General features: G+C 41.6%; 4 protein-coding genes, 2 long non-coding RNA genes and 2 pseudogenes across 47 annotated transcripts in view; 3 read left to right on the forward strand and 5 right to left on the reverse strand.

Moving 5' to 3' along the window:
• The window catches only part of CADPS (calcium dependent secretion activator), a 477,655-nt gene extending 441,645 nt beyond the window's left edge, over nt 1-36,010 (forward strand). For all 25 annotated transcript variants that reach the window (XM_047690232.1, XM_047690260.1, XM_047690359.1 and 22 more), the window contains 2 exons: nt 31,329-31,433; nt 34,790-36,010. In XM_047690232.1, coding sequence (XP_047546188.1) covers nt 31,329-31,433; nt 34,790-34,969 — 285 coding nt within the window. In that variant the 3' untranslated portion in view covers nt 34,970-36,010. The remainder of the gene's footprint in view (nt 1-31,328; nt 31,434-34,789) is intronic.
• Nucleotides 36,011-52,697: 16,687 nt separating this feature from the next.
• Nucleotides 52,698-65,259, forward strand: FEZF2 (FEZ family zinc finger 2). 8 transcript variants are annotated; one of them, XM_047690453.1, is made up of 9 exons: nt 52,698-53,021; nt 53,933-53,967; nt 56,844-56,991; nt 60,374-60,585; nt 61,335-61,595; nt 61,967-62,881; nt 63,234-63,368; nt 63,568-63,700; nt 64,596-65,259. In XM_047690453.1, exons 6-9 carry the CDS (start codon nt 62,030-62,032, stop codon nt 64,853-64,855), a joined length of 1,380 nt encoding a protein of 459 aa, XP_047546409.1. In that variant the 5' UTR covers nt 52,698-53,021; nt 53,933-53,967; nt 56,844-56,991; nt 60,374-60,585; nt 61,335-61,595; nt 61,967-62,029; the 3' UTR covers nt 64,856-65,259. The 8 variants fall into 8 exon arrangements, with proteins under 8 accessions (XP_047546409.1, XP_047546433.1, XP_047546399.1 ...); XM_047690477.1 differs by having other exon boundaries at nt 53,933-53,963; XM_047690443.1 differs by having other exon boundaries at nt 52,698-52,986.
• A 7,346-nt stretch (nt 65,260-72,605) lies between these two features.
• On the forward strand, nt 72,606-199,889 carry LOC125078261 (uncharacterized). 6 transcript variants are annotated; one of them, XR_007120847.1, is made up of 6 exons: nt 72,606-73,017; nt 163,892-163,952; nt 165,417-165,596; nt 167,481-167,595; nt 171,626-171,735; nt 199,836-199,889. It is a non-coding gene; the product is annotated as an uncharacterized LOC125078261 (long non-coding RNA). The 6 variants fall into 6 exon arrangements; XR_007120845.1 differs by lacking the exon at nt 199,836-199,889 and adding an exon at nt 198,533-198,832; XR_007120840.1 differs by lacking the exon at nt 199,836-199,889 and adding an exon at nt 188,069-188,508.
• On the reverse strand, nt 100,527-117,828 carry C1H3orf14 (chromosome 1 C3orf14 homolog). Of its 2 annotated transcripts, none has more exons than XM_047690579.1 (6): nt 117,746-117,828; nt 116,980-117,091; nt 116,054-116,134; nt 114,276-114,399; nt 104,945-105,019; nt 100,527-103,003 (listed from the first exon to the last, which is right to left on the reverse strand). In XM_047690579.1, the coding sequence occupies exons 3-6, from the start codon at nt 116,104-116,106 to the stop codon at nt 102,872-102,874; spliced, it is 384 nt and encodes a 127-aa protein (XP_047546535.1). In that variant the 5' UTR covers nt 116,107-116,134; nt 116,980-117,091; nt 117,746-117,828; the 3' UTR covers nt 100,527-102,871. The 2 variants fall into 2 exon arrangements, with proteins under 2 accessions (XP_047546535.1, XP_047546527.1); XM_047690571.1 differs by having other exon boundaries at nt 116,054-116,137.
• On the reverse strand, nt 141,383-849,374 carry PTPRG (protein tyrosine phosphatase receptor type G). 5 transcript variants are annotated; one of them, XM_047690530.1, is made up of 30 exons: nt 848,526-849,367; nt 667,523-667,627; nt 439,963-440,142; nt 425,565-425,713; nt 354,398-354,493; nt 307,203-307,269; nt 284,257-284,414; nt 273,782-273,974; nt 252,762-252,946; nt 249,494-249,602; nt 243,026-243,075; nt 240,455-241,232; nt 226,945-227,074; nt 214,351-214,437; nt 201,660-201,751; nt 188,973-189,064; nt 181,894-181,990; nt 176,830-176,912; nt 176,508-176,642; nt 175,381-175,515; nt 173,075-173,247; nt 171,215-171,350; nt 170,367-170,513; nt 168,404-168,497; nt 167,437-167,513; nt 166,818-166,946; nt 163,246-163,392; nt 162,393-162,535; nt 146,539-146,674; nt 141,383-145,970 (listed from the first exon to the last, which is right to left on the reverse strand). In XM_047690530.1, exons 1-30 carry the CDS (start codon nt 848,608-848,610, stop codon nt 145,824-145,826), a joined length of 4,335 nt encoding a protein of 1,444 aa, XP_047546486.1. In that variant the 5' UTR covers nt 848,611-849,367; the 3' UTR covers nt 141,383-145,823. The 5 variants fall into 5 exon arrangements, with proteins under 5 accessions (XP_047546486.1, XP_047546476.1, XP_047546495.1 ...); XM_047690520.1 differs by having other exon boundaries at nt 226,945-227,077; nt 848,526-849,366; XM_047690539.1 differs by lacking the exon at nt 214,351-214,437 and having other exon boundaries at nt 226,945-227,077; nt 848,526-849,365.
• Nucleotides 849,375-919,010: 69,636 nt separating this feature from the next.
• On the reverse strand, nt 919,011-919,263 carry LOC125089514 (non-histone chromosomal protein HMG-17-like; annotated as a pseudogene).
• A 13,099-nt stretch (nt 919,264-932,362) lies between these two features.
• LOC125089569 (uncharacterized) lies at nt 932,363-934,549 on the reverse strand. The gene is made up of 4 exons (XR_007123988.1): nt 934,259-934,549; nt 933,957-934,093; nt 932,708-932,830; nt 932,363-932,585 (listed from the first exon to the last, which is right to left on the reverse strand). It is a non-coding gene; the product is annotated as an uncharacterized LOC125089569 (long non-coding RNA).
• Nucleotides 934,550-1,015,960: 81,411 nt separating this feature from the next.
• On the reverse strand, nt 1,015,961-1,016,625 carry LOC125089614 (60S ribosomal protein L10a-like; annotated as a pseudogene).
• Nucleotides 1,016,626-1,129,833: the final 113,208 nt, after the last annotated feature.

Raw genomic sequence — 1,129,833 nt, forward strand, 5'->3', positions numbered from 1 at the left:
TCAAATGTGCAGCTGTACATTTCATCTGCATTTTTGTATATCTTTTTCTAAAAATATGACCTACCATTGTGAACTAGTTTCAGTCGCTGCAAAATAACCACTTAAGATATTTCAAAACAAAAGGTTTGGAGATTTCAAGCAAGGGAATAATGCAATATGTACAGTAACCATGATTATGTTGATATGAAATTATATGAAAGATGCCAAATTTTTAAAGGCAAATCGGATTGCTGTCAGACTCAGGTGGAGGCTTGGCCCCCTGGAAAGTTATTGCTGACTTTTATTTATTTTTTTTTTAAAGATTTTTTTTTTAATTTATTTATTTGTCAGAGAGCGAGGGAGAGAGAGCGAGCACAGGCAGACAGAATGGCAGGCAGAGGCAGAGGGAGAAGCAGGCTCCCCGCCAAGCAAGGAGCCCGATGCGGGACTCGATCCCAGGACGCTGGGACCATGACCTGAGCCGAAGGCAGCTGCCCAACCAACTGAGCCACCCAGGCGTCCCTATTGCTGACTTTTAAAGAAAATACAAAACCTAGACATGACATAATCTCCATGTTCCTAAAGCAGGTGCTGAAGAGGAAAGCACAAACCCAAGAAATAGCTTGAAGACCGTCATTTAAAACTTGAGTGTCCGTAAATCATGCAGATGGCTTCCCCCCTCCCTTCTCTGGTGATTAATTCAATATCTGCCCCAAAACAAAAACATGCTTTTTGAAATTAGAGATCAGATCATCAAGAGAAGCACCTAAGATTTCAAGGTCTAAACAAAAATTAATTTATTTTCTTTACTCCTTGTACTTCTTGAAGACACAGACTGAGAAGAAAATCAGGATTAAAAGAGATGTGCTTAGGGTGAATTCATCTGCTTAAACCTCACAGGCTCGGAGATGAGTGATTAAAAAACCATCTCGAACTTGGATGGAATCCACGTTGGTGGTAATGCCCGATCTGCACTAGCGTTCCTCAGGCCCCGAGTCGTTGTGAACCAGGCTCCGGGAACATTTGACTGGAGATGATACATGGATTATATAGGTCAATTATACACTTAATCTGCCTTCTGGAGGATTAAGTATTTGCAGATTGACTCTGCCTTTGGCTTCTCCGTGGCAGTTATCAGATCAGGAAAGGGCCCCTTACCAAACCCGCCCCATAAGCACTTAATCAGGCAATGCGGTCAGGTTCGGATGGGGCTGCTGCTCTGTGTTCTTTGCCTTGCACAGATTTTAATTTGCTGTTCCATTATCAAATCGGGTATTTGTCCACTTTATGTGTCAGCACAATAATTGAGTGTGAATATTTCCCATTAAAGGGGTAATTTGAAAAATGAAACCTTTGCCTACTAAAATGTATTTGCTATATTTATATATGAAGCCACAGATAACCTTATTTCAATAACCTTATTAAATTACAAAAGCATGATGCATGCAAGCATATATCAATCCAACCAGGAGTCCCCCTGCTCGAGGAAGTAAATGCGGAATAGGCTACCAGGAGGCATTATGTTCTTCTGTTATGTCTGTAAGGTGTATCGCCAGCTATCCGGGGGAAGCAAACTAGTCCCAAAAGTATGATGTGGGAGAGGTGCACAAGACTCACCAGTATAACAGGTTGTGTTTCCGGGGGGGGGGCTGATTTAAGAAAATCAAGGCATGCGGCATCTGGCCACTGAGATAGTGAGTTCTCTCCTCTACGAGCGATAAGCAGATGTGAGTGCCCCGATGGGAGCTACGGTGTAGTGATCACGGGCCTTGCTGCGGAGCCTTCAGACCTCACCCCGAGCCTTACAAGCTGATTGACCTTCCACAAGGTATTTAATCTCTCAAAGCTTCAGCCGGTTCATCTATGTAACAGAGATGATAATAAGCAGAACCTCCTCGTGGAGTTGTTACAGGGTGAAATGCTGCGTACAGCTGCAAGCATCGGGCTCCGGGCGAGTGCTTGGTAAGTGTTAGCCGCCGCCACCATCATCATCACCACACTGCCATTGTCATCGTCATCCCTGAAACAGACGTGCTCTTCCCACACCTCCTCTTTTCTTGTTGAACGGAGTTTGTATCCGTCTAAGGTGCTGTAAGAGTCTCGCTGTCACTTTAAGATGCTTAACCCCAGACTTGCGGAGCATTGTTTGATAGACAGGAGACTGGTACCTTTTTACTTTTGGTAGAACATCGCTCTGAAACAGGCAGAATAACAACTGGGGCTTTGGAGTGAGCCAGATGGGAGTAGGAATCCTGGTTTTGCCATTGCTGATCTGACCTCAGGTGAATTATTTAGCCTCTCTAGACCTCAGTTTCCCCAGCTGTAAATAAACTGACTTCTTACCATAATTGTGAGGACTAAGTACTGTAATGGCTGTAGACTGGCGTCGTCAACAATTCAAGAGCACTTGGTCAGCCACATCCTCATCTAGTAGAATTATTTGTTACCGCAAGTGATTTTGAATTGACCCAGCCCTACCCCTTAAACAAAACTATAGTGCCTTGGCACATTAATTGCATTTGCGTTTCTGAATGTGAGGAGTTTTTTAGGGCATGCAGGAATGGCTAATACCTTTTATTATTACAGATGCAATAAATGGGCATTGTAGACATTTAAAAAATACAGCTAAGCGGGTGTACCTGGGTGGCTCAGTACATTAAGCGTCTGACTCTTGATTTCGGTTCAGGTCATGATCCTGGGGTCGTGAGATGGAGCATCGTGCTTGAGATTCTCTCTCTCTCTCTCTCTCTCTCTCTCTCTTCCTCTGCCCCTCCCCCACTCCCTCGCATGCACTCTCTCTCTCTCTCTTTAAAAAAAAAAATACAACAGAGCAAAAATAAGAAAATGTTATGTCCCCAGCACCCAGAGATTATTACTTGAGTATTTATTCTGTGGGATCTCTTTTTATGTGCTTATATACATTATGTATTTTTTAACAAATTAAGCAGAAATTGCTTTTTTAAGCTAATGATTTCCATTTTCTATGTCAGTAAATGTTCATCTAATGCAGTATCTATATTGAGGATCCCCCACTTGTCCCCCAGATATTCTTGACATCAGTTTGTGCAAACCAGGGCCACGTATCACATCTGGTGGTGATACTCTTTAAACTTCTTTCTACCAGCACTGGCCCTTTCTTCACGATCCTGAGTTGTTAAAGGGACCGCTGTGCCAATTGTTCTAGAGACTGGAGGAGTTTATTACCAGCTAAACATAGAACTGATTTGAGGAGGAAAAAAAAATCTAGCTGAATTCAACCAAGTAGTTCTTTTAGACATAATTAGTATCTCAGCATAATTCAACCAGGGATTTTTTTTTTAAGCCGTTCTTTGTATGTACGGAGAATTTTTGAAGCTGGCTCTAAAAAACAAAAACAAAAGCAGTTAAACTAAAAAAAAAAAAAAAAATCCATGGAGGCTAGGGTACACATTGGCTCTGTGAAGAGCTACAGGGGTTTTATATGATGTTTTAAGGCACAGATAGGTGAGCGTGGATGGGTAAAACTGGGGTCCACAGTCCACTGCTTCTTGTGTCTCTGTGACTTCTGTGGTGAAATCTCAAACTAGTAATTCACATATGTGTCTCTAGACCATTAGGTTTGCTTTGTTAATTCTGCTAGGATTTTCCCTGAGGTTATCAATCTGAAATTAAGTCCTCCAAATCAGTCAGAAGCTGAGTTTTCAGTACTCTTCAGATCAAATTTTAATTGAACTCTGACGTTGTCCTTATCATCTTCATTTATGAGGCTAAAGCACATATACTCCAGCTTATAAGGACATCCTTTTGAGTCTGTGTGATTATATATGTTGGAACGGAAAATAAATCTGAAACGTACCAGGGAAACAGTTAGGAAAGAAGAAACAATTTATTTTTTTTCCACCTAGTTTTGAACTGCAAAATAAATTCTGATTATTAAACCATGTCCTCAGCCACGCATTAGAGCTGTTGAGTGTCATTTCTCAAGAAGATTATGGACACAGAGTCAGAGGGAAATGAGAAGTAGAGGGCCTCTCCCTCCCACCTTGATTTGCAGCATTATTACATTACCAGATACAGAGCACTTGCACACATACACGTGCGCATACACACACACACACACACACGCACAATTAGGGTTTGAATTCTTGGAAGTGAAACTCAGACCCAAGACTTTTCCAAGTGGGAATTCTAGGACCATCCAAGTTCATCCTCATGACTTTGCTCCTCCAGTGCCCCTCAAAGACCCAATGTCTTCTAGATTTTCCTACTTCCCCCACCATCTAAATCCGCAGATTTATTATTTCTTCCTCTGTTAAGATGAGGAAGACTTAGTGCTGCCTTTGTTGGGATATTTGCAATTTTAACAAAATATTGAGCCAAAAGAATAAAGCACTAACAGTAGAAGTTTTTGATCTTTGATAAGACAGAAAGCGAGCTCTATTAGGATGGGAGTGGGTGGACAGAAGTGTTTTGATGCCTCTGATGCCCTATTGCAATGAATCTTATATTCGGATACGAATCCTCTCTTGCCATGGCCTTCAGAATAACAAGCAAATGATAACAATTCATTATTTTTCTTGGAGTCTTAGATATAGAAACACATTTCTATTCCATGCAGACATGGGAATGTGTCTCCCCTTGCCTGCTTTGAGGTTTCAGCAATCCCAAGTGCAAAGAAGGGGCATTAATAGATTTGGATTATTTGGATTAATTGTGTCAAATGGATTATTACTATCCAAAAGTAATTGCTTATGTTTTTTTAGTCTTACCCTTACAGCTTTATATTTCAGTCACATGTCTTCAAGTAGTTCATTTCTAATCTAGCTGCTTCCTAAAGCCATTCATAGAAATAGGTCTCACTGACTTTTCGGCAAAGCTTATATAAAACCAGTCCTTGAATTTTCTCTGGACCTGTGTGCAGGGAAGAGTTTTTGCTAAGTGTCTTTACAGAACAGCTTTCTCTGTTCCAGGAGACATTTGGTGATACACTTAATTTGTTTTCTTTTCCAGAGAAGAATGTTCCAAAAATCATTCTAAGAAGCTAGGCTGATTGCTCTGTTACATTAAGGTCACAGTAGCCTTGCTAACATGACCAACACAATACTTGTGTGTCTTAGAAACGTTTTTCCCCCCTATGGCAGACTATGGCATGGAGGCAGTAAGCAACAGACTTACATACACCACACATGTGCATGCATGCGGACACACACACACAAACACACAGAGTAGCCAAGGCACATTTTGTGAAACAAATATTACCACATTGCATCATAAGATATGGATGTACGAAATCCTTAAATACTACCCATTAATTAACCAACTTATTTTTCTCCTTACCAGCTGTAGAGAGGCTACCCTCAAAAGGTTTCACTGGCACTCAATACCCAGAGTCCTAGTACTTGTTCTAATATATATATATACATATATATGTATATATATATACTTTAATGAATGAATTTAAAATATTATCTAGGTTCTTGTTCTTCAAAGTGTGGGGCATGGACCTTCAGCATCAGCCTCATCTGGGAGTTTATAAGCGGTGCAGAATTGCAGCCCTAACCCCAGCCCAAAGGAAACTGAATCTGCATTTTAGCAAGATCCTCTGTGGATTCAAATGCACGTTAAAGTCTGAGAAGTCCTGGGGAAGATTGGTGCCTTTCTACCTTATTTGTTCACGATTCACAGTAAGAAATAATGCAACCCAGTTATGTATACACATATACACCTGTAGTTTCTGAAACAATATTTACTGCTGTGTGATGCAGTCTGACATTTCCTATTACATCTTTCAGAATTTTTGGTGGTAACCAATAAAATTATTTTATCACACACTAATAGGTCACAACCCTCAATTTTGAAAACACACCTAGAACCAAGGTTCTCACCCTTGGCACTAGTGACATTTTCAGGCAAGTAATTCTCCATTGTGGGGTGCTAGTCTGTGAACTGAAGAATGTTTCTGCCCACTAGATGCCAGCAGCACCCCCCTCTCAGTTGTAATGACCAAAAATGTCTCCAGATTTGGCCAAATGTTCGGGAAGGGGGGGTGGAGGCTAGGGAGCAGGAGGGGTATCACCGCTATTTGACAGCCACTTATCTGGATGAACCAGAAAAGAAATGAATGCCCGACATGTACAGGGAAGCCTACCTCTCTGCATGTCGGATGTCCCTCTTCCACCACCGCCACCACACACACAGTGAATATGTTATAGTAACAGCAACAGCAAAGTGTCCATTTGTCAACCAGGGAGTTTGCTTGGGAGCTGGGCCAGTCTCAGAAATAGGTTACGTTTGGGGGCTTCATGCAACTACAGTAAAAGCTCTGAGTAATCCACAACTCTGTACCTGTCCCCCTGTTTCCCCCAGAATAATCCACTCAGAGTTGGTGGAAGGATCTGGAGCAGTGTATTAGATCAGCAGTACTGATTCCCGCTTTGGCCTCCCTAATTGCTTTTCTTTTTCTTTTCTTTCTTCTTATAATTCTACCCAGACCTTGGTTTAAAAAAAAAAAAAAAAAAACGTCATTTCTTCCACCAGGTGGCTACAAGTTATTTTGTGTGTCCAAAACCTGAAAAGAAGGCTCAACTTGAATAGTTCATTCATTCCAAATTTCCAAATGAGAAGAAAACCGTTAATAGCTTCTTGTTCTTCTGTTAAACTCCTGCCAAGTGAATAAAAATCCAGTTAATAGAGTCTAGATGAATATTCCCGTATCAGAAGGCTTCTAGTGCTAGTATCACTTGGCATATTGGCTTCCCTTGACTGCCTTTGGCAAATTTTTTTACTCTAACCATCCATACAAACCAACAAACCTCCAGGTCCTGCCCAGGATGGGAATACTATTAATTACCATCCAGGATATAAAAGCCCCTCTCATTTTTTGTGTAAGAAGAATTAAAAAAAAAAAAAAAAGATATGTGAAGTAAGATAAGTTAAATTCATAAGTTTTCTCATGAAATTCTGGAAATCACTTTTGAAGAAAGGTAACCATCCCTCCTTTTTGTCCACAGAATTCATTATTTGGTCTAGAAAACTCTCCCATTAAAAGAAAAAAAAAAAACATTACTAGGTGTCTAAACCAGTTTTGTGGAGAACGATGCAGTGGCACTCATTCACAGGTGATTTTGCCCCACAGAGAACATTCAGCATTTTCTGGAGATATTTTGCTCTCCCAGATGGGAAGGTGCTACTAGCCTCGAGTGGGAAGAGGGGAGGGGTGCTTCTAAACATCCTACCATGCCCAAGACAACCCCACACAGCACAGAAGCTTCCAACTCAAAATACCAGTAATGTGAAGGTTAATAGATAATGCCTAGGTGATACCTGCCTCCACACAGATCCTCTATTTTTTAATAACATGGGCTGTGTGAGTTTAAATTTTGCTATACATCATGAGCAGGATCTGTGAGCCATTTCAAGAATACTTGGCAGATATTTCAGAAACTAGACTCAAAGTCCGTTTCATGGGGCGCCTGCTGGCTTAGAAGAGTATGCTACTCTCAACCTGGGGTCATGAGTAAGAGACCCACGTTGGATGGAGAGATTACTAAAAGTAAATCAATTTTAAAAATCCTTTCACAAGATTCAACCAAGGATCTAAACAATAAAAGCTAAGAAATTCTTAACATTTACCTTTCTCAGCTTGACCTTAACACTTACCCACATATAGTTCCCAGGGAGCTCCCGTACGTTTGTGAAAATTCCCATTTTGTCAGTTACAATGAACCACAACAGATTCTTTCTATTGGAAGGTGTCCCTTGAGTTTTTAAGGGACTGGCTCTCATCTCTCAGGCAGACCTTCAGAGCATAGGCTTTGCGCTAAGACATGCCCAAGCTCAGTGTCTGGGTCTGCCACTTACTAGTTGTGTGATTTGGGGTAATTTATTTAACCTCACCAAACCTCAATTCCCTCTTCTGTAAAACTGAAGATAAAAATAGTACCTGGCTCTTGGATAAGAGGACCGAAAGAGACAATGCCTACAAAGCATAAACCAGTCTTGGCACATGGAAATTACTCCATAAACATCTCTTTTTGTTGTGTCTCTCCATCAGTTAGTGGTGCTAATATAAAAACCAAGGCACACCTTTGCCTAATGCTAAGGTAGGCTTTGTAGCAGAGAGAAAAGTAGTGATACATTCCATGCCAACAGGATTATTAAAAGTCAGAGATGAAAAGCTCAGAGAATGTGATGGCAAGTCACAAAGACCCTTGTTGAGCTGCCAGATCCCTAAAGAAAATGAACTTTAAAGTAGAGCAAGATCCCAATGGGATGGGGCCTCAGAGGAGACAGCATTGAGCTGGATCTAGATGCCTAAGATTTGGGAAGGAGAAAGAGAGAGGATTCTATGCTCAGGCACAAGGAGGATGACATTAATGCATCCTCTGGGAGCTTTCCTGACTTACCCACACAATGTCTTCATTAGCCTTAGAGCTTCTTTTTGGAGAGGTTATTTCAGAATTTACAGAAAGGCTGGCTTCACCCAGCTTGCAATGACTCCAATCCAGATATTTGCTTTATAGGCATTGGCCATTCCATCCCCTTAAAAGCTAAATTCTTTTTATATTAATATGAGTTTTTCTGTTTTTTTAAATATATGCTTCTTTTTTTTTTAAGATTTTATTTATTTATTTGACAGAGAGAAATCACAAGTAGGCAGAGAGGCAGGCAGAGAGAGAGGAGGAAGCAGGCTCCCCGCTGAGCAGAAAGCCCGATGTGGGGCTCGAACCCAGGACCTGGGATCATGACCTGAGCCGAAGGCAGCGGCTTAACCCACTGAGCCACCCAGGCGCCCCTAAATATATGCTTCTTAACATGGGATATACATCAGAATTATGTATTTTTTTTTTATTTTTAAAATGTACTCACCCCAACTGTATACCAAAAATTCTGAGTCAGTAGATCAAAGATAGGGCTCAGGCATCTGTTTTGTTTTTGGTGGTTTTTTTTTTTTTTTAAGTCCAAGGATTTAATCTGATCAAGAGCCGTTGATTTAGGGCGCCTGAGTGGGTTAAAGCCTCTGCCTTCGGCTCAGGTCATGGTCCCAGAGTCCTGGGATCGAGGCCCGCATTGGGCTCTCTGCTCAGCAGGGAGCCTGCTTCCTCCTCTCTCTCTGCCTGCCTCTCTGCCTACTTGTGATCTCTCTCTGTCAAATAAATAAATAAAATCTTAAAAAAAAAAAAAAAAGAACCGTTGATTTAAAGCAGTGATTCTCCACTGTGGGTGATTTGTCACCCAGGGTACATTCAGAAATGGCTAAAGATGCTTTTGAATACCGCTTCTTGGGTGGGAGGCAGATGTTACTGACCTCTAATGGATAGATGGTAAACATTCTCCACTGTAAGGACAGCCCCCCCACTGCAAAGAATTTTCTGGCCCCAAATGTGGATAGTAGTAAGGCTGATGAATCCTGATGTAGGAGATAAAGACTGAAAGATGTGTTTATATCTATTATGCTATCAATACCTTTTCTATTTTGTATTCTATGAAACAATTCACAGCCTTTAAAAAAATTTTTTTCTATAGCAACGGTACACAGAGATATCCATTTTAAAACAAGACCTAAGGTCCAGAAACTCTTGCCCAGGACCTCAAGACTCCAAGGGCCCCAACTCCTGAAATAATGGCTTTTCCATCCCAGCCTCTGTGAGCAGTGAGATTGTCTCTCTCATTGACCATGGCATCCCCATGTGTGGCATATGTAGGCCCTCAAGACTCTTTGCTAAATAGGTATTGGTGAATCCCCCAGTCCCATGTTTTATCTTCTGTCCCTTGTCAGGGACATTTTCTGTTTCTAATTCTAAATCTAAAAATATTTATCAAGGGGATTAACTATCTCACTCTGAATGTTTATGCTTTTCACCTGATTTTTCCAGAAGCTTTGAAGATATAATATTCTGGTTAATTTAATTAGGAATGAGTGGTTTGGGCCCACTTGATTTTTTTGGTTAATTTGAAGATTCATTGGAACACCATTTCTGTTTCTAAACAATTTGTAAAATTTAAAACAATTTGTAAAATGTCTTAGTTTCATTTTCTGCTTTTTTTTTTTTTTGAAACAGAGTGTAAATCTCTTGGTCGAGATCTTTCAGGGTTCTGGTTTTACCCAACTTAATCCCAAGGGTCACTCTCCAATCATGAAAATGTAAAATGAGTGAATTATCCAGGCTTGCATCACTAAGAACTCCCAGACTCTAAATACAGTGCTCTTTCTGCCATACCCCATGCCTTAGGAAGAAGGAGCTGAAATGTTATTAGCCCAAAGCACATCTGAAAGCTGCTCTCTTGATTTGATCCCAAAGAGGACTTTTTGGGGAGGAGAAGGGAAACTTTCTCCTAAAAGGGAAATGCAAACAAGGGTAAAAATTCCAATTAGTTGAAGGGTGTCAATAAATGTCTGTTTAATAACAACAGTGATAAATTATTTAGAATTTCTTCTATGTACATTTCCCATCTTACAGCTCTGGGGGCTGATGAGAACCAGTATTTATTGGGTACTCTCTATGTGCCCGGCAGGATTCTAGATACTCAAATGTAATAATAATACACATAATTCTCATAACTTCCTTGGGAAGTAGGTTTTTACAGATAAAGAAGTTGGGTCAGTGAAAGGTAAATTAACTTCACTTATTTCAGAAGCCCGGGAAGTGACCCATTCTAGATCAAACCCCTGTCTTTTTAATGCAGAGTAGACTCCTAACTGTAATATCTTAGGGTTAAAAAAAAAAAAAAAAAAAAACCTGCAGACTCAATTCTGTGCCCCCAAAGTCCCACTCCACTGAGAGCTCTGCATCCCAAATTCCTCTTCTGAGGGGTTCGTATAAGAAAACCCCTATTTCCTTGCACAGTACCAAGGCAGAAATTGCAATTTCCTGACTCCTGGTACAAGGTGGCTTATTAGTCATGGCTTGTCCACTCCCAATGAGGGGAGTTGCATAGCTAATCAGGCAGATCCCCTAATAAACATTCAATTCTGCCAGGGCAGGCATCCTCCTGAACGTGAGGACAGTGTCACAGAGCTTGAGTTCCGTGAACACCAGCAGAACCTAGACCTAAAGGTGATAGATCCCAGGAAGTGCTACTGTACCCACTTCAGGGTAAAACCCCATCCTCAGCAGAGAGGGACCACAGCACGGTGGGGAACCTTGCATACCATATGTGCTGTAAAAACCCCTTCTACCCAGGCCCAACTGAGGGCCGGGTTTTGACTTTCAGTCTATATCTCCCTCTGTGTTCCGTCTAAGATCTTTCATCCCATACTTTCAGTCTATATCTCCCTCTGTGTTCCGTCTAAGATCTTTCATCCCATAAGAATAAAGTTTTGTGGTATATTTGAGGTAGAAGGAATGATGGTAACACAATACCATTACATCCCAGACAGTTGATAAATGGTTTAGGGTAGCAGCTTAAGTTCCTTAAGCAAAGCTTGACACAGTGGTATTATTAGACAATGCCCAAGACTTTCCTGCAAGGCCTGTTGACTCTTTTTTAATCTACCCACATAGCTAAGTTTTCAATAGCACTATGAGGTTTTACAGATCAGCAGTGCCATACAGGAGGGGAAAAGTAATCCAGAATTATAGAATAACATGGTTATACAATCTGTTCATAATACAAATGCAGTTGCAACTAAATCATTACATGGTTATTATCCAGTAATGCCTCAAGTGTCAGCAATGTGAAAATTTGTGATCAGGTATCACGTAAGTCCTTCCTTGATTTATTTCCAGCCAAAGCTTACGATAAACAATGTGACAAGTGATGACAGAGGGAGGGAGGGAGGGGGAGGGAAGGATAGAAGGAAGGAAGGTAGGGAGGGAAGGAGGGTAAGAATGAAGGAGGAAGGGAAGGGGGAAGGGAGAAAGGAGGAAGGGAAAGGGGGAGGGAAGGAAGGAAGGAGAGAGTGAGCCAGAGTTGTTTTTTTTTCATCTTGAAGCTTTAAAGAGCTTACCAGAGAGATCGTCAGCTGTTAGCCAATCCTTGAAAGTGGCAAATCCCTTGGCCAGTGGAAAGTGGTCTCTGCATTGTTTCTAAAGAGTTTGTTTATTCAAAATATGTCTGCTTTTGGCATTCAGTTTCCAAGTGAGTGGGGGCTCAGGGGTATTGGTCGAGGTCAGCTCTGTGCACTGGTTAATGAAGCTGGCTCCTGCCTGTGGCTTCTGAACACCACCAAATAGTGGAGACCGAGGCACAGGGGACAGGGACACAGATGTGAGGGAATTCTTTTAAAGGCTCCCCACTTAGCTTACACAGAATTAGAGAAGTGGAGGCCTGTTTGCATTTGTTGGTGTACATTAGAAATGAATTTGGGCATTCAGCTTAAAGAACTCACTAACGGCAAGATGCACAAAGAAATGCTATTATGTATTTTAGCACAGTCTTTGTAAGCTTGGCCAGGCAAGGGGGTTTATCAAAAGAATATGTAAATAACACAACCTGCTTTACAAAAGAAAAGAGAACAAAATTAATCCAAGACATCCATGGCATAATACTATTTTCTGCCCTCAGCTTTTCTTTTTATAACTTGAGACATGCAGCCTAACAGTTCAGCACAAACAATAGCACACTCAAAGAAGGGCAGAAAAAAAAACCACCCAGACCTGGGGCATCCCCTCAGTCCTTAGGAAAGAACTCCAAAGGAGTCTTCAGCCTCACACACAATATTATTATTAAATCTAACACGATCATAGCCAAATCGTTGGCTTGGGCACAATCCCCCCCTTCCCCCTCCTTTTTGGGGAAAAAGGGGGAAGTGTTGGGAGGGGTGGGGGAACCAAGCCAATCAAAGTTAAAATAAAGTCTCTTTCTAGCAAGACTACTGTCTATAACATGTTGTTCCTTATAGAAAGTGGGATATGGTGGCATTTGCTTGATTAACTTGCTCGACAAAAGTGACAGCTGCTGTGGGTGCATGCGGATAAGCTACACGGCGCAGTTCCGCCTTTGTACATCTGTCAGCAAAAAGGGAAGAATAAAGAGTGAAAAGAGACAAATTGGTCCCAAAAGACACTCCATTCAACTTAGGAGGTTTGCCCCATTCAGGCGCTCGCTGTACGCCTCAAGTACTGAGAGCTTATTCAATTTCATTCACTCTTTCGAATGAACCCACAAGTGTTTAATTTCTTATTCTGTCGCCTCAAAAAGGTGGGGGGAGGTGGAGAAGGAGAGGGAGGGCACCTTGGGGATGGGAAGCATTAATGGCAAGGCAGGGTGATCCAGGCCCACACATTAACTCATGGCTAATTTAGGATTTAACTCTATGTGCTCAGGCCCTGGACCCATCTGAATATTTTAGTGGGAGGCCTGACGCAGACATCTTATCTCCCGACTGGTGGACCCAAGACTGTCTAGATATCAAGGGCAGCTAGCGAGGTCGAGTGTGCATCTTGTGTAAGGACAGTGGCCTGAGGTTTATGCTTTTTCCAGAGATGGGGTGGCAGGCTCCCCGGGATAAGGTTTGGGTAAGTGATCTGGCAAATGTGGGGGTTTTTTTTCCCTCCCAGAAAGAGAAAAAAAAATTAGAGTCACACGCAGTGCGAAGTAGTAAGAGGGGAATATGGTTTCCAGAGATTAAAAATAAAGCAAGAGGAAAGGGCGCCATTGGGAAGCAGAGCCCAGCTGCACATGGGGAAACACATGTTAACTTTTAAAAAGCCGCACTTTGTCTTTCTCTCCTCGTCCCGGAGCCCCAGCATCAGAACCTGCATTCTGGCCTCCTTTATACGGGCAGTTGCTCTGCACACACTAATGTTTGCTGCTGGGAGCTTCAGGAGGCTTTGCCAGTGCACCTGTGCCGCCATGCTCCCCCTGCTTTCCTGCCCTCTCTTCTCTGCCCTTCAGGCAGCCCTGCCCTTTCTGTGAAACCTAGCACTCCCTTCTAGCTTCTGGCCCAGTGGCCCCGCCCTGTCTCTGCACTTGAGCTTTCTGCACCTGAGCTTTCTTAAGTGACTGCTTTTTAAGATTTTGTTTATTTATCTGAGAGAGAGAGGGGAGGGGAGAGAGCATGAGCAGGAAGGAGTGGGAGAAGTAGACTCCCCACTGAGCAGGGAGCCTGATGTGGGGCTCGATCCTAAGACCATGAGATCATGACCTGAGCCACCCAGGTGTCCCCAGGGACTGCTTTTTGGAAACTGCTCAGTGCCAACTCTGGCCCCTTAGATGACTTTCCTGATGAAAAATCATTTCCCATAGAGCATGGGTTCACTAAGTTGGCATGGGTCTAATTTTTTTAACTGTTTAGAGGACTTTGCAAAAGCGTTCTAGACCCAGTTATAGTTGTTGGCTTTTGTTGTCTTGAAATCTCAGAGCTTTGGACAGGGCCTCTTGGATGCTGTATCAATGTTCTTTTCTTTTTATCTGCTTGGAAAGTAGCTGTGTGATTTGACCTCAAGCATTCCACTTACCTATTTACCTGAAATGCTTCCCATGTAACAGCATGGAAATTATGTGAATGTTAAGACAAATTCTTTCATACTGAGAGTAATGATTAAAACAACTTCAGTCCAGGAAGACAACTCCCTAAAGTCACTGCAAATTTTCCTGCATAAGAACTTCAACTTTGACTCACAAAAACTCTCATGATTCATGACTCTAGAAAGTTTAATATGTGCAAATTATGAAATTACCCCTAATGTGATTAACCAACCGTTTTAAAATGACAAAGTTGGCACTCCACTTATCTTTCCGTTCTGTACATGAGTTACAATCCTTATTTTAGAGTATGATTTCTATAATCATTTCTATATGGTATGCAAATTTCTTATTCAGTTGCTTACGTCAATCTGCTTGCAAATTAATGCAATTTAACTCTAAATGCACTTCCCGTACCTAAGAAGCAATCAGCGAGTGGGCAGATGCTGTTCGTGAATAATCTGAATTCAGTTCATAGGATGAATCCTTCTCCTACTTCTGAAGTCCTTGTATACATGTCAGAGAATAGTTTTCCAATAAATTATTCACAATTCTCACACGGATAATGGGTGGTAGGATGTGCCACCGAAACTAGAATTTCGTTTTCGACATAATTGAGCTTTCAGGGATTGCAATGACTTTGAAAGTGTGAATTTGGATTATAACTATACATTTTCTCAAAACAGTAGGTTCCTTTGAGAGGACAGAGGCTAAAGGCATGGGGGTCCATTTTCTCAGTGCACAGGGAGGCCTAGGAATAAATCCTCAACATATCCACAGAAAAATAGGCCCCAGAAAAAGGTATTGTTAACCGTAGTCAGTTTGTTAATGCCCAAACTGCACACCTGCCCTGGGCAGCCCGGGTGGCAGACGAGGCCTGGTTAGACGCTCACTGGAGCTCAATCACATTCGGCTCATTATTTACATCTCTCGGAGAAAAAAAGACCCTGAGCTGAGAAAGTCCAGGTACGTCAGAGAGCTATTCTTTTTCTCTCTCAAAAATCGCAGTTCCCTAGTCCGCTCGCTTGCTGGAAGTTAGGTATCAACCTGACTGACATTTGCTGAAACTTGTCTATTAACAGAAGTCGGAAACTCGAGTTTGTCCTGATTTGCTGTCATGGGTCCTGCTGATCAGCCAGGGGGTATTAGAATAGCTGCTCTCAGGCCCATGTTCCATTTTTGCTTCTGGGTTTGACCACTAGTTACATTTTTACTCAATTACTTAGAGGACCAGCAGTTTGAGAAGTCATGTTGTGTATAGGCAAGCACAGATCCAATTATGATACTTACACTGGATTCTGTCTTTCAGGACAGTAGGGCTTTGGAGGCTAATCAAAGAGAGGGGAAAGGTATATTTTGCCATTTGGGTACCTTAAGTTCAAAAGTGGAAGAATTTCTGAGGTATGCCTCATTCCTCGGTTACTTTATATTAAACAGGGCATGGAGTTATAGAAAATATTATTTACTTGTGGAGCCCATGGGATCTCAGGAGAGCCAGAAGCAAGAGAAATATAATGAAAATTAAGAGGCAATTTATTACGTATGGCTTATTACATTTCCTTTTCTCTCTTTTTCATGGAGAATAAATTCATATTCTGTGCTATAGAAATGTAAAATGGGATTTTAAAAGTAACTTTCTTGAAGTTGTTGAGGGAATTAAATGAGTAATTCACATTGCCTGACACATATGTGTTCACGAAACATTTCCTGTTGTTATTGTTGTTATTGCTATGTATTAATATTAATGTCATTATAGAGCTTTTTTTCCAAAATAGGTTCAATAGAACATAAGTGACCTGAAGATATTAGTAGGTGGGCCATGGAAAGTGGTTCTTTAGTCAAATATGTTTGAAAAATATGAGGAAGAGTTAAATGTGTTTCTTTACTGCAGGACTTACCTGAGCATTTAGTTATGCAACCCTGTGACTCTGAATTGCCAACAGCATTTAGAGGATAGATCATGCTTATATGTCTTCACAGACACATTCACAGGCCCGTGAAAATTGCACACCCGGAAACATTTATGCCAATATTACTTTTATTTCCTTTTGATGTTTTGCAGTTGACTCTCTCAAGTCGTTTTTTTGTCTAGAGTTAGCTCCACTGGCATAACAGCAAACATTCCCCAGTCTCTCGTTCTCCTCCTCCCAAATTCTGGAGCTGATAGCTAGAGGCCCGAGTGGGGCACACGACTTTGGCTACAGCTGGGAGGCTGCTGGCCTTTGGTGCACACGTGTTCTTTTCTTGTTATTGAGCATTGTTCTGTGTCTTCATGATGTTTTTGAGCCTATCCCACAGCCTCAAACCCATATACTTCAGAATCTCCTTGGATTCCAAATGTGACAGGCCCTTACTCCAAATCTCAAAACAAGTTCTTGTCCTGGACAAAGAAAGGAGTGGCCTCTATCTGGAGCTTTCCGGTCCAAGTACATGTCACCATTGAAATAAATAAAAAGATACAGACTCTCCAGATTGGTTGAGCTGGGCTGGGAGCCCTGCGATAAGAGGTCACTGGTGTGAGTTACTATGGTAATTGAGCACTATCAGGAACACTTTTGCTCTCATGAGCATTAAAGCACATAATAATAGGCAAACAACAGTGGTTAAAGCAAGCAGGTAGGATTACTATGTTCTTTTGTCTGAAGTATATAATGTCTTGTAGTCAGTTTTAAAGACTTCTCAACCCCCAAATCCACCCTACCATCACCTGCTGAGTAATTTTGTATGCTTAATCTCCCGCCCTCAACTCGAAGATCTCTGCTAATTTGAGGCAAATGGGTATTTCTGACATTAAATAGGGCAGCAAGGAAGCTCTGACCTAGAAAGCCCGCGTTCTGAAGCAGCGAGAAAAATATTCTTTCAACAATTTTCGTTAAGACTCTTTTGAATGAGGGGGCGGGGGTGGGGGGGGTACAGCTTTCACTGCAACGGGAGGTTGCAACCTCCCAAGGAAGGGGTTTTGCAGACCAGAAAAAAAGAAAGGAAAAAGAAAGAAAGAGAAACTTGCAGAGCATCCCCGCTCTCAACTTCCCCCATAAAACTTGTCACTTCGCATTGCCATCCGCTACCGCAACAATAATCACTCTGTGCCTATTGCTAATTGCAAGCACAGCTGAGGCCCAGCGGGGGGCCCTTGCACAGTCTCAGGCCTTTATACGAGGCTCAATCTGTTGTATGGCACTTGTTCACACACAAAAAAACTACCAGCAAAGGCAGAAAGAGGCAGAGTCACAGGTTCCTTGTAATCCCTCCGCCTCCCCGCTGACAGCCCAGCCCTAGAAGCATTCCTGGTTTTGTCCTCCTCTTCACAAAATCTGAAGTGACCTTAAGCTACGTGCATGTCAGCTTTTGAATGTCGAGTTGCTGGCTCCTTCAGGTGCATTAAGGAGTGGGGCGGTGGGGTGGGGGGCTACATCTGGCTTCTGCGTGTCTGTTTGCAGCACCCCTGGGGCGAGATGTGGCTTCCTGTAACATGTAAAATATGAGTGTGAACTCAGGGTTCATGGCAAGGAACAGGAGGTCATGCCTCCATTCAGTTCTGAGTAAAGAAACCGGGAGTTTGCAGATGTTTTTCTGTATGTGTAATGACACCGCCCCCCTCCCCAGCCACCGAGCAACTGAGCGCCGTTTTTTGATAAAATGTGCCACAATCAGTGTGCTACTTGCAGATTTATTCATATCAATTTTTGCAATTTATATATTCAGAGACAAGATTGCTATTTCGGCAACTTTATGTTGGATGCCGTACGTTTGCGTCTAGAGAAAGAGGGAGAGAAGTACGGGGTGGGGAGGGTGGGCACAGAAAGAAAAGAAATTAAGTCTGTTCCTAGGCCCACCAGCTGGGGTGTTGTCAAGGCGACAAAGCATCGGACAGGAGGGTCTGTGTCCCCCTTTTGCCCAGCGGTCACTTCCTGCCTAGGCCTGGAGGTGGGAAATCTATTGCTTCTGGCCCAGAAGAAGATCCACTAACAGCTACTGTGAGGAAGGGAGTAGAGTTGGGGCTGGTGGAGAAAATCCCCTCAGTAGATAAGGTTCCGGCCACTTGAAGAAAGGCCTTCCATCCTCCCTCCAGGTTAGGAACAGGTGCAGGCCCGAGAAGATGCTTGGCCCTGGCCTCCATCTGGGCCTGGCAGGGGGCATCCAGCCCCTTGTGTCCATCTCGCTACCCTCCTGTCCAGTTCCCACTTCCAGAAATTTCTGTTCCCAGCCCAAAGCCTCAGACCATATTTCACCAACGAACGACATTGGTCGAGCAAGCATGGAGATTAATCCTCCTTAGCCCGGGGAATAAATGCTCCTCAGTGGGGCCGGGTTAATTGCCGAGCTTGGTGCAAAGATCATTTTGAGGCATTTAAGAAATACATGATTTTTATTAGTACAACTGTTCCACGCAGGAGTTATTTCTCAGCAAAGGGCAAAAGCTTTGCCTGCCTTGCATTATTAACCTAATTCTACTTAATTGTTTCCTAAAATAAGGGCTTCCTGAACACACATTCCAAACCTTAATAAGTCTGTTATGCTGGGAGTGATTCTGGATGGGGCAGCTGCTGCCCTTTTGGGCAGGGGAACTGGGATCTCAGGGCTGATTGCTGCTTGATCGAATCTACGCTTGGAAAATCAGGGGCGGGGGTTCTGTCAGGGGCCGGGGGAGTCTCTGTGAAAACCTAGGAGGTGACGTGTCGCACAGTGCGAAAAATGCATCCTTTTTTGTTGTTTGGACCCAAGCCTCTATGAGGATTCTTAGTTCTCGTCTCTGGGTTTCATTTAATTCTATTTCACAGATTTAGAAATGTTGGCCCCGTGGCATGTTTTAAATAAACCAAATAAATGACTGAGCAAATGCTACCAGATTTGTTCTTTGTTCTTTGCTGTCTCAAAACTCGGCCTCGAGAAACTGTCTCAGTCCTGTTATTAAATGAAATACCCATGTTCATCTTACAAAGAATTTTTTGGCTTTTGTCAAACATGATTGGGTGTTTGGATTAGAATTTGTATATTGTTACATATCTGAGCTTTCTTAAGGAAAGTTTCATTTTCAGTATAGGAAGTGATTTTTTTTCATTTCCCATGTTTTTGTTTTAATTGTGGCAAAATAATCATAACATAAAATTTGCCACGTTAACCATTTCAAAGTGTACAGTTAAGTCGTGTTGAATACATTCACATTATTGGTGTAAACCAGTCTCCAGAACTCTTTTCATCTTGCAAAACTGAAACTCTGTACCCATCAAACGCTAACTCCTCACTTCCCCCTCCCCTGCCCCTGGCAACCACCATTCTGTTTTCTGTTTCCGCAAATTTGACTATCCTTGATTCCTCATATAAATGGAATAATACAATATTTGTCCTTTTTCCACTGGCTTCATTTACTTCACATAATGGCCTCAAGATTTCTCCATGTTGTAGTATATGACAGTATTTCCTTTCTTTTAAAGGCTGAATAATTTTCCACAGTGCTGTGTGTCACCTTCTGTTTATCCGTTCTGTCCGTGGACCCTTGTATTGCTTCCATCTCTTGGCTTAGAATTGTTAGGAATATTGCTGATATGAACATGGGCATGCAAATAACTCTTCAAGATCCTGCTTTCAATCTTTTGGCATCTATACTAAAAAGCAGAATTGCTAGATCCTTTCCTGATAGCACTTCCTCGCGTTGTGGAACTGGTAGAATAGGGATGTTTGCATTTGAGTTGAGATAGTGGCCACAATTGAAAATTCACATTAGTGCCTCTGCTTTCCCATCATATGCCTTCCTATCATTAGGTAGATATCTATGGCTTCGTTCTCTCATTCAGGGAGGGTAAACTGTTTCCAGCAATATCTTCCAAGTATTAGGAAAGAAAACCTTTCAGAGACCATCACATCTCCCTGCAGATAGCCACCTGCCACACTGAGATGTGGGATTGGGCAGGATTCAAGGGGTTTCATACAGTCCGATTCTTTCAGAAGCAACAAACGCCTTTCCAGTCTGCCTTTGGGTAGCTTGGATAGTTTACAGAGATTGCCAACAAGTTAATCAAACCATGAAAGAAAAAAAGAAAAGGAAAAAGAATGTCTTGCAGAGGAAGACCCCTGGATGGTCCATGTAAGCTTAGCTTTGAATTAAACTCTCCTGCTTGATTTGCTTTCAGAAGGGATCCTTCAGGACTCTAACTTCCCTTGTATTTCCCCTTCAGCAAGTAATAGTGACAGGCCTGACTTGGATAAGAAGGGGGCAGTGCATTCAGGATCCAAGTACAGTTTGATCATTTCAACATTCATTTGAAATGTAAGTGCCTTATAAAGACTTTTGTTGTTGGATGCTTCTGCACATTTCAGGGTTAGAGTTCAAATTTGGTCTTGAATAGATAACTGCTTATTTTAATAAAAGAATGCTAAGGTATTAATTGGGACCTTTCAGAGGAGGTTAAAATGATATTTCTCCCAAATGCTAAATTCTGTTCATCTTCCTAGAGAAGAATCATCAGTCTTAAGCAGTAACAACTTAAGTTTAAAAAAAAAAAAAAAGTTTCATTTGCGCTGTCTTTCTTATGCGAAGACACTAAAGGCCAAACGAGTAGGTATGCTGCCGGCTCCAGGTTGTAGGTGAGGGTGGTCTCTGGTACCTCTGAGTTCCGCATTGGTCCGGATCGCATCGGACTTTGCGGGCTGTGATCCAGAGTTTAGTACCTCGAAGAACCACAGCAGGAAGATATCTTTGCAAAGCCCTCAATGAAACAGCTGTTTTTGGCATCCAAAAAATTACATAGTTCAAAACAAAACAAAACAACACCTCCACTATAAAGGACTTTTGAGATAGCTCGGAAGCTCATTTGATTACCTTCATCCTCTGACTTTGCTGTTTGTTTATCTTTTGGTGTCTTTGTGCTTTGAGCTGAGCGTCCTGAAGCTGTGATGGGGAAATACCCATTTCTAGGTTCAATTGTTTGGGGGAACCAAATCCTGAATTACAGTAACACTGGCGGAAAGCAGAAGATTGCGTTTTTCAACTGTGTGCCCATGTTTAAAAGCACTCGGATGACCTGCCCTTTCAGAAAGTGTTGCTTCAGCCCTTGGGGAACTTTGACAAATCCTGAAATTTGCATGTGGTTGTTTATTGCTTTGCCCATTTGGCATAGATGGCTTGAACATGCCAAGGTTTCTTTGTCAGACCCTATCTGAATCTGGACTAGAGCACTGAAGACAACCAGATCCCTGGCAATCCTTAGACCTGAGAGACCCATGGGGCTGTGGAATTGTGGCTTGGGTTCATGAAGCTATGGGAACCTTGGTAAAGTGTCAAGAAACCCCTGGATGATGCTTTTCAAATGTTCTTAAATTACCCATATTGTAAGGAAGAAATACGCATTGAAAGGTACAAATGTAAAAGATTTCATTACAGTATTTCAATACAGCAATTTAAATAGGTTGTGGGTTAATTCCCCTCAACTAATAATAACCCACTTTTGTCACAAAAGCAAAGTGAAGAACTTAGTCATAGGGGTGTGGTCAAAGTATCCTCTTCCTCTTTGACTCCTTGCCAACAAACAGAATGCCCTTGCTTTCATTAGACGCTCTAGGCAAGGTACTGAGACAATTTCTCTGACGCATGGCTGTGTTCAGTTGGAGAAAGGGTACTTTCCAAAGAAAAGATTACCATCCTCCAGTACTCACTGGATTTCTTCAGTTCAGAAGTACAGGTTGGTTACCAAGAGGTTATACATTGCCTGTTTGTACAGACATTTTTAGAAGAATGGAGGCTTTCTCAGAAAGCTTCGTGCAAACCTTAACAGCTGCACTTAGAGAGGTAGGATTCCCTGTTTGTAAGGTGGGGCAGGATAGCGTGGCTAGGGTTTTAACAGCTAACATGTAGGATGTGCCTGGCTCTGTGGTAAGCACTCCACAGGTATTAACTCCACACACATTAACTCATTTAACCTGCATCCCCCACAACCCTAAGTAGTTTTCCTTATAATCCCCATTTAGCAGACGAGGAAACCGAGGCTTAGAGAGGTGAGAGGTAAGGGGACTTACCAAGATTCAAACATAGGAGAGGCCCAGGTCACAGCCTTTCTCTTAGCCACAGGCTGCCCTGCCTCTCAGCCTCTTTAGCTCCATCTCTTGCTAGCGGCCAGGCCACTTCTCTGAGTCTTGGATTCCTCACCTGCTAACAGAGACGCAGCTTGTGAGAATTTAGCCACAAGCTGCCCAGGCATTTAGTGGTGTGTCTGCCTAGCATATAGGCTTGACCACGCCGGTTTCAAAGGAAATACATATTTAGAAATGAACTAACAATAGAACTCAGATCCTTGTGGATTTCAGCTATCATTTATGCCTACAATATATTGGACCAAGTCACAAATTTTTCATCCAAGAAAGTGTGTGAAGTTGGTGTGTGGTGGTTATTGGCCCTTAGGCCAAATGCCATACTTTCAAGAAAGAGCTCATTTTTACAACATTGAGCAAAATATTACCCTTAATTATAGGCATGGGGCAACATGTCTTGTTTGACGTGTGTGTATATATACATATATATATATATATATGAGAAAATATTTTGCTTAAAGCAAGACACTACAGTATGTGTGTTCTACTTCAATAAAACTTTTTTTTTAAAGAGAAAAGCGACAGAGAAAGAACTGGGTTTTGCACTAGGCTATTTTCATTGGATTTGTTACTCTGCCTAAAATTATTTCTTTTATGGTGCTTTCTGTTCTTTAAATTTCACATGAAACCAAGTTTCCCCAAGGTCTTACTATGTTACTGTCCCTATTCACTGAAAATTTTAAAGCTCATGATGTGTAGTTTTTCATAACTGAAATTTTAAGATTTTATTTATTTGTTTGAGATAGAGAGAACATGAGAGGGGAGAAGGTCAGAGGGAGAAGCAGACTTCCCACAGAGCTGGGAGCCTGATGTGGGACTTGATTCCGGGACTCCAGGATCATGCAGGATCATGACCTGAGCCAAAGGCAGTCGCATAAACAACAGAGCCACCCAGGCGCCCCAGAACTGAAATTTTAATCAGTGTTATAGCTTTTGTATTTCTAAAACTCTCAGGAAAATTTAGTCCATTGTGGTAAAGGCAACTTTTCCAGTTGTGTTTCTCCTTGAAAACTCAACCTGCCCCCAGTGAGAACTTTCTACCAGTAGCATTTGCTAAGTTACCAACCTAAAAGCAAATAAGAAGAGATCAGGAAGGGCTACAGAGAAGAAGAAAAAATACACTGATTCTAGCTTAGAAGCTACATGCCCCCTTGGGCTCCTGGGTGGCTCAGTGAGTTAAGCCTCTGCCTTCAGCTCAGGTCATGATCTCAGGGTCCTGGGATTGAGTCCTGCATCTGGCTCTCTGCTCCGCAGGGAGCCTGCTTCCTCCTCTCTCTCTCTCTCTCTGCCTGCCTCTCTGCCTACTTGTGATCTCTGTCTGTCAAATAAATAAATAAAATCTTTAAAAAAAAAAAAAAGAAAGAAAGAAAAGAAAAGAAACTACATGCCCTCATTCCCATCCAGTTTTTTCTAATCATTTCCATTAAGACTCAGCAATGATTATCTCCCAGCCATTAGTTCTTTAAGGCTGTTGAGTGGTTTTCCCACACTCTGCTTAGCCAGTTTCTTTTTTTTTTTTTTAAAGATTTTATTTATTTATTTGTCAGAGAGAGAGAGGGAGAGAGAGCAAGCACAGGCAGACAGAATGGCAGGCAGAGGCAGAGGCAGGTTCCCTGACAAGCAAGGAGCCCGATGTGGGACTCCATCCCAGGACGCTGGGATCATGACCTGAGCCGAAGGCAGCTGCTTAACCAACTGAGCCACCCAGGCGTCCCTGCTTAGCCAGTTTCTAAGTCATAAAAAGAAGAATCTTTTCAACCCCAAGCCAAGCTTGGGCTCTGAGGGAAACAGGTTCGACAGCATTATCCTACTCACACACTTCTCCTTTGAGAATTTCAGAGCTGAATGACTTTGCTGAGGAACCACACAGAACTGGAATTGTCTCTCTGTAAATAGGCCATTACTTTTTAACATTATTGCATTGAGTGGGAGAACTCATACACATGTTAGTGGTAAATAACCAACTTGAAGCCTGTTGGACCACTTACTAGTTATGTGACCCCAAGCTACTAACTTAATTTACCTTTGCCCTTTTTCCTCATCTACAAAATGAGGCTGTTAATAGTGTCAACCTCCTAGAAGTCCAACTCAATGACTGAATTATAAAACGTTTGCAGAATACTGTGCAGAGCACTTGAACATTGAAAGGGCTAGGTGTTCAACAAATAGCTAACTGCAGGTTCCTCTTGCTATCCCAAAATAGAGCATTCCTCTGAAAACCTTCTTAAGCCAGAATGGTATAAAGTGAAGCAGCAATTACCATTAATTTATATGGAAAAATTTTTGAACTTCCCCAAGATCCCAAAATAACCTCTCTTTGGGTTTTCTGATACCTTAGGACACATCTGGCTAATGGATGCACAGAATAAATGGAGATAAAGCGCAGATGCTCGTGGACACCGGTTAAAGCTCTGGTGGCCTGAGGCTGATATGCTGAGTATGGTTCCCAGAGAAGGAGTTTGTTGGGGCCACTCTCGCTGCTCGAGACTCGCTACAACAGAAACACTGGCTGCTGTTCTTGCTTTTTGCCTTTTTTCATTAAAGCAAAAATCCTCTTCCAATTTCTTTCAGTTAGCGAAAAGGGGGACTAATGTAGGTCCTTCGTAAAAGCAAAGTGGCACAAGGTGAACTTTAGAAAAGTGGGGGATACCTGTATTTTCATTAGCTGTGTGTATGGCAAATCCAGTACACAACAGTACTGCGTTTAAAACAGGAGACTCTAATGCCAGATACGTGGTCATATCCAATAGGGGGTTGCTTACGTCAAGGGCATATGTTACCCTCGTGATTGGTGAGGATGGAGGCACACCGCAAGTTGTTCTCTGCTTACCCTCTCTACTCCTTGCTGTCTTTGCCGCTCATGTGTGATACACGGTTTGCTCTGAAGACAAATGAGTCATTAACAGTCGGGTCTCTTTAGGACATCAAATTAACATCAAGATAGGGAATGCGGGTTTCAAAGGAAATACATATTTAGAGAGGAACTAACAATAGAACTCAGATCCTCCTCTATGGAGGAATTCAGATGCATCTAGGTGGCTCTGGTGGCAGAAGACATGAGAGCAGCAGCCATCCTGTAGTCACCCTCTTGCTGGCTGATTAGGGCATCTCCAAATCCAAGTGGAAGTCCAGTTGCTGTGAACCCTCTATTGTCTAGTGAAGTGTGAAGTATTCATCATCCTATCTCTCAATCCTGCAGCACTTCCCAGTGATCAAGTTTCCAGGGAACAGGGAGCCCTGGGGCTGGGATTAGGTAGAGGTGAATGAGTCCCTTCTCAGTTATAAAATTTAAGGGGAAACCAAAAAAATATGGTGATTAAGATCAATAATCTTTTAATACCACCTTAAAAAATCAAAATGGATGCAAATAATCCAGGATGAACAAAATATCAGAATACTAATTAAAGACAATATCTGATCCTGGGGTGCCATGGGTGGTTCAGTGGGTTAAGCCTCTGCCTTCGGGTCAGGTCATGATCCCGGAATTCTGGGATCAAGTCCCACATCCGGGTCTTTGCTCAGCCGGGAGCCTGCTTCCTCTATGTGCCCTAGCCCCCCACCCCCCACACCCCCCATCCCCCCCCACCTACTTGTGATCTCACTCTGTCAAATAAATAAGTAAAATCTTAAAAAAAAAAAAAAAAAAGACAATGTCTGATCCTGTATTTGCAAGATCCTGCCTCACTAGCCTTACCCTAATCCTGGTATGGCGAACCCCAATATTATGGAAGAGAGAGTTATGTATAAGGGTTTCTCTGCATGAAGTCAGTGTGTTTACAAGGCGCAAGGTGTTACCTGAGTAGATCTGCATATTAACTGTCAAAGCTCTTACTAGAAATGAATCATGAAAATTTCTTTGCATTGTATATTGAAAAGGCTCTCTTTATGTTTTTGGGAATAATTATAATAGTCGCTAATTTTATTTATTTTTTTTTAAAGATTTTTATTTGAGAGAGGGTGCATGCACCAAATGTGAGTTGGGGGGAGGGGCAGAGGGGGAGGGAGAAGGATGAGCAGACTCCGCGCTGAGAGCCACTCAGAGCTTGATCTCAAGACCCATGACCTAAGCCTAAACTAAGAATTGGATGCTTAACCAACTCCACCACCAAGGCGCCCCGTTGCTAAATTTTATTGAGTGCTTAGTATGTGAGAGTAACTCTGCTGGGCACTTTACATAATTATCTTTTTTAATACTCGCAGTAATCCTATGAAGCAGGTACTGGTATTAACCTCCAAGAGGAGACTGAGAGTCAGAGAGTTAAGTATCTTGTTTGAAGGTTATCCAGCTAATAAGTAGCCAACCCAAGCTAAAGCTGTAACTTGTGCACAGGAAGTTTGAAAAAAATCACTCATTATTTGTCTGAATCCTTTTCATCCAGTATTAAGTCTAGGTCTAATGTAGTTTAAAATCTGCTTTATGCACCCAGGATGGTTGTCTAGGTTTGGGTGGTGAGCTACCACAAAACACTTTACAATGGAATTGCTGAGAGTTAGTCCGTGTCCTGTAAGACTCATGCATGCAATTCCAGAGGTATTCTGATAGGAGCCATATTCTCCACAGCCAAATGCCTTTCTCTGGTCACTTGCACATCTTCCTCCCCCGCTTTATGGCATTTCTTGGCGTGAGAGAGAGAGCGAGAAAAAGAATAGAGAGGTGATGGTGATGGTGATGAAGATGTGAGTGGTGACGGTGGTTAATGGTGGTGGTGGTGGCAGCAACTCACATTTCTCGGGGCCTTATTATGTGCCCAGTATGGGGCTGAGAGCCTTGCTAGCGTAACTTCCTTAGGTCATCAGAAAGCCTCTGAAAAAGGCTGATTAATCCCCATTTTCTGATCAGGAAACTGCATCTTTGAGAATGTAAATAATTTGCTGAAGATCACAAAGCGAGGGGAAAGACAGGTGAGGCCTCTGCTCTTAAGGACTACACTGTAGAGAGGAAGAAAGAAAGATTAAATGACAGAGTCTCAGAGCAGCCTTCCGGCTTCTCCTCAATAGAGCTTTCAGATCTGGTTGCAACTACTGGAGAAGTCCCCAGCTTTCCAAGGGACTTCCTCTGGATGGGCATCCTTTTGGGTTCCAGCTCCAGAACCCTCACCAAACTCTCCCCAGAGAATACTTTAAAGGTGCCCCAGGTACTGGGGATTTTATTTCTCCAGTGCTTTTTTAAGATTAAAGTAACCTTATTTAGGAAGTTTCCAATTAATATTCCTGAACAAAGGGGAGGCCAGCAAAGGAGTCATGATTATACTTAAACAATTAGTCCAGGTTGTGAGCTCACAATTTTTTTCCTAGGGTTTAGAGAGCATTTTTCAAAATTTTAGTGTCCAGGTGTTAGGATATTTCTGGAAAAGGCATATCTGCACCCAAGACAAAACAAAATGGGGAGACCTTAAAATGTTTCATTTCCTGTTTTGAAGAATCCTAACAAATCTGCCTTGTTAGCATCTGTCTCAAATAAAGCAAACCTGAATAATAAGCCCCAAATGAGAACAAGCAGGAACAACCCAGATACCCAGTAATGTGCTGGTAAATGTTTAACAACTGGCTTTCTGGGAGGGAGAATGCCGTGGTTTTTGGCGTTTGCCAATTTCCATGGTGTAAAAACTCCCACTAAGGCCTATTTCTAGCTGTCGATGCGAGATCCTGAGTATGCAGTTGGAAAGAGGTGCACACGCTCAGCTCTCCCGACCAGCATACTCTTAAGCCCCTCCTAGGGAGGAGTAATTCCATGAACAGCTTTCTCAGTGCAGTGCCTAATCCTAAAAAAAAAAAACCCACCCATAGACTCACTAGCTGCGTGACCTTGGGCAAGTCACATCACCTCTCTGGGCCTTTGTTTCCTCCTCTACTAACAGGGAAGATCTTTTTCACCTCTAACATTTTAAAGTTCTAGAAGACAGTGACTCTTGCTTCCTCCGACACCCAAATGCCTTTAAGCGCCTTTCTGGAAAACCAAGTTAGCGCTGTGCCGCATCCAAGTTAGCGCTGTGTGCCTCCAATTTCATCTACTGAGCATAAGGTTTGGAAAGGAGTGACTTACTCCCTTTTGCCTCTTGAAATGCGTAGCCAATGGGGCATCATACATTTTTTACACTTCTTTTGCTAGATGTGAGATCCAGGAGGAAAGGCATGGATGTTCCAGGGCTCTCTTATTCTCCTGGGGTGGGAATCGGCAAGCGTGATACACTAATCCATTGCTGTACGCATTTGCTACCTCCCTACCCTTCCCGCAGCAGAGAGAGATTCAGAGTATCCTACCTTTTTATTTTTGTTTTTATTTTTTACTCTCTAGAAGCCATTTGCAAGAATAGGAATTACTTATACAAAGTAAGGGGGGGGGGGGTCGTTATTTTTTTTTTCCCCTGAAAGGTGGCACGTCTCTCAGCAAAGAGAAAAAGGCATGTTGCACGAGGCTTGCTGGCAGTGATATCAGCCAGCGCCGGTTTGCCTGTTGTCACAGCCAAAGCAAAATGCCACCTCTGCCTAGAAGCCAGAGTGCCACATTCCTCTTTTGTGTCCCCGAGATGCACCTGTCATGTGGCCCTGGGTGTGTAGGTTTGGCCAGGAGGCCCCCATGTTCTTTGACATGTCATCTTCCAACCCCAGGAGGTGGGGTCGAGGGGGGACCGATGCTTGTGACTCTCGAAATATGTTACCGCATGTTAGAAAAAGCCCAGCAAACAGGATTTGAGTGCTGGGGCGAACACAAGAGAGCCTGCAGTTGCGAAGAGTGAGGGAGAGCTGCAGGAACACCGGTGACCCAGTGGTATTTCCGTCCCCAGACCCTGTCTTAGGAAACCCAGATGCAGTGACAGCAAAAGCTCCAGAATCCCAAGGCAGGAGGTGCCAAAAACACTCCCCAATAATCACTCCCCCACCCCACCCCACCCCAAAAAAGTTTCAGTAAAATGTTCTCACTCCTAGAGGGGAAAACCTGTCCATGCCTGAAGCAGCTTGACCCGGGCAAACCCCCTCCTACATGGAGTGAACTGTGAATCTCAGGGAAAAAAATTCCCCACCCCCCAGCCCGCCTGCTCCCTGGGGAGGGACAGAAGGTTCCTAAAACTGACAGTTTCGCCTCCATGATCTTTAAAAGAGCAGAAGTTGGCTGTGAGGCTGCAATGCCGCCTTGATTGGGGTAGTGTGGTCTCTGTTTGCGGCTGGGCTCCAAGGAGAGCCACAATTGGCTCTGATGAGGAAGGAGCCTAGAAATGAAAGATTGCAAAGAGGGCTTCTGAACGCCATGGCTGAGACTGTGTCGTTTCTTACAAGGTGAAACTTGGCAGTTCTACCTTGCAAGTAAAAACCCAAATTAATTTTTTTTTAAAGAAATTAAGTCAGAAACAAGGCTTCAGAAAAACTGTGAGTGTTAGGCATAAACTGATTTTGGATGATCTTTAGGTGAGAAAGGGTGGAGTTACCATCAGAAACATGTTTTTATTTATGCTTTTCAAATCCCCACTGGTGTGCAATGTGTGTGCGTGTGCGTGTGCGCACGTGTGCACGTGTGCGTGCGTGCTGGTTAGCACGAGAGGAGGCATCATCTCGATTCTCTAACCACTCTTTTTTTCTTGCATCTCTTCTGTGCACAGTTCACATAGATGCCCCATAAATAAATATATAGGTCCATCCACACCTTTTCATTTTATTTGTAAATTGTTTGGTATAAGCGGCAATGCGTAATGAAACCTGGTGAAGTTTAAAAGATTAGATTTTTTTTTTCATACTGACACTTCCTAACACTGTTCATATGTCTCCGAGTGAGATTTATGAATATATGAGCAGTACTGCAAAATCATACCGCACCAGAGACTTCCTGCACCACAGGGGTGGCAGTCTAAAGTGACACAGCTTCAAGCATTTTTCACAGACAAGAAGCAAAATTTAACCCCCTTAAGGGGAAGTATGATTTCAACAGCTTGAAATGAGCTCATTTGTAGATGGTTTTTTTCTTCCATCTTCCATAATTTTTTGGTGTTAAGATTAAAACAGATTGCACAGCCGACGTAAGGGCACAGAAGCTGCCCCAGAGTATGATTTGGCCCTTAAAGAAAAACCTTCTTCCTTGTCTCTATCCCAGTGCCCCCAGGAGGGTAAAGGAAGGTACGTTTTACCCTCAATTCATAGGGCTCTCAGCCCAATTCCCAGCATTGTCCTCTGCAGACAGGGTCTGGATTTTTCAAACGGTAAGTAGCAGGTGACATCAGTTTGTCCCGCAGAGAAAGCCCCATCCCCTGGGCATCTAAAACAGTGGCATTAGGAAATAAGCAGTGACTTGACTCTCAACAGAGTAAAACTGACCAACAAAAAGGAGAATCAGAAGAGCCAAAGTGGTCTAGATGTATTGATTGTGTAAGAGATGTTGATCGTGGAAGAGTTCTGTCTTTTTTTTTTTTTTTTTTTTTTTTTTTTTAAAAGACTTTATTTATTTATTTGACAGAGAGAGATCACAAGTAGACGGAGAGGCAGGCAGAGAGAGAGAGAAGCAGGCTTCCTGCTGAGCAGAGAGCCCGATGTGGGACTCGATCCCAGGACCCTGAGATCATGACCCGAGCCGAAGGCAGTGGCCCAACCCACTGAGCCACCCAGGCGCCCCTTTTTTTTTTTTTTTTTTTTTTTTTTTTTTTTAAAAGACTTTATTTAAGAGTTCTGTCTTACGTTCAAAGTCCAAACCCATCTCTTTTTAGGCTGACCGGGTACCATGGCATTTTTGTGTCAACTAATGTTCACAATTTATTTCTGCTCTCAAATTCCCTTTAACCGTTTAGTCTCTCCTCGGAACAGAACAGGTGCTCAAACATGGTCTTGCTTCCTCTCTCCTCTGCAAACGCTTCGTGATGTGTTGGCTGGAGAACTTTTGTCTCTTTTTTCAGCAATGGTACAACAGCTCCATGAACGTGATCTGCACCTGGTTGACGGACCGGATGGACTTACAGCTTCACATTTATCAGTTGAAAACACTAATTAGGATGGTAAAGGTAAAAGAAAAAATAATTATTCTTCTTTGCAAACAACTCACTGAAATACATTTCATTGTCCAGCTGCAGAACTTCCTTAACACAAAAGATATTGGCTTACATATAAAACAAGATGATTTCTAAAGCAGCATCCCGTGCAAGAAAAACCTATGAAATCACTTCGGGATGCGTGGTTAATTCATTACTCAGACATCAAAGGAAAAATTAACAAAAAGGAATTTGATATTTTATCCAGGCCGGAAAAATACTTTACATATCTATCATGCAAAAATACTGCAGGGGCCTTCGTGCCCTGTGCATTAGACTTTCAAAAGCTGGTTTGGGTACCATTATGCTAATCACATAATTACCAATTTCATTTATGGTTTAATTAAATAAAATTTTGCCACAATTAATGTAATAGAAATATTTACCTCCAGCTATTTCTAAATATGTCCTGTGATCATTATCAGGATGCAAATCAATATTGTTCTCATAGTTAATTGAAGTAGTTTCTCTTACAATGCGTGTATACAATCAAATGGAAAGGATCACAAAGGTGAGATAACATACCCTGAAAGTAGCTTTTTTCCCTGTTCTTGTGTGTGTGCCTTGGACTAATGATAATTATTTCAGCGTGAAATCTCAGTGGTTTACATGAAATAATAAGATCACAGAAGGGGGTAAATACGTTTTTGATCATTTCAGTTTCCATTTGATGCTTTACCATAGAGGGTTTTAAAACATTCGTGATGCAAAAATCTTCAAAGTAGAAAGTGTCTTTAAAAACATTTTAACAACAAAACGTAGCTGAATTTCTATGTCTTAACGGTTTGCCAGAAGTCCCCCCCGCCGCACCCTGTCTCTACCCCCTACCCCCTCCATCCCCCCGCCCCCACCCCATTTCTTAGTCTCTTTAGGATTAGCACCATTTCATTGAAGGTGCTCCTCTACCCCAGTGCTGACTTAAAACCAATTACTGTTCTGTTGAGTGTAATTAAAGAGAATTATTATCATCTGCATTTGATCTCACAAAGCGTCTGCACAGGGAAGGTTACAGACAGCCGTGTATTGCAGATCTTAAAAAAGAAATGTATGCACTCGGACCATAGACCCAGCCTAATTTTCATATTTTTAAAATTTCAGTTCCTTAAAGCAAGCTCACCAGCCATTGCCTGAGCACTTCAATTCCATTTCCTGGGAATAAACACTCTTCTTTTGAGGGGGGGGCGGGATTTGTTTGTTTGACACTTACTGGGTGGACATGAAAAGAAGACGTTAATTTTAAGATTTTAAAATATATATCTTCCCATTACTGCTATTTCTAGATCTATGTTGGGAATATTGGAACTAGCAATATTTCATTAAGGAAAAAATGTAAGTCTGAGAGAGGTTTATTCTTAGCCTTCTGCCAAAAAAAAACACAGACATGAACCACAGAGAAGGGACAGAAGTGTCACTGGCAAAAGAGCTCCCTTCACTTTTGCGGGGATGGGCTCAGCCTAACTAGTGTCCCAACACACAGGTATGAAGCAGAGTGTGCCACTCTTCACCAAGCCCATTAGCCAGAGGTCTCCTTCCCTGAGGCAAACTTCCAAAGACAGCTGGTTTGCTTTCCTGCTTCCACATCCATTCTCTTCATTCCTCCATTCTTTCCCTCCCTCCCTTCCTTCCTTCCTTCAGCAAGCATTTATTCACTCGTCCAACACGGGATAAATATTAGTTGAGGCCCTCACCGTATATTTCAAGATGGAAAATTTTTAAATGACTAGATATGGTCCCTGTCTGCAGGCAGTTAGAGTTGAGTTGGGGACTACTGCTCTGGAATTTGAATAAAGAGGAGAATCCTCAAGTGATTTCTACCTTTCTTTTTCCCATCACACTCTGGCACCAGTTATATTATCTTAAGTGGAAACAGAACAACTGATTGAAAAGTACGAAAAAATCAAGTTAATCTTCTGGATATCTGGTCTGTACCATGCCCAGAATTTACTAAGCCTCCTACCCTTTCCCATCAAGGTGAAGACAAGTCAGGTAGCTATCTAGCTACTACCTAGGAGAGCCTTGCAGTTTCATCCATAATTAAGAGGACCTGTTAACTTAGTGCCAAAATCAGATTGCTTTTACAAAGGAAAGAAGGTGCCGTGATTAATCATGCTGAGACAACAGGTGTAAAGGGGACACGTGATCATCATATCCATAATTTGATATTGGACTTCACTGAGCTGAACTGCATTCACTAGTTAACTCTGCAGTCATTATGACATGGGACCTTCACGAGGGGTTGACATTGTGATTGTTGAAACTGTGGTTGCATTAGATGGACGACAAGAAACAGAAGTCACAATGGGAATGCACTGAAGTATGTTAACATTCCTTCCCATGCCCCTTTAGCAAGTGTCCTGTATCAATATAAAAAACACACAGCAGAATCAGTAGCTGAAATGATATGCAGTGTGATGAGAAAAGTTGTTAGAGAGAGACCTTTTTCCAAAAAAATGTTAAGAAGTAGACAACAGCCAGATGCTTCTGGTCATGTTCAATTAACGCTAAGCGATTTCTAGAAAAAAAAAAAAAAACAACAACAACAACAAAAAAAACCAGTCCCTGGAATAACTCAGGAAATCCGAGAGAAATCGCCTGAAGGAACAAAGAAAGAATTTGTGGTACAGTAATACCAAGCCATTGTTCTTGAAAATGAGCCAAATTTCTTCCCCAAGACCATGAAGTTGTGAACGGAATAGATATATTTCTTTCCCGGAGAGATAAGAAATGAATCACATGTCTGTGACATATTGATGAAGCATTAGCGCTCCATCTTCCCCATAGTTGTTGCTGCCCATACTAGGTTTCATATACCAACATACATATGTCTATCTCCTGAATGAGACAGAGGGATATGCAGTTATGAGCCTCAAAAATATTAAAGACCAGACTGCAAAGGAAATCGCAAAATACTGTCATCAGTTGATCCATTTTTATGTGTTATGGCCCTTTACACAGTCTATCATCTTATAATACACTAACCTAAGAGAAAGAACCAGACCAAAAAAAAAAAAAAAAGAAAGAGAGAGAGAGAGAGAATCAAAACAATCATGAAACATTTCCCTTTATGGAATTGAATAAACAAGCTTATGTTCTTTGCTTTGTCTCAGCTAATACAGTTTATCCTGCTACAATTTCTCATATTCTGTCATTCGGTGAATCTCAGTGTTCAGTATGAGTGAAATCTGAGCATGGTGGCTTTTCATTTGACAATGCATAAAGTGAGACACTTAGCCGAAGGTCAGTGTTCTCACACCCACAAGTGCTTTGTGTCCTTTCCCTCTCTTCATGGAGATGAGACCTCTCTTATCACTGATCTTTTCCCTCCTTAGAAAACCTATAGAGATTTCCGATTGCAAGGGGTCCTGGACTCGACCTTAAACAGCAAGACGTACGAAACCATCCGGAACCGGCTCACTGTGGAGGAAGCCACGGCATCAGTGAGCGAGGGTGGGGGCCTGCAGGGGATCAGCATGAAGGACAGCGATGAAGAAGACGAGGAAGACGACTAGAATGCTAGGGCCTGGAGTCCTTTAGGACAGAGTCCTGTAATCAATGCATGTCCTTAGTCTGTTAGTTAACCCCATTAGGGAATTTTCTGTCAACTACCATGCCCATGAGATGTTTACCAATACAATTGCCATTTTAGCTATGTCGTACCAAGATTAGCAAATGACCTTTGACCCCACTGATTTCCTGATCCCATGTCTATATGTTTACAAGCAATATGGAGCACCATTCTTTAAATACTGTTCATGGAAAATACATAGTCCAACTGCTAGGTGTGTTCCTGTTCTCAGCAAAGTTAAATGATGCTTCATTAATGTACTGTGTATGCATTGACGGTAAATGGATGTGAGGGCGAGTGTACCAAGTATTGTACTTCCTTGTTTCACATTACGTGGATGAGAGTTATTTCAATGAGTACAATGGATTAATTTAATCAAGACACATATATCTGCTTTGTTTTTTGGAAAACAAAAGGCAAGTCTCCGGCAACCAACTTTTGGTTCTTTGTGTTCGCCTGAAATGAAAACATGAACCCCTGGTTTCCTTGTTAACTCATCCTCTCATTGATCCGTATAGTTAGCCAGAAAAGGACAGCTACACACCAATGGATTGATGCTCTCATTTGCCACGGCAAGCGCGATCCTATCATGAGTTAACACAAAGCACAGTTCAGAATAACCGTCTTCTGTCAAAGTTGATCCTAATAAACGTGACGTTTTGCTTTTATGTTTCAATAACCATGTATGTAAAAAACCTGAATATTTAAATTACAACCCTAGACTATAAATGTGTTTATAATAAGATATGGGTATTTCCTTGAGTAGATTGTAACCATAATTTAAATTATTTTGTTCCACACTGTTTTTTATATCTGTCATGTACATTGCATTTTGATCTGTAACTGCATGACCCCGGGGTCCTCTGCAGAGCTATTTCTTTCTGTGTAAGGTAGTGGATCCATCTTGCTTTTGCCTTATATAAAGCCTACAGTTATGAAGGTGTGGAAAACTGTGGCTTCTCAATAAATAACTACTCAAATGTCCTAAGAATACACTTCTGAGTCTTTCTTACTCTGTCTCTTTTGAAAGCCAGAACTGAAACACACACAAAGTGGGTAGAGGAGAGCAAGAGCAGGGAAGAGGTTGTGTCCTTGAAACTGGTGGAGGGGTGGTTTTCAAATGTTTGTCTCCACAAGAGGCAGCCAGAAGTCCCACTAATTCAGACTTCATTGATTCAGAACGGTGGGCATTTGGACATGTTGGGCAGATTACGCTTGCATCATAGGATAAATAAGGGTCTGCTAAGCAAGAGAGTAGTGTAAACGAGAGAAATGTTCTCCTGTACGAAAAGAAGGCCAACAAACTGTTTTTAAGCACTACTTTAACAGCAGTGTTTGCATTCAAACAAAGCGTGTGCCAATTATATATGATTCTTATATATTTGTTAAAGCATCTTTCAAGATTCTCTAAGATATGGAGCACTCTTCTTGCTCCCCATTTCTTGTCGGCAAAATAATCACCTCCATGTGAAACAACTCAAACGTTTTGCAAACTTACCTGTTTTACTTGCATCTGTCACTAAACCAAGCTGACCTTTCCTTGGGGCTGACCGAGGTTTTAGAGACATGACAAATTCATCAGTAGGACCAGGTACACCAGTTGTTTTCTACCAGTCAACCCCTCTGAAGAGTACATCCTACTCTCTTTAATCCTTGAGGTCTGCAGGTACAAATCAACAGTACTTCCTGCCCTTAGTAGGATGACAAGGATAACTCCCATTTATTGAGCAACTATTCTGTACCAGGCATTCTGTATGTAATACCTCATTCAAATCTCACAACCACCACAAGGGCAGAGAACTGTTATAATCCTCATTATAAACAAACAAACAAACTGAGATCAGGAAGGTTAAGGTTACTTGCTCTGTGGTTACACAACTCCATGCAGAAACATTAATCCAGAGACACTAGCATAGAATTGGTGATACATAAATGGTGGGGATATATCATTCAGGTGTGAAAAATCTTTGCCCAATGGCATCAAGATAAATCAGTGTGGCAGAGCCAGAATTTTTTTTTTTTAAGATTTTATTTATTCATTTGACAGAGATCACAAGTAGGCAGAGAGGCAGGCAGAGAGAGAGAGAGAGGAGGAAGCAGGCTCCCTGCTGAGCAAAGAGTCCCATGTGGGGCTTGATCCCAGGACCCTGGGAACACGACCCGAGCCGAAGGCAGAGGCTTTAACCCACTGAGCCACCCAGGCACCCCCAGAGCCAGAATTTATAAACTATATTTGTATTACATTTTTTAGTTGCAAAGCTAATAGTTTTTTCCACAATTGTGAACAATTCAAAAATGTGCAACTAAAAGAGTGTCTGCCCAGTGTATGGTATAGTTGGAAGGAGGAAGAAAATGCCCAGGAGCCCTTGAGGAGAGCTAAGTAAGTGAGTTAGAGAACTAACCCTAGGGCATGATCCAAAAGACATGAAGAGAAGCAAGTCTGAAAATACTGTGCCTTCCAAACCTGGGGCGGGGGTGGGGGGCAGGCAGGGAGTGGGAAGAGTCCTTCAAAAGGAGAAATCAGCACAGCCCAGCACTGAGGGTCTTGGTGAACAGCATCCCCCAGCTGGCATCCCTGGAGGAAGGGCTGGGCAGAAAGCAATGATAGCAGACAAGATCAGAGAGAAGGATCTTACCAAGTTTTTTTGGTGTTTTTTTTTTAAAGATTTTATTTATTTATTTGACAGAGAGAGATCACAAGTAGATGGAGAGGCAGGCAGAGAGAGAGAGAGAGAGAGGGAAGCAGGCACCCTGCTGAGCAGAGAGCCTGATGCAGGACTTGATCCCAGGACCCTGAGATCATGACCTGAGCCGAAGGCAGCGGCTTAATCCACTGAGCCACCCAGGCGCCCCGGATCTCACCAAGTTTTTAAGTCTCAAGTTACCCTTGCAACAAACTTAAAGCCAAGAAGGAGACTATTGTGGTATCTTGAGCTTTTTTTTTTTTTTTTCCACTTCTTTCAGACAGAATCTTAAGTTTTCTCGTTTTATTAATTAATTAATTTTTGTGAAATGAAATATACATACAGAAGAGTGCACAAATCCTAAGCGGGCAGGTCAGTGATTGGGCCTGAACAGAGTGAACACACTCTTGGAACGACTGCCAGGTCAAGAAATAGAACACAAGGAACACCTCTGGACATACCCATGTCCCCTGGCCCTTCCCAGTCTTTACCCCCTCCCTCACTCAACAAAGGTTAACCACCATCCTGAATTTAAACTCTTATGTAATTAGAATCACAGTATGTATTCTTTCAAGTCTGGTTTCTTTTTGCTCTACATTATGTTGTTAGTGGAACTATAGTTCATTTCTTTCCAGTGCTCTATAGAATGAACATGTCACGATTTATCCATGTTCACACATTGTATTTAGTTTAGGGCTATTGTGAGTAATGCTGCCGTGAATTTTTTTGTGCCTCTCTTTCAGTGCAGTTTCTGTGTCCTAGGGTGAAGGTATGTTCATTGTTTTGGAAATACTGCCAGTTTTGCCCAGAGGGTGAAGCACATACAGCTCTTATCAGCAGAGTATCAGAGTCCCTTAAGGCACCAGGTATTGTCAGTCTTTTTAGTTTGCATCATTCTGGTAAATGGTGTTGTGGGTTATAACTATAGTTCACTGATTATAAAAATAGAGTTGATTGCCTCTAAACATGTGTACTGGCAGTTTGGTTAGCCTTTCTTGGGAAGTGCAGGTTTTAGCCTTTTTTCCTTTTTTTGAAGAGGAAAATTCCAGAGTTCTTTGAAGGACTGGTAGGGAAGAGGCCATAGGAAAAAGTGCCAGATGGATGGTGAGACATGGAGATGTAGAGAGAAATGTGAATCTGATGGAAAAGCACTCCCTGTATTATCAGCCCACAAATCGTTGAGTACATACTGGCCAGGCGTTGATAGAAACAGCCAGGCTCTCTCTATGCATCCCCCTTCATCAGCCAGGGGGACTTTTCTAAAAGGCAAGTGCAGTTTTGTCCTTCCTCTAATTAAAAGCATCCGATGGCTTCCCTTGATCACAGAAAGAAGCCCCCAGACTCACGAAGGTGGCATACATGACCACACACGATCTGACTCTGACCTACCCCTCTAGCCTCCTCTGTTCAGTCTACTCCTCTGGCTCCCTGAGTTTCAGCTATTCCCGCCAACTTTCACTTCTTCTTGTGCACCATGGTTCTGCCCTCTTGGGGGCCCCCCTCCAAGCACCTCGTCTCATCCTTCAAACCCCAGCTTCCTGGAGAAGCCCTTCCTAACCCCACCCTTGGTTCAGCGTCCATGTCCCTGGTATATATTCTCCTAACACCTTCTACTGCCCTTTCATAGGATTCACCACACTCCTCATGAAGGGGTTCTTTCCATCAGTACCTGTTTCATGCACCTTCTGTCCACTTCAGGAGGCTGTGGTCTGTGCCAGCTTCCCTACTCTGTCCTTACAGTATTCACTAAATATATGATGAATAAATAGACCGAACATACAAAAATGTAGATGATCTGGTGATTATTCTCTTAGAACCTTTAGTCTAGGTGATACAAATCTTCGAAAGCTTCATATAGACTGCATATAGATGCAGAGGAGGGAGAAGAAAGGGAGGACAGGAAAGGACATGGACCAAAGCAGAGGGAGGCAAGGGGAATGTGCCTCTTGGCCGAAGCTCTTTTCTTCTCTGATAAATTCTCAGTGCCCATAGTAAACCCTCAACAAATACATGTTGATGTGAGATATTAATGGATATGCTCAGAGTGTTAGAGGAGCCGGGCTTCCTAGAGAGGGATTAAGATGGGAAGAGTGGATTAAGGTTTCAAAAAAGGACATGTACTTTAGTTTAGCTTGGGTTTGTTGGGCTAAATAACAGAGAGCGAAGAAGTATTTTTATTTTTTTCAAAATATTTAAAGAAGTTTTTTAAGTTAAAAAAAATCAAATAAAGTAGAATTCTATGAAACAAAAAGTTGAAGCCTCTTCCTTCCCCAACCCATTTCCTCAAAGTAGCCATTGCTAACAGATGGGCATATATTCTTCCAAATATGTTCAAATCATATCCAATATCCAATTGGATATATTTATATATTTTATATATTTATATATTTTTAAAATATATTTTCACAAGTGGGATTCATCCTGAGCATACTAAGGCAAATCACATTTTTCATTTATCAGTGTGGGATCATTTTTATCTCTGCACGTCGAGATTTTCTGTATTACTTTTAATGGTTGCGCTATCTTTAAAGAGGTTGTCTGGTCAAAGGAGAATCGAGAGCAAACTTCGGCAGAACGAAAATCCAGGGTAAAATGAGGATGGACAAGACATAATGGAAGAAATGAGCCATCTGTGGAAGTGACCCAAGAGAGTGTTTGAAAAAAAAGTGACAAGAATTTCTGAAACACCCCACATCGAATCCCCATCGAACTGAACTATATTATAATGATCTGTTGATGTGTCTGTCTCTCTGCTAGACTGCCAACTTCTTGAAGTCAGGGACTGTATCCATTTGTGTGTGCTGGTCTGGTGCCTGGGATACAATAGGCATTCAGTAAATGTTGGCTGAATTGAATGGGTGGGCATCAGAGGGCACACCTGAGTATGACCCTGACCAAGAAAGCATGAACTAAATGGACTGCAACATACTCTGTCTATAAAGGAAGAATGAATAAGACAAAGAATCTCAGTGGCTTTAGGAAAGCCATCTACCTCTCCACTCATGTGACCTGAGCTTCCAGCACGGGCATGAAGTCCTGGTGTCATGAATTTGAGCTTCCGTAGGAATTCCAGGAAATCAACCAATGAGGATGGTTATCATTATTGTTTCTGCACAAATGTTAATATATTCATTTTATTTAAATTTTAAAATCCAAAACAAGCATGTTCCTTGTGGCCAGTTTTTATCAGGACATGATTAACCAATCTGAAATAAATCAAATTATGCACGATTGGGCAATTCTTGATAAACAAATTTTTTAAAAAATTAGGATTCATCTTTTATTCAAGGTTGTTTTGTTTCTTCATCTAAATACGGAAATTATCGTCTGTTTTCCTCCTTCTGAAACCATGCATTTCATCTAAAGTTGTAAATCTGCATTTGTTGTAAGTAAGCAAAACACAAAGCTGGGATGGTACAATCTGCCAGCCAGCCCTCTCCCCCGAGGACGGCACAGCTCGGGTCAGAGAAAAACACTGCACAACAAATTCATCCCAGCCACCGGCGAACAGAGGGATAAAGTCATCACAGTTACTACAACAACCACAAAATAACTAGAATGCAAAGAAAACAATAAGCCAAAAGTACGCAGATAAATGTTTTTCTTTCCTAAGAATCGCTGGTGCAATGGCACAAAGCAATTGTAAAGATGGTTAAGTTGGCACATGTCCCTCTGTCCATCAGAGACGAGCTGGCTTGTTTCCTGGGTGGTGAATACAATTGCAAATAATAAACAAGGCTTTGCTGAAATATCAAGTAGGAAACGTAATAGAAGAGAGTACGGATTTCAGAGAAAGTGCTGGAAATGTGGGGATGTACTTACAAGGAAATCAGAGGCAACATGAGAAGGCAAGTAGGGTTGGTATTTGAGGCAAAGACAGATACAGCTTCCATGGAAGATGGGATGAGGTTTCAAATTCTCCTCTCACTACATTATGATAAACAGGACGTCTGAACTGTACCCCATCCCTCACCCCCCTCCCAGCACAGACCGGTGAACACAACAGTTTCCTCCACGGCATTCCTCAGTGCTACTACTTTCGTTCTGAGCACAAAGTACCCTGCAAAAGAGTCAAACATAAAGATTTTTTACTCCCGGGGCACCTGAGTGGCTCAGTGGATTAAGCCGCTGCCTTCAGCTCAGGTCATGATCTCAGTGTCCTGGGATCGAGCCCCGCATCGGGCTCTCTGCTCAGCGGAGAGCCTGCTTCCTCATTTCTCTGCCTGACTCTCTGCCTACTTGTGATCTCTCTCTCTGTCAAATAAATAAATAAAATCTTTAAAAAAAAAAAAAAGATTTTTTACTCCAAATTCCAGAGCCTATGGAGCGAATTGACATCACAATGTATTTGGAAAGTTGAGCTTTGCCGAAGTCTCTTTAATGAAACGCCAATCTCTATGCTGAACTCCCGTGACATGATTTTTGGCAGGATGGAGAGAACTCTTTGTCTCCAAAACTCAGAGAACAGTTATGATAAAATGATTCTGGGCAGATTAACATAGACGAGTGTTTTTCCAAATCAAGGGAATGGGTTTCCTTCTGCAATGACAGCAGGTAAAACCATCCCTGATCCATTTCTTATTCCCCTCTCGGTCTGCCATTCTGTTATCATATTCTAGGGAGTCTCAGACGAAGTTTTTTTCACTTTTAACATCTCCTGAGGGCGCCTGGGTGGCTCAGTGGGTTAAGCCGCTGCCTTTGGCTCAGGTCATGATCTCAGGGTCCTGGGATCCAGTCTCGCATCGGGCTCTCTGCTCAGCAGGGAGCTTGCATCCTCCTCTCTCTCTGCCTGCCTCTCTGTCTACTTGTGATCTCTCTCTGTCAAATAAATAAATAAAATCTTAAAAAAAATAACATCTCCTGAAATTGGATTTCATTCTTCCACTGTAAGTAAACAAACTCACATTGAACCTACTCTCTGTCCCCACCATCTACCCCTGCAGTGAGGCTGCTAGGCACACAGTATTGGGGTAATAATCCTGTGGAGAATGCAAGGAATAGGGAGTACCTGTCCCAGAGAAGAGACGTCCACACGGTGAACTGAGGGCAGGGGCAGAACCAGGGACTGACTCAGGCAGGAGTGGATACGTAAGAAGTGTCCACTTTTCCCCAAAACATAAAAGAAAGGTAATCCTGAGATGGGGAGGGACAAAGATTCGGTTGGGACAGAGGATGTGACCTCAGCACCCCCTAGTTAAATGTTAAAGGTGAAAGCTGGGGCTGTAGAAGAAACCGGACAGAATAGGAGGTGGAGTCACGAGCACAGGGTTCTGGTCCCTTCCATACGGAAGGTTTCCAGCTAGGGTGGCTGAGGCTGGCCAAGGCTCTGAGGGAGACTTGGGCACCCCCCCTTCCCTCACACCTGGAGAAGGCAGACCCCACCTGGTGTCCCCCTTCACTGTGCTCTCTGAGGAGACCCCTTTCCCCCATCAGTGGGAAGCCATTTGTTGGCAGAGCATTCAGTGTGAAAGTGAAAGGCCCCCCAGGAGCAGACAGGCATGGACTCTGTGTAAAAATGCCTGTGGTCAGGGAAGATGACCAGCGGCCCCTTGAGCTTTCCAAAAGAGGTGCCGCAGACTGATTTGATGCCATAGATGTAAATAACCTCAAGAGCAAGGAAATAATAAAATATAGTCAAGAAAAAAAAAAAAGAGAGAGGTTCTAGAGTCAGACTGAATGTGGTCCAGATTTCAGACACTTGGTGGTAATCACTAAGCCATGTGACCTTGAGCAAATTACTTAATTGCCTGGGCTTCAATTTTCTCATCTGTAAAATAGAAATAACCAGAAGAATCCCCTAAGCATTACCTATGGTTTTAAGCTCACTGGGTTACCATCAAGATTCAGTGTGTTAATACATGCAAAGTACTAAAAGGCCAGCATACATGCTAAGTGCTCAATAAATGTTAGCTAAGGGGCACCTGGGTGGCTCAGTGGTTTAAGCCTCTGCCTTAGGCTCAGGTCATGGTCCCGGGATGGAGCCCCTCATCGGGCTCTCTGCTCAGCGGGAAGCCTGCTTCCCCCTCTCTCTCTGCCTGCCTCTCTGCCTACTTGAGATCTGTCAAATAAATAAATAAAATCTTTTAAAAAATAAAATAAATGTTAGCTAAGATTTTACTGTTCATTTCTTCAGCTCTTAAGAGCTCGCCACATGTTTCAGGCTCTCAACAGATGACAGGTATGCCAGGTCAGCGCCTTCGAGATGCTGGGTTCCGTACCTCCCTGTTCCGTGCGCGCTCTTCCCAACGGAACCCCTCCCGACCAGCTGGGGATTGGACAGCAGTGCCTCGAACAAGGTATGCTTACTGCCCACTTGTCTTAGCATTTGCTTCTGTGTCTTTTTGGAAAGGAAGAATTTGTCCCTCCTGTCTACATTTGCATTCTCCACTTCCCTCTGAGTGTGGACCTCAGTAAATAATGATTGAAGGAATTAATTAATGAGCCAATGAATTTCTCTCCCGGTCTCCCCTTCTCCATCACCACTGCTTTCATTTGGGTTTCCCTAGAAACAGACCCTGAGATAAGGATTCAAGTGCAATGGTTTATTGCGAGGTGATCCCAGGAAATGCTACTCTCCAGGATGGGGATGGGAGACTGGGAGGTGTCAGCCACTGAGGGGAGCTACAGTTTGATCAGCCTGGAGAAGTCCAGGAGCCCCCGCTGAACAGATGCGTGAGAGTTACCCCCCTGAGGTGTGTGAGAGCCGGCTGAGGGCTGACAGCCTTGGTCCTTCTTGCCCTTGGCCCAGGGCAGCTGGGAGATGAGGAAGGGAAGGTATTTCTCCAGCCCTTCAGACAGGCAGGGCAGGCGGACAAAGACGACCCTGGTTATCCCAGAAAGCCCTCCGGCAAACAAATGCAAGAAAGGCAGTGGGAAATCAGGCCTGGTTGGGAGGAAGTGCTAAAGACTAGCGGGAGTGGGCAGGACACCAACATAGTCTGCTACAGAATCAGCCTTCTGCACCCCAGGCCAGAGACTGTAGTCAGTGTTGGCCTGAGGACAACGAGACAGAAACCACATTTCTCATGCCAGGAACACAGCCTCACCAGGCTAGACTTGGAAGCCTCTCGTGAGCAGAGAAATAAATTCTTGCCTTCACTATGATGGAATACAATGGAACCAGGAAAAAGAATAAAGTAGGCTTTGTTTGTTTTTCATATAATAGTCACTCTTGTTGCAGAGAGGTTTGTTTACTTTTGTTTTCCTTGTGTAGAGTTGACACACAATGTTACATTAGTTTTAGGTGTACAACATACTGATTGGACTTCTCTCTACCTTATGCTGTGCTCGCCACAGTGTAGCTGCCATCTGTCCCCATACAATGTTATTGCACAACCACTGGCTGTATTCTCTAGGCTGTACCTTTTATCCCCATGACTTCTGCACTCCAAAACCTGATGCCGGTATCTCCTGCTCCCCCGTCCCCATGTTGCCCATTCCCCACTCCTCCCCTCTGGCATCCGTAGGCTTGTTCTCTGTATTTATGGGTAGAAAACAGTATGGGTATATGTGCTGATACTGCAGAATGCCCAAGATACATAGTTTGGTCTTTTTTTTTTTTTAAAGATTTTATTTATTTATTTGACAGAGATCACAAACAGGCAGAGAGGCAGGCAGAGAGAGAGGGGGAAGCAGGCTCCCCGCTGAGCAGAGAGCCCGATGCGGGACTCGATCCCAGGACCCTGGGATCATGACCTGAGCCGAAGGCAGAGGCTTTAACCCACTGAGCCACCCAGGCACCCCTAGTTTGGTCTTTCAAAAAAAAAAAAAATCCACGGGCAGACCAGCACTTAAAAGAACTAAAAAATCAGGACACCTGGTGCAATCGTTAAGCATCCAATTCCTGCTTTCACCTCAGGTCATGATCTTAGGGTCATGAGATTGAGCCCTCCCTCAGGCTCCATGCTCAGCACAGAGTCTGCTTAAGATTCTTTCTCCCCCTCTTCTTCTGTCCCTCCTCACCACGCTCTCTCTCTCTCTCAAATAGATAAATAAATCTTTTTAAAAAATAAAAATAAAAGACTTAAAAGGTAATAAGCAGATTTATCCATATGTGTGTATGTATATTTATAAACACACATATTTCAAGAGAGTAAATGGACATTTGTCATTTTGGCCTCCCAGACTCCAAATCCAAAAATCCATAGAAGTTGGAGGGGATAGAACGTTCCCTCTGCATGTGCATGGCTGCTGATATGTGGTTAACGATGCTTTAGCTCAGAACTTTGACGATTAAGGAGGACCCAAAAGCACATCAGCATCAGAAGACTCCCAGTCTGGCTGCAGGATAGTTCCGGGTGCCTGATAATGGGACCCTGGATCCAGAAGCAAGTGCAGCCCACACAGGGCTGTCCCTGTGATTCTTCTGACTGTGCCTCACCTCATGTGTCCCTTGGTTCCTCACCGAGCCCGTTTTCCCCAGCCCTCTCTGAGCAATTCATCAACTCCTCTTCTGACATCAGTTTCTGCTGTTGGTGACCACTGGTGGAAACAGGAGGGCTTCAGAAGAAGCTGGGAAGAGTGGTTACCACTGGGGAAGGGGACAGCCGACTTCGGACAGAAAGGAGACATTTTTCAGCACACAGTGTTTTATTTGGTTTATTTTAACCATGTGTATTTATTTACTTTATTTTTTTTAAAGTAATCTCTGTCCCCATCATGGGGTTCAAATGCATGATCCTGAGATCGAGAGTCACATGCTCTCCTGACTGAGCCAGCCAGGTGCCCCTCAAATTAAAAATATGTTATTTTTGGGACGCCTGGGTGGCTCAGTTGGTTAAGCGGCTGCCTTCGGCTCAGGTCATGATCCCAGGGTCCTGGGATCGGGTCCCACATCGGGCTCCTTGCTCGGCAGGGAGCCTGCTTCTCCCTCTGCCTCTGCCTGCCTCTCTGTCTGCCTGTGCTCGCTCGCTCGCTCTCCCTCTGTCCCTGACAAATAAATAAAATCTTTAAAAAAAAAAAATGTTATTTTTAATTTTTATTTATTTATTTTACGGAGGGGGAGGAGAGGGAGAATCTTAAGTAGGCTCCACACTCAGTGCAGAGCCCAAACGCGGGGCTTGATCTCACAATCTTGAGACTGTGACCAGAGCAAAAATCAAGAGTTGGACAGTTAACTGACTAAGCCACCCAGGCACCCCTAAAATACTCTAAAGGAATTTTTTTTTAAATAAATTTACTTTTTAAAGTGTTCCTATAGAGCACATCTGGACAAGAAAAAGCTGCTAGTAGCAGGCACAGAATAAAAGGTTAACCAGTACCCTCTTTCTTCTGCTCAGGTCCTCTTGCCATGGAGAGAATCTTAACCTGGAGTATTCATCTAGAACTCATAAGGTCTGTGAACTTGAACAGGGGGGAACAAAAGGAGGCAGTAAACCACAGTAGCCTCTGCAGTATCCATGAATTTTTCACCAACAGAAATCTTAGAAATTTTCATATCACGTTCTACTTATTATGATATCTCAAGATATCACGTATACTCACCCATACTTCTAAATTACCTTAGGTATTATACCTGCCACTGATCCTATTTAATGCATTAAGAAAAAAAAAAAGCACATATATCACTATATCATACTTTCCTATTTTTAAAATTTTACTTTTTTTAAGATTTTATTTATTTATTTGACAGGGATCACAAGTAGGCAGAGAGAGAGGAGGAAGCAGGCTCCCTGCTGAGCAGAGAGCCCGATTCGGGGCTTGATCCCAGGACTCTGAGATTATGACCTGAGCCGAAAGCAGAGGCTTAACCTACTGAGCCACCCAGGTGCCCCTCTTCTTTTTTCTTTTAAATTGGTTGCAGAGACTAAGGTTTTACTTATTTTTTTCAGTAAACTCTACCTCCAAGATGGGACTCAAATTCAGCACTCTGAGATCAAGAGTCACACGTTCTACTAATTGAACCAGCCAGATGCCCCCCATTGTCTCTCCTCTTAATTCTCTTACCTATAAAATGTTAACAGTATCCTATCCTTTTTCATACAAACCATGTAAGCGATATAATTTTAATTTCTTGAAAGAAAGTCAAACCACCAAACTGGCCCAAACAATTCAGCAAATGGTAGTCTACAGTTTACTGCTTGAGGATTTTAATATGTCATATTTTTGTGCTTCTACATAAAGTGAGATCATGGCTAAGGGCAAGAAGTCTGGGGTCCCACTCTGGCTAGCCAGGGGTTTTGGTTCTGCCACTCAACTAAACACGGAGCCTTAGACTAATCACTGATACCCACCAAGCCTGGTTTACTTTACAAGATGGGGATAACCAGTAGCCTTCCTTTACAGGTTCAGACTGGTGATAAAATGATAACAATTGCTAATAACCGCTAGGCTCACAGCACCTGGCATATAGTCAGATATCAGGAACCGTAGTTGCCCTCTGGGGAAAAAGACTAGATTTGGCCAAAGGGAGACTTGATTTCCACTATATTGTAGATAGTGTACTATATTATGTTGTTGCAACTCAGTAAGTGGTCACAACTGTTACTATTGTGTCTAAAAAGTCAGCAAGTCAGTAAACATTAAATTCGGTTCTATTAATAACCTCCTAGGTGATCAATATTAATTTATTTACTCCTTTAGGTTCTCTAGGTGAAAACTTGATCTAACCTGCAAACACGTGAAAAGATAATACGTCCCATGCTGAACTATGTGAAATAAGAAGATGCTCCAGTTTAACAAGAGGGACAGAGATTTACTTGCTAGGGCTCTTTCATTCCCCAAGCAAGCTCTTATTTATAGAATGTTAAGTTTCTCCCGTACATAAATTTGTACCACCTCCACTCCTACCCCCAAGGAAACTATGGAGGTGTGGGTGGGAGAGAGAATGAGATCTAAAGGAAATCTTTATTCTGGAATTAAAATAAATATCTTCCCAATACCCAAGGAAAAGTCTGGGAAGGCTTCCTTTCGTTAAAAACTAGACATTTTTAAAAACATGAGTAAGGAGACTAAAAGCACCACCATACATTTCAGAACCACAAAGGATGAAAAGTCAGTCTGCCTCTGAGCTAGTGAGGAACATAGAATCTTGATCTGAGCTGAGCCTCATTACAGGACAGTGGGGAGAACGTCTGTCTTTGTAAACCAACATGAGGCTGATCTTGTCCTTAAACACTAAACACATGTGGAAAAGAAATACATATAGGGGTGCCTGGGTGGTTCAGTGCATTAGCCTCTGCTTTTGGCTTAGGTCATGATCTCAGGGTCCTGGGATCAAGCCCCATATCGGGCTCTCCGGTCGGTCGGGAGCCTGCTTCTCCCCCTCTCTCTGACTGCTGCTCCCCCTACTTGTGCTCATTCACTCTCTGTCAAATAAATAAATAAAATCTTCCCAAAAAAATAAAGAAAGAAATACATGTAGTACAAAATGCAATGCTGCAAGGTGAGTTCAAGGGTGTACATGGCAGAGACATAAAGGAAAAGAGCGTAATTCTTCCAGTCATTTGTTTCATCCAACAAACCAAGGGTACCTGCTGTCCACTGGTAGCTGTGAGGCCGAGACGAAAGCCGAACAAGAGAGGCCCCTGCCTACCAGGAGGTCATAGGCCAGGAGGTTTCAACAGCAAAAATGTTCTCTCAAAAGAATGTCCAAGAAGGAGTGGCAGAAAGAAGGGCAGCATCTTAAGAAATGAGTTTTTTAAATTGCCAACACCACGGGGGATGCTGTCAGCAAAATTCAGACTATGAAAACTACAGGACAAAAAAAAAAAAACAACAAACACAAAAAATGTAAACAAAGGATTACTTAAAATTATGACATTTTCAAGAAAATTGGAAATCAGAACACCAGGTATTTGATGATGTTAGGGAATTACTGTTGATATTTTAGGTGATGGTAGTTAAATTACTTATGGGTGACCAAATATTATGCCTGGGACTTGCTTTAGAATAATAGGAAGGCAGGAGTGCCTGGGTGGCTCAGTGGGTTAAAGCCTCTGCCTTCTGCTCAGGTTATGATCTCAGGGTCCTGGGATCGAGCCCTGCATCGGGCTCTCTGCTCAGAGGGGAACCTGCTTCCCCAACCCCCGCCGTCTGCCTCTCTGCCTGTTTGTGATCTCTGTCAAATAAATAAATAAATGAAAAATTTTTTTTAAGATTTTACTCATTTGGGCGCCTGGGTGGCTCAGTGGGTTAAGCCGCTGCCTTCGGCTCAGGTCATGGTCCCAGGGTCCTGGGATCGAGTCCCGCATCGGGCTTGCTGCTCAGCAGGAAGCCTGCTTCCCTTCCTCTCTCTCTGCCTGCCTCTCTGCCTACTTGTGATCTCTCTCTGTCAAATAAATAAATAAAATCTAAAAAAAAAAAAATGCTAATGATTTAAAAAAAAAAAAGATTTTACTCATTTATTTGACAGAGAGAGAGAGATCACAAGTAGGCAGAGCAGCAGGCAGATAGAGAGAGAGGGAGAAGCAGGCTCCCCGCTGAGCAGAGAGCCCGATGTAGGGCTCTATCCCAGGACCCTGAGTTCATGACCTGAGCTGAAAGCAGTGGCTTAACCAGCTGAGCCACCCAGGCGCCCCAATAAATGAAATCTTTTTAAACAATTTAAAAATTAAAAAAAAAAAAAGAATAATAGGAAGGCAGAGTAGATGGGGATGTAGAGGAATCAGGTTTGGTCTTGGACTGACTTTATTGGGGTTGGGTATATGGGTTTGTTAAATATTCTGTGCTCCCATTGAAAACCCCTCATATTAAGGTTCGGTTGTTTTTTTATTTAGCAGGAAAGATTTAACAGAAATCACAAAGGTAATGAAAAGCATGCAGTTCGCTGGCTAGAGAGAAGCTCAAACTGGACATGAAAATCTTGCTCTTATGAGTAAATAACCTTCCAGTATGTGCCTTCTCTCGTATTTGTATGATATGGACTGGACCACTCTTCTCATTTTCTAGAACTTCCTTCCTCTGGCACTTCTGATTCTTTTTCTAGGCATGGTGAGAGATTTGCACCATTCCACCTGTTCTCAGGAGTGTCCCCCTTCTGGCCAGCGACCTTCCATTTACAAACATCTGTCCAAGGCCAGGGAACAATCCTTTGGGTGACTTTTGTGAGAGTTGCAGACCACCTTGGCTTCATTAGCCTGAGGCTCCCACTCATGGGGATGCTACATCTCCAGCTACGGGTCAGCACCCACATGCGGGACCTAAAGGGCAAGCTCACTCAAGAAGGGATAGAGGGCCTAGAAGACATGAAGGGGCCAGCAGCTTGCTTTCTGATTGGGGATTTCTGAAGAGCAAGGGTTCTCAAGGAAATGTTCAAAACCTAAAGCAATCTGGAACCATTTAGATGCCACAAAATGTGTGACACTTGTCTCCCCTTTCTCTGGAAGGTTCTCTCTCTGAGATAGCCTTTCCCATATTTCTTCATCTCTACTGTCACCCAGGTCTGTACCATCATTTCTATATTCCAAGTTCTCCATAGCTTGGTACCTGAGTCTGTCCTGGATGAGAACATATGGGTGGAAGCAGAAATGAGAGACCATTTGGGACCTATCCGATTTGTAAGGACTTTTCTTCAGTGATAATGCCCAGCATTAGTTCAGGTGCTGGAAGAAGGCATTGTATCTCCTTCTGAAAGGCAATTTGTCAGTTGATATTTAAAGCTTTTTTTTTTTAAAAGATTTTATTTATTTGACAAAGAGAGAGAAATCACAAGTAGGCAGAGAGGCAGGCAGAGAGAGAGGGGGAGGAAGCAGGCTCCCCGCGGGGCAGAGAGCCCGACTTGGGGCTCGATCCCAGGACTCTGGGATCATGACCTGAGCCGAAGGCAGAGGCTTTAACCCACTGAGCCACCCAGGCACCCCTGATATTTAAAGCTTTTAAAATGTGCATATCATTTGCCATAATAATTCTGCTTCTGGGAATTTGTCCTATGGGAATTCGCTATGCACAAAACGTATGTATGGGAATGTTCCTGATGGGAGCTATTGCAAAAAAAATGCGAACGACTTAAACATCCAATGATAAAGGACTGTTTAACTGAATTAAAGCCATTTCATGGAGTAGTACAGAGACATTAAATTATGTCTTAGCAGCATATTTAAAATGGGAAAATAGTCATGCTATATTAAGTGGCAAAGCAGATTATAAAACAGTACATATATGGGGCGCCTGGGTGGCTCAGTGGGTTAAAGCCTCTGCTTTCAGCTCAGGTCATGATCCCAGGGTCCTGGGATCGAGCCCTGCATCAGGCTCTCTGCTCCATGGAGAGCCTGCTTCCTCCTCTCTCTCCCTGCCTACCTCTCTTGCCTACTTGTAATCTCTGTTTGTCAAATAAATAAATAAAATCTTAAAAAAAAAGTACATATCTATGATATCAACCCTGTCAATTCATAGAATATACGCTAATGCATCTGTGATTTCTCCATAATAGGATTATGCACACTTAATATTCTTTGTAGTCCTCTGCTTTTCCCAAAATTTCTTCATTGATTACTTTTTAAATCAGAAAAAAAACCCACAAAGTTTTTATGTACAAAAACAAGAAAGTAATTTTGGGGAGAGCGCCTGGCTGGCTCAGTTGTGGGAACATGCAACTCTTGATCTTGGGGTTGTGAGTTCGAGCCCCACCATGGGTGTAGAGATTACTTAAAAATAAAATCTTGAAAAAGAAAGTAACTTTTTTGCCCTCTTCCTCCTCCTCCAGGCAGACTGAAGGACCATGGTATGGATAACAATAGTTCTTGCAATAACAATAGCAAACATACATGGAGTGCTTTCCTTGGCCAGAAACGAGTGCTTGAGCTCCATATTCATTTAGTTCTCATTTAGTCCTCGCCACCCTGTGCCCAAGAAGATGTCCATCTCCTGTCAAAGCTGGGCAACTACAGCTTGCAGAGAGTTTTTCCAACCTGCCTGTGGATACACAGCTGACTGATAAGCCAGTCTTCAATCTGATTCTAGAATTCACAGTGCCACAAAGACAGCCCTACAAAACCCAGGACGGAGTTCTATATTATGCCATAATAGCGTGTTCCAGGGGGACCCAAGTCCACCCAGACCAGAATCTTATCTCTAGAAAAATCACCAGGCAGCAAGCTGCCAAAGGGGGAGTTCACCCACCCATCACAGATGCCTCCAGAAACCTGTTCTTTATTAGTTCAGCGTGCCACCTCTGTTGGAATGGGGAGTTTCTTAAACTTTCTAACTTCCCTGTCAGGGAGTTCTTTTGGTTTGTTTTTTACTTTTTCCCTCTAACTGCCCTTTTTGAGTATCTTGGACCAGCCAAGCCACACCCATTAGCCATTCTCCATTTCCGGACACAAAGCCTGGTTTGCAGAAGGTAGTGACCCATGTCTATCGGCTGAATGAAGGAATGTAAGCTGCTTCTGGGCAGGGATCATGTCTATGTCGGTAAGCACTGTATCTGTGGCATCTAGATATGGTGCTCAATATAGAAAAATCTCAAGATAGGTGTGCTGGCTAACTAATGAATTAATTATATCACCTTGGGTCTTATATCTTCTCAGTCTTTCAGCACCAGAGAATTATTTTTAGTCTATCTAAATTAGAGCTCCAGTTCTTACCTCCTCACTCCTCCCTTAATTGCTTTAGTTGTAGGCTCTGGGTATCTTTCTTAAAGTGCTGAGATCAGATTTGTAACCAGTCCCACTGGCAGAATTCACCAGAGATTTGCACAAAGGGATTGTCAAGTATTTGGTTTGGTTTCTGTATCCCAAGGCTTTTTCCTGCTAAAATAAACTTTGCCACCCTCTCCCAGAGCAAAACCGCTAGTTCTGCTAACTGGGTCACTTGCCAGAGAGCCAAGATTCTGTCTTTTTTTCTCCTGGTCTTGTCTAGGGCCAAGACCCAGTGAGTTGAGCTCTAAAGACTTGCCAAGACTTTCTATTAATGCCAGTTCCTACCATTAGCCCATACCCCACGCTCCTGCCTTCAATCAGACCCTCCACCTCCCAAGGCCACTTGCCAGATTGTGTCTCTGGAAAGTTTGAGGCAGTTCCTGGCCTAACATTTTTCACCTGGTGCCCTGGTAAAGGGCACAGGTCCAAGGTCAAAACTGCCATCCTTCCTCTGAGGTCTTGGGTGTGAAAAATGCTTCAAATGAAATCCCCTCATTGAGCCAAGCATTTCTGAGCCCATTGCAGGTTCCCTGGGAAGTTGGATCAATGGTCCAGGCTCCAAAGACAACTGTGTTAGGAATTTGGTAGCGGCTGGTTTTTAGAAGTCTATATGCGAGGCCAGTTAACTAATGGAATTGTCTGGTCTAGAGGAAGAAAGTCAAGGAGAATTCCTCAAAAGGTAGGTGAGCATTGTCTCTTTTGGGATCTGGGAAAGGGAAGCAAGTCAGACAACTTAATGCTAATTATTAACTTCTTTAACAGCTAATAGAGATATTATAATGGATATATAGAAAAGTGACCAAATAAGTGTATTTATCAGTTATATAGGAGTAGAACAAATACATAAAAAGATATTCAAATAGTAAGTGTACACATCTTGATAAATACCCACAAATCAGAACCCTTACTAGCACCTCAGAACAGCCTACTGCCTTGTATCCCCCAATTTTGCCTATTTTTGAACTTTTAAAAATGGAATCATGCCATATGTAGTCTTTTGGATCTGTTTTTGTTCAATAATGTTTATGATATTCATTGGTGCTATTTAGTATAGCAGTGGTTTGTTGATTTTTATTGATGTATGTAGCGTTTCATTTCGTGAACATACCCTTATTTATTTATTTATGAGTTCCACACTTGATGGTTATTCAATTTCCAGTTTAGGACTATTACCAATAGCACGGCTATGAACATTCTAGTCCACGTCTTTGAGTGAACATAGGAACACACTGCTGTTGAGTATATATTTAGGAGTGAAATTGCTGGATCCTAAGGAATGCAAATATTCAACTTTAGTAGCTACTGCCAACCAGGTTTTCAAAGTGTCCCAATTTACACTCGGCTAGTCGTTCAGGCTCGCTGTTTAGCTCTGGGTTTTTAGTATGATGGTTAGGAACAAACCGGTTCTGAAAACAAACTCTTCCTGGTCATGTGACCTTGGACATGTTATCTAGCCCCCAAGAGCCTCAATTTCTTCAAGTCTGTCTAATAGGCATATGACTGTATACTTCATAGGAAAAAGTGAGAACTGAGTAGAGTGGGCATTCGCTTAGTACCGTGTCTGGCATATCATGGGCCCTCAGTAATAAGTCATCATCTAATGATTGCTACCCTAGCTTCATTCCCCAAAAAGAGAGGGTCTGTGTGTGAGGGCGACAGCAAGGGAAGCAACAAGAGGCTGATTCATTCTTGCTGGAGCTCTACTCAGTGTCCTTGCCGTCGCCATTTTGTCTTTACCAAAGTTAATCTACAAACCACCAGAGGGGAGCACTTAAACAGAAATCTTGACCCAGGAGTGGAGAAGACGGGATTCAGCTGAATAGTGTAGACCTCAAGAAAGGTTCTTTCCAGGCTGGAAAGAACTTTTTGCCCTCACACCGGGGAAATGCCTGTCCAAGCCAAGGCAAGCCAAACCAAACCACCCACCAAAGGAGAGAATGGACAGATTGGCTTCAGAGGTGATCCTAGCATTTCAGGTTCTTCTCCAGTGGGCCAGCCAATGCAGACCTATGCTGCCCAGCAAATTTCCAGAAGTTTGGACAAATCTGAAATCCGTTCCTCCCACCCCTTGGCCCCTTCCAGTCCTTCCTTTTCCCTGCCGGCTTAACTCCAGCTCTCGGCACTTAATGCTAATACCTTTGGGCAGGCTCCGCCGGGGAGTTTAACTAGCTGCCAAGTTAAATAACGCGGAGGATCCTAAGCCGTCTTCCCAGGAAGTCAGAAATCTTCAGTACCCGAATTAGGCAGGGCCAGTTACTTACCAAAACTCCTTTTCATTTCCTGTGTATGTGTGTATATAGGCACACACAATATGTATATATCCCACACCCCTATATGTATGTATATATGCATATGGGTGTGTAATATATCCTTCTTCATAAATGATTGTTTCCTCTGGGTTGCACACCAAAACCGCATCGCAAGAGGAAAACACTTCTGCGTGAGGCGCCTGTCTTCCCCACTGAGCCTCGCAAAATGACACGTCCACTGACCAACTGCTGCGTGAGGGTATTGGATCAGATTCCTAATTAAATGGCATTTCTAAGTGAAGGGTTGTCGATAGCAGTGAATATATATACATATACACATACGTATATACACAATGAGCATACATAACGCATATATAATATATATTTAAATATGTACACTTAATTACATACATATTTAAACGTGTATTTAATTTGTGATTATATATGCATCCAGTAGTCAGAGAGTAGAGCGCACTAAGCTGGAATGGGTAGAGACTGCAGATCTGCTCTTGGGGGAGAATCCCCCTGGCCTAGGAGTGCGAATTTCCAGGTTTCCAAATACGTAGCTAATGTCCTCTGATGTGATTGCAGAAGGGGTTGGGAGGATTCTGGAAATCATGATAGGTTTGCACCACCGCCTGATTCTCCTCTTGGCTGCAAAGCTGGCCGCCCTTGGCTTATAGGCGCCTCTTGCGTTCAAGGGTGAAAACCAGTCTGTGGGTGCACTGAGATTTGCAAACTAGTCCCCGAACGCCACGGTGCTGCAAAGCCGCCGCCAGGTGCAGTGGGACGGGCACTCGGCCACCCTGGCTGTGGGCGCCGCAGCCTCCCTGAGGACTCGGGCAGATGCAGTCGGCTCTGGCCCATCTGTCCCTGGAGGCCCGGGCCCGAGACTGTGCTCGCACGCTCTGTGTGGGGATCCGGAACCCGGGAGCTCTCCGGGCGCGCCCGGCCTCGTCTGGCCCGGGTATCTGGGGCTCTTTGTCTCTTGGCCGCACTAATCCTGCAAACGGCGCACCGAAGGCGGAGGCCCCTGAGCCTTGGACAAACCCACTCCTGGCAAGCCGGTCCGAATGTTTTCAATAAAATGCTTCCTGGGGGGCGTGGGGGGTTGGGGGAAAAAAAAAAAGAGGATCGCAGAAAAATTTCTCTGCAGAAGTTAATCTATTTTCAGCGGTTAAGCGTGGCACCATGTAAATCAGATCCTAAATATCCCTTTAGGAAGAAGTAAGAAAGGGAGGAAGGGAGGGAGGGAGAGTGCTTCAACCATGAAGTTTGATTTGGGGTTTTTGTTTTGTTTTCCAAACAAGTTACGGCGAGCAGGGAGAAAACATCGAATCCGCCCGGTGGGTGTTTCCCCAAGCCCGGCAGCCTGGAGCACGCCGTCTGCCCCCAAGCTGCTCAGCTCCCTGGGGAGATGGCAGGAGGATGTATTAAGTATTGCAACCTAAGACTCAGGTGAGAAAATAATAATACTATTTAAAATAATAGTGCCTCTTGCCATCTAGAACCAACAGACAGATACGAGCGCCCAGAGCTGGAACTGCAACACCTTTTCTGTGGTAGAAATGCTTGCCTTTCCCCTCCGTGATGCCGGCAGTGGTGCAAAGTGTGAGCTTTTGCTCAAGGAAGGGATTTTCCTCTGAGGCTGTTTACACCCCGGGAAGACGTCTGCTAAGTAATCTGTCCTCAAGTGAGGGCGATTCCTGGCATTAAACAACAAAAAAGTGGAAACAAAAGTCATCATTGCAGTGTTCGGGTTAGTGACCATAAAAAGGCCAGAGGGAGGGGCAGGAGGAGAGGGGAGGCTCTAGCCGCGCCAGTCATATTTAATATGCTTCCCACAAGAGAAGCCCTTGCAGAATCAATAGACAGCCGTCAGCTGTGCTTAAACCTGCAATTTCAATTAAAACATTGCGCTCCAGTCCTTGGGGTTGAGCCTGGATCCCCAGTCAGTGGTGTGCGAGTGGCTTGGCACGGGTGCGGCGTCCCACAGCCGCAGATCCCCGAGGTCGCGGCGTGGGTCAGGCCCAGCCAAGCCGCAGAAGCACCCGGCCTTGGCACCCTCCTCTGCAGCGTGGGAAGAGCACAGGCTGCCCAGGGGCATCAGGCTCAACTCTGGCGGTGTTCCCCCACCCGGGTCCAGGTGTTGAGGACCAAGCGAGGGCCAGGTGGGCCGAGGCAAAAGCGTCTGGCTTTTAGCTGAGGCGCGGGAATGAGAGGGACCTGGGGCTGAGGCCTTGGGGCAGAAGAAGACCCCACGGTGGGACCAGGCCTGGCAGGCCAGGAGTAGTGGGCCGCGGTCCGCACCATCCAAGTGAGGCTGGCTGCAGCGGGCCTAAGCGTAGGAGAGCAGCTCCAAATGTGGCCCCTGGGGCAGAGCGCTCAAGGCCTAGTGGGCCTCGCCTGGGCCAAGACCCAAGTGCCTCCAGTAGAGGTGGCTTGCTTGGTCCAGTTGCCCATGAAGGCACCTGACCTCCAAAGTGGAGATTTTGTACCAGTCTGGACTGGGGAGACAGATGGGACTTCTATCACTACAGTCTTGGCCCACTTTTAACCATTGCTTTGAAGGACAGGTCTTCTTTAGGGCGGGAAGCTTTGGAAAACTTTTCCGTAGAAAGATTCCCATCCCAGAATCATCTGCGTATCCCTGGAGTCTCCTGTTGCCCTTCAGGTGGAATTATTTTGGATCCCCTCTCCCCAGTCACTAAAAATGTGTAGGTAGAAAAACAGCGACCCGTCATCTCGGGTAGAGACTGTCACCAACTTCATAAAATGGTCAAATTTTCATTCCCAAGGTTGTCCCTCTTTGTTTTAACATTTCAGCCTTAAAAAAAAAAAAAAAATGCTGCAAATGAGAATGAATTTGAAGGGTTGAGGGGCAGCGAAAGGAAATCTCAGCACTCTCTCCACCAAGCGCTACGTTTTCCGAGTCCTCTTTTATTCTGCCTGAAATCATCTCGTTTACAGAAAATATTTGTTTGCACTATTAGTTGGTACTGGAGTTAATTACTCAATGTGTTAACGTGAAGTAATATGTATAAAAGTAGGATCAGTGTTTATTGTGTGGGTGAGCTGTTGAGCGGTGCTTGAATAAACTGCAATTAGGGTTAGATAGAGATTAATTAACATGTGAGTGGCAAGGTGTAAAATAGTCTCCAACCCTCCACTTCAATATAATCTGCGGGCGAGGGAAGAAGTTTGTGGAAGCTAATTAAATACTTTTATAAAAGCCAGTGTATTCACCCAACATTTGGAAAGAGAGGCACATTAGGGGCAACTTGTTTTTACCCAAATGTTTTCTTTCTGTGGAGGTAGTACTCCTTTGTGATGCCGGGGAGAGCAGGATGGCTTATGCAGTTACAAAAAGCGCTAGGGATGGCCAGGCAGGTTCACGGAAAGCCTCTGGAAGCCTTTCAGCCTGATGGAGCTTTCAAACCAGCAGATCTTTCGTGCCGAGATCAACAATTACCCAATTTGGAAAGGGGGTTGGGGTGCAGTGCCGGTAACTGAATGAGACACGCAGGAAAGTCGGGATAGATATTCGGGTTTTCTGCCCCTGCGGGTGTATTGATATTATTTCAATGTCGGGGTGAGTTGTCGGTTTGTTTCATGTTTGGTGGGGGTGGTGTGTGTGTGTGTGTGTGTGTGTGTGTGTGTGTGTGTGTTGGGGGGGGAGTTCCGCTGTGTTGTTTTCACATAAACTTAGGGATGGGGGTACACTGGGTCTGGAATTCCACCTCTCTGAACATCTAAATTCAGTGGGCTGTATATGGAAATATTTTTTCAGACAAGCAAGCTTCTTTCTAGCTTTGAAATCTCGAAGTTTGGGGAGAAGGGTTTTAGGGGGACAGACTTGTGTCTGCTGAATTTAGGGGCAGTAGAGGCAGTTTCCCAGCTTGGCAGGTTGAGAAAATCAACCCACTAATGTCACCCTCCAGGCCACTTTCCCTCGGAGACATCTCTTTGTTCCCTCCCCTTGCTTTCCAAGTACACTTTTCCTTTCCCTCACCTGCCAGGTCAATATCGGGTCTGAAATTGCATGTCAGAGGGAGAGCGGGTAGTAGAGAGAAGTTCTGAAGGGGAAAAGGAGCGCTTTGCCTTCAGTTATAACTAGACCTTTCCCATCCTTTCCTTGATGGTTTTCTGGGATGTTTTGCAGCTGAGAGGCCTCGGGGCAGGATACTCAGTTTCTCAAGACCCGTTCCCGAGTGAAAAAGGAAAAGGTTTGCTTCCAGTGGCATTTTCTGGGGCTCCACAAGATCGTGTATCTTTGGAGATAAAATTCACTATCAAACCCTCAACCCTGTTTGCTCATATTATACCCACCGTAATCCTCTTAAACTGTGGTTGCGGCTACAAAGCTCGTGGTCTTGCAAAAGCCGCTAGCAAGATATAATTGTCCCGCAAACAAAACCGTCCGAAAGTTTTTAAAAACCCCTGCACCTCCTCCTCCTCCTCCCCAAACCTAATTCTCTCGCTCTCTCTCATGCTAGCCGTCCTCCCCACCCCCCATAAGAACCCTCAGCCTCGACCACTTTTGTTGTCGCCAAGAGCACCCGGCCTGTTGAAAGTGCTGGAGCGTCTTTGAGCAGTTTGTTGTGATACGCAGGTGGAATGGTCTGCAAACAGATGAATTCAGCCCCTCCAAACCGAGCGTGGAGCGCGCTGCTTTTGTGCGCGGGGCACAAAACGCTGAATTCCTCCGAACTTACTTGGGGCCTGTCTAGAAAAGGGCCTTTTCTTCCCTCTGCTTGTACCTCTGGCCACACTAAGTCTCTGCCCGCCCCCCTTCAAGCCCCCTCCCTCTCCCCTCTGATAATCCTTCTCTTTATTTTAGAAAAACACAAAACCCGGTTCCACGCGGTGCTTTAGTGGCTAAAAGTGAAAGAGCTGCCTTGGCAGAATTCAGCTCTATGAATCGCTTCGGAAAATTGGTTCGACTGAATGGCCTTAGGAGGAAAAACGTTTTAATAGGATCCAGGGGAGGTTCTGCTGTTTCAATCTGCTCCTTAAACAGGTGGAGATTGGACCTTCTCAATTATACAAACAGTAAGTACCCATCAGCAGGGAGAGCTGCCCTCCGAATCCTCCCCGCACGCAGCCCTAAACCAGCCGCAGAGCCGGGCTTTGCCTCAGAAACCCGATCACAAATCAGCGATTCTGATCGATTAGGATCTCAAACAGTCCTGCAGCTTGCTGTGCAGTCTCCCCCAGCCGCAGGCGGGGAGTCGGCCATAGAGGGGGAGGCGCACCCGCCGGGCGCTGAGGCCCCCGGGATCTGGGCGCGCGGCCTTGCTCTTCCGGACGCTACCGCGTCGTCCTTAGGCGGCGGGAGCTCTCTCTCGACCTCCGACGCCAGCCAAGGCGAGCTCGTTGTTTTTGCATAAATTAATATTTCCCCATTAACAAGTTCCCCCCTCCAAACGCGGCGCCCGCGTCCATGCGCCACATCCTAATGAGGTAATTATCATTTGCGCGTGTTCGGGGCTGGCGCCGGCTCCGTGGGTAAATGGCAGTTTATTAGCACGATGCCCAGCTCGGCTGCAGAGGGCTAAGGGATAGTTCAGCGACTAGACGGACACCCAGGGGCCCTTTGGGGCGGCGCGTGCAGGACCCTCTGCCCTCCCCGCGTCCCTCAAACCTATAGGCCCCCAAAGTTATGAATCACGCACAAAACTCTGCCTGGGTTTGGGCTCCCCCCACCTTCTTTCCACCGGCAAAACCATCACGATTCCTCCCCCTCCCCCTCCCGTCTCTTCCCTCCTTCCCGATTCGCAAACCGCTCGCACTTTCCCGAGGGGAGCGCGGGCGCCAGTTGCCTCCTTTTAAAGTTTGAGGGGCGGTGGCGGCGGCGGCCGGCAGGCGCGGGGGAACACAGGGGCCGCTACGGGAGCCGCGCCGCCGCCCATGTCATTCCACTTCAAGTGACTTCATGTGATGTCAGCTGAATGTAAAAGACAGTGATCTCACGCGGAGGGGAAGATGTTTGCCATCAAAATGTGACAGAGGAGACACGCTGCATGGCTCGGAACGCATCTCCTTGGCGGTGGGGGAAAGAGGTAAATGCGAGGTGGCTCTCCTGGTCCTCTTTAACTTTGCCCCTTCACTGTCCAGCTCCCTGCACGCGTGGCGGAGGCCAGGGTCCAAGGAACGGCTCAGGGGGGGTTAATTTGAGGCTCTTTTCTTTCTTTCTTTTTTTTTTTTTTCTCTCTCTCCTTTTCCTTTGTAAACCCTCCCCCTTCTTCCCCCTTTCAAAGTCTCAGGGCAGGGGCTGGTGGGTTCCTTTGCGCGCCGGGTTAATGGGCGGTAATTTGGTACCCTTGGGTGCACTTTGTTCTGCCCCTGTTCATTTGAATGCAAATGGGTGACCTGGACCCGACAAGGTGCTTATTAAATTGCGGTTTCCCTCCCTGCCTTTTCCGGAATGCAGACTTAGAGAAGAGAGGCTGCGCCCCGGCCCAGTCCAGCACGGCAAGGCTCGGCTCGGCGGGCCATGGCCAGCTCGGCTTCCCTGGAGACCATGGTGCCCCCGGCCTGCCCGCGCGCTGGAGCGTCGCCGGCCACTTCCAAGACGCTGGCCTTCTCCATCGAGCGCATCATGGCTAAGACGTCGGAGCCCCGTGCGCCCTTTGAGCCCCGGCCCGGGACGCTGGAGGCAGACGGTGGCCAGGGCAAGAAATTGCTCAACCTCTGCTCGCCGCTGCCCTGTATGATCCCCCTCCAGCCCCTAGGCTACGAGGTGCCGTCCAAGACGCTGCTCAGTTACTCGGAGCTCTGGAAAAGCAGCCTCCGGGCGGGCGGCGGTGGAGGAGGAGGAGGAGGAGGCGGTGGCGGTGGCGGGGGGGCCCCGGTGTGCGGCGCCAGCGGCTTGTGCAAAACCAACTGTGGCGTGTGCTGCAAGGCCGATCTGGGCCTGGCGCCGTCTGCGCTGCCGGCGGGCAGGGTCATCAAGCCGCAGGTCATCAACCAGGCGGTGGGGCTGCCGGCCAGCGGCTCGCTCTACTACTTCAACTACCTGGACTCTGCCGCGTACCCGCCGTCTGAGCTCCTCGGAGGCCACCTCTTCCCATCCGGCCTCCTCAACGCACAGGCCCCCGCCGCCCTAGCTGCGCACCCCAAACTCTTTTTGCTGGAGAACGCCAAGTTGGCCGGCCTGGCCGCGGACAAGTTCCCCCATCCGTCCCCCTATACCCATAAGGAGCGCTTGCCCGCGCCGCTGGAGCAGGTGCTGAAGGAGAACTCGGCTCTGACCGCAGAGCGCGGAGGCGTCAAGGGCCACAGCAAGCTGCCCGGGGGCTCTGCGGACGGCAAGCCCAAAAACTTCACCTGCGAGGTGTGCGGCAAGGTGAGGCCCCGGGTCCGTGGGGGCTGGGAGGGATGAGCAGGGACAGCTGCTTCCCTGAGGGAGCCTGGACCGCCCCTTTCTCAAGTTCAGGAGCTTCCCAGTAGTTATCTACTACTCACATTGGGGGCCTAGTTGGGCCTCAGTTTCCTTCTCTGTAAAATGGGGATGTCGTTGTCAGCCGCCACACGGGACTGGCGTGCGCGCAGTGGGTCGGGAAGCTGCTTGCGAAATGAAAAGGGCTCTGGTTTCTGAAGGGAGTATTGGTTGGGGGATGTAGGCTATGGCCTCCCCAGTTTGATTCTACTCTCTCGTGGAGGGACACACCACAAGGCCCCCTCGTGTCCTTCCATAGGTGTTTAATGCTCACTATAACCTCACCCGCCACATGCCGGTCCACACCGGAGCCAGACCGTTCGTGTGCAAAGTCTGCGGCAAAGGCTTCCGCCAGGCCAGCACGCTCTGCAGACACAAAATTATCCACACCCAGGTACGTGGCCCCCGGGTCCACTTCGGCCCGCGCGCAACACCCCGCACCTGAGCGACGGTGTTGGGGAGAGGATGGCAAGGGTCCCCCTTACCCCTCCCGGGGGCCCCGTATCCCTTCAAGGTGCCCCTTCAAGGTGCCCCTGAGGTGGCTTCTCCTAGCCGGGGCCTTGGCCTCACTGTGCGCGCGCCCCTTTCCACAGGAAAAGCCGCATAAATGCAACCAGTGCGGCAAAGCCTTCAACCGCAGTTCCACGCTCAACACGCACATCCGCATCCACGCGGGCTACAAGCCCTTCGTCTGCGAATTTTGCGGCAAAGGCTTTCACCAAAAAGGTAATGTGCAGGGCAAGGCCCTCTCTTCACCTCTCACCTCGGGACTTGGCGGGTCACTCCGAGCGGGAAAGCAAAGAAGGATCCGCAGAGAGGGAGCGTGAGAGCTGCCAGTTCGGGCGCATTTCTTTGGAATCGGGTTGTGACCGGTTTGGGTGGAGGCTCTCCGGGCCGGGTTAGTAGACCTCGCTGGAGTCAGGCTGGTTGCATGGGGAGACTCCGAATTTGGGAGGTGGGAAGGAAGAAGGGGGCCGAGGGAAAGGAAGTAGGAGAAAGAGAGGCTATTGCCCTATAGAAAAAGCTTGCCTTTGTAGCCGGGACACCCCTTTCAGATGAAAAAAAAATCGAGGCAAACTCCACCTCCTGGGAATAACAAGACTGGGGGAAACCATTATTGTCCCCAAGACCTCCAGGCCCGGCGCCCGGCTTCGGTTTTCCAACGCACTTTTGGATCTCCAGGTGGTAGCTGGGGGGAACAGAGGGAGTAACTTTTAAAATGAGAAGATAAACAGAAAATGAGGGACGAAGCCCGGGTTCCTGCGAATTTCTTCCAGCGAGGCCGCGGCCGGGAGAAGGACCCGGTGCGTCTCTGGGCTGTGCAAAAGTTTGCCGGCCAGCCGAGCACAGCGGGAGGGACGCTGCGCGGGCCTGTGCCCCGGGCGGGGCAGGGGCGCAGGGCGGCTATGCGGGACTCGGCCCTCCATCCTGTCGTGAGAGCCTTCGGCTTGATGCAGACGAAGTTTGACAACTTCTTCACTCGGAGAGGTCGCGCCCGCCTAGCCAAGCGTCGCCGTCTTTGCGCGGGCAACTGAGCCAACCCCGGGACACTCGCGGGCCACCCCCCCAATCCTACTTCATTCCCCCCCCCCCTTCCTTTTTTGTTTTTGGTCTCCCGTAGGGAACTACAAGAACCACAAGCTGACCCACAGCGGCGAGAAGCAGTACAAATGCACCATCTGCAACAAGGCCTTTCACCAGGTCTACAACCTGACCTTCCACATGCACACCCACAACGACAAGAAGCCTTTCACGTGCGCCACTTGCGGCAAAGGGTTTTGCAGAAACTTTGACTTAAAGAAACACGTGCGCAAACTCCACGACAGCGTGGGGCCTGCTGCCCCCTCCACAAAGGACCTGACTCGGACAGTGCAGAGCTGAGAGCTACTGCCTCGCCCTCCCTTCCAGCCCCGTCCAGCCCCCAAACAGATCACACGTATAAACTTATTTCTAAAATTAAAAGAAAATAAAAAAAAAACTATAGCAGAGAGGCTAAAATCTATTTATCGAAACCAGCATATTTTTTGGAAAGCTAAACGTTTCCTCGATGACTGGCAGCAAACGCGTGGCTCCCACCTTTGTGTATTCGGGAAACTTATTTAAACCCAGTGCGCTGAAACGCATTTCCTCCCAGGCCTCCGCTTCTCCTCGGGCGGCGGGTTTTCACCCCAGCCTGTCACGTGAACGCCCCGGAAGAGCGCGGCGCCCCCAGCCATCTTTATACAGCCATGTAAATCCTCCTGTTACAAGCGAACTCGGAATATATACATGTCTAACACAATAAACAGAATCACTAGTGCTCGTTTTCTTTCCCCCCACCCCCCCTCGCCGCCAGGTCAGCTCAGCAACCCCAGAGAAGGAGAAGGAAACAGGCGTTTATAGCATTTCCCTGCCCAAATGCGACTTCCTTTGGGGTGCTGGGACCAGGGTGAAGCCAAATCCGTGTTCCTGCGGCGCTTGCATGTCAAGAGCCACCACACGCCCCCCCCCCCCGCCCACTCACACCCCCCCCGCCCCTACACACCGGGAGCGAGGGAGCAAAGGTCTACATCGGCCTACACGTGGTGCCAAGTTTTTCTCTGGTGACTCTTCCGACGCTTGGGATTCTGGGTGTTGCCTTATTTGGGTGAGAAATTAAAAAAAAAAAAAAAAAAGGAGGGGTTAAAAGTGGATGGGTGTGGGATAGCTGGGTTAGGTGCATCTATCTTTCAGAAAATCGCCTTTCCTCGAGAGGGCAAATGGCCGGGGCAATGCCCTGCCTGGAAGCTTCTGGCATGTTCCCTTTTCTGGGCCACCTCCGGGCGGGGGCAGGGAGACTCTTCCTCCCAGTTTTTCCTGGAGACAGGAGCTGGAGGCCAAGGGTCCCCAGCCCAGCCGGAACTCCGGGGCTCCCTGGCCGGTGCTGACGATCTGGGGCCAGCCTGCGGGTGCTGTGCGCCCTGCCGCGGGAGGGCGCCCCCGGACTCCGGGAGCTCGCAGCCGCCGCCTCCCGCGCCCTGATTACCGCGCAGTTAGCCCATTTTCTGAATAGCTATCTCCGCCGCCGAGCACGCTGATGAAATGATCTCACGCTTGCTTCCTAAGTAATGACCCAAATTAAGAGAGAAAACAGAGACCCTTCAAACAGCATTACATTAATCATCTAATCATTCCCAGGAGGGGGTCGGCCGCCGCCGCCCCGTTTGATCCGAATCTGGATAATCAAGAGCTCAGATTACTGGCTCGGCGCGCCGGACCTCCCCCCACTCCACACACACACTCTTAATATTCGCGCCGAGATTCAGCCCACGTCTTCTGGAACACTGTTCCCCGGCGTGGGGAGGAAATGCGGCGCCGGGCCGAGGAGTGCGCTCCACGCAGCCTTGCGGTGGCAAGGGCTAGGGCGGCGGCAGCTGGGCGCCCATCCCACGCGGACTTCCACGGCAAGTGGAGGTTATTTGGAGGGAAAGATAGTTAATGCAAAAGGAAACTCTCTCGAAACTTAGAAAGTGACTTGAGTGTGGGTTATCCCAACACCCAGTATACAGTAGGAGCTCAGCGCTCCTCGCGCCAGGGGGCTTCCACGATCATAAAAGCTCACATTTTCCCCAGGGCTTGCTCCATTCCGGGCTCTCGACACACGTGCTTTCGAATGTTCACAGCAACCCTCAAGCTGGGGATGATTTACGGACGGACAAAGAAATTGAGGCAGAGATAAACCAAATGACACGCCTAAGGTCACAGAACTGGGTAAGGCTGGGATTCGAAATCCGGGAGGCTTTTCGGGAACCCAAACTGCCTTCAGTTCTCGTGGGTGAGGGATAAATCTCTAGGTTGGGACCCGCAGAAAGACGTTCGGCTTCTGCGTGGAAGCTCTGTCCTGGTTACAGCCAAGGGTTGGGTCCCGACCCCCGCCCCATTTGCAGACCCATTGCGCAGGGAAGGAGAATTGTCGATTTTGTTTGCACAGAGGACGGCGACAGCTTCCTCAGGCTGTCGCGGGAGTATTTTTAGTACCTCCGATTCAGAAATAGGAACGTGTACATTAGAATTCCATTTCCTGAAAGGAGAGCGTCCTCGTTTTTGTAATCCCCCACCCCCCCAAGTCTGGGAAGACGCAGTGAGGGGAGGGGGAACGAGGAAGCGAGGAGGAATTTAAATGTTAGCTTGTTCTGGCTGCAGTTCGCTGAGGGGAGATTGGGACCCAGAGGGATATGCAGATTTAACTCCGAAATCTCCATGGATGCCACAAACCCCAGGAAACCCCAGGATGGGCGAGGAGGACTTGGCGGCTAAGGATATGGAAATATCGCCTTGCTTTTCCCAGACATCTATCCCCAGGGGGGTTGCGGGCTGGTTTGAGGAGTCAGCTTTCCCCCACTGTGCTCATACCAGGTTTTATTAGACCCTTCTTATACACAGACACACACACACAGAGACACATGCATGCACGCACACACACACACTCCCTCCCTCCCCCATTTCTGGGAGATCCCGGAGCCCTGTGACCATCCTCTTAACCAAAATCTTTCTCTTCCTTCATTCCTAAAAGGACCCTTGGCAGATTCACTTCTTGGAGACCAGATAATGGCCAGGACAAGCCTACCTTCTTTTTAAATAGTTCCAGAACTTTGGGCAAGGGGCGGACACCACAAAATTTGGTGCAAATCATCCCCTTAGAGAATTGGGTTAAAAAGTTGGCCTGCGTGTGGAAATCGTGATCAAGTTCTCTTCTTTCCCTTTAAGAAGAAAAGATTTAAAAAAAAATTAGATGGGGCACCCCCATCTGGGGAGATCACTTTCTGACCTCCAAGGGAGAAAACTTTGAGAAGTTCTTCTATGCTAAGTTTTCACAGGAGAAAACCCAAAAAGCGTCACCCATCTCATGAAACCGGAGACATTTTGCTTCCAGGTGACAGTTCTGAAGATGGTGTGCTTGCAAACAAGACAGCAAATGAAATCCGAGAAATGGGTGGAGTAGGACGCATTTTGTCTCCTGGACTGCTCATCTCTGCGGTAACCGTGACTCTGAGGCTCACCTGAGCAGAGTGTCTGGCATGTTCCAGCCTCCTTGAGGTTGTTTCCGCATAACCTGATTGTTACTTAACCTTCACACCAGCTCCTGTCAATCGCTCTCACCTGAGGAGGTGTTATTTCACATCTGGTGGTAATTGCAGATAAACAGAGAATTCTCCTGTATAGATAGGGCTTAGCTCTGCTTTCCACAGGTTTGGAGACACTCCTCCCGGTTTATGATGTCTGCCTCAGGTGTGGGATTCAGGAAAGGATTCCTTCACCTGCCAAGGAGGACCAAGAGAAAAGGAATCTTCTGCCTGAGCGACTAAACACCTTTCACAGCCAGCGAAGGTTCTGAAGCCAACATTAAGCCTTGCAATAACCATCTCAACTGGGATCTTTCTTAGCTATTCACCATGCATCGGAATTGATGGGTGAAAGGCTCTGTTTTCTGATTTTTCCCCCCTCTTCATATTAAGCTGTTTGTGTGATTTGTAGTTTGTAATATTAATAAATGACTTAAACAAGGTAGCCATCAGCTGCATATTAATCTTCTAACCTTGATTAAATGGAAGAGGCCGCCCTTAAAAAATATTTTAAAAAAATCAAATTGCGGGGGAGGGGAATCCTGTCACAGACACAAAAAAGACTCCAATTATCTTTTCCCCTTCAAGATGTTTGTTCTGTCCATGACTGCTCACACTTCAGCAATCTTGCCAGCAAGACTCAAAAAAAAAAAAAAAAAAAAACCCTCCTTCTTCCAAAGCCACAGCCTTGTACATAACAGATTGTACAGTCCTATTGCCTTAGGCGGGTTAGAGGTTCCTCTCTGCAAAGAGCGACACAGAGAAGTTGCCAGCATCCAGACACATTTTGGGGGGTACTGTACTCGTTCTTGCCTTGGCTGCAGAAGTGGATCTATATGGTCCCCATTTTGCTGTTTGGCTCACAAGAGGATAGGAGGCTGCCTGAGCTCCACGCGAGGGAGAGTTACAGCAGCAAGGCATCCAGGTGTGCTGGTGGTGAAGGGGCTGGGGGCGGAGGAGGAGGGGGGAAGGAGAATCAGGGTTGGGGGGGGGGGCTCAAGAGAGGACAGGAATCTTGAGAAAACGCTGGGAAATAAACAACCTCAAGGCAGCTGCGTTGCCCTTTTCCCTGCACTTCCCTCTCAAACGTCTGAGCAACCAGTTTGCTCCTAGAAACATGTTAATTGCCAACGGAGCTCATTAAGGCATGCACATGCAAAACACAGCAAGAAAGATTAAATGGACAAAAGCGCAATAATGAACTGTCAACAATCGGGCCCATCTACGACCAGGATCACTCAAGAATGAGGCATTTAGAGGCAACAAAGGATTGTCTGGGACAGGAAGAAAAGACGACCTAGACTTTTGTTTAGTCAACACAATTGATTACAAATGAGAGATTAACAGGATAGCTTCAGATTTTTTTAAAAAGAGGCAGAAAAGAAAAGTCCAATTAAGTCCACCGAATGTTAACTACATTGCGTTCCATGCCTAGCCCCAAAGAAATTCTCATTAAACCATCCCTGGCGATCCCTTTTGGAAAGTAATTTGTCTCCCTGATGGAGCAGAGAAAGAGAATCGTGTAAAAGAAAGCGTTAGTTCTTGGCACAATGAGCTTAGGAGACACACTAGAAAGAGCCAAAGGGGGAGTTAATGAGCATCTGACAAACTGCTTGGATTCAGGCCTAGAGAACAGCGATGAAAAGATGAAATTGGCCAACAACTATTCTTTATATCAAACATAAAAAGGCCAATCTGAAATGGGGCTGCTCAAAACTGGTGGAAAGTACATAGCCCTAGAAAAGGGAGCTGCGGCCAGACCCCTTGTTGGACACCGGACACAGAACTCAACGGGGCCGAGAGCTAGGAAATAGGCTGAAAAGTGGGCTCTCCATCGCAGAGCAAACTCCAGCCACCGGCCCCAGGCTTTGAAGATGCTGATCCGAAGTTCTCTGTGCCCAACCCCCCTGCCCCCTGGATGTTTCTTTCATGAGTGAAAAATGTATCAGGCTGGCCTTAAAGGGTCCCCTAAAAGTTCTGGTAATCTGGTAATTAGTCCCTGGCATTCACCAAACTACTCCGCTCCCTTCTACAGTCATCGGCCCCCCAGGAGCACCACATGTCTCCTGTTCACATTCAGTGCTTCCGCGCTCCCTTCTGCGGACCATTCAAAACCCTCCCCACCAGGTGACGGCAGTCCTAGTTTTGCCGAGGGCAAAGGTGGCCAAGAGAGGAAGACACTGATCCCCTAGGGCTCTGTGGCACTGGTTAGGAAGTTTTAAAACTGTTTCTCATAGTGGTTCATCTGGCTTTAAGAAACCACTTCATTTTAATGTTTCCTTTTTTGAACAAAGTAGGTCAATGGTATGTGTCTATATGAGACACAGATTACATCTTAATTCAACAGAGGCGTCCAGGCTTCCTAACAGCACAAGTGTTCGGATGTTCCTTTACACGCAGTGTCCAGAGCCAGGTAAACAGAATCTAGCAGTGAGACGGGGTTTTCAGTTCAGTCCACCAGCTAAGGAGCACAGAACAAATTTTGTGGGTGTTTTTTTTTTTAATGCCTTATTTATTCCATCTTTGACGTGGGACCAGTGCCATCTCAGATACTAGAGTGCAGCATTTAAATCTTGATTCTAGGTTTTGTATTCTTACTCTCAAATCCTTGGTAACAGCTATCACATTTCTGAGGGCTTGGCTTGCACTTCAGGCTTTGCTCATGCTTCATGGAAAAAATATATTGGTGTCTAGAAGTAAAGAATGAGGAAGAAGAAGTATACCAATTCAAAATAAAAATAAAAACAGTCATCTAAGATTAAAGACTACTTCTGGCTTTCAAAGCACAGAGGTGTTATAAAATCGAGAGAGATGCATTTCAGGCAAGAGGAGGAAAGGAGACTTCTGTTGCAGATGAAGCAGAGAATGAAATAATTAGTTTTTCACCAAGGCATGACCTGACACACCATTGTCATTGTTTGTCTTCTCTCTTAAGTGTTTTTCATCTCAAGCCTATATTTGGAGCTCCATTTCCTCCAAGAGTCTCATTGTCCTCATTTTGCTCCCCCCCACCCCGAAAGTGGGTGGTGGTGGTACATGCCCAGAGAATGATAATGTATTGTCTATAAGCAGAAAGTGGGAGTCAGCGGGGTCTGGCATTGAAGCAGCTGAGTTCAAATTCCAGCTAGCTCAGCCTTTGATCAGGAAAAATGACTCTGTCTCTGTTTACTCATCTGCAAAATAGGAATAATAGGGGAACCTATCACATCCAAAACAAATATAACGTCGGATGTCAATTATACCTCAAAAAAGAGGGAGAGAGAGCAAGAGAAAGAGAGCGAGAACCTACCTCCCAAGGGTTGATGTGAGGCTAACATCAGTTAACACGTGTAACTAGAACTTAGATCAGCACCTGACACATACGTGGTAAATATTCCAGAAGTTAGTGTTTCTGATTACAGAAACCCAAGTCGTGAGACTGGAATTCAGCACCTTACACAGGAACTTTACCCATGTTGCCTTGTTGATTCATTACATACACGTCAGGTAGGTTTTCTTAGTCCCATCTTAAAGAGGATTAAAGGAAGTTGCTGAGAAGGTATGACTCCCCTTCGTTTACACAGTGTGCCACGGTGGCCTGGGGACTCACTGAGGTGATTCTATGATGTTAGAGGTTGCAATAGGACGGTGCACAAAATTCACAACAAGGTTTTTTTTTTTTTTTTTTAAGATTTTATTCATTTAGTTGACAGAGAGAAAGAGAGATCACAAGCAGGCAGAGAGGCAGGCAGAGAGAGAGGGGGAAGCACACTCCCCTGGGACCAGAGAACCCAAGGTGGGACTCGATCTCATGACCCTAGGATCACGGCCCCAGCTGAAGGCAGAGGCCCTAACCCACTGAGCCCCACAAGAAGTTTTTGCTGAAAATGCACCTAAACCCCATTTACTGAGATGCTGAGTCAATAGATCTTCTCTGGGCCCAGGATTCTGTATTTTAACCTGAAGCAGTGGGTTTCCTGGACTACATTTTAAGAAACACTGTTTAGCCTCTGGGTTCTTCCCACCTCACCACGATGCTCTTTGGTAGAAGAAATAACACCATCAGCTCTTCATAAATTAATGAGTACATCTGATCATTCATTCCACGAATATGACCTGAACACCTTCGATGTGTCCAAGCCTACGCGCTGACTAGGAAGAAAAGGGCAGAGACACTGTCCCAGAGTTTATGGTTTATTAGAGGAGAAAAATCACAGACAACAAAAATCCCCTTACGAAACTTGGTTATGAAGATGAAATTGGGCATTCAATGCAGCCTGGGTTTGGGTGTGTAGTGGACATCTGTTATTTTTGCCTGCTGATCATCATTTCCCCGTCTGGTAACAACATCCAACATTTCCTTTGGAGACGTCACCCCTCCCCCATTCTCAGTCCATATGGTTAAGGTGGGGGCTAGTCCGTCCCCCCCACGGTGGGCATGTGACCTAGGCCCGGCCAATCAGAGCACAGCATCTCCCTGGCCACAGTGAGTGGCTCAGGACTGGGCACCTGACCCAAATAGGGCCAATAAAAGTCCCACTCAGGACTTTTGCCAAACCGGAAGCCTTTCCTCTGGGCTTCTTAGAAGGGTGGTCGCCAGTTTGGAGGTGTGGTGTAGGCGTATTTGCTACAAGGTTAGCAGAGCCTGTCGGCTACTGAGAGTGGTAAAGCGAGGGGGGAGAGGAATTAAGAGCCCGCCCTAAAGACCTCTTGGGACCCTGGTGTGACCGAATCCCGATGCACACTTGGACTTCGTGGCTCTTTGCTCTCTCTACTCCAGAGCCTCTACTCTCTCCCTAAGACTTCTGACTGATACCGGGCAGAAGAAAGGGAAGTCTTGAGATGCCACTGTAGGGGAAGTGGTGCCTGATTTGAGTCTTCGAAGACCAGGAGGTGCATGCGATGGAGCAACGGAGGAAGAGCTCTCTCAGGCTCTTTCTCTAAGCGAAAGCCCAGAAGTTAAAGAACCGCGACTTGACGCAAGTAGGTGGTGTTTGGTATGGGGTTTGGAGATACGGTGTGGCTTAATGTCGCCGGATGTGACTTTGAAACCCAGTTCTGGTTCTGAGCAGCTGTGGGACTCTGGGCTGGAGGCTGGCCCTCTCCAGGCCTCAGCTTTCTTCTCTGCAAAGCGGACTGTTAGGAGGCAATGCCTTGGGGCCAAACACCTGATTCTGTTGCAGGCAGTCGGGAATGGCTGCAGTTACCGCGGGAAGCCGAGGCACCTTAAGAGGGAGTGACTGGTTGGCATTCGAAATTGCTGTGGGTTCAGTGGAGGGGTCTCCTGGAGCTAGAGCTCTCTTGGGGCAGGGATTTCTACCCCAGTACTGCTGCTGAAGCCTTTCTGTTTTTGAGTGAAGCCGGTTAGGTACATGCTGTATTGGAGGCTTTGGAGTCACCTAGATCAGCCGCCACGCACACCAGCCGTGTGTGACTGTGGGCGTTTCCGCTTAACACTGGGAGACTGAGCTGCCTCATCTTTAACGTTAACTTGGTTGTTAGAAGGATTTAAATGAGATAATATGTGTAAAGTGCCAGGCACTTTGTAACTGTTTGATCAATTATAGCTATTTACTCGTACTACTAATTACTACTATGAGAATCATCGTTGAAATAATTTTGAGATCCTTGGTCTGAAAAGCAAGTAGGACGGCAGTATCTTTATTTTAATTCCAGTAGAGTTAACATACGGTGTTGTATTAGTTTCAGGTGTACAGTAGAGTGTTTTAGCAGTGCCATACATCACCCGGTGCTCATCCAGGACTGCAGTATTCTTTAACAGTAAAGTGCCGCGTGCGCTAAAAAGGCAAGGACTGTCTGTTTTGTTCACCGCTGTGCGCCCAAAGCTTGGCACATAGTAGGTGTACAAAATTAAAAGGTGGTTATCATTTCTTTCTCCTCCCCATGGGTTAGAAAGTTCTCCTGCTCAGTCTAGGCAGATACTTGCACTCCATTGCATACTGATTCAGTTGTAAAAAAATATTTATTGAAGGCTGTGTGCCAGGCATTGTGCTGGGGAAAGACCTGTAAACAAGACAAAGTTCACCCCAGTAGATCTTCATCCAGTGGTCAAAGACAGATGACGGATAAGCCAAGAGTCAGGAAATAATTTCAGATTATGTAAACACCAGGAAGGAACTAAGAATGGGACATGAAAGTCCTTAACGTGGGAGAAATCAGCTTGACATAGGTGGTCGGCACCAGCAGCCATGTGGGCACACCTCTTGTACCCAGCAGCTACGAGAAGCATCCACAAAACTCAAGGTAGACCCTAGAATTAATCCATTTGTACAAAAAAAAAAAAAAAAGCCTCTTTCTCACAGGTACATTGGTTGGTCCAGCTCAAATTTGCTTGGGACTCCAAAAAAGGGTTTTCCAGGGTATGCTGCAGAAAACAAAAAGCATCCCTGGGCAGTGCGCGCTATAGGCCATTGACCCACATACAGTTTTTCCTACTGAATGGCATGGTAATTGATCAAAGTAAAAAAATTTATAGAAAGAGATACTGCTGCCATGTTTTTAAAGCCTGTGTTTCCCAGCCAAGTCTCCAGATGGAATCACCGAAGCAACACATCCTTGACTTAAATGTGACTGTTTAACAGTTATATTGGGTAGGCCATATTTTTCCACAAGGAGGTAGTTTCTTGTCTTAGGAACTTGAGACTCTTAACAGACTTTTGGGTGAGAGCTTTCCAGGATACCACTCTTTCTCTCACACTTCCTGAAGTCACAGGAGTCAGAGACCTAGCTGTAGTGTCAGGAGAGGGAACGCTCAAGTGAAGTGTGAGGCAGCTCATGGGATGATGAGGTTTAGAGGATGCCTTGGTGCCAATCACTGCCACTACTGAACAGCTCATAAGTATAAAGATGGTTCATTTGTTTGTTTCCGCCTGACCGGCCTCCCCTTTTCCTTCTTTTGGTTATCAGCATTCTGGTTTTGCTTGGAGGGAGCTGCCCTCGTCCACTAAGCACAGACTGTTGTAATTGTGAAGAAGGCTTCCCATGTCACATCCACTGGCCAAGGGACAGACATGGGGCAGAAACCAGGTCACAGAGATGATGTCTTTAGAATCTGACCCTTGAACAGAGGGATAAGATTACAGGTCACTGATGGACCTCCATTCCAAGGAGACTGTGGATCAGCCTACTCCTTATACGCATCTTGAATTGCCCTTATCCCTGCCCTTCCAAACCTGGCATTACAACTCTTTGTTTTATTAGGTCCCACATAACATTCCACTGGATTAATTTTCCGCATAAATTGGCTACAGTTGTTTTCCGTGGCTTACAACCAAAGATGCTGACTAGTAATCTCCCCACCCATGATTCACCTTCTTCTTCTAGCCCTTAGAAGCAGAACATCTGAAGTTAAAGATGAGATCTTCTTGTCCAGCATTTTTATTGTCTGCTTGAATTTCATCCTTGAGTTTCAGGAATCTTCCAAGAGGATAGGGCTTACTTTACTACATGAAACACTTCTGGAGGAAGAAAACCCTACAACCCTACCTACACCCCATATTTCATATTCAGAATAAAAACAGAGTGTTCAGGGTGAGGTGGGGCTGAGGTTGCTTCAAGCAATTCAAGGAAGAAAGAAGTTAAAAAATACAGCACAACAGAGGTGAGATGGAGGGTTATTTTGCATAGAAAGACCTCTTGGGGTAGGTTGGGGGAGAGTGGAGGGGAAGGGGAGATGATTGTTAAAAGGTATAAGCTTCCACTTAGAAGATAAATAAGCTCTGGTAATCTAATACACAGCATTGTGAATGTAGTTAATAATAGTGTATGTTATACTTGAAAGTTGCTAAGAAAATTGATTTTTAAATGTTCTCACCCTTCCCACCACACACACACACACACACACACACACAGAGTGGTTCTTAAACGTGACTGGATGGGGGTGTTAGCTAAGGCTGTGGTGGTAATCCTATAGCAAAATGGAAGTGTAGCAAACCGACACCTTGTATGCAAAGTTACATGTCAATTATATCTCAGTAAAGCTGAGGAAATAAAAAACACCACCACTACCTCCCCCCCTCCCCCGAAAAGGAAGGAAGAACACTCAGGATATGATCTGGTTCTTTTTTTCCAGCATTCCCATAATGTAGGAACAATTTGTTGAGTGTAGTACACAGAAAAAAAGGATGTCTCAACATAGACTTTAGGAAGAAGGTGGGCTGAGGTCAAGTAGTGAGCTGGGAGGAAGGCTGGCTTTCATTTTGGGGCTCTGAGCCTAGAAGAACACAACTCCTAAAATGTAGCACACCTCTGGGGCAAGTAGCATTATTATTTGTCTTTTTCCAAAAATGAATTAACATAATTTTATCCCAATCCCCATGTATTGAATAAGGTGGTCAATATAAATGGAAAATCAAGGTAACAAATAGAAAAATGTGGGACCTGTAAGGTTTAGAGAGCAGACTGGCTTGGACAGACGCTGAGTTTTCTGGAAGCTGAGGCAAAAAGGGAACGACAGTGGGTTTTATGCCGCTGCCGTCTTCAAGGAGCACCAGAAAACAAATAGAACAGCTTCCTTGACCAGATTTTCTCAGAGACTTTCCTTTTGAATCACCCCTTCAGTCTCGAATCTTGTGAAGTCTGCCCTCACAAACCCACATACTGATCAAGTCGTTAGAGGTTAGCATCGCTTGGGTTGTGACTGGAAGGCGCCAGCCAACTTCAATCATGGCACAGAGTTCATGGAAAAAGAAATGCAGGGAGCCAAAGCCCTCTGACTAGTGTGGCTGGTTCATGAAAATGCATAGCTTCTAGTAAAAGTGTCCTCTCGGCCAGACTTTTTCTCTCCTATAAATTTCTCCTATGTTAGACATCGATCGTAAAACTTGCACGTTTTCTCTGGGGAGGAGGGCAGAGCACAGTTGGATGTGTAGAGCGAGCCAGAGTTAATGTGGGATTTGACTGTAGAACTAAGATTAATTTGAAGACGACGCACAGGGTCTCTGTGGTTTTCTCTCAGGTCTATAAAATTGACATACGACCATTGACTATCTGCTGCAAAGGAATATTGTGTTGGAAAAAGAATGTACTGATGTTTGCAATTGCCTCCCCCGAGGGCTGCTTTGTAGGACACACGAGTGTTCCTCTAAGCTTAAAGTACTCATCACATCACTTCTGGGGAAATCGTGGGAAGTCAAGAGCCTTGCAAGGCACTGTTATACATTCCACCCTCTGGGAAAATAAATGCCAAAGTCCTGTTAGAGAGGAGGGATTTGGGAGATTTTCATTTCCCCATGAGATTTTTTTTTTTTTTTTTTAAATAGTGGCTCGTTTCCGTTTGAGCTTCCCCACTTCTGGTGTTTTGCACATGCTGTTCCCTGTAGTCAGCTCATGGAGTGGCCTCTTTAACCCTCCTCTACCTCTCTCTTCTTGTGGCCGGTTCCTTCTCATCCTCCTAGTATATAAGCTTATTTCAGAAAGGTCTTTCTTGGAAAGGACAGGGTTCAATGACATTGACAGGGTACTAATGGTAGGGGCAGGTTTGGCCTACAAATGAGCCTTACCCTGGGAAAGAACCTATGTCTCCCCTTATCCCCTCATTTTTTTAAAAAAAAGATTTTATTTATTTGAACAGCAGAGATCACAAGTAGGCAGAGAGGCAGGCAGAGAGAGGGGGGAAAGCAGGCTCACTGCTGAGGAGAGAGCCCGATGCGGGGCTCGATCCCAGGACCCTGGGATCATGACCTGAGCCAAAGGCAGAGGCTTTAACCCACTGAGCCACCCAGGCGCCCTTCCCTTATTCCCCTCATTAACTTAGATGTTCTTCCTCTGTTCTTTTCTGCTCACGCACTGCCTATTTCCTCCCTTCCTAGGAGTTGTGCAAATCCTATATTCACTTATTCCTTTCTCGTTGGCTCCCAAGTACACTGGAAGGACCACAGTCATGTTGTCGTGTTGCTATGTGTCCAGGGCTGGCTCTATGCTTAGCATGTTGTAGGCACCAATCATGTCTTGGGGTGATGAAGTTACAGACCTCCTCCTTGAAAACATCGTGTGGAGAACGATGTACAGCATTTGGATTGTGGTTGTCTCTGCTTGTATGCTCTCACTTGGAGTGGGGAGCAGAAATCCAACAGCATTTATATTCTACCATGAGAACTTGCATTTATTTGGCATCTTCTGTGTACAGGGAATTTTATCAGCATTATTTATATTTCTTTCTAACCTGCAAGGCACATGTCCTATCACTTGGGGGAAAGGAGGTTCTGGAAGGCTCCAGTTTGGCCCCGCTCTTACTGGTTGAGTAAGCATTAGAAGCCACCTCCAGCTTTGCCCCTTCCAAGGAGCTCTCCCCCCTGCCTGGAAGGGGCTAAATTCTGTGTATCCTGAAGGTTTGGCTCAACACTACTTCCTTCTTCCAAATGCCCCATGTGAGTTGCTTTCTTAAACTCTCACAGCTTTTTATCTATAGCTCTCTAATGATGCCTATTTTCTACCTCAGGTCACCAGGTTCTAATTCAGACCACTTTGCCTGGACTTCCCCATCCAGCCTGGTCTGGTTCCAGCCTATGCCTATACTTGCTCTTGAGTAACTCTCTTCGTGCTTTGGAGACCTGCTAGTTTCTTTCTGTCCTTGCAGTGGGTCACAACTTTTTCATTTCTTGGACCCTTGAATGTGTGGTTCCCTCTTCCTGACATTCTTTCCTCCACGGTTCTATTTAGCTATCTCCTCTGCCTCCCCTAAGACTCTCCTCCAATATTGCCACCTCCAAGAAGTCTTTCTTGATGCCCATACCCAAAAGAGGCCTCACAGTGCCTATCTATCAGTATGTAAGGTCCTTGATGTGGTTTTCAGCATTATCGCAACTGGCTGCGATTTCTGCGAGGCAGTTGACTTGCTTTTCTTTCTTTATAACTCCGATATAAGCTTCATGAGGGTGGGGACTCTGTCTGTCCTGTGCATCAGTATATGCCCAGCACCCAAGTAGATGGCCTAACACTGTGCTTGGCTCACAGTAGGTGCTCAGTGGAATATTTGCTGAAAAACACTGGATCATGTCACTTTTCTGCTCCAAGTTCTCTAAGGGTTTGCCACTTACCACTCAGAGTAAAAAAAGCCTTACGGTGACCTACAAACCTCCTCCCCATTTCCCCTTGAGTTGATGTCTCTGGTCTCCTCTGCCTTCTTCCCCTCACTTACTGCACACCTCCTCATTGTTTCTCATACATGCCAAGCAAGCTTCTGCCTCAGGACCCTTGCATTGGCTGTGCCTTCCTCTGGAACCCTCTTCGCTATGGATCGTCCTTCTCTCCTTTCAGGTCTTTGCTCAGATCTTGCTCTCTGAAGGAGACCTTCCTCTGCCAATCTCTTTGGAATGTGAAACTTTCCCTTAGATGCCCACAGACACACTTACTGTCGCACATTCCTTCTGCCCCTTCTATGCTGTATTTATTGTCTATCTCCCCTGCCCCTCCCCCCCACTATAATGTAAACTCCCATTAGGATGGGATCTTTATATATTTTCTTTCACTGATGCATCCCTGGATCTCAGACTAGACCCCAACACATAGTAGGTGCTCAGTAAATGTGAAATGAATGGCTATCTTGCCTCGTTTGATCTGCCCTATTGTTCACTGCCCTTGGAGGAACAACAACCTTCATTGAGTCTCCCTTCAAAGAATGAATGACTGTCACTTAGATGCTAAATATGGTCCCTTCAAACAGTGTACCAGACGAGCACTTGCAAGACTTTCAAGAGAAATAGTACTGCAGTAACACTGCAAAGCCTTAGCTTTTTGCTTTCTGCTGTCCTTGGTGAATCTGCCTAATTATTAATGAAACTTTTAATAAAATGATTAATGAATGGCTGTCTTGCCATCTTTTGTCCCCTGTCACTGCTGATGTTTCTCACGGTTTCCCCTCTGCAGACTCCCATTTCTTTTCATGGTGGACCCTCTCTAAGGAGCTGGCTTTAAGGGTGGGGCAGTTCTAGTAGTCCTTGGGGTATGTATCTAGACCTCTCGGTTTCTCTCTACTCTTAAGAATGGAAACAAAAAAGCAATCAGAAGGAGCTGGAGATAATGGATTTATGATGCATTTTTCAACCCTATTCATCCAAATCTGAATGTTGCTGTACAAGCGTTACCTTAATTAGCGTGGCTTCTTAAGAACGGCAGGTCCCAAGGTGTGGGATGGTGCCTGCTTCTTGCCAGCTGGGCTGTGTGATTCCGCCATAGTAGACAGAGTAGTCTGAGTTTTTGTTTTTGTTTTAAGAAGCAGCCTCTCCTTTGAGGGTTTTTTTTTTTTTTTTTTTTTTTTTTTTAAGATTTTATTTATTTGACAGAGATCACAAGTAGGCAGAGAGGCAGGCAGAGAGAGGGAAGCAGGCCTCCCGCTGAGCAGAGAGCCTGATGCAGGGCTCGATCCCAGGACCCTGGGACCATGACCTGAGCCAAAAGCAGAGGCTTAACCCACTGAGCCTCCCAGGTGTCCCTCCTTCGAGTTTATTAAAGCTTTTTGTTTTGCAGAGATTGCAGGGCACTTTGTGCCCCCCCCATGCCCCCCCAGGCTCCCCCTTGTGCCCCCTGCCCCAGGGCTTTGTTTCTGCTCTGCCAGCATCTACTAGCTCTCTGCAACAGCAGGTACCCAGCCTCTGCCTCACTTGCTGGTCTCCTCCTCCTGCCCACAAGCTTCCTGGGCACATGGATAGTAGGGGTTCCAAAAAAGTTCATTGAAAAAACTAATGAATGAATAGAATTTGCTCTCCCCTTTCCCTTCCATGAGCAATTCGGTTTGCTAATTTTCATTTGACCCAAATGTGAACCCCACCGAAGTTACTCTTCCTAGATAATTGGTAAAGACAAAAATGTCTCATTTCAACTTTTCAGGAAATTTAGACCCAAACCTTTGCAGAATCTGTACTCACCTAGTCACCCTGTGTTTTTATTTTTTGTTTTGTTTTTTAAACAAATACAGGCTTAGAAGGAGGCCTGATTAAGAAATCCCTTCTTTAGCTTATTGTATAAAGTACAAAGCTACAAGAAAAAAATTTAAGGATTAAAAAGCCATGAATTTCTGTCAATACTCACCTTTTGTTAGATACAATGCCTCTTAAGCCAGATAATTTCTAAATCCTGCTCCAGAATTTGCTTCTGTTCTGTCGCACTTAGACTGATCAATTTTCAGAAGTTGTAGGAGAGAAAATAAATTCTGTCTCCAAATGATGTTTATAATCTCAAATCTAAATTAAAACATGTCGATTCCACAGCAATAGTCACTATGGAAATAGAAACATATAGGCCTCGATTCTAAATCAAGAGAGTGTTTAGCTGGGTGGTATATATTTTCCATCATGTTTTTGAAAAATCTGTTACAGTGTATGCATTTTCAAAGGCTTAGATTTGATAAGCTTCTAAGAAATAGTACATGTGTGGGTCACATTAAAATTAAATGTACTTTGTACATGTTTGAGATGCGGTTCATAATGTCCTGCCCCTATCAGTGAAAATCCTGTTAAGGTACTAGACTAGACTTATGGAATTTTAGAAAAATAAACCAAAAACCTGTTTGAAATAAATCCATGGAAGCCTCCAGAGCAAGTAGATATGACTATATATTATCTCCATTCAAATTCTTCTAAAATTCAAATGTTATATTAAGAATACTAACAAGTATAGAATGGATTTGAAAGAGTTTAAATAGAATTGCCACTCACATCTCAATTTACACCTAATTATCAAGCTTCATTTAGTTTTAGAAACTGTTTAAAAATATATTTGCTAGTTTAAAAAATTGTCAGCTTAAAAAAAAACCCAAAGCTAATAATAGGAATCGTTTATTCTAAAGGTATATCATACAAAAAAGACGTTAAGCTTATTTAAAAGTTTTAAAACTTAAAAAAAGGTTTTCCCCTTCTATTCAGACGAATAAACAATATGCTTTCGTCCTTTCAAACTCTCTTCTAGTAATTAGTCAACGAATAGTACTTCAGCCGGGTTCTGTGTGCCTACTACGTGCTAGGCAATGTTCTAAATTCAAATGCCACTTTTCAAATAATATAAAACAAACATATGCTGCGATCATTTTGCTTTAAATACCATAAGCCAAGCATATAACTCTTTTACATAAAATACATAATTATTCTTATTTTAAGATTACATAGTTCCTTTCTTTCAAGGAGCCCAAGTTTTTTTATTTTTTTTTCTTTTTAGAGTTAAAACCACTATCTTCATGTTACCCTCCTACAGTTTAGTGGAAACCAAGAGCGACCTACCTTTTCTTGCACCAGGCATGCCTCTCTAAAAATTAAAAATGGAAAGGAGTGATCGTTCCCTTGCCCAGTAATCTCTCCTCAATTGCAGAATGAGGGTGGCCTAGCCTCGCTCTCCCCACAAAAGGATCTGTTGTCAATATTCAGTCGATCCTCCTTCGCCCCCATCCCTCCTTCAGCAAGATGAGATCAGCATCTCTCCTTCTGCTGAAACTTGACCTCAGCCATCACCTGCTTCTATACCCTCTGCTTCAGTACAACGTAATGAAATAGGTCAGCCTATCTTGTGTCTGCTCAGAACTTTAGCCGTTTGGACATCTTTTTAAGTGTGCAGCTTGTCTGTAATTAGCCAGAATTCTAAGATCCTTCTCTAGCAGCTGACACCTTAGAGTCGTGCCTCCAAACGTATTAGGGATAATGATGTGTGAAAGTCAGAAGTGTGAGAGTTCTTTTTTCCCTAGTTCTAATAGGGTTAACCGAGGCAGCAGTTTTCTTATCTACTTTTTTTGCTCTATTTGACTTCACCCCATTTGCTAGAATACCCCTAGACTTAAGAGAGTTGTGCCGTTGGGGTTTTTTCTTGGTACCGTACCTACTCGTATACTTACTTTTTTTTGTTGTTGTTTTTTGAGGTGAAGAGACCAGCTGTTTGGGAGTCCCGCAGGTCCGCTATTAGTTGAAGTTCATAGTCTGCTTAACCAAGGACGGATCCGATGTTTTTTTCTGGAATTTTAAAAAGCTAATGTATCATTTAGAGCTCTTACCTGCAAGTTACATGCCGGCGGCTTAACTGACAAGGAATCGATCATTTCATACTGTAAGAAAGTCAGGAGTAGGAGCCTCTGGTCTGTGGCTGTGTGATTCTCTTAGATTGGCCCTCCCCTGTGTGAAGTCTCCTTGGAGGCTGACGGAAAGATGCTGCAGGAGTCCCAGCCCCACAGGAAGGCCAGATGATGTCCAAATAAACCATCTTCTGCTTCTTAGGAGCAGGAGAATATTTCCCAGAAACCCTCCTGGCTGACTTGCTGTCCTGTCTCATTGGTCAGAATTTTATCACAGAATGGCAATGGCAAGAAGAAGGCAAGGATTAGCATAACTGGCTTAGATGAATTGGAGTGTATCCCCTGAAACTACCTGTTGGGATGGGACACATTCCTTGAAGTGTGTCACCTTGGAGAGATGAGATCTCTGAATAAAACTAAGTTGCGGGGGTGCCTGGGTGGCTCAGTGGGTTGAAGCCTCTGCCTTCAGCTCAGGTCATGATCCTAGGGTCCAGGGATGGAGCCACATTGGCTTCTCTGCTCAGCAGGGAACCTGCTTCCCCCTCCCTCTCTGCTTCCCTCTCAGCCTGCTTGTGATCTCTGTCTGTCAAATAAATAAATAAAATCTTAAAAAAAAAACTAAGTTGCAGTGAAAAAGGAGGAAAGGGGGTCGGGGCACCTGGCTGGCTTAGTCCGTTAAGGGTCTCACTGTTAGTTTTGGTTCAGGTCATGCTCTCAGGGTCCTGGGATTGAGTCCAGGTCAGGCTCCCTGCTCAGGGGGAAGTCTGTTTGTCTCCTTCTCCCTCTGCCCCTCCCCCTGCACTTACTCTCTCTCTCTCTCCCCACCGTCCCTTTCTGTCTCTCAAATAAATATTTTTTAAAAATGAAAATAAGGGGGCATGTGGGTGGCTCAGTGGGTTGAGCCTCTGCCTTTGGCTCAGGTCATGGTCTCAGGGTCCTGGGATCGAGCCCCGCATCAGGCTCTCTGCCTGCCTCTCTGCCTACTTGTGATCTCTCTCTCTGTCAAATAAATAAATAAAACTTAAAAAAAAAATGAAAATGAGGGGGTATAGGAGGCAGTGATAGGATGCTAGAAAGCCCGCCAACAATACCCACTACACCGAGATTTGGGAAAGAAGGTAGGAAAGAGCTTTACAGAGCCAGAGAGGCACTGTAGAAGCAACGGATAACTTCCTCGGGATAGCAAAGGAAGGTGTGTGGATCATAGGGTTTTTTTTTTTTATCCATCCCTTAGCACAATGAAAACACTGGGTATAGATAGACATACTTAATGTTGGAAATTCCCACTTAGTACAGAAGTAGAATTAGTCTTTTTTTTTTTAAATGAGCTTATACAATTCATTTGTTTTGTAAATTAGCAACTATAATTCACAACGGAAAGCACCGAATAACCTACGTGTCCGAAGTTCAAAATATCACCAATGGAGATAATTAATGAGCTGAAGTCATTTGAAATACTTTTGTAATTTGTTTTCCTCTCCATTTGATTTGACATTTATATTAAACCCAGATTTTGAAAAAAAAATGTTTTTGATGCTACTTGGCATATCTTTGTACTACATTATGTGTTGCTGTAGAATTTACAAGATCAACATTTAGATGTCACCAGAGAGACACACATCCTTGTACTGTGACAGACGTCATCCGGCGCTCCCGAAGCAGCAGCGGCTATTTACGTTGAACTTGAATAGACAACTAGCGAAATGTCAAGACGCGTCACATGTTTAGAAGTGGGAAACATTGAGTAGAATTAGGCTTTTTGTTTTTAATGTGCATTCAAGTGACCAAAAAGTGTCTTCTGTGTGAGAATGATTCGTATGTGCAGAGCAAAGACCAAGGTGGCCGACAGTCTCAGGCCACGCCTCCCACACCTTTTAGTATATCATGAAATCAGTCGAGGGGTTCTTACTAGCATTTCCCCCTGTCTATGGTTTAATTTAGAAATGAACAGAAAGTATCAAACTTTCATTGTGCACAGTAGGGGAAGGAGTGGGGTGGGTTCATTTCATTTGAACCTAATGTTTTTATTATGAACAATTTCAAACATATGCAAAAAATAGAGTAGTAGAATAAACCCATGTATACCCATCACCCAGATCCAACAATTATTAAGATTTGTGCCATATCATCTTTTTTTTTTTTCTGATATATTTTAAAGTAAATCCCAGGGCATTATTTCATTTCACTCCCATATATTTTAGGATGTACTTTAAAAAAAAAATTGCAGACCTCTTCTTACATTATCACAATGTAATTGTCATTAATCCTAATAAAAATTAACAATTATTTAATATTATATAATATCTAGTCTTCAGAATATCAGAATATTCTACTTGATCTGAAGGACGCTTTTAAATTTTTTAAAAAATAAATCTTTTTATAGTTTATTTAAAACCTGAAACTTTGTGTGTCTATCTGTGGCGAAATAGATTTCTTAATGTAGGTTATAATTAAAAATACTCTGGGAAGTAATTGCTGAGGACATTGACAAGTTTTTGTTGGAGACTCAGGAACAAACTTTTCTTCTTGTAGAAGGAAGTTTCTTTAGATGTTTAAAGATCCTATAAGGTAAAAATTTCAGCAAGCAATTGCTTGTTTGCTCTAAGCAGAGCTACGGAAGTGCTCTGTTTTTGCTTTTTTCCCTAGCTGAAGTATGAGTTTTCTTACTTTATGAATACCAGCCTTTCCTTCTAAAGAGGCTATTGATTTGACTATTTGAGGTACTTGATTATGAAATTCAGACTCACGTTTAAGAGTCTCTCCTCAAGGGGCGGCTGGGTGGCTCAGGGGTTAAGCCTCTGCATTCGGCTCCGGTCATGGTCTCAGGGTCCTGGGATCGAGCCCTGTGTCTGGCTCTCTGCTCAGCGGGGGGTCTGTTTCTTTCTCTCCCACTACCCCTGCTTGTGTTCCTTCTCTCACTGTTTCTCTCTCTCTGACAAAGAAATAAATAAAAATCTTAAAAACAAAATTAACTTCTTTACCCATTACTGCTTCTCCTGCTTTTTAATTTTCTTCCTTTAAATCTCCATCTCCCCTTCCCTAGCAAAGCCTTCTCTGACCTTCTTAAGACCTATTCTGCCATTATGTGCTTAACCCACCTTGGACCACTCCTTTCTAGAACTTACTAGTGTTGCAATTTTACATTTCTCTGTCGGGGCAGTTCATCTAGTATCTCTTTACTTGCCTCATCTGTGAGCTTCACGAGTGGGGACTTTACGTGCTTATCCTTGTAGCCTTAGCACCTAACGCAGTTGAACTCAACAGCAGTTTGGTGAATGAGTGATGTGCCGAATGATGAGCTGAATGCTCTCACCATAAGGCAGTTAAATATTCAGGATGAAAACATCTTTATGATTGAGCATCCTTGTCTTTTTTCTGACTTGAGTTTTCCTGGAGTTTCAAAGAAGTGGGGCATGGGTAATGTATCAGGTGCCGAAGTCCGTCTGTGTTGCTTTTTAAAAACGTCTAAACTCATATGATGATACTAACCGGACAACTTCTATAAATTAGGAGAGGGGCTTATAGATAATGACTGTTTAACAGGGCTGTAAGAGAATGTAATGATTTAAGATACGTTTAAGATATGTAAGGTCAGTCCTGGTTATTGAGAAGTTTCCCATCGGGGTTCTCAAAGCTATGAATTACATTAGAAACATGGGTGAATGGTGTGGAGAGTCATTAGATAAAGCCCGTGAGACTTAGCCTGGCCCACAAGACTGGTCACCGTTCGCGCCAGGCAGCCTCTCTGGTTTCCATTTCCGCACTTGTTGCTTCAGTCTTCGTGCTCCAACAATACAGGCCATTTGTTCTTCAGATACACCTCTTTCATGCTTTCTTGCTGTTAGCTCTTTTCTGAACACAACCCTCTCGCCCAATTCTCTCCGTTAATTTCCTTATACTTGAAAATACATCTTCGCATGAATTACCTGTGAAATATTGAAGTGTGACCTATAAAGATAAGGTCCCCTTTGACAGTGGACTTGCTTCTGCGCCCTCGGGCGTACACATGCATATTATCTCCTTGTGCAGTATGTAGTAGTAACTCTGTGTGCTCTTTTTTTTTTTTTTAAAGATTTTATTTATTTATTTGACAGAGATCCCAGGTAGGCAGAGAGGCAGGCAGAGAGAGAGGAGGAAGCAGACTCCCCGCTGAGCAGAGAGCCCTATGTGGGGCTCCATCCCAGGACCCTGGAATCATGATCCAAGCTGAAGGCAGAGGCTTTAACCCACTGAGCCACCCAGGTGCCCCTCTGTGTGCTCTTTAAAAAAAAAAATTTTTTTTTTAATTATTAAGAGAGTGGGAGAGAGAGAGAAAGCACAAGCAGGGGGAAGGTACAGAGGGAGAGAGAGAGGCAGGTCCCTTACCCAGCAGGGAGCCCAACTCGGTGTCCAGTCCCAGGACCCTGGGATCATGACCTGAGCCAAAGGCAGACACTTAACCAACTGAGCCACCCAGGCGCCCCTGGATGCCCCTATTTTTAATAAAAATGATATATTGAATAATTCTGCATTTTGCCTGTTTCACTTAATGTGTCTCTGAGAGGACTACGTATTATTATATTCAGATTTATCTCATGCTGGTTAAATAGTGTGTATTATTGTATGAATAGATAGTGGGGTTTTTATCCATTTCTCTACAAGGATATGCACATTGTTTCTAATTCTTTTAATGTTATAAACCAGGCTTCAGTAAGCATTCTTCTCTATGCCTCATTGTCCAGCTGTGTGAATGTTTCTCTAGAATATAAATGGAAATGTTGGGCCATAGGATGTGTGAATTAATAGATTAATTAATACTGTGATTAATTAATAGATTAATAGATACTGTGAAATTGCCCTGCAACGTAGCTACCCCAACTATGCTCCTCCCAGCAGCATATAACAGGACATTTCTCCTTCTCTTTACAGCCCTTAATCATATTAAACTTTGTTAATTTTTTTCTTCCTGATTTCCTCATCCTTGTTATTATTTCCTGAGTATTTCTACCTGATTTCGCTGTTTTTGAGATTTAACATTGTTTCTTACCTTGAGTGACTCTTGTCATTTCCTTTTCTGCGACTGTCTTGCTTCTCGCTGCCCTCCCTGGTTGCTTCTTGTTTGGGTCCTGGTTCACTGCTTTGGCTCCTCTGCTCTCACATCGGGGACTCTTTGTTGGGTTTTCCTCCTGGTTTTTGTTTGTTTGTTTGTTTGTTTTTAATAGATTTAATAGATTTAATAGCCACCCAGAAGCCCCTAAGCTTATCTTCCTCCTGTTTTTTGAGCAGGACTGTATAGATATTAACTTCTTTCTCTTTTAAAATATTCAAAATGCATTCCTCAAGTGCCTGGTGGCGGCCAGCCACCATGATAGGGGCCAATGGTGTGGTGATGACAAGATAGACTCTGCCATCATGGAGCTTGCATTTCAGTGGGAGAAATAGACAACATAGCAATAAATGGTTACATAGTACAATGTCATGTACTATGAAGACAACTCAAGTAAGATGGAGTAGAACTTAAGAGGCATAAGGAAGAGGGTGTGTTATTTTAGAGAAGGTGATCAGGGAAGTCACATGAGCCGTAGGCCTGCATGAAATGAGGGTGAGAAGAGACTTCCAAGGAGATGCCTTAGCAAGTGCAAAAGCATGGAGGTAAGAGGGAGGAATGGGAAGAAAATTGGTGTGGCTGGAGTTCAGAGGTCAAGGGGCAGAGTGTTAGGAACTGATGTTGAAAAGGCAGCCAAGATCCAGATCGCGAAGGACTTTGGTGGCCATGATAAAGATGATTATATTTCCAGGTTAATGGAAAGCTTTGGAGGTTTGTGGGCAGGAGAGAATTATTTAGATTATTCTAGTTGCTCTTGAATGAAAAGAAGGACATGCGTCAAGTGGTTACTGCCATAGTCCAGGCAATGGTATCCAGGATCAGGTTGATTGAGGTGGTGAGGAATAGGTGTGGGGTATATTTTGAAGGTGGAGCCAGAATGACTTGTTGGTTGGGGGAAGAGTTGGGTGATGCCAAGATTTTGACTTGCACTCCTAGAGGGGTAGTCATGGCCTTTATAAAGATGGAGGAGACTGGGTGGAGTACACTTGAAGAAAGAAATCCCGAGTTCCATTTTGGACATGTTAAATTTGAAGTACTGATTAGATATCCAAGTGTTGAGTGGTGATTCAGCCCAAGGGAAAAGTCAGAGCTGATGATACATGTTTGAGAGCTGTCACCTTCAGGGATCATACTTAATACCATGGACCGCTTGATATTAATGAGGGAAGAGCTGGAGAGAGGAATAGGGTCAAAGACTGAACCAAGGGCCAGCCAGTGTTGAGTCAGGGACCTAGGAAGAGGACCCTATAGGCAGGAATTGTCAGGGCTCTGGAAACCAAGTGAAGAACCGTTTGAAGAGTGAGGGAGGGGCACCTGGGTGGCTCAGTCTAAGGGACTACCTTCAGCTCAGGTCATGATTCCAGGGTCCTGGGATCGAACCTCACATTGGGCTCCCCTACTCACTGTAAGGGGGGTGCTGCTTCTGCTTCTTCTGCTCCCCCCGCATGTGCTCTCCTGCTCTCTCTCTCTCTGTCAAGTAAATAAATAAAATCTTAAAAAAAAAAAAAAAAAAGAGGGCGTGCCTCATTGTGTCAGATGCTACCAAAAGATGGAGGAAGTTGCATGCTTAGAGCAAGCATTGGACGTAGTACTATAGAAGCGTTGGTAACCTCAACTGGAGTAGTCACCGTGGAGGGAGTTGGAGAGAGAATTGGAGGTGAGGAAGGGATTTGTGTACATGAGGGGCGTATACTCACATACTGCTACAGCCAGAGAACTGTCGGTCTTGCCTCTCTGGGATCTTGAAGTTGGAAGTCTCTTGGCTAATTTCTACTCCTCTATTAGAGATACTTAAAAGCTACTCTTTCTCTCTCCGAACCTCCTTACCTTTCCATGCTGTCCCTCCCCTGTTCCAGGCTGTGATAGATGCCCTCCCTTCCTCTTTGTACAACATTTCACTTTGTATGTATGGTTGATGCCCCAATTACAAGAGCCCTTCAGAGGCAGCCACATCCTTTAGCTCTTAATCCCTGGTCCCTTCCGGGTCTCAGGAGTAAATATTTGTTGAATTGTACCTGCCTTTCCAATTCAATTCTACAAGGGAGCTGAGGGAGAAGGAACCTTTGCCGTAGTTAGAGGGGAGCCTGAATTTGATGTGCACGTAGGAGAGTAAATGAAGAAAATGAATGCTACTAAATGAGAAAACTACCTAATTTATGCAGAAATACCACTATTTCTCATGACATGGGTATTGCCAGTGAGAGCAGGGTATTGCCAGTGAGAGCAGAGCAGAGCACTTCAAGGACTTGTGTGTGTGTGTGTGTGTGTGTGTGTTTTAAGTTAGTTTCGAATGAAGGTTGATACAAAGGTCTGCTCGGAGCCTCTACCAGTGAGTGGCAATGATGTTAATTCCATTTTGGACCCAGGCTATTAAGTTTATGAAGTTAAAATACATGCTTTGTGAAAGCAGTGTTTCCTCTCAACCTAATTTTAACTGGTAATTGCTTCTCTCTGGTTCCTCTGGAGAACCAGTTGGCATGGCCCTGGAAGCAGGGGAGAAGCAGAAACTGTGACTGCTGAGTGCCCAGGTGTAGGAGTGGATCCCCTGATGGGACTTTGACAGTCACTAATATCACACTGCTTCCATTTCACCATCTATAATTTGATGATTAATAGTATTTGTCTGTAATGTACTTTTCCCATAAAACATGCTTTGTTATCACCAAGTAGTAACATGGCCTCCAATGATTAGAGGGTCCTCTGAGGAAAAACCAACCTTTGATTTCCGTATCCCACTTCTTTTTATCTTGTACTGTAAGAAAACCAATGCCAAATTATTTCATCTGGCTAGCGGCTGATGCTGTTTCATCTTTAATTAATGTTCTCATCAAATGTGCTTTAATTAAGAGTCTGGTCAAAATGCAAGTCTTCATTTTAATATTCATTGAAAACTATTTATTGAGCATCTAATATCTCCTAGCCATTGTGCTTGGACTTGGGAGTTTTAAATGAATATACATCTTAATACAATTCTGAAGACAAAGCAATATTCTACTTGGCTCTTGTATTTTTTTTTAAAGACTTTATTTATTTATTTATTTGAGAGAGAGAGAAATAATGAGAGCGAGAGCGTGAGCATTAGAGTTGAGAGGCCAGAGGGAGAAGCAGACTCCCTGATGAGCAGGGAGCCCAATGTGGGAGTCGATCTCGGGATGGGATCATGACCTGAGCCAAAGGCAGTTGCTTAACCAACTGAGCAACCCAGGCACCTTCTACTTGGCTCTTGTAAACTTTCATTTAACTTCTGAAGTGTTCTGTTGGGAGTGAAGTATGAAAATATCAATTAACTACTTAACCTTAAAAATTTCCCCCCGATTCAGTAAATTATAGTCTTTGTTATTAAATATGAGAATGGATTTTTTAAAAATGCTTTTAGGGGTGCCTGGATGGCTCAGTTGGTTAAGATCTGACTTTGGCTCAGGTCAAGATCTCAGGGTCCTGGGATTGAGCAGGGAGTCTGCTTGTCTCTCTGTCCCTCCCCCCATGTGTGTAGACTCTCAAATAATCTAAAAAAATGCTTATAAATTTTCTGATTCAAGGAGGTGCTAGTGTTCTTAGAAATGTCTGGTTTAAAGCTGCTCAGTAAAAGAGAGCAAGTTTCATATGCAATTAGAATTTTTCTAGTAGCTACTTTTAAAAAAGTAGAAACAAGTGAAATTAATTTTAATAATATATTTAATTTTTCTGGAACACTGAAATTAAAAAAAATAAATAAAAATAAAAATTTACCTGGGGTGCTTTTTTCAGCTGAGGTCGTGGTCCCAGGGACCTTGGATTGAGCCCCGCATCAGGCTCCTTGCTTAACAGGAAGTCTGCCTCTCCCTCTCCCTCTCCATCTGCCTCTTCAGCTACTCATGATCTCTCTCACTTTCTTTCTGTCAAATAAATAAAATCCTTAAAACATTAAAAAAAATTTAATTCTGTATATTGAAAATATCATTTCAATATATGATCAGTACAGAAATTAAGAAGCTACCTTCTTTTGTTCCTACTGTCTTTAAAATCCAATGTATATTTTACCCTTGTAGCATATCTCCATTTGGAAGATATGGAAATACTTGATCTCTATTTAGATTTCATAAAACTTAGTTCTAAGAGTACATTCACATACCCAGCTTGTTCCAAACATACTTAAAACTTTTTCCAGCAATTGAAATTAGATAAAAATTAAGTTTCTTAGTTAAACCAGCTCCATTTTAAGTGCTCTGTAGCCACATAGGCTAGTAGCTGCCATATTTAGGCAGTGCGGATTAAGAACATTTCCACCATCAGAAAAACATAGATCTCCTTCAGCCCACTGGAGTGGCAGTTAGTAGCAGACCTGGAACTAGACCCTTGTTTGTAAGGAGTTTCATAGGTATTTAGGTGATCTGGAATACCGACCTTTCCAAAGACAGGTGGTCAAATGAATTGGAATGCTTGGGGTATAATGCATTACTATTGACGGAGAAGTTTTCCAGGAGGAATGGACCTGCTTACATATGCTTGATGGTCACACATAATGAGACTGCAATCAAAGAGATTACATTATGGAATTATTCAGGTTATGTTTAGTGAGGAATTTGTAAATTGTGGCAACATATACATAAAATACACCATTTCAACCTTTACGTGTACATTTCAGTGGCATTAAGCACATCCATCCGGCTGTCAAACCCATCATCACCAGCCATCTCTGGAACTTGCTCATCTTCTGCTCGTTAAACTCTTAAGTCCGTAGCCCCTGACAGCCACCTTTCTACTGTATGTCTCCATGAATTTGATTACTCCAGGTGCCTCCTATAAGTGGAATCATAAATACTCTTTTCTGCGTGCCTTAATTCAGTTAGCATAATGTCTTCAAGGTTCATCCATGTTGTAGTATGTGTCAGAGTTTCCTTTTTAAGGCTGGATAAGATTTCATTGTTTGGGGGCACCTGGGTGGCTCAGTGGGTTAAAGCCTCTGCCTTCAGCTCAGATCATGATCCCAGGGTCCTGGGATCGAGCCCCACGTTGGGCTCTTTGCTCAGCGGGGAGCCTGCTTCCCCCCCCCCCCCCCGCCTACTTGTGATCTCTGTCAAATAAATAAAATCTTAAAAAAAATCTCTAAAAAAAAAAATTTCATTGTTTGTATATACCCCATTTTTTATTGGGATAAAATTGACATATAACTTTGTGTAAGTTTAATGTGTATAATCTTGCTCTGATACATTTATATAGTGTAATATGATTACCATCATAGCTTTAATACCTCTATCACATTACATAATTATCATTTCTTTTTCCTGTGAGAACATTTATGATGTAGTCTCTTAGCGGTTTTTAAGATTTTTAGAATTTGTCAGAGAGAGTGCATAAGTGGGAGCGGCAGGCAGAGGGAGAAGCAGGCTCCCTGATGAGCAGGGACCCTGATATGGGGCTTGATCCGGGGACCCTGGGATCATGACCTGCGCTGAAGAGATGCTTAACGGGGCGCCTGGGTGGCTCAGTGGGTTAAGCCTCTGCCTTCAGCTCAGGTCATGATCTCAGGGTCCTGGGATCGAGCCCCACATCGGGCTCTCTGCTCTGCAGGGAGCCTGCTTCCTCCTCTCTCTCTGCTTGCCTCTCTGCCTACTTGTGATTTCTCTCTATCAAAAAAATAAATAGGGGCACCTGGGTGGCTCAGTGGTTAAGCCTCTGCCTTCAGCTCAGGTCATGATCTCAGGGTCCTGGGATCGAGTCCCACATCGGGCTCTCTGCTCTGCAGGGAGCCTGCTTCCTCCTCTCTCTCTCTCTGCTTGCCTGTCTGCCCACTTGTGATATCTCTCTGTCAGATAAATAAAATCTTTAAAAAATAGGGGCGCCTGGGTGGCTCAGTGGGTTGAGCTGCTGCCTTCGGCTCAGGTCATGATCCCAGGTCCTGGGTTCGAGCCCCACATCGGGCTTACTGCTCAGCAGGGAGCCTGCTTCCTCCTCTCTCTCTGCCTGCCTCTCTGCTTACTTGTGATTTCTCTCTGTCAAATAAATAAATAAAATCTTTAGGAAAAAAAAATCTTTAAAAAATAAATAACTAAATAAATAAAATCTTAAAAAAAAAAAAAGAAGAGATGCTTAACTGACTGAGCCACCCAGGTGCCCCCTCTTAACAGTTTTAAAGCATAGTATTATAAACGCAGTATTGTGTTTACACATAGTAAACACAGTATTGTTGACTACAATCACCATGGTGTGTATTAGATCCCGGAACTTATCTTTCAGTTGAAGTTTGTAGTCTTTAACAATATCTCCCACTCCCCACCTCCTGCACCCCTATTATTTTTAGGAGCTTGCCTTTTTTAGACACAATATCCTACAATATTTGTCTTTCACTTACCTCACTGAGCATAATGCCCTCAAAGCCCATCTATGTTGTCGCAAACGAAAGGATTTCCTTCTTTCTTAGGGCTGAATAATATTTAATTGTATTTACGAATGTATTCATATATATACATATGTACTTATGTATACACATGTATGTGTGTATGTATATATATACTTTTTCTTGATACATTCATCTGTTGATGGACACTTGGGTTGTTTGAATGTCTCGGTTATTGTGAACAATGCTGCAATGAACAATGGGAGTGCAGAAATCTTTTGGTAATCTTTTTCTATTATTTTCAGATTGCTGGATGGGAATTCCTTACTGTTTTCTGTAGTGGCCGAACCACCTTACATTCCCACGAACAGTGAGTATACAAGGGCTCCCTTTTCTCCACACCCTCCCCAGTACTTGTTATTGCTTATCTTCTTAATGATAGCCTAATGGGTGTGAGGTAATACCTCACTGAAGGTTAGATTTGCATTTTCCTTTTGATCAGTGATGTTAAGCACTTTTTCATGCACCTGTTGGCCATATGGATGTCTTCTTTGGGAAAACGTCTATTCAATTCCTCTGCCCATTCTTAAGTCAGATTGCTGTGTTGTTGCTGCTGTTACTGTTATTCAGCTGTATGAATTCTTTATATATTGTGGAGATTAACCCCTTAGGCAGTACATGGTTTGCAAATATTTTCTTCCATTCTGTGTGTTGCCTTTTCATGTTGTTGATCATTTCTGTTGCTGTGCAGAAGCTTTTTAGTTTGATGTGGCCCTACACGTTGATTTTTGCTTTTGTTTGTTTTGATTTCGGTGTTCTATCTAAAAAATTGTTGCCAAGATGTGAGCTTTTTCACTCTGTTTTATTCTACTTTTACCATGTGCAGTCTTAAATTTAACTCTTTAAAGGCGTACTCCATTTTGAGTAAATTTTTCTGAGGGGTGTACAAGCGAGGTCCAATTTTGTTTCTCTGCATATGGTTATTCAGTTTTCCCAGCACCATTTGTTGAAGAGACTATCCTTTCCTTATTGAGTTTTCTTGGTTCCATTGTCAAATATTAGCTGACCATAAATTTGGGGGTTTATTGCTAGGCTGTCAATTCTGTCCTATTGGTCAATATGTCTGTTTTATACCAATACTACACCGTTTTAATTACTATAGGTTTATAGTATAGTCTGAAATCAGGAAGTATGATACCTCTTTGGCTTTGTTCTTAGGATTGCGTCAGCTATTCGTGGACTTTGTGGTTCCATTTAAATTTTAGGATTGTTTATTCTAGTTCTCAGAAAAATGACATTGGAATTTTGAAAGAAATTACTTTGAATCTGTAGATGGCTTGGGGTACTTTGGACTTTGTAACAATATTAGTTCTTCAAAACCATGAACATGGAATATCTTTCCATTTTTTGTGACTTCAATTTCTTCCATCAGCATCTTGCAGTTTTTATTGTTCAAATCTCTCATTTCTTTGGTTAAGTTTATTCCTGTTTGGTTATTTTTGATGCTTTTGTGAATAGGATAATTTTTTAATTTCTTTTTAGATATGTGCAACTGATTTCTGTATTTTGATTTAATATCCTGCAGCTTCACTGCATTGATTTAGTTTTTTGGCTTTTTTGTGCTGAGTCTTTAGGATTTTCTCCATGTAAGATCATGTCATCTACAAATAATGACTTTTACATCTTCTTTTCTGATTTCGATACCTTCTGTTTCTTTCTCTTCCTTACTTGCTCTAGCTAGGATTTCTGAGAGTGGGCATCCTTGTTTTACTCGTGTTCTTAGAGGAAAAGCTTTCAATCTTTGTCGTCAAGTATGATGTTAGCTGTGGGTTTGTCATGTATGGCCTTTACTATGCTGAGTATGTTCTTCTATACCCATATTGTTGAGTGTTTTTATCATGAAAGGATGTTTAATTTTGTAAAATGCCTTCTCTGCATTTAGTGAGATGATAATATGGTTTGTCTTTCATTCTGTTAATGTGGTGTATCACATTTATTGATTGATGTGTGTTGAACTGTACTTTCCAGCCAGGGATAAATTTCATTTTTTCATGATGTATGATAACTTTAATGTGTTGTTGTATTTGGTTTTCTGATATTTTGTTGAGAATTTTTATATCTGTCTTCATCAGGGATAGTGGTCTGTATCTTTATCTGGCTTTGATATCAGGGTAATTCTGGCCTTATAAAATAAATTTGGGAGAGTTCCCTTCTCTTAGATTTTTGAGAAGAATTGGAGGAGGATTGATGTTAATTATTTTTTAACGTGTGGTAGAATTCACCAGTGAAAAGATTTTTAGAATAATGATTTAATTTCCGTAGTGATTACTGATTAAGATTTTCTATTTCTTTGTGATTCAGTCTTAGTAGGTTATATGTTTCTAGGAATTTATCCACTTCTTTTAGTTTATTGAATTTATTGACATGTAAATGTTCATAGTAATCTCTTATATATTTCTGTAGTTATCAGTTATAATGTCTCCTCTTTAATTTCTGATTTTGAGTCTTCTCTCTTTTGTGTTCGTCTAGCCAAAGTTTTGTCTATTTTATTTATCTGTTTAAAAAAAGCACTTATTTTCATTGATCTTTTCTATTTTTTTCTCATCTCTAATTTATTTCTGCTCTAATCTTTGTTATTTCCTTCCTTCTGCTGTCTTTGAGCTTAGTTTGTTTTCTTTCTAATTCTAGAGGTTAGATTGTTTACTTGAGATCTTTCTACTAATAGATGCACTCATCACTATAAATACCCCCTTGGAACTGCTGTTGGCGTATCCCATAGGTTTGGCTGTGTTGTATTTCTGTTTTCATTTTTTGGAGATCTTTTTAAATTTGCCCTTTGACTTCTTCTTTGGCACACTGACTGCCAGGAGTGTGTTGTTCAGTTTCCATGTGACTGTAAATTGTCTAGCTTTTTCTTACTGATTTCTAGTTTTGTCCCATTGTGGTCAGGAAAGATGCTTGATATGATTTTCAGTCTTCTTAAATTTTTTAAGACTTGTTTTGTGGCCTATCCTATGATCTATCCTGGAGAATGTTCAGTGTGCACTTGAGAAGAATGTGTATTCTGCTGCTGTTTGCTAGAATGTTCTATAAGTGTCTGTTAGATCTGTGTGGTCTATTGTACGATTCAAGTGCAAGATTTCCTTGCTAATTTTCTGCCTGGATGATCTGTCCATTAGTGAAAGTGGAGTGTTGAAGTTCTTATTATTATTGTATTATTGTCTGTTTCTCTCTTCACATCAGTTATTGTGTGCTTAACATAGGTAGGCCCTGTGATGTTGGGTGCATATGTATTTATATGATGTATTTTTTTTGATGAATTGACCCCTTTATTATATAATGACCTTTTGTCTCTCGGTACTATTTTTGGTGTCATCTATTTTGACTGATGGAAGAATAGCTACCTCCACTTTCTTTTGTAAACAAAAGAACATTTTGTTGTTGTGAACATTCATGTAAAAAATTATCTTCTGAAATAGTGAGGGTTTCATTCTTTATTACAAATCTATCCATTAAATTTAGACAATGTCCAAATCAGTAGCAGTGAAAAAGTTTCTTCATTGGAAAACCCCAACTCAAGATCTTTCAATGGGGGAAAAATGTCTTCTGGTCATATTTTCTTTTCTTTTTTTTTTTTTTTTTAAGATTTTATTTATTTATTATTTATTATTTATTCTCAGAGATCACAAGTAGGCAGACAGGCAGGTGGGGAGGGGCGTGGGGTGGGAAGCAGGCTTCCTGCTAAGCAGAGAACCCTATGCAGGGCTCAATCCCAGGACCCTGAGACCATGACCTGAGCCGAAGGCAGAGGCTTTAACCCACTGAGTCACCCAGGTGCCCTATTCTGGTCATATTTTCTAAGAAACTATGAAATCTGCTTTGTTTTCTTGCATTGAGAAGATATTTTATATGTTCATACTATATTACATCTTATTACCATCTAATATATTATGTATTACTTGTTTTAATCTAACTTCAAACCTCTCCACCTTCCACCCTCTCCACAATGTAAATTCCAGGAGGACATGGATTTGAGGGGCAATTTTGTGTCGTGCTATACCTCTGGCGTTTAGAACTGTGAATGCTACACAGTGGGCAATCAGTAAGATCTGTTGAAGGCATGAATGAATGGTGCTTAAATGTTACGCAGCTTTATGTTTTCCTGCATAGCATTTTAAAAGGTTCTACATTTAGCTTCTTTTGAACATCTCAGTGTTACTGGTTTTCCTGGGGTAGAGCATTCTAGTACAAAATGTCTGTGTTATATAGACCTTATAAATGGCTGGAAACAAGGTACGAAGAAGGATTATGTTGTATTGGGAAAGGAAAGAAGATAGAGATGGATTAGAGAAATTATATACGTGGAATTTTGTCCCCCTCTAATTTGACTATAGTGTCCCCAAAGTGATAACATGCAGAACATCAGAGACCCTTGTACAATGATAACCCCGACTTACGAAGGAATAACAAAAAATCATTTGACCCTAACGGGAAGGTTAAATGATCTATCATCAAAAACACAGAAACAAACTAAATCATCCCTTTCTTAAATGAGAACACGCCACCGTTTCTGTTCCGTGCAACTATTTATTGATTTGTGTTAGTCAGTCGAGATACTGCTTTAGCAGTCTCAGGCTCTGTCTCTGAGATACAAATTAGAGGTTTTAAAATAGCAGGAACTTTGCAACATTACTGTAAGTAGGGAACCGGGTCCTTTTTCTCTTGTTAAGCAAGGAAACTTGACTCTGAGAGGTAAGGTGATGTCCGGAAGTATTTTTTAGCCTCTGTCTTTGTTGGCGTCCTTTTCCTCGTCTTGGATTTAGGTAAGGATATAATGTCAGTTCTAGTTAGAAAACGGAGATCACAATGCCAGGTGTCAAATCCACATATCAATCCTTTCCTTAATTGCTGAAGTTTGACACGTCCCTGTGTTTGTCCCAGAAAACTCAAAACGTTCTTTTATTAGCAGTAGGGAATTAAATTTCCTATGTAGACAAATTAACTTCTAAATTATAAGAGAAACAAATAAAAACACCACGAGAAGGTGGGGAGGGCACTTCCTGCTTCAACTTAAAGCTTTCTCAAAGTAATTTCTTTTTCCCTTCTCTATATTTTCCACAGCTTGCTTGCTTGCTTGCTTTTCCTCTTTTTCTTGCATTGGAACTCACTATCTAGTTAGTACCTTCTCTGAAGAGTAAATTTTTAGTCAGAAACACTTAAAAAAAAGTCTTAGAATCCTAATTAAAGTGAAAGAGGTCAACCAGACTGTTGAAATGAAAAGTGTTTTCAAGCCATGTAGCTATTATATTTGGGCAATTCTTGAAACAGGGAGGGTAGAAACTCATCAGAAAGAGTTTCAAAGTCTATTTTAAATATAAAATGTGAATTGGTTTAGAGTAAGAAAGACTAATAGAATAAGGAAAGAAAAGACTCTATTTTCTGGATTAACCAAATTCATGGCCTTATGCACTAAATTTTATACTCTAAAACCTGACAGGGCCTTATTCTTGTGATTGCAAACCCTGGTTTTTCAACCCCCCCCCCCTCCACCCCCAGGCTTGTCTCAGGTTGTCTTAGAAGTGACAAAATAATCTCCAGGTAAGCTTAATTTTGATTCAAAAACATAGCCACATACCCATCTCTCTCTTTCTCTCTCTCTCTTTTTTTTTTAATGGAAAAGGGGATGAGGCAGAGAAGACCAAATTGTGAAGAAAGGTAAAGATTATTATAGTCCTCTAGGTCTTCAGCTGACAAGTGAAAACACCTTGTATGTAATGCAAAGGAAAAACTGTCCATTTGACCTCATTTTCATTCACACTGCTCCCAACGCCCAGGAAAGACCAGATGTCTGGTTTCTAGAGTATTGGGCTTTTTCCTAGTAAAATTTATTTTTTGAAGTTTGGAGAAAAATGGCAGCTCCTTCTGACCTCAATATTTTATAGTTTAATAATTTCATATACTAAAAGTGTTCCAGCATAAAATGAGCTTTGAATATTTACGCATTTGCAATAATCCAAGGAAGGCTGTTTAAAGAAAATCTTGAAATGAACTTTATTTTGAAAATCTTGTTATTATTAAAAAAAAAAAAAAAAAAACCCAAAACAAATTCATAGTTTTCATGACTAGGAGGTACAATGTAGCATATGGTAAAGGTACTGAATTGGTGGGGTGGAGTGGGGGACAGGGAGATAGTATGAGTAGATGACCTTTCTTTTTCCTTGTCTGATTTCTACTAAGAGCCATACAAAATATACATGAGCTATGGTATTTCTTCCCTCCTTACAGAAAACAATAGTTGGAAATTCCTATGTAAAGCTAATTTGCCTCAAAGAATATAAAGCCCTTTAATGGGGTATCTAGGTCCCTATGGAAAATTTTTTTTTAAACATACACCATGTGGTGCAATCTGTTACAGTCTACAAGGAGGGAAGGGGAGGGAAGCTCTGTGGGGGCCAGGAATAAAGTCACATGTGGGAGTTTTTGAGGTATTCACTAGTAATAGGGAAACAGTACAGCTAAAACCTAGAAGTAACATCGCTTCTGCCATAAGTCGTAACCCAGGGTATATTAAATGTACGCTCTTTTTAGAAACTATTTAGCAAGTTAGTCAATTTAGGGGAGGAAAAAAACCCACCTTATCTGAGATGGTTAAATCGCTATTCATTTTGTATTTTAATCTCATCTACTGGTGATTTAATTTACAGAACTCAAAGGAAGTGCGCACTCAAATATTTGAGGATGTTAACGTATCAACCACTGTTTAATTTTGGAATGTGCCTACTTGCTTGACACAATATTTTACCATCTCAACAAATGTTTAGCCTTTTTTTCACTTGACTAAAGAGAAATAAGTTTCACATCGCTTCATTCACCTTCTTATGTGCATATGCTGGGAAAGATTGGATGTTAAAAAAAAAAAATTCCTCATGTTCCTTTCTACTACATCTAAATCTGTTTACCAATTCAAAGCTGCTAAAAAGCCCTGTATTCTCCTGCTAAATCAACTGGATGGCTAGAAACCAAACTGTGATGTAACAGGAAAAAAAAATTATCAATTTATTTTCATGTCAGAAGATTCTTGAGAAGGTATAAATTGTTCTGGTCTCTATGCCAGTTTTCTTTTTTCTTCCTTTCTCTCTCTCTCTTTTTTTAAGGCTTTCAGCTTTTAAGCTGATACTTTCTATAGTTATATAACAGTTCTAATATTTTGTGACATTTTGTATTGTGACACTATAGATAAAATTGTCATCGGACTGACACTCTGTGCTGTTTATTCCTTAATTACAACTGTTAACACTGTAGAGAAGTGTGCTAATCTGCCAGCGCATATTATGAAAACAACATTATTGTTACCCACACCAACACCCACTCAACAGGATATTTCCAAGATGGTAGTTTAACGGAACTGATCGGCACAATGGACGTTTCAATATAGGTTTTGTTTGTTTGTTTGTTTGTTTTTTAAAGCTTGTCCTACTGTCTTCATGTAAAAACACACACCAGTTTGAAATTTTTATACTCTTGAATTGTAATGAGCATAGACTCCCCTTACTAGCAGGAGCTGCGTCTATAGTCAGAAAAATTAAAATCATTTTGAGCACTCCAGCAGTGGAGGACTGGGGAGCCACAAAGCTTTCTGACAGTTGTTTAGGAAATAAAGAAAACAAAGGAGAGGGAAGGGCAAGTTTAAAGATGAAAAGATGAGAGGAGTTACTTGCATTCACAGGGTTGGTAGTCCTTAAATAACTAAGTCAAAATCCAATAACCATTTCCAGCTCTAATAGGTCACCTTTTTCAGAACCAAGTCTGAGCTCCACTGAAACTGGCTACTTCTCAAATGCTTTGTAGTTTAGTTCTTTCCTCCGGAACCTTCAGAAGTTTTATTATCTATAAGGGACAAAATCCAATAAACCCATTGTCTGACATACTATATTGAAGCAGTTCAGTGCCTCTATTTTTTCCATTTGTTAAAGGAAACTGTAATGGCCAACAGCCACTAGGATCCTGTGCTGAACCTAATCCCCATAATAAAAGAGCCAAAGTGATTCTAGAAAATGTAAAACCAGAACAACAAGTATTCATTGTTTAGATGAGAATGATTATAAATGATTTTTTTTTAAAAGAAGGACACATGTAACACTTATTTAGCAACTTACTTAATAAATAGTCCAACTTTCGGTATTAGCTCAACACTTCCATGGGTTTGGCAGAAAGCAAATTCATGACCCTGAAGTAAGAGTAGGTCTCAAAGTGATAGAACCTGAGATTTGTCAGCTGATTCTCTTATCTTCATGTCATCGAGGAGGTAATGGGACAATATGAACATATTCGATTCCTAAGGCACCCGAAATGACCTGCGTATTCTTTAATACTCAGCTGTACTAAACAGGTTTTTTTTTTTTGAAAAGAGTATGTGAAGAAGTTATCACTGTGCCTCATTCTGAACGGTATTTTCTGCTTCATTTTCATTTTCAACACCGATAGGATATGGTGCTCTTCCTAAAAGAAACTGTTCCCATTTGGGAATATATTCTTCTACTGATGCCCAGTAAAGAGTCTGGAAAAAAAACAACATCCAAAAGTAAAAAAGCATATCAAGCAATTGAACTTGGCTCTTCATAATAGTCTAAATGTTTATTCACTGAAGTGTGTGTGTGCGTGTACACACACACACATACACACATATACGTAGAATGCACTTCCTCTAGAGAATATTTTATGTTAATTTTAGAAAGAAATCTGGCTACTTACTAGTGTTAATTTTCAAATTTCTCAGTAAAACCGGAGCCTGGCAGAATTACAGGTTTGGGGATTTTATTGTGATTTTACACGCCCTCTTGTGGCCAACCGTGTGATTATTACCAGTGGTATCATTTATGGCTACAATCATTAAATGTTTTTGTTTACTCTTTCGAACCCCATACCAAATGATTACCCATACTAAAAATATTACAATGAAATGATTAGACATGAACAACTTTTTTATAACTAATATAAAAAGATTTCACCTAGGGTGAGATCAGGAACTGAAACATAACTCGTGTGTTATAGTACAGGACTCAGGTACATTGACTCCTTAATCGTATGGGGAAAAACACTTAAAGTATTCATCCACTTTATCTTTTAGAAGAATACTCGATATGGTAAACTTAATTTGTTCCCAGTTTCTTCCTTCCTTCCTTTCTTTTTCTTTTTGTATACTGAGAAAAATAATACCAATATCATGTAACCATTTTTAATTCCAGTAACTTGGAAGTTGAGACACTGTATTATTGGCCCGAGTACAGCAAGTCTGTAAGCTATGAAGGCTCAGGCAAGGTCACCATAGAATATCTCCAAGCTTTCATGGTTCTTGGGTGACTGCCCTGAGGGGGCCAAAGAAAAGTATACTGCCAAAAGCTCTGTATCATGGGAGGGCATTTTGGATGGGATCATCACTATCAATCTTATTTTGGGGAATTAAGCCAAAGAATTACTTAGCATTAAGAACACATAGTGGTTCACTCTGCACATTAACAAGGTATAGGAATTCTGAAAGTTGAAATTATGAGCAGTTTTGCATATCCACCCCTCTGTGCATGTGGTCTGAGAAGTAGCCAGACACACTTAAAATGGAGGTCATCCTGTTGTGCAAGACTAGCTAAGGAAAATACCAACCAGGGCCTGTGGTCGGGAGTTTCTCCACCATTCACGGCTGGATTAACCCCTGTTGTGTGGGCCCCATATAGGCCAGAGTAAGGTATTGGAGAATTCAACAAAGGAAAAGACATGCCCAAGGCACAACTTTGTACCACAGCTCTTTCTGTCCTTGATCACTGCCTTTTCTTATTACTCTAGATGACACAGAAAATTGAAGGGCAAATTCTCAGCCTTTAATTTTGAGTCTATTCACATCCCTGCTTAGGCAGCAAGCAAAACTGTATTTGAAAAAGGTCATTAGGAATATAAAATTAAACTATTCTATATGTAGTAAATTTCCTTTCATCACAGATATATTCATATACCAAATAGGGTTTATTTTTGCCAACAGTCTTCCCAATCTGTTCTTGAACTGAGCAAAATAAAACAGACAAAAGCCACACTATACTGCATGATAATATGCATTTAAATAGCTTTGGTTGAAATTTGGTGAAAGGACTGAACTGCTAACATTAGCCAACAGGAAAAGCACTTTGGTTAGGCATGCTGTCATCATCTTAGGATTTAGTGCATGCTGTCTACTGTCTGTTACGGTTTAACAGGATAGGTGTTTCTAGATGAAAAGATATAGGATCTTTATAAAATTTTCACTTGATAAATCTTTAAAAATCAAAATACTTACCCGTTCCTTACTGTGTACAAAGCACAGCACTGTGGACATGTAAGGAGCAATCAGACACATCTTATTTTACCGAATAAATAAATCTGGGAAATACACACATCTAACCACAGTTAATTTATAATGCACTACTAACAGAATGGGGTCTCTTTCTATACTTTAGTTCTTTAAGATTCTCACCTCAAGAGAAACCACCTCTGGTGATGGAATTGGGTGAATCCGGGTCTGCAGAGACTTTTCTGCGGCTTCTATATCCTATAATAGGTGTCAGTGTTTTAGAAACAAAATGTATTTATGTAACACATACAAATGGCACCTGTAATAGCAATGTCTGTACCCCAAATGTTAACTCTTCTCTGGATAAACCATCTGAACTGAAGGAAGGGCATTGCAGTAGGAGGACTGATCATTACTTAATCAACCAGTTTCAATTAGAAAAAGCAGAGTTTCTTGTTTTAAAATAAGAAGTGTGGGGGGGGGGTGGGACTTTCAAGGTCTTCCTTTTCATTTAAAATAGTAAATGCCAGTAATTCTGGCAAATAGGACTTTCTTCCAAAACTGCTCAGGACACTAACATAGCTCTAAAACCATTAAAAACAGCCAGATGGATAAAATGGTCCAATATTCAGGTACCAAAAACAGTCAGAGAATCAGCCCCACACTGAGCTAACCTTAAAAGTAAAGAGTTCTAGTCCAGATCATGCAAATGGTGTATTAAGGTCACACATTTCATCTGTTCAGTATTCTGTTTTTTTAATTTTATACTTATGCAAATCCTCCACGTATTCGAAAGAAAGTCAATGAGGTACCTCAGTACTTTGCAACAAGAGTCTTTTCAGAAGACTCTGGGTTCTTAGGACTTGATTTCTGGGGCATTCTCATTGGTCGGCTTTATGGCTGTGTCGTACATCATTTAGCTGATGACATTTAAGCCCTGTGCTTTAATCTGTCGTGTGACGTGTGGGTGTGTGCGTTTTTTCTTGCGGTTGCAGAAGCGCAGGGGCAATTACATTTAACGCAGACCCAAGTGAAGATGTAACCTTGATATGTGGATGAAGTACAGGCCCAGAAATGTAGGACTCTGCCTCGTTGTCAATGAAACACTGAGCTCTGTTTCATGCTTCCCAAATTGGCACCTGTGTTGTCTTGTGCTTGCTTATGTTTGTCAAGTTCACAGAGGCCTTGGCTGTAGGCCGTGTCAATTTTGTCTCTCCTGTGAGCTCAGTGAGTTTATCGAAAAGAGAAAGTTCTCTGATCCATGTACAAGCATTGGAGCAATCTAAGTACAGGGCTGTTGGACAGACGGAGAGAGATGGAAAAGGACGTGGGAGTGGGGTGTGAAGAATCCAATGCTGAACAGGAGAAAAGAGCGAGCAGATGGCAGTGGCGGGAGCAAGGAATGGGTGTGAAATGTAAAAGGGAAAAACAGGAAATTCCCTAAAGGGACTCCCCAAAGTTGCACAACCATTAATGCACCTGCTGTCTCGAAGAAGGTGATTTGAAGGGGAAAACCATCAATTTAGGGATAAAAAGCCCATCTTATTAGCCACGTCTATTCCCTACCAGAAGTTTAGGGCCAAGACGCACACTAAAGTGCTTCTGATGCCAATGTTACAACAGACACCGAAGATTAACTCTTCTGTGATTGCACGGAGATTTTTACAATATCCTGGGAAAATTATTTTTTACTTTCATAAATCAAACAAACAATAGACTCACAATTCCACTGACCCCATTATAAGAACAGTTGTAAATTTATGGTTGGTGGTAGACCTAGGTGCCCCTAGCACCTGTAGACAAGATGATAAACACTTCTCTTAAAGACCAGGAAATAAGGATATTGGCTCTCTCTCCTAGAAGAGTAGATCTGCAGTGGAAGAGTAGATATGAGCAGGGATCTGTGACCTGGTAAAATAGGCCTATGGTTAGTAACTTGACTGTCATCTCTGCAGCCTGTCGACAAGGGATTATCACCCCTCCAGAGAACTTCTTTCGTAAGTGAGATTTTACTTTCTTAGATGTTTTGCTTACCTCTCTGACTCCTACTTCTCTTTCTCCTAAGTTGGCGCCTTTTTCTCTTCTTAATCCTAAGTGTGGGCTTTCTAAGATTTGTGACATCTGTCCTCCTCTTTTTACTTTTTCTCTCTCCAAGACTGTCTCTTATCTAGCTTCAACTATTAATATAGAGGGATGGATAACTTTTCTTCCCAGCCCTTATTTCTCAACCTGATGAAACCAAACTCCCCTTATTCCTACTTAGTGTACTGAATGTACAGTAGTGGGAGTTCTACTCCTGCAGACACCTATGCTGTATCTTCTACCTTCGACTGTTCTTATTCCCTGACATTTAAAAATTCAAAGGTCCATAGATGACTCCTGTAGGATGTCTCCCTTAGCCTGTCCATGCCATTCTCAGTGCTGTGGTCTTATTATCACACTTCCTTGGTCAACAAATATGTATTTGGACCATATCTCATTTTACTTTAACCACATATAGAATTGATTAGTTTTGCTGAAATCACTACTTTAAATATGTCTTTACACAGATTAAAAAAAAAATAGAGACCCACTACACAGAGGATAAAGTATGAATTCCTTAGCCTGACTGAAAAATCTCTGCCTTCTGTAGCAAGTTATAGCCCATTACTTCCAATCAAGAACCTTCTGTTTGACTATATGCTGCCAGAAGGTACGGACTGTGCCTCATTCAACCTTTCAGCATCCGAGAATCTAACAAAGTGCAGGGTATGTACTAAACACTTAAATATTCATTATGTAAATAAATGACTAAGGTGTCAACAGTCTCCTGTGCATAAAAAAAAAAAAAAAAAAAAAAAAAAAAAAAAGTACCCAAGGGAGTAGGGGGAGAAAAGCAAAAAAAAAAAGCAGATGAAGAGCAGCTAGACTCACCTGTCCAGACCTTGGTATCTTGCCTTATAGATCTGCCACTAGATCATTTAAAAACATATACAATTATAGAACAAATAAAAAAGCAGTCCCTAAAAATTGAAAACAGAAGGAAAGAAAGAATCTGTCATCTAGTTGGTGGCATAACCACATTAAGAAAAAGTACCTCAGGTGGTCTTAGAACACAGTATTTTGACTGAGCATCTGTAATGAGCTATATCCCACAAACAAAAAGGATAGTGAAAAGTGTTTGACTGAAAACCATACTCAGTAATCATATTGCTGCTGGTAGTGCTGTCTATATTATGGGTTAAAGTAAATGAGTAGTTATGCTGGTACTGGAAAATTATTTAGGAACTAAGGTTTTTGGTTTGAGGGGGAAGAAAGAGGTAAAAGATGGATTTTAAGTTAAAAGTCTTATAATCATGTAATCAAAATGGAATTATTGATATGAGCTCTTGATGAATTTTAACTTTTAAAAAAAGTTATAATAAACATCCCTAGAGCCCAGATGAAGGGCTCTAAACATGTATTCCCATCAAAAGGATCCAGGGTTCCTTGGAGCAATGGTCAGTTCCAAGTCTAAGCAGCAAATGATGGCCTGGAAGATGCCAGAGTAGAAAGAAAGAAAACTATCAAAGACTGTTAAGATCATGTCAAAGGTATTCAGGAGATAACATGGAGGCTCCCCCTTGGTAAAAATGGGATAATTTGGGCATCACTGGGAATACAAATTGAAGAGGGTCCAGACCTTTCAAATCACAGAGGTATTTAAGAGCATCAACATCTAATTGGTCACTTTTGGGGGATATTAGAAAACGAATCTATTTTTGAAAACTAAGTACAGAGAAAGAAGCAAGCACTTATATACTTTTTCCTATATGGAGTGTACTTCAGTGTAACCCAGTAACTGATGAGGGGACGTTTATCTTTGAATTTGAGTATCACTTTGCAACCCTTAGTGAACAGATCATGATCATCGGTGACTGCTGACATTTCAGAAAGAGAGATAGCCAGGCATTATGAAGTGTTCTTCCCCAAAACATTGACCCTGAATCTGATCAGGCCTCTAGATATGCTCCGTTAATCCATTACACTCAGCGGCTGCTGAGCACTTGAAATGTGACAAGCCCGAATTGAGAAGCGCTGTAAACGGAAACTACACACTGAATTTTGAAGGCTCAATGAGGGAAAAAAAACACAAAATATTTACTAACTTCCAATATCAGTTACATTTGAAATATGAAATTAATACATTTCCTTTAATCTGTGCCTTTTAACTTTATTAAAAATGGTTACTAGAGGGGTGCCTGGCTGGCTCAGTGGGGAAGAGCAGGGGATGCTTGATCTTAGGGTTATGAGTTTGAGTCCCATGTTGGGTGTAGAGATTACTTAAATAGATAAAAGCTTAAAAAGTCATTATTAGAAAATTTAAAATTATTTGCATTATCTTTCTGTTGCATAACATAACTTCTATCAGTTTATGGGAATTACAGGGAACAGAGGAACTTACTAAGTGATACCTCAGCAATGTAATTAGCAATATTCAGAGTTTGGGAAACTATAGGAGAGATGAGCCAATTCCTTCAACAAATAAAAGTAGGTTAAAAAAAAAAAAAGGCAGAGGGAACTTTTAAGAGTTTTGAGAGACCTATCAATCAATGACGTACTAGACTTTATTTGGATCCAGATTCAAACAAATGTAAAAATACTTTAATCAGGGACATCTGAATCCTGACTGAATATTTGCGGATATTTGTTAATTTCTTAGATGGATCATGGTATTGTAATTGTATGTAAAATAGCCCTTATTGGGGCGCCTGGGTGGCTCAGTGGGTTAAGCCTCTGCCTTGGGCTCAGGTCATGATCTCAGGATCCTGGGATCGAGTCCCGCATTGGGCTCTCTGCTTGGCAAGGAGCCTGCTTCCTCCTCTCTCTCTGCCTTCCTCTCTGCCTACTTGTGATCTCTGTCTGTCAAAGAAATAAATAAAATCTTTAAAAAAATAAAATAAAAAAATAGGCCTTATCTCTGAGTGATAATTACTGATGAAAAAGACGTGATATTTACAAATGAAACAATGTGATGTCTGAAGATTAGCTTCAAAATAATTTGAGGGGTTGGATGTGAAGGTGACGAGTGTAGATGAAACAAAATTGGCTGTGTTTTGAAAATTATTGAATCTGGGAGATAAGCACATGGAAGTACATTCTTCTATTCCCTCTTATACATAGGTTTGAAATATTATGTAACAATTAAAAAACAAGTTTCCGGTATGGATGGTGGTATAAATATTACGCCATGACAGGATTCAGCAGCCAGCCTCTGTAAAGGAGTTGACTGTGATTAGGAAAGATCAACTATGAGCACAAAGTCATTTACTGAGATTTCTTTCTTTCCTCTTGTCTAGACCTGTCCTTTCCTCCTAACCCAGCAATATCTATCTTCCTATGAGTATATACAGTGAAGCCAGCCATCGCTGGACTGGGTTTAATCTTTTAATTTGCTGAAGGGGCAATTTCTAGGATTGAAAAAAGAAGATCCTAAAGCACGAGATACAGGGTCATTGGTACAAGGAACCTTTAAGCATTTGTCAAACTTGCTCTTCATTGAATTGGAGAAAGGGAGAAGTGTGAGGAGGAAAGAGGAGAGACTATGTCCTCTAAGTCACTGGCCGTGGAGGTGGGGAAAGCTGTAACTGCCAGCTGCCCCAAGAAGGCCTCTAGGACCTGCCTGAAGGGAAGCACTCGTCGTATGTCTAATCTGCTGCTCCCATTCTTTCTCACCCTGGAATGTTGGTCCAACTTCCATGAGGTGATGCTTGCTACCTCAAAATTGCCCTTTTGGGTTAAACTAAATTTTGTTGGTGGGGGGTGGGGTGGGGTGGGGAAAGAGGTGGAAGAGCTGACTGTTTACATCATGGAAGTATTTATAGAAACAAAATTCTCTCTCTCTTCCAAATCTGTACCAATCATGTTTGTTTTTAAAAGGCAGACACATCTTATTTTACTCATAAGAGGGAAACTAGCAGAAACTAACAATCCATTATCATCTGTGATATTTCATTGACTAAACCCTCAATTTGAATTTCTTCACTACTTAAATTCATGTCCATTGTTTTACTATTATGCTTGGACCTTTGGGATTAGTCTTTTTGTTATTGTTCCCATTTTTAAATCATTCTTTTATTTTTTCCAAATACACTTAGAGAAATTTTGTTGGGTTTGATGCAGATTTTGGTGGGCTTATTTTTAAATCTAAAAATAACACTGTGACTCCTGATTTAAAAAAAAAAAAATCGTTTCCCCATCAGGATTAAGGCCTATGTCTCCATTTAAATTTTAAATCTCCCATTGAAATGTAAGAATTATTTTTATACCAATCATGCATATCCCTTGTTAAAAGCATTCCCAAGTGTTTTTATAATTTCATTGTAATGTAAATGTCATTTCATATTTTCCATTTGTATATATAGGATTGTTACAGATTTTTGAATGTTTACGTTGTATCTGTTAATTTTACTCAACCCACAATATACTAGTTTTTAAACAGCTTTGGCTTTTCTAAGTATATAGCATTATCAATTAAAAATACTAGGATTATATCTTACTTTCCAAAAATTAAAGCTCACTCTATGTTAATGTTTCTTATATTGGTCAGAGCATCTAAATAAGGTCAAATAATGGATGGTAATAGAGCTTATCCTTATTTTGTTAGTATTTTTAGAGGAATGTTTTCAAGTTTCAGTGGAACCATTTTTCAAAATTTATTCTGTACTGAAGTACATATCCTTTTTTTTTTTTAAAGATTTTATTTACTTATTTGTCAGAGAGATCACAAGTAGGCAGAGAGGCAGGCAGAGAGAGAGGGAGAAGCAGGCTCCCGACTGAGCAGAGAGCCTGATGCAGGGCTCGATTCCAGGACCCTGAGATCATGACCTGAGCTGAAGGCAGAGGCTTAACCCACTGAGCCACCCAGGCACCCCTGAAGTATATATCCTGATGTAACTGAACCTGTTCTTGACAGGGAGTGGGTATTCGGAGTAGTTACTTCATGTTCTTTCTCTCCAAATTAGATCAGCGCAGGTCAGTGGTTTTCACTATTCCTTAGAGCCACAGTAGAGCAGGCAAGGAGGGGCTGAATGGATGGGCCTTTGGCCAAAGCAGGTCCACTTTTACCCTTTCTAAATCTTTGAAAAAAATAGTTTTTATGCTAAAAAAAAAATTTAAAGCCTTAAGTGAAAATAAAATCTATGTGCTTTTTAAAGTTTCTCCCACCTGAAAATTCTGTGATTAAGTCCTATTTAGGTCATTTTCATGATAACCTCTATGGTAGAGCCCTTAAAATTATTTCCAAAGTTTAAAACAAAATAATAAGAGGGAAAGCAGGATTAAAAAAAATACATATACAAGTATTCAAAATATGTTTTAAAAAAAGTCAGGGAAGAGACTGCATGTCTAACAGCAAGCACCGTATCTGGAATATAAGAGCTCAGTAAATGCCTATTAAAACACTAAAGGGAAATGTACAAAAACATTAATTTCAAGCTGGGTGGGATGATTTGGAAAGTATGCCATTTCATCTTCTTGGCTCTTTCCAGTTTTTTACAGCAAGAATATATTACTTTAGGGGCGTCTGGGTGGCTCAGTGGGTTAAAGCCTCTGCCTTTGGCTCAGGTCACGATCCCAGGGTCCTAGGATCAAGCCCCGCATTGGGCTCTCTGCTTGGCGGGAAGCCTGCCTCTCTGCCTACTTGTGATCTCTGTCTGTCAAATAAATTAAAAAAAAAAAATTTAAAAAAAATTAAAAAGAAGAATATATTACTTTTATAATCTGGGGCTAAAACACCATCTAAACTTCCTTCTAATGACAATGAAACTAGGTTCATTATCTTCCTTCCAGATATGGCAATGATTTCTTAGCTATTCTCCTTAAATCTAATCTCTCCATTCTGCAAATTACATTGCATCTAAATAGGAAATGAATCTTTCTTAAATACCCATATGCTTCTTATATAAGTCCCTATTTTTCATTTGTTCAAACACTTTTAGTACTGTATTATCCCTACATATCAGGTCTCAGCTTCTTCAGTCAGTCTCACAAAACATATCTAACCTTGTTTCCCGTGACTTCACAAGCTAGTTAGCTCAGGGTCCCATGGACACTAAAACGGCCACTCATTCTTCTGGTCGTGGTTCTTCTGTAAGAATGCAATGGAATATCTTGCATCTTCCTATTCAAACACAGCTCCAGCTTAGTTTCCCCTCTCAGACTTGTTAGAACATTCTAGTTTTCGATGATTTTTTTTAATACATACTCCTAAAGTGCTAAGGATTCCCTATAACTTAATGTTTAATTAACTAAGGTCTCTTAAGTTGTGTGTGATAACCTTATGTCATCAGTTAAGCCTGTTAGCTAGTTGATGTAAAGAACTCTGAATTATTTTGTTAACTCCACTGTCTGCTCAGAACTAGCTCAGTAGTAAGGCCCTTCTGGGCATTCACCAAATACTTGCTCACTAAAAGGAAGCTACTTGAAAAAATCCAAATAGTACCTGTACTTGTTGCAGGTAAATAGCGATCAAGCCATCAAGCCTTCTAATTTAGTTTTTCTGACTTTTCACAGCAAATTCCAGATTATCCTATATATTTCCATTTAAAAATAAATATTGCAAACACCATTGGGCAAGTAAGACATATGGCAACATAGAATGCTTTGGTAGCACTATGGCTGTGACTTAAATTACTGTGGATCAAACTGCCAGAAGCTGAGAAGATAACTGAATTTTCCTCTTCCTTTATCCTCTAGTGACTACATAAGATAACTATATCATGCCTATCGATGAAAATATTTAACAATAAAAAACTGAAAACACTGCTTTATAACTTAAATAATATAGCCTTACTCCCAAATGTTTTAGTCATAGGATCTCTTGGAAGCTTGAATGGAAGCAAACTTTAGGGTTTTAATTATGGATGAAGCCATACAATTCTGGAAGCAAAGTATAGCAAGCAGCCAAAAATGTTACACATATGATTTTACTCCAAATGGGCACATTGGCCAAATGGTGGGGCCCTGCGCAATCACATACTTTGACCACCTCCTCCATCACTATCAAGAGAGATCTGGGAAATCTGTTATTTTAGATATGAATTCTACGTGCTGACTGTGGCCCTAGTAGGGCAAAATCAAATTTTTCTTATTTTGATGATGTTGAATAGTTTTGAGTTGGATCTAAAAACCTTATAGGTAGTTCATGGGGTTTTAGGATCTCCCTATAAGTAAAAGAAGATGGAAGATGGAAAGCTACATCTTGTATTTATTACTTCTTGCACAAAGGTGACCTCTAAATTTCTTCTATGGTCATTGGTTCCTCTGGTTGATTAAAAACACTTAGGTTAAACAAACTTCCTTTTTTTTTCCATTTAAAAAGAAATCCATTTGCAACGTATCCAACTAACATGGGCTTAAAAACTAGATAGTACTTCATTAATTATATTTATTACTCAAAACAAAGTATATACATCAAAATTATGAAATTCACTTAAAATCTTTTTTTTTGCAAAGGTGGGGAAAAAGTCTCTATACTCAAGTCATGGAAACTTACCATTAAAAGACTGAGGTTCCTTTTAAAAGCAGTCTCAGCTGCTTGCATCTGAGATGCCTTTCCCTTGTTTTCATCTATAAATTTATTCTCCATTTGTTGAAGTAACATTAATCTTTGTGATACTCTAGAAAAAAATAAAGATTATATAAAGTTTTTTTTTTTTTTTTAAAGATTTTATTTATTTATTTGACAGAGAGAGATCACAAGTAGACGGAGAGGCAGGCAGAGAGAGAGAGGGAAGCAGGCTTCTTGCTGAGCAGAGAGCCCGATGTGGGACTCGATCCCAGGACCCTGAGATCATGACCTGAGCTGAAGGCAGCGGCTTAACCCACTGAGCCACCCAGGCGCCCTAAAGTTTTTTTTTTAAAGGGTACATTTTTTGCTTGACAAACATAAAAAATTTATTTAATTATACCTCACTTCAAGTTCAACCTATTTTGAAAACCAATTGCTATGTCAATTAATAAGGCACTGGAACTTAAGATAGTCCAGTCAGTCTTAAATCTGGGTAAAATCATTCTTATTTTCATCAACATATCTGTTGTAACTACATGCTTCTGTTTTTTTAGCCTCTATGGTCTTTGCAATTATTTTAGAGTGTTAAAAACATGTTTTAATTTTTGGTGAAAATGCAAACTGTAATACATATCCCTTTGTACACATACTTATATATACCTCCCCACACACATACATTGATATAACTTGCTATACGAAACCTTCTGCTTAACACTTCAATACCCCTGAATCTCATGTTACACATTTAGAATTGCGCTAAACTTCCATATGTTTGAAGAAGCAATAAAAATATTTTTTTCCTCTTTTTCCAAGAGAAAGATGATGGTTCCATATATGAATGAGAGGCTGTGTGTATGTATGCATACTCACAACAAGGTGAAACAGTAATTGAAGGAAGATGTAGAAAGTTGTAAGTAAATTTTCAAGCTACTTTGTTACATATATTTTAAAAATTTCTCATTGGTCAAATGCTCATTTTACAAGTTTTTTGGTCCTCTTAAATGATTGATTAAAAAAATGTCAGATGATAAAAAATACATGTGGTATATATATATATATATATGTATATATATATATATATATGTATATATATATATATATATATAACAGTCTAACTACTCTCCAGATAGTTGTGGAGGTTATTAAGAAATGCTGTGTTTCAGAGGGCTGTTCTTGAGGGTAGCATTGAAATTGAGTTATTTCAACATTTTGATAAGGGAAAGATCTTAGAAAGCCAAGGAAGAGGGCCTGATAATTAATTAAAGGAAAACATGAGAGCCCACAGAAAGAGGCAGAGAAGGTTATTATCAAGTATAAGTGCAGGACTGCTTATATAATTTTCAAGGCCTAATGCAAACTGAATATGTGGGGCTCCTTTAAAAAAACTATTAGGAATTTCAAGACAGCAACAGTAGAGCATTAAACCAAGTACAGGAACTGTGAGTACACAGGTCACATACTCATGAAGCCTGCCCTGGGTAAGAGGTGTACAGAAGTCCATTATATATATCAGTGAGGAAACTAGAAAGGTGAGAAGTGTGAATTTAACCAGATAATAGTAAGAATTGTAAGAAGAGAACGTGATTATACCTTGTAATCTTTGTTATTCTTAAGAGACAGTGACATTCCTTAACACCAAAATCTCTCAAGTGTCAGAAAATTTACATGACACCTTCAGACTTCCTAAGTCTTCTGCACACAATATTTCCACTAACAAAGCCAGTATAATTTATTAATTTAGATAAGCCTTTTAAAAAACTTACATTTCTTCATGTCTCTTAGAAAGGCGAATTTCTTGAGCAAACAAGGAGGTCATGTTTAATCAAAGCTGCCTTATAAGCTTTCTGCTAAATAATAAAAATATTTAAAGTTACTTTAATGTCCTCAGCTTCATAGCAGTTGATTGTTTTATTACCTCAACCCATTGGTTCTCTCAGAAGAGAAAAATAAAAATTCAGATATAATGATGTACAAAATGAAAGAATGCATTTAAAACCATTTTTATTTACGATGCACAGTTTTTTATATGCCAGATGCATCCAAAATCACCATGAATCAGGTAAACTCAACAGATTTTACATTTCCTCCTCTTACTTCCTCACACTTTAACCTTAATCTGAATTGAAAACAAACAAGCAGCTGGTACTAAGACTAGTAAACATTTTATTGAATCAACAGAAAGAAAAAAAAAAATCCACTCTGTAAAATTCAACACAGGAATACCATCCCTTATGCATGTGCACACACACATAGAAAGGCAAACAAGTTATAAGAACCAACTGGAAACTCATGGTCTTTCCTTTATTGGAAGACTGCCCGGTTCTACCATCTCTTTTCCAAATAAGAAAGTATTTTTCATGTATAACTGCGGGGAAAAGCTCAACTGGTCTCTTCACCTTACCCTGGGCGCTCAGGACTCCCATTTGGGGAGTTTAGGAAAGCCCATTTTATTTTATTTTATTTTATTTTAAGATTTTATTTATTTATTTGACAGAGAGAGATCACAAGCAGGCAGAGAGGCAGGCAGAGAGAGAGGAGGAAGCAGGCTCCCTGCCGAGCAGAGAGCCCGATGCGGGGCTCGATCCCAGGACCCTGAGATCATGTCCTGAGCCGAAGGCAGCGGCTTAACCCACTGAGCCACCCAGGCGCCCCAGGAAAGCCCATTTTAATGGCACATGAGCAAGCTCACCTTGACTGAAGGGCCTGGACCAATACAGATAAAAGATCAAGTGAAGTGCTTTGAAGGCTCAGAGCCCAAAGGCAAATCATCTGGTTGCGTGCAAAAGCTGAAGGTGATTGTCCTAAGGGAGAAAAAACAAGAATGAAATTTTTTTCTTGGAGCGAAGCACTGGGTTTGCTAAATTTTATGATTTACACACTCTCGCTAATCTCTGAGTTTCCAGCGTTGATAGACTGAGCTGCTCCTTCAGTGCACATACATGGAAGCATATAGCACTGATACCAGCCAAGAGCAGGGAAACACTGCCTGCCCTCAACGGGTTTCCTTCTAAAGAAACCAATGTCTCGCGTTCAGCACCGCGGACAGCACTCGCCCGCCAGCGTGCCACAAGGATCTAGTTACAGACACGTATCCTCTAAGATCACTACGGACCAATCGTCGCCGCCTTCCTCCCCCTTTAGAATGTAGCGTCAAGGAAATCTCGGAAAGTTACTCCACGGTAACTTCTTTTCCGTAACGCCCGCCATCAGCACTCCAGACAAACCCTAAGATAAATTCTGCCTTTCGAACCGAAGATCCGCGGGCTCTATGAGTTCTTAACCCTGCAACCACTCCAACTTCCTGCTTATACTCAGAGGACTCGCGACCTTTCCTCCTCATCCCGGCTCTTCCCCCTTTAACGACATGCTCCCCACCGGCCCTGCGAGCACCTGTGCTGTTCTCGGACAGTCAAGGCACCCACTGGCCGCCCGTAACGCTGTGGGACTTCACTCACCTAGTCCCACTCGGACCTTTTCCATAAAGGCGTCCGCTACCGTGCGGACGCTGGGTCTCAGCACAGGCCTGGGCGTGGTCACGCCACTGTCTTTGCGCACGCGCGACGAGGTGACGTGATCACGTTGCTATAAAAGGCGGGCCTCTGGCGCGAAAGGTGACGGTGCTGCGCTCAGGGGAGAGATTACCGAAGCGGTCCTTCCTGAGCCTTACGAAAACGTTTGATGGTAGCTCAGTTTCTAGGCCTCTTAAGATGAAATCTGAATATGTTTTAGAGAGGGAAGCTAGAATGTCACAGAATATGGAAATGGGGAAAAATCCTTCAAAATACTCCAGCGTGTTTGAATGGTCTGCAGAGTCAGTAAAAAAAGGTCTTTGCTTCAGAGAGCTTCCCCCGGTCGTCAGGTGTAAAGCAGAGGAGTGGAGCCCCTGTCTGCACGAGGGACAGTAATACTGATCGTGGATGTTTTGAGGGGTTTGCGTGCGGGTTGCCGTGTTTAGGTGAATTTTCTTAGCTCTTACCTACAATGCCTGGTGTAGGTACCATCGTCCTCATTTGTCCTCATCGTCAAATGAGGTTGGCTGTTTATTTAGGTTGGAGCTTGCAGTCAGTAGAGCCTTGAGGAAATTTCCCACAGCCCTCACGTTACACACTTGGGAATAATCTCTTAATGCTGTCAAGTGCGTTCTTAAGCCTTTTTTCCCTTTGAAATAACTTGGTGAGACATGGAGCACTATCCCAAATTTTAGAGGTAGAAACTGAGATTCAGGAGAGGTCAAGTTGCTTTCTTTCCTTTTTTTTTTTTTTTTTTTTAAAGATTTTATTCATTTATTTGACAGACAGAGATCACAAGTAGGCAGAGAGGCAGGCAGAGAGAGAGGAAGGGAAGCAGGCTCCCTGCTGAGCAGAGAGCCCGATGCGGGACTCAATCCGAGGACCCCGAGATCATGACCTGAGCCGAACGCAGCAGCTTAACCTACTGAGCCACCCAGGCGCCCTCAAGTTGCTTTCTTAACCTGAGTTGGTAAAGGGCAAAGTGCTAGGATTCCAATCCAGGTGTCTTTTTTATTTCTTAACTTCCAGAATATCTACATGAAACTCCTCTCCTGCTTACGGACTACAGGCACTTCATGGTTCCATTGCTTGGAAAAGCCCAGAAACCCACATAGACTTAGTGCCTCATCTTTCAAGGCTACTTCCTTGAAGAAGCAGCGTTCCCTGGACCTTCAGTATAAGATAGCAACTCCATTTTTTATCTCTGTCCTCCTTCTTGTTTTTTCTCCAGAACACAGTGTTCCCCACATTTTACAATACTTGTTTATGTGTTTATCAGTGCACTCCTACTAGAATTTGGACATCCTAAGAACAAGTATTTTTGATTACCTGCTGCTGTATCCTCAGGAACTAAAATGGTCTTGAAATAACCCCAGATGGAAATACCATAATTTGAGAGGTTCTGTCTTCAGCTGATAGAACGTTTGATTTAGCTGTTTCACAGCCTTACTTAGTAAAGATGAAAAACAAACCTTTGAATAGCCTTGTGTTCTAGAAACGAAATGGAACTTTTGCATGGTTACAAAGCATTCTTACCTCTTATGTAAATTTACAAAAAAGGATTTTTGTTAAATTGGTAATGGGTTGCCTGAAATAGAGAACAAAGAAGCTGCACATTAGTATGTGTATGTGTATATTACTTAAAACAAACTTTGTTTCCCTCCCTGCTTTATTTGAATAGTGACACTTTTGGGACAAACCAACCCTTTAAGCTTTGAATCTGTCTTCTTTTCGTCATTGTCTGCCCTAGGAGTGAATGAAGGAATACCTTGGAATTTTCTTGCAATTTTTAGGAGAATGGTAATCAGGAATACCTCACAGACACTTAGAGGTTGTCTAGACAGACTGTGATAATATATCTTATAGCATCCCCAAAAGTACTTTCTACTTAAAAATCTGCCGTCATAGCTCCCGTCTTCATGACAGCCCCCATCTGATCCTTGAGACACTTGACTGGAGAAGAAGCGTCTCTGGCAATTGCACAGTCTGTCAATATACGGCTTCTCTATTTATTAGGTAAGTTTGGGTACTTCCTGGAGTGAGATATTCGTGGTCTACCATGCAGATTATTAGAACCTACTGAGTAATGCCTGGCTCATAATGGGGGATTCTGTAAGTGTGCAGTGAAGTTAATATTTCCTAACGCTGGCATAGTTCTGTCCACCAGCATGCTAAAATTGTCCCCTAAGCCTCATTATTTACAAAGCCTTGTGCTCTTTTGTCATAAATTCTTTAAAGATATATTTATTAAATATTTCTAAGGTGTAGCCCCTACCCTCAGGAGCCTAGAAGGCTCTTAAGGTATATACAAAAAGCTAGAGGAGGGCCTGGGTGGCTCAGTGGGTTAAGCCTCTGCTTTTGGCTCAGGTCACAATCTCAGGGTCCTGGGATCGAGCCCCACATGGGGCTCTCTGCTCAGTGGGGAGCCTGCTTCCCCCCCTCTCTCTGCCTGCCTCTCTGCCTACTTGTGATCTCTCTCTGTGTCGAATAAATAAATAAAATTTAAAAAAAGAATAAAAAAAAGCTAGAGGATTTTGGCTGACAACATAAAAATGACTAATATTCATGAAGTGCTCATTCCGTGTTAGGCGCTATATTTGATTTACCTCAGCTAATCCTAACAACCCTGTGAGTAAGACAACATTGCTTGCTAGTTTATGTACTGTCCCCATTTTTATAGCTGAGAAAACAGGCTTAGAGACATGATTTAGGATCACACTGTAAGTAAATGAGCCTTGGCTTGTTTGATGTTAGTATTTTATGTAATTATATAGACCATATTAAGAACTTGTGACTAAAAAGTGTCCTGCAGATTATGAGGGTGCTAGAGAAGAAAGGAGAGGGCACCAAGAGCTGAAATAGTCTAGGTGACATTTGGAAGGCTGAGGTGAATTTGGAAAACTGGGTGGAATTTGGAGGTCAACTTTTCTAATTGGGTGTATCAGGTGGCAAGACAGACTGTGAAGTCTTCTAGGAGGTGTGTGTCTGTGCAGAAGTGTGTGCATAAAGGTATGTCTGGGGTGAGGGCCAGTGGAGAGGAAGCATTGAGAAGAATGTTTTCTCCTTATTTCCCCCAGTTTTGAAGATTTCATTTCTAGTGTCAGAGACTCAGAAAACAAAAGTTTGGCAGTAATAATGTGAAGGAGGTATTGGAGAAGGTGAGACTGGTAGGTAAAGAATAGAAAGGCTTGAGGGTGAAAAAGGAAGGACAGGCTTTAAAGAGTAAGAAACAAAAGAATCCCAGGATCTTTGACAATATCAAAGACTTCAGACTACTAACAGTAAACTCTGTTATGGGTTATACAGAAGCCTTCTTTTTAGACTTCATTTAGGTATGCTCTGGGTAGACAAATAATAAGAAAATGAAGAACTCATGGCTGAAATAGAGTTGGTTATTTTTTTCCTCCTTGTTTCAGGATATCCCAGATGAAATGTGGCAAAATGGGTGCAATTGCGTGTATTTCTACTTTTGTTCACTTTGAAATAGTCTTTAGACTTTTATCTTTTTCTATAGATTGTCCATATCACTATGGAAAAATATTCTCTACTCATAATATCTCTAAAATGCTTTAAATTGGCCCTGGATGGGTTTTGACCAAAGAGAATTTACAACCAGATACTTCTTTAGGATCTTTTGCCAATGAATCAGCTATCAGTCTAGGTCCAATCAGATAAAACTCAGCAATAGAGAAATCATTATCACAGCTGGTGCCTGCATTATAGACATTCTTAGCTGAGAAAACAAGACTGCTGATAAAACTATGCTTATTCCTTGAGATTTCCAGTAAGAATTTGCATAAGCTTTTTCTTTCTTGGGAGAGCAAATTAAAAACCTCACTAGTTCTAAAATTCACTTGAGAACGCATTAGAACTTTAAAAATTGAAAGCAAAAATGATAATTCTTAGCAAATCATTTGTACGTTGTATACATAGTAAATATATATATTTCCTCCTTTCTAAATTTCAGTAATTTAAACCTCACACAATCCTTTTGTCTTAAACTGATACCCTTCTAGTTGTGTATAATGGAAAAGGCTTTCTTTCTTTCTTTCTTTCTTTCATTCATTCTTCTTTTTTTTTTTTAATCCTGGTTCCTGGATTTCCCACCAGCTCTCAATTTACAAATTAGTCTCTCTCTAACTCTTTAGCTCAGGCTTTTCTTTCTTTTTTTTTTTTTTTTAAAGATTTTATTTATTTATTTGACAGAGAGAAATCACAAGTAAGCAGAAAGGCAGGCAGAGAGAGAGGAGGAAGCAGGCTCCCTGCTGAGCAGAAAGCCCGACTCGGGGCTCGAACCCAGGACCTGGGATCATGACCTGAGCCGAAGGCAGCGGCCCAACCCACTGAGCCACCCAGGTGCCCCAGCTCAGGCTTTTCTTAAAGTAAGGATTTTCTGTTTCATAGACCTGCTGCCTGTTTATTTTCTCCATGTTATCACCCCTTTTTGCTCCTAGGATCCTGTAACAACTTTATCAGTCGACTACTGAGTAAGTAATTAAGAACTTTTTTTTTTAAAAAGATTTTATTATTTCTTTGACAGAGAGAGATCACAAGTAGGCAGAGAGACAGATGGGGGTGGGTGGGTGGGTGGGTGGGGAAAGCAGGCTCCCTACTGAGCAGAGAGCCCGATGCGGGGCTCTATCCCAGGACTCTGAGATCATGACCTGAGCTGAAGGCAGAGGCTTGACCCACTGAGCCACCCAGGCGCCCCAATTAATAACTTCTTAATGCATACTTGACTACTTAGAACATTGTATCCTGCAATTCCCATCTTTTTGTGATACTCTGCAATTGCGTTTACTAAAAAAAATTGGAGGCTCTTTGTGCCAGCCTGTTTTTCCATCATTACTGTTTGCTGTATGTATCCACTTGAAAACCTATCTTTTGAAAGAACAAGGGTTGGAGATTTTCCACATTGCAACTTCTTTGCTTCAAGATCTAATGATATGTGAAGATATTGTTATAAAAGGCCATTCTGGATTAATGCATTTGGGACGGATAATTTTTAAAAAATTGCCCATATCCTTCATTTATATGAAAACAGCATGAAACAATATTTTATCTAGTTTTTTGAACATTTCATATGAATACCTTTCTTATTTTCTAGACATCAGATCTTACTTTGAAACCTGTTTTTTTTTCTCTTAAGTATCCCTTTGGTATGACTTTTCAGACTTTATTAAATTGAAAGCTGAGTTGATTATATTGATGGTTTGTTCTTACAGACCTCAAATTCGAATATGGACGTTACTTTTAACTTAAGAATATTGAAAACCTTAGTTAAATATATACTTGGGATTTGGCTGATTTTTATAATCATATTTTCCAGAGGTTAACAACATGAAAAAATTCCTGAATATCCTTATATATGGGTCTGCTTTCCTTGGGCTCTGAAAAAAATACAAGTAGGAAGGCACAGAGAAAGATAGTAGATTAATTTTCTTCAAGCTTTTAGTGTAGTTCCCTAAGTCCAAATGTGTATTGGGTTAATTCCTAGGTTATACATTCAAAAAATGTTTAAACTAAATTAAATGTGAGCTTCAAGTTTTAGTCAACCTAAAATATTTGCAGCTGGTGGAAATATTAATGGTACTTTGAAAAACTGTATAAAGTTCTTTACAATTTGGTTGTCTGAAGAGTACTTGTTTGATATGAAATAGATTAAATGTGTTGGCTTATATGCCTAAAATTTTGAAGAAAAGTAGAAGGGAAAAGAAATGGATTCATTTTAACTCTAGATGGCAGTTAAACACAGCTAACAAAGACCAACTTGTTTGAAATACAGAAACACAAAAATAGTAAAATACACACACATTCTGTTCTACCATCCAGTTAATTATATTCTCAAAATGATGTCTTGGATTGATACTACTAAACAAACATGTATAAGATGTAATTACACACAAGTGAAATAAATAGTGTAGGCTTGTAATTGCAAGATTTTTTTTTCAACTGGTAATATGGCATACACCTGTGCAATGGCTTATATTGCCTGTGTTTTATTTTGTCATTTTTACCAACATTTAATTCAGTGTAGTTTTTTTTTATGTACAATTATTTACCAATATCAATTCAAACCATATGTCATTGGGAAAACTATTACATATTTAATGTCTTGAAATGTTAAAATATAAGTAAAGCCTATTTTCCTGAGGAAATGTGTTCTATATTAGTCCATTCCAAAAGCTGGCATAGATATCCCTGCATGTACTTTTGAGATTGCATTTTATTTTACTGTACCTATTTTTACATATAAGTATTTAATTCACATTAGCTTGTTGCTTGTGGGGGTACTAAATTATGTTTCTTATAGTATTTATAAGAGAAAGGAAAAGCTTGGCAGATCATACTTTGTTCTCTTCTCGTGGTCTCAGCTCTTTGAATAGATGGCATGTTCTATAAATTTGTGGAGCACAACTATCTCTGGCATATGATTATGTTGATATGGTGACTGGTGAAAAGAATCAAAAGGACTTAAAGTAGACCTAATTAGTCTCATCTGTCTTGCAGGCTGCTTAGAAAAGGAAAAAATATGGTTTCTTTTTAAAAAAAAAAATGTTATATTGCAGGTTTATATGAAGTAACAAATTCTTTTGAGAGGACTTATTTGATTGACTTTTGTTTCTTGTATTTAGTGATATGACTTAAGTCTATTTTCAAATAGTGGGTTATGGCATAGGCGGCAGCTGATATACTTCCAAAACCTTGGTAGCCTTGCGCTCAGGGAGGCAGGGGGAAGTGCCTCTCAGCCACAGCAGTGTGGAGGTTCAGGGCAGCCTACTGGGAGAAGCTGGACTTTGAAAAACCTCACATCCTGGAATTAGCATTTGCCTTTTGAGTTAGTAGAATTAATGTTTAGTAGGCTTTTCAAGAGAGATGATCTCATTGTAAAGAGTAGTTATGCCCTTGGAGTTATTTTCCTAGACTCCAAACTCCTTTTAGCAGATATTGGTTCCTAGTAGGGCCTTGATAAATGCTTATCAAATATATTGAAGTTGACAAGGATAATTTTTAAAAATTATTTTTATTTTATTTTTTAAAAATATTTAGAGAGGGAAAGCACAAGTGGGGGGAGCAGCAGAGGGAGAGAGAGAAGCAGACTCCCCACTGAGTGGGACTCGATTTCAGGACCCTAGCATCATGACTTGAGCCAAAGGCAGCTGCCTAACAGATTGAGCCACCCAGGTGCCCCCAGGGTCTTTTTTTTTTTTTTTTTAAAGCAACATTAAAAAGTCCCATGTTACTCAAAAACAGATGGAAAAGAATTTATCTATTTATTTTAGGGAAGTTTCTACTAAAATTTTATAACAATTAATGTAGTTGCTGTACATTATTGCCTTGCAAGGATACAGAGTTGCCAGAGCTAATTTTTCAAGGGAAGATAGACATTTAGATTTCATGTGAAATCTTCTGGTTTTTCAGTGTTAGCAACTATTTCAAATAAAAGACAACCAAAAAATACAATAGCAGACCGATGGTTTACAACCTTCAATGTATACCACCCTAATTTTTTAGATCATTTAAAAAAATTTTATTTATTTATTTGAGAGGGGGAGAGAGAGAGCTTGCACGAGCAGGGGGAGGGGGAGAAGGAGAGGGAGAAGAAGACTCCCCACTGAGCAGGGAGCCTGACGTGGGGCTCCCATCTCAGGACCCTGAGATCATGACCGAGCCAAAGGGAGATGCTTAATTGACTGAGCCACCCAGGTGCTCCTCATTTGTTGTTTTGTTTTGTTTTGTTTTTCCATAACATACAAGATTGATTGGCTTAAGTATTTTAGTTATGGTACAGTCCAATCACACTTGTTTGAGGTTATACTAGTTATCTTAAATACATTTTGGGATCTTTCTGGAAATCTTCAATTTCATGTCCACCATCAGACTTTTGAGTATTATCTATGGAAATCTGTTCCCATTTTTGGCATTTTGATCCTTCTTAAGTTCATTCTCGAAGAGTAACCTTAAGTTTTGGGAGAGCTTTGCTATAGTTACCATGTGCTGCCTGTTTTGGGTCCAAAAATGCAAGTACTGAAGAAATGTATGAGTGCCTCTTCATTAGTTTTACATTTTCTACAGTCTTCTCTACAGTCTGATTTTTCCCCCCAAAACATTAATGAGAACTTGTAACTCCCTTTCTCAAATCCTGAAGTGACTTTCCATTGCCCTTAGAGTAAAATCCACACTTCTTTGCACACACTTCAAGTTTCTGCTTGATCAGGCATTGCCTACCTCTCTGACTTCCTTCTTTCCAGGTTCCCCCTCATTTGCTTTGTTCTTGCTTTTGCACACCAAGCTCAGCCCTGTGTCAAGATGTGTTCATTCTACCTGGAACATCTTACACAGAGCTTTATAGGTTCTGTGAGTGTCACTCACCAAGAGAGTTCTTTTTTTGCCCACTTTGTCAAAAATAATCCCTTTGCCATCATTCTCTGGCCTCCTACCTTGTCTTTTATTTTATTTTTAAAAAAATATTTTATTTAATTATTTGACAAAGAGAGATCACAAGTAGGCAGAGCAGCAGGTGGAGAGAGAGGGGGAAGCAGGCTCCCCGCTGAGCAGAGAGCATGATGTGGGGCTCAATCCCAAGACCCTGAGATCACGACCTGAGCCGAAGCCAGAGGCTTTAACCCACTGAGCCACCCAGGTGCCCCTCTTTTATTTTTTTTTTTAATAGTTCTTACCTCTACCTGATACAAATTTGTGTGTGTGTGTGTGTGTGTGTGTGTGTGTGTGTGTGTGTGTATGTATCTGGTCAATTTGCTTACATGTTTGTTGTCTTCCTCTCCCACTAGAATATAAATTTCATGAGGGCAGGAACCCAGTTCATCTTACTGACTGTTGTACCTTCTGTACCTAGAAGAGTATCCCCTCCTATTCTGTTTAATAGGATTGTTAAAAAAAAAAAGATCTAGGGCAGCCACAATAGTACTGAGTAGTAAAAGATGTGAAGTTTGGAAAGGGGTCCAGGGGCAAAGCTAGGAAGACACTGCAAGTTATGACTCAGGAACCTCATGTGCTGTACTTGTAACGTATGTGTCCATCATTGTAACCCGTGGCCTCAGTAGCTTTTTTTCAGTTTTAGAAATTTGACTTTCTATATTGTGTGATAGAATTTAAAAATGGTATGCTAAGCATGCTTTGTAGAACTACATTCATGTATGACTTACTAAATCATGGCATGATTTTTTGCATGTGGATTACTATATGAATACAAAATCTAGTAGAAAGTTATCCTTTCTGAATCTACACTGTAATGTTTACATTTGAGGGTCACAATAAAATCCTGCGGATGTGTTTTGTGATATTTCAAATTGCTGTCAGAGAACTTAGGACTCAGAGAAATAAGATTAAGTAATTACTTATATGGTATTTTTTTTTTTTTTTTGCATTGTATCTACTTAGCATGTAGGAGTTCTTGATAGAGAGGTAATTCAACATAGACACAATAGAAAGTGTGTTAAATTTGAAAGTATTTTGACACTGTTGAAATCAAGATTTTCTTTAATTTATTTACTTGATAGACAGAGATTACAAGTAGTCAGGCAGGCAGAGAGAGAGAGGAGGGTGCAGGCTTCCTGCTGAGCAGAGAGCCCAGTGTGGGGCTCAATCCCAGGACCCTGAGACCATGACCCGAGCCGAAGGCAGAGGCTTTAACCCACTGAGCCACCCAGGTGCCCCCAAATCAAGATTTTCTTGAGTAGTTTTGTTATAATTTTGTTTTGCACATGAACTTTTTATCTATTTGTGTGATTGTATGAGACAAGTTTCCTGAAAAAGATTATTTGGGAGATTAGTAGTGGAACATTCATTTATGTCCTGTGTCCCAATTTTACTTATTTCCCAATGCTATATAATTTTATGGCTCAAATGAATTTCTGACAGCTATGAATGCTTTCAAATTTCTTTTAAGACCACCATTTTTGTTTTCATTGATCATTTAAATATACTCTGTTGAGAGTACTTATGCGATTTCATGGAAAGTCCTGTGGGGAAAAAATTCTCTTTATTTTGTATATTTATTTTGTATACATATATATTTTATATTTATTTTGTAGATATTTTTGTATTTATTTCTCTACATACTTTGCTATACATAAATATATCCATATAGAATTTCCATCCTCATTGTAAGTAGACCACCTTTTTAAAAAAATTATATAATGTATTATTGCTTCAGGGGTACAGGTCTATGAATCATCAGTCTTATACAATTCACAGCACTCACCATAGCACATACCCTCCTCAATGTTCACATCCCAGCCACACTATCCCGCCTCCCCCACCCCCCAGCAACTCTCAGTTTGTTCCCTGAGATTAAGAGTCTCTTATGGTTTGTTTCCCTCCCCAGTTCCATCTTGTGTCATTTCCTCCCTCCCTTTCCCCCACAATCCCCCACCCTGCCTCTCAAATTCCTCATATCAGAGAGATCATATGATAATTGTCTTTCTCTGATTGACTTATTTCACTTAGCATAATACCCTTTGGTTCCATCCATGTCATTGCAAATGGCAAGATTTAATTTTTTTTTTTTAAGATTTTATTTATTTATTTGACAGAAAGAGATCACAAGTAGGCGGAGAGGCAGGCAGAGAGAGAGAGAGAGAGAGAGGGAAGCAGGCTCCCCGCTGAGCAGAGAGCCCGATGCAGGACTCGATCCCAGGACCCTGAGACCATGACCTGAGCCGAAGGCAGCGGCTTAACCCATTGAGCCACCGAGGCGCCCCAAGATTTAATTTTTTATGGCGCATAGTATTCCATTGTATATATATGTGTGTGTATGTGTGTGTGTATATATATATACCATATCTTCTTTATCCATTCATCTGTCGATGGACATCTATGTTCTTTCGATAGTTTGGCTACAGTGGACATTGCTGCTACAAACATTCGGGTGCACATGCCCCTTCGGTTCAATACATTTGTATCTTTAGGGTAAATACCCAATAGTGTGATTGCTGGGTTGTAGAGTAGTTCTATTTTCAACTTTTTGAGGAACCTCCATACTGTTTTCCAGAGCAGCTGCACCAGCTTGCATTCCCATCAACAGTGACTTTCTCTGCATCCTCACCTACATCTGTCATTTCCTGACTTGTTAATTTTAGCCACTCTGACTGGTATAAGTTGGTATCTCATTGTCCTTTTGATTTGTATTTCACTGATGCCCACTCATTTTTCGCTCATTTTTGCCCTTGCTTCCTTGCTTTTGGAGATGTTTCTAGGAAGAAGTTGCTGTGGGTGAGGTCGAAGAGGTTGCTGCCTGTGTTCTTCTCAAGGATTTTGATACATTCCTGTCTCACACTGAGGTCTTTCATCAATTTTGAGTCTATTTCTGTGTGTGGTGTAAGGAAATTGCCCAGTTTCATTCTTCTGCATGGGGATGTCCAATTTTCTCAACACCATTTGTTGAAGAGACTGTCTTTTTTCTATTGGACATTCTTTCCTGTATTGTCGAAGATTAGTTGACCATAGAGTTGAGGGTCTATTTTTGGGCTATTTTGTTCCATTGATCTATGTGTCTGTTTTTGTGCCAGTACTATGCTGTCTTGATGATTACAGCTTTGTAATAGAGCTTGAAGTCTGGAATTGTGATGCTGCAAACTTTGGTTTTCTTTTTCAATATACCTCTGGCTATTCAAGGTCTTTTCTATTTCCATATAAATTTTAGGATTATTTGTTCCGTTTATTTGAAAAAAAAATGATGGTGTTTTGGTAGGGATTGCATTAAATGTGTAGATTGTTTTAGGTAGAATAGACATTCTTACAATATTTGTTCTTCCAATCCATGCACATGGAACGTTTTTCCATTTCTTTGTGTCTTCCTCAGTTTCTTATAGTTTTTGAGTACAGATTCTTTTTCTCTTTGGTTAGGTTTATTCCTAGGTATCTTATGGTTTTTGGGTGCGATTGTAACTGGGATCAACTCCTTAATTTCTCTATCTTCTGTCTTGCTGTTGGTGTATAGAAATGCAACTGATTTCTGAGCATTGATTTTATATCCTGACACTTAACTGAATTCCTGTATGAGTTCTATCAGTTTTGGAGTGGAGTCCTTTGGATTTTCCACATAAAGTATCATATCATCTGCAAAGAGTGAGAGTTTGACTTCTTTGCTGATTCGGATGCATTTTATTTCTTTTTGTTGTCTGATTGTTGAGGCTAGGACTTCTAGTACTATGTTGAATAGCAGTGGTGATAGTGGACATCCCTGCTGTATTCCTGATCTTAGGGGAAAAACTCAGTTTTTTCTCATTGAGAATTATATTCATTGTGGGTTTTTCATAAATGGGTTTTATGATATTGAGGTGTGTACCCTCTATCCCTACACCGTGAAGAGCTTTGATCAAGAAAGGATGCTGTACTTTGTCAAATGCTTTTTCAGCATCTTTTGAGAGTATTGTATGGTTCTTGTTCTTTCTTTTATTAATGTATTGTATCACATTGATTGATTGGCAGATGTTGAACCATCCTTGAACCCCAGGAATAAATCCCACTTGGTCATGGTAAATAATCCTTTTAATGTACTGTTGGATCCTATTGGCTAGTATTTTAGTGAGAATTTTAACATCCGTGCTCATCAAGGATATTGGTCTGTAATTCTTCTTTTTGATGGGGTCTTTGCCTGGTTTTGGGATCAATGTAATGTTGTCCTCATAAAATGAGTTTGGAAGTTTTACTTCCATTTCTGGTTTTTGGAGCAGTTTCAGGAGAGTGGTTATTAATTCTTTTTCAAATGTTTGGTAGAATTCCCCTGGGAAGCCGTCTGGCCCTGGGCTCTTGTTGGTTGGGAGATTTTTGATGACTGCTTCAATCTCCTTACTGGTTATGGGTCTGTTCAGGTTTTCTATTTCTTCCTGGTTCAATTTTGGTAGTTTATATGTCTCTGTCTCTAGGAATGTATCCATTTCTCCCAGATTGTCATGTTTGCTGGTGCATAGTTGCTCATAATATGTTCTTATAATTGTGTGTATTTCTTTGGTATTGGTTGTGATCTCTCCTCTTTTATTAATGATTTTATTAATTTGGGTCCTTTCTCTTTCCTTTTTGGTAAGTCTGGCCAGGGGTTTATCAATCTTATTAATTCTTGTGATGAACCAGCTCCTAGTTTTATTGATTTGTTGTACTGTTCTTTTGGTTTCTATTTCATTGATTTCTGCTCTGATCTTTATAATTTCTCTTCTCCTGCTGGGTTTAGCCTTTCTTTGCTGTTCTTTTTCCAGCTCCTTTAGGTGTAGGATTAGGCTGTGTACTTGAGACCTTTCTTGTTTCTTGAAAAAGTCTTGTATCGCTATATACTTTCCTCTCAGGACAACCTTTGCTGTGTCCCAAAGATTTTGAAGAGTTATGTTTTCATTTTCATTTGTTTCAATGAATGTTTTCAATTCTTCTTTAATCTCCTGGTTGACCCATTCACTCTTTAGTAGGATGGTCTTTAGCCTCCATGTATTTGAGTTCTTTCCAACTTTCCTCTTGTGATTGAGTTCTAGCTTCAGAGCACTGTGGTCTGAAAATATGAAGGGAATGATCCCAGTCTTTTGGTACCAATTGAGACCTGCTTTGTGACCCAGGATATGATCTATTCTGGAGAATGTTCCATGTGCACTAGAGAAGAATGTGTACTCTTGTTTTGGGATGGAATGTTCTAAATAAATCTGTGATGTCCTTCTGGTCCAGTGTGTCATTTAAAGCCTTTATTTCCTTGTTAATGTTTTGCTTAGATGATCTGTCCATTTCAGTGAGGAGGGTGTTAAAGCTCCCTATCATTATTCTATTATTGTCGATGTGTTTCTTTGATTTTATTAATTGGCTTATATAATTGTCTGCTCCCATGTTAGGGGCATGGATATTTAAAATTGTTAGATCTTCTTGTTGGACAGACCCTTTAAGTATGACATAGTGTCCTTCCTCATCTCTTATTATAGTCTTTGGCTTAAAATCTAATTTATCTGATAGAAGTATTGCCACCCCAGGTTTCTTTTGATGTTCATTAGCATGGTAAATTGTTTTCCACCCCCTCACTTTAAATCTGGACGTGTCTTTGGGTCTAAAATGAGTTTCTTGGGGCACCTGGCTGGCTCAGTGGGTTAAGTTTCTGCCTTCGGCTCAGGTCATGATCTCAGGATCCTCAGATCAAGCCCCCCTGCTGAGCAGAGAGCCCGCTTCCCCCTCTCTCTCTGCCTCCCTCTCTGCCTACTTGTGACCTCTCTCTGTCAAATAAATAAATCTTAAATAAAATGAGTTTCTTGCAGACAGCATATTGATGGGTCTTATTTTTTTTTTTTTTTTATCCATTCTGGTACCCTATGTCTTTTGATTGGGGCATTTAGCCCATTTACATTCAGGGTACGTATTGAAAGATATGAATTTAGTGCCACTGTATTGTCTGTAAGGTGAATGTAACTGTATATTGTCTCTGTTCCTTTCTGGTCTGTTACTTTTAGGCTCTCTCTTTGCTTAGAGGACCCCTTTCAATATTTCATCTAGGGCTGATTTGGTGTTTGCAAATTCTTTTAATTTTTGTTTGTCCTGGAAGCTTTTTATCTCTCCTTCTATTTTCAATGACAGCCTAGCTGGATATAGTATTCTTGGCTCCATATTTTTCTCTTTTAGTGCTCTGAATATATCATGCCAGTCCTTTCTGGCCTGCCAGGTCTCTGTGGATAGGTCTGTTGCCAATCTAATATTTATACCATTGTATGTTATAGACCTCTTGTCCTGAGCTGCTTTCAGGATTTTCTCTTTGTCACTAAGAACTGTAAGTTTTACTATTAGATGACAGGGTGTTGACCTATTTTTATTGGTTTTGAGGGGGGTTCTCTGTGCCTCCTGGATTTTGATGCTTGTTCCCTTTGCCAAATTATGGAAATTCTCTGCTATAATTTGTTCCAATATACCTTCTGCCCCTCTTTCTTTTTCTTCTGGGATCCCAATTATGCTAATATTGTTTCATCTTATGGTATCACTTATCTCTCGAATTCTCCCCTTGTGGTCCAGTATTTGTTTGTCTCTCTTTTGCTCAGCTTCTTTATTCTCCATCATTTGGTCTTCTGTATCACTAATTCTCTCTTGTGCTTCATTTATCCTAGCAGTAAGAGCCTCCATTTTTGATTGCACCTCATTAATAGATTTTTGATTTCACCTTGGTTAGATTTTAGTTCTTTTATTTCTCCAGAAAGGGATTCTCTAATATCTTCAGTGCCTTTTTCAAGCCCAGCTAGCACCTTGATAATCGTCATTCTGAACTCTAGTTCTGACATATTACCAGTGTCTATATTGATTAGGTCCCTAGCCATCGGTACTGCCTCTTGTTCTTTCTTTTGTGTTGAGTTTTTCTGCCTTGTCATTTTATCCAGGTCAGAATAGATGAATGAGAGAACAAAATACTAAAAGGATAGCAACAACCCCAGAAAAATATATACTGACCAAATTAGATGAGACCCAAAACTGGGGAGAGAAGAAAAGGGGAAAAAAAGAAAAAAAATATATATATATTAGACTGATGAATAGAGCAGAGCCACATGCTTGATTTTGATCTTGGAAGAAACTGCTTCCCAAATTTTAAAGAAAGAAAAACTTATATATGCAAAAATAAGAGTAAACATTTGTGAAGAGATGAAGTATGACTGTAAAGATGACAAATAAAATAGATTCTAAAAAAAGGAATTGATAAAATAAGTTGGTTGGAAAAAGGGAAAAAAAGGAGAGAGAATGTGATCAGGCTGGAGCTAGATTTAGGGTATATTTTAATCTATTAGAAGAAATTAGATCCCCAAATTTTATTTTATTTTATTTTTTATAAAGATTTTATTTATTTGACAGAGAGAGAGAGAGAGATCACAAGTAGGCATAGAGGTGGGCAGAGAGAGAGAGGGAAGCAGGCTCCCTGCTAAGCAGAGAGCCTGATGTGGGGCTTGATCCCAGGACCCTGAGAATATGACCTGAACCAAAGACAGAGGCTTAACCCACTGAGCCACTCAGGGCCCCTATATTCTAAAATTTTAAAGAAAAAACATATATGTATACAAAAAATAAGGTTAAATACAATGAAGGCATTTGACTATAATGATGAAAATTTAGAAAGTTTTTTTTTTAAGATTTTATTTATTTGACAGAAATCACAAGTAGGCAGAGGGGGAGGTGGGGAGGTGGGGAAGCAGGCTCCCTGCTGAGCAGAGCCCAATGCAGGGCTCGATCCCAGGACTCTGAGATCATGACCTGAGCCGAAGGCAGAGGCTTAACCCACTGAGACACCTAGGCACCCCTAGAAAGGTTTTTTTTTTAAGTTATTGATAAAATAAAAATTAATGTTAAAAGAGGAAAGAGGAAAAGTTAAAAAAATACAATAAGGAAAAAATAAAATTAAAAAACTTTAACTTTGCACAACTAAAGGATCATGGGGAGAAAGCCATGAATTCTATGTGTTGCTTTCCCCTAGCCCTGGAGATCTACAGTTCTCATTGATTGGTGAACTTGGTCTTGGCTGGATATTCTTGCTGATCTGGGGGAGGGGCCCATTTCAGTGATTCTCAAAAGTCTTTGCCCAAGGTGGAATTGCACTGCCCTTGCCAGGGCCAGGTTAAGTAATGTGCTCGGGTTCGCTCTCAGTAGCTTTTGTTTTCTGAAGCTTTCTGTAGAGCTTTGGAGGATGGGAATGAACATGGCGGCCTCCCAGTCTCTGGCTGGAGGAGAGAGAGCTTGGGACCCCACTACTCTGTGTACCCTCAGACTAAAGCAGTCAATCCCTCCCATCTCTGTGGTCTCCAGCTGCACTCCATGCTCAGCTGCACTTCATGCTCACCCTTCCTGTGACTGAGCATTTCTATCTCTGGTGTACAGCCCTGTTTGGAGTCTCCAAACCCCAGCAGATTCCTGTTGCGCTCACCCACGCCATTTCTCCAGAAGAAGAAAGAGGGGGTCTTTCCAGATCTGCCACTCATGGGGTCCCTGTTCGAAGAGTAGTGGTCCAACTGTGCTTTGGATCATGGTTTAAAGTAACCCCAAGCTGAGAGCCCCCACCTCGGCTCTGTCTCTGCAGCCGGCTTCCCCACTCCAATACCTGAGAGCTCTGCCACATAGACACCCCCCATCTTTCTGTGATCCTGCGGGTCCTGACACCATACTGTCCCCACACAGGCTTCACCCCTGCTTAGCCTCTGGAGCGACGTCCCTCAGTGGAGCAAACTTCTAAAAGTTCTGTTTTTGTGCTCTGCTGCTCCACCACTTGGCGGGAACTGGCCCCTTTCCCTGCTATCTATCCTCCCATCCTTCGGATTTGCTTCTCTGCACATCCTACCTTCCAGAAAGTGGACGATTTTCTTTTCCTAGAGTTTCTGCTCTTTTCCTCTACTATCTCCTGTTGAGTTTGTAGGTGTTCAGAATGGTTTGATATCTATCTAGCTGAATTCCTGGGACCTGATCTTATTTCAGCTTCCTACTCCTCTGCCATCTTGCTCTCTTCGAAAGAATAACTTATTTACTAGATATAGAATTTGGAGTCGACGGACGCCTGGGTGGCTCAGTTGGTTAAGCAGCTGCCTTCGGCTCAGGTGACGATCCCAGTGTCCTGGGATCGAGTCCCACATTGGGCTCCTTGCTCTGCAAGGAGCCTGCTTCTCCCTCTGCCTGCCATTCTGTCTGCCTGTGCTCGCTCGCTCTCCCTCTCTCTGATAAATAAATAAAATCTTTAAAAAAAAAAAAAGAATTTGGAGTCGACAGATTTTTTTCTTCCATGACTTTAAATATGTCACTCCATTGTTTTATGGCTTGAATGGTTTATGATAAGTCTGCTGTAATTCTTACTCTCCTGATGCATAGTGAGTGCTATGTAAATATTTGCTGAGTGCTGAAAGAAGAAAGTGGTGTAGTCAGTTGCTAAAAGATTATTGGTGTTGAGGAGAAAAAACAAGGTATTTGGAGTATTTGGAGAATTTAGAGTTGTGGGATGCTTCTGCTTGAATCCCAGTTTATACAGGTTGAGAGAATGGAAGAAAGGAATGGATCTTGTCACTACAGACAACTCTCAAGGAGTTCTATAATCAGAGAGACATACCAAATGAGACGCTAGTCAAAGGATTCTTGGCATCAAGAAAGGTTTTTCTAAGGTGGTGATAATAGAGTGTATTTGTATGCCAAAATGAATGATTCAGTAGAGAAAGCAAGGTATCACTTGACCCAAGTTGATAGGAAAGCTAATGCAGAAATGAAGTCCTTGAGAGGACAAGGATGGGCCATTTACAAGTCATGGAAGATGGAAGGGCTGTCTTAGATAGGAGCAAGGATACCTTTTCTTTTGTAACAGGAGGGAGGTAAAGTTAAAGATCATGAGTTACAGATCTAGGGACATTGATAAGATTTTAGTTTACTTTTGCCTAAATTATTGGGATAAGGCATCCCTAAGTCCTTTAAGGTTTTTTTTTTTTTTTAATTGTAAACATGGTTATCAGAGAAGGTGTTATAGTATACCATAAAGTTCTAGAGACTGTATTTTTATTTGGACTCTCCTTGCAATAAACAAAACCATGCTTGCCTCAGTGTTCATGTTTTATAAATAGAGAATATGATAGGGATAGGAAAAATAGATTACAACTACTGCCAGCCAAGCAGCCATAACTCACTTGCTCTGGTGTATACCCTTCTTTAGAGATATGGGTTACCTGTGAATCTAACTCAGAGAAATTTTACATCTATCAAAAGGAGAGCTCTTGAGGGAGATGGTGGTGGGGTCAGAGGCTATAGCATTTTATGTTTTCTTAAGTACTTCTTAGAATTTTAGGGGATAATTAGGCCCAAATCATTTTTTTTTAAAGGCAGGCAGAGAGAGAGGAAGGGAAGGGAAGCAGGCCCGATGCGGGACTCGATCCCAGGACCCTGAGATCATGACCCGAGCCGAAGGCAGCGGCTTAACCCACTGAGCCACCCAGGCGCCCAGGCCCAAATCATTTTTGAAAGTAGCAAAATTCTCCATCATTTTTAAAAAACCGTGAGATAATTTTTAAAAGCCAAGGGATGGTTTTGGAACTACGGCCTGGATGCTCACATGCGTACACCTGCATGAGGTATTTAAAAAATAAAGGCAAGGAGGCAAATTGGATTTTCTTTTTTCTAGTGGAGAATATTTGATTATTGCTATCATGAAAGCTTAAAAATAAAGAATCCCGGACCACCTGTTCAGGTGTTCTGGCAAAAAAATCCGGTTCAAACATTCTTTCTTTTTATAATTTTATTTTAGAGAGCATGAATGGGGAGCAGGGGATGACAGGGAGAGGGAGAGAGGTTCCTAAGCAGGCTCCATGCTCTGCCTAGAGCCCTACACAGGGCTCAGTCTCAAGACCCTGAGATCACAACCCAAGCTGAAACCAAGAATTGGAGGCTCAACTGACTGAGGTACCCAGGCACCCCTCTTCCCCTCTTTTTTTTTAAGATATTTATTTTTCAAGTAATCTCTTGATTCCCAATGTGGGGTTCAAACTTACAACCCCAAGATTAAGAGCTGTATTCTTTACCAACTAAGTTACCCAGGTGCCCCCAGTTTGAATATTCTTAAGCAATGTGAGAATTTACTTTCAACAAGAGGTGTCTTAATAAATAATGAGTATCAGTAAGTTGAGCTTAAGTTCACATGATTAATGTGCAGCTTTCCATGAAACATGTCTCATACCCAATGCGGGGCTTGATTTCACGACTCTGAGATCATGACCCCAGAGGAAACCAAGAGTTGGTTGCTTAACCTACTGCACCAACCATGCGCACCAATCAGATTATATATTTTAACGTATTGTTAAGGTACCAAAATTTGTAATATTAAATAGTCATAATTCATCCTGATTGTTCCTTTCCTCAATAATCGACAAAGTCTTGGCAGAGGAAACAAATGATCTTATTTATGTAGGGTGATATTCTGAAATAATACTTGATAGGCTTTAAGAATCTGTTACCAAACCAGGAAAAGTCTCTAATTTATGGCTATTTCTTCACAGTGGAGTACTGAGTGGCTAAAGAGGCCAACTCTGGCCTAGGGTGAGGCAAGATGGTGGTTGATAACGAGAGGTGATATATTGAAAGTAGTGAGAGCTATAAAGGATAAAAATTGGCTGAGGGAAAAGGAATTATCGCCATTCATATTAGTTTATAGAGTTTGGGAGTTGAGATAGAGCATTGTAGCTAGTGTAGAAATGTTTGTAATTTATCACAATGCTATGCAGTATTCTGCACTTGGGGTTTGACATTAACAAATATGTTTGACTTTTCTCAAACTATGGAGCTTCTTCTAAAAACAAGTTCTTAGAATGCACTGAGAGATTTAAACCACGAGTAGAGAAATAGTCAACATATGGGACACTGTGTATATGCATTCATTCCCAGCTTCTGGCATTTTTGGTTTTGGGTTGTAGGATACATGGGCTACTTCCATTGCTCACCTTCATCTCCATCTACCTCCCTTGCATCCACTTTGATAAGGTGAGCTTCCTCATCAGTGAAGGAAGTTTTTCAGTGTTACTATCTAAATGGGTAAGCTCACGTTGTTGACTTTTTGTTTCATGATTGACAAAAGGTCAGCTGAGCAATTAAGAAAAATAAAGCTAGGTGATAGCATCATTATAATGGTTAATATTAGTTGACTGTCCCAAGAGCTTTTGCAAGCATCTCATTCACTCCTTACAGCAGTCCCTGGGAGGTAAATATTGATTTCTCTGTTTTACAATTGAGGAAAATGGCATTTAGAGAAGTCAAGCAACTTGCCCCAAATGACTTGTCAGTCAGTGGCGAACTTGACTGGACTCTTGGCTGTTTGGATTGTAGTCCTTAATCTTTTTTTAAAATTTAATTTATTCATTTGACATAGAGCACACAAGCAGGGGGAGCAGCAGGCAGAGGGAAAGGGAGAAGCAGATGCCTTGATGAGCAAGGGAGTCTGATGCAGGGACTGAATCCTGATTCCAGGGCTCTGGGATCATGACCTGAGCCAAAGGCAGACCTTTAACCGCCTGAGCCATCCAGCCGCCCTGTAGTCCTTACTCTTTTTTTTTTTTTTTGGTAGTCCTTATTCTTTAACATTTTTTTTCCCCACTGTGGGAAAATGCTTTCTAAGTTCCAGAGGCAAATTTAATATAAAATAGAGTTGTGTGGGGGCGCCTACGTGACTCAGTGGGTTAAAGCCTCTGCCTTCCGCTCAGGTCATGATCCCAGGGTCCTGGGATCGAGCCCCACATCGGGCTCTCTGCTCAGTAGGGAGCCTGCTTCCCTTCCTCTCTCCCTCTCTGCCTCTCTGCCTACTTGTGATCTTTGTCTATCAAATAAATAAATAAAATCTTTAAAAAAAATAGAGTTGTGTGAGCAGTGTAGAAGTTAGGGAGCCTATGGTTACAGATTTTACTTCTTTGCTAACAGTGTTGCACAACTGTCTTTTGTACTCCGTCTCTAAGACAGAGCTAAATAAGAATGTTTGAGTGAACTGAAGAATGAGTTTTTAGGATTAAGTTGTAACTTTTGCCTCATCTGACTTGAAATGCCTCTGCCAACAACTTTACATTCTGTACAGGGTGTAACTAACATGTGCCCTGTGATAGACATTAAGCAAATGCTTTTGGGATGAATTCTAACAGAATGCTAAATTTATCTATAATTTAGAATGTTCGCCTAAGCTTTGAAAGGCCCGCTGGTGCTTGCCACAAAGCCTGACTTTATGCCCTGCATAAGCAGAATGTGGGGAAGGGATGGAAGATAATTAGTTTATAGGCCATTTAACTGTTGAAGTAGAATGTTTTTCAAATTACCATAAATCAGATAAAGTTAATTTCCTATTTTTCAATTTGTGAGCAACATAATGTTATTGTTAGGTTCAGATAAACTGCTGGTCTAATTATCTTTCTTTTCTGATTATTTGTCTTGCCGAACTTCATGATCACAAAAGCCATTTTTCTCTTGCCAGTTCCCAGCTTCTAGTTATTTGCTAGTGCCTTTATGCTCTCTTACCAACACAGTCATAAATATTAAAACCAATGTCCTTAATCCTGTCTCTGAATCTAGGCACAGTTCCTAGCAACTTGTTGCTAAATCTTGTAGTTCTTAACAATCTGAATGTTACCTGTTAGAAATGGGAGTTTTTGCAGTAGCTTTCTGCACTCGTTTCTTTGCCCCATTCTTGGTAGTAGAAATGAGGCTTCCTTGTATAAGTTCTATTCTGGACAGTAAAAATCAGGCAGTAGAGAATTAATTTAATTATTTTGAGCAGTTATAACTGCTTCTGCACAGAGCCATCTTGGGTGGACTTAGAGGTAATTAGGAATGTGGAAGCTCCCTTTCCTCATGCTGACTTCTTAGGATTTTAGTGATGGAAGATGATCTCAAAATTCTTGTGCAACTGCTTATAGAATCCAGGCAGGTTATTTAAATGGCTGACAGGGGGCAGGCATAGGTTATGGGAGAGGTTGGGGAGACTGTGGTGAACTGGATAGTAGCAGCATCAAAAGGGGCAACTGTGCCTCCCTCTCCAGCTTGTTAGTTCCATGTGAGAATGTGAACATGCTGTATTAAGACTGCCCACATTTTTGAAAGGAGTTTGAAATCTGAATCTTAATGTGAAAGCTTCCATTTCTTAAGATGTTGGTAGGTAGCTAATGTGAATTTTAAAGATTACGGGCCATGGGGCCCCTGGCTCGCTCAGTTGGTAGAGCATCCAACTCTTGATCTCAGGGTCGTGTGACCATTGGGTCATTCCAATAGACTCTATTCCACGTTGGGTATAGAGTCTATTTAAACAAACAAATAAAATTTAAAAATAGTTAAAATTATGGGCCAAATAACATACATCTGTGGATGTATGATCTATGGGACATCAGTTTGTGCCATGCTCCGTGATACAGAGTATTAAGTCACTGCGGGTGTAATTTGGGGAAGACTAGGGTTTATCATCAGAGAGACTCATTATTTCTTTTTGCTGTAATGGTCTCAGAGGTAGCAGTAGACTAGATGAGATTAATATTGTTTCTTAAATTCCCAGTTACTTAGGGAGAATGAAATGTAAGCTCTTCACCCCTGTGGGAAGAAAGTTGGGGCCCTGGTAATAAGAACTGAGCTCCTGGCCCCACTGCAAGTTCAGAGAGAATGGTGGGCCCAAGCTGCCAAGTTTGAGACCTGTGTACTCCTCCCTGTTCGGGAATGTCAAAACTGCTTATAAGTAGAAGCAATTTTAGTGATTCTACATACATCTCATAGATTTTCCAATAGTCTTGGCAGGATACATCCTTTATCCAACATAGTAAATAATTAAGAGGAAGAAGTTGCTATAAATCTAGTTGATAGACTGCTGAAAAATAGTAATTCTTCCTATAACTTAGGTGGTTCATAATGCGAATAAGGTTTGATTCCATATGTAGTAAAACTGTCATTCTTCATTCTTTAAAGATGGAAGAACTCAGAAAAGACATTTCTTTTTGGTTTGTTGCTTATGTAAAGATACTCTTAACATTTATCTTATTACCATGAAAACGAAGATAAAGAGTTGGCAGGTATAAATGTGATCTGTTAAAGGAGACTAGTAACAATTTTATTGGCCATATTTTCACAGAAATGCTCAGCACCAATGAATACATCAAAAACCATACTTTATTTTATGTATAGCAATACAATTTACATATTAAATAACACTATAATAGAATGATTTGATATATTTTTAAACAGAAGAAGAAAAAAGGGAAAAATTTCAGGTTACAAAACCCCTTACCCCCCTGAACAAATTAGAAAAAAAAAACCAAACAAACCCCAAAACAAAACCAACCACTTTTTCCAAATGGGTCAATGCAACGAATGTATTCAGTGACTAATTATGTCTAATTCCTATTGCACAAATGGTCAATGGAATTAAGAAAGAAAACCCAATTTTCACAATCACTGCCTCAAAGAAATAACACATGTTGGGTCTTTTGGAATGCAAAGATGGTTCTTGCTACCTCATACACAGAAAGTTGAATTCACCTATCCACCACAAAAAAAAACCCAAAATAACCTCCCCCCCCAAAACAAAACAAACAAAACAAAAAACTATGACGGAGTTGAAACTAGAAAAAAATTAGCTTTATATGAAAATATAAAATTCTATGATTATATACCATAGATACAAAGTTCCCAGAAGATGCTTATCCAAGCAACAAAATATTTACAGTTTTAATGATTTTAGCTATTTCAAAATGAAGTGAAAGAAAACATGAATTAACATGAAGGCTGAGGTTTTTTTTTCTTTTTTCTTTTTTAGAAACAATGGCTGCTTGCTAGTTTCAAATGTCCTAACAAAAAAGGAGTCACTACCCCAAATGTTGGAGAGTTGCAACATTTTATAAAATCGGCTGTCTCCTTTTCTGGAGATGTTTATTTCTTAAAACTCAAGATATTTTTCTTGAAATTAATTATCCTCTGTAGAAAATGCTTCCCTTTGCAAATATTTAACAAAAATACTAAAAACAGTTTAACAGCTAAGACAAAGTAGAGGCCAAATACTATAACAATTCCTTCCTATTTATAGCATGCCTTCTTTCTAGAGATAAGTAAAGCCAATATTGCATGTTAATGGCAACTAAGGGAAAGCGCAAAGGGGTAAGTGAAATTATAGCTCTTAAAAAAAAAAAAAGCAGGCATTTTCCCTTCATATAAAAATTCACTGGCACCATTTGAACATAAACTTCAGAACACAGGAGTTGAAAATGCATTTTCCAGTATAACTGCTAAATTCTTAAGACAAACTACATTTTGATTATTATTTCTTAAATTGTGATGAGTTTGGGTTTATTTTTTGCTTAGAATTAGTAATATGTATCTTTGGTAAATTGGTATCTATATCTTAATTTTTAAATATAGTATATATGCATTTAAGAAAAAATTCATAACAAGGCAGTTGTGCTGTGTCATTATAAAACAATTAAGGTTATTTGTTGATTTCAGTATGTCACTCTGGGCTAAAATTTCCAACAGCCAGACCTTGAACACCGTAACCTTCTCTGACCATGCTGGACTCTTCAACTCGAAATAGACTCTAAAAGCTCCAAGGCATACAAATTTAGGAAAACCAGTTCAATTAATCTTATTCTTGAGATTCAGAAGTAACTTTTTTTAACGCACACACACACGTATAAAAGATGATGTGGCTTTTGGATGCGAGAGTTCTCCTGATGGCAATGTGGGTCTCCTCTGATGCCCAGCATGGCCGCTTGGTCCGATCAGTACAACTCAGTATCTTATGATGTGTGCCTTCTGTTCACCTCGAGCTAAAGTCATACGCAGTGAGCTTATTTTATAAGCTAGCACATGTCAGTCTGCAATAGCTATTTCCTTTCCCCCTGAGTGCAGGCGATAATAACCTTGTTGTGTAGTTAAGCATTGTGTTTATGTCTCAAAGAGAATACCGTCTTTGAAAAACTCTGGAAAGATGCAAGAACATTAACATCGATAACAAACAAAGACTAATATTCAGGATACACTCTCTGGGGAAAGTGAGGAACTGCTGAGTAGAATTGTCCTTACTGAAGTGTGTTTGGACCACTTTGGCAAGATGGGCAAACAGCAGTTGCTCAGATTTCAGTGTCAGGATTTGTGGATAGGTTCAGGCCCACTATGGTCACATATTTTCTCAGAGACCTTCAAACCACCCTTTGAAATGTTTCTATTTACTAGCAATCTTTCTTTCGACTATGATACCTGTGTAAGAAACAGTCACAGGACTGTGCTGGAACTTAGGCCTTTGCATGACTTGAGCCCTCTGTAAATAGCACAGAAGGAAACACTCCCTGCTTTCGAACCACTGTTCACTTGTATAAGAAAAAATTACCAGGGGACCATGAGCCCCAACTTGAACATCACTTCCGAAAATCCAGTATGTGCCAACTACTAAAAAGAGTTCACTCCTGTCATTATATAAATGAAGTGTAACCTGCTTAATTGACTGAAATGATCTAGCTCTTGTCATGATCTGAAACCTTGTCCTTCCTGATTCCTCTCAGCTTCTGGCAGTGGTGGTGTTCCTATGTTCAAGCTTTCTTCCTTAGGTGTTGGGTAGAGCTTCCTGGTATTTTACCTGTGATGGGAGCAGAGGGGCTGCAAAGGTGTTGTTTTCCTCTAACACATACCATTTAGCAAACTGCTCAGCTGTACACCTTTTCTTAAGCTTCACCTACACGGTTCATGAACAGTGGACTGTTTTCCATGTTGCAGAATTTCTGTGATGAAAACATGAGATTACCCCTGGCAGGTACATAGTTCACGAAAAATCTATCACCCTAGCCTGTGCATTGGAACTCCCAAACTTGGGCCTGTAGCGTCTCCTTAGCAGCTTTAACTCCACAGCACTACTCTGACAAACTTCACAGACAGCCAACTTAAGGTTAATAGAACCTCAGCACTGATTATCATTAATGTTATAGAGCCTATTCACATAGTATGATAGTAGCCAGTATGGATTTTTTTTTTTTTTTGGTCAAAGTTTATTGACATAAAAATTAACCAAAATCCTTTTTCTTTGTGATAGGCCTTTTCTTTGTGGTGATGATTTCACTTCTAACAGAAGTTATTCCTCAAATGCAAATACGAAATACAAGAACAGATCTCAGTAGTAGCTTATTTTTCTAACTGAACTGATATTTCTTATTAATGCTCCTAATTTCCCAATTATGTAGTTACTGCAGGGTAAATATGGCTCCAGAGGCTAGATCTCGTAACTTCCTTGGGTTCTGTGTAATGATTATCAGCCTCTTGTGAAGTGTGTCTGTTCTTGAGGATCCACAACACAAAAGCACACAAAGACATATCTCCTTCTTTTAAAATCTACTTGAGAATGTTGATCTCTACTTCTGTTTAAGATTTTGATTTCTCTCTCTGAATCAGACTTATCGATGTGTGGGAATCTACATAAGACTTGGGAATCTATCCCAGACTAGCTAATACAGTATTTTCACTTCCATCCTAAGTAAAAGAATGTATGTAATTAAGGGATTTATTAGGAAACATTTGGCAAAGAAGGAAAGAAAAGAATGTTAACTATATAGGTAGTTTTTATTAGATAGCTATAAGTAATAGGGATATTTTAGAGGACTAATTTCAAAATTACACACCTGCAGAAATTTTCATTATATTACCTGCCATGAGGTGTGATATTAGAAACCAAGAAGTGTGAATGGAGAGTTACTAAAGGGATAGGTGAGATGTGTAAAATATTGCCGTATCTCTATGGTAAAAGATAGCCCTCATTGTAGGGTATAGCTATTTCAGAGGGTCAAGATGGAAATAACACACACCGTCCACATAGCTACTGTGAAAATTGTAATACAGAGATATCCTTTATTTTGACACAGTTGGGCATTTTTTTAGGCTATGAATATAACTTTAACTAATAAGTGATGTTCACAAAAAGCTCTTAAAGCCTTCTAATTTCTTAATGGATACCTTCACCATCATAAGTAGAACTGTTCCAAGGCCATGAGGTTGATAGACTGTCTTAGTAGCTCCCAGGAACCTGCTATTCCTTAAAAGAAAACAATGCCCATTCACTCCATTAAAATACAGAAGGCAGACAGTATGGAGCAGTGCCTGAAAAAAATAGGAGAGGACTGAGGAAAAGTTCAGCATTGCCTGCTAGGAGGATGCAACTGCTTTAGCAATAACAACAACAACAATAATAATAATAATAAACATAAACCAAGATTCACTGTCATAACAAAGACCTTCACTGTACTGAACTAAAAAGTAGCATGTATGTTGTCATGGAATGTCACATCAGGGCTTTAGTATTAGATTATAGGCAGTAACACTGATCGTATAGTGCAAACTAGGGAAAACTGCGTTTCACTGTGTGAAATGAACAGAGGTGCAAATGCTCAGTAGGATACCATTAAGACATAAAATGGCAAAAAATAAATATCAAAACTTTTATCAGTGTAAAAAAGTAACTGGGTTATTGTATAACCTAGAGTCTGGCAAAAAAGGCCTCAAAAAAGTTCTCAGTCTTCAGAAGTTTTACAAATTAAGTGCCCTTCCGGGATCCCAATCACACTAGAGATTCCATGCTCTCGGCAGGGTCTGATTCATCCGCAATGAGAACAGCACCATTTTTGTCCACTGTCATGGGACCGTTTCCGTTTTCTTTAGTGCTGACCAGGCTGAGCATCGCTTTATAGACAAACTGGTATTGTTCCTGAAAAACAAGAGGAAGACCGTTTGAGACAAAGAACAGCTGAATCATTTCATCTAAGGTAGCAAGACCAATTAAAAATCTAATTGTAAAAAACGAGAATATACATTTTTGTTAAGAAACTTCAAAAAAAGGACTTGGAGCCTTTATAATCAAGACCTATGCATTCTGCATGTCATTCTGATTGTTGCTAGTTTGGAACTAAATTCTGTTGACAGTGAGTTAAGATCGTAACATATCTTTATATTGTAACTGGAGAGTATCATACTCTAGAAAACCGAGTTTCTCCACCTCAGCACCACTGACGTTTCGAGGCAGGTAATTCTTTGTCGTAGAGATCTGTCTGCTGCATTGCAAGATGTTCAGCAGCGTCTCTGGGTGGGTTCCAATGAGCACTTTCCTCCATCCCCAGTTGTGACAATGAGAAAGTGTCTGGACACTGCTCAACATCGCCTGCCCGGGGGCGGGGGAGCAAAACCATCCCCGGGTGACCACCAGTGTTCCAATTCAAGTGTGAGCCTGAGTTTCACCTGATGACAGAACAGGTTTCACAAAGAAACCAAGTACTTACAATGTCTGTGAATACTCCAGGCCTCATAAGATTAATCATTTTTGCAACCTGGAAAACATCCACAGCATTTTCATTCTCCAGTTGCTGGGACAGGGTGGTAAGGGCACACAACATTCCTGCTGAAACTGCTCCATACCTTGGAGAGGAGAAAAAAAAGAAGCTATTTCAGATTTTCTAAGGGATTGAGTTTTTCGAAGGAAATGAATATCCTATTTTTGCATAGAAGCTAAGTAGCCTGCATTGACATCTCTTTGTAATGGATGAAATGCTGGCCCAGGGGAGAGGTAAGAGGCTAGCAGAAAGGTGACATTCGTTCTCGAACGTGAGATCTCCCAAACTGGCTTATCAGATACTCAGCTTAATATCCCAGATGAAACGAGAGGGTCAACAACAGACGGGATGGGATGGCTATCGAAGACATGATGTTGGGAATGCGGTGGGGGGCATAATAGGAAAAAGAATATGAGGAACCCAGCTACAGGCTTCTGGACGAGTAGAGGTGGTGAAAGGATCTGGAAAAAAAAATTTTTTTTTTAAACCATCCCAAATGGCTAAATTGAACTTCCAGAATGTGACTTGAAATGGAACTGTATGGCTCCAAGTGCAGTCCAAAATTTTTCAAAATGAATTTCATATTAGGTAATTATTTTTGGCACTGAAGTGGAACTTTGTCATTAGAGTACTCTCGAAAAAAGTCTTGGAAAAACATGGCACACGCTCCTTCTTACACACACACACATGCACGCGCACTTAGAAGGGTGGACTTCCCCATCAGGCTGGACTGGCAACCCCGTTTCTTCCAGGAACCTGTGGTGGCTTCTCAGTGATAAGAAGGCAAATGAATTGTTCCAGGTGGTGATGCTGGTCGAAATGAAACTAGAGTTTTATATCCACTATTCTGTTAAAAACTATTAGGTGTGCAGTTTTGAGCTTATTATTGTCAGATACAATTAGGCCATTACAGATGTTGCACATCTTTAATACAAAAAGACCAGAGTCCCCAGTGTGAGAGGTAACCTATCTTGAGGTAAAACATGTTACACATTTAGGTCCAGCCGCCCAGGGTTTGGTGTATCAGTACATTTCAGTCCAGCTTGTGACTTCATGTGCTGTGTGCGTACTGGACGTCCTCTCTTCCCTGTAGATGGCCACACCCGTTGTCCGTATCTTGTGCGCACCAGCAGAAGTACCATGAATAGAACTAGGTCACAGGCACGCCCATCTTTAGTTTTAAAGATGCTGTGGTATTTCTCTCATAGTGGTTGTTACCTGTTTATACCTTTCCCAGGAGAATACTTGCATCTCTTCATCATTTTATTTTTTTTAAAGATTTATTTATTTGAGAGAGATAGGCAGAAGGGTAGAGGGAGAGGCAGATTCTCCACTAGGCTGGGAGCCTGACGCAGGGCTCAGTTCTGGGACCCTGAAATCATAATCTGAGCTGAAGGCAGACGCTCAATGGACTGAGCCACCCAGGTGCCCCTCTCTTCCTCATTTTAAAGTTGACATGTTTCTGCTAATTTGATGGGTGAAAAATCTTCTGGGTTTATGGTCCATCTATAGTTCCTCCTCTGAAATTGTTTAATGATATACTTTGGCCATTTTTCTTGGCTTTGTCTCTTTTATTTGTAGGATAGGTTGGAAATATTTTTTCCAGTCTCTGATTTCTCTTAACATTGTTTGTAGGCATTTTTGTTAAACTGAAGTATAGTTTACCCATAATCAAATTGATCAGTCTTTTATTTTTGGCTTAATTGGAATCTTGAGAATGCTTTTTCTAACCCAGCATTTTGATAACATTCTCCGACATTTTTCTATTTTTATTTTTTACATTTCATTGTTTAATTCATCTGAATCTCATTTAGATGTAAGGTAAAGGTCTGATTTTAGTTATTTTTCCCATGGATAGCTACTTTTTTTAATTGGATAGTCTCATCTTTTCTCATTGACTTGAGCTTCCTTTATATCATATACTAAATCCTCATATATACAGGCCTGTTTCCGAACTCTCTGGCCTTTTAATATGCTTTTTGTATTTCTTCATATATGTTTTAATTCCCATAAGGTTTTGAGAAGTCTCGGAATCTGAAAAAGCAAGTATCTCCAGTAGACCTGGCCATCTCTACATTCATTTTCATTTTTCTTTTGTGCTTCAAACATACTTCCATTTTCGTTTTTTTTTTTTTTTTTAAAGATTTTATTTATTTATTTGACAGAGAGAGATCACAAGTAGACGGAGAGGCAGGCAGAGAGAGAGAGAGAGGGAAGCAGGCTTCCTGCTGAGCAGAGAGCCCGATGTGGGACTCGATCCCAGGACGCTGAGATCATGACCTGAGCCGAAGGCAGCGGCTTAACCCACTGAGCCACCCAGGTGCCCCCCATTTTCGTTTTTATACTCATTTCCAAATACCTCTATCCCTCCCCATCCTGTTTCATGTGAAACTGGATTGTCAAGTTTTATTGGCATTTTGGTTAGCTTGTGCCGAACACACACACGCACACACACACACACGTCTGAGGAAATTAACATCTTTTTTGAGTTTTTCTGTTCATGAACATGAGGTCTTTTCTCCCTTTGTTCATGTCTTTTGTAGTTTTCAATTATATTTTATAGTTTTCTTTATTGTCTTTGGCACTTTCATTTTAGGGTAATTTCTCAATGTTAGTGTTTGTTACTGCTAAGAATAGCCTCTCTTTATTACATCTTGCTTGGTTTCAGTTGATATATAGGACAGTTACTGATTTTCACATGGTGAACTTGTATCTAGCCATGCAGTTAAGTTCCTAGTAATTTGTGGATTCTCTGGGAAGCCAGCTACATCTTTATCTACCAATAATATCAGGTTTGTTTCTTTTCAACTTTTCTTAAAGTTTTTTTTTTTTTATTTATTTGACAGAGAGAAATCACAAGTAAGCAGAGAGGCAGGCAGAGAGAGAGGAGGAAGCAGGCTCCCCGCCGAGCAGAAAGCCCGATGTGGGGCTCGAACCCAGGACCTGGGATCATGACCTGAGCCGAAGGCAGCGGCTTAACCCACTGAGCCACCCAGGCGCCCCTCTTTTCAACTTTTCTATTTCATCTTTTGCTTTTATTGTACTGGCTAGAACCCTATAGTTCTGCATTCTAACCAGTATTTGCAAGGAGGTATCATATTGTTTTCTTTAATGGTAAAGCTTCTAAGTTTTTAGTATTAAATAAAAATGTTTGCTGTAGGCTTCCAATAAATAATATTTATCAAGTTAAAGAAAAGGCTTTTGACTTTCAGTTTGCTAAGAGTGTTTTCTTTTGGGGAGGGAGATTATGAATGAATGATTTTATTCTGTACTTTCCAACATCTATTGACTTTTTTTTAGAAATTCCTTTGATTATGTCCTGCATTCACTTGCGAGAACAGTGGTAACATTTAACCACCTCTATAAGCCTTAGGGTAAATCTTACTTTTTCATGATACAAAATTCTTTTAACTCAACACACTGAATTTTATTTGACAGTATTTTACTTAGATTTTTACAGCCATAATCAAATAAGTAAGACTGGCCCTATACTTTTCCATTCTGGTGCTAGCCTTTTTTTTTTTTTTTTTTTTAAATCATGGTTATATTAAATTTCCTCTTGTTACTGTTCAAGAGTAGCCTGGTGAGCACCTGGTGTATCTTAGCAGTTTGGGAAATCACCTGTTATTCAGCTCTTCAACATTTACTGGTATAAAGAATTTCAAGTGTTTTATTTCCTTTAAAATATTTCTATTTTTAACTTTTTATTATTAGAAAACATCAAACACATGCGCAAGCTCAGTCACCTTCACATAGCAATTACTCAGTTCCAGTGGTCATGGGCTCATGGCCAAACTTGTTTCACATCTGTTTCCTTTCCCATATATTTTGAAGCATATCCCAAACATTTTATTCATTAGTTATTTTCATGTAAGAATTAGGATTTGGGGGCGCCTGAGTGGCTCAGTGGATTAAGCCTCTCTCTGCCTTAGGCTCAGGTCATGATCTCAGGGTCCTGGGAGCCCCGCATGGGGCTCTCTGCTTAGCAGGGAGCCTGCTTCCCCCTCTCTCTCTGCCTGCCTCTCTGCCTACTTGTGATCTCTCTCTGTCAAATAAATAAATAAAATCTTTAAAAAAAAAGAATTAGGATTTTTGACAATATGTAAACATGGTCAAGCCTAAGCAAATTAACAGTTATCAAATATTTTTTTAAATTTCTTATATATTAATATTTAATCAATGGTAGATTTTTCCTTCCCAGTGTAATTTTATAACTTCCTTAATTGTTTTCTTCACCATTCTCCAAAATAGTAAGTTTTATGAGACTTTACTCATCCTTTATTCATGTCTTAGAAAATCTCAGCCATTATTTCTTCTTCTTTAGTCTCTTTTCTCAACAAGGATCACCTCTCAGACATATATTAGAACTTACCTAGCTTCTGTAATGGAGTTTGATTTCACTTCTGTCTACTCTACTACTAGACCATCTCTTGTTTTTCCCATTTCTTAGACTCTCATTTGTTCTTGCTTAATAACATGTTTCTGATTAATGCCATAGTCTTCTGTTAGATCTCAGAGCATATATTTAAAAAATCTCTTATAACTATTATCTAATCTAGTAACTGATTCACTGTATTTTTGTTTGTTCCTGATTTGATCGTGTTGGTTTTCCTCATATTTTAAATCATATGTACTTTTTTTTCTCAGTAGGATAAAAATCTAACCTTTGCTTACTCTGTTCTAGTGAAACTGTTAAGACTCAGGACCCTTTCCCCCCATTTAATCTTTTCCTAGAGCTATTCATAGCCATTCAGATAGGAAAGTCAGGTATTACATATTTCATTATTTTATTATGTAGTGTGTACTCCCTGTAGGAGTACTCTGGCCTTTCCTTAGATTGCCTTTCATAGATTTTGCCACTTTAAAAAAAAAGTACCTAAATTAAAAGTACATACATAGTAAGATTTCAAACATGACTAGAAACTAACTCATATTAGTCAAATATACAGATAATTTAAGTATCTTCTGCATACCAAGCATTATAATGAAAGGATAAAGCCTGAAAAACTGAAGGCCATTCTCAGAAGTTTAGAGAAATTAAGTACGATTAGAGGATGTTTGTCGAGTTTTATGGATCTGCACTTCTAACTATAAGGACTTGGTGAAAAAGTGATACAAGTAGTTTATAACCTACATAAAACAAGTATAAATACACTGGCTTTGGTAGTTTGTTTGCCTTTCTCAAAGGGCCCAATGAGAGCAAAGCTTATTTATATTTAGCACAGTTAAGAAAAGAGCCAAATGTATTTTCATCTTTTCTTGCCTATGCCTCAAGGAAATAAAAATACTTGAAGTTCCTGATGTAAGTAATGTTTTTAAGTGTTCTATGTTCATTTTAAAATACACTGGGGTTCCTTGCATTGTATACACCTCTGCGCATTTAATGATACTTTTTACTGTTCCATATAATTATATAATTATCCTACCTTTGCTTTTAAAAGGTTTTAAAAATCATAATCAAGAATGAAATTTAGGGCACCTGGGTGGCTCAGTGGGTTAAGCCTCTGCCTTCGGCTCAGATCATGATCTCAGGGTCTTGGGATCGAGCTTCACGTTAGGCTCTCTGCTCAGTGGGGAGCCTGCTTCCCCCTCCCCCTCTGCCGGCCTCTCTGCCTGCTTGTGATCTCTTTCTCTCTGTCAAATAAATAAAATCTTTAAAAAAAAAGAATGAAATTTAGAGTTATAACCCTTTTACTAGAAGAAAGTGAAGCTTCCCTTAGAAATCATTATGGCAGGAAGGAACACAGAGTTAAAGCCTGAGTATCCATCACTCTGGGGGAATAAAGGCAACACAAAAGCCCTCCACAGGACTTCAAGAAATTAAAACCTTGGATGTGAATGAGAAAATAAAGTAGGAAAAAAACGTAGTCTGAAGCAATGAGATGAGTGCAGGAGTGCACTCAGGAGTCCAGTGTGACAACCAGTGGGAGGCAGTGTTAAGCAGAATTTGATGACCGCTCTGGATCTGACTGCAGCCAGGGCCATATTCCTGGCTTCAATCTGTGTGGTTGTGGAGAGTTCTGCACTTAGATGCATCTCTTCAGAAGAGTCCTGCTCTTAGTTTAATGCTGTGCTGTTGTCATCTGTTATTTTTTTACTGAGGTATAGTTGACATACAATATATTAGTTTCACGTGGCTAACCTCGTGATTTGACAAGCATACACATTTTGAAATATTCACCAAGATCAGCGTAGTGGCTAAAGTTATTACAGTATTATTAACTATTTTCCCTATGCTGTACTTTTCATCCCCATGATTTACCTACAAGTGGAAGTTCGTACCTACTAATTCCCTTCACCGGTTTTGCCCATCTCCCCACTGCCCTCTGACAAACACCAGTTTGCTCTGTGTATTTGAGTCTGTTTCTGTTTTTGTTTGTTTTTTAGATTCCATACAGATGTGAAATTCTGTGGTATTTGTCTTATAGGATTTATTTCACTTAGCCTAATACCCTCTAGTTCCACCCATGTTGTTGTAAATGGCGAGTTCCTTTTTTATGGCTGAGTAATATTCCACTGTATGTGCACACCACATCTTTATCCACTCCTCTGTTTATGGACACTTAAGGTTTCTTCCATATTGTGGCTTTTGTAAAAATGCTGCAATGAACCTAGGGATGCGTGCATCTTTTTCAATCTGTACTTCTGCTCTCTTTTGGTAAATACCCAGAAGTGGAATTACTAGATCACATGGTATTTCTATTTTTACTTTTCTGAGGAACTGCTCTACAGTTTTATACAGTAGCTTCACCAATTTATATTCCTACAAACAGTGCGCAAGGGTTCCCTTTTCTTTACATCCTCACGAACGCGTGTTACTTCCCCTTTTTATAGTAGCCATTCTGACTGGTGCAGGGTGACATAGCACTATGGTTTTGACTTGCTTCTCCCTGATGATTAGTGGTATTGAGCACCTTTTCATGTGTCTGTTGGTCATCTTTGGATATTTTCTTTGGACAAAGGTTGATTCAGGTCCTCTGCCCATTTTTAATCAGGTTGTTATTTTTTTTTTAAGTTTTATGAGTTCTTCAAATATTTTGGGTATTAGCTTCATATCAGATATATTATTTGCCAATGTCTTCTCCCATTTGGGAGGCTGTCCTGTGTTTTGTTGGCTTCCTTCACTATGCAAAAGGTTTGTCGTTTAATATGGTCTCAACTGTTTATTTGTGCTTTTGTTTCCTTTACTGAGGAGACAGATCCAGAAAAATAACGCTAAGGCTGATGTGCAAGAGATCACTGCCAGCGTTTTCTTTTAGGGCTTTATTGTTTCAGGTCTCACATTTAGGTCTTTATTCGATTTTGAGTTTATTTTTGTGTATGGTGTAAGAAAGTGGTCCAGTTTGTTTTGTTTTTTTGCATGTAACTGTCTAGTTTTCTCAGCACCACTTATTGAAAAGACAGTCTTTTCCCTTTTGTATATTATTGTCTTCTTTGTTGTAGATTACTTGATCATATAAATGTGGATTTATTTCTGGGCTTTTTTTTCTGCTCCACTGATCCAGATGTCTATCTTTGTGTCAGTACCATAGTGGTTTGATTACCTTAGCTTTGTAGTATAGTTTGAAATTAGGGACTGTGATACCTCTAGCTTTATTCTTTCTCAAAATTGCTTTGGCTGTTAGCGGTTTTTGTAGTTCCATGCAAATTTTAGGATTATTTGTTCTAGTTTTATGGCAAGAATTGCACTGAATCTATAGGTTATTTTGGATAGTACAGACATTTTAATAACTGTTAAAATAAGAATGGTATGTCTTTCCATTTGTGTTATCTTCAGTCTTTTTCATCAGCATCCTAAAGTTTTCAGAGTATAGCTCTTTCATCTTCTTGGTTAGGTTTATGTCTAGTTACTCTTGTTCTTTTTGATGTGATTATAAATGGGATTGTGTTCTTGTTTTCTGCCACTTCCTTATTATTGTATAGAAACACAACAGATTTCTGTATATTGATTTTGTATCCAGCAACTTTACTAAATTCATTCATTCTATAGTACCATCTGCAAATAGTGAGTTTTACCTCTTCCTTATCAATTTTTTTTAAAAGATTTTATTTATTTGACACAGAGAGAGATCACAAGTAGGCAGAGAGGCAGGCACAGAGAGGGGGGTAAGCAGGTTCCCTGCCGAGCAGAGAGCCCGATGCGGGGCTTGATCCCAGGGCCGAAGATCATGACCCGAGCCAAAGGCAGAGGCTTAACCCACTGAGCCACCCAGGCGCCCTCCTTACCAATATTTATGCCTTTTTATTGCATTTTCTTGTCTGATTATTGTGGTTAAGACTTCTACTACTTTGTTGAATAAAAATGGGGACAGTGGACATCCTTTTCTTGTTCCTGATCTTAGAGGAAAAGTTTTTAGCTTATCATCATTGAGTATTATTACCTATGTTGAGAATAGTAGCTGTGTTTGTCATATTTAGCCTTTATTATATTTAGATATGTTCCCTGTAAACCCCCTCTGTTGAGAGTTTTTATCAAGAGTAGATGTTGAATTTTGTCAAATGCTTTTTCTGAATCTATTGCCATAATCCTAATTTTTATCATTCATTTGGTTAAGGTAGTATATCATGTGATTAGTTTGTGGATGTCAAACCATCCTTGCCATCCTTGAATAAATCCCATCTGATCCTGGAAATCAGAACTGAATTTAGTTTGCTAATATTCTGTAAAAGATTTTTCCATCTGTGTTTGCTAGAGATATTGCCTGTAATTTTCTCTTTTTTGGTAGTATCTTTGGTTTTGGTAGCAGGGTAATGGTGGCTTCTTAGAATAAATTCCTTCCTCTTCTGGCTTTTTTTTAATAGTTAGAGTTAATACATATCCTTCTCAATTTTAAATGTTTGATAGAGGGGCACCTAGGTGGCTCAGTCAGTTAAGCACCCGACTCTTGATTTTGGATCAGGTTGTGATTTCAGGGTCGTGGGATCAAGTCCATTGCTGGGCTTCATGCTCAGTGTGGAATCTGCTTCTCTCTCTCTCCCTCTGCTCCTCCCCCAACTTGCTCTTTCTCTCTCTCAAAAAAATAAAATCTTTAAAAATATCTTTGGTAGAGTTCCTCTGTACAGCCATCTGGTCCTGGACTTTTGTTTGTTAGGAAGTTTACATTACAGATTCAATTCTGTTACTAGTAATTGGTTTGCTCAGATTCTCTACATCTAATTCAGCCTTGGAAGTTTTTTCTAAGAATTTTTCTATGTCTTCTAGGTTTGTCTCATTTGCTAGCTTCTAATTTTTAGTAGTAGTCTACTATAATCTTTTCTATTTCTTTGGTATTGGTTGTTACTTCTCTTTCATTTCTAATGTTAATAGAATCTGCTTTCTTTCTTGAGGAGTCTGGTTAAAAATTTCTCAGTCTTGGGGCGCCTGGGTGGCTCAGTGGGTTAAGCCACTGCCTTCGGCTCAGGTCATGATCTCAGGGTCCTGGGATCGAGCCCCACATCGGGCTCTCTGCTCAGCTGGGAGCCTGCTTTCCCCTCTCTCTCTGCCTGCCTCTCTGCCTACTTGTGATCTCTCTGTCACATAAAAAAAAAAAAAAATTAAAAAAAAAAATTTTCTCAGTCTTGCTTATCTTTTCAAAGAACCAGATCTTTGTTTCACTGATCTTTTCTAGAGTTTCTTAAGTCTCCATTTATTTCTACTCTCATCTTTAAATTTCCTTCCTTCTAATAAATTTTGCCTTTGTTCTTTTTCTAGTTCCTTTAGGTTACTAAGGTTAGATTGTTTATTTTTTGTGTTTCTTGAGTAGGCCTGTACTGCTATAAATTTTCTTCTTAAAACTGCTTTTGCTGCATCTCAAAATATTTTGAACCTGAAAGATTTTGTGCTACCATTTTAATTTTCCTCCAGGTATTTTTTGATTTCCTTTTTGATTTCTTAACTCATCCTCCATAGGTTTGTTTTTATTTCCAGTTTTTTTCTTATAATTTAGTTTCATACTGCTGTGGTCAGAAAAAATGATGTGATTTCATTCTTTTTAGATTTTTGGAGACTTGTTTTATGCCTAGTATGTGATCTATCCTGGAGAATATTCCATTTGCATTTGAAAAGAATATGTATTCTGCTGTTCCAGATGGAATGTTCCGTATGTATCTGTTAAATCCACCTGGTCTAATGTATTGTTCAAAGCCAATGTTTCTTTATTAATTTTCTGTCTGGATGACCTATTTTATTACTGTCAGTTTCCCCCTTTATGTCTGTTAATATTTTTATATATTTAGGTGCTCCTACATTGAGTGCATAGATATTTAAAAGTGTATATCCTCTTATTGGATTGATCCTTTTTATTTTTTAAAATTTTATTTGAGAGAGAGAGAACACAAGCAGAGGGAGCAGCAGGCAGAGGGAGAAGGAGACTCCTCACTGAGCAGGGAGCCCAACACAGGCCTCCATCCCAGGACCCTAAGATCATGACCTGAGCTGAAGGCAGATGCTTAACTCACTTGAGCCACCCAGGCACCCCTGATCCTTTTATTATTATGGAATTGTCTGGTCTCATTACATTCTTTAACTATTTTGTTGGATATAAATACTGCTACCCCAGCTTTTTTCATTTCCATTTGCATGGAGTATCTTTTTCCATACCCTCAACTTCCAGTCTGTGTATGTGTTTGGGGCTAAAGTGAGTCTCTTGTAGGCAGCATCTGGACAGGGTTTTTTTTTTTTTTTTTAAGATTTTTATTTTATTATTTATTTGACAGAGAGATCACAAGTAGGCAGAGAGAGAGAGAGAGGAGGAAGCAGGCTCTCTGCCGAGCAGAGAGCCCGATGCAGGACTCGATCCCAGGACCCTGAGATCATGACCTGAGCCGAAGGCAGAGGCTCAACCCACTGAGCCACCCAGGCGCCCTCATCCTGTCTTTTGATTGAATATTTAAACTCCCTAAAATAATTATTGAGAGGTCTGTACTTATTGCCATTTTGTTCATTGTTTTCTGGTTATTTTTATAGTTCTGTGTTCCTTCTTCTCTTGCTCTTTTCACTGTGACTGATGACTTTCTCTAGTGTTATGTTTTGATTCCTTTCTCTTTATTTTTAATGTATCTGTTATAGGTTTTGGGCTTATGGTTTCTATAAGATTCTTATATACAACATCCTAAGTATGAAGCAGTCTATTTTAGGTTGGTGGTTGCTTAAGTTCCAACACATACTAAAAGCTACACTTTTACTTTACCCCCTCTACATTTTATGTATATGATGCCATATTACACATCTTTTTGTGAATCCCTTAACTAATTCTTTAGATATAATTAGTTTCACTGCTTTGGTCTTTTAACCTTTATACTAGCTTTATGATTGATCTAGTACCTTTACTATGTATTTGCTTTTATCAGTAAAACTTTTTCCTTTCATAATTTTCTTCTACTTACAGCCTTTCCTTTTTTTACTTAAAGGGCCATCTTCAGCATTTCTTCTAAGGCTGGATTAGTGGTGACGAACTCCTAATTTTTGTTTGGTAAACTCTCTTTTTTTTTTTTAAGATTTAAAAAAATTTTTATTTGACAGAAATCACAAGTAGGCAGAGAGGCAGGCAGAGAGCGAGGGGGGAAGGTAGAGGCTTTAACCCACTGAGCCACCCAGGTTCCCCTCTTCTTCAATTCTGAATGTTAACTGGTTATAGTATTCACAGTTGTGGGTTTTTTTCCTTTCTACACTTTGAATATATCATGCCACTCACTCCGGACTGCAAGTTTCTGCTGAAAAGTCGGTTGATAGCCTTATGGGGTTTCCCCTTTAAATAACTAGTGCTTTTCTATTGATGCTTTTAAGATTCTTTATATTTGTAACTATTATGTGTCTTGCTGTGGACTGCCCGTGGCTCATCTTGTTTGGGATGTTTGTTTCCTTCCCCAGGTTAGGGAAGTATTCTGTCCCTTCCCCTCTCTCTCTTCTCCCTCTGGGACCCCCGAAATGGGATGTTAGTATACATTCCCTTTAGTGTATTTTAAATTTCCAGTTATTGGTTCTTTTTTGTATTTTCTATTTCTTTGTTGAGGTTCTGAGTTTATCCACTCTTCTCTCAAGTCTGGTGAGTATCTTTATGACCAATACTTTGAACTCTTCATCTGGAAAATCTTAATTTTTGAACAAGAGTTCCTGCATTTCCCATTTTACATGGGACTCCACAAATTATGTTAGCTGGTCCTTGCTGACACTGACTATTTGTGTACAGAGGCCCTATTTGCTTCACACTGCTTACTTTCTCATGTGAGGAGAGGGGATCTAAGTAAGAAAAGGAAACCAGTTATTATTTGCGGGTATCTTTGCAGCAGTTGACAGAGAAAGCAGTCCAGATAGTTCTACATCTCCTACTGCTTCTCTCAGGATCAAATGAAAATAAAAGGTTACTGGTGATCCTCAAAGAGCTTTTGTTTATTTGGGCTTTATCTACCAATAATTGGTACTGAGAAAACGTTAAACACAAAACCACGCAAGCACACATTATGGTAGCCATCAGAGTAAGAATGAACAAGGCAAATGGTATCTTTGCATTATTATGAAAATAGTTTTGAACTTTTGAATCTCCTGGAATGGCCTCCTTCCCAACCTGCAGTCCTCAGAACATACTTTGAGAATTGTTAATGGAATTAGCCTTCTAGGATCTCGAACAGGGTGATAGATATCACATTAAATATTTGCACAAGAAAATGATCTTCTGTGAGTGAATGTCTAATCTGTAGTCTCATGAGACTATAAAAACTGTGCTCATGTTCCAAACTTCTTCTGTAGGAATGTAGGCTCTGCTTAAAAAAATCTGACAGTAATGCTGATAGAGGAGTCTCTGAACAGAACGGTCTTGACTACAGGATGCTGTGAATAAAGCAGTTTGCCTTTAAGCTGTGCTTGTCTTCAAATAGAATCAGTTTACTTTGGGGTGTGGAATTTTATCCTTAGATCATTTATCTAGAAACTTCATCCATCTGGCACACAGCTGAGAACCCTGAGAGTTGGTATTAAGAGATGTCTGTCCGCTCAGAAGTTCAACTCTTTGACTTAAGTGCAAGTGGCCAGGCCTTCTCACCTCTCCTTTTGATAGAGCTTAAACATTTTTTTTTTTAAAGATTTTATTTATTTATTTGACAGAGAGAGATCACAAGCAGGCAGAGAGGCAGGTAGAGAGAGAGGAGGAAGCAGGCTCCCTGCTGAGCAGAGAGCCCGATGCGGGGCTCGATCCCAGGACCCAGAGATCATGACCTGAGCTGAAGGCAGCGGCTTAACCCACTGAGCCACCCAGGCGCCCCGAGCTTAAACATTTGTAAGGAGGGAAAATAATGAAAAAAAAATGCAAGGCACAAGGCTCTCTGGGGATAGTTCCTATTAAGGACACGGTCCATATCCTTATTGGAAGGTCAGTTTGAAGCCCAGTACCCACTACGTGCCAGGCATTGGGCTTCACGCAGTGGAGACTGGGACAAATGAGTTACCTCTGCTGGTCTCCGTGGGTGGGGGTGACAGTCCTGTGAACAAGTAGTTGCAGTAGGAAGCGGTACCCAAGAACAGCACTAGCAAGAACGGGGTGTCATTAGTGCTGTTAAACGATTACCTCTTCAAAGAGAGTGACTTTTACAGCGTCCGTCCGCTGACTGAAAGAGCCCTCAAAGGAAATCGTATTTGCAGGGGCAAGGGGGCCTGCGGGAAGTAATTCAGTGGAGGACTGTTTCACCCAGACCGTAAAGGAATGTGGCAAGTGTACTGCAAGAATGGGGGACATCAAGAAGACTCGTGGCCGGAGAGAGATGGGGGCTCTGGTAGGTTTCTGGTGTTCCCAACTCCATGGTTAGGGAAGCTGAGTTTGGTTTTAGATAGGTGATATTTGAGAGGGCTGGAGGCCACCAGGAAAGGGGGTATTTAGGGGCAGAAAAAGTAGGTAGGATGGAAATGGAAAGCTAACTGGTGTTCAGAGCAGTGCACTACCAGTAGCAGCTGTTTAAAAATTTCAAATTTGCTTGGGTAACGTGGAAAAGTCACTTCTGTGGAATTGCTTATCTCCCAAAGAGTGGCTATCATAGATGGAACATATTTCTTCAGGTGGCTGAAATTGTTTAACAAATTGCTAGTTTTTTCCTTCCCACATCCTTACCGTGAAATAGAAGTGTAGCTGCTTTACTGAATTGAGCACAAAATAACAGCAAAATCAGTCACAGAACTGGGCAGCAGCATTAGAATTCAGTCTGAATGGGAAGAAGCTGGCAAAACCCAGAGGTATTTGAAAAACTAATACAAATTAGCGGGGGGAAAAAGCTATAGAAGCAGCCCTAATTTTACATACCCCAATTTTCATAGACCAGTGACAGCTGCCCAGTCATTTTGATGCCGGCTTCACTATTTAAACACTGCTGGCTGTCACGTTTCTAGGCATCTCAGTATATTTAAAGCTCCGACTATATTTCCCTCTTCCCCCGCCCCCCCATCTTAACTCAGTCTAATTAAGAGTCGGGCCAACGTTTTGAAATAGTCATTATTTCCTTAAAAAAAAAAAAAAAAAAGACCATAAAAGTCTTTGGAAGCAGCCAATACTATGGCCATCTTCAAATATGAGGAAACACAGGTGTTAACCGACGCTAAAAGTCTGTTCACTTCATGTTGCAGCATTTGTTTAGAAAAAATGAAAACTTTAGTCTTACTTTCAAATTGAAAAGTAAGCAGAGTAGCTGCTAATTTAATGGACACACTGAGAATTTGCTGAGAATTTCCAAAGGAGCTACCTTGGAAGTAAAACAGAAATGAGGATATAGGGGTGCCTGGCTGGCTCAATCGGTTGAGTGGCCGACTCGTGGTTTTGGCTCAGGTCATGGTCTCAAGATCTCAGAATCGAGCCCTACTTGGACTCCACGTTCAGCAGGAGTCTGCTTCTCTCCCTCTGCTCTGCCCTGCTCATCCTCCCCTAAAATAAATCATTTTTTTTTTAAGAAACGAGGATCTATAATTGGTGCCATATTAGCTAAAATGTTGTGAGCTTCTAAACAGTCTGGGATGACACAACTGATTTACAGGTCAATCCCAGCCATGAAGTTTGACTCCAAATATTCACATATCATAAGTTTAATCTATGATCCTTTCCCTCTGAATAAAGAGGAAAATGTTGGAGTTTGAATACCACATGGGTGCCTAGAAGCTCTGACACCAGGAGCAAATTATTTGTTCTCTTTGAGAGTCATATTCTTCAAACTTCAAAACAAATTGTAAGCTCTAAATTTATGATTTTTTAAAAGATTTTGTTTATTTATTTGACAGAGAGATCACAAGTAGGCAGAGGCAGGCAGAGAGAGAGTGGGGGAAACAGGCTTCCCACTGAGCAGAGATCCTGATGCGGGGCTTGATCCCAGGACCCTGAGATCACGACCTGAGCTGAAGGCAGAGGCTTAACCCACTGGGCCACCCAGGCGCCCCTAAATTTATGATTAATAGTAACATTCTCACTCCTAATCAACTAAATCGTATTTAAAAAGTTTTCTTCTCTAATAAGTGCTGAAATTCACTAAGGGTATAAAAATAAATGTAACTAATTTAGTTATTTAATAACTATTTACATTATCTATTTAATTAGTGTTTTGAAACATAAAACCTCAGAAAGCTTGCAAGTCTATTTTTATAGGCTGGTATAGTGCTTTGACCTTCTAGAACATACAGACCAGGAATATCTGAAGCCTTGGGGAGGGCCTGACACCTTAAAATGCAAACAGATCTATACCAGGCACCTGCACACACTGGTAACACAGAAAGAAGGGTCAGGATCTTCCCTTTTCACTCCTAAAGCAAGTCAACAAGAAAAATGTTTGAATTTTAAAGTTAAGAAATAGATACATACTCATCATGAACAATGGTGGGGCCATCCCTTGTTAAGGCCTCTTCCTTGATGACATTGATAAGTTCAAAAGTACTGCTGATGGGGGCATCTGGGTTAGGCCATTTGGGACACTGGAAGTGCCGAACCTCTAGGACGTAGTCATCCTGTAACCAATACAACAAGTCATAGCCCATCCTTTATTTCCATAGCCCATATTTTTATTTCCTTTATTAATGTGTGGCCTAGAACTTGTTCCTGAGAAAGTACGTATTAGAGATAACTGACGAGTGCCAAATAGTAGGGAGGACTGACTGCCTGCCCTTAAAAAATGACCAGGTCATGAAAGCAGAATCTTATTTTTGTTCAGGGGATAATAACATTTTAAGTGACAATAAATTATAAGAGACTTTACATAACCTATTTATCTATACATTTAAAGGAAAAAAAGACAAATCATCATTTAAGTTATTAATATAAGATAGCGCCTGTCTTTTCCACCCCATAATAAGTTATTACATCTCAATATGTCATTTACTACTAAAAAAAAAAAAAATTCATACTATTATCATTTGTAACACATTGCAAGGTTTACATTTCTGGTGGCAAAGAGAATGTTGAGCTCTAGTATATTGTTTTCATAATTAGGTCAACAGACCTATTTGTATGCATGCTCAGACAACAGTTACATTTCATCTACCCACCTGCAAAAAGCAAATATTTGAAGGAAGGAAAAAGTGAAGTGTACATATTTAAAATTAAGTCATACTCAAATGCCTGGGTCTGTCTTGAGGGTGGCAAGTGACTTTATTACTACTTAGAAAGATGATGCAGGGCCCAGGTATGGCTGTTACTGAGAAATGGAGGTTTAAGTTACCTGTGTAGCTTCAAGGATAAAGTCATGGATGATAATTTGTTCTTCATTAGAGAGGCACAGTCTGTCTTTGCTGATAAGGGTGACGGTAAAGGCCTCACAGTTCATGGATTCTTCTCGACTTGGCCAGTATACAAATTCATCTTCTGCCTATGAACCCCCCCCAAAGAAAAAATTCCTCTGCAGTGCTGTCAAACATTTGTTTTTTAATTATTCTTGCAAATTGATGCATAATGTTTGCCATCTCCCGTACCTCCCGAGTCACCGTTTAATCATGCCCGCTTCACCAAGTCCAGTGGTGATTGTAAAGTATACTCAGTAATAACCACTTCCTAGCAGTTCCCACCGAGGTCACTGTAACAACCAAAAATGCTCCCTCTAGAGGTGATATATTAATAAAAACAGGATCTAGGTCAATTAATTTTATTTTTTTCCACTATGATACATTATAGAACATTTCTCACCTGGAGTTAGTATTTATTTCACAGTTGCTTAAGTAACTAAGACATCCTAGTTTTTACTTCCTATGGATTATGAAAACAGTTCTACAGATGATGAGCATTTTGCCCAGGAATTTCATCAATATTATATTATTTAATTTTTGCAACATATTAGAGAGGTAAAGGATTTTTATTATCTGTCTTTACAGAGGAGGACATCAAGACTCAGGGAAGTCCATACGTTGTCTGAAATCACACTACTGCTAAATGGTAAGCAACAGAACCTGTCTGGGGAGAGGTTATGCATCAAAAAGCTTATGTTGGCATGGAGTACAAAGTGCTCTTTCAGAGACAATTTAACCCACGTTAGGCTTCAAATGGAGATGAACATAGAAAAAGTCTTTCAGCCTTGAATCAGGCAAGCTTTAAATGTTCATCTATTTTAGGATTAAAGAGAAATAGTCAGGCGTGGTATTTGAATTCCATCCCTGAAAACTGTGGAGGCCTAAGAAAAAGTTACGGGGTGCACAGGTTGGAGATTTTGTGAGAAATACAGTGATTAGGATAAGACCCCTGCCCCCCACTACCATGTCTCTTTCTCTCACCAGTTCAAATGGCAAACGCTACTTTGCCTGGGATATCTGTATTTCGATGGGCATTTTCCTGAAAATGCTTAGATACTACTAGTGAAGTCAGAAATAATTCTGAATAATGTTCAAAACAAAGAAGGTTTTGTTTAATCTTCCACTGTTGCATCAGAAATGAGCCAACAGTCCAATAAGACTTATCACCCTTTCAAGTTTCAATATAGCTTATTGCCAAGTACATTTTTATTTTTAAAGCTCAGCATAAGGGGAAACAGATTAGCAATTGGGTTTAGTCTATACAAAAGAAGTCTGTAACTGTCAGGGGTTTTAATACATTTTGTCCAAGGAAATAGAAGACCCTTTTAACAGATATTAAAGATGTTAAGGTAATAATGGACAGGGCCTATACATTTAATCGATATGCACAGACTAAGCACAGAATTTAGGATTGGATGTGATCCTGAATAAATTAATCTGGGCCTTAATTCCCATATCTGAAAAGTGGGAAAACAACACTACGTACCTCCAAGAAGTTAACACGAATCGTAAATTATCAAATTGGCCTAGCAACTGCCGAAGGGATTTTATTAACGGTAGAAGGCAGCAAAAAACAACAAAACAAACAACCCCCCCAAACCCTTCCGAATACACATAGCAAACGAGGGAATAACTGATTATCTTCAAAGACTATGAAAAATACATGCTGCTTCTTAATTCAGCAGCAACTCCGGGCTCATGGTTATTTTGCTTACAAATACATTTGTAGAGCAAAGATCCCTGTATTTTTTTTTTTTTAAGATTTTATTTATTCATTTGACAGAGAGAGATCACAAGTAGGCAGAGAGGCAGGCAGAGAGAGAGGAGGAAGCAGGCTTCTGAGCAGAGAGCCCGATGCGGGGCTCGATCCCAGGACCCTGAGATCATGACCTGAGCCGAAGGCAGCGGCTTAACCCGCTGAGCCACCCAGGCGCCCCAAAGATCCCTGTATTTTTAACAGTGCTTTCTGGGCTAGGACCTAGTGACTTCGGGCTACTCACAGCATCATGGTCTTGTCAAGTTATAATAGTGATAAATAATGAAGCCAACAAAGAGAATCTACATATTTAGGGAAAATGTGCACTAATAAATCTGACTTTCATCCCCGGAGTTGAGAATGCAGACATGTAGGATTCCAGCCAGGCCTCCCTCAGCCTGAGACACTGCGATGACCTGTTCTGGGGCAGGTCAGGGGTCCTCACTGTCTGCAGAGCAGGCAGGGACTCAGGTGGTCGAGCCTCCCTGCTACAAATGAGCCTGTGTGATCGATGCTTTTGGTGACCGTCCTCTGGTAAGTGACAATAACAAAATACTGACTCATCCAACAAATGAACGTTTTAACAACCCTAAGTGCCTCCAATTTCCACATGCCAAACAGAATAGACCCCTATTGCCAGCTAATTTGAAAATTTACACTCCAGTTTTTAGCTTAAGATTCTCAATTTTGCTGCCATTCTATCACACAGAAGCAGTCTTGGTGTTCCGAAGCCGGAGCAAAATGCGACAAAGTGAGGGAGTTCCTGCTGCCTGGGCACGCAGTCACATGCATGTCCGCAAGACTGGGGTTCAAGCACAGGCTGTTCTTTCTTGATTAAAAAATTCACTAATCCGATCCTCATGGAAGCAGCTCCTCCTTGTTTTTTGTTTTTGTTTTTGTCTTGTGGGCTTACAGGTCCTCATAATAACTTCTGAACACCCAACGAATTCTGAGAGTTAAGCTCATCTTGATAAATTTGTTTGCCCTTCTTTTACATAATCCCGAGGCACAGCCGAGAAGGACTCAAGGGAGGAGAGAGAGGGGCTAGGGCTCAGTCAAGGTCTTAAAAGCACCTTTAAATTGGAACAAAATAGCCTTTGTGTATCTCCTTCCCTGTAATGCATCTGCTCTGCCTGTTGAATGGGGGGAGAAATGATGATAATTAATACTCTTGATAGAAGTTTACTGGGGGAGGGCTGGGAAACCTTCCTCTAATGCGGGGTGGGACGAACAGAGCAAAAGGATTAAAAGACAGGTGACTCAGGTTCAAATCCTTCCTCCATTCTCTAAGGAATTTCATTTAACAGCTAAGTAAAGTTCCCTCCATTCTCTTAGCTGTTAAATGAAATAATAGTACCTGTGTCCTAAAGAGGTAGAGAGGATTGAGATTCAGCAAGCTAATACATGTAAACACAGTCACACACTCAAATGTTAGCTGCTATTTTGTTTTTCACAAGTGACATACAGTAACTGAGAGGTCAGGTTAAGGTCGTATGTTAAATGAGGTTACTCAAAGGCCCTTTTCCAAAACCTTCTATTGCCCTGCCAAGTACAGCATGAGAGAATCAAGTTATGGAGCACATAGGGACAGTAACTGTGACAATACAAAAGGAACCTGTTCAGACTTAAAGATGAGAGAAGTCTAGATGCCCTCCCTAGTGCACGCGCACAGTGAGCCCTGTGGTAAGGTATCAAAATGATTTATGCTTATGGCCTCACAGGCTCATTAATATATAGCAGATGTGCTTTGCTTACCAAGCTCTGGTTGTCTGGCAGCATGACAATGATCTGTGCATTATGATCCCAAATCATTCGCCAGAAATCTTTCGTAGTATGTGGCAGAGGATGCTGGGTTATAATAAATTCATTGCTCCTATAATAGCCCTTCAGTTAGGGAGACGGAAAATCAGCAGTTAGAAACATTTTATTCTGATGTTGTGCTAGTAAAATACGTTCATGAAATAAGACAGCATTGTTCTGACCTCACTTAAACAATTGAAAAAGGCAGTCCGTAGATGTGGCTAATTTTTAGATGTATAGGCTAACACGTGTAGATCATTTTCTCTCCACGTACAATTCCCTTCTAGTACCTCTGCTGTTTTTACTTAACAGCAATTTCAGCATTTATTCAAACACTAGATGGGTGAAATTAACAAGAAAATTAATTTCTTAACAAACACTTTTCTTATAGTATTTCTGTATCCCCGCTGATGAGCAGTCTTTTGTTAGAGGTCGCGAGATACAGAAATCTCTCTAATTTTTATTACACATCGAGAAATTATTTGAAAAATGAAATCAGCCACACAGGTGGTATCTGCTCTTTCCCACCTTTTAGTTTAATTGAATTTATTTATAATTAACTGTTGACTCTCACCATGATATAAGAAGCATTAATGTAATCTGTTCCTTTCATTCCAGGCAACGGTGCAAGACCCACTCGGGCACGCTCGGCTATTGTATGGAAAACAAAACAAAACACCACATTTGCCTTGTTACACACACAGAACCAATAATGCTTTCTGAGATTCACTTGGTGAGTAATCTATTTCCCTGGCTCCCCTTTCATTTTAAAACTCACCTATATTTTTAACTAAGCGAAAGTGTCAGCTAAGGCAGAATGGAAATGGAATTCTGCAGTACATTCCCAGAAGGGAAGAGGCATTAGAGGAATAGAATCTTCCTGTGAGAGAGGCTTTCACAGCACATCATGAAGAGAACACTCTGTGCAGACATGACAGAGGATGTCAGATAATTTTTTGGCCCTGGTTTGATATTCCTACAGTTATACCAACACATTGTACTTTTTGCTCTTTTGCCATTCTCTTACCCATATTTTTCTCCCCATAATGCTCTGAGAAAACCGGGGCCTTTGTCGGTAGAGAGAATCTGTCTAGTGATCACCCATGCTTGTGTCTACAGCACACACAGCATCCTCTGCTGGGTCCTGAGTTATTCATACAAAGGTCTGCATCTACCCACGGTGCTTCGATCTCAATAGCCAGAATCATGTAATGATGCATTCCAGTTGTACAGATTAATCAGATTCTTAAGATTTCTAGGAGCATCAATGCCACCGTGATCATGGCTTTTTTTTTTTTAAGTTAAAATGGAGAAGTAACGTAATTCTTGAGTTGTGAGGTCAACGAAAGCTAGACTTCATGTCACACTGAAGGAGCAATTTGCTGGCCCGGACAGCCACCCCTCCCAGTTTGATCACACTGCCTCAATTTTCCTGGCATAACAATTCTCCTTGGTAGTCATGGCCTCTTTACATAATACATAAAATTCAATGAAAAAATACTAACACACTCAACCAAGTCAAGCTGATTTTAAGATCTTACATGGCACGACTGAAGAGTTTCGGTTCTTTTCTTTGTTACACTCTTTCTGAGCACTAAAGCATTCCACGTACTTGGCATTACATTGTGTAACCAGCTGAAAGAAAGGCAACATTTTAGTTTTCATTCATTAACCAGCCTTATTGTGATAATATTTTATAATATACGCAAGCCTCAGGTCATTACTTTCTACACCTTGTACAATACCATGTATCAGTCACGTCTCAGTAAAGCTGAGAAACGACAAAACAAAGTTATAGTTGATAGCATTTGCTTGATGATCTGGCAGACAAAGGCCAGTCAGCAATTGGATTACCGAAGAGCCAAAACATTTTTCTATCCCAAAGACCATTTTTCTATCAGTAGTGGTTACTTCTGTCCCATTACCATGGCTATGTTTGTCTTATTTCTACTGGCAGGCCATAGGCTTCTAATAACAGGTTCAAGATGGGCAGTAGATACTATTGCATTGATCTGGATTTTTCTGTTGAAAATGTCACGCTTTTTGGCATTTGTCTTCTGTCATTTCTCCTAGGCACATGAGATTCAGGTGGGTCTACGCTAGGAAAGACTGCTTTGTGGTCACAGGAGCGAATCCTGTTTCTTGAACGTAACTAACTAGGGTCTCAGTACATTTCTGTCGAACTAAACTAACATTGTTCTAAGGCCACTATACATGGCCCAGTAGTTTGGTTATTCTTCTTGTTCTTCTATAACTTGGTCGAACACTATGTCAATCCTCTGTTTTGTTTTTTTTAGCAGGGAGGGAGTCCATCTTAGCATGAGGGAACAACCTCCTCCAAACACTTTTGTCCTACTGTCTGGGGCCTAGGGGCAGTTTTCAAGTTTCTCACTCTTGTTTTTCCCCTTCTACTTAAGTTCTAAAGTGGTTAGTTCCTACCGAAGAACCAATTACCTGGTCTCCAATGGAATGAGGAGATTTCTATTAAAAAATTCATCAAAATGTGTGGAAATAAATATTGCAGAAATAGAACTTAAGAAATATTGGTCCTTAATTTTTTTAAGGAATTAATTTTAAACTTTTAAAATGGGATATAATGTCACTAATTACCTCAAATGCTTTTTTGAATAGTTAGGATGTTATAAAAGGACAGCTAGAAATTTAAGATTGCTATGGAATGAAAAATAGATTAAGTTCGCTCAATTTGCATGGCAGTCTCATGGATTCAAATGATGGTTTCAGAATCTATGGAAAGTTTTACATGAAAAGTATGATTGCAGATTCACTCTATTTTTTCCACCTTGATACAGAATGAGAAATGACATATGGAATAATGCCAAAAAAATTTAAAAGACTATAAGAGACTAATAAATAAGAAAGTACTTAGTAATTTTGAGGAACAGTGTTGGAAGGTTAGAATAAAGGACGGAGCTCTTAATTAATGTCTTTATAGTATTGTTTTTTTGTGTGTTTGTTTTAACTTTTCCCTCAGTTACTTCCATATAAACCTCAACTGCCTGTAAACTTCTTCATGCCCTTATCCAAGTGAAAGAAGAATCCTTTGGGGAAAGTTAACCTCTCTTGGGTATTCCTTGGTAACTCCTTTTCAGTTTCTAAACTATCTGATAGTCTTTCAAATAGATTATTTGTTGACATGCTGTCCTAAAAATAAAGCCTTCTTAAGGCTAAGAGAAGTTAGTTCAGAAAAAATACAGCGATTCTTTTTTGGACTAGAGTGACCGACTCCAACCATTAGGTCACTGCGGCCGGGGGCTGCTGCTGTGTACGTTCAGAGGAAACGCTAAGTGGCTCAGAAGGGAATACCGCACCGCACCGCGCCATCTGCTTGGATCCCAACCGTTCAGCCGCAGGTGGAAACATTATTCTCTTCCCGCTACATTGGAAGAATACCAGCGGTAACGCCTTTCAGTCTACACATTCACGCCAGACGGTTATGACCCTCCCCAAACTGAAGCCGTGTCTTTACTCCTTCCCGAACAGCACCTTGAATTGCTTCTCCAGCCGTGTCTTTCCTCCCACCCCCGGTATGAGGATGCTGTTAACGTAGCTGTGCAGCTGATTCGAAGGTACCTCGGTCTCCTTTCCTAGAATGGCTTCCAACAAGGCATCGTGGATGAAAATGTACTGCTCCTAAAAGGGACAGAATGAGGAGAGCGGGTCAGGGGTAGCCACCCCTATCCAAGCCATGAACTGACCTCACATCAACTCTGCTCCCAGGGACTGCCCCGTGAACTCCTTCAGGCATTTACAGCTAGGTGCCTTGCTCCAATACTCCCCGGTTTATCCCTCATAACTTACTTTTGGGTCAAGACTCTGTTTTCCCATACCATGCCCAATGCAGCAGCAAGCCATGGAGAAATGTGTTTCACGAAGGCCTTTAGAACCGTTCTACTTTTGAGGCCAGACAACATGTTTAATTCCCCCCTCACATCGAACACAGCATTAGATACAGCTGTGTCTGCTTCTTTTCTTTAAGATTTTATTTATTTGCCAGAGAGAGAAGGGGAGGGAGAAGCAGGCTCCCCGCTGAGCAGAGAGCCCGATGCGGGGCCCGATCCCAGGACCCCGAGATCATGACCTGAGCTGAAGGCAGAGGCTTAACCCACTGAGCCACCCAGTGTTGGTGTAGTGACTGAGAAATCACATAGAAGATCCTCACAGAAAGGGATCAATGGGGAGTCAAAGAATAGTATCATAGTCTGCATAGCTTCCGCTACAAACCTGTGCATTCCTTCAGGCCCTACCAGAATGAATCTTCTCCTCAGAACCATTCCACTTTGCTTTAAGGCACATGCTAGAATCTCTCGAGAGGCCCTGCAGCCGCTCCTCACCTCAGTCTGGACGAGGTAGTTACGCTGTGTCCTGATATGCTTCAGGAATCCCAGGACGTTAACTGTGCTTTTGTCTTTGATCTGCTGCAGCATGCTGTCTATTACGATGTAGGTGCCGGTCCTGCCCACACCAGCGCTGGAAGAAAGGAAGACACACTCAGCAGCTACCTTTTGCTCTACCGTGTCATGCATTAACTGTAGACTGAAAAAATTACTGTCTAAGTATCAAATGAGCTTAGAAATAACCTTGTTTAGATAACCTAGTAGAGAGCTGACAGATTATTCACTGTGGACAGCATCCAACAACTTCATGAGGACATTTCCCACGAGTCTTGATGGGGGGCAGAGACAGCCTTTTATAAAGACCACAGGAGCTGCAGTGAAATGATGCACGTGTATTTGCTTTCGCAGCCTTGCTTGCTGCTCAAGCCAAGGATGTAAGGCGGTGATGCAAGGGATGGAGAGCGGCCCTTCCTGGCAGAGCCATCCCCCCACCAGAACCCTGTCTGCTGAGGACCCAGGTAGGGAGTTTGTGTCCCTGACGCCCAAGTTTGTGCCTGGTTCTGGAGCACCCATTATCCTTTCAATAAGCGCCCTTTCTTTTTTTTTTTTTTTAAAGATTTTATTTATTTATTTGAGAGAGAGAGAGTATGAGAAGGGGGAGGGTCAGAGGGAGAAGCAGACTCCCCGCCAAGCAGGGAGCCCGATGCGGGACTCGATCCCAGGACTCCAGGATCATGACCTGAGCCGAAGGCAGTTGCTTAACCAACTGAGCCACCCAGGCGCCTCAATAAGCGCCCTTTCTGCACACCTTCCTAGTCTGTTCAGTACTAGAAAGTTGCCATCTAAAGGGTGCCTTCCTTTAGTCAGCCCGGTATGGAATCAGAATGGCATGCCTGCAAACTCTGGCCTCTTTTATCCACAGTTCCTCATTGTTAAAGAAACACCACCACTCAGGAAGATGGGAGTTCCACCGCACTGATTAACAGGCTGCTTTTGTCAGAGTCCCCCAGCAGGCTCCCCGCCTCCCACGACCACACCATTGATACCCCAGCTCTTCGACACTTCCATGTCTCTTTGAGCGACTCCTCAATGGGTCAGCAAGAAAAATGTACTTTTCATGAGGCTTTAAAAAGGAGGTGGATTCTAACACCTGCCAAGTACTTGCTCTGTGGCCGCATGTCACAAACAGCAGCCCAGAAGAAATGCTCAGAAAACGCCATGCCCCTCTGCAACGTAGCTCACAGAAGAGGGAGCATCTATTTGGATACCAAAGTTAAAAAAAAAAAAAGGAATTCCAAGAATGCAATCACAAATGAAAGAAAGTATTTTTAAACTACCTACTAAAGTTGTTTAAGGTAGTTAAGGGAAAAAAGGCCTTCTCGGTGCTTTCAAAAAGGTCTTTTTTAGAGCATGTATCAATTAAAAAATTAAAAATCTTTTCACTCCTACAATACCTTTTATTATTTAGAGGAACCCTACAGAGAAGCCACTTACAAAATCTCAAACTCCCTAGTGTAGGAAGCCCTGAACTTGTGTTTAAGGTCAGATTTCTATGTAATAGGAGCAGCTTCAAGATTCCCTGTCAACAATGGGGATTTTATTAATAATGGAGGTTATAAAAACTGGAAATGCATTTTCTAAGAGCAGATTTTGTTTTGGCCCCAGAAGTAGCAGGTGACTTCCGGTATTTTGAGAATACAGGGATTTTACAGACCCTAACAGGCTGTGCTGGTCCCAGTTTACAGTGGAAGACTCCCGTTTCTAAAAACACATGGCCCCAGTGGCCCCCATCTTCCCACCCTGCCCACTTCAGATGTTGAAACCCAGGTGCAAGAAGGAGAAAGATGTTGGCCCCACCTGCAGTGCACCAACACAGGGCCCATTTCTGGTGTCCGGGCGGCCGAGGATCGCCTCACAAAGGTCAGGACCGGGAGCGCATACTCAGGAACTCCCATGTCAGGCCACTGAGTGTAGTGATACTGAATCACGACCCGTTCATTCTGACGACCCTTGGGATTTCCCTTCTGACCCTAGGAGAAAGATGAAAAGAGAGGTCTGTAAGCAGACAGGTGGCATTCTGGATTTAAAAAATAATAATGGGGCGCCTGGGTGGCTCAGTGGGTTGAGCCGCTGCCTTCGGCTCAGGTTAGGATCTCAGAGTCCTGGGATCCAGCCCCGCATCGGGCTCTCTGCTCAACAGGGAGCCTGCTTCCTCCTCTCTCTCTGCCTGCCTCTCTGCCTGCTTGTGATCTCTCTGTCAAATAAATAAATAAAATCTTTAAAAAAAAAATAATAATAATGACGATGAAAGTATGTAGGAAACAGGACGTTGCATTTCATGTGCCCTAAGTACTGTTCCTGAGCTAGGTACTTTCCCCTCGGTAGCTGTCTCAGGCCAGGAACAGAGATGCTACCTAGCTGGGTGTGAAGTAGCACACGTCTCCTGGGAGAGAAAATGGGGGAAGACTACACCAGGAAGGAACACTGAATACCAGTTTTCTGGATGTGGAACCATCTCCAGCACTCTGTAATTTGCTTACACAGCCTCCATGTTAACTTCCTGCCATGACTCCCGTCCTTTCTGTGTGGTCTGGGTTGGACCATCAGGATTCTGAGTGTTGGCTGCTGCTATACGTCCTCCGGAAAGTGATTCTCAGTCCCCAGCGTCAATAATAAATTTACCTGTCGCTTTCATAAAGGAAAACGGCTCTGAAAAATTCATTTAAGTGGTTGAACTTTTTACATTTTAACTATTTTGGATGAAAAATTTCCCCAAACAGGTAACTTGCTGCTGTAGGTTTTTCTTACAGCCAATAACTGGATAAATGCCTGAAAATTTCCAAATTTTTTTTTGAGGACTCAAGGTCATTAATCAGCCAGAGCATGTAAGGTCTTTGGCCCTGGGCTACAGAAGCCCAATGGTTTTGATTTCTGAAATCTTGTTAACCCTCCTTTTCCTATCTTTCTCTTTCTCCTTTTTCCTCTTGCACAAAACACCCAAAGTTCCTATTTGACTTCCGTCCTCCGACCTGAGTGGTTTTAAAATAAGGGGGCAATGTTTAAATACCTGAAGGGTTTCCATGAGTAATAGGCTTTGGAAATGTAAGTTGGTTATTGGTTGGTTAGTTGAAGCCAGCTAACAGCTCTATTAGAAGACAGATAAATATAGTGCTACTTGACTTTTATATACTTCTGCCATTCTAGGAAAAAAAAAAAAAAAACTAAACATAGAAAAAGACTGTTAACCTTGGATCACAGATGGATTTTGGAGCCAATGAAATTATATATAAAAATTTGAATAAATGTGAATTCTTCTGGGGCCGGGGGCTGTAGTTTGAGCACATTCTCAAAGATGGCCAAGACTTTAAAAAAAAAAAAAAAAAAATCACACCCATTGCTACATACATGTGCCATTCCTAAGTCTTTCTTCAGCAATTACTTTACATTTTCTTAATGAACATACACCTAGAGTTCCTAGTAATGGGGTCATGGTCCATGAACCTTGATGGAACAGCAGATTTTGAACAAAAGAAATTGAGATAACTTGAAAGCAGCATTTTCCACAAAGTGTGGAACTTGGATGTTAACAGTTATATTGGGAAGGGTTATGCTGAGTTGCCTTAGGAAATACTAGGCAAAAAAAAGTTAAAGAGGTTTCTTAACTAGCGCTCTGGCCACTTGTGTGCATTGTACATATTTCTAAAGGGGAATGCATAGTATGTAGCGTTCATTTTCCACATTTATTAAATAGCACCGTCTCCTTTTTGCAAGCATCTTGCAGGGTAAGCATTCCTTGGAACACAGTTTGGGAAAATAATGCTTGAAAACTCTCAGAAGGTTGCTACTGAAAAGCTAAATCCACAAACAGATGCTGCTCTAGTTGCTGGTCACTGAGACCTAGAAGTTCATTTTTTTTTTTTTTAAATGAAGCTCTCAAGAGGAGATTAAAGAATTTAATCAGGCCAGTTAAATTCTATTATGTGCTCTGCCAGTATCTTTCACAGCATACATTGATGTCAATCAAAGGAGTTGTGAAAAAATGTTTTTTTAAAAATACTTTTTTAAAGCCAAGTTGGTTCTGAGAATTGGCCTTGGTTGTACAGTAATTTTCATACAAGTTTCAAGAGTGATGCCCTGGCAGCCCACCCATATTCCTTCAATACCTTTTTCACTTTTGTATTTCTGACTGAAAAACGACGAACAGTGTAGCAGGCATGTACTTTTGTGCTCTTCAGTGTGACAATAATGTTTCCATACTCCTCACTATTCTCTGTTGGCCAATACTGATCACATTTTCGCTGCAAAAAGGAAAAAGTTGTCAGTTCCAACTGCAATTGATGCCGCATTTGTACTGTTGGTAATGTGATCTCCAGTGTCTTAAAAACAGGTAATATCACCCTGTAGTTGACCCGAAAAGGGAACATATGGGCCCCGTGGCTTAGAGGTAGACATACCTCTGAAGAGTTTAACCTTGGGACAACTTTGGGTGAGATCATTTGTGAAATGGGTCTCATATATTCATGAACATCTTTTAACAGACAGTGTACTTTAAAGAGGGCCTCAGAAAGAAACCTGTGCTTGGCCTATAAGAAATATAGCTAGCTATGTTAGGACACTGGGCTGCCTTCAGAGTTGCAAGAGAGTCTTGTAACAGAGAAAATCTTCATTTTACCAATTGGGTCCCCAAAGGTGAAATAGGTCCACAGTCAAGGTGAAGAAGTAGCAATCCTGAGTAACAGAATTTGAGGCTTAGCCTTTATTCCAGCCTAAATCAGCACCATGTAAACTCTTAATCTACTAACTCTAAAATATTAACCATCTTATAAAAAGGTTCTCTTAATGATGGTCAAGGTGTTTCAACAGGGTTTCCCCTCACCCTCCTCCAAACTCTCAGTAGTTCTCCCACTGTACTGTGTTTCTTCCAACTTCCCTGTTTGTTGTGCTTTCTGTCCTATCTCTTAGAAGGTCCTTCTCTAACTCCTCCTCCCTCATTGTTCACAGCTCACGGCACGTACTAGCTCCTTTACGAACTCTCAGTTCTAGAGGATGTATCCGTCTTTTACAGCATCCCCATTCTAATACTCTGTGCATCCCTCCTGCCATGTTTAATTCCTCTTGTAAGCATTCAGCTCTTTCTCACCAGACCACAAGCAAGGTAGGGGCAAGAGAAGATGCTTTTCATCTTCTTAACTCTTTATACCTGGTCAAGTTCCTGCCCTACAGCAGGGGCTCCATAAGGAGGTTTTGAATGAAGGCACATGATTAGCACATTAAACCAAGAGGTTCTTACCCTTCCTTTTTCCACAAGGTTTGTAATCATGATAATGATTCCAGTGTTTTGTTCCCAAATCATCCTCCAGAAATCTTCAAATGTAGACTTTAAAGGTCCCTGGGTGGCGATATAGGCTTTCGCTTTGTTGTAACCCTTCAAAGATGACACAACACAAAGTAAGATGAAAGCAGTATCACAGACCAGTTAATAATTCAGTGCCTTCCGTATTGAATAGGCTGTGGTTTTAGGAAAAGTTCTGTGCAATATTAAAACACATTCAACAGTCTCTGTGGCACTCTTCAATTATGAGAAACAGGCTTATAAAACATTTCTGACTTACATCGACATAGTTTGCATTAATGTAGTCGCTGTGCTTAGAGTCTTTTCCTGGTAAAGGTCTTAACTTCACCCTACTGTGATCATCTATAGAGGATAAAGAAAAAAAAAAAGGCAAAAACAACATGTGTAATTCACAAACTACCAGCATTCTAAAGCAGAAAACAAGGCAAATAGGCAATGTGGCGTCTCTTAGAGCGCCCCAAGAAAACTTTTGGCAGAGCAACAGCTAAAAATTTAAAGATACAGCATTGAAACCTATCTTAAAAACACAGGGGCATTTCTCCATCATGTTCTGACCTGTGAGTGCCCAAGAACTGCAAACTGGGGGGCGGGGGGGCGCCTGGGTGGCTCAGTCGTTCATCATCTGCCTTCTGCTCTGGTCATGATCCCAGAGTCCTGGGATCGAGCCCCACATCGGGCTCCCTGCTCGGTGGGAAGCCTGCTTCTCCCTCTCCCACCCCCGGCTTGTGTTCCCTCTCTTGCTGTGTCTATCTCTATCAAATAAGTAAAATCTTAATTTAAAAAAAAAAAAAAAAAAAAAAAAAAAGGAAAGGCAAACCGAAGTTCTTGTTAGTTCAGGTAAAATGATTTCAAGTTTCAACCCTCCAAAGTATCCTTGTCCTAGATTTTAGAACCAAAGCCTTTGATTACCCATGGCCATGTCCCTTTTCCTTTAACACATATGTGCAAAAGTGATTGTGATATTAAGTCCAAAACAAAATCTATTTGTTGAGCATCTATTTTCAGGAGACTCCTTTGCTAAAAATCTAGTTAGATTCCCCCCTACCCCAATAGAACCTAAGTAATTGAGGAAACCAGAGTTGTCCTGAGAGTAATCTCATTGCAGCAATCTGGTCAATGATCAGAATTTAAGATCCCCTTAACCTCAGCTTATGAACATAAAAGTGGGGAGTGGGATATATGCCTCTTGTTGCCCAGCAAAGTGAGCTTGAATTTTTAGGAGAGCAAATAAAATAAGAAGTCAAGGTCATAATTTTCATTTTCTCTAGCTAGGAACAGAATGGGCAAAAGTAAATTAACATTTTTGGTTATAATTATAAAAGTCCAGTTCAAGAAGTAGTCCAATGAGTGGTTTAGCCTAGACATTAATAACCTCAGACTATTTATTGGGCACTTTTTGAAAGCCCTCTTCATTCTTGTGACTGTGAATTGCATTTGTTGTTCTGACAAACGCTCAGACTACACTTGCCATACAGAAGGGCTACCTACCAGAAATAGGCTCCAAATGACAATTTACCCCCCAAATTATCTGAATACAAACCACTGTGCCTTAGCTCAGTAGCACTATATTGCATATTATTTTTCAGACTGACAAATAAGAATACATGTTCTTCAAGTTGCAAAATTCATATTTAATCTAAAAGAGAACAAGCTCTCTAAATAGGTCAATACAGGAGGTTGTACGGTATCACCCACATAAACTTGGAAAGGTGTAATGGCTCTGAGAGAAGGCTTTTCACACATTTTGTTTCTTGCACAGTAAGTCGTTTCATGACACTTCCATCCCGGCTTCTGCTAATACTAAGCCCTTAATATAGGGGTAGACCAAGATTACAGGTGATGTGCCCAGGATGTGACCAGGCATCATGAACACCAGAGTCCAACTTTCTGAACTTAGGAAAAGAAAACTGCATCTAATCTGAATTTGTGAAAGTGAAACCATAAATGAACTGGTGAGAGTACAACCATATCAAACCACAGATGGTACACTTTCCAGGCAATACCATGACCCTTGGGTGTATCACACAGACACTGCTTTGATTTCCTCCCTCTATTTTGCCACATGCTAATCAGAAATAAGGACTACCATGGTGGAAAGAATGGTATGTGTGGATATACTTAAGGCACGCATGTGTATGTATCCCTGCCCGACATACATGGTTAGAAATGAGGTATATAGATGGACAAATCATAATCTCAGCAAGCTGAGCCCTGACTAGGTTGGCCAACAAATACGGTCAGATTCCATCCATTCAAAGGCTGGAAAGAAAAGCAAGGTTTGACTCTTTCTTGTTCTCTTTGTTACCTCCTCATTCTCTCACATAAGTGGAACGATTATTCTTATTCCAAAATGACTTGTGGTTCTTTTAAGACTTTATGTAGAGTAAGAAGTAAAACTCTATTAGTAGATGACATTATCTTATACATAAAAATTCCAAGGAATCCACAAAAAATCACTACTAGAATAAATGAGTTCAGCCAAGGTTGTAGGATATGTGATTAATGTTAAACAACAGCAACTGTATTTCTATACACAATGAAAGATCTCAAAATTAAGTAAACAATTCCAGTGACCATAGTGTCAAAAAGAATACTTAAATTCAATAAAAAGTATAACACAATGCAAACTATAAAACATCATTGAAAGAAATAAAAGATGACCTCAATAAATGGAAAGACATCCCATCTTCATGGATGGAAAATAGTACTGTAAAAATTAATCCACAGGGGCGCCTGGGTGGCTCAGTGGGTTAAGCCGCTGCCTTCGGCTCAGGTCATGATCTCAGGGTCCTGGGATCGAGTCCCGCATCGGGCTCTCTGCTCAGCAAGAAGCCTGCTTCCCTCTCTCTCTCTCTCTGCCTGCCTCTCCGTCTACTTGTGATCTCTCTCTGTCAAATAAATAAATAAATAATCTTAAAAAAAAAAAATTAATCCACAGATTCAATGCAATGCCTATCAAAATCCCAGCTACATCTTTTACAGTAATAGAAAAGTTGATCCTAAAACTGATATGGAAACACAAAGGACCAGAATAACCAAAACAATCTTGAAAAAGAAGAACAAACTTGGAGCAGTCACAGTTTCCGAGTTCAAAATATACTACAAAGCTATAGTCTGTGATCAAGACGAAGTGGTACTGGCCTAAGGATAGACATGTAGATCAGTGGAAGGGAACTAAGAGTCTAGAAATAAACTCTTACATTTATAGACAGTTGAATTTCAATAAGGGCACTAAGACGATTCAGTGGGGGAAAGAAGAGTCTTTTCTACAAATAGTGCTAGAACAACTGGCTATCAACAGCAAAAGAATAAACTTAGACCCTACATCATACACATAAGAGTTATTTGGATAAAAGACCTAAATGTAAGAGCTAAAACCATAAAACTCTGACAAAAACTAATGTGAAATCTTCATGATTTTGGACTAGGCAGTGGTTTCTTGGATATAACACCAAAAGCACAGGCAACAAAAGAAAAATTAAGTTTCACCCAAATTAAAATAATTTGTGCTTCTAAGGACACTATCAAGAAAGTGAAAAGACAATGCACAGAATGGAAGAAAATATTTGCCAACTATCTATCTATATAGATTTGCATTCATATCCAGAATGTATACAGAACTCCTACAACTCAGCAACAAAAAGACAAAGGGCAAAGAATTTGAATAAATATTTCCCCAAAGATGATCTACAAACAGCCAATAAATACATGAAAAGATACTCAACATTACTAATCATTAGGGAAATGCAAATTAAAATGACAGTGAGATACCACCTCACACCCGTTAGCATAGTTATTTTATGTATCTATAGATATAGATGTATAGATATATCTATAGATACAGATATGTAAAAGTAAAAAGTGTTGATGAGAATATGGACACTGGGACTCTCGTATTGCTGGGGGCAATGTAAAATGGTACAGCCACTTTAGAAAACAGTATGGCAGATCTTCAAAATGTTAAACATAGAGTTACCATATGACCTAGCTATTCTACTCCTAAGTACATATCCAAGAGAATTGAAAATATATGTCTGCACAAATGTTCATAGCAGCATTATACATAATAGCCAAGAAGTAGAAACAACCCAAATGTCCATCAAATGATGAATGAATAAACACAGTGTGGCATATCCACATCATGGAGTATTTTTCAGCCATAAAAAGGAACAAAGTACCAATCTAAGCGACAACACGGATGAATTCTGAAAACACCCCGCTAACTGGAATAGACCCAGACAAAAAAGGCCATATATTCTATGATTCCATTTATATGAAATGTCCAGAATTGGCAAATACATAGAAATAGAAAGTAGGTAAGTGGCTTCTAGGGGTTAGGGAAAAGGAGGTATTGGGAACAACTACTAATGGGTATGGGATTTCTGGTTGGGGTACTGAAAATGTTCTAAAATTAGATAGTCGTGATGGTTGTACAACTGTGAATATACTAAAAACCACTGAAATTCAGTTTATATTTAAATCCCCATATAAATATAAATTAACTTTAAATGGGTGAATTTCATATGGTATGTGATTTTTTAACTCAGTAAAGCATTATAAAAAGCTTTATCTATAGTAGTGTTCAAATTTAAATGGTTCAATTTAATGCACTATAATATCCTATGGAATGTGTTCCTTACCACAGTGTTTGTTAACCATAAACACGTGTGCTCCTGCCTTTAGTGTCAAGGCATCTAATATCACCCAGTGACCCAAACCCCTAATGTTTATGAGAAGTAGTATGGTAGCCACAGAAGTAGCCTGTTTCCTAGGGTATTCCCGTAAGGACCTGTAAGAAGAATGCTTATCTATTTGTATCCCTAACCACAAAATATGGCAGGAAGGATGAAATGCATGGGCCCCAAGGACTGGTGGTTCCATCCCTTAAGGTATAGACCACTGAAGGCATAGTACCTGGTCTCAGAAATTCAGCTTATTGATTCCATTTTCAGCAGTCCTTATTTTATTTGAAAATTTGGCTCTCCCCACCTAAAAACAATGTCTAGAGAGCCACAGGACATTCAGACTTTAGTTCCCAACATCTGGTATGAAATCACTTCATGAGAGAACCATGAAGCTCAGAATGTTTCTTTCAATCACCTCATTCTTAAGCAGAGATCCGACAGCTTAATGAAAGACTCAGGGGGCTGTAAATGTTCCCACTTCTTCCTGTCCCCTGTTGAAGATGGGCTAATGAGAGGTTAACTGTCAAGTGTAGATCATTCTTGGCATTCCTGATGCTGACTGCTTGGTTTTCGGCTTATCCCCAGCATGAAGATTTAATTTCCTCACAGTTGAAGATAGTTTAAAGTTTATTACTTACATGCTAAAATGTTGATGTATCTGTTTTTGTGCTTGTTATCTGGATGATTGGAATGTTCTGCAGTGATGTTCATATCAGCCGTACAGCGCTGGACTTCCTGGTGAAAAAAAACATCAAAATTTCAAAGATTTTAGACACACTTTCGGTGTCTCACAAGGTTGTAGGAAGAAAGGAACTATAGATCCAAAAACATGAATATTTACTCATTCCCTAGCTGTGGCCACCATTACTTCCCCACACTCAACTTCAGAAATAACTGACATATTCATAACAAATGTATAAAAGATGTGAAGAAGATAAAAGGATTTCCTTTTTTACTAATTCATCAATCATCTACTTCATTGCAGATTGTGACCTAGGCATGGGGATTACAAAACATCCTATCTCTCTTTGACTATGTCATAGCCTAATGGGGTAGGAAAACATGCCACAAGATAATGACAGTCCAATGTGATTAATAGAAAGGAGGCCTCAAGAAACGAGGGTGGGAGCACAGAGGAAGGCTTCAGGCAGATCATTCCTGAGTCTTCAAGGATGAACAAGAATTTTGCAGGCAGCAGTACAATCTCCACCAGCATCTGCAGTATGAGTGTAGACCATATACCTCTTTTTATAACTATCAGAGCGCAAATGGATTACCCTCCATCCTGAAGTGACGCTACTGTATTAGCCCAGTGACCTAGCCTGTGTGGCTCAAATATATACAGATTTGGTGAGTTACTGGTGAACTCCAGTTTCATTTAAATTCTCCTTCTTTAGTTGGCAACTCTTCAGCTGACCTTTGCCACGACTGTAAACATCACCCATTAGCGTAATACAAGGTTGCTGTGAAGTCAAATTTTTCGACAGTGTCTTGTTCAAACCCAAGTACCGGCGTTAACCGACAAGGGAAGTCATCAGCAGTACACAGCTGCTACGAAGAGCAGGAGCAAGCGACAGAATATCATCAGGAGAAATATTTTACACGTAACAGATGTAACAGAGTTTAGGTGCATGCAGACTTTTTTTTCCCCCTCCACAAAGGAGATGCACAGCAAGTATGGATGTCTTCCACAGCATTTCCATCAGGCATAATGAAAACAAGGAACTGGCGGTCTTTTATATTCACAAAGCACTTCCCAGTGAGGGGTCCCTCTCTCCTCTCCACGGAGGAACGAACTCCTTGTCATCAAATAATCTAAAGTCTAAAAACAAAGGGTCACCACCCATGCAAAGAGAACACACTCATGAACTCCTGATTCTTGGAAGCAGTATGATCAATTTTTCAGAGTTGCAGACCTTCCCAGTTGTTCATTAAAAAAAAAAAAAAAGTTCACAGGTATTAGTTCAACACAACTCTTGGGGAAAATGTGTGTTTCACAACAATTCTTACTCTTTCGTTACGTTTCCTAAATGTGATAAGCTCTGCTCTTTTCTCTCCTAAAATGGTTTAGGACCTGTGGTTTCACAAATGTTGGTTTAAAGGTGCCTCAGGCTGCCTTTGGTTCTTTTTTTTCTAGACTGAGATAAAGGGTAGACAGAAAGTGAGGAGTCTGATACCTTGACCTCTCCAAAACATTAGCAATGCTACCTCTACTCAAAGTACTTGGGGGGTAGTGGCCTTTTAGAATCGCCTTGAACGCCTGAGGCATACTCTTTTCAGTAGTTTCAGGGGGCAGAGAACTTTTGAAAATAGATTTGTTTCCTGGAAGACATTAATTCAATCTATACATAAATTCCTGAAATTGATGACATCCTTTTGTTTCTGGGTTTTGAAGGTCAGGCTCTTGGCATGGGCTGGGTTGCTAAAGCATCTTGTGTTAAGAGATGATAGCTTTTCGTCCTCTGGTTTGAGATTCACTTGGTTTATTGATTTTTTTCCCCATTGTCTGGATCTGACCACCCTAGCTATGCACTGAGCTCGTGCCTTTATTCTAATATAATGCAATTGACCAGGACTGCTCGGGAGCTGCTGTCTGCACTGTTTAGGGCAGTCATTCAATACGGCCAATCAAACTCTTCGTTATCTAAGACCCTGGGTCTGATCCGTGGCCTCTATTTCACTTTTCCAATTATGTGAATGACAGAAAACAAAGAATAGTCATAAATAATGTTAAATCTGATTTTATGAGAACCCGAGGGGTTTGCCTATGGCCTCCTGATTTTGTCTTGTGGATAATAATGTCATCTGTAATTCCTTGCAGAACTGTTTGGCTCATTTAGATGCTGATAATATCATCTGATCCTGGAGTGGCTTTTCTCCATCAGAAACTGGCATTTCAAAGTTAATGTGATTTTAATAGGTGTTAAAACCCTCTGAAGTGACACCGGCTGATGGAGTGTGGATAGCAAAGTTACCTAGTTGGCAGTCTGACCAACAGTTCAAGATTTAAGCTTCTTTGTATTTTACTGTCCATATGACAGAGTTGGAGTTCTCAAAATGAGTATCGACAGGCACAAAACCACAAAAAAAAGCCAAGTGAAAACAAGAGGTGTAAAAATAAAGTAAAACTTAAATGAAAACACCGCAAGTTGATAGAGTCACAATTCTTGGGAGAGCAAGTGGGGAAAATTGCCCGTTGCCTGGGGTCAATGAGGTGAGAAGCTATGGAAAAGGCCCCTGGAGACCTACTGTCCTACCCTTCTGTGGCTCGATGTGCAATCGTGATGGAACAAAACACACCTGGAAACCTTTCAGGTTACTCAGCTTCCCCAAGGAAGTTGAGAAGAACATACTCTGGGGACCAGGTGACCGACCACGTGTTAGACTGAGTATTGAGAACATTCTCAGTGTGTGCTACTGAAGGTGATCTCTTTAGGTGATCACCATGGCCTGGTGTTTGCCTTGTGGCTGACACAGAGCTGGCCTTGCTGGGTACCTGGGACAGGCCATCTTCCTGCTTCTGCTCAGGCTACGAACTGCGGCCACGCCCCATGTCTTCAAATGCTGCTGCTTTGACTCCAGAAACCTCTGGATGGAACTCAGATTCCTTAGCCAGGCTTTCAAGGTCCCATCCTACCTTCCGTCAGCTCCCTTCCCACTCCCAGACAGTTTTACCTCAGTGCCCTCTGAAAAGACCGTAGGATTTCCTGCAGTGGGTCTATAAAATACAATTACTTTTTGCACACTATTTGTAGGAATTTTGGCTCTGTCTCTCTCTTCAGTTTTCATAAAAACCTCAACTATGGTTTTCTTCAGGCTAAGGGTTTAAAAATGTTAAGACATTTCAGACCCTAACTGGCGTCTTGTCACAGGGACTTTCTGCCATCTTGCAGGCTGCAGTCTCACGCAGCACGACCCGCCCCCCCCCCACCCCCTTTCCGGCCACATCCTATTATGTGTCACCGGCAACTTGGAACACTGGATCTCACATAATGTGACTGGGACCACTGATCCCTCGAGCGCATGGGCTCAGGTGGATAAAGCTTTGTTCTCCTAATTTAAGATGAACAACTGGCCCTAATTTAGCTCAGCTAGAGTTAATTATAAGCCAGGCGATTCCCCCAAAGGATCTCGTCAAGGGGTACTGGACCTCTGGCCTCGTCTCTGCCCTCAGCCTTCCAACTTGTGATGCTCCTGACTGCCGCCTGTTAATTCTGTCGACCCACATGGCCTCGGAGCTCTCTCCTTTTGAAAGGTAGTGCTAGCACTGTTTGGAAACTCCTGCACGAGGGCTGTGGAGGCCCGGGAAGAGTGAGGTTCAAGTCAGCCCAGGTAGCCAAGGGAACAGTCATCGAATGCCATTCCGAGACAAGGATTGATGTTATTTCCAGTGACTGCAAAATCTGCTAGAGGTATAATGTTGCCAGCTCTTAACAGTCTCCAACATTTATCTGACAAGGACAAAATGCTTGCTGCCTCACCTCTAGACAAAGACTCAAAATTACCAGTGAATCGTTTTTCTCATTCTCCTCCAAGCAGCAAAGTTCTGAAAATAGGACAGCTATTCATCATTTTTTTTTCCACTTTCATCCAAGATTTTAAAAACAAGATGGGGCAAATAGAAATTCTTCTTTTTTGACCTCCTCCGGAACTTTCTATCCATATTTAGTGTGTACTTTGCTTCGCCCACTCTGGTCTCCACCCTGACCAGACTGAAGCCCTCGAGGGCAAGGTCTCAAATTCAACTCTGTACTTTGTATTATGTCCACAGAATAGCAGGTACTTGGTGACTGCCAGTTGAATTCCCTTTCTCTCCTCTTAATGGCCACACATCGATGGTTAAACGGTATTTTTAAGTATAAGGTGATGTGATTAACTTTGCCTAACTTGAGGCCTGTATGCAGATGTTGTATAAGATTTTTGTAAGTCAGATTCTCAACTCTCTGGAAGGCTCTAGGCTGTAAAGATCATGTAATGGGCTCCCAATATTTTTAGTGGGGTGGGGAGGCTCCTTATTTTTTTCCCTTATTTCCTCTCCTGCCCTCCCCCTCCCCCCACCTCTGGCTTGTCAGCTGCATGATCAGTTTTAGACAATCACTGGTCATCTCAGGTTTTTCCCTCTTCCTGAATCCGGGTCACTACAGGACACTACTTTAATGAGAGTCTGGAGGGCCTCGAGGTCACACACGGGGGCTTGAGTCTGAGAGCCTGGGCTTAACACCTAACTTCTGCCATTTTAAAACTGAGCCACCCAAAGCCTCAGTTGTCCCATGGAGGAAGTTTCCTCCTCTGTAAAACGCGCACCACAGAACAGCACCCTGTTCTGAGGTAGTTCTGAGGAACAAATCAAATAATCCACGTTCAGGGCTGAGGAAATGCTGGCCACCGTTCTTCCACTTAAACAGATCTGGAAATCTGGGGTTGACTTCACTACTCTCCTGCTATAATGAACGTTCTGTTTTGTTTTTCTATTTTTTTAAGATTTTCAATTATTTTAAAGTGATCTCTATACCCATTGTGGGACTCAAACCTACAACCCCCAAGATCAAAAGTCACACACTCCACTGACTGAGCTGCCCAGGTGCCCCAGTTTTGTTTTTCTTTCAGTCACACAAAAATCTCTTTTCCTGACCTCCTTTTATAGTCTATTACTATCTCGTTTATAAAAGAGCCTTAATAATTTCTTAAGTAGCCTGCTACCCTTTGTCCTTTTCAGCAGAGCTGCCGAAAACAGATACCACTACTGTCGTCAAATATTTCAAAATCTCCCTCAAGGAGAACAGGCCAGTCTATTAAGGACTTGTTCTGTCTCATGCCTCCCTTTATGTTGCTGCCTTATTGTTCTTTTCAGAAGAAAGGATAGTCTTCCATTCTGAATAGCGCTGATTCTCCACCTTCAGACCAGGAGGAACTGTGAGACAACAAGGCAGAACAAGGCCTGTCTTGTCCCTGCCCTCCCACGCCCTCCCTTCACCAACAGCTAATAAGACTTCAGCTATAAAGTTCAATATAGGAGACAAAAGCTTCTAGCCATATTTTTTTTTTTTTTTTTAAGGACAGTAATAGGGTGCAGATGCCCAGAATTTGTTAACAGGCTTGGTTTAGATGCAGCAAAGCCCATTTTAAGTCAGATCGAGTTTATAGAGGTATATCTGATTATTTTGAATAATTAAATGGTGTCAAAACCAGCTGTGATGAATAGCACTGGGGTCTCAAATCATAAATAATTGAGAAACTGGAGTTGCATTTGGTCATCCTGATCAAATTCTGTTCTCCAGAGGATAAATGTTTGTCCTGAATACCATCAACATTGTTAAATGCCTCAATATTCTTGCTCAGTCATCCAGCCAACAGTCAATTGAACTAAATCACTTCAACAGCACACACATTTGCTGTCCTCATGAATACAAAATGTTTGACTTTAAACCATGGTTCTCTGTACTTGAATAGGCACCTTTTTGGTAAGCATCTAACAGCCACATTAAATACTTGACATGCTTATGTCTGTCCCATGATGCACGGGACTTTGGTGAACACATCAGCAGGTCCCTTTCGCTCTCCCACCTTTGGCTTCGGTTTTGCTCAGGAAAACAAAAAACCAAGGGAAAGGCTTCCTTTAAAATCGGTTGTCAATATAATTGCCTTTATGATGGCCTCTGGGGACTCCGAATTTGCAGAGACAGAGGCTTGTGGTCCCATGTTAATTCCTCACTGTGCCGCCTTTCCATGACATCACTTAATCCCCGAAACCCAGTTTGTGAAAAGAGGTGGGCAGTTTAGCAACATCCCCGTCATGTCATTTCCATTTTAAAGGATCCATTTTAAAGGAAGACTGAGCGAGAGAAAGGAACCGACTCACCCGCAAAGCTAGAAGACAGCTGAGCTGCCATGAAAACTTGGCCTCCTCGGCAGAACTCTTGCTGCCAGAGATGTGCCTTAGTTAAGCGCCTCAGTGAAGAAAAGGGCAGTCTGTTTAATAGCTCCTCATTGACACCCTGTCACTGCTGAACTGGCACGGAACCCGGAGCTGGCAGGGCCGTGCGTGCCGCGCTCTACCTTGTTTCCTGCACGACAGTTCTTAAAATCGCAGGGCTGTGTTCGCCCACGTCTTCCCTCCACGGATTAATAACCGCCAAGCCCGCCACCATCCACCTCTGCAGGGGCTGAACAGGTCCCCTGGCACCCTCAAAGACGGGCATCCTTCACGTTCCCCCAACTCCGGGATGTCAGGGACATGGGCTCCATTTCTAAAAGCGAGGAAGCCGGGCCATCAGGGAGGCGGCGACGGGTCTGGGGGTAAGGAAGCGCACTGCTCCTAGGGAGCCAGCTGCCCGTTCCTCAGACAGCAAACCTGCTGCCTCCTCCACACCTTGTGCAGCCCAGGGAGACGAGGCCTACCCTTGCCATGAGGGCTGCTGTCCCAGCGAGGTTACCAGGAAGACAAAACTTGGGGACTTGCCTTATTTCTCCCACTAAGTCTGTTCTTTTCTGGAAGCACACGTGTAGGACCTGGGCAACCAACTCCCTCCCGCCTCATCTTTTTGGGGGAAAAGAATGCCTGTCAGAAGGAGAAGTGTGAAGAAAAAAAAGAAAAAACCATCTCCCAACTTTTTCTGGTATTGTTTTTGTTATGCCCGAATGGATTCATTTCAAGTTTATAAAAATCTATATAAAATAAAAGGTTTCTAGAAAACTACTTTTCAGTTTTGAAACATACCTCAAAATCCTCGGAGAACCCATGCTGGTTATTAGAATAGAGCTCACCAATGTGTTTAACAAACTGTTTGACAGGAATGGCTTCCATGTCATCTGTGGGGATAAAATGATTTTCAGAGTCACACAGAATAAACTTTGATAGAACAAGTAACACCGATAAGGGATTATTAAAGACAAGCATTTGATTTGTATGAGGAGTAGACAGATTTGCATCACCCGAAGCAGATGTCCTCAAGAAGTCTCAGAATGTATTTTACTTTTCTGTCTTACTAGGATTTGGAATGCCTAGAAGCTAGGTAAAATACGTTTTTTTTTTTTTAAATATTCAAGGCAATTTACATCATTAAATTACATCATACTCTTAACTGAAAGTCTGAACTTCCTTAGTGTACCTATTTGTCAAGAAATTTTATCATAGCCGAAGATTTTTTTTTTTTTTAATTGCTCTTCAGTGGGGTCCAGCTTGAACTTGGAGCAATGAAGTTCCATTTCTGGTCTCTGAAGTCTCAGCAATCTTTATACACAATTACAGAGAGATGCCATTGTACCAGCTGGCTTCGGGTACAATGCCATCTATGTTTAAGTGTTCAAAATTTTAGTTCAAGACAGCTGTGTCTATGCAATGCCAAATAATCAGTTTGACTGAATTAACTGGATTTTTTGGGTGTTGACAGACTAGGTATAGATTCAGGAAGACTCCCCATTCCAATTTCTTGTGCTGTCACTTCAAGAGGACATTTGCAGTTCATGAGCGCAAAGTATCCGTCTTGAGCGCATTTTCCCCGGATCTGACCCAATATTGGAGGACTGGCCACAAACCTGCCACACCTCACTAACAGGAGCTCCCCAACCTCCTTCCCTCCACCCTCCCCCGCAAATATTTCTTTAAAAATACTCTGCTGAATTTGAGATAAACAACAGACATGACATTTACTTTATTCAGAGTGAAAGATCTTTGGCAAACGCACAAACATCTAAACTGCCACAGATGCTTTTCTTAGCAAAGGGTATGAAGATCTGTATGTGTAAATGAGGTCCTACTTTGGCAAGAATGTTATAGATCCAGGCCTGACAATCTGATTTCTCTTCATCTGGTGACAGCTAACATTGACTATGTCATTCCTTCTCTACTTTCTTTCGAGAGAGCAAAGCTCTAGGGTGGCTTTTTGCATCCATTGACATTTTCAAACTTGAATCATTCTTAAGCGGAAAATAGCATCTCTTATACTTTGTTTAAGGAAGGTGACTTATATGTTCATAATCCACACTGCTTAGCGCAAAAATGTTACTGATCAAATAGATGGTGCTCCGTGAGCACCCATTCTTTCTGTGTGAACAATTAAAGACCTAATCATTTTAATAGGCCACCTTATGAAAAAAAATTGCCAAGTTATTTACAAATATTTCAGGATTGGAGAGGTTCATGAATATGCAATCATTTTGCACGCCCAAGAATTCTATAGCTCCCATAATGATGTAACCAGCATTAACAAAGCGAGCGGAGCCAAAACGTTTCCCCAGAATATTGAGCAGAATGCACAGTTCAAGAAAAATTTCCAAAATTATCTGATCAACTTCGCCTAAAATGTTTAGAAGTAAGCAAATGCTATAGTACAGATCAAGTGGCAAAGAAACGATCTGAGGTTGAGAGAAGGATTAATATGTACAAAATTGGAGTCCTGAAAAGATTTAACCCAAAGAAACCCCTCTTTGGACAACAGGCAAACTGAGTGAGAGAGATGGGACACAACCTAGCCCTGCGATCACTTTAGTATATAGACGGCGGCGTTTCCTCCCAACACATTTAGAACCAAAGATGACATTGTTTCCGAGGGGGACATTGTTACAGCGCAATAGGCCAAGGGCAGCATTTATCCCATGATTAACTTAGAAATTGTAAATTCCAATAAATTTATGGTGCACACGACTCTAATTCAGAATAAGCAAACACCTATCAGCTTCAGAGGTACTTTGCTCTGCAAAGTCAAAAACACGGCATTTTAAAGGTCAAAGCCCACCTCTGGTCATTAAAAATTGTTTTCAGGGTAACAACTTATTTTTTCCTGCCGAGCACTCAAGTCTAATATCCAAGGTAATGCCATCCATGTCCAGAAATCAGTCTGCCTGCTATTCTCCTGGCTAGATGCAGGAAAAAACCAGAAGAGCTCAGCAGGATAATCATGGAAATACATGACTCACTAGTCTCTCCAATTAGCTTTTTTACCCAAGGAAGTCTAACCACACCCCTCTGGGTTTCCAGGCACCACAGTAACATCTTAAAACTACCATACAGACAGACACACACACGTGTGCACATACGCGCGCACGCACACACATGCACGCGGTACTGACCACCACAGGCTACCCAGTTAACGCAGTCTTTCAATCAAGATAAATGAAGCTGAAGGGTCACACATCTTTTTTCTCAATATTAAGATGAATATAAGGCTATGACTAATTAGAAGTCCTCATAGTTATCCTCTTACACAGTTCTATTAAATTACTCACAAAATGAGCCATTTAATTATAAAATTACCGTAACTAGCAGACGGCCAAGCAATTAGTACAGTGTTGTGGACCTGATCTTCTCAGTTTTTGTCTGGAAAGACCCTGTGGTGTTAGGGGACATCCATCTGAAAGATGTTATCCTCTTTCTATCATACAGAGACCATTAGCAGCCACTAACCATGGGCCAGGCACTTTCTATGCCCTTTAGATGGATTAGCATGTACTCCAATCCTTCCAATAACCCTGGGGGATAAGTACTATTTCCCTACTCATCTCACAGTTGAGAAAATAAGCTCAGAAACATTAACTGAAATCTGGACTATGGTGGAAGCTGGCCACCCAAGGTCAAGGGAGAATGGCTGTGGTCTGGGTCAGAGTGAATGGGAAACTATCAGATGAGGCATTTACTGAGCACCCAGGACTCAGCCAGATCGTAGGGAGGTGGTCTCTGCCCCAGGGCACATTTGTGTTGGAGAAGCGATGGACATCAGCAGGAGTGAGCAAGAATTACTCGGTGCAGATTCCACCGGTCACGAAAACGATGGATCGGAGGACTCAGGTGAGAAGAAAGGTTATCAACGTAGTGGTGATGGAGGAAAAAAATAGGAGCTTGCATCAGAGGAAGAGGTTTTCACTAACTACAGGTTGGATGGGAGAGGGTGAGGATATATAATGAAATGGTCTCAGGAGAGACTCAGTAGAAGGAGAATCACCTGTGCTAAAGGCTTTCCCTACATTTAGCGTCACCAGAACTAGGTGAAGGGGACACTGTTCTCCTCACGTTACACACAAGGTAATGGAAGCAACATGTTCAAAGTGACCAATAACTTGGCAAGCAGAGCTGGCATCTGACTCCTGGTGTACTGAACATGAAGCCTGTGCCCCCCCACACTGGGACACCCAATTTGTCTTCATTCACCAAGCACAACTTCCAGGAAGAACAAGGAATGAAATGGAGCATCTCGGTTAACTAAACAGAGTATCTTGGATAAAACATTCCCGTGTCCTTTTGTGCCAATATTTTTAGTTACAGAATTTTCAGATATCAAAGATTGAATTAGGCACAAATCAGAGTCCTGCTGTTATCCTTAAATCATCCCAGTATAAGATGTTTGGGTAAGTCCATTGAGAATCAGCACCTTTCAGAGTGAAATTGTTATTTGACATTATTAGTTACACTTTCTCCAAGATTTCAGCCTTTGGTTGTTAGAATTAAACCTCACCTATAAGAGGCCTTTTATTTCAGTCAGCCATCCTTATGTACCACTTCTGATGGAGTCTGAAATCAGTTTTTGGTTTGTACACACCCCAAGAGGTGCATTCACAGAGGGTGACCATCTACTGAGAAGCACCAATGGTGACAGGTTCCATGACGGTAAAAAAGAGCTCAAGATGATGAATGTTAAATAAAGCACTGTACAAAATAATGATGCACTGAAAATAGAGAAATAGAAAACACTGAATAGAACATAGAAATACAATACAATACAAATAAAATACAATACAAGAAATACAATAGAAAACACTGAAAATAGAGAAAAGGTGTTTTCCCGAATCTGGCTATGTCCCCGTTGTACTTGCAATCTGGAGCCAGGTAGAGGGAAATCCCCCCATATTGGTCTAGGGTTCTAACCTCCTTGCACAAGCTCACTTTGCTTTCTCTTCCTTTTCAGGAATAACAGATAAACAGAAAGGGCAAAACTTCACTTTATTGGGTTTTTTTTGCTGTTAGAAAGAAAAAACAACAACAAACAAACTCAGCAGCTGAGGCTGTTCTTGAACATCAATCCCAGGGAGGTGCCACGGAGGACTCAGCCCATTGTACAGCTCCGTGGCCGCGTCTTCAGCCCGTCACTCAGTAACGCTGTATAGGTGTATTCCCCCCCCACCCCCCCCCACCTGTCATTTTTGTTATCATTGGTGGAAAGAACCCTCTGTGCCGGGCACCTAGGGGCAATGGTGTACGGGGAGAAGCCAGAGCCAGACGGCCTGGTGGTGTGACTTCATCTCTCTGTAATTACCTTTCCTCATCTGTAAAATGAGAATAATAAGGACTTTTCACAGAGAGTTACGAAGAGTCAACAGATGACTGAAGTACTTATAAGAGTGCTTAGCATTTTGTAAATGCTTGATAACTAGGATTTATTGTTGGGTGCTAATTGCTTTACCCGTGTGGCCCTATGATTTGGGGCTAGGATTACCCATTTTATAGATGGGGAAACTGGCTAAAAGAGATCCAAGAGCTTGGCCAAGGTCCACTGTCATTATCAGGTGGTGGGGCTGGGCTGACTCCAAAGCCTTGTGTCTTCTATCTTACTTGACCTCTCTCTAGAGCTTAATTTGAATATATGTGGTTAGAGAGGGCAGAAAACCATAATAAATCTTAAAAAAAAAAAAAAAAAAAGCATTACTTATTTGAGAGAGAGAGAGAGAGCGCGCACGCGCATGCACACAGGGAAAGGGAGAAGCAGACTCTGCATTGAGCAGAGAGGCCTGATGTGGGGTTCGATCCCAGGACCCTGAGATCATGACTTGAGCTGAAGACACTTAGCCAACTGAGCCACACAGGTGCCCTCAATCACGGTTTTTAAAGAAACTTCCTGACTTAATAGGAATGAAATGATACACTTTGGCTTTAACTGTAAGTTTCAGTCAACCTGGAAAATTCACACTGGTATTCTGATCACGTTGATGACGCCAGGTAAAATGAAGTATTAAAGTGTTTACCCTCATGCCAAGATGCTTAATGCTGGGATTGACTGGCTTAACATCTGTTTAAGATAATACCCATACCAGCAAGTGCGGGTACATATATAATTACCATTACCATTCCAGAGGGCCTTCCGTCACCCACCCACTCTGCCACCCATCTCTGTGAAGTTCATTTAACCCAGTAGTTCCTGCAACCCTATGCCAATTCTGTCTCTCAGCAGGGGGATCCTATAACCCTCAACACAGTCCCTGGGTCAAGTCCCTCCTGCTCAGACCTTACCCCCTTGCTCCCCTACATCCCACAACTGGGCTCTTTACCACCCCTCTAGTGGACAGACCCGGATTTCAGGGACTCAGTCCCTTCTTGCCTGCCTCTCAGCTCCCAGAGGCCAAGTTCAGGCCTCTTTCTGCATTTGGTAATACCTCTGTGTCCACTTAGGAAGATAAAGCAAACATGAAATTAAAGAACATTATTGGGATTTTAGTTTCTGCGTTAGGGCACGACAAGCAGAGTTTTGTCTAAATCAGACTCTTTGGATGCAAGGAGTGTTGTGGAGATTGGAACATTTTATTTCCTGCCATAAAAAGAAATCTCTTTTCATTTATGACACAATGAAGTCAATAAAGAAAAGGTTTCATTATAGTCAAAAGACCAATGAATCTCCTTTGGAGATAATCTCTGTATAAATAAAATATGCCAACAAGGTTGGTTTAATCCCAAGGGTTTTAAACTGCATGTTTAAAATCCCTTTATATGCTGGCCCCCTGCTGAAGCCAGTGACCTTCAAATTATTAAGATGTATTTTAACTGCTGGAAAGGCATGAATCATTTCTGGATTTCCAAGCTACTGGTTAGCAGCAACATTTTGTTTTGTAATGCTTTTATTAGTAAGTTAGATCCTCTGATTTCCACAAAAAAGCATTTCTGAGGACATCTGCGCCTGACAATATGCACATTTGGAAAAACCCATACAACATACTCATTAATCAGGTTAATTGCATGAGCTAAGTTTTGTTTTTTTTTTTTAAAGATTTTTATTTATTTATTTGACAGAGAGATCACAAGTAGGCAGAGAGAGAGAGAGAGAGGAGGAAGCAGGCTCTCTGCCGAGCAGAGAGCACAATGCGGGACTCGATCCCAGGACCCTGACATCATGACCTGAGCCGAAGGCAGAGGCTTAACCCACTGAGCCACCCAGGCGCCCCTAAGATTTGATTTTAAAAAACTGTAATATAGTGAAAGCCTGAAAGAATACTATAATGCAGTGAAACCAATCTATAAATGACATACGTATGTAACACTTCGGTAACTGCAATGAACGTATTATTGAAGTTTGTCCTTTAAAATGGGTATCTCCTGGGGCGCCTGGGTGGTTCAGTGGGTTAAGGCCTCTGCCTTCAGCTCAGGTCATGGTCCCGGGGTCCTGGGATCGAGCCCCACATCTGGCTCTCTGCTCCGCAGGGAGCCTGCTTCCTCCTCTCTCTCTGCCTACCTGTGATCTCTCTCTGTCAAATATATAAATAAAATCTTAAAAAATAAATAAATAAAATGGGTATCTCCTGATCGAAAAGTCTAGATTTTTTTTTTTTTTTAAAGATTCCATTTGACAGAGAGAGACACAACGAGAGAGGGGACACAAGCAGTGAAAGTGGGAGAGGGAGAAGCGGGCTTCCTGATGAGCAGGGAGCCGGGTGCGGGCTTGATCCCAGGACCACGGGATCACGACCGAGGTGAAGACAGACGCCTAACTAACTGAGCTGCTCAGGCGCCCCGAAAAGTCTAAATTTTTAACAAGTACTTGCAGATGTTAACAATAATGTGGATCTTAAAGGAACTGTTTTACCACTTCAGTATCTTAAAAATGCCACAGAATTAAGTATTACTTCGCACTACGAGGGGACTGATCCACTAAGTTATTGCATTCAATTATGCTTTACCTTCCCGGGTAACAATGGAGAACCCATAACCATGGAACATTGGATTCTGAAAAATTGTTAGTGAAAGATATTAAGAGTCAAAGCCCCTTTCATTCTCCTGCACAAGTCAGAGTTCAACTTATCTGGAAAACTAACCAACCAACTAACCACTGTTCCCATATATGCAGCAGGCACTGTAACTCCACATTGTCCTGATGACAGAATTGATGTCACTTCTACAGTGACTGGAACCTAACTTCAAAAGCACTTCTTTAATTTCTTTCATGTTGGATAAATACTCTTGCATCCGAAGAAGAGTTCTTTCTACTGTGGCTAACCGGCCTTAGCCATCGCATTCACATTCTCTAGCACTTCTGCATTTTACGTAAGTGTAGGTGAGATCAGGAAAAAAAATGTCCTCATTCTGACAAGACTGCCTTTGCTATGTTAAATCAGGATAACACACTGAAGATTCTAAACTCCTGAATTTCTATTCAATTCAGGAAAATTAATAACTCAGAATTCCTCAAGAATTCCTATGAATGGCTATCTCCAAAGGCCGAGTGATCAATTAGCAAAGCTCTCTTTAATCATTTGCCTATTTTATAATACTTTTGAAAAAGTTAGCGTAACTTACTGATTCCACTTGTGCTTTGGGATTTGAAGACCAGAACTGTTTCTGCACTTCAACCACAGCAGAATCACCCAAAAGTTTCAACGTATTTATAAATTTCTCCCCACATCATTTCAATCACATATTGAAATGTGCCTATTTTTGCACAGGGAAGGAAAGTATAGGTGGGTGGAGAGCCTTTTTCTTAGAAAGTAAGAGAACAAAAAGGACTAGGTAACAGAGGTAGAGAGGAGTTTTTGGTAAGGAGGAAACTTCAACAAAAGAATAATGAAACTATTCAGAGGGCTGTAAGAGAATTCAGCCGAGAGGCAAAAGGTCAGGGCTGGTGGAAGATCGTCATCAAGAACTTGGGGGACAAAAACTACAGGGGATGCTCACATGTATTTGAAAGGCCTTGGTTTAATGAATCAATATCCAAATGAGGGGCTTGAAGGCTTGAGATAGCAGAACCTTTGGAAGAGCCAGCCAAGGGGTGGCAGAGCCATTTCCCAGGCATCTGTGCTTTGAAGCCACACAGAGGAATTCCAATGTTAGCTCCACCCTTCCCATCAGCTTGGGTGAATTAATAGGGTCTCCGAACCTCAGTTTCTGCAGCTGTAAGAGAAGGCTATCCCCTGCACCTGTCTCTGTAGGACTGACTGTAGTGAAAATAACCCATGGCGTCAGTACACGCTCAGTATCTACTGTAGGATGATGTTTCCTAAAAACAAGGTTAAATGTAAAGAAGTTCTCGGAACAGAGCTTGTTGTATGGTCCAGGATGACCCAGAAGCTCTGTTTTGTAACAGTTTGGTGCCTGAATTCTCAAACTTGCCCTGCTGCATCCTGTAACTTTCTTAACCGGTAGAATGGTTCAGTTCACTAGAGCGGTGGTCTGCAAGTCTCTCTTTTTTTTTTTTAAATAATCAGTTATAGGAAAGGAGTTCAAGTGATAAAAGTTGTTAAATCGCAGGCCCAGTAGTCCCGTTATTAGGTTTTGAAAAAGAATGAAATAACTGAGGTTGGGCACCTGGGTGGCTCAGTCGGTTAAGCATCTGCCTCAGGCTCGGGTCATGATCTCACTTGCTCTCTCTCTCATAAATAAATAAAAAATTTAAAAAAATTATAACGGAGGTCTAGCAGGTAGAACAAATACTCCCTATGAAGTCTGTAAATATTGTATTTTTGGAAATAAGAACAATGAGATAATTCCTAGGGTAAATCATTCAGAAGAATCCCAAGGAGGTCTCCACTAAGGAAAAGGGTTGAAAACTTTACCAGAGTGAAAATAGCTCGTGAATTTGTTAAAAAGTGTGTTTTTCTTGTACTGAATTTCTTCTGCATGACATAGTAGGATGCTAATAACCAGAAGAAACCATAAGAATAAAGAGAACACTGGATGGTTAGACTGCATCATAAATGACAAAATATTTTACAAATGAGACTATTACACAGGTCAGTGGGGGGGGTTGTTTCCGAAAAAGGGAGAGAATGGGATTAAACTGAAAAAAAAAAAAAAAAAAAAAAAATTTTTTTTTTTAAGATTTTATTTATTTGACAGAGATCACAAGTAGGCAGAGAGGCAGGCAGGGAGAGAGAAGGGGAAGCAGGCTCCTTGCCGAGCAGAGAGCCCGACACGGGGCTCGATCCCAGGACCCTGAGACCATGACCTGAGCTGAAGGCAGAGGCTTTAACCAACTGAGCCACCCAGGTGCCCCAAAACTGAGAAATCTTTAAAGAAAGGTCACGAAGAGTAACTTCTTCCCAGTTAAGGGTGAAATGAGTTGATTTGTCTTGGCACGTTCCCCCCAGTGAAGGCTGTGCCACCTGGGAAAACAGAATAAGAGTGGCCTCATCTTGGTTCTCTAGTCCTTGACCCTCACACTGCATAAGGGATTCCAACTCCTTCATTTCCACAGCTGCTTAGAGCTGCTCGAGGCTGCACCATGTCCACTGAGGCACAGCTGAACACCACGGATTTCTCAGTCAGTGGAGAGTCCGAAGCAGTTTTCTCTCCATATACTTATACTACCAGTGAGTATGGAATTAGTAAAAACTCACATTTCCAGAAATGCCTTTGGGTTGTGGGTACAGTAGTTCCCCTCATCTGGGGCTTTAGTTACCTGCACCTGTAGTCCAGACGCAGGCAACCCTCTCCCTCCTCCCCATGTATGGTCGGAAGGACCACAGGAGCCCAGTGCTACGTCACAATGCCTATGTCATTCCCCTCACTGTGTCTCGTCCCATAGGCATTTTATCATCTCACACCATCACAAGAATGGTGAGGACAGTCCAATGAGATATTCTGAGAGAAACACACGTACCTTTTATTACAACATATGGCTATAATTCTTCTATTTTATTTCTAGTTATTATTGTGAATCTCTTACTGAGCCTGATACATAAATTCAACTTCCTCACAAGTATGTATGTAGAGGAGAAAACAGTATACACAGGGTTTGATAAGACCTGCAGTTCCAGGAATCCACTGGGGGTGGTGGAACATATGCCTCACGGAAAAAGAGGGGTGGGGTGGGGAGAACTACTGTATTTACGGTGGTGATTGAACAGGTAGATGGGAAATGAGGCAGAAAACACTGGAAACACCTATCCAGAAGTGTGGCAAGGCAGGCACAACGGACTGGCAGTTTCTGAGGATTCTAGTGAACTGAAAATCCCCAAGTCCAAGGCATAGAGCAAGGCGTGGTGGGCCACACCGACTAAATTTGGTTCAGTGTTTGGGACAATCTTAACCTGAGTACCAGGCAAATGCTCATTCTCCACAGCTACTGGGATGAACCATACCGTGATTTGGGAAGGAAAGCTTCAACAACGGACATTTCTGGGTTATGGTTTCCAAAATGCTTTTACACATAACACCTTACCTGAGTTTTAACACTGCCGTAAGTATGGGTAGATCAAGCATCCTGTTTACTTTACAGATTCTGGAAACTAAGGCTCAGAGAGGTCAAGGCAGAGACCAAAGCTTTCACAGCAGAGGCAGGGTGAGATCCTAGGTTTTCTGATTCCCCATCCAGTGGGAAAAGAAAAATGGAAAGACAGCCCAAGAAGTATCTCACCACCTAAGCTTTTAAAATGTATTTCAACTGCACAGGTACCCACCAGCTCTATCTGTCAGATGACTCAGGACAGAGGAAAGAGAAGCCCCTGGGCATTTTCCAGAGGCCAACACATACTCTGGGTGTCTCGAGAGGAAAATGATTACACACACGTGCTAGCGCAAGACTCCTGCAGCTTGGACAAAACTACTTATTCCGTGTAAGTCTAAGACTGAGGATCCCTGTCTGCTTCCTCGTCTTTCAAAAGCAGGAGTGGGATTTCCTCCCCCAAGACTCAAGGGTAAGGCTCAGCGAAGAAGAATGAAGGGGAGCATAAAACCTACCCCATCTGTCTGGGGATGGATTAGCAGCCATGAAGTGATCCAGTAAGAACTCACCCAGAAGCTTTTCTGCTACCCTTCTTGTTTCCGTGTGACAAGCTTTCATGAGACAAGGTGACCAGATTGGAGAAAACATGGCCAATTCCAGCCATACCCAATGACTTCACATATACTGACACATAAAGGTCCAATTAACTTACCAACCACAACCGCGCCTAGTGAAGGTTTGTTTTTTTAGTATTTTATTTATTTATTTGACAGAGAGAGGGTGTGCTCACAAGCAGGGGGAGCGACAGGCAGAGGGACAGGGAGGAGCAGACACCCCACTGAGCAGTGAGCCCGATGCAGGGCTCGATCCCAGGACCCCGAGATCCTGACCTGAGCCGAAGGCAGATGCTTAACCCACTGAGCCACCCAGGCGCCCCTCATGAAGGTTTTTCAACAACAGAAACATTCTGTGGCACGAAGAGAACGACTGTACCTCTGAGCTTCACAGATATAGCCTTTGGGGAACCTGAATAATGCTTTGCTGACATGAATTCATTTATTCAGAGAATTAAAGAATGCTTACTATGTGCCGGGGACTAACTAGCACCAAGGAGACACCCACTTGCCTTTATGAAGCTCTTGTTGTAGGAGGAGAAGACAATAAACCAACAACTACAATACATGGCGTATCAGATGGGGAAGACCTTTCTGGAGAATGAGGGAAGCTGCAGGTGGGCGGGACGCAGCACTAGGGGAAAAGCAGTGCTTCTGGTTACCAAAAAAATAATGTCAGGAGGGTGGATGTCGGACATATCGAGAGAGAGAGATATTTACCAGCACATAAAGAAATCCACAGGAAGAAAGTTCAGATTTGGCAAAAAAGGCAGGGATGCCAAATGAACAAGCTGGGAGCCATCTTCAGTTCCCACATCCCATCTACCACAACGAACCAGCTACCGAACTTCTCAGCGGCACCTGCCGGGATACACTACATCGTATTCCAACCAGTCCTGACCCCCAACATCAGCTGAGTGTTTCACCTTTTTTACCCAAGGACCCATGAAATGAGTCCTGGACCAAGAGTGTATCCCTAGACTTCCCCACAAGTTCCTAAGAAGCAAAACTTCCAATGCTAAGATAATGTATTTGCAGAGGAAGGAATCTCAAGAGAAACCTCAAGAAAACCTTATCACAAATTGTGATTAAAAAAAAAAAAAATGTAAGCGCAAGTTGACTATCAAAATAGAACCTGGTCCAAGCAGACTGCAAATGATCTTTGCTTTCCCTTTTGTCTGCTGGTACTTCCCCTCCCTGTCTGTGAGTCTCTCCTGTATTAACTCATAGCTATTTGTTCCTCTTAAAAAGAGGACTCCATCACAGTGCAGTTATGTAAAGGAGAAAAGATTTCATTAAATCCCCTTTAGGGAAGGATCTCTTAGGGCAAGCTTTCAAAGGCTAGGAAAATAATATTTTGTCATGGGTGTCACACAAAAGTACCAACAAAAGAGGAAAATGATTAGCCCGCTGGAAAGAAGAGTGTGTCTTACTTACCTGGAATAGGGATAATAGGGATACTTTCATTGGGGACGACCCGAGGTGAACTGCTATCTTCCACATAGAAATGAGCTGTCTGAAAACATTTCCTGTGCAGCAAAGAGAAAAACATGCAAACAGTGAGACCAGAGAAATACACTTGGAGTTCATTTTTTCCCATTCTTCCTTCACAGATTTTACCAGCTTTAAATACCACACAGCACTGAGTGCAAGCCCATGGAAAAGTAACAAGATTTAAGAAGGACAACATTCCATCTATTGGAAGAATCCCCAACAGCTGAAGAATATATATATATATATATATATATATATATATAAAATATACATATGTATGTATGTATTATATATTTTATTATACCATATCTCTCCTGAGAGTTAAAAGGAGAAAGCTTACTAGTGAACTGCTCTAATCCACCAAAACTTGGCATCCACAGAGCAAAATTTGCTCCACACACGGTTAGGATGACCCCACAATAGTTCTAAATTTGACCCATTAAGAAGAGTCCTTTGGTCTTCCCACACCTCCAGCCCCAAGTTCAAAACCACACCTCAAATCCTCCCAAACGCAGTCATCAAACAGCCCCAAGTACACAATAGCAGCACATTGTCAGTGCTCGGAAGGCCCCCGAAGCTACACACAGCTCTCTAAGAGGGTCGGAGGGCTCGGAAGGGGCAAGCCCTCAGAATCCGGGGCCCTGGCCAGACAACATTGGGGAGAAGAACCTGGAGCTCACAGGTGTCCCCTGCCTGTTGTCTGTGTTATTTTACCTGGACTTCAGGCAAAGCAGGGAGCAAACACTGGTCATCACAGGACACGCAGTACACAGAAAAGCCATCAGCAGCTCACTCAGCCTCTGCCTACTGATGCCGGCTGGCCCTCGGCTTTCCAGCATCCACGTCACTGCTCATTGCGGCCCTAATGAGCTGCCGGAAGCACAGGCTGAATATTTAATGAGGCTGCTCAGCGTGAATGGCTATTGTGACCAGAAAAGGGTCCCTGTTCATCTGGCCGAGGGGCTTCACCGTAGCTGCCCCTGCTGCTGGGGCTTTTAGCCAAGCAGGCGGCATCCTTCTGCTGCTCGGTGTCCCTGGGACCCAGCCCGCTCCTGGGGCGCCCCACACCAAGCCCTGATGACACACTCCAGCTCTGCTGTTCCCGGGGGCTGCATTCCAACCACTAGAGTAAGTCAACTTTTCTTCAGAGCTGTCTTTGCTCATTTAATCCAAAGTATCCTGCGATGATTCCGCTGGGCATGGCACTTTTCTTTCAGCAGCGCCTGTTTCCAGACGGAAAGCAGCTCTAACCGATTGTACATTTGGGCACTGTTCTAGAAGCAATCTGGACTGCTGCTCCATGCCATTAGGGGGTTCTGAACATAAGTCACTCCTACTCGGCACATGTCTTGCAGGACTGCTCTTGCAAAGGGCTGAAAATGATGTTCCCCTCCCCCCGTGAATTGCCTGGCATTCGTAATATAAATAATAAAACAAATTTTCATCACTCATCGTTAGCGGTCTTTACCTAAATTTGGAAAGAACGTCAGTCAGTCTGACTTAAGCTACACGGATATGAAATGCACAAAATGTTTTAGGGCTCTGATAATAACCAGATCTTCCACTAAATGTGAAAATGATGGAAATCCATGTGGAAAAAAAAAACCACACACACACACACACATGTTTTTGTCTGAGGGAATAGCTTCTTTCTGTTTCTAAATCAGTCATCAAGTTTTCTAATCTCGGATTCCTGTCTCCCTCAAATTTGCATGGATTTCCAGAAAGTAGCATTCAAGTAAAAATACAGGTGACGAACTCCACAAGCGAGGTATAACCTTAACCGCCTAGTGTCATAGATAGAGATGACCTGCTTTTGTTGAGATACTGGACCACTCAGGAACTTCCTAGCCCAAAGAAGTGCTCTCCAACACCGAAACAAATGACATGCAATTCATCAGGTCAGACTTGAACTAGCTGAAAACACACACACACACACACACACACACACACACACACGCACACACACGCACACACGCAAATAAGTCTCCTATTTTAAGACATAACTCCTACACCTGTTAAATTTCTAATATATAAAGCTATTAGTACATAGAACTGCTATTAGTCAACGTAGTGCTCAAGTCAGGTGACTCTGAAAGGATAAACTGTATCATCGATTCTTTTTCTGGAAGAAGGCAGGCACGCCATCCACTCACTGTTATGTGGGGAGCTAGCAGCTTTGCATTCTCTTTGGGGAAAAAGAAAAAGGGCAGCGTGTACCGAAGCACATCACACCCCAGTGCGCCATGTGCTGCTGTGTATAATGGATTTTCCCTGGAGCAAAATAACCCTGTGACTGTCAGAGAAAAGTGCACCGCCGCGGATGAAGGTCAGAAATCTGGGAGACGCAGCTCTCCACATGGGCACCTCGGTGCAGGTCAAACCTACTTTCCTCCCGCACAAGGACTCAGGTGGACCATGACCTACAGAATTTTGGGGAAACACCTTCCCTCAGAATAAAGGTTTCGGGGGACTCAGCAAACATCGATCCAGCACCCCCCGCTTGGCACGGAGCGGGCAGGCAATGCCTTCTCCCTGCAACTGCCTAGAAGCTTTAAAGCCGCTTCCTTAAGCCCGGCCAAGCATTCAAATTGCATACATAATACATGATGTCAGCAGAAAAATTAGGAAATACAAAGGTATGAAAAGGAAAAGCAATCAATTAAAGTTACTCTAAATCATCTACCTAGTGACCAACACTATCGGCATTTGAGGAGTATATCCTTCCACGCTCTTCCTTTTATTACTGTCCCTCAAACATCTGCGATGAGGGGGCAGTGCAGTGTGACCAAGAAGACAGACACGGCGCTTCTCTTGGTCAAGATCTGCCATAACCAAGTCAACAACCGATTTGACGTAGTCAAGGGGCATGAAGAGAGTAAGACAGGCTGAGCCTGTCACCACAGCGGAGACCTGAATGAAGAGGATTAGCCAAGGGCAGGTGTCGGGGAGGACGGCTCCCGGCAGGTCAAAGAGCTCGTTCGAGAGCAGAGTGAGCTTGCGTGTTGCAGGAACTGAAAGGACGCCAGAGGTAAAGCAAGGGAAGGGCAGCAGGAGGCAAGGGTGGAGGGGTGGCCTAGGGCCAGATCATGACAGCTCCAAAGCCGCAAGCGTCGCTGGTATCTACCGGAAATGGAAAGCTGACCAAGGGCTTCAGTCAGTGGGGGGCACAGTCAGACTCGTCTCCTTCCAAACGCTCATTTTGGCTGCTATGGGACGAGCGGGGAGGACAGGACAGCAAAAATGGAGTGAGGACATCCATCGGGGGCTCCTGTTGTCATCTCACACGCAGAGACACACGCACAGTCTGTTTTCTGTTGTGTTTGTAACAAAACTAAACCATACTGTACTAACTCTCCCTTAAAACAAATAGGAACTGACATAGTCATTAATGTTTTCTCCCCCATTTTATGGCTGTGTCACATGGTCAGATGTTTAGCCCTTTAATCACTAATTACCAGAGGCCTGCTTTTTTTTTTTTTTTTAAGATTTTATTTATTCATTTGAGAGAGTGGAGAGAAAGAAAAATAAGAGAGCACACAAGCAGGGTGAGCAGGAGAGGGAGAAGCAGATGTCCTGCTGAGCAGGGAGCCCGACACGGGACTCGATCCCAGCCAGGACCCTGGGATCATGACCTGAGCAGAAGGCAGACGCTTACCCGACTGAGCCACCCAGGCACCCCTGGTCGTCTGCTTTGACGGAGAGGCTGATCTAGATGCTGGTTTGGTGTCAACTTTTCACTATCATCGACCACACTGAGGTGAACTCTTTTGTGTACAAATTAGACACTGTGCGTTTAATACCTAAGAAAAGCAGCTGGTCCAAGGGTCCAACATGACTCTGGGTCTGAACTCACTCCTTTCAGAGAAGTCCCACGAGAGATTGTTTTTGGCCCTCAGCAGTATCCAGGGATAAACAAGTAAAGCCCTCTAAATGCTTCCACTGTGATGTGTTCGAAGAGGCAGTATTGTCTCTCATTTTGAGCTCAGGAGAATGGGGACAGAATTTCTGAAAATGCTCAAGGGGGTCACTGTGCATACAATTTCAAATTTCTGCCTGGGTCCGATTTGCTTTCAACTTATTCTAAAAATGCCCCTTGAATGAAACAGATTCTGGATCATAAAGGGCCATTTTTCTAAAATTATCATTTCTTTACAATGAACATTTACTTAGCAAATACCTTAAAAAAGGAAAGAAAACAATGAAGTGCACCATGTTTGGAATGAAAAATACATTTACAAGTTAAATTACCAATTACAGTCTGCTGGATCCCCACCATACATCTTATGTTCTTCCCTTTCTCCCTTTCTTTCATCCCTTCCTTACTGTCCCTCTACTCACCATCAATATGTCTCCCTTGGGAAATGAGAACAGATAAATTTTTTCCAATGACTCTGACCAGCTTAGTAATGATCCAAATTAGGTAACTTCTGCTTCCCTTAATCTACCTTTGCAACAGATTCTGCTGATACTGAGTTTCCTAAATTAGGTACACCTCCATATTGAAGGGTCCTGAAGTCAGTCAGTCAGTCACTCTCTTTCTCTCACACATAAGCACACAAGTCAGTAAGGTTTCAGTCAAGGGGTGGTTATCAGTGAGCTACATATCTATCTCTTTGGTCTGGGGAGCTTTTAAAACGCCCATGCTGGATGAACCCCACCCCTAGTGATTCTAGCTGAGCTCCATGGTTGGGGAACAGGTCTGTGTCATCTGGAAAAACTCCCCCGAGGACAATGGTGTGTGCTGCCCTGGTTAAGCAGCGCAGTGATACAGGGGAAATGGTTCCAGACTCTAAGAAAGCCACCAAAGAAACAAAACAGTCTCAGATGGCATGTACCATGAAAGTGACCATAAAAATAAGCATCTAGAATTTATAGGGTCTCAGATGGGATAAAAAACCGTAGTTGAGAATTCAAGGATGCTAATGTAATCCTCTCAAATTCAGTAAAAAATAAACTGCATTTCATATACTTAAATACGAATTTGAAAGGTCTTCTCCTCTGTTTCTTTTGGAACCTAAGTTCTCAGAAAGAGGATGGCATTTCCTGAAGTTGAAGCATCATCTTCTGCCACCCGTACTGGAGAACTGTTTCCTCAGATCACAGACTTCACAAGTGAAAGTTTTTCTTTCACAGTCAAAGCGACTCTTTAAGCCACCTTCGTGGACGGTTCTGCTTATCGACCAATTAAATTTTAGTTTCTGTCATGGAATTGAACTGTATTTACTTATTAAGTAACTCATGGATGTTCTGATGTCCTTATTCCAAGTGTCCCACCACTTGAATGAAACTGAAAAACACGGAGTTAGATGGCGCTCTCAAACTCCTCCCCATGAAGAAATATCAAGATAGAGTGACAGCAAACAGTCACTGAATGCTTCTAAATAGGAACAAGAAAGACAACCCGGTGGGCACAAGGTCATTTTCCTCAGTTCCAACTCAAGAGGTGTAGGGACCAGAAGGCAAACAAAAAGGGAGATGCACATTTATTGGTCTCTGAGTTGGTACACTTCTTACATGCCTCTCTTAGAAAAACTGCCTCTCAGCATTGAATGCCAGTCTACCGTTTAAACGTATACATTCTTCATATAACACATCCTAAATCCAAGCCAAGGGTTTCCAGTGCTTGACCGAAGATGGCCAGCCTATTAGATATACGTGCATCTCAGGAAAAGTTCTAAGTAGCAAAATGCAAATGCACTTTCTGTATCACTCTCCATTCATCCATTTTTAGAAAACGAACGTGGGCTCTTAAATTTTAAGACTTCTAGGAAAGGCTTGACTGGAAGTCAAGAGGATAATGTGGGATACCTTCTCTAGCAGCTCATCAAACCGATACGGATTCTGGCCAGCAGCTCCCTCGGTCTCAAGCCCAACCCCATGATCCGTGGTCCAGGCCCGTGTGGTGCCCGAGGTCTCGTGCACGGGTGGATCGGTCTAGCTTGCGTACAGCCCACGGACACATTAAGTGGGTAGTCAGGAAGTCATGACCGTTTGGTCTTGGACTAAAATTCCTAAAAATAACCTTTTATTTCTTCAGATAAGGGAGAGATTTTGAAGAGAGAAGCTTTTTCAAACACCAAGGAATCTGTGCTGGAGAGAAAGCAATAAATACAGTAGACATCCACCAGGATCCGCAAGCCCTCAGTGTCGGCTCTCCGAGCTCCGAGCTCCCCACTAGAGCGCACGCGCACATGGCCAGCACGGGACAGGCCCGGGGTGCTTAACTGCTTCTCTGGATGAGAGACAGACAGACAGATGGACAGACGCTCCCCCACTGCAGCTGCTCTGACAGCATTTTATTAGCATCAGTAATTGCTCAAGTTACAGAGACTAAGATGCAGCCAACGAGGAAGAGGAGGAAGAAATCTCTAGACCTGCCCTTCTCCCTCCCCATCTCCTTCCAGTAATCTGACACACCCTTAACCCAGAATCCCCAGAGTGACCAAAGTCCAACGGAAAGACTCATTTCTTTGCTTCAGTTTCTTCCCCCAGATACTCACATCGATAACTTTGCTACCTTCATTCTTACTTAAAACCCTTCCTGCCCCTCTGACAAGAATCTGGTAAATAGGTGACAGAGACTTTTCGAAAACAAGCTGCTCATCTTGGGTCCGGGAAGGCTGAATATTGGAAATACTGAAATTCCACTTAGCACCACCATATATCAAAAAGGGTCCTGAAAAGGCAGCATGTCCAGCCCTGCTTACAGGACCAGCAGTTTCTGAGATGTACAGACATCTGGGTCAAAGCGTACATCCCTTTTGACAAGCAATGAGAGGTCCCATTGTTCTCATTCTGGGTCCCTGGCTTATTACCACACTGCCCTTGACCTCACTGCCGCGGGGGCCCACGCGAGGGAAGACCACAAGACCGTTCCGAGAAGCTTCCACAAACCTGGGATGACAAAATAGTGAAACGGTGTGTAGGGGTCAGAAGTCCAGTCACTGTCATCCAATTAAGCTCCACGGTTTTATCATCATATCAGGGTGACAAGGACTTTGTCATGCAGCGTGCAGCTCAAAATGCTAATGGCAGACTAGAACAGGCAGTTGGCTGAGCTGCAGCTGCATATTAATTAAGCAATCTTAACTGATTTATATACTGCCCTCATTTAAATTTACAGTGCCATGCCTGCTAATAATCCCATTTATTTTCATGCTGTTGACTACAGAAAGCACATTAATATTTACTTTTGTGAATGGATCGGTTATAGTAAACCATGTATGAATAAGAGCCACTTATAAATAGAAAGTTGCGAACATTCACGTGCCTTCAAGGAAGATGATGGCAAGCTATGTTAAAAAGATGGGGATTGATTTATTAGGGCAAAATGTTTCTGGAAATTGAAGTGACAAAGACAACAATAGAAGGAAAAGCCTGTGGGCGTTGCTGGGCTTTTCCTCAAAGGGGAGTGTCTGCTTGCAGTAACTCAGGGGTCCCACTTGGAAAAGAGCCCACTTTAAGGTCGGAGTTGACATTTTTTTCGGCTGCCACCACTCACTTGCTGTTCAGTTCCCTTTACTGTATGTGAAAGGATTCTGTTTGTATAACTCCGTTTATCCTTGTATTATCTTCCCAGGACAGAATCTTCTAGAAAGAAGAATTCGGAATAGCACTGCTCATTTTCATAGTCTCCAAACCGTAAAAGGCACATGTGATCTGACAAATATCAAAGTACTTTGGGGAATCATCAAATGACATACTTCACATCGGGGCAATTCTGGAAATCCTGGGACATATGGTTGTCATACCTTGGATAAGTACAGCCTGTCAGATGTGAGGAGGAGAGGAAGGGAAGAAGGAAAGAGGAAAAGTGAACCAAACTATGAAGACGGATGAGGTGTGAGAGAGGATACGTGTATCAAACGAGAAGAGGTTTCAAAATATTTTAGACCTCACATGGTCAGGAGAGGTGGCCCATTCAACTCTTATTATAGCTGCAAGTGACAAAAATCTGATTTCTGCAGCAAGAACTTCACTGGAGGATACAAAGTGCCTGCAATTACCATCTGAGGAATGTGGGAGGAAATTAAATTATATGCACCTAAGTGGTCTCAGCACAATACACTTTCATGCTCAATATTAAGTTTGCCAAGCAATCCTTGGAGAGTCCTAGGAATGACTGAAATTGTGCTAATGCTTTCCAGGAGATAAGACAGCAGAGGTCATTTCATAAACCACATTTTGACCAGAAAGAGAACATGAACAGAGCAGTTTTTACGTCGTGGCTGGCTTTCAGCAAGGGAGCTCTAACAGCACTGTCCAGTCCTTTGAGCTCTTACCCAGAAGAAGGCTTCAAGTCGGGAGCTTTGAGGTAGCTGTCCTGGAATGTTCTCAATTTTTGGACTGAGGCTTAAGGCACTCTCCACCTCCCCTTGCCACTGTTTCAAGGCAGGGACACAATCCAGCACGGATGGAGGCGCTTAAAGGGGACAGGATGGTCTGACTCCTTTTGGGCAGGAGGTGGGAAATGAAAACTCACATTTTATTCCCTGCACATGATTCAACATCTGTAACATATAGTGTTCCGGTAAACACTTACTGGTGACTATCTCATGAACATGTTAAGTCAGTCAGATTTCACCAGGAAGAGTGTTATTTTAAGGATTTAGCGAGGTATGACATGTCTTTTCACTAAACAGTCTTATTTAGTACTTTCTAAATACTTGGGACCATCTGGGAAAGAGAAAAGTTGATCCAGACATCACACTATCAACCAGGTCAAATTCCAAACGATTTAAGAATTCAACATTAAACTTTGAAGCCATAAGAGTACTAAAATAAGTCATCTCAGAATGGAGGAAGACTTTCTAATGCAGACTCAAAATCCGGAAACCAACAAAGAAGTTTATGGGGAAATTTGAGTATATGGTGTCAAAGAAACAGCATGAATATAGTTCAGAGACAAACCACAGATGAGGGAAAAAAATATCTGCAACCCTGATTGCTGACAGTCATCTCTCTCGATTAGAAAAAGACCAATAATGCAAAGGAAAAATAAGCAAAAGACCTACAGTTTAGGGCAAAAGAAACACAAAGGACATTAGCACGAAAGGTACTCTGCCTCACTCATGATAAGAGAAAAAACAGTCCAACTATACTAACGCACCATTTTCCCCCCCACCCATGAGGTTGGAAAAAATCACCCCCGTTTGACAACACACGGTGGTGGGTAAGGTGTGGGGAAACAGGGATTCCTGTGTTGCCAAGAGAAGCCGCCCTGCGTATGGCACCAAGGAGGGCAATTTGGCGCCATCCATCAAAATTACAAATGCCTATCGCTCCTGACACAGCCCATTTCCTGACTCTATCCTACAGACAGACCTCTCCACTTGCACAAGGACATCAAGTTATTCACCTTGGTACTGCTTGTAATAACAAAAGACTGGGAACAACCCAAATGACAGCCATACGGGATTGCTGAAATAAATCAGGACAACTATACAGAGGAAGAGTGTGCCTCCGTGAAAAAGAACGAGGAAACCACAGACCCCTAGAGAAAAGTTGCATGAAGTCAAACAAGCAAGGTGTAAGACAGTAGACACAGCGTTCTACCGTGTGAAAGGTCTGGGGATAGAGGTTCCTATTTGCTCACACAGCCCGCCCCCAATGTCCGGAAGAAGGATGACAAACCAGCAGTCGAGGTTACCTATTTGCGGGAGTCAGCTGGGTAGATGGTCAGGTGGGTGGGTGACCAGATGGAGATGGAGGGGTATATAGAATATTAAGCTCTTTCATTTTCAGGTGTGTCAAGTATGACCTATGCAAAATTTAAGTCAATTACTGTGTTTTTGAAAAATTAAATACTTGGGTCTGATTTTTTTTTTTTTTAAAGATTTTATTTATTTGACAGACAGAGATCACAAGTAGGCAGAGAGGCAGGCAGAGAGAGGGGGTGGGAAGCAGGCTCCCTGCTGAGCAGAGAGCCCGATGCGGGGCTCGATCCCAGGACCCTGGGATCATGACCTGAGCTGAAGACAGAAGCTTAACCCACTGAGCCACCCAGGCATCCCTGGGTCTGATTTTATTTTTTTTCCTTCTCTGTTCTGGCGGGGGATAATCGGCTGTCATTTCTTGCAGCCTGTGTCCGGCCTTCACGGGCTCTGTCCGTGTGCAGACTACACAGGCATCCCCCTCCCGCTGTGGGCGGGGACCGTTCAAGACAAGTGAGGTCAGACCAAATGGGCAAATGGCTATTACCCTGGGGTTTATGTGCACAGACTTTGCAACAGCTACTGTAACTGTCTGGAGCGTTGCTATTCAGGCAGTTTTGGGGGCTCTTCTCCTGATTCCGGCCACATTTTGGACAGGATGCAGACCAGGACAGGAAATGAGAGTGGAGAGAAAGAGGCCATGGCAGGAGATGAGAGGCTGACGGCCCTGTTTCCCGGAAGCACCTGCAGCCTGGTAGAGGAGGGCGGGGCCCTTGTTCTCTGGGAGGCTTTTTATAGAGCAGCAGAGGCCAGAACTGGGTCAGGAGGCTGCTGCCAAGGCTCCTGGGCTAAAGAAGGAGGGAGGAGAGGGGAGAGTGAGCTGGTGGTCTTCAGCACACACAGCCGTCAAGAGGAACGAGGAACTGTAGGCCCCGGAGGAACAGAGAATGGCAGGGCAACCGCCTAAGGAATGGGGGCGATCTGAGCCCCTGGAGGACAGGATCTCTCCCTGGCCCACTCTTCATCATGGATTGATTAGCGAAGCCCATCCAGCAGTGAGGAGAAGGGGCGCCGCTCAGGACTCAGACTACCACGGGCCTGTCCCACCTCAGCCACCCAAGCTGCGGAGCCCAGACAAGTAACTTCTCAGAGTCGTCCAATCCTCTGGGTGGGGAAATTTATTACAGGCACTAAGCACTTCACATGTACTCCACCATTTCCTCTCCACAACAACCCCATGAAAAGGAACTATCAATGGACCTACCCTTAGATGATGACAACAACAAAGCCTTAAATGGCTCAGAGGGCTTTGTTCAGTTGCTTAAGGTCCCACAACTGGGAAGAGGTAGAGCCACGGTGAGAACCTATCTCTCCCTGAGCCAAGGTCTGTCTGTCTTTGCTACTACATGATCAACAAAGTAAAGTAAAATATGGGATTCATAATCAGGTGGATTGTACAAACACTTGGAGCTTTCCAAGACCGTACTTAACTTCTAGATCTAAATGAAAGTCATCATGCTCTCCCCAAGCTTCCGGCACTCAGAAGTAGAGAAGAAACCAGAGAGACTGGGCAGCTTGAGACAAAATACACCCTCCTAGGAACTAAAATACATTTGTAATAAGCCATTCCCACATCTGGGGCTAGGAACATAAATCAGAGTTAACCACAGGCCACCTAGCTGTGGCACTGTGTCTGAAGAGAACCTAGAATTAGATGGGTGTTATCTCTGGGGGGCCTGCGAGCTGAGCCACTCTGTACTGTGTTACAGTCAGAAACACATTATGACAGACTGGGCACAAATACTAGGCATTTACAGGATGTTGAAGGTACTTTCTAAGACTAGAATTTGGGATTGAGCTAAAGCTATGCAGAGGGGTTTCTTGTTTCACTTGGTTCACTTTTTACCACTGGAGTTTTGGAGACAGATTAGAACACTGAAGTAAAAAGTAAAAAGATCTTAGAAAGAATAATTACATTACCGGTGTCTGCAGTTACCCCTTTTCCCTACAAGGCCAAAACCATACCATGTAGCTTAAAAGAGGATAGATCATAGAATTTCTCATTCATCTTCCACAGTTCTTGTACTCTACCTTCTCAGATCTACTAAGTATACCTGATTAGAGTCGATGGGTATCTAAAATTTTATCTCAATGATCTGACTTATCCTCAACCAAGGCAGATGAATCATTCCATGTAAAAACTCTAAGGTAAATACTATAAATTTGTTCACTGAAAGTAATAAACTACTCACAACACAGTATTAGGGAATTATCGTAATTGGCAATATTAAATATTAATTATCATATTAAGTAGAGTTTGTATAGATAAGCCTTATAAAAATATTATTAAGAGGCCCATGTGGGGTGACTAAGATCACATGATCAGGACTTCTAAAGGTTTGCTGTAAATCATTCCAGGACAACAATTTTTCCCAGTATTCGAGCCACGTAGAACGCGTGTGCTTTCATTTTTAAAAAATTTCACTCTTACGGAAAAACACGTCCTTTATCCCCATTTGCTCACTTCTCTCTTCCTTTCCTACTCTTCTTCCTTAGCTTATGTATACATTTAGATTTCTAAAAGATATTTTTCACTTGTAAGGCTAAATGCATGCATTTTTTATAGCTCTGAAACATGCAAACATCTGAAATTTTGGAAAGATAATGGATGCAACTGACATACAGACACACCAACATAGAACATTCCAGTATGTCCCCTTCTAGAAATAAACACCCCCCGCCCCGAAACCGCCAAATAAAGCAGAGCAAGCACACGCGGGACATACTTTCATTGCTACCAGCTACCCGCAAGCCATGTTGGTATTTGTAATTCTTACTTTTGGGAGTTGGGGTAAGACAGGTAAGTTGCAGCACTGTGCTGTCTACAGGACTTTCATCCCCAGAGCAACAAAACAAAAATCCAGCAAGCCAGTCCCAGCCAAAGAGGCATCCCCCGCTTAAGCTTGACCGCCCCTCACCTGCTCCCCTTCTCTCCTCTCTCCCCAGAAGAAGGCACTTCACGGAAACGTCTGGGAAAGCCCTTGGACTTTACTTTGTTACACCCTCTAAACAGACAAAAAACAAAAGAGAACAGGTATAGAAGACAGTACTTTCAATCGACCACCAAGAGTTCCACATGAATGCCCTCCCTCCCACCTAATACAAACATACCCACCATCGGTCCGAATTTGGGGCATTTTCAAAAGAGAAAGCTTACACATAAAGGGGACTGGGTTTATCAAGGTTTTTTTTTCAGTTCCTTAAGGAATAGGACAATGGGAACTTTGCTCTTAAAAGTGGTGGTTACAGGGGCACCTGGGTGGCTCAGTGGGTTAAGCCTCTGCCTTTGGCTCGGGTCATGATCTCAGGGTCCTGGGATCGAGTCCCGCATTGGGCTCTCTGCTCAGCGGAGAACCTGCTTCCTCCTCTATCTCTCTCTCTGCCTGCCTCTCTGCCTACTTGTGATCTCTCTCTGTGAAATAAATAAATAAAATCTTTAAAAAAAAAAAAAGTGGTGGTTACAGGTTGGAAACCCGTAGGACTCCTGGTGTTGATGGTAGGTAAGGCTATCGCAAATCCAATCATGACTGGATTTTCCCATTCATACATCTAACCTTCCACTTTTGGGAAGATCCTTTGGCAAATGCAATCACTTAAGACACCATTAAAGTTAACAGAACTCAGCAAAACTGTCCTAAGGATCATCTGAACCTCCCCTCTGTCTGTGGCAAATGTACGTGAATGTGGGGTCTTTAGACCAACCGGGGTCTTGTCTTCTCCCCAGGCATGCCTCTCCTCTCCGGACACTTCCCAGATTCACAACCCAGACTGGGGAATTGGAGGGAAGCCGTCATTAAGTTACATCTATGTACCTGGTCTGACACTCAGTTTCCCTGTAAAACTTAATAATGGCAGCATCTGAGTCTTGTTTCTAGCTCCTGAAAGATAAATTTTTTGTTCCACGGCAACACTGGAAGGTGTTTGCTCAATTATATTTATTTCCCTAATAACCTAGGCTATAGGGTTTCACACTGGAATGATTCCTATGCTTTCCAAACTCTGTTGATAAAACAGCAAAGGCAGACTTGCTACAAAGTTCTCTTTCATTGGAAGTTCTGTTGAGCCTGACTCACAACTCTGAATTCAGGTGTGTGATTCCCAAAAACACTGGAGAGCTTCTGATTCACCTGGTACTTTTTACTCTGGGATGAACATCCTTGAATTCTCAAGTGTTAGATTTCTCTTATCTTTTAATACTACCTTTCATTTATTTTGATAATCATTAGCCTCTATATTGGGCAAAAGTGCTTGGCACATGAACCAAAATTTGGAGAAGCTGAAAGCTGGGAATAGGATGTAAAAAGCCTGTGTGGGTCAGGGTGGGGGGCAGGGAGCCCGCCGTAATTCAGAACTCCCTGTCTCCCTCTGTTGAGAACATTCCGGAACTACAACTGTCCTCCAAACATCACGAACGTACTCGGTGCAGCGATGAACATTAATCTGAAGAAATCACGAGCGTGTTGGAGTGTTTTTGCAAATCTTCATAGAAACTTGAAATTTGCAGCTTCCTAAAATATTTAGACTTCTTCTCAACCCTTAGCCTTACTCTGAATTCTGCCAGATTCACTCTTTCGGGAATTTTGGAGCTGAGCCGGCTATCTCCGCAGCTTTTCCTCACACACAATCACAGGCGCTTAAAACTACCACCCGTAAACTGACAACACGTCGCTGAGAAGCAAATGCCACAAAACCAATAACTAATATCTGGAATAATTGCGGGGGCCACCCGAGCAAGCCCACAGGCCAGACACAAGCGATCCTGCGAGAGAGGACACCTCGTTGTGAGAAACCCGAAGACAGGTGTTGGTTATGTAGCAAGAGACTCCACACAGGAGCTTCCCTTTCCTGAAAAGTCAGTTTGCTTTTAAAAAACGTATCCATCCATTTCCTCCTTAACAGAACCAATCCCTTCTTTTCAGTGTCATGGAGTATGTTTAAATGGCAACCTTCAGCAGTGAATCTCTCCCTGCTTTTGTCTAATGACTACGTGTTAGCCTGTTCCAAGAGCTTCGACTGGCATCTCAGGGCCAACTCGACAGCAGGGGGCCGGTTACTATAACAACTGACAGTTCTTGTGAATTCTGAAAGGCCCCCGAGTAGCCATTTGGGAAACGGTTATCGAGCAGAAAGTTGCCTGGGATCGGCAGCATTAGCTGACACGTGACCCAGATCCCTGGCATGCAGCTGCAGGGGCAAAGGAAAAGCAGTGCCCACCTCAAGGAACAGCTGGGGACCTCAGACGGCTCCCCACCCCCATGCCATTTAGTGTCTCAGAGCAAAGACAGCTTAGCATCGCCATGTCATCAACCCGAGCCCTCCAAGGCAAGCCATACTTTGCAATCATGCAAAGCGCTTCAGCTCTCCCCACTGGCTTGACACATTGTCAGGATTTGATGGGTTGAATCATAAAAAATTATTCCTGATTAAAAAAAAAAATTCCTGAACTATGGCCACAGATACAGGTTCCAGAAGGGGGTGAGGGACATGGGCAGTCACCAGTTTTAAAAGAAAAAGTGATGCCTGGAATACCAGGGGTGCCTTGAGCAGTCTGTTTGCAGAAGAGATAAAGGTGATTGCACAAAGCCGCCACAAAGTGTGAGCTGGAAACCAGGATTTTTCTAGACTTGGTTAAAGCATATAAACCTACTCTTCGTTCCCATTCCCTTCCACACACAAGCCACCTAAAAGCACACTGGACTAACCCAGTGCCTTTGCACAGACTGAATCCCCTAGCAAAGCATCTGATTCTATGCACAAAAGGAGATTTTATGGGGCGCCTGGGTGGCTCAGTGGGTTAAAGCCTCTGCCTTCAGCTCAGGTCATGATCTCAGGGTCCTGGGATCGAGCCCCACATTGGGCTCTCTGCTCAGCAGGGAGCCTGCCTCCCTCTCTCTCTCTGTCTGCCTCTCTGCCTACCTGTGATCTGTCAAATAAATAAAATCTTTAAAAAAAAAAAAAAAGCAGACTTTATTTTGCATGGACAAGGAGCTGTGTGACCACATCTCCCCTCTGGCAATACGGATCTTGCAAGGACCCAAGTGTCCCGCTGTCAGCTCTGACACAGAGCTCTGCAGAGCACTTATGGCTGCGCTCTGTTCTGTGAAAATCACAGCTCAACATCCTTTCCTCCAAGGAGCCTTCCCTGGCTCAGTCTCATTCCCACCCTGCCCTGGCAGTGGTCAGAGCCCATCCCATCCTCCCTAAGTCACAACTACAACTCAGGGGAACCCAAACTCAGGGGACAGCCAGGGGAGGGTAGAGACTGACAGGCTGGCCAGCGGGTGCCCTTCTCCCCCAAAAGATATCCCCATGGTTAGCTCTATCCAGCCCACTAATGCCACAGGAGAAGGTGGCAACGTTGTTGCCACCTCACCCAATTTATCAGGAGAACCCAGACAGCTGGAGTTTTAAGTAACATCTTCCAATTTTCTAAACAATTCAGATTTTTGAAAACCATGGATCAGCTAAGTAAAATAGGTCTGGGACCTGCATTTCGGACTACCTTCCTTTACCTGCTCATCTCCCCCATTAGCCTATAAGCTGCCTGAAGACAGGAACTTGGTCTTCTTGCTGAATCGCCCGTGCCTGGCACAAACCAGATGCCAGCCATAAAGGGTCTCACATCAACAAAACAAAACCCTAGATTTAAATACTTCTAAAACACACCAGCTCTGTGATCCTGGGCAAGTCATTCCCCTTCTGGACCCAGTTTCCTCCTTTGGGAAGAAGGTGATGCAGTCCGGACCCCTTAGCTCCCACCCAGGTCTGCTAGGAGGATGAAATAGAACGTTTGCTTTGTATAGATTCCACAATTACTGGTTACCGTGATAAGTATTTACGATCACGGTCACATGCATGGGAGACAGCACTCTTAATGGCATCCGTCGTCTCCTTTGTGACTTCCCTGGGTTGGGGGGGGACAAATGCTTAGACCGAGTGCAGTCATCGGGGTAAAGCTGGAAGCACTGGCTGCTAGAGCAGATGCGTGGGGAGCCTGGACCTGTGCTCACGGCCGCTCTGTGGGAATTCAGGAGGGATCCCTGCTCCAGAGAGGCATGTGTGCGGTCTCTCCGTGATCAGGAGAGGGGTATCACCACCTGCCTCCACTCAACATTCACATGCATCTGTTTTCTGGATCCTCCATTATACTAGCATGACACCCCCCCGCCCCCGCAATTTGGGGTCTGCATCTCCTCTGATTTATTATGCTGTCTCCCACTGAACATCCAGGGAAGCACAAAAAAAAAAAAAAAAAAAAAAAAAAGGCAACATAAACAAAACTCACTTGTTTTTGTGAATGGCATTCTCAATGAGGAGGCACCAGCACGTGGCAAAATTTCTCCCAGTGTAAAGGTGGGAGTAAAAGAGACCTTTTCCCCTCTGCCTGTGAGGTGAAACTGGTGTTGACTGATCTGCCACAGAATTTACAGATGGCTCAGTCATGTGCTGAAGGGGGACAAACATTTCTCAGATCAGATCGTGAAACCTTCCTAATACCCACTAACAAACCTGGGTTAGATTTCTACAATAACCACTTAAGAGTTTCCAGTTTTCGGCTCCAGAGTCCATATGGTTGACTAGGTCCTATTTCAATCAGAGAATTAAAGCTGCCCTATGGGGATGTTTGGGTGGCTCAGTAGGTTAAGTGTCTGCTTTCGGTTCAGGTCACAAACCCAGGGTCCTGGGATCGAGTCCTGCATTGGGCCCCCTGCTCAGCGGGGAGTCTGCTTCTCCCTCTCCCTCTGCTGCTCCCCCTGCTTGTTGTTCTCTGTCAGATAAATAAGTAAAATCTTAAAGAAAATAAATAAATAAATAAATAAATAAAGCTGCTCTACATTTCTGGAAAGTTTTTCAAGCTAGAATTATGGTCAATGAGATGCTCAAACTTGACATGAAAGTAATATAGCACTGATCAGCTGGTATAAGAAAGAAAACACAGGTTATCTGATTCAATATCACAACTTACTCCGTTTCTCAAACCCTTGAAATTCTAGTCGGTCCTGTAAAGTTTTCTTCCACATGACTTGGCAAATGCAAACCAGAGAATTTTTTTTTTTTTTTAAACTAACGTGCTATCAAAACAGGCTGTGGAAAGAAGTAAATGCCTTTGGACATGCTACTCCTCATTTAGGCCAAATAAGCTCATGATTAAGAAAGTGGCTGGGCTCAAATCCAGGATCCACCAAAAATTAACACTGACTTGGGCATGTCACCTGATTTCACCAGTTCTTGGTTTTCTGAGCTGCAAAATGCACGAATTCCTAGGATTTGAATGCTGACCAGGTGGCAACGTCATCCGCTAAGCACACACACAATATGGTGAAGATTTGAGAAAAGATTCTTGGCTATAAGGCCTTAAGAGATATGAACTCATTTTAGGTGTGCAATTTTGCTTAAAGAGAAAAAAAGCTACCTTCAGAGCAATTTTCCTCAAGGTCACAGGAAAAACAAAATTCTAAAGGACTTGTCCATACTCCCAATTCTCCGTGGATACTAAGGGCTTGCCCACAGTAGCCAAGTGATGCTACGAAGCAGGGTAATGAACAAGCTGTACCCTAGGCACAGTGTCTGGACCGTCTGCACCGAGCTCTTCGCCCAGCCTCTACCTCAAGTTATGCAAATCAGAAAAAAACCTTCCAAAAATGTTCCTCTCCTTCCTGAGTGGCAGCAGCTGTGCGTCTCTCTGTCTTTTCAGGAACGTCAGCACACTGGTGCCATGTAAACAGCTTGTCTTGGTAAGACAGGGGATCTGGAGCTCTTGGAATGAGTTTCTGTTAGAAACTCAAAAGGTGCCTTTTGTTTTCATCCTGAGTAGTAAGGCCGAGATGGCAGACTTCAAAAACTACTCAATTTAGGGCTTCTTCCTCATTTCTATAGACTCTTACAGCTCTGAACCATTGCACGGTGGTTATGGATTACAATATTTAAAAGGCACACTCCCAGCACCATTTGCAAAAGGACACAAACCGTGACTATTGATTTCATCTTTATCAGCTGCCCTACAACCCCAGCCTTTGCTCCAAAACATTTTGCATGCATTTCTTGCTAGCCTCATAGCGACTTCTGCATGGTTAGGGATTTTGGTCCCTACAGCTCTTCAATGCAGATCCTCGTAAGGAGCACTTAAGAACTGTGACATCCTACCTGTGACATCTGAGCTAACCAATGCTCAGAAATTAGGTTCTTCCCCAGACCCATGTTGCTACCTGTAAAGACACTGCTCAAATAGTCCCCAGTGGGCCTCTATGAATCTTCTAGTTGGGGAGGCAGTACAGGAAACAGGTCCCTACCATATTTTCTAGTTTGGGCCAAAGGTAGAGTAATGAGACTCAACTAATGATTGACCTCCAAAGTTGTTCCTTCAAGGAAACTCACTCTTTGCTAAATGATGCCAGTGGGTCTGAATTATGAAGGATACTTCCGGCCACTCAAGCAACATCCATGTGCTCTCCACCTTAGCCTGTGTCCTTGGGGCTGGGTGACCCTCTCTGGCCCATGGTGAGCAAATGGAACTGTGGGATTCCAGTTCTGGGTCATGCGGTTGAAAACAAGGTGCCTCCTTGATTTTTCTACTCTGTGGCAGCCATTTGGGAAACACACGTCCCAGGAAGAGAGGCTACAGGTGGAAGAGGGCTGCGCAGCTCCATGAGACTACACACAGGTGACAAGGAACCTTCGAGTGGTGAGACCACGAGGGTGTTAGGGTACATCTACGGAGCCATCTATGGAGCCAATCCCGAGTGAAGTAGGCTGACCATGGGGCTTCAGAGAGGGCCGGAGGGTGGTGGGTCAGTCATGCCTCTAACCTAGTTACTTAGGGATGGGCTCCTCCAGAATGGCCTCTAGGCTCATTGGGAGTGTCAAAGGAACCTAGCTCATTAGCCTTTCCTTTTTTGGCCCAAAGCAGTTCTCCTCAGTTGGTTCACCTACATTTACACTATATTTAGCTCCAGACATGTGACTTTTAGCTATTTCTAGGATAAATCCTTGGCACTACTGGTATTCAAAAGAATGAACTCTAGAAGGAACTTCCAAAAGCTATTTTCAAGCAATGCTTTGAGCAAGAACCCACTATCAGAAAGTGAATAACTACACACGGGTTACACTTAGGGGACAGCATTTGTTGAGGTCTGTCAATCCGAGGCTATTAGAGAACAACTTTTTAGGCACACCAGGACCCAGAATTACAATCTGATTTCTCCCGAAGTCGGGGGTAACAGAGCCACTGTGGCTTACTTGCCACCTGCCAGGTGCTGGGCCACCCTCTCCCTCAGCGAGCCCAAGGGACATGTTTCTTAACTGTTTTGCAGATGGAGAAGCTGAAGGTGGTAGAATCGTTTTGTCAAAGACCCAGCTCCTCTGTCCTCTGTCCCCCCTTGGTCCCTCTCCTAGGGGGCCCTTTTCAAAGCTCTTATTTTAATTCCAGTGAGTTAGCAGAATAGTGTTCTATCCGTTTCAGGTGGACCGTGCCAATATTCAACGCCTCCACACACCAGCCTGTGCTCCTCCTGACATGGGCGCATCCTGAAGCAGACCGCTTCCTCATCACTGCCCTCCACTGGAATACACCAGGATATGCACCAGGAACCTGCTGTATATCTGGGCACTATATACCTGAGCTCTCTCTCTCTCTATATATATATACCAAAAAATTTTTATTTGTTGGTTTCAACCTCCTAAACACCCATTTTCACCCCTTTGGGAATAACTACACCCCTGCTAGTGACACCTACTCGGAGGCCATAGGTAGTGAACGCCGGAACCGGCTCCAAATCCAGCCTGGGTGCCTCTGGGCCTGTGCTGCCCCCTCAGCCCTACATAGCTAGGCTGCTTTCTCCTGTTGCCTTCCTGTATGTGGTTCCCGCATGCCTTTCCATCCTGCTTCAGAGAAGGTACATATCTCTTCAGGTGGCACCCAGAACCTTCAGGGTCTGGCTCTTTCCGTCCCCATACTGTGCTCCAGTGACGCTGGACACAGGGACGCGCTTACGACTGGCCGGCTTCTCTCCAGACCTATACACCCTCTTGCTAGCTTCCAGCTGCTTGCTCTCCAAGACCCAGGGTGGACATCAGCCCTCCAGGGAGCTTTCCCTGATCCTGCCACCCCCTCTCTAGGCCTGGATGAAGTCCTACCTTTGTGCCAGCACAGCACCCTGGATTCCAGCCTCCATTCTCTATGCTCCATTTTATGGACTCGTCTGCTTCCCCCAACTCTTGGGAGAAAGCTCATCCCCTGATCCCCAGGCCCAGCATGATGGGCAGCAGGCATGACAGAAACACGGCACGAACAGAGAAGGTGCACGGGGGTCCCGTGCCCAGGCAATCTTAGAAACCACTTTCTCCTTTCTTCGACAACGCGATGCTTCTCAACTGCTGTCTGCCGGCTCTAGAAATCCTGTAGCTGAGATGGGACTGGAAGTGGCCCGTTTTTCCTCTCCATGGCCCATGCATTCATGGCACCGCAGTCTTCACGGAGACTCTGAGGCTGACCAGGCTGAGCTCCTGTGCCTACCTTATTCCTTTCCTCCTACTTGACTGTGTCATTCTCTGCCATCCAAGTCTTTTTTCTCAGTGGAAATCCCTCCCCTTCTCATTCCAATCTCCCAGTGTGGACACGGGCTGCTTCTGTCTGCCTGACACCTGCATCCGGTCCCCTTTCTGGGCTTTGAGGGTCCTTGGGGAAAACCTCCCTTGTGCACTCTCAGTGCATGTGGTTTACGATGGCAAAGACCTCACTTCTGGGCTCCAGAGTTCACCTCAGAGCCAGGTCTGACCAAAGTCTTTATTCCCGCTGCTCCACAAGGTTCTAGGGGTGAACAAATGACCTGAGTCTGCTAAGAGACACCATCTGGGAATTTAAGCGGAACGGTTAGGGAAGAGAAATTCCCTTTCTACCGGGATGGGAGGATGTAGGTCTGACATGGGCCAGAAGCCACCATGTGGAAACAGAGGGCCACAGAGAAAAGCCAACACAGGGAGAGCAGATACTCGAGACAAAGGGAGTGACAAACACAGGAATACAACCCAAGCCGAGCCCTTCTATCCTCATTCCATCTCATCCGTCTAGGTGGGCCTGATGCTCCAAACTGTTCCATTCCATGAATCAATGGATTTTTTTCCCCCTTGTGCTTAAGGCACTGTGAAATAGATTTTTGTAAATCCCAACACGGTAGATGGGAATACTGCACACTGCTTAGCCCATAGTGGGCCTTCCACAAACCTTGGTTCCTCTACCTTCCCTGGTCCAAGCCGGCAGGGGAGACTCACAGGAAGGTGGTGGCACAACAGGCCTGCTAATCCCACCTCCGGCTGTCTTTGCTGAATATCGGTCCTGCTCAGCTTTCACAGTATTTAGGTGGGAGACCAGCACCTTGATGTTTCAGTATGGTTATGGATTCCAGAGTGAAGAGGACCTATGGTCAAAACCAGGGTCCACCACTTCCTATAGGGCCTCCAGGAGCTCCCAGCTCCTCATTCGTAAATGGGGATCATAGTAGCCCCTGCCCTAAGGTTTCCTCGAAGAATCACAGGAGATGGTACCATCTGAGCACTGGGCATGGTGCCTGGCATGTAAAAAGGGAGCTGGGAAACATTAGCAAGCATGAACACCATAGGACAAGGGCACACTGGTAGAGAAAAAGAAATCAGAGAGCTCAGGTTTCATTTCTACTATCTCATGAGCTCATTCGACTACAGCATCAATGACTCCAACACACTCAGGAACGAGCATCATTGCAAAGGGTCAGCCCTTGGTTGTAGAAACGGCCACCACAGCGAGCTGGTTTGAAACCCCGGGTGCACACCTGCCACCGAGGACAGAACCCAGAAGGCTTTCGTCAGCCTCAATGCCCTGCTTAGGTCACCTCTGTCTGGCAATCCCCCACTCTCACTGTGCTTCAGAAGGCAGGGGAAGGGCACCACGGTCCTAGCTTCACACCTGTGTCGCCAACGGGAAATGCTCTTAACCAGTTTTCTGTGTGGGCTCCCCAATGCCTCCGGCTACCGCATTAACGAGAAACAAAAAAGTCGGACAGAAAATAGGTCCTTGTCTCCTCTCGGCTGTTCTCGTGCTTGGCCAACTCATCTATCCTAATACTAATTCAATTTCACTTCCAACCAGAAGAATGTTCTCCTTCATATTCCCTTTTGTGGGCCGGCAGGAAGAGTCTATAAATGCTCGTGTGCCGAGTCCACTGATGTTCAAACTTCTGGTTACTAAAAACCAAGCTTGGGATATATCCAAACTGGTAAAATGTAGGATAGAAATCATACATTTTATACATCCAGTATTATTCAAAACATTTTCTGTTTAAACCGAATTTTTTGAAAGTATAGACAGTTGTCATTTTCTAATGGGAAAATGCCTCTTGAATGTAAGGGTCTCAAAGTTCTTGTTACTGTATTACACAGGCCCCTAACGTAGCCTGTAGTGTCAGCGTGCGGGTTTTGGCTGGCCTGGTCTCCATGGATGCACGGCCACACAGCCGCTGTTCACAGGGATCTGTTCTTGGGTGGGCACAGGACTGAAGTGGGCCTGTCAGAAACAGTCCTGAGGTTTTTGCTACAGCTGCTCAGGGCAGGAACTTGTTCACGTCAGGGCGCTGAGCGATAGATAGTGCCCAGCCTGGGGTCAGCTGTGCACACTCTCTGCTCTGCTGTGTAGAGGGTCTACGATTAAAACCACGTAACGGTATGATGGAGCAGAGCCAAGAGAGGAGCATGCAGACCTTTTCTTACTTCCTGTGCTCAGTTAAATCCATGTCAGGCAGCTTCCCATTTACCAGTGGGCTCCAGACCAATGTCTGTTTGCAAACCACCTTGTTCTAGAGAAGGCCCAATAGGAAGGGGAGTCTAGTGTCCCAGGCTCACCTCCAAACCCCAGGAAATTCATGATCTTGCTGGTCTGTTGAATTCATAGTGCTACAGCTGCCATCAGACACCTGGGGAAACTGGGGATGAACGCTTCCTTATCCCCTGGTTCTACTGAATGGAGAATGGGCCCAGGGACCCACAGCCCTTCTGCCAGCAGATTCTGTCGATCCCCCCTCAAAAGAGGTCTAAATCCAACTGATTCCTACCACCTGCACTGCTACCCCCTTGTCACCTCCTTCTGGACTTGTTTCATCTCCCAGCTGGTTGCCCTGCTGCTGCCCCTGATCCTCTTCAGGCTTTTTGCAACACAGCAGCTAGGTAATCCAGAAGTCAGATCACAACACAATTCTATTGCAAACCCTACTTATCTCAGGGTGAAAGGCAGTATATTCAAAATGGCCCATAAGGCTGTACATGACATGACCCCCTTCTACCCCATCTCTTCCTGACCCTCTCTCCTACCACTCTCCCCCATGCTCACCTGCTCCAGCCACACTGATCTCTTTGCTCTTCCTGAAATGCGCCAGGCACACTCCTGCCTCAGGGCCTTTGCACATGCGGTTTCTTTTGCTTGTTACCTGCCCCCAGTGGAGCCCATCTGACTCCCTCTCACTTTAGGTCTTTGCTCAAATATCACTTGCCATTTTAGGGCTTCCTTAACTACTTGGAATACTCAACCCAAGTCCCAGAAGGCCCCTCCCCTTTCCAGATTTAGTTTTCTCCATTACACACTTACTATCACTTTAAGTATCATATATCTTACGTACTTTGCTTATTGCCTATCTCCAGTAAGCTCCAGGAGGTAAGACTGTCTGGCACATAATAGGAGCTCAAAATTAACAGAGTGAATGGCAAGAGGGAAAAAAAGGATGGAAACAGGACACTTGCTTGTCACAGAGGACGCTCGTTCAAGGGCAGAAGTTTCTTAGAGCAGTTGGAGAGGTGAGGCCCAACCAAGTGGGCCAGCCTGCCTCACTCAGTTAAGCTGCCTCAGAGAACGTAGCTGGAAAACACAGAACTTTTAAAGAGAAGCTGCAAGCAGCCTTCCCAGGGGAACAGTGAGAACCAGTTCAAGGACAATGATAACTCAGGGAGGACTTAAAAATCAGCTGTTTTTATACTGTGGGTAATAAATGCCACATAATGTGCTCAATGTTTCCCTATCACCTGATTTCCAGCAAATGGCTTTCACAAACATCTTAAAATCAAGAAGCGTCATTATGCAGATACAACAAAGTGAAACATGGCCCTGGAGAACCTGGAAATGCTAGGAAACTTACTCATTTTGCAGGTTCAGGAACGAAAGCTTAAGGTGGAAATGGGGTTTGAATCCACCAAGTATCAAGGCTGGGGTCTGAATGTGGAGGTCCCCGATTCCCAGGCAAAATCTCCTTTGGCTTTCAGTCATAACAGCTCCGCCTAAGGGCCTTGATCTCAATCGTGGCTCTAGCCCACCAGCAGCTTCCAGATAAAGCAGACCCCCGAGATGGTGACCCTAGATACGCTCCAGCTGCCTTGCCTTACTGAATGAGAGGCCCTGGGCTTCCCCGCCCCACAGCTGGCCCTGCCCAGGGCAGTGTGCTTATAGCAGAACCTAGCCCCCCCACATCCCCTCTGTAGGTACAGCCTGGCTTACTCACCTCCAGTAAACTAGCACAGCGATGAGAAGGATGAGGCACACGAAGGTCAAGGCTGATACCACAATCAGAGGGATGATCCACTCCATCCTCCCTGGAGAAGGACGGCTTATCATTCCCGAGGTGTTCTTTTCTGCTGCAAAGAGAAACCACGGCAGTCAGAGGACAGGGGCGAGGGGGAACGGGGAGCCAGAGTAAGACACAGAGCTCTGTTCCACTTTGGGGTGGCTTCCAGGGGACGGGGCTGCCTGTTTGGGCTGTCCTAGGACAAGAGGGGCAATCAGCAGCAGGCACCATTTCCTACCGAGTCCCAGACTAAGCCAGGCTTTTTCTCTAATGGCCAGTGGGAAGGACTCGCAGACGGAGGCCAAGATGTTCTCGCAGAGAGTTGCATAGGAGAGAGACATCCAGCTTCACTCCAAGAACATTACGACCCAGAGCGGCTTCTGGATACAATGAAGAAATGTGCTCAGTCCTGAATGCAGCATCACACTTGCCTCAGGAAAGGGACTGGAGTGGTGGTGGGAGGTGGCTGGGAGCCTCTCAGGTTCCCCAGCGCCAAGGCCGGAGGAAAGGCAGGACGGGTTTTGCTAAGATAACTGGCTGTAACCACAATGGTTCTATTCTTTGCCTGCTTTGCACCCCTTGCCCCTTCCTCTAGTACCTGCCCCCACTTCTCTTTGGGGAAAGCACCTCTCCCTAAAAGATAAAGTTGTAGTGGGACAATCCTGCAAGCATGGGGCTCCCAGGCTCCCTGGCAAGGGTTGGGGGCAGGGGGCGGGAACGGAACTCAGGGTAGGGCTGCCGCTCTCCCCCTGGCGTCCCAGCCAGCTACTTATAGACTCAATTCAGCACAGTCCACAGGGGGCACCAAAGACGCTTCTGCCGAGCAATCCCCACCCTCAGACCCCTGGAAAGCCTGGGTCTCCAGCTTTCCCTCCCGTCCCATTACTCCCCACCCCCACGCGTCTAAAGTTCACAGACAACTGGAGACAGGAAGCCCGGCTCTGCTCTGTCTAGAGGGTCACAGGCTGAAATGATCCGGGATTCTCTCTTGTCCACAGATGACTCTTACCCAAGCAGCTCTTCCCTCTGGTTCTCACAGTCCCCGAGGATCTTCCCAAGTCCCCAGGAGCCTCCGGAAGGAACCTACTCTCCTTTATACTGCCGGAAAGCTCCAGGTGGCACAAATGAGGCTCCGATGGCTGCCGTGCGGGGCTGGGAAGGTCAGGGGGGCTCACGGCTAATCATGGGAGGCAGGTGGTGAGAAAGCAAAGGTTCAGTGTGAGCAGGGGGAGAAGCCCCAGGGAAAAAATCTACAGCTGGCTGCAGGCGGACTTGTGCTCAGCCAGGATCCTCCTGCTCTGCAAAAATGAGGCCAGCGTTCAGCCGGCCCACAGTGTCCCTCTGCAGGGTGGCTGCGGTGCGGGGCTAATCAGTCTGGGTTTCCAAGTCAGAGAAGGTGGGCTGCCCAGGAAAGAAATAATTGGCCCCGAAAGCAGATTTATAAAGAGGCAAGGCTCCCGAGTAATGAAGAAGCATGTTACAGAGCTTTTCACCGGCTTCTTCTAGCTTCCTTTGATCACCTCTTTTGTTTCACGCACAGCCCTGTGCATCACATAGGGCCAGATGGAGGCCGGTTCACAGGGAAGGAGACAGAGGCAGGCACGCTCTGATGACACACTATCACACGGCACTTCACAGTTTATAAAGTACCTTCCTAACTGTGCCAGCCCATTGCTCTTGACTCCTTACTCCACGATTTCTCTTTAGGTAGCTATTTGCGGAGTCTCCAGTGTGTGCCCAACACGGTGCTAGGGGATGGGGTTGCTACGGGAACAGCCCTGTGCTGCAGGGTGGGAGTCACCGAAAGGGGGAGAGGCAGATGCAAGAACAAGGAATTAGGATAAGATGAATGGGACACCGGGGAGAGCCCAAGAGCTATGCACAGTGGGAAGAGCTATCCTAGCCTAAGGGTCCTAAAGGTTCTGGAGGGGGCTTGTGACATGGATACCTAGAGGGTGAAGGGGAGTTTGCCAGGCTGTGTGCAGGGGAAGAAGAGTGTTCTGGACAGAGAGAATGAGAATGAAGGGGATCAAGATGGAGCAGTAGAGGCCACATCCGCCAGGCCCTATAGGCTGAATTCAGGAGATGTTCTAGTTCCATCCAAGAGCATTGGAAGCTACTGCAGGGTTGTAAGCTGAGGCTTACAAGATCAGGTGTGCAATCTCTCCCTTGGCCTAATGTTTGAATAGCAAAGCTCTGGTGATCTGACAGAAGAACCAGTTAGGAACGAGAATAATTGTGCTGGGCTCCAGCAGGGGCAGCCCAGCCAGCCAACTGTCTGGCTGATGGTCAGAAGCATCTTAAAGACGGGAAGGTCCTCTTAGTTAAAGGAAACTATGGCAGGAGGACTGACATTACAGGTCACATGTCCAGTGAATTCAGCATCCACTCTGGGAGGCCCTGGCATACTGGGGGAACTCCCGGTCCCTTGACAGAAAAGGATTGTTGCCTGGGCTACCAACACATAGACAGGAAGGGAGGGAGGCTGCATGCAAACTCCAGGTCTTACTCCCCCTCAGGCACTGAAAAGGGCCCTTGGCCGGAAGAGGCCCTCACCACCCATCTCTCTAAACAGTCACTGGAAACACCAGGTCCAGGTTCTCTCCACCATCCTTAACCCAGTAAACAGTGGCCACTCCTGGATTTCTGGGCCGTATGAGTCATGCTCTAGCTGTGAGCGTCAAGGGCATATTCCGCGGTCCCAGAAATCCCACGTGCCAGCCGTTACGTCTGTCCTCCTCTTGTCCTCCACAAGCGAGGGTGCAGGTTCTCATCAGCTTCTCGGGGGAGCCTTCGGCCTCAGGAAAGACTTGCCAGAGGAGAGCACGGTCTGCAGAGCAGGGGGTCCGGAAAGCACAGCTAGCCTCCAGCAGCACGACTGAGTCACTGCTCTAACATTTCACAGAGCTTGTGGGCGAATTTTGTTTTGAAGGAGGTGGAGAGGTGATCCTCAATCAGCAGCACCTGGCAGCGTGCCAGACCTAAGAAAATTCCGTTCTGCCAGCAGCGCCATGTGCCCAGGGCTTTAACCCTAGAGGCCATGCAAAAATATGAGCAAGCACTGTTGGATGTCCACGTGGGGCCTGCCAAAGGCGATTTCATCATCATATTCACTGTCCTCCTTTGCCTTCATGGTACCAGGAGCCTGAGATTTTCATCACATCTGTACACGACCACGTGAACTCTGCTCCTGTCCCTCTGCTGACGAATTCCTTGCTGCCCTCAGGGACAGCAAGCCCTGCCCCCAATCCCCTACCCCCTGCCGCTCATTATCTCCTGCTGCTCCTCACCCACCCCCTACTGTGTTCCAAGAACACCCATGCAATCAGCGACCTTGCTGGGCCACGGGGAGGTGGGACGGTGGGAGGGTCCCCCCCCCTGCCTTCATCCCTGTCATCCCACTTCCAGGAATGCCTTTTCCAGCTTGCCCCCAGAAGGCCCCATCGATCCCCCAATCCTGGTTCAGGTGCTACTTCCTCCATGAGGCCTCCCCAAGCCTTCAGGCTGTGTTATCTCTGGAGGGCCGAGTGGAGTTCAGATTTCAGGTTCAAATCCAGGCTCTGCCATTCTATGTGACTTTCAACTAATAACTTGTTATCAGTTTGGGCCTGAAGTTCTCCCTCTGTAAAAAACCTGCTCCACAGGAGGGGTGGCAAAATTCTAGGGGAAGATGTGCCTGGCGTGGAGCAGTGCTACGCACCTCCTCTTGTCCTTGTCAACACCCTTGCCACGTACTTCCCTTACTGTACACGTCATACGCAATTATAACCGCTCTCCTATTCATTACCAGGGTTCCCCCAAGGGAGGGCTGACTCCCAACTGCACATGGAAGAATAGTAGTGAAGCCCAGTCTCCTATGAGCTCTGGGCAAGTTCCTCAACCTCTCTGTGCATTTGTTTCCTCCTCTGTAAATGAAGACAATCGTATTGCCCACCAATGTGGGGTGTGCGGCTTCAATGAACAAGTACATAGAAACCACGTAGAATGCTGCTTAGTAGCCGTTTGGCAGCGGGTTCAAGTTCTCAAAGGGGATGATCACCATCACCAGCCCCACATTCTCCCTCCTCAACACCCCAGCAGCACAAGGCAGATGCTGAGGGCGATTGCCCTGTGGTATCTGAGAGCGTAAGTGGCGATCACACAGGAGCTCCAATGAGCTGGGCATTAGCATTCTGCAGTGGAGGCCGAACCTCCCGGTTGGCCCTAAGACCAGTCCGCACCACTCATCTTGCTGTCCTTCAGCAGGAACACCTGTTTCCATGGTGGCCCAACAGGCCCTCAGAGGAGCAGGTATAATAAAACGGTGAACCGCCAGAAACTACTAGGCACACGTGACATGCTGCCTGGGCTGGGTATGTACTCTCCTGCTCCTGGACTTGTCCTCCAACGGTCCTCCCCATTCTAAGGCCCCCAGACACTGGAACAAACTATACACTATTCCGTACAACCAACAGCGTGCACTTCAAAGTCAGGCAGACCCGATGACAAATTCTGGCTCAGGCCCTTCTAGCTGTGTGACTTTGGGTAAGTGACTGCCCATTTCTGAGCCCCTGGTCGCTCCTCTTTCAAAGGGAGACGTGATGACGCTCACCTCTCAGAGGACTTATAAGAAGTAAACAAGATCATCCAATGTGAAGAAGATTGTGCAAATGATGGCCATGTAATTTACAGAGCCAGGTGCAAAATGAAATCAGGAGGCCTGTTCGTAAGTTATTAAAGAGTTTCAAGATGGGGACAGCCGAGCATGGAGGCCAGCACAGGGCCTTCTGAGCACAGAGCCCATTCTTCTCTTCTTTTCCATGGAATCAGGCAACAGGGCTGCCAATGGGGTAAAATGAGACACTCCCAATTGTTGGGAGCAGCTCACTTTCATTCAGAGCCTCATTTGTAACCCAGCTGCCTCCTGAAAGAACTTGGCTGCCCAGTTCCTGGAGGGTGTGCTCCCCTCCCCAATGCCCAAATCCTGACACCAGGATAAGTGCAGGACCTTTGAGTTAACAGAGCTTTTCCTCCCCTCATCTCCATTTCTGATTTATCCAGATGGTCTGGTTTTCCCAGCAGAACTAGCCTTCGATTCCTGCCTGCTGTGGGTTGTGTGAACTGGCAGCCCACACGTGTGCCTGGCTTGGCACCCCTCCCCCACTAATTACTATTAGATTGCGAGGTAGCTGCCAACAATAACAGGCAATAGAGTTCACATAAACCAACAATGGAATCGTCTACCAGCAGTGTTTGAGGTTGGCAACACGGGCCTGAATTCCATCAGGAATGGTAAACATCAGCTGGAAACTGGCAGCACATTCTCTTCGGACAGGGCGTGTCTCCCTAGTTTGCCACAGTCCTCGCTGCTCCCTAATGTCACACACCAGACCTGCGTCCTCACGCCTGGCCCCGACGGCAGCTCACTCTAGGCCCTCTAATTCCAGTCTGCTGGGGGCGCTCTGACCCAAGTGATTCTGAAATCACTAACCTGGCTCAAGAGAAGGCACTGCTTCTGGACAAGGCACCTTTCCTAACTGAATAACTAACTTCACCAAAGAGATTTTATTTTTCAATCAATTAGAAATTAACCAGGCTCTAGCTCCAACCATACCATGGGGGCCATTCCCCTCAATGAACTTGGTGGGACCTTTCTCATACTCTTTCCAGAGCTGCACCTTGCTGGTCTGCGTGCACCAGGATGAAATGGGATGGGGGTAACAACTTCCACCCACCTCTCCCTCCACGCCCGTGGCTGTGATAAAGGGATGTGAGGAAGGTAAGAAGAGGGAGGCCAGCCGGAGCTGGGACTCACAAAAATGAGTCTCCTTCTGAAATGTCTTCCGGATAAAACTTGGAGCAATTTGCTACCTAACCTGCTCTGAGCATTCGCAGGAGGGAGGCAAGGATGAATGACCTTCCCCACATCCCCTCTGCCTCCCAGCTTTTATTTCAGCATCCAACAGAATCTGAGTAAAGTGCCTCCATTCTGCTTTAAAAAAAAAATTAAAAAAAAAAAAAAAAAGAAAAGAAAAACAGTTTTCAGTGGCATATGTCATCACTGAATTAATGCTGTTTGCCTTTTACTGGCTTGGCTCTCATCCCAGTAGAAGCAAATAAAAACGGAGTACATTGTACTATAAATGCTACAGGCAGCGAGGCATCAGATGGACGCATGTGGAACGCGCCTACCCCATGGTCAGGGCTCAGCTTCGGCGGCGGGACAACCACCCCTACGCCGCCAAGGCTAAAATGAGCTTGGATCTGAGAGACCACTCTCAGGAGTAGGCGAAAGCGGGATTCTTTCCCTTTTCAGCAAAGAGCAAGAGAAGGACACACTCCACACTCATAATACAGCCTGGTTTAATGGTGGGCAACTTGACTACATTTGTTCTGAGTAACACCGCTCATTAAAAACCACCCACATCCGAGAATTAAGACGGCTGCTTTAAAACACACACACACACACACCCCCCAAAAAACTGTGGTTAAAAAAACACATGAAACTTACCATCTTAACCATTTCTAAGAGTGCGTTTCAGCCGTGTCCAGTGTATTCACACTGTTGGGCAACCCATCTCCAGAATCTGTCTTTCCCCAGTGAAACGGAAACCCTGTACCGGTTAAACCCTAGCCTGCCCCCGCCCCAGCCTCTGCCAGCTACCTTCTCCCTCTGCCCCTATGACTCTGACAACCCTAGGCACCTCACGCTCGTGGAGTCACAGATTCGTCTTTGTGCAACTGGCTTATTTCATCTGGTACCGTGTCTTCAAGGTTCACCCGTGCTGCAGCGCATACCAGAACATTCTTCCTTTCTGAGGCTGAATACCATTCCATTGTATGTGGAGACCACATTTAATTCATCCATGCATCTGTTTGGGTAACAACCCAAATGTGCCTCCCTCGGCGACTGTAAACAATACCACTGTGAACATGGATACACAGGGATCTCGTCAAGACCCTGCTTTCAGTTCCTTTGGGGAGCTACCCAGCAGTGGGATGGCTGGTTCATATGGCAGTTCTATTTTTAATTTTTTAAGGAACCACCATATTGTTCTCTACAGCGGCTGGACTGTTTTACATTCCCACCAACAGCGCACAAGCGTTCCAAATTCCCTCCACGTTCGCCAACGTTTGTTATTTTCTGTTTGGTTTTGTTGTTTGCACGGTAGCCCCCCAAGCAGGTGTGAAGTGAGAAGGTGGCTGGTTTTTTCCAGGGCCACAAAACGCGTCTTTATTTTTCTGGAGCCCTGGCATCGTCTAAACCACGGCAGCAGAGACACGACTGTCAGTTACAAACACACATATCCTCCTGCGAGGGGCCAGTGCTCTGGACTCCCATTACTGTGCCGGAGCTGGATTAGAGCGTTGTGTGTTTCCATCTGTATTACCACCCAAGGGGCACCTGCGGGCTCAATGTTAGTTTAAGCCTTTGCCTTTGGCTCAGGTCATGATCTCAGGGTCCTAGGATTGAGCTCCCGCATCGGGCTCTCTGCTCAGCGGGGAGCCGGCTTTCTCCTCTCTCTCTCTCTGCCTGCCTCTCTGCCTACTTGTGATCTCTCTGTCAAATAAATAAATAAAATATTTAATAAATATATATATATATATATATATGGCTATATAACCAAACACACACACACACATTACCACCCGGAGTCCCTGTGAATAAGCACTCCTTGCCCCTTCACGGAGAGCTCCCTTCATCACACGCAATCAAACAATAGTCTGTCATGTCTCCTTCAGTCAGGCATTGGAAAACTAGAGGTGTTTGATAATCCCAATTTCACTCTAAGTCCTATAAGTACTCTGGTCCTGACCTACCAAACTGCCACCACAGACCCTTGGGGTGGCAACATCATGTGTCCTGGACATTAGTTGGGAAAGAGCTCATCCCTGATCTTGCATCAAATAAATACGACAACCTGAATTCCTGACCCCAGCCTTCATGGAATGTTCTGCTTGTTCTCAGTGGGGTCTGGCTCCCCACCACCAAGAGATATAGACTCTGTCCTAGTTCAAAGATCAGTTTGCGCAGGACAGAAACTTCCAAGGGGCCAGACTCTTTCTGGGAGGACACTAAACCATGACGGCACTGAGCAACTCCTTCAGGCTGCTCCCAGCCGCTGCATGCTGGCTCTCCTGGGAAGATGACAGCCGAGAACAGGAACAGGCAGGATAATCTAAAAAACATCTTCCAAAAAGAGAACCTGACCCACAAAACTAGCCCTGACCGCCAAGTGCTTTGGAAGGTCCCTACAACTGCCTGCCATAATTTATTTCAGATAAAGTCTCCTACAGCATCCTCCACGTCCACACAGTCGGGCTGAGCACTACATCCATGATTCCTGCCCTGTCTGCATGAACCTGTCCTAGCCCCTACTTCTGTCCTTAACTATTTCTTTCCTCAAATGAACTTTGAAAAGGACACTGCATATTAACATGAAAAATCAGAGTTTCTCGAGCACAGCAGTGTTGGCGCTTGGGACCAGGGAGGTCTTCATTGTGGGGGGCTGGTCTGTGCAGGGTTAGGGTTCTCAACAGCATCCCTGGTTTCTCCCCAACTAGATGCCAGGGGCAGCCCCCTCCCCAGGCACGACAACCAGACATGTTTCCAGATGTTGCCAAATGCCTTTGGGGAGTGTGGGGACAGAATCCTCTCTGGCTGAGAACCTCTGCCATAAATGGAAAACTGCTATTTTTTCTAAAGCATACATTCAAATAGTCACTTAATAATTAACATGCCATCTGAAATCATCTCATGTTGCCCACTTAGGGAAGAAGCCCAAAGCCAGAGGGAAAGCAGCACTGTGTGAGGGGGACTTCCCTGGCCCATGCTGGAGCTCTGTGTTGCCCGGACATGTTCCTTAGCCTTCTGTGCCTTAGTTCCCTCACTGCCAAAGGCAACAAGGACAGCACAGCCCCCACAGGGGTGTGATAGGACCACAAACACAGTCGGGCTTTTAGCACAGGCAACCGCAGCAAAGAACAAATGTCACTCAGTATTGTTACTATTTCTAGAATCAAAGGTTTTCAAGGTGGGTTCCTCAGAGCTTGAGGGTTCCAAAGGGGTACCTCAGGGTTTGCCCAAAGGAGTGGGGTGTCTGGAGCTTGGCGCCCTCCCCTGTGGTTCAAAGCAGAACAGCAGGGGTTCATGAGTGGCTCGGTCGGTCCGTTAAACAACTGACTCCAGGTATCAGCTCGGGTCATGGGATCGAGCCCTGCATCTGGCTCTGTGCTGAGCTCAGAGTCCGCTTGTGACTCCCTCTCTCTTTCCTCCTGTCCCTCTCCCTTGTTCTCTCTCGATCTCTCTCTCTCCCTCTAAAATAAATAAATCTTAAAAAAAAAAAAAAAGAAAAGAAAAAAAGAAGGAGACCCAACGAACTGACTCTGACCATTCTCAGCTCGTGGTTCAGACAAAAGGAAGCCAGGAGACTGGTAGGCTGACCCCAGAACCGTACTTTCCTTTAAGCACCTGGCTTAGGACTGACCGAGAGAGGGGCCGCTGCAAGCTTTCAGGGAATGAGCATTTCTTTACTGGGGTTCTGAGCAGGATTGAGTCTGAGAAAGGACCTTCCCTGATTTGAGGAAACGAAGATGGAAAGCCCTAGCACTAAATGATTGTTTTATAGACCACACCCACCCTGAAATGCTTCTGCCAGGGCCTGCTATCCTGCACACCACCCCAAGAACATCTTATGGTATCATCTGGCTACTGGGGGTGCGTGCACCACGTTCTGCCTGTGGCTCCCAAGAGAGGGGCTGCAGCAGATTTCCACACGGCACATGTCCCATCGAGGGTTTCCCACTGGCAGAGGCCAGCACACAGACACAGCAGCTGCGAGGAAGCCTCTAATCCTTCCCATCGGCCTGCAGGGCAGCTGGAACTGGAGCTATCAGCTCTACAGCCGAGGCCAACCACCAGCGGTTCCTACCTCCCCAGTCCAGGGATGTGTTTAGTTGGCGTATGTGAAAACGAAAAACGAAAGGGAGGAAAAAGGGAAAACGTCTTAAAAATTGGAACTCATTTAAAAATTGAGAGATGCTGCACAAAGATTTGGATTTCTGGCTTGCGAGGCATCTTCAGCGGCTGTAATCAGGGGAAATGAGTGAGGCTGTCCTCTTTAGAAAACACACATGCACTCTGGTTTGCTGTGGTCCTCACCCCTCCCTAATGTCTGCTTCTCTTACTGACCCCACCTGTATGCCTTCTGTCATTGTCTGAGTTTGCTGCTTCTCCCACAGAAGGACTCCTCTTCTCCTTCCTTGTGAATTAATACCAAAGCCACTACTCACAGGACTTACAAAGATGTTATCAGACATCATGGGAATTTAAAACAAGGATTCTGGAGATGCTGGTCAAAATATAACACAATTTGTAACTTTAAAGAATTAATGCTTGTTTCAAAGAGGCTAAATGTAGGGGCACCTGGGTGGCTCTGTCGGTTAAGTGTCCGATGCTTGATTTTGGCTCAGGTCATGGTCTTGGGAGTCTTGGGATCGAGAGCCCTGTGTCGGGCTCTGCGCTCAGCAGGGAGTTGTTTGAGATTCTCTCTCTCCCTCTGCCCCTCTACACCCTCCATTGCTCTCTCTCTCTCAAAAAAAAAAAAAAAAAGGCTAAATATCAATGAAAATAATTGAAGAAAAACTAAATGAGATTTAAAGAAATGTACATACAAAGTCTTTAAGTCACCACTGACATGCAGGTAAGTGGCTTTATTTAACAAGTAAATGCCAAGCGGGAGGAGGCAGATGGGGAAAGACTAAAAGGGCTGGAAGCGAAGCGAGGCGGTGGGATCGTGTACTGATGTGGGGTTGTGGGTTTTACCCTCGAGTCACTCAAACCCTTCATCAACCAACAAGCACACACGTATTTCTGCTTAAGCCAGGGGTCGGCAAATGCCGCTGTGCAGGTCAAACCAGGCCCACTGTCTGGTTCTGTACACAGCGTTTTGTTGGAACGCAAGCACATCTGCTCACTTACATATTATTCTGGTTGCTTTTGTGCTACCTGGAGGGGCTGACAAGTTTCGACGGAGACCTACGGCCCACAAGGCTTTGAGATGTGAACCTTCCCACTAGATGTACGTGGTGAGGGAGTGGCTCTGGTTTACCAGCCTGCGGAAAGAGCACAGTTCCTGGAGGTCATTGCGAATGCCAGCTAACTGTGGACCAGAGTCTTGGCATGCTCCTTACTGTCCAGGGAGGATGACAAAAGAAAGAGCCACGAGGCGCCAGCCTCCTTATGGTTGCCATTGTGATTTCATGGCCTTTGGGCTGCAACAGTGCCTCCTTCCTTGGGATGGACCACAAGGGAGACTCCATTTATCTGCACTGAGAGCTCTTGTTATCCCCATTTTACAGACGAGAACACCGAGCATAGAGACTGCCTGAGGAGTCAGCATGAGTCTGGGGCAGAGGCTACTGGGGTGACCTGACTCCAGAAGGAACTCTGCCAAGATGGCACATGGTGATGCTTCATGGTGGAAGCTGGAGACCCACACGCCCCAGCCCCGGGGCTGCAAATCCCCAGGGTTCACTGAGTCTTTCCCTTTCCCTGGAATCAGACGCCAACCCCAATGACTCATTGTCTCCCCCCCGGAACAGACACAGTTCCCCCGCTGCTCTCTAGTCTCAAGAAATATGAACACTCCCAACCTAAGCTCTCAACAGCCATCTTTGTCAGAAGTATGGGCAAAGCAGTGTTTAAGAGAACAGGCGGAGAAGACGACCTTGCCAGAGCCCTGAGCCCACAGGCAGAGCCACTCAGGATTGAAAATCTGGTCTCGACAAGGTCTACCACTAGTCTATGAAGAAACCCCACTAGTCCAAGCCACCACTGCCCTCACTGCCTAACTGGGCTTCTTGTGTCTCTCCCTGCCTCCCCTATATAACCTCCACAAATAGGCCACAGGGGTCTTTCAAAAATGTTAATCAGACGAGCCAGTCTCCCGTTGAAATCCACCACTGGTTTTCCATTTCAATTAGAATCAAGTCCTCAGCATGGACCATGAGGCCCCTCCTGGTCTGAGCTCCACCAGTCTGTGAACTCATCCCTTCTCCCTCCTCCTGACTCTCCAGGGTCCACACACTGTCCCTGTGGACAGTGCCTCCACCACTCCAAATTCATCCCGACTTTGGGTCTCTGGACCTGTATTCCTCCGGCTCTCCGCATGGCTGCCTCGTCACCACTGGGTCTCTGCTCAAATGTTGTTACTCAACCTCTCGATGCCCCCCTACCCACCGCCCTGACTCTAGCGCTCACCACTATCTGATGTTACACACTCATTTTTTGAAATATCCTCAAGCTACCCCACTAGAACAGAAACCCCCAGAGAACAGAGGCCTGCCTTGATCTGGGTCCCATTCCCAATGCTTCGTGTGGTGCCCTGTACATGGAGAGTACTCCATAAATATTTATTTAATATCTTCAAACGCAAGAAATTCTACTGTCTCACAGTAATTCCTAGAGGAAATGTCACCATTCGTGTCGGAATGGCTTCAAACGGCTTTGTAAGTGGCCCGCTATTTCCTTCCCTCAACTCCACAGAAGGCTACTCTACACCTTTCCTGAAAACTGGGACAAACTGAGCAACACCCACAGGAAACCCAAACTTCAAAAAACGAGTCCATACCAGCTTTAAGGAGGAACGTAATTCAAAACATGAAAATTTATTCTAAGTTGTATCTTAACATACGAGATCTCAGCTTTAGATGAATTTTAATGTTTACAAGTGCAAAAGCAAATAAATATTTACCAGTTGCTTTTTTTTTTTTGCACTCTTATAACTCCACAACAGCTTAGATGCAAAAAAAAATTGTTGCTAAACATCTTGTAGTCTGGCAAAAAGAAGAATTTCTTATTAAGAAAACCCCTCACAACAATCACAACCCCTCATGCGCACGGCTGCCTCGCAGACTATCAGGATGGTTTGTTAGGATCTGAGCACAGGATAGGGCAAAGAAGCACTACGGGTCAGGGTGACCGGGGATCGCCAACTCAGAGCGGGGGGCCAGAGCAGCCATGCCCCGGTCTCACCATCAGCTAGGTACTGCATATGGCAAACGGGGCTCTGGCAGAGAGAGCCCCACTGCTTGGGAGAGGACTGTGGGCTCCCCACTTAGCAGGGAGCCTGACATGGGCTCAATCCTAGGACCCTGGAATGATGACCTGAGCTGAAGGCAGACGCTTAACCGACTGAGTCACCCAGGTACCCCTCATTGTGTAGTTTAAATCCTCAGAGTTATTCTGCGGTAAGTAGATTTGTTAAGGAAACAAATATCACAGCGGGACTTATTCTAGCCACAATGAGAGAGAAGTTATTATTATTAGAATAAAAAATGCAGACAGACAGACAGATACACACACAAACATCTCTTACGCCAGGGACATATACGATCTCAGGAAGACTAAGCACTTTCTGGAGCTTTGTCTCCCATCCCATCCTCAGATGAGGACCGGGCCACTTACCTGGATTAACAGTGATAAATTTGCTATCCTCAGAAAATCGGTCCCCTCGGGACATGGGCTTTTTCGATGGCATCGGGGGCCTCTTGGAATCGCTCCCTTGGAAACGCTCCTCTGTGACTGTGGGGGGCACTTGGGTGGAGGTGACCGAGCCAGAGTCCAGGCCGGGGCGGGCATCCCTCATGTCATCGGGCTGGTCTGTGGGGATGGCAGTGCGGTCCTGCCTGGGCCAGGGCAGAGTCTGATGCCCCCCCTCCTCGACAGTCCTGTTGGAGGACGAGGGGGTGGGGGTGGGCTTGTCCTGCCTTGGCTCCTGGGCAGCGTGGGTCACCCCGCTCTTCTTTTTCTCGGGGTCCTTCTCCCCCTCGTCCTCGTGCTCCCGCTCCCCGTCCTCACTCTCACTTTTCTCATCCTTCTCCCCTTCCTCTGTGCCCTCGCTGTCCTTGCTCGGTGCAGAGTCGCTGTCGGGGCCTGGGGAAGCCAAGGCCTCCGTAGTGGCCAGGACGGGCCTGACGGCCTGCTTGCTGGCAGAGGCGGCCGTGGGCAGGCGTGTGGGCCACACTGTGCTGGGGAAGGAAGGGATGCCACCGCCGCTGAAGCCCAGGCCGGCCAGGAGTGTGCTGGTGACCACCGAGGCCACGGTCGCCTGGCTGCCGCTAGAGGACGGGCCCATCCCAGTCGCCATGGAGACAAATGAGAAGGGGATGCCGGAGGATGTCCAGGTGGAAGAGCCCGAGCTGATGGGGGCCATGTCGGCCGACGAGGCAGGAGACGCCGTGGGCTTCAAGGGGTCACGCGGGTAGGGCAGGAGAGGGGAGAGGAGAGAGAGCAGAGCAGCGTCAGTCATCAGGATAGGGAAAGAGGCCCTGGTTATGGCCCTTAATGGGTTTTACTCATCTTTGATTCTCCTCACAGGGTTTCTCAAAGAGCAATGCCAAAGGTGACAAGAGGCGATCCGTGAACAACCATCTGTGGTCTTAATGGTTACACAATTACTTGCAGTGCATTAAAAAACTTAACTGGCCTATCAAACCCAACTTTTCACTGCTATGGCTTAGGAGGAAGCCAGGTGTCAAAAGAAAAGTAAGTACTATTAAAATTGGTGGAAAAACAAAAAACAACTAAGTAATAAACTGGCCAAGTCAGATGTTCGAGTGATCCCAGGGTGACCCTGGAAGACAGAGACGCCCTTGCCTTTTCATACACCAGAGGCCCTCGCGGAGAGCACAGAGTAATTAGGTCCAGAAAAGCCCTCCGGAGTGGCCACCTGAGTCAGCAGCAGCAGGGTTGGAAGCAGGAGCCACACTTCACACTGCCCGCTTTGGGAACTGGCTGACAGCCGCGTGCCCGCAGGGTGGGCCCTGCACGGCCACCGGAACTTCCAGAATCTCTGGTTCTACATGGTCTATCTATGTCCACGTATATGGCAACAGGAGGAGTTCCATTTAACAAGAACCCACTGTGTGCCAGGCCTTCGCACCCTACCCTGGAGGCATGGAGGTTCATCACCCTATTTTATAGGTCAGGAAACCGAGGCACAGAGATGTTAAGGGCTGGAAGGAGGGCTGCCTGTGTGCGAGCCTCAGCTCATTCTTCCCACCACACCAAACTGGGGCTTACGTGTGGTAACCACATATGGTACCTCAGGGAAAACAAGAAATGTTGCTCTAAGTTATCCGTTTAATTTTAGTTTTTATAACCTGGTGTACAGAACCCAGATTTCCATCCCATCACTTCTATAGTTGAAAACAACACAGCCAGAACAACTTGGATTTCATACCATTATCACCATACTGTAGCTGGGAAACTTTGTAGTTTAAGGATGGCCAAGTTAGCAAATGTTAGGTTCTAAAGTTGGTTAATGAAATTCCAAATGCCACGTAAGATAAGTTGCCCAAGACAGAGAAGTCAGACGGTTTGGGCTTGAGTTGACAAGCCCCTGTCTGGGGGATGCTAAGTACATTACCTTTAACTCACTGAGCCTCAGTTTCCTCATCCGTAAAATGGGAACAATAGTAATACCAATCTCATGGGATGCAGCCAGGAGTAAATAAAATAATAAAATAATCTGTGTCTAAAACCAAAGAAACACCAGCAAATTTTAGACTACTACTGTTATCACCAACACTATCATTAATATTATGATTGTTATTCAAACTAGAAATGGCAAAGCTTAGATACTAATTGAAGCTCCAGAAATTTGCAAATCCATGTAACGCTGGGAAATGAGAGCCTCTGAACCCGAGCATATGTCACTGAAGGGCTTGGAAGAGACCTTTTTCACTCCTTTTCCAGTACTCCTACATTGTATGATCTCACAGATGATACATAATTTAAAATCGAGAGTTTTTATCTTGGTAAGAATTATATAGTATAACATATCTGCTTTAACTCTGTCGCAAAGCTTCTTTTCATAACACACTGAGTTATGAACAGTGAGAAATGGAAGGGTTTCTGTATTTTCACCGCTTTGTGAGCAGTTTAACGATATCATACTGCCATCTCGTGGTGAAAGTTTTTACTGCATGTGAATGAACACCGGGCTGGACAAAGCAATTACCATCTGCTACTTACCACTCCTGTTTTAACAATTCTGGTCCCTTGGAATATTCGAGTAGTATTAGCTGAAACAAAGAAATTACACTGTGAATAACACACCTTTTTTGTTGTTCCAACAAAACTTTACTTAAGCTTTACATACAATTGCCACATGTCACGAGACACTATTTCTACAGACTTTCTCCCAACTATTTAAAAATGTAAACCCCTTCTTAGCTTATAAATCATTTAAAAACTCTCAGAATGCTATACAGTTTCCTGGCTCTTAAGTTTAAGCTATTAGTTTCAGTTTTTTGAGTTTTTAAATTGTTTTCTGTTTTGAAGTATAGCTTACATAAGTAAACATATAAATCTTAAGTGTATAGTCTAATTTTCTTCTTTTCTTTTTTTAAAGATTTTATTTATTTATTTGACAGAGAGAGACCACAAGTAGGCAGAGAGACAGGCAGAGAGAATGGGAGAAGCAGGCTCCCTGCTGAGCGGAGAGCCCGATGTGGGGCTCGATCCCAGGACCCTGAGATCACGACCCAAACCGAAGGCAGAGGCTTAACCCACTGAGCCACCCAGGTGCCCCTATAGTCTAATTTTCTTTGTAAACACCTCTGTGACTACCACTTGTACTGAGACATAGATGTTCTCTAGGACCCAGCAGGTGTGTGTACGTCCCCACCTTTCCGAAAGGTAACCACAATTCTGACCTCTGTCAGTATGGTCTATTTTAGAACTTCATAGAAGTGGAATCATATTATTACTATTCCTTCCTCTTAGCTATCTTTAAAATTTATTATTATTATTTTTTTAGTAATCTCTACACCCAACATGTGGCTTGAACTCACCACCCTGAGAACAAGAGTCCCATGCTCTTCTGACTGAGCCAACCCCCATTATTTTTTGTTTATAATGTATTTTACTATCCATTCTGTCATTATAATATGAATCCTGAATTTACTGTGTATACCTTAAATCAGTATTTTACCACTTGCTAAAAACATAAGAACTGTACAATAATTTAACTCTATTTGCCTGCCTCACCTTTTGTGTATAGTCAAGTATTTTTTTCTACTTAAGTTTTGAAACCCAGTAAGATATTGCCATTATTACAGTTAGTGGTCAAATTCTTACATGATCCACACAATACTCATGCTGGTGTTCACTCCTTGTAGTTTTCTTTGACCATATGTTAGTATTATAAACAGGAGAACTGAAAAAGTTTAATTATATAAATTGTATAAAACGCACATAACATAAAGCTTACCATCTTAACTACTTTTAATTTGTAGTTCAGTAGTGTTAAATATACTTTCATTGTTGTGCAATTTGTTCATCTTTCGAAACAGAAACTCTGTATCCATTAAACAATACCCATTTTTCCCTTTCCCCGACCCTTTCTACATGTTTCACTAGCTACTTCATGTAAGTGGAATCATATATATTTGTCTTTTTGTGACTGGCTTATTTCATTTTGCATAATGTCTTTAAGGTTCATACAATGCTGGACTGTGTGTCAGAATTTGCCCCCCTTTTCAAGGCTGAATAATATTCCACTGTATGCATATACCACATTTTATTTATCTATTCATTGTTGGTAGACATTTGGGTTGCTTTGCTGTTGTGAGTAATGGGAACAGTACAATTAAAAAAAACCTGACTCTTTGTGATAACTCTCAAAAAACCAGTACTGTTATATAAACTAAAAGTTTATTTCCTATATATACATGGCACTAAAAAAAAATCAGTCCGGGCGCCTGGGTGGCTCAGTGGGTTGAGCCGCTGCCTTCGGCTCAGGTCATGATCTCAGGGTCCTGGGATCGAGTCCCGCATCGGGTTCTCTGCTCAGCAGAGATCCTGCTTCCCTCTCTCTCTCTCTCTCTGCCTGCCTCTCCATCTACTTGTGATCTCTCTCTGTCAAATAAATTAAAAAAAAAAAAAATCAGTCCCCCCAAAAATGCCAAAATAAATAATATGTGTACCTGTTTTAAGTTTTTACCTAAGCCAGAAGTGGCAAATGGCTGACATAGTTTTTTGTTTGGCCTGCAAGCTTTTTAAAAAGGTATTTGTTGCAATAGCCTTCAACCTAAAAAAATCCCAATTTCCCGCTTTTCTGAAAAGTCACAATATTCAGTAAAACTGAAGTCTCCTTCCTGCAGGGGCTGAGCATCCCTCACTTCCTTTTGGTGGACGTAGGATCTCTGACTTCCCATGGATAATCCTCCCCTCCTCTGAACAGGCTTCCGTGCAGCCTCAGGGGTATGTGGGTCTGTCACCCCCGACCTAACCATACATTCCCTGTGCATAGTTGTGAAGTCCAGTGTGTGAAGAGACAGACGTGGAGAAGAGATCCATCTAGAATTCAGGACAACTAGGTCAAACACAGCAGCCTTGGAAGCAAACAGCTCTTACCTGGGAATAACTAACTGGTTTAAGCCAGGGTGACTAGGATGTTTCTTCTGGACCATTCAGGTCTGAAATGCTAAACTTGGTGCCCATGGGATCCAAGGACAGGGGATAAAAGGCATCTGACTTCCCATTAAGCTCTCACTGACATGTAGGGCTTCCTTCCACCATGAAAAGCAGGCAACAATTCTCAGCCACCCTAGCAGGACCAGAGACTTTGCCTCTGTCCTAAGTCGGATATTTTTATATTGCCTTATATATTTGTCATAGCTAGTTTGGAGTATCATTTATGTCCATCACTACTCAGAAATCACAGTAGCCAACAGATTTTCTGTTGTCATTCAATGTTTTAATAATAATATTAATAATAATAATAATAATAAAAGCATCTATGACTACATTCCAAATTTGTTTAAAATAGTTTGACAACTATACTTGGTACTTGGATATAATTGGTTGTCTTTTCTATGTATTTTGCTTATTTATTTTAAGCCATGCTGAGAGCGGATCCGTTGGCTTCAGGTTGCCTGATGGGTCCATGGCTTGGAGAGAAAGCTATAGAACCATGATTTTCCATGACTGTTGAGAACTGCAGACAGGCTCTGAATACGCAATCAATCTTTCCATCTGTTTGGTGAGTTACTGGGGGTACAGGGTAATATTTACTCTTTGGGGTGGTCTGTTGCTGTGTTTAAATGACTGGGTTTTGGAATAAGAAATTCAGACCCCGCTTAGTAGCCAAGTGATTTCTTTTGCAAGTTAGTTCACTGCCTAGGAAATCATTTCTCCATCTGTAAAATAACACACACGTTACAAGCTGCCACGGGTCAGATGGTGTAACTAATGGGAAAATGTTCTGTAACCGTGAACCATTCTGCGGATACCACTTGCTATACTGCTGTTATTATATTTACCCCACGAAGGCAAATAGGTAACATTTATTATGCTATACAGAACATAAATAGTGTGATATTTACCATAATGTAAAGAGTACACCTGGCTACCTCATGCTCTCAAACCAGATGTAAATTTCATCACTGGGAAACCCAATTATTCTGAGCAATGCTTCTGTGAAATTCTCAACGCTTTTCCCCTTACCCTTTCTTTTTTTTTTTTTTAAAGATTTTATTTATTTATTTGACAGACAGAGATCACAAGTAGGTGGAGAGGCAGGTAGAGAGAGAGAGAGGGAATCAGGCTCCCTGCTGAGCAGGGAGCCTGAATTCGGGGCTCGATCCCAGGACCTGGAGATCATTACCTGAGCCGAAGGCAGAGGCTTAACCCACTGAGCCATCCAGGCGCCCCTCCTCTTTCCCTTTCAAGACTTAAGTCCTACTCGTTGCTCGGTGTTGTGTACGGGGCCCTAGTGCTCAAAAATGCATACTTGGGGGTGCCTGAGTGGCTCAGTTGGTTAAGCATCTGCCTTCGGCTCAGGTCATAATCCCAGGGTCCTGGGATCGAGCCCCACGTCGAGCTCCTTGCTCAGTGGAGAGCCTGCTTCTCCCTCTGCCTCTCCCTGCTATTCGTGAACTCTCTCTCTCTCACAAAAATAAATAAAATCTTTTAAAAATGCGTACATGGGGGGCGCCTGGGTGGCTCAGTGGTAAAATCCTCTGCCTTCGGCTCAGGTCATGATCCCCGGGTCCTGGGATCGAGCCCTACGTCGGGATTTCTGCTCAGCAGGGAGCCTGCTTTCTCCTCTCTCTCTCTGCCTGCCTCTCTGCCTACTTGTAATCTCTGTCAAATAAATAAAATCTTTAAAAAAAAAAATGCGTACATGGTTCCCAACAAGAGGTGTGCTAGCCTACCCAAAGGTCTAGTTGGTACACTGCCCTCCAGCTGCTGTAAGGAAGACGTGAAACCCATCTCGGGGAGGAGTGGAGAACCAGGGCCCTCTGTCTACACATAGGGACAAACACCAATACATAACACGCGTCAACTCACATCCCCCTCTAAGCAGACTGAGTCTGTGCACAAAGGAGACACTGGCCATTGCCAACAAGTCTCTGTGATCAAACATTTTAAATACTCCATGCTTGGAATTTATAGCTGACAAGGCCTTTTTGCATTACTTTACATTATAAACATTTAATTTTTCAAAGTCCACACAGAAGCCAGCAAGCTCGGGGGCCTATTAATCAGGAAAAGCATTCTGCAGAGCCCAGGTTTTCGGTCAGAGCACACAGGAGGCTTAATCATGATTTATGTGTCCCAAGTTCCAGGGCCCTGACCTCAGCAAGCTCCCACTGTGGTCTCCCCTTCTCTCTCCCTTGGGCTGGCACAGGCCCAGCTTCAGCCTCCTGGACCCTCCTCCTGGACCCTGGGCAGAGCCGCCAAGACACTCGGCACAGGTAGCCATGGCGAGCGTGATTTATGTGGGCAAAATATCCAGCCTTGCTCATTTCAATTAGTTTAAATGGAAGCAAGACATAACACGAACCTGAGCAAACAGTTAAAGGCCGAACTGTAAAGCTAGGAGGGCTCCTAGAGGGAATCAAAGGCTGGAAGGCTTCCTGCCCAGGGTTCATCATTTCTTATTTTTTTAGACCAAACTGAATACTGAAGGGACATCTACAGTTGGTGCCAGGCACTTTGCTAACTACTTAACACACTTCACCGCACGTCATTCTACGAGGCCCCTGTGACAGGGGTACTGTCACTATTACTCCTTTTCAGACTGTGACACTGTAGCTCTGAGAAACTTATCAATGTTCTCTGAGACCCACCAATGCTGAGCGGTAGCCAGACTCAAACCTGGGGCCCCCACTGCGGGACCAGCATGTCAGTCTTCACTGGGCAGGCCAGTAACCTGGGCCATCTGGCTAGAACTCAGATTCCTGGCCTCACCCTCAGATTCTGATGCAATTGCTCTGGGAGGCGCTCAGATGCGTGCATTTCTCGGAGACTCCCAGATGATGCTGGTGCTGTTGGTTCACAGACTATGGGCTTCACGGGGCCCCTGAAGCTGGATGCAAAATTCTGGCATTTTCTACACACAAGGTCCAAGGCCCTCATCAGATATGTGACTCCAAAAGATTAAGACCCAGTGGTTTGGTGTGGAGGTTTCTCTGAAACTGGGGATCCCGGAAGGAAAGGACCCTATCAGAGAGGACCTTAGGCTGGCAGAGCAGGACGCAAAACTCTAGCATTCCCTCAATGCTGGTCTTGATGTATGTCACCAAACCAAGTCAGCAAACTATGGCCCACAGCCCAGCTGCCTATACTTGTCAATAAAGTTTCGGTGGAACTGGGGCTGGGATTAGGTTGGGACAAGTGAGACAGAGTGGATCCTATCTTTATTTAAAATTTGGGTATTTTGGGGGTGCCTAGGTGGCTCAGTCGGTTAAGTGTCTGCCTTTAGCTCAGGTCATGATCTTGGGGTCCTGGGATTGAGCCCTGCATCAGGCTCCTTGCTCAGTGGGGAGCCTGCCTCTCCCTCTGCCTGCTGCTCCCTCTGCTTGTGCTCACTCTCTATCAAATAAATGAGTACAATCTTAACCAAAAAAAAAAAAAGAATTTGGGCATTTTGCCCACAAACTTTTTCTTTTTTTAACTGAAAAATATAATGTTTCTGATGACTGAGTTTTTTGGTGCTCATTTAAATTTTGCACCAAGGTTAATGCCTCTATTGCCTCACGTTAGTCCTGGCCCTAGAAATTTCTACAAGACCCTATATCAGCAGGTACAAGCCCCTGGGATCCTGTAAGCAGTGGCTCATTTGTGTGACTTGCAAGCCCAAAGAGTGGGCCGGATACTTGTGTTCCAGTTCTTAAGAGAACAACTGAATCAGGCTAGAAACCCAAACACATGACCAGGAGGTGATTTCACAATGACAGTGTTAGACAAATACTTGGTTCCCCCACAGCTGGAAAATAGCAGTAGTAAAAAAAATAATCAACACTTTGCTCTTCTCCCTCGTCTTCTGGCCTATGAAACCCCCAACCTAAGAGGCAGATTTAAAACCCCACCCTGGTTCTTAGACCAGGTTTATTTTCTTTTGTCCAGGTCCCTTATTAGAAAGGCTAAGGCAGCATAAAGTAGGGGGGACACAGGTCCACTGGGGCCCAGAAGGATGGGAATGAGCCTTACCTTGGAAGAGCATCGTCTGGCTGAAGTCACTGCGCATGTCATTCCGACACACCGCCTGGACCCGGAACAGGTAAAGGCTATCAGGGGACACATGGCTAATGGTGGCTTTCTGCAGGGGAAGAAAGGAAAGGTAGTGAGTTGGTTTTGAAGGCTGCTATACACTTTACCTTCTAGAGCAGAACCTAAGATCAGGGAAAGTAGTCCTTTTAGATTACTGGGTCCCCTGACCAAGCCTGAGAGCCATGATGCTTCCCTATGGACCATAGGCTCACTTTGAAAGGGAAGGAAGTTCAAAAATAACTGGCTGGGAGTCTGTTTTCAACACTGACATATGCAGGGTGACAGATGTAACAAAATCCATCTTGACTCGTTCTTGACTGTTGTTTGGAACACGTCCCCAGCCTTCTTACCACTCATTAAACTTGGACTTCTTCTGTAATGACCACACCTTTTGTATAGTTATAGACTATCCTTATTGAGCCTAAACAGCCTCTAGAATGATCAAGTAGACTGACTTTTCAGAACCTTGCAGAGATCTCAGTATCAGTGACAAAATCTTGGCATGTAGGTTTCTTTGCAGTTCAAAGGCCTTGTTGTACCTTGACTGATGGATAATGTGGGGCACGATGCCAGGAGAGATCACCTGACTAGAAGCCAGATGTCACGAGATCTACCTTTGTCACATCACTCACTAATGGCGTGATTCCAAGTCAGTTGCTCAATGTCTTTTTGTTCTCTGCCAGCTTCAACTGTTACATGGAAAGAGTAGTGGCAACCTCCCAGAGTTCTTGTGAGTGCTCCATAACATAGACCATGCAAAGCTTGTTCACAGGTATCCCCCACCACACAACAAAAAACACCCCTGGTCTAACACAGAGGTCAGCAAGCTACAGCCACAGGACAAATCTGGCCCACTATCTATTTTTATAAATAAAGTTTTATTAGCACACAGCCACACCCACTCATTTACATGTTGTCTGTGGCAGCTAGTACCCCACAATGGCAGAGTTGAGTAGCTGCCATGAAGACCTTATGACCTTGAAAGCTCCCAAATTTTGCTATCTGGATCTTTCTAGGAAATGGTTTGCCAACCCCTGGTCAGGCGTCACCAGCCAAATCCAGATTCCCACTCTTCAAAGCTTTATTCCAAGAGCCTCTGAAAAGGAGGAAACGGAAAATTCCTGAAAAGCAGGCAGCCCTTGCTTCCTGGAACAACACACAATGAAAGAAAGGGATTCTCAAAGACTTCCTAATGGACGAAATGTCCCGTCACTGAAACGTACATTCTGGGCCAAATATGGAAAGCAGTTCTCGGAGCGGCTTAACTGCTGAGTGGCTAGTGAAATGCTCTGAGCAGGTGTGCCAGTATGACTCACGACCCCTGCTGTTCTGGCCTCACAAATGGCTTCCTGGGGACGGCACTGGGTTGGGGTCAAGTTATTTCACTCGAAGACTCATTTCTTCATTTTGGAAAAGGCAGGTAGTAACACCTGCCCCACAAGCAGCAAGCCCATGAAATAAGGACTCAGGCTTTTAGGTTTCAGAGTCACTGCCACCGTAAGTTAGAGAACAGCTTTGTTGCCACTAATTTAGCACTCTTGACGTCTTGAGGAGTTAAGGAAATTCGTTTTGTGAATTTCCAAATAAATTCCAAAGAAATTTGTTTCCAAAGAAAACAACCACCCTTAGAAAATCCTGATAAAAAATAACCTGCTGTCAAAGCATATTTTCCTCCCCATCTCTCCCTTTCTCTGAAACTAATTTATGCCTCATTCTTGAAACCTCTGACCCCTGTTCAGTCTTCATTCAGAGCCAAATCTTTGCTCCGTTTACACAAGGGTTTATTAGAATTCACTACCAGCCCGTATCTATTTATCTTCGTGTGTTTATTTTCCACCTAGAACAGGAAACTGCATAAGCACCTGGACAGTTTCTGCTGATGAATGCAAGTCATCTTTCCTCCAGAAAGAGGAAAATCCCTTATGGACTTCCAGCGGTGACAAGAGAAAGGTTAAAACATATCATAACCTTGGGTGCCTTTCAATAGATTTCTCTCTGATTTCATGAAGCTCGTCATTCCCTAATGTGACCCAGATAACAATGTCTAGTGGGGAAACTGAAAATATAAATGGAAATGAAGTAAAGAAATCTTCATCTAAAAGAAGATGAAAAGTATTATTCCATAACTGATTGAATGGGCCCTGGGGACTCTGTATTGGGAAGAAAAAAAAAAAGCGATAAGTTTGCAGCTCTCCGCCCGTCCACATGAAGAACCCCACTTGGTGTTCCTACATTTTTTGTGCGCACATACAATTACGCTTTCATGATGCCACAGCCTTTTTTTTTGATCAACAATAAGTGCAAGGCTTTCAAACCCAAATGTGTCACTTTGAGTTTCCAGACAAAGACTTCGAGCCTCCTGCTTGTCGGAAGCATTTGCTTTTCCAGCCGAGAAGACAGCATCTGCAAACATCTGTTCTCAAGGGCCCCGCTGGGTGTTGGGCACTAAACACTGATGGGAATATTCACATGAGAAGCAGAACTGGGCATGAACAGCTCAAAGTGAGGTCAGATTGTCTAGGGTCTGAGATCCTGAGAACAGTGATTAAAAATCACATGGTCCCAGGGATCTTCTGTGGAATGGTCATGTGTAAGGCTGACTGAACACAGAAGGAGGGGAGGGGAGGGTGGACAGCTGCCTGGTCAAGGTGACTGTTAAGAGCAGCAGGTGGGGGGGGCGGGGAAAGAGAAGGAAGAAGAATTCTAGGAATAATACTGCCTTTTTCGAGCACTTACTACATGCTAGGACCTGCCGTGCGTTTGCATAGCTCATTTAATATTTACAATAACCATAACCGCTAAAAAGTGCTTCACGGAAGCTCTGTGTTGTGGTTGGTGTTTTTTCCAATGAAAGAACAAGCAATCCGTTTACAAGAGCCTGATTCCAGGGAAACGACCTCGGTTTTCCTGGCGGTGTAGTTAGGCAGCAGGGGCAAGGTGGACGGAGCCCCTAGGGGGATCGGGCCACGCCCCCGCCGGCAGCGGCTGCACCACAGGGCACAGCCCCGGCTGGGGGCGCCCTCTGCGGGTGGGGGGAGTTGCGCTGACACAGAGAAGGTACCCTGCCCGGGGACCCCCGGGGCCCCACCCCATCCCCACCCCATCCCCACCCCCACCCCTGACAGACAAGCGGGGGGCGGGGAGGCGGGGAGGTCTCTTCGAACTGCAAGTCAGTTCTGAACATCTGCGCACAACAGGGAGCTTTTACCAAGTCCTTGTCGCTGTCCTTCGTGAACGTCTTCTCCTTCTCATCCTCGTTCTTGGTCCAGCTGTAGGAGATCATGTAGTTCATGATGGGCGGGTGGTAGATGGTCTCGGGCTGGCTCCAGGACACCTGCAGCGCCGTCTGGTTCAGAGGCTGCACCTTCATGTGGACGGGCGGAGAGCTGCAAACTGAAGACAAGTACACGCGCGCGCTCAGGGCCTCCCCGCCCAGCGCACGCGTCCGTCCTCCGCCCCGCAGTTTCTCAACACTCCAACCAGGGCGCCAACAGGGTACAGGACACAGCCGTCCTCCTTCCGCCCAGATTCATCTGCTGCTAACAGTCTGCACCTGTGTTCTCCCATGCTCCCCTCCTCTCTCACACACACACAATTGTTTTTCTACAAAATCACGGGAAACAGCTCGCAAACCTGCTGACACGTCACTCCCTCATACTTGGGCCATTCTCTCCTCTAACTGCATTGCCCTGCACCCTTACACCCTCTTCCCCAAATTCATATGCTGAAGCCTCACCTCTAACCTCATGGTATTTGAAGGTGGAGCCTTGGGGAGGAAACTGAGTCACAAGGGTGGAGCCCTCCTTATGAACGGGATTCATGTTTTTATAAAAGAGACCCCAGAGAACCATGCCACCCCTTCACCCTGAGAGCACACAGCCATCTATGAACCAGGAAGCGGGCTCTCACCAGATAGAAAATCAGCCCATGTCTTATCTTGCACTTGCTGGCCTCCAGGACCAGGAGGAGAAAGATTTGTTGTTTACAAACCACCCAAGCTACAGCAGTTTGTTGTAGCAGCCTGAGCTAAGACAATAACCATAATAACGTTTGAAAATAATTAATGTTTGAAAATAAACATTAATTCAATAACATGATCGGAGGGGCGCCTAGGCGGCCCAGTAGCTTAGGCCTCGGACTCTCGGTTTTGGTTCAGGTCATGATCTCAGGGTCAGGAGCTCAAACCCTGCGTTGTGCTCCCTGCTCAGTGGGGAATCTGATGGAGATTTCTCTCCCTCTTCCTCTGCCCCTCCTGCTCCTGCTCTGTCTCTCAAGTAAATAAATAAATCTTTAAGAAAATATTATCTGATACCTAGATCATATTCAAATGTCCCTGATGGTGTGCAATGACTATTTCTAGACATTTCCCCCCAATCTCATGCTGTATTTAGTTGTCACAACACCTAAGATTCTTCAAATCTATTAGAGTCCCTGGCTTTTTTCCTTGGTGACTTGTTTGAAGAAGCCAGGCTGTTTGACTGTGGAGTAGTCCAACAAACTAAAATTGTAGATGAAATTTTGCTGTAGGGGCGCCTGGGTAGCTCAGTCCATTAAGCCTCTGCCTTCGGCTCAGGTCATGATCTTGGGGTACTGGGATCGAGCCCCGCATCGGGCTCCTTGCTCAGCGGGAAGCCTGCTTCTCCCTCTCCCACTCTCCCTGCTTGTGTTCCCTCTCTCTCTGTCAAATAAATAAAATCTTTAAAAAAATTTGCTGTAAATAGTTCAGAGTATAAACACATATAATTTAAAAAGAGACTTTAAAGAATTCCAAAGCAAAGACACAAATGTGGATGATTTTCCTCTGGACTAGCAGCACCTCGTGTGATTACCCTGCTGGAGGGCATGAGGAAAGCCAGGCAAATTCTCCTTTTCACTCCTGTGGCCGGCAGGTTTGAAAGGACAGGTGGTTCTCCGTCTCTTTACAGACAAGACCAATCAAGGGTCGACAATATCAAGCTGGCCTTAAAAGTGTGAAATTTAGGCCTTCAGATATGTTCCTTCCCAGTGGCCATCAACCTGCTTCCGGGGACTTAGGGGCTACAGCAGGATTTCTGAGCCTCAGCATTACTGACCCTGGGCCAGACAAATCTCCGTTCTTGGGGGTCGGGGTGGGGTGGTGCTTCTCTGTCTGTGGGATGTTTGGCAGACTCCCTGCTCTATACCAAGTAGACGCAAGGAGCGCTCCCTCCCCAAGTTATTACAACGCAAAAGGTCCCTGGATAATGCCAGATGTCTCCTAGAAGACCAGTCGCCCCCAGCTGAAAACCACTGGTCTAAAGGGGGAGATGAGGATTCAGCAAAGAATGACAGGTGCAGCTGGTATGACACACCTGGACGGAATGGATGGGCATGAGGAGAGGCATGCGGTGTTTTCCAAGCACACTAAGGGAGGATCTGACGCAGGCTTTGCGAACAACTCCCCTGAGGAAGGCACATCTGCCTGAGAGCCGACAGGTGAGTGGAGATGAAAGCGGTGGGAGTCAGGGGAGGACAAGAGAGCAGGTCAAGGGACCACAGCAGGGAGAAGACCTGAGGGGCCAGAAGGAAGCCAGGAGGGCTGGATCCGGGCCCAGAGAACAATGTAAGAGGCAAAGAGTGCAGCTGGATTGAGAGGCCTCACACCAGATGCGAAGTCTGGTCTTTACCCTATGAGCACTGAGAAGCCACTAGAAAGATCTGAACCAGAGAACAAAGCAAGCAGGTCTGCACTTTTCAAGATCCCTTGAACTTCTATCTCCAGGTGGAAGAATGTCGAGGAGCCAGGAGTGAAGGAGGGAGGTGGGGAAGAGATACTGCAGGGGGTCGGCCTTGCAGACCAGAGAGAGGGTATGAGAACAGCGAGTTCTAGAGCAAACACTTAGAGGAAAACTGAGGCCGGGTGATGTACTGGATAGGAAGGATGTGAGGGAGAGGGGGGCAGTGAGGACCACGCTCAGGTCTGGGGTGTAGGAGGTGAGCCACACTGGAGCACGTGGGTCAGGGGACCATGGCTGGGTTCTGGCGTCTCCTAGAAGATCAATTACATCGTAAGCAGCCCACTGCGAGCCAGACTCCCGCATTTTCTAACCAAGAACCCCAAGCCCAAGGCTGCCCAGCATAGCATGATGGCTTTCCTGCCAGAGAAGCACGGGCCCAGCTTTAAGGACCTGGCTGCTGGAGACAAGCAGAGACTGACTTTGACAAGAAGGCATCCTTTTGCTCTTCAACTGCCAAATCACGCTTCAGCTGGAGAGATTCTCTTTGTGTGACTGAGACAGGAAGGAAGGGATAAATTAATGAGGCATTCCCACTGCCCTGCAGAACCCCGGGAGGCATCGTGCCGCCTGCCTCGCAAATGCCACCAGCACAGGGACATCAAACAAGGAATCTGAAGGGAGGCTTCCAGGGAGACGCTGGGGATGCAGTGACAAGATACGGACACTAGGTGGTGCTACTATACCGCTTTTAAATAGCCCAACTTCTTAAGTGGCTGTAGTTTCTCAAGACTCAGCATGGTGGGGTGGGGTGGGGTGGGGGAGACAAGAATCAGGAAAAGATCTATACCCGTCCTTCTAGGCGCCAATAATGAACCAAGGAGATTCAAGTATTGGAAAGCTTCCATCTCTCACTGATGACCATGTCAGTGTCAGAGTTCCTGATTTCTACCTCTCTTCTCACCTCCTACCATGTTCTTATTTGATCTCCTTTATTCTGAAGACATCACTCCTCTGCTCCAATTAGTGGAGAGCGGTATGGGGATGCATCTATCTCCAACAGTTAGATCATCACCACATAAATAATTCTATCACCCACATGCGGATGCAACCATTCTCCTTATTTATTCTTTGAAATTAAAATAGCTCGGTTTTCCTTTTGATTAAGATGATTCATGTTAATGTTTTTAAAAAGAAACCCAAGTGATACAAAAAAAGAAGTGAGCTTAAAAGAAAAAAAAAAAAAATTACCCCCAGTCCCAGAATCTAGAGATAACCATTGTTCACTTTCTGGCGATCTCATATTCAGGCATCTCTTCACACAAGGAAAAGCACACATATACAATTTGATGTAAATGGGATATGGTTTTACATTATAGTTGTTACATTGTTGTTGTGTTTTACGCAGTAAATGGTGAAAATATTTCCTTGTCAGTAAAGAGAGCCTGGTATCACTGTTTTGAATGAAGGTATACAGGTACAGAATTCCACTGTCTCAATGAACTAGAAAAAATATGTATGTATTCGAAACTAGCACTTAACTTTTTAAATGCTGAGATTATCATTTTGGAGACTCTGTGGATCACATGATAACTAGGGAGAATCTCTGTCCCATAGGACCTTTGTAAAAAAAAAAAATAAAAAAAGGTTTATTTTTATCTGAGAATTGAAAAACCATGGTACATTGTTTCAGGTATATAACAATGTACTAGAAAACACTGAGTGAAGCTCACAAAAGAGGCAGGTCTGGCCTCTAAGGAGACCATCTACTCGGACAGAAATTCAGTAACTGAGGGGGGTTCCAAGGTCCATGTCTGTCCCAGACTATGTACTCAGTCTTGGAGTACAAAACCAGCTCAGGCAATATGTAGAGGAATGAGCATGGCCGCACACCCGTCAAACTTTATTCATGGACACTATGTTCCAGTTTCTTATGATTTTCTTTTTTATGTTTACTCGCTATTTAGATACCAAGTCCTCTATATTAGTCATTTTTTTAAATTTTTTTTTTAAGATTTTATTTATTTATTTGACAGAGAGAGATCACAAGCAGGCAGAGAGGCAGGCAGAGAGAGAGGAGGAAGCAGGCTCCTGCTGAGCAGAGAGCCGATGCGGGGCTCAATCCCAGGACCCTGGGATCATGACCTGAGCCGAAGGCAGCGGCTCAACCCACTGAGCCACCCAGGCGCCCCATATATTAGTCATTTTTTATTCAATTTATTTAAACTTAAAAAAATAGTTCCCACATGGATCTTCATGTGTTAGAAAAGCTTTTGATTTTTTTTTCACCTGCTTAGAATAAAACCATTATTCCTGGCTCATAAGGGTACAAAAGGTTGTGCTCAAGTTGGCCCATGGGTCAGTGGTCCGCGGATCCCTGATGGAAGATAAAGGGAGGCCAAAGGTTTATCTGAAGCGTGTTCACCACCTACATTTGTGTTCTTAGCCCTGGATGCTGCTCCTCCGTACAGCCCGAGAGGCTCACTCCTCCAAAGCTGAGACCCTTCCTAGCACCCACCAGTGTGGAATTATGTACCTGACTTCACTGATTACCCGTAATAAATAATATACGTGCCCACTCGCATGGAGATCCGTGAGGCTGCTGCACTGTCTCGCCGGCCACATTATCCCTGTGCTTACAAAAGAGCAGGCCCTCAGTAACGAGTGGCTGAAGAAATGGTACGAGGAGGGGGTGGATGGACTAAGTGCCTGATTCCCCTGGTGTACGGGTCCTGTGTGCCAGCACCCCCTCCATCCCTCTCTCTGGCCAGCACCCCCACCCCACCTTGACCCAGCCTCCTTGAAGGACTGGATTCAGCCTCACACTTCCCCTCTGACATCTCTGGGCTCCCAGAGCTCCCCACCTCAACCTGCCCGTCACGCGTGTCCCCGTTAGCAGCCCACCTCTCCGTCTCTGTGACCCGGCTGGAGGCGCCTCCTGGGCAGGGACCACACTCCTCATCACTCGTGCCCTCAGCGGGGCCTCAAATTTCATTCACGGAACGAGGGAAGGTATTTAGCACCTCAGTCAGGACCACTGATAAAGTTCCTGTCTACAGAATTTTAGTGCCGCACAATCCATCCCTGGGGTCACCTTCAGAAGCCTCAAGTTTGTGTGAAGATCCTGTCCCCTAGGCTTTAACTCCCATCTCTGTCAAGGGGATGTCTGCCAATCAGAAAAAAAATGTTCGGTCTACGGAGGGGACAGAACTGCCGGTCCGCTCAGCGGCTGGGGGAGGCTAAGTGACCAGATGCCCTTCAAACAACAGGCACATGAACAGACAGCGCAGCCCTGTGCTCTGTACTTCCAGGTTCTGCTTGCTTTCTGGGAAAAAGTTTCCATCACTGTGATGGAAACTCTTTCCCAAAAACCTCCCTTTAAAATGCAACATATAAAACACAGCATTAAGGGATTTTATGGAACAGTCTGGAAAAGCTGGTCTGATAAAGCATGAGCTTTGGAGCCAGACTCCTACACAGCCTTGTGTTCTCATCTGTACAATGGGTGGCTGATATCTGGCAAAATCCTCCTCCCAGGGTTGGGGCAAAGATTATAAAGAAGAGTGAGGCTGGACAAGAGTCTGTGAGGCTCAGGCCCAGTGGCAAATACAGGGAGAAGCCACCACGTGCACACAGTGTTTTTAAGAAATTGGCATATTTTACACATACAGCTGGATTTTTAAATTAGCGGCAGAGCAGCTTTCCCTTCAGAGTGGGGGGAAGGGTGGTGCTCATTTTTGCCATAGTTCCCACCACTCCCCATTGCCTCTGCCCAGCCCATGTCACTCACAGCTGCCCGGCTCCCAAGGCCAGCTGACTTTTCTGCTGGTCTAAAATGAGCAGCAGGAGCACTGTCCTAGGCACCCAACAGGTGCCCAGTACCCTTGAAAATGACCTCTGCAGCTGCACCGAGCCCAGGGAGAGGGCCAGTCATCTTTTACACAAACCCAAAGCCTTTTAATCACGCGGGAGTGCCACTGCCGGCTCTCTAAACAAATCTTCCCCTGTGAGGTGTTCCTGCCATCAGCCTTCCCCTTCTCGGGGGCCTGATTACGTTCTCACTGGCGTCTGATTGCTTTACACAGGCATCTCAGACAATGCTTGGTGCCAGCTCTGAGAATTTCTGCCTTCCTTCTGAACCACCTTTAATTAGGAGCCCCGACTTTGTTAAATAATGAAGAGGCTTCTAGCAGCGCAACCAAAGTCCTCTGATTCTAAATCAATGTCAAGGATATTTTCTCAGTGGTTCTTAGAAAAGGGTCGTTCCTCCCCCAGCCCCACCCCTACCCCTCTTCCTTCTGGGTGGTAGATAAACTGATGGGACAGGCTCCGTTTCAAAGCCCGTGGTAACTCGCCTTCCACTACTGACGGGTCTCCTCCCTGCACCTGCCACCCGAGTGCCACGGGGGAGGCAACAGGTTGATTCCTGATCCAGACTCAAGGGGCCAGCACGGTTCAAACATAGCAACTTGGCACAGAGTCACGATTTCACAATTCTTTCAACAGAAATCCCACTGTGCCTGGGCCAGGGGGCTGGGGAAGGGGGCATCTGTGATATCATCTACTACACAGGGTCATGTCTGAGGCAGACAGGGAGAGGGGACAGTAAGAAATCCTATCGCCTCTCAGAGCAGAAGGGATGCACTCAAGTGACCCAGAGCCACAGAGCCTTGCCTCAGACAGCTTAAATGCCTGTCACTTCTTTATCATCCGGCTCAGCTTAAGAACCCTTGAACATGGAGTCCTGTAGGGGAAATTTCCAAAGAAATGGCCTCAGGGAAGGATTTTTCTTTTTGACGGGCTGAATCAAAGAGGCCTAGGTAAACACGAAATCCCCCAAAGCAGACCACGTAGGACTTTAAACCTGGAATCCCAGTGCTCTGAGGTGTCACCTCGCCCACCCTGAGTGAGCTCACAAAAAGGAAGCCGCACAGGGACTGAGCCAGAACCAGGAAGGAGGACATCAAATCCGGGCAGCTCTGGCATGTTGGGTTTTTATGACATCCCAATAATGTCCGTTTGGAGCTGCCAAGCATGCTGACGGCCAGGATCCATGCCCTCATCTCAGATAATCCATGCACACATAACTAAATCTGAGGGGTGGGTTCAGTTATTCTCCCCATTAAAGATGATGAGGATCTGGGATTCAGGGAGCCCAAGTCACGGCGCTGGGCCAGTGACAGAGAGGGAGGAGGGTTCTAAACTAGAACCCCGTCTGTTACACTTAAAACCAGAGCGGGTGGCGGGTGAGCTGTGGGAAGGTCACGGGCTTTCTGTTCACATACACCTCCCACGTCGGTTTACTATCTGCAAGATGGCAATAAAAATGTCAGGAGTGGGGGCGCCTGGGTGGCTCAGTGGATTATACCTCTGCCTTCCGCTCAGGTCGTGATCTCAGGGTCCTGGGATCGAGTCCCACATCGGGCTCTCTGCTCAGAGGGGAGCCTGCTTCCTCCTCTCTCTCTGTCTGCCTCTCTGCCTACTTGTGATCTCTGTCTGTCAAATAAATAAATAAAATCTTAAAAAAAAAAAAAATGTCAGGAGTGTTACTCCGAGGTTTCAAAGGTGAAACCGGCCCCACAAAGGTACTACGCATCACTACGCAGCCTCCTTCTGCCCTCAGCTGTCCCCATCTGCTCTGTTCTCAATGACAGAGGAGAGTGTAAGGTGTCTAGACAGTTTCCACAGCAGCCTCCCCCTCTTTCAAGGCCCTGGATGGATGGAGCTCTACCACCACTCTCCCTCTCAGAAATGCAGCCTACGCTTGTGGTCCCCCAATCCGTCACAGGGATGCTGGAATTACATGGGGTGGTGCAGGGTGCCCCCTCCCAATGCCTTTACTCCCTGCCATTCCACGCTAACGTTGCAACAGTAACGAGTCCTATTTGGTGAGACTGGCCCTGGGCCGAGTTAGTGCTTCAGAAACCTGGGCATGGAATCCTCTCTGTCAATCTCTGAGGCTCCCGGATCCATTCTTACCCCGGTTTCGGAGTCAGAGATCCAAGAGGGTCATCCGTTCATTTCCTCACTTTGGAGGCAGACAAACTGCTTTGGTTCTGGATACACCAGAAAGTTTTGGGTAAAACTTTCAGGGTAAATGAATGAAAGGCACAAGCACATTCTGACTGACATACAGGAAGTGTGCTGTCGAGAGTTGCTATGGTTAAGTATTTATTGAGCACCTACTAGGTACCAGGATGCGGACCAGGAACTAGGGATAAAGGGGAACACAAACTGACACGGTCTGGGACCTCCTAGAGATTACAGCCCAGAGAGAGAAACACACCAACCACTTAATCCTCCTAAAACAGAGTTCTTAATTCAGGGCTTCTTAGGGGCTCTAGAATGAATCCACAGACATCTGTGAACACGGATGGGTAAAAAAAATACACTTTTGTTTTCACGGATCTCTCCCTAAAATTGAGCATTGCCTTGCATTTCAAATGCTGGCAACAAAGTGCAGTGGCAGTAATTAGCAGGACCTATGAGACATCACCAAAGGAAATCACAGATATATTCCTGTTAGATTACAGTTGTTGCCAAGATCTCAAATTTTCCTTCATGTTCATTATTATTTCAAAATTACAACGGTTATTAGACCTGCTGTTAGATTTTATAATTTAATGCCTTCATCAAGAAGTGGATAAATTACTGTATTCCAATTAAATTTTTTTGGATAATATCTAAGGATAATTGGCTTCCTTGGTAATCTATTTTACTTTATTTTATGCATCTAAAAAACCCCCAAATGAAAAGAAGTCTGTGGGATTCACCAGACAGCTGCAGGGGCTTGTGGCATCCAAAATGTTTAGATACTCCCAGCCCTAAGGATTATGTAATTATAAAAATATTACATTTATTCTGTACAAAGTTTTTTTTTTTTTAAAGATTTTATTTATTTGAAAAAGTGTATGAGAGAGAGGAGAGAGGGAGAGAGAGCACAAATGGTGGGGAAGGGGCAGGGGGAAAAAGCAGACTCCCTGCTGAGCCCAACGTGGGGGTTTATCCCAGCACCTGAGATCACGACCCGAGCCGAAGACAGGCACTTAAATGACTGAGCCACCCAGACGCCCCTTACAAAGGATTAATGAGGGACCTTGACCCAGGTTTGGGGGGTTGGTTAGGAAAGATTTACTGAATAGAATGACGTCTGAACTGACATCTGACATCTGAACAAGAAGTTTTATCAAGTGAACAGGAAGGAAGAAGGCTTAGATATGTCTGACAGAAAAAACAAACAAACAAACAAAAAAACCCAAAAACAAAAAGCACCCAGCTTGTACAAAGGCCCTGCAGCTGGAAACCTGGAAAGAAATCTAGAATGGCAGGCAAGCACAGAATGAAGAGAAAGGGTCTAAGGCCAGGTCTCGAAGTCAGTAGGTGTTAGAGCCAGAGTCCACCCCAGGTAGGTCTTACTCAAGGCCAGCCTTTGCTGGACAGCCACTTTCTGATGACGGGACAGACTCCCGCATTGTACCAAGCACAAGGACAACCGTTTTTAGGTTTTAAATCTATGGTGTTTTCACTAATGCAAATGGCATCTGGTTATGGACAACAGAAAACATAAATGTTCATCCCTGCCCTGGTTCCTGGCACAGAGCTCCTAAAACCCTTGCAATTGTCTGAGTGCTAAGAGCACTAGGGGAATCTCTTGTTCTACTGTTTGTTTCTGACCCCATCCCTGGCAGAGGGCTCCTGCCACTCTTGTAAATCTCTATGGGATAACATGCTCCTACACACAGGGACAGAGGAAACTTCTACACTGGGGACCCTCCCAGACCTCGACCTACATACCTCTTCACCTGCATCCTTTATCATTCGCTCTCGTAGACTGGTGAGCTTAATTATGTGTTTCCCCAAGTGCAGCTCTCTAGCAGATTAATCAAACCTGAAGCGGGGGTTGTGGGAACTTGTGATTTGTAGCCAAGTTGGACAGAAGTTTTTGGTAACGTGGGGACCTACCACCTGTGACTGCCATCTAAAGTGGGGTGGGCACAGTCTTTGGGGACTGAGCCCTTAATCTGCGGGATCTGATGCTCTATCTCAGGGAGATAGTATCCGAACTGAGTTCAGTCTGTAGGACACCCAGCTGGTGGCAGAGAACTGCTTGCTGGGAGCCCTCCCCCACCAATTTGGTAACCAGAAGTGCCTAAAGTGAGTTTTCAGTGTAAAAGTAAGGGACACACGCACAGGAGGTGGAGAACTGGGGTTTTCCCTACACAGGAGGAGAACTGTAAGTTTCTCTAACCCATCTGCAGATTTTTTTTCTAACCACCCAATGGCAACCCTCCATTCCCATGAACAAGAGCTAGTGTGCAGTTTCCCAGCCAACAAATGAGGATTAGAAGCTCTGTGTGGCAATTACCACAGAAGAGAGCAAATTCTTATCCCATCAGCTGTCTCTGCTGTGCACGTAACAGAGCCCCACGCTCAGAATACAGCAGGAGTGGTGGCAGTGGCGGCAGCCAGTGTCCAGGAAGGCTGAAGCAGAAATTCTATTCTCTAGTCCTCCAAGCATGTGGTTCTGACATTCCCACATTATGCTCTTCCTGATCTCTCCTACCTTCTTGGAGTGTTTTTTTTTTTTTTTCGTGAGAGCCTTCTTCCTTTGAGAATTAAAGGCCATGGGAGGAGTCCATGTCCTGTGCAGGAAGCAGCATTGTTCAGCCTGGCGCTCAGGGAGGTGGGGAAGTTCAGAATGAGGCATATTCCCAGCCCCACTTGACAACAGCTGCTTCTCGGACACTGGGTGGGAGACGGGACTCCCCGTACTGCAGGGCCCCCTTCCCTCCCTTTCAAGCTGAAGGCACTGTGATTTCCTGCCAAAAGGGCAAAGTGGACCCATCCCACGCTTAAGTGGGCAGAGCATCCTCTCCAGACAGTCCTGCTGAACGTCTACCTTCTCCCTCTGCCTTGCTCTGGGTACGGGCTCCAAAGGGAGGTGTGTACCAGACACAAGGGTGCAGGGCTAGGGTGAACAGAGGCCCAGTGTCCCCGTGCTGGAGCTGGGTTTTCTCCGGCTGAGTCTCCTATCCCCACCACTGAAATGACGTTATGGCCTTGGGGATTACCAAGAAATGCCCGGGTCACCTAGAGTTCTGTAGCCCTCAGCAATGTGAGACTTTTGTCGAAACACCACCCAAGATCTAAGCTCCCATGAGCTGCCTTTATAAGTGAGTCCAATAGCCATGTCAAGGGATCAACTAATGACCCACACTGATAGGTTTAGCCATTGATTCTAGATGATTATGATTCATTAGGTCAGGCTGCCCATATCTGTTTCAATTTGGTTCTTACGATAACTTTTCTCTTACAAAGAGGTATCTCCAAGGCTGGGTATCTATTAGGTTTGAAAGGGGTGTCCTTGCTCCCGCACAATGGTCACCTTGTCAGCTTTAAATCTCTGCCTCTTGGGTGCCTGGGTTCAGGTCACGATTCCAAGGTCCTGGGATTGAGCCCCGGGTTGAGGGGCGGGGGGAGTTCCTACTCAGCAGGAGGTCTGCTTCTCCCTCTCCCCCTTCCCTGCTCATGTTCTCTCTCTTTCTCTCTCACATAAATAAAATCTAAAAAAATAAATAAATAAATAAATAAATTTCTGACTCTCCCTTGGCATTTTCCTCTTATTTGATCTCAGTTGTGGCTCAGGGCATGAGCTCCACTGCTCGGATTCCAAGCTCGTTTTGACCCCCAGATGCGGCATCTGTGCCAACTGGCCATTTAGTTAGGATGCCCCTCGATGGGATAGTTCCAGGGTCTCCTGTATGTGGGGACCGACCTCAAGCAGCCAATCCTGGGGCTGGCCAAGAGGACCCAAGAGGAGAATAGAAGTCGGCCTCGTGCAGGGAGACCAGACTATGAACAGGTAGCGCCCCTGGTGGACACCGGTGGCAATTACCTATTCAGCCCACGGGAGGACAAAGGCCCTTGATCTCTGGCTGCACTTGGCATATAGATCCACAGGCCGTGAGGAGCCACATGGGTTTCTAGCTGGTTTCTGGAACCAGCCGTTTTAAGTGGTGAGGACGTTCCTGACTGAGAAGGCTCCTCTCTTCCGGGCAGGCTTGGCTGTCGCCAGCCCATGAGCACAGAAACTGCAGGGCTCCTCACACTCCGTGATACCTATTATGATTTAGTGTCAGACGCTAGACAGCACCTTTCCAACACAGGCAGAGATTTGAAATAGGAGAGCCAAGATGCTCATTTCAAGCATTCAGACCATTGCTTTGCAATTGCAAAACCGTGTACGACAGGGCGCAGGAGTGAAGCCCAGAGCCAGGAGGACCATGGTTGTGCCGGGAAGGCAAGAGAAAAAGATGCTTCCAGAGGACTCGACACAGGCTTCCACGACTGTGCCTTTACAGAGGGGTCTCTGATTATCAGGCCCCAGGGACGGGGGAGGTTAGAGGTTTCTTGTGGCCTGAGAAAGCCAAGGGTTCTGCACACCTTCCTTGCACCTGAAGAAAAACAGCCTCAACTAAAGCCTGTTTGTTTGTGGAATAATCAGCAGGAAGATAAATAGTTTTGTCTCCCAGCTACATTCCTCCTGTGGCTCCATGGAGATGAGCATGAACGTCTCGGAGCCTCATGCTTCATGGGCCGTGAATGCTGGTTAGCTAGGAAGATGGGACGTCTGTCACTCTGGGAGGAAGGATGCTGTTGGCTTTTATTAATTTCCAGGTTACTGTTCACCAGCTCCACAGTGTCCATACAAACAAACCCGATGTCAGGGAAGGTTTTTCTAGAGAGCAAAGAAAAGCTGAAGCCGTAGGAGGGTTGCTAAGTTGGCCCTGAAGATCGAACTCTGCCTCTGCCTGGAGATAGCGAGAATTAAGTAATTAGGTATTATTTATAAAGTATGACAACCATAGATGGCCCCTGGTGTCTGTTACTGATGTCAGCTCAACAGCTCTCAAGCCATAACACAGCTCTGCCTAGAAGCATCCTGACACCAGTGCTTATCCCATGTTAAGTGGTCATTCTCTGCTATTTGGTGTGGTGGGGTGGTTGTTCCCTGGGACAGAGAGGAAAGCCCTCTGTCCATGTTTTTTTGAGATGAACATTTCCATCTAAGTAGTTTAGGGCCAAAGGAGAAGATGGCTTCCCAAATTTCAGGAGATGCTCTGATGTCGGGGACCGGGAGCGGTGTGGAATCCTACTCCAAATGTCTATAGCTATTCTCCTCCCATAAGAGGACCTAGTTCTGGCCTAGATCATAAATGTCCCAACTGTGCCAATTCTGGTAGCAAGAATCCTTTGACTCCTGGCCACCTGGCATATATGGATTAGCTTAATCCATTCAACCACCCGCCCCTCTTTCTCACCCACCCATTCATCCATCCATCTTCCTATCCCTCCATCCATCCATCTACCTCCCACTCCTCCTCCCCTTCATCCATCCATCCAACCATCCATCCATCCATCCATCCATCCATCCATCCATCCACCCTTCCATTCATCCACCCAGTTACATATTCACTGAGGAGCCAACAGTGAGCACTATACCCTCTTCCCACCCAAAAAGAAATATAAAGACAGTCTCACCCCTCATGGAGCTTATGGGGTGGTGGGAGAGTTAGACATTAGGGGGAAAAACACACAACTGAACAGAAAATTCCAGCTGTGAGAAGTGTTACCAGAGAAAGGTCCTGACACCCCAACACAGGCAGTTTGGGCCAAGCAGTCAGGAAACTTCTGTGGGGAAGATACCCTAGAATGGAGCTATGGAGGCTGAGGAGGGGTGGATGAGGCACAGAGGTGAGGCAATGGCCTTCTAGGTGGAAGACACAGTCTGTTGGAACTGGGGGTGCAGGTGAACTGATGTGCAGGATGCCTGGACGTGGGCACCATGTAAGGACTGTGGATTTCACTGGAAAGGTTTTAAGAAATTCCAACAGCCTCAGTTTGCATTTCTACCAGGAAGAGAGCCTGGTCCCCTTATTCTGAAATATGTTCTCCAGTGATCGTGTCACATGTAACAGTTTGTCCTGAGCATACAAAGAAGCCACAGGGGACCTACAGACCAGAAGGTACAATTATTTGCAGAGAACTTTCCATGTCCCAGGCTCTGTACTCTTTGTTCCCTACATTGTTTCATTTTAAAGGCCAAAGCCAAGGAAGGGCTTTTTTTCCCCCCCATTATTATTCGTATTTTATAGATAAAGAAGCAAGACTTGGGTATTAACTTGAGCAAGGATGCACCAGAGTAAGTGGTTGGTCTGGAATTTGAGTTCATGTTTACCTGACTCCAAAATCTGTATTTTTATCAATCACTTTTTACTGTTTCATCATTCATTCATTCATTCATGAGCAAACAATGTATATACCCATCATGTCCTAAGTGTCATGTCAGGCGCTGTTGATCCGAGGGCGCACAAGACCCTCTGATGAGGAGGCCCCAGCATGCAGGTCAAGGGGTGCACTGGCCCTCCCAGGGAATGACCCGGTGATCAAGGCCTCAGTGGCCTGTGCCTTGAGCACCCAAGATAACCCTACAAATTTAGCCAAGCAGATAAAGACTGAGCCCAATGATTTCTTTTCAGATGATAAACTCAGATCTTTAGGAAGAATATCTGATCCCCGATCCCCGCAAGTATGTTTGTTTTTGAAGCTCTTTTGTTCAGAGAGGGGGTAATATGCTGTGTTGCTCAAGCAACCTAATGACATTGAAAACAAAGAGGCCACTGCTTGTAGATCCATACGGAAGCTAGAAAATAGAAAGAACGCTGCATTTGGACATAAGAATGCCTTGGTTCTCATCTCTGCTCTCCCACTTCCTCCTTGAGAGTCTCTGGACGTTCCCTTGCTCTCTCTGAGCCTCAGACCCCTCCCATCTGTTAAAGAGAAACAGTAATGCTATGTTTCTCTTTTTGCTCACCCCCAACCAGCCTGTATCCAAATGGTAAGTACAATCTCAGAGGCTCTATTCCAAACTGCATCCCTAATGGATCACTTCTGCCTCTACTGGGATCACCATCACGCAACCACTATCATTCTGCGGGGACTATTTCTATCCGCCACATCCTGGTCTTGCAGGTTCCACCCCAAGTTCCCCCCTGGTACTTTAGGCACAACTTCTAGAGTCCACAAGCTCCCCAAGGGCATTTGAAGATGTCTAACAGGTGAAACAAAATTCACTGACTACAAAACATGAAGCAGGAGTACTTAATGCTGCATTAAATGTCTACGAAATATCAACTTCATGTCAACCAATCCAAGGCAAGTTATACCAACTCTTAACATAGGTACATAAAGTTACAGTAATCATAGGATGCCTGAGCAGGTAAAAATGTTTGATACAGCATGGCATGACCTTCCAAAGAATGAGGACCTAGGATGCTGGAGAATTCTAAAAACAACCCTACTTTTTTGCCTTCTTTTTTAATCATTCGCAAGGTTAAAAAGTAATGGCTAATGACAGTTATTTTTAAAAGAAGGGGGTTAAAATCACTCCACGGGGGCTGTGTTAAAAGTGTTTTTTCTTAAAATTTTTCTGTGCTGGAAGTTTCTAAAAGCAACAAGATAAGTTTTTGGAAGAGTTTCTGGGAGGAGAGCTGCCTACAAAGGAATTAAGTGCTCAAATCAGAGCTTCTTTTAATAAGATAAAGTAATTCAAGCTCATTAATCTGGTGAGTAGAAATGATTAAACTGAAAATAGAACAACATTAATATTTTCTCCCCAAATAGCAAAAACCATGAATTTCAATGTCAAACTCTTTTTTAAAAAAAATTTATTTGTGTCAAACTCTTTTTAAAAGCAAACATGGATTTACTTCTTTGTTTGCTAATTTGGGTGGGAAATGGGATGCTCTTTAAAGCTCAATGTGTTCTGCTTTAAAATAGGCTAGTTACTTAGACATTCTCACACAGTGGTATATGTTCTTAAAAAACCACTTTTAACCAAAACAGGAAGCAATCTTTACCATTGAAAATGCAGCTAAAAAAGTGATTACCTCCATCAGCAGAATCAAAGACCATCCTTCAAAAAACATGGCATGTCTTAGGAGACTGGAGGGGGCACACGGGCAACCCAGTGTCCTCATGGTTTCCATTGCTTTTATTACATTATGCAGTGCCACTTTAATTAAGCCTTCAAATCAAATTATCAGATCAAGTGGTTTTGATTCCACTGTGATTTGAACAGGTTTTGTTAAATTAATAAACCATATGTTTCATGTTGTTGGAAGGAAAGTTATTTTTCCTCCATTCATTGTTCCAAAAGTCTTCACAATAGACAGTATTTAGTACTTAATCGCCAAATGCTCTTCCATGTGCCCGGGATGTGTTGCAGAATAACTGAAATGACAGCCCATTAAATCCTAAAGTCTGTCCAAGTTATTTACCGACAAAGGGCAGAGTGGCAAATTGGATGTCCCTAGAACAATCCACCGAGCCTAAATATTATTTCCATTTACTGGAACTGAAGCTTTATATTTTTTATAGATGACATCCATTATAAGTCTTTCTGTAGCAACAATACAGTATTAAGATGACTTTCCCCCCTTTCCTTTGGTGTTGTACATGATCATGCGTCTGGTGCTGGCACTGAAAGGCTTGATTCTGTTTTCTCTATTCCAGTATGTCCAATCATCCTGACAGAAGGGCAAGATGGGGGCACATTAACTCAGGCATTCCTCACTGTACAGCTCAATGAACACCAGTTAATGATCATGGCCAAGGGAACAAGGGAGGTGTGGGGCTGTAATCAGTCCATGGAGGCTCTCCTTACACGTCTGCTGTGAAAGATGACCAGGGGTTAAGGTGAATTGGTAAGTGGTTGGTTACTGAGTTAATAAATATATAACTCGTCCTAAGGTCTTGAGGTGGAATGGAGAAGTAGAACGAACCGATGCTTCATGGTCATGGTCATCACCATCTTTAAGACAGAAAAAATTTACCTTAAACTGAGACTTTGATTGAGTTTCTCCACCTGACTATGAGCCATCCCCTAGAGCACTGTAGAGTCTAGTCTGCTGCCTGTTTTTGTAAATAAGGTGTTTTTGGAAGATAGTTTTCTGCACGTATTCATTCGTGTATTATATGTCCATGACTGCCTTCATGACAGAGTGGTAGAGCTGAGTGAGCAGTTCCCAAAGGAGACTAAGTACTGAGGTGCCTAGGTGGCTCAGTCCTTAAGCGTCTGCCTTTGGCTCGGGTCATGATCCCAGGGTCCTGGGACTGAGCCCCACATCAGGCTCCCTGCACAGCGGGAAGTCTGCTTCTTCCCCCTCTCCCCCTCCCCCTGCTTGTGTTCCCTCTCTCGCTGTGTCTCTATCAAATAAATAAATAAAATCTTAGAAAAAAGGGGGCTTATATTGTATGATTCCATTTATACGGAATATCTAGAATAGGCTAATCCAGAGACCCAAAAAGTTGCCTAGGGCCAGGAAAGCAGGAGAGATGGGAGAAAGAAAGTAAGGAAGAAGGAGTGAGTGATTGTTAATGGGCGTGGACTCCTTCTGGGGGGCGATAAAACTGTTCTGGAAGTTTGTGAACACACAACTTTGTGAAGAGTCAATTCCACTGAAGTGCACACTTTAAAGAAAAATGAACTTTACTGCATATGAATGAAATCTCGATAAAGCCATTATTAAAAAAACAACCAACGGGAATGCTAGTGCACGATAAAGAGGGACGAGCTACTGACAGATGCTACAACAGGGATCGATCTTAAAATCCTAACGTCGTGTGGCAGATACAAGCAGATTAGAGACTGTCTGCTATTGAGAATAGGAGAAGGAATTGAGGGAACTTTCTGGGGTGATGAAAATGTTCTGAAACGGGATTATATAAGCAGAACTATAACTCTAAACTTATTAAAAATGATTAAAGTGTACATTTATAATAGCCGTATTCTATGATACGTATGTTTTGCCATAAGACAACCAGGAAACCCTGACCGACTGCTGGCAGAAGGAGAGCACGGTACATACAGTCCCTCTGGGGAGCTGCTGAGCAGTATCCAACCAAATCAGAACATGAATGTGTACTCCAGGCTGTCATCGCCACTGGACCCGCGGCGTCACACCCAATAGAGATGTGTCCAGATGCTCATCGAAAAGCACGGTCAAGGATTCTCATCATCGCCAAAATGTGGAAACCATGCATACGTTCACGGATAACAAAATGGATGAATAAATTCAGGTGGAGCCTCACAATGACATTCAGCAGTAAGAACAAACCACATCTACAGGCAACAGCAGAGATGACCCTCAGAACCAGTGTAGCATGAAAAAAAGAAAGACACAGAAAAGGACAGAGGGGGTAATTCTATTTCTATGAACTTCAACAACAGGCAAAGCTAATTCATGCTTGCGGTTACCCTTGGGAATGGACTGCTCCTAGGAAGAAGGAGCTAGAGGTGCTCCTGGGAAGCTGGTGAGGTTAGTCTCTTGACCTGGGAGTTTGCCGTTCAAGTCTATGGGGGGTGGGACACATCAGGGGGTACACGTCCACTTTCCCGTATGTTATACTCCAGTAACATGCTTAAGACACAAATAGGACTGTACCTCCAGCCTTCTCTGCTTCTAAAAAAGATCACAAAACATTTCAATAGTCAAACATTTTAGGATTCAGATTCAGATTTAGGATTACATACACACACCATGATAACTGCAACAAAACCTTGTACCATAAAGAACTAACTCCTCTTTTTAAGGAAGGGTCCACGGCTTGGCTCAAATTCAGAGAAAGCCCATCCAGTAGTAGGTCTTGCCCCCCTTTGACAATTTAATGCGACAGAAGCCATTTTCTTCTCTAACTTTTTTGGGTAGTAAGAGCCATGCACTCCCTCTGCACAGCTGATGTATCGTATTCTCAGCCCATTTTTTAGGGAGGAACTTTGCAACTGTCATAACCTCAGCAATTCTGAGCTACCAGATCTTGTATTCACTTGTGATATAAATTCGTCATCCCCCGTCGTCCTCTGCATTCACCTCTCACACAATACTCAATCCCTAAGAGATTCCTCTTTTCCCAAGCAAGTTCTCTTGGGAGAAAGCTTTGGAGCTTGGTCGTTTTCTTTATTTTTAGCTTGGTTGAAAAACAAAATTAGCCCAAGTGAGGTTTGCTATGCCAGCCAACCGAAGACATTTCCCAGGCTGGCATGCTTCTTAACCCACCCATTGTTCCCAGCTGACAAATGACGCCCTTGACAAAGTGTCGGCTACAAATTACTTGAATCTCAAGCGTTTCTGGATGGCATCTGGCCAGACTAGCTTCTCTCACCGTCCTCAAACAAAATCACACAGACAGGAAGGAAATGATCACATTCTTAAGTTCCTTTTCCTCTTCTATTAGCTTCTTTTCAGATATACAAACCTGGAGAACGGGCTCATTCTTATTAAAGTGCACATCAACGCAGTTACTTGTGGAATACACTCGCATCCCCCCTGTTCCTATAAAGGTCATATGCCAGTAAATTAGTCCCTTTTATTGGGGGGTGGGGCACTCTTAAAATGTCCCTGTGTAACTTACCCCACTAAAAATACCACAGTCTGTGTCCAGTGTTGATCAATGACACAAGCCCTTCCCATATGACCCAAGCTCATGATTTCAGAGAGCACACTGGTTCAGAAAATAACCATCTCAAAGAAAGAAAGAAAGAAAGAAAAGAACCATCTCTTCACACCCAAAGAGAATTCCTTCTTATTCCTTCCTCCCTTCCAAATACTGGAATTTTTTTGGTAATATTTTATTTATTTATTTGCGAGAGAGAGAGAGAGAGAATGAGAAAGAGAGGGAGCCTGATGCGGGACTCGATCCCAGAATGGATTGAGTTGAGCCAAAGACAGATGCTTAACTGACTGAGCCACTGAGGCGCCCCTGCCAAGTACTGGAATTTTGATCAGCCTTATTCTCTAAGTGAGGACACACCATGGGGCCTGAAGTAGAACTGTGAGGATAGAATTCGACTTTCTAGTTTCCCGGAAGAGAAATTTATGTTCAATTCACATAAGAATGTACAAATAGAAAAAGACTGAGATGCCTGAAAAGAATAAACTCACGTTTATCGGATATGGGAATCAAACTGGTAAATAGGGGTTTAAAAAAGGCCACATGGTGTCAGGTCGGGGTGGAGAGCAGGAGGGGGAGGTCTTGACTGGTGCGGAGGTCCTCAGTCAGGAGGTAAGGGAGGGCTGCAGGGTGGAGTGCTGGGGGCCAAGTCAAAGGTGCTGGTGCCTGAGGTCAGAGACAGCGTCCTGATCCCAACAGAAGGGGGTGGAGGGGCAGATACAAGGTAAGACACCCACAAGCTTCCCTCAGACATTCACTAGTCAGTGTTGATGTTGTAAGGTAAAAATACCAACAGAATGACTGATATATTACTAGTCAAAAGGGCAACTCTGAACATATCTATTTAACTGAAATTTTTCCCACAACTGCTTCTATTTATCATCCAGACAAGTCTCTTTTAGCAGAGAAACATATGCTCTTAACACCGAGTTCCAACTCTTGGCTGGTTTGGAACGCCTTTTAATTTAAAGTAATTTATGATAAGGAATCTTCCTCCGGGCAAGGGCACTTAATCCAACTATACCTTTAGAGGCTTCTGTCCCCAGTGGGTTTTCTAAGAAGTCTGTCATGTCGTGGTTCCAGGCGTCTCGGACCGCAGACTTGGACACCACCCTGCCATTCAGCTCTTGCTGTGGTCGGAAGTTATTTCTCAGATACTCCACCGACTTGACGTGGTCTTGCTGCTCCGTGGTGAAGATGGAGTAAAAAGCCTCGAGCTAAACAGAGAACCAAAGAGGGGAGGGGGGAGAAAGAGACCAAGAATGAGAAAAGCAATGTGGGCGGGGTGGGGGGGTGGGGGGAACCAAGGACAGAAAATGGTAGGATGTGCTTCAAGCCGAGTGTGATGAACCCAGCAGGATGCAGGCTCCTTGCTGGAACCACTGCCCAGGGGCTTATTTGGCTGTGGTTTCTGTCCTGCCAGCGAACCGGGAGAACATTCCGCCGGAGGAGGCTTGTACAGAACTCTTGGAGCCTGTGTCTCAGAAAAGAGTTCCAGTCTTTCTGCTCTGCCCCCTGGTAAGACTGTTCGTGTTCTGGGAAGAGCACAAGGTGATGGTGCAACTGGTAGGTTCCGGAGCCCAAGAGTACCTGGATGGAAAGTCTAGCTCCACAGTTCACCCGCTCCGGGGCTCTAGGAAGTGGCTTCCCTGCTCTGAGCCTCAACTGTTCCTCAATAAAATGGTGCTAACAACAGCAGCATCGACCCCGGTAGGGTTTGTGCCAGTACTCAATGAAATAATCCACGTGCAGTGCTTAAAACAGTCCCTGGCACAGAAGGGCTCAGTGAAGACGAGTGATTCAGTTCTTACTAAGCGTCTTCTTCCGTATGTAATAGGGATTCAGTTCAGCAAAGTTGCTAAGGCAGAAAGCTGATGGCTTGTGAGGTAAACTACTCAGTTTCAACACTTACCAGATGGGTAATCATAGTCAAACTAGTCAAGCACCAGTAACTCAATACATATCAACATTTTATATATATATTATATAAGACAGATAGAATACTAGCCGCTATCTTATAAGATCATGGAAAAAGCTTATAAAATAAGATTATTTTCATCTTAAAAGATTAAAATATATATAAACCATTTAGCAGCCATTAAGTCCATGGTTAGGATTAGCTGCGCTCATTATTATTCATACTATTAAAAAACACTTTCCAGAAGACTACAGACCCAACTTTTATGGAGATGCAAAGAAAAAAGAGATCAGGACTTCAGGATCATATTTCCATTATTAAAAAGGATTCTTTGTGGCCCTCCATCTTCTGCTCATTAAAAAACAACAATAACAACAACAAAAAAACAAACCTAAAAAAAAAAAATAGAACACCACAGTAATGCTTTGATAGAAGAGAAATGAAGCTGAGGCTGGGCCAGAGATCTGTTCTCAGTGGACCACAAAGTTATCCTGGTCACCAAAGAAATAAAATTAATCTAAAATGACCAGCCATGGAACACACTACTTCCTTGAAGTGGGGGATGAAAATGGAATGAAAAAGAGAGAAACTGAATAAATTCCTTCTGGCCCATTTGGCTCCTTGAATACCCAATCAGAATGCTTCCCAAGCAGCCACTGAGTGGCCACCCTAGGCTTTCAGGGACCATGGCCAACACCAATGTTAAATATACAGGAACATTACGACAGTGTTTCTTTTTTTTTCTTTAAACATTTTATTTATTTATTTGAGAGACTGCGATCACAAGCAGGCAGAGAAGCAGGCAGAGAGAGAGGAGGAAGCAGGCTCCCTGCTGAGCAGAGAGCCTGATGCCCCAGGACCCTGGGATCATGACCTGAGCTGAAGGCAGAGGCTTTAACCCACTGAGCCATCCAGGCGCCCCTTTCTTTCTTTTTTATAAGTAGGCTCCACGCTCAATGTGCAGCTTGAACTCAGGACCCTAAGATCAAGAGCTGGATGGTCACCAACTGAGACCATCAGGAGCCTCCCAACCTGGGTTTCTGGATGGTCATCTTGAAGCCTGGAACTAACCCCAGTGTTTCTCAAACAGCTTCAGACAATGTCACAAAAATTGATCTGCTTGATCTGAAACTCCCTCTCTTTGCATGAGAAAGCAATGAATGTGCATAGTGATCACAGCCAAGAAAAATCATTTAACTACCTGGATTCACCTATCATTTCACCTCCCCTGCAATTCTCCTGCAAATGTAAAGTGATAACAAACCATGAAACATTTTCTGCTTTTTCATCAAGGTAACAGATCCAGAATATCTCTCAACCCAGCCTAAAAGTACAAGTTGTCTGGTCCTGTGGTGTTACTCCAGTTCTCCAGCAGTCTCATAACTTCTAACAACTCCTGTGGTGGCTATTGGTGAAAATTGTCTTTCTTCCCATTCTTCTTTGTGATGTTCCTTCTTTATTTATAGTGAAGAGAGAAAGGCCATAAAAGCAGAAAAATTAAGAAAATTGGACTGTTTACTCTGCCAAATATGACCCACTCAGATGAAGATAATTGGAGGTACTGAAGGAAATCCAGTCTCCTCAACCTGGCAATGTGTACTCACTCCAACTCGGAACTGAACACATCCACACATGAGAGAAGGCTTCAGAGTTTCCTGACAGAAAATAACTTCTTAAGATTACATGGAAGGAATTAACAAAGACTCTGGAGACCGTCTAGGGAAAGACCAACCAAAGTGATTACAGGGACAGAGGCTAAATCCCGTGTGGAAAGGTGAAGGGAAGTGGGAAGTGTTTAGCCTGAAGAAAAGGCAGGTTAGGAGTAATTTGATTAAAGGCCCTTGTATGTGGAACATGCTGACCAGCTCTTCTCCATGTCCAGAGAAGGCCAAAGAGAGGAAATTGGTTTAAATTAAAGCCTTAGAGACGTGAGTTGAATAGAAATAATTCCTTAACTTTCAGGGTGATTTTTATTTTTTTTTAAACGGCCAGGCTGCTATACATAGCAAGTTAGAACGGAAATATTCTGGAAGAGCAGCTATCTGTCCTGAAATAGTTTAATCTCCGAGATGCCAGAAAAGGATGGCCTTGGAGACTGTCGCGGCAATCTGACTCTAAGGTTTGTTTATTCTCTAGAAGACTTGCTTCTTTCACAGCTAGCATTTAGTTCTCCTAAAAAGTTTCATTTCTGATGCCTCAGGAAAGAATTAGTCATATAACTGTAAAAAGAGGCAGGTTCTGAATTTAACACAAAAATGCTTTTGCTTAAATTGCTCTTACAGCTTAATGACATGCTATGGCTTAAAAGCTCGACTGCTTCCTTGTCATTAACTCAACTTGCCCAGAGATTTCCAAGGAAGGATGTGACGGTTTTCAGAGTGAACTGATGACCTGGACGATATTATATTGTCAACTGGATCATAGCTTCGCTTGACAGTCATACAAAAGAGGAAAAGGAGGTCAAGCTTAGCAGACTCATCAAATGTCCTTCAGTATGTTGGCAGTGTTCACTAAAACCCTGTCATTCCTCTAAGTTGAATGAAAATTGCCAGTGGTCTCTCTCGCTGGTGCCTTGCATGTCTGGCCATTGAGTGGAAACCACCATGATGCCTGGATTGGCCAAGGGAGCCTACGTTTGCATTCTGGCAGGTGAACAGTGATACTCTGGACATAGCTACTCCCTTTTGTCCCTTGATCCTTATCCTTTCCTTGTAACCACACTTGATAAAGGTGAATCTGACCACCACCCAGATCTCTACTTTTTGATTCCAAGGGATGCCATTTATAAAGACTACAACGAGAAGGTGCCCCCTAGAGTTGTGCAGGTCTAGCAGTACTGCCTAACTCTGAAGCCACAGGACAAGCTGTCAACCCTTCTAGATCTGCTTAATAGCCACACAGCTATTTCCTTAAAATGTACATGAGCTGCCTGCCATCAGGCCTCTGTTCAAAAACTTTCAAGGGCCTCCAATTCTACTGGTGGGGCCCTAAGGATCCAGCCTGTGCCCAATTCTCCAACCTCGTAACACTTACTCTTGCTACCTGGGTTCAAAACCCTGTTTCCAATCCCCACTTGCTAAGTGTGTAACCACCGTCAAAGTATTTGATGCTTCTGTGCTTTGGTTTTCTTACTTGTACAATAGCAATAACACCAATTGTGGTTTTTGCTACTATTAAATGAGATACTATACATAATGCATTTGGAATAATTTCTGGTACACAGCAGATATTCACTAAGTATTATTAACATTACTATTATTCTTCTTTTATGAGAAATGTGGTAACTGTGATTGTACTATAAACTTCCAACAACTCTAAGATGCTCTCTCTGCTTCTCCCTCCTTTCCTCCTTGGAATGTGTATTTATCAAACGCATTCTGTGACAGGTACTTTATGGTATATATGGTACTTTATGGAATTCACAAACATTACTTTGGTTTCTCACTTGTTTTAGTTTAAAATAATAACAGAGTAACACTGTTAACACTATTATTATATCATTAACACCAACAGCTAATATTTACTGAGCATTTACTCCAGGCATTGTGTTAAGAGTGTTAGGTGCTTCCCTTTACTTCCTTACTTCCTCACAGAAGTCTCATAAAGTTGGTGGTATTATCATATCATTATTTGTGACTGAGGAGGAAACTGGGCTTAGAGACTTGACATGAACTGCTTAAGATCACAGAGGAAACAAGAGATGATGTGACCGGGGTGCCTGGTTGAGCGTCCTACTCTTGGTTTTGGCTTGGGTCATGATCTTAAGGTCGTGGAATCAAGCCCCTCCATCAGGCTCCAAGCCCAGCTCAGAGTCTGCTTGGGATTCTCTCTCTTCCTTTCCCTCTGCCCCTCCCCCTGCTCATGCATACACTCCCCTCACCCTGTTGAAGTGAGGATTAGAAACCTAGGTCTGTATGACTGTCATACTCTCAGCCACTTCAAGTCACATGAATAATAGGCCTGCAGCATTATTCATGGAAAGAGTAACATCACAGTGGAGTTACTGAATGTGGTAACAGAAGTCCCCAAAGAGTTCCTTCTAGCTGACCCTGAAAGACCACTAATGAGGGGCACCCATCATTGGCAATATAAAACTATTTGCACTTTTCCGCACTCTGGACTGAAACAGCTTATGGCTCAATGAAGAAGGAACTGGGAACCAGGAACAAGATGGCGGGCACAAGGAGGAAAATCTATGCACCACAAAAAGCCCACACTTATTCACCTATTCTTTTCCAGAGGCAAGTAATAAACACACTGGGTTTATCTTTACTTTAACATAACTAATGAAGTCTTTATCATTTAGTAAAAATAAACGAAAGTTTTTATTTCTATAATGTAAAATTGACTTTTTAACTTTTGAAGCGAACACGTAAAACACTTCTTTCTTTTATCCCTGCTTGGGGAGTTGTAATTGCATTTTAACTGGTGCTGTTTCAAGAACAATTTTAACCTTGAATTGCAAATGTGTTGGCTGGAAGTGTATATAAATCATTTCAACTTAGTTTTTATTATAAAAATATTACAGAGAATAATTAGTTTTTAATCTGTCAGTTCAAATCAAAGGAAAGTTGAAATCTATTCACGCTATTCGTGTGCAGCAAGAGCTCTCGTCCACGAGATGTGGGGAAGGGCCATCATGGCTGAAGGGGAAAAAGGAGAGAAAAATCCAAAGTGATATAATTATGAACCATTAAAAGGCTGCTGTGCACAATATGTTAGAGGATGGGCATATTACAGCCTTTACACAAAACCACAGTCCATTATAAACATAATAATAAACGCTGGGGTAAGCATTAAGAATGGAAATGTCACACCTAAGGTCACGGAGACACTTCAACTTCAGCACACATTTGAGGGGTGACAGGGCAAGCCCTGGGGTGTTGCCTCATTATTAAACAAAAGTGATGGAATATTAAATTCCCAATAGCCCAGAGTGTCCGAAGTTTTACTGATTGAACCATGGCTGCAAAAATAAAATCCAAGAATAGCTAGCTAACTGCAAGGACATGTCCCTCCCGCAGCAACAGAGAGTTTTGTATGAAGACAATTATAAAAAGGCCTTCCACAGAAAGAAACGGATTTAACCATAATTACCACCAAAGAAAGCTATATGTTGGGATTAATAATGACACGTTACCCCACCATTTAAAAAACCCTCTCTATTCACATACACAGTGCATTATGTGGTCTTGGAATAGGAACTTTCTGAATTACGTGATTCCTTAGGTGTTGAGATAAAACACGAAGGCTACGACAGCCACGAGCCCAATGGAGCTGTTCCCCCAGAAATATGGTGAGCTCCCTTTGTTGGAAGGATAATAATTTGAATATACTGGGTTGAATCAAATATAATATTAAATGAGGTTCACTTGTTTCTCTTTACATTTTTTTAATGTGGCGACTAGAAAATCACATATGTGCTGGACAATGCTGCCCCAGAGCCTTGGTGATGATTTAATAACAGCAACAACAACAACAAAAAATCCACCTAATGTATCTTGCACACGCCCTGTGGTGCTAGGCAATAGTCTAGGCATGCCACATGCATTCTATCATTTAATCTTTATAATGACTCCATGAAGTGGCTGTATTCTTATCATCCCCATTTTACAGAAGAAAACTGAGGCACAGAGTAAGCAGTGGAGAAACTCAACTCATGTGGCTGAAAAATGGAGCCAAGAATGAAACCCAGGCAGTTTGTTAATTCAATAGAGTTTCTCTGCTCTTTATGACAGAGATAACACTGGTTTAAAAAAAAAAAAAAAAAAAGTATTGCAAATCAACCTTTCCTAACCATTCCAGCTTACTGTTAGAAAAAAAAATATCTGAAAGCAAACAAACTAGACATTTTTATATTTATTTATTGCTTTTTTTTGATTGAGCCTCCAAGAGGCACTTAAACAAAATTCATGCGAGGAAAAATTATAGGTAGTATCATATTTTAAAGTACAGGAAGCAGACAGTTCTGGAAACGGAAGGTTGGGATAGTGTCCAATGGCCAATGCGCCATCATTTGAGAGCCACCATTCTAGAATAAAACACATCCCTGTCTACTGGACTCAAATGATCATGTTCTCTGACTGATCATGAACACAATGGAGGCACCATCTCAACATGCTAGCCTCGCTCCTTTGACCTGGTAAACCAGCACTGAGAGTGGCACCATTTTGTTGGGATGATAAAGTCACGACACAATGTTTGCCTGCTATTTACCAAAAACATTTAGTGGAACCAACCACCTACGCCACACTGACTGCTAGCCAACCAAGCCAACACATGATCCCATTAGCAACACTGTAATAGATCCAGATTATCACAGGGACCAAAGTCAGAGCTTACCGGCTATGGGGCTGGTTTCAGTGTCCAAGGAGACTCAAAGAAGAGGCAAAATAAGGAGTTGTTCCTATCTGGAAGGCTTGAAAGAAATCCACGTCATACAAGCCACTATACAAGTGCTACCCACTGCATTATATGGTGAACACATTCTCATTTTTGTTGCTGACAGACACCCACACAGTGTAAGGGGGAACAGAACAGAGGAAACGGTCTTTGGAGAAAGAGAAATGAGGAACTTCGAATGTTTTCTTTCTGACAGCAGCAGACATGGGATTCTGTCTACTTGGTTTTCCGCACTGGCTGTCTGCCTTTCTGAAATGAACGTTCTGTGCTAACTTCCGAAAGAATGTTGGCAGGGTCAGGGTGGGAAGGTCTGAAGGGACAATACTTGGATGGTTAATGGTTTCCCTTCTGAGTGCTGACACCACTGTGACCTCCATGCAAGTGTGCCAGCAAGGATCCCGTTTGGCCACAGGAAAATGAGGTGTTTTTCCTCCCTTGGGGGAGAGAGAGAGAGAGAAAGAGGGATAAGGTGAAGCTGTGTCTGATGAAGGTACTGTCTTAGGATAGTTTATAGTAAAGAAACTGGGAAGCCAGTATGATTAATTGATCTCTTTACTATTTCCTTGAAACAGAACTACCTGCAGACTAAGTCATATATTCCAAGTCACAGAGAAAAACTCTTCTACTTCCTCTCTCTGAGTATTTGAGCAGCAAGGAGTGAAGGGTACACAGATGTTAACTAAGCATTTCCTGGGCACCTGGGTGGCTCAGTGGGTTAAGCCTCTGCCTTCAGCTCGGGTCATGGTCTCAGGGTCCTGGGATCAAGCCCCGCGTCGGGCTCTCTGCTCGGCGGGGAGCCTGCTTCCCCCTCTCTCTCTGCTTGCCTCTCTACCTACTTGTGATATCTCTCTCTGTCAAATAAATAAATAAAATAAAAATCTTAAAAAAATTAAAAAACAAAACAAAACAAAAAAAACTAAGCATTTCCTAAGATGCTCACGGTACTACACAATTATTACTCTTTGCCTCTCCCCTCCACAGAGTGTCCTACAAAAAAAGTGGCCAGACTTGTATTTCTTAGTCTCATTATCCCAAGCCTTTGTATCTCTGAAGACAAAAGCATCTATCTTAATGGACAAAAAGCATCTCTTTTCAAAGTCCCCTGCCCCAACCCTGGGGATATAAATATTTGGACTGCAATTTTACTTTATTCTAGTAAGACAATGCTGGCTTCACCATTAGGAAGAAAACTCGTTTCCTGTTTCATTATCTTCTTAAAGCTGGCAGATCCTGTTCAGCAACCAAACTGCTAGTACTTCTTTTGTCATCAGAGAAGAATTAAAGGAACAGAAATTTCTTGAAGTAAAATGTCTGCCAACAGCAGTGAAACCAAGTCTGTCTGGCCTAACTTTGTTATCGGGACAACATAGCTCCTTCTAAACGACCAGCTCCATTTACCCCCTGGGGTGGGGGGCAACACTGGGTGTTTTAGGAAGCTACCTGGTCTGTTTGCTGATTTATTTAAGGATGGACACATGACCCAAGGCCAGCCAAGCTGTTGGCTGACCAACATCTATTCAGATCTATCTTCTTGAATACTGGGAGTAGGACCCTCACTATTGTCAGTTGGTAGCTGGCCCTTGAGTTGAAAGGTGAACTGGTACGAGAGCGACCATATTTGACCAGGTAACCAAAACAAAACCAACTGGGAGTGAGAATTTTACAGAAGTACAGAATCACAGAATCACAGAGCAGTGGCAGAAACTCCAAGATTTAAGAACCTGCGCGGCCCCTGAGAGAGGGCTTTGCTTCCCAGCCACAGTCCTGGTTATGACGGCTTCATCTCAGGGTGCCTCCACCACTGTTTCCTTAAAATACTCCCTTACTTGAGCTACCTTACGTGGGTTGCTGATTCTTAACTCTAAAACACACCTGACCAGGACACCCTCTAACCCTATTTCCCCCACCCCTTATTCCAAACTCTCTGCCTTTATTAGGAAAATCTTTGGACTCTTCCCCACTGCGGCCAGATCCACAATTTTGTTGCCCATATCTTCACTTATATCGTGGGTGCTGTCACATAATTCTAGAACTTCCCCTGTCCTACTACAACATTCCGTATTCCTACCTGTCACACTCTAGGAAGGCATCTCTATGAGCAGCTCTGATAAGAACCTTCCATTTTTAAACAGTCCTGCTTAATGGCTCAAATCCCGTTTCTCACAATCCTACCCACTGTTGCTGGCTCTATTTTCTGAAACTATGGAGAAGAAACATACCCTTCTACTTCATTGCATGCTGCATTATGATGACTAATAAATCCCCTCTAGGAATTTTCTCCTTCCATCTATTATCCCTCATGAGGGGATTTCAAGCCTCCCCACCCATTCCTACTCCCACCCGCCCGGTGGCCTCCTCTTCCTCTGACACAGCCCTCAAACCCATCTCCATTTCACCAATTTCCACAACCACCTTCCTAGGAAATCAGCCCAGGCCACACTCAGAGAGAAGCAGTTCAGTGTAATGGTCAGCCACAGGGGTTTTGGAATCAGACAAACCTGGGCTCAGTTTCCGGCCTCAACAGTCATTACCCATGAATTCTTGGCTATGTTACCCAATCTCTCCAGACCACGATACCCTTACGTGCACCATCCTCGGCCAACAGCCATCTCTCCACGCTGTTTGGCCACGAAACTGGCCATGTGTAAAGTGCTTAGCGCACAGAAAGAGCTCAATCAATGGTATCTATTCCTTCATTTCGTCATGTACACAAATCTCTCCCTCTTCTGAACTTCAGGTAGGCTTAGTGGCTCAGAGCATAACTTTTGGGATCGGACACTCTGGCTTAGTAACTGGTTGGGTGGCCTTCTGTATCTCTTCTCTATGAAAGGGTGTGGGGGGGGCAAAGAGGACTACTGTTTGTGAGGATTAAATAGGTGAGCACATACAAAGAGCTTGGAAAAGTTTCTGGCACAAGCTGGACAGCTGTTCTCTCTTCAAGATGGAATACTTACCTAATACCTGGTTTTATACCCTCAGTTCTCCTCAGCCAGTGGAGGCTGAGGATTGACAATTCTTGGGTTCAGAAACACGTCTGTTAGAAAGACAGAAGGAATTGGGGCGGGGGAGAGGATAAAAAAACTGGTGTTTTTTTTACTGCTGTTTTGTAGCCACGTTAAATGGTTATGTCAACGCAAAACGAGTGAACACCGAGGTCCCATGTGGGGCTGAATACCTACCTGATGGTAAGAGATGGGGACAGGCCTCCGGAAGACGATCCACTCCACGATTTCGCTACACGGTGGGGTGGTCAGAGAACCCGTGTACCGGTAATAGCTCCCCAGGGACGCAGGCAAGAGGTCCCGGAGGACAAAAGGATCCAGAAAGGTCTCCTTCTCTGTGTGGAGGAAGAAGGAAAAGAAAGGCACAATGATGTAAGTCATATTATGCTGCAGATATACAGTCGAAACCCTCGGCATGCTGGTTCCACATCACAAGCCTTCTGTTTGTTTACATCCCGAGAAGCACTAGCATTTGGTGGTGGGAGGGCCACAGCAAACAAAGCAGTGTTTCCCAGGATGTGTTCTGAGGCTCCACGGTGCACTGTATTTCACGAAAAACAGGTTCCATGACGAGTGCTGCTGGGCAACCCGTGGTCCTTTCTTCTCCCCACCCCAGGGAACAGACAAAACACTAGCACAGTCAAGTCCCTGAGAAGTCCTGCAGAAAAGAAATGGACTTGATTTCATGTAACCCATCCCTTCCCAATCTTGCTTTGCCACCAAACCCTTCCCCATCCAATACTTAGGAACTAACAATCAGTGGCATAAACGCTGGGACACCCACGAGAAATTCGGCATAAAAAGAACACTGTCGGGGCGCCTGGGTGGCTCAGTGGGTTAAGCTGCTGCCTTCGGCTCAGGTCATGATCTCAGGGACCTGGGATCGAGTCCCGCATCGGGCTCTCTGCTCAGCGAGAAGCCTGCTTCCCCTCTCTCTCTCTCTGCCTGCCTCTCCGTCTACTTGTGATCTCTCTCTCTGTCAAATAAATAAATAAAAAATCTTAGAAAAAAAAAAAAAAAGAACTCTGTCAGCCAACGGTAAAGTTCAATTCCAAAGCTGGTTACATCTGATTGTGGTTTCACCCAGCACCTCTCCAAATCAAAGTGAAATCTAACCAACCTACAGACCTGAGCTTATAAAATGGGGGCCCAGAAAATAGGCTGCTTCTTTTTACAAAAGCAGAGTGGTCTTTCCTTATGTGGAAGGAATATTTCAACCAAGACTGAAAAATGATACCTGACAATAACTCTATGAGAAAAACAAGGTGTGGAGGGGGTTAGTGCCTGCCTAAGGTCACACAGCTCCTAAACTTCAAAGCTGGCATAGGAACCCAGGCACTCTGACACCAGAGTGTGCACAGCTCTGACTCAGCTAACGAAGAAGCTGAAGCAACTTCAGTGAATACTGAAGGATGGGGCAAAAGAGGAGAAGAGCATTTGGGGCTGCGGGAACAGCATGTTCAAAGGTCCTGAGGCAGGAAGAAACAGTGCAACAGTGTTTAGGGTACTGTATTATAGCTCTCCCAATCTGGCTCAGTAGATTATCCAGCTTCTTTCCCAAATCAGAGAAGGCTCTATTCTCTCTCTGGGTCTACAAAGGTCTAGCCCTGAATTTAAAGTCTGGGATTTCTTTCTTAGCCCTTTTTGGGATGTAATAAGGCTATTCTAATCCTGCTAATGGTTTGCCTTGGCTCCCTAGTGGCCTCCACCATGGGCTGAAGGATATTCTTGCGAGGACCTTAGGGCTCCAGGTTACCTCCTGGACACATCTGTGCCTACAGGAGTAGTCCTTCCAGGTTCACACCCCTTCTTCCTTTTCTTCAATGCAGAATGAGCAATACAGGTCTTTGTGCAAATGTGCATCCATGGACTTGAGAGAGCTCTGTGACTGGGGGTTATGTAAAAACTGCAACAGAAATCAACTCTTTAAAAATAAGCAAAATGGCAATTTTCTTTTGGGAGAGATTAATTGACTGAAAGTTAACACTTACTTAGCTTTATTACCATATGCCAGACACCATTCTGAGGGTTAAGCAGTAGTTACTGGATGTGCCAGCCCTTGTTCTTAGAGTTTGATAAAGATTAATTTATTTCTTTCTTAAAAGAGCCCCATGAAGTTGCCCTATTATTATCACCTATTTACAGGGCTCGGATGTACAAGAGGTAGGTGAGTTTAGAATCCAGGCTTTCATTATTTTTTTTTTTTCAAAGATTTTATTTATTTATTTGACAGAGAGATCACAAGTAGGCAGAGAGGCAGGCAGAGAGAGAGAGAGGAGGAAGCAGGCTCCCTCAGAGCAGAGAGCCCGACACGGGGCTCGATCCCAGGACCCTGGGATCATGACCTGAGCCGAAGGCAGAGGCTTTAACCCACTGAGCCACCCAGGCGCCCCCAGGCTTTCATTATTCTTAAACCATCACTATATGCTTTTGATTTACAACACTTGACTCAAATTTCACAGATGTGGAAATGAAGGCACAGAGAAGTTAAATGACTAAGCCCAAGATCACAAGGGATGGGGAAAGAGAAGCCGTTATTCATGAGACTCCGAAACCTTGGCTGATTCTCATACAGGTTTTCAAGTCTATGTTTTTAAGGAAAAATTAAATATTAAGTCATAAATGCCAAAGTCTCCAAATTAGAGGGTTCTATAACCAAAATGACAAAAGCGGGTTCTGTTTGGACAAAAGGCCAGAAATCACCAAACTGCCCCTCCGCCCACTGGCCAGTGTGGGTTTTAATTTAAACCTGGTTACCGGCAACCCAATGACAGGGTAAACCTCTGCCAGCCTGCTTGGCTGCGACGGGGTTGGCTGGGAGCAGGACAAATGCCGGCCTTTGCTTGCTGCTCCTGCACTTCCCGAGCTACGTAAACAGACAAGGCAAGGCCCCAGGCAACAGAGGGAGCATAGGGCCTGGCATCACAAACCACAAAATCATCATCTTCATTTTTCCCTCACGTTGTAGGAACTTGGCGTCGCACCGCAGCACATGAATCGGCCTTAGGATCAAGGGCTCCAGGCTGAATGGCCAGAAAACCTGGAGAGTTTTCCCCAAGGAGGCTGATCCAGTGTTGGGGCTGCGGTTTAGCATGCTGTAGGCAGAAGGCTAGTAACAAGACAGTGCTCGCAAGCCGGCAGCGGCAAAGCCCCCACCTAGAGCATCCACTGGAGGAAGAGGCCGAGGCTTTAAGGAATATAAAAAGATAAAGCAGGAACACCTGCCCCCCCTCCCACCCCATCTGAGATGACTGGATCTCTCCAAGGGCACATGGTTTTAGTAGGATCAGGAGTCTCCTGCAAGTTCTTGTACGGGCTTCTGAATTCGGCAGGGACTGATGGAAACTGCAGGCATGACCATTGCTACAAAGGCAGAAGAGCTTTTTTTGTCCTTGACCAACCTAAGGGCTTCAGGGGCAGGTTCTGGCTTTAAATGATCAGCAGGTGCAATCAGATGGGAGGCAGGGAGGGTGGACATGGTGAGAGGGACCAAGAAGGAGGCTTTGCTGCTTGTTGATCCCGCCACAGTCACTGCTGTTTGGTCAGGATTCTGAGACCTGGAAGGGGCTTAGACCACCCTCATTCAGTGGCTTTGGGAGCCAAGGAACCCTTTTTTCAAACAAAATCTTACACAGGAGGCAGCCAACCGAAACAGCTAAAATGCAGCCACCATGGTTAAAGCTGAGCTGGGAACCTAGGGACACTTTGGAAACCACCAACTTAGTCCAATTCTGAAATTTTATTGCGGGGAAAATGGAAGACCAGACGGGAGGTAAAAAACTTGAGAACACAGAAACTCAGATGGGATCCCTTCTTCAAAGAAGCCACTTAGGATCTGGAACGGTAAGCCTAGGACCAGAAGTGTCACCTAGCATCAGGAGCTGAAAACTGCAATCCAACCACTACTTTCATCAGCACCTCATTTCTCCATCCCTACGGAAGCTAGGGAAGAGAGCAGATTCTCAGCTGCCAAGGTCCGAATCCCAACTCCTCCACCTGTAAGCTCTGTGATCTCCTTACTGAAGCTTCCTCGGCTGAGAGCTTAAAATAGAGTAAGCATCTCATAAAGATAGACTTTTTAAAAAAAAGATTTTATTTATTTATTTGACACAGAGAGAGAGCGAGAGCAAGAGGGAGAACACAAGTAGGGGGAGTGGGAGAGGGAGAAGCAGGCTCCCCACTGAGCAGGGAGCCGGATACGGGGCTTGATCCCCGAACCCTGGGATCATGACCTGAGCTGAAGTCAGATGCTTAACAACTGAGCTACCCAGATGACCAATAAATATTATTCTTATTCTAATTCTTATTACTTATATTATTATCATTATTATTACTTTTCTGAACAACCAAGGCCTAGCCACCTACACCTTACATAGCTATACACTTCCTCTAATGCTGGCACATGTGTCTTTTTTTTTATTTAAACCTTGATTACTAGTGCCTTAAAAGTGCCTCATGTCTGACAAATTCTCCTACCAACCTGAGCAACACAGGTTAGAATTTTCTTTGCCAAAGTTCTAGTAAGAGCTCTGGAACCAACTGATATTTAACAGCTGTGTGACTTTAGGGAAAGGTCTTAAGCTCTCTGGGCTACTTCCCTTATCTGTAAAATGGGAATTCAGAGGGTATTTACCCCTCAGGAAGGCTGTGAAAATTAAGCAAGCTCATAAACGTAAAGGGCTTACCAGAGTACCTTGGGAGCCCTGATTTATCAAGGCAAGCACTTGGCTGAGAGCAGACCAGCTCATTTTGTGTTTTAAGCCAGGGATTGGCAAATGTTTTCTGTAAAGTGCCAGATAGTAAATATTTTAGGTTTTGCAGGCCAAGAGGCAAAATCAAAGATGTTATAGGAATACTTATATTAACAAACACATTCCCATAACCTTATTAACAATATTCAAAATGCTAATAACAATGGAGGACCATTTAAAATATATACATCTGCTATGAGAAGAACAGAATTCTTTTGGGGGGGTAACATTTCACTTAATTAGGGTTTGAATGTAAAAATCATTCTTAGGTCAAGGATCATACAACAAGAGTCAGTGAAATGGATTTAGCCATTAGGCCACATTTTCCCCTGTCCTTTTTTTTTTTTTTTTTTTTTTTTTTTTTTAAAGATTTATTTGCTTGTTTTAGAAAGAGAGCATGAGCAAGCAGGGGGTTGGGGGAGGCAGAGAGAGAATCTTGAAGCAGACCCCGCTGAGCTGGGCTCTATCCCAGGACCCTGAGATTATTACCTGAGTTGAAATCAAGAGTCGGCCACTTAACCAACTGAGCCACCCAGATGCCCCTTCCCTGCTGTTTTTTTTTTAAAGCAACTGTTTGTGTGTATGTCTGTAGGGGGGGGTGACCAGTGTTGGAAAGTCACCATGAGGGGTGCCTGGGTGGCTCAGTTGGTTAAGCATGTGCCTTTGGCTCAGGTCATGATCTCAGGGTCGTGGGATAGAGCCCTGTGTCGGGCTCCCTGCTCAGCAGGGTACCTGCTTCTCCCTCTCCCTCTGCCCTCTGCCGCTCCCCCTACTTGTGTGTGTGTGCTCTCTCTGACAAATAAGTAAAATCTTAAAAAATAACGTGGGGGTGCCTGGGTGACTCAGTTGGTTTAATGTCTGCCTTCGGCTCAGATCATGATCCTGGGGTCCTGGGATCAAGCTCAGAGTTAGTCTTCCTGCCCAGCAGGGAGCCTGCTTCTCCCTCTCCCTCTGCAGCTTCCCCTTGCTTTCGCACTGGTGTGTGCTCTCTCTCTCTCTCTCAAATAAATAAATAAAAAATCCTGGGGAACAAAAAAAGAGAGTCACCATAATAGCTAGAGCTAGAACTGGGGTATGTGTGCGGGTAACTTTACATGTTCTGATGCCTCCACTACTGATGATCATTTCTGTCGTGAACATACATTACAGAATTAACTCTTGAGCTGTTTTCATTCCTCCTTGAGTTTTCTAGTTCAAAATGAACATCAATTTTTACTCATCTTTCTGAAAATTCCATTTCCTGCTCAGGCCCATAGGCAGTGCCCCCCTGACAAATGGGGTGCTCACAATGCTTAGGTGTAAATGAGAAATAATTTTAGAGACGGTAGCCCTCTACTTCTAGCACTGGCCACAGAGCCCACATAAGCCACAGGGTGCTCAACTGGCTGGACCCAAGACGGGGACCTTCCTGAGGTCAGCCACTGGAAGAAGGAAGGAGGAATGCACTTTCCTGGTGAGAGCGTAAACTCTCCCACAAAGAAAGTCTTAATAAATGTAGGTATTATAAAGCGGAGAGACATGCTAGAGCCAGGGCCCTGGGATTTGAATCCTAACTGGTTTACTTAAAGGTCTCACCTGAGATAAGCTGTTGAACCTCTCCTGTAACTGTATCCTTGTCTGCAAAATGGGATTATAATAGTCAAGCTCCCTAAGCAAGTTCGATGAATAAATGAGTATTAAGTGAGTTAACGTGAGTTAAGGGCTTAGGAGAGTGTCTGGCACAGGATAAGTACATGTAAGTGCTCGTTAAATGGCTCTTGTTAGAAAAGGGCAGTTTGACTCCAAACCCATCCCCGATCAGGGCATGGTGCCTCCAACTTATAACCAAATTAGTAATTTGAATTCAAAACATTCCTATCCCAGCCGCCTACCTAGTTGAGAAAAATATTTGAAACACTCTATTTATACCACCATTCATTCCATTAAACCATAATAAGCAGGTTCTGTGCATTACCAGATAAAAGAATTGAAAGGGAATGAATCTCATATTCCACTTTCAAGGATCCCAGTGCTGTATGCAGACAATATTATATTTTAATAATTAATTGTTCATCAAAGAAAAAGATGAAGAACAGGGATGCTAAATTCAAAGTTATTCAAATTGCAAAAATGAATAATGTATGATTTTTATATTAAATACACACTGTATTAAGTAGTCTACATCTCACCCAACTCTGTCTTTCATTTTTAAGCATTTTGCACGTACAATATGAATAATCAGTTAGGGGAGGTTTATTTAGAAAAAGAAATACCTTATTTGAATGCAAACGGAATATATCCGAAGATGATTAAATTTTTCTTATCAATTAGGAAATTTTGTATGAGGGCTGTAAAGTCATGGTCACCATTAAACCCAGCGTGGCCCAGTTATCCTTGCAGTTTCCTTTCAACATTAAATTATATCTGGCTCAATTCTGTTCAATTCCTTACTTCTGATAGCAGTGCCAGGAGGCAATCTTTAATTAAAGAAAATTTGAAAGATTCAAACATGCATAATTGGATTAAAAATGTGATCATTAAAACATTAGATGATAATCATCTGATTGATTGCATTTTTCACTGTGTTAATAATCTCATATTTTCAATACTTTGGTTATATAGGAAGAGAGAAAGCCCTTTATAAGATACGATCAACAATCAAAATATCGATGAGACTTATGCAGTAACCAGGAATCATGGAATTATACTGAAAACACACACAAGCACACATACCCCAATGAACAAAGTATTACATTGGAAGATATATAGGGAAGAATGTGCCAGCCCTCAAAAAGCAGTCAACCTATTTTAGAATAGTAGGGTTAAGATAAACAAATATAAGAAAGCCCAAGCTTCTGTTTTCAGCCCAGTGATTGTTTAGTTCCTTCAGGATTTCCCAAAACTTTATAAGGAAAAGCTATTACGTTTTCCTTAACCACTTCAAAGCACTGGTATGCTCTGTGCTGGGGAGGGTAGGGAGAGAGTAACATTGGAAAAAACTGGGTCATAGGTCACTCCGAATGGAGGAAGAAGATTCCTAACAGTACTTCTCAAAGTTAATGTTCATGCACATCACCTGGGGAGCTTGTTAAAATGTAGATTCTGATCCCGAGAGTCTGCATTTTTAATAATGCTGAGCATATTAGAGTACCCAGTTTCTGTGAGCACTGTATAAACGGGCCCCCACACTGTCTGCAGCCTCATCCACCTCTACTTTCTGACTCTCAGGTATAGCCATCCTGGTCTCTTTGCTGTCCCGTAATCACATGACCCCAGGGCCTTTGCACTGGCTCTTCTTTCTTCACTGCTCTCTATTCATGGCTGGTTTTAGATCAAATGCCTTTCAGCTGCTAACAAGTTAGTCATATTTGAATGACACATTTCTCAATGAAGTCTCCCCTATTTTGAAAATGGCAATTTTATTTATTTATTTTTTTTAAAAGATTTTATTTATTTATTTGTCATAGAGAGAGAAGCTAGAGTGAGCACAGGCAGACAGAGTGGCAGGCAGAGGCAGAGGGAGAAGCAGGCTCCCTGCCAAGCAAGGAGCCCGATGTGGAACTCGACCCCAGGACGCCGGGATCATGACCTGAGCCGAAGGCAGCTGCTTAACCAACTGAGCCACCCAGGCGTCCCGAAAATGGCAATTTTAAAAGCAGGCTCATTGAGAAGGAAGCATCTGATTAAAAACCCAAAGGCAGAAGTGAGCCATGCAGCAACCTTGAGAGAACATTCCTAGCAGAGAGAAAAGCTAGTGCAAAGGGATTCTGCCTGATGTGTGGCTGGGGTGAAGTGAGCAAGAGGGAAATTAGAAGGAAAAGTTCAACAGCCCAAAATTTGACGGGCTCTAGGAGGAAAAAAAAAGATCAGCTGCTGGTTAAAGTACAATCTGGAATTTGGTTAAAAATTATGAAGATGCCAAAACACTAGAACACAGAGTCAGCAGCTCAGAGTTAAGTGCAGATGGGCCATGAGTGTGCTGTATGATCTGGGAGGAGCTCTGGGTGTGACGAGCTCATAACTAAAGGGCCTGCTGACCACAGAAACAGAAAATGGAAGTCACGGTGGAAATAGAGAGCCTGAGGGTCAGAATCCAGGGAATTTAGGAGTGTGGATTCTAGGAGCCATCATAGAGGTCAGAAAGCATTGGTTTAAAATGAACACAGTGAGAGAAGCCTCCCAGAAGGAGCCAAGGAATTAATTTTATGATCTAAATACAAGCAGTGAGGGGCACCTGGGTTACTCAGTCAGTTTAGCGTCTGACTCTTGATTTTGGCTCTTATCATGATCTCAGGGTTGTGAGGTTGAGCCCTACATCAGCCTCTGCACCAGGCATGGACCTGCTTAAGATTTTCTCTCCCCTCCCTCTCCCTCTATTCCTCATCCCCACGCTCTTGCTCATGCTCTCTCTCTCACTTTCTAAAAATACATACATACAAACACACAAGCAGTGATACCTGCTTTTTTTTTTTTTAAAGATTTTATTTATTTATTTGACAGAGATCACAAGTAGGCAGAGAAGCAGGCAGAGAGAGAGGAGGAAGTAGGCTCCCTGCTGAGCAGAGAGACTGATTCGGGGCTCGATCCCAGGACCCTGGGATCATGACCTGAGCCGAAGGCAGAGGCTTTAACCCACTGAGCCACCCAGGTGCCCCTGATACCTGCTTTATATAACTGGATGCTGGCTGTCAGGAAGGAATGGGAAAGATGGACCAAAGGGACGGGCCTGGACCATTTTCAAGGTGTAGCTACTTACAAGGCTTCATAATAGATGATTTTAAGGAACAAACCTAAGGTTACAATGAGGGGATCCTGGGCAAAGTCCCCTGAGAATCACAAAGCACTGCAGGGTTCCAAAGAGTTACAGAAGATGTTAGTTCCACTTCATTTTACAAACAAGGAAAACGAAGTCCAAAGGGGAAAAGTGACTGGGTCAGGATCACACAGTGAGGTGGGAGTAAATCTGGGTCTCAACCAGCACCGGGCTCTTTCTACCAGCCCATTCTCGGGCCCAGGGCTCTGAGTCCCTTACAACGTAAACATGAGGAGGTGAGAAAATTTCACAGAAGACTGAGAACTCTTCCAGCTTTTACAAGCATAAATCTAGGGGCGCCTGGGTGGCTCAGTGGGTTAAGCCACTGCCTTCGGCTCAGGTCATGATCCCAGGTCCTGGGTTCGAGCCCCACATCGGGCTTTCTGCTCAGCAGGGAGCCTGCTTCCTCCTCTCTCTCTGCCTGCCTCTCTGCCTACTTGTGATTTCTGTCAAATAAATAAATAAAATCTTAAAAAAAAAAAAAAACAAAAAAAAAAAACAAGCATAAATCTAGCCCTGACACTGCCCAGCTCCAACCTTCCAGTGGCTGGAAGCAGCCGATCTTTTTTTTCCTCCTAGAGCCCGTCAAAATCCAAACTCCCTCCACAGCCATGGGGCCCTGCATGATCTGTCTACCTCTGCATCTCTTTGCTTCTGCTCTCACCCCTGCTGACCACCCATCTGTCTCCTCACCTTGCTGTTCCCTCTGCTTAGAATGCTTCTCCCCATTGCCACTCCATATGGCGGATTCCTTTTCATCCCAGGAGACTCAGCTCAAATGCCATCTCCTGAGACTCCACCCCGAACACCCCACCTGATATGTTCCTGATGCCATTAACTCCAACACACCCAGTTCATTTCCTTCCCAGGGTGTGTTTACTCATTTACTGTCCATCTCCCTCAAGAGCCTGATTTCGCACAAGGGCAAAGACCTTGCCTCTCTCATTCACCCCACACACCCAGCAACTAAAACACTGCCTGGAACATAGTAGGTTCCCAATAGTTACGTGAAAAGAGAATGAAGGAACAAACAAGCATGGTAGTTGGGGTATTTTAAATAACCAATACATTCAAGATATTGCATTTCTTTCATATCTAAGTCACTAATGACTATAAATAAGATGTATCATTATTTCAAATGCCACTACTAAAGGCGGCACATTACTAATTAGATAATGACATGATATCAGTGTAAGATGCACCCCGACTTTAGAGTTGTTAAACTACGAAGAAATGAAAAAAAATTCAACTGTGTGATGAGAGATGTGATCATCTCACAATATATAAAAATATCATACCATTATGTTGTATCCCTGAAACTAATGTAATGTCATGGCATAAACACATGACAGAAAGCACATGAAGAAACGAGAGTCACAGAATTGAGGACATTAGGATATTGACATGCCTGAGGTTCACCTCTTTTGACTGGTGCACGTTTATGGTATGTGAGCTCAGGGTCGGGTATGGCTGGTTTTCTCAAAACAAGGCCTCACAACTTTGTGGAGTGGGTATCAACTCCTGACCATGCTCATGGTCATGACTGTGCAGACCTCAGTCTCATTACAGGCCGTGTAATTGGTGGATAGTGATCTCCTCTCTAGAAGGCTGGAGGCTCCATGACAGCAAGACCGTAGCTCCTGACTATACCCCTAGGACACAACACAGGGCCTTAAAGGGTAGGTCCTTCAGACATGGCTGAAAAACATGGATCGAACTAAGTCACTAAGTAATTCTACGTCAAAAGCGGCCCAGAGGCCAAATCTAGCCTAGTAGCTACTTTTGTAAATGAAGTTTTATTGGAACACACCCATGGCTATTTGTATACAAATGATCTATGCCTGCTTCCAGGTTACAACTGCACAATTGAGTTGCTGCAACAGAGTACATATGGGAGCAATGCCTAAAATATTTGCTATCGATCCCTTTACAGAGAAAGCTTGCTGACCCCCTGTTCCTATAGAAGAAGTAGGACATTTAAAAGGGATGGCAACAAGCATCCCATTTGAGAATGAATGGGGCAAATTACATGGGGATGCAGAGATATGGACTTTATTTCTACTTTGAAACATTTTCCACCAGTGGGCAGAGAATTAAATTCCTACCCTTCGGTTTTTATGACAGGCATAGTCCGGAGAAAATCCTACAGGCCCATGTTATGACATGAACAGCTAGTGTTATTCCAGGTTCTGAGCAAGGGCAGCTTCATTAGGAGACAGCCTACCTGATTAAACATTGTTGAACTCAAGCACCCACAGAGGCACTCCAAGGTCATCAAACAGCCACTACACCCTGGTTCAAGGACATTTAAGCTCCTTGAGTTTACTGGTCTCTTCAATTGGTCAAATGTGGCATTTTAATTTAAGGATTGACATCTGAATAAAACTGCATTGTCATTAATACTTCCAAAGAAACACAAAGAGCAGGGTCTTGTCAACAATTAAGGAAATGAATATGACACTTTATACAGACACATATAGTGAAAAAACTCAGTGTTGTCACCAAACAGTTCCACTGCTGCCTCTTCTCCTTACAGGGTGGCCATGACTGACAGGGTACGCACAGTCTTTTAGCCTCCTTCTGATGCTTGATCAATGACCTAACTCACATAAGAAAAACTGAGGTTCATAAGAATGAGATGGTTTGGACAATAATCAGGATGTTAATCAATGCTGGAAACAGAACCTGGCCCAGCAGAGCTAGTAAGAGAATGGATTCAGAATCTAATACATTTGGGTTCAAATTATTGTCCAACTCCATGAGCTGGGACAATTAGCCAATCTCTCTGAATCTCAGTTCACCCTTCTGTAACACAGGATTAAGAATTTCTACCTATCTGTGCTACTGGCTAGGATTAATTAAGATTTTACACACAGAACATGCAGGCAGGGCTGGGTCCACAGCCCAGTGGAGGAGAGGCTACTGCTTCTTCCTTTCCCACACTTTCTGATTCCTTGCCCCCGATCCTTTTCCCTGATCTCAAAGGGACTGGCTACTCCCAAATCCTTGGTGACCATGGTCTTCCTCATTTCATTTTATTTTATGTGACTCAACTAACTCAAGCAACACACATTCTAGTCAGGTAGTGACGGTGGCAATGCTTAGGGGTCCACAATCACTTCCTGTCACCACACGGCCTTCCCCAGACGCACGTCAACAAGTAACAACAGTAATGGGGAGGGTGGCAGTCAAAGTGGCAACGACAGCGGCTGACGCTGAGTGCTGACTATGTGCGAGGCACAATTTGGTACGAGAAGTCACTACCTCCTTGGGATAAACCAGTAACGTTGGCATTATTATTACCTCTGTATGGAGTGGAGATACTAAGTGATTTGTGCAGACTGTACAACTAGTCCAAAGCAGAACCGGTACTCACCCCCAGAGCCTGTGCCCTCGCCCTCGACCACACCACCACAGCGCCTCTCCTACACCAAGGTGGAATGGATACAGCAAGGTGAGAAAAATCCCACAAAGTAGCCCCAGGCACTTTAGCGAGCACCTTGCAGGAGATGACAGGAGACATGGTTTAATCTCTCTCTTGGCTCTCCACATCCCATGGAAATGACCAGGAGAAGCATTTCCTTGGGCTCCCATGATCCTGTTCAAACGATCAAATAGTGACAAAGAAGGCTGGCCAAATGACAATTGGCCTCAAACTCAAAGACGACCTGAAGGGAATCACTTTTGAAGTCTTTTTCTGTCTTAACATTATTGTTCACAACACTATGGGTGATAAAATAGAGGCCGCCCAGCATCCCATTTCCTGGCTTTGGCTAAGAGAAGAGACACAAATGGCTCACATCTATGGCAGTTCTGACACACCGAAGTCCAGGAAACTGTGGAAATGGCTTCAGTGTGACTGTTTCTCCAAGATTTTGAGATCAAAAGTGTTCAGATAAGCATCTGCCCTTCCTGGATCCCTAGCAGATGGGAGCGAATTAGCCAAGACCAAGGTACTACATATTCATAGCACACTTCAGGAAAGTTCCACGTAATTCGACGCTGGGAACATAAACTTCAAAGGGGAAATTTTGTCACGTGTTAAGACATTCAAAACTATCAGTGGGCTGCTCAGTAATAAAGCAGAGGTATGGACTTTATTTCTAACTTGAAACATTTTCCACCATTCAAAAGGGAGAAAATTATTTGATTTCTTTCTCTGAGGTAAACATTAAAACACACCCCTCATTAATTCAGGTGAAACACATTCAGATTGGCTGGTCATTCTGCCAAGATCAAAAGTGAAGCTCCTCTAGGGGCTCCTGGGTGGCTCGGTCGGTTAAGTGTCTGTCTTTGGCTCAGGTCATGATCCCTGGGTCCTGGGATCAACTCCCTCTCCCTCTGCCACTCCCCCTACTTGTGCTCGCTCTCTCCTCTCTCTCTCTCTCCCTGTGAAATAAATAAATAAAATCTTAAAAACAAAACAAAACAAAAAAAAAACGTGAAACCCGTCTCTGTAAAGTCTACCAGATGGTAAGAAGTAATGGCCCGAATAGGTATTTACATTGTCCCCACGTGAACGGGCCACCGGGAGAAGGCAACTCTATTAGCAGAGCTACTGTAATTGTTACTGCTTAGGTAAGGCGGGGTTGACAAACCTTTTCTGTAAAGGGCCAGAGAGTAAGTGTTTAAGGCTTTGCAGGCCAGAGAACATCTCTGTTACGGCTGCTCAACTCTGCTATTGTGGTACAGAAAGAGTCATAGGCAATAGGTCAACAGGTGAGTGTGACTGTGTTTCAATAAAACTTTATTTACAAAAGTGGGCAGCAGGCCAGATTTGGATCACTGATTGTACTCGCTGGTTGCCGATGTAGAGGACAGTGGACACATGCCAGGTGTCCTTCCTTCTCGGTTCTTTCCCTATTCTAATACAGTTAGCATTAATACCTATGGGGCAGGTCCTTTCCTTACCCCCATTTTACAAGGTGGAACCCCAGAGGGACGGAGAGACGCAGCAATCTGTGCAGGATTCAAAACCAGGACAGTTGGAACTCTGAAGCACTGTTCCAGAATCCTTGCAGAAACCAATGTTCCTAAGAATCACAATATAGGTGAAAAATAACAAATTCCATTTCTTTAGAAATATTCCTTAACACAGACTTTTCAGAAAACTCATTCCAAAGTTCTAATTGCTTATTCATGTGAACACATGAGATTAATCTGCAGGTGAAGAATATTAGTGTTTTTAATCTTCAGCAACAAGAATGGGAAGGACAGAAAAAAAAAAAAAGGATTCTCATGATATTAAAATTTTCCTAAAGGCAAGGAAAAGCTTGTTCATCTTACTCAACACCTTACCTATCACTTCTTAGGCCCTCCATAGGGGGACAACGGTTAGACTCTGATTAAAGAAGCTTCAAGTTCACATATACAAAACAGGTAAGAACAAATCTCAAGCCCTATCAGTACATCTCTGGGCCATCTTCTTGCTGCCTGATTGTCATGACACAGACTATTTCTGCCTAATAGTTTAATTTTCCCCAAAAGTCCCTTGTTCTGGGATTTGTCCTTTTCTTCCAAAGTTCATGCAAGATACTTTTCAGGAACTTGAGCCATTTAGTCAGCCTCAGACAGAGAGTTTATGTCCAGATCTCAGACCCCGGGGATAATCTCAGTAGTGCCAGAGTGATGATGACAGACTCTGGTCCTGTTAAGTATTTCTTCACTTGCCCCTTCCACAGTCTATGCGAGGAACCTCAATCAGAGGCAGATGCTGTGACCCTGGCAGAGAACAGAGGGGGAGATGGTCTGGGAGTCATGAGAGCCACTCTCAAGTCATGAAGACCTTTCTTCAGCCAAGGCTCGCTTTGCACGCCCTTCTGTATAATGGGGGGCATGAGAGCTGTGTCTCAGAGGCTTTCTTGGGGATTCAGCGGTGCCCATCAGGCCAATGAGACCCTTGCCTGGTGTAGAGCCAGCGTGTACCCACATAGCAGCATGGGGAGCCTTTGTTTTTAGACCTAAGACCCGAGTCTCCATCCCCCTTGTTGCTGATTTCCTTCTTCTCAATTCTCAAAGGAGTTATTGGCTCTCAAAGTCATCTCCTAATGATAGAATCCCAAGGCAGCCGCAGTTCGTTCTTTGGCTTGCAATCAACTTGTAGAGAAACAAAGAGCCTGTCAGGGGTGCTTACAGTGGAAAGTTTTTTAAAAAGTGCTGTCGATCCTCCTCTTTGCTTGCTGCAAAGCACCCTAGTACCTGAGGTGTCCCAGAGGAAAGCACCGTCAGAATCTCTTACTTTCCTTTTTTTTTTTTTTAAGTTTTTATTTATTTATTTGACAGAGATCACAAGTAGGCAGAGAGGGAGGCATAGAGAGAGGAAAGGTAGCAGGCTCCCTGCTGAGCAGAGAGCCTGATTCGGGGCTTGATCCCAGGACCCTGGGATCATGACCTGAGCTGAAGGCAGAGGCTTTAACCCACTGAGCCACCCAGGTGCCGCCAGTATCTCTTACTTTCTAAAACTAGTGACTGTCTTTGATTGTGAAATTTAGCACACCTTCAGCAAGATGCCTAAAACATAAATAGATAACGTAAATATACTCAAGTGAGCCCTGGAGTGATCCGGAACAGGAGAAGCCCCTGCCACCCTCCCTGGGAAGGTGCCTCATCACTTTCCGAACCTGCCTCCAGAAGTAACCACCATCTTTTGGAAAGTAATCATGACTTTGCCTTTCCTTTAGTGTTCTACCCTATGCACTCTTCAGCCTCTTGCTTCACTTTGTGGTTCTCAGATGTGGCCCGGTTTGGGGAGAGGCATAAGATTCCAACCCTTCCCATCGGGGTGAAATGTTCTCTTGTAGGCCTGCATTGGGTTTATCTAGCTTGCTGAAGATAGGCCCTAGGAAAAACAATGCCATGAACATTCTTGTACGCATCTCGCGGTACACTTTTATCTGCGTTCTCTGCGGGACATGCTTGGGAGCTGGAGTACTGAATCAGTGTGGCTAAATACTACCAAACTGCTTCCAGAAAAGTGTGAGAGTTCCCAGCATTCCCAGCCTTGCTTACACTGGACACTGTCAGGATTTTTAACATTTGACTATGTGGTGCATGCTGCCGGATTCTGTTTGAGCGCCATGCGTGTATTATCTTTGAGAAGTCACTGTGCAATATACATAGGCTACTCTTTCATTTACAAACAACTGAATGTATAAATCTAAGGGGACAGTAGGATGAATTTGTATATTATTACCTATGTCATCATCCTCTTGGTCAAGATAAGTAATATTTTTATCTTCCAAGGAAATTCCCTTATGTTTCTTCTCCTTTACGATACCCCTCCGCCTCAGTATTCCGGCTTTTATGGCCAAAGGTGAGTTTTGTCTGTTCTTGAACTTGACAGAAAGGGAAGTAGGAGGTATGTGCTCTTCTGTTTTCATGTAAATGTAGGAGCGCATTGTTTTTCATTACTGTATAATATTTCACTGCCTGGTTATTCTACGACTTGCATGTGTAGGGGGACATTTGGATTGGTTCCACTCTGGGGCCATTATAAACAAAGCTCCCAAGGGCAAATCTTTCTGTGGACATTTCCCTTGGGTACATACCTACATGTGGACTTGCCAGCTCAGAGGATAAGGCAGAGGTGCGACATAGGCAGAAATGGCCACATTGCTTTCTGAGAGGCTGGGCCATCTGCATCCCCACCGCAGCTGTCCTGAGGTCCCAATGGTACCATGCCCTGGCCTGTCTTCTTTTTAATTAGTGTCTGTGGTGAGTGATGTATCAGCTGCTGTGTAAGAGAAAGCCTAGCCCCTGTTTTAGAAGAAATTCAGACCACTCCAGGTCTGGATTCTCTTCCAGATTATTCTTGATTATAGGAACCTTAACCCTAGCAAGTGGAATATGGAAAAAAAAGAGCAGATCCAGCTGCATCAACGCCTACCGCCATGTGGAAAAGCCTGGCCAGGTGGTCACGTACGTTCCCAAGTTTCCTTTATTTCTCCCCTTTCTGTCAAATGCCTGGATTGAACTCTAGCTATTCCATGACTTTGTCTGTAGATCTGGTGAGTGGATGAGCATCCCAGGGCCCCAGGGCAGGGGAGAAAATGGGTATGAACACCCCCAAAATGAACCCAAGTGAATAAAGAGTCAGTCGGGGAAGCTATTCTGCAAAGAGAGTTTTGATCCTGACACAGCCCCAACCTCCATCACTGTAAAACTTGTGCCTTTCTTTAATTGCAGGATGTTCTCAGGTGATCATTTATTTACTTGTACTTTCACTGACAGCCTTCTCGGAAGAACCTGGGGAGGGAGGACAAGGGGATGAGCCATCTGGCTCTGACCGGGGTCTGAGGCAATTTCTATCTGCCCCCCTCACATTTCCTCTGAAGGAGAAAGGTACTGTTCCTGCTCACTAAGGAAGATGATGGTGGGGGATGGGAAAACACAGGGAGTCAAAGCTCAACATCCAAGCAGTTGCTACTATCAAGTTTTCTTGCAAAAATACAAAAACGGTTGGGGTGCCTGGGTGGCTCAGTGGGTTAAGCCTCTGCCTTCGGCTCAGGTCATGATCTCAGGGTCCTGGGATTGAGCCCCACATCGGGCTCTCTGCTCGGAGGGGAGCCTGCTTCCCCCTCTCTCTGCCTGCCTCTCTGCCTACTTGTGATCTATCTCTCTGTCAAATAAATAAATAAATAAAATCTTTAAAAAAAAAAAAAACAGATCTCTCTTAGATGATGGACAAGAAGGAGTGGTTCGGGTTTTGATGCATTTTCATGATACTTTAGAATACGAACACAAACAGCCTGCTAGATTTTCTTTGGATGGATATTATAAAAAAAGAAAGGAAAAGCAGGTAATCCAAAAATGTGAAAGTAAAACAAACAAACAAACTTTTTAATTGACATAGGATATAACATACATTTCTGAGCATCGGTCAGTTAGGTAAAACTAGCTGTCAGGGATGGTTGTATTTCTATACCAATGTACATACAAGTTGAGTTTTTTCCCTTTTTTCCCCTTAAATAGGTTAAAAAAAAAAAAAAGAACCAGTATTTCTATTAGGCGTGACTTCTACTAAGTGCTGGTTGCTGAGTACAAAAAGTGCTGTAAATGACCAAGTCCATGCTATGACTAGGATTCAGTTTCTCCCTAGATCTTTCCTCCACGGTGGGTCTTGGGAGTGTGTAAGCAAAACAGCCGACGACACACTTTTTAGTGCTTCCATCTACGCTCAATGGATAGATGGGACCAGAATCAATGGTAAATCACATCTCTCCATTCTATTTATATTTCTTCATGGCTCTCAAGTTTGTAAAAATCACAATTTACATGGGAACACGAACACATAAGAAACAACACTTCATGTTTGCCAGGAGGTTTCTAGATCTCTCTCGCCGGCAGCACAGACGCCATGTTGCCGAGTGCAGAGCCTCAGACAAGCTCCATGCACTTCCACCACCAGAGACCTCCATCGACTATGGTGCTGCCTGAAACCCTGACCCCTCACTTCTCCTCCTGCATGGTCTCTACGCACTCTGGAGGTCCCAGTGGTCACCTTGCCTGTGGTGCTGCCTCCACACCGCCCCAGTCTGAGTTAAACCTGCTGTTCCCCATTCCTTATCACAATGGCAATGCTTAACTGTGTGTGTCCCCAGAGACTTTATAAATGCGAGGAGGGCAGCTCTAGGTCTGCTGTGTGCTCCGTCTGCCTAGCTTCGTGGTCTGCCTTGATGAGGCACTTACTAAATATGCATGAGAGGACCAAGCACTGCTTCTAAGAATCTGTGGGCATTTTAAGAGTGAGGGGACCCAATAAAAACCTCTTTGGAAATGGGATTAGGAAGGAAGATAGGAACCTCCATGCCAGCCAAGGGAGGTACATGCCCAAGATCTTCCTTCCAGAGACAAGCTGTCACGAGGAGCCAGGTTAACAGCCAGCCGATAGCTTCTGCCCCTTCAAGGCTGAACCCAGTGTTCTCATGGTGTCTGGTCTTGATGGGACGCTCTAGCTGGTGACTCCACATGGCAGGGGAACCCAACATAGGACACCTCTCACAGGCTGCTTTGGCCCTGAGGTGCTTCAGGGACCTGGCCAGGACATTCTGAGAGCTGCCTTCAGGCAGTCCTCCTAGATTGCTTCCCCATTCGGAGATATCAGATCTGTACTGCAGTGCTGACCCTGTCCCCACATGGTTCTGCTTCTTTCCTTTCCTCTTTAGCCCTCTCTGCCAGCAAATTCACCCGCACTGAAAACCCCACCTTGCTGTCTGCCTCACAGAGGCCCCTGACGACCATATGCCAAGCACGACTGCAGGGGTGACCAGACTTCTCATTGTCATTTCTGCTGAAAGAATGTGCAAGATTTTTCCTATTAATAAAAAACAACAACAACAACAACAACAACAAAAAAACCTTTCGCTTAATGAGGAATTAATATTCTAAGATATGGCTCCCAGAGCTGACGAAATAAAACCAATTCTGAACTGTAACAGAAAGCCATATTGATTTCTCCTTTTTACACATTTCTATCATCATTTCCAAGCCAGAGATTCTGTGAAGGGCACGATTATTTATGTCCCATCAAATTAACAGATCATTCAATTCCCTCACAGGACCTTCAACTTGAAGATGCTTCTAGTTCCAACAAAAGTTGTTTTAGCCATTTCAAATGTTCACTCTCTGTTGGAAGAACGACGAAAGAGAGGACGGTTATCACAATGGAAGTCAGCAACAGCCTGAGAACTGGGGACGGGGACAAAGTCAGGTTTCCAAGATGTTCTCATATTCCCTTCTCTTCCCAGTCAAAGCAAAACTCAAGCGGCCTTTGGTTTCTCCTCCTCTTCTCCCAGTTTTGTATTTTCACTTATTTGTTGGTTTATCTGACTCACTGACTTGGCTAACATTTACAGAGCATCTGTCATTGGCCACACATGCAGGAGGTCTTGCCCTCACGAAGCTGATGGTTTAGTAGGTAACACATGAGTAAATAAAACACACAGTTATTTCAGATACTTTTCAGGTGTTTGAAGAAAGTAACTTAGGATGACGTGACAGGGAACCACGGGAGTGGGGAGCGGGTGGGGCATTTGACAGGATAATAAAGAACTGTCTGAGGAGGCTCAAATCTGAACTGAGATCTAAAATGATAAAGGGAGACACCCTTGTGATGAGCTGAGGCAAGAACCTTCTGGACAGAAGCCGCAGAAACAACAAATGCAAAAGCTGGGAGGTGTCGACAGCATTCCAGGCAGGCTGGAGGAAAAGAAGGGCAGCCCCTCACCTCACCTCACCTCCCTTCCAGACACCTCCCTGCGTCTCTCAATCACACACAGGGGGCCTGCCACTCTTTTTTGCTGTCTAAGTAAGTAAACTCCCTTTTGCAGGGAATTATTTCTGATAGGTCTCCTCTGACTTCTCCACTAGGAAGTAGTGTTGAAACCACATCCCAGGACATCTCTGCCACCCTCCCTGTGCCAGTAAACATAGAAGAGCGTACACAGAACAGCCTTGCTCTGTAGATAATGAGCAAGGATAACACGATTATGCTAGCACAGATCGCATGAACTAAATGATGACAACCCAGTGAGTTTACAGAGACTTTGGGATCTGGGAGCTAGTAGAAGCTTCTGCTTACTTTTAACATATGGGATTTCCTTCAATTATAATTGTGGAGATAAGAACACACAGATCTACTTAAATGCCATAGCTGGTGGAATGCTTCCTCGCAGACCAAAGAATTGGTACCTATTTCGAAGATTCTAGAACTCTCCATGGTGTGTTTGTTTTTATTATATATATATATATATGTTTAAAGATTTTATTTATTTATTTGACAGACAGAGATCACAAATAGGCGGAGCAGCAGGCAGAGAGAGAGAGACAGGGGAAAGCAGGCTCCCTGCTGAGCAGAGAGCCCGATGTGGGGCTCGATCCCAGGACCCTGAGATCATGACCTGAGCCGAAGGCAGAGGCTTAACCCAGTGAGCCACCCATGCGCCCCTGTTTTTATTATATTTTATAAAGATTTTATTTATTTGTCAGAAAGAGCACAAGCAGGCAGAGAGGCAGGCAGAGGGAAGGGGGGGAAGCAGGCTCCCCGCTGAGAGCAAGGAGCCCGATGCTGGACTCGATCCAAGGACCCTAGGATCATGACCCGAGCTGAAGGCAGTGGCTTAACCAACTGAGCCACCCAGGCGCCAGTGTGTTTGTTTTTAAACAGGACGAAAAGTTCGTGGGGAAGGAAGATCTATTCAACATTTACTACATTTCAAGTCCCCAAACTCAGTCTACACTATGAATTTCTGGAAGGAGTTTGACCGACTCGGTACCCAAGGGGATCTTCTGGGAAAGGAGCTCAGAATGCACAACGTGTTGCCCCCATACCAGCTTGCTTTGCACTTTCGAGGCTGCCCAGAGTACAAAGCGAATGTGCTTACTGTCCAAAACCACCCCTGCTGTTACCACAGCAAAGCACAAACGTTCAGGCAGAAACAGTTTGGGTAAAGGTGCCCTGTTCTCTGGCCACACAGCCTAATCCAGCTCTGCGTGAGGCCTTCGCTTTGAGATACAAACTGAAACTGAGAGGAAGCCGTGGAAACCTGCCACCCATGAAAACCTCTAGGTGGGTGTCTTCGGCCACACCATCTTCCTATTTTTACTCACTGTATTACTGTTACCTGCCGCACGACTGAATGGTTCTAAGAGCAGGACAAGTTACATCCCAAATCCTACTCACTTCCACTGCACGCTGACAACTGGTTTTAGCTTCCCTGAGAGAAATGGGGGAAGAGGTCTGGGAAGCTCTGCCGAGTCGGCTAATGTGGAAAGACAATCCTCCCAGAAAGGTGTGAAGATGTTTTATCACAGCTGTGGAGATGAAGGGGAGATTTATTATGGTTACTAATGCTATTTCTGTCAATGTCTTTGGAATTCTAATTAGATGATTAAAACTTCGCAAATCATTACATTACCTCTAAGACTCTGCACCTCCCTGCGACAAGGGTACTTTTGAAATCAGAGGATCCTGATGTCATAGGTAATGATGCGTCACTGATAATAAAGTTGCAGGGAAATTCCTCCAATAAAAACCAGTTGGGAAAGACAGAACCCATTTATCTTACTTTATCTCACAGTTTTATGCCTGGGGATACGACGCCTGCTACACAGCACACGGCCTAGCTTTTTCCATGCTAGGAGCTGGTGATGCTTGCTCACATGCAGCCAAGTTTAATGACTTGTCACAGCTACTTAAAATTTTTTCCCCCAAAATCTGAGAGGCAAATCAAGAAATTTATTAATGCAAAGATACACGAAAGAAGAATATTTTTAAGGGAGACATGAGACAGTGGCAGGTTCGGCGCATAACAATGGTGGCTCTTTGGGTGTTTTGATTGATAACGTATGCATTCAAAGTGGTACCTGAAGAGAAACAAATTGCTTACTGTTAACCCAGATCCCTTTGCAGGTAATAAATGGGCGTGCTCTTTACCCATCAAATAATGGCTCTCATGCCCTTCAACATCAGTGGGTGAAGCATGGGTGTCACCCTCTGTCCTCTACAAGATAACCCCATTCCTTTAGGTAAAGACCTTAGCTGTTCACATCCCAGTAAAAAGAAGCATACGTGGCTTACTTACCATGATGTACGACGCCCTTCAACCCATGGATAATAGGATCCAGTGCGGAATTGTCCCTTGGACTGACCTACATGTAAAGGAAACATGATTGGTTAAATCTGTTCTGGCATCAGACACAACAGCCTCAGTTTAATCTTGCGAAGAGAAGGGGGGGTGGAAATAGATGTTATCTAGTGGGCCTTGTAGGTCTTACATAGACCACGGCTCTCACCAAACACAAAAGATTTATGACATCATGAAATCAAGGGAGGAAGTCTAAATCAAAAGAAAGAAACTTCTCAGAATATATCAGAACGGGAGAGAAATACCACAGTCCCAGTAAAATCTTAAAAAGCAACTGTAAGACTTTTCTTTCGCTTTTGTTTTATTAAAAGTACACCTGGATCTGCTAAAAAGTCATTGAAAGTCATCAAAGAGTAATCCATCATTGACTGAATATTTCAATACTTTCTTGTGATGTGTTTTTTTTCCTCTCCTTCTTAGAAAATGGATCTGTGCCCTACCAGCCTCCTCTTCTTTCTTAGGCTCCCAGTCTCCTGTGCTTTACCTCATACTAAAAGAGGAATCTCTAAGACTCAAAGCAAGAGAGGGGAGGACACAACAGGAGGGGAGCCTGAAGAGACAGTGTCTCCCAACTTCATTTCTCCCTGGGGTTTTTAATTCCCCCAGAAGTCAAGCCTCTTACCTATTCTTTCCCTAACTTGCTAATATTACTCAGCACAAATTCTCATCTGTGCCCCTTCCAGAAGGCTATAATTCCACCAGCATACTGTGATTTTGGTATTGAGGTACTTTCTTTCAGACACATTATTGAAATATTTACAAATGAAATGAAACGATATCTAGATTTTAGTCCAAAATAATCCAAGAGTGGAGAGCCATTCAGGAAGCAAGCAAGGCATAGATGCAGGGAGACTGACACTCATTCCATCATTTATGACCTTAAATGATGCGTATCGAGTGGGTCTTGATATAATTTTCTCTACTTTTGTGGATGACTGACTCTTCCCAAATAGTTTCTCAAAATCTATTCTCTGTGGTCAGCATATCTCCTGAATTTTTTTTTCAGAAGTAGTATTTCTATTTAATCCATTTTTAACTTAATGAAGTTGAGATATTGGTGAACCTTTCAGCACGTAGCAAGACCCAACTTGATATCTCCTAGTTAATTCAGAGCCATCTTAGGTGAAAATTTGAAGGTAACTAAAAATTTTCCATATTCCTTCTGTCCCTTACAAATGGTCCATTGGGTTCTGCTCCTAGTTTGCTCTCCGACAATACCCACACTTCATGCATTTCTTTCTCTTTTCTGCTTCAGCATCTCCAAGTCAGAGTAGTGGTTCTCAACTGCAGACGGATTTTACCTATCTCCCACTCCCCACCCCCATCCACGGGACATTAGGCCATGACTGCAAACATTGTTGGCTGTCATAAGTAGGGTTGAAGGGGGAGGGGCTACTAGCATCACAAGGATAGAGGCAGAGTTGCTGCTAAAAATTCCATAATGTTCAGAATAGCTCCCCACGGCAACAAATTATCTGGCCCAAGGTGTCAATGGGGCAGAAGCTGAGGTTGAGAAATTCGGGTTACATGCTCTATGAGGTCACAGCGATTACCTATTAATGTCTGGAGCCCTGAGTTATGACTAAATTCAAACACAGGTTTGAATAAATATACACAGACACATTATGTATGGTGTTACGTTTACAGACTAATACAGTGAGGTGGAATTTGGTATTACGTCGTAAACACCACAGGTACTTTAAAAAGGGTAAGTGACTAGGAACTGTGTATGTATCAGATCACCAAGTTGGAATTCTGGGAGTTGGCACTGGCATACCTCCAAATTGCCTGACAGGAAGCCCTAGCCAGGGCTTTAATGTACTGGAGGAGCACTAAACATTCCTCAAAGGCAAATAATCACAAAAAATACACCAAAATGAAACAATCATATTTACCATAGCAAATACTTACCAACATTTTAAAAACACGATCAAAAATGAAATCACAACTTAAGAATGCAAGATAAGTGAGTCTACCAATGTGGCCAAGTTTCCAAAGTGAAAGAATAAAGTAAGAGCTGAGAGAAATATCCCATATCACATTGAAGTCAGAGACAAAAACGTGGTCTTCCTTCTCCAGATTCAGTCAGGCAGAGAAGTTTAGGCCAGTTCAACCACCTGTAGTTACTCTCACATCTGTGGGAAATGGCAAAAGAGCCACAAACTCCCGCCCTCCCCGTCACACGCACCTCTTCGATTTGACTCAGCTACTCTTCCCATCAAGAATGTAGATCAATGGCTCCCCTCTTTGAAACTGGGTTTGACCACATGACTTGCTTTGGCCAGTGGGACATTAGCAAACATGACGTAGGGAACAGTTTACAAAGGCCTGCCTAGCAGAGGTTTATCCTCTCTTGTTACTCTTTGAAATTCTGAGACCACCCTGAGAATCCCAGGCTAGCCCCCTGGACGGGGAGATGATATGGAACAGACAGGCAGTCCCAGCTGAGGTCATTCCAGACTCACCCGCCTCAGAAGAACTACCCCAAGTCTGCAGAGACCACTCAAACTGGTCCCAATCAGAAGAACTGACCATCGAACCTACAGTCACAAAGCAGTAATTGTTGCGTTAACTAATTTGGATCATTTGTTACAGCATAAAGTTTACCTGTAGAGTTTCTAGAATGTGTAGAAGTGGAAGACTGGGGACAGATTATGATGCCAATAATTTTTGCTTATGATTTGTCATAACGGTTTCTCAGTGAGAGTCCACATACCAAGACACAGCATTTGCTATCAACCCAATTAATCATGTGTTTCGCAAAAACCATATTACCCCTCCTCTACCATGGAAGTATTTCACAGATACTTTAATTTCCAATCCCAATTGCGGATATTTTCTAATCAGGGGGACCCTTTAATGTATTCAGTCTTATTTGATGATGAGAAAACTCAAAGAAAATGTCCCTAACCTCCCATGACTTATGCCCACCGATCACATGTGAGAGGAAAATAACCAGGCAAACTAATCCAGGTTTACTTTCTGACCACCTCTGGCTACAGTATCTCCATGTCTGATTCCTCAGGTCTGGTCTTATTAAAGCTTAAGAGCCTGACCCCAGACTCTAAGCAAGTCCATACATGAAAACACCTTCTACAAAGCCCATTCACCTCCACAACCCCTCGTGGCTAGTTTCCATGGCTGGGATTGAGAAGATGTATCAGGAGAAGGGGAGAAAATAACAGAGATTATTGGCTGGTCCAAGAAACTCACTAATAATACTGAGCTTACTCTCCAGTCTGTGTCTTGGTTCCAAAACTCAGGGTGAGTATCCAAATAGCATGCTAATAAGTGGGTTTGTTCCAGTAAAGGCACAACCCTCACTGATAAATCCTTTCCATTTACTGTTTTCAATCAATTTGCCACTTTAAAAAAAAAATCATGAACATAAGCTAAGCAATTTGGACAGCTTTGAAATATGCCTACAGTGAAGAAGGCTGTTTGAGCACAACCCGTATTTACATTCTGGTCTCCATCCAGAGTAGAGAGGGCCAAGGTGGGGGTGAAAATGAAATTCTGAGTCAGGGACGAACCTTACAGCTTCAGTGTCCTCACCTGTAAAATGGGGCCATGATTTCGCCACGCCGTCCTGAGGATTACATGTGCAAAGCTGGGGTGTCCTGCTGAACCCAAATGCAGCATTCAAGAGGGACGGAGGTGACTGGGCAACAACCTGACCCAAACAGTCACATTTCAATGAATGTCAAACAACAGCAATTTCATCCCTGAACTTCTCAATGTACTCGGCTCTAAACGTGATACCTACTTGAGCTCACATTTCAAAAGATCCAAACTTATGTTTTGTTATTTGACATCCACTCAGTTTTGTAATATGCTGCTCCTTTTAAAGCCAGACGAGGAGCTTTCCTGGCTCTTGAAATTTGCCACCTTCCACTCTGAGATCAAAGGAGTTACACAGTAATACTGAGAAGGTGGCAATTGCACAAATGAGCTTAAAATGGCCTTGAAGAAATGGGACCCCCCCCCCCCCCCCCACCTAGCGGTCTGTGCTATAACAGCAAAACTTAGCTCCTGGCCCTTCCATTTCGGAGCAGCTTTCCTGGCATTAGTCATCTTCAAAAGGACAGCATGCCCGTGACAGAGGGCTCTGAATTAAAGCCTTTAAGTTGTCTTTAGATATAACAAACTACACAGAGACATTAGCAATACAGGAAACTCTGACACGTAGCTTTGGGCAAAAGGCCAGATTCATAGGAATGCCTGATGAAATCTAATCTTCATAACATTCTCTTTCCAAAAAATAGACCATGTTAAGGACTGAACCAACTATCAGTTTCATAACTGCATTATCCATCATGTCTAGAGCTGTGTCTGGAATCCAGGCCCTTAGGAGGAGCTGTGGTCTCTCCTGCTGGATGCAAGATGAAACGGAAGCAGAGAGGCCCCGGCAGACTGTATGCGTCTGCATTCAGATATCTGCCTCCATCTACTTTTCCAGTCCACCGTGCCATTTGGCCCTTGACTTGGATCCTGATAATCTTCCATCTATCAAGTCCTGGCCATCTGCTAACTAGGATGGCCAAGACAACCTACTTGCCTTGAATCCGACATCGCCAGCTGCTCCTTTAGTCCTATAAATGTAACATCCAGCCAATATCCTCTTGTGGGAAAAAGGATTTATGCCTGCTGGGAGTGAATGGCTACACCATTAAACCATGCCTGTGAAGGAAAGTGATGAACAGCAGGACCCGAGTCCCCACATGGCCTTCCTGAACTGCAGAGGCGAAGATCCATCCCCTCTGAAGCTTAGTGGGTAACTGTGTCCTCTGATCAGGGTAAGGGCAGGCACTTCTCAGGAGATCTGATTTCAGATCTGATTCTCCTCTTCTTCCCACGGCTCTTACCTACCTAAAGAGCCATGTAGCAAGGAGGTCCCACCTTCTTTCATTCTGACCTCCACTCACCACATTTTGGTTCAAGCTGCCGTCAAGAGCTTCCTGGCTCAAACCCTTCATAACTTGGCTATGGTCACAAACTGCATTTCGGCTAGGTGTGACCCAGAGACAGAACACAGACCAGATTTCTTTATTAATAAATTAAACACTGGCCAGTAATTTAGGAAATGTGTCTATGTTCAAGGAGACAAGCATAGCATCAAACCACTAACTAACACCTGATCCACAATGAGAACATCGTTCTTCTCCTGACTTCCCATAAGGAAAGTCCATACTCACAAACACTGCTTTTTTTCATGTACAGCCTACAGCCTCCATTTCTGATGGGAGAAATTTCTTTTTTTCTCTTCTGACATCCTACTGATGTTTTCTGTTGTTTCCTGATGCTCTCTGCTGCCATGGGATTACAAAAGGTCTTGGTGCATTTGGTACCTCCAAAAAAGTCAGAGAGAAATTGGACACCCAATTCAGAATGAGGCATGGCAGAGGGAAAAGGAGCTCTGTGAAGCTATAGGGCCTTTCATAGAAGGAGGGATTTTAGTCTCCCCAGTCAGCTAAAGGCAAGTCACCAAGGGTGGACTCCTGGCCAGGAGGCTTGGTTTAACTTGAGTAATAGGTTTCCAGAATCCTACTTAAAGCCTAATCTCATAGATATGTAGAATATCACAGATGCATCTCACAAGACTGGTAAGAGCTCCTGTGTGTGTTGTGGGGTGCGGGGTTAGGGAGGAAGGGTATGGCCCTGTATCATCATCAATTTTCTGGTACTTAACGGGACACCCTCTTGGGACTGGTTTCCATCAACAGATGAGAAAAATCCTAATTCCTCAGCCATGGGAAGGGATTAATATGAAAAGGCAACATAATTATAAATGTTAATAGACTTCACCCTCCCCCCCTCCCAATTGAGCTGGAGCATTGACACAGCTTACTTACTGTTAATTCATAATATTAGTGGAAACTAGTACATTCTCAAGTTATCCATCTCCAGGGAATTGAGATGCATGGCCAGAGAAGGCCAAGGAGGAAAGGAATATAATGCTCTTGGTCTACTTAAACTGACCTTCTCTATCCCTCTGCCCCCACCACTCCTACCCACCAGAGTATTTACCACTTAATTATCAGACTTGGCTCAGAGGAGTCTATTACTGGGAAAACCAACCCAGCAGGGGGACAGTGAGGCCCAGTAGCAAATCTGCACTACCGCGGATCTTGCCAGCCAGAAGCCTTGCCTATTGTCAATACAGGCAATTTCTCCTTTTCATGAGGATCAAACTGTCCTGGACTGAGTAGACAATGCCATTTCCTCTGGCTTTGGACTCACTGAAAAACTCAATTTCAAAGTCAAGGCAGGAGAGAGAGCAAAAGAAAACGGGCAATCTGGGGCACCTGACAAATGGAACTTCCACATGGTGATTTTTGTCCTTCTTTGTCTTTTTAATGCATTGTGTTTCAGAGCCAAGAAGGTAGTGGGGAAGCCTTTACAGCACTTACAGACAGAGACCCAGAACGTGCCTGTCCCACCCCTGCCAGACTTCTCAAAGTAAAGGTTGCTCTTGAACTGGGAAGAGGCAAAAGAGAAATCCCAACCTAGCAAAGTAGGACCAGGAGTCTTAGGCTAGAGTGCAAACCATTTCACCCAGATATTGTTATGATTTTTGAATTTAAGGAAAAAAAAAAAAAAAAGCACACAATCTGGGGAAGCCTGGGGCAAGGGAAGCTTATTTCAGGTTCAGTGACTTGCATGCAAGTTTCTCTCAATTCAGGGCGGCAATGCTGGACAACTCGGCCTTTCTCTTGTTGATAATCCTGCCATGCACTGAAAAACCCCCCAAATATCAAAGTCTTGAGCGGACTGCTTCCACAGGGAGCAAGTGGCTTCAACCAAAACACATTACATGTGAACTCTCACCCTTGCTTTCTTATTCCCCAGAAGCAGAAAGCTGCTCAGGGCGCTCCATTTACAAAAGACTCCGAATCCAGAAAGCACTGTGTGGTGACTGCTTTAAATCCCTACCATGTGTGCAGCAAGAAAAATATAAAAGATGAGGCATATTGGATGAACGGGGTCACCAGATGGATCCTTCTCTTGAAAACATTCTTCCTTAGAGATAGGTAAGGTCATCTACGTTGGAAATAAATGAAACATCCAGATAGCAGTATGAGGTATGGGGGAAGACTCTGTAAATATTACATATAAAATATTAAAATGACCTTGCTCATCTTATAGTTCTATAAAGAGGTGATGGGGAAAATGGAAGGATGCCCTTGGCCTAAATGGAAAGAACCCAGGTCTTATTCATTCAATAACTATGTTCCATGTGCCAACTGCCTGCTGTGGTGGGTTGTCGCTAAAATGGCCCTCAATGACCCCCAACTCCAGGTTTTTAGGCCCCTGAGTAATCTCCTCCCTTTGAGGCAGGCTGGATCTAGTGGCTTCCTTTTATTTTTTTATTATTTATTTATTTATTTATTTATTTATAACATATAATGTATTATTTGCTTCAGGGGTACAGGTCTGTGAGTCATCAGTCTTACACACTTCACAACGCTCACCTTAGCACATACCCACTCCAATGTCCATAACCCAGCCACCCTATCCCCACCCCCCACCCCCTAGCAACCCGCAGTTTGTTTCCTGAGATTAAGAGTGTCTTATGGTTTGTCTCCCTCCCAATACCATCTTGTTTTCATTTTTTCCCTCCCTACCCCCCATGACCCCCCACCATGCCTCTGAAATTCCTCATATCAGAGAGATCATATGATAATTGTCTTTCTCTGATTGACTTATTTCACTTAGCATAATACCCTCTAGTTCCATCCACGTTATTGCAAATGACAGGATTTCGTATCTTTTGACGGCTCCATAATATTTTGTATATATACACCCCATCGTCTTTATCCATTTATCTCTAGATGGACATCTTAGGCTCTTCCCATAGTTTCGCTATTGTGGACATTGCTGCTATAAACATTCGGGTGCATGTGCCCCTTCGGAGCACTACATTTGTATCTTTAGGATAAACACCAGTAGTGCAATTGCTGGGTCATAGGGTAGCTCTATTTTCAACTTTCTGAGGACCCGCCATGCTGTTTTCCAGAGTGGCTGCACCAGCTTGCATTCTTGCCCACAGTGTAGGAGGGTTCCCTTTTCTATGCATCCTTGAGGCTTCCTTTTAACAGGTAGAATGTAGCCAAGCCAAAGAGACACCCCTTCGATGATTAGGTTAGAAGAGATTCTAATCTCCATCTTGCTAGCAGATTTCACTATTGTTTACTTGGCTTGCACACTTTGGTGAAGTAAACAGCCATGCTAAGAAGCCCACATAGTGAGAGACTGAAGGTGGTCCCTGGCCAACAGCCAGAGGGACAGGCCCTCAGTCAAATAGCCCTTGAAGAAGTGAATCCTTCCCCAGCTGAACTTTCAGAAGAGACCTCAACACTGGCTGATAATTTGATTGTGGCCTGGTGAGAAACCATGAAGCTGGGGGTCCACAGAAACTATGAGACGGTAAATGTGTGTGGTTTCAGCTGCTAAGCTCATGGTCATCCATTAAAAATAGCAGTAAGCCCCATGCTAAGACTTGGGGGCTGGGATATGGCACTAAACAAATCACAGACCTCCTCCTCACAGATCTGCCAGTCTAGTGCTCATTTCCACAGGAAGACAAGGGCACTGGCCTCCCTAAAAAAATCCACGAGCCGCCATTTTCCTTCCATGGCTGCATCAGCTCTTCAAGGTAGCCCCCGCCCCTCCGAATGGGCTCTTGCTTCTCACAGACCTGAACACTATGTCACATCATAGCTTTTAGAGTTTGAGGGGAAGCAGTATGTTTAAAATCCAAGTTCCAACCTGGAAAATTTGGCAAAAATGGTGAGCAAACCCCAAATTGAGCAAACAGCCATCCATAATCAATTCTGGGACAAAGCGTTTTCAATTGCTTTTATGTTTGAACAAACACAGGAAACAAATAAATTGCAGCAGCAAACCCAAAGCTTTCTCAAAGAAAGATGCCCCTGGGCAAGGGACACAGCAAAATGCACTGGTGTAAGCAGCTACTGTTTCTGATTCACAGCAACGAAGCTAAGTGTAGACTAATTACACACTCCACACCTTTCCTTTTGCTTTCGGAAGGGGCATTTCTACTCTGTGCCTCCTTTAGAGCCCTAATAACTGCTCCCATAGTGTAGTCTCTGAGTATTGATTAAGTATCAATCCACTTTTCCCAAGCAATAACACACAGGGCATTGCCTATTCCAAACCACACATTTACATGAAGGGTTTAGTGCCCGATATGGTAAGTGGTACTTTACGCCATCTCTGTCCTTGGAAATCAGCCCGTTAACTCATCTAAACGTCCCATGTCATCTTACCAACAAACCTGTGAAAATTGTTTTCAGGATACTATCATTAAAGTTGGAGTATCTGATTTAAGAGCCTTATTTAAGCAGTGTTTTGGAAGGGTACAAAAAATTATTTAAGTGTACAAATGTCTTCAAACCTACAAATTAGGAGAATTCCTTTCAAGTACATGATAGTTTACAGGAGGGCCAGCTCCATCTCCAGGAGGACACAGATTAATGCTAACCGAGCACTTCAGCTTTGTACTGAAATGCACCTGAGTTCAACAGAGGATAAAATTAAATTGCAATGAGGAAAGACAAAATCTTTCCCAGCAGGCCTTGATTGATAGAACGTGTTATTTGTAGCAGAACAAAATGGAAAACCAGAAAGTTTGTTCCCAGCAATCATTGTCTCACTGAGCCAACTTTCTTTCCTTTGAGAAAACAATATGATTTCTTCATAGAGCATGTAGTCTACTTATTTAGGCAACAGTACTCAGGATCTTCCAATTCCTCCAGAAGCTCACTTGAAAAAAATGGCCCCAGTAGGGGAGATACAGGTAATATTTAACCAGGAAGAGGCTTATCTTGTGAAAACTGTCATTGATAATGACCTGAGCATAAGTCACTTCTTAGAAAACAATGAGCATGCATCTCCTGTGATGAACTCATTGGAAACTTGCCTGTATAAGACTAGCATAGGGGTTAAGTGGAATTTTTTAAACCAGGTTCGTAGAACAAGGTTCAAAATCCTGCTCTTCCACTTGACAGCTGGTGATTGTGTGAAAGTTAACTACAATCTCACTATGCCTCAGTTTCCTCATCTGTGAAAAAGTGATTATTGACCCCTAACTCCACAGTGTTGTTCAAGGGGACTAAATGAATGTCAGCACAGTGCCTAAAACACCCAGGATTCTATAAAACTAGGCATAGCCACTCTTTCCCCAAAGGGGCAGGCGTGCCCTTCTGGTACCCAGCCAGGCATACACAAACACACATAAAGACACAAGTACAATTACTTCTGGTTACAGACAGAACACTAGTATCAGGGTTCCAAGCTCAACCCAGCCAGGCACAATCTCCCCACCCACCCCACCTTTCATTTCAGTAACATGGTAACATCTTTCCACTTAGTAGAGCAGGAATTAATTTCCATCTAACCCAGGGATTATTTTCTTTCCATACCCATGTATGATTATATGAGAGAGTCCAGAAGATTCTCCCTCCTAAACAAAACTCAAATCCAAATTCATACACCTGTTCTCTTCAGCTCCTCCATTCTGCTGCCCAGTCCACCATCACTGAGCCTAAACAACCTCCAGCACCTAACTGGCTTCCCTATTTTCTCTACTGTCCTCTCCAAGCACTGGAATCACCTTCAATCAGCTTTAAAAGAACAAGAAAAACAAATAGCAATGATGAAATAAAGTTCTGATCAACCTGAGACGGGATCTGGGCATCTGGATGTTTGAGAGTTCCCTTGGTGACTCTGAGTGAGAACCCCTGGCTTAGCATGATCCTTCAAAAGCTTAATCTAATCACAACACATGCCTGCTTAGCAGTTCTCCAAGATGTGGGCCAAGGCCCTCTGCAGATTCGCACTGCCATGATTCCCATGGTTCACTACAGTCCAGCTCTGCCAGCTTCCCTCCTTCTTCTTCCTCAGATACTCTTGGGTCCTTTCACTTTGGCCGGGGTTCCGACCCCTCTGTCTAGAATGTTCCTCCATCTGATCCTAGCAGGGTGGATTCTCCCTCTTCAGATCTCAGCTACAAGAGGCTCTCCTCCACCCCAACCAAACTGGCCCATCCCGAATATTTGCTAACTCATCAATCTCTTGCTCCTCCCTAGCACCAGTCTCTGCCTGTCACTACCCAGAGCTCAGAGGCAGCCCAGTTGGTTGGTCCACTGAAGAAATCCAGACTGTGGCGGGGGGTCCTCAAAGTTTAACCAAGTCATAGGACTTCATCCCCTCCAGTGTCACCAAGTGCCACCTGTAAGGCATCCTCTGTGACAGCATGACCTGCTTAAACACCTATCTCCCCAATAGGGCTGACAGCTTCCTGAAGGCAGGGCTCATCCTTTATTTAATTTGATTTTCTACTCCCAGTTCCATCCAACTGAGTGTCGGCAAAGAGCAAAAACTAAGAAATGTTTGCTTTCCAGAAAGAACAACAGGTAGCTATAAAAGAGGCAAAAGGGGTACAGAAAAAGGAGAGGGGGGAAAAAAGATAAGAGAAAATTTTAGCTAAGAAATCTGGGATTTATGTCCAAAGAATCTGATTCCAGTCCTGGCTGTGCATTGGTTGTGTGACCTGAGGTCCATGACTTGATGCCTCTTGGCAAGGGGACAATGATTCCCACCTCCAGGGGCGGGCCTGCAGGTGTAGAATGGAAGGATGTGAATGACAAGAGCCATCACATTCCACAGCATACAGACCAGGGGACTATTACCATGAGGGGAGCTTTGGTTTTATTTCCTCCCAAACTCACAACTGAAAAGTAGTATGGTTGATAAAGGAAGACTTTGGAAGGAAAGGAAAAAGCAAAGCAAACAAACAAGTAAATAGAATAAAATAATTATTAATGAAGACTGCTAAAATAAGTTTTGTTTTTTCCCCCTAATTGGTTAGTTCCTAATTAGTTAAATACATGGTCTTTAAAGTCACATTGCCTTGGTTCAAGTCAAAGTTCCATCACTGATGAGGCATGACAAGGGTCAGCAAACTATGGTCTTGAGAAGATTGTACCCACTAACTGTTTTTGTAAATAAAGTTTTATGGGAATACGTCTAAGCCCATTGGTTTACATATTGTCTGTGGTTACTTTCTGGCTACAGTAAGAGTTGACCAGCAAAGCCAAAAATACTTACTATCTGACTTTCTAGAGAAAGTTAGCCCATTCCTGGATTCAGGTAAATAAATTACCTCACTTCCCTAAGCCCCAGGGTCCTCATTCTATGCAATGGAGATACTAACCATATATCCCTCATAGGGCTGTTAAGAAAGTGAAATGATATAATCCACATAAAACACTTAGCACAGTGCCAGGCATATATATGAAGCATTTGATGAGTTTTGAGTAGTAAATATTTTTGTTAAATTATCAGTGCTCAACTAGCCAATCAACCAACCACCTGCCTATTCATTCATTATAAAATCAACAAATATATAAAAATCAACAAATATTGGGGCATCTGCCTGGCTTGGTCAGTAGAGTTGGTGAATGTTGATCTCAGGGTCATGAGTTCAAGCCTCATGTTGGGTGCAGAGCCTACTTAAGACAAATAAAATCAAATCAGCAAATATTCACAAAGCTCCAAACAAGTGCCAACAATTGGAGTAGGATTGATTTGGCTGCACACGTATCTATTAGATGAACAAAAGCAAATGAAACCCAAGACTATGAAGTTTTTCTGTCTATAATGTTCTCAAAGCCTATGAGCTATGCAACAGTGACATGAGTATTTCAGTATTAGTACTGTGTCAACCAGACTTTGAGCTTTATTTTGCTTGAAGGGGTATAATAGGAAGCCAGTGGCCTCTCCCACCTTAAGACTTCAGAAAAATCTTTGGGGAATGGCTGACTGATTGACGGTTGTTACAAAGAGTCCAACTACGGAGTGGGGAGGTTTCCAATAACGGCACAAAATCTGCCCACGTTTTATGGCACAGGAAATGAACCGTGTCCATCTATGAACGTCACAGGACAATCTCCTAAAATCTAGGAACAGCTTTTGGCAGGTGTTGTGCTATTCAGACCCGAGTATCACTGCAAAAGTAATTCAAAAAGGCTAACGGTGCACCAGGAAATTTGAGAGTTCCTTTGCAATGTTAAATCTGTGCAGTCCAACACTGCTCGCTCTACGAGGCGCAGAACTATCTGTTGGTCGAAGTGTATAGCGAATGAGCTACATAAAGTGGTTTGTCAGCTGATGGGGAGCGTGCCCTTTTAGTTCTCAGACTTCCTTATAATTCAGGATAAAACCTTTGTAAAATGTATGGCATGCTTTAATAAGAGGTTTCATGAAGCATTAATTCTAAGATGCAAATGTCCTTAGATTAAAATGGCCCTCCCATGGACACTGAGGTCCCAGATGAAATTTATGCTGTGATTTACTTTTTATCTGGATTTTAAATTGAGATACAACATAAAACAATAAAGTATACACATCTTAGGTGTACAGCTGCAGGGCTTTCCACAGATGTATACACCCATGGCATCTCAGTGCAGATGAAGACAAACATTTCCAGCATCCCAGCAGACTCCCTTATAATTCCCCCCACCAGTTGGCAACCTCCCATTTTCATCTCTTGTTTCACTTGCTTTTACTCATTGCAGTATCAGTGGGATTCATCCATGTCCCATGTAGCAATAGTTTTGTTCTTTTTTATTACTATAGAGAATATGACCATATGAATACGTTGTGATTTATTTATCCAACATTTGCTATTTTAGTGGAAAATGATGTCTCCTTCTGTCATATAAACCATGACCAATTTGATGGAGTTTATGGGAAGGTTTTCAGCCAATAAAGCAGCTAAGGGTGGGGAACAACGTCTTGGGGAAGCAGGCAGCACAGCTAAGATACTGAATTTGAACTGTATTCAAATGGCACCAAAAGGCATGGCCAATACTATGACAGACTGACCCCCTGTCCCAGGAGCAGGGGAGTCAGCGGAGCATCATGGTCAAATGCAAGGTGTCTGAGAGTTGGGTAAATCCTCAGGTTTCAGTTCTGGCTATCAGGCTGACTTTGGGCAAGTCATTTAACCTCAATGTAATTCCATTCTCTCAACCTCAAAGTAAACACAGCTTTTATAACCTCTTATGGCTGTCATGAGAACGGATGCTCTAATCCACTTATGGAACAAGCACCCTCGAATACTATCATCACTGTACCACAGTATAGAAGAGATAAAATACATTTGGAAAAGTTGCTTACAATATACACCAACTCTGGCTAATTAAAAACATCATAGTAATAAACTGATTTTTGTAATAACCCTTCGACTTAACATTCTTTCCCACTATGAGAATGTGACTTGGATCAATCAGTATGGTGTTGGTACAGTCACACTCTATAATCTAAGTTGAAATTCTTCGATAATAAAGAGAAATAATACTTCAAGCACATATGTAAGGGACATATGAATTCTCTTCGCCAGGCTTAGCTGTCAGTGAAGAGCAAACATGAGTTTCCAAGTCCTTCCTCCATGATCAATCATTTTTCACAGAGCAGTAACCCACCTGCTTATACACCCAACCCCCTAGGAAATCTGTTGGTATAACTAAAGGACGCCATTTTAGTTGGGAGACTGTGTCAGCAATAAACATCCTTTTTTATCTCCTGAGGGAAAGGAAAAAATTTTCATTTGTGATTTTTAGTCATTTGCATTAGTGTTGGGAAGATAAACCTATAGGAAGTTTATGAATTTGAGATCCTCTGTATACTACCTCCCATGAAACCAACAGGAGATTAAAATTCTGTCTGGTTGAAAGTCAGGCCACTGGGGTACAGAAGAGGCAGGAGGCAGGATGATAAGAGAAGAGACAAACGTGTTCATGGCCTGGGAATCTATATTTTCCTGATGGCTTGAAAATCTATTAGCTTTGACTGTGCCTCTGTACAGCTAAAGCTTTTAGCTGGATCCCATTTTAGCAAGGCTATAGCTACTACTACTAGCCCAAGAGTATAAATTGCTCTATTTATTTTGGATTAAAAAATTGGTTACTTTTTAAAATAGCTTCCAAACAATCTTTAGAGGTCAACATTTTTTCTGTTGTTTCCTACTGACTTTCTTAAACGCTTTCAACAGTTGAAGTGGGTGAAGTCATGAGGCTACTACAGATAGAAGGAGGAATGAGATTGAATAATAGCACAAAAGATTTGTACGTTAAAATAATGATGTCCACATAAAAAATGCCCTCAGGTTGTTGAGAAAGTTGTCAAGTAGGTACTGGCATACTTGGTTCGAGTAGTTATCCTCTGTGACAGCCTTCCAAAATTAATAGTTGGGCATACTTATCGACCTAGCAAATCGACTTCTAAGAATTTATATAAGGAAAAAAACTAGTACAGGTGGGTAAGGGCACAGACAAGTGACTATAACACTTTAATATTGCTTATTATAGGGAAAATTGGAAACAACTAAAAAAAATCTATTAATAGCTAACTGGTTAAATTATGACATCACTGTTCAGTATAACAATATAAAGTGGTTAAAACAGGACAAGGAAAATCTGTATTTACCAATATCAAGACATGGCTATGACACACTACTAAGGTGAAAACCACCGTATAGTAGAGTTTCGACACATATTTATAAATGCTTTTAAAATTCCTGACTGCTGGGACACCTGGGTGGCTCAGTCAGTTAAGCATGTCTTTAGCTCAGGGTCCTTGGATTGAGCCTTGCGTTGGGCTCTCTGCTCAGTGGGGAGTCTGCTTCTCCCTCTGCCTCTCGTCCCTGCTTGTGGTCTCTCTCTAGCTTACTATCTCTCTCAAATAAATGAATAAATCATATAAAAAAAAAGTTAAAACTCCTGACTGCAGACAGAACAAAACATCTGGAGTTCTCTTCGGAGGGTGGGATCAAGGGCATTCCAGTTTTCCTTTCTCCTTAATGGGCCCTGCCCTCATGCTGTTTGAAATTGAGACAACATGGTAATTTTTAGAACCAGAAAAAAATTTATTTGCCTTTTGAGAAAACACTGCATTCAAAGACTGATCTATCTGTATCAATTCACATGATAAACAAATTAATTCATGATAAACAAATTAATTCGTATACGCCTATCTTAAAGCAAGCATTTTAGCAAAGACAACCCAGGGCCAATGACGCCAACAGCTTCCAATGGGTTCCTGTCTTTCTGACACACTGTTGAGAGGCTGTAAAACCAGAGGCCTCATTCCTATACCACTTTTCTTGAATCCCCTCTTCCTCCTATGGGGACCTGGATGGGGACAGAAAATGCCACTAAATGCACATCTCCAGGGACCCTCACAAGCCCTGCCTCACCCTGACCTGCACTAGGAAAACAAAGAAGTGTTTTGCTAAGCTAAGCCTAGGCAGCTCTTTTCCCAAACAGGTGCAGACTGGAATCCACTCGGAGAGAGGAATCATGGTTTTTATCCTGTGAATTGTGAGGCTCGTGATTCTCTACACCGGGATCAGATTCCAAGTGACTTGCTCTGCGCTGAAGGGCAGGTGCTGAGTGAAGCTGGAGGAACACCACAGCACAGGGGTGAGAAAGCAGACACGTGATGCCCAGCTCCTCCAGCAGCCTCTGTGTGAGTGACTGGGTTTTGTTTGCATTCCTCAAGGACCCCTCCTTGCAGACATGAATGCACATGCACACATAAGGGACATGGCAATGTTTCTGGCTTAACCTGGTATCAGGCAGGATATCTTCCACTTGGCCAGCAGCACCTCTGCAAACCTTGCTCAAAATTTCCTGTGCCTCTAGCACAGTCAGGCACGCTCTGCAGAGGACCATCCCACAGGCACCACCATCCCACCACCTATGCGCTCTCAAATTAATAACAGTGAGGGGAAAATGTGCATGTACTACACCGCGTGCTTGATGTTCATTTTTTCACTTTGCCCACAACAAACCTACGAGGTAAGAACAAGTAATCATGCTCCCGTAACACATTCGGCAACTAAGGCTTTAAGACAAGTGGTTTGTCAAAGTTAGAGCTAGAAAATGGTAGGGCTCCAACTGAACGCCATGGGCATTCTGGCACAATCTAAGCCACTGCCTGAATCATCATAATTCCTATACCTCAAATGCATGGTTCCCCTTCCAGGCCCCATGACCCTTTATCCAGACCTTCTAATTCTTAGGGATGGCAGGAGACACCAAAAAACTTTTTTAAAAAAGCCATATAGGTCCTCTCTCTCTTACACACACACACACACACACACACACACACACACACACACACACAGGTGGGTAAAGGCTTTGATGACAGCTATTCAAATACAACAGCCAGATTCCCTAATTAGTATAGAGAAATCAGTATTTTGGTGGGACAATCCATATTTAAAGGAAGAAAGGATCCAGCGTAGACAAAATTTCAGGAATACCTTGTTAGAAAATGACAGGTTCCTTTTATTTTAGGACTTGTCAGCAAGCCTTTGTTATGCTAACTGGCACTGTCAGTGTCTAAGAGCAGGAGGATATTCTAAACTACAGAGCATTTTCCAGGACTCGACCGAGGTCAACCCTCTTCCAGGATCACTGCTCCTCAAAGTATGTGCTGGCAAAGACTGAGCTAGCACATTCCAGAGCATTACCTTCACCAGCTTCAGAGCTCCAGACACCAAGGTATTGCTTCTTAATGGGATCTAACGTCTCTGCACGAACCCCCCAGAGAAGGGCACACGGTTCCATCCAAGGGACTCCCTAGAACGATGCTGAGATGAGACCATGTCAGGACTATTCTGTACAGGGCACATGTATAAAGAGACACCAGACTCTCGATCTGGCTCCATGAGTCTTGCCTACATCGAGATTCCAAAACTTGAACCGCCTCCCATGGAGCCCCACAATCTCCAAACCATTGACATTCCACAAAGCACTCCTGTTTCATCCTGCACAGCTGGCTTCCAGTAATTTATACAGTAAAAGAGATAACGCCTCAAGTCCCAAAGTGTGCATATTTAGACAACATTTCAAAGATCTGGTGTCATAAACTATTTTCATTGATTACAGAGGACCTACCAATTTGCAGCCTTCGAAATTCTTACCAGCAAGTATCGAGTATGTAGGGAAAATGGAAAACAATTGAAAAGACAAATGAACGCCCATGCGCTTAGAAATGTGAGCGGGTGATACAGAATAGAATACTGGTGTTCTGCAACATTACTTAGTCTGGAAATATGAAGCAATACAAATGCTAATGGGACTGTAGGCTGCCTTGCAAACTTATTGCATTGTTGGTTAACTTCTCACACACACCCTGGGCCTGTCTCCCTGACAAGCCTGCAAGGCCAGGCTGGAGGCCCATTCCTTTTTTTAGCATCTCCTCCAGTGCCAAGCACGCTGACACTGCCGGATAAATCTCTTGCTGAGTGGATAAATGCCTTCGTGTTATGGAGGCATAAAGGGTATTTACTTATTTCGTACTCAATGCGGTGATGCTGATGGGCATAGTCAGCACCTGATTATGGGCTGTCTGATGTAATCCATACTAAAATAAAATCAGTTATTAAGCACGTTGAAGAATACAGAGTGTTGGTCATGAGTTGGCAGTTCAGTGGCAATTAATTTGTTTCGCAGGTGGCTTTTCTCTTGTCCCTTCTCTTTCGGTCAGGGTCCAGTTTGGAGACAGGAGCCTCATCAGTAATTTGAACAGGGAAAATTTAATACAAAGAATGGCTAATGAGTCAAAAGTGGCTTACTACCAAAAAGCTTTAAAAAAGAAAAAGAAAAAGAAAAAAAGAAAAAGAAAAAGAAGGTTCTAACAGTAATAGGAGAAGCAAATACAAACCATCCCTTCTCTAGAACCTTCTGGCCTTAAATGCTTCTCTAGGCAAGTAAATGAACACATGTCCAAAGGCAAGTCAAATCACAGGAGGCTTTCTAGGGGCACCCAGGTAGCTCAGTCAGTTGGGTATCTGACTCCTGGTTTTGGCTCTGCTGGTGGGATCGAGCCCCACGTTGGGCTCTGCACCCAGCCTGGAGTCTACATGGGATTCTCTCTCTCTCCCTTCATCTCTCTCTCTTTAATATAAACAAACAAATAAAATCTTAGCCGCTGCCTTCAGCTCAGGTCATGATCTCAGGGTCCTGGGATAGAGTCCTGCATTAGGCTTTCTGCTCAGCAGGGAGCCTGCTTCCCCCTCTCTCTCTCTGCCTACTTGTGATCTCTCTCTGTCAAATAAATAAATAAAATCTCAAAACAAAACAAAACAAAACAAAGGATGCTTTTTTTTTTGCCCAACAGAGGCTTTCTGTATTAGGAAATCTGTGTCTGTATTAGGAAATCCTTGCTCTCCTGTGACACAGTGGTTTTATAGCTGTTGATTTTAGTTGTCCATATTAGAAATGCATCAGCAGCAAGACAGTTAATGCCAATCTTGAATATCCTCAAATTTTACTTCCTGGGAAAAAAAGTCATGTCAAAGTCTAATAAAACTATGACAGTAATTAACCCAAATCACACCCCAGAACATTAATAAAGCTATTTGGCCACCGCTGCTAATACAGATGCCTTACAGATACAATGAATTTTCCCACTGACAATGGCTAGAGCATGCTATTTGTCTTGGTGAAACTTCAGCCATAAATATCTGTGGGCAATTGTTTCTTCCCCCACCAATTCCACTGGAACAATGAAGTCCCTACATCTATTAATAAAAAATACTGGTGCTTGTAATGCCAAAGTGACTACACTTGTTGCACTGAGATGTTTTCCTCTGTTAATTGCAGAAATTTAAAAATACTCAGCACACTCGGAAAAAGAAAGAACAATCGAAATCAAAGTTCATTCTACCATGCAGATGTAAACAATGTTAATATTTCGGTGTGTAGACTTCTAGTCTTTATTCAATGCAATCTCCAATCATTGCTATCACTGACATTATTATAGGTCACATTTATCATGTGCCAAATATTGGGCTAAGGAGTTTATGTGAATGAGTCCACTGATTTTCACAACGACCCTATGTGATGGATAAACTGAAGACGGATTCTCAGGTGCCCCCAACATTTTCCTGTTTCTCAAATGTGTGAAAAGTACATGTACAAAAATAGCTTCATTTTTTCTGGTTATTAAATATTCTTCAACATCACTTTTTTTTTTTTTAATTTTAGAGAAAGCGAGGGAGAGTGTGCACAAGCAGAGGGAGGAGCAGAGGGGGAGGGAGAAAGGGAGGGGGAAAGATTCTCAAGTACACTCCAGGCTGAGCAGAGTCCAACACGAGGTCTGATCTTAGCACCCCGGGATCATGACCTGAGCTGAAACTGAGAGTCAGATGTTCAATTGACTGAGCCCCCCAGGCGCCCCCAACATCTCTTTTAGTGTCTGTTTATGATTCCACTGCAGAACCACAATGTACGTAATGCGTCTCACCATCGGACAGAGATTATATTCAACTTTTCACTATCTTTTTTAAAGTTCAAATGAACATCTTGACAGCGATGTACATATGCATGTTAAGCTCCTTAGTATGAACTTCTAGAAGTAGAATCGCCAGGTTGTAGAAACCCGTGAAAACTACAATTTTGGACTCATGGTCAGATACGGCACTGCACACAGACAGTTCTCGATTTCACTCCTACAGAGCAGGGGAGGGCCTTTCCCTGATGAAGTGTTTAAGTGGTTTCTGTTCCCCACCTAAAGCAACCCAATGAGGAAACAGAAATTATGCTCGAGTCCACTATTTTATATGGTCCTTAATACCAGAAACATGAACACCAGGACACATTTCTCCCCTGGACACTGAAATGTCTAGGAGATAATCTAATAGTGTCTGGGGCATACCAGATACTTCATCCTCATTTACCGAGTGAATGAGTGACTGTACAAGTGAATAAAGCCAAAATCACTGCCAAGAGAAGGACAATTTCCAGATAACAAAGATGAGGAACTGAAAGCTCTTTAGGTTGGACGTCTAGGTATCATTTAGAGCTGCTACTTAATTTTGGCTATTAGAGAGGGATTCTGGAATATCCAAAGCCATAGGATTTCATCCCTAAAGCTCATTTTGGCTCACAAAATAAAATAAGACAATAATTGCACGTCACAGAAGCAGTACAGGATACACATCAAACAATGCCCATATACGATCATTTTACCATGACACTGCTCCTGAATCGATACGCTGGGTGGAACGGCGCCAGAATCATGTCCTATGTCTTCCATTTGCTTAAAAAAAAAAAAAAAAAATCCCTGGAAGGTTGCACACTAGTGTTGCCATAGAGTACATTTTGTGTTTAGACAGAAAGTAAAGCAAGTAGGGCTTCCTCCCACATAGTAGAAAGTGTGGGCTGTCACACAGTATGTGACCTGAAGCGGAGGACATCAGACAAATGATAACTCGAGGGAGACAAGCCACAAAGCTTCATTTCAAAACCAGGCAGGGCTCATTCTCTGCTGATTTGGCCAGAGGATACCAGCCCTGATGAATCATTGTTAGCAGTTAGAGTTGGAAAGCTCTGCTCTAATGTGGGAATCTCAGAATGGACTGATGGGGACATCCAAGAGACAGTAAGCAGCAAAGCTTATATGCAGATACAGACACGTCTATCCAGGAATTTCTCTCTCTCTTCCCTATCTCTCCATATGTCACAACATAAACTATTAGGACGCCAACAGGAAGACAGCTGATCGCAGAGAAAATGCAAGCATATTCCTCCTCTTTTGGCCTGCGTCAAAAAAGCCTATCATGTCGTGAGGTCAAAACGATCAGTTCTTCTGTTTCTGCAGTCCCCACCAGAATGTCAGCTTGGCAAGAAGTTGGGGGTAGATCTCTGCCAGTGGATCGCTTTAAGCTGGATAGTTCAGCTGACTTGAAAACGACATGCAGATTGGATAACAAGTCACCTAGGGAAACGATTCCAGCTTACTCTCTTTACCAAAGCATAGTTCTAAAGCAGTTAAAAATATAAAAATATATCTAATATTCTAGAACCTGAACTAACAACCTTGTTTAATCACAGGGGTGGCACAATGTTGACTGTGCTTTTATTTCATAGATATTTTTATTGCATAGAATCTGCACCTCATGGTGGGAAAGTCAAGCAAGAGAAAACATGAGTCAAGTTATCAGCAACTCCTGTGGAATGCCAGTTGCTTAGAAAAATTTGGGTCCAACTACAAAATCACATGAGAACTGCATAAGCTCATGAGACCCCAGTACACTCGTTAGCTGGTGGAGCCTCCAGGTTGCCCACTTCCTCTGCCTTATCCCTGGGCACTATCTCAGTCTGTATGCCTAGATTCTCTGGTGACAGGTGTCGTCAAAATGCAGACACAGATATTCTGCCACCTGGCCTGGGATCGCTGCTCTTATTCACCATCTGTCACCAAATGACACCAGAATGAAAAGAAGGAGAAAGCATCATAGGCTTTGGTGGAACAAGGAACTGAGGGGATGGATCAAACAGGGGGCATTGGCAGGTGGGGAGGACAGGGAGGTAATCAAATACGCCTTTCTACAGTTGGCCTTTCTAGGTACAACTCAGACTGTGGGAACAGGGAAGATGCTTTTTACAACAATAGGACTGGGATCTGAGGTATTTGAAATGGATGACTTACTTCAGAGGAATTACACGCACACACGTGGGAAGAGAAAGCAAAACTCTACTTAGCTCTCTAAGTGGAGGTGACCTGGTGAGGACTGAGTGACACAAAATATCATTAAGGCTGGGATGTAATGGACATCTACCAAGAGTAGTCAGAACCTAAAAGATTGGCTTCCTCAGGTTTTAAATGAGTCCAGGCATGCCATGGGAAGATCGGACTCTTTGGGTTCAGTGCTCAGAAGCTAGAAATACAAAGTAAAGGAAATTTGATGAGAAATAGCTGAGAAACAAGATTTATGAGAAAATCTCTGTGAAAAGGGATTTTCTAGAACCAAAAATCATGAGGGAAAGAAGGGGAGCAGGAAACGACAGAAGATGGGCTAGCAAGAAATAACATAAAGTGATGTGCCTGGCTGGCTCAGTCGGTGAAGCATGTGACTCTTGATCTCGGGGTCATGGGTTCAAGCCCTATGCTGGGTGTAAGCCTTCCACAAAAAATAAAATCTTTAAAAAAAAAAAAATAGCCTCTGATTTATCTCTTCATTTTTAATACCAAGATTGAAAAATGGGGGAAAAAATGACACTAGAATAATCTAGAGCAGCAAGCTAAAAAAAAAAAAGTCTTCCCCAAATTTGTCAATCATACTGTCTTTAATTAGGCGATGGCATGAGTGCAAGAGAAGTTACTGGTGAGTGTGATGTTACACAATCAATTTGCACATTTCAGCACAACACTGTTCCTTTTTGTACAAGATGCTACTGGTATGGAGAGCACAGTTCACAAATCAGAAGAGGAGTTACTCACACATTACAGTCACCAGCTTCCCAGGACCCTCCAGGGGTTTCCTCTCGGAAGCACTGAATAAAAAAATAGGGTTTCTAACAACAAATATCATAGAAATTGCTACTCAAAATGGACACTATTGTATTCTATGCACATCTGAGTCCCTACCCTGCGTCAGACACCAGACCGGGGTCTGTGAATGCAGAAATGGGTCAGATGATGGGACCATCTCAGGAAATTGACATTTGAGAACAGAGGATGAGCCTGTGTCCCACTATAAAATAGTGCTATGAATGTGATTAAAATAAAAGATGGGCATTATGAACAAGTACATTTTAAATGGAAAAAACTGAACAATAATGAAAATTTGGGAACTAGTCATCCTCCATATAATTTTTTTAAAAAGGAAACTTTAGGGCCACCTGGGTGCCTTAGTTGGTTAAGCTTCTGACTCTTGGTTTCACCTCAGGGTCTGAGATCCAAGCCCTGGGCCAGGCTCTGCACTCAGTGGCCAGACTGCTTCTTTGCCTCTCTCTCCCTCCCTCTCTGCTCCTCTTCTCCACCCCACTGAATGTGCTCTCACTCTAAAATAAAAAAGTAAATCTTTAAAAAAATAAATAAATAAAAAGAATTGCCCCCTCTCCCATATCAGGAGAGATTCTGAAAACTAAATAACGCCCACTGCTTCTTTGTATATGGTGAAATGGGCACGGTTACATCATTGGTAGGAGCACACAGTGGCACAACTCATTCAGAAGATGATCTGAAAATGAGTATCAAGAGATTTCAAAAAGCTCATTCTCTTGACTGTATGGTTCCGTTTCTAGGAAATGGTCTGTAGTCGAAGAAATCAATCTACAGGGTACGTTTCGGCCAGACTAAGACAGAGTTTACACAAGAGTAACCAGAGGTCCACTGTCAAGTTCCAGGCACAGATCATGATGAAGGAAAAGTGCTACCAGTCTCCATGGAACAGGTAGGATGGCCCGGAGGGCTGAGAATCCAAAATCCAAGGGAACACTTCAGATACTTGCATAAAAGTTCAAGGGTGAGAGAGTAAGGGCTTCTAAAAGGCTCACAGCTCAAAAGCCACACTTAGCCACATCAAAACCCATTAATATGATTACTATAAGATTAGCTGAGTTGAAAAAAAACAGTCAAATTATTCTTTGGCATGGTTAAGCCTTGTATGCAAACAATGTGATAGACTGTCAGAATTTTTCACATTTCAACTGCTTGTTTTGGCATTTTATAGACTAAAGTTCTATGTAAATTCCCTGAAAATTTCCCTTTCAAATGACATTTGTTGCATCTCATGATGCAATGGGACCACCAGGAGAGCAGTCAGGTGTCTGATTCATTTTCTTGATGACGACAATGTTTCGACACGAACAAAAGTAGAGAGAGTAATGAACTCCGAGGTGCCCATCACTCCACCTCATGACCAATCTTCTTTCATCTGTATCCTTACATTCCTTCAGTCATGCTGGAGCAAATCTTTGACCAATGTTCTGTTGATAACCACCTTCATACGTATTTTTAAAAGAAAGGGACTCTTTCACATGTCTTTCAAGAGATTCCTTTAGCATTTGGGGTATGACTCGATCATTGCAAATTATAGTTTATAAAGGCAAAACACTGAAAAAATGATTTAGCACAGGGGTGCCTGGGTGGCTCAGTCTGTTAAGCATCTGACTCTTGATTTCAGCTCAGGCCATGATCTCAGGGTCGTGGGACTGACCTCCACGTGGGGCTCTGCAGGAGCATGGAGTCTGTTTGGGGATTCTCTCTCTCTACCTCTGCCCCTCCCCTCTAGCTCACGCATCTGCATATTTGTTCTTTCATAAATAAATAAATAAATAAATAAATAAATAAATAAATAGGTTTAGAAGAAAGTCAAGGGAAAAAACAAAAGAATACTGATTCTATTTTTTACCAGCAAAAGAACAACAAAAAAAGGGGGCTGTATCTGAAATAGCATAAACAACACATCTGTCCATAGTTCAAGGGAAACAGTGCACCACTTGAAAATGCTTCCCATTATTTATTCCATAAAGTCTTTACTAGTATTTGTTCCATGGCTACGGCCCAAGCATTTAGCCAAATCAACTAAAAATTATAAGATGGGATCTGAGGGATCCAGAACTCAGATCATATATTCTCCCGTGCCTCCTGGATTTTTGCATCTGATTGGAAAGCAGAAAATGTCCAGGCGAATTTGGAATGTGTCCAAACCCACTCAAGTGATGCCAAATCATGGTGGAGGAAGCCTGGCCACCAAACTGGATGGCACAGAAATGACAGCGTAGGGGTGGGTTTTCTGGGTTTTCACTCAGTGACAGGAAATTCGGGAAAGTGTAACGAAGGCTCCCCTTTATTCATTTATTTAAAATTGCATTATGTCCTAATAACAAAAACAGCACACATTCTTTAGAAGATAAAGAAAAACTCTACAACATGGGTAACCAATCCAAATTTCCACCATGCACGCCTTTCCAAATTTTCCATACACACATGCAGCAATATGGAGGAGATCATTTGTGACATTACATTGGGAAAAAGAACTAGAGTGGCTGAGTTCAGGGGTTCAAATCCCCAATCCTCCACTTATTAGCTTTGTGACCCAACATCTGGACTCCAGTTTCCTCATCTAAAAAATGAGCTTACCAACAGCTCTTCCTTCCTAAATACCAGGGATACTGACCTCAGTGTGATGTGATGTGTCAAGTGCTTAGATGAGCTCCTCATAATATGTCCCAGATGTGTGTTTGCTCTTCTTAATTGCTTGGTGTAGTCACAGGAATGATATTTTATCAATAATAGTATTATTTAATAATGTGACTTTTGTCACTTATGTCACTCAAAGTCTCCATAAAGTGTAACTTTTAATGGCTACATAATATTCCAACTTCAGGATGGGCCTGATTTATATCATCATTCCTGAAATACTGGGCATATCGACTTGCTCACTATTATAAATAATTTTAACTACCATAAATGATAGTGTAATGAGTGCTTTTCTACCATTGGAACGCCTTCCTCAGCATTATGTTTCAGGCCTAAAATACCATTTTGGAAGACTAATAAGTATGGATGGGAGGTAAAGAATAAAAAAAAAAAAGAAACAAAAACAAAGCAAAAAAACCCAAAACAAACAGATTCCACACTAATGGTTGGTTTCAACCAAAAGCTGTGGTGAAAGCAGAGATGGTTTTGAAAACCCTACACGAATCCAACTGTGGATTCTAGCACTTTGCTCCGAGTCCCAAGTACAAGCAACTCCTCTTCGATAGTCACATTCCAGACAGGGATCCCGACTCTAGCACCAACAGTGAGAATTTTTAAATGTGGGCATTTCAGGAGTACCTCAGAAAACGCAACTAAATGGCAGATGGCTGTCAGAAGCACTTCCTGTCTCAAACAACACTAAGTTCTGAATTTGAATACAAGATCTTCGTCTCAGAATTTTTCCAGTGACAGTGGATATGCACTTTTGTTTCTAAGACATTCTGTGTGTTCAGTGTTTCCTCCCTACAGAATACACAGAATACACACTGTGGCTAAAATCTTTTCAGTCCATGGATTCCATTCAGTCCTACGACCTGCTAATGGTGAGTTCAAGGAAATGGAAGTTTAGGAACCACGAGACCTTGCTGCCTTCCTGGGTCTACATATAAAATTACTTAGCATGCCTTTTAGAATATCCACTGAACCTGTCCACCCATGAAATTTTAGAGAAGGCCAACAGTTATAGATACATCAGCTTTCCCGGAAGGAAGTAAAGAATTCGAACATAATAGCTAGTGCCAGCCAGCCAGTGCCAGTTTTTGTGCCAGCTTTGTGATCTAGGGAAAGTCACTTAGCCTCTGATTTTTCTCTCTCCAAGTCTGTTAGGAAAAATCACCAGAAAAGAAGGGAGGGCGGCCAGGATGGGAGGTAGGATGAAACCCAAAATGCCTTATTTGCCTACTTGACTTAGGATCAAACAATGTAAGTAAAGGCAGCTGATGAACTGTCAAGCCCTGTAGAAAGGTAAAATGACATTAAAATATTTGTTCTGGTTCTTTTACTAATTAGTTATATAATCTCTCAAAAGTTTAGGACCCATAAAGCATATGATGTCTAATTAAGATTAGTAGATCTCTAAGATAGCAACCGTTCAAACCTGGTAAAGTATGCTGGTGGTAATTATTACTCTGAGATATTTATTGCCTGCTTTGATGACTAAAGTTAATTTCCTAGCATTATACTTCGCTTTAAAGTTTTTTTTTTTAACCGAAGGTACTTTTGAGAACACCAAATGCCTCCTCTTCCAGAGAGGGCTCTCTGAGATAATAATGTTTGGCCACGCCTGTCATTCCACTTACCAGTATTTCTAAAAACATAAATCATATACTTTGTGTTCTTTATAAAATAATAGAAAATCAGAAGAGGATTGAGGAGGAAAATCAACACCATTTCTCTGTATTAAAAATACATAATTTAATTTAACCCATGTTTCAAAACAGAAAGAGTATATATAGCAGGATAGAAAATTCCATGGAAGAGATCCTTGAGAAAACAAATATCTAGTTTTGAAGTATTTTCTGATCATATTAGTTCATACTTATTCTTTATTAAATACAAAATTCTGTATCATTTTCCTTATTGTTTAATACACAAAACAGTGAATTTAACTTTTAGACTATGGGGGGGTTCTTGAAAAGTCTGTTTTCTGAGCATTCTGGATACAGAGGGTTCAAAGGTCTGGGTGAAGTTTATTTCATACAAGGGATACCATCTAGAACTCTGTTTTCTGAACAGATCCCTTCTATGCTACGGGATTTTCTAATTTGGGGGAAGACTGTAGAGACTCCTCTTTTGCCCCTAAAAGAGGTGTGCCCCTAAATTCACATTCCTATACCAGTAACACAAGCATGTCCAAAATGCACCATCACTTCTGGGAATGTTAATTTATTTATATGGAAACGCTTGCTCAGACCAGGAGTCCTTTAAAGAACACTAGGTGCTGTTGTGGGGTTTATTTAGGTTTTCATTTGCTGGAACAGTCACAGGTCTGGAGTAATATCGCCTTTGGCAGAACATCCTGAACCACATTTAATAGGAGTCATACTCTCACTTTGCAGCAGGAAGATTACACGAGCAAGATCTAAAGGAACTGGGAAGGCCATCCTTTACTAGGTCTATTTTATATCATTAGGTTTTACAACCAATATCTCCTTTATAGGACTAAATGGAACACGGCAATCAGTTACAAAGAGAATCTGAGTTTGCCCTTTGCTTAAATGTACGATAATAGTAACGACTGGCTAGGGGCTTCTTTGTGCTTCTGACAGTGGCTCCTAATGGTGTCATCTTAAGCCAGCTTAGCCCCATAATTTCACTTTTCAGATGGATGGCTTTTTTTGTGTGTTTTGAAGACGAGCTGGTAAATGGTGTATGTTTAAAAATCCTTCTGTGCCATAAAAGAAACCTAAATGGAAGGTTTTTTTAAACTGTACACTGTAACGGAGTGTGGTGTGATTGGCATAAAGGTCCCTGCAGTGAGGGACGGTCCACCTAATTTGGCCTTGTGCTGTGATAATTACAATCAGGTTTCAGCCCGGTCATCAATCTGTCCTGAAACACAGAGGGTGGAGAGAGAATGTGGCTCTATGAATGATGAGTAGAATTTTTCTGTTAGATATCTAAGAACTATTTGCAAAACACATGACTGAATGCCCCTGCTTTTAAAAAGTTCAGTCTGTGGGTTTCTGGGTTTTGCATCGTGGCTGCAAAATTAACTTGCACGGCAGAAAGCAGCGGGCTGAATTTGCGATGACAACACCCGGCAAAATGCATGAGTGAACTGATAATCATAATCACAGCCCTGTCCAGCTCTCCAAAGTTAACATGGAAGCCGAAGGAGACGGAAGGCCCATTCAATACACTTGTACAATGCCCATAAAACAAGGAGGGAAATAAACACAACAGGAGAAAACATCAAATGCAAAAAGCAGTGAAATTGCCAGTATCAAGACAACGATGAGGACGTTTCTACAAACCCGATCGTGAGCAGCATTCGTAAACCCTCCTGACCTGCTTCCTTACCCCAGAAGTGTTATTTTCATTAGTCACCAAGTTGCTTCAAATGCGTGCTCCCAGAGCCTGAAACTAATTTTCTTCCTCCTCCAGAAGAACATAAAATTCCTACAATCTTGGTAATAGAAAGAGATCATTTTTCCCCAGGTTCCAGCTACCACCATCTCTTTCCTTTATGACAAACGGATGACAGTGTGTCCTCCCAGGCTTCTCTCCAGCTTGAAGCTCTCGCCACCGCATTACTGATCGTCTCCAAAATGCTAAGCAAGTTGGTCCTCTTGCCTGGGCCAGTTTTTCAATGGCTCCCAGATAAAAGTCCAGAGCTGATGGCCTTCACAGCTCCGTGGGGTCCAGCGCCAGCCCTGGCACCTTCCTGTATGTCCACGGGCACTCTGTCCTCCCACACTGGAGTCAACATGCATGCTTTTCCCTCGGAGTTGAAAACTTCTTGACCCCCATCATGTGCTCTCAAAGCTCTGACTACCTCCTTCCTTTGCTGGACTTAACCCAGGATGAATTATGCATCTACTGGCACATTTCTATGATGAGTATCTATCTCTCCAACAGACTATGATTTCTACAAGGACAAAGACCCCACAGTTATGTATTTACCAGGGTAGCCCCAGTGCCTATCAGAGAGGCTGCAAGAAATCTTTGGGGGAAGGAACACTGAAAGGAGACAATTAATTCTGTACACAGACACTGCAAGGACCTAGATATTAACAGGGTTCTTTCGTGGAGGATGAAGACTGGTCCATGATCTGCTGTACTCATAGTGTAGAGTCCACTATTGTCATTTGTAAGCAGAAGAGTCTTGCAAGTCCTCAGTTAGGTGGGATCCAAACCACATCGTGAAAACCTTTTTGGACATCCTTCTCTGGCTCACTGAAGGCCACAAGAAGCATGATGTAGCTTTGACATTTCAATGACCAATAGCATCACTGACTAACAGAGGCCCCTCTGACACCAAGACTGTCTCTGCTTCACAACTTGTGATGGTAAATACCACTTTCATTTTGCTTTATGGCCCAGGAATTTTTAAATGAAGCTTTTACAACAAGGAGGTAATTGAACATACAGTGCTTTGCTGGGTATCCGGGCTGATTTTACACATTTGCCTGACAGAACCACACGGCCACATTTCATCGTTTATAAAGTGAGAGGGGAGGAGATTATTACGCTGGGGCGCAGGCAGATAAAGGCACGGATGGCAGATTCTCATTCAGACTGGCAAAGTCAGCTCTTGGACAGAAGTGCTCCCCTGCAGTGGGTCACAGCCATCCTGATCCAGAAACTTCAAAAAACACCTGGTGTTGGCAGAACACAGCTAAGATGCTTCTGGGCTTCTAAAAAGTTTCAGCAGCAGCCGAGAGGCTGATCAGCCAACAGAGAACCTCCCCCCATCCCCCGAAGCTTCCTCAGGCTCATGAGACCAAGATGTTTGCCTCCTGGCCCCGTGTGTTAGTGAGGCTCGACGTCGGCCCTGGATGGCCTCACCAGGGACACGGGGTTGTGGGAGGACTGGCTCTGGAACTGAGACGTCTACCTGGGGCTGCTGGAACATGGAACTTCCCAGATCCAAAATCTTTTACAGAAGCAACGGGACCGAGGGAGCTGCATGGCTCCCACCATAAAAATCCAATTTCGATGGGCTTGAAACTAGGTTCCATAGGTAGCTAATTAAAATCCTGTCCTTTGGAGGCAGGCTAGTGGAAAACACAAAGCTCTCAGCACCTTAGCACCATCCAAATTTTATAAGAGCTGCTGGCAGGAGAAGTGGTTCAAAAATACAGTTTCCCCAAGGAAGACTTACCCTGAAAGTCCTAACTGGGTCAGGTCCTGAGAACCTGGGCATCTGCCACCAGGCATCTGCCCCAAGTCTACACTCCTAGGGAGCAGAGGGGGACTCTGGAGTTTACAGGATGGTGGGAAGCAGCACACTATTGAGATCGAGAAGAGAGGAAGAGCCTCTAGAGTAAGGAAGCCAGGAGTTCAAACTCTACCATTTTCCAGTCCTGTGACTTTGGGTCAATCATCAAATATGGCTGTTCCTTGGTTGCCTCATTTGTCAGGTAGGCACAGATGTTCCTACTGCACAAACTTGAGGCATCAAAGCAGGTAATAGGTAGAGACTGGCCAACAGGAACATAAAACTCTCCTCCTCAATATTATTTGTCACAGAAGGAACAGGAGGACAAAGATAGAAACATAAAAAAATGTTACTCTTTCTCTCTCCCACATTCCCTCCAGGGCTCACCAGAAGTGGACATTTGTACTGACCTGCATTGATTCACAAGTGCTGGGGCAGCTCTCTCCTTTCCTACCAGTTTCCTACCCTCTATAACCTCCTCCCCAAGGGAAGGGCAGTCTTTCCTCCCCGAGCTGGGCCACTCCAAGAAAAGCAAGCACAGCTCTCTTCCCCGGGAGATGTCCTCCGATTTCTCCAGTGATCCCCAAGCCAGAGGGGATAGATACCCTTGTTTCTAGCGTCCAGCATGAAGCAAACCTAGCTGGCCAAGACAAGACCCCAGTCCTCACCTCTGGTTCCCAGGATGTGACCCAGGTTGGCCTTACTCTGCTTAGCGTCTCCAGGAGCAGAAGCAGGAAGAAGACTCATGGGAGCTCTAGTCCCTATCATATCGCTCAATCTGCCTCATCACCAAACAGCTCCTACACTTGCACTTCTTCTGGCCCAGAAGGAGGAGGCACAAATAAACAGGCTCCTCTACTCCTCTGAGAATGTTACGGCTTCCGATAAACACAACAAGGTAGGGTCACCAAGGTAGGGTCACAACAGAGGACAGCACTTCCTGAAACCATTCCCGACAACGTGAGAACAGGTTCCACCTGGGACTGGTGTTCCTCTGAGAAGCTGAGCAAGGGAGGCTCATCGGGGCCTCAGCAGTCTCTCAAGAAAATGAGACCCCCACCAAGGAGGGCCTAAAGGAATCATCACCTGCTAAGCAGAGTGCCGGCTGGGAAGGAGTGGGGGGTGGAGAGCCCCGAGAGGCTGTAGTTCTCATAACCTGCGCTGCACTTTGGAATCACATGACAAGCTGTTACAGATACTGATGCTCAGGCCATCTCCCAGACCAATGATGTAGAAATCCCACAAGAGGGACCCAAGCATCAGCGTTACTTAACGCTTGCTCAGAGATCCCACTGCACAGCTACTGTGAAGGACAACCGTCCACACCCTTTTAGTCCACTAAGTCTGGAGAAGAGAGAGAGAGGAAAAAAAAAAAAAAAAAACCACAAAAATAGATAACATGTCACAAATCCTGTTCAGGGGAGCACGCCTCGCCTCTCCTACACATTGCTAGCCAACCACTCCACCGTCTACGTTCCTATTACGCTGGGTAGCTAATTTTTACCACTGCATAAACAACAGCACGTGCTATTACTTCAGTGATCATGAAAGCTTACACAGATGGAGGACCTCCTATGGACTGGGCACACAGTCATTCCCCCTGGGTGAACTACTACAGTACTCGAGACAACCCTCCAGGATAGGTCTCTTATTATTGGCTCCATTCTCCAGATGAGAAAACTGAGGGACAAGAAGGCTAAATGACTCTGACTAAAGTTTACCGTTACTTATGGGCAGAACTGGGATTTAATCAAGCATCCGGGCCTCAGAGTCCATTTTGTTTATCAAGCAGACTCTTAAGTGTTGTCTCTTGCTTTCACTCAGTATCTTTACGGTCAGCACTGAGACGATTAACACCAAATAAGGAGCGGTCCTTGTCTTAAGGAGCCTCAAGGTGTCTGGGTATGTGCACGCGTCTGTGTGCACACACGGGTGTGTGTGTGTACATCTGTGTGTGTGCACGTGTGTGCGTCTGTGTGTGTGTGTTGAAGCGGAGAGAGCATGGAGTAATGTCCTCAACAACAGGGATGCTTTTTTCAGTCCTCCGGACACTGTGCTGACTGCTGTATGCAGGACACTGTCATGACTCCATGACTTTGCAAAGGGAATCAACAACGGAGCAAGAGAAGGGCCACAAGAAAGAAGCCAAGAAGGATATGTGTTCGGGATTATCTCATTCCCCTTCCATGAGGGGGGACATGGCCACACTTACTAAAACGCAGAAAGCAACACACCTCCTCCTCACAACCCTAATCTTCAGTGCGCATCAAATGCGAGGATGAATGAAATGAATTGCCACAATAGGCAATAATTCACATGCCGTGGTATTTAAAAATCTGTAACGATCACATCATTATTGCTGGCAGTGCCTCTAAGCAAGCAGACACTAATAAGGGATCGCATAAACGAGGATATATTTCCAGCACAAATAAGGCCACATAAAGGCTGCCTGGTTTACAACTTTGACAGTGGAGAGAAACTCACTCCCAGGAATTAAGCAGTCACTGGGGGCCAGTGGAAAATCCGATGAGGCTCTTTTACTTCCAAACGGCCTCCCTGCCATCTGCGGGCATCCAGGCCCTTGTCGTATGTTGCTTGTCTCTCTCTCGGATGACTGGCGGCTCCAATTAAATAACTATTTATTTCACCAGCCAAGGTATTACAACTAATTACTTTAGCTCCTCTTGAAAGTAGTAAGAGAGACGTGTCGATGCTCCTTGAGGAAATTTGAGTTCGGTTACCTCCTCTTGAATTAGTGAGTGACAGCACCAACAACCACCACTGAGAATTCAGAATCCTGTCTCCCAGCCAAGGCCATCGGGAGAACTGAAGCACCCTTCACCAAAACGCAAGTGCGATGGCAGGTGGCGCACATCTGATGCCCCAAGAGCAACATGCTTATTTGAAAGTTACCGGTTCTGGGCCAGGCTTTGGGACATCCAAGACTAATGGTTCAAACTATTCCCTTTGATCTCTAGTTGTTACTAATTGCCACCATCATCGTCACTGTTTTAACACACGGTATGGAGTGCTTCAAAGTTCTGCACCCTGGTGCTCTCAGATACAGGATCTCATCTGAAGTTCACAAAGAACCCATCGGCTATCAGTAGTTCCATCTGATGGACAGAAGGAATTGAGAGAGCGAGGGAATGAAGAAATAGTCCAGGGGAACATGCCGGTGAGTGGCAAGTCGGAATTGTAGCATAAAGCTTTTCACTCCAAAACCCCAACCCTCTTCAGCAGTTTTCCTAGACACTGATTTCATCATCGAAGGGAATCGAAGCATCTGGGGAAGGTTCTGGAATTGGAATCTCCTTCTCAGAGGGCTGTTAGGAGAACTGAGTGGAATGATGTAGGTAGAATGCTTGACAGAATTGGCAGAGGCCCTGATATAGGACCAGAGTCCATAACTATCACCTGTTTTAAAAAATCATTGTTTATATTCGAAGAGAATCAGAAACTGGAAATCTCTTTCTAGAAGACTTGTGATTTTACCTGTCGGAACTGTTTTAGTGGGATGAGGACATCAATACAATGTAAAATAGAAAAGAACCAAAGCTTTCGGCTGCTTGCCATTAAAAAAAGGGGAGGGCTAGTCAGCCTACCAAGTTCAGATGTGGCCCTAAATATTCATTTCCTTTCCTGAAAGGTTTAGGAATTGGCTTTGTGTTAGTTAGCTGCTTCCATTTCTGAGACATCTGGCACTAAACCCTATAATTGGTTGTTTTTTTTTTAAAAAAAAAAAAAAAAAAAAGAACCAGTGCCTGGCAGCCACCTTTGGAGAGTGACTAAAAATAGAAATAATTCACTGAAACCTCATTAGAATGGTGCTCAAGAATGCCAAAATACTAGGGAAAACACTGCAGAAAGTCGAGTAAGACCTTAGTAATAGAATCTAGAAGTTCTAAGAACTGAATTATCAAAGAGTAAGAACTGGGTATTCAGAGTATATAATTTTATCTCATGTGATGCAAACTAATTTCTGGTAGTGTGATTTTTAAGAATACTCCTCACCAAACCCATTTATAATAAATGATATATAAAAGTTGTCTATTAGAACTGAAGGACTGATATCAGATGAATACTACAAAAAATTGATTGATAATACTCAATTGATATACACAGATTAAGCAATTCTTCTCATTCGATGTTGTCTATAGGGCTGATGTGCTTAATTAACACTTTCGTCAGCATCAGTCTTGGCTTACTTCAACCTTGGAAAACCCAAATTCCAGGTAAGCAATCTCTAAATTAATTAGTGCTATCATATTATTTTATATACAGTTACCTAGGAATTTGCATGCATATCAAAATCATGTAATTTCATACATATCCAGAAAATACAAAAGGCTAAGAAAAACAGAATCTATTGTACAGATATATCTAGACGAAGTCAAGATACAAGTAGGTCTCCCAGATCTCACAAAGAAAGCCCCAAACAGGAGGAGGATCAAATACGAATAATTTTCTCGAAAGACACATTGGCAGTCTTGACCAAGAAATGAGGTAAGCGCCCACTACTGTGGCTTTTACTCAATCCCAGTTGGACATTTACTTGTTGCAAGTAAAAGGCAGGAAGGATAAAATATTTCTGTTTTGGAAGTTCTCCCCATTGTCTCTGTCTCCTAATCCCTCACAAACCTAAGGAGTTGCATTTCTGAAAAATACCACAGTTGGCCAAACAGTCTTGCCAAGATCAAGGTACAGAGGAAAGAGGGCTACTGGCAAATCATACACAGTCTCACACCAAAAGATGAAACTCAGTTTCCTACTGGTTTGTTATCACATCCTGTAAAAATGATTGAATGGATTTCCACTAAATAGGAAAGATCTATGCAAACCGGTCTGTCTTGAAACACCACGGAAATGGTACATGTGCTTTGAAAGTATGTGTCAGAGGCACCCTCCAGAAATAGGCTCTGGGCTTCAGATGGGTACAGACATACCATATATATCAAGATGCTACAGACAGAGAAAACAAACTGTTCCCATGTAGCCCCTCAATACAAAAGAATTCGTAAGCTGCTTCTCGTAGAGGCAAGCCTGTGTTATAGCACTGCGGGTGAGTAGCCTCAGGACTCATACAGTTAAAGACAGTTCATCATTCCTCTGGGACAATGCCTAGATGCACAGAGAGTAACAAGATTTTCAGAGACAATAACAAACCTCTAAAATAAAACCAGCATTAATAGTTTTAGAATCCTGCCCTGGGAAATTACTTCTGTGAAGCCATGGGACCAGGGTAGTGCTATGATTTGCAGAGACCGATCCTCCTATAACCTCCACAAGGGAGTTCCACAGATCTTTGAGGTTTTCAAACCAGTTCCCGCTGATTTCAAGTTCAAAGGCATTTGCACATGCTCTTACCTTTGTTTACTTTTCTGTGTCTGAAGGAATGTTTTATCAAATTGGTGCTCCTTTCACAAACCACTGTAGTATCTGGAAATAAATACCCATGGGGGCTCCTTAATTTAAAGGGGTTATAGGTGAGCCTGGAATATGTGGGCTGATGTAAAACAGGGCCAATTTAAATATTTTGGCATGCAAATCTTCATACCTTGTCTTTAAATCCCTGGTGATTATACCTTGTTTGGCCAGGGACTGGGGACTTCTCAGGCCCGAAATTTTTAGTTACTCCTACAGCCATCAATGAGCAGAATAATGCAAACAGCTCCCCCAACCACTGAAATCAACACTTCACGTGTCCTCAAATACTTACTTGAGGACCATGAAGCAGGATTTCTCAATCTCAACACTGACATTTTGGGCCAGATACTTTTCTGCTGGGAGGGGCTGTCCTGTGTATTGTGGGACATTGGGTAAGTGTTTCTTATCTTTATCCATCACATGCCAGTAGCAGTGACACCCCAATAGGACAATCAAGTGTCTCCAGGCATAGCCACAAGGCAAAATCTCCTGTCCTCTCCCTCCTCCTCTATAAGAACCACTGTCATTAAAAAAGTTAATAAGTGACTGTTTAAATCTTTACCCCATCCACTCACACTATTCTTAATCTAACCACACCATTCATACTCTTTATACCTTTTATAAAGAAGAGGAAGCAAAAACAACAACAACAAAAAAGGCTGTGATCAAATGTATAAAATAATTACAGGCACAGAGTTTAAGAGAATTTAGAAGAGAATCAAAGGTTTTCATTCTGCACAGAAAGGATAAGAACACAGTTTTAAGTCACAAGATAATAGCTCTTCAGGTACCAGCAAAATTAACACAGGCCCTGAAGAACTCCTATCCACGTGATAATTATCAGAACCAATGATATCTACTTTTTCTCTACCCTTTCAAACAGAATAGTAACTCCTCTGATTCGGTATTCCACTAAGAGCATAGACTGTGGAGATGAACTGTTGCTATTGAAATACTGGATTTAACATCTATTGGCCTGTGTAGGCTTGCAAAATTGACATTGAAAAGAAGCTCCATGCCTCAAGCTTCTGCAACTGTAAAAAGAGCGTAATAATTCCTTGAGGGGTCCCAGTAAAGGTTAAATAAGAGAATATTGAATATAGTCATTTTATTTTATTAGCATTTTCCATGAATTAAATCCATAGTAGATACTAACTTTTATTAGCAGTATTTGTATTCTATTTATTTATTTTATTTATTTTTATTTTATTTTATTTATTTATTTGACAGAGAGAGATTACAAGTAGATGGAGAGGCAGGCAGAGAGAGAGAGAGGGAAGCAGGATCTCTGCCGAGCAGAGAACCCGATGCGGGACTCGATCCCAGGACCCTGAGATCATGACCTGAGCCGAAGGCAGCGGCTTAACCCACTGAGCCACCCAGGCGCCCCTATTTATTTATTTTAAAGGTTTAGAGAGAGGGTGGAGGTATGCAGGAAGCAGGGGGAAGGGCAGGGAGACAGAGAGAGAGAAAATGTAAAGCAGACTTCTTGCTGAGTGCAGAGCCTGATATAGGCTCAATTTTACGGCCCTGAGATCATGACTTGAGCCAAAACCAAGAGTCCAGCACTTAACTGAATGAGCCACCCAAGTACCAGATTCAACTAGGTGTAGGGGAGGGGAGGAGGAAGAAAAAGAACTACCACTAGATTCTCTACCTGGGATGCAAAGTGCTTTAACTGTTCTCCCAAAAGTGTAGTCCACCAAATCAACTACTAGATCACACTCCAAGAAGAATAAGGCTAGGGAAAATGAGAACTGGATCAGGAGTCAGGAAACTAGGCTTCCCTTGTCTTGTAGATGCCAAAGAGCTAGGGGATGATGGTCAACCTCTTAACCCCTCAGAGCTAGGTCTCTGAATTGTCCTGTTTGGTGGGTCACCATGGAGTTCCTTGCATTTTTTCTGAGACTATGACAATCAGATTCTACGACTTCTATTAGAACAAATGGCCCAAAGAACTAAATTCTAAACTAAATGACAGATTCTAAACTATTTTCACTTATTGAGATACAGAGGCAAAGTACTTGGTAACCATCCTTGAAGTGCAATGATTTAATTAAGGAAGATTTTCACACGGTCTTTTTCAAAGTCTCTTAATTATGTGATGCTTTGCCAATTATTAAATTGTCCTCCGTAATGTCTGTTAAGAGGAAATCTGAATTACAGGCCATTTGCAGACAAGAGATGTACTGAAAACACCTGATAGGCTATAAATTCAATGTTGTACATCCACAAATCTACTCCAAAATTGCATTTGAACATTAAAAATGACTCCAGCCTTCACTTAATGGTAAGTCCCATGAAATCAATTAGCTGTTAAAATAGTTTAATTGGAACATATGTATTTTAATTTTGTGTGTGTGTATAAAAAAAAAGTCTTGCTAATCAACCCCAAACATTCTGAAATTACACTTCTAGGTAATGTAGTTTAAGAAGTGAACTTATAACTGGATAAAACGAAGGATGTGGAAAATGTGAGAAGGATGATATTCAAACAGCAGCAACCGGCAAGGAATAAATTAAGAATCCTATCAGTGTACGGCAAATATCCTGAAAAGCAGTCTCAGAAGGAAGTTTTACAACTCACCATCACTCACTGACTCAAACTCACAAGTTCTCCCACTGAAGAACAGTTACTGGTTTTTGGGGTGGGTGTTGGTAGATAGGTATAGTTAGTAATTCCTTTTCTCTATTAGTTCTTTCCTTCCCCCCCTCTCTTTCTTCTCCTTTCTTCCTTCCTTCCTTCCTTCCTTCCTTTCCTTTTTTTTCTATGTGGTAGGGGCCCTTGTTTCACATCCGCAACAGGAATGGTCAAAAGTTAAAAAAAAAATTAGAACTAACCACAGCACTGATAGCAAATGTATTCTTCATTTAAAAAAGGAAAAGATTCCTAGGGAATGGTTAAAAAAAAGAAATTCACAAATAGGAACTTCATACTTTAGAATGAAAATTTACCATTTTGAAAATGTACATGAGATATAATTGTATTTTTTCCTTGATATTTCATCTCCCTTTCTTGATCCTCCTTTCTTATTCCAGTAATAAAATGATGCTACCATTGAAGAAAGGATTTAGAGGCCAACTCTTTTCAAAAACTCCAGTTCCCCATTACTTTGCAGGCAGGCTAGTATTCTGAGGATACACTGACAATTTTCATAGAGAAAGGCACAGAGAAGGTGCTTAATAAATATTGCAGAATGAACAAATGAGTTAGCAAATGAGTGCATGAATAAATGAGAAAATACTACATTTTGTTCAGTTAGAGAATCTGAAGGAGAAAAAGGGGGTCAGAGGAAGAAAAACACAAACATGTAAAGAATAGCAAGAGCAAGGAAAAGCAAGGAGACCTACACAGAGGCGCCCTCAAACACACAGAAACTAACCCATCAACTATCACAAAGAGACCCCAGAAGGATACAAACAAGAAGCAACCAGAGGCAAGCCAGAAAAAAAAAAATACAGAAAAATAATCCACAAAAGCCTCTCCATCCACCATCTACTGAGATAAAAGCATTCTGGTAAGAGACTTTATTTTTTATTATGTTTTAAAAGATTTACTTATTTATTTGAGAAAAAAAGAGAGAGATAGAGAGTGAGCGCCCACGCCCTGCAGGGGGAGAGGCAGAGGGAGAGAGAGAATCTCAATCAGACTCCATGTGGAACATGAGTCCGACACGGGGCTCAAACTCACAACCCTGAGATCATGATCCAGTAGGACGCTCAACTGACTGAGCCACCCAGGTGCTCTAGTAAGAAACTTAATAAAAAACATTCTCTGATACAGATATATCCTCTTATTCTTGGCACTGAAACACTCCTTTGAGGCCTACTTTAAGACTTGTAAAGCCCTGTTGCCTTTTCACAACCACAGGCAGAAATGGAGAAACATTTCTTTGTTGGCATGTCAGACCCAATGGAGTCCCACTACCATTGTCAGACGGTTACCATCCTCAGTGAATCAGGAGACTCATAGCCTTCACGTTCATGTCCTTGACCATATCAAGAGATGGTCTTAAACTTCTGTATGACCACAGTCCCTTTTAGGTGAAGCTTACACAACTACTAGACATACTCTTCACAACACAGATGATTCATGCTATGGGAGGACCCTGAGAGGTTTCTGATAACTTAGCCCTACTCAATATCTATTTCCTGAATAGAAACTGAGGTCAAGGCACTGATAGGAGGGCGAGGGAAAGGTGGGCGGTGGGGTACAAACAGAAGAGGAACAAGACATGGACCTCAGCCTCAAAGAGTTTCTGTTGTTTTAGTCTCAGGTCCCTTACCTCCTGGGGCCAAAGTATCTACTAGATCACACTCCAAGAAGACCACCAAGAAGAACACCTGATACTCCCCAGCTGACGGGCTATCAGGTTGCTCCTCTCCATTCAAGACGACAGAGCCTAAGTCTGTCTCCCCTGAATTCAGTTAAATAATGGCACAACCAAGCCACAGTGTTAGTCACTTGCAAGAGATGCACTGATGAGTAAGTGAAGACTCCCAGTCCTCAATGATCTCACAGTACAAAGGCAGAAGCAAGCAAGTAAAGTAACAGCTTTTTTTTTTTTTAAAGATTTTATTTGTTTATTTGACAGAGAGATCACAAGTAGACAGAGAGGCAGGCAGAGAGAGAGAAAGAGAGAGAGAGAGAGAAGCAGGCTCCCTGCTGAGCAGAGAGCCCGATGCGGGACTCGATCCTAGGACCCTGAGATCATGACCTGAGCTGAAGGCAGCGGCTTAACCCACTGAGCCACCCAGGCGCCCCAAGTAACAGCTTTAATGCACAATGGAATGCTCAGAGAACAGCGGGTTAAAGGAAGGACGAATCCCATCTACCTGCGTGGGGAAGCGGGGGGGGGGGGGGGGGGGGGGGGGAGGCGAAATGCAGGGAAGTGGAGAAAAAGCCTTCCTTGCCAGCCCTAGATAGATGAGTCATCAAGAACTCCTCCTGCCTTCTCAAGGTCTATAAATAATCCCAGGTACTGCCATTTCATTTAATTACTAAGCCTCTCCAGATGGAGAAAAATAATTAAGCAGTCTGTACCACTGACATGATATAAAGAATGGGTTAGCAACTTGTGAAACATTTGAGTTTTGAAGTTTGCTTTAGACTCTAAAGGGAGGGCAGAAATGAAAAGGGGGGCAACCACTGAACCAGAGGCGTTAGAGGAAAACCAAGCGACCACGGTCATATTCTGGGCAGAAATTTAAACAGGAATAGGAAAAACAAAAACAAAAACAAAACAAAAAAACTGGAACAAGGGGGCTCAACGTTGCCAGGAGGAATGAAACTGAAACATTAAATGAAGAAACTTCATTGAAGATCAGTTGTCAAAAAGAAATACTTTAAGACAATCTATAAATAAATCAGGAACCAATTTATTTCTTCAATGTACAAGACAGACGCCATTGACTGGGCTACTGGACGCAGACATAATAAAAATTTTATATCTTTGCATCTGATGCTAAGATTCTTAAGAGACTCTACCCAGAAAGGTCTACCAAGGAGGCTGGTGAGAACAGCACATGAGAAAAGTTTCTAATTGTAGCTGCTTTAAAAAAAAAATCATGCATTTATAATTCCATAGCCCAAGGGAATCAGGAAATATAAATAAAAATTTAGGCATTCCAACAATTACCACTAGGTAGTAAAACAAAGGAGATGCCCCCCTCAAATGATAAATTCAACAATAATCATGTGCTTCTTGAAAAAAACACAATCATCAAACCCATAAACCCATAGTGATCACAACTGCAAAAAGCTTGGGGATACCAACTTTGTAGGAGCACCAGATGGAAAGCCAGTAAGATGTCTGCACGGATTGAAGCCGTGTGGATTCTGATGGAAAATGGAGGGAAGTGTTCAACAAGGAAGGAACAGTGAAGAAACAGTGGGAGAAAAAAAAACAATTCAGATGGAGATGATGGAAGACTTCTTGGTCTAAAAACATCCAGGCTACCTAAGGTAAGGTTGTTCTAAGAACCTGGTATTTTCTAGTCATAAACTTAAGCCAGAGCCAATCAAATCCTTTTGTGTGTTGTTTTCAAAGCAAAGCATCCTTCCACAAATTACCTAATCATTCGCCTGTCATTTCAGCTGTCCTGTCAAAGTTAAGTTTTTCATATTTCTTTCTTTAAACAGACAAGCTAGGTAGAGTGTTATCAGAATAACAGAATATTTTTCAAGAGTATTTTAATGGCATTTGGTATTTTATATTTTTACAGGAATTCAAATCAGGCTAACAGCAAAAAAGAGTAGAGATTCTACTTTAACAACAGAAGACAATAATTTTAATTTCTGTACTTCTATAAATTAGCTACACAGCACTTATTATTCTCTTTAGTGGTTTAAAAGAGATCTCCAGCCTTTGCCCATTCTTATTGTAATTATTTGTTTTAAAAACCCTTTAAAATCAACCTCCCCCCCCTTACCATTCCCTTAGATCTTCTAGAGGGTTCCTGATCCAAAGATGTGTGTGAATTAGAATAAAGGTGTTCTTTCCTCTAGACACATTACTCACCAGCGCCTATGAAGTGAGCGAACCTTCTAGAACTGTGTGGCCTCAAATGTGCACGAGCATATGTGGTTGCTGTGATTCATTATCCTCCCTACATGGAAGTGGTCCCTCCTTCCTACAATGGTGCTCCTATGAAGCACTTGGGGGAGACCTGGCTTACGTGAAAGATGCTTATCTTTCAGCATTGAGAATGACTTTCAACTCTGCAATCCAAAGATGTCAGGGACGCCTGGGTGGCTTGGTCGGTTAAGCGTCCTACTCTTTTAATTTCAGCTCAGGTTATGATCTCAGGCTCATGAGCTCAAGCCTTGCATCAGCTCCATGATGGGTGTGGAGCCTGCTTAGGGTTCTCTCTCTACCCCTATTGCTATTCCCTCGCTCAGCCCCTGTCTCTCCCTCACCATCCCCCCGCAACTTGTTTTTTCTCTTTTGTTCTCTTTAAAAAAAAAAAAAAAAAAAAAAAAATCAGTCACCATTTAAATTACTGGTGCTCAGGTTGGGGGTCATGATCTTAGATCATGTTGACATGAAGGCATGAAGATAGTGCTGCGATGGGAATGTAGGCTCCCTCTGCAGTCACAGACAGCCCCTACTCGCATCTCGATCACTGCTACATCATCAGGACGTTTTATGTAATATCTTCTACCTTCAACTGAAGAAGAGAACAGTAAATGCTATGTAGGTTCAACAAGCATGCCTGTGAGCTACAAGAGAACCACCTGCAGTGGTTCTAGGCGAGGCCAACATACAGTTCATTGGTCAACCATGTGCACACCAGGCCTGGGCTTGTTTCAGTGCTTTGGAAACATTAAGAACTTTATAATATCCAATCACAGCAAAGGCAGCGGGAGAGCTGAAATCATGCAAAACAATGGGCATATAATGAGGAAGAAAAGAGAAACAAAGATACTGAAAATTTGAAGGTATAAGAACATCATTCTAGGGTACAGAGTAAGTTAACATCAGGACAACAACATCTACATGGAACTCAGCCTCGCCTAGACATGCACCTGTCATTCACATCACGTCACTCTGGATAATTAATATGTGGGTTTATAAGCACCAAGTTAGCACACAGCCTCTTTACAAATGTAAGGCTTTCTCCACTCACCTCTCACTAGCCATTATCACATGCGACCCTGACAGTGAGGTCCTAGTGGGCAGGAGCTGCTTGCATTTATTTTACTTAATGTAGCAACTACTGCCTTCCCTGGCACTGAATCAGTGCTGAGTAGATGATAAATACCTCCTCAATACCAAAATGCAAGATATCAGGTTTGAATTTGAAAATATATATGAAGATTTATCTGATTACTTGGGGGAAGAAATTTAACAATCTTAGAGCAAACCACAAAGATCTCGAAGTATTGAATGTTATTAGACTTAAAGTAACAGCAACACTATCTTCCTCTCCATTGCTTAAACAAAGATGTATAAATGCATATGTGGACTTATGAGGGAAACAAAAGAAGCTGCTCAACACTGTTGGCATCTAAAAAAAAATTCTGTTCTATTTTATGTTATCTACCTTCTGTGCTATGTACACAGGGCAGCAACCCAAAATTTTTAGAAGGATTTATCAGATAAAATATATATTTGCATGTGAACTAGTCATCATGCCCTAGAAATACTTTAAAAATTTAAAACCTGCCTTTCACACTGAGGTGTTCTGCTGGTTTATACACCAATGGGCTTTACCTGCCTAACTGGTCTTACATTTCACAACAGTTTATAGAGCTGGAAAGCACAGAAACCTTCTGCATAGCACATATTATGAACTGGTTCTTCCAGGACTCACAGAAACATTTTTAAACTTTGTTTTCCTATAAGAAAGGTGACCTATACAGTAGGACCTGGTTGGGCTGGGCATGCGTGGGCAGGATAGGAGGAGGAGAGGGTTTGATGGTGTAGCTATAGTAGAGGTATCGCTACAAGAAAATATATTGTCCAAGAGGACAATCACAGAAAACAAGAGATTAACCACGGAAGTAGGTACGGTTCAAGAATGGCTCAAGTGACCTCAGTATTGCATAAGGCAAACTGATCATGGTTTAGATGCAGAAGGGGTATAGATAGAACCCAAGGAACCTGCCCACAGGGCAGTGCCCAAAACAGCCTTCTATTCATGCAAAGAAGACACATATACTATAGGCCTCCATCCCATAGAAAAAGAATTGCATGGATATGGATACAGACTTTATTTGGCATTAAAAATGTCTACTATGTGCCAGAACCCATGTTAGGGGCTTCATTTAATGACTACTTACAATCTTAATGGTGTAGACAGAAGCTGCTATCCCCATTTCACAGGTAAGAATACTGAGGCTGGAAAGTTTAAATAACTCCATCACCATTATGCAGCTATTAAGTAGAGACGGGACTCAAAAGCACATAGTTTTGATGCTAGTGAATGAGTTTTTAAAACATTATGCTTAACTGATTTATGAAAGTAATCAGGGAAAAGAGATGTGTGGAAGAACAATGGGGAGATCAACCAAATACAAAAACAGAGAACTTACAAAATATCAGACCATGAGCCATGGTAAGAAATATGTTTTGTAACATGACCAAGTTATACACCCACTATGCCTCTCTATATAAAAGCAACTAAAAAAAGGTCCTACCAAAAACAAACAAACAAAAAAAATTTACCCTTTACTATGAGTAATACACTCTGGTATTTTCTGATTATTTTTTCTGCTCCATCATTATTGTAAAAGTACTGGCAGGATTTACTAAAATTATTTCATGGCCCACTAGTAGGTCAGAACCCACAGTTTGAAAAACAGTGCCATAACCAATCCTAATAACCACCACTCTTACTGTTTCTGAGGTTTAGGTAGAATATTGGGTTTTTCAGTTTTCCATAAATAATCTTCCATTTGAACCTTTATCCATGAAAGTAAAGGGGGAAATGTAGTTAAAAGGTAGTGAGAGCACTGGATAGAATTGTCTATCATATGTCATATGCTAAAAAGAGAGGTGAAATTAACATACCCCAAACAAGAATGGGTCCATCTCAAAGACAAAGAAGCTTGCCCCAAAAGGCAGAGGTTAAAGACCCATGGTGGGAAAGGTTCTGATGTCTTAAATATTCCTTTGAGTTGTCAGAAAGATATCATTGTCCAACAACGACTCACTGGTGAAAGAAACACTGGTATGTAGACTTCAGGCAAATTTTAAGACTGAAAGAAAAGTCACATACCTACTGCTCAGGTTACTTTCTGCCCAAAAAAGCACCAGGTCTCCTCTCAGTTACTGTTTCAAGACACTTGATGGTTGACACTATTTCAATTTGATGTGAATTAATAAAAAGCCTGGACAGTATTATCCAATGGAAGGATACAATGTTTGGCTACTAGCTATAGAACCAACATACGAGCCAGAAGAAAAACTCACTATGACCAGAATAAAAAAGAGAAAGAAAGTATGGAAGTTCATAAAGGTACTAGCTTGGAAATGGTCTCAGTGAAAACTTTTGTTACCATGGGGATTTCTGGGAGGGAAAGAAAGGGAGTCTCTTCAGAGAAGTGACTGATGCTATTTATTAATCTATTTGCAAGTAATGTCAAATTTTAAAGTTGCTCCAAAGAAAATCACATTTTTTTTTTCCATCAGCCTTTTAATATGCTGGAGGAACCTGTTCAAAACGCTTCAGCAATGATGTAACTTAGATGATAAATGTGTTCTTCAATCTGTGCACCAGTCAAGTAGCAATAAAATCAGAATAATTCATGCAAAAATTTTCATTATGTTTCTCAACATACTTATTTACATTTTAAATCACACATTAGACAATATGAAATATCTTTCATTTAGACAGGTGTGAACTAGAAAACAGATGCATTCATTAGACACAGAACAATTCGGCAAATTAAAAAAAAAAATACTCAGAGAACTCTCTGGTTGAAGTACTTGAGCCACCATTAACTTACTTGAAAAAATATGGCCATGGCTCCGATTATTCTGTTTTCTGAAATTGCGGTTTGAAAGCTGTCAAAGTCATCTGGATTATAAAAGAAAATCTGCATCTGTAAAAGACAATTAAAATATGTATTAGGAAGATTTCAAGCCTAGACACAAGTAGACAGAATAGTACGAGGGACCCAGATTCCTCACTTCCTCAGATTTGGCCAAATATATTCACCTCTCCATATTTTTCCTTTGCTAAAGTATCTAAGAGCAAACCCCAGACACTGTATCATTTTCTCCTTACAAACTGCACAATCACACATTTTCTCACAGAAGTGCCTTCCTGCTACCCAAAAGAATGCTGACACCTGATTGCCTGATATTCGTGTCATGGTGAAAGTTCCCATAGTATTACGGAGCAAAATTTTAATGGAGTAAAACATCTTGAAGTTAAAAAAAATAACTAAGCCTATGGGATGCAGTTCACATGCTTAAATTATAGATACTTAAATGGGCACATCTTTATAAGCAATACTCTTTTGGAGGAATTTGAAGGGGGCAATAGCCCAAATGAGAATCTTTCAGTGAATCCACAAGAAATTTCATGGTAATAATAATACTTCACATTTTCCAATTTGCAAAACTGTACCATAGATTATTTTACTTAATTCATGTAACAATCAATCCCTATGAAGAAAGGGCAGAAATGACTACCCTCAGTGATGTGAAGAAATCAGATGAAGACATAGTGCTTCAGAAAGTTGATGTTAACTTGGCTAAGATTGAACATCCGAGAAAAACTATAAAATCCAGCTGCTCTCATTGGAACCGTAAATACTTTCTCTTACATTTGGGTAGAGTTTCTTACTCAAAAGCAGAATACAGACAAATCAACTTAAAATCATTACATGATCTTAATGCGTGAAGAGTCTTTGCTATTTATTTAGTACACTGCAGAGAGCAAAAATGGACCATGGAATGTTCTCGAAAGAATACATACATAATAAAAAGAACAGCTTTGGGTTTTATTCTAGCTTCTTCATTTACTGTCCTGTAGACCTCACACAAACAAGTCTAATTCAAAGTATCAGCTTCCTCATGTATAGAATCAAGTATTTACCCTTGGTAGGGTGGGTGTGGAGATCCAACAAGTCACTGTAGTATACAGTATGTAGAAGCATCATGCCTACACTTCAACTGTGCCAGCAAATCACTATCATCATCATCATCATCATCATCATCATCATCATATTTCAAGGTTAATATCTGGCAGACACTGTAAAATTTCTTTTTTTTTTTAAGATTTTATTTATTTACTTGACAGTCAGAATCACAAGTAGGCAGAGAGGCAGACAGAGAGAGAGAGAGAGGAAGGGAAGCAGGCTTCCTGCTGAGCAGAGAGCCTGATGCGGGGCTCGATCCCAGGACCCTGAGACCACGACCTGAGCCGAAGGCAGAGGCTTAACCCACTGAGCCACCAAGGCGCCCCAACACTGTAAAATTTCTAATAAGACTGTGATTCCCCTGAATCTTCTGGAATGACCCTACTCCTTACAGAAAATCCAATCTCCTCTATCATTCATCAGGTCGTCCCTATTTTCCAAATGACATGTTGCTATTCTCCACAACAAACTAAACCACCACACCCCAGAGGGAATTTGCAGATAGGATACTGAATGCTAAATTCCCAGAGGGGAAAGCTAAGTCAGAAAAACTAGCTCAAGTATAGGTCAAAGGTTAAACAGAGCTAAATTACTTGAGACTGTTAAGAATAAAGTGACACTTCTTTTCTGAAGGCTAAAATCAGGTGGTCCAATCAGGATACTTTCTAGGAAAAGTCAGACACCCAAGTGGATGAAAGAAAGATGGGTAGATTCCTTTGAAGGACTTTCCTTTTACAGTGAATTATTTTTCTTACACTGTGAATTCTCACTGATTCTGGCAGCCTCTTACAAATGTGTTGCCTTTAGGTTTGGACAGCTTTAGACATCATGCATTTACACTGAGAAAACACCTTTCAATGAGCTGCAGATTAAAAGAGTTTAATACTTAGGTGAATTGCTTTGGGTACAATGCTGCGAACGCAAGAAAGAAACGCTACACAAGTATATTCAGAAAATACACCTCAGTTTCCTTTTAAAACTCAGGCCCTCAAATGAAGTAAGTTCACAGAAGTTTTTCTTATTCTACAGCCCACGAGCAGCAGTGGCATTGTTTAATGCATCACCTGAATAGTGTGTGATGCAAAATACTTTAAGACCTCTTCAAGGGCATTTTCATTTATGACCGGGTGAGGAAATTCATTTTCAGAAAATGTCTTTGAGTCATGGCTCCACCCAGCAGAATAATAAAATGTCTCATAAAGAGAACAGTAGCAGAAGTCTGAAATATCAATTTTCCTTGCTTTTTCTCTAGAGTTGTAGCCTGCTGAATTAGGTTAACTTTTGAAGCTATCTTAAATATGAAGAGTAAGGAGTGGATGGAGTTTTGTTGAGTGAACTGGACTTTAAAATCGCTTTGTTGTTATTGCTGATGAGATAAATGGGGGCAGAAGCTGGAAACCTGTTTCCCAAAACCATCTCTGAAAGGTATTGGGTTGGCTATAAAATATAATCAGGAGCCCACTGGCTTTCTGTATCTGACCTCAAAAGCCATACCCAGAGTCCTCTCCCATCACAACAGTGTTCTTCCTAATAAAGCGAATCTAAGTCATGTTTATCTGTATCAGTGTATCTGTCCTTCTCCTGAAAAATCACGGTACACAACAACTGAAGGAAAAGTCTGGCAACAGAATGGTCTATGAACTCTTCCACGCAGCCTTTACCAGGAACCCCGATTATTTATATTTTATCCTATTTGCATTCAATCTCTCTCTCTCTCTCTCTCGTCTGCACATACAGATACACAATTCCTTTTTATGAATCACCGGGTAGTAAGTGGGAGAAAATATGCCCCTTTACTGCTAAATACTTAAGTGTATAATTTCTAAGAATCAGGACAGTCTCTTATATAAGCACAGTATAATTATTCAAATTAGCAAATTTCACTTGATACAATACTATTATCTCATTCACAATCCATTTTGAATTTTGGCAAATGCCCAAATAAAGTCCATTACAGATCATTATTCTGGTTCTTAGTTCAGGAATCCAATTTAGAATCAAACTGTGCATTTCGTTGTTACATCTCTTTATACTGACCCCTCCCGCCCCCACTCCCATCTGGGAGTTACTCAGTCCTCCTTTATTTGAACAGTGTAAAGTGTGCAGGTCAGTTGTTAGGTACAATCAGGGTCTGTCTCATAGGTTCTCATGATTGAATTCAGGTGATGCATTCAGGGCAAGTTTCCACAGGACTGACATTGTCTTCATGACGCACCATGTCGGGAAGTACATCCTGTGGATTTCTCCCAATAAGGGGTGTTTAACCTCATTGTATGGTTCAGTTGATGTCTGGCAGCCTTCTCCACTATCAAGCCATTAATTTTCCTTTTATAATTAAAAACAGTTTTTAGGGAGCTACTTGAGATTACATAAATACACTGTTCGTCATTGAACGTTCATCTGCTAGTCTCAGCATTCATTGATGACTTTTCTAAGGGCACTACCCCCTCTATATGCATGAATGGGATTCTCGTGAAAGAAATAGCCTTTGCTTCTCCACAGTTTATTTATCCATTCATTCATTTATTTAAATCCACATGAACTCACTTATTTTGTCTTATTCAATGGGTTATAATAAATTACCATTATTTATTTTAATGTACAAACTGTCTCAATAGGAGATCTTTTGCACACTAGGAACCCTTCCAAATGGCCTCTTGTCCTTCTGCTATCTTCCCATCCTTTTATATTTTTTATATTTTATATTTTGTGTATATTTTTATTTTATATTTTTACATGTTATATTTTTTAGCATCTCCTTATTAGCTGACACAGATGTTCTAGACTGATCTTGTATTTTCCCTGTTCCAACACTAAAATTGGTCATAACTTGGGTGAGTTCTGGTTCCTTTTAACAAGGAATGGTATTTAAAGGCATTATACCCTTACGTCAGTATTTTCCAAATATGTTTGCAATTAGAACATTTGGTCCTTCAAGAAAACTATATAGCTTAAGGCTCAGTAACTCTATTCCAACCAGGACCTTCCTTCCATGGGAAGGAGAGCTGGATCAACTTCATATAAATGGGTGTAATTCTACCATGCAGAGTGTCACGAGACACATTAAGTCTCCTTAGTCCCAGAAACAAACCATATTAAGATCAACTAAAAAGGGGCACCTGGGTGGCTCAGTGGGTTAAAGTCTCTGCCTTCAGCTCAGGTCATGATCCCAGGGTTCTGTGATTGAACCCTGCATCGGGCTCTCAGCTCAGCAGGGTGCCTGCTTCCCCACCCCCCCTCCACTGCCTGCCTCTCTGCCTACTTGTGACTGTCAAATAAATAAATAAAATATTAAAAAAAAGAAGATTAACTAAAAAGCCACTGGTAGACTATATACCAGTGCACAGTCAAGGGACCAGTTCTTCAAAATCCTTCAAATTCATGAACAAGCCTCACAGACCCAGATGGATCATTTAGTTCTACCTTGTAGAATGGCTGGACTGGAAAAATATTTCTCTAGCCAGGTCAGGGTGATAGAAAAAACAGAGGATCACATAGTATGACCTGACATTTGTAAAACAGAATTTCACAAAGAGGAAAAGCCCTACCAATGACCAGGAGGCTTATGCCAAAATATAGGTATGGAAAGTGCCTGAATGAACAGTAGTAACACCTCCAAGTAATGGGAGGGGGATGAAATGGATAGTGTGAGCATAAGTTTGACCAAGGTCAATGCTCCACTGTTGAAGGGTACTAGCATGATGCATAGAGAGTCACAACAAAATGCCCACTTAGAGTCTTTCCCTTGCTCTTGCCTTGAGCCATTTTCCCCCCTCATAGTTAAAATGACTCTAGGTGCAATTTGATATAAAAACTATCTTTATGCCTGGTTTCCAACTGTATCACTGGTTGTGTTAAGCTGAATGAATGCAAAGCAACAAATCTGAAAACTAGATCCTTCTATATTTTTATTAATTCTGTTATGTTCTACACATTTAGGGAGTGCTTACTGTATGCCAGGGACTGTGCTATCATGCATGAATACTCACTGAGGCAGGTACCATCATGATTTTCACTTTACAGCCAAAGAAACCCAGGATTTCCAAAATTTAGAAAGCAGTTAATGAAGAGGGAGAGGGACTGTCATAGGAACTTAATCTTTCCAATCCTAGAGTTCAGGTCTTAATTACAGGGTTTCCTTACAAGGACAAGTGTATTTGCTTACTACCCATTATGTATAAGGTACTATGACAGATGAAGACCCATTTTGTGCTTAGAAAGAGTGAGATATCAATAATGAGGGGTGTCTTGGTGGCTCAGTTGGTTAAGCATTTGCCTTCCACTCAGGTCCTGATCCTGGGGTCCAGGGGATCAAACCCCACGTGGAGTCAGGCTTCCTGCTCAGTGGAGAGTCTGCTTCTCTCTCTCCTTGGCCCCTCCCCCTCAGCTCATGCTTTGTATCTCTCAAATAAATAAATAAAATCTTTTTTAAAAAAGAAACATCCATTTCTCTGTTGAAGGGCATCTTGGCTCCTCTTTCCATAGTTTGGCAACTGTGGCCATTGCTGCTATGAACATTGGGGTAGAGATGGCCCTTCTTTTCACTACATCTGTATCTTTGGGGTAAATACCCAGTAGTGCAATTGCAGGGTCTAAAAATAGGGTAGCTCTATTTTTAATTTCTTAAGGGATCTCCACAGTTTTCCAAAGTGACTGCACCAACTTGCATTCCCACCAACAGTATAAGAGGGTTCCCCTTTCTCCACATCCTCTCTAACACATGTTGTTTACTATCTTGTTAATTTTGGCCATTCTAACTGATGTAAGGTGGTATCTCAATGTGGTTTTGATTTGAATTTCCCTTGGAACATTGAAAAAATAAAATGAAGTTAAAAAAAAGAAATATCAATAATGAAAGAAGGTTATTTTTTTGTTAAATTCCAAAGTTAGAATCATAGGTAAATGTATCACAAAAAAACTTAAGCCAATGAATGGCTCTTGGAAAAGTGAGGCATGTAGTAAGTGAATACTAAAATAATGCGGGTGATGGGTTAGAGGGGACATTTCCTTTATGATGGACTTTCTACCTTCTAATGTTATAGCTGTGTGCATAAGTCAGCTCTCACATCTCCATGATAATGGAGGCAAGAGGCAATGACCCCAACATGGGTGGAAAAATCCAACACTGACTTCTCCAGGGATTTAGAAAGCTCTACATTTTAATTTCAAACAACTGGTATTTCTACAACAGGCTTCCCACATACCTATGCGCCCAAGCAAAAAAAAAAAACCGATAAATTAAGTAAGGAAAGAACATGCAGACAGTTCAGAGGAAAGGCAATCTACTGAAAGATTCCCTAGCCATTTCCAGATACTGTTGGGGACCTTCAGTGGAGTGGAAGAATACACATCAGAACAGCTACAGGAGAAAAATGGACAGAGATGAAATGTAAATGGGACAAGATAAAGACAGTAACAAGAAAGGCAACAGCGACATTAAAAACCATACAGGAGGCAGTAGACAGCAGCACCAAAGAGGTGAAATGTACTTTTCTGATCATGCGTGGCATTGACCTGGAGTAAGCCACCTGAGAACATAGCGGAGGGCTAGAAACACATGCCCAAGTATAAACATGTGCAGTAAAGGCAAAGCACAATTCCAAGCACAGTTAATGATTGGCTGGTTCCACCTGCTGGATCACTTGGCTAGGATGATGTCAGAATTGAAGTTTTTGCACAATAACTTCTTAGTCTAACTTGATTTGTAGACTGTGCAGCCCCGTAACTGCTATGAAGCCAAATCACAGACACTCAACACTGCACGTTCTACTTCTTTAATTCTGCCACTGCCATCAGCCAGGAAGATCGAGGCAGGCAGGATGTACATCTGCCGAGTCAAAGCTAGGGCTTTCAGAGGGCTGCTCCTTGTAAATAGTAGTAACTGATTTTTGGTGTGAATAACATGGGAGGGGGGTTATGTGTGGTAGGAAGCAAGGACAGACAACCGATAAATCCAAAACCAATGTAATGAGTTTCTTCCTATATATAGGAATAAATAACTAAATGAATAGCAAGGACGGATCAGAATACTAAGAGAATGAATGGATTTAAACCACTGGATTAAAACGCTCAGGAACGTGCAGACGCCAAAATCACAGGGAAATGCTAAGTGGCTCCAGGTACGGTTCTGCTAAACACTGTAGATTATATTATTTTCTCCTCGATCTGTAAGAAATTCAAACCATTTTCTACCTAAGTAAGTAGGCTGAAATTCTGATACTCTAACAAAAGAAAACCTAGTCATTCAAATTATGGAAAGCATGATAAAAACATGCTATATATAGCATATAGAAATAGACGACACAAACATTCTGAATTCAGAATCATTATACGGGCATTTTGTTTTATATCAATGAACAGTTTTTACCCCCAGTTACTTTTTAAAAGGATCATTATTATATTTTTAACCCTGTGATAGTTATTTTATATGTCAATTGTCTAGGCTGTGCTGCCCAGCTGTTAGGTTAAACATTGTAGATGTTATTACAAAGGTATTTTTTAGATGTGCTTAATATTTGAATCTGTAGATTCTAAGTCAAGCAGATTACCCTCCATAATGTGGTGGGTCTCATCCAATCAGGTGAAAGTGTAAAGTGTCCCTAAGTGGAAGGAATTGTTTCTCCAGATTCTAACACAGAGATTCTGCCTTGGTTTCCAGCCATCACACTTAAGACTACAACATCAACTCTTGTTGGAATTTCTAGGCTGCTCTGCAAATTTTGGACTTGACTGCCCCCACGACTGAATGAGACATACACCCCCAAAGTTAGGACTGATTTTAAGCACCTATATACGACATATGTACAAGTGACTGGGTATCACATTCCAAACTATTCTGCAAACCAGTTACTTTTTGAGTTTCCTTGAGCTCTGAGCTCTCACCTTCATTCAGTTCTTTCTAACAAGGTTCTCCCCTGGAGAATGTAGCGCCTGTTAAAACACAGTTCACACACTCTTGTGGCTTACAGCAAGGTGGCCATGAAGTTGGCTGAAAACATGACCATGGGTGACATAAACAGAGATCGAAGAGCTTGGGCTAGCAAGTCAGACCTGATTCGAATACTTAAGACACCTGAGAGCTCCAAGGCTCAGTGTCCACTTCTGAACAACAGGGGTATTACTTAATGTCATCATATCCACTAAGCACATGCTTTGGTAAAGTGAGAACAAATTAAGCAGATCCCATGTTTTATTATTATCTATCTTTACTACTGTATGACCATAAAGGATATATGAATTAAGGTGAAGATGAATTGTTTCCACAGGCCAACCAACAACCCAGTGAGTCATGCCACAAAGTTCAGCAAAGAAACGTGTGTTTAGGCTTCACACAGTGCTCACTGGAAGACTATTTTTAGAAGACTGTGCTCCAAAGAATAGCAGGGATTCAGTACCTTTGTAGGCAAGGTAGCATTTAAATAAACATTCTGAAACATTTGCTTTATACAATATCATTAATCACGGAGTACACTAATCCTTAATTATTTCCCTTTTTTTTTCTTTTTACTTTCCATGTAACATGGAATTATCTTCAACTATTTTATAGCAGGAATCCAAATTTCTGCAGGAGAAGACTCCAAAGTGCACACTAGGACTATGACTCATACACAGTGAGGTGCTGGGATGATTTCTGGAATCCCTTTAAAAAGTCTCTGTGTGTTACTTGTTTGTGCCTTTCTAAGTTTATTTATCAGCTGATTTTTGGAATTTCTGGTTCGATGATGCATCTGATTAGTCACATAAATATTTAATCTTTGTATTTATCCCTTGGTAAGGAATGATTCAGGCTCTTGCTTATAGTATCAAATTGACTTTTTTAGGGATTTACTATGCCTGATTCGTGAGTTATTTCTTAGAGTTCAGCATAAGTTCAGACACAAAGGAGGTAGGTTCAACATCCACCTATATATTGGCCAGTTACACTTTTCATGTCCTCAGGATAGGGAGCAGTAAGCTATAGGTCTCCCATTAATTAGCGTGTGACCCAGTTGAAATCAGTTGCCCTCTCTGAGTCTTAACATCCCCAGGAGTAAATGGAGGATAAGAAATGCACCACTGGGGGCTCCTGGGAGGCTCAGCGGGTTAAAGCTTATGCCTTCAGGAGGACATGAACACATATTTCTCCAAAGAAGACATCCAGATGGTCAAAAGACACATGAAAAAGTGCTCCACATCACTTGGCATCAGGGAAATACAAATCAAAACCACAATGAGATATCACCTCACACCAGTCAGAATGGCTAAAATGAACAAGTCAGGAAATGACAGATGCTGGCGAAGATGCAGAGAAAGGGGAGCCCTCCTACACTGTTGGTGGGAATGCAAGCTGGTGCAGCCACTCTGGAAAACATCATGGAGGGTCCTCTAAAAGTTGAAAATAGAGCTACCCTATAACCCAGCAATCGCACTATTGGGTATTTACCCTAAAGATACTAATGTAGTGATCTGAAGGGACACGTGCACCCGAATGTTTATAGCAGCAATGTCCACCATAGCCAACTATGGGAAGAGCCTAGATGTCCATCAATAGATGAATGGATAAAAAAGATGTGATATATATATACAATGGAATACTATGCAGCCATCCAAAGAAATGAAATGTTGCCATTTGCAATGATGTGGATGGAATTAGAGGGTATTATGCTGAGTGAAATAAGTCAATCAGAGAAAGACAAGTATCATATGATCTCCCTGATATGAGGAATTTGAAAGGCAAAGTGGGGGGCTTGTGGGGGAGGGAAGGAAGAAATGAAACAAGATGGGATCGGAAGGGAGACAAATTATAAGAGACTCTTAATCTCACAAAACAAACTGAGGGTTGCCATGGGGAGGGTGATTGGGTTATGGACATTGGGGAGGGTATGTGCTATGGTGAGTGCAGGAAAGTGTGTAAGCCTGACGATTCACAGACCTGTACCCCTGGGGCTAATAATACATTATATGTTAATTAAAAAAAAAAAAGCTGCCTTCAGCTCAGGTCATGGTCTCAGGGTCCTGGGATCGAGCCCCGCATCAGGCTCTCTGCTCTGCAGGGAGCCTGCTTCACCCCCCACCCCCTGCCTACTTGTGATCTCTCTCTCTGTCAAATCAATAAATAAAATCTTTAAAATAAAAAAAAAAAAAAGAAAGAAATGAGAAATGAACCACTGGGTCATAGTGAGCATTAAACAAAATAAGTCAAGGAAAGCACCTCCCACAATGTGTGCCGTACCGTAGGCCCCCAAATGATTCACGTCTTTAACAATTAGTTAACAGGGGGAAAAAAAAAGGGAAGAAATTAATGAAAGGATTATTTGCAGTCACTCCAAACTGGAAACCAAACATTAATCATTAATGGAATTGATAAATTGTGAGAGTCACATGTAACAATACAGACAAACAATGCTGAGCCAAATAAGGCAAATACCCAAAAAAGAAAAAAAAAAAAAAGAATTAAAATTAGGAAGAAAAAAGTTCACTGTTATCCTATTGAAATGAAGTACAAAGCCCAGGAATAACTCATGTAGTTAGAAGCCAACACAGAGGTTACCTGTGGGAGCAGTGAGTGGAAAAGGGATTCTGGGGGTGCTAAGAAGTGCTCTTTCTTGATCTCAGGGCTGGTTACAAGAGTATGAAAATTCATTAACCTGTATTATTATTATTTGTTCATTTTCCTCTTTGTATAGAATACTTCAATATTAAATAAAATTCATGAAATTCTATGCTTTTGAAACTGGGATAAACAAAAGTATAATGCCACCTAACAATAAGAGCAGGGAAGAGTTTGCATCCTTTTGTGGGACCCATTCTATTTCATGGAGGCTACTCCAAATCTGAGGGTAAGGCTGGCTAGAGGTAACGTATCTGCTTGACAGAGCAAGTTAAGGGGACCATGCCTTAGTGTGTAGAATCAGGCCAGCCTAGGATCAATAACAACTATCTGGACCAACCATCATCTTGCCCCCCTTTCCCTCACGGCGGACATGGCCAAGGAAGCTCAGAGCTAGTGTGTCCATAAAACATTCCACAGGGCTGCTTAAATGTATCCAATCCTTATAATACTTTACATGAATTAATTCCTTTCATCCTCACCACTACTTTTTGTGGTACTAGGTCTTGTCTGAGCAGTAACAAAGCTGGGATTCAAACCCAGGCATTTGATTACAGAACCCACACATTTAAAATCCTCTCTATAAAACATCCTGATCAGAATTCCCACTAGCAATGAGGAATACCTATTAGTCATCTCCAGGATCCTCACACAAAGTTTCCAGAGTAGTAGTTCCCCACTATGGGTGTCTTTGGACTCCAGGGGACCCTGGCCATGTCTAGAGTTATGCTGGGTTTCAGTACTGGAAGGGGTCTACAGGCATTTAGTGGGTAGAGGCCAGGAATGCTGCTAACCACCCTACAATGTGTATTACAGCCCCCGAAAGCAAAGAATTATCCAACCCAAAATGTCAATAGTGTTGAGGTGTAGACACCTTGTCTATACTCACTGTCACATGAAACCTAGCCAACGGATTTGGTCAAGCATTTTGTTTTTCTTTCCCTCTTCCCACTACTACTGATCTCTAAAGGGGGAGAAACAAGTTTATTATAATGGGGCCCAAGGACTGGGAGAGCAGTTTTCCCCCTACACGTAAACCAGTAAGTTCAAACCACTTTTACTTATTCTTGGAGTTACTGTAATAACTTTTTTTTCTATTAAAACAACCTTTCCTTGCCTGCATAACTACATCACATATCAGGTTGATTCTGAAATGCGGTGGAGCTTAACACCTTGGACACAGTGGAGGGGGAGGGGATCCGCAGGTGCATCTGGAACTCATTTGTATTTCAAAAACACAAAAATAACCACCGCAGTGTTTGTGCTCTTTGTAATATGAAACTTTTTAGAAATTGCTTTGTACTTGGTAGTAACAGCCACATGATTCACCATGAAATGAAGTCTGGAAAATCATTTTGGATAAATGGACCTATAAATTCAATAGAATTTCCATGACAACATAGACTGCAGCACTCAACCACAAATAAAAGGTTATAAATCATTCAAAACCAACTAGGAATCAGCAATACGGCTCTCGTTTTGAAATATAAGAAACCTGAAATGTAGTTTATTTGTTACTTACTCACCCAAACTTCCCATTATAGTTCCTTCCTCACTTCTGATATTGTATTTTCTACCCCATAATAGGTGTTGGGAAAATGATGAAGCCAAGAACTTGCAATTAAGCTAAATAAAATTAACACAGGTACAGTGCTGGTGGTATTCCTCCCTCTCTCCTAGCCAGAACCCCACAAGAAAGCTTGTGCACAAAGAAAAGTTATGCTGTTTTACCCAGAAAACTGCAATTTACCCTACATAGCTAATTCTGCCAGATCAGGGTATCTGTAAGAAAAATGTTCATGCAAAACATTTCTGAGAACACACATGCTAGACAACCTGAATGCTTCCCAGTGCTTCTGAGTTCTATAAATCAAAATCAAATCCTCTACTGTCTTCAGGACAATCCCCACATTGAAGGATTTTTTAGATTAGCTGGGTCAACCCAACTAGAACATGTGTTTTATGGAACAGCTCTCTGTTCCTTGGGTCACCTGTTTAATTCTGGTGGAGATGCCCTTCTGATGGACTCTTTTGGATAGAGTATGCTGGGACCTCTCCCCATGGGAGGTGCTGGTCCCAGGACCAAGCACACAGTAGGCACTCCTGCAATGACTGTGGGATAAATGAAGGGATGTTATTTCTGACACTGGAGGAAATGCATTGCCCTGCTCCACTCACAGCCTCTCTGATTCTTAAAGTCTCCCTAATAGCCAATGCCTTTGGGAAGATAACTAGTAGAGTAGGGAAAACAAATTTAGGAGCTAGGGCTTTGGTCTCCAGAAGGGCTGCCTGAAATGCGGCCAAAAGATGGATATGTGTGCAGTTTCATTTTCTATCAGATGAACTCCTGGGGTTCCATCTACTACAATGTGCTGATAACTCTTCAAGATGCATTTTTCAGCCCTGCTCTCACATGGTCCATGGCTTTTGACAAAATCTTCAAGGGCTCTGCAAGCCGGAAAGGTTAAGAATCAGGGACACGGGGGGGGGGGGGGGGGGGAAGAGTGAACATGCCCTCCAGGAGCACAAATCCTTTTCCTAAGATAGATACCCAGAAGCAGTTCAAACCATCCTCTGAAAATTGTACACATTTTATATTCTAGTCAACAATGTCCGAGAATACCAATCTTCCTATACCATTGCTAACAATGGATTTAGGAATCCTTAATTTTTATACATTGGATGAACATATCTGTTCTTATTTTTAATTATCCCAATAACCAATAAGAGTAAGGACCTTTACTCACTTTTTTTCTAATGATTTTCCTTTTTTATCACTTAGGAGGTCTTTTTAAGAAGAAAAGTATGACTTTGCCAGAAGTGTTCCAAATACAAAGGCAAACGTATTTGCCCCACCACTACTGGTATCAGAGGAAAAAAACAGACATGCATAATAAATAGGAGAAGTGGTAAGATGAACCCTGGAGGGAAGTTGACCAATAGGCGATGCCATTAAAAGTTCTCAAAGATATATTGCCAATGGAGAAAGTCAAGATGCATGATAAATACACACTTGACTTAAAAAATGCCATAAATCAAAATATTTTATTTGTTGTGGATGTATCTGCACAGAGGTACAGAACTAAGAAAGCAGGTAGGGGGCAAGGCTCAGGAAAACAGCACAACTAACTGTGGTTTTCTCTAGGGAAGGGGCTCGGATTGGTTTGGGGCCAAGAAAGGTAGTTTGTTTCATCCCGACTGTTTAAAACACTTGGTGGCTCTAACTCACTGCACATCTAGGGGGAAAAGTCTTCTTTAAAATGAGAGAGGATAAAGAAGAAAAATCGAAAAGGAAAGGCACAAAACCAAAATCCCTACCACTGCTACAGAGGAAGAAGGTGAAGCTCATGTTTGGGGACGGAACTCAGAAAACCAGCCTTATCAGCCAAGTGCTCCAGAAGAATGAATCCATCAGCCCCTAGTGACAGACAGCACAACATCACACAGGCTATGATCCTACTTTATCCCTGATATCACTTTGGCACAATTCACTTCTCATTTATTTCTGCCTGCTATGAAACACACAACCCTTTCAAGCTAATACTCCGAAAGAGGGGGTGGGGTGGGGAATAAAGGAAAAATGGAGCTCCTGTTTCTGATCCACACAGACTATCCAACTAGTCACTCTCTTGAAAAATACATTTATGCAGATGAATAGTTTCCCACTTTTTTTTTTACTTAGTCCTAAAATTATAGTGTACCCTTGGTAAACACAAAGTACTAATTCTCTCAGACCATATCTATGGTCAGAAAGATAGCAGCAAATTAGGGAGCAAAACAAGGTTGCCCAAGCCAGGAAGAGCACCAGCTTTGCCAGTGTACTTACAGGGTACAATCTGGAAGGGATGATTTTGGGAGAGCTTTTTTTGGGGGGGGGATGATTTTTGGGAGACATTGACATCCTTAGTGGTGAGGACAGAGCTCTGCCACCAACATCACTGTGATTATAGACCAAAATATTCTTGGCTGAGTGACCCTCCTTTCTATAAATTCCCCAGAGCACAATTTTAGATGAGTTTGGAAAGAATACTGCTGTTAACACCTGTATATCAGCACCTAGATTCTACCATTAACATTTTAATACACTCGCTTTATCAAGAAACAGTCCATTCCTCTACCCATCCATTCTGTCAGGTACTGAGTTTTCAAGGAAAAAACCCATCTTTATTCTCCAACAGTCAGCCATTGTCAAACCTCAACATGAAGAGAAAGCCAAGCAATATATTCCAAGCTTTGGGTCCAAGCCAGAGGATGCCTTGCTGGTTTGCAAGGGGGTTAATAATGCTATTAATGACAACATCTTGAGATTCTGATAGTTACATCTCAGCAGGGAACTGTTAATAATTAGGAATAAAGACAGAGTTTAAGGGAGGGGATAAAAACAACATAATATCAAAGCCATGGTTTTATGAAGCCAAGAATCTGCAGGAGAGAGTGTCAGACAATAATCATGTTATTGATTGGCTCCATTCATGTCCCTGATTAGCTAACACTAGAACACATCTAGACAGACTATACATTAAATAAAACTGTGCTCAAACACTTGTTTTACTTGTCTTGAAGTTGTAACATATAATAAAACAGTGAACACACTCAGAAGTCTACCCAGGAAACCTGGTTCATTATCTTCAGAGCCAACCTCACAAAAACCCTAGCCCAAAATCTTAATGAAGAAGGTGTTCTAAATCAGGAGCAGCTTAAGTCACTGCCTTGTCTGGGATTTAAAGCAATGTCACAGATGTTACAAGGGAGATGCACAGAGTTCATGAAGCATTATTTATGAAATCAAAATACTGTAGATAAGTTCACTGTCATTCAGTAGGAGAATAACTAAATGAACTTGGATGCATCCAACTTGGATGCATATTACGCAGCTGCTAAAACGAACGATGTCGATTCTGTATCTGATATGCAAGGTCACTCATGATATGTTATTGAGTTAAACAGGCAAGTTATGGTACATTGATTATCTCATTTTTGGACTAAAGGGAAAAAACACCAAAACATACAACACAGATGGAAAAAATCCTTGAACAATCTATGAGAAACTTAATTGTGGTTACCTCTGAGAACTGAAAATGGAGATAAGTACAAAACAGCAGCTTCCATTTAGACTCAGTGTGTTCAATAAGATTTAAAGATTTGTCAATGAGAATTTCTTCCATAGAAATAATAAGTGAAAGACAACAACCATAAGGAAAGACTAAAGCGGAAACCGAACAGTGTACGGATGACAAGATTGATCAAACTTTACAAAGTACTGATGTGCATGCAGAATAGGGCACATCGGAAGTGCACTTGTGAGCGATCCTGACGAAGCTTCAGAGGAAGCACACCTATGTAAACCCTGGCCCTCCAGAAACCCTGTGTGCTCCCATCGGGTCCCCATCTTCAACCAAGAATAACCATCTCCTGACTTCCAAAGGCAGACAGTCATTTTCCTGAATTTCCTTTTAAGGGCATTCTATGCCTGAGATGCTATGATGCTTTAAAGTGAATCCTCTCAGATCAGGCAAAATCTGTGTTTTCACAAGGCCGACAGCTGTAAGATCAGGGAAAGCGCCTGTTTTACAGATGCTGGCAGTTTGGTGGCAAGCTAGCAGAGTTCTCAGAGGTAACTCTGAGTAGATGCATTTTGAAGACGACTGCCCGAGGTGGATGGAATGCAGTTTAAGGAACAAGAATTTGAGAACCTCCCACTCCAAAAAATCATAAAGTATACTTTACAAAGATAATGGAATTTTTATCTTTGTGGCATCAGTGTGAGGGAGCTGCTGCTGTTACCCCATTTTGAAGGCTGGGAATGGGAGATTTAGAAAAGTGAAGGATTTGCTTCAGGAACAGCCAGTAAGCAGTTGGGGACCCAGACTTGCTCCTCCTCAACAGATGAGACACCTGGGGATGTGGTACACCCCAGTGGGCCTGTCAGATGCCGGAGGATTATTCACTTTGGTCCATCAAGAGTGGAGCCCCTTTGGTGTGATGATCACTCGTGGCTAAAGGGCCAGACGCACCCAGCAGACGCCACAATGCAGTCTGGAGCAGGGATGAACCTTTGCCTTGAGATCAGAGCTCACTTTCAGAGAGTCCTATCACTGGGATTCTGCTTGCTTTCTTTAAGGACCCTGAACCTAGTTTGTCTTAATAACAGCTTGGGCTGAAACTCATACTCTCTCCTGTCTGCTAGACGCTGTTAGTGACTCTGAATTCAACCTGGTGACTACCTCCTACTAGGGTCACCCTCACCAACAGTCCCTGGGCATGTACTGCAGCCCAGGGCAGACCCACTGCACACAGACTCAGCACATAAACTTCCCAGAGCCATAGATGCAGGGTGAGAACAAGGATGAGCAGAATCTACAGGAGCTCTTACTTGGATACTAAGAAAATGTGGGAGAGGGGGTAGGCTCTAGAATAAAAGAAAGGCCACAATTAAACTGAACACCCAAATGTCACTGTGCGGTCAAGCTCTCTCCCCACCAGAAGGCAACTTAGGGTCACTTCCAAAGTTACTAAAGTAGATAGAGGTCAGGAATGGAGTCGTTCTACACAGGGCACAGAAAGATGCATAGCTAATGGGAAGAATGGAAGCCAGGTAATCACAATTTTCCATGCTGCTTTCTGAACGGCACAGAAAAAGGCTGGATCAATGAAGACCTGCATGCTAGGAGACACACATTTGCACACACATTGTGAGCTTTCCAAAGGGGTCACGGGTAGCAGTTATGTTTTTATTCCAAGTATTGTATCCCATCTTAATATAGCCCCGTGTCCTGGTCTAAAGGTTGGAGTATTGGGCTTTATTATTTCTTCAAACGCCTACACCTCAAGTATTTTTAACATGCTGGCTCAATAATTCCTTCCCACGGATCCCCCCACGTGATTGTCTATTTGTGCTCACAGAAAGGTCCTGCTTTTCATTCCTAGTCTGGGAGCATGGGGTGGTGTGGAACATAGAGCTCTCTGAGTTTTCTGTGTCTTAAACAGCACATTAGGACCCCTCGGGAGTTCTCAGGCATTACCTTTCTGGAATATTAACCATAGAGCAGATGGGTTTCTTTGTTGTTTTTCAAAAGCATTCTACTGGGCTTTTCCAGGCCATCAACACAGTGGTTCTAGGAGCTGCAAACCTGTCCACGTACCGCTTTGGCGGAGCTATCTCTGTTAGTTGGCATTCCTTGCAGGAGAGCTCTGAGTTCATTTTCCAGTCTTGTGAGCTGTTACCAGGGTATACAACCATGGTAATGGTTGGGGCCAAGAGAAAATGCATCAGCTGACATGGAGGCAAGATAACACCTTCGGGTGTGACGCCCAGCACATCTTGGGAAATGGCATCCTGTGGGTGTCCCAACCAAGTGACCCACAAGCAAGCATTTCTCTGAAAAGAAGAGCAATATTCCCCTTTTTTGAGCAGTAGAAAACAGTGTGGACCAGAGGTTGAAGGATATGGGTGAGCCTTAGTCAGAATTTCCTGATGATCTGCTCCAATGTTCAGCTGAGAATGACCACGGCTTCTCCCCATAAAGACAAGGGTAAAAGACCTCACAAATGTCCTGCAGGTATAGCCAGGGTAAGCCACTCCCTTTCCCTAAGACAGAAGGCCCATTAAAACCCTGATCTCAATGGCAAGTATCTCCCCAAATCACAAGTAAAAACACTAACTTCTGGTCTGCCATTAGAGTCATTTGCTTTTTTCTGGAAACATGGATAACCCCTTATTGTTTAAAAAAAAGATCTTTCCTTTTATCTCACATGTATTCCAAAACCACTATCTTGCTTTGAAAAAAAAAAAAAAAGGAAAAGAAAAGAAAAGAAAAGAAATCATTGTTCAGAGAGCACACAATGTGCTTTGGGTCTTTAACTCTCTTTACCTCTATTGTCCTCCTTCTCCTGCCCACAGACGCCACCGGCCATCACCGGGCCTTCCAGTAAGTTTAGCAAGGATGGCTTGTCTTCCTCTCTCTCTCCACTGGCAACCACCTAAATAAACATGAAGTCTAGGCAAAGCAGAGCAAGTGCCAGGCCACATGCTACTCCTCCCTCTCTAACCCAGTGATTCTCAACGGAGGTGATGCTGCTCCCCAGGAAACATTTGGCAATGTCTGCAGATATTTTTGGGTGTCACAACTGTGACGGGGTGCCAATGGCATGTAGGTAGAGGCTTAGGATGCTCGTAAACACCCCACAATGCACAGGACACAAAAGAGAATGATCCGGCCCAAAATGTCATTGCCAAGGTTGAGATGCTCTGCTCTATTTAGTCTACAAGGCACTGTGACTCATTTGTTCTTTGCACACAAAATGAAGCACCGAACTTGTATATGAGTGGAGAATAGAGCCCTCCACATTCATGACAGCTGGACTAACACTTCTTACCAGGACACATCCCCAGGTCAATCCTGTCTGGACAAGATGTCAATATCATGATGTGTGCTAACTGACTGCTGAACTGAGAAGTGCACGATGTACTTGGCTATGAATGCATTTCCCAAAGGTAGGAGGCACAGTTGCTATAGCCTTGGGCTATGGAGTCACGTGGACTTGAATAATTCAAAATCTCTTCTGCCTTTTAGCTGTGTGAGCTTACACAATGTTATGGTTTGAACCATGTTCCCTGAAAAAGATGCTGAGGTCCTAACCGGCAGGACCTGGGGAATGTGACCCGATTTGGAACTAGGGTCTCTGCAAATGATGAACTTAAGATGAATCCAATATGACCAAGTCTTTATATAAAAGGAGAAATTTGGGCACAAGACACACACAGTGAGAATGTCATACGTAAACGAAGGTAGATGCTGTGTCTACAAGCCAAAGAATGCCAGAGATTGCCAGCAAAGCACCCGAAGCAGAGACAGTAGCATGGAACAGACTCTCTTTCATAGCTGTCAGAAGACACCAGTATGGCCAGCTTCTTGATCTGGACCTCTCTGCCTCCAGGGCTGAGCAACAGGAAATTTCTGTTTTTAAGCTTTCTCTTGTTTATGGTACCTTGTTAGGGCAGCCCTAGGAAGCGAGCACAGGGGACTCCACAGGTCTCCGGTTTCTACAGCTGTTAAGTGGTACCGAGCAAAGTAGCAACTAGCAGGGAGACATGCCCCCCCCCAACTGGATGGATAAGCAGCAGCATCCTTGCTGTGAGCCTGGCTCGCCTCAACGCCACCAGCCATGTTAGCTCTACTTCTGTTGCAACTTCATCTTTTTTTTCTTAACCACATTTTGCCATTCTAATCCAAAATTTAAAAATTAAGTATGGTGTCATTTTTAAATGGAGCATAATGCTATCATCATAGTCCTATATTAATTATTGTCTTGCAATGCAGTAAAAGCATGGACTTGATCCCACTAAGACTTGAAGCATAATTGGGCCTTAATTACATTATTAACCACAATAGCCATCTGTGATGGGAGTATATCAATTCAGAACAACCAGAAACAGGAAAGCCGGACATAGAATTCTACCTGCAAAACTCCCACTCATCATCTTCCAAGATTCAGATGAAGTGTTACCTGCTACATGAGGTTCTTCCTGACCAGGGAACCATCGCTCTTCTCCTTGCTTCCTCAAAGAACTCCAGGGGCAGGGATCCTATTTTGCTCCCAATATAGGCTAACATTCGGCCTTTATAACTTGTCTATAAACTTATTTGGCAACATATATACATCTCCTGTGTAAGTGTCATATAGACAGAAACCACATCTTTTTCATCTCTGAATGCTGTGTCGCAGGTTGTTACATACTTACTAAATGAAGGAGTACACAGTTCTATGAAGACTATGATGTATGATTTTGGGGGGCGTCTGGGTGGAGTAGTCGGTTGAGCGTCTGACTCTTGATTTCAGTTCGGGTCATGACCTCAGGGTCCTGAGATGGAACCCCAATGGATTTCCTACTCAGTGGGGAGTCTGATTGAGATTCTCCCTCTCCTTCTGCCCTTCTCCCTGTTCGTGTGCTTGCTCACTCTCTCTCTCTAAAGATAAATAATTTTTAAAGAGACTATCACGGGGTGCCTGGGTGGCTCAGTCACTAAGCGTCTGCCTTCGACTTGGGTCCTGGGATCCAGCCCCACATTGGGCTCCCTGCTCAGCGGGGAGCCTGCTTCTCCCTTTCCCACTCCCCCTGCTTGTATTCCCTCTCTTGCTGTGTCTCTCTCTGTCAAATAAGTAAAATCTTAAAAAAAAAAAAAGACTATCACATGATTTCTGAAAGGTACCTACATAATCCAGATGCCCTTTTTTGTTTCCATTTTCATAAATGGAAGAGTTCAAATATCCCAAAGAAACCCTGGATTAGACAGCTGCCCCAGCCTCCACTGTTAACGTTGGCTCTTCCTCCCTCTACAGGTTTGCCTCACACACAAGTGAGATCAAGGGACACTCGGAAGAACCCCTGACTTTCTTGATTCTTTTCATCAAGTTACCTGGCCCATGTTTCCCTCCTGGGAGGGCCATCCCACTGCCAAGGAACAACAAGCCAATGGGATCCAGTGATCTTCACCCATGGGTTAGCAGATACTAACATCTTAACAAACAGGTGACAAGTATATTAAAGTCAACAGGGGAGAAAGAAGACCAAAGGATGGATAAAACTATAATCCAAAATAGTAGCTAACTAATAATAGATGCTTGATTACTACAGAAGACCTACTGCAAATTCTGATAGGACTTTTCCCTGGCTCAGAGTTCTAGATGCCATAGAAGTACCCCAAGAATAATATTCTAATATTCTAAGAACTATGATATCAGCAGTGATTAACTTTGGTCATAAAGAGGCAACAGGGGACAGGAGAGGACCCAAGTCAGCAGAATGATAGCTTTGGGGTGAAGAGAGGTTCCTGAATGAGAAGGGGCCCCAGGGGGACATCAAGGGAGGTAGAAGTATTCTATTTCTTGATCTGGATGGGGGTTACATGGGTGTACACAACTGTAAAAGCCATCAAGCTTTACACTTACCACGTAAAAACTTTACTATAGGCATGTTATACTCAATAGAAAGTTTCAAAAATTCAGCAACGAATGAACAGCTGGCTTGGCAGAGCTAGGAAGCCAAATTCCCTAACCACCAGGTTGAGCCTTCTGACCCTTTAAAAAGCCTTGGGAGGGAGGAAGAATCATAGAGAGAAGGGGTGTCTATATTTTCGTTTACATTTAGATGAGAAGAAATCTCAGAATGGAGACCATTCCCTGAAGACCCGGAGGGCCCTGAGTATAACTCACTGCATACTTTTCATCCCCAACACCACAGGTGGGAACCAGATGTCACGCTTATCTTTCCTACAGCAAACAAATTCATGCCTTCAGAATATTAAGCACCAGCTAGAGAAATTTCAAACATATTAAAAGCAAGGCAGTGAAGTTCAAAATACAGATAATCGCTTACAAATTACTGATTTCCTTTGGAGAGTAATTACATTTATAAATATGAATACAGTCTATATTAAACCAAGAAAATGACACTCAAATATCTGTCAAGAGTTTGATGTACCCTTAGGAAAAAAAATTTTTTTTTTTCCTGAAGCCAGAGAACGCATACTAGCATATCCCTTTGTCAAATGGCATTGAAACTGGAAAAGCAAATGGATTTAAGCGACTCTGATCTGAAGAACAGTTTAAAAATTAATGTGTGGCCTGAGCTGAGCTCCCTGGCTACTCCGGGTATCTCCCTCTTTTCCATCAACAAAGCAATATAAAAATGAATCTGACAGAGTTAAGGCAATTTATTAACATGTAAATACAGATGAGGTTGTTTCCCTAATGGCTTAAATCTAACACTAAATGGCAGTTTATTTTTTATTCTTTTCTTTTGTCTTTTTAGAGTCAACCTATAAGGAACTGAAAGGCTAGCCAGATGCGTCATCAGGATCGTCATTTATTATTATTATTTTTGTTTTACAGAGCACTGGTCTCTGTATTTTTAAGATCATGTGCCTACCCCACTGGTACAAATTTTCTGTGCACGTGCATTCCCACTCTTTGTTCACCGATAATGATACACCTGTACTCCCATACTAAATAATACAGAACATTCATTCTAAAACACACACAAAAGTAGAACTAAAAAAAGGAATACGGGAGGATTGAAATAAACACTATTTCAAAATATAATGCTCATCTTCATATTACTGTTTGGTAAATTCAAAAAGTGTAATTTTAGGTGAGACTGATGATGGTTAATGACAAGGGACATAAAAGTACATATCAAATTATCTTGATAACCCATGGTTTCCTTGTCTGAGCCAATTAGAGCCTAATTAATTTTTACCCGGAAGATGGCTGACATAGAGCATGTTGATGAAGCCATTTGTCTATTTTGGGAATGGCGGTTTAGTTACAAACATAATATTAACACATAGATTCACTTATACAGGGATACATAAAATGCAATTGACTACAATATGCTGAAAGCAATTGAAAGCTCATGCATTTTGGCATACCTTTCTTACCACTGGATATCTGCCACAGAAGACATGACCACCTGGCACACAGACCACGTGAGGGCGCCAGCTGCCACGTATATATCAAATATTAATGCAGCTTTCTTTTTAAAAAACATAAAAAATAACCAGTCTAGCAAATACTCTTCCCTGAGCCCCAGTGGTTCAAGGTTGAACAGGCTGAACAAGGTTGAACATGCAGCTCACTTTGGAGAATAATTTTATCATGTATCAGAATTCCCCTGAGTAGCTTAAAGAAAACATAGATTGCAAAGCCGGAAATCAGAAATTTCATTAGGGGTCTTGGAATCTGAAGAGTTTAATTCCAAAACAGGTGCTCTACACCCCTAGCTTTGAGAAACTCCAACTTGGTTTGCACATATGATAGAAAATAATCTGCAAATGACTAATAGACATTTTTCTGCACTTAGAACACTCTTTTCTAGCACAGTAATCAGTTCCCCATCAGGAGGCCTGTTGAAAGAGCACATTTTTGGGCTCCTGTGCCAGAAATTCTGACCTAGTAAGTCCAGAGGGAAGTGGGCTAAAGGATTCCCATGGCAGCCAGCTTTGGACACGGGCACCCTAGTGCCTCTCTAATCCAAACTGGGATCAATTTGTTAGTGAAACTTGCTACCTTCTATACATTGCTCATAGATGACATGGAGTTAAGTGTTTGTAGGATTAATCGTCCCAATGGAAAGAACGACAGTCTGATGTCATAGAGTCAGGACACCCAGCGGTGAGCATGAATTCTGCCCAGAAGTAGCCTTATGTAGGGCCTCTAGGACACCTGGAGGTTTGACCCCCATCTCTGATAACCAAGTTGTGACTCTCTTTGGATAGCGATTCCTTCCCCACTCTTAGAAGAAAAGCTTCCTATGAAGCTTTGGATTGATGAGAATGTGATCCATTCAGAGGAAGACAAAATTCAATGGAAAATTTCCTAGACATTTTCAAGGAAGAATTCTCTTTTCCACAGGATTTTAACCTAGGAAGATATTAGCTGCAGTTGCTGTAGGCAACCCCAAGAAGACTGTTTGAGAAGAGGAGCCAGGCCATAGAGAGAGGTTCCTGACAATGTGTCTTTATGGTCATAAACCGACCCTACCCTGGACTTTGCACTTAAGCAAGATGCCAAATTCCCAGATTTTTCTTAAGGATTCTGAAATTCCCAATCAAAACAATGCTAACACAACTATGCCAGCTATTATCATCCTCGTTAGTTAATTTTCTTCTGTAAAAAATCAAAACCACTGGGGTGTCTCTCAAGCAACTTCCAAGTCTGTATTTCTATTATTTCCTATACAAGTCAAGAATCACTGTATCGGAATGCCTGGGTGGCTCAGTCAGCTAAGTGGCTGCCTTCAGCTCAGGTCATGATCCCAGAGTCCTGGGATCGAGTCCCACATCGGGCTTCTCTGCTCAGCATGGAACCTGCTTCTCCCTCTGCCTGCTGCTCCCCTTGCTTGTGTGCTCTCTCTCTCTCTCTGATAAATAAATAAATAAAATCTTTAATAAAAAGAAGAATCACTGTATCATATTTTTCTTCACATAATAGATTTATTGTGTTTTACCTGTTGTACCTCTTTTAACAATATCTCTATTTAGATATTATCCTTCTTCTGATAATACTGATATCCACTGAAACATGGAACATGCTTAATTTTGCAGTCCATTGACAGCTTTAAAAAAAACAATACTCCTTGGTGTCAATTTAATCACATATTCAATTATTTCTAATGTTTTCCTACTTTAGCACCATTCTTGATGTTTTTTAACATCCAAGAGAAACAAGATAAATTCTACAGAAAGTCACATGAAAATTACTTCCCAACACCACTGTACTTCAGCCAACAAATTTTGGCTTTCCTCAGAATTTATCTGAACAGCTCAGGAATATTTTTCTTCTCTGCTTTGAATTCCTTTTGACTTACCATGCAAGCTGAGTACTGCAGAGTTCATAAAGTGTTCTACATGTAAGTTTCCCTAGAAGTTTTCCCATCAACCTGTCATGGTATTGCGAACCCATGCAAGTTCAAGAACAAATTACCTCCTGGCATCTTTTGCTACTTATCTAGCAAAGATAAGCAAAAATCTACAAATCCAGTTGATGATTTTAATGGGCACAAGACAGGGAAAATCCAGCATACCACTTAGAAACTTACTGAGTAAAGATGCATTTGATCACGTTAAGCACTGAGCATCTTCAAAGTAAACTCATTAAACATGCACTGCCACGTAAATATTTCAAATGGGAAAGACATTTTTACCAGACCGAGACATTCAAAATTACTTCTAAACAACCTCTTCTCTACTCAGTATATCAGATGACTAAGCACCTCATTAATTTATTTGGAAATGGAGAAATTCTATAAACTAAAATTCACTTTCAAGGCAAAAAAAAAGCATGCATGGGGCACCTGGGTGGCACGGTCGGATAGGTGTCCAGCTCGGGGCTTCAGCTCAGGTCATGATCTCAGGGTCGTGAGATCAAGCGGGTCGGACTCCACACTCAGTGTGGAGTTGGCTGGAGTTTCCCTCTTTCCCTCTCCCATTTCCTCTGCCCATCCCTCCCCACCATGCTCTCTCTCAAAAATTTCAATAAATCTTTAAAAAAAAAAAAAAAAGAAAGCATGTATAATCTGGAGCATAACCTTATAAAAGTAAACATGCTGTTCACACAACAGTCTCCCCGCCTTATTCATGGTTTTGCTTTCCACGGTTTCAGTTGTCTGTGGGCAACCATGGTCCGCAGCAGAGGATCTTTGTTCTGATGTATCATCAAAAGACCAGTAGTAGCCTAAGATACCTCACCATGTATATATCATTCATCTTACTTCATCTCATCCCACAGGCATTTTATCATCTCACATCAAGACACGAAGAAGAAAGAGTATAGTACCGTTAGATATTTTGAGAGAAACTACATTCACATAACTTTTATTACAGTATATTGTTATAATTATTCCATTGTATTGTTGTGGTTAATCTTTCACTGCCTCTAGTTTATGAATTAACCTAGGCACGTATATATAGTAAAAAACTCAATCTATATAGTGTTTAGTACTATCCATGGTTTCAGGTATCCACTGAGGGTCTTGGAATGTATCCTCCAGGAATAAGGGGGGACTTCTCTATATAAACCCATAATGGACAGGAAGTCATTTGGTACTGAGTTAGCTGAAGGATACAGAAGAGGTACAGTGAGATACTCTTCTTTTCCTAGATCCGTTTAAAAAACAAAAACAAAAACAAAAAAAACTTTTTAGGATCTTTGCTTTTTCACACTGTTTTTCAAATGTGTATCAAAGTCATTTCTCCTTTTTCTCTATTTCCTCATTCAGTTCATAAAAATTCAGTTCTACATTGTATCCCCTCTGAAAAGGCCAGAGAGAGAGAGAAAAACAGGCAGTGGGCCACTTGTTCAAGCTTATCTCAAACTTCCTTTACTCAGAGACTTTAATTAAATGAAAGTTATGTGCCTTCAATGGACCTTTTTTTGAATTATACATATTCTCTGGCTTTGTTCCTTGCAGGAGGGGAAAAAGAACATGTTCACCTTTACAGATCAAATAAAATGTGATGACACAGCAATTCCGTAATGCTGGTAACTTGCATGATTGGAGATGGAGAATAAAGGACTACAACATTTTCCTTCAATTTCAGTCTGAAAGTGTTCCAAGGGCTTCCAGGGACTCAAAGAGACTAGGTGGTAAATTAAAAAGGTGATAAGAAGACATGCATTTACAAAAGTTGTCCTTCCTATTGAAAACATTACAGTCTTTTCCTACCTCTCAACTTTATAAGAGGTGATTAAAAACTACTACAGTTTTCCATTGAACAGACAGAAGGATTTACTTCTACCTATTATGTCTACACTTAGTGGTCAAAATATACACATCTTGGGAGAAGTAGGGACATTCTACACTGTTCTGTCCCCCATATCCCCACCCCCTAAGAGTCAAAAGCAGGTAGCAGTAACTTTATAAGTTGCCAAATGAGCAGGTTACAATACCCATTACCCACTTGCCCCTGACTAGATTTGGGTTTTTTTCTGGCTTATGTGTAGACACTGCCTCATGTGGGTGTGTTTTCTCTAATCCTGGGAAAGAGCAACATTCATTGTCACCTTTTCTTTCTTTTTTAGAGCAGGCTTTTTTAACATCAGTATATAATTCACCCTCTATTCTCCATAAAACAACATTATTATGTTAACATGTTATATTAAATATGAAACACTCAGAGGTGGCTTGCAGAGGTAATTGTCTTACTTTCAGCAGGCTTCTAAGAAAAGCAAGTTTTGCTTCCCAATATGAAATATAGTAATTAATGGAGTGTCAGGTTACTAATGCACATTTACAAAAATATGAGTGAAATTCGCTATGCATCCCACTGTTTTAACTGCAGACTGGAGTTCAATAACCGTGCTGGCTTTTTTTTTTTTTTTTTTTCCTCTTTTTTCTTTGCATTCGTGTAAGTCTCAATCTGAAATCTGTTTTAAGAAGGCAGGGGAGAAAGTGGTAAGGGAAGGAAGAGTCAATCTTACTGCACTGATGAATTCAAAGGCTTCTTGCTGGAATGATTTCTATCTGGGACAAAGGAGTCCTACCATCCGGAGGCATGTGCTGCCTCTGAGGAAGTCAACATCGACATCCAGCATTAAACAGACAGGGGAAATGCATATTATAATATGGTGACAGCTGAATGGCGTAGAAAAAACTTGAACTTCATGCAAGTCTGAAACTGTGAGCAAGGCATTCAGGGATACTATGTAAATAACAGGAAGTTGTGCGTGTGAAACAAGAAATCCAAATAAATCCCTGCATTCAGCACAAGGCAATGAGACAGAAGTCGGCAGGGTTGTGTCAGACAATGTATTTTAAACAGAAAGACTAGGATTTAAATTCAAGATGAAGATGCAAGTCCAGCTGAGAGGGGTTTTAATTCTGGGTTCTATTTGGGGCTCTGGCACATATACACATGGTCAGATTATCCTCTCCAAGCCCCGCTTAGATCATCCATAATGCTAATGCTAATTTTACCTACTTAGATGCTAATATTACCTACTTAGCACATTTATGAGAATTAAATGTCATAATGTTCATAATTGGCTCAGAACACAATCCTGCACCCAGTAAGTGCGGAATAAAGGATAGTGGTTATTATCAGCATGCTTTCCCAAAGCATATAGCAGGTCTACAACATCCTTCGAGGACGGATCAAAACAATCCGCACAACCAACAAATATCTCCTGCTAAACTCAAAGATGATCTTCCCAAAAGATTTTTTCAATATTCTTCCCCTGAATGAAATCACACAGAAGATTTCTTTCCCCACTTTGAGGTGAAGTTGACATAGACAGAGACTTTTGGGAAATCTGTGACTAGTGAGGAAATGTAACTAGTTCAGATTGAAGGTGATACATGAATTCTGAAAGTTTGATTTTTTAAAAAATTAGCACAAAATGGGAAGAGACAGAAATCTCTCCCAGGCTGAATATCAGGAAGAAAGAGTTGAATTTGAATCAAAGGTAGCAAAGAGGTTTAATGTAGCATGCAAGTACTGACTAATTGGTGGTGGCTGCTTGGCTCTAATCTTCCAGAAGGATTAGGAAATCCAATTAGACTCAGGGGAAAGGATTCTATGATCAGGTAGTGAGGTCTAGCATGGGCTCAGGAGCTACCCATACATAAGGCACTAAGTCATTTGGTACTGAGTTACTTGAAGGATACAGAAGAGGTAAAGTGAGATATTCTTTTCCTAGATCCTGTTTAAAAAAAAAAAAAAATGAATTACCTGCAACTAAGTCTCCCACTGTATATAGCTGCTATCCTCGTGAAAGAGACAAGGTGGACAGTGGAAGTGGAAGGTGGACAGTCCCATGGAAGAGAGAAAAACAGAAGGAGTCCTGCAGGGTACACCCCGGCGTGTACCTTTGAACGACAGATAGAGCAGAGTAGATACAAATGAACAAGGACATCTTTTGGGTAAAGAGCAATATCATGCAATTTTAAGTATTGCTCCAATAACATTCTTACCTAACAGGTTATAATTGACCTTCTACAGAAGTTCTGTCACGGTAGGTGCTCTGGTGAGGTAACCAGAGCATTCCACAGATGACAGTTATGGCTTCCAATAACAACAGAGAGAAGCAAAGGCTGCTTTATACAACCATCTCAGGTGGGGAAGGTAAGGGAACAGAGCACTGCTCAGAGTCAACCACCTAATGGAGAACCCAAGACTGTGGTGGTACAGACAGAACACTGTCCTTGAGATGCTCTGACTGAACGGTCACTCAGTCTTTGGCCCTACACCTTTGTCTCACTTCAGCCAACCAAATATAACTGAGTCTCATTTCAAAAATAATATCTATGACTAGGTACTTACCCAAAGGATACAAACATAGTGATCTAAAAGGGCACATGCACCTTAGTGTTTACAGCAGTAATGCCCACAACAGCCAAATTATGGAAAGAGCCCAGACATCTATCGACAGATGAATGGATAAAGATGAGGTAAATATATACAAGGGAATATTACTCAGTCAACAAAAAAATGAAATCTTACCATAGGCAGCGATGTGGACAAAACTAGAGAGCATTACGCTGAGTGAAATTAAGTCAATCAGAGAAAGACAATTATCATATGATTTCATCACATGTAGAATCTAAGAAACAAAACAGAGGATCATACGGGAAGGGAGGGAAAAATAAAATGAGACAAAATCTGAGAGGGAGACAAACCATTAGAGACTCTGAACTATAGGAAACAAACTTAGAATTTCTGGAGGGGAGGGAGGTGGGGGGCTGGGGTAACTGGGTGATGGGCATTAGGGAAGGCACGTGATGTAATGAGCACTGGGTGTTATATGCAATTGATGAATCACTGAACTCTACCTCTGAAATTAATAACAGAAACTCTGTTACTTAACTGAATTTAAGTAACATAAAATTTTTTTTAAAAATGGTATCTATCAGGGGTGCCTGGGTGGCTCAGTCAGTTAAGCATCTGCCTTTGGCTTGGGTCATGATCTTGGGCTCCTAGGATAAAACCCCACATCAGGCTCTCCACTTGGTGGGGAGTCTGCTTCTCCCTCCCACTCTACCTCTGTGCTCTCGTTCTCTCTCAATTGCGCTTTCTCTCGAATAAATAAAAATAAAAATCTTTAAAAAAAACGACATCCATCAGGGCACCTGGGTAGCTCGTCAGTGTCCGACTCTTGATTCAGCTCAGGTCATGATACCAGGGTCATGAGATTGAGCCCCATGTCGGGCTCTGTGCTCGGGGGCGTCTGTTTGAGATTCGTCCTCTCTTTCTCTCCTTCTACCCCAACCCCCAACTCCTGGCTCTCTCTCTCTCTTTAAAATAAATAAGTAAATCTTCTAAAAACTGGCATCTATGAATGAATGCAAAGCTTGCCCTGTAAAAGGTAATGCTTAAGTACAATTTTCAGTGGAATTCCACCAGGTTTGGGAGTAGGGGGGAGCTCAGAACCATGAGTTATATAGGTCATGACCTACTGAGAGAAGACTTAACATATTTTATTCAAGATAAAGACTGGAGAACAATGGTTAAGGGATAAGTGACTGTCCCCCTCTCCATGTACTTAGGAATTACAACTCATGACTAAGGACACTTGACGGGGTAGAGAGAACAGCAGCCTTCAGGGGCACACAATCTACCTACAGGCGCCATTTATATGCTTTCTGACTTGCAGAGATTCATATCTAAAAACTGGGCAAAACAAGGTTGGACACTACATAATTCTTGTCTTTTGAAGAATTAAAAGGAATAAAAAACTCCACTGAGGAGAGAAACGTATCAGTTTCCTTTTCTGTTTCTTGGCTAAGGGCTGTACGGCTAACCCGACACCAGCTTTGGAGCCTCCAAGTGGGTAAATTTAAATTTCCTTCAGATAAATGTTTTCCCAAATGAGAAAATGCTATTTTTAATGAAACCAAATAGCCTTAATTGGTTGTGATGGGAAGTAAACTCAGAGATAAACACTGCATAAATAATTCAAGGCTTTCCATCTGGGGAAACTTCTTCCTGAATTGGATAACGAATATTCGACCTAAGACAGAGTTTGCATCATTTGAAAGCTAACATTCAAACACACAGTTAAGAATCAAGGTAGCGTTCTGGGACAACTCTTGAGGGTTTCATAAAACAGCTGCCCTCACCCCAAACACCGCTCCCTCCCCATTCTTGCAATGAAAGCAAATTAAAACACTCATCCAGGTCATACTCTTTTATCCTCTCCTCTATCACCATGCTGTTTAATTTAAAATAAATTACTTTGCTCAGTCTTGATTAAAAGGATGGGTAAGAAATGATCCCAAGTTTCCAGGACATACATAATAAAATCCATTAAGTATTAAGCGCTATAATAAACATACAGGAAAAAGTAAATAAGAATACAGAAGGGTAATTAATTCCAATGGTGACGAGGAAAAGCTTAATGGAAGAGTTGGCATTTGGGCTGCGCAGTCACATATCTGAGATTAGAAGGATATTAACAATAATGACAATATGGCTGCATAATATATGTTATTGATTATTTTTATTCTTTATGAATAGCCACAGTTAAGATTTCAGGAGTATTTACTGTGTGGCTGGCCCTGAACTAACTGTTGGCAATGCCACAGCTCACTTCATCCTACAATCATCTCCAGAAGACAGCATCACTATTAACTTTAAAGATGGGGAAACTGACCACAGAGAGGTTACACGATTTGCTCCCTAAACTGCACAGCTCCTAAGCAGCAAAGGTGAGAATCTGCATTCATAACCAGATTCTGGTCATCCTGCCTCTGAAAAGGAGCAGCATTTGAAATGTGATAGTCACTGGGCGCCTGGGTGGCTCAGTGGGTTAAGCCGCTGTCTTCGGCTCGGGTCGTGATCTCAGGGTCCTGGGATTGAGTCCCGCATCAGGCTCTCTGCTCAGCAGGGAGCCTGCTTCCCTTCCTCTCTCTCTGCCTGCCTCTCTGTCTACTTGTGATCTCTCTCTGTCAAATAAATAAAATTAAATCTTAAAAAAAAAATGTGATAGTCACGCTCACAGGTTGCAAAGAGAGAGCCAAAGAAAAGAAAGAGGGACTCATGGCTTGGATAAGAGGGTGCTGGCCCCATTACCCCTGGGAATGGACTACCAGCCCTCGCAAATGTCTTACCCCAGAAAAGTGAAAATTTCCCACCTTCATCTTCCAGGTTGCTTCTAGCTCTCTGTATACAATAACCATGTGCGCACCAGCCCACTCTGATTTTTGAAAAGCTGCCCTGCTTTCTGATGGGCTCTGACAGAGATTTCAAAACTGCATTTCACCAATAATTTTGTTTTCTCTTTCATGTACTTTCTAAATAAATCATATCACCCCTTGGATGGGAGTTGAGTCTTTTTTTTTTTTTTTTTTTTTTTTTTTTACTTTTTTGGAAACTATGAGAGGCTATCCATGATTCTGATAATAAAACTGACAGAACTTTAGAAATAAAACTAAGCCCTGATGTAAGCTTGTTTTTCTACACCGAAATCAAGATGCCCTAAATTCTACACACATGAGAGTTCCCCAAGTTGCTGAATTTCCAACCGAGGGCCAAAAAAGACCTTTCAAAGCACAGGACAATCTTATCTGTCTTTTGAATGTAAAACAAAACCATGTTTCTGCCCTGTTGTTTTTCTTTATTCTCTCCTGCAAAGGGTTCTGTAGGGATTGCATAAGAGGACGAATTCTAATTGCATTATCCCAAGGCAGATATAAAAATTCTTTAATAAAATAAACACCGCCACATTAAAATCATTCTGGAATAGGCAGAAAAGTCATTTGGTGATAATGGAATGTTGATTTAAAAAGTCTTGATGTGTGCTGCTGGAGAGAGAAAATAGGATATGAAAATAAACAATATTGCATTTTGGAAGGCAAAATGCTGAAGGTGTACCTATAGCGTTGATTCTACAAAATAAATATAGAAGCCTAATGAAAAAACATAGTGGGCTTCCTTGTATTTGTCGAGATAATCTTATGTGATCAAGTTAAACAGAGGAGGAAAATGAGTTTTGCCTTTCCATATGCCTTCTGTCTGCTAAAAATGAAAATTTCAAACTGATGAACTTATTACCCCCATTACCCTAATAACCTCCTTGACACCTGTTACTCAATGACAAAAAAAGTATACCCTGAAGAATCCTGGAAATTTATTTTTACTACGTCTTGGTTAACTGTACTTGAGTAAAGGATTTGACCCTTTTACATTGTGGGCATATGACAAAATGTCACAACCTTAACTCCTTATCCTAAGCTCCTTGATGTGGTTCAGAGATGCAAACATGGCATGAATTCATTCAAGGTGACTAATACTTACCTAGCACCTTCCTTGTACCAAGGCAAACGCTAAATGCTGAACACACAGGAACGAACGGGACCACAAGAGTTAACATCTCCAGGAAGCTCATGGGTCTCAAGAGAAAGACCAGGAGGAAACAAGCACCTTGTGACAGATCCTATGCAAAAGAGAGGGTGACCCTGGAACATCTCGGAGAGGCACCCGAGAAGGTAGCTGGAGGTCTAAAGGTTTCTAGAATAAAGCAACTAAGTTGAGAGGCGGAGGAAAATTAACAGCAAAGATTGGCCACATGGGGTGGGAGAGCAGGGGGAAGAAAATTTCAGGCAAAGAAACATTAGCCTTAGGGCCCAGGAATCTAGAAAGAGAGCATGAGGTCTGGAATAACTGTTAGATGATCAGAATGTTTAAATACGGCAAGAGTTTCAGCCCAAGAAGGACGTATTGCAGAAATCACAGGTCTTTAAAGCATGGATGGTGAACCACCGTGGGACATGTGCTGAACGCATGTGGTCACTTGAATCCCACCTTCAAAGCAGCTAAGGCAGGTCTGAATTCTGATCTCTGGATTCACATGCCATTTCCTGGGTTAAAGCCCTGCATCAACTAAAATCTGCCCATTTAAGAGGGATGATGATAATAGGGAATTAAGATGAGGGTTACATGAGGTAAGGAAGGGAAAGTACTTAGCCCTGAAGGCTATCACATGGTAACAGTAAACACAAGGGAGCTACCATCATCACCAAAGTCATCCTTAGGACCACCTCCATCATCATCACTCCCACCATTACCATGAACACCTAATATCTCTATCACCAAAATCACCGGCATCACCATCACCACCATCACCATATCTGGGCAAAAAGGTCTAGTGGAAAATTTTGCAGGCAGAAATGAGAAATTTTTTTAGTTCACCACTTTAATCCAGGAGAATCTCCTAGAATGGGAGATGTTGGGAGGAAAGGCCAATAGGTGATTTCTAAGCACAATGGGAGAAATATGGATATTGCAAGTAAGGGGTCATAGGTTTTATCTGAAGGGAGAGATTTTGGAGAATCTCCTTGCATTACAAAGGGGAAGGAATCCAAGGACAACCTTATCGCTTTGTCAATATCAGACTGAGAGTCCTATGTTTCTAGAACTCATGTATGGTATCATCTCAACTTTGACCACAACAGCTCACACACCAGGAAAACATGCCGGTGTTCGTCAAACGCTATAAGAGAAGTAACAACCTTTTGTGTCCTGGACTTATCAAATCTGGTATCCCAGTAGGCTTCTAAGTCTCCAAGTCAATCCTTGGAGAAACAATGCTGCAGAGAAAGAACCCTGCTGTTCCATGACGTGCGCTCGTGCACGCGCGCACACACACACACACACACACACACACACACAGCAGTAGTAAAGAGTTCAGGGACACCACATATAGTGTGGATGCTGAGCAGGAAACTTCCATATACATTAGCTCATTAATTCACAAGACAATCACAAGAATCAGATATTACTATCTACATTTTATACAGGAAGAAAATGGTCTAATGAAAGGTTATGCATCTTGACCCAGACTGACTAAGCCAAGTAGACAGGGCCGGCCTCAAAGATCACAGTGGTGCTGATCATCATCACCTCAGCCTCATCTCTCCATCTGTCCCTGCAGTGTGTCAACCCCAAAGCTTAGCCTGAGCAAGCCATGCGATCAGAGTTGGAAAGATTATCAAAGCTACTGCACGTGCTGAGGGCACACGGTGGCTTTAAGAGAGAAAAACTCCAGAGACCCAGGCTGGAGCTCTTTCACAACACAAATCGAGGTGTGGACTCATTCCTACCCAATGTCGCTGCCCAAGCTCTGAATTCCTGAACTTCGCTACCCTGTGTTCCACTTCAAAACTCCACTCGTGGGAACCACGTACAACTTCACATAAACTCAGAGAAGGCAAATTGACTTATCTGTAACGTCTCAGAGAGCTTCCATGGGAAACAAAATTATATGTCTTAATCATTACCCACAACACATTCCCCATTGGTGCTCAGTGCTAGATAAATACATTTCTTCAATTGTGCCTTTGTGTCTGGTGTCTTCCAAGCCATTAAAACTGATATTTGGGGGGGAAATTGTCTCCAATTTGGGAAACTTGGAATCCATTTTGGTGTATGAAATATAAATACGCTCAAAAATGAAAACACTTTCTTCTTATGTTCATTAGGAGGAGTCTTTCAAAATTTAGAGGCAATCCTCATGTTATGTTTTATACACGGATGCACCAAGCAGCTATAAAGGCAACTTTTTAAATATTAAACACTTGGAGCTGGTTGTCAGCTGGAAAAGTAACTACCTATAAAAAATACTTAACACTGAAAACCATCAGAAACCAACAATTTCTTATTAAATCTATTTAATGTCAAGAGTGTCTCACTGAGTGGAATAACTTTTTAAAATATTTAACACATAGAGTCACTCGGAGTCTGAGAAGGTATTTTTTATTAAACATACTTAATGATTAGCACTGCTCTAATGCTGGGGGGGAAAGGCAAGTGCTGCAATTGTTACAAAGCAAAGGCACCAAGTGTTTACAGCTGTGATGGTAGTAGACGGGACTCTATATCAAGCACATTTAAGGATCACCAGCTGGAGAAGTCCCTACAAAGACCATCACCCCAAATAGATTCTGAAATCAATTTAACACATAGCCACATTTGTTTCTAGCATCCCTGAAATTAATTTCTTGGAATGGTAAATAATAGTTCTGTGCATAAACTCTCTTCAGATCTACTCCAAAATTGATCTGAAGTTCAAATCTGTGTACCTGATTATGATTCGCCTTGAGAGAAGGAAAATGTGGGACAAACAGCAAAGTATTTGGAAAACCTTCTATGCTTTCACATGGCTATTACTCATCTTGTTTCCACGATTTCATTAAAGGAAAAGAGATTTTTTTCCCCCCTATTGCATAAAAACACTGATTCTTTATGGCAAGGAACTTTTCAGAAGTTTCTTACTAGCCTAAAAATTTTTGTTTTACTTAAGTTGCACACATAAACACTTCTACTCTTTTAAAAAAAAATATATCTCTCGATCTGGATCTAGGTCTACCTATAGATAAATGTATCCCCATACATGTACTTTTGCCTCATTTCAGCTGTGACAATTCCGGTGACAAAGTATTAAAGCATAATTATTCGTTGGATAAATTATAACACATTTAACCAACTGCTCTACAGAGACTACACCACCCTACTACAAACTTCCCTTTCAGTGTTTTTCCACCTTTGAAGGTAGTCCTGTATCACCACCTAGGGTATGTGTAGTGAGACAGATTTGTGGAGAAAAAGAAAGAACAAAAATCTCTTTCCTTTTAAAAATTACACATCCGGGGACAGATTGGTTCTTTTAATCTCCAAACCAAACCCACAGAGTTTTATCTCTATTTAGCAAGTCAAGAAAGAGGCTAAGAAAGGTTAAGCTGGAAGGAGAGGAACTTTTGTCTTTTGACTTCACCCTCTCTATTGTTCCAACACATCAAGGCTCAGTGCTATAGACTGAAAGGCTGTGTCCCTTCAAAAATTCTTATGTTGAAGCCATAACTAACGCTGTGCAGTTTTTGGAGATGGAGCCTTTGGGAAATAATTAAGACTATGGGGCCCTCATATGGGATTAGCACCCTTACACAAAAACAGCAGAGAGCTCTCTCTCTCTCCTAGGGCAGAAAGAAGGGAGCATAGGAACAAGAGCCAAACTCCACCGCAAGATAGCTGCCACCTACCAAGCCAAGAGAAGAGGCCTCAAAATGGAACCTACCTTCCCCACCCCTTAATCTTGGCCTTCCAGCCTCTGGAATGGTGAGAAATAAATTTCTGTTGTTGAACCCACTCAGTCACTGGTATTCTGTTACGCAGCCCAGGCTAACTAAATCATTCAGCCACAGCTGGGAGATGCTAGACGGATTGGAAATTTGACTAGAGATGAAGAGTCTGATTTGAGCGCATGAAAACAAGTCTATGTAATCTGAGCATCTAGACCAGAGGTTCTCAAATGGAGGCCATCTTGCCCCGCAAAGAACATTTAGCAGTATCTGTCCAAAGGTGGGAGGAGGTACTCCTGGCATCTAATGAAGAGAGGTCAGAGATGCTCCTAAACATTCTACAAATCACAGCACAGCCCCCACAACACAGAATTACTTGGTCCAAAATTTGAGTAGTGTTGAGTTCGAGAATCCCTGTTCTGGAACATATATTACGCCCTCAATAAATACTGTTGCTTGAGTATATGGATGAAGGCAAAATTACTTAGAGAGCACAGCACCTTCCCTGCCAAGCAGGCCAGTGGCTATAAGGAAAACCAGGCACTGGTCCTTCTATGGGTGTGTTCATATTCCTGAATTTCCCAGAAGCACCAAAGAAGTGGGAGGTAGGGGTGACAGGCATAAACTCTCCAGGTGAGAAAGAAGATATCCAAGTACAGAGGGCACGTGGGCAAGGAGAGGCAGATTAAAGTCAAGACGTGAGTCTACGAGATACTCCCTAACAATATCAAGAGCCAAACTCCATCAGCCCTATAACCTGGCACCAAACCAACATAAAGGATGTATCTGGATATAACTGGATGTATTCTTGCATGAGCCCTGGGGTCAGAATGCCCAGGTGCCCATCCTGACCCCTTCATTTAACTGGCTGTGGGTTGACAGGCATTGCTAATTTAGCGACGCATGGCCTCCATTTCCACATCTGTAGAGTGAGGACTTAAAAAAGAACTTTCCTAATAAGGTTATTGTGAGATTAGATAATGCCCAAAAAGATTATTATCATTAAATAATTACCATTACTGGTGTCTGTACATGAGGGAATGCTACGTGTGTGGTACTGGGGGGGGGAGGGGTGGCAATTAAGCATTGAGTTATCTGAGGTCACAGCTATGCCCATGCGTGCGCCGTCCCACGGCCACAACAAGGAGGAATGGAGAGTGCCCCGGAGGCCCCAATGATTTGCTCATGGCCATTTAATCAGAGGATAGTACAAATTACCCAGCATTTGTCTTCTGGCTTGTTCTGCAGCATACTGCCTTAGCTACTGCTTTCCTTGCTGTTTATTTACACTGTTTCTTTTTGGACTAAAATCTCAGTAAAATTGCTCTGGGGACATTTTTATCTTTTCCCTTCCTATGAAGTTGCATATATAAGTAAGCTATTAGAACTGAATCAGGCCAATGAATCACAGTGAACGCCAATAAAAGTGAGGCAAAAGCATGCCTGAAGGCAACACCCTCCATTTATTTAACTCTAGAATGGATCTCAGGACACAACGGAAGCATCAGACATAAATGTCACATTCTGAGGTCTCCCGGTTTCATCCAATTCCCCTTGAAGTGGTTGGCCACTGTCCTCAAATATTGCCGGGGGCTTAGATAGAACGAAAGAGGACTTAGAAATTGGGAAGAAAAAAGGGAAGGATTTTTAGGTTCCAGCAACCCAGGATTTAATATTCTCCAACATGGATTTTTTTTTTCCCCACCTAATCTGGAATTCCACCTAATCTGGAACTCCTTCCTTGGAGAGCTCCGAGATACCCCAGGTCAGGCTCACCCCCTTCAAGGCTTTACTTCAATGTCACTTTCTTCATGAGGCCTATGAAGTTGTCACTCCTGATCCCCAATAAATCCCTGGCCCAAATGATAATGCACAATCTTTTTCCCAGAGCACTTTTCAGCCTTCTAACATATGATACTTTTATGTTTTTTTGGTCTGCCTACTCCTTGTTAGAATGCAAGTATCTTGATAATAGCATTCTAACAAGGAGTAGGCAGACCAATCTATCTTGTCTACTCACTGATAGATCCCCAGTATCTAGAGAGCATCTGGCGCATAGAAAGCATTTCATAACATGTGGGACTAGCACTGAATTAACTGAACATCGATTCTTCATCCCTAAAACCTAGAGTTAAAAGTTAACGGTGTTCCCACCAATGGTCAGACAGGCGCCTATCACTGTGTGAGATGAACACACTTTCCAGTGCCGGAGAGAACGGCTACTCTCGGTGAGCCCTGCATTTAAAATGAGGAATTTGCATGGGATGTGCCCACCAACTTTCTGCCTAGAAGCTTATAGCTCCTCCATTAGAGAATGATAAATGTCATTGTCATAATCAGAAATTTTCTGTGGTTTTCAATATGCTGGCTTTTTATGCTGAAAGCCAGAGCATTAAAGCAATGGAAGGGGTAGGATTAGAAGTCTATGAATGTCAGTGGCAAGGTTTCATATATGTCACTTTGTAGTAATAAAGGACTTCAGAGAGAGTGCTGGGGACTAGGCAGCATAGAAATACTAGCATTTAAAAAAAAAAAAAAAAAAAAACAAAAACAGAGGATAGTGAAGACAGGACCAAAAGCAAATATATGAGAAAAATGAGGGCAAACTCAATTAATCATTCCCTGGCTGACATTTTAATGCATTATTGTTATAATTACTCTGAAATGTCCTGGAGGAATCTACACCTTCTCACCCCACCCTGTCTATCTGTCAGGGCATGAAAGTCAAACTACAACCCTTTTGATTGGCTTTTATGTTTCAGGGAACTACCTCCCTGTTTCCAGGTACTGCAAAGGTTGTTTTTTTTTTTTTTTTTCCTTTTTTTGGGAAAGATCAGTCTTGACTGATGACCAGGGATTCATGTCACTCTCTTCTAGCTTTGACTTGTCAGTAGAAAAGAGAGAACAGTCTTCAAAATGCAGGTCTGAATGCAGTGCCATTTTCAAGCTCCAAGCAGAACTCTGATGTTCAGATTTCAACTTTTAATTTGCCCCTGGGGTTTTGCTGTTCTGATCTGGTGGCACTAACTTAGTCAGGGGCTGGGGGCCTGCCTGGGAGGAGCCCACAACGTAGGGTTCCCGCTCTGCATCGGAACGCTTAATATTCTCATCCATCACCCGAATCAATACGAAGCAGTCCTGGTCCCCAAAAAGGAGCCAGGGGTGAGGACAGCCACACAGACTAAGTTAATTTAAAAGTAATAGAGTCAGATTGCTCCCATTACATTTATCAAAACAGCATTTCCAGCAACAGGATGAAGGCCAAGCCCACCATAGACGATCACCGGAAAACCCAGCAAAACCACAGCGTTCGGGGCGCCTGGGTGGCTCAGTGGGTTAAAGCCTCTGCCTTTGGCTCAGGTCATGGTCCCAGGGTCCTGGGATCGAGCCCCACATGGGGCTCTCTGCTCAGTGGGGAGCCTGCTTCCTCCTTCTCTCTTTCTGCCTGCCTCTCTGCCTACTTGTGATCTCTGTCAAATAAATAAATAAAATCTTAAAAAAAAAGACAAAACCACAGCGTTGATTTTACTTATCTGTAAATCATTCATTCTTTTCTTCTGCTGGGGGAGATACTTTTAAACTTTCTTTGTGGGGAGGGAGTGCTGATTAGCTGCTGCCAAAATGCCTTTCCCTGCATCCTTGGACTAGCTTGGTCACTATCAGAAGAGAGAAACCTACACAAGCTGTTAAGAAGCTTAATGGATATCTACACAAAATATGTGTAACTGACAAACTAGGAAGTTCAGCCAAGAGAGGTCTGAAAGACATCCTAGCGAGAGACTCAGCACTCCGCTTTGAGCCGCTGCCTTTCAAGACTCCACATCCACCACTGAAGCTCCCAGAGGATGTCGCTCCAGATGCTGAACTGCGTCCACACCACCCACTGCACTTACTAGCTGGGGGACCTGGGCTAGTGACTTAACCTCTTTGTATCTTAGTTTCTTCTTGTGATGTGCATGAAGAAGGTGCTGACCTCAGAAGGTTCCTGTGAGAATTCAAACAATCCACATGCTCGGCACATAACGAGCCCTCAATAAACACTAGCTTGGGCCATCATTTTCTCTGGAAGAATCCTCCATTAACAAGAATAGTCACTGGAAACCTCAAGAGTGATCAAAGTAGTGGTTTTCCCAAACTCTTTCCTTTCTTCTGTCCCTCCCTAATTTGCATTCACTCAAAAAAGTACAGGCGACAATAAGACTACAGAACAAGGTCCCTAGATCTCAGCAAGGAAGACTTTCTCCCTTCCTCAGCATGTGTGCTGAAACTATATAAAAAGGGAAGTCTGTTCAGAAGTAGGACAAGCCAAGAGAGTAGGTCCAAAAGTCCTGGGGCAGGAAAGACAAGGCCATTTAAAGGAAAAGGGTCACTGAAACAAGTGGAGAAGAAAGGAAAAGAGTATTCCCAGTGGTGCCTGGGAGTGGGAGGCAGGAGTGGGGGTCATGCACATGTAATACTTTTTTTTTTTAAAGATTTTATTTATTTATTTGACAGAGAGAGATCACAAGCAGGCAGAGAGGCAGGTAGAGAGAGAGAGGAGGAAGCAGGCTCCCCGCTGAGCAGAGAGCCCGATGCGGGGCTCGATCCCAGGACCCTGAGATCATGACCTGAGCCGAAGGCAGCGGCCTAACCCACTGAGCCACCCAGGGGCCCCCACATGTAATACTTTTATAGGATGTCTATGCTAGCATGTCACAGGCAAATTGAACATCCAATGTGAGATTAAAACAAGATGAACTCATCGCATCTCTATCTTAGAACTGGGTCGGTCATTCAACCATTTCAATATTATCTTGCAGGAGCGAATTTATAGATAAGCCTGTGCAAATTCTGCCATCTGATTCCCTTTAGCATTAATAGTTCTGCCTGACAAAACCATCTGCACTGGCCTCACACTCCACTCTAAGTCTCTTATACATGAAGAGGCGTCATGATTTTTCACTGATCTGAAATTAAAATTTCCAGCCATAAAAAATATATTTAGATCCAAGGCTACATGTCACTTCTGAAATCTTGTCATTTAAATCACGTTAGGCGTTGAATGAGATATAGGTGAAATTTAACTTTCACTGCATTTTAGTCTCGATCATGGCAAATTTATAACCCGGGAGTAAATCTTGCTGTCAAGGAAAATGTCTTCACTAAATCAGATTTGTTGCTTCCCTCCTTCCTTCAATACTTCTCTAAAATTGGAATGCTTTTCAATAAAATTCAGTTGTTCCATTCCTTCCTGGCCACAAAGGGTCTATGGGCGCTGCTAGGTTAGCCACTGGAAACTTCGGAATCTCCTCTAACAGAGTATTCAGTATTCAGGTTTGTTCAGCAAATGGGGTGTTGAATATTTCTACTTAAGTCCATCTTGATTAAATCTAAGGCAACTGCTTCGGGAATGGTCACCAAGAAGTTTTCTTGTAGTTGAATTCCATCGCAGCCCTTATCCCCCTGTGGCTCTGAAGGGAACACCTGACACTCTTGGCTCCTCCTTCTTTTTTTTTGTTTTTAATTGTGTTATGTTAGTCACCATACAGTACATCATTAGTTTTTGATGTAGTGATCCAACATTCATTGTTTACATATACACCCAGTGCTCCATGCAATATGTGGCTTCCTTAATCCCCCCCACCAGGCTCAGCCATCCCCCCACACTCCTCTCCTTTAAAACCCTAGGAATTTCTTAGAGTCCGCAGTCTCTCATGGTTCATCTCCTCCTCCTCAAAACAAGTGTGTCCCTGCCCTTGGGAACACAGGTTTCCCTTTGATTTCTGGGACTATTTCACCTTGATCTTCTTAGCAGAGCCCTCCTCCCCCAGGTGTCTCCTAAAGGCCGATGTCACTCACGGCCACGATCACCCATTTTCACTCAACGGCACTGGCCCTGCTCACTTCCATTCGCACTAAGGCATTAATTTGTGCAGTCATGTGAATGAACACTTCTTGAATCTTCATTTCCAGTTCTGACTTGTCTCCCCAGTGGCAGATCCATCTCACCAATCGGTTTCTGAGACATCTCCCCACCCCCCGACCCCTGCCCGGATATGCCCTTGTTTGTCTACAACAGAATGAATCTCAGGGCCTTCCACAGGGCACACTGTCTCAGGGCAGTACGACCTTGGATCCAGTTGTGCAAACCCAAACCCTTCACATCATCTCTCTGCTCTCCACAACCCACACCAAGCCTTGTTAGTCTCATTTCCTAGATATCCCTCAAAGTGGTTCACTTCTTTCCCTGGCGCTTGCCTCCAGTCAGATCTAGGTAAGTAACCATCATCACTTGCCTGTATGACTGTGGGAGCCTCCCAAGGTGATCTCAGGCTGCAGGCTGCCTCAATCCATCCCCATCCTTATCACAGTCCCAGTCACTATCTAACAGAGGACTCTGATCACCTTGCTCTCCTTCGTCAGGACACTTCAAGGGATTCTCATTTCCCTTAGGATAGAATACAAACTCACTACTGTCCCCAACTCCAGTCTCCTCTATTACACTTTCACTCTGTCTATTAGCTGTCCTGGACCTTTTTCCTCAAATGTGCCACTTGCTCCCTAGTCTCTGGGTCCTGACATGTTGTCCCCTTTGCCTGAAACACACGGTTCCCCAGGCTCCCCCATCCAATTCTTCCATATTCTTCAGGTTTCGGAGAGTCTGTAACTCCTCTCAAGCAGCCAGATAAATCACTCATCTTGCTTTTCTCCCCATAGCCTGTAGGTCACCTGTTGTCCTTTGACTGAAATTAGGGCACTAGTTTCACTTTGTTCACCTAGCACGGAGACCAGTATAGTCAGGGCTCTATACCCCTTTGTTGACTGTTACAGTGGCGGGGGTCGGGGGAGGGGTGGTGGTGTCAGACTAAATTCCTATCCTAGTCCAGAGATGAGTCAGCCTTCATCCCAAATGAAGTTAATGACAAGTTCCTATCTCCTTCAGGCTGTTGCACCACTAATCCCATTAGAGACACTCATGTCATATCCTTGGATTTGTCTGCAGCTCAACAGTCTACATTTCGTACTGTTTGCTGTTCATTAGCTGCTCCCGAGCACATCTTGCATCCCAAACTGGACTTTATGATTTATGAAACCCCCACCACTCTCAGATTCACGCCTTAGTACTCACTTGAAAGTCCACTGATGGATCAGTGATGCCATTTCCAGTAAAAGCCTGATTCCCTTTACCCGTAAGTACGAAACACGCTGAAGCTGACTAATACCCATTTAACCACAATCGTACAATAAATCCCTAGGCTGAAAGTTTGAATTTATAGAAATGTTGTACCCATCTATTAAAAAATACTAATTAGTCTTATGTATATTTTGTCTCCCTACCTGCCTTGAATTCCCTAAAGCACTCATTCAATTAGATTGTTTTTATGAGCAACTCATCTATGAGGATTTTGACAGTTTGACATCAGGTCACTACATAAATGTCAATATCAACAAAAACATACTTTTAATAAACTAAACTTTTTTTGGGGGGAGGGGGGTAATGTTCCAAAATAGATTTAGATAAAAGAAATGCAGAAGATGACTTAAGTTTCAAAGAAGGGAAAATGTTTCCATTGTTTTAGAACTGTGTGTATACACAGCACGTGTTTCTGCACCCAAGTTAAACCTGTGTTCAGACACACATGATTTCACTAAAAGCCTCAAGTAATTTAAAACTTGAATAACTCAGAATAAACAAATGATAGAGAAAAATTGTAAACAATGTATTTATGCATCTAACCCATATCCTCTAAGAGAACGTAAGGATAATCTTGAAAGCAATTTATGAAGTCATTCAAGCAGAGCCAGAAAATGCAAGTTGGAAGATCAGATTGGACAATGCCTTGTGACAGGTGGAAGGGGGCCAGGCAAGAGGAAATGCACTGTGTTATTTTAGGAATGTGACTCTTGCATGGTATTCATAACTCATATTTTCTCATCACTTATAATACAAAGTTTAAAGTAAATGCAAGGTCTTATGAAGGAAGACCTGATCTCACCAAACAAACAAGAACAGATATATCTGTGTGCATGCATTTTCCCTTTTTCTCCCCTCCTTCTGTGCCATCAGAATAGGAAATGCTGTCTGGGATAAGAGGCGGTTTGAAGGTCATCTACATTATACTCAACTTTCCTTGGATTTTAATTTATGTGTTTTTTAAATGTGGACAGCATCCAGATGGTAAGTTTTCCAACGGAGATGGATAAGTTAATAAATAAATAACCCAGGCATCCCTTTAGAGGACATGCTGCTATTCTGACTTGTTCATAAATAATACTCAGTGTTTTAGCAGTTTTTAAGGGCGTGCTAGGAATGGGAATGGTAGCTAGTACACCCCTGGTCACCTTTTGATAATGAGCCAGCCTTTCAACAATTAGATACCTTCCTCTTCTGTTCTAGGAGACAAATTTGAAGCTTGTGAAAATGGAGGAATGAAGTAATGAGTAGAGTTCCCAGATAAACTTTAACTCAGACCTGTGTCAGTCACACTGGCTAAGCCGTGTCTAGATGATACACAGACAGTTCCTGCAAGACCATTGCTCGAGATGTGATGCTGGCCCGGAGGCACAGAGTCTTTCAGAGGTAAAAATGAAAAAGTCCTTAGTGTGCAAGACAAGGGACATTTTAGGGACTCTGCAGGCCCCTTTTCTCTGGAAACATCCACACAGAGAATGACAGGACAGGTCCAGGCCTATAATCTTGTTCTTATTCCATGGGCATAGCCAACTGGACCAGTCCTGTACCACTGGAGTCAACTTGACCAATCAGTTTATCTTTCCTGGGTCTTTGGTCTTAGGCCCAAGGGACTGTCAGAATGAATCCATAATCCACGAACTCAAGGCGGCTCAGGAACCATTATGTAACACAATAATTGAGAGAATCTATTTACATCAGAAGATACAAAGGAAAAAAACAGGAAGCCAAACAGAAACGGAATATGAAAAATAAATAAGTAAATGAATGAATGAATGAATGAATGAATTCTGTCTACTTTCTAGTTCCTTTCTTGCCACAGTGGTACTCTTGCATTCCATGAGACCAGCCTATATATTTATGATAAACTGTTCTTTTGTGTTTACACTGACCCGAGTGGATTTCTGTTCTGTGCGACCCATGAATGCAAACAAAGCCACAGCATATGACAACATCCTGATTTCAAATTTGGGCATGACTTTCTTTTTTGACAGTGACCAGGCAACATCACATAATATGGCGGCAGGTTTGACTACAAACAGTAAGTTCTGTGCATATTTGGAAATGCAATCATAATACCTCAGCACTCTTGGTCCTCTGTTTGAACTAAATAATTTTCTTCTGACTGAATTAACAACAGGATTTAACGAAACCACATATTTCATAATGTGGTTGGTCATGCATTTCAGTTTTGTTTGGAATCAGAATCACTTCTCTCCCAGAATATGACAGATTAAACTATTAAAAATGTATAGGCAGTAATTAGTGTATCACTGCCAGAAACACAAGAATATTTTCCAGTTTAATGCGGATGTCATCAGAAAAAGATCACTTTGAAAGAACTCTTATATCAAAAAAAAAAAAAAAATGCCTATCTTTCAACAGGATATTAAAAGGGTATCGTTAAAAGTGGTTCTCCTTTCTAGGGAGGGCTCCTTTTCTCCCCTTTAGAACAAAGAACCAGGCAGATTCTGACTTCCAGTAAGCCACTGACTTATCCTTTCAGTAATTAATGGATGCTTTGATACTAAGGAATCCTAAAGAACATTTTTCAAGCCTTAAATGCAGGCTGAGCTGATTCACACATAGCACATCTAAAAAGATCTGGGGAATAAATAATCACGAGTTGCAAACACTTGCCCGGAGCATTTGGGCACCAACCAGATTTCCAACAAGGGATGTGATTTTTTATTATAACAAGGAAAATTACTTACTGAAACACAAAAATGTGCCTCTCTTCTAACCCCTGGCCTTGTCCTATAGACATACACACACATATTCCCCGGGCGCTCATTTAGCAAATCCTTAAAAAAAAATAAATAAAAGAAATGTGACATTGGCTGTGGGGCACATTTTTTTGACAGATTTGGAAATCTGTGCTCACGAAGAAAGTTTATTTCTTTGGCTAGGTCTCTGACTATGTTAAAATCAGATTAAGCTAGCCTACAGGTAAATTTTTGTCAGTTGCTTGGCTTAAAATATGAATTGGCACTTGAAAATATTTGGAGACATTAGATTTAGCACGGTAGAGCGACTTTTTCAGGTAATCAAATTAGTCTTAAGCAGGCATTTGCTTTCAGCAAGGATCCTGAACATCTAAGACTGTTGAATGGATGTCTGAGGAGCTGATTTACTCAGACACAAGCCCATTGGGTGAAAACTGCTCCTCCCAGGAGCTAGGGTGGGGGAGGGGGGAAGGGGGAGGAAGGAGGGTGGCTCATAGCAGGACAGTGTGGCTCTAAGGTGAGGTCAGTCACCTTCTACAACCAGAATCAGAATAAAGTACAGGCAGTGAAAGCCAGCTTAAGAGACCACTCTGGGGACAGTCAGGGCCCCTGATGGTATAGAGACAGATGTCCTCACCCTCACAATGCTCTTCAGAGCTGGGTCTGCCAGAGGGCAGGACTTTTCTGCTCTATTAATTAGTGATTGTTTAAAATCTTTTGCAGAAAACCCATTTTTGGTTTTGTTTTGTTTTTAGAAAACCCATTTTGGATTAATACAATGAGCACCACCCCCAATTTACCCTATTAAATAGCTCTTGGGTGGGGGGAGGGGAAACACTACAATAATAGGGGGAAAAAAAAAAAGAATTTAAATTTTCCCCAAGAGAATGCAATACCCATGCTGACTCTCAGTGACGGCTGAGCACGAGACTTGTTTCGACTTGGTAGTAGTAAGGAGAGCTGATAACAGTAACAGTCATTATCATGTATTTGTCTGTATGTTGGGCATGCTGCCAAGTTCCATCACCACATACTTGTTCTGTTTTATACAGTAATCTTCTATGTACTTTCATTCCCATTTTTTAGATGAGAAAAAGGAGACTTGCAGAAGTCAAGTTATGTGTCCAGGTCATGCTGGCAGGAGCCAAGGGGCTGCCATTCAAACCCAGGTCCATGTCCAAGTTCAAATCTTTGGAGCTTATTCACATTGTTCTTTGTGTCTCTGAGGTGAGCATAAAGGGTGTGCCAGTGGAAACCATAACTCTACCCAGTGACAGAAAAGATACCTGCAAGATAAGGACTAGGAAGTAAAACGCACGGGTAAGCAGTTAATGTGAAAAAAAAATTTTATGTCAAAAATGACACGTTTTCAATCTTTTAAGTATGAGGTTTCCAAAACGTCCGTATCCAAGAAGGACTACAGCTAATCAAAGGCCAACGTTTAACACAGTCATCATCAAACACTTGTATGTGATAAAAGCTGCTTCAGCCTAACGGATCAATTCCATTATGGCTATTTATGCAGCAACGCTAGTAAATCCATGAGAAATAAACTGGCCTCACTTACACCATTGATTACTGAGTCTTAAGACAGATAGCATTGCATTCTTTAATGCATGGGTTGCAAAATCATTTTTTTCTTTAATAACATGTCCTATTGAAAAAGAAATCATTTAAGCATCAGGACAATACAGCATTGCAATTCCTTTTAACCTTTCCAAAAAACCTGTGATTATAAATATATCAGTAATATATGAGAACGAATCTAAAAATGGTTTTGCTTTTTAAAAGCCAATACTTAAGGAAGACAATGCTTGAGGTTTTCGCTTATAACTCGGATAAAAATTAATTAGGTTATCACCAAAGATTCTACAGAGCCTAATCCAACTATTCTTTTTCCAATCAGATTGGTTTTACTGTGCCTTTATGCTAAAACACTGGTAATTTTTACATTGTTCAAAAGAGGGTTGTTCTGAAACTTCATTTTTAAGGATGCGTAGATACTAAAGGGAAAAAACATTAGAATAATTGAGGTCTTATGAAAAGAATTCAAAGGGGAAAGAAATTACCCCAGAATGGTTATATTTTACATTTGTCAGGAAAACAAAAATCTGGGCTCCCTTTTGAAGTCCTAGTAACTTAAAACCAGGTCGTCTCAATTCAAATATATTAGATGAAAATTTGGTTACTGTAATATAGGAAAAATAGTCCTCAAAAGAACTAGAAAAAAGTGGTTTTCCATCATACTGAATTGAGAAGTCCTAAAAAATAATTGCAGGTAGAAGCACACATACACACCCCACACAGTGAGAGCACTTCCCAGTGCTTCTACCGGGGTCACACGACTAAACTCTCAAAGGCCTAAGCAAAAACGTGAAGCAGAGTCCCCCATGATAACATTAGTGCATCTGCATCCAGAATATGTGTGTTGCTATATATATGCATTCAGACCTATAATTTTTTTTTTTTTATAATACACTCTTCTCTTAAATGCAGAGGTGGGTAGTGACAGCTAAGACACCACATATTAAAAATTTTTACTGCTGCATCCCACTCTCTGTTACAGCATCTAACTCTGGCATCACTGCCCACATATAAAAACCTTCTGGTCTAACTCCCAGCTTCTTACATAAACATCTCCCTTCTAACTGGGGTCATAAGCATGACTTTCACACTCCAGGAAGATCACACTTGATCTAATAAACAACGAGAAAGTGCTCTAAGGGTAGGTCTTCATGATAAAGGTAGGAATCCACTCTTCAAGACTGATCATACTGAAAACATGGTAAGTAATGGATACTGGCAAATAGGAAAATCTCCTGTCAAAAACAAAAAACAAAAACAAAACAACCCACCCAAAAAACAAACAAACAAAAAGAAACCCACAAAGCAAAGCCTAACTAAGCGCAGTAATGAGAATTCAGGTCTAAAGCATTTATTAGACATACTGAGTTTAAATTCATTCATTAATTGATCAACTTTTATCAGATAATGCAGTAGGGGTTCAAGAGAACTTGCCTCCAAAAACATTTACTTTCTTTCTTCAAATACCCGCTTTCTATAAAGGTAGCAAGCAGTGAAATGCCGAAAATATTCCAGAGAACTGGGTAAAGTGGAAAATCCACACATAGCTAATGAAAGTCAGTTCAACTCTGATTTGAGTCCATGTCCCATTCCATCTGCTGAAATGCAGGTGGGGCAGGCTACCTCAGTCTGATGGAATGGGAAATCTGTTACTATGACAGTAACAGACCCGAATGCTCTTTCGAAGTTGCCTGGCATTCCAAAAGGTGTACGTCCTATAACTTTCTTCTAGCAAACACACCACAAAGATAAAGTAGTGAACATTATAGCTATTGCCAAAACAAATTCCATCATGGAAAGATGGAGACATGGGGGATCAGTAACAGTGTCTTAACTTTTTTTTAAAAGACTTTATTTATATGCTACAGAGAGAGCACAAGAGAGTATAGCAGGGGGAGGGGCAGCAGAAGGAGAAGCAGGCTCCTTGTTGAGCAAGGAGCAAGTCCATGCAAGACTTGATCCCAGGACTCTGGGATCATGACCTGAGTTGAAGGCAGACGCTTAACCAACTGAGCCACCCAGGCATCCCAGTTACAGTGTCTTGATAGAAAAAGAAATTCATTCATTACTGTTAAACCAAAGTACTGAATTAAGGTACAAAGCATTTGAAAAATGGTGAAAGTTAATACCTAGAAAGGGTTGGTGGGTACCACTAAACAGTCTCTCTCTTAACAACTTTATTTCATTTGTCTTTTCAATAATGACTACACTTAGACTTCTTTGAACCTCTTCATGTCTGAAAAGACAATTATGATATGTCCTAAGATAAGTTTTACACTGAGGATTCAAGTATTCCCCAATAGGAATGAGGTTAATAACACTGTCATTGAAGAATTATTGCCCAGATTGTCATCTTTGTAAAAAGACTTATTTATTTATTTGAGAGAGAGAGAGAGAGAGAGAGCCCATGTCTGTATGGGGGAGGAGCAGAGGGAGAAAAAAATTCTCAAGGAGACTCCAAGCTGAGCGAGGAGCCCAACATGGCAATCAGTCTCACAATCCTGAGATCACGACCTGAGCCAAAACCAAGAGTGAGATGCTTAACCGATTGTGCCACTCAGGAGCCCACATTGTCTTATAAACTTGTCTATATTTTTCGATAAACCTTGCATTTACTCAGGTTCTAGTATGTTCTAAAACACAATAACCAGTGCCTTCCTTAATGTTTACCAAACACCAGGAAAACAGATTTTAACTTCTTCATATGCAAGACGTGGCATTGCCAAAGTTGGCTCTGGGATCTCAGAACAGTCAGTCTCTCTGGGTTTCCATATCAATTGAAAAGAGCAGATTTTCATGCCATCTAAAATTCAGAAATTTTAGTTATTTTTTAGTAACCGTGCCTAGAAATGATTATTTGTTTTTTGTTTATTGATTGTGTGTTTTTTGTGTATTTATCCAAGGATGATGGAGAGAGTAGAAAGTAATACATATTCAAAAACAATACTTGGAGAAATGCATTAACACAACCAGAAACATTCCAAACCAGATGGAGCCCTTACTAATAACTAAAGAAAAATGGCTGAATATGGGGTGCCTGGCTGGCTCAGTGGGAAAAGCATATGACTCTTAATCTTGGAGTAGTGAGTTCAAACCCAACATTGGAGGTAGAGATTATTAAAAAATAAAAATGATGTTTAAAAAGAAAAAAAAAAAAGAAGAAAAAGAAAAATGGCTGGAGAAATTCCATCAAGAAGATATAAAGAGAACTGGAAGAGACCAGGGTGAGGGAGGAGGGGGTCTTGGCTAAAATTTCCAAATGGCTGCACACTGGGAAAATGTACATTTATATTAGTAGCACTAATGGACAGCTGAGGAGAATGTCATTGTAAATGACTATGATCAATTCCATCTTTAGTATAGGAAAGTTCTGGTTTCCTGACGGAATATGAAGGCAAAAACCTTAACACCTGCTTGTTAATATGTTCTTATCTGAGACTGACTCAGGGTTGTGTGTAAATATAACATGGAGGTATAATTTACTAAATAGAAAACAGGCATTGTTACTGTTTTTTTCTGTTCCATTAAACTATTTAGAAAAGGTAATTTAACCACAAATTTGTAGCAGCAAAATTAAGCTGCAGTCTTTTGAGGTCAAATTTAATTAATTAGTGGAGTATCTTCCCAAATAATTAGATTGTTTTGTTTTGAATTTACTTATCATATTATTTTAATAAACATACAATAAGGCTGAAGAACAGTCTTTAAAAAAAAAAAAGAACAGCCAAGAAAAATAAGAGGCTTCAGATAAACAATATATCACCAAGCAATCAATTGCCTATTTTTATGAACAAAAATAATAGCTTTTATTTCTGCAGAAATATTACTTCCACAGAAAAGCCACTTACAGCTTATGTGCGAAATGCCTTTGAAACGCTAGTGCCACTAGGTTTGTTATCTTAAGCAGTTGCTGGGGTGAATTTCAGACCCAAAAAGTTTATCATTTTAGCTCTTAGCAAATTGATTTACTAATCCACCCAAGACTCTATCAGTCCCAAAACCAATCTTTCTACCTATCACCAAAAATCAGGGTTCCATCCCCATTCATAAGATCATTAGACATGTCAAATAAATTGAAGGCCCTATTCAAATCCCAGCTCCCTGCCAGTTTTCATCTCCATCTCCATCGTTCACACTGTAAGCTACTTAAATTGAACAAAGCCTGTTGGGTAAGACCTTCTGAACTTTCTACCCTCTCCTGAGCCAACAGAAGGTGACAAGCATTGTGCCTGCCAGTCAATATGTCAAAACAAAATGCCTATCAATACTGATTCTGGTATGCCAGGGGCTGGCCCTGGGACCAGATCTCACTAAAAGAACATTTTTATGAGCTTGTTCTTGTGAACCTGAGCTGGAGGCTCCTTATATGTCTCAGTTAACTAAGATAGAGAGTAGTGGATGCATTCCTTTATTTTACAAGAAACTGATATAGGTCACCTGCAAAGTACAAGGTTCTGTGCCTGGCAGTGAGGTTATGGAAATTAACAAGACAGTGATGGTCCATGCCCATTGATGCTGGTAGAAAAGACACGTCAGCCTTCACTGTGAGCCTTCAGGACTCTAGAAAATTTATGAGACTAGTAATGAGGTTATGAATAAAATTTTATGTAAACTTTATATATTCTGTACATTAGAAAGTAGAAGACAAATTAGTCCTGTATGAACTAAAAATCTGTTCCTTTCTCTCCAGATTCTTTACTATTTTAGAGAGGGATTCAGGGGAGCACAGAATACAATACCAGAGTCTAAATGAAGCCCTAGGGGCGCCTGGGTGGCTCAATGGGTTAAAGCCTCTGCCTTCGGCTCGGGTCATGATCTTCGGGTCCTGGGATCGAGCCCCGCATCGGGCTCTCTGCTCGGTGGGGAGCCTGCTTCTCCCTCTCTCTCTCTCTGCCTGCCTCTCTGCCTGCTTGTGATCTCTCTCTGTCAAATAAATAAATAAAATCTTAAAAAAATAAAATAAAATAAATGAAGCCCTAGATCTAAGAAAAAAGGAAAATGAAAAGGAAAGAAAGGAAAAGACACCTAAATTTCAGGAAGTTTATTAGCCCCATATTAGGAACTTACATCCTGGTGGGGGAAAGTAATTATTACAGTTTCAAAATTAGTATAGAAAGCCACCAAATTATATTATCATATAATACCATACTGACTTTGTATAGCATGTTGAACTTTTTTTTTTTTTTTTTTTTTTTTTTTTGGTGAGATGGAAGGGTGGGGGAAGGGCAGAGGGGAAGGGAGAGAGAGACTCTTAAGCAGACTTCCTGCCCAGTGCGAACCCAGTGTGGGGTTGGATCTCAAGACCCTGAGATCATGACCTGAGCTGAAATCAAGAGTCAGACGCATAACCCACTGAGCCACCCAGGCATTCTGCATCTCGAACATTCTTACTAAATGGTAATGAAGGTAAATGCAGACCCAGTGAGCTGTAACACAATAAACTTTAGCTCTGAGATTAAATGCCCTGGATATGAAACCCTAATTGATCACCAGTTCTAGCCCACCAGTAAATTGTGAAAGCCAAGATCATTTATTTTATATAAAGGATGTAGTACACAGATGAATACAAATGGAGATTTCCAGCTTGTTTTGAAAAAAGCTGGAAGTTCTGACTAATACTGGTTTATATTCCCAAAGGTCAACAATCTAAAAAGCATTTTAGATAATTCCTACCTTTCACCTCATGTCATATGGCTGGTCCCTAGAGAACCTCAGCTTATCCCAAATGCATGGTCTATAGAGCTGTGACAGTTATAATAGGGAAAAATGGAAACAGTTCAAATGTCCACTAATGAGACATTGCTAAAAGAAATTATGTCATATCCACACCATACAGGCAAAAATTTATCAACCCACTATGTGATACTCAACTATGCACTTCATAAATATCACATTTTTAGGTCCTCCAAAAAGTCTCATGAAGTAGACAGTAGTATTAAATGTCAGTTTACAGATAAAGGAACAGGTTAAAGCCCAAAGTCACACAGCTCTTAAGTGTCAGTGATGAGAGTCGAACTCTGGTCATCCAGCTCAGACCCTCAGTGATGCTGCATTTAAATATCATGATGCAGACAGCTACTTACTGACAGTGGAAGACCTCCATCATCGAGTAAGTGGGGATGACCCTGCAAAACTACGTGCATACTGGCATTTCTAAAGAGGATTATGTAGTTGCAAGAGAGACATGCCCTGGGGCGCCTGAGTGGCTCAGTGGATTAAAGCCTCTGCCTTCCACTCAGATCATGATTCCAGGGTTCTGGGATGGAGACCTGGCATGGGGAAATCTCTGCTCAGCAGGGAGCCTGCTTCCCCCTCTCTCTCTGCCTGCCTCTCTGCCTACTTGTGATCTCTGTCTGTCAAATAAATAAATAAAATCTTTAAAAAAAAAAAAAGGGAGAGAGAAACATTTCTTCTTAGCTCCTATGTTGTTTGAATTATTTTATAATGAACATATGTTACTTCGATAATCAAAAGACTATGAAACTATTTGCAATTTGAGAAAAAATTATTTTTTATGTTTTCATATGCTGCCTTTGTACCTGCTCCTGCTTAGAAAAAATAAGGTCTCTGAAATGACATTAAATTACTCACTGTCTTGTTATTTTCTTCCCTGATCTTCAAGTAAAATCTGTTAATTCTGAAAAATTTGTAGAATATAGCAAGGTTCAGGTAAGAAAATTAGATTTTGTTTTTGAAGGAATAAAGAATCAAAATATGGGAAATATTCATAACATGTGAAGTGATGAACAGGCTATGATTCACTTCAATAGTGACTATAGCTTTATTTCCCACCTCCTCCATCCTCTGCCAAACATTGGAAGAAAATAGTCAACATGGTTAACAGGGATCATTCCGTGGTCACTTGAACATGGCATCTAATCTCAGACCACAAAACTCCTTAAAATGCAGTGTTAGGCTTTGAGATTTCATTCACAATGACTCTCTTAGCTCAATTTTCTTATCTGAAAAGAAGAGATTCTGATTCCTAACCACTGTTTTTATGGAAAGATGTTTCTAACATATGATGATTAAATGATGCCATGTTTATAAAAGTCTCTAAGTAGACACAGTGGGTACCCTTTGAAGAGCTACCTATCCTTATTTTCCCAGGAGTCGGTTTTTTTTTTTTTTAAGATTTTATTTATTTATTTGACAGAGAGAGATCACAGTAGACAGAGGCAGGCAGAGAAAGAGAGAGGGAAGCAGGCTCCCCGCTGAGCAGAGAGCCCCATGCGGGACTTGATCCCAGAACCCTGAGATCATGACCTGAGCCGAAGGCAGCGGCCTAACCCACTGAGCCACCCAGGCGCCCCCAGGAGTCGTTTTGATAGAAGAACTATCAAAATGGGGGAACATGGGGCACCTGGGTGGCTCAGTGGGTTAAAGCCTCTGCCTTAGGCTCAGGTCATGATCCCAGGGTCCAGGAATCAAGCCCCGAATCAGGCTCTCTGCTTGGCAGGGAGCCTGCTTGCTCCACTCTCTTGGCCTGCCTCTCTGCCTACTAGTGATCTCTGTCTGTTAAATAAATTAAAAAAAAAAAAAAAAAAACCACAACTTTTTTTAAATAAAAAAAAAGGGGGGGAGGACATCTTCTCCTTTTCCACACCTAATGCAGGAGGTTCCCAGAGGGACTGGGGGAATATGATTTTGAAAATTTCTTCTGAATTATGTGGCCAGAGTGCTATGCCCCAGCTGTAACCAGTTTCTTCAGTAGAGTCTGTTTCTATAGGTCCTGGTTCCGCTTTGCACCCCAAAGACTAAGGGGATTCCTTCTTCCACAAGAACCCCTTTCAAAATATTGAGACCCGCAATCACACTCTATCTACACACCATGGTTGATAATGGTTGTTACTCATCTGCTCTCCAGATGAGGCAGGCTCGAGTACCAGCATAGATCAATCCAATGTGTCTTCAAGATCTGAAGGTTCCTCTCCACAGTCTGCACCCTCATTTACACAGTATCTGGGGCCTCCTTCTTCCCTGGTTAGTGTCTCATCCAGCCTGCTGTGTCCCTTCAGAGTCTACTTCCCACCCAAATGAGAAGTGGATCTGATGAGTTTTATTAATGTGTTCAACAGAGATAAAACTCTCATATTTTGTCCTTTCCCTTGTGTTAGCATTTGAAGAGGCAACAATCCCTTAATTCAAATGCGGGAACTTCAGGCACATTTGACACTGACTTAGCCTCAATCATTTAAAAAGACTGGTCTATAGGAAAGAGGGAGCCACTTCCCAGAGTCTACATATCATCTATTATTTGACTCGAAACCCACTTCCTGCATAAATCATCAGATTCTAGCAAATGCTGCAACTCTGAGCACAGTGGAGAGTACGGTGCTCAAGTGAAGAGTACAGAACATTTTATCTGAATGTGGAAGTGGACTGATAATGAGTGCTTTTGTTTTGTTTTGTTTCCATCCACCAGTAATAAGGAATGAGTGAGAACTATATAAATTTGATTTTAGAAAAAATTTTCAAATGCCTGCTTGATTTTGAAGTAACTTCTGGTTAAGATCCACCCTGTTGGCGATGTCCACAATAGCCAAACTATGGAAAGAACCTAGATGTCCACCAACAGATGAATAGACAAAGAAGATGCAGTATATATATAAAATGGAATACTATGCAGCCATCAAAAGAAATGAAATCTTGCCATTTGCAATGACCTGGATGGAACTAAAATGTACTATGCTGAGCGAAATAAGTCAATCAGAGAAAGATAATTATCCTATGATCTCTGATAGAAGGAATCTGAGAGGCAGGGTGGGGGGTCGTGGCAGGTATGGAGGGAAAAAAATGGAACAAGATGGGACTGGGCGGGAGACAAACCATAAGAGACTCTTAATCTCACAAAACAAACTGAGGGTTGCTGGGGGTGGGGGGATAGGGATAGGGTGGCTGGGTGATGGACATTGAGGAGGGTATGTGCTATGGTGAGTGCTGTGAATTGTGTAAGCCTGATGATTCACAGGCCTATACCCCTAGGGCAAATAATACATTATATGTTATAAAAAAAAAAAAAATCCACTCTGCTGGTCTCTTGGGTGTCATGAAGTCAAGGGACTTATTTGTCTTCTTCACTATGAAATTCCCAAGTGCTTATTACAATGCCTGGTTCTCAAGGATTACAGAGGCAGGCACTGGTCTGGGAAGGGGTGAGACCAGGGCAGAGGACAGGAAACTGGCAACTTCATAAAATTTTATGTATAGGCATTAGAGAACCTTCTAGCGAATGACTCTGCAGAGAAATGCAGAGGGGCCCCTGCCTTAGCTCATGAATGAAACTGATAATCTCAATCTAAAATTCCCAAAGGCACGCCTTTTAACTCTGCTACAGTAATTGCTCATGTACATATTAACAGCTCTCAAAAACCTGGACCTCATTGACTAATTGGAACAATCTGTCTTGATATGTAGATGTAATGGTTGTTAATATAAGAGCTACCCTCTGGAAGAACAGACTTTAAAAAGATCATTTTTGTGAGCTGCACGACTAACCCTCAGCCTCACAGCGTGAGGCAACAGGATGAATGTGTTTATTTGGGAGTAACTAATTTATTTGGGTCTTTCACGCCCTTAATACGTAGAGGTAGTTTTAGGGGAGGATTTGCTTCCTTAAATGTCCTTTTTATGAATGAATTACAGGTTTTTCTTCTCGGGATTTGGAGTTCCTTACCCTTTAAAGCCACTGAGACATGAAGATGAAGATACAATACAAGAATGCTGGTTCCTTAATACGTATCACTGCTGACTCTTTTATAAGACTGTATCCATCAGCAGCAAAGACTCGGCAGTGAACAAGACAGACAGGGCCCCCTCCCCTCCAGGAGCTGACATGCCATGTAGGGGGGGTAGGGGTGAGGGAGCCAAGTTAATAAACAAGTAAACAAATCAATAAGTAATTCCAAAAAGTGATGGGTGCTACGAAGAAAATGAAGCTGGGTAATAGGAAACAAAGCAGCTGAGTTAAGAGGAGAGAGCATGGGATGTCACCATGGGTAGGATTTAGAAAGGAATGAGCCACAAGAAGGGATAATAGGGGAGAGAACATTCTAGACCCACTGAAAACGAGATGGGGAGAAAGGGGTGGAAGGAGTAGGAGCCACATCTGGTAAGGCCTTGTAGGGTACAGTGGGATCTCTGGATTTATTCAACATGTGACTGGAAACCACTGGGAGATTTTTTTAAAACAAGGGAAAAACATAATGAGATTCAAGTGTTTTGAAGAACGCTGGTTACTAGGTAAGGACTGGGTGGTGGGGCCAAGAGAGAGCTCTCTGGAATCTGTAGCAATGGTCAAAGGGGGACACAGTGATGGCCTGAACCAGGTGAAAACTGTAGCAAAGAAAATAAATAGATGGACTGAGGATGTGTTTCCCAATTTAAGTAGAGGATCTAGACACAATACCAGCAGCTAACACTGAGCGAGCTCTTAGCCTGTGCCCAGTCCTGCGTGAAGCACTTACATCTACTAACTCCAAGCAAGCCTTTGAAAGGGGGCTTTGTTTTATTACTGTTGTGTTTCATCAGTTCACTATGGGACATTCTTCTTCTTTTTTTTTTTTAAGACTTACTTATTTATTTTAGAGGTGGGGAGGGGCAGAAGGACAGAATCCTGAAGCATACTCCCACCTAAGCATGGAGCCCAATGCAGGGCTCCATCCCAGGACTCCTGATACCATGACGTGAGCCCAAACCAGGAATCGGACTCTCAACCCACTGAGTCACCCAACTGCCCTCACATTCTTTTTTGGTGTACAAGAGATAGTGTGTAATCAGAACTGGTCTATAATCCACAACACTAAAAAATTTTGGGTATTATATAATCAACAATTTAAAAGAATTTTTTAAAAGATTTTATTTATTTATTTGACACAGAGAGAGAGAGAGATCACAAGTAGGCAGAGCAGCTGTTTTTATTTTATTTTTAATTTTCTTAAAAGATTTCATTTTATTTATTTATTTATTTATTTATTTATTTTTTATTTATTTGACACAGAGAGAGAAATCTCAAGTAGGCAGAGAAGCAGGCAGAGAGAAGGGGAAGCAGGCTCCCCGGAGAGCAGAGAGCCTGATGCGGGGCTCGATCCCAGGACCCTGAGATCATGACCTGAGACGAAGGCAGAGGCTTAACCCACTGAGCCACCCAGGCACCCCAACAATTTAAAAGAATTTAAAAAAAAATGAAATGAAATGCTATAAAATATTAGACTGGTCAACGATCCATGACTTTTTATCCTAAAATTACTTTTTTTTAAAAACAGGAAATACAAACTTTATCACTAGGGAAAAGCATCCCTGTCTTATCTCTCTTGCTTAGCATGTCCTTCCCTCAAAATAATCCGAATTTGACCTCTTCTCCATATATCCATCTCTAGCACAGGCCACCATCACCTCTCTTGAAATATCATAATCACCTTCTGAATTCAGTGTCTGCTGGTGTTTGCTATGGTCAAGTGCAGCCAGAAGGATCCTTCTAAAACGTAAGGCAGATAATGTCCACTCTCTGCTAAGGACATTCCAAGGGCTTTCCACCTCACTTGGAATAAAAATCACAGAGCTGTCCAGGGTCCCCCATGACTCATATGATCGGGACCACAACTGTTTTGCTGACTGCACTATGACTCTACCTTTTGTTTGTTCAAACGTGCAGGGCATGCTTCTGCCTCAGGGCCTTAGCACCTACTGAAATAAAAGCTGCCTGAGGCCAGGGCATTCTTTGGCCTACACAGAGAAGGCTCTATTCATCAACTGAATGAACGCTGTTGATAATTTAGAAATGAACGAAGAGTGTAAGAATGTAATTTAAACATTATATATAGCATCAAGGCACAGAAAAGAGCTCCCCACTGAACTATGTGGATGCAGGAAATTCTCCTTATCATTAGCCTCTCAGGAAATTACAATTAAAATAAAATAAAATAAACTCCATGGTCAACTGAGTTTGGGAGATTCCTGTTACATGCAAATTGAACAAGTTTCCTTGCTGGAGTTTTTGTTAATAATTTTACTATGCTAACCCATGATCAAGCTCCAAGAGAAAGGTATAGTAGGCAGCATTTCCTAAATATATCTGACCACACACACTTTTTGTGCAGAGCATTTAGACTAACTGATGCAATCCTGAAAATGTACCAGGGCTGCTATATGGTTCTGATGTTTACCCCACAGTTACTTTGCTGATAAATAAATATGAATAAATAAAGTGATCAGAGGTAGAGTCAGAGACTTGAGCAAATTTAAAGGCAGAAACAGTTTGAGAAGTGGCAGGAAGCAGCGGGATGAGTTTTCTTTCACCCCTGGCCTTCTTTGATCAGGGACCGGTGAACACCAAGGCATACAGTAAGAAGATTCTGTGAAATACTGGACTTTATAAACCAATGCAGTAAAGGTTTTAATAGGGAGATTCAGAAATCAAAGCTCTACCTAGTAAGAGGTGGGATTTAGGAGTCATTTCACTATTAACCCAAATATCTATAAAACCTGAGTTTTAAAGCCCTATATTCTAAGACATCCTCAAACATTCAAGAGATGAAATTTTTAATTTTAAGTAAAATAAGGTTTTTGTGAATTTGCCCAGCTGGTCTCCCTATGTCATAGTAAATGTACCCAAAGCCGTATCTACGCTCAACACAGTGCCAGGCCGTGCAACCAGGAAAGGAAGCTTCAGGAAGTTTCCTCTCCTTTCTATTAAAGGGTGGGGTTGGGGGGGACTCTATGAAATTCTATGCTAGGGATTCAAAGGGGAAATAGACTTTCTTTCAATCCTGTCTTCTTTCTGCTCCTTATAAATCTTCCTCACTGTTCTTTCTGAGTGTCGGTGGCATTAAAGAACTTGCTAAAGGCTTGAGATTTAAGATGGCTTGAAACCTTCCTGCTCAAATTTTGACAGGATAGGGGAAAAAACAAAACAAGTGCCAGGGGTGGGGGTGCGGAGGGGTGTCTCTGAGCCTTATGCCCATAAACCCTCCTGACCCTGAATTTACAATCCATCTGATCTAGCCGCCGGAGGTCTCTACCATTGGTGCACAAAGATCTCCCTGAGCGGATTTTATTTGAGTTCCTCAGCTTGGAAATAAATTCTGAGTGTTCAAAGTCCTGGGAACAAATGTTCTTAAAAATAAATAAATAAATAAATAAATAAATAAATAAATAAATAAGGGGGAAACTACTGAAAGCTTACACAGAAAAAAAACACCGGCATCACATCTAGGTGAAGACTTGTGTCAACCAGGTCAGATCACAACGCAAAGCTAAATGGTATCTACTGTTTGGTTGGGGAGAAAAAAAATACGTGAAAATTACTACAGATGCAGCATAAAAAGTCCTCCTAGAGAATTCTTGTCAGTCCTTTGGATAGTTTATCATCTAAAGTTCATGAGTGTGGGGCGCCTGGGTGGCTCAGTGGGTTAAGCCGCTGCCTTCGGCTCAGGTCATGATCTCAGGGTCCTGGGATCGAGGCCCGCATCGGGCTCTCTGCTCAGCGGGGAGCCTGCTTCCCTCTCTCTCTCTCTGCCTGCCTCTCTGTCTACTTGTAATCTCTCTCTGTCAAATAAATAAATAAAATCTTTAAAAAAAAATAAATAAATAAAGTTCATGAGTGTGGCCTGGAGTCCTCACGTCTGCATGTTTCAGGTATGGTGTGTGGCACTGAGCATTTGAAAACTGGCCAGTCTGAATTAAGATGTGCTGTTAGTGTGTAATACACACCAGACTGCAAAGATAGTACAAAAAAAGGAGTGCAAAAAAAAATAAAAAAAATAAAAAAAAAAAAAAGGAATGAAAATAGCTCAGGAATAATTGTTTATTTGATTATGTGTTGAAACAGTAATATTTTGATGTATTAGAGTAACAACAATAGATTGCTAAAATCAACCGAAACTTAATTGATTTTGTAACAATTATATACCACAAATTGTATAAAATAGAATGAATTATTCAAATCAAGTAAAATCACTTGTTTCTTTTTACCTCTTTATTTTTTAAAAGATTTTAATTACGTATTTATTTATTTTTGCACACACATGTGCATGAGAGAGAGCAAGAGAGAGAGAGAATGAGAGCACACACAGGTGCATGAGTGTGATAGGGGACAGAGGGAGAAGCCGACTCCCCACTGAGCAGGAAGCCCAACATGGGGCTCGATCCCAGGATCCTGTGATCCTGACCTGAGCGAAGGCAGACGCCCAACCAACTGAGGTACCCACGCACCCTCTTTTTACCTCTTTTAATGTGGCTGCGAAAAATTAAAAAGTACAATGAATGGCTCGATTATATTTTCTCTCAGTATTGTTCTACACGATTAAAAATAGACAGAAGTGGCCGATCCAGATAAAATGTGTCGAGTTTCCTACCATATCTCTAGGCAAAGAGCTGACAGCATTTCCAGTTCCCCTCACCTCTCCTCGCTGTATGTTTTACTACTGGTTCAGCTACTCTGAACATATGAAGTCCTTTGATCTTTTTTTCCCCCCGTCCCTGTTATCCAATAAATAGCAGTTACAATTCCAGCAAAATTATTTCTATTGCATCAGTGATTCTACAAACAACCTAAGGCAATGACAAGAAAAACTAGGAAATGACTTATCCAATTAAAAAGAAAGCTGGTTAAGATTTGGTAGACACTGAAGCCTAGATTCTGAAGTCCTAACGATGAACCTCAGCCAAGCCACTTACCTTCCCAGAAGCTCAGCTGTCCCATCCTTAGGGTACCCCTCTCATAAGGCAGGGGAGAAAATTAAATGAGGTAACATCTAGAACATTCCTGACACAGGCAATGCTTATTAAATGGTGTCTACAGCATCATCATCACAATCTCAACCACCAGCACCACCTTCAACACCGTTACTACCACCTCTCTGCCTTCTTTTTGGTTGTCTGAGGGTTCCCCTGGGGTCATCAAGTTATAATCTCCAATTTAACTGGGTTTTCTTTTCACACTGTCATCTGCTTTTCTGTGATTCTCAGTATAATCCAATCCAGTATCAGCACACCACATGTCAGCAATACACCATCAAAACAGCCCCGAGCCAAGTTCATATCTAAGGAAGACTCTGTGTGATGGGTGCTGTGGGACATTATGGCGGCCAGGGGCCAAGGCTGTTTCTGCCTCGCCAAGTCAGTTCCCCGGCTTCGTACAATGAGGCATTACTTCACCACTAAGCTTACGCTAAGTATTAGGGCCCCTTCATATGTTCCCCTTAATTAACCCAGGACATAAACATAAAAGATCAGCCAGATGGAAAACAAGTATTTCACTAGCAAAGGATGAAACATTCTGCTCTAAAATGGGATCTTTATTTCAGTAAAGTCATTTATATTTCAGCCAATTCCTTCACCATTTAATGGAAGTCACTGCAAAGAAAAACATGACCAGCCCCACCACAAAGCAGCAAACAAACACCAGATAACCAGGGACAGCATCCTTGACACTTCCAGTGTTCATTAGGAGAAAGGACAAGGGAAAGAGGCAGTGCCTTTAGCATACCCACAAAGGACTCTCCAGGAACAAAGCAATTTTTCAGAGAAACTGCAATAATTCCAGGAATTTCAGTCAAGTACAAGGCAGGGTGAAAGAAACAGCATGATGTGGCAAAACTTATTTTTAATAGAAAATGTCTCAATCTTCCTTTTTTTTTTTTTTTTTTTGGTAGTTTTACTTATTTAAATGATCTCTACCCCCAATGCGGAGCTCAAACTCACAATTCTGAGATCAAGAGTCAGATGTTCTGACTGACTGAACCAGCCAGGTGCTCCTCAACTTCCCTTAATGACAGCTCTCTCTAATGAAAGACAAAGCGAGACACTATTGAGTTTATAATGACAACTGTTTTGTGAACAAGCCGAGTTAGTTTTACAATTTTCAAGATAAGTGAAATCAAAATCATCACTGGTGTCTTCTGGAAACATTTATTTGAACAGGATACCATTCCTTTTTTTTTTTTTTTAAGATTTATTTATTTTAGAGAGACACACAGAGAGAGAGAGAGAGAGAGAGAGAATGAACAGGAGGGGGAAAGGGAGAGAGAATTCTAAGCAGACTTTGTGCCAAGAATGGAGCCCCATGTGGGGCTTGATCTCACAACCCCAAGATCATGACCAGAGCCAGAACCTAGAGTCAGATGCTTAACTGACTGCACCACTCAGACATCCCTCCATTTCTTACAATGGATATGGACAGAATAGAGGATAGCAGAAAGTTATACTTAGCAGAAAGTTATACTCATTTCCAAAAGAGTGATACTGCCAACTTAAACTGAGAGGGGAGTGGGACATTGGGCTTATAGCAGTCTGGAAAAAAACTGAGTTAAATAAAGGTAAACAGATTTACTTAGTGGAAAACAAGCCTTTAAAATTGGCCAATATATAAAATACACCTTCAGGAAGGCATTTTGTATCTAAATTTATTTCCAGCAGAAAAGGATGACTCCATAAAGGAGTGCCATCCAACCTGAACATAGAGTCCATGCTCCAGGATACCAGGCTACGGAAGTCAGAGGTCGCTACGAGAGCTCAGCCTCTAGGAGACTGGCCCACATCTGAGTTGCATCATAGCCCACCATGCTTGCACAAGAGTGGAGAGCGACTCTGGGGGAGTGTGCATCACGAGTGCAAGAGCTCACCTGGGAGTGGGAAGGCAGATGCAAGTCACTGGGAACATAATCTAGGGGCCCAGTAGAAATATAAGTGTCTAAGTGGAGTGTAATAAATAGAAACACTCAAAGAACCAAGATCCATTTCACAAAATTAAAGGTGTTAACATTAGCCTGACTCTAGGCAGGAAGATGGGAGCTGGGTGGACAGGAGGGAAGACAGGAGCAGGTCAAAGTAACAGGCCCAAAGATGTGGATACTGAAGACAACTGCAGGCTTAAGCAGAATGTTAAAATGAGAAAGAATCACAGAGCAAGGTCAGCCTAAAACAAGTATGTGCTTACCCCCCTGAACAAAAATTAACTCTAAGAAGGCAGTAGTACACCACCACCAGATAGGTCCTGCACCCGCTGGGCCCACTGGGGAGACAAATAATCCAATGTGTTTGTGTCATGGTTGCAACTAACCCATGTTCTTAGGAACCTAAACCAGGGGAGCCATGCTACGGATCCAGTTTTTACAACACAGATCCGTAAATTCTTCATCAGTGATGATGAAATCTCAAAAGCTTCTAAGACCAAAGGTGTTTTGTTATTATTGTTATTTATGATTTGAGGGCAAAAACTAATTTGGTGGTAAAACCTGATGGGAAGCCATTTAGAATACTGAGATTCCCCACTTAGTGAGAATATTCATCTGCGTGTTGCAGAATTATTGATGCGTCCAAGGAGTAGAGTGCCAGACCCCACTATGTGTCCTCAGTAATACGTACAACATATGCACCGTAATACCTTTCCGGAAAAAATACTGAATTCTGAAACTTCTGGCCTCATGAGTTTCAGCTAAGGGACTGCAGTCTTGTACCATATGGTAATGTGTACATGGTGTATTATTAGGAAAAATGCCTTTGCTTCTTTTCACTTGCTAGGATGCTCTAAGCAGAGCTGAAATGAACCAGCTGTGAGTTTCACTGGAAAGGGCACACACAATCAGTTTGGATCATTTAAGCTTATTGAAGACTTCAACTCATAAAGTAGCAATAAGTCTGATCAACAACTCCTGCGATCTCTTATTGTAATAAACAGGATTTTAATTACCTCAGACAACAAGTATGCAATGAACCTCCACTTTAATGGAGCTATCGGAGGTTTCAACCGGAGATTTCTCTTTGCATTAACTCCAGCTTCAGTTAGTAGTGAAAACACTGCATGATTCAATCCTATTAGTGTTACACAAACCTTTGTTTAGGTTACCAATCACAGAACAGGGAATGAGCAGGGGCAGAGAGAAAACTTAGGATACAGTAGAAGCTGCCATACACAACTGTGGTCATAGAGGTAATACAAAGTCAAATGGCCATGGAAGAATGGGAATAGGACCTACCACTATTTTAATCACTGGCATGTTCTGACCCTTTTCACTTTATGGTTACTTAATCATATCTAAAAAAACCCTTTTGCCATGTAAAGCAATATATATTCATAGGATTCAGGGATGAGTGAGTGGACATTTTGGAGGGCCACTATCCTACCTATCAAAACCCCCAGTGATCCTTTACTCCTTCAACTTACCAAATATCTCCTGCCTCAGGGCCTTTGCATGTCCCTGTTCTATGAGCAGGCTCCAACTCATGTCTTCCATCTTAATAAATATCACTTAATAAATACAGCTTAATAAATGCCTGTCTATAAGTCTTCCATATCTCATTACAAAACACCCTTCTTCTTCAGAGACCGTATCATAACCGATATAACACAACTGTATATATGTGACTGCTTGCTCAATTTCTGTTTCATTACCAGAGTGCAAATACCTTAAAGGTACTGCCTTTCTGGTTCACTTTTATAACCCAGAGCCTATATGACAGTAGGTACTCAAGAAACATTTGTGGCTTGGCTAGAACTAAAGCCGCATAATAGGAGGGGAGGGCATCTGAGGATCTAAATTGGGTCTACACGCCTAGGCACGGCATTGTAATTTGATTCTGAGTGTTTCCTAACTTAAACTGAGCTGTAAAGAAAGCCAGTTATTGAAGGGCTCTTATTTTTCTATTAGACGGGATGTTTTTAAGTGTAGGAACTCCAAGAACAAGTCCAGGATCCCATCCAGGAAAGGGTGGGGAGGTCGGATCTCTGGATGTGTACGAAGTTGTTATAGGTGACCTCAGGGAATTCCCAGGAAGCAGCAAAACTGACCACGTTGGGCTTGTTGCCACTGACCCTCGGGGAGCAGGACCAGATTCTTGTGGGGCTGTGCCTACAATTCAGCTTGCAGAGCTGGAGCACTGAGGCAGCTGCTGAAGTCCATACCCAAGGTCATGACTTAACCTCAAGTGGAACCTCAAGGAACCAGGACTAGCAATGTTCTCACCCATCAGGTCAGGCACATTTCCTCTCTGAAATCCACAAGAAGATGGAACAACCTCTCAAGCAGGGAGATCCAAGGATTCAAACATACTCAAAGTGACGCCACACAGGTAAAGGAAGGCTCGATTCCAACGAAACATACACGTTCTCTGCTCCAAAGTCTCACAGCAGTGACATTCTGGGTGGGATAATTCTCTGTCTGGGGGCTGCCTTATGAGCTGGAGGTTTACCCACATCCCAGGAGGTTCAACTGCATCTCTACTCACTAGATTCTAGGAGCATACCACTGCCCCCTGAGAGTGACAACCAAACATGGCCCCCGAAAATGCATCATGTCCCCATGGGCGGAGCACGCGGTCTCTAGTTGAGAACCAGTGCTGTGCTCTGCCAATCTCAGTGCAATCTTCAACTATGACTCTTCTCTGACTCTGTATACAAGACAGAAAAGTAGGGTCCCCGATGCTGATAAATGACTCCATGATATATAACAATTTTTTTTAACTTTCATTCTTTAAAAAGGTTTATTTTATTTTTTACAGAGAGAGAGAAAGAGACCGAGAGACAGTGAGCGTGAGCTGGGGGAGGGGTAGCAGGAGAAGGCAGAGAAAGAATCTCAAGTAGACTCTGTGTTCAGCATGGAGCCTGACTCAGGGCTCGATCCCATGACCCTGAGATCATAACCTGGGCCCAAATCAAGAGTCAGAGGTTCGACTGACTGAACCACCCAGGCGCCCCTTCTTACTTTCATTTTAATTTCTTAGAAAGCAACATAGTTATACAGAATGAAATAAACCAAGTCTGAGATGTTCAAATTGTAAGACCACCAGGGAGAGTTCCTGTTGATAAAGAGCTCCAAAAAAGCAACTGAACACAAAATATTACAGACATGTTCTGGGCAAAAGTGAGCAACTTTTCCTTGCATATTTTCAAGTTAAATTTGATCCCGTTACCTTTGGTCTCTGAAATTCCAAGTTCCTCAAATACACCCAGTAAGTAATTTAATATGTTTATCACATTAAAAAAAAAAAAAAAAAAAAAAAGCTACAAACCAGATGGGCCTCAATGAGGAACCCAATTAATACAAGCAGCCTTACCATCTGACATTACTTAAAAGAAATAAATTCAAACAACTTGGCAGAACAATAAGTCTGTGCATTATAGCTGCCATTTCGAAATAGCTTCTGAATTTCAGGGCACTCTTTGAGTAAAAGAAAACTGAAATATTCACTTAAGGTAGTAACTTTTTAAAAGAATATGCATCTAGTCTATGCATTTTTCCAAATATGAATAGAATAAGAGGAGGAGACAGGCCCTTCACCACATTAAGGGATATAATTAAGAATGATGCAGAAGTTCCCAGTTCCCATCTCTAGAGCTCTTCTTTACCAAGGCAACTGCCAAAACAAATTTTCAATCTTTCAAAGCACAGGTCTTTTGTTTGGACAACACTAGGCGAACAAATAGCAGCCTGATTCTGAGATAAAGAGGCTTTTGAGAAAAACTAGCTGGACGCCAACTGTCCCTTCAACTCGCCCTGCCGATGGGAACTGGTCAGAAAGAACTGAGGGAAACCCGAAACTTTTAAAAAGATGATATAATTTTGCTTCTAGGAATCAAGTTTTCCAAATACCAATAAAGCTAAGATTTCTAAGAAGTGATTCATTTAATACAAAAGGACAGGATAAGAGCCCATTAGCAAAAACCCTTCTCAGGAGACCTTTAACTAGTGTAACTAGTACAAGAAGTCCCACAGACAGAAGAATCTTAATACCGGGAAATTGTCAGTTGAAGGAGAAAAAAATGTGAAGCATTTTTTTTTTAAAGATTTTATTTTTATTTATTTATTTGACAGACAGAGATCACAAGTATGCAGAGAGGCAGACAGATAGAGAGAGAGGTGGAAGCAGGCTCCCTGCAGAGCAGAGAGCCCGATGTGGGGCTCGATCCCAGGACACTGGGACCATGACCTGAGCCGAAGGCAGAGGCTTTAACCCACTGAGCCACCCAGGTGCCCCAAAAATGTGAAGCATTTTCTCAGAATAGTTATCTCTGCTTTCTCCATCAATCACAGATAAGAAATAAATTTATATGTGAGTAAAGGCATCTCTAGACAAAGAAATACTACTAATTTTCTCATCTTGTGAGGATTCTTCACTTATGCTTCAAGGATGCCTAAATGGTCCATAAATAGGCTTGAGGAAGTAGGGTGAATGACGAAGCCCTATAAACTACGTGCAAATCTGTGTGCACATCCGTGTATTTTCCCTGTATGGAGGGGATCTCAAGATTTCCTCAGATAATCAAAGTAGGTCATGACTTACTAGAAGTTATAACACACTAAGAGTTGCTGTTCCATGTTTGAGTCCAATCATAGACTTGAAGGCACATCCATTCAGTTCTTCCTCAAATGTGTAAAGGTCACCACATAAAAGAACCAAACCTAACAAACTCATGTGCTCCAACAAAAGAATATCCCCATCTTGATGATGGTGAAAGGTAAAAACAAGGTTAGCGGGGCGCCTGGGTGGCTCAGTGGGTTGGGCCGCTGCCTTCGGCTCAGGTCATGATCTCAGAGTCCTGGGATCGAGCCCCGCATCGGGCTCTCTGCTCAGCAGGGAGCCTGCTTCCTCCTCTCTCTGCCTGCCTCTCTGCCTGCTTGTAATCTCTCTGTCAAATAAATAAATAAAATCTTTAAAAAAAAAACAAAAAAAAAAAAAAACAAAAAAAAAAAAACAAGGTTAGCAATGGAAAAGGTGCGCTGCCCCAGCCAACACTAATGAAGGAATCTGGAGTCTTGCTCTCTCCCTCCCTTCCTCACCAAAAAGATACAAACCGTCTCTTGTACCCACACCTTTCTTCTGTCTAGCAGCAAGGATGTTTGAGAAAACTGACACAGGAAAGGCAAAATGTCACCATTGATCCCAGCAATGTTAACTGAGAGTCATACCACCAATGGCCACAGCCTCTTTCTTGACAGCGGGAGGAAGCAAACAAACCTTATAATAGCTTCCCCACCGAGAGAAGGTTCTGAGATGCCTCTTCATGTATCAACTAACTTTTCTCTTTTCTAAAGGGCGAAAACAGTCACCTGAGTTTCATACAGGATTTCACTTTTAGAAAGTGGGACTTCAGAAAAACAGAGTAAAGAAATGGTGCCAGATGAAACAAATGGTTGAAAATCATTGGCCAGGGGTGAGTCTACTCAAAACCACGAGGCCCCTGACTTCCCCACGCCTCTCCAGTCAAACAAAGGTGAGAAGCTTGAGGAGGAATGTACACCTGTCACGCTGTATATAAACAGTTTCCAGAGACAAAGGTATGGACAGTATGAGTTTCATTCGCAAAGTCACTGGGGGTAAAGACAAAGAATCTGACTAATATGAGGACCCAAAGTGGGGCTACACTTGACATCTCGATGCCTTCTCACCTCGACAGGAAAGCGCCTCCCGTTGATGCTGTGTTCTGAGCCCGCAGAGCCATTGCTGTGCCCCCAGTGAAATTCCACTTTCTCGGCTTTGAATCTGCCAGGCAGGCCAGCACCACTTACAAAATAGTCGTCCTTCAGAAGGATGGCAACTGCAAAAAAATGGAAGGGAAGGGGAACAAAGTGAATTTCAAAAAAAAAAAACTTGAATGACTTCCTCCACTGCTTCCAGTAAAGTTCAGGATTACATGATGTGAATTATTTCCTCACGTTCCTGTTGGAAAAACAAGTCAAAAACACTAGTTTGAATAAACTAGCACAATCTAGCTGCAGAATGTTCTCAAGCTCTGGTTCACTCTAAATCATGAAAACTCCCAGGGAATGACCTCAGAATTTCTCATCCATTTCATAGATGGGGGGGGGGGGGGGGCGTTGGGGAGGAAGAAGAAGAAGAAGAAAAAAAAAAAAAAATGGAGACAGTCACAGAGTAAGATGCTCTGAATCAGGGTATCCTTAGTCCGCTCAATGACCAAAACTATCTAGAGAGGGAGAATTTTTCTTTTTGTAAGCACTGACTCCTGGGGCTACCCCTGGGTTCAAGTTCTGGAATGAGGTGGGAAAAACATATGATAAGCCAGATGTGAGAGGCAGGTTTCTTTGATTAGAAAGCTTAGACAAAGATATCAGGAAATAAAATTTGCAGGTTCTTTCAATTTTAAGGCAGTATTAGTGGACATATGGCAAAGGTGGGGGTTGCATTCATGGTATTTGAAAAGAGTGGTACTGAATACCCTGAAATTTTGAAATACTGAATACCATGAAAACATGGTATTGAAAACAGTGCCCAGGAAAATGCTGGCAAAATTTTATATATTAAATCACTCAAATAACTGCAGATAACTAGATTTCATGTAATGCTTTTAAAAAAAAAATTATTTCACATGTAGGAAAATTTTACTTAACCCATCCAAAAGAACACCTGAGAATTCCAAAACATAGGGAACCTTCGTCAATTTAAACCCTAACTTTCAAAAGGATCCCCCTCCTGAAACACAGGAAAGAGAAATTGAGAATAAATATCTTGGACTTATACAGGCATAACAATTATTTTCCCAAAAGGAATGTAGTATCCAGATGCATTAACAAACAGATTTTCTTTTATAAGTGATACACTCCCTTTGTTGGTTTGTTTTCTAAAGTGAATTCATGCATTCATTCAACAAACACTCACTGGCTGCTAAATATGCGTAAGATGTCAACCAATATACTTCATGGTCTGTGATCAACAGCCAAATTTGTAAACCGCAGAAAAGCTCTTGTATCATCACTGTCTCTTCTTCCTAAAGAGATCCCAGTTCGAGCTTTAGTGAGAAATCCTGCATGAAAATTAGGTCTCTGTAAAAGATTGGGACGAGGCTAATGACCCATCTCTAAAACAGTGCAATTAGTTTCAGTACTCCTCTATATAAAGGAAACATTAAAAGCAAGTAAAGGAACCCTGCTCGTATAAATCCCTTTTTATTGCATTCAAAAGACAGTTTTTCTCCAATTTCTGAAAAAATATACAGTGAATGTTCAATTAGTGGGACAGCAAATTAAGAGATGAAACGAAGTCAAAGCAAGTGTTTCTTGCACAGATTAAACACGCGATGGCTGTTTTACCTGTGTTGTGTGCGAGGCACATTTAACAGGGGTTGGCAAATGTTCTCAAGGCAAGATCGTCTCTGTGGGCCCTGAGATCCCAGTCACAACAACCCAGCCTAGTCCTTGTAGCACAGAGGCAGCCAAGCACAACATGTAAATGAATGTTCCAATAAAACTTTATCCAAACTAAAATATGCATATAATTTTCATGTGTCATGGAATCTTATTCTCCCTTTGATTTTTTTCCCCACCATTAAGGATGCAGAAACAAGCACGGGTTGTCATTTGGTGATCCCTAAACCCAGCATGCTATTTTATAAGATAAAACACAGTAAACCAATCACACGCCTTTAGTTCTAAAGCTAAAATACCTATGAATTAGGTCAGTAGTGTCTTAGATACTTTTGATTACTATCATCCTGTTATAAATTCTATACGTAACATTTTGCATCCAAAGGATGAAGGCAAAGCATTTTGAGTGCATCTGTTACAATATACCCAGGGACTCAGCAGCATCTTATAAATATTTGATTTTACCTAAATCATTTATGTCTCTGTCAGGGGTCATTTTACTTGTTTTATATGAATAATTAAAAGCATAATTAGGGAACTGTACAATCTGAAACATTAATCTCATTTTTCATTTTACTGTTTTCCTCACTAGAGCACACAGCACGCTCTGTGTTCCTACTCCCCCTCCTCAATGCGGCTTCTATTTTTGTTTACCTATAAAACTGTGAAGGGAGAACTTTCTCCGCTATCACGTAACGATTTTCTGATGACCACTGAGGACACAGAGCTGTTTGAAAACAAAATCAAGATACTTCCTACAGAACACAGAATATATTAAGAGCCAAGAGCTCAGAAGATGGACAGACCTGGGTCAGAATCCAGTTCTGCTTACTTTAGAGCAGATGACCTTGGGCCAAGTTACCTGACTTCTTCGTGCCTCAGTCTCCACCACTGTTCCCATGGCACTAAAAGGGTCAACGGGGCAAGGCTGTTTTGATGCCTGAAGGAAATCACACAGGGAAAGGCCTTAACCAACCAGCCAGAAAGCCAACAAGTACACATTCAGTGGAGATTCCTGTCAGACTCCTCTGTGGAGGTATGGACAGAGCTCACGTGCCACAAAGAGGGGGGCCCACAAAGGTGTGACTCTCCTTTTTCAGATAGAGTTCCATTTAAAAAAAAAAAAAAGATTTTATTTATTTATATGAGAGAGAGAGAAAGCGAGCGCACACAAGCAGGGGGAGGAGTTGAGGGAGGACAGAGGGAGGAGCAGACTCCTGCCAAGTGGGAAACCTAACAGACTTGGGGCTCTATCCCAGGACCCTGAGATCATGACACGAGCTGAAGGCAGACGCTTAACTGACTGAGGCACCCAGGTACCCCTCAAGTTCCATTTTAAAGCAATACTGACTTCCTCACAAAATAAAGTGTCCTAGGACAGGGACCACAGCAAGACTTGACAGAGATTGTAAGTGCTGAATAGATGCTCTGAATTCATTACAACACAGAGTAAAAAAACGTATTTTCTCTTCTTGATTGTTTCTATGCTTTGTTCATATCAAGGGGAAAAAAATATCAATGTGGTGCTGATCTGCTCTCCATACTTCCCTGATACTCACTCATTTCCCCTTTGTACCCAAAAGTAAGTATTACGCTCAATTTAGTAACTTTGGTAATTTGATTTATATTCACAGATCACAGCCATATATGCCTGTATTAGCCTCTCCAAGTCAAATAGTACAGGTCTTCACATAAAGGTGTTGGTACCAAGTTTTCCTTTATAATCAATTTCTGTAATTAAAATAAAGAGAGCCAGTTGAAAGAAAAACAGTAAGTAGATACTACTGTGATAATAATAAAGGGGCGCCTGGGTGGCTCAGTCAATTGAATGTCTGACTTCTGATCTCAGCTCACGTCTTAGTCTCAGGGTTGTGAGTTCAAGCCCTGAGTTGGGCTCCATCCTGGGAGTAATGAATTTTAATTTCAACTTTAAAACAACAGAAGTAAGTTGAATCGGATTAGGTGACACGAAGGTAGCACATAACAGCTAACGGATAGAGACTAATAGGAAAGGGGGGTAAACAGGAAAAGTCCATGGGAGTGTAGAACAGGCCCTCTGGTTGTTGAACCACTACTGTGGACTGGGATGGAATCACAGCAGAAAGACAAAGGGAACAGAAGGAGCGGAGGCTTCAAATCTGGAGTTTCTGAACCTAGAGTTCATAGTCCATAGCAGGAGCCACCCACAGGCTCTGGGTCTACACCCTTCTGAGACAGGAAGTAAAATGCAGAGCACAGGCGCAGAGACAGAGCCAGACTCTGAAGCCAGTTGAGTCTGAATTTGACTACTACCACCTGTCACACTCCCCTTGTAGGAAAGGCATTACATTTCTTGGTGCTCTAGTTCCCATTCTTTAAAACTGGAATGCTACAACAGTAGCTTCACGGGTCTGCTGGGAGATCACAGGATTGACAAACGAGGATGCTTACAACAGTCACTGCTATATGATATTACAGCATTAAGATGACATTGTATAACTGCATAAGCGTTGTTTATAAAGGTTAGTATCCTAGGGAGACAAGCCATACCTTTTACAGACTTCCCCTGTGTCTGAGGCTCCCCCAAATGTAATGCTACCCCAGGCTGTGCGCAGGGGGAGGGAACAGGTGGGAGTCACACGGCAGATAAGGAATTGGTTTTCTCCTGAGCTCGAAGGGATAACTGAGTACCTGGCGTTCATGGCAATGTTTGCAGGACATCCACCCACTGTTTATAAATTGGACTCAACATGTCTATCTGGTGCTGGGCTAGAGCAAATGTTCATACCAAAATCTGAGTAAACAGCAGTAGGTGCCAAAAGTTAAATAAAAATGGACGGCACGGAAACTACTGCTTGCTCCGTACTTCCGCTATTCCCAACCCATTTTTAACACTACAAAATGAGAAAAGACCACTATGATTGGATCTTGATGGTGAGACCCTTCTCCCCCACCCCCAGACCATCCAAAATGCAGGTGTCCACAAGGGGATGCTTAGGGCCCTTGGTTAAAGGGTAACATTCTAGTCTGGCAGTTGAGAAACATGAGCTTATCTAACACTGGCATTTATTTCTTCAAATATTTACCAACTTATGACCAGAGAAGAAAAGGTTAGTGAATCAAGCATAGATCTTGGCTTCAGGGAGGGTACAGCTGGTGGGAAAGACAGGTCCTGGCAACTAAACGACAGCAGAAGCAGCCCAGAAAGTGGGACAAGTGGTAAGAGGTGAGTCCAAGCCCAGACAGGAGAAGGGGAGTGGGTATCTTCAAGGACTGATGAAATTACATGAGTTGATAGTTAAAGGAGCAACCTTGGGAAGTACTGACAAGAGGGGATCTTGTCCAGAAAAAAAGAAGCTGATGCAAAGGCCCTGCAGTAATAAGAGTAAGTAAGAGAAAGCCAGGGTGGTCGGTGCCCAGACAGCAGGGTGTGACACAGAAGCTGGGGAATGAGGCAGGGACAGCGATCAATCTATCTTTATCCCCAAGAGAAATGGAAAGTCCTTGATATGGCTGAAAGAAAGAACAAGAATGAAAGAGGGTGAGACAGAAAGACAAACATGATCAGATTTGGGAAATAAAATTATTCTGGCTACTAAATGAAGAAGGCATGGGAAGAAAGCAACACTAGTTGGTAGGAACAAAAGTTGGGAATTTACTGTAGTCATCTGCTAAGGAGAGACTGGACATGTTAAGTTGGAGCAGCCTCAGACATCCAAGAGCTGTCAAGTCATGGGATTATACCAGGTCTCAGTGAACTCACTGCTAAACTGAGCAAGATGAATAAAGTGGGTAAGTTGACCCTTGAATCATACAATGTATGACAAATATCAATCTAGCCGAGAGAACTCTGCTCTAAAAAACAAAGACAGGCCTCAGACATGACCTCCAAAATTCAAAATTTACTTAAGTCTCCCTGTGTAAAACAGCACTGGTGTGGGGGCGCCTGGGTGGCTCAGTGGTTAAAGCCTCTGCCTTTGGCTCAGGTCATGATCCCAGGGTCCTGGGATCGAGCCTCACATCGGGCTCTCTGCTCAGCAGGGAGCCTGCCTCCTCCTCCTCTCTCTCTCTGCCTGCCTCTCTGCCTACTTGTGATCTGTCTGTCAAATAAATAAAAATCTTTAAAAAAAAAAAAAAAAAAACAGCACTGGTTTTGCCATTATCACTGGTTATGTAATTGGCATGTAATCAGTTTCCATCTACCCCAAAACTTGTTTCTACCACCATGGCACAAGGGCTGGGGCTGTGGGAGTCAGAGAAAAGAAATGGAGCTGAGCAGACATGGAACAGAGCTTGTAGTGTATCTAGCTAAAGACAGACCCAGTGAAACAGCTCTGACTTGAATTCCAGAATTCAGACAAGACTGAATGGAAAGAACCCAAGAATTTAGACCTCTGAAACAGGAAATTTTTATTTTTTTAGAAGTTTTTATCTTAATTTCAGTTAGTTAACAAACAGCATTGTATTAATTTCATGTGATTCAACAATTTTTTTTAAAGATTTTATTTATTTATTTGACAGAGAGAGATCACAAGTAGACGGAGAGGCAGGCAGAGAGGGAGGGGGGGGGAGCAGGCTTCCTGCTGAGCAGAGAGCCCGATGTGGGGCTCGATTCCAGGACCCTGAGATCATGACCTGAGCTGAAGGCAGCGGCTTAACCAACTGAGCCACCCAGGCGCCCTGATTCAACAATTCTATACAGGACTCACTGTTCAACATAAATGTATTCTTAAAGCCCATCACCTGTTTAACTCGCCCTCCCTCTGTAACCAGCAGTTTGTTCTCGATAGTTGAGAGTCTGTTTCTTGATTTGTCTCTTTCTTGTTTATTTCTTTTGTTTCTTAAATTCTAAAAATGAGTGAGCACATGGTATCTGTCTTTCTCTGACTTATTTTATTTAGCATTATACTAACTCCATCCACATGGTTAAAATGGTAAGATTTCATTATTTTTTACAGCTAAATAATATTCCATTGTGTATCTATATAGCATCTCTTCTTTATCCGTTCATCTATCGATGGACACTTGGGCTGCTTCCATACTTTCCCTATTGTAATCTATCTTCTTTAATTAATTTAACAATGATTTCCTGAATCCATCGATGTCGGGCACTGTGGCAAATGCAGACAAGTAGGAAAGAATGTAGGCAAGGGAAAAAACACAGAATAGACAAATATAAAGTGGTAAAATGGAAGTAAATGAATGTATGATGACAAATGCCTTGACTATCTGTCCTTGGTGTGGGAAGAGAGAAAAAGTAGTAAACACCAAACACCAAAAACCCTCCAAATAGTTAAAATTCACAGGAGCCCATGGCTTATTAACATACATCAGAAGCACCGTCTAAGTCTTAAATTCTGATCATTTAGCTAGAAGCTAATGCTAGGAACAGCAAGATTATCTTGAAATGTTCTTGATGAATGCATTATCTTTTCATTCTACAAAAATGAAAGAAAGGGAAATAACTTTAGATGAAATCAAATGAGAAGTGGCACAGTAGACAGTTATGGCTTCTCAGGAAGAAAAAGAGAGATGCTATCTGTCTTGTAAAGATATTTTAGACAACTTTCGAGAAGTGGGCTACGTACAACTAACTTGCTCTATTGATTATCCTGGATTGGATATATAGCCCTCTCAGGGGGTTAAGACAGATATGAACATTAAAACTGTTTTATGGGAAAGTTACTGTCTACATGTAATAGGCTGCTTTAAATATTAACTTTCTATATTCATATTTTAATATCCAAAAGACAGTCTATTTTACAGATAAGTGACCTGTAAATTTCCATCACAAAAAATAAATACTCTCTACTGAATTTATTTTCTGGAAGAACAAAATTCACAAAAGGACTTTTGGAGGAAAAAAACCTGTGTTGGTTAAAAATTAATGGAGAAGGAAAAAGAAGTTTTTTCTTCATCTAGGTATCCAAGATAAATATAAAATGAAGAACCACAACAAAGAAAGACCACGTGGCTTCTGTGGGGCTTCTTTAATTAACCTTTTAATTTTTCTGGTAATTATAGATTCATGTACAGTTGTAAGAGATAATGTAATGGTCCTGTGTCCCCTTTGTCCAGTTCCTCAAAAGGGTAACATCTTGCAAAACCTTAGTTCGATGATATGAGCGTTTTGTAAAAATGTTTTTGGAATGCCAACAGTTTACTTAGAAGCAAATGTTACACTTTAATAACAAAAAACAACCACACTGAAGCATTGTGTTTTTCCTCTATTATGTTAGCAAATACACAGAAGAGCAATTTTAAAAATGAATTTACTTCAAAGTACTGGTTCTTACACCCACAAACACACACCTGTAATACTTGCCAAGGTTTTTCAAAAAGCACTTAAGTCTGGAGCTCACTTTTGGGGAAGGCTACAACAGTGGTCAGGACCTGGATATTTTTAAAAAGCTCTTTAGGGAGTTTGGATGTTTCCTTCTGTTTGACTCTCTAACTTAGGTCAACTGTGGAATGTTGAGTTTTCTGGGCCAGGCTTCTGAGGTGTGGAAAGATTTCCTTACAGATTTACTAGAAATAGTGAAGAACTTGTCCTCTGATTTTTGGGAGTCTGTCATGGGTCTTTTCTCCCCACTGAAGAATTTCATTCCTTCTCTGATTCTTCTTTGATTCTTGGCTTCTTTCCTGTGCCTTTACCTGGGGTCTTGGGCTCTGCAGCATTTGGGGTCGCCAAACCTGGGAAGGCCTTTCTCTTCCCATGAGCTATATTGGGACAGGGCTGAATTTTGGAGACTTTCCTGTGGCACGTTTTTGCATGCCACTGGTAGCAGCAGAGGGACTTCATCTTTGGACTTTTCTAGCACTTGGTGCATTTCCTCTACTGGCTACTTTCTCCTCACACTCTGAGGTCTCTTCCTTCCTAAGTCCAGATTCCTTTTCTGGAACACCACCAGCTGTAGGTCCACCTCAACTTCAGTTAGGGCTGAAGATAAGTGGGTGTTTTTCTAGGTTACCTATCAATACTACTCACTGGGGATATTATCAATCCTCGCCCTTAATTTAGACACAGCACCCTACACTGTCTGTATACTGTTTTTCAGGTGAATTTATATGATCCATGCATAATGGACAAAGCAACTGAATCTTCATTTCTCCAAAATGCTTGAAAATTCATGAACTCCTTTAGCATTTTAAGAAGTATAGGATGAAGGGGGCGCCTGGGTGGCTCAGTGGTTAAAGCCTCTGCCTTCGGCTCAGGTCATGATCCCAGGGTCCTGGGATCGAGCCTCACATTGGGCTCTCTGCTCAGCAGGGAGCCTGCCTCCTCCTCCTCTCTCTCTCTGCCTGCCTCTGTGCCTACTAGTGATCTGTCAAATAAATAAAAATCTTTAAAAAAAAAAAAAAAAGAAGTATAGGATGAAGGAAGTTTCTAGGTTTGTGCTTATAAAAAAAAAAGAAGAAGAAGATTTAAAAAAACAAAGAAGATAAACAACACAGTGTGATTTTTTTTTTAATATTTTATTTATTTATTTGACAGATAGAGATCACCGGTAGGCAGAGAGAGAGAGAGGAGGAAGCAGGCTCCCTGCTGAGCAGAGAGCCCGATTCGGGGCTCGATCCCAGGACCCTGGGATCATGACCCGAGCCTAAGGCAGAGGCTTTAACCCACTGAGCCACCCAGGCGCCCCCACAGTGTGATTTTTGCACTCAAGTTTCTACACCACCATACGCTGAAACTTAAGAGAACAGAAAAACAATTCTAAGTTCTTGTTCAAAATTGCATATACATGGTTGTCATGTTTTACAAAACAGTCCTTGAGAATCATCTTAGATTATATGAGATATAGTCTGTCTAGGATGATGTCATGAATTTACAGTAAGTACAGTCTGAGAAGTAAGGGGATTTATTTCTGCTTCTCAGAAAGGTGTGCTTCTCCTCAAATTTCTGATATAGATGTGCTCACATTTGGATGGCTATGCTAGAAAACCAGGCACACACACTCGCAGACATGCAACAAGTTGTGGATCACTCCAGGAAGTCAGCACAGTGACAGAGATTGAAAATCAGCTCCTGGAAGACCAAGGTCATGAATCAACTTGCATTGAGTGAACCCCCCACTCATCTAAAACATGTCATTGGAGATGCCAAGCTGAAAGCTGTCACTGAAACCTGTTATTTTTGCAGAAGGCTGTCAAGTGTTGAAAGTCAAGTAGAAAACCACATCAGAGAGCCCAGCGAATTGCCTTTGGCAGCTTCTGGAACATGGCACTGAGGTGGCACTTGGCTCTGAGGTCTGATTACACCCAGTAGGGCAACGCTATGGTCCACCACATTCAGATTGTGGGGGGAGTCAATATTCCCATCCTGGTTCTCCAAAGGATGCTCACATTGGAAACATAAAGCAGGACCACTGGTAGAGAAATTCTGAATTGTAACAGTAAATATACAATCTACATTGGGGAAAAGAGGGAGGGGTGAAAAAGTGTGTACAGATAACCTTATCAGTCACACATTTTTCCTGAGCAGAGAGACCCAGATGGATGACTTAAGGTACAGGAGAGGGTAGCCTGAGATGAGGCAAGGAGCACTGATCATGAGAACATTACAAAGAAGAATCTGAAGTCAGGAATCATGGTGCTGACTGAGAAGCAATTCTATGAACACACCAGGCCAACCCAAAGCAATCAACCATGAATAATCTCAGACAAATGTTGATTGGAAAAGGAAAATAGATCCCCCCAAAGTCGCCCATGCAGCCACTTAGGTCAAAAGAAAAGGCAATTCTGGGGCACCTGAGGAGGCACAGTTGGCTGAGCACCGACCCTTGGAGTCAGCTTGGGTCTAATCTCAGGGTTGTGAGATGGAGCCCCGTGTCCAGCTCCACACTCAAGTGCAGTCTGCTTGAGTTTCTCTCTCTCCTCTCTCTGTGTTCTCCTCCCTGGACTCTGGGGTCTATCACGTTCTAAAGGAAATACATAAAATTTTTAAACAGAAAGGAAAGAAGGAAGGATGGAAGGAAGGAGAAAGAAAGAAAAAAAAAGAAAAAGGCAAGTTTGTGACCCACAATAAGAATGAAACCAAAGGGCTGACACTGAAGTTGTTTTAGCCCAATGTGGGGGCTGTGGCCAGCCAAGGCTGTTGAAAGGGATTACTAAGAGTGGTTTGTAGTGACACCCTTAGTTACAAAGGGATCATTTCAAAAAAGAGAGAGAGAAAGACAGTGAGCTTGTTTTAATGGATTAGAGTTATAAGAGTCAAAAAATAAGATATGAAAAATATACTTAGTACCAATAGAAAATCAGGTAGCACTCAGCAGAGGTATAATATAACACCCCTGTGTTTATTTACAGGTCAGACAGTGGAGCACAGCAAGGCATTCTCTAATAACATGGACCATCTGAAACTGATAATTGCACAATAGTGATTAAGAGGGAGGCAGCTCTTTGTAGTAGCAATGGTGAAAATATGAAGTTCTGTAGTCATAAATTTCCGAAGACAAATGAGGGTGATGGGGTAATTAAAGGCAGGAGCATCAAGTTGCTGGCCTGATATATAAAAGCACGAGAACATGTTCCTCTGTCCTCTAATGTAATAGGAAATATTAAAGCAAAACCTTGGGGGTACCTGGGTGGCTCAGTCAGTTAAGCTGCTGCCTTTGGCTCAGGTCATGATCCCAGGGTCCTGGGATTGACCCTGGCATCAGACTCCAAGCTGAGCGGGGAGCCTGCTTCTCCCCTACCTACCATTTCCCCTGCCTGTGTATGCTCTCTCCTTCCCTCTCTCTCTGTGTCAAATAAATAAATAAAAATCTTTAAAAAAATTAAAAAGCAAAAACCCAAAGAGGTAAGAATTTTACTTCCATTTGTGCACTTGGCACAGAGCGGTCCAACAGACCTTTTCCCAATGACAGAATGTACTTGATCTTGCCACCTCCCTACGGTAACTGCTGGCCATATGTGGCTACCAAGCATTTCAAATACGGCCGGTATAATACTACCCATGATCCACAAATTCAGTGCAATCGCTATCAAAATTCTAAGGGTAATTTTCATAGAAACAGTAAAAACAAACCTAAAATTTCTACAGAACCATAAAAGACCCTGAAGAGCCAAAGAATTATAAGAAAGAAGAATGAAGCTGGAGGCATTTCAAACTATGCTACAAAGCTCCAGTAACCAAAAGAGTGTGATACTGGTGTAGCAACACACACAGACTAATGAACAGAATCTAGAGTCCAGAAATAAACATACACACATATACAATGTAGAGCCAAGAACACTCAATGGGAAAGGATAGTCTGTCTCTTCTATAAATGGCGTTGGAAAAACTAAGTATTCACGTGCAAAAGTTAATGAAGTGGGACTCCTACCTTACATTATTCACAATAATTAACTTGAAATGAATTAAAGGAAATACATAAAATTTAAAATATATAAAACTCTAATGTATGACCTGAAGCCATAAAACTCCTAGAAGAAAATATCAGGTAAAATCGCCTAGACATTGGTCTTAGTGACGAAAAGCACGAACAACACAAGAAAAACCAAACAAGTGAGACCACATTGAACTAAAAAGCTTCTTTCTCCACAGCAAAAGAAACAATTTAAAAAAATAAAAAGGCAATCTATTGAATAGGAAAAAAAAATTTGCAAACTATACATGTGATAGAGATTTTAATACCCAATATACATAAAGAACTCATGCAACTTAGTAGCAAAAAACCCCAATAAAAACCCACTATAAAGTCCAAAAAAACCCCCAGAACAACTCAATAACACTGGTTAAAAGTTGGCAAAAGATCCTAGGCATGTTCCCAAAGATACACAAAGGGCCAATAGGTACACAAAAAGTGCTCAATGACCATCAGGGAAATGTAAATCAAAACCACAATAACGGTGCCTGGGTGACTCAGTTGGTTGAGCAACTGCCCTCAGCTCAGATCATGATCCCAGAGTCCAGGGATCAAGTCCCACATCAGGCTCCCAGCTCCTCAGGGAGTCTGCTTCTCTCTCTGATATTCTCCCATCTCATGTTCTCTCTCCCTCTCTCCCTCTCTCTCTCTCTCGCTCTCTCTAGTAAATAAATAAATAAAATCTTTCAAAAAAGAAAAAAAAACACACAAAAAAAATCCCACAATAAGATAGCTCCTCACACCTGTGAGGATGGCTATTATCAAGAAAGACAAGACATAAAAAGTATTGGTGAGTATGTGGAGAAAAGAGAACCCTTGTACACTGTTGGTGGGAACAGAAATTGGTGCAGATGCTACCGAAAAGAATATGGCAGTTCCTCAAAACATTAAAAATACAACTACCATATGATCCAACAATTCTACTTCTGGAAATTCTACTTCAGGAAATGAAATCACTATCCCAAAGAGATATCTGCCCCCTCCATGTTCACTGTAGCATTATTCACAAGAGCCGACACATAGAAACAATGAGTATCCACAACTGATGACCAGACAAGTACAACATACATTGGAGTATTACTCTGCCATAAAAAAGAAAGAAATCGTGCCATTTGTGAAAACATGGGTGGACCTTAAGGGCATTATATTCAGTGAAGTAAGTCAGACAAAGACAAATGTTCTATGGTCTCACCTATATATGTTATCTAAAAAAGCCGAAATCGGGGCGCCTGGGTGGCTCAGAGGGTTAAGCCGTTGCCTTCGGCTCAGGTCATGATCTCGGGGTCCTGGGATCGAGTCCCACATCGGCCTCTCAGCTCAGCGGGGAGCCTGCTTCCCTCTCCCTCTCTCTCTGCCTGCCTCTCTGCCTACTTCTGATCTCTGTCAAATAAATAAGTAAAAAACCTTAAAAAAAAAAAAAAAAAGCTGAAATCATAGAAACAGAGAGTAGAATGGTGGTTGCCAGGGGCTGAATGTGCGTAAATGGAAAGATGTGATCAAAGGCTATAAAGGTCCATTTTAAGAGAAATTCTGGGGATATATAATCATGGCGACTATAGTCAACAATACCTTACTGCATACTACAAAGCTGCTAAGAAAGTATGTCTTAAATGTTCTCACTAAAAGAAACAAAGGAAGGGAGGAAGGAAGGCGGGGGGAGGGAACTGAGGATGTGAAGTGATTAGAGTGTTAACTAACCAAATTATGGTAATTACTTGGAAATATAAACATGTATCAAATCATCACATTATATATATACTAAACTTATATCATGTTAAATAAAAGATCTTCCTCTCCCCCAAAAAAACTCCACGAAGATTTTAATGTGTATCCTCTGCTTTCAAACGCTGCACATAAACAACCTAACAAAGTCGGGGGGAAATACAAAAAAAGATATGTGGCTATTACAACTGAGGGAGTGAACTTTAGTCTTACTTACTGACGGACTTAATAGTTAAATTTAAAAATAGCCACATGTGGCTAGCAGCCACCATAAAGGTTAAAGCAGATTTCTGAAAGTCCATTTTATATACACTTTACCTATATGGATTCACTAAATCCTTACAACCTTATGAGGCTGATATTTTATTACGCACCTTTATTGTATTTCTAAAACCCGAGGCACAGAGTGATTAAGTAATTTGCCCCAAATCACACAGCTTGTAGAGCAAATGGCTGATTCTCGAACCAAGAGCTAACTCCAAAGCTCTCACTCTATGTTCCTTATAGCAACACGCACTACTTAAGGAGCAAAAACCATGGGCAAGGTAAATATTAGAGCCATCTAAAACTATTTCCCATTGATTTGTTGACTAGTAAAAAAGTCAGGAGTCTACCTGTCTTCCCTGTGTTTTTCATCCAGGTTTTGTTAGAAGACTCATTGTCAAAGCCGTCCAGCTGCAGCTCCTGGTACTCTTCGCCGACCCGTGCATGCTGGTCTACAATGTCTATGGGAGACTGGAGACGGCCCCCGCAGCTGACACTAGACGTGACCCAGTGCTCAGGACCATAGGCACCTGTTAAAAGAGAACCATACTTCAGTCCTCATGACTCAAGGGTTAGGGATGAAATGAACAGGATGTAAAAAGCCAACCACTGTATCTCTGAAAGTACATCACACCCCCACACCCCACCCCCACCAATGTTCCCACCCAAAGATGTCAGTCTGTTGAAAACTACGGATCCAAGCCATTTGCTTGATAGGGCAATAAGATTAAAGAAAAGACATGTTCCTTAAGATGGTTTTGCTTCTTGATTTGTAATCAAATATTTGCTACGTTATCTGTAATCAGATTAAGGAAGCTGAGCAGAAGGGCTGTCAGAGTTGTTCACATTTTTAAAAAATTCTAAGTAAGTCTTCCAAAATAAGCAAAGCATTTATTCACAAGAAACCACCTTCCTCTGTTCAGCATGTTTTGCTGTTACCAATGGTATACCAAACACAACAGCTCCTAGGAGTCTGTGAACTAGAAAAAGGAAAAATTAAAAATTAAAGGCCACATGACACAGGATGAGAGTCATGACAAATAATGGGGCAATGAGGCAGGATTTTCTTTTGGTTAATTGTGGAAGATTTTTCGGTTTGGCCAGAAACTGTAAATTAGTGGATTCAGGCACTCACCTCTCCTTCTCAATCCTTCCCTGGCATAGGACATGAGGGTATAAAGGTGCATTCAGAATGAATGCAGCACTCATATAAATGCAGGCTTTTTGGGGGGATACATGCAGCAGGAATGAAAATGCAATAGCACAGAATCCTACCGGGTACCAAGCAGGCATGGGCAGAGAAAACATACCGCACCCACCTGTCTGCACTACTTGGAAACGAAATAATCTGGGGGTGATGTCTATTAAGTTGATAACAGGCTCTGAGATTTTTCTGCACCCAGCCTTTAACCTTCTTGACATGACAAAGCAGGAGTGGCCCCTTGAAAGGAAACACCCTTTGCTAGAAAGATTAACGTACATCTCTTTTTAAGAATTGGATATGAAATAAATCTAAATGATACAATTTTTAGGTTTCCCAAACAATAAAGTATAATGTGCATATATATATATATAGAGAGAGAGAGAGAGAGACCTAGGTTTCAGTTTTAAATTTCTTCACATATCAGATGAGGATGGAATGGTCAAAGTGATCTGAAGAGACCAACCCACCCAACCACCAGTACTTTCCTATCTCTCTCTAAACCTAGCGTCGTGTGATGGAGAAACAGAGACACCGTAAGTCTTCCTACTGCTGAATAAAAGCCTACAGGCCTGTGCCCAACCCACTACCATGTTCACACAGGCCATCAATATCCTCACCCCCCCTCAGTCGATAGAGCTCACAGCTGATGTAAACAATGGCCCCATGAAAAAAGAGACAACCACAGAACATCTTTTTAGTCACGGTAATGGTCAAGGCTGCAAGAGCAATCGATGTGACCCCCCCAAAATGATGCATATTCTTGCTACCTGGCAAATAACCTGACTTCCTTCTATACCTGGGTCATTTTCCCTAATTCTCATCCGAAACAGTAAGATGGAAAAGACTATCAGGAAGAACACACTCACTGCTTGGCAAAGGTTTAGCAACCTCAGGGCACTTTTCAAAATCATTTACAAGTGTCATAAGGCTTTCTAGAAAAAGTTAACGTCACCATTTTCTTGACTATAAAGCTCCTTACTAAAAGAAGAAGCATCAAGGGCTTTTCACTCATGTTTCCTCACCTCTTGGTCAAATTCCCTAAGACTCTGATGAGTCATAAAGAACAGAGTGTGCATTTGCGTATATTCTAGCCAAACTTTATTTTCATCTTGCATCATTATATTTGAAGGAAAAAAGGAGGGGAAAAGGGACATAAGGAATAGCTCCAATTTCCTGTCCATTCTTTAAATTTTCTTCCAGAGGAATAAAGTGATTGTTGATGTGTCTCATGAGCCTATATGTTCAAATTATGGAAACCAATGTTTTACTTTTTAAAAAGATTTTATTTATTTGACAGTGGGGGGAAGGAGGAAGGGCACACACAAGCAGAGGGAGCCACAGGCAGAGGGAAAAGGAGATGCAGGCTCCCCACTGAATAGAGAGCCCCAAGGCTGGGCTTGATCCCAGGATTCTGGGATCACGACCTGAGCCAAAGCCAGATGCTTACTGACTGAGCCACCAAGGCACCCCTGGAAGTTAAAGTTTTAATATCGTGTGTGTGTGTGTGTGTGTGTGTGTGTGTGTGTGTGTGTGTGTAATGACTTTTAGAAACGCACGAGTACAATAAAATTATACTCAATGAAAAAAATGCACAGTAAATAAATCCAAACATGTTTGACTCCAAAGAAATAAGAATGCAAGCTGTCCTTTGTAAAAACACAGACACCTCGTAATTATCCTACTAATAAAGAAAAACTCTGAGAAGCACACTTTCCATTCATATTATTTCTCAAAACCTTCTAGACATGGGTGACATATAATTTAGCACTCTTTAAGAATATAATCAGGGTTCATACCAGTGGGATTCATCTATTCACTGGTAACAATCTGAAGATTTAAGCCGACTACATGCTTGCTTTCACACTTCTACCCAATGTACATTCAAGTGCAATTTTAATTGAAACTGATCTTCCACTTCAGATTTTAAATTAATTTTTCTTTGGAGTGCTTCATGCTCCAGACTCCCTTGCCTGGCAAAAACCCCTATGTCATTAGTGGAGGAAATAGAACGCTTTTCCAAGCTTGGAGGTATTGATTACCTATTCTCACATCGAAGCACCATCGCCATTCCACACTGTATAAATCTCTCCAGTGTTAAGACACTTTATAAAGTGCTGAGAATTATATCATTAATCATTTGCAGCTGTACAATCTCAGAGTATTGAATGCTTTGTTTTTCAGAAGTCTGAATAAATGCTTTTAAGTAAAAAACATGACACTAGGGGCGCCTGGGTGGCTCAGTGGGTTAAAGCCTCTGCCTTCAGCTCAGGTCATGATCCCAGGGTCCTGGGATCGAGCCCCACATCTGGCTCTCTGCTCAGCAGGGAGCCTGCTTCCTTCTCTCTCTGACTGCCTCTCTGCCTACTTGTAATCTCTGTCTGTCAAATAAATAAATAAAATCTAAAAAAAAAAAAACCAAAAAACAAAAAACCATGACACTAAATAAAGACTGTGGTTAACTTAAACCTAGTTTTGGGGAGAAAACCAATCAGCAAGAAGCCTTCAACCCTCAGATACGACATTCTCCGTCTAAAATAAGAAGGAAAAGTCATTTGCATTTCAGTTTCCCCTTACTGACTCTTTCTTAGAATGAGAAGGACATGTGCAGTTGGCAACTGGACCCATTTTCAATGGCTAACCAACTCCGACATAGCGACCTACTAGACAAGGCTATCTTCCCACAAGGGGCAGGCTGGACCGGGAGCATGGAAACCACAGGGAGGCTGCGCTGCCCAAAGTAATTTGCCATTCACCTGTTGAGAGTCTTGTGGGAATGCAACCTTCATGAAGACATGCTGCCAACATATTTGCAGCCAGAGAATCTATACTGGCAGTGAAACCTCACTCAACCTGTGATGAAAGCTACTTTCTTTTTAGTGAATTCCATGAATGCATTTAAAACTCCTGCCTAAAGGTTTAATGTCATCGTCAATACACTCTGGTGATTTCCATGCGGCATATGCACAAGGGCCGTGTACCAACTTGGCAATGGGCACCTGTGTTCTTTGGGACAGCCTATCACTCATGTAATTTGTTGTCCACTTCTTAATTTAATGTCTGTCTAACTCATCAGTTTGTGACTCTCAGAAGAGGTTCCTTCTCTGTGTTGTTTACCATTATTGCCATACGTAGAGCACAGCCCTACCTACAGAGTGCTGCTAATACATATTTTTGCGCACAAATACATGAATTAGAAGATGACATTAAAGAGTTGCATAGTTGTGTCTCCTAATGACACTATGGTGCTATTTTGGTTTTAATTTTATACTTTTATCTCCTGACTTCTTCCTACTCTTCCTGACTCCCTTGGTTTCAAGAGTCAGGAGGTCAACCTCCTTCCTTTCATCACTAATTAGGTTAAATTAGTCTGAATGGGGAGAAGGTACAACAAGCAGTTTATGAAGTACAAGATGGAAGCTGTGTGCAAATTTAACTACCCACTAAAGGCAATTACACTTTTTTTAAAGAAAGGAATGTGACAGAACTTTGCTTTCAACGCCTTTCATGAAGCATGATTATTTTTAAGGCTCTCTTATTTTTTCTATGCTTTAGCAGAGTTCTCTATTGAAAGAAGGTCAGTTAAAGAGCAAAACCAGTCTTGTTCATCAGTTCATCGCTGTAAACATTTAAATATGGACTTTGACACCTGCTCTGTACCAGCCACAGTGCTACGAAGTGGATGCCAGCAGGTGGAGCTGCCACAGTTCACCTGGGCTTCCCTTGGACAACTGAAGCTGCCAGAGGCTCAGTCTGCTCATCTGTACAATGGGAAAAATTAGTGGTGTCCAAGTCATAGAGTAGTTTTGAGGATTATATGAGATAAGCAATGGAAAATACTTTCAGAAGTACCCAACAATGGGGCACATGGGTGGTTCCAGTGGTTAAGCATCTGCCTTCAGCTCAGATCATGATCCTGGGGTCTGGGATTGAGGCCCATGTCAGGTTCTCTGCTCAGTGTGTGTGTGGGGGGGGGGCGGGCTGCTTCTCCCTTTCCCTGTCCCTCTGTTCTCTCTCTCAAATACATAAATGAAAGAAGAGCCCAACAATGAAAACTCCGTAAATGGTGGCTACTTTCACTGCCACTGCTATTGTTACAAAAACGTGTTGCAGGCCCTCAAGAACTTGACTGTCTAATGCAGAAAACACACATGCAGCCCAATTACAGGCTAAGGCAGGTGGATACAAGCATTTTGTCATATACAAAGAGAGAAGAGAGGCCCTCACCTCCCCAAGGCCAGGACTTTGAAGGTGACATTTCAGGGGAGTCACTCCTTGAAATGCTAAAAAGTATACTGGGCCCTGGTGCTCCCCATTTTGGAGAACTAGAGACAAAAAGTACCCTTGATCCTCTGGGAAGTGGAGCTTAAGCCCATTGACAGCTGGACTTAGTGCCTAGCTTTCAAAGAACAGAAAAAGCAAGCTTCCCAGTGGAGAAGCCTGGTAATCCCACCTTAACCAGGTAGTGAAGGTTACCATCACCTGTGATGCCACAGACCATCAGGCACATCTTGACAGATGTGGTAAGAAGGGCATATCACCTCTGTAGGTTCTTTCTAAAAATCTATAGCCTCTGTCTAATCATGAGGAAAACACATCAAACAAACCCAAACTGAAGAACATTCTATGAAACACTTGGCTGATACTCCTCAAAAACATGAAGGTCATGAACAACCAGGAAAGACTGAAAATTTGTCACGAACAAAGAAGACTAAAGAGGGGAAGAGAAAACACACACACACACAAAACAATTGCACGGTAGTATTCTAGCTTGAGTAGCAGAACCAAACATGGAAATGAGTGGGAAAACTCATGAGCTCTGAATGAAGTTGAGTCAGTTAATACACCCATGTTTGTTTCCTGGTTGTTCTTTGTCAATAGGGTCATTTTCCCGTGGTTACTCCGATGAGATGAAGAAATATTTATGAAACTACTCAGAAGTCAAATAAAATCTAAGTTTTGTGAATATCCATATTTTATTGGATTTACTGTTATATATTTGGGGGCAGGTCTATGGCCTAACAGATAAAGGTGATGGGCACTGGTTTATAGATAATGCTGAGATTGCTGTCTTCAGCTCTTTGCATGAATTTCCACTGAGCAAAACCAAAGTAAGAGAGAGATTTGTTTGAAGAACACAGCAAGCGTGTGGGTGATATTTCATTATTTAACATTATATAAAAACATTATAAAGTTGGAGAAACTCACCTTTAAAAACTGTAGTTAAGGAAGAACATTATTAGCTTAATTTATGGCTCATTTGTGCATTAAAAGAACCACTTCTACCTCCCTGGTGTACCATTAACAAGCCACTGTATTTTTCTTGTTTTGAGATGCTACAATTCAGCAGACTAGCATCAGGAAGACATATTTCTACAGTAATGTGAATAAATCACACAACTGGAGTTTAATTCCAACTGGCCTGTTTAAGGCAGACAGAATTCCCCACGTGAAAATAATAGCACATACCGTAAATCTGGGCTCACGTTTAAGACCTACTTTAAATTCAGTGTCTCTTTAAGGCAGATTTAACCCAAGAATTTGGTCAACATACATAAATTTTGGACCAAAACTAAGTTACTGTGTTCAAAGAAAATTCAAATAAAATCTGAGAGAAAAACCCAATTTTGACCCTCCACTTCCAGCAATATTATTTGACAAGTCCAATGTGAACAGATATAAATATAGCAGTAAGACTTTCCAGCAATTTAAGTAAACAATCTCATTTAATTACAGTTCATTATTTTTTTTTAATTTTTTTTTTAAAGATTTTATTTATTTATTTGACAGACAGAGATCACAGGTAGGCAGAGAGGCAGGCAGAGAGAGGAAGGGAAGCAGGTTCCCTGCTGAGCAGAGAGCCCGATGTGGGGCTCGATCCCAGGACCCTGGGATCATGACCTGAGCCGAAGGCAGAGGCTTTAATCCACTGAGCCACCCAGGCGCCCCTACAGTTCATTATTAAGATCTGACTTGAGAAAGAGATAAAATTGCTGTTTTAGAGCATATAAAATCATACTTTTATCTAAAAGTGAGGAATTTCAAATATCTATCTAGGATTTGTGTTCCAAACAATAATTTATTTAAATACCTAAGAGATTCTTTACAGAAAATAAGCATACACCTTGAATTTATTTTACCATAATATATCCAAATAACGATTTCTGCTCACTAATGAAAAGCCATTAAAAATAATGAATTCTGTCTAAATCTAATTAAAAACAAAACTAATATACATGTTATGTGCTGTTTCTAGTCAAATATGCTTATTAATGCCTCCCTCAAGGAACTTATATTAAAAGTATTACCTGAATCCAGGCTTATTACCCTGCATCTTGTTGTCTACTTTTAACCAACAGCAACAATCCAAAAATATTAGTATCCATTTTTTTACCTAATATTATAATAAATGGCTTTTCTCCCAAATCTAAAACACATCTTAAAACTGTTCCATTTTTTAATTAAAAAGTTTTATGGGATTTAGCTTGCAATTCTTTTGCATTCTCCACTATCGGGAACTTAATTACCTTTTGTGCATTTATTGCCATATGTATGAAAAAAGGAAAAAGTGCTAAAAAGCATTCATATTGCTGATCTCCAGTGTTTTCATCTTTTATGCATGAATAATTATGAAATTGTTCGATGTTATTCATAGGAATATTCTAATTTTAAAACCAGTTAAGAAAATGTAAATTTTCCTTCTAGGTAATAGAATAGTTGGGCAAATTTTTGTTTTTAAATTTTAGGTATAAAAACTTCATTCCTCCATTTCACATCAATGGTGTGTTTTTAAGGGAATATCGACAACTAACCATAACACCAGAAATACTATCAGACAATAATACCAGACATGGGAATGCCTGTATACTTTGTTTACTACCAACTATTATCATTTTATTTCACAGCATCTCTGTCTTAGGACTAGATGTTAAAACTAGAAAACAGCACAAATCTGTAAACCAAAGATCCCTGATTCTAATCTTGATGCTTAAGATCTCTCTGGAGCCCATTATGTTGTCCTTAATAATGAGAGTATTGCAGGGCCCCTGGGTGGCTCAGTTAAGCCTCTGCCTTCAGTTCAGGTCACGATCCCAGGGTCCTGGGATTGAGCTCTCGCTGGGCTCCCTGCTTAGCTGGTAGTCAACTTCTCCTCTCCTTCTGGTGCTCCCTCTGCTTGTGTGTTCCCTCTCTCCCTCTAGATAAAATCTTAAAAAAAAAAAAAAAAAAAGAGGGTTTCGCATAGAGTAAGGATGCCAGTAATAACAACCTGGGAGTTCTGAGCTGCAAAACTCCTGCTGAGTAGAGGCTCAGAAGGGATTGGGTGATTGATTGGTGATGTCTGTATGAGTATGTGGTATGACAGCAGTAAAGCAGGCACTATGCAGGCATGCAATTCACAGACTAGAGGATTCTGATCCTTTGAAGAGGATTCTGATCCTTTGAAGACAAAGTCTATAACAATGTATGTTTAGACATACCTGGGATATAAAAAAAATTGTATCTTTCACATGGAATCGATCCTCATCCAAACATGCAGTCAAAATTCTTACTAATAATTGAGATAGTTAATTCACTCAAAATCAAACAAATATTGTTTAAAGTTGGGGCAACTTCATTTTTACTTCTTGTAGATACAAAAAGGAATTGGTTACAAAGAGCATCTGAGGTATTAACAACAACAACAAGTCCTAATTCTTCCTGTCCAATGCCAAACATCTCAAGTGTTTACAAGTTATATGTAAGTTTGCTCCAGACCTAAAGCTTTCTTTCTTTCTTTCTTTTTTTTTTTACTTAAAGATTTTTACTTATTTATTTGACAGAAAGAGACACAGCAAGAGTGGGAACATAAGCAGGGGAAGTGGAAGAGGGAGAAGCAGGCTCCTCCGCTGAGCAGGGAAACCAATGTAGAGCTCAATCCTAGGACCCCAGGATCATGACATGAGCCAAAGGCAGATGCTTAACTGACTGAGCCACCCAGGTGTCCCTGGAGCTGAAGGTTTCAACTTTCAGATCAATTAGGTCTTCAAGCAATCAACACTCTTGAAGTGACAAAGACCTATTCTTTTAGAATTCTGACCGCCTTCCACAAAACTTAATGTAACCATCCAACAATGAAAATGGCCATCTGGCACAGTGGAAAGAGGGCTGGGTAATGAGACTAGCCATCTGAGTTCTGGATCAAAGATGGGCAATAAGTTCTAATTCACATGTAGCTCCAAATGACTGTATGATTACTATCAGTGAAGAGCAGATCAGTTAGCAATGCCTGCCAAGAGCATGAGAGAGATAGGTGGTGACAGCCATGCCACAAAATCGTTCTTTTCACTTCAGTCTCAACTCTGGAAGGGAGACTTGGATGTGGCTGCAATCAAGTCTTATAATGATTCCATTTCTTTACACACACAATACAAGATTATATTGGATTATTGCTAAAACTTATGTAAGAGTTCTAAATTCACAAGAACGCTTCCTGTAACACCTAGAAGAATGAACTAGGCATGTAAAGTACTTGTTGATAGCCTAGCCAAAATTTACTCTCACCGACTACATTCCTACAAGTGACCACAGGGATATGATGAGTATTAAATAAGTCATTACATATAGAGCATGTCCCACAGGACTTGGCACATAGTATCTGTTCAATAAACATGATTATGTATACTTTCTTCTGCAAATTACATTCAAACCCTAAAGTCTAGAAAGCCTGACCCTATTTCTGAAGCTCTGGAAATAATGTCTGGTTGGTACCTGGCCATCAGTCTAATTTCATCCTCCTTAACAAGTAATTGGTTTGGGAAAGGGTGTTAACCCAGGACTAAGCCAATTAGCACATGGGATTTCCCCAACTGGAGAGAATGTTTTAGGTTAGTGTGACTCAAAATAAGGCTCCAGATTTTTGCTCAGAGCCAGAGGGAAAAATCTACCCTCCTCCCAGAACATGAATGAACAAGAGGAAGGGAGTGGACTAAACTGCAATCAAAGGGGAATCAACCAGAAGCCAAAGCTGGCAAGTATAAAGGCCAGAGGAAAAACAGGAAAAAGGGAGGAAGAGGGAGGTGAGGGGAGGGTTGGGGAAGGGAGGCAAAGGGAAAGGAGGCAGGGAAGGGAAGAAAAAAGGGAGGGGGGAAGGAAACAAGCCTGATCAAACCATTCCTGAAATTTAAATTTCACCTCTAGACTTCTTGGTTGTTTTGGGTTTTTTTTTTTTTTTTTTAATGTTTTTGTGTTTACAACAGCTTGAGTAGGCTTTCTGCTATTTGTGACTAAAAAAATACAAGATATAATCAGAATATTTGTTCAAAAAGACCAACAATTAAATTATTCAATGCTTTTTCTACATTCATCACTAAGACGAAAATGTCCAATTATCAAGATAAAAATCAGAAATACATGTTGGATGGATTACGCAGGAGGATAACATCTCCTGATTCCCCTTCCCTCCTGTGTTGCTAGCTATCCTCTAGAAGATAAACTTGAGTAAAGGTTTAAAGATCTCATTTAGACAAAAAGAAAGGGAACAAACTCTGAAGTCCCTTGCTTTAAATTCTTACTCTTGGTAACGGAGAGGGTAGGAATCAGGGTAAGAATCCCTGAAAGCCTTCACTGGAACAGCTGCCTCTCACCGAAGACTTCTGCCTCAGACACAAGCCACAGTACCAGTCATTAGGTAGGGAAGACCCACCAGGGTCGCAGCCACATCCCACCAATGAGACAAAACTGACAGTTGAGGTCTGGCTCAGACAAGGTGGGGATTTCCTGTCTTGGGTTAAAGGGCCTTTTTCTCACCATGACTCTCTAAGGCCAGCATCACGGCTCCACATGCTCAGGAGAAATCCCAGTCATGAGCAGGAAGAGGGAAAAATTCCCAGAGTTTGGTGTTTAGGTGGGCTAACAGTCTATGAAACAACCCACCAACATAAGGGCTGAGAGGAAAAGAACAAGAAATTAAAAACAGTTTTGTGAGGCGCTCACTCAACAGCTGAGGGGCCTGGTGTGGAGGGGGTGTGTGGGATCAGGAGGCACTTCAGAGGGTGCAGACAGGATGATTAACACGCTTCCTGTGGCAACTATAAAAGGAGGAATGTAAGCTCTAAATGTATTAACTCTTAAACGCTATCTGGGAGAATGTCTAGACAAAGCGACACATTTATGAAGTAAAGCCAAAACAACACGACAGATCATGTGTCTCTGTCCCACTATGAACAGTTCACTTTAACTTGTACTTTCCTCTATTTCAATAAATGTATAGTGTAAGTAACTTCCAATGAAGGGGATCTAGAAGGAAAATTGGAGGGATTTAAAAGAAGTGACAGCGACAAAAAGGATATCAACAGCCCCACTTCCCCTAATCTGAAGACTCTTCCATAACCTAGCCACCTGAAATAGCACTCCCATCCACATCCCATTTCCCTAACTTTGGTCACTTCTCTTCCTTGTATGTAGCCCATGAGAAAATAAGCTCCATGATGTCAGGTACTTGTCTACTTTATTCATAAGGTACACAGATGATAGTCAATAAATACATAAGGCAAAGCAGATAATCTTATTCTAGGATAAGTTCCAAATGGATCCAAGGTTTAAAACGCTTCAAGACATAAAAGCACAAGAACTAGTTGTGGAGAAATCTGGAGTAGCGAAAACATTTCCACATATCATGTATAAACCCAAAGTCAGAAAAGACTGATAAAGTTAAATATGTTAAAGAAACATTTAATTTTCTCATTCCAGAAAGCACCATATGAAACATCAAAAGATGAATAATCATCAAAAACATCTGTAATTCATACCACAAAAGGGAAAATTCTTTAGTACATCCTTTTTTAGAATACCGAGATTCTAGAAATCAATAGCCCCAAAACCCATATAAAAATGGGAAAGGCTATGAACCAACAGTTCCAAAAAAAGGGAAATGTAAATGGATACTTAACGTAGGAAAAATTGCTGTGCCTCATTAATAATGAGAAATACAAATTAAAATTTTATAGATGCATTCTTTCACCTACTAAATTAGTAAACATCAAGATGTTTGATTTTACACTGTTAGCAAGGATGTATACAAATAAGCACTTTCATTTATGGCTACTAAAAGATTGATAGAATTTTTCTCCAAGAAAATCTGGCAATAACAATTAAAATAACAAATGTGCACTCCTTTGACCCTAGTGTTATTTCTACAGATATATCTGCATTGGTACAAGGTTAAGGTTAGTCATGGCAGCACTGCTGGTAATATCCAAGATTGGAAACAAGATAAACGTCCATCACCAAAGGGCTAATTAACTAAACTAAGGGAAATCGACTGTCATGAATAGTGTGGAATGGGACACAACAAAGCAGAAAAAGAGAGCTCCTTAAGCTAAAATGGTAAAACTTCCAAGTTACTTTTTTTTTTTTTTCTTAAAAGATAAACTCTATACCCAAGGAACTCAGGACCCCAGAGATCAGGAGTCGCATGTTCTACCAACTGGGACAGCCAGGTGTCCTCCAAGTGACTTTTTTTTTTAAGTGGGAAAAAAAAAATTATAATCGTGCTATGATTTTTATTTAAAAATGGAAAGTCCATATACATATTGTATGCACATAAAGTGCCTTCAGAACCATATTTAAGAAACAATAACATTTGTAAACGAAGAGAAAAAGGGATGGGAGATTTTTCACTTCTTACTCCTTCATCATCTAGGAAGATATTTATTTTGAGAATACATTTAGTACTTCTGTAATTGACAACAACAACAAAAACATATTTTAAAAAATTTGGACATACACATCACCTTTTTCGCATGATTGTTAAGCCAGATCCTTATTAAAGCAGATATCCTATTTTAACCTTAAAATGAGGCAACTATAAAAAGAGCCAATATTATTGAGAAGTCATTATGTTCCTCACTGTTATTTGTAGTGGCTATTGCAAGCCTTGAAGCTGTGATCTGAATGATAGTCTGTACAATTTTTCCATATTTTCACACTACCTGTTGCTTCTCTTCTATAACATACTTAATTTTCACCTATCATTCCCACCTCTCAGGAGCTGGGGAGATTCTGATTTTGACATCTAATCTCAGAACTGTGCCTCCCGCCAGCATGCCACTCGCAAATTTAATAAATCCATTTCTTCTGTCAAGTTGTTGATAAAAATACTCAAAAGGCCAGAGCCAAAGATAGAACTTTCCATCATTACAGTGGTGCATTATCCAGAATTCCCTGGGAAGAGTTTTTCAATCTACTATGAATCCTTATTTCTCCACCTCAACTCTGAGAATATCAAGAGATATTCTGTCAAGACTCTCTCTGAAATCCAAATAACCCCCCTATTGGTTGTACCTGAAAATCTAGCAATATTTTCAACACACAGCAGAGCTTAAAACAGGGAGTAACAAGGAACTCCCTTCCAGAACATTAGAACATCTGAGGGCAGGACATACTTGAATTTCCTTGTCCTTGTTACCCACATCTGGCAGGACAGGCACTGGATAAATAAGGATTGCGTGACATAAAAAGAGTATACAAGGGGAATATCAAAAAGAGCAAATCAGGAAAAACACAGAAAAGGTCATCTCTCTTGTTTTTATTCTGTCAAAAATGTGTGATCAAAATCAAGTGTTTAATGGGGAACTTCATAAATTGTTAAGAATCACTCTTATATTTTAGGAATGAAACTGATCGTTGAGGAAGAATAAACAAATGTAATTGTGAGAGTTATAGATGCGACTTAACTATACTGACAGCAAAGCCTGTGGTCACCATAAAAAAAAAAAAAAAGCATCCTATAGAAAAATACCAACAATTTCATTTGTAAGTGAACTACAATTTCATCTCAGGATTTAAGTGGCAAGCTGTGGCCGCCCACTGATGGCCATGGTGATGATGGAAACAGTGGTCCCAAATGATGAACCAAAGACAAATGCAGGCTTTGATGAACCGGAGAAGTTCAAGAAAAATAGAATTCACACTCCTGAGGCTCCAACAGCAGCACCTTCAAGATTGGGGGTGGGGGTCAAAGAAAATGTGTTTTGAGAACAATGAAAACAGCCCCGAGCAGTCCTAAGACAGGACACTTAGTACTGTTTCCAGACATTGTGTTACGTTCTTTACAAGAATCACCTCACCTAATCCTCAAATCCACCACAAGCTGTAAACTTTACTATTATCCTTATCATATAGGTGATGCACACAAGGGTCACGGTGGTCCAAGACCACTTCCCTAGGAAGCAGCTCTTCATGCCCATTCTTTACATAGAGCTTAATATTTACAGGTCACTGACAAAGGACCAAAGTCCCTGGATTATTTTATTCATTCCTGGCAATACTATTCCCATCTTACAGATGAAGATACTATGCCTAGAGAGATTACTTTGTTTGGTATTTAGATCACACCACTAAGCAAAAGTAGAACCAGTATTCAAACTCAGGCACGTGGCTCCAAAGGCTTCCCTTACCCTTTAAATATCCTGCTATAGTAATATTTAAATGGGTAGGGACTTCTATAAACCAAATCTGGAGGTCAGTTTCAGCTTGGGTTGTATGGCTAGAGCCAGAAAGCTGCTCCACAAAAGGAAGGAATGTCTCCGTCAAGGTCATTGACTGGGAAGAATAGCCTACTGGTAGCTTTGACCTTGGTTCCTCAAAATCAGCAAATAAAATATTTATCAACATTAAAAGTATTAACATTTTCAATAACACCATGTGGTTGTAGTTGGAGCACAAAGTTTAGTAGGCAGATAAAGGCATATGAAGTGAGTAAGCAAGGGCTTTTGTCATCTTCAGACAGCCACACAGGACAGAAGGTCCCATAATTACCATAATGAATACCACAAACATTGCAAAATTAAGATGGAAGGACAAAACTGATGATAAAAATTACATGTACAACTAATTAAAATCATATATCCTTTTGTATGGAGAAGGTCTTCCCTACTTAAGGTAACAAAAGATTTAGTTATATTTTAAAACAATATTAACCCACTTTAAAGAAAACAGTAGTGAGGCATCACAGTAAATAGCTGTATTTCGATGAAAAGAAAAGCTTAGCTTGAGGTGGTATTGGTTCTGTAATTATTCCACTAGCTCATTAAGTATCAATACCATGAGATAGACTAGGTATGATATTAAGAGTACAAAGCACAATTTTACAGTTACATGGTGGGACTCCTATATGTGGGACTCTTCAAAGAAAAGAGAAGAAACTAAGCACTGTTTAGAAAATACAACGAAGAAACTTATTTGGCAAATGCAGAAATTGGATTAAAAAGAAACTGAAGGAAGCACCCATCCCTTGTGACTGAGCAGGAGACAGACCCTACATTTTCCCTCTGGGTTCAAGAACCATAGCCCTGAACAAGGCAAGTAAATGCCAATGCCTTTCCACCACACTGATGAACATAGCTGAATTGTTTTAGTTTAGGAACTCACATCCCAGAGAAAATGCTTAGTGATTTCCAAAACAGTAGGATCCCAGTTGTGAAAAGCAAGCTTTCTAATTAGCAAATTAGAAGTCCCTTCCTTGCAGATAAAACTGCTAATGCAGACAAAGCCTCAATATAAAATAATCATATTCAGAAGATGCTGGACCAAGAGGGGGAAACGCACTCTAATCAGCTTTCATTCTCTTTGCAGCCTTAGTGTCCAACCATAGGACCACTCTTTACGGGGGAATTTAGACCTTCTGGGTATCGAGGTGAGAGGTTGTTTTCATTTATTAGCATTAAAAATTCTCCCCAAAGTGCTCCAGAAACACCTACCTCAGAAAAACGAAGGGGGAAAGGTTTTGATTAGGAACAGACATTTCTTTAAGCAGTAGATTCTTAACCATGCTTACTGGGTCATACGAAGAGAGCTCTAAACTACCGTGATTCTGAGCAAACTTAAAAGTACTATATTTAATATTTAACTCTGAATTTCCTTTACAATAGGTCAAACGAGGGCTGCCACCCTCCCTTTGGGTAAGATTCTAAAGAGAAGCAACTTGGTAGGACACCAAGAGAAATCAATCCAACCTCTCCCCTGGCTGCTCATAGTCCATCAAAATCAGGAGTGAGTAAAACTTAACACCCACATTGCTTTTGGCCTGAAGTCCTCATTTCCCCAAAAAGTCCCGAGCCCCCAAGGGCACGTATGCTCCTTCTGAGACTAGGGGTAGATAAAGGAATCAGCAGTACCTTAAGCCTCACACTTCTCTGCAAGCTTGGAAGGCAGCTGTGGTGAGTGCAGGTGTTGATTCTGACCCCACAAGACAGGCTTGGGCAGAAGCTACAAGCCCCTAGGGACATGGGATCCCAAAACCCCAGTCTTGAATTCATCTGTCTACTCCACATCTTTACTAGTGATTAGTGAGCATCTCAGATTTCACATGTGCAAACCTGAAGCTCCAGATCTTTCTTCCATCCTCAATTTCATACAGGGTGGCCTTCACCATCTTACTGGCATCCCCTAGTACTTAGGACAAAAATCTTGGTGTCAACCCTCACACCTTCTTTATGTTATTCCTCAGATACATGAACAAATCCTAGGATGTACCTTCACAGCAGATCTGGAAACCTGAGTCTTCCACCTGCTCTCACTCTGGGCCAAGCTCCCATCATCTATCCTACGGATCACTGCCACTGTCTCCACCCAACTCCCTGACTCTCCCTCCTCACCTGTTATCAAATCAGTCTGTTATCAAAACAGCAGCCAGTGATCTTGTTAAAACACAATCCATCGACTTAAAAACCTCCAATAGCATCCTTCTTCATTTAGGGAAAAAGCCAAAGACCTGAAAATTTGTGTACAAGGCATGACACATCTGCTTCCTGACCCCAATTACCTCCCTGATCACAGTTCCTACTTCTGTCTGCATTGATCCCACAATGGAAGCCAAACGGGTCTCCTTGCTGTCCCTGAACATGTCCAGCATTTTCCTGCTGTCCTCTCTGCCTATCCAGAGTAAGAAGGAACCCCTCACCTCCCCGAGATTGTTCCTCACCTATCACTGTTTCATGGAGACCTGCTCTACCACTCAAATTATGACCCCAGCTCAGGGTGCTTTCTTCCTTTTATTTTTATCTCCAAAGCCCTCAACTCCTAATATTTTAAATACTTGTTTTGTACATTGCCTGCTGTCAACTCACCGCCCCTCCACCAGAAGGCAAACTCTATAAGGACAGGGGTCTGCCTATTACCTGCACTGTATATATACACAGACCAGGAAATAGTCTAGCAAACGTAAACAATTATGTGGCTTCAGTTTAAAATAGAGAGGGTCTTACACAACTTTACTGACCTATAAGATGTATGCTTAAATTCAACCATTTTAAGCATACAATTCAAAGATTTTTAGTCAATTTATTGAGTCTTACAACCATTAACACATTCCAGTTTCAGAACACTTCCATTACATCAAATGATTTAGAGAAAAATCTGTAACTGGAAAGTACCTACATTACCTTTCCTCCCTTGTGTTACAAGGCAATCAAACTTCTAGGAATACAGTTTTTAATAAAAGTAACTTGGTCATGGACTGCTGTAACTCATCATTTTATGATTTCCTTTTGTTTCAAGATGGAAGCATTTTTTTTAGTTTATACACAGTACACAGCACTGTGAGATCAATGGAAATAACAGAAGAGTAGAATTTGAATTGTGTTCTTTTACCAGAAACACTGGGTAATGTATGCAGGAAATCAATATACAAATACGGAGTTCCTGGCATTGTCTCTACCAAATATGGAAAAGATTTTCTCCTCTTGATACAGTACCAATGGGACCAGGTTCCTCCTCAATGGGCTCTCATTCAAGTACAACCTGGTATGTCCTTCCAAGATTGTGAACCGACAATTAGCAACCATCACTTTTGGAAACCAAGGGTTCCGTGAAACTACTACTCACTAATATTCAAACCAGTACATTAATAAACTAACCACAGGAGAGAGAATAAATAAAAAGTTAATCAACATATAGTTACCCTAGGGTTTTAGAAATTCTGGTGAAAGTGGCAGGTATAACTTCCCATACAGGAGCTAACTTGGATCAAATGCATTTATTGGGGTTTCTCCCCCTAACCTGCCACTGCAGACCTACCAAGTTCAAAGCCAAGATTTAAAAATCACTTTAAGGGCGCCTGGGTGGCTCAGTGGGTTAGGCCGCTGCCTTCGGCTCAGGTCATGATCTCGGGGTCCTGGGATCGAGTCCCGCATCGGGCTCTCCGCTCAGCGGGGAGCCTGCTTCCCTCTCCCTCTCTCTCTGCCTGCCTCTCCGTCTACTTGTGATCTCTCTCTGTCAAATAAAATCTTAAAAAAAAATAAAAATAAATAAAAATCACTTTAAGATTCAGATTCAGATCCTAAGATTTTCATTGAGAGTTCAAAATAAATTTCTGAACATCTAAATTAAAACATCACTATTAAGAGAGCACTAGTAATCTATACTTACCATTGATTATAGCCAACAACCCAACCCCTTCCAATCCCGAAGGTGTTTTTCTCCTTGCATATTTATGAAAACATTTGTTACACATTAACAACTACAATTTCAAGCAAAACAGTGTGTCTGTCCTTTTAAGTGTTACCTAATTTGCAAAAGCAGATGTTAAGTTAGCTTTTAAAAGTAGCAAACTTTGACAACAAATTTCAAAATAAGGAAAGTGACCTCACTAGATATTTCTGTTTTCTGCATTTCCTTGTTGGTAATTTTTAAAAACAAGGAAGAAAACACCTTAAGTATGGTCTTCTTAATACAAAAATGCTGGCAGATGACAAAGGAGCTAAAATCATTCTTTCCTTTCCTTCACAAGAAATGAAGTTTCTTAGCACCACCCAAAAGTCACCCAGATCCCCCAAACTAGCGAATCAAATTAACGTGAATTGACATGATAAACACAAACAACTGGAAGATACATGTCACATGATTCAAAAACCTGGCATTTCATTAACGTGCTTAGGAATATTTACGACTGGAGGGGCCCCCGGGTGGCTCAGTAGGTTAAGCCGTCTGCCTTTAGATAGGGTCATGATCCTGGGGTCCTGGGACTGAGCTGGCATAGGCTCCATGCTCAATGGGGCGTCTGCTTCTCTCTCTCCCCCTCCCCCCACTCCTGCGCTCTCTCTTTCTCTCTCTCTCTAATAAATAAGTAAATCTTTTTTAAAAAAATATTTATGACTGGAATCCCATGAACAATTATCCACGCTGAAAAGAAATGATCGGAATCTATGGCTGGAGATAGGCTGACCTCAAAATTATCCCAAACTTCTCCCCACTGCAGCTTTCCAAGGGGAAAAACATTGTGTAACTTTCCTCCCCCACAAACCATGTGCAAGATGGAGGGAATGAAGGACACCGAGTCTGCAGGATATCTGTGGAAAAAAAATCATTCCAAACAGCATGGTGTGCAGAGCCCAGAGCCACTCTACCTCCTCATTTTATGCCCTGATCACACTCCACTCACCCCCTTGCCCAAGTCCTACCCCTCTCCTTCCTCATCTTCTTCAGTACTATTGCTGAGCAAGAGAACTTGCCCTACACAATTCAGTATTGGACTACTGTATCCCCAACTGTTATTTTCTATTTCATGTATTTAATTAAAAGTCCCCAAGGAGAAGAATTAATTCGCTTACCACATATCAATAACCATTTCTACTCTTATTCTGTACTCATTGATGCAAATATTCAGTCAAGGTTTTCTCCGAGGCTCACTGTTAACCAAGCTCTGCGTCCTGGGTACACTTGGAATGCAACTGAGGGATAAGATCCTGTGCCACAACGGAGAACAAATTTCCTGCACACACAACCACCAGTCTTGCTGTGGTTGTCACTACCTACCATTCGTGAACCACTCATTGAACCAGGCAATGGGCCTGTAATATTTCATCTCACTTCTCATCCTTCCCTGTGTCCAATATGGTATTACAATCCCATTACACAGATGTGAAAAGTGATGCATGAAGGAGTTAAGTCACACAGAATGGAAATACAAATTCTGGTGAATCTGAGACTCATCTGTACTCTTTTATCGTCATCATACATGACATCAACCTTGAATAAAATGTGCAGAGAACAGATACTGTGTCTCAGAAGAACACAAGAGCTTACATAAAAGTGAGCTGTAAGCATAACAACCCTACAAATGTTCTTCAAGGTGGACCAGCTGTGTTACCATTTATTTTCTTTGTTTAATTTCCCTGAAAGATCATCCTCCATCCCACCACAATTCATCCCACCACAATCATCATCCTTTACTTAACAGGTGAGGAAAGTCAAGGGGGCTTACATGAAGAGCCCAAAGATAACTCAGCAAAAGCAGCACCCTGACTTCACCATGTTCAGAATTTCTATCAGACAAATGTTCCCACACAAGAAACCACTAGGGATTTCCACCACCACCACAAGGGCAGAAGTACTCTCAGACAATGCTGGAAGCACTAGAGTATACCACAAATATTTTGGGGAGAATTCTCACAATATGTATTAATGTCTTAACAAGTTTCAAACTGAAACCCACGGAGTCTATATGTGGGAACCTAAGGACTCAAGAAAACCCAGTTTAGTAAAGAAAGAAGAGTGATGCGTACATATGCTTCCTATCCTTATTCGTAATGACAAAAAGGAAAAACCAATTGCCTGTCCCCAAATGAGCCAGCATCCTTACCTGGTGGAATATAACAGAGCTCTGGGGGAATGATGATGACTAGGGAAACGATTATGACAAGGAGGAAGAGCAGGTTATGAAGTCAAATATGTACTATGATTCTAACAGCGGCTACAACCATAAAGGTTTGACACAATAAAATTCCTTCCCTTTAAGGGTTCAAATCATTTAATAGCAAAATATAGTACTTGCTTATGATCAAAATGGTATCAGCCACTTAGCTTGAAGTCAAAAGCAATTACTTCCTGGAAGAAAAAGATGTTAAAGGAATTTCTCCATGTTTGGACTCAACTTACAAAATAAAACAGGCTTGAAATATTTTAACATGTATTTCCCACTCCTAGGTCTCCATGGAAGACCATGATCTTGTATTTAAAGTTAGTCATACCATTTGTATTATTACTGGAATGACTTCATTTACATGTCCACTAGAGAACACCTAAAAGCCATTTGTATATACACAAATACATATGTATTCACAAAATGCATACAACCTTTAGTTTATACATACATCTTTAAAAACACCTATTCACTTTGACCCAAAAATCCCACTTCAAAGAATATTTTCCTACAACAACAGCCAGGAATACAGGAGCCTTTTTTTTTTTTTTTAAAAGGAGGCTTTACGCCCAATGTGGAGCTTGAAATCATGACCCCAAGATCAAGAGTCCCATGCTCCACCGACCAACCGCCTTCACAAGGCGTCTTAAATAACATGGAAAGCATTTGTTTAAATTAGCTAATTGTAATCAGTGTTTGGTGACAGTCATGTGCACGAAATCTGGAAGAATGTCACTCAGGTCTAATCAGGCCATGATGATCAAATATTATGTCATTAGCTCTTTTCTGCCTTTAACTGTATACCTTTCCTTCCTAGTAAGGGAATGAATTTAGACATCTAGAATGCAGCTAATACAACACTGAGGGTTTTGATGCATCACTAACATTTGAAATGAGGCTTGAGACCATTCCTATGGTGGAATATTTCTTACTACTTCTGACAAGTAGAGCAGAGATTACGGAGTTGGAAAAGCTGAGATGAATTAAAAGTCTTGTGATAAAATGAGAAATAATACGATTTTTCTTTTTTTTTTTTTAAAGATTTTATTTATTTATTTGACAGAGACCACAAGTAGGCAGAGAGGCAGTCAGAGAGAGAAGGAAGCAGGCTCCTTGCTGAGCAGAGAGCCCGATGTGGGGCTCGATCCCAGGACCCCGGGATCATGACCCGAGCCGAAGGCAGAGGCTTTAACCCACCGAGCCACCCAGGTGCCCCATGATTTTTCTAATGGAGGTTTTTAACGCTCCATTCTGCCTCGTTTGTTAGAAAGGCTCTTTTAGAGTTCAATGTGAGAGACAATCAGCAGCCCCTCCCCCCCCCCAACAACAGGCCCATCTCCCTACCAGGAATATGGATACATGTCAGCTCTTTCATACCTGCAACAGGCCTTGTGCCTAGTCTAATAATGACCCAGGTCAGGCCTAGGCTCAGGATCACGTCTGAATTATGTATTCAAGGAATCCCTACTTTGTACCCCATTCTAGATCAGTCGACTTTGTCAGAAGCTTTGGGAAACCACATTACCTTTGGTACCACTGCTCTTAGTTTCATTCATTCACTTGGGAAAATTTGGGGCCTCTGGTGTTTGTGACTATTTCCCACCAGAGCCAAGAAAATGTTTCACGGCATCGCCAAGAAATAGCTAGAAGAGAACATTGGCTGTGGACCTCCCCATCATCATGTAAATAAACATACAAGCTAAGTAAAGGCAAAGTGCTTGCTATACCAATGTTGCTGCAAGGCAAATCCTGCTGGCTCCAACTTCCGCCCACACTGTAGCGGCTGAATCTTATATAGAAACTGCAAAGCCACCTGTCCATTTTGCTCCTTGTTGCTCCCACTGAGAACAGCAGAAGTATCTGGCACACAACAGGCACCCAGGAAATCCTCCTTGAATGAAAAACTGAAAAACAAACTAACAAACGAATGGGAACTAACCCAGTGGCTCTAATCGCTGTCATACACGTTGTTCGTATGAAATTGATGTGGACTTATCAATGCTGAATCCCAGGCCTACAATGCCACTGGTACCACGAGAAGTCAACCTCTCATCAGTGCACCTACTTAAAACATTGGTTTGGCTCACAGGGTAAACATGCCATCAGAACAAGGCCATACGTGGCCCTCTTGACATTCCCCATCCCCTACTCATCAAGATGACTCATTAACAGCCCAGTTTCAGGTGTCTCAAGTAATGTCTCATCCTCCGATTGCTGGGGGCCGCCGTTTGCAGTACTGCCTGCTGTGCACACAAGTAATTAACTTGCAATGCTCCACTGGCTCTGACACATTCCATGGCATTGAAAATTTCACCAGCAGGTAGTTAAGCATGCAAGCTGCTTCCCAAGTTAAACTCCATAACCAAATATCACATGTAAGTGTCAGTCACAGAAGACCTCGTTGACACGCAAGTCACATGTCAGGTGCGGAGGCATGGTACCTAGGGTTAAATCTCATTCCTTTGAACTCCATTAATTCGGATTCCATGGTCATGCAGACAGAGTTAGAATAAAGACTAGCGTCTTGCTATGGGAAAGGTTTGCTTTGTGAGCCCTGAAATACAACTGTATGGGTCCGGCTACACTAGATGTAGTAGTTCTTTCAATAAGGAAAGAAGATGTGCACAGCCTAGTGATAAAGACCAGGAATTTTAGAGCCAGACTACTACTTGGTGCAGAAGTGACCCTAGACAAGTCTCCTAAACTCTCTGCACTTCATTTTCCTTGTTTGTAAAATGGGATAATAACAGTCTGTACCTCATAGCACTAGAAGGAAGCAGAGTGCTTAAAATGGTGTCTTGCAAAGAGCAAGGATACTACCTATTCACTATTAGCTATTAATACCACGAGCATTATTATTACACCACACTGAACACACAGTAGGCCCGTGAGATGACTGAGCATACCCAAATCTCTATTTTTTTCCCTTACAGGGAACCCAATTACAAACAACTCGTACATTTTTACTCAGGAATATGGGTCCCTCGTAAAAGCTTTAACTTAGCATCCTAGTTATCCTGGATTCTTTACTAAAGAACGCTATTATTTCATTTTAGCTGGATTTCTTTTTTTTTTTTAAGTCTGAAAAATTCAAACAGGCCTAAACTAGACTACATTTTCTTCTAAAATTCTAGGTCAGTGAGATGGTAGGTGATCAGATGACAACAGCATGGGCTGGAACTACCCAGCGACTCATCAAAAAGCTTTAAAAAAGCACCGAGAACAAAGCATCAGGCTCAGGCTGAGCCTCGCGTGTAAAGCCGTGACACAACAAGGACGGACAAAGGAACTATAATAAAGACTGGGGAACGGGGGCGAGGCAATAAAGACAAGAGGAGATTCACATGAATGGAGAATTATTGGCTTTATAGGCGCCTGGAGAAACAAACCGCTTTCCTTGCAGTGAAGGGCAGTTTAGCAATTTGGAACTCAACAACGTTGGATACGGGGTTTTGATCTCCAACTAACATTTTGCTATGACAGAGGCAGTGCGGATGGCTGGTCAACTTGTAACCCCAAAATAAATAAAGACACATGATAATATGGGCCAGGAATGGACACTGTGGGGTGAACAGCTCAAGAAACTCCTGGAATGTACAAGAGGGATCTTCCCCATGATGCTTCCCACCTCATTCACCATTGTATACCTCAGTGAAGATTACGGATTAATTTTATCGTCTCGAAGTCATGTTATAAAGCCATCCTGCCAATATCTTTGGGAAAATCTCCAAACCACTTCAGCGATTATAGGATAAAATGGTTCTCTCTGTCCCATCAACTTAGTTTTATATTCCTGAAAAGATAACACGTTAGCCGTTGTGGTCTACACCTCCTGAAGCAGATTCCACATGATAGCTGCAATTCCGTTTATACTAATCAAGTTTGCTTTCCAGCTATTTACGCATTCCCTGGATGCATTCAGGGAGCCACTGTACTGTGACCAAAGTACTGTCTAGGATGCCATTTGAAAGAACAAGCAAAATCACAAAAACCATCTGTTCATATGCTTGCTTCTTGTCTCTTCTCTTCATCTCCAAATTAGAAGATGAGTGCCATAACAGTAGGAGCAGTCTGAATACTTCTGTGTTGTCCCAGTCTCTAGAAGAGTTCCTGACACGTATTAAGCCCTCAAAAACCACGAACTGAAAGTGTGAGTCACACTGGATTTACACATGCACATAACAGATTAATGTATCAATAAACATATGGTTTATTGATTAATCAATAATTAAGTTCACCAGTTTTGACTATACTTTTCAAAGTGTGTTTTCATTCTTCAGAAAAGCCAGATGCACTTGATTGCAAATGTACCTGGAACCTAAGGAGACATTTCCTGTGTACATATCACTTAACCCTCACCATTTCTCCTTGAGATGGGATGAATTAGACCCATTTCACAGATGAGGAAAGCTGTGTTCAGAGATGTTGAAGATGTTCACTCAAAACCACACAGTTTCAGGAGCAAAGCTGAGATTCTACAACGAGGTAAACCTGATTCTAAACCCCAGTTTTCTGGTGTATATAGAAAGAGTTGATTCCCTTAGGTCCCAAGGAATAAAATTAATACATTCCTTTTAGATAGTCTGTTATCCTTGATCTTGTCTTGAGAGTCAACACAGCTATCAACAGTCTTCCACAATGGTAAACATACTCTTCGAGACATATCCCTCTCACTGTGTATTTCTCCCTCGGATTTAGAGACACTTCGGGGACTTAAAAGCTTAAGGTGTCAGATCTGTTTGAGTCAGAACCTAAATCAACACACAGATACACCAACTCTAAAATCCATAGCAATCCCCAGACATAAATGCCTGTCGGTGGTTTAATGCAGAGAGCCCAGCCCAGTGCATGATTGCAAGGAAGGGTGGGGATTGTGGAGAACTTCAAAGCACAAGCTCACAGAGAGCTTCTCAGACACTCCATGAAAGCAACACCAAAGGGCTTGAGAAAGGTCGCTGCACGCACCTCACAGTTTCTAACTCGGAAACGTTGGAGTGGGATCTAGGGTGCGTGCTTCTTAAACGATACCAGGCGATGCTGATGCTGCTGGTCCAGAGACCACACTTTGAAAACAGCTGGTCTATAGGGCGGAGGGAAGCTCATCAGTGGAGCCACGAGCTGAGAGCCTTGTGAGAACAACTGGTCTAAGGAGAGCAGGTTCACTCTCAACGCCATCATTGAAATTAAGGAATGTAGATCCAGAGGAACCTTAAGATTTCTTTAACAAGGCTGGATTTTTCCCATTCCATTTTTATTTTTAAAGTAGCAAGACAAGGGCATCTGGGTGGCTCAGTGGGTTAAGCCTCTGCCTTTGGCTCAGGTCATGATCTCAGGGTCCTGGGATCGAGTCCCACATCGGGCTCTCTACTTGGGAGGGAGCTTGCTTCCTCCTCTCTCTCTCTGCCTGCCTCTCTGCTTACTTGTGATCTCTGTCTGTCAAATAAATAAATAAAATCTTTAAAAAAAATAAAGTAGCAAGACAATCAAACAGAACAAGACTTCAAGGCAAGCGTGTCCAACCCTCGAAGAACAAATGTGCTTAAACTTTATTATTTCGGGGCCGAAGCAAAGCGTTAAGCCGTATTTTCACTGAGAAAACAGAACACAGTCTGAGGTGGGAAACAAAGTGAAGTACAGGGGTTTTTTGGTGCTGTGCTTTGTCAGGCCAGTTGCAGAATTTTAAGATGTCCATTTGCACCTAAGCCATAAGGTATCGTCATTGCTGAGAAAAAAACCACACACATGCCTGTCCCCACACTTGACCCCTAAAGATGTCATTTGGAAACAATAAGGAAAGCTCAATTCAAAGCATAAAAATAATACAGGAATCCATGTTTACGGATGTTTCTCTCACTCAAAATACTACTTGTGCCTAGATGTACCACATTTCCTCCTTCCTGGCCTCCCTCCAGGTAACATCTGTAGCACATTTCATTTTATTTTATTTTAAGATTTTATTTATTTATTTGACAGAGAGAGATCGTAAGTAGGCAGAGGCAGGCAGAGAGAGAGGGGGAAGCAGGCTCCCCGCTGAGCAGAGAGCCCGAGGTGGGGCTCGATCCCAGGACCCTGGGATCATGACCTGAGCTGAAGGCAGAAGATTCACCCACTGAGCCACCCAGGCGCCCATTTGTAGCACATTTTAAAGGTCTCCCGGAGGCATGAAGACGAGGATGGTGATGACAAAGTTTATAAAACACTTTACTGTCTTTGTGTTGAGAACACTCAGCATTCTTTTTTTTTTTTTTTTAAAGATTTTATATATTTATTTGACAGAAAGAGAGACAGCGGGAGAGGGAACACAAGCAGGGGGAGTGGGGGGGTGCAGAAGCAGGCTCCCCGCTGAGCAAGGAGCCCGATGTGGGGCTTGACCCAGGACCGTGGGATCATGACCTGAGCCGAAGGCAGATGCTTAAGGACTGAGCCACCTAGGCGCACCCCACCCCCTTTTTTAAAGTAGGCTCTACACACTACCTGGGGCTTGAACTCACAACCTTGAGATTACTGCACCAGCCAGGTGCCCTGAGAACACAGAGCACCTTAATGAATCCTTCTTGGATCCCTGCTCAAGCAATAATACTATTAGCCCTATTTTACAAATGAAAAACAGAGGCTAATGGATTACATAGCTTGTCCAAGATCACACAGCTGAGTAGTAAAAGGGCAGGAGCTTCTACGTAGTCCTCCAGGTGTGCAAGGTTTTACCCCTACCACTGGCGGCCCTTTAAATTCCTCACAGGAATTTTAGAAGCTGGGTACCTGAGTAGAGAGAACACTAGTTGGAACACAGGGATGGGCCATACCTCCCAAGCCCCACGGTGAAGCTGTGATTTCTTAATACCATAATTAGCAGGCCAAAACCCATCTTGCCCTCTAATCCAGAAGGGAGGGGAAGAAACAGAAACAAAAGGCAAACACCTCTGTCACAGCTGGACAATTAGTCCTGTATCTGGGAAGCAAAAACAAGGGCTGTCAAGCAGAGTCTATTAACTTTCTGGTTCCTGAGACAGATCCCATTGATCTGTCTTACTTAGACTCAGTCTCGAGAGTTGACTTCATAACTTAAGTTTACGACTTGATCAAATGATGCAGAAAAACAACCCCAAAAGCTAAATGATTATATTATGCACATTATGGAGCGCTCTGTTCATGGCAGGGCAGCTGACTACACAAACAGGAAATTTATCTCCCTGATACAGATGGCCTCAGGCGGGGTTCGGTTTTAGTTGTTGGAGAGGTGGCTCTGTTGCATCTCAGGGAGATCTATGGCAGCGCAATGACTGCATGTTAAAGAGGCATTTATGGGGCTCCTACTGGATACCCAAAGCACTGGGATCCAGGATGCACAAGGCAGAGGCGGCATTCCAGGGGGTGAGAAGGGCAGTAAAGACGCAAAAAAGCACAAACATACTCAAATGCACCAAAGGAAAAGACTATGAAATAAGTGAACATGAAGTAAAACTTCTAGGGGGGCTCCTCGCAATACAGGTCCTCTGGAGCAGATGACATTTTAGCTGAGCCCTGATGAATACATAAAGAGTGGGGGAAGGGCAGTCTGGGCACAGGGCTCAGTAGGAATGCAGCCTGCTATGTAAAAGACAAGGACAAGGGGAATGCAGGAAGTTGGGGAGCAGGGCAGGGCTCAGCCCAAGCACCTGTGAAATGAAGGGAATGGCTAACTCTTTAAAAGCATAATGAGGGGCGCCTGGGTGGCTCAGTGGGTTAAAGCCTCTGCCTTTGGCTCGGGTCATGATCCCAGGGTCCTGGGATCGAGCCCCGCATCAGGCTCTCTGCTCCGTGGAGAGCCTGCTTCCTCCTCTCTCTCTGCCTGCTTCTCTGCCTACTTGTGATCTCTGTCTGTCAAATAAATAAATAAAATGTTTTAAAAAAAACCAAAACAAACAAACAAAAAAAGCATAATGAAAGGCAAGATCATTCTGGGCCCCAGTGGCTCAGGAAGAGAAAAAGGACACCTGTCTCTTGGGTGCAAGAGACACAACTACAGTCTCCAACAAATTTCTGCCTAAAGCAACTTTATGCAGATTTCCCTCCTTGCAGCCCAATAAACCTTGACCGATAACAAGGAGGGTTCAGAGGGTAGTTAGTTAGTCTAGAAAATCTGACGATCTTCAGTTTAACAAGTAATTATCAAGTGCATATTCTGTGTTCCGCAAAGCGAAGCAAAGATGAGTAAGACTCAGTTCCTGTCTCAGAAGGCTTTGCCGTCCAGTATAAAGGCAATCATAAAGAAGTTAAGCAAGGCAGACTCATAAAGAACACAACAAAGGAAAAACCTGTAATTACAGAAGCATACAAAACAGGGTGATCCATTTAAACTAGGAGAAACAAGGCCGGCTTCACAGGAGAGGTAGCATTAACAACCCTTGGACCTTCATCTGACCTCAAATGCAAGCAATATCACTAAATTGCTATTATTTCAACCGAACCAAGAGAATTCCTTGTACAGTTAAAACCAGCCCACCAACATGGAGAAATTAATTAACTAATTAATTAATAATTAGGTCTACAATGGTTTGCTTGGGGTAATGGAATGGGTATCCAACAAACCAACAAAACACATAAGCTTCATTAAGGCAAATCCTCCAAGCCAGCTACGAAAAGGGAAGTACAAGAGTCACAGATTATTAACTGGCTGCAGACATCTGCTTTCAGATTAAGAGAGGGGGGTGGGCAAACCACCCAAGTGCCATTGTTTCACCCCAAAGACCCTATCTAAGGCTTGCAGGTGGGCTGACTCAATAGTGCGAAACTTACTGCTGAGAAGTCAATTAAAATGGAATTGCACGAAAATAGGGATATTTACACAGATGCAAAAAGAAAATACAAAACTGCTTACAAAAGACAAAATAAAATTCTTTTGACCAGTCACTCTAGGAATCCGTGGAATGAACTTCTTCCATCTCCCCATAGAGAAGCCACTGACACCTATGTGAAGAGAGAAGACAAGGCATCCTGTTGCAAGCCTAATGATTACCTAACTGTTCTCAGGGATGGTAAGAACTAGCAATTACCTATACTAGAAGACCGTGTTAGTGATTACATGTTTGCATACTCTCCGTAAAAATGCTGCATCTAGTCAATAAATTGTGGAAGAGCATTCTACAGCACAACGCATCATTCACCTAGAACTGCATAGCCAAAGAAGCAGAGCAGATGGCAGTGATGAGACAGAAATATTGATCACCATGAATAATTTTTACTAAAAAGCATATAAAAACTGGATTTTAAATATTTCAAATAATTATCACTGTGGTCTCACTGTTTTACATTTCTGTTTATAAATCTTTACAAATGCACTACTTCATAAAATAATTATTATTCAGTGTTCACAGGTAGAGATGGCATCCGAGACTGACTGTTTGTGAGTATGACTACACTAATCGGTATGACAATATTTTAATTTAGCATTAATTCTCAACTCTTCCCAGTATAAACATACACGGCTTTATTTGTTCTGTTTCAGGTGATATTATAGACAAGCAACATGCATCAGAGTACAAGTTCTTATTTGTAGTGATTTAGTGACACGAGGGAGAGAGAGTTCAAGTTAATATTAATGTGGAATGCTAACAAGTTCTTGACCCAACTTCCTATATACCTTAAACCAGTCAACAGAATAAAAGAAGCAAATCAGAGAGATGGGTATGGACACAGAGCAATTTCATTAATTTTTAAACGGAGTAAGAAGCACACTGAGGTACGATTCCAGGACAAAGAGAGATGGTTTAAATCGCCAATGACTAAAAATCCCTCCTGAATGTCACATAACCAGTCCAATCAGAAATGTCACAACAGGGGTGCCTAGGTGCTTGTTGAGTAAGCGTCCCACTCAGGATTTTGGCTCAGGTCATGATCTCAGGGTTGTGGGATGGAGCCCCATGTTGGGCTCCAAGTTCAGAGGGGAGTCTGCCTTAGATCCTCTGTCTCCCTCTGCCCTCCTCCAGCTCATACATTCTCCTTCTCTCTCAAATAAATAGATTGATTGATAGATCAACAGATAGATAAAAATCTTTATTTTAAAAAGTCTCTACATCCTGCAATGGTTCTGAAAAGAAAGGCCACTATACTCTCACTGCTGACCAATAAAAATCTCACCATACAGATGTAGAAGTTTTAGTATATTTCTCACTTGAATGTACCAGTAACAATGGTTTTTTGCCCTTTGGTTATTGACTTTCAGGTTCCCTACATTCAAGTGTCTGGTACATCTATGGAGTTGAATGTTGAGATGATTTTTAAAACAGGAATTGGTAAGTGAACAGTCTTTCCGGATTTCTCTAAACTAACCAGACTGTGACCTACTCGATCCTCGTTAAATATTTTTGCAATGAAGAGCAGGGCAGAGGGGCAATGATACGTAGAAAGTCGCAATAAGACGACTCTGAGATGATTGTGCACACAGCTGGAATAGTAGTATCAATAATAGTACCTTCTCCTATTACTCTCCTTCCCTGTAGAACAAATGTGTGAGTATGCAGTAAGTGTGTGTGTTTGTGTGTGTGTGTGTGTGTGTGTGTGTGTGCGCGCGCGCGCGCATGTGCTGAATGTTATGGTGATATATGCAATGTAAATAATTAATGAGACAAAAATTAAAAATAATTCCTCATGGCACTGTTTGGAGGATGGGAATCCCATGTCATTTGAAAATAAAGACATACAAGACAATCTAAGAAAATTCCATTTTTAATAAATACATTTCATTAGTTCACATGTTCTTTCATCTCCAGGTTAAACAAAGGGATGACTACCTATTTCTTTCTCCAGAAATAATGAACATGGCAACTATCTCTGAAATTGAAATTCTGTTCTTTAATGAGCGTAACATATTATGTTATGTTACCTATTTGGGGATTTTAGAAGTAAATAAGGATCCCGTGACACTCCATGGTGATATGAAACCAAGCATTTTTATTTTATTTCAGACAATATTAAAATCATCTATTGTTAAAGAGCTTCTCAAGTACATTTGTATATGCATATAAATACGTGTGGGCCTGCAAGTGCTAGGATTTTAATGGAACTAAAACATAAATCTTTAACTCCCCAGAGTAACCCAATATGATAATCACCAAGCACATTCCCTGCAAAAGTAATTTAAGACAAGGATATTTTTTTTTTTTAAAGATTTTATTTATTTATTTGTCAGAGAGAGAGAGGGAGAGAGAGCGAGCACAGGCAGACAGAATGGCAGGCAGAGGCAGAGGGGAGAAGCAGGCTCCCTGACGAGCAAGGAGTCTGATGTGGGACTCGATCCCAGGACGCTGGGATCATGACCTGAGCCGAAGGCAGCTGCTTAACCAACTGAGCCACCCAGGCGTCCCAAGACAAGGATATTTTTAATAATGGGTAACTAACTGTGTGGAATTTGAGATTCAGTTACAACGCAGCAGGCAGATTTCTAGCCAGATACCTATACGCTCAAGTTCCGAAAATACATATAAATAGACTTAAGCCATAGTTGTACTTTTAAGCCATTTTATTCCTATTGCCTAATTCACATACATTTATGTAGATATTCATAAATTTTTCCCAAGTCCAAAGTGAGACAGCCTAGTATTGCAGGTTATAAATATTATTTTAAAATTAAAAACAATCTGAACATTACCATCATCATTAGCTAATGGTTTTTATCTTCCTCTGGGACAATAAAAGCATTAAAATTCAATTTATACAACATTTACTTCCCATAAAAAAAATGGTCATTAACATCTCCCAGTTTAAAAACATCTAATATCTATCGGGTCACCAATAATAAAGACTTGGGTCTCACAGAGAAAGATCTGAAGAAGACTGAAGAGGGAAAATAAAAATAAAATTCAACGATATGACATATATACACAGGCCCAGAACAGTCACTAATTCTTATGCATCATGTTTTCAGCTGAAACCACAGCTTATATCCAAGAACTAAGATGGAGGTTAATGTTAGATTAATTGCTGGGTGATGCCAGTATGCATGGTCATTAGACTGAAATAATACTATCATTCTAACAGTGTATCACAAGCTGATTCGATTAGACTATTATTAGGGAAGTTTCTCAGGATATGTTGGTGGTGTTCAAACTCTGCTGCCTGCATCCCTTGTACCTGAATTGATTTCTCTTCAAGCACCCCCTCTCCCACCTGATTTGTTAAGTCTTCTGTTCCACATCTCATTAAGATGTTGTCCCCCGTATATCTCCTCATCTTTCTACCTTATGCTGCAGAATTCCCATAATTTCCCAGCAAATAATTCCAGTGAATCACTGCTATCATCTAGCTCAAGAAAAAGTAATGGATGTAGTTTGGGATTTCATAAGGGATAAAGGCAAGTATCTTATGAGTGTCAGTATCTGAAAAATCATCTTAAATTCTCCCCTTTGCTTCTCTCTTTTTTTTTTTTTTAAAGATTTTATTTATTTGACAGAGAGAAATCACAAGTAAGCAGAGAGGCAGGCAGAGAGAGAGGAGGAAGCAGGCTCCCTGCTGAGCAGAAAGCCCGATGTGGGGCTCGAACCCAGGACCTGGGATCATGACCTGAGCCGAAGGCAGCGGCTTAACCCACTGAGCCACCCAGGCGCCCCCCCCCCCCTTTGCTTCTCTTGAGTCCAGTCTCCCCTCTCCAATCTTGCCTGCCCAACGTGTGCCATTTTTCAGGGTTATAAGAAACGTCTCCCCCATGAATCTCTGAAGGTCCCTATCGCTTACTTCATTAAATAGAAAAGCTCTGCAAACCAACCTTGCCTTTATCTATCATTTTATCATATACAGTCCATCAAGGTGATGGGAACATGTGGTATTTATAGCTTTTACCAGCCCTAAGAGTCAGGGATCCTGTAATTCAACACCCTTGCCTGACCAGCCTCTCCACACTGTAACAAACATATGCCAACTGACCACTGACGCTCTGCTCCACACATCATCATTACAGAACATATACCATGAGCCTCAAACAAGGGAAGTTCAGCAGGGAACTACAGATGCATTCACATCTGGGCAGTGGACCAGAACATTTGGTGGGGGGTGGGAAGTTAGCATGGATGGGATTTAGGTGCTAAAGTCAGCACAAAAAGTGAAACCAAGTAGAATACTATCAAAATTACCCTCCAAAATCCTTTAGGAAGACAACTGGAAGGCCAGTCAGCCTGTCCTCCACCCAGCATTCCAACCCATCTCTCTTTGTCTGGGGAGCACTCAACACAGTAATTGGCTTACAACTTGACCTTGGGCAGGAAACAGACCTATCTTGAACTTCTGAATCATATGCAATAAGTCACCATAGGAAGAGGCTGCAGCATCTGGGAGACCAGCGGAACTACACAAAGTATTTAAATGCATGAGTCTTTGTTTCTTTTCTCCTCCCCCTCAGTGTGGTTGAGTACTGTTAAGTTAGAAGAGTATAAGGTACATCTCCACAGTCCTTCCACATTGGAGGAGAAAGTTCAGCAGTGAGCCTTGGGGCTAGAAATTATGTTAATTAGAAGAGCAGCAGGGAAGGCACCCAGCCTGTGAGCAGAATCTCCCCTCCCCCACAGACCACACAACAATCATGTTTATTACACTGTTTAATTGCCACTGCAATATCCAACATTAATTTACTAGGGAGCCCTTAGGTAAACCTTCAAACGTGCTGCCTGGCATCCAGAAATGTTCCCCTTCCTACAGAAGCATGGATATGTGGGTTCTTCGGTAGCTTTGGGTTTTAGAGAAATTTTAGGTTCACAGCAAAACTGGGAGGAAGGTAAAGAGATTTCCTATATATCCCTTGTCCCCACACAGGCATAGGCTCTCCCATTTTCAACATCCTGTTCCAGAGGGGCACACTGGTGACAACTGACGCACCACCCTACACTGACGCATCATTATCACCCTGAAGTCCATACTTTACCTGAGGGTTCACACTTGGTGTCGAAGAGTTAATGGGTTTGGACAGAGGTATAACAGCAAGTACCCATCACTGTAGAATCACACAGAGTATCTTCATTGCCCTAAAAATCCTCTGTGCGCTGTCATTCACCCCTTCCTCCACCTGTCAGTCCCTGGTGACCCCTGATCAATACTATAATATTTGTAAAGATTTATTTATTTATTTACTTGAGAGAGAGAGAAAGAGAGAGAGAGAGCATACAGCAGGTAGGGGCACAGGGATACAAAGAATCTTAAGCAGGTTCCACGCTCAGCACGGAGCCCCATGTGGGGCTTGATCTCATGACCATGAGATCATGGCCTGAGCCAAAATCAATATTTAGACACTTAACAGACTGATCCACCCAGGCGCCCTGAGCTATACTATAATTTTAACTGTCTCCATAGTTTTGCCTTTTCCAGAATGTCACATAGATGGAATTATACAGTAGGTAGCCTTCTCAGACCATGCCAGAGTTTTAAATACTAAAGCACAAGTTGTACAAGGTACACCAGGAAGGTGTACACTCAATTCATTTTCTAACCATTCCTTTCACCGGCATGCCTACGCCAGCACCTCCTTTCTCGGCCTCTCTTTTTCTCTCTCTCTCTCATACCCCTCACAAGTAATCCTTAACAGTCAGAATAAAGGTGGTGCAGGGCATGGGAAGAAGGAATAAGGCTCTGACCTACCTGGGGGTGGTGATGTTAGAGGAGTCCTGATGCAGGAGTTAGAGTTTAACCAGCGACAGTGGAAAGGCAAAACTGGACATGGGGGTAGTGATGAAGGAATTTCAAGGACACTGAGCTGTAGGTGTGAGGCCTGCAGGCTAACTGTGGACTTGACGTGGGCCATAGGACGTAGGCGGGGAGAGATCATGAAGAAAAGCTTTGCTGGGGGTGCCTGGGTGGCTCGGTTAGTTGAGCATCTAACTCTTGGAATTTGGCTCAGGTCACGATCTTAGGATCCTTGAATTGAGCCCTGAGTAAGGCTCTGCACTCAGTGGGGAGTCTGCTTGGAATTCTCTCTCTTCCTCTGCCTCTGCACACACCCCCCCCCCCCACAATAAATAAGTAATCTTAAAAAGAAAAAGGAAAAAAAAAAAAAAACAGAAAGAAAAGCCTTTGCTGGATCCTGGAAGGTATCCTCAAACTAATGGAAAGCCACCAAAAGGCAGTCAACATGAAGGTAATATGGTCACATTTCTATTTTAAAGGATGCTCCAGATTTCTGTGCAAAACACAGTGCGGTTACAAGAAAGCAAACCTGGAGAGATGTCCAAAGGCTTCTACAGTCATTCAGGCCAGAGATTCTATTATAGAGTGCTAGCAATGAGGAAAACGGATTCCAGAGACATCCAGGGCTTAAAACTGACATACATTAGCTAATGGTTAATGAAGACAGAGGGAGAAAGGAAGCCCAGGTTTGAGGTTAATGCGAATGGACTTATGATTCCGCCATTTCCTTGGGACTGGAAGGACTGGAAGGCAGCAGGCTGGAGGTAAAGAAGCAAAAGAGGGGCAAATACCAAGCTCGGTTTTAAGGTGTCCCGAGGAAGAAGTAGGCTATACAGGCCTTAAGATCAAAGAGGAGATCTCAGCCAGAAATATCAATTTGAGAGTGCTCTTGGAATAAATGGTAATTTAAGCCATTATAAGCTTGCCTGGGGAGACAGAGCGCAGAGTGAGAAGAGAAAGGGCCTCCATCTGGATCCTTAGAGAAATTCCAACAGTTAAAGGAATTTAATGAATGACAATGATTCGACCCTTTTATCACTTAGAGCCTTGATGTGGTAAAAATGATGGCTTGTCACTCCGAGATCACAAACTGCTGAAGAATTCCCCTTCATTGCTCGAAGCAAAACTGCCCACAGAAACCTGACAATCTTGGCTGACAAGCCAGATGCCAAGATGGCCGCCTGAGGTCAATGGTCGTTTCCTGGGGCCCTGGGGTTGCAGACCTTCCCAAGGCTGCCGAGCCTGACCTGCCTCGACTTCTGAGGTCTAAGGAACCATGGGATTCTGATTCTACCAACTTTATTTTGGTCTGTGTTCATCCCTAATACCAATCAGACAAGGAGGACTTCATGAACACCACTCTCTCAGCAGGAGAGCACATGCTCTCCACACTGAGTAAAAACCAGGCCTTAGTAACCTGTTGCTAGAAGATAGCCCTGCCCACTCATTCCCCCACAAGCATTTTCTGTCGCCATCCTCAGAGCTGGTCAGTGAAATGGGCATGCGAAAGGCACAGGGAAATTTGGTGAGTTCTCTGCTCTTGGGAAGATCAAGAGGGCCGATTGGGATGCATCCTTCTGCTGAATGATCCAGACTAAACATGTGAAGAATTCCCACCACTACACAAAGATGAAGAATGTTTCTGAAAAGGCTGCCTGAAGAAAACGCACAACTTTGATGTGATATCTAAAATACTAAATGAGAGGAGAGATTTCCAAAATATCACAGAAATGGAGTCTAAATAGGTTAAAGAAACACGTACGGCAAGCAAATTTTGAAAAGACAGAATTGTTAGGAAACCAAGAACACTAAAAGCCACAGCTGGAGGAGCTCCCCTGCCCCAATAAGAACACTTCCTAAATCGTTAGAGACGAGGCCCTGTAGGAAACACTGAACAGCGTAGACTGGAACCGATGCTCACTTCTGTTTCTAGTAACTAGGGACAAGAGCTTAAAGGGGAGGGGAGAAGACTCTTCCAATAGAAAAGATAGATCATAACAGGCTAAAAAAGACTGAAGCATTCCTAAATCCACATGGTATGCATTGTCACATCTGACAACGATTACCGCCTTTAAGAACTCTGGAACAATCCACGGCCTCTTGCGCTACAAGAGAAAATGATTTTTTACCCAGTTCCAACTTCCTGCAATGCAAGTTCTGCGCAGACAGTGAGCTAGAAGGGAAAGATGGCATGGCTTGGAGACTCCTGGGTTCATCTCCACAGGGTGTATTTGTTCACACCACAGGACAAAGTATTATTGCAAACCTACCTGATTCATCCCAGGACATTCTACTTTTCAACCTGAAAATGTTTTAAAATGTAGCATGCCATGTAGCACCTGAGCTCTTTTTCCGGTTCTGAATCCTTATATTAATAATCTAAACCTACAGTTCTAAAAATACCCAATTTCACATTTCCTGGGGCAGCACAAATATGGTGAATTATGAAGGCTGAATCAGCCAGTTCAGGTACAACAAGATTTCCTAGGTGAATGAAGACTTTCTCATCCAACCATCAGATGCTCAAGATAGCAAATGCAACCTGTACCAAACACAACCATAGCAAACGAACTCTTAGTCAATGATTTTTTTTTAAAGATTTTAATTTCTTGGGGGTGGGTGGGTGGGGAGAATAGAACAAAAGTGTAGGGGAAGAGCAGAGGGAGGAGATAAGCAGACTCCGTGCTGAGCCTGATCCCCGGACCCTGAGTTCATGACCTGAGCTGAAATCAAGTGTTGGACACTTAACCAACTGAGCCACCCAGGCACCCCTCAATGATTTTTCTTTAATATTAATAAAAACCATTTAAGGTATGATTGCTACTCCTAAAGATCTTCTTGAGGCTTCAATCTGGTAAGAAACACCAAGAATTACTCATCTGGGGCGCCTGGGTGGCTCAGTGGGTTAAAGCCTCTGCCTTCGGCTCAGGTCATGATCCCAGAATCCTGGGATCGAGCCCCGCATCGGGCTCTCTGCTCAGCAGGGAGCCTGCTTCCTCCTCTCTCTCTGCCTGCCTCTCTGCCTACTTGTGATCTCCTTGTGTCAAATAAATAAATAAAACTCTTAAAAAAAAAAAAGAATTACTCATCTGTTCAAACCTACCATTTCCTCTTTTTTGAGCATCAACTTCACTGAATATCTACTATGTGAAGACAAAAAAACCAAGATACAATTTCTGCAAGACTGATACTCCCCAAAGCTCCTGCATGGGAAAACACCACGGGAGGCATAATTTCTATAACAGAGATATAAGCAAACTCACATGGGCACAACAAGTAACAAGATGGCAGACACCAGGATGGTAGAGAGGTGGGGAAAAAATGAATGTTGGGAAGGACAGAACAATTCAGAGTAGGTATGGAAACTATCTGCAGGAGCTGGTCCAGAAAGAACATTGCAGTCCACGAAAAGTAAAAGAAGACTTTATCTTAGTGACCTTGCAAAGCCATTCAGGGAATCCCTAGAGGCAGGGTCCTGCCCACCTTTGCAAAGTTTAACCAGATGAGTTGAGATACTCGAGGCAGTCGTTAAAAACCAAAGGCTTAGAAATGTCCCTGGTTTCACCGCCCGAGCTGCCATTTACCAGCTGTGGAAACTTGGCTCCTTAAACTCTCTCTGTCATAAATTCCTCATGTGTAAAATTAGGACACTGTTGGTTCCCAGGAAGGGTGAGCTGTGCAAAAGGTAAGATATACAAGGCCCTTGTGAGGCGAGGGGCGCGTGGTAAATGCTACACAAAGCCACACCTGAATCAGGGTTTCTCCCCCATCACGCTCAGACCCTGGTTCTCCTCCACATACCTGATTTGTGATGCTACTATCCTTAATCATGACAGCCAGTGCCAGATCCTTCCTCTCCTTTATATTCTCCCTCAAAAAACAGAGAGTGCTAGAACCCTCATTCTGTTTCCATCAATAAGAAAAAACGTATTATTTTTATTTTTCCATTTACTCACTTAATCCCATTTTTTTTCCTCCATTACAGAAAGCTGTATCACACCCGCTGTTGTCGTTGTTTGTAAAGTCATCAGGTCATGCTCTAAACAACAGAGATCTTTGAGGGACAAAAATTAAGCCACTGGCGAGATCATTTGAGCATTGCCAAGTGCTCACATGAGGAACAACTGGGGGGCTCAATTGGTTAAGGGTATGCCTTTAGCTCAGGTCATGATCCCAGGGTCCTGGGCTAGAGCCCCTCATTGGGCTGCCCCTCTCAGAAGGGAGTCTGCTAGTCCCTCTACCTCTCCCCTTTAGTGTGTGTATGCATGCTGTCTTTCTCTCCCACTCCAATAAATAAATAAAATCTTAAAAAAGAAAAACCCAAAACGCCAAAAAATCTACCACATGTTACAATCCTGTGGCATTATTTTGCTTATGTTTTTCGTTAAGTACCTTTGCTTCTTCTTTGGAGTGCTAGCAAGTTGAGCTCTGTTACTGAAAGTGAAGAAGAAATGCCTTTCTCGTTTCCTGACAGCTATATTCCCACTGTGACAAAGATAATCATAGACATTAACAGTGGTAACGAGCTATTAGATCATCAACTCAGTGCTTCTTCGAGGGCAGGCAAAGCATCTAAAATAACACAGTATCATGACTGCATCCTCAAAGGTAAATACATTAACTCTCAGTCCCAATTAACAAAAAGGCTCTTTACACACATATGCTAAATCCCTCTGTGCTTTATAAAATACTCCAGGTATCTTCATTCTCCTCTTAAGAGGTATTCAAACCTCTCTCCTTTCTCTCCTTTTCTCTAATACACCCAATCTCCAGTTCCCTTGATTACTTGTGCCATTCCAGAACCAGTCAACCCTTCTGCTCTTCAGTGTCTCTATAGCAACCATCACTCCAGATTTGGAGAACATACTCCATTCTTGACCCTCCAACAACAAACAGCATGAAAATGTAATAAGCTCCAAGAAAAAAGGGATTTGGGGAGGTTTTGTGCACTGCTGGAACTCTCTCAGCACCTAGAACCATCTCTGGCCATAAGGGGTGCCCAATAACTCTTTGTTGAAAACATGAGTGAATGAATGAAGAATCAGACCACAATGTCCTTCCTGATCGCTTATAGAAGAGGTGTTGTTCCTGCCTAGGCTGCATCAGTTCCTCTCCTGATGACACACTCAGATTTCCCTTGGGAGAACTAGCTCCTCGATCCATACTCCATCTTTCTGAAAAAGGCAAACAAGGTGTCAGGACCTCCTTTGAAAAAGGAGGCAGGCAGAAATCCAGAACTAGCCATTAGACATATTTATCTCCCTGGTGCAGAGAGTGACTGGTCCCAGAATAAGACCTTTGCAGGAGATGTTAGGGAAAGGCGTTCTTGTTCCTTCAGTATTGTAAGCCATAGGATGTTTTAAGCCTGTGAAGGCTAGAGACCTTTTACAAGGAAAGGATCCATGTGCAAAGGAAGCCAACCCAGGCAGAGGCATACAGACCCAGCCAAGCTGGAACCCAGAATGGGGACCAGACCCTTCAGTTACTTCTGTCTATAAATTCCCATTTTGGTTTCAGGCCCGTTTGTCCTGGAGTTTATTACAGGCTCCTGAACAAGTCCTCACGGATCCATGCACATCCTGACCTTCTTCGGGTCAGCCCCCCCAATCAAGAAGATTCCCCAAACATCACTGGCACTTGTCCCTTGAATACCTCCCCTGTTTGTTTCTGGCTTTCCCACATTGTTGAGCCACAGGTCTGAAACCACTGCTGCTAAAGTTAATCCACCCCTGTGTCATGTACGTAATATTCAGGTATGAATCAAGGGACTGGCCGTTCCATTGTAAGGTAGCTTTGTTAACTGTGGTGGATTTTTTTTTAAGGTTTTATTTATTTATTTGACAGACAGAGATCACAAGTAGGCAGAGAGGCAGGCAGAGAGAGAGGAGGAAGCAGGCTCCTTGCTGAATAGAGAGCCCGATGCGGGGCTTGATCCCAGGACCCTGAGATCATGACCTGAGCTGAAGGCAGAGGCTTTAACCCACTGAGCCACCCAGGCAGCCCCTGTGGTGGATTTTTTAAACAATCATTCTACATACTTTGAAGAGATGCTCACTTCACAGCCCAACCACAGAACTGATCTTAGTCCATGAAAGTCTTATCTCCTTTCCAGGCCCACAAATTAGCAAGGCATCAAAAGCCCAAATGCTGACATAATTAAGCCAGACTAATTATCACCACTAATAAAAGCAATGTCGCCCTGGTCAGTCCACTCTGGTGATTTTTAAAAGAAACCTGGGCCTTCTCTACAAAGGGCTAAAATCTATGCGGGAAGCCTCTGAAACCCTTCCTGACTTAACCAGAGAACACATCCCCCAAGAAGGGATTTGAGCAGAACCGTCTTCCCTGTATCAGGAGCTGTCATTTCTCATCATACCATGTCTAAATTTGTTCAAATGTTTTCACTAATTTTCAATAATTTAGTAAAAATGTTCTAGAAGACATAAGATACCGACCGAAAGAACGCTACTCTAAGAACAAGCTCATGTCCTACAAATTTAGCATGCTTAAAAAGGTCTTTCAGAGTTGAAAGTAAACAGATGTCTTCAAATTTCTGCAACAGAAAAGAACAGTGCCAAAATAGCACATCGATGCAGTACGCAGTACTAATTACTGAACCCTGGTATTTTTGGCCTCTCATTTACAAAATCAAGACAGAGCTAATTCCGTTCCCTGGCAGTGAAATGTACCAGCACTTGCCTTACCTGTGGATAAGCAATTCATCCGGATAAAACACGCACGCTACAATTCAAGCGGGAAAAGAGAACACCTTCTGAAGGGGGTGGGGGTCCACTATCAAACAGTCCCAGAGAAAAGCGTAGGACTTCATTCTTCTTAATTATAACCTAAGTCTTTATGAAATCATCTCTAAATTAAAATCCTTTTCTGTTCCCATTCCAAACTTCTCAGGCAAGGCAGGAATTAACATTTTTATTTATCAACATTAAAAATAAATGTACGTTGGGGTGCCTGGGTGGCTCAGTCCTTTGGGCGTCTGCCTTTGGCTCAGGTCATGATCCCAGGGGTCCAGGGATGGAGTCCCAAGTTGGGCTCCATGCTCAGCAGGGAGTCTGCTTCTCCCCCTTCCTACTGCCTCTCCCCTTGCTTGTGCTCTCTCTCTCTCTCTTAAATGAATAAATAAAACCTTTAAAAAAAATTATCTTGTTCTTAGCTCCTGCTACTTGTGGTGTTATTCTCAGAGCACAGCCTGGATCACATGTTTGATAGACAAATTTGAAACTTCTTATCCCGTCAGGCTTTTATTTCCTGCTCGTGAGGGTGGAGCAGAATTTGGGTTTGGATGAGGAAGACAGATAATATTCATCCCCAGTCCTGCCTTAAGAACCTTCCGGCAAAACAGATTTTTAATGTTGTGCTGTTTCAATATTCAAAACTGAATCACACATCCTGTATTCTAGGTAACAGTTTATAGTTTGATACAAGGGGTAAGACAATACTGAAAATACAATGAATGAATTCAATCAATCAAAAAAACTTGGCGGGGCAGAGGAGAGCTTATTTCGACAGTTATGTTTAATGACCACACAGGTTGGGCAAGCCACTTCACATCTCTATGCTTCATTTCTCCCACCTATGAGACAGGAATAGCAATCACATCTACTGCTGGGCCCACGTTCATGGTCACTGTCGGATTTTAGATTCAGGGTTCTCAGGACAGTGTCTGGGTATGCACTGAGTGCTCGATGAATAGTAGCTGCTGTTAGCTTTATTAATTCAGCAAAATGCCTTGAACAGAGCAAAAAATGTATTTCCAGCATGAGGTAATCAATTCCTTGAGAAATCTGTAGATATCCTTAGTGGTTCAGGTAAATTCATGCAATCTCCTTGATCTGCCTCAATTTAACGTTTTCCTTCTAGAACTTTCTCTCTCTTTTTTTTTTTTAAGATTTTGTTTATTTGAGAGAGGGGGAGAGAGAGAGAGAATATGAGAGCAAACAAGAATGAGAGGAGGAAGGTCTGAGGGAGAAGCAGACCCCTTGCTGAGCAGGGAGCCTGGTGCAGAACTTGATCCCAGGACTCCAGGATCATGACCTAAGCTGAAAGTAGTCGCTCCTTCTAGAGCTTTCTCTAGAGCTTTCTAAAACCTCCTTCTAGAGTTTTCAGGGTCAGCTGCATTCGATGTTTCAACAGACATTTGTCAAAGTATAAAAAAATTCCCGGGCGCCTGGGTGGCTCAGTGGGTTGAGCCGCTGCCTTCGGCTCAGGTCATGATCTCAGGGTCCTGGGATCGAGTCCCGCATCGGGCTCTCTGCTCAGCAAGAAGCCTGCTTCCCTCTCTCGCTCTCTCTCTGCCTTCCTCTCCGTCTGCTTGTGATCTCTCTCTGTCAAATAAATAAATAAAATCTTTAAAAAAAAAAAAAATTCCCAATTGTTGACAAAGACTGTATACCTTAAAACATGAACGGATATTCTGTTCTATGCTGGGACTCAAACTCAGCTTTGCCCCTTGGCTATCCACTGCAGACACATTTCACAGATGAGCTAGGAGAAGAAAAGACGAGAAACATATACACTCTGTGGAAGTTGTCAGGACGTACCTTGTAGCTTAAATATAATTCCTTTCTTTCTCAGCAACCACTGCAGTCTGTAGGATAGATCTCAGGAAGCACTTTACAAAATACCTTTAACACCAAAGGGAATTTCTATTAAGGAGCAGAGATGGGGCTAGGGGAAAGCCTACTCCCACTGATGCCATCTTGTCTGGTCCCAAAAGGTTTAAATTCAGCAGGCAAAATCATAGAGATAAATGTTAATCATGTAAGTTAACAAAAAAATTAACCATTTAACCAGTCTATTGTTGGTAACAGTACACCTCAGAGAAAAAGACTGTGGATTAAAACTGAAAATTTTTTTCCAGGATTATACTCTAGCAAGTCATCTCAAGCATTCCCTGATAAATTTAAAGGGCTCAAAATCAGATGATTTGATTATTGTGTAGAATGAAGTTGGCCCTTCCGAAAAGACTGAGGCTTCCCTAATGTCACGGAGCTCTTCAAATTGGGAGGCACTTACATTCATCTTAATCAGGTCTCCAGACTTGCACTGCAGCCAGGCCTGTTGTGAGCGGAGAACAGAGCGGAGGAAACGATGCCTGAAGCGTCTGCTCATCTACGATCCAATGCCACCCACACACCAGGAAGACTCACCCCTGCAGCTCCCGACTACAGGCGGTCATCTGTTGTAAGAAGCATCCCCATGACAGGGACACTAGTACAGAAAAACCGTGCATTATAAACACTGTGGCTCTTGACCCAGGGTGTTTGGATCCCCAGCGGACATCTGGACCATGTCTAGAGAGATTTGATTGTCACTATTGGGAGGCAAAGCTCCTGACATCTCAAGGGTAGAGGCCAAGGATGCTGTTGAACCTCACAGAATGCACAGGACAGCACCCACCAAATGTCACTAGTGCTGCGGTTGAGAATCCCTGAGACTACTGATGAAATATGGCTATTTGGTTTGCTGCTGTTTCCCTGGCAGATAGCACTCACTCAATATATATTAAATGAAAAGATAAAATGACTTCTAGTGTAAAGGAACTCAAGGAAGTATAAAGAGATAACCCCAGATTTGAGACTACCCCTGAAATTCCTGCTTCTTGATTTTCTCTGTGTCCACACTTGGGACTGGTGATGATCTCTACTCTTTCAGCTAACCATCATCTATCCCATCTTCTGAGAGGCTGAGTCTGCTCATTTCATTCATGCTTTTTTATAGGGACTCACAACAAGTGACTGGTATAAAAAATTCCCAAGTATCCCAATAAGGAACTGAAATGTTTTAGGGTAATATGATGATGGTGGTAAGTCAGTGACATGATTAAAAACTACCCTTCGTTAAAAACTTAGTGGGGAACTTGATTGGCTCTGTTGGTACAGCATGCAACACTTGATCTTGGGGTTGTGAGTTCAAGGCCCACGTTGGGTGTAGACTACTTACAAAAAAAATTTTGGGGCGCCTGGGTGAGTCTGCTAAGTGTCCAACTCCTGATTTCAGCTCATGTTATGATCTCGGGGTCCTGGAATGAGGCCGGTGTCAGGCTCCCCACTCAACATGAAGTCTGCTTGTCTCCCTCTCCCTCTTTTCCTCCCCTCCCAAAATAAATATATAAATCTTAAAAAAATAAATTTAAAAAATGTATTAATTGCTCTGTGTTCTTCAGTATTGCATAGGCAATGTAAACTGAAAGGAAAATGATTATATGTATTTTATTAGCATTTATATCTCTGTATTTTTAAAAAGCAAACATAGAATAATAAGATGATATGGCCAAAGTCCCAGACTAGGACAGAGTTAACCCAAAAATCCTGTAACTCTGTCCCCTAATTCAGTGCTCTTCACACTATGAATAATCATTTTTAGTATATCTTTTATTTACCTGGGGATTTTTCAGCATCTGGTGCCTCAACATCAGGAAAAAAACTTGAAATGAAAATACAATTGCTTACACACAAATCACTGCAACTTCGAAATGGTATGTCTGCGTAGCTAGAATATTCAATATTGCAAAGCAAAGTCAACATTCTGCAACTGGCCCACAGATCTGCTACCAGCCACATGACAAAAGTCTGTGCACACCACTTTCCACATTCCCAATTGTGGATACTGCCCTTTTTACTACTGCAAACACATTCTGGAAGTCTGAAGCGTCTGCTTGAAGGACACTGCAGTTACTTCCTAGATCATTTATGCCTGGGAATAAAGCTTACTCCAAGTCTTATAAAAAAGTCACCCTTGTCGGGGCACCCAGGGGACTCAGTGAGTTAAGCCTCTGCCTTCAGCTCAGGTCATGATCTCAGGGTCCTGGGATCGAGCCCCGCATTGGGCTCTCTGCTCAGCGGGGAGCCTGCTTCCCCCTCTCTCTCTGCCTGCCTCTCTGCCCACTTGTGATCTCTCTGTTGAATAAATAAATAAAATCTTTGGAAAAAAAAAAGACACCCTTTTCTATACACTGAGACAGTATTAAAAAGGATATTTAATGGAGGGAGAAGTAATTTTTTCTTGATTATTTTCAACATAATGATAATAAAGATGGACTATATCTTTGCTTCAAGATTTGGGACAGATTTGGTGAAATGGGTAGAATAACCAAGAACTGCCTAGGAGGGTGTGATGCCTAGCTCTTCTAATTAATAGCTGTGTTAGTTGAGACTAGTTCACAAACCCCTCTGAGTCTCAATTTCTTCATCTCTCTCTTTTTTAAAGATTTTATTTACTTACTTGACAGAGAGAGAGGGACAGTAAGAGAGGGAACACAAGCAGGGGGAGAAGCAGGCTTCCTGCCAAGCAGGGAGCCCAGTGTGGGGCCGGTCCCAGGATCTTGGGATCATGACCTGAGCCAAAGGCAGACGCCCAATGACTGAGCCACCCAGGTGCCCCAATTTCTGCATCTCTTAAAGAAAAGAGAAATAATGATAATAATCATTATCTATCTCAAAGATTGGTTGGGAAGATATAATGAGATGTGAACATACCTAGCACAGTACTTAGCATAAAGTAGGCAATAAATATTTGTTAGGCTGAATTTTGGCCCATAGATAAAGTCTATAAACTGAAAAGGATCAAAGGGGCCAACAAGTAAACTTACTTGATTCCCTAGAGTCAAGGGAAATCCTGGCTGATCTTGGCCCAATTTTTGTTTTCCCTTATCTAATAGGTATAGGAAAGAAACAGGTACTTTACTTCTTAGTTCTGTCTGGAAAACAATAGCACATGGGTGGGGCGACAAAGAGCAATGAATATTTGGCCTCTGAATTACATGGCAGTAGGGGCAGACGGGGACCAGGGCTAATGCCAGAGCACACATTCAGGTAAAGAGAACAATGCCAACTTTGCTATGGCTAATTTTTGCCATGATGCAAAATGTTGTTAGTTTTTCAGAAAAAAAAAATTGATGGTTTTATGTGCTAGATAGCATATCATACATTCCTTTAAAAACAAAAGTGTAAATCAACAAAATAGAAGCCAAACAGTAAGGACCATATACACCCAAGATGGGCAATTTAAAAACTGTTGTAAAAGATAGAAGGACAAAGAACAAGAACTGGGGAGATATTGCGGGCTAAATTTAAGTGGTCAAGTCACCACTAAGTCATATTCTATGGTACCCAAAGTCACTGGCATCTTGATCATTTTGCCCCCATGAGAAAAACCCTCGAGAGAATCCTAAAGATGAGAGTCACATATGAATGAAGCACAGTGGGAGATCACAGGACAATGGCTCCTATAGAGACGTCATTGATTGTCATCTTTGACCTGCACAAGTTTGTGAAATAAGACTTTGCTTTCCCATTTTTAGAATGCACAGTGCTGTCAATTAACTTGCCGAAGAAGTACCAGTAGCTGGTATTAGGATCACAAATGTCAATCTGTTCAACCTCAAGTAGAACTGTGTCCGTCACACCACATCGTTTAACCACCACATTATGAGCACCTATGGAATCCACAGGACTCAGTAAAAACCAAAATAAAATTTGTTTTTTTCCCAAAAAGAGAATGCAAAATCCTACTGACATAACAAAAAGGGAAACAATCCCATGACATACATACAAGCATACGCCAAATCAGATGCACAAACAATCAGGACTGAAACCAGCAACTGATAAAGTTAGAAAACGTCAAAACTCCTCTCAAAGTATTGAGATCAGGGGTTCTGAAGTCCAGCATTAATCAAATTTCAGTCATGCATTCGTGTCATTTACAACTCATGCTCTAACAACCCATCGCCTGCATGATTATTTCCTCCCTATTTTCCTATCAAATGACTTGTTTAAAATTTAAAGGAGGTACAGAGGAATTAAGTCACATAAGCACCTCAAAAATAATTTGGTGATGAAGACAAGATTTGAACCCAGTCCAGACTTCTTTTCATTCAATTCAAAAGATCTCCAGCATTTTCTTGTGCTTTACCTCCTCAGGTCTCATGGGTGGACACACAGCAAATGCATTATGGTCAAGGGAGCAGCTCAGAGAGACTGCATTCAGGATTCCAGGTGCAGAAGCTCTAGAGTTTTCTACTTAGCTTTCCAAAAATTATTATTCCCTAAATAATAAAAAGTCTGCGTTATCTGGGCCCCTGAATGAGGTTCAACATACCTCTCTCAAGGTTGCAAAGCTAGGTCAACATTCAGCATCTGGCCAGGCGATCTGCTACCAGCCCCACGAAAACAAAGTTAAACACACCTCTCAAACCATTTCATGTACTATTAATAAAAACTAGAAGTCCATGACTTCAGAACCGGGAATATGGATTATTTTGTGGGCCTTACTCCTTTCACGTGCCTACACCTCCAAGAAAAAAACTCCTAGAAACTCTCAGGCCATTTCTCTGTGTCTGCCTGGCATTTTGCTATGACGATAGATTAAGCAGTATATCTCCACCTTGCGATTTCATTAAGCATTGGCTTTTTCTTTAGGTTCAGTCACTTACGACTTTTTATGAGCTCTGCACATATTTACTCAATTTTGCTCTGTAAGCAACCTCTTCTTAAACTGATTGGAGGTAAGGAGCTTGTTTGACATCTGCTTAAAGTACCTGATAGCAAGTTATTCCACTAAGCTTTGTGATTGGAGCATGAGTAAATATAGAGCTGCTTTGCATCAGAAAACAGTGTTTTATTGTTAAAAGTTTCCTTAATTTGTGTAAAAATTACTCCCAAATGCACTGCAAGTGTGATGACCAGTTTGGTCTAACCTACGCAGCATCCAAACACCTGCCAAAATGGCGGGTGTGAACACTGCAGCTGTACCAGCTTCTGGGGTGCCAACAGCGTCAGTAGTCTCTCCAAGTTCTAACCAAAAGGACACATTTACACTCAACTTCAGCGGGCCATTTCAAGTACTCATCATTGATGTCTGAGTTTACTTTTCATTTATACAAAGAGAACAGGGAAATAAAAGCCACTTATAAAAGTTTTCATGTCCAAAGCCATCATCTGGACACCAACAGCTGGGTCAAAATGTGAACCAATGCTAATAGCTCTTTTCATTCCAGAAAATCTACCTGTTCTCTTCTTCTAGATAAATAGGCCAGGATAATAAAAATCGTCATTCCACATATGGAACTCCATTTTGTATAAATTACAGAGGAGGGGCGCCTGGGTGGCTCAGTGGGTTAAAGCTTCTCTGCCTTTGGCTCAGGTCATGATCCCAGGACCCTGGGATCGAGCCCCACATTGGGCTCTCTGCTCAGCAGGGAGCCTGCTTCCTCCTCTCTCTCTGCCTGCCTCTCTGCCTACTTGTGATCTCTGTCTGTCAAATAAATAAATAAAATCTTAAAAAAAAATTACAGAGGAACAGCACATATTTCATCTGACCACACCCCAAATGACAAATTAGTAACAGCGTTCAGGACCAAGCCCCTCTGAAGGGGCATCAGACAAATGTCACAAATGTAAGTAGAACACTTACACACTTCATATTATATTCATCACAGAGCGCTTAAGACTGGACTGATTTTCCTTCTCTACTGGTATTTACAGATAACCCCAAAACACCAAAAATAGAACTTAATTCATAATAAATTTCAATTTACATAAAGTCCAGAGAAATGTATGAGGCATTCTGAAATACCTTTTCATTTTAGAAAGTCTCTGATTTTCAGAATAAGATGAGGCAGATACTCTCTTAAAACGGGTTTTCAAAGTTTATGACCACACAAAAAAGTTTATAACCCATATCACATGGTTACTCAAGTGAATCTGGAAAATAATTTAAAAACAAACAAACAAACAAACAAAACCAAAAAACGCACCCGGGTGGTTCCATCTGCTGATCCTCTGCCTTTGGCTTAGGTCATGACCCCAGAATCCTGGGATTGAGCCCCACATCAGGCTCCCTGCTCACTGGAAAGCTGCCCCTCACCCCGACTGTGTGCTCTCTCTCTCTCTCTCTTGCAAAGAGATAAATAATCTTAAAAAAAAAAAAAAAAAGAAAGAAAGAAAGAAAAAGGAGAAAGGTGAAAAGAGAGGAGGGAAAAGCTGCACAGGAGGACGGAAAAAGAAAAAAAAAAGCCCACTACATTAAAGCTTTGTTAAAATGAATCATTCAGATTTGGTTAACTACAGAGAAAAGAAATTTAGATTAAAAGGAACAGTATTTTTAAAACCTTTCCTAAGATAAGACAGATCACTTCAAATGCAGTCTTCGAACAGTGGGAAACCTTGAGTCCAGACAGAAGGAAAAGGTGGTACTATAGTTTTAAATTCCAATACAAGTACTCATGGCAAAATTCTCTTCTAAGATAAATTCACAGAAAGGGGGGGGGACTAAGATCAAATGCAGGATTGTTTTTCCTTTTCATTTACAGCTTAAAAGCTTCTTGGCAGCACCGGTAATCTGTCAGAAAGGGTGAAAAACTGTGCTTAATAGATAATTTTAAGACTTTACTCAAAAAGATGTTAATAAATAGACAGGGGCTGGGATTTGGAAGTGGCACCAGCAGTTCGATGAGCACAATGTTCTCCTTTTGCTGTCACCTGGTATAAATCTAAAAATGTGATCACTCTGACTGCATGTTTCTTGCCCTAAAATAAGCAGGAAGCTGTGAAAATGTTTCCAAGTTTCCAGGCCTCAAAGAAAAGCACAGAGAGCCCATAAAGGGAAATTTCTTGAGCTGAGAGTTGCTTTTACAATTTTAAGCATTTGCTCTGAATAATAGAAATACGACCCGTTTAAAATCCTCCATGACAAGAAGGGTATTTTTCAAATGGCTTCTACTGACTCTGGATCTGGCCATGGACTCTGGGTTTGGTTCACAGATAGAGTGTCCGTGAGGTGAGAATGTGGCAGGCAAGCCTTGCGTCTGCACCCTCAGGATTCAAAAGGACGGCGAGCAACAATGCTGAGCCCAGGGTTAAAAATGGAATGGCTCAGGATTCTTCATCAAAAGGGACTGGTGGGAAGGCAAATCTGGTGGGCACAGTCAATCCCATACTTGCTGACTCCCAAGAATGCACTTCCTTTCACAGATCAGTTGTCCTCCAAAACCTGTGACTTTCAATTAAAGTCTTTTGCAACTGAAATATGCAGAGTGCATTTTTTTTAATTGTACATCTCATCAAAATGACAGGAGGCAACAATGCACTGTCTTTAGAGAAGGTTCCTATTTTAGTTTAAAACATGCTGAGAATTATCTAAAAAAAAAGCCTTGGGCTGCCTGGCCACTTGATTCACAAGATACCTGTGAGGCTAAAAGCACGGATTTCTTAGGTATACCTCACTTTCCTGAACTTCTTCAAGGATCAAGTTTTGCTTCTACATCAAACATACCTTAATGTGGCTTTTTTCAGGGGGTGCTTATACGGTTGTGGGTTTTTATGAATTAAAATCATGGAAGGTATTCCCTCCCGATGATCACTTCTGGAAATTCTCTTCACATGTCAGCTATAAATAACACATGATCTCCACCGTCCAGAACTCAAGGCTCTGAGATGTAACTCCGAGCCCTCGCAGTGTTACAAAGAACTCAAATGTGGTTACCCCCATTTTGCGGCAGACATGTAAAGCGAAAGCAAAACACCATGCTCTGAGTCACAGAGCTGCCATGGAAATCTGTCCTTCCCAATACACGGCTCTCCATTCTGGGCATCACCGTACCTCCAACAGATTGGGCTCGGTTCTGTTTTGACTGGTGTGTATATGTGTGCAAGCTCGTATGTGTACACTCATGTGTGCACATTGGCAGGGTGAAGGAAGTCTCTTGACTATCATTTATCAGTTTCTTAAAGTACACCAAACTATGATGACAGCCATGGGAAAGCATCAAGGTCACAAATGAATACAGTAGAGCTTAATGATTGCGCTCAAGAGCGTGAGGTCTGCAATCAGACCTCCTAATGCTGAATCTCATCTCTGAAAAGTGGGCAAGTTACTTGCCTCACTCAGTCTCAGCTGTCGTTTTTTTTTTTTAATTAAAGGGTTTTTATTTATTTATTTATTTGACAGAGATCACAAGTAGGCAGAGAGGCCGGCAGAGAGAGAGGGAGAGGGAAGCAGGCTCCCTGCTGAGCTGAGAGCCCGACATGGGACTCGATCCCAGGACCCCGAGATCATGACCCGAGCCGAAGGCAGTGGCCCAACCCACTGAGCCACCCAGGCGCCCCAGTCTCAGCTGTCTTGAGGAGGATCCAAGGGGTCCCTACTCCAAAGGGTTATTAAATATTTTAAATGAAGTGCTTAGAACAATGCTCCGGTCCAACCCAGGATTAGGTGAGGTTGGCAAATATTAATATGATTTTAAGACATACATATTTAATATAAACAGTACCTCCTTGGATTTGAGACATCTTGCAAATATATAGAAGATGTAACATTTTTTCAAAAGGTGGAGGCTTTGAGAAGGAGGGTAGTGGGTGGGGGGATGAAATTAGCAGCTACCCAGAGGTCCAGCATCTAGAGAAGGATAAGGAAAGCTCATCCTTTCTACTTGCTGTGAAATGTATTTAATGTGTATTTTTGGAGGGGCAGCATGTGTGGGAGGGTATATATGCACACGCATGTCTTGGGCACTCCTATGTCACAAAGAAAGAAGCTGCAGTCAAAAGTTTGGAGAAGAGAGGGTGTCCATCAAAAAGCACATGAAGCAGAGTGCTTTCTGTCCATCTGTTACTTGCAAAACTGAGAAGCTGTGTTCCATTCTGTAGATCACACTTTTAAATGAGAAATGAGCAAAACTGGAATGTGCTTGGAGGTGAGAGACAAGTATGGGGGAAGGACCTCAGCTTACAAAAATGTGAAACAGTAAAAAGAAATGTGGGTGCTGGGTGTGAGAGAGAGGTTGGGGGGACACAGGGAGAACTACACTTGGCAGCTATCTTGAAACCAACTAAAGGCACATACATGGGGTGAGGAATGGGGTTGTTCAGTAAACCCTTAGAATAGGAACAAGAACAACAAAAGATTTATGGGGAACTCCACACTCAGGTTGCAAAGATGAAATGGGCTCTATTCTATCCATTCATTCAAGTAACACATGTCATGCATCAGGGACGTGTTAGCCACTGATCTGAGCACCAGGGACATGGCATTCAACAGGAGAAACAGGTTCCTCACAGTGAGAAGATCACAGATCTATAGCCTATGTCAACTCAATTGAAAGAAATTAATAATAGGACCCCTAAGTATTATGCAGACGAATGGCCACTCACACTGAAGACTACATTTCCCAGCTTCCCTTTGCAGCTACATGTGCCCATGGGAGTAAACTGTACCAAAAGGACTAGAACAGGAGCAGAACAGACAGTTCAAAGTACTTAAAAGGAAGAGGACATACCTTCCACTTCCCTTTTACACCTTCCTGGCCAGAGGACAGATATGATGGCAAGAGCTGGGGTCCCCACCTGAGATCACCGGACACACTATGGACAGTGGAGTAACAAGAAAGCAGCAGCTTGGGTTTCTAACACTGTCATCATATCAGGACTAAATTTCTTGAGTGCAAACTATCATTGAGGACCAGATTCACAATATTGGTTAAGCCACAGTTACACGGGCCATTGTCAAAGCAGATGAATAGGACAATACAATATCTAGAAAATACAAACACACATGCCCAGAAAAGATACTTGGATTTTGTGAATGGTAGATTACTATAGGTTTATCCCTGCTTTTCACAAGTTCATGTTCTACCATGTCACATTTACAAAAGATCTACATTAGTACCTGCTTTTCCGAAATGATAAACATTAGAAGATTTTCCTTTTTACTAAAAAAGGTGAAAAGGGAAAATAGCATCTGAAGTTTGTGCTGTAGTAACCCATTATAAAGGCAGCACACACCCCACACAGCCAGAGTGGCCCCACCAAGCCCTCCCTGAACTACAGCCAGCCTCTCAGCATCAAACTGCCACAGCTCTGAATTGTGTCTGTGAGCATTTATGCTTTACTTGATCTATTCTTTGCATCCGTTCACAAGATGTGTCGTAAGGTATCAGAGAAGACTCAAAGATATCACATCACACCAGTCAGAATAGCAAAAATTAACAAGTCAGGAAATGACAGGTGTTGGCGAAGATGTGGAGAAAGGGGAACCCTCCTACACTGTTGGTGGGAATGCAAGCTGGTGCTGTCACTCTAGAAAACAGTATGGAGTTTCCTCAAAAAGTTGAAAATAAAGCTACCCTATGACCCAGCAATCGTACTACTGGGTATTCACCCTAAAGATACAAATGTAGTGATCCAAAGAGGCATGTGCACCCGAATGTTTATAGCAGCAATGTCCACAGTAGCCAAACTATGGGAAAAGCCTAAATGTCCATCAACAGATGAACAGATAAATATGTGGTACATATATAAAATGGAATATTATGCAGCCATAAAAACCCCCAAAACCTTGCCATTTGCAACAACGTGGATGGAACTAAAGGGTATTATGCTGAGTGAAATAAGTCAATCAGAGAAAGACAGTTATCATATGCTCTCTCTGATATGAGGAATTTGAGAAACAAGACAGAGGATCATAGGGGAAGAGAAGAAAAAAATGAAACAAGATGAAACCATAGAGGGAACCAAACCATAAGAGACTCTTAATCTCAGGAAGCAAACTGAGGGTCACTGGAGTGCAGCAGGGTAAGAGGGATGGGGTGGCTGAGGAATGGATACTGGGGAAGGTACATGCTATGGTGAGCACTGTGAATTGTATAATACTGATGAATCACAGAGCTGCACTCCTGAAACAAATAATATATTATATGTTCATAGAAGTAAAAAAGAAAGAAAAGCCTAAAAGGATATTTTGGGGGTCTGGGAATGCCCCCCAATTTTTCCATATAAATTAATGGCAATTACGCCTTCATCTTATGCCATTTTGGCTCACAAAAGCTTTCATAGGAACATCCTACTTTCAGAAAGCAGAGGAAGACTGAATTGGAAAATTCCAGTTGTAGGGCAAATGCAAGAATATAATCCACTCTAGATCCCTTATGCATCCACCTCCAAGGGGGCATTCTGACATATATCAGAATATGCAATGTCAGTGATTCTAATTCTCATTCATACATAAAAATACGTAAATATAGGGGCACCTGGGTGGCTCAGTCATTAGGTGTCTACCTTCAGCTCAGGTCATGATCCTGGGGTCCTGGAATCAAGCCCTACATCAGGCTCCCTGCTCAGCGGGAAGCCCGCTTCTCCCTCTCCCACTCGCCCTGTTTGTGTTCCCTCTATCTCTGTCAAATAAATAAATAAAATCTTTTTAAAAATAAATATTCATAAGTACATACCCACAAATCTATATACATGCTTATAGAGAACTTAGTATGATGAGAGCTGTGTTTAAGACTGAAACCTTACTTTTTACTCTAAGATATATAACTTGGATATATTCCCCCCACCACTAAGAATCAAAACACCCAGTAGAACAAGCTAAATGTTCTCACAAAGCAAGGTAATTATAACTGCATCCATAAAATATTCAGGCATGAAAACACAGGTGCAGGAATGAAAGATGAAGCCCCAGCCCAAGCCACATATGGCTCACTTGCAGAGAGGAAATTTGCTTTCCCTGTGCTTGATGGCACAGATATCTAATGGAGTGAATTTCTGCAGTGGAGACTATTTTCAAACTAGCTGATCTACTGATTACATGTTTGATGTGAATGCCCAAGAAAGAAAAGACTGGCATCACTGAGGAGACAAGGGGGAAATCTGCTGGATTATCTCATCATGTCCTTTTGCCACTGGAGAGATACAGAGTCTGAAAAACCCAGGAAATGTAGAGAAACAATAAGATTCAAAGAGCAGCAGAGGTCAGTACTGTCAATGGGAATCATACTTTGATAATCTCAGATAATCTTTTCCAAAATCTATTGCTACCAAGTTAAGCAAGGAGTGATGTGGCAGGAATCAACTAAATCAGTAAGTGGAAACTATTGTTAACAACCAACATTTCAGTTATCACTTATATCATTATAAGCAAGGTGCACTTTGTGTAGAACCTTTTGGAGCTCCTCAACAACCCGTGAACTGGCCATTAGTTATCATGGCCATTTTACAGATGCGGAAACTGAGACCTACAGATTAGTCACAACAGATTCAATGAGTGCCTACAGGATTCCCTGTACAGTTACTAGGAACATAAAAGGGCAAACAAATAAATAAATAAATAAGTAGAAGAGAAAAGAAAAAAGAAAAAAAAAAAAAAGCCTCTGCCTTCACAAAACACAAACTTGTATCCCAACAACATTTCAGAAAGCCATTAAGTTTTTTAAATTTTATTACTGTTACTCTTCTAACTTGAAAAAAGAATGCACCCTTCCGTACCCATTCAGGCTCCATCATTCTCTACTCTCTTATACCTTCCCTCTTTTACATATTAATAATCCCTGCCTGGCTTCCTGCAGATATTTGCTTTTATGACCCCAAGCACAGAACAGTAGCAGAGGCTCTGCTCAAACAATTTTGCTTTTGTGACCACAAATTCTTGGCCATATGGGTTTCATAATTGCCAGTCCCCTCTCCAGACGGCCAGCATCACCATTCTGGACTTTTCACTCCTTTAGCTAAAAGTAAAGTACAAAGTGTGTGGAGGGGAGGTAATCGCTTCCCCCTAGCTCCCATCTTGACCGAGTGACTCGTGGCTCTCAGGGATGGCCTGCCTCTCAGGGACAGCCTGCCTTTCAAGAAGATATTGAGGCATGTTATACCCAAAAAATCTACAAGAGAAAGCCAAGAAAAAGTGAGACAAGTGAGTTGTTTCCAACTACATGACCAAGATTTCCACGGTGGTGGTGGTTTCAAGTTTTGGGTTCAAAGCATGTGGGTTGAAAACCCAGCCCCAAGTCTCATGACCTCTCTGGTCTCCTCAACTGTAGAATGAGAATGTAACACACCCAATGCTGAAGACTGGCTGTGACGAGGCAATAGAAAACAGTGCCTTGCACACGGTAAGAACTCAGCAAATGATGGTATTAGATGTTTTTGTATTTGACCCTTTTAAAGTCTAATGCCAAAGGCACTTGGTCAGCTTATGCTGGGAAGCTTATAATACGTTTGAGGATTCATATTTTCCCACATCTTCCTCCTAGCTAAGATGCCTGAGGCTGCCAGAAATAATCACACTATTTGTGATCCTATGTTTATGCAACAGAAACGAAATGGAATTTTATGGTCTGTTGTGTTCAACACCAATGTGCACATTGGGATAATTCCATGCAGTGCTGTGTAACAAGAATTTATGCAATATCCAACCAATGATATGCAAAGAATGCAGCTCCCAGGCCAACAAATCTTTACCAAACTATCAGCTTAAGAAGGAGGCAAGCCACCCCACATCTGTAGACCTCACATCACATGCTTTCGGTGGGAGCTACTGAATTGACCTGGAGAGTAAGCAAATACATTCTGGAAGGGGAAATACTTTCCATATGTTTCCATATGTTTTAAATCATAAAAAGGAAGTGAAAAAATGAATATAAAAATGAAGAACAGGGGCGCCTGGGTGGCTCAGTGGGTTAAAGCCTCTGCCTTCGGCTCAGGTCATGATCCCAGAGTCCTGGGATCGAGCTCTGCATCGGGTTCTCTGCTCAGCAGGGAGCCTGCCTCACCCTCTCTCTGTGCCTGCCTCTCTGCCTACTTGTGATTTCTGTCTGTCAAATAAATAAACAAAATCTTTTAAAAAAATGAAGAATAATTATTATATTGGGGGTAAAATAGTTTTGTTGGGTGATAAGAAAGGAAGACAGTAGGGGTGCCTGGGTGGCTCAGTGTAGGTTAAGCCTCTGCCTGTGGCTCAGGCCATGATTTCAGGGTCCTGGAATCGAGCCCGCATCGGGCTCTCTGCTCAGCGGGGAGCCTGCTTCCCCCCAGCCCCCAACCTCTGCCTGCTTCTCTGCCTACTTGTGATCTCGGTCTGTCAAATAAATAAATCTTAAAAGAAAAGAAAAGACAGCAAAGAAGAGCAGCGTTTCAGGGGTAAACTTAAAAACTTTTGGCCCTAAAGGCTCACTATGGAGTGGAGAATGGGACACCATTTTGTTCATAAAAATAAGAGGATGCCATCCAACAACCCCCATGCATTGAACTCTGAAAAATGTTAAGATCATCACTCTAGGGGCGCCTGGGTGGCTCAGTGGGTTAAGCCGCTGCCTTCGGCTCAGGTCATGATCTCGGAGTCCTGGGATCGAGCCCCGCATCGGGCTCTCTGCTCTCTCGGGGAGCCTGCTTCCTCCTCTCTCTCTGCCTGCCTCTCTGCCTGCTTGTGATCTCTCTGTCAAATAAAAAAAAAAAAAAAAGAAGAAGAAGATCATCACTCTTGAACAGTGGGCTGGCACTGTTTGTTATTTAATCCTGAGCCACCCTGAGATGATGCTCCAGAAGGCGACTGGCTCAAAACCAAACCCCACAGGCTACTATACTTTCAGAGTGTTGAGGTCCTTTGTCAAATAATGTTCAGTATTCCCCCTCCTTTTCTGCTTCTCGTTTGTCTCTAACCAACTCATGAGAAAAACAGGTCTTACAATAGTAAGTAAAAAAGAAAGAGAGGTACCAAGAAAACTCCAGGCCCATACCCCAAAGGGAACTGATACAATGATCCTCCTTGGGCTGTGAACTTTTTAGTACATTCCTGAAGAGAGAGAGAGCAAGCACGCGCGAGAGAGCACAGCTCTGATCTTCAGAAAATCACCAAATGAAACTTGCTGGGACTAACTCCCTGGTGTCTCTGGGTGCCCCTTGAAAGTAAAAAGCAGCACAAGATACAGAAACCAATTTATATAAATATAGGTCTTTTATATTCACATCTTCCCAAAAAACACACACATATGCTACAGTCAAGATGGCTGTCACAATCCCATTTTGTATGTACGGCTGTATTTATAGATACAGTGTAGGTAGTAACTCCATATCTTTCTCTATAAATACTTACACTGGCAATTGTCAACCTGATCATGAAGAATTAAAAGCAATTTGCAGGAGCAAAGAAATACCACATTCTCTGTTATTCTATCACTAAGTATGTCAATATCCAAGTTCCAAGCACAAGAAAGGGCATTAGTGATAACTTTAATTAAAACTTGATATTTCATTACTGACAATTCTGTGTCTTTTATTTAATAGAAATTGATATACACAAATCTGTATTCACAGGATACACACAAAGAAAACAAAAACCAAGAAGCGGAAACTATACACACAAAAACTTTAATGCAGTTCAAGGTCAAAAGGATGTCACTTTGCAAAGAATCCACCCTGAACTCTCTTTACTGAAACACTGCAGGCTGAAGGGAGGAGCAGGCCTTAAATGTCTGTCCTGGGTCTGAGGTGTGGTGCTCAGTGTGTCTAATGAACAACCCAGTGTTTCATTTTTCAAGTGCATTTCTGTTCATCTCAAGTCACAACTTAAATGAATCTAACAATTTCATTCATCAACTTTTGGGCAGTGATCCACAATGAAAAACCTACATGGAGGACATTTGACTCAATTAATGGGCTTTTCTCAAAGGAAGTTCACAATGAAAAGCATACGGAACCAGAATGGCACATTCATTTTACAATTAAATGTTGAGTTCCAGTCTAGGAAAGGAATCTCAGGACTAAATATGGGATCATTCAAAAATCACTGAACTGAAAAAGAAAATCACTAAAGAAAAAGTCAGTCCTGTTAAGCAGTGCAGTTTTTAAAAACGTAAATGTAATTCTTCAAAAACCTAGAATTTTATAATGTGAAAGAGTACTTCAGTCTTCATTCCCAAAGAGAGAAAAACCTCTAGGAAACAATTTGGCTTGGAAGGCTCACACTTGTTATTTTAAAACACAATGCTTTTTGCATGGGATAAATGGCTGATATATTTCTGACATGTTTTTGGTGATGTCTTAAATGTCACGTTAAATAACAAAAAGCTCGGGGGCGAACATTTGGTTTTGGCTATGCTATTCTAAGGTTTCTCAACAGCAGCACTACTGACATTTTTTTCACCAAATAATTCATTGATGTGGGATCTGTCCTATGCATTGTCGGATCACTGGCAGCATCTCTGGCCTTCACCCACTAGATGCCAGCAGCGACATCCTTCCCTGTTGTGACAAACACAAATGTCTCCACACATCACCAAATGTCACCCCCTATTGAGGGGCAGGAGGTGGGACAAAAATCACCTTCAACACTTCACTGTTCAACTCCAATCTCCCTGCTTGATAGAGAAATAACATTTTATTATATCCAGAAACTGTCACAGTGTAGTTGATACCTTTACATAAACCTACCAAAGCCAGAAAAGAGACAAGACATTTTCAACCTCTTTATTGCCAACATCTTTGCAATTTCAAAAATAAATCTAAAATTTTTAAAATAGAAGGAAGAACTAAAATGAAGACAAAAAATTAAACCACCAGTGTCATGGTCTTCTCCAAGTCACGTTATCACGGGGGTAGAAAAGCTTTAGTTTTATGGAGACTCCCAAAAAACATTCTATCATGTAAAAGCTCATAAACTTCAACTTATTCTAGGAAACACTGATCCCATCCACGAAAGAGAAGTCAATCCCCTCTATGTGATGATTCCTATGATGTGTCTTTCGGTAAATTCATGTAATTTCATCTTCCCAAAAGACATTAAAGGATACAAAATGAACATGGAGGCAAAAGAACAAGTGTGATTTGGAAAATGTGACTGGGTTTCGGTCCTAATTCACTTGAGATGGAAAAAGGTTTCATTGTGTGAGGCTGACAAACACATTCATGTTGTCTCAGTGTCTCATGAGATCTGGCAGTGAGGCCTCGTTCTTCAGGAGGCAAGAGTAGGTGTCCCCTGTGTTGTCATACTTTCAGGGTGTCCAGGGCGTGTTCCCAGGTCCAGAGTAGAGGGAAAAAGAACCATCAGGGGATAACTTTAACAATTAGATGTAAGCTACCAGAACACACTCCAAAGGCCAGGAAGCTGTGCTTTGCCCCCCCCCCCCCCCCCACTCCACTGTCAAATGACGTGACTGTGTGTCAGTCACTTAACCTCTCACTCCATACTCCTTACAGCAGGAGAAGGAGGACACGGCGGGTAATCTATCATTCGGCTAATTTATCTTCCTCCACACTTAGTGGAAAACTCTCCTTCACACACAGATGGGTGGCCGACACAGACAAAACACCCAGGTACAGATGCTTTCCTGACAACCCCTTTCCCAACACCCCCTGCCCATCCCACCCCTCCCTCTTTGAGAAAAGTACACTTCACCTGGAGAGAGGGAAAACGTCCAACTTTACCAAACAAACACTTACGGAATCTTTACAAAGGAATCTTATCTCTAGTTTCTATTAAATATTAAGCTACCACCGTTACAACAGAAAGATAATCCGATTTATAAACCACAGAAATGACACAACTTTAAAGGAGGCCTCAATTTTATAAAGCAAGAAAATCCTATAGTGAGCTTTTAAAGCTTACAGACAAACCACACCAAATACAGCCCCAGGGTTATTTTGTTCCGGTCATGCTTAAAAGGCACCATTCTGCAGACTCAGATGGTTAGCAGCAAACCACAGTGAGTTCCCAAATGAAATCATGCACTTCTCAGAACCCAGCCAGCATGGCCGCATAAATGGGATAGAGGGCTTCTGGCCGACACTCCTGGCCAAGTTCATCCTGTTTCAACAGTACAGGATATAACTATCCTCCAAACAGCCAAGTGGGAGACCTGCCCAGCTGGCAGGAACAGTCTTCAATAGGCCTCTCCCCATATTTAGCTCACGATAGCACACCAGTTAATGAAATTCCAAGGGACAGTTAAGAGCCCTGCCTTAGAATGTGCTGCGAGTCTTACAAAGATGACCGCAGGCAAAGACCTGTTGGCGGGGGTCGAAAGATGTACCATGAGACCAGCCACATTTCCAGTTAGTCAGGCTTTTATTTCCTGGGGAAGCCCTCAGCACTCTGAGCAGAATACAGCTGGAAGAAAAAACATTCTTCATGCTTTGGAAGCTAATGTGCCTACCAATGGAAAAGATCAAATGAACAAGAACAAAAAATAGAAACAGAATTCTGAAATGGAATTTGGTTGCTTAACTGCGGAGTTTCCTGTATGTAGTCCAGAATAGAATCCAGACACTTGACAGTCACGGGCGCTCACGCAGTGGCCCATAATGAATGATGGAGAATTATAGGTCAAATAAAGACAAGAAGTCACCTATATGCACTCTAATATGGGTAAGAAAGAATATTGTGTTTTTGAAAGATTTATTACTTTATTTGAGAGAGAGAGTGCTCGTGCATGTGAGTGGGGGGACTTATGGAGGGAGAGGGAGAGAATCCCAAGCAAAGCCCCTGTTGAGCAGGGATCCTGAGGTGGGGTTCACTCCCGTGACCCATATGATCATGACCTGAGCTGAAATCACGAGCTGGACATCTAATTGACCTAGCCACTCAGGCGCCCTGAAAGAACACTGTTTAATAGACTGCTTTATTGCCAGGACTTTGTGTTCTGTTTTGTTTCCTTTTGTTTCAATCTCCCAACACCATGAACACAGTTAGGACTTGCTGGGGGAGAAAGGAATGAGATGGGACCTCTAAATTAGTGTGGTTTACCTGGAACACTCAATGCCACAAGATGTACTAAGATTTTAAATGTGAAATATCATTACAAACTGGACTTACAATGGTATTGAATGAACAGGAGTCAAGGTGGTGCCACCAACCATTCAGTACACTCTTTCTCCAGTATCAGTTTAACCTTTCTTCAAATGGCCTTTTAGACCAGCACCTCCCAAATTTTAATGTCTCTACAGATCATCTGAGGATCCTGTTAAAATGCAGATTTGGTTCTGGGTAAGGTGTGAGGTTCTGCAATTCTAACAAGCTTCCAGGTGATGTGATATCCCAGGTCAGAGATCAAGCTGAGAGTAGCCAGGATCTCGGTTCCTATGGAAACACGGCGGGCTACCTCACTATCAGCCTTCTCCTCTCTTCTCACTCAAAGAACCTTGATTTCACTGGAACAGCAATGCACTCAACCCCAGGGACGGGTCATGCTCAAGCCAGCCAGTGCTGGGAATCCCAGTCCTCTTGGCTAGATCCCAGCATAGGGGTGGGAAGATGATCCAACAGAGGCCAATGATTAGCAAGGGGATGTCCGCTAAACTTCCTGTGATGAAGAAGTTATTTTCTGTCCTCCCTTAACTCCTGCTTTGGCCGCTACCATGGGGGGCTGGGCTCTAGGTGGCTGAGGGAGCCACCTTGAAATCAAAGAATAAGAAAGACAAGGCTGAAGGACCACACACAGCAACAAAATGAAAGCAGAAAAAAAGAGCCAAGATCTGGGGTCAGGAAGCCATGACCTATCGGCCAAGTCCAAACTGCTGTTTTCACAAATAAAGTTATACCTGACACTACCATATCCATTTGTTCACTGACTGATTATGGTTGCTTCTGTGCTACCTTGGCAAAGATGAGTATTTTGGAACACTGAAATTTAAAAAAAAAAAAAAAAAAAAAAAAGAGTATTTGCAGCAGGTACCTGACTCCTAAAGCCTGAATTATTTACTCTCTGGCCCTTTTCAGAAGAACTTTGCTGACCCATAGCCTAGGTCATTAAAGCACCTATCCATATGCTTTATTCATCCTTCACTTCACCTTGACAGCACTTCCAGAACTAGTAATTACTGCTTCAATAGCTGTCTTCCCCGCCGGACAGGCAACTCCTTCGCCATCTTGCTTATTAGCAGATGCCACTCCGTAGCACAGTACCAGCATAGACAAGACACTCAACAGCTGATGCAAATTGGAATTAAGCCCATAGTTTTTAATCAAGATGTTTCCAAGTTTCCTTCTTCTTCCATTTTCCTCTCTGACTCTTCAATGTAAGGCATTAATATGCTAAAAAACACAGTTCTTCATTTAGCCTTCTATTAATAACAATAACCTGTTCTTTGTCCTTTACAAGCTCCATTTCCTTCCTCTTAGACTGGTTACAGGCAGGACAGAATGGAGTTTCCAAATCTGGATGTGCCTTATCCAGAAGCAGGAGACCCCGAGACCTGGAAATCCAGGTCAGAATCTGTGTGACCACCAGACCCGGGGCAAGTGTGTGGTGGACAGTCCGTTTTCCAGCCAACTTAAGTTCACAGCAGAGAGAACATGCAGGAGCAGGCAGCCTTTTGTAAGGCTAATAGGAAACATAAATTTTGAATAAAGGAAGTAAAGGAAAAAGAAGATAATCCAGGGATGATAAAAGCTCCAACTTCCTACTGCATACGACCTACTACAGGATATCTTAAAGAGACCTCTAAACATTTCATAGAATGGTTTCATAGCAAAATGGTATGATGGAAATAAATCCTTACTAGTCATTTTCAAAGACGAAGAGTTTCCTTGATAAAACTAGTAGCCCATACATCCCCTCCAAGCTATTTCATAGCATAACACAATGATGAAACAAAAAACATAGACCACAGAATCTGAACGTGGCTGGAATTCCTGCTGGGAGACTCATATAAATCATTTTACCTTTTTTAAGATTCATTTATTTGTTTGAGAGAAAAGAAAGAGAAAGAGCATGTGTGCGTGCATGCATGTGCCAAGAGGGGCAGAAGAAAAGAATCTCAAGCAGACTTCCTTTTAAGCATGGAGACTGACACAGGGCTCGAACCCAGGACCTGAGCCAAAATCAAGAATTGGATGCTCGGAGCGCCTGGGTGGCTCAATCAATTAAGCACCTTCCTTCCACTCAGGTCATGATCTCAGGGTCCTAGGATCGACCCTCATATCGGGCTCCCTGCTCATTGGGGAGCCTGCTTCTCCCTCTGCCTCCATCTTCAACTTCCCCTGATTATGTTTTCTCTCTTCATCAAATAAATAAATAAAATCTTTTAAAAAACCCATACATATATATACATATACATACGTTATGGTTTTTCTTAGGATTTCATATATATATATGTATATATATATACATATATATATATATGAATTGGATGATCAACCAGCTGAGCCACCTGAGTGCCCTTAATTTTACCTTTCTAAGCCTCAGCTTCTAATCCATAAAATAGGCATAATACTACTATCTCTCTTCCACATTTGTCAGGTGAATACTTAAATAGATGATAAGATATTCTTATTGCAGTTTCATTTTTAAAGCAAAAATATAATCATCCAAATACACTACCTAACAATTTTACCCTTTTTAAAGTTTAACTGCCTTTCCCCACACACTTTTTTTTTTTTTTTAACGTCATCTCTGCACCCACACACCATGGGGTTTAACTCATGACCCTGAGATCGAGAGGCACATACATGCTCTACCTACTGAGCCAGCCAGGTGCCGGTCCTTATACACTATTTGGACACCACACCCCTTGTTCTCTATATTTGAACCTCCCCCATCTGGTATTATTTGCTTGTTCCTGAAAAAGATACTACAAGTAGTATACAAGCTGATCATTACCAATCTATTGCAAGCTGTGTCTGAATATTCCTCAAGGAAATATGAATGTAAGAAACAGAGTTGCAATATGAGGCCTCCCCTTTCAGGAAAACACTGATGACTTCACTGGGCACAGAAGAAATCAGTGAGAACAGAAGAAGTCCACTTTTAATACTATTCCAAAGCCATTACGTAGCTGAGGGCCTCCACCTACACTCCTACAAAACAGAGGTTAGTTTTGTGACAACTGGGGAAGAAAGACAGTAATTTAAAGGGCTCAAATTCATGAAAAACACTGAAATTGTATGTAAGCATTAATGAACTTAACAAATTTTAATCAGTTCTTCCTAAGCTCTACACACTAGGAAAACAACAGGGTTCAAAGGGTTAAGTTCTTGTGGAGGACTATGACAACAATGGCGGGCAGGATCATTTTTCTGAAGAAAATTAAAGGAAGTTGGGAGAAAGGAACAGAATGTGACAGAAGTGTTTACAGAGGCTTGTCTGAGGTCTCCCTGGGAAGGTGAAGTTTGAAGAGAGACCAGAATGGAGTGAAGAATCAAGTTATATGCACTGGGGGTGGGAGCAGAGGTGGACGGAATAGAGAGGGAAACATGTTCCAGATGAGACATGTAAGGGCAAGCCCCTGAGTCTGTTCCAAAGGAAGACAATCCTTGGGTCCTGCAACAATCACTCACTCACACACACACACACACACTCACTCACTCACTCACTCACTCACAACAGGAGTCTGTGATGAAAGATGTAAACATTTCCGGACATGGCCTCCCACAGGCACAGTGTTGGAAAGCACATTTGAAATGGGAGAGGTGGTTTGTTCTAGAACTAAGGTATATGGGCATGTCCAGACATGCATCATCTCCTTATGGAGGGAAACCACTCTTCATCAGGGGAACATCTCCCTCTCTCATAACAATGATCATCGCACCTCCTGAGACTACCCTCTGGCTGGAACACGGCTGAGCTGCACACTAACCATGCCTCCTGTTATAGGCGGGAATCGGGAGAATTTCCTAACAGGTGCCTGGGATGCCAGGAGCACCAGGTGACTCCTCATGGGTAACTATGGGATTAACAGACAGCAACTACTGGAGACTGCTCTTAAGGCAAGCCGGAGAAGACGACTGTGACTCTGTGCTAAGGACAGGCTGCAGAGGGGAAGAGGGATGGGTGAAGGGAAGAAGGGGTAACAACTCTTCACCCAATGTCTGAAGCACTTTTGTTTAAAAAAGGCAGCTTTTATATGCCAAGTGGATGGCTAGTGTGCAAATACCAACTAAGGCATGTTACAAATGTTAAAAGTATATTTGAGCAGAAGTCCATTCAAACCGGAAGTGGTTATGAGCAATCCATTAACAGGAGCTGGGGAGAGACTTTTACAGAGAAGAGGAGGAAGTAAGGAAGGAAATTACTGATTGCCTATACCTCACAGCCTCGTTGGCTGCTTGTGACTGGTTGTTCTTTGGCTTCAATTCCATAACCCTGAAGCATTTATAGGCTTAAGATATGGTCTGTAGGGGCACCTGGGTGGCTCAGCTGGTTAATCAACTGCCTTCAGCTTAGGTCATGATCCTGGAGTCCTGGAATCGAATCCCGCATCAGGCTCCCTGCTCGACAGGGAGTCTGCTTCTCCCTCTGACCTCTCCCCTCTCATGCTCTCTCTCTCAAATAAATAAATAAAATCTTAAAAAAAAAAATATATATATATATGGTCTGTAGGCCACTATGACAGAGAAGCCACCTCAGTCTAACAGCCTCCTTGTTTAATTAATTTAATAGTAGGTTAGTGGAGGGGCACCTGGGTGGCTCAGTGGGTTGGGCCGCTGCTTTCGGCTGGGGTCATGGTCTCAGGGTCCTGGGATCGAGTCCCGCATCGGGCTCTCTGCTCAGCGGGGAGCCTGCTTCCCCCCCCGCCTCTCTCTGCCTGCCTCTCTGCCTTATTGTGATCTCTCTCTGTCAAATAAATAAATAAATTCTTTAAAAAAAAATAGTAGGTTAGTGGACAACTAGGTCCATCGACAAATGAATGTGGATATTCTCTGGCTTTTTATTTGCTTTCTATTTGTTGCAACATAAATAGAGAGTAACCGTTTGACCACTCTCTAGATGTTCTGTCACATTCTTAACTTTGGAGAGACCCAAAACACTCCCCCGTTCCACCAAGCATGATCAACCGCATTTGCGTCACCAGCGCTCCACAGAGGACTTGGAACAGAGCAGGAGACAAGCAATTATCTGATGGCCACACTCCATGCAAAAGCAACACCCCCCCACCCTTGCAGCTGGAAAGCTGTGCTGACTGAGGACAGCGCTAAGTCTAGATCACGTGTGGGACTTCAAATGCAGGCAATCATAAGAATTTACAAGCACCAATGCCCTGACTTTTGGGAGCATTTTCGCCACTGGGAACCAAGTTAAACACCAGCTCACCTCCTACCCTGTGGGAGCAAACTACGGAGATTCCCTGGTTCCATTCCTACAACCACTGAATTCTCAAGAAGCCATTAACAGCATTTACAGATGGATAAAAGGATATTTACAGAACCAGGCTTTCCCCAGGAAATGAGGTAGCCTTTTTGATTCACAGTGTAAAAGAAATCAATGAGGATCAGTTGGCTATTTAAAACGTACGTTAGACAAAAAGGAGGGAGAGGTAGAGGGAGATGGTTTAAATCACCACCATATTCAATGCACAGCAAGGGCATTTCCTGCCCCAGGCCCTCAATCCATTCACGGTGTCTAATTCAAATACAGTCCTTTCAAAACCTTAAAGGGGCAGAGGAAGCTGGTCCAGGCACCTTCCTTATCCTTGGGATTTCTGCTCTTACAGCTGAAATAAACAGTCAACATTTACGGTTTTTACTAAATGTAAGGGGCATTTACATACTATCTCCTCCTATCCTCTCTATTTGTATGGGGGATGACATTACACTCATTTATAGATGAAGTTTGGAAAAATTAATTGGTGTATCTCTAGTTGATGTGTCACACAACTAGAAAATGATGCAGCTGAATGTCAAATCCAAGTCTGGAACGCAGTGCTATTTCCAGAGCACCATGAGGCATCTCAGAGTAATTAAAAATAAATTCCAAAAAATATATATGCATTCAGGGGCGCCTGGGTGGCTCAGTGGGTTAAGCCACTGCCTTCGGCTCAGGTCATGATCTCAGGGTCCTGGGATCGAGCCCCGCATCGGGCTCTCTGCTCAGCAGGGAGCCTGCTTCCTCCTCTCTCTCTGCCTGTCTCTCTGCCTGCTTGTGATCTCTCTCTGTCAAATAAATAAATAAAATCTTTAAAAAAAAAAAATATATATATATATATGCATTCAATCATTGATTTTTTCCCCCTAATTTACAAACCTGACCTGTCCATATGTATCTGTGTCCTTATGACATCAGTGAGGAACTCATTGTTTCTAAGTTAGTCTCGCCAAAATGTCCCACTTTCATATTCACATCAGAATTACTGCTCACAAAGCCACCCCACCACATCTAGAAACCATCATTCATCCTGAACTCAATGCAAGGACTTTTTGTTCGGCATCTTTCTTGGACGATCTCCACCATGTTGCCTTTACCCTCTTTTTCCCCCTCTTCTGACTTATCATTGGCCAAGTTATGGGAGTGGCGGGAGAGGGGCCTGCAAGAATTCCATAAACCACTTCTACTGCAAAGTTCTATTTTCCTGATCTCAACGGGGCTTGGTCTGTTCCTTGCAGGATGTTACCACCTCCTGCATCTATGCCTGTTTGGGTTCTTAGCTTCGATATGAAAAGCAACCTTAACTCTACATCCCTTGTTAGCAGGACACGTAACCAAGATTTGAAGACCTGTGGGTTGAGCTCTAGAGAGTCTCTAAATCCTGACATCCCAAAGGAAAACTTGCATGAGACAGGTGTGTTCCTGAACTTCATCCATGGCTCACAACAAAGCAGGGCGTCATTTCGGCAAGACGTTAAGGACCTGCAAGACGAGGAGTTAGACACGGAGCAACGCCAGCAATGCGGCATGTTCACCGCTTAAACACTCCATTTCATTCCAAGGTACCAAAATGATAATAGACTTTATTCTAATTGGATTGTCTGCAATGAGCCAATTTAAGTGCTAAATGCTGCGAATTATTCAGCCTGACATAGCAATGCACTGATGTGAGCCGCTGCAGGGCAGGAGGTTTGTGGAAAGTGTGAGTTCCCTAAGCATAATGAGGAGCTGCTAGTCGAACTTGGCAGACCTCCACCACACAGACTCATATTGTCTCAACAGCTGCGGGGGACACAAAAAGCATTGGCTGCCACCTTGACCCAAAATGCATCTGCCATCAGCCAGTACAGCTGATTCTGTAGGATCCCAGCTCTGGCGTCACTGGGATGCAGAAAGGTCGAAGGCGTAATAGAAGAACAGCTCAGAACACAAGAGAAAATTATTCACAAGAATGGGTATTAAAAAAAAAAAAAAAAAGAATGGGTATAATACACCATTGCTGTGGTCCCATTATTTGGACATTTTCAGAATGTTGTAATATTTAAACTTATAAAGGCACTGGCTGGAGTTTTATAAACATGATTAGAAGCTTGAGATCTGGAGTGGAAATGGATCTACCACATGCCACCAGTTAAATGACTCCAAGGCATGTCATGTAATGTTCTTATACCCTACTTTCTTCACTTTAAAAATGGGCATGATATGTGATCTCTCTGATATGAGGAATTTGAGAGGCAGGGTTGTGTGGGGTAGGGAAGGATAAAATGAAACAAGATGGGATTGGGAGGGAGACAAACCATAAGAGACTCTTAATCTCACAAAACAAACTGAGAGTTGCTGGTAGGTGGGGGATAGGGATAGGGTGGCTGGGTGATGGACATTGGGGAGAGTATGTGCTTTGGTGAGTGCTGTGAACTGTGTAAGCTTGATGATGCACAAACCTGTACCCCTGGGGCAAATAATACATTATATGTTTATAAAAATAATTAAAAAAATAAATAAATAAAAATGGGCATGATAACAGTAACCTAATTGTCACATGACTGGTATGAGGATTAAATATACATACGAGTTTTGAACATGTATGGAGCCCAAGTTAAGTAATTAAAAATATATAATGATTAAAAATAAAAACAATATGTACTTATTAGTTTTTTTTTCCCCCAGAACAGATTTAAGGAGAAATAAGTAAACAATCATTTATGGAGCCCCATCTTTTACCTAAATTGTCACTATCTCATATTAGACACAAAAAAGTGCCCTATTTGAAAGTGAGATTTGTTCTGCCTTGGCTTCACCTCTAGAAATCATTTACCAAAAACCCAGGAGGTCAGACAGATGGTCTCCTGGGTGCCATCTAGCACTAAAATTAGGATTTTCAAAATTAATTTATGACTATGATAATCTTGTTACTGAAATAATTTTTAACAGTGCCCTATTTCTAAATTGAACTGTATTTTCAATAAATACTATGGCTTTATAGATACAGCCAAAAATAAGTCTTGAATGCTGTGGAAAACTCAATTTACAAATGCCAACAAAGAAAAAAAAGAGCAACTTTTAATGGCTCAAGAGGAGAATGTTCCTTCAGCTTCCTGACTAAAGGGTAAATTAAAATTTCTTCCATGTCCCAGGTCAAATACAATGGACTCCATTTAGGCTGAAGGGTTAAAGGGTCGTAATATTCATGTCTGAGTTAATGGTGCTGAGAATATTTCCTATTCATAAGAATTAACAAGAGCTGAACCGTTTACTTGGTGACTCTACCCTCCTATGTGCTAAGTCACACAGGCCTGGACATATTAATTCCAGATCTGGCTGGAATTATTCATTCTGTTCAGCTAGGAGTTATAAATGCAACCTGAGCTGTTTTAAATTCGGTGTCACTATTTGGACTTTCCTCTATGATTTAGGTTCAGGTATTTGACGTTAAATCCAGTGATAACATGGTGTTTTGTAAACTCCAGTAATACTCCTTCCAATGGAGCACTTTTGCTGAAAAATTAATTTCCAGTTATATAGACTTTCTGGAAAAAAAAAACAACACTTCTTGAACTTCTAAGAAACAACAAAAAAGGTTCTTATACAGCCTCACTCAGCAAAGGCTCAACAGATAACTTCTGAAGAGGGATCCACAAACTTTAAGTGATGTGTAGCAAGAGGCCAAAGAAGAATAAGATGATGACAAGTAAGACAGATTTCACAGCTCTACTTACAGAACAACAACACCTTCCTCCGAATGGAAGCCACATCTTGCTAAAAACAGTAAAGAAACACGGATACTTCCACATTAATCAGGATTTTAGCTCAACTCCCCTGCCATGGCCATACTCAAGCCAAGACGAGAGAAGAGTGAGATGTCTTGAAATATTCAAAAAACACTGAATAATTTTTAAAGTAGTGTCCACTTAAATTATTTTGTAAGTAACAGATTCTCATTGTCAAAGAGTCAAACAATACAGTCATGTTTGGTGAAGCAAAATGCACCCCTTATCTCCTTCCCAACCCACGTCCTCGTCTTCAGAGTGCACAGAAATGATGTCTTAGGCTTATGTATACTTTGCCAGTTCTTTTTCTATAATGCATATTCCCAGGGAATCAGGCCTGCTCTGGAGAATTGATCTTTTATTTCATTGGTAATAAGTTAGGAAGCAGATTAAGCTAATGAAACAGGCAGAGATTTCACTCTAAAAAGGAAAAACTAATGTCATTTCAGAACACCACCTTCATCCATAAAGACAAAGACCGTTCGGACTTATTTAGGAAAAATACTTTCAGATGCTTAAATGTGGAACAGGAAAACAAGGGGATGGGTAAATACCCACCTCCTACACCACCGTCTTCATAGCAGGGGAAGATACATAGGCAGTGATGACTACCAGATGCCAAGGAATTGTCACCTATGGCTGAGAGTCTCTAAAAATTTCTCTAAAAATGAGCAGAGAGCAGAAATTCAAAGTTCCCAAGAGGACACTGATTTAAAATGGAACATAAAGACTCACCTCCAAGAACATCAGTGAACTTTATATCTTTCACCAACATGGAATCACAAGAAGAAATGGTATGTCAAATGACATGAATCCTTTCCAACACAGGAAAAGTGGGTCAAGGAATTCAAAAAGCCAGAGGTCAATGGAATATTTATCATGACTTTCATGTGATTTGTGATCCTGAAGTCAATTATAGGAACATCAGCCCAAAGTCCTTTCCCACTCAAGATAGGTGCTAGAAGGGAGCTCTAAAGGAGAAGAAAAGAACTCCATGACCCAAAGTTTCCATTCAGATGGGAAATAAACCGGATCCTTTGTGATTTCACGGAGAAATAAACTCAATTTAGGCTGAGAAAAGGGGGGAGTTCTTCGTCTGTTATAGCACAGACACAAAAGAAAACTCTTTAGTAAACTTCTACTAATCTCTGAGAGCCAAGTTCTTCTCTAAGAGCATGCTTCTCAGTTTTCAGGGCTTTGAAAAACTAGACATTCCCACCGGTGAGAAGAAAGCGTCAGAAAGAACTAAAAACTAGGGAGTATTCCCTCAGGTTAGTAACATAATGGCATACACTCATTTGAACTTAAATGGACAGAGTAACGCTGATCCAGCCAAGGGTGCTGATTTATTGAGGAACATGCTATAAATGGGGAGTGGGGGGAAGATGCCCACAACACTGGATATCCCTTCACAAAGATAAAAAAAGCAAGATTATAAAGAAACAAAAGAAAAGAAACCCACATAGAAATACAAAACCTAGAAACCGCTTAGCAACTACCAAGCTCACACATCCATCATGGTGAAAAATGCAAATGTACGAGCAGAGATGGCTACCAGCTCATAGAGAGTGTCTGAGATTCGGGAGAAGGTACCCCTAGCTCTGGAATGCAGCCACCCTGTGCTCTTGGCTAGCGCTCTGGCACAGTGAACATCCTGCTCAGCTGTCCACTGCAGCCCTTCCCATGAAAAAATACATGCTATTTTTAGCATGAAAAAAAATCAGCGAAGAGAAAAGAAATTGGAACAAAATGAAATATTTTTTTTAAATTTTTTTAAAGATTTCATTTATTTGACAGAGAGAGAGAGATCACAAGTAGGCACAGAGGCAGGCAGAGAGAGAGAGGGGAGGAAGCAGGCTCCTTTGCGGAGCAGAGAGCCCGATGCGGGGCTCGATCCCAGGACCCTGGGATCATGACCTGAGCCGAAGGCAGAGGCTTTAACCCACTGAACCACCCAGGCGCCCCAAGAAATATTTTTAAATAGTGAAAAAAAAACCCATCTAAACATCAAGCTAGGACTTGCTTTGAGGCCATGCAGTCCTTTTCCTCCCCATAAACCAAACTACCCTTATCAAAACACTCTTGAAATTCTAGACTCTGCATAATTTAAATGCTTTAGAAGAAACCCCTAACTGCACAGAGAATAAAGAAATGCCAGCCTCCCAATCTGAGTTCCCAATTGACAAGAATAAGGGGAATTAAATATCAAAACTATGCAGATTATTCAAGTATATCAAACAAAAAGGCAAAGGATAAAAAAAAAAAGTCATGAAAGTTTTGGAAAAGATTGCCAGTCTTCTGTGCACAAGAATCAATCATAATGACAAATTCTGATGGATTTTTTTCTTTGCCTTTTTTTTTTTTTTTTTTTTTTGGTACATTAAAGGGTAATTGAGTCACGCTTAAGTGAAGTTTTGCAGTTTGAGTTCAATAAGCAAAGCTTAATTCCAAATGATGCTGGGACACCATGGAATATAAATCCATAAATAACTTTTAAATTTAAAAGGGAACCAAGAAAACATACTCTCCATGCCATGCACGCCTCTCTTTCTGGTGGAATATTTCCCACCCACACGAAGAGAAGTGTTACTGCTTTGCCTTGGTTTTAGTAGCGCTCAGGGGCCAAAACAACATTTAAACGGGAATTACTTATAAAGAAGGGGTAATTCTAAAGCTGACTCTATTTTGTTGCTTATTTTCTTAGAGTATTATTAAAGAATGTTCTTAGAAGCAAATCCTGTAAGGTTCAACAACTACTCCCAAAAATAGTAACCAGGAAGGAAAGATCCTGACTACTTGCTCCTTATGCCACTCACAAAAAGATGTGAGGACATTAGGAGGACATCGAAAGATGCACTCTGACAATTTAAGCAGATGAAATGGAAGGTGAAAAATGCAAATATTTACTCACAGAGGAAAAAAACTCAAATTGAAACAACTTTAAAGTTACACTTCAGAGCTATTAAAATACAATGAAATTATAAAACTCAATTTTGGTGGAGCTCTAGATAAGCAGGTACACACTGCCTAGCAATGAAATCAACTTCAATCCTTCTAAACAATCCAGCAGCCTTTAATAAGAGCTGCTCAAAACCAGTAATTCCAAAGAAATTACTCGGGGAAAAATAGAAATTAATTTATACCAAGAAATATTATATTTCATTATAAAGTAATGAAATCGGAAACAACCTAATGCTTCAAAATAAGGGAACAATTATACAAACCATGACATAGCAGCTCAGTATATAATGATATTTAAGCTAGTCACATGCACACACAACTCTATTAAAAATAAACCTGTAGACAATGTTAACAGAGAGAAGTGTATTTAAATACATCTATTCAATCACCAAGAACCATGCAATTAAATCCATTTATGCACTAAATGTAAAAGGTAGAATCAAAGGTAGGTCAAGATCGACTAATCAATCCAAATGTTTAGCAAAAATGAGACGTAAAAAACCAAAGGGATAGAATCAGCATTTAACGTACATACACTTTTACCCTTCTGTCCACAAATACTAATGCTGCTTCTCTATCTCCAGTGCTAACCTAGATGCTCGAAATACAGTAAAGGAAAAGCAGAGACATAGGTACTGACCTCATGGAGTTCCCAAGGGAAATGCTTCTGCCCGCCCCCCCTTTTGCTTTTAAAACAAAAAATTTATTAAATACTGTAAGTAGAGCAAGAGTTTCAAACAAGGAAGTAGAGGTGGCCATAGAGGCCATAAAGAGACCTAACCTAGTTTAAGGAAGATCAGGGAGCCTTTCCTGAAGATGTCATGGAAAGCTCCAGATAGAGGGCAGCCACAGGAGCAGAGGAGAACAGGCTGGGCTGAGGCAGAGCAGGCCCTGGAAAGGTGAGGAAGAAGTCTTCTGTGGCTGGAACACAGAGCACAAGGGAGGACCAAAGTGAAGGATGAAATCAAAGGCAGGCCTGGAGACACAGCAGATTCAAACCTTGATCTTAAATAAAGCCAAGGGAAGCCACCGAAGATTTGAAGCAAAGCAATGACCAGAAACTGTTTGCTCTAGTTTGCTGGATTGGATTGCAAGAAGGCAGGGAGCTCAAGTGCAAACAATAGGCGGGGAACAACTGCACAGGGACAAGCAGGTCTGGAGGTTGTTAAAAGGTGAAAGGAAATGCAAGGAGTAACCTCACGTGGCATCTCATAGTCTCGGAGTCTGCTCCAAGTACAGCAGAATGACTTCATGCAAACTTCCCCAACATAGCTCAGAAAACATAGGAACCACCACAAGAAAAGAAAGGGAAATACAATTTTCAAAACAGAAACTAGGGGCACCTGGGTGGCTCAGTCAGTTAAACATCTGCCTTTGGCTCAAGTCATGATCCCAGAGTCCCGGGATCCAGCCCTGCATTGGGCTTCCTGCTTATTAGAGAGTCTGCTTCTCCTTCTACCCCTCACCCTGCTCAGGCTCTCTCTCTCTCTCTCAAATAAATCAAATCTTAAAAACAAAATTTTAAAAATACAATTAAATAAAAAATTAAAAATTTAAAACAAACAAACACCCAGAAATTGATTTGAATAGGCAATTTCCAGAAGGGGAAAATCTAATGGTTAGATATATAAAATGCTGCTTAACTTAAGTAACAAGAAACAAAAGACAAAATTACAAGAGTTAGTTACCATTTTATACCCACTGGATTGGCAAAGATTGGAATATCAGACAATGGAAGTTATCGATAAGATCATGTGAAACCCAAATGCAAACACTGGTGATGTAAAATGGAACAGTCATTCTAGGAGGTGATGGAACAGACTTAGGTGAAAATTCAGTAACTACCAAACTCACTATATTTGTAAACTTCAAGAAACCCATTTTGGATGGAGGAATGGAAAGATGAATACATATATACACATGCATACACAAATGCACATATATGCACATACAGAATCACCTTTATACACACATACACACACAGCTTTATATATCAAGATCCACAAAGCCACAGGCATGAATATGCTCACAGTAGCACTGTTGTGAAAGCAACAGGTTATAGACAACCAAGGGTGTCCTTCCTTCTGGGAATAGGTGAGCTGAACTGGATGGATGGATTCGTGGAATACTACACAGCAATCTAAACTAATGAACAAGCTATACATTAAAAAATGTGGATAGACTTTCAAAGACGGTGTTGATTAAAATTACAATAATAGAATGAGTTCTATAGCACAAAAGAAGTTAAAATCACTACTAGTGAGAATCTTTGGGTGGGGAAAAAAATAATGGAATCAGGCTGAAGGAGGATAATAATGAAGATGAAACAAAGCATCAAGGGCCTCTTCACAAACCAAGGATGATAATATGCCATAAATTAGATACCTTCTGAATTTTATGCCCAAATTTCAAAAATAAAATTTCTAAATGATTTTGGTTTTTTATGTTTTTTTTTAAAGATTTTATTTATTTATTTGACAGAGAGAGAGATCACAAGTAGGCAGAGAGGCAGGCAGAGAGAGGGGGAAGCAGGACCCCAATGAGCAGAGAGCCCGATGTGGGGCTCAATCCCAGGGCCTGGGATCATTACCTAAGCTGAAGGCAGAGGCTTAACCCACTGAGCCACCAAGGTGCCCCTCTAAATGATTTTTTTTTTTAAGATTTTATTTATTTGACGGAGATCACAAGTAGGCAGAGAGGTAGGCAGAGGGAGAGGAAGGGAAGCAGGCTCCCTGCTGAGCAGAGAGCCTGATGTGGGGCTCCATCCCAGGACTCTGGGATCATGACCTGAGCTGAAGGCAGAGGCTTTAACCCACTCAGCTACCCAGGCAGCCCAACCTCTAAATGATTTTGAAACAAACTGTAATCTTTATCAGTGATAAAAACCTCACTTGATATTTTATCATATAAGAATATCATGATAGCAATATTAGCAATTACATTTTTCTAATCGCCTTATCAATTCTAGTTGTGTTACTGTCTGTTGTTATTTGTTGTTGTTGTTGTTAAGGATTGTGCTACCTCCCTTTTAAACTGTACAGTCCTAAAGATCTAAAAACCTGAATTAACAGAGATTCATATTAGCAGGCTGGAAAGGGCACACTTAGCCTAAGAGACCAACATGTCTACCTTCCAAGAAATACTTGGAAGTAGATTGTATCATTTGCTTGACCCCTGATAACAGGAAATCTAGAATCCTGGGTTACTGATCTCTGAATTTTCTACTGAGGAGAATGTGGACTCCCACGTGCTCAAAAAATTATCACGAAATTGGCCAAGAAACGAAGCCAAGAATAGCCTCAAAAGAGGTGGGAAAACCCATTTTGTTTCTACTCTTAGAAAACACAAGTCTTTTTAGTCTTTCTGAGAAAAGGTGGCATTACTTAGTGAAAGAGCAAGTCAATGAAAGGAACACCGGGAAACACTACTTGGGACAGGCGGGGCAATGCTTCAGACCTACATCGGCTTCCCCGTAATGTCCAACAAATTCAGAGACCTGAGACCCTTATGTGTAAGGAGAAGCCCCTGAAATGATTTAAGTCTGCACTGAGAGCAACATAATTAATGCTCTTTCTCTTAATGTCAGTATTATTCATTTTTATGTAGATTGGTGGTAACTTCTACCACACCAACAGATTCTCATTATGTCTGCTTAAGCACATAAAATCAAATTAATTCATGTTTGCATTCTTCCGATCTGCCCTTAATTCCTGCAGAGAAGAAACAGAAGCAGAAGGTTCCTGTGCTGAGTCACTAAATTATACAGGATTGAACTGTGGATCCTAAATTACTCAAAACTCTAACCATGTCCTCCAAAGTTTACATGCGTCACGGGGGCCCAAGGCAGCCCTTCCAACACTGATTTCAAAAAGTTGGTTCAAAACCGTACCTGGGTCTCTTTTCAAGATTTACAAAGGAAACAAGTCCTTCATCTTTACCACAATTGAGAAACAAGTTCCACTGACAGTCTGACCTCAGATAAAACCAGAATAACTCAGGATTTTCCTGAGCATTCTGTGGCCATTTGTATCCTCGTAATTACAGAAGTTTCCATGTGCATTTTGCAGATCCTCTACTATGGTGCTACATTTCTAGGATGCTATGGTGTTGGAGAAACCATCCCAACCAGAAATATAAACTCCTAGAATAAAGAATTATTCTGCACCTCCCTCCATCACTGTGGTTTGCCCATAAAAAGACCTTCAATATAGATACTCTCATTCAAAAATGACAAACAGATTTCATATTGACATGACTGATAGAGACGGCTTGCAGAGATGTGCTAAAAAGACCCAGGGGGACATAAGTGGGCTCTGCGAGGAAGACTGATCCACGGGCGATGTCTTCCACAAGCTCAGTGAGAGATGAAGTGCCTGGAGACCCGGACTGAAGGCTTTCCAATCACTGAGTTTTAAACTAGTCATAGGTTTGAGAGTCACCCTTAAGCTTTCTGTAGTAACAGTGCAAACCAGGCATACTCTATAATGAATATTTATTAGGAGACACCATTAATGTGAAAAAGAAGAGAGGGAAAACCGAGAGGGAGGCAGGACCCCAGCATACGGTAGCAATGTTAGCCCCAGAAAACAACTGATCAAGAAAATGCTCTGTAATTTCAAACTTGATGTGCTTAAGTTGTCCAAATCAAAAGTGCAATAATTTCATTTATTGGTTCAAGTAATTCTGTTTTCTATTAAGGAAGAAAAAAATAGAGCTCTTTGCCAAAGACAAAGCTGAACGCTTTTCTTAATGTTTTAGCCAGGAGCAATGGCAGTCAGAACTTTAAAAACCTAATTCAAATATGTTAGCGTTCTACAACGGGAATACAAATCCATCATTTTTAAATACCAGGTCTTGAAATGTTTTCCTCAAATAGGCTTTCACATTCTCCACGGCAGGAAAGAATCCTTCCAACTTTAATGAGGACACATGCAATTGTGGAACTAAATGAAAGCATAAAAAATAAGGCTAAATACGTTCACAGCTCTCTAAAATGAAACACACTGATGAAAAAATTAGTATTTACATGATTCTTTCTGAAGAGCTTATTTTTGCCAAAATACAAAGGACCTTCCTCCTGAAGACATGACGAATGTGACGTGAGCGCTACAATATTAAATACCCTTCATGTTTTTCCAGAGGAGAAATATTTGGAAAGTCAACTGGACAGAGATGAAGAGTGAAGAAATACTTGGGCTCTTATTTCAACCTGTATGACTTCAGATGAACGTTTTCTAGCATGACCTCTGTTTGTTCCACCAGAGCGAGGCTGAATACCCTACGAAGCTGGACAAGCATCTGAATGTGCCTGATCGCTTTCAGAAGCTCTGTCTTGCACGGGTGGGTCTTTCATTCAGATGCAAGCCCCAAAATGTGAAATGTTCTCAGAGAAGCATTTAGGAGACTTTCCGAGTACTGGGGATTCCTGTTCAAACAAAGAAATGGATGGACTAGTAAACTATGCCAGCGAACGGTTAAAAGAGCAGCGACACCTGAGGAGGTGAAAGTTCAATCCAGAAAATGAAGTTCGGAGAGCAAAGAATCCTAAGGATTGACGGCTCGTTCGGTGAAGCATCTGCCTTTAGTTCAGAGGTCATGATCCCAGAGTCCTGGGATCAAGACCCATGTCGGGCTCTCTGCTGGGTGGGGAGGCTGCTTCTTTCTCTCCCTCTGCGGCCGCTTTCCCCTGCTTGTGCTTGCTCTCTCTCAAATAAAGGAAAAAAAAAAAGAGAGAATTCTGAGGATTGAAGAAAAGTGTCAAAGACGGTAAGGGAAGTGATCCTCAAGGACTTAACCAGCCACTACATATGGTCTTCACAGATTCTAAGGTGACTACTGAAAAGTGCGTGGCCAGACCACGGAAAAGGAGGGGAAATGAAGCTTGGGAGTCTTGGGTTCACCACCTCCTGGCTCTATGATCATAAATAGGCCTCCCGCACCTCTCAAAGGCTCATTTACTCCCACGGAAGCCTGGGTGCCCTGCCTAGCTCTCATGGGAATCGCTAACATGTACATGAGCGTAATATCAACTGCTTAGGTCTGCACAGCCGGACGATCAGAACCTTCTAATGATTACATCTGGTTTTCAGTTATCGACAGTGTGGCAATCGTTTGAGCAGGGAGGAGCCTGTTCCTTAAAAAAGCAGTTCCTTTGAGGTCTTCTATGTGCGGATAAAAGCCCTTCCTTCATCAAAGTGCTGGAAAAGGCAGACAGCAGGAGCCAAATGTACAATTTGCTATCCATTTTCAACTTGCTCTTGAGCATTAAAAAGAAAGTCTTTCTGATTAAAATCAAAGATCACTTTATACTTCGGTCATATTTAACAATTTACTTTCTGGGTTTGAAAACCTAGTATAAAATTACTTGGTTGATTTGTGTCAGCTGAAGAAAGAATGTATGTGTGAAATGCCAATACACATATTTAAATGCCAACTGTGCTCATAGATAGATGCCTCTCATGGCTTTTACAGGCTGGATTTATACCTTTTTTAAGCCACCTAGGAGACGGCTTTTAAAAAAGACTACATTAAAATCTGAGTAACACTCTCAATGCAGGGAAAACCCCAGCTGTATGCTTGGGGATTATGTAAGAGTTAGAAAGCTGACCACAAAACTAGGTAGATAGGAGCCGGAAGCTTGTGGGCATCAGAGAGGAAAAGTTTTCCATCCTTTAAAGGAGGTAGTCAGTAAAATACTGTATCACGGGAACTCTCAAAGGATCCTGGGAGGCTGCGTCAGCGCTACCCACATTTGTGTGGGGCCTGTAGGGAGATGGTTAGTCAAATGACATTTAAAAAAAAAGGAAAGAAAAGAAAAGAAAAGGAAAAAAAAAAAAAAAAACCCAGCAGCAGAAACCACTGGCCTTGCTTTAGAGACAGAAAAACAGAGGGTGTTTGCACTTCTTTTTCTTGGCACCAAATTCTTCCTTTTCATGAGACTTTCACAGTCTCTTGAGTCCTGAGGAGGGGGGAAAAACCCAGCTCCTTCTGGATGGAGACTTAGCATCACAGCAGGGCCCTGTTTCAAGTGGTGGGTACCGGCAAGTCTGAGGCAGACGAAGGGCCCCACAGCTGCACTTGGGTGTTGGAACGAGGGAGAACACAACGAGGTTCTGCCAGAGCGGAGGCACACAGCAGCACAGGCGGGATCTGTCCTGAGTATGGGGGAAAAAATACCAGAGCTCACCAGATTCTCTCAGCCCCAGCAGGAGAAACCGAGCACCCAGATGTGAAAAAAACTATTGATACAGAAGTGTCTCTTCCTGCCAATACCTGAATGACATCCATCTTTCTGGCTGACAAGTTTAAGTGGGCCCAGAAATGTGAGAAGATAGAACAGATACAAATACAAAGGAAAGAGGTGGGGAGAGCCTTTTTCCGATTTTCCGATTTTCATGACACGCTTCCTGTTACCAAAAAATATACAAATAATTGAGTGAGTGCACGACTGCCATGGGACCCAGCTAGAAGGCCCTGGGCTTAATGTGTTTGAAATAGAGAATACCCACATGAGTAATTCGGTTGGCAGGCTGACACGCATTCATACAAGCATATGTCCGTGGCCTGCAGTTCCTGTTCTCTGGGCTTCCTTCAGGAGCCTCCATCCCCATGGCTACATGGCCACTTTGGCCAAAGAACACAGTGGAAGCGAACACCAAGGAGCGCTGCAGGGAAAGGTCTAAGAAGATAAATTCTTTTCAGACGGAAGCACTAGGAGAGGCATCGGGAAAGAGGTAACTTCCAACTTGCCTGTTCATGGCTGAGGGAGGGAGATACCAGGTGGAGAGAACCACCAGCATGGGGAGACGCAGGAGGTGAGGCATGGTAAGGTTTGAGAGATCGGAGAAAAGCTGTCTGCTTAGCCAGCATGCAAGGCACACAGCAAATGCTGGAGGGTAATGAAACAGTAAGGAGTCTGGCAGACCGTGTATGTATATGTGCTGCTGAGCCAGTCAACCCAACAACATGGCCAAGAAAAGTGGGTCTCGCTGATGGGAAAGAGAGCTGAGAGCTTGGGGCAACGCTGCTGGTTACTGAGGTGGCAGGTCCCTTATTATGTCTATAAGGCAGAGTACAAGCCCTCCCAGCACCAGGGTTTCTGTCTCCCTGTTCACGTATATGTCCCAGACACAAAACACAAGGGCAAATATGGATCATGCACTCAGAAGAGATTTGCAGATTGATAAGGAAGAAAACAGCACTGGAATGGAGGAGTTAAGGAAGAGAGCTGATGATTACTGAGTGCTCACCAGGCGTTCAGACACCATTCACATATCACAGGTATTAACTGCTATGGTTCTCACACACGTATGCTGAATTGCTTCTGTATTTTATAGCTCACAACTTCATCTCTCAAAAATCAGGAGAGATCCTAGAATTGATGGCATCTTTAGCAATATGTCACAGTTAAATTAGTAATGAGATTTATTCCTTAGGGGTACATCAAAGAGTAGTGAGTTTCATACACAATGGTGAGACAGAAGTGTCATTAATCACCTGCTTGATAAAATAAAAGTATTAGTCATCTCAAGATATAGGTAATGGAGACTAGGGATCCATGAAGTTAAGTTTGTCCTCCTGGGCCTAGAAGTACCTGTGTCTAAGCACGCTCCTATGCCTGATCCCACTCAGCTTGACAGTTCTAACACCCACACCACACTCACTGGGGGTTCTCCTACCTAATCCTTACCCCACAAATCCTTTCCCCACAAACTGGCAGAAAGACTCCCTGAAGCCACTCTGACAGCCATGCCATCTCTCTTCCATCTCAATCCACGTGGGAGACATAGAAGACAAAGGCTCTTGCTCTCTGCAGGCCTACAAAGCAAGCTAACTGGACAACATGGGGTATACCACAGGGTATGTAAGATAAAGTCAATCCACAGTGGGTGATAAGCCATCAGTCTGTGTAGACTTAACATTCTCAATCTCCTCATACCAAACTGGTAGGAAAATACCTTCTCAACCAATCTGTTTTTTATTGCCATGTTTCCTTACAAGATAAAAATCTTCATTGAGAAAAAAAGGGAGGGGGGTAGAAACAGGCATTCATAACTATGAGTTAATAGTATTTTAATATGTCTGCTTTGTGAAACAGATTCCTTTTGCTCTTTAATAGCACAAGTATCTGGCAATGGTATCAATGTTTACAAAAAAATGAAAGAAAAAGGCGTTCTACAAAAAGTGAATCCTTGGGGTACCTGGGTGGCTCAGTCAGTTAAGCATCTGACTCTTGATTTTAGCTCAGGTCATAATCTGGCTGTGGAGCCTGCTTAAGCTTATCTCTCCCTCTCCCTCTCTTTAAAAAAATAAAATAAAATTGAATCCTCAATTTGTCTAAAATAGGATGGCTCTGACCCCAGGAGCAGTGGTCACCCTAGGAGAGAAACTGGAAAACTGGCTAATCTCTGAGACAGTGTAAAAAGGCTCTCAGATTCCTGGACTGAAGATTCTGAGATGCTATTAACACTTATTTTAGTCTCAACGGACACTGCAAAAGGAGAACACTTCTCTGTGGGTTGAAAGATCTCCAGCTGAAACTGGGGAACATATAAATTGTGCTGATATGAGTTATAGTATCCACGGGGGCTAGAGCACTACATTCAAAGGTTGTTTTCTTATCTTATTTCCAACTGGACCTGATCTCATTGTATATCACCCAGAGTGAGCAACTGACAACACAATCCTATCAACAGCAGTCAATACAGACATCCAGTAACATTTTGCAAAACAAAAAGTTTAAATGGAGGCAGCAGTCCAATTCAACTTTCTTTCCCATTGCCTTATAAAAACACATTGTAAATGACCACATATTATCATCATTCTGTGTGGTTTTAGGTACCAAGAACTACAAACTGTTCACTGGAATGCTCACAAAATAAAATTTAAGAGAAAATCCCAGGAAAGGTAAGCAATACATACAAATACATTTATTGGTTTCCGGATTTAACAATGTTTAAATGCAGACTACTCCAACCGCTGAGATCCACATTCATTCACCTCATTTGCCTTCTATTTCTACAAGGCATGACTGCCTTTATCAGCAGATATGAAACTCAACTGTGTGGGACAGGACCCAGACTGAGAGTATGCTGACTTCCACTGAACTTTACAGCACACCTATGAGATAATTGCTATTAGCATCCCCAGACTAAAGAAAAGGAAACAGAGGGGAGCCTGGGTGCCTTAGTCAGTTAAGCAGCTGACTCATGATCTCAGCTCAGGTCAGGATCTCAGGGTTGTGGGATTAAGCATCACCTTGAGCTCCACACTCAACTTGGATTCTGCTTAAGGTTCTCTTCCTCCCTCTGCCCTGGCCATCCCGCCCCACGCTCATGCCTGTATGCTCTCTCTCAAATAAATAAATAAAATCTTAAAAAAAATAATAAAGACAAGGTAACAGAGGCTAAATGAGGCCAGGTCCCATGCCTAAGGCCATAGCGGGTCCAGGACCTATACTTGGCCAGTCCAACTCTAGAACAATTATTCTATATGACCACCTACATTTTTTTTTTTTAAACTACGAAACATGAATATGGTAACAATGGCCTAAACTAACATGCTCGGAATTCCTGCGGACTCTCCCCTCGAACCTGATTTTTGTTCCCATCTCAACAATGCTGCCACTGATTTCTGAGGGGGGAAAATGAGTTTATAATCCATAAATGCAAAACCTACATCATGGGCCTCTGCATTAAGGGTCCTACTTTTGTCTCAGCCTTGGAAAAAGGGTGGTTTGGCAATCCCATGGTGGCAGATCTGAAGGGGAACAGACTCGGGAACTCCTGCGAGGATGCCTGAGTAACAGGAGAGCGCACTTTGCATCAGGGGCGGGACTAAGGAGTCTTTGCCAACTCTGCAGGTATGTGCATCAATTCATGGACTTCTAATAGATCCACAGATGTGTCTGTGACAGGAGGAAAGCCTCTAATCCAGAGACTGGGGGAGGGAAGATGAACAACCCAGCAGCAATGGTCAAAGTCATTTATTCTTCTAATTAAAATCTCAAAGTGGTGGGAGTAGCCTATTAAAAACACAAAACAAACCAAATGGGCAAATGTGGATTTTAGAGGTTAGCATCAGCATTATTTTTAAATGATGACACAGATAAAAAGAAGACATTACAGGGGCGCCTGGGTGGCTCAGTGGGTTAAAGCCTCTGCCTTTGGCTCAGGTCGTGATCCCAGAATCCTGGGATCGAGCCCCACATTGGGCTCTCTGCTCAGAGGGGAGCCTGCTTCCTCCTCCTCTCTCTCTGCCTACTTGTGATCTGTCTGTCAAATAAGTAAATAAATAAAAATCTTTTAAAAATTAAAAAAAGACATTACAACCTTGTGTTGTTTCCTTATGGCCTCCAGCTTTGGGTTCTGAACATCATGATACCATGTCATCTGATACTTATAATTTGAGCTGATGCACTCAACAAGACGACTTGTGTTTAAAACTGTTTTAGAAAATTAGATTTCTTTTAAAAAAGCATTTAGAGAGCAATTCCTATTTGCTAAGTGCTTTCCAGTTGTTTGTTTTTTTTTCAGTCATTCTTAACAACCATGTAAAGTGGGTCAGAGTTTTTTTCCCTTATGCCTCCTCTTTCCTTTTTTTTTTTAAATTAAGCTCTGTGCCCAAAGCTGGGCTCAACCTCATGACCCTGAGATCAAGAGTCACTTGCTTTGCTGACGGAGCCCGTAAGGAGCCCCATATGCTCCCTCTTCCAAACAGCTGAGTCAAGAAAGGTACAAAAAGGTTAAGTGCTTTACCCGGGGTTACACACAAAATTCGTAGCAGAACCTGAAAAGCTACTACAGCTGTTGCACCTCAACAGGTGACTCCATGTTGGCAGATCTCATTCCCCTTTCAGCTCCATTTCAGAATTTCCTGGGAACTTTGTCTAAAAGAATCCATACAGATTCCTGTGCCCTCCTCCAAAGCTACTGACTCAGAAACCACAAAACAGGTCCTGATAATCTGTTCATGGGACAGCGCTCCCCAGATAAGTCCGCAGAGCCATCCAGTTTGGGATCTTCCACTGGTGGGTCTTCTGGAAAGCATGCCCTGTCCCTAGAGCTCCCCGCAGGTAGGACTAGTACACCCCAAAACAGAAAATGGCAGCTCTCCTGCAGGAAGGTGCCTTTAACAACCCATTAGAGATCACTTTCAATTCACAGGTTTTCATCATGTTCACTTTCAAAAGCAACAGGCATTTTGGCCTCTTTCCTGGAAAAAAAACCAAAAAACAAAAAACAATCTCCCCTTCAGTTCCTTTTACCTGATAATAGTAGCAATTCCATTTCAGCTTTCATTCTACAACCACCTTCTACTTTTCATTTTTCTTCCCTGCTAGAATTATCCACACATTCCATGTCCAACAACACCATGACCAGAACGAGCCACCACTGATGAAGAACTTAAAGGTTCCTAGGGACTAAGTAGTGGTTGACTTGTATTATTATTTCATTTTATCCACCTGAGAGAGATGTTCCCATTTAAAAGATTTGGAAAAAACCTTATAAAATTACCCAGGGACCTATCATTACTAGTTCCCAGAACTCAGGTTTAAGCTAGATTAATCTAACCCCAGAATCAATACAATCATTTTCTATTTTTCACAGTCTTTTCTCAAGGTTTCTCTTTTGGCTCTCTATTTCTCTGTGTTTAATCATTTTGCAGCACAAAACCATATAAAGTCCTTCCCCATAAACTTTGGCCAATCCAAAAGAGAATCCATTAAAAAAATCATATCCTGAGGAGTGACAATACCTGCAAATAACAATGCAATGTGATTTGTCACATTTATTTCCATTGCCAAATCAGAAAGGCTATGTTTAAATATGAACTCAGATGATTCAAATGTACGAACAGTCCCTAATCCAACTTTTCTGTCCTGGACTATCTGAAGCATAATTTGAAGACCTATATAGAACAAGAGAAACAAAGATAAAGTCAGAACAAAACGAAGACAGAAACAAAATGGGGGTGAGAACACACAATGAAGCAACTGTACCTCTGTGTGATGCTTAAAAAGATATAAGATTCCTGACTCCTCCTAAACCCAATGTCATGAGAAAAAAATGTGAAACTGAAGGATTAAAAAAAAAAAACAACACAAGAATACAATCCTCCATATGAACAAGCTATTTAAGGAAAATCATATGACCATATCAATTGCTATAGAAAAAGTATTTGACAAAATCTGATATTCATTCCTGATCAAAATTCTCAGGAATTCCAAAATAGAAAAAAAAAAATTAAGCCAAGGTAAAAAAAGCACCTAGAGAACAGCATCTACCGGGGCATGTAGGTGGCTCAGTCAGTGAAGCCTCTGCCTTCAGCTCAGGTTCTGATCCCAAAGTCCTGGGATCTAGACACTAGTTGGGTTCCCAGCTCAGCAGGGAGTGTGCTTCTCCCTCTTCCTACCCTCTCTCTCCAGTGATGCACATGCATGTTCTCTCTCTCTCAAATAAATAAAATTCATTAAAGAAAAAAAATTTTTTTTAAAGAAATAGCATCTACCAAAAACCTACATCATACTTAATGATTGAGGTCTGAATGCATTCTGCTAAGATGTTTGCTCTCATCACTCTTATTTAAAATAGTACTAGAAGTTCTTGCCACTAAAATAAGGCATGAAAAAAAGGCATACAGAAAACAAACAAAAAAGAAATAGAACTTTTGTCTTTGCAGATGTCACGACTGTCAACACAGATAATCCCAAGGAATCTACAAAGAAATGATCTTAGAACTAACAAGTGAGTTCAGCAAGGTGACAGAATAAAATATGAGCACATACACACACAAAAAAATAGATCACATTTCTATATATAACAATGAACAAACAGAAATGAAAATGATACCATTTATAAATCTCTCCAAAGAAAATTAAATACTTAGGAATACACTAAACAAAACATGTACATGATCGGTGTGCTGAAAATTTCAATGACGCTAAAAGAAATCAAAGAAGACCTAAATAAACAGAGACACACCGTTCATGGGCTGTATGACATAACACAGTAAAAATGTCAGTGCTCCACAAACTGATCTATAGTGTTAATGAAATTCCTATAAAAATCCCAGCAAACTTTCTGTAGACATAAAATACCTTATTACAAAATTTATATGGAAAGGCAGAAGCCCTACAATAGCTAAAACAATCTTGACAAAGAAGAATAAAGGGGAAGAATCACTCTGCTTGATATTAAGACTTACTATGCTAGTCACAAAAATCAAGATAGTGTGGAGGGATAAACACATAAATCAGTGGAATAGTAGGAAGAATCCAAAAGCAGACCCACAAACTCTGCTCAACTCTATTTAATGAAGGTTTAAAATTAATAAAGCTAGGGTAGCCTTTTCAACAGATGGTGTTGGAATAACTAGACATCCATAGGGAAAAAAAAATGAACACTGACCTAAACCTCATACAAAACTTAACTCAAAATGGATCATGGACTTAAATGTAAAATGTAAAACACTTAACACTTTTCGGGGGGCGGGGGTGGAGGGAGGAACACAGGAGAAAATCCTTGGGATCCAGAGCTAAGCACAGAGATTTTGGACTCGAAACGAAAAGCATCATCTGTATAGAAAAAGCTGATAAATAGAAGCTAATCCAAACTTAAAACTTTTGCTCTGTGAAAGCCCATATGAAAAGGATAAAAAGACAAGTTACAGAGTGGGAATAACATTTGCAAATCAAAAATCCAACAAAGGACTAGTATTTAGCATACATAAAGTACTCTCAAAATTCAGAAGTCAAAAGAAAAGAAGTCCAATTAGAAGAGAAAATGACCAGCAGACATGAAAAGATGCTGTACTGAAGAGAGTATACAGATGGAAAATAAGCATATGAAAAGATATTGACATCATTAGCTATCAGGAAAATGCAAATTAAAACCACAGTGAAATTATCTCTACATACCAACAAAAATGGGTAAGATAAAAAAGGTTTTTTAAACAGTGACAATATAAAAACTATCAAGAATACAGAAAAAATAGATCACTCATATAATGCAGTGCCAATAAAAAATGCTACAGGGGTCTCACTGGAAAACCATTTGCCAGTTTCTTATAAAACTACATATGTAACCACCACACAACCCAGCAATTATACTCATGGACATTTATCCCAGGGAAATGAAAATTAGGTTCCCACAAAAAGCTGTATGTGAATGTTCACAGCAGTTTTATTTGTAATAGCCTAAACCAAAATCAGCGCAGATACCCTTCAACAGATGAAAGGATAAACGTTAGCACATACATACTTGGACATATTATTTTATAGTAAGAAGAAACAACCCACTGACACATACAATTTAGATGAATCCCCTGAATTTACACTGAATGAAAAAAGCCAATCCCTAAATATTACATACTATAAAATTCCATTTATAGAACATTTTTGAAGTGGCCATCTTTTTTAGAAACAGAGGGCAGATTAGGCATTTCCAGGAGTTAGGGATGGAAGTCAGAAAGAGGTGAGTATGTCATAAAAGGGAATCTTAACAGATCTTTATGGTGCCTGAGCTGCTCAGTTCTCTGGACTGTGATGGTGGATACATGAATCCACACAGCTGATGAAATTGTATAGAACATAATACACACACACAGGAAAGTATACATTAACCTCTGGACATCTGAATGAGATCAATGGATTTTATCAATGTTAATATCCTGTAACATACTAGAGTTTTATAAAATGTTGCAAACTGGGCAAAGTGAATAAGAGATTTCTCCGTATTATTTTGTATAACTGTTATGTGAATTTAAAATCTCAATAAAAATTTAAATTAACAGGAAAAAAAAAAAAAAAGATGTAGGTTGCTGACAAGGACAGATACATTACTTAAGTGTGGGGATCCTAAAAGGTAAATGGTATCACTTTTAAATGTATCAAAGGCAAGCCTATAATAGTGGTGGCTTTTATTCTGTTTTGTTTTTCCAAAATAGTGTTTTAAAAAGCGAAGGACAACTTTTTATGTGAAGGATCACCTTTCCAACTGAGAGTTTGACAGAATACACCAAATGCAGAATAAATACAGAATACCAACAGAAATCACTTAGAGAACCAACTCCTGCTTATCTACAGCAACAAAAGATAAGTAACACATAGAATCTAAATTACATCACTAAATCCCAAACTTCATTTTTATCAATTGTTTCAGCCCCTATTCATAATAAAACTTTGCCTTAAATTGCTACCATGAAGCCCAATAAATTGCTACCATGAAGCCCAATTTGGGACAGGTATTTGGGACCACAAAACTTGACTTCCTAAAATAAAATGACTTGCTGGTGATATTTTCAAAGTCAAAAGGTGGCCTACCCTGTCTTAAGATATGTGGATAATTGCTCCTCAGTTTATAAGGTCAAAATCCTACACATTTATATGCACGGCATGCGATTTTACAAGCTGGAAAACCTGAAGCAAATCATTACCTGGACTATAAACTTAATCACTGGCAAGACAGGCCAGCAGATCAAAGGAAGATTAAAAGGACAGGGAGAAAAGCATTTAAATATCCTATGCTCTGTTGCTAAGTAGGAAGGAAGCATGGCTGGCTTGTAGAAAAGGATGTTAGTATCCTCTCTCTGTGACCACTTCCTCTAAAGGATGTTCCAAGAACTAACCCACATCAATCGCTTTCAGATTCCTCAGCTCAGACCCAGACCTACTAAGACAGAGTACAAGAAAGAAAGAATGAAAGAAAACAAAACTAGCCACTGTGAACAAAATATCAAGCAACTTTATACACACCAAAGACTCAGAAACCATGATGAAATCCTGCAATACTCAGGACAGGCCCTGTAACACAGAATTATCCAGCCCAACACATCAGTCATGCTGAGGTAGAAGGTCACTGACATAGAGAAGACTTGTGTTGCAGGGTGAGAGGAATACTCACATACTATAAAAACATGTGAGAATAAACTTAATACCTTAGAAATCTTAAGGGGAACTGAATCCCTCCAAGGGCAAAGGATGATCTTAGTCCCTTCGTGCTCTTTAGTCTGATTCATCCCAAGAAAGATTTTTGTGTGTGTGTGGTCACTATGCTTTAAGCACGTCAATCCAGGAGCCACAGTCGAGGTTGGAATCCCAGTTCTGCCACTTAATATCTTGGTGACATTCAACTAAGTAGTTACCTTTGGCAATTCTCGGTCTGTTATCTATAAAGGGGGGTGCCTAACTGCTCTTCCCTCTAAAAGCTATTAGGAAAATGAAGATACGTACGATGTAGCTGTCTGAGCACTCAGCATAGACCCCACACAAGAAATGTGTTTTGTCACTGTTAATGGACTCTCTCCCATTCTCACTCCCATCTATTATTTCTCAACTGCCAATGGAGTGAACCACTTCTGCTTCTACATCTTTCTGGGGTTGAATCTGGCTACTTTTCAACTGATCCCTTCCCCTGTGGCATGAGATAAGAGCTGGGCATTTCTCATTAGTCTGTACACTAGGTGGCAGTTGCTTTCTTTGTGGATAACCTCCCAGCATCTTCATGGGTCACTTTTCTCACTCCACAAATACTCATATAAGGTAAGACTTAACTATGTAGAAACCACCTTTCCCACGATCTAAGCAGTAGTTCACAAGACTGATGCCAAAGAAATGTATGGCAGATCTATGCTGTTAAGAGTTGTCTGTATAAACAAAATGTTTCCCTGAGCCCCTAGTCACACAAACCAGATACCTCAGCTTAGGAATCTAAGTCCAGCCAACAAATATTTATTGCACACATTGAGAGTCTGGCTATGTTGGGTACTAAAAAGAAAATGGTGAATTCACAGACACGGCTCCTTCAAGGATTAGAAGAAAATCTTTGCACCCAAAGACTCCAATACGCACTCGGGTAAATAAATAGATAAAGGAAAAGCTTTCGGTTAAGGGAATATTATTGAATCTGCGAATGGATCTTTCTAGGGCGGCATCAAATCACAGAGGCAGCTGAACAAAGCAGTCAAGTCAATCCAAACACTCACCATCAATACAACAGAAGCACTTTGGGTCTTAGCTGCTCAGAACGTTAATAACAGATAAAACAGTATCTACCTCGTGGGGTTCTCACGAAGATTAAATTAGTCATTACATACAATGTAGTCCAACAGGACCTGGTACTCAGCTAACAGTGCTATTATTATCCTCACTAGTAAAGGAATTTGAAGGTTACAACCTCATGTCTTATAGTTCTTGATTCTTTAACGAGTCTATCCCTAATATCTTTCAACAGCCTGCAGACTCACTCACTCTCTCCAAATATGCTACCTCCGAAAACTGTGACAAGGTCTTGCATTTCCCACACTCAGAGCACTCCAATTAGAGCTCCCTCCCCAATGGCACATGGCTCCCAGCAGCAGTCCTCTGACCTTCATCCATCAAGATAACGGTCCAAATGCAATCACATCTGTTACATCCCTGTTAGAACCTGTGAGAAACTGGGAATGGAGGCTTTGAGCACATCAAGTTTGATACTCACTCTGTATTACACCTTCTCCTTCGTTGTTAGCCAGCCTAGACCCTTAAGGCCATCTTTTTAAAACTGAACAAAGCATGCCTGGTTCATTATTTCAGTAACTGATACATGTAGATATTGATAACCCACTAGAGAAGTCCAGGTACCTGCCTCAGTGTTACAGTCACACCGTCTGGATTGGGAACCTAGTTTCTACTACTTGAACTTTAGCTGGATGGACTAGAGAGTGTCCCTCAAGCTGAGATATGCTTTCTCATCTATAAAATGGAGATTAACAATAATACTAACGACATCACAAAGCTCTGGAGAATACTGACTGAAAATCATTTTTTAAAAGATTTTATTTATTTATTTGATAGAGAGATCACAAGTAGGCAGGCAGAGAGAGAGAGAGGGAAGCAGGCTCCCCACTGAGCAGAGAGCCCGATGCAGGGCTCAATCCCAGGACCCTGAGATCATGACCTGAGCTGAAGGCAGAGGCTCAACCCATTGAGCCACCCAAGGGCCCCTGAAAATCATTTTTAAAAATAGCACAATGCCTAGCACATTGTCGGCACTCAGAAGAACTGAAGCTTTACTACTTTCATAGGGACAGCCATGAAATTATTTTAAAAATTCAGCTAAATCCATTCACACTGAAAAAGGATTACCAGTTTGTGTTAACAACTGAGTGAAAGCATACAACTGTTCTTCAGAAAGTGCCAACTTCCAGAAGGGCTGACACTTGTGGGGGTGAACATCTTAGATCAACTATTGTCTATAAAGCAAGATAACGACCATAATAACGACCAAGATAACGAACCATCCCTTTAAGAACTTGGATAATATACCCTTTTCTACGATAAAAACCAACCTCAGGTTATCTCTACTGCTCTCAGTAACTCCATGTGCTTTCCAGAAGGTAAATGTCTATATAAGAGTATTTTATGACCTAGAATTTTATTCTCTGGATCATATATCTGTTTCTCCACTATTAGGTGAAAACCAGGTTGACTCACCAAAAAAAAAAAAAAAGAAAGAAAAGAAAAAGCAAAAAGCTGATTGAAGGAATTTTTTTAAATGGGCCGAGGTATTTTTCCACTGGTATACAAAAATTATATGGTTTTCACATTGATAACCTCCATATAGACTCCTGTCATTCAAAGGATTCAGAAACCGGTCTCTCAGAGAGTAGATCTGAGCCTGCTGACCACAAACACAGGGTGAGATGGAGGATGTTTAAAAATTTTTAAACAGATAAAGCAGACACCTGAAACCAACACTTCCTACCCATGAAAACACTGAATTTTCAAGAGCCAGTGTAATGATTTTAAACTGGTGAGGGTTTGTAAAAGTACATTCCTAATTCTAAAACAAAGAGCAATCTTTTGACACTGGTGAAAAGTAACAGGGTAAACACTGTGGGACAGATCCCATTTTCTCTCATATTGACATAAGCAAAGTCTTCTGTCAAAAAAACTGTCAAAAGCCAATTTGTATACCAAATACCCTTTCTCAAACTTGAAAGCTAGAGAAGGAGACTTGGTTTCAACCCTCTGCATGTTTAGAACAAGGAGAGATGAAATGTAGTAACATCGCCTTCAAGGAACGCCTGTAATTTCATTGTTGCTAAAGCTTCCAGATGTTGTAGCTCGAAGACTAGTTATCGAGTTAGGACCTGGAAAGAAAATTGACAAAACCTGACTATGAAAGGGCAAGGAAGGGGAGAAGAAGGAGAAGAAAAAGATAAGGAGGGGGGGGGGAGGAGAGAAAAAGAAGGAAAGGAAGAAGAAAGAAAAACTTAAATACCTACCAATACTTTCATCACCCATCACCTTGTGTGCGAAAATGCAGGGCTTGGTTAATACAAAAGACTAACATAGGTATTCACTGAGATGGGGGTTAAGGAGAACCCCAAATCTGAAATGACAAGATCGTTTGCTAAATTGTTCCTGTAGTTAAATCTGACAATCCAGGTCACCTTAAATATCAAGGTATGGATTATCTTCCATCTAATAAATACCTTCAGGATAATAATTGAGTCTGATTTTCAGTTTGATCTGATTTTCAGTTTGACTGCAAAATGAATCATACTCTGCTACTAAAAAGAATGCAACAGCTGTCCCCATATCCCCTGCAGAAAAGCGTAAGTGGGAAAAACTGAAAATATCTTTCCTCAATAAGTATGAGAACAGTTATGTGCAAAATCTCAAGGTTTGGCCGTCCCTTAGCAGAACACTTGCTAAATCAATTCCATGGGGTTCACAGAGAACCCTCCTGATCCTCAGTGTCTCTGACATGGATTTTTGTTTGCAGTTATGGCACTGTATTATAAGACTCCATTTTTAATTAAATCTAGATTATGAATATGGGCCTGCCGCCAAAGTGACAAGGGAAATAAGCTAAATATTAAAATAACAAGAAGGAAATACACATGAAATCACATCTGCAGTTCATTATGGAATTAGTTTAGCTGGGCATGGCTGATTTTTGGGGCAGAGTGTAATGCCATCCCCCTAAGAATCGTCCACTTATTGGAAGATTCCATTTTAAGATGATATTAATTAACTTTAAGTAGACTATAATGTCTAAATCAGCTAACAATTCAAATATATACACCAGAAATAAGAACCACAGCCTTTTGTGTGAGCAACGTAAAAATACTAGTAGAACCAAGCAACCTAATAATGGTTAAAATTTTCACACAGTGGAGTATATAAATATTTCACTGTTGTGTTAAAATTTAACTTTTCTAATCAAGTTAGATATAATAGGGACATGTTCAAATGATACAGGAATTAGCTTGAAGGGGTCCCACTAGCCAAATCTGGGACAATCAATCTGAACACCAAAATAAGGATTTTAGCCATCAAACAAAAGCAAGGACAGATGAGCTCTCATGATAAACATCGAGTGAATAAACAATCAGGGGAAGAAAGAAAGTACTTCCTTCCAGTAGAATGCCAACTAATGTGGAGAAATCATTGTAAAGGAATCACAGAGTTAGAAAAGCACCTTTTCTTAAGTGTCACAGTATCATCAACAATCATCAATGCATGTTAAAACTAGGGGGTAAAGTTCTGATGAAAAAAGAGCAAATTTACCCAGATACACAGTATCATCCAACAAATCATTTATTAACAATAACCTAAGACTATAATAGCTTCATGGTTGAGATATCTGGTGGATACCAGATTTAATCTTCAGTTTTAAAAAATATCACTTGGGGGGACGCCTGGGTGGCTCAGTCAGTTATGCGTCTGACTTCGGCTCCCTTCGTCTGGTCTCAGGGTCCTGAGATGGAGCCCTGTGTCTGGCTCTGTGCTCACCATGAGTCTTCTTGTCCCACTGCTCCTCAACCCCCACCCCATTCATGCTCACTCTCTCTCTCTCAAATAAATAAAATCTTTAAAAACAAATATATATATATATATTACTTGACATCCAATGCTTCCCACTTTGATGCACTGATAAAACACAACAGCACCTATGATTTCTCCAGCTGAAAATGCATGACTTAAATCTAACCATAAGGAAATATCAGAGAAACCTAATTTGAAGAACAGTTTGCAAAAAAACAAAACAAAACAAAAGCAAAAAACCAGCCTCTTCTCAAGATGCAAAGACATACTGAGGAACTGTTCCAGATTAAAGGACACTAAAAGAACATTATAGCCGATGCAGTGCATGATCCTGGATTGGAGAGAAAACTGCCATAAAGGACATTAATAAAGGCAAACGGTGAAATCTGACTATGGAGTATGGATTTAGACAACAGTAACACACCAACATGGAATTTCCTGGTTCAGACAATTTACTTCTGCTATGTACCAAAATAACCTTTTTCTCAGGATATAGTGAAATATTTATCTATAAGTTATGGGGCATAATGTTTGAAACTTTATAAAACAAATATAGAGAAAAATGACTTAAAAATGGATGAGTTTGGGGGCACCTGGGTGCCTCAGTGGGTCAAAGCCTCTGCCTTTGGCTCAGGTCATGTTCCCGGGATCCTAGGATCGAGCCCCACATCAGGCCCTCTGCTTAGCAAGGAGCCTGCTTCCTCCTCTCTTTCTCTCTGCCTGCCTCTCTGCCTACTTGTGATCTCTGTCTGGCAAATAAATAATAAAATCTTAAAAAAAAATGGATGAGTTTGGATTAAAGACATAGTTTTGCACTATTTTTCCAACTGATCTTTGAAGTTTGAAATGATATAATAGATTTCCCAATGCACTAGTTACAGTAAACATACAGAGTTACCCAAAAAACTCAAAGGTACAGAGAAAGACATGAATACTATAACTCAGTCATGAAAACACATATTTGAGTATCATCTGTATCTCAAACTCTGTTCTTTTGTTTTTTTTTTTAAAGTATCTCCCTTATTTGATATCACTTTAATCCATTTTGGTATTCTCCAGAACTCTCTGGGTGAATCTATAACATTGTTTCTATGACAAATTAGATTGAGTAATGTTCCTCTAATATCTTCACATTTCCAGGAATGATACTTCAGCAATATTCAGGTATGTATTCTATTAATTCTTGTTTAAGACTAAAGAATATATGCAAAGATACTCTGAGGTCCTCTTTTTGGCCCTAAATAAATATGGATGATTTAACTGTCAGCTTTTTTTTTTCTCCACCTTTTTTTCTTAGCTTACTGCAAGCCATTATCCATGATTAAAGCTTGTAATATATGGTTTAGAATTTGCACAACAGTAGTCCAACCATATAATGTGATTACTGTCCAAAGCTACCACACAGCAAACAAACGGTTAAAACAGCAACTCACATCCAAAGTTCCAAGAATTTCATTAATTTGGTAAATAAGTTTCCCTTATGGCATGTATGGGCTTATTTTTTCCTAGCCTTAAGAAATCTGAAAACACTTCAACACTGGGGACATGACTGTAACTAGTGCATTGGGAAATCTCTAAGTGAGAAAATCTTCAAAGTTTTGCTGGACTCTTTTTTCTTAGCATGGTTTTTTCACTGTGTCTAGAAGTCTTGTTAAAATTGGTTTAATGTCTGTTGGTTAGAGTGAAGAAATGACTGCTGGGGGGTTAGCAATCACAGCAGAATCTCATCCCATAGATTTGTTTTCGACTTTCCTTTCTCTTCTCAGAAGGACTGAATTTGTTTTACCAGGCTGAAATGAGTATTTAATGATGGCACTTAAAAATAAGATGCTAAGGTTATTTATATCTTAAAAATAGTATTTACAGATAATGTTTAAGTGGAAGACAATCAGAAAATTGGAACTGGAGAGTCTTTCCTCTTATTAGCAGAGCACACAAGATGCTTCATTGCTTTGCTTGATCGTCCATGAACACTGAACACTGTTTGACTTCATCCCTAATCAAAACTTCACTTTAAAAAAAAAAGAGAGAGAGAGAGAAAGTCCAGTTCTCTTGCTGATCAATTCCCCAAAAGCAGAAAAATGCCACAACACTGAGAGTCTGTGAAGCAAACATGTAATCAATTGTTTATACTCAATTAAGCAGAAAATAAAACCCGTCTATTTGGAAGGAGATTATCTATAAAACCCAAATCTGTAAAGAAACGTATAATGGAAGGATAGTTAAGGTAGCTCCAAATGATCGTGGGTCATGACTAACTAGGAAATATTTCCCCAGAAACATGTCTTGTGCTAAATAACCCTTCCCATCGACTTCCCCATTACCTGATTCAGGTGTTCTACCTTCCCCAGATGTCACCAGATGTCAATGTCCTTGAACACTATCCTACATCAGATGTCAATGTCCTTGAACACTATCCTAATTACTCCAAGTTACCCATCTTTGCAATGGTTTCTGTGTGATCTCAAATCAAAAATATTCAACAAAACAAAAACACCATTCCCCATAACAAGGCATAAAGAATACAGAAAAATAAGTGAACTATTAGGTAGTCATTCAACATAATATTAAGATTTGGAAATACAAAGCGGAAATGCTTACTTTCATATATATCCTCAAATGGCATGGAAGGAAAGAGTTCCATACTCTATCCTTTATAAAAGGGGAGTAATAATTTATCCATCTTAATTCCTTCATCCAGTTCTTTCCCACGGAAGGAGATGGGCTTTCTGATTTCAAACAACTGAAAAGAGGACCTAGTAGGTAGAATGAAATATCTTAACAGGTTTTCTGGAGATAGCTTGTCTATAACAAGTCCTCTCTCTAACTGGTATGCAACCTACACCTGCAGGGTAGTCTTCTAGCCATCTAACTGCTTTTGATCTACCTTGCATGCCCCATCTACCCATGGACAGGTCCCAAGACTTGGACTCAAGAAAAGAAGAATAAAGATGGTCCACTTATAGATCTAAGAAGTGCTGTACAATTCAGCATTACCAATGATGAAATGGATAGCTTGATCTGACACGTGGTTTTTCCCTCCCAATTAATGGACATTCACTGGGGGACGGGGGAGAGGTAAAAACAAAGCAGGATTATAAAATCGCATATACACCAGAGCTTGTGCATAAAACAATTTGAACATGCACATACAGAAAAAGAAACAAGGAAAGAACATAGCAATAACACCTAGTTCTTGATGGTGGAGAATGGGTAATAATTTTTGTTTCTGTAGGCTTAAGTGTATTTTCCAAATATCCCACAGTATTCAAAAGAAATCCACACAGTTGAGTTTTTGTGAGTTGTTTTTTTTTGTGACAGCAAAACTGTCACAGTTTACCCTGTTAGATGATCTATGAAATTCACAAATTGGTTGAAAAGACAGCAAAAACTCCACCTCTACACCTCATCTACTTGTATTTTCATAAAAGAGCATGGTTTTCAAATTGGCAGAGTAAAATAAATGACATTTTGCTCTAGCCAACAATGAAAGCAAACACTACATGTCAACATTATTTACTGACTACAAACGCAGAACAGATCTATATGCGGCTCTGGGCACAGGAGCAGGTATTCTGATTAAACTTGAAGCATCCCACTTTCCCTGGCTCTAACCATGTTCTTCCTCTGGGGTTTTCTTTTGCTAGGGGCATTTTAAATCTGTCAGGAATCAAATTTGAAGATCACTCCCCTAGAGTTTAGTAGAAGTGGCATGTGAAAACCTTGAAGCCCCATGTAGCCTTGTATAGGCACCTGCTTCTTTAAATCAAAAAGCAATGAGGAACTTCAAAGATAAAATGTTTATGCCTTTAAAGAGAATTCCAACTTTCCCATGAAAAACTCTTTCATTTTTATTCTAATAATAATTGGCACTCCTCACTTCTTCAAACCTATCAAAGTATTGTTAGTCCTAAAGCCTTGGGCAAACTGTTCTCTCTGCCAACAACACCCTATCTCAACAACCAAGAAAATCTCAAGTCTTCACACTTTTTTGTGGTTCAGGTTAAATGCAATCCTGAGAAGACCTACTGCAACCTCTATTCAAGCAGATCAACTATCTCAAACTTTCTTTCCTCCAGAGGACTTTACACAATTTCTAACCATTGAATGAATGAATATGTTTCTTACCTTTTGCAGATTACATTGCCCACAAGACTAGGCTCTAAGCTCCAGAAGGCAGCCCAACATCTCAGATAACTCAGTACTCATTACAGCTCGCTGACACACTGTGTGTTTCATACAAAGTAAATGAGTACCAACTTTAAATCAATTAATAAATCCCTATTCTGTCTCCTACAGCATTTGAGTGCAGTAACATAAATATCAGTTTTGGGACCACACAGGTAAGTCTCAAAAGTAAGTCAAGAGGAAAAAAAAAAATGGGAAACTTCCAAAACAATGTATTAGAGGTGACAGGATGGAAAAGGCTACAAATGTCTCAAAGATAGCACATTTTTTTTTGTTGTCTTCCACCATTTTATTTTTATTTTTTATTTTTAAAAAGAATTTATTTATTTATATGAGCGGGTGGGGAGGTGGGGAGAGGAAGCATGAGCAGGGAGGAGCAGAGGGAGAAGCAGCCTCCCCTCTCAGTAGGGTGCCTGATGCTGGGCTCATCCCAGGCCCCTGGGATCATGACCTGAGACAAAGGCAGATGCTTAACTGACTAAGCCACTCAGGCATCCCTGTCTTCCACCATTTTAATCACCAAAAACTTGTAAGTGAAGACAAGAATATAACTAAGGAGGGGCGCCTGGGTGGATTAGTTGGTTAAGAGTCTGCCTGTGGCTCGGGTCATGATCCCAGGGTCTTGGGATGGAGCCCTGCATCAGGCTCCCTGCTCAGCTGGGTGTCTGCTTCTTCCTCTCCCTCTGCTGCCCCCCCCTGCTTGTGCGTTCTCACTTGCTCTGTCAAATAAATAAATAAAATCTAAAAAAAAAAAGAATATTACTAAGGTGGAAGAAGTTGGTCAAAAGGCAAAAATTTCCAGTTATAGGAGAAATAAGTCCTAGGGCCATCATGTACAACACTGCTGAGTGCTATACAGGGAAGCTGTTAAGAGAATAGATCCTAAAATCAAGGAAAATAATATATCTCTATATGGTTGTTTTTGGATCTGGATAAGATGATGGGTATTAACTAAACCTAATGTGGTAACCACTGAATGGTATGGGTAAGACAAATCATTATGCTGTACAACCTACTCTTAGAGCTGTTTGTTAATTTTATCTCAATAAAACTGGGAAACTATAGATATATATATACATACATGCATACTAAAATGCAAAGAAAAAAAGAAAAGAATATAACAAGAGAAGTACTTCAACCGATTAAAAACTATTCCAAACCTTATGACGTGCATTTTTATATTAATCTCACTCTGGCCATGTTTTAGATCCTAACCCTCAAAGACACTGGTTTTTATCCCCATAGATTTATTACAAACTCTTCCATTTCCCATGAGCTACCTCAATTCTTTTTCTGGAACACTGGGAGTTTTGAATTACTAACTGAGAAATATCATTTTAGAAGTATTGTAAAAGGACATTCTAGTAGGAGAGATCATACTGAAATCAGGAAAAGATTTCCAAATGACTGGACTTTTGTACTTCGTAGGCCTTGTGGAATGGGCTGGAGCACCCCAGGTGAAGAACTACAGGGAAGGGCAGACAGCAACCAGGAACAAAAGGACCCTTGCCAGTACCTAAGAGAGACAAAGAACGTGATATAGGAACGAGCACAGAAAGAAACTGAAGGGTTGTTTGGTTAGAAGACAGGAATGCAGTTCAAAGTGTCAATTTTATAACATTTTTCTTTTCTTCCCCAAGGTTTTATTACCTTGACAGTAAGAATCTTTAAAAAAATTTTAAATCCCCAAGAAGGATATATAACTTCATGGCCCAGCCTCAAACCCTGTCCATATAAATTGCCACAGCATTCAACTACGGGTGACCACCTACAGACACCAGCATACAGACACTGAATTTGAGAAATTCAGAACATTGGAGTTGAAGATTATAAAGTGACTTCTGTCTCCTAAAAAGAAGACTGGCTTTAAGGTAACCATCAAGCAGGTCCCAGAATCGCCCAGCCAAGATGGCAGAGCCTCAAGAGGGCAACAGAGGAAATGCAAAAGGGAGGGTAAATACCTAAAGAGACTGTGGAGGAAGAACCACAGGAGGCCAGGCCACTCATGTAATCGGCAAACATCTGCTATGTGTCTACTTTCTTTAGGGACATACATGATACAGAAATAGACAAAAAGGGGCACTTAGGTGGCTCAGTCAATTAAGTGAACAACTGTTGATTTTTGGTTCAGGGCATATCTCAGGGTTGTGAGATGGAAACCCGTACTCAGCAGGGAGTCTGGTTGGAATTCTCTCTCTTCCTCCCTCTCCCTCTGCTCCTACCCATGCTCATGGTTTCTCTCTGTCTCTCTCTAAAATAAATAAATAAAATCTTTAAATAAATAAATAAGTGGGGAGGGAAAAAGCAAGTATGAAAAGTGGTGCTCAGGAGTGCACAATCCTGCAGGAAAGACGGAGAAATGAACAGGTGATTGCAACACAGTGTAACAAGCGTTCTGACAGAGTGCCCTGAATCCAGAGAGGAACACTCTAAAAATTAAGATGTCAACTAGCGTGAGGCAGAAGATACCTAGAAGCATAAATCTATGACTTATGAATTTTGACATTCATGGGAGTATGTGGGACTTCCAAACTTTTCTGGAAAAGTACAGGTAAGTGAAATTGCACACTCCTTAAGAACACCTCATACTGACTGTGTCACCTAGATAGGACCAAGCCAAATCCTCATGACCAAGAGCAACAACCCATTTATCCAATGCAATTAGGAGTAACTCCCCAGTAAAGTGCATTAATGTAACTTCAAAGTATGTCATATCAGAACAGCACAGTTTCCAGGATATTCTAGTTACCCAAAGGGTATAAACCTATTTTAACAACCCAGTCTTGCAGAAAGTAAATCCATCTGAGCAAGCCATTCAGTTCAGGGGAGACAGCTTTCCAACTAGCCACTAGTACTGTGGACACAGCCCATGCAGTTCACTGACCCCAATGTCTGAGTTATTCAGATACTCTTTAATTACATTTCAAAATGCCAAATGATTTTTCCATTTGGAAAACTGTTCCCAGCTTATGTTCTCAGGAAATTAAAGATTTGGCAAGTACCTTACTGAGAAGGAAAGAAGGACATTCCCAGTCCTAAGGCAATGTAACAAAGGCCCAAACCACAAAGTTCTTACCCTCTGCGTGAGACTTCAAGAGGAAAGCAACAGGTCTGGTATATGTGTGTGTTCAGAGGTGCAGTGATTGAGGGTGGGGCCAGGAGGCCATAGGAAGGAGGTCACAGGAACGCATACCATGAAAGGTGATTCACACTTTGAAATAAACATGTATTTCAAGGGAGTTACAGGAATGTTTAGAAATAGCCTGTACAAAACAATTTCAGAAACAAACACACTAACAAACAATCCAATCTATTGTGATGGTTATACCCCGTCTCTAAGTTCTATATTGCTACATACTTGGTCTGCATTTACTCTCATGAGTCCCGTGAGAAAGGTTATAAATAAAATCCATTTTACAAATAAATCATGGAGGAGTTAAATACATAATTCCCTAAAGTAGATGCATCATCATGAAAACCTAGTAAATACTCCTAGATATGTACTGAAGACTAAAAAGATATAACCAAACTAAAGTAGAGTCAGTGGTTCTTGACCAGGGCCAATTTTGATACCCCCGTAGTCCCCTGGACATCTGCAATGCCTAGGAACATTTTTGATTGTCACATGAGGAGGGAACTGACACTGGCATCTGTTGGATAGAAACCAGCAATCCTGCTCAACATCCCACAACCATATAGGACGCTTCATACACACATCAGTGAATTACGTGGCCCAAAATATTATGGTGCCAAATTTGAGAAACACTATTGGAGAGGAACGTGGATTTCCAATGACTATCAAAGCTAGGGTTTTTCCACATGTGTCCCATGGTCCTTATGTGGCCCTATTTAAGGAATGGAAAGGAAGCTAAGAGAACAGGGGTGAAACTAAGATTATCACTTCATGTCTATATACTGAAGGTAGGGGATAAGGAGGCATGAAATGAAAGAGTATTTGAGTGAAGTATTCTGTACCTAAAAATAATAAATCCAGCCAACTCTGTATTTCTAAGAAAAATAACTAGAACTTTCCTTTGAAGAAAGGAGCTATCACTTTTACTATCATTGATTTCCTCCCTGTTCTGCAAAAGAGCCAGAAAAATACCACTATAAAATGATACGATAAGGACACAAATGATATGATAAGGATGCCAAGAAGATCACAAATGAATCAAACAGGCCAAATGAAGACAATAGGGAGTGGCAGGGACTGTAGCAAAGAAAGATAGCATGCTTTGTCAAAAGCAGTCAATTGCTACACAGTCTAACCTGTGAACGTGAAAGAAACATCAACCCAGTAGAAATCTCTTGGTATAAAGAGACTGAAAATCTCTCTTACTCCAACTCGCACTTTCTGGCCACTGCCTGGATGCTAACCAACATGTCACTGTGTCCAAAGGACAAGTAATAGCAACCATTAACATGTATGTTCCTTCTTTCTTCATTCATATCCCAAGATTCTTGACTAAGACATCATTCAATCACTCCTGATTCTTCTAGCTCTTCCTCACATTACATGGTTTCAGACCTTCTCACCATGCCACATGCCAGTCTCTGAATGCATCTGAAAAGAGGAATTCTAGGAAAGGTGGTGAGGAGGAAATAATTTGTCTGCAAGCAACCAGACTCTCAGTTTCTTACAAACTGCTATTTCTCCAGAACACCCATTATGCCTGATATCGGTAAGTACTCATTAAATACTTGGTGAATAAGTGATTTAAGTTACACATTTGCCTGATGTGACTATTCTTTTAATAGAGCCAAAGATTGTGGAGTTCTTTTTTACACTATGATGCAGGGAAGAGGCATAGAAAACAATCTGCCACTGTAACCATCACTGAGTTTTCATGTGACCACATAATAAGCCAAATTCAGAAGAAGGGTAGTATGCTGCAGTGGAAGTGATCACTGGTTTAGTCTTACCCATCCTCAACTAAAAAATGAATTTCAGTTTGTTTCTTTATAATATAAAGGCTTACAAAGCACCAAGTAAGGTTATATACACAGTCCAAGAAGAAGAAATACACCCAAAAATACATTAAGAGGCCAAGGATGTCCACTCTCACTAGCTCCATTCAACACTGTACTGGAGGTTCTAGCCAAAGCAATTAGGCAAGAAAAAGAAAAGTCACCCAGATTGGAAATAAATAAGTAAAGCTATCTCCAATTCCAGATGACATGATCTTATATCTAAAAAATCCTAATGACAACCACCAAAAACTAAACAGAGTTAATAAATGAATTTAGCAAACTTACAGGACTAAAAGACACAGATCAATAAACAGAACTCAGTGTTTTTCTATATACTAGCAATGAACAATCCAAAGGTGAAATTAAAGAAATGATTCCAGTTAAAACAACATCAAAAAGAATAAGACAAGTGGGGGATGCACGTGTGCATATGCATGCATGTTTTCAGTTCTTAGAAGCTTAGGAAAATCTGCTAGATTTGTGATTTTAATAAAATCATTAGGAATTTGAAAAAAAAATGATAAAGCAAACAAAAAAAGAGTAAGACACTTACGAATACATTTTACAAAAGAAGTAAAAGACTTGCATACTAAAGACTACAGAGTATCATGGAAATAAAGACCTAAATAAACAAGACATCCCATGGTTATGTATCAGAAGACTTAAAATTGCCCCAGTATTCAGTCTGAATGGATCCTGAAGAACAGAGACAGGCAGCCTAGAAGCCTTATCTAGGTTTTCATTGCCTTATTAATCATCACCGTTCTGTGAAGTAAATGGTCTCCTCATCCTAGAGCTCATATTTCCCAATGATTTTTGTAAGGAATTTTTTAGAACTTGGGTTTATTTCTTACCAAAAAAGGAAATGAAGTGAATTCCAAGGATTTATTCCAGGTTGAACCTATGCTGGGTTGATTCTTAATGATGAATGCTTTTTAGTTCTTTATAAGACTCTTAATAGTCTTTCTAGTACTCTATGGAAGGTTAAAAACATGAAGGAATTCTAGTATACACACGTTAATGATCTTAAAGACCAGCATACACTACTGGTGAAACCACATCACTTGATACATCTATAAACTATGAAAGCACATGAAGATACCCCACTCTCCAACCCCCAAGCTGTCGAACACTCCACTGTGTTTTACAAACATGGGGAAATGTCAAGTCACAAATTAAACAGGCATGCAAAGGAAGAAAACTGGTATTCACATTTTATATTTCCTGCCATGACTCAGCAATAAACAATTAGAAAAAATCCAAAACAAAAGATGAAGAAATTAAATCCTACTGATGCCCAACTCACTCAACAAGGAAGGCTCTGCAGGGCAAATGGGCTTGTCAGGTCTTCAGAAATTAATTTCTTTCCATGTGATTGGGCAAATTCCCCAATATTCATAAAAGGCTCCATCAATAAAATTGAAAATGTTAAGTGATTCAGTGAGTTTTGGTGATAAAGGCCAGAATATGAGGAACAATTCAGATACCCTGACAATTCTAGTGAAAATTATCTCCAACACAAAGCCCCAAATTTAACAACAGAGATCTCAGGAAGTACTTCTCTCACTTAATAAGCCTTGGCAGCATTTCAAATTAAATACTCTATTGTGCAAGGAGCTAATTATGTTAAGATTAAACCCAAAGAATGATAGGGACATTTACTGTACTCTCGGTAATTATGCCAGCCTTCTATATTCGAGAACACAACTTCTTCTCCCTAATTCTGAAAGGTGTCACCACTAACACAATAAATTCCACAACATAAACAGCTTGTTTGGAGTTTAAATATTTGGGAATCAAAGAGATATTTTCCATACCCAGGTGGTATTCACTTTAACTTTTCTCCCTGTTTTTGCCATCATTTTCATTATATCAGTCCCAATGCCTCAGAAATGCCTATATGTAAACATATTAGCATGCCACGCACACATTTCTGACTTGAATCTAAACCATTACTGCTTTTTCTACCAAGGCCTGCACACAACTCCTGAAGTTTATCCTCCTTAGTGTATTTTTATGAACTACTCAAATATGAAAAATTTTTGAGAACTGTTTACTCAGCTGTTTCCCCCTTTCTGGTCTCCTGATAAACTACAGAACAACCAAATCTAGGGACCTGTGTGGCTTTACTGTGGTTTACTTATTAACCCCCTGCTGGGAGCCTAAGCATTATAGCAGAGTTTAAAAACACAAAATTAATTTCTGAAGGCCAGGCCAGCATTCGCACACACTTCTCTCCTGCTGTACAGCATTCCACCTTCTCAGTACTTAGAAATAAATATCCAAACACAAAGTCACACTTCTAAGTTCCCTGCAGGTCCACACTGGTCTAAAAATTCAATAAAAGCTGGAAACCACAGATTTAAACATGACTTTGCTTCTTTGCAGATTAAATGTAAAATGTTATTATATTTGGACTCAGACATTTGGTGTCTAGGAAGTTACACTGTAGATACAAAATAAATAAAAAGGAAAGCAAAGATTGCACAAGGCAAAAAGACTCCACACTCTCTCTGGTACAAAAATATAGGCCTGAATTAAAAGCTACGTAACTTTAAAAAAAAAAAAAAAAAAAAGGAATACAATGAGAGGAGATGTTAACACTTGATGAATGAAATCTGGAAGACAGATGAAATTTCCATAAATAAGTAGATGAATGAATACATTATAGAGGATCCAAAATAATAAAATTTTATAGCAGATAAGGCAGAAATACATGAACACCTGTACTGAAGAAAGGCCTGAGTTACTATTAGGTGGGGGAGGGAGTGTCAATTATCAAAGGGCTCATACAGCAGGATCCCATTCTGCTTAATACATATTCCATAGAGTCAGGTACTGGGTCAACTAGAAATCCTGGAAGTGTCTGCACCTAACTTTTCACAATAGAAGGTAGCGCAGAGATAATGTCAGGGGAAGTGGAGAAAGCAATGGAGAAGAATACTCATCGCTGCTTTATATAATTTAAATGTTTACGGTAAGCCTAATTACTTTTAAGATCTAAGTACTAACATGAAAAAGTTTAATGTATCCTCTCAATTTAAAAAATAAATTTGCTGGGCACCTGGGTGGCTCAGTGGGTTAGGCCTCTGCCTTCAGGTCAGGTCATGATCTCAGGGTCCTGGGATGGAGCCCCACATCGGGTTCTCTGCTTGGAGGGGAGCCTGTTTCCTCCTCTCTCTCTGCCTGCCTCTCTGCCTACTTATGATTTTGCTCTCTCTTTCAAATAAATAAATAAAATCTTTTAAAAACTAATTAATTAATTAATTTTCCATTTAATATTTGCAACTGATAGTTCCATGTTTTTGTAATTCATAACATACCCTTGTGGACTATTTATGGGAAGTGCTATTTAAATTGCTACCTCAATGAGGGAACAACAGAAAATGTTTAACTTAGTTTGGTCACACATACTAATTACTGCTTTTTTAAAAAACAAATTTGTACTGAAAAAATTGCAGAATTACAGAAAAGTTCCAAAAATAGCAGAGTTTCCACATACCCCGCACTCAGCTTCCCTAAATGCTAACATCTTACATAACCATAATACAATGATCAAAACCAGGAAGTTAATATTGCTATGATACTATTATCTCAACAACAGACATTATTTCAATTGTACCAGGTTTTCCCTTAATGTTTTCTTCTAGTTCCCAATACCATATTGCACTAATTTCTCCTTAGCCTCCTCCCATCTGTGACAGTTTGTTAGTCTTCCCGGTCTTGACAAAAATGCCTTCATTAGTTACTATAGAAGGTTTGGGGTTTCTGATGTTATCCCAAGATTGGAATGAGATCATGCACTTTTGGCAAGAAGGCCAAGTAAGTAATGTCGTGTTCTTCTTAATGACTGATTTTTTTTTTTTTTAAGATTTTACTTATTTCTTTGACAGATCAGAAGTAGGCAGAGAGTCAGGCAGAGAGAGAGGGGGGAAGCAGGCTCAACGCTGAGCAGAGAGCCCGATGCGGGGCTCGATCCCAGGACCCTGGGATCATGACCTGAGCCAAAGGCAGAGGCTTTAACCCACTGAGCCACCCAGGCACCCCAAATGACTGATTTTAATTGTAAAAATCTTTTATTGGCATAAGGTTAACAAAAACAAAAAACTGGGGGGAGCATGGGTGGCTCAGTCACTTGAGTCAGAGTTATTCAGACTCAGTTTTGGCTCAGATCATGATCTCTGGGTTTCGAGATCAAGTCCCACGTCTAGGCTCTATGCTCAGTAGGGACTCTGGTGGAGATTCTCTTTCTCCTTCTCCCTCTGCCCCTCCCCGCACCCACAGGCACTCTCTCACTCTACTTCAAATAAATAAATAAATCTTTAAAAAAGAATGAAAAATTTCAAGCATTACTTAAAATGCCCTTTTTTATTCATTAAAAAATCTGCTTTTAGTTGAACATGATTAAGACTTTTTAAAGTAGGGATTGGATTTTTCTTTTTTTTTTTTAAGATTTTATTTATTTGACAGAGAGAGATCACAAGTAGGCAGAGAGGCAGGCAGAGAGAGAGAGAGAGAGAAGAGGAAGCAGGCATCCTGCTGAGCAGAGAGCCCGATGCGGGACTCAATTCCAGGACCCCGAGATGATGACCTGAGCCAAAGGCAGAGGCTTAAGCTACTGAGCCACCCAGGTGCCCCTAGGGATTGGATTTCAATTATAAGGTTTCCCCATTGCCAGTTATGTCTCTCACCGTAGGTACTTATCAAAGTGGGTCGAGAATGTAATAGAATCTGGCCTATCCTTCATCTTGACTCTAGGCAGAGGGTAGAAGTAAAAACCAATTCAACCATCTCTGCAAGGTCTGTCCTCCAGTTACATTGCTGTGAGAAACGATGGCACTTTTCAAAGTAAGAATAGAAGGACCTCAGCGAAGGCATGAAGCCAGTCTATAAACTCTGGCATCTGTGTATGTGCGTGTCCGTGTGCGCGTGTGCAGCGGAGGCACGGCTCCAAGCCGACAGCCCTCCATCTGATGGATGTCTGAATCACTCGCTATCTAAGTCCCAAAATATAAACACAGAGCAAACAGCTCTTTCAAGCCACTAGGTAACCTTCACTTTGAACAATTCCCAGTTCCCCTTATCTAGAAAGATGAGAGTTTACAGATTCATCAGGTAGCCTGTATAATTAACATTAAAAACATTATGATTCCATTAAAAAGAGGATCCTCTCTCCCCCCAAAGCCTTCTGCCTTGCAGATGGGATTCAAGTGCTGTGGATACCTCCCCTCACAGTTCCAGGGCCCTCCTGAAAAGGCTCCTAAATGGTATCAATAGGAAGTACTTCTTCAAGCCAGAATGCGGCCCAAAGAAGGCTCCAGCCTCTGTTAACACTCAATATTCTAAGCAGGTCTGCGCCTTGACATATGATTTCTACCCTCTGAAAAGAGAAGAAAATGAGAAGAGGGATCAAAAGCCAGAGCAACAGATTTCTCAAGATCATTATCCACTCTGAATCTCCCTTTTCAGATAAGAGCACATGGCTGCAGGAGAAGAAGGAGAAGGATTTCTAAAGGAAGCAATTCTCTATTCAGGCTTATCCTGGACACCTGTTGGGAGTCGAAAGCCGGCGTGTGGTGGGGGGGTGGATTAGGGGGTGTACTTAACAGGTTTGCTCCTCCCTTGGTCTGCTTTGTCTTTGGCTCTCCATCAGTCTTTGATGCCACATTTATTCCATGCTGAAACAACACTCATGGGATGAGGCCCAGAAACTTCCATTATGGTACTCAGTTTACAACTCTCACTGGGCAAAGGACAGAGCTTTACAACCTCAACACAACTGAATTTGGGGCTGGAGAATTCTTTGTTGTGGGGCCTGTCCTGTGTAATGTAGGGTACGCAGCAGGGGCAGCACCTGTGGCCTCTGTGCACGAGATGCAAATAGCACCCCCCCCGCCCCCACCTCAAGTCATAACAATCAGAATTGTCTCCAGAAGGGGCACCTGGGTGGCTCAGGAGGTGAAGCGTCTGCCTTCAGCTCAGGCCATGATTTCAGGGTCCTGAGATGGAGACCCACATGGGGCTTCCTGCTCAGCAGGGAACCTGTTTCTCCCTCTCCCTCTGCCCCTCCCCTCCCCCATGCTCTCTCTCAAATAAATAAATAAAATAAATGAAAATAATAAAATAAAGTCTTTTTCAAAAAACGTCTTCAGACATTACCAAATGTCTACTAGGGGCACAACCACCCCTGGTGAAGGACTCCTGCAGGCCAAGTCCTACAAACATACAGGGAGCATGTCTACATGTGTTGTGTCACCAACACTGAAGACAGGTGCACAGGCTAGATAGGAAACACATCTGATGAACCACGATCAAAGTGGAGACCATAAACTTCCCCAAGCTGGCTGATGGAATCTGGCAAAGCCTGCCAGGCCAACCCCACATCCCAGGACATGGAACAGACAGAAACTCATTTCTTAGAGTGCCCCTGGAGAGCCAGAGCTGCAAAGACAAGCCAAGTCATGGGAAAGTGGTGAGATCGGTGCTATGGGCTCTGGATTCACGGGGCTGTAACAGAGCCTGACGCAGAGCCTCTGTTGCTAAGGCCCTGACACCACTTGGTGGAGTTCTTTTCCCACAGCAAACTGTAATAATAAAAACAGCGAACATTCATTCTCAAACACTGTCTAGCATTTGAATCAACAGAAATAACCCCATTCACTACCTACAACTCCTCCGGCCCTTGTTTTATAGAGAGGCAGCCGGGCGGAAGGCTGTCCTCATACCCCATGACTGTTTGGAGCAGGAGCAGAGACAGACACCGAGGGCTGACTTAGCAGCTTGTTAACTCAGCTCCTCATAGATGCTGCCTTCTGAACGGCCACTCACTTTTTCTCACACTGAAGAGTCAACGTGGGAAAAAATGTCTTCATGGGGAGGAGACAATGGGGTTTAAAAAAAAAAACTCCCCTCAACATGAAAAATACCTACATTCACACAAGATACTTAATTTGTGCCACACATTATGACATTTCCCTCCAGAACTTTGCCTAGTGACCCCTACCATGAAGGATCAGAGCAGAGCCAGGACTCAAATCCATGTCTATCTAACATGAATGTCCCTGCTTTCAACCCCTCAGGTCATCTTCCACCAGGCTTCCTTTTATAACATAAAGAAAAATGCCAAAAGCAACCCATAACTCATCCTATGGCATCGGTTCCAGTTTTTTCTACCAGCTTTCTAAAATTAAGAAACGATTCAAATATACAGACACAATGTGACTGACAGCCACCGAGCCAGCACCATTATTTAACAAGATGTAACACTTTGCCCTTCTTGCTTTAGATCTCCTTTAATATTAAAGATAGGAAATGTTGCAGGCTAAGGCTGAAAATGTGTCCACGTTGATAAACTGTTCCTGTTTATTCATTTTAGCAGCCACACGGTCCCCCAAGGGATGAAGAGACCACATATATTTACTCACTGCCTGGTGAAAATCATGTTAGGTTTGAGCCCATTTTTCCCGATCACAAACTGCGCTGTTATGAAGATTCTTGTACGTGTTGCCCGGGCTACATGTATCATGAGTTTTTTTCTTAAACCACCAACAGAATTACCTGATCATAAAGCATATACATCTTCCACTTTACTGAACAGCCAACCCAAATGGCCACATCAATTTTCTCCCATCTAATGAGTCTTCTAAGGAAGGAGAGGGGGTGACGATCACATTTTGTAATTCCATTATTTCATTTTTGGATTCTCCATCATTCCAGTGATGAAAGAGTCTGAACCAATACCAACTCTCCAGATTTTCTAAAGATGGATCTCAAATGAGAAGAGAATTTCAAGGAATGCGTCTTTCATCCCAGACCTCGTTGTTTTGCCAGGTTATTATACTCCTGCTGTGACTTCTGGACTCTCCTGGAAACAGCCTGGCCATATAGAGGTCCCACATACAAACTGGCCCAGAGACTGTTCACCTAACCTCTCCACAAGAGCACGCTGGTGCCGCTCACTGAGGCAACCACTTGAAAGCCACCCCAGGAGAAATTACTGGGATGCTTCCTCTGTGTGTGAAGATACACTTCACAGAGAGCCAAGGGTGGGGGAGAAACTGTGCTCATGCTCAGTGAGTCCTTACTAAGGGCCAGACAAAGCAAACACTGCCTGCATTATCAAGCCATCCCAGAACTAAGCGTGATCCCCATTTTAGAGATGGGGGCTCAGGTAAGTAATTTACTCAAGATCACAAAGCTCCCTGGCTGTGGAGCCCAACACTGGAAAAGCAACTCACCCTAACTCTAGAACCAACATTCTTCTTGCATTTCGAATAGCAGCTACGCTACAGAGACTGCCCTTTACTCTAAGTGTATATGTTACTTTCACTGGAAATGTATTTATTTGGCCCAATCCTCTCCATAACAAGACATTTTAAAAGTGTTTCCCTTTACTGAAGTTGATACAGTAAAAGGAGTCTATGAGAAAAGCTCCGTTATCCTAGAATCAGCTGCTCCCACGTTGGCTGACTAGAGGAAGGGGGTATTTTCAGCTGAGAGCTTTGAGCTTGGCTTCTGAAATGTTGGGCAAGAACACCCAGCTTTAAAACACAGATCCCTGGATCCTTAATGCCTCCGGCCTTTAAAGTTAAACAGCCTTGCTGAGAGGCGGACAGAAAGAGAAAGAGAGAGAGAGAGCGCGTCATTTATCTCCTTCAAAAGAGAAGGCAAACAGGCACTGTTGCTGGGGAGCTGTGATTCCAAAAGGCCTCGGCTGATTTCTAGAACCCGCTGCCCTGATTACCAAAGCTACTACCCCCTGAATCAATGGAAAGTGGGACGCAAGATGAATTCTAAAATAGAAGGCCAGTGAGAAACAAGTCTTTCTCCTGTTCCCCTGTGCCAACTTGTCACTTTTAAGGTAACTAACCTGAAACCCAGTGGCTCCGAACATGACAGTCAGATCCGGGCAGAAGAGATAAAATAAATTTTTTAACACATCAACAAATCTTTCTTCTTTTCACGGAAGTTACTACAGATTCCATCAAAAAATCCATCCCATGATCCAACTGCCCCCAGAGGAGAAATTTTTTCTATAAGAATCAAACACCCAGTGGAGAGTCAGCATTTTGATGCTTTTCAACAATAAAAGGGAATGTGGGAAAAGTGGAGTGTTGGAAGGAACCTTCAAGATACTCTACTTACTGCCCCTTCATTTTAGAAACAAGGAAACTGAAGCCCAGAGAGACTCACAATCTAAACAAACTAAGAAAAAAAGAAGTAACCTCAGTTTTCCCCAAAAACCTTGATTTGCAACTTCATTTGCAACTATATTCCACTGCTCCATTTTTTTTTCTTAAAAAAACAAATTTAAGAGTCATAATTGTTAGTGGAGTTCTAATTCACTTCCTAAATGGAAGCCTAACACAACCTAGTTATTACTGTTATGACTGCCTCTATTCTAACCAAGATTTCAATGGAACATTGTGATTTATACAGCACTTTTGCAGATTTGATATCAGATGATTCATCTGATACTCAAAATAAGGAGGTAAGAATCCTTTTTCTTACTTTACAACGGAAAATTTAGCATCAGCAGAGTCTATTGTGGATAAAAACTATTTATATGTATTCCCATCAAAAAAACAAGAAAACAATGATATTTATACAATAGCATAAACTCTTTTCTAAAACAATGGAAACTCACAGGGCGTTTTGTGTTTCACATGTATTCCTGCTCAGATGATTTTAAATCATAATATTATATTTTAATTAACTAAGACAATATGCATCATCACTGTTTACGCCCTCATTTAAAAAGACACTTAAAATATTTTCAGAATTATGTCTTTAAGTGTTTTTATCTTTAAAGCCCTAATACACACATATCTGGAATAAAAGTCCTTCGCGATGTCTCTTCAGCACTCCCAAATGCAAACATTCCAGTGTCCTCCAATGTCCCCTCATAAATAACACTTGCATATTGGAGAGAAATAAAAATATATATGTCCACAAAAACAGTATTGACCCTTATGTTCACAGCAGTTTTATTCACCAGAGCCTCAAACCAGAAACAACCCAAATGCCCATCCACAGAAGAAGAGATAAACAAATGGTAATGCAAACATACAATGACACAGAACACGGCAAGATGAGGGAACAAATCACCAGCACATGTAAGGGCACAGACAAATCTCCCAGACAGACAGACAGAAAAATCCAAGCACGTGGAAGTACCTACCATACGATTCCATTTATAGGAAGATGGAGAACAGGCGGCATTTATCAGCGGTCCCAGAAAGTAAGAACGGCGAATACCTCTGGAGAGGGCAGTTTATAGATAAGGAAGATGTGGAAGGGAATCGTTATAAGGTGCTAGAAATATTCTCGGCATCCACGTGGGTAGTGGTTATATGCATTTCAGCATATGTCTCATTGAGCTGAACAGTGAAGGTGAGTGCACTCTACCCACACATGTGCTGCCCGGCCATAAAAAATAAGTAACAAAAGTAACTGGCAGAAGCACACAGGAAGTAGCGTATTGTTTTTACATGACCCAATGGATCCCTCGGACAAAGGACAGGGTAACGAGTCTGAGCTCAGTGAAGGAATACACTCTGAAAAGCTAGAAAGATCTCTGTAAGTAGTAGAAACATTTATTGGATCAAACAATTATTTGGATCCATCCTTGATGGATACAAAGGCTAATAAACAGGCACATCTGTGTTTTTCTTCCTTAACGTTAATACGTGAGAGTCCATCTGCTAATCGGCATTTCAATAATTACAAGTCAAAAGAAAAGGCAGATTGAAAGTTTTGTTTGATAGTTATCCGTCTATCAAAGACCTATTTTGGTTCCTATGTAATATCATTATTCTTTTGAATAATAGAGCCTTTCCTATACTGTTATTTGGTTCTTGAAATAACCCTTAAAAAAAAACTATCAGCCACATCTTCTTAGGAGAAAAGAGGAAGGCTCAAATGAGTTGATGAACAGTTCGGTACGTCTCTTGTGAAGTACACAGAGGTTCAACAAAGAGACTTTAGAATTGGGTAGTCAGGGGTGCCTGGGTGGCTCAGTGGGTTAAGCCTCTGCCGTTGGCTCAGCTCACCATCTCAGGGTCCTGGGATTGAGGCCTGCATTTGGTTCTCTGCTCGGCGGGGAGCCTGCTTCCCCACCCCTGCCCACCTGCCTCTCCGCCTACTTGTGATCTCTGTCAAATAAATAAATCTTTTTTTTTTTTTAAGATTTTATTTATTTATTTGACAGAGAGAAATCACAAGTAGACGGAGAGGCAGACAGAGAGAGAGAGAGGGAAGCAGGCTCCCGGCCGAGCAGAGAGCCCGATGCGGGACTCGATCCCAGGACCCTGAGATCATGACCCGGGCCAAAGGCAGCGGCTTAACCCACTGAGCCACCCAGGTGCCCCAATAAAAGAAATCTTTAAAAAAAAAAAAAAAAAAATTGGATAGTCAGCGTTCAAATCTTACCCCCGGCATTCCTAGCTATATATTCTTGGATAAGCGACTTCATCCCTCCAAGCCAGAAGTGAGCAAACTAGAGTCCGCAAGCCAAATACAGCCCCCCCTCCCATTCATTTATGTATGTCTCATAGCTACATTTGTGCCATAGAAGCAGTGGAGAAGCTTCCTGAGGTCAGGAAGCCTGAAATATAGCCACGCACCGCCCCCCTTATCCCTCAGGGATATGTTCCAATCACCTCGCAAACGCCTGAAACCACAGACAGTACCAACCCTATATATACTCTACTTCTTTTTCCTATACATACATAACCTACAGTATAGCTGAATTTTAAAATAAGGCACAGCAAGAGATTCGCAACAATAATGATAAAATAGAATGATTATAATAAAACACTATAATAAAAGTTATGTGAATGTGGTTTCTCTCTTTGTCTCTAAAAAGGATCTTAGTGTAGTGTATTCACCCTTCTTGTGAGGATGTGAGATGACAAAATGCCTACGGGATAAGATAATCTGAAACCACAGAGGAGGGGGGAACTCCTGTATTTGTCATCTGGCCCTTTCCAGGGAAGGTTGACTCACCCCTGCTCAGTAAGCAGGGGTGATGACAAGGAGGAGGGGTGGAAGACCAGGAGCGGGGTGAGGGTCATGGTGGCATGAGGGATAGAAAAGGAGAAGAGTGTCACAAGGGCGTTAAAGTGACAAAATCAAGCACTGGAGTACACCACAGATAACTCTGGAACGTTCACAGGTCAACACATTAAAGAATCTACTGGCACACTCTGAAAAACACGCAGCCGCTTGACTGAAAAGCAAATGTTCGTTCGCGGCTTTGACATTTTTTTAGTAGTGCAGCCGAAATACTGAAACATGATTTAATTTCTCACCAAGATCTGCCTACTACAGACTGACCACAAGATGTTCATTTTGTTCTGTGCCGTCTGCTCAGTAGGACTGCACCCAGGGATTTGTGCAAGGACACCCCTACGTCAAAATAGAAAATAAACTCTGAATTCCATGCAGATGCTTCCCAGTGTGAAAACTGTACGTAGAGGGAGCTGAGTGCCGTCCATCATCCAAACCAAGTCCCTCATGGAGAGCATCATCACTGGATGTGGAACTGGCAGTTAGGCTAGGACAACAGAACAAGCACAGATACTTCAGAGCAAAACTAAAATTCGGGGCAGGAGAGGCCATAGCAACTAGCAAGTGAAATCCCATCTTCCTCACCATCTATCTGCAAAGCAAGGAGGCCACACAGGAGACCAGACTTGTTCTACCAAAGAAAAGACCTTGGACAGGTCTTGGTTACCAACCCAAAGTCCAGAGATCCCATGATGCTGCTGAAATCTTAAAAAAAAAAAAAAAAAAAAAAAAAAAAATGCCTAAGTGAGTTATCAAATAAGACCTTGTTATAAATGTGCATGTTGAATTAAATATGAGGCTATTTCAGGTACGAAGAGTGATGCCCAAAGGAATCCAAAATACCACATTCGAAAACTAGACAGCCTGGCCCTAGAAAGTTCGAAAGCTTTAAGGAATAGCATTTGACATTGACCCTGGGTTGTTTGCCTTACTTGTGCTTACTCAAACAAAAAATCCATCCTTTCACAAACAATGTTCTGTTACAAATTAGCCTCAGGGCAATTCTATAAGCCAAATGTGTTCACATTGCTCATCAGAACCTTCAACATCAAACTCGCACGAGAAACATTTAACAGTAGGAGGGGGGAGTCTGAAATGGGGAGATGAGCAAGGAAAGAGAGAGGGAGGCAAGAGAGGGCACAGAGCCAAGCCAGGTGGGTAACCGTACAGCACACGAAGGACAGCAGAGAGGCTAGAGCGCTGGGGCAGAGAGGTAGGAAATGAAGTCAAATAACCACAAGCAAGATTACATAAGGTCTTTCTTCTGGAACTCAGGGATTCTGGAATCTATTCTGAGAGGCAAGGAACCACAAGAGGATTTTGAACAAAGAAGGGACATAAAAGATACCTCACCCTCTCTGATCCCAGGACTCTTTCACCATGAGATAAGATAAAACACGATCCAGTGCACAGAGTTTTTATGAGGAAGATAGGGCATAACATATAAAAAAATTTTTTAAAGATGTTCTTTATTTATCTGAGAGAGAGAGAGAGAACACAAGCAGGAGTGGGGGCTGGGGGGACAGAGGGAAGCAGAGAACAGACCCCAGAATCATGACCTGAGCCAAAGGTAGATGCTTATCTGACTGAGCCACCCAGGTGCCCCAAGACATAACATTTTAAATGCCCAGTCCAGCGCTTGGCACAAACCCAGATCTCAAGACATGTCCTTTCTTCTCTTCTTTGTACTCCTTCACTTCGTGAAGGGAGACATCAAGGGCAAAGCGAGGAAAATGGAGTAAAACAGGAAACCTGATGCACATGGGCATTCCTAACCAACCCTACTTGTTAAGCCACATCTCCAGGACAGCCACAGAGAAAGGGAACCAGGCCACTGTCTCATGCTCTGGGCTGCCTGGAGATAGGTACTCAGACCAGTGGCATCCCAAGTCCTCAGACTCTCTGCAGTGCTCAAACTTTATATTTTTGTAGGCCACAGGCTGAGGTGGGAGCTCACCACTAGGGTCCGTACAGCTCTGGGCTTCCCTCGTCTTACAAAAGGTGAAAAGCGTTTGTTCATCCCCCAACAACTGCATTTTCAGTTCCCTAAGGAAAGACCTATGCCCTTGACATCGGGAACTCTCTTACAACCCGGCCCAAGACGGGTACTCTGGAATCCCCAAGGAAGGGCGGGAGAGAGAGCTACAGAGAGAGACGGAGAAGAAGCACAGGGTGGAGTTGCAGAGAGCCTTCTCAGGCCCGGCTTCTGTCACCTACCAAGACGCATGAACTTGAACACGTCACTTTACTTCACTGGGCCTCAAGTCCCCAATTTTTAAATATGAATTCAAGAGTCATGAAAAGATCCAACAAATACCGGGTGCAGAGAGCTCAGTTATGGTTCATACAAAAGCCATGAATTGCTAAAGTTATTATTATAAAACACAAAGAGGAGAAAGAAGAGAAGGGAAAGAAGACCAGAAGTCTGGAAAGGTTACCAACTTCAGCAGCATTATAGACACAGGGCCCCTTAACTAACCAGCTACCCAGCAGGGACCCACTTCCCTTGGCTTTTTGCTTCCATTAATTACCCATTTAACCATTCTCCCTTCAGGCAACCACGGAGCTCAACAGGGGCCGCTGCTTTGTCTCCACACGCAGTCAGTCCTTGGCCATGGAGGGAGGCTGCAGGCTGTGGGAAGCAGGAGGTAGGAGGCCATGCCAGGCTCCCGGTGGGGGCGCCATCAATGCCTGCTGTTGCTGAATCACAGTGACAAGAAACCCCTGCTCAGCTCCAGAAGGAACTTCTGGGGCCAGGAGGCTATCTGGTTAGAGCTTCCTTCCCAATCCTGGGCAATCGGAGGAGGGACTACTGCTGGCTCAGAGGCTGATACTCGTCACAGCCAGTAAGAAGCCTTGACTCTCCTGTCTAGCCCTCCTCGGAATTTGGGCGCTAGCTTGCCAGTGGTATCTCTCCCATATAAACTCAGGTGTCCACCAAGATAAAGGAGCAACCTGTTCCGGAGGGGAAAACTCTGAATAAATGTCATTTTTACAGAAGGAACTATGCCCACTTCTCTCCCCCAACTCCCAGCCAGGGGCTTTAAAATGGGGACATGCTCCCCCTTTCTCCGTCGGGTCCTCAGTCACAGCCCCAACCTCACACCACCTTGGACAGGGGTCGGAAGCCCTCCAGATCCTGACCGACGTCATCTTCTGCTCCTCTGTGAGGCCAGAGGTAAGGGTAATGATCCCGGTGAAGTGTGAACAGAAGTGTGTGTTCCCGTGGGGAAAAGGAAGAGCACTTCTACAGGTGCATCAGAGGCTGGGGGTAGGGAAATACAGGTGTTCCACAATTAGAGGCAGTGTCCCTAAAGAAGGGACAGATAAAAGTCAGCCCATTTCCAGATGCAGTGAAAACGGCATTTGCATGAGTCACCTGGACCAGGGGAGTTTTCCTGGTTCATTTACAACCGACCCAATCTCGGCACTAACCTTACGGTGGCCCATTCAAAAAGGCAGTAGATGATGCCCATAAACAAACCAGAGTGGCTCTGACCAGCAAAGGAAGCCTGTGTCCGCGCTGACCCAACCCCGCAGCCTTGTGATGGCCAAAGCCTCCAGGGACATCAGTGCCTTTTGAACAACTGCCGAATCTCAGCATTGCCCAGAAGAGTCCAGGTAAAGCCACAGAAAACAACCCGGCTCCAACAGCCCAGGCCTTCTGTGGCTGCCGTGGATATAGGCCCTCAGAGGAAATGCATTTTATCCTTGGGGTGGTGGGCCCGGAAATCTGGCTACACTGACGGAGGTGTGCACACGCAGGAAGAAAGGACTCTATCACCGAGAAGGCAGGCGGGCTTCACCACGCTCACGTCACGGGAGCAGCTTGCTGCCACCTGCCCTGTCAGCATGGGGTGAGCCCAAGTCCAAAATAGGATGATTTTATTAGCTCAGGTATGAGGCCGTCTGTATGAGGACATCATTCCTACCCCTGCCTGCTCCACAGCTGAGAATGATAGTCAGGAAGGACCCACAGTCACTACAAAGTCAAGTACAGGGTAGAGACAGCCTGGGTTTGAATCTCGGCTTCACCACTTACAAGACAGGTGCTTTGGACGGAGACCCCTAGCGCTCCATTTTCTCAGGTAGAAAATGGGGGGGGGGTGTGGATAGTATTTTCCTAAAGGAATTTTAGAGAATTAAATGAGATGATCCAACAGCGGAGCTCCCTCACTGGTAGCTACTGTTACTTTTATTGTCATCATCACTACTGCTGGGCAAGGATATGGTTGATGTGGATAGAGTGGGAAATGGACACTGAATGGCAACTTTCAAACTGGCATCCTATCTGACCCCACAAATACTTTAGCCATAAACATAAAGCAATTCCCCAATCTCCCTCCACCATCACCCCCCCAACCAGCAAAAATTACCCTGGTCTCTGGATACCCAGATGGAACCCAATGCTTGAGTATGAAGCAGAGCATGGAACAGAGCAGAAAATGGTCTCGGGATGGGTGAACGAGGGAACAACTGGATGCGCCCCTTTGACAGCAGCACGCTGACAGGAAGGACCCTTCAAAGACATCGAAATCTCACGACAGAGCTTCCGCAGAACCACTGAACAGTAGTGGAATGATCTGGTAAAAACAAGAAAGCAGTCACTACACAGTACAAGGAGCTGGATCCTGCGGTCCTCCCTGCCTCCTTCTGAGTCATTTCCTAAACGATAGTCTCCTCTTCATTTCCAAAGCACAGATGTTGAAGAGGAAACCTTAAAATGCCCAGGTTATTAAATGCTCCGGGTGGCTGGTGAACCAGTTTAAAGACGTCAATGGCAGCCAGAGGATTACGGCGACAAGGTGAAAAATTAAGAGCTGAAACAAATTCTGTTCACCATGCAAAGCTGAACTTGATAGTTTATTAGAGAAAGATCAAGTGACAAGCAAATGACTCTTGTTTCCTAATGCTCCCGGGATTTGCCTTAATTGTGCCAGAATCCTTGAGATGCTCGGCTTCACTTTCTGCTTACAATTGGGCTGAGACCCTCTATACCCAGCAATCAGGGGTCAGGGGAGCACTATCCGCTTGCCAGTATGTCGGACAAAGATGGACATCTTTACAAATCAGTGTCGCAAGACGATGCCCCCATGTGTCTGTCAGAAGAACACCTTTGTCTCCTGGGTACTGAACGAAATTCTAGATAAATAAAAAAAATAAAGGAGTGAAATGATAGAATAGGTCCTTAATTAGGTGGCAAGAATTCTACCACCCCCGGGGGCAGGTTCAAAGGGATATTATAGGGATTATTTATTTTGTTTCCATAAAAATCCCATGTGATAAATAATTTTATGACCCCCGTTTTACAAATGAGAAGAACCGGGGATTCAGAGAAAGTAAATGACTTCCCTAAAGTTCCCTAACTTAGGAGAGGGTAAGATCTCAGATTCCAACCCAGAGCGTTCCAGCTCCACTGCTATCTTTCTTAACCAGCATGAACCCAACCTTGGGCAGCTTGTTCAGAGTTGGCACTGATAAATGAGTTCTGTAAAGTACACGAGGCAACTCTGAGGTTCCTTCTGATTCTCTTAACCTTCTGAATTCTCTCTTAAAGCAAGTGGGGAAGAGCTGAATTGTATACCCACTACACACACAAACCTGGCCTTTCCTTTTACTAATTTAAATGTTATGTTGAGAATTGAATGAGGACCGGGGTGGGGAGGGGTGGGGATGACAAACTCATGCAAGCCTTGCAGAGAACAGGAGGGAGGAGAGCCCTGTCCCCAGAACCCAGCTGCCCAAGATGTCATGGGGAGTCCAGGCCTCCAAGATGAAAAATGGGATAAACTGCTTCACCCAACAAGCAAGCAGAGAAGGTAAAATGAAGATGGGGGGTATCCCTCACCCATTACAAATGGCTGCCCTGTAAACACTTGCCACTCCCCAGGAATACCCTGAAACAGAATCTGAAAAGACCAGGAATTTAGTCTATACTGAAGACACCTAACAGCTAAACACACACTCTGATTTGCTCCCAAAGTGTAAGCAATGAAATTCCCCCTTGATCTTTTTCCTATATGTTACAATGAAAAGGTTCAAACATACAACAACACCGGAAGAATTTTCTAGTGAACACCTACACACCCACCACCTAAATGTTTGCATTGGCATCATCGAGGCAAGCCTTACAGGTGAGACAGGTGAAACGTTACTCACTCAAGGAGAGGGTGGAGGAAGGTGATTCCATGAAACCAGTCCACCGTTATCTCATTCCCCAGCTAGTGGGAAGCAACCCAACACCTGTGCCTGCCTGGTCTTAAGCACCAGAAAACCAATGAGACTCACTTGCTCCTTTCATTAAACAGGCAGTCCCTGAGTCCAGGCAAGAAGTTGTAAGTAACCCACGGTCTCGCCCATCTCGGATCAGATAAAGGCAGCACGTCTTGTACTTTATACTCAACAGATTTTGTTGGCTGCTAAAACTGGAGGGGACTTTTGGGTCATCAAGTGAAAGCTAATCTTTGACTTTACAGTGGAGACAATTAAGACCCTGAGAGGTTCAATACCAGGCTCGTGGTTACATACTAGGAGAGACCTTAGAACTTTCCAGTAAACCACCTTGTGTCTTTGCAGAAATACGAACTGAGCTGAGGACGGGCAGAAACCAAGGAAATAGGAAGGGAATCTGAGGAAATAGATTTTTACGAGCAGGCCCAGAACATACAGCCCAGATAAGTAAAATATAACTGTATTCTGCCACTCTTTAAAGCATGGAAAACACCCACATTCCCAATAACTCCAGTAATCGGTGTAAGACTCTAATTAGACCCTAATACAAGCTATGGTTCCTTGGCCAAAGTTCAAGTTACTTTTTTTTGACAACATAAAAAGTTTCAGCGCATTTATTACATGATGATACACTTTTAAAGGACATTTACCCCTTCAGCCTCTGCTTGTGTCCTATCTTCATTCTGCCCCTATAAAATTCTTTCCATCTAAATTCGCAGCTCATACCACATGTCTCCAACAGCAGTGTACTCTACCATCAGGATACATGGCAGAAAAGTTACATAACACAATAAAAGCCCGGGCATCCATGTGCACTAACTGCACTCGGAGGCAATGAGAGCAGAGGAGTGCCCCAGCCTCCAGAAGAACTCCAACATGATCCCATTTGCCAACACAAGCCCTCCCTCTCCCATTCAGGGCTAATTAACACCACAGGAGGCCTTCCTATAAGGCTTCAGAAAACCACTGTGACTGATCTCAGCTCACCTAGAGCTGAAAATTACTTTGCCAATAGCAGAGAACAATACCTTTCCTCATAAACAACAACAAAGACAAGCCTCTTTGGTGGCCCCTGCATCATTTTCTTTTATGTGGAGCATTTCTCCAAAGCTTTGAAGACAAAGGACAGGACTTTACTAACAGCCAACAATGGCAAGCCAGTAAAAGGAAGACAGCATTTTCTGCCCTCAAGGACTTTCTCCTACAATGATATCTTTGATCAGTGTCTTTGTGGGATTTTGTTTTCCGCCCCCAGTTTGACAAAAGCTTCAAGAAGAGACATCTGTGCTTTTTTTTTTTAAACTTTAAAAAAAAAAAAAGCCACTCAGTGGACACTCTGGAGAACAACACTTATAGCAAAAAAACCCGCCTTTGACACCTATGTCACTGAAACTACTATCATGAAAGCTTGCTTCCTAAGGTATTGTCTTAAAACAGTCCATATTTTTTTAAAACTGGCATTAAAAACAAGCCACTTATTGATACATTCAACAATCTGGAGGATTCACCAGAACATCAGACTCAGTAGAAAAAAAGCCAAATCCCAAAATGTCACTGATTTTATGATTCCAATTCATACAGCATTTTGAAATGACAGAATCCTAGAAATGTAGTGGTTGCTGGGGTCAGGGGTTAGTTAGGGGCAGGGGTGGGAAGATGGAGGGAGGGTAGGTATGGATAAATGAGGGCAACACAAGGAATCCGTCTGGTTTGGGACCTGCTCACTTTGGAGATGGATACATGAACCTACACAGGTGGTAACACTGTATAGATCATAACATGAACACAAGCACATGGACACACACAAACACATACAAATGACTCCAAGAAATCTGAACCTGTGTAAGACAGGCACACTGTAGTGATGTCAATAGCCTGGTTGTGACAGGACCCTACAGTTGTGCAAAAATGTTACTTACTAGAGGAAAGTTTCCCAGCTGCAACTACATGTGAAGCATCAGTTATCTGAAATATTTTAATTTTTAAAAATCAGCTATACTTCAATGCCGTAAGAGGAAAAGCCATTTTCCCCACTAATTTCAGAGAAGAATCATCAGAGTCAGTGACAGCTGAAAGGATAAGTCCAATTGTCAACAAGATGGGCTGTGATAATTGGGGGACTCATTAAAATTTAGGGAAAGGATTTCCTTCTCAGTACAGCAAGCTTCCCAACTGTTTCAATTTCACATCCTGCCCAGAGGCAGAATGTTTCATTCTGAGATGTACATAGAGTATTTTCTCCTCTGTATTTCAACATTTTTAGTAACATGACAAAGCAATCATGCACGATTTTACAGACCGAGGTACAAACCAAAATCCTTTAGTGTTCCTTCCAGAGTTTACTAAATCTTAAAGGGAAATGCTAGTTACAAATGATGTGTTCCATTCATCGAAATTGAAGACACAAGATAAGATAAATCATTTGGCTCAGGTCATTAGTTCTGCTTCTATTCAGTAGGCTTGTCATTCACCACTCTGGACATTCTTAAATCTTCTTGCTCATTAAAAACAAAACAAAACAAAACACAAAACAGAAGTCTTGACCAGTTCAGTGGGTGACAAATCAAACTCCTCAGAGACTGGCCACTGTAAGTATGGATTACCCTTCACAGCCTCAAGCAAGAAGCTGTCCTTTTGTCTGTTGTACATGGCGCTCCCATAGGATTTTACTTGAACAGTTTCCACACCTAAAGGAAGGAGGAAATTGGGGACAGAGGTGTGGGAAGAATTAAGATTTTATTCTTAGCATTTGCAAAAGCATGGATGGACAGAGAGCATACTCTGCTAAGTGAAAGAAGTTAGTTGGAGAAAGATAAATACTATATGAAATTTTAAAAATTAAAAAAAAAAAAAAATCCAACCCCCCCCCCAAAAAGGCAAAGAACCAGATGAACAAAAACAAAACCCAAAATGTTGGTTGTCATAGAGGAGGTAGGTGGGAGGATGACTTAAACAGGCAAAGAGTGTAAACAGGTACAAACTTTCAGTTATAAAATAAGACAGACATGAAGATGAAAAGTATAGCATAAGGAATATAGTCAATAACATTAAAATAACATACTATAGTGACAAGTGGTAACTATGCTTACCATGGTGAGCATATCATAATGTATTTAATTGTGAAATCACTATGTGATACACCTGAAACTAATATAATATTGTAGTATATATATTGCAATATAATATACTTCAATAAATAATAAAAAAGAGTCTTTAAAGATTGATGTATAGGTTTACTGGTGTTACCATCATCCACACATTCATTTAAAAGTTCCCCATAGGGGCGCCTGGGTGGCTCAGTGGGTTAAGCCGCTGCCTTCGGCTCAGGTCATGATCTCAGGGTCCTGGGATCGAGCCCCGCATCAGGCTCTCTGCTCAGCAGGGAGCCTGCTTCCTCCTCTCTCTCTGCCTTCCTCTCTGCCTGCTTATGATCTCTCTGTCAAATAAATAAATAAAATCTTTTAAAAAAAATAAAATAAAAGTTCCCCATAAAATTTTCACCTAATGCTATAAACACAAACTGACAACTACTGTTAAAGCCACTGTTTCTTTGGGGGTCAATAAATGGTGATTTTTTAATTTCATGATGACTCTCCTTTCCTTGCTGTGACATTCTATGATTTTCAGATAAAGGGTAATTTAAAATCAGACCTGGGTTTGAATCTCAGCTCTGTGATTCAATAACATTGTGATGTGAGTTACTTAATAATCCTCCCTCCGAGTCAACTTCCTCATTCCTACAAAACTATTATATGGATTACAGTAAGAAAATGTCCCTGAGGTCTTAGATAATGCATAGCACATAGCAGGTATGTAATAAATAATCAAAAGTATTCTAACGATTAAAAAAAAATCCAAGCATCTTTAAATATTTTAAAACATTAATAGTAAAATGTATTCAAAATAGAATTATTTTACAAAAGAATGTCACTCTTTTTGAAGGTCTCCATTAAATTCATCTTCATCCCATTTAAAGTTTTTAAAAACCAACCACAAAACAAGTCAAAGGACACAATCATTTAAAAAATGTAAATAGGGCACCTGGGTGGCTCAGTGGGTTAAAGCCTCTGCCTTCAGATCAGGTTGTGATCCCAGGGTCCTGAGATCGAGCCCCACATCAGGCTCTCTGCTCAGTGGGGAGCCTGCTTCCCTTCCTCTCTCTCTGCCTGCCTCTCTGCCTTCTTGTGATATCTGTCTGTCAAATAAATAAATAAAATCTTTAAAAAAAAAAAAAGTAAATATTCATTCAGAGAATTTTATCTCCATATTCTAATTTCCTCATTACAACCTGGATACACAAAACACTGGAAGTGATGTTTACTAAAACAGAAAAAGGGCAGTATTTATTTTTAAATTTATTAGTGTGCAAGTTTATTAAAAAGAGCTTGTAATGAACTAGTCTATCATGCTCAATATAAGAACCATGGTTATAATCTTTAAACTTCAATGTATAGTCTTCTCCAATTATATACAAAGACACCATCATGAAAAGTTTAGGGTATTTTACTAGTAAAGCAGGCATTGGGCTCTCTTAATTTCAGCTTCCTGCAGCTGGCATCTGTTTTCAACAGAAACTATATCTAATAGTGAGCTTCTTCATTAACGTATTAACAGAGAGTAAAAATTCATTAACAATTCACTTACCTATTAAAGAGACATGGAACACTAATATCCTAGGAAAAATAAAAAATGACTTTTTCTGTACTGCACTGAGAAAATAATTGACACATCAAAGTTAATTTCATTTATTCCCATGATGATATGATCTTTCTATTATAAACACCAGAGCGATTACAGGTTTGTTTTTTTATACTAAATGGCAAATTTGTCCTCGTTTTTATGAATAAAATTGGCTGGAGAAGCACTGTGACAGTAGAACATCCTTTCAAAAGAAGTAAGATAAAAGAAGTTGGCAATGTTGTTAATAAAAGTGGACTGAACATTCACTCATGAAAGGGCTTCCTCCATCCACATTCAGACGTGGCTTCTGGTAGTAGTGTGCCACCTATTGTTGCAAAATGAGCTTTTTATTTGTGTTTTTTTCCTAGCCAGTTCTACAGTGAAGCCAAGTGTCCCACTGTCTTTCTCAAGATAATGAGTTTATTTTTCTTCGTGTTTTCCTGTCATTTCTAACATCTGACATACAAATGGACCAGAGAAAATAAGCTTTTTAAAAAATTATTACAACCCAATTAAAGCATGCATGAGTTTAAGCCAGTGGATCTCCTACAGCAGTGATGTTGCTCTTGAGGTATTTGGCAATGCTTGGAGAAATTCACAGTGGTAGAGACTGGGGTGTGGAGGGGTTGTGGAGGGAGGGAGAAGACTCCTGGTTTCTAGAGAGTAGAGAGACCGGGGATAAACACCCTGCAAAGCACAGGACAAACCCTCACGACCAAGATTTATCCAGCCCCAGGGTCCATAGACTGAGGTTGAGACAGCTGTGTTTAATTACAACCAGTGTCATTTCTTCTAAAGGAAAAAGAAAGTCTTATTTGATTGCAGGAAAAAATAAATAAGCCAATTCCACAAGCATATCATTCAATAGTAATATACTAATTAAAAGTGGATAAAGTTAGGAACGACATCAGTCTTGCCCAGATGAGTAAAATGACACCAGTAACAGCACCAATTAGCAACTTATAATTCAACCACTTAAAAAAAAAAAATTAAAGCAAATATTGGCTAACTAATCTCAAAGGCTTGTAACACATTAAGACCTGAACCTGAGTTTGTGATTGGTCCCCAGGCTGACTCTTGCAACCCTTCAAGTATTATTAACTCTCTGGTTAAACCCAAGAATTGTCACCATCAGCATGGGACTCTGGTACACAGGCAAGACATGACAAAGGGACTGCCACTAGTCAGCCCTCCTCTTCTGTTCATGGCAGATCCCATGAATGAATCCAAGTTTCAGTGCATGGAAATGGCCCGGAGATGTTGTCTATCTGGTATTCATGATAGAGTAGGATTTCAGGAGGGGTGGATTCAAGGCTTGCCTTGGCCACTGGGAGGGCTATATGAACTTAAGCAAGTCACTTGACCTCTCTGAGTTTACCTGCTTCCTTCAGGTATATGACACACATTAGCGGATCTTACAGGGCACTTTTAATTCTAACTCTAAGCATGTCACAATAGGAGATTTTGGAATAATGAGGTATTCAGAGCTCAACTGGAAACTGCCAAATGCTAAATGTCTGAGGCTCTGTGTGGGAATGAAGTAGAGCTACTAGGCACACACAGGAATAGGAGAATAGGGTGAGAATTGACTAGAAAAAAGGAAGGGCCAAAAAACAAAGGACATTTTATCTTTAAAAATAAGGAAACAGCATGCAATAGCACAAAAAAAATCCACTGGAATTAAATCCTTAAGACCTCAAAGTGAGTAAGAGCATCACAGAGCAATACTGTGTCTGACTTAAGATAAATGATCTAACCCCTCTCTGAGGGTCAGTGTCCTAATATACAAAAGGGGCTCATTCTACCTGCCTGGCCCTCCTCGCGGGACTTCCTCTAGATTAATCATACATCTTCAAAGAGCTCCCAAGAGTAGCATGACTGAGTAATTTATGGACTATCCACACTACAAAACACTACCGAGCTACAGAGTAACTCAGTCAAAGCTGTTTGCACCAATCTGGAGAGATATCCATAAAGTATGTTCAAAAACAGCCAGTTGCAGAGGAATGTGTTCAGTATAACCCCATTTTCATAAAGAATAAGAAAATGAATTAAAGATATGTGAATATGTGTGTGCATGCAATGAGAAAAAGTGGGGAAGGATACACCCAAAGATGTTTAGCACTGAGGCTGGAGTGGTAAAAAGAAGCATGAAATTGTGGGTTAGACTGTGGGCTGTGCTTCAACATAACTCATTCTTTTGAATGAATATGCTATCTGTAGCTTGAAAAGTTAAATCTCGTATTTTTAATACCTTGTAAAAATCCTTGGTCTTAGGAAATAGATTAGAGGTTGCCAGAAACCAGGAAGTGGGAAGTTGAGAATGACTGCTTAATGGGTATGGAGTTTCCATTTGGGGTGATGAAAAAGTTCTGGAACTTGGTAATGGTGCTCATTGCATTACACTGTGAATGTACTAAACGTCACTGCACAGTACAATTTATGACAGTTAAAACGGCGAATTTTATGTTATGTATATTTTACAATTAACATCATTCTTGGTTTTAAAAAGATTGATTGATTGGTTGATTGATTGATTGATGCGGGGGGAGAGTTGGGGGGCAGAAGGAAAAGGAAAAGCAGTCTCCCTGTTGAGCAAGGAGCCCAACAGGGCTCCATCCCAGGAGCCCAGGATCATGATCTGAGCAAAGGCAGATACCTGACTTAGCCACCCAGGCACCCCAGCATCATTCTTGGTCTTAATTTTCCATATGAGTAGAAGAGATTGAGACCATCACACTTGATGAAGATCACTAACACCTCCACCAGTAGACCTGGAGCAATAAAGGCAACGGTGTGAAGAAAGGAAAGGAACACTGTAAGTCCCTCCAGGGGTAGCAAGAGGTAGGCCCAGGTGTGCCCAAAGGGGTTTATAGATATTTGCTTCTCCCTAATTCATGGGATACCCAAACCCAGGTTCTACAACACCCTGATCTCCAGCAGGTGTCTCCCCCAAGCTTTCTTGGTTTAATGCCTATCAAACCCGCCCCCCAAGGTTTTCCAGGACCCCCAGCAAGATCTGTTCATACAACCTAAGGCTCTCAACCACAGCAGGCTTCCTATTATGAAGCCTGAAGCACTATTCAAACTAAGAACATGAGTAATAAAAGAAATTATTATAATTATGTATGTGCTTTACTTTAAAAGGTCTACCCTACCATTGTATTTTAGATCCCTAAGTAAAACATTACAGAATTATGAAGTCTACTTTAACATAAACTATTTAAAGCTATTTCAAGTCTTCTTTCAAACTGAGTTTTGAAGTTTTACCAGGAAGACCAAAATATAGTAAGTAAAATTCTGTTAAGACTCCAAGAAGCCAGAGAATTCTAGAATACACTTGGAAAAACCACCAGACTTGGGCAAAGATCCTGTTCTTTTAGAAGGGGTATGACAGAATCTCTAACTAGACCATGAAAGCATAGAGGGGATTAATTACGGAAGACTTAACCTTGTAAACTGTAATGAGATGATCATAAAACCCGTGGTTTTCAGAGAACCACATGGGAAAAAACTCCTACAGGAAATAAAAGGGCAGAGATGAACTAGGAGAAGAGTACAGTTGCCCAGCTGTGAAAGCTTTAAATCCTACTACGACGGTCACCCCCTACTTGATCATGAACTTCAGGTCAACAGCCGTCCATGTTAAAGAGCTTAGTAATCTTCTAAGGGCCCTCAACACAAGTCTGGGCACAAAACAGGCAAGGAAATGTTTGGCATCAAACATGAAAATTGTACAATAATTGTGCTCTTCTTCCAATGCAATGACAATAAGATCTAATTTACAGCCAGCTTCGACCTCTATAAACCAGCGGTTTTCCATCTTTACTAGAAAAAAGTGCAAATATTTGATTCAGGGAGTTAAGGGAGAGAGAAGCCAAAACAGGTAAGAGTTTTGAATCTCAAATTTAGAATGTAACATGCAGATGTACCTGCAGCATTATCTGGTAAACCAGAAGTATAAAGTATCCCTCTGTATAGCATAGTCAACACACTCTCTCTACACACCCCACGTCACAGATTGCTGACACTGGTTTAACCCTCAGTTAAGTACTGCCCACTCAGATGGCCCACAGGTCAGAACAAGACCTGTTCAAGTCTTATCAATGCCCCTCCACTAGCACAGCTCTCGAAAAGCCTGCAAATTCCTATAGCTATACATACATTATTGTGCACTAGCACAGTCTTCCCAATAGGGCAAGGTGAAAAAAAAAAGTATGCGTGCATATACACATATATATACAGAAACATATATGTACAGGTAAGATAGATAGTTCACATTTTCTTGTTTGTTTTTCCAGAGGCACAGATCTTAATTGAAAAAAAAAAAAAAGCCCTCCTTGTTTTGAAATGGAAGGTATGTAGGGGTAGGGGAAATGGAGTTAAACAGAAGAGACAGAGGAAGGTCTTTGCCTACCTTCCTCTATTAATGTCTCAGGACAGACAGACTGAAGAAGGTAAAATCAGACCCATTTTGTGAAGGAAGGAAGGAAGAAGCAACCTTAGCTAGAATCTTACTTTGGTACAAAATTTCCCTTTAACAATATACACAGTTTAGTGTTTACACTCTAGATTTTCCCATGTGTTTTGCTTTACCTGCTGTATTATTAGTTCATGTGTGAGATGCCTTGTGTTAGACAACTTCCCACCCATCTCCCCTGCTGCCACGCACAGTGCTCAATAAATACTTGCTCTGGAATGTGGGTTTGGGAACTCAGGGCAGAGTCCTGCTCTTGGGTCAGAATCCTATGGAAGTATTTGAGTGATCGAACCTTTCCCCTTCCCACTGCCTGGATTGTATATTGCCTTCAGGTGCCAAATAAATGCTCATATTGGGGTGCCTGGGTGGCTCAGTGGGTTAAAGCCTCTGCCTTCAGCTTGGGTCATGATCCCAGGATCCTGGGATCGAGCCCCAAGTCAGGCTCTCTGCTCAGCAGGGAGCCTGCTTCCCCCCTTTCTCTCTGTCTGCCTCTCTGCCTGCTTGTGATCTCTGTCTGTCAAATAAATAAATAAATAAAATCTTTAATAAATAAATAAATACTCATATTTATTTTTCAAAAAATCAGACCACTTTATAGATGAGAAAACCAAGATGAAACAAATCCACCTCAAAGTGTCTTAAAGAAAACAAAACAGAGACGCCTGGGTGGCTCAGTTGGTTAAGCAGCTGCCTTCAGCTCAGGTCATGATCCAAGAGTCCTGGGATCGAGTCCCGCATCGGGCTCCTTGCTCAGCAGGGAGCCTGCTTCTCCCTCTGCCTCTGCCTGCCACTCTATCTGCCTGTGCTCACTCTCGCTCTCTCTCTCTCTGACAAATAAATAAGTAAAATCTTTAAAAAAAAAAAAAAAAAAAGAAAACAAAACAAAGGGACAAAGGAGTTAATTGGCTCACATACCTGGAATGTCTAGGGGTACAGCTTGCGTCTACAGACACAGTGCTACTAAACACAGAATCCAAGTGCCTCATCGCAGAGTAATCCCTTCCCCTCTCCCTGCACTTTCAGCTCTGCTTTCCAATACTGGTTTTGATCTTAAGTAGGCCTTTCTTTCCTGATAAGCCACCGGCAGCTCTTAGCTTATGTTCCTATCAGCATAGAAAGGGTTTTTGGTCATGGCAGTTTGAAGAAAAGAACTGAGTCTCCTTGGATGGGCTTTGGCCACACATCTGTCTCTGATCCAGTCAAAGCAATCATCAGATTCTGAATGCCCGTGCTCAGGTCCCATAGCCATGCCTAGAGCCCAGGAAAGGGAAACAGCTCACCCCAGAACCCATCACCTTGGAGGAGAAAGGAAAGAGGGGCACAGGTATGTCCCCAAAGCCCTTTTAGGTAAGGGTTCTCTTGACACACTACATTTGTTATCAAGTGCCCTATAGCAAAATCCCCCCAAATTCAGTAGCTTGAAACATCAATAAATGGTCATGACCTGTCACAGTCCCTACACATCAGTATTTAGCAAGGGCTTAGCTGGCTGCTTTTGGCTTGGGATTTCTAATGAGATTGCAGACAAGAAGTCAGTTGGACCTACAGTCCACCTGATGCTTAACTTCAACTGGAAGTCCTCTTCCGAGTCACATGGCCAGCAAAATGGTGCTGGTTGTTAGCGGGAAACCCACTTCTTCCCCAGCACCTCATGACATCGTGGTCAGCTTGTTCCAAAGGAAACCATGAGGCCAAGGCAGAAGCCACAAAGCCTTTCAGGGCCCAGTCTTACAAGGGATAAAACAGTGAATAAACCTTTAAAACTCCCAACCTCTTCAGACTTACATTCTACTGTAGGATGTGGGCTATGAGTAACGTAAACAAATACAATACTTTAAAAGGCGTTACATTCCAAGGAGAAAAAGTTAAAGCAGAAGTCAGAGAAAGCTGAAACTTTACATAAGGCGTAAGACCTACTTCTTAATGCCAGATTCTGGTTTTTAAATTGTTATCCTAGGTACCAAGCCCATCTTACAATCACCGTAAAACATGTGGAAACAGAACCCACCATGATAGATTCTCAAGAAAGGTGAGTGGAATCCTCACTACAACTTCAGAACTGACCATAAAAAGAGAAAGTCAGGCCTCTTGGAAAAGCACAATGAAAAACAAGCCAAGTACCTTCTTTTCAAAGATGATGTTTAGGGAAGGGTGGAGGTGGAGAGAGAAAACTAGGATCTAGTATTGTCCTTAAACATCCTAGAAAGAGGGCAAACACAGGTGGTTCTGTTCAATTCTCTAAAATCGAATCCCCAAATCATCAGAAATATATCCCTACCAACCAAAACTACAGGTCCAACTGTACTGATACTGCATTTGTTGTCAGTTATTGCATAATAAATGACCTCAAAATCTAGTAACTTGAAGCTACTGACTCATTACATCCCAGTTTCTGCGGGTCAGCCATCTATAAAATCACAATCGAAAACATTAGAAAATGATGTAGCTCCAAATTAAAATGACTCCTTCTCCACCATACCTTCTCATTTTCTGACATTCAAAATTATGCTACTGAAGGTAAAAGAGAAAAGAACTGACTATGCTAGCCATTTGAGAACCCCTATCAGAATATTTTTCTATCGTTATAAATAAGTAACCATGAACCCATCAAGAATAGTCTAATAATCCCAAGCCTCCCAATTCAGGAATTTGAAAATTCAAATGTGTTTTATGTATACTTCACCTTCATTTAATTATTCTTTGAAAATGGATACTTCTTTTTTTTTTTTTTAAGATTTTACTTATTTATTTGACAGAGAGCGAGCAAGCACAGCAGGGAGAGAGGCACGCAGAGGGAGAGTGAGAGGCAGGCTCCCCACAGAGCAGGGGGAGCCCAATACCAGGCTCAATCCCAGGACCCTGGGATTATGACCTGAGCTAAAGGCAGTGGCTTAACCTACTGAGCCACCCAGGCATCCGAAAATGGATACTTTAATTCAAAAACCAGTTCCCCCACGATGGAAGTAAACAAGTTCTACATGTGAAACCTAAACCTTGAAAATACTGGGTATTTGCAAAATTGGCTATGAAATATATTGGTACATTTACTCAATGGCAGCAGATACTCTGTGTCTTCTAATAGCCCAGCTCTGTGTTCCGCCTTCTGGTAAAAGCAACTGGATTTCCTTTTGCATTACTGTGCTTTCCCCCACTAGATCTTTTCAAGCAAGGTATTCACCTTACCCTAGACTAGCCCCATGATACAACCAAGAGACTTTTAGACACAATAGGGAAAGTAAGCATGGGGCAATTTCATCTCTAAAGCTAATCTTTCTGAGCCAGGTTTTTCAGTCTTCCCAGAGTGTTCCCCAGGTCCCCTCTCTTTCTATAGTGAAGTCCATCTTTCCTTGAGCTTAGCCAGAGTAGCCTTTTCTTGTTTGTGACACTGACACACCATGAATTATTTTTTGTATTATTTGTGAATTCAGGGTTGGAATCATACAACCAGGGCACTCTACTATCAGTGAGCAGACAGAAAGAGGGGCAGTTACTGTTAGCATTTTGACAAAACAAGTCCACCTAACGTGACAACAAGCTCGTCGGTGCAGTAAGCTCTCAGAAACTTAGTACAGTTGCCCCCTATCCACAGTTTCAGCTACCCAAGGTCAAGTGCTGTCTGAAGCATATGATCCTGCTTCTGACATACATCAGAAGCTCAGGGTGCCTGGGTGGCTCGGTCATTTGGGTGTCTGCCTTCAGCTCAGGTCATGACCCTGGGGTTCTAGGATGGATTCCCGCTCACTCGGGCTCCCTGCTCAGCAGGGGATCTGCTCGTCCCTCTCCCTCTGCCACACACAACCCCCCACCACTCCTGCTCTCTCTTACTATCTCAAATAAATAAATAAAATCTTAAAAAAAAAAAAGGTCAACAGTAGCTATGTCACAATGCCTACATCATTCATTTCACTTCATGTCATCACGCAGGCATTTTAACATCTTATCACTATGCAAGAAGAAGGGTGAGCATGTTACAATAAGATATTTTGTGAGAGAGAGACTACATGTAACTTTTTTTTACAGGATGTTGTTATAACTCTTCTATTTTATTATTGTGGTTGCTTTGAATCTCTTTCTGTGCCTAAAATAGAAACATTTTATCATAGATATGTATGTATGTATGTATGTATGTATAGGGAAAAAAAGATAGTACTATCTGTGGTTCCAGGCATCCACTGGGGGTCTTAGAACTTATCCCTGCAGGTAAGACATTAAACAGGGAAGCAAAACTGAGATCTACCTTTAAATATATCCTTTTTCACATAAAGGCATGTTCTGCTTTGCAAAAGCATCCCTAAAATTTGCTTTATGATGCCGCTTTCATTTTTGCACTATTAAAAATTTTAATATGCCTACCATAAACAATACCACAAATGTTTAAGGAGGTGTGTAGACATATGTTCAGTCAAGCATAATTCTCAACATCAATAAAATACAAACAAGCTAAACATCTAGTAATGGAAACACAAGTAAATATACACTTTGTGGACAACATATGCAAGATACTCCTGCAAAAGGGCAGGGGATGTGTAAAAGTGTAATATTTAGGGGTACCTGGGTGGTTCATTGGTTGAGTGTCCAACTCTTGGTTTCAGCTCAGGTCATGATCTTGGGGTCCTGGGATCGAGTCCCTCATCGGTCTCCATGCTTAGCAGGGAGTCTGGTTGAGGATTCTCTCCTTCTGTCCCTCCTCCTGCTCATGCTCTCTTTCTCACTCTCTCAAATAAATATTTAAAAACTATATAGTTATACACACGTATACACACAAACACTACCTAATATACTTAAAATTTAAAAAAGAACAAGGACATAAATATTTCCAAAGGGGATATGAAGATCCATATATACACATTAAAAGTAGTTAGTATAGGGCACCTGGGTGGCTCAGTGGGTTAGGGCTCTACCTTCAGCTCAGGTTATGATCTCAGGGTCCTGGGATCAAACCCCACATCGGGCTCTCTGCTCAGCAGAAAGTCTGCTTCCCTCTCTCTCTGCCTGCCTCTCTGCCTACTTGTGATTTCTCTCTCTGTTAAATAAATAAATAAAATCTTTATTTAAAAAAAGTTAGTATATTCACAAAACGAGTAATATCTTTTATTTGAAAGGAAGAAAGAAAAGGATCTGGTATTAGGGAATAAATAGAGAATGACGCTTGCACAAAACATTTCCATTTTTTCCCCAGGATAATGTAACCATGTATTGCTTATAAAAATTTAAAGTTCACCATAAAGATACAGTAGCCTAAAAAACTTCAATTCGGCTTGAGTCAATTCAGCTACCAGAACTTCGTAAAAACAGACCCAAAATATAAAAGGGCTTTCAATGGTTATAGAAGGAGGACTCCGTGCCCAAGGACTGGGGTAATAAACTCGTTGAACACCCTCATCCTTTCGGATCTGCCATGGGAGGACCTTGGATTTGCTCTATGAATAGTTTCAGCTACGGTTCTTTGACAAGGAAAATACAGTGTCTAAGTATATCCCTTTTTCATTACTGGGTAGATTTTTCTCACATATCATCCCCTATTTCATTAAGCTGGCTACATTCGTTCCTGTCACAATTAGCTGGACCCAGGCTTTAGGTAGCCACAGGAAATCCTGTCCTCATCACTTAACAGTGCAGTATCCTATTTGACTTCAAATCCATTTTCCAAGAAAGCTTTCAAATAGCTTCAATCATATAGTGCTCTTTTTCCTCAACGACACATATCTTTTTGCTGCATTTCCAGTTTATAAAATAAAGCCCTAAAAATTATTCATGAATTTCCCATGCAGCAGGTTTCAGTAATTTATTCAGGTACAAAATGCGTAAATGAAACCATCCACCGTGATGCTGATTTGAAAGCACTAATTGTGGCAGTGGTTTTATAAAGAATGTTATCTATTTCCATCCTGTACAAATTTAGGAGAAACTGTGGTTTCCTGTTCCAGGGTGTTGTCCAAAAACGAGTCCACAGAAGTCTGTAAAAATAATCCTTGGCGTTTTTGTTTCAAGAGGAATACTTGGAGTGTTTCCCACTGAGAAAGGAAATGGGCTTGTCCTGACTGCAAAAGGCCCCGTGTGCTCCCAAGACTGCAAGAACAAACACAATTTTGGTTTTAACAATGTTTCATGAAATCACTCTTCCACACCCTCTCCGGGAGGAGGTCTGTACGGTGATGTCTGATAAGCTTCCACTGCTCTCCAGCGGTCATCTGTTTAGGAGATTTCCCTCAATCTCAATCTTGCTTGTCTTCGTTACAAAATGAGGATTACACCTGCCTATTTACCAAGATTTAGCATAAGGATGAAAATGAATGCACTATGCTTAGTAGAATGCCTGGCACACAGTGGGGCACAGTAATAGTTTTTAGATTTATAACATACATGTAATTTACATATATGTAAATATATTTATAACATGCATGTAAATATATTTATATTTATGACATACATGTAATATAGTTTTTCTATAAAGAGTATTAGGATTAAGTATAAAATAACTCAAGAAACACTACCCTGAGCTATTTAAGGAGGAATAGTTCTTTATGTTCTATACTCATTATTGCAATGACTTCAGCTTAACAAAACCCTAAATGAATAAAAATAGTCTGAAATAACAATTCTAATATAAAAAGACAAGATTACTTTCCAAAATCATATTAGTTGCTATAAAAGGTATATTAAAGATACTCTAAAGTACAACCCCACTCTTAAAAGAACACCCTTAACTTAAAAAGGTTAAAAAAAAAAAAAAAAGCCAATATTCCTCCAGCATTTCCCCTTCAGTGCTGACTTATGCAAGGCCACCTTTGCCAAAGTGGCCGCTCCGAGATCAGGTGAACAAACTGTTTTCACTTGACCGAGGACCCTAAGAGCCTGACTAGCATCCAAGGTACAACCTCTTGAAAAGAGAACGAAGAGTGCAGAAAGGACGGTGACTTTGCCCCATCAGGGGTCACCCCCAGGGCCAGCAAACTGCTGTCCCCAATCCAAGAGGAGGGGCCTCCACACCAGGGAGGTTTTAAGGTCTATTCCAGGGCTGAGAGCCTTCCCCTTGCCAGCCAGGTCACTTGAGCCGCTCCCAGACAGGTTCTCCCCTTTCCGCACTCCAGCCAAAGGAAAGGGTGCACAAGAGTTTCGTCACATGTCCTCGGCCACCATCAGGAATGGGGAATAAATACATCCGATGTATTTACAGCTTGATGTGGAGGGGCAAGGAGTCCTTGCAAACACTTTCATGGAGCCTGTTGAAGAAAACAAGGGGAAAAGACGGGGCTGGATACAAAGAGAAGCTCTATATATAGAATGTAATTATGTAAGAGTGTAACGGTGGAAGCAGAGGCAGAGATTCATCCTGCACATGAGACAAGGGTGTCTTGGCTTCTTTCTCCAACTGCGCCAGAACAGGAAGTCCTCCTGAGTATTTGGCTGTCGGACCAGCCCAGTTTTCAGGCAGAGCTTTCCCTTCCCCTCCCCTTTTAAATCCTTTATTGTTTTGCCCTGGATTTCAGGACAAAGAACATACTTCATAAAACTCATTCAACCTTTTGTACTTTGTTTTAAGCTTAAACTCAAAGGGCTGTGAGCAGCCTAGAATCTCCCGAGGAGTACTGTCCAACCGAACTTTCTGCAACTACGATGTTCCCTATCTTCATCCAATACAGGAGCCACACCCCATGTGGGGCTATTTCTGCCTTTGAAACATGGCTAGGGAGACTCCGGTACAGTCCTCTGCGAGGGCTGTGTAACAAAGTATCACAAACGAGGCCACCTAAAAAACTGAAATGTACTGACTCTGGATTCTGGAGACTACAAATCCAGAGATCAAGGTGTGGGGGAGGGTGGATTCCTTCTAAGGGCTGTGCAAAGAACCTGTCCCATGCCTCTCTCTCCCAGTGTCTGGTGGTTTGCCGGGCATCTCTGGCTTTCCTTGGCTTGTAAAAGCATTACCCGAGTCTCTGTATCCGCATCCACATGGCATTTCCCCCTGTGTGTGTATCTATGTCCCAATTTCCCCTTTTCATAAGGACCCTAGTCACACTGGGTTAGGGGTTCATCGGACTATAGCACATTTTCACCCTAACTAATCACACCTCCAATGACCTTATTTCCAATTTGGATTCACAAGTAGTGGGGTTTAGGACTTCAATATAAAATTTCTGAGAGAATGTGGTTTAAACCAAAGAACTGAGGAACTTATTTTTAATCGTATTTCATCCTAATTAATTTGAATTTAAATGGCCACGAGTGGCTAGCAGCTACTTTATTGGACAACATAGCCCCAAAATATTTTTTCTAAATTCAGAGAAGCTAATTACTTGTACTTTTTTCAAGGTCAAAGAGCCTCTAAGTCAGGGTGAATCAGGATGTGGAATATTTTTACTCCAAATCCTATGCCTCGAGCTGATCCAACAGCTGTTTCCATTACAACTGAACTTCTGTAACTCTCCTGGGACTTGCAACAGTCACATGGATGGCTGCTCCACTAGCTGCCTCTTCTGGGAAGACAATTCATCACTCAGATATTAACTGCTATTATAGGGATTAATTACTTGCTGTTGTAGCTTTAGGTCTTAACAATGTAACAATAATTACCTAGTAAATAGTACATGCGTAAATAATAGAATATAGCAATTCAAATTTTTATAGCATTTATCAGATATTACATACCAAAATGAGGGCTTTATACAGATATCCCCTAATCCTGGCATTAATTAATCTTATTATCCCTATTTCATAGATGAGCAAACTGAGGCTTTCAAAGGTTCAGCGACTGGCTTCAGGTTACAGAGCAAATGAATGGTTCTCAACTGACATCTTTCAGGATTCTAAAACTCTTCCTCCCTAAGCCACTCCGTCATTTAATTTCATATAACTTATTAACATATATGCTTATGTGCCAATAATACAATGGAAAATACCATGCTATAGGATAGTAAGTTTCTCACAGCCTCCACAGGGGTTCACCTTGGAAAGAGTCCATGCCATGTGCCACGAAGAACCAAAACACTTTCTTTTCCACACACAATACACACCCTTTAAAGGGAGTATGTTCCTTGAAGATATTTCTGGTGAGGAAGGTTTAGCTCAAGTAATGGCTTGGCATGAGTGTTTAAGGATGAAGTATGCGATTTTAAAAAACGACATCATGGCTTTTCAAGGGGAAAATTGAAAACGTTATTTCAAGTCCCCAGATAATAAGATCAATAGACAACTTCCCAGCGGAGGCATTTGCCTTTGACTAACTAAAGCAACAGTCTCTGCAGTTTGCCTCAAGAGGCCACCCCACAGTTTAATCGTCCTCACTGTTAGGTTTTTTTTGTCCTCATCTATAGCTTAAAATTCTTTCTGTTAAATTTCAACATGGTAACCACAAGCTGCTCTCCCAAATAATCGACCTCTCTCCGCGTTCTGCACCCACCAAAACCCCTTGATCAGTAACTGTTCATTCATGAAGCTCCTACCAGTTACCTCCAAGGTGCCTTTCAAATCTTTATTGCTTTGAAAACACAAAAAAAGAATATGAAATGATCTCCACCCACAAGATGCTTAAAATGGGCTGCCAGGGAATGTGTGACAAACCGAAAAGAAACAGAATGCCAAAATGAATGGATCAATTTCCCCTTTATTCCTAAACATTCATGAAAGAAATGGATATTGAGCACTTACTATGTGACAAGCACTATAACAAGATTAGGAACAGAGCAACAAATAAGTCAGACATAGTCTTACCCTAGTTTATAGAGACTTAAAAACCTTTCAACATCATCATATTTATTGTAGTTTTATCTCCAACTATCAAGCCATTTAATATCCTTTTTAAGTTACACAAATAATATAGCTCCAGAAACCAGGGTTGCCAGATTTAGCAAATAAAATAAAGATGACCAGTTAAAATCTGAACCTCAGATAAGGGACAAATAATTTCTAGTGTAAAACACATCCTATATTTCATCTGGCAAACCTAACATATTGTTTGGCCAGTAATATGAGGTTGCAAAATAAATATGAAATACAGATTTCTGCACCAGAGCTCTCATAGTTAATAACTTCAGGCAAATGACCATGTACCACTTCTCATCTTTGAGTGCGGACATGTGAAACATTACATGACCATTGTGAATGGCACCCTGTGGCTAAGCAAAAAAATGAAAGACCTAACTAAAATTTTGTTTATGAGGTTGTAGTTTCTGGTTTTATTTGATAAGTGCAGTTACAGTAAACAATGCAGTGTTGAAGGTGGGGGGAGAGATAAGTAAGTCTGTCTTTGAGTACGCTATCACACCCTGCTCCACATTTAATCCAACAAAGTCAAGGTTAGAAATCTGTCCCTCCAAACATCTATCAGTACTGTGTACATCCATCACTCAGTAGCAGTACAATTTTTTACTGTTTATGGAGCAAATCCACACTCTTAAAAAGCAGTGAATTAGGGGCGCCTGGGTGGCTCAGTTGGTTAAGCGACTGCCTTCGGCTCAGGTCATGATCCTGGAGTCCAGGGATCGAGTCCCGCATCAGGCTCCCAGCTCCATGGGGAGTCTGCTTCTCCCTCTGACCTTCTCCTCGCTCATGCTCTCTCTCTGTCTCTCTCTCAAATAAATAAATAAAATGTTTAAAAAAAAAAAAAAAAGCAGTGGATTAAACTCCAACATGCACGTGCACACCTAGACATAAACACACTCATACATTCTCTTACCAGCCTAGTGAGCAGCACTCCTGGGCTCAGATCTTCAATCTTGAACTTTGCACCAGAAATATCCTCAAGGCAGGATGATCCAAATCTCCCTTCACTACATGTGGCCTTCGTATTCCATAGCCAGAGAGGCAAAATTCTGAGGCCCCCGCTTAAGTGACCCAATGTATATTTAGCACGTTCAGAGCCCTAATACGCTGTAGCGGAGTCGTCATCTGCTACAGTGAAAATTGTTTCCTTTTCTTCCTAATGAGACATACAGTAAATTTCCGAAACTCTCTCACTGCAATATAGGAATGGACAAAAGAAATCATGTAACTCAATGGAATGTGGCAGAAGTCAAGTGCATCACTCCTAGGACTAACCTGTAATATGCCCTCAAGCTTGATGGGGATACAGAGCTACAAGATAGAAGGAGCCTGGGTCTATGAATGACAACCTGGACCTGCATTCCTAACTGTACCTGAGTTAAAAGCAAACTTTCTTATTCCATTGAACCATGGAGATTTGAGAACCTATTAAATAACCACCAGCAATATTAATATATTTGCAATGCAAACAGAAATCCAAATTATATTTCACGAAATCAAATTTGATGAAATCTCTCCATAATTCTGTCACTCCAGCCTGAATTATAACACTAGTCTACTTTAGAGGGGGGAAAAAAAATCTCTTTTATTTCAGTTTCATATTGACTCATTCTGCAAAAAAAAATCCAGTTTTGCTACACATGTCAAATTTAAATTTTCATCACTCATGCTACCACCACTATTTGGAAGTTAAGTCTACAGTTCATCTGGAACAAGACTCACCAGAAAGAACTTGCAAGAAGGAAAATAAATATCAAGGATTTGCATGATGAGAAAAAGCACACTCTACATTGTGGTACTGCCGAACAACAGATGAAGCCAAATAAAATACATATGAATGGCCTAAAAACAGACTCATGTACAAATGGAAATTAAGAGAGATATACAGAAGATAGGATAGTACCTACCCTCAGAGAGAATTTGGAGACAACTCACAGGGGAAATTAACTAAAATGTTTAGGTAAAGAAGCTAAAATGCTGACTGGACTGGTATGTAAGGTATCTTAATAATTTTGCCAGTTCCCAAATTCTTCAGTCCTTCCCAAATCCAAGAGGCACATCCCTGAGGCAATCTTCCTCCCATTTTATTCCCATACCAAAAATATTTACTTTATAGGCAGGATTCCATTGACTAGTAAAGATTTTTCCTTTAAAACTCAAAATCTTAGCTCAAATCCTTCCCTAACACTGCTAAAGTGAAATACATTATTAGCTGATGTCAACACCTGATACCCAAGGTACTCCAGCAAAAATCTCTTTAAAGAATTGAATGTTTCTTTAAAAAAATAAAGTTTCTCAAATTATCAATTCCATTCACTTAGAATGCTGCAAAACTCTGGCAAAGTAAAATAACACTGTGCTTTATGTTTATGTCATAGATCAGTTAAGGAATTTATATTTATACTTACTAAGGAATACCTTTCCAAACCTTCCTTCAGGCATAACTTCAAAGAGGAAGGGAAGAGGTCTAACTACCTCTCATTTTCATTCTAAATCAACCTATATAATGTACAATTTACATAAAATAAGATCCACTCATTGCTAAGTGTACAATTTGATTATTTAACAAAATAATATAATTATATAGCCAGTACCACAGTCAATTTACAGAACACTTCCATAACCCCAGCATGAATCCTCATGCCCTTGTAGTCACTTTTCTCCCTGGTACCTGTAGACAATACATCTGATTTTCATCATTAGAATTTCTTGTCTTCTAGAATTTTGTAGAGCTGGAATCATATATGCCATCATCTTTTACATCTGGCTTCTCTGAGATTTCATCCATGTTGTTGCATGTATTCATGATACATTTCTCTCTATATTTTTTCCTGAGTTGAATTTCCTATATATTGTTGAATTTCCACACATTATTGATCTACTCACCAGCTGATGGGCATTTGAGTAGTTTCTTCAGTGTATAAGGTTTTGGTGGACCTCAACTGTTTTGATTACTGTAGCTTTACAGTAAGTCTTGAAATCAGCTAGTTTCAGTCCTCTCACTCTTCTTTTTCAGATAATGTTAAACTATTTATGTCTTGTGTATTGCCAATAAATTTTAGAATCAGGTTGCCAATCTCTAAAGACATGGTGGTTATTTTGACTGAGTCTACCTAGAATCTGTAAATCAATTTCTTACCATAATCATAAGAGATTCCAATGCGTAGGTTTCCCAGCTAGCCTATCACCCATCTCATATCTCTTGTCCACCCTAATAGTGTGCATTTATTTTTTTCTTAAAGATTCTATTGATTTAGGGACGCCTGGGTGGCTCAGTTGGTTAAGCGGCTGCCTTCGGCTCAGGTCATGATCCCGGCGTCCTAGGATCGAGTCCCACATCAGGCTCCTTGCTCGGCAGGGAGCCTGCTTCTCCCTCTGCCTCTGCCTGCCTCTCTGTCTGCCTGTGCTCGCTCACTCTCTCTCCCTCTGTCTCTGACAAATAAATAAATAAAATCTTTAAAAAAAAAAGATTCTATTGACTTATTTGATAGAGATATATATAGAGAGAGAGCACAAGTAGGCAGAGAGGCAGGCAGAGGCAGAGGGAGAAGCAGGTGCTCTGCTGAGCAGGGAGCCCAACATGGGGCTCCATCCTAGGACCCTAGGATCATGACCAGAGCTGAAGGCAGTCACTTAACTGACTGAGCCACCCAGGTCCCCCCGATAGTGTGTATTTAGACAAGACTCCCAAACCACCAGGCTGGCATAGAGTAAGTGTAGTTCTGGGCATTCCAGAAGGCTGGACCCTTCTCTTTCAGTTCTCACTGTCGGACCAAGCCTTCCACAGAACTCCTGCATCTCCCCATCTACGCAACCTTTGCCTTTAACTTAGGTGGCAGCCCACACTCCTTCCTTGGTTCCAGCAAAAACACTTGATTCACCCCGCAAGTGCACCTCAGGAAGCTCCCTTAGGCTCTGGGTTTTCTGCCTCATGCACCTGTGAATATCCTCCCAGGGAGATCATGCCACCTACCTCAGTCTTACTACTAAGGCACTGAACAGGACTACAAGGTCCTACCACAGTGAGCTGCACTGACAACGTGGCACACCCACTTAGGGTCCTTTGTTCACCCAATTACCTGTAACCAAGCAAATTCACCAATCCACAGTATTTTCTTTGTCTTTTACCTTTAGTTAATTTCACTTAATAATAAGTAAGTACCTAATTCTTCTTTTTTGGTGCCATTTCCTAAGCATGAAAACATTTCTCAGGGGAAACAAGGTGGGGAAGGAAGACTAAGTTTAATCACACCTTCTTTGACTTGACAGTCAAGGATGCAATAAAAAGGTTTAAAAAGAGTCCACCTTGTACCTCTGGTTAGTTCAATGCCCCATTAGTCCGAGTAATGACTTTATACCTACAGGACAAAGATTTTTTTTCCTCCTTTTAAAAGGAAAAAAAAAAAAAAAAACCCTCACAAAACTAAAATCAGTGTAAAGAAAGCAATAGGTTCTCAATTCCTCCATCTGGAGTGTACAATGAAAGTCCTCATTTAATTCATGTCTTTTCAACAACCATCTGAATTGGAAAGCCAAGTAAGCAGTATTTCCCCCCTCACGATAACTACCTTAACTACACATAAAACATTTCTTTAACATTTTTTTGGTTTAACTTCTATAACAGTCACAATGTATAACTGATACTTTTAATTTTTTCCATTTGTATAGTACTTGACAAAATAATTAATGGATGGATAAAAGGTATTATGGGAAAACAACAGAGATACCTATCTGAAAGTGACTGTATCTTATGTATTTGTTAAGTCACATTATTGTCTGTCTCAACACTAATCCTCCCTCCTCCAATGAAACAAAACACATTCTCTGTCCCATTCACCAATACCCATAAAGTGCATCGCCAGGATTAGCCACTCAAGCATTCTTTGATGAATAAAAGAATATGCATCCCATGCTTAAATCAACATGACCAAAGCAAAAAAATAGTTAACACAAGTCACACTTTGACATCATTTATAATAAACCCCAAATTGCTCATTATACACTTAACCACTTATTAAATCACTTACTTTAAGAGATAAAAGTCTATTTTTTTTGTTGCCTTAGAACAATATAACACATACTCTCAAATTGTAATTCAGTATGTAAGATGTTCAATTCTTAGATAATTTGAGCGTAGACCCCTCAACACTCAAAATTTAAAGATTCAGTAACTGGAAGAATACAGATCAACATGGTTTCTGGATATTTAGATGGAGAATTCACAAAGAATGTTCTTTTTTTTTTTTTTTTTTTTTTTTGACAGAGATCACAAGTAAACAGAGAGGCAGGCAGAGAGAGAGGAGGAAGCAGGCTCCCCATCAAGCAGAGAGCCTGATGTGGGGCTCAATCCCAGCACCCTGGGATCATGATCTGAGCCAAAGGCAGAGGCTTTAACCCACTGAGCCACCCAGGCACCCCCACAAAGAATGTTCTTAAGAAAGTTAATTATATTTAGCCAAAAATTAAAAGCAACCTAAGTGACTACAGCAAAATCATAACAATTAAGAGACAATCTCACAAATTCACATGGGTTAGCCATCATAAGTATCAAGATCTTCCTACTACTGGGGAATGTTTATGATATCAAGGGAAAAATGGAGGCACACATCTAAATATATATATGCATATAAATTGTTAAGTGTATATATAAATATATGTACACTATATTCCCTAAATTCTAAGACTCCGTGAATTCTGAAATACATAGTCATTTTAATAGCAGCTTTTTTGGAAGAAAAAGAAATAGCAGCACATAAAATACACACAGCTCTAAGATGCATTAGGATTACAAAATGAACCAAATGTGTGAGGAGGGTGAGTTTTATTATGAAGAAAATACTGTGTATAGGTAGGGGTATGAGGGTGAGAGCTGAGAGAGTACCCAGCCAGAGAACAACACTGGAATAAAACCCACAAAATGTCAAAAGCGATTCTTTTTCCTAAATGCAATTAATTGTTATTTTTACTTCTAAGTTTTTCTTTATTTTCCAGCTTCTCTATATTGAGCACACATTGCCTCTATAATTTTAAAAATAAACTTCATCAAAAGATATTTTTACAGCACTTTTTTCAATCCAGAAAGTCATGTTGCTAGGTAAAGTTGTTTTGGGCAAATTCCTATCTTTTCTTTTTAAGCCCCAAGTCTCTCAAGCTCGGTTTCAAACATCTCTGGCTGAAGCTCTTGGAGCTGGTACATTCCCGACCTTCCCCTCTTCTGGCAGCTGGAGAATATTTACTGTTATATGTTAGTTTATTTCTGCATTTATCTTCCTGGCTGACCTGGGTCTTCCAGGAGCTGGAAGACATATTTTTAAAGACACAGAACATTCTCATGTCCACTGTTGTCTGTGCACCTGAAATAATTTCCATTCTCCAGAGGCCAAACTCCAGATCTATACAACAGTAAAGTCATTTCAGATGTCATAACTCAAGAGATATTTGAAGGTGTGAACGAATTAAATAAGTTTTTTCTGCCCCTGATAGAAATGATAATTTCCTGTGAAACAAACATCCTTATTCCTTTCCTCAGTGATGTTTCTTACTACAATTCAGCTTGTTTAAACCCATCGATGAAAGTTATTTATTATCTTAGAGGAGATTTGCCTTGTTAGGTTTAGATTTGCTTACAACATTATAAATTCTCTGGTAGTAACATAGACATCAGAAACCTACATACTGCTCTCAATCCTTGCAGAATTCCTAAAGCACTGGGTTCCCAGATGTTTTAATTAATATGCGCTAACCTCACACTATTGTTCATTTCAAGACCAGCCCATTAAGCACAAAGAGCTTAAGATTTTTACATAGTTCCTTTTTAAATGCAATCTCTCAGAATTCTGGAAACAAAGACACTAATAACATGCTATCAATTTTATTTACAGAAACATGAGACAAGAACTAATTCCAAATGACAGTTTTAGCAGGAGGAAGCAAATGGGGGAAAAAAAAAAAAAGCTCAGGGAGACTGGTTAAGATAAACTCCTTTTCTCACTTTTGACCAGTCATTTGATAATGAAGATTATGGTGTTACTGAAATAAAACCTAGTTGACGATTTTTTTTAAAGGTTTTTTTTTTTTTTTTTTTAAAGATTTTATTTATTTATTTGAGAGAGAGACAGTGAGAGAGAGCATGAGCGAGAAGGTCAGAGGGAAAAGCAGACTCCCCATGGAGCCAGGAGCCCGATGCGGGACTCGATCCCGGGACTCCAGGATCATGACCTGAGCCGAAGGCAGTCATCCAACCAACTGAGTCACCCAGGCGTCCCTAGTTGACGATTTTTTAAAAAGTTTTTCTAACTTGGTATTTGGTTCAAAAGGTTCAGTCCACAGCAGTAAACTGAAGTACATCACTTATTTAAGGGATCATTTTTACTTAAGGGATATGTGTGCCCCTTAACAGCTACGGAGAGTTTTAAAGGAAAAGCCTGGTTTCAATCGCCATGAGAGCCAGAATAACACATCCCAGGGACTCCGCTGTCTCATGGTAGGCCAAGCCTACAAAGCAGTTGAACTGAATGAATCAAGAACATTGAAAACTCAAGGGTGTGCTAAAACTTACTAAGAGGTTAAATCTAGCAATGTTATTTTCTCATTAGGTCTAAAAGGGATCTTACAAAGAAAGAAAAGAAAAGTAAATATACCTTGGTGGCCTTAGCTTACGGTCAGACCGAGCCTCTAGAATTAATCATTTAATACAAAGAACAAGTCTTCAATTGTTCTGGGGTAGGCCATCCAATAGCATAAGCTTTCCAAGTTAACTGCTTCTCACATACTAAGTTGAAGACAATCGTTGTGGTACCTTTACCATCCATTGTGTGGCCTTCTGGCCTCTTGGCCCAGTTTACCAAAACTGCAATTTCAGGCCAGTCATTTAACCTTCCCTGGTGATACGGACTGAACTGTACCCCCTCCAAAATTTTAATGTTGAAGGCCTAATTCCTGAAGTGATGGTATTTGGAGACACGAGATTTAAAGAGTTAATTAAGAATGAATTAGGCCATATGGGTGGAGCCCTAATCCAGCAGGACTAATGTCCCTAGAAGAGGACACACAGAGGCAAGAACACAGGAGGACACAGAGAGTTGATGGCAGTCAGGAAGCCAAGGAGAGAAGCTTCAGGAGAAACCAAACCTGCCTACCCCTTGACCTTAGACATCCAGCCCCCCTAACTATGAGAAAATAAAACCTGCTGTGAAAGCCAACCAGCCTGTGGTACCTGGATTTCGCAGCTCTAGCATGCTAATGTACCTGGCTGCAGTTTCTTCACCTATTTTTGATAATCCCTCAACATCAAACCCTGAAAGCATCTCCTCATTGAAAATTGGAAAGACATTAAGCAAGGCGTGTGGAAGATATTAAGAGCATAGTAAATAGCAGCTGCTATACTTAGTATCATTATCCCTAAATGAAGCTGGCAGGCAGGAGAGATGAAAACATAGTGGCCTGTTCTAGAATTGAGCCTACCACCCTTGCATACCAACACCAGGTCCCAGAATACTATAATCACAAACCACATTCACTTCAGCCGTTTATGTCCTAGCACTTACTATGTGCTAGATACTCGGAAAACATGGTAGAAAGTGAGGGGTGCCCATGCCAAAGAGGATAAAACAGACAAGAGGCGTGTACTTTAATAAAGGCATATACAAAAAACAAGAGTTTGGAAATAAGTAAAGAGACCGAGAAGGTCTCACTCACAAATTGTTCCCAGCCATAGCTCTAAGGACAATGCCTGAAAACACCCAAAGAGCCATGAACTGGCAGTGGGGCCTGGGTATCTGTATTTTCATCAAATGCTCCACAGGAATCCTGATAGAGGGCCAGGTTTGCAAACCACTGTTAGAGACCTCAAGATGCCAAAAGGTCAGACTTACCAAAGACCTGAATGGTGGCAATGACATGATCTAACAGAGCAAGACAATTGACTCCATGGTGGAACACTAGAGGCACGAAGGCCTGACCAGCATCTGATGTTTTAACTTAAACCCTTTCTTCCAAGAGAACCCTGAGGTAGAGTCAGAGGAATATAACACCCATTAGCACAACAGCTGCCTCTCTCTGCCAAAGCAAGAGAAACCTGAAAACTACCAGCCTTGACAACATAATTCTGAATACAGGTGTAAATAATCTTGGAATGCCTGGATGGTTCAGTCAGGTAGGCATCTGCTTTATGCTCAGGTCATGATACCGGGGTCCTGGGATTAAACTCCACATAGACTCCCCGATCAGCAGGGAAATCTGCTTTTCTCACTCTCTTTCTGCTGCTTCCCCTGCTTGTGTTTCCTCTCTCTCTCTCTGACAAATAAATAAATAAGTAAATCTTTAAAAAATAAATAAATAAATAAATAAATAATAAAAACAAACTTTACACCATCAGTCGTAATCTGACATTTATGGACCTCAGGTGTATTTCTGTATTTAACTGGATTAAAGATGGAAAAGTACAGTCAAAAGGAATGTCGATGTAAAACAAAGCCCAAAATACAAAAAAATAATAAGCCTAAAAGTTAAGCCTTAACATTGGCCTGGAATTACAATCTGAAATAAAATCCAAGTGTTTAAGCACTGAGCCCTGGATTCCCGAGAAGTCCATTCTGAAAACCTTTCAGGATGAGAAACCAAAAGTCAGCTTCACACATCAGAACTAGATTTTTAAATAATGTAAGCTCGACAGTAAAGCAAGCTCTGTACTATAAACTGTCCCCCCTACCAGGGAGAATTATTTGTGAGAAAGAAATCTTAAAGCTAAAAAGAAATCTTTATGAACAAACTTGACAATAAAAATATTCCAGATGATTCCAAGACCAATTTTTATCAAAGCTCATTCCAACTATTATAACTGCAGGAGATTTGGGGGGGGTGGTTAAGAAATGACTTGAGAGAAGAAACATGTCAAAAACGGAGTCTATAACAAATAATTTCCTTTCAAGGCAAATGTCTTTTTTTGACAAACAAGCTAAAAGAAAGAATACAAGAATAAACTATCTGTAATGTTTATTTTTATCAAAAAAATAAAGAATGCTTTCAGAAGTCCTAAAGCTGACCTTCATTAGCATATGAAGCCACTACACAGCATCTAACTGAAGCAGTAATATAGATGAGAAATAAAGAAAACCCATAACCTTGTGGATAATAACAACACTCAGAGCTCTCCTTTTATAGATATGCTTCCATGGAAAACACCTCAACACTGAAGGAATGAGGAATTGGGGAAAAGAGGCAGGGGTTAAAAGGACACACTGGTTACACAGGTTCGGTGCAAGTTTGCAAGGTCTCTATGAGGTGCAGGATATCCGCCAATATCATCTCAAGCGTAAAATCTAAATTTCTGAAATAAACTAGACTAAACCAGGAAAAGCTGGTAACAATCTCGTGTTTTCTTTTGCAAGTTTTTAAGTAGAGTTGATCTATTAAAAGTATGCAGGCTTAATTTTGATAGATGGGGCAAACTGCCTCGGAAAATGATGGGTATTAAAGTATATGCCCTGTAGAATATTTAGGGACCTGTGTGGAATTTATTTACAACTTTCAATCAAGTGACTCCACCTACATCTCAGCCAATTCCACTCCATCAGTCCAATAAAAAGAAGTAGAAAAATAAAGATAAGAATACCAGTGCTCTGGGGTGCCTGGGTGGCTCAGTGGGTTAAAGCCTCTGCCTTCGGCTTGGGTCATGATCCCAGAGTCCTGGGATCGAGCCCCGCATCGGGCTCTCTGCTCAGTGGGGAGCCTGCTTCCTCCTCTCTCTCTCTGCCTGCCTCTCTGCTTACTTGTGATCTCTGTCTGTCAAATAAATAAATTATTTAAAAAAAAAAAAAAATACCAGTGCTCTTGTCCCAGGGAATTAATCTGAGTTTCAGTTTTGTTAGCTGTGAAATGAAGGTAACAATATACTCTTCTGTCCCCGCTATGAGAGCACAGGGCAACCTAAGGTGAAGGGAGGGTCTGATACCCTGAAGACAGCACACCATGTGGTTAACAGTGCCAGGAAGCCTGGATTCAAGTCCAGACCAGTCTCCAACCAGCTGTGTGAGCCTGTGCCAAGCACTTCACCTCTCTATGCCTCAAGACTCCTGCCAAAAATGAGATTATCCTAATACCCTACCTCAGAGGATTGTTAGGAGAATCAAATGAGTTAGTACAGGCAAAGGATTTTGAGCAGGGCCTGCCTGGCACATAGAACATTTGGGGGGGAAAAAAAGACAGTCATTATCTTTAGCAGCAAATTCAATATTCCAAACCCTATTTCCAAATCCAGTAATTTTGAAAGTGGAGTTTCTATCACCATGTCAAAACTAAAAGCACAGCTGTGGAGAGAATATGCCTGCTACAGCTACGTGGAAATGTGAATGCATCTGCATAGAGTTGTGCATGCAAAACACCGCCTTCTTGTTAGGCTGAACAACATGATTATACTTAATTCCGCCAGAAATAATTTCTTGATTGACTCTTTCTGGGATATCTGATAAGATACAAATATATAAGTCAATGTATAAATGAAATTCTTCATCTGGAAATGCTTTATAAAAAAAAAAAAAAACTAAAGGGTTTTTTTGGAAACAAATACACCACCTAGAATAGTTGTAAACAATTAAGATGGAAGCGTATCCTCTTTTCTCTCTCAATAAGTAATTTCTTTGGTTTGCTCATCTGAAGCATTTAGAAAACTTAAGCATTTAGAAGACTTTCACCCCCATCAATACCGGTCATGGAGAGATGTATGTATACGTATGCACAGATGTATGTATATATACATATACATACTGCTGGAACCAACAATTCCTATTAAAGTTACTCTCCTTTTCTCAATGGGGGAAAAAAGGTCTCAAAAATATCATCTCCCATAAAAGAGGTTAAGTCAAAAATACCCCAAATTTTGTAGCCCTTTGTTTTGGCTTCCATGACCATGGGCATTATGCCAACTCCTCCATTCCTGAAATTCCCAAGTCATTAATGGGGGAAACACTTACACAGGGAGCAATCGGATTAGCATAGTAAAAGATAACAGATGGATGGAGCCCTGTGAGAGAATGATGGTTTGGGTCCAATTCCACTCTCACTGGTGTTGAGCATCAAGCTAGAAGAGTAATATGGGGAGAAAACCAGAGTCACCTAAAATAAAATTTAAAAAGGCTCCTTCTGTTCACGATATATTTATAATAGGTAAGAATTATCCCAACAGTCCCAAAGCAAGCTATAGGAGTTACAATTGCTCACTTAACTGCTTTGTTTTTTAGCAGCTCATTTTTTCTCTTCAGCATCAGTGGTATTTGTTCTTTCATGAAGCATGTGAGACAGAAGTTTATACTCATTATTAATGTGTTTCAACAAAAAGGTTGGCAACTATTAGCTAGGAATATTCTGAGCCATGTGCAGATTGAACCCTCCACAGAAATATCATAGATATACATGTGGTGGTAGTTACCTCAGCTTTTAGTACATGACCACAAGAAATATAATTTGTAGCTAAATGCCCATCACACTGCTGATTTGCCTCATAAACTTGAAAATACTAGACTATGTGAGGTAAGGCTTGAACCAGAACGATTGGTACTCATTCTCTTTAGGACCTAAAACGGGAAGAAAGCCACTATATAAAATGAAGAACAAATTTCACTTTGGCTTCCACAGATCATGATGTGCTGTTAGCTCACCATGCAAACCTATATCAGCAAACCTAGAGAGACCCTTAAGTCAACTTTCCATCATTTGAAACACACACACACACGCATGCATTTAATATTAACATATGTTTTCTTTTCTAGTTTACGGTTGGAATAAAATCATGCAACTAAATTAAACATTACCAACCTGGAAGGCAATAGCATTACGAGAGAGTAACAGCTCACAACGTACAATTCCAAAGCATAGCAGTCTCAAAATTCATACAGTGACGTTTCCAAAAATATGGCAATTCTGCTTGGCTGCACAGGTTTCCAGAACGGGCAGCATTCCCAGGGTTAGGCCAGATGACATCACAGCATTTCTCATAGCCGGCTTTTAAATACATTTTTAAGTGAACAAATCTGACCAGCTTTTGGTGCAAATCTAACTTTTAAGGACAAACATCGTGTGCAGCCAAGTGCCAGCTTCACGCTGCTGTCTTACAACTGTCCTGTGCAAAGGGTTTTGTCTGCTTTTCTGGAAGACAGGAACCTCAGGGAGGCTATGAGAACCTTGAGGCATTAACCAAAATAAATCAAAGGACAGGGGCTCCCCTAGCTATATGCTAAACCAACAGAACCAAACACAACATGAGCAAGACAACCTTTTAGTCCACACTCAGAAGCACGATAGGCTGGCTGACTAAGTGATTTTCTGGACCACAGGCCTCTCACTTGAAGGATGGTAGAAACTTTCAATGGGAAAAAAAGAGGAAGGTCTGCCATATGGGAAACAGAACAGCAAAACCTTGCAAGAGGCATCAGTCTTGGAAATACACTTTTCTTGGGAATTAGTACCCTCTCCCTGACAACACTGTCAAGTGACTTGATTCAAGGTCTAGTAGAGTCAAATCTGAGAGAGAGATGGAGAGTAGTAGGAGGAAGAAGAAAAACACAGAGGCAGCAGGGAGAGTCAGACAATATTTGCTTTTGAAGTAGTTAACCCACAAGGCTTTCCCTTGGAATGATCCTTTAAGCCGGAGTATTTCCCTGGTGGTGTCGTTTAAGGCAGTGATCGGCTAAGTGAAACATGACGAATAGCCCCCAGCCCACACCCGCGGCGACACAGGCCCGTTTGGCCCTGGCTGCGGAAACAGAAAGGTCATTCATTACCCAATGTGAACAAACAGAGTGCACGTTTGTGATAAATAACGGTCATTATTGAACTACAATGCTCTCTGGGAATTCCTCAACACTTCCTTGACATTAATGTACTATTCATGGAGGGCTCAGTGAGGCGCTCTCAATATTATTTAGTGCTTCATGTTTACGTAGGATACAACAGAGGCATTTACTTCTCCTTGGTTGGATACATGTATCTGAACAAATACCAAATATCTTTTATTCTCCTGCAGTATACCAGGTCTGTTCCTCCTCGCTCAAACATGTGTGCGTGAAAACAGACACACTATCTCTCTTTCTCTCTCTCTCTCTCTCACACACACACACACACACACACACACCACGTGCAAAGGATGTGTACCTGTAACAAAGAAAGCAGATACTAACCAAACTTAATCCTGTAAATATTGCAGAAATGGTCTGGGCTTTGACCTCTCCTGAGTAGAGGCTCAGGCACATAGGTAACTATACTATACCTATGACCAAGAAGGGGGGAAAAAAAAGGAAATATAAAAGATATTGGCCCAAATAAAGAGAGTCCTCAGGGAAATGAAAACCACAGCTCACCTCTTCTCACACCATCTTCACCACTGTGCCTTCATACAAGCTGCTGTCACTATAGGCAAGACTTGTCACTCTCGCCCACACACACCCCGAAGTCTTCACCAAGCCAACTCCCTCTGGCTCAAGTCCAATACCACCCTATCTGAAGCCTTTCCAACACATCCCACCCAACCATGCACACTTAGTCACTCCCTTCTCGGGGTTCACACAGTAGCCTCTTGAGAGGCTAGATGAAGCACCTGGTGGAAGGCACGGCAATTATCAGCCAGAGGTCTCTGCTTTCACTCGCTCACTCTGGGTACTGAGCACGTGCCAGCACCACACACATGCAGGGCTCAGGCCACGTACAAACCAGACCTTGTCTACCTTGTTCCAGTCCAGTTGCAACTCCTCATGGAGTAGCAAGGACTTAGGACTTCTTCATTTGCACATTTCCAGATGCTGTTAGCTATGTGTAATACACTGGAGCAGTACAACACATGTGTTGCTATCTCAAAGGATGGACAGATGGACAGAGATTAAATATCTTTCCAACTGTGTCACCCAGGTTTGATTACTGCATATGGCAAAGTGACTTACCCCTTTGCAAGCCCAGGATTTTAAACTTTTAAAATGTGAATGACGACTATTTTGTTTCATAGTAATGCTTGGAATATAAAATCCACGTGACATGCTTGATGTACTAAGAAGAAAGGGCATGTAGAAGAATAAAATCACACACTCTACAAAAAGGTAGCAATGACTCGGTACTAAATAGCAAAACAAAAACTAATTATTACACATGGGAAAAGAAGCAGAGAATGCATAATTGACTTGATCCAAGGGTCATGAGTTGATTTAAGGAAAACACTTAAGGAAAAATATATGATAATGGTAAAAACAATACCTAATATTTCCAAATATATGGAGACTAAGTATCTCTCTTTCAAGCAATACAGATGAGGTAATGTGCTATCTCATTATTTCTTAATATAGATATTTTTAAGTTACTATATAATGAGCACAGCATGTACTCTCTCTTGAAATAATTCTACAGAGTAGATAATCTCTCCTTAGGCCTCTAAACTAGCTATCTAGGGGCGCCTGGGTGGTTCAATGGGTTAAGCATCTGCCTTCAGCTCAGGTCATGATCCCAGGGATGTGGGATCGAGCCCCGCATCAGCCTCTCTGGAGTCTGCTTCTCCCTCTCCCTCTGCCTCTCCCCCCAACTTATGCTGTCTCTCTCTCAAATAAATAAATAAAATCTTTTTTAAAAACTAGCTATATAAAGATAGGACTACTAGTGACAACCTGTATTCTGGAATATAAGACCTTGTAGTTTATCTATTTGATGTTAATATTTATATCACTTTGATGATTACATAATCTAATTTTAGGGAACAGACAGATGATTGATAGAGGAAGATCAATCCTTCTAGATAGATATATGCATATAAATACACACACACACACACACACACACACATATATGTACATACATATATAAGCACATATATATACACATAAATCTGTCAAGAAACTACCCCTACAGCCAGGGACATTTCCATGTACTGAAGGGCAAATCGAGGATGTCACAGGGTGCCAAGAAGCCATAGGAAGACTGTTTACAGTGGCTAGATGGCACACAAAAGATGTCTGCCCTTCGATCCATGAGAGCACCTTGTACCTCCAGATTCTGTCCTCCTCCCATAAGACGTGGGTTGTTAATGCTGGGGAATGGAGAGAGAAGGTGGAGCCCAAGTAAGAACAAAGTATAAAAAGATCACAGTGGGAACCAGGAATCGAAACATGTATGAAATTACATGAGGGGCTAAAAACGAAGTCATATTTTCACCCCATATTTCTCAGGTAAACTAGGTTATGCTCCAGAAACAGTCCTCCAAAACAGAAATTTCAAATAAGATGTGTTCTTACTCATGGTGCAAATGTACTGTCTAGGAGATGAGGTCCATCCTCCTCCCTCGGCACCCAGGCTGAGAAGCACCACCCTCACACTTCCCTGACTGCAGAAACCAGAAAAGGCACACAGTGAAGTGTGCGCTCACTCTTCAGGCTTCCACCTAAAAAGAACACTACTTCCACCCGCTCACGTCCCAGATGCCTGGTCCAAGTCTAGGGGCCACCCTCAATTTGGCAGGCGGTATAATGCTACCGTCTACCTAGAGGCATAGAGTTAAAAAATACTCTTTGAAGCACAATCATTACTACTTGTCACCAAATGATTTTAGGACAGGACAGGTTTGGCCATCCTAGGACCAATTAAAAACAATAAAATGAAACACTGCCTTTTCAGAAAATTTTATATTTGAGCATTTTTGTCTAAAGGACTTTAGACCAAGAGTACTTAAGAGATGGAGCACAGAGGAGTCACTCATCTTTGCTTCCAAAAAAAAAAAAAAGATACAGAGTGATGGAATAAACAAGTGTTACGTTAAGAAGCAAGTATTTTTACCACCATAAAAAAACATACTCAACTCCAGGCTGCTATTAAAACAAACATTAAACATCCCCCCATTCTTACATTTTTAATAAGTTAGTGGCCACCAAAAGCAGAAAGAGGGAAAACTATAGACATCAGATTTATAAGTTCAGAAAAACGTGGAGAAATGGACTGAGTGACCCCAAGATGACTGTCAAAAACTTTTGTGCGGGTGGGAGGGTCAGGTGAAAGGACACATGCATTTCCCATGATCCCCAGTGACCTGCATTAATCACCGATAAGCTCCACGTCATTATTATGTCAGATCTACTTAGCATCACTGCCCATCAGTCTCCTGGCGCCTCCCTGATTTGGATGTATTTGCATTGATACTCACCATATGCAACACATGAAGGGGGAGGGGGTCCCTTTGACAGAAAAGGGATGAGTGCTTTTAGTCCTACAGACTCTAACTCTCCAGGAGAGAAACAAAGAGGTTTCTGCAGGCCACGCCATCCAAAAACCACACTCACCGAATTAAAAAAAAAAAAAAAAAAAAAAAAAAAAAAGACTTAAAATTTTCAGGAAAGAGTTTTGTCCTCTCAAAACTATAGAGCTAGTTCTTAATGAGAATAATGGCCAAGAAATTATGAGCACTCTCTGTACCATGCACATCGCTAAATAATTTACATGAATTACTTCCATAAATCTTACAAAACTGTGACTATTACCTTCATTTTATTAACAAGACACGGAATTAGCCATAATAGCACTAGCATCAAATCTGGTCTCACTCCCAACTTCGTGAAATTTAGCTACCAAATAATATTATCTTTTATTTAAAAAGTATTTTTAACTGTAATGTATGTTATAAAGTCACCAAGTCAATACATATGGAATATGAAAATATCCACATTTCCCCTTGGTATATTTTGGTCTTTACTATATCTATAGATCGTAATCAGAAGCAAAATCATCTCTTAAATGACTTCGAGCACTCGCTTACATTTTTGCATAGTTGTTCTACTGATTCCATGTTCAATATGACTGGTCTTCTACATGAAGCATTTAATTTACTGGGCTTCAAAATAAAACCTGGGAAGACAGTATGCTCACTCACTGGGTTTTTCCTAACTGGTGATCCCTTAAAAGCGTTGAGACACATTGGTGTGTAATATATTCGAGTTTTACCAAATAACCCAGAAAGTCTCTGCAGACCATGTAAATACCAATCTTCAGTGTTCTGAACCTTCTCACAAATCATGCTCCAAGCAGATGGAGGAAGAGGGTTGAGAGGCAATTCCTTCTCTCTACTCCAGAATGTCTTCCTTAGCCTTGCCATTTTACCTCTCTGGGCCACACCTCATGAAAGCAACTAGATGTCAAGTCCATTTCCTCCAACATCCAAGGCTCTATCTTAAGTGGGCTGTTAAACCCAAGGAAGCCAGTTGGACCTTGCATGGCTTATGAACATGAGAAGTGCACAGTTAAGGTGTTTTGGCTTATCTTGAGCAAAATTTTCTTGACTATGGAGAAATCACAATTTTACTTAAGCTTCTTGCTGAGGCTAAAAATTCTCACAGTGGAATGAACCTGCAGCTACATTTTCCCAGCTTCAAGGCAAGTCATCATCAATGGAAATTTTGGTTTGCTTCTATATAACTACCCTAACCTGAATAGCTTGGTCGTAGAAGGCTCTATGGGCTTTGTGGGTGAAAGCTGCTTGCTGTCTTTGGAAGTATAATCTTACCAGCCAAGGAAGCAAACAAATGAAAATTCAGCCTGGCTTTCCAGGCAGAATGGACACACACATTCATCTATACATATGACAAATATTTTCAGAAATTTCAGAAAATTCCAGAAATACTTAAAAATACTTAATACTTAAAAATACCTAAATATGACTTTAAAATACTTAAAAACAACTCAACAGGAATATTTTAGTCTGGCTTCTAAGACTATTTAAGGTCTTTGACCCAAATCTCACAGTGTCAACTAATTTTTCAAAACCATTAAAAAAGTGTATGTTTATATCAAATCACCACAAGGTATACTTTCAGTATCTTACAATTTTATGTTAATTCTACCTCAATAAAGCAGCAATTTTTAAAATAAAATTTTAAATAAAATTTTTTAAAACATTGAAAAAGATCATCAGTAAATCAGACAAATTCAAGAATTAAAGATATTTTTCTATTATCCTACTTTATTAATTTCTAATTGCATTGTGAATCCATGTGACTTTTATCTCCATGAATAACAGGGTGTCGGGGGAAGGGGTGGTTCTATTTTGTAGCACCTGAACATCTACTCTGCAAGATAAAATCAATCGGCAAGTTAAAATCTACCCCATTTTTACTGCACATATTTCTTATACCAAAAATGCACAGCAGTTAAGTTCTACTTACTCCTTTGCATTAAATAATGATTTTGCTAATTAATAACCCTTGTGCAGCTGGTTCATTAACCCCAGCTCCATCAATCACTTAAGGCAACCAAACTTTCAGGAGCAAAAAGCAAAAAATGGGATGGGGTAGATGGTGGAAGATATTCAACCTGAGGGAATCAAATGCCTCAAGAACTCCTGACTGGGAAATGTAACACAAAGAATACCACATGAATGTTGACCCTTGAGAACAGACACTCCCTTGTTCTTCTTTCTCCTATGAAGAGAAACGCACGGAAGGTGTTCTCAAACACTCTCAGCCATGTAAAGGAACTAAAACAATACTGCTTTCCCCACATCCCTTTTGGAAGAAGGTCTGAGAACACAGTCAGAGGAAATTCTCCTCTGGCTGGAAGAGTCAAGATTGCTACACCATAGACCAGCAACTATTTAGGGACCAAAAATACCCTATTAATGGCCATTTTCACATTGGAAAATTCCTCACTGCTTAAACTGGAAAGAAAATCTCTGGGCTATTAGAATTTTTATAAATATAGCACTCTCAAGGATGTAGCTCCTTTCCTTCAAGTGCCTGATTTATTTTTCTTGTCTATTTGGCTTTTCCAAACAGGCAGGATCCCTGGGAGAACAGAAAAGAATTTTTTCTTTCCTCTTCTACAGAAGGTCACTGTTCTACATTCATTAGCAGAGGTGGCTGTGAGTGCTTCCATTGGTGAATTACTGCAAATAAAGTTCAGGGACAACATTAACACGTTACACCTCATTACGGAAAAGTTAAGTCTAGAGTCAGGGACAAAAAAAACCCAACAGACCAGGATTATTTTCAAGCTGCCTTTTATCTTTTCCGATTATCACATGAAACTCAGCCATTACTTCCTTCATACTTGGGAATGTGCATGGAAAGCGAAGAGGTGAGCAGTAAGAAACAGGCAAGGAAGTCAAAGAAACGGTAGTGAAAAGACAAGAATGTTGCCTTAGAGAAACTATTCCAAAAACAAACCCACTGAGCAGAGTCATAATGTTTCCCAGTCAGTAAACAGATTCTTTTCTTGGCTCTGCTGTTGATTGAAACGTTAAGTGCTGAAGGAAGTTACTTAACCTGTCTGGGGTACAGTTTCCTAATCACAAGGAGAAGGAGTGACACGCATTGCTATGATGTGTGGAGACACAGTTAAATCCTGGGGTCACGGTCCCACACTGACTGACTGGGCCAGCCCAGTGCAACACTTCCTTCTACTCATCTATAAAATGGAAATAGTGGGGGTGCCTGGGTGGCTCAGTTGGTTAAGCGACTGCCTTTGGCTCAGGTCATGATCCTGGAGTCCTGGGATCGAGTCCTGCATCGGGCTCCCTGCCAGCAGGGAGTCTGCTTCTCCCTCTGACGCTCTCCCCTCTCATGCTCACACTCTCTCTCATTCTCTCCCTCTCTCTCAAATAAACAAAAAAATCTTAAAAAAAAAAAAAAAGGAAATAGTGGAAGCTACCTCAGAAAGGTCCCCTGATACCCTGTGGATTAACACTACAAAGACACTTACCCTGCTTCCGGGGAGAATATTCTCTCCCCTTACCATCAGGAGTACCATCATCACTTACTTGTGATTCATATACATAGCTGACCACTCATCACACCCTACTGTCCACACCACTTTAACCTTTCTGTCTCTTCCCTCTTCTCATCTGTTTTTTGGACACTTAGGGTCCTCCTAACTTCCCCTCTTTGGCTTTTGACCCTTTAACAAGTCACTTATCATGTAAGCCTTCAAAACTGAAGGCATTCAAAATTGAAAGAAATTCAATGCACCATGGATTCAGTAATGTAAAACAGTGCAAAACTTCTCAGGTTTTCTGTCAACCTGAGGAGAGGAGAGCATATAAAATGAGAACTGAATGAAAACAAATATGATTTTGTTACTATTATTATTGTTGTTTCTATTAGTGAAAAAGTTAAGATTCTTAAGGCCGAGAAGTAGCTGTCAATGGCAGGAGTAAACCTGTATTGACATGAATAATGTAACGGAAAGTACAAAGTCCGTAAGAAACACAGCCTTTAAAAGTTCTAAGGAAAGCAGCATTTGAAATGCTTGGCGTACATAAAATAAATAAGCCCATAAAAGTTCACAGTGAATCAAAAAAAAAAAAAAAAAAAAAAAAGAAAAACACCAACAACACCCCATGTCTTATAAAGGTGTTAGAGGTAACAAGTCAAGTTCTCCACGGGGCCAGGAACACTAGGAAATTTCACTTGTGGGTGATTTCCCACTACCCTAACAGAGGAGGTGTGAAAAAGGAACCCCTGAAGATGCATACTGTATGCGTTACTCGAATGATGCCCCGAGACCGGGACCCTTGATTTACTCAACACCAAAACGCACTCCTTCCATTCTGATGACCACAGTGATTCCACACAGGTAACTACTGTTTGATCACCTACCAACCAGACGACAAAAGGGACACAAGACTGAGAAATAAAAATGGTGCCTTCTATGATGGTTAACTTTATGTGTCAACCTGACTGTCCAAATATTTGGTGGGACATTATTTCTGGGTGTGTCTGCAAGGGTGTTTCTAAGTGAGATTACACATCAGTGGACTGAGTAAAGCAGAGGGCCCTCCCTAAAGTGAGCATCAGTCAATCTATTGAGGGTCTGACTAGAAAAACGAGGCTGACAAATAAATAGTCCAGCTCGGCCTCACTAATGAACCTGACACTGGTCGTCGTCTCAGGGCTTCTAACTCAGACGGAACTTAGACCACTGGCTCTCCTGGGTCTCATGGGACTTTTCAGCCTTCATAACCACATGAGCCCATTCAATAGAACAAATCTCTATTTTTATTTGCTTGGCTTGTTCCATTTTGATCTATTTATATCCAACCAGTTCTGTTCTCTGGAGAACTCTAACACATCTACTAAAATCTCGAGTTTTCAGCATCCCATGTTCAATAACTGGTCACTCAAACCTTTTATTTATCCTTTTTCTTTATTAGTAATAAAAATCAGGAGTGCCAGGGTGGCTCAGTCAGTTAAGAGTCTGCCTTCAGCTCAGGTCATGATCCCAAGGTCCTGGATCGAGTCCAGCGTCCAGCTCCCTACTCAGCAGGAAGTCTGCTTCTCCCTCTTCCACTGTCCCCTCCCCCCACTCATGCTCTCTCTCCTTTCTCTCCCAAATAAATCTTTTTTAATTAAAAAATAAAAATAACATAAAATAAAAAATATGAATTGCCAATTCCTAACAATCCAATATTCACATCTTCCCGACTGCACTACCATTTTTTTTCTATTTTACAATGTGTTGGATTGATTCAGGATCCAAAAACTGTCCATATATTAAGAAAAATCATCGCAGCCCCAAATCTATGGGTTCCTCTTTTTTGTACTGCGAAGTTTCCCAGAGTCTGGATTTTGCCAGTTTTGCTCTTCACATCCCCATGGCGTGATTTAACATGTTACCCTATTTATTTTCTGTAAATTTAGAGATAGACCTAGAAGCTTGATCAAACAAAAGCTCCATGTCTCTTTCCCAAAACAACTTCATAGGTAGTGCTGCATACACCTATAAAGAAAGTATGTCATGTCTTCGAGTCTCTGTATTTGTAATGCACTCAATATATTATTGCCTGGATCCATAAATGGATTCAGGGTGGTCAAACGAGATCACCACTGGTGCAATCTTCCCTGAACTCACTGGACACTAAAATCATCATGATCTCAAAGGCAGAATCGTGGCTTTATTACCTCAAATACTTCTATAAAGAGAGAGATCCTGTATCAACCATTTAGTTACTCACTTGGATTTATATAATCAATGCTTCATGTTTTAAGTTTCTCTGAAGCTTATTCTCTACTAAATTCTCCAGGAAGAACTCACAGGAATAACAGTCCCTGATTTCTAGCACATTCACAGTAATTTGTCTCCTAGTTAATATCTGAAGATCAGTTTGACTGGTTATAAATCTCATGGCTCACCTTTTTTTTACATGATTATCTTAAATATGATACTCCACTGGTTTTTGGGGGCATAAAATATTGCTTTCAAAAAGAGTTTCATGAGAATCTAATTTTCTTTCCCTTACAGTAACAACATTTTTTGTTCTGTTTGTACAGGATGTTCAAAGGTTTTTATTTTTTTCTTTCATTAAGGACCATACTTTTACTGAACTATATATCTCAGTAATGATCTGAGATGATTTTATGAGGAACAAAGTAGCCTTTTCAACAGTTAACTAAAAAGAGTCTTCTTTCAAAAAAGTTTTCTTGGGGCGCTTGGGTGGCTCAGTAGGTTAAAGCCTCTGCCTTGAGCTCGGGTCATGATCCCAGGGTCCTGGGATCGAGCCCCGCATCGGGCTCTCTGCTCGGCAGATAGCCTGCTTCCCTCTTTCTCTGCCTGCCTCTCTGCCTACTTGTGATCTCTGTCAAATAAATAAATAAAATCTTAAAAAAAAAAAAAAAGGTTTTCTTTTTCTTTTTTGCTGTTTAATTTAAATTTCCTTGTATGGGACTCCTTGTATACATATCTAGTTATTTTCAGATAGCTTCTATACAGCTTCTCTGGAAATCTTTTTCATTCCCATACTTTTTGCTCATTAAAATGTCCCACTTCCCACCTCTCTGCTTGTGTCTAAGCATTAACAATAGCATTTACTCACTCTTGCATTTTTTCTTGTTACTCTTAATTTCCAAAATTATTGTTTTATTTCCTTTCCTGAATTCTGCCATCTCCCCTTTCAAGTTTTCATTTCTAACTTTCTCTAATACTGAGGTATTAGGAAGGCTCTTTCATACCCCCATCATGTTCTTAATATTTGTCTTATTTTAAAATGTCAGGTATATAGTAGTCAACTCTTGTGAGTACTCTTCCTTATTTTTGCTTCAATGATAGTAAACATATATGGAGTTTAACAGTAATCCTACTGCCTCTTTCTTATTTAAAATAATTATTCCCGGGGCGGCTGGGTGACTCAGGCATTAAGCCTCTGCCTTGGGCTCAGGTCATAATCCCAGGGTCCTGGGATTGAGCCCTGCACTGGGGCGGGGGGGTCCCTGCTCAGCAGGAAGCCTGCTTCTCCCTCTCCCACTCCCTGCTTGTGTTCCCTCTTTCGCTGTGTCTCTGTCAAATAAATAAATAAAAATCTTAAAATAAAAAAAATACATATTACCCAATTTTGTGGGGAGGGGAGTTGGAAATTAAGATTCTCTTGTTCAAAGGTCTGGCTCTGCTGCTTTTACTGTTCCCACCAAGCAATTCCAAAAACTGACCTACCTTCACAGGTCTTTTTTCAACATTTATCTGAGTCTCTCTTCTCTTAACCCTCCCTGTCCCGTCTTGCTCAGTTTGGGTTTTACTCCCAGTACTTGCTTCTAGATGCTGAGTTTTACCTTTGAAGGGACATTCAATGCCTGGACCTTCCTACATTGTAGGCTGCTTGGCCTCACCCAGGAACCAGATATCTGTGAAACCACTCTGGGTTTGGAAAGCATGTTCTCTCTGGGCCCACTTTACGTTCCAATGGGAATCTGTGGCTGATCTGGGGAGCTCTTATCTTCCCTCACTTCCTTTTAAAGTCACTTCTAACCAGCTGTCCAGTGGTTTGTCTCATCCACACATATTCTGAGAATGACAGAGATACCTTGTAACCTGGATTTATCGAAGATACTATTTGTGGTTTTTGTAGTTCAGCTTTCTCATTGCTCTTCTATTTCCTTGGAGAAATTTGAGATTTCAAAACTATCACCACTGGTGGTCTCCTCCCATAATTCACTGCAAACTCAAGTTATAATGAGTCTAAACCAAAACCATCAGTTAAACTTCTTGTATTACTTATAAATATTAATAGGTACATAAAAATATTTCAAACTCCCCTCAAATCAAATAGTCCCACCTACCAACATTTTCTGTGAAATTTTACAAGCGCTGTTTGTGTTTTTCATGAAATAATTTTAAAGATCTAAATGAAAAAGGTTTAGCAACACTTTTTTCTTAGATTATCATTAGTTCTTTGTAAATATTATAAGATATATATACAAAAAGAAAATTGATTAATGAAACCCTCATGTACTTACTAACAAGATTCTAGCACTACACTTAAATGAATTTTATCAATAAAATTATCTTCTCCAAAAGGCTCTATTTTCCTTTGGATTTTGAAGTGAAACAGTTCTGATTAGCCCAGCAAGGTATCAACTGTGTCTCACCAAAGCCTTCAGATCCCTTCACTACTACCTCCCCCATGATCATCCCCAGCCAATCTTCCCATGTCTCCCAATGGCCACCTCAAAAACAGCCTTCTATGCCCCTCCTCAAACCATTTTTGAATAATGTATGAGCAATTTGGTTATCTGTAGCCACGGCCAGCTTTCTGGGAAGAGGGTGTCCAAGGGGTTCTTTGGCCCCCAAAACCTTAAGAACCAGTAGAACTTTCACCTGTGTAGCAGTAACATGGGATGCAGTCACCACCAGTAAAGCTGGAACTATCTAGTAGTTAGATAGGACGCATTAACAGTCTACCACTTGTTGTGGGTCACTGAATTCTGTTCGGGAGTGCCAAGACACCAAAGAACAACAAGGCAAAATCCCTACTCAGAACCAAGTTGCTTTGCTATTTGAGTTTCCACATCTGGAGCTTGACTAGATGATCTTGAAGTTATCCTTCAGATTTCACAGCCAACTTCAAAGAGCTTATTCAATGGGCAAGGAACACTCAGCAAACCGTAGGCCTCAGTTCTGCTACTAAAAAATCTTCCGTGGCAGTGATGTTTTCAGGGGTTCAAACAGTTAGTAACCAGTGCTTTTATGAAATAAACTAGCCTTTGAGTAAATAAAACTAAAATAATGAGAGGTCCGTTCTCAAATTCCCCAACTCTAGTTACTTTTCTAAGCCAAATCAGGAACCTGATCTGCTTTGCACACCGTTGTATCCCAGTGCCTATAAGAGTGCCAGCATGTAACACGAGCTTTATAAATATTTGTTGGATGGATGTATGGATCTCCCTTAACCTAATAAACAGTCACGGTATCTTTCATCTTGCTTGGTAATGACTGACACCATAGAGCAATATGGTTCTCAATAAGCACTGGCAATCGAGAACGGATAAACTATTTTTGCTCAGTAAAACAATGAAACCCCATCATCTGGGTCCCTACAATCTTGCCAATATAAGCTCGTGTTCTTCTATTAGCTCAAATGAGAGATGACATTGGGAAATGGTGATCCCCATTGTAATGTATGCCATCTCTAGGCTGCTTTGGAAACAAGATTACAGCCAGCCAAATGAAACAATGGGATTTCTTTTAATAATAAACAAAACTAAATCTGAGAAACCAGCAGCCATTAAGGGCCAAACTAGCAGGCAGGTCACATAGAACCGAATCTGAGGCAACCCTCCTGAGGAAAAAGAGTACCAGAATTGGAGATAGGCGGTAAGAGTTTGAATTCCATTTCTCCTTTGGCCACCCTAAGCCTTGGCATCTTCATATATAAAGCAGAACTAAAAACTATAGTTCCTTGACAGAGTTGCTGCCCAGAGTAAATGAGATCAGATATGCAAAGCACTTAGCAACAACATACTCCGCACAAAGCAGTCATGTTATGAAATCTACTTTCCCAAGCCCCTCACAGTCATCCTACATAAAATAAAAACAAAAGAGAAGGGGTGCCTGGGTGGTTCAGTCGGTTGAATGACCGACTCTTGATCTCAGCTCAGGTCTTAATCTTGGGGTCATGAGTTCAAGCCCTGTTTTGGGTTCCATGCTGGGCTTGAAGCCTACTTTAAAAAAAAAAAAAAAAAAGGAGAGAGAGACAGAGATGGAGGTAGAACACGAAAGAGATACCCTGTAAGGACACCTAAGTTTTTACATATGTTCTTTCTCCTTTTGATTATCTATAACGACTAGACATAGATAGCTATATGCTGGTGTTAAGGAATTTTAAGCAGCCTTCCATGTAGTTCCCTGAGGTCTGAGAAGACCTTAAAAGCAGATCTTAAATTATAAAACAAATAAACAAGTGGAAAACATATATGGGACTATTAGACTGAGGCCAAAAAACAGCAAGTCAAACCGCAGAAAAGCAAGTTACCATCAAACATAGTTCTCCTGGCCAATTTCAGATTTGCTCTCTGTTAACAAGAAACAAAGCCTGTCCTTGGATCTGTTCTTTCACACAAGAAGTAGAATAACGTAATGGCTACTAAACACAAGCTCCTAAGCAAGATGGTTCCAGAGTGTATCCCAGGGCTGTGACTATGTTGGGCCAGTGATTACTGGGAACAGTGAAGGAGCCCACTCTACAACCAGGGGGCCCAAATTCAAATCCCACTCCACTACTTACTAACTGGGACTTCAGACAAGTCCCTTAACTTTCTCCACCTCAATTTCTTCATCTATAAAAATAATCTCTCATAAGATTTATGTAAGGATTCAAGTGACAACTGAAAGGCACTTAGAAGAATGCTTGGCATATATTAAAGCACTACATAAATGCTTGGGACATAAAGAAACCACTCTCCTTCTTTTGTCAGATGAGAATTTTAACAGTCCCTTCATTGTAAGACTGTGTCCATGTAAAGAGGATAGCTCTAGACCAGGAATCTGTTTTGCATTCAATAAATGACGATTAATATTGCAACTACAACTCAACTATTACTATTACATTAAAGGCATCCAGAACTCTTCAAACCCTGATGGCTGATAAACAAACCACTACAATTACACACAGAGACTTGAGTTCTTATTTTCCTCACCCTGTTTAATGCCTTGGACACCATACTCTGCCACTAACACCCACCCAATACCTCCTTGTGCCAGATTTTTACTATGTTCTACCTCACTGACCTGTCCTAGTTTCTCAGGACCCTGGTCTTTGCTAAACAATAATGGATAGAAACCTATTTAAGGTAATCTAGGCTATTATTCATTGCAAGTAAGAGAACTGCTTATAGGATTTAAAATTTAAATGTTCCCATGAAGCAAGGGGCATTTAAGACCCTAAGACAGGTATGCACATTTAAATGAATCCAGCAGCCTCCACCAGTAGGTGCACATTAAATATTCATCAAACCAGCAAAACAGTTGTTCATAACGTTTCTTTTAATCTGCCAAAACGCCCTCAAATACTTCCTACACTCCCATTCACAACACCAGATTTAATTCAGGGCTGGCCCAACGCAGAGGACAACTGAGGTCTACCGTGGGTGGGTATTAAAGGGGCCCTAAGAGTATAGCACTTACAAAGGCATACACATATGGTTAGAATAATCCTCCGTTCCTCCTGTAGAAAAAGCAGCTAACCAAGGCATTGTGTGGGAACTTAGAATATTTAACCTGACAAATCTGAAATAAATCTGACTTTATACTGGTGGGTTTTCACCGTATTGTCAAATGTACATATCGATGTTGAATAATCTCCAACCTTGTATGAAAGATGATCACGTACGAAAGGAAAACTGATCATGCCCTGAAATGAAGGAGGAGAACAAATATTTGTTGAATGGCTGACAGATGCACTGACAAAGTTGAACGAATGAATAAATGTCAGGACCGCAGCTCACTTACCTTTGAGATGGTAAACCTGAAATTACAGTTAGGACACACTTAAAAACAACAACAACAACAAAACTAAAGCTACCAAAAAAAAGCTGCCAGAAAAATCTGTTCTTTGCAGCAAGGATGTGCTGTATCATGGTACAAGCTACTCTTTACCCTGCAAAAGCACATATATTTCAAAACCTGTTATATCCCAGCAATTTTACCTCCTGAAACACTGAGGATAAACTCATGGTTTTACCCCAATATATCCCAAGCACATTTTGAAATAAAAGCTTTTTTTGAAGACGGGGCCACAAATAAATTAAATTATTTCTGTTATGTCACAACTAATGGAGAAAAAGCGCAGAGCTCAAGATGAACAATAATCTGAACCGTTAGATCTGATTTGTAACCTAATGATATTCTGGCACCGACAGGGGAACAAAACAAAGCCTGAGCTGTAATAGCAGGCAAGGTGTGCTGTCAGCACTCTTCGGGGAGTTTTTATTTTTTAAGCCTCCGGGAATTTGGAAAAGGTCCATGGTACAGTTTTTTCCTTATGTGACTGACACAGCTGATTACACCTTTAAATTAAGTCTAATAATGCCTACTGACGTTATTAATCAGAATATGCAAGCCCCAGGTTGTGTTTTGTGAAAAAGTAGATCATTTTACAACACTAAAGCAGACATGATGGAATAGGGCACTTCACTGGAATTCAGCGTTGGTCAAATGGAAGGCAGATGACGTGCCCCTGGGAGGCATGGACTTGTTTCCCACGCTGCTGACCACTCCAGCTCTTCACTTTTCTGGGCGAAGAACAGATATGTAAGTCCATGTGGCAGCTGAATAGGTCAGATTCTGCTACAAAAACTCTGTGACCAAGGGGGAAAAAAAGAGTAAAAGCATTTTGGTGGTGGGTAACAATAAGGGCTCAGGTGTGCTGGATGACTGAGCAGAAATTGCAGACTGGGGCCAGGATGCTGCCCACACAGCCCTCATTCTGCGACCAGAAGCTGACAAGGAAACCTGGGACATGCTGTTCTCAAGGCAGGTGGCGGAGGAGAAAGGCTAAGTAAAAACCAGGCGAGCACGTTCAAGCCCTCCACTCACGTACTTCTACCACGTTCTACCAACCAAAGAGAATCACGAAGCCCAGCCCAAAGTCAATGGGGCAGGAAGGTGTCCACCACCTGGAGGCAAAGCAGAACTCCACAGCCAAGGGGCTTGAGGGCAATTCTGGGGAGCGTATATCACACCTGCCCTGCTGCTGAGTCTCCCAATCCCCATCACAGGTAAGCTACAGGCCAACAAGGACTGTCACTGGCCAGTGGAGTGGCCACAGTAGAGACGGAATTTCTATACTGATAGAGTTGAGCGGAGAAATTTGCCCAGAACAGGTGGGAGTGGGGGTGGGCAGCCACACGGGAACTGGTCTTCCAGCTGGGCATGTGTAACAAGTTTTTATGGAGGTCACATGCCTTAGAGGAGATGGAGGCTAATGGAGAACAGTGGAGGGGAGGTTGTAACCATGTTATATAAGGCCTCCCTTGTCACTGGCTCACAGGGAATCATAGGGGTCCTTTGCAACCTTTCAAGCAAATGATTCCCAGATCAGTACTTCCATCCTTGGAGTCTAATCCTAAATTTCTCTTGCCTGTGGATCACGTCTTCCTGGAAGTGATCACTTGCACCCGGAACTCATGTTGGGTCTACAACTGACTTTAACAGCTTTTTACACACACCTTTACCTCTTCCTCCACTTTCTGTGGCGGGTATTTTTCTTATTATTTCCTGTGCCTCCTAGCGAGTACACTCTGGGCTCCAACATGCCATTAAACTCCCAGTGACAGACATTGCTGGTTGCCTGGCCCTACCCTCCAGGGGCCATTCCCATGCACAAAGACAGCAGTTTTCCAGCTACAGAGACAAAACAGGCTGACCACGTTTCCAGACACACACCGCTACAGAATGGGCCTGGGATCCAATGCCAAGCAAAGGGACTCAAGGTAAGTGTGTAACGGAGCTTCTGGAAAAGGTCTAACTCCCTGACACAGAGAGGCATGGAGAGAAGCTTCTTTCTCTGCTGTTCCCTGAGGTATTGTTTTGAAATCAGGAGAGGAGACACCTTCAATGTCTGCGCACCTGGATCAAAAAGCTTCCATGGCTCCCACCAGTCAAGAGAATAAAATCCAAACTCCTTAGCTCAGTACTGAAATGTCTTCATCTTTGGGTACACATTTATACTGCCAGCTGATGTCTTTCTATTCCTCTTCATACCAGGAGGGAAGAATGACACACTAGCCCCTGGTATTTGGGTGCTCGCGACATGCCAAATATCCTGTTAGGCAAACCACATACAGCATCCACTCACTCCATGCAGCCCCGAGTGCTCAATGTCAACGCGCCCACTTTATAAAAGATAACAGGACCAGAATTCGCATGTCAGTTGCTCTCCATGAAACCCCGTGCTTTTCAACCATTATTTCTTGGGCGCCCTGTGTGTGCCAGACACTGTTTTACTCCACATCACTTCCTCTTCCAGTGGGCTCTTCTTTTGGTCACACTCCTTTAAGCTCCCCCCTCTAGGCTCAGCTCAAAAAGCCACTTCACAAGGGATGCAATGTTTCCTATCAAGATGCAGCAGAAAATCCTAAGCTATCACCTTCTCCTCTGAAAAACTTGCAAATCATTTTCCCTTCTTCCCTCATAGCCTTCAGTCCTTCCCTGTTTGTACTACGGTAATTCAAATTACACCTTATACCAAATTTGAGGCTGCAGGCGCTTAACCAAGGTAAGAGCTGCCACTCACTCATTTTGTAAGTTCCCGACCCCTGTGACAACGATAAGACACAACTGTTACTGAGCCTCTGTTACGTGGAAGACGGCGAGCCAACACTTAGCACACTCCTTCAGTTTGTCTTGTGATAACTTTATGAATTCTAGTATCCTCGCTTTAGAGGTTACACACCAAAGTATGGCAACACGGAGTCGGCTGTATAAGGTCACATGCCTCACAGGTAGCAAAACGAGATTCAAATCCAAGAGGTCCAGAAAGAAATAATAAAAAATGTTTAATGTTATATTATACCTCAGTTTTCATCAGCTAAGGTACAAAAGGTCTAACTCTAAAGCATGTGGATCAAAAGGCTCCATTAGGAGTGGACCCAAGTTTAAAAGCCTTATTTACTGCCAGATTTGAACAATAGGCTTGGTTTTGAGAATAACCTTCACTGGGATACCCTGGCCAATTTTTGTGTGGGAGGGCAAGAGAGGGAGGAGTTTAATTCAGTATTATCTAGGGCAGCAGATCTGTGCCCAGTGGACTATACGTCCCAAAGATTTTTAGGTCTAACTCGAAATCTTTATGTGCTTTACAAAAAGGATGGTCTATCTTACATAATTAAATCTGCTTTAAGATCCAAAATCACCTTACAGAATTTAAATGACTTATGTCCAAAGAAATCAATTCCTGCCTGGGAAGGTTATGATGAGGTTGATAATCTATTTTAGGGGTTCTCAAACTGGACCAAGGGACCACTTGCATAAGAATTTTCTGGGGTGCTTGAAATAAACAGATTTCACAGTTATGGAATAGGGATGGGAGCCATTTACTAAGGTCCCTGGGGTTTCTGATGAACTGCAAGATTTGAGAACCCTTGGATTCCAGTCTATTCCATACCTCAACTGTTAACACTTCAGTAACTCACCCGTTTAAAATATAACCGTGCAAAAAAAAAAAAGAAAGAAAGAAAGAAAGATTTTTGTCATCATTTCTGGCTTTTGTCTCCAACAACTACAATTTTGAAAAGCTCCCAGATTGTGGATGTTAAGTCTCCTCCATATTTGGTTACATCCACACAAAAGCTCTGATCCTAAAGAACCCATTCTACGAGTTTGTCGGCTGTGTCTATTGAGAGTTCGGTTTATATGATGCTATCAGAACGGTACCCAAGCAGGATTACATATACTCGGGAAGTAGGAGGCACCTTCAGAGGAAAGCAGCTTGCCTTCCAATAATCTGATAAACAGGCGTTAACAGGAGCACCACACGTGCTGGATGCCTGAGCCTCGGTGCCTTTGTTGAACCATATGTCAGAGTGCTCCTAGCTCTACATGAGATCAAAAATGTGGCCTCCCAGATAAAGTCATTCTCCAGGATTCTGGCCGGAACAAGAAGGAAAGAAAGGGCTTTGCTCAGAAGGAAAGCATAAATAGTCCCCCTATGCAGCTCACAGTGTGAAAGGGTAAATATCATCCTGATAACATTCAATAATAAATGCACACACACACACATATGATTCTGTTATCAACATGGTATTTACACACACGTGCATGTGTATGCACACACACACCCCTTCTTTCTTTCCTGTCAGTCTTAGACTATTTCAACATCACTCTGTATCAGCTAAAAAATTAATTAAAACATAAAATAGTGCACCATAACTGAATCTAATAAAATTGACTCCTGGAATTTATACTGATCAAGACAGAGAACAGACCACAACGAAAAGATATTCATCAGCACCCAGATGATGAAAGGGGGATAGAGAGAGCATGGAAAGAACAACACACAGCTCTCGAGGTCAAATCTAACTTTTGACAATGTCACTGGCATTGCATACTCTTCTGTCCCAGGGACGGAGCAGAAGCAAACCTGAGCAATGATAGTAACTTTAATTAGACTCTCCCCATCTGCTTATAAGCTTGATGAACTTCAAAACCTACTTGCTCAACAAATCAGGGTCTCTCCAAGTGGTAATCCTTTCTTATTAATCTTTGACAAACTATTAAATTTCCCATTTTTCCCCTGACCAATGGTACAATGCCCTCTCTCCCTATGATTTACAAGTAGTCTCAGAAATTAGAAAGTGACGTACAGCTCGTGCGATTCATTTTAATAGGAATCTGAATGGCTTCTCTTTCCCTTTTTCAAAATACAATATCCTGGATTGTCTTCTCCATACATGTGATAAATAACGTGGGTGCAGAAAATGAAGAATTTTTAAACGGCAAGATAAAAGGCATGATTTTATATTCTCTGTTTATGAAAGGCCTGCTCTCTGGAGTGATAAAAGCTTCAGTCCTGCTGTGTTTCCACCTGCAAAACTCCTATTAAATCTAATAGAACTTAGAGGGGTACACAAGCCACTGAGGATGAAACCTAATTTCCACCGCGGTTCATTTGATTTCCTAAAATTACATCAACAGCGAAATCAGAGAGATGGTGGACCCTGGTTTTATGAGGCTTCTAAGAGGTAAAACTCTATTCTAGTATTTAAAGAATTACCACTCTGTGAGATTCAGCCTCTCAGAACCTATTTTGTCACTTCCTTTTTCTTCGTTTGCCCACAGATCTAACCAGCACAACCCCGCCAACGACTCTATCACATTTCTAATTTAGGAAGAAAGAAGGATTTTCATTAAGATGCACTGCAAATCCAGAAGTGCAAAAATCACAAAAATTTCCACGATTCAGAAATCAAAAGGACTTAATCATTAAATTCAATTTTCCACGAGTTGCATCTAAAATGAGTCACAGAGCGGACGGGGCAGATGTATTTAGGACTTGGATGAGGTGGGTGGGTGAAGGAAGGTTTTTAACCCATCCACTGCAAATACCCTTAGATTATTCCAGAGAGAAAATGCCTGGATGCACTCACACCCACACAGGAGTGGTGTCACTGACTTCAGAAACCCAACTCTGTTTCTTGTCAACACCAGTAGGGCCCAGGAAGTCTATTCTAAGAGTATTGAATCCAGCATGCTTGATAGAACTGGATCCTCTCTAGCTCCCACCCTCCACTCTGAAAGACCAAAATGCTAATGCTCGAGGATCATCTCAGTGACCCCATCCCATTAAGCTCAGGCTAAAAACGGTGCACAATCTCCAGCAGAAACCTGGGCACACAGAACTGTATGTAGTGCCCTTGATACCTGTCAATTCAAAAGAAATTAGCTCCAAAGGCCTGGCCCAGCGCCTTGGCCATCATCATACCAAATTTTGTCACCATGTCCTAAAATCTGCAAAAGGGTCCGCGTTTTCTTTTTTAAATGGCAAAGAGAAAATATGAACGACGGCTTAATAGAAAACACAATCCACAATATAAAAATAAAAGGTCACGTCATACTTTGCAAAGCACAAGATTTGTAAAATCACTTCCCCCTCTTTTCACTATCCAGCATCTACCCTTCATAAGAAATCACATTAGAGTGAAAAATATGAGTTTCTCTCTGGTAAGAATGACTAAAGAGCATTCCTTTCTTTTCCTCCCATCAAAAAGTAAATACACCATGAAATTTAATTGCAGTTTATACCGTCATACTTCCCAGCGGGGTGGCCCATCTGGGGAATGAATCTCTGACACCCTTTAGCTTAGACTTCACAACCTTCTGGGCTCTGTTAATTACCCTAACCCAGAAAAGAGTCCTCCGAGGGAATATCATCAGTGGGCAACTCATACCATGGGGCCACTTTGATGTTTTTTTTTCTTTCCTTTTTGCAGAAGAAATAGACCTGGGATTTTCTTTGAGACAATTTATTATGAATATAGTTGGTGGCTTCTCATTTGTTGGCATGTTTTCAAAAACAAGAGAGAAAGACACACACAGGCCACGGCTCCATCCTAGAAATCATCCCTTATACCTGGGTTTCTCAACCTCATCACCGCTGGCATTTTGAGCCGATAATTTGTTGTTGGTAGGAGGCTGTCCTATGCATTAGAGGATGTTTTAGTAGCATTTCTGGCTTCTATTCATTAGATGCTGGTCACTTCAGTCCTCTTGCAACAACCAAAAGAGTCTCCGGACATTGCCAAATGGCTTTCTGAAGATAAACCTGCCCCCAATAGAAAACCACCGCTTTAGAGCAAGAGATAGTCCCTTTACAATGAAGACGATCAGTCCTGGCATTGCTGGCCAAGGAATGCTGTCCCTTTACAATGAAGACGATCAGTCCTGGCATTGCTGGCCAAGGAATGCTGCAGGTCTGTCCAGCCTCCGTGAGTTCCCAAGACCTGCGTCCCCATCACCGATGGAGCTGGGAGCCAAGATCACCAGCAAATTTATCAACAGACCTTTATTCTAAAGAACCCATCAAACCTTTCATAATGTGCTATCATAAAACTACAACCCAAAAAGGGAAAATGCCTGTGTCTGCAAAGGAGGGAGAAGAGTTAGCACTGATACATCAGGAAAGGGGAAAACCTTCTGCTTCAAAACTGCTGCTTTGGCAAATGCCTGATTCTATGAGACCTATTTTTAAAAGTTGGGGCAGTGGGGGAAGTGGGCAAGGAAGCAAAGAAACAGAAAAGTCAAAGTATGTTTATAACATCTTTTCATCTTTTCGACATATCAATGGATTTTTTTTTTTTTTTTGAGAGAGAGACAGGGGGAAAAAAGTAATTCCCGCAGTAAAAATAAAAAATGAGCATATGAAGAAGTAAAGCTAACCATCAGCACTTTTAAGCTCTTCTTAAACAAAAAGACACTGATGAGACAGATTTATTTTAACCCCTTGGTAAGAGAGGTTGCCAAATTCGGTCTACCACAAGGTACCACTGGGATAAAGAAGATTCCAGTACCATTTAGGAAAAATTAAAAGCAAACCAAGTCTGGCAGCTTAAAAGCTAAAACCTGAGATGACCTTCCTTGCCCCCAAAATTGGGTTACTCAAGGTGACAGAGCTCACGCCCCAGTGGAGAGGGTGCCAACTTAGTTCTAACCACTAACCCCAGATCACTCCCCCAAAGTCCGTATCTTCCTAACAAAAGAAAGGCAGTCTGGGCCATTAAGTCTTTATGCATCTAACATCAAACTACAATGGGAATCTGAAACTAATCCAAAAATACTTTTAATAGTCAGTTGCCCCGGGTTAATTAACACCGCTCCCCTGCTCTCCTATGTAAGATGCTCTAAGACCCATATACTGAATAGCAGGTTGATGTTCCTCACAGAAAACTCACGGGAATAGAAGTGACCAAACACTTTTTCCCAGAGGCCTTGGAAACTATTATTTTTCTTTACTTCAAACCTACCTTCCAATCTTTCTCCGTGAACGAACATGGTCTTGTTTGCACTAAGCATTTTTCAGAATTTCTCACTGAACCGTAAATCAACTCCCAGGGAAAGGTAGTGATTAATACAACAAATGGATCTAGCCACCGCAGATTTTTCATACCTGACAGTTATGTCTTAGAGGAAGTAGTACAAAAGACCCAGAACTGCAACTTTTAACTTTCCAAATACCTGGCAATTATTCTAACAGACCTAGAAGAACCATAGCAAGTAGACATTGTTGAATCTCTTGAAGGAGGAACAACTTGAGAGCTGGTACATGGTGGCTTATCATCCAAGGAGAGGGCCTGGTGGACCACCACTCACACTCCTGCACTGAGTTCTTGTAAAACAGCAACGTTTGAGAAGCAACAAGAAAAATTCTCAGCAAAGTCTCATCGAGCATGCTATAATACATGAACGTAAATTGAAAAGGTATTGTGAGGGGCGCCTGGGTGGCTCAGTGGTTTAAGCCTCTGCCTTCGGCTCAGGTCATGATCTCAGGGTCCTGGGATCAAGCTCCACATTGGGCTCTCTGCACAGCAAAGAGCCTGCTTCCCCTTCTCTCTCTGTCTGCCTCTCTGCCTACTTGTGATCGCTCTCTGTCAAATAAATAAAATCTTAAAAAAAAAAAGAAAAAAGAAAAAGAAAAGGTATTGTGAGTTGCCATATGCTCAGAGACATGCTTCAAGGCAGAACTAGAACCTAGACAGGCTCCAACACAGTGGCTACTGGCCACACATCATCAAGTAGGCACTCGAAATGTGGTTTAAGTTGGAATTGAGATGTACTCATGGTGTCTAACACACGGGATTTCAAAGCCTGAGAAGGGAAAAGAAAACATTAAAAAGAATACAACTCACTAACAACTTTGTTTGTTGATAACACAATGAAATGGTAATATTTTGGAGATACTGGATTGAATATACTATTAAATTTAATTTCATGTGTTTGTTTTACTTTTTTAATGTAACCACTGAAAAAATTTCAATTATATATGCGACCCCCGTTTATGGTTTACATGGTATTTCTTTTTCTTTTTTATAGAATTTTTTAATTTAATTTGACCGAGAGAGAGATAACAAGTAGGCAGAGCGGCAGGCAGAAAGAGAGGGGGAAGCAGGCTCCCCGCTGAGCAGAGAGCCCTGGACCCTGAGATTATGACCTGAGCCAAGCCAAAAGCACAGGCTTAACCCACCAAGCCCCTACATTTCCAACAGAGAGCTCTGTTCTAGAATAGGAGTCTGCAAACGTTCTTGAACGACCTGATAGAAAATATTTCGAGGCTTTGTCTCAGCATAAAGAAGCCATGGAAAATATGTAAACAAATATGTGTGGCTGTGTCCCAATAACATTTTCTTTACAGAACAGGCAGAAAAATGAGAATTTGGCCTGTGAGCTCCAGCTCACCTACCTGGGGTCTCGACCATTAACCGTTCCCTACGAAGAGGAAGATGAATATACCAGGGTGCCATGATATGAAGTCAGCCTGCAAATATGTTTGTGCATCCAGGATGGGTTTTGAGCATATATGAACCTGAATGCCTTTAAACTGGCCCAACAGGGTTCCAGCTCCCACAGCTCCCTTCCCCCGTCCATCACTCCCCAAGTCCAGCCTTCACACAGCAGCCATGTGCATTCAGGATTCCCCAGGTAAAGTTGGGTTATAACAAAGAGCTGGACACTCACCCAATCAGATAAGAGGCTTTTCTATCAGGAGCAATAGGTCAGCTGACTGTATAACTTATCATCCAACAAAATCAATTTTGAGAATGAACATAGGCATAATTGATCATTATATCTGGATAACAGGCATCCATCAGATTGTATACAGTTACATTAAGGATCAAAGATGCTAGGCCTATAATTAAAATACTGGTCAACTTTCTCCAAAATGCAGACACAGACCAAGAAGGGAATGCTCAGTGCCATTTCCTCTGTAGCATACCGTGTTACTGTTAAACACACTCATGGAACCTATCTTATAGGGCTACCTCCCTCACTGTCTGTACAATGGGCTCTGCAGCAGGCCTCACCTGTTTGGTCAGCTTCCCAAGCTCTTATTTCACCACCTCTGGGTAACAAACCTGGATTCAGTCTGGGAGGACAGGCCTTCCCTACCCAAATCAAGAACCAATGATTTTTTAGAAGTTCCACCCAGGAGTGTCTGGGTGGCTCAGTTAGTTAAGCATCCAGCTCTTGGTTTCAGCTCAGATCATGATCTCAGGGTCGTGAGATCGAGCCCCACGGCAGGCCCTGCAGTCAGCAGGGAGTCTGCTTGAGATTCTCTCTCTCTCTCTCTCTCTCTCTCGCCCTCCCCAACTCATGTGCCTGAGCACACACACACAAACTGTCTCCCTCTCTCTCTTTAAAAAAATCTCTTAAAAAATCTTTAGAAACAAATAAAAGCAAAAAAATTTTTATAAGAAGTTCCACCGAAGCTGGGTAATGAATCCATGGGGGCATATTACACTACTCCCTCTACTTTGTGTATTATTGATAATTTCCATAGTTTAAAAATATTTTTTAAGGTTCCACTCGGACTTCAGAGTTGTAGCATGAACCTCAATTCGTTTAAAATGACCAGCTGCACAAATAACGGAGCTAGGATGCACCTGACACAGTCTGGAACACTGAGCCACTGGGTGTTCTCTGAAAGTTCTTGCTCCCACACCACCCTTCCCGCCTCCTGGGCTGTGGACAGCATCCGGATAATGCTGCCGATGTGGCCGGCAGAGCTCAGAGACCGAAATAAACCTCATCCCTGATCCCAGTCTGAGGCTGCCGGAGCCAACCAAAACTGAGTACAACACAAACTTTTTTCTTTATTCTCTATCCTTTACTGTTGAAACCAACTTGAGTTGAGTTTCTGTTGTCTGCACATGACACGGGTTATTCATATGACCATCACCTTCTTTTGCCCAGAGTGCCCGCCCCTTCCTTCCCTCTCCCATCCCTCTTCTCTTCTGGGTGAGGGTAAAAATACACACACTCACACACACACACACAGATACCCTCCAGGTATACACCACTGGGGAGTAATCATGAAAATATGTGTGCTTTTGAAGCGAAATTAAGCAGTCAGAAGCCATTTCCCACCTCGCAAGCACCCCCCTGAGCTGCCAGCGCATCTGTTTTGTGGAAGCAGCTGGTTACACAGTTTTTACCTCACCAGGAAGTCACTTCCCACAGGGACGCTGAAACTGGTGGGGCTGGGTGGGGGAGGGGTGGAGAGGTCTCCACCTGAGAAACACTGCAAACAAAGCTTTTAACAGATATCTGCTTCCCACCTTGCTCCTTCCTCAGCGGAACTGTTCAGAGTTATGTCCACACTCTAGGTCGCTTTCCTTTCCCCACTCCCATCACCTCAGGAAAACTAACGTTCTTCATTCGGCTTGAAACACTGATCCTGAGAGGCAGGAGGAAGCACCACAACACCCTCACAGGGAACTCCGGCTTCAGAGGCAACATGGACATCCTCTCCAGAAGGAGCAACCTCTAGAGTGGCCAAGATGCCAAGATGCCACCCTGAGGATGTCCACAAGTCTCTACACCTACGACTCTCTAATAACAACTCTTTATCCTCTGTGGGGGCTCAAGATAGTTTGAAACCATATGGTTCCATGTTTGATTGTTCTGATTGCTGAAATTGGTGCTGGAGCAGCATGACATCTGTCTTCAGCTCACCTGGAAGCCCTACCAACTTCCACAAAGATGGCTCTAGGAGAAAAATCACATCAACTATATTTAAAATCAATAGTACAAGTTCCCCTGCCCCCGCCCCGACATACATACATACATACTTCTGAAGTCAGAGCAGCGTGGGTGTGAATTCCAACCCTACTCCTTCCTAGCTGTGTAGCCTAGAGAAGTTACTTAAACCTGCTGTGCCTCAGTTTCCTCCTCCATAGTAGGGGGCTCACTATGGGAATATAGTGAACATTAAATGAAATAATCAATGCAACGCTTAGCCTAATGCCCGGCAAACTGTAACCGCTTAATAAATACTATTGAGATTGTGTAGCAAACAAACTAGTGTGTGTGTGTGTGTGGTGTACATAACCATCTTCCAAGTCGAGAAGCATACTATCTCAAATTAGAAATTCGATCTGAAGAGAAACCAGAGCATTCAAATTAGAAATTCAATTCCTTGCTAACACGTATTGTTCTGGAGAGGAAATGTTATGTCACGCTCTCAAGGCAAGAGATAGCAGTAACTCCCTACTCCTTAGATATGGCTGCTCATAGTGAATTTCCTCCAAAGAGTACAATGTGGAAGAGCAGGCGATGAGGTCATTGTTACTTCCCAGTGAAGAAACCTAAAAAAACAACCCCAGCAAGCCAGGTGATCATGGCCAACACCAACAGGCATAAATTGTGTCAACAGCATGTACCTATGAATAGGATATGGGGAAAATGCCACTTTACTTCTATTTTCTTCTACCCAGAAACCTACAAACCCAATCTCATCATGAGAAAAACAATCAAAGCCAAACTGAAGGCTATGCTACAAAGTATCTAAGGAATACTCCTCCTAAGGTCACTATCGTAAGATTGTTAAAAAAACAAGCAACGGGGGCACCTGGGTGGCTCAGTGGGTTAAAGCCTCTACCTTCGGCTCAGGTCATGGTCCCAGGGTCCTGGGATCGAGCCCCGCATCGGGCTCTCTGCCCAGCTGGGAGCCTGCTTCCTCCTCTCTCTCTCTCTGCCTGCCTCTCTGCCTACTTGTAATCTGTCAAACAAATAAAACAAACAAACAAACAAACAAACAAACAAAAAAAGCAACGTCTGAGAAACCATCACAATCCAGATGAACTGAAGGAGATGTGAAAACTACATTTAACATGGCATTCTGGATGAGATCCTGGAACAGAACAAAACATTAGGCAAATCCGAGTAAATGTGAACTTTAGTAACAATGAATCAACTTTGGCTCATTGGTTGTGACAAATGCACCAAACTAATGGAAGAGGTCTATTAACAAGGGAAACTGGATATGGGGTATACAGGAACTTTCTGTACTATCTCTGCAATTGTTCCATAAATCTACAATGATGTAATATCAATGGTTTATTGTAAAAAATGTTTTTGTCCCTAATAAGTTGGAGGAAACGTGAGAAAGAACAAGAAGCCCTCAGTTTCCAGCTCTAGCAATGAAGGGAACTGTGCTCTGGAACAGAAGGCTGGCCCCAGTCCTGTAAAGTTCTGCCTCATCAACAGGCACTCCATAAGTCGTCATGCTTCTAGTCTGTTCCATGGATGGCTTCATTCTCTAGTTGCTACTCAACCATAAAAGCAGATTATTTAATTCCCACTCTTGAGCTATCAGGTTGGCTATTTTTTAGCCAACTATTAACTGAAAACAGTTATCAAAAAGACCTGAAAACATTTACAAACAAACAAAACAAAACAAGAAAACAAAACCAAAAAAACCTTCATTAAGGGCCCCTTACAATGCAAAGGTAAAAAAGGAAAAGATTCAAAATCCTAAAAAGGTTTAAAAATAAAAATAAAAGGCAACTACCACAGCACTTGGAATGCCTTCAGATATGGTGAAGAACAGGCTTTTTAAAAAGCAATGTGACTGAAAAAAATGTTTATTCTTTTCTGGGAAATGTTTTGTACAGAAGCCTCAGAGGAAGAACAGTAAGTTACAAAGGATTTTGACCAGCACTACACTGATTATTACGTTGGTACTATTTTCAACACCCAAAGAATCCTTCTTAACCTATCTTGGTCCTTTATGGTTACCTATCATATTTTGGTGGGAACTTATGGGGTTTGGGGTAGCAGTTGAAACTGTTGAGTTGTAATTTACAGTTATGGCTGTATCCATTACTTTCCACAGTCATCTTTCCTGGATCCCAGCTACTAAACTCTTTTAAAAAAAATTCTGGACAGGGGCACCTGGATGGCTCAGACAGTTAAGCATCTGACTTTGCTCAGGTCGTTATCTCAGAGTCCTGGGATCTAGCCTGGCACTGGGCTCGCTGCTCAGCAGGGAATCTGCTTGTCCCTCTCCCTCTGCCCCTCCCCCCACTCATGCTCTATCAATTAATTAATTAATTAATTAATTAATTAATTAATTTTAAAAAGCAAGCCCTGGACAATGCTGGGCAGGGTGAGTCTTTGTGGAAAAAGTTTATTCCTTTGAGAAGTAATTCATGCAATTATCTGTTTGTAAATGTAGACAAGTATTTTAAGAAGAAAAAAAAAGTACATGGCCAGACTGTCCCAAAGGAAGTACTCTATGTTTGGATTCAGTAGACAGTCTCAAAATCCAACTTATTTTATACAAGGAAGAAAATTCCACATCTCCTGTTCCCCCCCTTCATCCCCGCTCTCTTCTCATCTTCCTCCTTTCCTCCCTTCCCTCACTCGTCCTCTCTCCTGCTTTCTGATACTGACAACTGGAGCTGAAGCCTGGGGACCCCAGGGGTGGAAATACAGGGCACTGGTAAGATGCCTCCTCCATGCCTCGCTCCAGGTGGACAACATGCAACAATTGTGACATCTGCCCACAGACCCAAGGCTTGGCTTCCCAGCTCTGAGTGCAGAGCTCCCGGGAGCCACTGGCCATCGATGGCACCAGACAGGAAACCTATGTGACAATCCAGAAAACCAAAACCTCGATTTACAAAGGAGGGCGGAGAGAGGTTAAAATGACTACTATTTCAGGCTAAGGCTAGAACAGGAGGAATCCAGCCTCTCTCAGTTCTCAGGCCTATGTTTCTGCTTCCATAAGAAGCTATCTTTCTTTCCAACAGTGATATTGGTGCCAACGTTTTCTTCCGCTCTGTGATAGATGAAAAAAGGTAAGGACACAAACATTTAGTATACTCCTAACACAGACACACCTCTCCTAATTACCTTATTTCATGAAGGTGAAGACACCACTGATTATAAGACTCATCCCAATTTCGGGGATGTTCAAATGCAAAAAAAACACAACAACATCCAATAACCATTTTCAAACACCACTAAATGAAAATTACATTCTGATTTCAGAGATGTTAAAATGTGAAGAAGAAAAAAAAAAATCTCAGCTTCAGTGAGATCTACTACAACCTGTAATGCTCAGGGGAAGCCCCTAACAGGGTAAGCATCCTCCCTGTCTTTCAGACGAAATGGAAACTAGATGCAAAGAGCTGGTGATGGATGTCAAAGCTGCTGGGAACCGCAGGAACACTCACATGATATCCACTGTCCTTCAATAACCTGATAGAAAGCACCCTCCTATTCTCTCCGCCCCTGCAGTCCTTCACTTGGTTTTTTATTTCCAGGCATACAAAGATGGTTCTGAAAATTAGCCCTTCACCTGTGAGAGAACCACACTTAAAACATGGAGACAGAGGGGTGCCTGGGTGGCTCAGTGGGTTAAAGCCTCTGCCTTCAGCTCAGGTCATGATCCCAGGGTGCTGGGATGCAGCCCCACGCCAGGCTCTCTGCTCAGCTGGGGGCCTGCTTCCCTCCCCACCCCTGCCGTCCACCTGCCTGACTCTCTGTCTACTTGTGATCTCGTCAAATAAATTTTTAAAAATCTTAAAAAAAAAAAAAAACATGGAGACAGAGTAAATGTGTTCATTACGTACCACCTAGCCAGATGGGAAGCCTGAGCAAGGGGCGGGGGAACAAAATCCTCCCGATGGGCTCTAGTATCAAGAGACAGAAACAATCAACAAGTTAATAGCAACAACACAAATAAGGTAAGACTGCTAAAAACTGACATTTGTGATTTGGAGAAGAGGGAATTCAGCCAAGAAGAAAAAAAAGAGCAGAGGGAACAACGCGCATACAACAATCCAAAGGTGTGGTCCTTTCCAAGCAACTACACCACTTCATTCTCCCCACTGAACCGAGTTCTCCCTCTTCTGGCTCTAGGGCCTGAAGCTCTTGGTTCTCCTCACTGCTGGATTGAATGACTCATCGTCAATTACCTCAAGGGCCAGAGCCATTATTTATTACAGTCCTCTTTTGTTTTGAGTCATTTAGGAGGAAAAATTATCAACAATCTTTGCTTTGGGACTGCTTTCTACAATCTTCTTTTTCTGTTTCTGCAGCTAAGATTAAAGGGCCAGGGATGCTCTGGAAACCAAATTCAAGTTACCTGGGTGTGGACTACAGGATTAATAATACTGACCAACGGACTCCCGGTCATCACTCTCTTTAATCTTGCTCAATGGTTAACATTTGGGAAATGCTCCCTTGTCTCCCAGAGACATTACTTTCAGTTATAAGCTATGAGGACATCCCCTCTGGTTATCAAATTTAATGTGATGATTATTAAAGAGAATTTGCTAATATTAATGCCCACTTTCAACTTGAGGGCCTGAGCTACAAATTTCTCCGCATTTTAGACTGGTGGGGAACAGGCCAAGGACAAAATCTGAATAAAGTTAAGGAGAAATCTGCAGCTGTTCAATTATTTAATATGTCACCTATGACAGAGATAGTGACTCATTATCTACCCAAAGGTACTGTTTAAAAAAAAAAAAAAGACAATAGGGCCAAAATGAAACCACCTGTGCTAAACCCCATACCAGCAAATCAAGCCTTAATATCAAAGCTAATTCAGTTTCAGCTTCTCCCAAGGGGTGGAACTTTAAACCAATCAGTCTGGAATTTCCTGGTCAGCACTTGTGAGGTAATCAATCTGATAAGATCCCCCGCCTTCCCCTAAAGAAAGGTAACTTTAAGCCTAAAATAATCCAGTCTCATAACTTCCTTGTCCCACCCTCCATATGCCTGTAAAAACCTTCATTTTGTACAGCTCCAGGAGCTCCTGCTATATGAGGAGGCTGCCCGATTCATGAATCATTTAATAAAGCCAATTAGATCTTCCAATTTACTCTGCTGAATTTTGCTTTTTACCAATAATTACACACAAAGCCACAATGAACATTTACTATTCAGAGGCCTCTGGGATGGGGGAGGACACTAAGTTAGAGTTCTGCAGGAGAATAGGAATCAATAGCCTTAATAATAATGACGGTAATAGCTGGTAGCTACTGAGCACTGATCAACTAGGCGTCTATACTTACCAATTACCACTCAACACTTTGAAGGTAATGCTGCTTCCATCTCATTTTTCCAGATGGAAAAACTGGTAAGATGTACGGATGTCAAGTACTCACGACCTTCACAGCCTGTACTCTTAAGGCCTACACCACGAGGAAATGGCACTTTAGAGGCTCAGTCCATGAGCAACTGGACTCAGACCACCAGGACTGAAAATCCCAGTTCCACTACTTAAGAGTTGTATGACCTAAGGAGGCCAGTTAAACCATTCTCAGCCTCAGTTCCCTTGTCTGTAAAATGGGACCATCATAGGGATTCATGTATACAGTTGGTTGAAGGATTAAATGAGACCTCTGGCAGGGTGTCAGGAATATACGAGGCATAGAACGAAGGTTGGTCACTGATGCTACTCAAACCCACAGCTTTCCTTCTTGATTTGACAATATCATTAACTGACTATCAATTTGTTTTAGCCATTCATAGGCTAACCCAATGAGTCCACACACCATCATTAATACAACACAAAAAAGAAATTACAGAGTATAAAACACACCTGATTCCTTTTTCATTCCCAAAGAGAAGGGTGAGCCCTTCCCCAGGGGAAAACCTGTTGTAAACCAATCCAAAGAATAAAAACACACAGTGTTTAGACATGCTCCCGACACAACAAAAACCTTTCTTATAACCGATGACTTTCCTTTCTCCAAGTGCACAACCTGTAGATGATGGTTAAAATGCATAAGGGGAACCAGGCTCCATGTCTGAAAGGCGTTTTCATATTCAGCTTGCAGGCAGCAATCTGCTCTGGTATAACAAAGCATGCTAGCTCTGACGTCTTATATTTCAATTTTCTTTACACCCAAACAACAAAATATTTAAACAGTTAACATCTGCTCAAAGACCTAGGAGATGAAAGACTTCAGAAGGCATAGGCAGTGTGTTGACTGTAGGAAAAGTCAAATTACACAGGGGCCAGATTTTTGAAGGCCTGACCTATTGTGTCAGAAAAGGGGAGCCAAATGCCAGAAAATGTATGGAGGGAAAAACCGAAACCATAAACAATCTGAGAAAATTTAAATGAACAGATGGCAATAGGAAAATAAAGACAAGGAGAATTTTTAAAAAACAGTAAATCTAACATCCTTTAAAAAAAAAAAATACTCCAAACACAAGTCCATCATCATTAAGCAAAATACATTTTATTCTGATTTTTAAAAAGTAAAACGGGGGTGGGGGTAGTATAAGGGGAAAGTAGTAAAGAAGAAAAAAAAAAAAGGATGCAGATAAAAAGCATTTAACCCAAATCACCTCCTGTGCTCATACAGTGTGGAGGCACTTGAACAAACTAAAAACAAAGAGAACCTCCAGCATTAAGCAAATACACCAAAATCCACTTTGGGGGATGTCACCTCCTCCACAGTGATCAGTTGAGTCCAACAAGCTATCTGGTGGGAACAGCTTCAACATGCCACAGAAAAACCAGTTTTGCTCTAACTGAATGATCAAAAAGCTATTTATTTCTGTACGGCAGGAAGAATCAGAGAGCAGATGATTCGCACAATTTCTTCTTTACAACCTAGCCAAATCAGGAATTAATTTTGGTCCTTGCAGCTGAAAGGAAATCGGCAAGCGGGTCGGGGGTGGGGGACTGTGACCACAGAGGAGACAAGGAGACAGCATCAGAAAGCAGTACCGAAACTCCTGTTGATCTGCAGGTTCAGGCCCTATGCTAAGGACAGTAGCTTCTGGTTGTTATTGAATCAGTGACTTTTTGCGTCCCTCTTCCCCAGCGTATTACTTGGGTAACTTGCACCTCAAAAGAGTCATAAAACTAGACCTTTATTAAGAAAAGAAAAATGAGATTAAATGACTTGGTATTAAATAATTGGAAAGCTGAGAGCATGAGGCTTCGGGTATGGCTGGCTCCAGGGATGACAAAAGGTGTCATCATGGCTCTGATTCTCACTCTGTCAGACCAAAACGTTGTCATCACAAGCCAAAACCTGCAACACACTCTCTTTTGGATGAGAAACACATCCAAAAGAAGATAAATTCTCTGGGTGACCTGACTGGTAAGTTGGTAGAGCATGTGACTCTTGACCTGAGGATGGTGAGTTTAAGCACCATGTTGGGCACAGAGCCTACATTAATTAATTAATTAATTAATTAATTAATTAATTAATTAATAAAGAAGGGGCCTACCAAGCAAACTAAAGGAAGACATTCATGAGGCTTGCCTGGGACGCACAACCAGTCTTCAAATCACCACTAGGGCTCAGTACTCTGACAAGCCTGGGTGACATCCCCATCCATGTGAAAGGCACCAATCCAGGTAACTACTCCAGCTCTGATCACTGGAATGGACAATGCTCCAAGCACTGTGTAGACTGGGGGTGCAGAGAGGACCTGGGGAAGGGATGGGCTGGACCAAGAGGGACTATTCTTGAAAGGCTATCAGTACTCTCACACCCGCCTGATCTTGGAGACTGTTTCCTCCATGTGCCATATTTCTTGTGTCGCTCTCACCGCCTCCATTCAGCCAGTGAATGGTAAGCTGTGGAATGCGAGAAAAAAAAGAGAAAAACGTTCTATGGGGAAAAGAATTAAGGAACATGTGATAAGCACACCTGAGGTCTGAACACAAATTCTTGAATTCTTCGGGGGTAGGAGGCCCAGAACAGAGAAATGCGATGTGTGCCAACATGAGGCCTCTAAAGATAGCATCATGGGTGAACGAAAGCCGTAAACTCGGGGCGCCTGGGTGGCTCAGTGGGTTAAGCCTCTGCTTTCAGCTCAGGTCATGATCTCAGGGTACTGGGATTGAGCCCCGCATCAGGCTCTCTGCTCATCAGGGAGCCTGCTTCCCCCTCTCCCTCTATCTGCCTCTCTCCCTACTTGTGATCTCTCGCTCTGTGTCAAATAAATAAATAAATAATCTTATTAAAAAAAAAAAAAAAAAAAAGGCTGTAAACTCTCGTGTGCTGGGGAAGAGGAGGGGCCTGGCATCCCTACACTCGCCCGAGCCTCCTTTGGTTCCACTGCACTAACGGGAAGACCACAGACCCTCCCACCTCTCCTGTCCCTCCAAAACAGTCTGCGCTCTGAGCTCACAGAAACCCAACCAGAAAGGTGAGCTTTAGTAAGTGAAGTTCTCCAGCCTTTAGAACTCAAGATCCTGCTTCTTATTCATGAAGATGCATTCAGTGTGCTTTTCTACCTTCTTCTCTTAAGCAATGCAAACCATTAACAAAACCAAAAAAGTGAGAGGAGATTAAAATTAATTCATTAAGTGCGCCTGGGGGGCTCAGTTGGTTAAGCAACTGCCTTCAGCTTGGGTCATGATCCTGGAGTCCCAGGGAGTCTGCTTCTCCTGCTGACCTTTCTCCACCCATGTTCTCTCACTCTCTCAAATAAATAAACAAATAATCTTTAAAAAAATTAATTCATTAATAAATCATTTCTCCCAACCCAAAAGAGTGCCTTAAACAATGTGCCAACTAGCACAGAGACTTGCAGTGTGTGGAATAATCACCGAGAAAAGATTACAAATAAATTTATTAGAAATATAGCAGTCCTGGGCATCTAGGACTACCCAATCTGTGTCACAAGCAGATTACCTACACAATAGGATCATTTCAGTTCCTCAAGATACTTAATGATGTTGAATCAAAGTCTGCAACGCTATGTCTCAAGGAACTGATCTTTACAATAAGAAATAATTTCCCAGCCTCTGTGGGAGCAAGCCTGAACTGCAAATCTAAGAAACAAGACGTTCTAAGTAGGCGAGTGTTCTTGGTAAATATTCTTGTTTGTCCTGACCACTGAGAAATGGCTTCCCAAAACTATCCTCAAGGCCTGAGGGCTAATAGCTCTGAATTAATTATATATAAATATATGTAGAGAAATAAAGTCAAATAATAAAAGTTACATCATATTTCTTCCCCTGTTTCATGAATAATTTACCAACATGGCAATAACTGATTGGATTGCTATTGTTTTAAACTGATGACCCATGCCTCATCTTAGCACAGTAAGAGGAAAAAAGCAGTGTTGATTTATAATTCGTTTCAAGTAAGAATTCCTTTGGTAATATACAACAGATCAAGAGATCAGATTTTACATATACTCAATCTTACTGATATACAAAGACTTATCTACAAATCAATCATTGTACCTAGCAATGGCAGAGATGAATGACTTATTCAGGCATACTTTACCAGATAAAATAATTAAATCACAAACTGAATAATTCAATTTCAGGGGAAAAAATTTAAAAAAAAAGTTCAGACAAGTCAAAGAACTGTAGAGATGGAAGGGATTCGGAGGCTGAGAAGTTGTCTTGATGAAACTGTGATAAATAAATAGCTATAAAAATTCTGCACCAGTCCTTTGTCACGGGTGGATGTAGCCAAAGCATACATGTACAACCTTACCCAAAAAATTGTATCCGCATTTTAATCCACGAAGGTCAGTCGCACATCAATAGCAATTCTGTTCTCCGTGATAATTCTTATCTAGCTCTCAAAGTTCAAATCAAGTCACTATTGATGTTTGCAGTAAAACAGCCTCTGGTCTGCGATTTGTCATAAAGTTTGATTTTAATCTAAACCATTGGACTAAAAAACTTTTTCCCTCAAATGCCAAGTTCGTATTAGGATCTTAGGATAGCTCTGAAGACAAGGTGGTAGGCGGGGAGGGGACAAGCCACTATAGGAGAAGAGGACTTTCTAAATTAGTAGAAAAGCAATCATCCCTAGGGTTCCCCCAGTGCAGGGGTGAAATGGGGAGAGGACAGCAACCCCCGTTCTCCACTGGCCGTGATGGCCAAGGCTATGTGCTCACACCGATCACTGTGTACACACACACACACACACACACACACACAGGTGCAGCCCGTGAACTCTACAATCTCAGGGTAGACCATCCATCCATCTCAGTAAATGCAGCAAATGAAAAACCCACTAGCCATGCTGACCTTGATGGTACCAGGAAAATGAAGTCTTACATAACCTGCTGTACAAAATCCCAACTAGGACAGCACATGCCAGTTGCAAAAAAACTCACTTTATGCACAAAACTCACTCCCCCAGATGAAAGAACTACTTTTCTAGCATTATCTTTACTTCACCTTACTTAAAATAGAAGCCTAAAATAATAACCAACTCATATGGAACACAATATATCCAATGTAATATGTTATCTCCATCTGTGAACAAATTGACATTACCATAATCTAAACATTTAGGATTTCTGAGCTCTCTGCCCTTTTCAAATAAAATACTTATGTAAATGAAGGCATGATGATTTCCAGATATGTGGGGTCATGAAAAGAAGGAAAATTATCCATATAAAATTTTAAGTGAAAAGCATGAAGAGGTCTTGTGAGGGAGGAGTGTGGTATTATTTTTGTCTTCCTCATGGTTCCAGTACCATTTCACGCTTAACTATTGCAACACTGGTAACACTGTACTTAGAGTGACCCATTTGAGGTCTCCCTAACCAGGAGGGGGTTCAGTCAGGACAAGGAGTATGTCTTATCATCTCTGCACTGTAAAAAGACAGACATACCAGGGCTCAGGACATATGCCTGTTAAATTGCATATAAAGCAAGGAGTATAAGACACAACACCTAATCATGAGCAAAGAATGGTTATCGATCATTACATCCCAAAACGAGAATCTGTCAGCCAAGGCAGAGCGTTGAGTCTCAGCAAGAGCCTTCATCTAGATGAGGGGTCAGTAAACCAGGTCTCTCTTTTTCTAAATAAAGCCTTCCTGGAACACAGCCCTGACCATTCACTGACGTATCGTTTACAAGTACCTGCACGAGGCAGAGCCGAACAGACACAACATGGCTTCCATGCCTCCGAAGCCAAAAGTATTTATGTGGCTCTTCACAGATCAAGGGGGTGACCCCTGGTCTAGCACAACCCAACCTATAGCTAGAACTCCAGTCATCTGTGGACTTGAAAGGAAAAAAATAAACTAGTTTTATTCTTAACCACCTCAAACTGGTTGCTGAACTTAGCACGTAGTATTTCCTTCCATTTATGTATTCCGGCAAAACCACAGTCACAGTGAGCAGTAGTTGAGAATTTATCATCGTCAGAAATCACTCACCTTACAGTAGCTGCCAGTTATCTCAAAACACCACAGGCATTCATGACAACTTCAATACGATGATAGCTGTTAGACCTGCTACTAGAATCTTGTTATATAATGTGTTAATAAAACGGTTATGTAAGGCCAAGTCACAAATGTTCATATTTTTGTGACTATCTCAATAATTACTTCCTTCTGTGATCCCATGGACTCAGATACATGCAGTTAAAATAGTGATTATAAATGCAGTCATTCTAGGCACCTGAACTTCTTTCTAAGCCCCAGGAATAATGGTGAGTCTTTGTCTTGATACTTAGACTATCCCATGCACTATAGCCAGATGCTGAAAATAGTGCTTGGAACCATGGGAATACATTGCTATTAAACTGGGAAAGAAAAGTTGGCCAACATGGCCAATTTTGAGGACAGAAGAAGTAAGCAGCAGGAGGCTCTCAAACTCGGAGCTACTATCTTTAGATATTCTGGCTATTGCTACAGAACCTTTCTTCTTTTTTTTTTTTTCCCATTCAAACCCACGTGTTGGCAGTTTCCCCCACATCAGGCGCTATCTTCAAGAAGAAAGTACAAGAGTGGAGATGGCGTCCTTGGGGAATCAATGGCCGAATTTTAGTACTTTGAACAGGACTCCACTGGGTAACGAACAGTATTACAACAGCCATGGTGGGCACGAGTGCCTACCTAAAAAGGCAATTCTCCTAATAAACAGAAATAGCTTTACAGCCCATCAAGTCAATAAATCAGCCTTTTAAGAAGTTTCTAAGAACAAATTGATTTTAACAACTCCATAGCAACCATTGTGATATAATTGTGTCCATCACACCAAAATTAAAGACTTCTAATAAGGAATGAACATTAAGGTCCTGAAGAGGCAAAAGGAGTCATTTATGGTCCATGGGGTCAGTGATCAAGCAATTATGAGCTCTCTAGAAGGACCTAATTAAGCAGACTATGGCGATTTGGTTACTGACTGTGTGATTAAAAAGTCCTGTGTTGAGAAGGGGCCTTCTACTTCACAGACGACTGAGAATCGAAAAAAGAACAAACCAATCCAACCTTCATGGTTTCAAACACCAGTGAGGTAATCCACCCACCAAAACCAAACATAGGGAACCAAAAAACCAAAAGCCAAACATAGGGAACCAAAAAACCAAAAGCTTTTTTTCGAACCAAAGCTGCCTTAGATACACTCAATAACAGGGCAGAAGAAAGACTAACCGTCCAATTTAAATAATTCCTTGTAGAGAGTTTTTCGTGTTTCTGGGTCCTTTCCAAAATAATTTCCTGGGCTTTAATCAGCAATACGAAATACAAATGAACACTGAAAAGCCACTACGAATTACCCATCACTGGGATTTACTCCTCAACAAACACAAATGCAACAAGCTACTTGATTCTTAGGTTAACGAACTTTTTCTTTTTTTCTCTCCCTTTTCCACACAAACCATCCAGCTCTTGGGAAAAAATCAGAAATTCTTTCAGTCTATGTTATAAAACACATTGGAAGAAGAACATTAGATCACCTACTATTTTCCCTTTGGGGATATATGTTAAAAACTGAAACTGTACTTTGCTTAGAAAAACCAGCAGCGAGACATGGAAAACTAGAGTGGTAATTCAGAAAGAGTGCAGAACACATCTATATTTTCCCCGTCACTTAAGCACAGTTGCCGTGTGTACGACTTCTAGTGCCTCTGAGACATTTCAAAGACACCATGCTAATTTTCCTCGGATTTAGGATATTCTAAATCTACATGATCAAATCAGATAGAGAATCATCATTTTATTTTTATTTTTTTTTAAGATTTTTATTTATTTGACAGAGAGAGACACAGCAAGAGAGGGAACACAAACAAAGGGAATGGGAGAGGGAGAAGCAGGCTTCCTGCCAAGCAGGGAGCCCGATGCGGGGCTTGATCCCAGGACTCTGGGATCATGACCAGAGGTGAAGGCAGACGCTTAACGACTGAGCCACCCAGGCACCCCGAGAATCATCATTTTAAAACATATTTGTTTTAAAACATGATAGATATACGTCATTTCTAGTGTTTAAAATATTATTAGACAAATATAATAATAAAAGGACCACAAAGGTAGAAGCAGGCATTTCCTCCAAAAATACCATTTCTGCCTATTCCTGACCCTACCAAACAATATAAACCCATCTTTAAAATGGATTTCTTTCGTCTTTTCCAGATTTTCCCTACCTTAAATCCCAAATGCTCTTGAATTCATTCAACAGTGAGGACAACCAGTCCAGTTGTTTCAAAATGTGTCTTAAAGCTTTCCAAAGATGAAGGACTACACCTAGTGACCAAATGATAATGAAATAACGCCATCCGCGAATCAGCCATCAGGTCAACCCACAGCTAAATACTGGATGAACTAAGCTTTGTTGTATCATGGGCCTTCCTGGTCATAAGGTTAGCCTGAGCTACAGTCTGTCCTCTTTTCTCAAATCAAAAGCTAGGAACAAACAAGGAAGGAGAAAAGGAACAAAATGAATTTTTTAGGAGCTAAAATAAAGTGCCACTTGCCCGAGGCAAATCTTCCTCTTTTAATTTCTGAGCAACTACTTTGACGGGCCCATCTGATACCACGTACTCCACCTCCTTCAGAAAACAAGTGAAAATATGTTTTTTTTTTTTTTTAATTCCACAGTGAATGTGGGGGGAAGCAAGATACACGTATGATTTGGGGAACCTATAGATAATGTTCATTTAAGGTGGCATTTATTTATAAATCTAATTAGTGGTTGTCCCTTTCGGTGTAGGGAAGGGCTATAAGGAAAAGGTAAATGGGTGGCCAGAATTAGGAGGAAGGTTTCTTTACAGGAGAAGGGGAAGTACAGAAATTAAAGAAAGGAGAGGGGTTGCAGAAAACTGAACCCTGGTGTGTGTGTGTGCGTGTGTACACGTGCACGTGCGTGTGTGTACACAATGGACTGTGCACAAGGATATTATCACCATAACCCTACATATACATTCCAACCTGTTCACATGACTTCTAATGAAATCTCTACTGTTGTCTATGTATATCTGGATATAGATGCTGAATTCCAAGCAGATTTGTCAAGGGGTTGCCAGCACGTTTTCAACTTGATGTGTAACACTTTATATTCCCCATTTTATTTTCTCCCTGAAGGACGTCTGTTATCAAATGTGCACTATCAGTTGAAGCCAGGTCTCCACCAACACAATAGAACAAGACCGACACAAATTATAAAGCTAATTTAACACCCAAAATACTGCTTTAACCAGAAACATGCAGCTAATGAAAATCTAAGAATTTGGGAAGGACTTTAATTAGCTTGAATTATCGGGATAATGACATTGATTTTTGCTAAAGTAAATTCATTCTTAATTGGCAAAGCTAATTATATAAATATATATCTCTTCCACAATTTTCTAGATTATTCAAACAAGGGTTTCTTGTTTGATTTTTCTAGGTAAGTGCTAAATTCTGCACTTCGTTTTACATTTGTATAAACAAACCCCTGCTGTGGACATGACCTAAAAAAACACGTATATCTCCTGCATTATCCTCCCTCTAATTACAATGTTCTGAAAACCAAATAGGGCAGAGGTTAATGTGCAGAACCTATACTTAATTCACAAACATGGCTTGGAAAAATGGTTAACCGGTGCCTGTTAGAAGCACAGCCATGAAAATTTCTGTCGAGCTTCTGCATGTAATTAGCCTTCTTTTTTTCCCTCAGCTATTTATAAATGCATAAATATACCTGCGCTCTACGTAACGATGACAGACAGTGACAACATATTGATATACAGTGCCACTTCGTAGTTGGAAATGAATATTTCATTAGCTGAGTTATCACTACTGGGTTACGACCTTCAACTCTCTAATTTTAAATTCATCCGTTTTCAGACTATTAAGCTGTTCTTGAGCACACCACAGAAATTACAGATGGAGAGGTAAATTTTCAAGATAATTTTTAATTCCAAAAAAGGTCAAGGATATGCATACTAAATTCTTTAAAAGAATTGTATCTCATAATGAGAGCATACGGGTCATTTTGGTTGTTAATGATATTTGCTTCTACATGTAAAAAGGGAAAGGCACAAGAAACAGATCGTGATCACTAAATGAAATTATCAAGCTCCTAGTTTTCCAGTCCCATGCCCAAGAAACTTAGAAAGATTACCTAGAAGATCAACTAGCTCTACTAGCTGGTGCCTCACAGAAGCTGACAGTTGTATAACTTCAAATACAGCTTCGATTTCCCCATCCACAGCATCCCACCCAGGAATGAACTCAAGGATTCCTTTCACACATACACACACACACACATACACTATCTCTCTCTCTCTCTCTCTCTCTCTCTCTCACACACACACACACACACACACACTATCTCTCTCTCTCTCTCTCTCACACACACACATTCTCTCTCTCTCTCTCTCTCTCTCACACACACACACACACACACACACACACACACACACACACACACACACACTGCTGAGTTTAAAAATACATCTTTGGATGCCCGGGTGGCTCAGTTGGTTAAGTAACTGCCTTTGGCTCAGGACATGATCCTGGAGTCCCGGGATAGTCCCACATTGGGCTCCCAGCTCCATAGGGAGTCTGCTTCTCCCTCTGACCTTCTCCCCTCTCATGCTCTCTCTCGCTCTCGAATAAATACATACATACATACATACATACATACATACATACATACATACATACATCCTCGTTTAGCCACTTCTTGGCCAGTCGGCACCAGCCCATCCTGGGCAGCATGGAGCTGTGCAGTTCAAGTTGGCCTCTGAGAATAGGGGGATAGTCTCCTGTGAGTGAGGCACTTCTTACAACTTCCCAAGCAGTTTCTGGCTCAACCCAACACTCTAATTTCACAATGCATGCCAGCCCTAGCCTTTATAGGTGTTCCTCTTCCCTTATCAGATCCTTAAAAATCGGCATTTCTCAGGGGGCTTTGGTCTATAAACTCTCCTTCAGCCAATCTCAGGATATTCCAAATCTTCATGCCACCCTAATCTTCAGACTCAAACAGCCAGGGACTTGTGGGACTTTTCCAGCAAGATAGCCTCTGGTTATCCTCAGGTCAACTCAGTCACTGGCACGGATCCCTCTCACGGCTCTCCATTTCGAATTCTAAAACATGGCATGAAGGCTCTCCATGATGAAGCCCTTGTTCGGCCATCCAGGCTGAGGGATCCCCACTCCCTGCCCTCAAGTTCCTTCAGGGCTCAGGATCTGCCTAGGGCTACCCAACAACGAGCAAGGTTGGTGTCCTCAACACACCTTGCTCACACCCTGCACATGGCATCCAACCGGCTGCCCCCAGGCCTACCCCAACCCAAACAATCTCAATCTCTATCCTCCACACATGAACCTTCCTCACCTAGACGGCCTCCACTGAATGATTATGATTCAGCACAAGTGCGGCCCCACTCCCAAAAAACCTTCCCTGTCCACCTTACCACACCTCAGGATAGATTACAGCTAGATCCCACAACCATATATATGCCTGCCTATTCCTGCCGTCACCACACAGTTGTATTATGTGAATTGTCACCTGTAGCTCCCCTACCCTAACTACAATGAACACCCTTTAAGTGCTTAAGTACCCAGGGCAATGCTGAACATGAAGTGCATAATCAATAAATAATCCTTTAAAATGTAAATTACAAAATTAAATAAACAGCCACACTCATGTAATTATTACCTTGCAAGAAAGAGCAGATCCTGGATATAACCTTCAGCTCTAATATCAATTGGCAAGAGAGGGCTCCAAGATGCCCCAGTTCAACTAGATTACACATTCCTCTTAAACAATCTCTTGGGCCCTTGTCTCTCTAGACCACCCTATCTCAGTTAACACCACTCCCCTCCTTAGAACTCCGGTTTCTGGCTCCCCCAATACTCTCTTTCAGCCACACGCCAAACTTCTTTGCACACGTCATGCTTTTAAATCAATGACGGGTGAAATTATTTGTCTCCTGTCTGTTATTCATACCAACTACAGGCAGGGTTCATCAGCCAGGCTGATGGTTCACACTCAATTTATTGATGGATTTAACATATGACTCAACTGATGAATAAAGCACTGTCCTCGTCTATTATTAAATTAGCACAGATTGGTTGGTCAAATTAGCCTAATGACACCTGGAAAATAAACATCGGACATTGAAGAGATGGTAAATGAGACAGGCACATTTCTTTCATTTAAAAAATTAAGTTTTAATGAATGCCAAAAGGAAGATGGAACCACGAAGTACCCAATATTATTGGGTATTGTTTCCCAATATTATAAAGAGCCAACACGAAATAACTTCCTACGGTTGTCTTTGCTCGCAGATGGAATTATATTCACTCAATGAAGTAGCACAAGTTCTGACCAACTTAAATCCCATTTATTAAGAAAAATGAGGCAAATAATTAATGATTTAATAAATGCACTAATTTGAATAATTGATATCTTCATAATAATCCAGTTGAAAATCAACTGTTTGCCTCTATCTAGAAGTGGATGGTGGTAGCATGCTGAAAAAAGTCTACCATGGTCATGGACAAGATTTTCTGCATAGAGTGGTCAGAATGTGGGAAGAGATAACATGAACCAAATTCCCTGTTCCACACAACACAGAGTATTTCTCATGAGTTTCAAAAAAAAAAAAAAAAATAGACTTGAAATAGTGATCAAAGGACAATCATCAAACTGAAGACACAGTTTTCTTCTACCATTTAATTCCTAGGAAAACAGATCCTATACGTGCATATACCCAGTCATCCTTCAGTGTTTTAACTGAAAGGCACACACAAATAAACCTATTTTATATGAAACACTGGCAATTTCATTTCACTGACTCTTCTACTCCTAAAGGTTTATGAACTTTTTATATGTAGATGGAAGGAAGGAATCAATCATGAATTTCCCAACAGATACAAAGACAGGGAATCCTTCCTCCTACAGAGGACATCACTGAGCAGAAATTCCTCCCCAAACCTGTTTAATATCTCTATCTCCCCTCAACCTTTCAGCAGACACTTAGAAGTCATCTGAAATTAGCTAACATAACTAAAGAGACCCAAGTCAGATACTCTACGAGCTACATAATTACAAAAATACTTCCCCTTTCCCTCTTGAGGCACGTTCTGGGAGAACTCTGAGCTAATCGATCTTTTTGTTAACCAAATCCCATTAACTTATAATATCACACTATCGAGTAGATCACCCTCTAAAACAAAGAGGATAGACACAGGCACACGTTTTAATTTCATGATCTTTCATCTCCGTATTTAAAGCTAATTGGCAAAAGTGCCTAAGAATTAAGTTTTCAAATAGTTAATGAATGGAAAACAAATTCTTAGATCATGGATGCAAATTCAACTGTCTCACGGGGCCAGGCAGATAATATAGATGGCAGAACACAAGAAATTACAGAGCAACAGAAACTGACTGGAAGGAAGCATGGCTGTCACACAGGACTGCGGGCTCAGCATTGCCAGACCTCCTGATTTTACAGTTTCATTTAGAATATGTGCACTGCGCGTTTAATCTAAGGAAGCTATTAATAGTGGCTTTTAAAATTAAAATCCCCTATGTTTAAAAATTGGACATTAATTCAAAGACATACAAATAAAATATTTGCTGACCAAATCAGAGACAAATCTAATTTTCCTCTGATTTAGTCTCACGAAGGAAATTCGCAATAATTTCCTCAAGCATTCCCAAAATTTTCACTGAGGTCCTTAGTGTCTTGCCTGCCCCCCACTCAATGTTCTGACATTTTTCAGCTTCACAATATGGTCTTTCCAACTTAAAAAAAAAAAGAAAAAAGAAAAAAAAAGCAACATCCAATTGTCATCTCCCAGAACTGTTGATTAAATGACTGATCCCAAGGAAACTGTCATCACGTGATTACATTTTATATAATAACTCTGAATTTGTCTTATTCCCAGAGACATACTTAGTTAGGTTTCCTCTGTGACTTTCCTGTCTGGTAATGAAGCTTTGTGGTCATGGAGTTGTTAAATCAACTTTTCTTAGTGTAGAGTATCTTAGTTTGGGGTTCCCCAGGACGAGATCCAGAGACAAGGATTCGAGTACGAGTACTACATTTGAAAGGTGACCCAAGGAACAACAGGGGAGGGGGAAGGACACAGGGAAGCACTAACCAACTCCCACCAACCAATGGCTGCATACTGTTGGCAAGGGGTGTGGATTTCCCCTACCTCTTCCAACTTCCCTGAGCAGGTTCCTGCAGCTCCAGAGAGCCCTCAAGAAAAAACTTACAGGTGCCAGCACGTAGGAGAAGAGGAAAGAGGGAAGAGGGGCAGGACATGAACAGTTTATATGCTATCTGAGCTTCTTGGCATACGCTACGGAGAATGAGCAAGGGCTTAAACGAGAAGTTAAGAAATCAATGTTCTTCGGGCTGAAAGGTTTGGTGGGATGTGTGCTCTCTGAGCTGGCTCACACCTTACCTGCCCACTAAAGGTCCTTCACTAACCTACATCCCTAACCTCTCCTGTCTCCATCTCCACTGCCCATGGGGGCTACGGAAAAAAGGTTCATCTTAAGAGATATTTCAGTCTTGTGTCTTGAGGGACAAGTCATCTGTGATGTAGAGTGCCAAGCACCAGGCCTTCAGTCCCCAACACCCACATGTGTGATCAGGAAGACAATTAGGAGCAATCACACTCTTCTGGCCAATTACTGCCTCTCGGAGGGGGGTTCACTCTTAAAATGAGACCTGCAGTCGAAACCTACATGTGCAGCATTATGTCCTCTATGTTTGTCTCTCCAAGGATTCATCAGATGTTCCCCCAGTTTATTTACTTCAAGCACTCAAGAAAATACAGAACCCTGTGCAGTTTCTTAATGGATTTTAATGTATGGCCAAAAGGAGGGTATCTCAAAATAGCACTGTAACTGAGCCTAAGTGTTCAGTAACTTCTCAGAGGGACTAAAATTCCACAACTTTCCCTTCTTCAAAATGTGTCGAGTGTATGTGCCTCTAAGTAACTCTTCTTGAAATAAATGTAAATGTTCCTCACCTTTAATGATATCTCATGATCCCCAGGATTCCATGCTCTTTCTACATCCCATAATATTCTGTAGCCTCTGACTCCTGCCTTACTCCCTTCCTCCCTCCCTCTCTCTGGGACCTCATCTCACAGGACTTCATCTCTTTCTTACCCTCCTCCAAGCTCCATGATCTCCCATGAGATGTTAGAGTAAGCCAAGTACTTTTTCCCACATGTTCTAAGTTCTTAAAACAGACCCCGATGGCTTTTATCTAACCCAGACCCATTAATATCTTTCATGGCTGTAATGGCTCACTTTATCGATTGATACTGACCGATTTCTCCCCTACCTGCCCCACTAAGATGGGTGTCATGAAACCAGGGGACAAAAGGGTCATGTTCTCCAGTGGAGTCATGGTACCTGGCCTCCATCAAAGCATTGAGGATTTGCTATACAAACAAATGAATGAATGTAAATTTCCTGGGTGCCTTCCACATGGAAGGTATTGTGGTAGGCACTGGTGATTCAATGATATGTTAAAACTGATACCTGAAAACCTTGGAAATGTAAATGTCAGGGCTTAGAGTCAAAGAATGAATGAAGGACTTAAGCCCCCTAGTCCTACCCCCAATTCCACACTCTTAGCTGCAAACAACCCTTGGCTTAGACCACCATCATCTATGTGTCCCCGATTCTCTGCTTCTCCTGACACTAGCACACTTACTGTCCTGCTTGAATGAGTGCTGGCATCTTGCTGGTCTCTTGAGAGATTGCTGAGTCCTGGAATTGACGAACTCTCTTGGTATCACCAGGGCCTAAAAATTGTCTCGTCACCTAACAGGTGCTTTAAAAAGATTGGGGAGACAAAAGACTCTTTGTCTCAGGAAACAAACTGAGGGTTGCAGGAGTGGAGGGGTGTGGGAGGGATGGGTGATGGACACCAGGGAGGGTATGTGCTATGTTGAGCACTGTGAATTGTGTAAGACTGATGAATCACAGACATGTACCCCTGAAACAAATAATACAGTTTATGTTAATAGAAAAAAAGAAAAAGAAAAAAAGATTGCTGAAATGAAAGAGGAAAAGATCCTGATTAAAACAGTACTTTCTCTGCTTACAGTGGACAATACAGTGGCCATTGGCCACACGTGGCTATTACATAAAATTTAAATTCTGTCCCTCAGCCATACTAGCCATATTTCAAATGTTCAATGGCCACATTTGGTTTTTGGCCACCATGGTAGGAAGCATAGAACAGAACATCTCCATCATCGTAAAGAACTCTCTTGGACAGCACTGGTATGGATCTTTACAAAATAAAGCTACCAAGTAAACACTTTATTATTTATTGACTAGAAGAAATGTTATTTCTGTGTTCTCCAGAGACAAGTAATTCAATAAAATACTTCAAGTATTTATTTAGGAACGTCTCTGTGTGCAATACCAGGTTAGGCCCAACAGAGATTCAGAGAGGAATGAAACCAAGTTTGCCCCTCAAGAATCTCAAAAGGCAAAAGAGCATCAGTTAGTGGTTAGCTAAAATTCAGTGCAAAAATAACAAATCAGGAAGTCACAGAAGCATACAATAATTAATTCAAATTGGAGGATAGAGCAATATGAAAAATTTGGCAACATTTAGGCAAAGAAGTGAGTTCTGAAATATGTCTTGAGGACGGGAAGGATTTTCACAGAAAACAAGAGGCCACCCAAGATTGAAAATCTGTGTAAACTAGGATTCAGCTACAGGAAAACTCAGAGAATGTTCCAGAATAACAAATGTCCTTGGCACTGCAGTAGAAAGTCTAAGAGAATATGGCAAGTAGAAGGCTATGGATGACTGCAACCAGAGAACATGGAGAAACTGGAGCTTCCAGTTAAAAGGAAAGATGTTCCTGTGTAGAAAACGTGGAGCCACCCCAGCAAGGCCCAAGGGTAGAAGGCTCACTACCAATGGGAGTTTCCCCCAGTTTTCTGAGGCTGAAAAACTAGTCCAATCAAGAGAAAATAATTAACAGCCATGAACTGATATGTTCCATAACCATCAAGTGGTAAGTGGGATTTCTACTATGTGAGTATCCCTACAGCCTTGCAAGTTTCAAATGCTGAAAGGATTTTCTTTTAAAAGATAAAATGTCAGGGTGCCTGGGTGGCTCAGTTGGTTAAGCATCTGCCTTCAGCTTGGGTCATGATCTTAGGCTCCTGGGATCAAGTCCCACATTGGGCTCCCTGCTCAGTGGAGAGCCTGCTTCTCTCTCTCTCTCTGCTGCTGCTGCTGCTCTCCCTGCTTGTGTGCACTCTCTCTCTATCACATAAAGAAGTAAAATCTTTAAAAAATTTTTTTAAAAAGATAAAATGTCATACTCAATTGCAAACTGGTTAAAATTATTCCTGGGGCTATGGAGTGACGGGAGAGGGCACCTACTGGGGAATTAAGAACTACAGAGAGTGCAGGAGATGGGGCCAACCTGGAACTGAATGGAGCAGGTGTTCTGAAAGAATAAACTTACTGTTTTAGGGAAGGGGACAGACCCAGTAATCCCAGGGTCACTTAGACATCCATTTCAATCTCATTTTAACCATTAACCTTTTCTAGGGTTGTGTTTTCATGGTAACCCTCGAAGCTGATCAATAGCCACATGTGGCCAGAGAGTGGGGCTCAGATCCCAGAGGACACGTGCCCTTCTGTCTCCACTGCCTGGTGCACAAATCCTGCCACATTCCTCTTGAGCCGATGATATTGGTGCTAATTATGAAACAACAGTTTTAACTCCGAAATCTCCCAAGAGGGTGGTCAAGACATATCCAGTCTCACACGCAAAAAAAAGAAAAAAAAAAAAAAAGAAGAAAAAAAAACCAGAGTGGAACAGATTTGATATTTGCATCAAACTGAGACTGCCAGAATCCGCGTGCCCTGATGTCCGCTGGCACTGCTCTGCTGAGGACTCCTTATGCAACAGCCCCGGTACCAACTGTCACATTACTTATATAAAAAGCCAAACTTCCAAGGGCCAGGAAATAAATTCCAAATGGGGTATTTATATCTGTACTATCTCCTGCAAAAATGATTAGCTGAAGCCTACAAACGAATAGCCATGTAGTCTGCTGCCGTTCCCAAGGCACCAGCCAGACATGAAGACCTCTCACTATGGAGACCCCTCAGTCACCACATTCATGTAGACATTGCCCTAGTGAATTGAAGAGGTTGTGTTTTATGGGTTTTTTTTTTTTTAAATCTTCCTTCAGTGTCATGCTTTGCTATGTTCTGTGTGGTCAAATCTGGGGAAGGACTGCTATGTCTTAGCTACTCTTAAGGCCTTCAATGGATGGACAAGTAGGCAGGCAGAAGCTTTGAAGTAGACCCTTTTATAGGATCTCAGGATACAGAAGTGACCAGAATGCAAGTTATTTAAGCCTAAGTTCCTTGATTTGTACATCTATAAATAACACTAATAACCACACCCTCATCTCAGGATTGATGGGGGAAATTAAAAGACATTATTCACTTGAAAATACCTTTTTACAAAGGAAATGTTCATAAAATATTACTTATCCACTAGCCATCATCCATCCCAAAAATGTTTGATTTGGACCATACGTATCAAACTCCCAAGCTACAATGTCCCTATAACTTTCCTCCACCCAGCAGTCCTTTACTACTTTGCAATCACCGGTCAATAGTTAGGTATCAGTGTGTCCTCTTCCTCCCTCCTTTTCTTCAGCTCAAGCAAACAATAGTTCTCAAAGCTATAAACAATACAAAACAGGGCAAGCAAACCACTGGATTTGGTAAATTCTGGTAAAGCTCTTAAGTCTCTAATTTTACGTAATGTTAGAGTATGGTATTTGTCACTTTTTTTCAGAATACTTTCCACAGGATAACATTTGTCCAGAAATCCTTCCAAAGATTTTACAGAATAGATTCAATTTCCCCAAACACAACTCTATCATATCCTACCTTACCCCAGCCCTCAACATACATATTTATTAAGCCATGCACTGTGTACTTAAGTTTAAGCTCAGTAAACCAACATCCGGTGTTTTAAAAGTTGCCTTTGGCTAAAAAAAGCAATTCTTTCATGGTTGACTAATTCACTTATTTTCAGTCTACATATAATGGGAGTTGTTCCATGCGTTTCTCCCATTCTTTGTCATAGAGGAATAATCAGATCTGAAAAGCCCTGTGCTGCAGAGCATGGGGAAAAGTGATGCCATATTCCTTGATCTCGCACCCTTATTTTTGATGATCTCTTTAACAAAAAGAAAAGCACAAGCATGTAAGGATGAATTCTGAAGCCCCTCAGTAGTGTCCAAAGAAGCTGGACACAATGCAAATGCCCATTATTAAGGAAATGTTTGAGTGACTTATGGTATATCTGTATCTATATTGTGGAATGAAATGTGGTTATTAAAAAAACATGGACCTTTACCTATTGACTCAGATGAAAATCCACTCTACATTGTTAAGAGAATAATGTTAGCAAAAAAAAGCAAATGGTTTAAAAAAAGAAAAACCTTGGGTGTGTGAACAAGGATTAGAGTAGATACCATGGTTTTCATATCTGCCCAGCCCTACTATGGTTCAGCTAAGGAAAAAGCAGGAGGAAGGGTGCCTGGGTGGCTCAGTCGGTTAAGCGACCAACTCTTGATTTAGGCTCAGGTCATGAACTCAGGGTCATGAGACTGAGCCCCAAGGTGGGCTCCCCACTGAGTGTGGAGCTTAAGATTCTCTCTCCCTCTCCCTCTCCCTTCCCTGCTCCTGAGCAAACATAGGCACCCATACATGCTCTCTCTTTAAAAAAAAAAAAAAAAAAGAAGGAAAGGGAGGAAGAAGGAGTATCATTTTAACATTGATTCCCAAAGTTCACTGGAATAGCAGCACATTAAGCCAAAGTATGAAAAATGAGTTGGTCCAATAATTATATTTGGTATTGGATTTATATCTCATCTCCATGGTAATTAAACAGCTAAATAAAATAAGTTACACGAGAAGCCAAGGGATTAGAGTAATAACCCTCAGCATCCTAATGATCTTTAAATGTGAGTTAATGCACAGACAGAAGTCACACATAAAGGACAGCTTGTACAGTCCCAGTGAAACTCAGACAACTACCAGAATATGAAATTAATATACCTTTGAACTTAAGCAGAAAGTTTTAAAAAAGGGGGGGCGGATAAAGTGCTCGAGTTTCCATAACCCCTTTTTTCTCCCCTCTCAGATGTGAGAGCAACAGAGCTTGGCAGATTGTCCAGCCTCCACTCAACATCATGAGAACTAAAAGCTTCATTATGATCAAGTGTCAAAGCTTCATTACAGGGGCACCTGGGTGGCTCAGTGGGTTAAAGCCTCTGACTTCGGCTCAGGTCATGATCCCAGGGTCCTGGGATCGAACCCCGCATCGGGCTCTCTGCTCTGCAGGGAGCCTGCGTCCTCCTCTCTCTCTCTCTGCCTGCCTCTCTGCCTACTTGTGATCTCTGTCTGTCAAATTAAAAAAAAAGGCTTCATCATAATGCATCTTACTTTCTCTTTGTTCTGATTTTTTTAAAAATTGTACAGTGTTAAAGAGATAAGAGTCCTTTCACTGAACTTGACTCCCTTGACATTACCAGCCTCCCCAAACAAGAAACACAAAAAGTTGGAGAAATAAAAGAGGCCACAGCCAATGTGAGATGCAGCTGTCCCAGACAGAAACAAGAGACAGAGGTCAGGGTAATTTCTCTAGATCCAGGGGGAGGTAAAGAGGGAGGGAGAAAAGTCTGCCGAACAGAATTTAAAAGCCCAGGACACCAGGGTAGAAGGTAAAAGAAGGTGGGACAAAGGGTACCACCATCCATGCCAAGGGGGGAAAACACATTCCTTGGCGGGCTAAAGAAAAGTTTAAAAAACCTGATTTTTGCTGTGAAATTTTAAAAGCCAACTTTTAATTGCATTAAAATATGAATTTGAAAATAATATTACAAGTTATTAAGCTATAATTCTAGATAAAATTCTAACCCGGATAAATGCAATTTCCATTTTTTAAAAGAAGATCTCAAATCACAGCTCATTTTAAATGCTTTATGAAGCCATTTCCACAGAAATTAGCGATGATCTGAATGAATCAAGATTAGATGTTGGGTGGGGGGAAGTGTATGCAAAGTTAAGAAAATCATTCAAAGAATTAGTCATACCCACCCCCAGACATTACATATATGGTAATATGGTATGTCTATATGTGTGTATATATATTCTGCAGGCTGAATTATTCACCTAATTAACATTATGACCTTGTCTACTGTTTTGACTTAATTCAGGCAGCATCTTTAATTCCTCAGACAAACAAATGTGGGATGAAGTGCTAGAGCTATAATCCCGCTAAGAATGAAATGTCTAAAAATACACCCAATCATTCATCCCTAAATATTAAAGTTGTTGTTTTTTTTTTTTTTTTTTTTTTTGGACAGATAGAGATCACAAGTAGGCAGAGAGGCAGGCAGAGAGAGAGGAGGAAGCAGGCTCCCTGTTGGGCAGAGAGCCTGATGTGGGGCTCGATCCCAGGACCCTGGGATCATGACCTGAGCCGAAGGCAGAGGCTTTAACCCACTGAGCCACCCAGGTGCCCCTCATCCCTAAATATTAATCTTAAACAATAAATCGTACAAATCAGAGGCAAACATATATCCCATTAACAAGGCAACTCCTTACTGTTCTTCATCTTTAATCTGAGTTACAATCAACTTCATCCATGCTCTCCAGGGTTGACATAGCACAAATCAACAGGAAATAAAATCCATGCCACCACATTTATCATAACAAATGGGAAAAAACGTTTTTAAATTGCCCACTTGCAATCAGGAACCTTTAACAGTTACCTAAATAAATTTGTCAGGTCAAGCATCATGGCCAACTTTACCATCTAATCATCTACACTATTGCACACTATTACTACCCATTATTATCATGTCTACCATGCTCTATAGCAACCAAGAGCGATTTTGCTCTGTCCCACCGCCCCCCGCCCCCACCCCAGGGACATGTGGCAATGTCTGGAAACATGTTTCAAGTTCCTGATTGGGGAAAGTGCTAGTTTTCACACTCAGTAAAAACAAAAGGACGATGAGGGAATCATGGCACCCTTCTTTCTTGCCATACTCTCCATTCCCACTTCTTTTCTCTCTCTCTCTCTGCATTCTACCCATCCTTTCTTCCTCCTTAAAATTTCATATCCAAACTTAATCTTCCCAGGCATCTTCACTGGTAAGACCCAATCACGTGTGGTCTGGTTTGACGGTAATCTTGAATTCCATTTATTGCAAATTCCCTTCTTACAGGGTTTATTCCTTCCATCTACCCATTTGTTGGGGACAATTCTATTATTCCCAAATTCAGTATGAAATAAAACCATCCCACAATCCCATATATCATCACCCTCTTAAGGAAGGTATGATACAAAACACGTTGTCCTTAAACTTAAATGTAGTCATTTCTTGTAAATATTTTCATTTATGGTGACTTGAATACATATTTTTGTCACACCCAACTTAATGGTGTTCTGTCCTCCAAGGAATTCTCTTCTTCACAAAGTTTCCATTTCCACTAAGTAAGGAAAAAAGTGGAAAATCTTTCTGATGTACATGGGCATGGCTTGTTCTTCGAATTAAGCATATAGATCTCTGCACTTCATAGTGGAATCATGTGAAACTCATCCTTTCCAACTGAAATTTCCCTGTAACCATATTCTAGAGTACCAGCATGGCCCTTTCAAAGCTCTGAGGTAATAATGATGGCAGAAGACAGGGATCCATCTCCCAAGAACCAATCTCCTACCTTACCTTCCAACACTCTGAGCCCACACACCCTTTCCCTCTCAGAGCTCTGAGTGCACAGTGAAAGTGAAGTGCCCAAGACTAGGACAGTAAAGTTTCTGGTAAGTCCTGCAATAAAGAAATCAATACTGTGGTGTTTCCCCCATCTTCCTTGGCCACAGGACCTTCCTGCCGTAAAAAGTCTTCTAACAGCACACTGATTTCATGTTCCAGACACAGACTTTGGAACAATGCTGAGAAACCACCTTGACTTATTAGCCCCTTGATGAGGACTCTTTACCCTGAGACTCAGGACTGAGGTAAACACAGAGATGCTCCAACAATTCTGTTTTAATGATAATCTTCTTTTTGCTCACAGAAATTCTACTCCTAGAGGCTTATGCCAAGAAATCAGTAAAATTGTTTAAATCTTTAAGTAACAGTTAAAATGGCCATAAAAGTCTCCCAATGACTAAAATTAATTCCTGTAGTAAACGTCCCTACCAAAAAAGGGCATACATCATACCTGTGAGTTACAATGATATAAATTCATGATTCGTTGTGATAAATGGTAGGACTAGTGTCTTTTTTGATGAATAACCCACTCTCTGAATCAAATTCCAAGACCATAAACATGGATTCTAATAACCATATTTATGACTAGTATTTTACAGATGAAAATCTGAAATCAATTAATATATGTCTAATTATTATATTTCCTGTCCTCCCAATGCATAAATCTGTTCTGTTCTGTAATGGGAGTTCAAAATCAAATATCAAATATTCATCTGAACTTGTATTTTAAGCATTCAACAACCCACTGAAGTGTCTTTGAACCCTGGGAGTCTGTATTTTCCACTTTTTATATTATAGCTGAACCTAATTTATTAAAGTAACTGAAACCACCTAAATGCCAAGCAATTAATATGAAAGAATACTTTAAATGCTCTTAATATCCTTTAAAATACATTCTGCAAAGGGCAGCGCTCAGTGAAGCAACCTCTAGACAAATTACTTAAATGAGAATCTATACATTTTGGGTTGTCTACCTGAGGAAAATTAGGAGAAATTATTTACTACAGTGAAATTATTATGTATTTGAATAAGCTCCGAGAAAACAGAGTAAAAGAACACTTTAGCTTTCTTACCACTAAAATATACTTATTAAAAAAATGGGAGTATGGGGTGGGGAAAAAAAGTGGCAATTATTCTAAGTCACTTATTTTAAAAATGGGTAGCTGTTTTATATCCAGAATTTTTAATTAGGAAACTACATTTTAATATAATAATGGTGTTAAATAATAAATCTGTGATAGGAACATACTTTTTTCATAACACAGTTTGTATTTTCACCAGATTTAAAATCCCAAATTCATTCCTTTTCATATGCAGATGGAGACCCAGAAAATGGAGCATCAATCAGAAATGTCATATTCAAAATCTAAGAGAAAAAAAATTAAAAGAAAAAAAATACTCCAAAAATAAAGTCTCTTCTCAACATCAATGACTGAGGATAATCCTTTGGAATTAGTCAGGGATGTGAGAAAGAATCCAAGGTGAGAGAAAGAAGTTAAAATAATTCCAACATTTCTTAGGGCAGAGAGTGCTTCTCACATTACCTTCATCATCAGCAGGCTTCTGGACTTGAGCTTCAGATGAAGGGACTAAGGGAACTGGAATAACTCATCTGAACATAATCTGAATGGATGTGTCAATACTTTAATAAGGTGCTATCATTCTAATTTAAAGAAAGAATATTTATGGGTGCATGGGTGGCTTAGTCGGTTAAGCACGGAACTTCTGATTTCAGCTCAGGTCATGATCTCAGGGCTATGAGATGGGGCCCTGCATTGGGCTCTGAGCTCAGTAGGGAATCTGCTTGAGATTTTGTCTCCCTTTCTGCCTCCTTCCCCTCTAAGCACATGGGCAACTGCTTGCTCTAAAATTAAAAAAAAAAAAAAAAAAAAAAGTATGGAAAAAAAAAAGGTATGTACGTATAAAGAAAAAATATTTCTGGACGAGCCTGACATCAGAGTGATCCCACAGCTTTTCAAACTCTCCATAGATCTACCATAGCAATATCAGGATAAATGTATTAGATCTTTGTATACTTAACCTTCAGTGTCACTAACATTAATCATTCATTTCTGAAAGGGAAAGGAGAAAAAACTTTGAGCTCCTGGGGTCAGCGGCCATATAAATCTGTCTTTATATCTAAACATGTACAAGAGGGCTTGGGACAAAGCAAGCACACAAAGCCATCTGCTCTGTAGAAAGTCTAGGGCACCATAAATTGTCTAGGTAAATATACCCGCATTTATATGACCCCACATGATGTGATTTCTGTTTAATCCACCCACAGAGGATGAGGAATCCATGGCCATCATTATAACATTATTATAACCCGTATCCCATATTTAGCTGCTGACACTTGACAAAATGCCAGATCATGATGACCTGCCAATCATCATTCAGAGCTCTATTTTCCTTTCCACTCCTTTTGTTAAAAGTGATCTCTTAAGAACGAACACTATGCTGTGCCCAGCTATGAAGTGACTTGTCACGCTTCCTATGGGGTAATGATAAATTTTCTCAAGGCGCTGCCATGTCTTGATAAGCGATTCTGGAGGATCGTTCATGGTTAGCAATCCTCAAACAGACATTATTTCATACCAGCCTCTTAGATCAAAGGGTTGACACATGGACTAGTCACCAGGGACCTCAAAAATAACACAATAATAATAAAAGCAACCTCGCCATCTCTAGACTACCGCGTGGCCATCATTCATTGCCTTCACGTGACATGAGCGGTGGGCTTTTCACCACGACCAGTGTTGTGATTCATCCCTTGACAGTTTCATGCATAGACTTCCAGAATGGTCAGCCTGCCAAGATTTCTATGTCTCCTCCCCAGACGCCACAGAAGATCGAACACCAGACCGCTCACTAGATTCTGCAGTGCCTTCGCCAGCCATTGTGATTCAAACTGTTGCATTCTTGCCATAGAAACCTGGCACAATTGTCCACACTTGAGCCTGTGGATCAATAACTAACTACAAAGGTGGAATTCGCTTTACGTCACGGCAGCAGACTGTGTAACAGCCATGAGCTCTGGCGAGCCCCTCACGCAGGGTTTCTCAACCTTGACACTATTGACATTTTGGGCCAGATCATTCTTTGTTGTGGAGGCTTGTCCTGGGCAGTATAAGACACTGTAGAGCAACGTGGGCTGATCAAGATTCTAGAACAAGGTCCAGCTGAAATTAGCAGAGTGCTTTTCGGTCCAACATTGAACCTATTTGAGTTCCACTGTCTCCTTTCCTTGTCTCGCCTAGAATGCCTGCCCCACAGATCCACAGGGGTCTTCCCTCATTATACTCAGGTCTCTCCTCCAATATCCCCTCAAGGCTTCTCCTTTTGAAATACTCTCTCTCCACCCTTCATCACTCTCAATGGCCTTGCTTTGTTTTTTTTATTGCATCATTTGATGAGATTACATATTACTTTGTACAAGCTTTCCTGCCAGCGTCCACCAGGTGGGAATGGCATTTCACTTATTTTGTTCTCTGCTGTAGCCCAAGTGCCTAGAACTCAGCCTGCCTCCTGGCCAGTGTTTGAGAAATACTCTTTCAGTGAATGACTCAATAAACTGAAGACTAGAGAAAGGAAGAAAAACAAATACCTCACTCACGAAAAGTCCCTGATTTCTTTAGCCAAATATATAGAGCAAAATAATGCTTAGATCCTAAACAGGACAGCTCCCCAAGACCACCAAAGGGCTGGGAGGCCTACCTGGGGCCTCTCTGGATTTGAGACGCTTAGACACTTGGAGTACGTGCAAGTTTTTCAGGAAGATGATGTCAACATCTGCACCTAACACTTTGCATTTAAGAGAATATTTACAAATATCAGGTTGTCCCACTTCTAAACTTAGTCCCAGTGGCTAGGAGGTGGACGTGGGAGGGAGATGGTGCATGGACAGAGAGGTGTCACTGCTCAGGAGAGGTCTCCAACTTTCTCCCTAGGAAGCCACTTCCTAACCAAGTTTTGCCTTTCTCCAAAAAATGGCATTATCTCAGAGGGCTGGTTTGAACATCAAACCAGTGCCTGTAACAGCCTGTACTCAATAAATGTACCTGCTGGCTTCTCTATAATGGCTGAATCCTCTGAACAGCACTCTCCAATAGAGCTTTCTGCAAGAATGGAAAAGTTCTATATCTATGCTGTATGAACGAGTAGTCATTAGTCATGTTTGCCTACTGAGAACTTGAAATCTGACTAGTGTCATTTTTATCTAACTTAAATTAATTTAAGTGTAAATAGCCATGTACGGCCAATGGTGACAGAACTGTGGCATGAAACCCATAATACGGTAAAGCACCCGAAATTCGGGAAACTTCTATTATCTTATGTGCAACCATGACAGGCTTCTACAATCATATTTTCACTTCAAAAGTAAAGACACTTCTTTCCTATAATTTCGTCCCTTATTTGGCACCACACAGTTGCTTAGCTTCTGATATCTGGAAAAGATAACAAAGGTAGCAGGCTTCACGGGCTACTCATCCAACAACCATTCCCCCTACTAACCTTGGATAAATCCTGATGGGTCTGAGTCAATTTTGTTCATTCCTTGTCTCTTGCCAGTGATTGGATTAAGCGTGAACATGTGATCCAGTTCTGACCAATGAGAAAGAAGGGTTGATTGGCCAAGGGTAGGGTGCTTAGAGAAATATCTGACTTGCCCCTAAACAGAGAGGCAAGAAAGGGGTACTTTCTCTTCTTTCTTGGGACTTCGTACTTCAGCTTGTGACTTCTGGGGCTGCTGAAGCTGTATTAAAAACACGAGGTAAAGGGACTCTAAGGAACAAGCCCAGGAATGTAAAACAACATGGAGTATACTTTAAAGATGGCAGAGTACAAAGATACTCTCTGGAGGTGCCCTGCCTCTAGAGGGCTATGTTAGATCACAAATTGCTCTTATTATTAAGCCTAGAGAGGCAGGAGGTCTTTTCCAGAAGCTAAAACACAGTAAAGGATGCAAAAAATAATCCTTTTATGTAGACATGCTTCTGGAAGTGAATTCTGTGTGAATATGGGAGAAAAATCCTGGTCACACTACTAGCAGCCAGGAGTACTCATAAGATGAAGGAAAGCAAATCTTTACGAGTTCTTTATGGCACAGCAGGTATGTGGTCCAATTGGCCATGAGTGTTGAAACTTCCTTTTCCCACTCTGGTGGATGGTGAGAGAAAGGGCAATCTTTACAGGAAAAGGATGTTACAAGATAGCTCATTAAGAGGTGGTGTAAGAATGTAAAAGCCACAGGACCTTCAAGAAGTGTCAAAATCATTCCCTAAGAGGAGAGTGTAGACCGCATACTCCACAACAGTGAGGAGAAAATACCTCCATTATCACAGTGAGTCCCAGGAGCAGAAACACACTAAAAATGGCTCCTCTCATCTTTGCAGATACTTCTCAAACAGCCTGGAAGAAGCTCATATTTTATTTTCCTGCTAAAATTTCTCAACAATCAATCAATACCAAATGTACTAATGGCATGCACGCCTGCTAGAAGGGAGAACATTGTCCTAACACTTGGAACCAGGATAAGGGTGGGACAGAGAAAAATGGGTTCCAGGGGGGAAAGAGGCCAATAATAATTGGGGCAGAGCAACTAAATGTTACCTTTGGGAGTAGGAAATTTTCATGCAGCTTCTAGAAGGAGCTTGTTTTCCTCCCAGAAAATAGGCCTTCCAACTGGGGGAATGTGGATCTACATAAACAGGAAATCTGGATCAAGTGGCTTCCCAAGCCCAGGGAAAATGTCAAGGTTAACTGAATTCACTAAGTGGGCTGAAGAGCATAAAACATACCCCGCTACACCCCACCCTCTCACTCTGAAATCCCATCTGTTTAAAATATTTAACAAACCAAAGGCCATAACCAGTAACAATCAATGGTGGAGGTTGGGTCCATCCACTGTTCAATGCTGGGACCGTCTCAAAATGGGAGGAGTGGCCAAGAAGTGAAGGAGTGGGCAAGAAGTGAGGGAGGGGGGAATTCAGGGGGCTTAACCCACTGTGTATTTTAAGATTTTTAATAATCTATATGGAGGTACTAGAACCAGGACATACAGTGAGCCATACTTTATAAATTAGGCCACTAAATACTGTCCTTAATTTTTAAGCCCCTTCATGAAAACTCTTGACCCTCTGTGATTTTTTCACATCACTGATATAGTTTAATTGTATAGCATGTAATAAGAGGATTTCGATTCTTCCGTGATAGTAACACTATCTCCTAGAGAAGATTTATTTTGCCATATTGGAACACCAATTGTACAAATGCCATGTTTAAATTTTTCTTAAAACTGGCTCACTTTTTATAAAATCTTAAATATCTAATTAACTGGAAAATTAGCAAACCAGAATGGAAAACTAGCATGGCCCTCCAAATAGGAAGAGTACCAAAATATAATAAAAGCCACAAGATCAAATTCCAAAATACTCTCCCAGCTAAAGGCTCTAGGCAAGACCTGTCTCTGTTAAAAAGAGATACTGGCAAGTGACTTAGGTATTACAGACCTATTAGCTCCAGGCTGTGAGTTTCTCCTTGATAAACAACTCAAGAAGAAATGACTTTATTATGTTAAAAGTCAGGTTCTTAGATAGCAGGTAAAGTCATTTCTCATATGACATAAAATCACATTCAATACTCCACTCACGGAAAAGATTATTCATTATACACCACAGTATTCTTAATGAAAAGTAAGGATCCCTAAAGTTAACACAAAGTATTTATCAAGAAGGCAAGGTTGTATGTTATACACATCACCACTAAACAAAGTCTTAGTCACATGACAGAAAATGGGGTTACCGTAAAGGAAAAAGAAGACAGGCTAAATTTTAATAGCAAGAAAGACAACCAAGAAGATTCACTACCCTTAATGCTATTGATTTTAAGTAGGGTCACAAGAGATTACCAGCTGAAAGGTGGAGGTGAGATTAGTTTCAGGATCCCTTAACAAACCCCTGAGGGCTAACATCACCACTTCACACTGTTGTCAGACTGGAAGAACACTCAAGGTGGACTGACCACAACTGGAGTGTGTAAGACTTCTGCAAAGGTACAAGAGTAATTATACTTGACCTTGTGGCAGAGTTCCCTTCTGCATTTAAATAAACAGGGAGAAAATCCAATCTTTAAGAACATATTAGACACTCATACCAGCTATATACGGGCAGTAATAAAAGTTCACAATCCACAAGACAGCTCTCCCTTTTATATTGCCACCAAGCCCACCCCAGGAAGAGAAGAGACAATAGGATAAAGAATAGGAGTGCAGTTCAACTTAATAATTTCAACCCGGGGAAGGCCAGTAAAGTGTTACTCATCATGATATATATCAATGACATTTTATTGCCAAAAAAAATTCTATGTAACATTGCTTAACAATATCCACAGGGAAAGACAGAATATCTCCCTGTTTTATAGAGTCAGAGTAGTGGGTTTTATGAACCAGATCAGATATAATAAATGAGTACCTAGTGTCAGGTTAGAAAAAAGATGAGTAGCCTTTAAGTAAATCACACAGCACATTCAGATAATCGCTTTCCAATTTTTTTAAGGCATGGAAGAGGCTAGGTATATCTTCCCTTTGAAATTTTAAAATAATAATGTCCTTCCACTAACCCACACTCCCCCCACCCCTGCCCCCAACAAGCGAGTTTCAAAGGAGGGAACATCATCCTTTCAAATTTGAAACCAGGAAAAAAGATACTTGACTTTGATCCATCACAGATATGAAAAATATATACTTAGAGATAACTCTGTATGCCTTCTCTAGACACTAAATTTATAGATTATTGAATATTAAGATTTATGTTTTATCAAAACAAATATTGACCTTATCTCTGCCTGGGTCAATATTTACTGCTTTGCTCAATAAATCTTGATGTTCATTTTCAAATTGAGTCAATATCAGTTCATTAATTTCTGTATAGTTCATATCAGCATTTTATAAAATTTGAAATGCCAGTGAAATGTTTCACCTAAAAAATTCGGATACAGCTAATTAAAAAGACAAAAGGGCTTTTGCTTCCCTTCTGGCTTTCCTTTTTAGTTTTTCCTTTCTTCCTCTCTCCTCAAAACTGTTTCAAAGAAAACTGCCTAAATTTAATACAATCCAGCCATCGATTCTAAAATTAAAAGTTACTTTAAGAAATATTATGAATGTACTGGCATTAGAAATTTAAATATTCTACCTATAATTCTGTAAGATAGTAAAATATTATAGATATAAATGTAAAAGCAGCAGAATCCCTCATTTCTCAATAATAATCACAATTAACGTCTCTGTACAGTCTCCAGACCTCTCAGCTCTAACTCATTAACAGGACCCTATTAACCACATTATTTTAATAGACCTTATACCTATCTCATTTTGGTGGATGTTTAGTATGAATTTCATCATAAGGATATACTAAATTACCATTACCCCAAGTCCCTACTTACAGTAACTTAGGCTGTTAAACACAATGTCACACTGGGGATGTGTACAAGTGTTTCTTAAAGACAAATTCCCAGAAACAGAAGTGCTGGATCAAAGACTATCAATACTTAACATTTTCACAGATATTGCCAAAGAGCCCTCCAAAAAGACTCCATCAACCTGCTACCTTCAGAGTCCATTTAAAACCCAAACTCTCAGGCTTCCTGTTAGCCGCATTTGAAATGTCCCATTATAGTAACAACTGAAATGGTTATCACTGATATCTATTACTTGATAATAATAGTGCACTGAACAGCACTTCATCTTCCTAAGATACTTTTCCAAGGGTCATGAAGACCCTAAGGAATTTATTGATATATTCTTATAGCATACAATAGCATCCATTAACTTCTACAAACACTTGTGAAACCATCTCCACAGAGAAGATGCCAAAAAAACTTCAGAACTCAGGTGGCAAAGATTAGAAGTTAGTTTAAAAAAGAAAAATAAAAATGAAAAAGGCAGCCTCTCTAAGATATGAGAACAGTTTCTTTCTAACGGGTAGGGGCGGGGGAAGCCAAACTTGGCCAAGTACTGAAAAATGCTCAAGTATCTTAAGCATATGGCAACACATTTTTCTCTTTTATATATAAAGTCCTGATTAGTGTGTGACCATATGTGTTTTTTTCTCACCCTATCTATCCCTGTAATCACAGATCATGTGTAAAAGAAAAAGAGTACCTATAGGAAGAAACAGTTTGTTCTACAATGTGTTTCCTACCTTGAGGCCCTCCTTATTCCAAAACATTTAAGAAAGAACGGGGAAATACCAAGAGTAATTACAGACAAAAGTTCTGTTCAAGGAAAAAGTTTAAGAGTGTAAGAAATATGGACAAAACACTATACCACATCTTAACAGGTTCAAATCCAAAATGTTTACCTTCACAACCAACCCACCAATCCTCTTTACTCATTTAAATTAAATGCAAGGCCATCTACAATCAACCCAGGATCATCCTAGATGATTTTGCGTTCCCTTCCACATACTAACGGTAATGATTCCCATGAACTCTCTCCTTCAATCTCTCTCCAACCTCTGATGACACAACTTCATCATTTTTCATCCTGCCTTCTTCCTCCGCTGACCAATTCTTAACCCTACAATCAGAGGTCTTACTCGAATATAAAACCACTTAGTTCATTTCCACCATGAAACCCTGAAATGCCTCCCTATCACCCTCAGGTAGATGTTCTGGGTCACTAGCAGAATACTGTGAAGACCCTTCATGGTCCAACACGTTGCATTATTCCCTCAACTTTCTCTGCCTTACCATCATATGCTCTACACTTACTGAGCTCCTTTGAGTTCCCCGGTCACTGCCAGATCATTTTAAGGTCTCAAGGCCTCCGCACATCCTGGCACACACCTGCCCATGTTTAATGTCTAGGATCTAGCAGCAGCAATTCTGGGAGCTTCTCTGACCCCTCCCATTACAGTACAACACCTTGCATACAGTAAGCAATCAATAAGTGTGTTCAGTAAATAAGTTAGTATCTTCAACTTACAGCAGTAAATAGAGCAATAGGGAATTATAGAGGAAAAAGAAATTAACTGTTAAAAAAACAAGGTGGGGGGGAGACTGAAAAGGGAGCAAGGGGTCAGGCTACCTCGAAGTGGAGGTAACTTCGAGCTGGGACTTGGGAAAATGAATCTCAAGACTGATTCCTCCCCAGTGGTATGGTGCCATCAGAGCAGAAGCTCGCTATTGCAAATGCAGTGTTTCTAGGGAAATGATTCGCTTAAGAAACTTCAAAGAAGGTATTAGAAGAGCAAATAATACAATATTAATATCAAACTCTGAGGTTCTACGATGGCTTCCATTGTTCTTGGGACAAAGGCAGACTTCTGCAGGCATGTATATTTTGCTTTACCCTTTATAGACACAATTAAAAATAAGCATGGAAATGATATTTTAGGAATTTAATTATATCTTAAGTTCACCAGGGGGGCTGATTACTTAAAAGGATCCAGTGGTGAAACCTTTTGTAAATCGCCCACTGCTTTATCTGAATTTCATGGCAGGATCCCGAGTGAGTTCTCAAGCCAAGACTCTGACATGAGTTCATTTATCCATACATCCATTCACCCACTTGAAAAAATATGGACTAAATATGCACAAAATAAGGCACTCTGACACAGAGCAGGAAAAAAAAAAAAACAACAAATTATAAACTATAATCCTTGTCTTCAAGTATTGGACATGTAGCAGGGAAAATGAAACATACACCTACGTGCACCACATACACACATGCACACACATTATAAAATAAGATGTTTATATGAATAATGTAGTGGGCTGGCATATAATTAAGAGCCAAATGGGTAATACGTATTCTACTCCAGAGTGGAAGCCAAGAATTCCACCAGGTGCTTACATAAGTCTCCTCTAATCCTCAAAGCCATCCAGCAAGGTACGGCCTTTTTATCTCCATTTTACAACTGAGCAAGTCATCAAGCCCGGGACAATTAAAAGGGACCTTGGAGGTCTCCTCCTACAATGTCCTGACCACAGCTGGAATGCCTCTTAGACTAATCCTGCTTGGCTTCTACTCAGCATACCACCAGACACTTCTTACAGAGAATTCTTGTCGTTACAGGTCTCAGTGTTGGAGAACTAGCCCCCCTTGTACCAATTCCTAGAATCTTTCTATAAGGAAAGAACATGAGATATTGATTATTTGAAATGCAGAAAACCAAACAGGGGAATTTTAAAAAAAAGATTGGGAGGAGAAACCACAACCTGCTTTTTCTCCAAGTCTCTGAGGGGAGGAGAAGAAACAGATAGCTTTATAGAAATGCCTCCAATTTCCTCTTGAACTTGCTCCAGATTCGTTTCTTATTTCCCTTTCTGGCAACAATGACCTACCTAGCATTTGTTACTTTTTGTGTAATAATTACAGAAGTTCTGGGCAAATTCCAAAATTCATGAGCTGTCATCACTTCAAGTAACAAAGAAAAATAACTGTGTCTTAGTCAAGTAAAACTAATAGAAAAGTTGTTTTAATATTTCCAGTGAGAAAATCTTCTGCATCTATTGGTTTTCTTTTTTTCAGCATAATTCTGTATGAAATACATAAAGAGGTCTTTCCCCTCTCTTCCCTGTCTTGGAATAAGGAAAATAAACCCAAAGACATAAAGTAATCTTGAAATTACGAAGCTATCATTAACAGTTAACGATAATAACATCTTACTTTTATTTCCACTTCAATGCCTTTTATGCATGATACTTTCACATTGAACTCAGATATCATGACCTCCGTTTTTTACAGTAGACAAAATGAAGAACCAGAGAGATAACAATCTTCAGGTGATCCCAACGGAACCAGAGCACATATTTCCACTCCTCAACGAACAGTCCTCTATGCCAGAACTGTAGGTGTTCACAACAGCATTGCCTAATAAGCCTACAGAAGTAAAGATTTTACCATCTCAAATATAATGAGGGGGTGTGCGTTATCTGAAGTGATACAGACAAACTGAAATAACATGGTTAGTCCTAATGTAAAAGTTACACTAATATTGATGAACTACTGTTGTGACAATATCCTAAATATAAGCTATCCACACCTTGAAAACTTCTGCAACTCTCCTCAAGTGACTGGGGGCGGGGGGGGATGCCAGTGGGATAACTAGGTCAGCATCAGGCACCGAACCCCATCCACACAAAGGCAACCTAATGAGTAGGACACACAGTCACTGAGGGTCAGGGGGCCCCAGAACCACCAACACCCACCCATCTCCCGGCTCCATCTCCTGAAGCACACCCGACTCCACTCCAATCTCTGTTCTTCCCAAGTCCTTTCCAAAAGCAGGATCACCCAACTCACTCTGAATGCTAAATAGGAGATGTGGTCCTCTTCCAGCTCAAGAGAAAATGCAGGGCGGGGGGAATAAAACAAAAACAAAAACAACAACAACAAAAAAACAAATGACATTTTCCAAATCTCTGAACAGTTCGGTTTATGAGTCAGGCTAACATCTGCTCGAAAACCCAGTGACCTCAATGCAAGCAAGAATTGGTAAATCTCTTCTCCTAAGAGTCAGAAAAAAATATTCTAGGCTTTTTGGTCAATGTCTGTAGCAACTGCTCAACCCCAGCACAAAAGCAGCCATAGACAATGCCCAAAGGAATGGGCCTGGTTGTGTTTCAATAAAACTTTATTCACAAAAACAGCACTGGTGTGTATCGCGTGCCAAGTTCTGAACTTGAGGATAGTTTGTTTAATATAGTTTGCTTAAAATAGGGTTTAATATAGTTTGTTTAATATAGGATAACCTAGTGCCCACCCATTGGACATCATAGTTACCCACTGAGAATCCTCATAACAACATCAACAGCAGTAAAAGTAATAACAGTATCTAAAACAGCAGGAATATTAGATACCTGATGCAAGAGCCTCTGTTACCTTTTTCACACGAATCATCTCATTTCATTCCCAAAACAGCTCTATGTGGGAAGTGCTGTTAATCATCCCCGTCTCAAAGATGGAGACACTGAATCTCCAGGGAATTAAATGTCCTCCCAACATCCAAAAGATGTTATGAGATAAAACTTATATTTGAGCTACAGCCCAAATGACTTCAAAATTTGTACTCTCACATACCATATCCCCAAAACACCAATATTATCTTAGGAGGAAGTAAGATAAATCTGGGAACTAGAGGTATGAAATTAAAATGTGGACCATCAAACCCATCTTTCGGAAATGGCCTGGCTCACTTCTGCAAAATTTAGAAACAATTTCCTCTACAAACAAAGGGCCTTTTTTTTTTTGGCAGCCCCACTTTTCAGGCAGCATTTAGGCCTAGAGGTATATGTGCCTGCAGCTAAGAGTCAAATCTGGTCTGTTGTGATTTCAAGGCCTTGGTCTGAAGTGTCAAAAGTGACAGGTAACAATGCCTTCCTTCCTGGTCTTCGTCTATTGGCTGAATGCTAAGGAGGGTCTCTGACGGACCCTAAGTCTTGTTGACATGAGAACCACTATTCCACCATGTTGGGGTGAAGCAACCACTGATACCGTGGAATTTTTAGGAAAAACTGTTGAAAGCATGAGGACTATGTACCATCAATTGATACCTATCTCATTCTTTTCTTCTTCTTTTATGCTTCATTTTCTCCATTCTACCCTCAAGCAAATGACTTCAATGGTTCTTCCAAACCAGCCTATATCCTTCTGGGGGATTCCTCATGTGACTGTTCCATCCCATCCAGAAAAAAAAAAATCAACTAGGAGAGAGGTTGACAAACTATAGCCTGTGGACCCTATCTAACAGGCCACCTGTTTTAATATAGCCTAAGAAGAACGGCTTTTGTATTTTTATTTTTATTTTTTTTTAAGATTTTTATTTATTTATTTGACAGAGAGATCACAAGTAGGCAGAGAGGCAGGCAGAGAGAGAGGAGGAAGCAGGCTCCCTGCCGAGCAGAGCCCGATGCAGGGCTCGATCCCAGGACTCTGAGATCATGACCTGAGCCGAAGGCAGTGGCTTAACCCACTGAGCCACCCAGGCGCCCCGAGTTTTTGTATTTTTAAATGACTATGGAAAAAGAAGTAAAAAAGAAGTATGAAAACTATACACAATTCCAATTTCAGTGTTCATAAATACATTTTTATGGAAATCCAGCAGTTCGTCTAGCATCATCCATGGCTGCCTTTGCACATACTGGCAAAGTTGAGTAGTTGCAAGAGAAAACACACACCCAGCAAAGACTAAGATATTTACTGTCTGGTTTTTTACAGAAAAGGGTGCCAAAGCCTGTGGCTGAACTACTAGCCCTTATACCTGGAGGGGCAGTTCTCAAATCCATTCCAGAAATGCATTCCAGAAATGTGAAATAGACACTCATTAAGTCCACCAGAGTTAAGGATATCAACAATTGCTCTATACCAAAGACCTTACCACTTATGTCCATTCTTAACTGAGTAATGGGAAAAGTTTTAGGACTTTCATTTCTTCACTGCCATTTGCAACTGGAGATGCTGATGGGATATAACTTCCAATTTCCTGACTAACAGCATTGTTATTCTAAATTGATGAACTGTAAATAGCAGGCCACTTTATGCCTCTTCCTAACTGATATCAGAGCCACTGAGAACAAAATGATAAATTTTCTTCAGTTTTCTTGGCAAGAAGCTATATATATATGTAATTTTGGCCTTCATCTCACTATTCCCTTCATTTATCAGAAATGGTGACAAAAAGGCTCTAATTAGATAATTCTAATCACAAGGAGTTGGGTGTGATGGAAGACTTCAGAATCACTATCTGTTCCTTGCAAAACAAAACAGATAGGCTATTCTCCCGATAGGGGCAGGAGATTTATCAATAGACAAAAGGATGCAAAAAGCCAATAGATAAGGTGTAATTAAAGATCAAGCCTATAAATTTTACAGTGACATAAATTTAACAAGATTTGCAGGTGGAAATTCAGGATTTAAAACCAGAGCATCATTATGAAAAGAATGCCTCTCAATTCTATATGCAATGACACTGCATAAACACAGATTTATTATTAATGCTAATACCCCATGCCTTCAAGCCTTTTCAGACAAATTATTTGAATTATTTAGTGCCAAAGTAATTTCCAAAGTAGTCTATCTTCCTCAACCATTCCTCTGTAATTAGCTACATTTTCCATATATATTGGAGCATCAAAATCTCTTCTAGAAATAATAAGCCACCTATCATATTTTTGGTAGTTGTTGGGAACATAATCCAGAACCATCTATATATTCTTATAGGCCTTCATTTCTCCCCCCTCAGAATGTAAGAAAATTATTTGGAATGTAATATTCAACATAGCTTTTACAATGCTCTCGGTCTTCAGTGCCTGGAAGGCTGTAAATTTAAAAGCAAAAATGAAAAGAACTGCAGAATATCAGAGAGGGCTGAAATATATTCAACTAACAAGATCTGATTTGAAAATAAAGTTGCATTTTTTTAGATTAAAGCATAACAGATCATTTTGATATGTGACGCTTTGTAATATTTAGCAGACATTAAGCAGCTCAAGACTAGCCTTCTATTTTCTGCTTTCTGAAATCCCAGCCACTGAAAAGACGGAAAAGGCTGGGTCTTTGGGGAAATTACAAGTTTGGTACAATCACTCATTAACAAGTAAAGTTCAGAAATAAATGCAAATTGAGGGGGAAAAGCAGGTTGAGAAAACAGGTGGGAGAGAGAAATTAAGGTACTTATAACCTTGAGGAAAATCATGGTAGAGTGTTTCAACTTTTAGTGAACTACAAAAGGTCTGAACAAACAGGTTGGGTGTGAAAGCGATTTAAAGAGTACTTTCCAGGGAGCTCAGTGGGATGGTCACTGGCCAGTGTGAGCCTGGCCAGACCCCATCCACTCACCTGAGTAGGCCCAGTACGGGTCACCTGAGGCCTTACGCCGGCGGATCTGCGCTGAGCTGCCGTGTCTGTTCTCCTGCAGGGCCCCGACATAGCCTTCCGTCAAGGCTGGAAGAGAGGGAGAGCACAATGAGTCAAAGTCTTCACTCCACTGGACAGGGGAAGGGTGTCTAACGTACCACCGATGACTTCCCAGCAGCAGAGACCTCAGGGATAACAGAAGAGATCCTGAAGAAGAACAGCTATAAGATAACCTAGCAAGACAACCAGGATTAATATTAATATTAACAGTAGCTTACAACAAGCCTTTGGGCCGCCAAGCATGACGCATTAAAAACTTTATATATTGTATCTTACATGATTTACAGAACACAACCGAGCAATAGATCCAGTGGTCCCAATAACGAGACCATTCTATTGATAAGCACACTGAACCTTAAAGAATTTAAGTAACTTTAACTTGCCCAAGGTCATACAACTAGTAGTAGAAGACATAGAACCTGAGGTCTTTGTTCCAACTACATGTATAAGACTATGTCTTATCTGCAAAAGGCCTCTGAGACTTACTTGATCCTCAGAGAGAAAGGGGTCATTCTATCTCTTTTGCAGATGGAGGAATTAAGCCTCAGAGACACTAAGTAACTGGTCCCAGGTAACACAGGTAAGCATGCAGCACATCAGGGAACCAAACATAAGCATGCCTACATCAGAGCCGGGGCCACTGCCATCCAAACGCATCACAGTCTAAGGCCTGGGAGACTTCCCATGGTGAGTACCAGTCCTCCACATCTTTTGAAGCCCAAAGAGTTACCTGTTACACCCAAAGGTTACACCTAAAGACATAAAACCCACAAGGCCAATGATGCTCAGAAAAGAAACTCTAATGATGTATTTTTTGAAAACTCATAATGAATCCAATCTTCTCCGCCATTATAGAGACCTTCCATCTGCTTGCTACAGTGTTCAAGGTCCTCCCCTCCTACCAAATTCATGAATGTAAATTTCTTTTCTTATGAGCCCACACCCAAATGCACTGACTTGTAAGAAGACAAATACCACAGGTGCCCAGAATCCAAAATGAAATGGAATTACACACAATACATCCCAGCTGTCTACGTTAATATTTAAATGCACCCAAACAAAATCAAGTGTGCTTTTAAAAAGCAGGGGAAAATGGTTAGGGGAACTGTAGATTCAATTTAAGATTAAGATGGCACCAGGAAAACAGTACATTCACCACTCTGAATCAGTCCAAGTAATGATAATGATGTCACCTGACGGCAAATTAAGAAACGTGTGAAGTACACAGTCCCCAACTTATGATGGACGACCTAGCAATTTTTCAACTTTACAGTGGCACAAAAATGATATGCATTCTGGGCGCCTGAGTGGTTCAAGCGGTTAAGCACCTCGCTTCTGCTCAGGTGATGATCCCAGGCTCTTGGGATCCAGTACCACATCAGGCTCCCCACTCAGCAGGGAGTCTGTTTCTCCCTCCCTCCCTTGCACCTCCCCACGGCTCATGCATGCTTGTCTAAATAAATAAATAAAATCTTTTAAAAAAAATGATACACATTCAGAGGGAACCAAACTTTGAATTTGGATTCGGATCTTTTCCCTGAGCTGACAATATGTAGAGTAAGATCCTCTCTCCTGATGCTGGGCAGCAGAGGCCCCACAGCTCCCAGTCAGAGCCAACGCCCCCCCCACCCCCCCACCGATCACGATCACGAGGGCCAACCACCAACACAATTAGAACCATCAGCACCCATATAGCCATTGTGTTTTTCACATTCCATACAAACTCCATGAATTACATGAGATACTCAACATTGTATTATAAACTAGGCTTTGTGTTAGAGGACTTTCCTAACCGTAAGCTTATGTAAATATTTTGAGCATGTTAAGGCAGGTTAGGCCAATCTAAGACATTCAGGAGGTTGGGTGTATTAAATACATTTTCACCATAAGATATTTTCAACTTATGAGTTTCTCAGGACATAACCCCATCATAAGTGGCGGAAGATCTGTGTTTTATACTTGCATGTCAACTCCGAAGACTGGATTTAAAAGGAAAAAAAATGCTTGAACTAAGAACAAAGATATTCCATAGACATGGGCCCCTTAGAGGGAAACAGGAATCTTGTAAAATTCAAATACATTTATGTTTGCTCATGATCATTGTTAAGTATAATGAAGGTTTAGGTACCCACCATCCAGTCCATCCTATGATTTTGCAGATGAGCAGGCAGAGCTCCAAGAAACTGACCATTCTAAGCTTCTAGGGATCCAAAATAAAACTTTCCATCTCCTATACTCCTAATCTATTTTTTCCTCCACCAAAGCACGCTACATAAATAATTGTTCAGCTTATTTATTGTGCGTGCGTGCGTTAAACTTTTTTATGTATCTGTTTAATACGTTTCTTAGAGCTAGTTCACTCTACATAATTATCCCCAAATAATCCATCCTCTATTAAGGTCATGAGAAAGCACTGCCTTGAACAAGGAAATGCGACTTCTGTTAGGGTATGTGGCTGAGCCTCAGTTTCCTTGCCTCTTAAATGGAGCTACAAGTAGCAGCAACTTCACAGCATTGTTACAAAAACAAGACACTGTGAGCCAAGCAACTAACTGAGCAGTGGGCAGGGACTGTTTTTTTTTAATACCTAATAACATAGTAGAAAATTGTTGCAGAGACTCTGTTTTAGTAATCATCATACCCTGCGACCCACCTATACAAGTCATGCAGTGCATGGCCATGTCGGGTCAACCCATCCCTGCCAGCTCCAGCAGTGGGCCTTGTTTGGCTTAAGCCAGCCAATCGCTGTAAACCATACCCTTGGGGCAAGTGACCTTATTGGCAATGGGGATGTCAGCCAATCAGAGAGATTCTTCTTTCTTTCTGCTAGTGTTAAGACAGGATTCTGAAGCCTCAGGAGCCTGGCTGGGGGTCAAGTAGAAGATCGGCAGAGGAGTTCAAAAATGTAACCACACCATGGGAAGCAAAATCTATAGATCAATTCTGTTAGCAAAATTTAAGCCCATGACAGAGGTAATCTGAAAGTGATCCTGTGGGACGCTTTATATTTACATGAACCAATGATTGCCAAAACTCTCTTTTTGTCCCTGGTATGCAAAAGATCCCCAAATAACACTAAAGGTGACCTTCAAATAAGTCTATGACCTTCAAATGAGTCTATGCTATACCTGATTGTCAATTTCCCCATAAAAGGCCATCATCAGACTAGAGCTCTGCCTCAAACCTGGAAGCTTTAAAAATAAAACAAAACAAAAGCAAAATGAACAAACAAAAACAAAAACAGAAACAAAATCTATGCCCTAGAACTTACCATCAGAGATTCAGATTGGATGAGCTGGGATGGGACCACAACATAGGATACAAGTACTTTAAAAAAAAAAAAAAAAAGGTTGTCTGGGTGATTCTATTTTGAAGCCAGAGATTTAAAAAAAAACACAAACTTGGGGCGCCTGGGTGGCTCAGTGGGTTAAAACCTCTGCCTTCAGCTCAGGTCATGGTTCCAGGGTCCTGGGATCGAGCCCCACATCGTGTTCCCTGCTCAGCAGGGAGTCTGCTTCCCTTCCTCTCTCTCTGCCTGCCTCTGCCTACTTGTGATCCTGTCTGTCAAATAAATAAATAAAATCTTTAAAAAAAAGAAAAAGAAAAAGAAAAAAAATAAAAACACAAACTTCCTTGCTGAGCTCAACCCACAGTCCCCTTCAACTTTGACATTATCAATTCACCCTCACAGACTGGAACCTGACAGGCTAAGTGAACCTTGGGAAAAGTCTGGCCAGGCAGAGCTGAACTGGTTGCTACAGAAATCACACCAATATGGTGTCAACCTCAGACTGTCCGCTAAATATGAGCTGAACCAGAAAGCGCAAAAACAAAAGTAAAGGAGGAAAGGAGTTATCCTCAAGGATATTCATTTAAACTTTTTACAAAAGATTTTATCCAGAGTCAAGATCTCCACAATGAGTCCCCCTTTCTTTCCTGAAAGGGTGGTGCTTTTCGTTTTCCGGAACCTTTAAGAACACCAGGCTGGGGAACAAAAGAGGACAAAGGCTGCCAGCACCATCTCTCGCTGGAGTGGCTTTCCTGTGGGCAGCTGTGTTACCCATCCCGCTGGAAAAGCAAAGCAACAGAGTCCAGGGCTACATCAGGGAACTGTGAAAATCTCCAAGTCCTTAGATGATAACTGCATCAGTCTTTAACTAGACTTGACAGAGGCCATGGTTTTGGGGTCTCACACTTGCCAGCTTCCCAAGCTCCCTAAATACTCAGTACAAAAAGCAAACCTACAAAGATATATCCAATTCAAGAAACAAGGGAGGTAAACATCAGAGCTCCTCTGACAGGGCATCGAAATGGGATCCACACCCCAAAGAGCAGTTACCTTCCCAGCCATCCCATATGCAGCATACTGGGACACAAGGGGTCTCAACCGAGTGTCAGAACTGTCTAAAGGAAGCTCATTTAGGACAAAAGGAAGAGTGCAGTTTGGGTGGACATAGAACAATGGACAAGAGGAACCACAGAGAGCAGGGCCATCCCAAGGAAGGTGGGCTATCCCTTTCTTCATCACACCCCCCCCAAAGTACTGAGGTATGATGTGGGTTGCACACAGCAAGTGAGGAATGGACAAAAAAACTCTGCTTCTGAAGGACATGCTGCAAAGCGATGAGAGGCTCTAAGCTCCTTGGAGATAACGAGCATCTCAACCTCCCAGCCATGATGGAGTCTGGAATATGGGGGGTATTCAATAATCAGTGAATGAATGGATGAATGAGTGAATGAATACACGTACACATGAACAACATAAAGGCTGATGGTGTCTGTGTTGGTCAAAGAGTGTGCGCATGTATGCTGTGTGTATATATAAACCACAAGCAAAACCACAACCTTCTCCCCACTGTCTCACTTTCTAGTCACGGCCTACCCATCATAACGGCAAACATCTGAAACATGAAGCTGGAAGGAATGATCCCCAAGCACCTCATACACCACTTTTTAGGGAGACAACTCAGAAATGAATAGGAAAGCAAAGGACTTTATCACCCTGGCACCAGATTTCTTTGAGACACAAAACTATTTGTTAAAGATAACTATATCTGGTTTTCCCTTTCACTCCATTCAGAGCAGTAATGTGTAATTTCTTTTTCCTTACGAACATAATCATGTACAAATGAAACTTGCATCATCTGAAACAAAACAAAATTTTTAGCCCCCTCCTCAAATGTATTTTAAGCATTTAATAAGGTATTTTTTAAGAACAACTTTCAGAAATTCTTTGAACTGCAGTCAAAAAAATGTATATTGAGTATATTAAGCAACATAATATTTTATTGGCAAGGAGCACAGATTTGCAAAATGAAACAATCTGTGGTTCCCAAGTAAAGATACAGACTCAGCACACCAAATTCAATCAATTTTAATACTCTCTGTACTCTTCTAAACTCTAACAGCCAACCAACAGCAGCATGGCAATGATATGGTAAGGCTATGAATCATGCTATTGATTTTCAATATCTTCTGTGCAGAAAATTAAATTATGCAAATGAATGCCTTTACAGATCCTTACCTTAATGTGAAATTGCATACTTGCTTATGTCAGCAACTTAATTACACAATTAAAAATGAAGCATGCTTATGAAAATATGTATTTTCATTCTTTAGAATAGACAGTAAGTATAAATCTGCCTATGGTTATCGTGTGACTAACAAGAGGGAGGAGTTGGTGTTATGCAAACATATATTCTATCAGGTTCTACAGCACCAAGACTAGTATGGTTAATGGAGCTGAAGTCATCTGTCAGCAGAAAGCTCAGGAAGGCTTTTAGTGTTGTGATAATGCTTTAAGGAACTGGGATCATAGTGACGGAACAAGTGTAGAAGGCACAAAGGACGTCCGAGAGTGCACGAGGCTGTAGATTCCCCCACAAAAAGAGGTAGTCTTCAGTCAGTGTGGCTTTAACCAACACGCCAAAACACACATACACACACACACACACACACCCCTAACACACCTGGGCATGAGGAATATCAAACCAGGGCAGCCTGTTCTGAAGGGTATAATAATAAAATGAGTTTAGAAAGTTAACACCCAGCTACTCCCATCATCCAGGAGAATTGGAGCCTCTCAATTTTGACAGGATGAAAGTGAAGATTTCAAAACCAATAGCATTAACTAGCCAATGATGCTTATGCCTCGCTCAGCAGGAGGAAGCTTAAGTCACATTGGTTGCTATGCAGAGAGCGAAATGAGTGACAGGTATTTTCATCAGGGAGATTTCATAAACTCTACCACCTCTCAAAACTTCTCTGGAGCCTACCTCATTTCCAGCCTGAAGCAAAAAAGATAAAAATGTTTCCAGACCCAAAGGCCCAATCCTTTGCTATAAAAATATCCTAAGAGTTATCTACCACTGAAGATATCAACGAAACTGTTTCCTATGTGCATGATTTAATTTCCCAGAGCCACCGGACATAGTTTATAACAATAAATGTTTGTATTCTGGGAATATAAAAGCAGATGTGTATCCCATCTGCCTTAACTGTATCTTCAGGAGATTCTGTGTAATCTTGACTCTCAGTGTTTCACAGAAATTTTGACTTGGGGCAAATAAAGACAGAGCTTCAAGCTGTCTGAACTCTACTGTGTTAATCTGCAGGCTCAACATTTTTCCTACAGAGACACCAGCCCCTCTAAACACTACATTATATAACATTCTCGACAGAGCATCTTTTCTTAGGCTCCCCTGTCCGAGAGGAGGGTCAATGAATCTACATGGGATAACACTAAACACAGTTATGTAACAATGGAAAATAGTCTTCTTCCAAAATTGCAAATATGTGAAATGAAACTACAGAATACAACTAATGGCTTGTTTTTTTGACAAAGGTGGTACATTCGCATATGCATCTGTATATCTGGAAATGAGTGGAAGTCTAAGATGCCCACCAAGAAAGAAAGACAACACGGTCGCTACGCATTTCAACACACCCACAGCATTCCCTCACATTACTGTTTTTACCTTACCACATGGAACCAACCATGTCTATTTGATACCAGCTATGTAAGGATCCCCTATAAGGGAAAGTAGCTGTATGGCAGAGGTGACACCAGAGTAAGTTTATGATGACAAGAGCCCAGAGTTCCATCTGTAACATGATCTCATACATCCTGTACCCAAAGCAAAATAGTAGAGTAACACTTGAGGGTATTTCCACTCAACTATATGTCCAGTTCTAGGTCATTCCAAAGGACTTAGAAGCCTAGAAGAACTGGTCAGCTTCCATCCAAAACTGAAAACATCAGAACAAAGACATTCCGGTTTCCTAGTGCCAGAATGCAAATTAAGATGATGGATGAACTGGCTCTCATATGAAGAGTCCTAGTTCTCTGCCAGAGTTACTGCCAAAAATAAGCCCACTAAAAATAAGTAGAGGCACTCACATTCAGAATGCATATTTCCAGAATGGCAGGCAAGCAGTTAAACGGGCTGTTTATATCTATTATAACTGCTCATACAACAAACAAATTAAAGATCCCTCAAGGATGGCAAAATCTCTAACAAGCATAATTTTCTCTGAATTTTAAAGAGCACTTAAGAACATTAAATCCCACACAATAGTCTAAAATGAATAAATCTTTATCTTTTTTGTGCCTACAATGGGCAAAAGTATCAAATCATAGTTAAGGTAATTAAATATTCTGATCAGCCTCTCATCTCCTTTGTGCCTGTATTCCAATTAATCGTAGTAAAATGTACTTAGTGAGTTTCCCAAAAAGTAGAATCAAGAAGTACATTCCTTTGTAACTACTGCATTACAAATGGTCCCTCCAGTTGTTTGTGATACTGAGCTAACCTCAAACACAATAGAGTATATTACAGTAGATTACCTATTTCATCATATTCAAATGTACCTATTGTCCCAGCTACAAAAATATATATATATATATATATATATATGGTTTTTTTCTTACATCATCTAAAGTGATAAAGAGACCTAGTACAGAGCCATGACTTTTTTTTTTTTTTTTTTTTAAGTAAAACAGATTGTAATTCAAGGCAAAGAGGAATCACATAGCAATGTAGTATCCTAGGGGAAAAAAGAACACAAAAAAGGTGGTAGAAATGACTGCTTGAGTCAGGAAGAGAAGCAAAAGACTGAACTTCTCCTTGTGATTTAACTCTAAAATAACACTGATTACAAAAGACCAAATCTATTTTTTTAATCAGACAAGACTAAAAGAGTCAAAAAATTAAAGAAATCCTTCTGCTATTAACTATATCCTAGCTTAAAAACTTCAGAAATAAAAACAGATGCTTCCCAACAAGTCCAAGAAGAAGTACACTTAGAAAACTGATTTAGACAGGGGCTAATGAGAAATTTGTCATAAAAATTCAAAAAATACCACAGTTCACTCTTCCTCAGAGCTACCCTTCCAAAATAGAATTGGGCTCCTGGCTTCAAATATTCTACAACATCAGACTAAAATAAATCAATCAACTCTGTTTGGTTCTCCAAGAATCAAGTCCTTTGATTCTTTGATTATCAAGAAAACAAGGGTTAGTCACAGATAGGGCTGTGGAGATGTCAACGGCCACAAATCTGTACGTCAATTTTGTAGCTGCACCATCACTTTGAATCCTTAATGACCAACGAGACTGGCAAATATAGATCAGACATTTCACCCTGGTGGCCACCACGCTGAGTACAGCCGTCCCTCGATCCCTCCAAATATGTTGTTCAATCTATGATATAGTATGACATGGTATGACATGGTATGGTATGGTATGGTATGGTTTGGGGGGGGGTGTGTGTATGTGTGTGTGTTGTGTGTCTGTGTCTGTGTGTGTGCATGTCTGTGTGTGTATGTCTGTGTGTAATTGGTTGCCAGCATGGGAAAATCTAGAGTGAACCCCAATATCTGTATTTTTTTAATGAGATCTGGGCTTTGATTGCACCAAAATGCTAGATGAATAGCAAGTAGCTCTTTCAAGAAGACTCATAACCCCACCCAGTCCTACTTTATCATTTATACTTCCTATTGAGTCCCTACAGCCCTCTGAATTTGCCACCCATGTCCTTACCCAATAAGAAATTCTTCACTAACTCCCTTATTGCCTATGAGACAGACACTACTAAAAGTACCATCAATATAATGGCTTATGTAATTCCTCCAATAATAATCTTGTGGCTTACACTCAGAAAATGTATATAACTTGCCCAAGAACACAAAGCCCTGAATCAGATATTACTCTCAAACCTACAAAATTAACACAGTACTACAACTGTTCTTCACAAAATTCAAGTTTAGGACTCATAAAAACATCTGTGAACTAAGAGCTCCTACTTTTGAGCTCTACTCAAAAGTAAAAAACAAATCTTCTTCTACATGGGCTTCGGAAAACCAAAATCATAGTATTATTTTTTAAAGGCAAGTTTATTTTGGGGTGCCTGGGTGGCTCAGTCATCAAGCATCTGTCTTCGGCTCAGGTCATGATCCCAGAGTCCTGGGATAGAGCCTCACATTGGGTTCCCTGATCAGCAAGGAGACTGCTTCTCCCTCTCCCACTCCCCCTGCTTGTATTCCCTCTCTCGCTGTGTCCCTGTCAAATAAATAAATATTAAAAAATAATAATAATAAAGGTTTTTTTAAAGATTTTATTTATTTATTTGAGAAAGAGAGAGAGGGAGCATCCAAAAGCAGGGGGAGCAGCAGGCAGAGGGAGAAGCAGACTCCCCACAGAGCTAGGAGCCTGACATTGGACTCCATCCCAGGACCCCAAGATCATGACCTGAGTCGAAGGCAGAAGCTTAACCAACTGAGCCACCCAGGCGTCCCTAAGAACATAGTAATTTTTATTATTTTTTTAAATGTTAGTTCTACACCCGCTGTGGGGCCTGAACTCAAAACCTCAGGATCAAGTCTTAACATGCTCTTCTGACTGAGCCCACCAGATGCCTCTAAAAACATAATAATTTCGAAAGAAAGAAGTTGTCTAGGCTACTTTTACCACCACTACTGGTGAATGTCTAAGATAAAATCACGTTACAATAATACAAACAGAAAAATAGAGTGATTTTTCTAACATGATGTGGAGAATATTCAATTACAATTATATAAACATTGGTCATTGTCTATAAAAAAGAAAGTTACTTCTAGTCAAGCAGAAATGAATATTAAGTTACAATTTGAGTTAGGGAAACAAAGTGATACAGATTACTAAATTCTCTTCATTCATATTTTCTTTTGTTTAAAATCTGTCACTGTGACTGCCTAATAAATGTTTATACTGGAGAAATAAAGGATAAACTTTATAACTTGGGTCTTTGATATAGTTGAGTCATTATTCACACCCAGTCCCTCTGAAATATAAAATGAAAAACATTGAAGGAGATGGGTATTTTTTTTACAGAACAAAAAGAAATGGACAAAAAAAACTGACAAGTATTACTAGGTGCCTATTTCCAAACCATGCCCCATCTACCAACCCTAGCAAAATGTGCACAATGACAAAAATACTCACCAAGATAATACACAACCATGGGAGATTGTAGAAAACACATACTAGGCAGAAGCCCTAAATCCTGGGCTTGAGGATGAAATACAGAGGTACTCCAACCATGACACTCCTCTGCTTAAGATACCAATCATGGTGGAGACAGATCTGACTGGCTTAGTAAACCTAGAAACCTGTGTCTTCTAGAGCCATGTTAAAGATACCACTTGAATGTGGCCAGCCTGGATACTCAGGGGCTGGTAGCTATCTATTGCCCAGAGCTTTGTGCTTCTGGTCAGCAAAGTACCTACTCCATCTTCACACTTACTATCTGCTTAAGCTGCTCTTCACTCCTCTGGCTGAGAAGATAATTTCCCAGGAGTCTGGAAAGATGTAGCCAAGTATTGATATTCCCTCCATGTACTGTCCCTACCTCCGGTAGGGTACTACTACATCAAGACATTCAACAGTATGTACCCTACATTGCTCCTGCCCTCTTAGAGCTTCCAGTCCACTGGGGAGGGTGGCAACCAATAAATATATAAATTATAATTAATATGCATGGTGAAACAAATATGAAAATTAAATGAAACATACATGGTACAATCATAGAAAATACAGTAGAGAAGGAATGTACTTAGAGAAAGTAGTCAAGGAAGGAGATTTAGCTGAAGGTACTGGCAAGGCAGGAGGATAGAGTCCAAGGTAGAGGAAGAGCAAGTATGAGGAAGTTGAGGCAGAAAAGAGTATGGGGATAAAAGTCCAACCTGGCCAAAGTCTGGTGAGCTGGCTGGGGGAGAAAAAGCAGGCTGAGGATAAAGAAGAACAGGATCCTACAAGATCATAAATGAACTTTGAAATGAGCTTAGGAAGGCACCCAAAGACTCCAAGGGGTCAAGCAATTAGGTCTGATATATGCTTTCTTTTAAGCATTTTTATTAAAATGTAATAGTTTTTAGTATATTTACAGAGTTGAGCAATCATTACCATAATCTAATTTTAGGGCAGTTTTATCAATGTACGCTTCGAAAAGGTGACTGCGAAGTGCAGGGAACAGATTGGAGGGAGGCAGGCAAGAACAAAAACACATGCCTCAACATCCAGACCCCCAGGGTGAAGAGATACAATCATTCGTTAATTGTGTAGCTGTACCTTCGGACAGGGAAGCTGTGCTCCTGGAGGTAACATTTTTGGAGAGCAGACCATGGCCTAATATTTACAGCAACATGGCCCAAAACCTACTCAACTCATTTTTAGTTTTATCTTGCTATTATTTTCTACACCTTCCCTCTGCCTTTTTCATCTAAATTAGGATCTGCACTAATGTGATCAAGCAATTAATTGCTTATGCAGTACATGTCAATAAAAATAGGTAACAGTTAATGAGAAGCAAGCCAGATACAACTATTTACAAACAAAAGGAGAAAAAGAAAGCAAGATACTCATTACCACGGTATTTTCTTTTGGAGCTATATACTGCATAAAATTATACCCTCAGGGACGCCTGGGTGGCTCAGTTGGTTAAGCAGCTGCCTTCGGCTCAGGTCATGATCCCAGCGTCCTGGGATCGAGTCCCGCATCGGGCTCCTTGCTTGGTGGGGAGCCTGCTTCTGCCTCTGCCTGCCATTCTGCCTGCCTGTGCTCGCTCGCTCTCCTCTCTCTCTGACAAATAAATAAAATCTTTAAAAAAAAAAAAAATTATACCCTCAATTTCACACAAGAAAAATAACTACCTCCCTATGTGATACTTGGAGAAGTACATAGCTTATTAATATACATTTCAGAAGGAACTTAGGTGGGTTTTTTTTTTTTTTTACGGACAATTTTATTATTGTTTAAACATGGACACATGCACGGCTTTAAACCCAATTTGACTTTCCTCTGTCTCCCCAAACAATTCTTTTTTTTTTTTTTTTAAAGATTTTATTTATCTGGCAGAGAGAGAGATCACAAGTAGGCAGAGAGGCAGGCAGAGAGAGAGAGAGAGAGAGAGAGTGGGAAGCAGGCTCCCTGCTGAGCAGAGAGCCCAATGTGGGGCTCGATCCCAGGACCCTGAGAACATGACCTGAGCTGAAGGCAGAGACTTTAACCCACTGAACCTCCCAGGCGCCCCTCCCCAAACAATTCTTAAAAGAAACCTCTCTCTCCCACCAGCTAGGGGTGAGAGTTGGAAAAGTGACCCAAGTAAAGGATAATTAATAAACTGAATCTGTGGTAATTCACCTCAGCACAATGGCAAAGATTTTTGTCTTAGCAACTGTTCAGGATTGTCTATAATCATGAAAATGTATTCAGGGACAAGTATGCTTTGTGGCTTGTCAGGAGATAGATTACCAAATATATACCCCTCTGTTATTCAAAGTCCATAGAACGACTTCTCCCTCCTAAAACACTGAGAAACAGGCCTCCCATCAGCGTTATTTGATTTAATCAATTAGGCTGGACCCTGAATTTTAAAAGTAAAAAAATACAGGGCATTTGAGTGGCTCAGTTGGTTACGCGGTCAACTGTTGATTTCAGCTCAGGTCATGATCTCAGGATCCTGGGATGGAGCCTCCATATCAGGCTCCTCAATGAGAGAGAAGTCTGCTGCAGGATTCTCCCCCTCCCTCTGCTCCTCCCTGCTTCGTTCTGTCTCTCTCATTCTCTCTCTGAAATAAAAAAAGAAAAAAAAAATTTAAGGTGAAAAATAACCCAAGGAATTTAATGTTTCTGGTCAGAATATCCCAGGGCTACAAGTTCATTTTTGTTATCTCTCTTTTTATTAGGTGTTAGTTTTGCTTCCTTTCCAGCAAGAATGAGGTTTGCTTTGTTCTCTTCAAATGCACAAAGAAATCATCAGAAGAAATATCCTGCATTCTGCTTGCTTGAAGAGGAGTTATTAACTTGAAATAACACAATGCAAGTCTCAACGAAAATAATTTGAAAGGGCTATTACAATCTTAAATAAAATGATTTAATTAAAAATTCTAACCACATAAAAATTGTCACCAGATCACATCAAGACGGCTAACGCATTTCTAAGTCTGCTTTAACTACCTTTAAAAGCAGTTGCTTAAACTAATTATATGGGGGGAAATTTTTTCCCTTTTTTGGAAAAGGAGCTATTTAACCAAAAGTCCTTTTCTGTTGAAGAAATGGCCACTATTAAATAAGTACATTTTGTTTCCTTTTTTCTTTTATGGTTGTGCTTTTCCTAAAGCCTTCTATGACTCTGACCAATTATACCGCAAGATCCATTTGCAGAGTCAAGTGAAAACCAGTTTTATGACTTCACAAAGCTCAACTCTCAAATTGAAAGTTTCAGTTCAATATTGCTTTTTTTCCCCCTCTCAATATGTATTTGTATATAAAGAGCTGAATGAAATCAATTGCAAGGAGACTTTTCAACTCTGAATTTAAATCCTTTTATGATTCTGCAATACAGTCAATCAAACTGGTGCTGGGAAGGAGAAGAGAAGGGCAGTTTCCCTTTTTAATATTAAATAAATAAATAAATATAATGATGTCAAAAGGAAATTTTGTATCTTTGGAGGCTTTCCTATCAGACAAAACTGAAAGAAATAAAACTGTTCCTCTGATTTTTCAGACAACGGGTAAGAAGGATGTAGCATAAGCAATAGAAAACTCTGGAACAGGGGCGCCTGGGTGGCTCAGTGGGTTAAAGCCTCTGCCTTCGGCCCAGGTCATGTTCCCAGAGTCCTGGGATCGAGCCCCACATCGGGCTCTCTGCTCAGCAGGGAGCCTCCTTCCTCCTCTCTCTCTCTCTCTCTCTCTCTCTCTCTGCCTGCCTCTCTGCCTACTTGTGATCTGTCAAATAAATAAATAAATTATTTAAAAAAAAAAAAAAGAAAAAAGAAAACTCTGGAACAAATGGGTATGACACATGTACCCAAACCACAGAACTGCAGATTACAGAAATCCTGAGTGAATTCTGGAAAACAAATACTCCTTTCAATATCACTTACAAAGGTTTATTAAACACATTTGCTCTTAAATATCACCTCTGTATAACCAGTGAGTGAGTGAATACTGAGAGAAAAGGATGGTGTTAGAAGCTGCTGGAAACATCAGGTTTTTTTCTTTTGTGCCAGGTCCACATTTAGGTTAATCCGTTCTTTGTTATTTAACACAATGGAACCAAAAAAGCTGCAGATTTTAGGTGTTTCAGAAATCATATATGATATCTGAGGCTTATTCGGGAATCAATGTTTCAGAAACAGAGAAGGTACTCTGTGAAATGAATTCAGGACTTTTCCCTTCACACTGTGAGGCGGGGGGTGGAGGGTCCTCGAATAGAGATGCTCTGACCACAGTTCTTATTAAAATATTTCTCCCCAAAGTGAAGAGATGCTCAATCCCAGGACAGAACAGTGGATAGAATGGGGGAAATGAGGCTAAAGATACCATGGCAGAAACAAAGATTTTTAACATATGTTTCAGAAGAAGGAAGGATTTTTTTTTAAACCTTATCTCAGTGTCAAAGCCATTCATTCCTAAAATTTCCCTTGTATTGCTTTAGTTTCTAAAATTAAGGTAATTAGTGAGGATGCTGAAGACAGCTATTATTTCTGTAGCACCTACTATATACAGCGAGGCACCGTGCCAAGCTCTTCAGCAGGATTATCTCATTTAATCCTCACCAGAACTTTGAAGGTTCAATCCTCCCAGCATTCCCCTTTACAGAGGCACAGAATGGCAACATACTTTACCCAAGTCACGTTACGTCATCCATGCAAAAGGAATTCAAGCCCAGACTTTCTGAATGCACAGGACAGGAAAAATAACTGAGATGCCCCTATAAAGTCTGGGGGGCTGCAACGCGGAAATGGATAGTGCATATTTAGGTTCCTTTTAAGGTTTTATTTATTTATTTATTTAGGGAAGGGCATGGATGGAAGGAGGGAGAAAGAGAGAGGGAGAGGGAGAGAATGAGAGAGTGCAAGTGTGCTCACCAGCAGGGGAGGGGGCAGAGGGAGAGGGTGTATCTCCAGCAGATTTGGCACTAAAAGTGCGCAGCCTGACATGGGGCTCAAGGTCACAACCCTGAGACCAAGACTCAAGCTGAAATCAAGGAAATCAAGAGTCCCACACTTACCCCACTGAGCCACTCAGGCACCCTGTATATGCGTTCTCTTAAGTAAACAATACAAAGACCCAAACATAAAACATTAACAAAGAATCTTTTGCACTGACACAAAGTGACCTCTGAACCCTGTACTCTCCTGGACAAATCTAAAATCTAATTTTAAATACTCTCATCTCCAGGACCCCACTTCATTAGTTCGATGCCCCAACCCTGCATCCCAAAAGGAACAATGTGCTTTTTTTTTTTAATTGGCCTTTTAAGAGATTTCATACGGAAAGAATTCCCACTGTAAAAACTTTCTAGTTGCAACTAAAAATACTATAATAAAAGTGATATTTCCTCAAAATTATTATGAGGCTTGCAAAGAGAATTCTAACACTACAGCCTACACAGGAAGGCATTACGCTAACACCAACGAACTGCTGAGAAAACAATTCACTTTCTCTAAAACAGAAAAAAAAAAAGGAATGTTCCATGCAGGCATATGTTCGCATTTTAACAGAGATGGAGGGGATGAGAAGAGGCATTTCCGATTCAGTAGCCACCAGACGGAGCTACCACAAACTGAGCCGTAAGGATAAAATACTGGAGCATGTCAACACTGTGGAAGAAGAAATGACTGCAAAGTATCTCATTATTATTTTTCATTTTAATTACAAGTTCAAATGACATTTTGGATATTTTGGATAAAATAAATCTGATCCATCTAGAAAGTCCAAAACGGGTTGCTTTAAAGAGTTCAATAGCACAGTAACAGTCGGCTTTAGTCCCTTTTGCTCCTGCACCAAGGACAAAATGTGACCTAGAATACTGTAGCGAAACACTCCTTCTTCCTTCTATTCAATCCATTCCCCCAAAATAGAAAAATTCAACTTCTTTTCCCATTCTTCTATTGAAGTGACCATTAATTCAGTTGGGGGAGGGGTGAGGGGGAGGTATTTCATAGAGACATATGGTCCAATGGTCTCTTCGTCGCTTCTGCAATGAAGATATAAGGTCATAAATGCATCAGGAGGTCTAACAGCTTGGCACTGAACACTGCAGGAACATCACAGTATCTGCCATGCCGGCCATTCTAGTTCACAGAAGGAACTAAGTTTTGAGGACATACAGCATCTACAAAGAGAACAATTTCATTTAAAATGCTACTCTTTCTGGAAAACACAACCAAACGAATCACCACATTCAACCTGGAAATACAGTTTCCGTTCTTACAATGACCATGAATGTTTTCCAGGTACCACGATTTTAGGACCTTTCCCAACATCTTACTCCCAAAAGCAAACTTCCTAAAAGGCCGAGGCATTCCTGGGAGTGCCCAATTCCTCACATAACCACTGATCTTTGAGTCAACTAACTCTGTGCCCACCTCTTTTTTTTCCTTAAGATTTTATTCATTTATTTGTCCGAGAGAGAGAGAGAGAGAGAGAGAGAGAAAGACAGAGCACACAAGCAGGGGGAGCAGCAGGCAGAGGGAGAAGCAGACTCCCTACTAAGAAGGAGCTCAATCCCAGGACCCTGGGATCATGACCTGAGCTGAAGGCAGCGGCTCAACCGACTGAGCCACCCAGGTACCCTGTGCCCACACCTTTTTAAAAGAGAACAGATGTCCCTCTGAGCACTCTGCCCTTGAAGCCCAAATCACTGGTTTAAATACTGTAGCAAGAATATACCCCTAAGAACCTGATCCTCTTGGTCTACAGTAAGGCTCTAGAATAAATCTTTAACCAAATTCCTTTTGGGATCAAATGCAGGTTGTCAACAAACCACATTCTGAGCAACACTAATTTGCTCAGATCTTCAACACTGTAAACCCACTGCTAATGTAGAACAAGGAAAATGAAAATCTTTTCTACAAAATGACTTGAGAAAACTATTTTTAATGAAGCCCTCTAAACAGAGCTGTCTACAGAAAGCCTTGAGTTTTGCATTTCTTTCTGCTCTGGGTTTTGAAGGTCATGAGACTCACAACAGATGTGGCCTGGTTTGAACCGTAAAGGTCTGCATGGCTAATAACAGTCAGTATAAAAGCCCAACAGCTGAGCTACTGTGGCAGCAACAGTCGGTGGGCTCAAGCTCAGCAGGGCAAGCCTCCGGCTCTGCCAGAACAGACAGCATCCCTTGCAGGCGAGCTGCCCAAGAGTAGAACCAGCAACTTATTTGCCCCGTGGTGGTCGAAAACCCATTTCATCAAAGCAATTACTGCAGCCCTAAAGAAGACCCATCTAAACATATCTAAATAGCACAATAAGACACACCACCCCATCATTTTCCTGAAGCAAATGAAATAATGAACCATTATTTTGTTGGCAAAAATCTTGGAATCATGAAACTGATCAATAATCATATTATCACACATCTAAGCATTTCCACAATGAAGTCTGTTTTTAATAGCATTTATCGCTTTTCCTGATTAGAAAAGCAATAAATATTCGTTGTATAAACACACTAGGCGAAGTACATTAATGAGCAGAGTACATTAAAAAGACAAGACAGCACATAAAATGCATAAACAAGAAAATAAAAATGACCACAACCACTATTAAAATTTTGGCGTGTGAGGTGCCTGGGTGGCTCAGTCGTTAAGCGTCTGCCTTCGACTGAGGTCATGATCCCAGGGTCCTGGGATCGAGCCCCACACCGGGCTCCCTGCTCAGCGGGAAGCCTGCTTCTCCCTCTCCCACTCCCCCTGCTAGTGTTCCCTCTCTCGCTGTGTCTCTCTCTGTTAAATAAATAAAATCTTTTAAAAGAAAAATTTTGGTGTGTTTCTATCTTCTGTTTAAATAATCAATACGATCATTTTTTGAACTCAAGAAAGAGTCACTATTAAGGACAGTTAAAATGAGTCCATGTTAAGTGCAGCATAGATGGACCTTGAGGGTATAATGCTAAGTGAAATAAATCAGACAAAGACAAATACCATATGATCGCACCTATATGTGGAATACAAAAAACAAAATAAACACACACAAAAAAACAAAAACTCATAAATACAGAGAACAAATTGGTGGTTGTCAGAGGGGAGGTATATGGGGGGATGGATGAAATAGAGGAAGGGGATTTAGAAGAACAAACTTCGAGTTATAAAATAAATACATCAGGAAGATAAAAAATACAGTCAATAATATTATAATAAAGTTGTAAGTTGACCACACTTATAATGATGAGCACTGAGTAACGTACAGAATTGTCAAATCAATATGTTGTACCCCTGAAGCTAATAACACTGTATGTCAATTATACTTTGATAAAGAAATGAAAAAAATAGTGTTAAACCTTCCAACTCCCAAAGGGGAAGAATATGTACAAGTCCACGTCCATAAAAATTTTAAGTACCACCACAAACGGGTCTTGCCAATTTGCCCTAACCAACTATTTTGTCTATAAAAGCAGGAGACTGGGGTAGTGACTAACCACTTTGGTCACTTCAAGTTCTAACACGGTCTCGTGCAAACAATTTTACCTTTCTTATTGGACAATCTAAATCAATCAAACATGGCAAACTGGTGTCCCACTGTTTGGAGCCCATACACATGGTACGTGATGCCAATCAGTTGCCAACATTTACAAAGGGAAATGACATATGACAATCCAGACTTCAGCCTTCTCTTTAAACGATTTGAACAGAGAGCTGTACTGAACCATATGGCAACAGTTGGCTTGAGATGCAGAGTTGCTGCCATCTTCCCTTACTGTGAACTTTGCCACTGTACCTGCCAATCACAAATCTCTCCCCAGCTGGGATGCTGGTTATTACTTGCCAGTTGTCCCTGCTCCTACGCTTGATCTTGTGAGACTCTTCAGTTATTTATGGTGTGCCTCTCTAGTCCTTTTCAGCAAGTCGGGTTGCAATCCTTTAGAGAACATCTCGCATGCAAAATAAAAAGATGCCCGTATCTATGTTTGTAGGCATCATTTTTTCCCCTTTAATCCTGTAATCTTCGCAGCATCGCTATGAAGTAATAAGCACCATCCTTCACCCCATTTTAGGTGACCAAAAGAAAGGCTTAGAGGCTAAGGAACATGCTCAAGGTCGCATAGGTAAGACATGGCAGAGCTCTGTCCAAGCTGAGGACAGCAAAGTAATTTAAATTGTTCGGGAATCCTCCCATTCTGTTGCCAGCACTCTCAGAAGATAGAAGAAACACAAATGCATTCTACCAGGATGAAAGAAAGAAGTGAGGATGGAGGTGAGAACGAAGTGCTAAATGCTAACAGGGAGGAGGAAAGCAACGAAAATATCACGGAGTTGAAGGGTAAGCTTGGAAAGTGATTTTCCAGGCAGACCAGGCATCAACACTAGCCAAAAGCAAAACTATAAAATAGATAAAACCCACGGACTGTCAGTCTTTCTGAAGCTTCACAAACTGCTGATGAGAAAAATTACCCAAAACATAGAATAAAGAGAATGCAGAAAGACCCTTTCGATGTCACATTGCAGCTGAATTGAACAAACGCACCTAAAATAATTTAATTAACTAGGGAAATATACCCTTGTTTAATTTGCTATTCGCTATCTGTATACACCAGACTTGGTAAAGTCACACATTAACCTGGAGATTTCTAGGCAGTTCAAAAAAAGAAAAAAGCAAAAGCATCAGTTTATGGTTTCATAACACCGTGGGAAATTAACCACTGTTGGAGCTAACCTAGCAAACATAGTCTGACGTTCTTCGTTAACTAAAAATACCCAGGACCTCCAACTGCTCTTCCAACTGGCTTTACCATGTTATTGTTTGTCTCATTAATGATTTGAATTTGATATGTATTAATTCTATTTGTGTAACTGTCATGTTTCTAACTTCTGAAAATGACGATTTGACAATGCAGTAATGTAAACCACTTTCCTGAACAATCTGGGTCCCAAGCCTATCCCATTCATCTCTTCCATTTCCAAAGTAGTACACTCAGAAACGTGCCACGGAACATCAAATTAAATTCTATAGCTTAACCTACAACAAACTCAGGGGAACCGACAATCTAATAGAGAAGATTTCTGGAGATGCAAATATACAATAATAATGACCCAGATGCTGAAACTTCAGGCATCAGAACAGATGATTCAAAGGACAGGTACTGAAGAAGATATAATTCAACCACCAGTCTTTAATGGATTAAAAAATGGTCTTGTAGGGGCGCCTGGGTGGCTCAGTGGGTTAAGCCGCTGCCTTCGGCTCAGGTCATGATCTCACAAGGTCCTGGGATCGAGTCCCTCATCGGGCTTTTTGCTCAGCAGGGAGCCTGCTTCCCTTCCTCTCTCTCTGCCTGCCTCTCTGCCTACTTGTGATCTCTCTCTGTCAAATAAACAAATAAAATCTTTAAAAAAAAAAAAAAGTCTTGTAGACATCATCAATATCCTAAGTAGGAAAAGGTCTACTTACAGTTATATTTAGCACTATGTTGGTGTTTTCCATTTAATGGTAGTACATTTCCATTATAAAAATTGAGCTTTTAATAATATGTTCCCCAAAAGTTACTCAACCAATTTTTCTGGATATATTCTAATAACCAAATCCCTTATCTTTCAACCATTAATCCATGTATATCTCTACCCATGGTGAAGAAAAAAAAAAACCCACCAAATCAGAAATGCAGCTCTTTTCAGATTTATCATACAAGGTCATGATTCACTGAAAATATTTAAACTGGAGAGGTTAGGTTAAGTATGTGGGCAAAGCTTATCCTCTCCCAGCTATCCCAGCTAGAGTCATAAACTTCTGGCTCTTCTCCAAAAAAATTCAACAGTGCCTTATTTGGTACCAGTAAGCAGAAACCCAGCATTCTTGCTTCAATATGACTATCCTAAACCCAAGGTAGCTATCACTCAAATTTCACAAGACTCTCCCATCTTCTCAGTCCTGCTCAAAACTGGATTCCAGAAAAAGAATAAAATAAAACACATTATAATAGAGACATCACCAATCCATTGGAATTAACCCTAAGAATAAAATGTGCCATTAAAGCACAGACTTCTTTTTTTAAGTTTATTTATATTTTTTAGTAATCTCTACACCCAACATGGGACTTGAACTCACAACCCTGAGATCAAGAGTCGCATATTCTTGTGACTGAGAACCAGCCAGACACCCCGAAAGCGCAGACTTCTTGAAGGGCATTGAGGTCATTTACATTGAACACAGTGATCGTTCAAAGCAACAACAAAGCAAGGGATGGGCAGAGAATCAAGTCTTCAAAAGAGAATATCATCAAGAGAGAAGAACAGAGAGTGCAGAATTGCTCTACCCAATCTTAAAACTGGTTATACAGCTACAGTAATCAAGACTGTGTGGTACTAGCAGACACTCAGATGCATAGATCAATAGAACAGAACAGAGAGCTAAGAAAGAGACCTGCACAGCACAGACAACTGATTTTTGACAAAAGTGCAAAAGCAATTCAACGGAAGGATAGTCTTTTTTAAGTCAAATGATGCTCCACAGAGCACCTGAATATCCTTAGGCAAAATAAAAAGAATCTTGACCTAAGCCTGATACCCTATTACAAATATTAACTCAAAATGGATCATAAATTTTAATGTAAAATGTAAAACTATGAAACTTTTAAGAGACTGAACAGGAAGAAATCTTCTGGACTGGGGCTCAGTGAAGAGTTCTTGGAAATAACACCAAAAGCATGATCCAGAGGGGAAGAAATGAGTAAATTACATTTCATCAAAAACAAGAAGTTCTGTCCTGTAAAGGATCTCATTGAGAAGACGAGGGGAGAGTCTACAGACTGAGAAAAATATTTGCAGACCACATAACCGACAGGAAACTACTATCTACACTACATGGAGAACTCTCCAAACTCAACAGTAAAAAAACAATCCAATGAGAAAGTGAGCAAGGGACAAGAGGAGGCATTTCAGCAGAGAGGATGGCAAATAAGCACACGGAAGGATATTCAGCACCACTAGTCACTAGGGAAATGCAAACTGCGACCTCAATGAGCTCTCACTGCACACCTAGCAGAATACTTAAATCAAAAAACAGGGACACCCTCCAAAATCTGGAGGGAATGCAGAAAAGCTAAATCTCTCATACACTTCATACACTGAGAGTGGGCCGGCAGAATGGTACAGGTATTCTGGAAAATTGTCTGGCTGTTTCTTTAAAAAAAAAAAAAAAAAGAAAAAGAAAAAGAAAGAAAGAAAAGGCATTATTATATTATAGAAAGAAAGAAAGAAAGAAAGAAAGAAAAGGCATTATTATATGACCTAGCAATTGTACTGCCCAGTATTTATCCCAGAAAAATGAAAACTAATGTCCATTCGAGATACTCTACATAGCTATTAATAATTGACTTGGTTTTGAAGGAAGGGGAAGAAAATAAAACCTCCCTCAGAAGGTAAATAGTCATAGAAACTGCGGTGTGTCCACCTCTAAAATGAGGCTGAATAACTACAAAAACAACTTGGATGGAGGTCGGGGACATTATGCAGAGAAAAGAAAGGCCAACATCACTAACCTCCTAACCATCAGGGAAATGCAAATCAAAACTATAATCAGATACTGCTTCACTTCTGCTGAAATGGTTATTATAAAAAAAAAAAAAAAAAACAAGAAATAACAAGTGTTGGTGAGGGGGTGGAACAGAAGGAACCCTTGTGCACTGTTGGTAGGAATGGAAAACAGGATAGAGGCTCCTCAAAATTAAAAACAGAAGTACCATATGATCCAGCAATTCTACTTCTAGGTATTCACCTGAAAAATAAGAAAACAATGGGGCACCTGGGTGGCTCAGTGGGTTAAGGCCTCTGCCTTCGGCTCAGGTCATGATCCCAGGGTCCTGGGATCGAGCCCCACATTGGGCTCTCTGCTCAGCAAGGAGCCTGCTTCATCCTCTCTCTCTGCCTGCTTCTCTGTCTACTTGTGATCTCTGTCTGTCCAATGAATAAATAAAATATAAAAAAAAAAAAAGAAAGAAAACACTGATGTGAAAAGAATGATGCACTCCTTTGTACACTGCAACATTATTTACAATAGCCAAGATATGGAAGCAGCCCAGATAGATGAATGGATGAAGAAGGTGTGATATATATATATGGAAAATTACTCGGACATAAAAAAGAACGAAATCTTGCCGTTTGCGACAATACAGATGGACCTAGAGGGTATTATGCTAGGTGAAATAAGTCACACAGAGAAACATAAATAACATACGAATTCACACCTGTGGAATCTAAAAAAACAAAATAAAACACAGACTCAGGGTGGGGGAGGAGGATGGATGAGAACAGGTAAAGGGGATTAAGAGGTACAATCTTCTAGATAGAAGATCAGTAAGACATGGAGATGTACAGCATACAGGATATAGTCAACTTTGTATGGTGAGAGATGGTAACTAAACTGATCATAGTGACCATTTCATATTTCACATATCACATTTATTGTATATCAATTATTTTTTTTAATGAAGGGGGAAGCTAATGCCAAAGGTCACATACTATATATGATCCCATGTCTGTACATTTCCAAAATGACAAAATTATGCAGACACAGCAAAGACTAGTAGATACTAAGAACGGGGGATGGTGGAGGAAGGAAGGACATATGAATGTAAAGCAGCAGACTGAGGGAAATCTTTGTGGTGATAGACATTCTCTATCAATTTTTTTTACACTTATTGAAATATTGTTGACAGAAAGTATTATATTAGTTTCAGGTGTAAACATAGTGATTCGACGGGCCTCTGGGTGGCTCAGTTGGTTAAAGTGTCCAACTCTTGATTTTGGCTCGGGACATGATCTCAGGGTTGTGAGAGCCCCAAGTGGGGACCCCAAGTGGGGCTCTGCACTAAACATGGCACCTGCTTAAGATTCTCTCTCTCCCTCTGCTCCTCCTATACCTTCCTACCCACCACTTGCGGCTCTCCCTCTTTCTCAAAAAATTGAAAACAAACCAAAACAAAAACATAGTGATTCAACAATTCTATACACGATGCTCACCACAATTAGGAATCATTCTGTATCTTGATTTCAGTGATGGGTATACCAATCTACGTGTTAGTTGCAAGTGTACAACACAGTGATTTGACAGTTCTATAGGCAATGCTCACCATGATAAAGAACCATTCTGTATCCTGATTTCGGTAATGGGAACACTAATCTACACACGTGACAAAATGTCATAGAACTATACACACACATTGTACCATGTCAAGCTCCTGGTTTTGATGCTGTGCTATAATTACATAAGATGGAACACACAGAGGAAACCAGGTAAAGAGTACATGGGACCTCTCTGTACTACACTGGCACCATTCTGTCAATCTAGAATTATTTCAAAATTAAAAGTCAAAAAAAGAGAATAGACAGTCTAACAAGAGCCATAATTTTTGCTTTCTAGCCAACCCATTTTAGTAACTTTGCATGGAAATAAGGAAATCATATCAGAAGAAATGTGTGTTTACAAACAATAAGACCATGAGAGTTTTCCCTTTTCTTGTTTACCCCTGAATTTACACACATGTCGCATTTACTATAGTCATATGGCGGGGATGGGGGGGGGATGGACACAGCAGATGAAGGCTGGCAACTTCTTAGAACGATATCCCCACAGATAGTCTGATCATGAAAATTAATGATGTGACAGAGAAAAAAGTGGAAAAGCCACCATTATTTTAAATTTGTAATTTCCTGTTGATCATCTGATAAAATACTTGGGAAATAAAACAAGAGTATGTTAACACACATTACCAGGCCTTTGAACAATGTACCAATTAGGGAACAGATTATATCATTTCTAAAACAAAGATATTTCCTGAAAAGAAAAGAAAGAGAGCAAAAACATATTCCTAAATATTTGGCCTAGGTTGAATACCAAATAGCTCTAACCCAGAGACAGATTACAAAACCAGCTCCTTTAAAGTAACCATCCACATCTGCCCACTCCCACAAACTCCTTCCCCAAACAGTTCTTTAAGTTCCAATTCGCTCCCTCAACCCATTCCAATTAAAACGTTGCTGTCATAACTCCAAAAATGCGGGCTGGCACCTTTTATACAGTTCTAAAGAGCAGAAAATAAAACATTTATTCATTTCTCATGATTCAATAACTATGGATTAAACATCTGTGTACCAGACAGGATACTAAATCTTAAAAAAGAAAAAGCAATCTGTTTAAGGTTTCAACAAAATAAACAGAATTCATGCTAAAGTATTCACCATTATTAATTACCCAATGATACTAACAGTTCCCCTTTGAAGCTGTTATCATTATAACTTAAGGGAAAAATAGGACTATGAATTTGATCTTGACTTTCATATTTCAAATAGTTGCTTAGAATTTGAAAGGTTTAGAGGAGACTTCTGCAACCAGGGCTCCAAAGGCACAATTCTAATTCCAGCAAGTGGGTCGGATACCCGGTCCACATCTGTTCCCCAGCCTTACCTACCCTGCTTCCTCCTCCAGATGAGAACCCACATTCAGTCCCGACTCCCTCTCTACCACTCAGCTATGAGCCTCAAGGAAGTTGCCTCAATTCATGGCACCAGGCAAGTAGCCAAATGGGTCTAACCTAAATGCCTTCTGCTGGTCCGGATGCCATACCTTGTGTGTTCCATCTTGCCACCCTGAGCAGAGCCACTCTGAAGACAAAGCCATTGCACCGATGACAGAGCAGAAAGTTAGAAACAACCTGAGTTCTCAGTGAAGTAGCTGGCCACTGATACCTGGAAATCCACTACCTCAGGATTCTAGTATAGACAATAACCTTTCTTTTTCTTCCTCCCTCAAAGTTGGGTCTCTCTTCACTGGCAGCTGAGAGCATCAGAAGTAATACAAGGGTCTTGCTTTACAAGGCAGTCCTAATCAGTATGTGGTCTCTGGGGGTTTAAAGAAAATCAAGCCCTCCAGGCACTTCCTTACTTAGGAAAATATACAGGGCATGGTGTTCACTATGAGAAACAGAACACAAAATTCGTCCTCAAATATGATGCTCATCTTCTTAATTTTTAATGACGGCATAATATCCCATCATATTGACAAGCCCAGCATCAGCTGATAATGGTGAGATGTGTGAGCTAAAAATGGTACCTCTTCTGGACACTTCTCTGGCCATCTGCCAAGACAAAGAAAGGCCCAGTAACTTTCCTTATCAATTATATAGTGCCTCTGTAGTGAACGGCACATCCTTGAATTTGTAGACACCTCTACAACTGGGGACAGTTCCAAGCCAGTGGCTTAAATGGAAGCCACTGCATCCTTAAATTCATTATCAAATTTCAAACAGTTAGCAATACAATCAAATCTGACGACCCTCTATTACTTAAAGCACTGAAACCACTCAGGCTACAGTTTTAATGGAGGCATCCAACTAGAACAGTAACCAATTCTCCACGAGTCCCAAATAGTGGCCAGTGACCAAGAACAGAAATGTACAATAATTCCAGCTAGGGAAGGGGGTAAAATTCGGTGCAAATTTATTATGCTTGGCTGAATTTACAATGTAGTTGAAAGGCAAGAAGAAGTTAAATAATCCTGTAAGACAATCACCAGAGAGATGTCTGATTAAGTGCCTAGCAAACAGAATAGACAATAAATTAAAATTACGAGCAAGAAGAGTGGACTTAAAGAGATCACAGGTAAAATACTTAAATAATCAAGGCCAACGCAGCAGAAACAAGTGACAAATCTAATTGGCTAAGTTACAGCAGTCAGTGTCTTGCAACTGGATACTTGAAGAGCCTCTAATTGCATTTCCCAATGACTGGGATGAATCCACAAAAGCAGGTTGGCTTTCAACACCTAGCTACATCAGCTGCACAAGTTTCATTTCCAACAATATTTTAATTCACTCAATTTTTGCTTCATGCATGAGCTGTGGATACAGCAACTGACAAAGTCCCTACCATCCAGACCTCAGCTATGATGTCAGATCTTGGGGTGGTGTTAGCCCTTGAAGTGAAAAACAGTGACTACAAGGCAATGTGAGGGGTCCTTCTGAAATGCTGGTGACATCCTGCTCCTTGATCTGGAGACCAGTCACAAAGGTGTGTTCAGACTGTCATCATTCACTGAGCCAGTCATTATAATGTCTGCACTTTTCCATGTGCGTGTTTCCACTCGATCACAATGAACAAGAACTCCTTCTTCCATCATGGTATCTTACATTCCAAAAGGTGTAGGGATGCAAAGAAAAAAAATGAAGGAGCCAAATTAAAGTAAGACATATACTGGGTGGCTCAGTGGGTTAAAGCGTCTGCCTTCAGCTCAGGTGGTGATCTCAGTGTCCTGGGATTGAGCCCCGTATTGGGCTCTCTGCTCAGCAGGCAGCCTGCTTCCTCCTCTCTCTCTGCCTGCCTCTCTGCCTACTTATGATCTCTGTCAGGTAAATAAATAAAATCTTTAAAAAAAAAAATAAAGTAAGACATATAGTATGCCAAAACATACAGTATGTGCTCAGGTGAAAGAAAAGAATCAGGAAACACAGCTAGGACAAGTCAGGAATGGGCTATCATCTGAGACAGAATGGCCCAGAGACAGCCTTAGAGAAACATGACCTCTGAGCAGAGACCCACAGGCAGTCAAGAACAAGCCACAGCAGCCTCTGAGAAAAGAACATGGCAGGCAAAGAGAAAAGCAATTACAAAACACTGGGACAGGTGTGTGTTTAGGAAGTGTGAGAAACAACGAGAAGGCCAGTCATAGCTGGAGCAGAGTGAGTCAGGGGAAGAGGTCAAAGAGGAGGGAATGATGCTGGATGCTCCTGAAAAGATATCTTGCTTGAGAAAAGGGCTGGCAGTCAGGAGGTGCGAGAACCGTGGTAACAGTTTCACAATGCTCTGCTTGTGCTGATCCCAGATACACACAAATCCTTTTGTTTTTAAAAATACTGGGTATGTACCCCAAAGATACAGATGTAGTGAAGAGAAGGGCCATCTATCGGTACCCCAATGTTCATAGCAGCAATGGCCACAGTTGCCAAACTGTGGAAAGAACCAAGATGCTCCTCGACAGACAAATGGATAAAGATATGGTCCATATATACAGTGAAGTATTACATCTCCATGAGAAAGGATGAATACCCAACTTTTGTATCAACATGGACAGGACTGGAGGAGATTATGCTGAGTGAAATAAGTCAAGCACAGAATCAATTATCATATGGTTTCACTTACTTGTGAAGCATAAGGAATAACATGGAGGACACTGGGAGATGGAGAGAAGTGAGTTGGGGGGAAATCAGAGGGGGAGACGAACCATGGGAGACTGTGGACTCTGAGAAACAAACTGAGGGTTTTGGAGAGGGGTTTGGGGGTGAGGTGAGCCTGTTGGTGGGTATTATGGAGGGCATGTATTGCACGGAGCACTGGGTGTGGTGCATAAACAATGAATTTTGGAGCACACACAAAAAATAAATAAAATTTTTTTAAAAGAGGGCACGTGGTGGTATGAGTGAAATAGGTGAAAGGGATTTAGAGCACACTTATGATGAACATTGAGTAATGTTGTATAGATTTGTTGACTCACTATATTATACACTTGAAATTAATATAACACCTCATGTTAACTGTACTGGAATTAAAATTTTAAAGTTAAAAAAAAAAAAAAAAAAGAGCCACACTGAGACTTGCAAGACCAGGAATAGTCTCGACACAATGTAGGTAGTTTGTTTGAATTTGCTAAATACATAATAGTGTCACCTTGATATTTTTTTTTCTTTTGTGTTGATAACAACTGCCATAAATTAAATACAAGGGGACTTCTGTCTGAAAAAAGATAAATAAAATGAAAGTACAGATCAACTTTCATAGTGAGAGCACCGTACACATTAGCGTGCTTACCAGAAACCCAGAGCCTCCCCATTTAGAAGCAGTTCATTAGGCCCCTTACTTATCCACTTAGTTGATAAATGAGAGTCAAAGAACCAACAGCAAAACACATGTTCTCTGACTCCGAGTTTCTATTTTTTTTCCCACTATAATTTCTTCTGTAATTAAGCAAAGTGCTGGCTTTTAGTTTTCCTTATAGCATTATTCTACAAGTACTCAGAGAAGCCCTACTATGTGTGCAGCAGAAACAAATGATAAGGCAGAAGGGGCTGGCCCTCCAAGTCAATAAGCCACTTGACTCAAGGAGTTGGGAGTCGTCGCTAGAGGAACAGGTACATGGAAGGGGTATAGGACACTGAGCCTGAGGCATGAAGGAAGGTTTCCTGGAAGAACTGGTAGCCAAGGTGAGCCCCAAAGGACAAATAGCTTGGTGTAAGAGAGACCAGAGAAATAACACAGCACATGGCTTGGCACAAAGTAAGTACTCAGCCCAACTGATGACAGTTACTAGCTGGACCACCACATAACCTCAAAATCCCTACTCTTCCCAGCCCATATAATGCTGGTGAGTTACCCTGTGGATGACTCAAGCATTTTCCTCTAAAGGGTTGATAACTGGTATTACTTCCAAGGAACAGAATCTCTAATTCTGATTCCCCTACTTTGGAACCTGTGATCCTTCAAGGCAGTGAACAGTCTGGCCTGGTCTAGAAAAAGAGTTTGCAATATAAATTAAAGGGAAAAGGCTAAACTGGTTTAGGAAACCAGTTTGATATATTTAAATAGATAAACCAACAAGTGATGCATGTGCCAGGCAAGACGGGCTCCATGGTGGCCAGGGAGATGTCTCCATAGAGTAGGATTCTGACACTGGGGACAGTCCAATAACCTGCAGTGGGCGGGGGAGGGGTGGTATTGGGATTGGGGCTGTCCCATACACTACAGGATGTATAGAGCAGCACTGCTGGCCTCTACCAACTAGGTACCATTAGCAAGCTCTTCCCCCAGAGATGTGACAACATCGAGACAGGGCCAAATCTCCTCTTAGCAGCAAAACACCCTCCCCTCCCCTGCCACAACCAGTCGAGAAACACCGCAGTAGTGAGAAAACTACAGACCTTTAGTAGTGCTGGAAGGAATACCAGGGAGGAGAGAAGCAAGGAAAGAGAGAACGTGCTTATCTCCTGACCCATGACAAGCTGCACCATTCTATAAAGAACCAGAAAAGTGATAATCAGAGAAACTCAACCCCACGGCTAGCCCCACTCTTCCTAAGCCTGACAAGCACCCAGACTCAACTCAGAGACTAGACTTCAGGTCTGAGGTAAGGAACACTTCACTGCCACAAGAAGGAAACAGGATAAGAGACTGAGAAGAGGAAAAGGAGGAAGACCTCAAAACAGGACAGGCGGACCACCCAACGGATTTGTTCTGCCTCCTGCCACTGCCCTTTCCCTTCCACTACCGAGAGAGCCACCAAAGACACTACCTCGGGCTGCATGGTGGAGGACAAGAGGCATGGAGGCCCAGAAGAGCCTACAGATGAGAGCAGGGCCCAAACTCTGACGATGCCACTCCTCAAATGCTTAGGTAGGAAAAGGCTGCGCACCTCAGTCAGGGCCATACCCTCGGGTCAAGGCCCAAGGCTGCCAGTGCTTGGTAAATGCCTAAGAAGACTGGAGTCTTCTGTTCTAAGGAAAGACATAGACCCCAATATCACTCCTCCGATACATCTTCATGCACACCAGTCAACAGACAGAATCCTTCCTAAAGATTTCTGTGATTCATACGCTATTGCCCCTTTTCTCTCTCCCTGGTAGGATTTTATGGTTCAGTAGCAGGAAAAGCAGTACAATGTCTCAAACATGGGATCCTTGCTGTTTGAGAAAGCTTTTGCCAGAGCCAAAGTGGAAATCCTTACCTAAAATGAAGTTTAGAGATGGTCGTGGCTTTTAGTAAGCCAAGTGATGGCCAGTACCTGTACAATTCATGAGGGAGCATTAGGGACAGTTTATGAAGCCAAAAGAGCTATAACGAGTTAGGCATTTACTGCTGATTGTTTATTCCCTTTCAACTCAAGACCCACGCTTCCAACTCACCGTGTGCATCACAATTTAATGACTGCTCAAAGCCAATAGCGTTGAAATCCATGCTTTATTACAAACGGGAAAGGACGTGAGGGAACAGGGCACCAAGCCAAAAGGGTTATCACAACCTTGTTGCAAAATCTGGCTTCTCTTGGTGAGCTCATCAAGCTATCCTATTGAGTCTTGGGGCCACTTCAGTGCCCTCTGCTTCCAGAAGGCCATAGAAAAGCTGCTAAGTCAAGGGAGCACTGAGCTTGGTACCCAAGCTGCTATTCAGGGCACATCGAATTTCCCTGATTTATTTCAAAGCAATGGAGACGCTGGAAAAATTTCCACCTTCCTGCTTTCCTCTCAACCCCAATAATGAATATAAAACAGTCCTGGATTTTAAAACTAAAGGACAGCATCAAACATCAGACCCTTTTAACTCGCTAAAATCAAAAATGCATGAAAGTGGGTATGTCACATGCGTTCAGGCCTTCCTCAGTGTGCAGTACAAATCTACCTGGCATTTTTCACTTCACTTCTATGTGCCATTACAGCAGGTGAGAGCAAAAAGCAATTAAGGATAATAAGCAATGTCATTAAATTCTTTCCTGAATATAACAGGTCAACAGTAAGAGAGGAACTTGGAGTTTCTAAGTATGTTATAGTTTTCTGAGGCTCACTTTTTATAAATTGTGTTTGAGTCAAACAGGAGCTAATATATTCTAATCCTTACAAGAAAACACAAACCATAAGTGTGTCTGGTCTGATCGCAGGGTCATGAGATGGAGCCCTGCATCGGGCTCCACATTCAGTGCAAAGTCTGCTTGGGTTTCTCTCTCCCCTTCCCTCTCCCTCTTTCTCTGATAAATAAATAAATCTTGAAAAAGAAAAAGAAAACAGAAATCATTCCTGACAGTAACACCTACTATAAACACAAAGTATCTATCAATTCATGCTTTGTAGGAAAACAGAACAGTGATTTTCATTTCCCATGGGCAAACTCTGGTTCTCTTGCCTTTAGCCCTGAGAATTTGGACCTTGCTTTCTTCATCTGTAAAATGGGAATAATAACTCTATGTACCTCCCAGGGTCATGGTCAGGATTGTGCACTGCATTTAGGAAGCACTTACTTGTAACCATTACTATTATTACCATTCTTTCCTTTGGGCACTCAGAGATTAATCAGAAGATGCACAGAAAAAAACGGGTAGTATGGACTGTTGAATTAAAGAGGCACAGGAACTTTTTTTTTTTTTTTTAAAGATTTTATTTATTTGTCAGAGAGAGAGAGAGAGAGCGAGCACAGGCAGACAGAGTGGCAGGCAGAGGCAGAGGGAGAAGCAGGCTCCCCACAGAACAAGGAGCCCGATGTGGGACTCGATCCCAGGACGCTGGGATCATGACCTGAGCCGAAGGCAGCTGCCCAACCAACTGAGCCACCCAGGCGTCCCCACAGGAACTTTTTATAGCATGTGATTCCAAGAAACATTTATGAAAAGTAGGCAAGAACACCAATATATCTCTTGCAATAAGGGCTAGAAGGGTTTAACAAAGAAACAAGTCACCAAAATAGGTTGAGTCAACATCCCTGGGAATTCTTACAAAAAATTAGGCAAATATTTTTACAAGAGGGTTTAAGCACAGGTTTGCCTTTTAGCCCCTAAAATGCTGTGACTAGGGCACCTGGGTGTCTCAGATGGTTAAGAGTCTGCCTTCGCTCAGGTCATGATCCTGGGGTCCTGGGACTGAGTCCCACACTGGGCTGCCTGCTCCCTATGCCTCTCTCTCTGTCTCTCATGAATAAATAAATAAAATCTTAAAAAAAAAAAAAAAATGCTGTGACTACACAACATTCTATAGCCCAGCAAGAATAGTAGGTGGTAAGGACATGCCTAAGGAGAATAATGAGCATACTATTTTCTTTATAAGAAGGAACAATAATTTGTTTATATATCCAAGAGTTCCTGACTTAAATAATAATAATCCAAAATGCTTATAAAATATACTGCTTTCCCATAGGGCAGATGATCTCATGGTTTTGCTTTGCTTTATAGTAAGAAATTGATTTCTCTCCTCTAGTTGAGACATAACCTTGATGAACACCAAAACTCACCGTCGTACAAAGATATTAGGACTCTAAGGGTAAATTATTCATAAAGCAAAACCATAAAATAACCGCAAAACAGCACTTCAGAGGCAGAAACAGACCTCCGCAGGGTTTGAGATGATGTGAGACACTCAGCCTTGAGACATCAGCCCCAATTCTGGGGAAAAAACAAATGAAGCATTCCCTGAAGAATTATAAGGGGGAGAGGAGTGGCAGGTGGACGGAGCCATGTCTGAAGCCTCTCCAGGCCTCTGGGCTCCCCTACCACAGGGAGGACCCTCTCCAGCTACTACATCACGATGTCCCTCTCGTCTCTAGCACACTGCCTGCTACACTGCAGGCAGGCAGTAAGGATCTGGTGATCACTCTGTGGACTTATCAACACAGAAGCAGCACTCCCTTCTGCAGTGGAGAATTAGACACCAAAGAGAGAGAAAAAAAAAAGACCTTTGTGGGAAACCAGCATTCACTCTATTCTAGTTCTTCTTTGAGAGCACCCAGTGGTATGATCACATGTTGTCACCGCCTTCTTCTTCTTCTTCTTCTTTTTTAAGAGATTTTATTCTTAAGTAATCTCTACACCCAATGTGGGGCTAGAACTCATGACCCCGAGATCAAGAGTCTCATGCTTTACCAACTGAGCCAGCCAGGCGCCTCTTCTGTCCTCTTCTTCTCTTTAGTTCTCTTTAATTTCTTTTTCGGTGCTCAGCATCCATCCCACATGCTCCCAGCAGCATCCATGCCTTTTTGGAAAAACATGCTTCCTTGACTGCAGGTCATTAATCAGTCAGCCCAGATGCCTAAGCTCCCATTACAGGAACTGGAAGCCAAGAGGTCAGGACATGGGCCTCTATGCCTCGCCAACTGGACACCCTGCTCTCATGCCACCGCTGAATCACAAATGAGCTCCTTAAGGAGAAAAAGCAAGGCTGGGGGATTACTGTTCCTTGCAGCAGGAGATGCACCTCTGACCAGACTCTCCCGCTCCCCAGCCTCCTGGCTTCTCTTTGTTCCTTGCCTATGACCTTGCCTATTGTGTGAGCTCCTGATAACCTTCCACAGAACTTAGCTGACTTAACTTGCCCAGATCTGGTCTCTGTTGTTTGCAAGGAAACAAAAGGTCCAAACTAACCCTTGCAAAGAAATGATATACTTATCAGGTTTAAGGGTGCCTATGAAAGTACCAGTCATAGAAAATGTCAAAACAACAATGGCTAAAACAAGATAAGGGTGACTTCTCTCTACTATTAATCAAGTTCAAAGTTAGGGAGGTCTGGGGATGCTGAGACATTCTACAGTAACAAGGCTCATGTGGCACCTGTGAATAAATTAGGAAAAGGAACCCCTCAGTGTAAAAGCAGCCCTGTGGGTACAAGGCTTAGTAAGCCCGTGATCCTTTTGCAGAAAGCAAAAGGCCCAACATTTCTTCACATACATACCTTGGGAAGCAGAGCCTGTACTGAATGTTAGTCTCTTAATCAACCTCTCACCCAGAGGTCCTTCTGCAAGAAATAATATGCACACAAATATATACGTATATTTATAGGGCTATCCAGACTGCTTCTACCCTGTAGCTCTGACATCTTCTGTACATAATATCGACCTCATGGGCCTTAGGTAACTGCTCGAGATTCAGCCATTATGTCCACATTCCAGCTAACAAGAAGGAAGAAATAAGGAATGCCTCTTCCCCTTTAAGGACACTTTCTGGACATCACATGCCATTTCTATTTATATCCCATCAGCCAAAATTTAAATCACACATAACCATAGAGGCTAAAAGCTGGACTTTATTCCATACAGCTTTATGCCTGCCTAGAAAAAATGAGCTCCTACTATTGCAAAGGAAGAGAAGAAAATCAGCAATCCCTAGTCCACTATCCAAGGGTCAGTTAATACACTGATAAATGACAAACAAGGTAGGCTGTGGCCTCTCCTTGAGGTTTTTCGGAACGGACACAGTTGATGTCTCACAAAATATATTAATAGTAATAGTGCTTGTACTTTAGAAAACCAGAAAGAACTTACTAGAAAGGATTTTAGAGATCATTCAGTTCAAATCTCTCATTTGAATATTAATGTTTCATGACATATACCACTTTGCACAGATCTATAACATTGTATTTTTAAAATATGGCATTATCATTCATTTGTAACCTACCAATCCTTTGTTAATTATTACAACAAATGCTTTAAAGCCTTTTTAACATTTAAATCACCCATGCAATTAGCACACTGGCTAATAACAAATGGAAATGGGCACATAACTTTTGCAGGCCATTTAATAAGAGTGCGGATGCCTCACTGCCACATAATAGATAAGGTGACCACCTTCTACGAACCAAAAATTGGGGCACACTGCCTGCCACATGCACAAGGATGGGAGTAACCGCTACTGAATGCTAAGATCGGCATGTAGAAGCTGGGGCTCCACTTAATGACGAGTATCACTAACTTTGAGACAAACCATACCATGCATTGGGGGAGGTGTGGATGAGAACAGGCATAACTGAATAGAAGCTCCATGGGGATGGGCTCCTTAACCTGTCTCATTCTCTACTATTCCCTCCTGCCTAACAAAACACCTGGTCGCTACAGGGACTTAAAACAAACAAACAAACAAACAAACAAAAAAACGGATTTCAAAGACTGTCAAAACTCTGATAGGCACTTAAAGATCCAAATCCAGAGACTTAGCCTAGGAATTTTCAAGAAACTGGAGAATCTAAACAAACGACAACAAAATACCTGAATGATGAAAGCAGGGGAATTTCTGAAGGTAGTAAATGTTACGAATTTCTTTTTTTTTTTTTTTTAAGATTTTATTTCTTTGACAGAGAGAAATCACAAGTAAGCAGAGAGGCAGGCAGAGAGAGGAGGAAGCAGGCTCCCTGCTGAGCAGAAAGCCCGATGTGGGGCTCCAACCCAGGACCTGGGATCATGACCTGAGCCGAAGGCAGCTGCTTAACCCACTGAGCCACCCAGGCGCCCCAAATGTTACGAATTTCTAAAGGTAGTAAATGGTATTCCTCTACTGTCTACAAATCCCCCAAAACATCAAGGAACACCATTGTCTCATCTAATCTCTTCACGAAATGATCAGTCAACACATTATCGATGATAATATCACATGCTGAAGCTGACATATATGACTTTTCCTGCATGTTTCAGTACTTTAGGTACATGTATAAGTATGCATAAGTACAACGAGGCATTCCTCTGAGTAGGAAAGCAAGGACTGTATTTAGGAGCTTAGCAATTCTCTGGTGTTTTTTTTTCCTTTAAAAAAAAAATTTTTTTCAGGGCACCTGGGTGGCTCAGTGGGTTAAGCCTCTGCCTTCTGCTCAGGTCATGATCTCAGGGTCCTGGGATCGAGCCCCGCATCGGGCTCTCTGCTCAGCGGGGAGCCTGCTTCCTCCTCTCTCTCTCTGCCTGCCTCTCTGCCTACTTGTGATCTCTGTCTGTCAAATAAATAAATAAAATCTTAAAAAAAAAATCTCTGCAGTCAATGTGATCAAAATATTAGCATCTGTTCAATGTGAGTGTCTGGTGTCTTTTCTGTATGTAAAATTTGTCCATAATTCAAATTATAAAAAATAATTATGACAGTTAAAGTAGAATCAAAAGCTTTTTCTAAGAAAATAACATTCATAACAATTTACCTAACAAGGCTTTTTTTCCCAGGGTAACACATTTGTAAGTTTGAAGAGAAAGACAGGATTCACACGTGGATGCCATGGAGGAAGGTGAAGGTGGGATGATAAGAAAGTAATGGAGATGCTGTATCATGAATAAGGGTCTAAATGATCAGGGGCCACTCACTAGCCAAATGACTTGGATGGGAAATTACTTCTCACAGTTCTTAACATCTTAGCTCTCCATTTACTTGCTTTTGAAATGGAGATACTATTATGGAACCCCACAGGATTCCTCTAAGAGTTTAGCACAAAGACTGGAATACAGTAAGATATCAATAATTGATACCAATTATTATCCTTTATATAAGAAACAGGTTTAAATATATATTCAGTCATATGAAGAATGAAAATAAGAGGAAAACGTGAAGTTCTTAAGTATTAGCTATCTATTCTCATCCAGCTTTTGCCACCGTATTTTAAACTTCTTCATTCTCCACACAGAGGCTTTTTTTTAATTAAGGCACAATTTTGTCATTCTATAAACCTATGTATGGCTCAGGCTTCAGGAGGCTGTTCTGTCAGCAACTGGAATAAGAACCTTCTTGCAGGTCTCATTTCTCCCCCTCATTTTCCTCACTCAGTCGAGGCTTCTAGTGTGTTCCCAGGAACAGCAGTATCAGACCCCCTGGGAAATTGTTTAAAACACCACTCCTCTGGTCCCACTGTAGACATAGGGTTAGGGCCCCATAATGTGTGTTGGAACAAGTCTCCACATGATTCTGACCCATGCTAATGTCTGAGAACCACCAGCCTACCTGCCTTTCCCATTTGCGTGCAAAAGGTCCTTTTTGTCAAGAGCAGGGGTTGTGAAATTTTTCCATAAAGGGCTAAATAAAACACATCTTAAGCTTTGTGGGCCAAGAGGCAAAAATCAAGGCAACCACTTAAAAATGTCAAAACTGTTCGTACCCAGTGGGCTGTACAGGTGATGGGTCATATTTGCAGACCCCTAGTCAAGAGTTTGGACTCAGGCCTACACACACATAACCCTCAAGTAATCCACCTGCTGCTGGTTGCTTTGTTTTAAGTATGGTCTTACTCTGAGTGTTTACTTCCTTCTGACAGACCTAGGAGTCCAAACTTGCCAGACCTTGTGACAATTTCTAAAATTATCCTGTTTGATTTGTGTTCTTGGGGCTAGTCCCCTCAAAGGCGGTTTGGAAACAGCCAGATGAAAAATAACACATTCCCAAACCATATTTTAGGAAACCCAGACCGGTGTTCTCCATTCAGAATTAAATTTTTACACACTATTCAACTTAAGTAACAGCCAGCTCATGAGGAAAGATCTAATGAGCAAAGGTTTTGGTGAGTTAAAGAAACCACCCGTGGATGAGTTAAAATGTCCCTTGGCTTCTGCAGCTGCTGCTGGAGGCAGGTCACTCTGCCCCAGTGAGGACTTGAAACCACAATGTACTCCTCGTTGGTACAGAAGACAGACGATATTCAGGTCACCCCACTGTAGTGACTCAGTATTTTTTTAATGGACTTAGATCAGCAATTGGCTGAGATATACAGAATGAGTACAGTCTTTGGGATCTTTGTAGATTGAAGCAACACAAAGTGACAGCATTTTTAGGAGGAAAAACTATACACTAAAATTAAAAATAAAAATACCCTTAATACCAATTAAAGTTCTCTGTATTTAACCATAGGTACAAAGGCCTATGTCCAAGAAGATGCAGGTACTAAGCCTTGGGTTTTCACTGCAGCATTATTTGTAGTAGCATACAACCATGAACAGTTCTATAAACTACAGCATAGCTCTGTTGTGGAATGCTATGCAGTCATGAACAAGGACGAGGACTTTATGGAATGACCTGTGCAGATCTCCAAGATATATTAAATGGAAAAAGAAGAAGAAGAAGAAGAAGAAGAAGAAGAAGAAGAAGAAGAAGTCTGTCTAATAATACATATATGGTGACTCTTGAACACAGGGGCAAGGGGCCCTGACCCCCCACCCACTACATAGTCAAAAATCTACCTGTAGCTTTTGACTCCCTAGAACCTTAACTATTAATAGCCTACTACTGACCAAAAGCCTTACCCATAACTAGTCACTTAACATGTATTTTGTAGGTTATATGTATTATATACTATACTGTTTTCATAAAGTAAGCAAGGGAGAAGAAAATGTTATTAAGAAAGTCATAAAAGTGGGTACCTAGGGGACTTAGTTGGTTAAGGATCTGCCTTCGGCTCAGGTCATGATCCTGGCATCTTGAGATCAAGCCCCATGTAGGACACTCTGCTCAATGGGGAACCTGCTTCTCCCTCTGCCTGCTGCTCCCCCCTGCTTGTGCTCACTCTCTCTCTCTCTCTGTCAAGTAAATAAGTAAAGCCTTTAAATAAATAAAAGAAGAAAATCACGTGGAAGAAAAAAACACGTTTACAGTCCTGTGGTATATTCATCGCAGATGATCCACATGTAAATGGACCTGTGCAATTCAAACTCACGTTGTTCAGGAGGTCAACTGTGTATCATTCACATGACATGAAAATGAGATATTTTCTGTATGTAAAAACACAGTAAAGGCACAAAATTCATTGCATTTATCTTTCAAAGGGATCTGGAATTAGGAGGGGCTCATCAAGTGTGTTTCTGTATTGTTACAAATTTTTAAACTGCAATGTGTTCGTATATTGTTTTCTAACTAAAAAAACCTAAAAATATTAACACACTGGCAGAATAAGATAAAAATCAAAGAAAGAAATCAAGAAAATGTACTTTCAACACTCATTCTCCAAAGCCGGAAATGAGGAGCTCCCTTCACTGATAGCTTTACAGATAATGTGTTGCCTAATTATTAGTAAAAGAAACAAATCAGGGCCTTCATTTAAATCAAAGTATAGCTCATACTGGGCACCTACCCCACGTGACAACTCGCAGCTGGATCCTGTGCATTTTCCCAAGCTTTTTTTTTTTTTTAAACGGAGCTGTTCTTTTATTTAATGATAGGTAGCCCCAATTCCAAATGTTTCCTTAGCACCCATAGCATTTCAGCATGTCAGTGAACTGCAAGCATTTCATCTTGCCTGCATTAACAGGGATCACATTCTGTATTTTCAGTAGCCACCCCTCTGGGGGACACACTGAGAACTCACTGTCTTACAACATGAGGGCACAGAGAAACAACAGGGAACAGAAAGCAGAAGAAAGGGACCACATCTTGGGAGTGGGACTATGTGTAGGTAGTGCGACACTCTTGCCAGCCATTTAGCGGAAGGTCAGAGGGAAAGAGTGGGGAGAGGAGGGCAGGAAAAAATGAGAGAAAAGTCCTTGGGAAGGCACCTCAAATATCAGGAGCACTACAGCCTCTGCCCAACCACCAGTCCCTGTCAGGGTGGGCAAAGGCGTGAGAGCACTGCTCACTAATTCAGCCTTCCTTCAACACAATGCACCCAGTCTCTCCGACATGCAGTCAAACAATGGAGCAGCCTCAGTGACCTCTTTCCCTGGCCCTGGGGAAAGAAGGGAAAAGAAGGACCACGGGCCCTACCTTCTGGAACCCCAAATTCATTCCACATAAATGACTCCTCTTTATTCCACGGTCACATTCTTCCTATTTCTTTGGGGACAAAACATCTTTTCTTTTATGCAATGATACTAACAGTAAACGGTCTCTCTCTCTCTCTCTCTCTTTTTTTTTTTTTTTACTTTTCTTTACACAACCTCAATGGACATATGTAAAGGTCATCAGCCTCAAATTTTATTTGAAACTGGTCCACAAAATCCAAAGCCGGAAACCAAACAACATCCTAGAACAAAGAGAGGGAGAATAAAGAAGCAGAATCTACCTACCCCCTCTTTTCCAACCTCCAACTCCCTCCCCCACCAAGCAAACAAACCAGACAGCTACCGCACTCCTGGAGGCCAAGGACTTTCCCAGCAGGGCCACAGTGACCCATTCTTCAGGCCAGCCTAGGCATCCTCGCCAACGCAACACCCAGCCCAAGGGACCCCACACACCACTTCTTGGTTGATATGTCTGGGGTGTGTGGTCATTAGCCAATGAGGAGAGAACAGCCAGGGCTTGTTTCTTGGCCACCCAAAGCCCTTCCTGCATGGGTCTTTTATGGTCCCCACAGCCTGGCACCTGCGCCCACACCCGCAGCAGGCCAGCGCTCTCAGCAGAGCAGCCTGGCCTCATCATCATTTAACAGATCTGCTCTGAGCGAGGACCAGGAGAACAGAGTCTGTTCACAGGAAGCTGGGCTGCAAATGGGCAGGTAACAGAAATTGTCACATCACAGCAGCCAGAGGCAGGAGGCAGGCGATAGCGACGATTTTTCAAGAAGCAGGTGGGCATTAATCCTACCTGAATGAATACAGTTCATCTCAGAGAGCACATCAATAATTCAGTAAGCTGGGAACAAAACAGACTTTTGTTACCTGGGTTTTGTTAGTATCTTGTTTTTGTTTCCACCAGCGGGGCATCAGGTAGAGAATTATGGCTTTATTCAAAAGTTTTTTTTTTTTTTTTTTTTTTAAGATTTTATTTACTTGAGAGAGAGAGAGCATGAGAGCAAGAGAGCACAAGCAGGGGGAGCAGCAGAGGGAGAGGGAGAAGCAGACTTCTCACTGAGCAGGGAGCCCAACACGGGGCTCGATCCCAGCACCCTGGGACCATGACCTGAGCCGAAGACAGACGCTTAACCTACAGCCACCCACGCGCCCCTAAAAAAGATTTTAGGGCAGTAGTCACCAGGATTTTTTCCATAGCATTTAGAAAATCAAATTTAACATAAGGCCAGTGATTCTCAAGGGGCCGAAGGCAGCAGAGGACATTACCTCCTCCAAGACATTTGGCAATGCCTAGAGACATTTTTGGCTGTTACAAGGGGAGGAATGTAATGGGTAGAGTCCAAGGAGGCTGCTAACCATCCTACAATGCACAGGACAGTCACCCCCAAAACAATGAATGACCTGGTTCAAAGCGTCAAACAGAGCCAAGGCTGAGTGACTGCCTTGACTCATTTACAACTCCAAAATTCTCTGGGGCTTTGTGGAAGGCAGTTGGAACTCTAAAAAAACAGATCTTTGTCACATGAAGAGTGCTGACTGCTTGAAGACAAAGTTGATCTGAAGGTTGAAAGCTTCAGGTCCAGGGACACCTGGGTGGCTCAGTCAGTTAAGCATTTGCCTTCAGCTCACGTCATGATCCCAGGGTCCTAGGATCAAATCCTGCATCAGGCTCCTTGCTCAGTGGGAAGCCTGTTTCTCTCTCTCCCAATCCCCCTGCTTGGGTTCCCTCTCTCGCTGTATCTCTCTCTGTTATTTAAATACATACAATCTTTAAAAAGAAAAAAAAAAAAAAAAAAAACTCTAAAATCCTCAAAGGTGGGTGCAGTAATTATGTATACTCTTTACCCAGAAGGACAAACAAGACACACAGAGAGTTAAATAACTAGCCCATATAAATCAGAGACTCCCATCTGGTCTACCTGTCTACCTCCAGAAACTACACTACTCACCATTATACTACCTGCCTTCATAGGCAACCAATTTTTGCCTCTCCTCTCCAGCAGCTCTTCACCATGTCACATCCTACTCCTCCTGTCCCTCCTGATGGTAAATCCTAGGAGGACAGGGCTGGAGTCTGACTCACTTTTCCATCCTCAGATCACAAGGCTGCCTCAGAGAAGCAGTCCACAAAGACATGACCAACTATGCATCCAGCTCACTTTTGTTATGGGGTCACCACGGAGGATCATTTTCATTTTGACTATGACATTATCTACCAGCAACCAAACAATAACCTAATGCAATAAAAGATTTCTCTTCCAAAATGCAGAGGTAAACTTCCATCCAATATTAGAATTGGAAATATCCGGTATAACCAAAGAATCCTGAGGAAATATACATGAAGAAGCCCATATCAAATCTGACACAAATCTGTATTTGTTTCTCAAAGGAGAGAATCATCCTTTAGATTATCACAGGGATCAGACAGACCAAGAAAAGGTTAAGAAAAGCTGAGGTAATCCTGTATATACCATTTTAAAATTTTAAAACTGAACAAACGAAGGTATGAGAGAAAGTAGCTTTCCTAAGGCCACACAATCAATTAACACAAGGGGAGCACAGGGGAAGAAATAATAATAATAACAATGTCAACTCTCCCCAAGCTGTGGAATGTTTCAGAAACACTATTTCTGGTTTCTGAATTTGGATCTCTCAACCTTTGTTACCCAGACTTGGTATTAAATAAAACAAAGCCAAAATAGAAAAAAATATCAGCCTCATTAAATCTAGTTCCTCTCAATCCCAGTCTTAGGGAATCTAACATTACTGTAACCGAAATTTCTTCATCAATCCAGAGAAGATGCATTCTTCTGGCATCCTGTATCCATTTTTACAAAAAGGCATAAGTCTGAAAACAAACTGAAAGGGTGGACAGTTTCATGGCCTGGCACCTGTATAAATGAGGCAAACACACGTTTGCTAAGAAAATCTTGTGATACAGTGACCTACAATAAGAAATGTATGCTTGGTCTTTGCCCCAGTTTCTGACTGAGCTCCTGAAACCCTTGGGATTTCCTAAGTGTTACTAGTTATAAAGACCACAGGTTATCAACCACAGGTGAGTTGATGTTAATGAGGTGACTTTTAGAAGGCCACAATAAACATCCCCAAAGCATAGGGTGGGGAGAGCTTTCAGGCTTGAACCAGAGCATATCCCCGTGCCAGGAGGGTGACACATCCCAAAGCTTCACGGGGACAGACACTCCTGTGCTTGGGACCCTTCCAAACTTTGCCCTATTTATCTCTTCATCTGGCTGTTCATTTACATCGTTTCAGGTACCTTTTATAATAAACCAGTAATCTAGTAAGTAAACAGCTTTCCCAAGTTCTGAGTCATTTCAGTGAATGACTGGATCTGAGGAAAGAACTGTGGGTACCTCTGATTTGCAACCAAGTTGGACAGAAGTTCTGGGTAACCAGGGGACCCATCATGCAACTGTCATCTGAGGAGTGAGAGTGTGTGTGTGTGTGTGTGTGTGTGTGTGTAGGAGGGGAATGGCAAGGACGCACCATCCTATGGTATTAAGTCTTTAACCTCTGGGATCTGAGGCTACCTCCAAGTACACTGGATTAAACCATAACATACCCACTTACTGTCCGCAAAGAACTGATAATCGCTCACCATGGAAAAAAATAACAACACATCTGGTGTCTGAGGTTTGTGAGGGAGCGCGTGGCAGTCACACAGAGTAGAGGAGGAAATGGATTTTTCTTGTCACATCTCTAAGTACCACTCCAGTGAACTTTCACCAAAAACCTACAACGCCATCACCGGAAGGGAGGGGCAAAGTACCAATACCCCGAGGACAAGGGACCAATTAAATTACATCTTAATATGTAAACTTATCTGTATATTAACTTGGATTCTAACTCAAACTACCAAAACACTTTAAATCATGTACAGAAAAGTTAAAAAGACGGAACTCCCACTCAGCCATGTCCTGGCTGAGGTCCTAAAGATCAGATACTCAACTTCCTGGGCCTCAATTTTCTCTCCTGGAAAAAAAATGAGAGGAAGAACCTGTCTTTTCACCAAGTTGTGGTAAAAACCATAATAAGCAAGGTAAGGACAGGCTCCATCTTCCGAGGATGCCTCACAACGCACAGGCTGCTAGGATTTCCGTCACCCCCACATGAGGGTTAACTCTTCGAGCCGCTTCTGGGCCCGCTTCTCTTCAGCAGTATGTTACAGAAGGGGGGACCAGCCCCTCGGGGTGGGCTCTGCCTGGTTCCAACCCCGCTTTTCGGCCCACAAAACCACACACCAAGAGAACAAACACGTTCTTCCCAACATGGCGCGCAACGAGAGAGGCAGCCTAAAGAAGAAAATGCGACCTGGGGCCTCCTCAGCCTCAGCCCCACCGGAAGTCTGAAAATGAAACGGCGCATCCCCGGCCTCCTGCCTCCGCGTCCTGACGCCGTCCTGTCGCATACCTTGTTAGCAGTGGGTGCGAGTGTGAGACCGCTCCCACCGCTATTCTGCATGTTCTGACAAGACTATGAGGAAGCACGGTCCCCAAAGAATCAGAGCGCCCAGCATGCAGCCTGATTAATCACCAGAGGAAAAAGCCCATATGGCGCGATGGGGGAGTGCTCGGTGAACACACAGGAAGAAACACGGAGCCAGCAGTAAACAGACAAAAGGGCCCGGCAAGGGGGGTGGTGGGGGGGGGGGAAGAGCAACTACTAAATCTCCCACACGACATGTTTCCAGAAAACCAGGAGCCTTACCCTCCTGCACCTTGCGCACTCCTTTCCTAGTAGCTGGGGTTCCCTCTAGGGGAGAAGGGCCTTTGGCTCTTGGATGGAGGCAAAGCCTACAGGGATGGCATCCCAGATAGGGATGCAGATTTGTTTCCATCAGACTTGTGTGAATGTTTTACTTATATATCCTGCAGAGTAGAAAAACGTGCAATTTAAGATTCAAAGGGGCTCAGGGGGATCCAAGTAACAGATGTCATAAATGGGGGGTGGGGTGGGGATACAAAATGTGGACACACAATGAAAGGGACAGAGCCCCACAGAAGACTGACAAAATAGGGGTATTTATCCTTTTCCATGCAGAAAACCCAAAACGTGAGCGTCTTTGAACAAAGTAGGATTGTTTCGTTGTCATTCCTTTCTTTCCTTTTTTTTTTGAGAAGCCCTAGCATTCGTTCACCTGCCAAAGGCAATCAAGTTCACTTCACCACCTTCAGATACATACTCATCTCCTCAGCGAAGTATCACTGTGCTAAGAGGTAAATTAAACCAAAATATGTTATCATGTGTAATAAAAGTAGGCAACCAGGGAATTCATTGAGCCCAATTTAGTTATAAATTTCCCTTAAAGTTAATCTAAATATACAGAAAAGGCAATTAGGTACAAGCTTTTAGCACTGTGCTGAGTTACTTTAATATTCATTTCTGTCTAGTCGGGGCTACACAAAATCTTGACGTTGCACATTCTCAGCTTATTTGCAGTTTTATCCCCCAATCTATTTGCTCGCCAGTATCTATGAACAAAACAGATCTAGATAAAGTAATTCTGCCTTTCTTTATGAGGAAAATCACACATAGATGGGTTTATATTGGGATCTCACAGTACAGTTTTAGCAATGCGTGAGTCAACTTATTTCTTGGTTGAAAAGTCAAGTTCTGTCAGCCAATGGCAACCCTTGGGGGGAGGGACTACATACAAAGGAATAAGGACACTTGGGTATGAAAAATCCAAAGGTATTCAGGGCCACCTGTTCACTAAATAATGATCAATTCCAAGAGGACCACGGGGACACATTCTCCCCCCCCCCAAAAAAAATCAAACCTCCGAGTACCTTTGCCCTAGAATTTAAGAGTCCTCAATACTAAAGTAGAAGACATTTGTTCTTCAAAATCCTACAGTTATTTCAAAAGCAGCCACTCTAGGGTTGAATCTCTTTTTGCATTTAACCTTATTTTCTAGGACTTTTTCAAGTGTTTCAATTTTATGCAAATTAGTCTTTTAGGCTTCTTTGTCATCAGGAGCATTTTCCTGTTCTGAAGCTCCCTTCTTTTGTTCTCCTTTACTCCAATGAATTCAGACTCTCTCCTGGCTTTTGTTTCTCTTCAGTAGTAAAACTCCAGTGCAATGCAGCCACAGACAATTTAAGCTAAGGTGACAATCATTTCAGAAAATAAAGCAACCTGCTTTCATAAACTCTTACCACATGACTAAATATGCCTCCTGCAGTGGGGGGAAGGGAAGAACAGCACAACCTTCACTTTTAGCACAGAATAAGATGACAAAGGAACTTGGAAATGGAAGGTGGAAGCAGCGAGTACTTACAGGGTAGCACTTAATTCAGTCTCCCTTGATGATGTCTACAAAAGGGGATTCTCAAAGTGCGGTCCAGAGACCCCTGGGGGCCCTCCCAAGATGCTTTCAGGGGATAAAGTAGGAGGCTCCCAGAGACCCCATGACTTGGAACATCTCAACAGATTGAATGCAAATGCAGTTAGGAAATCTAGCTATTTTCTGTTGAGTCAGACATTAAAGAGATTTGGGGGGAGGAGGTAAAGCAGTGCCATTCTTCCCACTAACATTTCTCGTTTTGGAAAAGTTACTTTTCATAAAAATGTTATTTATGTTACTGTGCTATGGTTTTATTAGTTTTATTTTTAGCGATTTAATAACTTTTTAGTATCTGTTTAAGACTTTAATAGGGCAAATATCCATTGAAGTAAACCCACATAAACAAAAGCTATTAGGGGTCCTCCCTAATGTTTAAGATTTTTGAAGGTTTGAGAACCACTAGTATAGAAATGGGATCATCAGACTATAGCCCATGGGCCGAATCCAACCTGCCTGGTTTTGTAAGGTTTTACAGGCACACAGCTATGTTGTTTATAGACTGTATGTGTGCTAAATCCAGCCTGTTTTTATTTTTATATATTTTTAAGATTTTATTCGTTTATTTGACAGAGAGAGACAGCAAGAGAGGGAACACTAGCAGGGGGAGTGGGAGAGGGAGAAGCAGGCACCCTAGAAAGCAGGGAGCCCAATGTGGGGCTTGATCACAGGACCCTGGGATCATGACCAGAGCCGAAGGCAGACACTTAACAACTGAGCCACCCGAGCGCCCCCGAGCCTGTTTTTAATAAACGGTTTTATTCACTAAAATTGTACTGAAACAGTTATATCCCCCTTGTTTCCATATCATCCATGGCTGCTTTCCTGCTACAAGGGCAGAGTTGAGTCATTGTCACAGAGACAGTATGACTCGCAAAGCCTCAAATATTCACCATCTGGCCTTTTACCCAAAAAAGATGATGATGATGATGGTGGTGATAATGATGGTGATGATAGCGAGGGCGACAATGATCAGTCTTAACTGGCCATCTCACACATGCCAGGCACTGTGCTAGGAGCACTTTATGGGGTCAATTCAGTCTTCCCAGTTAACTCCAGAAGGGCAGCTCCACCAGACCCCATTGTACATAAGAAAAGTTTAAAACTAAAAGTTTCAGGGACTTTCTAGACACAAGGCTTTCTCAGCAGAGAAGGCAATATGCAAACCCAGTATGACTCAAGGATCAACCATGACCTGAGAGAAGCAAGAAAAATAAATATGGTAACTCTTCAAAAGACCTCCAGGAAAAACAAAACAAAACAAACAAAAAAAAAACCTTCTAGCAAAACTCGGAAAAGGCATTTTTCAATTGAAGAAAACACTGGACTCCAGTTGTTTCCATGACTAGCTGGTCCTCAGGTTAATTCCCTGCTCATCTGTACACTCACACTGAAGTGCTTAACTAGTGTAGACATACAAGGAGGTGTCTTCATGCAACCCGTCTGTAAAAAGTCTTATAAAACAAAAGATGGGATTACATTAGAAATAAATATGTGGGGTTTTTTTCGTATATCAAGTGTATCTCAATAAAGCTGGGAGGAGGAGGTGAAGGGAATAATGGGAGAAGGTGAGGAGGAGGATGGGTAGGAGGGAGGGGGAAAAGGAGAACGAGAAGAACAAGTAGTAGTAGTAATAATTGGAATCCTTTTATCCTCGCTGATCTCAGAGAAAAAACGTCAACATTAGCCACTGAGTATGAAGCTTACGGTAGGTTTTTGGTAGGTACTATTTATCAGGTTAATAAGAGTTCCATCTACTGCCAAAAAGAAAAAAAGAAAGAGAAAGAAGAAATGAGCCTGTGGTTACAGTTTCTTAAATGGCTCTGCACTTAAGATGTCAATTTGTGGCCCTTTACAATAACAACAACAAGAATACTTAACATGACCACATAAGCATTAAAGGGAATTTATGGGTACTACACTGTGAAAAGAAGCACTGATGAGGTTTGTTCTCATGGCAACACCCTTAAAGTCTTAGTTTTAAGAACCTGTATTTACATTTCAATCAGTTCAATCTCCTATTGATGGTGCCATAGGATGTTCTCAAAACCTTTCCTTAAGTCTTCCTCTCACACCAACCTCTCCCTTGCTGAAATACACTCATTCACTCATTCTAATATTCTTGAATTAGTCATGTATTTGTTTAAAAATTAATGTATAGGGGCACCTGGGTGGCTCAGTGAGTTAAGCCTCTGCCTTCATTCAAGCTCAGGTCATGATCTCCAGGTCCTGGGATCGAGCCCCTCTTCCGGCTCTCTGCTCAGCGAGAAGCCTGCTTCCTCCTCTCTCTCTCTGCCTGCCTCTCTGCCTACTTGTGATCTCTGTCAAATAAATAAATAAAATCTTTTTAAAATATTAAAAATTTTTAAAAAAATTAATGTATATTTAATGTAGTAGTATTTTATTAATCTCTAAATTGACTCTGTATCATATAATCAATAACATCTTTGATTCTTACGATTAATGTTAAGCTGACAGAAACAATACTATTATTAAAACAAAACAAATAGAAAAGTACTTTCTGAATTATACTAGTGCTACCTGGAAGAAGTCATACTGGCCATAGAACTCATTATACTTTTAACAGAAATGTCGGACTTCATTTTTTTAAAAGATTTTATTTACTCATCTTGAGAGACAGAGAGAGAGGGAGCATGAGAGATAGCGTGAATGGTGTGGAGGGGAGGGGCAGAGGGAGAAGCAGGCTCCCCTCTAAACAGGAAGCCCAATGTGGGGCTCTATCCAAAGACGCTGAGACCATAACCGGAGCCAAAGGCAGATGCTCAACTGACTGAGTCACCCAGGTGCCCCAAAATGTCAGACTTTAAAAGAATCTCTCAATATTCAGGAGTCAAAAAACAAAACAAAATGAAACAAAATCAAACTATAAAAACTCAAAGTCATGCTTAAAATGAAAGGGGTACGTAGGGCCCCTACAAGGCACTAAGTGTCAGAGATGGCAAGGGAACAGAGAGACCCTTTAGCCAGAACTTATACTCAAAACAAGAAAACGGAGATCTAGAAACTAAATTAAGTAGCAGAGCCTTTGATATAACTGGGTCTACCCAGTCCAATGCTCTCAGGACATCAGGGAGCCTCAGACCAATATAGAAATTTTTATTTTTAAATGTTGATGACATGGGAGTACTCTACAACAAAACTTCAAATAGTTCAAAAGAGTATACAAGTGAAAAGTTGTGGTCCCTCCCCAGTTCTCAGAAGTTACCTTCGAAATAGCTCTTCCACATCCTTTGATTGGGGTAATTGTGTGCACATGTGCAAAAGATTAAGCCATAGACAAAAAGAGAGCAAGAATGTTCCTTTCACCGGCCCATCATTGGAGAAAATACTCACATAAAATACCACACAAATTCTGCATTTAGCCTTTTTTCACTCAGTATCTAAATCAGAAATTATTCTTAATATATATAGTGCAACTGTGTGTGTGCATGGGGGCCCAAGATGGGTAGGGGTGTGGGGAGACGCAGAGGAAGAGGGAGAGAGAGTCTCAGGCAGCTGCCATTCCCATTGCAGCCGGACGTGAGCCTGATTTCACCACCTGACCCAAATCAAGAGTCATCACCCAGTTGAATGAGCCATCCAGGTGCTTCTCCCCGCTCCTTTTTTGTTTTTTAAACTCTCTTCTTATAAAAGCCTACATAGTGCACCACTATGCAAATATGTCACAAATAGGAATTCTAATCATGCTTATTTAGATCGTTTCAAGATTCTGGCTATACCGTTAACTGTTGCATTTACTATCCCTATACCTTAATCTTAGAACAGATGTGCAAGTTTCTCCACAGTATAAACTCCGATAAGTAGGAATGGGAGTGAAAAGGTATGCATTTTTTCCTTGGAAATGAAAAGATTACCTTCCAAGATTTCTGAACCAAGCATTCATTCCCACTAACATGGCTGTAGAGGCCAGTAGTAGATAGTACTTTTATCCATACCCTTACTAATTTGATGCTTTATCAAACATATGAATCTCTGCCAATCACTATAAAATAAATAATGTTATCTGACTATGTTTTTAATATGTAAGGGGCTTTATGAAACCTATTCCCACAATGGCTCCTTATTAGCTATAATCCTTTCTAAATTATTATTATGAAAGGCCTAGAGAGTAAAAAAGATCACTTTAATCAGTCTTGGCCCTTTTGATTAAAATGTAATATTTACTGCTTTGAAAAGAAATCCTTGGTGCATGTGCATCCTTAAAGAGGAGACAGAATTAACTCATCGGTTAATTCTGGATCAGGAAAGAGGAGAAAAAGTGAAATCAGAGGGGAAAAAAGTTGGAATAAATGAGTGTAACCAGTCATCAGAAACATGGAGGTAAAGGTGTGTACGGAGGGTGTTAGTATGTGTGTGTATAAAATGCTGTCTTTACTGGCTGTTAGCTTGAGATAAAGTATAAATGCTTCACACCTTCTCACTGCCTCATTCCATTCTCTCCAGCTTTTTCCATGTTCTAAAGAGTATTCATAGTAATTACTAACCTCTTTATTTATGTGACAGGACTGATACAAAGTTAGAAGGTAATAGTTAGACAGTAAATTAGGATTCAACTTTAATAGAAAGGCAAAAATAATTTTTTGTTACTTTTAAATACTAGTTTCGAGAAGGAGGGACTGCAAGAAAACCCAGCCTACCATATTGGTAGGAGTAAGGAACTACAAAGTGAGGGCTGGAGCAAGGGCCATGGAAAATGGCATCTATACCAAGCAGTTCTTCTTTTATTTTTTAATTGGTCATTGAAGTTTTCTTAAAGTATAACTGACATATATTTAAGGGTGCCTGAGTGGCTCAGTGGGTTAAGCCTCTGCCTTTGGCTCGGGTTGTGATCTCAGGGTCCTGGGATCGAGGCCCTCTTCGGTCTCTCTGCTCATCAGGGAGCCTGCTTCCCCCTCTCTCTCTGCCTGCCTCTCTACCTACTTGGGATCTCTGTCTGTCAAATAAATAAATAATAATCTTAAAAAAAACACACACTAAGATATTTTAAGTGTACATCGTGGTGATTTGATAGACATTTACATTGTAAAAAAAAAAAATATTCCCATATCTAGTTGACTGACACAGCCATCACCTCACATTTTTCTCTCTTTTTGGGGAGAGTATGAAAATATTTAAGTTCTACTCTCTTAGCAAATTTCAATGATATAATACAGTGCTATTAACTGTGGTCACCATGCTTTACATTAGATCCCCACACCTTATTCATACTACTGCTGAAAGTGTGTACCCTTTTACCAACCTCTCCCCACTTATTAGCTATAATCTTAATGCCTTTAAAAGATGCACAAGGCCCCTCATGAATTGGCCTCTTGCCTACCTTCTTATTCCAGTTTTGTCTCTGTTACGTCCTCAGCCACTCCCTAAAGAGTTGGCATTTTTATGCCCACATGTCTTAATACACACTCTTCCCTCTACCTAAAATGGTGCTCCTTCTCTCTTAAATGTCTGTGCTGACCTTCAAGCCCAAGTGGGTCATCCCCTACTCAACTCAAACACCACTTGCTTTTCAAAGTCTTGGCTCTCTCATCTCTTCTCCACACAGGAGGCCAGAGTCAGATTTCATTGTGTCTTCTTCTCCCTCTCTATCCCCCAACACACGCACTTTTTAGTATCTCTGATCTGTGCCAGATTGTATCTTTTGTCCCTTTATTCTTACAGTAGTGTTTGAGCATACATTTCTAGGGCTAGGACTCAACCATCTTTGGGTCCTCGTTAGCACTAAGTCCAACCACCTAATGAGCAGCAAATGTCTGCTGAATCTACTGGATGCTGGCTGACAGACAACACTGATATGGACGTGCATTCAGTTGTAACACATTACCAGTGCATTCAACCATAAGAGTTCAGAATACATTAGCAAAAAGGAATACAGTGCCAAGTTTAAGAACATCTCATGGGTAATAAGGAGAAGCATTTGAATATTCCCTTACATAAAATATATTATTTCCCATCACAAAACCTAATGGAAACATAAAATCATTTATTCTAACAAATCTGGGACAGGTATTAAATTCAGAATTTCTCACATATTAATCATTTATACATCTTGCTAAATAGTTGGATGTTAATATGATGCCTACCTCTCCATAAAACTGAATTGTCTGAGATAATGAATGGGCAAATTGCGTTTTTAATATTCTTCCATTGTTAATCTTTTTTTCATTTTTATTCCAAGGAATAGCAACCAATTAATAAAAATTCTTACTCTTATATCATATTCAATTGCTATAAAAACAACCGCTCATAGAAGAGCTGGGAAGATGTTGAATAAAATGTACAACATAGGGACGCCTGGGTGGCTCAGTTGGTTAAGCGGCTGCCTTCGGCTCGGGTCATGATCCCAGCGTCCTGGGATCGAGTCCCGCATCGGGCTCCTTGCTCGTCAGGGAGCCTGCTTCTCCCTCTGCCTCTGCCTGCCATTCTGTCTGCCTGTGCTCGCTCTCTCTCCCTCTCTCTCTCTCTGACAAATAAATAAATAAATAAAGATGTACAACATACTAAAAAGTTTTATATGTGCTTCCCTAGAAATGGCTAACTTTTGCCATGAATTTTTCAGTTCTGATCACTTCCACAGTATAATACAGAGTAATAGCAGGTTAACAGCCATCGAACAACACGTGCCACACACTGCAGTGAGGTCGGATCTCTACACTATTTCACATGCTTCATACATCAACTGTGCGGAGTCAAGAATTTTGTTGTTCATATTTTGTAGCTGCATGCCATGATATGAAAGCTTAACACAGGACGTGCCACCACCAAGTTGTGCAATGGAGACTGAATACTGGCTCGTCCAATTTCTCGAAGCATGCTCTTTATTGCTACCCAAACCTCAACTCCGTGTGTCATGAAAATTGCCAATGTCCAGGGTGCCTCAGAGGCTCAGTCCATTGGCTCTCTCTCTCCAAAGTAAATAAATAAATAAGTAAAAGTTGCTAACATCTATGTTAAATTTTAATTATTTGCAATTTATGTGCGATACAAAATTCTTCAGCAAACCATTAAATGGCACCATATACACTGAAAGACACCTGAATCCTTAAAGAGGAGACACCATATGGTAGTATAAGAAAACTCTTTTTTTTTTTTTGAGAGAGAGAAAGTGAGAGAGAGAGAGAGAAAGCACGGGAGCACATGCACGCGGTGCGGGGGCAGGGCGTGGAGGGTAGAGTGAGAAAGAATCCCAAGCAGGCTCCATGCTCAGTGCAGAGGCTGACGTGGGGCTCGGATGCACAACCCTGAGATCATGACCCAAGTCAAAATCAAGAGTCAGACACAACCAACTGAGCCACGGAGGTACCCCAAAAACTCATTACTTATCCTCTATGACAGTTTAGCAGGGGAATATACACAAGGGATCTAAGTAAAGACAGCATGGAATGCTCATCCTTCATCCTAATTACCTAGTTACTCTCCACATCCTAAAATGTACTATCTTCAACCTGTATGTGATGTAACACCCCTTTTCCCTGCCCCCCTAAGTTCCTTATGAGTCAGTGTTCAAATGTAAGTCCTCCTTATTTACTGTAACCCCACTGTACCCACCAGCCTTTAAGAAAGCCCCATTTAGGGGCGCCTGGGTGGCTCAGTGGGTTAAGCCGCTGCCTTCGGCTCAGGTCATGATCTCAGGGTCCTGGGATCGAGTTCCGCATCGGGCTCTCTGCTCAGCGGGGGACCTGCTTCCCTCTCTCTCTCTGCCTGCCTCTCTGTCTACTTGGGATCTCTCTGTGTCAAATAAATAAATAAAATCTTTAAAAAAAAAAAAGAAAGAAAGCCCCATTTGCCCTTCAGAGTATTAAAATTTAACTGAAATATTTGATCTTATATCTGTTCTTGGTGGAAACCCAAATGGTGACCTCAGGCAAAGTACTGTCTGCATTAATCTCGTTGGGATATTTTCCAAAATTTGTATGCCCATATTGTATAAAAGCATACTCATTATGACATTAGGACACACATAGGCCCAAACAAAGCACAACGGTCACCCTTTGTCTTGTCCCACCCAGTGCTGCCCCACGCTCCCTGAAGGCACACGGTTTGGTCTATAGCTTTTTACTCATTACACATACATACACAGAGATACACATACATATTAGATATTAGGCTGGTTCTTCCACTTCTTTATTTTTTTTTTTAAAAGATTTTTATTTATTTATTTATTTGATAGAGAGAGATCACAAGTAGACAGAGAGGCAGGCAGAGAGAGAGAGGGAAGCAGGCTCCCTGCTGATCAGAGAGCCCGACGCGGGACTCGATCCCAGGACCCCGAGATCATGACCTGAGCCGAAGGCAGCGGCTTAACCCACTGAGCCACCCAGGCTCCCTCTTCCACTTCTTTAAAAAACAGAAATATACTTCTACCACATATTATCCCGCAACTTGATTTTATCACACAACGACATATTAAACATTTATCCAGGTCTATATACACAGGCTTACATCATTTGAAGGTGCCTAATAGTCCACATTTCTAGTGTGCTACAATTTATTTAACCATTCCTCTGTCAAAAGATAATGCGATTTTCTTTTGTCCATGTAAAAACACAGCAATTCCCTCCAAGAATCAATCACTGCTAAGCAGTTTCATCTGAGAGATGTGAAGAAATACTAATGTGCCTTCTTTCAAGGAAGACAGCACTGAGATCTAAAACTGCCAGGCTTTAAGTGTATCATCTATTAATTCCTTGGGGGAAAAAAAAAAGCAAAAAACAAAACCACTCTCTAGCAAAAGCCCGAAACAAGCTCCAAAGCCAACAGAGAGTAGCTGTTATTCAAAGAGCTTTGTTTCTGGTCAAATACTTAGAAGGGCATTTCAAAGAGAACGGGAGTCAACTACCAGGAACCATTTGAGTGAACCGTTTTCTTAGGATGTGGAATCTATAAATGGCACAATGCTGGCCTTCGTGTATGCTAATGGGTAGGGAGGATGAATTTGTCCCTTCCTGGATCTGCAGGGCAAAAACACACCAAATGTCTCGGGTCCCAGACTCTCCGTGCTTGTGTCCATGTTGGTTCAACCTGTCCCTCCTTCCTGTGTACACTGTGCATGTATCAGATGTCCAAGAGATGGAAAGCAAGTCAGGCAGGATCCTGAAACACCTGCTGTGTATGACACATGTCCCAGTCAAGCACAGGCACAATTCAGCGTTCACCTTTTGTCCTGGAGAGAATCAGGAACAAACACTCAAAAAAGGGATCCGACCATGACCCTTAGTAAGTCTCTGTCCTCTCACACTCACTCCATTCTCAGGGTTGGGATCCTTGAAGAACCAGGAAGCCTCTATCCTCCAAGAAGTGAGAGCAATCACCCCAGCCACAGCATTTGTGTCCCAAGCCATCTGCTAAAAACAATGAGGGCTGGTGAAGTTGTCACAACAAGTCAGGTCCACTGCCTGGTTGGGGCTAATGCCAGAACAAAGTCTGGCAAAACTCCCCCCTCACCAAACCCAGGGAACAGCTTGGCCTGTGTGCAGAGGAAGGGGGGGGGGGTGGGTGGGAACAGAAGAACATAGTATTGGAAACAATTGTGTGGGAAGAACAATGAGACTTACTAGAAGGTATGCTTCTTGCCCGACTGGCTGTCTTTCCACAGATGTGCTTTCCTTACAGAGCACGGTTTCTAAGTGCTAAAGCTTAGTAGCTGGAGAATTTTCAAAACATAAACTGAGATTCCCAAACCCTTCCAGTGGAGGAAGCTGGCTAAATCCTTGATTTCTCTGATCAACTAATTTCAATGATGGGATAAGCACAATCTAAAATAAGACAGATTTCTGGGGCGCCTGGGTGGCTCAGTGGGTTAAGGCGTCTGCTTTTGGCTGGGGTCATGGTCCCAGGGTCCTGGGATCAAGACCCGCATCGGGCTCTCTGCTCAGCAGGGAACCTGCTTCCCTTCCTCTCTCTCTGCCTGCTTCTCTGCCTACTTGTGATCTGTCTGTCAAATAAATAAAAAAATCTTAAAAAAAAAAAAGACTTCTTTCTGTCATCATTATGACTACATGCTAGAAGTTTCTCCACTTCTTGAGAAAATTTACTCACCATCAATAAATAGACTAGAATTTCTGATGCTACCTACACTACACTACTTCTGAGAGAAGCAGATCTGATGTCAATGAATGCTTGCATTTCGTCTTTGCCTTTGCCTTTGCCACTTCAGATCCGGCTCCTTAGTTTCCGCGGACCCCAGGATGCTCGCCATCCTGTAAGGGAGACTTCCAAACCAGGGAGCCTCATCGACCTCTCTCTGTGCCTCACTCAGTTCCAGCTCCTCTAGAAGACAGGTAGAACTTACTTCTGTCTTCACAGTGGTCTCCCTAGGCCGCTTCAGAGTGAACTTTACATAGGCCACATTTTAAGTCAAACCATCAAAAATATGTATCAAGTCTTGTCGAAAATCCTTCTAGAGTTAAGACCAAGTAAACAAACGATCGTGCGTGTGTGCGTATGTGTATGTGCGTGTGTGTGTGTGTGTGTGTGTGCACGCATACACGGGTAAATGTACCTATTTAGGTCCTCCTGGGCTTACAATGAGGCTACGTCCTGATAAACCCACCATACGCTGAAATATTTTTGTCAAAATGTACTGAATACCCCTAACCTACCAAACATCATAACTCAGCCTAGCCTACCTTAGGTCTAATCACCTAACACAAAGCCTAGTTTATAAACAAAGTGTTGAACATCTTGCGTAATGTACCAAATACTGTATGGGGCAGGTGTATAAATGGTGTAGTTGTGTGGGTACTGAACGGTTGCAAGTGTGTCCGCTGTTGACCCTCGTGATCACGGGGGGCTGCCTGGGAGCCGGGCTGCCGCTGCCCAGCATCAGAGAGACGATCTTACACGTATCGCCAGCCCAGGGAAAGATCCGGGCTCAAAATTCAAACTATGGTTTCTACTGCATGTGTCTTGCCTTTGCACCACTGTAAAGCTGAAATAGCTTAAGTTGAACCATCCGAGTTTAAACTCTTTACTACATATGATGATAGAGGAGCAGTTGCATGAATCATTCCCTCTCCCCCTACACAGATCATTCCAATCACCAAATCACTTCCGGCTGGCATTTAGGGACCTTTGTTACAGCAGCTCCAAGTGTGAACTGCAAAATGTTCTCCTTGAGCTAAGAGTAAAATGTAGTTTCCATTCCTAGTACATAAAACCCAGAGGGCTGGATTATTTTGGTGAACGGAGTCCTCAAACAGAAGCCAGGATGCCTGAGTTCACGTCTCATTCACTAGCCTGACTAAGCTCCTTCAACAACTACAGGTCCATGGCCAAACCTTAACCTCTGCCTTCTCTTGCAGGCAAAAGTTCTAGCAGACAGGATAGGATAGGATACTTTCCCTGATGCACTAAGCCATGAGGCAGGATGGTCCACGAGCTTGGCAGGCCACTCAAGGTCAAGCCATCCTATCGAAGATTCTGCCACTGACAAGCCTCACGCCACAAAATAACCTAGAAAAGGAAAGCAGGGATAGGACAGTGTTTGCCATTTACTAGGCAGTGACCCAGAAACAGAAAAGGACACAGAATTTAAAGTAGCAGCTGACAAGAGCATTGAAGTTGAATTTTGCAAGCATAAGTGTTAAGTCCTTTGGCATGGAAAACACAAGGTTGGGGGGCCGGGCTGGGGGAGGGGGAGGACGATGGGACATTGTCTCCTTTCTTTTACTGAGTTGTAGTGCATCCCCCTCCGTGATGAACCAGATTAGACTGCTCCAATCCACCAAAGAGCTCCAGGACCAAGGGATGTGCAAAGAGCCTTCCAGCCGCGCAGCTAATCACCAACAAAGCTCTAGATCTGCTTCCACAGCTGGTCGCCTCTGACACTCTTAAAAGATGGAGGCAGACCAGGACAGGGGGCTCCTGGGGAGCCCAGGCTTCATCTAGCTCCGCCTCCTCCAACTCTGGTAACAAATGCCTGGAAACTGAATATAGGCTGCCCCTTGGAGAGCCACTCCCTCGGCTGGTCAGCACACAGCCCTTTTTAGGCTTCAGGTCAGCAAACAATTCTCCAGGGCAACACTGGTCTACATCCTCTGTAAATAATCGAAATCTGGCTGGAAACATGGATTATTCCAGGGGAGGCCTCCCTCTCTGTCTTTCTCTGGAGACAACATCCCTACCTAGCAACACATCTTCCCTGACAACCACCTCAATGGGGCCCAAGGTGGAAAAGATGATGTCAGCCACGGGTCAGGAAGGGCAGACGCCCTTGGAAGAGGCGGCTGGGGAAGCATGTCTCCAAACCGTGTGATTATCGCCGAATTGTACTTACGTGATTTCTACCAAGAACCAGGTACCCAAATGCACTTCGGGAAGCTCGTCGGAGCTTCCCACACCCCTATCAACATAATGGCATGTGATTAAACTGTCTTATTCTGTTAGCCCTTTAGCAGGCATGAAAACAAAAAAAAGTCATAATCCTACCATAAAGCTGTCGTATTTTGAGGGCTATTTAACAAATTGATTCCCCAAAAAGAAGGAGATATTGCTGCACGTTGTACACCACCCCCACAAATGTTTCTCTAAGTGAATGCAAATTGGCCTCTAAAGAATTTGTCTAGGGTGCTAATAAAAAGATTTCTATGACCAACGAAGCTACAGAGTCCTACTTAAGAAATAATTCACGCTTTCCTAACTTCGCATTCTTTTTCATACTTTTGTATCAATATGAAAGTTAACAGCTACATTTTCTTTTCATTGCAAATCACTTTGGGAGGGGATAAAAGAACATCAACCAGTAACTTCCAAAAGGATCCCAGAGCCAGATTTTAGTCAGATCAGACCAGGTCCCCTCATGTCCAGCCCCAGAGCCCATGCACGGCCTTGACAAATCCACGTGGATGGGGGACTCCCCCTCGCTGGCCCGGAAGAATTAGTAACGGTTGTTACATGAATGAATGTTGGCTGTCACTCTGAACACAGCTCACACAGCTGCAGATGTGTCCTCCGCCACAAATCTGGGTCAGTGGGTGACCTGGCAAATGGCTAAGTACCAATTCGAGGTGCCACTGAAGGACCCCTGAAGCGAACTCCAGATAAGCCAGAAAATAAGATTTTCAAGGTGGAACTATTCCCAACATCTCCTCCAAACTTGGTGAAAATCTCCTTGGGGTTTTTCCTCTCAACAGAAAATAAACAGATATTTCTCATTTTATTTCAATGTAGATATTGTCTAGCTGGTTAACTTTTTATGATCTCTTCCCCCTGATCTGAATGGCCAGTGCCTAATTCATTTTTAGCTCATTGGTTTGGGGCAATTTCCTTATTGAATTTTCTGAATTGATAACACATGCATATATTGTAAGAGTTAAAGTCAAAGGTACAAAAAGATGCACGGTAAAAACGACACCTTATTCCCTCACCTCCTCCGCATACCTCCCAAGGAAACACCCATTACCACAAAACTAGAGAAACTCCTGTACGTGCCCCAGAACAAAGCAGCCAGGCACCTTGCCTTTTCCCCCCAGTTAACCAGATAACCAGGGAAATATAGATATATAGATACACATATGCATCAGTTCAGATAGAGTTGTTTCACTGATTGTAACAGCTGCACATACGCCATGATCTCGCATGCCATAATTTATTAAAACAGACCCTATTAATGGGCTGTCAGGTTGTTCGCAATTGCTTCCAAATCCAAAAGCTGCTGCAATGAATAACCTTGACATAAGTCATTTGGCATTTGTGGAAGTTCATCTGCAGAATACTCACCTGGGGGCAGAGTGGCTGGATCAAAAATTTATACGCATATGTAATTATGGCGGACAGAGCCTAATATGTTCATAGAAGCTGGGACAAATTCAAGCCCCCAGTAGTGGCAGCTAAGTTTCTTACCAACTATTTACTTACCAACTATTTACAGCACAGGCCAATTCTAAAGCCCATTAGCAAACAATGAGAGGTCTCAGGGCACTGGTGTGGGCCAAATCCTCCTTGGATTCATTCCCCTAGCTCCCAACTCCGCCTTGTCCCGTGGTAGCAGAGCGGTCGGGATCAGAGCTTGGTGAACAGAAAGACCTGAAGTTCCATCTCCACCAACTCCCCAGCCGAGGAGTCTGAATATCAAAGCTCTCGAAAGCTCAGTTTCCTCATCCATAAAGTGGACAAAGAGAAGCTAGTTCCTCCTTGTGCCAGAATGTAGGCAGGATTAAGTGAGATGACTACAATACATGACCCCCAGACTGTTCAGCACACCTTCACAATGACCACATTCTAATTCATAATCCATGGAGAGGTAAACACGCTTTCCAAGGCCAAATGAGGGATCGTGGTATGTGAGACCTCACCCTGTCATACGCCGGGCTGCCAGGAAAGGCTCTTTTCCATACCGGCTGGTCGGCTGGCAGTCAATGATGCAGGTAAGGGCTACAAGCTGGGCAGGGGGAACAACTCAGATCTCCTTTCAGGAAAGAACTTGCTGCTCAGCTGCAAGGAAACTTCAAAACCCAAGCAGCCTGGGGCCAAGACAATGCTCTTCCCAAGCATCTCCCAGGCAAAGGCTATAAAGGGTTCAGAGATACTGGGGGCTGGATGTTTCTGCCCAAAGCCCAACTCCTGTAATGCGCAACCTTTGCTTCAGAGCTTCTGAGGGGGTTGGCTGAGACCGTGACAGATCTGCAGCACGTTCTGAGGTTCTCCCCGTCCAATCCTGCCTCTCCCTACCCTTTATCTATCACAGGCATTAAGCCCCAATAAGCCCCTTGTATCCCTAACTCCGTGTCTGCATCCCTCTTCAACTCATGCAGATAGACCACCCTGTAGGGATCATCTTGAGGAGTCCAGATCTTAACCAAACCCTCCTCATGTCCCCCTCATCAGACCTTCCTTCCTAACCAAGCCATCCCTGTTCTCCACAAAGCTCTCGGCTGAACCCGTGTCCGTCAATGCTCATTTGCACCTGGCAGTTTCCCCCATCTTGCATATTTTCTGCCTGCATCAATAACTTCAAATTCTCAATTTAATAACACCAGGCACTTTGCCCAACTCTTCACAGGCCCTGTCCCAATTAATCCTGATGGGGTAGGCAGGTACTCTTGTTTTTAAGAGAGAATGAAAAAGGAAGGGAAGGCCAGAGAGATCCATTTCCAGGAGACTAGACTAAGGTTAAACAGTTTGGCCCAAGGTCAGTCAACAGCAGGAAAGCAACTCGCACCCAGGTGCCCGGGCTGGCATTGATCACCATCACGTTCACCACACACCATATTGGTTCTTTTAAAATCTGGTTCCCAGATTCAACTATTCCAGGAAGCCTTCACCAGTGAACTATAAAACTTAAATCCACAAGTCCCCTGGAATCATACAGGCAAATTTTAATCTATATTAATCCACACTTGTTGATTCTTGGTTTTGAAACTGCTCTAATAGATTTCACTATGGTCCGGTTTTGGCTCCCAAACTAAGCTGTAAATACCCCCCGGATCAGAAGCCCCCACTTTTACGACTTCTGTGTCTCTCACAGCACTCAGTGTGAGACTTCCCACAGTTAACAACCACACCAGGTTTGGGAGCTCCCATCACACGTTGACAGAGCCCCTCTGGGCTTGGACGTGTTCCTTTTGTTTCTCCCAATATCGCTGGACTGTGGCAATTACTGGCTCAGAGAAAACCCACACTAAAATGACTGCATTTCTGAAGGGCTGTAAAGGCTCCAAACAAGATTCTCAGAGGAAAAACTGAACGTACGTTCACCTTGAAAAGTCCCAAAAGGACATACACAGTCACATACCTGTGTCCAGACAGCATATCCTGGAGAGCTAGTCACAGTGGACCAGCAGGGAAACAGAAGAAAAAATACCTCCCCTTACCACCACCACCACCACTACACACACACACACACACACACACACACACACACCCTTACCACCACCACCACCATACACACACACACACACACACACACACCCCTTCCATGTGATTGCCTCACCACTACTGAAGCATTTCTGTTCGAGCTACTCTTAAAAACACAGAAAACATCTCCAGTCACTTCAGGGAACAAAGGAGAAAACAGTGGCAAATGGAGGCATGACCTTCTCATAGTTGTTTCGTCTCCAGGAAACCTCAAACCAGGGCACAAGTACAAGACCACGTCATGTCATGCTTGCTGGTACCAAGGAGCGTCTCCATCTAAACCAGGCACGAAGTTACACATTTCTCAATGGTACCAACAGAACAACACATTCTAATCACAGCCTCGAGATAATAATCACATAATTTCTACTTTGGGCACAAAGGCTACTATTAAATGCCTAGACTCCAACGGGAAGTCTCCTTTATAACTAAATTTACCATGTTTTTAAAATGTCAGTTTATTCGCTCTACGCCTAGTGGCAAACTGTAGCCCATGTTTTTTCAAAAAGATTTCCAAAATTCAAGCGAGGGTTAAGTTGTAAGTCGAGACAGGGCTCCAACAGCATGAAGCGAACGAACTAAATTTAACAGACAGCAGAAGGGAACACTGTGTCCTGTGAAGAGGAAAACAATTCAAAGGGATTTCCAGTTTAGTTTGGCTACAGAAACCATGGTTTTTAGAAAAGGCCACAAATTCAAAAGAGCTCCGGGAGACAGCCAAACAACCCCAGGGATAAAGAAGCTGTTAAGTGTCATTTGCAGAGGAGAATTTGGGTATTTGGTTAACCAAACAGTATGGGAACCACACATTTCCTAAAAGGGAAAAAAATATATCCTTGACTTGGAATTGAAAATTATAGTTCCGCGGAGAATTGACTACTAATTCTAGCCCAACCCATAGCAACAGCTGTTACCACCGCTTCACTGACATGTAACCCATTCAGAAAACTGTCCCGAGCCTGCACCAGTAATGCAGGTCTCATTCTGCTGTAGCCTGACCCAGGGTCCCCAGGTCGGGGTTGCGGTCAATGACCAGCCCAGCTGTCTGCCGCCTCGGTGCTGATCTTTCTGGCCTGACTTTTGCGACGCTGAGTGCATGGAGCAATTTGACGGGACAGAAAATAAAAACACCTCAGCAGCTCTGTGATGACTCCCTTTTCAGCCCAGGTGTGACATCCCTGTAATTAATCAGCAAGACACCTTGAGCTTTGTTAGACCTTAAAAACAAATCCATTTATCTGCCAGAGAGGAGCTATTCATACCACATGGAAAATTAAGGAAGGAGGGGAGCGGGGGCGGGGGGGGGGGGGAGCTTTCCACTTAAAGACAATTTGGCTAATAGATCACATATGTTCAGCTTTGTCTTCCTCTTGCCTATTTCTGGTTTTAAAATTTTATTACCCTGGGGCATTTGCACCAAACAGAACGTCTTCGTTGCTTAGGAATTAATACGCCCCTGCTGTTTATTCCTCATTTGAGTCATAATCCTCCGTTCATGACATCACAATTAGCCACTTGTGGTGATGATTATAATGTCATGAACAAAGGATTATGACTTGGAGTTAGAAACGGAACAGCAGGAGCACTGACTGCGGGCAAAGCAGTTCCTCTTTTCAAAGAACCATACCCAGGAATCAAGAATGGAGGGTGGGAAAGGACGCTTGGATGGGGAACTCTCTAAGCAGGAGAAACCCATCATTTATTTGACAGGAAGCTCTAGGAGAACTGACCAGTAGTTTTGCCTGGTGATAAATATGCAACATTTACCAGCTACATGTTTCCTCCCCAGCCCACGTTAAAAACGAACAAACAAACAAACAAACAAACAAAAAAATGGCGATTAAATAAGACTATGAGGTCCTGTAGATCCTTCACCCATACCCATCTATGTCAACAGTTAGCACATCTGCTTTCTAATTCTCTCATAGAATTTTTTCCTCAGCTATTTGTGAGCAAGTAGCAAGCATGATGCCCCATCCATTCCCATGTTTTTCTGTGAACTTTTTTTAAAAGATTTTATTTTTAAGTAATCTCTACACCCAACATGGGGCTCGAATTTACAACCCCAAGATCAAAGTCCCACCCTCCACTGAGCCAGCCAGGCACCCCCCGCCCCTCCTTCAGCAAATTTCTTTTTTTTTTTTAAGATTTTATTTTATTTATTTGACAGACAGAGATCACAAAGAAGCAGAGAAGCAGGCAGAGAAAGAGGAGGAAGCAGGCTCCCTGCAGAGCAGAGAGCTCTATGTGGGGCTCGAGCTCGATCCCAGGATCCTGGGATCATGACCTGAGCCAAAGGTAGAGGCTTTAACCCACTGAGCCACCCAGGAGCCCCCTTCAGCAAATTTCTTAAGAACAAGGACATTCTCTTACCTAACTACAGTACAATAATCAAATTCAAAAAATTTAGCATTGCTGTAATATGATCTAATTTACAGTCCATATTCGAATTTCACCAATTATGCCACTAATTTCTTTTATGTCATTTGTTTTCATTACTAGGTCGCTTTTCAATCATCAAGAAAATGAAGCCAGGGGCGCCTGGGTGGCTCAGTGGATTAAGCCGCTGCCTTCGGCTCAGGTCATGATCTCAGGGTCCTGGGATCGAGTCCCACATCGGGCTCTCTGCTCAGCAGGGTGCCTGCTTCCCTCTCTCTCTCTCTCTGCCTGCCTCTCCATCTACTTGTGATCTCTCTCTGTCAAATAAATAAATAAAATCTTTAAAAAAAAAAAAAAGAAAATGAAGCCAAACATCGTTTTTCAACTCTTCTCAATAACAAACATTAGTAAACCCAAAATTCAGGATTGAAAAGAATTTAAATCTGGAGTAAGAAAAATGATAACGGCTATCCTTTATTTGGTGCTTCCTATGTTCTCCTAGCTAGCATTTTCCAGGAATTGTCTCAATTAAACCTCAGAGAAACTCCATGGGGCGTGTGAGTCCTTATAATCCACATTTCTTATAAGAGGAAGGAAAAACCATCTCCCAAGAATAAAGCATACACTGAAAAATAAGTCAAGGTGAAACAAAAACCACCCAACTGCTTCCTAAGACAATGTTCCTCCAAAGAGCTGAATTCAAACTGGTCCCACAAGCCTTCTGACATGAATAGATTACTTAGATCCACGCAACCTTCAGGACAAACTAAGAGCAAACTAAGATCAATACTCCACTGTAAATGAAGACTGTAATTAAGAATGCACATTGCAGGGTTACAGCTGATTATAATGTTTCAGTATCTGATCATTGCAGAATATTCCAATTCATGTGTTGCCCCTCAGCAAGTTTTATGTTTGGCTGTGCAGTGGGCAGTTTCTATGGCATTATTAACTGCCTATTTAACAGATCCAGGAATGCCATTTATTCTAAACACAGAGTGAAGATTTTAAACGCCAGAAACGAAGCTTTTCACAAGCTAAAAGCTTTTAGGAAGGGATGGACCTTAAATCGCCTATTTCACAAAGACAGAAAATGGCTCCAGGGAAGCTTGGACATTATTACATTTTTTTTCTAGAAGACATAAAGATAGAAGATTAACTCAACCTGACTCAAACCCAAAGCTGTTCATCTAAACTGGCTGTGGAAAGGAACAGAAATTCATGACCTAAAAGCCATGACCGCATTTGAAAATCACGATTTCTATACCACTCTTGTTTCCCATTAAATACATCCCAACTTAGACATGTGCCATGTACAGATTTCCATCACCCAGCAAGTTATGCTGAAAACACCAAACCCCAGCGGGGTGCCAATAATCACCATCCTGCACCCTGTGTCCCCAGTCATCCCACCCAGCACCCTCTATGGGAACTTTATGATGAGAAGTAGCCCTGGAAAAGTTTGTTCAGCCACATATCCCATATAAGGGCCTGGTATCTTGCCGCATCTTCCCTTTTTTCCCCCTTAATTGCCTATTTGGAAAGAATGAAGAACTTTCTTCAAAGTGGCCCATGGGGCACCGGGTGGCTCAGTCGGTTAAGTGTCTGTCTTCAGCTCAGGTCATGATCTCAGGGTCTGGGATCAAGCCCCACGTCGGGCTCCCCTGCTCTGCTCTCCTCCCTCTGCCCTCCTCCCTGCTCATGCTCTCCTCCCTCTCTCTCTCTCTCAAATAAATAAAATCTTTAAAAAAAAAAAGAAAGAAAGAAAGAAAGAAATGTGGCCAATGGATTACCCACCACATATTTTGCTTGTCCCACAGTGTTTATTATAAAGCTGAATAACCGCCAATGTTTAAAAACTGGGTCATTCACGTAACAGTCAAGATTTCCAGCTTGAGATCTGAGACTCAGTTGGGACAACAGTGGGGACACATCCACCCAAAGCACCGCTGGTGGATCAGAGCACCAGTCACCCCCCAAGATGAGGGCCCATCACTCACTACAACCCCCCTGCCACTCCACTTCACTCACCCCACTGGTTCCTAAGGTGACCTCAGAATTAACTGTCTAACATGGGACACTTCTGAGCATGAAGGGGGGCCCTACTAACAATGACAGTAGGACAAGCTGGGGTTAACCGGACATACAGCCACCCCGCTCAGGTTACTAATGTTGGCTCCAGCTTCAAATCTCTGCGGCACGTTTGTCTTTGTTCTTCTCTGCCCCAAATGCTTTGGTTTGCTGTGTTCATCAGTTTTGCTTTGGGAGTAAGAGGCTGCAAAATTTTAATGTCTAATTAGTAAATTGCTTAAGGGGACAACTGAAATTGAGAAAGAGAAAAAGTTCCAGGAGCGGGACAGTTGAGAAAAAGTGGGACAAGTTGAAGGGGGCAAAATATCACGGATTTTACTTCTCCTGGGGAAAATCCTTAACTTCTCATCGAATTCCATTAAACTGTGCAAACCTCTGATCATCAGAGGTTTTAGTAGCTGGAATCTAATGAGACTTTGAGATCACACTGTTAAGGTTCTGAGAGTGCTCACCAGAGTCACTCTGGCCTGGTAGGTGGTAGGGGCCCTAAATTTCTAGCACCATTTAAGGAAAAACTACAAGTTCCTCTGAAACTGAGCAACTACTCAAAAACCTAGCAGGCATTCTGTCCTCCTGATGAGCTGTCAAGATCTCCTTTTATAATGAACCCAAGACACAGTTAGGCTCCTTGCCAAATGTGACGGTCATTAGTTTGAAAACAGTTTGAAATCCTCAAGCTTTGGAGTCATATAATCAAAATCAATTAATGTACCATTTGGGGCTGTGTATATATATTCATCCCTGAGGCTGCAAGCTTTCCAAACTATCCGGTTTGACTGTGGCACAGTCTTCCAGTGTTTGTTTCTGTCTTTCCTATCACATCAAGCTGCTGTCTTCATGAATATTCCCTCCTTCTCCTACTCATACAAACTTAACTTAGGGATGACGGTCTCACTTAAGGAAACAAAAACAAAAACAAAAAACATTCTTCCTGAGAAGTTCATGAGGAAGAAAAAAAAATTTACCTAACACAGAGATCTTTAATAAAGGTGGGCATTCAGAGGCATCCCAAACTTCAGGGGTGGGAATCCAATCTAAAAGAATATATTGGGTGCTACAATGGGCATTTACTTCTAGAGAACAAAAAGAAGCTTTCAGTCCAACAGAAAGTGGACGAGTTTGGGGGTTGTTTTTAATACTTATCAAAATGGGACATGGTTACAACAGGATTGTGAAATAACTCAGATAATGCTGTTCTTAAAACATGGAATGCCAAGCTGAGAAACCTGGAAGCCAGGATGGAAATCCACTTTAGGCTCTCAACAACTCAACATTTTATCATGGGGGCGGCCATCTTGTCTGGGGTGCTCCAAGCTGGAGAGATCAAAGATTTGAAGACAAAGAGAAAAGCTACAGTGGAATTAACTTTTTTCCAATTAAAAAGGGAGATGAGACAGGAGCCTGGGTGGCTCAGCCACCCAATTCTTTTTTTTTTTTTTTTTTTTTTTTTTAAAGATTTTATTTATTCATTTGACAGAGAGAAATCACAAGTAGGCAGAGAGGCAGGCAGAGAGAGAGGAGGAAGCAGGCTCCCTGCTGAGCAGAAAGCCCGACGTGGGGCTCAAACCCAGGACCTGGGATCATGACCTGAGCTGAAGGCAGCGGCTTAACCCACTGAGCCACCCAGGCGCCCCTACAGCCACCCAATTCTTAATTTCAGCTCAGGTCATGATCTAGGGGTCCTGGGGTAGAGCTCCAGTCCATCTCCACACTCAGTGGGGAGTCTACTTGAGATTCTTTCCCTCTTCCTCAGCCCCACCCCCTGCTCAAGCTCTCTCGCTCTCTCTCTCTCTCTCTCAAATATATAAATAAATAATTTCTCCCCCATTAAGGGAAATGAGGAATACCTGGGTAGCTCACTTGATTAAACATCTGCCCTTGGCTTGGGTCATGATCCCAGGATCCCGTGATCAAGTCCCACATCGGGGTCCTTGCTCAACAGAGAGTCTGCTTCTCCTTCTCCTTCCCCCTCATACTCTATCTCTGTCTCTCTCTCTCAAATAAATTAATAAAATCTTTAAAGAAAAGAAGAGGGGGGCAAGATGAGAGAAAAAACTATCAGGTTATACCTGGTCATTCCAATCCCAATTCCAACCCCACCTGAGTCCTCCCTAATCTTGAACTTGCACTTTATGTATTCAGATAACTTAATCTATAATGACTATACCACTATGCAGACATTTTAAAACACACGTTGGAAGGCTTTCTTCCCTGGCCCAAACATGACTATCTATCCCTTTCCTTCAGTTCTTAAAATTCACCAGGCTACCCCTTCAGGTATTCTGAATCGTTTCTTCAGCTGCTGGTTTTCCAGTGTCTTTCAAAAAGACAATCTATTTCACCTTCATCATCCATTTCCTTTGCATGGGGGAGGGCATCTGGACCCACGCCTCTGGCTTGCTCATGAGGTTGCAACGGGAAGCTGCTGAGTGGGGCGTGCTCATCGCTCCCATAGCCCCCTCCTTACTGGCTGGCCTGAACCCTTGGACTAATGATGATAAAGCATCCTAATCTCTACTCCACATCAAGACTCTGCTCAGGCTGCACACAACCTGCTGTGTTTCCAAACCAGATGCCTGTACCTCTGGGTATTGAACTTCCCAAAAAGATTTCATAAATTGTAATCCACAAGAAAGCACTGTACAGAAGCTACCTTTCAAAAACACTTACCAGTCACTTCCCTGTCCCACCCCCAGGCCACAGCCCACAAATCAAGACACTCTTTCTAAGTGACTCATGCTCTAGGTATTCCACATCAAAGGGGGCTTCCAATTTTCAGGAATTGCTAACTTTAAAAGCCTACATATCAAATAAACAAGCCACCCTACCACTATGGGACCCCACACATTACCAATTTGTTTTATTCCAAATCAAAGCAAGAGAGCTGAAAATGGAAAGTTGGTAAAATTTACCCACTGAGACACACCTAGAAAAGAAACTTTAAGACACATAACCAATGGGCAGATTTTAATTCCCGGCCTATATTCTAAGGCTTTCCATCGCCATACATTATAATTATTAAGTAAATACACATCTACCAAAAATTCACCACATCCATTTGGATCTTGGGCCAAGCTCCTAAATGGGTTGACTAGTGTCCAAAACTATCTAGAAGTACGATCTTCTCTGAGCACGCTTCTCTGTAGGGCTCCTTTCCGCACGTGCAAAATGGGGGAGAATAAAAGAAACTGCCTCCACCTGCTGCTCTCAAGATAGAGTTGCATAAACTGGGTACCAGGCATTACACAGAACCTGCCCTACACTTAAACTCAAACAAGAGATAGTGATTGAGGGGTGCCTGGGTAGCTCAGTTGTTAAGCATCTGCCTTTGGCTCAGGTCATGATCCCAGGGTCCTGAGATGGAGCCCCACATCCCGCTCCCTGCTCCGCGGGAAGCCTGATGCTCCCTCTTCCACTCCCCCTCCTTGTTTTCCCTCTCTCATGGTCTCTCTCCTTGTCAAATAAAATCCTAAAAAGAAAAAAGAGAGAGATAGCAATTGATATTAAATTAACCCAAAATTAACTTACCCAAATTGACTTGAGGCTCACAGAACAGGCTAATACTCCTCACTCAGGACTCTCAATCTAACTAACTACAGAATCAGATAAGAAAGAAACTGCTGGTCCATAATCACATAGTTACCCAGTCTCTATTCTGTCTGGCCCCTTGGCACCCTGGCCAGGGGAAGGTCTAGAATAGCCCTCATCTGAGAAATGGGAATTAGTAGATTAAACAACACGAAGATGATGGACCACATGTGAACAAGGCAATTCCCATGTATCCAAAAAAAAACGTTAAGGGAGGGGTGCCTGGGTGGCTCAGTGGGTTAAAGCCTCTGCCTTTGGCTCAGGTCATGATCCCAGGGTCTTGGAATCCAGCCCCGCATCGGGCTCTCTGCTCAGTGGGGAGCCGGCTTTCCCCCTCTCTCTCTGCCTGCTCTCTGCCTACTTGTGATCTCTGTTTTTCAAATAATAAATCTTTAAATAAATAAATAAAATCTTTAAAAAAAAAAAAGTCAAGGGAAATTGCATCATGTCTTATAATGTATCAAGGCACCAAGACATCAGGCATTAAAAATTATTTTGTGGACTACTGTATGTGTGTGTGTGTGTATGAGAGAGGGGGGGGAGAGAAATTACAAGATTCATCTGTTTACAACTACGCATTCAGAGAATGTACTGATTTCACAAACTTTACTAACTGCTAAATACAGATTTCTGGTTCTCCTCTCGTCAGTAATTCAAGATTCTTTATTGAGTAATGAAAAACAAATAAAATGTAACCAAGAAATCCTTAAGAAAATGATCAAACAAGTTTGAATCCACTTGCAAGAATGGTCTAAGAAACTGAGCTCTAACATGAAGGCAACAGTTAAATCATGACTATGCTCCCAGTTAACAGTCCATGCTACAATTGCATGACAGGGGGCTCATAAGAATGATGAAAGCAATGTTCATCTGTAGACCTGGGGAGATGTTTAGGACTAAACGACAAATATGGACATAAATTTTTTATTAAGGGAAATTCAAAATGTATGCAAAAGCAAGAATACAGTCAACCCTCATATACCCGTTACCAGCTATAAAAAGTATCCACAATATGCGGTGAAATTTTGTTTCAGTTGAAATTCCAGCCATACCCTCACTTCTCCTCAGGATTATTTGGATGCCAACCCTGGACACCACATCAATCATGATATTCTATCAAACAAGAAAAAGACAACATAAGACTGCCTATAAAACATACTGCTGTAGGGGTGCCTGGGTGGCTCAGTTGGTTCAGCATCTGCCTTCGGCTCAGGTTATGATGTCAGGGTCCTGGGATCCAACTCCACGTCCAGCTCCCTGCTCAGCAGGGAGTCTGCTTCTCTCTTGCCCCTCCTTCCTGCTTGTGCTCTCTTTCTCTCCCTCTAAAGTAAATAATATCTTTTTAAAAAATACTGTTATTTTACAAAAGCAAAAAAATATACATACCATGAAAAAATCCATATACTCCAATGGTAATAGAAATACCTATGGATGATCAGACTATATATAGCTAAGTTTCTGGCTGATGTGCTTTTAATCAACTATTTCTGCAATGAACCAGACATACATTACTCACATCATAAAGACAAATTAAACTCATATTCCTTCTGTCCTTAAGAATATGTTAGTCCTAAAAAATGAAACAATCTCCAGATTCACTTCCATTAATATCCACATTTACTGCCAAATTTTTTTTTCCTGTTTTCTATATTTTTCTAAACTTTACCAATCTAGGCTAGTCTCCTCCCTCCCAAAAAAGGATCCAAGCCAGCAATGTAAAGTTAACATAAGGGAAGAAAAATTATATACACACACACATGCACACACACATGCAGAAGTCTGTACAAAGAACATCGCTTGCTATACATCACGTGCCCATTTTTACTAGAAAAGAAATCATTATTCAAAAAATGTTAAGAGTTGATGCAAATTTATAGGGCAACAGTGCTGAGTGACAGACATCTGTGGTTGGGTAATGCTAGGCTGTTTCTTGCTTTGTTGATTCAACAATCAGCACTGAATGTCTTCTGTTCTAATTTATTTTAACTTCTGCTTAATTAAATGCATAAAAGAACTAATGTGTTGGATTTGGGGATTTAAAATGACTTTCACCCAGCTGTTTTTAAATGCACTAGGAAATTTCTTGAATATAATTGTTCTTTTAGAGGCAAAAAAGCAGACTGTAACCATGACATTCACACAGAGGGGAATTATCACCTAGTGACACTAGCTGACGACTTCTAAACATAATTCCCATTCAGAGTTTGAAAGACATTCCAGGACTTCTCCAGCTACCTCATAAGGTGTCATAACAATTGCAAAAAGGAAAGGTCAAGATAAAATTTTGAATTCATTTTTAACCACAAGCAGGTGCTCGATAACATTTGCTAAATAAACAGAATCCAGAAGCACATAACACTTTCTGGAGAATTATGAGATCTTCTCCTCCTACCCCCATGCCCAATATTTTAAAAAAATACAGTATGGGATTCCAATATGGCTTTAAATACATTAGGTAATAATAAAACCCAAAAATGAGAGAGAGGAAATGGAGATCAGTATCCAGCTCTTTCTACTGAAGTCAACATTTGCATGTCTATCTCAGAGATGCTTAATGGGATTTTTCTCACGCACAGAATCATGTTTCTTTTTCCTACTACATTTTTTTTTTAAAGATTTATTTATTTGTGAGAGAGTACACAAGCAAGTGAGGGAGAAGAACAGAGAGAGAGGGAGACAAGCAGAATCCTGACTCCAGGCTTGATCCCAGGACTCTGAGATCATGACCTGAGTGAAACCAAGAGTCGAAAGCTTCAGGGACTGAGCCACCCAGGTGCCCCTCCTCCTAACCTAGGGAATTTACACACTACTTATTCCAACCCTCCCATCCAATCAAGTGTTGCTCACAGTACATATTTAAATAGAAGAACACGCAGGGATACATTCTTTTAATCAGTCCGATGCCTAACGCTGAGTTCGCACTCAGTCATAGTAACATCTATAATGAAGTACCCTCACTTTGCAGACTGACAGATCACAATGGGAGGCCAACTTGGTAAAGACTCAATCTGGTATTTTATCCCATGAGACCATTCAAGTTCTTGGTTATTTACCTTAAAAAAAAAAAAAAAACAACAACAACAAAAAAAACCCCGTAAGCCAGAGGTCTGGCAAAAACCTTAGGCGACCTGTTAATCCACAGAAATTTCAATTACTTTCAGAAAGCACAAAACACTGGCTTTACCTACAGGGACAATTTTTGTTTTACTTGCAGCGATAACATGACTTTTCAGCCTCCAAAATATGAGGAACTGCAAGAAACAGTTTCTCTGCAAAGCATTCACCTCACCCCATGTCGGGGGAACTCCTAAGACCTGAAGCAGAATAATTAAACCACAATCCATCATGTTTTCAATTGAATCATGTTATCAAACTGATGCCAATGTAAGCATCGCCTTACCCGGCTGGATTCTTCCAGTTTTATGAAGTTTCTACTTCACATCTCCCCCCAAGTTAGAACAAGCTTGCGGAGGGCTGGGATTTCAATGACCACAACACAAACACGCACAAAAAAAGCCAAATCCCTCCATGTTGTGAAAACTTGCACGAATACAAATACCTCTGACCAGGCCTCAGAAAAAAAAATCAGTGGGGCTGAAAGAGACTTTAAGCACTCTGCCTCCCAGAGCTAGTTCCCTTCTGGAAGGTTTGTATTTCATGTCAGAGAGGTTAATGAGTTCAGTGGCTCTCCTCTAGGTCCAGCTTTGGAATTTCACCATATGCAAAGCAGAGATAAGCAAGTAAGAGATGTGGAGCTGATCAATATGGCGGCAGATAATGCCGTTTTGAACACTGATTACAAGGCCACAGTGCTTTGGAACATAGTTTAAACAAACATAACAACACAAAACCAGGCAAGGTGCTCAACAGTAGCCACTAACCTACATCCTGAGTCCCAAAGCAACTCAATCCACTGAGATTCAACTAAAGAAACACGAACCTTTACAGAGCATTTACTGCATACCAAGCCCAGTGGTGAGCTTTCCACCACCTTCCCAAGACCTTATGTACAGGTATATAGTCCCATCAAAGAGACATGGGAGACGGCAATGGTCTGAATGTGTGTGTCCCCCTCTCCCAAATTCTTAAGCTGAAATCCTAACCCCCAAGGTGAGACAATGTATTAAGAGGTGGGGCTGCTGGGAGGTACTGAGGTCAGGGGGGCAGAACCCTCATGACTGAGATTATTGCCCTTAAAAAGGGACCCCAGAACTCTAGCCTGTCCCTTCCATCCTGTGAGAACTTGGTGAGACACTATGAACCAGAAAGTGGTCCAGAGACCTCCTCAGACACTGCCTCTACAGACACGTTGATCTTATACCCCCTGGTCTCTGCAACTAGGAGAAATTAATTTGTTTATAGGCCACCCAGGTTCTGGGATTTTTGTTAGAGCAGCCTCAGGGGATTAAAATACAAACTGATATTCAAAGAGGTTGAATCAAGTTGTCCAACATCAAACGGCCAGTGAGGCAGGGTTTGGACAGAAATCTAGGTCGGCTGAACTCCAGAACTGAGGCTGCAACCCCCCCTTAAATCCTCTTCCCCAAAAGGAGCAGCCCCACCACACTGCATACACTGAAGTCTACCTTCATTGACGGAGAGCTCCCTCCCGGTCCTACCTGCCATCTCCTCGTATCGCCCAGCCAGCAGTTGGTGATGCCAGGGCATGCCACGATCCCTTCTCGATCTGTGTCTGTCTTTCTCCAGCACGGCTGATTTGTGTGGCAGGGGAGGACACAGGCCTCAAAAACTAATGTGCGTCTAAAAAACTAGGCTACCATTGATCTACTATACACTAAGTATTCTGTGAATTAGGTGTGCCCGAAAAGCTTTATGTTGAGGCTCAGAGTAATTTCAAAGAGGAGTCTATGTGATGGAGTGAATCCTCCTAGGAAATGACAGCCTAGCGTAACATACTTTCGATCTAAAATAATACCATCTCTTGAAAGTGTTGGAAAGTCACATTTATTGTGATTTTACTCCAAGAGCTCATTAAACTTCAGGAAGGGTCTACAATTTTCAGCAGAGGGTAATGCTCACAAAGTAACCTTAAAAAAAAAAAAAGTGATAAAACCACAAAACCAATTAAAGTCCTATATATTCCCTCTAACACTTTTTGTAAAATCCGTAAAATTTCTGAATTGACACAAAGAATTCATTTCTTGTTTTCTATCCCACCCCCACCCCCAACATGGTGCCATTGCTTTCTCCACAAATGGGCCTGTCAGGGGCACCTGGGTGGCTCAGTCAGTCAAATGTCTGACTCTTGACTTCAGCTCAGGTCACAATCTCTGAATCGTGGGATCAAGACCCCCTTCAGGCTCTGTGCTGGGCATGGAGCCTACTTGGAATTCTCTCTCTGCCTCTCCCACTGTCCCTCCCCACCAATCCACCCCTCACAGCTCACTTGCATGCTCTTTCTCCATTAAAAAAGGGGGGGGGGGGGGTGCTGTCAGTTTCTATTCTGAAGCTGTTAACAGAAAAGCAGGAAGAAGAATGGAAACTTTCAGAGTGCTATTTTCAGATTTTGCAAGGCGTTAAAGCCCACTTTGTAGTGCATTACTGTCCACATTCCTTTTCCATCTTTGCACACCTTAACTGCATACTCATTGACAAATATCCCTCTACTTTGCTATGCTGTCTCCAATTTTTCATGTGTTTAGCTTTATCTGGTCCTTTCCCCCTCTCAAAAAGAATATCTGAGAATACCCTGAGGAAGGGGATGGATATCCTAGTAATGTCTTAACACCCATTTTAAGACTGAGAACGAGCACCACCAAACACTTGGGCTCTCAACATAGGAGATGAATGTTAACTAAATCATGCTTGAAATTCTACAGAATTTATGATTCTTTTTATTTTCCTACGTAAGCTTTCTGTATTACACATGTGGATGAAAATGGTCTTGGAAGGGGTGGGCCAGACGGTAAACATTTTAGGGCTGGCCAACCATACATTGGTGGCAACCACCAAACTCTACCATCTTAGCAAGAAAACAGCCATAAACAGTAGCAGACATGGCTGTATTCCAATAAAACTTTATTTATAAAAACACACAGTGGGCCAGATGCTTTGTTGTTGGACTATGTTCCCTCGTCTTATGGATTAAGTCTTAGAATCAGCAAAAATGAGGTTAAAAACTAGTAGCCAGGTTGCCACTTATTAGTTGGATAATTCTGGGCAAGTTATTAGTTAACTTCTTTATTTCAGTTTCCTTGTTTCTAAAATGCAAAGAGCGCTACAGTCATGACAGGACCTACCGAGCTCATAGGATTGTTCTGTGAAGCAGGTGACATTAATATAGGGAACGTGCTTAGAACAGTAGCTGGCACATACTAGGTACCATAAGTTGGATATGAGCATGATTTTTAATATGACTAATACCATTATCCAACAACCAGCCCCCAAATATTTATATTTTCATTTCTAGTATGCTTATGTCAAAGATGCCAGACTTTACAGGAAAAGTTAGAAAGATATTTCCTCCCCAACCTTATGTCAATGCTTATGCACCTTAAAAACAGACATTTTTAGAGATCTGCAGAGGTTAAAAGTATAAATCAAATACATAACTTGTGCAATCCAAATTTAGCTGGCTGGGGACACATTTAAGTTTTGAGCTCATTTGTGACTCTCTTAGGATCTGAGTTCTCCTATTACAATTGTTGGTCTCAGGAGACAATTCTATTGTTTTCATGTCTATCCTAAAGCAATTAATGCTGGTTTAAGCCAACGGCTAGGCTTAACATTTTTCTTTAAAGATTTTTTTTGAGAGAGAGACAGCAGGGGGAGAGGCAGAGGGAAAGAATCTCCCCAACATGGGGCTCGATCTCACAACCCCAAGATCATGACCTGAGTCGAAATCAAGAGTCGACCACTCAACTGACTGAGTCACCCAGGCACTCCACGGCTTGGCTTAAATTTTAAAAACACCTTTTAAATCAATCATTCAATGAATGAGTTAAAAAAAAAAAAGTGGAGGGGAACACAATCATGATATAATTTTTTAATTAAGTATCAGGGATAATATTAAATTGAAGTCATTCCTCCATTCCACATACAATTCAACACCATTTTCAATCAAAGGAAAAATTTAACATTAGGCTTTAAGTACCTTTTTAATCAGTGGTCAGGGAGCAAATGTGTCTGGAGGCATCCTTGGAATCACAGGTCGGGGGGGTACAGGGGAGGCTAGTGGCATCAGAGACCCTGCTAAACATCCCACAGTGTACAAGAGAGACCCCATGAGAAAGAATTATCCAGTTCCACCCAGCAGCAGTGGTGAGGTTGCCCTGACCGCCTTAAACCTAGAGAAAACCAGTAATGGAAAACCACCAGCCAGGTACACTGCGGGTGTCATTTGATTCCAGCTCCCAACCTCTCCAAAGCTGGTCCTCCTCGTGCCTGCTGGCTCACCCAGGAAAAGACGGCGCCAACGCTGAGTGGCCGGCTCCCAGTCCCATGGCCTCAAAGTATCAGCAGAGAACTGAACACAGGCTTGTCACAGTGACCACATGCCCTCCCCAGAAGTGGAAATTATTTGCCAAATAAAGACTGGTGGGTTTAACTTAAGGGATATAAGATATCCAAAGCCCGGAACTGTTATCAAAAGCGAGTCCCTGTCTCTGTCAGGCGCAGAAGTAATTCAGACGGATAGCAGGAGAGGAGAAATCTCATCACCTTCCCACTGGTAAGGAGCTTTCTGCAGCTCTGCAGCGGCGCCCTTGATCTTGACCAGCCAGCATAAGAGGAACAGGGGTTTTATTGAGCACCTGGGAGTTTATTACACTCTACAGCTCTTTCTCCTTTATAGGATTTTCTGCCCAAATTCAATAGCCACCAGCATTCTGGAGAGGTTAACATCATTCTTTATTTACCAAGTAAGATGCTACAGCCACCTGTCTCTGGTTCCCAGTGTAATTAGCCATTTCATATGGCAAAAAGATAGGTAAGTCTCTAAGAGCCAGACTCCTAGTCCTTTCCAATTGCAGGACTTCTCAAATTCACCTATCAATTTTCCACGGAAAGAGCTTCATCGGCACACTGTGTTTTTTAAAAAATAAAATATTTCATTGACATACATAAACACAGAGAGGCCAGACAATGTGTTTTTTGGATCCTCATTTTGTACCTCTTCTAGGTCTCAAGTCCCGAATGGTAGAAAGGTAGGAACTCACACGATCAAGATTGCGACCCCCACTGACTACACAGGATTTCCTTTCTTCACAATTTCACCCACCACAGCGCAACAATACGGAACAGAACAAAAACAGACGTTAAATCCGAATTTCCCCATAGAATCCCCAGTCAAACAGGAGTGATATTGATAGTAGCACTAGGATTTCTCAGAAAACTCCATTTGTTAAAAGTACCAAACACACACACACACACACACACACAAATAGGGTACACCCAACTGGTTAAACTTCATAAACCCTTCAGACAGAAAATCCCTACTCATTATCTTCCCATTATGCCTTTTTTAGCCCCAAAACTATCACTGCTAAGTATTCTTAACTGCACAAAGGTAGCACTGTTTTTACTGAATATATGAATTTATATTAAGTCACTTTATTGAAACAATCTTACTGACACAAATACTGTGGCGGCGCTCTTGGACAGAAGAAGACAGATGAGGAGAGTGATGACGGTCCATTGGTATCCAGAGCTCTACTCAAGGCCACCCCAGGGAGTCGGAGGAATGGGGCTTCCTGCTGGATAACTCCAACTCATGGCTGCAACATTAAATTCTTGGAAAGGAGAGGGGAGTGACATCAGCTAGATTACGAAGAGCACGTGGTGCTTTCCACTTACTATGATCCAGACCCGAAGCCAACTCCAACAGTTCACTTTCTGAATTTATCACCAACAACTGAGCGAACTGAACTACCCAGACTAATTCCACCAAAACAGAAAGAGCATGATCAGACTTCACATTCGCTCTTCAAGGATTTCACAAAACACATGTCCACCTCCTGTAGGCCAGGCAATGTAGGACGTTTACAATCTTCAGCCCTTACAGTAGTAAGCTTGTAAGATAGGAATTAGTCATACCCAATATACAGAACAGGATACTGAGACTCCAAAAAGATTCTCCTCTGCTCACAAATCACGTGATAATGTTCATTCATTCACTCAAGAAACATTGACTGAAAACCTTCCACGTTCTACAACACCTTCAGAAGGGAATGACACATCCTGGCCTTAGTGGAAATGACAATTTTCTAAGTGGCAAAGCCAGATTTCATGTCCTGGCTCTTTCCCATGGTTCTGAAAACTAATTAAATGATCCCAATGGACTTGGAGATCAATCAGAAGCCGATTTCTGTATCCTGCACCTGCAGCACCTGCTTTGCCCTCCCTTTTCCACCTGCACTCCTGCAGACTAACAGTCATGGGAACCAAGTCACCATCAAGAAGTGTTGGGGGGCGCCTGGGTGGCTCAGTGGGTTAAAGCCTCTGCCTTCGGCTCAGGTCATGATCTCAGGGTCCTGGGATCGAGCCCCCACATCGGGCTCTCTGCTCTCTGGGGAGCTTGCTTCCTCCTCTCTCTTCTGCCTGCCTCTCTGCCTACTTGTGATCTCTGTCAAATAAATAAATAAAATATTTAAAAAAAAAAAGAAGTGTTAGTTGGATCATATGATCTCCCTGATAAGAAGAAGTGGAGATGCAAGGGGTGGGGTGTTGGGGGGTCGGAAAAGAACAAATGAAACAAGATGGGATCGGGAGGGAAACAAACCATAAGAGACTCTTAATGTCACAAAACAAACTGAGGGTTGCCGGGGGGAGGGGGGTAGGAAGAGGGTGGTGGGGTTATGGACATTGGGGAGGGTATATGCTATGGTGAGTGCTGTGAAGTGTATAAACCTGGTGATTCACAGACCTGTACCCCTGGGGCTAATAATAATTATATGTTTATTAAAAAATTAAAAAAAAAAAGAAGTGTTAGTTGGGAGGTCTTGAAAAATTGCTACTGCAACAGATCTTCCTTATGCATGCCAAGTACCAATTTTAACCCAACAACATTCCCCTTTCAGCTCCTAGAAAGACCTTTCTGAGGGTGTCCACCATTGTTGGTGCCGATTCAAAGGGTATGCCAACAGAGGAATTTGCTTCGGGATTCAGTGACTGATGAACTCTTCCTATGTATTACCTATCTACAACTGTGTAACAAATTATCCCATAACATAGGTGCTTCTAAAAACAAACACTGATTATCTCATAGCTTCTGTGGGTCAGGAATTCCTGAGCAGTTCAGTCAAGAATTCAGGCACAGCCTTCCTCCTGAAGCTTCCCTCAATGTTATCAGATGGGCTATAGTTATCTGAGGGTCTGATGGATGGAAGATGCAATTCCTAGCTCACTCACATGCCCCCTCCCCCATTCCTCACCACGTGGGCCTCCCCAGGGGGCTGCTTGAGTGTCCTTACACCATTGCAGGTGGCTTCCGCCAGAATGAGTGACCCAAAGGAAGAAGTCTCTTCAGACATCTACTTGTTTAAGTTGTTATCACACTTTGATCTTATACTGTCCATTAGAAATGAGTCACTGAGTCCAGCCCATGCTCCATAAAAGAATTCTATCAGCAGCTCCAGCTCCTGAAAGAAGAATCAAAGAATCTGTGGGCAGACTTTAAGACTACTGTTACATTATAATCCCGTTCAAGATAGGAGGAAAAAAGAGCTCAGGTTTATTAACCGCAAATCTAGACATAAAAGGGAAGTTTAGATGTTTTTTGGTTTGTTTTTTTTTTTCTTTCCCCCCAAGGTTTCACCCACTGGGGCCTTTATTCACAAGGACCTTCCAGAGCCCTCCATACTGGCACTCAGGCACAGCCCCCAGAGCCCCAGAGGCAGGCTTCCCACAGTCTCCTGGTGGGAGGGTGTCTCACTGGGACAATCCAAGTAAACAACTTCTCCCCTCTTCTTTAGGCTCCAGACAAAGGCTATGACTCCAGGGAAGGTCATACCCTCCTCTGCAGGGGCTCCAGCCTCTCCAGTGGGCTTGGCCACAGGCAGGTTGCAGGGTTCAGGGAATGGTCTCCAGGAACTGCCATTTCCTACGAAACTCTATCCCCTCTCACCCGTACAGCCTTTGTTCAGAAGGGGCTTGTTTGAACTAGGATTGATTCATTCCTTCCACACAACTCAGCCCTGCCCACGGAGGCCCATCCTTCTGGTGCTCCAGCTCCCCAAGGACAAGGTACAAGGAGTCCACCTGGACTTGGAACAGCTCTACCCACTTGGTAGAGAACAGGTACTTGGCAGACACAGGTACTTGGCCAACCTGTGTGAGCCCTCACAGTCACTCAGGATTGGTCCTGTCACCGTGGTGCAGCTGAATCCTTGGGAATTTGGTGAGGGAGGGGCCAGTATGGGGAGAGCCTAGCTTTCCCCTAGGGCAACTCTTGCCCTTCTTCTGGGGGGTCCTTCCCCAGGGGGTCGCTTCAGGGTTCTCCCCTCCCCGGAGGACAGCGATGGGTCTGCTCACCAGATCTAAATGAGCTACACCAATGTGCGTACAACAATAAGAAAAGAAAACCATACTTGATGAGGTGTTAGGCCTGGTGCTTATTAAAATTTAAATGATCAATATTTGGAAAGAAACCGTAAGGGACTGGTATTTTGTTTGTTTTGTTTTGATAGATCAGTGTTCTTAAATCAGTATTCTCTTTTCCACAATCCCTTTTCAAAACTAGCTCATAGGTACTGGGATTTTATGCGTCTAGGGCTACAGTCTTTACATAAAAATGTTAATATCTATTCACAAATGAGTATCTATGCTTATTCACTCTGCAGGGTAAAAAAAAAAAAAAGGTAATTTTAAAACAAAGTACTTCAGCCACTGGAAAATAAAAGGGGTTGGATTTATAAACAAAAATGAAATAAACTCATTCTTTAATTTCTAGTGTTTCTGATATTTATAGCCTGATACAATGTCTCAGCCTAGAAAAGAGTCATTCACCAAAGATGCCATAATTCTAAGAAATATTCAGCTGCATAAATGCTTACATATTCTAAGCTGCCTTGGGCACCCAGATAAATAAGATATACACAAGCACAAGAAAGAGCATATAGAAACTAGGGGGAAAATAAGATATTCATCAAAGTCAAGATTTGCTACTCCTCCATCCAGAAATAACTCCCCCCCCCTTTTTTTTTAAAGTGGGGGTGGGCAAACCTTCATAAAAATAATAATAAGACTTCAGACTTGAGTGGTCTCAGAAATCAGCAAGGCCAGCTACCACTTTTTTTTTTAAATGAGGAGGAAAATATTCAAGTAGGTTTAATGACGTGTTTAAGGTTCCCGGGTGTCCAACAATTATGCTTACCATCAACATTACTAAACCATTTGCTGCTCTAGAGGCTCTCCTGAATGGACCCATTTAAAATCCTCCTACCAATCCCAGGAAGCAGGTAAGGTTACTGCCCCAATTTTAATGACAAGAAACTGAAGCTCCTCCCACTAGTTATGTAAACATTAGGCAATCTCTACTCTTGTTTACATTCTATAATGCCGCTCACATCCTACACACAAAGCCTCTCTCCAAGACCGCGGGGCAGGCTTTGGGTTCAGATTTACCTCCTAGTCAAAAAAGAAGCTTAACACAACTCAGTACCTCTGCACTGCCTTTAGAAATCACAATGAACTTCCACAAGCATGAAAATCCCCACAGCAATCCTGTCAGACAGCTTAATATTCATCTGCTTCATGTTTCCAGAATTTCGTTCTTTCTCATTGTACCTTCATGGTTTCTGCCATATCCAAGCCATGCCCTCTATATACAAATTTACTCTTATTTGAAAAACCAACTCAATTCTTTCAATTAAACTAACTTACTTTTATTAAAGGAAACTTTACATTCCATCCAGGAATGAAAACCAGTATCACTCGGTTTAGGTCACTAGGCTACCGGAAATCCTAAGTCAATCCTGACACTTCACCAATGAGCCTACAGAACTCCAAATCCTTCTCAACACAGTGATCCAAGGAGTCTCAATCTATGAATCACCCATTACACTCAAAATTAAACCTACTGTCCATCCCACATCTACTGTCCATAATCTACTGTGGATAGAGGAAGAACTTGACGCTCAAGGTTTTAAAAAAAAAAAAAATCTGCCTAAGCTTTTTTGGGTAGTGAATGCTCAAAATCAGAATTCAGACTCCCATTTTTTAGCTATCTTTCCTGCTATATCCTATTGCCTGGAGAAACCATCTGCAGAGCCTTTTTCACTTAAAGAACATACACGGCACCATCAAACCATCTTCTTCTCCAATGAAGCAGAATAGAGTCCGTCAAGAGCTACCAAAAATTGAACTAGAAAATATTGAACTGAGCGGCGCTGTTTGGACTTGCACAATCATAGCCTTTGTCGAGGAAAGCAAACATACATTCTATATGCCTCTATGAAGCCCTGAGAACATCTAATCAAACTGACAGCTGTGGAACTAAAAAAATAAAAGCAACCAGCCTCCTTTCTTTGATGTTCATCAGGCCATGGCTCAGGACCCTTAAAAGCAGGGATCAGCAAGTCTTTAAGGCTACAGGAGCCCCCCGGGTACCCCTGCCAGGTCTCGAGCACCATCAAAGAAAGGGAAACAAGGAACAGGGGCAGGGGCAGGAGAAAACACAGTAGAACTCAGGCTCCCTAGTAGAAGGCTGTCAGCAGCAATTCCCAAAGACATCCTCCAAAGCAAGCCATGGGAACAAGTGTCTCATTCCTGGTCTGAAAACAGACTCAAAAGTCAAGTGCCAAGGGCATGATGGCAAAATCCATGATGTCTAAAACATACACTGAGTTCTTAATTGGAGATGATCATTTCCAGGCTGCAGCAAAGAAATATGGGGCCAAAGAGCACAAGATAATGACCATGAGACTCCAGTACACAGGCTCTAGGAAACTCACTCTTTCATTCTTTAGATATTTCATCTCTTAGGTGTTGGCTGCTGGAATAGAGCAGTGGAAAAAATTAAATAAATAAAGAATCAAACCCCTGACTCTCAAAGAATCAGCAACTTGGTTGGGGAAACAGACAATAAAACAAACTCTTGGGGAGCCTGGGTGGCTCAGTGGGTTAAGCCTCTGCCTTCGGCTCAGGTCGTGATCTCAGGGTCCTGGGATGGAGTCCTGCATTGGGCTCTCTGCTCAGCAGGGAGCCTGCTTCCCCGTCTCCGCCTGCCTCTCTGCCTACTTGTGATTGCTTGCTCTCTCTCTCTAATAAATAAATAAAATCTTTAAAAGAAAACCTTATCTCAGTGATAAGTGATAAAAAAGAAAAAACTTGAAAGCACACGTGTAATGGGGGTGGAGGAGCAGGCTAAGGTAGGCATGTGACTCGTATTTGGAAGATGGAGAAATGAGCTCATATTGTCATCCAGTTTTGCCAAGGGCACACAAAATAATTAATGGCAATGCTAGCTTCCTGGCTGCAGGGCCAATCCAAGCTCTTAGTCATGATAGCACACTGCCTCCCATACCCCTGTGCCTACTTCTAGGACCTCACCTAGTCACTCTCTTGGGACACCGTCTTGTCAGGGTATCTGGATTCACAAAGTCCATGTGCAGTGTGACCCATCCCAAACCTACAGCCATTGGTACCTGCCTGGTCAAGGCTAGAACATTCCTATTCTGGCAGCATTTGCAATCCCTGGACATTAGGTCCTCTTTACCTCCCATCCTGGGGCCTGGAGCTTTTACACTTCCACACGTCGTCTTCACAGAGCTGTCTGCCCACAGGATACATACCCAGTGTACGTGCCCAGGTAAGCTCAGTAACCAAGTTCAAGTGTTCCCTTACATCGCCAACAGCAGCAACGCCAGGCGGAGTGGACCTCCTCAGCTGCTTGGCCGCCCACGTCTCCACAAGCACAACTTAGGCCTCTTCCCTGCTGATGCCTGCTATCAATCCACCTAAGGACAGGGAGGACGGCACAGTGCTCAGCAGCCACGTGGACAGCACTCTCCAAGAAAGAAAATCCAACTGCTCACTGTGAATAACCACTTTAAAGCCTCCTGTATTCATTTCATTTTTAATCAATTGATTCCATTTTGAGCTAAAAGAGTTGGGAGGCTAGAGAATAAAACATTCAAAAAACCCTAGGGCAGGGGTGCCCGGGTGGCTCAGTGGGGCTGAGCAACGTCTCTTGATTTCAACTCAGGGCATGCTCTCAGGGGTCATGCGCAATGGGCTCCGCACCCAGCAGGGAAGGGAGTTTTGCTTGGGATTCTCTCTCCTCTCCCTTTGCGCCTCCCCCCAGGCTGACTTGCACTCCCTCTCTCAAACAAATTGAAAACAAACAAACAAACAAAACACTAGGGCATAAGGAATCCCCTGCAAAAATCCCCTGCAAAAAAACAAAAAAAGATACATGCAATGATTTAGCTGCAAGCATGTAATAAGCTTCATGAAGACAGGGATATCTAATTCACTGTTTGTTCGTTTTTGTTTGTTTGTTTGTTTGTTTTTAAGAATAAATGCTCCTGGGATGCCTGGGTGGCTCAGTCCTTAAGCACCTGCCTTTGGCTTGGGTCATGATTCCTAGGGATGGGACTCCCTGCTCGGCAGAAGCCTGCTTCTCCCTCTCCCATTCCCCCTGCTTGCGTTCCCTCTCTGACTATCTCTCTCTCTCTCTCTCTCTCTGTGTCAAATAAATAAATAAAATCTTAAAAAAAAAGAATAAATCCTCCTTTATTGACATGATGGAGGCTTTTTTTTTTAAGATTTTATTTATCTATTTGAGGGAGGGAGAAAGAAAGAGAGAGGAGGATGAGAGCACGACCAAGGAGAGGAGCAGAGGGAGAAGCAGACTCCCCAGGGAGCCCAACATAAGACTCGATCCCTAGCCCCCGGGATGATGACCTGAGCCAAAGGCAGACGCCCAACCAACTGAGCCACCCAGGTGCCCCTTTGTTCATTGTTCTGTCCTTGGTGGGTGCCTAAGCATACAGTGGGTTATAAATAGTATCTGGGGAAAACATTGTTTACAATAGCAAAAAAAAAGCAGAAACAAGATAAAGTCTATGAAACCAGAAAGAAAAGAACAAGAAATAAAGGAAAATGTCTTCAATATTCAAGAATTCTGAACATGACCCAGCTAAGCCATCCTTGACCTTGGGGAACAGTCAGCTGTTACTGATTCACACGTAAACTGGGCACTGTAGAAGCATTTCAATTCTACCTTTGCTAATCACTGAGACTAGGCCAATTCTAATTCTGTGTCACCACGTCTTTTGTACCTGGTGAGGGAAGTTCAGGATAACACAAACTCAAAAGAAAGGAAACCCTTTCATGAAAAAGATGACATCAACACTCAAGAGTGAAACGGCCAAACTGTGTAACCACAGATCAACCTGAATATACCCTTGAGAAAAACTGAGTATAACTGACATTCCTTCTTGACTAAGGGGTTTCCTTTTTTGTTGTTGTTCAAGAATTTTTATTTATTTATTTGAGAGAGAGAATCTATATGAGTGGGGGGAGGGGCAAAGGGAGAGAGACAAGCAGATTCCCTGCTCATCAGGGAGCCTGATGCAGGGCTCAATCCCAGGACCCGAAGATCATGACCTGAGCAGAAGGCAGATGCTTAACTGACTGGGCCACCCAGAGGCCCCTTAACTAAGATGTTTCAGTATTAATATCCATTCATTCTGTATTTTTAAGCACCTACTATATGCTGACCACATGCTCTAGGAACATGTAATACTGGCATGCCTCAGACATATGGTGGGTTCCATTCCAGACCACCGCAATAAACCCATAACTCCAACAAAGTGAGCTAAATTAATTATTTGATTACCCAGCACATATATAAATTATGTTTACACTCACACTGTAGTGCTGTAAGTGGGCAATAGCATTATGTCTAAGGGAACAATGTATATACACCTTAGCTAGAAAATATTTTATTGCTAAAAAATCTGAACTTTCAGCAAGTTGTAATATTTTGGCTGCTGCAGGGGCTTGCTCGTCCTTGATGCCTGCTGACTGATCGGGGGGTGGCTGCTGAATGCTGGAGTGACTGTGGCCAATTTCTTAAAATAACAAGATAAAATAAGCTTAAAATAAAAAGACTGCTGCACGGATTGACTCTTCCTTTCACCAAAGATTTCTCTGTAGCACGTGATGCTGTTTGATAAACATTTTATCCACAGTAGGACTTCTTCCAAAATTGGAGTTAATCCTCTCAAACCTGCCACTGCTTTAGCAACTGAATTTATGTAATCTTCTAAATCCTTTGTGTCATTTCAACAATCATCACAGCATCTTCAACAGGAGTAGAAGACGCCATCTCAAGAAACCACTTTCTTCATTCATCCATAAGAAGTACCTCCTCATCTGTTAACGTTTTACCACCTGATCGCAGCAATTCACTTCCATCTTCAGGCCCCACTTCTCACTCTGGTTCTCTTACTGTTTCCACCCCATCGGCAGTTATTTCCATCACTGAAGTCTTGAACCCCTCAACGTCCTCCAGGAGAGCTGGAATCAATGTCTTTCAAACTCCTGTTCATGTTGATATTTTGACCTCTTTCCATTAAATCACAAATGTTCTTAATGGCCTCTAGATGGTGAATCTTTTCCAAAAGGTTTTCAATTTACTTCACCCAGAGAGATCAGAGGAATCACTGTCTATGGCACCTAAAGCCTTAGAAATCTATTTTTTTCTTTCTTTGTTTCTTTCTTTCTAAAGTAAGCTCCAGGGGCGCCTGGGTGGCTCAGTGGGTTAAGCCTCTGCCTTTGGCTCAGGTTTTGATCTCAGGATCCTCGGATCGAGCCCCGCATCCGGCTCTCTGCTCGGCTGGGAGCCTGCTTCCCACCCCCCTCTCTCTACCTGCCTCTCTGCCTACTTGTGATCTCTGTCTGTCAAATAAATATATAAAATTTTTTTAATAAATAAATAAATAAATAAATAAAGTAGGCTCCATACCCAACATACAGCTTAAACTCATGATCTCAAGATCTAGAATGCCCTGCTCTACTGAGTCACTTGGGAGCCAGCCAGGTGCCCCCCCATTTCTTAAGTTTAAGACTTGAAAGTCAAAATTACACCCTGATCCAAGAGCTGCGGAATGAATGCTGTGTTCACAGGTATGAAAACCACGTTAATCTTGCGTACGTCTCTATCAGAGCTCTTGCATGATCCCATGTATTGCCAGTAAGCAGTAATATTTTGAAAGGAATCTTTTTTTCTAAGCAGGTCTCAACAGTGAGCTTAAAATATTCAATAAAGTATGTCATAAACCAATGTGCTGTCATTCAGACTTTGTTGTTTCAGGTACAGAGCACAGACAGAGTAGATTTAGCCTAATTCTTAAAGGCCCTAGGGCTTTCGGGATGGTAAATGAGCACTAACTTCAACTTCAAGCCAGCAGCTGCATTACCACGACAAGAAGTCAGCCTGCTCTTTGAAGCTTTGAAGTCAGGCATTGACTTCTCCTCTCTCACTATGAAACTCCTAAATGGCATCTTCCTCCAACAGAAGATGGCTCAGTGCGGCCACACCTGTATTCATGATCTGAGCTCGATCTTCTGGGTCACTTGGTGCCTCTTCTTCATCAGCACCTGCTGTTTCACCTTGCACTTTGACAAGACAGCGACAGCTTCTTTCTTTAAACCTCACGAACCAACCTCTGTGAGCTTCAAACTTCTCTGCAGCTTCCCCACCTGTCTCAGCCTTCACAGAACTGAAGAGAGAGTTAGGGCCTTGCTCTGGATGAGGCTTTGGCTAAAGGGAATGTTGTGGCTGGTTTGATCTTCTATGCAGACCACTAAAACCTTCTCCGTATCAGCAAGGCTGTTATCATTTGTGTGTTTGTTCACTGGAGCAGCACCTTTAATCACCTTCAAGAACTTGCCCTTTGCATTAACAAGTTGGCTGTTAGGTACAAGAACCCGAGCTTTTGACCTGTCTTGGCTTTTGACATGCCGCCCTCCAAAGCTTAATCATTTCTAGCTTTTGACTTAAAATATGAGACATTCAGGGACACCTGGGTGGCACAGTCAGTTAAACGTCTGACTCTTGGTTCTGAGATCGAGCCTCACGTTGGGCACCACGCTCACCGTGGAGTCTGCTTAAGGCTCTCTCAGCCTCTCCCCTGCCCCTCTCCTCTCTAAAATAAATAAATAAAACTTTTTTAGAAAAGGAGAGACACGCAAATGTTCCTTTCCCTCAAACGCTTAGAGGCCATTATCTGGTTATTAACTGTAGGGCTAAGGGCCCAATATCGATATTGCTGTGTCTCTGGGAATAGGGAGGCCCGAAGAGAGGGAAACAGATGGGGGAGCAGCCCAAAAGGCGGAGCGGTTCGTCATCTTATATGGGCAGGGTTCATGATCCCCCCAAAATAATTATAAGAGTAACATCAAAGATCACGGATTACACATGTGAGCTGTGCTTGTGATGAGCAGAGCCATTACGTACAGACCTGTTGGATACCCAGACTGTACACTACCAAAATGCGACCGAGACACAAAGTGAACAGATGCTGTTGGAAACACGGCACCCACAACAGACGTGCTGGATGCAAGGTGGCCACGAACCATCGGTTTGTAAAACAACACAGTGTCTGCGAAGTGCAAGAAGGCAACGAGCAATAAAACTGAGGTGTGCGTGTGAGAGAATGGATGAAAGTGATACAGCCCTGGTCAGTCTTACCTTAATCTACGGAGCAAAGGAAGATCACGTACAGACCAACAAACAAATGAAAAGGTACAACTTGCCAACGTGTCTGACTGCCGGGAAGACAGCAATCAGCGGTGACAGAAGGAGAAGCAGGGTTAGGAAAGAACACCTATTTTCTGTCCCTGAGAGGCAGCCCTGGACTCTAGACAGAAACGGCAGGGGACTCTGAGATTCCACCGCCCCACCTGCAGGATGCCGCACCAGGCGCTTAGGGTCCCTTCCGGCCCACATCTCAGCAAGCTGGTAAGAAAGCACGGACACACCCACCTCTGCAGGAAGCTCAAACCATTCAAACCCTGGGCCAGCAGCAAGAGCCCAGGACAGAATGGTCAACGGGCCAGAAAGACATTAGAAATGCACATTCACCTAAAACTTGAGCCTCACATGAAGGAAAGTCTGACAGAATTCCACCTACCCTATCTCCTGAGCAGACCACTAAGACTTGAGAACGCATGTCAAGCATCTGGTATAGGGTACACAGACAATAGGTACTTAGAAAGTCAGTCTAGAGAGCCTTGGTGGCTCAGTTGGTTAAGCAACTGCCTTCAGCTCAGGTCCTGATCCTGGAGTCCCAGGATCCAGTCCCACATTGGGCTCCCAAATCCATGGGGAGTCTGCTTCTCCCTCTGACCTTCTCACTCATGCTCTCTCTGTCTCTCTCTCAAATAAATAAATAAAAAATTATTAAAAAAAAAAAAAAAAAAGGCAGTCTAAAGGCAGGGAGGGAAGGAGAGCAGCCTCCATTCTCCTCACTCTCCCAGCGGATCCACTTCTGTCAGCAACTCTATGAGGCATGGAGTAAACTGAGGCCCAAAGAGATTAAGTAATTCACCAAGGTCAAATACGCAGAAAAGGCACGAAATCTCAAACCCTCTCAATGCCTCTCCTGTGCCACACTGGGTTTCGCACAAGGCCAGCCATGAAAACCAGCACACGAAAGACACCATTCAGTCAACATTCTGTGTAACGTTAAATTCCGTAATTAGTGTTACATGTTCCTTGACAGTTCCCCCAGTTAACAAAGCACACACATGCTGTTTCTAGTATATTCTGGCTCACGCTGATTTTGCTAGAAAACTGGAAGCAGCCTGAGCCAAGGTTAATTCTAATCTCACAGGCAAACAGATTCTAGAGCTTTCTGTTCATAGACACTAAGTCTTTACGCTGGGAAGAGGTGGTCCAGGTGAGCAAAGGAAGCTACCAGGGGAATCAACACATATGAGAAAATAGCAGGGCACAGGGAATCTCGACAGGACAAAAGAGAGAGATATACAATGACTTCACTGTAAGATTGCCATGAGACTGGAGGGACCATTAGGGTAGGGCTCTGTGAGGCTCCTCTGTTCTACCCTGTATACCTGAGACAGGAAGGCTTGGCACATAGCACATTATAAATAAGTGTTTGGGGAATAAATCAGAGTACTATTTGGATCAGGGGAAAAAAATTAAATGTCTAACATCAAAATTACAGAAAAATGGATATTGTTCCAGAAATTAAAGATTACTACTGCAGCTTGCTAAAAAGGATGAGGAACAGCAGACAAGGGGTTTTGTCCCTTGTGAACCATGCTGGAGAAGGGGAATGAAAAAAATGGGAAATGTTCACAATATAAAGGGGAAAAGCAAAACATCATGGGCAGTAGATCTCTCTCTCCCTCTATGCATACTATGTCTTTCCTACACATAAGATATAGAAGTCGAAAACTACAAGAATGAAGAACAAAATATCAAATCGGCATTATCTCTAGATTACAAGACAATTTTCTTAATGATCTTCCCTTTTTTGCTTTTAAGTAGTTTTTAAAAATTGCCTTCCGGGGACACCTGGGTCATTTAAGCCTCTGCCTTCAGCTCAGGTCATGATCTCAGGGTCCTAGGATCGAGCCCCACATCAGGCTCTCTGCTCAGCAGAAAGCCTGCTTCTCCCTCTCCTTCTGCCTGCGGCTCCTCCCGCTTGTGTTTGCTGTCAAATAAATTAAATCTAAAAAAAAAAAAAAAAAAATTGCCCTTCTGCATCTTACATGTATTTATAAAATGTTCTACAATAAATACAAATTTGTTGCTTGACAGAATTCCCACCTTCATGACATGGGTGGTTGTGCTGTAGATCTCCTCTCCTCTGACAGGAAGATTCTGCAGCTGCCAACATAGCTTCTGACCTTTTACCCATGAAAAATAGCTGGCAGTTACTTTAGAAGAGTGGTTCTCAAATAAGGAGAATTTTCGCCCAGAGGACTTCCGGCGATGTCTGAAGATACTTTTGGTTGGGGGCGGGAGTGCTAGTAGCATCCATTTGGCAGAGACCAGGGACACTGCTAAACATCCTACAATGCACAGGACAAACCCCACAACACAGAATTATTCGGCCTCCAAATAACAACAGTGCTGAGGTTGAGAAACCCTCCTTTAAAGTATTAGGACAGGGCGCCTGGGTGGCTCAGTCATTAAGTGTCTGCGTTCAGCTCAGGTCACGATCCCAGGGCCCTGGGATCAAGCCCTGCATCGGGTTCCATGCTCAGCGGGAAGCCTGCTTCTCCCTCTCCCAATCCCCCTGCTTGTATTCCCTCTCCAGCTGTCTCTCTGTCAATTAAGTTTTTTTTTTTAATCTTAAAAAATAAAGTATTAGGATAAAAGTCATATGTCTATCCAAAACACAAATAAGAGGAGAAGAAAAATTAACAGTACTTAAAGTTTTGTACCAGAGGAACAAATTTCCAGAAAGACAGAGATGGGGAACACTTCCTCTGAGGATCCCCTCACCCTAGCACTGTCCGTGGCACAGAAAAGGGGCTTAGCAAGTGTGCCATCTTTGGGCAACACAGAGCTACACCGTGGCGGAAATTCCAACTGCAAAGGCAGAGACAGACAGACTTCAAGATCGCCTCTGCCAATGGCTAACAGATTGTGTACCCGCAAAGTGAGGGTTACAGTGCCATGTATTTAACTCTTGTATGACTTGCACAGGACAATGTGTCTGTCGCTCTTAACACTGCCCAAGATACACAAGAGCCACAGTATTATGAGGTGACCTGCTAAGTACAATGCACATATCCAAAAAGCTTCCAACAAACATGCATGGAAATTGCTAAGCTTCAAGCTCAATGCCAGTGAATCCAAGGAAGGGCATTTCTCCTACGGACCAGTTACTATCTCCTGGAGAAAGGCGTGTGCCATGAACTAAGCCTAATCATGTTTGGCTTGTTTACTTTATGTTATAAACGAGTTTTAACTACCAATAAAAGTTTTAAGAATCCTATTTACATCTGAACAATGATTCAGCAACCTGAACCTATATTTTTTGCTGTGCAGTTGTCTAGGAAAAAGTTTATATGATTCTACTGACTCCATGACTGCTTACTGACTTGAAAACAGCGGATACCTCCAACGGTTGGGTAACAGTGCCTCCTATTAAGTCAGGTGGCAAATATCCTTTCTCCTGGCCAGGGCTCAACTTCATCATGTTGGTTCAGGACACCCTATCGCTGGTCAATCAGTAACTGTGTGAGCACATACACACACATAAAGGCCAGGTACCATCAACCACCAATAGCTTGTGTGAAAGTTCTAAAGAAAGATTAACAACAGGACAAAATAGAGACAACTTTTTACAAATAAAAATCCAAAGGGGGTTAAGATTGCCTCTGATGAGACTGGAAATCAGTTCACAAGAACTTCATCAACTCAACCCTACCAAGACAACAGATGGTTTGTTAAGTATTTTGGGATTTTTATCTTATAGCCAACACACCCATCTGGTAGCATACAGAAATTAACGTTTTTCCTTAAAAAAAAAACAAAAAACAAAAAACAAAACCTGAAAGTGTCCACATACACTGGTGTAATTGAGGTTGATAAATAGGGTTCTAAAAGTGTAAGCAGTGAAGAAAGAAATATAAACACACACTCAGATAAATGTATAATTTATCTGAGCCATTAGAGTCAGTAGAATCATATAAACTTTTTACTAGACAACTGCACAGCAAAAAATATAGGTTCAAGTTGCTGAATCATTGTTCAGATGTAAACAGGATTCTTAAAACTTTTATTGGTAGTTAAAACTCGTTTATAACATAAAGTAAACAAGAAAAGCAAGCCATAAAGCCAAACAGTGGAGTAAGCCCCCTTGCAAAGCGCAAACATCTGACAAAGGAGCTCATTTGCAATTCAAGGAGTAAAAGAACACAAAGCTGCGGAGAATGATCGCATTAATAAATTTTAAAATAAAACCTGACTGCATCTGAAGATGAAATGTTTATTTAATCCGATTAAATGTTCACACTAGTGCTCAGAAACATTCATTCCACAGAAAAGAAGACTGCTGGTGAGAAACACATGGGCTCAAACACAACACTTCCTTCCTCAGTCATCACCCCGAGCGAGGTCCCACAGTCCTCCTCGGGAAAACAGCGGATGCCTCCAAAGGTTGGATAACAGTGCCTCCTATTAAGTCAGGTGCCAAATATCCTTTCTCCTGGCCAGGGCTCAATCATTCATGAGCTCTTTTCTGGCTGCTTCTCAGCAGTTTTGTGCAGAGCTCTCCACTCTGCTCTTCGAACATGAGTCTCATTCCACAAAAATCTTGTATTACACATTCCCGCTAATGTTCCCGGGAACGTGGCAGTGGCCAATTCCGTAATACTTCGCTGGCACTCAACGTTTTCAGGATTAGGGTATATGTAGCCTCCACCCTTGGCTTCCTTGATTCCGTTTTGTAACTCCTTTGCATCAAAAGATCGTCTCTCGACAGCAGGATAGAGTGGTGCTGTTCATATTTTCACTGTGTTATCATTGCATGTCTACAGAGAAAACCAAAATTACCCAGCATCATAACCCCTGGTGCTTATAAGTTTAATTTTTCTTTTTCAGAAGAAAAGAAGGGAAAATAGAGGACAAAGCGAAATCGAAAAAGAGAGAGAGATAGACCGCGAGAGAGATGTCCCTTATTAGGGTCAGTAGTAAACCCCAGTGCTGTGTTTATTAGGACCTCCTGGCTACTCTTTGTAAAGGGTGTTCTTTACAGTCTGCTCTTGGCAAGAAAGAACACAGCATGCTGGCTGAAATAATGGGTTTGGGGAAATAATAAAGCAGAGTCCAAACCCCAAAACCAGGCTCTGCCAGCCCTGTCCCCAGCCATGTGGTCTTGAGTGAAAAACTGTCAGTTTGCTTACAATATGTGTGAAACAGGACAACACATACATGTGACAGCAGTCAAGATAACACGGAACCTCGCACTACACTTAACACAATAACCTACTTCTTATTCTGATGGAGCCCAAAGTTTCCACTCGGCAGTAAACTCACACGTGACTGCTCCTTGACATCACTATCCTCTGTTGAACCCGTATGCATTTCTTAGCATGTGGGCTTGCGGAGAGAGTTCAAGGAAAAGACATCCTTTATTTTCTCATGGAACTAAAGAATTGTTTCAACGAAGATCAGAGTCTTTAGAGTGGAGATACGCTTACTCTACCCACCCACTGCCACCATTACTCTTGCTCCTATTTCAAGTTTGAAATATACAAGGAGCACATGAAAACATTCTCTTGGGAAACATTCAAGCAATACACCATTATTCTTCCAATACAGGGTAATAGAACCAAATAGAACATTTTCTACCCCCTCTCTTTGGAAGAAGTGTATTCCAGATGGCAGCCAAATGAGTGTGACAGGAGTGTGTGCTCTGCACCAGAAAGCCTAGGGGTGCAGGCATTCCCTCGGTACGTTTGCCTGGAGTCACCCCAATCAAACACCCTGCAGTTAGCCACTGGCACAAAATGAAAGGCATTTTGTGTCAAAACAGACGGATTTAGGTATTTTAAGATGTGTCTTCTGGAAGAAAATTTCTCTTCTACCACAGGAACATATGAGTATTTCATTCTTCCCTTGGATACTCTCTTTTGCCATTCCTCTTAGTGAATGTGTATACCCTGATGCGGGGGCAGGCTAAGTGTCTTACATCTGGATCCTTGAAGCCTGGGACTGTGCCTGAAACACATGAAGGCATTTAAGGAAGAAAAGGAAGGGTTCCTTGGGAATGCCATGGAATCCTTAGTGGTTATGTTCTGTTAAGTGCAGCTAAGATTCAGTTATGGGGGCATGGACAACGAAACAGATTTGCATGGTAACAAACCTACAGCTCATGAATGTGTTGGGTTATTTTAATCTCAAAAAGTCTTCATCTCCAGTGTGGTTCATGAGATCCAAGGATAGTTTCCTTTACTATTTGCACTGTTAGAATATTCTTAGGTGACCATGCCACAGGATCCATGTAGTCTAACATTAAGCCCCCACTTACATGAAGCTGTGGAAAGCCTTGGACTTCTGCTTATGTCAAAAGCCAAGAGGGCAAATATAATCCAAAGCAAGAGAGTGTCAGTAGGTGGGGGGGCTGTCATGGGCTTTAAAAATGCCATCATCAGAATTGAACTACAAGGAAACATGGGAAGGTGTTGAGCAAATCCAACATTCAGTGGTGCTTTAGAAAGGCAGTCTAGACAAGTGGTTAACAGTAGTAGCTCCAAAGACAGAGTTTGAACCGCGGGATCTGCTTCTTCATGTCATGGGAGAACTTGAATAAGTTAATTACACTCTTTGTGACTCAGTTTCCCTCTCAAGAGAAAACCATGGTATTGGCCTTCCTTGAGGAGTTGTTATGAGGATGAAATTACATACTGTGTGTATGGTGCTTAGTAAAATATTTGGCGGGTAAGAGAGTTGCAATTATTGTTTCATTAAAATTAACCCAGATAATGGTTTGAAGGAGGATAAAACAGAAGATAGGAAGAACTCTTCCAACACCGCTAATACAAGCTGTCATGCCTCCAGCTAAGGAAAATAGTTTGGCTGCTTCCTATAAAACTAAATGTGCGCTTACCACATAACCCCGCAATTGCACTCTTGGGTATTTATCTCAGAGAAATGAAAACTTAGGTTCAGTCAAAAACCTGAGTGTGAGTGTTTGTAGCACTCTATTTATAACATCCCCAAACTGTAAAAATCCAGACGTCCTTCAAACAGATAAGCTGTTGAACAAACCAAATTACATCCATCCCACGGAGTACTACTTAACAGTAAAAAGGCACCAATAGCTTGGACAGGTCCAGGGAATTATGCTGAGTGAAGAAAGCCAAACCCAAAAGGTTACAAGGTTAAATGACAACAAATTAATGATAGCCAGGGGTTAGGGATGGGCTCAGCGTGGCTATAAAGGGGTAGAATGTGGGACCTCTGTGGCGATGGAACCGTCCTGTATCTTGACTATGGTGGTGGTTACACAGATCTACACATGTGATCAAAATGCACAGAAATACACACACAGACATACCACGTACACAGCTGAGTGTGTGCAAAACTGGTGAGATAGGAACAAAAGTCTGCAAATGTGAACAACGTCAGTCTCCTAGTTTTAATTTCACACTACAATCATAAAGAATGTACCATTAGGGGAGACTGTGTAGAGGGTACACAGGAATCCTATGGGGGAGGGGCAGAATTTCAAGTGGAAGGATTTCTGGATGTCCAACTCCAGAAGAGTTTTAGATGAAGAGCACAAGTTCAGTTAAGAATTAATACTCCAGAGAATTAGGAAGGCACCATATTTTACCCCAAAAAGAGCTGCCATCTCTATGGAGGTAGGCATAGCCCCTAACTATATAAAGCAGGTATGGTTTCATAGCCGCTCCACACAGTAAATTAGGACTAAGGAGTCTGCAAGGGGGAATAATCCTCCTGGAGGCAAGAAAAATAAACCAATTTTCCCCAATCTAAGAAAAAAGAATTTGTTGCACATATGAGGTAGCTTAGCTCCCAAGATCACTGGGTAGGCTCAATCAGGGTTTGGCAAACTATATCTAAATCCATATATACTGTCCATGGCTGCCTCCATACTACAGCAGCAGAGTTGAATCGTTCCAAAAAGATTGTATGTCCCACAGAGCCTGAAATATTTGCTATCAGAAAACCCATGCCAAGCTCCGGAGCCAAGCCAGTTAAGGCAAAGATGCCCCTCCAACGACCACCGCTGCCTGTCAGTGGGATGTTGTAGCCACTGCCAAAATGCCTTTTTCTCTGTCCCTGTGTCTTGGCAATGCCAGCAAGAGATCCAGAGTCCCAGGCAGACGTATGTAATTGGTGGCGTCCAGGTCACACATCCCCGTTTATTAGCTGCAAGGGAAGCGGGAAACCTGACCATCAGACAGCCTTCTCCACGACCCAGAGCAGACAAGGCCCAAACCCAGAAAGGGGTTTCTGACAGCGGACAGCCAAACACACAGGAGGGAACTGGTTATGTGTAATGTGGACAAAGCCATCAACCACAACCCAACTGGGTAGTTTTTATTTCCTGTGGTTCAACCCAAACACTGGGTTTTCTGCCAACTTGACCAATAAGAGGTGTTAATCCTTGTCAATATTTGCTAAACCTAGGCTCTCATTTGTTTACTTCCATCTTCAGTTTTCCCTTATATCACTTAAAGTGTATTTTTATCCCTGGCCTAGAAATGCCTTGATTTTTTTTTAAATGTTCTCAGTCGGGTAAGAAGAAAGGTAATACCCAAGCTCCAGAGTCTCTTCAATTGTGTGCGTTGATGAAGCTAATTTTAAAAGACAAAGCAAACCAGGCAGCCCTAATATTCTAACAAGTCCCTAGCAGCAAATGGGTTCTGTCAATCATAAAGCAACACCTTCCTCTCTCATCATATTGACTTTAAAACAAATGAGTATCTTGCCTGTTCCGGCAATCTAAAGCTTATAGGTAATGAGAGATTAAAGGAAGATCAAGTAATATTTTCAATGATTATCTCATTAAAAATAGCTTCCTTGACTTTATATAGTTACATAAATGTGAGATCATGGGACATATTCCTAGCACGCTGACTCACACCCAGGATTTCTAACTCAATGCTCTTTTCCAGTTAACAAAAGCCAAACTATGACCAACTGGGATGGAGTTGGAACAACTGATCAAATACTGATGGGCTATGAGGAGGCACATAGGAGATGCACACCCTTAGAGCTGAAGTTAAATCTTGCAAGATCCAAGTTGAAGGTTCCTTCATAAATAGAGTCATCTTCCCAAATACACCAAAAACCCACTGGGCTTTAGAATCACCCCTGAATTCTCTTCCACACCTTTTAGTTCTTCCCTGAGATGACTCTTAGTTCTAGCAACTCATAGATGAGAAACTATGGCTAGATATTGGTTCTCCCCTCTTTGCAAACAGAGTTTCTACTGATGGGAATTCACATCAATTTCACGGGAAGGTATCATGGGGGACAAAAGTAAAACCAAGGCCTGTGGGAGATGATGTTTGAAACCTACAGCTCAAAAGTTAACTTCGGCACATCTGCCAAAAATGATTTTCCAGGGCTGCGTGGTCTGACACAGTAGGTGACACCTCTTTATCAGCTCCAAGAACTCCAGGGCATGTAATTAGCACCCAATTAGTTATTAATAACTTAATACTCACACATTTGCTGAAACTCTGTAGGTGCGCAGTTTAATTTAAGTGTGATCGTGATCGCCCGTTAGGGTAGGTGCCGTTATACATAATGGATTGAATTCCACAGAGCCCGAGGAGGGGAAAAAACTGGAAGCCTCATCTGTTCTTTTCTGTGGCGTATAAATGGTCAACTCAAACCAAAGGGTAGCCCAGTTGATCTGGAAGAGTTAAATGAACCCTGTTACATGCTCAAACTGACCACGTAACAAGCATTAACAGACTACTTACTATAGGCAATCACTGGGTTGGATCAGATGCCTTAAAACGCTTCTAAAAAGCTAGCATATCAGTATTACTATTTATAAAGCCATTATTACACACCAGGCACTGATCTAATCACTGTAAACATACAGACTACTCCATTTTTTATTTCACTGATTCCTCACAGCCCCCCTGTGAGTTAAGTTTAATGACTGTCCGCCATTTTACAAATGCGGAAACAGGAAGCACAAGTTCACATCATCTGCAAAAGATCACAAAACCACACATGGCCCGGCTAGGACCCAACCTCGGTCCTGTCTGAATTACAGAGCCTTTGCTCTTAACCACAAAGCTAGAGTTAATCACTCTTCTCTAAGGTCTGTGTGAGAAAACCTCTCCATCCGTGGGACGACACAAGGCTAAGCAGGGGAGGCCTGAGCACTTCCTTTCACTTCCTTCACAGAAGGCCTAGGTGGGACTCTTGTTTTCATGCCGAGCACTGTCAACTTGGATGAGTAACTTCACTACTAGTTTTTAAAATCAGACTATTTCTGTTATTTCAAAGCGCTAAAAGACTTTTCCTACCATTCCCCATGTCTCCACCTCGAAAATCAAACATCTCACTCTCTAGTTAACCAAAGTCCCCTCATCCAGAGAAAAGAATCATGTAAGTTCCTGTGTGGAATTTGGAAACACAATGAATTTCAAGGATTGTCCAGTCTTCCACTGCCAGGGTGAGGAAAACAGAAAAATAGGACAGAGAAATGACAGCGGACCTCTGATCACAAAATATGCTTCTGTGAGGTCTCTGAACAGCCCCAGTGGCTGGCCGCACCCAAGCTACCCAACCCAAAGCATTTCCAAACACAAGTTAGGCCAGTATTGTGTTCTTCTCCCAAATCTGCTGCAAAGTCATCTGGGAGCTCCCTCATTTCCAGTACTCCCCGCTTACCAAGGAAATTTCCCCTTCAGACTAATAAATGTCAAAGCATAGGGCGGGCCTCATTGTTTTTAGCTTGAGGAACTGCTGAATATTCATTTTATTTTACCCGTTGTTACAAGGCCCCACCTAAGTAATAAAGATCGTATCTTCTTTCCAAGCTCCAATGAGAATATGGCGCCTTCCAAAGATCTGGGAAACAACAGGCAGTTGTGTGAACATTCATGGACATCTTGACAAGTTTATGAAACAGGAAGGATATTGAATATATGAGGCTTACTATTCCAAGAGAAAGCTAAGAACATTTCATAAGCAAGTGTGCAAGCAAAAGCTATCCAAAACACTAGGGACAAATACTGCTTTAGATTTCCGAGGAATTTATTTTAGGAAAGTAGGCCAAGTGTTGGGATTTAATTAGAAGGATTTTCATCACCGTGCTCATTATAATATCCAAAATTATTAGCACCATTTATTTAACAATAAGGAAATAGTTAAATAAAATCATGGTATAAGCATTAAACAAAACATTTATCGATGGTCAATTCTAAAGGTTTTGGAAGAGTAATGGCCTAGAAAATGCAAAATAAACAGTTAAATGAAAAGGGCCGATCACAACAGAATACAATTTTCATCCAAAAAAAAAAAAAAAAATCTAAGACAAGTATATGCATAAATACACCAAAGTATTCAAAGTAACTAACACAAAGGCATATTTATTTTATCTGTGTTTATTACAAGGAACACATGTGGCTTTTACATTAGGGAAAAGCTTTTTTGGAAAAAGCTTTACCATATCTCCATTTTTTTTTTGTTTTTAACCCTGGAAAATTTCCAACAAACACAAACATAAATAGAAACCTCACTCCCATATTCAGAGCCCAGCCGTAAGGGATTGTGAACCATGGCCAGTATTGTTCCATGATGCCCACCTGCATTCCCTCCTTGCATGTGACCCAAACCCATAAATATTTTTAAAATAGAAGCTTTTTTTAAAAAAATCCATAAAACTGGGATGCCTGGGTAGTCTGTTAAGCCTCCAACTCTTGACCTCAGCTCAGGCCTTGATCTTAGGGTTCTGAGTTCAAAGTCTCGCGTTGGGCTCCTCACTGGGCATGGAGCCTACTTTTAAAAAAATCCATAAAACTATCATTACCCCTAAACAATTTAACAATATTTCCCTAATACTCTACCATTTCCCATCTGGGTTATAATTCCCAGATGCCTGTTTTTACTAGTTAATTTACTTGAATCAGGATCTAGACAAGGTCCATAGAGAACTTGACGAGTATGTCTTTTAAAATCTTTAATTTAGGGGTGCCTGGGTGACTTAGTTGGTTAAGCATCGGCCTTCTGCTCAGATCATGATCTCCAGGTCCTGGGATCAAGCCCCACACTGGGCTTCCTGCTCTGCAGGGAATCTGCTTCCCAACCCCCCTCTCTTTCTCCCTCTGCCCCTCCCCAATGCTCATCGTCTCTCTCTCAATAAAATCTTTTTTTTTTAAACTTATTTATTTATTTGACAGACAGAGATCACAAGTAGTCTAAGAGGCAGGCAGAGAGAGAGGAGGAAGCAGGCTCCCTGCAGAGCAGAGCTTGATCCCAGGACCCCGAGAGCACAGCTCAAGCCGAAGGCAGAGGCTTTTACCCAATGAGCCACCCAGGCACCCCTCAAACAAATAAAATCTTAAAATAAAAAAAAAAGAAAGAAAAAAGAAAATCTTGAACCTGTAAGTTTTCCTCTTCATCTCTCTTTACTTCCCCCTTGCAATTCATTCATTAAAAAAATCCAGATCTGAGCCGCCTATATGGCACAGTCAGTTCAGCACCTGACTCTTGGCTTCAGCTCAGGTTGTGATCTCAGGGTCCTAAGATTGAGCCCCAAAAAGGGCTCTGTGCTCTGGGAGGAGTCTGCTTGAGATTCTTTGACTCTCTCCCTCTACCCCTCCCCCCACACTAACTAAATAATTTTATTTATTTTTTTAAATGCAGATCTTTGGTCAGTCTGGAATCTCCCTTCTGTATTCTTATGGTGCCATTTGCCATGTTTTTCAGTCCTCCACAATTCCTCTAAACTGGTACTTGGACTGGTACTTGAAAAGACTCACCTGGGGTTTGGGATTTTTTTGGAGGGCGGGAGTGGAAGATAGAGCCTCCTAGATGTAATGTGTTCTACTACCAGAAGCTCATAAAATCTGGCTGTACTTTTTATGAGATGACTAAGTGTTGATGCCCATGCCGAGATCTGGCAATTCCTTGCAAAACGGCAATCCTCCAAAGTCGTCCACCGCTCTGCCTTCATTGTTAGCTGCAGATATTTCATCAAGGAAAAACCTCCTAGTACCTGGTTACGCAGTATCAAAAGCTATTCTTAAAATTTCTAAATACATACATACTTACAGACCTAAGCTTCCACTACATATATAATAACCAGAAGCCACGGCAAAAGCCTCCTTATTATCCAGCCAGATCCAGAGCTCAAGGAGTACCCCCAAGGTCAGGAGAGGCACACTTGGTACAAAGGGCAACAAAGCCATCGCACTGGGGTCTGCAGAGAGCTCAGGCCTCCCTGAACTCAGCAGTGCCCTTGGCACAGGTGTACCTGTCCTGGGGTGATGGGCCACCTCTCTGCGTGCACCCAGGTGGTCAAGAATTCGGAACCCGAACACTCCTCGGTTGCATTCTCAGCACCATCAGCCCGGAAGCAGGCATCAGTGAACCAAACCAAAGATCCCCCCATAGGCTGGCCAAGAAGAGTCGTCACATGAAGCATTAAAGCAGAGAGAACTAACTGACAAACTGCACGAGAAAAATGGAATCAACAGTCTAAACTCAATTTAACGACGACTTACAAATTGGAAGGCTGACGGCCCGAGGCGGAGAAAGGCGCACAACACAGCACGGGGTCAGGGTCTGTGGCTGGTGGGCAGCTCTGCGGCTGTGAAAAACGGCCAGGAGAGCCGATTTAATAACTCACGGTCGGCACTTAGGCTTCTGCCTGGGCCTTTGATTTTTATAAACTAACAATCCAGGCGAGGGGGGATCATGAAAACAAGTTCCCAGGTAAACCTTGCAAGGGCCCAGCTGGTCACCTCGCCAAATTTCCCTCCGGGGTTTCCAGATGGGGAGGCTGGGTGTGACCTCCTTCCTGCCAGCAAGGTCTCCTCGGAAGGCATTCATTAGCTAAATGTGCACCAGCCCACAGGAAAGAGACCTGGGCCATTAAATATAAATGCAAAACAAAATTAGACCCATCCATCCTAAATCTCAGATCTTTACAGCAGGAAAGGTTTACTTCCAGCTTTTAATTTTTCTAAAAGTAAAGCACTGAAATTTCAACTCATGACCATGCCTCTAGATTTGGGCCCTACCCCTCCCCAAACCAAACAAAGAAAATTACTTTTTGTTTCTTAATCCCTGTCAGATTTCATGAGGCATCTGTGGACACTCCTAAACCTGATTAAGTTTCTATATACATCCTAATGGCCCATCTTTTACACAGAACCACAAGCCCATCTGCAATGGGACAAAACACAGAAGCTGATAAGCCTTAAATGAATTGGAAACACTTACCTAAATGAGAGTCAGAACTACCTCAGTGGTTTTTCCTTTAAAAATCCATTAATAGAGAAAGCAAGGAGAAATAAGCATTTGTAAAATTTCTCTCCCCCAGATTAATAAAAATAATCACTGCCTAACAAACTACTCGTAGTATAGCCATAGTCCACAGGATAACCATGTGCTGTGGCTTCTGGCTCTCGTGATTTCCAATCTGTCCCAGTTAAATAAGCACCCATTGACGCAGGGGTTTTCAGCTGTTTCCGTTTACTGCTACATCCCCCCCAAAGCCAAGAACAATGCTTCATGATAGGTGTCCTATACATATTGAAAGGAGGAGGAAAGGGAGAAAGAAAATAAGAAAGGAATCCCATTCATTTCAGTAGGAACAGGTTAAGTCAGAGCTAACAGGATACTCCAAACAGATGACCAAATAGTTAAGCTTCAGATTCTTCTCTGGGACTATCCCTCTAATTGCATATACTCAGGAAGTAACCTGCCTGGACCCCTTCCAGTCAAAGCTGGCAGAGCTCTCCCCTGAGTGCCCCACTTCTCCATGCTAAGCTCTTAAGAAACCCCCAAACATTGACGGACACCACACAATCCATCAACCTCTCCTCTGATCTGCAAAGACCTTCCCATTTAAATCAGTAAAGGAAAAGAAACTCCAAAGGCCGGGGGCCATATTTATTGCACATCCATTATATTCTGAAAGTGAACTAAAAAGAAACCAGATGACATGCAACATCCAAAAGCAAGTGGACCCTGAATAAATCATTGCAATGCTTTTAAAGTAACTATAGTCTGTGTTAGACTTCATTTCCTTAAAACCTGAAAGCCCATTGTACAGTACAGGATGAATGAATGAAAAGGCAGGCTGTTAGCAGTAAAACCCAGGCTCTAGATCGATTAACTCAGACATGTGCTAGCCACAGGACTATGAACAGGTGACGTCTCCTTGGAGACTCATCTGTCTCATCTGTTAAATGGGATGATAATAGTAGCTCCCTTGGGGAATCGTATGGGAATTAAATACGGTAATGTACAGAAAGTACTTGGCACGGGGTCTGAGATTCCATGTGTGTCCCACAAGTTGTATTCATGAGGAAGTAGATGATGAGGAGGATAATGATGACAATGAGGACGATGGTGACAATGGCAGTGATTATGATCAACATATATCCCACAACGGAGAGAGAGCCCATTGCAGTGTTGGAAATAGCCATGCCATTTACCCAGGGTCTACTCTGCGTTCTCCAGAGGGGAGCTTTCATCTTGGGGAAATGACAAGACAGTGATGGATAGCCCTTGACCACCGACCACATCAGCTTCACGTCCTCCCCTAAGGCTGCTATGAATTTTCATGTTCACATAGAGCACTCAGCCAGAAAGGAGGCTGTCAATCGTGGACGATGGGCAGGCCTCTCTGAAGAGAGCGGACAGAGTGAGGGAAATGTCTGTATGGCTAATGGGTGGTTAAGAGTTCAAAGCAGAACACACTGAGAGTCTCCAGGGGAATGCAAACCCAATTAAAGACAGACCTAGCAGCTGTAATGCTTAGATGGGTACACCCCCAACACGCCTACCCGGTGCCTAGTACGTGCCAAGTTTTCACTGAACAAAAAACAGAAGGATGCAACAGAAGACCAAGACATTGCCTCATTCCCTGGAAAGCAGCCCTTGAGACTGCCGAACATCCAATATTCTGCATTTACATTTTTGTCAGCTGGAAATCTAGAGCTTTAGGTTGCAGCAGTAGTGACCCCTGACCCCCCAACAGAGAGAAGTCTATGTCTTCATGCCCAGAACTTGTGAATATTGCCTCGTACGGTCAAAGAGTAAATACTACCTTGCAAACAAAGGATGTGATTAAGTTAAGCAGGAGATACTGATCCTAGATGATCCAGGTGAGTCCTAAATCCAATGAGAAGTGTCCTTAGGAGAAAGAGCCCAAGGGGAGACTTGAGAGGCGGAAGAGGTGGAGACAACTGGACCACAGAGACAGAGCTAGAGTCACAAGTCCAGGGATACTGACAGCCATGGGAAGGAAGAGGAGGTAAAAAATAGATTCTCCTTTTAGGTTTCAAGTTTTGCTTGCAGCAGCCCTAGAAAACAAATATAATTTCCTCACTCACATGTCCAGGTAACACACTTGATTCATCATCTCCTCCTTCTGAAGGGGTCCAAAAGCCACAAATGGAAGCAGGCAGGTAAGAAGACGTGAGAAAATGGCACAGCAACAGTGCAGTGCAAGGCAGTTGGGACAAGGCAAAAATGCAAGGACAGGGGTGCCTGGGTGGCTCAGTGGGTTAAAGCCTCTGCCTTGGGCTCAGGTCATGATCCCAGGGTCCTGGGATCGAGCCCCACATGGGGCTTTCTGCTCAGCAGGGAGCCTGCTTCCTCCTCTCTCTCTGCCTGCCTCTCTGCCTACTTGTGATCTCTGTCTGTCAAATAAATAAATTAATTAATTTTTTAAAAAAAGAATGCAAGGACAGCAGAGCACAAATATCAGGTATTTAAGAAAAACATGGATGTCAGCTCGATATAAAACTGCCTAATATTTGAAACTAATAAATCAAATATATATTTAAGTTATATATACATACACATACACGTATGCAATTTTTAAAAAATTATCTGCAAACCTGCAATTTTTAAAAAATTATCTGCAAACCTGCAAGCAAACAAAATCTCAGAAGATGGCATCATACGTCTGATCTAGAACTTCATGAATCTGCAAGCTATAGCCTCTTGGAGACCATCCGAGCCCCTCACTTCCTACCAGTGGGGTCAACATTGGAGCACGGTTCTCGAAACTCAGCTGGAAGAAACACTATAGTCTTCTCGAAAGTCCACAATCTCAAGACTTCTTTATTTCTAGGATAAACTAAAATAACACATTCCCATTATGAACACGAAACACAGCCAGAACTCTAATAACTGGTAGTCAAAAGGCACATTCATGCAACAAAACTTAACTGTTTTGTATCTGTAGGGCTCAAATTCACAGGGTTCTGGCAAGATGTTTCTCCCTTTGATAAGGTCTATACAGAAATTTGAGAACCACTGCTCTATAGAACAATCTTGGTATTTTGCTCAACATAACAGAAAAAAGAAAAACCTACACACAAATATTGACTTAAACATCCTTCTTTTTTTTTTTTTTTAAAGATTTTATTTATTTGTCAGAGAGAGAGGGAGAGAGAGCGAGCACAGGCGGACAGAATGACAGGCAGAGGCAGAGGGAGAAGCAGGCTCCCCGCCAAGCAAGGAGCCCGATGTGGGACTCGATCCCAGGACGCTGGGATCATGACCTGAGCCGAAGGCAGCTGCTTAACCAACTGAGCCACCCAGGCGTCCCTGACTTAAATATCCTTCATCTTGAATCAGAAAACATCAGTTATCAGTTTCACAACAGCATCTGAAGAGAATTAGCAATAAGATCCCTCTCTTCCCTCAGCCTTTCCCATTTCTCTAAGACCTCAAAGGGCGAGGCTAGGTGAGTTCTGCCAACGATAACTTGGTACCACACCTTGAAAACAGTGGCTGGGGGCACCTGGCTGGCTAAGCAGGTGGAGCGAGTTCGAGTTCAAGTTGTAAGTTCGAGCCCCATGTTGGGCATAAAGTTTACTCACAAATAAAACCTTTTAAAAAAGAAAATAACAGCAGAAGGTCTGACAAATTGTAAGGCCAATGAACACCCTTTTTAAAAAGCAAGCAGACATGTTTTCTTTAAAGGATGTCCTTAGAATTCCACAAGACTGAGTCACAGCTCCAAGTGATAAAAGTGAAATCCGATCACCACGCAGCAATCACACACAGTTCTCTTCACAAGATTATTCCAGTCTGAGCGAATGATAATTCACAGCCTTGAATGAGAAGATGTCTACCCTCACTTATCACCATATCACAAGGTAGGCAGATCCTCCAAGGGCAGGGCTCTGTTGCGGGCAGTTTTCTCTGGATGGTGACCTGCAGCATTTGGAGATGTGACTGCCATCTTTGTGGCACGGGGCCAACAAGGATAAACTCCCACGTGAAAATGCTGAGGAGGAGGCAGCGCAGAATCCAGTCACCTCCTCAGGAATCTAAAGTTCCACAGGTGTGTGTTCCGGTATGACCGAGAGCTTCATTTCCGTCAGAAACTGAAAGGGGAACAAGACTCCAAAGGAACAGGAGGCGCTTCTACGTGATGTGTGGTAGCTCTAGCTCTGGCATTGAGAAAGTCACAGAAAATTCTCTGGGTGCCATTTCCTTCCTTGAAATACAGCCCTCACCAGGGTGCCTGGCACACAATCAGTACTCTGTATGGATTCCTTCACTCAGCCCTCTCCACAACCTCGGGAAGCAAACGTTCCTCTGATCCTCATTTTCCAGAACAGAACATTAACCAAGCATCCCGTAACTTGCCCAAGGTCATTCTGGTACGGAGGGTTGCAAGGGCCAGAATTCAAATTCTAGTCTGAGCTGGAACATGAAACAATTCACTGACCGGACTAGAGATAAGAAAATGGCATTGATAATCCTATAATATCAGAACGCTTTAGTGCTGGCAAAAAAATTTAAAAAAAAAAAAAAAAATGTTTTTGTAACTTAACATACTTCATACTGACATAAAAATATATTAATCCCCAAACTGTACACAGGCTGGAAGGAGGTCGACCCGCCTCCTCCACAGTCACAAGCCATGTGGCTAAGAAGCCACTCTGTACTGAACAGCATTTTGATCTCTGATTGCAGGGAAGACAGACAGTGGAGATTTAATCAATTGGCAGAGTGCACATAGAATGAACAGATCACACAATAGACCAAAGAACCCAAATTTCAAACATCCAGCAAGGTGGAACCGGACTAAAACCCACAATGTGAGATTTTACCAGGTAAAACATTAGACTCAGATGAACCAACAAATAAATACAATGCAGGATTAGGGAGAGACCAGACTGTTCCGTCAAAAAGAATTTGGAACAAACGTTCATACCAGCATTACTCATGAGAGCCAAAAAATGGAAACTACTCAAATGTCCATCAAGTGATGAATGCATAAACATAATGTGTTATATTCATAAGTGGGCTACTATTTGTCCATAAAAAGGAATGCAGTTCTGATACATACAAGATGAATGAACCTTGAAAGTATTATGCTAAGTGAAAGAAGCCAGTCACAAAAGGCCACATGTTGTATGATTTCATTTCTAGGAAGTGCCCAGAATGGGCAAATTGATACAAAGAGTAAGCAGATTAGTAATGCCTAGGGCTAGGGGGTGTTGAGGGAAAATTGGGAGGTTTCTGTTAACAGTATGGGGGTTTCTTTGGAAGGTGTTGAAAATGTTCTAAAACTGATTGTTGTTAATGGTTGCACAGCTCTGTGAGTATTAGACGGGTGAACTGTATGGTATATGAATTTACCTCAATAAAGCTGTTCCCCAAAACAACAACAAAAAACATCTGGAGCATTTAGTTGTCTGTATGTTTAAAAAAAGAGATAGCAGGGTGCGTGGGTGGCTCAGTCTGTTGAGCATCTGACTCCTGATTTCAGCTCAGATCACGATCTCAGGGTCGTGAGATCAAGTCCTGCTTCAGGCTCCGTGTTCAGCGGGGAGTCTACTTGAGATTCATTCTCTCTCTCTCTCTCTCTTGCCCTCTACCCCGCCCAATGCACATTCTCACATGTTCTCTCTCTCTCTCTTAAAATAATAAAGAAATAGGGGAACCTGGGTGGCTCAGTGGGTTAAAGCCTCTGCCTTCAGCTCAGGTCATGGTACCGGAATCCCAGGATCGAGTCCTGCATCGGGCTCTCAGCTCCATGGAGAGTCTGCTTCTCCCTCTGACCTTCTCCCCTCTCATGCTCTCCCTCACTCTCTCTCTCAAATAAATAAATAAAATCTTTAAAATAATAATAATAAAGAAATAAATACTTTAAAAAATAAACAGAGATAGCCCCTGCTTTTCAGAAATTCTACACCACTTTGCTTTCAAGAAAGATCTGCATACCTACCAATTTTCACTAACTAAAAGAAATCTGAAGGGGATTTTCCTTTTACAGAAAAAGGTGAAAAGCAAAAATTGGGTTCGTTGTGTTTTGCAGCAAGCTTTCCAGAGGCAGTATGTGCCCCAAGCAGCTAGAGAGGCCCCACCAAACTCCTCCCTGAACACTCAGCATCTCAGTCTCACACCACCAGAGCTTGGAACTGTTGTCTGTGAGCATCTGTGCTTTATCTCGATTTATTCCATGCATCCGTTAGCAAGTTTGTCCTAAGATATCAGAAAAGCCTAAAAGAGGTTATTTTTGGGGTCTGGGAATGCTCAAAATTTTCTTCACATAAATTAATGGTAATTGCTTCTTGGCCTTATGCCATCTCGGCTTACAAAAGGTTCCTATGAAAGAAACACTCTACACTTTGTGTTAGTGGGAGAACCCTGTATATGCTATAATTCTAGGAGAACAATATGACCCATCGGTTGGCTCAAAATAAGGAAGCATAATGAAAAAGTTGGCCAACATGAAGTAGTAAGCTCTTCAGTGCTGGAAGCATTCAAGCACAAACCACCTGACTTTCTGGTCAAGAATAAAACCAAAGGGATTTATTTCATTCATAGGCCAAGAGCTCCAAGGAACTATCTCTAAGATACTTAAATTCTAATATTTGTCATGGATGACACTAAGTAACTGAAAAGTTAATCACTGAATTCGGATATGTTTGAGAACACAAAATGTGGCAGTAGGCTGCCTGCAATCAAATCCATTCTCCACCATTTCATAATATGGCCTGAGGGAAGCAATCAGCCCAAGACTCAGCTTTTTATTTTCTATAATGGAGTTAATAATAATAACATAATTAATACTAATAATAACATAAATTAATACTTTATACTAATTGGCAAGAATTCAACAGCAAAATGATGAGGCCCTTTGCATGGGATCTCACTGAATTTTTAGCCACATGAGTCAAAGCCATAGCATCTCAGCATTTTTAGTAACACTAAATAGAAGATAATACAAAAACTTCCAACTGAAACTAAAATACCATCCCAAAGCATTCACTGATTAAAAGGGGCACACACGGGCACCTGGGTGGCTCCGTCAGTTAAGCATCTGCCTTCAGCTCAGGTCATGATCCCAGGATCCTGGGATCAAGCCCCAAATCAGGCTCCCTGCTCTGCAGGAAGCCTGCTTCTCCCTCTCCCACTCCCCTGCTTGTGTTCCCTTTCTCACTGTGCCTCTGTCAAATGAACAAATAAAATCTTTAAGGCGAGGGGGGTGGTCGAGGTTCTCTGCTAAACAGAGATCCCAGCATATAAGTTGTTTTCCAATAAATATATAAAAGTTCTAAGAAACATTAGTGCTATTTGAATAACTTACTGAAGGTATGGGGTAATATTGGACAGTAAGACTTTCCCAACAAAGAACTAATGTGTTCAAACTACTGAACTTGCTAAATGAACACAGTATGGTTTTATGGATATCCTACCTTACCCTTCATTCTCATAGCTCACAGCTTGTTTTTGCACCAACTCACTTTGCTGGATGTGATTCTAACATCAAGAATAGAAGTCCCATGCCACCAAATCACGCTTGTAATATGGCTGTTTGACAGGCGCCAACAAGTAGAAGTTAAGTCTTTATTACATGCTCAGGAAGTCTATATGTGTATTTTACAAGGTCTCAGCTCTCCTTCGAACCTTGTCTATTATAAATACAGGCTTTAGATATATTCTCACTTTCAGATCACTTACACCGTTGACTATTTGCAGGGCAAACGAATGCAATCAAACACTAAAGCTTCGAGGAGATTAGAGAACTGCCAAGGTCTGAACTATATCAACAGCTCGAAATCAGCTCATTCCACACTGCTTTGACAGTATTACACCCGCAAAACAAACATGGCAACAGTGTGCATGGCAGGTATGACGTCACAGCCAGCACTCTGTGCACCTGTGACTTGCGGGGAGACATCCTGTCAGCAGAGCTGTTCGCAGAGAACCATCACAGGCATCCTTTTCAGATAGTTCACCTGCAACCAGCACTGCCTGAGCAGTTCAGGAGCTCATGGGAGGAAAGGGGGATACTCCCAAAACTCTGCTGCACGGGGGTCAAGAAGAAGACTTTTGTCTTGCAATCACTGCTTTGAAAACAAAAATGCTAGGGCGCCTCGGTGGCTCAGTCAGTTAAGCGTCTGTCTGCCTTCAGTTCAGGTCATGATCCCAGGGTCCAGGGTCCTAGGATCCAGCCCCATATCAGCCTCCCTGCTCACAGAAAAATCTGTTTCTTCTTCTCCCTTTGCCCCTCCCCCCTGCTCATGCCCTCTCAAATAAATAAATACAATCTTTAAAAAAAAAAAGAAAAAGGAAAAAGAAAATGTGGGACGCCTGTGTGGCTCAGTGGGTTAAAGCCTCTGCCTTTGGCTCAGGTCATGGTCTCAGGGTCCTGGGATAGAGCCCCACATCGGACTCTCTGCTCAGCGGGGAGTCTGCTTCCTCCTCTCTCTCTCTCTGCCTACTTGTGATCTCTCTCTGTCAAATAAATAAATAAAATCTTTATTTTATTTTTTTTAAGATTTTATTTATTTATTTGACAGAGAGAGATCACAGGTAGACGGAGAGGCAGGCAGAGAGAGAGAGAGAGAGAGGGAAGCAGGCTTCTTGCTGAGCAGAGAGCCCGATGTGGGACTCGATCCCAGGACCCTGAGATCATGACCTGAGCCGAAGGCAGCAGCTTAACCCACTGAGCCACCCAGGCGCCCAAATAAAATCTTTAAAAAAAAAAAAAAAGAGAGAAAAGAAAATGCTAGTCTAAAAGTTCAGTTTTCTACAGAAAAATCATTTGACAAAACCCAACATACTTTCAGAGTTAAAACACTCAACAAACGAGGAAGAAAAAGGAAATTCCTCAACCTGATAAAGGGCATCTACAAAAACCCCAAAGCTATCAATCAGTGCTAAAGACTATGGCTTCCCACTACGATCAAGAAAAGCATGAGTGTGTCTGCTCTTACCACTTCTTTTCTGGGGACCACTCCTGTTCACTTTTACTCTAGAGGTTCTAGTCAGGGTAATTAAGTGAGAAAAAGAAATAAAAGACATGCAGATTGCGGTGCCTGGGTGGCTCAGTGGGTTAAAGCCTCTGCCTTTGGCTCGGGTCATGATCTCAGGGTCCTGGGATCGAGCCCCACATTGGACTCTCTGCTCGGCGGGGAGCCTGCTTCCCCTTCTGTCTGCCTCTCTGCCTACTTGTGACCCCTCTCTCTGTCGAATAAATAAAATCTTTAAAAAAAAACAACACACACACACATGCAGATTTTAAAAAAAAAAGCGAAACTATCTCTATTTGCAAATGTCCTGATCTTGTAGATAGAAAATTCTAAGGAATCCAAAAAAAAATAAAAAATAAAAAAACCTATCAGAGCTTATCATTCAGCACAGTTGCAGGATATACAAAAATCAATCATATTTCTATACATTAGCAATAAGCAATCCAAAATTGCAACTTACATTTGTGTTTCATCAGCTTTATTCCCAAAAAATTCCAGATTTCCAATCAACACGTGGGAAATGACAGTCACTCCAATGATGTTCATTTTTGGCTCTTGGAAAGCTATCTCGACCACACCTTAAAGACTCATTTGTTCATTTAATATATTCTTATCAAGTGATTCCTATATCAATACCAGGCACTAGGGAAATAACAGTGACCAAAAATTCCCTATCACCTCCCTCCATGAAACTCACATTGTAGTGAGAATACAAAACAACAGATAAACAAAAAAAGTTGGAACTTCCCATAGAGCTAACCATCACAACAGACATAACTTGGAGAAGAGAGATGGAGGCTGAAGGGAAGGCAGGGTGTGCTTCAGATGCAGAGGTCAAGGAAGTCTCTCTAACAATGAACCAAATCAAGAAGGGGTGTGGGGTGGGGGGTTGGTTTCTGTGTAGTTTTTTTTTTTTTTTTTAAACAAATTATTTATTAAGGGATCTCTACACCCAATGTGGGACTCGAACTCACAATCCTGAGATCAGGAATTGTATGCTCTTCTGACTGAGCCAGCCAAGTGCCCCGGTTTCTGTGTGGATTCCACACAACTGCAGAGGCATGTGTAAGAACTCTGGGATGAAAACAAGCTTGGTAAGTTCTTGAACCAGCCCGTGTGCAGGGCAAGCAAGGGTGCCTGTCCAAGGCCAGTCCCTGCGGGGGAAGAGAGCGCTCAGCTCATACGGGACGGACGTTGCAAGCTATGGTCCAGAGGGAAAGCTTTTCCCTGATTTGCGCTGGGAATCCACTAGGGAGGGAAGGGAAGAAGAATGAAGAGAAGTGATATGAGGTGATCACTCTGCTTCTTTGTGGAATAAACAGTCAGAAATGTTGAACTCAAACACATGGTTGCATAATCACTTGCTGTGTGACCCTGGGTATGCCACCCAACCTCTCTGACCCAGTATCTACTATAGCTCAGCTGCCTCCCAGAGGATGAATTTGAAAGCTCTTTGCAAACTGAAACTTGCTGCTGAATGTACAGCAAAATTATCATCATCCTTCCTGAGCTCTTCCCTAACCTCCTAAACCAGAAGTAATTTCTTTCTCTAGAAACAAAGAGCACTTTATCGGTCTACCTCCTTTAATACTTACCACTTTCTATTCAGTATCATAAGCATTATCGGTGTATCTTACCACTTCTTCTAGACACGAGAGGCAAATCTCACCTCTAAAGTACTGATCATTCCCCATTATATACTGGCTTCCACTGCCCCACTCTAGACCACGATCAGAGTATCTACATCATTTTATTGAAAAGAGGTTCTATATCATGTTCATAGTTAGACTTCCAGTGCCTACATCACTGAAAATGGGGAAGCTTCTCATGTGTTTGCAATTTCCCTTTTCCCTTCTGATCAAAAGGCTCCTCATGTGAGTAAAATAAACACCCTAACAGAATTCAAACTATTTACAAAAACAAAGGGCTTCAAAACACCAGCAACACGTATTTGCATATTACAACTGTAATTTTTGGAAAATAATACACTCACGTAACAAACCTGGGAGGATCTTCACGTCTAGCAAAAAGTTGTTAATCGTTTTTACTTTGTTTGTTTGTTTGTTTTTAAGATTTTATTTATTTATTTGACAGAGAGAGATCACAAGTAGGCAGAGAGGCAGGCAGAGAGAGAGGGGGAAGCAGGCTTCCTGCTGAGCAGAGAGCCCGATGTGGGGCTCGAACCCAGGACCTGGGATCATGACCCGAGCCGAAGGCAGCGGCTTAACCCACTGAGCCACCCAGGCGCCCCATGTTTGTTTGTTTGTTTTAACAGCAATTTTAAGGCAGTAAAACCAGATCTCTTAGTTTAGATTCCGCACCCCAGTAACAGTTCTTGCCCCCAAAGAGTCTCAAGGTTTGACTTAAATTAATCTTCCAAGACACATTTTCTTTTTTTATTGACAAATAACTTATAAATTTAAGGTGTAAAACTGGTTAATTTTTTACATTTATAGATTGTAATATGACTGCCATTGTAGGGATAATTAACACCTCCACCACATTACTTAATTAGTCTTCTTTCAGTGGTTGGAATAATTAAGTTCTAGTCTCTTAGCAAGTTTGTTAATTACAATACATCGTCTATATTCACAATAGTGTGCATTAGGTCTCTAGGGCTTATTTACTACACAGTGGACGTTTGTACCTTACTCACCCGCCTTATCCCTCAACCAAGGCCCCACGCTCTAGTAGCCACCATTTCACTCTGTTTGCATGAGTTTGACTTACTTAAAATTTTTTATACTACAAAATGCAAAATTATCTTACCAAAGTACATCAGTGAATTAATTTGATTAATGGGAGCCCAATTATTTTAAATTGAATGGTTCCCCTAAAATGCCTAAAATCCAAGTCTAATTCCTATCATGTGTTATCCTCTTTCCCAAAATAATGCAAATTAAAATTAGTGTTCTATTTGTGATAAACATATAAAAGTACCTAAAAACTCAAAGCAGAGTTCCTTTTCTCATTCAAAGTTCAAAGTCTGCCTCTCTATTTTCTCCTGTCCATTCAAAAGAACTGGTTAGGGAGACTGAAGAGGAAGACAAAAACCTGCAGTATGTTTCTGTAAGCTCTTCTGATCCTCTGTGCTGTGTGGGAATGAGTTTCATACCTGAGATTACTAGTTTATCACTCTTTCTGCTGAAAACGTATCAGCAACTTGTTCGGAAGTTGCTAGAGGAGTCTAGAGGAAGCTGCTCATTTAACATGTATTTATGTCCTCTGACAGATGAGCGGTTCTCAAAGTGTGGTCCAGGCCAGCAGCATCATCAACAGTGACCTTGTTAGAAATGCAAATTCAAGGGCACCACCCTTGAATTTTTTCAGACTTTTTTCAGACCTACTGAATCAGAACCTTTGGTGCATAGGGCTCAGCAGTCTGTGTTTTAAAGAGTCCTGGATGGGGGTGCCTGGGTGGCTCAGTCGGTTAAGCGTCTGCCTTGGCTCGGGTCACTATCTCAGGATCCTGGGACAGAGCCCCTCCCCCTGCTTGTGCCCTCTCTGTCTCTCTCTCTCTCTTAAATAAATAAATAAAGTCTTGAAATAAATAAAAATAAAAATAGAGAGTCCTGGATGATTCTGATGTGCAAAGTTTGAGAACTACTGTGCTATGCAGATTTAAAAATAGCCTCTTCACAGAAATTACACACTTTAAGGAAAATAACTGTGAAAACATTTATGTTTCAGTGAAGCCATATGTAAGATACAAGAGCCACATGAAGGGAAAAAAAAAACATGTTTTTTTGAGATCAGGAAAGGCTTCACAGAGGAGGCTACACTTCAATTAAAACATCAGGAAGTAGGAGTTTAAAAAAAAAAGTGCAACGAACATTCTAGATAGAAAGAACTAGAATTGAAAGATTTGAATTTAGACCATAATCAGGCAGATTCTGTGGTGGTTGACACTTTCATCTTCTAGAGAACCCTTTGCTCTTGATCTGGTTTGCAAAATTTCATGGTTAAGTCCCTCCGACTCTCAAGTATAAATGGAAATATCTAGAAAACAAGGCAGCAAAGCCAGAATCTGTAAGACAGCAGTACAATATCATAATTAAAGGTCTCAATGAGAAAGAACTGGCACAAATGTTAACTTTTGGGTACTCTGTTCTTAATACTTATATATAAATAAATAAATAAATAAATAAATAAATATTTCTGTATTCACAGACAAGTTACTGATTTAATTTTCCTGTATATAAGGGGAGGTAATAGTACCCACGCTATAAAGGCTATTACTTGTCAGGACGAGTAACTGAGATAAAAAATTTGGGAATTTTTAGATTCCACACATAAGTGATATTCTAGGGGCACCTGTGTAGCTCAGTTGGTTAGGGATCTGACTCTTGATTTCCACTCAGGTCATGATCTCAGAGTTGTGGGATCAAACCCTGACACCAGGTCCTGTGCTGGGCCTAACATTGTCTCTCTCCCTCTGTCACTCCCTACCCTCCACTCAACCTCTCACTCTATTAAATAAATACATACATATATACATACATCCATAAGTGATATCATACAGTTCTTGTTTCTTCCCTGATGTATCTCATTTAGCACAATGTGCTCAAAGTCCCTCCATGTTGTTGCAAATGGCAGGATGTCCTCCTTTCTCACTGAGACACATTTCCTAAGGATTTGACAATTATCATACTACTATGAGGAAAGTACACGAATTCTTCTTTCTACCCTTGTTGTCAAAGAAACTTGAGATGATAAATATTTTGAACCATGTGAAACCACAAACACTGCAAAGCACGTCAACTGAACTGGAAAATTCCTTTGGCTGGGCCAGTCTTTAAAAAGATCCCCCAAAGAGCTCTCCAAAGAAAGACAGTTAATTTTTATTTTCTGATTGGGGGTAGACAATAGGACAAAATACCTCTGACTTAGAAAAAACTCCCGGGGCGCCTCGGTGGCTCAGTGGGTTAAAACCTCTGCCTTCGGCTCAGGTCATGATCTCACGGTCCTGGGATCGAGCCCTGCATCAGGCTCTCTGCTCAGCAGGGGGCCTGCTTCCTCCTCTCTCTCCGCCTGCCTCTCTGCCTACTTGTGATCTCTATCTGTCAAATAAATAAAAATAAAATCTTTTAAAGAAAAAGAAAAAAACTCCCTATTCATTGTAAAGCATGGAATGCTGAAGTATTATTCACCAGGTATTTCATAGTTTAGTACCTAAAACACTGAAGAAAAGGGGAAATGTTTTATTCCCATGTGGCTCTCCTCTTCATGTATAAAAAGGGAGAAAACCAGAATAGTGGAATTTGTTCAGATTAAATGAGTTAGTTCAAGTAACCTATTTCAGAACGAAGATCATGCCAACCTCCTCATCTCAAAATCTGCTCTGGCCAACAGCTCCATAAAAAAGGTTCGGAATAAGGTCCAGGAGGCAAGCCTACAGTTCTCTCCCCATCATTTTATTTCCCACCAATAAGATCATCCATTTAAAGCACACATCTAGCTGACCAATTCCCACTGCCCTGTGGCCAAGAAATACCACTTAAATACACGTCTCAGTCACCAGTCCCTACTCAGCATCTTTGGGCACATTACCGCAGCCTGAGTAACTTCTCCAATCCTATGATTTACTGTCCATTACTTGAAATTGCTGTTCTCCATCCACCGTCTATCTGTTTTCCAATGCCCCTCAGCAGCCTGACGGAACAGCTCCTCAAGGGAAGAGGAGCCCAGAGCCAAAGACACTCGTGACACTAGGGAACCTGGAGAGCCTCCAGATCAAACGCGGTCTGTTTATCATTACTTCACAAACTCCACGTGCCTTCAAAAGAATCTACAGTAAATCATTACGCTTTTTAGCTCCTTCTTACTGGAGACCACAAAAGTAATGTCAGTTGCAAGCTTTAAGATACTGCTTTCCTGTCGAGGCAGGAGGCTTATAAGCAGCTTTGTTCACAAAGATCTCTCTGTAATACATCACAGAGACCTTTTCATCTTTGAGGTTAAAACAAAGCAGCAATACAGACAAAGAACTAATGAAGCCATTTCACAGGAACCAAATTACCAGTGTCTGTCTGTCCTTCCCGTGCTCCTTTTTTATCCAGAAAATAAGTGAGTTACGGATCTAATTTAGGCAATCTTAAGTCCATCCACGCGCCCAAGGTGAACTACGTAGGGGCACAAATGCCCATCTCCCAGTGTCCCTCCTCCTGCCCCTCAACTTACCATATGGAGTCCATAAGAAGCAGCATCACGGTGAAAATAGATCGTCATTGTCTCAACCTACAACCTGGAGAATGCACATGGTGTGTTGGTTACCAACACAACTTTGCACAGACCTGAGTGCATTAACCAACGAAGATGCTCAGGCACCATGAGACCTTGATCAATTTATCCAAGCTCTCTGAGCTTCCTTCCTTCCTAATAAAATAGGAGTGATGCCTACCTTGCAGAAATTTTGGATGAAATAAAGTAGACATTTCTTCACGCAGTACCTGGCACAGGGTCAGTACTGAATCGATGGTAGCCATTCCCCCACCCCCCCCCCACCCCCACCTCCAAACTGGTTCAACTTAATCACATCCTTTTCCCCAGATCCAGATAATTTACCACCACCATGGGCCTTGCATCATTGGAAGTTGATAGGGCAATGTTGCTAGAAAAAGAGAAAGTGGAGGGGTGGCAGATGGAAAGGAGCAGGGGACAGTTTACACTCCAGTGAGACAAAAAGGCAAGAAATGTAAACTCTGGTTAGCTCTGTTCCTCAGTGGGCACTCCAGAAAAATATTCTTAGCATGAAAATAAAATGCAGAAGTGGAAGTCACACCCCACCACTGAGATGGGTGATAAATCTGTCCATAAATCCTGGCTTATCTCAACTATCTACACTGGAGGGCTAAGGTATGACCCCGAAACACCTTGGCAGTGTTCCACTGTAGCTGGTGTTCTCTTCACACAGGAATGTTTGACCAAAGGGCAGAAAGATTTTCCTTTGGCTTAGTTTACAATGAAGCTGGAAAATATTAAACCGCACCTCATTTGACCTTAATAAACCCAGGACACGGGAGAACAGATTTATTCATTTCTTCCAAGTTCTCCCATTGGATTCTTCCATATTTTAAACTTCTTTTAATGACTTTCCACTGTGTTCAGCAAATACAGAATCCTCCCATTGATAATTAAACACCTGCTAATTCCTACAAAGGCATTCTAAAATAATAAAAGTAAAGTCTGATGAATAAAACATCCCCTTTATTCCACAGGGCTAAGTTCAAATAAAGGAAAATGGGTCATTAAATAAAAACTGTCAATTCTTTAAGGCTTGGTTCCTTCAAGTCAGTGACTATATTTATATTTAGATTACTCTGAGGTGAAAGGTTATATACTAAACTATTTATTGCCCTAAGAATACTTAAAAAGAAGTAGGTCTGGTAAAGTCAGCAGTCATCATGGAGAGTAGAAAACAGGTAGGTCATTATTACCTTTTTCTATTGAAAATTTCAAACATTCAAAAATAAAGATTAGAATCCCCACATAACTATCTCCTGCCTTCAACAATCATCAGATAGGAAAAATCTTATTTATTTTTACCCCGACTCCCTACTCAAGCTGGATTAACTTTAAAGCAAGTCCCGGCATCATGATTTTCCATAACTAACTCAGTATCCATCACTAAAAGATAAGGACTCTTTTTTAAAATATAATTCCATAACTGCCATCTTGTCTATGCCCAAAAAGTAACAGTAATGTCGTGAGTCAGATAATCAGTACTCAAATCTCCCCATCTCAAAAAAAAAAAAAAATTAATATTGATTTCATCAAATCAGTATCCCAAGTGCACACCGTGCATTTACCTCTTTAATCCTTTCTAATCTAAACGTTCTTTTCTGACTCTTTAAACCATCCAGTACATTTATTGAATAAATGGAGTCATGTGAAGTAAAGACTTCCTCTCGTTCTGGGTTCTGCTGATTGCATTCCAAGTGTGTCCATTTCTATTGTGCTCTATGCCCAGCATCCCATCAAGAGGCTTGATCTGATTCAAATTATTCCTCTTTCTTCCAAGAAAACATCATAGGCGGTGAGAGAGGCCCCATAAATTAAACCAGATGACAATTTAATGATTTGCCAGCTAGACTTCCTCTCCTCTAGGCATTTACTGCTGACCACGTTGGGAGGTGAGCATCCAGGACAGGATACAAGCAGGAGCAGTTACAGTGCTCATCTTCAGGTGTGCCTGGGTGGCTCAGTCGGTTTAGGTCTGCCTTTAGGTCAGGATCCCAGAGCTCTGAGATGGAGCGCCCCCCACCCCACCCCACCCCGCCCCCAATTAGGCTCCCTTCTCAGCAGGGAGTCTGGTTCTCCGCTTTCCTCTGCCTGCCTCTCCTTCTTGTGCTCACTCACTCCCTCTCTCAAATAAATAAATAAAATGTTTAAAAAAAAAAAAAAAAAAGAGGGGCGTCTGGGTGTTTCACTGGGTTGAGCCTCTGCCTTCGGCTCAGGTCATGATCTCAGAGTCCTGGGATCAAGCCCCCCATCAGGCTCTCTGCTCAGCAGGGAGCCTCACCCCTGCAACCCCCTTTCTCCCCACCACCTGCCTCTCTGCCTACTTGTGATATGTGTCTGCCAAATAAATAAAATCTTTAAGAAAAAAAAGAAAAAAGAAAAAAAGAGCAGTCATCTTCCTGACTGGGCTGAGCTCCTAACTCCCACAAGGTGAATAACTTGGTGGATGCAGAGAAAACTAACTCCAATATCATCTTTGTTCAATCTCACATGGGAACATTCCCCATTCTTTGGCACACGCAGGTTTTGAACACTCCAAACGAAAAAGACCACTTTCGAGTCACCCACCTATTCCACAATCTGCCAGTATGGAAAATGCAACCCCTTATGTCTTATGTTACATAAAAAAAAAAATGGAATTCAGGCTACAAAATCCCTTTTTAATGGCACACCAGCAGGCAAATATAGATTTTCAAGCAATAAGCAATTTCTACTATCACTGCTAAGGGGGGGGGGGGGGAACAGCCTTTCTTCTTTGCTGCTGTCAGTATGGACGATTAGAGGCTAGAAAAATGCATTTTTAGTTTTTAAAAAAGCTTTATCGGGAAACAGGCCACCATAAAGTAATTCATCTATAAAGCTGTAAGGGATGTCATCAATTTTACCTTACACTTGAATCACACTCTTGATTCCTATCCGGCTGTATTTCAATTATGCCTTTTATTTGAAGACAAGCCCCTACAAATACATAATGTTGCTTAAAAGTGATCTTCAAAAAAAAAACCCTATCGGGACAGGAAAGTTATTTATTTCATACATAAACCACTCTGCTTCACTCAGGAGGTAACAGTCTCCATGCCTGACACACTTGGAAAGAGAAAGGGGTTGCAAGAACACTGCGTTAACAATTTCTCTTCCAGATTTAAACAGTTGAAAAAAGTCTCCAATGGTAGAAACTTTAGCACTTTTTTTTTTAATGTTTATAACCAGAATGTGATTTAAACAAGTCCCCCCGCCCCGACGGAACTCCCACCGGAGGCTGAGATGTTTAGAAACATCGGTACAGATATTTTCAATAGCCTGAAGTGGTATGTCCTGGGGACACTGTGGGAGGACACTCAAGGCACTCACCATCACGTCAGTCACCAAGAGCACCCAGTGACCCATAACACGTATGACTGTGACCACACTGAGACTTCATTCTAAAGAATTCTGAAGGGGCACCTGGGTGGGTCAGTCAGTTAAGCATCTGGGTTCGGCTCAGGTCATGACCCTAGGATCCTGGGATGGAGCCACATGTCAGGCTCTCTGCTCAGTGTTGAGCCTACTTCTCCGTCTTCTTCTGCCTGCTGTTCTGCCTACTTGTGCACTCTCTCTCTCTGTCAAATAAATAAAAATAAATAAATATTCTTTAAAAAAATTCTGAAGAATATGGAATAACAAATAGCAGACTTTTAGATGTCTTAGGCATGGATTTGAAAGCTACCTAAGTGAATACTCACATCCAAGAGGGACATAAGAGCTTACAGTCCCTGCCCTAAAATTACAACAAAGGGCCCTTTCACGAGCCCTTACTAATTCTAGAATCTAAAAGTATAAATTAAAATTTACAAAACAGGACATTTGGGGGGGGGTACAATTTTTCATTGAGAAGTATTTGATATTTTTGTAAAGAACTTCCATAATGAGAAAAAGAATGAAAGACTAAAAATTCAGTAGGTTACATATGTATGTACCATGACTGGTTAAACCATGTCTCCCCCAAAAAAGGTATGTTGTAGTCCTAATCTCCAGTACCTCAGAATGTAACCCTTTTTGGAAACAGGGTCTTTACAAAGGGATCAAGTTACAATGAGGCCATTAAGGTGGGCCCTAATCCAATATGAATGGGAATATGAAAAGGGAACATTTGGATAGACAAACGCATATAAAGAGAAGATGATATGAAGACACAGAGAGAAGATAACCATCTACAGGCAGGGAGAAAGGCCTGGAACGGGACTCACCCCTCACAGCCCTCAGAAAGAACCAACTGTGCCAGGCACCTTGAACTGGGACTTCTGATCTCTAATGCTATAAAACAATCAATTTCTGCTGTTTGAACGACCCAGTTGGTGGTAGTTTGTTACCTAGGAATCCTACGAAAGGAATGTATGGACCTATTGTGGTATGTATTATGCGAAAATGCTAACAATCATTTCAAAAGAAAAGTAGCAGCCGTCAATCATGATGATAAGTACTTTTCTGCACATGTTGCAATTAAGTCCTTACAATGACCCCACAACACACAGTACTAGTATCCTCATTTTGTAGATGGGGAATCTGAAGTTTGGAATCAGGAATTGCATTCTGATGCTGCTATCAGAGACCCATTACAGGAGCTTAAACACATACAGGTTGATCTCTTTCATCTAACGAGATATCTGGAGATAAGTGGCTATAGGTAGACACTCAGCAACTCAAAGATGGCCCATCTCTGCAAGTCCCCTGACCATTTCCTCATGGCCTCAAAATGGCTGCTGTAGTTCCTAGCCATCGCATCTGTATCCCACATCTGAAATGCAAAAATGTGAAAAATAAAACAAAAAAAATTTTTAAAAGAAAAGCGTACTTTCCACTGGACTAAATCCCTTCCTGGAAGCCCTTAAACAACAACTTCTACTTGTAACTCATCAACCATCCCTATCTGCAGCATCAGAAGATAGGAAATGTTCGCTTTATCCTGAGCTCAGTGGCTTCTCCTCTTGGGTTTCCACAGGTAAAGTGAGCACCTCTGAGCACCCAAGGAAGCAGTCAGCCCAACGGAGCCTCTGATGTATTCCAAAAGAGTATTTTCTGAGGAAATTCTAGAGGATGCATCTGGGGCTTGGCAGTTAAGATTTAAGAATAGACTTACAAGGCCAGCTACCATCCCCTTGGTATTTGTTTGTGCAAGTGATATTTATAATTCTCAAACAGGTGAAGGCTTTCACAGGTAGTCATTTAGTTGGCTTCTACAAACAGCAACTGGAAGTTTTCTTCAAGTCGTCTTTAATTGCTCCTTTCCAATTATAGAACTGTATAGATGCCTGTATTTATAGGCATCTGCTCCACTTCATTGTCAATACTTTGTCTCTGCTAATTGAAAGAGATTTTCTTTCCCAATGTTGGAGCTATCCAACATTGGATATCACTGAGGACTCAAATTCTCTAGCCTGATGCAAAGGTGACAAAAAACAGCCTGAACAACCACAGTATAGCGCCCCTAACCACATCACACACCCATCAGGGCTTCCAGGAGAAATCCAGAGCCCCTCAATGTCCTCTACCACCGCCTCTAGGTTATGATTCGCCCATTTTCCCCTGCGTTCTCCATGCAGGTCCCCTGTCCTCCCCAGCCAAGCAAAGCAGAATGTCACCAGGGAAGGATCTGGTTCTTGAATGAAGTGTCGTCCCTAAAAACAAGACACGGCAGGGGCCAACTCATTCAAACACCAGTTGGCCACTGGCTCTCATTACCCTGGTTCCTGCCTGTTGCAAGGTGGCTATCCCATTTTTTTCCTTGATCCTGACAATAAACCTAGAGGACCTTTCCAAAGCCAAATCTTGACTTAAGTCAGTGAGAATCCATCACATTGCTAGCACTTAAGGAAACCCTCTTGCATCAGTGTGATATGTGTGTGAGGTATTTCCCTGATATTAAGACACACAACTGGAAATTAGTCTTTCCTTCAGCTTGAGGCAGTCATGCCTGGAATTCTAGAACAGGAAGATAAGGATATTATTACTTTCAGTAAAAGTAGCAAAATAACCATCTCCCTGTATTTTATTTGGGATGCAAATGTGCCTTCCTAAAGAGAACTTGTAGGAAAGGAAGTGACTGAGGCACTTAATCGGATTCATTAAGAGGCAGTCTGCTAACTGGAAATAACCAAAATATATTACCTTTCATCTTTGCTCGGTAATCCACACAATTTATACTTCTTGCCTATTAAGGTAAGACTGTTACAGAATGAGCAAAACCAGAAAACAGATTCTAAAAGACATGAAAAGTTTTACTCTGCTTGGTTACAGGATTTACAATTATTTGCATAATAAATCGGAGAAAAACACTTTCACTTGCAGGAGCAAAGTAATTTACAAGATTCCTAAATCCCTGTTGTTTAGTAAAATTAGATCTTTACCTGCAGTGTCTGAAATTCCAACAACATAATCTTCCAAATCAAAATGGGTGGCAGGTCCTAAAATATGTACTGCAATCTGTCACTTAAAAATAATAGCAAAAAAAAAAAAAATTATCATCCAAAGTGACTGACAACACAAAACTACAGAAGTGTACCAACTTCTGTTTGGCACTAATTACAATTAGCAAAATCTCATTTCTGAAATCCTTCCCACCCCCCCTTCCTCCTCCACCTTCCCTAATTCCAAAGTCTTCAGAGTCTACCCAAACCTAAGTCTTTCGATTCAGCACAAAAATGCCTTTTCACCTGACAACTAAGAATTAGTTCTCTGATTACTCACTCAGCATGGTTGCAGGACAGCAAGGCAAGAGAAGGCAACCAACCACAAAAGAAACTTAAGGCTTTGTTTCCATCCTCCAGAAACCAAATGTGCTTGGAAAAAAAACACCTAAGTAAAAGAACACCTAAGTGAATGATCACATAACTGGGCCCGGCAAATATTATCATTGCGGTGTCTAAGAGCTCTGAGGTTAGGGAAATCAGTCTTGGCCAGATTAAGTGAAGACTTCCAAGAAATACTTTCAAGAACTGAGGCACCTGGGTGGCTGAGTTGGTTAAGCATCTGACTCTTGATTTTGGCCCAGGTCATAATCTCAGGGTCCTAACATCGAGCCCCGTGTCAGGCTCCATGCCAAAAATGGAACCTGCTTAATTTTCTCTCCTTCTGGGCACCTGGGTGGCTCAGTGGGTTAAACCTCTGCCTTTGGCTCAGGTCATGATCTCGGGGTCCTGGGATCTAGCCCCACCTCGGGCTCTCTGCTCAGCAGGGAGACTGCCCCACCCCCCCACCTCCCACTCCCCCCACCCCCAAACCGCCCTCCCCCGCCCCCCAGCCACCTGCCTCTCTGCCTGGTTGTGATCTCTATCTGTCAAATAAATAAATAGAATCTTTAAAAAAAAAAAAAAAAGATTCTCTCCTTTCCTGTTCTTCTCTCTCCCTTTCTCTCCCTCATTCTCCTTCTCCCCTTCTCTAAATAAATAAATAAAGATTAAAAATAATAAAAAAGAAATACTTTCAAGAATTATAAGAAGGGGGCACCTGTCTGGCTCAGTTGGTGGACCATGCTTGGGGACTCTTGATCTTGGGTTGTAAATTCGAGCCCCACACTGTGTGTAGAGATTATTTAGAAATAAAATCTTAAGGGGTGCCTAGGTGGCTCAGCTGGCTAAGCATCTGCCTTCAGCTCAAGTCATGTTCTCAGGATCCTGGGATTGAGCTCCTTGTCCAGCTCCCCCTGCTCAGCAGAGAATCTGCTTCTCCCTCTCCCTGGCCCCCTCCCCCAGCTCAGGCTCTCTGTCTCTCTCTCTTTGCCAAATAAAGAACTAAAATCCTTTTTTTAAAAACTAAAAAAATAAAATAAAATCCTAAAAAAAAAGAAAGGAAAAGAATTCCAAGGACAGGGACTGCAGAGAGAATAATCACATCATAATGAAATGGGCATTTACCTGATGTCAAGCTCTGTGAAGGCTCAAATGCACCCTCCTTAACCCGAAAGACAACTACGTGGGTCAGCTATGATCCTGACTGCACACATAGGAAAACAGAGAATCAGAGGAACTCACCAAGATCACCTAACCAGGACAGCTCAGACTAAGATAAATCTATTGATGCTTTCATTCACTCATACAAATACTATAATTATTCTAACTTCAACCCCCATACAGAGAGAAGACCTTAGAAGAAAACATCTATATATGGAAAAGAATGTGTCCCAGTTTCCCCTGGCACAAAAAAAGAAAAGAAGGGGAGGAGGGAGGGAAGGTGGGAGGGAGGGGGGGAAAAAAAGAACAAGAAAAAAAAAAATAACTGAGATAAATCAGAAAGTAAACTTCTAAGACAGAACATCCAGATAAAACCTGAGCGGTCAACTTTCATTGACTTAATTCTGGTCCAGCCTACACTCTGCGCCCAGGGAGGAAAACCACTTCTGAATGTCTAGTATCAATCCAATCCCATCTGCAGCTCCCACCACACAATCATAGTCAAGGTTCAAGATTAAGACACTTCCATGGAAAGAAGGGCAGCCCAAAGTTCTGCATGATCTGACAATGTCACCTAAGGCAACATTAGCACCTATCACTTCCAGCAGTGAGCACCCAAGGGCTACACAACCTGGTTCCTTAGGGACGGGAGAAAAAAAAAATCTTCTATCATAACACTTTTTACTTCATGGATCCCATTTCTTTATGTTTTATAGTTTATATAACATTTTGGTATAAGACCACATATACAATATCGACAAACAGACGTATACTGGGGTCATGGGTTCAATTTTTTTTCCTGATAAGACAGTGAAAAAGATCAGTGAAGATCACTGATCTACACACTCACCAAAAGGAGAACCCATTACCTTCCAGTACCCTCACAATAGCCCAACTAAATGACACAACTCTGGAACCATTCCATTAACTAGAGGGGGAAAAAAAGCAGCAACAACAAAAGCTCAAGTTGCATTTTTAGTCTCTTTGAAAGGTATTTGATGCCTAGCTGATTCTGGGCACAAACAATGGCTGACCATTACAAATCTATGGGGCCACCTCATTATGAGTTCATACTGCAACCAAATCCCATTTTCCCTCTGCAAATTCAATTCACATCAATAGCCCTATATATCACTGGCTACTGCTGTTGGCTGCCTGATTTTGAAACATAAAATTTTTTTTGAAAGATTACTGCCAACACATAATAGGCAAACTGCAATTTCAATTCCCTACACATGTGCTTGAAGGGGGGGGGGGGAGGGATACAAGCTACAAAATGTAAATGAAGCCTGTTGTTATCAGCTGTTTATAAGCCCCATGACGTCCTTCTCCCTTATTCCTCCAGTCACATAAGGCAGGAAAATAACATCAGAAGTGCCACCATTCAAGAAAGTCCTTTTATTATTCTGCTCAATCCTAGTTGCCTGGTCACTTTATTTTCTGAGGTGTGTACACAAAATGCAACAAAATTAAGCAGTGGGGTCTGTACACAGCCAATCTTCATTACGCAGAAACCAGGGTGAAGGCGGAACGCAACGGCGGGACGTTGCTTACGATGTGACTTTTCGTCACCAGCTTGTTAGGAAGCCATCGCTTACAAGAGCTAACAGCAAAGTGTGCCGTCCACTCTAAGGCCGACTTCCGGGGTGGGACAGAGTAACGCACTTTCACCCAACCCCAGGAAGCAAACCCCCTACAGGTCCTGTCGCAGACTTCTGGCTCTTCCCTAAACACACTGCTCACCTTTGACTTCCCAACTGAATTCTTTCAGAAAACACGATTGTTTTTATCAATTCGTGTTCAATATTATATACTACCCACCAGTGCTATAATGGGAGGATGAAATACAAGGAGATCCGTGGCAAATCCGGGCCCATCTTTACTGTGGAAGACAAAGGGAAGCGTGAGGAGTTCACTGCTTGTTGCTGGGTCTCTCCACAGTCTCGCTATTGACATTTGGCACCAGATAATTCTTTCCTGTGGGAGACTGTCCTGTGCCCAGTAGGACGTTTAGCACCATCTCTGACCTCTACTACCAATGACAGTGGCACCACTCCCAGTCCTGACAATCAGAAATGCTTCCAGACATTGCCAAAATGTCCCCTTGAAGGGAGAGAGGGGGCAAAATTAGGAACCCCTGGTTGCAAACCACTGGCCTACTGGGTCTATGTGCCATCAACAGGCAGAAATTGTGTGTACATGGTTCCTCTAAGCTGGGAACAGCATGCTAAAAATCCACTGAACACCCAGGCAATGGTCTTATCATGTCCATAAACCTTTCTGGAACACTGAACAAAATCAAATTAGCCTACCAAACAGAAGGGATGCTAAGATACTAATTTTGACCATTAAAAGTCTGCTATCAGTCAAAAGTACCCTTTTTATTTAAAAAAATAAAATTAAAATTAAAAAAGACACCAAACCTTCACTCTATTATTGCATTGGCTCAAGGACTAATCAGAGAACACCACCTGAAAAATATGTCATGGGTTTTCCATATTCATCAGCAGAAAGCTTCCAGAAAGTTCAGCTTCGTGGACCAAAATTTTTCATTTACTCAATTGTCCATAAACCCTTAAGAAAAATTTCTTCAGACTCAAGCCCCCCAGTAGAGGATGGATGGATACGCTCTGATATTTAGTTGAACGGCAACAAAGAGATGAAAAGGTTTTGTGGGGGGTTTTTCCCCCTAAACAACCACTGTGGAACTTCTGCAAACCAACACTAAAAAAGACAGTTTTTATTTAACAGTTAAAGAAACCAGCTTCCAAAAGCTCAATTGCCATCTGCAATTATAATCAGGCCTAATTTAGAATACCCCACCATGTTTTAGTCTTAATTAAAAATGGCACATCCTTGCAAGGGAATGCAATGTGAATTCACAATTCAATACAAGAAGGAAACGCGCGCACATTTCTAACGCTGGAGTCTCGGCTTGGGAGACTGTAAACTGGTGACTGTTCACCAGTTCCCTAATGGATGTAACTTCAGCATAAACTTTGTTGAACTCTCCTATTTTAAATTAGAAAGGCATGTGGATTATGTTAAGACAATTTGCCAGAAAGACAAATGGATTTTTTTTTTTAAAGATTTTATTTATTTATTTGACAGAGAGAGAGATCACAAGTAGACGGAGAGGCAGGCAGAGAGAGAGAGAGGGAAGCAGGCTTCCTGCTGAGCAGAGAGCCCGATGTGGGACTCGATCCCAGGACCCTGAGATCATGACCTGAGCCGAAGGCAGCGGCTTAACCCACTGAGCCACCCAGGCGCCCGACAAATGGGTTTTTTAAGCCTGCCATCTTTCACCCAGCACATGGCTGTTGGTGTATCCCAGCCACTATTATCTTTCCTCTGCATAAAAGGCACCACGCTTCCGGGTAATACTTCCACTGATGCAAAACAGTTTTCCACCACAAGAAATAATAAGATTTACCAAGTACCATTTGGCCTTTTTGTACGTTTCATAATTAGTTATAATAATGTGTCCCTACACATTTATTTTTAATTTTTATTGTAATTTTTAGATTACAATTCCTTGATATGGTCTCCAGCACAATCAGCCCTCTCTCTGCCTACAGAACATTAATGCCGACATTATCTGAAAACCGCCATACAAACTCCCAGTGTCAGTCAAAACCCTCTAAAATAAGATAAATACAGAGAAGACGGAGAACGGAGGGCCTAAGAACAACACAGGCACACCTTTAACCTGCAGGATGAAAGAGAAGTTGTTCTCATGTCTATCCACGACACGGTGACTCCTTGTAAAAATCTAACCTCTTCCAAAATTTGTTAGCATTGGATTCCGGCTTCCCTGCTGGAGCAGAGCCTCTGGCGAAGAAGGCAAGAGGGGGTAGAAAGCTGTAAACAGTAAGTGTGCCTCCCATGAAAGCCTGTAAAATTAAGCCTCTCTCGGTTGGACAATTAGCTTTATGTAGCTAATCAGGAAGAAAGAAATGAAGGCCATCTGGTTCCTGGAAGAAGTTCTGTATCTGATTAACACTATCTTCTTGAAAGTAAACTTCCTACGTACAAGAGGCCAAGAGAAAGCAAGGAGCAAGAAACGCCCTTTTAGGTGGTCTCTATACTCTGATAGAACCACATGCAGATCAAGCCCCAGTTTTATCCAGAAGCAACAGAAGAGTGATTACATGTCGATGCCCTAACTGGACCGACCTCATTTGATTCCTAGCTCTGCCACTTATTGACGGGTTAGCCTGTGTCAGACAACCTGACCTCTCCCTCGTAGACAGGATAATTGGCCCCTCCATCTAGGTCCTTTGCCAGTCAACTTTGAGTTCTTTCTACGGTGGATTTCTTGTCTCTTGGGGCTTGGCCATGTGACTTGGCTTGGGTTGGTGAATTTATTAATCAAGAGTGAATGTATGGGGCACCTGGGTAGCTCAGTGGGTTAAAGCTCTGCCTTCCGCTCAGGTCATGATCCCGGGGTCCTGGGATGGAGCCCCGCATCAGGCTCTCTGCTCAGAGGGAGCCTGCTTCCCTTCCTCTCTCTCTGCCTGCCTCTCTGCCTACTTGTGATCTCTTGTCTTTCAAAAAAAATAATCTTTTTTTAAAAAGAGTGAATTCATTACAAAAATATGAGACTGTCACTCAAATTCCAAGAGCAGGGATACAGCTAGCCTCAGACACAAACTAAGAACAGGCACTCAAGCCCTCTATGAAGCCTCCACCAGTCCTCTGCCTCCAACCCCTCTGTCCATCTACTTTATTCCCTCTTACTGAACCAAGTTTTCTCTGTCTTCCCGTGCCAATGGCAGGAAGTCAACTACCAGTAGCACCCTTTCTCAAACCTCCTTGGTTCAACACAGCAGCATCCCTGAGAGAGCAGCAACAGCACCTAAGTCCCCAGGTAGGTTAGGAGCCCACCATCAACCAATCCAGCGTAGTCAGGGATAAAGTCATCAGCACCACCATAGAAAATGTGGGTACCTGATGTACAGCATAAGTCAATCAAGAGAAGTGAAAAGTAGCCTACACACACCACTTGCCACACAAGATGCCCCGGCATGGGGCTGCTCCCTGCCAGGGGGACGAGGTACCATTTTCTTTGCACAAAGGCACCATCTGTCCAGAAGTGTGGTGAAGAGGGCATCTATACTAGAGGAGGAGAAGGGCTTGGCATGGAGTGTTGGTATCTCTGAGTTGAGCAGAGTGTCTTTATGGAAGAGTGGCCTGGCATGCGGTGGGATGATTGAATAAGGAAATATATTTAAGATAATGGGAACCAGCTTACTCACTGTCAAGAGAAAGTAGTTATGAATACAGAAAAGAGAAAACAAAGTTGAACCATGTGTTGTTGAAATGGAATTGGAGGTAATGAATTTACAATTTTTAATACATAAAAATACAGAAATAAATGCAAATGTACATATATATACATATGTACGCATATATAATAATCCTTTGATGTGTCCACTGAACAGGTCTGGAAGCCGTAACATCTCACAAGCAATGAACACACCTAATGCACAGATCTTGGTTTCTAAATAAAATTCTCCCCTAAAAGGAATCTCAGCTCCCTGACTCCTCAGCAACGTAGCCAAATCCAGGCCTGGGACCAGCAAAAGCACAAGATGAACCTGGAACTTCTTGTTCCAAAAAGTAAGGAAGAACTCAAACAATGATGGCAACACCTGTCAAAGGACAGGGGAATCAGCTGGAAGGAACTCCTACTATCTCAACAGGGGGAGAATCTGAGCATCAAAATAATAGTAAAAGATGATAACCTGCTAAATACACAGAAATCCATGAGTCCAAAACTGGTATGATGAACAAACAAGCTGAAAGTTTAGGAAGGGTCTAAAATTATCAGTCCACAAAATACTACAAAAGAGAAAAGAGTAACTTTACAATAAAGAAGTCTGGCACATGCTGCCTTTATCAAATGATCAAAGGGAACATCCCCAGCAACGGACATATGGAAATCATGGGCCACCTGACAGGATGCAATGGAAGGAACAGGGCTTCACTTCTGTTGGTATTCCCGCCCTGACACATAACCTGAATCTAATTGTGAGGAAGTGTCAGACAAACCCAAATTGATGGAAAATATACAAAATAACTGGCCTGTTATCTCCAAAATTATGAAGGTCATAAAAGTCCAGGAAAGCCTGAGAAACTGTTCCAGAAACCAAGGAGGGGACACCTGGGTGGCTCAGTTGGTTAAGGGGCTGCCTTTGGCTCAGGTCATGATCCCAGTGTCCTGGGATAGAGTCCCTCATCAGGCTCCTTGCTCAGCAGGGAGCCTGCTTCTTCCTCTACCTCTGCCTGCCACTCTGTCTGCCTGTGTTCACACTCTCTGACAAATAAATAAATAAAACCTTAAAAAAAAGAAAGAAAGAAAGAAAGAAAGAAACAAACAAACAAACAAACAAACAAACCAAGGAGACTAACAACTAGCCCATGATTCCAAATGGCTCCTTTTTCCATTGGGACAATCCCAGCAAATTCGAATGAGACCTGAGGATTAGATTAAGAGTGTGGTATCAAAGGTAATTTCCTGATTTTGATGGGTGGATGGTGACATGATAGGAGAATGTCCTTGTTTAGGAAATATGCATGCAGAAAACACACATGAAAGTGTTCAGAGAAGACAGGGCATCAGCCTGGCAAGGAATTCAACCTGTTTCGTAGGGGTGGGGGGGTGTGTCATATTTGTTGTTGCTTTTTTTTTTTTTCTATGATTTAAAAAAAGCTTTTCCAACCTGTAATGGGTAGAGTGCAAGGTGGCGATGGTTGGAAAGGGTAGGACCTTTCAGAAGCTGGATGATGACAGTCACTCAGAAAGGACATTTAAGTTGGGATATACAAGAGAAGAAGACAGAACACAAAACTCCAATAGGAAGAGATAATAATTACTATGCTGATTTTAGAACAAAACAGTACCATCATCTGACTCTTACACAGTGCTTTCTGAGTGCAAAGCAATGGTCTAAATTCTTTCCATATTTTCACTCACTTATTCCTCACAACTTTACCTAGGATTATTACTAAGTATTATCAAATAGAATTATTATTACACCCACCTTAAAGGTGAGCAAACTGAGGCACAGAAAGGCTTCAGTAACTTATCTGGGTCACAAGGCTGCTTAGTAACACAGCCAGGATTTGAACCTACCAGTCTGGCTCCAGGGTCTAGACTCAGCTACTACACCATCAGGATTACCCCAAGTGAGTAACTGCATGAGAGGCTGACCTAGAACAGGACCGCTAGGTGAGAGTCTGGATTTTGCCATGTGTAATGAACGGGAAGATATTGCTGAAAGCAGGGAGACACTTCAAAAGGGCTGGTCGTTGTATTTTAACTCTGGCAGGACAGTGGCCTTGACAAAGTTAGTTAAAGAAGAGACGGAGAACACTGGCCAGAGAGAGTCAACATTTAAAATGTGGAGTAAAGGGGGCAGCTTGATGGCTCAGTCATTAAGCAGCTGCCTTGGGCTCAGGTCATGATTCCAGGGTCCTGGGATTGAGCCCCGCATCCGGCTCCCTGCCTGCTTCTCCCTCTCTCACTCCCCCTGCTTGTGCTTCCTCTCTCGCTAGGTCTCTATCAAATAATAAATAAATTCTTAAAAAAATAAAAAATAAGTAAAATGTGGAGTAAAAGCAACAGGACTTGGGTGATTGTTCTAGAAGGCCAAGCCAGGAGACTACCTTTTAAATAAAACTATATTCACCATCCAAGTTCCTTGGATGGATGAGATGGCCCACAGAGAGGTCACAGTATATTGCTGGTAGTTTTCTGTTCTGGTCAACTCACAATTCTTCCTTCCTTCCCTCCCCACTTCCCTTCCTTTCTTCCTTCCTTTTTTTTTTAAAAGCACAGATAGCAAGAACTGACCCTCACCTTCTTCTATTCCAGGCCTTTAGTCACCCAATAACAGTTCATGTTTTAGTGAGACGATGTCATGTTCAATTGAAGCAACCGTTTCCCCAGAAAATAAACAACGTCCAATTCATTCTGATTTCATCGCTTTCCTCTATACAAGAGACTTTCTCTCCCACCAATTAAGTCATTTGTTCTCCCTGAATCTCATCAAAGATTGTACCTGGCACTATAATTGGGAGGGTTTTAAATAGATAATTTAACCTTGAGAGGATGTTCATTTGACTCAACACATCCTTCCAATCTAAGAAACACACAAATTCTCTTACACTTCAGCATGTCTTTCTTTCATTGTGACAGCAGTGCTGAGAAATTCATCTCAAGGAGCTAATTGAGCCACAAGGGAATATTAATACCTAAATATTGAAGCGATCCTAATGCTCTGCTTAAAGGGAAGCTGGGTTTGCTACATGAAAGGTTCCAAAATGTCTATGGTCTATGCCTTTAAAAAAAAAAAAGAAAGAAAGAAAATCCATGTCTTTAGCATATTTTCATCTCTCTGCATTAAGTCAGAAAGTAAAAGGTACAGTTTATGTCTCTTAATGAAAAAACAAAAACAAAAAAAACAAGCTCTTTGCTTTCTACTGCCAGTAATTGCATCTGCTAGAATGCTGCTAGGTTTTTGAGTGTCCTGGTCTAAAGGTTGTGATTTTCTTCACTTTTGAATATGGAGGGATAAATGCTCTTTCAAGTCTTTGACAGTCTAAGTGTATCCCACTCTGCAGTGGGGACTATGGCTATAGAAACAGCATTTCGCACTGCAGGTCGGAAATTATACAGGGGTGAGCAGGACCGCGAGGAATGGAGGGGACACAGCTGACCTGTTCTTTGTCATCCTCTCGTTCACGCCAAAGTCTTTTCCATCAAACGATTACAAGTACAAAAAAAAAAAAAAGAAAGAAAGAAAGAAAGAAAGAAAAAAATTAATTCCAGGAACCAGAGAATTCAGAACGAGTAATAGGATCCCATTCCTCCCCCCGAAGCTGATATCATCAAATTCTCTCACATGATTTACAACCTGGCAATCTATCTCTTTCCATTTATTATCCTGCTATTATGGGTTATAACTGCTCTCTGCCCATTCCAAGAACTCACAAGTGTTGCACTGAGAATATACTAATGCACCTTTAATGCAGAGAAGACAGAGGGGGGGGAAAAAAACACCGAAGGAACAAAATAGGCTGGAGAACGCATAAAATTCAAGTCCCTTTCAAAAGCAGTGGAGAAGTTAACAGCTTTTCGGGGAGGCAATCAAGCCATTCAGGCCTAGCAGCTACTAAGGCTTGAGGCATTAACATTTCTAATTGGAAACAGGCCCTGGGCTACACTGAACCGGATACACCTCATTTTGGGCAAAGGCCATCCAAGAAAAAGGCACAGGAATCCGATCAAATTGCAAAGTCACCACCAATGTTACAGAAAGATGCTTCCCATTCCAAGACGCCAGCCAGACAAGCTTTGTAAATGACACCCTCCTCTGCTGCTTGGATTATAAAATACGTTTAGCAAAACCTTCATGGTGGGGTTGGTAAACTCCAGTCCATGGCCTCTTTCTGTATGGTCTGCGAACCAAGAATGGTTTTTATATTTAAAAAAAAAAAAAAAAAAAAAAAAGGAATGGTTTTTATACTTTTTAATGACTGGGGGGAATCAAAAGAAGAATATTTTGTGACACATGAAAAATATATGAAGTTGAAATTTCAGTGTCCATAAATAAAGTCTCATTGGAACACAGCCATGCCTATCTATTTCTGAGCTATAACACAACCAAGATATATGACGTGCAAGGTCAAAGACGTCTACCGTCTGGCTCTTTGTTGAAAAAGTCTGGCAATCCCTGCCATCATTCATCCACAAATTTTAGGAAAACAGCTCCAAATAAACTGAAGGCCCACGAGAAACACATATAGTTACTAATAAATGAAAAATGGCTCTTTACCTTCTAAATAGGCTCCCTTCTCAGAAAACTCAGCAGAAACAACACAAGGTATGTACAAAAAATGCCCCAAAAGGCTTTCAAGTTTGCTGATGGAGTTAGGAACAAAGCAGGAAAAAGATGAAAAAGAAAAAAAAAAGATGAAGGTACCGTGAGGTCTGTCAGCCACTTTACATACATGATTCCATTTGATCCGCAGACCCACGTTCTGAGGAACAGTTACACCCATTTCACAGATGAAGAGACTAAGCCCCACAGAGCTTGTCCAACACCCTCATGAGGTCCTCACAAGGTCGCAGTAGTACATGGTGCCTTCAGAGCTCTGGTCCAGGTTTCACTGGCTCTTAACCCCATACTTTTAACGATTTCAAAATGATTAGGATTCCTGATCAAATACTCTTACTGCCTTTGCAATATGGAAAGAGAACGAGACAGTAAGAGGATAAATAACATTTAAGGGAAGGAGAGAACTACCCACCTTTGAAAGGAATGGTCATTTAACAGAGAAATATTTGTCTTATTAAATGCTGCATGCTTTAGTGTGGGGCTCTTAAGTAATAATAGGTTTCTATACTTACCATCACTCTGAGCACAGCCAAATCCATCTACGCAAACACGCTATATAATCTCTTTATCCATCTGCTATGAAGACCGCTGGCTACAGCCCAGCATCCTTGCCCCACAGAGTCTCCTTCCCCCATGCTTACCTCCATAGGGCAAGTTTTTTATATCCAGCAATAAATCACTTGTAATCTCAGAGACACTGGCACTACATCTATCAAACGTTTCGGGTCTTCCAAAATCTCTTAACAAAGCCTGATGCTGTAGCCAGTCGTAGTATCAGAGATCTTATTACCATTATTGTAACGCTGTCTAGTAGCAAACACACACAGCATTTAGAGTGTATCAGGCACTGTTCCAAGCTCTTTAAAAGGGCCCATGCATTAAATTGTTAATGCAAACATCCTTACAAGGTTGGCACTATAATTATTTTTATTTTATAGATCAGGAAATTGAGGCACAGAAAAATCCAGCCATTTGCCAAGGACCCAAGGCCAGTAGGTGGCAGAGCTGGGATTCAAACCCAGTGTGGCATCAGCGTTCACACTGCTTACTAAGCACATTGCTCACAGCCTCTCCAAGCTAGATCAAATAATAATAATCATCATAATAAATGTATCAATTGTGCATGGGCAAGCTTATCTGTACTTTTAATAGCAGAAAGGTAATATTTAATTTTTAACAGCTGGAAAAAGGTTGGGAAGAATAATCTGCATAAACCAACAGAAATAAGAAAACCTCTTAAAATACAATGTCATTCCTTATTAAATGAAGAAGGAAGAGGAGAACAAGAAAAAATAACATCTGGAACATTTAGAGGTAGTAGGGTGCTTCCAGTTGATTTACATTCAGAATAAAGGTCAAGCAGGGACCTCTTTCTGTTCTGTACTCTTCTAAAAGCCTGAAACACTGTGGATTATACAAAACACCGCTGAGCATGTTTCCTTTTCTTAAAAGTAATGAAGTCTATCAACCTGAAGAACAATTTTCCTAAATGGTAAAGGTCATAGTTTAGTTATTATTAATCCTTCTCTAACCCTTTAAAGAAATCAAAGGGCTCAGTTTCATGTTCAGGTTAATCTGACCACGAACCATCGACGGCAAACGTGGTCCACTCACCACTCTGGGCGCCCATGACATATGTAATTGATGAGGTTTCTCTTCCCCATGGAGACCGTCCTTCTCAACAGAAAGATGAGGTATTATCCTAGACAATATTCCAAGGGGGCAACAGCAAGGGATCAGAGGAAAGACCTAAGAAGAAATCCTTCCATCATCTAGCCCTGAAGCAGTGACAGCCCAGCCTGGTATCAGAAAAGGCATCCTTTACCACCAATGGTTCATGGGGTCCACAAATGGAATGGCGTCTCCCCTAGTCTGCTTCTCAGACCAACTCAGGCTGCCTTCAACCAAGAACTTATTATCTCAAAGAAAAGGAAGTCCAGTGAAAGGGCAGTCTTCATGAAGGGCTGGTTGATTCGGCCCGTCAAGGATGTCAACAAGAATCGGGTTCTCCTCCTCCCATCCAGGTTGGTCCTCAACTTTGACTTGATCCTCAGCCTAACAGCAAGATAGCTGCAGTAGTTGTGGGTGGCCCACCTGATAGCACCGAGGGCAAGTAGGGACCACAGCTCCCTGGCGTCAAGGAAAAATGCGGCTTTCCATGGGAGGGCCCAGCACACACATCTTCGCCTTCCACTGGACAGAGTCAGGTCACACGGCCAAAATGCTGAACCAATCACTTGTAAGGGAGAGAAACCCAAGAAACCCAATCCTGGACCTAGGGTTTGGCCTTTCCCTGGCTACAAGGGTCCACAGGGGAAGGTGGGCCCTGTTCAAAACTGAGGCTCTGTGAGGAAGAAGGAAATGGAGCCTGCAAGGCATCAAACAACATCCACAGTAGGCCCTGGGACCTGGGTGAGATGCACACCAGAGGCCAAAACTGACCACCCAGAGGATGAGCCTCGCCAAAATATCATTACTTCAGCCTTCATGGTGTAATAAAAACTAAAGTCATTAGACAAATTTTAAATCAGAAGTAATTCAGTGAAATTTAAGATCTCTGGTTTCTCTGGGCGCCTGGGTGGCTCAGTTGGTTGGGCGACTGCCTTCGGCTCAGGTCATGATCCTGGAGTCCCGGGATCGAGTCCCGCATCAGGCTCCCAGCTCCATGGGGAGTCTGCTTCTCCCTCTGACCTTCTCCTCGCTCATGCTCTCTCTCTCTGTCTCTCTCTCAAATAAATAAATAAGGGCGCCTGGGTGGCTCAGTGGGTTAAGCATCTGCCTTCGGCTCAGGTCATGATCTCAGGGTCCTGGGATCGAGTCCCGCATCGGGCTCTCTGCTCAGCAGGGAGCCTGCTTCCCTTCCTCTCTCTCTGCCTGCCTCTCTACCTACTTGTGATCTCTGTCAAATAAATAAATAAAATCTTTTAAAAATAAATAAATAAATAAAATGTTTAAAAAAAAAAAGATCTCTGGTTTCTCTTGAAATAGTGGAATGTTCTAACACTGGCTCAAATCCCCTCGGGGCAACAATCAAACTGAGTACAGCAAGGTTGTCTACTACTCCGGAGTCCTGCCATTCCCTCTGGCTCTCCTCGCTCCTCTACGTTAGCTTCCAGAGCCCAGAGGGCATTTATTTCCGTTTGCAACCTCGACATCAGCCATCCCAGAAACCAAACAGTAAGCCCCTCAAACTGATAAGACCTAGCAAGAGGAAGGTCCGCCTCTAGGCCTCTTTACAGAGAGTTCAATTCCAAGGAGAAGCCGGGGGTTAATGCTGGTTAGTAATAAAAAAAATTTCTAGCCACATCCTTAGATCCCCCTCCCCCAAAACAGTCATATAAGATTGAAAGAATTTGCGAAGCTGCCTTTCAGTGGTAAAGAAATACCCTATAAAATGAGAATGTGTCTGAGTTTTAGTGCGTTTGATGCATCATAGGCTAGCAATGGGCCCCAGGCATTTCGGTTTTAATGAATCCCAAAGAACACAGTTTGATCTGACTTCTTGAATTCATGTGGCATTTTCTCAGGACAACATTCCTAAGTCTTTAAAGGAGACCCATGTCAAGAAGACAGAGGATTTACACTAAAATGAAAAGCTACCGGGGACTGCCACTTCCCCAAAGCTTTTACTACTTCACAGATGGCTGTCCACACCACTTCTGTTTCACCAGGGATGGCGTTGAGGAAGGAGGCCTAAGGAATACCGATTCTACCAAAGATGATCCATTAGGTTGTATCTATCACTCCAGGCTTCAAACTGGGTCTTTGTAATTTTCACCTGACAACGCTCCTTCTCTCTTCCCTTGGCAAAGTCCCCTCTTTCCTAAAAGAAAGCTATTGCAAGAGCCTAATGTGGGGCTTCTACTCCTACCTCAGTCATAGTGGTGTGGGTACATGATCTGAGCTTGTCTGGCTACTGGTCTAGCCCAGTGTGACCCAGGTCTTGATAATAAAGAGTAAGAGATGTCTAGACTTAGGAAAAGTTTCTTTCCTCAGAAATAAGATTATATCATATAAATCTATAGGTGTTAGGGGAGTGAGGGTGGCTATCTATCAACATCACAAGAGCTAGCAGATGAGGCTATTAAAAAAGGGGAGAGGCCTGATAACATGGTTTGAAAACCTGGATCCAGCCATGCCTGAACCCATCACTGCTACACCCTTGTACTGTAGCACTGGTAATTTCTATCTGCTTGACCTACTTTGTATTGCTTTCTCTTCCTCCCAAATGAAAATGCAATTTTTTGAAATTAAGAGTATTTTATGGGCGCCTGGGTGGCTCAGTGGGTTAAGCCTCTGTCTTCGGCTCAGGTCATGATCTCAGAGGGTCCTGGGATTGAGTCCCACATCAGGCTCTCTGCTTGGCAGGGAGCCTGCTTCCTCCTCTCTCTCTGCCTGCCTCTCTGCCTACTTGTGATCTCTCTCTGTCAAATAAATAAATCTTAAAAAAAAAAAAAAGAATATTTTAGTAATCGAAAACAGAGGTTTGGAGATGAAGCCAGAGAACCAGGACTCTATACAAAGAATCTGCATGCTTTATACTAATCACAGATTGATGGAGCAGATGCTAATCATACTAAGCCAGTCACAGTCTGAACACTCAGTGAACTTAAACTCTGACTTGCTCATGAACTATGTGGACATACTGAGCTCAGGTAAGGGAGGGGATATATGCAAATAACATGGGTCCAGACCCAAAAGAATAGAAGTGTCCTTCACAGTATCTGGTAAAAGAATTCTAAGACAGCCTGTGACCAACACCCTTGTATTGCATCCTGTGTAATCCTCTTCCTTTGAGTAGGAGTGAAAACTATGGTTTTCTTCTAGCCATTACAAATGACAAAGAAAAAGGGCCTTTGTAGGTTAATGTCCCTTATCAGTTAACTTCAGTTTAAAGAACGGAGAATTTATCCTGTGTGGGCCTGACCTAATCAGGTGAGATTTTGAGAGCCTAGAAGCTGAAGAGTCACTCTCCTATTGGCCTCAAGGAAGCAAATATCCCTGTTGTGGAGATAGACACAGCAGGCAAAGGCAGGCAGCTTTTAGAAGCTAAGGCCTCAGCCCTACAAGTACAAAGAACTGAATTGTGCCAACCATATGCAAGCTTGGAAGTTAGAAGAAGACCCTGAGCCTCAGATGAGAGCAGAGCCCTGGCCCATGTCCTTGATTTCAGCCTGAGCAGAGGACCCAACTAATTCATGTTCCATCGTTACTTTGAGATAGGAAGTTTGTGTTGTTTGAAGTTGCAGAGTTTATGGTGATTTTTTACACCACAACAGAAAACAAAATATGCCAGACAGGCTGAGAGTTGTCTGCAACCAGGAAAATGGCAGAGACAGAAGACCTCGTGAGCTTTTAAGGAAGCTTGGCCGTGGAGGAATCTAAAACCTTCTAGTTCTGAGAGCTGAGCTGTGAGTACCTCTTTACACGTCATAACCCACCCCTCAGCAGAGTCATGGCACATCATTAGGGCTCTCTCAGTACTTACTGACTGAATGAGAAAATAGATACACACATGTCTAATACCTCAGCCCACGAGAAGGATCAGGAATAGCATCTGTCGGATGTGGGCTTTGCTGAAAGGCAACATGACAGAACCCAACAAGAAGGATCTCTGGTCCAGAGAGACCCGGGCTCCTATCTCAGCCATCCCCTTTTATCAGCTCTGTGCCCCCGGCCAGTAAACAAAATTCACTTTATCGCCCTATAGTTCATTTTCTCATCTACATAGACTGTAACAACTCAGAAATTTGGCATCAGGATTAAATTAGGTAATTCATAGATGAAGGCACCAGGCTTAGTGCCTGATTCTGCCAAGAGTTTATAAAACATGAGCTCTTCCTTCTTCTCGCCTACTCTGCTGCAATTAACCCTCCATGTGGATTTGGCACAGCTACTAGAGCTCTGGGGAATAAGACTCATGACAGGTAAGTTGACTAAAGGCAGTGGTATCTGGATTCAGATACCTAATATGCCATCTGGGACAACTGTTCCAATTTGCCCACAACCAAATTCCTAACCTGTTCTATGGGAATAATGCTACTTACATGACAGGGTGGCTGAGAGGACTCATTGAGAACACACGGAGGGGTGGGGGTGGGGGGGACTTAGTATGCAGTATGCCGCTAAGGTATTACATATGTGGGGCGTTTATGTTTATTTTTGTTATCTGAGCTGGCAAATGCAAGGTGTCCCAATAAGAATTAGAAGACCACTGGAGGCGGTTAGGGGTTGAACTGTGTCCCCAGGAAAACATGATGTTAAAGTCCCAATCTGAGCACTTCAAAATGTGACCTTTTTTGGAAATAGGGTCATTGCCGGTGTAGTCAGAGATGAGGTCATACTGGAATAGGATGGGCCCTTCCTTAATCCAGTATGACCGGTGCCCTTATAATAAGGAACAAGAGGCACAGAAGGAAGATGGCCGTGGGAGGACACACACAGACGTAAGGAGAAGGCCACACGAATCAAGATGAAGGCAGAGAGCAGAGTGATGAACCCACATGCCAAGGAACGCCAAGGACTGTCGGCAAGGACCAGAAACCAGGATGTGGCAAGGGACAGTCTCTCTGCGAAGTGCCGAAAAGGAACCAGCCCAGCTGACACCGTGACCTTGAACTTCCTAGTCTCCAGAACGATGAAGCAATAATTTTCTGCTGTTTTAAACCATCTAGTTTGCAGTACTTTGTTATGGCAGCCCTGACAAAGTAATATGAAGGATGGCCCCAGTCTGAGGTGTATTTGTAAATATTCTGCCATCCTGCTCTGGGATGGGGGCTGGATGCACCATTTGCCGATTTCCGTGGTTTAAGCTAATTTCAAATTACCACTGTGACATCACTAAATGTGAAGCAGGAAAGGGATGACCAAAGCACACCGTTGTCCAGCATTCCTACCACACGGATACAACAGACATAAGCTCAAGACCATGGATAACAGTAAGAGGAATTAACATAATTAGGAAGCAAGGAGCTCAGGGTATTTATTACCTCTTTATATAATTTAATTGTAAGTTTACATAATTTTATGCTTAAAAAAGATTATGTTTAATTTCATAAGCAGCTCACAAAATTCCTGGGAATGTAACCATCCATTCTCACGAGCCTGCACGAACAGCACCCTGACCCCAGGAAAAGTTGCACGCCGTAGAAGAGAAGCACATGACGCATAAATCCTCCATCCTCCCAGGACTAAGCTACCCCTGGCCCTGGGAGTATGGCCATCAAAACCAAGCCCCTCTGCAGAAGCGGGGTCATGCCTGCTGTCACATGGTAAGAGACAGTGTTCGGTTAATTAAGCAGGTTTTAGTGCAGCTAAAACCCTGGCCCTATCTTCTCCCTGATCCCATAAAGCATTTGTGGCAGTTTGGTTTTTAACCAATAGAGGAGTAATTTGAAATCAATTTCCCCTCTCCTTGATGAACAATGGACTATTTAGTGTAAGCCACAGAGAAAATAAGAAGCCCATGTACGTAAGCCCCTGCTGCAGAGCACTCCACAAATTCCAACCCAGAGCCAGATGCTGAGCTGGTCCACCCTGAAGAAGCTGGTCTTAGTCCCCTTGGAACAGTGTTACCATCCACAGGCTTGGATGTCTGACCCTCTCTCTATTGGAAGCAGGAGCCATATTTTATCCTTCTTATTCAAAGAACAGCTAGGAGCTGGAGACCCAAGGGAGCAAGCCAGATACAAGCCATAGCTCTTCTAGCACACACAGGCTGGCAAATAAGCTGGGGGGTCTGAGAAAGAAGCCCAAGAAGGTTCTGGTGAATAAAGTCACAGAGAGACGTCTGTCCAATTAGGCAGCTGAATGCTGCATCAAAAGGCTAGAATTCTAGAACTATTTTCCAGGGACTTGATCCTGAATAACTCCAGCCTTAGCTTAATGTGGATCATAACACGTGCACTTACAGAGTGACTGTTGGGTCCAAATGAGATTTTGCAAGAGAGTGGGTTGTCTGTCCCCTCCGTTCCAGACACCACATGCTTAACTTTACTCAATGTCAGTTTTTTTACAATAGGCCTATTTAAAATAGGTGGCACAATGGAGGGGGGGGGCTGGCTGGCTCAGTTGGTGGAATGTGCAACTCTTGATCCCAGGGCTGTAGGTTCAAGGACCAAGCTGGGTGTAGAGATTACTTAAAAATTAAAACAAAACAAAACAAAACTTAAATAAATAAATAAATATCTTTTAAAACAATAAAGAATACAATAAATAAAATAGGTGGTGCCTACCCAACTCCCCACCTCCAACAATGCCCAATTTCCCTTAATCTTTTTGCCTTTGTCCTGACGCTCATCCGCTTCTACTACGTTCATCTCTTTCCCCGACTGAAACACAAGCCCACGAAGGCAGGTATTATTAGTCGTATCACTTTTTCAAACATGGAACATGGGACACAGCACACAGGAGCCACTCAATAAGCATGAAGGAAGGTTGGATGCCTAAATGAACGAAGACTAAAAACTCTTACACAGAAGAGATTATATCTCACAGATCATTGAATCTCCAACATCCTCCAGATTACTCTCCATTTTTGCTGAATAAAGGAACGAAAGAACATATTGTGAACACCGATTTGACATATAACTGACATACTCAAATGCAGAATCTAGAAAGCAACAATAACAGAGGCGCCTGGCTGGCTCCGTGGGTACAGCAGGAAACTCTTGATCTTGGGGTTCTAAGTTCAAACCTCACAGTGGGTACAGAGATTACTAAAAATAAAATCTTCTAATAAAATTTTTTTAAAAAACAACAGTAACAACGACAATCCCCAAAAAGCTCATACTCTTGATATCTCTGGTGTCATGATCTCAGGATCATGATTTCAGGGTCTGGAATCGAGCCCTAACTCAGGCTCCACACTGGAGCATGGAGTCATCTTGAGGTTCTTGCTCTCCCTCTCCCTCTGCTCTTCCCACAGCTCGAGCTCACCTGCTCTTTCTCTCTTAAATAAATAAATAAAACTTTAAAAACAAAGAATACCTTCATGTCAAGATTTTTTTTCTTTTGCCAAACAAACAAACACGAACCCATCTGACCTAACTTTCATCTGAGAGACTATCCTCTGAGGTAGGGAAGAGGCTAAGTTCAAAAGTCAGTATACAGGGGCACCTGGGAGGCTGTGGGTTAAAGCCTCTGTCTTCAGCTCAGGTCATGATCCCAGGGTCCTCAGCAGGGAGCCTGCTTCCTCCTCTCTCTCTGCCTACTTGTGATCTTTGTCTGTCAAATAAATAAATAAAATCTTAAAAAAAAAAGTCAGTGTATAAGATTTTATTTAACAGGAGTCAAATTACCCTTGACAAATCCCTTGCATCACTCCAAAAGTACAGGGTATGTTTTAAGTCATGAGACAATACACGTATTGTGTAATGCCAACAGCTGCTACCCACTGTGCTTGATTAAAGTAAATTAAACTCTTCATGCAGGTGACTGGGATTTATTATGCTTTTTCATACCCAGATGAAAACAGAAGATTCTAAGGTGTTCCTGCTCATCTACAGAGTCTGCTCTATTTTATTCTATTATAGAATCTCAACAACCTGCACAAAAACAAATATATTTGTTTGCTGTGGGAAGAACACAAGATATGTGAAAGTACCTAGAAAAAAACTGCAAAGTGCAGTACGGGTTTACTAATTTTGAATCTATAGGTTGCTGACTTGAAACCACTCCTGAAATTTTAGAAACACACAAAATCAGCCATCAAATCCATCTGTTACAAATTGAATTCTGTTCCCCCAAATCACATATATATCCTAACCCTAGTACCTACCCTCCAGTACCTTGGAACATGACCTTAGTTAGAAACAGGGTCACAGAAGGAATGAGTTAAGATGCAGTCATTAGGGTGAACTTTAATCCAATACAAGCAGTGTTCTTTTAATAAAGGGGAAATTTGCACCCAGACATGCACCCAGGGAAAACACCACGTGAACATAAAAGCAGAGATAAAGTGACGTTTCTATGAGCTGATAAACGCCAAAGACTGTCAGCAAACCACAAGAAGCTGGGAGAGGGGCATGAAGGAGATTCTCCCTCACAACCCTCAGAAGGAAACCATCCTGTCCACCTTGATCTTGGACTTGTAGCCTCAGAATGGTGACACAATACATCTCTGCTGTTTAAGCTACCCAGTCCGTGGTAGCTTGTTCCGGCAGCCCTAGCAAACTAATACAACATGCAAGCTCACATGTTCTCCCGTGGCCCCAGTATACACCCCTGCACCATGCTCTTGGGCCCTGGTCTCATGACTCTAAGTGATGTTACAATTTCACTGACGCCTGAGTTTTATGAATGTGTCTAATATCTCTCGCTTCTATCATCAACTAATAATAAACCCAAAAAATAAGAGACAGGAAGGGGAAAGCATTGGATGACCAACCGCAGGTCCTGGTTCACAGATAAGAAAAGAAGTCTTCAAGGTAAAAAAAGAGACACCGGCTGAACTGGCTCACTCAGGCATGAAAAACCGTTCTTCTCAATTGCTCTACTTTGTTGGCCCACTCCTTTTCTTCCCATGGTGAATAAAAACACCCAAGGGGAAATGTGGACCCATTCATCAACATTCCTAGCCAGACAGTGAGCTACTTAATGGCTTTATCGATTCCTTGTTTTGCTCTACATTATGTGTTACATTGGCTCAAGCAGTCCATACAAGAAGAATCAAGATGGTGTTGGCAAAAAGGCATTATTCCATTTTAAGCTTGTTACCACTGAGACCAGTCAACCCTGAACAGAAGTAGCCGAGTTTCAAAACAAGCATGTGCAAAATTTCTATTCATGCCATGCCAATAGCTCCTTCCCATGGCCAATGCCCCTGGGTTTCAAAGCCCTATCTTAGTTGGTAAAGAAAAGCGAACTGTAGCCACAACTGTGCCCTTTAAGTGGATTTTTCATGCTAGGATAATGTTTTGTTTTGTTTTATACTCCAAGATAATGGTTCCAAATGCTTTAAGAGGATAAATTTCATATTAGTAAAATGACTCTAATTACAATGAACACAAACCACTCTGTCTCTCCATTTTCACACAAATATCAATACGTGGCAAAATAAAATAATTCAACGACTCATTAAATCTGTCAAAGAAATACAGGATCTTCAATGTCCTTGCAAATGTATCCATGATAACTGATTAAGTTAAACTTGCTAGATGCAAATAATACACAGGCTATTAAAACAAATTTGTTAAATTTAGGACAATGACTTAACACCAAACTCAACATGGTAAGAAGATTAAATCAAACCCTTGAATGACCTGGCAGCCTTAGACAATGTGGTCAGTTGGCGGTATCATATACCTAACAGATCAGGAAAGTGAAATTTGATACCGTATGTCCCATACCATTTTCTTCAATCCCATATAGAGCTACTAATGGTTTGGTTAAAAATAAAAACCCTGAGTAAATTATTTGATCCTGAAAAGCAGTTCAGACTCTAAATTCACATGTGTACAATTATCATGTCCTCTCATCATTCTCCTTCAAAGAAGAAAACAATCAGGAACTAGCATCAGAGACATCAACTTCAAACCCATTCCATTACTAAATCCCTGTGACTGTGAATGGGTCTGAACCCCCAGACCTCAGTATCCTCATCAGGAATGACAGAGGGCTAGACTCCATCAAAAACAAATACCTCATTCTAAAACTTAAGGTGGCAAGAAAGAGTATTGTGTACCACCCCCCCAATTATTTGTCAAATAAATAAGGCATTCTATGTGTTTCGCATTCTGTGCTTCAATGAGAAAAATCAGACTTGAAGAACAGATTCTATGCTTAAAAAACAAAATCTGAAATTTGGGTTTTTTGGGTTTTGTTTGGGTTTATTTTTCCCAAAATAATCCTGTAACTAATTATGCATGTTGTTTCCCACTCACACAAGTAATATTAACTTAAAGTAAAATTCTACTTAGTTCTAAGCTAAGTGTAGATATCCAGTGTTTTCATATATAAAGGAAAAACAGCACTGAGACCAATTTTAGGAGGTTTAAGATTAAGAAGATAATCACAGGTAAATTTTGGCTTTAACCTAACCATTTCAAAATAAGCAACTTCCGAAGAATAATTCTGTCTGAAGATATCTTTTTTTGGGTAAAAGTGTATGAGCGAGTGAGAAGGGGACAGAAGGAGAGGGAGAGGGAGAGAATCTTAAACAGGCTCCACACTCAGGAGGACCTGACAAGGGGCTCGATCTCACAACCCTGAGATCATGACCTAAGCCGAAATCAAGTGTCTGATGCTCAATTGACTGAGCCACCCAGGCACCCCTGTCTGATGACAGATTTTGGCCAGAGTTGGCAAAAAAGTGATCTAAAAAGCATACATCTTCCACACCTGCTGAAAACAAACCAAATAAATTTGAGATGTTCGCATTTTTTTCTTTTCCAAAACAAATTCTCCTCCTGCCTAAACAGGCTTTACCTTAAAAGTGAACAACATGGGCACCTGGGTGGCTCAGTCAGTTAAGAGTCCCATTCTTGGGATCACGGGCTCATGGGATAGGGCCCCACAGGGTGCCATGCGCAGCACGGAGTCTCCTGGTCCCTCTCCCTCTGCTCCTTCCCCTGCTCATACTCTCTCTCAACCAAATAAAATCTTTTTTTTTTTTAAGTGACCTATGTATACATTAAATGGGGAAAGAAGGTTTCTTTTCAAAACTATTTTCAATTTTTCAAGTTTTGCTACAGAATACAACGGTGCTAACACTTCAGGCTGTAGCTGCCTCAAACTTTTTTTTATTTAAAGAAACAGAAGTTGAAAAAGAAATACAACAAATGAGTTTCAAATCCTTTACCTTCATATGAACATGAGCAAGATTACTTGCCCTTTATGTAAACCAGTTATACCCAAACCTCTAAAACTGATAATGTCTAAGACCAGATCCAGTCAGGAACCGACATCTGAGACACGGTTCCACAGAGAGCTTCCCAGCTGCTGCATGTGTACAAATGGTACTCCACCTACTCCCTCAAGAACATGACATTATTTCATTTAGTAGATGAGTCAAAGCCTAAATGAAATTCCCTGACGCCTTCCCTCACATGGGCATAAGAAATACCCTTTTAGGGTGCCTGGTATGGCTCAGTCAGTTAAGCATCTGCCTTCCGCTGGGGTCGTGATCCTGGATCCTAAGATCGGATCCCGAGTTGGGCTCTTCTTCCTGTGCCTCTGCGTCTCTCTTATGAATAAATAAATAAACTAATGTTTAAAAATCTTTAAAAAGAAATACCCCTTTACCCAAGTTCTGACATCTAATCCTTTCGCTAGAACCGCAATGTTGTCCACACAACTTGCAGAGCACGACAACTGGGCGGACACCCTCCCAGCTGTTCCAGAAAAGACCCCCAGGGAACTTCTGTAGTTCTACTTCCGATAACTTCTTGGAGCAACAAAGTCACACTCTACAATCAGACTTTCCTCCCCGTCTGCAAACGCTCTAAGGACAATTAACAAACTTAATATAATGTGCATATAACCGTGTGGACCCGACCATCCAGCTACGGTGGAAATGAATGGCTCCTCAGCAAACACAGATGGCAAAGCTCCTCCACCTGGGGTGCAAAGGAAACACCCCACATCTTGCTCAGTTCTGTCCAGGGAGGTGGGAGATTATCACTGCTCTGTGTACACAGGCACATGCCTCATGACCAGATGGAAACCAAACACCACACACGGTCATCTGTGTTTTCGCTAAATGACAAACATCTGTAAACAAACAGACAGGCTTTCTCGCTTTTCATCTGGATTAAGGAAAAAACTCCTTCATTTCCCCACAACAGATTAAGAATGGTTAAAAGAAAAAAAAAAATGCACTAATTGTAACAATCCCCTGTCGATTCAGACCTTAGCTATGCTTAGATCAGGCCAATTTTGTTGTAACATCGTGTTTCTTCCTGTAAGCTATTTCCCCAAACACACTGTGCAGATTTTTCTGTCATGCTTTATTGATAAGAGTCAGGCCTGAGAGCAGGGCTGCCAGATTGTTAGCAGAGCCTAAGTTAGGGACGCGCCGAGGGCTTCTGGAGGCTGGCTCCACGGGCACCACCAACCAAATGGTAGACGGGAGGCTTCAACCGCTGTACAAAGTTGATACTTAATAAATATTTGCCAAACACGAGCAACACTCTCCCTAACACACACAGACATCATCAAGTCTTGGGTGTGCTTCAACAGAAATAATTGATTTGGACTGCGGCGGAGGGGGCGCGGTTGGGGGGGGGGGGGCGGCGCAGAAGGGGCGCACAGACCTTCCAAATAAGCTGCATTGGCAACTGCTGCCCCTTTTCTGCTTGGACTCCCGATGTCTGAGAGCTACAATTAAGGCTTGACCTACTTTACTTGAGCCTATCAGCACGTCAGCCACCAAGTCAATTCATACTTGGTCCGCTCCAAATGGAAGAAATGCCCACGTCACTCACAGCCCACAGCTGCGCTCTGCATGCGCGGAGATGCAGGGCTCAGCGCTGTAATCCCCCGGTCTCCTCCTCCCGGATGAGCATTTTTCATCCTCTCTTTGTGTTTAAATCCATTTTGGTCCAGGGCATTCTGATGAGCCCATGCTGGGAGAAAACAGGCTTCCAGAGACTTGTTGATTCCATCCCAGTCCTCAGAAACAGGCTAGATACTCAGTAAAGAACCATGCCTAGTACATAGTTTACAGACTCTGGTTTCAAAATTGTATTTTTTAAAAGTAATTTTTATCAATCAATACACGTTCATTACATGCCACAGTGAACACCCTGAGATGCATTTTTCATTTTTTTTAAACACAGCTGTCCATCCACTGCCTACATTGCTGATAAAGCTCTAAATGATTAAGGGGGGAAAAAAAGAATTTGTTTGCTGTGATAATACACAGATCTGTGTATCTTTCCAATTGCCTTCAAGGTTGAAAGAAATGAGGTCTTGATGAGTACCAGCTAGCTATTAATTAGATTTAGTAGCAACAAAATATTACTTTTCAAACACTTTAAAGAACTGAGAACAGCTACAGAGCTCAGCAGAATTTTTCTTTCTGTGTTTTGGTTTCCCTGGCCCCTCTTCTAATTCCTTCCCTCATTAAAAATGCCTCGATCTGAAAGGAAATGAAGAGAACAAGAGCTGATGACTAAATGCAAGTGATTATTATAAAAACCTCATTCATCCATCTCCAATTTTCAAAACCCAGTTCATTTTGTTTAGCTAAGAAAAGGAGAACTGTACACAACAGCTTACTTTTAAGGAACAGACTTTAAATCTTAAGCAGTAATTCCTACCCATGCTACCACAGCTGTTTTGACTCTGAGCAAAATGTGGATCACCTTCTTCCTTTCTTAATCCCATTATTTTTACCTAGTTAACAAAGGAAATGCTGATTCCTGGGCAGAAGGGAATGTAGAGGGCTCCCAAAAAGCAAGTCAGCACAGCGGGGCCCTTCTTGACTTATAGTTTTAGGTTTCCAAAGGTGTCTGTCCCGATGGGGAACAGAGGTGCCTGGTGTGTATGTGAGGAAAAGCTGGCCAAGAGGGGATGTATAGATGTGGCCAAGTTGCCCTGATTTGTCCCAGCCCGTAGTTTCTCATATATTCATATACATAGGAGTCACTTGGGGAATCTTATTAAGAATAGATCCAGAGTGGGGTGAGATTCTAAAAATTCCACTTTTCTAACAAGTTCCCAAGTGATACTGAAGCTGCTGGTCAGCAGATGACACTTTGAATACTAAGATATAGAATATGCCAGAACAAATGCTCTAGGTCCATTCAGAACCTGAGTTGTGTTTGCATGCCCATCTATCCATCGTGGGACTGAAGAGAACCAACCAGACTTCAGGGAGATGGAGGATGATTTCCCTTTCTTTCCTCCCCAGCTTTCTTAGGGTACAGGTGACAAAGAGAAAGTGATTTTCAAAGAAGTGTGTCAAGTTCACAGATAGGCAGAGCCACCCTCTGGCCCCTGCCCCTGCCAAAAAATGGGTATTTCTTACAATTACTATAGAACGAAAACCTGATTTGAAATCATTTTAGTTAGGTATAAGCTTTATTTTTATTTTTTCTAAGATTTATTTATTTGAGTGAGTTGGGGGCAAAGGGGCAGAGGGAGAGTCTCAAACAGACTCTGCACTGAGCATGGAGCCTGACTTGGGGCTCTATCTCATGACCTCGAGATTATAACCTGAGCCCAAACAAAGAGATGGGAGCTTAACCAACTGAGCCACCAGGCGCCCCAGGTCTAAGCTTTATATCAAAGCAAAAAATGGTCTACTGCAATATCCACTTGCTTAGGCAAGTTTCAGATTCAGTCAACAGGGTTTTTTTTCCCCTCATTTATGTTTTTTTTAATGCCTCTTACTGAGGAAACTCCAAGCAGTTTGTCCTATCTCTTTCAGGCTGATCCAACATTTTCCTTATGCTCATTTATTTATATGTCAGTCTCGAGCCTGTGAGGTCTCCCAAGGCGAGACCACATCTTAGTTTTCCTTTCTAGTTGTGGCACCAAACTCAGTTAATGGGGATAAAGTAGAGAGTTAACTGGCACCTAGTAAGGGTCAGGCACTGCAAGTGGCCCTTCATATCCACTGTCTTCGGGAATCTCCTCTTTGGGGAATGATTCTCAAGGATCCTCACGAAACCCCGGTTCAGAGCAGGCTAACTCAGTTTCCCACGGCATCCCTGCCTTAATGCTGAACTGTCTTAGCAGAAGGAGCCAGTAGTATGTGAAAACTACCAGGCAACAAGACAGGAGGGCAGTGAGGAGAGTAGGAGTAACTAGGGAGAACCTGTGGAGAACAGCACTGAACTTGGCAGTGAACACGTGATGTGCTCCTATTTTTGAAATATTCGCAGAAGCACCATGATATAGTTGGTGGGGGGCATAGCCTTTGGCACTGGGTAGGCAGATTTGGTTTGAATCTTGTTTCTAGGCTTACCCAGCTAAGTTAGCCTACACTGCACCTTTCTGTCACTCCACAACAAACCGAGGGAAGAAAACCCATTGTGGAGCCTGTGACACAGTATGTGGGACATCCTTGAGTTCATGTACGCCTGGCCTGCAAAGGTCATGGCAAGCTCATCCTCCTGCCCTCTCAACTCCAAAAAAGAAAAAGAAAAAAAAGAAAGAAAGAAAAGAAAAAGCAATTTACACAAAAACCAAGGCTCAGTGACCCAGCTAGGGAAAACTGAATCAGAGCCTCAGGTGTCCAGGGCACAAAGGGGGCACAAGGCTAGCTAAGACTCCCGTTTCTGTGATTCTAATTGTCTGTACTGATCCTAAAAAATTATGGGCAAACGTGCACCAGGAGGAGCATATACTTGGCAGAGTTTTTCTCTGCCAAGTAACCCTAATGACTGACCCCTGGGGAAGCTCCCACCCTCTGCTGGGGAGGCTGAACAGAGGAATACTACACTGCAGGCAAAAGGACTATGGCAATGAAAAAAGGCAGTATATTATACAGTATATTGTTTGTGTTAAAATAATGTATGTATTTGTATAAATATATATGTAAATCTATGAAAATAGCTTCACACTCTGGGGAGGCAGAATGAGGAGAAGCAGTCAACAGATTTAAGCTTTAGCTGAAATGTTCTAAGAAAAAAATATACTCATATATGAAATGCAGTTTTTTTTCACTGAAGAAAAAAATGCCAGGGGAGTCTACCCCAGTAGTAGATGACCCCTTGCTGCCGGCCCATCATCTCTATTAGAAACAGAAGATGCCCTTCTAAGAAGGCACATGCCCATGGGACACAAAGACAAGGTCTAGGCATTCCCAAAGCACAGTGCCAGCCACAGGGCCCGCTCACCAGGATCCCTGGGACACCTTTGGTCTGACACCTTTGTGGCTTCTAGCCTCATCTCGTATTCCTAACTCCTCAACATCTTGCCTAGATTCCGTAAAGCCATAGGACTCTTGCTCTAGCCCAGCCTGAAGTGGCCATTTTCAATAACTTTGGTACAATAACTGAACCTGACCACACCTCCCATATTCTTCTTTCATTTTCTAGGCTGGGTTTAGGCATTGTCTCTCCACCTATCTATCCATCCTTCAACCCTTTACTAAGCAGACAGCAGTTCCCAGCATGCTAAACACATGGCCATGGGCAAGGCCTACCTAATCGCACAGACCTGTCTAGTGGCCTGGGTGACCCACACTGACCCCCAACCATCCCAGCAATCACCTGACTTCTAAAGTCCAGAATAACCTTGAACTACCAAAAGCCAAGATGAAGAAGAGCTGCTGTCAAACTCCACCCCCTTCTCTTATCAGCTTTATAATTGGGGGCAAATTTTTCTCCCTGGGAGCTTCACAGTTTCTCATTTGAGGATGGACACAGTATTTTAGAAAGAGTTATGTTACAGACCCCTACTTCATCGGGCTGTGATACAGATTAATACATGCATAGCTCTAAGCTCAAGACCTGGAACATATCACTTGGCAAGTGGTAGTTTCATTAATAACATGGTGTCAGAGTGGGAAAGTTGGCAACCTTTTTCTTTAACCGGCCATGTAGTATGGGCACGGGGGTCATACAGTGCTCTGCTGTTTGTAAAAAACTGAGTGTAGCTGTGTTCCAATAAAACTTTATTTGTGGACCTCAAATTCAAATGACATGATTTTCACCTGTGGTCAGTAGTAATCTTTAAGCTTTTTAACAATTTCATAATGTAAAACATTCTTTTTTCTTAAATGATTTTATAAGAGAGAGAGAGAGCACGGGTGCACAAACGGGAGAGGGGCAGAGGGAAAGAGAGAGCATGTCAAGCAGGCTCCACTCCCAGCACAGAGCCCGACACGGGGTTCAATCTCACGACCTGAGCTCATGACCTGAGCCGAAATCAAGAGTGAAATTCCTAATAGACTGAGCCACACAGGTACCCCATAATGTCAAACATTCGTAAGCTCACGGGCTGTTCAGAAACAGGCAGTAGGGTCACATTTGGTCCCAGGCTGTGGTTTGCAGATCCCTGTGTCAAGAGGAAATCCTATAACCTACAGAGACCAACGAATCCCAACTTAACATGCAACTAATTTTTTCTCCCTATGGAGAGCCCACCGCAGCTGCTGTTTGCAAGAGTTTCCAGCATTGGGCTATCTGAAGAAAAACAACAGAGTATCTATGCATTCACATACATGTACATATATAACAACGTGTGTGTATATAATGTGTATATATGAATATGTACATAAATATCCATTTATCCCTCATAATTTGTATTTGGGAATGTTTTATGATACATAACATCAGTATAATAGTACCTGTTTGCTATGGAATGAATTCTGTTCCCCAAAATTCATATATTGAAGGCCTGAGCCACAATGTGATAGTACTTGGAGGTGGAGCATTTGGTGACATAATTAGGTCGTGAAACTCTGTGATGGGATGAGTGCCCTCATGAGAAGAAACAAAAGACAGCTCTCTCATGTGTGTGCTGTCTCTCTTTCTCTGCCATGTTCACACAGCAAGAAGATGGCCATCTCCCAGCCAGGAAGAGAATCCTCATCAAGAACCAAAACACCCAGCACCTTGATCTTGGACTTCCTAGCTTCTAGAACTATGGGAATGAATTTCTGTTGTTTAAGCCACATGGTCTGTGACATTTTGTTAAAGCAGCCCAAGCTGACTAATATAATCTATAATTTAGAGAAATATGTATATGAGGAGTAAATGTTCAAACGTTTCTACCCCCAGTAAGGGTATCAGGTCAAAAAATGCTGAGGCATGAAGTGGGGGTTGGGGAGAGAAGAGCTGAGGCAAGTTCTACATGTTTCTTCTCAGAAACGGTACCAGCTGCAATAAAGAACAAATCATAAAAGGAATCTAATCATGAGTAAACATCACACAAATTCAGGGAGATTTCACAAAATAAGTGGCCTATACTCTTCAAAGGGCAAGCTCATAAAACACAAAGGAAGTCTGAGATTTGAGAAGACTACAGAGACAGGATAACCCCAAGCAATGGGCAATAAAGTGTCTGGATCCTGAATCAGGAAAAAGTTTGCGGGGGAGGAGACACCAAAACCTTAAAATGTGTTGTTTGCAAATAAAGGACATTAGTGGGATAATGGACTAAATTTGAGTGAGGTCAATAGATTAGATAACAGAACAGTCTCTATGTTAATTTTCTGCTGTTGATGGTTGTGTCATGCCTATATAAAATCAAGATGGTGTCTAATGTCACCATAGGACCTGAATTTCTGCTCTGGGTTAAGAAAAAAAGAAGCAAAACATTCCCCATTCCCCCTAGCACTGACCCTTTCAGTGGCCTGGTCACAAGCAACCTCTACCCTTGGCACACACCAAAGGTCACTGGACTGGAAGCAGGAGGGCATACCTGGGTACACATATATCCGGACAGAGACCTAGCAAGGTGATACTCAACCCTGCAAAGTGATACTCAACCCTACAAATAAGGATTAAAGGGGAGTAGAAACAGGTTGCCCATTCTTCCCTTGATGCCCTGGTCTTTTCATATCAACACTAGTGAAAGAAGCCAAGCAGATCTTATCCAGGAAAAGTCCTGGATAAGATCTGCTTGGATTCTTTCACTAGTGTTGATATGAAAAGACAGGAAGATACCCCACCCCTGTCCCCCACCTTCCGCCAAGACAAATGTCAAAAGGAGATCGCAGAGATGCTCTCACAACCTCTCCCACCCCCGTGTTCTCTGCTTGCTGATTCTGGCCTCATCACCACGGCCAGTTCCTGCCTGGGAAGCCAGCCTCTCTGAGAAGTAGCCACTTTTTAATGCTGTTGGCCCTGCAGACAAGATGATGTTAAAAACTGTTGAATCATATGAACGGACAGAACAGCGCAGTATTAGTTTCCTATCCGTGAGCTGCAGCAATAGCAGGTGACAAGATCTAAAACCATCCCCAAGGCCCCAGCACTGAGAAGGTGCTCCCTGGTTGCCATACCATCTTGACACACCACGGTCCGATCCCAAAACCCTGACATGAAAATGACCTGCTAATTGGGTCCCCAGTGCCCCCATCATCAATAGATATTACAACTGGCAGGGTAATTAGCAGGCTTCTGCCGCCAAGATAACCGCCTTCCTTCCCCCACCAATGAAGAAGCTATCCTCCCCAACCTTAAGTTTCAAATCCTAAGTATTTTCAGATGGAGAGGTCTACTTACTCAGAGGAATCTACCACCTAGTGAAAGTAATTAAAGAAGCAGTTAATGCCAAATCCGTATTAGCAAAGCAAAACAAAAATAAATAAATAAAAAGGAAGGAAATTCTGCAAAAAGCAAAGCCATGTTAATAATTTTTCCTTTGTCTCAACTACCCAGAAAATGCATGCTAGGGATCAAAAGCCCAGTAAGGGTCTCAATTCTCATTATCTGTGATTACGGATATAAGGGTCCTACAAGCAGGTAACAGTATCTGGCACTTGGGAGGTCCCTAGCAAATGACACAGGTTTGGGAGAACAGAAGGTCTCCCAAGAGTTTTCTATCACTGACCAAAGGAGATCTTGGATCACCTTTCCTCTCCTGAGAATTAAGCTTTACGATGAAAAAAAAAAAAAAAAAAAAAAAAAAAAAAGTCTTAATCTTTCACGATATGATTCTAATATTGCTTTAAAAAAAAAAAGTTCCAACAACCCACCAAAAGGCCACAGACCAACAACTTAATGATCATTAGTTATGACTGGGTGTTGGGGTTACAGATGATATTCTCCTCTACGTGCTTTTGTGAATTCCCCTATTTTCTACAATGAACATTTGTCACACTTCAATAGAAAACAGTAGGGAGATTAAAGTAACATCCCCCTTCAAACACAAAGAGCAGTCTCCAAACTCCAGAGGTGCAGGAAATCAGCTGGGGGTCTTGCTGCAGAGCAAATTCCTGCTCCATCAGTCTGGGAGAGGGCTGAGGTCCTGCATTTCCAACAAGCTCTCCTGGGATCCCTAGACAAACCCAATGGTGCTTTGATGGCCAAGGATCTACAAAACACCAAGGCAACTCAGATGCCAACGATCCCAGTTGTAGAAAGAGGAGGATGACAACAAGGCAGACCTCTATCAAAGCAGGGCAGCATCAGCAATGTCTTACAGTGAAAAATTAATACATCTGGGGCCGCAGCCAGGAGAGGAAAGTGACACAAAACAAAACAAAACTGAACTCTACTTGAAGGTACGATGCTCTGTTGGAAGCGTACGTCTTCGTAGTTAAAAACAAAATGAAATTGCTTCTTATTGATTTTAATTTAGGTTGGGACATTTGCTGTCCAATAATGCCAGCAGAGAAGACTGTGAGCAGGGACAAGATATGATAAGAGAGGGCTCTGGGGGCCATCAGCCACTCTGCTGACCTCTGGTCTACATGGTAGTTACAGCATGACAGATAGGGCGAGGTGCGGGGTCAAGTACACATCCAGACTCACAGCTCCGCACAGATCTCAGGCTCCAGGGCCTCTTACCATTAAGGACTCTTTTTATTATTTTTTTTTAATTCTGCCTCTAAATGTTGTTCAATTAAGTTTTACTCGTTTCCTTACAGATCCTTCGGATTCTCATTTACAAATAAAATCAAGGGAAGCAGTTAAGGCTCAGTGTTATCAGCATGTCTCCTTGAGAGAAGCTGTCCCTAGCACCAAAATAAAACGCCTCGAATTCTTGGAGATAAAAAGCTCAAAATGAATGAACTCAAAAAAGCCAAACGGAGGAATGAAACCATTATTAAAGGACGATTGCAGGCAGGCAGGGGAGAGCATTCCTGTCCTTCTCAATACACCTGGTTACCAAACCCTTTATGTATTTCCTGCTGACACCGGTGCCCTTTGATTGAAAAGGACCAAAATCAACCCTTGGCTAACACAGGCAGAAAAAAGAATGTATTGAAAGGATTTGGGACATCTCAAAGAATCCAATCAACAGCCAAACAACCCAGATTCTCAAAGGGCAAGGATCAGAGCAGCTCTGGGGATTCAGACAGCAGGAAGGAAGAGAGAGGTCAGTGTTCTCCTGTCACTTGACTTAATCCTCCAACTCCAGGAAGAAAACGTATGCCCATGACCAGCCTCTCCTGGGTTTTGTGCCACCCGAAAACAGGGATGGATAGAGGGCGCCTGGGTGGCTCAGTGGGTTAAGCCGCTGCCTTCGGCTCAGGTCATGATCTCGGGGTCCTGGGATCGAGCCCCGCGTCGGGCTCTCTGCTCGGCAGGGAGTCTGCTTCCCTCTCTCTCTCTCTCCGCCTGCCTCTCCGTCTGCTTGTGATCTCTCTCTGTCAAATAAATTTAAAAAAAAAAAACAAAAAACAGGGATGGATAGAGCCCCCTGAGCAGCATAAGGTACAGAGGAATCGATAGAGTAGCAAGGATGCTAAGAGCAGAAAAAGGTGAAGAGATGCTGGGCAGGCAAAATCAAGAGTGCTCTAATAATAATGACCATAGCCATGTGCGTGCAGGGGACAGGGCCTTACTTACATTCTCACTTAACTCTAACATCAACTTTATGTGACAGTGTCCGTTATCCCATCTTATAAGGAAACTGGGGAGTAAGGACACCAAGCTAGCCCATGACAAACCGAGAAAACACAACAGTCTCTGTACAAGGCCACTGTGAGAAAAATCTCTCCCTGCACAATTTTACAGACCGAATGCCCCAGCCTGGCAGTCAGGGGCAGCCAATGTGTCCGACACTGGCTCCCATGCCTGTCAAATCACTGCAGGGTCCATCTGCAAGCAGACAGTCACTCGCGGCTTTATGCCATGAGGAAGCAGGATCCCAGGATGTCCCAGGATGGCATGACTCTGCTCTTGGAATACACCCATTCACCACCCATGAGTCAACCCACCTGAACAGGATCATTCCTGTTCCTGCTCACTAGCTCCCTCCCCCTCCTTCACATGCACATTTAAAATATCAGCCAGCCTTTCCCAGGTTTAGAGAGCACCTCCTCCCAGGAAGGTATCTTTCTCATCTATCTATTGCTCCTGAACACTTAGGGACTGAATCACTATTTCACCATTTTATCACATCTTCAGCCCCAAACAGCTAGGCAAGCTGTTTTATGGGCCTTTACCTTATTTCCCCAATTCACACACATTTTTAGAACCCCCAAAACATGAAGCAAAGTGCTACACACACAAGCATTTCCACTATTATTTAATTTGAATCATCCCCTTCCTTGCCATAATGCACAAGAGGATACCCTCCCTTTGTAGGTAAAACCACGACATCCCACCGCACAGCTCAGACATTCATTTCGGTCTCTAGATCGGAAATAGTCAAGTCCAGAAGTCAACAGCCTCACCCAGCAGGGAACCTGGTCATCCTTCATTTCCAGGCATCTCAAGAGACAACGTAGACAAAGGCTCCTTGGGTTCAAATTCCACTGCCTTCTAGCTGTGTTCACTACCCTGGCTAACCTGTTCAAGTTCTCGTCCTCTCCAAGCCCCCCCAGGGAAGCAGAATATACCTCAAGAGCCATGCCAAGATAAGAAATAATGTACTGAAAACAACCTATCACTTTGGCCACTCATGTTGCTATCCTTGTAATCTGTATCATTTATATACTATATAAACACATCTCTATTTATTTATACATTTAGCACTCCTGGCCAAAAAAAAACAAAAAAAAAAAAACAAAAAAAAAAAAAACTAAGGATCTAGCAACTGCCAAGATGAAGCAGCCGCTCTAGGTTCTCTCATTTACTACTTGCCCCTCTTGGCCACTGCTCTCCCCTCTCACGTTCTCGTAGCCACACACCCTCAAATTGGTGAGCACAAATCTAACATCAGAGGCGACAAAAAAGTCCCATAGCCGTGTGCAGGCTGCACTCCCAAATGGCTCAAACTCAGAGTTTGGGAACAGAGGGAAAACAATACTGCAAACCCTTTCTGTTAAAAGGAAGGCTTCAGTTACAGGGAGAAAGACATCGGATTTGACCTTGCTTCTCACCCTTGAGCTTTCAGGCTGCCATCTGATTAGCTAGTGCCTGAAACTAATTAACAGGTGTGGCAAGAAAGAAAGAAGAAAACAAACCTTGGCAACTTTCTCCCAGGGAATTGATGGCTTTAGATTTACAACCGCTCCTCCAGGAAAGAAGGAACAGAGAACTGAATGAGGTGGGTTCATTATTCAGAGAGTGTCCACCTACCTATTCTGCCTTTAGAAGTATCCACCACTAAGTCAGTAAAGTTAAAAATCCATCCTCAATTACCTGGTTGCTTTCTTGGCTATAGATGATGCCAAAAATATTGACAAAAATACCTGAGTGGACTGAGCTCCAAAACCTCAGAAAAGTCAGAAGGAGAACATCTGCTGGTTATGCTCTGAGACTAGATAGCAAGAAAAGAAACACAAATATTTTTCCTCCATCAAAGACATTACTTCTCTGGAACAACTCAGAAACCTCCAGAAACCTGTACAAATCACACAGTACCTTGCAAACATGCCTTCTGCTGATGAAAGGCATAATTATATCCTGTTATCCAAGGTAATTTACCAAGAGCTCCTGAAAGGTTTCTATAGCCAAAAGAAAATAATAATCTTTAAGTTCTTTGACTTTATTCGGGGCCACAGGAATAAAACACACTTACCCAGTAAGGCTTTTTTCCTTATTTTTATTAACATACGTATCATTTACTGAGCTTAAAATGCATTCTAGCATTCCATCAACGTTAGTCAGAAGTCAGAAAACACAAAGGCTTGACCCTATATCATGTGCTCCTACATTGGCCAAGTACGAAAGAATGAAGACATCTGTCCAAGTTAGCCTTCCATCCTCGCTCACCTGGCCTTCTGCCTTTTCAGAATGAACCCAGAGTTCAACCCTGTGAGTGCAATTCACAAGAAGTACAAAGCCAATTATCTATTAATAGAAGCCTGTGTTGTTAGGAAAAAGATTTCTGGCTGTGGAGTCAGAGACTCGGACCCCCACCTTCGAAGGTATCTGATGCTGGGCAAGTTTCTTAACAAAGCAAAAATTCTATCTGCATACCTGGGAAATACAAGGATTTCGAATAGAGCGTATCTGGCCCTTAGCAAGGATGGCCCATTTGCTCATAGCAGGTGCTCAAGCAGTAGAGGTTAATGTCAGCCGTGACATACTATAAAAACACCTGGACAAGGAGAAATAGCCACATTTCTGGATACCCTCCCTCTCCCCTGCAGGAAAGGCTTGGGAGGTAGGTGTTCTTCCTAGAAATCAGGGCTTAGAGCAGAAAATGCTACTCAAGAGTATAAAACTCCCAGACCTAGTCAAAGGCCAGGAGGGAGGAGAGCGACTAGCAGCACATACAGGAGATCACAGGAAACCTAAAAAGGGAGGTGGCCTGATAACTTGGCAACAGAAACACTGAAGTTTCTGTGTGGACAGAAAGGCCTAGAGGACCATTTTCCCTTACGAGTCACTCTGAAATCTGGCTCTGCCGAAGAGAACAAGAAAGTCCTCAGAGAACTCCTTTTCTTCCCTTTCCCATGTGGCCATGCATGGCTGTTCTCACCACCCCTCCCCTGAGGTTCCGGGGCAGACTCAGGGTGGGGCCTGACAACCCGCTAGGGCTCCTTCAACACCCTAACTTGAAGTCCTCAACATCCTCGTGTCTCCCTCAGAAAAGCACTTAAACAAGGAAAAGCCAGATTCTTCTCACCTGCACCAAACAAAGGGCATGTGTCCGCCCTGTCAGACCTTCCCTGAGAAGGCAGCATTCCCAACCAGAACCTGAAAAACAATTAAATAAGGGTGGGTCGTCGCAGACAACTAGCCACTTCCTTCCAGCATCGGCCACCCCTGCCAAGTTCTCGACCTGCACACGTTAACACACTAATACACAGGGCCAGCGCTAGAAACTCTTCTAGAAACCCTTCTAGGTGGACCTGAGCTGTCCAACAAAAGCATGTTCATGTCTCCCATTTTCCCCATCTCCCACTTCATAATCAAGCAGCAGGTTGGCAAGTTCAGAATATTTACTCTGCTTGGAAGAGCCTCCTATTTTCATATTCTGTTGGAGGAAGAAACCAAACATCTTAAGATACGTATGGACAACTCGACACTCCACAGATGGCCCCGCACCATCTCACCAAATCCACAGCTGTGTTAACGCCTGGACCAATCCTGATAGCTGGGAGTCCAGCGCCTGGGATCAGTATTATCTTGGCTACTAACTAGAGATGGGAACTTGGGCTTCAATAAAACCAGATACTAAGGAGAAAAAAAGCAAGGACCCACGGTGCTGCGTGACAGCACCTCCTCTCACCAGGCAGGAGGGGACAGGCACTGGCATGAATTAGCACTCTTTTTTTTTTTTAAAGATCTTATTTATTTGTTTGACAGACAAATCACAAGCAGGCAGGGAGGCAGACAGAGAGAAAGGAGGAAGCAGGTTCCCCACTGAGCAGAGAGCCCTATGCGGGGCTCGATCCCAGGACCCTGAGATCATGACCTGAGCCGAAGGCAGAGGCTTTAACCCACTGAGCCACCCAGGCACCCAGGATTAGCACTCTTGACCATGAGGTTCCACAAGCTGCTTGCAAGTCAGAAGATCTCCGAGGCCAGTTCTGCCTTTCAAATGGCTAAGTGTGAGCTCAGTCACAATGCTCACGGTCTTCCACACGGTCCTGGATGTCCAAGGCAGCAGAGGCTGGCATTTTAAAAGCATGCAAGGGGGCACCTGGGTGGCTCAGTGGGTTAAGCCACTGCCTTCGGCTCAGGTCATGATCTCAGAGTCCTGGGATCGGGCCCCGCATCGGGCTCTCTGCTCAGCAGGGAGCCTGCTTCCTCCTCTCTCTCTGCCTGCCTCTCTGCCTGCTTGTGATCTGTCTGTCAAATAAATAAATAAAATCTTTTAAAAAAAAATTTTTTTAAAAAATAAAAGCATGCAAGTCGGCTTTGCAACCCTCCACAGATCCCACAATACATCACCAATTGGAACCAGAAGAGGGAGAAATCAAAGCCAGGAACTCAGCCAAATGCCCCCTCTGGAGCTAGTAAAATAATAAAAATGCCATTATTTTCAAATGCTTACTATTTGCCGGGGCCTGTGTCAATTGCCCTGCACGGCTTTCCTCATTTAGTCCTTCAACAACCTCATGGAGCAGGGACCGTTAGCCCATTTTACAGATGGACAGACAAGCCCACACGGCTAAGTGACCTCAACTCTATACCCTGATACCCAGACCAGTGCCTGCTAGTGACAGCGCCTTCCAGGAGGGAAGCCCTTCCACCAGTGACAGGAATCTCCTGGCCCTATGTGTTAAAGAGGTGCGGAAGAGGAAGAGAGGTGATTGTCGCATGGGGCTCCAGCTGGGAAATACTCTTCTGGAAGGTGAGATAAGGCTGGGAAGAGCACTCTAGACCTGTGCTACCTGATAAAACGAAAATACAAGCCAGGAACAGGAGGCACATACGTAATTTTAAGTTTTATGGTAGTCACATTACATGAAACAGTAAAAAGAAACAGGCGATATAAATTTTAATAATATATTCCACTTAACCCAATATATTGAAAATATTATCATTTCAATAGACAATCGACGTAAAATTTTAATGAGCTATTTTACATTCTCTTTCCATCTGTCTTTGAAACCCAGTGTGCCTTTTACACTTAAAGCACATCTCAGGGGTGCCTGGGTGGCTCAGTCGGTTAAGTGTCTGCCTTCAGGTCAGGTCATGATCACGGGGTCCTGAGATGGAGCCCCACATCGGGCTCCCTGCTCAGCAAGGAGTCTGCTTCTCCTTCTCCCTCTCCTTCCCGTGGCCCTCTCCTTACTACTCCACTCACGCTCTCTCACTCTCTCTCTCTCAAATAAATAAAATCTTTAAAAAAAAAAAAAAAAAAGCACATCTCAATTCAGACAAGCCACATTTTGGGTGTTCAACAGTTGTATGTGCCTAGTGGCTACTGCATTACACAGAGGGGCCTTTAGGGGGAAAAATTCACATTCAAGGAACAAATACGGGGTTACCTGACATCATCCAAGTACTTGGTGTATTACCAAATACCAAAAGGTTATCTGATTTCAGCTTCACAGAAGAATTCCTTTCGCCTTTTATCCCGGTTCTCCAATTTCGGTAGCAAAAATAACACTGATCAGGGGACCACTCAAATTTTGAGAAACGAGCTACCTAAAGGTAACAATGAATTTATTCAGAGTAAACACAAGACACTTTATACCCGATATAAACAACAGGGGGAAAGAATCCATTTAGTCAGTCACACTTTTAAAGACTGCTGTCACCAAGCCCATACTTAACACTTACTTAAATAGCTAAGAATTCAGAAAGGTGTCACTTTGGAATACAAACAGTCGCTACAGGAGCCTTAATCTGATGCAAAACCTCTGGGCTTTGAAGAAAGGAAAAATAAGCAACTAATTTCAAGTTCCTAAACCTGCATTAGTAAAGCTTACCAATTAGAATATGATGTAACCACCACCAAGAGACTGGATTTTTTCCCCCCTGAATAAATGAACGGGAATCAAATATGAGCCAAAATCAATGTCATGGATCAGGAAACCTTTGCACATGATACCTGATATTGATACCTGCTCTTTCAGGTCAATTTCAAAACAGCTCCATGCCTTAAATATTGCCCCGTTAGCAGCAAGAATATAAATGCCCCTTGGAAATGCTTTTCCTCATGCTATTTTCTAAGGCAGAATAGCAGAGTGATGGCACCAAAGTCCTGTCCCGGGCCAACTCCTGACAAAGAATTTCAAGACCCAGTTCAGGTGTTAGCCGGAAAGAGCTCTGTGATCAATAAGCAGTGTCTGTCAAGGCTAGGGCAATGAGGCTAGGGCATTCACTTCAAATGCCAATTTCCAATCCCTGTGTATGAAAACTGCAAAATAACACCGGGGCAAGTGGGGAGAAAAACACACAGGAACATACACATGCTACAAACGTTCATGGACTATTTCCTTCTGTGTGTACCCAAGGGGTAGGATGGGCCCCACAGTAACCGATACATGTACATCCTACCCACACAGATAATTTCAGTAATGAGATACCAAGGGTAACTGTAAACCTGTTCCTTCAAGCTGTGGGTCGGGGGCGGGGAGGGGGGTGTACAGGGCAAATGGAAACCTAATAGCCATCTTTGGTAAATCCCTGTCAATAGAAAATGTTCCTGAGTAGCACAGGCACCTTAATTTATCCACTACCTACTCTGTTAGCAGAGAAGGAACATGACACCATGTAGAAAGCCAAGTTCACAATCTGACTCAGCCATTTCATTAAATGTGGGATCTCCCCTCTCGCTGAGTGCCAGCTCTCCCACCTCTTCATGGAGCTGCAGGGCATTAACTGACAGCCTATCTCTGCAAGCGTTTCTTATACATTTTATTAAAAACAGCTAGGCAGGGGCGCCTGGGTGGCTCAGTGGGTTAAGCCTCTGCCTTCGGCTCAGGTCATGATCTCAGGGTCCTGGGATCAAGCCCCACATCGGGCTCTCTGCTCAGCGGGGAGTCTGCTTCCCCTCTCTCTCTCTGCCTGCTTCTCTGCCTACTTGAGATCTCTCTGTGTCAACTAAGTAAAAAATAAATAAATAATATAATAAAATCTTAAAAAAATAATAAAATAAAATAAAAGCAGCTAGGCACCATGTATAATGCCCTGTGTTCCTAGTACTTTCCTGGTGCATCACACTCACAGTCTCATTGAATCATCAAAAGGACTCTAGAAAGTTGAAACTCTTATTTTACAGATGGGAAAACTCACTGAAGTCACTGGCCCAGGTAAGTAAAGCACAAAGCTAGGATTTGCTAAGTTGGGCCGGTTACTTAAGTTGATGAACAGACCTGAGCAATTCGAAAACCATGAGCTTGCCAGTGGCCTGTTTCACCAGAATCCACCTGTCTCAAGGCTCATTTCCTCAAAATTGTTAAAGATCCTGAGGCACGTTAAGCATTATCTCTGCAGGGGCACCCTGGTGGCTCAGATGGTTAGGCATCTGCCTTCCGCTCGGGTCATGATCTCCAGGTTTCGGGATCGAGCCCCATGTCAGGCTTCTGGCTGATGGGAAGTCTGCTTCTCCCTCTGCCTCTCCCCTGCTTGTGCTCTCTTTCTCTCTCTCTCTCTCTCTCAAATCAATAAATTAAAAAAAAAAAAACTTAAAAAAAAAGAATTATTTCTGCAGACTCCTTTGTTTCTCTGGTCAGAGTGCTTACCATTTCCCCCTATATTCTCCAAAAATCAAGGTTAAACCTCCACTTGGCATCCAAGTGAAGGCAGAAAACTCAAGAACCAGCAGCCCCCCTTTCCTTCAGTTACTGGGAAGCTTCTCCTTTAAAAAGCACATCCTAAAACAGGGTTCCGAAAGAACTCTAATGCCAGAGGTTACCCACCCTCTATCACACGAAATAATTACAGCAGCTTCTGTACCAGCTGTCCAATCGAGAAAACGAGGGGCTGATGCCTCACACTGTCAGGTGATCGTCCTTACCCTCCACAAGGCCTCTGCACATGTGTTAGCAGAGAAAATGACTAGTTTTAGAAGAGAAAACGAATGGAGGGAAGAAGAAAAAAAACGGGTGGACATCGACCAGCAATGTGTTCTAGAAAACTGAGGTTCTGTCTAAGCACATTTGGAATCACCATGCCGCACCAGCGAGTACTCACCGGTGAGTACGTGTCTCATCATGGCCAGTCAGCAAGGTAGTCAACCAATGCTTGTAAAGCGAGCAAAAATGGTCGGTTCAGGTAAGCCCTTTTCTTGACCAACCTGCCCAAAGCCATTACCAGGCAACAGATCAACATTCATCTTCAGGCGCTATGGTCAGTTTCAGCAAGCTCTGCTGCCCTCTAGATACCTCACGTCACTATGACTAGAACAACCAAAGCAGGAATGAGAAAGCCCACTGCTCTGGAATCAACCCTTTAAGCCCAGGGTTCTACGGATGGAAATGAACACCAGTTCACAGAATGTAGCCTAAGTTATTCCACAGAGAAGGAAAAAAAAATAAAAAAAGTTTGTAATCATCAAAACATAACCCTACTGCCCCTTAAGACATTCGAGTCTAATTAGAATATATTTTGTTTCCAGCAAAGGATACCTCGGTGGCCAGCAATACAAAGTGAAAATTCAGCTTCTCTCTCTTTAAAAGATGGGACTTCAAACACCATGACAGTATATACACCCTGAATTCTCTTAAGGAAGAGATAGCCTATGTCTAATGAGGATGCCAGCTACCAATGTGAGATTTCTGGAAACCACACACAATGCTATCAACGTCTTGTAAAACGTGCTCTGAAGTGTTTTAGGGAGCATTCATTCTACCAGTGTTCCAATACAACTACCACCACCTAGATACTGAAGGCAGAGCAGATGGAAGGAGGAATGACCTCCTGGTCTCAAAGACAGAACAGTCTACGTAGGCTCTCAATCCTACATGGGGAACACATGTGAATATACCATATATCAGAATGGCCACTTAAGGAAATGTGCTAGAAGGAGGGCAAAGGAATCAAATCCTCCATCTGTCTACGCCAAAAGCTGGCCACCCTACTTCGTTCAAAGTTCAGGTTCTCCTATGTTGCGGTTGTAAAAAATGAAGATGGGCTATTTCTATCATATATTAATCTATGCATGGGTATCGTGCAAAAAAAAAAATTATGGCTCAGGGATGTTATGTGAAAAAGTAAGATATTTGACAAGGAACTCACTAAACTGACTGCACTATCAATGGACTCGGATCCTTCTGTATTGGCCACTACCCTCTTGTACCACCTCTACCTCCCACCGCCATCATCCTCTTCCTGTACAGCTGGGTAACAAGAAAGTGACCAAGAGAGTTAGTTCTTAAATCAAATGATACATTTTTCAAAACAACTTTCTTTTTTTTAAGTTGAGTAAGCCAACAGCAATTTCGATCAGCAACAGAAGTCACCATGTTACTGTAAAATACCCAAGTAGCAGGCCATTTATAGAGCAAAAATAAAAAGGACACAACCAGCAGAGATGAGCTCCAGCTTTCATAGGCCAGACTGATAGGAACAAAGTCACTCCATCAGCCAGGGATGGTCTTCCTTGCAGTACCACATACACACCCCATCCACACTTACACACAACCAATCCAGAAAATACAAAACCTCAAACAAGCAGCAACAAAAAAAACTTTCCCTCGAGCAGAGACTTAGAGATCTCCTACATGCACATGGCAAACACCTCCAGGGACCAGCCGAGTATTGTAAATAACCTCTACGGGCCAGGTGAGCGTCCCATCTCAGGGGGCAGGCACTACTGAATGCAAGCTTACTGTTGTTGCCAAGCAAGGACACAGGCCCTAGGTTGCAATACCTTCCCATTCTTCAGGAGTAACCCAGACTTCTATGGGAAGCCACCATGAGGAGAGGAGCTGTGGTCACCACTGTCCCCGCCCCCCAGTGCCCAGAACAGTGCCTGGCACACTTAAGTTTTCAGGATACACTTGTTGAAGGCAGGAATGCAAAATGCCCCAATTTTCTATTTCATTTTTTTAATTTTCAACACACTATGGCCAAACCAGTATGGCCAGATGCCCCCTGCAGAACTCCAGATAACCCAAATGACTGTCCTGTCTCCATTTCTCTTTTCCAGAGCAAGATCCAGAACTAGCTTTCCATTCTCTTTTTAGACAAAGAATCCTACCCCTCACCCCAGTCACAAATCACGTTCATTTTAAAGGCCATACATAACTTGAATGGCATGAACAAGCCTCCATTTTTTTTTTTTAACCTGGACTCCTAGAGAAATAAGATTTAATGTTTAAAAACAAAAAATAGCTTACAGGCATTCCATTAACCAAGATCTACTCACCACCTTGTTTGCTACTCCCTCGGGATAGTCTGTCGCAAGGTCAGCAACATAATCAAAGGATTCATGGACAGAGCCTTAGGAAGCAAGCTCCCAGAGGAAAGTTAACGAGAAGTACACCTCAGACACCACAACATAATATGCAGTGAGCACCGGACTCGCATACTGTGGAAAAGCTTCAACCTCCCAAACTGCATAGCCCGGCATCGACGATCCTGAAAATTCCAGATGAATCTCAGAAGCCATTTAGTTAAGGGTGTGGGGAAAAAACAAAAACAAAAAAAGAAACAGAGGGTGTTGCCTAGATGCCACAGCTGGCCTGGCTGGCTCCCGAGGCTGGTTCTAAACTGCAGAGAAAAATCCAGAACCCAAACCATCTCCTGCCCCCAGGTACAAGTCCCTCGGACCTTTTCTGGCAGTCAAAAAAGGACACGGCCAGGTTAGCTGAGCTCCAGGGCCTGCAGCCCACACTTAAATGATATATGGGAGAATAATAATACCACCATGTTAGCACATCACCCTCTTTGATGCCCCAAACAGAAGCTCTCAAATGACAGACTACACTGGATCACTCGAAGAGGAATCAAAAAAAAAAAAAAAAAAACTTACCGCCAACAAACTCACTCTGTCCACAGCTATTATCACCTTATTGAGAAGCTAAAGTAATTTGCTGAAAGGTCATCTCTTCAATGAAACCAAATAAAGTCTGATACTAATTGCATCATTTCCTTATCTATGTGTGGCAAATACAGGAAGACACCTTCACTGCAGTGCGGATGGTCCTCGCTTATATGAGAAAAGGAGGGCGAAATACACCAGGCTGGGTCTGGCTCTTCATTGGCCTTCCCACGTAATTTGGAAAAACAGTTTTCAAACAAACAGCAACCAGTCTGAAATTCAAAATTACCCTGAAAGATGATTAGTGAGATTTATACTACCCACCCCCCACTTACTACAGGGTGACACCTTGGACCAGCGACAGCTGCGCTCAGCTCTATCCTATAAGCAGAGATATTCAGTTTCTACTTCCAGGTAGATCAAACGTACATAAAAAGCTTAGGCACAGGGACACCTGGACTGCTAGGTCTGTTAAGTGTCTGCCTTCAGCTCAGGTCAAGATTCCAGGTTTCTGGAATCTAGTCCCACATCAGGCTCCCTTAGCGGGGAGTCTGCTTCTCCCTCTGCCTATCCCCGTACTCATGCTCTCTCCCTCTCCCTTCCTCTCAAATAAAGAAATAAATAAAATCTTAATAAACACACACACACACACACACACACACACACACACACACTTAGGCACAGTGCCTAGATAATGGCAAGCACTTGGTGAGGTGAGCTAGTACAACCACTGTTCCCATTGTAGAGATTAAAACACTGAGGCCCATTTGCCCAAGGTAACACTGCTGTAATAGAACAAAGAATTTCAACCTGGGCCTCTAGGGTCCTACAGCGGTTCCTGAAGAAGAGGTATATATATGTCAGCCTCAGGGACCACCAATACCACTCAACCCCCTTTCCACAAGTTGTTGGGTAATTCACCCAAAGCGGCCCAACTACCTGGTGCCACAGCGAAGAAGAGCACTGCTAGCTCTCAGCCTCTACACTCATGGAATGGAAACACTTCAGGAAAACTGATTTAAAAAAAAGAAGAAGAAGAAGAGAAATCATTTATAAATAACAATTGCTTTGTAAATAAATCCTTTTGACAATGCGTGACTAACTTCACTCTTGGAAAAGTCAAATGACATTTCCTCACTAGTCTGGCCTATGTTTTCGTATTTGGTAAATTGTTTATGGCTATGTCCTCTATCCAAACTATTTCAAATGGATGCATTTATCTGATCGAAGTGTACTGTGGAGTTTACAAGGCTGCAGTGGGGTGAGAATTCAACTACCTCTTGGATTCATGCAACCAGTATGAATTCCTCAAAAGCACGCCCAACGCAGTATCAATCAACAAACCTGTTTTGCTCTCCTGGTTAGAAAAATACTATCGTAGACCCAAAAATAAGACCAGTCGTCCTATTTTCTTACATGGAAGTGTTACATATTCCATGAACTATGCTTTCATTTCTTCTTTTTTAGTTGCTAGATTTTAGCAGCCAACTGTGTCACTTTGCCACAGCCCCAAAATAGCTAAGTCGAGTGGTTGAAAATCACATTTTGTTGTCTGGCCAGGAAACCATCATGCTGATTTCAGTTTGCAAAAAATTGATTCAAGGGCAGAAGCGAGGCGCGGTGTGGGGCTCTCTCCTGCATGCTCTCCGCAGGTCTGAAGCCACGGAGAGCAGGAGACAGGGACGTGGCTGTGTCCAAGGGCCATACAAGTACAAAATAATACCCAAGTGGTATGGTTTGCTTCCCATCAGCAGCATGAAATTAAAAGCCAGAAATGATAGTAATAGGCAGACCCACCCTCCTGGGTTATAACACAGTCCAGAAGGCCTGAGAAGAATCGGCATCCCAGGGTGCAGGACCAAGCAGCTCTTTCTACAACGGATAGCACCACGCACGGCTCCTGGAGAGTCACGCGGCACCTTATAAGCCTGTGGAAAACGTTTTTCCCATTTAAAGTTGGGGACATGGCGACCCTCCTTTGGAATGTGAGTGAGAAGGTCTCTCGGACTTCATTGAGGATTTCTCACTTTTTTAAACCTCAAAATCTAACTATTTCACTATTTTTACATGGGATATCCTCTTGCTAGTCTAACTTCTTGTTCTAAAAAAAGCTAAGCCAGTTCCAAACCCATTGGTCAAATTTATGTAAATACTTCTTAAATGTTTTTGTTTTTACATACGGTTGTCCTTTTCAGTTCTAGTCTCCTCTTCCCATACACTCCTTTTCCAATCTCTTTAGTACACATAAAATAAAAATGGCTAATATACTGAGCACTTACTGTTTACCATGCAAAGTTCTCAGTCCTTTAGCACGTATTCTCGCTCAAGCCGCACAAAGACTTCAGGAGTCAGGGTCCTCCTATTGCTGTGCCATTTCACAGAGAGAGAGAGAAAAAAGACAGGCACAGAGAGGTTAAGTAACTTGTCTAAGGCAGCACAGCTAGTAATGGAAAAGGCAAGCTGGCTGCGAGACCACATTCTTACATACTTCAGTATACTCAGTACAACTCTCCATAGCCACCTGGTTTAAAAACAGAAACAGAGAATATTAAGTTCCAGGCTCCTACTAGACTTCTCCCTGCTATATGCTGACACACCAGTACACGGACCCCAAGAAAACCAAAGTTCTCCCTCAATGTGAAAGCTGCCTCCCACCCCCAGTACAGCAGGACCACCACCCAATTCAGCTAGAGGGCCTTCGAAAAAAGAAGCCAGGCACATCTCCAGCCTGGTCAGCTGTCATTCCTCCACGGAGCCCTAAAAGCACTTTTGACACTGTTTTTGCAAAGAAGCCTATCAAGCACTATACTCATAAAATCTTTGAAACCGCAGGGTCCTGGCAAACCATCTCACATAGGTTATCTATTTTTTTTTTCTGTCAAACACCAGAGATTCTGCTAGAAACGATACCAGGTAAAGGGGGCCCCTCCAATCCCAGGTGTCCCTACAGAAGCAGCACAGGGAGCCCTCTAGCTACTTCAGGCAATCTTACACAGCTATCTCTTATAAACCTCCCCAACCCCTTCAGAATGGGAGCAAGCCACAAACGTATCTATTGTAGATTTCAATCACCAGACTTTCCTCAAAATGAAATTCACCTGCATTACTTCCAGATTTGCCTTTTTTTTTTTTTTAAAGAGACATTAACAATTCAGTGGTATTGGAACTTGGAGATAGAGGAATTGTAAGAAAAAGCAGGAAGAGGTAAACAAGGGTTTTTAAAACACATTTCCTTTTTTGGAGTGTTGTTGCTGGGTTTTTTGTGTTTTTTGTTTTTTTTGTTTTTTTTTTTGGTTTTTTGTTTGTGTTTGGTTAGGATTCCTTGTAAACATAACCTCGCCCCCCAGGCCCCCAAAAGAGTCAAAACAAAGATACAGATAACCATTTACCTTACAAATGTGCCTCTGATCTTTTAAGTGCACAGAACATTGTCATAGTCCTATGTTTAGTTCTTTACACGGAAGATGGTCACTCCCATTTCTAAGGGAGAGAGCCCAAAGTACCTGATCTTTTAATCATTTGCAAATATTTAGTGAGGCCCTAATTAATGGGTGCCCAAGCAACTCATTCTGGGACAAACTCCACAAGCAACTCCCACTGCCTGCTGGGGGCAGGCTCTTCTCAAGCGATTATTACTTTCCACGAAGCCCTACACAGTACTTACTAGCTTTGCCTACAATAAGCTCTGGTGGGAGCTGGGCACACTTCCTTGGCCTCCTTCATATTATTAGATATACAGGCCTTTCGTTCTCCACATACAGCCAAAAATGTAGTTTCAGTGATTACCACTTATTGCCTGAGTGTGGTCAACCTGTACCAGAGCACATCAAGGGCTTATTGGGGAGGGAAGTGGGTAGAGAATCAAGAATTTCTGAGATAACTTCAGATAACTTCAGAAGTTGTGCTTTATGAAAGGTGATTTCATGGGAGATGTCCCCCAGGATGAAAATGTCAATCATCATTTTTCTTAATCTTGCAATTCAGAATGCACACCCGTCTTAAAATCTTTACCTGCTTAGAAATACCACTGCATTGTCCTGAGTCCTATGCAAGTAAAATGTTGAACAGAAATTCAGATTAAAAAAATATAGGGGTGCCTGGGTGGCTCAGTGGGTTAAGCTCAGGTCATGATCCCAGAGTCATGGGTTGGAGTCCCGCATCGGGCTCTCTGCTCAGCAGGGAGCCTGCTTACCCCTCTCCCCCAATCCCCCCGCCTGCCTCTCTGCCTACTTGTAATCTCCGACTGTCAAATAAATAAAATCTTTAAAAAAGAAAAAAAAAATATATATATATATATATTTTTTTTTACCATAAAAGTAAAGAGATAAAGCAACAAAGCATTAGCAACACTTGCTGTCTTGACCTAGGTTAAGCTAATGTCAAATGTCCAGACTGTCCTTTTGGTTAAGAAGTTTCCAGAAAAACAAGGAAGGGAGTATGGTAGGAGGGGGGATCCTCAGTAACAACAGCTATGGGGCATTTATAATGATCTTACATGAATGGCAAGAAAGTCCGTTCCAACTGGTGCATCAGTATGTAACTTATTATACTACATTAACTTGGGAGTTTTTCAGAACACAAAAATGAACGTAAAAGGGGTTTGGTTTGGTTCTGCTGTCCCTGCACTGCCTCACAAAAACAATATAATCTTTTACTTGGTGAAAACAAGTCCTTAATTATGGGGAGAAGCCTCACTTTTGGAGACTTCTTTTTTCTCCTTTCAGCCAACCTTTCCTTAACCTTTCTCCCTCCAGCAACAGCAACTTCTCATTTCTAAAGAACTCTATATGCCCATTTGCTATTGCAGTTCTAACTCCATCATCAACTCTGTAAGAGGGACGCTGTTTACACAGAAACAAGAAAGACTGTATTTATTCCACAACTGTGTCAAAGGGCCTGAGTTTCAAGACCCGACAAAGATTCTTCATGTTGGAACAGGACATCTCAAGTCGGGGTTAGGGAGTGGGGGGACATGCATGATTTCTCACTCCATCCCTAAAGACTAAGACTGCTGCTGACTTTCAAACATTACTTCCACATTTTTCTAAGAAGGCCATAAAGGATGTCCATCAGGAATAAGCATGTACATGCAAATGCACCAAGAGACAGTGGAGAGAGAGATTCACCAGACATCAATCACGGGTCCTCCGATTCTGACACATACAAAGTACACAGCAGAGCTTATCCATCTGAAGTGTTTCCAACGTCAGCCTCCTAGATGTAATGTAATTATGGTACAAACATATCAGAATCAAAGGAACGCCTTCACTCTGAGGGCGGAAAGAGAGAAGAAATCAATAAAAATTTTTTTTTCCGTTTCTGTTGAATAGCTTACAAATGTAAAATCATAAAATGTTAACCCTCTCAAGTAGCATATTTTGTATCCTGGTGAAGGCATTTAGACTCTCAATGATTAGATACATATATATGCCAAATGCTTAAATGAAGTATGCATAAGATTTGCTTTAAAATAATGAGGTGTTAGGGAGGGTGGTGGGTACAGAAAAGACTGAGTTCATAATTGGGGTAACTGGGTAGGTATCCATTATACTTTCCTATTTTCATAAATCTTTCTATAACAGTATTTTTTAAAAAGATGTAGAAAAAGAATGTACTATGCACTAAAATATATTCGATAGCACTTCTGCTCTGAAAAGTGGAAATACCACTTTAAACACTAACGGAGATGCTGGTCCCACACCTGCCATATACTGTACTGTTGTTGGGAGACTAAAAGCCACTGTTTCTGACCAGCTGGGGAAAGATCCATGGCAGGGCTGTTTCCAAAACCCTTCCAAATTACAGCTACCCTGTATCCTGAACACGAGCGCGGAGAACAAATCTAACTGGAAAGTTAGTCATTCTGAGAGGAAACAAACAAAATAACAAGGGATTTGGGATAAGGCCTCACAAGGAGGACCCTAATCCAACACCACAGGCATCTTTGTCCGTTGTGGCAACCAGATAAAAGCTTCCAAGGTTACGAAGGCAAGAAGGGGTGGGGGGTGTCCCAAAGCGAACGCAGGCCCCCACCGGGTTCCGAACCGGCCGGTAGCAGCAGCGTCCAGCGGAGGCCGCCTCCTCGCTCCAGGACGCACTTGCAGCCCGGGAGCCTCGGAACCTGGCCGCGTGCGCCCCACCCCTGCTCCCACCGCGGCCCCACCTCACCCAGAAGGCAGAGCCCGACCAGTGGAGGTGGTAGGAGCCCCACCGGTGGCTCAGGGGCGCCCCCTGAAGTCCAGCGGCGTCGCGGCACCCTCGAAAAACGGAAAGCCGCCCTCTCCCACGGCTCTGACATTTTAACTTTGCCTGGTTCCAAAGGCTGCTCGCTGCACCCTCTCCAGAGGCACTTTTCCAAACCACAGCCCCTCTTCCCCGCGCCTCACACCATTGCCCCTTCCCTTTCCGACACCCTCAGGCTCCAAGGCGAGGGAATGTGCTATTTACCTCGCAGCGTGGGCACGAAAAGAAAATGTGGAAGATGAAAACTGTCCAAGACCCACGAAGGCGGCATCACTGGAGGTCCCATTTTGGATTTCAAGCTTCCTGAGACATCAGGAAAAAGAAAACCACGGCCAACCCACTGGCTGCATACCCGAGCTAAGGAGAACGCCAGACGTGAAATTAGAAATTCCTCTTATTTCACAAGGCTGCTCTCCTGCTGCCTCCCACTGCCCCCATTAAAAAGCATGACCCTTACAAAGCTCGACCCCACTGTGCACCTGAGCCCACTCAGCCGGCAAGCTCACGGCAAAGAAAAGTCCAGAAGGTGCAGATAGAGAACACAAATACTGAGCAACAGTCTTTTAAAGGAGAGAGGGCATTTCTTGAGGGGAAATGTCCACACCGCTCCCAGCCCCGTGGAGGCAGGATCCTAGTAGGCAAACCGCAGGCCTCGGGGTTAGGGTGGGCACACGTCCTCGCTAGCCATCCGAGCTGGGTTTCTGGGCAGTGGCAGGAGCTCCCTGCGGTTCCGGGGGCAGGAGGATGCGCAGGGAGGAAAAGGGGTGCCGTAGAAAAGACTGTGTTTTGCCTCTCTGCTCCTCGAGGCCACCCCTGTGCCTGCAAAAGGGACACTCGCTGCCACTCCCCAAGCAGGTCCCCCAGGGCAGCGAGAGTGCCCGCGCCCTGTTGCAGGGCGCACGATGTAGCTGGAGGACCCGCTGCACCAAAACCTTGCGCTCAGGCCGCTCGGGGACAAGCGGCTGTGACCAGAGAGACCAGAAACATCGGGGCACGTTCCTTTTTCCCTTCGTTCAGATAACCCCCACCTCTAGGTAACCAAGAGCTAATGGATGACAGGGCAGAGAAAACGGGGGGGGGGGGGGGTGTCTCTATCCTTAGGACGAGATTTTAAAAAAATTAAAAAGCGAATCGCCCCCCTTCTTCTCACCCGTTCCCCGGCTAGGGCAGAGGACGTGGCCTCCACCCCCGAGGAGGGGGCCGGAGAGACTCAAAGGAGCTCCGGGGTGCAGCTGTAGCGGGGTGGGGGGGGGACGCCTGCATGAGAGGCGAGGGAAGCGGCTGGCCTCTGCCCTGCGGGAGGGGAAAGGAAAGAGGGTCGGCCAGTGGAGGGCTGGAAGTGGAGGGTCGCAGAGCCGCACACCGCTACGTGCGGTGATTTATTATCGTCACCAATGGCCAATACTGTTCCCGTCTTAACCCGGCCAGAAAGGAGCGGGTCTAGGTCGGCCAGCAGCGAACAGCCTGCAAAGAGGCAAAGATGAAGGTAGGCAGGGTGCGCGAGACAGGAAAAAATTCGCCCCGGCGCGAAAAGCAACCCAGCAGCCGACCACCCCCGCCCCCCCCCCCCGCGCCCCTACAGGAGCAACCCCGCGGAGCAGAGTTGCGGGGTAAAGGGGCCGCGGGCCGGGGCTGGGGAAGCCACGGTCTCCCTAAACCGCCTGTTCCCAGCCCTCCCACCGCTCCGGGGCCCCGGCGCCGGTGAAGGCTGTCTTGCTCCAGCACTGAAGGGCAGCCCACGTCCCAGCCCCGAGCTGGGGTCGACCCTCGCCCCGGACACAAGAACGCAGGCTGCTCTCAACATTCCCAATCCTCCACGGTTAGCCTCCAGCTTCCATCCTCCTAACACCCTCCAAAGGGTCGGGAAGCAGCAAAGCAAGTCCCTCTCCTTCCGAGCTCCTTCAGTCCTCTCGGGGTGTGGGGCGCACCCTGGCCCCCCCCCAAACCCACAGAGGCATCCTCCCCTGGCCCCAGTCCCCTCAACGGCCCCAAAGCTCTAGCTCTCTCGAACGGTGACGGATCTGCAAAGCGAGCTTTTCTTCTTACTCGGGCTCCCCCAGACCCCCCCCCAAACCTGAGCGAGAGCAGACCCCTTACGGCCCCTGTCCCCTTTTCCCCGCCAGCTCCTGCTTCCACCATCACCAACCATCAGCCTCCCTAAACGCCGCGAGAAGCAGCGGAGCGGATCCCTCTCTCCTCCCCGTGTGCCCGGCCCCCCTTCACCCTCTCTGGGGTCCCCGGGACGGGCGCCCGAGCTCCGTGCCGTGGCGACAACTCCGCATCCCCCGCGCACGCCGGCCAGGGCCGGGTCCCCTCAGCGGCCGGCACTCACCGGGGAAGCACACGACATAATGGAGCACGGAACTGGTGATTTTCAGGAACAAAATCCACCAACACGGTTCCAGTAACCTCCGCATGTCCGAAAACGCACATCGAAAAGAGGAAGGCAGGGGGGTAAACTTGTTGAATAAGTTCTTGTCTCCGTGTGAGCCTCCGCTAAGCCCTGGCTCGTCCCCTGTTCGCCCGCTCTACGGGCCCCCCGCGCTCGGCGGCCCGAGTCCCCCTGGAATCCGGGAAGCCGCCGAGCGCCCCCCGGAAAAAATCTCAAAAAAGTGACCGGGAACGCGGAGCCACGCTGGGGACGATCCTCGGTGGAGATGGGCTGCTTTCCGTTCAAAAAAAGAGCAAGCCGAGCGAGCAGGGCGAGTAATCGGCGGGCGGCGACGATGCCCGGGGCCCGGGGCAGGCAGGGACCGCAGGCGGCGGCGGCGAGCAGCCGAAGATCCCCAACTTGAGTCGGCGGCGCAGCGCAGCCCGAGAGCCGGCGGGCGGCGGCGGGGCTGAGCGCGACGCGGCGTCTCCGGGCTTCAGGCAGGCAGCTCCTTCCAGGGCCCGGGGAAGGAAGGAGGCATGTTTGCGAGCGGGGAAGGGGAAGGGAGAGGCGGGGGGAGCGAAGAGCCCCCCAAAATAGAAACGGCCGGAGGAAACGCAGGAAAACACAAAGGATCTCACAGTGGCGCTGGGGCGAGGGCGCCTTCAGTCCATGCTCCTGAAAGTTGTGGCTCCAGCGCAGGCTGGGGAGGAACGAGGAGCGCGGGGCTGGAAACTGGCCATGCCTCCATACAGGAAGTAACATGTGAGCATGGATCCTGGCAGAGACTTTAAAGCCGGCGAGCGAGCGAGCAGGGGGCGCGCGGCGGCGGGCGCGGCGGCGCGCGAGGCGGCGCGCGGCGAGCACGGGGGCGCGCAGCCGGGGCTGCGGGCCACGAGAGCGCGCCTACCGCGCTCTTAAAGCAGCCGTGCTCTGCTCTCGCTTCAGAGGGGTCTCAAAGCCGGGTTCTCCTCGCGCGCCGCCCGCGACACTGCGGGCTCGGCTGAGGCAGTTTGGGGTCTGGGGACCGCTCCGGCCGGGTCCGGAGAGAGGAAGGAGGGTGGTTGCCTTCTTGAGCTGGCGAGTGTTTGCCAGATTCCAGTTCTTCGAGCTCTTAAAGACGCCGAGCTTTGCGCGGGCTTGACAAGAGGTCTCCCCTCCGTCCGCGTTGCTCGCAGATCCCGGGCCTGTGAGGAGGGGGGCTTGGTTCGGGTCTAAGGAGAGGAGGGGAACGGCCGGCTCCTTTCCTTTTTTGGATGAGGGGGTTTTCTGTTCGTCTCCAGCACTTGAGCAGAGCCGCAGCGGGGCGCGCCCTGCTCAGTCCCCGCTCGCGCCCCCAATCCGGCACATTCTCCCGCCTGGAAACAAAGCCGAGAGGCCTGTGCACTCGGGCTGCGTTGGGATTTTATTTATTTATTTATTTATTTTTCTTTGAGGCTTCCATTGGCCGAGTCGGCGGCTGGGGACGGGGTGGGTGGGGAGGGATATCGATCCTAGGCTAGCAAAATCCAGCCCTTCCGATCCCCACACCCTTTTTCCCCCTCGCCAAGATGGATCGGTGGCGGAGTTTTCCCAACTCGCAGCTCCGCGGGAGGAGGGAAGGTTCCCGCGCTCCGGCTGGGTGGTGGGGAGAGCGCAGGAAGTGTGCCTCTCACCCTTGGCTGGGTGAAAGCTGCGCCGCGGGGCAGGACCGATTTCCTGGCAGTTACCCGGGGAGCGGCTGCCTCTTTAGCAATCCGGGAGAGGCGTCCGGGGGAAATGGGAGGACTGGGCTTATCTGTAATGAGTTTTGTCCCTTGGCTCTCGGTGAGAAGATCTTTATCGCTTAGACTGCTAAGCGCCCTATTTTCTCTTCTTCCGCGGGTGCTAAAAGTCGGGGAGGCGGGCTTTTGATTAAACGTGTAATTAAGCCTAGGTAATTTGCCATTTGTAATTTTTGCCTAATTTTTTTGCCTCTGTTGAAAAGCCATTCTGACAAATGTTTTTAACGTGCCCCTGCTGTTTCATCCCACCACGCAGGGTCCCCCACCCACCCAAACATCCCAACCGGATGCTAGGTTTTCAAATAACGTACAGATGTTCCGAGATCCTCCTGCAAGATGTGATTAGGGAAGCAGTTTCACACCCACACTTCCAAAAGAAAAGCCTTTGAAAAGTTAAGTTTGGGATTACAAACTAATAAAAGCCAGGAAGTTCCTGGGGAGGGCCCGCGCTCTATCTTTAGCTGAACAGGGGTGAACACCCACCCTCAGTGTGGGTAATGAGTTTGTTTGCTTTGGAATTTGGTCCTTCCTGGTTTTGTTGGAACCCTGACTCCCCCATAAATGCTTGAGGGTCAGTTTTCTTGGGAGTGTTGTATTTAAGGGATATCCCTTTGTCAGTGGGCGCTCTGAGAGAGGTTAAAATGACCCTTGCGTGTCTGGCTACCTTACTGAAGAGTGAATGATAAAATCCGTGTAATTGGAATCAGAACAGAACACACCTGGGCACACCTCCCCAGGTGAGTTTCCTCCTTTGCAAAATGTACATAATAAAAACTGCCGGGGCGCCTGAGTGGCTCAGTGGGTTAAGCCGCTGCCTTCAGCTCAGGTCATGATCCCAGGTCCTGGGTTCGAGCCCCACATCCGGCTTACTGCTCAGCAGGGAGCCTGCTTCCTCCTCTCTCTCTGCCTGCCTCTCTGCTTACTTGTGATTTCTCTCTGTCAAATAAATAAATAAAATCTTAAAAAAAAAAAAAAACTGCCATTTGTGGAACGCCTGCTACTTACCCGGCACTGTGCTGAATTCTTTCCACAAAGTGTTCATTCAGCAAATTCATTGAGCGATGAACTGTGCAGGGCATAGTAGGAACACACCCATGAAGAAAAAAGGCAAGGCCTGTAACCTTTGTGAAGCTTACCTTCCGTAGTGGAGGATACATTCTCTCACAGAATCCTTACAAGAGTTCTGCCAGCGGTCGGGATTATTTTTCCTCTTTTATCGACAAAGAAACAGGCTCTGAGGAGTAAAATAATGGATCCCCAGCTTGTGAGTAGTAGAGCTGGGATTCTGAGACCTGTCTGCCTCCACAGCTTTGCAAAGAGGAAGAAATGATGAGACACTGAAATGTGAGTGGCTTAGGAGTGGGGGAAAGTTCACATGGGTTTGGAGAGTAAATTACCACTACCCTTAATAGGATGCCCCACACTAAAAATTAATATTGAATTAGATCTAGGCTGGTGACTGTCCTAGGGCCCTAGGGTGGAGTTTTGCAAACTGTTTTTGAAGGCACCTCCCACAACCCAGGCCTTACCAGGCCTCTTAATAAAAGGAAGTTTAAATGAATACCAAACTGGATACCTTTTCATTCATTCTGCGACCAATTACAGAACAGCTCATACATACCAGACACTGTATCAAGTGTTGGCAGCACAGAATGACCAGGCAGTGAAACTGACAATGCACCCATCGGATGATTACAACCCACCACCCTGCCAGGAGACATGGCAGGGGGTACACAATATGGTAAGCACCCCAGGAGAGTTGGTGTGAGGGATCCTGGGAGTGCCAAAGGAGGGAAGAGATACCCTCATGAGAAGATAAGGCTGCAAAGAGAAAGGGCCGGTATTGGTAATAAGTTACCCCCCAAATGTGGCAGCTTCAAACCGTACACGTTTATTATCTCACAGCTCTGTAGGTCTAAAGCCTGGGTGTGGTGTAACTATGTCTTCTGCTGAGGGTCTCCCTAGACTGAAATCAAGGTGTCTGTCAGTCATTTTCATCTGCAGCTCAGGGTCCTCCTCACAGCTCTTTCAGATTATTGACAGAACTCAGTTCTTTGTAATTGGAGGACAGAGATCCCTATTGTGTTTCTGGTTGTTGGCCAGAGGTAGATCTCAGCTAGAGCTGGTCTTCAGGTCCAAGCCACGCAGCCCTCTCACAAAATGGCTGCACACTTCTGCCAACAGAGAATCTCCCTACAGGCAGCTGTGTGGGAGTTTTGGGAGTGACCACCCAACACTTTGGGCATAAAATATAACCTAATGAAGGGAGTAACTATCCCATCACATTTGTGGTCTAACCCACTCTCAGAGGTGGGGATTATACACCAGGAGGTAGGAATCTTGGGGACCATCTTAGGGTTCTGCCTACCATAGTGCCGGTGGTCTATTTTGAGTATAGACTGATAGTTACAGGTGAACGGTCTCAAGCCAGTCTAGTCTGATGGGATTAACATCTGTTTGACCACAGGTGACTTAACCACTTCGTGCCTCAGTTTCCTCGTTCATAAAGAGAGAGTAATAACTGCACCTACTTCTAAACTGAGGAAATTAAAAGGAGTTAAAAAAAAAAAAAGTGAAGTACTTGGAGCAGTGTGGAGCACCTAATAAGCATTTAATAAATGTAAGCTATTACTGTTCTCTGCTCAAGAAGCTGATGCAAGAGAGGGTGAATATGTTACTTTCTGCCTGCTCAACTTCCATGTCTTTTCTTCCAGTTTTCCTTTGTACTAATCTCTATGGATGGTCTTGGTCCTTCTTCCTCCAGTGATACCCTGTCCCTTTCTACCTCACTGGTTCAGCATTGACACATGTCCCAGCCTTGACCATTTGGAGCATCTCAGACTCCTGGCCAGATTGGGTTAGTAACAGCCACATGTTTCCACTTGGTCCAGTGAACGTCAGACTTCCTCCTGGGTTTGCCAAGTTGGATGACCTTAAGCCTCAACAAGAAAGCAGGGCTCTACTTGGGAAAAGTCTGTTTGAGAATGAAGCTGATACCCAGAGGAAAACAGAGTGGAGAGAGGGAGACCAACAGACCTCTGATTTAACTACTTGAGTCCTTGAATTAAGTCCTACTGGAAGCCAGACCAAAGCCCCAAACTTTTCAGTTACTTAGGCTGGTAAATTCCTTTTATTCCTTGTGCCTCTTTGAGTTGGATTTTTATTAAAATGAAACTAAAAACTTGAAACCCGAAACTGATCGCAAAAGATCAGTAAAATACCCACACTTAAAAAAAAGAAAAAAGAAGCAGGAGCTCTTAGAAGTAAGTGATTTTTTTAGTCAAGGTGATTGAAATAGTAAACAAAAGACTCAGCTCTACTGTATCAATCATTTACAAATCACTGTAACAAATCACTGGAAAATGTAGTAACTTAAAACAACCACCTTATTTATTTTTTATTTTTTACTCTTGATTTTGTAGGCCAACAATCTGTGCTCTGCCAGGCAATACTTGTTCTAGTCATGTCTGAGGTCTTTCATGCAGCTCTCGCAGGAGCCTCGACTGGGTCTGCCTGGTCCTGCCTGCTCCAAGATGGTCTCACTCACTTGCCGGGCAATTAGTGCTGTTGGCTGGGGCACCTCGGTACTCATCCACTGACAATTCCAGCAGCCAGTCTCAGACTTATTCACAAAATGGTCTCAGGCTAGTAGGAATGAAAGTGGAGGCTATAAAATGTCTTGATATCTAGCCTCACCAGTGGCATCACATCATTTCCATTGCATATTATTGGTCAAAGGAAGTCTAAAAGTCCCAGTTCAGTGAGAGGGAGGAACAGACTCTGGTTCTTATGGGTAGGAGCAGCAAACTCTCCTTGCAAATGGGGTATGAAAACAAGGATTAGAGGATTGGTGATCTTTGTAAACAATTTATCTACTCTTAAAACTAGATGATGTATATAGGTGGAATTGTGTCCCCCTTGCCCCCCACCCTGCAAAAAGAAATGTTGAAGTCCTAACCCTTAGTACCTAATTCTTAGAACCTCAGAGTATGACGGGACTTGGAAACAGGGTCTCTACAGAGGTAAGTGAAAATGAGGTCATTAGAGTTGGCCCTAATCCAATAAACCGGTGTCCTTATGAAAAGCAGAAATGCGGACACAGACACAGACAAGTACAGAGAGAACACAATGTGCAAACATATGGGAACTAGATGGCCATGTGACTAAAGTGACACATTTATAAGCCAAGAAATGCCAAGGATTGATGACAAACACCAGAAGCTGGGAAAGAGCAGGGAAGACTTTCCCTACATGTTTCAGGGGGAACATGACTCAGGCAACATTTTGATTGTGGTCTTCTAGCATCCAGAACTGTGCAACAATAATTACCTGCCGTTTTAACCTCCCCAGTTGATAGTACTTTGTTAAAGCAGCTCTAGGACACTGCACAGAGGCCATTAACCTTTTCCCCTTCAATTGTTTTCATGAGTAGACAAACCATACTTGTGACTGTGTGTTCAACCTCACAAGTGAAGCCTTGCAAAACGATAACAACAGAAAACCTCTTCTAGTCATTCTGACCTCAACTTTGGGGGTAATGTTTATTTTAGGGTAAAAGAAATACAGACGGCAAAATAGGTTTATTCGTAAAAAATGTAAAAAAAAAAAAATCTCAAAGACCTCTAATAATGATACTTGTCATTACACAATGCCCTATATTTAGCAGACTAAAGAGAATAAACAAGTAGTGACACTATTTTAACAGACTATTTAAAAGTAGGATTAAGGGGTGCCTGGGTGGCTTAGTGGGTTAAGTGTCTGCCTTTGGCTCAGGTCATGATCCCGGGGTCCTGGAATCGAGCCCCACATCAGGCTCTCTGCTCAGTGGGGAGTCTGTTCTCCCTCTGCCTCTGCCATTCCCCTTCATTCTTTCTCTGTTTCTCTCTCACAAATAAAGAAATAAAATCTTATAAAATAATAGAAATAAAAGTAGGATTAAATACTACTGGCAAAAATGACTGATAACGGTGTTTTGGTAACAAGTAAGAGAAGCACCAAACAAACCAACTGGAACAAAAAAAAGGAAGTTATTGTTATATTTCACTGGTGGGAAGTTTAAGGCTTTGGGTAAATCTGTATCCAGGTTCTCCAATGATGGCTCCAAATTACCTCCAGAGCTCTGATGACTCTATTCACCTTTCCTTTGACTTTCTTGTCTGGCTCATGGGGATACCTGGTTTCAAAGAGAGATATTTCCCAATGCTCATATTGATTCCCCAAAATATATTTTGATTGCCCTTGCTTAGGCCTTATATATACTCTGCCTAAACTGGGGTTATAGACTTGACAAACGTGATGGTAGAGGCAAGGCTTACTTTTGATTTTTCACACATTAGAAGAATAAGGAATAGAAGAAGAATAGATAGCAAAAAAGTAGCTATAATCTCATTTAAGCCTTGATAACAGTCTTCTAAGGCGGGAACTATTACAATTCCTATTTTAAAGAAGTAAAAACCAAGACATCAAAAGGTTGGATAATTTGAACTGAGGCTACCAAGGACTGCAAAGTAAGGCGGGTTCAGTCACTGGAGGACCCTAGGCTCAGAAAGTAAGTCTTAAAGGCTAGTTACCGGACCTAAATGCTAAACTCAAAGCCAAAGTAACATGATTCACAAACATTGTAGGCCCAGAATAATCAGAGATGGTGATAACAATTCATGAACAAGAATCTTCATCCCAGTATTTCCAGTTAAAAATTAGAAAAAACGTGAATTTTCAACTAAAGGAGATCAATTAAATAATTATATACCTATCTAGTAGAATATTATACTCTATTTAAAATGATGCTTTTTGGGGCACCTGGGTGGCTCAGTGGGTTAAGCCTCTGCCTTGAACCTAAGCCTCAAGATCAGGTCATGATCTTGGGGTCCTGGAAAAAAGCCCCATGTCGGGCTCTCTGCTCAGCAGGGAGCCTGCTTCCCCTCCCCACCCCTACCCCCGCCTGCCTCTCTGCCTACTTGTGATCTCTCGCTCTGTCAAATAAATAAAATAAAATCTTTAAATAAATAAATAAATAAAATGATGCTTTTGAAAGTGAACGTGTTAAAACCCAAAATTGTTTTCACAGACAGAGTATTTTCCACAATTGCAGAAAATAAGGGAACTTCAAGTAAATATGAAATATATGAAACCAATGGATTTAAGTTTTCTGTTTAGGATTTTGTTAGTGAAGGAGGATCTTAAATTTTTCTGAAGGGGCTCTTTTTTCCACATCTACGATGTTTTGGCAACCTAACCCCCTAAAAATGCAAACAACAAAAAATGAAGGAAGGAAGGAAGGAAGGAAAGAAAGAAGGAGAAGGGAAAGAAAGAAAGAGAGAGAAAGAAAGGAAGAAAGAAGGAAAGAAAATTCACCTGCAAAATATTCCTTGATAATACTAAATGCTGGGAAAAATGCAGTGAAGTGGGTACTGATAGGCTGACAGTGAAATTCAATTTGGTATAAATGTCCTGAAAAAATATTAGTCAATATGTATCATGAACTTCAAAAATATTTACATCTCTTGGCCCCAGAAATTTAACTTTCAATACTCTCTTAAAACATAGATAACAGGAGCACCTGGCTGGCTCCATTGAAAGAGCATGTAACTCTTGATCTTGGGGGTGGTGAGTTCGTGCCCCACGGTGGGTGTAGAGATTCCTAGAAAATAAATAAATAAACTTTTAAAACAGAGATAACCAGTATCAACTGTACTTGAATTAAAAAACAGAATAAATAAAGTATAATACCTAATTAATGAATAAATAATAAAATAATAAAGACATATTCATGAAGAATTATGGGAAAGTGTTGTCCATTGCTAGGGAAAAATAGTTTATTTAAAAAGAGAGAGAGAGAGAGAGAGAAGCACGTTAGCAAGATGGCAGAGGAGTATGAGATCTAAATTTTGTCTGGTCCCAGGATTTCAGCTAGGTAGTTATCAGACCATTCTGAACACCTATGACCTCAAGAGGAGAGCAAACTCTGTGAACTGAAAAGTGACCACTTCCTCGAAGGTAGGACATATGAAGTGAATCTGAGGCAATATTTTGGAAGATAGAGAGCGGTGGGGTGGGGGGGCCAGGTAGAGCCTCTACCAGGTAGACCTCTACCAGGTAGAAGTAGAGCAGTGGAGCACAAAATCAGAACTTTTAGAAGTCTCCTCTGCTGAGAAACATCTCTCCAGTGGCTGAGCGGGGGTCGGGGGTTGGAGGAACAGGGGGGTAGAACCCTCGCAGGGACACTGTGGTCTCAGGACCCGCGGGGATACAAAAAGACTTGGGGTATCTGAGTGTGGCAGAATTCCCAGGTACCGGAGCAGGGAAGCTGACTACAGAGACAGAACCGTGGTGGAGGGCTCTCAGCTCGGGTTACCTTAAACTGTGATCCGAGGTACAGTGGAGCCACTGCTCTTTGAGCAGGGACCCAATAAGTGGCAGATCTGGGGAGATCCCCTCCTTCATCCTTTAGGAGGAGCAGCATGAAGGGTGCTGCAGGAATCTGCTGGGTTTGGAGACTCCAAACGGGGCCGTGCTCCAGAGATAGAAATGCTCGGTCACAGGCCAGGTGAGCAGAGCGCAGCCAGAGACCAGGGAGACAGGAGGGATTGACTGCTTTTCTCTGAGGGAGCACTGAGAAGTGAGGCCCTGAGCTCTCAGCTCCTCCAGAGCAGGAGATTGGGAGGTCGCCATCTTCATTCTTCTCCTCCAAAGCTCTACAGAAAGTGTTCAGGGAACAAAAGCTCCCAAGAGCAAACCCAAGCAGATTACCTAGCCTGGCTCCTGGCAAGGACAGCGCAATTCCGCCTCAGGCAAAGACATTGGAGAATCACTGCCACAGGCCCCTCCCCTAGAAGACAAGCAAGAACATCCAGCCAAGACCAAGTTTACCCATCAATGAGAATCGCAGTACTCCAGTACTATGGGAATACACAACCTAGAATTCGTGGCTTTTTTCCCACCATTTTTTAGTCTGAAAAAGGTAACGTTTTAAGTTTTCTTTAGTTTTCCTTCTTCTATTTGTTTTTCTTCCTTTTGAATTTTTCTTCTTTTCTTTTTCAACCTTGTTATCAATTCCTTTTATAAATTTTTTTTCAATTTTCATTTTTATAGTCATAGTCCATCCCATCATTGTATTTACCCTTATTTTTGTATATATGTAAGTTTTTCTTTCATTAAAATTTTGGGAGGCAGTTTCTTCTAACAGAACAAAATACAACCAAAATCTAGTGTGGGGCTCTGTTAAATTCACCAGCCTGATCATATTCTACCCCCTCCTCCACCCGCCAGTTTTGGGTCTCTTCTGATTTGTTTAGGATATGTTTTTCTGGGGTCGTTGTTACCGTTTTAGCATTTTGTTCTCTCATTCATCTATTCTTCTCTGGACAAAATGACAGAATGGAAAAACTCATCTCAAACAAACAAAACAAACAAAAACAGAAAAGAGACAGTACCAATGTCCCAGCACCTAATCAACATGGACATTAGTAAGATGTTGGAACTAGAGTTCAGAATGATGATTATAAAGATACTAGCTGGGCTTGAAAAAGGCATAGAAGATACTAGAGAATCCCTTTCTGGAGAAATAAAATCTCACTAAGTTGAAATAAAAAAGGCTGTTAATGAGGTGAAATAAAAAAATGGAGACTCTACAAAATACCATCAACTTTTTTCAAAGAAATGGAACAAATAAACCCAAAATTTATATGGAACCAGAAAAGACCCCAAATAGCCAGAAAAATGTTGAAAAAGAAAACCAAAGTTGGTGGCATCACAATTCCAGACTTCAAGCTCTATTACAAAGCTGTCACCATCAAGACAGTATGGTACTGGCACAAAAACAGATACCTAGATCAATGGAACAGAATAGAGAGCCCAGAAATACACTCTCAATTCTATGGTCAACTAATCTTTGACAAAGCAGGAAAGAATATCTAATGGAAAAAAGACAGTTTCTTCAGCAAATGGTGTTGGGAAAATTGGACAGCCACGTGCAGAGGAAAGAAACTGGACTGTTTCCTTAAACCACACACAAAAATAGACTCAAAATGGATGAAAGACCTCAATGTGACACAGGACTCCATCAAAATCCTTGAGGAGAACACAGGCAGCAACCTCTTTGACCTCAGCCGCAGCAAGTTCTTCCTAGAAACATCGCCAAAAACAAGGGAAGCAAGGGCAAAAATGAACTATTGGGACTTCATCAAGATCAAAACCTTCTGCACAGCAAAGGAAACAGTCAACAAAACCAAAAGACAACTGAGGGAATGGGAGAAGATATTCGCAAATGACCTATCAGATAAAGGGCTAGTAGCCAAAATCTAGAAAGACCTTATCAAACTCAACACCCAAAGAACAAATAATCCAATCAAGAAATGGGCAGAAGACATGAAAAGACATTTCTGCAAAAAAGACATCCAGATGGCCAAAAGGCACATGAAAAAGTGCTCCACATCACTTGGCATCAGGGAAATACAAATTAAGACCACAATGTGATACCATCTCACACCAGTCAGAATGGCTAAAATTAACAAGTCAGGAAATGACAGATGTTGGTGAGGATACATAGAAAGGGGAACCCTCCTACACTGTTGGTGGGAATGCAAGCTGATGCAGCCACTCTGGAAAACAGTATAGAGGTTCCTCAAAAAGTTGAAAATAGAGCTACCCTATGATCCAACAATTGCACTACTGGGTATTTACCCCAAAATTAGAAATGTAGTGATCCAAAGGGCACACACACCCCAATGTTTATAGCAGCAATGTCCACAATAGCCAAACTATGGAAAGAGCCTAGATGTCCATCAACAGATGAATGGATAAAAAAGATAGGGTATGTATATACAATGGAATATTATGCAGCCATCAAAAAACAAAATCTTGCCATTTGCAATGACATGGGTGGATCTAGAAAGTATCATGCTAAGTGAAATAAGTCAGTCAGAGAAAGATGATTATCATCTGATCTCACTGATATGTGGAATTTGAGGAACAAGGCAGAAGATCATAAGGGACAAGAGGAAAAAACAAAATAGGATGAAACCAGAGAGAGGAGACAGGGAGGGAGACAAACCATAACAGACTCTTTTTTTTTTTTTTAAGATTTTATTTATTTATTTGACAGAGAGAGATCACAAGTAAGCAGAGAGGAAGGCAGAGAGAAAGAGAGGAGGAAGCAGGCTCCCCACTGAGCAGAGAACCCGATGCGGGGCTCGATCCCAAGACCCTGAGATCACGACCTGAGCTGAAGGCAGAGGTTTTAACCCACTGAGCCACCGAGGCACCCCCCATAACAGACTCTTAATCTCAGGAAACAAACTGAGATTTGCTGTAGTGGAGGTGGGAGGGATGGTCTGACTGGGTGATGGACACTGGAGAAGATATATGCTTTGGTGAGTGCTGTGAATTGTGTAAGACTGATGAATCACAGACCTGTACCCCCTGGAACAAATAATACAGTATATGTTAACAAAAATAAATAATTTTTTTTTAAATAACATAAAATAAAAAGAGAGAAAGAAATAATTAGAAATGGAAATCTCGGGATGCCTGCGTGGCTCAGTTGGCTAAGCAGCTGCCTTCGGCTCAGGTCATGGTCCCAGTGTCCTGGGATCAAGTCCCACATCAGGCTCCTTGCTCGGCAGGGAACCTGCTTCTCCCTCTGCCTCTGCCTGCCTCTCTGTCTGCCTGTGCTTGCTCGCTCTCTCTCCCTCTGTCCCTGACAAATAAATAAATAAAATCTTAAAAAAAAAAAGAAATGGAAATGTCTCAAAAATGTTTATAAAGGTGTTCTTGTGATAATATTTATAACAGGAAATTATACATAAAACAATTGAAATACCTATCCTCAATATAATATATTATTGCATAGGAATTTAAATGATGTTTATGAGGACATGGGGAAAATGTTTACCTTGCTTTGTAAAGTAAAAATGGGAGCACAAATATGTAGTCTTAGCTTAAATTTATAAAAAATAAATATATAGAGGTGCCCTGTGTGGCTCAGTAGGTTAAGTTTATGCCTTTTTCTTTTTTTTTTTTTCTTATGCCTTTGGCTCAGGTCATGATGCCAGAGTCCTGGAACTGAACCCTTGCATTGGGCTCTCTGCTCAGCAGGTAGTCTGCTTCTCCCTCTGCCAACCCCCTTCCCCCACCCCGCTCATGCTTGCAATCTCTGTCTCACCCTCTCTCTGTCTCTCTAAAATAAATAAATACGTTCTTAAAAAATAAAAAATTAAAAATAAGTATATATGATATTGGAAGAAAATACGCTAAAATATTTTAAATGACTATCTTAGGATGATAAAATTACTAGTGATCTTTATTTTCTTCCTTATATTTTTCATACACTTAAACTTTTCTATAATAAACTTTTTTAAAAAAAAAAACAGAGACGGGGCTCATTCAGTTGAACATACAACTCTTGATCTTGGCTTAGGTCAGGATTTCAGGGTTGTGAAATCAAGCTCCACATTGGGCTCCATGCTGGGTGTGGAGCCTGCTTAAGATTCTCTCTCCCTCTCCCTCTGCACCTCCCCTGCTCTCTCTCTTAAAGAACAACAACAATAAATCATTTATGGTGATATCAACATCATGGTGATATAGATGTCCCTTGTTTTTACTCGCCCCCCCCCACAACAAAACCTTGACATTCATCCACGAAAAAAAGTGTTTGAGGGAGTTGGGGATCCAGCACCATTTCATGAAGTGGCCCAGAAGAAGTTGCCCACCCATGCATCAGGCAATAGGCAGACAGACCTCAGTCTCAGGCAGTGGCCTACAAAATGGCTCCAGCCCCTCTTGTCCACAGTCTGAGAGCCCATGGAAAATATTGACTTGAACAATCACTTGTGAACCAGAGGGCCTTTGTGGAAGTTCAGGTTTCCAAAGAAGTTCCAGTACACCACACCAGAGTTGGGGGGGGTGCGGAATGAGTTTAGACATATTAGAACGGGTATTAAGTAAAGACCAGAGGAGGTAACTGCTACTTTAAAATGCAAACACACCAATGCAAAACTTCAAGGAATATGAAAAATCAAGGTAACTTGAGGATCACAATAACCTTCAGTAATCATACGAACATGAAGAATAGGAGGAGACTTCAATATCCGGTTTTCACAACGGAGAGGTCACCTACACAGAAAATCAAGGAAAAATTGGACTTCAATGATACCTTAGACCAAATGGGCCAGCAAACATATATAGAATATTCCATTAAACAGCAGAAGAATACATATTCTTTTCAAGTGTGCCTTTGATCATCCCCCAAGATAGATCATATGCTAGGTCACAAAATGAGTCTTATCAAATTTAAGATTAAAATTATACCAAATATGGGGCACTGGGTGGCTCAGTGGGTTAAGCCTCTGCCTTCAGCTCAGGTCATGATCTCAGGGTCCTGGGATTGAGCCCCGCATCGGGCTCTCTGCTCAGCGGGGAGCCTGCTTCCCCCCCTCTCTCTGCCTGCCTCTCTGCCTACTTGTGTTCTCTCTCTCTGTGAAATAAATAAATAAAATCTTTAAAAAAAATTATACCAAATATCTTTTATGACTACAATGGTATGAAACTAGAAATCAGTAATAAGAGGAGAGCTAGGAAATTCACAAATATATGGAAATTAAACAACACACTTCTGAACAACCATTGGGTTCAAGAAGAAAGGAAAAGGGAAATCTTAAAATATCTTGGGGGGGGAACAAAAAGGAAACAGAACATGCCAAAACCTATAGGATGCTACAAAAACAGTACCAAAAGGGAAATTTATAGTGATAAACTGTAAAAACTTTTTTTAAAAAGAAATATCTCAAATAAACAATATAACTTTATAACTCATGACAAAGAAATAGATGAAATAAATGAGAAACCAGAAAAACAAAAGAAACAATCAATGAAAGAGCTGGGTTTTTTTGAAGGGGTGAATAAAATTGACAAACCTTTAGTTAAACTAAGAAAAAGAGGGAAGACTTAAATAAATAAAATCAGACATGAAAGAGACATGCAACTGACACTATAGATATACAGAGGATCATAAGAGACCACCATGAACAGTAGTACAACAACAAATTGAATAACGTGGAAGAAATGGATAACTTCTTAGAAGCATACAACCTACCAAGACTGAATCATGAAAAAATAGAAAATATGAGCAGACCAATAACAAGTAAGGAGATTCAATCAGTAACCAAAAACCTCCCAACAAAGAAAAATCCAGGACCAGACATTTTTCCTGACGATTTCTATGAAGCAGTTAAAAAAGCAATAACACCAATCATTCTCAAACAGTTCCCAAAAAATGAAGAGGAGGGAACACTCCCAAACGTATTTTACAAAGCCAACATTACCCTGATACCAAAGTCAGATCAGGACACCACAAGAAAAGGACAGGCCAATATTCCTGATGAATGTCAATTCAAAAACACTCAATAAAATAATAATGAACACATTAAAAGGATTATACTGCAAGATCAAATGAGGTTTATCCCTGGGATATGATGATAGTCAATATATACAAATCAATATGCGTGATATACCACATTAATAGCTTGAAAGATAAAATCATATGGTCATCTCCATAGATGCAGAAAAAGCATTGACAAAATATAACATCCCTTTACATGGAAACACTCAACAAATTGGGCATAGAAAGAATAAACCTCGAGATAAAGGCCATGTATGATAAGCCCATAGTTAACATCATATTCAACAGTGAAAGACTGAAAGCTTTTCTCTTAAGATCAGGAATAAGACAAGTGTTCACATTCTCACCTCCCATTCAACATAGGACGTCTGGAAGTCCTAGCCAGAGCAATCATGAGAAAGAAATGAAAGAAAGACACGTACCATATGAATTTACTCATATGTGGCATTTAAGAAACAAAACAAATCAGCAAAGAGAAAAAGAGAGAGACCAAGAAATAGACTCTTAACTATAGAGAACAAACTGATGGTTACCAGAGAGGAAGGGAGTAAGGGAGTGGAGTGAAATAGGGGATGGGAATTAAGGAGTGCACTTACGGTGATGAGAACTGGGTGATGTATGGAATTGTTGAATCACTATATGGCACACCTGAAACTAATATATCACTGTATGTTAAAAATACTGGAATTTAAAAGAAAAAAGAAAAAGAAATAAAAGGCATCCAGGTTAGAAATGAAAGAATAAAATTGTCTTTGTTTTCAGATAACGTCTTATATATAGAAAATTCTAAACACTACACCCAAAAAGTATTGGAACTAAGTTCAGTAAAGTTGCAGAATTCAAAATCAACATACAGAAATTAATTGCTAAGTGTATATTTCATATACTAAATATGAAATATCTGAAAGAGAAATAAAACAATCTCACTCACAATAGCATAAAAAAAACAATAAGATACTTAGGAATGCACTTAACCAAGGAGAAGAAAGATCTGTACGCTGAAACCTACAAGACTTTGTTGAAAGAAATTGAAGAAGATGCAAATAAATGGAAAGATAGCCCATATTCACGGATCAGAAGAATTAATATTATTAAAATGTCTATACTATCTAAAACAAGCTATAGATTCAAAGTAATTCCTATCAAATTCTAAATACTAATCAGTGAGTTTAGCAAGGTTCTAGGATACAAGTTTGGCCTACAAAAGTAACTTGTATGTCTACATACAGGCAGTAATTAATGGGAAACTGAAAGTCAAAAAACTCTTTTATAGTATATGTCCCAAAGTGAAATACTTAGGTATAAATCTAACAAAACACGTGTAGGATCATTATACTGAAAACTCCAAAATGCTGTTGAAAGAAATCAAAGTTAAGCTCAATATATGAGGAATACACCATGTCCCTGGATTGAAAGTCAAGTTTCAATAAATCTATAGATTTAATGCATTTCTAGTCAAAATCCTAGGAGGACTTTTTCTAGATACAGACAAGCTGATTGTAAATGTGTGGAAAAGAAAAGGCAACCAAGCAGTTATGAAAAAGAAGAATAAAGTTGGAAACCTCACATATGACATGATTGTAAGACATACTATAAAGCTACATTAAATCAATATGGTATTGGTGGAGGTATAGACCCAAAACAATAAAATAGAAAAGAGAACTCAGAAATCGACCCACACAAATACGGCCAATTGATTTTTACAAAAGTGCAAAGGCAATTTAATCTAATACCAACAAATGGTATTGGAACAGCTGGACATTCATTGCAAAAAAATAATCCTGAGTCTACACCTAACATCTTACCCAAAAATTCACCCAAAATGGATCATATATCGAAATTTAAAACTTAAAACAATTTAAAAATTTAGAAGTCAGGGGCACCTGGGTGGCTCGGTGGGTTAAGCCTCTGCTTTCGGCTCAGGTCATGATCCTAGAGTCCTAGGATCAAGCCCCGCGTCGGGCTCTCTGCTCGGTGGAGAGCCTGCTTCCTCCTCTCTCTCTCTCTGCCTGCTTCTCTGCCTACTTCTCTGCCTACTTGTGATCTCTGTCAAATAAATAAATAAAATCTTTTTAAAAAAATTTAGAAGTCATAGGAGAAAATCTTTGTGATCTTTGGTTAGACAAAGTGTTCAATGATATACCAAAAGCACAATCCGTAAAAGAAAAAAGAATCAATAAATATGTTTTCAGCAAAGTAAATAATTTTGCTCTAAAAAAGATACTGTTAAGAGACTGAAAAGACAAACTACGGATTCAGAGAAAATATTTGCAAATCGCATAGCCAACAAATGACTTGTATCTAAAATATTTAAAGAACTCTCAAAATTCAACAATAAGAAAACAAGTAAAAATGGGCAAAAGATATAAACAGACCCTGCACCAATGAAGCTATATGGATGACAAACACATGAAAAGTTGTTCAACATCATAACCTATTATGAAAATGAAAATTTAATTGTAACAAGCTATCATTGCATACCTATTAGAATAGCTTTTTAAGGAAGTCTAACAATACCAAGTGCTAGGTAGGATACAAGGCATATAGAACTCTCATTCATTGCTGGTGGAGATATAAAATGGAAAATATTATAAAGTTTAACATATGCTTACCATAGTACCTAGCGATTCCACTTTAGGTATTTACCCAAGTGAAATGCAACTTACGTTTGCACAAAATGCTATGAATGAATGCTTACAGAGGCTGTATTCATAATCACCAGAACCTGGAAACAACGCAAGTGCCTTCAATGGGAGAATGAATGAGCAAAATTGTGAGGCATCTAAACAATAGAATACGACTCATCAACATAAAGGTATAAACTATTAATACATGCTCCACCTTGGATGAATTTCAAAGGCATTATCCCAAGTATAAGCAGCCCGTCTCAAAATTTACATTTGTATGGTTCCATTTATGTAACATTCTGGAAAAGATAAAACTATAAGGATAGAGAACAGATAGTCATTGCCAGGGGTGAGGAACGTAGAGGTTTGACTATAAAGGGGCAGCATGAGGGAGAGAGTGTTTGAGGTGATGGAATTGTTTGTATCCTGATTGCAATGCTACTTATACATATTCATGTGCATGTGTTAAAACTCACAGAACTATGCACCAAAAAGTAAAGTCAATTTTACTTTATGTAAATTTTATTTTATTTTTTTAAGATTTTATTTATTTATTTGAGAGAGAGAGAGACAGTGAGAGAACATGAGAAGGGATAAGGTCAGAGGGAGAAGCAGACTCCTTGTGGAGCTAGGAGCCTGATGTGGGACTCAATCCCGGGACTCCAGAATCATGACCTGAGCTGAAGGCAGTGGCTTAACCAACTGAGCCACCCAGGTGCCCCTTATTTTATTTTTTTTAAAAAACATTTCACTTATTTATTTGAGAGAGAGAGAGCGAGAGAATAGGAGAGAGTGGGAGAAGGAATTTGAAGCAGATTCCTGAGTGCAGAGCCTGATGTGGGGCTCGATCTCATGGCCTCGAGATCTTGAACCGAAACCAAGAGTCAGACACTCAACCAACTGAGCCACCCAGGCACCCTTATTGTACATAAATTTTAAAAACAATGTTTTAAAATGCTGGTTCAGGTAACACTGACTTTTGTAATAGCTGAAATCAGGGGCTTAATCAATACCAGCAAATATTAGCCTCTTTCCAATTCTGTGTCTCATACAGTAGGCTAGATTTATTTCAAGCCTGGCCTTTACTTTGACGGGACTGACTCCTTGCACCAACTTGGGTCACATGTCCATCCTGGCATGGTGGATGCCATCCATCACAGCAGAGAAATAGAATATGCTGATTGTCTGGGCCTGGGTCATATGCCCACCCTACCTGCGGATCAAACTGATCCAATCCACAGGGACAGAATATGGTAGATGTTGTTACTCTAAGAAAAATCAAGTGGCTGTTACCAGAATAAAAATATAGGCCAGACAGGCAGAAACAATGGATGTCTCTGGCTCCTATCTGGTATTTCTTTAATTCTGAATTATGTTATACTCTGTTGACTATGTGGTATTTTACTAAACTATACATTCTTTGCAAACAAAGACGGCTTTTTTTTTTTTAGTTTTTTTAGTTTCCAACATCATTCACATTTATTCCCCCATCGTAGGTGATTGATAGTATTAACAGCATGCATGAATGATAGAATAAGGGATAACTAAGTATATATGAGTATGCTATATGCTTTGTGTATACATCAAAAGCCTACAAAGTTACATTATTTCATGTTTTTCTGCAACCACATTAATAGCCACTTTTCCATTCAATCTCGCTTCTCTCTGCAGAGGTTTTAACATGTGCAGCTCAGTTTTCCAGCAATGGCAAATCAATCATTACATCATCATCCATCATGTCTGAGTTCTCAGTAATGAAGGTGTCTTTCTTTCCACATTAGCAATTTGGGTGGACGAAAGAGCCATAAAGATGTATGACAGACGACTGGTGAATTGGATTAAACAAGGTTAAACAAGATTCCATCTTCTGGGTCCCTTTTTGCTTCAGGAATTTTGTTGGTCCACAGAATGAAGGGGCCAATTGTTTGGAAGTTTTTTCTTTACCACTCTCAGAAGAAAATTGTACTGAAATCATTTTTTGCTCTGTTATTGGAATAGCAGAGAACCAGAGAAAGCAACCTAAAACAATGATTGGTTTATTTTGAACTTACTAAAGGAGATACTTTGTTTACTGAAAGTCGTAGTTTGTAGCAGCTGTGGGGTCCCCGTTAATTGTTCTGAAGCATCACGGTTTAGGTGTGCTCATTGCCAAAGCCAACCCGACCCCACATATCTCCCTTGAAACCTTCTAGTCTCCCAGGCCTCAGAATGTCCCATCCACACTGTCTTTTTTTTTTTTTTTTTGAAGATTTATTTATTTATTTGAGAAAGAGAGAACATGTCAGGGAGGGGTTGAGAGAGAGGGAGAGACTCTCAAGCTGACTTCCTGCGGAGGTCTGGAGCCTGCTTCAGGGCTCGATCCCATGACCTTGAGATCACGAACTGAGCTGAAATCAAGATTTGGAAGATTAACCAACTGTGCCACCCAGATGCCCCTCATCCACACTGTCTTCACACAGTGAATTCCCATTTCAGGGTCTTTGTAGTTGCTCATCCTTGTAGCTTAGGTTTCCTAACCTAGGCACTATTGGCATTTAGGTCCTGATAATTCCTTGCTGTGGGGGCTGTCCTGTGTGTTGTAGGATGGTTAGCAGCATTGCTGGCCTCTACCCAGTGGATGCTGGTAGCACTCCTCCACCCCCTAGATGGCAACACCAAAAATGTCTCCAGACATTGCCATTAACCCTTGGGGAGGGTGGGGCACAAAAACTTCCCAGGTTGAGATCACTCCTCTGCTGGAATTACTTCTTTCAATTCTTGGTGTGGCCATACTATTTTCATCCCTCTGAATTCAGCTTCAGAAAGGCTTTCCCTGACCACCCTATCCAACTGGTCACTTCTTATCACGACACACTATCCCCTTCATGGAAAATGATCACATCCCATGTGTGCATGGTCCTGTTGTTTTAGTCCTCGTTGCCTTCCCCTCCACTGGCGTGTGAGTCTCATACAGACAGCAAGCTCACCTATCTGCATTTCTCACGGCTGGGTCCCCAGAACGTGGACTGGAATGTGCACATAACTAGGGCTCAATACATATAATCAAACACGTTGGGTTCATGAACAAAAGAGGGATGGCTTTGACACTAGGCCTTTTACTAGATGTCATTGGCAGTTCCACTACTGAGGGTTTCTACTTCTTACTCTCCCTCTTAAAATTTCTCAGAGTCTCTACTCGGACTTAGTAGGAGCAGGAAAGTCTAGAACTAGTCTTCAGCTTGGCCCTATCTTTCCTGCCTCAGCCCCTCTCCTCATAGTATTTCTGAAGTCTAAACGTCTTCTGCCTCATTTTTTAGATTCCAGTATAATGAATATACAGTTTTATATTAATTTCAGGGGAACACTATAGTGCTTCAGCAATTCTACATGTTATTCCAGTGCTCATCACAGTAAGTGAATTCTTTACCCCCACCCCTCCTTATCTCACCCCTGCCCCTGGAACCAGCAATTTGTTCTCTGTAGTTAAGATTCTGTTTTGTTGTTGTTGTTTTTTTAAATTTGTCTCTTCTTTTCTTTGTTCATTTGTTTTGTTTCTTAAATGCCACATATGAGTGAAATAATATGGTATTTGTCTTTCTCTGGCTGATTTATTCTACTTAGCATCACACCCTCTAGATCCATTCTTCTTCTTCTTCTTCTTCTTCTTCTTCTTCTTCTTCTTCTTCTTCTTCTTCTTCTTCTTCTTCTTCTTTTAAGATCCATTCTTCTGTCTCATTTTTACCCAAAGTTATTCTTACCAGGCTTGAAGATCTGACTTATATGTCACCTCCCTCTACAGGCTTTGAATATCAGTGACACAGGCACCATTTCTGACTCTTGAGGTCACTCCCAAGTTAGTGCTCCCTGCATCTGTCTCTGTCTCTCTGTCTCCCTCCTCTTCTCTTTCATTCATTCATCAAGCCCCTTTTGTGTACCAGACCTTGCTTAGACCCAGAGTCTTTATAGCCCTTGCCAAGGAGACAGACAGTAGGTTACTAATTAAAATGATATGACAATGGATAATATTTACATTGTGAGCCCAGGGTACAAGGACCTGAAACATCTTTCACATTGTGCTCATATGATAGGTTCTCATAGAGCTGAATTTCTCTCCCTTTCTAGATTTTTCATGTCCTTCAAGACAGAGACTTTGTGTTTTCTTTATTTTCATCTCTGTAGGTGCCCTCCCTAGCACTCAGCATGGTGTTTTTAATAGAGCAAACACCCAATAATTGCTTACTGAATCAGTGAATAGTTGCTTTTAAAATACTGATATGGAGAATGTCTTTTTCCCCCCTTTAATTTGAATAGAAAATGCATTTTCAGTTACTTTACTTAGCATAAGAACATCTCTACTGGGAAACAAATAAAAAGTCTTCTAATTTATTTGATGCCTCAAAAGACATAAGGGGAACTTGAAATAGAGAGGAAGTCAGGTGCTTGAATGGAGTACAGAGAAAGAAACAGACAAATATTGAAAATAATTCAGATAGGAGAGGGCTGTTGAACTGGAAAAGTATTAATGGTGTTAATCAGTTTCCACCGTGTACTGTTAAGACTCAGAACAATGCTGAAAGCACCTGGAAGGCACATTTGTGAAGTCAGGAAGCCATAACAAGCAGGTGGCTTTTTGGTTTTTGGGTATTTTTGTTGTTGTTTTTTTGGTTTTTGTCTGTCAACTTTGGAAAACAGAATAAATATAAGCTTTTCTAAAAAATGCAAAAAAGAGGTGCTTTTGGTTTAGTTTACAGAATCATGTGATTTATAGACTTCCAAATTGTTCCATATGGCTAAAAATAGAGGATCTGAACTTGTAGTTCATAAGTTATGTTAACAAGAGAGTTTCTTTCTCAACCTCGGGATAGATGCAGTTCTTCTTGGCGTGTGTTCTGAGTGCTGAAAGTCGGCAGGGAGAACCCGCTGAGGTTCAGACGTAGGGGCAAGCCAGGTAGATGGTGAGAAAAGAGTTTTCTTTTCAACGTAGTCACAGAAACACGTGGTGCTGGCTGTGATTTACGACAACATAAAGACAATTAATCCAGAGCACTGGGGGAAGCAAAGTGGGAGGGAAACGATCAGGGGTAATGAGGGCTAGAAGTGAGGAGACAGGTCATGGATAACCTCGAATTCTGCTTTGCCAAGCAGAAAGTCTGGCACCAAGCAGGGGAATATGGATGCTGGCCTCAGAATACTTATTTAAGTGCCCTGATCTGTCAGGTTTTTTTTTTTTTTTCACATTAAACTTTTTTTTAAATTAATTTTATTTTTTATAAACATATAATATATTTTTATCCCCAGGGGTACAGGTCTGTGAATCACCAGGTTTACACACTTCACAGCACTCACCATAGCACATACCATCCCCAGTGTCCGTAATCCCATGCCCCTCCCAACCCCCTTCCCCCATCAACCCTCAGTTTGTTTTGTGAGATTAAGAGTCACTTATGGTTTGTCTCCCTCCCAATTCCATCTTGTTTCATTTATTCTTCTCCTACCCCCTTAACCCCCCATGTTGCATCTCCTATCCCTCATATCAGGGAGACCATATGATAGTTGTCTTTCTCCGATTGACTTATTTCGCTAAGCATGATACCCTCTAGTTCCATCCATGTCGTCACAAATGGCAAGATTTCATTTCTTTTGATGGCTGCATAGTATTCCATTGTGTATACATACCACATCTTCTTTATCCATTCGTCTGTTGATGGACATCTAGGTTCTTTCCATAGTTTGGCTATTGTAGACATTGCTGCTATAAACATTCGGGTGCACGTGCCCCTTCGGATCACTACGTTTGTACCAACAGACACATGAAAAAGTGCTCCACATCACTCGGCATCAGGGAAATACAAATCAAAACCACAATGAGATATCACCTCACACCAGTCAGAATGGCTAAAATTAACAAGTCAGGAAATGACAGATGTTGGCGAGGATGCGGAGAAAGGGGAACCCTCCTACACTGTTGGTGGGAATGCAAGCTGGTGCAACCACTCTGGAAAACAGCAAATGTTCCTCAAAATGTTGAAAATAGAACTACCCTATGACCCAGCAATTGCACTGCTGGGTATTTACCCTAAGGATCTGTCAGTTTTTAACAAAGGATGGGCCTGATAGCCAAACATCCCCAGAAATGATCCGGTATCCAAGGGGAAAAGAACTTAAGTTCTCCGAAGAGACTCGACATCCACCTAGATCCCCTGGGCCATTCACATCAGCCAATCATGAGGCCCCATTTATGGAGCGCTGGCACGGGATAGGGTAAAGATAGGCTTTATCAACACCACTTTGTTGATCAGACAAGGTGTGGGTGAGGAGAAAGGCTCAGAGAGGTGAAGCAACTTGCTGAAAGTCACACAGCTAGTAAGTTGTAAAAAGATAATTCGAAGGCAGCTCTTTCTGGCTCTACAGGCATATTGTTCATCTACGCGCTTGCTGCTCAGATGGTGAACCCAGCAACAGCATCACTTGGAAGACCTGAGACTCCATGTGGACCTCCAGAATCAGAACCTGCATTTTAACAAAATCCTCAGAGGATTTATAGGCTCTTGAAAATCTGAGAAACACCATTAGTCCTTGCCTTCTCAATCCTTGCCACACACCTCAATCACCAGGAGGGGATTAAACCCAAAGATACCTAGGCCCACCCAGGATGATTACATCAGATTCTCTGGAGGGCAGAGTTGGATACTGATATTATTTCCAGCTCCTCGGGAGAACCTAATTCTTAGCCTGGTGCTATTGGCAGAAGTGCCTTCACAGGCTATTTAGGGCAGAGTGGTAAGGAGGCTGGGCACTTGCCTTTTTACAAACCCGAGTTTGTCTAATCTGATAGTTTTCCCCCCAGAAGCTTTTAAAACTCCTGGTGTGCAGGCCATCTGCCATACCTGTCAAACCAGAAACTGTGCCGGGGCTGTGGGGGAGGGAGGGGACTTGGCTTTTGTAATTGTTAAAGCTTTCAGGGGTTTCTGCCTTGGGGCTAGTGTGGAAACCTCCTGGTCCCATTAGAATCTCTGAGACCTGAATCTCATCCCTTCCAGAGGACTAAATGTCAGTTCTTTTTTTTTTTTTTTTAAGATTTTATTTATTTATTTGACAGAGAGAGCTCACAAGTAGACGGAGAGGCAGGCAGAGAGAGAGAGGGAAGCAGGCTCCCTGCTGAGCAGAGAGCCCGATGCGGGACTCGATCCCAGGACCCTGAGATCATGACCTGAGCCGAAGGCAGCGGCTTAACCCACTGAGCCACCCAGGCGCCCCTAAATGTCAGTTCTCAAGAACTATAAGGAACAGAAGAACAAGGGAAATAACACCACGGGGAAGTAAGAAGCCAAATCAAGAAGTGACAACCCAGTTTCTCTAACAAATACAACAAAGGCCTTAAAAAAGGAAAAGACATCCACTATTCGGCTTTCTCTATTTTGTGGAACAGATGCTCACATTTCTTAAATAATAATAAGGTGGGTTTTTGTTTTTGTTTGTGTTTGTGTGTGTGTGTGTGTTTTGTTTTTTTGTTTTTTTTTTTTTTGTAATCTTGGGTGGTGAATCCCAAAAATCTGCATTTAACCCAGTCCACAAGGGATACTGGTGAATAACTAAACCTTGAGGTCTCCTGCTCTGTAGCAGGAAATTCATCATGTCCCAAAGCTCTGTTGGTTCCCACCCATGTGGTTCTGGTACTAAAACTTCTCGGGTTGCTGAGAGCATTTAGGTCTTTGTTAGTTTTTGTTGAGGTTGTTCACACCTGCGCTGCCCAGTATAGAAAGCACTTCTGTGGAGTGTAAAATACGTAGCAGATTTCAAAGACTTATATATAGGGGGAAAAAAAGTAAAATAGCTCATGAATGCTTTTTGTATTGATTATATGGTAAAATATTTTAGATATATAGTGTTCAAGAAAATCTATTAGAATTAATTTCTGTTTCTTTTTTTTGTAAGATGGTTCCGAGACAGTGTTGAATTACATTTGTGGCTCATATTATATTTCTAATATTTCTATTAAACAGCCTAGCCCTAGGGCTTTGCTACTTAAAATGTGGTCCACTGACCGACCAGCAGCAACAGTGTCCTCTGGGAGCTTATTAGAAATGTAGACTTGATGGCTGCGTGGGTGACTCAGTCAGCTGAGCACCTGACTCTTGGTTTTGGCTCGGGTCAGGATCTCAGGGTGGTGGGATTGAGTCCTGAGTCAGGCTCTGCACTCAGTGCAGTCCGCTTGAGATTCTCTCTTTCTCACCCTCTGTCCTTCCCTGCTCGTATGCACTCTCTCTATAAAATGAATCAGTAAAAAAATCTTAAAAAGAAGGAAAAAAAAAAAAGAAATGTAGACTTGAGCCCCATCTAGGATCAGTCGGAAGGTGTAATTGACCAAAATCCTTAGTCCCTGCCTGTCCATCAGGCTGTCATTTCATTTCTTTTTTTTTTTTTTTAACGGTTTTATTTATTTGACAGAGAGAGCACATGCAGGGGGAACAGCAGGCAGAGGGAGAGGGAGAAGCAGTCTCTCCCCTGAGCAGGGAGTCTGACGTGGGGCTCAATCCCAAGATCCTGGGATCATGACATGAACCGAAGGCAGACACTTAAGGACTGTACCACCCAGGAGCCCCCAGGCTGTCAGTTCTTGAGTTTTTCCCACTGTCTGCAACCCTATGGCTCAAAGAGGCCCAACAAACTCATGAGTCCATTCCCTTGCTCCGGACGATACTGCACTCAGATTCTCTAAGTACATCACCACCATCTTCAAATTACCCACCTTTCCGTGCAGAACCAGGAGACAGAAAATTTCTCGTTTAACAACCTTCTTGCAGTTTATATCCTTTGATTTCTGGTTCTTTTCTCAATCATTGCAGAACACCAATTACTATCGGTCTTTTCCCCTTAATACTTTCCCTTCCAGGCCTTTTTGAGATTGTTTCCCAATTCTCATCTAATTCCAACCATGTCTCCTAGGATCCATTTCCGGGCTCTTCCCATCACCATCAGCCCTCTTTCTGGAGGCATGCTGTCTCCTTCAAAGGAATCCACTAAGTGTTAGGGTGTCGCCAGCCTGTTCTTTAGGGTAAGTCTGAAAATGGCAGGTGCCAGGCAGGTCATTTTGAGAGAGGACTATATTAATGTTCCTGTCTTTGGAAGATCAGACAAAGGAAAAAAGAATAGGGAGGGGCTGAACTCCTCGGAGACCAAACAGCAAACAGTGAAGTGAAGAGCTTTTACCTGGGATGGAGTGTGTCCTCACCAAGGAGAGGGTGCAGGAAGTTAGTGATTGTAATTTTGGCTTTCATTAGCTTAAGTCACAAGCTTAGAAAAAGTCACCAAGTCCAACCACCCCAATTTCTTCCAGGCAATGGGAGATAATATTACTCTTCTACCTCACAGAGGATTTTTATTTTATTCTTATTTATCTAAACATTTTCTTTTTAAGTAATCTCTACCCGCAATGTGGGGCTTGAACTTTCAACCCTAAGACCAAGAATCACATGCTCTAAGGACTGAGTCAGCCAGGCACCACCCCCCCACCCCCGACCAGAGGATTTTTAAGATTGGGATAAAAACAAAATCAGCACCCTTAAAACATCAAAAAAACATACTAGTTTCCTTGCTCATGAACAACACTATTTCCAAGGTGGGCCATGACAACTATTCCCCCGTTTGGGATTTCTATGTGCAGTTTATTGGTCTAATGGCTAATACCTCCATTTTGAAAAGCTAAATAGTTCTTTAAGCAAGTCGTTATTCTAGAACACCTCACTGATCTAAACCAGATCGTAAAATCCATTACGTTGATTTAGTGACTCAAGGACTCTCACTTCCACAAGTGAAATGAGCAATTTAATACTCAACAGAGAACCTCTTTGTGACAAAGAGAAAATTTGAGTGCTATTATACCCGTATAATAAGAGATAGTAGTGGAAATCTTTGGAAACTGGAAACAAATTCATTTTTGCTAAAGGGATCTCATGGAGAAAGCAGTCCTATAAAATTCCTAGTGCTTTTTGCTTTTGTTTTTCCTCCAGTTTCAAAAACTTCCCTCATCTCCCTAGGCTCTTCTTAGCTCTGCTCAAAATGAACTTCGGCCTCTGAAAGCTAAGCATTATCACCACCATGTAATGTTTTTCTGCAAAAAAAAAAAAAAAAAAAGCATTGAAAGAGTTACATTTCTTCTACAGTGTGATAAAATTCCTTGCACTTAACATTTATATTTTACCCTTTAAAAATTAACTGTATTCTGCACTTCCAAAACACTTTACTTCTACTAATTAATATCACAGTTGGGAAAGTGACTTTTTATTCTTTTCTCCAGGCAAACAAGCTGAGAGTTTAAGTGATTTACCCTTTCTAAGAGGAGGTCATGGCCAGAATTCTAGGATTTAAACCTGTACAAAGACCATTATGGCAATTGTTCAAGGATTTAACAAATACTCACATGGGGGTGTTAAACTACCTTTGAAGAAAGGAGCTTTTGGCCTGGATTGAGGTCTACAAGGAACCTGTGGATTTCAAGAGTGAGGAAGATCCGTATGAGGTGGGTTGACTTCTCTATCAGGAGGCAGCTGTATGGAAGGCAAGTGGCTGACATTTCCTGAGTCTGACAACAGGCATAGAACTTTATTTATATGATCTCATTATCTAATATGTTGGTGTGTACTTTATTATCTCCCTTTTACAAATTAAAAAATAAAAACCTTAGTGAGATCTAATAACTTGTCTAAGATCAAAGGCTAAAATTTGACCAAGAATCTGAAGCTAAAAACTCAAGTTCTAACCAATACCCTCCTATGCTTATCCCTATAGAAGTCATTCACCTTCTCAAACCAAATATCCACACCCACTCTGCTTCATTTCCAGAATGTTAGTAATGATTTCTTATTTAAATTTGAAAGCCTAGTGGATTAAATTTTACTGACTTTAAAGTTCATATTATTAAAGCAACACATGGTACACCATTATTTCTATTTCTCAATTGTAATCTGCATCTTAGAACAGAATAAGTATGGATGACTGGTTGGCTCAGTCGTTAAGAGTCCTCCTTCGGCTCAGGACATGATCCCAGAGTCATGGGGTAAAATCCTCTATCCCTCTCTTTGCTCAGCAAGGAGACTGCTACTCCCTCTGCCTGATAATTCCCCTGCTTGTGCTCTTTCTCTCTCTCTCTGACAAACAAAACCAAAACAAACAAACAAAAAAACCCAAAAACAAAACCCCAACAACCCCAAAACCCTAGCCAGAATAAATAATCTGGGGACAAAATGAATGACAAGGGCCTTGATCAATTAAGAGGACAGATAGCTCTTATTTTTATTTATTCATTTATTTTTAAGTAAACTCTATACCCAATGTGGGACTCAAACTCACAACCCCAAAATCAAGACTTGCATGCTCTATGGCTGAGCCAGTCAAGAGCCCTGATAGCACTTCTTTTTCTTTTTTTTTTTTAATTTATTTATTTTGAGATTTATTTATTTATTTATTTGAGACAGAGAGAGAGTGAACAGAGGAGGGGCAAAGGGAGGGGGAGGGAGAGAAGCAGACTTCCCACCAAGGAGCCTGAGGTTGTGGTGGAAGATCTCACAACACTTAGATCAGGACCTGATCTCAGCTGAAACCAAGAGTTGGAGGCTTAACTGACCGAGCCACCCGGGTGCCCCATGATAGCACTTATTTTTAAATCACCAAAAGCAGCAAACTGAGTTTAGGGCATGTCTGTATCTCAACACCTTTATTTTTATTTCTGTCTATTTTTTTTTAACACCAGAATTGCTATATTTTCAGTAAGAGGAAAGGGGAAAAAGTTATCCAGGATATTTCATACTTGATTGTAAGTCCATATCATTTAAATGCAGACAGTTCGTATTTCCGCCTCTATACCTTTTTTTCTCTATTTCTCAAAGATCTTTGTTTTTGTTTTGTTTTTTTTTTTTTAATTATTTATTTATTTATTTGACAGAGATCACAAGCAGGCAGAGAGGCAGGCAGAGAGAGAGAGAGGGGGAAGCAGGCTCCCCGCTGAGCAGAGAGCCCGATGCGGGGCTCGATCTCAGGACCCTGAGATCACAACCTGGGCCGAAGGCAGAGGCTTAATCCACTGAGACACCCGGGCACCCCAAAGATCTTTGTTTTAAGCCTTTAAAAATTACTAACATCAATCTAAATACGGAATCTGTTAGTATTCAAGTTCATCAGTAACACTAGGATAATAGGAGAGCTTTCTGTGAATGCTTTTGTCTATTTGATATTTAGATGTGAAGGTCTCTTTCAATGCTTAAAGTGTTATTTTATTGTTTAGACCTTGCTTAATATTTTCCTAATTTTGCTCTATCATCCTGAAATCATCAGGATTTAAAAAAATTTTTTTATTAACATATAATGTATTATTAGCCCCAGGGATACAGGTCTGTAAATTGTCAGGCTTATACACTTCACAGCACTCACCATAGCACATACCCTCCCCAATATCCATCACCCAGTCACCCTATCCCTACTCCCTTCCCCCCAGCAACCCTCAGTTTGTTTTGTGAGATTAAGAGTCTCTTATGGTTTGTCTCCTTCCCAATCCCATCTTGTTTCATTTTTTCCTTCCCTACCCCACTCTGCCTCTCAAATTCCTCATATCAGGGAGATGATATGATAATTGTCTTTCTTTGACTTATTTCATTCAGTATAATACCCTCTAGTTTGATCCACGCCATTGCAAATGGCAAGATTTTATTTCTTTTGATGGCTGCATAGTATTCCATTGTGTATATATACCACATCTTCTTTATCCATTCGTCTGTTGATGGACATCTAGGTTCTTTCCATAGTTTGGCTATTGTGTACATTGTTGCTATAAACATTCAGGTGCACGTGCCCCTTCGGATCACTACATTTGGATCTTTATGGTAAATACCCAGTAGTGTGATTGAGGGTCACAGGGTAGCTCTATTTTCAACCTTTTGAGGAACCTCCATACTATTTTCCAGAGTGGCTGCACCAGCTTGTATTCCCACCAACAGTGTAGGAGGGTTCCCCTTTCTATACATCCTCGACAGCATCTGTCATTTTCTGACTTGTTAATTTTAGCCATTCTGACTGGTGTGAGATGGTATCACATTGTGGTTTTAATTTGTATTTCTCTGATGCCGAGTGATATGGAGCACTTTTTCATGTGTCTGGTGGCCATCCGGATGTCTTCTTTGCAGAAATGTCTTTTCATGTCTTCTGCCCATTTCTTAATTGGATTATGTGTTCTTTGGGTGTTGAGTTTGGTAAGTTCTTTCTAGATTTTGGCTACTAGCTCTTTATCTGATAGGTCATTTGCGAATATCTTCTCCCATTCCCTTCCCTCAGTTGTCTTTTGGTTTTGTTGACTGTTTCCTTTGCTGTGCAGAAGGTTTTGATCTTGATGAAGTCCCAATAGTTCACTTTTGCCCTTGCTTCCCTTGCCTTTGGCAATGTGTCTTGGAGAAGTTGCTGCAGCTGAAGTCGAAGAGTTTGCTGCCTGTGTTCTCCTCAAGGATTTTGATGGAGTCCTGTCTCACATTGAGATCTTTCATCCATATTGAGTCTATTTTTGTGTGTGGTGTAGGAAATGGTCCAGTTTCATTTATCTGCATGTGGCTGTCCAACTTTCCCAATACTGTTTGTTGAAGAGGCTGTCTTTTTTCCATTAGATATTCTTTCCTGCTTTGTCAAAGATTAGTTAACCATAGAGTTGAGGGTCTATTTTAGGGCTTTCTATTCTGTTCCATTGATCTGTGTGTCGGTTTTTCTGCCAGTACCATACTGTCTTGATGATGACAGCTTTGTAATAGAGCTTGAAGTCTGGAATTGTGATGCCACCAACTTTGGCTTTCTTTTTCAACATTCCTCTGGCTATTCGGGGTCTTTTCTGGTTCCATATAAATTTTAGGATTGTTTGTTCCACTTCTTAGAAAAAAATTGATGGTATTTTGATAGGGATTGTATTCAACGTGTAGATTGCTTTAGGCATCATATATATTTTCACAATATTTGTTCTCCCAATCCATGAGCATGGAATGTTTTTTCATTTCTTTGTGTCTTCCTCAATTTCTTTCATGAGTACTTTATAGTTTTCTGAGTACAGATTCTTTGCCTCTTTGGTTAGGTTTATCCCTAGGTATCTTATGGTTTTGAGTGCAATTGTAAATGGGATCGACTCCTTCATTTCTCTTTCTTCCGTCTTGCTGTTTGTGTATAGAAATGCAACTGATTTCTGTGCATGGATTTTATATCCTGTCACATTACTGAATTCCTATATGATTTCTATCAGTTTTGGAGCGGAGTCTTTTGGGTTTTCCACATAAAGTATCGTATCATTTGCAAAGAGTGAGAGTTTGACTACTTCTTTGCTGATTCAGATGCCTTTAATTTCTTTTGTTGTCTGATTGCCGAGGCTAGGACTTCTAGCACTATGTTGAATAGCAGTGGTGATAGTGGACATCCCTGCCATGTTCCTGACCTTAGGGGAAAAGCTCTCAGTTTTTCCCCAGTGAGAAGGATATTCGCTGTGGGATTTTCATAGATGGCTTTGATGATATTTAGGCATGTACCCTCTATCCCTACACTTTGAAGAGTTTTGATCAAGAAAGGATGCTCTACTTTGTCAAATGCTTTTTCTGCATCTATTAAGAGTATCATACCTTTCTTGTTCCTTCTTTCATTAATGTATTGTATCATGTTGATTGACTTGCAGATGTTGAACCAACCCTGCAGCCCTGGAATAAATCCCACTTGGTTGTGGTGAGTAATCCTTTTAATGTACTGTTGGATCCTATTGGCTAGTATTTTGGTGAGAATTTTCGCATCTGTGTTCAACAAGGATATTGGTCTGTAATTCTCCTTTTTGATGGCGTCTTTGTGTGGTTTTGGCATCAAGGTAATGCTGGCCTCATAAAATGACTTTGGAAGTTTTCCTTCCATTTCTATTTTTTGGAACAGTTTCAGGAGTGTAGGTATTATTTCCTCTTTAAATGTTTGGTAGAATTCCCCTGGGAAGCCGTCTGGCCCTGGGCTCTTGTTTGTTGGGAGATTTTTGATGACTGCTTCAATCTCCTTACTGGATATGGGTCTGTTAACGTTTTCTATTTCTTAACCTGATTCAGTTGTGGTAGTTTATATGTCTCTAGGAATGCACCCATTTCTTCCAGATTGCCCAATTTGCTGGCATATAGTTGCTCATAATATGTTCTTTTTTTTTTTTTTTTAACTCATAATATGTTCTTAAAATTGTTTGCATTTCTTTGGTGTTGGTTGTGATCTCTCCTCTTCCATTCATGATTTTATTTATTTGGGTCATTTCTCTTTTCTTTTGATAGTCTGGCCTGGGGTTTATCAATCTTATTAATTCTTTCAAAGAAGCAGGTCCTAGTTTCGTTGACTTGCTCTACTGTTCTTTTGGCTTCTATTTCATCGATTTCTTCTCTGATCTTTATTATTTCTCTTCTCCTGCCAGCGTTAGGCTTTCTTTGCTGTTCTTTCTCCAGCTCCTTCAGGTGTAGGGTTAGGTTGTGTACTGAGACCTCTCTTGTTTCTTGAGAAAGTCTTGTATCGCTGTGTTTTCCTCTCAGGACCGCCTTTGCTGTGTCCCACAGATTTTGAACTGTTGTGTTTTCTTATCGTGTGTTCCCATGAATTTTTTTCAATTCCTCTTTAATTTCCTGTTGACCCATTCATTCTTTAGTAGGATGCTCTTTAGCCTCCATGTATTTGAGTTCTTTCCAACTTTCCTCTTGTGATTGAGTTCTAGCTTCAGAGCATTGTGGTCTGAAAATAGGCAGGGAATGATCCCGGTCTTTTGGTACTGGTTGAGACCTGCTTTGTGATCCAGGATGTGATCTATTCTGAAGAATGTTCCATGTGCACTAGAGAAGAATGTGTATTCTGTTGTTTTGGGATGGAATGTTCTGAATATATCTGTGAAGTCGATCTCGTCCAGTGTGTCATTTAAAACCTTTATTTCATTGTTAATGTTTTGCTTGGAAGATCTGTCCATTTCAGAGAGGGGGTGCTGTTAAAGTCCCCTACTATTACTGTATTATTGTTGATGTGTTCCTTTGATTTTGTTATTAATTGGTTTTATAGTTGGCTGCTCCCATGTTAGGGGCATAGATATTTAAAATTGTTAGATCTTCTTATTGGACAGATCCTTTGAGTATGATATAGTGTCCTTCCTCATCTCTTCTTATAGTCTTTGGCTTAAAATCCAATGTATCTGATAGAAGGATTGCCACGCCAGCTTTCTTTTGATGTCCATTAGCATGGTAAATTGTTTTCCACCTCCTCACTTAAATCAGGAGGTGTCTTTGGATCTAAAATGAGTTTCTTGTAGAGAGGATCTTGATGGATTTTTTTTTTTTTTAAGATTTTATTTATTTATTTGACAGAGAGAGATCACAAGTAGACGGAGAGGCAGGCAGAGAGAGAGAGAGAGGGAAGCAGGCTTCTTGCTGAGCAGAGAGCCCGATGTGGGACTCGATCCCAGGACCCTGAGATCATGACCTGAGCCGAAGGCAGCGGCTTAACCCACTGAGCCACCCAGGCGCCCTGGATTTTGTTTTTTTATCCATTCTGATACCCTATATCTTTTGATTGGGGCATTTAGCCCATTTACATTCAGAGTAACTATTGAACATTGTGAATTTGGTGCCATAGTATTGCCTGTAAGGGGACTGTTGCTGTTTATTTTCTCTGTTCTTTTCTGGTCTACTACTTTTAGGCTCTCTCTTTGCTTAGAGGGCCCCTTTCAACATTTCCTGTAGGGCTCGTTTCGTGTTTACAAATTATTTTAGTTTTTGTTTTTGCTGGAAAGCTTTTTATCTCTCCTTCTATTTACAGAGACAGCTTACCTGGATATAGTATTTTTGGCTGTATGTTTTCTCATTTAGTGCTCTGAATATATCATGCCAGTTCTTTCTGGCCTGCCAGGTCTCTATGGACAAGTCTGCTGCCAATCTAATATTTTTACCATAGTATGTTACAGACCTCTTGTCCCAAACTGCTTTCAGGATTTTCTCTTTGTCACTAAGACTTGTAAGTTTAACTCTTAGATGATGTGGTGTGGACCTATTTTTATTGACTTTGAGGGGGGTTCCCTTTACCATATTAGGGAAAATCTCTACTATAATTCACTCCAATATACCTTCTGCCCCCCCCTTCTTCTTCTTCTGGAATCCCAATTATTTTAATATTTTTTCATCTTATGGTATCACTTATCTCTTGAATTCTCCCCTCATGGTCCAGTAGTTGTTTGTCTCTCTTTTGCTCAGCTTCTTTATTCTCTCTCATTTGGTTTTCTATATCACTAATTCTCTCTTCTGCCTCATTTATCCTAGCAGTAAGAGCCTCCATAGCTTTTTTGGTTTCAGTTTGGTTAGATCTTAATTCTTTTATTTCTCTGGAAAGTGCTTTTATTTCTCCAGAAAGAGATTCTCTAATATCTTCCATGCCTTTTTTGAGCCCAGCTAGCACCTTGAGAATCGTCATTCTGAACTATAGATTTAACATATTACCAATGTCCTTATTGATTAGGTCCTTAGCCTTCAGTACTGCCTCTTGTTCTTTTTTTTTTTTTTTTTTTTTTGTAGTGAGTTTTTCCACCTTGTCGTTTTATCCAGGTAAGAATATATGAATGAGAGAAAAAAATAATACTAAAAGGGTGGCAAAGACCCCAGAGAAATGTAAAAAATGCACTCTAACCAAATCAGAAGAGACCCCAACTCAGGGGGAGAAGAAAGGGAGTAAAAAGAAATTTTTAAAAAATTTAATATATAGGGGCATCTGCATGGCTCAGTGGGTTAAGCCTCTCCTTTGGCTCAGGTCATGATCTCAGGGTCCTGGGATCAGCCCCACACTGGGCTCTGTGCTCAGAGGGAAGCCTGCTTCCTCCTCTCTCTCTGCCTGCCTCTTTGCCTATTTGTGATCTCTCTCTTTCTGTGTCAAATAAATAAAATCTTTTAAAAATTATATATATATATATATATATATATATATATATATATATTAGACTGGTGAATAGAACAGAGCCACCCACTTGATTTTGGGTGTATTTTGGTCTCTTGGGAGAAACTACCTCCCAAAATTTTAAAGAAAGAAAAACTTATATACATACAAAAATAAGGGTAAACACGATGAAGGGATGGAATACGACTGTAAAGATGAAAATTTTAAAAAATTTCTAAAAAAAAGGAATTGGTAAGATAAATTGGTTGGAAAAAGAAAGTGGAGAGGGGTGCCTAGGTGGCTCAGTGGATTGAAGCCTCTGCCTTTGGCTTGGGTTGTGATGCCAGGGTCCTGGGATCAAGCCCTGTGTCCGGCTCTCTGCTCGGTGAGGAGCCTGCTTCTCTTCCTCTGCCTCTCTGCCTACTTTTGATCTCTATCTGTCAAGTGAATAAACAAAATCTTTAAAAAGAAAAAAAAGAAAAAGAAAAAGAAAGTGGAGAGAATTTGCCCAGGCTGGAGACTAAAACAAAGCCCTGTGCTAGATTTAGGGTATATTTTGATCTATTAAAAGAAATTATAGCCCAAAATTATTTAGAAGAGAAAGCCCTATATGTATATAAAAAATAAATTTAGATACAATGAAGTATAAAATGTGACTGCAATAATGAAGGCTTAAAAAGATTTTTTTAAAGAAAGGTATTGTTAAGATAAACTAGTTTAAAAATGTTAAAAGAGGAAAGGGGAAAAGTTAAAAAAATTAGAATAAGAAAAAAATAAAATTAAAAAAATTTAATTGACTTTGCAAGACCAAAGAATCATGGGGAGAAAGCATGAATTCCATGCTTTGCTTCCCCCTCCTCTGGAATTCTGCTGTTCTCCTTGATCAGTGAGCTTGGTCTTGGCTGGATGTTCTTGCTGATTTTCTGTGAGAGGGGTCTGTTCTAGTAATTCTCAAATGTCTTTGCCCGAGGTGGAATTGTGCCGCCCTTGCCAGGGGCCAGGCTAAGTAATCTGCTCAGGTTCAGGAAAGCGCTCAGGGAGCTTTTGTTCCCTGAGCACTTTCCATAGAGCTCTGGAGGACGGGAATGAAAACAGAGGCCTCCCAGTCTCTGGCCCGGAGAAGCCGAGAGCTAGGGGCCCCACTCCTCATTGTGCCCTTGGAAAAAAGTGGTCAGTCTCCCTGGTCTCCAGGTCTCCAGTTGTGCTCTGAGTCTACCTGGCCAGTGACCAAGCGTTTCTGTCTCTGATGCACACCACCCCATATGGAGTCTCCAAACCCAGCAGATTTTTGCCTCCAGAGGTTGGAAGTTGAGTATCCCTGGATATGCCATTTGTGGGGTCCCTGCTAAAAGATCAGAGGCCTTACTCTGCTGCAGATCAAGTTTAAGGAAACCTGGGCTGAGAGCTCACTCTTTGGCTCCATCTCTGTAGTTGGCTTCCCTGCTCTGATGCCTGTGAGCTCTGCTACACTCAGACACCTCTGATCCTTCTATGACCCCATGGGACCTGAGACCACACTGTCCCTGAAAGGGCTCTACCCCACCCCCTTAACCTCTGGAGCGATGTCCCCCAATGGAGGAGACTTCTAAAAGTTTGGATTTTGTGCTCCACTGCTTGCTGGGAGCTGCCCCCTCCTGCCGCAGTCTATCTTCCCTTTGCTTCGGATTCACTTCTCCACATGTCCTACCTTACAGAAAGTGGTCGATTTTCTGTTTCTGGAATTGCTGCTCTTCTTCTCTTTGATCTCCTGTTGGTTTTGTAGGTGTTCGGAATGCTTTGTAGCTATCTAGCTGAACTCCTGTGACTGATGTCATCTCAGACTGCTACTCCTCCGCCATCTTGACTCTTCCCCCAGGATTTTGGTTTTTTTTGAAAAGTTTAGACATTGTGGCAAAAAGGCAAACTTTGGTTGAACTAGGCTCACGGACATTTTTTTCCCCCTCATAATGTTTTGTTCTGGACATTTTACATGCATGTATATATATCCTGGCTTCTCTTGAAAAATCATAACTTGTGATATATTGAGATGATATTCACCCTGACAACTTAGTAGTGAATGCCTCATAAGATAACCTGAGCCAGAACCTCCCAGTGAATTCCTGACTCTTGGAAACTGTAAGACAAGGAATGCTTATTTTCTTAAGCCACTAAGTGTTAGAGTAATTTGTTATATAGCAGTAGAAAACTAGTATGCACTTCAAATTAATCTAAGTAAATTTGTTTGTTTATAATTTGTGCATTATTTTCAACAGATATTGATAGCCTCCAATAATTAGGGCAAGTGAGAGTTGTAGTTCATCCTGACACTCTCAATGAATGAAAAAACCATGTTAGGTGTCAGATCTAATTCTGCCACGCAAACAAGCCCATACAAAACAGTCACATAGCTAATCTCATGAACTCAGTCAAGTCCTTGTCTTTGTCATTTTAGGCTCTTTGTTATCATTGTGCATAAAATGTTCCTTTCAAGGCAAATGTGACCATGTTGCAATGGCAGGAGCTACTCACCTAGTTGATCGGGTGAAAGAATTCTCTCGTAAGTCGAGATGACACAGAACTGAACTGAATTATCTACCTCAGGTGTCACTCAGGAGGCGTTAGGCTTCTGGGCTCACCAGATAATTATACCTCATCCATGCCAGAATGAGGATGCCTGCACAAAATTTCCTGCCAACCTCACATCATTTCACACATGGAAACTTATTTTTAACATATTTTATGCTAATTAATAAAACTTCTGGTACAGATTCAGATGGAGATATTTGTAGCTCTTGGGGAAGGGGCTTCTCTGGTGTGTTGATTTCCTGATAAAGATCCTTTTGATGCTGACTGATTATAGTCTCTTGATTAGGACATTTTGACTTCACCACACGTAGACGGTGATGTGCATACAGAAACATGTGTCTTAATGTCTCCTTTTTTTTCCCCCCCTTAAGTAACTTTCCCAAGCTCACATAACTATTGTTAGAGTCAGGATTTGAAATGACATTTGTTTTACTCTGAAGTTCATCCTCTGTGTTATGTCTTTTTTTATTCAATGTATTTAAACTAAAAAGAAAAAGTTCACCTATTTCTTCCATCCTCCCACCCCCACTTCTGGCAACCACCAATCTGTTCTCTGTATCTATGAGCTTTTTAAAACTTGTTTATTTATTGATTGATTCTACATATAAGTGAGATCATTTGGCATTTGTCTTTCTGTGTCTCCCTTATTTCACTTCACGTGGTGCCCTTAAAGTCCATCCATATTATTGCAAATGGCAAGATTTCATTTTTGTAATGGCTGATTATTATGCCTTTGTGTATATATATATATATATATATATATATATATATATACACACATATATATATATATATACACACACACACCACATTTTCCTTATCCATTCAACTACTGATGGACACATAGGTTGTTTCCATATCTTAGAATAATGCTGCAATGAACATGGAGGTACAGATATCTTTTCTAGTTGGTGTTCTTGTTTTCTTTGGATATATACCAAGAAGCAGACTTGCTGATTCATATGATGGTTATATTTTTTACTTTTTGAGGAAATTCCAGACTGTTTTCCACAATGGCATCACCAATTTATATTCCCACTAACAGTGCACGAGGGTTCCCTTCTTTCCACATCCTTGCCAGCACTTGTTACTTCTTGTCTTGTTGATAATAGCTATTCCAACAGGGGTGAGTTGATATCTCATTGTGGGTTTGATCTGCATTTCCCTGATGACTAAGGATCAGGGTGTCTTTTTGTGTACCTGTTGACTATATGTTTTTGGAAAAATGTCATCAGATTTTCTGTCCATCTTTAAATCAGATTGCTTGGTTTTTAGTTTCTTATTTTTTTATTATTTATTTATTGCTAGTGTGTAGTATGACTTTATACATTTTGGTTCTTAGCCCCTTATCAGATACATCTGATTTGCAAATATTTCCTCCCATTCTGTAGGTTGCCTTTTGAATTTGTGGATGGTTTCCTTTGCTGTGCAGAAGCTTGTTAATTTGGGGGCACCCGGGTGGCTCAGTGGGTTGAGCATCTGCCTTTGGCTCAGGTCATGGTCTCAGGGTCCTGGGGTCAAGCCCCGCATGGGGCTCTCTGCTCAGCAGGGAGCCTGATTCCTCCTCTCTCTTCGCCTGCCTCTCTGTCTACTTGTGATCTCTCTCTCTTTCTGTCAAATAAATAAATAGATGTCTTAAAAAAAAAAAAAGAAGAAGAAGAAGCTTGTTAATTTGATGTGGTCCCACTTGTTTATTTTTGGTTTTGGTGTCAGATTTGAAAAATCATCCTGAGACCAATGTCAAGGAGCTCTCCACCTATCTTTTCTTCTAGGAGTTTTATGGTTTCAGGTCTTATATTCAAGTCTTTAAGCCTTTTTGAGTTACTTATAATTTTTTGTATAGTGTGAAATAATGGGTTTTTTGTTGTTGTTGCCAAGACTTTATTATTCAGATTTGTACCAGAATCCATGTCTAAGCCACTCTCCTGGCAACACGATAGATTTTTGTTTATCCTATGAGATTACTCTCTCACTGATCCTATGAGGAGTTTGCCTTACTTGAGTCCATGAGATGGTGGGCCCACAAACAAAACTGAGTCCCTCCCAAAAGGAAGGGAAGGTAACAAGGTTGGAAAAAGAAGGATCGGTTGATAAATGTGGACCTGCAACCCCCATTCTGAATGCATTCCTCATTTCTAAGTGATATCTCATTTCTAGTTTCATCCATTTCTGAGAAAATCCAATTTATAAACAATGCCAGGGACCACATATTCTTAGACGAAAAAAGAAACCATATGGCACAGTATGATATCCAGAATGCTGTGAGTGTTCCCGCTCATCTTGGGCTCCTGCTGAACATAGGGGAGTTTGTCTCAGTAGTCCACATGGCCAAGGCTTGGTTATCAGTGAAGAAATGATAGAATGGCCCATGTTTGTGTGTGCCAAACAGGTCTTGGGAATAATAGACAGAAGCCAGAAGCAGCTATTGATTCTTCTTTCAAGAAGGAATAGGTAGGTATCTGGGGGTTTTCTTTCTTTCTTTCTTTCCCTCTTTTTTGAAGGATATATGTTTGCAGTATTCATTCTGTGTTTCAGGCAAAGGTGCTTCATCTCACTATGTATGGGTTTGTTTTTTGTTTTTTATTTTTTTCTGTTGAAGTCTAGTTGACACACAGTGTTACATTAGTTTCAGGGGTAAAACACGGTGACTGGACAAGTCTAGACCTTCTGCTGTGCTCACCCCATGTGTAGCTACCTTCTGTCACCACACAGCGCTATTCCAGTGCCATCCATCTCTACTCCCCATGCTCTCAACGCTGCTTCTGCTTCCCTCTCCATGTAGGAAGTTCTCACTTGTGCCCTGTATCCATGGGATTTCCTTCCTAATCTCTGAGTCTGTTATTCAAAATTCCTCTTCCATCCAAAGCTGTCCTCAAATCTGGGCTCATATCCTTTCACTCTACTGTGTCACTGCTGACATATTTTGAAGTAAGTTATAGACAATATAAAAATAAGAGATGTTGTGTGAGAAAACAACAATCAATGATAGCCTTCGGGGTGCCTGGGCAGCTCAGTCGTTAGGCATCTGACTTTGGCTCAGGTCATGATCCCAGGGTCCTGGGATCAGGCCCCACATCGGGCTCCCTGTTCCACAGGAAGCCTGCTTCTCCCTCTCCTGCTCCCCCCTGCTTGTGTTCCCTTTCTTGCTGTGTCTCTCTCTGTCAAATGAATAAATAAATAAAATCTTTTAAAAAAATGGTAGCCTCCAAATTAATTACCAGGCAAGGTACCTCAGAGGTGACTTAACTGAAAGGCTCACAGACCAAATTAAGATGTTCAAATCATATGGTTTGTTGAAGCAATTTAAAATACACATTTCATGGGCGCCTGGGTGGCTCAGTGGGTTAAAGCCTCTGCCTTTGGCTCAGGTCATGATCCCAGGGTCCTGGGATCGAGCCCCGCATCGGGCTCTCTGCTCAGCAGGGAGCCTGCTTCCTCCTCTCTGCCTGCCTCTCCCCCTGCTTGTGGTCTCTGCCTGTCAAATAAATAAATTTAAAAAAAAATTAAAAAAAAATACACATTTCAGGTGCCTGGGTGGCTCAGTCGGCTAAGTGTCTGCCTTCAGCCCAAGTTGTGATCCCAGGGTCCTGGGATTGAAGCCCACATCAGTCTCCCTCCTTGGCAGAAAGCCTGCTTCTCCCTCCCCCACTTCCCCTGCTTGTGTTCCCTCTCTCGCTGTGTCTCTCTAAAAAATAAATTTTTTAAAAATCTTTAAAAAATAAAATAAAGTAAAATAAAATACACATTTCAGTGGTGATTGGGTGGCTCAATCAGTTAAGCATCCAGCTCTTGGTTTCAGCTCAGGTCACGATCTCAGGGCTGTCAGGCTCCGTGCTCAGCGGGAGTCTACTTGGGATTTTTCTCCCTCTCTTACTGCCTCTCCTCTGCTCATGCTTTCTCTCTCTCTCTCTCTCTCAAATAAATAGATAAATCTTAAAATAAAATACACATTGCAAACTAGGAAGAGAAATGGGATAGGTCAACATATTTAATATAGAGTACTAATGGGGTGAAAGGCCCACACTATTTGAATTCTGGAGATGTTTGCATATTCTCTCTCTCTCTGTTTCTCTCTCTCTCTGCCACATCAGTCTTCCCAGGGATGGTGTGTTTACGAGAATGAGAAGTGAGGTTTGAGCAAGGCAGCCAACAGACCTAAGTTACCTGCAATCTTAAAACACACTTGCTCTATTGGAAACACACACCCTGTCAAGCACCGCTGGTCAGCGTCCATAGCTGCCAAAAAGCCAGATGAGCAGCCATCATTGTTTCTTGGGCAGAAACCCTGGTATCTGGATAAGTGTGAACAACAGGAGCCATTTGAGGACCTCATAGATTGAATATTGCACAATTCATGTTCTTGGAAGCAACCATCGCATTGATGTAATTTCCCTGCACGACATCCTTCTAAAAAATCTTGTTCTTGATTTGTGTAGCAGAAATATTTGGTGCCTCTTGTTTTGTCCATCCCTTCCTCTCTATGTTGGCACATGTATTCCTCCACTTAATTGATCTATGTCTCCTGTGACTCGTAAGCTACTTGCTTCTTTGTTTAGTTTCATCTCCTTTCCCTGTTTGCTTCTCTTATTTTCCATTGCAGAAGTGAATAATCTTAAATAATACAGCAAACACACATTATAAGAGATTATCATAGAATTAAGAGATTTTGATAAAAAAATATTGGTTTTAGAAATGATGATGGAACCTATTGTACAAAATTCATTTAACTTATCTATCTTTGGGGATAGCCAAGGGAAAAACTTTTCTTCAGTGGTTTGTTTATCTAGGGATTTTACTTCTAAAAAGAAAGGGCTTTCAGGAAAGAAGACATTGCAGAATTAAATTCTAAGTGGGTTTGTGAAAATGAAAATTGGAGATGGCTAATTCAATTAATTTCTATTCATGCCATCAGTGAGACAGGAACTCTGAGCATCATATCGGATGCAAGAAATCAAGTGAAGCAAGACTCGGGAAACCAAATGGCATTCCCAGAATTCAGATTCAAGAGCCACAGAAATAGTCTTGGTTCAGTTGTGTCAACAAGCTCAGCAGCCTGTTTCGTTTATAAGGTCCATACCTGCCATAGAACACATTCCACAAGGGGGAGCCGATTTGCCTAAACGAGTGAGTTATTTCACTTCATAAATCACTCTGCTGGTGATTCACCTGTTTTTGTTGAAACTCGGAGCTCTTTTAGCCACCTCTGTGAATTCTGAATTGAATTAAAACAAACAAACAAACAAACATACAAACAAACAAATCAAAAAACAGTCTCCCTTGAAGTGAAAGGAAACCTTAAGAGTGGGAAGCAGTTACAAATAGGTTTTACGATTACAGAATCTTATAAATGGGTCCCCAGGACAAGATTGACCTGGGCAGTTTAATGAAATGCACATTTCTGGGCTTCACCCCAGACCTAACTTATTGAATTAATATCTCATGGGCTGGGGCCAGGAATCTGAATTTTTAATAAGCTGCACAAGAGACAAAAGAGGTTTTTTTTGTTTGTTTTGTTTTGTTTTGTTTTTAAACATATAATGTATTATTTGCCTCAGGGGTACAGGTCTGTGATTCATCAGTCTTACACATTTCATAGCACTCACCATAGCACATACCCACTCCCAATGTCCATACCCAACCATCCTCTCCTCACCCCCGCATCCCCCAGCAACCCTCAGTTTGTTTCATGAGATTGAGTCCCTTATGGTTTATCTCCCTCCTTATCCTATCTTGTTTCATTTTTTTCCCTCCTTCCTCCCGTGACCCCCTGCCCTGCCTCTCAAATTCCTCATATCAGAGAGATTATATGATAATTGTCTTTCTCTGATTGACTTATTTCGCTTAGCATGATACCCTCTAGTACCAACCACATCATTGCAAATGGCAAGATTTCATTTCTTTTAATGGCTGCATAGTATTCCATTATATATGTGTGTATATATATATATATATATATATACACATACCACATCTTCTTTATCCATTCATCTGTTGATGGACATCTAGTTTCTTCCCATAGTTTGGCTATTGTGGACATTGCTGCTATAAACATTCAGTTGCATGTGCCCCTTTGGATCACTACATTTGTATCTTTAGGATAAATACCCAGTAGCATGATTGCTGGGTCATAGGGTAGCTCTATTTCCAACTTTTTGAGGAGCCTCCATACTGTTTTCCAGAGTGGCTACACCAACCTGCATTCCCACCAACAGTGTAGGAGGGTTCCCCTTTCTCTGCATCCTTGCCAACATCTGTCGTTTCCTGACTTGTTAACTTTAGCCATTTGATTGGTGTGAGGTGACATCACATTGTGTTTTTAATTTGTATTACCCTGATACCAAGTGATGTGGAGCACTTTTTCATGTGTCTGTTGGCCATTTGGATGTCTTCTTTGCAGAAATGTCTTTTCATGTCTTCTGCCCATTTCTTGATTGGATTATATGTTCTTTGGGCATTGAGTTTGAGAAATTCTTTCTAGATTTTGGATACTACCCCTTTATCTGATAGGTCATTTACAGATATCTTCTCCCATTCTATCAGTTATCTTTTGGTTTTGTTGACTGTTTCTTTGCTGTGCAAAAGCTTTTGATCTTGATAAAGATCAATAGTTCATTTTTGCCCTTCCTTCCCTTGCCTTTGGCGATGTGTCTACAAAGAAGTTGCTGCAGCTGAAGTCGAAGAGTTTGCTGCCTGTGTTCTCCTCAAGGATTTTGATAGAGTCCTGTCTCACATTGAGATCTTTCATCCATTTTGAGTCGATTTTTGTGTGTGGTGTAGGAAATGGTCCAGTTTCATTCTTCTGCATGTGACTGTCCAATTTTCCCAACACCATTTGTTGAAGAGACTATCTTTTTTCCACTGGATATCATTTCCTGCTTTGTTGAAGATTAATTGACCATAGAGTTGAAGGTCAATTTCTGGGCTCTTTCTTCTGTCCCATTGATCTATGTGTTTGTGCCAGTACCATATTGACTTGATGATCAGCTTTGTAATAGAGCTTGAAGTCTGGAATTGTGATGCCACCAACTTTGGCTTTCTTTTTCAACATTCCTCTGGCTATTCGGGGTCTTTTCTGGTTCCATATAAATTTTAGGATTGTTTGTTCCACTTCTTAGAAAAAAATTGATGGTATTTTGATAGGGATTGTATTCAACGTGTAGATTGCTTTAGGCATCATATATATTTTCACAATATTTGTTCTCCCAATCCATGAGCATGGAATGTTTTTTCATTTCTTTGTGTCTTCCTCAATTTCTTTCATGAGTACTTTATAGTTTTCTGAGTACAGATTCTTTGCCTCTTTGGTTAGGTTTATCCCTAGGTATCTTATGGTTTTGAGTGCAATTGTAAATGGGATCGACTCCTTCATTTCTCTTTCTTCCGTCTTGCTGTTTGTGTATAGAAATGCAACTGATTTCTGTGCATGGATTTTATATCCTGTCACATTACTGAATTCCTATATGATTTCTATCAGTTTTGGAGCGGAGTCTTTTGGGTTTTCCACATAAAGTATCGTATCATTTGCAAAGAGTGAGAGTTTGACTACTTCTTTGCTGATTCAGATGCCTTTAATTTCTTTTGTTGTCTGATTGCCGAGGCTAGGACTTCTAGCACTATGTTGAATAGCAGTGGTGATAGTGGACATCCCTGCCATGTTCCTGACCTTAGGGGAAAAGCTCTCAGTTTTTCCCCAGTGAGAAGGATATTCGCTGTGGGATTTTCATAGATGGCTTTGATGATATTTAGGCATGTACCCTCTATCCCTACACTTTGAAGAGTTTTGATCAAGAAAGGATGCTCTACTTTGTCAAATGCTTTTTCTGCATCTATTAAGAGTATCATACCTTTCTTGTTCCTTCTTTCATTAATGTATTGTATCATGTTGATTGACTTGCAGATGTTGAACCAACCCTGCAGCCCTGGAATAAATCCCACTTGGTTGTGGTGAGTAATCCTTTTAATGTACTGTTGGATCCTATTGGCTAGTATTTTGGTGAGAATTTTCGCATCTGTGTTCAACAAGGATATTGGTCTGTAATTCTCCTTTTTGATGGCGTCTTTGTGTGGTTTTGGCATCAAGGTAATGCTGGCCTCATAAAATGACTTTGGAAGTTTTCCTTCCATTTCTATTTTTTGGAACAGTTTCAGGAGTGTAGGTATTATTTCCTCTTTAAATGTTTGGTAGAATTCCCCTGGGAAGCCGTCTGGCCCTGGGCTCTTGTTTGTTGGGAGATTTTTGATGACTGCTTCAATCTCCTTACTGGATATGGGTCTGTTAACGTTTTCTATTTCTTAACCTGATTCAGTTGTGGTAGTTTATATGTCTCTAGGAATGCACCCATTTCTTCCAGATTGCCCAATTTGCTGGCATATAGTTGCTCATAATATGTTCTTTTTTTTTTTTTTTTTAACTCATAATATGTTCTTAAAATTGTTTGCATTTCTTTGGTGTTGGTTGTGATCTCTCCTCTTCCATTCATGATTTTATTTATTTGGGTCATTTCTCTTTTCTTTTGATAGTCTGGCCTGGGGTTTATCAATCTTATTAATTCTTTCAAAGAAGCAGGTCCTAGTTTCGTTGACTTGCTCTACTGTTCTTTTGGCTTCTATTTCATCGATTTCTTCTCTGATCTTTATTATTTCTCTTCTCCTGCCAGCGTTAGGCTTTCTTTGCTGTTCTTTCTCCAGCTCCTTCAGGTGTAGGGTTAGGTTGTGTACTGAGACCTCTCTTGTTTCTTGAGAAAGTCTTGTATCGCTGTGTTTTCCTCTCAGGACCGCCTTTGCTGTGTCCCACAGATTTTGAACTGTTGTGTTTTCTTATCGTGTGTTCCCATGAATTTTTTTCAATTCCTCTTTAATTTCCTGTTGACCCATTCATTCTTTAGTAGGATGCTCTTTAGCCTCCATGTATTTGAGTTCTTTCCAACTTTCCTCTTGTGATTGAGTTCTAGCTTCAGAGCATTGTGGTCTGAAAATAGGCAGGGAATGATCCCGGTCTTTTGGTACTGGTTGAGACCTGCTTTGTGATCCAGGATGTGATCTATTCTGAAGAATGTTCCATGTGCACTAGAGAAGAATGTGTATTCTGTTGTTTTGGGATGGAATGTTCTGAATATATCTGTGAAGTCGATCTCGTCCAGTGTGTCATTTAAAACCTTTATTTCATTGTTAATGTTTTGCTTGGAAGATCTGTCCATTTCAGAGAGGGGGTGCTGTTAAAGTCCCCTACTATTACTGTATTATTGTTGATGTGTTCCTTTGATTTTGTTATTAATTGGTTTTATAGTTGGCTGCTCCCATGTTAGGGGCATAGATATTTAAAATTGTTAGATCTTCTTATTGGACAGATCCTTTGAGTATGATATAGTGTCCTTCCTCATCTCTTCTTATAGTCTTTGGCTTAAAATCCAATGTATCTGATAGAAGGATTGCCACGCCAGCTTTCTTTTGATGTCCATTAGCATGGTAAATTGTTTTCCACCTCCTCACTTTAAATCAGAGGTGTCTTTGGGTTTAACATGAGTTTCTTTCTTTATTTAAAAAAAGTTTTTATTTGTTTGACAGAGAGAGATCACAAGTAGGCAGAGAGGCAGGCAGAGAGGGAGAGGGAAGCAGGCTCCCTGCCTATGGAGAGCCCGATGTAGAGCTCGATCCCAGGACCCCAAGATCATGACCTGAGCCAAAGGCAGAGGCTTAACCCACTGAGCAATGCAGGTGCCCCTTAAATGAGTTTCTTATAGACAACATACCAATGGGTCTTGTTTTTTTTTAATCCATTCTTATACCCTGTGTCTTTTCATGGGGACATTTAGCCCATTCACATTCAGGGTAACTATTGAAAGATATGAATTTAGTGCCATTGTATTGCCTTTAAGGTGACTGTTACTGTATATTGTCTCTGTTCCTTTCTGGTCTGTAACTTTTAGGCTCTGTCTTTGCTCAGAGGACCCCTTTCAATATTTCCTGGAGGGATGGTTTGGTGTTTACAAATTATTTTAGTTTTTGTTTGTCCTGGAAGCTTTTATGTCTCCTTGTATTTTCAGTGACAGCCTATCTGGATCCTGTATTCTTGGGTGCATGTTTATCTCATTTAGTGCTCTGAATATATCATGCCAGTCCTTTTTGGCCTGTAAGGTCTCTGTGGATAGGTCTGGTGCCTATCCCCCATTCTATGTACAGACTTCTTGTCCTGAGCTACTTTCAGGATTTTCTCTTTGTCACTGAGATTTGTAAGTTTTACTATTAGATGATGGGGTATGTACCTATTTTTATTGATTTGAGGAGGGGTTCTCCCAGCTTTCTGGATTTTGGTGCTTGTTCCATTCACCAAATTAGGGAAATTCTCTGCTATAATTTGCTCCAAAATACCTTCTCTCTTTCTTCTTTTGGGATCCCAATTTTTATTTATTTATTTATTTTTTAAAGATTTAATTTATTTATTTGACAGAGAGAAAGAGATCACAAGTAAGCAGAGAGGCAGACAGAGAGAGAGGGGGAAGCAGGCTCCCTGCTGAGCAGAGAGCCCGATGCGGGGCTTGATCCCAGGACCGTAGGATCCTGACCTGAGCTGAAGGCAGAGGCTTTAACCCACTGAGCTACCCAGGCGCCCCAGGATCCCAATTTTTCTAATATTGTTTCATTTTATGGTATCACTTATCTTTTGAATTCTCCCTTCGTGTTCCAGTAATTGTTTGTCTCTCCTTTGCTCAGCTTCTTTATTCTCTATCATTCAGTCTTCTATATCACTAATTCTCTCTTCTGCCTCATTTAGCCTAGCAGTAAGAGCTCCATATTTGGTTGCACCTCATTAATAGATTTTTTTTATTTCGCTTGGTTAGATTTTCATTCTTTTATTTCTCCAGAAAGGGATTCTCTAATATCTTCCATGTTTTTTCGAGCCCAGCTAGCACTTTGATAATCATCATTCTGAACTCTAGTTCTGACATATTACTAATGTCCATATTGATTAGGTCCCTAGCCATCAGTACTCCTTCTTGTTCTTTTTCTTGTGGTGAGTTTTTCCACCTTGTCATTTTAACCAGGTAAGAATAGATGAATGAGAGAACAAAAGAGAAAAAGGGTAGCAATGATCCCAGAAAAATATACATTAACAAGGGCACCTGGGTGGCTCAGTTGGTTAAGTTTCTGCCTTTGTCTCAGGTCATGATCTCAGGATCCTGGGATCAAACACTGCATTGGGTTCTCTGCTCAGCGGGGAGCCTGCTTCCCCCTATATCTCTGCCTGCCTCTCTGCCTACTTGTGATCTCTCTCTCTCTCTCTGTGTCAAATAAATAAATAAATAAATAATCTTTAAAAACAAAAAAAGAAAAGAAAAATATACACTAACCAAATCAGAAGAGACCCAAAACCCAGGGGGAGAAGATCTATCTATATCTATCTATCTATCTATCTATTAGGCTGGTGAATAGAATAGAGTTCAACATTTGATTTTGGGTGTATTTTGGTCTGTTAGAAGAAACTACTTCCCAAAATTTTGAAGAAAGAAAGACTTATATATATAAAAAATAAGGTTAAACATGATGAAGGGCTAGAATACTAATGTAAAAATGAAAATTAAAAATGATTCTAAAAAAGGAACTGATAAGGTAAAAAGTTTGTTAAAAAAAAAACAGAAGAATGTGATCAGGCTGGAGACTAGAATAAAGCTATGTGCTAGATTTAGGGTATATTTTGATCTGTTAGAAGAAATTGTATCCAAAATTTTAAAGGAAAAAAAAAAACCTATATGTATACAAGATGTAAGGTCAAATACAATGAAGGGATAAAATTTAACTATAACAATGAAAATTTAAAAAGATTTTTAAAAAGGTATTGATAAGATCAAAGAGTTAAAATATGCTAAAATAGGAAAGAGGAAAATTTGAAAAAATAAAATTAGGAAAAAAAAAAAGATTATGGGGAAGAAGCCATGAATTCTATGTGTTGTTCTGGAGTTCTCATTGATCGATGAACTTGGTCTTGGCTGGATGTTCTTGCTGATCTTCTGGGGGAGGGTCCTGTTGCAGTGATTCTCCAATGTCTTTGTCCAAGGAGGAATTGCACCGCCCTTGCCAGGAGCCAGGTTAGGTAATCTGCTCATGTTTGCTCTCTGTAGCTTTTGTTCCCTGAATGCTCTTCCTAGAGCTTTGGAGGAGGAAAATGAAAATGGCAGCCTCCCAATCCCCTGCCCCATAAGAGTCCAGAGCTCAGGACTCCCCTCCTCAGTGCACCCTCAGAGAAAAGCAGTCAATCCCTCCCATCTCCCTGTCTCCAGCCATGCTCCAAGCTCACCCAGCCTGTGACCGATTATTTCTTTCTCTGGCACATGGCCCCATTTGGAGTCTCCAAACCTAGCAGATTCCTGCAGCGCCCTCCCACATTGGTCCTCCCAGAGGAGGAGGGTGAGTCTCCTTGTATCTGCTGGTTATTGGGTCCCTGCCCAAAGAGTAGTGGTCCCACTGTGCCTTGCATTACAGTTTAAGGTAACCCTGAGCTGAGAGCGCACTCCTCGGCCCTGTCTGCTTCCCTGCTCAGAAACCTGGGGTCTCTGCCACACTCAGACACCCCTGTTCTTTTTGTGTCCCTGTGGGTCCTGAGACCAAACTGTCTCTGCAGGTGCTCCACCTCCCACTTAGCCTCTGAATGGACATCCCTCAGTGGAGCAGACTTCTAAAAGTTCTGATTTTGTGCTCCACTCCTCTACCACTTGCTGGGAGCTGGACCCTCCCCCCATGGTCTATCTTTCCATCACTTTGGATTCACTTCTCTGCACGTCCTACCTTCTGGAAAGTGGTTGATTTTCTGTTCCTAGAATTGTTGTTCTTCTTCTCTTCTATCTTCTGTTGAGTTTGTAGGTGTTCGGAATGGTTTGATAACTATCTAGCTAAACTCCTGGGACCTGATGAAATTTAGGTCTCCACTCCTCCACTATCTTGTTCCTTCTCCCAAGAAGTTCTTCTCACACTGAATTTTGATCAATAGAACTGGGGAATTGTTTTAATGACTGTCACAAGGATGGAGCAATCATGTTTGGATTTGTGTAGAAGTTGGAGCTCTTTCTTGTAAGTTTGCCCCTTTGCAACTAACACAAATGAGTCCAGTTGAATTGCAAAGAATTTTTTTTCTATTCTTATTAATAAGGAATGTAAGACAGTGGACCAATTTTTAAAAACCCCATCATGTGACACCTGTAGAATATTTGGTATACTTGGATATATTTATGTTTTGATAACCCTTTTCAGTTGAGTTTGAATGGCAGGAGAAGTTGGAACCTAATTTTTTTAGAGTAGGATTTACTCCTCTGAACTCAAATCCTAATGATTTTTTAAAAGACCTGGGATTATTTCCAAATTGAGATCTGATCTCCTTAAATGTCAAGTTCACTTTTACATTCTTTCTATCTCTTCTGATCCCATTTGTCTCATTTGTGCTTGACTCTTCACCAAATCACCACCCTATCTGGGCTTTGGAATCCTCATCTGTAAAGTGGGAATAATGACAGGGTATACCAACTATTGTTTTCATGAAGATTAACAAGAGCCACTAAAACACCCTCCTGATTTGCAGTCTTGAATTTCCTTCTCATGCTCTTGCCACCAGCAGTGCAACTCATCCTCATCAATGTCCAGGCAATTGGTTGAAAGCTATTTTTGGAGAGATAATGATAGATAAGAACCAATAACCTTTCACTTATCCATTTGTCTCAAGGGGTCATACGTATTCCAGCAATTCATCCACCCATGTAATATCTATTGCAATGACTCTCTAAGCATTGAAATTAGATCTGTCTCAGGGCAGAGTTTTCCAAACTATCCAGCTCTTATGCACTTTTTCAAATACAAATTTTAGATCTATTCTTACATAATGTGATTGAAGATTTCTGGGAGGAGAGGGTGCTGGCATCAGAATTTTAAATGAGAATCCCCCCAGGAGCACTAAGACTAGATCAGGTTGGAGGTGTTGCTGAGGGTGTTGCTGTGCCTTATTAAACACAGCACTGATTTCTGTTGTAAAAATGTCTGGCTGTTTTGGTCTCTTGGTACAATCTGGTTTGAATGGGACTGGGCAGCCAGGGGGCTGACTTTTATTTCACTGTGAGCCCTACTTGGAGGACTTCCTTCTTGTGTATTTTCTCAGCTGTGAGAATGAAAACAAGGTAGCTGAGCAAAGAGTTGGTGTTTAATCATAAAAGCACCCATATTGGGGTGCCTGGGTGGCTCAGTGGGTTAAAGCCTCTGCCTTCGGCTCAGGTCATGATCCCAGGGTCCTGGGATCGAGCCCCGCATCGGGCTCTCTGCTCAGCGGGGAGCCTGCTTCCTCCTCTCTCTCTCTCTCTCTCTCTCTCTGCCTGCCTCTCTGCCTGCCTGTGATCTCTATCTGTCAAATAAATAAATAAAATCTTTAAAAAAAAAAAAGCACCCATATTGTAACAAGGGCTTTTTGCGCATTCATTGGAGGTTTCTCAGAGAACATGTTCAGAAGGAGCACGTCCTCCTGCTTCCAATTCTGCTAGCCATTCTTCTCTATGGATATTCCTAGCATTTTAGAATTGCTACATTAAGTGACATTAGGATGGGTTGAGTGAGTCCCACCCACTGTGCTCACTGTCACCCTCCCTGTCAACTCATTGCTTGAGATGAATAATGGCCCATAGGTAAACTACATGCAGGACTTGGTGTTGAACTTTTCTCGTGTTCTTTGATGTTAGATGACCTTGGTGAAACGATTTGGGGAACCACACTGATCTTCACAGGTTACATCCCAGGCTCATTTGGTAGGTGGCAGCTCTGGGCACTGTTCCCACCACCACACATTCTCAGGCTTGGTCTCAGAGACTCCATGTTGCCTGCTGGGCATTGCAAAGGGCAAGCTGACCTTTTCTGAACTGATGAAGGGGTAGCCTCAGAAATTGCACTTGGGCCTGGAGAGATCTGGGATCCAGCAGCACTTCTGTGATCTTGTATCTGTGGTAGGGAAGTGTCCAAGCCTTATGGAGCACCCTCACCTGTGAACAAAGTTTGAGGGGCATAGCGCCTCCATCACAAGGCTCTGAAGATTGAATAATACAATGTATGCAAAGCACCTGGAAGACTGCCCAGCTAGTGGAAAAAAACAAAAATTCAATTGCTTCTACCATGACTAAGTTTATCAATTCTTAGATGTACATAATTTTTTCATATTTTTAGCTTCCTCGCAGATGAGGATGTGTCTCACAGTTGGTGGCATGCCACAGTTTAACTGGCAGTGCTTTTTCTTCACTGCACATGAAGAAGTGGCATGTTCTATAGTTGTTTTTTTTTAAGATTTTATTTATTTATTTGACACAGAGAGATCACAAGTAGATGGAGAGGCAGGCAGAGAGAGAGAGAGAGGGAAGCAGGATCTCCGCCGAGCAAAGAACCCGATGTGGGACTCGATCCCAGGACCCTGAGATCATGACCTGAGCCGAAGGCAGCGGCTTAACCCATTGAGCCACCCAGGCGCCCTTGGCATGTTCTATAGTTGATGGCACTTCAGGTTGGATGGAAAATGGCAGCAGCCATCACTGTTATTATGATAGTACTTGGATTGTGTCCCATAGGACCATGTGTCTTCTCTGATGAAACCATTTAGCAATATGTAGGTCATTTCAAAAAATTTTTGGAATCACGACTGGCCAGTGAACTTTGTCTCTCTTTCATCTATTCAGTGAATCTGCAAAATGACCCAGAATTCCTAATTGTGGGTGCCGGCTTGGAGAGAACACTCTTCACACATTGAAGTGCCGAAATTTCTCTCAGGAAGAGTTACTTGGTCTCCCTTGTAATAAAACACACTCTAGTTACAGTAAGAATGAGGTGGTTTTTTTTTTTTTTTTTTTGCCAATGAGATTGACTTGGAAGAAGCAGTACCGTAATATGGAGAAGAGATGAGACAGTGGGAACGAGGGGACTATTGCACACTGCTGTTGGGGATGTACTTTTTTAGGGAATACTTTTTGAGATGTCTACCAAAATTAAAATGCACATACTCTTTCTTTTTTTTAAGTTTTTATATAAATTCAAGTTAGTTAATATATATGGTATGCATAATCTTTCACCCACCAATTTCACTTGGAAATTACCTTATAGATATACTTGCTTATATGCACAAAGATGTTCATTGGAGCAGTGTTGTGTGTGTGTGTGTGTTTGAGAAAGAGAGAGAGAGAGAAGACATAACCTAATTTCCAGAGTAGAGGAATATTTATTATGTAGATTGTAGATGCCTGGTACATCCATTCAGCAATTGCCAGAATGAGGGGGACCTTGTATCTTGTAACATGCAGTAGCATCCATCATGTATTGATAAGAGAAAAAAGGGACATTTTTAAAATCATGTTGAAATAGGTAGCAAAAATGGCTGAGAGACAAGAAAGTGTTGAAAGTGGTTATTTGGGTGAAGTAAGGAAAGAGAGGAGTGATTTTACCTTTCATGTTATTTTCCTCTCTGCTATACGTGGATTTGTTTTAAACCAGGATGCATGCAGTATATTTAAAATAAAATCCTGATTTGAGAAATGCCTCACATGATCTCTCTTTCTCCCAGTACACTAAAAAAAAAAATTCCATTTATAAAAATTTGATTTATTCACTCTTTTCTGGAACACATCTACTCCATTAAGGTACACCAATACAGTTAAATGACCCATTGCCAATGGCTTTCAATAAGGACTTTCTTCTCCACTGGCCATTTCCTCTGCTTGGAGACTAACAAACTTCCAGGGAATTAAAATCTCCCAACTGAAGTGATTAGAAACCTTCTAACACTCACAGTGCAATTAAGTTCATTTGAAATGAATCTATGATGGGGCGCCTGGGTGGCTCAGTGGGTTAAGCCTCTGCCTTCGGCTCAGGTCATGATCCCAGGGTCCTGGGATCGAGCCCCACATCGAGCTCTCTGCTCAGCGGGGAGCCTGCTTCCCTCCTCTCTCTCTGCCTGCCTCTCTGTCTACTTGTGATCTCTGTCTGTTAAATAAATAAATAAAATATTAAAAAAAAAAGAAACGAATCTATGATTACAAAAGATTGAGGACTCTATCCCAATTTGGATTAGCAGATAGAGTTTCCGAAACCTTACTGATCATATTAACTCTGTGATGCTTTTTAAAAAGAGAGACACCTTTATCCTTTCTCTTCCATTCTGACCTAATAAATCAAGGTTGGTGTCCTGAACCTTTTTTTTTTTTTTCTTAATTTCTCAAAAGCCAGGTTAGGGAACTCCTGTCTTGCACCATCTGTCTTCTCTTTCTTCGAAATTACTATGTGATGTGCAAGTTATTCTCCCTAGAACGGGTGTTCCTATTTATTGGCTCAGTAACTGGGAACATGTTTACAGTTGCCAGTTTATTTACATGCAGAAGGAATGCACAAGTGAGAATGGGATTTCGTAAGCTTCTCCAGTAGAGTTTTCAGTTACAGAGAACGGCATCTTAGAAGATCGCAGCTATGACATCTGTTGAGTGAAAATGATGGGAGGCAGGACCGATGAGAGCTGTTTGAAGAATCACTTTCCAACAATCTAAAGAAACAAAGAGCTTCTCAAGGCAGTCTAGTTGGATGTAGGGGCCCTTGCTGAAATCGTTTCCTTTAATGCCTACCTTTCGTCAAAGCTTGGTTATGGTTCTCTTCATAGAATGGACATCGAGCTTGAAGAAATTCAGCTTGGTCTTGGATGTACATATCTTTTCCCCTCCAAACTATGTCACCTAAAACATTATCCAGAAGTTGGTTTGAACTGGGCTTGGCTTTAAGAGAACTTTAAGAGACTTTAAGATCTTTGATTTATCCCCCACCCGCAACTAAATGCTACTTTCATGGAGACGTAATTTGATTTTCTTTGGCTCACAGTCATTGAAAACAAAAATAATGCTTTCATGCTGAAAAAATTGTGCTGACCCTGCCTGTTTCTCTAGATTCATCACTCACTGCCCCCAGTGTTCATGCATCCCTAGCTCTGACCTGAACTGTTGCCCTTCCACAAATGCTCTGAGCTACTCCATACTCTGTGCCTTTACCCATTGCTGTTCTTTTGTTCTTCCTTGTCTTTTTGGCTTGGCTAACTCCTTCCCTTTAATTCCAAAATCAACCTCTCTGCACCCGTCTGATCTTGTCATCAGTAATTATCATTTTACTCTCTAAAAAATTCTATTTCTGTGTTTGGATCTGCACAGAAGATCTCTGGACAATGTATTAAAAATTAATAACAATTGTTTGGGCAACTGAAGGACTGGGAGACAGGGATGGGATGCTTCGTTGTACATATACTTTTCATTCCTTTTGAACTTTTGTACGATGTAAATTTATACCTATCCCAGTCAATGAAATTCAAATTTAAAAACAATAACAAATCTCAGCTGCAGAAGAAATTCTATTCTATACTCTTCTCAGATTAACATATTTTAGGCATATTTCCAAATCTGTCTCCTTTAAAAAAATCTTTATTTTTAATTTCACAAGTAATATGTAAATTCTCTCCATTATAAATGCCAATGCAAATTAGTCTTTCTGCTACCAGCCTTCTCTAACATGATACTCATGTAATTTCCATTCTGGTCTTAAATATGTTTTAAGTTTAATATTAAAAAAAAAAACCCAAAAACCTCTGGGGTGTGTTACAAATCTGAAGAGGGTGAATTGTTTACAAAATGTGGACTCAAGGGCACTTTTAAATTAGTAATGATGGGTTTTGCTGGAAGGGTTTATTAGGGTGACCAGCTGTCCCACTGGCTGGACTTTCAGTGTTAAAACTGGGGAAGCCCGTTCAAAGAGGGATGCCTGATCAGTTAGAATGGACACTGGCCCAGTGAAAAGAGATGCCTGATGTAAAAAGTCATACTGGGTGCTAGTGCATGGCAACTGATTAGCAGCCCTGGTTTTATAGCTCTTTCCTTAAATTTCCAGAAGCATTGTTCATGAACTCAATGACATTTTTAAAAAGACCTTAAATTCTACTTTAACTTTCATAATGAAATAAGTGGCATAAAGAAGAAATTTCTATGACATTTGATGCTGTTATGTTCTTAACTGAAGCTGGGAGATTTATCACCTTTAATGGTGCATGCAAAGTAAATCTTATTTTTAACTCTAGATTCAAAAAGAAAATTTACCATTCTGACAATTTTTTTTTCCAAACAGTCTAGAAGCACTGAATACAATTGTATAGTAGGGTAGAAATAAGTAATTAAAAAGTAAATTAGCAGATGAAAATAATGAGTTTGTGAGTAGGAGAGGCAGCAAGACCTATAAAAAGTACTCACGCTGAGAAGAAAGTGAAGAAGATTAATTTCAGTTAGAAGTTTATGTAAAGAGCTCATGCCATTTTCACCTAAAATGGAAATCACGCTGAATAAGGCTATGCTAGACTTTATTGACCAGTTTTCTCTAGACCAGTAATCTACGCAAGAGTGACAGCAAATAAATGTGGCAGAGCAAAATAAAGAAGTTTTTCAAAATAAATATCTTTAAATAGCAGTAAGCTAATTAGTTAAAATAGCAAACAACTCTGAAAGCTAGCCGATGAAGAATTTTACCTCTTTGAAGCTTTTTTCTCCTATTCACAATTTCATTTCCTCATTTCAGGAACCTACAAATAAAGGAAGCAATTTCATATATTCTGTGGATCTTTGCAAAAAGATGAAAGCTACAGACTGGAGGCTTTGTACACAGATGGGTTAGGTAGATCACATAGAACATTTTAAAATGGTTTACTTTGGCCATTTCTGATGGTTTGGGGTAACCAGAGTAGGAATTCTTTAGCTAGAAATCTTTCTGGAAGGACAAAACCAACTAAAATTTAGGAACTGTCTGCGAAGTTTTGGGTTCACATATCCATGTATGTTTTTCTGCAGGAAAAGTCCTCAGATTTCTTTGAATTTTCAGAGAGTTCTGTCATCCCTATAGTGGACAAGGGCAGGTTGCCCCAGGAAGGGCCACTTTCGCATGAAGATTATACTGAGTTAAAAGCCAACTGAAACCCAGTGGATTCAGGAAAAGCTCTTTACCTCCCCGCTCAAACACCACCAAAGAGTTTAGATAGAGAAATTGCTGCAGGAAGAGAGTTATCACCACGGATAACTGCATTTTGACAGAAAGTAGCTGTGGGAAACCAGGAGAAACCTAGCAAAGCCTGTTTGATCAAAGTCCTCTATGTCCCATTGTTTCTGAGTGGCCTGGCAAACATTTATTTACCAAACATTTACTCTTTTTCATCTTCCTATGAATTGTGTTCTGTCCCTTTGAAATCTCAGACCCCAAGACCCATTTTCTTAGTTCAGAATGACATATATACCTCATAATGCCTGTCTTTGGAGTTTCCATGTTTGTGTGGATTCACTTTATGTACACGATTACATTTGATTTTCTCCTATTAATCTGTCTCATGTCAATTTGCTTCTTAGTCCAGCAAGCAGTGTCATGAAAGGAACAGGAAATTCTTGCCCGCCAAAACCTCCCATAATGTTTAGAATAAACTGAAGTGCAACGGAAAAAAGTTCTCTGTCTCTATCTCTGCCTCTCTCTAATTTTTGGCAAAGGGGCTTTCTGTTTGCTTTACTTGCAAAGGGCTGAAAATCCAACTCTATAAGCAGAGGAGGGCCACTACTTTCATTCTTTACTCATTGGTGACATAGATAAAATATATCTTACAAATAAGTAGATAGGTAACAGACTCACATATAGATGGTTTGTTGTTTGCTGGGAATGGTTTGGCAAATTTGCACAAGGGTTAAAAAATCTTCAGGGAGGAAAGACATCTAGATTCCCAATACTTTTCTTTTCCAGTTTAATACAGCATTTCTTTTTTTTTTTTTTAAAGATTTTATTTATTTATTTGACAGAGAGAGATCACAAGCAGGCAGAGAGGCAGGCAGAGAGAGAGGAGGAAGCAGGCTCCCTGCTGAGCAGAGAGCCCGATGCGGGGCTCGATCCCAGGACCCTGAGATCATGACCCGAGCCGAAGGCAGTGGCCCAACCCACTGAGCCACCCAGGCGCCCCTAATACAGCATTTCTAATGGACTAGGAGGGCCCTGCTGATGAAAGCCTGCTGCCTGGGGGGGATTAAAAAAAGGAAGCCCTCTTCAAAGATGAAAGTAACCTTCAGTAAGAGTGAAGTCTGAACTGGTGAATCAGACTCCATGTGATGTCAGAAAAAAATATCCAAAACTTAAAAATAAGGAAGAGATATCTCAGCGTTCTTCAATGAGGTATTGGGTCGACTTTCTGCTGTCAAGGCTATTTTATGACTCATGGGAGGGAGATGTTAACTTGGCCAGATTGCTAAGTTAAGATGGCTTGGCCAGATGAAATTAAATTCTCTCTGGTGGAATAGATAATCATAAAGGTTATACTTTTTGATCCTGTGGCATATTAACTAAGATTTACGTAAAATTCGCAAAACATAAAGTTAACCATTGGCTATTTCAAAGCGTACAATTTAGTACATTCAGAATGTTTTGCAACCATCACCTCGATCTATCTAAAACATTTTCATCACCGCAAAAGGAACTCTGCACCCATGAAGCAGTTAGTCCCCATTCTACCATACTCTGAGCTCTGGCAACTGTGTATCCGCTCTCTGCTTTTGGATTTGCTTACTTTGAATCATATAGTCTATGACTTTTTGTGTCTGGATTCTTTTACTTGGCATAATGTTTTTGAGTTCCATCCATGTTTAGCATTTATCAGTGCTTCTTTCTTTTTATGGCCAAATAACATTCCACTGTATAGATATACCACATTTATTTTGTCCATTCGTCTTTTGATGGCCATTTGAGTTATTTCCAAGTTTTGGCTATTGTGAACAGTGATACTATGACGATTCGTATACAAGGATTTGTTTGAATACCTGTCTTTAATTCTTTTGGGTATATACCAAGGAGTGGAATTGCTGTGTCATACAGTAAATTTATGTTTAACATTTTGATGAAGCGCCATACTGGTGTCCACAGTGGCTATACCATTTACATTCCTAATGGCAACATACAAAGGTTCTAATTCCTTTACCTCCTTATCAACACTTACTTTCCATTTTTGTTTGGTTTGGGGGGTTTCTGTTGCTGTTGCTATGGCCAACCTAGTGGGTAGGTTCTCATTGCAGTTTGATTTGCATTTCCTTAATGACTAATGACACTGAACATCTTTTCATGAGCTTTGTAGATCTTTGGAGAAATGTCTATTCAGGTCCTTTTCCCATTTTTAAATTGGGTCATTTGTGTTTTCATTGTTGTATTATAGGTATGCTGTATATGTTATGGATATTAAATAACCTTTATCAGTTATACAATCTGCAAATATTTTCTCCCATTCTGTGTTTTGTCTTCTCACTGTCTTGATAAAGTCTAATTTATCTGTTTTGTCTTTTGTTGTTTGTGCTTTTTGTGTCATATTTAAGAAATCACTTCCAAATCCAAGGTTATGAAGATTTTCTCCTATGTTTTCTTCTAAGTTTTATAGTTTTAGTCTTTTAGTCTTTGGCCAATTTTGAGTTAACTTTTTTTTTAACATACACTCTATGGCCAATGTGGGGCTTAAACTCATGACCCTGAGATCAAGATTTGCATGCTTTACCGACTGAGGCAGTCAGGCGCCCCAGTTTTCCGCTAATTTTTTTTTTAAAGATTTTATTTATTTATTTGACAGAGAGAAATCACAAGTAGGCAGAGAGGCAGGCAGAGAGAGAGGAGGAAGCAGGCTCCCCGCTGAGCAGAAAGCCCGATGTGGGGCTCGAACCCAGGACCTGGGATCATGACCTGAGCCGAAGGCAGCAGCTTAACCCACTGAACCACCCAGGCGCCCCTCCGCTAATTTTTGTATATGATATGACTTAAGGGTCCAACTTCATTCTTTTGTATGTGGATAACAAGTTGTCCCAGGACCATTTGCTGATGAGACTGCTTTCTTCATTGAATGGTCTTGGTCTACTTATCAAAAATCAATTGACTATAGATGTTTGGGTTTATTTCTGGACTCTGTTCAATCCCATTGATATATGTATGATATATATATCTCTATTTATGCCAGTCCCATACTTTTTTTTTAAGATTTTATTTATTTATTTGACAGAGATCACAATTAGACAGAGAGGCAGGCAGAGAGAGGGGAAGGGAAGCAGGCTCCCTGTTGAGTAGAGAGCCTGATGTGGGGCTCGATCCCAGGACCCTGGGATCATGACCTGAGCTGAATGCAGAGGCTTAATCCACTGAGCCACCCAGGCACCCCTAAAGATTTTATCCATACTTTTTTGTTACAATGTTTCCTTGTTCACATGCCTAAAATCTCCACTGTAACACTGTGGCCATCCTCTTAGCTATGCCGAAGATGTGGACAACTCCTGACTTCTCTTCTTTGCCCACATTTTCTGTTCAATCCCTGAACAGATATAGATATAGATATAGACCCCTCTATATCCCAAGGCACACAGAAGTACAGAAGTAGGTGACTCCAAGGTGGGGTTCGCAGCTGACTGATGGGCTTAGACTTTTCCCATATTTCCACTCTTTGATCCACAGTGTATCAGAGACTTCTATTCCTTCAAGGTTACAAGATGGCTGTTATATTAGCAAAAAAGGAACAATGTCCAAAAGCAGGAAGGGAGAAAGAGATTCTCTCATTCATTTCTCTCTTTATCCCAAGAAATTTCCCCTTCAAGTCCCATTGGACAAGAATGGGTCACATAGCGACACCCTAATGTCAAGAGGCTCGGAAATGGAGTATCAGGATTTTCAGCTTCCCTGGGAACATGGAGAAGACTCTGTGGCAAGAAATTAGGGTAAGAAAATGGCTGTTAGGTTGCCAACCAAAAGTGTCTGCTTTCAGACACAATGGTAATACCACTTCCCATTATATACATCTGTCTTTACATCCTAAATGACCATGCTTGAACAGGCTGGCGTATTTTGTTAGGAGAAAATGAATTTGCTTAAGGATGCTACAGGCTGCTAGCAAATCCTTGTGTGTCTCACTGACCACCTCATCATACTGAGTCCTGGTTCAGTGTTGCTGTGGCAAGGGAGCCCTATGTGTCTTCCTCCTTTGGGCTTCTGGAGAATTCCTGATCCCCTCAGAGGCAATCTAATTTAATTAATTTCATAAAGGACAGCACAGAAGAAGGTTGTTATTGTGCTGCAGTGCTCTGGAGGTAGCTTTGTATTTGCTTAGTTTTTTTTTTTAAGTTTGATTAAAAATCCAATAAAACAAACAAGTTATAATGTATAATTATCACTAATCTCAGAGAAGATTATTTTCATCGACTTATGAAAAAAAAAATACTCCAGTAATCTTGCCCAGCCTTGCATTATAGAGGCACATTCACTGAGGAGCTCTTCCTTGTCTCACTTCAAGATTCTACTCTGCCCATGGGGCACCTGGGTGGCTCAGTGGGTTAAGCCACTGCCTTCGGCTCAGGTCATGATCTCAGGATCCTGGGATCGAGCCCCATATCGGGCTCTCTGCTCAGCGGGGAGCCTGCATCCCCCTCTCTCTCTGCCTGCCTCTCTGCCTACTTGTGATCTCTCTCTCTCTCCCCCACCCCCCCGTCAAATAAATAAATCTTTAAAAAAAAAAAAAAGATTCTACTCTGCCCCAATATTAGAAAATTTAACTTTTTTTTACACAATTTCCACCTTTCTGATTAGTTGTTTTTTGCTCAGACTTAAAACAAAAGAAGTATTGTTTAGTCACGCACTTTGGTTGTCAAAGAAGACACAAATAATACACAGTCGAGAAAGTAAAAAGTGAAAGTGCCCACTTTCATCCCTGCCCCCCAGCCACTCCCCTCTCCTGAAATACCCTTCCTCAGAATTGTCCACAGTTAATGGTTTCATTCCAGATCTAGGCCAATACAAAGAAATATAGGTGGCTATTGACCTGTGTGTTTCTTAAAAGTTGTATTTCATATTTTTCTCCAACTTTTTTTTCATTTAACCATGAGTTCTAGTCAACTTTCCATAGGCTTATGCATAGATTTATTTAATTTCTTATCATATTGTATTCCACATATTGTACTTTTTACAATTTTCAAAATATTTTCATCTCCTCACTCCCCTTTTTTTTTCCGTAGAAAGTAACTCCTGTTGACTACGAGTTTAATGATCTTTAAAGAGTCTTTAAAACAATTCTAATAAAGTTTAGGAGTACTAATGTCTTGATGGAACACAACCTTCTCTAGCATGGAACTGGGTGGAAGAAGACTATTTATGATTTTATAATGATGATGATTATGATAACTCCTACTCATGTTTATACATTTTAAGATAATTTTCTATAAAGGATCTCGTTTAAACTCCATCTAATGATATTTTGCTCTGGAAATGCCTGCAGATTCTCCTGATAACACCATTTTTATTGTAATAAGGTCCTACAATATGAGCTGAGAACAGCATGATAATGCTGTTATTACTACCCACACAATTATTATTTAATGAAGATGAAAATTAATAGTTCCAGCACTACTTCATGCCCAGTCTTACATATCTTTGAAGGTAAGCTTCATGACTATATCCTGCTGTTTTCTCCTTCTTGGCTTCAAAATACTGAGGAAAAACTGACAGGATTAAAGGGATAAAGGCAATTCTACAATTATAGTGTTGGATTTTAATATTCCATCACAAGAATTGATAGAAGAGCTAGACCAAAAAATTAGTAAAGATGTGGAAAACTTGAACAACATAATCAACCATCTTGATCTGATTGATATTTATATTACTATAGCAGGCACTACAGAATACATATTCTTTTTAAGGGCTCATGATGCATTCATAAAAATAAACCATAAGCAAGTTCATAAAATAAGTCTCAATAAATTTAAAGGGAATTAAATCATACAGTTTGTTTTCTGACTATAGAGGAATTGAATTAAAAATTAATAACAATGCAATATTCAGAAAAACATTCAATACTTAGAAATTAAACGACTACTTCTAAATAATTCATGAATCAAAGGAATCACAGGAAAATTAGAAAATATTTTGAGTCATGTGATAAAGAACACATAACCCATCAGAATTGGTGGGAAGAAGCAAAAACAACATTCAGAAGGAAAGATAAAGCTTTAAATACTTTTTTTTTAAGATTTTATTTATTTATTTGTCAGAGAGAGAGAGAGAGCGAGCACAGGCAGACAGAGTGGCAGACAGAGGCAGAGGGAGAAGCAGGCTCCCCACAGAACAAGGAGCCCAATGTGGGACTCGATCCCAGGACGCTGGGATCATGACCTGAGCCGAAGGCAGCTGCTTAACCAACTGAGCCACCCAGGCATCCCTAAATACTTATTTTAGTAGCCAAATGTTGTATATTTGCAAGGAGCTAGATTAAGAGCAAAGTAAACTTCGATAATAAGAAGAAAAAAATCAGGACAAGAGCAGATCAATTAGGAACCCCTGGGTGGCTGAGTCAGTTAAGCATCTGCCTTCAGCTCGGGTCATGATCCCAGAGTCTTGGGATCAAGCTCAGGGCTCTCTGCTCAATGAGGAGTCGGCCCCTTTCCCTCTGCTCCTTCCCCACACCAATCCTCCCTACCCAGCTCTGCTCTCAATCTCTCTCTCAAATAAATAAAATCTTTAAAAAAATGAGAGAGAGCGAGAGAGAGCAGATCAATGAGATAAACAATAAGGGAAATTAACCAGTCAAAAAGTTGGTTCTTTGTATTCAACAAAATTCACAAACCTCTAACTACGAACGATCAAGGGAAAAACAAAACAAAAATCATCAATATCAGGAATTAAATAGGTGTTTTTGTTATAGATCCTATAGGCATTAAAAGGACAATTTAATGTTATAAACTTTATGCTAACATTTGACAAGCTGGATGAAAATGAGAAATTTCTTAAAATGTACAACTTACTAAACTAATACTAGATGAAACAGAAAATTTCAATAGCTCCATAGCTATTAGAAGTTAAATACATTACCAAAAATCTTCCCACAAATAAAATGCCCTCTAGGCACAGATAGTTTCACTGGTGAAATCTACTAAACATTCAAGGAAGATATCAAACCACTATTACACAATCTTTATTAAGGCACAGAGGAGAGAATACTTCCTCACTCAGCTTATGAGGCCAGCATAACCCTAACACCCAAACTCATATGCACTGATAAAAAACTCAAAAGAATTGATAGAAAAATCCTTAGCAAAAAATTACCAAATCAGATGCAACCAGAAAAAAAAGGATGAGGTATCATGACTAAGTAGCATTTATTCTAGGCATGCAAGATTGGTTTAACATTAAAACCCAGTTGATGTCTCTTTTTTCTTGCCAGACTTGATACCTCCACTTCTGCCAAGAGCTACCAAGGCAGACAAGGTAGAGTCTTGAAGGAGAGGCTGAACGACATCACATGTCCTGGTTCAGGAAGCTTCTTTTTCCCCCAAGAGCTCAGAACTCTCCCTCACTCAAGACAAGAAAGCTAGGATCTTCCCAGTAGGGGAGTTGTCAAATGACAACAGATTTTTCATCTGAAACCATGGATGCCAGAAGAAAGTGACATTATTTTTGAGATGCTGAAAGAAAACAACTGTCAGCCATGAATTCTAGATCTGTTGAAGCTATCATTCATGATTAATGGGGAAATAAAAATATTCTTAGTCGAAGGAAAGCAAAACAAATTTGTAACTTGCATATCTACCCTTCAAGACAAGTTAAAGGAATTTCTTCACATGGGAAGGAAATGATAAAAGAAAGAATCTCAGAGTATCCAGAAAGGAAGAAGGATGAATATGGATACACAAAATAGACTAATCTTTTCATGAGTTAAATAAGTAATATTTGACTATTGAAAAAAATTATTATATAATTTGATGTCCAAATCAATGATATTCAAAGTGGGAGAAACAGGAGGTTCTAAGTAAATTAAGATTTCTACACTCAAAAGGTAAATTGTTGATAACAATAAATGTTACATGTCACATATGTATATTAAAATACCCAGAGTAACCATTATGAAAACTGTAAAATATATGAATTTTAAAATACTGTAAATAGGACTTGGATCCTATTTATAGTATCGAATCCTAAAAAAATTTCAAGGCACAGGAAATCAAAAAAGATGATCACAGAAATGAGATTTAGGGCAGCTGTGTGGCTCAGTTGGTTGAGCAACTGCCTTCCACTCGGGTCTTGATCCTAGAGTCCCTGGGGTCAAGTCCCACATTGGGCTCCCTGCTCAGTGGGGAGTCTGCTTCTCCCTCCGTCCCTCCCCTGCTCATGCTGTCTCTCTCTCTCTCAAATAAATAAATAAAATCTTTAAAAAAAATGAGATTTAAAGGAAACATAAAGAAATAATAAAAAAGACAGACTTCTGTGATCACATAATTACCTTAAATGTAAATGATCTCAATACATCAATAAAAAGATTGGTAGAGTCTGTAAGATCTAACTATAAGAAATTCACTTCAGGGTGAAAGTAAGAAGAAGAAAAAGTTTTATCATACAAACCATCAATAGTGGCAGGAGTGTCCATATTATCTGATAAGGTGGATTTGAGAGAAAGAAAATTACTAGAGACAAAGAGGGCATTACATAATGATAAATGAATGAACCCACCAAGAAGATATAAGGACTCTCAGGGTGTATGCACCAAACAACAGAGGCTCAGAATATGTGGAATAAGAATTGATAGAACTGAAAGGAGAAATAGACAAATCCACAATTATATCCCTTCGTGGTGCATGTTACACATGTTAATTCTTTTTAGAGAGAGAGAGAGGAAGAGGGAGGAGAGAGAGAGAGAATCTCAAGCAGGCTCCATGCCCAGCTCCATCTCACAAACCTGAGATCATGACGTGAGCTGAAATCAGGAGTTGGACACTTAACTGACTGAGCCTCCCGGGTGCCCCGCACATGCTGCTTCAACAACATAATCAAATGACAGAATCTTATCGATGTACACAGAACACTCTACCCCCAAAGAGCAGAAGAGTCCATGGACCATGCATCAAAAGAGGCCATAACCTGGCCTTAAAAAACAAAATAAAATGAACAAACAAACAAAAGCCACTTCAACACATTTGAAAGAGTTAAGATCATATAGAGTGTAAATAATTTGTGACTCAAGAAGTCTCAAAAAAAAAAATCAACTTAACTCAGTGAAAATAAAAACAACAAAACACAGTGTATGTAATGAAGCTAAAGCAGCGCTGGGAGGGAAATGTATATCCCTAATATTTATACTAAAAATGAAGAAACAAAGAAAGATCTGAAATCAATAAACTACATTCCTACCTCAAGTAATTAGAAACAGAAGAACCAAATAAACTCAGATTAAGTGGGTGAAAGGAAATAAGAAAGGAGTAGACAGCCCTGAAATTGAAAGTGGACAATCGAGAAAATCAATGGGAAAAAAGCTCATCCTTTAAAAAACATAAAATGGATAAACCTTTGGTAAGAGTGACAAAAATAAAAATATACCAGAAAGAGGGGTGCCTGACTGGCTCAATTTGTGGAACATGCAATTATTGATCTCAGAGGTGTGAGTTTAAGCCCTATGTTGGTGTAGAGATTACTTAAAAAATAAAATATTTAAAAAAATATATATATAGGGCGCCTGGGTGGCTCAGTTGGTTGAGCAACAGCCTTTGGCTCAGGTCATGATCCTGGACTTCCAGGATCGAGTCCTGCATTATGCTCCCAGCTCCTTGGGGAGTCTGCTTCTCCCTCTGAACTTCTCCTCTCTCATGTTTTCTCTCACTCATTCTCTCTCAAATAAATAAATAAAATCTTAAAAAAAAAAGATATATATATATATGGCACCTGGGTCATGCCAGTAGGCTAAGCAACTGACTCTTTGTTTCTTTTTTTTTTTTAATTTTTTTTTAAAGATTTTATTTATTTATTTGACAGAGAGATCACAAGTAGGCAGAGAGGCAGGCAGAGAGAGAGGAGGAAGCAGGCTCCCTGCTGAGCAGAAAGCCCGATGTGGGGCTCAAACCCAGGACCTGGGATCATGACCTGAGCCGAAGGCAGCAGCTTAACCCACTGAGCCACCCAGGCGCCCTGACTCTTTGTTTCTGCTCAGGTTATGATCTCAGGGTCATGAGCTTGAGCCCCCCCTCAAGCCCTGCACTCAAGAGAGGCTGCTTGAAATTTTCTCTCACCCTTTCCTTCTGCCCCTCCCCCCATGTCTGCACTTGTGCATCTCTCTCTCTCTCTCTCTCAAATAAATAAATAAATCTTTTAAATATACATATATGTATAAAAGAAAGAAATCCCCTATATTAGCAATGAAAAAGGGGATATCACTACAGATTCCACAGCCATTAAAAAGATAATAAGAATACTGTGAACATCTTTATCTTCATAAATTGACAATTTAGAAGAAATGGACCAATTCCTTAAAAACCACAAACTGCCAAACTCAACCAATAGATAATCTGAATAACCCTGTAAGCATTAAAGCATTTGAGTTCATAGTTTAAAAGCTCCTGAAAAAGAAATCTCCAGGCCCAGATATTTTCTGTGGAAAATTCTATGAAACCTTGGAAGAAGAGTTAGCCCCAATTTTATGCAATCTATTCCAGAAAGTTAAAGAGGAAACATTTCTCAATTTATCGTAGGAGGCCAGTATCACCCTGATACCAAAAACGGATAAAGATAGTACAAAAAAGAAAACCACAAACCAATATCTCTCATGAATTAAGATGTAAAAATCCTCAACAAAATGTCATCAAACCAAATCCAACAATATATATGGGAAAAAAATTATATGCCATGACTAGTGGATTTATTCCAGTTATGCAAGCCTGGTTCAACCTTTGACAATTAATCAATATAATCTGCTTCTATCAACAAACTATAAGCAAAAAATTAAAATCCATATTTATAATATATATATATAATATATTTATAATATATGTGAAATGTATTTTTATGTTGACTGCAAATGAGAAAATAAAATTAAATTCCTAGTGCAGTACTGCTCCCAAATACAAAATACTTAAAATGTACCAGTGATATCCAAGACTTTTACATTGAAAATACTGATGAGATTTTAAAGAAGATCCAAATAAATGGAGATATATATATATATATATATATATACCATATTTATGGGTTATAAAACTAAATGTTAAGGTCAATTCATTCCAAGTTGATCTACAGATTAAACAAAGTCCCAATCTAAATTTCAGTCCTCTTTTTTAAAGAAATCAACAAACAGGCCTTTAAATTAAATGTAAATACAAATGCTCTAGATTTGTCAACCCAATTAAAAAAAAAAACAAAACAAAACCAAGGTTGGAAGCCTCACTCTTCATTGGATAGGAGTGCTTCTATGCTATTTCTATTGTACTCATCATGTTTTACTGTAATTATTATTAGTATAATGAATGTTCCTTGAGAATAGGGACAATGTCTTAATCATCTCAGTCTTTTTTTTTTCTCTAATATTGTATCCAGCTTTGTTAAGGACAGTTTTCATAAACAGTCACGGTATTTCAGGCAGGGCATGGGCAGACGATCATTAATAGTATACAACAACTTTCAAACTCTCTTGTTCAGTGGACTACCAAAATAAAAAAGCCTCTATAAAGCCCAATGAAGTCTTCATGTGAATCTCTGAACAGGGAAAGTTTAGAGTGAGGGTTTATGTTTCACATGTAGCATATTGTCCAACAAACTTCTCACAAGCCAATCCTGACTTTCTGGAAATGAAATGAAGATGGCAGAATTATCCACCTGAAGATCCACAAGCTAAAAAAGGAGCTCTTTGGAGTGTCATCTTCATGGTGACACTGGAGAGTCCAGATGGCCTGACATACTGGGAGTCAGATTTTGGGGTCAGGTTCCAACAGGTTTCTGGGTTTAAGGGAGTCAAGTCTATGGTAAAGGCAGAGAGGGAGAAAAGGACATAAAATGAATTTTAGTTTTTCCTTACCACAAGGCTTTTGTGCCAAGGTGGCTAATGTGTGTCAACATCAAAGAATCCCTTCTCCTGGGAACCAAGAGGAAGTTTCTCAAAAGTAGAAGGAAAAGGTATTTCCCCCTGTATCAATCTAGCTTTGGAAATATTCTACTAGTAACGTATGTCCTTCCTCTGAAAGAACTATGAAGTGTTCTGTGTGCTAACAATATAGCCTAAAAGAGAAGTTAAAACAAAATTCTGCATTTTTAGAAAACTTCATTAAAAAATAGGATTTCAAACTGTACAGTCACCACAAGTACACAGGTATCACTTGGCATCTCCAGCGCCCTCAGCTTTCTGTGCCTGGTGTGTTTGGCATCTTCATTTCTGCAGGGTTATTCCCATCCTTGCCAGCATCAGCTTTCCCCCTTTCCCTTTGGGCACCTTCTCTTCCCTCTTTGCAGGGGCGTTTTTAGGCTTGGACTCTGGCTCTGGAGAAGCAGATTTATCAGATAACCTTGAAGAACTTCACCTTGGCCTAATTACTTGGAGCATCCACTTTGGCCTTTCTCTTGGGCATGGGGACGATGGGGGAGATATAGGTGCTGGACACAGGGATGCAGTGGTGCGGGCCTTGGTCAGTCTGGGGGGTTCTGGCCTCTTCTTCATGCTGCTCCCAACATCTTTGGCTTAGTCACTTTTGTCTTAACACAACATAGATGTTTTCAGTAATATGTTTTGAATTACTTAAAATATTGATCATTTTGTATTTATATGATTTTAATTTGAGAAAAAAGGAAGATGGGCATGTAAATCACTCAGCATGTGGATAGGAGTTTCTGGTGATAGCATCAGAAAAGTAGCCAGCTTTTTCTCTTTCCAAGAGCAAGGTCTAGAATCTTGGGACTCTGGTTTCTATTTAACACATGGGGAACTTCCCTGGAGGTAATTCAGTGAGTATGGTTTTACATCAAGGAATTACTTCGAATCTGCCTTTAGCCAATTCCACATTAATTATTCATGGAAATTATTGCTTGCCAATTTTCATCTTTGTTTGTATTGGCTCTGATGATTCTGAATATGTATCATTCAATTCTTCAATGTGAAACAGAGGGACCCTTTTCAACATTTAAGGTGAACTCCTCAGTTCCAAGTAACATCAGCCAATGGATTTTATATCTTGCCAGTTCTCTAATACTTTATTCTTAATCCACAACCCTTTGGAGTTTTATAAATAACTTTGATAAATCCAAAAGGCCATCCACTTTCTCGTCACAGAAGTTGCAAATTGGTATTGGTCCATGTGTGTGTATTTCCAACCATTTTTCCTACCCAAAATTGTTTGTTTGCAATGAGATTTGGTACAGTTTAGATTTGAGATTACTCATAAAGGCTTTTGAAATTGTTGTTTGATTGTTTATCTTTGGGAAACTTCATAGCACACCACTGAAGTCATCCCAGTCAAAGCCTGTTTTTCTTTCCATTAGGTCATCAAGGACAGCACCAAATCAAGTATAAGAAGTAGCTTTTTCCTTCTATAATAAACAAAGATGCTCTTATTTGATTTCCTGGGTTTCTCATTCTCACACTTTCTGACCCAGAGTATTTAAACATTGTGAAGGTAATGCAAAACAGATAATCTGTTCAGATAAATAGGTCCAACATTGTCCACTCCAAGGGTGGTTATGGGGGACACAGACAAGATATAGGCTTTCAATTATCAGAGTCAATCTCACAGGTAGCATCTACAGGTTTATGCTGTAGTCTGTAGGGAGTGTCCAATCAGTCAGTGTTTGCTAAACATCAGTAACATGCTGTGTTCAGTGATATGAAGATTCCAGGCATGAAAAAGGTAAGGTTCCGAGACATATGTTTGCAAATAAGGCAAAGAAGTATGTGATAAGGATCAATGGAAATGTATGAATTAACCCCCTTTTAAAAAAAGATTTTATATACTTATTTGAGAGAAAGAGAGACAGACAGGCAGAACACAAACATGTGGAAGGGCAGAGGGAGAGGGAGAGGGAGAAGCAGACTCCCCACTGCACAGGGAGCCTGATGTGGGGCTCCATCCCAGGACACTGGGACCATGACCTGAGCTGAAGGCAGAGGCTTAATGGACTGAGCCACCCAGACACCCTTGAGTTAACACTGTTGAACTGAAGGGCAAAAGAAACTTACAATCGGTAGACACTACAAGACTTCATGGAGGAATATAGTATTTGAACTGGGCCTTGAAGGAGTGTAAAAATAGTTCCATTGGGAAGGAGGGATATGCCAGGTGGATGAAATGGCACATGCAAAAGCCTGGAAATGAGAAAGTCAGAAAGGGGTCAAATCCATCTGTCATGGACTTTGTGCAGGGTCTTCTGGTCAACAAAACTTCGGTTGTTAGCTATTTCATTCATAATGGTGAAGAGATAGGAAGCAGGAGATATATTTAACCAAAGTCAACTCTGTACAGAAGCCACTTAGGGATTTCTTATTGGAAGAATTAGGCTTTTGTTTTGTTTTTTTCAAAGAACAGCTTACTCAGTAGAATAAATCCAGTGCAAAGATTTTTACCTTGCATACTTGTCATATAGTGGGCAGATGCTTCTTGTCCGTTGAACAGAGTTGAGAGAACTGACCTAAGCATGGTCTTGTTAGGTTGGACCCAAAGGTAAAGAGCAGTCCAAAAAATGGGATTGATACAGCTTTGATGATTGGTGCTTGATACAATCATCAACTTTAAGAATCACAGCATTTCTTTCTCTTTTTTTTAAAGATTTTATTTATTTTAGAGAGAGTGAGAGAGTGCATGATTGGGGGGAGGGTTGGAGGGAGAGGGAGAGAATCCAGCAGACTCCACACTGAGCTTGGAGCCTGATGTGGTCTTCCGTCCCAGGACTCTGAGATCAGGACCTGAGGCGAAATCAAAGTCAGTCCCTTAACCCACTGAGTCACCTAGGGACCCCAAGAATCATAGCACTTCTTATGTGTACCTTAGCTTAATATTAGCATTAGTTGCAAATTCTGTACTTACTCTCTAGACATGACTCTGTCTCCCAAGAATGGGGAAAAAATGTACCTTGATTTTTTTGAGTAAGAAATAGATACAAATATTAACATGTAACATTTATGGAGTACTAACCATATGAAAAGCCCTGAAATGAATGTTCAGGTACATCCTCTCAATCTTCATATCAGTACTGTGAAGTGGATAGTATCATTATTATTCACAAGGAAATTAATGCACAGTTAAATAATTTGACCAAAGCCCCATTGCTAGTAGGTAGAGGAGCCAGGATTTGAAACTAGGCAATGTGGCTCTAGCATATATGCTGAACTGCTAGATACTAAGATGCTAAATGGAAATAATAATGGTATACCTCTCATGGTGTCATTATGATCATTTCATGAGTTAATATGCGTCAAGTGCTTATCACAATATCTGGTGTCTAGTAAGTACTCCATAAATGATAAAAACTATTATTGGAACATTAAGTTACTTGCCCAGAGTTGCTTACACCAGAGTACCATGCCTTCAACCCTTATAAAACTGTATAGATAATCTCGGATACACTATAATCATGTCATCTTTTGTTGTTGTTTTACTGAATTTTGCTTTAGAAATCTCAACTTACTGCGATGTTTTCAGAGGCCAGCAGAAATAAATGAGTTCCATGTGAAACATGTAGAAATCTCATGTACATTAAAGAACATGAGTTCTTCAATCACCATGACTTGAACATTAAAAACACATATGCTATTCCCATGGCTATTGTAGCATTATTTTTATAGGCTAAAGGTGCAAGCAGAGTGTCCATGGTTGAATGAATGGCTAAACAAAATGTTATATATAGGTACAATGGCATATCGTCCAGTCTTTAAAAAGAAGGAAATATTATCACATGATAGAATGTGGGTGAACCTTGAGGATATTATGCTAAATGAAATAAGCCAGTCATAAAATGACAAATACTGTATGATGCAATTTATATGAGGTAACTGGAGTAGTTGGATTTAGAGAGACAAAAAGTAGAATGGTGGTTGCCAGGGGCTGGAGGGAAAGGGAAATGAGGAGTTACTCTTTTTTAGGTAGAGTTTCAGTTTTGTAAGATGGAAAAAGTTCTGGAGATGGATGATGGTGATTGCACAGCAGTGGGCATGTACTTGATGCCACTGAATTGTGCACTTAAAAGTGGTTAAAATTGGGTCGCCTGGGTGGCTCAGTGGGTTAAGGTCTCTGTCTTCAGCTCAGGTCATGATCCCAGGGTCCTGGGATCGAGCCCTGCATTGTATCATCAGGTTCCCTGCTCAGTGGGAAGCCTGCTTCTCCCTCTATCTCTGCCTGCCCCCCAATCCAACTCCTGCTCACATGTGCTCTCTCTCACTCTAAAATGAATACATAAGATTTTTAAAAAGATGGTTAAAATGGGGGCCCTTGGGTGGCTCAGTTGATTGAGCGACTGCCTTCCACTCAGGTCATGATCCTGGAGTCCAGGGATCAAGTCCCCCATCAGGCTCCCTGCTCAGCAGGGAATCTGCTTCTCTCTCTGCCATCCCCTTCTCATGCTTGCTCTCATTCTCTCTCTCTCTCTCTCAAATAATAATAACAAAAAGATGGTTAAAGTGGTAAATTTTTATGATCTGGGTACTTTACCACAGTTTTCAAAAAGCACATATATAAATTGAAGTTCTATATTTAAGATTTTCAATATTTCAAGTCTATATATTCAATATATATAGTATATATTTCAATGCAAGGGCCTTCATGGTCATCATAATAAAAATGAGATCTTTTTGAAAAACAGGTAGAAGTCATTTTCTTTCTTACACATTGTGAATGCTACTTAGTAAAAAAAAAGAAATTTGTTTATTTTAAACACTGAAACATTATTTGGAACTTTCAATATTCCACAGCTGAACATTGGGTTTCAATAATCCTCTTTGCTGTTTTTCTGATGTTCTTATTTCTAAAACCCAATTCTCCTGGGGAATGCATTACTCTCTCTTATAGCAGGTGAACGATTTCTATAATTTAAATATTCAAAAATTTGAGGCCGCTCTGCAGTGGGAGGACACAGTAGGCAGAGATGTTATTATCTTGAGGATACCATATTACAAATAAATTGGATTCTTCATTCCCTTCTGGGAAAAGAGATGGGAACCGATATGTTTTTGAACACCCATGAGCTTCCGTGGTTTTTGCAGCCATGGAATGTATACATTCCACGTATACATATGTGTATGTACATATACACTTTGTATACATTATCTTATGGGACGGAGATGAAACAATATATTGAATGTTGAGACATTGCAAGTGTTTTCCTCCCCTGGTTTCTAAAGAGGGGGACTTGCTGATGCTTTAGTCAAGGAGCTACATTTATCGTTCAGGATTCAGGTGTTCCTAGATGAAAATGAAAATGGAGAGACTCAGTTTACCTACCTATCTGGTACCTTGATACTTGGTGCCAAATAGTTCTTTGTTTTGGGGGCTGGCCTATGTATTGTGGGATGTTTAGCAGCCCCTGCTTGAGAGTCACAGATGTACATGTTCCTGGTGGAGCTTGGGAGAAAGCAGCTGGGCTAGAGAGGTGACAGAGCTGGATGTATAGGCAGTGTTGGATGGTAGAGAGAGAATTTTTTGGAGCTACTGCTACAGACAGAATAAGAGAGAAGCCCCAAAAGGATTTTGAGAAATTATTTTTTTATAAGTTTATTTTAGAGAGCAAGGGGGAGGGACAGGGGAGAGGGAGAGAGAGAATCCGAAGCAGGCTCCACACTCAGTCGTGCAGAGCCCTACTCGGGACTTAATCTCATGACCCTGAGATCATGACCTGAGCAAAATCAAGAGTCAGATGCTTCACCGGCTGAGCCACCCAGGTGCCCCGAGAAATTATTAAGAATGAATGTTCCCCTTTATAATTTTCTTGAAAGTTTGAATCGAGATTCTCTGACTCATGATTTTCTCTGGTTGTTATTCCTTTGAATGTGATTTTTGTGTTGAAACTGAATCACATAGTATGGGTTTGTGTAGATTTCCTGTGGATTACACTTATAACAGTACTTTGAATTTGCATTTTCTCCATTTTTATAAAAGATGGCCTGACCTTTCCATAAGGTCAGATTGCATGGTGTGCCATTCTGCCTTCTCTCTTCCCTTTGCCTTCCATAAAGGGAATATGGTTAGTTTCCTTGAGATTTTAAAAAGAATAGTAGGAAAAGATACCTCCCGTTCTCTTTTTAAATGATGTCAGATCTGATATTCAGAGGTAATTTACTATCTGACCATCCTATGATTTAAAAAGTTCTGTCTGCCGCTTTATTAATACTGCTCTAAAAATTACCATAAGTTCAGTGGCCTAAAATAATACTTTTTGGAGACCCATCATCAGTGGGCTTAACACCCAAGTGTTGGCTGGGCTGCATTCCTTCCAGAGACTCTGGGGGCAGAGAATCTGTTTCCTTGCCTTTCCAGTTTGTAGAAGTCACATGCATCCTTGACCCTTGGCCCTGTAACACCTCAACCTGTTTCTTTCATTTATCTTCTTTTTGTCCTGCCTGCCTCCCTCTTAGTAAAGACACTTCTGATTACTTTGGGCCCACCTGAATAATCCAGGACAATCTCTCCCTCTTAAGATACTTAATCACATCTGCAAAGTCCCCATTGCCACATAGGGTAACATTTTCCCAGGTTCCAGGGACTAGCATGAGGACATCTTTGAGGGAGTGGGTGTGCGTTGTTATTCTGGCTCCCACAGCTAGAGTATAAACACAGGCAGGATGTGTGGTCTCATTCTGCTAGCATGCTTGAATTGCTCCATCTTGATTTTATTTTTTTTTTAAGCACTTGAAATTCTTAGGCTTAGCCAACATTTAATTTTCACATTAGAAAAGTGATAAGAATTACTCAAATTATAGTAATATTGATGGAGAAACCAATCGAGCTTTTATTACAAACCCAAGTTCCTCTTTAACCTCATTCCTAGTAGCTAATTACCAGGTCTGTTCAGAAGGATAAAGCACCTTTAATGTTCTTCCTGAAACAGACAACACATCTAACAGTTAAACGTGTGCAATAAATCCTCTTTCAACATTCAAAAGTATCACGTAATCAGCACAGTGCCCAGCACAGAGTAGTGTTTCAGGAACATTGGTTTAATGATTGAAAGGCTACCTGATCACATCAGGTTTTATTAACGTTAAAATACTTTGGGGCTGAAAGCTGTTACTTCATTTGTTATTTATTTGGGGATAATGTGGTTTGACCTGTGCCACCTAACTTCTGGTGAAACTCCGGAGTTGGGTATAATAATGCTGATGACATTTCATTTCACCTTTCCTTGCTAATAGATTCAAACCAGTTTCTCAGAAGCTTTTTTACTCACTTTTGTAGGTGCTTAATAAAGTGAAATTACATGTGATTTAAAACTTGCTCCTTCTGGAAGGTTCAGCCAAGGACTGGAGGGAGAGTATATAGTGTATGATTTAAGAGCATGGACTTGGCATTAGTCGGATGGCATGTTCAAATTCCATGTCTGCCACTTGCTGGGAAGCTGTGTGTCTGCCCTGTGCCTCGGTTTCCCTACCTGAGAAGAGTGATAATTGTGTCTCTCAAATCATAGGGTTATGGTGAGGGTTTCAGGGGGAACAATGCAAAATGCAAAGTCAGAGCCTGGCACATAGTGATCACTTAGTAAATGGGAGCTAATATTTGTCCAATTGAATTATTATCTATTTAGGGATAGGATTGTAAAGTAGGCTTTCTGGCACTTTTCCATGTCCATGACCATTTTGATGGGATTTTGGGGGAAGGAGCCATCTAGAAAAGATAATATGTCCCCTCAACTTTTTTGGGAAGAGGTGAGTGTAAATAGATGGGAAAATGAATACACACAGAATACTAACAAATAACAAAAAATGAAGAGGTTCTGCCTGGTTCTCACATTTCACCCAAAGCTGACAGAAAGAAAACAACAATTCGCTAACATTTTCTGAAGGCCTACAATGCTTGTCAGTGACACAGGGAGATACAAGATATCCATGATGACTAGACTGTATTTTTACAATTTATCAGTGACCTCCTATATGCTTTATAGTCATTATCTCTAATCATCATGACCAGCCTATGATATCTGTGTTCCACCCCTCAAACTCCCACCCCTCATTCCACAGGAGGGGAAATGGATGTAGACCTTGGTGTTCACAGGTAAGTAAAGCATGAACTCAAGCCTGCTCTGACTTCTTTTTTTTTTTTAAGGTTTAATTAATTTATTTGACAGACAGAGATCACAAGCAGGGAGAGAAGCAGGCAGAGAGAGAGGAGGAAGCAGGCTCCCCGCTGAGCAGAGAGCCCAACACGGGGCTCAATCCCAGGACCCTGGGACCATGACCCAAGCTGAAGGCAGAGGCTTTAACCCACTGAGCCACCCAGGTGCCCCCCTGCTCTGACTTCTATGACCCACTTTCTGTCCATTCAAGCGTGTGTGCTTTGTACCCTTTATCCTGGAGAGAATATGTATACATATAAACAGAAGTCACAATAGTAAGCAATACAAGGTAAGCACAAACTATGGGGCACAGACAATAAGTTGGCTCTTGGAGTTCATAGGAACTGGAATAATCATGGAGAATGGGTCTGACCTGGGTCTTAAACATAAGTAGTCAGGGCGCCTGGATGGCTCAGTAGGGTAAGTGTCTGCCTTCAGCTAGGGTCATGATCTGGGGATCCTGGGATCCAGCCCTGCATTGGGGTCCGTGCTCAGTGGGGAGCCTGCTTCTCCCTCTCCCTCTGCTGCTCCCTCTGCTTGTGCTCTCTCTCTCTCTCTTACTCAAATGAACAAATAAATAAAATCTTAAAAAAAACAAAAACACAAACAAGTAGCCATCAGAGACTAGGGAAACCAGTAGGGTTTTCCAAGTTAGCAAGATGGCCTAAGCCAACAAGAGATGAGTGGAGGCTTAATGCAAGGAGGACAAAATGTTTAGTTTCTGTTTCCTGTTTGATCAATTGGTAGTGGTTCTAGGTTATGCATTCACGTGAGAATTGCCTAAATGACTGACTGAGCTGTTCAAGTAAAATAGAAAGCAACTGGCAGAATATGGTTGGAAAGGTATTGGAACTGGCTTTAGGGTTTTTTTAACCTCTTTCAGAAGGAATCCTTTGAAGATGTGGAGTGAGTGATGAAAATTAAAACAGGGATGTAAAAATGACACAGTTTAGTACCTTCTCCAAAAATTAAACCTGAATTACCACGTGATCTAGCAATTCCGCTCTTAGGTATGTACACCAAGGAATTGAAAACTGGTCTCCCCACAACAGTTTGTACGTGAACATCCATATCAACATTCCTTTCGATAGCCAAAATGTGGAAACAGCCCAAATGCCCCTCCACAGGTAACTGGATGAACAAACTGTGGGATAGCAATTCAGGGGAACAGTATTCAGCCACCAGAAGGGGTGAAGGGCTGATACATGTTATAACACTGATGAACCTCAAACACACTATGCTAAATGAAGGAAGCCAGACACAAAAGGCCACATAGTCTAGGATTTGATTTGTATGAAATGTCTATAATAGACAAATTCATATAGGCAGGAAGATGATTAATGGTTGTCAGGGATGGGAGGAAGGAGGGAGGAGAGAGTGCATGCTTAATTTCCTTCAGAGGTGATAAGAATGTTCTGGAACTAGATAGAGGTGGTGTTTGTAAAACATTGTGAATGTGCCAGATACTACTGAATTGCAGACTTTAAAATGGTTAAAATGATGAATTTTATGGTATCTATATTTTACCCCAGTTAAGACAAACAAACAAGCATGGGATGATCTGAAATTGAGGATATGTGGATGTAAGGGGGAGATGGGGATACTTGTATATGCATCAGATGAAGCTTGGGGGTCTTAATATAAGAAAATTAGATCTTAAAACATTCAAGAATGATACACTTTGGGTTTTTTCTATTAAAATCAAATGAAACTAAATTTAATCTTTTATTTAAAAGCCACCTGATTTTTAAAAAAATTTTTATTAACATATAATGTATTATTAGGCCCAGGGGTACAGGTCTGTGAATCGTTAGTAAAAGCCACCTGATTTTTTTAAAAAGCCATCTGATTTTAAAAATATCTGATTTTACTAAAGCTTTTCTACCCATCTATCTATCCTATTTATCCAACACTTTGTTTACCTAAGTAGACAACCTTCTCTCTGCACATACCTAGAAAAAATTCTGTGCTAATAGCTACCTGATATATATATAATAGGAATTCCTGGATGGAGAATTTGGCATGATTAAAACAAGCTTCCCTCTTATTTTTCTGCATTTTCTGCATTGTTTGGATCCTTTATATTGAACGCACATAATTTTTAAGAACATCGTTGTGTGATTTTTTTTTTCTTAAATCAATTACCCTACAAGCAAACACAGAAGGTAGAGGCAAATAAGCCAAGCTGTAATGGCAATTAATTCTGAGGAAAATATGGCTGTTATTTCTCTTTCTGTACTTTTATTGGGATATTTTTTCAATCCCCAAAGTAGTATTTTTCAAAGTTAATAAAACTTACAAACATTAAGAAAATTTCCCAGTGTGAAAGCCACTACAGGGAGAGTCAACAGAGGTTTGGTTGGGGGTAGGGGTTTCAAGTTCAGATTTGCTTAACTCCAAAACTCAATTCTCAGCTTTGAGTTAACCTCGCCATAAGTGATACAGTTTGTTTTTCCAAAATTCAACCCCAGTGCACCATTCCACCCCTACCCCCCGCCCCCGGATTCTAACTACTGATCGAGTCCTACATCTGGCCTTCGAAATGCCAAGACTGCAGAGGAGGGTATTGTCTGTGGTACCTCTCAAGAACATGAAGAACTTGCTTTGTTTCCAGGAAATTATCCACCTACTACCAAAATGCCCACGGATGGAGCATCTGCTGTGTACAGGGCACAAATGAGAGGCGTTTCGCAGAGAATCCGAGTCTGAAGTTATCCAGGAATTAAGATGTCCAATAGCCTGCTGTGGAGAGAGTTTGTGGTAATGAGACATTCGTTTGCTTATTTATCCATCTACTCACTGCTTATTGAGTTCCTGGGAGCTATAAAGGTTGATTACTGATTGTCACAAATGTGCTCCTTAAGACATTTTTGGTTGTAAGAACAGAAACCAACTAAAACTAAGAAGAAAAGGGAAACTTTATGACTGAACTACCAGGTGGTTTTGCAGGTTTCCAAGAGAGAGGACCTTAGGCATGAACGGCAGCGGGGATGGGCTTTGGAGATGAGGAGCAAATGCTCTGAAGACAGATTGTCAAACAGATTGTTGGAGTCTTTGCTCTGATGTGAGCCCTCTGTTCTTGAACAATTTACTTAACCACTCATTGTGCTCATCTATAAAATAACTATCAGAACAAGAATCACCACCCCCACCTATCATAGGTGGTTCTGACACGAAGCAGTAACGGGGGTGAAGGGCAGATCGCAGTGCCCGTGACTTAGTAAGCACTCAGTCACTGTTAGTTTTTGAATTCTCTGTCACTGCAGGCTCAGTTTCTTAACTTTCCAGTCTCCATGGTTAAGAATGGCCACTCAATCCCAGCTTCAGGGAACAAATTAACTTAACACTCTCTTGCTTCCAAATTGACATTTTTAGAGAAGAAAATGCTTGGCTTCATGGAATAGACATCCATCCCTGATCAATGAACTGAATCCAGTGAGCAGGGACCTATTAAGTAATCAAGGCTGCCAGGAGCCTAGTTTGTAACCACGTGGATGGGTGGGGGGAAGGGGAAATGTGATGGATACTGGCCAAACTGAGAAGCATACAACACACCAAGGAAACCTCTAAATGTGCTACTTCTTAGTAGTTTTTAATAGGAAAATGGAAAAATGGAAACAAAACAAAACAAAACAAACAAAAGAGAAACAAAACCAGAAAGCCAAATAATAAAAAAGAAACAACCCCCCCAGTCTTTGTTTTATCTGAGATGTCCAAAGAATATTTCTGAATTATCATCTTTCTACTGAAACACAAAACAAAGCAAAGAAAAATAGTGTTCTTAGATTAAACATTTCGTGATGGAGACTTTGCAAATTGCCATGGAGACGATGGAGGAAATTATGCACTGGCTCTTTTTTTCTTCACAGTCTATGCATAGGGATGGACGGAGGTATTAGCCTCAGCTCTGTTTCCCACGGTGAACTGAAGTGTTTTAACAAAATCTGCCACTCTATCAGCAATAATAGACTTCTCTACATGTTAATGTTAAAATCTTTTCATTGTAATGGATTCAACTTTACTAAACACCAGGCTACATTTTCTTGTCAAGTAAGATGACCTATCCTGTCTAAGCTGTGACTCTCTGATAATCTGGATAATTTTATTCAAGTCTGATTTTTAAATGATGTTTATCTTCTAATCTCATTCCAGCCTCCATTCATAACTAACTAGGTTACAAGTATCTTTTATTTATAAACATTTGGTTACAAGTGGCAGATAATCCATTTAGAGTAGTTTAAATAATAAGGGAAGTTACCAGCTTATTTAACTGCAATGTGCAGTGCGATGTTAGGTTTCAGGTATAGATTGATCCAGAGGCTCAACCATGTCACTAGGAGTGTCTTTCTTTTTGTTTCTCCATACTGTCTTCCCTAACATCAGTTTCATTGAAAGATTGGTGTCTTTTATGAACACCAAAGATTGGCATCTGGAACGGGGGTGACACTTTTCTGTTTTTACAGACAAGAGAAAGAATTCTTTTGGGAGCTCCCACAGAAAAGAGAGGATTCTTCTTTCTCAGAATTCCTCCAAAAAGCCATCCACTCTGGCTAGAAGGAAACACTGGTTGACATAAACCAGTCAGAGCCTACCCTTGGACTCTAGGGAGAATTTAATGCCAGACAAACCTTATGCCTGAGAAGTCTGAGGTCCTATTAAAAAGGAACAAGGCTTAGAGGGTATGCAGGGGTGACAACCAACAAAGGTTCTCTCCAAAACGTAACTTTTTATTTCGTGGCCCACTCTTATGTTCCTCCCTAGGTTGGAACACAATATAACCTTTTTGCCAGTTTTTGGTGAGTGTAGCTAAATGTCCGACTTTAATGCAAGAATAACATCCACCTACTTATTATGCCTCCGAAACAAATGAAGAGGGTGGGTTCTAGCTTTTCCTATTGAAGATGTCCATCAGAAAGATGAGATTAGTTCTGATTTATTAAGGAAGTACCCATATGTTTAATGAAATACTGTGTAGATCTATTTTCCTATTATGAAGGGGATCATGCTAAGACATCTTGATTTGGGTTTTAAAATAGTTCCAGGCTGGCTACCAAGCCCTGTTCCCGTTATGGAGCTACTACTAATAATTTAGACATTGGTGAGTGTTAGCTTCATCTCATTGTCTATCAACAGCCAAATTGACACTTGAATTACTTGAGGTTATATAGTAGTAGGGATGTCCACAAAAAAGAGTGTCGAAGGATGGGGAAATCATATAATAGAGGAAAAAATAAATTTGGATGAAATTTGGAGACTCTGTAAATCATGTGCTTTACAGACTTCTTTGGCTCCCTTTGATCAAATAAAACAAATTTGAACATCCAGAAGAGCGAGGTTGATAACCAGAGGAAAACATTGTTAGGTCAGATAATTATTCTCTTTATACTGCTTTTCCCTGGTGGCCTGAATACTTATCAATATCTAATACTTTTCCTCTTCCCGGTTTGTCTTGTAAAGGCTTTTGAGATCTTCTTGGCTTAAGTTTCATGGCATCCAGGGGAAGTCTAAGATCATTCCTGGTAAACTTCACTATTGATATAATGAAGGAAAGCTACTGGCTGTCATTTCTTGAGCAAATTAACAAGGAGCATCATATCACTTTGTTCTGTCTAAAATGTCTCCCCAAGCTTAGTATTTCATTTTTCTGACAGAAAGGGAAAAAAAAAAAAGGGAAAAAGAAAAGGTTAGAAAAAAAGTTAAGCAAATAGATAGAACAAGTCATTCTTTGTAGTATGCTTCTTGCTAATCTTTTGTTCTCAGAGTTACCTTTGGTTGCTCTCCTTAAAACTCTATAATTTCTTGTTCAATCACTAGAATACATAGAGTTTGTTGAAAATTGTTCTTTTCAAAATTTTTTTCTGTGTTTTTAAATGTGATAATTAAGTGTACCTGTGTAATAAAGAGATGAAAGTTTTTTAATTGTTATAGTTTTATGGATGAAAAGACACAGCCTTTAAATTATCACGTCCTCTTTTATATTAAATTATTTTATCATTATTTTTTTAAAGATTTTATTTATTTTTCCATTTGAGAGAGAGAGAGAGAGGGAGATCATGACCTGATCAGAAATCAAGAGTCAGACACAATTAGCTGAGCCACCCAGGCGCCCCCTCCTTTATATTAAATTTTATTCTGGAAGTGTTTTATGATCACACAGTAGAATTTGTGTTGCAAACCCAGGTGAGGGCTGGCTTGTAGTTACAAATTCTCAGGGGAATTTTTTTTTTTCCCCTGCCTTCATCCAGATCTGTTTTATTCTGGTTGCTTTCAGTATACAAGGTTTATTTCTCCTTGCTCCTTGCACTGAGGGTACAACCTGTTTGGGTTTCTAGTTTATGTGAGAACACCAAATTAGCTTCCCTCTACACCCCCAACCCTACCCCTCAGACACCCTCTCTGAGCAGCGGTCAATGTCAAAGTTCAAGGTCTTGAGTCTCAATAGAATGTCTCCCAGGAACCATGCTTTTTTCTTCCTGGCCTCTGGAGAATCCTTCTTTCCAGCTTAGCCCAGCAAAAGCACTTAAACAGACGTTTTTATGTTTTTAATCCAGCTTTTTACTTGTTTTATTCAGCGGTGTTGTTTATCTAAGTGTCTGCCCTGCTGACATGAAAGTACTGAATTGCTTTCTAAAATGGTCTTTCAAAGGTTTGTTTACAAATAATATGACTTGTGGATATGTGAGGTCATACATTCAGGAAGACTTTCTGCATCTATCTTAAATCTCTTTTTCATTTATTTTTAAAAACAATATTGAGGCAGCTGGGTGGCTTAGTCAGTTGGGCATCTGACTCTTATTTTCAACTCAGGTCATGGTTTCAGGGTTGTGAGATCTAGTCCTGCATTGGGCTCTGTGCTCAGCAGGTAGTCTTTCTCTCTTTTTTTCCCTCCCCACCCCCCGCTTGCACTCTCTCTCTCTTTCTCTTTCACTTTCAAACACACACACACACACACACACACACACACACACACACACACAACAAACAAAAACAAGAAGCAAAAGCAGTATCAGGTGACCTCCATAATTATCCCAAACCAGCATTGTTGCCGTCAGTTTTGGTTCAATAATTCATTCTTCAAATTAAGATATTTGAGCTCATGTCCTATAATGAGAGACAGGGTAAGGACTCAGATATAAGGCAAATCTCTTCTTTCTGGTGAATAAATGAGAAAAAAAATTATTTTATATTCGTGCATATGTGGTGTTCTCACCCAGACACTCATAAGAATCCTCTACTTTCTATACGGTTCGCCCGTGTAGGTCTTCATCTCTACTCAAAGACCTTTAATTTCTTGACACTAGAGACTGTTCTACTTACTCCTGTGTCTCTTAGCCCCAGCATCATCGCTGGGCTTTGCATCTAGCCAGCTCAGGAAATGATTGAATAAAAGGACCTTAGAAGTATTCCCATTTCCTGATTGTGTTCATATGTTCTTGACTATTTGCATGTTCCTCTTCATCAGCTTTGGCCATAGTTGAGCCAGAGTCTTCCAGGTACGAAGGGAGTCACATGTTTCCCCTGTCACCTGTGGATAAGCCTGAGAGAAAATGGACAGATGTGGTAGTAGACACACCTACCTTGGCCAGCTATTACTTTCTGCTTTCTGCCAGCAGAGTAGTTAGCTGTTGCTGTGCTCTGGATTCCGGAACCCCTGGATTGTCTCCTGCTTCCCATTCCTTATCACAGCCCCTGCTTCAGGGACAACCAGCAATACGTTTGCAAGATCACTTCCTGAGGACAGTAAGTCCCACCCTCACCTTCGTGCCTGGCTGAGGCCAATTGAAATGTCTGTGCAATGCTGGTTATATTCTTCTCATTCCCGGCATTTAGCCTGGCCCAACTTAGTCATTCATGATTTAGGATAAATGAATGAATCTGCATTCGCGAGGGAGAGAGAGAGAACACCAACAGACAGAGTATTGGGCTCAAAAGTCCCAGCAATGACATTGAAAAATTTTAGTCTCAGTACCATTGTAGAATATCATATTGAGAACAAGCAAGCAGATTTACTCTTGTTTTCATTAGGTCTAATAATAATAATAATAATAATAATAATAATAATAATAAGCAGCAGCAGCAGCAGCCGGCATATGTCTCAGGTTGGGTTCTCCAGAAACCAGATGCCAAGCTGAATTTTGGAGTGCAGGATGTTTATTAGGGATCCTTCCAGTGTGAAAGGAAGGAGGAGAAAGCAGGACAGGGCAGAAGAGGAAGGCCTCCAAATTCTCAGCCAGCCTGGTGGGGAATTCTGAAGTATCAGCCATCCCAGAATCCTGCTTTAGGCTGAAATAGCCAAGCTGCACACTTATGCATCACGCCTACCCCAGGAAGGGCATGACCTTGAAGGAGGGGCTCTCTGCAGCTGATGGAGGAGTGCCAGCTAGAATGTCTGCTGCCTGTACTCCCTGCAGCCCGACCCTAAGTTCCTCCCTGAAGGGGTTGTGTGTTCACCATGGTATATGTTACTGGATTTGATCAAGGCTACAGTTCTATATGCTGGATGCTGTTAATCTCCTTACTTTTTATATGAAAAAACTATAGGTTAAAGGGGTCATATAACTTGCCCAAGTGGTGGAACCAGAATATATATAACTAGATCTGCCTGACTCCCCATAGCTGGGTGTTATTGCACTAGGTTACATGAACCCGAGGACCGAATATTTATTAGACTCTTAAATACTCAGATTGGGAGAGGGCCATGCACTTCCTTACTGAAGTCAAATTCTGAGACAAACTTTTCAGCAAGGACCCATTATCCTACTACCCTCTATTTCTTTCTTTTTTTTTTTTTTTTAAAGATTTATTTATTTATTTATTTGACAGAGAGAGAGAGAGAGAGAGAGCACAAGCAGGCAGAGAGGCAGGCAGAGAGAGAGGAGGAAGCAGGCTCCCTGCTGAGCAGAGAGCCCGACGCGGGGCTCGATCCCAGGACCCTGAGATCATGACCTGAGCCGAAGGCAGCGGCTTAACCCACTGAGCCACCCAGGCGCCCCTACCCTCTATTTCTTATATCTTTTGCCCATGGAGACACAGAGGGTTAACTAAAGTTGGGGGTTGAGGAGAAGAAAAAGACGGTAAAAATAAATATGTCAAAATGAACTTTTAAGACAGACAGTATGTATCCAAAATTCCATCAGAATGACACAGTCCTTAAAAGACTTATTTCTGTTTATTCTTCATCATTCCAAAAATGCTCATTGAGCACCAACTCTACACCATGTGTCATGTTCTGCATTGGCAATTCTATGGAGAACAAAAGGAACAAAACCCTATCCTCACAGATCTTATTTTCCAGTTTGGAAGGTAGATATTAAATAATTACAAGATAGATAATTTTTAAAAATTTTTATTTATTTATTTGAGAGAGAGAGAGAGAGGGTGAGCGCATAAGCAGTGGGGAGGTACAGGAGGGAGGGAAGCAGACTTCCCACTGAGCGGGGAGCCCAATGTGGGGTTCCATTCCAGGACCCTGGGATCATGACCTGAGCTGAAGGCAAGCACTTAACTGACTGAGCCATCCAGGTGCCCCCAAGATGGATACATTTTGATTAAGATCTTAAGTTTTTACCTGGTCCTGGAAGGCAACACATGGTCTGACCTTATGCATGTCTCTTTTCTCAAACTATTCTCCCGGGTCTTACCAGCACACCTGGTCATTGTACTTAGGGTCTTTACATTTGCTGCTTCTTGACGTTCATTGCTTGATCATCATTGCTTGATGGATTCTTCTCGTCGTCTGGGTCTTAGCTCACATGTCAATGCCTTAGAGAAGCATTCCCTTACCAAACTGTCTGTTGCCCTGGTTTAGGTGCTCATTGCTATGCAAAGTTAATTTCTACAGCTTCATGAGAACAGAGGCCCATCTTATTTTATGTACACTTACATCTCCAACACCTAGAAAAATGCTGGGCACTCAGTAGGGGCAATACATTCTGAATTACTGAAGGAATGAATGACTTGATTCCATGACAGAGAAGTTCCATAAGCTATAAGAATCCTTAAAAGGGTCAACTATCAAATTAAGAAGTCAGATAAATCCTGAACATGTTTGTGCATGTGGTCCTTTTCTTTATGTTGACAATGAACTTCTGAAAGGCAGGAAGACTATATTTCTCGGAATCCTCTTATGCCAGCACATAACATAACATTTTAAATTCCAAAGGTGCTCCCTAAACCAAAGCTACCCAGCATTCAGAATCTGGAACAGATGCTCTGTAATTTTGAGTCCCTCCATGGTTGAACGTATTATATGTCAACCCAATTTTTTTTTTAATATTTTACTAATTTATTTGACAGAGAGACACAGCAAGAGAGGGAACACAAGCAGGGGGAGTGGGAGAGGGAGAAGCAGGCCTCCTGCTGAGCAGGGAGCAGGATGTGGGACTCCATCCCAGGACCCTGGGATCATGACCTGAGCCGAAGGCAGACACCCAACAACTGAGCCAACCAGGTGCTCCCAGCCCAATTTTTAGTTGCATATCTCTATACTTCTCTTTTCAGTGGACCTCTTGGACTCTTATTCTTCAGTGTATCCCAGAGCTTAACAGAGTGAATGAATGAATGAATGAATGAGTGGCTTCTAAGACTACCCTTTCCCAGCTTCCATTCAAGGGAGGCCAGCCATCATTATACCATGTACATAGTGTGTAGCATGTAGGGGCCACTTAATAAACACTGAAAGAATGAATTCTGCACACTGATGCAACTTCAAGATTAATTGTGATGCGTCTACGATGAAAAGCTCATGGTGCTACTTTAGTGACAGGTAGGGAACTCTGGGTTCTAGTTTGTTTCTGCTGTGGAGCTATTGAGCAACTCCAACCATCCTCACATCCCTCTGCTTCTCAATTTCTCCCTCTGTGAAATTATGTGCCTAAGCTGAGGGCTGATCTGTCAAGTCATCTGGATTTCAGTTTTGGTTCTACCATTACTGGCACTTTTAAGCCATGGGAAAATGCAACAACTTTCTGACTTCCAACGTTCTCATCTCTAAAGGGAGAAAAAGAATAGTCCTAATCTTTTAAAGCTGTTGCCAGAAATAGAGCACAAAATTTAAGAGGATGCCAAAAAACTCAGCAATCGAGATAAATAATATTTTAATACCATATTTTTAAAAAGTCAAAATTAATGCAAAAAAATTCACGCTGAACAAAATATCAAAATTCTCAATGAAGACAGGATCCGTTATGGTGCGGTGCCAAGCCATACTAGAGTCTGAGGTAAAAGGAAAAAAGGGTGAATGAGAACATGTTTTTAAGGTACTTAGCACAAAGCCTTTCACATAGTAAGCACACAAGAAATGTACATCAGTACTATTAAATTATCTCCAGGGTTTATTCTAGTTATACAATTGCTTAGCTACCAATCATCCCCACAATGTGGAGCCTTTTAGAAAATGGCAACTACTGACTTAATTTTATGCAAAAATTCTGTAGGCTTGGTGCAATGCCTACCATCCTTCTGTAAAAATGTAGAAATAGTACTAGAGAAAAAATAAAATGAACTACATTCTAAACTTCTTCTATGTGCACTCAGGATACAGTTAAACACATTGAGCAGCAAAAATAATTTCAGAACAAAGTTAAGTCTATATGCAGCCAGGATTACAGTCAAACTAAGCACAAATAACCAGTAATTGTTCGCAAGTCATGGAAGTGCCCAACCACCTGCTCACAAAGTTTAGATTGAAGGCCAAAAATTATGTTCTGTTGCACTGAGCTAGACCCTGGACATAGAAAATTGAGAGAAGTGTGGATCCTGTGCCTGGTGTTCTCTAATAGGGTCATAAACAGACCTGCAAACACAGACAGTCCTTATCACATGCCAAGGCCACCTCTCAGGAAAAATGCGATTAATAACACAAAGACCTGAAATGGGAAATTTGTATCCATTAACACTGACCTGAAAACACGTTTTAAACACATTTAAAAAGATAAAATAAAAAATAAAAGACTTTAAGTACTGAGGGAATAATATGAGGCCATGTGCAGGTATTTGTACCTTAAAATGCTGCACCTTGGCTTGGTGGAGGAATTCTACGGACACAGTGAGATGCTGCGCAAAATCCCATGGCCAGAGAAAGTGTATTTGTCACTGAGAGCAGTGACAATGGGGAAGAGAGAGGGGAATAAGGGTCGTCCAGAGCCACCTCTTTCAACACTACGTCTGTGTCAACTTCACATCTGTACTGGGGTAGTGAGGTACAGATGGGGATGAGAAGGAGCAGGTGCAGGAAGGACCAAGAGCAGGTGTTACCTCTTTTATATCCTTCTGAAAGACAATAAAGAAGGAATAAAGGCTACTGCTGGTTATGCCCAATCTTAAAGAGTTGTAGGTTACAACTTGTAACAGTTAGCACTTGTTAGATGCTTGTAATGAGATGGAGGTGGGGAGAGGAAATGCGATAGGGTTTCCCTAATAAATTTGGTCAGCTGAGGCTCACCTCTCAGCGTTTCCCACTAAGCACAGGTGCTGTACAAGAAGATGTATTTTCCTAGTGAATGAAACTCTCCTTTTAATTACACTGCCGCACAGGTTAATATGATCAGAGATACACAGAAAAGTGTCTCCTGTGTCTGGTATTCACCTCCACCCCTGGTTTCAAGGACTGGCTTAAATACCCTCATTTTTGTGTTTCCAACTCTCACATGAGTGACCTCTTGTGTTTTGATGTTCACGATTGATTTTAAATCATGCCAGCGGAGATAATATGAACTAAATATGTGGTTGATTAGTTTTAAGCTACACCCCAGGGGCAGGCTCTCTGACTGGGGATATGCTCCAGAAAGGGCTAGTTTACATTTATTCATAAGACCACACTCCAGATGAATTTTACCACAAGTGCTTCAACTATATTTCTCCTTCACCAATACCAAAGGTCTTGTTAATAGCATATGGAATGTTAGCAGGGGTTTTCATTGGCAAAATGACTGGTATTCAAGAGATGTAGATGGACTAAAAAATTTTAGAGACACTTCCCAATCTTACATGAATGGGACATACAGCTCCAGTGAGCCCTTTACCATCTAACTTTTGTAATTGTGGCTTGATTCTAACATGGTCCTACTGCCTTCCAATATCTTAGATGATTTTGGTTGCCTTATGCTGGCGAGGAGGCTAACTGAATCCTGCCTCAATAATGTTGTGTCTGTTTCAAGAGAATTTGTCCTGCAAAGAATAGTTGGAACACATAAAGCAGAGAGGTGGTACGTCATTGAACTTGGAAGTTATTTGAGTGTTCTTGTGCCTGCTTTTGCTGATAAGTCGTTATCTAATAAATGTTTGTGTGACAGAATTTGGTACTAGATTCACTTTTATCACAGCAAGGTTGGGGGAGGTAGTTTCTGCTGACCTATCTCTAACCATGTCTTGAACTACTGTTTGCTAAACAACAATGTGCCCTCTGGGAACTTAAGTCTACAAGAAAGCCTAGTAGTTTGTACTTAACCAGACTGGCCCGAGTCAGTTCGCACTGTCTTAGTCCATCCTTCCAAGCAAGAGATAGATACATTCCAGTGGAGAGTTTTTTCAGATGTCAATGGCTATCATAAACTACATCCTTTGTTCCCTTTCTTCCTGGGTTTTCTCAGTAGAAGAATCATTTAATTTGTAGAAAAACAAATACAAGAATGCATTAGGGGTTTGAGAATTTAAGCATTCAGTTTTTAAGGCTTTTAGGTTTTTTCCACATCATATGGTTCCTTTTCTTCTAGTAAGAGCTTCTACCCAATGAATAACTTTGTAATGCATGTTGCAAATAAATGCATGATGTGATTGTAAAGGGGAAACTGGAAGTATCAGTTCGCAAAGCAGACCCCTCATTGCAATTCCACAAAGTGAGTGTAAGGAAAAAGATGTGGAAATGTACATGGTATTTAGAGGAGGGAGTCATTACCTTGAGCTAAGGACTGTGAGGAAGGGCTTCATGAAGTACATGGCTTTTGAGCTGGTTCTTTAAGACTGGAAAGGTTTGGGATCCACACCTACATTTATCCCCCCATGTTAAAAATAAGAGATACAGATTTTTTTCCTTAAGATTTTTTTTTATTTATTTGACAGAGAGAGAGAGAGATCACAAGTAGGCAGGCAGAGAGGGGGGTGCGGAAAGAGGCTCCCCGCTGAGCAGAGTGCCCGATGTGGGGCTTGATCCCAGGACCCTGAGATCATGACCTGAGTCGAAGGCAGAGGCTTAACCCACTGAGCCACCCAGGTGCCCTGAGATACAGAATTGTTAATGTGATTTTTTTTTTTTCCAAAAGGACTATTCAGTATAATCAGATATGCAACAGAGTGGCTGCTCATTTGTCTATGAAGGGAAAAAAGTCTCTTGTGGAAATCAAGATGCTGAGATTATAGCACCCTTGTTAAAGCTAGCAAACCTAAGATCTGGTCAGCAACAGGGAATTCGATAATGTTTGGGGGAAAATACCATTAAAGAACACGAGAAGGGCCTTTAGTTATATGTTGACATGGTAAGGTTTTCTGAAAAAATGGGATTTGCTAATAAATAAAAAGGCATGTACTATTAAGAAAGCCTTAGTAAGTAGCTGAGGCATCACACATCTTTTTTCCCCCCGATCATCCCTAATAAGACTAATTAATGGAAAGGAGAAATCTGTAAAATTAAGAAACACTGCAAAAGTGGTATAGCCTAGTGGCACTTTCATTTACTTTTTGTAGGCGTGTGAATTGATAAAGGCTTTTTGGGACAGGAACTTGGCAGTCTATCAGGTTAAACGCAGTAGCCAACAACTCCCAAGTGATGGTGATGTATAACAACGAATGTTTATTTCTCATTCGTGTGTGTGTGTGTGTGTGTGTGTGTGTTTGTGGTGGGTCAGATGAGACTCTGTCCCACATTGTCCCCAGTACACAGGTGGAGCAGTCACTATCTAGAATATTGCTGCTCACTGAGGCAGAAGATAAAGAAGGTTCTGGAAGGTTTGAAAGTGGTAGTAAAATGGTGATGACATCTGTCCCTTGTACTCATTACTTAGTGGCCAAGTCACACGGTCTTTGTACTGGCAAGGGGACCAACTCTGTGAGGCCTTAGATGAGAGAAAGCTGGAAATACTCTGGGAGGTGAACAGAAGAGTCTGCCTTGGGCCATAACTATTAAAATAAAAGACGTTTAAAATAAAAAGTACCTATAGACAGAGGAATTCCATTTTTGGAAATTCATCTTAAGAAAATATTCCCATTGATGCCCAAACCTTTATGTTCAAGGATTTTCCTTCCAGCATCCAAAACCTAAATAACCATCAGTAGTCAAAGGATTAAACAAATAATACGATACCAATGCCTTGTAATATTACAAAGTTATTGAAGAGAATAAGATTAAGAATAAGATAGATGTTCCAGATAAATTAAGCATTAAACAACTACAAAAATTTACGCACAGGAAGGTACCATTTAGAAATTATACACAATGTTAAAAATTATGACTGCATTTGCACAGAGGAATGATAACAGAGCAAGTGTTTCTTGGGTATTTATTACAGTTGGGCACTGTGCTAAGTGTTAAATGTTTTGTAAGCGTGATTTCCAGCTAAGGCGACAGGAATCATCATTCTTATTTTACAGACAGAGACCTTAAGCCTCAGAGAAGTTGAGTGACTTGTTTAAGGCCACACAGACTAGCAGTTCTGCAGCCAGAGCCCCAATGTGTCTGAGAATAACAGCTGTCTCAGGGCACCTGGGGGGCTCAGTCACTGGGCATCTGCCTTGGGCTCAGGTCGTGATCCCTGGGTCCTGGGATTGAGTCCCACAATGGGTTCTCTGCTCAGTGGGAAGCCTGCTTCTCCCTCTCCCACTCCTCCTGCTTGTGTTCCCTCTCTCACTGTTTCTCTGTCAATTAAATAAGTAAAATCTTAAAAAAAAAAAAAAAGAGTAACAGCTGCCTGTAAGAATGGGGGCACAGAAGGGAAGACTTTCACAGTATACTTTAGAGAGTTGAATGAGCCTCTATTTGTTTTTCCTATAGTAGTAAGCCCGCATTCTTTTTGCAAAAAAATAAAATAAAAATGTAAAAAAATTAAACATTTTCTGTAAAACTTGGAGTGATGAAACAAAGGCAAAAAGTAGGAATTGTATAGACAGGATGGTGATAGCCACACATAAGTAGAAGTTGAGGATCCTTGGGGAAAAGAGTCTACCAATGTACCAACCCCCATCCGAGTGTTTGAGTTTCAGGGGAGGTAAGAAGGAGCTCTCAAATCAAGCTGAGTGAACGTCTAAAACAAAGATAGGGGAGGAAGCTGGTGATGGACTTTGGGAGCAGGGGTCTCTCCTCAAGGCAGGGTGGGCTGGCCCATGGCTGTGGAGTGTTTCTGACAGCCTCCTGAATGAATCTTTGAAGGCCATCTTGAAATTCTGCAAAACCTGAGCCCAGTGGATCACTGAAAACAAGCAGCAGGGTTCATATGGAATAACTCATATCAGGCAATTTGACAGCCCTTTATAAATAGAATTATTAGGCTGCTGAATAAAAGAGGCAGTATCATCCTCTGCATTTGGAACTCAGCAGGACTGTTTCAAGAATCCCTCTCATACCGTTTTCTCAAATGGGCTCATGCTGGGGACATGGGAGTGGAGACAGGTAGAAAACAGTCATTTACACACTCAAGGATGCAAAGATGCACGTACAGTGTCCATCAGAGCGCTGTGTATCATAGGCAAAAACTGGAAACAAACTACATGTCACCAGTTGGAGACTTGTTAAAAATATTTTGGACTATCCAGGGGCACACCTGGGTGGCTCAGTTGGTTAAGTGCTTGACTCTTGATTCTGGCTCAGGTCATGATCTCAGGGTCATGAGATCCAGCTCCTGTGTGAGGCTCTGCGTTCAACATAAAGTCTGTTTGTCCCTCTCCCTCTGCTCCTCCCCCTGCTCTCTCTCTCTCTTCTCGAAAAGAAATAAAATCTTAAAAAACTATTTTGAACTATCCATGAAATAGACTATTACATAGCTGTTTAAATCAGGGCTAGGCGATCTGTGGTGCATGGACCAAATCTACCATGCAAGTGAAGAATGATTTTTATTTAAATGGTTAAAAAATATTAAAAGGAAAAGACTATTTCACGATACATGAAAATCATACAGAATTCGACTCTTGTATCCATAAATAAAGTTTTCTGGAACACAGCCATGCCCATTCATCCACGTATTGTCTGTCGCTGGCTGCTTTCATGCTGCGTTGGCAGAGACCGTGCAGCCCCCAAAGCCCAAAATATTTACTATTGGGCCCTTTATAGGAAACGTTTCCCAACCCTTGTTCTGGAACAGATTGAATGAGATTCTTAGAAATAGCAGTGTCCTTTCCATCCGCTGCCCTTCCTAAGGCATCTGTGCTTTTACCCTTCACAGTGGCTTTCTGTGCTTTCTTTGACCTGGTTCATTTTTTATTGGCTTTGTTGTGTTTTCATTTGCTTAGCTCTCTCTTCGTCCTACAGCTGTTACAGATGAGTCATTATTCTGAAACCAAAAAAAGTTCGTTTTTTTTTTTTTGTATTAGCCCAGAAGCACCTTACCATGATTTCTTTTTTGCTGTTTATATCAAGTTTGTTCCTTCTTTTTTTAAAAATTTTTTATTTTTTTAGTATCTTTTCAGTGTACCAGAATTCATTGTTTATGCACCACACCCAGTGCTCCATGCAATTCGTGCCCTCCATAATACCTACCACCAGACTGACCCAACTTCCCAACCCCTGGCCCTTGAAAACCCTCAGATTGTTTTTCAGAGCCCATAGTCTCTCATGGTTCGTCTCCCCTTCCAATTTCCCTCATCTCCCTTCTCCTCTCCATCTCCCTATGTCCTCCTTGTTATTTGTTATCTCCACAAATAAGTGAAACCATATGATAATTGACTCTCTCTGCTTGACTTATTACACTCAGCATAATCTTCTCCAGTCCCATCCATGTTGCTACAAAGTTGGGTATTCATCCTTTCTGATGGAGGCATAATGCTCCATAGTGTATATGGACCACATCTTCCTTATCCATTCATCTGTTGAAGGGCATCTTGGTTCTTTCCACAGTTTGGTGACCGTGGCCATTGCTGCTATGAACATTGGAGTACAGATGACCCTTCTTTTCACTAACATCAGTACCTTTGGGGTAAATACCCAGTAGTGCAATTGCAGAGTCATAGGGAAGCTCTATTTTTAATTTCTTCAGGAATCTCCACACTGTGATTTTTTAAAAATAGAAATCAAACAATATCTAAGTATATGATGTAATCCATTCATGTCAGTCTCTGTTGCTGGAATGGAAACTCCCCTACAGCAGGGTCCCAAATCTCATTATCTCCCCAAGTGGTAGCACAGGGCCTGGCATGGAGTAAGCACACAATAAATACTTTTTTTTTTTAAACATACAATGTTCTATTTGTTTCAGGTGGACAACATAGGGATTCTACAGTTTTATACATTGTGCAATGCTCACCATGATGAGTGTCTTTATTGTCACCAATGTTGTTACAATATTATTGACTGTATTCCCTGTGCTGTACTTCTTATCCTGGTAGTTAATTATTTTATAACTGGAAGTTTGTATGTCTTAATCACCTTCACCTATTTCACCCATTCCCCCCACTCCCTTTCCCTTTGGCAACCGTCAGTTTGTTCTCTGCATTTATGAGTCTGTTTTTGTTTTTCTGTTGTTCATTTGTTTTCAGTAAAACTTTTTAATGCATTATTATATGAATGAATAAATTATAGCTATATATATCTATATATCTCTATCTATATAAATATATGAGATCTTATGCAACATACTCTTTGTAGTGTGCTTTTTTCCTACATGATGATACAGAGGGTACATGAATGCATTGAGATTGTATTGACAGTGTGATGAGAGAAAGCAATTTCCTTTATTCCTTGGTGACAGAAAACACACCCCTCTCCACGGGAGCCCAGGCCCTTGTATAGTTTGCCTCTGGCTCAGGGGTAGCCTCAGGCAGGTGGAGTGGATCACAGTCATGAAGCATTTAGTTCATCTGTTCTGGGGGCGACATACAGGCAGGGACAAGGGAGCACGGGAATGGAGCATTGCCCAGGCCCTTTTCCTCCGGAGAATAATTGCATTTTTGTTCCATGAGCACAAACCTTGTTGCTCTCCCCACTGCCATGCTCTACATTTGTTTTTATCTTCTGACTGGCAGCTCTGTCCTCCTTTCCCATACTTTGCTTTTCCCAGCAGATACTCTGAATGTAGGTGAGTTAATAACACTGCCTTCTGAGCAAGTGGCCCTGGGTACCATGTCTTCTTAGCCTTCGATTTATGGATTATGCTGGGCAAGTTTGACTATCCTTATTTTATAGGTAAGGAAACTGGGGCACAGAGGGTTTAAATAACTTGCCCACGGGGGGAGTTGGGCACCCACAGCAGTGATCTAACCATTTTGCTAGGCTGCCTCTCCAGCACACACATTTCCTGTTCCAGCACCACCCTTCTCTGCTAGATGGTCAGGACTATACTTATCTGCCTACCCTCAGTGCCCAGCACAGAGCCTGCACCCAGGAGCGGACACCTGGAAGCTAGTTGAAAAGATGAACTAGAAAGAAACCTTATGAAGTTTCCCTGGTGTTCCATGTGCAGCTACTTTGTAAGCTCCTTCCGATAATGCTGGGCGTACTTGGTTGGAACTTTTACAGTGGGTAACTTGGCAATATGTAGAAATGTTCCTACTGTTTGGCAACAGCAATTTTACTTCTAGGAATTTGTCTTAAGGAAACAATCACAGATGTGTGTGTGAAGATGTGTATATATAATGATGTTCATTGTAGTGTTTTCTATAATAATGAAAATTTGGCAATAGTCTAAATGCTGAACAATCAAGAATTAAAAAGATCATGATACATTTCTATGAGGGAACATTATGTATCCAGGAAAAAAATCAAACTTAAGGGGCAAGTGGGGAGGAGAATATTATTCCAGAGGTATATACAGAAAGTTTCAACTGTGTCCGTGATTCTTTCTTTTTTTTTTCTTTTTAATTTAATTTAATTTGAGCGTGTGTGTGTGTGTTCCAAAATTCATTGTTTATGCGCCACACCCAGTGCTCCATGCAATACATGCCCTCCATAATACCCACCACCAGGCTTACTCACCCCCCCACACTCTCCCAAACCCTCAGTTTGTTTCTCAGAGCCCACAGTCTCTCATGGTTTGTCTCCCCCTCCGATTTCCCCCAACTTACTTCTCCTCTCCATCTCCCAATGTCCTCAAGTTATTCCTTATGCCCCACAAGTAAGTGAAACCATATGATAATTGACTCTCTCTGCTTGACTTATTACACTCAGCATAATCTTCTCCAGTCCCATCCATGTTGCTACAAAAGTTGGGTATTCATCCTTTCTGATGGAGGCATAATGCTCCATAGTGTATATGGACCACATCTTCCTTATCCATTCATCTGTTGAAGGGCATCTTGGTTCTTTCCACAGTTTGGTGACTGTGGCCATTGCTGCTATGAACATTGGAGTACAGATGGCCCTTCTTTTCACTAACATCAGTACCTTTGGGGTAAATACCCAGTAGTGCAATTGCAGAGTCATAGGGAAGCTCTATTTTTAATTTCTTCAGGAATCTCCACACTGTGATTTTTTAAAAATAGAAATCAAACAATATCTAAGTATATGATGTAATCCATTCATGTCAGTCTCTGTTGCTGGAATGGAAACTCCCCTACAGCAGGGTCCCCAATCTCATTATGTCCCCCAGGTGATAGCACAGGACCTGGCATGGAGTAAGCATGCAATAAATACTTTTTTTTTTTTTTAAATACAATGTTATATAATGTTATATAAAGGAACACACTAAATATTTGTAATCATGTCTATCTTTGGACATTGTAATTATAGGTGATTTCTATTTCTATAATACAGTATTAGTTTTGCAAGAAGAAGAAGAAGGAGGAGGAGGAAGAGAAGGAGAAATACTTTTAAATTTTCCAGTTCTAATCCATGGCTGCATTTGGTGTTTAACTTCCTGAGCAGAAAACTCTAGCATGGTTTCTAATTGGTCTTTTTCTTTGTAGTCACACACCCAGTTTTTGCAAGATCTTACTATTTTTTCTTTCTTTCACAATTTCCTTAATCTTATGTCTCTAGTCATTCTCTGCAAGGCTTTAGACTTGAGTTTTTATCATATATTTAATGCAGAGGATCTTTGAGTTACCCTCACCCTGGTGCAGTGGTGTTGAAAACCCCTATGTGTTTTCTTTTAAGCAATCTGTGTTTTATTTTTAAGTTCCTTGAAGATAGCACAGGGTTGGGCAATAAATTACTTGTGAGGAGTCAAGGATGGTGATAAGCTGCAAATTGATTTTATAACTTCACACGAGTGAGGCATGTTGGGATACTCAGGACTTCCATCCAATCACACCAGAGAAACTGTTAAATATTAATGGTCCAGAGTCCCTCACAGAGGTGTGAAGGCATTAAGAAGCAGAGTGAGCACAATGGGTTGAGTTCAAGGAGGCAACCCCGACCTGCTTTCTCTGGGTGTTCTCTCTGGGATTCATGCTGATGAAGAACTTGATCCAAGGGCGGGATGGCTGTGGCTGGGCTAACGACCTTGGCCTGATGGGAAGGTGTTCTTGCTTCTTAAAGGAATTACAACTGGAAGAAAATCACCAAGGTGATAGGGAAGGCCGCAAAAAGTGAAATGGTTTCCTGAAGAAAGAGAAACAGTGGAAGTCAAGTTCATTGGAATGTTTCAGCATATGTTCTGAATTTGAAAACATTGTGCAGAAGGAAGGCAAGGAAACAAGATTTTTGCCGCATAGCTTAGGAAGTGTGTGGGAAAGTGTTTGTAGCAGGAGGATTCAATTATGAGAGCTTCCTGTCCTTCCCTTATGCCTGATCACTTTCCCTCCTAGACCAGAAAGAGTAGTTTATAAAGTTTCCGATGAATGGCTTAAGAAGCTTGTGAAATGGTCTTTGTGGGGTTCAATCTGTTGCTTCCCATGGGCATGACTCAAGGTCTTTGTGGTTGCAAGTGACAGAAACCCAATTCAAAAATAACTTAAGCCAAACCAAACAGGACTTTATTGGCTGGTGTAATGGAATAGCCCAATGGATAGTGCCACTTCCATCATGGCCAGATTCAGGGTCTCACAAAAGGACACCAGGGATCTGTCTTACTTAGTCTCTACTTTCCTCTGAGTTGGCTCAATTCTTAAACGGGCCCTTCCTTGATGGTGGCAAAACTAGCCTGGATCTAACTACCTTAACAAACTTGGCAGAAAGTACCTTCTTCCCAATGGCTCCAGCAAAAATCCAGGTATGAGTCTTGCTGGTCTGTCTCATGTCATATGTCCATCTCAGATCCATCACTGTGGCCAGGGAGACAGAATGTCCTGACTGGCCAGGACTATGTTCTGTGTCTATCCCTGAAGCTAAGGAGATGGTGTCACCCTCCCTGAAACTATGCAGGGAGAAATTGTCTCTCAGGAGCACACTGGGCTGCCATCCTCAGAGAAGGGGAACAATAATGATGGTGTCCAATGGAAAGCCTCAGAAGTCTCCTCTCCCACCAGAAATCCATGCTTCCGAAGACCGAGATAACTCCAGCATCTAGAACTAGTTTGTTAACAACAGTACGTAACACCAAAGCACATCAGACTGCCTTAGCTGGGAAAATAGAGTTACAGCCCTTATTCTGTTCTGCTACAATTTGTGCTGTAATGACTAACTCTTTAGTCAGAAATCTGTGACCAAAGGCTTATTATCATAGTAACTTTATTTGAGGGGACAATTAGCATCTATTGTTATCATTGGAATGTCATCATTTTATCAGGAGTTGCTAATAATGGTGCTTTTCTGGTTTTCGATGCTTGCCTGTGTATCTTCCTATTGCAGTCAGTTCCCAGAGGTCTTGGCCTGATCAACACATTACCAGGCAGCTAATTAGTGGCTTTTCAGTTGTCTGCTTGGCTCTACCAACTCTTCCTCTTTGGGCTAACAGAGTACTCCAAGGTGCACAAATGAAAAAGAACTAGTAATTCTGAGTTTGCTAGCCCAAGACCAGTATTTTGGAGTTTAACAATAGTGAACAAGGACAGAAAACCCACAAAAAAACCCTATTATATGCAGAGACTACAAGCATGGTATGTAAAAAAAAAAAAAAAAAAAAAGGAGAATGAAGTATTATGAGAATAGGGTCTCCTTATGCTTTTGACAAGTTTACTCATGTGGAAATGTTGGCTGGGGGTAGCTAGTACTGGTAACATATTCTTTCCCAGAATTTTTAAGTGGAGAACTACTGAAAATTAAGGGCTGTGTTTCTCAAAGGCTGGCCTCTGGGTCTCTTGCATCAAAATTGCCTGAGGAATCAAGGAATATCTCTCTGGTTGCCAGGGTCAGAATCTGACCAGCTAACTTGTTAAAAAGGTGTTTGTTAAAAGATATTTAGGGAAGCGGGTTGGGGGTTCATTGAATCGAGGGACAAGGTAGGTGTTAAGGAAACTCTGTGTAGAGGGCACAATCACCTCATGGCTAAGACAGGACTTCCCTGCTGAGTTTCCTCATCTTCACTTGTTCCTTCACCCAAAACTTAGTCTCCAGAGAGGGCATATGATTAGCTAGGCTTAGTTCCCATGCCAAATCCTTGGTCAAATTAATTGATGGGAAAGGGGTTTGGCTTCTGTGGAGGTGAGTGCCTGGAACTGCCTTCCTCCACACCAGGAATAAGCCCTGCAAAGGAGGGACAATCCCCCCCCCCCCAAAAAAAAATCTGGGTTGACTTTAGGTCAGGGAATGAATGGTGGGCAGCTACAAAGTAAAAACTGTCTCTCTCCCTAGGATGCTTGTTGAAAATACAGAGGCAGGGTTCAAAACCAATCTGATTGAATCAGAAGGTCAGAACGTGAAGCCCGGCCATTTCTGTTTTTACCAAGCTCCCCAGGTACACAAAAGTAGATAACCACTGGACATTGAGGGCAGGGGTACGTGCATGTACACACATCTGAAAAAACAGTAGCAATTGCTGTAACATCAACTTCAATGGATGGGTAGAAAGGACTAGTCCAATTAGTAACCAAAATTCTAAAAATGGATTCCCCCTTCCCTCCAGAATTTGCTCGGGAGCTTGAAGGACTTACACTTGGCGAACATTTAAGGATTGCAGAAATTCCTTGAATATTTGGCATGCAATGCCTGTAATCAATCCATGATATTACAGAATAGACTCATTGAGGGTTAGGCTTGGAAGGGGTTTCTTATTCATTTACTATTCAGCTACATCCTCAACATTCATATTCAGTCACTAGAAAGGTAGTAGAGTTGAGGTCTTAAGAGTCTGGGTTTTGAAATCAGACAGAACGGGGTTCAAATTCTATTCTGCCAGTTACTAGTTTGGTGATCATGGACAAATTACTTAACGTCTCTATACTTCACTTTCTTTATGTGTAAAATGAGACTAGTAATACCAACCTCACGTGGCTGTTCTGAGAATTAAAATGAGAACACAGATGTAAATTCTTAGCACAGTTCCTGACTCAAGGTCTCTGCTAGGTTAATAACAGCTGTCACAGTCATATAATGGATACTAGGTACTTGGGGATTTCCTACAGGGATGACCAACAGAAGGTATCCACTGTCAAAGAGCCTAGGGAAAGAAAGAGAAGGTCACTTGTGGTCTTGATGGAACCCACCAGAATGAGAGAGGAAAGTCTTTTCATTGGTTCCCCTCCTTCCTTCCCTTCATTGGATCTTTCAGGGTCCCAGCATTATTGCTGCTCCCCTCCAGCCTAGTGGTGATGACATGTCCTTCATATTCACCAAAGGGAGCACTTCTAAGAAAGTCAGTCCTTTCTGTATTTTACATTGACTTGTCCTCTAAAAATATCTACTCTTTTGCTCTGTTTGAGCAAAGACTATACCCCACCAAAACTGACTTTGGAGGGGAAGAAAGGGGATATGAGGGTAGGAAAATCACCTCAGGACTCAGTTAATTGAAAGGCATTCCTCTACCAGAGCAGCATTGAAGAATGTACTGGTCACTGGTGGTGGGCATTGTGACGAGTTAGTAAAAGTAGTAGGGAAAACAAAATTGATACTAAATGCTGGAGAAAATCTGGCGTAACTAGAACTCACATGTGTTGCTGGTAGGCTGCAAACTAGTACATTTTTGGAAGGTAGTTTGCAGTTTCTTTCTTTCTTTTTTTTTTTTAAGATTTTATTTATTTATTTGATAGAGACGGAGAGAGAGCATGAGCAGAAAGAGGGAGAAGCAGACTCCCCACTGAGCAGAGAGCCCAATGTGGGACTAGATCCAAGGACCCTGAGGTCATAACCTGAGCCGAAGGCAGATGCTTAACTGACTGAGACACCTAGGTGTCCCATTTGCCTGTTTCTTAAAAAGATAAACATACACTGATGATCTAGTCAGTTTTCTTCTAGGTATCTGGTCTGGAAAAATGAAAGCACGTGTCCACACAAACATGTGTACAGGAGTGTTTATTATGGATTTATTTATAATAGCTCAAGATTGGAAACCACCCAAATGTCCATTAACCGATAAATGGCTAAACAAATTGTGTTGTAGCCATAGCAGGGAATACTATTCTGCAATAAAAAGGAGTGAACTCCGGATACCTACAACACAGATAAATCTCAAAATATTTAAGTGAGTGAAAGAAAACAGCTCCAAAGAATACTTTTATACTGTATGGTTCTGTTTATATAAAATTGTTAAAAATGCAAACTTATAGAAAGCAGATGGGGGATTGCCTAGGAAGGGGAATATAGAAAGGGATAAAGAGGCAAAAGGAAATTTTTGAGGGTGATAGAAATATTTGTATTTATTGCAGTGTTGGTTTGACAGGCGAATACATGTATCAAAATGGATCAAATTGTACCTTTTGAACCTACGTGATGGAGCATATGTCAGCTACACCCCAGTAAAGCTGTTGCTGCTGTTTTAATAAAAAGAAACATTGGATTAGGAATTGGAAAGCAAGGGTGCGAGCCCTCCTGGCTCCTCTCCGAGTGTGTGTGTGCCCCTAGATGAGTCCTTTTTAATTCTGTGTGTCTTCATACTTTCATTTTTAAATTGAAAGTGGTAGATCAGCTCGTGTTCAAAGCCTTACTCAGTTGAAAAATTCTGATTGTTTAATGGCCTTTCGGCCAATAGGTAAATCCATCAAGATATCAGTTTCTTCAATTGATCTTTTAATGCTGCAGCAATTTTTAAACCAATTTACTGAATTTTCAGATCTCAAACACAACACACCAATAGAATGAACTTTTTCAAGCTTTGAAAAGAGATCAATATAAGCCTGAGGTCTTCATGTTAAGTCTGTTATCAGTACCTGCAGATTCATAAGCAATTCTCAGACGAGAGATGTGTGTTAACAATGATACTTATGGGTGAGAATTACAAGAGAAATACGAACACGTTTTCTTAACACCAGCTTAAGCGACTGTGGAGTAACTGCATCAGCTCACACACCGTCTCCACTACAAAATCTTCCTGGTACTCTTCTGTGCAACTCATAGGGCTCTTCTGGAATCCAGAAGTACTCTGCTTGTCTCCTTATTTTACTAGTATGATCTTGGGCAAATGATATAATTTCTTCATGCTTCTCATCTCTAAAATGCATATAATAACAGAGCTACTGTGAGGTTTAGAGGAGACATTGCAGGTATAATATTTTAGAGTTCCTGTGACAATGCAAGTCCTCTGATACATGTTAATTGCAATGGTTCTCATCAGTATCACTGGGCAATATACTTATTCCAGCACATCTATCATCTCCTTGAGGCAAGCAGCGGTCACGGCTTTAGTTTCATCTTTGCGTCCCCTAAAACCATGCACACAGTAGGTGTTCGATGAATGTGTTTTGAATGAAGGCACAGATGATGAGTAATAGAAAATAGAGGGACTCAGGATGTTAATTTCTTCATTGGACACACACAGCCTCCGTACGAATCTTGCTGACTGCAAAGGAAATGTCACCAACTGTCAGAGATACGGCAACACATTGCTCAAGCATATGTGCCAGGGAAGCCAGAAACTTGTTATTGTATGTGTGAGAAATCCACAACCAACACAGTCCAAAAAGCGCTCTTGGACTCTTCACTGGACTCCAACAAGGTATTTACATACATTTCATTCTTGCATGAGTTTACAGGGATCACTTATCCTCCTTGAGAGCAAGGTCATGAGGCGGAATTAGAACTCCAACTTGTTGGTTTCCCTCCCCCTGCGCTTTCTCACTTGTACTCTGAGGGCCTTTTTCATCCCCCGCAGGCTGGAGTCATTCACTTTGAAAGCTGCAACAGAGACCTTAATACTCAGAGAAAGAGGCTTCTGGCCCTAAGATGTTGAATGCCGGTTTTCAGGGTAAGTGTTTCTACTCGCCGGAACTAGGTATGTCCCTGGCTCAGGGACTCTTGAAGCTGGAAGCTGACTCAGTTCCAAGGTCATATTGGCTGCTCTCGAGGGAAAAGCACCAATGGGCAGGAGCCAGCCTGTCTGCTACTAGGTCCCTTTGGAATTGATAGTCGTAGGTGACTTAGAGACTCTTGCTGGTTCTACTCATTAATTTTCACCAATCCATTGCTGTAGCCAACCTCCATGTTTCTGCTGTAGGAGGCCCTTCCTACTCAAATAGAGAGTGTGAGGCATGGGCCGATTAGAGGCTGGTGGTAGCACATGAATAAAGCCTTTGGTGAGGTGGGACAGCCCAGAAGCTGCTAAAATTTTCCCTATGAGCCATCGCACCTGTGGACATCTCTTCTTTTTTAGTAGTGAGGAAAGCTCTGGATGGATTCTAATCCAACACTACTGTTTTCTAGCTGTATGACTTTGGATATATTTCTCAACCCAAGTTATCATCCTTTCAATGATAATATTTTTACTCTGAGTTACTAACTGACTATACCTTAAGCAAAAATAGTTTATTAGAAGGATATCAGGACTCAAAGATCTGAAGGCACCATGCATGGAACGTTAGGAAGAAGGGCACCCCCGAGTGGTCTCCTTGTCATAGTAGTCTGGTCTGAATGCAGCCCCTTTCAGTCCCATTCTCTTTTCCTGGTATTCAAATTCCAGGGAGAAAGCACTTGCTTAGCCTAGAAACCTGGGTTGCACCTTGACACTTGAGCCTTGTCTAAGATTCTGAGCTGGAGAGTAGCCCCTGGGAAGAATAATTTCTCAAGGCAAGTTGTGGATGTTAAGACTTGTGCATTTGGGGAAGTCCTCAACCAAAAAAATGCTCATTGTAGTAACCAACATAATTTTGGTGAGTATTAAAATGACATAATGAAAGTCAAGCTCTAGCACAGTGCTTGAAACAAGCTCCTACCATCCACCAGAGTGTGGGCTCCGTGAGGTTACCACCTCTGTGTTTGTCTGCCATTGCGGGGCAATATTTGTGAGTCACTGAATAGTTGTCGAGTGAATGAGTGAGTGAATATCAGTATGTAGTCAATGTGTTTTATTGTATATTTATAAAGTACATAGTAAAGCTTTGGATAAAACCAGATGCAAAATGCGAAAAGTAGAAATTCCCATTTCTTTTGTTTTAACAATCAGGAAATTGTTAAAGCAAAAGGTCCATATGCTTGACCCCTGAAGTAAATTCTGCAATGATAATGTCTGGATTTTTTTACCTTCAGTGTGTCCATTTATCCCTGGAAGCATCTGGCTGGTCACTGCAGATGGTGATGTGTGGCACCGACTTAGTGACCACTGGATGGATCACTTCCTGGAATGAGATGGAATCTGTTAAGTCATCTTAGCAACTTATCTTTTGTTTAAGTTCATTATTGTTAATGTTTTTGATTATAAGGAAGTCAGACCATGGTTGATGTGTTGATTCTTTATCAGGGACCTAATCTTGGTGATCTTTAGGTACCTGAGTTATGATTTTTTAGGTACTTGAGTTGTGACCTTTAATAATATTTAATTGTTGGGCTTATACGCCTAAGGGAGATTTTTTGTGCCAATCATTTATGCATTCTTTCATTCATCCAGCAAATAGTTTTTGAGGGTCCACTTTATGCCAGTGACAGTGCTAGGGGCCAGATAGTCACATGATGAACAAAAGTAAATGCAGTCATGGGGCACCATGGGGCACCATGTGTTCCACTGGCTCAGTCAGTGGAACACATGACTCTTGATCTCGGGATGGTGGGTTCGAGCCCCAGGTTGGGTGTTGGAGCTTACTTTAAAAATAATATTAAAATGCTTTTTTTAAAAAAGTAAACACACTCAGGTCCATGTGGAACTAGGCATGTGGTGTTTGACATGAATCAAATACTCACAAATACATATAAAGCCATCTGTGATGAGTGTTATTAAGGAGAGATATGTGTTGTTTATAAAAGGGGATCTGACTTTGTCTGGATATTAGGAAAGGCTTCTCCCACTAAGTGATTCCAGAGCTGAGAGCTGATGGATGGGTTGGCATTAACTAGGCAAAAAACAGAGGGAAGAGAGTTCCAGGGAGCGTGAGCTGAAAGTGCACATGCTCCGAGGCAGAAGGAACTTGCTGGAGGCCAGCAGAGGAAAGGCCAGAGTAGCAGGAGTGGTGAAGTGGGACATGCAGTCTGGATTGCATCTGGAGACTTGGTCGTGTGCCAGATCCCATAGGGTCTTGCAGGTCATGTTAAGGAGTTTGGCCAGCAATGGATTTGAATCATGGACATGACCCAACACCATTTGCTCTTAAAAAGACAACTGAAGCAGTGGTTTGGAAAAAGGATTGAAGGGGCTGGAAACACTCCAGGGTATTAATTGTGCTCAAAAGTCTGCAGAGACATGTCTTGGGTTGGTGTGTGTAGCAGATGACAACTGTGGTGAGAACTGTTCCACCAGGCATGTTGTCTCCCATCTATTACCAACATTTGGTAACTGACAACTCAAATAATGCTTAATGCTGGCCCTGCAGAGGCCTCATTAGCAAGTAGGAGTCTATAGCAACCTTCCAGTAGATCACAGGGACTTCCATAAAAAGAAACGTGAAAGAAAAAGACTGAAAACAGGGGCGCCTGAGTGGCTCAGTGGGTTAAAGCCTCTGCCTTCAGCTCAGGTCATGATCCCAGGGTCCTGGGATCGAGTCCCGCATCGGGCTCTCTGCTCAGCAGGGAGCCTGCTTCCTCCTCTCTCTCTGCCTGCCTCTCTGCCTACCTGTGATCTCTGTCTGTCAAATAAATAAATAAATAAATAAATAAATAAATAAAATCTTTAAAAAAAAAAAAGACTGAAAACAGATGATACTTTAATGCTCTCTGCCCCAGCTAGGTTTAAGCCTTCCCACGTTCATTAAAAAAAAAATATTTGCAACCGTTCTATAGATCTTCCATTCAGTGATTTTTTTTTTCATTCATTCACCCATCCAACAGTTTCATTCTTACAATGTCCACTTTTGCTCTAGGTGTTGGGGAACCAAAGAAAGTCCCTTCCCTCTTTCAGAGAGAGCACATTCTAATGGGAGGGGACATCAAATAGAAACAATGAACTACTACACAGTGATGGGTTTTATGACAGACACATGTACACAACTATGTGTAAGTCTTGGAAAGGCGTGGTGACTGCTCTTACAGAGGAGACGAGGGAGGCTTTGCTGAGGAGGTCAATTTTGGCTTTGTCATAACAGCTGATACTTGTAATCGAAGGGAAGGGAAATCCATTGTATTGGAGAAAGAGAAGTATTTTAAGTTAAATATTAAGTATAGAAGACATATTTGGTCACTGGGGATATAAATATATCATGTATATTTTAAATATAGGCTGGGAAATAGTCTGTGTGTCACACTGGTTGAAATAGAGCGTCCTACCCCTGTGTTTGTCCAGTGTGATAGTCACCTACAGCCATTTATACTTACACTAATTAATCACATACAGTCATTTATACTTACACTAATTAAAATTAAAATCAGTTCCTCAGGAACACGAGTCACATTTTGAAAGCTCCACAGCCACATGAGGCTAAGTGGGTACCATATTGGACAGTGCAGACATAGAATATTCCATCATTGCAGGAAGTTCTACTGGAAAGTGCTGTACTAACCTAACTGGGTTTAGGGGAACATGAATTGATCAGAGGAGTTATAGGAAGACCTCAGTAAGGGTTGGTAAGAGAAGAGGTTGCAAAGTGTTTAGAATCTCATGAGCACAAAAGTGAGGTAAACCAGTTGGAGAAAAACCAAATGAAGCAGAGGATTTGCTGAGGCACTTCTGATTGTCTGTCTAGAGGGGTTTTCCTCTCGCCTTAATGACATAACAAGGAGAAAAGTCACATGCAAATGAGATAAACAGGAACAGTGTGTGGTCTGGCTAATTTCACTGTGGAGGGAAGTCCAGGAGAAATTGCCAAAGGTTGTATTGGTCAGAGGAGCAAGGACAAAATGTCAGCGTGGGTCTGTAGTTAACAGAATGGTTGAACCAAGCCTCTGAATTTGAGAGCTTACCAGCTGTTGCAGACCTGGGGTGACTCTGTTGACACGGTCGCAGCCAGCAAAACTCAAGGAGGCGGTTGTAAACCCATGCTGCCTTGCCTGTGGACCTGGCAGCCTCTGCCCCAGTGAGGGGGTTGGCAAGGGGAGACCAGACTGGACGAGACAGTAGCTGTCTTTCTCTGGGAATTGGCTGGGGTAACTACGTTTTTTCAGCTTGTTTCTGAGGACATCCCACCTTTTGCTACCAACAAAGAGGGTTGCAGTCTACCCAAAGGTGTTAATTTGGGTGGAAGAGAAAAAGGTGGCTTGGATGTGCATAGAAGCAGCAGGAAAAATTTATTTAAGAGCATGGAGGAGGAAAATGCAGGGCACGTTTGGGATTATTTCCCAATAATCCTGTGACTGAAACCAAGAGCTTAGGGAGGAAGGTAGTGGTAAATAGGGCGGGACTGCCCAGGGTCTGCTGGAATATCGTGGTAACAGGAGGCACAATGGAAAAAGATCTTGATATTTAGAACCAGAGCCCTCGTACCTACTGGTTCTCTGAACTGGGGCAAGATGTTGCTTTTTGCGCTTCAGATTCCTCATAATTACCCCTTATAAGTAGGAGTTTCCTACTAAAATGAGTAGCAACATTTTAAATATTACAATTTCCAAGTACCAAAAATTACAGCTTCTTTATTTCTATAACTTACCTAAACATCTTAAGTGCCTATTCCCTAAACGTTGCATAGACATCTGGATAGATCTCCAATTCTGCTGCTCTCCAAGAGTTGCCTTTCTTCCTCTTTCTCCTAAGCTGGTGCCTGTGACTAAGAATGGTCATGGTCTGGGTCCTGGACTCCTGGTCCACAAGGCTGGTCCCTGAAGGTGTTTGCTGGCCTCATGAAGGTGTCCTTGGTCCCACTTGGTAATTGCCACCAAACTTCAGGGATGGGAAAGCTTTTATTTTTCTGGTTCGTGTTCTTTGCTATGTTTTCCTCCCTTCCCAGGCTGCTGTGGGCATTCTTCCTGCAGATGCCCCGAATCTCAGCTCTGTCCTGCGTGTGAGCTCACGCTCTGGTCCTGCACCCAAGCCTCTTCAGCAGTCTCCTCTCATTGTACTGCTGACTCCCAACCTTCTTGTATTCCCCACTGGGTGCGTGTGGAAGCATCTGGATTCCCCCCATGGCATTTCTGCCAAAAACATGCCAGGCTTCCTCTTCCTCCATTGTTACACATTTGTTAGAGGGAGCCAGAGGCTCCCTTCATAATTACAAATGGAAAGTCAGTCTCAAATCCCTGAGGCTTTCAGCCTCTATCTCACGCTACTGATGGCTTTTTGCTGCCTTTCACTCAGTGCCACCCAAGCTTCTGACCTTGAAGGGAAGTCAGTACCCTTGTGCCTGACCTGGGTCAGGCCTCCTTTCTTCTTCCTGCACACTCCCCTCCAGACTCCTTTACCTGCAAAGACCCTCCACTTTGGATCTGGGAGGCAGGGAAATTTCCTTATGTCATATCTTGATTTCCAGGTTCCTCTGGCTTGTGGTAAAAAAAAAATGTACATTCAGATTTTCAAGCTTTACTTTTGATATGTTCAAGGAGGGTTTTGGAATTGCTTTTTCTTTCTCAACTCAGTCTAGCTTCCAAAATCATTGTTTCACTGGTGCGTCATTGTCCTAAAGAGATGGTGATTAATAGAAGCACCAGCAGATGAAGTTGGAGGGTGTAGGAATCTTAAAAGGCAAAGGACATAGAAACAGACTGTTAGCTAGAGCGGAATTTGTCACTGCCTGCTCTCAGAGAGATGGCTTCTCGGGTCCCTAAAGTTCTTCATAAGGACCTACAGCAGTGAGTGTTGTTACCTGTGCTGAGTGAGGGCTCTGCCAGGTATGAGAAGAGTCTCCTTTGCCATTTTTTTTTTTTCTGAACTCCCTTAACCTCTTTTCCTGTCTGCCTTTGTTGTTGTTTTTTTTTTCTTTTCCTTTCTTTCTCTCTTTTTCTTTTCTTTCTTTCTTTTTTTTTTTTTTTAACATACAAGGTTATAGTAGTTTCAGGTGTATAAGATAGTGATTCAACATTTCCATACATTACCCAGTGCTCATCAGGACAAGCTCCCTCCTTGATCCTCATCCCTGCACCCACCTGCCCTCTGCTAGCTATCCATGTGTTCTTTATAGTTAAGAGTCTCTTTCTTGACTTGGCTTTCTCTCTCTCCTCCCTTCACTCACTTGATTTGTCCTTTCTGCCTTATCTGGAACATCTGGCGTAAGAGGGGTGTCACCTATATTGGGGCAATACAGTCTTGACTCCTTCCTTAGTTTTTGCTGTGACCTGAATGCAGAGAGGGGCAGTTCCCACCAGGCCCCACTCATCAGACTCTGAGGTCCACTCCTGTAGCAGGAAGCTCCAAGCCTGAATTTCATGGTCATAATTGAGCAATATATTTTATTGTTTCAGCCCAGGGTTTCCCAACCTTGGCGTGATTCACATACTGGGCTGGATAAAGTCTTTGTTGTGGGGGCTCTCCTGTGTGCTGTAGGATCTTGGGCACCCTTGACCTCCACCTTCTAGATACTTCCTTTCCCAGTTGTGATGAGCAAAAATACCTCCAGACCTTTTTGTCCTTTTGGGGGACAAATCGTCCTGAGTTGGAAACCGCTGCTCTACCATGTATCTGCTCTCCTCAGGAAAAGTTGAAACCATTTACTCAATAGACAAAAGGCCACAGGGCACATTCTTGAAGAGAAATTTTTAAAAATCTTTATTTAATAATTTATAAAATATCATAATTGTTATGTTATTATAAGCAAATGAATTGCTTATAAAATGCTCAGCCTATAGGTTTTGCTAATGGTTATTATGAAGATTTTGGATCTAGCCCAGTAGGAAAACAGTTTGCCATTGAAGAGTTTTAAAACAGGGTCCTGACAATATCAGATTTATGTTTTAGAAAGGTGTGCCTGATGGCGCTGTGGCGGCTTGATCCTCCGAGGTAAGGTTGGTGACAGCAAGACTGGTCAGAGTTTAGAAGGAGAATTTGATTGTTCCAACATAGCTAGAAGAGTCTGGGCTAGATATGTATTTATACTGTCTGGAGATGAGATAATTAGCTGCAATCAAGGAGGCATTCGGAAATTGTCTCTAGAAAGACAGGGAGGCCAATGACTGGACCCCAGTCAAATGGGCTTTGTTGTAGGATGAGGTAGCATACAAGATTCTCACATAAAGAAGTCTTCTATTTTTAACCCCCTAAGTAAACTAGAGTCCAGTCATAAACATTTAAAATGTATTAATATTATAAAAGTCTATTTCTTGGAGATGGCTTTCTGCAGATATAGCAACATTACTTACAATGCCCAAAAGTGTCCTCTTTGTTAGAATAGACTAACTCATTGGCAAAATCATTTTCAAAGTTTCCAGGTAGAAATTATGGATTGTTTCTGTTCAGTTTTAGCACTGGTATCCTCTTCTATTTCATAATTTACCTGCTTTAACAGAAGGTTTGGCTCCTAAGCATCTTAAAACATAACTCCATTTTGCTCCCTTGTACTTTGGTATATATGTTGCATTCTAGTGGATGAGAAATGGCCACAGTTTCTGCAAAAATGAATTTAGAACTTGAATGGCACCTGGATCAGTAATCTGTCTTGGAAAGAGGGAGTGGCAAGCAGCAGAGTTCTGGAAACAGCAGTAGTCTTTTCCACCAATTATGAGCTAAAACTCATGCATATTTTTGTTTCTACTTTAAACTGGTAACATTTATAAGTCTAGCTGCTTATCAGCCATCAGTGGTTGACAGACACAGAGCCATGCCTTGCTCTCATTAGCTTTTGCAGGTGTGGTTTTCAACAAAGGACAATTTCTTCACTTCTCTTCTCCTTTTGTGTTAGGAAATTGGAGAGATTTTTTTCCCCCTCTGGGCTCTGCCACGTCTCTTTCCAACCTGTAATCTTTTTTACTTTCCCCTCATAATTAGAAAAATGAGGCTTTATGATAAATTTGTTCTTAAATTAACTTGAAGAATGTTCCCATCCGGATTGCAATGTTAAATATCTTCCTAAAAATCAGTTAAGTCCTTGAAAGTTTCGGTGCACTGAGAGGGAAAGGGTTTAAAAAAAAACAAAAACAAAAACAAAAACAAACCAAAAAAACCCTGCAGCATTTTTTTTTTTTCCAGAGTTGGATGTTTAGAGAACTCCCTCTTCCTTTACACTGTACATAACAAATCTCTTAGGTTTTGCTTATGCCTTACTGATTGGCCACTTTGGATTTTTTTTTTTAATTTAAGTCCAAACTAGCTACTGATATCCTGCTGCTCAAACAGTATAGTTCCTCTGATTCAATGCCAGACAATCCCTCTCAATATAAAAGTCATGTCTATAATCCACTGGCAGGCCACCCAAAGTGGTCTTTTGATATTTTCGAGTTGTTTTATTGTACAGTTCCAGCCTCTGGCTTCATAAAACACAAGTTTCATAACAGATGTAATTGCTAAGTCCATTTTTCTCATATACTAGGCCAAGGTTTTCTGGAGCATGTTGCTTTTTCCAAATTAACAGGCTCCCTTTCTCCTCCAGCTCTCATGCGCTGATTCCCTTCCACATTGTACCCTCTGGTGGGGAATGTATTGGAAAACAACTCTAGTGAAATGATCTTTTCCTCAAGGAGAAAATAAGGCTCATCACGGCTTAAAAAGAGAGCAGGACAGATGGCATTTACATTCCAGAATGATAATGGTGATAATGGTGATGATCGTGATTCTAAGGATGCTGCTGCTGTTAATGGGAACAGCTAATATTTGTTGAAGGTTGACCAAATTCTATGCTTGCTGCTAGGTGCTTTACACACACAATGTTATTGGACTCTCACAATTGTACAAAGTGCCATTGCTATTCCCATTTTACAGATGAGGGAACCAAGACAAGTTATAAATCAATGATGATTGTAAATAAAGGAAAGAAATAAAAGTCCTGGATGTTAATGGTCAAAGGCAATATCTGATGACATAGACTCATTTGTTTGTTTGATAACATGTTAGTTGTTACCTATCTACCAGGCCCTACACTGAGTGCTAAGCCATAACACTCTCTAAAGTAGTCGTTAATGTGCCTAAAGGGATCATTATTCTAGACACTCACCAAAAACCTGCAATATATAGGAGTTCTCTGCTGACATCTAAATGAAGATTTGCCACATTGGAAGCTTGGTTGCTTGAAAGTCTAAGACTCAAGTTCTTTGTAGCATATTGACGCAAGTAGGGAAGAACTTTCACTCTCTTCCTAATAGTGTTTCATCTGTTTTTGAAAATTAAAAATAACTGCCAGTTATAATAAAGTATTTTAGATGCATTTAACATAAAAGTGAAACTCCTTAGCTCCCTTTATTAATTTCTATTGATGCAATTGAATCTTTGTTTCTAAAACTGTTTTTAATCTATTTTTAAAAAGAATAGCAGTGAACGCTGTTTTGCGTGCAATACATCCCTATAAGCTCATAGGTTTTATGTGCTCTCAGATATTTTAAGAATGGGTTTATCTAATCTTGAAATATCGGGATGAGTGGTTTACTGAACTATAAGTGGGGCAAAAATATATATAAATATACCTTTTACATGAGTATTAAATAAATGGAACCTATTTCCTGAGGAATAGTATAACACAAACTTGTAAATCCCTTAAAAAAGGCTTTGCCAAATTGTATAAATGGCAGCTAAGGAAAACTGTCCTTTGAATTTGTTGTCAAGGGGGCTATGCTCTCTTGGAGCTATTAATAACCTTCATTTGTTGAGCAAATACTATATGTAGGCACTGTGCTATGCAACTGTTTGAAATTACATATATACTTTCATCTAAGCTCTCTTGTCAATAGTGTTATGGAAATGGAAAGTTGTATAATCAGAGATTAAGGGTTACTTCTTTTAGCCTTCAAAAAAAGAAAGAAACACAGGCATACTTATCAATATAGCTATAAGGATGTTCTTTGCAATGTTGTTTTGAACAGATGAAAATTGGAAATAATCCAAATATTCAACAATAGGGAATTTGTTGAATAAATGATTGTATTAGGCAGAATTCTCCAGAGAAACAGATTCGCTTACATGATTATGGAGTCTGAGAAGTCCCTTTATATATTGTCTGCAAACTGGAGAACCAGGAAACCTGGTGGATAATTTAGTCCAAGGCAGAGGGTATGAGAACCAGGAGAACTGGTGGTGTATCTTCCAATCCCAAAGGCCCAGAAACCAGGAGCTGAGGCCAGGAAACCAGAGCTCTAACGACTGAGGTCAAGAGAAGATAGATGGCTTATCTTACGAAGAGAGAGAGAGAGACAAAGAAAGTAGGAAGAAATAGTAGATTTGAACAGTCCAATCACCAGCAATGAACTTGAATCTGTAATCAAAAACCTCCAAAAAACAGAAGACCAAGACCAGAATTCACAGGTGAATTCTACCAACCATTTAAGAAAAGTTAATACCCATTCTTCTCAAACTACTCCAAAAAATCAAGGGGAAGGAAAACTTCCAAATTCAATGTACAGAAATCTTTTGCATTTCTCTATGCTAATAATGAAACAGCATAATAAAATGAAATTAAGAAAACAATCCCATTTATAATTACACCCAAAACAATAAAATATCTAAAATAAACTTAACCAAAGAGATGAAAGACCTGTACTCTGAAAATTATAAAACACTGATGAAATAAATTCAACAGAATGCAAAAAAAAAAAAAAAAAAAAAAAGGGAAGACATTCCATGCTCATGGGTTGAAGAACAAATATTGTTAACATGTCTATACTACCCAAGGCAATCTACAGATTTTAGGAAATCCCTATCAAAATATCAACAGCATGTTTCATCCCTGGACCACTTTCTTACACCATACACAAAAATAAATTCAAAATAGATTAAAGACCTAATGTGAGACCTGAAACCATAAGAATCCTAGAAGAGAGCACAGGCGGTAATGTCTCAGACATCAGCTATAGCAACATTTTTCTAGATATGTCTCTTGAGGCAAGGGAAATAAAAGCAAAAATAAACTGTTAGGACTACATCAAAATAAAGCTTTCTGCACAGTGAAGGAAACACTCAACAAAACTAAAAGACAACCTATTGAGTAAGAGAAGACATTTACAAATGACATATCCGGTAAAGGACTAGTATCCAAAATACATAAAGATCTGATGCAATTCAGTACCTGAAAACCAAATAATCCAATTTAAAAATGGGCAGAAGACATGAACAGACATTTCTCCAAGGAAGACATACAGATACATGAAAGATATTCATGATCGCTTACCATCAGGGAAATGCAAATCAAAACCACAGATATCACCTCACACCTATCAGTGTGTATAAAACACAAGAAACAACACAAGAAACACAAGAAACAACAAGGCAAGGATGGTGAGAATGGGAGAAGAAGGAACCCTCTTCCACTTTTGATGGGAATGCAAATTGGTGCAGTCATTGTGGAAACTTTATGGAGGTTCCTCAAAACATTAAAAATAGAACTACCCTACAATCCAGGAATTACGTTACTGAGTGTTTACTCAAAAAATATAAAACACTCATTCAAAGAGATACATGCATCCCTATGTTCATTGCAGCTTTATTTAAAATAGCCAAATTATAGAAGCAGCCACAGTGCCCATCAATAGATGAATGGATAAAGAAAAGGTGGTGTGTATGTGTATATATACACACACACCCACACACACACACATATATACATATAAAATATTCCATTGGCATATATATACAGATATATAGATATATAGAAATATATATACACACACACACACATATATATACAATGGAATATTATTTAACCATAAAAAATGAAATCTTGTCATTTGCAACAACAGGGCTGGAGCTAGAGAGTATAATGCTAAGCTAAATAAGCCAGTCAGAGAAAGACAAATACCATGTGATCTCACTTATATGTGGAATTTAAGAAACAAAACAAACGACCAAAGAAAAAAGAAAAAGAGAGATAAACCAAGAAAAAGACTCTCAAGTAGAGAGAACAAACTGATGGTTGCCAGAGGGGAGGTGGGTAGGGAGATTAAAGAGTGCACTTATTATGATGGAAAAAAAAAAAAAGATTAAGAAAGAGAGAGAGGGAAGAGAATTTGCTCTTCCTCTGCCTCTTTGTTCTTTTTGGGCCTGCAAAGGATTGGATGATGCCCCCTGCATGGGTGAGAGTGGATCCTCTTCATTCAGTCTATTGATTCAGCACTAATCTCTCTTGGAAACACCCTCAGAGACACACCCAGAAATAATGTTTTACCAGTTATCTCGGCATCCCTCAGCCTAGTCAAGATGACACATAAAATTAATCATCACAGTGATATAGAGTATAGTCATTAAAATGGCAATGAAGAAGAATAATGAAGACATGGGCAATGCTCCCCAGCAAATTCCTAACATGGAATATAGTGAGATTCCATTTTGAAAGTTTTATGTATGCATAGAAAATTGATTAGGAAAGGCATATTCTAGGGGCACCTGGGTGGCTCAGTGGGTTAAAGCCTCTGTTCGGCTCAGGTCATGATCCCAAGGTCCTGGGATCGAGCCCCGCATCGGGCTCTCTGCTCAGCAGAGAGTCTGCTTCCTCCTATCTCTCTCTGCCTACTTCTCTGCCTACTTGTGATCTCTGTCAAATAAATAAATAAAATCTTTAAAAAAAAAAAAGGAAAGGCATATTCTAAATGTTAGCAATTGACAAAAATTAATGTTAGCCATGGCTCTCTTGGGTAGTAAAATGAAGGTGGTTTCCCATTCTTATTTTTCCTTACCTTTACTTTAAAAATATCCTACATTAAACATGTATTACTTTGTAATTTGCAAAAGTAAAAACTCAACATAGCCTGAATAGGTTAATGTTTAAAAAAAAATAGAGACCAGGGCGCCTGGGTGGCTCAGTGGGTTAAGCTGCTGCCTTCGGCTCAGGTCATGATCTCAGAGTCCTGGGATCAAGTCCCGCATCGGGCTTTCTGCTCAGCAGGGAGCCTGCTTCCCTCTCTCTCTCTCTCTGCCTGCCTCTCCGTCTACTTGTGATCTCTCTCTGTCAAATAAATAAATAAAATCTTTAAAAAAAAAAGAACTTTTTATTAAAAAAAAAATAGAGACCAACATTATACTATGTGATTTAACTGTTCCTTTCTCTTGTATTTCTTAGGTTCATTTTTGTGGACCCAATTGTTTTGGACAGAGATTTAGGTTTGACTAGGCAGCTAAGCCTTGTGGTTTGCCCTGTGCTATAAATTTTTTGACCCATACATTGCTCTGCTATGGGGATATCAAAGTACCTCATAAATGCTTTTACTTTATCCTCACAGGCAGATGCTTCAATAACAGGCGCCATTTTGGAAATTCTCTTCACAATTTACGAACTTGAAGAATTACTGAATCCATTCCCTGTGCCATATCACTCCTAGAGTACAAGTGAAATACGAAAATAAATACAAAACAATTATGGTGAGGAGAATGACTAAATCGCATGAAAAATAAAATTATCACTATTTTATTTGAACCTTGGAAAAGCCTAATTTTGTTATAAAAGTGGGAAAATGTGTGCTTTTAACTATATAAAAATTATGTTGGAACTACGACATGATGGCTATTACAATCTCACTTTCTCTACTACTAATGTGTTAGGGGTAGAAAATTATAATGTAGATGTGGAAAGTGACTGCAAAATGTTACAGTTTACAGGGTTGGGGAGGCTGGGTAGGTGGCACCAAGACCAGAGACATAATTAACGGGCCCAGTGCAAAATGAAAGTGCAGAGCTCCTGTTCAAAATGTATTAAGAATCTCAAGATTGTCATAACCCAGCATTAATCCAAGTGCAGAGTCCTTCTAAGCCGGGGGTGGAGTGGGGAGCTTTGTGTGAATGCTCAGGTCGCACACTCATGAGGCCAGCCTACATGGCAAAGAGCTGAGAGACAGAATACCAGGATTCTAGTCCAATTCTGTCACTAACTATATGACCAGGCCAGTCACTTATTCCATCAAAATTTCATTTCTATCTTTAAAATCAAAAGGGTATTTTTTTTGGAAAATATTTTGTTGAAAGTGATAGAGGTTCAACTTCCATTAGCTTAAATGTTCGGGGCTCATGTAACAGTTTGGGGTGGGCACGGGCCTTGCTGAAGAGCATCAATCTGTGAACCTTTTCTGTAAATAGCTGGACATTAAATTTTTTCAACTTTGTCTACCTTAATTCTGAGGTGAAGCATAAAAGCCATAGATAAGATGTAAATGAATGAGCACGATTGTTTTCTAATAAAACTTTATTTATGGACATTATATATGAGTTTCTTATAATTTTCATGTGTCACAAAATATTCTTCCTTCGACTTTTCCCCCAACCATATAAAAATGTGAAAGCTAGGGGCACCTGGGTGGCTCAGATGGTTAAGCATCTGCCTTTAGTTCAGGTCATGATCTCAGGGTCTGGGACCGAGCCCCATGTTGGGCTCTCTGGTCAGTGGAGAGCCTGGTTCTCCCTCTCCCTCTGCCTGCTGTTCTCCTTGCTTGTGCTCTCTCTCTATAAAATAAGTAAATACAGGGGCGCCTGGGTGGCTCAGTGGGTTAAGCCTCTGCCTTCGGCTCAGGTCATGATCCTGGCGTGCTGGGATTAAGCCCTGCATCAGGCTCTCTGCCTGCTTCCCTCCTCCCCCTCTGCCTGCCTCTCTGCCTACTTGTGATCTCTCTGTCTGTCAAATAAAAAAAAAATAAATACGATATTTTTTTAAAAATGTAAAAGCTATACTCATCTTACAGGCCATATAAGAACAGGTGGCAGGCTGGATGTGACTTTTGGATATTAGTTTGATAACTCATGTTCTAGACCCAGAAGGCAATGTCAAGTGCTGGTGTCAGTGTGCATGTTTCTTTCTCACAGGGCTCCGTTCTTTTAGTGTTGATCTCATTCCTTTCTACTAAAGATAGACTTCCTCCACATGACCAGGTGAGTAGAGGTGGGATGGGGAGTGAGGTCAATGAGAACTCTAGCCACACTACTCTAATTTGGTTACCTCAGAGCAAAGAGTGCCTCTTCTGTCTTCCAGTACCTACAACTATAACCCTGTCTGATGGGATTGATTTAGTTTATATGCTTCTTGTGAATTAATCACTGTGGGTAAATGGGTGGGATATTCTGATTAGTCAGCCAGGGCAAAGTTTTGTGGACATGTACTCCCGTGGGAGCAGTAGACAGTGGATCCCATAAATTTGCCATCCTTATCAGACCCACATGACTTTCCCATGCCCTTTGTCTTTTTCAAATTACCATTGCCAAACAGCTTGAGGGCATTTGCCATGGAATTGACTCCTTCCTCTCCCAGTTACTTTTCAACCTATGGTAATCGGGTCTCTCCATTCCTTCTCCACCACTAAGTAGGCTTCCTTGGATACCAAGGATTTCCAGATTGCTCTGTCTTAATTCTTCAATAGTTTGCCAAATTATAAAGAGCTGAGCATGCCCTCCTGCTTGATGTCTCTTCTTGGCTTTCATAATTCTATAAGGACAGCACAATGCACTTTCTGACAACTATATTATCTCACCTAATCCCTAGAGCGAACATGAATATAGAAAGGGCAGGTCTTGTTGTCCCCTCTTTTGAATGAAACTAACATTCAGAAATATTAGGTGACTTGATTCAAACAGTTCCACATCCTTGATATCTGGCAAAGCTAGGACTTGAATGCTAGTCTTTTAACAGGAAGACTTCTTGGCCAATGTACATGCTGGTCTTTTACAGCAGTCAGTAGATCTTTTCCTTTTCCTCTAACTTCTCAGTCTCTCAGGCTGGATCCTGTTCTTTCTCCCTTGGGGAATATGCAGGTGGTCACAAAGGATCTCTACTTTCTCCAACTTCACTTCTTGGGCAATAAGTCCCACTTGAGGTGACTCTTACATGGCTTTCCAGGTCCCTCTTATTGATATGAGCCATCACTCCCTCTGTACCTTGCCCTTCACAATTTTTTAATGTCCCCATATGGCTTTAAAAGGTGAAAGATTTATATGATCTGAAGAGAAACCAGAGTATTCCCCATATGGCTTTGATCATATAATGCCTCTTGTGTGCCTCACTCCCTGATACAGAATATTTCAGTCACCCAGCTTAGCTTCACTAACTACAAGAAGATAAACGTTTTTTTCCTTAAAATGCAATTAAACTTAAAATCTTCTGTGCATCAAAAGACATTAACAACAGAGTAAAAAAGCACCTCACAGAATGGGAGAAAATATTTGCAAATCATCTATCTGATAAGGGGATAATATCCAGAATATGTAAAGAGCTCCCACAACACAACAACAAACCAAACAACCCAATTAATAAATGGACAAAAGATTTGAGTAGCATTTCCCCAGAGAAGATATATACGTGGTGAATAAGCACGTGAAAAGATGCTCAACATAACTAATCATTAGGGGAATGCAAATCAAAATCACAATGAAATACCACTTCATGTAGAGTGGCTATTAAAAAACAAAAACTAAAAAACAACTCAGAAAATAACAAGTGTCAATGAGGATGTGGAGAAATTGGAACCCTTGTGCATTGATGGTAGGAATGAGAAATGGTACAACCACTCTGGAAAACAGTAAGGATGGTTCCTCAAAGAATTTAATGTAGAATTACCATATGAGCCATCAATTTCATATCTGGGTATATCCCCCAAAGAAATGAAAGCAGGAATTTGGATAAATATTTGTACACTGATGTTCATAGCAGCATTATTCACAACAGCCAATAGGTAAGAACTACCTAAATGTCCACTGACAGATGACTAGATAAACAAAATGTGGCATATATATATATATATATATACACACACACACATATATATGTATATATATATTTTTTTTTTTTTTAAAGATTTATTTATTTATTTATTTGACAGACAGAGATCACAAGTAGGCAGAGAGGCAGGCAGAGAGAGAGAGGAAGGGAAGCAGGCTCCCCGCTGAGCAGAGAGCCCGATGCGGGGCTCGATCCCAGGACCCCGGGATCACGACCTGAGCCGAAGGCAGCGGCTTTAACCCACTGAGCCACCCAGGCGCCCCTATGTATATATATTTAAATAAATATATACATAATGTATATATTCAAATAGTATTCATTCAAATATTATTCAGCCTTGAAAAGGAAAGAAATTCTGATAGATGCAACAAAATGAATGAACCTTAAAGACATTATGTCAAATAAATAATCCAGACACAAAAGGACAATCATTGTTTATTTCCACTTACAGAGATACATGGGATAATCAAATTCAGAAGGTAGAATAGTGGTTATCACGGCTGGGGTGGGGAATAATGGAAATTACTGCTAATTTTCAGTTTCAGTTTGAGAGGATGAAAAAGTTCTGGAGATGGATAGTGGTGAGAGTTGCACCTAGTGAATGTACCTAATGTCACTGAATTGTACACTTAAAAATGGTTATAGTGGTAAATTTTATGTTATGTGTATTTTACCACCAAAAAAAAGAAAGAAAGAAAAGAAATGTAATTGAACCAAATTGCATTGCAGTGGACATCTTTTACATTCTGTTCAGTCCCTTATAGCAATGGTAGAATGGGGTGGTTAAGTACTCTCATTCCAGACCAAGACAGCCAGCCAAAAGATTGAACCTCAGCCTCATCACTTGGGCATTGTATGAACTTGGAACAGTTATTTACTTCACTTTGCCTCACTCTCCCTCGCTGTGAAATCAGCATGGTGAAGAACACACCTATGGGCAGTTAGGAGAATGAGATAAGAAATGCAGGAGGCTTAGCAGGACTACAGCAAGCCTTCTGTGAGCCAAAGCTATTAGTGTGATTTCACATATTTTACATATGCTAAATAATCAGTACAATTTATGGAATTTCTCAATGAATTCTTTGCTTCCTGGGCTATCACTTGGGATGGAATCTCTGTGCAATCATCCATTTTCATGGACGTATGGAGTCTTAATATCTTCAGTTTGCTTTAGCCTCACTCCCCCATCATCTGCCTAATGGACTCAGACCTGCAAAGGATGAGCGAGCTAGCCAGGTGAGGCTTGTCAGCCATCCTTGGCAGAGATCCACGTTGTGGATATAATTTAGCAACCATTTTCATACTGCACATTTTTGCCTAGCACTTCAGTGCTGGTCCTCATAGGACTGTGTGTACATCGGGACTAATGATATTTGGGGTGAGCTTTGTGATGTGATTAAGCCAGAGACTATACGGGGTATTATTTAATTAGGACAGATGTGTCTCCATGCCCATTTAGGAGGCTGTTTTTTGTCTTGCTACACAATTCCACAGAACATATCTGAGGGCAGAGTTCCCTTTGAACTCTGCAAGCGGTCTGTCCTCAGATAAGCATCACAGCCCTTGGAACATGAGCAGAAAGTAGGCCCTTCTGAGATCATTAACTAGTATGAGTTAAAAAAAAAAAAAAGCTATGTCATGATATAATAGCAAAATGTAAAACCTTGTCTTGAATATGGAGAAGAATATGTTGATTTGATTTTTACTCATTAGGAATTTGGGCAAGTTAAAGCATTTTGAATTCTACCTGTGTCTTATCTATGAAGTATGGGGTTATAACATAAATGAATGAGATAAATAAGAGAGTTCAGGTAATGTTTAACCTACTTTTGAGAATCAACTGTTTTAAAGGATTTAACTGGACCAGTTCCCAGGAATTACCCCCAGTTCTTTTTTCTAGTCTAAATTTGTCTCATTCCTCTCTTCCACCTCCTATAATCCTCATTCCCCAATTTATTTTCTTCCGTGTTATTTTATTATATGTCTTTGACCACTAGCCAGGAAAGCCTGTTCCTCTGTCTTCTAATGCCAGCCCATCATAAAACATTAACAGAATACTGAGTCAGTGTCAGAGCTGTGTTAAATGCTGGAGACACAGAGAGAAAAGGGGAATGGCGGAAGATGACTTCAGAGGTTGAAAGCATGGACATTGGTGTTAGATGGATATGGATTTGCATCCTGGCTCTGTCACTTGATGGTTGGGTCACTAGGCAAAGTTCTTAATCTGGGTGAGTCTCAGATATCTGATGCATAAAATGTAGAGAATTACAATATCTTCCCCAGAGAACTATTACAGAAAATCAAATGAAACAGGTGTTTACTAAGCAGGTATTTCTAGTTGCAAGGGTTAGAAACAGAACAAAAAATGTCATAAGGCAAAAAAGAGGCTATCATGACTCAGATAACAGAAAAGTCTAGAAGTGGATTTCAGGTATAACTGGATCCAGGAAACCTCATATCATCAGAATTCAACTTTTTTTCCCCATCTCTACGTTTTGCTTTCTTCTGTGTTGGCATCTTTCTTTAGAGGCCTTTCCAGTTTTACATTATTTTCCTTATAGTTAATCACCATGGAAGAAAGAGACCATCTCCCTCCCTATAGTTCCAGCAAAAGTGCAACCAATTCTCATTGGACCAACTTGGGCCAACCCTGACCAATGACTATAGTCAGGAATTTGGAATACTTTGAGAAGCCTAGACTGAATCATATTTCCACTCACCTAAACCAAATGAACTATAAGCATGTGTATGTGTGTTTAGGTATGGGGAGTAGAAGGAGTTCTTCAAAGTAAAATCTGGATGGCGTTTCCAGAAGAAATAGGCAGTAAGTAGGTGTTTACCTGAGCAGGTTAATGTAGAGGCTGGCCTATAGAAATCTTTTTTATTATTATAATGATTACCTTGAAAATGATTAAAATGAAAATAAATTAAAATGAAAGTATGAGGGGCGCCTGGGTGGCTCAGTGGGTTAAAGCCTCTGCCTTCGGCTCAGGTCATGATCCCAGGGTCCTGGGATCGAGCCCTGCATTGGGCTTTCTGCTCACCAGGGAGCCTGCTTCCCTTCCTCTCTCTCTGCCTGCCTCTCTGCCTATTTGTGATCTCTGTCTGTCAAATAAATAAAAAAAATCTTAAAAAATTTAAAAAAAAATGAAAGTATGAAATCACGATTTGATTAAAATAATGAAAATGATTAAAACAAAAATAAAATGGGGAACAATCAGTTTCCCATCAGAGAAGGATGGAGAGGATAAGCAGGAAATTAGAAGGGAGAGGGTTATTGCCAAGGGCAGACTAGCAGCATTTGGAGAAGATGCTAAGTAAAAATGACTGAAAATATTCCAGAACTATTTGCTCTTTGACAGTTCCTGGGTATCATTGAATGATAGTACATGCCAATGATAAATGCCCACAAAAAGGATTTTAATGAAATACTTATTTTATTATGTTGGAGGGATCCCTGACTATTTAGAAATATTTGTTTTCTAATTGAGTAGGCTGCTCTATAAATTAGCTGATCTCTCAGACAGCCAGATTTACGTTAGTCCTTTTGTGTTCCTTTGGTGTCCTCCCCAGCATTCTGCACATGGGTGGGCATGTGATAAGGAGCTCAGTAAATACTTGTTGATTAATGTAGGTGAAAAGAAGCAATTAATGCACATTTACAAATGAGCCTCATTCACCAGTTAAAACTGGTCTTAACATCAGGTCCAGCACTTTGTGAGCCCCCCCCCTTTTTTTTCATTTTAGAGGCATGTACTAGAAAAACAACATTTGTTTTATTTTCAAATATTTTCTGGCTCATATTTTACTAATTTAGACTGGCCTTATCCTCATTAATCCAAATTAGTGCCATTTTAGAGTACACACACTCTTGAATACTTACTCTTCTGTTCTCATGCTATTTAGGCATAGTTTTCTTACTTTAGAGTTCCAAAAATTTGATTATTTCCAGCTCTTCCATTTTAAGCTCAGGTATATTTTAAATGGACCAAGATAAAGATTATCTTGATATAAACCCTTAAAGACAGACACCTCAATTTGAGACTTTATTCTTTTTATAGCGAAAAAAAAAATCCGTATCAAATCCTCATTATTTATAATCCCATTATGTCCCTAAGACTTTGAGTTATGTAATGTTTTGATTTTTTTGATTTTTTTTCCTTTGCTTCCTATTAATTCAAAGATCAGTATCTTGGCTTCTGAAAATTGTGTTTCAAGATCTATTTCATTTAGGAAGATTGTATCATAAACACGAAGTATAAACAGCTTACCATTGAAAATGTTTTATTTTTGCAATGAACTTTTAATAAGTTCAACCCGTTGTTTTCCATCCATCATGCCTTAAGGAATGTGTTCTGCCTGATTTATGATGCACAAGTTTATTATTTTTCTAAGTTATAATCAATACCTACAAGGTGCTCTGGTTAATTAGGAAACATTTTATCATTAACTTTGCATTTAAGAATCCTTAACCCATATTTTTCTTGTGCATTTCCAGAGACTATGGCTAGCATTTTTGTGTTTTTACTCTTTTGGTGATAATTCTTTTCTTTTCTACCTGACCATTGGCCCTTGACTATCTCCTTGACTAGCGTTTCCTATCACTATCCCCTCTATGACTGTACTTAATAGGGCTGGGGTTCACCATAGAGATTAATCAAACACTTACCAGCTCAATTTGATCATCAGAGAAGTTATTCATATCAAACCAACTGAAGCAGTTGTAGAAAGAAAATATAAACATTTACGTATATTTAATACGTAGTTGTACATGCATTTGAAACTTTTAACTAGCCAATCAGCTTGTCTAGGTAATCCACTTTATTAAAAAAATTAAGGAGTCAGTTTTCTTTAAATCATCCCTCACATTACTTATGACACATCCAGGAGACTGGGCAAAAGCATAAACTTTTTTTTTTTTTAATTTTAGACACAAGTCTTTTTAGACACAAGGGTAGATCAGTTGGGTGATTCCTTACTTCAAATCATGTATTCAAGCATTGTGTTAATAGCAAGGGTGAAATTATGGTCACCTAAATGTATAAGATTAGTTTTTTTATTGAATTAGAAAAGTGTCTACGAAACATCTTGCTATGATACTGTTATTATTATAATTGTTATTTACTCAACATCATGCCTCCTTTACCAGTTAGGAAAGAAGAGGACACTGGTGGCTGAGAAATATTTTGACTATTCTATATCCCTATGTCATTTCCAGCCTTAACTCTTCCACATGGCAAGTTTATGTTCAAGAGATTATAGAAGTGGCATCACAATATGTATTATTAAAGAATGTAACATTCATCACTCTCTATACAGTGATGTTACATTCTATATTAAAAAATTACCTTATGGTTTTAGGGGTCCTTAGGATGACCAGCTGGCTCTATTTTCTGGACCAAGCAAACAGCCCATATAATAACAGTGTCTAATACCTCCCCAGATGAGTAAACTGTCTATATTGCAGGGAATGGTTTACTGGTCATCCAGGCCATGAACATGAAGAAGAGGCTACTCCAACCAATATCACCTTAGCTTTAGCTGGTGTTGTTATCTGGACACAATTCTGTTACTCTTTAAAGCATGCAGTGACTTGGTTGACCCATCTGATACTGCTCAGATCATTTTTGTACGAGCTTAATTGCCAGGAGGATGTGAAACTAAGAGCGGATTGGGTAAAAACAATAAAATTAAAAACCAGCCACAGAGTTTTGGTCATCTAACATAACCTATATAGCCATCTTTAGTCTTACGGATTTTTAAAAAAGTATTATTGAGGTATAATTTCACTGACCATAAAATCCACTCATTTAAAGCGTATAATCCAATGATTTTTTAAATCAGTTTACAGTTGTGTGACCCTCACAAGAATCTGATTTTTGAACTTTTTTATCACTCCCCAAAGAAACACTCATTTGTAGTCACTTGTTTGGAACCCTACCCTTAGGCAAACATTAATCTATTCTTTGTGTTTCTACAGATTTGCCTTTCTTGAACATTTCATATAAATGGAATCATGCAATATTTGGTCTTTTGTACTTGGCTTTTTTCATTCTGTCTATTTTTTTGGGTTTATCTACATTGTAGCATTTATTAATACTTAATTCATTTTTATAGTATTCTATTATATGAACACACACATTTTGTTTATTCACTTGCTAGTTGATAGATGTGAGTTGTTTCCACTTTTTAGCTATCATGAATAATGCCATTATGAACATTTGTGTGCAAGCCCTTATATGGACATACATTTACAGTTCTGCCGCTTAGATACCTAGGATTGATTTTGCTCTGTTGCACAGTAAATTTATAATTAAGATATCATTATATATATATATATATATATAGAGAGAGAGAGAGAGAGAGAGAGAGAGATAATTTTAAGATATCACTGCTGGACTGTGCCTAAGGTGAGTAGGTGGAGGAAGCCAGGCCAGGGCAAGAAGGAGGAGCTGATTCTGAGATGCAGAAATGAGAAAAGCCATGTAGAGAAATTTTGGTTGTTTTCTTCTTTATGCTCTGGTTTGCATAATGCCCAGCTAAACTTTGTTTCCTTTTCTTGGATTTTGTGACATTGCTATAGTACTACAAGGAACCCCCCACCTCCCATTTTACATTTGAGCTAGTTTGAGTAGTTTTTTTTTTTTTTTAAGATTTTTTTAATTTATTTATTTGACAGAGAGATAACAAGCAGGCAGAGAGGCAGGCAGAGAGAGGAGGAAGCAGGCTCCCTGCTGAGCAGAGAGCCTGATGCGGGGCTTGATCCCAGGACTCCGAGATCATGACCTGAGCCGAAGGCAGCGGCTTAACCCACTGAGCCACCCAGGCGCCCCTTGAGTAGTTTTTTTTTTAACTTATTTTATTTAAATTCAATTAGTTAACATGTAGTATATCATTAGTTTCTAATGTGGAGTTCAGTTATTCATCCATTGCATATAACATCCAGTGCTCATTATATCACATGCCCTCCTTAATGCCCATCACCCAGTTACCACATCCCCTGAGCCACCTCCCCTCCTGCAACTCTCAGTTTGTTTCCTGTTTTGAGTAAGTGTCTACTGCTTATTATCAAAAGAGCTTTGGAAAAAGGCTATAAAGCTAACTCAAGATCGTTTTATGCGCATGTTCACTTTTAAATCCCTGTAAACAGGCCTTTCCAATTGACCATTATTTATCATTTTTTCTTTCTGTGGACCCACAGATAGTGTTTATCCATATTAGTGGTGGTAAACAGTGAAATGTGTAAACCAAATCACTAGATCACCTCCTCCTCCTGTCAAATCCCATAGCTCTCTTTGTTGTTGTGCTTTTTAAGTACTCTCTACTCCAGCTTAGTGCTTGAACTCACAAAGGTGAGATCCAGGGGCATGCTCTACCCACTGAACCAGCCAGGCACCCCATCAAATTTCATAGCTTTCTTTGCAATGATTTAAAAGCAATCCTCGGAATATTTATATCCTCTGAGCATTTCAAAATGATTCATTTGACAAGCACTTGTTGATAGCCTGCTTATTTCAGACCTCCTTCCATAATCCTGGAAAGATGAGGTGAACAGGACGTCCCTGCCCTCAGTGAGCTCTCCCATAGGAAAAGCCTAGAGTCACACTGAGTAACAGAGAAGGACTAAAAATGTATGTGGATAGTTTACAGCATGGATACAAGAAAAGGGATGATGGCACATGATAGTATTATTTCCCTTGTGAATGGTGCCCCAGTGCAGATGGCTTTCTGAGAGCTAACCCACAGCCAATCTGTTCCCCAAGACCTGAGGAATAAACTGGCAAAAATGAACAAAATCAGTTCACGTATAGGAACTGCAGAGAGCAGCTTAACCAAAGGTAACAGAGCCCCTGGAATGGGGACACCTGAGGAAAAAGAAAGAACAAAACAAAACAAACAAACAAACAAACAAACAACAACAACAACAAAAAACCCAACAAGAAAAAACCCTCCAAGATTCCAAGGAGAATGGAAAGATGGAGGTGTCTATGGGGTGTCTAACTGCTAACTCTGTCTGGGCCCCATAAGCTAGTGAGTGCACAAAATCTGGGACTTCTCCTGGACACGCCAACCTAGTGACAGAAACACCCTGAAAGTTCTCGTTGCCTTTGTTGCTCTCCTGACTATAAAGCACGTTGGAAACGGCGCTGGGTAAACAGCTGATTGGGATGTGACTCCCAGTCCCAGGACTGGATGAGCGGGAACAAATGGAAGTCTGCACCCACTTCTGAGGTGGGGCAACCTTGTACGCTGGATAAGGTGAAGTGGGTTCTGGTAATCTGACCTCAGACACTAGCGCGCAGCTCAGGAGAAAAAGGAAAAAAAAAAAAAATTTTTTTTTTTAAAAGCCAGAGTGCGCGCCTGCGCATTGGCTGCCACGTGCCTGCGCATGCGCCGCCACACGCCTGCGCAGGAGGTGGAGGAACAGAAGGAGAGAGCGGGAATCTTAAGCAGGCTCCAGGACTCCCCGAACCTGTGACCGTGACCTGAGGCAAAATCAGGAGTCCAGGGCTCAATCGAGTGAGCCACCCAGGTGTCCTACAGCTCAGGAATTCTAATGGTGGCCTTACACCAACTCCCTGAGCGTCCTTGTGAAAATGGGGAGGCCTGCACTGTCTCCACCTGGCGCCCTCAGGCCACAGCCTTGACAGGAAAGCCTTGAAAAAACTATAAGGTGGGGCCAGGGCGAGGGAGCGTTGGAAAACGCGTGCGGTCTTCGTCAAGAGAAGCGCTAATACCACGGGAGAATGGTGTCAGCTTGAGCAGAAGCCTGCCTCCCGAGTCAGATGGTGCCCATCCCTCTTGGACCTCCATGCGCTTCATTCTGGTCAGGCCATGCCTGTGTCCTGGGAGAAAATGGAAATATTGGTAGTTTAGTGTTCAGCGGAACGAACGGCCGCTCCCAGCTGGGTGACCTACTTTGTGAACTACAGCATGTGAACATAATCGTGATCCTTGAGGTCTCTCAGGCTCTGAAATGTTACATAGTGCAGTGATCTGCCTACAGCCCTATCAAAGATCACATCTACGTGCTAGGAAATTACTGATGTACGAAGGAAGGTTCTGGAGTCACTAATGTACTAACTTCAGGACCTATTCGCATCACAACTCAAGGATTAAAACCTGGAACTTCTGAATTTGCTGACTGGTTTGAGATGAGGTGAGCGGAAAAAGCTTTTAGTGAATGATGCTCCTTAATCTTTAGCGCGTTACTCAAATAACCACAAATGAATGGAATTGCAGTCTTTGGGCAGTTTAGCGAGATTCTTTGAAGGAAGCTTGGCTCCTACCAGCAGACTATCACTCTAAAGACACTCTGGGAGCAATTACACACTCAGTAACCCCTTATTAAGTAGCAATTTTATCTAACCTTACCCATTTCCTTCTGAGTGCGAGAAAGAAGAGAAAAATGAATGGAAACACAAGGAGAAGCTCCATATGCTCTCTCGCCTTGGCCGGTGTGGGGAGCCCACAGCATTGAAATGTTCCGCACTGTACCTGCAGAAGGTGGGGGAGGCGGATTTGGGTTCATATCTCCCACTTCATCGCCACCCACACTTCAGTCCAGTTTCCCAATGCTGGCAGAGAAATGGGGTGGGGTGTGAGGGGAAGAACAACTTGCTCGCACCCTCCCCATTTCCAGTGGCCAATGTGCTTGCAGCATCAATCCTTGTTCAGAGTTGGGGGGTCTTAACCTGAGGCTGCTGAGAAACAGCATGACACAGTCTCTTGAGAAGGGGATGATCAGCCATTTCTCTAGTCTCATTTGTCTTAATGCTTGATGTTAAGATTTTTTTTAATTGCCTCAACAGACCTAAAATAATTTATGACAAATTATGCTTATGTTACAGGTGCTGAGACAAATGCATACAGATAAGTAGGGAAATAAAATGGATCCAGAAGTAGAGGACCCCAGAATAATGCATTTAATATATTTTTACTGGAATCTTTCTTTCCTATGTAGTGATTCCAAATTACCAATAGCAAGCTTGTTTTCCTTTTTTCCCCTTCTGCTTTCTCTATTTCCCCAGCCAGTGAAAAAAAAATTAAAAGTGTAAATAAAGACTATCTTAGGATCCCTCCCACTCCTCTTTAATTCTGGAATCCTTGCTACTTTTGTCCTTGCCCTTAGTTTTCAAAGATTTGTTAACCTGATAAATGGCATTTTCTTCTTGACAGTTTAGGAGTATGGTCTTGGTAAAGACAAAACTGAATTTTAATTTTTTGACCTCTTTTCAGATCGCTTGTTTTAGGAGTCATCTAGCTCAAGAGACAATTCAGTATCATGGAGCCAGCTGCCTCTTCCTACCTGTCTCAGTGCTGCTACTTACTCCGTAAATTTCTTAATTCCTTTGCCCCTGTTTTCACTTGTTCAAAACAGGGATGATAATGGTATCTACCTCCTAGAGTTATGTGGAGGTGGAATCATTTTGCATGTGGAGGGAACTTAAAACCATGCTGGCATGCAGTGAGTCCTCACTAAAAATTAACTACAGGATTCATTCATTGTACCAACATTTCTTGAGGACCTGCTGGTGTAAGGAATTGTTACAGATGTGTTTAAAGATAGAGAGACTGGGGCGACTGGGTGGCTCAGTTGGTTAAACATCTGACTCGATGTGGGCTCAGGGCGTGATCTCAGGGTTGTGAGATTGAGCCCTGAGACGGGCTCTGCCTTGGGGGTGGAGCTTGCTTAAGGTTCTCTCTCTCCCTCTCTCTTTCTGCTCCTCCTCTACTCTCTCTAAAAATATAAATAAAAGTACAGAACCAAGAACCTGCTCTCAAGGAACTTCTTAAAAACTAAACAATACCTTGGGAATATTTCTTCATGTTATCAAATGCCATTTAAAAAAATAATCTCCATGGGACAAACCATAAGAGTCTCTTAATCTCAGGAAACAAACTGAAGGTTGCTGGGAGGTGTGGGGGAGGGATAATTTGGCTGGGTTATGGACATTGGGGAGTGTATGTGCTATGGTGAGTGCTGTGAATTGTGTAAGCCTGATGATTCACAGACCTGTACCCCTGGGGCAAATAATACATTATATGTTAATAAAAACAAAACAAAAACAACAACAACAAAAAACCCAATCTCCATGGTAATCTGTAATTCACCTAATTATTGGAAAATTAGACTGTTGATGTTCCCATTTTAGGTTTGGATGTAGTGACAGTAAACACTGTCAAAGCAATCATTCTTCTGTTACTTACATGTTTGCATGGTGTTCTGTCTTTTAAAAAATCTTTTTCAGGCATGTTTTGATACATGTTGCCAATTCACTAACGTGTACCTACTTGATTTTTTGGTGGATATAGACTCTTCCAGATTACCATCATAGTCTGCTCCACTTTCTCCTTTGACTTTATTTTCTTTAAGACTTCTTTAGAGGTCTCTCTCTTAACTTTCATGGGAAGGCTACTGGAAGGAAATAGGCAGTTATCAGGGCTGGTTGGGAACAAAATAACCTGACTGGCACCTAGCTCCTGATCCTGCCTCCATCTAAACCCTCCAGGTGGGATCACAGGCCCCACATCACTAAAAGCTCAGAACATTTTAGCTTCCGTAGTTGGGAGAAACACTGTGTCCAAAGTTTCTCAACTCAGCATCACATCCACTTCTTGTTCATCTTGAAGCTTTACTTCTCGTTTATTTTCATGTGACTCTGCTGCTGGTTTGAGCAGTGAGTCCCCTGCTTTTGCCCCCCATGTGCGAGTCCTTGCTTTGGTTCTCAGTTTAGCAGCAACCTTGCTTCAACGGTGATTCTCTCTTGTCCTCCAGGCTTAGTAGGGCCTGGTCCTCTACTATATCTCTTACCAATTATCTAGATTCTACTCCTGCTCTTGGGTTTAACCTGCTTATGTCTTTTGCACTTGGAGGGTCAGTCTTGTCTCAAGGTCCCAATCAGCCCCCAGTCTGGCAATTTCACCAAATCCAAATCTGATATGAAATGAATAAAAAGAAAACAGCTGAGTCACTTATCTCCCTTCTCTGGTTATCTATTTCTGTGTAAGAAATCACCCTGAAACTTAGTGAATTAAAGCAACAAAAGTAATTTCCTTACCTTTCATTGTTCCTCTTTTAAAATTTAATTTAGTTATATTTGAGAGAGATTGGGAGAGCAAGCAGGGGGAAAGGGGAAGAAGCAGCCTTCCCACAGAGCCAGGAGCCAGACGTGGGGTTGATCCCAGGAAGGCAGGCAGTTATCTGACTGAGCCATCCAGGTACACCCCCCCTCATCATTTCTTTGGGTCAGAAATATGAGAAAGACATGACTGAGCTCTTTTGGCTAGGAGTGTCTCATGTAATGAGAGGTGGCTGGAGCTGGAGCAGTTGTGGGCTGGCTGGCCATTTCTCTTTCTTTGTGTCATCTCAGGTCCCCCTGTGGAGTGTCTGTAGTGACAAGGTTGGGCTTCCTCACCACATGGCACCCCCAAGGCAGTGGAAGTACATACACAGTAGTAGCTCAGGGCTCTAGCTGGAGCTTTCTGGGGAAAAGGGCAGAAATGGAATTTTGTAACCTAATCTTGTAATTAGCATCCTGTCTGCCATAGTATCTTGGTTGAAATTGTCACAAAAGCCAACTCATGTTCCAGGGCGGGGAATTAGAATCCATCTCTTCATGAGAAATGTGCCATCTTTGGAGAAGACGATTGACCACATCCCTCCACCACAGCCTCTTCTGTAATTTCCTTCCAACATAACACACTAAGCTCTTCAGTGAAGTAGATGGGCAAAAACAGAGACTCCTTATGTGTACTCTTTCCTAGTAAAGTAAAGCCTGTTCACCTGTAAAACCAGACTGAACCCTCCTGCATCCTCTATGTGGCCTTTCTTAGCTCTCCATAGCATTATCTCTTCCAAAGCTATAAAATACTGAACATCGAAATAGGGTCTTGTATGTGACAAATCACAGTGCCAAATACTCCACCTTGTATCTTTATTCAAATGGTACTGGTGTGTGGGTTTCCCCTGCTTATGAGCAGGAATCCTGTATTACGCATCTCAGTACTCCCTCCCTCCCTCCCACCCACTACCCTGGCATTGAGACCCAATGTAATTCTTCATGGATGTCTACTGGGTGAAAAAGAAATGAATAAGTGAATGAATGATTGAATGAATGAATGAAACAAAGAAGAGACAAAAACATAGCATAGGAGCTGTGCTGAAAAACATCCTAATTCACGAATAACCTGGGCTTAGAAATGCCTTCCTTTAAAATTTTAAAAATTGCTCTGGGGCGCACCTGGGTGGCTCAGTTGATTGAGCGACTGCCTTTGGCTCCGGTCATGATCCCAGAGTCCCAGGATTGAGTCCTGCATCAGGCTCCCTGCTTAGCAGGAAGTCTGCTTCTCCCTCTGACCCTCCCCCTTCTTGTGTTCTTTCTTTCTCAAATAAATAAAATCTTTTACAAAAATAAAATTTGCTCTGGGTTTCAGATGTCCTGCTTTTGGTGGACAGTGGCTTAGTTACAAAATTCTAAATCCCCTCAAAAATAGGAGTTCGCTGGTGATACCTGTTATTTACTCATCCCCTCTTCAGTGGACTGTCTTGCCTTCTATGCTTAGCAGACCAGATAAAAGCTGAGTTGTTGACAGACCAGAGTGTAAGTTAAAGGTCTGGGATGCATCATTAGATATATGGTCTCCTAAGAATTTAGATTTTCCTGCAACAGGTGGAATTTGTAACACTCTGGCCTCTAGGACCATATGGTTGTATTTAGAGATGCCAGCAGAAATAAATACTTAACTTCTAGTGCAAGATTCTCTTTTGCTGGTTCTTTCCACAGCCATAGTGATGTTCCCTAGGCAAAATTTCAAAGCACAAAATTAACATTTGGTTCATATCTTTTCACTGGCTTGTTAGTGATAATTTCATCCTGTGTATGGAATTGGTTATCCTTGCTGAGGGTCCGTGACCATAGGCTAATTCAGGTGGGCAAGGGGCATGCTCTCTATGAAATGATTCTGGAGTCTTAGCTGTGGCTGGTTAGACTGGTCTGATCCCTCACCTAAGACAGCCACTCAGGATAGCACCTTGTAGGATGGCCTGGCTTTATGAGATCTGCTCTAAATAGAAAGGAAACAAAAACTCCACTAGCAACAAACAATCGGAAAGTAAAATTACAAAAACAATGCTATTTACGACAGCATCAGAAAAAATGAAATCCTTAGTCATAAATTTGACAAAAGATGTTCCAGACCTATACACTGAAAACTGCAGAACATTGCTGAGACGAGCTAGAGAGGATATAAATAAAGGGAGAGAGATTCACATGGATTGAATGACTCATTGTTAAAACACTGATTCTCCCTAAACGAAACTATAGAGTCTATGTAATCCCAATTAAAATTCCAACAGAATGTTTTGTTAAGGAGCCAAAATAATAATAATCAATAATCATAATCATAACTCTATAAAAAAGGAGTTGGATGACTAATATTATCAGATGTTATAAGACTATAGTAATCAAGACAGTGTGGTATTGGGCCAAGATAGACAAATAGATCAATGGAACAGAATACAGAGTCCAGAAATTGACCTCCACATATTTAGTCAAAAGTATTTAAATATATTTAAATTTATATTAATTAATTAATTAATTAATTTATTTATTTTTAGAGAGAGAGAGAGTGCACATGCACATGAGCATGGGGATGGGGAAGGGGTAGAAGGAGAGGGAGAGAGAAAGTCAAGCACACTCTGTACTGAGTGTGGAGTCCAACATGGGGCTCAATCTCATGACTCTGAGATCGCATCCTTGAGCAGAAACCAAGAGTCAGATGCTAAACTGAAAGTGCCACCTCGGTGCCCAATCAAAAGAATTTTTTTTGACAAAGGCCATTCCAAAGGCAGTTCAATGGAAAATTAATAGTATTCCCTCAAAATTATGCTGGAATGTTTGTATATCTGTATGCAGTGATGTGAAATCCAATCCATACCTCATACTATAGACCCAGATTGACTCAAAATAATCCATAGATTTAAATATAAGCCCCCAAACCATAACACTTCTATAAAAAAGCAGAAGGAAATCTTGTGACCTTGGGTTAGGCAGGTGTTTTATATATAATATCAAAAGCACAAACCATAATAAAGTTAATAAATTGGACTTCATCAATTAAAATTTTCTGGGGTATCTGGGTGGTTCACTCAGTGAAGCATCTGCCTTCAGCTCAAGTCATGATCTCAGGGTCATGGAATTGAGCTCTGTGTCTGGCTCCCTGCTCAGCAGGAAGTCTGCTTCACCTCTCCTTTTGCATCCCCTTGCCCCTGCTTATGCTCTCAAATAAATAAATAAAATATTTCAAAAAAATAAAAAATTTCTGCTATTTTTAAAAAATGCATTTAAGAGAATAAGAAAGTAAACCACAAACTGGGAGCAAATATTTGCAAATTATATATATGAGGAAACATTTGTGTCTAGATTATACAAAGAACTCTCAAAGCACAGTAAGAAAAACAACCTAATTTAAGAAGTGGGCAAAGATTTGAACGGATACTTCACCTAAGATATATGGATGGCAAATTAAGCACATGAAAAGATGCTGGACATTACTATTCATTAAAGAAAAGCAAATCAAAGCCACAGGTAAATACCATCACACCTATTAGAATAGCTGAAGTTAAAAAAATGGACATGCCATCATGGGACAGCTGAAACTCTCATATACTGCTGCAGGGATGTCAAATGGCACACCCACTTTGGAAAAGAGTTTGGCAGTTAAAAAACAAAAACAAACTTAATTATGCACTTAGTATAAGACCATCCATACTACTCCCGGCTTTTTTACCCAATCTCAGTGAAAACATATGTCTGTACAGAAACTTGTACACAAACGTTCACAGCAGTTTTATTCATAATAGCTAAAAACTAAAAAAAAAAAAAAAAATCAAAATATCCATCAACAAGTAAATGGATAAACAAATTGTGGTATATATGATGGGATACAGCTTAGTAGTAAAAAGGAATGGACTGTTGGGGTACCTGGGTGGCTCAGTCAGTTGAGCATCTGACTTTTGGTTTCAGCTTATGTCATGATATTGGGGTTGTGAGATTGAGCGCCCCACATTGGGCTCCACGCTCATGGGGAGTCTGCTTGAGATTCTCCTCCTCTGTTCCTCCCCCAACTTGTGTGTGCACACACCCATGCGCCACATCCTCCCTCTCTTGAAAAATAAATCTTAAAAAAAAAAAAAAGACATCCAATGTCATGGATGAATCTCAAAATCAGTATTAACAGAAGAAACCAGAGAAAAGGAGCACATACTGTATGATCACTTCGATTGAAAATTTTACAAAATAATCTATAGTGACAGAAAGCATATCCGTAATTGCTGAGGATTGAGGGTGGGAGGAGGGAAGGGCAGGGAAGATGATTAAAAGGGGTTTTGGAAATTTGAGGGGTGACAGATGTTTACTCTTTTGATCCTGATGGATTCGTGGGTGTAAACGTATATCAAAACTTATACTCTGAATTTTAAATATGTCAATTATAAATAAGCTAAATAAAGAAAGAAGGAGGGGAGGTAGGAAGGGAGGGTGTTCTGTAGAGGGGGGAACAAAGAGGGGAAAGGAAGAAAGGAAGGAAAAATAAAGTCAAGAGAAGCAAACCAAGGGCGGCTGTCATGCTAACAGCAGCCTCTAAGAGGCGACCGCTGCAGGCTCCCGTTGAGAAGACAGAGATAGCCAGATGTCTAAGAACCTTGGATCCTGAAGGAGACACGGTTCTGGCCCTATGAGGACGGTCTGTCAGACCTGCTGTTCTTTCTGAGAGTCCTGCCCCCTCACTGCTACATGTATCCCTACAGTCTTTTCAAATTAGTAGCAATTGCTTCCCTGCAACCTAAAGGGAGTGAATGTCAAGTATTGAGTCAGCTTCACCACTGCCACATAAACTTGAGTTTAGTTTTTATTGATTTTTTTTTAAGTTGTTATTTCTCCTGGTCTCTTCTTAATTAAGCTGTATCTTTGTCTTTCTTTGTAGCCAGTTTCCAGACTGGGGTATTTATGACTCCTCCTTCTGAGTTTGCAGGTCAGCCTGTAAATAGGGAGAGAGACAGAGAGACAGATGGAGACAGAGGGAGACAGAGAGAGAGTGGCACCCTGTCTTCCTGTGGATGGATGTTATGTTCATACTCCAAAGCTGGTTGTTCTCCTACCATGTTTACTAGCTGTTGGGGGGAGGGCTGGTAGCTGCAGACTGATAGCTCTTGGAGAGGAGGGATTGCGTTTTTATTTATCTTTGTGTTTAGCAGAATGACTACCATAAGTAAATGCTCAATAAATGTTTATTGAATGGATGTTTGACATTGAGAGAGAAATTGCCTCATGTTGGGTCACAGGGAGAGTTTCCATCCTATCTCTCTCTAGAAGAGCCCTTTCTATAACGGTCAAAAGCATTTAGAACTATTTCACTTGATGTTCTTTCATTCATTCATTCCACAAATTCATTCCTAGCACCGACTAGGTTCCAGGGTCATTCCAAGGACCATTCCAGATAGAGCTATGAACAAATACACAAAAGTTCTGTCTTTACGGTGTTTAAATTTTTTCTGGGGAGAGAGAAAATAAGTAAGACAAATAAGTAAAATATATAGTGTGTTAGATCAGTGCTGAGGAAAAAAAAATAAGTTCACATAAATGTAACAAGTCTTTCCCTAGGCGCAGCAGGATGCTCTGTCTGGGAAGATTTCTGGAAATCTGTTTCTTTTTATCTCTTGGCTTTATCCCCCTCTTCTTGGCTTCAGTATCTGGCCGGTTGTCTCCTGGTGACCAGGTGGCTGCTGAATTTACAAAATTTACAACCTCTTTACTGAGAAGCCCTAGGGAAAAGGGAGATGTCTTCTCCAGTGGTTCCAACAGCTGTCCTGTTATTGGGTCTCGTTGATCTAGTTTGGATCACATGGAAACGGGAATCTGCTGATTGCTCAGCCAGGTATCTGCACTGAGGTAGAGCTGGGGAAGTGAGGTCTGGTGACCCAAAGCCCAGTGAAGGGTGGGGGTGGGAGGTTTCCATTAAAAGGAAACATGTGTTATTATCAACAAAGGGAGCACAGATGCCAGACAGGCAATAACAACAGACAGCTGCCATTCCATCCTTGCTTGAGGAAGAGAGGCTGCTGACTAAGGCTTATGAAGCTTCTGCCCTTCCTGAAAGGATAAAACAGCCACAGGTCAGAACCACAAGTGGCTCTTGGGCTTGGTATGAACCACCATCCTGCTGGGCATCCACCTGAACATGTCTGCAGACCACCCTTGTGTACGGACCAGCCAATCTGAGAGTCCTTAATCCTCAGGACCTCAGAGCAATTACATTGCCAAGTAATGCCGTTTAAACTTAGGTTTTACTAAGTTTAAATGGGGCACCGGGGTGGCTTAGTTGGTTAAGCTCTGCCTTCTGCTCAGGTCATGATCTCTGGGACCTGGGATGGAACCTCATGTTGGACTCTGCTCAGCAGGGAGTCTGCTTCTCCCTTTCCCTCTGCTTGCTGCTCCCTCTGCTTGTGCTCTCTCTCTCTGTGAAATAAATAAGTAAAATCTTTAAGAAAAATAAATAAACTTAGGTATATCCAAGGAAAGGGATGTGAGTTATATTGTTGAGCCTTGATGTCACAGACACACTGTTTATGATGACAGATTCCCTGTTGGATCCACTCCAGGACAACTTCCAAATTGTAAAGTAACAAGTGTACAAGAGATGAGAGGGCTGGGGTCTCATCCTTCTGGATTTCTGTTCCAGAAGGGCAGGAGAGTATAGTGGTGAAGGGCATTGTTGAGAGCCTGAGAGATCTAGGTTAAAAGCCTAGTTCTGTCACTTCTATTGACCTTGAGTAAGTTGGTTTGCCTTCATGCTCGTGTTTTCTCATCTATAAAGTGGGATGATCCTAATACCTACATCAGTTGGTCCTTGAATTAATACATATAAAGCCTTCGTTGTTATAATCGAAACCATGTGTCATCCTACAGTCAGGGATAGTCCGCATGGTGTAATTTGTGCACAGTAGAAAGCATGTACCCTAAAACTTCACCCCCACAAACCTGCCTTGGGACCTGAGATTTCAGTGTTCTTTCAAACCTTTGGTTCGGTTTAAGAAAAAGTTTGTTTTTGGTTTAAGGAGGAGTTTATGACATATTTTGGAAGTTTTTTGAAGTTCCAAGGATGGACTTTAAGCACCAGTAGGGATGGCAGGGTGTGTGGGAATTGGATAGTCCTCGGGACCCTCCCCCACTACCTCCAGCAAAGGAATTTTACTTACCTCTATTTTACATATTGACTTCCATAAGAATTTCTTTGAGGAAGAGTTCTGTGGTTGAAGATAAAATTCAGAAATGGTCCTGTCGAAGCATCAGAGCCCCCTGCTAGAACATCATTATGTCAGCTGGAAAGGGTGAGGGATTGAGGGTGTTTTGCTTAAGGAAGAAAATCCACAGGAGGAGGGGCGATGACTCTTTATGTACCGAAGTGTCATCTTATGGGTCCAAAGAATCAAGAAGAGATCAATTTCAGCTTGGTGGATAGAAAGAGTAGGACATTTCTAGCAATTCAAGCTCTTCTTTCACAATTCATTTATGGGGCTGTGGTACACTGCCATCCCCGGAGATGTCCCAGCAAAGGCTTTAGGCTGTCAGGGACAATACCAAGGGGTTTCCTCAAGAGGAGAATGATGGACTGTGACTGCCAAGCTCATATCCCAACTGTAAAGTCTATGATTCTGAATAACATAGCAAGCTATTAATATGTTACACTCTGTGAACTTTATGGTGAATTTTATCACTTATTTAGATTCTAAGAGTATGGCTTTAAAAGAATATGGCATAAGACAGTGGCATTTTGAACTAATTTTAAATTATAGTAAAGTTTTTAAAATAGTCCGAAAAGTTTCATTATCCCTCACCCAACTTCTTCTGATGCTAATATCTTATATAATCACAGTGCAATGATCTGAATCAGGAAACTGACATTGCTATGATAGCATTAACTACAGTAAACTCCTTTTTCAGATTCCATCAGTTGTTGCCCTAATGCCTTTTGTCCAACAGCGAATGGCCTGTGTCTTGTTATTTACAACATATTTAGTTATTTGATCAGTGTTAGTAGAAACTACTTAAGGTAAGTTTTTTAAAGTCTTTATTTAATAAATTCCAGTTAGTTAACATACAGTAATATTAGTTTCAGGTGTACAATTTAATGGCTCAGCACTTATGCATGATAGCTGGTGCTCCTCACAAGTGAGGTGTGCCCTCCTTAATCCCCTTAATCACTATTTAACCTATCCTCCCCACCGCCCTCCCTCTGGTAATCAGCTTGTTCTCTATGGGTAAGATTCTGTTTCTTGGTTTGCCTCTATCTTTTTTTTTTCTCCTATGATTATTTGTTTTGTTTCTTAAATTCTGCATTGGAGTGAAATCTTATGGTATTTGTTTTTCTCTGAATGACTTATTTCACTTAACATAATACTCTTTCACTCAATTTTTTTAATGGTCGAATAATAGTCGTGTGTGTGTGTGTGTGTGTGTGTGTGTGTGTACCACATCTTTATCCATTCATCAGTTAGTGGACATTTGGGCTCTTTTCATAATTTGGCTTCTGTTGATAATGCTGCTATAAACATTGGGGTGTAAGTATTCCTTTGAATCACTGTTTTTGTATTCTTTGGGTAAACACCTAGTAGTGCAATTGCTGGATCCTAGGATAGTTCCATTTTTAACTTTTGGAGGAACCTCCAAACTGTTTTCAGAGTGGCTGCACCAGTTTGCATTTTCAGCAACAGTGTAAGAGTGTTCCCCTCTCTCCACATCCTCTGTTGTTTCTTATGTGGTTAATTTTAGCCATTCTGACTAGTGTGAGGTGATACCTCATTATACTACACTTGATCTTAGCCAAAAGGCCGAGAAACGATGTGATACCTCATTATAGTTTTGATTTGTATTTCGCCAATGATGAGTGATGTTGAGGATCTTTTCGTGTGTCTGTTGGCCATCTTCTTTGGGGAAATGTCCATTCATGCTTTCTCATTTTTTAACTGGATTATTTGTTTTTTAGGTTTTGAGTTTTTAAGTTCTTTATAGATTTTGAATACTAAAACGTCATCAGATATGTCATTTGCAGTTTTAGTTTTATTGATTTTTTTCCTTCACTGCACGGAAGTTTTTTATTTTGATGAAGTCCCAATAGTTTATTTTTGCTTTTGTTTCCCTTGCTTCAGGAGATACATCTAGAAAAATGTTGCTATGGCTAATGGTCAAAGAGGTTACTGCCTATATCATGCTGTAAGTTTTTAATGGTTTCCTGGCTCACATTTAGATCTTTAACTCGTTTTGGATTTATTTTTGTGTATGATGTAAGAAAGCAGTTGAGTTTCATTCTTTTGCATATTGCTGTATAGTTTTACCAACACCATTTGAAGAAACTGTCTTTTTTCCAATAATCTTTGTTAAAGATTGAGTGTATAATTGTAGGTCCATTTCTGAATTTTCTGTCCTGTTCCATTGACCTAGGTGTCTATTTTTGTGCCAGTACCATACTATCTTAATCACTACAGCTTTGTAATATAACTTGAAGTCTGGAATTATGATGCCTCCAGCTTTGCTTTTCTTTTTCAAAGTTGCTTTCAGCTGTTCGGGGTCTTCTGTGGTTTCATACAAATTTTAGGATTGTTTATTCTAACTGTGAAAAATGCTGTTGGCGTTTTGATAGAGATTGCATTAAATGTATAGATTGCTTTGGGTAATATAGAGGTTTTAATAATATTTGCTCTTCTGACCCATGAACATGGAATATCTTTCCATTTCTTTGTGTCATCTTCAATTTCTTTCATCAGTGATTAGAGTATAGATTTCTACCTTTTTGGTTAGGTTTATTCCTAGGTATCTTACAGGTTTTGGTGCAATTGTAAATGGGATTAATTCCTCAACTTCTCTTTCCACTGTTTCATTATCAGTATATAGAAATGCAACAGATTTCTGTACATTGATTTTGTAACCTGCAACTTCCCTGAATTCAAATACCAATTCTAGAAATATTTTAGTGAAGTCTTTTGGGTTTTCTATATAGAGTATCATGCTGTCTGCAATTAGTGAAAGTTTTGCTTCTTCTTTGCCAATTTGAATACCTTTTGTTTATTTTTGTTGTCTGATTGCTGTGGCTAGGACTTCTAGTACTATGTTAAATAACAGTGGTCAGAGTGGACATTCCTAGCTTGTTCTTAATCGTAGAGGGAATGCTCTCAGTTTTTCCTCATTGAGGATGGTATTAGCTGTAGGTTTTCCACATATGGCCTTTATTATGTTTGTATCTGTTCCCTCTAACCCTACTTTATTAAGGGTTTTCACATGAGTGGATGTTGTACTTTGTTAAATGCTTTCTCTGCATCTATTGAGAGGATGATGTGGTTCTTATCCTTTTATTAATGTGGTGTATCACATTGACTGATTTGTGAATATTGAACCACAGGCTTGTATCTATTGAGGAGGATCATATGGTTCTTATCCTTTTATTAATGTGGTGTATCACATTGATTGATTTGTGAATATTGAACCCAAGAATAAATCCCACTTGATCAAGGTGAATGATTCTTTTAATGTACCATTGGATTCAATTTGCTAGTATTTTATTGAAAGGTTTTGCATTCATGTTCATCAGGGATATTGGCCTCTAGTTCTCTTTTTTAGTGGAACCTTTATCTGGTTTTGGTGTCAGGGTAATGCTGACCTCATAGACTGAATTTGGACATTTCCTTCCATTCCTATTTTTGGAGTAGTTTGAGAAGAATAGGTATTAACTCTTCTTTAAATGTTTGGTAAAATTCACATACGAAGCCATCTGGCCCTGGAAGATTTTTGATTACTGATTCGATTTCTTTACTGGTTATTGGTCAGTTCAAGTTTTCTATTTCTTTCTGTTTCAGTTTTGGTAGTTTATATGTTTCTAGACATTTATCCATTTCTTCCAGGTTGTCCAATTTGTTGGCATATAGTTTTGCCTTATATTCTCTTGTAATTTTATTTCTGTGGTGTTGGTTGTTATTTCTCCTCTCTCGTTTGTGATTTTATTTATTTGGGTCCTTTTCTTTTCTTTTTGATAATTCTTTTTTGATAATTTCTTTTTTGATAATTCATTGAACACTTCTGTTTTTTTTTTTTGTTTCTATATTATTTATTTCAGCTCTAATCTCTATTATTTCCCTTGTTCTGTTGACTTTAGTCCTCATTTGTTAGTCTTTTTCTAGCTCCTTTAGGTATAGGGTTGGGCAGTTTATTTGAGATTTTTTCTTGCTTCTTAAGATAGGCCTGTAGGCCTGTATTGCTGTATACATCTCTCTTAGGATTGCTTTTGCTGCATCCCAAAGGTTTTAGACCATTGTGTTTTCATTTTCAGGTGTTTCCATGTATTTTTTATTTCTTCTTTGATTTCCAGGTTGTCCCATTCATTGTTTGGTAGTATGTTGTTTAACCTCTATGTATTTGTGGTCTTTCCAAATTTTTTCTTGTAGTTGACTTCAAGTTTCATAGCATTGTGGTCAGAAAATATGCATGGCTTGATCTCAATCTTTTTCTACTTGTTGAGACCTGTTTTGTGACCTAGTATATGATCTGTTCTGGAGAATGTCCCATGTGAACTTGGCAAGAATGTGTATTCTGCTGCTTTAGAATGCAATGTTCTGCATATATCTGTTAAGTCCATCTGGTCCAATGTGTCATTCAAAACCATTTTTTTCTTTTTGATTTTCTGTTTAGATGATCTGTCTATTGATATAAATGGGGTATTAAAGTCCCCTACTATTATTGTATTATTATCACTTAGTTCCTTTATGTTTGCTATTAATTGTTTTATATATTTAGGTGCTTCTGTGTTAAGGGTATAAATATTTACAATTGTTAAATCTTCTTGATGGATTGTCCCCTTTATTATGATATAGTGCCCTTCTTCATCTTTTGTTAGAGTCTTTCGTTTAAAGTCCAGTTAGTCCAATGTAAGTATTGCTGCTCTACCTTTCTTTCAATGCCCATTTGCATGATAAATATTTCGCCATTTCTTCACTTACCACCTGCAGCTGTCTTTAGGTCTAAAATGAGTGTCTTTTTTTTTTTTTATCCATTTTGACACCCTATGTCTTTTGATTAGAGTGTTTAGTCCATTTAGATTCATAGTAATTATTGATAAATATGTATTTAGTGCCATTTTATGACTTGTTTTGTTTTTGTTTCTGGAGATTTTCTCTATTCCTTTTTGTTCTACACCCCTTTTGGCCTTTCCTTTCTACTCAAAGCGTCCTCTTTAGTATTTCTTGCAGGGTTGGTTTAGTGGTTTAGTGGTCACTCCTTTAGTTTTTGTTTGTCTGGGAAACTCTTTATCTCTCCTTCTATTCTGAATTTTAGCTTTGCCAGATAGAGTATTCTTGGCTGCAGATTTTTCCCATTTAGCACGTTGAAAATGTCATATCACATTCTTCTAGCTTGCTGAGTTTCTCTTGGGAAATCTACAACTAGCTTTCTGGGTCTTCCCTTGTAAGATTTTATTTATTTTTTTGATAGAGAGAGAGAGTGAGAGAGAGCACAAGTAGGGGGTCAGCAGGCAGAGGGAGAGAAGCAGTCTCCTCACCAAGGAGGGGAGCCTGATGTGGGGCTCGATCTCAGGACCCCAGGATCATGACCTGAGCCAAAGGCAGACACTTAACCGACTGAGCCACCCAGCTGTCCCAAGTTAGGAACTTCTTTTGTCTTGTTGCTTTTAAGATTTTTTTCTTTATTGTTATGTTTTATAAATTTAATTACAGTATTAATTAATTAATTAATTACTTTAATTAATTAAAGTAATTAATTGTCTTGGTGTTGGCCTGCTTTTGTTGATTTGGATGGGAGTTCTCTGTACCTCCTGAATCTGGATGTCTATTTTTCTTCCCCAGATAAGGGAAGTTTTCTGCTATTATTTCTTGAAATAAATTTTCTGCCCCGTTTTCTCCCTTTTCTTCTTCTGGATGAGTCTACTATAATACATAAAGTGGTTTTAAGATTATTAAACCATACCCTTGAAAGAAACATATCTACTGACTAGCTTATGGCTCTATTATCCAAAATCATAGAATTTTAGTTTGATTGTCATCTCAATAACCATAGTTCATCTTCCTTCTCTTGAAGAAATCCCTTTGATATTGTCCCATCTTCAGGAATGCTTGGCCTGAGTTTTTTTCAGAACTATGTTCAATAGGTACATATTTAGCACCTATGTATGTTTCAGACACCAGTGATACAAAAATAATAGCTATGACCTTTCCTTCTGGAAGCTTGTAATCTAGTAAGAGACAGAGAAGTAAATGGATGATTATCATGGTGTAGAATAGGGTAGAGAAAAGAAGGCAAATAAAAGTCATACTACATGGGGTAAGTGCTATGGTGGGATAGATACTATGGAGCACAGAGTGTCACCTCTCTATCCTGGAGTATCAGAAAAATCTTCCTGGAGAAGTTGATGGATGAGCTGGGTGCAGAGAGATTGGACACCTAGATTCAATTCCTCTGGTGTCTCCTTCGGATCCTCCAACTTCAAGGAATCTAATTGTGAGAAGGACGAGAGGATCTACATATATATTCAGTGACATAGATGTATATTATATTATATTTTATTGTTATTATTTTTATATATTAAATTTTAATTCCAGTATAGTTAACATCCAGTGTTGTATTACTTTCAGGCATAGAGTGATTCAACAATTTTAGACATTGCTCAGTGTTCACAAAGACAAGTGTACTCTTAATAATATGCTACATTTGTAAAGCACTTTACTATGTGTTGTTGCTTGCTATTTCTTTGAATGCTCATAGCAAGCTTGGCAGATCTATGAAACAGATGATGTCTGTGGAGAATAACTGTAAGAAGGCAAGAGTGGAAGTCATAGTCCAGACCAGAGATAATGCACTTCGGACATACAGAGTGAGAAATTAAACCAGTGCCATCTGGGTCCCATACTAACTATGGGATCTTGCTCAAGTTACTTAATCTCTCTGTAGGGAGCCTAAGTTCCCTCTTCTATGAAACAGGGATTAAGAATACCTATTTCATAGAATAAATGTGTATATTTGGAATAATACATAAAGTGGGGTCTTACAGTAAGTGCATGTCCACCACATTCAATATTTATATCTCTCAGGGTCTCAGTAGGGAACAGATGATACCCTCAAATTATGATAATTCAAGGAGGGTTTAATTATGGGACTATTTTCAAAGCTATTGGCAGGGTTTAGGAAACCTACAAAAAAAAATGTAGTACCCCAGGAGCCCTTATCATCTCTATGCCTGAAAGGACAAGTTGGGGAGCAATTACCAGAGCCAGGAAGGAAAGTTCAAGTAGACAAGGTGGTCATAAAGGGAGCTAGTCTACAGCATGGTGACAATATTCAACAACACTGTATTGTATACTTGAAAGTTGCCAAGAGAATAGACTTAAATATTCTTATCACCACCACAACAATAAAAGTAATTATGTGAGGTGAAGGATATATTAACTAACCTTCTTGTAGTCATTATTTTGCAATATATATGTGTGTCAAATCATCATGTTATACATCATAAACTTACATAATATCACATGTCAATTGTATCTCAATAAAGCTGGGGAAGTAAACAGGTACTGTACTGGTTGGCTGATGATTGTAACGACTGTAAGGACCCCTTCCTCCCTCCTTTAGATCTACTGTGGGTTCCCCACTCACCAAACTTAACAGAAGTCAAAAGGTGTAGGAACTGGTACTCTTGTCCATTCAAGTCTGCCTTTGGGACAGAAAGTATGGTTAGAAAGGTGCAGAGTGGAGCCAGAGGGGCAAGTTGGAAGGTATTGGCTCAACCCATGAGGCAAATGGAGAGATTTGCAGAGAAGGGTGGTCAGCTAGGAAGATGGCCCAGGAGGGGTCCACTCAACTTCCTAGCTTATTGTCAGTTTGCCCACCCACTGCCCTTGGCCCATCTTTTAGCTGGAAGCTTTGGCAGACATTTGTTATTTTCCCTTCCAGCTTCCATTGTTGTTGTTGTTGTTGTTGTTGTTGTTGTTTTTCCTAGCAGCATTACTTGCATCCATGCTTATCCACCCCCTACTGAAAGCCCGTAGGGTTGCAGTGGGATTCTGTCCTGCAAGGCTGAACATGTGACCCAGGCCTGAGTTAATCAATATGCCCAGTCCTGCTGGCTATGGTGGTTGGTCCCAAACTGAACACATGGCTTGGTTAGAACCTGAGAGAGACGACACTTTTGCCAAGAATGAAGGCAGAGAGAAAGGAGGAGCTGCTGTTCCCATCAGGAAAGGCACCTTGAGCATGAAAATAAAACAAATTTGCAGAAAACTGGAAAACCTGGAGTATAAAAATGAAATGAATTTGGAGTCTGTTCCAAAGGCTGACTTGAATGGGCAAAGTTCCTGCACTTTCTGTCTTCTGGTTGAGTTTGGCGAGTGGGGAAATTTGCAGAAAATTTGTAATTCACAATTTGCAGAAAACCAGTCCAGCTGTGCCTGAAGGTAGCATCACCTTTGAACTTTACAGTTAAGAAGGCTGTTAAATTATATTTTCACTTACATTGTTTTGAGTTGGATTTTCTGTCACTTATACCAAAAAGAGTCCTAGTGTAGAAAGGGACCTCTCACATTAGTTCTTTTTTCTAGATAATAATTTTAATGCAAATATGAATTTAAAAATAAATATTAGCCAGTGTCATCACTATTAAAGGCTATTCCATGTATCTTACATTTTATACTGTACCCCTTGATAGAACAGTGTTAGTGATATTCTACATAGCATAAAAGTAATTCACACGGTAATCAGCTGTAAATGTAATAATAGGGTAGTTGAGATTTGTGTTTTAAAACACATTCTTGCACAATTACTTCCCCCATTAAATTCATAGAGAAAGCTTGAGGCTGGAAATCAAGATTGATATCACATATCTGCTAAGTGGCTGTCTGGGTAGAAAATGAAAATCGTGCAGAAATTTAAAATCCACTATTTGAATGAATTGACAAAATAGTAAAATTCCAATTGATCTAATCCCCAGTGGCTGGTGTTTTATAATTTTTCTTAACAAAAACTATGATTTGGGAATTATGGGGCTCTCTCTAAATCATTGATCAGCAGCTCTTGTTTAAATGCCTCTATTTCAACATAATTCTTATATTTCAGCTAATTGAATTTTAGAATGCAAGGATCATTTTAAAGAACATGACTTTAAAATTAAGAATTTGAAAAGTCAGCTCTTAACCTTGTTTTTACCTAGGAATTTAGAACCTGGTTCCTCCCAAGGCATAATAAGAAGGCTTTTTTTTTTGGTAATAGCTTTATTGAGATATAATTCACATGCCATAAAATCCACCCTTATAAAGTGTTCAATTCATTGGCTTTCAGCATATTCACATGGTTGTGCAGCCATCACCACTATCTAATTCAAAAACGTTTTAATTTCCCCATAAAGCAACCCAGTACCCATTAGCAGTCACCCATCCCTTCTCACTGTGTCTGTCCCCTAGCAGTCACTCATTTACATTCCATTTTTATGGGTTTGCCTATCTTGATTTTTCCTATAAATGAAATTGTGCACTATGTGGCCTTTTGTGACTGGCTTCTTTCACTTAGCATGATGTTTTCAAGATTCACCCACATTGTAGAACAGGGAGTATTTGGCTTGAGCTTTCGGGGAACAATAAGGATGTTGATGTTGGCCAGATGCTTGTCTCCCTGCATACTTTACCTGTCCATTCTCCACATCACGGCCAGAGTGATTTCTTCCACCTACATCAGTTGATGACCTTTCCATCTGCTCTCAACACAGCTCAAAAGGCCCTGCCTAGTTGCCTTGCCCCACCTTCCCCCAACCCCCCTCCCCCAGCTCCAATAGGCTCTACTCTTCTCTTCACTCAGTCCCTGACACGTTTCCTCCAGCTAAGGGCATCTACTCATGCTGTCCCTTCACCTTCAGATACTTTTCTTCTGTCTCTTTTAGTTAATTTCTTAGATTTCTTTTTCATGTCTCAAATCCAGTGTCACTTCAAGTTTAGATCATGTTCCTTAATCACTTTACTTCATAGCATTTATTTATACAGTTTCTAAATTATACCCCCACCAGTGTGACTATTTCATTAATCTTTTATCTCTACTTACTAGACCATAAACTTTCAGAGAAAAGAGATCATGTTTGTGTGGCTCATTTTTAAAAGTTGATAATTCCTGGCCCATAGGAGCTACTTCTTTTCACTCACAGAACTTCTAAAATGTTTTAGTATGGTTTTCATGTTTGGTGTGTTTGTGAATAGTAGACAACTTGGCACATTGCAGACTCTCTGTCAGGCAGTGTATTGGACTGACCTTCACCTGACTGGGCTGTGTAACATAGTCCTGTTCTTTATTTAATGTTGACCACCCTGGTCTGTAACAGTGAATTAGAATCAGAGGGAGAGCAAATAAAATGGGGAGTTAATATAAAAAAGTTCCCTCCTAGATTGTTTTGGATTAAAACAATTCTCTCTTGAGGTGCCTGGCTGGCTCAGTTGGGGTAGCATGTGACTCTTGATCTCATGGCCAGGAGTTCAAGCCCCATGTTGGGTGCAGAGCTTACTTAAAGGAAAAAAAAAAATACAGTAAAACAGTCCTCTCTCTTTCCTCTCCTCCTTCTCTCCCTCCTTCCTTCTCTTATAGCTAGAGAAGACCATCTTTCAAATTAAAATTATATTTTATATTATACTTAAAAAACCAAACCTACATTTTTATAGAATAATAAATGACATGATCTCATCTTTTTACAAGATAATTATATCAGAAAAACTCTTAAAAGTTTTACATACAGCTGATTTAAATGCCTTTATGTATGTAAGTATGTATTTATATAGAGATTCATCCATCTATTTTAGAGAGAGGAAGTGTGAGTCGGGGGAGCAGCAGAGGGAGAGTGAGAGAAGCAGACTCCTACTGGGTGCAGAGGCCGATGCAGGGCTTGGTCCCATCATTCTGAGATCACAACCCAATCTGAAATTGAGAGTCAGGCACTCAACCAACTGAGCCACTCAAGTGCCCCTTAAATGTCTTTAAAAACATATGATAAACTATGGCAGATTCTCTTTTACAAAGCCTAATTGATATCCCGAGGGACAAAATGAAATGTTATGGAAATTCCTGTCTTTACAGGTGTTATGAAATTCAAAATATATATTGAACTTCAGTCTGTGCTTTTTGAATTTTGTCTTCCCTTCCCCTCCCAGGATATTTGACAATGTTTGTAGACATTTTCGTTGTCACAGTTAGAGACTAAGAGCTACTGTTGTCTATAGGTAGAGGCCAGAGATGCTTCTAAACATCCTATAATACTCAAGACAGCTCCTGCAACAAGGAATTATCTGGCCCAAGTATCAATAGGGCCAAAGTTGAGAAACCCCGATCTATATAAAATAAGTGTTTTGTGATGTTATTAAAATAAAACTAAATAGTCACTTAGTCATTTATTCTCTTGTTTATTAACAGTTTATGGAAATTCTTGAATAATAAAGTATCTCTTCCTTTGTTTACTCAACCAACATTTCTTTAGCACCTGCTTTGTGCCAGGGATGGTTTAAAATATATGACATTCATCGTTCAAGTGCTTATCAACAGAAAGACAGATAGAATTTGGTATTTAATATATATGGGAAAGTTTAAGAGACCAGTGTGCTCAAGGTTCTTGGGCCACACATATGAAAAACCCTTTGCTTTGCCAGAGATAGAGAGGCTTCATGGAGAACATGCCCACTTGGAATACATCCTGAAGGTTGATAGAAGTTAGACAGAGGCAGGACATTCCTCAGAGAGGAGAGCAGAACAGAGGAAAGGAAGTGTGAACAGCATCTGCAATCCACTGATGTTAGTAGTTTAGTGTTGAAGGCCAGGAGAGGCAAGAGATAAGGCTGAAGAGATGGGTTAGGGTAGGTAATGAGGATGGGATGTATAAATTGAAGAACTGGAGGGGAAGAAGGCAAGGCAGAATTGTATGTGGCAGAGCAACTTATCTAATTTGCATTTTATATAAATAACTCTAGTTATCCTGGAAGTGATGGATTTCAGGGGTCAAGACTGGATGCCAGGGGACTAATTAGTGAGTGATTACAATGGTGCAGGTAAGAGATAATGAGTGCTTGGACCCAACCATAGCCCAAGAAGGCTGAAAGGAGGGCTTGGATTGAGAGATATTAATGAGACAGAATCATCCAGGTGATGAGAAGGAGTCCTCAAGGGAGGAATCCCAGTTTTCCTGCTTGGATGTCTCTGGGCAGGATGGGGATAGAGAACGAAGAACCAGGACAGAAAGTTACAGTGTACTAATTAATATGTAATATGTAAATATATATCCATGTATGTGTCTAACCTAATCTTAGCTTGATTACATCTGCAAAGGTATTCCCAAGTAAGGTCACATTCTCAGATTCAGGGGGTTAGGACTTTGAAATATCTTTCTGATGGATACAATTCAACCCATAACTATATGCTTTTAATTATTTTTTTTTCCAGAACTTGTTTTAGAACAAAAACGAGAGAGAATGTGGGTACGTGTGGGATGGACAGAGGGAGAGGAAGAGAATCCTCAAGCAGACTCCCTACTGAGCGCAGAGCCTAACGCAGGGCTCGATCCTAGGACTCTGGGATCATGACCTGAGCCCAAACCAAGCGTAGATTGCCCAACTGACTGAGCCACCCAGGCACCCCTGATACTATTTTTAAATATTAACAGGGTTATAAACAGGCTTGGGGATGGTGGGTCCTAATTCAGGGACTGGTGTCTTCGTAAAATAAGGAAAATCTGGACACAGACACAGGGAGAAGGGAATGCTGTATGAAGACAGAGACACACAGGGAGATACCATGTGAAAACAGAGGCAGAAATAGGAGCAATAAATCTACAGGGCAAAGAATGGCAAGGATTTCTAGCAAGAACTGGAAGCTGGGAAGAGGGCAAGGAAAAGTACTTCCCTCAGAGCTTCCAAAAAGGAACAAACCCTACTGACACCTTCATCTTGGACTTTTAGCCTCCAGAACAATGAGAGAATAAATTTCTGTGGTTTAACCCATCTGGTTTGTAGTACTTTATTAGAGCAGCCCTTGGAAACTAATACACATTTCCATGATTAGGATATTTAAAAATAAGCAAAGGAAAGAGAGTAAATTATTAGTGAAAATAGCCCCCCCCCAATTTACGAGGTATTTGGGAAATCTATCTATATCAACACATACAGAACTACTTCTTTCTTTTAAGCTGCTGCCCATTGGGAATACCAGTGTTTGGCTGTTGGGGAGAAAGGAGAAGAAGAAATAGAGATGTGGGCAGGAGGAGAATTGGTCAAGAGCAGCATCTCAGAAAGTGAAAGTTTTGAGAAGACTTAGGTCTTCTGGGTAGTCAACTGGGTCCAATAGCGAAATAGACCCAGGATATCAAGACTGAAAAGTATGTTGGTTATTTACCTATGGAAGTCTTAAACAGTCAACTTAGCCACACTTCAGTGGTACTAGAGTAACAGAAGCTAATATTCAGTAAAAGATCTCATTCTCCAGGTGTTCATTCTCTAAGACAGGACAAAATAATGGACAGGACAAGTATTCATGCAGAATAATATGTAAGTGTGCGTGAGGTACAAGGTAGAATTGAGATAAGTAATAATTGATTGCAAAAGGCAATATTAAGCTTTAGCATGGCTTTAGAAGTCAGTATAGGTATGTACTCACCTTGAATGTCAGGATATAAGACTTTTAGACTGGAGCATTCTGCCTTTCATAACATAGTCTGCTGTCAGAGTCAAGGCCCATTGTTTTACAGCTACATATATATGCCTTCCTAGCATCAAGTGCTTGTTATATTCTGGACACTGTGTCCAAAGGATTTAATTTCCTCAATCACCCTCTGAGGTGGGGCCTTTCAGTGTCTTCATTTCACAAATCAGGAAACTAAGGCCCACATATTTTGTTTTTTCTAAGGTCACTCAGAAAGGAAAGGTGCTAGAATATGAATCCCGGCTCATGTGACTCCAGAACCTAGGCTCTAGCTACCAGTGTAAGAGGGAGAGGAGATGGTATTCCCCTATCATCCATTAAGTGTAAACTGCAGATAGCTAGGACCAAGTCCAGCTGTGCTGTGTCCCCTTAAACAGTATTATCCAATCAGGCTGAATTGATAGGGATAACAAGGAGCAAGAAAACCTTTTGGCCAGATTTGTTCATCTGTAGGCCCAGCAAGAGTCAGTAGAGGCTTCCTGAGATATTAAATTAAAGTGTATGTCTTATTATATACTACTCTGTAACATTCTTATTACCTCCAAACATGGAAGGCATCTGCAGAGCAACTGAGTTTGGGTCTAAGACCCAATGTGGAGGGCAGACTCTATGCCATGTTTGTCTAAGACGTGAACATTGTGGGTGGGGTTGTAGAGATCAGAACCTGGTGGATGCTGGAGCAGGGACCCTCCCCCCATGCAGTGGTGCCCTCCACTGTATAAGCCAAGATGACATACTTTATAGATACCTGTTTTTCTTTTAAAAATGTGTAATATACATGTTATGTATCTTTGTATGCATATAAACACAGGTATAATATATATTCACATGTACATACATGTGTGTATGCATGTGGATAATTTCAAGCATATAGAAAAGGAAGGAGAACAAAATAGCAAACATTTATGTCACAGATGGTATGTGGAATGTCCAGCAGGCATCAGTCATCTGTCAGAATGATGTTCACCATAGACAAGTGAGCAGGCCATCCTGATAAACACAGCTGACCCACTGTTCTTTCCCCTCTTTTCCTAAAGAAGTGCTTTAGCTCACTGTAATAGAAGAGTACATTTTGAGATGGAGCTAGTGTTTTCACAAGCAACATTTTTACTTAAGAATTTTTGAAAGAAATTTTTTAAGATTTCTTTACTCTGCTTGGTATATAATTTGCATCCATTTGTATTTCTAATAAGGTTTGGAATAAGTAATATATATATTAGTTTTAAATTAAATAGAAATAGGGGCTCTGTCCACACAGAGCAATTTCTAGTCATTGCACTGTCTCAACTAAAATGTTCCTATTCCCCTTCTCTTAATTTTTGATCATCTACAGGCTGAAAAGAGGGCTAAATAAGAGAAAGAGTTAAGAAGGGGGTAAGAAATTAAGAACCAGTGAAACACATACGTAGTCAGTGGGGTCACCTTTTATGGTTATCCCCAGTGCTGGCAAGTCAAAAGTGGTTTGCCTGGAAATCTCCACTTCCACATCGCAGAACAAATGTGTTTATTGCTAATTTTGCTGGTAGAATATTTATAAGGGAAAGCCAACTCCCAGTGAAGAAAGTGTGTTCCTGTCCCTTGTAATACACACTCATTAATGGATTTTTCCAGCTTTTGTGAGTCAACAGATATGGCCATAATTCGAGGAATACTTCTCTCTGGATCCATGAATCCTATCATAAAATAGTAGGCAAGAGTGTTAGATAAATCTGGGAGATAATGAAACCTGTCTTACCTACCTCATAGGTTTCTTGGGAAGATAAAATGAAATAATGAATGTGAGCGTGTTTTCAAAAAGCAAAAAATGCTGTAAAGTTCAGGGCAGTATTTTTTGGTGCCTTGGTTGCTAAATTGTTTTGTATCCTATTCCTTGTTTATCAGCTGTTTCCCCACATATATGCATGTGAAAAAGGCACCCCTCTTCCTTTTCTTCTATCCTCAAGAAATTAGAAGATTTTTGGGGGGGTGCCTGGGTGGTTCAACTGGTTAAGTGTCTGCCTTCAGCTCAGGTCATGATCCCAGGGTCTTAGGATTGAGCTCCCTGTTCCGTGGGAAGCTGCTTCTCCTTCTCCCTCTGCCTGATGCTTCCCCTGCTTGGCTCTCTCTCTTTCTCTGTGTCAGATAAATAAATAAATAAATAAATCTTAAAATAAACAAACAAAAAAAGAAATTAGATACTACCTTTATGAAGGTAGTATCACTTAGATTTTCACAATATTCTCAATTCCTCATTTATTGATTCTGCACTGTCCGTGGTGAGTTTAAGATAAGTACATAGCTCATTCTCTGAGGCCTAGTAATCTTAGAACACATCTAAACAGCACAAATGAAAGGATCTCTCTGGGAGTAACATCTCTAGTCCAATTTGAACATCTATGGATCAATCTGTTGATAAATTAATAGTGATATACCAACGTGTTATGTCACCCACATGGATAATAACATACCCACACTTAATTTATAGATGTCTTCCTTTTTTTTTTTTTCTGAAATGGAGGCCATAAAGATTTCAGACTCTCCATTCAAATGTGTCCTGTTAGTCTTTCTTCTAAGACATCATTACATTTTTTTTTAGCCCAGCCAGTAATTTCTTTAACTCCAATAAATATCTATTTGTAACAGGAGAGATTGGGGAAATAATATAATAATACATACTCAAATGTTTTTCATTTTCTAACCATGTATAGCATTTTGTAAATAAAACCAAAGACATGAAACTAGAAATAAATTGAAATGTAGGCTGTATATATTTGTGTCTGAATGCTACTCGGGTAAGGAATGTGTCCCCAGATGAAAGCAGTGTGAGTCATTTCAAGTCTAACAGCCTCATATTATCATAAAATTGCATTGATGTATTTGTAAAAATCCATGAAGAATTCTGTAAGGAACTTTTGATCTTGGTAGGATCCAAGTGTAGAAATGCAGACTGAGGAGGGAATATTTGTATTTTTTATCCAGTGGATTTTGCAATAGACACATTTAATTTACTAATAAAATCTGTATCAGATTTTTAGACTAAACTAATGATAAGATTGAAGAGAAAAATAATGACATTTTCCTGCATGGAATGTTAAACTGAAAGGGAATTAGCATCTAGTTTAGGTATAGATCTTTCTATAGCCCACTTGCATTGCTAGTTAGTCCCCGTATTTCTTCCTGCTAAGCCTCTAGATGCCCTCAGAATCCTTCTCAACACAGCCTTCTAAGCAGCCATTATCAGGTAATTAGAGGTGAATATAAGTGCAATTCTTTATCAGTCCTCCTATAGAGTATTCAAATAATCATCTTTAATATCCTTCAAATTGTCACCATATTTCTTGTGCATCATTATATTCCAGACATTGAGCATACACACAAATGGAAGAGATCTGAATGTCACCCTCAAAGAACTTAGGGTTTAGAAGAGGGAAAGTGACGTTAACAGGTGATAAAATACAATGTACTAAGAGCCAAGAGGGAGGTACACATGGGCCATGCAGAGGGGGGATTTGACATTCTTCCTAAGAAATGATGCTGGTCTTTACCTTGAATAAAAAGCAGGACTTATCCAGACAAAGCTGGGGTGTTCTGGGACAGCAATTCTCTAACTTTTTTGTTCTCCAATTCTTTTATACTCTTCCAAATTATTGAGGATTACTCAAAAAGTAAAACAGAATTTTATACAATCCAGAAATTCCATTTCCAAGTATATGCTCAAAGGATTGAGAGTATTGTCTCAAACAGATGCTTGTACAACAAAGTTCATAGCAATATTATTTACAAAAAAATCATCCATCAACAGATGAATAGATAAACAAGATGTGGTATATACACACAAAGGAGTATTAGTCTTAAAAAAGGGCGTCTGGGTGGCTCAGTCTGTTAAGCGTCTGTCTTTGGCTCAGATTATGATCCTGGGGTCCTGGGATGGAGCCCCGCATCAGGCTCCCTGCTCAGTGGGGAGTCTGCTTCTGCCTCTCCTTCTGCCCCTCCCACTTCTCATGCACCACTTGCGCTTTCTCTCTCTCTCTCTCAAAAATAAATGAATAACCTTAAAAAAAAAAGGAACGAGTTTTCTGATACTGGCTACAACACAGATGAGCCTTGAAAACCTTATGCTTAGTGAAATAAGCCAAACACGAAAAAGAAAACTGTATGATTCTACTTATATGGGGTATCCACAGTAGGAAAATTCACAGAGACAGAAGGAAGAGCAGAGGTTACCAGGAGTTGGAGGGCAGTGGCAATGGGGAGTCATTATTTAATGGATACAGAAATTATTGGGATGATAAAAAGTTCTTGAAACTAGGACTCTCTCTGCAACTGGTACTCTCATACCTTGCTACTGGGAGTGCAAAAGTGCACAGTTCCATTAGAAACAGTTTAGATGCTTCCTTAAAATTTAAACATGTATCTGACCCAAGTTTTCTCAACCTCAATGCTTGATAGTTTGGGCCACTTGGTCCTTTGCCATGGATGCTGTCCTGTGTATTATAGGATGTTTAGCTGTATTCCTGACCACCACCCACTAGAAGCATCTCCCAGTCATGACAAAAATGTCCCCAGACATTGCCAAAATTGTCCCAGCTGAGTACCACTTATCTACGCTATGACCCAGTCATTGAAAAGAATACAAGAGAAATGTTCAAAGAGAGCCACTTGCTAGAGCATGCAACTCTTGATCTCAGGGTTGTGAGTTTGAGGCCCACCATGGGTGTAGAAATGACTTAAAAAAAAAAAAAGACAGGAAGAGACTAGTGCACAAAAGTTCACATCATGTTTATTCTGGATAGCAACAGGAATGGAAATAATCAAATGTCATTTAAGAGGTAAATGGAGGGGCACCTGGGTGGCTCAGTCATTAAGGGTCTGCCTTCAGCTCATGTCATAATCCCAGGATCATGGGATCAAGTCCAGCATAGGGCTCCCTGCTCAGTGGCGTGGAGCCTGTTCTTCCTCTCCCACTCCCCCTGCTTGTGTTCCCTCTCTCACTGTGTCGCTCTGTCAAATAAATAAAATCACTAAAAAAAGAGGTAAATGGATAAATAAATTTTAATATATTCATAGACTGTCCTAATTCATGTATTCTCTTCTCTGTTCCCACCCCTCAGCCTACCTACCCCCCTGCCTACATGAAATTTCCTTGAGAAGAGAGATGACTAAATTTGTTCATCACTATATTCGCAGTGCCAGCAGGGCCTGGAACATAGCAGACACTTACTAATTACTTGACTGAATGAACGAATGTAAGTTGTAGCTGATTTTATGGCTTTGGTTAATCTGTCTCCTTAAGGCCTTTACATGTATTTCTAACAGTAGCTCAGAAAATCTGCAGACCCCTGGCAATTCATAAGGTCCAAAGAATTTTCATTATAATACTAGAATGTTATTTGCTGACTTCACTGAATTGACATTTGTACTAATGGTGCACAAGCAAGGGTGGGTAAAACTGTTAGTGTCTCAGCATGCATCAAGGCAGTGCTCCAAACCGCCCTTGACATTGTGTTCCTCACTGCAAGGCAGTCCAGTTAAAGAAAAAACAAAAACAAAAAACCCCAGCTTCACTTAAGGATGCCTTTTTTTGAAAAAGTATAAATGATTAGTTTTTGTTAAATCTCCTCTCCTGAATATGAGTCTTTCTAATATTCTGACAAAATGGGGGAATTTTGCATAAAGTAGTTATTTATGCTGCATAACGAAGTTCAGTGTCTGTGTCTAGGCTAGGGAACATTTGGGTGGTGTTTTGAGTTGCAAGCTGAACTAGCTGGTTTTCTCATAGAAAAAAAACTATGGCTATTTAGACTCAGGTGTTTGGCAAACATTCTGTCAAAATTTTTCTCAAGAATGAACAATGTGAGCCTGTCTTTTCAAAACAACTGCCAGATTTGTTGCCAATGATAAAACTTGAGTTTTCAAGCAAAAAATTAGGATTTTGGAAAAAACTCCCTTATGCGTAATGCCTATTAAATCCAAGAAATCTTTACCTACCTCAAAAACCTTGTGAAGGTATTCTATGTCTTTTCCTAGAAGTATCAAATTTAGTTTTATGTTTAGGTCTGTGTTTCATTTCAAGTAAACATTTCTTTATAATGTGACATAGAAGTTGAGTTTCATCTTTCTTCGCACAATATACATTTAATTCAGCATAATTTATTGAAAAAAACCTGTTCTTTCCCCAGTGAATAATCTTGTAACTTTTGTTTTAAATACTATAGGTTTATAGTTAAGTCTTGAAATCAAGCGATAGGAGTTTTTCAATTTAGTTTTTCTATTTTTGATTATTTTGGTTATCCTTAACCCCTTTGAAATCCTAAATAAATTTTAGAATTACTTTTGTCAATTTCTACAAAAAAAAATTCCCAAGGAAATTCTGTTTGGGATTGTTGAATTTGTAGATCTGTTTGAAACAAACTGACATTTTCATAATATTGAATCTTCTAATCATGGTATGCCTCTTCATTTATTTATGATTTTTAAAATTTTTCATGGCAATGTGTTGTTTTCAGTGTACAAGTTGTATTATTTTCCCACTTAAACTCATTCCTAAGTGTTTATGGTTTATGCTATTGAATGGTATTTTAAGTTTTAATTTTCTAATATAGAGAAATACAACTGACTTTTGCATATTGACCATATATCCTATAATCTCACTAAATTCACTTATTAATTCTACTAGTTTTAAAATAATAGATTGTTTTTGGTTTTCCATGTAGAAAGCCAAATCATTTGTGAATAAATACTATTTAACTTTTGTGCTTTACGTTTGTGCTTACTTATTGGGTTATTCAAATGTTTATATATTTTTTTCTATAAGTTTTTATAAGTTGTGTTTTTAAAACAATTGTTCATTTCTTATAACTTGTCAATATTACAGACATAAAATTGCTAGTCCTCATTATCTTCTGTCTATAGAATCTCTTTTAATACCTTTCATTTATTCCTGGTATTCGTAATTTCCAGGCTTTTTTCTTTTTTTGTCAGTCTTATTCGGGGTGTATCAATTTGATCAATCTCTTCAAAGAGCCAACTTTTCTTTTTTTGGTATTTTGTGTGACGTATGTCATTAATTTCTTCTCTTATCATTATTGTTTTCTTCCTTCTATGTACTTTGCAATCATATTTAATAATAATTTACTTAGAATTATATTCTTTAGTTTACAAATCTTTGCTCTTTTCCTTATGTTTTATTGTAGAGCTGGCACAGCTTGCTGGTAGACCAGATGTGGGACATGAGAGAAAGAGGTAATTAAGTTTGGCTCTAACTTAAGTTAGGCTCTAACCTAAGCATCGAGGTGAACTGGTAGTGTGGTGTGCTGTGGTGGGGAATGCTTGGGTAATAGCATGTTTAAGTTAAGTCAAGAAGTTAGGTCTGAGCATTTAAATTATATTGTTGAGTGTGTATTATGGAAGTCAAGGGAGGACTCTCTGGCATCGTGAAAGAAATGTATTGTTCTCATGTTTTCTTGTTAGAGTATACATATGAAGTAGAAAAATAAGAGTTCAAATAAGGAAATACTGAATAGAACACCATCAGAAAAGAGTTCATCATGCAGACTTCTGACTTCTGTTTGATTTTAAGGAGATTAAAGGTATGGGCATCTTTTGCCAGTTATGTTAAAGGTCAGTAGTGAAACTGTACTTTACCTACCAATGGCCACCATATGGTTCTATTACTGGAACAGCATCAGAAAAATAAAATAGTGACCAAAATACAAATAGTGGAAATAGTCCTAGATCTGGGTATTTCTCTGTCTCCAAGATGTGATGATGGTCTTCATATGGAAGAATCCAGTAGCTTATGGCTCGGCTCACCCATTTGTCTATTAGAAGATATGTGAGGTAAGGTGGCAAACTCTAACAGCCTGGTATCTTTTGGAAGTGGGTACAAGCCAATTAAAATATTTTCAAAATTTAATTAGTTTATTAAATTTTTGCCACTTGTTTAGAAAAAGTGAAATACAGTGAAAATCTCCTTCTTACCCATTTCACACATGGATTCAGTTTTCTCCTACCCCACTCACCAGAAACCACAAATTTTTAAGTATCTTTCTAGAGTTTTTTTTATGCACATACAAGCAAATATTAATATATATTTATCTTCTTTCTTTTTAATACAATAGCAGTACATTATGCATAATGTTCTATATACCTTGCTTTCTCACTTAAAAATGCATTCTGGATTTTTTTTCTAGTTGTATATCATTCTTGTCTATAGATGTACTGTGTACCATAATTTATATAACCAGTCTTCTACTGATAGGCATTTAGAGTTTAAAAAAAAATTTGCTGTTAAAATTAATGCAGTAGTGAATACCCTTGTACCTCAATCATTTATCTGCAGGAAAAAGTCCTACGGATGGAATTGGTAGATCAAACAGTATTTACATTTGTAAGGTGTTAGATATTGCTAAATTGTCCTCTATCGGGAAACCCAGAAATCCAAAAAATATTAATCTCTCAAGTCATATATAATGTTCAACTTGCTGAAAGAACATTCTTCTTTGGATTAGAAGAAAGAAGAAGAGAGATAACATTTTTTTGGAGACTTTCTTCATAAGCAACTTAAGCAATTCTTAATGAGGGGCACCTGGGTGGCTTGGTTAGTTGAGCATCTTCTTTCAGCTCAGGTCATGATCCCAGGGTCCTGGAATCGAGCCGCACATTGGGATACCTGTTCTGGGGAACCTGCTTCTCCTGCTCCTCGCTGCTTATGCTCTTCCTCACTGTCTCTCTCTCTCTCTCAAATAAAGAAAACCTTAAAAAAAATAAAAATAAGCAATCCTTAATGGAACAAAGAAAGGATATAAAAGAAAAGAAAAATTATTTAAGGTTCTACTACTGCATCTCATGTGTTATTCTGGTTATTTATGTAGGTGAATCCTCATCATCACTCTGTAGCATTGACTTCATTTTTCTTATTCAAAGATGAAAACCTAAGGTCCAGAAAATTTAAAAATTTCACCCAAAATTGCAGTAATAGTTGTTTAACAGAATCCAGAAGCTTTTTTCTTCTCTCTTAAGAGAATATGTCTGTAACTGGGGAGATTCTATTTTTTTTATCATGATCAAACTCCATACACCGTTTGATGGTAAATCTATCTCCTCCCTGATTCTTGTGTTAGGATGAACTGCTAGGAATATATATGCTGACCATTGAGGATCTGATTCACCCCAAACCTGATTGAACTATGAAACTCACTGTCAGAAGATGTCACAGAGTTAAACTCTCTAGGATAGATTTTTTCATGGTTCTGTAGAATATCTTATCTAATAATAGCATTTGCAGTTATACAACCTAAGATAAAGCAATCAAATCTTTTGCTTAGGGATATAAATTAATTGCTGGCAGAAGTCAGTCAAGAGAAAGAATATAAGTTTTGACCAGAGTCCAGTGAACAAAGAGTCTTAATTTAGGCAGGCCACTGATTTCTAGGTGACCTGAGGCAAGATATTTAACTGTGACTGTTTTAGCACTCTATCTATAAAAAGGGGGGTCATTATTGATAACAATCACTAACAATGTACATGGCGTAAAATTAGTCATGATTTCTGATGCAGCCTGAAATGGGAACTGGATAAGAGAATAGACTTTGCAGACAGACAGACCTGGGTTTCGATCTCTTTCTGCTCTTTACTGGATGTGTGACTTTGAGAATTTTTAAAAATCTTCTAAGTCTCCTTTTCTATATATGCAAATGAGAATATTAGCAGTACCTACCTTTTAGGGTTGTTGTAAAAATTAAATGAGATCACATGGATAAAATATTTAGCACAGGGTCTATAACATAATAAGTATCTGGTAGCTGCTATTAATAATAATAATGCTATTATTATTATTATTTCATGTTACTGCTTATTTCTACCCTGAGATCACCTTAGCACTGGGTGCTGGGACACATTTCTATACTGTGTGAACCAATTTAGTGTGCTTACTATGGCTTTATGCTCAGCTAAATCAAAACATAGAGGTAGAGCTCTACCTGACCTTGTAGGCGATTAGCTTTTGCCTTTTCATGCGTGAGATTTGATTATCTTTATCATTGTCTTAGCTTGTGTTACCTACATATCATAAAATTATCCCAACCTTTTAATATCCTGTCACAAACATTTATCTTTTTGACCTTCAATGGAATTGTGGTAAGATTGCCTGCTCTTGAATGCATCTATCTATCTCATGTAATGTGAAATTACCAGGGTTTAAATTTAATATTTACAAACATGGTCACTTGGATGCCATGAGGTTTTGATTCATCCTTGCCACTAGATGTGCATCATAATAGAACACATTCATTAGAGTTATTATCCTTTAACTGTCTAGCAAAACTGCCACTAGAAATAGAAACTATGGAGGAGCCTTCATACTTGAAAGTGAAGTGAGAGGTTTGAAACTAGGACACTTTCGTAAGTGGAGGATTATGTTTGAGCATTATGTGGCTGGGGTTCCTCCAGAAGCCTACCCCAAGACAAAGACTTGTGTACATGTTTATTTGAGAGGTGATGTTGGAACAGGAATGAGGGAGCAGGAAGAATGAGATTGGAAATGAGAAAAAGGAGAAACATAAGGGTGATGTTTTGAGATTGTGAATAACAGAGCTTCATTCTACTGAAATATCCTAAACCTCCCACTAATATCTAGGGCAACCAAGGGGAAGAAACTAGAGATACTGTGTGGGACTACAAGTGAGATGCTATCAAGGTGAAGCAAATCCAGTTTTGCATGGAATTATCTATTCCAACCTGGTTAAAATCAGATGTAAGTCTAGGTGGATGTGACTCAGTTTAGCTACCTATAAATCATGTACTCTGTAAATTCTTCCATTGAAATAAACAGAGAATCCTAATGAACCATCTGCAACTCAAACAATCCTTGGGGACTACCTAGTAGCGTACTCTGGCAAATGTTTAGTGAATAGAAATATTAATGATTACTTTATGAAATTCACAGGAAGATCTCTTGCTTTTTATAGCCTAGTATGAAAGGCCTAAATCTTACCCTTTTTATAATTTATAAATCTTGCCTGTATATAACTCAATATGGAAGGATTCCCAAACCTTTTATCTTTGTGTAATAGGACATAAGCATGGGGGAGTGTTTGTTGTTACAGGACAGGAAGAGTTTAGCTATAGGGAAATCACTAGGTGGGGTAGTTATAGAGATGGAATTGTATTGAACTGGGAGTCAAAAGAGTTCAGGATCTATCTGTGATGTTGGATAAATCATTCAGGTCACCCTAAATTAACTTTTGTACCACAATGTCTTTATCTGTAAAAGGACTATTTGACCTGAGCTCAATCATTTTATTTTTAATTTGCCTTTTTAAAAAGATTTTTTTAATTCCTTTATTGACAGAGACACAGTGAGGGAGGGAACACAAGTGGGGGGAGTGAGAGAGGGAGAAACAGACTTCCCCAAGCAGGGAGCCCATGTGGGGCTTGATCCCAGGACCCTGGGATCATGACCTGAGCTGAAGGCAGACGCTTAACAACTGAGCCACCCAGGCGCCCTGAGCTCAATTCATTTTAAGGTTTCTTCTAGTCCTATGAGATTATGAAAATTATATCATATAGGAAAACAGTTGATTTTTTGTAAATGAACACATCATATTCATACCCATGTTGTATTTCATTGATGATATTACAACTTTTTAGACATTGGAATTGATTATCCACTTAAACATGGCGGAAATCTTCTTGGGCTTTTAATTTATGAACTTCTTTTTTTAAGATTTTATTATTTATTTGACAGAGAGAGAGATCACAAGTAGGCAGAGAGGCAGGCAGAGAGAAAGGGGGGGGAGCAGGCTCCCCGCCGAGCAGAGAGCCTGATGTGGGGCTTGATCCTAGGACCCTGAGATCATGACCTGAGCTGAAGGCAGAGGCTTAACCCACTCAGCCACCCATGCACCCCTGAACTTCTTTTCTGATTCCAGAATGATGTGTGCATATATTCACTAAATAGAAGAAATACTATTCTAACGCAATGCACAAATAATATATAGAAATCTGTGTGTGGGTGTGGGTCTGTTAATGGTGGGAGTAAGGTTTATTAAGCTGTGTCTTAGTGTAAGCACTGGGGCTTGCCCATGGTGCTCTTAAAGTATAAAGCCCAGAATATTCTTTCAATTCTTGAGCAATGACACCAGGAAATTGACAGCTAGGCAGATATTGTACAAAAGCCCATCCTTTATCATCTACATGTGGCTAATGGCCACTGCCAGATACAACACCTTCTTCATTTGGAATTTGATTATGGGACTTCACTTCCTCGACTTTGGCCACCATGTTCTCATTGTGGTTCGATAAAGAAAGGAACTTGCCAGGCTTATTCAGGCCTCAGCCCAGGATTGATGGGATCTGCTTGATTAGATATTCTAAAGCCAAAAAAGCATCATACTTCTTAACCAACTTCTTGATGAACTTCTTATTCTTGAACTTATTCTTGTTAAGTTTCTTGAGGTTTCAATGTCCATGTGGGAGATATCCATAGCTGTGGCCTCATCATAGTGCTGCTGGTCTCCCACAACACACACAGAGAACTTGGGGACAGGGAGTGGACTTAAGCCTAGTGGTGCCCAAGAAACATTTGTCCTACTGAGGGTCGTAGCTCTTCAAGTTGATCTGCTGCTCCATTGTGTCCAAAAACTTCTGGTGCTTCCACTGGGTCCTCTGTGGGACTTTCTGCACTGCCTTGCAGAGGGTGTCACAGGAGACTTAGCTGCTCATGGTGCCTCATGCCACAGTAACTGCAAAAGAGCAAATTCTCTCTCTTATTTTTTACTTTTTTTTTGTCATTTGTCATTCTTTTATAAATAACTAATGACTATTTTAATGGAGGCCAGAAGAAAGATAAAATAACCTTTAGAGGTAAGATAATCATCATATCCTTTATTGTATGTACTGGACACTTTTGAGAGTGAAAGAGGGTACTAGTGATTGTTATTTCAGAATAAGAGCTGTAAATCAGAAGCATCCCAGATACTAAACTGGGATATAGTATCACTCTACTTAAAGGTTGATTTCAAATTTGTTAGAGGTTGAGCAATAGTAAGAAAAACCAAATTCTGTAGTATGAGACTATCTCCATTGAAAAACTATGAAATCTCAGTAAAGTGCAAAATAAAACTTGAAGAACCAGGATCTCGAAGATGGGGGAAAAGCATGAGGTGAATCCTACATTTACTGCTGACTTTGCTTTTGGGACATTTGTTAATTTCTCTTGTGGGGCATAGAAACTGAAGAGAAAGCAGAGACCTAGAGTTTGCAGCAATATCACTAGGATGGGGAACCACAAACTTAACTTCAGCCATGTAGCTGAAATATAGCCATGACTTATGAGGCCAAGATCCTGAAGAAACAGGAATTTCAGAGAAGTGATCCGGAATTCTCTATACCATTTCCCCTCAAATGAAGGAAAAGGTGAACCAAATCTAAGTTTGCATTGAATTATCTATTCTAACATAAAATCAGACATAAGGCTAATTCCTAAGCTGAGCATGCGTGGAGTGAAAGCCTAAGAAACCCAGAAAAAAGTAGTTGCTAAGCACTTAAAGAGCTAATCAGAGCTTTTGGCAGCCTCATGGTGCTAAGGAGAGAAAAAATTTTTAATTTAGAACCTGCCAAGAAGAAGAGATCTCAATAAATTCCCCAGGTTTTAAAAATAGACCTCTGAAGTATCATGGCTGGTGATAGGGAAAAATCAGTAATAGATCAGCCCTCACGAAGTCTTTTTTTATTTTTATTAAATAGGCTCCAAACCTACCATGGAGCCCAGTGCGGGGTTTGAACTCATGATCCTGAGATCAAGACCTGAGCTGAGATCAAGAGTCAGATGCTTAAGTGGATAACCCCACCCAGGCACTCTAGCTCTCACAAAATCTTAAGACTAGGCTCCAGTTATTTCCGTTTTCATTGGATCAATTCCTGCCTGTTAGGCAAAGAAAAGAAAATATTCTCTGGGGAACTTAACACCATCTATAGTCTCTAATAATCACTCATGCATAATGTCAACATTTGGTCCAAAATTACCAGCTATTCCAGGAAAACAGGACAAATGAAAAAATCCTGACAATAGAAATAGGTCTGTAAAGTAATGCAATATCAGGGTTGACAGAGATATAATTTAGAAATAACATGGTTAACATGTTAAATAATGAGGTAAATAAAGAGAATGTCACCATAAAATTACAATCTGAAAGTATAACTAAAGTTCTAGAACAGCAAGAATTAAGAAATCAAAAGATGAGTTTAACTGCAATTAGACACAAAGAATAGAGAATTATGAACTGAAAGTAGGTAGGTAGAAAATATTGCTTGAGGTGCAGAGAAGAAAAATAAATAGCAAATAAAAATAAGAGCATAGAGCCCACGTAAGACTTTGTAAAAGTATCTAATAATGGGGGTGTCTGGGTGGCTCAGTGAGTAAGCCTCTGCCTTCAGCTCAGGTCATGGTCTCAGGGTCCTGTGATTGAGCCCCACATCGGGCTCTCTGCTCAGCAGGGATCCTGCTTCCCCCACTCTCTCTCTGCCTGCCCCTCTGTCTACTGTGATTCTCTCTATGCCAAATAAAATAAATAAATCTTTTTTAAAAATCTAATAATGTGCAGAGGGAAAATGGAACAGAAGAAATATTGAAGATACAATGGCCAAATAATTTCCAAAACTAATGGAAGATACCAAACTGCAGATTCATGAAGCCCTATAAACCCCAAACAGAATAAATACAAAATATCACTGGAAAAAAATGATGACGCCTATAAAGAGAAAATCTAAATCATATTCCAAGAAAAAACAGGTGAATGTCCTTTAAAAGAGCAAGAATAAACTGACAGCTGACATTTCAAAAGAAATGAAAAAATAAAATGACAGAATCAGAGAGGGAGACAAACCATAAGAGACTCTTAATCATAGGAAACAAACTGAGGTTTCCTGGAGGGCAGTTGGGGGGATGGCGTATCTGGGTGATGGAAATTAAGGAGGGCATGTGATGTAATGTGCATTGGGTATTATATAAGACTTATGAATCACTGAACTCTACCTCTGAAACTATATAATGTATAATAATACATTATATGTTAATTAATTGAATTTAAATAAAAAAATTTTTTTTAAAGGGGGAAAAAAAAGAAATGATGAAAGCTAGCAGATAACCAATGATATATATAAACACCAGGAAGAAAATAACTGCCAAAGAAGAATTGTATGCCTCGTGACAAAACCTTTCAAAAATGAAGGTGAAATAAGGACATTTTCATTCAAATAAAAATGGAGAGAAATCATTGTTAGAAAATCCATGCTAAGATAAGCACTAAGGGAAATTCTTTGCAGAAAGTTAATTATCTTAGAGGTGCCTGGCTGGCTCAGTCAGTTAAGTGTCTGCCTTCAGCTCAGGTCAGTGTTCCCAGGGTCCTGGGATCAAGCCTCACATTGGGCTCCCTGCTCAACGGGGAGTCTGCTTCTTCCTCTGCCTCTCACCCTGACTTGTGCTCTTTCTCTCTCACAAGCAAATAAATAAAATCTTAAAAAAAAAAAAAAGTTAATGATCTCAGCATGAAATGCAGGAAGGAATGAAAAGCAGCAGAAGAGAGTAATATGTGAATAACTCCAAATAAGACAATAATAATAAGGTCTGTTGGGTTTAAAACAATATGCAGAATTGGTGTGCCTTGTGCAAAGTTGGTTAAGGTTGGGCTTTTGGTTTCAGCTCAGATTATAAACTCAGAGTTGTAGGATTGAGCCCCATGTGGGCCTCCATGCTTAGGACAGAGTTTGCTTAAGATCTCTCTCCCTCCAGGGAGTGAGTTAAGATGGTGAAGTAGTAGGGGGACCCTGAGCTTGCCTTGTACCTCAAAGACTCTCTACCCTCCCCCTTAAAATAAATAAATAATTACAAAAAAACCCCAACATGTAGAATTGAAGTACATGACAACAGTAGCACAAAAGACAGGAAAAGAGTAATGGGAGTTAATGTGTAAGATTCTTGCATTATCCGAGAAGTGGTACAATTACTAATTTAAGGGTATGTTGCAATAGTTAAAGTAAATAGTAAATGAATAAAAAATCCTTAACTAACAATCTAAAAAAAGGAAAAAAATGGAATGTTAAATAATTGATTAATCAAACAGATGCAAGAAAGAAGAAAAAAGGAACACAAGAAGATCAGATAAATGAAAAATTGTAACATGGTAGATTTGAATTCAATATTTTAGTATAGTCTCTGATTTTTGAGGCATGAAAGCAATCTGCATTCTATAGAAATTGTACTTCAAATTCTGAAAATTGATGTTTTCCCATGCTAGTGATATGCAGCCTGTTTCTGTCTTGTGTTGCTGGCCAGTGGCAGCCCTGGCACTCAGTTAGCCACAGGATCACGAAGGTAAACAAGCAATACACTTAAACCATTCTGTACCCAGACAACCATTCTGTTTTTCACTTTCAGTAGAGTATTCAATAAATTACATGAGATATTCAATACTTTATTGCAGACTAGGCTTGTATTAGATGATTTGTTCAACTGTAGGCCATTACAAATGTTCTAAACATGTTTAAGGTAGGCTATGGTGTTTGATGGGTTAGGTGCATGAAATGCATTTTCAGCTTAGGATATTTCAACTTACAATGGATTTATCGGGATGCAAGGCCATCATAAATTTGAGGAAGATATATAATATATTAAATGTGAGTGGGTAAAATATTTCAATTAAAGCAAGGATGTCAGGACTGGATTTAAAAAACAACTCAACTATATACTGCTTATAAGAGATATGCCTTAAAGACACAGAAAAGTTGAAATGAAAAAAGGTTGGAAAATGATTCAGCATATAAATGCTAATCATAGAAATGTGGTTTATCTGTGCCAGTAGTAGACAAATTTTCATGCAAGAACTATTGCTAGAGATAAAAAGAGTCATTTTATAATGATTAATGGGACACTTCAACAGGAAGATATACCAATTTTAAATTTGTGTAGACCTATGACATAGACCTAACATATAAAAACAAAACCAGATATGAATAAAAGGAGAAATAGACAAATCCATAATTATCATAGTGAGATGTTAATACCTCTCTCTCAAACAAAAAATTTAGTAGTTATAAAATATTTAAGCAATATAATTAACAAATTTGCTTGTGTGTGGATGTGTGTGTTGTATAACATTGCACTCAACAACATTGCAAAATATATATGTGGAATGTTTATTAATTAATTTTTTTATTATTAACTTGTAATGCATTATTTGTTTGAGGGGTACAGGTCTGTGATTCATCAGTCTTACACAACACACAGCACTCGCCATAACACATACCCTCCCCAATGTCCATCTCCAAGCTACCCCCTCTCCTACTCCCTCCCATCCCTCAACCCTCAGTTTGTTTCCCGAGATTAAGAGTCTCTTATGGTTTGTCTCCCTCTGTGGTTTCATCTTGTTTCATTTTTTCCTCTCTTCCCCTATGATCCTCTGCTTTGTTTCTTAAATTCCGCATATCAGTGAAATCATATGATAATTGTCTTTCTCTGATTGACTTACTTTGCTTAGTATAATGCCCTTTAGTACATGGTATGTTTATTAAAATGAACCATTCTCTGAGTCATAAAGCAAGTGTTGACAAATGTCAGGTTATTTTTTCCAGAATACACAGTCTCTATCCAATCACTAGAAAACCGTTAGGCAAATTCAAATTGAGGTACATTCTACAAAGTATCTAACTGATACCTCTCAAAACCATTAAGATCATGAAAAACAAGAAAAGACTAAGAAACTCTTATAGACCAGAGGAAACTAATGATACATAAAGATTAAATACAATGTGCTAGCTTGGTTTGGATTATGGAAAAGAAAAAGAACATTATAGTGGAAAAAGTGGAGACATCCAAATAAAGCCTGAAGTGTAGTTAATATAAAATGTACTAATGTGGGTTTCTAAGCTTTAACAGATGCACCATGGTAAGGTAAGATGTTAACACCAAGTGAAAGTAGCTGAGGAGTAAGTACATTGGGAGTCTTTGCATTATGTTTACAACTTTGCTGTAAGTCTAAAATTATCTCCCCAAATCTATTAAAAAATAAAAAACAAAAATGGATAACTGAAAAAAATGGCAAAAACCTGAGGAATTTTTAAAAAATTATATACAAATGTCCAATACACAGAAGAAGAGATGATCAGTTTAATCAGCCACGAGAAAAATGTAAATGAAAACCCCAGTGCATTTTTACTACATATCCTCCAACATGAGTAGAATGAAAAGACAAGACAGAGAATACCAAAATAGGTAAGGATGTTGGGTGACTGGAGTTCTATATACTGCTGGTGGGAATGTAAACTGATAAAACCTTTTTTTTTTTTTTTTTGGCAACGTTAACTAAAACTGAAAATTTGCCTCCCCTACCACCCAGGAATTCTGTCCTACATGTACATGTATGCTGAAAAACATGGGCAAGCGTGTTTAGAGTCACTTTATTCATAATAGCCCCAAACAGAAATGCCCATAGATATATGTACAAAAGAAATATGAACTACCATTATAAACAAAATATAGTTGAATTTCACAGACTTAATACTGAAGAAGAAATCCATACTTCATGATTCCATTTATTTAAAGTTCAGAAGTAGATGAGATTAGTCAGGGTGATGGAGGTCAGAATAGTGGTTTCCTGTGGGGGTGATAATGACTGAGGGGCAAGAGGGAGCCTTCTGAGATGCTGGTGATGTTCTAGATCTCAGTCACACTGGTGGTTATAGGAATATGTTCACTTGGTCAAAATGCATCGAGCAGTGTCCTTAAGATTTGTGTACTTAACTATATGAATATTATATACCAATAAAAATTTAAAAAACACAAATCCCCCGGAAACCTGAATTTCAATATTAAAACATTTTTACCATGCTCTGTAATCCAAACTATAGCATAATGTTTTAGGCAAAGATTCTATAATGTTTAGACACAGAAAATCTAAGTATTATTCAAAGACAATGGAAGGAAACAAAACAGTATCAATTCTTGGGTGCATATGTGTAACATTTAAAAAATTAAACATAGGGGCACCTGAGTGGCTCAGTGGGTTAAGCTCTGCCTTCAGCTCAGGTCATGATCTCAGGGTCCTGGGATGGAGCCCTGCATCGGGCTCTCTGCTGAGCGGGAAGTCTGCTTCCCCACCTCTCTCTCTGCCTGCCTCTCTGCCTACTTGTGATCTCTCTCTCTCTGTCAAATAAATAAATAAAATCTTTAAAAAAATCAAACATATGCAGAATGCTGTTAGTAGCAAATGTCTGCACAATACTTTGATAACTAATTCATTGAGTTTCTGATCTTTGGGATTTATTTTATTCACCACCTAAATGGGATCCAGGGAGACCAGGTACAATTATTGTACCAACTAAGGCCAAATTAGGCAACAGATTCTCCTAATGTTCTAATATTTTGAAATGTAGAGAGAACAATTTGAATGCCTAATACTGCATTTACAAAATTTGGGGACCTCATGATCAAAGCAAATTTAAGATTAATATTCATGGGAGATTTAACAAAGAGAAAATATGAAGGCAAGTCAATATCCCTGAGAGGAGGCTGAGAAATTAAAAAAAAAAAAAAATGACAGCAGGAGGTTTTAGAGCTTTGGGGCTTCCTCTTTTAAAATAACTTATTATCAGCAAGTTAGAGTGTTTGAGCATTTACTTTGTGTTGGATAGTGATTAGTTTCTTTCTCTCTATATATACATATTACATAAAAATAGAAATATTTTTAAAAATGAAAATATATATAAATATAAATTATATAAATGAATATAAATATTACAAAATATATATAATCTATTTTTTAAAATTCTCACAACTCTGAATGAGACTCTTGCTATCTTTCCATTTCACAAATGAAGCAACTGAGGCTTGGAGACTCTAGATTAAGTTACTTGACGAAGGACACCTTGTTCATAAGTGACAGGGCCATGATGCAAACAGGTGTGGTGGGCTCTTGAGCCCAGGCTTTTAATTCACTGTTGTTCACAGAAGTATCTAACAGTGTGAGCCATGTGCCACCTGCCTGAAATCCTAGGGGACACTTGTGAAGTAGCAATTCCCAGATGCCCAAAGCAGGCAGAATCTCTGAAATGGGAGGTTGTGGGTCTCAATTTTTCTTAAGAGCCCTGTGTTTGAGAACCACTCCTTTTTGCTCTAATGACCATGAATAGAAGTGGTATATTTTATCCAAATCTGACCTCTCCAGTTTGCATAGTTATCAAATAATAGAAGGAGATAATGCTCCTTGAGTGTATACATGCCATTGTTGTCTCATGCAATCCCTTTTCCATTTACTATGATTTCACCTGAGGTTTTTAAAGGAATAGATCCAATTTCCAATTTCAGGCTGTTTATGTGTTGAATATACACAAAAGGAACTTTGAGTTTGTTTAAATAAATGTTCATGAGTCCCAAGAAGAGTATACGCTTATTGATTCTTTTCACTACATTCTAAATGTTAAGTTGAAGCAATAAATTCATCAAAAGGAATATTATGCCTACACAGTTTCTATATTGGACCCCTTGAAACTGGTGGAAATATCCAATAATGATATGGCATGTGTTTTTTCAGTATAAGATACAAGACAAAAAGTAATGTGGAAATGATCACATCATATGTAATAGTTAATTCTTTCAGTCTGAAAAAAATTATTTAGCACATTTCAGTCTCCAAAGCCTTACTTCCCTGAAAAAAATGAGATGGGGGTGCCTGGGTGGCTGAGCGGGTTAAGCCTCTGTCTTCAGCTCAGGTCATGACCTCAGGGTCTGGGGATCGAGCCCCACATTGGGCTCTCTGCTCAGCCGGGAGCCTGCTTACCCATCTCTCTCTGCCTGCCTCTCTGCCTACTTGTGATCTCTCTCTCAGTCAAATAAATAAACAAAATCTTAAAAAAAAAGAAAAAGAAAAAGAAAAAATGAGATGGGTTAAAAGGTAGAGTAGAGGTTGTAAAGCTTAAACCTTGTATTTTTTCCTCACAGTTTTTGGGGAAAAATATCTACTATCATGTCTGGAAAATTTTTGTCATAGGCAGAGAAAAATCACAGTAAATAATTAAGAATATTAGTCCTTAGGAGTCTGAGACACAGCCAGACCTGGGTTTGAGGTCACCTCTGCGACCTCATATTGTGATATTGGGCAAGTTTTTTACCATCGCTCTTTGTTTCCTCATCTTTCAGTGTGATGGCTGATAGTCTTATTTCATGGAACTGAGAATTAAATGAAATAATGCACATACAAAGTACAGTGCCTGGCACCCAGCAAGTAAGCAGCAACATTAGCTATTATTGTAATTGTTAGTATCCATTTGTTCTATGAGACCTACAAAAGTAAATACGAAATATACTATTACAGTTTCATAAGTTAGGGAACTGAAGAAATAAATATAAAAAAATAACAACAAGTGATTATTTGATAACATTTCCAGCCATGTGTGATTTTAAGAGCTCCCCTGTGCCAGATGCATGCTACCTGAAACAAGGTCCTCATTGTTTCCTGCCTTCTGTCTTGTGGCGGTTTCTTTCTGGACCCAGCATCGTTGGTTCCTTTTCTGAACATGAGCAACTCCATCATGCCACAGAGATTTGAGAAAGAAAAATAAAGTTGTCTTGTGATATGGAGGGCCAAGCTGAGAGACACTGCTGAGCTTGTCACCAGTCTGTTTTCTGAGGATCTCAATGGAGATCTAAGAGTTCTAATGGAGATCTAATGGAACTAAGAGTTCCATTGCTAAGTGCAGAATGACCATAGCCATGTTTTCTTCTTATAAAAACAGTTTGCCCCCCCATACAAACAACGTGTGCTTACTATAGAAAAATTGAACAAAAGGGAAAAGTAAAAATATGAAAACAAGAAATTAGAAATTACTTAAAGAAAAGCACAGTTAACATTTTGGATTGTTGCATTATAGGTTCCCCCCCCTCCTATATACTTCTTGTTAACAAACAAAACCATATATAGAGTTTGTATTGTCCTTTTTCTCTAAGGTAGTATTACATATATTTCCTATCATTGACTATATTTCCACCCTAGCTACTTTGTATTAGCATTTTAAAATGTGTTATAAGATAATTGGAAAAGTCCAACACTCAAGAGTGATTTTGTTATATTTTGACTTAATGTTTAAATTTATTTATTGATTCATTTGATCACTGATATTTATGATGTGCGTACTGTGTACAGATGACTAGTTTGGGACTTTCTGTTGTCAGAGACTCTGGTCTTGTTTACCTCCACCCCTAGTGTCTCAAGCTACGTCTGCTGTGTGGAGACACTTAGTAGATGTTGTTAAATGAATGATTGTTCAGTGCATACTTACTGGTATTTCTACTAGCTTTCACCCCAACGAGGGGTTGGAGTATTTAAAAAAATAAGCTGCATCACTGTCCTGAATGTGTCTCTTAGCCAGTTCTGGGATTGGATTCTGAAGTGAGGGGAACTTGACTTAGTGGATAGCTTCTTTTTGTTTCCAGGTTCAGGGAAGAGGACATTCCGAGATCCAGACTCAACTTGCTTTATGGTCTTTGACTGTGGAAAGAGGCTGTTTGAATTTGTCATTTGTGTATGTATGTGTGTGTGTGTTTATCCAAAAATGTACTTTCAAAGAAGTTCTTCACATTCCTATTTATTCTTTGAACTGAAGCCTATGTGCATTTAGTTTGCTGAGATCTCTCAATGGACTTCCATAACCCCCGACTTGTTCCCCCGTCAGGCTTCCAAATACTTCTGGAACAGAGTGCCTTCATAGCAGGGTACTCAGTATGTAAACTCAGGCCGGAGTGAGGCAGAAACTCGGGGTTTCCAATCTGAAAAGGTAATTTCCTCTCTAAGGTTTGAGATTAAAAAATAATTGGGGCTGAGGGAAAAGGTCTGTCCTCTAAGAAAAATGACTTCTTTCCCTGTGATCTTTTCTCACTGAAGGTGAGTTAAGAGTAGGAATTGGCTGGGAAAATGTGTGGTGAGAGCAGCTGGGGGAGAGGGATCCAATCCCAGATAAGACCAATTCACACACATCATGATTACCTAGATAGTTCTACAGCAGCAGGTAAAGGGTGCATTATGGACCTGGGCAATAATTTCAATTCTCTTGGCCTCATTTCTGTGCTTGTAAAATATGTCTATTAGCTATGACTTTTATGTTTGTGCCACAGGGATGAACGTAACTTGTAATGTTTCTTTGTTAGCTCAGTTATTATATTATGTTTTCAGGGCTGAATCCAGAAAGAGGAATACCAGCTCTCCTGGTATAAACAAAGGTTTCAAGAAATGGTCTCCTAGCCACGTGTTACTGTTACTAATATTTAAAACTTTTAAATATATTTTACCCTAGAAATATGCTCACATGATTTAAAAAGCTATTGATACAGAAAGACTTAACAGAAAATACTGTTGTCCCCTGCTCTATCCCTCCCCACCACCAGAGGGAGACTCTTTTAACCATTTTTGTTTTGGGGGATTACTTCAGTATCTCTAAAAGTTTTTCATTTCCTACTACTTTTAATTTATCTACTTGGGTTGTCAACTGATGACTCCTCAGAAAAACCACTAGAAAACCTTTTTTATTAGGCAAATTTCAGTTGGTTAGATTTACTGCTGTAGGAAGATCACTTTCCTGGAATCTTACTAGAGTCTCAGAAAGGGGAGATGAGAGAGACAGATATGTTTAAAGTTTTGGGTGATTTAAGGCAAGTCTTGCAAGGAAGAAACTGAATGGAATTGGGCTGAGTTAAGGGGATACTAATTTTAGATTGGTGGGCATGAGATGATACTTTGAAGCAAATGTTGATGAGCAAGCTGTTAGTCTTGAGTAGTTAGTTTGGTCTTATCTACCAGCAGCAGGTATTCCCTGGAGCAAGGAACTAAATTTATAGTTTTGTCCCAGTACTGTTTAGCACCGAAACAGAAAGTGAGTTTTGGTCTGGGTGCTTAGGTGCTGAGTAACTTCCTGCTATGATATATGAAGATTGATTAGGTCATTTACATCAACCTCTCCCCCACTCATTCCTCAGAACTATTTCCTCCAATGACCACTACTCCTCTACCTTTAACAGTTAAGACACATAAACTTATTCTTTGTTCTGTCACCAGATTGCACATCTCTTCATCATTCCTCTCCAGTGTCTCCAGCATTCCCCCAACTTTGTACCATGAAATTTGTTCTGTGATTCTTGGTGTCAAGGAAACATTTGTTTTTTTAGCTTGCCAAATTAAATTGCATTAACTTAGATCTCAGCAATCTAGTTGGCATGATGTCTACTCAGCATTATTTTGGCCACTCTTCCTCTCAGTGCTGGAAAATGGTTCTAAGGTCTTATAAGAGTCCAGGAAAACCAGTTAGTGGTGATTGTTCTGTTTCTCCTTCACCTGGGTTTACTTGAGGGAAGGGAATTCTGAAGGCACCCCTCTTTCCTTTTTTCCATGACAGACCTAACTACTGGGACTTCATACCATCTTTCAATACCTTTAAACCTTGGTGCTCAGTCCCCCAGAGACCCATGTACTTATCCCACCAAAGCTCTTGTCAACCTGTAAGCTCTGTGTGGGAATGGGGCACAGGTCTTCATCTTCATTGAGCCTTTCCATTTCCCTGGCTTTAGGGGACTCCAGCTTTCTAAGGGTCAGACTACTTAACTTTCCTTCAATTTTTAAAAACTTACATCTGTGCCACACCAGGTTCTAGCACTCTTCGACAAAAATACTTGTAGCAGTTAAAATTATGGGCTCTGCCCAGGTTGAAATCTCCTTCCAGAGCCATCTATATATTGGAGCTCTCTAACATGTTTCCTAGCTAATGGTGTCCATTGTATAGGGTTATGGTGATGATGAAGTAATTTAATTGTCATAAAACATGCTTTGCACCATGCTTGGTACTTACTAAACCTTCAGTAAATGTCAGCTATTATTATAATTATCATTATATTGCTCTGTGATTGGAAGGTTATTAAAAATACAGTCTTTAATTCTCCCCTGGGGCAAGGGGAACTGAGTTCTCTGGGATATAAAGCCTGAATCCACTTTAGAGAGGCGAGGAGAAAAATACCATGAAAGTTAGAGACAGATTATCTCTCAACTGTGTGATCTGTCACATCAGAAGTCTTGGTTTTAAGATAGTACAGGGCTTCCATAGACCAGGGAGTGGCAAACTAGGCTTGTGGGCCCCTTACCTGATTTTATCAATAAAGTTTCATTGGAACACAGGCATACCCATTTATCTAAGTTGTGTTGTTGCTTGAAAGCAGTCATGGACTATATAAATGTATGGCCAACAAGCCTGAAATACTTAATATCTGTCCCTTAAGGAAAAAGTTTGCCAGTTCCCATCTTAGACCATTTAGGTTGTCTTAGGATTTAAGTTAAAATACATTAAAACAAACCCTCTCAATCTTCACCCATGAGTAGTGTGGGAGTCAAGGCAACTAATCTAACCTGGCAATGCTCAGCCTTCAATCAGAAGGAGGACACTGACAGGTTTTTCATGTTCTCTCAAGAGAACTAAAGGGCTAAAGAGAAATAACTAGGGGTCCACTAGCTTCCAGTGATCTTCTCCATGTGCTTTGGTGGGCCTCCTAAAAGTTTATTCTCATTCTGCCCTTAGACACAGATAAGAAGAACCCAAGTTTTAAAGGACCCTACATGTGACAAATATCCAAGTCTGAAGATTATTTTTCTTTTTACTCCTGTAAGAAAATTGAGTAAACAGTTGAGCGATCAATAACTAAAGAAGAATGGCTTTTAAACTTATTTGGGATCTCACAGCTTGAGAATATGAGACTGAGGGCTTGCACGTATGGGGGTGGAGGATAGGGAGAGAAAGCCACACAGCCTTTGTGCTTTTTTTCAAGTTGGGTCACCCTAAGGTGGTGTCTAGACAGACTCAGTTACTCAAATAATTGGGTGCTATAGTTTTAGGGGTCTTTAAGACAGCTTTTGGAGATATATTCACATGCCATACAATTCATTTAATGTGTACAATCCAATGGTTTTTAGTATAAAACCATCACCACAATGAATTTTTTTAAAGATTTTTATTTATTTATTTGACAGAGAGAAATCACAAATAAGCAGAGAGGCAGGCAGAGAGAGAGGAGGAAGCAGTCTCCCTGCTGAGCAGAAAGCCCGATGTGGGGCTCGAACCCAGGACCTGGGATCATGACCTGAGCCGAAGGCAGCGGCTTAACCCACTGAGCCACCCAGGCGCCCCATGAATTTTTTTTTTAAAGATTTTATTTATTTGCCATAGAGAGAGAGAGAGAGAGAGAGAGAGAGAGAGTACACACAAGCAGGCAGAGAAGCAGGCAGAGGCAGAGAGAGAAGCAGACTCCCCGCTGAGCAAGGAGCCCAATGTGGAACTCGATCCCAGGACCCTGGGATCATGACCTGAGCCAAAGGCAGCGAGCCACCCAGCCATCCCACCACAATGAATTTTAGAACATTTTCAAAAAGTTTCGAAAAGAAGCCCACACCTGTTAGCAGTTATTCCCCATTTCTTTCCAACCCCCTCAGCCTTAGGCCATCAGTATTCTCATTTCTGTCCCTACAGATTTGCCTATTCTAGACATTTCCTACAAATGGAATCATATCATATGTGGTATTTTGTGGCTGACTTCTTTCACCTAGCACAATGTTTTCAAGGTTCATCTATGTTGTAGCATATACTAGTGCTTCACTCCTTTTTATTGTCAAATATTACATTGTCCATTCATCAGTTCATGGACATTTGCTTTGTTTCCACTTTGTGGCTACTAGGAATAATGCTGCTGTGAACACTCATATTCAAGTTTTTGTGTGGGCATGTATTTTCACTTCTCTTGGCTACCTAAATGTGCATTTTGCTAGGCAATATGATAAATTAGTGTTTTTAACTTGTTTTATTTTTTCAGTGTTCCAAAATTCATTGTTTATGCACTACACCCAGTGCTCCATGCAATACGTGCCCTCCTTAATACCCACCACCAGGCTCACCACCCATCTCAAGGAACTACGGAACACTCATGAAAGCAATTGAAGAAGACACAAAAAGATGGAAGAGCGTTCCCTGCTCATGTTTTTAACTTTTTGAAGAAATGCCAAACTGTTTTTCCAAAGTGGCTGCCCCATTTCACATTCACACCAGAAATGGATGAGGGCTCTGATTTTTTCCCCATCTTTGCCAACACACATTTTTGTCATTTTCTTTTTTTTTTTGGTCATTTTAAAATTATTTTTATTTTTATTTTTTTGTTATAGCTGTTTTAGTGGGTGTAAAGTGGAATCTCATTAGGACTATGATTTACATTTCCCTAATGAGTTAGGATGTTGAGCATTTGTTCATGTATTTATTGGCCATTTGTATACCTTCTTTGGAGAAATGTCTATTCCAGTTCTTGGTCCATTTTAAAATTGGGTTATTTATCTTTTTTACACTTGAGTTGTGAGGGTTCTCTGTATAGTCTGGATACAAGTCCCTTATCAGATGTATGATTTGCAAATATTTTCTCCCATTCTGTGGGTTGTCTTTTTTGTTGTTGTTGTTGTTGTTGAAGGCATCCTTTGAAGCACAAAAGGTCTTAATTTTTGATGAAGTCTGATTTATCTATTTTTATTTTGTCATTTGTGCTGTTGGTATTGTATCTAAGAAGGTTGTGCATAATGCAATATTTACTCCTACCTTTTATGAGTTTTTAAATTTTATCTCTTAAGTTTAGGTCTATAATTCCCTTTGAATCAAATTTTCTATGAGGTAGAGAGCAAACCTCTTCTTTTGTTTGTGAATATCCCAACACCACTTGTTGAAAAAAATACTATTTACCTCATTAAATTGTCTTGGCACTTTTGTGGAAAATCAATTGACCATAAATGTGAGGTTATGCTTCTAGATTTTTAAATTCCATTTTATTTATCTATTTATCTACCCTTATAGATATACACACAATTGCCTTGATTAATGATTACCGTAGCTTTGTTTTGTTTTGTTTTGTTTTAATTAAGAAGTATGAGTCTTCTAACTTGGCTCTTCTTTTTTCAAGTTTTTTTTTTGGCTATTCTGGATCATTATTATGTAAATTGTAGGATCAGTTTGTCACCAGCTGAAATTTTGACATGGATAGTGTTGAATCTATTGATTAGTTGATTTGGGAAGTATTGCCATCTTAACAATATTAAGTCTTCTAATCTGAACATGGGATGTCTTTCCATTTATTTAGGTTTTCTTTAATTAAAAAAATGTTTTTATAGTTTTCAGAGTATACATTTTCCATTTATGTTTTAAAGTTATGCCCAAGGCTTTGAGTGACACACTGGACCAGATGGACTTCACAGGTTTATATGTAACATTCCATCCTAAAGCTACAGAATATACATTCTTCTCTAGTGTACATGGAACATTCTCCAGTATAGATCACATACTGGGTCACAAATCAGGTCTCAATGGGTACCAAAAGTTTGGAATTATTCCCTGCATATTTGTACCACAATGCTTTGAAATGTGAACTCAATCACAAGAAGAAATTTGGAAGTAATTCAAATACTTGGAGGTTAAAGAGCATCCCACTAAAAAATGAATGGCTGAACCAGGAAATTAAAGAAGAATTTAAAAAAATTCATGGAGGGGGAGGAGTCAAGATGGCGGAGAAGTAGCAGGCTGAGACTACTTCAGGTAGCGGGAGATCAGCTAGATAGCTTATCTAAAGATTACAAACACCTACAAATCCAACGGGAGATCGAAGAGAAGAACTGCAATTCTAGAAACAGAAAATCAGCCACTTTCTGAAAGGTAGGACTGGCGGAGAAGTGAATTCAAAGCGATGGGAAGATAGACTGTGGGGGGAGGGGCCGGCTCCCGGCAAGCAGCGGAGCAACGGAGCACAAAATCAGGACTTTTAAAAGTCTGTTCCGCTGAGGGACATCGCTCCAGAGGCTTAACTGGGGTGAAGCCCGCGCGGGGTCAGCGTGGCCTCAGGTCCCGCAGGGTCACAGAAGGATCGGGGGTGTCTGAGTGTCGCAGAGCTTACAGGTATTAGAACTGGGAAGCCAGCTACAGAGAAGAGCCGGGAGTGAGCTCTAAGAACTCGGGGTTACCTTGAACTGGTCGCAGGCTCGGTCAGCTCGGAGCGCGGCCGGAGGCAGGGTGAAGGGAATAATTGGGCGCTGTTCTCTGAGGGTGCACTGAGTGGGGCCCCAGGCTCTCGGCTCCTCCGGGCCGGAGAACGGGAGGCCGCCATCTTCCTGTCTTTTGGAACTCTACGGAAAGTGCTCAGGGAACAAAAGCTCCCGAAAGCAAACCCGAGCAGATTACTCAGCCCGGCCCCTGGTAAGGGCGGTGCAACTCCGCCTGGGGCAAAGACGCTTGAGAATCACTACAACAGGCCCCTCCCCCAGAAGAGCAACAAGAAATCCAGCCAGGACCAAGTTCACCTACCAAGGAGTGCAGTTTCAATACCAAGGAGAGCAGCGGAATTCCAGAGGAGGAGAAAGCAAAGCCGGAGCTCATGGCTTTCTCCCCATGATTCTTTAGCCTTGCAGTTAATTTTTTTTTCTTTTTCAATTTTTTTCTCTTCTTCTGCTAAATTTTTTAAACATTTACCCTTTTCTTTTTTAACGTTTTTTAACTAGTTTATCTAATATATTTTTTCTTTTTATATTTTTTCTTTATTCATTTTCTTCTTTTAATTGTTTCATTTTTTTCTTTCTTTCTGAACCTCTTTTTATCCCCTTTCTCCCCCCTCACAATTTGGGATCTCTTCTGATTTGGTTAAAGCATATTTTCCAGGGGTTGTTGCCACCCTTCTAGTATTTTACTTGCTCCTTCACATACTCTTATCTGGACAAAATGACAAGGTGGAAAAATTCACCATAAAAAAAAGAACAAGAGGCAGTACCAAAGGCTAGGGACCTAATCAATACAGACATTGGTAATATCTCAGATATAGAGTTCAGAATGACGATTCTCAAGGTTTTAGCAGGGCTCGAAAAAGGCATGGAAGATATTAGAGAAACCCTCTCGGGAGACATAAAAGCCCTTTCTGGAGAAATAAAAGAACTAAAATCTAACCAAGTTGAAATCAAAAAAGCTATTAATGAGGTGCAATCAAAAATAGAGGCTCTCACTGCTAGGATAAATGAGGCAGAAGAAAGAATTAGTGATATAGAAGACCAAATGACAGAGAATAAAGAAGCTGAGCAAAAGAGGGACAAACAGCTACTGGACCACGAGGGGAGAATTCGAGAGATAAAAGACACCATAAGATGAAACAACATTAGAATAATTGGGATTCCAGAAGAAGATGAAACAGAGAGGGGAGCAGAAGGTATACTGGAGAGAATTATTGGAGAGAATTTCCCCAATATGGCAAAGGGAACAAGCATCAAAATCCAGGAGGTTCAGAGAACACCCCTCAAAATCAATAAGAATAGGTCCACACCCCGTCACCTAATAGTAAAATTTACAAGTCTTAGTGACAAAGAGAAGATCCTGAAAGCAGCCCGGGAAAAGAAGTCTATAACATACAATGGTAAAAATATTAGATTGGCATCAGACTTATCCACAGAGACCTGGCAGGCCAGAAAGAGCTGGCATGATATATTCAGAGCACTAAACGAGAAAAACATGAAGCCAAGAATACTATATCCAGCTAGGCTATCATTGAAAATAGAAGGAGAGATTAAAAGCTTCCAGGACAAACAAAAACTGAAAGAATTTGCAAACACCAAACCAGCTCTACAGGAAATATTGAAAGGGGTCCTCTAAGCAAAGAGAGACCCTAAAAGTAGTAGATCAGAAAGGAACAGAAACAATATACAATAACAGTCACCTTACAGGCAATACAATGGCACTAAAATCATATCTCTCAATAGTTACCCTGAATGTTAATGGGCTAAGTGCCCCAATCAAAAGACACAGGGTATCAGAATGGATTAAAAAAACAAAACCCATCTATATGTTGCCTACATGAAACGCATTTTAAACCCGAAGACACCTCGAAATTTAAAGTGAGGGGGTGGAAAAGAATTTACCATGCTAATGGACATCAGAAGAAAGCAGGAGTGGCAATCCTTATATCAGATCAATTAGATTTTAAGCCAAAGACTATAATAAGAGATGAGGAAGGACACTATATCATACTCAAAGGATCTGTCCAACAAGAAGATCTAACAATTTTAAATATCTATGCCCCTAACGTGGGAGCAGCCAACTATATAAACCAGTTAATAACAAAATCAAAGAAACACATCAACAATAATACAATAATCGTAGGGGACTTAACACTCCCCTCACTGAAATGGACAGATCATCCAAGCAAAAGATCAACAAGGAAATAAAGGCCTTAAATGACACACTGGACCAGATGGACATCACAGATCTATTCAGAACATTTCATCCCAAAGCAACAGAATACACATTCTTCTCTAGTGCACATGGAACATTCTCCAGAATAGATCACATTCTTGGTCCTAAATCAGGTCTCAACCGGTATCAAAAGATTGGGATCATTCCCTGCATATTCTCAGACCGCAACGCTCTGAAGCTAGAACTCAATCACAAGAGGAAATTTGGAAAGAACCCAAATACATGGAGACTAAACAGCATCCTTCTAAAGAATGAATGGGTCAACCAGGAAATTAAAGAAGAATTAAAAAAATTCAGGGAAACAAATGATAATGAAAACACAATGGTTCAGAATCTGTGGGACACAACAAAGGCAGTCCTGAGAGGAAAATATATAGCGGTACAAGCCTTTCTCAAGAAACAAGAAAGGTCTCAGGTACACAACCTAACCCTACACCTAAAGGAGCTGGAGAAAGAACAAGAAAGAAACCCTAAACCCAGCAGGAGAAGAGAAATCATAAAGATCAGAGCAGAAATCAATGAAATAGAAACCAAAAAAACAATAGAACAAATCAACGAAACTAGGAGCTGGTTCTTTGAAAGAATTAATAAGATTGATAAACCCCTGGCCAGACTTATCAAAAAGAAAAGAGAAAGGACCCAAATAAATAAAATCATGAATGAAAGAGGAGAGATCACAACTAACACCAAAGAAATACAGACAATTATAAGAACATACTATGAGCAACTCTACGCCAGCAAATTTGACAATCTGGAAGAAATGGATGCATTCCTAGAGACATATAAACTACCACAACTGAACCAGGAAGAAATAGAAAGCCTGAACAGACCCATAACCAGTAAGGAGATTGAAACAGTCATCAAAAATCTCCAAACAAACAAAAGCCCAGGGCCAGATGGCTTCCCGGGGGAATTCTACCAAACATTTAAAGAAGAACTAATTCCTATTCTCCTGAAACTGTTCCAAAAAAATAGAAATGGAAGGAAAACTTCCAAACTCATTTTATGAGGCCAGCATCACCTTGATCCCAAAACCAGACAAGGATCCCATCAAAAAAGAGAACTACAGACCAATATCCTTGATGAACACAGATGCAAAAATTCTCACCAAAATACTAGCCAATAGGATTCAACAGTACATTAAAAGGATTATTCACCACGACCAAGTGGGATTTATTCCAGGGCTGCAAGGTTGGTTCAACATCCACAAAGCAATCAATGTGATACAACACATCAATAAAAGAAAGAACAAGAACCATATGATACTTTCAATAGATGCTGAAAAAGCATTTGACAAAGTACAGCATCCCTTCCTGATCAAAACTCTTCAAAGTGTAGGGATAGAGGGCACATACCTCAATATTATCAAAGCCATCTATGAAAAACCCACCGCAAATATCATTCTCAATGGAGAAAAACTGAAAGCTTTTCCGCTAAGGTGAGGAACACGGCAGAGATGTCCGTTATCACCACTGCTATTCAACATAGTACTAAAAGTCCTAGCCTCAGCAATGAGACAACAAAAGGAAATTAAAGGCATCCATATCAGCAAAGAAGAAGTCAAACTATCACTCTTCACAGATGATATGATACTATATGTGGAAAACCCAAAAGACTCCACTCCAAAACTGCTAGAACTTGTCCAGGAATTCAGTAAAGTGTCAGGATACAAAATCAATGCACAGAAATCAGTTGCATTTCTCTACACCAACAGCAAGACAGAAGAAAGAGAAATTAAGGAGTCCATCCCATTTACAATTGCACCCAAAACTATAAGATACCTAGGAATAAACCTAACCAAAGAGACTAAGAATCTATACTCAGAAAACTATAAAGTACTCATGAAAGAAATTGAGGAAGACACAAAGAAATGGGAAAATGTTCCATGCTCCTGGATTGGAAGAATAAATATTGTGAAAATGTCTATGCTACATAAAGCAACCTACACATTTAATGCAATTCCTATCAAAGTACCATTCATTTTTTTCAAAGAAATGGAGCAAATAATCCTAAAATTTATATGGAACCAGAAAAGACCTCGAATAGCCAAAGGAATATTGAAAAAGAAAGCCAAAGTTGGTGGCATCACAATTCCGGACTTCAAGCTCTATTACAAAGCTGTCATCATCAAGACAGCATGGTACTGGCACAAAAACAGACACATAGATCAATGGAACAGAATAGAGAGCCCAGAAATAGCCCCTCAACGCTATGGTCAACTAATCTTCGACAAAGCAGGAAAGAATGTCCAATGGAAAAAAGACAGCCTCTTCAATAAATGGTGTTGGGAAAATTGGACAGCCACATGCAGAAAAATGAAATTGGATCATTTCCTTACACCACACATGAAAATAGACTCAAAACGGATGAAGGACCTCAATGTGAGAAAGGAATCCATCAAAATCCTTGAGGAGAACACAGGCAGCAACCTCTTCGACGTCAGCCGCAGCAACATCTTCCTAGGAACATCACCAAAGGCAAGGGAAGCAAGGGCAAAAATGAACTATTGGGATTTTATCAAGATCAAAAGCTTTGGCACAGCAAAGGAAACAGTTAACAAAACCAAAAGCAACTGACAGAATGGGAGAAGATATTTGCAAACGACATATCAGATAAAGGGCTAGTGTCCAAAATTTATAAACAACTTAGCAAACTCAACACCCAAAGAACAAATAATCTAATCAAGAAATGGGCAGAGGACATGAACAGACATTTCTGCAAAGAAGACATCCAGATGGCCAACAGACACATGAAAAAGTGCTCCACATCACTCGGCATCAGGGAAATACAAATCAAAACCACCATGAGATATCACCTCACACCAGTCAGAATGGCTAAAATTAACAAGTCAGGAAATGACAGATGCTGGCGAGGATGCAGAGAAAGGGGAACCCTCCTACACTGTTGGTGGGAATGCAAGCTGGTGCAACCACTCTGGAAAACAGCATGGAGGTTCCTCAAAATGTTGAAAATAGAACTACCCTATGACCCAGCAATTGCACTGCTGGGTATTTACCCTAAAGATACAAACGTAGTGATGCGAAGGGGCACGTGCCCCCGAATGTTTATAGCAGCAATGTCTACAATAGCCAAACTATGGAAAGAACCTAGATGTCCATCAACAGACGAATGGATAAAGAAGATGTGGTATATATACACAATGGAATACTATGCAGCCATCAAAAGAAATGAAATCTTGCCATTTGTGACGACGTGGATGGAACTGGAGGGTATCATGCTTAGCGAAATAAGTCAATTGGAGAAAGACAACTATCATATGATCTCCCTGATATGAGGGAGAGAAGATGCAACATGGGGGGTTAAGGGGGTAGGAGAAGAGTAAATGAAACAAGATGGGATTGGGAGGGAGACAAACTATAAGTGACTCTTAATCTCACAAAACAAACTGAGGGTTGATGGGGGGAGGGGGGCTGGAGAGGGGGGGTGGGCTTATGGACATTGGGGAGGGTATGTGCTATGGTGAGTGCTGTGAAATGTGTAAACTTGGCGATTCACAGACCTGTACCCCTGGGGATAAAAATATATGTTTTAAAAAATAAATAAATAAAATTAAATTAAAAAAAAAATTCATGGAAACAAATGAAAATGAAAACACAAGAGTTCAGAACCTTTGGAATGCAGCAAGGGTGGTCCTAAGAGGAAAGTGCATAGCAACACAAGCCTTTCTCAAGAAATAAGAAAAGCCTCAAATACAAAACTCAACCATACACCAAAGTAGTTGGAGAAAGAACAACAAATAAAGCCTGAACCAAGTGAGAAACAGGAATTAGTAAAATTTGAGCAAAAGTCAATGAAATGGAAACCAAAAGAATAATAGAACAGATCAACAAAACTAGCAGCTTGTTCTTTGAAGGAATTAGTAAGATCAATAAATCCCTAGCCAGATTTATCAAAAAGAAAAGAGTAAGGACCCAAATTAATAAAATCATGAATGAAAGAGGGGAGAAAATGACCAACACCAAGGAAATACAAACAATTATAAGAACATATTATAACCAACTACATGCCAACAAACAGGCAGTCTGGAAGAAATGGATGCATTCCCAGAAACATATAAACTATCAGAAATGAATAGGAAGAAATAGAAAACCTGAACAGACACATAACCAGAAATGAAACTGAAGCAGTAATCAAAAACCTCCCAACAAAGAGTCCAAGCTTGGATGTATTCCCAGCGGGTTTCTACCAAACATTTAAAGAAGAATTAATACCTATTTTTCTGAAGCTGTTTGAAAAAAAAAAAAAAAAAGAAAGAAAGAAATGGAAGGAAAACTTCCAAATTCACTTTATGAGGCCAACATCACCTTGATCCCAAAACCAGACAAAGACCCCATCAAAAAGGAGAATTACAGATCAGTATTCCTGATGAACACTGATACCAAATTCTCACCAACATACTAACCAATAGGATCCAATAGTACATTAAAAGGATTATTCACCACAACTAAGTGGGATTAATTCCTGGGCTGTAAGAGTGGTTCAACATCCACAAATCAATCAATATTATATATCACATTAATAAAAGAAAGGACAAGAACCATATGAACCTTTCAACTGCTGCAGAAAAAGCATTTAACAAAATACAGCATCCTTTCCTGATTAAAACTATCCACAGTGTAGTAATAGAGGGAACAGCCCTCATTATCATAAAAGGAATCTATGAAAAGCCCACACCAAATATCATTCTCACTGGGGAAAAACTGAGAGCTTTTCCTCTAAGGTCAGGACATGGGAGGGATGTTCCCTGTCACCACTGTTGTTCAACATAGTACCAGAAGTCCTAGCCTCAGCAATCAGACAACAAAAAGAAATAAAAGGCATCTGAATTGGCAAAGAAGAAGTAAAACTCTCACTCTTTGCAGATGACATGATACTGTATGTGGAAAACCCAAAAGATTCCACCCCCAAATTGCTAGAACTCATACAGGAATTCAGAAATGTGGCAGGATATAAAATCAATGTGCAGAAATCATTTGCATAAGATAACTTGGAATAAACCTAACCATAGAGGTAAAGGACCTGTAATCTAAAAGATTTTATTTGTTTATTCGACAGACAGAGAACCCAAGTAGGCAGAGAGGCAGGCAGAGAGAGAGAGAGAGAGGAGGAAGCAGGCTCTCTGCCGAGCAGAGAACCTGATGCGGGACTCGATCCCAGGACCCTGAGACCATGACCTGAGCCAAAGGCAGAGGCTCTAACTCACTGAGCCACCCAGACGCCCAAGGACCTGTAGTCTAAAAGTACAAAACACTTATGAGTGAAATTGAGGTAGACACAAAGAAATGGAAAAACATTCCATGGTCATGGATTGGAAGAATAAATATTGTTAAAGTGTCTATGCTACAGAGCAATCACATTCATTGCAATCCCTATGAAAAGATCACCAACTTTTTTCACAGAGCTGGAACAAATAATCCTAAAATTTGTATGGAACCACAAAAGACCCTGAAGAGCCAGGGGAATGTTGAAAAAGAAAAGCAAAGCTGATGGCATCACAATGCCAGACTTCAAGCTCTATTACAAAGCTGTAATCATCAAGACAGTATGGTACTGGCACAAAAACAGACACACAGATCATTGGGACAGAATGGAGAGCCCAGAAATGGACCCTCAACTCTACAGTCAACTAATCTTTGACAAAGCAGGAAAGAATATCCAATGGAAAAAAGACAGCCTCTTCAACAAATGGTGTTGGGGAAATTGGACAGCCACATGCAGAAGAATGAAACTGGACCATTGTCTTACACCATACACAAAGATAAATTAAAAATAGATGAAAGACCTAAATGTGAGACAGGAATCCATCCAAATCCTAGGGGAGAGCACAGGCAGCAACCCCTTTGACCTCAGCTGCAGCATCTTCTTGCTAGACACATCTGCAAAGACAAGGGAAACAAAAGCAAAAATGAACTATTGGGACTTCATCAAGATAAAAAGCTTTTGCACAGCAAAGGAAATAGTTAACAAAACTAAAAGGCACCCTATGAAATGGAATAAAATATTTGCAAATGACATATCAGTTAAAAGGCAAGAATATAAAGAACTTAACAAATTCAACACTTAAAAACAAACAGTCCAGTCAAGAAATGGGCAAAAGACATAAATACATATTTCTCCAAAGAAGACATACAGATTGCCAACAGACACATGAAAAAGTGCTGAACGTCACTTGACATCAGGGAAATAAAAATCAATACCACAATGAGATACCACCTCACATCAGTTAGAATGGTAAATATTAACAACTCTGGAAACAACAGGTGTTGGCGAGGATGCAAAGAAAGAGAACTCTTTTACCTTACTGGTGGGAACTCAAGCTGGTACAGCCACTATGGAAAAAGTATGGAGGTTCCTCAGGAAGTTAAAAATAGAGCTACCCAACAACCCAGCAATTGCACTACTAGGTATTTACCTTAAAGATATAGATGTGTAGTGATCTGAAGAGGCACCTACACTCCAGTGTTTATAGCAGCAATGTACACTATAGCCAAACTTTGGAGGGAGCCCAGATGTCTATTGACAGATGAATGGATAAAGAAGATGTGGTATTTATATACAATGGAATATTACTCAGCCATCAAATAGGATGAAATCTTAACCATTTACATCGATATGGGTGGAACTGGAGGGTACTCTGCTGAGTAATATAAGTCAGTCAGAGAAAGACAATTATCATATGGTTTCACTCATATGTGGAATATAAGAAATAGCACAGAGGATCATAGGGGAAAGGAGGGGAAAACTAAATGGGAAGAAATCAGAGAGGGAGACAAACCATGAGAGACTCTTAACTATGGGAAACAAACTGAGAATTGCTAGAGGGGAGGGAGTAGGTGACAGGCATTAAAGAGGGCACATGTGGATGTGATGAACACTCTGTTAATGCAACTGATGGATTACTGAACTCTAGATCTGAAACTAATGATGTATTCTATGTTGGCTAATTGTATTTAAATTTTAATATATTTTTTTAAGATTTTATTTATTTGACAGACAGAGATCACAAGTAGGCAGAGAGGCAGGCAGAGAGAGAGGAAGGGAAGCAGGCTCCCTGCTGAGCAGAGAGCCCGATGCGGGGCTCGATCCCAGGACCCTGGGATCATGACCTGAGCCGAATGAAGAGGCTTTAACCCACTGAGCCACCCAGGCGCCCCTGTATTTAAATTTTAAAAAGTTATGCTAAGTATTTTCTTCTTTTTGGTGTTACTAGGAATGGAGTTATTTTCTGAATTTTAGTTTTGGATTGTTCATTGCTAGTGCCTAGAAATACAAATAGCTTTTTGTATGTTGATCCTGAAACCTAGCTGAACTTGATTATGAGTCCAAATAAGTTTTTAGTCCCATTAGCCCTCAGAAGGCTTGGCCCTAAGTTCAGGTCTACCTTTCAGCCTGTCCTACCCAGTATTCCCATGCTGCTTTAACATCCAGGGTGGAGGACTATTCCTAGACATTGGGCTACAGAGCCATGGGTGAGTTGCTAGTTGGGAGATAGGCTGATTTATAACTTCTATATATTTCAACGTGCTATGTGGTCTCCATTTGTAGTTTTTTTTCTTGGATCCCACATATCACAAGAATGGGCTTATTTTCTGTCTAAAACTCTACTGCCTTACCACTCTCACCACTATCCATTTGCTTCTAGTCTAATGCATAATATTCTATTATTAGAACATTCATTGTCTCCGGTTAAGGCATTATTCCTGTAAGACTCCCCTTTGTCAGGGACAGATTGTTGAAATGAGTTTGGAGGACTGACCACTTGTCAGGCACAGTGCAAAGTAATGTGATTAAACAATGAGTGTGTCTTTTTGAGAGGAAGGAGGAGGAATCATGATCAGAGTAGCTATAATGCCTGTCCCTTTTTAAATGGAAGAAATAAAAGGTAAACTTTGTTCCTTAAAATCTTAATTGAAGAGAAATCTAGGATTTTCTCCAAAATGATTTTTCCCTACCCATTTTATTTTCCTTTTTTAAAAAATTATTTTTTTGATGTATTAAATTGAACCATTTACTTGCAGTGTGCTAGTTAAGACAATTTCCTTAGCATTTACTGAATGATTTGGCAGGCTAGACATCCTAGAGCTAAATTGTAAAATCCCATTAAAACCTAGTCATATAAAAATAAAAGATGCTGCCTGGTGCACTCCATGACACGTTATGGTGAGGTCTCATCATATTACAATAACAAATGTCAAGAAGAAATGACTACTGTGTAAAAGAATATGATGAAGAAAAAGGAGGATATTAGTGATGCAGCCAACTGCATTTAATTAAATCCCATGTCCAGATTAGTTCCCTGATTGGCATGTAAAAAGAAAACATGTTTACTGTGATAGTTCAAGTAGCACAGTTGTTTTAGCATTCAGGCCTTTTTAGCCTCTCTCTCTCCCTCCCTCTCCCTCTCTTTCTCTCTCATCCAGTTTTTTGCCACCTCAAGGATGAAGTAGGTATTCCTGAAGGTTCTCATCACTCAGGTGGAGAAGCATGCTCACATGGGTAAGGAGTTTCCCCAGGTTACAACCTAGTAAAGAGCAAAGCTGGAATCAAGTGAGGTCAGGATAATTCCAGAGTCTGTATTCTTTCCTCTATGCCATCCGTTGGCAAAGTACAGCCCACAGGCCGAATCTGGCTGGCTCCCTGTTTTTGTATAGTCCACAAGCTAAGAATGGCTATTATATTTTTAAATGGTTGAAAACAATTAAAAGGACAATATTTTATACCATGAGAAAATGATACAAAGTTCAAATTTAGTGTCCATGTATAATGCATTAATGGAACATGGCCACATCCATTCATTTATGTGTTGTCTACACTGCAGTTGTGGAGTTGAGTAGTTACAGCGGAATTTGTATTGCTGGCAAAGCCAAAAACATTTACTCTTTGACCCTTTATGGAAAATGATTAACTATAACACCCCACACATTCTAGGTTAAACATTAAAATGGGGGCACCTGGGTGGCTCAGTGGGTTAAGCCTCTGCCTTCGGCTCAGGTCATGATCTCAGGGTCCTGGGATCAAGCCCCACATGGGGCTCTCTGCCCAGCAGGGAGCCTACTTTCGCCTCTCTCTCTGGCTGCCTCTTTACTTACTTGTGATCTCTTTCTGTGAAATAAATAAATAAAATCTTTAAAAAAAATTGAAATGAAGGCTGGGGTCCAGGGATTTGTGTATTTTTAATAAATCCTCAATGTCATTTTGAACACTTCTCAAAGTAATTATTATTACTATGTTATATCATGATTATTTGTGTATTTCCTTCCTTTTCTCATCAGGCCTTGAGGGCTAGCCCTATGGTGAAGTACCTTTGAATGAAGGAAGGAGGGTGAAGTTCACATATGGATTCATTAGGCATAAAGTTCTGAGTTTCTACCATATGCCAGGTACTTGTCAGTGATAAAACAGAATACCTCCAGTCTGAGGAGACAAGTAAAAGGGCTTTGGTAAGCTACATGCTAAGAGGCTTATTTTAATTAAGTAGAATAATACTTGCTATTCATAATGGTAACTCTAAGATCCTTGTGTTAGAAGGTAGAGGAGGTTCAGTAAAGTATTCTTCTGAGCAGGTATTTTGAGACAGAAAAAACAAAGCAAGGCACTCCATACCATTTACACAGAGTTTTTTTAAGGATAACTTACTGACAGAGGGGATTGGGCTGACAGATGATTCAGTGGTGTTTTCTACCCCCATTCTTTGCCCAGTACAGACCTTAATCCCCGGCTTTTGTGGAGTGAGGGGCATGGTGGTATGGTCACAGGTAGTTATCTAAAGTGGAGCCCTCTGCGTGACACTTTAGGGAAGATCAGAACAAGCCTTCCCACATTCCAGTTAGGATATACATTAACCTCCACTGGGGTCTGGAGCACATTAACCTGACCAAGTTCATTGCGTGGGCATGAACGAGGTGGAGAACCAAAGATGGATTCAATGTATTTGGCACTCTAAGAGTCTTCCAGTGTCAAAGTTTAAATTTCTTTGGTTCCATTAAAGTATTAGATGTATCTTATAAAATGTAAGGTTTATAACATTGGTAGTACAAAAGTAAGCTATAATGTATAGGAAGCATTGGAACTTGGGGGCCAGAAAACAGGGTATTATCCATATGGTAAACCTCCCTTATCTGGGTTTTGCTTTCTATGGTTTTAACTAATCTGCTGTCAGCCACGGTCCAGAAGCAGGTGATCTCCTTTCTGACTTACTGACTGATGGTCAGTAGTAACCTAACACTAGGTCACAATGCCTGTGTCGTTCACTTCACTTTATTTTATCACGTTGGCATTTTATCATCTCACATCATCACAAGGGTGAGTACATTCCAATAAAATATTTTGAGAGAGGGAGACCACATTCACATAACTTTTAGTACAGGATATTGCTATAATTGTTCTATTTTATTATTAGTGTTAACCTACTGTGCCTAATTTATAAATTAAACTGTATCATGGGTACATATGTTTGTATAGGGGGAAAAAAACAATATACAGTGACCCTTGAACAACATGGGGTTAGGGGCATCAGCCCCCCATACAGTTGAAAATCTGCCTAAACTTTTAACTTTCCCAAAACTTAACTAATAGTGGGGAGCCTGGGTGGCTCTGTCAGTTAAGCATCTGATTCTTGATTTTGTTTCAGGCCATAATCTCAGGGTCATAACACTGAGCCTCTTGTTGTGCTCTACACTCAGTTTGGAGTCTGCTTATCCAGCTCTGTCTGCTTCCCCTGCCCACACTCTCATTCACTCTCAAACAAACAAATAAATAAAATCTTTAAAAAACCTTAACTACCAGGCTACTGTTAGACTGGAAGCCCTAATTGATAAACAGTTGATTAACACATATTTTGAGGTGATATATACCATATACTGTATTCTTAAAATAAAGGAAGCTAGAGAAAATAAACTGTAATGAAAATCATATGGGAGAAAAAATATGCTTATAGTACTGTGCTATATCAAAAAAACTCCTTGCATATAAGTGGATTTATGCAGTTCAAATCCATGTTGTTCAAGGGTCAACTCTATAGAGGGTTTGGTATTATCCACAGTTCAGGCATCCACGGACTGTCTTAGAATGTATCCCCCACAGGTAAGGAGGGATACCGTATTTAGAATAGAATGGTGAAATGGTGTGACTCCTTGGGACTCCTTTGTACAGCTGTTGTCTGCCTATAAGGAATGAAACAGATGGATGTCATTATACCATAGAGAGAACCAGATAGAGCCCATTTTCACTTTAGTAGGAAGGTGTCTGAAGATAATTTTCACACTTAGTATTGTTATGGTATGTGCAATGTAGTGTTGAATAAATGTAATGGATTTTTAAAGTATTTTTAGAATTTGGACTTGATTATAATTTTCTAGGAATGGTTTAAGGCCCCCTTTGTGAATATACTAGGGTAGCATATTAGAATGGGAAAATAAATTTTCGATTATAATAGTGTCTCCATATTTTGGTCATGGAAGGAGCAGCTGTTACCACATTGCCAAAGCAAAGCCAATTTTTGAGAAATAATAGCTCATTTCATAAAGAACTGAAAGTAGAAAATTAGAATGTTGTTACCAAAAAACCCCCAAAACAACAACAAAAACCACTGGGGTCCCTGGATGGCTCAGTAGGTTAAACGACCAAATCTTGATTTCAGCTCAGCTCATAATCTCAGGGTCCCAGGATTGGGCCCTGGCATTGGACTCCATGCTCAGTGTAGAGTCTGCTTAACCCTCTCCCTCTGTTTCTCTTCCTGCTTGCTTGCTCTCTCTCTCTCTCTCTCAAATAAATAAAATCTTAAAAAAAAACACCCAAAACCCAACTTTAAAAAGACCATTTTTTCCTGTAGACTCGTGTATTAGCTATTTATTTTTTCCTTTAATTGCATACTTTTATTTTTTTAATTATTTAAATTTTATTTTACTTTTTCAGCATTCCAAGATTCATTGTTTATGCATCACACCCAGTACTCCATGCAATACATGCCTTCCTTAATGCCCACCATCAGGCCCTCCCAACCCCCATCCCCCTCCCCTCCAAAATCCTCAGTTTGTTTCTCAGAATCCACAGTCTCCCATGGTTTGTCTCCCCCTCCAATTTCCCCCAACTCACTTCTCCTCTCCTTTACCCAATGTCCTCCATGTTATTGCTTATGCTCCACAAGTAAGTGAAACCATATGATAATTGACTCTCTCTGCTTGACTTATTTCACTAGCATAATCTCCAGTCCCGTCCATGTTGATACAATGTTGGGTATTCATCCTTTCTGATGGAGGCATAATACTCCATTGTATATATGGACCATATCTTCTTTATCTATTTGTCTGTTGAAGTACATGTTGGCTCTTTCCACAGTTTGGCAACTGTGGCCATTGCTGTTATGAACATTAGGGTACAGATGGCCCTTCTTTTCACTACGTCTGTATCTTTGGGGTAAATGCCCAGTAGTGCAATTGCAGGGTCATAGGGTAGCTCTATTTTTAATTTCTTCAGGAATCTCCACACTGTTTTCCAAAGTGGCTGCACCGACTTGCATTCCCACCAACAGTGTAAGAGGGTTCCCCTTTCTCCACATCCTCTCCAACACTTGTTGTTTACTGTCTTGTTGATTTTGGCCATTCTGACTGGTATAAGGTGGTATCTCAATGTGGTTTTGATTTGAATCTCCCGATGTCTAATGATGATGAACATTTTTTTATGTGTCTGTTAGCTACTTCTTTGCAGGAGTGTTCATGTCTTCTGCCCATTTTTTGATGTGATTATCTGTTTTTTGGGAGTTGAGTTTGAGGAGTTCTTTATAGATCTTGGATATCAGCCCTTTGTCTGTAGTGTCATTTGTGAATATCTTCTCCCATTCCATGGGTTGCCTCTTTGTTTCGTTGACTGTTTCCTTGGCTGTGCAGAAGGTTTTGATCTTGATGAAGTCCCAAAAGTTCATTTTTGCTTTTGTTTCCTTTTCCTTTGGAGATATGTCTTGAAAGAAGTATTAACTATTTATAGCCATGTATAAATTACACAAACTTAGCTCAAAACAACAAGTACTTTTTATCTCATAGTTTCTATATGTCAGGAATCCACGTATGGATTGGGAGAGGAGTCAGGGTCTCTCACAAGATTACATGGCCAAGGCTGAGCATAGTCATCTATAGAGTCAAGTAAGGCTGGAGAAATCTGTTTTCAGCCTCACTCATATATTTGGTGGCAGGATCCAATTGCTCATGGGACATTCGACTAAGGGCCTCAGTTCCTCATCTGAAGGTGGCCAGAGGTCTCCTCAGTTCTTGGCCACCTGCACCCTTTCACAGGACAGCTCACAACATGACAGCCAGTCTCCATCAGGAAGAGCAAGTGAGAGAGCTAGAAGACAAGTGGGAAATCCAATTCATGTTGTAACCTAATCTCAGAAGTGGTAACCTAATCTCAGAAGTGGTATTCCATTAGTTCTTTTTAACAAGTAAGTGATTATCCAGCCAAGCCTCAAAGAGAGGGACTTTACACAAGGGCATGTCCACCAAGAGGTGATAAAAATACAGTTGAATTTTTTCAGATTACAAAAGTAATACATACAGAGAAAAATTACCCATTTCATTGAGGGGTCCCTGGGTATCACAGTTGGTTAAGCATCCAACTCTTGGTTTTGGCTCAGGGCATGATCTCATGGTTGTGAGATCGAGCCCCATGTCAGTCTCTATGCAGAGCATAGAGTCTGCTTCAGATTCTCTCTCCCTCTCCTTCCCCTCTGCTCCCCCTCCCCCCACTTGCTTGCATGTGCATACTCTCTCTCTTAAATAAATAAATCCAATCTTTCAAAAAAATTCACTCATTGAGAAACACCATGCATTGATAATGTATTTATCAAGTACTTACTGTGTGCCAAGAATGGGGCAAAACAACACAAGGAAGTTTCCCTGCCTTCCTATTGCTTATATTCTGGAGAGCCTGAAGCATTTAGGATCTTACAGCAGGGCTGGGTATACAAGAAGGCTCTCAAAGATGTTAGTTATTTTTATTTTTGCAGAGTAAACATCCTGTCACAGAAATAAAGCCAAGCTACCCAGTCTGTGGCATCTCTAATTCTATTGTAGACAGATATGATTTGCTTAACCAGAGCAGAAATGGCCTTTCTTTCACTTACGGTTGAAAGAAGCAATTCATAATAGTTTGCTACACTACACACCGGTAACTGACTTTTTTGTATTTGTATTTTTAAAGTGTCCTTTGCTAAGAACAAAAAAACCAAAAAACCAAAAACAACCTATAACAAAAACCACTAAAGAGTCCCACAGAACTATCAGTGCTGGTAGTTTTCCTGGAGCGTCTTGATGACCACCCTGTCCTTTTGTACTACGTGTGCCGAGTTGACCTAATGTCTTCCAGCTCTGAATGAGTTTAATTGCTTCTTTTCTGGATGCATCTTTCAGTCTCTCAAGTGTGCTTTAAAAAATGGGCTTCTTGAACTACAAACAAGATTTCATATGTGTGCCTGGTTATGCCAGTATTCTGCTGTTGCTTTCTCTAATTAATATTCCAAATCTCAAAAACTGTCTCAAGATTTTAATTGACTTTTGTCACCTCCATCTCATTCAAGTACTATGCTGGCCATTCTTGTACATTATTAATGAACCATGCATATGGTGCTTTTTCTCCCCCTGCCTAATGTGTAGTTCTTTCTTGAACTTTGCTTTGAATGACAGTCGAAGGATAATTTATTGTACTGGGCTTCCAACACCCCTAAAGTCAGCTGTAGTTTGCTCTACTAATTAGGAGAAAACCTTTAATCGAAGCAGTTACTCACTTGTGAGAACAGACATAGCTTATTTGTCCAGTACATAGATTCCTTCATATACTATCTAACTAACCAACCCCTCTACACCACTGAGAGAAGTATCCTAACAACTCTGAGTTATACAATATTTTTATAAAAATGTTGATTTAATCTCCTAGGTTTAGAAATACATATATATTTTCCAAATATAATAAAAGGGTAAGGATTTTGATGAATATAGTAGTTGTTCATTAAAATGGATTCTTTGAAAGCATTCTTTAAAATACTTGGCTAGGGGCACCTGGGTGGCTCAGTGGGTTAAGCAGCTGTCTTCAGCTCAGGTCATGATCCTGGAGTCCCAGGATCGAGTCCTGCATCTGGCTCCTTGCTCAGCAGGGAGTCTACTTCCCCTTCTGACTTCTCCCTCTCATGCTCACTCCTCTCTCTCATTCTCTCTCTCTCTCTCTCTCTCTCTCTCAAATAAATAAAATGTTTTTTAAAAAATACTGGCTGAAGTTCTCTCATTCATCATTCTCTGTTATTAATGCCACTGATTCTGCTGAATCAAATTTATCCTAGACCCTTTCCAAGAAATTGCACATGAGTTGCCACCAAATTAATATCATTGGTACAGTGGTAGTTGTCCATCTGAAGCCTGTTGATTTTCTCCATGGATGGATCTACCCATGAGACTACCTAGGAGATCTTGAACATCTGTTCATAGCAATGTTGACCTTTTCCTGTTCAAACAGAGCATTTTTATAAATCTTATAAATTTTATAAATTTTATAATTTCATATACCCATCAGAAAGTGGTAGCATAACTAATTTCTACTCATATCACCTAGGTGCATAAAAACTACTGTACATGCAGTTGCTTCCATAACGAATGAAAAAAAAAAAACACATCATGAAGAAGGATCACTGAAGGAGACACACCTAATACCTCTAGAGTTATTTTCCTCCCAGTTATCAGAACACTGGAGTCTAAAGATAGCAGAATCACAAGAACAAATATTGGGGGGTTGTTATCTTTCAGGCTAGGTGGTGATAGCTAGAGGAAAGTGAATGGATTTTCAGGAAATTACCTGGATGTTTTGGGTATGCTGGTCATCTTCCTCCCCCAGCACATGCTGAGCCACCCAATAATGATATTTTCCTATGGCCTCTGACACACTTACTTTTTTCTTGCCATTATCCCATCCTTCTGTTAGGGATTCTTAGCTCCAAATCCAAGGCACTTCTCAAATAGCTATTCATCCTTGTACCAGTCATGTACCTGCTCCCTTTCAGATCTGCTCCATCCTTCCCTCTGCTCTGTTCGGTGTCCAGATTGCTGACCCCTGCAAATGATATTTCCCTAACTTCCCTAACAAGTGGCTTCTGGCTGAGTTTGGCCACTGTGAGGCACTGGAAGGGGACTGGAGGGAAGAAGGAGGGGATAAGCCAATGTATTTTCCTTTCTCTCTTTCTATCTGGGGTGGAGATATAGCTACTGGCTATATCTCCTGCATGGTTCCTGCTCTCTGTGGGATACCCCTTCCCTCTTTAGTCCCATATCCCATTGAGTAGCTCCAGCTTTTGGGCTCCAGTAACACCATGTACTTCTTTGTGCCACCTGTTTTAGAGTAATAGTTGTTTTCTGATATTGCAAATCTTGGGGTGGCTTCACTGTTCTCTGTTTAGCTTTTCAGCTCATCTAACCCTTTGTAAGTAGTTGTTTGTATTAATTTTTTTTCAAAGTTCCTGACATGAAGACTTCTGCTTCTGGGAAGATGGAATAACATATTTTACCCTATTTCTACTCTAAGTAAAAGCCCTAGACATAATGTAATGTCATATAATAATTATATGATGTATATTATAAATATAAATTCTATACTATATAATTATTATTATACTATAGCATATTATAAATTTAAAACAAATATCAGAAGACTATGAAAGGTGGCCAGAAGGCAGACTGGCTAGGGACCTCAGGACCCAAATAACAACATGGCAGTGAGTCCCCTTGGGTTTTCTTTTTTTCCTCATATGTCCCAGACCATGCTGAAGAAACCAGCAGTTCCAGACCACCAAGACAGACCAAATGAGTCCCAGCAAAAACCCGCTTTCTTTAACCAAAGGACCAGGAAAAGGGTAACATAACAAGACTGAAAACGTTTAGAAAGCAATGGCTGTAAAGAAAAAATTATTACCCTACCCTTATCTCCATCTCCACCGATGGTATGAGGAGCTGAGCCCCAACCTCGCCAGGCTGTCACCGAGGTGCCACACACAGAGCTCCAAGATGCAGGAAACAAAAAATGGTAGAGCTGAAAGATGAAGTGGACAAACCCACAATTACACCTGAAAGGTTATTGGGTGGAAGAGCTACACAGAAAATCAGTAAAGATATAGAAGAACTCAAAACCACCGACCACCAGAACCAAAATGACATTCCTAGAATACACCACCTGACAAGAACAGAATACACACTTCATGAGTGTGTATTGTACACATGCCAACGTAAGCCACATGTTGGGCCATACAACAAACTTAACAAATTTAGAACTGGAACCATACAGAGCATATTCTTCAACCACAAAGGAATCAGACTAGATATCAATATCAGAAAGATAAAAGAAAAATCTCCCAACACTTGAAAACTGAACAGCATACTTCTAACTAATCCATGGGCCAAAAGGGAAGTCACAAGGGAAATTTAAAAGAAAAAGCAGGGGCACCTGGGTGGCTCAGTCAGCTAAGCAGTTATGTGTCTGCCTTCAGCTCAGGTCCCACTGGGATCGAGCCCTGCATCAACTGGGCTTCCTACTCAGGGGGGCAGCCTACTTCTCCCTCTTCCTCTGCCCCTTCCTTTCCCCCCCTCTCATGTTCTCTCTCAAATAAATAAAATCTTTTTTAAAAAAAAGAACATTTAAATAAAAAAAAAAAAAAAAAAAAAAAAAAGAACATTGCACTCAATGCAAGACTTCATGTTGAATTTATGGGACATAGAAAAAGCAGTGCTGAGAGGAAAATTTATAGCATTAATTCTTGTATTAGGAAGGAGGAAGTTCTCAAACCTATAATCTAAGCTCTCTTTTCAAGAACCAGGATCTAAGAGCAGTCAGTAAAGGGACTGTTGGTGAAGATCATGGCTGGTTTAAAGGAAACTAAGAAGGAATGGTGAAGCATCCCAAGTGTAGCAGTGGGAGAAAGTTCACCCTTTATGCCTGAAGACACAAAAAGAGGGAGTTTCTACAGAAACCTGGTGAGAGCTACAGCTTTATGATAAGGTGGCCTGGAAGGAACTTGGCATTTGCTTGAGTAGCGCAGCACTGTCAACATATGGGAAGGGGGTCAAGGAAATAAATACCCTGGTTTCTTTCTGTCCTCTGATCTTCCATGGGGCTGCCCATTGACTGAACCCAGAAGGAAGCCAGAGGAAAGGAATATTGGTCCGACAAGGCCTCCCAGAGCATAGAATAGGGTGGACAATGATGACAGATGGGTCTAGAGGAACAAATGGAGAATATCTGGCACAATTTCTTTCAAGGTTATTCAATAAGTTTCAACTATAAGTCAAGTATTTTCTGGAAAATCCTCTAAACTACTTTGATAAGTAAGGGAGCTATTTGTTATCATCAAACATGTTAGGGATTTGAATAGAGATGTTAGAGATGTGAAAATAATGGCTTCATTTATTTTATATCCATCCTTCCCCCCCAAAGATCATCAACAATCTATGAAGAAAATATTGCTAAGCAATGATAGACATTAGCTTGGACCTGGCAATGTCATCAGTAGACTAATATTTGTCAGCTCTTCCTTTTTCTCACTGGGTGACCTTGGGCAAGTTACTTAACCTTTCTGAGCTTCTGTTTACTCACCTACAAAATAGATGAGATAATATCTACTTCCAAGAATAGTTGTGTAGTTAAGAGAATGAAATGAAAGATGCATGTGAAGGCACCTGCTAGGAACTCAATACATTTTGATTGAATTTGAATCACAAATCCCAAATTAGTGGCTTTAAAATTCACGAAGGAAGGCCACAAGTTAGAATTAAGAGTGAATTTTTAAAAAGAGAAGAAAATCTGTGTTTAGACTGTTAATGTCATCTATCACTCAATCCACAATTATGATAATATGATCAGCAAACTATTCTCTATTGAGGGATTTTCACCACATTTTGATTACAAATGTGAAATCTTACCTGGATTCAGCTCATATTAGGAATTCAATGAATCTTAATTATCTGATAACACGACCAAAAAAAAAAAAAAAAAACCCACCCAAGTCCTTCGGTATAGGATGCTGGTTACATCAAGAGTCTGTGCTCCACCCCTTTAGTCAAAGATGAGCATCACTGGCGAGTGTCAGCTATAGGGAAGCCGAAGGTGCATCTCTTTGCAGCCCCTTCAAACAGGTTGCCGTGGTAACGTTGACAATCACAAATTCTTAATAGAGACTACTGAGGGCGTGAGGGAAAAATAAATACTGCAGGTAGAGTTTTGATTCAAAAGTAGTTTAATTCCTGCAGTATTTGCCAGCTTTCCTTTTCGGTTGCAAGCTCAGATTTGTTTATATAAATGTTTATCAATTTTAGCAATCGTTGTTTCTATTAATTATCCTTTTATTGGCATACTTGTCAAGACCAAGCCAGCTGTACAATTCTAATAGGCAGGTGTATTTTATACATGAGAATTACCCTGCTGGGTCAGAGCCACACTCCTTATAACTTGCTTGTGACTGAAGTCCCTAGAATAATATCAATTGCTTTTTCTTCCTAAGTAATTTTAAGACACCCAAGGCTCTGGTACTACCAGATTTATTTATTTTTTTTAAACAAAGAAATGAGATGTAAGGGATCATCTAACTTTTGATGGTCAAAATTTTTAGCAGCAGAACATGGCCCCTCTGCGTACACACACAAAATCTTGCACAACCCATCACATAATTATAAGCACCCTGAGAACAGGAACCTCATTAATTCTATGTGCTCTCTATCCCTGAATGCCTGAAACAGTGGCTGACACATAGACAATAAGTTTTTTATGTGGTTTAAAGCAGGGATCAGCACACGTTTTCCAGAAAGGACCAGGTAATAAGTATTTTAGGCTTTATGGGCCATACAATCTCTGTCACAACTACTCAGCTCGGCTGTTGTAGCCAAAGTAGATGTAGACAACATGGTTTTGGCTGTTCCAGTAACTTTCCGTAAAACACTATTTACAAAATCAGGCAAAAGGGGGCGCCTGGGTGGCTCAGTCAGTTAAGCATCTGCCTTTGGCTCAGGGTTCTGGGATGGAGTCCTGCATCAGGCTCCTTTCTCGGGGGTTGGGGGAGGTGAGGGAGGGTCCTGTTTCTCCCCTCTGCCTGCTGTTCCCCCTGCTTGTTCTCTCTTTGGCAAATAAATAAAATCTTAAAAAACAAACAAACAAAATCAGGCAAAGGACCAGATTTGGCCCATGGGCTATAGTTTACCAACTCAGGCTGCCAATCTCTAGTTGAGAGCATGGCACAGCAGCAGGACTTTCTGGGTGTTTATCCTAACCCTAACAGCAAATAGCTGCATGACTTATTATTACATCCTTCACAGGAGGAGTTACTACGTTCTGCGAAAAGTAGTTGTCTCACCTGTGAAAGGGGTGGGGGGTAATACTAGAATTTTTCTGACCTTGTCAGATTTCATAAGTAAATATGTGTGAAGCTTTAGGACAAGAAATCCACCTTGTTTGCCAGTATTCTTTTTATTTTCATTTGCTGAATGCACATGGAATAGACAAATCAGTCTTTAAGAGTACAAAACCCAAATATGTCTTTAAATATGTAGCATGTTATGTTCTTTAAAGCTATGCCAGTGACAAGCTGGGGAACACCAAATGTGAAATTGTGGATTTGGGATAACATTTACTGTTTTCTGTGGGTCCCAGAATCCCATTTATTTTGATCTGGTTGTGTAGTTTTAGGAAGTGCTTAATAATAGTTTTAAATGGTGATGGTGGTGTTAATCATCTCGTCATACAATCCTAGGAGACTATTCAAATAAGCAAAGATGGCAAAGGAATTTCAAATCTTGGGTTTCTATACAAAAATGCATTAACCCAGCACAAATTAACACATCGGATATAAATTTGCAATAGGATATATTTGTGCATATTGAATTTTTCTTCATTTTATTTAGAAATATTTATACACACATAATACCATATAGATGTACCTATGTGTGTTGTTATTACATGTGTAGATTCTGTGGACCCCTTCATGCAATCCTCACATTCTAGCCAGCTGGTCCTCTTGGACAGTCCCCTTGGTGGGCACCGTAGCTGGGATTTGCTCCTGTGCCCCTTGTCCTCCTCTCACCCCTGTTTTCCACCTAATAGTCTGAGTAATCTTAAATATGCATCGGCGGCACTTCTGGTGCTATCTTAGCGTGCGTCCTTGGCCTCCCATCCAAGCTCCCACCCTTGACCTAAAAGGCCCCGTGAGATCTGGGTTCTGTCTGATTCCCAGCTGTACCTTGCACCTGGCCTCTCACTATGCTTCAGCCCCATCATACAGCTGAGGGACTTCAGTCTCTTCCTGGCTCTTCAGCATGTCTGACTCCTGCCTCCTCTGATCCTTTGTTCTCGCTGGCTCTCTCTTGGCACAAGCCTCTCTCCTGGCTCCTCTCCTGCTGGGCTGACTCTTCCTCAGCCTCACACCTCAGTAAGTGTCACCTATTTGGAGGGGATCACCCTGTATAAGGTAGCGCCCTGCCCACCCACATTCACTTGATCCCATTTCTCAGTTTACTTTCTTCACAGCATTTATCATGATCTCTAGTTATCTTGCTGTTCCCTTTATTGTCATCTTTCTCAACCTCGGTGGGATGGCAGTTCCGTGAAAGCAGGCACTTGACCTTCTTGTTGACCCCCTCTGCCTGGTCCAGTGCCTAGTCCCCACTCCAGGCAGGGCTTGCTCCATTATTTGCAGGGCCCAGTGCAAGATGCAAATGCAGGTCCCGTTGTTCAGAAGTTAATAAGGATTTCAAGATGGCAACAGTAGAGCCTTGAGCCAAGTATTAGTCCTTTCTAAAGTTGTATGCTCAAGAAGCTGACCCTGCCTCCAGGCCAGTGACAATCTCTCCAGACTCATATTCCTCCTCTGTTAAACAGCAGAGACAGAAGTACCCCCTCACTGGGTGCTTGTGAGCATTTAAAGAGATATGGGGGGGCGCCTGGGTGGCTCAGTGGGTTAAGCCGCTGCCTTCGGCTCGGGTCATGATCTCAGGGTCCTGGGATCGAGCCCCGCGTCGGGCTCTCTGCTCAGCAAGAAGCCTGCTTCCTCCTCTCTCTCTACCTGCCTCTCTGCCTGCTTGTGATCTCTCTCTGTCAAATAAATAAATAAAATCTTTAAAAAAAATAATAAAGAGATATGGGAACCTGGGGACTAGCAGCCACACCCTGCCCACCATCAGCTCTTGTACACAGCAGTATTGTAATTAATTATCAGCCTCAACCAAGTGAGGCAAAGCCCCCGCAGCTCTGATTTTCTGGCATTCCTCTTTACTGAATAATCTCCTTAGCAACTCTTCCAAATGACTAACCCAAGTCTATCAAACGGGATGGGGATGTGGGTGTCGCCTGCAAATTATTTTGACACATCCAAGATATGGACCGACAGCATATTTGGTTTGCTGAAAGGAATGTGTCAAATGGAGTTAGGCTGTTATGAAAACTCGTTTGACAATAGGTAAATCATGTCACCCTTCTGAGCCCACCAGTCACACTGGAATGATAAATAATACCTTTCCTACAAGAATGAGGCAAGTGTGAATTGGATTAAAAGGAAGCCAGTTGGACACTTTGATTTCCTTGGGAAGAGGGGACATGCAGGCACTGCTTGCTGGAGAATGTGCATATAGTCAGACATCCTGTTTACTTAGTCTGTGTGGCTCTGGTTATGGTGTGCATTGTGTAACAAATCAATTGCACCTTGAATGGATACTGTTCAAACAGACTCTCACATTTTGATTTATTTTCGTGGTATAGCCAGTGACTCGAGTTAGTTTAGAAATGCAGAGAGGAAAAGCAGCATGTCTTTTACATTTATATTGTGGTCTCCGGGGTGCTTCCGCACAGTGTGGATTGCAAGATGGTCCCACTCCCTGGGAGGGAGCCTTAGTTCATTTGCTGGGGGGAGCTCCTGCCTGGGAAGGATCTGGACATTCTGATTTTATCAGTGGTTTCTCTTTGCCAGTGGAGACTAAAATGAAGTGGAAAAATAACATCTGTGAAGCATATATTATGTATCTGGCCCTCCACCTTCAGCTTTACTTGCTCTGAAAGACTGTACAGTATAAAAGTATATATGCCGATTTGGCAATTAGACCTCAATAAAGCAGGTGGGGGAGGGGGAGAAAAGAAAAAGGAATAAAAAGAGTTTATGTTTGGGATGCCTGGTGGCTCCTTTAAGTGTCTGCTTCCAGCGTGGGTCATGAAGGGTCCTGGGATTGAGCCCCACATCAGGCTCCTTGTTCAGCAGGGATCCTGCTTCCTCCCTCTTCCTCTGCTGTTCCCCCTACTTGTGCTCTCTCTCTGACAAATAAACAAAAATTAAAAAAAAAAAAAGAAAAGAGTATATGCTCTGGATCAGATGAATGACTTAACCTCTCCAAATCTTAGTTTCCCTGTCCATAAAATGGAGTGTGTTAGACATCTTCTCTCTGTCCCTCCAAATCTGTCCCCCAAATCCAAATCTTTTCTACTTCAATTTCTGCTCCAAGAGGCTAGCTGTATGAATGCCATCAGCACGCTATGGCACCCTAGCTTTCTGTTGGGACTGGCCCACAGGAGACCCACCATAGCTGGGAGAAGGAGAACAAGGGTGGGGTTTTTATTTCCCACTTCCCGTCCTGGGAATTTGCCTTGTGCTCTTAGCTGAATGTCATGACTTCTCTCAGGTTGCTGAGACCATCCCTAATACAACTCACTCTCCTTCAACTTGGGACTAATCATCCCTCCCCTTATCCTCGTAGGCCTGAGGATAGTGACAGTTGAGCTGTTGTATTCTTAGGTCTCTGCAGGCTCCCTAGTGATTCCCTACACCCAACCTACACCTTTAAAAAGAGCTTCTTTGCAAATAAGCCTTTCTTCAAGGGCTTTAAGTTGAGTGTGCTCTTTGTTTTCTGTTAGGCTACTGACTGTAGGGATAATCAGACTAGCTACCTCCTGCTGTAGAGCTTCTAGGACTGTGTCTAGGACTGTGTCTAGCATATATCTGAGATTTAGGCCACGTAACTTGCCCGAGGTCACAGGTGTGATTCATCTTTCCCCATCTCATCCATTCCAAACCAACTGGGAAGCTCCAGGCATTTGGGAAAGCTGATCCTGCCTTGGGAATCAGCCAGTGACTTAAGCTAGGCCAATCAGCACATTCCAAGCTCCTTTGGGCCAGGATTATTCGTTTAACTGCAGGTACTTGACTTAATCCAGTCCAATCTGTGTGGCGGTCGGGATTTTCATTGGGAATTCTGGAGCACAGATGTACTAGACAGGCCAGGCATTGGGTGTGGTTGCAGCAGACCTAGCTGGGAGAAGCATTTGATCACTGACCAGGTTTCATATTGCCACTGCTTTGTGATGATAATAATAGAACCACTGTGTAGGTTTTATTGTTATTTTAAAATTCTCTGCAGATCCCATGCCCCCTGTTGTGGGAACCATGGTAGATCTCTCCCTGTTCTCTGCCCTTTGCATACCAGCATGCAGATGCTGTGTGCTCTGGGTGTGAGGTGGACCCATGTTGCTACTGTGGAAACAAGTTGAGGGTGAAGCCGCTAAAGGCAGAGGGGAACCTAGAAGGCAGTGGAAACAAAATTGGAGCCCTGCTCAAACCACATTCAAACCCCTCCCTGTTGCTGGACTTTTTCAATTATGCCAACCAATAATTTTCTCACTGTTGAGATTAAAAAAAAAAAAATCAAAAGCATACTTACTGATATGCCTGGATGGTTATTTGGATTTGAAACCAGGTCTTTCTGGTTCTGGAGCTTGACAATATTTTCGTCTGTTCATTTTCTTCATCATTCGACTTTTATAGATCCAACTACACCTCGTTTTCCTTCAGATGAGGTTTTTCATGATTCACTTTATTATGTGAGTTTCAGGGTGAAGGCAAGCCTGTGCTGGGATCTCACCTTGTCCTCTTCCTGACCCTGGGCAAGTCATTCTCCCTTGACGTCTCTGCTTTTCCATCTGTAAGGTGGGAGGCTGGACACCATGTGTCCTCTTGGATCTAACGTTCTGTGACCAACCACATGGATGATGAAAACTGATCTCAGAGTTGGTACAGCCTGCTTGGTCAGAGGCTAATGTAGGTCTGTGCCAATTAATAATAAAAATGAAACAACCCTGCTCATTACTATAGAAACGTGGACCATTTTTTCCACATTAACATTAATTTCCCTGAAGTCAAGCTTCTTGAAATAGTTATGCTCCACGTTGTAGCAGTTTAGTGCATACTGTTGTAGAATATTCCCAAATCACCTCACATGTGAAAGGTTCAACTTGTGGGCAAGATCCACTCTAATAGCTTCAAGGGCTGCTATGTCTAAGCCCCATCCCAGAGCTGTCACCTCCGTGGCCCTTAGGCACCTCCAAAGCCACTTGTCTAAGGTGCAACATTTTCCCCCTCCCGCTTCTGTCCTTTCCTGGGTGGAGAGAAAAAGCTTTTATTTCAAAGCTCCATCTGCCCAGTTGGCCCAACCAGAAACCACAAAATCTTCCCTCATAGTCACTCAGTCTTGTTGATGTGGTTTCCTTAACATTTCTTTAAATCTTGAATTAGTTTTCTAGAGCTGCCGTAATGAATTACCACAAATTGGGTGGCTTAAACAACAAAAGTTTATTTTCTCACATTCCAGGAGTCCAGAAGTCTAAAAATCAAGGTCTCAGCAAGGTTGACAATACTGTACTGCACACTTCCATCTCCCTGGAATTAGAGGGCGTCACCCTCCCTGTATGTGGATATGTTCATCTACCTGGAAGTTCTCTGAACCCCTGCAGTATTTGGACTTATCTGAGAGCTTCATCACATGGGCATGATAGATCATTAACTCCATTTTCAGCCCCTTTCCCTTCTCTGGGAGAAGGGTGGGGGCAGGACTGAAAATTCTAAGCTTCTATTCATGACTTGTGTCTTTCTGGTGACCAGCTCCATCCAAGAGCCCCACCCAGAGTCACCTCATGAGAACCAAAGATGCTCTTATTACCCAAGAAATTACAAGCATTTAGGAGCTCTGTGCCAGGAACCAGGGGCAGAGACTTATATACATTTTTTTTCTTTGTAATATATATATATTTTCTTCAAAAATATATATTCTACATATATATATATATATATATATATATATATATATATATTCTCTATTATCTCACAGTATTGTATTGTAATAATGTATTTATTTGTCTGTCTCTTCCCCAAGTCCTCAAATGAAGGGATCATGTTTTTCTTTTTATGCCCAGTGCCTTACACAATGTTGGGCACTTAGTAGATATTAAATATATGTGTGAATGAAGGCTGAAAGGGTCATGGGAAAACATAATGCCAAGCACCTAGGAGATGAAAGCAAAATTGTATTGAATTAGGTGTACATGAGCCATGCGCCATCCTTTGTTACACACATGATTATAAAAACTATATGTAACCAAAGCTGGATGTGAGACTTTGAAGCAGATTAGTCATTCATTATTTAAGAAACATTTATCAATTGATTATGATACATTTTTTGAGGGCTGGGTCCTTTTTTTAATTCACATTTGCATTCCTAATGCAATGTCTGGCAGTTGAAAAGTACGTGATTTTTTCCTCCCTGTTAAATTGGACAAAGGCACAAATCAGTGCTATGAGCTTTCAGAGGAAAGTGAGGACTGAGAAAAGAACCACAGAGGAACTTGTATGGGAGGTGGATACATAGTTACCTGGGGACTGGGACTCCAGTGGTACAGCCAGCATGGGAAGGCATAAAAAGTGGTGTCTAGTCCTGCTTGAGGGAAATAAGAAGCACAAGAAAGTTAAAAATATGAGCTGAGTCAGATCATGGAATTCTTAGAATGATAAACCATTGGTGCTTTCTCATTCTGATTACCTGTAGTGGAGGGTACTTTGTTCCTCCCCAATGTCTGTTCTCCCCTTCTTTTTAGTGACAGGACCTTGATATCCAACTGGGCAAGATTTCCAATGTCCTTAGCAGCTGGGCATGCCCATATGAGTAAGTTCTGGTCAATGAGATATAAACAAGTGTCTCATGGGACTCTAGGAATTCTATTGAAAGTGGTGGGTGTGCTCCTGCTTGCCCTTTCCAGCCTCAAGCTGCTGGAGTGAGGATCTCAGTGCAGAGATCTAACTGTTCTGTCAGAAGAGGGAGGGTGGGGCTGCCTTCTAGGCAACTCATTGAGGATGGATGGGAGGAGCCTGGACCTGGATGACTTCTTGGAACTGCTAGACTAGTCCTCAGATGACTTCCTCCTAAGTGAGAAATCTCCTATGTGAGAGAGAGAGAAATAAGCTTGTTTTCCTTTATGGCAGTGTTACTTGGGAAGGTTCCTGTTTTATATAGCTAAACCTAATTCTAGTTGATACATCACCCAGTGTAAGTATTATGTGTATAGAGGAACCAAGATGAATTTTCCACGGACTTAATTTTTAGTCCTGGATACATTCCAGGAGTGGAATGTCTGGCTGTCTTCCCTTTTCAAAGCTGTGACAACATGTACATTTTTTAAAAAAAATTGAAGTCTAGCTGACACACAATGTTACATTAGTTTCAGGTGTACAACATTGTGAGTCCACAAGTCTAGACCTTATGCTTGGCTCACAAATGTAGCTACCATGTGTCACTATACAACCCTATCACAATACCATCAACTGTATTCCCTATGCTGTGACGTGTACATCTTCTGGAGGGTCCTCCCTCTCTAGGACCTGCTGTGGAATGGGACCGAGAATCCCCAGCCTGCCCCACACCTTTGCTGCCCCTGAAAATAAGGGCATGGTCCCTCTCTATTGTAAGGATGTTCATAGATAATCACTATGAGGAAACCAACCAGGAAGTGACAAACAGGGCAGTTCTAAGTGGTCCTATACCCCTTTCATAGCTTCAACACCTGTTAATGGTCTTCATTTCATTGAAAGTTATTAGTGAATATATTAGTTATTGATTGCTGCATGACAAATTACCCTAAAACTGAGCAGTTTAAAACAATACTTGTTCATTATTTCATAGTTTCTCCGGGTGGGGAATATAGGCATAGATTAAGGGGGGTGTTCCCAGTTCATTCTCTCACGAGGGTGCAGGCCACATGTGGCCAGGACCTCCAGAATCCATGTCCAAGTTTACTTATATGGCTGATAATAAGCTTCTAAAGTTCTATTTCTAAGTTCCCTTTTTAGGTTGCTGGCAGGCCCCAGTTTTTCTCCATCTGGGCCTCTCTGTAGGCTGCCTGATTATTCACATGAAGTGACAGTGGTCATCTGAGAGAGAAAGAGAGAGGAAAGCCCCAGAAAGAGAGAAATTCAGAAGACACACAGCATTTTTCTAATCTAGTCTTGGAAGGGACATCCCGTCACTTCTGTTGTATTCTATTTATTAAAAGCAAAGCAATAAGTCTGGCCAACAACCATGGGAAGGATTCTATGGAGTGTGGTTATCAAGAGGTGGACTTGTTGAGGGAAAGTCACTTATCTTTCTGCTCTATTCTTTAATTCCTGAAGGTCATAGCTCTTCAACATTCTCACCTCCTAAGAAGGTTCCTTTTCTGATCTGGTGAACCTAATAGTATATTCATTCATTCAACACATATTCACTGCACAACAACATGCTGGGGACTGGGGATAGACTGGTCAGGATAATAGACGTGGTCACCACCCTCAAATCAGGTGATGCCTCAGTGCCACTGCACATAAGAACTCATTATATTTTGTTTCTGTACCAGTCTAAGCAACTCCAGATAATCACACGTTTTGTCTTTGTACCTTCGACCTTAATCATCCATCTCCAGGGTGTCATTCAGGGACTTCTGGACTCAAGTGACTGATGGGAAACTTTTCTTCCAGCCTGACACCTCCCTCCAGGAACGTAGTAGTAGGGGTTGGTAGGGAGGCAACTTTCTGGAAAAGGCTTGGATTTTAATCCCAGCCTCACCCCTTACTAATTAAATGTTGTTGAGTATTCCATTTCTCCAAGCCTCATTTTAGGGGTGCCTGGGTTGCTCAGTTGGTTAAGCATCTGCCTTTTGTCCTCGGCTGAGTTCATGATCTTGGGGTCCTGGTATTGAGCCCAGACTTGGACTGCCTGCTCAGTGGGGAGTCTGCTTCTCCCTCTCCCTCTGCCCTACCCCAACTCACGCACATGCACATGTGTTCTCTCTGTCTCTCTCTCAAATGAATACAATCTTAAAAAAAAACCCAAAACACCTCATTTTACTTTTTAATGAAATGGGGACAAAGACACTGTCTACTCATAGAGTTGTTGTGCAGGTTATATAAGAAAATGTTTGCAGAGTACTTGGCAGTCTGGCAAATGGTAGGCAGTACAAAGATGTTAGTGGTGCTGAATCATTACTTTGCTATTAATTTTACTACTGTGATCCGTTTGGAAGTAGCAATCAGCATGGGAAAGGAATGCATCCTCGGATAATTCAGTTCATCAAGTCCTGTTTGAGCTACCTCAAATCCTCTTGCCAGACGCAGGGCCGGGTATAAATAAATTAACTAATGAAGAAAAAAGGCTATATATTTTAACTTGTTATAACTGTAATCCTTTTTCCAATTGGGAAGTAATCTTTTGGTAAATAGAGAAGGTGGAACATGTTCAGAATAGTGGCGCTCCATTGAAATGGTCAAATATTTAGCATGCCTGAATACCAGCAACAGTCAACCTTCAGAGCTCTCGGAGTACGCCCTCCCCTTGCAGCACGCATTCCGGCTTCTAAATGTATGCCTAGCCTTTCCGGGGCTCCTTGCTTTAAATGTATTCAGAGTTTTCACACATGCTCACACGTCGGGAATGATGAACAGTAGTTTTAAGAACACATCGTGGAAATGCCAATTTCCAGATGGATTTGTTTTGCTACAAAGTTAGTTAACACTTGATTCATGAAATAGTGGGTGCTGACGAGATGTAGCATGAGTACTTATATCCACACAAGGTGAGACCTGCCAAGGCATGGGTGGCCAAAAAACCCTCAAGAAAACTGAAGCAAATATCCAAATTATCTTTTGAAGGTAACTCATTAAAGCCACAGAGAGAAAGGGAAAGGAAACAGACAAAATCATGTAAGGCAGTGGGCAAGTGTTAACCCTTTTTAAGAATGAAGTAGTAAAATAAAGCTGTGAGTTGGCTCTAAGACTCCTTGTTTTATTCCCAAATGATGGTCAAATTCATAGTAAAATAAGAGCCTGAAATCTATTAGACAATCTCTTTTCCTCCCCCTTCTTTTTCTTCTGTTTTAATTCTTTTTTTTGCTGTTGTTAAAGTAACATCTCTTGAGCAAGGCATGATCCAAGCACACAGGAAAGCATTTAAAGGGAATCCTTATCAGCAGATCCTTTCTGTATTTAGACATGCTCTAGTTTAAGCCCTAAAAATGTGGGTATTTAGTTGCTCTTCCCAGTTATAGACCGACTTTCCCTGTGAGATGCTCAGTAAGAAATGTTGGAATATTAAATGGACGGTACCTGATAGACATTCTCGGCCCCTTCTAAATTGCTCTGTGCTCCATTTCTGTCTTCTTTTTAAACTCTTCTTTTAATATATTTTTTTCATTTTCAGTTGTCAAAAAATAGTATACACTTACTGTGGAAAATATAGGCAACCCCCAAAATTAAAAGAAAGTAAATAACCACTTATACCACCAAAAGATAAGCATCGTTCATATTTCGGTAAATATTTTTTTTCCTCCATTGTACAAACAAACCAATATAAAAACATGTTTTCCTTTTCTCTTTAAAAAACAGACTCACACTGTAGATAACATTTATTTAGCTGCTTTTTTTCACTTAATAATGTTTTGTCAACAGTTTTCCACGTTCTTAAATACTTTCTCCAACATCCTTTTTAGTGGCTACAAACTATCCCATCATTATTAATAGGTACTTTTAAAAAACACAGAGTATCATTCCTCACTACCTATTTAAAACTTTTTTCCCCCACTACAATAATGTTTCCATGAAATCCCTGCAGGTGACTTTTTCACACATCGGTCATTACTTTCTGAATGTCTTCCTTATTTAAACTTGTACATGCACACATCATTTCTCTTATTAACCAAGCTTCCTGAGATCAACATTCAGGTTAACTCATCTTTGTTTTCCTCAGAGTTCTTTAAAATGAGGAAGAATGCTTATCAAATGAAATAATTTCTTGATATGAATTCTTCCTTAATGGAATGAAAAGATAGCAAGGTAGGAAAGAGGTCACGTTAGCCAATTACTGACCACGGGAGAATGACTTCTGCCTCAGTCTTCTGTCGAGTGGGTTTTCTGGGGATCTGCGCTGACGCATGGCCCCCGGCCCCAGCTTTCTGAGTCAAAAACATCTGGCTGCATTTTAAATTGATTCACACAATTTATTTCACCAGCCTCTAGGCCCCAAACTGTTTGTAGATATGCATCAGCGTCTGGGGTGGTAGTCAGTGGGGGCTGTGGCTATGCACGGGAGAATGTAATCTGCCCTTGAGTCATTATGTTAAAATGATTCCCCCACGTTAAATTGTTTAGTGTGAAATAGGATTGTTTGCATTCCATTTACTCTTTAGTTTCTTAATTAGAGTGACCTCCAGCTTCAATCCACCAACTGCTGGATTTCATTATATCTTTCCAGGAATCCCTCCTGTAATAAGGTTAACTTTAAATACTGCATTTCCTCGAGGATGACATAAAATTTGCTCTCCTTTAGAGAAAATAAATCCAAGTCTTTAATAAATGAGGCCAGACAGAATTCGAGGAATATTGGAGTCATGTAATTTTGGAGGCTCTTCCCTTCATTGTTGATTATAAAAAATGCTTTCAGCAGACCTGCCTACTTTCTAGGAGGCCCTGGGTGTTAGGGCCTATCTCTAGGAGAAATCAGGACCCCTTTTACTTGAGGAGAGTAAAGAGACCTTTTTAATGTTATTTCTTTTGAGTTCAGAAATCACTGTGTGACCCTTCCTTTCTTTACATTTCATATAAAAGAAAACCAAAACACATTGGCAGGCCAGAAGTTTGGGAACCATATTGTACAGGTTGATAAAAGCACTCGATCTTTATATTTCTGCCTCTGAATTCAGCTCCACTGGCCTCCTCCCCAGTATTCAAGCATACCACATGAGAAAGTGGTAAGGCCCTGGGTTACAGGGGCCAAAATAATTATCAGGATTCTTTCTTACCCCCACCCCCACAATTTCTGAAGGTCAGATAACTTCTACTTCCTTTTTTTTTTTTTTTAAAGATTTTATTTATTGGACAGAGAGAGAGATCACAAGTAGGCAGAGAGGCAGGCAGAGAGAGGGGGGAAGCAGGCTCCCTGCTGAGCAGAGAGCCCGATGCAGGGCTCGATCCCTGGACCCTGAGATCATGACCTGAGCCAAAGGCAGAGGCTTAACCCACTGAGCCACCCAGGCGCCCCCCCCCCCCCTTTTTAAAGATTTTATTTATTTACTTGAGAGAGAGAGTGAGAGAGAGAACAGGAGAGGGGAGAGGGTCAGGGGGAGAAGCAGACTCCCTGCTGAGTAGGGAGCCTGATATGGGACTCCATCCCATATCAGAATTATGACCGGAGATGAAGGCAGTCACTTAACCAACTGAGCTACCCAGGCGCCCTAACTTCTACTTTCTAACTGATATCTATAGCTCCCACCAGGTCTTTACTCTTTAATTGACTGTCTAGTAGTTCATTGATGTCCTGACTTTCTAAGTGCCCTCTCTCTTTTTCCTTGATATCTCCCTTTACTTATCTGTAGGCACCCACAACCATCACAGAGACTGACGATTTCAGGGGTGACCCTCCCAGATTCTGAAGTCCCAAACAGAGACATCTCCATGTCTTGTGTGATGTGGCCTTGTCTAGCCTTCACCCTCCCCCGTCTCTTCTACTTCACTTTGGCATTTCCAGTTTTGTTGACCAACGAAGAATTCACTGAACATTTAAGCAAACAGGCATTTATTTGGCCAATTAGAATTTCAATTTGGGAGCAGAGATTCAGGTAGAAACTTGACCTGCGTTCTCAGGAAGACAAAGAGGGGTCAGGGCTATAAAGGTGAAAGGTTCTGGAATGCAGTTGTCAATCAGGCCCATTAGCAAAACAGGAATAGGAACCAGGTTAACGGGAATTCGTTGAGTTGATATGCAAACAAGGGATGTATTGACTCCTTTCCGAATGAAGATTGCCCACAACAGGCAGATTGCAACAAGAAGATTGCAACAAGACACAGGCAGGTGTCGTGGTGAGTAGGGTGTTAAGTCCAGGCTGAGGGGTTGTAGCTGGCAGAAAGTTCATGGTTCTTCCAATGAGGACAGACATAAATATCTCCTCCCTGTGGCCTCCTGACCTGTTTCAGAAAGACTCTCTTCAACAGGCTTGCTTGATCTGTTTTGAAATCTTTTTTTTTTTTTAATCACTTGAGGGGTAGGGGCCTTTGTGTATGCCCCTCCCTATGCCTGCAGTGCTCTTTCCTACCTCTCCCAGTGATGGTTCTGTCTCACGCTTTTGGATTCAGCCTCCAAGTCATCCCTTTGGAGAGGGCCTCCTAGACCAGCATGCGTGATGTTCTATGTATTTAACCATCCTTAGGCATAGGTACCAACCACTCAGAACAGACTCCAGTGTTAACAAATAGTTTCCTTGTACTGGGGTTAACCAGGTGAATACTAACTCTTCGTGACCCACCTGATTATTTGATTCACTGCAATGTTACAATCTGTAAGTATTCGTTTGTGTATTTGCTCTTTCTGTATGTTTCCCTGGTAGGATGTGGTTTCCATGAAAGCAAGAATTTTTCTGTCTTTGTCACTATCAGAGAGGAAAACCTTTTACTTTCTTTTTTTTTATTATTATTAATTTCTATTCAGCGTAACAGAATTCATTGTTTATGCACCACACCCAGTGCTCCATGCCATACATGCCCTCCATAATACCCACCACCTGACTCCCCCAACCTCCCACACCCCGCCCCTTCAAAACCCTCAGATTGTTTTTCAGAGTCCATAGTCTCTCATGGTTCATCTCCCCTTCCAATTTCCCTCAACTCCCTTCTCCTCTCCATCTCCCTATGTCCTCCTTATTATTTGTTATGCTCCACAAATAAGTGAAACCATATGATAATTGACTCTCTCTGCTTGACTTATTTCACTTGGCATAATCTCTTCCAGTCCCATCCAAGTTGATACAAAAGTTGGGTATTCATCCTTTCTAATGGAGGCGTAATACTCCATTGTATATATGGACCATATCTTCTTTATCCATTCGTCTGTCGAAGGGCATCTTGTTTCTTTCCACAGTTTGGTGACTTTGGCCATTGCTGCTATGAACATTGGGTACAGATGGCCCCTCTGTTCACTACATCTGTATCTTTGGGATAAATACCCAGTAGTGCAATTACAGAGTCATAGGGAAGCTCTATTTTTAATTTCTTAAGGAATCTCCACACTGTTTTCCAAAGTGGCTGCACCAACTTGCATTCCCACCAACAGTGTAAGAGGGTTCCCCTTTCTCCACATCTTCTCCAACACACATTGTTTCCTGTCTTGCTAATTTTGGCCATTCTAACTGGTGTAAGGTGGTATCTCAATGTAGTTTTAATTTGAATCTCCCTGATGGCTTAGTGATGATGAACATTTTTTCATGTGTCTGATAGCCATTTGTATGTCTTCATTGGAGAAGTGTCTGTTCATGTCTTCTGCCCATTTTTTGACATGATTTTCTGTTTTGTGTGTGTTGAGTTTGAGAAGTTCTTTATAGATCCTGGATATCAGCCTTTTGTCTGTACTGTCATTTGCAAATATCTTCTCCCATTCTGTGGGTTGCCTCTTTGTTTTGTTGACTGTTTCCTTTGCTGTGCAGAAGCTTTTGATCTTGATGAAGTCCCAAAAGTTCATTTTCACTTTTGTTTCCTTTGTCTTTGGAGACATATCTTTTTTTTTTTTTAAGATTTTATTTATTTATTTGACAGAGAGATCACAAGTAGATGGAGAGGCAGGCAGAGAGAGAGAGAGAGAGAGAGAGGGAAGCAGGCTTCCTGCTGAGCAGAGAGCCCGATGCGGGACTCGATCCCAGGACCCTGAGATCATGACCTAAGCCGAAGGCAGCAGCTTAACCCACTGAGCCACCCAGGCGCCCCTGGAGACATATCTTGAAAGAAGTTGCTGTGGTTGATATCGAAGAGGTTACTGCCTATGTTCTCCTCTAGGATTCTGATGGATTCCTGTCTCACATTGAGGTCTTTTATCCAATTTGAGTTTATCTTTGTGTATGGTGTAAGAGAATGGTCAAGTTTCATTCTTCTACATATAGCTGTCCAATTTTCCGAGCACCATTTGTTGAAGAGACTGTCTTTTTTCCACTGTATATTTTTTCCTGCTTTGTACTCTGTTCCACTGGTCTATGTGTCTGTTTTTATGCCAGTACCATGCTGTCTTGGTGATCACAGCTTTGTAGTAAAGCTTGAAATCAGGTAACGTGATGCCCCCAGTTTGGTTTTTTTTCAACATTTCCTTAGCATTTCGGGGTCTCTTCTGATTCCATACAAATTTTAGGATTATTTGCTCCAGCTCTTTGAAAAATACCGGTGGAATTTTGATCAGAATGGCATTGAAATTATAGATTGCTCTAGGCAGTATAGACATTTTAACAATGTTTATTCTACCGATCCAAGACCATGGAATGGTCTTCCATCTTTTTATGTCTTCTTCAATTTCATTCATGAGTGTTTTATAGTTCCTCGAGTAGGTTTATTTGGTTAGGTTTATTCCCAGGTGTCTTATGGTTCTTGGTGCTACAGTAAATGGAATCAATTCTCTAATTTCCCTTTCTGTGTTTTCATTATTAGCATATAAGAAAAAAACTCATTTCTGTACATTGACTTTGCACCTATTCTCCTGAAGCTGTTTCAAAAAATTGAAACAGAAGGAAAACTTCCAGACTCTTTTTATGAAGCCACCATTACCCTGATCCCCAAACCAGGCAAAGACCCCACCAAAAAGGAGAATTTCAGACCAATATCCCTGATGAATATGGATGCTAAGATTCTCAACAAGATCCCAGCAAATAGGATCCAACAGCACATTAAAAAGATTATCCACCATGACCAGGTGGGATTCATCCCTGGGTTACAAGGATGGTTCAACATTCGCAAATCCATCAATGTGATAGAACAAATCAATAAAAGAAGAGAGAAGAACTGCAGGGTCCTCTCAATTGATGAAGAAAAGGCATTTGACAAAATCCAGCATCTATTCCTGATTAAAACGCTTCAAAGTATAGGGATAGAGGGAACATTCCTGTACTTCATAAAATCTATCTATGAAAAACCCATAGCAAATATCATCCTTAATGGGAAAAAGCTTGCAGCCTTCCCGTTGAGATCAGGAATACAACAAGGATGCCCACTCTCACAGCTCTTGTTCAACATAGTATTAGAAGTCCTAGCAACAGCAATCAGACAACAAAGAGAAATAAAAGGTATCCAAATTGGCAATGAAGAAGTCAAACTCTCTCTCTTCATAGATGACATGATACTTTATATGGAAAACCCAAAAGACTCCACTCCCAAACTACTAGAACTCATACAGCAATTCAGTAAGGTGGCAGGATACAAAGTCAATGTAAGGAAAACATTTTCTCTATCCTCTTAAGTTCTGTGTTTAAGGGCCTGTGAATTAAAATGACAAAGTTTAGCATGAGAAAAGGCAGATTTGTATTTACTCAGGACAGGAGAGTTAACAGAAAAATGTGACTCACAGATAGCCAAAGGGTCATATATCCATTTCATAAGGGGAAAGGCAAAGGGGGAGAAAAGGCTTTTATGGGAAGAATAAATGTATTTCTTTAGGAAAAACAAATGGGCTTATAGGAGAAAAAAAAGGAAGGTAAGAAAGTCTGTGCTTTATTTGTTTGCTTAAATGTTTGTTCATGTAGGTGCAAGTACTCCTCTTTCTGGTCAGTAGCAACTCTCCAAGAGGAAATTTATGGCAGTTTCACTTTCAATTTTTTCTCTGGGAGTGAAGGTGCCCCAAAGAGGACATTTATGGCAGCCTCACTCCCAGAAGTTTCTGTCTTTAGTCCGAAAAGGGTTTGAAGGGTTAATAAATATGATGCCAGCTGCCAGCCCATTACTTGCTGGAATAAGATTTTTATAACTTTCTTTTCTTTAGTGGAAAACGTCAAGCAAACAGAGTAGATTATTATCATGCACCCATATGCACCATCACCCAGCTTTAATAATTATTTACATTTGGATCATCTTGTTTCATTTCCAACCCAGTCCCAATCTGTTATACCCCCTCAATCCCTCCCCTCACAGGGTATTTTAAAATAAATCTCAGGGGCTCCTGGGTGGCTCAGTCAGTTAAGCTCTGGCTTGGGCTCAGGTCATGACCCCAGGGTCCTGGGATCGAGTCCTGAATCAGGTTCCCTGCTCAGTGAGGAGTCTGCTTTTCCCTTTGCCCCTTCGTGCTTGTGTGTTCTCTCTCCCTCAAATAAATAAATAAAGTCTTTAAAAAAAAAAAGAAAGTAAATCTCAGCATATTCTTTCACCTATTAATACTTCAGATCTTATTTCTAACAGATAAGCACACATTTAAGGAAAATTATGACAAGGGGTGCCTGGTTGGCTCAGTTTTTTAAGTGTCTGCCTTCAGCTCAGATCATGATCCCAGAGTTCTGGAGTCCTGGGATAGAGCTCCACATTGGGCTCCCTGCTCATAGGGGTGTCTGCTTCTCCCTGTACCCCTCGGCACCACTTGTGCTCTCACTCTCTCTCTCTCAAATAAATAAATAAAATCTTTTTTTAAGAAAGGAAATTGTGATTATATTTATATTTTTGGTGGGTTTGTTGGTTTGCTATTTGCGTTTTTTTAAATTGTGGTAAAATAGCATAAATTTTACCATTTTAATCATTTTAAGTGTATAATTCATTAGTATTAAATAAAGTCACATTGTTATGCAACCACTGCCCATCCATCTCTAGAACTTCTTCATCTCCCCAGCCTGAAACTTTATATCTGTTGAACAATAACTCAACATTCTCTAACCCCCAGCCCTTGGTAAACACTGTTCTACTTTTTGTCTGTGTGAATTTTAATTCCTTTAGACACTTCATAGAAGTGGAATCATACAATATTTATCCTTTGTGATCGGCTTATTTTACTTAGCATTTCTTTGAGTTTCAGCCAGTGGAGCATGCATCAGAATCTCCTTCCTTTTGAAGGCTGAATAACATTCCATTGTGTGTTTATGCTGCATTTTATTTGTCCATTCATCCTTTGATGATCACTGGGTTGCTTCTACCTTTTGGCTATTGTGAGTAATTCTGCTACGAATATGGGTATATGAGTATCTTTTTGAGTCTGTGTGTTCAATTCTTTTAGGTACATCCCTAGAAATGAAATTGCTGGATCTTATGGTGATTCTATGTTTAATTTTTGAGGTGAACATAATTTAAAAAACACCACCAGTTCTATTGCACAGCTAAAATTTTAACAATAATTCCTTAATGGCAGAAACTTTTCTTTCAATTATTCAAGACTCAATACCGTAGTGGTTAATAGCTGAGTCATCAATCTGTCCACTAGGACCTTAGGTAGGTCACTGAAATATCCTGTGCCTCTGTTTCCTCCTTGGTAAAATGTGGGAAAGAAATTAAATGAACTAATATACATGAAACACTACAGACAAGTGCCTGTCCATTGTAAGGACAGTCATACATGTTGTCTCTACAATATGCTTATCAGGTACCAGAGCTGCCCATGAAAAATCTCATCTAAGTCTGACCTTGTTCTATGTAAATAGTCCAGGGCTGAATCCCAGAGAGCCTAAAATTTGTAAAGAAACTTTGTAGGAAAAATGACTAAAACTGCACACACTCAAAAAACCATGCAAAATTTGGTATGAAATTTATTTAAAATCAGAGAAAAGAATCACAACAAATGATCAGAGTCTTGGAGATTTGAGTTTCTTTCTTCTGAGACCTCTTTGACAGGTCATCTGAAATGGTTATAGAGGATCCTTACTGGTTTCAGCCTGGCTACCCTTCTCACCTAGGGTTGTGGTGAAGTTTGAATGTATCATTATATGTCATATGCTTAGAACAGTGCTGGACATAGTGTATGTTGTCTATAAATGTAAATTATGATGTTTCCTGGTCCATTTTCTGGAAAAGAAATATTGAAAGAGGAAGAGTTCGGGGTGGGGGGAAGTTGGGGGAGAAAGTGTTCAGCCCAGTTTGGGGCAAGAGTTTGCAATGCCTTTGAGAGAGGTGAGAAAAGATATCAGTTGGTGCTCAGTAAGTGTTTGATGATGGTAATGATGATGATGATGATGATGATGATAGTGATGGCAGCAAGAACGCTGATGATGACCACAGTGACAGCTATGGACTATGGCTCGGTAGGTCTCTGTACTGACAGCCTTAGAATGGGCAGATCAGCTAGACGCTCTCAGTATGAGGGACAGGAGTACTACTTACCTGATTTTGCTTCAGGGAGGGAATTAATTCAGAGGCAGGGAGCCAGCTTCTAAGCTGGGAGCTTCCACCAGAAGGTGGAGGTAGTAGTGGGCACAGCTTGCATCCATGCTAGCATTCCTTTTTCCCTTGGCCTTAGCGCCACTTCTTTGGATAAGAGTCCTCTGGTTACTCAGGCTGGGAGTTAAATCCTGGGGTCAGCAGGTAGTGACAGTAGGGGGAAACCTAGCTTTGTTTGCTTGGGGTGGGAGGAACTGGGAGGGGAGCATGGAAGCCACCATTGCTCTGTCAACCAAGAACCGTACCACAACAGCACAGTTAGGAAGGTGGCAGGTTGGGTGGGGAGCGGGCAGTGGTGGTGGGAGAGGGAGCTGATAGAAATAGTTTTCCCAAAGATAATTTCAGTCAACCTCTTTTTCAATCCTGGCTTCTGCTGATTTTGGCCATCTTGACTATAGTTTTTAAGCCATGTTTCTCCTTCCTCCTTTGGAGTCTCCTCCTACACACCCTGCAGCTACTTCCCTGCTCCCTCTCCTTCATCTACCAAAAGCCTTCCATCCTCTACCCATCCATCAGTTGTCCTGGTGACTTATTCACTGATGGCTGCCCCCCTTCGGTGCTTGTCTTGGTTATAGGTTCATTCTTTTATTATCATTTATTGGGTCTTGGCAGTGAGAGATGATGAATGCTTATGGTCAACCCTCTGTTTCCAGTGGATGTATTTCTACAGATGTCTAAAAATACCTCATACTTGAATATTCCGCTCCTAAGAAAACAGTCTATCCTCTGATGTCAGAAGTGAAGGGCAAGGCCATACTGCTTGTAAAGAATTATCCCAATCAAATATGAGCAGTGACAGTTGTCCAGGGCTTGTTTCTGTTATCATTACATTCACTTTGCTGCTGTTTGTGTTTATGGCTTTCGCAAACATGAGCACTCACTCAGGCATCGCTCAGGCCACTGTAGATATTTTCAGTTTCCTCTCTGCGTACTGATCTCTGCCAGCCTAAGACAAAGTTTTCTCTCTCTTAAGTCAGTTGATTAAAAAGGCCCATGTTTTCCAAAAAAATGGTTAGCAGTTTGGCTTCCTGCTTCTACCACTCAGTTTTAGAACAATTGAGAACCTGGAATAGACTCCAGTCATTCACAGCCAATATAGCAACACCTTATGGAAGTAGCATAACTGTCCTCCAGACTGTGGGACCTACCAAAGCACCTAGCAGACTCTAGCCCCCAAAGCCACACACTCCCTTTACTTGGAAGGCAGTAAGCACCATGGACAGACACTCTACAGGCACACGATGGAGGTGAAGCCCAGGGCTGACTGAAAGCCCTTGCTTTTTAGGGGACCATTTCTCTAGAATTCTCTTAGCTTTAGTTAAAGATACGGAGAGTGTTTCCTCCTGGCCTTGTGTTTTATTTTTGCATTTTAAAAAGCAGAAGGAAAAAGGGAGGAGGAAGCATAATGAGGAAAAAATAATGGGAAGGGGTGAAAAAAAAATCTTTGTTTATAAATGTATCAGACCTTATAAACTTGTATAATCCACGGATCATTTCCGTGGTAGACTGTTATGGTTCCAAAAGAGCCATTGTGCTAATGTAGCAGCTGATGATCTTACACAGAGATTCTGCATACTAAATGCCCTTATGAAATTGGGAATGAAATATGGGAACTGAACATGGCCAATAACCATTTTTAAAAATAATGAAGTACTCTACCACCTCACTCTTCCATCAGCCCCCACCAGAATCATGAAGAGCTGAGTCAATGTAATGAACTAATTGCCTGAAAATGTAATTAAAAAAAAAGAAGAAGAAGAAGAACTCTGTATGCATAGCAGGAAAAAAACAAAACCAAAATAGGGCTCGCATTTTGGAGCATAAAACATATTTTTGCACTCGGGTAAAATGAATGAGCCTGTGCCACATTTCATTTCAGCCACTGCTATTTAAGTCTTAGAAATTAAATCATAGATGCCCTGGGTTTTAGAGAAGGGATGGAGGTGGGGACCTGGCTTTGCCAAGGCACTTTGGGCCTAAGTAACAACACTCTGCTTGGTCATGCTGGAGAATAGACTGCCAATTGTGCCAAATTATATGATGCCTTTGAGATGTGCACAAATAGCCCATTACACTTTTCACAGCATTCCTTCATTAAGCTTACAGAATTCTTTCTTTGTATTTTCTTCATAATAGCTTCAGAAAGGTCAAGAACTGCTTCTTTGACTTTCTGATGCCCTTCGGGGAATTATGCTGTTAACCATTTGTGGCTTCTGCTTCTCCAGGCTGACATTTGCTCTAAGGTTTCCCATTGGTTGTGTTAAGTTGTCGAGACTGGTATCTTCCTGCCTTGAACACAGACACACACACACACACACACACACACACACACACACACACACACACACACACACGGCCCTCAGCTCGGGACAGGTAATAGAAGGAGGACCATGGAATCCCTGCCAGTTGAGATTTTGCTTGACTTCCTATTAGAGGTGATGTTCAGCTGGTGGCATTTGGAAACTAGCAGAGAGTGGTGGTTTGAGAGTGAATCAAACAAAATCTTAGTTTAAATCCAGATCTTCTGGATTCTTCTGAGCTGGGTGACCTGGGGCAAGTCATCTCAGCTCTCCGGGACTTAATGTCCAAATGTGCAAAAATTGGTGGATAACAGTAGTACCATCTCCCATGGTGCTTTTCTGGCAGAAATAAGCATTAAAATGTTGACTCAAACCAAAAACCACTAGCCTGGGAACCCTTCTGAGAGGAAATAAATCTTGACCTGCAGCCTATATACAAATCTCCATTATCAGCCGGATGGTTCACACCCAACCCTCACACAGATCTGGGAGGAGGCAGAAGCATTTATCAAATGCCTTCTATGTGACAAGAGCTTACCTATGCTTCTCATTTAATTCTTTACACATTCTTGTAAAACAGGTACTGTTATTGCCATATGAAGCATGAAGACATGGATACTCAGGGCTGGAGATAATGGTTGTTGTTTATTAAGTGTTCACTATGTGCCAGGCAGTCTCTTGGACACCTTCAATGTTTTTCTGGTTTTCTGGTCAATGTATATTTCAGTCATTTCCATTTAGTTGGTGTTACAGAGTATACATGCATGGGGCTTCGTACACATGTCTTCATGGGCACACAAAAGGATAGTCTTATATTCTCCTTGAGAGAAGTTCACATCCAGGAGTAGAAATGTTGGCTTGAAGGTATGTGAATGTTCAATTTTACCAGATAATAGGAAATTGTTTTGCAAAGTGGCTAGAATAATTTATTTATACTCCCACTAGAACATGTCAGCCTTCCTGTTGAACCATATCCTCCCTTAAACTTGGTATTCTTACTTTTCCCAAGCTAATGGGTATAAAATGCTCTTTTGGCCTTGATTTAGATTTCTCTGGTTAATAGAGGTTGATCATCTCTTTTTATATTAATTGGCCATAAATGTCTCCATTTCTGTGCATTCTCTGTTCCTGTCTTTTCTATTTAATTGTTTTCATTCTCTTATTGATTTGTAGAAGTTCTTAATAATTTTTTCACAATAATCTGTTGGTGGTTGTGATAGTTAATTTTATGTATCAACTTGACTGGGGTAAGCAATGTCCAGGTCACTGGTAAAATATTATTTCTGGGTATGTCTGTAACTGTGTTTCTGGAATTGATGAACATCTGGGTTTATAGACTGAGTAGAGATCATTCTCCTAGGGTGGGTGGGCCTCATTCCCATCCTCTGGGGACCTGAAGAGAACAAAAGGTGGAGAAAGGGTGAATTTGCTCTCTGGTTGAGTTCAGACATCTGTATTCTCTTGCCCTCAAACATCTGTGCTCCTGGTTCTCCAGCCTCAGGCTCAGACTGAATTATGTCACCAGGTTTTCTGAGTCTCCAACTGGCAGAGGGCAAACTGTAGTGCTGCTCAGCCTCCATAATCATGTGAACCAATGACTGTAATCAATGTCCTCATATAGATATGATCTCTTTCCTATTGGAGAACCCCGACTAATAGTTATATCATTGCAGGTATGTTCTTTTTGCTTATGATTTGCCTTTTTCACTTACTTCAGGGTGCTCTCAGCCTAAGTTCTTAGTTTTAATGGGGTTGAATGTATAAGGTTTTTTTTTTAATGATTAGTGCTCTTTGTATCTTTTTAATAATTTCAGTCCTCTCTATTTCTCTCTGGCATTTAAGTCTTTATCTGTAATTGACTTTTGAGTATGACTGAGATAGGGACCCAAAATCATATTTTTCTATTATGGGCAACTAGTTTTTACTAGCTCAGTTTATTGAATTATCTCTCCCCTCCTTCAGCCTCTCCCCACTCTGCCATATTCTCTCTCTCATGTATCAAATTTCCATATGTATTTCTGGGCACTCTATTCTGTTCCATTGGTCAATTTATCTACTCATGAACCAATACACATGGTTACTATGAGTTTATAATAAATCGCTATGTTGTGGAGCTACACCCACTCTTTTTTTCTTCTTATAACATTAGTGAGTACCCATCTTAGACAATTGAAAAAATACAGAAAATTCCAGAGAAATTAAAATGTACTTACAATTTCATCACTCAGATGCAACTGCTAACATTTGGTGTATATTTTTCTATAATATATAATACACATTCATAGGAAAATAGCTCAAATCTTTTATATATTTTATGTATGTACATATACACTCACATTCATTCTTTAACAAATATAAAATAAATACTGATTGCTTTCTATAGTCGACTCTCTGTGTTGAAAGCTTTGTTGTTGCCAAAGCTGAGAGAGTAGTTAGGGAATACGATAATATTTAAGATACTAATAATAACGTTAGAAGGAAATCTGTTTTAAATTTGGCACTTAATATGATTTCTGTTTGGGTACCTTAGTCCAGGAAAGCATTTATTTTGAATCCCTAAGCTTTATTACTGCCCTAAACTAAGAAAGTAAATCTCTCTCCATCCCTAAGGTAACACACTTATCCTCCAAAGCAAACAACTATCTGTTTAATAAAACAAGAAAACATGGTGTATTACATTTTTAAAGAGCTATACCTTGATCTTAAAACCAGACTTGGGTTTGAGTCCTCCATCTGTCACTGTCACCTCTTTGGCCTTGGATAATTCATAGAACTTTTGGGGTTCAGTTTCTTCATCTTTAAAATGATAACAATATGTATCTTGTAGAATTGCCAGGAATGTTAATGTATTTTTTAAAAGCCTCATAAAATCCTTGCCAATATTTGCTTTTGAATTTTTAATCACTTTTTTTTTTTTATTACAAAGGTAATATGAGCTTCTGGTAAAATTTTTGAAAGCACAGAGAGGTATACTGTGGTAGCTAGAAGTCCCTTCCCTCTGAATGTATCCTGTTCTCCCTCTCTCACCCTGGCCATCCTCCACCCACCCCCTGCCAAACCCCCATCCATCTCACTCTTCTGGAAAACAACAACAACAACAACAACAAAAATCCAGCATTATATTCTCAGGACATACGATTATTAAGAACATTCTAAGATTCCATAAAAAACAAAAATCCTTGAGATCCTTTGTAAACATTACATAATAGCCAAGCTAAAAATGTCCAGAACCTGTTTTTCCTTTAAGAAACCTTTTATTTTAAGGTTTTTCTATTTTCTAAAAACTTGGAAACAAATAAACAAGTAGAAATACTCAAATTAAGAAGGTGATTAGAGGCTGTTTGAAAACTAACTGAACATCTGATTATGATATTTGTTGTTTTTATAATTTTTGTTCTAATGATAATACATTCTTATGAAATGTCAAATAATTGTTAGGTGTATAAAGTAAAAAATGAAATTCCCTTTTCATACCCTCCCAATCCCACTCCCCAGAAACAACCATTGGGCACAGTGCTGATGTCTTAACTTTCATATTCTTGACCCACCAGACTTGAAAATGTCTCAGCTTAATCATATAGCTTTGCTTCTTTCATGACTGTATTAATTTTGCTTTGGTTAACTTGGGCATTTCATTTATTCATTGCTTTATAAAACATGAAGTAGGTCCCTTTTCTGGGCCAGGTCCCAAGCAAGGTGCTAGAGACTTCTAAAGGTTTGGGCCTGGTCCTCTCGTCCCTAATAAATAATTATAGTATTGTGTCATAAGTGCTTTATATTGTCAATTGGTGTAAGATGCTGTGGGACTGTAAGGGAGGATAACAAATGCAGGTGATCTGGGAAGGCTTCCTGGAGGAAGTGATCTCTTAGTTGAGAAGTGAAAGCTATATTGACATTAGGCTGTTGCAAGGACCACAGCTTTGGAGATGTTAGCACATTGAAGTTGGTGAGAAGGTAGAAGGAAGAACACAGCTGTATAGGACTGAGAGCTGAAGATGTCAGAGAGAGATGGATGAGGTGGGAAGCTAGAAGAAAGGGGTTCAACCATGAAAAGCTTGTATGCACACAGAGCAATGGGACCCATAAAAACATCACAAGGAAGGGAGTGACAGAGCCATGTTTGTGTTTTACGAGTTTCTATCTGCCTGTAGTGAGGAGGAAGAGGTGGGGGGTGGGAGATGGTGAGCCAAGAGCAGGGCAGTAGGAGGCAGTGTAATAACCTAAGTGAGAAATACCGGTGGTCTGGAGTAAGGGAGTGATGGTAGGGGTGGGCGAAGGAGAGACATTCAAGAAGAATTGATACCTGAAAGAGGTCACTGAAAGTAAAGCCATTTCAGGCAGGGACCAATTTTTCAAGTAAATAGTGAGGGCAAAAGATTGAAACTAAACTAATTAAAATTAAACTAAAATCAATTTTTATTTTATTTTATTTTATTTTTTTATTTGATAGAGGGAGAGAGATCACAAGTAGGCAGAGCAGCAGGCAGAGAGAAAGGGGGAAGCAGGCTCCCTGCTGAGCAGAGAGCCCAGATGCCAGGCTCGATCCCAGGACCTTGAGATCATGACCTGGGCCAAAGGCAGAGGCCCAACCCACTGAGCCACCCAGGTGCCCCCCTAAAATTAGTTTTTAATTCTCTATTTTAATATAACAAATAATTACTTGTTATAATTATGAACTAATATTTAAGACAAAAAAAATCCCATGATTATAGGAGGCAAAATTTTCAACACAAATTGACAAAGTGACACCTTTTGCTTCATTTTAAGTTTTGTGGCAAGTTCATCATAAAGATCATTTTGGGGGAAATATTTGGTCCTTGCCAGTTTTCCCAGGGATATCTTCTTTTCATATTCAGATCATTTTCTTTTTGTAGTGCTATTATGTCATCCCTTTATGGTTTTAAACATTGAAATATAACTGACATATGATATTCTCTTAGTTTCAGGTATATAACAAATGACTCCATGTTTGTGTATATTGCAAAATGATCACCACAATAAATCTAGTTAACATCTGTTACTGTACATAGTTACACATTTTTTTCTTGTGATGAGAACTTTTGAGATCTACTCTCTTAGCAAATTTCAAATATGCAATATAGTGTTACTGACTACAGTCCTCATGTTGTATATTATATCTCAATGACTTACTTATTTTATAACTGGAAGTTTCTACCTTCTGACCCCCTTCACTCCATTTTGCTATCTTTTTCAGCTCTTAACTAGTTTTAACTAGGCCAATTTGTCATTTGCCAAAGACTTGGCCTACTATTGGAGCACTTCTCCCAGATTACTTTTATTGACCTCATGAAACTTTGTATCCTTTAAAGATTTTCAGTTTGCCTTAGCAGTTGATTTGCTTTTTTTTTTTTTTTTTAAGTAAACTCTACCCACAGTGTGGGGCTTGAACTCACAACCCCCAGATCAAGAGTTGCATGTTCTACTGACTGAGCCAGCCAGGCTCCCCAACAGTTGATATGTTTTGAATTCTTAGTTTAATATGGGTATTTGCAATTAACAAGAAATACTTAAATTAAGGTTATTATAAATATTATAAATGGTAGGTTCTTTGGTAAATATTTTTGTGTTATGATGGCTTATACTTTTCTGTGCAACCTGTTTCCTATGGGGAGTTGGGTAATGAGGAAACTCTGTAATTAGCTGTCACCTACTCACCAAGATCATGCCCCAGGAGGGAAATGTGGAACAAAGTTCTCCTTAGGGAGAAGGAAAACAGATAAAGTCTTCATCTTCTAGGACTAAATCCTTTGTGTACATCAAAGATGCAACAGAGGAGAACATGAAATGCCTTCTCAAATTTCTCTTCCATACTTGCTCAGCTGCAAGTATTTTCTCAGCAGTGCTCACATCAAAGGCCATGAGATTTGCTTGAAGGATCTCTGTCACTCTCTGGAAGAAAGCCCATATCTCATTACCAATAAGAGAGCATCGTCTTACCCACTGATGTTTTCTGAAGGGAAAAAAAAACCAAAACCAAAACCTTTTCTTCTTCTTCGATGAGAATATAATGTTCTCTCCAGCTACTCCCTAACTCCCTTCTCCATCGAGGATCCAAGGAGATCTTGAATTATGTTAATGTCATCATCCTTATGAAGAGTTAATTTACTGGGCTCTGTGCATTGGTCCTCAGTGTACACCAGGATCTTTTGATTGATGATGCACCGATTGATTATCAAACTATGTAATTCTCTCCCTTATTCCATTCCTCCTGATTTTCTTTCATAATTATGTACTGAGTACCACTGTGTCCCAGACTCTATACTGTGTACCTGGGCTCCAACACAGACACCATCCCAATACAATGGGAAACATCATAGGGGAGTGACTGGATCCAGTTTATGTTGATTGGAAGTATTCCGCTCACTCTGAATCTTTATTCCTGCCTTGTAAGGCATGATTTTTTAAGGAAGCAGTGGTTTTCATAGAAGAGCCTAAGGGATGCCAGGTCTAGTCAGATATTTTATTCCACCTTTATTATTTAACTTTTCATTTACTGTCCTTTGTTTGACAGGTATCTTTATGAATGACAGCAGTTCCCAGGAGCTCAGATTGGAGTCACAGAAGTGACTCTGAGAACCTAGTCTTGTGTGTATGGTCCCAGCCACTTGGGAGGCACAAGGGCCTGGCAAAGTCTCAGGGGATTTTTTTTTTTTAATCACACCACCTAACATTCTTTTTCCAAAGGCAGTGCTCAGTACCCAGAGTTTTTCCACCCTCACCTCTGCTCGTCGTTTTCCCTCTCCTTTCTTTTCTTCCTTAGGCAACAGGTATGGCTGCCCAGAATTTTCTGCTCCTGGATCTTTCCCTTCCTCCCACATATACATCTTTATTTCTTTAGAAAAGCAATTCATCTCTGACCTAGGTGATCCAATCTTGCATCCCCACAGCCAGCACTTAACAACATGTTCCTCAAGTAGGCTGAAAAACCAAACCAAACCAAACCATACCAAACCACAAACCAGTGCACTATAGACAGTGACCTTGTGAACAGCCAAAAAGAGATGCACCAGTTTGCAACCTTGTCCCTGGTGTCTCTCCTTCTTCCCTTCCATCCACCCATCCCTCCTCCCTCCCTCCCTCCTTCCTTCCCCTCCTTCCCTCCCTCCCTCTCTTCCTTCATTCCTTCCTTCCACTAATTCACTGATACTGTGACATGCTATTAATTCTCCCAATATCCTGAAACAAGGGCTCGGGTGCAGGGAATTTATGTGGGAGGTGATCTTAGGGAGAGGAGTGAGGAATGGGGAGAGTGAGCTGGGAAGGACAAAAAGTCAGTAAAGATACACTATTGAGCCAGTTATTACTGGGGACACTGTGGGCAGACTCTGGAGGGGACTCTCTGAGAAACCATGTAGATGCCCATCAGAGCTGTCCTTCTGAAGGATGAATGCTGGGACATTCATCCACCAACTCTCATCCCCTATTGACTGAGGGTCAGTCTTCAGGGAGGTCACACCCCAACCCTCTGAGTTAAGCCCCTGCAGAGGGAAGCTGTCAGCAGACTTGGGAATGCCCACCACAGCTGCACTGGAGTCAGAGAAGGGCTGACAGTCTTGAGCCTGGGGCTTCACCTGCAACTGCTCCAGACAGCATTCATCTCAGGAGTGCTGTCCTCATTCCCTCTTCTTGGTTTCTCACACAGATTAACCATCTCCATCAGGACAAGGAGAGTTTCTCCATCTTTGTTTCTAGGGTACCCAGCAATGTCAGACTCACAGGCCTCATTTCCTGAATGAATGAACTAACAAAACAACAATGGCCTGAAACCAGAAATCTGAGTTCTAGTCACTCTTGGGTCACTAATTTCCTTGTGATCTTGAATATATCAAAACCTTGCATTCAGGGGTCTGGTTTCTTAGGAATTTACAGATCTGTGTTAAAGAGGTCTCAACATCCAAGCCTTATTGGAAAAGGATACTATTTCCCATTAGTGACTGACCTGAGAATAGAATATCATTCTCTAACTTCATGGATCTCTTTCAGTCTAGGTTTAGACCCCTCTGAGGTGTAAGGATGAACACTATTGAAACTGTAAGTATATGTTACAGAGTTCGTTACCAGAAAAACATTCTGTTTTCTGCATGGTACATGGCTCAGAAAACCTTCACTAACACTCTCATGTGAAGAATGCTAATTTCCCACAGATTCATTATCACCATGAAATGGAATTTTGGAACACATCAGAGGTAAGTATAATGTGCAAATGTAGAATTCAACAATTCAAGTTTTAGCTGCCTCATGTTTTTTATATCTCTGTCAACAGGACACTCATTAAAGGCTTTTTTCCATTATCCTACTTGAGATGAAAACTGAAGAGAATATAATACCCAGGATGGAAAGATGTTCTTTCAATTAACCCTTTATGAAGGGAGTCCATCTGTGTATTTATTTTTCATTATTTTTCACCTGATCACAAATATTTATTGTGCTTGGTACTGTCCAAAGTCTTAGATACAAGCTACAGAAAAACCATATTTAGTTCCTCCTCTTGTGGAATTTATAGTCTAGTAGCAAAAGACTATATTCATTATTTAAAATGAGCATCAAACTACATTCTGGAATAAACACTCCTTGGAAGGAAATGTGGTTTTACTGAAGCAAAATACAATGGAAAGCATATGATCTGGGATGTTAAAGAAGGTTTCTTCATAAAAGTGGGATTTGTGTGGAAAGCTGAAGAATGAGTAAGAAAGTGAAAAGAAGGATAGCATGTGCAAAGGCCCAGGGGCAAGAACAACAAGATGCCTCAGAGGAACTGAAAGAAGGTCAGGAGAGCTGGCTTTTCCAGAATGGGGGAGAAGTGTGGTGTCAGTGACGCTGGAGAAGTGAGCACAAGGCAGACCAGGCAGGCTTCCTGGGCAGGCTAACCATTCTGGTCTAAGTAATGGGAAGCTTTTGTATAGTTTCAGCAAAACCCGGTGACGTGATTAGATCTGCATACTTTTAAAAGGGTCTTTGTTTTCACATCCTTTAATACATCCTTTTATAATTTCTATAATTAAATGAGTGGTTCAGGGGCACCTGGGTGGCTCAGTGGGTTAAGCCTCTGCCTTTGGCTCAGGTCATGATCTCATGGTCCTGGGATTGAGCCCTGCATCAGGCTCTCTACTCAGCAGGGAGCCAGCTTCCCTCCCCACCCCACCTGCCTCTATGCCTACTTCTGATATCTCTCTCTGTCAAATAAGTAAATAAAATCTTAAAAAAAAAATAAATGGGTGGTACAAGCAAAAAAACATTTGGTTTTGCCTGAATTATGCTGATAATTGCAGACACAGACACACACACACACACACACACGTACACACAGTGTTTCTCCAAAAGATGTCAGTCCAATTTGCTTCAGTATTTAGTTTGTACTTCTGGGTGTTAACAACACTTACCTGATAACTAAATTCCATGCTGGAGTGCCATGGGGAATAAATAGAGAGTCCTATCCCCACATATTTAGTGTTCAAGTGAAATTGTCCTTCACTTTTGGAAAGGACGAGAACAACAGCCATTGCATCAACAAGATGGGTCCAGAACAATTTGGCTGGTGGTATCTGCAGGGCCTCCCTAAACTATGTCTATAACATCCATTACCTTCCCTAAATTTCTTAGCATATCCAAAAATGGATTAAGTTGCTTTGACAGGCTCTATTTTTTATGAACCTCTTTGGCTATTACTTACTATGTTATTTTCCTCAAGGTGCTCATGGACTGATTTATGATTTCATTTAAGGTTTTGACTGGTAGTTTGGATACGCTAACTAGCCCACCTTTTCCCGGATCTGCTTTTGGCTGCTTTATCTCCAACACTAAATCAGCCTGCTTAAATTTTTCTGGTACATAAGTCTCCACGACAAACACTAGTATCAGAGGTACGTCCTGCCTTAGCTGGTTTGTTGAATATGTTCAAATGAATCTCATCCAGCTCTGCTGATTTATAAATATTTAAATTGTTTAAGTATTCTTTTACCTGCCTCTTATTAATTCTGTTTCTTGATATTCCCAGAGAATCATTAATATTTATCTTATGGAGCTCCTGCTTCCTCCATTCTTTTGTTAAAGGCAGAGACAAAATAGTGGTTCCATATTCACTCTTCTTTGCATCTTTAATAATCTGTTCTTCCTCCTGGTTTAGCAAAAGTAGCCTTTGTTTTCTTGGGTGTAATGTCCCATTTTATTTTTAGAAGGCTTTACCATATTTTCTTGCTTCTTTTGCTTCTCTAATTCTGTTTTTCAGCCATCTCCTGGAGTTATATTTTCTTCATACTGGATGTTCTTTTCCCTGAACTCTACATACACTTGGATTTCTGCTTTTTTTTTTTTCCTCCAAGAGGAAACTTTTATGCCTCCTATATCAGAATATGCTTTTTGGTTACGTAATAGCACCCACCAGCCACTTGTGTGTTCTTTTTCTAGATGTACTTGAATGCCCACACCCATGTTTTTTATTCCAGTGGATCCACACAAGTAGTAATCATTTATTTCCTGAAGGATGGTTGGATGTAGTCCATTAATTTCAGAGCATGTCCAGAAAATTGATCTGAAGTAAACAGTGAATATGTGAAACCAAGACATGGGATTTCCAGTTATCAGTAAAAAAATAAAATAAAATAAAAAGGAACCAAGTTCAGGAATATATCCTATTAGAAACACACTGGAAATTTTAACATATTTTAAAATATGTCTTCAAAAGGGCACATACTGTTTACCACAATTGAATAAAAAAAGGAGATACACATTGGACCACTACATTTATGTGAATTTCTAGAATAGGACCAATTGAAGTGGATAGAAGTCACAACAGTGATTATTACCTCTGGGAGTAAGTATTGGCTGAAGAGGGCCTGAGAATGCTGGAAGTGAGCTGTATCTTGATGTGGATAGTGAGTCTGTGTACATATGTATTGCATAAAAATTGGTCAAGCTATACACTTGTGGCTAGTGCACCTAAAATTAACAGACTTTACTGCGTGTTAAACCTCAATTAAAAAGTAAAGCAAAACAAAACAATGGATGTGTTAACAAAAACAGTTGCTAAAAAAAAAGCTGTAATAAATACTTGCATTAGCTATGTATTATATCTGAAGCGATCTGAAATATCATTTTAAAAACTTGATATGTGCCCATATAGATTTGTCTTCAGACACACTTACCTGTTCAGTAGGTTGGCAGAATGAGAATCACCATGGCTATAATATCCTGAGTGCATGCTGTGTGACAGGCATTGTACCCACAGTTTGTCAGCTCAGCAGAGGGAAGGTGACATCATTCCCATTTTCCAGATGAGGATGTGGAACCAGAAAGTGGTTGCCTAAGTGGTTGCCAAACAGCATGTAGCTAAAGAGAAGAAATTAGAGACTTAAACTCAGATTTCTAAAACTTGTCAGCCTATGTACTTTCTCTCACTTTATATGGCACCGGGGCATCCTAGATGGTTATGACTTAGTATTTTTATTAGTCTTTTTTTGTTTTGTTTGTTTTTACTACAGGCAATATACATCTGCTCTGTGTAAGCTTTTAGATATCACTATCTCTTGTTTTAGGAAATAAGTATTGTAGATACATTGAAATGAGTTATAAATAACATTAGCTGATGTTTATTTGGCATCAAGAGTGTGCCTAGTCTTACTCCAAAGCATGACCTAATTTAATAAGCATAGGAAGTCTGTGAGATTCAAAGTATTTATTTCCCCCATTTTACCAATGAGGATGCTAGGACTCAGGGTGAAAGATCAGATAGCTAATACATTTCAATCTGTGGTAGTGCACTTTGAGAGAACACACCCTTTACTAGTCCATTATATTGTGTATTAGTGATTTTTGAAGAATGTAACAGAAGGGAGAAATAGACTGATCAATTTTTTAAAAATCTGAAAACAATTTACAAGAACAATAGACATGAGTAGAAGAAGTATTTGTCAGATTTGCATCCATTATTAAGATGAATTTGAGAAGAAATATCATTTTATTGGATCTTTCTGCTGTTTGGGAAGCTTATGAACTTGAGTTCAGCCGTTGCGGGCTCTTAGGTGTTTTGGTGAGAGATCACACAATTGATGTCAGTTTTTATGGGAGCGGCTGAAAGCAGAGGTTCCCTGCTCTGCCACTTGTCTGTCTACAGACTCGTCATTTAAAAAGACAGCTCTGAGATATCTAGTCCTCTCTCTTCACTGAATTTAATGACCATTTCAGGCACTTCTTTAGCTGTCTTGGATCATTTCACTTGAGTTCTGTTATTCTATATGTATTTTCTTATGTGCAATAAAATCTATTTCTGTAGTTATTGTCAGATATTATCTCTATGGAGACTTATGTGGATGCTTTTGGTCCCCAAAGAATTTTTGTATGATTTCATGCACTGTCAGATTATCATATTCTCTTGTTACCCAATTACCGCATCTTTATTATTTTCTTTTTTTGCCATTTCTTTCCCTGCAGATTTTGAAACTTCTCATCATAAAGGACTTCCTAGCCCTTCTTTTTATTTTGAATAGAGACGATCAAGAGTAGCATAATGACCAAGTTTAGACTCTAAATCCATCAATTGTTAACATTTTGCCACTCTTGCTTTTTAAAAATCTCTCTGTATACATATGTGCATAAATGTGTATGTACCTGTATGTGTGCATCTGATACATAATATAATGATTCTACATAGGACATTTAACCTTAACTTCAGATCATTATCTGATATTCTGCCCATATTCAAATTTCTCCCAGTGTCCCAATAATGTCTTTTATAATTATTCCCCATCCCCCCATCCAGGATTCAATTGAGGATTCCATGTTTTATTCAGTTACCATGTCTCTTTGCTTTCTTTAATCTATAATGGTTCCTCAGACTTTTTAGTGTTTCATGAATAAAGATCGCTGTTACAAACATCTTCATTTTGCCTTCCAAGTTTCAGGCATAGGGTTCTAGGTAACCACTAATCGAACTCCTGATTTGTTTCCTGGATTATTCCATGGAGCCCTGCTAAGGTAAAATATTAAAATAATTCTTACGGGAAACTTGGGTGACTCAGTCAGTTAAGTATGCTTCAGATTCTCCCTCCTTCTCCTTCCTGCTCACTCTCAAACAAATAAATAAATAAAATCTCTTAAAAAAGGGGCGCCTGGGTGGCTCAGTGGGTTAAAGCCTCTGCCTTCAGCTCAGGTCATGATCTCAGGGTCCTGGGATCGAGTCCCACATCAGGATCTCTGCTCAGCAGGGAGCCTGCTTCCTCCTCTCTCTGCCTTCCTCTCTGCCTACTTCTGATCTGTCTCTGTCAAAGAAATAAATAAAATCTTTAAAAAAAAATCTCTTAAAAAATAAAATGAAATAGGGGAGCCTGGGTGGTCCTGTAAGTTAAGTGTCTGCCTTCCACTCAGGTCATGATCTCAGGGTCTTTGGATAGAGTCCCTGCTCAGAGGGAGTCTGCTCCTCCCTCTCCCCTCCCACTACTTGTGCTCTCTGTTGCTCTCCTTTCCCCTCTCTGAGATAAATAAATAAAATCTTTAAAAAAATAAAATAATTCTTAAGCATTTTGGAAAAGATGCAACTAGTTTTAAAATACACCTTAGAACTTCAATGTTGTTGAAGTTGTTCATCCAGTAAACATGTTAGTTCAACTAAAGGTCACAGAGAAGAGACAGCTTCATGCTCAGCCTTTAAGAAACCCAGTTTCTAATCGCAGATGGATGGAAAATCCCTTTTCAGGAACAGATGATTTGGTGTTTCGTGCCAGCCTGAGTTTTAGAAAGAAAGCAAAGTTCCAACCAGCCCCTTTATTGCTGAAGTCTGCTGAGCGGTTGGAAGCCAGGGACACCACAAATGGCATGCTGAGGAGAAAAAGAAATTGAAATGCAAAGCGTGACTAATAATAAAATATTATTCTTCCAAAAGTTACCGTTGTGAACATTTCTAGCACCATCATACGCAATTTCCTTTGATAGCAGGATGAGCCTCTAAGGAAGCAACTTGCAAAGCAAAGAAATTAGTGATTGTTCAATGACTAAAAGGACAGTTGTATGAGAAGTTGCCATAACAACATGATGAGGCTGTCCCTGTGGCTTAATTTCAGTCACATTGAATTGGTCTAGATATCGTGTTTTAAAATATGAGTCAATATTTTAGGAGTTTTGAAGAAAAGATGTAAATATTAATTGTATGGCCTGAGTTTTCCTCTGAATGCAAGCCTGCCAGTGGGAGAGCTTCCAATTCACTGTCCTCATTTCTCCATCAAACAAGTATTCTTCTATGAAGTGGAGCTGAAATGTTCTTTCTTGAAATCTCCTTGCACTGCACAGAGAATGTGATGAACCATCACACAGGGTACACATTGCCACCTTCTCTCCAGCATTTCATGGAAAATGGGGCCATCCGTGGACATGGTGAGCTTTGGCCTGTCTGGATCTCTGTGGTTTGAGGAGTACATTCTGTCGAACCTGGGACTACCTTTGAACACTTAGTACTTACTTACTTGTTGATAACTGCATATGAAGGCAAGCTTCTGAGATATCTGAAAAGCCTGGGCTCTGGAGTGAGATTGCCCAGGTCACAACTCTGTCTTTGCCACCTGCTAAGTTTTGGGACCTCGGGCAGTGTCTATTCTTTGGGACTGGGCAAGAACTATTCTAATTCTCCATTTCGGCATCTGTAAAATGGAAATAATACACTATTCCTCTAATCTGCAAAATGGTAACATAAGAATTCTTTGGTTTTCATTTGCCTACTTCACCCATCCATGGAAAGAGGTGAGTGTATGTAAGAGTATCCCTATGGTTTTGTTGTTACTTCCATTATTATTGTTGTTGGGTTTGTTGCTGATATTAGCACCAATTAGGTGTCACTCATTAGGTGGTGGAAAGGCTTCAAAGCTGAACCATAAATCCCAGCGTTGAAATGAACATTTAAATCCTGGGAAGCCAACTTATACTTGAGGAGTCAGGCAAGAAAGGGCTGAAGAGACTGCTGGATGAGGCCACCTATGGAGCATCCTTCCCTGAGGCTCCAAATAGGAACACCCCGCCCTGTGATGGAAGTCGGAGCCCGTGAGCTGTGCCATGGCAGGTTTCATGTGGGCACCCCCCCGTTCCAGCACAGCTCTGCATGGCTGCGCTTCTTGCTAAGTGATATTTACCAAGTCACCTGGCTTCGCTGGGTGATAAATGCATCACCAGTTGAGTAATTTGTAAACCAAGCTGCTATAGCCCCGCATGGCTCTCCACCTACAATCCCACAGATGGAATGAGTAATTCCATTTCTGAATTTTCTGAAATCTTTGCTTACGTTTTCTCATTCTGCCAGAGTGAGTCCAGTTTTGACCTTGGCCATTATGGGAACACTTTTCTACCCCATGTTTCCTATCCCCCACCCTCCACCAAGGGTGGGTCTCACATGGCCCCAAAGGAAGCATGGTGAATCATCCTCGGATGATGCATGACCTGCTTGGGTTTGGTGCCCTAAAATGAGGGCAGAAGTGGAAACTGGGAGCCTGGCTTTCAGCCTTCTTAAGCACCCCAGAGTAATTCCCTCTGAGATCTTGGTGACCCCAGAGTGCTGCCATGGTTGGGCCATTGGCCCCAGCTACTCAGAACATCTTCAGCATTTGTCCTCTTCCCCATCTTCCCTGAGAAATGCCTCCCTCCCTTCTCCTACAACCTTGAAATGTACTCCTCTTTCCACCAGCTCCAGAAAACCCATTAATAGTTCAGTGACTGGGTTTCCACATAAGACAGGAATTGCTGCTGACTTTGGACTTCTCCTGAGACAAGGAAGCCCAAAGTCTGCCTCTCTGTTTGAGATGAGAATCATAAAAATATAGGAGGAACCTAAAGAAGTGAATTCCATCCCCAAATTACACTGCAATTTTCCATCAGAATGAGTAGCTTCATTCATTTACTTGATTTCCTGAGTGCTCACTCTGTGCCAGGCAATGCACTGGGCACTGGGGGCATAGGAGCGAACTAGGCACAGATCCCATCATCATGGACCTATCTAGAAGCACAACAGCAGGATACCATGGGTTGGGTCCAAATCCCACAGGTGCTAGAGACCAGAGCCCGCTGCCACTGCCAACTTGGCTATATTATTATTTAACATTGATGAAACTCATGTTTGCTTTTATTTCTTTGGATGCCACATGTAGAGGCAAAGCTTGTGAAGACAACCATTTGGAGAGTCACCAAATGTTGTTATCAGGGCCTTATAGAATTGGAAGTTCCCAGTTGAGGTAGATAACTTCTGAAAGGTGTCACTGACTGATTTTCACCACCTCTTGGCAGGTATCTGGCTTTTCTTAGAGTTTTCTTGAAGGATCTAGAAGATGGAGGCCAATTCTTTCTCTCTCTCTCTCTCTTTTTTTTAAGGATTTTATTTATTTATTTGACAGACAGAGATCACAAGTAGGCAGAGAAGCAGGCAGAGAGAGAGAGGAGGAAGCAGGCTCCCTGCTGAGCAGAGAGCCCGATGCAGGGCTCTATCCCAGGACCCTGAGATCAAGACCTGAGCCGAAGGCAGAGGCTTTAACCCACTGAGCCACCCAGGTGCCCTGGAGGCCAATTCTTTTTTTTTTTTATAAACATATAATATATTTTTATCCCCGGGGGTACAGGTCTGTGAATCACCAGGTTTACACACTTCACAGCACTCACCATAGCACATACCCTCCCCAATGTCCATAACCTCACCCCCATTCTCCCAACTCCCCTCCCCCCAGCAACCCTCAGTTTGTTTTGTGAGATTAAGAGTCACTTATGGTTTGTCTCTCTCCCAATCCCATCTTGTTTCATTATTCTTCTCCTACCCCCTTAACCCCCCATGTTGCATCTCCACTTCCTCATATCAGGGAGATCATATGATAGTTGTCTTTCTCTGATTGACTTATTTCGCTAAGCATGATACCCTCCAGTTCCATCCACGTCGTCGCAAATGGCAAGATTTCATTTCTTTTGATGGCTGCATAGTATTCCATTGTGTATATATACCACATCTTCTTTATCCATTCGTCTGTTGATGGACATCTAGGTTCTTTCCATAGTTTGACTATTGTAGACATTGCTGCTATAAACATTCGGGTGCACATGCCCCTTTGGATCACTATGTTTGTATCTTTAGGGTAAATACCCAGTAGTGCAATTGCTGGGTCATAGGGTAGTTCTATTTTCTGGAGGCCAATTCTTAACCAACATTTTACTTCTCACCTAGAGACCCCTGAAATACATATTGCTGGTGCCAAATTATGTTTGAAAGACTTTTGCCCCTTTCTGGTTCACCCAGCACAATTTTTTTCTCCAACGAGAGTTTGAGCTTTTTGAGAGCATAGCGCACCTTGTTTGTTCTTACATAAATACTTAAGGAGGAGAACTATTTGCATTTTTTTTTTTTTTTGACAGAGAGAGATCACAAGTAGACAGAGAAGCAGGCACAGAGAGAGAGGGAAGCAGGCTCCCTGCTAAGCAGAGAGCCCGATGCGGGACTCGATCCCAGGACCCTGAGATCATGACCTGAGCTGAAGGCAGCGGCTTAACCCACTGAGCCACCCAGGTGCCCAACTATTTGCATTTGTTTGCAAGTTTAGACTTTGGGTGATTGCAATTTTTAAACCCTGCCAGGTACAGTATACCATGTCATACATGTTACATTCAGCTCTCTTGATGATCAATATTGCCTGTTTGGGTTGTTTATACCTAAATTGCCTTTCTGTGCCTGAATGATGATTTCATTTTACTTTTCAGTAACCATTCAAGGAAATATATAAGGAAGTGACTTAACACAATTGACATGCGTTAGATGGCTTGGCCGAGGTTTTTAAGTGGGAATGCAGAAGAGAGAGAGGTAGGGAACAAACCAGCAACGATCCTTAGCTTGTCATTTTCTATTTATTTGTAGCCTCACTGGCGTACAATTTATTTGCAGCACACAGTTGATACGTGTTTGATAATTAATGAAGGAAAACAAGGATGCAGTCTTCTACAGTGTATAAGAATGTGGGCTTTGGGGTTCTATGGACCTGACTATGAGTCATTATTCTGCCCCTTCCTTGGTGGGTGATCTTAGGCTGGTCACTGTACCTCTGTGGTCCTCAGCTTCCTCATCTGTGAAATGACAGTGTATTACTGTCTATTTCAAAGGTTGCTAGGAAGGTGAAATCAGGTAATGCATGGAAAGGGTTAATACTCAATCATTATTATCCAGTAGGAAGTCTTTATACCATCTCTCTTGGACATTTCAGAAGGTTCTCAGAGCAAAGCTATGGAATGTTGAAACATTCAACATGGGCTCAATGCTTTGGAGCACTTAATAACCAGCTGATTAAAAGAAAAAATACCTTCATTAATGTGCATGATATTAACCTCTCTGCCTTTTCCTTCTCTTGCTCTGACGTATGAAGGTGAAGCAGATGAGTTTGCCCTTTAGATTTCTTCCATGTATTTTTTATTATCCTGTGGTATATTTTGTGATTTCTTCTTCTCCCCACTTGTGATGGTTAATTTTATGTGTCAGCTAGGCCACAGTACCCAACTATTTGGTCAAATGCTAATTTAGATGTTGCTGTGGGGTTGTTTTTTAGATGAGATTAATATTTAAATCAGTGGTCATTCAGTCAAGCAGATTACCCTCCCTCATGTTGAGTGGGCCTTACCCAAGCAGTTGAAGATCTTGAGAGAAAAAAAACCTGACCTCTTCTGAGGGAATTCTGCTTCTAGAGAGGACTCAAGCTACAACATCACCCCTTCCCTGGGTCTCCAGCCTGTCTCCCTACTCTGCAGATTTTTTACTTGCCATTCTCCAAGTCATAGGAGCCAATTTCCTAGAATAAATTTCTCTATATACATCTTATTGTTTCTCTTTCTCTGGAGCGCCCACCTCCACCCCCACCTATTTTTTTTAAAGATTTTATTTATTTATTTGACAGAGAGAAATCACAAGTAGGCAGAGAGGCAGGCAGAGAGAGAGAGAGAAGCAGGCTCCCTGCTGAGCAGAGAGCCTGATTCGGGACTTGATCCCAGGACCCTGAGATCATGACCTGAGCTGAAGACAGAGGCTTAACCCACTGAGCCACCCAGGTGCCCTCTACCATCATCTATTTTTAAGTCTGATTCCAACTAGGCAGGATTTTTATATGTCTCCATGGAAGCAAAGATATAAGGCATGAGTGTGACTTGTATTCCGCACCCCTCCAAATATGGCCATATATCTCCACCCATAAAACTGAATCTTTGCTTCACTTTCAGAGCTCTGTGTGTTGCTTGATCATCCAAGATGACAGATTCTCAAGGGAAGATGAAGTTCAGTACACTTTCCTTCATAAGGCATTCTAGTAAGAATTTCAAGGATACAGGCTGGAGAAAAATATTTTCTGGTTAATTAGATTAACTAGAATGTGTCATTCCTGAAGCAATCTGATTAATCCATCCTTTAATGTATTTTGAAGAATATTCACAAGAGACTTTGAGAATGTTTAAAGGAAATTCTAATTTTGAAATCACAAAAGCTAAGCAACAAACAAAATTTTCAATATGGTCCTATTTATTCAGTCTTCTAAAAATCTGGCCAATTTCTTCCATTTCAGAATTTACTCTAATAGCACTATATTTATCATTTGCTTTTAAGACTAATTTTCCAACTGGCTTTCTGCACAATGATTTAAGCTATATTGGAATGGCTTGCATTTCAAGGTGGGTTTAATATTTTTCAGAGGCAACATTTGTAATTGGGTAAGCTTGTTGAACTTTTATGCATCTCAACAATCCAACACCCACTTACTTGAGTTTCATATGGTGTGGTTAGCACTTTGACTAACATATTTCCTGGCTGCTTAAAAAATGATGTATTTTTGATATCTAACATTAAAATGGGTTTTATTTTGCATTAAGTTAATGTAGCTTAATAAGCTATGATATTTGCTGGGGGTGGGGAGGGAAGAAATCCTGACCATCTTTTAATTTCGTTCTGAGCTGAGCATAGAGTTTCAATAAAATACTTTGAAATTTACCCGGCAAAAACACTCCCTTACAGCCTGCATTTATGTTTGGGAAGTTTACCACGGTATTTCTGAATTCAGTGTGCCATTATGACTACTCTTACTTATTATTGACTTTCATCAATGTTTTCTGCATGGGCTCCCCTGGGAATGGATCTTCAGATTTTAGATGCAAATTGGATGAAGCTAATGTCAGCTTGACTGGTGGCTTATGTGTAGAGTTGAAAGAAATGCTGGTTGATGTATGTTACAATCACAGAGGCAGCTGTGGTGAAAAGCCAGTGGGGGAGTGAGGAAGACTGTCTCAGGTTGAACAGAAGCAACTCAGTGAGGAGCTACTCAAGTGAATATACGTTTTTTGCAAAAATAGAACTACAATCAAGAAGGAACAAAAGATACTGCACTTAAAAAAATTATTTATTTGACAGAGATCACAAGTAGGCAGAGAAGCAAGCAGAGAGAGGAAGAGGGGGAAGCAGGCTCCACGCTGAGCAGAAAGCCCTATGCAAGTTTTGATCTCAGGACCCTGACCCAGAGATCATGACCTGAGCCAAAGGCAAAGGCTTAACCCACTGAGCCACCCAGGCACCCCAGATGCTGCACTTCTGACAGAGTAAAGATAGACGTTTTACATTCCCAGCCCTCCAGGATTATTTATTTCAGAATAACATGGCTTTTATGGAAGCCTGAAGCTCAGTACAAAACAAACTACAGTTCCCATGTGTCTCCGTTCCAGACCGCCTCTCCGATCCCTCTTGGCAGCAGAAGCACTGATTTTCCTAAGGACTTGGCTCAATGAAGGAGTAAGGTAAAATTGGCAAAAACAAGCAAGATATTTAAAATCTTGTGCCACTGTGAAGGATTATGGAGAGAAAAATCTCATGTTTAGGTTTTCTAAGTCTTAAGGAGATAAGTGTAAACAAGAAAAGAATCAGTCCTTCCAACAGACTGTGAATTAGGCATATGATACGTGTTCTTGACAGACTCTACTTGGCTTCTTTTTAAAAACTAGGTTGAATTGGAAAAACTAATTAATTAAAACATGAAGAAACCTTTTATTTGTTTCACATTTTTGAGTTTGTTTTCCTCTCCTAATGGAGAAGCATTAAATGGTTTTGGCTAAATGGTTTTGGGCCACATGCGTTTCATTATACCTCATTGTCTGCTATGCAAAACATGGTAGTCAAAATTTTCACATGTGATAAGTAATCTGCTGTTAGGGGAAAGTGTTATGATGTTAGGAATGGAAAAGGAACAGAACCCCTGGCAAATCAGAGCTTTTTTTCTGTTAATTTGGAAACGAAATTGATAGCTCTACTTTCAGGATTGATGTGATATGAAATGGAGCTTAAAAGTTGAAACCTCCTCAAATCAATTTTAGTTTCTGTCCTTAAACTTTATGGTTTTTATTCTTTTTAAAATATTGCAGAGGCACCTGGGTGGCTCAGTTGCTTAAATGTCTGATTCTTGCTTTCAGTTCAGGTCATGATCTCAGGGTCATGGGATCAAGCCCTGTGTTGGGCTTCACACTCACTGGGGAGTCTGCTGGAGATTCTCTCTCTGCCTTTGCCACTCCCCCCCCCCAATAAATAAATAAATCTTTTAAAAAAGAGATTTAAAAAATACTGCATTTAAACTCTATTCAAAGGCAACACAAGTGGCAAACAGGCACATGAGAGGAGGCTCAATATCACTAACCATCAGGGAAATGCAAATCAAAACCAAAATGAGATATCACTTCACACATGTTGGAATGGCTATTAGCAAAAAGACAAGAAATAACAAGTGTTGGCAAGGATGTGGGGAAAAGAGATCCCTCATGCACTGTTGGTGGAAATGTGTACCACTGTTGGTGGTACAGCCACCATGGAGAGCAATCTAGATGTTCTTAAAAGCATTAAAAGTAGAATTCCATATGATCTATTATTTCAACTTCTGGATGTTCATCTGAAGAAAGCAAGCTTGAAAAAATGTCTGGACCCCCATGTTTATTGCAACATTGTTTACAATATCCAAGATAGGAAACCACCCAAGTGTCCTCTAATGGGTGAACAGAGAAAGAAGATGTGGTAGAGATATACAATGAAATATTATTCAGCCATAAAAAATGAGGAAATGACAACATGGATGGACCTTAAGGGCATTATGTTAAGTGAAAAGTCAGAGAAAGATAAATAGTGTATTATCTCACTTGTATGTGAAATCTGTAAACAACAGCAACAACAAAACCCCATGCTCATAGATACAGAGAACAGATTGGTGGTCGCTACAATCAGAGAGTGGGGTGGGAGACATGGGTTTAGGGGGTCAAAAGGTACAAACTTCCAGTTACAAAATAAGACATGGGGATATAATTTACAGGATGGTGAGTATAGTTAATAATGTTGTATTGTATATTAAAAATTTGCTAAGAGGGCATCTGGGTGGCTCAGTCAGTTAAGCTTCTGCCTTTGGCTCAGGTCCTGGAATTGAGCCCCATGTTGGACTCCCTGCTCGGTGAGGAGTCTGCTTCTTCCTCTCTTTCTGCCCCTCCCTCTGCTTGTGCTCTCTCTTGCTCATTCTCTCTCTCTCTCTCTGTCAAGTAAATAAATAAAATCTTTTTTTAAAAAAAGTTGCTAAGAGTAGATCTTGAAAGTTCTCAAAACAAGAAAAAAAATTTGTAACTGTGTGGTGGTGATGGGTATCAACTAGACTTATTGGGTGACCATTCTGCAATGTGTACACATATTGAATCATTATGTTGTATATTTAAAACTGATATATGTATATGTAATTATACATATATGTATATGTAATTGTACTTCAATTAAAAAAAAAGAAAGCTCTATCTTGAAACTGAATTTTTGGTGTGCCCTTAAATTTTGCTTGTAAGATGATCACCTCACTTGCCTACCATTAGTCCTGCTATATTTCTGCTTGTCAACAGCCTTTGGGAATAAAGCTCCATATGGTGAATGAAGGTATCTGTTTACCAACTACTGTCCTCATTGGTTGAGATTTCCCCACTTGAGGTGCTAAATTCCTGGCATTTCTTTCTTTTTTCTCTTTAAAGATTTTACTTATTTATTTGACAGCGAGAGAGAGAGAAAAGGAGAGAGAGAGCACAAGCAGGGCAAGGGGCAGAACCTTGCTCAGAAGCAAGGAGCCCTATGTGGAGCTCGATCTCAGGACCCCGGGATCATGACCCAAGCCAAAGGCAGATGCTTAACTGACTGAATCACCCAGGTGTCCCTCTTTTCTTTTTTTTTTTTAAGATTTTATTTATTTATTTGAGAGAGAGAGTGAGTGTGTGAGCTGGAGAGAGAGGGAGAGAGAATCTGAAGCAGAGCCCAATGTGGGGCTCAATCCCATGACTGTAAGATCATGACCCTAGCTGAAACCGAAAGCTGGCTACTTAACCAACTGAGCCATCTAGGCATGCCTAAATTCCTGGCATTTCTGAGCACCTTGCTCAAGAACTACTTAGGCTCCCCTGGTATGGGAGAAAACTCCCAGGCAGAGCATATAAGTTGGACACATGAGATGGGAACCTGTCAGCATATATGCAGACTGTGCACTGCAGTTGGGGTGGACCAAGAGGATTCAGAGTGAGGGAAAATAGAGCGAGACATCCCAGAGCAGCCGATGGCAATATCTCATTTAACCTTCCCAATAATTCCATGGGAGTTGGTACTAGAGAGTTGGGTAAGGCAAGTGAGTACCAAAAAACACAGTAATCAAGATAAACCATACTTTAACACAATACTTTAAAAACTAAAAATTAATATTAAAAAGCATGCTAACTAAAAATATCAACATTTTATTTTATTTATTTTTTGAGAGAGAGAGAGTACACACAAGTGGTAGGGTGAGTGACAGAGGGAGAAGAGAGAGAATCTCGAGCAGGCACCATGCCCAGTGTAGAACCAGAAGCAGGGCTTGATCTCACCACTCTGATACCATGACCTGAGCTGAAACCAAGAGTCGGATGCTTAACTGACTGAGCCACCCAGATGCTCCTAAATATCAGCATTTTAAATAAAGACAGAATTGAGCCCACACTTGCATGACTCTGCCTTACTTGCTTCACTTCAACACTGCCACTGGTTTCAGTGAAACTTTAATTACAAAAATAGGTGGCTACAGATTGCCAACCTGATTTCTTAGAATATTGCACTGAAATATGAATTGTCTGACTACTGAGTTTCCAGTGTCCTCCTAAATTTTGCTGCTGAAGCTAGTGCTCCTAGCCTTGGTACTAATATTATTTCCATCTTCCAGATGAAGAAGCTAAGGCTCAGCCACACATATCTGATTGGTCTAAGTCACTGAGGTGACCAGAGAATTCCAGAGTGAGCACTGTCAGCCACCAATGCAGAGTTCTCTCGTAATCACTAACCCCTTTGGTGTCTATGTCAAGGAAGTGTAGAAGTGAGGCACAGTTCTCCACTTCAGGCAGGCCACCCTCCTAAACTTTCTCCTATTTTGGGTAAATTGCCATTAGTAGCTGCACTACTTTATACTTTATACTAAAATTAATAAAGTAGCTTTATTGGAAAAAGAACTGCAGAGTTAAGCTGATAATGATGTTGTAACTGGCTGCTTATCACATTATACGTAGATACTGCAAACTGAAAACTTGCCAGTTACACAAAAGGTTATTGACATGTCACGGCTCCATGTGTTTATTTCACAACCTTAGAATAAAACCCGCGAGTATGGGTGTGCCATAAAAAGAAAAGTTGGACATTTTATAATTTTGCAATATCTAATAATTGCACATGAATGTACCTGATTTTCCATTAGCTAAATGGGGTTGCCAAAAAGAACTAATGAATATTGCATGGTTGAGTTCTGTCACTTTTTAAAAGAGAGACTGGACATGAAATCATTTCTTTTAATACAGAGACAAAGACAAGTGACTTTAGAATTTAATGAGAGGTGCCAGATTGGAAAGTTCGCTTCCCCAGCCTGGCTTCCTCTGCACACGGACTTACAGAAGGCTCTCGATATGGGTTTATGGATTGAGTGACAGCCTAACTGACGGCCTGTTAGACACAGAGCTTTAGGATACAAAATAGGTAAATTGTCCAGGTTGGTACAAAGCCGTTTATAACACAGCCAGCTCTTTTGTTTTTGAGTCCTCACAAATGATAAAAGTGTGGGCCAGGAGTTTTTCCTACTGAAAATATCAGAGATATTGCCATGTAATTCCAACAGACTTGGAGAGAAGTCTTCTGGAATTTCTGGTTTGGCTGTTTTCATCACAAGACTTACTACTGGTGGTCACCAACTCTTTTCTTCATTGCTGACCATCTCATGCTTTTGTTTTCCTGGTGACTGCTGTGAAAATATTTCCCTCTTCAAAGTCAGGCAGAGATATTTTTATGTTGCCCATTTGGATAGGCATTTATCTGCCCCTTTATTTAAAATGATTCTACAGGCTCATAAGACAACTGCTTTGGTTATGTCTCTACTGGAGATGCCAAAGTGGACAGATGTTCACCAGGTGGCCACAGGTTGTTTAAGACCCAGCTTCTTAGAAGTGGGACAGCTTATGTTCATTATTCATTGACTTTCCAAAATTAATTTGAAGTGTTGGCCATTAAAGGGACAGAGAATAAATGAATTCTAATATGTTTTAGGAGCATAAAATTAGAATGGTGTGGCTTGATGGACAGCAGTCTAATGTTATTAGCAATTCCTTCCTAGTTGAAAGGGAAAAAGGGAGGGGCCATGTTTCTTCGAAGTCACAATCTTCATTTTTGTACTTTGTAAATTATTAAGCATTCTATTAGAAAAATAATGAGAAGCTGCAGATTAAAAATGGCCAAGGCATAGTTAGTAAGAAATGCCTTTTGATAATTTTGACCTTGGGAATGTGATGATGGGTGTGGATTAGAAACAGGTCGGTTCCTCATCTGAGTTCTTTTTATTGTACTGCAATGTGGGCCTAGCTCTAAACTCAGTACAAGAACAATAAGCCTTATTCCATGCTCTGGAATTAAGGACATTATAAATGTATGGGAAATGTCAGAATCAATTAAATTATCTGCTGAATGACTTGTGTGGGAAGAATATTGTGCTATGATCTTGAGAACAAAGGAAATAAAATATAAGAGCTCACCATTGTCAGTGGAGAGCTTACTGTCTGTCTGGGGAAACAAACAGAAGTATGTGGTTCAAGTGCAACGTTACAAAGCTGCAATATACATGAGTAAAATGAAGTGCTAAATTGTATATTGTAGATAACCTGAGAATAATGGCATTTTTTAAAGGTGCTGCTTGTGGCAATCATTAATTAATGGACTCAAATAGAAAGAGTAATTGTAGGGGTGCCTGGCTGGCTCATTCGGTAGAGCAAGTGATTCTTAATCTCAGGATTATGAGTTCAAGCCCCCTGTTGGGCATGGAGACTACTTAAAAAAAAAAAAAAAAAAAGCAAAGAGTAATTGTAGTCAATCAAGAAATAGGAAATATGAGGGCACCTGGGTGGCTCAGTGGGTTAAGCCTCTGCCTTCAGCTCAGGTCACAATCTCAGGGTCCTGGGATCAAGCCCCGCATCAGGCTCTCTGCTCAGCAGGGAGTCTGCTTCCCCCTCTCTCTCTGTCTACTTGTGATCTCTCTTTCTCTGTGTCAAATAAATAAATAAAATCTTTTAAAAAATAGGAAATATGATATGATACGATGTGCTTGCAATGTACCTCTGGCATTTCTTTCTCTATCCTCCTTTCAGTTGTCTTTTATCTCTGGCTGTTAAATGTTGGAGTTCATCAAGACTCAGTCCTGAGTCATCTCCTTTTCTGTCTTTACTTTCTCTGTCTGAAAAAAAACACATTCGTGACTTGACTCTGGCTGCAATGACCTCTCATAAACAGATGTGTTACAGGTTTACATTTTCAACCCAAATTACTCCTTCATCTCCAAACCCATATACCCACTGCTTCATGGATATTGCTTCTTGGATATCTCAAAGGATTAAAAAAGCACATGCACTAAACTGGAATTATGATTCAATTTCCTTCCAAATGTAGTCTCCTTCCAGTATTTGCTAGCTTGGAAAATGGCCCCACCATCTATCTGACTTACTCAAGGCAGAGGCAATCCAGAAAACTGGAGGTCATTGCTAATGTTGCCACCATTCTTACTATGGTCAGTTCATCGTCAACACCTGCCAATTTTACCTCTGATCTGTCTTGCAAATCCAACCATTGCTCTTCACTATACCAACTCTACGCCCCATTCCTTTTTTTCTCTCATGGACTCGTGTTTCTTCCTTTCATAACACGTAGTCGGTAGTTAGTAGATAGTTGTATCAGACTCAGCTAGCCGCCTATTCATTCATTTCTGCCTTTTTCCTTGGTAACAAAACCTAAATTTTGTTCAGTTATCTGCCCCTCCCTGTGTAACTTAGTAGAAGCTGTCTATATTTTGATCTCGTTGTAAATCTCTTTTTAATGATTGATTAAGGGGTAGGCACATAACTAAGTTGGAGACAATGAAACCAACCCATCTGTGTGCCAGACGGCTGGGGCAATAGTATTTCTTGCTGTTAACAGAGGATTCTGAAGAAAACAGTCCATTTTCTGCATCTGCTGACCAGGATGGGCTGCCTGGAACAGCTTAGTTATCTGCTGCCAGCCTGAGGATAGAGAGCACAGAAAGACGTGGGAAGCACGGATACAGCTGCAGGCAAGTGGAGTCACCTTACCGTCAACTTTTTTTTTTTTTTTTTAAGATTTTATTTATTTATTTGACAGACTGAGATCACAAGCAGGCAGAGAGGCAGGCAGAGAGAGAGGAGGAAGCAGGCTCCCTGCTGAGCAGAGAGCCCGATGCGGGGCTCGATCCCAGGACCCCGAGATCATGACCCGAGCCAAAGGCAGCGGCTTAACCCACTGAGCCACCCAGGCGCCCCACCGTCAACTTTTAATAAGAGGTGGCACCATATTGGGTTTGCCAGTGTGAGGTGGAGATTTTTCTACCGCTTGAAACTGAAGCTATCTTAATGGACACAATAATTTCGTTTTCATCTGCATGATTATTTGATTAATAAAAAGCATCAGTTTCCACCCTTTTCCCCAACTAGCCTGTATCTATGTCTGATTTGCTCACGTTGGGTTCTTTCTGTAGAGGACCATATTTGTACACAGTAAGAATTCAGGGACTAGTTGAAGAATGCCCCAGTCATGGAACTGGTAGGCAAAGATGTAGAAATGAGAGTAATGACATATAAGGGTGTTTGATCAATGCTAGTCACTGGTAAGAGAAGCTTGAGAGAGAAATAAACTAAGGTGGTCTGGGAGGCTGCAATGATCCTTGGAGAGGAGATAAGCTCTTTCCGCACTGGCTGGATTTGGACGGGCAGACAGACAGACAGTAACGGTGGCAGTGGGGGAAGAACACACAAGGAAGGGTTTCAAGGGCAAGAGAGTGCAGTAGAATGAGCACACTTTGCTCAGCGCCACAGCTTGAAATTTGGAAGACCTTGTGATTTGATGACAGATGTCCCTGAAAGCTACATGTAGCATGTGGATGCATTCTGAGAGAACTGGAGAATCCTTAAAGATTTTTGAGCAGAATGTGTCCCGATGGTATGCATCTTGCTGGTACTTAACTCCTGGGTAGGGGTGGCCCTCACTTTACAATCTCCAATTATTAGAGAAAGAGTGGTCCCCCATGTCCATGATTGTACAATTATGCATACAATAGGTAATGGAATTAAAAAAAAAAAACCTTTCATTTTAAGCTTTTAAAAGCATGTCTCTCTAGTTGAAATTGAAAGAATAATTGCATACACAGTGTCTTACCTGTAGGCAGATTTCATAGTCATTCATTTTCAAATATCTGATGTCAGTAATTTAAGTAAGACTTCCAGGACATTATTCCTCTGTGCTACAATGTCGGCTACTCAATAATTTCAAATTGATTCATTGCCATACCTAATGGAAAAAATCATTTTAAGCACTCTACCTATTTTCCCTAAGGGAAAATTCTTGGGGAGTCCACCGTTCAGTGGTTCTTATGATGTCATGATTTGATTTCACATGCCTCTTCAGGATGTGTTTAAGGGATTTGGAGTAGAGCTTTAAATATCTGTGAATGCTAGTTGGAAAAACCCAATATCTTTGAAAGTTTAATTACTTGTGCCTCAAAACCAGGAATTCCACAAATAAAGGTTCTAAAAAGATTCATCTGAAGTAGTTATAAATCTTTGCTGATTTAATTTTGCTAGTTAATTTTGCTATTTAAAAGATTTTACTTATTTATTTGACACAGAGAGAGAGAGTACAAGTAGGGGGACTGGAAGGCAGAGGGAGAGGGACAAGCAGACCCCCCACTGAGCAGGGAGCCCAATGTGGGATTTGCAACTTGGTACATACTCTTTTAGAAACATTGTACATATTTGTATGTATGTGGATATGATTATATTATGAGCCATACTTATTAATCAAAAAATTGTTTGAAACCTAAAAACTAGGGTTACCTGGGTGGCTCAGTTGGTTAAGAGTCCATACTGGGCATGGAGCCTACTTAAAAAACAACAGCCACCACCTAGAAATTATGCCCTGCTTATTTTAACTCCTATTTCTCAGACCTTTATTAATTAGTTTGATTTTTTTAGATACAAGTAACAGAATGGGAGTTGGGTAACTTAAACCCCCCAAAAAGGAGAGGGGGGTCTCACAATCTAGGGGGAAAGCTGAGGGGCAAGCAGGGGTATAGCAGGGCAATAGTGGGGTTTCGGGGATGTAGGGAACAGAAAACTCTCTTTATCCCAATGACAGTGTTCTCAGTGTGATTCCCCTGAGAACACTGTCATTGGGATAAAGAGAGTCCATCTGTCTTTAGTCCCTTTGTCCTTTGGCTCATAATTCAAATTCCAGGGAGATACAAAGGATGAGTTTAATCAGCCTAGTCTGTGCCTGCAGCCCACCTCTTCCCAGCAAGCCTAAAGCCAGTGGGGAAGGGTCTTCCTTAAGGCCTTCTTTCCAAAGGCCACTCATGGGAAGGAAGTACACCAGATGTTACTTACAGCACCCCACATCTGGACCCTTAGATGTCATTTTTCTCCAAACTTGTTTCTCTCAAATTCAACCTCCATATTGGCTGCTCATAGAACCCCAAACTGGCTAGTAGTCTCCCTGGGTTACCACTCTGCAGACCCCTTAGAGATCCTGTGATTTTCTGGTGTCACTTTTTACCTCTCTCAGCCTGGACCTGATGCTCCAGCCTCACTAACTACTTACAGCTTCTCCCAGCTTAGCCCTGCCCTGCCCTCTCCATCCTCTGGGTTCCCTAAGGGAAACCAGTCCTTACATCCATCCATCACTGGGTTTATCAAATGGGGTTAACAGGCCTGTTCCCTGCAGGAGAATTATATCGCATCCGTTTTTGTATCTCTAGGCATTGCACAACACCTAGTTTCATTATTATTTATATTACTTCTCAATGAATTTTGCTGAATGAGTAAATGAATGAAGAGAATATATTTTTCCTTGATGTTCCCTTACAGATAACTATGGCAAAACCTGACATCTGTAAAAACTATTATCTTTTTAAAAGTTAACTGGCTTCTAACAGTACTAGATTATTGTTCCCCCAAATTCCTGAAGGGTGATTTTTATTTGGGAGCCCTATTTTCACCGTGAAAAGAGTCCTATTTATTTCCATTTATTTCTTATGTTCCCTTGCTATTTTAGGAGTGTAGAGATAAAGAGGCACATTTTCATAGTGAGATCTGTATTGCTAGGTACTTTCCTAAAGCAGAAATTGGAAAATCATGGGGTGACTTGGAATAACTTACATTACCACAGGTATTATTCTGCTCACTTGGTACCAGTAATTTCATATTGCTCCTCTTCTAGAACATTTACCTCCCTGCCTTTTTTTTTCCTCTTTGCTACTAGCAGCACATTGTAAACTCTTGTGAATTTGTTATCGACTATCACCCCCAAATCCTCTTAAGCCTTTCACTCTTTAGAAGAATTCTCAGTTTATGTTTGTGCTTCATAGTATTTTTCCCAAAGTGCATTGTTTTATGTTCTTGTAAATTGAACTCATCACACTTAAACTCGTGTGCCTCTCTAAGGTCTCTAGATTATTCTGTGCTGTTCATCTGTTTTTTCACTGTTTATGAGTATAAGAGTAATGTACAATTTATTTTGCACTTCAGATCATTAATAAAGATATTAAATAGCATGTGCTTCAGCTTTTGCCTCTGGCACCCTGCTTTGCCCAGTTTGACTCTGGCCTGTTAACAGTTATTTTTTATTCTGTCAGGTTTTTCTTCTTGTTAAAATATTTTTATATATTTTTTAAAAACAGAAAGTAGCTTGCAACTTTTCTTAATTTCAACACCAAACAGATAGCCAAGATAAATTATGTCAGAAAGACATCTTATTTGCCCCTGGAATATATATGTTTTGGGGGAAGTGTCAGTTGCTTATTATAATATTTATTGAGAGTATACTGTATGAATTATAGTAGCTAACACTGACGTAGTATTTGGTTTGTTCCAGAACTATTTTAGGTATTATACATGGAATGGTTTATTTAAAACTTACAACAAGTCTGTGAGGCATGTCCAGGTGTTTCCTCTGTTTTGCAGGTAAGGAAACTGAGACCCCAAAGATCTGCTACACTGAGTAAGTCACACAGCCAGTAAATGGCACTGCAGGGACTCAAACACAGGCTGTTTGACTTTGGGATCTGGGCTCTTAGCCATCTCAGTATACTGGAATCACACCAGATCTCCCTTAGTGAGAGACACTAAAATGAGTCCTACGTGGGTCTTACCCCAAGATATTTACAACATAATACAGGGTTTGTAAGTAAACAGCTTGTGCCTTTTTCTCCTTCCCCCTTGTTTCTCTCCCCAGTCAATCAGAAGTCAGCTTTCGCCTCCTTAACATTTCTTCTCTCCTTCCATATTACCACATCCTTGGTTCAGGACACAATTATCAATGCTGAGATTCCTATCACCATCTCCCCAACTATCACATCCTGGGCCTCTAAAATTCATTCTCTACAATGCAGACTGGATTACTATACAAAAACATAAATGTGATCTCTTATCTTCCCTGTCTGAAGCCCTCAGATGACTCCCAGGAAGAATTCCAAACTTCTCAGCAAACATCCAAGGCCCCTATCCCTCACAGTTTCCCACTTCCTCCTCTGAATTCCTCCTCTGAATTCCATACTCCATGGAACTCATCTTGTGTCCACCCATGTTGAGTCCTTTGAATGAACTGTTTCTTCATTACCCACCACTTGAGATTCCCTCACCCCCTCCTGAAATGTTCTCTTTGGCAAGATCTGGATCATGTACCCACTCTTGGAAATGGGGGTAGGGTGGGGTCTTCCTCACACAAAATGTAGGGCCTATGAATGAAGAAAGAGTAATTTTCCTGGATGAAGGTACGGGCCCTGTTGCCAGAGTAAGAGGAAGTGGATGCTGGTCAGGAGAACACAGTTTATGTCCACCCAGCATTAACCATCACAGGTTATGCAATAAATGACTTATTTTGTTAAGGGTAATCAGCATATAATAGATACCATATAGGGCTCTTTATTTGAAAGTCTCCGACTACCCAAACTGATTCATCATTTTGAATACCCTCTTCTTTTGAATAATTTTGAATAACCTCTTTAACCAGTTAACTCAAGTTTTATTTAATATATAGAGAAAGTGATCTAGGAAGAGGTTGGGTGATTGAAAATCATTAAAATGTCTGTAAGGAAGAAATTGGAATTTTCTCTGCAACAGAACATCTTCGAAGTGGTGATCATTCTTATAGAATATTACAACTCAGGGAAAGTTTCAAAATCCCTTGTTAGCCAAAGGATAGGTACAGGTCCCTTACTTATATGCTTGAGAATTTATCATTATGATGGGACAAGTGTCATGAGTGAACTGGACCCAGAACTGTGAAATCCAGTCAGTCTGTTTTGGCTGAGTTCATCCTAGCACATGTGGAGGTTATCTAAATGGATGCGGTCAAGGTGCTTTGTCGTTTATCATTTGAAAATGCTCATCCATCTCAGGAAGTTCTTGGCTTCATTAGCAAATCAAGTGAGAACTAAAGCTCATTGAATCTATCTAACCGTTCCACTTTTATGCAGGATAAATTTAGGTTTGGGGCTTTAAATGTCCAGCAACAATCAGTTATATGGATACCATGGGCCATTAACCAAGTTTTTTCATAAATCCTGACATCTCTAGACGTGCCCTGTGTTATTAGCCTTTGAGGTTATTGTGCTTTGGGATCAATACAAACAAAACAAAACACATCCCAAACTTTATTCTAACCTTGAATAATATAGATAGAAAATGAAAATGTCTCGGGGTTAAGAAAAGACATAAGCATAATGTCTATGTTCAAGTGAGGTATTTCTGCATGGTCAATATTTTTAGACCCTTGAGCATAGCATGAACAATGGCTTCCTCTGGGCTGATTCCTCACTAAAGTAGCATTTGTTCAGCTTTCATGAATAATCAATTGTATTAGCTGGTAAATGAGACCAACAATTGTTCTTGAAGTTATTGGCATCTTAGTCCAATCTCTTCTAGCCCAGTCTATGCTCTAGGTTTGAGGATCAGTGGAATATTGAGAACCCAGAAGTACTGAGCAAGTTGGAAAAATACCAAATGCTTTTTAAGGAGTAAAGGCTGGTTGCTGATTCTAGATTTTATAGATATTAAAAAGCTGAAGCGTTATTTATTTTTTCATAATATGTGTAAAGGAGTGCTCTGATTATTAGTACATTATAACAAACTGTCCCTAAACGGAGTAGCTTAAAATACTCACCTAATTGTACTCAATACCAAGTAGGTCAGGAAATGGGGAAGGCCTGAGTTGTGCAGTTCTCACTTGGGCTATCTCATGAGGTTACAGTCAGGTGTTGGCTGGAGCTGTAGATAGCAGGCAGGACACCCACGATAGCGTACTCACATGGCTGCAGTTACGTTGACTGTTGGCTGGGGCTCAGCAAGCCTGTCTATCTGCCTGCCTGCGCATTTCATCTTCAGCATGGTGGTCTCAGGGCTGTGAGTTCTCACATGGCGCTTGACTTTGAGCATCCCAAGAGAACAAAGCAGAAGCTACATGACTTTTTCTGACCTAGCTTCAGGATTATGTGGCCCCCCTTTTATTGCATTCTTGTGTTTACAAGTCACTAAGACCAGTCCAGATTCAGAGAGAGGGGACACAAACCTTCATCTCTCAAGAGAGGAGTGTCGAAAAGTTGTACACATGCTTTAAACCATCGCAAAGGGTCTCCAGTGGGCATGAGGAAATATCTTCCTCTTGTTGCCCAAGGTAATTTTTGGAGTATCCACTGTCCAGAAACTTCAATATTCTTCATAATACTGGGAGTTACAGAGACATGATTTTGCCCCAGTGTTCCTCATTCAGGCCCAGCATTAAATAGCAATGTATTATTTCCCTTCTGAAGTAGAGCCAAGAATTTGATCCCAACTGCTGTAGGAGGAGAGGAAGAACTGAGAAGCATTTGGATCTGACTCAAGAAATTGGGATGTTAAATCCACCTGTAATGCAAAACCAATCTTACCTAGCTCTCTGTAAATTCTCTACTGAGTTTGACAAGATTTTATTTTTAACCTAGCAAATGAAAAACCCATTTGAACTACTTCGTTCTTGAATAGCCACATATTAAAGATAAATATGAGGCCATGAATGATATGTTGTCTGCTTTGTAAAATCAAGAGAATACAGATTGTTCAGACTTCTTTTTTTTTTTTTTTATAAGCAATTTCCTTCTATAGACCTTTAATACTAGCAAATCTATAAAGGTCTATTGCTGACCTAGATTATCCTATAGAAAAATGAAATCTTTTCAAACTCAACATTAAAATTCACATTATTGAGGGCTTTCTTTTTCATGGTTTATCTTACAATATGCCTATAGGAGCGGTCTCACTTCAAGTACAATAGTATCACTGCTGGCTTCAGCTTGGTTGGCTTTGTGGTGTTATCTGTTATACAGAAGAGGTTGCTACTTCATTAATAAACTGATAAAGGGCTCAACTGAATGCCCTCAATTTCATCTCTCTCCTCGGAGAGACAGTCTTGCAGATATGATACACTTTGCTAATGCTATTCTACGTATAATGCTATGGCACCTGCTTCTTCACAGTTATAGTGGTGGACGCTTACTAGCCCTAAGAAGACTAAATCTCAGAGCAGACACATGTAGATTTTGTTTTAATGACATCCTAATGAATGATGGGTTTTGTATTTTGAGTGGTTTTGATGGCTTTTGATTGTTTTAATGACATCCTAATGAATGATGGGTATTGTATTTTGTATTTTGAGTGAATTAAACTATGTTGTTGCATTTGTACCCATTGAAAGAAAACAATTCTTGACTTGGTACAAGTGGAAGTTAACTTATGATAACTATAAAAATTACTTAATGTTACAATTTTTTTTTCTGTTCCTTAGGACAAAATATGGCTGGCAGATTCTTCCTAAAGTCCTATTAATGCATTTGCTGCTACCAAGTTGGTTAAAAAGCAAAGTAAAGCAAAACAGTCCTATTTTAAGAATGACTTACTATTTTAAAAACATAGTGACCTTTTTTTTTTTAAAGTGATCTTTCTAGTTGCAAGGGTAATAGTTTAATCAAAAAGGATACAATAATAGAAACAATAAGTTCTTATCTCACTGCCCAAAGATTGCATGTTTATATCCTTTCAATGAATTTCTCTAATGTATGGATATACATTCACACACATACTTATGGATTATATCTGAATAAGTAATGCAATCTCATAGTTCAAAATTGAAAAAATAAAATAGCGATAAAACAAAGAAAAAATCCTCCTTTAGAACTTCAGCTGTCTAGTTCCCTTTTATAGAGGCTCCCACTCTTCTCTATTCTTTCTTCTTGCAGAGATATTTTAAATAGATTCAAACAATTATATGTATGGTTTTTCCTCTTTACCCCCCACCCAAATAGCAGCTTAATATTCAGACTTTTAGAAATCTAAATTTGAAGTGTCAGCAGCATTGGTTCCTTTTGGGGGCTGGGAGGAAGAATCTGTTCCAGTCCTCCTCTCTTGATAGTTTCTTGATGTCCATCTTTTTGCTATGTCTCTTTGCTTAATCTGCCCTCTATGTGTGTGCCTCTGTGTTCAGACTTCCCCTTTATACAAGGACACCAGTCATCTTGGATTAGGGCCCACCCTAATGATCTCAGTATGACTTAATTACCTTCTAAAACTCCCATTTCTACATAAGGTCACATTCTGAGGTACTGGGGTTTAGGACTTTAATATATGAATTTTGAGGAGGACAAAGACCCATAACACCTGTTTAAAATATGTCTTTTTACTCATAATAAAGTGTATTGGGGATAAATTTCGAGAATTTGAATAACCGAATAAAAGGTTATATTCAGGGGCGCCTGGGTGGCTCAGTGGGTTAAGCCGCTGCCTTCGGCTCAGGTCATGATCCCAGGTCCTGGGTTCGAGCCCCACATCGGGCTTTCTGCTCAGCAGGGAGCCTGCTTCCTCCTCTCTCTCTGCCTGCCTCTCTGCTTACTTGTGATTTCTCTCTGTCAAATAAATAAATAAAATCTTTTAAAAAAAAAAAAATAAAAAAAAAAAAGGTTATATTCATTAGTGGTTTTTACAGATATTGTCAAGTTACCCTCCATAAAAGTTGCACTAACTGACAATTCTCCTGAGCAATGGACAAACATACCTTCTCCCTCCACCCCTCATCATATGATATGTTATTGAACACACCTTTGTTAATAGGTCTTTGATAATCTAATACATGAAAAGGCTCTTGATGTGGTTTTAATTTATACTTCTAATAAATGCATAAGCATCAGTATTTTTTCACATTTTAAGTGTATGTTTTAAAAAATATGAAGTCAAGCTGCAAATACCATTTTATAATTCTTTTTCACTTAAGCAATATATAATGGGCATTCTTTCATATTATGGAACATTTTTTGACAGTAGGAAAGTCATATGACTTCATACCATCCCACTGCGTGTTTGTATTGAAGTTTATCTAATTAATTCCTTATTATTATACATTTATTTTGTTTCCAACATTTTTGCTACTAAAATAATGCTAACTATATAGATAAATCTTTGTGGACAGTTGGGATAGAAATAAACTCTTTGGTTTTTTTTTTTAACTGAATTAGTAATTTAATGAATCTTTTCAATGCCCCACATTTTAACCCTCTTATTTCCCCTACAAAATGTGTTTGCCTGTGATTTCAAGAAAGTTACTTCTCAGCAGTTGAGGTTGGACTTAGATTTTTTCCTGTAATACATTTTTTTTAAAGATTTTACTTATTTGTCAGAAAGAGAGGGAGAGAGCACAAGCAGGGAGGGTGGCACACGGAGGGAGAAGCAGGCTCCCTGCTGAACAAGGAGCCCGATGTAAAACTCAGTTCCAAGGTCCTGCGATCATGACCTGAGCCGAAGGCAGCTGTTTAACCGACTGAGCCACCCAGGCATGCCTCTGTATTACATTCTAATCTTCCTGTAATGAATTCTGTGTCTTTGAAATCAACTGTGCCATGCACTATATCGTATTCTAAGTATGAGTGGATGGTATCTCTGTAACAGAACAGTTGGAAATATATTTTTGCTCATTTAGGGACTTGTATCTCTCGATTTATGGTTGATCCTTGAACAACATGGGGGTTAGGGTTGTCAAACGCCCTCACAGTTGAAAATCCATGTATAACTTTTGATTCCCCAATAACTTAATATTAATAGCTTGCTATTGACTGGAATCCTTACTGATAACACAGATAGTTGACTTGTACATATTTTGTATGTTATGTGTATTATATTCTTTATTCTTATACTATAGTAAGCTTGAGATAAGAAAATGCTATTAAGAAAATCATGGGGAAGAAAACATGCATTTATAGTATTATACTGTATTGAAAAATAATCTACGTGTAAGTGGACCCATGCAGTCCAAATCTGTGTTGTTCAAGGGTCGATTGTATAGTTTATATCCATTTGCTGAGCTAGGCAGAATAACAACAGCCAATATTTACTGACTGCTTGAAGTGTATTAACTCATTTAATCTTTTCAACAAGACAGGAGGACTAATGGGAGGACACTGTAATGGACAGCTATCACTACAATAACACTGTGTAACAAACTGCCTTAAATCTCAGTGCCTTACAATAGCAAGCATTTAATCTTATTTTGCTTATGAATCTACAGTTGACTATGATTCTGCTGTACTTGTGTAGCATCAGCTGACCTTTTTACAATCCACCTGTTGAGTCCAGATTTCCTTCTCATATCTCTCATTTCCCCCTCCCCCATTTGAACCAGGAGGTAGCTGTAGAATGTTGGATAATAATGGATAACAAGAATGTAAGAGGCAAGCCAACCCATGCAACCACATGTATGGCCTTCTTAACATTTTCTTGGCCAAAGCAGGTATGTCAACAACCAAGTCTGACATCACCAAGGCAGAGAAGTATCATTTATTCAAAATGAGAGAGAAATGTAAAATCACGCACATAATTACATCACAGGAGAGTAAAGAATTGGAACCAATAATTTAACCTGCCATAGATACTTCTGAAGAATGGATGAATAAGTGGAAAATTTCAGAAGTTCCATATAGAGACCAAAGCCATTATTTCTTTGTTAGCATTGTGTCTGAAATCCTACAGGGCTAAAAGCCCCATAAAAGATCTTAATTTGAGAGGTGGTTAATTTGAGAGTTTTAGTTATGACCTGAAAAAGATCCAAACATTTGAAAGAATAGCCCTAGTTATACACAAATTATAATGTACTGGAGAAGAAAATAAGGCATTTGCATAAGTAATTCCATGGCAAGATATAAGATGGTGAGTGTCCTTCAAAGACCAATTGCAAATAAAAAGGTAGAGGGATTTGCTATGTATTAATTCTTGGTTTGATCTTAAGTTCTTTAGTAATGAAAACAGTAGAAGAATTGCCTAACAGCTAAATTGGAAAAAAAAAAAATTTTCTAGAAATGCCACAGATGTACTTTTTATTATGCATATTTTAGGAGGAGACTATTTGAGTTCCATGATTTTGGAAAAACAGATTAATGTGTTTCTTAAGCCTTTTGTCTTTCAACAAATTGAACAGTCTTGAGTGTGAAAAGAAAAATATGAAAAGAAAAATATGTTACTATGAAGGAGCATATCAATAGTAATGTAAAACAACGAGATCCATTGTTGAGAAATTTAAAAATCCCTTTAGTCTTTAACTGAATTATGAACTGTGAAGTTAGAGAAACAAACAATAATAATTTTCCAGAAATAATTCTCTTTGGGTCACTGCTAGGAATTAGAGAAATTCATTCACCTTTGGATGTAGGAAACCATTGCTGATTGTCAGTCTTGATATGAAAAAACAGTTACAATAGCTTGAGAAAAAATTTTTTAACAAAAATTTCAATTTTTATTGCATTGTTTATCCTAATCATCTGAAAGATCACTTTAATGGTGAAAAAAAATCTATTGAGGCTAAGATTGAGTGCATTTCCACATAGCTTATTTCAGAAATTGAGAAAGATTTTTTTAATAGAACATTATTTTACCTTTAATGATATAGATGTTTGAATTAATTTTTCTCAACAACTTGCTAAGATTTTTATAGCCTATATGACAGTAATAGAGAATGAAATTGGTAAGCAGTGGTACCCGGAAAGTCATTATAATGTAAAAAAATGTCACCACAGGAGGAAAATTTGGGGCACAGCTGAGATGAATGGTTTTCATATCAGTTTGATATATTGTAATGTGTTAACAGGGATGCTGAAATAACCTAAATGAATGAAGACAATAATATAATGATGTAGGTTCTTGATTACAGTGTTATCAAAGGATTGTGAGATACTTTGATAATACTTATTTAAGTTCAGAGTTCACATATGTTTTTTGGATTATTCTTTCGGGTGGAAATTCTTAAAAATGAATCTTTTGGGGTCACACAAGAAGAGCACAAAATTCAGTCTTCCAAGATATGGTTTTGAGTTCCAACTTTGCCATTTATTAATGAGTTACTCAACTTCTCTGAGGTTTACTTTTCTCCCCTATAAAATGGGGATATAGATGTCAATTGCAAAGACTGTGATAAGCACAAAATTAAAAAATTTTATAATATAACAATATATAATTATATGTGACACAATATGTAAATATAATTTAGTTTATAATGCATAATTATATATACTATCATATATGAATATAATACAATTGTTTCACACATATAGGTAGTCAAGAAATTGTGGTTGCTATTAATACAAGTATTTTCCATCAGAAAGACAACTCTTCAAATACACAGACTGCCATATATATTTTCAGAGATTTTATTTTTAAGTAATCTCTACACACAATATGCGGCTCAAATTTACAACCAGAGATCAAGAGTTGAATGCTCTTCCAACTGAAGAGCAATTTTTTAGTCAATTAAACAGATATTCTCTGCAATAATCAACTGCCATGATTAGAGGGGCCTACAGAGGTATAAGTGTAGGATAAAAGTCAGTACTCTAAGTTCAAATAGAGGAGAGGGTAATACATCTATGAAATAATCAGTATACTTGTCATCTGTTGCTGCATAACAAATTATCCCAAAATGTATCGGCTTAAAACAACCAACATTTATTATCTCCTAGTACCTGTGAGCTGAAAATTAGCAAGCAGCTTTACTGGGTAGCTCTGGCTCAGGGTCTCTCATGTCATTCTAATGAAGACATTGGCCAGGGCTATGGTCATTTGAAAGATTGACAGTGGCTGGACAATTCACTTCCAGGATGGTTCATTTACACGGTTGTTGGTTGGCAGAAGTCCTTCCTTGACATTTGGACCTCTCCAAAGGGCTGTTTGAGTGTTTTTATGACATGGCAGCTGGGCTCCCCCAGAGGAAGCCATCCAGGGAGAGCAAGATGGAAGCTGCAGTGACTTTCATGCCTTAATCTTGAAAGTCACACACAAATACTTCTGCATATCTCACTTGTTGGAAGTCAGTCACTAAATCCAGCTCACACTCTAAGGAGGAATATCAAAACATTGTGGACACATTTTAAAAGTGTAACAGTCTATGGAAAGTGTAATTTGATGCTTTATGTTTGCTCTTTTAGTTTACTGTTATTTTGTCATATGACTAATAAGTGAAGTGATACTTAGGGCTTAGAGGACAATGAATGTTTAGTAGAACTGATAAGAGTTACATCTTTAATAGCAGATAGTAAGAAGATGGTAAGGGCTAGCGTTTCAATTTGGAAAAACAACAAATTCTTCAGTCTCTAAGATTAGAGAATCAAAAAGTTATTTATTCACTTACAGATATTTAATAAATAAAATTTAATGAGACAAGACATTCCTCTATTGTTGACCTATAAATAAAACTAAAACAGTGAAGTGAGGGCAAGTGAAGCCCTAAGGGGGAAAAAAAAGGCTTAGACCCTCCCACTCAGGAGAAAGATTTGAGATTATTTGTCACACATAGGGCGGCTTTGCAAAGTTATCTTTGAGAGATCTGAAAGGTAGGGAAAAGGATATGGTATAAATGTCTCAAAAAAATAGAAATCAAATATTCATTAACTGTGCTGATTGAGGGCGTTTGGATTATTCCCACTGTTTTTTTCATTTGGCCTTGGATATTATGATTTAGAAAATTCACAGTTCTTTTCCCGTTTGACACATGTTCTGGGATCATTACCAGGAGATTGCTTTCCCTGGTTATGTGTTAATTAAGGGAATTGGAGTGGAGGATGGTGGGTGCAATGTAACACAAAGGGGAGCCAGTCTGTCCTTACTATTCACTTCAGACTTTAATTTGTCTCATTCTGTTTTCCATCAGTTAGGATTAGCGGAGAAAAGTAGTGGTGATATATGTAGGATCTAAGGTGAAAAATTTTTAAAAAGATTTTATTTATTTATTTGATAGAGAGAGACCCAGCGAGATAGGGAAAGAAGCAGGGGGAGTGGGAGAGAGGGAGAAGACTCCCTGCTGAGCAGGGAGCCTGATGTGGGCCTCGATCCCAGGACCCTGAGCTCATGACCTGAGCTGAAGGCAGACGCTTAATGACTGAGCCACCCAGGTGCCCCTAAGTTGCAAATTTTTTTTTTAAAGATTTTATTTATTTATTTGACAGACAGAGATCACAAGTAGGCAGAGAGGCAGACAGATAGAGAGAGAGGGGGAAGCAGGCTCCCTGCAGAGCACAGAGCCCGATGTGGGGCTCGATCCCAGGACACTGGGACCATGACCTGAGCCGAAGGCAGAGGCTTTAACCCACTGAGCCACCCAGGTGCCCCGCAAATTTTTTTGATATCAAGAAAAAACATTCCATAATCATATTGAAGAAATAAACACTAGGGGAAAATCTAGAAAGGAAAAAATAGACATTCTAAAGAAAAAAGTTTCCATTGTATGACTTTGACAAGTCATTTCAAACTTTTTCTTCTCAGTTTTACTTGAGTGTGAAACGTAAGGGAGAGAGTGAGTGAATGAGAGAGTAAGTGAAAATAGAGGGAAAATTGCCATCCTGGATCAATTGAGATTTGGTTTTTGAAATGAAAAAAAAAAAAAATATATATATATACACACACACACACATATATATATATGTATTAGGAAGTTAAAATACAATGCTAGGGAAGAAAAATGTGGAGTAAGATTGCTAAGAGGGAAAATATAGACTCCATCCTACACCAGACTGACCTGGGTCTATTGACTTTTCCAACACTGCCTTCATCTGCAGGCAGGGGAACCCTGCCTGGACTTTGATAATGGGTCTCTTAGCCACAAATTTAGTGCATAAAGGCATCCAGTAGGAGGTAAGATCTATTTTTGTGGTGCTAAAGCATTTGCATTAGTGCACCCTAATTGTGTTTGCAGTAAAATTGAAGACTATTACCAGAGTGGGAAATCAGCTGAACGATCATAAATAATTGGTCCTATGAGTGGCAGAGCTGCCCAGTCAACATCATTTTTGTGGTCGATAGTGTTTAGGCAATGCCCACTGGGTGCCTGGCATAAATGAAGCAAAGGCCATGATTCTTAGAGAATTACCAGACCCGATTTCCTCTGGGCTCCACAGTGCTTTGCTCTGGGAGCTCCTAATCTTTTTGTGGCACTGCTACTTGCAAAAATAACCTTCCCCCTCCTGGTCCACTTTCGGCTTCCTGCTTTCCTCATCTGAGAAGGGTCATTCCCCCTGCCAGCTAAACCCCAGGGTGTGGGGCTGGTTCTGCCCTCAGGTGTTAGGAATAAGAGGAACTTGAGGTCATTGTGGAGTGTCACGGTCTTCATGCTTTGACCCTTAGTCTCTGTCAGGGCATCTGAACCATAGCATGGTACTGTCTTTTGCTTTAGGGAGCTGGCGAGACTTCCAATGCAAACCAGAGCCTCAAATCCAGCAATCATCCTCTGTATTCCTCTTTCCTTCATGCCCTATATCCAACCCGGCAGGGGGTCTTGTTGCTCCGACATTCCTAACAGATTCCAAATCTGGCTGTTTCTTCCCATTGCCAGGGTTATTCTCCTCTCTTTTGCCTGGACTACAGGAATTACCTCACTCTTACCCTCTTACATAATGGCCAGAATGATTTAAAAAAAAAACAGACAATTATCTATCTAATCTATCTGTCTTATCTGTAGGTTTCATTACTCTTCTTGCTTTTAAAAACCTGGAGGGGCATCTGGGTGGCTCAACTGATTAAGTGGCTGCCTTCAGCTCAGGTCATGATCCCAAGGTCCTGAGATGGAGGTCCATGTCAGGCTCTCTGCTCAGCAGGGAGTCTGTTTCTCCCTCTCCCTCTGCCTGCCACTCCCCTTGCATGTGCTCGCTCTCTCTTTCTGCCAAATAAATAAATAGATCTGTTCTTAAAAAATAAATAAATAAAACTCCTTGAGTGAAATCCAGACTCACTATGTTGGCCTAAAGTTCCTGTGGGTAGACTCTGACTCCTGTCTACAACATCTCCACATCTAGTCTCAAGTGTTTATTGCTGTACTGCAAATGACCAACCACATTCCGCCTCAGACCTGTATGCAGCAATCCCCTCTGCCTAGAATGCTCTTTTCTCAGTTTGTATGGCTGGTCCACACCACCACTGAGGTTTCTGTTGACATCATCTCCTCAGAGAGCCCTTTTAATTTTTTTTAAATTTAAATTCAATTAATTAATTAACATATACTGTATTATTGGTTTCAGAGGTAGAATTTAGTGATTCATCAGCCTTATATATACTGAGTGTTCATTACACCACGTGTCCTCCTTAATGCCCATCACCCAGTTACCCTATCTTCCAACCCTCCCCGCCCCCAGCAACCCTCAGTTTGCTTCCTATGATTAAGAGTCTCTTATGGATTATCTCCCTCTCTGACTTTGTCTTGTTTTATTTTTTTCCTCTCTTCCCTATGATCCTCTGTTTTGTTTCTTGAATTCCACATATGAGTGAGATCATATGATAATTGTCTTTCTCCGACTGACTTATTTCACTTAGTATAATACCGATTAGTTCCATCCATGTCAGTGCAAATGGCCAGAATTAATTTTTTTTGATGCTGAGTAATATCCCATTATATATATACACCACATCTTCCTTATCCATTCATCTGTTGAGGGACATGTGGGTTCTTTCCTTTGTTTGGCTATTGTGAACATTGCTGCTATAAACATTGGGGTGCACATGACCCTCTGCATCACTACATTTGTATCTTTGGGGTAAACACCCAGTAGTGCTATTGCTGGGTCATAGGGTAGCTCTATTTTCAACTTTTTGAGGAAGCTCCATGCTGTTTTCCAGAGTGGCTACACCAACTTGCATTTCTAAGAAAGCCCCTTAAAAAACAAAAACAAAAATCAAGTCATGTTATCTAAATAACATTTACATGTTGTGCCCTTACTCTTCTCTCATTTCTTCATAGTGTTTCATCACTACCCAAGGGTGCATTATATGCAGGTTTCTCCCACTACCCGAAAGTGGAATATTCCTATGAAAACTTTCATAAGCTTCAGTGGTGTAAAGTGGAAAAACAATTACCATTAATTGTATGGAAAAAATTTGGGGGTGTTCCCAGACCCAAAAAATAGCTTCTGTGAAAGGCTTTTCTAAAATCTTAAGACATATCTTGCTAATGGATGCACAGAATAAATGGAGATCTCACAGACACAGTTCCAAGCTCTGGTGGCTTGACCTGAGATGCTGAGTGTAGTTCCTGGGGAAGGAGTTTGGTAGGTCACTCTTGCTGCGAAGCTGTGTGCTGTTTCTAGAATAGCTCTTGTTCTCCCTGCCACACAAATGCTGAACACTAGTTTTGCTTTTTTCATTAAAGCGAGAATCCTGGGGCGCCTGGGTGCCTCAGTGGGTTAAAGCCTCTGCCTTCAGCTCGGGTCATGATCCCAGGGTCTTGGGATCGAGCCCCACATCGGGCTCCCTGCTCTGCAGGGAGCCTGCTTCCTCCTCTCTCTCTGCCTGCCTCTCTGCCTCCTTGTGATTTCTGACTGTCAAATAAATAAATAAATCTTAAAAAAAAAAAATAAAGTGAGAGTCCTCTTCAGATTTCTTTTGGTTGGTGAGAACCGGTACTAAAGTAGGTCTTTAGTAAGGGCAAGGTGATATGAGATGAACTTCTGCAAAGTGGGGAATACCTGTGTTTGTTTATTGTCTGTCTCCCCTGCTACAATGTAATGACCATGAAGGCAGGGACTTGTTTTTTTGTTTCTGTTCCACTGTATCCCTGCCACCTAGAATGGGACTTCGAATATTGCGGGCACTCAAAGTATCTATTGAAATATGAATGAACAAATAATTACTATGATAAAGTTGCCATATCAATCACAGGCTGCATGTGTCAGGTTTTATTTCCACAAAATGACCACTACAGTCTTCCATCCCATATGAACTTTGTACTCTGTGACTTTGACACTCCTCCATTGAATGGTAGGAATGCTCCCCCTTCCTGAAATTGGGTCACTCTCTCTTAGAACCCTAGCATGGTGTAGTTAGGAGGCTCAAACCCACCATATGGAGAAGACACAGATAGGTGTTCTGGTTAACAACCTCAACTGAAGTTCCAGCTGGTAACCAGCATCAGGTGTCAGATGTGGGTCAAGAAGCCTTAGCGTTAGGTCCAACTCTCAGTCACTGAGTCACCATCAACCTTTGAGTCTTCCCAAATGAGGTCCCTGACATTGTGGGACAGAAGCAAACCATCCTGACTGAGCCATTTCTGAGTTCCTTCGACACAGAAATCATGAGAGACGATTAATTGCTGTTTTGTGTCACTGTGTTTTTGGTTTATTACACAAAAATACGCAGCCAGAAAAACAAATGAACAAATAACTACCCAACCTCTTTCCACTTTTCCTTTGAGGTTAAGACAGGAGGCATTGGAAGAACCATCTGGGACTCAGAGATAGAAGCTACCACTTGATTATGACAAAATAATGGGAAATATAAGGAGCCTGGGTCCCTGACACCATAGAGCTGTCATATCAGTTCTGAGTGGAGAGAAATGTGCTCCTGTCTTGTTTACACCTTTGTTATGTTTTAGTCTTTGTTATTCACTGCAGCAGCTAGAGCCTATATCCTGTCTCATGTAAGAAGCACCACCACCATTTTGTTAAGTGTTGACTGTGTGGTGGGCACAGTGATGTCCCTATGCTATCTCATTTGATTGTCATTACAATTGTATGGAGGTGGCTAGTTTGATTATTCCCCTTTTGCTGAAGAGTTGACGGAGCTCAGAGAAGTTCAGTAGCTAGCCAAGGTTTCAGAGTTAAACAGAGGGGGCGCCTGGGTGGCTCAATGGGTTAAGCCGCTGCCTTTGGCTCAGGTCATGATCTCGGAGTCCTGGGATCGAGCCCCGCATCGGTCTCTCTGCTCTCTCGGGGAGCCTGCTTCCTCCTCTCTCTCTGCCTGCTTGTGATCTCTCTGTCAAATAAAAAAACAAAAACAACAACAAAAAAAAAACAGAGTTAAACAGAGAAGGGATTGGGTTTAAAGACAAATCGAAGGGGCTTCAGAGCCTTAACTCTTTTATTTTATTCTTTTGCCTCACCCGAATTCAGCTCAAGTTTTCTGTCAGAGAAGGGGAGTAAGCCAGTAAAGAGAAGAGGCAAAGGAATGAACCGTCTGCAGTAGTCACTTTGGCAGAGAGAGGACTTTCCCTAACGCATATGCATTATTTTTTCCTTTGCCATGGTTGTACATGTGAATAACCATGGCTTCTTCCAACCAGAACAACAAAATATGTAAATATACAAATAATCTGCCTCAATATAAACATCTCTGCCTTTCTTTACTACACACTGTGGTTGGTGTTTTGCATATATGCAAATGTGGAATACATATATAGATAGATAGCCATACATGTGTGCATACGTGTGCATTCCTGCATACTTCCTCTCACGGTGTTGCCCTTTTCACCTTGGGATGCTGTAACTCAGTAGGTGCCTATAATCCAAAATCTAAAAATAAATCAACAAAGCCCTCTTATAATGCTTGTTTCAGGCGATGAAGCACAGACGAAATAGTATGAACTCTTCGAAAAAGGAAGCCCAAAGGACTCTATTCGTGACTGGGATATATTACACATAATACTATCTATGTTGTTGGGAGAGACCCCCATAATCTCAGTTAGTCCTCACAACAATCCTAAGGGTAAGAACGACTATGCTAGTACAGATTAGGAAGCAGAGGCATAGAAAGGTCAAATGTTTTTCTAAAGGTCACACAGGTAGCAGTGTTGTTTGCCTGCAACAGAATGATGAGGAATATGCTGTTACTTGCTTTTCAGTGTGAATGAATTTGTTGTATCAATTCATACTTTATGTATTTATTTACAAGAGGAAAACATTGGAGATGATATCTTAATTATAGTAAGATACAAGGTCAAGGATGTTCTTGCCATTTCTTTTTAAAGGTGGTAAAAAGGGGCGCCTGGGTGGCTCAGTGGGTTAAGCCGCTGCCTTCGGCTCAGGTCATGATCTCAGGGTCCTGGGATCGAGTCCCGAATTGTGCTCTCTGCTCAGCGGGGAGCCTGCTTCCCTCTCTCTCTCTCTGCCTGCTTCTCTGTCTGCCTGTGGTCTCTCTCTGTCTAATAAATAAATAAAATCTTAAAAAAAAAAAAAAAGGTGGTAAAAACTGCCTATGATTTAGTTAAGGGAAATCTACATGGTAATGCTAACCATCTTCCAATGTTTCAAAGTTGCAATTATACGGAAGGAGTACAAGGAAAATCAAAGTGAATTACAAAGTGATATAAAATAAAGAAAAAGCAGTCATGCTCTGGAAGGGAAATCCTTTTTTTTTTTTTTTTCCTTTTGGTTGGTTTTTTGTTGTTGTTATTCTTTTTTTAAGATTTTATTTATTTATTTGACAAACAGAGATCACAAGTAGGCAGAGAAGCAGGCAGAGAGAGAGGAAGGGAAGCAGGCTCCCTGCTGAGCAGAGAGCCTGATGTGGGGCTCTATCCCAAGGCCCTGGGATCATGACCTGAGCCGAAGGCAGAGGCTTTAACCCACTGAGCCACCCAGGTGCCCCAGGAAGGGAAATTCTTATTTGCTGTCCCTAATTAAGTAGTCTTTGAAGCAAGTGCTAAAAGAGTTGGGTGGTTGAGGGGATGTCAAATGGAATGTGACTCTGTAATAAATGAGAAAAGGTTGCAAGATCCAGGTCTTCCTCAGATGAGCAGTGGACTCTCTCCTTGGCTTGCCTGCCTCTTCTTTCTCAGTTTTTATGGTTCTATCCAGAGACATAAATGTTTCATTTGAACTTTTGCTTACATTTGGCAAGAATGCAAGATTTCATTCCTTACTTTTCAATAAGGGGATTGTGGAGGAGTACGCCCAGACTTTTCCATGTTGTTCTCACCAGGCACATGGTGTATTCCAGAGATTCACAAATTCCTTCTATTTTTCACTGAACCCCAGGATGAAAAGAATATGGGCTGGCTTTGTAAAACCTGGGATGTGTATAGGTGTGTGTGTTTGGTGTGTGTGTGTGTGTGTGTGTGTGTGTGTGTGTATTTGGAATTATCTCAGTAATGGACTAAATAGATACCAGATATCGTTGTCTGTATGCTCAGTTTAAATGGACTGATTTTCTTTATTACGTCTTCTGTATCTTTGCTCAGGCTGCTATAACAAAGTACCACAAACAGGGTGGTTTATAAATAACAGAAATTTGTGTCACACACTTCTGGAGGTTAGAAGTCCAAGATCAGGGTGCCCATATGGTCGAGTTCTAATGAGGGTTTCTTCTGGGTTACAGACTGTCAACCTCTTGCATCCCCCTAGACAGAAAGAGAGGGCGAGAGAGGTCTCTGGAGTCCCTTATACGAGGGCACTAATTGCATTCATGAAGGCTCCACCCTTAAGACCTTATTACTTCCCAACGGCTTCACTTCTGAATAACACTGGAGGTTAGCATTTCAACATACAAATTTTGGGAGGACACAAACATTTAGTCCATTGCATTCTCTTTCTGCTTGGTTATAACATGTGTCCATGCATGAATGGGACTAATCAGTTGTTTATAGAATAAAGAACAGTTATGAACCAGGTGCAAAAGATAGAATTTTCTTGAACCAACGATTGCATCATATAATTTGTGAAATATCCTGTAAAAATTTGAATTTCACTAACTCTGGGCTTTAAATCAAGGTCAGCTATATTCCAAGGTAAAAAGGAAGGTGGCAGGAAATTGCTGGCTCCAAATTACCTGATGTACTGAAATGATTTTGGAGAAAACTACCTTGCTAAACCTTTCTATAGTTAAAAAATTTTAGGCCCACACTTTCCAAAGTTTGTTCTGTAAGAGAAAATAAGTTACAGGTTAAGAACTCTATAATTTGGAGTCATTTGGGATTTATGGGTTTCTAAAGCACATAAAGTTATTAAAGTACACTTACAAGCAGTACATATCCTTAAGGAAGTATCACGCACTGAAGTCACTCACTACATTTCTTCTCAAACAAATCCTTATCTTGAATGTTTATATCGTATGACCTTTTAGTAGGTCCCCACCAGGAGGTGTCCAAACTACTTTGGCAGCTTTTCCAATCTCCTTTCTACCTTTCTAGCTTGAAATATGTTTATTGAACCTAGACTATGTACTACATTCTACAAGAGGCTTTAAATGCTAAGACAATACTTCCGTCCTCAAGGAATAGTCCTCTCTTTAGATGACCAAATTAATCAACTCTTGTCATATTAGTTATCTCTTATTTTGTAGCAAATTGCTTCAAAACTTACCAGTTTAAAATAATAAGCACTTATTACCTCACAGTTTTGGGGGGTTAGGAGTCCAGGCATAGCTTAGCAGGGTGGTTTGGCTCAGAGTGCCTCATGAGGTTACAGTCAAGGGCTCGCTTGGGCTGCCATCAACTGAAGGCTTTTTTTTTTCCCCCCACAGGCAGAACCTTTATTGCTGAACATAAAACACCCACCAGGGAGCCGGGCAGGAGTCCTGGGGGTAGTGGGGGGGAGGGGGATTTGCATGGCACAGCTGCTCTCACACCCACAGTGGGCACAGGCCTGGCGGGGAGCCCTGCCTGGCACCCCTCCGGGCTGGAGGTTGGGGCGCATCCCGGTTGCTAGGCTGAGGGCGCGGGGTGGGGGTGGGAGGAAGGTGGGTGTGCAGAGGGGCGGGCTGGCTGGGCAGAGCCCGGCCCAAGGACGAGGCGAGGCCCTGGGCACACACGGTCACGGAAGGCTGAGAGCCGGGTGGCCAAAGCAACAACCCGGGAGATCCCGGGGGGACTCGGTGGCAGGCGGCCCCTCCTCTGGGGCAGGGGCAGGCAGAGCCTCCTTCCTCTCCAGGAACAAGGGGCTGAGGTAGGCACGGGCTGGCCCCCGGGACCCTCACAGACGGGGTTTGATGTGCAGAGTTTTCCCTGAGTCCTTGGTTGGGGGGCTCCTGGGGGTCCGGGCCCTGGGCTGGCCTCCTGGGCTCGGCGAGGACTGCAGGGAGATGAAGGAAGGCAGCTTGGAGAGGCTGCCGGAGCCTGTCGTCGCCGAGGCAGCCTCCTCCTGGAGAGACAGCTCCTCCTGGTCCAAGGACAGGGAGGGGGAGGAGGGGGAGGAGGGAGAGGGGGAGGAGGGGGAGGGGGTGGGAGAGGAGGAGGAGAGGCGGGAGGAGGGAGAGGGAGAGGAGGGAGGCTTTGACGACAGGGGAGAGCCCGAGGATCTGCCTGTACTCTCTCTTGTGTGACCATTGTCACACCTCTGTTCCTTATTGACTATTGGCTGGATGCCTCAGTTTCTTAACATGTGGACCTCTACATAGGCTGTGTGAGTGCCCTCACAACATGGCAGCTGGCTTCTTCCAGAGTGCTCATCTCTGATGTGGTGCACCATCACTTCTCCGGTATTTTACATGAGGTAGATTCCTGACCAACCTATACATGAGGAAGGGCAGTAGTCAAGGCTGTGGGTAGCAGGAAGTAAGGATTATTGGGGACCATCTAAGAAGCTAGCTACCAAAGAGGTTTTTCTAAATATGTTTTCTCTTCAATAGTGACCCTTGTCACTATTTAGTGTCACTAAACACCAGTTTCTTAGTGTAAAAACTTTGGACTCATTTTCTAGATGCTCTCTCTTATTTACTAATGCTATCTTATCAATCCCATCAGTCACTGAATTACAGAACCTACTATCTTAATATCCTTTGCATCTTTCATCCTTATTGTCATTACTTTAGTTCTGGACCTTAGATCCATTTCAAGGATATTTTCAATGATTATCTCTTATTTTATTTCTCTTTTAAGTAGGTTGAATTATATGGAATTGTCGTTTTTGGAATCGATTTTGGCAGTGTATTAGTAAACTTAGGCTACCATAACAAAAATACCATAGACTGGTTGGCTTAAAGCACAAGATTTATTTTCTTACAGTTGTGGTAGCTAGAAGTCCATGATTAGAGTGCTAGAAAGGTCAGATTCTGATAAGGATCTCTTCCCGGCTTATTATCCTGGCCACTTTCTCACTGTGCTCATATGACCCCTTCTTTGGGCTCAGGCAGAGAGAGAGAGAGAGAGAGAGAGAGTGCTTGTGTTTCTTCTTCTTCTTATAAGGGTGCTGATCCCATCAGGAGAGCCCCACCTTCATGACTTCATCTAAATTTAATTATCTCTCAAAGGTCTGGTTTCAAATTTCATTACATTGAGTGTTATGGCTTTAACAGATGAATTTTGATGACAAGATTCAGTCCTTAGCAGGCAATTTCAGATGGTTCAACCTAATGCTGGCTTGCAAGAATAATACATGTTCATGATAGTAAATCAAAAATGCAGAAAGATAGAAAGATGAAAATAAAAATCACTAACATTTCCACCACTTGGGGGATGGGCAGCAATTACATTTTTATACATTTCCCAGTTTTAAATGTATATACCTTTGTGAAGACTAAGCTCATACTCTATGTTTGGTTTTTGTGTTGTGCTTTTTCATTTAACATTATTCCTTGGGCAATTTTCCATGTCACTGAATATTTTTTTTTAAGATTTTATTTATTTATTTGACAGACAGAGATCACAAGTAGGCAGAGAGGCAGGCAGAGAGAGGGGAAAGCAGGGTCCCTGCTGAGCAGACAGCCCAATGTGGGGCTCAATCCCAGGACCCTGGGATCATGACCTGAGCCGAAGGCAGAGGCTTTAACCCACTGAGCCACCCAGGTGCCCCGTTACTGAGTATTTTTAGAAACATTTTAAATGGCAGTGGCATATTTCACTTACTTAACCATTATTCTTTTTTTGTTAAACATTAAAATTCTAATTTTTCAGAAATAAGGCTGTAGGAAGGAATATCACTAAGT

This window comes from Lutra lutra, chromosome 1, assembly GCF_902655055.1.
Source record: "Lutra lutra chromosome 1, mLutLut1.2, whole genome shotgun sequence".
Lineage (NCBI taxonomy): Eukaryota > Metazoa > Chordata > Mammalia > Carnivora > Mustelidae > Lutra > Lutra lutra.

What these genes read in the sequence shown, in the direction of transcription:
- PTPRG (XM_047690520.1), bottom strand. Translation starts at nt 848,610, where the DNA reads ATGCGGAGGTTACTGGAACCGTGTTGGTGGATTTTGTTCCTGAAAATC. An exon ending in ATTTATCACTGTTAATCCAG is followed by an intron (nt 227,078 to 240,454) that starts GTAAGTGGCCCG and finishes TTCTCTTTGCAG; the next exon opens with CAGAAAAGAACACCTCGGGA. An exon ending in GGTTCTCCGAGGATTTTGAG is followed by an intron (nt 181,991 to 188,972) that starts GTATGTTTCAAA and finishes TTTTTTCACCAG; the next exon opens with GAAGTCCAGCGCTGTACGGC.
- C1H3orf14 (XM_047690579.1), bottom strand. Translation starts at nt 116,106, where the DNA reads ATGACCTCCTTGTTTGCTCAAGAAATTCGCCTTTCTAAGAGACATGAA. An exon ending in GGAACCTCAGTCTTTTAATG is followed by an intron (nt 105,020 to 114,275) that starts GTAAGTTTCCAT and finishes CACCTATTATAG; the next exon opens with GATATAGAAGCCGCAGAAAA. An exon ending in CAGAGGTGGTTTCTCTTGAG is followed by an intron (nt 103,004 to 104,944) that starts GTGAGAATCTTA and finishes TTTTTTTTCCAG; the next exon opens with ACTCTTTACTGGGCATCAGT.
- FEZF2 (XM_047690453.1), top strand. Translation starts at nt 62,030, where the DNA reads ATGGCCAGCTCGGCTTCCCTGGAGACCATGGTGCCCCCGGCCTGCCCG. An exon ending in CCTGCGAGGTGTGCGGCAAG is followed by an intron (nt 62,882 to 63,233) that starts GTGAGGCCCCGG and finishes GTCCTTCCATAG; the next exon opens with GTGTTTAATGCTCACTATAA. An exon ending in CAAAGGCTTTCACCAAAAAG is followed by an intron (nt 63,701 to 64,595) that starts GTAATGTGCAGG and finishes GGTCTCCCGTAG; the next exon opens with GGAACTACAAGAACCACAAG.